The 1,153,433-nt window shown below is 45.6% G+C and overlaps 4 protein-coding genes across 7 annotated transcripts; 3 read left to right on the plus strand and 1 right to left on the minus strand.

Annotated features, from left to right (window-relative positions):
* Nucleotides 1-3,094: 3,094 nt before the first annotated feature.
* Nucleotides 3,095-290,838, plus strand: DHX9 (DExH-box helicase 9). Of its 2 annotated transcripts, XM_033916167.1 has the most exons (28): nt 3,095-3,225; nt 11,437-11,595; nt 15,492-15,632; nt 27,866-27,971; nt 32,345-32,445; nt 38,507-38,655; nt 65,810-65,856; nt 66,139-66,275; nt 72,154-72,243; nt 72,335-72,496; nt 93,515-93,592; nt 98,371-98,562; nt 116,345-116,486; nt 116,642-116,724; nt 120,961-121,117; nt 132,909-133,009; nt 142,992-143,205; nt 143,411-143,505; nt 150,387-150,460; nt 167,526-167,678; nt 193,325-193,485; nt 210,942-211,053; nt 215,931-216,092; nt 216,193-216,320; nt 239,311-239,540; nt 243,566-243,681; nt 261,614-261,814; nt 290,073-290,838. In XM_033916167.1, exons 2-28 carry the CDS (start codon nt 11,485-11,487, stop codon nt 290,569-290,571), a joined length of 3,942 nt encoding a protein of 1,313 aa, XP_033772058.1. In that variant the 5' UTR covers nt 3,095-3,225; nt 11,437-11,484; the 3' UTR covers nt 290,572-290,838. The 2 variants fall into 2 exon arrangements, with proteins under 2 accessions (XP_033772058.1, XP_033772059.1); XM_033916168.1 differs by lacking the exons at nt 3,095-3,225; nt 11,437-11,595; nt 15,492-15,632; nt 27,866-27,971; nt 32,345-32,445 and adding an exon at nt 51,166-51,262 and having other exon boundaries at nt 38,640-38,655.
* Nucleotides 290,839-302,388: 11,550 nt separating this feature from the next.
* On the minus strand, nt 302,389-628,111 carry SHCBP1L (SHC binding and spindle associated 1 like). 3 transcript variants are annotated; one of them, XM_033915417.1, is made up of 10 exons: nt 627,947-628,111; nt 577,455-577,610; nt 523,948-524,162; nt 480,274-480,360; nt 479,980-480,198; nt 450,955-451,060; nt 385,544-385,697; nt 380,189-380,439; nt 331,809-331,931; nt 302,389-304,208 (listed from the first exon to the last, which is right to left on the minus strand). In XM_033915417.1, exons 1-10 carry the CDS (start codon nt 628,019-628,021, stop codon nt 303,960-303,962), a joined length of 1,635 nt encoding a protein of 544 aa, XP_033771308.1. In that variant the 5' UTR covers nt 628,022-628,111; the 3' UTR covers nt 302,389-303,959. The 3 variants fall into 3 exon arrangements, with proteins under 3 accessions (XP_033771308.1, XP_033771306.1, XP_033771307.1); XM_033915415.1 differs by lacking the exon at nt 627,947-628,111 and adding an exon at nt 615,557-616,246; XM_033915416.1 differs by lacking the exons at nt 331,809-331,931; nt 627,947-628,111 and adding an exon at nt 615,557-616,246.
* On the plus strand, nt 628,072-972,559 carry LAMC1 (laminin subunit gamma 1). Its single transcript, XM_033915414.1, has 28 exons — nt 628,072-628,810; nt 819,872-820,176; nt 835,259-835,389; nt 846,018-846,184; nt 871,502-871,690; nt 889,898-890,015; nt 892,454-892,552; nt 901,257-901,393; nt 901,712-901,834; nt 901,936-902,125; nt 904,321-904,433; nt 909,304-909,525; nt 910,280-910,468; nt 912,067-912,312; nt 912,649-912,802; nt 918,131-918,273; nt 925,763-925,941; nt 926,585-926,741; nt 929,680-929,885; nt 942,501-942,580; nt 944,125-944,262; nt 944,369-944,513; nt 955,303-955,452; nt 957,376-957,490; nt 958,757-958,956; nt 959,546-959,704; nt 966,312-966,411; nt 969,421-972,559. Exons 1-28 carry the CDS (start codon nt 628,348-628,350, stop codon nt 969,675-969,677), a joined length of 4,875 nt encoding a protein of 1,624 aa, XP_033771305.1. The 5' UTR covers nt 628,072-628,347; the 3' UTR covers nt 969,678-972,559.
* Nucleotides 972,560-1,024,458: 51,899 nt separating this feature from the next.
* On the plus strand, nt 1,024,459-1,122,555 carry LAMC2 (laminin subunit gamma 2). The gene is made up of 23 exons (XM_033917177.1): nt 1,024,459-1,024,714; nt 1,041,285-1,041,473; nt 1,044,312-1,044,444; nt 1,044,731-1,044,835; nt 1,059,808-1,059,944; nt 1,063,693-1,063,815; nt 1,066,422-1,066,611; nt 1,070,805-1,070,917; nt 1,074,269-1,074,487; nt 1,077,455-1,077,637; nt 1,078,328-1,078,573; nt 1,080,571-1,080,707; nt 1,086,357-1,086,513; nt 1,088,055-1,088,260; nt 1,089,025-1,089,104; nt 1,099,808-1,099,945; nt 1,103,362-1,103,506; nt 1,104,776-1,104,925; nt 1,105,757-1,105,871; nt 1,109,569-1,109,768; nt 1,111,587-1,111,745; nt 1,111,883-1,111,982; nt 1,121,010-1,122,555. Exons 1-23 carry the CDS (start codon nt 1,024,636-1,024,638, stop codon nt 1,121,261-1,121,263), a joined length of 3,558 nt encoding a protein of 1,185 aa, XP_033773068.1. The 5' UTR covers nt 1,024,459-1,024,635; the 3' UTR covers nt 1,121,264-1,122,555.
* The last annotated feature ends 30,878 nt before the right edge of the window (nt 1,122,556-1,153,433 follow it).

The following is a 1,153,433-nucleotide window of genomic DNA, read 5'->3' on the forward strand; positions in this document are numbered from 1 at the left end:
ATTAAGCCGCCTGACTTATATTTGAGTCAACCATTTTTCTTCCTTTTGGGAGCAAAGGGGGGTCTCGACTTATATTCGGAGCAACTTATATTCGAGTATATACAGTAAATATGTTTCAGTAAAGTGTTTAGAACCCATGTCTCCTGCTGACTTTTGGTTCTTGAATGTCCTTGGTCTTAAGGAAGCTGAGTGCCACCATTACATGGACTGTTGTTTTGTCTCAGGATCATAACTGTGTAACCATGTTTCATCAACTAACTAATTCAAAAATGTTGGTGCCAGCTTGCTGAAAATGCTACAGAATCACTTAATGTTACTCAACATTCAAACATTTGGGCATCCCCTTGCCTGACAGCTTCTGCATACTCAGCTGCTTGTGGATTATACACTTGACATATTTCCTAGATATCTGTAGTATCTCCGCAATTGTTTTAGCTGATATTTGCCAATCTGCCAAAATCAGGTCATGGATATGGTCAGCAATTTCAGGAATTGACACCTTTTGCAGCCTCCCAGACCTTGCTGTATCTTCGGTCTCAAAATCTCTATGCTGAAAGTTTGTATACCACTTCTTCACTGTGGTGTATGATGGGCATTTGTCATTCGATATTTGCATCATACATTCATGAATTTCCTTTGGAGTTTTCTTCTGCAGGAATAAGAACTTCATAATCAAATTAACCAATACAAAACCAAACTCAAGGAAAAACAGAAAACCTACTACTCCAAAATGATAGGCACAAAAACCCCAGACACAAAAAAGCTATTCAACCTAGTAAAGAACCTCACTGATACCAAACCTTACCTTGCCACTCAAGGAATCCACCCACCGACAGCAATCCATCTAGCAGACCATTTCAAAAACAAGATCACCAACATCAGAACCGCATTCATCAACACACACCCCCATCTCGAAAAGATAACAACAAACCCATCAACAGGGGAAGCCATTGTTGCAGACAGAAGCTGGTCCAACTTCCCAATCCTACTTTGGTCGGATATGAACTGACTATACAATAAATACAGCCATGCCTCCAGCGACCTAAATAATTGCCCCACCTACCTGTTATCAAACGCCTCCATCACATTCAAAACTAACTTCATGCTATGGATTCAAACCACATTGACAGAAGGCCAATTCCCACAGGACCTAGGAGAGATCTTAATCACCCCAATCATGAAAGATCACAAAGGCCCAATAGATAGCCCCGCCAACTACAGACCTATCGCTTCAATACCAATATACGTTAAAATAATAGAAGGTCTAGTAGCTCAATACCTCACTAACTACCTGGAAAAACATAACTTACTCCACCCCTCACAATCAGGATTTCGAACTAACCATAGTACAGAAACACTACTTGTCTCACTTCTAGATACAGCCCGGCAACACATCAGTAAGGGAAAAAAGATGGTGTTAATACAACTAGACCTCTCCGCAGCATTTGACCTAGTTGACCACACCATATTACTACAAATACTCGACACCATAGGGATCTCAGGCAAGGTCTACAATTGGTTTCAAGGGTTCTTCAAATCAAGAACCTACAGGGTAAAGTACAATGATATCAAATCAGAGCCATGGGCAAACCCCTGTGGAGTTCCACAAGGATCACCACTCTCACCTATGCTCTTCAACCTCTTTCTCTCCTATCTAGGAGCCACTCTAGATAACCTAAATGTCACATCCTTCAGCTACGCAGACGACATCACCATACTCCTCCCCTTCGACCCATCAGATACCACCACCACAACAAAGCTGGAAACAACCTTAGATACAGTAGAAAAATGGATGATGGATCACAAACTAAAACTAAACTCAGAAAAAACAAAATTCCTCTTGCTCGAACAGGCCAAAACACCTGCCATCACAGAACTGAAAATCAAAAACACCAAATACCCAATACAACCCGAACTAAAACTCCTAGGAGTTATAATAGACAGATGTTGCACAATGCAGTCCCAAATCAACAAGACGACCCAGAAAGCTTTTCTAACCATGAGAAATCTACGTAAAATCAGAAAATTCTTCAACCCAGCACAATTCAGACTAATTGTCCAATCCCTAGTCTTAGGTCTGCTGGACTACTGTAACTCCCTCTATCTTCCTTGTCCAGCCACTATGATAAAAAGACTCCAGACTATACAAAACACCGCCCTCAGACTGATCTACTCACTCAGAAAATATGATCACATAACTACTGCCTTCTTAGACTCCCACTGGTTACCCATACAAGCACGAATTCAATTCAAATTCCACTGCCTATTATTCAAAGCGTTACATGGCTCTTCCCCTTCCTACCTAAACAACCGCTTAAACCAGATCTCCACCTCAAGACACAGAAGAACCCCGAATCCTTTTGCCTTTCCCCCACTCAAAGGCACACTACGTAAGAAATTGTTTGACAACCTTCTGGCAACACAAGCAGCAAAACTCAACCATACCATCTCCAATCTGCTGACAACATCGGACGACTTAAAAACATTCCGAAAAGAAATCAAAACCATGCTTTTCAAAAAATTCATCCAAATATCTTAACCATTCTTCACCTACCTCAAGATATTACTTCCCCAAATAACCCACCTAAACACCTTCCAAGCAAACAGACCCCAAAAATTAGATGGTAATCTTACCTACTCTAACTATATTCTCTTTGTCCATATCACACAGTTCGGCACTGTCATTTTACTATCCAACCCCTAAATCCCCTTAGGAATCTATCCAGCTATCTCTCCTCTGTCAAAAAAAAAAAAATTGTATCTTCACTGGAAAATGTCCAGTCAAATCTTTTGTAATCCGCCTTGAACTGCAAGGTATAGGCGGAATAGAAATCCGTAATGTAATGTAATGTAATAATGGCTATTCTACACTTTTTGTTGACATGCATGGTTCAATAAATGATCTGAAACCATGTCAAAATATACATTACAATTCTGCAGATTGGCACTTTGCAAAATAAGATAACACTGTTCAGCTACAGTAGCAAAATAACGCTCAGAATTTAGAAGTTGGTTGTACTGATTCCTCCTTACCACTGGGGGGAAATCTCCCTCCCTCTTCCAGGCAGACTCGTTGGCCTGGATTCCACCTACAGGGTTGCCATTCTGCTAACCCCCGCGCATGCGCGTTCCTTTCCGCGGCGGGAACTAGCGTTCTGCTCTGCAGCAGTGTGTGTCTTGTGCTGCCCGGTAGTCTCTGAGTACAAGCGGAGGAGGTTTGAGCAGGTGAGTCGGAAATGTGGCGGGTGGGGAGAAATGATTGGTGACTGCGGGCGCGTGCCGATTTTTTTAAAATTTATTTTAAACTGGTGTATTGGATGCAGTAGTGCCTTTGTCTCACGCAGCGGGCCTGAGGCTTGGCCGAGGCCTAGATCCTGGAGGAACAGATCTACGCTGCTCAGAAAATAATGTACTGATTTACGGGAAGCCTGCTACGAGGGTAAAAGAAAGCGACAACGTTGATGTTATGATGAGCTTTTATTATAGTTTTCCAAGTAAAATATCGAAATACTTGGACTTCTGTAGCTTTATATGCATGTTTTGCTTGCTAAGCGACACGTGTCTTATCCCTAATGTTCCCGTCGTGACTTCTCCTATTCTACCCCGTTCTTTTTTTTTATCGTTGATTTTCAAGGAAAATGAAGGAGGAATAGACTAATAGCGCAGGGGGCTGAGGACCTGGGGAATCGCTTCAGTTCCCATTGCGGCTCCCTGTGATCCCTATCGTCAATGAATCCTCCATTGCCCCAGGTACAAAACTTAGACTGTGAGCCGACTAGGGACAGAGAAAATGCCTGTATATAAGTAAATAAGTTTTGCTTGTAGCACTCAAATCCATGAGCCTTAATGAGATAACTTTTTGTTCAGTGTGCTATCTATATCAAGCTTTTAGTATAGATGGCACATTCTGATTCTAAGAGAGGTGTGGCCCCCCTCTCTTTTTTTTTTTAAACCCCAGATCCATTGCATGTCTTCCCAGAATAGGCTTCTTTGGTTCTTGGTGCGACTATATATGGAATTTATGACCCCATTTAGGGCTCCTTTTACGAAGCCACGTTAGCGTAATAAACGCACGTAATTTGTTGGCCACGCTAGCCGCTACCGCCTCCTCTTGAGCAGGCAGAAATTTTTCGGCTAGTGCGGGGGTTAGTGCACGCTAAAAAGGTGCGTGCGATAAAGCTGCTAACGCGGCTTCGTAAAAGGAGCCCCTTTCTTTCCTGGTTTCTCTTTTGCTCATGACTGCTTGGAATTCTCCCCAAACCTCCCACAATCCCTCCAGTATCCTCGCTTCCCTTCATCCTCTCTCACTTTTTCTGCTCCCTTTCATTATCTTGTTTTCCTCCCCAGCCCCTTTCTCTTAGGCTCTGACTGCTAAAATAGCAGAAGCTGGTATATTTTTCCTTCTAATGCACCTTAATATTTTAAGATGCCCACTGCTTTAATGTTTTCCTCTAAATGGTTTTGACCAGCCCCAATAATTCTCCCCCCACCCTTTGCTTGTGCTTTTGTTGGAGATTTTTAAAGATTCTTTAGCAATTGTGACACATCTTAATGCAGCACGGATGGCAGACACTGTGGGAATGACTCAAGTAAGATGATGGTTGCTAGAGATATCTGGAGCCATGCAGGTTGCAGTGTGTCCAACGGTTGCTGATGGGTGCATTGTGGTGGATCCAGTTATCAAACATGTTGATCGTGGTGGTCCCAGATGTGCTTGATCTGGGTGTCATCGTGAACAATAAATGCACTGAAACCTTCCTCCCAATGTGCGGTGGCGGCCAAAAAAGCAAATAATGCTAGGAATTATTAGAAAAGGGATGGCAAACAAAACTAAGAATTTTATAATGCCTCTGTATTGCTCAATGGTGCAACCTCACCTTGAGTATTTCATTCAGTATGGTCTCCTTATCTCAAAAAGATATAGCAGCACTAGAAAAGGTTCAAAGAAGAGCGACCAAGATGATAAAGGGGATGGAACTCCTCTTGTATGAGGATAGACTAAAGAGGTTAGGGCTCTTTAGCTTGGGAAAGAGATGACTGATGGGAGACATGATTGAAATCTATAAAATTCTGAGTGGTGTAGAACGAATGTATATAAGTGGATCATTTTTACTACATCATGATTTACAAAGACTAGGGGACACTCGAAGTTACAGCGTAATACTTTTATAACCAATAGGAGGAAATATTTTTTCACTCAGAGAATAGTTAAGCTCTGGAACGTGTTGCCAGAGGACATGATAAGAGCGGTATATATAGCTGGGTTTTAAAAAATTATTATATCTTTATTGAATTTAAATTTAACAAAAACAATCACATACAAAAAAAAACCCCTGTGTAAGCAGAATAATAATATAAAGGACATTTACCAAATAAGTAATACAAAGAGACTTAGGGCCTCTTTTACAAAGCTGCGCTAGTGACCCCGAAGCCCATAGAGATTTAAAGGGCTTCGGGGCCATTGCTTTGCAGCTTTGTAAAAGAGGCCGTTTGTTTTGCTTATACTGTTAAGTAGTCCTCAATATAGAGGAGAGAGCCCATGAAATATTACGGAACAATTAATTTTTAATAATTATTAAAGGAAAAAAAGAAAGTATCCTGAAGACATCCTGTTTTATCCCTTACAAGCTTCATTCTTGTGAAATAACAGATGTACTAGATGAAATCACCTCCTTACTTACAATAAATCTAGACAGCTGTGAAGATTCAAAAAAGATATATCTACCGTTATCTCCTTGAAAATTAACCAAGCACTTACAGGGAAATTTTAAAACAAAAGATGAACCCAGTTTTAAGACTTGAGGTTGCAGTAATAGGAACTGCTTCCTTTTTTATGTGATGGTCTAGACACGTCTGGGTACATTCTTATTTTTTGGCTCATAAACAATTTATCTTTTGCTTTAAAAAACATCTTTAGTAATCATTCGCTATCAGAATCTAACGCGTTTCTAGAGAGGTCAGATACTGAGATTCAGGTCCCAGCCACATTAATAGTACAGTTTGCAATTGATTCAGACAGGGATTGGATGCTTAAGATGTTTTTTAAGCATAAAGATGTTCCATTTATGACAAATATAATAAGGATGTACCCTGATGTATCTCGTTCAACCCAGAGAAGAAGAAAGCAATTTCTAATATTGAGACCTCAGGCTGTACAGCTAGAGGCAACCTATGTCCTAAGATATCCCTGTAAGTGTGTTATGATATTTGGGGGGAATAGATATGTATTCTATGATCCACAGCAGTTATCTAAGTTTATTTCTGATAGAGAGTCTTCATGAGCTTCTCTGTTCTCAAGTTAGCTCTAAAAGATTTGTTCAAGAGCAGTCAGATCGCCTCTTTAGTTTGCCTTATACTTACTTTCTTGGTTGCCTTATTTCAGTTTTTTCTTCAGCTTCGTCTCCAAAATTGTGGACTAATAATGCGTTGTATAGGTTGATATCCTTTAAGCAGTTTGGAATTTGATTTAATTTCAATATACATTGTATGTTTGCTTATTGACTTGTAATTATTGTCAATTATTAAAATTATAAATAAAGAATGCAAGAACAATGCTGAGGCAGTAGAAACTCTTTGTTCTGCGAGGTTTTCACTTTCCTTGCAGCTCTCTAACATTGCTGCTACATTCCTCTCCGATAAGAATCGGGGAGTGGCTGTTCCGTGATCTCTGCTCCTTCGGAGAGAGGCTGACTGCCTCGAGGGAAACCCGAGAGTTTTCTGTTCCACTCTCTCCTCCAGCCGAGGTCTTCTCTTCCGGTTTTAACCTAGGACCATGCTTGACAAATGCATCCATCGGGCCGGGTAATTGTACAGCCGACCCGGGTTCAGAAGGATAAACCCGGGTGTTAGATTTCCTTTTCACCATCTGGTTCAGAGAAAAAGGCACGATGGTGTTCTGCCGAAGTCCTTCAGGGCGCCATCTTAGTAAGGCTCCTCCTCCACCAATATACAATGGTACCTCGGTTTACGAGTGCACCGGTTTGCGAGTGTTTTGGAAGACGAGCAAAACATTTGCAAAATCGGCGCCTCGGAATCCGAGCTTGCCTCGATTTGCGAGCGGCGCCCCACGCGATCCGGCATCCCCCCCGCTCATGTCGCACCTCCTCACCGTGATCTGAAATCCCCCAGCACCCACCCGAACACGCTGCTTACCCCCATCTGGCCACTGGCACCAACGCACAGGACATGCCGGTGCCCGAAGATCTACGTCTTCTTCTTTGCTGGGCCTTGAGCATCTGCGCATGCTCAAGGCCTTTGAGTTCAAGCTCTCTCTGAGATCTCCGAGAATCTCGGAGAGAGCATGAACTCGAAGGCCTTGAACATGTGCAGATGCTCAAGGCCCAGCAAAGAAGATGCAGATCTTCTGGCACCGGCATGTCCTGTGCGTTGGTGCCGGTGCTGGTTGCCAGATGGGGGTAAGCAGCATGTTTGGGTGGGTGCTGGGGGATTTCAGATCACGGCGGGGGGAGGGTGCTGGATCGGGGGGGTGATGGATCATGCGGGGGGGGGGGCCTTCACGGGGAGCAATGCCGGTTCTGGGGGGATGGGGGGTAGAGCAGTGCCTCTGGCCTTGGAGGGTGGGAACGTATCAAGAGAGTTTCCCTTGGTTCCTATGGGGAAACTCGCTTTGATATACGGGTACAATGGTACCTTGGTTTAAGAGCATAATTCGTTCCAGAGGCATGCTCTTAAACCAAAACACTCGTATATCAAAGCAAGTTTCCCCATAGGAAGTAAGGGAAACTGCTTTGATTGGTTCCACCTCCTCTCCCCCTCCCCCCCGAGGCTACCGGCGCTGCTCCATTCTCCCCCCCCTTGAAGAATCCGACGCTGTTCCAAACCCCTCCCCGCAATCTGGCTTCCCCCCCCCTCGCATTGGCCCCCCCTCCACCGCAATCCTACTTTCCCCTCCCCCCCTGAGCAGTCAATGACACTTCCTTTACCCGACTTGGCACCAGTGCTGGTGCCTGAAGATCCTCCCTCTTCTGGCGTGGCCTGGGCTGGGCGGTGCATCAGAGATCCTCCTTCTTCTGGGCTGGACTGGCTTTGAGCATTTGTGCATCCTCAAAGCCTTCTGGTCTCGCGCTCAATCTCGGAGGAGGATCTCCGATGCACCGCCCAGCCCAGGCCGCGCCAGAAGAGAGAGGATTTTCGGGCACCGGCACTGGTGCCAAGTCGGATAAAGGAAGTGTCATTGACTGCTCGGGGGGGGGGGGGGGGAGAAAGTAGGATCGCGGTGGAGGGGGGCAATGCGGGGGGGGGGGGGTGCTGGTACAGCGAGGCAAGCTCGGTTTATGAGGCACCAAGTTTGCGAATGTTTTGCTCGTCTTGCAAAACACTCGCAAACTGGTGCACTCGTAAACCGAGGTACCACTGTATTCTGGTTTACGAGCATGCTTCTGGAACGAATTATACTCGTAAACCAAGGTACCACTGTAGCTTGTTTTAAAAAAGGTTTAGACAAATTCCTGGAGGAAAAGTCCATAGTCTGCTGTTGAGACAGACATGGGGGAAGCTACTGCTTGCCCTGGATCAGTGGCATAGAATGCTGCTACTATTTGGGTTTTTGCCAGGTACTTGTGACTTGAATTGATCTCCGTGAAGATGGGATTCTGAGCTAGATAGACCTTTGGTCTGACACAATAAGGTTGTTCTTATGTCTGGGGAATTCAGCTGCCAGGGAAGTAGCTGGAAGTCTTGGTCATGCTCTGTGAACCACTCATGAACAGTTCTAGCAATATGAAATATCACATTGTCCTGTTGAATCTTCACACTCTATGCAAGGAGTCGAGTCTTTGCGAGTGTCTCGACAGGAATCCTCACACTCCATACAAGGAGCCGAATCTTTGGGAGTGCTTTGAGATTCCTCTATCCAAACCACTGAATCTATGGAGTTTTGATCTACAGCTCCTAAGTTGCCAACACTCCCACCATCCCATTCTGGTTAGCTTGGAGGTCACCCATATGTGAGAATAGGCTGCCTGCTTGTCCTTAGCGTAACAGTTGTTATCCAGGGACAGCAGGCAGCTATTCTCACAGCCCACCCACCTCCCCTGGTTGGCTTCTCTGCTAGCTATCTGAATTGAGGAGACTCGCCCTGCGCTGGGCGGGAAGGCACTCACGCATGCGTGGTGTGGCTGTCTCGAAACTTCTGAGTTTCTACAAGCAAGTCTGCTTGCGAGGCTTCTGCATCTGGGCTCCATCGATGACATCACCCATATGTGAGAATAGCTGCCTGCTGTCCCTGGATAACAACTGTTACGGTAAGTAACTGTGCTTTTCAGCTAGAGTTTCGGAGCTCCAGGCCATGCCATGTAGAGAACCATTCCTCAGAATTATGGAGGTGGGAATGTGTCTGCGTACAGTTCCCTCTTTTTTATCGAAGGTGGTGTCAGCGTTCCATGTGAATCAGGAAGTCTGACTGCCGGCATTCCAGGCCACAGGCATAAAGAAGCAGGACTACATACTAGTATAGCTAGATGTCAGAAGAGTTCTCCTTCATTTCCTGGAAATGACCAATAGTTTTAGTTTGCCAGATCATGTCTTTGTCCTAACAGGCTCTGGACTCAGAGGAAGGCCGTCCTCAAAAGCCTCGATTGCTAGATGGATATGGGTGGCTATTTTCTCTGCTTACATAGGATGTGGTAAAAGTCCATCAATTTCCTTGAAAGCACATTCCACCAGAGGTGTGGATTCTTTATGTGCGGCGTTCAGGGTGGTTTTATCGAGGAGATTTATAGGACAGCTACATGGTCCATTCTAAACACATTTACTAAGTTTTACAGAGTGGATGTTACAACACAACATGCTTTTGGGACCATGGTACTAGTAGCAGTCTCTTCTATTCCTCCCTAGACTCGAGGAACTGCTTTGATAAGTCCCACAGGTTCAGGACTCGTGTGCATTTTGCACTGGAACAGAAGATTAGGTTCTTATCTCAATAAGTGCTTTTCTACTGGAAAGAAGATTGAGTCCTGTTTTTAGCCTCAGACAATTATGTTTCTGCAGATGCTTGTTTAATCGCACTCGAGCAATACGAAGCTACAGCTTCAGAGAGATAGGAGTGTATACAGGCTTGCTCTTGACAAAGACAGAACAGAACAAGTGTTAGTGCTGGTTGCATTCAATAAGGTGGGTGTTTCATTATGCCTTGTTAATACTATGTTGCATTTGTTAATGAGTTGTGTTCTCTTGCGGAGCAGATTAAAAGTATGTGGGGAGTTTTTCCTAACCCTTATTCTGTTTCAGGGGTTATCTCTGGTTTGGTACAGACTGAGCAGAGAGGGCAGTGCCCAGTGATGCAGAGAGGCAGGGTTGAAAATGTAAAATATGTTCTGCATTTCTTGCAAATGAAGATGCACTACCCACAGGTTCAGGACTTGTGTGCTTTTCTACTGGAAAAAAGATTATCTTCTGCTACTAAGTATTGTATGGATGGATTTCATTCTGTCTGCTGTGTTTAATTTTCAAAAAGGGGATGGGATTTGATATTTTTTTGGTTACAGTTAAAAGTGGTTTATATATTCTGCCTGATTATTCAGACAGGGTGAGCTAGCCGGATGTCTCCTGTGGTCCGCAGTGAACCCAGAAATTCAATTCCTGTGCCTTATCCGGTTACCAGCATTGAATTTCTGTTCGTTTGGAGTTTTTTGGGCGGCCGAGACATAGCCACTAAGTCATAGCAGCCAAAGATAGACCCACCTAAAAAGCAGGTCTATCTGTCCGCTGAATATTGATGGTGACGTAGCTAGTTACTAGGCTATCCGCTGAATGGAATATTCTATGGGAGATAGCCAGTGATCTCCTGCTGAATTTTGGCAGATAGCTGACTATGTTCTATTTAGCCAGTTTGAAACTGTTCCCAGCTGACTAAATAGTGCTGAATATTGAGCTCTCTCTATACAAGTACTTATTTTGTATCTGGGGCAATTGAGAGTTAAGAGTGTGGCATAGTGGTTAAAGCTACAGTCTCAGCACCCTGTGCTGCTCTTTTTGACCCTGGGCAAGTCACTTAATCCTCCACTTCCCCGGGTACATTAGATAGATTGTGAGCCCACTGGGACAGATAGGGAAAATGCTTGAAGTACCTATATGTAAACTGCTTTGAGTGTGGTTGTAAAACTACAAAAAGATAGTACATAAGTCCCAACACCCCCCCCCCCCCTTAAGTGACTTGCCCAGAGTCATATGTAGCTATGATGGGAATCAAACCAGTTCCCCTGGTTCTCAAGCCAGTGCACTAACCATTAGGCTACTCCCACTACGGTGGAGCCAAAAGAATGTGAATTGCACTGATGGAAGAGCTATTGGAGCAAGCAGGAACCAAGAAAAGTAGAAAACTAAATATTTGAGTGACTGTGGTAAAAACCAAAAATAAGTTACATGCTTTCTATGTGAATTTTGTTTTACCAAGTAAGTGATGTTTTTATACTTCAGGATTTAAAGCAGTATTCAGAAGTGAGAAGCTGTCCCCCCCTCCCCCCAATGGGAGACATAAAGAACTTCCTTTATGCCTGGTGTGGGAAGAAGAAACTGACCCCCAGCTATGAGATCCGAGCTGCGGGGAATAAGAACCGGCAGAAGTTTTTGTGTGAGGTACTCTTAAGTGTCTGAAATGTTTAATTCATACTTGAGAGAATTGTTTTGAAATTATGCAGCTAACCTCTTGTTGCATCCTGATGTTTGTAGACTAAGTGATAGCCTAAATTAAAAGAGCAGGGAACTATTCAGCAGTTCCAGTGATTTCATGTTTGAAATTTTAAATGCATTAGATAGGGAAGTCTACAAACTTAGTTGGCAAAAGTGTAAAATCTGATGTCTGGTCATTAGTTATATTACCTTGATCATACTTGTTTATTTAAAACATTTATATCCTGCATATCCAAAAATCTATGTGGGTTACATCATTAAACAAACAAACCCTACCATTCCAGTACAATGCATCACACTTAAACTTTCTCAAAATAAACCCCAAATTAATAAGCAAAATCTTCAAAACATAATAACACACTCTTTAAATATAAACAAATAAATAATACAACAAAGATGGCAACACTCTAGCACTGATTTTGAAAAGCCTTCTGAAAAAATGGGAGCCTTCAAACAATTACAGAACAGTAAAAGAGAAGAAATTTGACAAAACATTGTCTGGAAGGGCATTCCATAATTGACGGCCAATCATACCAAGAATACGAGAATGAATAGTTGCCTCAACTGTAGATTAGAGAATGACATGGTGACTGCTAGCTGCGGGTAACCTGCTGAAATGGGGATGAAAAAAAACTTGGTCGCCGTGGGTACAGGGACAGGGCCATTCACCACCACGTAGAGCGGTGAATGGCCTTGTCCCCACAGTTAATTGAGGGAACGCGTGCAAAATACTTATCTCCAATCGTGCAGTCCAGCAGCCCCCGCCCTCCTTCCTTCCAATCAGTCTGTGCATCTTCTTCCCTCCCTTCCCCTTACCTTCGCTGGCGATTTTCATTATCTCTGAGCAGCACAAACTTTTAAACCAGAAAAGACTACGTCTGCTTGGAGAGAGAAAAATAAAAATCGCCAGCAAGGGGAAGGGAGGGAGAGAAGGAGATACTTGGACCGCGCGAAGGGTGATGAAGGGAAGTGGAGAGAGAGAGTGGGGTGAGAAGAACAGATGCTGAGAAGAGAGAGGGGAGAAGACGCTGAAAGGAACTGGATGGAAGGAGGGGATAAAGAAAAAAAAAAGGCACATGCTGGATTGGGGAGATATACCAGATCTGAGGAGAGGAGAGGAAAAAAGACAGAGATGCCAGACTATGGGGGGAGTGGAGGGAAGAAGATGGGTTCCAGACCAGTGGGGGGGGGGGGAGGCACAGTAACAGAGCAGATGCTATATGGAAGAGGCAGAAAGAAGGCAGACAGTGGATGGAAGGAATAGAATGACACGAAGATGAGGAAAGCATAAACCAGACAGCAAAGGTAGAAAAATAATTTCTATTTCTTTTCTTTTTTTGCTTTAGGATAAAGTAATATATTGGTTGTGTTGATGAACATTAATAAACAAAGCCCTGCCAGCTGAATATCTCTTTCTCTAGTTTGGCAGCCAGAACTTTGATTTTTAAAATGACAATTGTACAGAATATTGTTTCTTTTTGTATTTTAATAAAATAAGTTCAGTATAAAACTAGATGAGGTTTGTTTGGATGGGATCAGCTGGTTTGTGGGGATGGGGACAAATTTTTCCCCTGTCATTCTTTACTATAGATCATATAGAAGGCACAGCCAACAATTGCTTACATTGAGAGCCCAATGAATGGGATGGCACATAAGAAACAAGTAAATTAGCCACTACTTTTGGCAAATTTTTGATGCAAGGCCTTATATACTAATACCAAGATCTTAAACTGGATCCTCCAAACCACTGGAAGCCAATATATCTCGGCCAACAACAGGAAAACATGTTTGTTATGAGAAATGCCTCCAATCACCCTTGCCACTGCATACTGGGCCACCTACAGTGCCCTCAATGACTTCTTTGGAAGTCCACATAAAATGGCTTTACAGTAATTTAATGTGGTAGAACAAAACATTGCATAACTTGATGAAAATTGGGTGGAGAAAGCAAACCTCACAATTTCAATACTAAACAGATCTTGAAAAACATTGTCTTTACTGTTGAAGCAGTGTGACCATGAAATTGTAAGGAGGAATCTAATAACTCCCTCAGGTTTTTGATCTGCTGCTGAACTGGAATCAACACCCCAGCATACACCCAATACTCCTGAATTCTGCACACACCTTACGTTCTGCCCCTGTTCCCGTCCCCTCTTCCTCCATGTGGGGCTGACCTCTCTCCCTCCAATCAACCCCCTGACATATCTGTGGGACTTAAAAAAAAAAACCAGCAGTGGTGGCAGCCATCCAGCAGAGGCAACTCTGTGAGCAGATGAATAATAATAATAATTTATTTCTTATATACTGTGAAGTTCGAAGCGGTTTACAATAAAGATACATTTGACATTACTTGGGATAGAAACGATTTACAATAAAGATACGTTTAGTCAGTACATGGGATGCAAGTGGTTTACATTAAAGATTCATTTTGTCAGTACATGGGATACAAGTGGGTTACAGTAAAGATATATTTTGTCAGTACATGGGATGCAAGTGGGTTACAATACAAGTGGTTTACTATCAAGGTGCATTTTGTCAGTGTAAGGGATATAGGTGGGTTACCATAAAGATACATTTAGTCAGTACATGGATTACAATAAAGATATGCTTTGTCAGTTCATGGGGTGCAGGTGGGTTACAATAAAGATACATTATGTCAGTACATGAGATTCAAGGTGGAAAGTATAATTAGTTTCGGGCCTTGGAATTAGGGGGCGAGGTGGAAGGGTCATGGCGAGAAAGAGTTCGGTATGGGAATTTAGAATTTGTTAAACAGTCGAGTTTTCAGGGATTTTCTAAAGTCTGCGTATGTAGTGGCCTCAAGTATGGGCTTACCAAGCCATGTGTTCAGCCTAGCTGCCTGGAATGATAACATTCTATCTAGAAACTTTTTGTATTGGTAAGATTTCAAGGAGGGATAATTAAATAGGTTTGTTCTGCGAGTGCTCTTGTTGGACTCTGGGGGAGAACTGGGAGATTAGGTAAGCTGGAAGAATCCCAAAGACAGCTTTGTAGCAAAAACAAGCAAACTTTAAGAGGACTCTGGATGAATGACACGGCTGAGGGAAGGCCTTGGCAGGGCCAGCTGCAAGCAGCCTGTCAGCCTGTTCACAGCACTGTCTCGACTGGCTGCCACTGCAGTTCTGGGAGGCCCGGGTATGTTGGATCTCATGGAGTGGGGGGGGGGGGGGGGTTGGTCAGGAAGACACCAGACCTGTGCAGGGTAGGGAAAGGGGACATGGATGCTATACCACAGTTGGGGAACGAGAGAACATGGATGCTAGGCCCATGAAAGGGGGGGGAGAAAGAGGAGAGGACATGGATCCTGGATTGTAAAGTGGGGGGGGGGGGGAAGAGAGGAGGGGACGTTAATCCTGAACTGTAAGGGGAGGGACATGGATCCTGGACTGTAAGTGGGAGGGAATGGAGAAGAGGGGACATGCAGAAGGGTATCACTTTTATACTTTGCACTCCTCCCCTTCTGCAGTGGAGAACAGCTCCCTCTTCATTTTTTCCTTCTGCAAGTGAATGCAGAAGTACCTTCTCTGCTTCTTTTTGTTGCTTTCGAGTATTTTTGTCATCGGTCTTCGAAATTTTCTATGTTTTAGTTAATATGTCTGAGTGAATAGAAATTTCAAGTGAGTGGCTGTAAGTAGCTGGTTGTTTTGATCATAATAGCTGTCATTAGACACATATATCTCTACATGTCACTGTCAACTTTTGGCTCTCTTCCTCTTTTTTGGGACCTGTCTCATTGACTTATACATATGTATAAGCACTTGAGCTGTGTTCTCACTACCCTGATGCATATTTCTTTACTGAGGATGTTGTTGCTGTTTCAGGTGAGGGTGGATGGCTTTAACTATACTGGCATGGGCAATTCCACTAACAAGAAAGATGCCCAAAGTAATGCTGCCAGAGACTTCATCAACTACCTGGTTCGAATGGGAGAACTAAAAAGTGAAGAAGTTCCAACTTTCACAGTAAGATTCAACTTTTATGTTTTCATAAACTGCCTTTCTGTGGTACAACCAAAATAGTTTACATATAATATACAAGTACAGTACATATTTTCCATTCCATTGTTGGCTCAGAGTCTTAAGTTCTCAAACACAGAATACTTTATACATTTCATGTGACATAAAAGGGATCTGCATTGGGAAGTTAATGGAGATAGCTGGTGAAAGCATACAAAAACTAACGAATACGTCGCTGTGAATTTTTGTTGTTAAAGCCAGGTGTTATTGCTCTTGGGGCAACTTATTTTCTTCGTCACCCATGTAAATGTGTGATAGTGCTTCAAATGCAAAAATATGTTTTCTTTGATCCTAGCCAACTGATAACCTTCTTGTCAGCGGCTTGACTGAAAATAGGAGGAGAAATATGAAGTACTCTTAGATTGTTTGATCTCCTGTCTCAGCCAACATAATTGTTAGTTTATTTGTATTTCTTGTTATATTCTCGCTGATTCTATATCTTGAACCCATATTGAGGACTTGAGTTAAAGTTAAGATATACTGGGTTAGTAGATTATAATTTGAATTGTATTTTATTTCCTGACTAACTTTACCTTTCTGTACAAGTGGATACTTGATATGTTATTGAAAAATGATAAATAAATAAATTAAAAAAAAACCCAAATTAGAGAATGACATGGTGACTTTTACCCGCAGGAAAGAGGGGAAAAAAAGACTGGTTGCCACGGGTACAGGGACAAGGCCAATCACCGCCCCATGGAGCTGTGAATAGCCTTCTTCCCACAGTAAAGTATCTGCCGCGAGTTCCTTCCTACTCCTCTCAGTCAGCAGCTCTCCTCATGATCGCAGCAGCAGCCCTCCTCCCTCCATTACGAGTCCAGCAGACCCCCTCCCTATCATGGGCCCAACAGCCCCACCCGTGCACCCGATGGCGTGGGACAAAAGACCCAACAACAAACCTGCGACTTTCCTGGTTCGGCCCTTTTGCGCCACCCGAGGTGGTACTACCAGTCTGTTAAAAGCTTCCTGCATGCAGGGCTGTTCTGACCAGAACCTTCTTGCTGCCAATTCCTTCCTTCTGATTAGAGAGTTGCGCGGGGACAGAAATCCCACCAGTCCCCGCCAAAATCCCACCCGTCCCCATGAGGAATCCCTCCGTCCCCACCCGTCCCCGTGAGGAATCCCTCCGTAACCACCCGTCCCCGCGAGGAATCCCCTCCATCCCCACCCGTCCCCGCGAGCGTGGTCCCCAGTTTCTTCGTTTCCGCGGAGCGAAGAAGACGCATGTGTTTTCAACGGCTGTTGAAAAACGAATTTTTGCCTTCCCGCTCATATATTTTTTCACTTTTTTTCCTTTTTTCTTATCGGATTCCCTTTATTTTTGTTTTCAAAAAAAAAAAAAAAAACTTGTCGAGTTTTCCTTATTTTTTTCAGGCCGGCCCCGGCGGGGCCTGTTGCCACCATACAGGCCTCCGGGTTCGATTTTGCGGAGGCCGTGTTTCCATTCATACCCCCTCAACCGGGTTTTAAGAAGTGCCAGCGGTGTGCATGCCCGATCTCCCTCACCGACCCACACAATTGGTGCCTCCAGTGCTTGGGTCCAGAGCATCGGGCTGACACCTGCACCCGCTGTGCTACGCTTAAAAAGCGTACTTTGAAAAATCGGCAGATCCAGCAAAATATTTTGTTTGGTACCGGATCTGCCATGGAACCGGCTGTGACGTCGACGGCACCACAAAAGTCGGCACCGACGACATCGACACCACCGGACCCTTCCTCGGGGTCGTTGGGCCCAGGTAAGCCGGCTAAGAAGCCTCCCACTTCCCTTGAGCTCCCTCCTGCCACGGTTGCGACACCGGCCCTCCCGACACCGCACCGGCCCCGCAAATGCTCCGCTCCGATCTCGGTGATTGCCTCATCATCGGCCTCCTCATCGCCGGAGCGTAGAGCGGCACCTATGGTACCGAAGAAGAAAAAAGCGGTACCGGTGCCTCCCCTGGACGACCGCATCGCGGCCATACTCCAAACACAGTTACAGGAGCAGCTGCAACAACAGCTCCAACAACTGTTGCTGGCACCGCACCTTCCGGTACGGGATCGGTCCGAGCCTCACACTGTCCCATCGGTGTCGACCCCCTCGGTACCGATTAATACTTCCATGCCGGTGCTCTTGGCAGAAACACCTACAGTACATACCCGTGATGCTGCCGACCCTGTCTGGTCCCAGGAACGACATCGGTCTTCCTCACCCGGTACCGCCTCGGTGCGCTCAGGCAAATCTCTTTCAAAGAACCGCCATGCCGAACCCTCCACACCGATGTCCAAACGTACGCACCCCGACGTTAGGGACCCAGATTTGTGGGAAGACTCCCCTCACGGTACCGAGGAGGACGCTTCGTCAATCGACGAAGAACCCTCCATGACCGACACCGTCTCCAAACCAGAGCAATCCTCTTTCTCCAAATTCCTTAGGGAGATGTCAGCAGCTCTTTCCATTCCCTTAGAGTCCGACTCTAAAAAGTCTCAGGCTTTCCTCGATGCCCTAGACTTTGAGCAACCTCCCAAAGAATTTCTAAAGTTGCCCGTCCACGACATCTTACGGGAAACTTTCTATAAAAACTGGGAAGCTCCCCTCACGGTTCCTGGAACCCCTCGTAAATTGGATAGCTTGTACCGGGTTATTCCAATCCCAGGGTTTGACAAACCTCAATTGCCCCACAAGCCCCTCCTGGTGGAATCTACTTTGAAAAAATCTCAGGGTTCCAGTGTATATGCCTCCACCCCTCCTGGCAGAGAGGGAAAAACCATGGATAAATTTGGTAAGCGCCTTTTCCAAAATGCCATGTTAGCCAATAGAGCCAACAACTACACCTTCCACTTCTCCTTCTACATGAAGCATCTGGTGCACCAGCTCTCCTCCTTACAGAAATATCTTCCTGAACGTAAGGTCCCTCTTTTCCAGCAACATATTTCCACCCTCCTCCAACTCAGGAAATTCATGGTTCGCTCCATCTACGACTCATTTGAGCTGACCTCTCGCGCATCTGCCATGGCGGTGGCCATGCGACGTTTGGCATGGCTGAGAGTCTCTGACCTGGACATTAACCACCAGGACCGCCTGGCTAACGCACCTTGTCTGGGTGATGAACTCTTCGGAGAGTCCCTGGACTCAACAACCCAGAAACTCTCAGCACATGAGACCAGGTGGTACACTCTGATTAAACCTAAAAAGAAGACTCCACCTGCTCGCACCTACAGACAGCAGTCTTCCTACCAGCGCAAGTTCTCGGCCAGACCTCTCAACCCGCCTCAACAGCAGCCTCGCCAACCTCGTCAACAGCATCAATCTCAGACTCGCTCACAGTCTCACCAACCTGCCAAGCCTCTCCCTCTGTCAAAACCATCTCAGCCCTTTTGACTTTTTCCTCCAGGGCATAGCCAGTCTCCCATCATCATTGCCTCTTCCTCAGCCTATCGGAGGTCGCCTCCAAATCTTCCTCAGCCGTTGGGAGGTCATCACATCAGACCAATGGGTCCTCAACATCATTCACCACGGCTACTCTCTCAACTTCCAGACTCTTCCACCAGACAATCCTCCCGTAGAGTCTGCTTCTCACTCCTCCCAAACCCCCCTCCTCCTGAGGGAGGTCCAATCCCTCCTTCTTCTCAATGCCATCGAAGAGGTGCCTCCGGACCAAAGGGGTCAGGGATTCTACTCCCGCTACTTCCTGGTTCCCAAGAAGACAGGAGACCTTCGTCCCATCCTCGATCTCAGGGACCTCAACAAGTGTCTGGTCAAGGAGAAGTTCAGAATGCTCTCTCTTGTCACGCTTTACCCTCTTCTCTCTCAACACGACTGGCTATGTTCCCTGGACCTCAAAGAGGCCTACACTCACATCCCAATCAATCCGACTTCACGTCGATACCTACGGTTTCAGATACAGCACAGTCACTATCAGTACAAAGTGCTACCTTTTGGCCTCGCTTCATCGTCCAGGGTGTTAACCAAGTGCCTTATTGTGGTGGCGGCCTTCCTCAGGTCTCACAACCTCCAGGTGTTCCCCTACTTGGACGATTGGTTGGTGAAAGCACCTACGTCTCCACTTGTGCTACAAGCCACTTATCACACCATCTCTTTCCTCCATCTCCTGGGGTTCGAGATCAACTACCCCAAGTCACATCTGCTTCCCACATAGCGACTTCAGTTCATTGGAGCAGTTCTCGACACCACACTAATGAGGGCGTTTCTCCCCTCCGACCGTCAACGGACCCTGCTCCACCTCTGTCGTCAGGTGCTCCTTCATCACTCCATTCCTGCCCGACAGATGATGGTCCTCCTGGGCCACATGGCCTCGACGGTCCATGTGCTTCCTCGGCGCGACTCCACCTCAGGACACCTCAATGGACTCTTGCCAACCAATGGTCACAGACCACGGATCTTCTTTCTCATCCCATCTCTGTGACATCGTCTCTTCAGCAATCTCTTCAATGGTGGTTGAACTCCTCAAATCTTTCCAGGGGTCTACTCTTTCATCTACCCCCTCACTCCATGATCATAACCACGGATGCCTCCCCCTCTTCGTGGGGAGCTCACCTGGGAGATCTACGCACCCAGGGACTCTGGACCCCTCAGGAGCGTCAACATCACATCAATTTCCTGGAACTCAGAGCCATGTTCTATGCTCTCAAGGCCTTCCAGCACCTTCTCTGCCCTCAGGTTCTTCTCCTGTGCACAGACAATCAAGTCGCCATGTACTACATAAACAAGCAAGGCGACACCGGATCTCGCCTCCTTTGTCAGGAGGCTCTCAGCATCTGGACCTGGGCCACGGCCCGCAATCTCTTCCTCAAGGCTGTCTATATCCAGGGCGAACAGAACTCCCTGGCCGACAATCTCAGCCGCATCCTTCAACCTCACGAGTGGACTCTGGACCCTTCAACACTCCACTCCGCATCTTTGCTCGCTGGGGCACTCCGCAGGTGGACCTCTTTGCAGCGCCTCACAACCATCAGCTGCCCCAGTTCTGTTCCAGACTCTTCTCTCCTCATCGTCTGACCCCAGATGCATTCCTGCTCGACTGGACGGATCGGTTCCTCTATGCCTTTCCTCCACTACTTCTGATGTTGCGGACGTTATCCAAACTCCGCAGGGACAGGGCCACCATGATTCTCATCGCTCCTCGGTGGCCTCGCCAACACTGGTTCTCCCTCCTGCTTCAGCTCAGCTCCAGGGAGCCCATTCCTCTTCCTGTGTTTCCTACTCTACTTACGCAGCAACGTCAGTCTCTACTGCATCCCAATCTGTCTTCGCTCCACCTGACAGCTTGGTTTCTCTCGGGCTGACCTCTCCAGAGAATCTGTCTCAGCCTGTCCGTCGCATTTTGGATGCTTCCAGGAAACCGGCCACCCTCCAATGTTACCATCAGAAGTGGACCAGGTTCTCCTCTTGGTGTCTACTGCATCATCACGATCCCACCTCATTAGCGGTGGAAACTGGACTATTTGCTCTCTCTGTCCGACGCTGGCCTCAAGTCTACCTCAATCAGAGTCCACCTCAGTGCCATCACTGCGTTTCATGAGCCTATCCTTGGAAAACCTCTCACGGCTCATCCACTGGTTTCCCGGTTCATGAGAGGCCTCTTCAATGTCAAACCACCTCTGAAGCCTCCTCCTGTCGTCTGGGACCTGAATGTGGTTTTATCAGCACTCATGAAACCCCCTTTTGATCCTCTTGCCACAACTTCGCTCAAACTTCTAACATGGAAGGTGCTTTTCCTCATTACCATCACCTCTGCCAGGAGGGTTAGTGAGATGCATGCACTGGTCGCCGATCCACCGTTCACTGTTTTTCACCATGACAAGGTGGTTCTGCGTACCCATCCTAAATTCCTTCCCAAGGTGGTCTCGGCTTTTCACCTCAACCAGTCCATTGTGTTGCCTGTCTTTTTCCCTAAACCCCATTCTCATCCTGGGGAACAGGCGTTGCACACGCTGGATTGTAAGCGTGACCTTGCATACTACCTTGACCGTACCAGGGCTCACCGCTCGTCCCCTCAGCTCTTTCTGACCTTCGATCCTAACCGTCTAGGTCGTCCTGTCTCTAAACGGACGCTTTCCAACTGGCTTGCTGCCTGTATTGCGTTCTGTTATGCTCGGGCCGGTCTCTCACTGGAAGGTGCTGTCACGACCCACAGGGTCAGAGCTATGGCTGCTTCTGTGGCTTTCCTCCGTTCCACGCCCATCGAGGAAATCTGCAAGGCTGCCACTTGGTCCTCAGTTCACACGTTCACTACTCACTACTTTCTGGATGCCTTCTCCAGACGGTATGGACACTTCGGCCAATCTGTGTTACAAAATTTATTTTCCTAATGGCCAACCATCCCTCCTCCCTCTCTGTTAGCTTGGAGGTCACCCATGCGTTAAGAATATGCTGCCTGCTTGTCCTGGGATAAAGCACAGTTACTTACCGTAACAGGTGTTATCCAGGGACAGCAGGCAGATATTCTTACGTCCCACCCTCCTTCCCGGGTTGGCTTCTTAGCTGGCTTATCTTAACTGGGGACCACGCTCTCCTCCGTCGGGCGGGAAAGCACTCGCGCATGCGCGGTGCGGCCAACTAGAACTTTCTAGTTAAAAAGGTCCATACCGGGGCTCCGTCGGTGACGTCACCCATGCGTTAAGAATATCTGCCTGCTGTCCCTGGATGACACCTGTTACGGTAAGTAACTGTGCTTTATTTAATTATGCTACTGAATTAAAGGCTCTGGTAGAGACCCATTTACAAATAAGCAAAGAGACTTTATTAATTTGGAAATATTAATTGGGAAGAATACATACTTTGTAAATGGGTTTCTACCAGAACCTCTAATGTAAATATAAAATATAAATACTCAGCTGATGAGAACCCACAAACTGTCAGCTGAGGACTTCCTTTGCAGTTGGCCGGGGGTCCCTTTTGCCAAGCTTGGCAGGCAGCAGTAGCGTCCCTGTGTCACAGATGCTGGCACCTCAGTGGCTCATGGATGCTGCCAGCGACTGCTGCGCTTGGTGAAGGGGAGTTCTGGCCATCTCTAGAGGAGGTCCTCTGCTGGCGGTGCTTGGGGACCCCACCAGTCACAGCAAGGGTCAACAAGTACTTCAACACTGTAGAAATAAAACCAGAAATGCATTTCCTTTTCTTTTGAACACAAAACAAAGACATCTGCCATATACATTTCCCAAAGCAAAATATAGACAGCAGATATAAATTCTCAAAACCGACACATTTTGATCACTAAATTGAAAATAAAATCATTTTTCCTACCTTTGCTGTTTGGTGATTTCATGAGTCTCTGGTTGCACTTTCTTCTTCTGACTGTGCATCCAATCTTTCTTCCTTTCTTTCAGCCTCCTGTATGTTTCCTCTTCTCCAGACCTCATTCTCTCCCCCAACTTTTTCTTTCTGTCTCCCTGTTCCCCCTTCTTTCTGTCTCCCTGTCTGCCCCCTTTCTTTCTTTCTCCGTGCCCTCCCCCAAGCCACTCGGTTTGCTGCCACCGCCATTGGGGAATAGCCCCCAAGCCACCGCTGTCCCAAGCTTTCCCTGCAGAAGCGTCGCGCTGACCAGCATTCCGCTCCCTGACGTCAATTCTGACGTAGGAGAGGAAGTTCCGGGCCAACAAGGCATTTCTCCTCATTCCATCCAGCCTGAGCCCCATCTCTCCTTGATCCAGCATTTCCCTTCTGTGTTTGTCAGAATTACCATTCCACCTATTTTCCAGCATCACCCTTCTTTGTGTCCATCTCACCTATATCCCTATCTCACCACTTTTTCAGAATCTTCATTTGTCTCTGTCCTTGTCTTTACCCCATGTTCACCATTTGCCCTTTCAATGTCTTTATCTCCCCCCCCACCACTTTTTCAGCATTACTTATATGTCTCTATTTCACCTCCTCTTCATGTCCCCTCTGTATCTCTATCCTTAATCAGTAGGTCCTGCTTACTCTTTCTCTTCTTTGTGTCACTATCTCCATTTTCAGCTTTCCCCCCTTTTCCTTTGTTACTGCACCCGGTAGCCAGAATCTTTCCACCCTCCCTCCACTCTGGCCCAGCCCAGTATGAAATATTTCCTTTTGTTTCCCTCCCCTCTCTCTCTTCTCCTCCCTCACCCACGAGTCCTGCATCTGGCCCTCTCCCTTCTACCTGCACCTGGCAACACCCCCCTGCTCCGCGGCTCTCTTCAGCATCTCGTCAGAAGCGGTGATCAAGACAAGCTGCCGACATCGAGGCCTTCCCTCTACGAGTCCCGCCTTTGTGGAAAAAGGAAGTTGAAACAAGCGGGACTCGCAGAGGGTAGTCCCCGACGTCAGAAGCTTGTGTCGATCGCTGCTGCTGAGTTGCTGAAGAGAGCCGCGGAGCAGGGGTGTGGCCGGAAGCAGGAGAAGGGAGAGGGAGATAGGAAGGCAGTAGAAGCTCCGGAGCATGACACCGACCCCGGCCAGGATGATTTCTTTTTCAGGCGTGCAGTTTACAAGTCCGGCGTCGCGGCGGGAAATAGCCATGCTGAGCAGTGAGCTCAGCACGTCCACAGATGAAAGCCTTGCTTGCTGATTGGTCCGGCGGCACGGCGGGGTGGGGCCGCCGGACCAATCAGCAAGCAAGGCTTTCATCTGTGTACGTGCTGAGCTCACTGCTCAGCATGGCTATTTCCCGCTGCGACGCCGGACTTGTAAGCTGCACGCCTGCATCGCCAGAATTTAGGTAGGCTGTTTTCATCCCCTTGGGAGTCCCGTGGGCCAGGGGGCGTCCCCGTGGGAGTCCCGTGGATCAGGGGGGCATCCCCGTGGGAGTCCCGTGGGCCAGGGGGGGAACCCGCGGGATCCCCGTTCCCGTGCAGACCTCTACTTCTGATGTAACTTCCGGCTAGAAGTTACATCGGAAGAGGGGACTTGGTGGCAAGAAGGTTCTAGTCAGAGCAGGCCTGTGTGCAGGAAGCTTCTAACAGGCTGGTAGGACCGCCCTGGGAGGCACTAAGGGGCCAAGTCAGGAGAGTCACAGGTTTGTTTGGGTTTTTTGATACCCGCCATCGGGAGGGAGGGAGGGAGGGTGGCTGTTGGACTCGAGGGAGGAAGGCTTCTGGACTCACAAGGGGGGGAGGGAGTTGCTTGGGCTACTGGACCGGCTGGAGCTTAAAGGAAGGGAGACAGATCTGGATCTGGTCTGGGGATTGGGGGGAAGGGAAACAGGTGCTGGACCCATCTGATGAGTGGAGCTGGAGGGAAGGGAGATATGCGAGACCAACATCTAGGTGCTGAAGGGAAGGGATAGACAGGTGTTAGACCCATGGGAAGGAGGCTAGAGGGAAGGGAGAGAAGTGCAAGGCCTGCAGGGAGGAAGAGAGAAGGAAAGAGAAAAACTGAACCAAGAGGATGAAGGAGGAGTGAGTGAAATATTTAACATTATGGAGGAAAGAGAGATTGTGCGAGACACATTGGTATAAGAGAGTAATAGAGGGGAGAAGCTGGACACAGGGAGATATACAAAAAGAGGGGAGATGGTGAGCATGGATGGGAGCTTAGGAACAGGGACAAAAAGGGGAATGCTGCATCTGTATAGGGTGGTATATGGTCACAGGGGGGTAATGCTAGACATGGGAGAGTAAATAGACATAGAAGATGGCGAGACATGGGGTGAATAAGAACGCAGAAGGAAGATGCTGGAAGGGGGGCATAGGGATATAGAGGAGTAATACTGTTCACAGGAGGAGGGGATCATAGCATGGTGAGATGGAAGATGAATGGTGAGCAAGGAGAAAGAAGACATGTCAAATGGTCAGGAGATCCTGGCAAGTGAGTTAAGAGTAGACAGACGAAAACAGAAATCAGAGCCTGAGACCAATGTGATGTGAAGCATAAAATGACCAGACAACAAAAGGTGTAAATTTCTTTTTTCTATTTTGAGATTAAAATATATCAGATTTGAAATATGTATCCTGTAGAGCTAGTGTTAGACATAACTAGGAACTGCAAAGCCCAGGCTGTGCTTCTTTAGCTTCCAGCTGGCTTAGGGCTCTCTCTCTCTGACCAGGGGTAGTAGCCCTAGTAGAACTCCCCTAACACTATTCCTGCCATGTGTGACTGAAGTATTCTGTTAGCTTGATTTTTCTATTTAGCATTCTGTAGTAATTTGACTTCAGTTTTCTTGACAGTGGAGGGGATATTTGTGAGGGGGAGGAGAGGGGAGACTGGGATTTTGTTGATCCTTGCTCTGTATTATTTGTGATTTATAAAACGACAATTGTACAGAGTATTGTTTCTTTTTATACTTTAGTAAAATAAGTTCAGTATAAAACTATTTGAGGCTTGTGCGGATGGGATGTGGACGGATCTCGTAAAGACGGGGACAATTTTTCCCCTGTGTCATTCTCTAACAAGAACCAGAAAACTCACATGAGATTATAGTGAGTGATTTAGAAGAGGTATAATTTTTTAAAGATCTTTTTTATAAGGAACTCAAGTCAACATTAGAAAGAAAAAAGGCAATATGCATCAAACATAAGAAGCAAAATATACACTATGTAAAATAAATTGCTTCTCAAACTTAAAGGAACCTCTAATTTTTTATATACCGTAGATAGATATACCCCCTACTTGTTCCTTTAAAAACCCCTCCTCCAAAAAAATCCCCCTCTCTCCTCTGAGGTATAATGATTTTTTGGGATGATAAAATATTATAATGTGCAATCTTAAAAAAAAAAAAAATTCAAAGTTTTCAAATGCCTGGCACCATAAAAATATACTACACAAGTCTTATCTGCATTAATATAGTAGTAATTTTTGCTGGGATTGATAAAAACCCCAAACATTTTCCTTACCTTCAGAAAAAAACATTTTACTTGATTACTATCCTGTTCTACCTTTTTGATGGTTATTTTAATGCTTTTTTGTAATCATTCTGTTATCTCCTTTCTGAGGGCTAGATTCTCAAACATTTGTGTTTAAAAACTGATGGGCTGCGGTCGCAGCTATTATTGTAGTGATTTTAAAAAAGCGAGTCATTCTCCAAGAAACACTCATGGAAATGAGGTTGGCGGAGAGTAGCGAAGGTTTGCTAAATTTGCATGGGCCCATCGCTGGTGATAGTGATGTGCACGTGTGCAAAATAAATGCAAAAACAAAACAAATTGAATATCAGCAGGAGGGATGCCCACTCTCTCCCGCCACCAAACAACATCCCCCCTCCAGGCCAATCAGAGCTTGAGGCCCCTCCCTGGATGCACCAGGGAGGGAAAGGCCCGCCATTTTGAAGAGGGCCTTTTGGTCGGAGGGAGTACACATCCCTCTACCAGCCATCGTTAACAAGTTAAGGGCGAGGGCACGGGGGGGAAGGTTTGCATGGTGACAGGAAGGAGTAGGCATCTCTCCCAGGTGTGTGTGTGGGGGGTGGGGGTGGTGTTGGTTGGCGATAGGAAAAGGGCATCTCTCCTGCTGTGCGGAGGGGTAGTGTTGGGTTAGCAGTGTCGGGTGATTATGCAATGTGGCAAGAGAGAGTGGGAATTTCTTCTGCCGATCTTCAGTTTATTTTTGGGGTGTTTTTTTGCGTGGGGGAGGGGTCTGAGCTGTCAAACCTTTCTTTCCTGTCAGTGCCTGAGCCAGTCAGCACTAAGGAACTGATTAGAAAGTAAGGCAACAACAGCTCAGACCTGTTGGCAAATTTTGGCTGCAAATGTGGCACAATGAAGTTAGAGAATCGCTCGAAATGATTATTTTAATATTAATGACCTCGTACTACATTTGTATGGCAGTATTGGAGATTGCTAAAAAACTCGAAAAAGACCTGGTCAGCCGTTTTGATAATCTGCTGTTAAAATACATGCATGCTAAATTGGCTGGAACCAGTTTAGCGAGCACGTTAAAAGCAAATTTTAGTTTTGAGTATAATATGTCAAAACTGACTGATAGCTATTTTGTTAGTTTGTGAAGTATTGTGGACTCAGGAGCAACTACATTTCAAGATCCTTTAGTATCATGTCAAAGTGAAAACAGTAGACTTTGTTTTGTCCTTTGTTTGTAAATGATGGCAGCAACTCCCAACACTATGGTGTTTGAGACTGTGTTCCTTTTGAATGTTGAAGAAATATTTTGCAAGCTGGTTAGGAAGGAAGGGATAGCTGATATCTCAGGTGGAAGACCAGGTACTGTACTCATTAAAAGAGTTAATATTTTTGTGTCTGTGGTGTCCTCACACTGTTTTCCTTTGCAGGTGGGGCAAGTCGATGCTCCAGATGGATCAGCAGGTGGTCAAGATGAAGGGTTTGGAGATACATTCAAAGGATCTCTTCCACACATGGTCATCAAAAATGAAGAAAGTAAGCATTTCAGACCTTTCTGTGGTGGGTTATACTTTTAGGGGTATCAAAGTTCCTCCTTGAGGGCCACAATCCAGTTGGGTTTTCAGGATTTCCCCAATGAATATGAATGAGATCTATTTGCATGCACTGTTTTCATTGTATGCTAATAAATCTCATGCATATTCATTGGGGAAATCCTGAAAACCTGACTGGATTGCGGCCCTCGAGGACCGACTTTGACACCTGTTCGTTATAGGCATAGTGTTCTCGGAGAGAAGTGTATTTGGCACTAATCTTGGATACAGAGCCTCTCTAAAAGAGTACTGGGTTTTCAATTTGAATTCTGATAGTTTCCTAGATGAAGTCTTTGTGACAAAGGATTTGGGTATAGATTAATGCAAGGTGTGAAGTCAGTACAGCAAACCTTCAACTTCTCTATTTTTCAACCCTCCAACTCCTACTTATATTAGGCTTTAAATTTTTTGTTCTGGATCTAAAGAACATAAGAATTGCAATACTAGGATACACCGAAGTTCCATCAAGCCCAGTATCCTTTTTCCAACAGTGACCAACCCAGGTCCCAAGTACTTAGCTAGATCCCAAATAGTAAAACATTTTATGTTGCTTATCCTAAGAATAAGCAGTTGATTTCCCCAAGCCATCTCAATAATGGCCTATGGACTTCTCCTTTAGGAAAATGTCCAAACCTTTTTTAAACCCTACTGAGCTAACTGATTTCACCACATTCTCTGGCAACAAATTCCAGAGTTAAGTACACAAGAAATATTTTTTCTGGTTTGTTTTAAATCTACTACTTAGTAGCTTCATCACATACACCCTAGTCCTAGTATTTTTGAAAAAAGTAAACAAGCGAATCACATCTACTCTTTCAACTCCACTCATTATTTTATAGACCTCTATCATATCACCCCTGAGCCATCTATTTTCCAATCTGGAGAGCCCTAGCTGCTTAAGCATATCCTCATAGGGAAGTCATTTTGATGTCTTTCTCTGTACATTTTTGAATTTTGCTATATCTTTTTTGGAAATGCGATGACCAGAATTGCTCAAAGTATTCGGCAGCCTGCAGAGTGAATCTAGCAGGCTGCCATTGGCCTCCAAAGCACATTGCCTCTGCTGCGATCCCGCCCTTGATGTCGGAGAAGAGGTGGGACCGCGGTATAGGAAATGTGCTTCAGAGGCCAACGGCAGCCTGCTAGGTTCACTCTGCAGGCTGCTGTAATTAGCTCAGCGGTGGTTACAGTGCCAAAGACGACCTCTCAACAGAAAAGGAGAGCTGTGTCTGCCCCGATCTCCTGCCCCAGGTAGCGAGTAAGAAGAGCAACTGTTGGGGAGGTGATGAGAGCCTGCCAATTCCAGAACATGAATTCGGACCTGGGCAGAAGCTTGAGCCCTGCACTGTGAGGGATTCAAACAACCATCCAAGCTCAACCCAGCACTGTCTGGGAGCCGGAGACAACAACCTTGCAGGAAGCAGGGAAGGTAAGGCCCCGCCTATCGTGAGGGCCTCGGCAGGACACTGGATCTGGACATGGGGAGGGAGAAAGAGAGAGACAGAAAAGGGCGGGAAACAGACTTGAAGACAAGGGCAGATGCTGGACTAGAGGGGGTAGAGAGGAGAAGACTCAAAATGTTAGAAGAAGGAAGAAAGAGAGAGGGAGAAAACTGAAACAAAGGGGAGGCAGAAGAGAGGGGGGGGCAGATGTTGGCCTTGGGGTGTATAGAAGGAAGAGAGAGAGAGAGAGAGACTTCAGAGAGGTGGAAAGATTCTGGACCAGGGAGGGGGGAAGGAAGAGAGAGAGAAACAGAGAGAGACCTGGAAGAAAGAAGAACAATTGTTGGACATGGGGGGTTTGGTAAGCAGAAGAAAGACAGAAAGACCAAAGGTGGTGGTACAAAGGAGAACTGACACTGGATCTGGGGAGGATAAGCAGAGGGAAAAAAGATAGAGACCTGGACCCAAAGGAGATGGGGCTGGATTGTGAAAGAAATGTTTGATGCACAATCAGAAGGAAGTCTAACCAGAAACTAATTAAATCACCAGACAACAAAGGTAGGAAAAATTATTTTATTTCAATTTAGTGATCGAAATGTGTCAGTTTTGAGAATTTATATCTGCTGTGTTATATGAATAATGTAAGGAAAAAATTGCATTAGTAGGGGAGGGGGGACAGGGTGCAGAGCCTTGCAAGGAGTGTGGGATTGGGTGCAGAGCCTGGTAGGGAGTGAGGGGGGCTGGGTGCAGAGCCTGGCATATGTTAGTACACAATTTGGTTTAGAATGGTTTTGTTTCTTGTTTTCCTACTCTAAATCTAGGGTGCGTCTTATGGAGCAAAAAATATGGTATTTAAATGTCTCTTTAATATCTCCCCTCTCCTGCCTTTCCTCCATATTGAGATCTTTAAGTGTCCCCATGCGCCTTATGATGAAGACTAGGCACCATTTTAGTTGCCTTCCTCTGGACCGATTCCATCCTTTTTATATCTTTTTGAAGGTGTGGTCTTCAGAATTGTACACAATATTCTAAATGAGGTCTCACCAAAATCTTATACAGGGGCATCAGTACCCCCTTTTTCCTACTGACCATACCTGTTCCTATGCACCATAGTATCCTAGCTTTCGCCATCACCTTTTCAACCTTTTTGGCCACCTTAAAGATCATCACATACAATCACACCCATGTCCCGCTCTTCTGTTGTTCATATAAGTTCTTCACTCCCTAAATTGTACCGTTCCCTCGGGTTTTTGCAGCCCAAATGCATGACCTTGCATTTCTTAGCATTAAATTTTAGCTACCAAATTTCAGACCATTCTTCAAGCTTCGCTAGGTCTGTCTTCATGTTATTCACACCATCTATTGCAGATTTTGGTATCATCTGCAAAGAGGCAGATCTTACCTGACAGCCCTTTAGCAATATCGCTTATACAAATGTTAAAAAGAACAGGCCAAGGAACAGGACCATGAGGCACACCACTGGTAACATCCCTTTCCTCAGCGATCTCCATTGACCAATAACCTCTTGTCATCTTCCATTTAACCAGTTCCTTACCCATCCCATCACTTTGGGGCCCATCCTAAGAGCACTCAGTTTATTTATTAGACATCTTTGTAGAACACTATCAAATGCTTTGCTAAAATCTAAATACACCACATCTAGCGCACTCCCTCTACCCAATTCTCTGGTCAAACAGTCAAAAAAATTGATCAGATTTGTTTGACAAGACCTACCTCTAGTGAATCCATGTTGACTCCAGTCCTATAATCTGCTGGATTCCAGAAACTTCACCATTCTCTGTTTTAAAAGTGTTTCCATTAATTTGCTTACCACAGAAGTCAGACTTACTGGCCTTTAATTCCCTACTTCTTCCTTACTTCCACTTTTGTGTAGAGGGACCACATCCGCCCTTCTCCAGTCCTCTAGTTCTTGGTCTTTATCACTGACTAGGTTGGAGCAGTAAGCAAATGAAACAGTGAGACCTTTCTAGGATTAACAGAATAATTTAAAAAGTCCATGGCAGGCTTGCCATTCAGCCCACAAATGCTCTCCAATCTGTTGCTGCCATGTAGAGTCACCAAAGAGGCAGATAACAATAATAACAGTTTATATACTGCAGCACCGTGAAGTTCTATGCAGTTTACAATGATTAAAAATGCTACAGATTGAGTAGAACTAACATAGTTAAAATCTAGTGACTAACAGCTCTAGAGATCAGTTATTGTGGGCAAGATTGTGCCAATCAGCTTCCTAAGTACTTTAAGAACAGATATGTTTTTAGGTGTCTCCTAAATTCCCCATAAGTATTGGCAAGCATAAGAAATTGTTTCAGGTCATTACCCCATAATGTTGCTTGATAAGATAAAACATGAGAAGAATATCATTCTTTTAAGTCCATAGTCTGTTAGTTAGAAAGTCTGTTAGTGAGAATGACATGAGGGAAGCCACTGCTTGCCCTGGATCGATAGCATGGAATATTGCTACTCCTTGGGTTTTAGGACCTGCATTAGCCACCTTGAGAACGGGCTACTGGGCTTGATGGACCATTGGTGTGACCCAGTAAGGCTATTCTTAGTTCTTCTGACACTTACCTTCTATCTAAGTTATAACTACAGTACAATCAAAATGTCTGATGTGGGTCGTCTTAAATAACATCTGATCCTCAAGATGTAAAAAGAACTATATTAAGTCGTGTCAGCTCTAATGTGGATTGCATCTCACTTTATAAAATAAGAATTTCCAGTCTTATCTGAACTATGAACACCAAATTTGCAACTAGAAGAATGTGTGTATGTTTATGATTTTTGTATGATTCTATGTTACCATTAGGCAAGCATTGCAGAAAGGATCTATTTGTTCTGTTTTCTTTTCTAGACACTGGCCCTACCAGTGGATATGGAGGAGGAGCTCAGTGGGACCGTGGTGCCAACTTGAAGGATTACTATTCCAGGAAGGAGGAGCAGGAAGCCCAGGCTGTAAGTTGCAAAAAAATATTTAGCAAAATAATTTTTTTCCAGATATCCTTATTGGTTTTATAAAAACAAACCAGTGTACAAAAAGATAAACATCAATTCAGTAGGAAATATGATAGAGCAAAGTAATGATCAGATGTTCACGCTGTTATCAGTAAGTACATATGGGTGTGCAAGTCTCAATATATGTATACATTAAAACTTTGCAGATAAACGCATACATTAATCAGGCAGTATTACAATTGGAGAATGACACGGTGAATGTTACCCGTCGAAACGGGGAAAGAAAAATAGTGGTCGCTACGGGGACAAGGCCATTCACTGCCCCGTGGAGCGGTGAATGGTCTTGTCTCCGCAGTGAGGCAATCAAGGATGCACGGTCCAGCAGTCCCCACCCGCCCGATTACAGTGTTCCACCATCTCCCTCCCTCCACCTCACCTTATATGCAGAGTTTGTCGGCTTTCTTTTTCGCCCAGCTGCACGCTTTCAAAAACCCACGCATGCGCGACTGCTCGAGTTGTTCAATCTTCTCCTCTACTGCAACTTCCTGTTTCCGGTTGTGTCGGAGGAGAAGATTGAACAACTGAGCAGCAGTGCGTGCGGCTGGGCGTAAAAGAAAGCCGGCAAACTTGGCATCTAAGGTGAGGTGGAGGGAGGGAGCTGACGAACACTGCTGCTGGACCAGCGCGTGTTCCCGGCTCACACAAGGAAGGAGGGAGTGAAAGGGAAAGAGATTCTGGGCCAAGGGGGATGAAGAGGGAGAGAAAGAAAACCATAGCAGGAAAGAAAGGGGAGGACAGGCAGGTGAGCCAGATGCTGGAAACAGGGGGAGGGGAAGAAAGAGGGAAAGAAGCTAGATGGGGTTGAAGAGAAGAGACACATTGGTGTGGAAGAGGAAGAGAGGGGAAATCTGGACACAGGAAGGTAACAGAAACAGAGGGGAAATTATGTGCATGGGGGCATAGGGACAGAGACATAAAGAAGACATACATGTCATGGGGATGGTATATGGACACGGGGGGGGGGGGGGGGGGGGGGCAATGCCAGATACATAGGAACACAGAAGCGAGATTGTTTGGGGACCGAGCTCGCAGGCTCCAGCGGCTTGCACAAATTACATTGTAACGTGCCACGAAAGTAAGAGGGAGGGAGGGAGGGAGATAGATAGGCCGCGCGAGAGGAGCTGAAGGATGGTAGAAAGGAACAGATGGTGAAGGGGGAAGGGTGGTGGTGTAAAGGAATAGAACAGACATTGAAGGAGGGTGGAGAGGAACAGACCCTGAAGGGAAATATGGAAGACAGTGGGGAGAAGACGCTGGAAGGGAAGAAGACAGATGCCAGACTATGGGAGAGCGTAGAGAAGAAGATGGGTGCCAGACCAATTGGGGAGGTGGGGGGAAGGGAGAGGCACAGTAACAGAGCAAATGGAAGACGCAGAGAGAAGACACACAGTGGATGGAAGGAATTGAATGAGAAGATGAGGAAAGCAAAAACCAGACAATAAAGGTAGAAAAAAAAAATTCTATTTATTTTCTTTTTTGCTTTAGGATAAAGTAGTATATTAGTTGTGTTGATAAAAATTTATAAACAAAGCCCTGCCAGCTGACCATCTCTTTCTCTAGTTCAGCAGCCAGAACTTTTATTTATAAGGAAGGAATAAGCTAAATATTGCATATTGCAGTACTGAGGCTTATATGGATGCTACGGGGACGGGGCGGTGAATGGGATCGCGGGGGCGGTGAAGGGGACGGTGGGCCGGGGACGGGGAAGTGACGGGGACAGATTTTTTCCCCGTGTCATTCTCTAATTACAATATTTATGTAAGGGTGCCCAGGTTTTACAGAAACTGAAAAAAGATTTATTTTTCAAGATTATGATTTTTCCGTAATTTTTTATTGTGCATAAATGGTTCCACCATTCCATATAATTAAGCTGTATATTATCTTTCCAGTGACATATAATTAAGTGCGCAAAATAATTTTAATGGAATTAAAACAAGACAAAAAAACGAAAGACCAACAGTTGGCATTAAAACATGTGAAATCCAATCTAGGTGTCCATTCATTTTTATAAAGAGAAGTAATTTATCCCAGGACAAACAGGCAGCATAGTCTCACAGATGAGTGACGTCATCCATTGAGCCCGTACTGTAAAGTGCAAAAGTGTATTGTCACTTTAACTTCCTAGAAGTTTCATAACTGTCCCTATCGTGCATACATAAGTGCCTTTCTCCTCCCCCCCTCCCCCGATACTGGCTCACGGGTCCATTAGTTCATAGTTTTCCACGGAACTAAGAAGACATGTGTCTTCGTAGTTTCTCCAATTGTGCCTTTTTTCCCCCATTTTTTGTGCTTTCCTATATTGATTTTCTTCGTTGTTTTCTTCTTTTTTAACATTCCTTTTTTTTCCCAAGCATATCATCTTGTACAGAAAGTGTAATCGAGGAAATAAAATATTTAAATGTACTTTCAATCCTGAAAATAAATCAAACTTATAAAAGGAAACACAACTTAACTTAATCACGCACTAGTCCTCAAACTTTGGATCCAAGACTTGAAGATAAGAGTAATTTAAATTAAACATAACCAGCAAACGAAATCATTCAATCTACTGCTGAAAGAGAGCTAATTATTAGGTGCAGATGTTTCTTCATTCTCAAGGCATTTCAGAGAAAGGAGACCAGTCAAATGAGTCGGTTCTACAAACACATATTTTAAGGAACAGTATCTAATAACACATTTGCAAGGGTATCTAAGAAAGAAAAGACCACCTATCTGAGTCACACCAGGTTTCAACTTTAGAAATTCCCTTCTTCTCTTCTGAGTCTCTCTCGAGACATCAGGAAATATCTGAATATGGAAACCCAGGAAGTCCTTAGATCTATTTTTAAAGAAAAGTTTAAGGATCCAATCCTTGTCTGGAGCTAAAGCTAGAGTCAATAAGAGAGTGGTTGAGATAGCCACTTCTCTATCTGATTGTTCCAATAAAGCGGAAACATCCAAAGATTTTTCTGCGGTTTTCCATCATCATCTTTTCTTTTTTTTTTTTGAATCTTGAGATTTCATAGGTAGATAGTACACCCTTGCGAGAGGTGGTAAAGAGTTTTCAGGTATTTTTAGAATTTCCACAAGTAGCGCTTTATCATGTCTCGTGGGAAGATTGATAAGATCTTAGGAAAATTGATTAAGCGCAAATTGTTAGCCCTACTATTGTTCTCAAGAGCTTCCAATTTTCTCCTCATGATTAAATTGTCTTGAACAAGTAAATCTTGATTACCTTTAACTGTTCCTGAATATCAGATTTCAACAAAACTATCTTGTTTTAAAGATTTAATTTATTCTTTCTGATTTTTCATTTCTTTATCCAAATATTTTATCTGAGGGTTAAGGGAATTTCCCAAATTAAACACCAAATCCCAAAGAGCGTCTAAAGTGACTTCTGGGGGTTTAACAGGAGAAAAAGGAATTGCTTGTGCTATTAGAGATTGTTCATTCGGCAAGTTTACCTCCTTGGAGCTTTATTCATCCTTAGTTTGAGTTGTCCTGGTTGCTGGTTCTTTCAAGAGGAGTAAATCACTCTGAGCTGTTTCATGATGGACTTCATGGCCATGAGGGTCAACGCCAAGGTGTGGAGATTTGTCAGTCGACGCTGGGATTGCCAGGCTGAGGGGCTGGATCCTGTGGTGCAGGCTTGGCCAATGAGCGGCCTGCTGTATGACTTTCCTCTGTGGCCAATAGTGGGTAAGGTTTTTCTTCACATTGCGCAGTACGTGGACCATGTGACCCTGGTGGCTCTGGATTGGCCAGTGCTCTCATGATACACAGCTCTGGTTCATCTACTCATGGCAGACCCTTCCTCTGCCCCTCTTGAGCAATCTGCTGACTCAGGGTCCCAGTCCCATGTTTGATCAGAGTCTCTTGTCTTAGGGCTTAACTCTTGAAAGGGGAACACCTAAGCAATAAAAGTTATTCAGATCTTGGCAGTTAGGTGCGCATTTGGTACCTCTTCGAAGACTGTTCCACTCGGATGATTGTTCCCCTGTGTGCTTCCCTGCCGCATATCTTAGAGTTTTGGCAGGAAGGCCTGGAGCTCAGCCTTGCCTGGTCTTCTCTGAGGGTTCAGAGGATTTGGTAAGAGCATATAGTGTAGCTGGTTTTAAGAAAAGTCCATAGTCTGTTATTGAGAAAGACATGGGGGAAGCCACTGCTTGCCCTGTCTCGGTAGCATGGAATATTACTACTCTTTGGGTTTTGGCCAGGTACTGGTGACCTGGATTGGCCACCGTGAGCATGGGCTATGGGCTTGATGGACCATTGGTCTGACCAAGTAAGGCTATTCTTATGTTCAGGTGGCGGCCTTGTCTTCCTTTAGGGGTCTGTTGCATTGCCGACAGTTGTCAGCTCTTCCTGATGTGTGATTTGTTTCTTGAGGGTGACAAAGTTTATTCGATCTCCAGTTCGCTGTTTGGTTCCAGCTTGGGATCTCAATCTTGTGCTTATGGTGTTGATACATCCTCTTTTTGAGTCCCTTTTTTGTCCTACACTCTGAAGGACCTTACTTTGAAGATGGTTTTGCTTGTGCCATTTCTTTGGCACCTTTCTTTCGAAAGTCATCTCCCCTTTTCATGTGAATCAGACTGTTGCTCTTCCAGTTGTGGGTAGTCAGGAGAGTACTTTACAGCAGAGGCAGTGGCACAAGTTAGATGTCCGCAGAGTCCTCCATATTTATGTGAAAAGTACTCAGGAGTTCAGATGGTCAGATCATCTTTTTATTCTCCTGGTAGGCAGTTGTAAGGTGGAAATTGCCTCTAAGGCTTCGATCACATGCTGGATTAAAGAGACTATCGCTTCGGCGTACCTTCTTCAGAAGAAGCCAGTTCCTGATTTTCTCAAAGCTCATTCCACTCTGGGTCAGGTAGCTTCCTGGGCTGAGTCCTCTCTTGTGTTCCCAGTGGATATCTATAAGGCTGCAGTTTGGTCTTCTCTGCATTCGTTTGTGTGTCACTATTAGGTGGACGTTCAGGCGCATTGGGACTCTGTTTTTGGTAAGCGTGTTTTTGTGGGGACTCTTTGGGGGGTCCCACTCATGATGGGTACTGCTTTGATACATGCCATCAGTCTGTGCCGGTCTGGAGGGATGATAAAAAAGGAAGAATTAGGTCTTGCCTGCTAATTTTCTTTCTTTTAGTCCTTCCAAATCGGCACTGAACCAACCCAGTGTTTTTCTACTTGTTGATGCAAAGAGTCGGGTTTTTTTTCTCAGGAATGCGATCTCATGATTTTTGTTTCTTTTGCTTTTTTCTGGGGAGAATGTATAGTGATTGTGGAGTAGCGACATCTGGTGTAGCTGATGGACTGTAGGATTGTATTGGTTACCTGTTCGAACCTTTTCCAATAGTTGTGTTTTGTTTTGCACTATTACCTTTCGAAAAGAAGAAACACTGATTTTTTATTCTAGACCAGGGGTCTCAAAATCCCTCCTTGAGGGCTGCAATCCAGTTGGGTTTTCAGGATTTCCCCAATGAATATGCATGAGATCTATGTGCATGCACTTCTTTCAGTGCATATCTCTATGCTGGTGTGAGCTTTTCTATAACACACAAATTACAAGTGATTCAAAACACAGTAATCAGACTGATTTTCAGACTAAAAAAATACGGCATAATCTCCAAATACTACCACAAACTTCACTGGTTATCTATAAAAGTGCGTATTACATTCACGCTATCCTGCATCATGTTTGACACCCTCCGTGCCAACTCCTCAGAACAAATAATTCAACTCTTCTCCAATTCCCACTTCACTTCCACCAGGATCAATGACAAGAATCTATTAATGCTCTCCCCACTACCAAATGAGTCACAGCTGAAAATGTTCAAGAGGTTTTATGTAAAATTTAGCTATAGGATTTAAATGAACTAGGAACTTATTTGCTAGTTAGGTGTAGAAATGGATGTTTATTGCCCTACAAATGTTTTATGGACATCAGCTAGTATTATTAGTTTGAGGGCTTGGTGTGGTGCTTCTAATAAAGAATATATCAACAATTTGTTTTTCCCATTAGACTCTAGAGTCTGAAGAAGTGGATTTAAATGCTGGTCTCCATGGAAACTGGACCCTGGAGAATGCTAAGGCGCGTCTGAACCAGTTCTTCCAGAAGGAGAAGACCCAAGGAGAATATAAATATACTCAAGTGGGGCCGGATCACAACAGGTTTGCCAGTTTATCCATTCCCTTCTTTATAAGAATTGATAACTATATCCCTCTGGGAGGCAGGCTGGCTAGGCACTGGTAACATATATATAGAAGAGAGGCTTTTAAGAAATTACTACTAGAGATTACCTTTTTATTCTTCTGTTACTTATATGGTTCTACTTCTCTTGGGGATTGGTGCAAGCACAATAAGACCTATTTATTTAGGAAAAGAACAAAGCAGTTCTTCTGTCACTGAGTGCCCACTATGACAGGATGGGAGTTCACTCCGGTTTTGGTGCTTTTTTTTTTTTTTTAAGAAGATTGATTAAGCAAAAAATACTTGCAGTTAGGTTGATACAAGCAAACTTTTGACGATTTGAAGAATTAAGTCTCCCTATCACTGAAAAGTTGTTATGACAGGTCAGGAAATCATACTGTTAACTTTTTTTTTTTTTTTTTTTAACTGCCCTAAGGGCAAGAAGCCAAGGCTTTCTTTACTAAAGACTACTTTTTCTTTTTTAATGTTCTAATGCTTTTCACTGAGAAGGGGAGAGCTGAGACTGTCTAGGAGCGAGTCAGAATAAAACTGACAGGAGGAGGGGAGGGGGCTCGAGGAGTAGGGCAATCTGGCACATGCTCAGTAAGCTCAAAAGCTTACTTTAGCTAGGGGAAAGTACCGATGTCATTAGGCTCAGTCAGAGACTTCACCATCAAGTGGGGCTGCATATCCCCTGCATGTCTCCGGAGAACTGAGCCCATCATTTTGTCTGATCAAACAAGGGTGGTGCTTAAAATGGTGCTGAGAGGTGTGATTTAAATATAGTCAGACCAAATAAGGAAAAGGCAGCAGATAGAATTTGGACATAATTTCATGTATCTACAGGTTAGTGCTTATTTGAGAAGATATTCATCACTGCAGAGTATATTAGATTCATGCTCAGTATATTTGATATTTTGTTGAAGCTTGTTACTGAAAAATTTATTGGTCATTTAACGAAAGCCTTAGAACATTTATTAAATATAGGTTAAACCACCAATATTTTGGCGGTGCCAGCTAGTGTTTTTTACCATTAAAAAAAAAAAAAAAGAAGGAGATGCGTTTCATATCAATCAGCGCAAGTCTGTTTTTTCCTCATAGACTTGCCAACCCGTTCTTTTTACAGAGCGGTCTCTAGGATCGCGGAGACACTGCCAATTTTTATGTCTGCACCTCCGATGACGATGCAAGCCTGCACAGAAAGACTATCAGCGAAAAAACAGCTGACTGCTACGCCTCCCTCCCCTCCCGTATGCTTCTTCGGCTTGGGACTCACCATCAAGTGGGTGGGCGAGCAAGTGTGGCTGCATTCCCCTGCCTGTCTCCGGAGAAAGTAAAATTGCTTACCTGTAACAGGTGTTCTCCGTAGACAACAGGGGAATGCAGCCACACTTGCTCGCCCACCCACCATCCCCTTGTCTCCTCTTCTTTGCCTAGGAACGAAACTGACAGGAGGAGGGGAAGGGGTTCGAGGAGTAGGACAATCTGGCTTACTTCTAGCTAGGGGAGAGTACCGACATCATTGGCTCAGTCAGAGACTTCACCATCAAGTGTGGCTGCATTCCCCTGCTGTCTATGGAGAACATCTGTTACAGGTAAGCAACCTTGCTTATCCCATCATCATCCTATCCCCCTCTTCCTTGAGTAAAAATTTATCCAATCAGAATTGTGATTGGGCTTTAGAAACCAAGAAACACATTCTCACCTTCCATATGTCCACCCAGCTAAATTTTACCAAATATTTACTTACTGACTTCTTCTCCACTTCCCCTTTCCTAGGATGTCGACATGTTTCCTGGGTCCAAAACACAATTCATATCTCCCCCACAATCATTATATCTTTAGTCTTATTCTCAAAATCCAGCATCACTGTCCTGAAAAATTCCCCAAAGAACCATTAAGGGCATACTCAAAACTGCCTACTCACCATCCTTCCTCACTACCCAAACCACCCTCTCTTGCAGTCCCAGAATTGATGACCTCACTAGATTTATAACTGGGCATATAGCTCTAGTCGTTACTTTCTTTCCATGTATGTACCAGAACCAGAAACCCCTCCCCCCGGGATGCAATGATGAGAGAACAGAAACACGGGTGTCTGCCATACCTTCAAAGTGGTTCTAGAGCAGCTTTGCCTGCTCCAAAAAACTGAGATCGGGCCACTTCTGATCTTATGTATCTCAGGAGGAGGATGCCTGTCGTGCTGTATCCTTTTTATTGTTGGTGACTCTAGCCTTTAAGGAGGGAGCTCAGTAGGAATAATCAACTAGAGACTCATGCAGATCTTTGACTCTATGCCTTGGCTTTCACATTGACAAATAGGATGCTTAATTATACACAACTATACAAAGTAGGGTAAATATTATCAATTACTGATATTCAATTCATTAAAATGCTATACCAAGAATACCATAACATAAAATTAATTAAATGTATAGCAAATATGATGCTTGCAACAGATCTCAAGATCCATATTCTCTATGGAGGTAGTTCATTGATGTCAGTACCTCGCTGGACTTCTGAATTGATGTCATCTCCAATGCTTAATGAATCATGCCTATCTCCAGTGTGTAATGAGAAGAAACTTCCCTGTGGCGTAAGCATACTGCAGGGTATAGATGGGCTAATTCCAGGGCTTCCCTGTACCCACATCTTGTGAGACAGACCCAGGCCTAGACTTCTCCATTGGAATTCTTCTTTGGATCTTGAATTGAAATATCCTTGAGGTTTTGAAGAGAAGAATTCTGCTGGCTTACATCAGATCCCTCTTCTCTACATGAAAGGAGAAAGTCTCTCCATATGATCTTTTTTCAGTTTACAGTTTATTCTGCTTTGGTATACTGCCTATATTATAACATCTGATCAATTTATGTAATAATAATAATAACAGTTTATATATCGCAGTACCGTGAAGTTCTATGCGGTTTACAAAAGATTAAACAAAGGTACAAATTGGTTGAGCTTAAGAGAGGTGGAAGAAAGAGATTAATAGGTCAAGAAAACCATTATTGAGGAGAAAGAGATGTACAGTAATCTATAATAATAAAATGCTAGCCGCGCATGCGCACTCTCGCCGCGTGTTCCCTGAGATATGATCTGTCGGGCTGTGCTGGCGAGAATGCGCATGCGCGTACTACGTCACCAGCCGACGATCACCTCCACAAGCTGGGACTGGGGCACAAAGAGCGCCTCCTGCCCCCCCCCCACCGAAAAACGGAGCCGGCCCGGCCTCCGCGAAAGACCAGAGGAGTCCAGCAACTTTCCGACCCGGCTCTTGCGATGACCCCGCTGCCCGGGACCCGAGTCCTTTGCCGCCCCCCCTCCCCCCCCCCCCCCGTTCCCTTCCCTTCCCGCGGACCCAACTATGAACCTGGCGATTCAAGCAGCATGTGCAGCAGTCTTCACACGCTACTTCGGGCCCTTGTACTGCCCTGATTTGCTCTGCCGCGTCACCGATGATGTCATCAGGGGCAGACATATATTCTAGCACCCGTTAATGTAATGGGCTAAAATACTAGTATATAGATAAAACTAGTGTTTAAGCCCGTTACATTAACGGGTGCTAGAATATATGCCTGTCTGTCTTTCTTTATTTATGTCTCTCCCTGCTCCTGTCTCTTTCTTCCTTTCTTTCTGTCTCTCTCCCTCCTGCTATTTTTCTTTCTCTCCCTGGCACCCTTTGTCTGTCTGTCTGTCTCTCTCCCTGGCCTCCTTTGTCTGTCTGTATTTCTTTCTGTCTCTCCTTCCCCCCCCCCCCCACTTTCCTTTGCAGAAGCAGCAGCGGTATTTCCCTTCCCCTCCAGGTCCCTGTGAAGTAGTAGCAGCATTTTCTCCCCCCCCCCACCCCCCCACTTTCCTTTGCAGAAGCAGCAGCGGTATTTCCTTTCCCCTCCAGGTCCCTGTGAAGCAATTCCCTTCTCTTACCTGAGCTGTCCTGCTCCGTTCGGCCCCTCCCTGCGATCTGGCCTGCTCCATTCGGCCCCTCCCCCTTCCCTTCCTACAGGCTGGCCTGCTGCGGCCGAAGGTTTTTGTTTCAAGCAGGGCTGTGGAGTCGGTAGATAAATGTTCCGACTCCTCAGTTTTTTGTACTTCAGACTCCGACTCCAGGTACCCGAAATTTCCTCTGACTCCGACTCCATAGCACTGGTTAATTTTCAGATCATTAAAATGGAATGTCAAGTTGAGAGAAATGAGCATTATCCCAGGACAAGCAGGCAGCATATTCTTTACGCATGGGTGACGTCACCGACGGAGCCCTCGGTACGGACCTTTTTAACTAGAAAGTTCTAGTTGGCCGCACCACGCGTGCGCGAGTGCCTTCCCGCCCGACGGTTTCTTCGTTTCCGCGGAGCGAAGAAGACGCGTGTGTTTTTTCAACGGCCGTTGAAATCACTTTTTGCCTTCCCACTCGCGATTTTTTCCATTTTTTCTTCTTTTTTGCCTTCGGGTTTCTTTTTTCTTTGCTTTATAAAAAAAAAAAAAATAAAAAACTTATATTTTTTTTCCCCTTTTTTCGACTTTGCCCCGGCGGGGCCTGTTGCCATTATACAGGCCTCGGGGTTCGATTTTGCGGAGGCTGTTTTCCCCTTCATGCCCCCGCAGGTCGGTTTTAAGAAGTGCCAGCGGTGTGCACGCCCGATCTCCCTCACTGACCCACACAATTGGTGTTTACAGTGTTTGGGTCCGGAGCATCGGGCGGACTCCTGCACCCGCTGTGCCACTCTTAAAAAGCGGACGCTTAAAAACCGACAAATCCAACAAAATCTTTTGTTCGGCGCCGGGTCGACGATGGACTCCTCGGCATCGACAGCGGTACCACAGAAATCGGCACCGTCTACTTCGACGACGCCCAACCCCACATCGGCGTCTCTGGCGCCAGGTAAGCCGGCTAAGAAGCCTCCCTCTTCCCTCGAGCGTCCACCAGCCACAGTGGCGACACCGACCTTGCAGGCCTCGCGCCGACCCCGAAAGCGCTCCGCCCCGATTTTGGTGAGTGCCTCGTCATCGGCCTCCTCATCGCCGGGGCGTGGAGCGGCACCTAAGGAACCGAAGCAAAAGAAAGCTGTTCCGGTGCCACTTCTGGATGACCGTATTACGGCCATCCTCCAAGTTCAACTCCAGGACCAGTTGCAGCGTCAGCTCGAGCACCTGTTACCCACTATCCTGGCACCGCTCCTTTCGGTACCAGACCGGCCCGAGCCCCGTACCTAGCCCCCGGTATCCACCCCATCGGTACCAATCAACACCTCCATGCCGATTATTTCGGCTGAGCAACTTCATGCCCATCCGGTGGTTCACTCCCATACCACGACGGATCCTCCTCGGGACCGGTAAGGGCACCATACTTCCCGGGACCGGGATCGACGCCGGTCCTCTTCTCCCGGTACCGTTTCGGTGCGCTCTGGGAAATCTTTATCCAAGACTCACCATACCACACCTTCCACCCCGGTGTCTCGGCATGCACACCCAGAGGTCCGGGACCCAGACTTATGGGAAGAGTCCCCCCCCGGTACCGAGGAGGATCTCTCCTCATCTGATGAGGATCCATCGGCACCCGATGCCACCTCCAAAGCTGAGCAGTCCTCCTTTTCAAAGTTCCTCAGGGAGATGTCTGCAGCCTTATCCCTTCCTCTGGAATCAGACTCTAAAAAATCTCAAGCCTTCCTGGAGGCTTTAGATTTTGAACAACCTCCTAAGGAGTTCCTCAAGCTCCCCGTACATGACATCCTACGGGAGACCTTTTACAAAAATTGGGAGAACCCCCTTACGGTACCGGGGGCCCCCCGTAAACTGGACAACCTCTATCGTATAATCCCTATTCCAGGGTTCGACAAGTCTCAATTGCCCCATGAGTCCCTTCTTGTTGAATCCACCTTAAAAAAGACTCAGGGCTCCAGTGTCTATGCCTCTACCCCTCCTGGCAGAGAGGGTAAAACCATGGACAAGTTTGGCAAGAGGCTCTACCAGAATGCCATGCTGGCCAGCAGGGCGAACAATTATTCATTCCATTTTTCATTTTACATGAAACATTTGGTTCAACAGCTGTCCGCCGTCCAAAAATACCTCCCGGAGCGCAAGGTTCCACTTTTTCAGCAACACATCTCTGGCCTCCTTCAGTTGCGTAAATTTATGGTCCGCTCTATATACGATTCATTCGAGCTCACCTCCTGTGCCTCTGCCATGGCCGTAGCCATGCGCCGCCTGGCCTGGCTGAGAGTCTCAGACTTGGACATCAACCACCAGGATTGTCTGGCCAACGCCCCCTGTCTCGGAGATGAACTTTTTGGAGAGTCCCTGGATTCCACCACCCAGAAACTCTCGGCCCATGAAACCAGGTGGGACACCCTGATTAAGCCGAAGAAGAAGGCTCCACCTGCCCGACCTTACAGACCTCAATCCTCCTATCAGCGCAGGTTCTCAGCCAGGCCACTCAATCCGCCTTCTCAACAACCTCGGCGGCCCCGTCAGCAACAACACCATGCCCAGGCTCGTTCTCAGACCAATCAACCCAACAAGCCTCTTCAACCTGCAAAGCCTTCTCAGCCCTTTTGACTCTTCTCTCCAGGGCATAGCCAGTCTTCCACCTTCGCTACCTCTTCCACAACCAATCGGAGGTCGTCTCCGCATATTCTTCAGCCGTTGGGAGGTCATCACATCGGACCAGTGGGTCCTCAACATCATCCGCCACGGCTACTCTCTCAACTTCCAGACTCTTCCACCGGACAACCCTCCCGTAGAGTCTGCTTCACACTCATCTCAAACCCCCCTCCTGAGGGAGGTTCAATCCCTCCTCCTTCTCAATGCCATCGAAGAAGTACCTCCAGAACAATGGGGTCAGGGATTCTACTCCCGCTACTTCCTGGTACCCAAAAAGACGGGAGGCCTCCGTCCCATTCTCGATCTCAGGGACCTCAACAAGTATCTTGTCAAGGAGAAGTTCAGAATGCTCTCCCTTGCCACGCTCTACCCTCTTCTTTCTCAACAAGACTGGCTATGTTCCCTGGACCTCAAGGAGGCCTACACTCACATCTCAATCAATCCGAATTCTCGCCGCTACCTGCGTTTCCAGGTACTACACCGCCACTACCAGTACAAGGTGCTACCGTTTGGCCTCGCTTCATCACCCAGGGTATTCACCAAGTGCCTTATAGTAGTAGCGGCCTTCCTCAGGTCTCACAACCTCCAGGTGTTCCCCTACTTGGACGATTGGTTGGTGAAAGCACCTACATCTCAACTTGTGCTACAGGCTACTCATCACACCATCTCTCTCCTCCACCTCCTGGGGTTCGAGATCAACTACCCCAAGTCGCATCTGCTTCCCACCCAGCGACTTCAATTCATCGGAGCAGTTCTGGACACCACACTAATGAGGGCTTTTCTTCCCTCCGATCGTCAGCGGACCCTGCTCCATCTCTGTCGTCAGGTCCTCATGCATCCCTCCATTCCTGCCCGACAAATGATGGTCCTCCTGGGTCACATGGCCTCCACAGTACATGTCCTTCCTCTGGCACGTCTCCACCTCAGAACACCTCAATGGACTCTCGCCAACCAATGGTCACAGACTACGGATCTTCTTTCTCATCCCATCTCTGTGACATCATCTCTTCAGCAATCTCTCCAATGGTGGTTGAACTCCTCAAATCTTTCCAGGGGTCTGCTTTTTCATCTGCCCCCTCACTCTATGATCATCACCACGGATGCCTCCCCCTATGCGTGGGGAGCTCACCTAGGAGATCTCCGCACCCAGGGACTTTGGACCCCACAGGAGCGTCAACATCACATCAATTTCCTGGAACTCAGAGCCATGTTCTACGCCCTCAAGGCTTTCCAGCATCTTCTCTGTCCTCAGGTTCTTCTCCTGTGCACAGACAATCAAGTCGCCATGTACTACATAAACAAGCAAGACAGCACCGGATCTCGCCTCCTTTGTTTGGAGGCTCTACGCATCTGGACCTGGGCCACGGCCCGCAATCTCTTCCTCAAGGCTGTCTATATCCAGGGCGAACAGAACTCCCTGGCCGACAATCTCAGCGCATCCTTCAACCTCACGAGTGGACGCTGGACCCTCCAACACTCCACTCCATCTTTGCTCGCTGGGGCACTCCGCAGGTGGACCTCTTTGCAGCACCTCACAATCATCAGCTGCCCCAATTCTGTTCCAGACTCTTCTCTCCTCATCGTCTGGCCCCAGATGCTTTCCTGCTCGATTGGAGAGATCGGTTCCTGTATGCCTTCCCTCCACTTCCTCTGATGTTGCGGACCTTGTCCAAACTCCGCAAGGACAGGGCCACCATGATTCTCATCGCTCCTCGGTGGCCTCGACAACACTGGTTCTCCCTCCTGCTCCAACTCAGCTCCAGGGAGCCCATTCCTCTTCCTGTGTTTCCTACTCTACTTACACAGCAGCATCAATCTCTACTACATCCCAATCTGTCTTCGCTCCACCTGACAGCTTGGTTTCTCTCGGGCTGACCTCTCCTGAGAATCTATCTCAGCCTGTCCGTCTCATTTTGGACGCCTCCAGGAAACCGGCCACCCTCCAATGTTACCATCAGAAGTGGACCAGGTTCTCCTCGTGGTGTCTACGGCATCATCACGATCCCACCTCTTTAGCGGTGGAAACTGTACTGGAATATTTGCTCTCGCTGTCCAATGCTGGCCTCAAATCTACTTCCATCAGAGTCCACCTCAGTGCCATCACTGCGTTTCACGAGCCTATCCTCGGAAAACCTCTTACGGCTCATCCACTGGTTTCCCGGTTCATGAGAGGTCTCTTCAATGTCAAACCACCTCTGAAGCCTCCTCCTGTTGTCTGGGACCTGAAAGTGATTTTATCAGCACTCATGAAACCTCCGTTTGAGCCTCTTGCCACAACTTCGCTCAAATTTCTTACCTGGAAGGTGCTTTTCCTAATTGCCATCACCTCTGCCAGGAGGGTTAGCGAACTGCATGCACTGGTCGCCGATCCACCATTCACTGTTTTTCACCATGACAAGGTGGTCCTGCGTACCCATCCCAAATTCCTTCCAAAGGTGGTCTCAGCTTTTCACCTCAACCAGTCCATTGTGTTGCCCGTCTTTTTCCCTAAACCCCATTCTCATCCTGGGGAACAGGCGCTGCACACGCTGGATTGTAAGCGTGCCCTTGCCTACTACCTTGACCGTACCAGGGCTCACCGCTCATCTCCTCAGCTCTTTTTGTCATTCGACCCTAACCGTCTAGGTCGTCCTGTCTCCAAACGGACGCTTTCCAATTGGCTTGCTGCCTGTATTGCGTTCTGTTATGCTCGGGCCGGTCTCTCACTGGAAGGTGCTGTCACGGCCCACAGAGTCCGAGCTATGGCTGCTTCTGTGGCTTTCCTCCGTTCCACGCCCATCGAGGAAATCTGCAAGGCTGCCACTTGGTCCTCAGTTCACACGTTCACTACTCACTACTGTCTGGATGCCTTCTCCAGACGGGATGGACACTTCGGCCAATCTGTGTTACAAAATTTATTTTCCTAATGGCCAACCATCCCTCCTCCCTCTCTGTTAGCTTGGAGGTCACCCATGCGTAAAGAATATGCTGCCTGCTTGTCCTGGGATAAAGCACAGTTACTTACCGTAACAGGTGTTATCCAGGGACAGCAGGCAGATATTCTTATGTCCCACCCACCTCCCCGGGTTGGCTTCTTAGCTGGCTTATCCTAACTGGGGACCACGCACTCCTCCGTCGGGCGGGAAGGCACTCGCGCACGCGCGGTGCGGCCAACTAGAACTTTCTAGTTAAAAAGGTCCGTACCGAGGGCTCCGTCGGTGACGTCACCCATGCGTAAAGAATATCTGCCTGCTGTCTCTGGATAACACCTGTTACGGTAAGTAACTGTGCTTTTTCGACACCACCTTCTTTTTGCTTTTAATCAAGGTTCTAAGGCCGCAGAAGCTGATCGCAACATTTGTGCTGTGTATATAGTGGGTGCTATAGCTGAAAGAATCGCTCGTGATTGGTATGCCAAGTTCAAAAATGGAGTCGGTAGATAAATGTTCCGACTCCGACTCCAGGTACCCGAAATTTCCTCCTACTCCTTGACTCCGACTCCACAGCCCTGGTTTCAAGTTTTTAAAAGTGCCGGCGGCGGCTCCTCTCACACTGCTGATCCTCCTGTAAAGAGCAGCCTGCGATGGTGGCTGGCTTTAGCGAACCTCGCAGGCCGCTCTCCAGCCTCAGTAGCACGTTCCCTCTAACGCACGGGATTGCGTCAGAGGGAACGTGCTACCGAGTTGGAGAGCGGCCTGCGAGGTTCGCTAAAGCTGGCCACCATCGCAGGCTGCTCTTTACAGGAGGATCAGCAGCAGCGGTGGCGGCGAGTGAGGGCCGAGGTGTGTTCTCTGCCGAGGACACGGGCAGGGAGAGAGCTTGCCTGGCTTCCAGGGTGAGGGAGGAGGGTAGTGGGCAGAATGTTCACTGCCGCTGGGTTGGCTGCCACGGATCACACACCACAGCGGCAGGGAACACGAAATCCTAAGTGCACATGTGCGCTTAGGGTTTTATTATATAGGATAGGAAAAGTTAAAATTGCATCATAATAAAAGCTATAGAGTACAATAAGCCAAGACATGTCCTTCTGTTGACTCTTCTTTAAAAGCCAACCTTTACCTTCACCCAAACCCTATATAGAAACTTGGAAACATGATGGTAGATAAAGGCTGAATGGCCCATCCAGCTAGTCAGGATTTCCTTATGAATATGCATGAGAGAGAGTGCATATAATAGAGGTAGTTGGCTTGCAGATCTCGTATGCATTTTCATTTGGGATATCCTGAAAGCCCAACTGGCTGGTGGTCCCCCAAGAGAGGTTTGAGAACCACTGTACTAGATGGTCTTAACAGAAGTGGTGTGATGACCACCCATATCCTCCTCTGAGATAGTCATATGATTTTAAACATTTCATGGGTGAATTTGCAGAGCTGCAACATGGGTATCATCTTTCATGGAATGGGATTCTTGATGTGACAATAGATTTGGGCAGTCTGTCTTCCAGAATATTGTTGAGGGTTTAGAATCAATTCTCCTAGAACACATTTTCTTTTTTTTTTTAGGCTGCCTTCGTTAAAAAAAAAAAAAATTAAAAACTGGAAAAGGTTTATTGCAACAAGAAACATTTTTTGTTTCAGCAGCATATTTCATGTCCTTTTGAAAGCATCCTTTAACTAGGGAATCTTTTGTCCTCTGAGAAAGCCTAGTTGATTACCCATCTTGGTGAACAGCAGAATACAAATCATTACATAACATTCCCACCTCTAGGAATTCTCTCAAACTCGACTATTTCATTAACTAAAGAAGTCCTAAATGACAATGCAAGGTGTTGGGAAATTGGGTACATGAATGGTAGTGCCTTTTCAAGCCTTTCAGAAGCTTTTCTGAGCTGAAGAGGTTTATCCAGGTGTCATCACCCACTTATGAGGATCTGTTTCCTGCTGTCTATGGAGAATACCTGCTATAGGTAAAGAGCTAAGTTTTCTCCACTATTAAACAGTTGTGTAGTTGCAATCAATTAAAATGTTTGTTGTTTAATGAGCTGAATGCCTGTATGAGAACAGACCATGGTAGCAAGTGTTTTTTCTTGACAGAAATTGATGGAACTTGAAAGGGACAAAAGCAGTAAATCAAAATACTGTATATGATTGTGCTGATTGATCTTAACCTGTATATTCTCTCCAGGAGAAGAGAGCCTGAAAGTTCCCTGACATACATTCAGATCATTTTCTTTGGGTCTAAACGGTGCAAGGCTTCTAAAGATAGGGAATGTAGTTGGTGACAGTATGTTTCTCAGCCCGCTTGCTGCTATTCCAGAGAGTGTTTCTGGGACTTGTATTTCCTATCCCAGGAAGACTCGCAGTACTTAACACTTTGTGCAAGAAGCCCTACTTCCCAATTTGGCTGTGTGAAGGCTGTTCTAGGGAATGGTCCAAGACTTGATGTCTTATAAGACTGCTATTATTGGGAAGAGGGGGGAGATAGAAACCATTTAATTGTGAAACATTCTTTCTGGGGAGTGCAAAATAAATAAGGGATTGGGACTTGTATACTGCTTTTTTTTGTAGTTTTACAACCACACTCAAAGCGGTTTACCTCACAATCTATCTAATGTACCTGTACTCCAAAGAATGGTAGCAATGAATTTATTTAGACTTAAGACGGGAAATAGTTTGGGGATATATTTTGATGGGGAATTTGTGCTATATAAGTTCAGGCATCACTGTAACATACTGAACATAGCCTGATTGGGCAGAACAGCAATCTATTTTTAGGGAGTCCTGTTGTCAGCAATAAGGTGTGAATAATATATAATTGTCATATGGATTAGGACAGTAATGCTGAAAAGGGGTGACTGGTGACACCAGGAATCTGCCTTCATTCACACATGTGATACTGCTTAGGCTGTACTAAGCAATCCCATGGGAAGTTGTGTTGAACTCACTGATTCCTGGTGTCACTGTTCCCCCCCCCAGGTGGAGGAGAAAACATTGAATGATGACTATAAGCTTGGCTGAGAAGCATACTGTCTTGGTCGTGGCAGTAGTGAAGGGCGGACACTAGGCCTGAAAGGTCAGTGATGTGTAGATATCTGATGTCTGATTACTTTGGGTTTTTTTGCAGCTAAAGATTGACACAATTTAAGTTTACATGAAAGCTAGTTTATCTATTGTATCCCTGTGTGTGTGGCTTTCATTGGGATCACATTCAAATAACTGTTATAAAATGTTAGTTTCCTCCTCTTCCTTTCAGACCAGTAGGTTGTGTCTCTTACCAGCAGAGGGAGAAAAAAATATCTCCAGTGATGATAATGCTGTGTAAAGACTGTTGCCAGTGAACAAGTCTCGATATTATTTTTGCTAAAATAAAATGGGGATATGGTTTCATAGATTGGGCTTCCAGACCAACAGACCTTGAGGCTGTTTATCCTTGGGGGAGTAGAGGAGGTCTGAAGTAGAGAATGACACAGGGACAAATTTTTCCCCGTCCCGGTGAGTTCTTTCCCTGTCCCATTCCTGCAAGCTCCGTCCTCATCTGCACAAGCCTCAAACACTAAAATCATAAGTGTTCGGGGCTTGTGTGGTTAAGGCAGAGAAAGGGACAATGGCAAAACTCGTGGGGACAGGGAAATTGAGTTCTTGCATTCTTTAGTTCAGTGGTCTCAAACTCAAACCCTATGCAGGGCCACATTTTGGATTTGTAGGTACTTGGAGGGCCTCAGAAAAAATAGTTGATGTCTTATTAAAGAAATGACAATTTTGCATGAGGTAAAACTCTTTATAGTTTATAAATCTTAACTTTTGGCTATGTCTTAATAATAATTGTAATTTATAGCTAAAGAGACATATGATCAAGAAACTGTTTTATTTTACTTTTGTGATTATGATAAACATACCGAGGGCCTCAAAATAGTACCTGGCGGGCCGCGAGTTTGACACCACTGCTCTAATTTGAAGTCGGTGGGGGGTGGGGGGGAGGTTTTCTGTGAATTGCCCTTTCTTAGAGTGATTGCTAACCAATTTCTGGGATTCCTGGGGATTGTCCCTTCTCAGCAGTGCTTCCCCTGTATTATTCTCTCTTCTCCTCATAGCAAAGTTTTGAGGGAGCTCTGTTTTAGCTGAAAGGAGGGTGCCTTTCCAATCTTCCATTTGAATACTCAACTAGCAATCAGGTGTGTGGTCAGGAGTGAGCACTTTAGGACTCATAGAGGTATAGTCAAGCAGCAAAGTCAGAGCAGGTTCAAGAGCGGGTGAAATATCTATTGCCAGATTGATAAAACCTTCCTTTTCTGTGATGGTGGGTTATGCACTAGGGATAACAGCTGTGACAACGCACAGCTCCTAATTGACTGCATTATTAGAGTCTGTGGCTGCAAAGATAGGGTGTAGGAGGAGTTCCTTAGTCTGGGAGGCATGGCCACTTTGTCCCCTCAACACATGCTTTGCTACTAGGCTTTTTGTTCCAGCAGAAGCCTGGTAGCTGTCTCTTGGGACAGTCTTGGAGCCCTTCCTTTACTGGACAGAGATCCAATTAGCTTAGACAAGCCAATGTGGTCCTTGACTAGACAGAGATAACAAGTCGTCCTTGTGGAGTTCTTGAAGGAGACCCATTGCTCTTTGGGCAGCTTTGCCAAAAAAGAGCTCTCATTGGAAGATGAAGATTTGGGTGTAATACTTCATAAATAGGTATTGCCCTACTAAATGCCCAGCTCTCATCTTTCCTGTAGTTAACAGAGATGTTTTGAGGAGGAGGTGGAAAGTGATCAAATTCTGGAAAGTCTGAAGTAGTACAAGATGTTCCCTATAAAGCTGCAATGAAAATGGTCATGACAGAATGGGGAGATCCTGGATGCTGGTTTTATGGTGAGAAACACACTGAGCATTTTGAGGACGAAGGCAAAGACCTCTCTTGAGTTGTGGCCGCTCTGCTTAGGGGGATCTGGTTGTCTTCACGTTCTTTTCCTATGCACCATGATATTTGGGATGTGGTACATGAACAATGGAAGACTCCAGATGTGACCTTTTGCTTAGCGTGATCTATGACCTGGCTCTAGCCTATTCCTGATGGGGATAGGGATACCTTTAAGTCTCCTGTGGTCTCTGCTATTGCACATAGACATACGGTGCTGATTGAAGGCGGTTCATCCTTGAGAGACCCCCAGGACCATAAGATGGAGTATCTCCTTAAGCAGTGTTTTAATGTGGCTGCCTTGGCGGTCCAGGCGGCGATGTGTGGCAGTCTGGTGGCCTGGGCTTGTTTTCGGTGGTCTGAGTGGGTCCTTGACTGGGAGTCTGCTGACTGGTCCTTGGTGGATCAGGAGGTAGCTAAGATTGAGCTTGGCACGTAATCTTTCTGATGCCATGTATGATTTGTTGGAGGCTTCTGCCAATTCCATGATCCTTGGAGTGGCCACTTGCCATACTCTGTGGCTTCGGAGTTAGTCGGCGGATGTGGTCTCTTTAATATGTAAGCTCAGTAAATTTCCCTTTCGGGGTTCTTTCCTTTTTGGGGAGGAGTTGGATAATCTTGTTCAGGCCTTGAGTGACTCTTAAGGTGCCTCGGCTTCTGGAGGACCAACCTTAGCTGGTGTCTTGGGGTGGCACCAGCCGTGGGCGTTTGTGTGAGTTTCGTTGGTATTGTCCTGGCCATGGCTCAGCCTTCTTACTTTCCAGAGGGCGCTCCTTTCAGTCCTTTCGGGGAGCCTGCTGGGGGGGGGGGTTGTTTTGCCACTGGTGCCTCCTCTTCTGCCCTTCCAGCCCAATGACTCATTGCGGGACCTTCCCCCGGTTCTGTTAGGAGCCTGGTTATGGGATTTTTACCGGGGGTGGGCTGAGATCATAACAGATCAGTGAGTCCTAAAAGTGATTTGGGACGGCTATGCTCTCAAGTCTGGAAGCAGATGCTTTTCTACTGGATTGGACTCACAAGTTTCTCTATGCTTTTCCTCCTATCCCTCTCATTCTCAAAACACTTGTCAAGCTCAAGCAGGAGTCCGTCACCATGATCCTTATAGCTCCCTGGTGGCCCAGACAGCCCTGGTTTTCCCTGCTACTTCAACTCAGTATGAAGGAATCAATACCTCTTCAAATTTTCCTGTCTCTTCTCACACAAAATCACAGATCTCTTCTGCATCCCAATCTTTCAGCATTGCACCTGACAGCTTGGTACCTCTTAGCCTAACGTTTGGCTGACCTTCATTTTTCTCAGCATGTCAGACTAATCTTGGAAGCATCCAGAAAACCATCAACGCAGCAGTGTTACCAGCAAAAATGGACACGATTTTCCACCTGGTGTGCTCTTCATCATCATGAGGCTAAATCAACCTTTGTCTGTTCAATATTGGACTATCTATTACATTTATCCAATTCAGGTCTCAAAACCACTTCAATTAGAGTTCATCTCAGTGCTATCAATGCTTTCCATGAGCCAGTCGATGGGAAATCTCTCACTGTTCATCCTCTTGTGTCCAGATTCATGAAAGGACTTTTCAATGTTAAACCATCTCCAGTGGTTTGTGATCTTAATGTGGTCCTTGCTGCTTTGATGAAGCCTCCTTTTGAACCAATGTCTGTGGCTCATCTCAAGTACATTACTTGGAAAGTGGTCTTTCTCATCTCCCTTCAGCTCGATGAGTCATTGAACTTCAAAAACTGGTAGTGAAGCCCCCTTTCACAGTATTACATCATGACAAAGTGGTGCTTCGCACCCTTCCTAAGTTATTATACTTCCAGTATTCTTTCCTCAGCTTCACTCTCATCGTGGGGAAATGGCTTTTCACATTCTGGACTGCAAACAAGCACTGGCCTACTATTTGCAGAACATACAACTGTACAGAACGTCTTCTCAGCTATTTGTCTCGTTTGATCCTAACAAGTTGGGACATTCAGTATCTAAGAACGATTTTCACATGGTTGACCTCTTATATCTCTTTCTGTTATGCTCAGGCTGGGCTACAACTGGGGAGTCGTGTCACAACCCACAAAGTCAGGGCTATGGCAGCTTCAGTTGCTTTTCTTCGCTCCACTCCTATTGATGAAATCTATAAAGCTGCTACTTGGTCCTCAGTTCACACATTCACATCACACTACTGTCTAGAATCTTATTCCAGACAGGATGGTCACTTCCGCCTAGCAGTATTGCAAAATTTATTTTCCTAATGGCCAACTCTCCCTTCATCCCATTATAGTAAGCTAGGGAGTGACACATGCGAGAATATGCTCCTTGCTTGTCCTGGGATAAAGCACAGTTTCTTACCGTAACAGATGTTATCCAGGGGCAGCAAGCAGATGTTCTCACAACCTCCCCACCTCCCCTGGTTAGCTTCTTAGCTTGCTTAACGAACTGAGGAGCTGTGAGCAGGAAGGCACTCGGCGCATTTGTGGTGCGGGCAGTTCGCAGACTTTCTCAAGTTCTTAAAGTGGCGATACACTTTTAAAGCTTTCCTTACTGGGGCTCCCTGGATGATGAGAATATCTGCCTACTGTCCCTGGATAACACCTGTTACGGTAAGTAGCTGTGCTTTACAAGCGGGGTGGCGTTAGGTGTTGAAAGCAGCCTCGAAAAAATAAGCTTTTAGCCTGGATTTTGAATACTGCCAGACATGGAGCTTGACGTACCAACTCAGGCAAATCTGTTTCAGGCATACGGTGCAGTAAGATAGAAGGGGCAGAGTCTGGAGTTGGCAGTAAAGGAGAAGGGTACAGTTAAGAGACTTACCTGGTGAACCGAATTCCTGGGGAGGAGTAGAGGAAGATATACTGAGCAGCTGTCATCACTGGAGATGTTTTATTTCCTCTGCTGATAAAGGGGATATCCATTGGTCTGACAAGAGTCGAGGAAAGAAAATTAACAGGTAAGCCTAAATACAGTGGTGTAGTAAAAGGGGGAGAACACAGGCACCCATCCTACTCTCCACCCCACCCATTCCTTCCAAGCAACCCCTCCCTGTTGGCGCGTGCGTGCTGCTTCCCTTCCCCTGAACCTCTGTAACGTTCCTGGCATGATCAGCAACCCCCAACTTGCTGTCTGTGCCAGTTTCAGCTCTTCCTCTGATGTCACTTCTTGGACATGCACCTAGGAAGTGACATCAGAGGAGGAGCTGGCGCGACAGCAGTTTGGGGGTTGCTGCTCACCCTAGGAATGTTAACAGAGGTATGGGGGAAGGGAAGTGGCGTGCACACACAGCAGGAGGGGGTGGGGAAGGAGCATGTGGAGGTGAGAGGGTGGAGGAGGGTGCCACCGCCCCAGGCACCTCTCACACTTGCAATGCCACTGCCTAAATATTGCAATTTATTTTCAATTTTAATTTGGAGCTATTTTTATTTACAGATGATAACATGAGGGCCTGGGTATAGGTATACCATGAGATTACTATATACTGGTGTTGTGTTTGTTCTCTCATATCTGCCTCTGTTCTCATGTTGTCTCTTGCTAAGCAGGTTTCTACAAATAAGAATTCCAGATAGCTCCAGCTTGCTTTCTAAGCAGTTCTGTCAGCTGGCCACATGCATTGTCATCCTTAGAAAGAATATGGCTATCGAAGGAGTTCATTCTCATTCTATTTTAACACCGATTTTGAAAGAAAAAAAAATTAGAACACAGCCTTGTTTTCCTCTCCCTATCCCTATAATGCAGGGGTGCTGCCCACACTTTTTTGGCTTGTGAGCTACTTTAAAAATGGCCAAGTTAAAATGATCTACCAACAATAAAATTTAAAAAAAACACAAAGCACACTGTACACAGAGAAAATGTTAATTATCATTTGTATTCAGGTTTTTTTTTCAGAGGTCAAGGCAGATGAGTTTAAAATATACAATGTCACCTCAGTAACAACTATACAAAAATAGACAAATATTCCCCCTCCTCTTTTACTAAACCATGATAGCGTTTTTTAGCTCAGGGAGCTACGCTGAATGCCCCTTGCAGCTCCCGACGCTCATAGGCTCCCTGCGCTAAAAACCACTATTGCGGTTTAGTAAAAAGGGGGCCATAGTGCAAAATATAGACAGCAGATATCAATTCTCAAAACGGACACATTTTGATCACTAAATTGAAAATAAACTTATTTTCCTATCTTTTTGTCTGGTGATTTCATGAGTCTGGTTATACTTCCTTCTTCTGTAAATCCAATATTTCTTTCTGCCCCCTCCCCTTTTCTTTCTGTCTCTCTCCCCCCCCCTGCCTGCCTGTCTTTCTCTCTCCCCCTGCCCCCCTCCTTATTTCTACCTTTCTTGACTTTTTCTTTCTCTCTCCCCCTGCCCCCCAAGCCATCGTGCCGATTTCTCCACTTCCCCGATTCTTTCCCTAACCCCCCTCCCCCATGCCATCACGCCGATTTCTCTCTGCTTCCCCAAGCCAGGCCGGGCGCGTATAAGCGCCGGGCCCACAAGCCTTCACCTCGGACATCAGTTCTAATGTTGGAGCGGAAGTTCCAGGCCAGCCAGGCAGTGATTGGCTGGCCCAGAACTTCCTCTCCAATGTCAGAATTGACGTTGGAGGTGAAGTCTTGTGAGTTCGTCACTTGTACACACCTGGCTCTGGGAGGCAGGAAGAAAAAGATCACAAAGGCAACGCGATCGACCATTTGGACACCCCTGCTTTACAGTATAAAGAATCCCCCAATTAACTTTTTTTTAACTAATATTTTGGATGCCTACTGTTCTTGAAAATGTAGGGCAAAACAAAAGAAGTCCACCAAAATAGTTATACAGAAACAAAAACAAGGCAGAAAACAAAAAAAACCTGTGAAACTGATGATCTTGATAAAACCTTTATTTGAACAGGGTGCAAAGAAGTATCAAATTAAAATGTTCAACAACACAAAGGCAAGGGACTGTAAAGGCGATGATGGTACCACTGGCAACCATAGTTGAGTGACAACACTGAACAAAGTTGGTTGTTGGGTCTAAGCACTTTATATCATTAAACAATTATTTATGTTTATTTATTGAACAATTTAAATTATCTAGAGCTGTGATATTGGATTGTGATTATATATATCATCACAGAATATTCGCATCTATTTCCATAGTAGCTGAGTACAACAACACAGAGACACAATATATGAGTTGTGGCATAGACCCGACATGGGCTTTGTTTCGGTTGTGGAAACAACCTTCTTCTTGTTTGGACCCCAGAAGAAGGTTGTTTCCACAACCAAAACACAACCCCTGTCAATTATATGTCACAACTCATATATTGTGTCTCTTTGAGTTCTTGAAAATGCAACTTCTCTTGCAAAAATCTTCACACCTCGGTACATTCATCACACTCTGCAGTACAAATTTTTTAAAAAATATATTAAAATAGGAGTTTCTCATTGATCTACACAACATACTCACTTTTTCAGTATGAAAGAAGAGTTAAAAGATTACACAAAGTAATTAAGAATAAGAAACCAAAGTCTTGATTGCATAAGTCTTCATATCCCTTGATTCAGTTCTTGATGAAAGCCACTTTTGCAGTTATGATAGCCACAAGTTGTGTAGCATAAATATTTACCAATTTTACACAGCAGAATGAGACAGTGATGCTTCCTTTTTTTTTTTTAGGGGGAGGCAGATAGTTCAAGCACTTTCAAATTTAGCTGAGGATTATCTAGATTACAGTCTTCAGATCTTGCTATGGATTCTGTTAGATTCAAGACTTACTTTGGGCTAGATGCACTAAAGATACCGACTTGATTGCTGTTGGCCGATTCTCTGACCGATTCTCCAGCAGCGATTGATGCCTTGTCAAGTTTCCGTGCAACTGATCAATCGCTCAGTGAGTGATTGACACATGCGCAGAGCCCTAACAGCTGTGACAGGGGAAGCAGCCAACTGTCACTGCTGTTAGATCTTTTTTTTATAATAGTACAGATGTTGTGTGTGTCTTACACATACACAATCTGTATTATTAAGAAAAAAGCCTCCCCCCGAGCCACCGTCCATCCACCTTCCCCGGAACCCCACAAAATGGCAGGAGTGATGCCCACTCCTGACTGACACCCCCCTTCCCGACGATAAAATGGCAGGAGGGATGCCTACTCCCCCCCACACCAAAAAAAAAGGGATTCTCACTCACTCCTGCCACTGGAGGCCCCCCATGACCCCCCCTCAGCCTCAGAAGAAGGACTGAGCACCCCTCCTGCTCCCGACTTAAAAAAGATATGAAGTGGGGGGTTGAGGGGGCCTCCGGTGGCAGGAGGGAGTGTGCACATCTCCTGCCTTTTTTTTTTGGGGGGGGGGGCAGGGGTTGATTGGCTGGGGGGGGCAATTGGCATGGGGGGCCTTCGTATCAGGAGGGAGTGGGCATCCTTCCTGCAGTTTTGCCAAGGGAGTTTCATCGGGATGGCAGGAGGGAGTGGGCATCCTTTCTGCCATTTTTGAGTTTAGGAGGACAGTGCCTCAGGGGGAGGGTGTGTTTGTCAGGGGTTGGTGGGGTGGGGCCATCATCAGGGGTGGGGGGGGGGTCTCTTTATCTTTTTTTTAAGGGTCAGATATTTTGTGTGTAACGCACGCAAAATATCTGTGCCATTGAAAAAAACCAGGCAGACCTGTCAGTAACACAGTTATTAAAAACAGTAATTTTGCCAAAATTATTTACCTAACGTAAATACCCAATTGGCAACTAAAGTTTGCAGTGACCGGTACGGGAAGCACAAATTATTGACTTGAAATAAAATGAGCTTCAGAACTAACTAGCTGATAATACAGCCCAGCTTAACCAATGAGCCATAAAAGGCTCCAAAGTGCTCAAATCATTGGCTCCTCTAACTGGAGGGGAAAGCACAGTTAAAAAAAAAAAAAAAAAATTTGGCAGACAAACGCTGCTAATGAGAAAAACCTGTGCTCACACCAACCAGTTGAGCAATCAAAGTTTATAAAAATGCCCCGAACTTGGTCACGGCATACATAAAGGTGTAAAATAGAAAGCAAACATCAATAGCAAAATGTCACAAAAAAAAGAAGAAAATAAACTCCAGCAGTACTTATCTCCAAAGGATTACATCCGTGTAGATGCAAAGGATCCAAATGTGACAAAAAAAACCCAACACTGTCCAAACAAGTATTTGCAATCCAAATGTAGCCAGAAGAACCAGTCACAATCTTTCCCTTTCATCAAGAGCCTTGTTTCTCAGGCAAGTTGTTATGTTGTCTCCAGCTTCCTTCTTTCTTGAAACAGCATAATTTAGTGAAACAAGGCTCTTGTTGAAAGGGAAAGATTGTGACTGGTTCTTCTGGCTACATTTGGATTACAAATACTTATTTGGGACAGCGTGTTTTTTGTCATGTTTGTATCCTTTGCATCTACACGGATGTGATCCTTTGGAGATAAGTACTGCTGGAGTTTATTTTCTTCTTTTTTTGTGACATTTTGCTATTGATTTTTGCTTTCTATTTTCAGCTTTCTATTTGCTGATAACAGTTACTGACAGTTCTAGACAAATCAGTTTTTACGATCGCTAAAACCCCATCTGGAATAGCCAAGCGATGTTAGTGCATAAATCGCTTAGCTATTTTGCATGGGGTTTTAGCTAATTTGCATAGCTGGATTGAAAAATGGGTGATCGAGGGGAAGAACACACAATGGGCTGTTTTGTGCATCAGGTCGGTGACAGCCATTGTCGTTAAAGCTGTGAAAACAGGTTTAGCGATGATCGCTGACTTTAGTGTATCTAGCCCTTTGTGCTTTTAGGATCACTGTCCTGCTGGGTGGATGGTTTTCCCAGGCCCAGATATGTGCCAGACTGGAATGAATTTTCCTACATGATCTGTAATACTTTTCATTCTCCATCTTTACCTCGATCTTCCCAAACTTCCTCATACCCATTGGTGCAAAGCATTCCCACAGCATAATGCTACCGCTACCATGTTACAGGTTGATGTGCTAATTTATATTGCTTAGTATGGAGACCAAAAGTTCCACTTGGTCTCAGATCACAAAACCACCTCCTACATATATGCAGTGCTTCTGAATGCAAATGATATACAGCAGGTTCTTCACATGGCTTCTCTTAAGCTGTGGTTTCCTTTTTGACACCCTCCCATGGACCATATTTGTGGCATAATCTTCTAAATTTGAAACGTCAATATTTTCCCTAGTATCAGCTGGAGTCTGTCATTATTTTAATGTAATTTTAGACCTCGGTGACTTTCCTCAATGATTTCTTTAACCTATAACTACTGAAACTTTGGAGAGATAACTTTATTGATTGAGGCACTGTCTTTGTGGTTCCAAACTCTTTCTGCTGTATTAATGGACTTATAGTATCTTGAGGTATATTCAAACATAGGGTTACCGTATGGCTCCAGAAAAAAGAGGACAGATTGAGACATCCAGGTTTTACTTCCCTTGCTTTCAGTAGAAGTAAAACCTGGTGTCTCAATCCGTCCTCCTTTTTCTGGAGCCATATAGTAACCCTATTCAAACACATATTCACATTTTCTTATTGCCATCTCCAAGTTGTACCTTTTGGATAATCATATTCTAGAATTCTTTTGGAATCTCAGTATTCAGCCTGTTTAGACTTTTGTTTCAAATTTGCTTTATACAATGTTAATAGCTTGATTCTTCATCCAGGAGTATTTGAATCATTTCAACTACTGTGATTAGGTACAGGTTGGTTATATTTAACTTCTGAGCAATTTAAGGTAGTTTTTGGAATTGGAGCTAATTTGGGTTTGTTGTGACAATGTTGTGAAGACTTGAGGCTTTTTGGTTTCTTGTATTTTGTAAATATTTCCATAATTGTGCTTTTTTGTACAGTCCTGTTGCTTTATTCCTGGACAAATGGGTTATTCATCTCCAGTCGCTAGACAGCTTGTAGAAAACTCATTTATATAACCTTTTAGACCCTCCCCTCTTACCTCAGAACTGCCCTCAGGCATTCAGTTGCTTTCTTACAAACTTAGACAGTAGGAGCTAGTCTTTTCTGCTCGTGTTTATTTTTCTTTAAACTTAGTCTTTTTGTTTGCGTTTCGTGCTGCAGGAGTTCCCAGCGGGGTATGGCAGGGTGGTAGATGCCAACAGATGATCCCCTGCTCCTGCCACAAGCATTTGATGTTCTTATTTGAGAAAGACATGGGGCAAGCCACTGCTGGCCCAGGATCCATAGCATGGAATGTTGCTACTCTTTGGGTTTTTGCCAGGAACTGGTGACCTGGATTGGCCACCATGAGAATGGGCTACTGGGCTTGATGGACTATTGGTCTGATCCAGAAAGGCTATTCTTATGATCCTTCCCCTCTCTTGGAGTGCCAGTGGTACTTGGTCTCTTAAGGCTAACAAAGCAAGACTCCTTAGTCATCACAGTTTCCAAAGAAAAAACACTTTATTTCCCTTCAATAGTCTGTCTTCTCTGAGGGATTCACTCATAAGAATTACTCTGCACAGATCTCAAGCAGTCTCTGCGACAGGAACATTTCAAAAAGAAAAAAAATCAAACTTTCTCAGTTCTACTGTAATCCAGTCCTTGTCAGAATGGTGTTCTTGGCAAATGGTGGGGCTGTCCTAGCAGTCCCCTTCCCCCTCTCTGGAGTTGGGCCCCAGCCCCTCCTTCTAGGATGACTACACTGCCCCCAGCACTTCAACTCTCTTCGTGGGGGGGGGGGGGGGGGGGGGGGGGGGAGTCCCTCTCTTGCACGGGTCAATAACACACTGGAAAAATTATTCTCAGCACTTTTGCCCACTCTGGACTATGGCACTACTAGCCTGTTCCTCCCTTAATGACCAGTTGGTTCTATCCCCCCCAATTCCCTTATCAAGTGCTTTGGGTAACTTAGGACAAGGGCAGGCTTCCCAGCTTTACACTCCCTTTCATATGGTTCTGTTTTTCCTTAAGCCATAAAGACATCAAACCCTTTTAACTCTCAGGGGATTCTGTCAACTCACATTCATAGCACACTTTGTAACTTAGAACCAGCTCCTACATTCCCTTTCAAACAACCATTTTCACCTTACAGTGCTTTATTCACTCATACCTTCAAACAAACTGTCTTCTCCAGCAGACATCGATTCCATGCCATACTTGGGGGTGGGGGGTCACTGAAGACAGGATCACTGGCTCCCAATTCCATTGAACATTCAGCTTCCAACAGTTTTTCACTGCTCTCTGACTGTGGGGATAAACAGTAGCTTGGGACAGCTTCAAAATCTCTACTATCCCCCAGTCTTCCCCTACCTGCTAATTTGGGTTTAAGAACCTTAATTTTCCTAGCCTGGTTCTCCCTGAAAACAGAGTTCTTTGAGCATGAAGGCACAGGGACTTTATTTTCTAAGGAGCCCTCATGCCATTCTCTGTAGCCCTGTTTCTTTGGTGTTCTGGGCTGCTGCTCTCTGAACATTACAACTGGGTCTAATTTACCTGCAGTCCATTCTCTTCCTGCTTGGTAAGCCCTAGCAATGATTGGCTGCACAGCATGTGCCTCAGTTCCCTTAGCCACACCTCCTCTTGCCACACTTCCTTTTGTGTCAGCTTTTATTCTGTGGCTTGCAGAAATTCTGTTCAGGGTTTCTACAAAAGGAATAATAGGGAACTGCGTCAGCTTGTTTAGTTCGGTAAAAATCTCCTTTGTGGGCTGCACCTCTTCCTGTCTTTTATCCCCCCTTTACTGTCTTCAAAGAACTGTCCCTAACCATAGGACTTGAGGCAGTTTTAACCTTGGCAGAGTCAGATGGAGGCTTTCTACTTGTGACAGGCGGTTGCCTGTCACGGGACAGCTCTGACTGTGGGAGATCACAGACTTTGGGGGAAAAGTCTGTTTCCAGGGGGGTTAGCTGCCTGGCAGTGCACCCCTTGGACAGCCTGTAAGTTCTAATCAGGACTCGGGGACCGTTCCCTTGGGAGCTAGCTTACCCCAGATTTGTCCGCTAGTGGGTTTGAGCATAGGGTGCGTGACTTCGTGGAGGTGTGTACGGGATCGGGACCGACTGTGTTCCTCTTCTAGGTTGCGTCCGCGGGGGTGCCCTTTGATGGCAGACATCTCTGGCCGATTGTGTTGGGTCTGAGAGGCACTCAGAAGATTTTAATCCACGTCACATGCTTGTTGAGGCAGAGGATCTCCCTGTAAGGAAAGAAGGAAGTTGGAGATGACATAATTTGCCAACTTTCTTGTAAATTCACTCTCTATTCCTGGAATCCGCCCTGGGAGTTGCTTATTCACCATTTATCTGCCTTAACCAGTACAGGTAAACTGGACTTCAGGTTTTCTGACCAGCTTTTCTAGTTCTGTCTGAATATTTTTTGCACTTTGCCTTGCCTAGTTGTAGTGTCTCTTCCGTTAGTGCAGTCTGTGTCTCTCTATAGTACGGTTTATTTCAGGTTTATACTGTTTTATAACCTGTTCAATTGTTTATGATTGTTGTGATATTTCATGTTATGAGCAGATGAAACTGATATGGCAGGGAATTGCCCCAGGCCCCTCCCTTTTGTCTGTGTCCTCTACAGGTAAATGTCTGCTTTTCTATAAACTGAATACCTGAGGGCAGCCCTGAGGTAAAGAGGGGGGGGGGGCAGTCTAAAAGATTTTGCAAATTAGTTTCCTACAGGCTGTCTAGCAACTGAAAATACATTACCCACTTGTCCAGGAATAGAGCGTGGATTTACAAGAAAGAAGATTAGCAGAAGTAAGAACCTAATCTTTCATTCATATTGGAAGTGCAGAGTATTTGTGTAGGTCAATGACATTTCTACTTGAATGGATTTTGAATTGTATTATTAGATAACATAATGTGAAAAAATGTAGGAGGGTATGAAGACCTTTACAAAGCACTTGTATATTGGAGAGCTCAGAGAGTTGTTTTTTCTCTTTTTAAAGTAGTTCTATCATATTTCTAAATATGTCCTGAGGTCTGCCTTGGAATAACATTGTGTTTTTTTCTTGACTCTCTAGAGCACTGCGAGATTATGAATGCAGAAGAAAATCTGCTTTGTGGCAACTGTATTAGAGATTTTTTGTTTTAATATTATATAAGTGTCTGTTTATTGCCCCAAGGTAGCGTCTTAGCAGATGGCTGTTTTCTGAGGTTTAGTGACCCACTAGCACTTGCATTCTTGATCCTGCAAAAGCTGAGAGTTAACACTAATATCGCACTGAGAAATTATTGGAAAAAAAATAAATAGTAGAACACCAAGGATGGCAAACAGAAATATTCAAGATGTTACTTGTGCAAATTAGAACCTTTGAAGCCATATACCCTGATTATGAGCCGTCCCACTGAAAAATTGTAGACTTTGTTCGAACTTGGTCTCCTTATTTGTCTCCAAGAAGTCGTAGTCATATCTTGAATGGACTGCAGTTGTTTCCTATCCTACCTGTCTGACCTGGGTTTCCTTTTGCTTTGGGGTCTTTGGGGTGGGGGTTGGGATGGGGGGGTATGGGTGTTTGGGTCTCTTTGTCACCCAGGAGGACATCAGAGTCCAGTCCTATTGGGGGAGGGGATACACCTTTTTTGTATATTGTTGGAAAAGTTTCACTTCTTATCTGTTACATGTGGTTGTGGGTTGTTATTCTCTTTCCCAATAAAAACGATTTCTAACTAAAGGGATCAATAATTTCTTATTCTTTACTCATTGAAGAGCTGTAGTGTAGGGGGCTATAAGAAAGGAGTTAATCCTAGTTTTATCTGTTTCTGCAGGAGCTTTATTGCAGAAATGGCAATTTATGTCAAGCAGCTAGGCAGAAGTAAGTGTTCCTCTTATGTTATTCCTCGTTCCTCTTTCCCTCTCTAATGGCATGGCTGTTATTAGCAGCTGACATTTTTGCCTTATGTTTTTGAAACTTGCCCTGATATCAAATCATACTATTAGTCAAATACTGCTAGTCAATCATGCTGCATGTATTCTAGCATTTGCACTGTCCCATTATAATTTAGTGTGGACTTTCTCTCAGTATCTCTTTATAAAGCTTTTAGCATTCCCAGAACATAGCACCTAGTCTCCTTAGCCCTATCCTGATGTGTTGCAGAGATCTTTGGCCGTGAACATGGGTCGAACAAGAAGCTTGCAGCCCAGTCTTGTGCCCTGTCCCTGGTCAGGCAGCTGTACCATTTGGAAGTGATTGAGGCCTTCTCTGGACAGACTAAGAAGAAGGAAGGAGAGTTGGTGAGTTCCCACAGCACTTTACTTGATGAGATTGTATAGTGCTGGGATTTGTTCAGGAGGTTCCTGCAATGTAGAATTCAGTCAACTATTAGGATTAAAACTATAGCAATACCTTTAAGCTGAAGTTAAATTTATTTACTAGACTGCTTTTCTAAAGGTAAACACCAAATGCAAGTTACAAAGCTAAAATACAGAAATTGTAAACAAGTGTATCTGATTTCTCAGGGTTTCTGTAGCTGGCATTGTGCTTGTTGCAGGTTTCTGGGATTCAAATTTAAACCCGGGCGGAGGGTTAATATTCAAGAGCCCTGTCCTGCCAGGTTCTTCACCCAGCCCCCTTCCTTACTCACTCCCCTGCCAGGCTCTGCACCCTGTCCTCACCTCACTTCCTGTCCTGCCAGGCTTTGTACCTTCCCCCCCCCCCTCCCTTCCTACCCAGCCAGGCTCTGCCCCTCTCTCCTAATACCTTGCAGACCTCCACCGGGCCTGCCGTAAGACCTGGTGGTCCAGTGGTGGGCCGGGATAGGAGGTATTCCTCCCGCCCCTTGTCCTAGTCATCTGTGACAACTTTTACCTCCCTCCCACCTCCCCCACATACCTTTCAAATCCCTGGTGTTGCAGTGGTGAACCGGAGTAGGAGTGATGTTCCTGCACTCCTGCCCCGTGCAGAGCTACTAAACTGATTGGCTGCTGCGAGTTCTCATGAGTCCCACAAGAACTCGTGACAGTCAATCAGCTAGCAGCTCTGCACGGAGTAGGAGTGCAGGAACATTGCTCCTACGCCAGTTCACCTCTGGACCACCAGGGATTTGAAAGGTAAGTGGGCGAGGTGGAAGGGAGGTAAAACTTGTTTCAGTTGGCTGCAACAGGAGGTGTGAGGGATCCCTCCTGTTCCAGCCCACTGCTGGACCACCAGGTTTTATGACAGACCCAGCTGAGGCCTGCAACAGGTTTGAGAGGGGGGCAGGTGGGCATTGACCCAAGGATAAACCGCGATCCCCATTTTAGGACTTTTTTTGACTCAAAAATCTTAGCTTATATTCGAGTATATATGGTAGTCAGAATTTTTTTCAGCTTTCAGAGAATATTAAATAATTCTTGTACAATCCCACTTTATTTCGGGACCAGTGGGTTATTTCCCTCCTCCCACCAGGGTCTTTAGGAAGCTTCAAAACTTTAGAGGCTTTTTCCCCCTCCCCCTCATACCTCATCACTGAGCATGCTCCACAGTTTAGCAGTTTTCTTTCCTACAAGCCAGGCTGTAGGAGCTTATCTTTTCTGCTCGTGTTTCATTTGGTGGTTTTTTTTAGTATTTTACGTTCGCAGTTTTCACCCTCGTGCTGTGGAGGTTCCCTGCGAGGACATCCTTGACTGTGAGAGATCACAGACCGTTAGAAAAGTCTGCTTCTTGGGGGTTCCCTACTATGCAGTAAGCCCCCTGGACAGCCTGCACATCAGATCGGGACTCAGGGACCATTACCTTGAAAGCTTGCTCACCCCAGATTCGTCCATTTATGGGTAGAGCACAGGTTGAGTGGTTCCGTGGAGGCACGACCATGATTGGAGCCAGACTGTGTTCTTTCGTAAGGTGGCAGAGGTCTCCAAGCGTAGAACTCAGGCCGGTGGGGCAGTCAGAAGATTTGAAATCCAGACTTCCAGTTATCTGAGGCAAAAGATCTCCCTGTCAGTAGTTTTATTGTGTCTGCAGTGTGTTTCCATTCAGCACATATCACAGTGAGTTAAAGGGCTGACAGCCTAAATCAGCGATTTGGAGGGGGGTGTCTTAAAAATGTTTTTTTTAGGAGGTTTCCTGCATGCCCTACCCCTGCCTACCTGTAAAATCCCCAAATCGCCATTTATAGTTGGTTCCTATTTTTCCCAGGCTAGTTCTAATCAAAATCTACCTGCGGTGGCTATCTTGGATTTTTCCTGATTAAGCTTCATTTTTGCAAGACAACTGTATAGATGGCCTCTCCAGGTTAGGATTGGATGGATTCATGCCTCATTTGTGGCGGTTAGCTTCATGGCTGTGTTCTGCGTGTGTTGCGGCCCACCGAGGTGTGGGGGGGGGGAGAGAGGGCAGGTTTGCCCGGATGCACGGCCTTCGGACCTCAGAGAGGGTGTTCAAGCGCTTTCTATACCGACTCCTGCGAAAATGTCGTCGTGGACCCTGGCAAATATGCTGGCATCTTTTTGGCGAAATGCAAGCGTGTCTTTGGCAATGTCCCTTGCATATCCTCCCAACAGTCTAAAACTGATGTGCAGTGCTCGGCTTCTGCCACAGAGGATGAATTTTTCCCCGGGATTCTGTGATTGTGCTTATCAGGCATATTTAGTTCATGCTTTCTGCCTGTTTCCCTTTCCCCGGCCTTTGTACCAGTCACAGGGATCCCTGCTCCAGTGGACCAGGGTATTTCTTCTTGCCTTCCTGTAGGGGTATTGTTGCATAGGACATCTGTGTCCGCAGTTGCACCAGATGCTTTTTCCATCTCTCTGCTGTTGCAGGGCACCTCAGTGGCGTTCACTGATGTGACGAGACTGGTGGATCTTTGGGATCTGGACCTGTGCAGAGCCTGTGTTTTGGGAGGTCTCCACTTTGTGTACTAGCTGATTTTATTTCTGTCTTGTTGCAGGAATTGGCATTGCAGTTGGAACAGCTGGTCGCTGCTGAATGTTCCCTCACAAGTGACAAGAGGCCACATTCTGCCTCTTTTCCTGATCATCCTGACCTGGTCGGATTCTATCAGATGTCTGGGAGACACCTGAGAGTCCCTTGAAATGTGCTCAAGCCCTGGTGCGCTTTACTCCCCCAAAGGGGTATTCTTCGGTGGCGCAGGTCACCAAGCGCACATCTCTACCCAACAATGGGGGTAGGCCGGGACAGGGTACAGGGCACATTTAGAGGTGTGCACGTCTAATGGTAGACACGCGTAGTGGCAGCCAGCCAGCCCCAAACCAGCCTGCCCCCCCAGCCTCCCCCGTACCTTTTTAAATCATCCCCCTGTACTTTTAAATCATTCCCCCCCCTAGTATTTTTAGATCATCCCCCCTGTTCTTTTAAATCTTCCTTCCCAGTAGATCATCCCCTCCCCAGTACTTTTAGATCATCCCCCCATACCTGGTGGTCTACCGCAGTGTTCTTCAACCACCAGTCCGTGGACCGGTGCCGGTCCATAGGGCCAGCACATGCATCAGACCCAAAACAGTGTTCTTCAACCGCCGTTCCACTGATTCAGTGCACAAAGCCATGGGCAGTGGCTCCTACGCGCATCCTGCGCCTGAACTGGAAGCCTTCTCGCTGACGTCGCAACGTCAGAGGGAAGGCTTCCAGATGTGGGACGCGCAAGGAGCTGCTGCCCACAGCTTTGTGTACTGCATCAGTGAGGAAGAGGGAGCCATCCTGAAAATAACACTGGGGGAGGCATAAAAAGGCCAGGCAGGAGCAGGCTAGAAGGTAAGGCATAGCATGGAGGGAGGGAGACAGCAAAGGTAGGGGGGAATAATTTTATTTTGAATTTAGTGATTGAATTATGTCAAAGTTTGAGAATTTACATCTGCTGTCAGTGTGTTTTGTGTAGTTTAATTTTGTGGTTAACCATTATGTGTTGTTAATAAGATTATATTGTGTATCTGTGAAAAATGAATGGAAAAAATAGTGTTACAATTAGTACTATTATGGGGGCGGGGTCTGTGGTGGAGATTGGGTAGAGATGGATGGGGTCTGGCCCACGACTTAGCCCAGTGTTCTTCAGCCGCCGGTCCACAGAAAAATTCTTTTATTTCTGCCGGTCCATAGGTGTAAAAAGGTTGAAAAACATTGGTCTAGCGTGTATTCCTCCCTTGCTAGCGGCACACAGGTCACGAGTGCGGACGTCAGCAGCAAGTTTTCCATGCTCCCGCTTGGACCCGCGCTGTTTTCTAAATGGCTTTGTCAGTTCTCGCGATTCCCGGCACATGGACATGGACATGGACTGAAGCTAAGGGGGGACAAGTCCAGGACAAATATCCATTCAGACCATGTCCCAGCAAGGTGTTTTAAAATGGTGTGGCTACGGCGGGCGGGAGGTGTTTAAAACGGGGCGGTGGGGGGTGTCAAAATTGTACCTTCGCTCCGTAAGACGCACTGAGATTTCCACCCACTTTTGGTGGAAAGAAAGTGAGTCTTATAGAGCGAAAAATACAGTATATTCTGAGTGTACTTATCCTTTAGACCAGGGGTGTCAAACATTAAGATAAATCCAAAACACAGGCTAAGTCGCGGGCCAGACCCCGCCCAATCTCTGCCTCAGACCCCGCCCACAAAATAATACTAATTATAACACCATTTTTTCTCTTCATTTTTCATATATACACACACAATATAATCTTATTAACACATAATGGTAATGGTTAACCACAAAATCAAACTACACAAAACACACTGTATACTTCTCAACATTCATTCCTACCAGAACACAGATAACCCCTATGCAAATACGTGACCAAAAACTAAAAGTACAGTGGTACCTCAGTTTACGAGGGCACCGGTTTGTGAGTGTTTTGCAAGACGAGCAAAACATTTGCAAAATCGGTGGAGCACCCCCCTGCAATCCAGCACCCTCCCCCCCCCGCGATCCGGCACCCCTCCCCCCCCCCGACGCGATCCGGCACTCCCCCCGACGCGATTGCTGTCATCTTCTATGTTTCTATGATTGGGCACCCCCCGACACGATTGGGCACCCCCCCCCCGACATGATTGGGCACCCCCTGGACGCTTCTTACCCTCATCTGGGCACCGGCATGTCCTGTGCTTGATGCCGGTGCCTGAAAATCGGCTTCCTCTTCTGGGCCTTGAGCATCTGAGCATGCTCAAGGCCTGCGAGTTCACGTTCAGAAGCGGCGGGGGGGGGGTGCCCAATCGTGTCGGGGGGGGGGGGCCGGATCGTGGCGGGGGGCTGCCCAATCGCGTCGGGGGGGTGCCGGATCGTGGCAGGGGGGTGCCCAATCGCGTCAGGGGGGGTGCCGGATCGTGGCGAGGGGATGCCCAATCGCGTCGGGAGGGGGGTGCCCAATCGCAGGGGGAGTGCCGGAACGCAGGGGGGACCTTCGGGGGAGCAATGCCGGTTCTCGTGGGTGGGGGAACGCATCAAAACGAGTTTCCATTATTTCCTATGGGGAAACTCGCTTTGATAAACGAGCATTTTGAATTACGAGCATGCTCCTGGAATGGATTATGCTCGTAATCCAAGGTACCACTGTACTAATATATTTTTTAAAAAACACCCTAAGATTCAAGATTCTGCATGCAGTACAACCCCCAGAGAAAAAGAAACAAATATATTTCTTTCTGAGCAGTACAAAAGATGGACAGCAGATTAAAATGCTCAAAATTGACACAATTCAAACACTAACTTGAAAATAAAATCATTCCCCCTACCTTTGTCTCCCTCTGTCCATGCTGTGCCTCCCTCCATCGGGTGTCTTATCTTCTGGCCTGCTTCAGCCTGGCCATTTTATGTAGCCTGCGGTCCGATGACCCCCCCCCCCCAGTGTTACCTTGTGGCCAGCTCCTTCCTCCTCACTGCCGTAGTGTGCACAGAGCCGCATGCAGTGGCTCCTCAAGCGTCCTGCACTTGAACTGAAGCCTTCTCTCTGATGTTGCAACATCGGAGGGAATGCTTCTGGATGAGGTGTGGGACGTGGCTCCATGCACACTAAGGCTGTGAGGAGGAGGGAGCCGGCCACAAGGTAACACTCGGGGCATCAGAGCACGGGCCGCATAAAACGACCAGATGGGCCGGATTTAGCCCGTAGACCTTGAGTTTGACACCTGTGCTTTAGACTGTGTTCTCTGCTGGTTGGAGCACTTTGTTCAACATATTCTTGCTTGTTGTTTTAGGTTGAACCTTATGAGGTGAATCTGAATCCAGATTTAGAAACACAGCTCCAGAATATTGTGGAACAGCTTGGCATTGATGCTGTGCCACTGGTGAGTGCATATAGCATACAGGCTGCCTTATGTTTGTAATACTCTGGGGTACTAGCCTCTTTCTTTAAATTTTTACTGTTGTCTCTTGCAGCCAGAAAATCCCGACTATCCTGTCTCACTTACCCTTGGAAAACTGGCCCACTTTGAGCCTTCACAGAGGCAAACTGTGGTAGGGGTTGTACCCTGGTCTCCCCCTCAAGAGAATTGGAACCCTTGGACCAGCAGCAACATTGATGAAGGTCCATTGGCATATGTAAGTTCCAGGGGCTGTAATTAGATCCTGCATATCTGTTCACAAATGGGCCTATTGTTGACCAAGGCATAATAGGTGCATTTGTTGTGCAAGTCTTGGTTCTATTGAGCTGGGACTGTGGAATGCCCAGTTTCCTTATAGATTGGAGTGGAAGGGAAAATAACTGCATTTTTAATAGTTTCTTGAGAAGAATGGATGATTTTTTTTTTTTCTGTTTCCCTTTTCTTGTGATTAATTTCAAAACTGACTCTTCTTTCTTACATTCTCAAGGATGCCTAAAGTCTTACACATGCAATGTTATATTAAGACTGCAAAGCCTATCTAGTTTACTTTCTAATTCTATTGCGGTTCTTCAGAACCTACTTGATCTTTGTTAATAATAACCTCATTGCTTATCCCATGTTTTCTTAGCCTCCCTCCAGATTGGTCCAGATGCTTAGGTTATGCACTCCTACTAGCCAATAGAGACAGGTTCAGTCAGAAGGTCTTGGTAACTGTCCTGTGCAACCAGTACTTCTCAGTAGAGAGTGATGCAGTAACTGTGGTAACGGGGACCACATCGGGGAATCCCCCCAGTATTACTGCGATAACTGGTTGACTGATCTGCGGTAGTGCTGTTGGAACGGAAACAGTAATGGGAAGTAGACCATCGCCACTGTCTTCCCCCCCCTCCTTCCAATACCAGCACCCCCTCTTTCAGACAGTACAACAGCTGAAGAGTATGCAAATAGAACACGAGAAGTTACAGGTAGTGCCAGAGGCAGCTTTTCTTGATGTCCATGGTGAAAAACAATCAGACTTTCTAAGCAGAAATCTTTTGGATCTCGGAGAATGGCGCTTGAGGATGCAGGTGTTCAACCTCATAGTATGAACCTGGAATTGCCTGGTAATAGTCAATAGCATAAGCAAAGACTGGAAAAGTACCAGATTTTTCAGTTGGAAGAACATAAATGTTGCAAGACATCCTTTGCCCTATACATTTTTTCTCAGGTCCACAGTGGCTTCCAGTTTTTAGCATCTCTTTATGCAGGATCTGGTGGTGATGCTAGATCTGTCTTCTGTTTCTTAATCCTTGTTTTTTGAGAATGCAGGTTGCATAGAAGATATTCAGGAAACGTGATTTCCATGATGGCTGATGTAGTTTAAAAGTTATATCCTTAGCTTATATTAGGGTCTAGTGCAGGGGTGGGCAAACTTTTTGACTCGTGGGCCACAATAGGTTCTTAAATTTGACAGAGGGGCTGGACCCATCCTGTCCCTGCGAGCTAGGTCCCCATCCCTGACCTGTCCCCGCAAACCATCTGATCCCATCCACACAAGGCTCGAATAGTTTTATACTGAACTTATTTTATTAAATTATAAAAATAAACAATATTCTGTACAATTGTCATTTTATAAATCAAAGTTCTGACTGCTGAACTAGAAAAAGAGATATTCAGCCAGCAGGGCTATGTTTATAAATGTTTATCAACACAACTAATATACTACTTTATTCTAAAACAAGAAAAAATAAAATAAATAGAATTTTTTTTCTACCTTTCGACTACCGGCCGGCTAAGGCAGGAGCAAGCACAAAGAAAGAAACGAGCTCTCTCTCTCTCTCTCTCTCTCTCTCTCTCTCTCTCTTTTAAGGGGGAGCTCGGATGATGACTCCTCCGATGCAGTGGGGGTGGGCGGAGCTTACTCTCGCCGCTGCCCCCTGGATCTCTCTCTGCTTCTTTCTCCCTACTGCTGGCTCTCTCTCTATCTGCTCCCTGCTCGTTTCTTTCTTTGTGCTTGCTCCTGCCTTAGTTGGCCGTTGGCTCTTCCTCTTTTAAGGGGCAGCTCGGATGATGACTCCTCCGACGCGGTGGGGGTGGGCGGAGCTTACTCTCGTCGCTGCCCCCTGGATCTCTCTCTGCTTCTCCTCTCTGTCTTTCTCTCTCTGCTCCTTTCTCCCTACTGCTGGCTGGCTCTCTCTCTCTCTCTCTCTCTCTCTCTATATATATATATATATATAGAGAGAGAGAGAGAGAGAGAGAGAGCCAGCCAGCAGTAGGGAGAAAGGAGCAGAGAGAGAAAGACAGAGAGGAGAAGCAGAGAGAGATCCAGGGGGCAGCGACGAGAGTAAGCTCCGCCCACCCCCACCGCGTCGGAGGAGTCATCATCCGAGCTGCCCCTTAAAAGAGGAAGAGCCAACGGCCAACTAAGGCAGGAGCAAGCACAAAGAAAGAAACGAGCAGGGAGCAGATAGAGAGAGAGCCAGCAGTAGGGAGAAAGAAGCAGAGAGAGATCCAGGGGGCAGCGGCGAGAGTAAGCTCCGCCCACCCCCACTGCATCGGAGGAGTCATCATCCGAGCTCCCCCTTAAAAGGGGAGAAGCCAATGAGGAATGGTCTAGTCGGTGCCCAGAAAAAGAAGCAGCTAAATACAGCGAGGACATAGAAGAAGCAGCGAAGCACTCCGAGGACATAGACCTGCGACCGGAGCGAAAACTGAAGAAGGGGAAGTCCGCGATCCTAGTGGGACACTCAATCCTCAGGCAAGTGGACAGCCACATAGCAGGTGGGAGAGAGGATCGATTGGTGACCTGCCTCCCAGGAATGAGAACAAAGGACATAAGAACATAAGCAGTGCCTCTGCCGGGTCAGACCACAGGTCCATCCCGCCCAGCAGTCCGCTCCCGCGGCGGCCCAAACAGGTCACGACCTGTCTGTATCACCAGAGGAGGCTCCCTTGCCACCTTGGTTTCTCATTTAAGTCCTGTCTTCCTATCGAAGTCCTAACCCTCCGGTCTTGCACATGCACGACCTGGTTTGGTTTCTATACTCATTACCTGGTTAGCTTTCTATACTTGTGTTACATCCCAGTTCCTCCCTCAGTATCCCATGATCCCTTTATCCTTCAGGAATCCGTCCAATCCCTGTTTGAATCCCTGTACCGTACTCTGCCTGATCACTTCCTCCGGTAGCGCATTCCAAGTGTCCACGACCCTTTGGGTGAAAAAAAAACTTCCTTGCGTTTGTTTTGAACCTATCTCCCTTCAGTTTCTCCGAATGCCCCCTCGTACCTGTTGTCCCCTTCAGTCTGAAGAATCTGTCCCTATCCACCCTCTCTATGCCCCTCATGATCTTGAAGGTCTCTATCATATCTCCCCTGAGCCTCCTCTTTTCCAGAGAGAAGAGCCCCAGCCTATCCAACCTCTCGGCGTATGGGCAGTGTTCCAGCCCTTTTACCATTTTCGTTGCTCTCCTTTGGACTCTCTCAAGTACCGCCATGTCCTTCTTGAGGTGCGGCGACCAATACTGAACGCAGTATTCCAGATGTGGACGCACCATCGCTCGATACAATGGCATGATGACTTCCCGTGTTCTGGTTGTTATGCCCTTCTTTATGATGCCAAGCATCCTGTTGGCTTTTTTCGAGGCTGCTGCGCACTGAGCAGATGGCTTCAGTGATGCATCCACCAGCACACCCAAGTCTCTCTCAAGTCTGCTGTCTCCCAACAATACCCCCCCCAATTTGTAGTTGAACAACGGGTTCTTTTTCCCTATATGCATGACCTTGCATTTGTCCACGTTAAAGCGCATTTGCCATTTGTTTGCCCAGTCTTCAAGCTTGTCCAGGTCTCTTTGTAGGTCCTCACACTCCTCCCTGGTCCTAACTCTGCCGCACAGTTTGGTATCGTCTGCAAATTTTATAACCTCGCACTTTGCCTCCTTTTCCAGGTCATTGATAAATATGTTAAAGAGTAACGGCCCCAGCACCGACCCCTGTGGTACACCGCTTGTGACTCCCCGCCAGTCAGAATATTGACCCTTTACTCCGACCCTCTGCAGTCTGCCCGACAACCAGTGCTTGATCCATCTGTGCACATCCCCTCCCACCCCGTGGTTCCACAGCTTCTTAAGCAGCCTTTCATGTGGCACCTTGTCGAAAGCCTTTTGAAAATCGAGGTAAATGATGTCTATGGGTTCCCCATTGTCCACCCGACTGCTTATTCCCTCAAAGAAGTACAGAAGGTTCGTTAGGCACGACCTTCCCTTACAGAATCCGTGCTGGCTTGTTCTCAATAGGTCATTCTTCTCGATGTGCTCGCAAATGCCGTCCTTGATCATAGCTTCCACCATCTTCCCTATAATTGAAGTCAGGCTCACCGGCCTGTAGTTCCCGGGGTCACCCCTCGATCCCTTCTTGAAGATAGGTGTGACATTCGCCAATTTCCAGTCCTCTGGTACCTCACCAGTTTTCAAGGATAGGTTGCAAACATGCTAGATTGTGCCCGCTATTTCTTGTCTTAGTTCCTTCAGAACCCTTGGGTGGATCCCGTCCGGGCCCGGTGATTTGCCGCATTTTAGCCTGTCTATCTGTTTGAGGACATCTTCCTTACTTACCTCTATGTGATCCAATTTTTCAGCCTGTTCCCCACTCATGAGCTCCTCTGAGTCCGGTATATTAGATGTGTCTTCGCTCGTGAAAACCGACGAGAAGAACGTGTTCAACCTCTCGGCTACCTCTTTATCCTCCTTAATCACTCCCTTCCTATCCCCATCGTCCAACGGCCCCACCTCCTCTCTCGCTGGTCGCTTTCCCTTAACGTAACTGAAGAATGCCTTGAAGTTTTTCGCCTCTCTGGCCAGCCCCTCTTCGTATTCTCCCTTTGCTTTTCTAACCTCCCGGTGGCATTCCTTTTGGCATTTCCTGTGCGTCTGGTGATTTTCCTCCGTTGGGTCCTTTTTCCATCTCCGGAAGGATACCTTTTTGTCCTTTATCGCCTTCTTTGCTTCTGTTGACATCCAAACCGGGTCCTTTGATCGCTTGTTCTTGCAGCCTTTCCTGAAAATGGGGACGTACATTTTCTGTGCTTCCTGCAGGGTGTCCCTGAATAGGGTCCAGGCGCTTCCCACAGTCTCCATCCTAAAGATGTTTCTGAGCTTCCTCCCCACCATTTCCCTCATGGCAACATAGTTCCCTTTCTTGAAATTCAGCGCAGTTGTTGCGGTCCTCCTTACTATGGGTGTCTCTCTTTCTAATGTGAATCTGATCGTGTTGTGATCACTATTTCCTAGTGGTCCTCCCACTTCTATCCCTCTAGCAGGCCCCCCTAATCCGTTTAGGATGAGGTCAAGAGTAGTACCCCCTCGCGTCGGTTCTTTGACTAGTTGCTCCATGAAGCAGTCCTTCACAGTTTCTACAAATCCTGTCTCCCTAGTGCAGTTGGAGTGACCCGTACTCCAGTCTATTCCCGGGTAGTTGAAGTCCCCCATCACTGTTACACTTCCAGTCCTGCATTCCTGTCTCAATTCTGCTTCCAAGTCGTGTCCGACTCCTTCTGGCGCACCAGGTGGTCGATAGTACAGCCCCAGTTTTATGCCCGCACCCTTGTTTCCGGGTAATTTGATCCATAGTGATTCCAGCCCCTCTGCCTTTGTTGCCATATCCATCCCGACCGAGTGGATAGATTCCTTTATATATAGTGCTATGCCTCCTCCCTTCTTGTGGGTCCTGTCCCTCCTGTAAAGCTTGTACCCCGGCAGCACCACGTCCCATTGATTTTCCTCTGTCCACCAGGTTTCTACAATTCCAATTATATCCAGGTCCTCCCCCTTGGCCACGACTTCTAGTTCACCCATCTTGGCCATGAGGCTTCTTGCATTTGCGTATAAGCACCTCAGGCTCCGTCGTTTTTCTTCCACCTTTGCATTTACCTGGGCCACTTGCTCTTGGATTTCGGGCATTTTTTCCGTTCCCTGTGCTTCTGCTTTGCCCTCAGCCTTTACCCTCTTAGCTTTCAGCTTCTCCACATCCCCGCCACCCCACTTCCCCGCTTTTCCTTTGGGTTTTCTAGCCCTACCGGCCCCCTCCTGGGCTATCATCCCTTGAGCCTCTGTTTGATCCCCCTCGCCTTGTGGCACCTCTATATTGCCCTCAGCTTTTGCCCTCGTGCCACCCAGTCCCCTTGTGTCTCCATGCCCCTTAGTCTCCTCCCAGCAAGCTCCCCTTACCTAGTATTTCCCTCGCTGTCTGATCATAAGATCCACCGGTCTCTCTACTTCCTCCTTGCAGTCAGCCCGTTCAGCCTCTGTTCTGGATACTGTTGTCCGAAGCGTCAACATCAGATCGGCTGTCGGCTTTCCCCCTCTCCTCAGTTTAAAGCCCTCTCGATCTCCTTCCTCACATTGGCTGCCAGTAGTCTAGTTCCCGCTGTGCTCAGGTGCAGGCCGTCCCGCCGGTAGAGCTTACTCTTTCCCCAGAAGGATGTCCAGTTCCTCACAAAGTGGAAGCCCTCCTCCTGGCACCATCTCCTCAACCATGCATTCACAGCCTGGAGGTCTGCCTGCCTCTTTGCATCTGCTCTCGGTACAGGCAGGATCTCTGAGAATGCTATCCTCCGGGTACTCCGCTTCAGCTTTCGTCCCAAGACCCTGAACTGGTCAGTCAGTGTGGCCATGCTGAAGTTCCTCCGGCTCACATCATTCGTTCCGACGTGGATTATCACCGCAGTCTCCTCTGTCTCTGCTCCGTCCAGGATCCTCTCGATCCTATCAGTGATGTCTCGTGTCTTGGCCCCCGGGAGACAAGTCACTAGCCGATCCTCCCTTCCTCCAGCTACGTGACTATCCACCTCTCTCAAGATCGACATTGTGGACAAAATTGGAAAGATCCTAGAAGGAGCAGAGACGGAAGAGACTGCGGTAATGATCCACATCAGGACAAATGATGTCAGCAGGATGGACTACAGCAGAAGTGCACTGATAGAACAGTTCAAGATTCTGGGAAGGAAGTTGAAAATGAGGACTCAGAGGATAGCGTTTTCAGAGATCCTACCAGTACCGAGGGCAAATGTGAAGAGGCAGACAGAACTACAATCAATAAATGCATGGACGAGGACTGGACAACGTTTTGGGGCAAGAGCAAGCTCTTTAGGAGAGATGGACTACACCTGAGCACGGCAGGAACTAGACTTCTGGCAAAAAAATGTCAAGAGAGGAATAGAATAGGCTTTAAACTAAGAAGAAGGGGAAAGCAGACAGTCGACCAAGTGTCGACAATTTGGGAAAAGGTATCCCATGAAGACACTACAAGGGAAAAATGCTAGGAAGAAACAACGGGCAAAACACGGGAACGGATTGAGCCAGAGGAGGAAGATAAGAGGATTTTAGCACAGGAGAAGAAAATAAAGATTGAAGCACAGGGAAAGGAAACGAAGACAAAAAATTACCAAGACTTAAATTGCATATATACCAATGCACCAACTCTGTCTCAGAAGTCACCCCCAAAGCAACAGAAGTATTAAATCGGATGGAGCAATGGATGACCAAATTCAGACTAAAACTAAACTCAGAGAAAACAAAATTTTTCATAGCAGCGCCATACCCACTCGACACTAAAGCACCAATGTGCATCAACAACCTTAGTTATCGAATTCAACCCACTATGAAGATATTGGGTGTAACACTGGACCAGAACCTGACCATGAAAGACCAGGTAGACTCCTTGATCAGAAAAATCTTTCACACCCTCTGGAAACTTCGGTCCATCAGAGCTTACTTCGATGGCTCTTCATTTCGAATTCTAGTACAATCCCTTATTCTGAGTCAACTCGATTATTGTAACATCGCCTACTTGGCACTCCCCCAGAAGTACATGTGGCGATTGCATCTATTATCCCAGGACAAGCAGGCAGCATATTCTTAACGTATGGGTGACGTCACCGACGGAGCCCCGGTACGGACCTTTTTAACTAGAAAGTTCTAGTTGGCCGCACCGCGCATGCGCGAGTGCCTTCCCGCCCGACGGAGGAGTGCGTGGTCTCCAGTTTCTTCGTTTCCGCGGAGCGAAGAAGACGCATGTGGTTTCAACGGCTGTTGAACACTCCTTTTTTGCCTTCCCGCTCGCGTTATTTCTGATTTTTTCTACTTTTTTCCTTCGGGTTTTCTCTTTTCTTTCTAATTAATAAAAAAAAAAAAAAAAAAAAAAAACTTTCTTTTTTCCTTTATTTTTCAACCGGCCCCGGCGGGGCCTGTTGCCATCATACAAGCCTCCGGCTTTGATTTCGCGGAGGCCGTATTCCCCTTCATGCCCCCCCAGCCGGGTTTTAAGAAGTGCCAGCGGTGTGCACGCCCGATTTCCCTTTCGGACCCACACAACTGGTGCCTACAGTGCTTGGGTCCGGAACATCGGGCTGACACCTGCACCCGCTGCGCGACTCTCCAAAAACGCACACTTAAAAATAGACAAATCCAGCAGAATCTCCTCTTCGGCACCGGTTCTGCTATGGATCCGACCCCGACGTCGACGGCACCGCCGAAATCGGCACCGTCAACATCGACACCACCTGATCCTTCTGCGGGGTCGATAGCGCCAGGTAAGCCGGCTAAGAAGCCTTCCACTTCCCTCGAGCGCCCTCCTGCCACGGCGGTGACACCGGTCCTTCCGACGTCCCGCAAGTCCCGTAAGCGCTCCGCTCCGATAACGGTGAGTGCCTCTTCATCGGCCTCCTCATCACCGGAGCGTAGAGCGGCACCTATGGTACCGAAGAAAAGTAAAACGGTACCGGTGCCCCCATTGGAGGACCGTATCTCGGCCATCCTCCAGACCAAACTGCAGGACCACCTACAGCACCAGCTTCAGGAACTGCTTCCAACCCTGCTGGCACCACTCCTTCCGGTACCGGTCCGGCCCGAGCATCGCACCACTACGCCAGTGGCCACCCCCTCGGTACTGATGAACACTTCGATGCCGGTCTTATCGGCACAGCCTACACTCCAGACCTGCGCGGCGGAGGACCCCTCCCGGCCCCAGGATCGACATCAATCGTCTCGGGACCGGGATCGGCACCACTCCTCCCGGGACAGAGATCGGCACCGGTCTTCATCTCCCGGCACCGTATCCATGAGATCTGGCAAGTCCCTTTCTAAAACCCGCCATGCTGAGCCGGCCATCAGGGACCCTGACTTATGGGAGCAATCCCCACTCGGTACCGAGGAGGATGCCTCTTCCACTGATGAGGAACCCTCCATGGCTGAATCCACCTCCAAACCCGAGCAGTCCTCATTTACGAAATTCCTCCGGGAGATGTCTGGGGCTCTCTCCATCCCACTTGAGTCCGACTCCAAGAAGTCCCAGGCCTTTCTAGAAGCCTTGGACTTCGATCAACCCCCCAAGGAGTTTCTCAAACTCCCCGTCCATGATATTCTACGGGAGACGTTTTATAAAAATTTGGAGAATCCCCTTACTGTTCCAGGTGCCCCTAAGAAACTGGACAGTTTATACCGGGTCATCCCTATCCCAGGATTTGATAAACCCCAGTTGCCACATGAGAGCCTCCTGGTAGAATCCACTCTCAAAAAATCTCATGGTTCCAGTGTCTATGCCTCCACCCCTCCTGGCAGAGAGGGTAAAACAATGGACAAATTTGGAAAGCGCCTGTACCAGAATGCCATGCTGGCTAGCAGAGCCAACAATTACTCATTTCATTTTTCTTTTTACATGAAATATCTGGTACAACAACTTTCTGCTCTGCAAAAGTATATCCCTGAACGCAAGGTTCCATTGTTTCAGCAACAAATTTCCACCCTTCTTCAGCTTAGGAAATTCATGGTACGCTCGATCTATGACTCCTTCGAGCTTTCCTCCCGAGCCTCTGCTCTGGCAGTGGCCATGCGACACCTTGCCTGGCTGAGGGTATCTGACCTTGATGTGAACCACCAGGACCGCCTTGCCAACGCGCCCTGTCTTGGTGATGAACTTTTTGGGGAGTCTCTGGATACCACGACACAAAAACTTTCGGCTCATGAGACGAGATGGGACACCCTCATTAAGCCTAAAAAGAAGACTCCGCCAACACGACCATACAGACCTCAGTCCTCTTACCAACGTCGTTTTTCTGCTAGGCCACTTAATCCTCCTCAACAGCAGTCTCGTCGGCCTCGCCAACAACAACAACAACACACTCAGGCTCGCTCGCAATCTCACCAGACAGCCAAGCCTCTCCCTCAAACTAAGCCTCCTCAGCCCTTTTGACTCTTTCTCCAGGGCATAGCCAGTCTCCAACCCTCGCTGCCTCTGCCTCAACCTATCGGGGGCCGCCTCACCATCTTTCTACGACGCTGGGAGGCCATCACATCAGACCTGTGGGTTCTAAACATCATCCGTCACGGATACTCACTAAGGTTCCAGACTCTTCCTGCAGACCATCCTCCCGTAGAGTCTGCTTCTCACTCCTCCCAAACTCCACTCCTCCTCAGGGAGGTCCAATCCCTCCTCCTTCTCAATGCCATCGAAGAAGTTCCACCAGACCAAAGAGGTCAGGGTTTTTATTCCCGCTACTTCTTGGTACCCAAGAAAACAGGGGATCTTCGTCCTATCCTCGACCTCAGGAACCTCAACAAGTGTTTGGTCAAGGAAAAGTTCAGGATGCTCTCCCTTGCCACACTTTATCCTCTTCTGTCTCAACACGACTGGCTATGTTCCCTGGACCTCAAGGAGGCCTACACTCACATCCCAATCCATCAGGCTTCACGTCGCTACCTCAGATTCCAGATACTGAATCACCACTATCAGTACAAAGTGCTACCCTTTGGTCTCGCATCATCACCCAGGGTGTTCACCAAGTGCCTGATTGTGGTAGCGGCCTGTCTCAGGTCCCACAACCTACAAGTGTTCCCCTACTTGGACGATTGGTTGGTGAAAGCAACAACCTCTCCACTTGTGCTGCAATCAACTCACCACACCATCTCATTCCTCCATCTCTTGGGGTTCGAGATCAATTATCCCAAGTCGCATCTGCTTCCCACGCAGCGCCTTCAGTTCATCGGAGCACTCCTCGATACCAACTTCATGAGAGCGTTCCTTCCGGCCGACCGGCACCGGACACTGCTTCACCTCTATCGACAGGTGCTCCTCCAACCATCCATCCCTGCTCGCCAGATGATGATTCTTCTGGGTCACATGGCCTCGACAGTCCATGTAGTTCCTCTGGCGCGACTCCATCTGAGGATACCACAATGGACCCTCGCCAACCAATGGTCACAGACCAGGGATCCTCTTTCTCATCCCATCTCTGTGACATCGTCTCTTCAGCGATCTCTTCAATGGTGGTTGAACTCCTCAAATCTTTCCAGGGGCCTCCTTTTTCATCCGCCCCCTCATTCCATGATCATCACCACAGATGCCTCCCCCTATGCATGGGGAGCTCACATAGGGGATTTACGCACCCAGGGACTCTGGACCCCTCAGGAGCGTCAACATCACATCAATTTCCTGGAACTCAGAGCCATGTTTTATGCTCTCAAGGCCTTCCAGCACCTTCTCTATCCTCAGGTTCTTCTCCTGTGCACGGACAATCAGGTCGCCATGTACTACATCAACAAGCAAGGCGGCACGGGATCTCGTCTCCTTTGTCAGGAGGCCCTCCGAATTTGGACCTGGGCCACAGCCCACAATCTTTATCTCAAAGCGGTCTATATCCAGGGCGAACAGAACTCCCTGGCCGACCAGCTCAGCCGCATCCTTCAACCTCACGAGTGGACCCTGGATCCTCCCACTCTCCACTCCATCTTTGCTCGCTGGGGCACTCCGCAGGTGGACCTCTTTGCAGCTCCTCACAACCATCAGCTGCCCCAGTTCTGCTCCAGACTCTTCTCTCCACATCGTCTGGCCCCGGATGCATTCCTTCTCGACTGGACGGATCGGTTCCTCTATGCCTTCCCTCCACTTCCTCTGATGTTGCGGACCCTGTTCAAACTCCGCAAGGACAGAGCCACCATGATTCTCATCGCCCCTCGGTGGCCCAGGCAACACTGGTTCTCCCTCCTACTTCAACTCAGCTCCAGGGAGCCCATTCCTCTTCCTGTATTTCCTTCTCTGCTTACGCAGCAACATCAGTCTCTGCTACATCCCAATCTGTCTTCCCTCCACCTGACAGCTTGGTTTCTCTCGGGCTGACCTCTCCAGAAAACCTGTCTCAGCCTGTCCGTCGCATTTTGGATGCCTCCAGGAAACCCTCCACACTCCAATGTTACCATCAGAAATGGACCCGGTTCTCCTCTTGGTGCCTCCTGCATCATCACAATCCCACCTCATTGGCGGTGGAAACTGTACTGGACTATTTGCTCTCTCTGTCTAACGCTGGTCTCAAGTCTACCTCGATCAGAGTCCACCTCAGTGCCATCACTGCTTTTCACGAGCCTATCCTTGGAAAACCCCTCATGGCTCATCCTCTGGTTTCCCGGTTCATGAGAGGCCTCTTCAATATCAAACCACCTCTTCAGCCTCCCCCGGTCGTCTGGGACCTCAATGTGGTTTTGTCAGCCCTCATGAAACCCCCCTTTTTGCCTCTTGCTACTACCTCGCTCAAATTTCTCACATGGAAGGTGCTTTTCCTCATTGCCATCACCTCTGCCAGGAGGGTTAGTGAGCTACATGCACTGGTCGCCGATCCACCGTTCACTGTTTTTCACCATGACAAGGTGGTTCTGCGTACCCATCCTAAATTCCTTCCTAAGGTGGTTTCAGCCTTTCACCTCAACCAGTCCATCGTACTACCGATCTTCTTCCCAAAACCCCATTCTCATCCTGGGGAACAGGCTCTTCACACGCTGGATTGTAAGCGTGCCCTGGCGTACTACCTTGACCGTACCAGGGCTCACCGCTCCTCTCCTCAACTTTTTCTGACCTTCGATCCTAACCGTCTGGGTCACCCTGTATCTAAACGAACGCTGTCCAATTGGCTTGCTGCCTGTATTGCGTTCTGTTATGCTCGGGCCGGCCTGTCGCTGGAAGGTGCTGTCACGGCCCATAAAGTCAGGGCTATGGCTGCTTCTGTGGCTTTCCTCCGTTCCACGCCTATTGAGGAAATCTGCAAGGCGGCCACTTGGTCTTCAGTTCACACATTCACTACTCACTACTGTCTGGATGCCTTCTCCAGACGGGATGGGCACTTTGGTCAATCTGTGTTACAAAATTTATTTTCCTAATGGCCAACCATCCCTCCTCCCTCTCTGTTAGCTTAGAGGTCACCCATACGTTAAGAATATGCTGCCTGCTTGTCCTGGGATAAAGCACAGTTACTTACCGTAACAGGTGTTATCCAGGGACAGCAGGCAGATATTCTTACGACCCACCCACCTCCCCGGGTTGGCTTCTTAGCTGGCTTATCCTAACTGGAGACCACGCACTCCTCCGTCGGGCGGGAAGGCACTAGCGCATGCGCGGTGCGGCCAACTAGAACTTTCTAGTTAAAAAGGTCCGTACCGGGGCTCCGTCGGTGACGTCACCCATACGTTAAGAATATCTGCCTGCTGTCCCTGGATAACACCTGTTACGGTAAGTAACTGTGCTATTCAAAATACAGCGGTTAGACTACTTTGTGGACTGAAGAAGTTTGATCATGTGACACCTTCCTATCGACTTTTACACTGGCTACCGATGGAGGCATGTGTGAAATTCAAGTTTGGTTGTTTTTGCTTCAAGGTACTCTATGGCTTAGCCCCTAAATACATAAGACTTTTTCTCTTTCTCAACCAACAGACACAAGCGAAGCTCGCATCTGAACTTCGTTTTTCCACCGGTTAGAGGTTGTAAATTTAAAAGTCATCATCAACATCTTCTCGCACATCAAGCAGCATTATGAGGTAAAGACCTTGAACAATTGCTTGTGCCTACTACCTATGGAGAATTCAGGAAACGCCTGAAAACACATCTATTCCTGAAATACTTAGGAAACCAACCTATTCAATCTTAGTCCTTAACAACCGAGCGCAAGAACCACCTATCGCTAAATCTGTACTTTGTTTATTCATTCAATCTGTAACTTTGTTTATTCAATCAATCTGTAACATTTCTTTTTTTTTTATTATTTATTTATAGAATTTTATAATATTACCAAGCATATACATCTTGTACAGTAAAGTGAGATCAAACAACATACTGAACTAAATTTCCAAAATTAAGATATACCACAATCATAATTAAGTTTGAAAATAAAAATAGATAAATAAAGTAATAATGATCTAGTTGATCACACACTAGTCCTCCATATATTGGATCCAAGATTTAAAGAGTAGGACAAATATAAATCAAATTAATTAAAAGAAAATCCATGTCTTACTACAGTGCGGGGAGCTAACCTTCCATGGGCGCTGTTATTCCTTTCTCAAGACGTTTCGCTGAGAGAAAACTAATCAGTTGAGACGGCTCTGTAAAAATATACTTCAATGATAAATATCTAACCACACATTTACATGGATATCTCAGAAAGAAAATACCCCCTATTTGAGTCACTCCAGGTTTTAGAAGTAGAAATTCTTTCCTTCTCTTTTGAGTCTCTCTAGAGACATCAGGGAAAATCTGAATATGATGTCCCAGGAAGTCTTTGGACCTATTTTTAAAGAAAAGTTTTAATATCCAATCCTTGTCTGGAGCCAAAGTGACAGACAACAAGAGAGTGGCTGGGACAGCCAATTCTCTATCTGATTGTTCCAGTATTGCGGAAATGTCCAATGATCTCTCCTGGGATTCCTCAATTTTTCCTTCTTCTTTGAATTGGGGCTTGGCAGGAAGATAATACACTCTTGTAAGAGGAGGTAAGGAGCTTTCAGGAATTTCCAATAATCTGTAACATTTCTAATCATTGTAAACCGCATAGAACTTCATGGTCCTGCGGTATATAAACTGTTATTATTATTATTATTATTAATGCAAGGAGCCTAAGGAACAAAGTGGGGGAACTAGAAGTCATGGCCAAAACTGAGAACCTAGACATCATTGGGGTCTCCGAAACATGGTGGAATGAAGAAAACAAATGGGACATAGCACTTCCGGGGTACAGACTCTATTGTGAGGACAGGTCAGAAAGGAGGAGGAATAGTTCTATACATAAAAGAAAGCATACACTCGATGACCAACAAATTGGAATCGCTATGGGTTAAAATACCGGGAAGGAAAGGGCCCAAGATAAAGATGGGCCTGTACTATCGTCCACCAGGGCAAAACGAAACTACCGATGAAGAAATGGAAGCCGAGATGAAACGGGATTGTAAAAAACAGTAACACAATCATTATGGGAGACTTCAACTATCCCGGAATAGACTGGATCCTTGGAAACTCAAAATGCGCTAGGGAGACTGGATTCCTGGAAACTATACAGGACTGCTTCATGGATCAGTTTGTCAGAGAACCGACGAGAGGAAATGCCACTCTGGATCTAATCCTTAATGGGCTAAGAGGACCTGCAAAGGACGTGGAAATAGTGGGTCCGTTGGAAACAGCGATCATAACATGATCAAGTTCAAAGTTGAAGTAGGAATACCGAAGGAAAAGAGAACCACAGCGACAACTTTTAACTTCAATAAAGGAAACTATGAAGCAATGAGGGTAATGGTAAGGAAGAAACTCAGGAACAACACAAAGAAATACTGTAGAGCAAGCCTGGTCTTTATTCAAGGACACGGTAAGCGAGGGGCAAAATCGGTATATCCCCAGATTCAGAAAAGGGTGCAAAAAGAGTCAAACAAAAGACCCTGCGTGGATAACTAAAGAAGTGAAGAAAGCGATAGGGGATAAGAAGAATTCATTCAAGAAATGGAAAAAGGGCAAAACCGAGGAGAACTGGAAAGAACACAGGAAGTATCAAAAAGAATGTCACCTTGTGGTTAGAAAAGCAAAAAGAGAATATGAAGAGAGGCTAGCCAGGGAAGCACAAAATTTCAAACCGTTCTTCAGATATGTTAAAGGGAAGCAGGTGGGAGGTGGGACCGCTGGATGACAGAGATAGGAAGGGAGTGGTGAAGGAGGAGAAAGAAATGGCGGAAAGACTAAACATGTTCTTTTCGTCAGTATTTACAAAAGAAGACACATCCAACATACCAGAACCTGAACAAATCTTCAAAGGAGACCAAGCAGAGAAATTAACATCCATGAAAGTAAGCCTTGAGGACGTACACAGGCAGATAGAAAAATTAAAAACTGACAAATCACTGGGCCCGGACGTAATCCACCCTAAAGTATTGAAAGAACTAAAGGAGGAAATAGCGGAACTACTACAGCAGGTTTGTAATCTATCCCTGAAAACAGGCGTGATCCCGGAGGATTGAAAGATAGCCAATGTTACGCCCATCTTTAAAAAGGGATCGAGAGGTGGCCCAGGGAACTACAGACCGGTAAGTCTGACCTCGGTTCCATGGAAAATGGCGGAAATGCTGATAAAAGATAGCATTGAGGAGCATCTAGAGAGGCATAAACTTACAAAAACAAGCCAACATGGCTTCTGCAAGGGAATATCGTACCTGACGAACTTATTGCACTTCTTTGAAGGAATTAACAGACGGATGGACAAAGGGGACCCCATAGACATTGTATACTTAGACTTCCAAAAAGCCTTTGACAAGGTAACCCATGAACGCCTACTTCGGAAACTAAAGAACCATGGGGTGGAAGGAGACGTACACAGATGGATCAGGAATTGGTTGGCGGGCAGAAAGCAGAGGGTAGGAGTGAAGGGCCACTACTCGGACTGGAGGAAGGTCACGAGTGGTGTTTCGCAGGGATCGGTGCTTGGACCGCTGCTATTCAATGTATTTATAAATGATCTAGAAATGGGGACGAAGAGCGAAGTAATAAAATTCGCAGATGACACCAAGCTATTTAATGGGGCTAGGACTAAAGAGGAATGCAAAGTTTTACAAAGGGACCTAAACAAACTAGGGGAGTGGGCGACAAGATGGCAGATGAAGTTCAATGTAGAGAAATGTAAAGTCTTACACGTAGGAAACAGAAACCCGAGGTACAGCTACACGATGGTAGGGCTGTTATTGAGTGAGAGTTCCCAAGAAAGGGACTTGAGGGATAATAGTGGACATGACAATGAAGCCGTCGGCACAATGCGCATCGGCTGCTAAGAATGCAAATAGAATGCTAGGAATAATCAAGAAGGGTATTACAAGCAGAACGAAAGAAGTTATCCTGCCGTTGTATCGGGCGATGGTGCACCCGCATCTGGAGTACTGCGTCCAATATTGGCCACCATACCTAAAGAAGGATATGGCGATACTCGAGAGGGTTCAGAAGAGAGCGACACGTTTGATAAAAGGTATGGAAAACCTTTCATATGCTGAAAGATTAGAGAAACGGTTTTTTTTCGCTGGAGAAGCAGAGACTTAGAGGGGATATGATAGAGACTTATAAGATCACAAAGGGCATAGAGAGAGTGGAGAGGGACAGATTCTTCAAACTTTGGACAACTACAAAAACGAGAGGGCATTCCAAATGCATTCCAATGCTAAGAAGTTCTTCTTCAACCAACGGGTGGTGGACACCTGGAACACGCTTCCAGATGGAGTGATAGGATAGGGTAAGGCATTGGAGTTCAAGAAGGGATTGGACAATTTTCTGAAGGAAAAGGGGATAGAAGGGTATAGATAGAGGGCTACTATACAGGTCCTGGACCTGATGGGCATGATGGACCTCAGGTCTGACCCAGCAGATGCTCAGCTTATGTTCTTATGTCTGGTTTCTGCTTTCTTCATCTCCTCATTGAATTCCTTCTATCCATTGTCTGCCTTCTCTCTGCCAGTTCCCTTCAGCAGCATCTTCTCCCCCTCCCTCTATTCCCCATTTCCCTTCAGCAGTGTCTTTTCCCCAGTCTCCTCTTTCTCTTCCCCATTTCCTATCAGCATCATCTCCCCACTCTCTCTTCCCCATTTCCCTACAGCAGCATCTTCTCCCCTCTTTCTCTTCCCCATTTCCCTTCAGGGTCTTCTCCCCAGTCCCCACTCTCTCTTCCCCATTTCCCTTCGGCATCTGTTCCTCTCCTTCACCCCTCCCTCTAGCACCCTTCGCGCTTCCTGCCTCTGATTGCGGGACCCGGATGCATTAGTCAAGCTGCCAGCTGAGGCAGTAAAGCCTCCAGCTTCCTCCGGTGAAAGACGTCGCCAGACCCGTTGCAGCTTTTTGAATGGGTGAAGAGGATCTTCCTGCAGCAGCTCCCAGCACCCACACGACTTGGTCTGCCCCTGTACAACCCTCGCTCCACATCCCTATCGGTCATGGTCTGGCACTGGGCTGCAGTGGCTCAGGCAGCTGCGGTTGGGCTCTCCCCAGTGGCTCCGGGCTGTTCAGATCCTCCTCAGAGCAGCTGGTGTTCTCCAAGCTCTCTGCCTCTGACTCGGGGCCCTCCAACACCAGCAATGCTTTGCTGGTCTCCTCGGCCGGACAAGGATAATCCAAAGAAACAGGCAGCGGGTCCTTCACACTCCATAGCTCCAGGGCCCCCAACTTCAGCTCTAGGCTGGGTCCGGGGTGTAGTGCACAGCGGTGTCGGGCACAAACCCAGCCTCGGCCTCCTCTCCCCCTTCCAAGCGCAACGCGGAAAAACATCAGCTGCGCCCGAGAGCCTGGGCTAGGAAAGGGAAACGCTGAGCAGCAGAAGCTCCCCATCCCCTAACAGGTGGCTCAGGGCCCGGTACGTGACAGCTTCAGAATCCCGGAGCTCTGCGGGTTGCATCGGCTTCATGGAAGGGAGGGAGGAAAGTACACATCGCCATGGCGGGCTGGTTTAAAACACTAAACGGGCCGGATATGGCCCGCGGGCCGTAGTTTGCCCATGTCTGGTCTAGTATATTTTTGAGATGTGGAGCCAGAAGTGTGAGACCTTATTTCGTTCATATCTTCCATAGCAGACTTCTGGAGTTCTTGCAGGATGGCCTTCCTTAAGGTACAGATGATGGCGTTAGCAATGTTATGAAGGCTTGGTATATGGCAAAGGATTGGCATTGTATCCAGATGTGCTGTGGTTCTTGATAGGAGTAAAGATCATTCTGTAGCGCCTGGTAGACTGGTATAGTCCTTACGAGGGTAAAATACCTCACTGCTACCAGCAGGTGGAGACTGAGAACAAACTTGTATATTAGGATAGACTCCCCCCTAGCAATGCAGTCTATCTCAGTCTCCAGTAGCAGGTGGTAAGACTAATTTGGCTCCCCTCTTAGTACTGTTGGAATTTGTTTTGGACTCCTGGGTCCCCCTTTTGTGACAGACGGAGCTGGGGTGGGTCCTGTTTGGGGATCCGTCCAACCTCGGGGGTGTTAAATCCGTTGGGTCTCTAGCTGGGTCCCTTACCTCACCTTAAATGTTTTCATGGCACATTATAAAATTGCAAAACCAACAAAAATTTAAATTTGAGAGTTAGTTATTTAAGGTTCTTTAAGCTATGTATGGGTAGTTGTAACAATGGTGAAACTAAAGTAGATAGAATAGAATTGCTAATCAATGCGATGGATGTGCTTGTTTTTGAGTGCAAATAAATCAAAACACAGCTTGATAATCAACAAGCAAACTTGCATTTCATCATCCACCATCTATTTAATTTCTGTCAGAGCTGAAAATCCAAGTTTGCAAAGATTAGAAGATGGTAACAAAGCCTTGATTGCTTTGTTGCTTAAGTTAAGATAACTGCTGCATAAAAAAAACCCTATAATTACTTGCCATTAGTTTTCAAGGTCCAGTCACATCAAAGAATCATGCTGTCTGGGCGGTTGTATCTTTACGCACACAGACACTCATAACATTGACAGATTCATGCGTATGCAACATACATGTCATCTATTCTAGGAGAGAATGACATGGGGACAAATTTTTTCCTGTCCCCGTGGGAGCTCATTTTCTTGTCCTGGCGAGTTTTTTTCCTGTCCCTGTCCCATTCCTGCAAACTCTGTCCTCATCTGCACAAGCCTCAAACACTTTAAAATCATAAGTGTTTGAGGCTTGTGCAGTTAAGGCAGAGCTTACAGGAATGAGACATGGACAGCGACAAAACTCACGGCCTGGGATGGACAAATTGAGTTCCTGCAGGGAAGGGGACAAATTTGTCTCCGTGTCATTCTCTATATTCTAGTGTATACTTATGAAGGGAATTTTTTAAAATAAAGTAAAATTCTGGAATCTTTCATGGCACACAGTTTGAGAGAGACTGGTTTAGGCTGTCAATCTGCTTTTTTATGGAAATACAGTGGTACCTTGGTTTACGAGCATAATTCATTCCAGAAGCATGCTCGTAAACCAGAATACTCGTATATCAAAGCGAGTTTCCCCATAGGAACTTGATACGTTCCCACCCACCCACCCCCGAGGCCAGTGGCACTGCTCTACCCCCCCCCCCCCGAGAACCGTCATTGCTCCCCCTGTTCATGAAGGGCCCCCCGTGTGATCCACCCTCCCCCCCCCGTGATGCGGCATCCCCCGCTCGTGTCGCACCCCCCTCCCCCCCCCCCCGTTGCGATCTGGCATTCCCCAGCACCCACCCGAACACACTGCGTACCCCCATCTGGCACCAGCACCGGCACCAATGCACAGGACATGTGGTGCTGGTGCCCGAAGATCTGCATCTTCTTGTTTGCTGGGCCTTAAGCACTGCGCATGCTCAAGGCCTTTGAGTTCACGCTCTCTCCGAGATTCTCGGAGATCTCCGTACTGGCTAGCTGAACACTACACAGGTCATTTATAGGTTCACTGAGATGTCAGAAGTTCCCAGTCTCCATCTGCTAGTAGGAGTGCATATACAAGCATTTGGACTAATCTGGAGGAACTAAAAGACAATTAGCAGGTAAGATCTAATTTCTCTTCCTGGATTGTGTTTTGCATCCCATCACTTCCTGTGAGGACTTTTCTATAAAACTCTTATTTCTTTGTTACTACTGCTTTCTCTGTTCCTGTCTGTATCTCCATATTGTAGTCTAAGCATTTATATTTTAGGTTTTTAAACTCATTTCATAGTGATGCTGAAGAACCTTAAGCCTACCTTTCTTTGGCTCTGAACATATTAGCAAGAAAAACAGGCTTTTTTTTTTTTTTTGCAACGTTTATTAGGTTCTTGACACACAAGCAAGTAGTCCTGTCTTTGTGCATTGGCATACAGTAGAATTGTCTCTTTCCCTTCTCTATCTTCCCCATTTTTCTTTACTTCTCTGCCATTCTTTAAACTAGTGTCTTAGGAGGAATGAGCATTAATTAGTTTGTTTTTGTGGTGCTTTTCCCTTTGCAGGCAACAAAAGAGCAGATCAGTACAGACTTAAAGCGTGAGCTTATGTACCAACTGGACCAGGATCAGAGTCTGCAGCAGGTAGGCTGGGGCCTTTTTTTTTTTTTTGGGGGGGGGGGGGGCGAAGTGTAAGATCTCCATGCTTTTCTTGCAGTTACTGATTTGAAACCTCTATAGTGTGATGGCTTCAACAATCCTGTGTCTTAAAGGCTAAAATTAAGAATCAAGAGTCTCACAGGACTGTTTCTACAAGTTTTACTTTCACAACTCTTTGTAGTACAATAGAAGATGAAAAGAATTATATAAAAGGGATCGAGAATGTCTTGGTGCAAAATAATTATTTCAAAATTTAAATAAAATAGGACAAATCTTAATGTGGGTAAAACTGGTAAAAAGACAAGGTTTGAAAAAGGACCAAATCCGACTTGAGGTTCCAGAGAAGTAAGGTCCCAAAAGAATTTTTGGTTTCTGTGGGAGAAGGCAGTCTAGTTAACCAGTTAATAATAATAATAATAATTTTATTCTTATATACCACCATACCGAAAAAGTTCTAGGCGGTTCACAACAAGGTGAGCTAATACATGGGATACAGATAAAATACAAATTAGAATAATGGACTTAAAAACAGCTAAAGACAGAAAGCATTTACAATATAATGCAGAAAATACCGGCACTGTTCCCTTCAAACTACTTCTCTATAATGTACTTTTACAATTTCTCAAACTGGCCCCACCCCAAAATACTATTTCCTTACACAAACCTTCTCATCCCCCCAAGAAAAAGCCCTGTAAGTGTACCATCACATCCTCAAAAACTACCCCCTACAACTGCTCCATCACCCCACAGACTGCACTCGTTCCTTGCACAACTATCCCTCTGTAAACTGCCCTAGCTATACTTCCATACATGCCCCCCCCCCACAGATTATGACTGCATCCCTCGCTGTTATGTACTGCATTTAAGTTATTCGCGTATGTTTCTTTTTTTGTTTGTTTCTACCATGAACTTTTTAACTGAATTGTATTGCTTTCTGTTACTGTGTATACTGCTAGATAATGTCTGTAACCATGGACAGGGTTAGATTAAGACATTGACAAGTTGGGAACATAATTAGGGTTGAAAGTTTAGAGGATGTCAGATGTACTCAGAACTCAGGAGATTAAAATTGCAACTGTCTGGCTTTTTTCAGGATTCTACTGGTTTTTATATTCATGTCCAGAAGCTTGGATGGCTAACATATCTGAACATTTTTCAGAGTTGAAACACTTTGTAGATCTCCAATTCTCCCTTGTGAGAGTGAGTCTTCCCCTTCCTGCTTCTTGGATAACTAGCAACAGAGACTCTGGGTAGGATCCAGCCAACAGAATAGCACTGAAAGGTTCTTCTAGGCACAGAAAGGGAGGCGGTGAATTGGAGCAAGTTAATGTACTGTAGAGTTAAAGATTCTGCATGTTGTGACATTAGGAAACAAAATGAAGCTGACTCTCAAATAGAAAAGCAGTTCAAACAGCTACAGCTTACAAAAAACGCTTAACAGTAATTTTGGGATTGAATGTTTCAAAAAGTCCTCTCTGCTCCTCTCTTGATCACAGACACACAGAGAACCAACATATACAAGTGCAAATAAACATACATGCATTAATATACCTATATGCATATACATACCGGTCCATATAGCGAGACATACTTTTAGAGGAATAGGAAATAATTCCACGAGCCATGCTCTGCATACTTTCCCAGTTTATCTGTAGCATTTTTTTCTGTAAAGTGCAGGACATTAAGGGGGCAAGTTTTAAACTATTTTCCAAACAAAGGCTGGTTGGCACTTGTTTGGTTGATAATTCCTCACACAGACTAGATTGTATTTTTTTCCACTGTGAGAATGGACTATAAAAATTTTTCCTCACAATTTGAGCTGCTACCACCTTGGCATATGCTCATAAATATGAGCAGAACATGAATCATCTGAATTGGCACTGTCTGTTTCAGATAAAGCATGCAAGCCCAGTCACTAAGGATCAGATAAATCAGAACCATGGTCCAACCCCTGCGGAGTTCCCCAACCCTATCACCTACACTATTCAATATATACATAGTTTCCCTCAGCTACTACCTAGATAATCTTGGCATAATTTCATACAACTACGCAGATGACATCACTATTCTCCTCCCCTTCAACCAACCAGAATCTGTCATGGCAAGCACAATACACAGAACCCTCGAATCAGTTGCAATGTGGATGACAGAGCACAAATTAAAACTTAACCCTGACAAAACAAATTTCATCCTACTAGAAAACGACAAAACTCCAACATTAACTAATCTTGTAATAAATTTGTTCTCATATCCAATACAACCTACTCTAAAATTGCATGGAATCACAATTGACAGAAGCTGCAACATGCAACCCCAAATTAACAAAATAATAAAGGCATCGTTAATGACCATGAAAAATCCGAACATTCTTCGAAAAGAAGCAATTCCTACTATTGGTACAATCTCTTATCCTTGGGATGATGGACTACTTCAACATACTACACCTACCATGTCCCGCGACCATGATGAAGCAACTGCAGACAGTGCAGAATACAGCCCTGAGACTTGTCTATTTACTAAAAAAATATGACCATATCACAGAGGCATACCATGACTCACACTGGCTTCCAATAGAAGTGAGAGTGCACTTCAAATTCTACTGCTTACTTTACAAGGCTATCAACGGAGAAAGCCCAACCTACTGGAATAATCGACTAAATCAATCCTCCTCAACCAGACACAGAAGAACCCATTCACTATTCTCTTACCCATCATCCAAAAATGCCAAATGAAAAAACTTTATGACAACCTAATAGCCTCCAAAGCAGCTAAGCTGGACAGACAATTCACCACTCTGTTAACTACAACCACAAACTACAAAATCTTCAAGAAAGATATTAAAACCATACTCTTCAAAAAACACATAAAACCTATCCAGCACAACCAATCCCAACCCAACATCCAGCATTCTCTATACCCTTAGTACTCTCTAATATTCTTCTATTTACCAAACATTATCTAAAACCCCATAATTCACCCTATTCTTATCTCCTAAAGACTTCTACTTCCCGCTGGTAACCTTAAATGTTTTATCTCATCGCTTATTCTATTACTTCAAATTTGGAATGTAATTCTTGTTTTAGTTTGGATGTAATCCGCCTTGAACCGCAAGGTAATGGCGGAATAGAAATCACTAATGTAATGTAATGTAATAAATAGGTTGAATGCTAGGAAGAGCTACAGCTTGGGGTAAAGGACTGCTTGGAACATAGGAGCCAGTTCTGTGGGTGTGTACTGGTGCTGCTCGTTTCAGGGGAAAATTATTCAATTCGGCCTATTGAATTGATTTTTCAATTTGATTTACTTTTCCTGCCCAATAGATGTTTTTTCCAAACATTCTGGTGGGTTTATTTTGTAGCCTCTTCACCCACATAGCCCACTTTGCCCTCTCCAGCCTTATACCGGCGCTGTAAACAGAAAGACTTTTCCTCTCTCTGATAAGTCCTAGCTCATGCTTACTGTCTAACACCAGCTCTGGCAGGATGCACATTTCAGATCTGACATATTGTAATCACAAAATAGAAAATAGAATTATTTTTCTACCTTTTGTTGTCTGGTCATTTTATTATTCAAATCATGTTGGGACCAGGATCTGATTTCTTTTTGTTTTCTATTAACTCACTCACCAGGGTCTCTTGTCCATTTGACGTTTTCTTCTTTCTCCATGCTCATTTTCCATCTCAACCTTCCCTTCTCTCTCTTCCATCTCTACCTTCCCTTCCACTGCCATATCCAACATTTTTGTTTCTTTCTCTTTTTCTCTTTGCCTTGTGCCCTGGATCAAATGTCTCTATTCCCTTCCATGCAGCATATCTCCCTTCCTCCCCTCCATTATCTTATGCACCATCTCTCCCTGCTCTCTACCTCTATGTCCAACATTTCTCCTTCTCTCTTCTCCATGCATATGTCTATCCCCTTTACCATATGCAGGACATCTTCCTATCACTCCATTCTACCTCTGTTGCATCTCTTCCTTCCTTTCCTACATCCCATCTCCACCAATTCTTCTTCTCTCCTCTCCTTTCTCCCCCCCCTCCTCCCCACCCAGGCAGCGGCTTCCTCCTTCCTATCCTCCTGTTAAGCAGCTTGCCATCCCTCCTTCTGACTGATTCCCACCCCCATCCCCCTTTGGGCCTCCTAAAATAGCAGTGGCAGTGACCGGCTTGGCAGAGGTGAACAGGCTTATCCTGGCCTACCTCGCTGGGACTTTCCCTCATCTGTGTCACTGATGACGTGGCAGAAGGAAGTCTCTTTGCATGAATGTAGTTACTTCTACCTGCATGGTTCTGCCAAGGTTGCCAAGTGTTCAGCTTACCAGAGCAGGGAAACCTTGTTCACACATGAATACATCTCGGCTGAGTACAGGCTGAATGGGGAGGACGACAGCAGGCTATCATGGGATTCCAAATGTGCATCCAGCAAACCTTCCAAGAAGATTCTTGGCTTTAGAAGATAAATCTGTGTCTTAGGAGCCATTGGTGACATCACTTTCAGTGTGTCTGCATTATCTTGCTGTCCCCCTAACATGTAAACATTTTCTGCATGGGATTTATTTTTATAGAAGTTCATTTACCACGTTAAAATAAAAAAAACAAAAACCTAAAGGCAAAATCATTAAGCAAATGTGATTGATTTAAACATCAGTTGAATGCCTGTGTTCCTGTTCTGAGCTTTCCTATTCTTACCGAGTTTGTTAGCTGTGTTTTGTTAACAGGTAAAAAAAGTACTTTCTGGTACGATTAACTGCTCTCTCTTATTTTCAGATCTTGCATGAGCGTGAGATGCTACCTGTAAAGACATTTGAAAATGAGATTCTTAATGCAATTCATCATAATCCTGTCGTCATCATCCGGGGAGCTACAGGATGCGGTAAAACCACACAGGTCCCACAGTACATTCTTGATGAGCATATTCACAATGACCGTGGTGCTGAATGCAACATTGTAGTAACACAGGTGAGGACTCCCAGTGTGCCTGTCAGCAGAATTTACAATTGATTGAGCAGTAGCTTCTGCCAACTGTGCCACATCCATCTGTCTTATTTGTGTTTATAAAATTGTACATACTATATTCCTAAGCCAAACTAGGGAGTGAAGGAGCAGCTAAATATTGGCCTCGTCAGTAGTCTTATATTCCGCTATTTTTCAATTCAGATTTAGAGCAGATTACAAGAAGAAGAACCGAGTACATTTGCTTAAAAATTGCACAAAGAGATAAAATATCAAAAATAATATATATCAAAAAAGTTAATGTATTTTTCGCTCCATAAGATGCATTTTTCCCACCCCCAAAAAGGGAGTGGAAAACGGGGTGCATCTTATGGAGCGAATACACCTGCCCCCCCCCCCCCCTCCCCGGCATTCTGCTGCTGCTTGTCACCCCCCCTGGCGTTCTGCTGCTGCTCGTTGCTCCCCCCTTCCAGCTTTCTGATGCTTATGGCTCACCCCCCCGCCACTGCTGGTGCTGCTTGCCGCCCTCTTATCTGCTCGCTACTGCAGGAAAGGAAGAGAAGGGCCGGCGGTGTGCAATCAGGCCCATAAGTCTTGCCCCGATGTCAATTCTGATGTCGGAGAGAAGGTCCTGGACCTTATCACCAACTTCAGAATTTATGTCGGGGGAAAGCTTGTGGGCCTGATTGCACACCGCCGGCCCTTCCCTTTGTGAAGTTGCGGCAGCAGTGGGTGAGCGGCGGACCAGGGAGAAGGAGGAATTGGCGAGGAAGGCAGGCAGGCTTCGGTGCGGCATGGAGGGAGAAAGGACAAAGGCTGGAAGGCAGTGAGGGGTAGGGGGCAAGAACTCTGGACATAGGAAGGAAGGAGGGAGGAAATAGAAAGAGACAATTGTTGGGCCCGAGGAAGTAATTTCCAGATCATTTATAAATAAGTTAAATAGCACTGGTCCTAGTACAGACCCCTGTGGCACTCTACTGTTTACTCTTCTCCATTAAGAAAAATGACCATTTAACCCTACCCTCTGTTTTCTATCCGATAACTAGTTCCTAATCCACAACTGAACTTTGCACCTATCCCAAGACACTTCAGGCTTCTTAAGTGTAAAGGAAGACTGTTCCACGTCTATGATAAGAAAACAATCATACCAGTTGACTCTTTCTAAGTACTCTAAAAACATTTGGAAGCTGAAATTTAAAATTTCAATTGCTCCATGTAGTAATAAAATTAGCTGGGATACATAAGAGATGTTAATTGTTTTGGAGCATTACCATATAAAGCCTTATGTACTAGATATGATACTTTAAAACGTATTCCTGTATCGATTGACAAAGTACTTGAAAACTGGATTGTGACAAGATAGATCTTATAACTCTCAGTTGTTGAAGATGAAGAAAAAATTTTTTTTGAGAGAGTTTTCTTATATGATTTAACTCTAAATTAGAATCCAGGATTACACTTAAAGATTCTAAATGTATTATCTATTCTCAAAATGTCATCAAATATTAACTTCATGCATACAGATACTCTCGTAATTTCCAAAACCAATAAGTTTTGTCTTAGCTGCTATTCTTTAGCACTCTCCAGACCAGTAGAGGTTAATCTTTACGAATGGGTATATATCCAATCATGACCAGCAGGTGGAGACTGAAAACAAAACTTTGGGACAGTATATACTATCCTCCCTTCTCTATTTCCCTCAGTCTTCTTTCAGTCTCCAGCAGGTGTTGATGTGATCTGTACCCATCTCCCTTGGTAGGGCTGTTGGAATTTGTTTAGGGGGTTTATTGTCCCTGTTTTTGGCCGGACGGAGCTTGGACGGACTCTGTTTGGGGGTTCGTCCGACCTCGGGGGTGTCAAACCCGGCGGGTCTCGAGCGGGGTCCCTCCCCCCACTTCCTCCACCTCCCCATATTTTTTTAGAGGAGCCTCAGCAGTAAGCCTTGCCCCCTAAATCAAGCAAGGCATATTGCTTCGAGAGCCTGTGGAGTCTGTTCTGTAAAAAAAAAAAAAAATCCTGAGGTAGTGCTAGTCTGGAGGGTTGTTTCCCTTTAAGAAAACTGTATTTTACTGTATTTTTTCAACTAACCGGCACTTTTTTACAGCTAGGTCGCGTATGGAGCAATGAGCACTTCTAAAGGGAAAAAGTGCTCATTGTGCTCCAGACGCGAGGCACTCGCGGCCGGCCTGTGCAAGCGGTGTTCAGGCCGGTGTGGTGGAGGAGCTCCATCGGCAGTGGCTGCAGGCGCCCAGAGCTCCCCGCCGATGGTGCCTCGCGAGTCGGCAGGGAACGGTGGGGAAGCCCGGTCTTCTCCGTCCGCCCACGGAGGGATTCCCCGAGCCGCCGACGGTCGGGTTTTGGAGAATTCCCTCTCAGCTGATATTTTGACAGCTAATGCCGGCTTGCCTGCTTTAGCGGCTGAGACTGTTCAGGTTTCTCAGCCGCTACAGGCTATGGAGGGAGCTTTTTTGGCGGGAAAACCGCCATCTTCTCTGTCTGGCCCCTCCATTTTGTCTTCCACCTCAGGTGACCTTCCCCCTGTTTTGACTATGCAGGGGCAGGTTTCTGCTGGGTCCCCTGCTGTGGCAGGGAGTCCCTTGGGACCCTCGGGGGGTTTTTCTCTTGATTTCTTTTTTTCTTTATGCAGAGCCTATTTTCAGGCGGCTGGGGGTCCCAGTTGCGCCCAGGGGGTTTCGGGGGGGTGGGGTTTCCTCCGCGCTCCCTGCTTCTTTGCCTCTCTCGTCTGGCGTGACGTCCCCTCCGCCGCCTCCCTTGTCCAAGCGTCTGCGGGTGTCGTGGGACGAGGATTTGTGGTCGGAGGAACGTGTCGGTCTGGAGGAGGATCTGGACCCTTCTGAGGAATTCCAGGACCCTCTGGAGGGGACGGAAGCTGGCGGCGGGTTGTCGGGTTTCCCGTTCTCCAGTGACGAGGCGTCCGTGGTGCGCCTTTTTCAGAGAGATGAGCTGCCTGACCTTATTCAACAGGTTTCTTCGGTTTTGCGTTTTGAGGACGCGCCGCCGGAGACTCCGCGTGTGGGGGACCCTCTGTTACGGGGGATCCGTTCCGTTTCCCGCTCTTTTCCTATGCATCAGGATATTCGGAATATTATTCTGGAGCAGTGGAAAACGCCGGAGACGCCTTTTCGGCTGGCGCGCAGCATGGCTCGCCTGTATCCCATTCCTGAAGGGGATCGGGCTACGTTAGCTTCGCCAGTCGTGGATGCGGTGGTCTCGGCAATTTCCAAGCGGCATACCGTGCCTGTTGAGGGCGGTTCTGCCTTGCGGGACTCTGAGGAGCGCAAGTTGGAGAACATCCTTAAGCAAAATTTTCAGGTCTCGGCCTTTGGGGTCCAGGCGGCTATTTGTGGGGGACTGGTCGCTCGCGCCGTGTTTCGGTGGGCGGAGCGTGTCTTGGATCGAGAGTCTGATGACTGGTCTCTGGTGGATCAGGAGGTAGCGAAGATTGAGATGGCTGCCTCCTTCCTCTCAGATGCTCTATATGACTTGGTGCGGATCTCGGCTAAGTCTATGGCTTTTGGCGTGGCCGCAAGGCGTGTGTTGTGGCTGCGCGCTTGGGCGGCGGATGCTGCGTCCAAAGCTAAGCTTACTAAATTTCCCTTTCGGGGGTCGTTTTTATTTGGAGAGGACTTGGATAAGTTGATTCAGACTCTGTCGGACTCGAAAGTCCCCGTCTGCCGGAGGACCGTGCCCGCCCTGCGTCTCGGGGTGGTGCGGCCCGGGGGGCGTTTGCGGGAATTTCGCAAGTATCGCCCTGGGCGTGGGGCTGCTTCTTTCCAGTCTCCGGGGTTTTCCCGGGGTCGGTTCTTCCAGCGCATGCAGCCCTTTCGGGGGGCCCGTCGGGGGGCAGGGAATCCCTCCGCCGGTTCCCCCGCTTCCCGTCCTGCACAATGACGCCTTGCCGGCGCCCCCTTTGGTTCCGGTGGGGGCCCGGCTGCGCGACTTTTTCCCCAAATGGGCCGAGATCACGTCCGATCAGTGGGTCCTGGAGGTGGTGCGGGATGGTTATGCCCTGGAGTTCGCCCGCCCTCTGCCGGACTTTTTCCTCGCTTCTCCATGTCAGACTCCTGGGAAGACGCAGGCTTTTCGCCAGACCCTTCAGCGCTTGCTAGATCTCAGGGCAGTTGTTCCAGTGCCCCCTCCGGAGTGGGGCACGGGCAGGTACTCCATTTATTTTGTGGTGCCCAAGAAGGAGGGGACCTTTCGGCCCATCCTCGATTTGAAAGGGGTCAACAGGGCTCTCAAGATTCCCTCTTTCCGTATGGAAACTCTGCGGTCGGTCATTCTGGCGGTTCAGCCGGGGGAGTTTCTCACTTCACTCGATCTGACGGAGGCCTACTTGCATGTTCCCATTCGGGCCTCTCATCAGCGTTTCCTGCGCTTTGCGATCTTGGGTCGGCACTATCAGTTCTGTGCGCTTCCCTTTGGGCTGGCCACGGCTCCCCGGACGTTCACCAAGGTGATGGTGGTAGTCGCGGCAGCCTTGCGGTCGGAGGGCATCCTGGTTCACCCCTACCTGGACGACTGGTTAATTCGGGCAAAATCGTTGCAGGAAAGCTCCCGGGTTACGGCTCGGGTGGTGGAGTTTCTCCGGTCGCTGGGCTGGGTGGTCAACCTTTCCAAGAGCCGGTTGGTCCCGGCTCAGCGTCTGGAGTACCTAGGGGTGCTGTTCGACACCTCCTTGGGGAAGGTCTTCCTCCCAGAGGCCCGGGTGAGCAAATTGCAATCTCAGATTCGCCTGCTTTTGGCGTCCCGGTGTCCTCGGGCGCGAGATTTCCTCCAGGTTTTGGGGTCGATGGAGGCGTCCCTGGACGTGGTGAGGTGGGCGTGGGCCCACATGCGTCCTCTCCAGTATGCTCTGCTCCGGAGGTGGTCTCCCCAGAGGCATGGGATGGATGTTCCGGTTCCCCTGCGAGGCTTGGCGCGCTGCAGTCTGCGTTGGTGGCTCCAGACCCCTCACCTAGTTCAGGGGGTGGGTCTGGATCTTCCGCAGTGGACGGTGCTCCTTACGGATGCGAGTCTCCTGGGTTGGGGGGCTCAGTGTCTGGGTCACTCAGCTCAGGGTACCTGGTCCGCGGAGGAGGCCTCCTGGTCGATCAACGTGTTGGAGACCAGAGCGGTCCGGCTGGCGCTGTTGGCTTTCCACTCCCTTTTGTTGGGCAAGTCGGTCAGAGTCCTGTCGGACAATGCCACGGCGGTGGCTTATGTCAATCGTCAGGGGGGCACCAAGAGCACTCAGGTGGCGCAGGAGGCGGCTCGGCTCATGGTTTGGGCGGAGTTGCATCTTCTGGACCTCTCGGCCTCTCACATTGCCGGGGTAGAAAACGTTCAGGCAGACTTCCTCAGTCGTCACTTCTTGGATCCGGGAGAGTGGTGTCTCGGCGCCGGGGCGTTTCAGTTGATAGTGCGGGCTTGGGGGCAGCCCCTGATGGATCTGATGGCCACAAGTGGCAACGCCAAAGTACCCCGCTTCTTCAGTCGTCGCAGGGATGGTCTGGCCGAGGGTCTGGATGCTCTGGTCCAACCGTGGCCAACGGAGGGGCTGTTGTATGTGTTCCCTCCTTGGCCATTGGTGGGCAGAGTACTGCTTCGCATTGTTCGCCACCCGGGGCTGGTGGTTTTGGTGGCTCCGGATTGGCCTCGTCGTCCGTGGTATGCGGATCTGGTGAGGCATCTGGTGGCGGATCCTCTTCCTCTGCCTCTCGTGTGCGATCTTCTGACGCAGGGTCCCATTCCCATGTTCGACCCGTCTCCCTTTTGTCTTACGGCTTGGCTCTTGAAAGGGGCCGCCTGAGTAAGAAGGGATATTCAGATAAGGTGATCTCTAAACTTTTGGGGTCCCGGAGGCTTTCTACCTCTCGGGCTTATGTGCGGGTTTGGCGTCTTTTTGAGGAATGGTGCCGGGCGCGGGGAGTGGTCTCTTTTCGCGCTTCTCTGCCTAACATTCTAGAGTTCTTGCAGGATGGCCTGGATAGAGGCCTGGCTTGGTCTTCTCTCCGGGTTCAACTGGCGGCGCTGTCGGCTTTTCGAGGGCTGGTGTCAGGTCAGCGTTTGTCGGCCATTCCTGATGTGATTCGTTTTCTTCGGGCGGCCAAGTTGCTCAGGCCTCCCATACGGCCCTCGATTCCTTCTTGGGATCTCAATCTGGTTCTCTCGGTTCTGGTGCGCCCGCCTTTCGAGCCGTTGGATGGCTGTTCTTTGAAGGACCTTACACTGAAGTCGGTCTTTTTGGTGGCCATTACTTCCGCTAGGCGGGTTTCTGAGCTACAGGCTTTCTCTTGTAGGGCTCCCTTCCTGGAATTTTCGAGGGAGCGGGTTGTTTTGCGGCCTGTTCCTTCCTTTCTGCCGAAAGTCGTTTCTCCTTTTCATGTCAATCAATCGGTGGTCCTCCCAGTCTTGGGTAGTCGGGAGGGTTCTTCTGAGCAACGGCAGCTGCGCAAGTTGGATGTCGGTCGGGTCCTCCACGCTTTTGTGCAGCGGACCCGGGATTTTCGGAGCTCCGATCATCTCTTTGTCCTTCTGGCGGGTCCTCGTCAGGGGGCTGGAGCTTCTAAGGCTACTATTGCGCGCTGGATCAAGGAGACGATTGCTTCCGCTTATCTTCTGAGTCAGAAGCCGGTTCCGGAGTTTCTCAAGGCTCATTCCACTCGGGGTCAGGCGGCTTCTTGGGCTGAGTCGTCGCTCGTGCCTCCGGTGGATATTTGTAAGGCTGCGGTTTGGTCCTCCTTGCATTCATTTGTTAGGCATTATCGGGTAGATGTTCAGGCGCGTCGGGACGCGGTGTTCGGTGAGCGTGTTCTGGTATCGGCCCTTCGGGGGTCCCGCCTGTGAGAGGGACTGCTTTGGTACGTCCCATTCGTAAAGATTAACCTCTACTGGTCTGGAGAGTGCTAAAGAAGGAGAAATTAGGTTCTTACCTGCTAATTTACTTTCTTTTAGCTTCTCCAGACCAGTAGAGGTCCCCACCCTGTCTGTTGTTGTTGTTGTTGGGGCTGTTTCGCGGGCAGTTTTTGTTTTTTGCTGCGGGTTCTAGTATTTTTCTAGGGCCGGGGAGAATTAAAGAACAGCGGCTGTGGCTCGGCTGGCTTAGCTGGCGAGCTGTGGGGACATTTTCCTTTGGGTATTTCTCCTCTGCATTTTCCAACAGCATTTGGGTATGTTATTTGTTACTCCTGTTCGGAGTATTGTTTTCTTTCTGTTTTCCAGTTCTTGGTTCTGCTTGGCTATTCGGCAGACTGAGGGAAATAGAGAAGGGAGGATAGTATATACTGTCCCAAAGTTTTGTTTTCAGTCTCCACCTGCTGGTCATGATTGAATATATACCCATTCGTAAAGATTAACCTCTACTGGTCTGGAGAAGCTAAAAGAAAGTAAATTAGCAGGTAAGAACCTAATTTCTCCTTCTATATTAAAAAGTGTTTTGGGTTGGTTTATTTTTTTTTTGGGGGGGGGGGGAATCCAATCCTCTATAATAAAACCCTAAGTACGCATGCACACTTACAAGGCCGTGATCTCTGCCACCATAATGTGTGCTTCCGTGGCCGTGTTCCATTCGCGCTGCGTGCGGCTATTTGTGACGCATGTCGCACGCGGCGGTTTCAACAGTGTCTCCTGCGGGTGCTGCAAGACGTCGGGCTGTCGGAAGAGATGTTTAGTTGCAGCGGTTTCAATGGCGGTTTGTCTCCTGTGGGTTCTGAAAGATGTCGGGCTGTCAGAAGAGAGAGTTAGTTGTTGATGAGCTGGTAAGAATTACATGATGTGCTACTGCTCCACAGGGAAGTTGAGGGGGAGAGGGAAAGGGGGCTGCTTTGGGGGAGGGGTGTGCTGGGGGGCAGACAGCAATCTTGGTTTGTTCTGGGAGGAAACAGAAGGGGGCCACGGAGAGACAGCCAGGTATGGTGCAACAGAGAGACACAGGCAGGTAGGGTGCCAGGGAGAGAGACAGACAGAAAGAAAGACAGACAGCGGCCAAGGAGAGAGAAAGAAAGAATGACAGACAGGGGGCCAGAGAGACAGACAAAGAAAAAAAAACCAGACAGACAGACAGATAGCGGCCAAGGAGAGAGAGAGAAAGAAAGATAGACAGACAGGGTGGCCAGGGAGAGACTGAAACAGAATGATAGACAGACAGGGGGCCACAGAGACAGACAGACAGCCAGCGGTGAAAGAGAGAGAGACAAAGAAACCCCCACTCCCCAGACAGACAGCGGCCTAGGAGAGAAAGAGAAAGAAAGACAGACAGACAGGGGGCCAGGGAGAGACACAGACAGAATGACAGACAGACAGCGGCCAAGGAGAGAGAGAAAGAAAGAGACAGACGGGGGGCCAGGGAGAGAAAGAAACAGAATGACAGACAAACAGGGGGCTACAGAGACAGACACAGCCAGCAGGAAAAGAGAGAGAGACAAGAAAAAAAACAGACAGCGGCTAAGGAGAGATAGAAAGAAAGAGAGACTGCTCACACGGTAAGTTTTCATTAAATGTTGTGATCTGTTAAGTCTACACATCTATTCTAGCACCCATTAATCTAACGGGCTTAAATACTAGTAGAAGATTCTGAACCAAATTCTCCCTGCCAGGCTCTGCACCCAACCCCACACTCCTTGCCAGGCTCTGTACCCTGCCCCCCTCTGGTGGTCTAGTGGTGGGCAGGGGCAGGGACAGGGCACAGATATCAAGGTAGATGACTTTTTAAAATATGCAATGTCACCTCAGTAACAACTATAGAAAAATAGACAAATATAGTGCAAAATATAGACAGCAGATATAAATTCTCAAAACTGACACATTTTAATCACTAAATTGAAAATAACCATTTTTCCTAACTTTATTATTTGGCAATTTCTTTCTTTCTTTCCTTCCTTCCTTCCTCAGACCCAACAATTGTTCCTTCCTCCCTCCTATGTCCCCCTTCCAGCCTTTGTCCTCTTCCTCCCCCTGTTGTCTGGTGATTTCTTTCTTGCTTTCTTCCCTCCCTCCTATGTTCCCCTCACTGCCTTCCAGTCTTTGTCCTCTTCTCCCTCCCCCCTCCACCAACTCAAGCTTATCAATTGTCCCGTCTTCCCTCCCTCCAGTTCCCTTCACTGCCTTCCAGCCTCTGTCCTCTTCTGCCGCCCCCAAGCCTGCCAGCCCGATTTAATTACCTCCAGCTGCTGCTGCTGCTGCTGTGAGGCACGTCGACGAAGCAGCGGGGGAGGGGGGGAACGGACTCCTAGCTCAGCAGCATGGCACCCGGAACAGATGTTGCTAGGAAGGGCCAGGTGGGTGCAGTGATTGCACACTGCTGGCCCAGAAGCCTTACACCTGACGACGAAGAAGCAGCAGTGGGTGGGGGTGGGACATCTGACTCAGCGCGGCACCCAACTCCTGGCTCAGCATGGCACCCGACAGAAGATGTTGATACTTGCTAGGAAGGGCCAGGCGGGTGCAGCGATTGCTTTCCAGCCCAGAAGCCTTATTCCCGACATCAATTCTGAAGTCGGCAAGAAGGTTCAGGCCAGCCGTTGGCTGGCCTAGACCTTCTCACCAACGTCAGAATTGACGTCGGGGGTAAGGCTTCTGGGCAGGCAGCGTGCAGTCGCTGCACCCACCTGGCCTTTCCCTTCCTCTGCTTTCCGCGGCAGTGAGCAACCAGCAGCGGCAGCGTGCGAAGGGCGAGCAACGGCGGCAATCTAAATAAGGTAACGGGGTGGGGGGGATTTGGGTATTTGCTCCATAGGACGCACCCCTTTTTCCACCCACTTTTTTTTGGGGGGAAAGTGTGTCTTATGGAGCGAAAAATACTGTAAATTGTGAAAAGGAGGGCAAAATTTAGTCTAATAGTATAGCCACAGCAATGATATTGGGACTGAGGGGATCAGCACTGTCATAAATAAGGCTCAGAGATGGAGGGAAAAAAAGGTGCTAAATAGCTCCCCCAATATGTGTCTCCTGCCACCAGCTTGCAGGCTCTGATGTTGAGTCCTGCTCTTTAGCAAAAAAAAAAAAAAAAAAAAAAAGGTCTGTGAAGCTTTGGTATTAAGCAGGTCTTCTGCCTATGTATCAGTTTCGTAAGCCCTCCTTTGATGCCAGCAGTATAAGGCTTGCTGCGCTCACAACCTCTCTGACATACTACAGCCAGTGCAAGCCTGGTTCAAAATCACAGTTGGTATGGTGAATTAATCCCATTGAAAGAGCCTTCTACTACTCACTTGTGTAATAATATGGTACAGTGTGTTCTTATATTGTCTTTGATTTACAATGCAATATTTACAAAAGGATTTCTAAGTGGTAGGCAGTGGCGTACCAAGGGAGGGGCGGTCCGCCCCAGGTGCCAGCCCTGAGGGGGTGCTCCCGGCCTTGCCGTTTAGTCCCCCCCACCCTGGAAGGACCGCTCGCCCCACTGACCTTCCTGCACCACCTGTGAAGCAGCCTGCAGCAGGATCGCGACATCAGCGATCCCTGAGCTGCTTGGGCGCTGCTTCCTGAGCCGCGGTCCCGCCCCTCCTCTGACGTCAGGATTGTTGGGGATTCCCTCTCAGCTGATGTTTTGACAGCTGATGCCGACTTGCCTGTTTTAGCGACTGGGACTGTTCAGGCTTCTCAGCCGCTATAGGCTATGGAGGGAGCATTTTTAGCGGGAAAGTCGCCATCTTCTCAGTCTGGCCCCTCCATTTTGTCTTCCACCTCAGGTGACCTTCCCCCTGTATTGGAAAAACAGGGGCAGGTTTCTGCTGGGTCCCCTGCTGTGGCAGGGAGTCCCTTGGGACCCTCGGGGGGTTTTTCCCCTGATTTCTTTTTTTCTTTGTGCAGAGCCTATTTTCAGGCGGCTGGGGGTCCCGGATGCGCTCAGGGGGTTTCGGGGAGTGGGGTTTCCTCCGCGCTCCCTGCGGCTTTGCCTCTCTCGTCTGTTGTGGCATCCCCTCCTCCTCCTCCTCCCTTGTCCAAGCGTCTGCGGGTGTCGTGGGATGAGGATTTATGGTCGGAGGAGCGTGTCGGTCTAGATGAGGACCTGGACCCTTTTGAGGATTTACAGGACCCTCTCGAGGGGACGGCCGCTGGCGGCGGTTTGTCGGGTTTCCCGTCCTCCGGCGAAGAGGCGTCCGTGGTGCGCCTTTTTCAGAGAGATGAGCTGCCGGACCTGATTCAACAGGTTTCTTTGGTGTTGCGTTTTGAGGATGCGCCGCCGGAGACTCCGCGTGTGGGGGACCCTCTGCTTCGGGGGATCCGTACCGTTTCCCGCTCTTTTCCCATGCATCAGGATATTCGGGATATTGTACTGGAACAGTGGAAAACGCCGGAGGCGCCATTTCGTTTGGCGCGCAGCATGGCTCGTTTGTATCCCATCCCAGAGGGGGATCGGGCTACTCTAGCATCGCCAGTCGTAGACGCGGTGGTCTCGGCGATTTCTAAGCGGCATACCGTGCCTGTTGAGGGCGGTTCTGCCTTGCGGGACTCTGAGGAGCGCAAGTTGGAGAACATTCTTAAGCAAAATTTTCAGGTCTCTGCCTTTGGGGTCCAGGCGGCTATTTGTGGGGAGCTGGTCGCTCGCGCTGTGTTTCGGTGGGCTGAGTGTGTCCTGGATCGGGAGTCTGATGACTGGTCTTTGGTGGATCAGGAGGTGGCGAATATTGAGATGGCTGCCTCGTTCCTCTCAGATGCTCTTTATGACTTGGTGCGGATCTCGGCTAAGTCTATGGCCTTTGGCGTGGCCGCGCGGCGTATTTTGTGGCTGCGCGCTTGTTCGGCGGATGCTGCGTCCAAAGCTAAGCTTACTAAATTTCCCTTCCGGGGGTCTTTTTTGTTTGGGGAGGAATTGGATAAGTTGATTCAGACTCTGACGGACTCAAAGGTGCCTCGTCTGCCTGAGGACCGTGCTTGCCCTGAGTCTCGGGGTGGCGCTGCCCGGGGGCGTTTGCGGGAGTTTCGCAAGTATCGCCCTGGGCGTGGGGCTGCTTTCCCGGCTCCAGGGTTTTCCCGGGGTCGGTTCTTTCAGCGCATGCAGCCCTTTCGGGGGGCCCGTCGGGGGGCAGGGAATCCCTCCGCCGGTTCCCCCGCTTCCCGTCCTGCACAATGACTCCTTGCCGGCGCCCCCTTTGGTTCCGATGGGGGCCCGGCTGCGCAAACTTTTCCCCAAATGGGCCGAGATCACGTCCGATCAGTGGGTCCTGGAGGTGGTGCGGGACGGTTATGCCCTGGAGTTCGCCTGCTCTCTGCCGGACCTTTTCCTAGCCTCTCCATGCCAGACTCCTTGGAAGACGCAGGCTTTTCGCCAGACCCTTCAGCGCTTGCTAGATCTCAAGGCAGTTGTTCCAGTGCCCCCTCTGGAGTGGGGCACCGGCAGGTACTCCATTTACTTTGTGGTGCCCAAGAAGGAGGGGACCTTTCGGCCCATCCTGGATTTGAAAGGGGTCAACAGGGTTCTCAAGATTCCCTCTTTTCGCATGGAAACTCTGCGGTCGGTCATTCTGGCGGTTCAGCCGGGGGAGTTTCTCACTTCTCTCGATCTGACGGAGGCCTACTTGCATGTTCCCATTCGGGCCTCTCATCAGCGCTTCCTTCGCTTTGCGATCTTGGGTCGGCACTATCAGTTCTGTGCGCTTCCCTTTGGTCTGGCCACGGCTCCCCGGACGTTCACCAAGGTGATGGTGGTCGTCGCGGCAGCCTTGCGGTCGGAGGGCATTCTGGTGCACCCCTACCTGGACGACTGGTTGATTTGGGCAAAGTCGTTGCAGGAGAGCTCCCGAGTTACGGCTCGGGTGGTGGAGTTTCTCCGGTCGCTGGGCTGGGTGGTCAACCTTTCCAAGAGTTGGTTGGTCCCGGCTCAGCGTCTGGAGTACCTTGGGGTTCTGTTCGACACCTCCTTGGGGAAGGTCTTCCTTCCAGAGGCCTGGGTGAGCAAATTGCAATCTCAGATTCGCCTGCTTTTGGCAGTCCCGGTGTCCTCGGGCGCGAGATTTCCTCCAAGTCTTGGGGTCGATGGCGGCGTCCCTGGACGTGGTGAGGTGGGCGTGGGCCCACATGCGTCCTCTTCAATATGCTCTGCTCCGGAGGTGGTCACCCCAGAGGCACGGTTTGGATGTTCCTGTCCCCCTGCGAGGCATGGCGCGCTGCAGTCTGCGTTGGTGGCTCCGGAACCCTCACCTGGTTCAGGGGGTGGGTCTGGATCTCCCGCAGTGGACGGTGCTCCTTACGGATGCGAGTCTCCTCGGTTGGGGGCTCAGTGTTTGGGTCACTCAGCTCAGGGCACCTGGTCCGCGGAGGAGGCCTCCTGGTCGATCAACGTGTTGGAGACCAGAGCGGTCCGTCTGGCGCTGTTAGTTTCAAGTTCAAGTTTCAAGTTTATTAGTTGACTTGATTAACCACTTAATCCAAGTTTCTAAGCGGTGTACACTTAAAATTTACATATATTAGGGAACAAAACAATACATACAATTAATAAATAAGATTAGTATATTAAAAATTAACATTACAAAAACAATAGGTAAGGAGGGATGAAATACAATTCATAAAGAAGAGGAGAAACATCAAGGGAAAATACAAAAGGGTAATAAGACATATGAGGAAAATAAAATAAGCCAGAGCAATAAGATAAAAGATTAATTTGCAAATGCATCTTTAAAAAGAAAAGTTTTTAACTCATTTTTAAATTTTAAATTCTGTTCCCTTTTGTTGGGCAAGTCGGTCAGAGTCCTGTCGGACAATGCCATGGCGGTGGCTTATGTCAATCATCAGGGGGGCACCAAGAGGGCGCAGGAGGTGGCTCGGCTCATGGTTTGGGCGGAGTCCCATCTTCTGGACCTCTCGGCCTCTCACATAGCCGGGGTAGAAAATGTTCAGGCGGACTTCCTCGGTCGTCACTTCCTGGATCCAGGAGAGTGGTGTCTCGGCGCCGTGGCATTTCAGTTGATAGTGCAGGCTTGGGGGCAGCCCCTGATGGACCTGATGGCCACGAGTGGCAACGCCAAAGTGCCCCGCTTCTTCAGTCGTCGCAGGGACAGTCTGGCCGAGGGTCTGGATGCTCTGGTCCAACCGTGGCCAACGGAGGGGCTGTTGTATGTGTTCCCTCCTTGGCCATTAGTGGGCAGAGTACTTCTTCGCATTGTTCACCATCCGGTTCTGGTGGCTCCGGATTGTCCTCGACGTCCGTGGTATGTGGATCTGGTGAGGCATCTGGTGGCGGATCCTCTTCCTCTGCCTCTCTTGGACGATCTTCTGACGCAGGGTCCCATTCCCATGTTCGACCCGTCTCCCTTCTGTCTTACAGCTTGGCTCTTGAAAGGGGTCGCCTTAGTAAGAAGGGATATTCAGATAAGGTGATCTCTACACTCTTGGGGTCCCGGAGGCTTTCTACCTCTCGGGCTTATGTGCGGGTTTGGAGTCTCTTTGACGGAGTGGTCTCTTTTCGCGCTTCCCTGCCTAACATTCTAGAGTTCTTGCAGGATGGCCTGGATAGAGGCCTGGCTTGGTCTTCTCTCCGGGTTCAACTTGCGGCCCTGTTGGCTTTTCAAGGGTTGGTAACAGGTCAGCGTTTGTCGGCCATTCCTGATGTGATTCGCTTTTTTGCGGGCGGCCAAGTTGCTTAGGCCTCCCCTACGGCCCTCTGTTCCCTCTTGGGATCTCAATCTGGTTCTCTCTGTTTTGGTGCGCCCGCCTTTCGAGCCGTTGGATGGCTGTTCTTTGAAGGACCTTACTCTGAAGGCGGTCTTTTTGGTGGCCATTACTTCCGCTAGGCGTGTTTCTGAGCTACAGGCTTTCTCTTGTAGGGCTCCCTTCTTGGAGTTTTCTAAGGAGCGGGTTGTCTTGAGGCCTGTTCCTTCCTTTCTGCCGAAAGTAGTTTCTCCTTTTCATGTCAATCAATCGGTGGTCCTCCCGGTCTTGGGTAGTCAGGAGGGCTCTTCTGAGCAACGGCAGCTGTGCAAGTTGGATGTCGGTCGGGTCCTTCGCTCTTATGTGCAGCGGACCCGGGAATTCCGGAAATCCGATCATCTCTTTGTCCTTCTGGCGGGTCCTCGTCGGGGGGCTGGCGCTTCTAAGGATACTATTGCGCGCTGGATCAAGGAGACGATTGCTTCCGCTTATCTTCTGAGACAGAAGCCTGTTCTTGAGTTTCTCAAGGCTCATTCCACTCGGGGTCAGGCAGCTTCTTGGGCTGAGTCGTCGCTCGTGCCTCCAGTGGATATTTGTAAGGCTGCGGTTTGGTCCTCCTTGCATTCCTTTGTTAGACATTATCGGGTAGATGTTCAGGCGCGTCGGGACGCGGTGTTCGGTGAGCGTGTTCTGGTATCGGCCCTTCGGGGGTCCCGCCCTGAGAGGGACTGCTTTGGTACGTCCCATTTGTAAAGATTAACCTCTACTGGTCTGGAGAGTGCTAAAGAAGGAGAAATTAGGTTCTTACCTGCTAATTTACTTTCTTTTAGCTTCTCCAGACCAGTAGAGGTCCCCACCCTGTCTGTTGTTGTTGTTGTTGGGGCTGTTTCGCGGGCAGTTTTTGTTTTTTGCTGCGGGTTCTAGTATTTTTCTAGGGCCGGGGAGAATTGAAGAACAGCGGCTGTGGCTCGGCTGGCTTAGCTGGCGAGCTGTGGGGACATTTTCCTTCGGGTATTTCTCCTCTGCATTTTCCAACAGCACTTGGGTATGTTAGTTGTTACTCCTGTTCGGAGTATTGTTTTCTTTCTGTTTTCCAGTTCTTGGTTCTGCTTGGCTATTCGGCAGACTGAGGTAAATAGAGAAGGGAGTATATTATATACTGTCCCACAGTTTTGTTTTCAGTCTCCACCTGCTGGTCATGATTGGATATATACCCATTTGTAAAGATTAACCTCTACTGGTCTGGAGAAGCTAAAAGAAAGTAAATTAGCAGGTAAGAACCTAATTTCTCCTTTGTTTCTTTATTTTATTTACACCACAGCGCCAGTGTGGTTAGGAGAAGCCAAAGGGGGTGAAAAAGCTATAAAACCCACCAGGAGTTTTGAAAAAAATCACCCAACTGGGCAGGAAAATTGAATTGAAAAACCAATTCAATAGGCTGAATCGAATCAAAATTTTTTTTCCTGAATCTGGCAGCATTAGTTTGCGCTACTGTCTTAGACTTTAGGACCTGGGATTGGGGAGAGATGGCATCCCCAGTACTTTATAATGCAAGTGAAACGAGGATTTGGTCAGACTTTTGAAGGGTCTGCAGACAAAAAATATTGTATAGGCCGGGGACATGAGACAGCAGGAAATGGGAACTTTTCTTCCTTCTATTTTTGTGAATGGAAAGGCTGAGGATGTCAGAGAGTTCAGTTAAAATATGTGCTTTATAAGAAAATATAATAATGTGTTTTATAAAGTTTATAGCATAGCTGGCCTACCCAGTGAGGTGTTCCTAGTGGTGGTGGTGGCAGCGTGTCAATGTGTTGAGAGGAAGAGGTGGTCTGGGAAATTCTGCTGAGCAAACTCCGGGCCCATTTCCACCCCCCAGTTAGTCCACTCCACTCAACTGGTTCACACACTGAGTTGGTCTTTGGGTGTTGTTTTGGGATCTCTTCCAGTGGTTTATCAGTATCTCCTTCTGGTCCAAAGAAGGAAACTTTGTTATCCTTAGCATTGACCTACAGAATATGTTTGTAACAGCGCTGCTTGTGTGGCATTAGGCTATGTTGTGATCGAAAGAAAAAAACAGACCTTTGCACATTTTTGCACTATATGGTGGGTGTATGAGGAGATTCACATTTCCTGCACAGCTAAGTCCATGTGAAGTTACCTTGTGCTGTATTTGACATCTAGCAAGGTCTCTGTTTGAAAGGAAATATCTAAACTTAAAAATGAAGTGGCCAGAAGTTATGGTAAAAGCAGATAGTGTAGCTGGTTTTAAGAAAGATTTGGACAAATTCCTGGAGGAAAAGTCCATAATCTGTTATTAAGACATGGGGGAAGTGTTTGCTTGCCCTGGATCGGTAGCATGGAATGTTGCTACTCTTTGGGTTTTGACCAGGTATTAGTGTCCTGGATTGGCTACCATGAGAATGGGCTACTGGGCATGATGGACCATTGGTCTGACCCAGTTAGGCTATTCTTATGTTATGTTCTCATCTGTAGGGGCCTTTGTTTTCACTTCTTATTTTAATGTATTTTTTTCTGGGAACTTATCAGTGTTTTTTATAATGGGAACAAAAATGGAAGAGAATTAATGTGTGTGGGATGAGGGGGTAACTAATTTCTTCAGCTAAATAATTCAATCCACTTCAAACAGACATAGGAGAACTCACACACCATTCACACACCCTCCAACCAAAAACGTCAAAAGAAAAAAACTGTTCGACAACCTCCTAGCCATTCGAGCTGCAACACTCAACCCCCAACTCTACAACCAATTGACATCGACCACAGACTGCAAAACCTTCAAAAAGAAATAAAAACCCTTCTATTCAAAAAACACATAAAACCGAACTAACACAATCAGAACTGTCCCAAGCATCACCTGCAACTACTCCATATGTACTTCTGATGTCATGACAATTCAGACATAATTTATGTTATGTTATGTTTGGAATATAAGAAAATTTTCACTGCCTGTTTCTATTCTGACCATTTATTCCGTTTCATGGTCATTACAAAAAATATTTTTTTACATGGGGGGTGTCAAAAAATGATGGGCCCCGTGTGCCACATACCCTAGGTACGCCACTGGTGGTAGGGAGGTTCTGTAGCTGCAAAACTGAAGGTGAGTTTCTTTTGACCCTACATTTTTCTTTGTCCAGTGAAATGTATACTTGCAAATAAAGAATTTATCATATTTTCAATATAGCCTCGAAGAATCAGTGCTGTTTCTGTGGCTGAACGGGTTTCGTATGAGAGAGGAGAAGAACCAGGAAAAAGCTGTGGCTACTGTGTGCGATTTGAGTCTATCCTTCCGCGTCCCCATGCTAGTGTGATGTTCTGCACCGTAGGTCTGTATTGCTGTGTAACTTGGGGGCGTACTGCATTTGCAATGTGAGGTTGTGTGGGGGTTAGCTGGTCATCTCTGTGCTTTACTGATCAGATTTTATGTTGCTGTTGACTGTTCATTCCTGTACCTCTGACTAGATTTTTTATATTTATGTAGGGGTCCTCCTCAGGAAGCTGGAAGCAGGGATTCGAGGAATTAGTCATGTAATAGTGGATGAAATTCATGAGCGAGACATTAATGTAAGATTCATACACCTCTGTACTCTTACCCATGCTTTTACTTATGAGTTTCACTTATTTCTACATCCCATCCTTTGCATGTAAATATATGTTCCTGGAGATTTTATTTTCATTAAGTATAGTTCAAATGTTCTTTTTTGATGATAGTTGAAAAATATAACTATAAAAAGAACATGACCAAGAAGAGTATTTATTATAATGAAATTGGACAATTGGACTCTATTCCTGGACAAGTGGGTAGTCAATTCCTTCTCGTGAAATCTCTTGTAGGAACCTTATTTACATATTTTTGACCCTATCCTCTGACCTCAGGACTGCCCTTTGACTTCCAGTTGTTTTCCTACAAGTAAAACATTAGGAGCTAGTCTTTTCTGCTTGTGCTTTTTTCTTCTTTAACTTCAGTATTTTCGTATCTTCGTGTGTTCATCCTGCAGCGGTTCCCTGCGGGGACAGCTCTGGCTACAGGAAATTGCAGTCTTTACTGGCAAAGTCTACAGTACTTCCACCTGGACAACCTACATTCACAAATCGGGGCTCAGGGACTGTTACCTTGGGAGTGTTGCTCATCCCCAGGTTCTTCTGCCAGTGGGTTTGAGCGCAGGCTGCATGGCTCTGTGGCAGTGTATCCAGGATCGGGGCCGACTGTGTTCCTCCACCCATGCACGGCATTTCCGTGTGAGGTGGAGGTCGCTGACTTTAGCGTTGGGCCTGAGAGGCAGTCAGAAGACTGGCAGTTTAAGTTCAAAAGCTTGTTGAGGCAGAGGATCTCCCTGCAAACTGTTTTAGCTTCCATCTTGCAGTTTCTAGCATGGTGAGTAACATGCTAACAACCTGTGAGATCGATTTTGGGGGGGTCTCCAAATTTGGATTTTAAACGGTTTGGTAGTTAGCCCTAGGTCCCTCCACCCCCCAAATTTTAAAAACGCCGTTTTAGGAGTTGGTGTAGTTTTCCCGGGCAGTTTTATTAACAAAATTGCTCCCATGGTGGCCATCTTGGATTTTCCAGATCTGAATTTAAAGCTTTTTTTTTCTGCCTCTACAGGCTTTGTTTTTGCAAGAAAACACATCAGATGAACTCAGGGCAAGATACTTTGGATTCATGTCCTGTTTGTGGCGGATGGCTAACAGGCCAGCATTTATGTTCTACATACTGCGCAGCACATGACTGGTGTGAAGTGCCATTGGCTTTAGCCCCCTCTGCTCCTTCGGGGGTTCTACCACTCCTTCCATCTGAGGCCAGTCCAAAAAGATGAAAATGGGCCCAGGGGGCAGCACAAGTACGTCCCCAGTGAAATGCAGCTAAAATGCCTCTTCTAAAGCCTGCAAATCCTCGCAGGAGGCAGCCGTATCTCAGGATCAGGGTTTCCCCCTGAGTTTATTAACATGCTCTTTCATGGTTATCTAGCCAAGAAAAATTCACCAAATTTGCTTACAGTGGTATCTCAGTTGGTGTCGGGTACAAATTCGAGTTTTATTGGCTTATTCCGGAATTTTTTCTGGACTCTCCAGCCTGATGCCCAGACAAAATGGCCACTGTCCAGAGATTGCTGGACAAAGTGACCATAGAGCCCATTCCAGAGTCTGACTTGGGCTCCAGCAGATACTTGAGCTAAAGAGAGGCTCCGAAGACTAGAGACTAATCCTGGACCTCAAAGTGGTCAATGTAGCCTTCAAAGTTCCCTGTTTCAGAATGAAAATGGTGCAGTGATCGCCTCAGTAGCACCAGGGGAATTTCTGGCCTCTCTGGATTTGATGGAGGCCTATCGTCATACCCCCATTTTTTCAGAGCACAGAATATACTTGAAATTCCAGTTTGCAGCCTTGCCCTTCAGGCTGCTGATAACACCTCGGACCTTTATCAAGATGGTGGTGGTGGAAGTCCACCTATGGAGTCTTGGGATCCAAGTCCATCCGTATCTGGACAGTTGGCTCAGCAGAGCCTAGTCAGAATCCAAGGGGCACCTAGCATGCACCAGGTCATCCAGTTGCTTCAGAGACTAGGTTGAGTGGTCAACGTTTGTAAGAGTCAGCTCATTCCAATACAAACCTGAAATACCTGGGGCCCGTTTGCCATGGGGATGAACAAAGTGTTTCTTCCTGAGTCATGCCAGAAGCTTCGGCAGTTGATCCGTGCCTTTCTGGACTCTCAGGCCCTGACAGCCTAGCAATACCTGCAAGTTCTGGGGTCATGGTCATGCCAATCGATGTATCCCTTGGGCGAGTTCGCATTTACTCCTGTTGGAATGTGCATAGGGATCCACTGCATGTTCAGCTTATGGCGACTCAGTGCAGTATAGCCTGTGGTTGAACCCTCTCTCTGTCCAGAATAGTTCCCCTCTTGATGATGGATGCCAGACTTTACAGCTGGGGGACGCTTTGCACAGACAGTCTGGTACAGGGTCATTGATCCCCTTCCGAGAGAAAATGATCGATCAGTCGTCTGGAAGTTTGAGCGATCTGGCTGGCTCTCCTGCACTTCAAAAGTGCACTCCAGAACAAGGCAGTTTGAGTTTTCTTGGACAATGCTACACCAGTGGCCTATGACAATCAACAAGGGAGCACCTGGAACACACCTCTGTGGCAGGATGTTCAAATGCTCTTTCTCTGGGCGGAAAGGCATCTTCTGGCTTTTTTAGTGGCGCATATAGCAGCAGCAGACAATGTGCAAGTGAATGATCTCAGCCGTCAAACTCTGGAACCAGGAGAATGGTCCCTGTCCCAGAGAGCCTTCCAATGCACCCGATGTTTGACTTGAGGGCGTTGGCAGTCAAGAAGAATGTGGTTTATTTCTTCAGCCGCCGTCGCAAACCCGGAAGGGAAGGGTTGGGTGTCATTGTGCAGCCATGGCCTCAAGAGGGACTTCTCTATGTCTTCCCTCAATGGCCCATGATTGACTGCCTTCTGTGGAGAATCAAGACCCACCGAGGTTAGGTGATTCTCGTACCCCTTATCTATCTGTGTCCTATACAGTTATGACTGACTGCTTTTGTACCAACTGGAAGTCAGAGGGCAGTCCTGAGGTAAGATGGGACAGTCAAAAACATGGGATGGGATTAATTACCCACTTGTCTAAGAATAGAGTGTGGATTAGCAAAGGTAAGACCCTAATCTTTCAGTGTATGTATTTTTTCAGAAAGACTTAAGAAATACACAGAATAAATGTAAAAAAATCATTTTTTTGAGACATTCTATTCTTTCCAGTGAATTTGTAATATTTGTAGGGGTGGGTAATGATTGAAATTTTGAATTGTGATTACAAATTTTAATCACATAATTAATTGCGCTTAAACACAACATATGAAGGCAAAATAGGAAGTTGTGTCCGGTAGGTGCAGGACACAGTAGGGGGAAGGCTTTTGAGTCAGCTGCAGACAGTATGTGGGAATTGCTACCTCTGCCAGTGAGCCTGAGAAGAGCCAGGACTGTTAAGGTAAACATGGGGAGGTGGACCACAGGATAAACAAGAGGAGAGAAAAGCAATGCTGGAAAACATAGGGGAGTTTAAAAAAATTAATCAGTTAAAAAAAATTTTCTTTCTTTTTTAAATCAGTTAAAATTTTAACAAATTTATTATGTTAATAGTGCACTAAATGACCAGCTCTAAATGTTTGTAACTTGAATTAATGAAAATAATAAAACAATTTAACAAAACAATGAATTCCAGTCCAAAACTAAAATTTATTTATACCATTTCTCTATAGTTGTAAGTGCTTGGATCAGAGCTGTGGTCTGTGTATTCTCCAGAATATGCAGCCATTTATTGGAAAATGGAATACGTCCACAAAACATTCATTTTCAGTATAAGGAAGACACAATTAAAAATTAATTTACAATAGTGTTTTGTTTTGTTTTTTATTTCATTTTTAATAATGAAGATCCACTTGTCACAAATCTACTACATTGTCTTGAAGTTACATGCTTTCAGCTTTGACTCTGAGCCCTTAACTTAGGTTGTAGGTGACTGTTTTGTAATGGAAGGAATGTGCCATGAGATTACCATGTTTGCATTCTTTGAGAGTAGCATATGTGAATGCTATGTATGCTCTGCAGCAGCATTCATTGCACTGTTTACTGTCATGAGAAATGTAATTTTAAATTTAATGCTACTTTTCTGTTATTACTTGTACATCCCTTTTATATAGATTTGTATTATAAATTTTTATATGAAAGATATAATATACAGATGCTAATAAATAGCATTTTATTCCCTGTCTGTTTGGCTCTTCCTAATCCTAGACCGACTTCTTATTAGTGGTGCTTCGGGATGTGATCCAAGCATTCCCAGATATCCGAGTCATCCTCATGTCTGCCACTATTGATACTAGCATGTTTTGCGAGTATTTCTTCAACTGCCCCATCATAGAAATCTATGGTAGAACTTTTCCTGTTAAAGGTAAGTGTCAGGGTTGTTCTGCTTTTTTATTTTGTGTTTGTGTGTGGGGAGGGGGAGGGGTTGAGGGGTGTGTTTATGTTTTTGCTTGTTTGGTTTTATTTATTTAGGGGCTGATTTTGTGAGGACACTGTTTACTCCTTTATTGGGGTTCCAGCCCATTTGTAACCAGACTATACTGGGCTATGGTGGTATAAGCCTTCAATTGCAACTCCCTGTGGATTTCCCTTATCTCTTTCTTTCGGTCTTTCATACTAGCATAGCCTTCATGATGACTGTCTCAGTACTTGTGCAACTGAGCGAGGCCATACTAGATATTGTCATTGTATGATGACATATTTTTTTCTTTCAGGACCTAAGAAGGCTGATATTATTTTTTTGTTAGGCTGTATTGGGGTCCATAGGATCTGCCTGTTAATTTGGAAATTGTTTTACATGGAAATAAAGGTTTAAAAAATGTAAGGTGGTCCATTTTTATTGGACTAACTTGATAGTTTCCTTGACTTTTGTGAGTTAACACTTTTTCCCCCTTGGGATCTATTTAGACTTTCAAGTTTCCAAGTTTATTCGTAATTTTATATATCGTTTATCCAGAAATACCTAAACAGTTTACAATAATATAATGCACTGAAAAATATAAGAGCATATAAAATCAATTAAAAGAGGGAAAAAAATTGCAGAGTGGACATATAATGACAGAGACTAACTGGAACAATAGGGAGGGAATGCATTAAGTTACTCCATTAAGGAATTATCTCTTTTTTTTCTAATCTAGAGTATTTTGTAAATTTTCAAACAGACTGGGTACTGTCTTGATCTGTTTGTATAGCTTTGAATTTGTTTGCTTTCGTTACCTAGTGGCTGACTTGACTGAAGCTGTAGTGGTATTGCAGCCTGGCTTGATATGTCTCCTGTAGTCTCTTCACAGTAGTGGCATTTTCACATCCCTGCTTATGTTAGTCCTGTGGTCCAGTAGCCAGGTTCTTCTCTTGTACAGGTGGCTTGTTTGGTCCCAGTCCTTGGAGAATTCTGTTTGCTGAACCAGTGTACTGTTGAGAGTGCCAGTATCCTTAGAAGGGAGTACACCCATAATATGGTGGTACTTGCTGATCAGTTAAATCAGGCCTGCACAACTTCGGCCCTCGCCAGGCCAAGTTTTCAGGATTTTCCCAATGAATATGCATGAGATCTATTTGCATGCACTGCTTTCAATGCATATTCATTGGGGAAATCCCAAAAACCCTACTGGATTTGGCCCTTGAAGACCGGAGTTGTGTAGGCCTGAGTTAAATTATAAATAATAGAAGACTTGGCACCCAGATCTGTTGACCACAGAACATGATTTTACTAATATGTTGCATAAATGAGCAAAGTGCAGTAGGATTAAAAGGAAGATAATGAAAGTGTCATTTCCAGTGCAGTAGGTGAGACTATAGACAGTAGGGTTATTTCCCTCTAGTCCAGGGGTGTCAAAGTCCCTCCTCGAAGGTTGCAATCCAGTCAGGTTTTCAGGATTTCCCCAATGAATATGCATGAGATCTATTTGCATGCACTGCTTTCATTGTATGCTAATAAATCTCATGCATATTCATTGGGGAAATCCTGAAAACCCGACTGGATTGCGGCCCTCGAGGAGGGACTTTGACACCCCTGCTCTAGTCGCATGGTTGCAGAAGGATTCCACTCTGGATTTTTTACTCTGCCTCTATAGTACAGTACTTCACTGATCAGTTTAGCGCCCTCTACAGTTTTTTTTCTTCTGAAAGAATGCATTCAGTTGTGTGTTCTGTTATCCCCATTTTATTGTTTTAATTCGATGTCATTTTGTCCCTTTTTCGGGTTTTTTAGTGCTTGGAGTGATTTTAAACCTCTGCCTGCTTGAGAATTCAAAGACTTTGGTCTGTAGCTGACAGGCCGATCACTTTGTGGCCACCTGTTGGCCAGTCTGGATAGTCCCTGAGGTAGTCTCACCTTCTGTTATTCAGGGGTCGAGCACAAGCTGTTAGGCACCCTTAGGAAGCTCAGCAGTGTCTTGCAGGGTGCCGGCTGCGTTGTTGCGCCTCCGCCCGTTCTGGTATGCATCTAATGAAGATCAGCTTTGTAGGAACATTCCCAGCTTTGTAACAGTGATTATTCTCCTCCAGCTATGTGAGAGCTGAATGCAGGTTTCTAGCACTTCTAACTTGTCCTGTCAGGTCACAGTGAATACACCCAGTGAGAGACATTGGGGGAGGTGTTAAAAGTGGGGGTTTGAGTGTTTCTAATAGTTCCTCTGTGTTCCCCCCTCCTGAAAAATCCTAAAATTGCCATTTCTAAAGTTTGGGAAATGTGAAAAATATCACGATTTTGGCGCAAATTTTGTGACGGTGACCACCTTGGATTTTTAGCAATTTTAATTTCTAAAGATCCCTTCTTCAAATCTGCAAACTTTGTCTGGAAACTTGCTGGGATAGAGTCCTTGGGCTCTCCTCTTGTGGATTCTGGCCAGGATTGTGCAATTTTGGCGCTTTTAGAGCGTTTTTGCGCCACGTATTGTATGGTACAGCCTGGGGGATGGGGGCCACAGCGTCCAGTTTAGCCTCTTCCCTTCTGAAGCAGGTGATCATTCATGGATTTTGGGGCTAGTAATTCTATCCACCAGACTGCGGATCTTGTGCAGCCGCAGAAAGTTCACACTTGCCACATTTATGTGACCTGTGCCCCAGGAGCCAGACTCCTTTTCACTGTTTTGGAAATTTTTACGCTCTGGATTTCGGACCACTGTTTTCCCCCTGCGCAGTTCCAATCCACCTATACGATGTCTCTCAGGGGTGTTACTCCTTTAGGCACGTTCCAGATTCACTCGGCCATGATGCTTGTGCTGCCTGTCCCTGATCTGGGGGATCAGGGTGCAGATGATTTGCTTGCTCACCCCTTATTTACAGGTACAGCATTTCACGGGATGAGAAATCGGGACTGTGTGCCTGATCTATAGATCCCTCTGGGGTTTTGGAAGCCTGGAAATGCTGTCATGAGCCTGTGTCTATTTGAATTTGCGGCTTTGCCAGATTTCTACAGTAGGTCTTTTTGTTCTCTCAGCTGGCTCTGGCCACTTCTTCCTCCTGGCTTTGTGGTGTATACTTGCTATCTTCCCATGATACTCTGATATGTGCATTCTGGTCAAGGAGCATTTAATTCTCCTGAGGGTGCTCTGACTTTGCTTGAACTATGCCATGCTGGGATTTTATGGCAAGGAAGCAGCTTTGGTTTAGCCCAGGGTAGATTTTTGGTAATGCATGTGGCAAAATGTACCTTCCTCCCCCCCCCCCAAGGTGGGTGATGCAGTTGTCTTAGGCATTAATGCTGCTTTGGCAACGTTTGTGTTTCCATAGCAAAGCAGCAGATGAATCCAGAGACTAGTGGGTATAGCTCACATCGACCAGCAGGTGGAGATAGAGAACTGATTAACAGTTGGCCTTAAAGGCTGGTGTTCCTTCAGTTAATTCAGTTTTGCTCTATCTCCCAGCAGGGTTGGAGCTATCCTTCTAGCTCCTGGTCTCTGCCTGCTGCAGGATAGATGGAGGTGGTGTTCTGTTAGGATTCCTCTGTTGAGACTAGTTCTCTTCAGTAGGTGGGGGTGCCTGGCTGATTGGTGCCGGCTTTGGGAGGTACACCTGGGCCCTCCCAGGTCCCTGCTCCACCCTCCCCTCCGTTGGATAGAGGGGTTCCTTTCCAGGTGCAGGATAGTGGCTGGCTGCTTCATTCCAGTATGAAAAAAAAAAAAAAAAAGTACACAGCCTGCCTGCTAGTACTGAGCCGGGCAGTGGTTAACGCGGCTTCCAGTACGTTTTACCAACGATGGCCTGGCTTCGGGGGTAAGCGGCGGACCGGGTGAGTGTTGGCTTTGCCTTTTTTTTGAGTGGAGTCGCGTTTCCCGGGTGCCGGGCGTATTAGTGGGCGGAGTCGTCTGCCGCCGGCGTTCGCCGCGTGTGTTCAAAAAAAAAAAAAAAAAAAAAAACCCCGCGTCGGAGCTTTTTGGCAGGCCGAGGGGGGATGGCTGAAGAGGCTGGTCAGATGTGTTCGCGCTGCGGGAAGCGCCGAACACGAGCGGGGCCGTGCTCTGCCGGGTGCTTGGAAGCACCGGCAGACGACCCGTTTTTGGCGGCTTGTGAGGCGGCCATGTCCCGGGTACGGGACTCTTGCGCAATGTCCCCGCCGCTCGGAGTCGATGCTGGATTCCTGCAGGACTCGGCCACGGAGGACAAACGTGAGGCGGCGGGGGAACAGGCGAGAGCGCTGGTGGCCGGCGCGGCCCCTCCCCTCGGCTCGGAGCAGGGCGGGGGAGTGCCTCTTAGTTGGGGTGCATTTTCGCCTGAATTTGTTATGTTGCTCCATCAGGCATTTCAATTGCAGCGCTCGCAGCCTACCCAGCCGAGGCTGGGGGCCGGGCAGGCCCTTGCGGTACCCTCTACCTCTAAGGGGGGGGAGGGGACAGAGGATAGGCCCTCGGCAGGGGCGGCAGGATCCCCGGGGCAGTTGCAGGGGGCCAAGAAACGCAGGCTAGTGTCTGTGGAGGCGGGGGATATTTTGCCCAGATCTCCTTTTTCCCTGCCTGAGTCATTGGAGGAAGGGGAGCTCTTGGATTGGGACGCGGAGAGTATCCCGGGTAGAGAGGGGGATGACCCTACGGCTATCCGGTTGTTCCATAGAGAGGAGCTTTCTTCTTTTATTACTAAAGCTTTGCAAAGTTTGAACATTGCTCAGGAAGATGCCACGGGGTCCGGTAACCCCCTGATGGCAGGTACCCGTAGGCCGTCGAAAGCCTTTCCGGTCCATGAGGCCATGCAGGAGCTAATCTCGGCGCAATGGGAGGCGCCGGAGGCCAGTTTGCGGGTGGCAAGGGCCATGAGGCTCTTGTATCCGGTCGTTCCGACCGAATTGGACAGGTTTAGATTGCCTAAGGTGGACGCTCTGGTGGCGGCAGTGACTAAAAGAACTACCTTGCCGGTAGAAGGGGGCGTGACACTTAAGGATGCACAGGATAGAAAGGTTGAAGCCTCCCTAAAGATGTCCTTTGAAGTGGCTGCAGTTACCTTACAGGCCGCAATATGCAGTTCTTACGCGGCGCGAGCTTGTCTGCAGTGGTCACAAGGGATGACCGATAATTTGCTGGAGTCTGGAGGTTCTATCCCTTCGGAACTAGCTGATTTGGAGTCCGGCTTGGCTTATTTGGCGGACTCCTTGTATGATATTATTCGGGCGTCTGCAAAACAGATGCAGCCGATGCAGCATCCAAGCTACGGCTGGTGAGACTTCCATTTAAAGGGGGTTTATTGTTTGGAACGGAGTTGGAGAAACTGGTCAAGGATTTTGGGGATACCAAAACGCAGCGTTTGCCGGAGGACAGGGCTAGGCCTCCGGTAAGGGCCGCATCGTCTAGGCCGCGTTTCCGGGATGTTAGGCGGGCCAGGGCTGGTAAGCCTTTTTCCAGGTCTGCATCTGGCCCGTTTTCTGCTTCGAGACCTCGGTTTCAGCAGAGAAGTTCCTTTCGGACGGCGAGACCCTCTTCCGGGCAGTCAGCCCGTACCCCCGCCAGTCGCCCTCCACAATGACGGGGGCTTGGCTCCCTCCGCCCTGCCCTTAGGGGGTCGGCTTTCGGCATTCCGGGCGGAGTGGGCCAAAGTCACGTCCGACCAATGGGTATTGGACATTGTTCGCGAAGGGTACAAATTAGAATTCGCCGCTCCCGTCGTAGATTCTTTCTTGGTGTCCCCGTGCCGTGGTGCGGCCAAGGGAGCAGAGGTCCGCAGGACACTGCAGGGGCTGCTCGATCTGGGGGCGGTGGTACCGGTGCCCCCAGAAGAGGTAGGCCGCGGTTTCTATTCCCTGTACTTCATTGTACCCAAGAAGGGGGGGTCCTTCAGACCAGTACTGGATCTCAAAGGGGTCAACAGATTCCTCAGCGTGCGCCATTTCCGAATGGAAACGGTGCGCTCGGTGATTGCGGCGGTGAGACCAGGAGAGTTCCTCACGTCTCTCGATCTCAAGGAGGCGTACCTCCATATTCCGATATGGCCTCCGCACCAGCGGTATCTGCGGTTTGCGATTCTGGGCCAACATTTTCAGTTTCGGGCTATGCCCTTTGGCCTGGCGACGGCCCCCCGCACATTTTCCAAGGTCATGGTGGTGGTAGCCGCTTTTCTACGCAAGGAAGGGATTCGGGTACACCCTTACTTGGACGATTGGTTGATACGCGCCTCTTCCCGGCAGGAGAGTCGGGCGGTGACGCAGAGAGTGATCGCTCTCCTTCAGTCGTTGGGGTGGATTGTCAACTTTCCCAAGAGTGTTTTGGCCCCTTCGCAGTCTTTGGTGCATCTGGGGGTAAGGTTCGATACGGCTCTGGGGAAGGTGTTTCTACCCCGAGATCGGGGGGAGAAATTGCAGGCTCAAATTCGCCTCCTGCTCGGGTCACCCAGACCTCGCGTTTGGGATTATGTACAGGTGCTGGGCTCCATGGTGGCGACTCTGGAGGTGGTTCCCTGGGCCCGGAGCCACATGAGGCCCTTACAGCAGTCTCTGCTCTCTCGCTGGTCTCCAGCTTCTCTGAACTACAATGTCCGTCTCCAGTGGAGTCCTCGAGCAGCTCACAGCATGCGCTGGTGGCTCCAGGACTTGCATCTTTGGAGGGGCATGCCGTTGGCCACACCGGATTGGGTGGTAGTGACAACGGATGCCAGCCTGCAGGGCTGGGGAGCCCACTGCATGCAGACGTCAGTGCAGGGAATTTGGTCTTCCCAGGAGGCTCAATGGCCCATAAACTTGCTGGAGTTAAGAGCGATCAGGTTAGCGCTGCGGGCGTTTCAGGCCCGAGTTCACGACAGACCGACCAGGATCTTGTCGGACAGTGTCACGGCGGTCGCGTATGTCAATCGGCAAGGGGGGACCCGGAGCATGCAGTTAGCCAAGGAGGCAAGTCATTTGTTTCGATGGGCAGAGATGCATGTTCCGCTTCTATCGGCGGCACACATTGCAGGGCACGAAAACGTGCAGGCGGACTTCCTCAGCAGAACTCTTCTCGATCCGGGGGAATGGGAGTTGTCGGGTCGAGCGTTCGGCCTGCTAGTCCGTCGTTGGGGGTTGCCAGAGATGGATCTCATGGCATCTTCCCGCAATGCGAAGGTGCCTCGGTTCTTCAGCCGACGCAAGGATCAGGGATCGGAGGGGGTGGACGCATTAGCTCTCCCGTGGCCTCCGAACTCCCTTCTTTATGTATTCCCACCTTGGCCCATGATAGGGCGAGTGTTGCAACGCATCTCTCGCTTTCGAGGCAGAGTAATCCTGGTAGCTCCGGATTGGCCACGGCGGCCGTGGTACGCAGATCTGATGCTGCTGTCGGTAGGCGAGCAGGTAGCGTTCCAGGTAACTCCGGACTTGCTAACTCAGGGTCCAATATTAATGGACGATCCGGGCCGCTTTGGTCTTACGGCCTGGCTATTGAAAGGGCAAGGCTGAAGAAGAAGGGCTATTCAGAACAGGTGATTTCAACCCTGCTTAAGGCTAAGAGGATTTCAACGTCAGCCTCCTATGCGAGGGTCTGGAGAATCTTTGAGGCATGGTGCGGAAGACACGGAGTTGCGCCTTTCCATGCTTCTCTGCCGGCTATTCTTGCGTTCCTGCAGGAGGGCGTAGAGAAAGGGTTAGCATATAACTCTTTAAAGGTTCAAGTATCGGCCATTGCCTGTTACAGGGGCCGGGTGGCTCGCTCGGCTCTCGCATCACAGCCGGACGTGGTGCGTTTCCTCAAGGGGGTTCAACGTATCAGGCCGCCGGTTAAGCGAATTTGTCCAACTTGGAACCTTAAGCTCGTCCTTGGGAAATTGCAGGGGGCACCTTTTGAGCCCCTGTCAGCGGCCACGTTGAAAGATGTCACACTAAAGACAGTTTTTTTTGGTGGCGATGGCTTCAGCAAGGCGAGTATCGGAGCTGCAAGCACTTTCTTGCAGGGAACCCTTTTTGCGTTTCTCGGAGACTGGGGTGACGGTGCGGACGGTGCCGTCCTTCCTGCCTAAGGTTGTTTCGTCCTTTCATGTGAACCAGAGTTTGTTCCTGCCATCCTTCAGGAAGGATGATTGGGGGAAGCGTTTTTTGTCGGTACGGCTACTGGATGTGCGCCGTATGCTTCTCCATTATTTGGAAGTGACGAATGATTTTCGCCGGTCGGACCATCTCTTTATCGCGTTTGCGGGGAAAAACAAAGGGATGGCGGCGTCTAAAGCGTCCATTGCGCGTTGGGTCAAGGACGCTATTGCTTCGGCGTATGTGTTGTCAGGGAAGAAGGTACCGGAGCATCTTCATGCTCATTCCACTCGGGCTTTGGCTACCTCTTGGGCGGAGTCCGGGGGGATGTCATTAGAGGAGATTTGCCGGGCGGCCACTTGGTCGTCAGGGAATACTTTTTCAAAGCATTATCGGTTAGATGTAGCGGCCCGTTCAGAGGCGAGTTTTGGCGCAGCAGTGCTGGCAGAGGCGGCATTGGCGTCCCACCCAGTTTGAGTTTGCTTTGCTACATCCCACTAGTCTCTGGATTCATCTGCTGCTTTGCTATGGAAGGTAAAATTATGGTCATACCTGTTAATTTTCTTTCCTTTAGAAGCAGCAGATGAATCCAGAGCCCCTCCCCAAATGCACGGGCTGGGTGTAGGGGGTTTATGTCATTAGGGTAGCCGGGGCGATAGTTGGTAAGTGTATTCTTTCATGACTGAAAAAAAAAAAAAAAAAAAAAGAAGGAAAAAATTTCAATTGAAAAAAAAAAAAAAAAAAAAGAGAAAAATATCAATGGTATTCAGAAGAGAAAGACAAAGTTTTTACTGGAATGGAGTTTGTGGCTGCTCATTCTCCTTTCGGGATGCTTGGGCAAAGTGCATAACTGAATTAACTGAAGGAACACCAGCCTTTAAGGCCAACTGTTAATCAGTTCTCTATCTCCACCTGCTGGTCGATGTGAGCTATACCCACTAGTCTCTGGATTCATCTGCTGCTTCTAAAGGAAAGAAAATTAACAGGTATGACCATAATTTTACCTTCTGGAGCGGCCAGTTCCTTTGGCATGGGATTGTCTTCAGGTTCTGGGATTAATGGTTTCCCCATTGTAGATGATTCCTTGGGTGAGGGTGTGCAGGTGTCCTCTACAACATGTTTTGCTCTATTGCCAGGTTTTGCACAGGGATGCCGTGCAGACCTGTCTACCCTTGGACTCTGGAAGCAGAGCAATCATGGCCTAGTGGCTTCTCTCGCAATCACTCCATAGCTGCATTCCACTACACTTTGCATCCTGGATCATGGTGAGGACAGATGCCAGCCTTTGGGGCTGGGGCGCTCATTTGCACTCGTCATGTTCAGAGGTTTTGGACACCATCTCAGCAACAGTGGTTATTTCACCAGATGAAACAGCCATTTAACTAGTTCTGTCAAGATTACAGAAGACATTGGTGGACCAAGAGCTCTGGGTCTTCTCCAATAGTACAACAGTAGCTTCCGGTATTCGCCCAGGAGAAACCAAGCGCGCTCCTCTGGCTCAGCATGTCTGTCTGTCTTTTTAATTGGATGGAGCGTCATGCTCTAGTGCTGGCGGCAGCAGTAGACTACATTCCAGCAGACAGTCTCTGTATCTAGTTGAGTGAGTTCTGTCCCCAGGGGCGTTCCATGTGATAGTGGGGAAGACTCTGCTTCGACATCAGGGCCACAGCGAGAAGCAAGTAAGTGGATCGCTTTTTTAGTCGAAGATCTGAGCCTGAAAGCGAGGGGCTCAATGCTTTGGTGCAGCCCTGGTCTCTGGAGTTTCTCCTGTATGTTTTTCCTCCTTGGCCAATTGTCATCCGAGTCCTTTGGAGGATTGCACTTGTCCAGGCTGCATCATTCTGGTGGCTCCAGATTGGCCTCGCAGTCCTTGGTGCACAGATTTGCTTTGCCTGTGCAGTGGTTGCAGTCTTCGGCTGATCCTCTCTCCAGACTTCCTCACGCAGGGTCCAGTATCCATAGAGGATCTGGGTTACATTGCTCTGCTGGCTTGGCTTAGAGCGACAGAATGTTCTGTCCTGGCTATTGATACTTGGTGGAAGTCTACACAGTAGTCTGTGGTATAACTGCTGGCAGCCCGGCGTGGAGTGCCTTCCACACTTAGTGTGCACAGGTCCAGGTGGACCCTTATTCAGCTACGATCTAGTTCATTTTTGCCTTGCTTTAGGCTGCTTTGGATGCAGGCTTTATTGTAGTTTCTCTTCGAGTCATGTGGCCGGACTCTCCTTTTCAGATCCTGGCAGTGTCAAGTCTCCCTTGGCGTCTCAGCTTGCGGTTGCTTGACTCTTGCAGGGAGTTCTTTGTGTCCGATCATCAGTTAATCACCTTTTCCCTTTCTGGATCCTTCACCGGATATTGTCTAGCCTTGCTAAGGTATCTTTTGAGCCACTTTGAGGTGCTACCCTCTTGGACTTGAAGCTGAAGACCGTTTTTCTGGTTGCCATTACATGGGCATATTGAGTGTTGGTACTGAGGGCCTAGTCTTGCAGGAGCCCTTTCCTCCGTATTTTGGAGAAGGAAGTTTTCCTTCAGATTGTTCCTTCCTGCTGGCTGAACATGATTTCGGTTTTCCTGGTCAGTCTGGAGGTGTGTTTGCCTGCCTTACAGCCGACAGGTTCCCAGTTTACAGGGTCACCTGTTATAGAAACTGGATATGCGCACAGTTCCTCTGTGTTACTTGAAGGTCACCAATGAGTTTCGTCTCTTTGTCCATTTGTTTGTGCTGAATCATTCTGTTCAAAGGCCATTTCGTCAGCTCATATTCTTACGGGGACTCTGTCTCTTGCAGGAATATTCTGCAAGATGTATGGTCTCTTTGTGGGCCACAACTAGAGCTGTCTCTCTTGTGGAAACTTACAGGCTGGCAATGTGGGTTTCTCGTCACACGTTTGCCAAGTTCTACAGAGTGGATGTGACGGCAGAACTCCACCTTTGGGTCCTCAGTCTTATGGTCAGCACAGCCCTAGTTTTGTTTTGGGGGGACTGCTTTTGCATGTCCCTACTGTCTAGAATGTCTTACCTATTGCACTGGAAAAAGAGATTATGTACTTAATCTAGTAAGCTCTTTCCAGATGGGTGAGATGTTCTAGACTCCCGCCCAGTATTTACTGCACCTGTTTGCAGTTTTCAAGCTGTTTCTTGGATACCTATCAGCCTTTGTAGGCTGGAAAGAATTTGGATATATGTTCCATTTATTGTAGAGTGGTTTCTCAGCTTCTCTGACGCCGATGTTGGCATTTCTCTTTACTGTTGATTGAATTCTTGAGCAGAACAATTGGTTTGAGCCTGTTGCTACAGGTGCCTCTACTTCACGTATATTCGGTGCTCCTTGGTGCTTGGGTACTAACTGTAGAGGGTGCTAAACTGATCAGTGAAGTACTATAGAGGCAGAGTGAAAAATACGGAGTGGATTCCTTCTGTAACCATGCGACTAGGAAATAACCCTACTGTCTAGAATGTCTCATCTATCTACTGGAAAAAAGCTTACCAGGGTAAGTACATAATCTCTCTTTCATGACATGAGAGGGTCAAAAAAATTCATAAGGAACAAGGCAAAACTAAACAAATTTCTGTTGGTGCTCTAACAGAGTGCCAGTTTTGAGAAGATTCAGTGGTATTGTTGGAGTTCTTGGTGTGAAGCCTTCTGAAAGAACTCACTTGATTTTCATGTTCACATTGACCTGCTGATGAGAGAACTGCTTCTGACTTCTGAGGTGGCTTCAACATTCTGTCTCTGCAGAGTATTTCCTGGAAGATTGTATCCAGATGACTCAGTTCATTCCCCCTCCTAGGGACAGGAAGAAGAAGGACAGGGATGAGGATGCTGTTGATGAAGATGATGTGAGTGGGGCATAGTGTTCTTGTTCATTGGTGAAAAGGTGATTGGGTTGCTGGACAAAGACTGATGTAAGAATATAGTATATAGTGAGGTATAAATGATGCCAGCAAATCTAAAATGTTCCAAACCAGAATTTGTGTTTACATAATTTGTATCCATTATTTTGTGGTGTCTGATGGCATCATGTAACAGCTCTAATCATCTTCTTTCTCAAGACTCTCAGCCTTGCATTTCCCTCCACTGCATCTGCTTCCTGTCTAATGAACAACTCTTGGCAGCCCTTCCTAATGGTGGTTGCAGTCAACATACAGTGGTGCCTCACACAACGGACGCCTCGCACAGCGCACGCTGCGCACAACGAACTTTATGTCTTGATTCGTACAACGAACTTCGTTTCACACAACGAAGTCGCCCGAGCTGCATCCTTCCGCGCAGGCACTGCGCTTAACTGCCCTCTCTCCGCCTGGCTCCCTCTTGCCCCCCCGACTCCCCGACATGATCGGGGCAAAAAGGAGCCCAAGCCCTCTTGCCCCGCCGATTCCCCAACTCCCCGACAATATCGGGCCAGGAGGGAGCCCAAGTCCTCCTGGCCACGGCGACCCCCTAACCCCACCCTGCACTACATTACGGGCAGGAGGGATCCCAGGCCCTCCTGCCCTCGACGCAAACCCCGCCTCCCCCCAACGACCGCCCCCCCCCAAGAACCTCCGACCGCCCCCCCAGCCGACCCACGACCCCTCTGGCCGACCCCCACGACACCCCCAACCCCCTTCCCCGTACCTTTCTGTAGTTGGCCGGACAGACGGGAGCCAAACCCGCCTGTCCGGCAGGCAGCCAACGACGGAATGAGGCCGGATTGGCCCATCCGTCCCAAAGCTCCGCCTACTGGTGGGGCCTAAGGCGCCTGGGCCAATCAGAATAGGCCCGGGAGCCTTAGGTCCCTCCTGGGGGCGGGGCCTGAGGCACATGGGCCCAACCCGACCATGTGCCTCAGGCCCTGCCCCCAGGAGGGACCTAAGGCTCCCGGGCCTATTCTGATTGGCCCAGGCGCCTTAGGCCCCACCAGTAGGCGGAGCTTTGGGACGGATGGGCCAATCCGGCCTCATTCCGTCGTTGGCTGCCTGCCGGACAGGCGGGTTTGGCTCCCGTCTGTCCGGCCAACTACAGAAAGGTACGGGGAAGGGGGTTGGGGGTGTCGTGGGGGTCGGCCAGAGGGGTCGTGGGTCGGCTGGGGGGGCGGTCGGAGGTTCTTGGGGGGGGGGCGGTCGTTGGGGGGAGGCGGGGTTTGCGTCGAGGGCAGGAGGGCCTGGGATCCCTCCTGCCCGTAATGTAGTGCAGGGTGGGGTTAGGGGGTCGCCGTGGCCAGGAGGACTTGGGCTCCCTCCTGGCCCGATATTGTCGGGGAGTTGGGGAATCGGCGGGGCAAGAGGGCTTGGGCTCCCTTTTGCCCCGATCGTGTCGGGGGGTCGGGGGGGCAAGAGGGCTTGAGCTCCCTCTTGCCCCGATCGTGTCGGGGAGTCGGGGGGGCAAGAGGGCTTGAGCTCCCTCTTGCCCCGATCGTGTCGGGGGTGCCAGGGACCACACGGAGTCACCCACCGTACCACCCGATTCGGGTAAGCGCAGGTATCGGTGGGTGGCTTATTTGCGGGGGGGTGCCTTATTTTACATTTTTTTCTAAAAAGGGGGGGCTGTCTTATTTGATGGCCCTGCCTTATCATCGGGGAAACACGGTAGAAAAAAAAAAAAAAAATGAACAGTTAAGTCCCAGTTTTTGCCGCTGAGACTCTGCCCTCTCTCACTGTAAAATTAGACTCTACTTAGTCTGTCTTTAAATTTAAAAAATGTGTGTTGTTTTAAAAAACAATTATGTTTTTAGATGTATCTAAATAAAAATAATAACCAAAAATTTATCTTTTTTTATGTCATCTTAGCATATTTTATGCTACAGAACGAATTATTTTTTTTAACATGTATTGTTATGGGAAAACGCGTTTCACATAACGAACTTTTCGCATAACAAACTTGCTCCTGGAACGAATTAAGTTCGTTGTGTGAGGCACCACTGTATTTGTGATTCACCTGTCCACCTACTCTTCTTTAATAGGGGAGTTAGTGACAAGAAGCTAGTAGATCAGAAAGCTCCTATCCTCTTGAAAGGTAACATTCTGGGGGCAGTAGATTATGTTGGGGACAGAATGTGATTTGCTAATGTTAAGTTTTGGGGAAAGCAGATAACAAGTTGGTGATTAATGATAACGGTCATGCTTTTGGAGAGACTGTTCAGAAATTTAATAAAGCTAATGTGCTAGTGTCTAATGGTGCTGGGAGTAGTGAAGCAAATAGTAGTATGGTGTGGCTTTGCACTGGTGATAAAGCACAGTTATTTACTGTAACATGTGTTATCCAGGGACAGCAGGCAAATATTCTCACATGTGGGTGATGTCATCCACGGAGCCTCAGTATGGACAGCTGTACAAGTGCACCGGCATTTTAAGAACTTTAGAAAGTTCGTGACTGACTGCACCGCACATGCGCGAGTGCCTTTCTGCCCGATGTAGGCGTGGGGCTCCTCAGTTCAGTAAGTCAGCTAAGAAGCCAACTAGGGGAGGTGGGTGGGTGGTGAGACTATCTGCCTGATGTCCCTGGATAACACCTGTTAGGGTAAGTAACTGTGCTTTATCCCAGAACAAGCAGGCAGCATATTCTCACATGTGGGTGACCTCCAAGCTAACCAGAAAGGGGGTGGTGGGTGAGTTGGCCTTTTAGGAAAATAAATTTTGTAACGCTACTTGGCCAAAGTGCCCATCCCGTCTGGAATAGGAGTCCAGACATAACATAATATAATAACAGATTTCTATACCGCATAACCCTTAGTTCAATGCGGTTTACAAAAGATTATGCTATGAGTGAATACAGAGATAATGTAATATGCAAGAATTAGCTAGCTACAAATTTAGAAAAAAAGAAAAGTTTTCAAAAGTTTTCTGTAATGTTTATAAGTAATGGGCGGAATTCCTTATCAAATTGAGCTGCTTGATAGGAAAGACAGTGCCCATGATATTTCTTATTTTTGCAGCCCTTAATAGAAGGGAACATAAATAGGCCATGGGATTGTCTACTGTTCCCTTGAATCATAGTAACAAATCTATCAACAAGGTAAAGCGGAGCGGCACTAAAAGCGACTTTATAGTATAAGCATCCCAACTTAAAGATCACCCGGGCCCCAACTGGGAGCAAGTGTAGCTTATGGTAATAGGGGGTTACATGATCATACTTTCTCAGACAATAATGTGAAGTGAAGGTATGAAATGAGGACCAAGTAGCAACTTTGCAGATTTCATCAATAGGAGTAGAGCAAAGAAAAGCTACTGAAGCTGCCATGGCCCAAACTTTATGGGCTGTGACCTGACTCTCCAGTTGCAGCCCAGCCTGAGCATAACAGAATGCAAGCAGCCAACCAATTGGAAATTATTCTCTTGGAAACAGGATGCCCCAACTTATAGGATCAAAAGAGACAAAAAGCTGGGGAGATGCTCTTGTGATTTAGTCTTTTGCAAATAGTAGGCCAATGCTCATGTGCAGTCCAGAGTATGAAGAGTCGTTTCCCCAGGATGAGAATGAGAACATAAGAATTGCCGCCGCTGGGTCAGACCAGTGGTCCATCGTGCCCATCAGTCCGTTCACATAGCGGCCCTCTGATCAAAGATCAGTGCCCTAACTGAGACTAGCCCTACCTGAGCACGTTCTGGTTCAGCAGGAACTTGTCTAACTTTGTCTTGAATCCCTGGAGGGTGTTTTCCCCTATGACAGACTCCGGAAGAGCGTCCAATTTTCTACCACTCTGGGTGAAGAAGAACTTCCTTACATTCGTACGTAATCTATCCCCTTTCAGTTTTAGAGAGTGCCCTCTCGTTCTCCCTACCTTGGAGAGGGTGAATAACCTAGAGAATGACACGGGGAAAAATTCTGTCCCCGTCACCGTCCCATCCCTGGACCACCATCCTCTGCACCGCTCCGTTCCCGCTGGTCCTTTCACTGCCGTCCCCTTCACCGCCCTGTCAACACCCCCACTGGCTCTTTCACCGCCCCATCACCATCCCCGTCTTCAGCGTCTTCTCTCCATCCCCCCATTCCCAGCACCCTTCACGCGGTCCAGCAGCTCCCTCCTGCTGGCCAGCCGTGCATTTCCCTCCCTCCCTCCCTCCTTTTCCCTTACCTTTTCTTCTTGAAACTGGCAATTTCTATAAGGCTACGAGCTGTATTACAGCTGGAGCCTTGAAGTCGCGTCGGGTTGCCTGCTAGAAAAGTCTCCTCCGATGCAACCGGAAATAGGAAGTTGTGTCAGAGGAGACTTTTTCCAGCAGGCAACGCAATGCGACTTCAAGGCTCCGGCTGTAATACAGCTCATAGCCTTATAGAAATCGCCAGTTTCAAGAAGAAAAGGTAAGGGAAAAGGAGGGAGGGAGATGCATGATGGCCGGCGGGAGCGAGTGGGCTTCCGGATCGAACGCTCGTTCACCGCACGTTCACTACTTGTTCACCGCCCCGTTCTACCATTCACCGCTCCACGGGGCGGTGAATGGCCTTGTCCCCGAACTCGCGGTGACCTTTTTTTTTGGTCACCATTATGGCGGGTTACCCGCGGCTAGACGCGGGTAACAACCACCGTGTCATTCTCTAGAACAACCTGTCCCCTCTCAATCTCCTCTGTTTGAGGGAGAAAAGGCCCAGTTTCTCTAATCTTTCACTGTACGGCAACTCCTCCAGCCCCTTAACCATCTTAGTCGCTCTTCTCTGGACCCTTTTGAGTAGTACCGTGTCCTTCTTCATGTATGGCGACCAGTGCTGGATGCATTACTCCAGGTGAGAGCGCACCATGGCCGGTACAACGACATGATAACCTTCTCCGATCTGTTTGTGATCCCCTTCTTTAGCATTCTGTTCGGCCTTTTTGCCGCCGCCGCACATTGCATGGATGGCTTGATTGACTTGTCGATCATAACTCCCAAGTCTCTTTCCTTGGAGGTCTCTCCAAGTACCACCCTGGACGTCCTGTATTCATGCATGAGATTTTTGTTACCGACATGCATCACTTTACACTTATCCACGTTGAACCTCATCTGCCATGTTGATGCCCATTCCTCGAGCCTGATTATGTCACGTTGCAGATCTTTGCAATCCCCCTGTATCTTCACTACTCTGAATAACTTCGTATCATCCGCAAATTTAATCACCTCACTCATCGTACCAATGTCCAGATCGTCTATAAAGATGTTGAAAAGCATGGGTCCAAGCACTGAGCCCTGCGGCACCCCACTGGTGATGCTCCTCCAGTCCGAGTATTGTCCATTACTCCCACTCTCTGTTTTCTATGCTCCAGCCAGTTTTTAATCCATGTGAGTATTTCACCCTCAATTCCGTAGCTCACAATTTTCCGAAGTAGTCGTTCATGCAGAACCTTGTCAAACGCCTTCTGAAAATCCAGATATACAATGTCGACCGGGTCACCCTTGTCTATCTGCCTGTTTACTCCCTCAAAGAAGTGCAGCAAATTTGTCAAACACGATCTGCCTTTCTAAAACTGTGCTGATTGGTCCTCATCAGCCCGTGTGTGTCAAGGTGATCAATGATGCGGTCCTTTATCAGCGACTCTACCATCTTTCCCGGTACCAAAGTCAGACTCACCGGTCTGTAGTTTCACGGATCTCCCCTCGAATCTTTCTTGAATATTGGCGTAACATTTGCCACCTTCCAGTCTTCCGGAATCTTTCCCGATTTGATCGCCAGATTGGCTATTAGTTGAAGCAGTTCAGCTATGGTCCCTTTCAGCTCCTTGATGACCCTCAGATGGATGCCATCCGGTCCCAGGGAATTATCAATCTGTCTACACACTTCCTCTAGACAGACCCTCAATCCTATCAGCTTTCCGTCTTCGTTTCCAGCATATAGCCTGATGTTTGTTTTCCAGTATGCTGTGTAGATCTTCGGTAAATACAGACGCAAAAAAATGTGTTCAGTTTGTCGGGAAAAAATGTGGCTTAGTTTGTCCGCTAAATAATTCTGTTCCCCCTGAATGTAAACAGCTTTGAGGAAGATGTTATGAGGAATCACCCAATTCCAAATCTTTTGAGTCTTTTGACAGAGGAGAGATTTCTTTTCTCCTTGCTTGTTTATATAGTATATGGCCATATACTATATGATTGTCCATATGGACAAGGAGAAATTGATCTTGTAGAAGATGCTGAAAAGCCTTGAGAGCATTGAAAATCGCTCTGAGTTCCAACAGATTTATATGATGGCGTTGATCTTTGGCAGACCAGAGGCCTTGAGTTCGTAGGCCATCCAGGTGATCTCCCCAAGCATAGGTTGACGAATCCGTGGTGAGAACTTTCTGATGAGGAACATAAGACCAGTGGTCCATCGTGCCCAGCAGTCCACTCACACAGCGGCCCTTAGGTCAAAGATTAGTGCTGTAAATGAGTCCAACCTCGCCTGCACACGTTCTAGTTCAGCAGGTACTTGTCTAACTTTGTCTTGAATCCCTGGAGGCATGTGGAATAGCAATCCTCTGGAAAGATTGGAAGAGAGCTTCCACCACTGAAGCAATTGTCGAAGAGGTCACGGTAATGAGTTGCGAAAGTGGGTCAAGAGCCTGCGACTACTGAGTAGCCAGAGACCATTGAGGGAGCAAAAAGAGTCATATGGACTGTTGATGCCATGTGTCCCAGAAGAATCATCAAACGCCTTGCTGAGAGCGATTGAAGTTGAACCACTTGATGACAAAGTTGGATAAGGGTGTCCTGATGCTCCTGAAGCAGAAACGCCCTTTGAATTGTGTCGAGCAGAGCTCCTATAAACTTGAGTCTCTGAGATGGTTGAAGTTATGATTTGGGGAAATTGATCTCGAACCCCAAATTCTGAAGAAAGAGTATGGTCTGATTTGTTGCTAAGAGCACCCCTTGAGACGAAGGATTCTTGATGAGCCAGTCGTCCAGATAGGGAAAGACTTGAAAGCCCTGAGACATCAAGGCCGCTGCCACTACTACTAGGCACTTGGCGAAAACTCTGGGAAGACGATGCCAGGCTGAAAGGTAGAACCTTGTATTGATAGTGGTGGTGTTCCACTTGAAATCTGAGGAACTTCGGGATGCTAGATGAATCTAGAGAGCATAGCCAATCATTGCGATCCAAGAGGGGTTACAGAGATGCCAGAGACAACATTCAAAACTTTTCTTTGACAAGAAATTTGTTGAGAGCCCTGAGGTCTAATATTGGTCGAAGACCTCCCGTCGTCTTTGGGACAAGGAAGTAGCAGGAGTAAAAACCCCTTCTGCTGGTCCAGAGGAACCTTCTCGATGGCATTGAGAAGAATTAGGGAATCGATTTCCTGAAGAAGAAGGGGAGACTGGAGAGGGTTGGAAGCAGACTCTCTTGGAGGATGATCTGGAGGGATGGTAATAAAATGAAGAGAGTAACCCTCTAAAAATGATATTGAGAACCCAGAGGTCGGAGGTGATCAACTGCCAACGATGAAACTATGTTCTCGAATAACTGGTCAAAGAGACTGAGTGGATTTAGAGGGAGCAGACACCTGAGGTTTCTGACGGTGTTGCTGCCTTTGTTTCTTCTGTGGTGGCCTGGAAGTAGCAGATGGCTTTGTTGGAAAACGCCTCTGGTAGGAAGACAAGGGCTTATAGGGTCTGGTAGTGGATGGCTTGGGTTTAGGTTTAAGTAAGGAATCCGAAGACTTCATGGGCGGAGAGCTTTTGAGTGGCATTCTCAATTAAGTCCCCATAAAGTTCATCTCCAAGACAGGGAATATTGCCCAACCGGTCTTGAAGGTTAACATCTATATCAGCAATTCTTAGCCATGCCAGTCTCCTCATGGCTACAGACATAGAAGAAGCCCTGGAGGATAATTCAAAGGCATCATATGCAGACTGCACCATGTATTGTCTTAACTGAGTAAGGGTTCTAGTTATGTGTTGAAATTCTGTCTTCTGATGAGATGGAAAATATTTGTGAAATTTAGGCAGTTGTTTAACCAGGTGCTTCATATAACATGTGATGTAGAAGTTGTAGTTGACCCGATTTGCCAACATGGAGTTTTGGTATAGACATCTACCAAACCTGTCCATAGTACGTCCCTCTCGCCCTGAAGGAACTGAGGCATAAACTTTAGCGGGGGCAGACTTTTTTAGTGTGGACTTCACCAGAAAAGACTGATGAGACAGTTGGGATTTGTCAAATCCTGGACTGAGAATTATCCTGTAAAGAGTCCAACTTTCTAGGAGCAGCAGGGACAGAGAGAGGAGACTCCCTGTTTTTACGAAGTTTCCTTCAGGATTCCTTGCAAAGGAAGTTTGATAAATTTCGTAGGAGGATGTTTTATAATCCATAGTCTCCATAAACTCAGCAGAGTATTTGGGATCTGCTTCAAGCTTGATAGACAGGTCTTTACCCAATTGTCTAATGAAGCGAGTAAAAGAAAGTGCTCTATAGGAGATGGCTCTCTAGGAGGAGTCTTGTGAGGAGATTGCATCTCAGGAGAATCATAAGCTTCTATGGTTGACTGAGAAGCATCGATATTGGAATCAATATGAAGATCCGAGTCCACAAGAATTGATGGAGATCGATGCTGCTGCTTGGCACGGTACCGATCCGATGAAGAAGGCGATGCAGTATGTTTACGTTTTTCTGCAGGCTTAGGAGAGAGATATTTTGATTTGCAAGAACATTTGCTAGACTGAGAGCATCAAAGGGAAGAAGAGTGATGCCTCGAACTGGAACGGTGTCTGGATGTTCAGTGTTTTGAAGCAAGGCTAGATGATGACTTACATTGAGAGCCTTGGTGATGCATCAATGAAGCAGTAGTGGTACCGGCATCCCGTGTGGTGTGACATTCAGGTTGGGCCGGTACCAGCAGAGTTGGTGTTGGGCTAAGCAAAGGAAACATGTGCCCATTCTCTGCCCGAAAGAGAGCATCGGGCTTCTCTTGAAAAATGAGCACCAGTAATTGTGGCTTTTGTCGCCGGTACCAAAGGTGCTGCGATTCACTCCAGAGAGGATGACTCAGATGTTGATGCACTCCTTGATTGGGAAATGAGTCACATTAAGGGTCTTTGCTTGGCCGGCATGATTGGACTCGATGCCTTAGTGGCATGTGACCCTGACTGGGAAGCTGGTGGCTTTTTAGCTGGCTTACCAGAAGGGGCTATAGCCTGCAATGCAGGTGCATCGGACAATGGTGGTGTCTTCGATGTTGAGGGCTTGGATGTCAATTCATGAGATACCTCTGCTCCCTCCATGGTACCGAAGAACTTCTGCTGCTGTAGAATGTGGCTTTTAATGGAACGTTTTTAAAGGGTAGAATAGCGCGCACACAGGTCTCGATGCGATGTTCAGGGCCAAGGCACTGTGTACACCAGTTATTTGAGTGGATGATAGAAATCTTGTGTTGGCACCTGCCACACTTTTTTAAACTGGCTAACGAGCGGGATATGGAAGAGAAAACCGCCTCAGCCAAATCAAAACTCTAAGGCTGAGGTGAAAATGAAGGCCCTGCTGCCGAAACGCCCGAAGGCGAAAACCGGAAAGAAAAAATATATATATTTTTTTATTTTAAAGAATAAAAAACAAGAAAGAAATAAATGAAAGAAAAAATCAAATGCGTGAGTAGGAAGGCAAAGGCTAAAACGAAAAATGTTGTAAAGCATGACTTCATAGCTCTGCGGAAAACTAAGAACTGAGGAGTCATGCACCTACATTGGGCGGGAAGGTACTTACACATGCACGGTGCGATCAGTTGCAAACTTTCTATAGTTCTTAAAGTGCTGGTGCACTTGTATAGCTGTCTGTACTGGGGCTCCATAGATGACGTCACCCACATGTGAGAATATGCTGCCTGCTTGTCCTGGGATAATTGGTGCTACTGAAAGTGAAAACAACTGAATAAATATATGTTTTCTTTCTTGTGATCCACAGACAAATTGCAACTTGATGTGCAGCGATGAATATGGCCCTGAAACAAAGCGCTCTATGGCACAGCTCAATGAGAAGGAAACGCCCTTGGAATTGATTGAGGCTCTGCTCAAGTACATTGAGAGTCTGAATGTCACGGGAGCTGTGCTAGTTTTCTTGCCTGGCTGGAACCTGATCTATACAATGCAGAAATACTTAGAAATGAACCCCCACTTTGGTATAGAGTTCATGTTTTGCTTGTTTCTCTAATTTGGTTTCTCATGAATTTGCTAACAGCATAACAATTGATGCAAACAAAGTGATTTGTGGCCCCAGACTTGGCAGGTGTAAAAATCACCCAAAACACTGAGTGATCATTTTTTTTCGAATGGTGCTTCTGTTGCTGATCTAAACTTTATAGATGATTTATTTTTGTGTTTCAGGAAATCATAGATACCGTATTCTGCCACTGCATTCCCAGATCCCTCGTGAAGAGCAACGCAAAGTGTTTGATCCTGTACCTGATGGAGTCATTAAGGCAAGTCTTATTATGGTTTCCTTCCTATAAGCCAGTCACTGTTGTGCTTCCTTGAGCAAAGTTGTAATAATAATGTAGTATGGCTTTTGAGTTTCTGATTGATCAATGTGCACTGTTTGTTATGACCCAGATTAAGAATTTTTTGTATCTTTATGAAATTTTTTTCTGCTGCAAAGATGATCTAGAACTGCAGTCACTCTGCTGGTATCTTCTGAGTTCTTTGGTATTTTCAGATGACAAATATGCATGGATTAGACTCACACATTCACCTTGGAGATAGGATACAATAGATACCTTTAATATGATGCCAGCAGCATAATCAGCTCACACAGTTTCTGGTTACTCATGGCAATTTCTAGCTTCCCATACATGGGGATGGAACATGAAGGGTCTAGCTGGCAGAGATTTGTGGCAGTATCTCCACAATGCACAAGGATGGAATAGAAGAGCAAAACACTAAGGAAGAAGGAAAGAAAAAAAGCACTAAAGAAGTTCTAAGTTTATTACAATTTGATATACCGACCATCAAACAAATATCTAGATGGTTTACAATTATTAAAATTAGAGTTTAAAAAAATGCAAAAATAAAAATAAGGGAACATAAAAACCAGACAAAGACAAAGGTATTGACAAAGTAGATACAATAGGCACAGGGGGAGGGGTAGATTCAAAATTACATCGAATACAAAATAAAAGGGAGTTGAGAGGGGGAAGGGAGAGAATGAAAAGGAGAGGGGAGGGAGGTGTATAGTACAGTTATACTCTTGCTTTACCTAGCCCAAAACAGGGCAGAGCCTGGATAGAGCAGCCACTCGGATATGTAGACCCTGGCCGGTGTAATGTCCAGGTACACAGAAATTACTAATTTACTAACTGATTTGGGGGATAGGGAGTGGTAAAGGTCTCTGGCTGTGGCAGGAGGATTCAGAGACAAAGCAGTGCAAACATAAGCATACCAGATGAGAAAAACAGATGTGGCCAAAGGTAGGCCTTGGATACCTAGGGAGAGGCATCTGGAAAGTCCAATTCACAGCTTATCCCAGGACAAGCAGGCAGCATATTCTTAACGTATGGGTGACGTCACCGACGGAGCCCCGGTACGGACCTTTTTAACTAGAAAGTTCTAGTTGGCCGCACCGCGCATGCGCGAGTGCCTTCCCGCCCGACGGAGGAGTGCGTGGTCTCCAGTTTCTTCGTTTCCGCGGAGCGAAGAAGACGCATGTGGTTTCAACGGCCGTTGAACACTTCTTTTTTGCCTTCCCGCTCGCGTTATTTTTGATATTTTTCTACTTTTTCCCTTCGGGTTTCTGTTTTCTTTCTAATTGGTAAAAAAAAAAAAAAAAAAAAAAAAAAACACTTTGTTTTTTCCTTTATTTTTCAACCGGCCCCGGCGGGGCCTGTTGCCATCATACAAGCCTCCGGCTTTGATTTCGCGGAGGCCGTATTCCCCTTCATGCCCCCCCAGCCGGGTTTTAAGAAGTGCCAGCGGTGTGCACGCCCGATTTCCCTTTCGGACCCACACAACTGGTGCCTACAGTGCTTGGGTCCGGAACATCGGGCTGACACCTGCACCCGCTGCGCGACTCTCCAAAAACGCACACTTAAAAATAGACAAATCCAGCAGAATCTCCTCTTCGGCACCGGTTCTGCTATGGATCCGACCCCGACGTCGACGGCACCGCCGAAATCGGCACCGTCAACATCGACACCACCTGATCCTTCTGCGGGGTCGATAGCGCCAGGTAAGCCGGCTAAGAAGCCTTCCACTTCCCTCGAGCGCCCTCCAGCCACGGCGGTGACACCGATCCTTCCGACGTCCCGCAAGTCCCGTAAGCGCTCCGCTCCGATAACGGTGAGTGCCTCTTCATCGGCCTCCTCATCGCCGGAGCGTAGAGCAGCACCTATGGTACCGAAGAAAAGTAAAACGGTACCGGTGCCCCCATTGGAGGACCGTATCTCGGCCATCCTCCAGAACAAATTGCAGGAGCAGCTACAGCACCAGCTCCAGGAACTGCTTCCGACCCTGCTGGCACCACTCCTTCCGGTACCGGTCCGGCCCGAGCCTCGCACCACTCCGCCAGTGGCCAACCCCTCGGTACCGATGAACACTTCCATGCCGGTCTTATCTGCCCAGCCTACACTTCAGACTTGCGCGGCGGAGGACCCCTCCCGGCCCCGGGATCGACATCGATCGTCTCGGGACCGGGATCGGCACCACTCCTCCCGGGACAGAGATCGGCACCGATCTTCATCTCCCGGCACCGTATCCATGAGATCTGGCAAGTCCCTTTCTAAAACCCGCCATACTGAGCCGGCCATCAGGGACCCAGACTTATGGGAGCAGTCCCCACTCGGTACCGAGGAGGATGCCTCTTCCACTGATGAAGAACCCTCCATGGCTGAATCCACCTCCAAACCCGAGCAGTCCTCATTTACGAAATTCCTTCGGGAGATGTCTGCGGCTCTCTCCATCCCACTTGAGTCCGACTCAAAGAAGTCCCAGGCCTTTCTAGAAGCCTTGGACTTCGATCAACCCCCCAAGGAGTTTCTCAAACTACCCGTCCATGATATTCTACGGGAAACATTTTATAAAAATTTGGAGAATCCCCTTACTGTTCCAGGTGCCCCTAAGAAACTGGACAGTTTATACCGGGTCATCCCTATCCCGGGATTTGATAAACCCCAATTGCCACATGAGAGCCTCCTGGTAGAATCCACTCTCAAAAAATCTCATGGTTCCAGTGTCTATGCCTCCACCCCTCCTGGCAGAGAAGGTAAAACAATGGACAAATTTGGAAAGCGCCTGTACCAGAATGCCATGCTGGCTAGCAGAGCCAACAATTACTCATTTCATTTTTCTTTTTACATGAAATATCTGGTACAACAACTTTCTGCTCTGCAAAAGTATATCCCTGAACGCAAGGTTCCATTATTTCAGCAACAAATTTCCACCCTCCTTCAGCTTAGGAAATTCATGGTACGCTCAATCTATGACTCTTTCGAGCTCTCCTCCCGAGCCTCTGCTCTGGCAGTGGCCATGCGACGCCTTGCCTGGCTGAGGGTATCTGACCTTGATGTGAACCACCAAGACCGCCTTGCCAACGCGCCCTGTCTTGGTGATGAACTTTTTGGGGAGTCTCTGGATACCACGACACAAAAACTTTCGGCTCATGAGACGAGATGGGACACCCTCATTAAGCCTAAAAAGAAGACTCCGCCAACACGACCATACAGACCTCAGTCCTCTTACCAACGTCGTTTTTCTGCTAGGCCACTTAATCCTCCTCAACAGCAATCTCGTCGGCCTCGCCAACAACAACAACAACACTCTCAGGCTCGCTCGCAATCTCACCAGACGGCCAAGCCTCTCCCTCAAACTAAGCCTCCTCAGCCCTTTTGACTCCTTTCTCCAGGGCATAGCCAGTCTCCAACCCTCGCTGCCTCTGCCTCAACCTATCGGGGGCCGCCTCACCATCTTTCTACGACGCTGGGAGGCCATCACATCAGACCTGTGGGTTCTAAACATCATCCGTCACGGATACTCACTAAGGTTCCAGACTCTTCCTGCAGACCATCCTCCCATAGAGTCTGCTTCTCACTCCTCCCAAACTCCACTCCTCCTCAGGGAGGTCCAATCCCTCCTCCTTCTCAATGCCATCGAAGAAGTTCCACCAGACCAAAGAGGTCAGGGATTTTACTCCCGCTACTTCTTGGTACCCAAGAAAACAGGGGATCTTCGTCCTATCCTCGACCTCAGGAACCTCAACAAGTGTTTGGTCAAGGAAAAGTTCAGGATGCTCTCCCTTGCCACACTTTATCCTCTTCTGTCTCAACACGACTGGCTATGTTCCCTGGACCTCAAGGAGGCCTACACTCACATCCCAATCCATCAGGCTTCACGTCGCTACCTCCGATTCCAGATACTGAATCACCACTATCAGTACAAAGTGCTGCCCTTTGGTCTCGCATCATCACCCAGGGTGTTCACCAAGTGCCTGATTGTGGTAGCGGCCTGTCTCAGGTCCCACAACCTACAAGTGTTCCCCTACTTGGACGATTGGTTGGTGAAAGCAACAACCTCTCCACTTGTGCTGCAATCAACCCACCACACCATCTCTTTCCTCCATCTCTTGGGGTTCGAGATCAATTATCCCAAGTCGCATCTGCTTCCCACGCAGCGCCTTCAGTTCATCGGAGCACTTCTCGATACCAACTTCATGAGAGCGTTCCTTCCTGCCGACCGGCACTGGACACTGCTTCACCTCTGTCGACAGGTGCTCCTCCAACCATCCATCCCTGCTCGCCAGATGATGATTCTTCTGGGTCACATGGCCTCGACAGTCCATGTGGTTCCTCTGGCGCGACTCCATCTGAGGATACCGCAATGGACCCTCGCCAACCAATGGTCACAGACCAGGGATCCTCTTTCTCATCCCATCTCTGTGACATCGTCTCTTCAGCGATCTCTTCAATGGTGGTTGAACTCCTCAAATCTTTCCAGGGGCCTCCTTTTTCATCCACCCCCTCATTCCATGATCATCACCACAGATGCCTCCCCCTATGCATGGGGAGCTCACATAGGGGATCTACGCACCCAGGGACTCTGGACCCCTCAGGAGCGTCAACATCACATCAATTTCCTGGAACTCAGAGCCATGTTTTATGCTCTCAAGGCCTTCCAGCACCTTCTCTATCCTCAGGTTCTTCTCCTGTGCACGGACAACCAGGTTGCCATGTACTACATCAACAAGCAAGGCGGCACCGGATCTCGTCTCCTTTGTCAGGAGGCCCTCCGACTTTGGACCTGGGCCACAGCCCACAATCTTTATCTCAAAGCGGTCTATATCCAGGGCGAACAGAACTCCCTGGCCGACCAGCTCAGCCGCATCCTTCAACCTCACGAGTGGACCCTGGATCCTCCCACTCTCCACTCCATCTTTGCTCGCTGGGGCACTCCGCAGGTGGACCTCTTTGCAGCTCCGCACAACCATCAACTGCCCCAGTTCTGTTCCAGAATCTTCTCTCCACATCGTCTGGCCCCGGATGCATTCCTACTCGACTGGACGGATCGGTTCCTATATGCCTTCCCTCCACTTCCTCTGATGTTGCGGACCCTGTTCAAACTCCGCAAGGACAGGGCCACCATGATTCTCATCGCCCCTCGGTGGCCCAGACAACACTGGTTCTCCCTCCTGCTTCAACTCAGCTCCAGGGAGCCCATTCCTCTTCCTGTATTTCCTTCTCTGCTTACGCAGCAACATCAGTCTCTGCTACATCCCAATCTGTCTTCCCTCCACCTGACAGCTTGGTTTCTCTCGGGCTGACCTCTCCAGAAAACCTGTCTCAGCCTGTCCGTCGCATTTTGGATGCCTCCAGGAAACCCTCCACACTCCAATGTTACCATCAGAAATGGACCCGGTTCTCCTCTTGGTGCCTCCTGCATCATCACAATCCCACCTCATTGGCGGTGGAAACCGTACTGGACTATTTGCTCTCTCTGTCTAACGCTGGTCTCAAGTCTACCTCGATCAGAGTCCACCTCAGTGCCATCACTGCTTTTCACGAGCCTATCCTCGGAAAACCCCTCACGGCTCATCCTCTGGTTTCCCGGTTCATGAGAGGCCTCTTCAATATCAAACCACCTCTTCAGCCTCCCCCGGTCGTCTGGGACCTCAATGTGGTTTTGTCAGCCCTCATGAAACCTCCTTTTGAGCCTCTTGCTACTACCTCGCTCAAACTTCTCACATGGAAGGTGCTTTTCCTCATTGCCATCACCTCTGCCAGGAGGGTTAGTGAGCTACATGCACTGGTCGCCGATCCACCGTTCACTGTTTTTCACCATGACAAGGTGGTTCTGCGTACCCATCCTAAATTCCTTCCTAAGGTGGTTTCAGCTTTTCACCTCAACCAGTCCATCGTGCTACCTGTCTTCTTCCCAAAACCCCATTCTCATCCTGGGGAACAGGCTCTTCACACGCTGGATTGTAAGCGTGCCCTGGCGTACTACCTTGACCGTACCAGGGCTCACCGCTCCTCTCCTCAACTCTTTCTGACCTTCGATCCTAACCGTCTGGGTCACCCTGTATCTAAACGAACGCTGTCCAATTGGCTTGCTGCCTGTATTGCGTTCTGTTATGCTCGGGCCGGCCTGTCACTGGAAGGAGCTGTCACGGCCCATAAAGTCAGGGCTATGGCTGCTTCTGTGGCTTTCCTCCGTTCCACGCCTATTGAGGAAATCTGCAAGGCGGCCACTTGGTCTTCAGTTCACACATTCACTACTCACTACTGTCTGGATGCCTTCTCCAGACGGGATGGACACTTTGGTCAATCTGTGTTACAAAATTTATTTTCCTAATGGCCAACCATCCCTCCTCCCTCTCTGTTAGCTTAGAGGTCACCCATACGTTAAGAATATGCTGCCTGCTTGTCCTGGGATAAAGCACAGTTACTTACCGTAACAGGTGTTATCCAGGGACAGCAGGCAGATATTCTTACGACCCACCCACCTCCCCGGGTTGGCTTCTTAGCTGGCTTATCCTAACTGGAGACCACGCACTCCTCCGTCGGGCGGGAAGGCACTCGCGCATGCGCGGTGCGGCCAACTAGAACTTTCTAGTTAAAAAGGTCCGTACCGGGGCTCCGTCGGTGACGTCACCCATACGTTAAGAATATCTGCCTGCTGTCCCTGGATAACACCTGTTACGGTAAGTAACTGTGCTTTATGTAGGCCCAGTTTCCCCTAACAAAAGCTGGCTTGTTCCATTTTGCATCAAAGGGATAGATCTTTACAGAGAAAGATGGGAAGGGTGCACCTCTCAGAAGGGTAGTAAAGGATATGTCAATATAAGGGATAAAGGATAAATTTTCTGATTTTCTTACAGGTCATTTTATCTACCAACATAGCAGAAACCAGTATCACCATCAATGATGTTGTCTATGTCATTGATTCCTGCAAGTAAGTTTATGAAAGCTCTTTGAGAATACAAGAAAGTCCTTAAGAGAACATTTCATCTCATGGGTGCCCAATCAGGATTATAGAACATTTATAATTGCCTCCATAATTACCTATAGCATAGTACAGTTGTTAAGTTGTTCACATAGGTAGAAAGCATGACATTCTAAAGTCTCGGTTTAGTGGCCCATACATTAGTTTTTAATATGCCAATTGTGCCTGTCTGTTTCTCTTTCTAACCCAACTGCCCTGCCCCCTGCTCATTAACCTTAACCAAGTTTAAACAGTTAAAAAGTCTATTGTCTCTTCAAGGGGGAAGAAACTGGCAGCTATGCTCCAAATTATCTCACTCCCTGAACCTGAAGAATCCGATATTCCCCCTTCCCCTCATTCCCAAAAGACCTACTTCCACTGAAAATTTGGTGCAGCTTGGAACAGCTGAATCTAAGTTTTTTGTGGTTGGGGTTTTTTTTTTTTTTTTGGGGGGGGGAGAGGTGCAGTATGAGTAGATAAAAACCCAAATTGCAGCACGCACAGGCATTCAGTACAGAAATCTAGCAGAGGTTCCTGCACAGCCTTCAGAGTTGAAAATTAACTTCAGTTGACTTTAATTGGTCTTTATTGCTAATCGGGCACTTTTGATTTTTCCTTCTAGCGGTTTTTACAGTGAGCCCTTTTAGCAAGCTTAGAAAGTGCTTCAGACGTGCGGTTGATGCGTGAAGTGCTCAGGCCGCTGCAAAGGGGAATCATCGCCAGCTTCAGATGTCAACAAGTGGGGTTACCCTTCGCACGTGCACCACTCATCGACTGCAGGCAGTGGGGAAGCCTGGGCTTCCCCTACCGTCCACACAGGGATTTCCCCAGCTGCTGATGGTCAGGGAAATAAGGTTTCCCTTACTGCCAATAGTGCTGGGGACTCCCTTACTGCTGTAGCTGCTGCAGCCGGCTGGGTCTGTTCAGGCCTCTTTACCACTATAGGGCTCAGGGTAGATTTTTTTCGGTGGGCTTTTTGTTGTTTTTGGCAGGAAGCTCCGCCATTTTGCCTGTGGCCTCAGGTCTTAGACAAGAATAGGTTTTTAATACTTCTCCTGCTTATGCAGTGAGTGCTTCTTTGCTGCTGGGGAGGGAGTTGCCCTTGATTTTGTTTTAGCCATGTACAAGGCTTACAGGCGACTGGGGGTCCTGTTTCTTCCCCAGGGGTCTCTGTTTTTTTGAGGGGGCTTTTGCCGTCCACGTCTACCCCCTCAGCGTCGATTCCTGCCCAGGCCCCCCCGTCTTCATCCAAATGGCCACAGGTTTCATGGGATGAGGTTTTTTTAATTTGCTGACACATTTTCACCCAATGACGACTTGGATCCTTTGTTGAATCCCAAGATCCTTTCTGGGGGGAGGAGGAGGAGGGGGCACAGATAATGAGGATGTCTATTTTTCTGAGTTGCCAGTTGGTGAGGATTCTTTGGTGGTGTGCATTTTCACTGGGAAGAGCTACAGGAGCTTATTCAGGTTTCTTCAGTTTTGTGCTTTGAGGAGGAAGCAAAGGACTCCCCCTCCCCATCTGTGGTGCACCCCTTGCTTCAAGGGATCCGGTCGGCCTCCTGTTCTTTTCTAATGCGTCTGCCTTTTCCAAAAGAGGTGCAATGTGATCAAATATGTTCAAGATGGAAATGAGCTTAATTACTGTGTTCTGAATTATTTGAAGGCACCTAATTTCCTTAAGGTAATTCCTACAAGTAATCTGTTACAGTAGTCTAGTTTGGAAATCACTAGAGTGTTTAATGATTTGGGTTCCAGAAATTTTGATATAGAGTGGATCATTCGGAGTTTGAAGAAGCAAGATTTAACCATGCAGCTAATATGGTCGTAATGAGAGAGTTTGGTCTTTTCTTCATTCCTTTGTTCGACACTACCATGTGGACGTTCAGGCGCATTGGGACTCAGTGAGCATGTGCTTCTGACGGCCTTTTGAGGATTTCACCCATGATGGGTACTGCTTTGGTCCATCCAATCCATTTCTGTGTCAGTCTGGAGGGATCTAAAGAAGGAGAAATTAGGTTCTTACCTGCTAATTTTTTCTTTTAGTCCCTCCAGACCAGCACAGACGCCCACCCTGTCATTTTTATTCAGTGTCTTTGTGAAGAGTACGTTTTTTTCTGCGGTGTTTTTTTGTCGGGGTTGTTGGGAAGTTCAATAAGAGCAGTGGCGTTTGGTTCATCTTGCTTAGCTGACGAGCTTTGGGGATGTTTTTGAACTTTCTTCTAAAGAGCATAACCAGTATTTCTCAGCCTTCATCCCAGACTCATACCTATAGGGGGTTGACACCCATTATCATCAATGCTGGACCCTTATAACTTCAGATCACTAAGTCCTTCAAGTGGTGAGTCAGGGCTATGCCCTTCATTTGCAGGAAAGAGCTTTGCAACTTGTGGTACCCCAGAAGTGTAGCTCTTTGTTTCACTGTACAATCACAAACTTCCACTTTGTTTGAAACTCTAATTCCCAATCATCTGGAATTGGATGCTTTTCTCCTCAACTAGCGAAACAAGTTCCTTTATGCTTTCCCTTCAATTCCTCTACTTGGTAAAACTCTCCTCAAATTTCACCAAGAAATCACCACCATGATTCTAATAGCACCTCAGTGGCCACAAGAACCAAGATTCCCTCTCCATCTACAGCTCAGTGTTTGGGAACCCATCACACTTCATATCTTTCCTACCTTACTGACACAGAACGAAGGGTCTCTCCTCCATCTCAGTCTATGCTCATGGCTCTCACAGCATGGTATCTCTCTCTTGTTGCTTAAATGCCTTAGCAATATCTTTCCAGTGTCAGCCATCATTGAAGCCTCTAGAAAGCCATCTATTCAGTGCTGCTGTTTTTTTCAAATGGACTTATTTCTGGGGCAATAACATCAGAGTATGTCGTTTAATTCATGCTGATTTAACCCTAATATATTATGCCAATAAGGCTGAGTAAGATCAGCAGACAGGTGGTGGCTGTATGTGTGAAGAACATGGAGACTACTTCCATATCTGGTGAGGATATAAAACAGTTTATCCCAGGACAAGCAGGCAGCATATTCTTAACGCATGGGTGACGTCACCGACGGAGCCCCGGTACGGACCTTTTTAACTAGAAAGTTCTAGTTGGCCGCACCGCGCATGCGCGAGTGCCTTCCCGCCCGACGGAGGAGTGTGTGGTCCCCAGTTTCTTCGTTTCCGCGGAGCGAAGAAGACGCATGTGTTTTCAACGGCCGTTGAAAAACTAATTTTTGCCTTCCCGCTCGCGTATTTTCTCACTTGTTTCCTATTTTTCTTATTGGATTCCCTTTATTTTTGTTTAAAAAAAAAAAAAAAAAAAAACTCGTCGAGTTTTCATTATTTTTTCAGGCCGGCCCAGCCGGGGCCTGTTGCCACCATTCTGGCCTCCGGATTTGATTTTGCGGAGGCCGTGTTTCCCTTCATGCCCCCTCAACCAGGTTTTAAGAAGTGCCAGCGGTGTGCACGCCCGATCTCCCTCACTCACCCACACAATTGGTGCCTCCAGTGCTTGGGTCCAGAGCATCGGGCTGACACCTGCACCCGCTGTGCTACGCTTAAAAAGCGTACTTTGAAAAATCGGCAGATCCAGCAAAATATTTTGTTTGGTACCGGATCTGCCATGGAACCGACTGCGACGTCGATGGCACCACAAAAGTCGGCACCGACGACATCGACACCACCGGACCCTTCCTCGGGTTCGTTGGGCCCAGGTAAGCCGGCTAAGAAGCCTCCCACTTCCCTTGAGCGCCCTCCTGCCACGTTTGCGACACCGGCCCTCCCGGCTCCGCACCGGCCCTGCAAACGCTCCGTTCCGATCTTGGGGAGTGCCTCATCATCGGCCTCCTCATCGCCGGAGCGTAGAGCGGCACCTATAGTACCGAAGAAGAAAAAAGCGGTACCGGTGCCTCCCCTGGACGACCACATCGCGGCCATACTCCAAACACAGTTACAGGAGCAGCTGCAACAACAGCTCCAACAACTGTTGCCGGCGTTGCTGGCACCGCACCTTCCGGTACGAGACCGGTACGAGCCTCACACTGTCCCATTGGTGTCGACCCCCTCGGTACCGATTAATACTTCCATGCCGGTGCTCTTGGCAGAAACACCTACAGTACATACCCGTGATGTTGCCGACCCTGTCCGGTCCCAGGAACGACATCGGTCTTCCTCACCCGGTACCGCCTCGATGCGCTCAGGCAAATCTCTTTCAAAGACCTGCCATGCCGAGCCCTCCACACCGATGTCCAAACGTACGCACCCCGACGTTAGGGACCCAGACTTGTGGGAAGACTCCCCTCACGGTACCGAGGAGGACACTTCATCAACCGATGAAGAACCCTCCATGACCGACACCGTCTCAAAACCAGAGCAATCCTCTTTCTCCAAATTCCTTAGGGAGATGTCAGCAGCTCTTTCCATTCCCTTAGAGTCCGACTCTAAAAAGTCTCAGGCTTTCCTTGATGCCCTCGACTTTGAGCAACCTCCCAAAAAATTTCTGAAGTTGCCCGTCCACGACATCTTACGGAAACTTTCTATAAAAACTGGGAAGCTCCCCTCACGGTTCCTGGAGCCCCTCGTAAATTGGATAGCTTGTACCGGGTTATTCCAATCCCAGGGTTTGACAAACCTCAATTGCCCCACGAGTCCCTCCTGGTGGAATCTACTTTGAAAAAATCTCAGGGTTCCAGTGTATATGCCTCCACCCCTCCTGGCAGAGAGGGAAAATCCATGGATAAATTTAGTAAGCGCCTTTTCCAAAATGCCATGTTAGCCAATAGAGCCAACAACTACACCTTCCACTTCTCCTACATGAAGCATCTGGTGCACCAGCTCTCCTCCTTACAGAAATATCTTCCTGAACGTAAGGTCCCTCTTTTCCAGCAACATATTTCCAGCCTCCTCCAACTCAGGAAATTCATGGTTCGCTCCATCTATGACTCATTTGAGCTGACCTCTCGCGCATCTGCCATGGCGATGGCCATGCGCCGTTTGGCATGGCTGAGAGTCTCTGACCTAGACATTAACCACCAGGACCGCCTGGCTAACGCACCTTGTCTGGGTGATGAACTCTTCGGAGAGTCCCTGGACTCAACAACCCAGAAACTCTCAGCACATGAGACCAGGTGGGACACTCTGATTAAGCCTAAAAAGAAGACTCCACCTGCTCGCACCTATAGACAGCAGTCTTCCTACCAGCGCAGGTTCTCGGCCAGACCTCTCAACCCGCCTCAACAGCAGCCGCGCCGACCTCAGCAACAACATCAAACTCAGGCTCGCTCTCAGTCTCACCAACCTGCCAAGCCTCTACCTCCGTCAAAACCATCTCAGCCCTTTTGACTCTTGTCTCCAGGGCATAGCCAGTCTCCCAACATCATTGCCTCTTCCTCAGCCTATCGGAGGTCGCCTCCAACTCTTCCTCAGCCGTTGGGAGGTCATCACATCAGACCAATGGGTCCTCAACATCATTCGCCACGGCTACTCTCTCAACTTCCAGACTCTTCCACCAGACAATCCTCCCGTAGAGTCTGCTTCTCACTCCTCCCAAACCCCCCTCCTCCTGAGGGAGGTCCAATCCCTCCTTCTTCTCAATGCCATCGAAGAGGTGCCTCCGGACCAATGGGGTCAGGAATTCTACTCCCGCTACTTCCTGGTTCCCAAGAAGACAGGAGACCTCCGCCCCATCCTCGATCTCAGGGTCCTCAACAAGTGTCTGGTCAAAGAGAAGTTCAGAATGCTCTCCCTGGCCATGCTTTACCCTCTTCTCTCTCAACACGACTGGCTATGTTCCCTAGACCTCAAAGAGGCCTACACTCACATTCCAATCCATCTGACTTCACGTCGCTACCTCCGATTTCAGGTACAGCACCGCCACTATCAGTACAAAGTGCTACCCTTTGGTCTCGCATCATCACCCAGAGTGTTCACAAAGTGCCTTATTGTGGTGGCGGCCTTCCTCAGGTCTCACAACCTCCAGGTGTTCCCGTACTTGGACGATTGGTTGGTGAAAGCTCCTACGTCTCCGCTTGTGCTGCAAGCCACACAACACACCATCTCTTTCCTCCATCTCCTGGGGTTCGAGATCAACTACCCCAAGTCGCATCTGCTTCCCACACAGCGACTTCAATTCATTGGAGCAGTTCTGGACACCACTCTGATGAGGGCGTTTCTTCCCGCTGACCGACAACGGACCTTGCTCCATCTCTGTCGTCAGGTGCTCCTTCATCACTACATCCCAGCTCGGCAGATGATGGTCCTCCTAGGCCACATGACCTCGACGGTCCATGTACTTCCTCTGGCACGACTCCACCTCAGGACACCTCAGTGGACTCTAGCCAACCAATGGTCACAGACCACGGATCCTCTTTCTCATCCCATCTTTGTGACATCGTCTCTTCAGCAATCTCTTCAATGGTGGTTGAACTCCTCCAATCTTTCCAGGGGTCTACTCTTTCATCTACCCCCTCACTCCTTGATCATAACCACGGATGCCTCCCCCTATGCGTGGGGAGCTCACCTGGGAGATCTACGCACCCAGGGACTCTGGACCCCTCAGGAGCGTCAACATCACATCAATTTCCTGGAACTCAGAGCCATGTTCTATGCTCTCAAGGCCTTCCAGCACCTTCTCTGCCCTCAGGTTCTTCTCCTGTGCACAGACAATCAAGTCGCCATGTACTACATAAACAAGCAAGGCGGCACCGGATCTCGCCTCCTCTGTCAGGAGGCTCTCCGCATCTGGACCTGGGTCACGGACCACAGTCTCTTCCTCAAGGCTGTCTACATCCAGAACTCCCTGGCCGACAATCTCAGCCGCATCCTTCAACCTCACAAGTGGACTCTGGACCCTCCAACACTCCGCTCCATCTTTGCTCGCTGGGGCACTCCACTGGTGGACCTCTTTGCAGCTCCTCACAACCATCAGCTGCCCCAGTTCTGCTCCAGACTCTTCTCTCCTCACCGTCTGGCCCCGGATGCATTCCTGCTCGACTGGACGGATCGGTTCCTCTATGCCTTTCCTCCACTCCCTCTGATGTTGCGGACGTTATACAAACTCCGCAGGGACAGGGCCACCATGATTCTCATCGCTCCTCGGTGGCCTCACCAACACTGGTTCTCCCTCCTGCTTCAGCTCAGCTCCAGGGAGCCCATTCCTCTTCCTGTGTTTCCTACTCTACTTACACAGCAGCATCAGTCTCTACTACATCCCAATCTGTTTTCGCTCCACCTGACAGCTTGGTTTCTCTCGGGCTGACCTCTCCAGAGAATCAGTCTCAGCCTGTCCGTCGCATTTTGGATGCCTCCAGGAAACCGGCCACTCTCCAATGTTACCATCAGAAGTGGACCCGGTTTTCCTCTTGGTGTCTCCTGCATCATCACGATCCCACCTCATTGGCGGTGGAAACTGTACTGGACTATTTGCTTTCTCTGTCCGATGCTGGCCTCAAGTCTACCTCAATCAGAGTCCACCTCAGTGCCATCACTGCGTTTCAAGAGCCTATCCTTGGAAAACCTCTCACGGCTCATCCTCTGGTTTCCCGGTTCATGAGAGGCCTCTTCAATGTCAAACCACCTCTGAAGCCTCCTCCTGTCGTCTGGGACCTGAATGTGGTTTTATCAGCCCTCATGAAACCTCCTTTTGAGCCTCTTGCCACAACTTCGCTCAAACTTCTAACATGGAAGGTGCTTTTCCTCATTGCCATCACCTCTGCCAGGAGGGTTAGTGAGCTGCATGCACTGGTCGCCGATCCACCGTTCACTGTTTTTCACCATGACAAGGTGGTTCTGCGTACCCATCCTAAATTCCTTCCCAAGGTGGTCTCGGCTTTTCACCTCAACCAGTCCATTGTGTTGCCTGTCTTTTTCCCTAAACCCCATTCTCATCCTGGGGAACAGGCGTTGCACACGCTGGATTGTAAGCGTGCCCTTGCATACTACCTTGACCGTACCAGGGCTCACCGCTCGTCTCCTCAGCTCTTTCTGGCCTTCGATCCTAACCGTCTAGGTCGTCCTGTCTCTAAACGGACGCTTTCCAACTGGCTTGCTGCCTGTATTGCGTTCTGTTATGCTCGGGCCGGTCTCTCACTGGAAGGTGCTGTCACGGCCCACAGGGTCAGAGCTATGGCTGCTTCTGTGGCTTTCCTCCGTTCCACGCCCATCGAGGATATCTGCAAGGCTGCCACTTGGTCCTCAGTTCACACGTTCACTACTCACTACTGTCTGGATGCCTTCTCCAGACGGGATGGACACTTCGGCCAATCTGTGTTACAAAATTTATTTTCCTAATGGCCAACCATCCCTCCTCCCTCTCTGTTAGCTTGGAGGTCACCCATGCGTTAAGAATATGCTGCCTGCTTGTCCTGGGATAAAGCACAGTTACTTACCGTAACAGGTGTTATCCAGGGACAGCAGGCAGATATTCTTACGTCCCACCCTCCTCCCCGGGTTGGCTTCTTAGCTGGCTTATCTTAACTGGGGACCACGCACTCCTCCGTCGGGCGGGAAGGCACTCGCGCATGCGCAGTGCGGCCAACTAGAACTTTCTAGTTAAAAAGGTCCGTACCGGGGCTCCGTCGGTGACGTCACCCATGCGTTAAGAATATCTGCCTGCTGTCCCTGGATAACACCTGTTACGGTAAGTAACTGTGCTTTATGGCTCTCAAATGAGGATGCACTGGTTTCAGTGGTGACCAAGACATTGGGGGACGGGGTACTTCTCTTAAAAGATCAACAGGATTAGTGGATGGAGGTGCTGCTGAAGCAGTCTTTCAAAGTAACAGTACATGCCCTAGAAACAACAGTGGTATGGGCTTTGTGGCCTCATCCTTTTTTCAGTGGGCAGAACAGCTTCTGGAGATTACTGTCTGGGAGAACTTCAGAAATGTCCTTGAAAGTGTTGCAGCTAGACATTTGTCCATTTATTAACTCATTTAATAATCTGCACTATTTACTAAAAGGAAAACAGAAGTACACAACACAAATAATACCTAGTACATATTTTAACACACTAAAACAGAATTAATAAATATGTATAGGCCAAAAGGTAAATAAAATGGACATAGTCTTATTGCGGACACCTGGTAAAACCTCATATGGGCCTTAGATAAGACCATGGCTCTTTCAGTGATTGCATGTTTTCTATGGCTCAGAAGCTGGTCAGCAGATGTGACTTCAAAGGCCCATCTCCACAAACTTTCCTTCTTGGGAAATTGCAGTTTGGTGCAGATTTGGATAAATAATATTATCCCAGGACAAGCAGGCAGCATATTCTTGACTGATGGGTGACGGCACCGACGGAGCCCCGGTACGGACAATTTTAGAGTGATTGCACTCTAAGAACTTGGAAAGTTCTAGCAGGCCGCACCCGCACGCGCGAGTGCCTTCCCGCCCAACGGATGCGCACGGTCCCCAGTTTCTTAGTTTCCGCGGAGCTAAGAAGACGCACCTTTTCAACGGCTGTTGAAAAGATTTTTTCCGAACGCCTTCCCGCTCGCGAAAACCTTTCAGGAAATTGTATTTCCTTTCTTTTATTATTTTATTGTTTTTTAAAAAAAAAACAAAAAACTTTTTCTTTTTCTTTTCTTCGGTTTTGCCCCAGCGGGGCCTGTTGCCACCATCGAGGCCTCAGCCTTCGATTTGGCAGAAGCCGTTTTTCCTTTCATGCCCCCCCCCAGCCTGGGTTTAAGAAGTGCCAGCGGTGTGCATGGCCTATTTCTCTCACAGACCCGCACAACTGGTGCTTACAGTGCCTGGGTCCCGAGCATAAGGCTTCCACCTGCACCCGCTGTGCCACATTGAAAAAACGAACGTTAAAAATCCGTCAAATTCAACAACCGTTACTTTTCGGTGCCGATATGTCTGACCCTGCGACACCGGCATCAGCCCCAACTCTGTCGGCACCCACCTCTTCGACACCGCGCCACACCGCGCCGGCATCGCAATACTCAGGAAGCCGGCTAAGAAGCCTTCCCCGCTGGAGCGTCCTCCGGTCTCAGTGGCAGCGAGCCCAGTCCTGTCGACTGCGAGGCGGAAGCGCTCCACCCCTATTGAGGTGAGTCCCTCGACCTCGGGCTCCTCATCCTCGGGGCGATACCGGTGCCTTCTCTGGTCGGGCGCATTGCAGCCGTCCTACAGGTGCAACTTAAAGAGCAGTTGCAACAGCTCCTTCCTGCTCTATTGGCACCGAACCTTCCAGTCCCAGTCCGGTCTGAGCCGCCGGTATCTCTTTCAGTGATTGCATGTTTTCTATGGCTCAGAAGCTGGTCAGCAGATGTTACTTCAAAGGCCCATCTCCACAAACTTTCCTTCTTGGGAAATTGCAGTTTGGTGCAGACTTGGATAAATAATAAAATGAAGGGATGTAAGGTACCAAAACATCTGATAGCTTTTTATCGCTATCAGCAAGAGGCCTTAGATCAGGAGGTATTGCCCAGATATAGCAAACAGTATGCAGCAGAATAGGCGTTTGCTCAGAGGTCTGCAGATGCGGGTGTGGGGCTGCACATTGAGGCTTTGGAGGCCCATACTCCAGCAACTCGATTGGTATCCAACTAAGTCATACCCAAAATGTTACACAGTGGAATTGGCTCATCCTCTACTCTGCATTTTCTTGGGATCCCCTTGTCAGTCCTTGTTGAAAGCTTGTGTCAAGGCAGTGCTAGAAAGACTATTGCAACTAAAGCAGTTGTCCCAGTTTCTTCAGCAGAATGAGGAACAGGAAAGTATTCAATATACTTCATAGTGCCCAAGGAAGAAGTTGCTTACTGTCCAATTTTGGATCTCTGGTGAATAAACGGGGCTCTCTGAATTCCAGAGTTCTAAATGGAAAGATTGATGTTGTTAATAGTGGTGGTCCATCAGGGAGAGTTCCTAATGTTTCTGGACCTGGCAGAAGCATGGTTGCATTTCCTATTTGGGAGGATCACCAGAATTACCTCTGCTTTTGTGCTACTGGGAAAGCATTTTCAGTTTCAAGTTCCTATTCATGTTAGTCATAGAGCCAAGGATGTTTTCCAAAGTAATGGTTGTAGTAGTAGTGATTGTCTTGCAGACGATGAGTCTTGGTGCACCCTGTTTAGAGGGTTGAATGATCAAGTGATATTGAACAAGGTGTCGTCAGACCAGATGATACAGTTCCTCCAATACGCAGTACTCCAGATGCGGGCGCACCATCGCCCGATACAACGGCAGGATAACTTCTTTCGTTCTGGCTATAATACCTTTCTTGATAATACCTAGCATTCTATTCACCTTCTTAGAGGCCGCTGCGCATTGTGCCAACGGCTTCATTGTCTTGTCCACTATTGCCCCCAAGTCCTTTTCTAGGGTATTTTCACCCATTACCAGCCCTCCCATCGTATAGCTGTACTTCGGGTTACTGTTTCCTACATGCAAGACTTTACATTTCGCTACATTAAACTTCATCTGCCATCTCGTCGCCCACTCTCCTAGTATGTCCTGGTCCCTTTGTAAATCTTCACAGTCCTCTTTAGTCCTAACACCAAACTATTTAGTGGAATTAGGACTAAAGAGGTCTGCGAAGATTTACAAAGGGACCTGGACAAACTAGGAGAGTGGGTGACGAGATGGCAGAAAGTTCTAGCTAGGCCGCATTGCGCGTGCGTGAGTGCCTTTCCACCCGACGGAGGCGCGTGGTCCCCAGTTTCTTAGTTTCCGCGGAGCTAAGTAGACGCGTGTTTTTCAACGGCCTTTGAAATCCCTGTGCTTGCCTTCCCGCTCGCGTTTTTTTTTTCTTCGGAATATTTTTCCTTTTATTTCTACTTCTTTTTTCTTAAAAAACAAAACATAACAAAACTTTCGTTTTTTCAGTTTTTTCGGGTTTGCCCCGGCGGGGCCTGTTGTAATCATCGAGCCCTCCGCTTTCGATTTAGCGGAGGCTGTGTTCACCTTCATGCCCCCTCAGCCTGGGTTCAAGAAGTGCCAGCGGTGTGCGTGGCCCATCTCCTTGACCGACCCACACAATTGGTGTTTGCAGTGCTTGGGTCCAGATCACAAGGCTTCCACCTGCACCCGTTGTGCTACTTTAAAGAAGCGCACTTTAAAAAACAGGCAGCTTCAACAAAAAATCCTTTTCGGTGCCACGATGACTGATGCATCGGCACCAGCGTCGACACCTTCTCAGCCGGCGTCCACTTCATTGATACCGTGTGACACCGCTCCGGCGTTGCACCCTACAGGTAAGCCGGCTAAGAAGCCTTCCTCCCTGGAGCGTCCTCCGATCGCTGTGGCAGAGAGTCCAGTCCTGCTGACCTCGAGGCGCCCCCGTAAACGCTCCGCCCCTATAGAGGTGAGTGCATCCTCCTCGGCATCCTCATCCTCTGAGCGTCGAGCGGCACCGCAGGTACTGCAGAAAAAGAAAGCGATACCGGTGCCTTCTTTGGATGACCGCATTGCGGCTGTCCTTCAAGTCCAAATTAAAGAGCAGTTGCAGCAACTCCTTCCTGCTCTGTTGGCACCGAACCTTCCAGTCCCGGTCCGGTCTGAGCCACCGGTACCGACCGTGGAACAACCCCTATTGTCGGCTTCCACTCTGTCGGTACCGGTCCATTCGGCCTCCTCGGCTTCCATGCTGGTACTTGCCCCGGAACCGAGAGGTCTTCATAGGGCTGTCCAGACATCTGAACCATTGCTTATGTCTGCTCATTCCCGACATCAGCAGTCTTTAACCTCTCCAGATACCGCTTCCTTGCGGTCCGGAAAATCGGCATGTAAGACCCGACATATTGACCCCTCGACACCGGACTCTCGGGGTCAGGGTTCCCAGGTAAGAGATCCTGATCTCTGGGATGACTCTGAAGAGCCCTTACTTTCTGAGGATGAGGTTTCTTCGGGGGAGGAGGATCCCTCTCTACAAGATCCTTCCTCTAAACTGGACCATTCCTCCTTTACATCCTTTCTAAAGGAGATGTGTGACTCTCTTTCCATTACTTTGGAGGCTGAATCCAAGAAATCTAAGGCATTCCTGGAGGCTTTGGACTTCGATCAGCCTCCAAAGGAATTTCTTAAATTAACCCTCCATGATATTTTGAGGGAGACCTTCTATAAAAATCTCGAAACTCCCTTGACTATCCCTGGAGCCCCTCGCAAATTGGATTCTTTATACAAAGTTATCCCAATTCCAGGATTTGACAAACCCCAACTCCCGCATGAATCTTTATAGGTTGAGTCTACTCTCAAAAAGTCTGCGGGCGCTAGTGTCTATGCCTCGGTCCCTCCTGGCAGAGAGGGGAAGGCCATGGATAAATTTGGCAAGCGATTATACCAGAACGTCATGCTTGCCAATAGATCCGGTAATTATGCTTTTCATTTCTCATTTTATTTGAAACACCTCATTCAGCAACTGGCTTCCTTCGAAAAATACTTACCTGACCGAAAACTTTCTGCTTTTCGCCATTGTTCTTCCAGTCTCTTGCAGCTCAGAAAATTCATGGTTCGTTCAATATATGACACTTTTGAACTCACCTCGAGAGCTACAGTGATGGCTGTTGCCATGCGCCGTCTGGCTTGGCTCAGGGTCTCTGAGCTTGATATTAACCATCAGGATCGCCTCGCCAATGCTCCGTGCCTTGGAGATGAATTATTTGGTGATTATCTCGATTCCACCACACAAAAATTGTCAGCACATGAGACTCGCTGGGACATTCTTCTTAAAAACAAGAAGAAGCCTCCGCCCGTCCGGGCATTTCTACAACAATCTGCCTACTAGCGCCGCTATTCGGCTAGACCAGGGGTGTCAAAGTCCCTCCTCGAGGGCCGTAATCCAGTCGGGTTTTCAGGATTTCCCCAATGAATATGCATTGAAAGCAGTGCATGCACATAGATCTTATGCATATTCATTGGGGAAATCCTGAAAACCCGACTGGATTCCGGCCCTCGAGGACCGACTTTGACACCTGTGGGCTAGACCCTTACCTTCTGCTCCTCAGCAGCCTAGGCGCCCCCGTCAACAACAGCGCCAACAACCTCGTGCACAGCAGCAACAACCAGTAAAGCCTCCTACACAGCCAAAATCCTAGGAGAGTGGGCGACGAGATGGCAGATGAAGTTTAATGTAGAGAAATGTAAAGTCTTGCATGTAGGAAACAGTAACCCGAAGTACAGCTATACGATGGGAGGGCTGGTAATGGGTGAAAGTACCCTAGAAAAGGACTTGGGGGGGTAATAGTGGACAAGACAATGAAGCCGTCAGCACAGTGCTCATCAGCCTCTAAGAAGGCGAATAGAGTGCTAGGTATTATCGAGAAAGGTATTACAGCTAGAACGAAAGAAGTTATCCTGCCATTGTATCGGACATCTGGAGTACTGCGTCCAGTATTGGTCACCGTACCGTAAGAAGGACTCGAGAGGGTTCAGAAAAAAGCAACATGACTGATAAAAGGTATGGAAAACCTTTCATATGCTGAAAGATTAGAGAAACTGGGCTCTTTTCCCTGGAAAAGCGGAGACTTAGAGGGGACATGATAGAGACAAGATCATGAAGGGCATAGAGAAAATGGAGAGGGACAGATTCTTCGAACTTTCGAAAACTACAAGAACGAGAGGGCATTTGGAAAAATTAAGAGGAGACAGATTCAGAACCAATGCTAGGAAATTCTTCTTCACCCAAAGGGGATCAACAGATCAAAAACTTCTCTTCATCCCTTCCCTAAAAGATTCTTACTATTCTCGGAAAATAAATTTTGCAGTAACTGCCCCTACGTTATGGAATTCCCTACCACAACAACTCCGCGATGAACAACAGCTAATAAAATTTAAAATCAGCCTAAAGACTTTTCTATTCCGTGATGCATTCAACAGTAATTAGATTAATCATATTTCAATTCTTCTCTTTCGCTTTACATTTTTTTTTTTTTTTCCTCTTTCCTCTCTTCTTACTTCTTCTATACTCCAAGCTACCATTTGGCTCAACAAAGCGACCCTATCCATTATGTTCTATCCCAAACCCACTATCTCCCTCTCTTCTCAATTATGTAACTTTTCCCTCCCTTCCCCCCCACCCTCACCTTCAAGTTTGTCCAGTTATTGTCATCTATGTTCACCTCTTTTATTTAAATGTCTATCATTGTATATTTTTGTTTCTCCTATTTTTAAAATTTTATTGTTAACCGGCCAGACATTTGTTTGATGGTCGGTCTATTAAAAACTAATAAACTTGGAAACTTGATGGACACCTGGAATGCGCTCCCAATGGGTGTGATAGAACAGAGTATGGTATTGGGGTTCAAGAAGGGATTAGATAATTTTCTGAAGGAAAAGGGTATAGAAGGGTATAGATAGAGGATTACTATACAGATCCTGGACCTGATGGGCCGCTGCGTAGGCGGACTGCTGGGCATGATGGGCCTCTGATCTGACCCAGCAGAGGCACTGCTTATATCCAGAAGTTGAAATGTGTTGGGAACCTATCTAAAAATTAGCTGATTCCATCTCAAACAATAGAATTTGGAGGGGGGGGGTTGTTTTGAAACTCTTCATTCTTTTATGACATAGCTGTTGAAAGAGCGGAATTTTGGAAGAGTGGATATTCAGTCAAATTATAGCTACTGTTTTGCATATCGCTAGCTTATATAAGTCTGGTAAGTGGCACCATTGAGGTCGGAGTTTTTGTTGGATGGATTGGAAAAGGGCTTGGCACAGGCCTCCCTGAAGGTGTAAGTGACATTAGTAGCATGCTACAGGAGTTTTATTCAAGGTCGATCCAGGTGTGCTGTGATCTCTTAGGTAGGTTAAGCTATTGAGATCTTCTCGATGACCAGTGGATCTGAAGCTAGTGTTTACAACCTTGGTGCTGATGCCCTATGAGCCTTTTCAGAAGCTTCCTAGAATGATTCCCTGAATACAGTAGTCCAGCTATTTGTTCAACTAGGAAAAACTTGGAATTGCGCATGCCGTCTTGAGATCCTTTTCAGGTCAGTTCTCAGAAGGTAGTCATTTGACTGTTTTCTTCCTTCCTTCCTAAGGGGATATCCTCATTGCCCATTAATCAGGCAATTTCACTTCCAGTATTTAGGCAGGGGAAGGTGGAGAAACTGTGAATCTCTTGTAAAAGTTGGACATGCAACGGTCTCTGTTACGTAGGTACATAAGAATTGCCTTACTGGGATAGCCCAGTATCCTGTTTCTAAGCCAGGTTACAAGTACCTGACAAGATCCCCAAAAAAGTAAAACAAATTTTATGCTGCTTATTCCATGAATAAGCAGTGGATTTTTTTTCAAGTTGATCTTAATGGTTTATGGACTTTTCTTTTACAAATTTATTCATATCCGTTTTTTTAAAAACCCTACTAAGATAACTAAGATAGCACATTCTCTGTTAATAAATTAGTTTAGTTTCATTTCTCATGTCCCCCCTAGTTCTAATATTTTTGGAAAGAGTAAACAAGTGATTCATAACTCTGCATTCCACACCCTCAACATTTTATAGACCTCTATCATATCTCTCCTCAGCTGTCTCTTCTCCAACTGAAGAGCTCTAGCCGCGTTAGCCTTTCCTCATAGGAAAGTCATCCTGTTGCCCTTTTCTGTATCTTTTCTAATTCCACTTATCTTTTCTTGAAGATGCAATGACCAGAATTGCACACAGTATTCAAGGTATGGTCACGTCATATACAAGGGCATTATAATCTCAGTTTTGTCCTTCATTCCGTTCCCAATAATTCCTAGAATTTTATTTGCTTTCTTAGCTGCTGCTGCTGCACATTGAGCAGAGTTTCAACACCATATCAATGACAGCATCTAAATCCTTTTCCTGGGCTGTGATTCCTAATATGAACCCTTCTATCATGTAGCTATAGTTTGGATTCTTCTCTACATGCATTATTGAAATTCTGTTTTACAAATATTTGTATTTTTTTATTGTATTTTGCTGACTTGTCCAGCTCTTTTTACTGTAAACCGCCTAGAACTTTTGGTTATTGCGATATAGAAGAATAAAATTATTATTATTAATAAATTTGCATTTGCACACATTAAATATCATCTTGTAGTTTTTCACAACCCATTTTTCATTGCAGGCAAAAGATGAAACTTTTTACATCTCACAACAACATGACCAACTATGCCACTGTATGGGGCTCCAAGACCAACCTGGAACAGCGAAAAGGACGTGCTGGACGTGTACGGCCTGGCTTCTGTTTCCACCTATGTAGCAAAGCACGTTTTGAAAGGTGAGAGAAAATTATGAATTTGCGAAGAACATGGGTGGTGATATTCAAAGCTCTTGGCCATTTAAATGGCTTGTGCAAGGCTATCTGAGGACATTCAGCAGCACTTAACTGAATAACGTTGCTGAATATCCCCTCTAACCACCTATGCTGAACTCAGCTAGCTTGTGGGTTGTCCAGTGATGAAGTTTGAGGTCAGAGTGGAAACTTAGGTGATTGGTGGTCCACTAACTGTCTAAGTAACCGCATAAAGTTAGGACAACTAAACAGCTGTCCTAACTTTGTGGTACGTTAACCACGCACTGGCTAGTGTCTGTTTAGCTTAAGAGACTCATACATGCCCTGGTACTGAATATCCAGAGTAAATTCAGCCTGTGGCTAGAAGTGGCTGATCCCTTTAGACTGAATATCGACCCCTAATATGTGTTGCTATATAAAGACTATTTGACCTACCTAACATACCAGCTTTTAGCCATACAAGCCTATGGCCATTATTTTTCCTGACTCCCTCCCTGTCCCCCTGTATTGTGTGCTTAAGAGTTCTGGCTATAGAAGGTTTTGTTTACTTTGACTTGTGATTTTGATTCTTGTCTGCCTTTTGGATAGGTTTGTGTTGGAGGCCCTCTGCTTTATCCCAGGACAAGCAGGCACCATATTCTCAACAGTGGGTGACGTCACCGACGGAGCCCCGCAGCGGACAGCCTCGCAAGCAGACTTGCTTTGAAGATCTTTGTAAGAGCTTACGAGTGCTGCACTGCGCATGCGCGAGTGCCTTCCCGCCTGAGTGAGGGCTCGTGTCTCCTGTGAGGTACCTCAGTTCAACGTTTTCCGCAGAGCCAAGAAGTCCTCTTCACTTCAGCTCTGCAGCCTTCGTTGCCTTCTCTCACCGCGGCTTTTTTATTTTTAGTCACTGTGCTCGCGTTTTCACTCTCTTTTTCTCGTTTAAAAAAAAAAAGAGAGAAAAACTTTTATTTTTTGTTTTTCTTCCGGTCAGCGGCCCTTTGGCCTAGGCCTGGCCGCTCACCTCGTTCGTTACGTTGGCCTTTATTTTTTCTGTGTCCCGGCCTCTTACCGGGTTTAAAAAGTGTAGCCAGTGCAGCAAGACCATTTCAATTACCGATCCTCATAGGCGGTGTATTGCTTGCCTGGGTCCTGAACATTGCCCCGACGCTTGTTCGCACTGTGCTACCCTTCAACCTCGAACCCTTTGCAGACGCCGTGCCAAGCTTCTTCAACTTTTTGGCACTATGGACCAGATGGCTGAAAAGGTCTCGACCTTGGCTTCGGGGACGGCCTCGATCTCCAAGACCTCAATCTCGACGCCAGCATCTGCCTCCACCAAGGCCTCGACCTCGACACCTTCAGTCTCGAAGGCCTTGCCGGCAGTTCTTCTGAAGTCTTCCTCGATGGGTAAGTCTCCTGTCTCTCCTTCAGGTACTATTCCTAAGAAGCCTCCAGAGTCCCAGGCATCCCAGGCCGTATCTGCGGTCCTGCCAGCCTCTTCTAGACCTCCAGCTAAGCGTGCCTCCAAGCATCGTGAATACTTATCCTCGAGGTCGCCCTCCTTGGAGCGCACTGCTGCACCTTTGAGACCTGATCCCTTTGTCTCGGTGCCCATGTTCGAGGACATGTTAAAAGCCATTCTGACCACTCAGATTTCCTCAGTCATGGCTCAACTTCTCCCGGCCTCAACTCTGCTTCCTGCGAGCCAGCCTGAGTGGCAATCTGAGACCCCTGTTGAAGCATCTCGAGGCAAGCCTCGGAAGTCTCGCCGTTTCTCATCCAGTGACTCGTCACCTACTCCTCGGACACAGTCTCCTCAACCTCGATCAAGGCATCGCTTGAGGCATTCGAGGCATCTCGCTTCCAAGCTTAGTCAGGAGCCTTTTCTACACCAGAAACCCTCTCCTCCTCCGGATACTGAGTCTTCTATGCCTCATTTATCAAAGGCTACTGAGACTTCTACTAAATCTAAACATAAGTCTTGCAAGGCTATTACACCGGCTGCTTCTCCTTGCAGTCCATCGAGGTCGAATACTTCTCCATCGAGACCGTTTCCTCCTGCCTCGACCCACTCTGTTCCTTGAACCCCAGGAACTTCACCATCGAGGTTCTTGAAGCACAAGCACTCTCTTAACTCCTCCTATTGCGGGTAGTGGAGCTTCTTCAATCACGGTGCGCCTGGAGTCTGAGCCTCCTTCTCAGTATTCCAGAGAGGCTTCTCCTTCTTATTCGTTGGCTCCTAAGTCTCGCACTCCTTCTCCTGAAAGTGCCTCGACCTCGAAGTCTGCCTTTTTTCCCAGATTTGTCTGTGACATGGGGAAAGCTCTTCAGCTGGATCTCCACTCTGATTCCAAGTACACTCCTGAATACTTGGCCGACATGGAGTTACCTTATCCACCCAAGGAGACCTTGAGGCTTCCTATGACTCCAGTATTGAAGCAATCTTTCTTCAGGAATATGGAAACTGGAATTGAGATTAACAGAAAGTTAGTGGTAATTAAGCAATGGCTTAATTCTAATATGTTAGCCCTAAACATTCAGAAAACTAAAACTTTATTTTTCCCGTGGAAAAAAGACGTAAGTCTGACTACCCCATTTATCCTAGATAACATACATCTAAAGTTAGTAAAATCTTTGAAAATATTGGGTGTTATTATTGATGAAAGGCTTTCCTCCCATGAACATGTAAGTAACACCGTTAAATCTTGCCTTTATAGGCTACGAATGAGTCGCTCAATTTCTAAGTTTTTTGAGCCAAAATCACTCAACATACTAATTAATTCCCTAGTTATCACTAAACTTGACTACTGTAACTCTTTATTAATAAATATTACTCAAAAAGAAAAGAGGCGTTTTCAGATAGTCCAAAATACCGCCATTAAATTGATTCATAATGGCAAAAAATACGATCATGTTACACCCTTTCTGATCAAATCCCACTGGCTTCCAGTTAATCACCGCATTACTTTCAAAATCTTACTTTTAGTATTTAAAACTTTGTCTTCCAATGAACCTCAATTTATTAACAAACTATTTATTTCTCATAATACATCACGCTCCCTTAGGTCCATTAATCAAAAACTTGTAACAGTTCCCTCATTGAAAGTAATTGGAACTCGTCGTCATGACATGTTCTCAGTAATGGCCCCGCAAATATGGAATACCTTACCTCAGTATATAAGAGAAGAAAATGACTTAAGTCGCTTTAAAGGCAATCTGAAGAGTTTTCTTTTTAAAGATGCTTTTAATCTTTAATTATGCTCAAAGTTTATTTTAGTCCTTCCTTATTTTTTACTTTTCCCCCCTACTGTTCTTTCCATTCATGTCTGCTCCTATATTCTAATATAAACAATTGTAGTTCTGCCCTTCTTACCTTATGTATCTGTTAGTCTGTAAGTCTGTTAGTTAAACCCATTATATTTAATGACCAAATTGGTATATGCTTATACCTTTTTCAAATTTGTAAATAAGCGATTCATCAAGTCAAAATAAAACTTGAAACTCCTTATTCCATTACAGCCATTCCATCCAAGCTGGAATCCAGGTATCGCACAGTACCTTGCAAAGGCTTTGAGAAATCTCAATTGTCCCACCAGTCGTTGGTTGTGGAATCTTCTTTAAAGAAAGCTCAACCATCTAAGCTTTATGCTGCGGTCTCTCCAGGCAGGGAGGGCCATACCATGGACAAGTTTGGCCGTAGATTATACCGGAATTTCATGATGGCTAACAGAATTCTCAATTATACCTATACTTTCACTGCTTATTTTAATCATTTCCTGAAATTGATGCCTAAGTTCTACCCGGCTCTAGAGGAACAGTGTCTTCCGGAATTCAAACAAATTATTCGGAATCTGTCTCAACTTAGACTCTTCATGCTGCAAGCCATATATGATGCCTTTGAGCTCTCTTCCAGAGTTTCTGCTTTTGCAGTAGCCATGCAGTGGCTCCGCATTGTGGATATGGATCCCAATTTGCAGGACCGTCTAGCCAGCTTGCCTTGCCAGGGAAATGAACTTTTTGATGATTCTATTGAAGCTGCTACAAAGCATCTCTCTGAACATGAGCGCTCTTTCGCTTCCTTGATTCGGCTGAAGCCTAAGATTCCTCCTGCTTGGCCATACAAACAACCACCACGTCGTTATCCTCAAAAAACGACGCCAGCTTTCTCCAGGCCTCCGCCTAGAAGGCCACCACAGCAACAACGACAACAGAAAGCTCAAACTCCTGCTGCGGCTAAACCAGCTGAGTCTTTTTGACATTCCCAGTCTCAGCATACCAACCTCCCTTCATTAGACTTCTCTTCTGCCCATAGGAGGTCGTCTTTACCATTTTTATCACCAGTGGGAGATGGTCACTTCAGATCTCTGGGTTCTCACCATCCTCACTTCACTTTCTTCAGGTGCCTCCAGATCACCCTCCAAGAGAGTGTCCTTCAAATTTGTCGCAACTTCCCCTTCTTCTTCAGGAAGCTCAGGCTCTTCTTCGCCTTCGAGCTGTCAAGGAGGTTCCTCTGAACCAACGGGACACGAGCTTTTATTCCCGTTATTTTTTAGTTCCAAAGAAGACGGGGGATTTGCGACCCATTCTGGACCTCAGAGCCCTTAACAAGTTTCTAATCAAAGAAGTTTCGGATGCTTTCTTTACCAACTCTGTATTCCCTGATGAATCAGGGAGATTGGCTATGCTCTCTGGATCTCAAAGAGGCTTACACTCATATCCCGATTCATCCAGCCTCTCGCAAGTATTTAAGATTTCAGGTGGGGAATCTTCATCTACAATACAGAGTTCTTCCTTTCAGACTCGCCTCATCCCCCAGAGTCTTCACGAAGTGTCTGGTGGTGGTGGCTGCAGCCCTCTGTACCCAGAGTCTTCAAGTTTTTCCATACCTGGACGACTGGCTCATCAAAGCCCCCTCACAACCCACCCTCCTCCAATGGTTGGCTTCTTAGCTAGCTATCTGAACTGAGGTACCTCACAGGAGACGCGCGCCCTCACTCGGGCGGGAAGGCACTCACAAGCTCTTACAAAGATCTTCAAGCAAGTCTGCTTGCGAGGCTGTCCGCTGCGGGGCTCCGTTGAGAATATCTGCCACTGTTGAGAATATCTGCCTGCTGTCCCTGGATAACAACTGTTATAGTAAGTAACTGTGCTATTTTTGTAACCTGTCTCTGAGCTGCTGTTTTTATTGATGTCTTTAAGCCTCCATAACTAAGCGCAGCACATAAAGTGAGTTCTTACTTGTCACTGGACATATACATATGGCCTGTTTTAAATTAATTTATTTTTTGTTTTTACCTGTTTGATTTGGTGTCCAAAGTTAGGGCTGGGATGATCTGTGTTAAGGTAGTATTTTGCAAAGGGTGTTCCAGTGCAATAGATGAGACATTCTAGACAATAGGGTTATTTCTCCATACTTGCATGCTCTGCAGAAGGAATCCACTTCAGATTTTTTTACTCTGCCTCTGTAGTACTTCACTTCACTGATTGGTTTAGCATCCTCTCTACAGTCTTTCCTTCTGCAAGCATGTCTGCAGCTGTGTGTTCTGCTCTCTCCATTTTAATGTTTTAAATTTGATGTAATGTCCCCTTTTCAGGTAATTTCATGTTTGAAGCAATTTTGGAGCTCTGCCTGCTTGAGAATTCCCAGATTTCAGTCTGTAGCTGACAGGCTGATCACTTTTTGGGTACCTGATAGCCAGTCTGCATAGTTTCCCTTGGAGATCAGGGCCATCCCTGAAGTAGTCTTACCCTCTGTTAAGCAGGGGTCGAGTGCAGACTGGCACGCTTAGGGGGCTCAGTGGTGTTCCACAGCGTGTTGGCGGCGTTTTTGCGCCTCCGCCTGTCCTGGTGCACATCCGGTTGTCTGCTGGGGTGGAGGCATAAACAGTGGAGTCTGACCAGCAGCCCGAAGATCAGCTTTGTGAGAGCATTCCCAGCATTGTGGCATTGAATTCTTCTACAGCTACTGAGAAAGAGCTGTGAGCAGGTGGAGTCCAGTGTATCAATCAGGTCACAATGAGTACAAGGAGCTGACAGCTTATGAGAGACGTCAGGGAAAGTTTAAAAAGTGGGGTTTTCTGAGATTCTGCATGTACCTCTTTGTTCCTCCTCCTGAAAAATCCTTAAAACGCTGTTTTTGGACTTTGGGAAGTGTGAAAATATCACATTTTTGGCACGAATTTGGTGCCGGCGGCCATCTTGGATTTTTAGCTATCTTTTTTTTTTCTTCTTCAAAACTTTGATTTATGCCTGGAAAACTGCTGGGATGGAGTCCTTGGGGTCTCCTCTTGTGAATTCATGCCAGAATTGTGCAAATTTAGTACTTTTAAAGCGTCCTTGCACCTTGTGGCGCAGCTGTGGGGGCTGTAGCAACTGGCTTAGTTTTCCCCCACAGAAGCAGGTGATCAGAAGCTCAGCCAGCCCGGCGGGGTGGCTTTCATTACTTTTGGGGCTTGGCATGGCTGGTTTTTCGGTCAGCCTGGCTGCAGACCTTCCGCAGTCTAAGACATGCAAATTTTAAGTCATCTAAGGGTGACTCTGTGCCCAAGAAGTCGGATACCTTCTCTAAAATCATAAGGTTTTTGTAGTCAGAGTTTAAAAAAGAAGAAAGAAAAAGAGTGTTCTCCTGAGCAGTCTCCTTTCCCCTCAGGATGTTTTTGGGTAAAGTGGTGCCTTCGGATGAGTCCTCGCCTCCACCTAATCCAGTGGCTGTTCTGCCTGCTCATGACTGGGGGGATCTGGATGCTGATTCTGACTGCTTGACAATGCAGCTCTTCCCAGATCGGGGGATCCGGGCTTGGGGGATTCAGATCCTGGTGATGATCCTAATGTCCTGCGCTTAATTAAGTTTGTGGCTCTGCCTTATCTTCCTGCTGAATCTTTGCAGGAATTGAACTTAGTGACTCAGAGCCGGTTCCATCCACTACTTATTCTCCTTGGCTTTGTAGTGGGCGCTCGCATTCTGTGACCTTCCCTGGCATCCGAATATGAGTTTTATGGTCTCTGAACAGTTTGACTCTCCAGAAGGTACTTTGAAGAGTGCTAGAGCTATATCCTGCTTGTATCCACTGGCGCAGGAGTGTCAGCAGCTTATGCTATTTTCCAACGTATCCAAAACCTTAAATATGAATATAACACTTTGGTCTCATGTACAGCCCGGCGTGACATCTTTATTTCAACTTCTGGTCATTACATGGGAGATCATCTTATGGGTCGCCCTTTGGCTAGATATCTTAAAGCTAAATCCAAAAGATTACATATCTCGGCTATTCAGGATTCATCAGGCCATCTAGTCAAAACCAGATCTTTAATTTCTTCTCAATTCGAAAATTTCTATGCTGCTTTATACCAATCCGAGTTTTCTGCTCCTGAATCGGGTATAGATTATTTTCTTACCTCCTTAACCCATCCGACCATATCGGACTCTGTTAAATTGGAATTGGATTCTCCGATAACTATATCAGAAATTGAAGCTGCCATATCTTCCCTACCCGCTGGGAAAGCCCCAGGCCCGGACGGTTTTACTAACGAGTTTTTTAAACAATTCCGTGCCCTCTTAGCTCCTCATCTTCTTACATATTATAGCCCAAGGTAGCCCAAGGTTTTATTAAAAATTTGATTACTCGCCTATTAACATTCTAGGTGATTCACAGAAACATGGCTAACCTCAGACGCCGACCCCAGAACTGTGTACACAGGGCTACAAAATATAAGTAGTTTGCAGAGACAAAAAATGAGGGGGAGAACTAGCCATCCTAGCCAAAAACACTCTAAATATAGCCCTACAGGACACCCCACACGTGAATCTACTCGCATGCCAACTATCGAACCCCAAACTCAAGGGAACCTTAACATACCTACTTTGCTACATAGCACCAGGAAAATGGAACATAGCAAAATCAGAATTTGAAGAATTTATTCTCAGAAACTCCCTCACATCAACATACAACCTAATCCTGGGCAATCTTAACCTGCACCTAGAAGACGAATCTTCCAATCAAACAGAAAACCTCCTTGCATTCCTCAAAACCCTTTCCTACAGAATCCTGGACCCACAAACCACACCCGAAAAGGGCCACCAACTCGACATAGCTGCCTTCATGTCCCAAATATCCACCATACAAGAAATACACACCACAAACAGAACATGGTCTCGTGTACCCTCTGGTCAGACCACTACAGGTACACCTTCAAAATCAACTGGACACAGGGTAAAACCAAACAAAATAACCAAATATACGAAACTTAATATACAAAACACACAAAAAGATCAACTTACTTAAATTTTGGAACAAAGTAGATACCATGATCCAAGATGGCAACCCCAAGAATTTCGACGCTCAGACAAATGGTTTGACAACAAACTACTACAACTCAAACAACAATGCAGACGTCTTGAAAGAGAATGGAGAAAAGACAACCAAGAACACACAAAAACAACCTGGAGAATACTGAACAAACAATATAAACAAAAGCTAAAAGAAAAAAGAAAATCATACTGCACCAGTCAAATAGGCACAGAAATCCAAGATACCAAAAAACTTTTCAAACTACTAAAGGAACTCACAGAAACCAAACCCTACCTAGCCACCAAAACTGCCCATCTCCCCACAGCAAACCAACTGGCTGAATTCTTCAGAAACAAAATCTCAACAGCCAGAAACACTTTCACTGGGTCCCCAAGCCATCTTGATGAAATCTCACTACCACCCATAGAAAAAGAGGCCTACACAGCAGACAGAAACTGGTCAGACTTCCCAAGCTTACAATGGCCCGACCTAGAAAGACTCTACAGCAAATACAATCATGCAGCCTGCTACCTCATCCACTGCCCCCCCATATCTGTTAAAAGCAGCCAGCACCAAATTCTGCATGCACCTCATGATGTGGATAAGTTACATGCTAACAGAGGGCCAATTTCCACAAGACCTATCCAAAATTATCATAACCCCTATCCTGAAAGACCCAAAGGAAGCTACAGGTCAGCCATCCAATTACAGACCTATAGCCTCCATACCGCTTTACGTCAAGCTAATGGAAGGCCTCGTAGCAAAACTTCTCACCGAATACTTATAGAACCACAACGTATTCCACCCCTCACAATCAGGCTTCAGAGGCAACAACAGCACAGAAACACTACTAGTCTCCCTCCTAGACACAGCCAAACAACACCTAAGTAAAGGCAAAAAAAAAAAATGCTACTCATACAACTCGATCTCATAGTGGCATTTGACCTAGTAGATCACAACATCCTACTACAAACACCGGAGGCAATAGGAATCACAAGCAAAGACCACAATTGGTTTGAAGGATTCCTCCGCTCAAGAAAATACAGAGTTAAAGCAAACAAGGAGTCAGAATCCTGGAACAACCCCTGCGGAGTCCCCCAAGGCTCCCCACTATCTCCAATACTCTTCAACTTTTACATAGCCACACTTGGCACACGCTTAGATTAAATAGGCATAACTTCAAACAGCTATGCAGATGACATCACCTTCCTCCTGCCTTTCAACCAAACCAACCCCAACACAACGAACAAACTACACACTGCACTAGATACAGTGTCAAAATGGATGAGAGACCACAAATTAAAGCTGAATCAAGACAAAACCAATTTCTTACTTCTAGAAAGAAACAAAACCTCAACCATAACAAACCTAGAAATAGACTCCATCACATACCCCATGCAACCCAGCCTAAAACTGCTGGGAATAATGATAGACAAAGGCTGCACCATGCAACTTCAAATCAGCAAAACGACCCAGAAGACATTCGCAACCATGCACAACCTAAGGTAAATCCGAAAATACTTCAACAATGAACAATTCAAACTCTTGGTACAAGCGCTAATCCTAGGACTCCTGGACTACTGTAACATCCTATACCTGTCATGCCCAACCAACATGCTAAAACAATTACAAACAGTCCAAAATAAAGCTCTTAGACTGATTTACTCGCTGAAAAAAAACGATCACCTCACCACTGCTTTCCGAGATTCACACTGGCTCCTAGTACAAGCACGCATGCAATACAAATTCTACTGCACGCTACTGCAAAGCCCTAAATGGAAACGGATCAACTATTTGAGCAACCACCTATCAAGAAAAATACATCCAGACCAAGGAGAACTCATGTACATTTCACCCACCTCCAAATCAAAGGTATAAAAAGCAAAAAAATATACGATGGACTATTAGCCACCAAAGCTGCAAAACTAGACCGCCACCTGTCCAATCTGCTGACTATGACGCCCAACTACAAAACAATCAAGAATGAACTTAAAACTTTTCTATTCAAGAAATTTGTCAAATGATCTAACTAAACCTGATCGACCCTCCACAGACCCCAACGCATACTACATCTATTAACCATGTATTTTCCCTGGAAATGCCCAGGCCAACTCTTGTTGTAAACCGCCTAGAACTGAAAGGTAATGGTGGGATAGAAGACACTAATGTAATGTTATACTGAAGGGATCAAAATTAAAACAAGATCCAAAATACAGACAAGACCCATAGACAGATGGAAAACAAGAGGATAGGGGGTGAAATACAATATTTTAGAAAAGGAAACAGTTAAGGATAACACAAAAGAGTAGGGGAAAGTTAGTTGAGAGCTGCCTTTTCATAAAAAGAGTCCTGAATTATGGAATAAAAGCATCTCTGTAGAGAAAGCTTTTTAATGCTCCTTTAAATTTATCAATATTTGATTCTTCCCTCAGATAAGAGGGCAGGGAGTTCCAGATTTGGGGTGCATATAAAGTGGTATGTCGCATCTGAAAAGTTTTGAGAGAGGGAACAAAAAGTAAATTTGGGGGAGAAGATCTTAGAATTCTAGCTGGAGTGTGCAGAATCAATAGCTTATTGATAAAAACTGGTAGTCTGGATTTGAGTGCTTTGAAAGTGAGAAGTGCGATTTTGAAAGTGATACAATGTAGAATGGAAAGTGTGCACTTTGTAATAATGGAGTGACATGGTCATATTTTTTTGAATTACAAATAATTTTAATAGCGGTGTTTTGAATGAGTTGTAGCCGTCTTGATTTCCTTTTGCATAATTCCTTTATAGATAGAGTTGCAATAATCAATTGTAGCGATAACTAACGAGTGAATTAGAATATTTAGCGAAGAAGGCATCAGGAAGCTAGAAAAGGATCTGATCAGTCGAATTTTATAAAAACAGTTTCTGATAATTGAGCTTGCTGTCTATGATCATGCCCAGGATTTTTGTTGTGGATACCTTGGTGATCGGTAACCTATCGATGCAGATTGGGGTTGACAGTTGTATGCCTTCCTTCCAGGGAAAGAGTAGGCAGTTTGTTTTGGATGTGCTTAGGGACAGCATATTGTCTCTGAGCCAGTTTTTGATCTTGGACAGTTTTGAGTTAATGGCTTGAATTTCTGTGGGGTTTGTGGGATCTAAAGGATGAAGTAGCTGAATGTCGTCAGCATAAGCATAGGACGTAAAGCCTATAGATTGGCATAATGTAAGCAGTGGCGCTAAATAAATATTAAATAACAGCGGTGATAAAATTGAACCCTGAGGAATGCCGTAATTCTTAGTGTAAGTTTTGGAGGAAATACCGTCAAGCAAGGAAATACCATCAAGTGTGTAAATTCGATCTTTAAGATAGGAGTAGAACCATTCAAGAGCATTGTTCTTTGATACCTACTGCCTATAATCTGTTCAGGAGAACTTGGTGATCTATTGTATCGAAGGCGGCAGATAGGTCTAATGAAATAAGAATTACTGATTTGTGTTGGTCAAGAAAATATTGAATTGAATTGGTCAAACCAAGTAGTGAATGTTTAGTGGAATGGTGTTGCTGAAAACCCGGTTGATTAGGGTGAAGCATGTTAGTTTTTTCGATGAAACTTAGGATTTGATTATATACTGTCTTCTCGATTAGTTTAGCAAAAAATGGTAAGTTTGTGATGGGACAAAAGTTGTTACAATCCTGATTTGGGATTTTTAATAATGAGATGGATGGTTGCATGTTTCCAATCCCTTGGGAAAAATGGAATACTTAGACATTGGGTGATAAAATGTGAGATGAATGGGGCAAAATTAGTAAAGTATTTTTTAAATAGAAATGGAGGAATAGCTTCTGCTTTACATCCTTTTAAGTTGAGTGATTGAATGATTTTTTGAAGCTCATTATTTGAAGGGATTGTAAAATTAGAAAAGGTAGAACATAAGGGAATGTTATCCTCCTCAGAAGGATCATTGCTAGGGGGCGGCCTTGGTTGACCAAGTCTTGCCGAATGGCGTTAATTTTATTCTGAAAGAGATCAGCGAGATTCTGAGGTGCAGGGTAATTGTGGGAAAGAAGTGGTTGCTTTGATTTAAAGTTAGTGAGTTTTTTAAGAGTGACATAGCATTGAAAAATTTTGGGCTTTCCCTATACATTTGCTGAAATATTTTTCTTTGCAAGATTTATTGAAGTTTTATAGTGTTGTGAGTGTTCTTTGTATTTTTGAAGATTGAAGAAAGTGGGATTGGAGTGCCATTTGCGTTTAAAAGAGTGGAGCTGACGTTTGAGAAGAATTCTTCTCTTTAATAGAGATTATCTCTTTAATAGAAAGATATTGTGAGTAGTTGTTGGCACGAAATTGTTGAAAAATGTTCGACATGTCTCTTCCCAGATGGAGATTTGATTTTCCAGTGGGAGATTGTCTAGGTTGTGTAAGTTACGATGGAAAGAAGAAGCAATGGTTGAGGAATCAATTTTGCTGAAGTCTTTGGTAAGAACTGTTTTGGGCATAACAGGGATAGAGAGTAGAGTAAATGAAATGAGAGAGATATTCAGATGAAAAATGATCGGTCCAAGGAACTTTGGAAATAAAGGGTTTTGAAAAGTTAGTTGCTTGATTAGTTGGAACAAAAATCATATCTAAAGTGTGGCCTTTAGTGTGAGTAGGAGCAGAAATTAAAGGTGATAAATTAAGATCAGTAGTATAATTTAGCAAATCCCTTGCAGCTGAGTCGTTGGGATCTTCAAAATGAAAGTTGAAATCTCCTAAAATAATAGGAGAGTGACAGAGGGTTGAGAATTCTAGGACTAGGGACTGAAGCTGAAATGTTAGAACTTGAGTGATTGGGGGGGGGGGGTAACGTACAGAAGAAAGAAATCTAAGATAGGGTCAGTATTGGTTTTGAATTGGATAAATTCAATATTATAATTATTCTTGGAGTAATCGATAGAAGAAATCAAGTTGGCTTTATAAATAATGGTCAAACCTCCCCTTCTTTTTCCTTTTCGGTGATGGTATGAGTGAGAATAGACGGATGGGCTAGCAAATGATAAAAATGCCTCATCACCTTCGGATAACCATGTTTCAACAATACAGAGGAAGTCTAGGGAGTTGTAGGTAATGAGGTCTTTAAGAATGTGGTGCTTATTCCGAATTGAGCGAGCATTGATCAAGCCAAATTTCTTGTAGGTGGCAATAATCAGAGGGTACTTAAGCTGCAGAGGGGAACTGAGATGAATTTCGGTATGTTGTGGATAATGATTTGTGAAGGCTGGGATTCCATTACTAAGCGCACCTCTCTTCCCAGTGACAGGGAAGTTGTGTTGAAAGATATGCAAGACCGCCGTGTGGATGTAGTCCTCAGAAAATATTTTGAAACAGCCAATTTGGGCATCAAAGCTGCTGTGGCAATGTCTTTTGTCGCACGCACCTGTCTCGGCTGCGCATGCTAGAGACTGATGTGGTGGAGCCGCCTCCTCAACTGCTGATATCTTGGACGGATTATATAGTGGATGCCTTTTATGGCCTTTTGAAAGTGCTGGCAAAAGTGTCAGTGTACTCCATTTCAGCCCACCGAATGCTCTGGGTCAGGCAGTGGGCTGGTGATTCCACTTCCAAGGCGATTTAGCGAGACTGTCTTTTAAGGGGCAGTTATTGTTTGGCAAAGTCCTGGATGTCCTCATGGATTCGGTATTGAACCATCACCCAAATACACTGCCTGATAGTAGACTCATACCCTCCAGAGGATTTGGGCATTCTAATTTTCTGGGCTCCAGAGTAGACAGTATGCATATTCCACGTCATAGAGATTTTCCCAAAGCTTCTGAGGTCAGTATGCAGGCTACAGGCATTTCCAGCCCTCCACTGCTCGTCCTGCACACCCTGCCAGAAAGACACACTGATGGGACACAATGAGGAGTGGGTGGTGCAGTTGTTAGAGCTACAGCCTTGGCACCCTGAGATTGTGGATTTGAATTCTACACTGCTCCTTGTGACCCTGGGCAAGTCACTTAATCCCCATTGCCCCAGATACATTAGATAGAGTGGGAGCCCGCCAGGACAGTTAGGGAATAATGCTTGAGTACCTGAATAATTTGTAATCCACATAGAATTGTAGGATATGCGGAATATAAATTATTAAAGATTTTTTTAAAAAAATTATTAAAGATTTAAAAAAATGCCAGGACACTGAATGCCCCTCTATTAATAGGGGCCGGCTCTCGGAGTTTCTACCTGCCTGGATGCGCATAACAGCAGACCAGTGGGTCTTGGATGTTATTCAATCAGGATACAAACTGGAATTTGCCCAGCCTCTGTCAGATTGGTTAGTGGATTCGCTGTCCAGATGACCAGACATGGCACTCAAGAGTTCAGGTTACTGTTCAGCGCTTTCTGGATATTCAAGCTAGAGAGCCAGTGTCACACGACCTCTCAGGCGCAGGCAAATACAGTGTATACTTTATTGTGTTCTCAGGATTCCCCGCTTCCGAATGGAGACTGTGTGGTCGGTAATTGCAGCACTAACTATGAGGGAATTTCTGGCCTCCCTGGGGGGAATTTCTGGCCTCCCTGGATCTTACGGAGATGTACTTACACATTCCCATATTTCCAGCCCACTGCAATTTCTGTGGTTTCATATTCTGGAACAGCGTTACCAGTTCCGGCCCTACCCTTTGGGCTGACGACAGCGCCTCAGACCTTCACCAAGGTGGTGGTAGTGGCAGCTTACCTAAGGAAAATGGGTCTTCAAGTTTACCCTTATCTAGATGTCTAGTTGATCAGAGATCCCTTGTTGGCCAAGGGACATCGCACAGTGGAACAGGTGCTTCGGGTGCTGGATGACTTGGGCTGGATTGTCATCCTCAGAGTCATCTGCAGCCCATGCAGTCATTGACATACTTGGGCATCCTCTTTGATACAGCTGCAGGCTATGTCTATCTGTCTGAGACTCGCAGACAGAAACTGTGTACCCAGATTTCTGCTGTTTTGGAGCGACCGGCTCCTTCGTTGTGGGATTATCTTCAAGTTCTAAGCTCCATGGTTGCCACATTGGATATGATTTCTTGGGCAAGGGCACACATGCATCCTCTTCAGTATGCATTACTCTCTCACTGGGTGTCACATCGAGATGCCTTGCAGATTTGTCTGCCACGGCCTCTAGAGGCTCGGGAAAGCATGGACTGGTGGATTTGCCCACATTCCCTCTGCAGGGGCATACCACTCCTCATTGTCTCCTGAATCATGGTGATGGCAGAAGCCAGCCTTCGGGGCTGGGGTACTCATTCCAATCGTTGTCCTGTTCAGGGGTTGGACGCCCTCATAGAGAAAGTGGTTCATCTGCCCAGTGGAGCTCACAGAGCTGATGAACTCAGTAGCTCAGATGAGGTTGCAGAAGATTCTAGAGGACTGAGCGGTCAAGGTTGTCAGTTTTGTTAGTGGCCCCCACAATATATGGTGGTAGGGGTTAAGTGAAAGGCATACTGACAAACGCTGGTCCCAGATTCAGTTCCCTCACTGAAGTTTCACCAGGAAGTAGAATCAAATAATAGGCACAGCCAGAGGTGATTGCATAAAGAATATATTATAGAAATAGGCTTACAGAAAAGCAATATTTATAAGTATTACAATTAAGCATTACAATTAAATAGAGAGCAAAGCAGTTTCCCTGCCTTACATAGTCCAGAAACAAAGAGAGACATAGAAGCTTGCAGTTCTAGGGAGAGCCAGAGAGAGAGAAAAGGGGGATGGTCTAAGCTTCGTGTTCCATAGATAAAGGGAAGGATAGACAGAGAGAGGGAGGGAGAGTCAAGACCCCTCTCCTCCAGAAATAGATAGCTTGATAGATAGATTGATAGAGCAGAGAGGAGGCTTTTATACCTTTGAATCTTATTCTGTGTATAGAAAACTATTGAGCTTCAATAGAAGTTAAATATTCCCCTCCTTAGTAAACAGCCGAAGAATAGGCTATGGGCATATATGTATTTCCAGTCTGTCTCTGACAATAGTTTCTGATTAAGTTTAAGTTATCTGTGCACCTGGACCCATTGTCCTAAGCACCCTCTTAATCAGACATTAACACCTTTTAGCTAATCATGATTCAATCAGGGCTACTTAAAACATATCAATCAGGGCTACTTAAAACAGTCTCCCTGCCCTCAGGGTCTATCTGCATTCACATGCCAGAGTCAGATTGATATAATTTCCCATAGGCCTTCGCTGACATAAGTTATGCCAACTGAAAATGCTGAATGGTAGCAATAGCTATGCTGACAAAGGTCTTCTCTGACTATGCAGGTTCAATCGTCAGGGAGGAATCAGGAGCGCTCCTCTGGCTCAGGAAGCTCGCCTTCTTTTTCTTAGGTAGAACATCTTCTGGTGCTGACAGCAGCGCATGTAGCGAGAATGGACAATCTGTAAGCAGACCTCAGTGGACGGTCTCTGGATCCATGCAAGTGGATCCGGTTACCACAGGCATTTCAGATGATTGTGGAGTGCTGGGGGAGTCCCTGCATCGATCTCATAGCTACTTCATGATACAGAAAGGTGCTTTAATTCTTCTGTCAAATTTCCTAGCCTGGAAGTGAATGGCTCGACGCGCTGGTGCAGTTCTGGCAGCAAGAGTTTTCTCCTGTCTGGTTTTTCTCCTGGGCCGTTGATCGACCGTGTTCTTCAGAGGATTTGGTTCTTCATGGCTGCGTTATGCTGGTGGCTTAAGCTAATTTGTGCAGGCGTGTGGGGTACAGCCTTTGGGCTGAGCGCTTCTTTGGACTCTTTCATGCAAGGTCCAGTTACCATGCCAATTCCGGGGCTTTTGTTCTTCCGGCATGGCTCTTGAACATGTGACCTTTGGGCTTATGAGATGTTTTGCCCTTATTGTTGAGGCTCTTCTAAAGTCTAAGAAGTTGTCCAGAGGGTCGGCATAAGCTACAGTGTGGAAGGCCTTCCAATATTGATGCATCCAAGACCAGGTGGATCTGTATTCAGCTCCGATCTCGCTGATGCTCACTAGTGCTGCCCGATTCACGATTTGAATCGATTCGCCAATTCAATTCAATTCACCGATTCGAATCAGGTGAATCAATTCAGTTTTAAAAAAAAATTGGCCTCCTGATTCGATGACCGACCCTTCCCATGTGCCTTCCTAAATAGGAGCGGCAGCGTTGCCTCTTGCTGGCCATCCGCTGCCGCTCCTGCTTGAGGGAAGAGGGTCAGTCAGAAAGGCCTGCATGTTCCCCCAGCTTCCCTGCTCTTAGCTTAAGCTAATATGGCAACCTGCAGGATTGCTGGTGCTATAGCGATCCCTGCAGCTGCCGTCATCCAGCTGCGGCACATTCTCTCTGCTATGGTTCCACCCCTCCAATGACGTCAGGGTCAGGATCGTGGCAGAGAGAACGTGCCGCTGAGGACAATGGCAGCTGCAGGGATTGCTATAGCACCAGTAATCCTACAGGCTGCCATATTAGCTTAAGGTAAAAGCGGGGAAGCTGGGGTAACATGCAGGTTTGCGGGGGAGCAAGGTCTGTGCAGAGGGAGGAGTAGGAAGAGTGCCTTCGTGGCGGGGAGGCAGTCCTGTGCAGAGGCAGGAGGAAGAATGCCTTTGTGGCGGGGAGGCAGGCCTGTGCAGAGGAAGGAGTAAGAGAGGGGAGGGGAGATGCCAGATCTGGAGTGAAGTGAAGGGAAGAGAGAGACCAAATCAAAAAGAGGGGGAGGAAAGCAGAGGAGGAGAGGTGCTGGACTAATGGAGAAAGGGAGAGAGAAATGCAAGACCACAAGGGGAAGGGTACAAGAGGGACAGATACTGCTCCAAAGTAGGTGGACAGGATGGCAAGAGAGATAGTAGGAGAAAGCCTTTACCTGGGGAAGGGGATACAGGAGGTAAGGAAGAGAGAAAGTAGAAGCTGAATATGGGGAGAGACATGGAACAGAGATAAGATGCTGGGCATGGAGGGAACATAGGAACAGGGACACAAGGGGGACAGTACTGGAGATTAGAATAGGGACAGGGACACAGAAGAGAGATGCTGGATGAAATGGTAGTTGAGAAAAGGAGATATGGTGGATCTGTGGATGGTGGGGTCCATCACTGCAGCTGTGGGGGGAGGGGGAGGATAGAGACAAAAAAAAAAAAAAAAAAAAAAAGGAAACATGCCAGACCTCCGGGGAAGGGGAGGACAGAGATGGAAGATGGATGGTTAGCAAGGAGGAAGAAGAAAGGAGACCCTGATCAGAAGACAACCAGAGCCTGGGACCAACATGATTTGAACAATGACCAGACAACAAAAGGTAGAAAAAATAATTTTATTTTCTGTTTTGTGATTATATTATGTCAGATTTGAAACTTGTATCCTGCCAAAGATGGTGTTAGACCACGAACGTGAGCTAGGATTTAACAGAGAGAGGAAAAATATTTTTTTTTGTTTATACCACAGCACCAGTGTGGGTAGAAGAGGGCAAAGGGGGTGAAGAGGCTATAAAAGGGGTGAAGAGGCCTACCAGGATGTTTGAAAAAAACACCCAATTGGGCAGGAAAATCAAATCGAAAAATCGATTCACTAAGCTGAATCGAATCAAAATTTTTTCTCCTGAATCAGGCAGCACTAATGCTCACCTTTCTTCCCGCAGAAAAGATACTGGCCTTATGGTGGCTTTGCTGCGGGTCCCGGTAGCCGGGCTTTCTTAGTTAGATCCTGGGACAGTTGGTCCTCTTTAGCGGCTCGTCCTGATGTCGCTCAATTCTTGCAGGGGTTTCATCATGTCAGAAGGCTGGTTGTCCATCCTATCCCTGCCTCGGACCTTAGCCTGATGCTGTCCAGCTTTAACTAGGTTCCCTTTGGCCTTTTTTAAGATGCTTCTTTGTTGGATTTGATGCTCTAGGCTAGGCCGTTGTTTCAGCTTTTCATGTTGCTCGGACAGTATGTTTGCCTGCCTTTCTGCTGACATGTTCCTCAACTCAGGACTGCTTGTTGTAGCCTTTGGACGTACACAAGCTTCTCCTGTGTGGATGGGAGGTTACTCACGAGTTTTGCCTCTCTGACCATCTGTTTGTGCTGACTCACTCAATTAAGCGGGGTCCCCAGATATTCAGATGGATCTGTATGGCCATTTCGTCAGCCTACATTCTTTCTGGGAAGCAGTCCCCTGTTTCCATCAAGGCGCTTTCTACCAGGAGTGTGTCGTCTTTGTGGTCCGAAGATAGATCTATCCCTCCTGAGGGGCAGTAGCGTGTTTTTTTTCTTCCCACGTTTCCAAGTTTTACAGAGTGGATGTTGCTGCAAGGTAGGACTCGGCCTTTGAGTCCTCGGTCTTAGGGGCTTGTGCAGCAAGCTCACCCTAGCTGTTTTTGGGGACTGCTTTTGTACATCCCTATTGTCTAGAATGTCTCGCCTATTGCACTGAAACCCTAGTAAGCTCTTTTCCAGCAGATAGATGAGACATTCTAGATGCCTGTTTACAGTTTGTCTGTTTATGCTTTTCCAAGCTGCTTCTTGGAGGCCTCTCAGCCCTTGAGGGCTTGGAAGAATTTATTTCTATGTTCATTTTCTTGGAGAATTGTGCTTCGGTTCTTTGGAGCCTGTGTTGGTGGTTAATAACCCTATTGTCTAGAACAGCGGTCTCAAACACACGGCCCGCGGGCCGCATGTGGCTCTCCAGGTTTTATTTGCGGCCCGGAGGCCATCATTCTCTTCCTTTTGGAGCAGCAGCCGGCTCGTTCACTCAAAGCCGCGGGTTGGCGGCTCCTTGCGCTATCCACTCCTGCATCGGAAGCCTCTCTGATATCACAACATCAGAGAGGCTTCAGACGCAGGCGCGGATCTCGCAAGGAGCCGCCACCTGCGGCTTTGAACGAATGAGCCGGCCAGACACGCTGCTGCTCCAGTGGTGTACCAAGGGGGGGGGCGGTCCACTGTTCTCTTCCCTGCAGGGCCGACCAACTCTGGCGGCCCGACGTCAATTCTGACGTCGAGAGGACGTTCTGGCTAGCCAATTGCTGCCTGGCTGCCCGGAACGTCCTTTCCGATGTTAGAATTGACATCGGGCAGCGAGAGTTGGACCGGCCGTGCAGAAGAGAAGCAGGGAGATGGCCTGTTCCCGATAGCGGCAGCAGCCTATTCCGCGGCGGCGGTGGCATGGGGGAGGGCAGGAAGGAAGGAAGGAAGAAAGAAAGAAAGAAGGTGGGGTGGGGACAGGGAGCCAGAAAAAAAAGCAAAAAATGGGGCACGGAGGAAGGAAGAAAGAAGGAGGGGGGACAGGGAACCAGAAACAAAGCAAAAAATGGGGCACGGAATCAGAGAAAGACAGACAGAGAAAGAAAGAAAAAGTTGGGGGAGGGAATGAGGTCTGGAGGAGAGGAAGCATACTGGAGGCTGAAAGAAGGGAAGAAGTATTGGATGCACAGTCAGAAGAATAAAGTGCAACCAGAGACTGATGAAATTACCAAACAAAGGTAGGAAAATGATTTTATTTTCAATTTAGTGATTGAAATGTGCCAGTTTTGAGAAAGAAAAGATATTGAACTTTAAATGTGAGTGCTGCAGAAAAAAATAGAGTACTTGGAGGACCACAGAAAAAATAGTTAATGTCAGGGGTGGGAAATTTCATGGCGACACCAGAAAATATTTCTTCACCGAAAGGGTGTTGATCGCTGGAATAGTCTTCCACAACAGGTAATTGAGGCCGGCAGCGTGCCAGATTTTAAGAAAAGATGGGATTGGCATGTGGGATCTCTTCATGGAGGTAGTTAGGGGATGGGCCGTTAGTGTGGGCAGACTAGATGGGCCGTGGCCCTTTTCTGCCGTCATGTTCTATGTTTCTATGTTATTAAAGAAATGACAATTTTGCATGAGGTAAAACTCTTTATAGTTTATATATCTTTCCTTTTAACTGTTAAAGGAAAGTTTTATAAACTATAAAGAGTTTTACCTCATGCAAAATTGTCATTTCTTTAATAAGGCATTAACTGTTTTTTCTGCGGCCCTCCAAGTACCTACAAATCCAAAATGGTGCCCCGCAAAGGGTTTGAGTTTGAGACCACTGGTCTAGAATGTCTCACCTATATACTGGAAAAGAGCTTATCAGGATAAGTACATAATCTCTTTCTCTGCAAAGGGCTTCCTTTATAGAATACTAGCTTCTTGTACAGTCCCACTTTATTCAGGGACCAGTAGGTTATTTCTTCTACCCGCCAGGACATTGTAGGAAGTCTCAAATTTCAGAGTCATAAACCCCTCCCCCTCTTAGCTCATCACTGTCCCTGTGAACATCAATTCTTCTTCCTAAAAGCCAGGCTGTAGGAGCTTGTCTTTTCTACTCATCAAGTTTCAAGTTTATTAGGTGTTTATATACCGCCTATCAAGGTTATCTAAGTGGTTTTACAATCAGGTACTCATTTTCCCTGTTTGTCCCGGTGGGCTCACAATCTATCTAACATACCTTATTTCGTGTAACTTCAGTCTTTGCATCTGCGGTTTTTGCCCTCATGCTGCGGAGGTTCCCTGCGGGGACAGCTCCAACTGAGGGAGATCACAGACCTTTGCAAAAAGTCTGCTTCTGGAGGGGTTCCCTGCTTGTCAGTAAGTCCTTTGGACTAGTGCTGCCCGATTCAGACAAAAATATTTCGATTTGATTCAGTCTATTGAATTGATTTTTCGATTTGATTTTCTTGCCCAATTGGATGCTTTTTTCAAACATCCTGGTGGGTTTATTTTATAGCCTCTTCACACCCCCCTTTGCCCTCTCCTACTCACATAGGTGCTGTAGTGTAAACAAAAAATACTTTTCCACTCTCTGTTAAATCCTAGCTCATGTTTGCGGTCTAACACCATCTCTGGCAGGATATAAATTTCAAATCTGACACAATGTAATCACAAAACGGAAAATAAAATTATTTTTCTACCTTTTGTTGTCTGGTCATTGTTCAAATCATGTTGGTCCCAGGCTCTGGTTGTATTCTGATCAGGATTTCCTTTCTTCTTTGTCCATGCTAAGCATCTATCTTCCATCTCTGTCCTCCCCTTCCGTTTCCTTTCCCTTCCCTGGAGGTCTGGCATCTTTCCTTTTTTTATGTCTCCATCCCCGCAGCTGCAGCGATGGACCCCACTATCCCCAGATCTACCATTTCTCCTTTTCTTAACTACCCTTTCATCCTGCATCTCTCCCTCCTTCCCCACCACCCCAGGGTTCACTATTTCTCCCATTCTGTTCCCAACTACCCTCCTATCCAGTATCTCTATCCCCTCCTCTACACCATCCCTTGTGTCCAAATTCTCTCCCTTTCTGTTCCTTCCCTCCATAAATCCTGTTGGCCACCATCTCTCTCTCTCCCTCTCCTCTGTTTTTAGACCCATTATTTCTCCACCCCCCAAAAAAATCTGGCATATGCATGTCTTTTTGAACCTCCCTCCCTCTGTTGACTTCTATACCAGGGCACCCCTCCCCTGAAGGTTAAATAGTGGAGTGCTGCAGGGATCTGTACTGGGACTAGTTCTATTTAAACAGGTTTATAAATAGTCTTGAAATTGGAAAGATGAGTGAGGTGATTAAATTTGCAGATGACACTATACTGTTCAAAGTTGTTAAAAGGATTAAGTGTCTAAGAAAAAGGTCTGGGTGTCGTAGAGAATATGATGAAACCTTCTACCCAATGTTTGGCGGTGGCCTAAAATGCAAATGATACAAGAGTTATTAAAAAAGGGATGGTTAACAAGACTGGAATGTTATTTTGCATCTGTATTTCCTCATGGTGCGTCCTCACCTGGAGTATTGCATTCAGTTCTGGTCGCCTTATCTCAAGAAAGATATAGCAGCACTAGAAAAGGTTTAAAGAAGAACGACCAAGATGAAAAGGGGGTGGTACGCCTCTCGTATGAGGAAAGACTAAAAAGGTTAGGACTCTAGCTCAGAAAAGAGATGGCTGGGGGGAGATGTAATTGAAGTCTACCAAATCCTGAATGGTGTAGAATGGGTACAAGTGGATTGATTTTTTTTAATTTTTTTTTTACTGCATCAAGATTTACAAAGACTAGGGGACACTTGATGAAGTTACAGGGAAATACATTTAAAACCAATAGGAGGAAATATTTTTTCACTCAGAGGATGATTAAGCTCTAGAATGCATTGCCAGAGGATGTGGTAAAAGCGGTAATGTAGCTAGTTTTAAAAAAGGTTTGGACAAGTTCCTGGAGGAAACGTCCATAGTCTGCTGTTGAGACAGACATGGGGGAAGCCACTGCTTGCCCTGTGTCGGTAGCATGGAATGTTGCTACTTTTTGAGGTTTTGCCAGGTACTAGTGACCTGGATTGGTCACTGTAAGGGTGGGCTACTGGGCTAGATGGACCATTGGTCTGATCCATTAAGGCTGTTCTTATGTTCTAGCTGTTCTTTACTGTACCTCAAGTTCTTGACCCTCAAGGCTTGGATATTGAAAAACAAATAATATATCACTATCACAGAGTGCAAAGAGTCTTACTTCCCAGTAGACTTTTGACCAAAAATCCGCATCGAGCTCTACGAACGTGGAGATGATGCGGTATACAAATCTAAGGATTAGATTACATAGTAACATAGTAGATGACGGCAGATAAAGACCCGAATGGTCCATCCAGTCTGCCCAACCTGATTCAATTTAAATTTTTTTTTTTTTTTCTCCTTAGCTATTTCTGGGCGAGAATCCAAAGCTTTACCCGGTACTGTGCTTGGGTTCCAACTGCCAAAATCTCTGTTAAGACTTACTCCAGCCCATCTACACCCTCCCAGCCATTGAAGCCCTCCCCTGTCCATCCTCCTCCAAACGGCCATACACAGACGCAGACCGTACAAGTCTGCCCAGTAACTGGCCTAGTTCAATCTTTAATATTATTTTCTGATTCTAAATCTTCTGTGTTCATCCCACGCTTCTTTGAACTCAGTCACAGTTTTACTCTCCACCACCTCTCTCGGGAGCGCATTCCAGGCATCCACCACCCTTTCCGTAAAGTAGAATTTCCTAACATTGCCCCTGAATCTACCACCCCTCAACCTCAAATTATGTCCTCTGGTTTTACCATTTTCCTTTCTCTGGAAAAGATTTTGTTCTACGTTAATACCCTTTAAGTATTTGAACGTCTGAATCATATCTCCCCTGTCTCTCCTTTCCTCTAGGGTATACATATTCAGGGCTTCCAGTCTCTCCTCATACGTCTTCTGGCACAAGCCTCCTATCATTTTCGTCGCCCTCCTCTGGACCGCCTCAAGTCTTCTTACGTCTTTCGCCAGATACGGTCTCCAAAACTGAACACAATACTCCAAGTGGGGCCTCACCAATGACCTGTACAGGGGCATCAACACCTTCTTCCTTCTACTGACTACGCCTCTCTTTATACAGCCCAGAATCCTTCTGGCAGCAGCCACTGCCTTGTCACACTGTTTTTTCGCCTTTAGATCTTAGGACACTATCACCCCAAGGTCCCTCTCCCCGTCCGTGCATTTCAGCTTCTCTCCTCCCAGCATATACGGTTCCTTCCTATTATTAATCCCCAAATGCATTACTCTGCATTTCTTTGCATTGAATTTTAGTTGCTAGGCATTAGACCATTCCTCTAACTTTTGCAGATCCTTTTTCATATTTTCCACTCCCTCTTCGGTGTCTACTCTGTTACAAATCTTGGTATCATCTGCAAAAAGGCACACTTTTCCTTCTAACCCTTCAGCAATGTCACTTACATACATATTGAACAGGATTGGCCCCAGCACCGAACCCTGAGGGACTCCACTAGTCACCTTTCCTTCCTTCGAGCGACTTCCATTAATCACCACCCTCTGGCGTCTGTCCGACAGCCAGTTTCTGACCCAGTTCACCACTTTGGGTCCTAACTTCAGCCCTTCAAGTTTGTTCAACAGCCTCCTATGAGGAACTGTATCAAAGGCTTTGCTGAAATCCAAGTAAATTACATCTAGCATATGTCCTCGATCCAGCTCTCTGGTCACCCAATCAAAAAATTCAATCAGGTTCGTTTGGCACGATTTACCTTTTGTAAAGCCGTGTTGCCTCGGATCCTGTAACCCATTAGATTCAAGGAAATACACTATCCTTTCTTTCAGCAACACTTCCATTATTTTTTTGAGGTTTTTAATCCCAAATATCCCAAGATTAGATTAGATTAGACAAGATTTATCCATTGGAGTACTGCTATTAACTGTGACTACTTGATTCTCCCCACTCACATCATCTCTTTCACTCGGACGTTAAAACCAATAGAATACATCTTTAAGCCATATAAACCAGATTTGTTTAGATGGCAAACTGCTTTCTTCACATCTGCTTGTCTCGCTGTGTATGAAGATTAATGAATATAAAACCACTGACACGACCTCCTTTACATTTGTGGGATGTTAATGTTGTGTATTTGTTTTTAACAGACTTGAGACACACTTGACTCCTGAGATGTTCCGAACACCACTGCATGAAATTGCTTTGAGCATCAAGTTGCTGCGATTAGGAGCAATTGGTCAGTTTTTGGCAAAAGCAATTGAGCCTCCACCTCTGGATGCAGTAATTGAAGCAGAGCATACTCTAAGAGGTATGTATATATAGCCTAAGTATATGATTGTGTAGATAGGATATATACTGTTGCACCCAGAACATTAGAGGGCCGATAGGCAGGTAGCACTTTTGCTGTCTGCTGCCATCATACACCTGGATATTTGATGCTGGGCTGTTCCAGTGACTAGTATTGAATATCTGGTTTTGTTTTTTGGCCGCAGCAACTTAACTGGTTATGCCAATATTCAGCACTAACCCATTAAGTGCTTAGCAGCTAAAGATAGGCTTGCTATTTATGCAGCCTATTTTAGCTCTTAAACATAGCCAGCTAGGTGCTGAATATCTGCACTTAGCTGGCAGTGTCATGTGATATAGCTGGTTAGTGGTTAACTGCAAATATTCAGCAGGAGATAGCTGGTTATACTATTTAACTGGCATTAGCTGTTCTGGCTGGTTAAATAGTTTTGAATATCATGGAATTGATTATTTGTACTGTCTGAAGACAGTTAGAAGCATGTTGAGAATATAGTTGCATGAGCCCATGACTATTAGCTGGGAGAAAGCTCTTCCTTTAAGGAGATGGCAGTGAATCTTAAGTTTTAATGTAACTTGCAAGCATTTTCTTCAAGTTTCAAGTTTAATGGTTTTTTTGATTAATCGCTTAATCATATTTCTAAGCGATGAACAGTTTAAAATTACAATTAATGGGGGACAATACAATACAAAACTATATATAATGATATTTGGGATTAAAAGTTTAACTTAACAAACTCATATACACAAGGAAAGAGGGGAGGTGAAATACAAAATCAATATAGAAAAGTAGAACAAAAAGGGAAACAAATAAAAGGTATAATATAATATGATACAGTAAAAATAATTTGACCTATGGACTGTTAAATTAATTACAAAAGGCATCTTCCCTTAAATAAATTGGAAGGGTGTTCCAAGTCTGTGGTGCGGTAACAGAGAAAATAAATTGCCGTCTTGTATTAATAACCTTAAAAGACGGAATAGTTAGTAAATTCTGTTCGTTGGATCTCAAAGTTCTATTTGGAGAATATGGAATTAATAATTTATATATAAATGCTGGGGTTTTATTAAGGAGAGATTTGAAAGTGAGTATGCATAGTTTGTATGTTATCCGGTGGATAACTGGAAGCCAGTGCGCATTTTTTAAAAGGGGTGTTACATGATCAAACTTCCTAGTTTTAGTTATAAGCTTAATGGAAGCATTTTGAATGATTTGTAGACGTTTTATTTCATTCAAAGAGATTCCCTTAAAAAGAGCGTTACAGTAATCAATCTTAGAGATCACCAAGGAGTGAATAAGAATATTAAGTGATTTTGAACATAGAAATTTTGAAATTGATCGAATTTTTCGTAGTCTGTAAAAGGTAGTTTTGATAATATTACTAATGTGATCATGAAAATTCAGTTTATTATCAAAGATCACCCCTAAGATTTTTATATTGCTAACTAATTGAAGGGGGACATTTTTTATAGAAATGGGAGTGACAAGGGAAGAACTATCTTTCCAGGGGAAAAGCATAACATTAGTTTTTTTAATGTTAAGTGCCAATCTGTTTGAATCCAGCCAATGGTAAACTTGATCAAGTTTCTCACTGATCGCTATGATATCAGAAGTTTTATTAGCGTCTAATGGATGTAAAAGCTGGATATCGTCAGCGTAGGCAAAGACTTGGAAACCCACAGATTGGCATAAGGTCATTAGAGGGGCAAGAAAGATATTGAATCAATCTTAGAGGAAGGGGAAAGAATAGACCCTTGAGGGACACCATATGTAGTCTGTGAGGATTTACCGTATTTTCACGCATACAAACCGTGCATAACCATGCGCGTTATAGGTGTGAGCGCGTTTTACAACTTTTTTTTTTTCCGATCCGGCATCTCCCCTGCGAACCGCCATCCTCCCCCCCACTCGCGTCACCCCCCCCCCTCCCCCGCGATCCTACAACCCCCCTCAGCACCGCAAAACATCTCTTATCCGATTGGGCACCGGCACCAGCACCAATGCACAGGACGTGCCAGTGCCAGTGCCCGAAGATCCTCCCTCGTTGGGCTGGGCTGGGCTGTGCGGTGCAGGGAGATCCTCCTTCTTCCCTGTGCCGGGCTGGACTGGGCTTTGAGCATTTGCACATTCTCAGATTGAGAATCTCGGAGAGAGCGAGACCAGAAGGCTTTGAGCATGCGCAAATGCTCAAAGCCCAGTCCAGCCCGGCACAGGGAAGAAGGAGGATCACCCTGCACAGCCCAGCCCAGCTCAGCCCAACGAGGGAGGATCTTCGGGCACTGGCACTGGCACTGGCACGTCCTGTGCATTGGTACTGGTGCCGGTGCCCAATCGGGTAAGAGATATTTTGCGGTGCTGGGGGGGTTGTAGGATCGCGGGGGAGGGGGGTGACGCGAGCGGGGGAGAGGATGCCGGTTCGCAGGCCAGAAAGTAAGCGGGAGTGGGAGGAGGTTATAGCGGTATACGCGTGTGCATGCTATATAAAATTTTTTTTACAGACATGCTTTGGACCTGCGCGCTGTATGCTGTTATACACGCATGCGCGTTATATGCGTGAAAATACGGTAGATATTGAATCTTTAAAAAAAACAGTAGAGGTACGATCTGTAAAATATGATACAAACCAAGAAAGAACTTGGTCTGTAATACCAATGGATTGAAGTCTATCAAGAAGAAGTTGGTGGTCGATCGTATCAAAGGCTGCAGAAAGATCAATAGAGATTAACAGAATTGATTGATGATGATCTAGAAAGTATTGGATAGAGGTGGTCATACCAATCAAAGAATGTTCAGTGCTATGGTGATGTCTAAAACCAGTTTGGTTCGGGTGTAGAACGTTAGTTTTTTCCACAAATTCTGAAATTTGATTAAAAACTACCTTTTCTGTCAGTTTTGCCAGGAAAGGAATGTTTGCTATTGGTCTGAAGTTAGATGGATCTTCAGAACTAATATTTTTATCTTTAATAATAGGACAAATGATTGATTTTTTCCAGGCCATTGGCACAGTGTTTTGACTTAGGCTTTCATTAATTAGCGTATGGATGAAAGGACCAAAAATATCAAAGTAATGTTTGAGGATAAACGGAGGAATTAAATCAGCTTTAGAGCCCTTAATATTAATGGATTTGAGAATGGACTCAGTTTCTTTTAGACTTGGTAATTTAAATCTTGAACATTTTTAATATAATGACTCTGAAACAGTTTGCTCATGAGCAATTGTTACATGTTGATTCACTGTAAAAGTGTTTCTGATTTTGTTAATTTTTTCAATGAAGTGGTCAGCAAGTTCCTGAGCAGTGGGCATGGAGCCAATAGCTTCTGATTGTTGTTTATTTGGGATTGTTATTGTATTTAGTATGGCATAGAGAGCCGATGGATTTTTAGCTTTCAAAATTTTGTCAGAATAGAATTTCATTTTTGCTTGGTTTATTTTTAGTTTATAGAATTTAGATTGCTCATTGAATGTTTGTAAGTTAATTTGAGTTTTTTCTTTCCTCCACTTAATTCTAAAGCTCTTAATTGTTTTTTAATGAGGGAAAGTTCGGCTGTGAACCATGGGTTCTGAATTTTATCCCAGGACAAGCAGGCAGCATATTCTTAACGCATGGGTGACGTCATCGACGGAGCCCCGGTACGGACCTTTTTAACTAGAAAGTTCTAGTTGGCCGCACCGCGCATGCGCGAGTGCCTTCCCGCCCAACGGAGGAGAGCGTGGTCCCCAGTTTCTTCGTTTACGCGGAGCGAAGAAGACGCATGTGTTTTTAACGGCCGTTGAAAAACTAATTTTTGCCTTCCCGCTCGCGTATTTTTTCACTTTCTTTCCTTTTTTCTTATCGGATTCCCTTTATTTTTGTTTAAAAAAAAAACGTCGAGTTTTCCTTATTTTTTCAGGCCGGCCCTGGTGGGGCCTGTTGCCACCATACAGGTCTCCGGGTTCGATTTTGCGGAGGCCGTATTTCCATTCATGCCCCCTCAACCGGGTTTTAAGAAGTGCCAGCGGGGTGCACGCCCGATCTCCCTCACTCACCCACACAATTGGTGCCTCCAGTGCTTGGGTCCAGAGCATCGGGCTGACACCTGCACCCGCTGTGCTACGCTTAAAAAGCGTACTTTGAAAAATCGGCAGATCCAGCAAAATATTTTGTTTAGTACCGGATCTGCCATGGAACCGGCTGCGACGTCGACGGCACCACAAAAGTCGGCACCGACGACATCGACACCACCGGACCCTTCCTCAGGGTCGTTGGGCCCAGGTAAGCCGGCTAAGAAGCCTCCCACTTCCCTTGAGCGCCCTCCTGCCACGGTTGCGACACCGGCCCTCCCGGCACCGCACCGGCCCCGCAAACGCTCCGCTCCGATCTCGGTGAGTGCCTCATCAAGTTTCAAGTTTATTATATTGTTTGATTAAACGCTTTTAAAATTTCAAAGCGTTTTACATAAATAAAATAGAGTAGACTTACTTATACAATTACTATTCATATAAACATACTGGGAAACAAATTTAGACAAGAAGACAGCTGATAACATTAGGAAGGTGGGGAGGAAATACAATATTTATTTAAAGATTACATAAAAGGAATCGGCCTCCTCATTGCCGGAGCGTAGAGCGGCACCTATGGTACCGAAGAAGAAAAAAGCGGTACCGGTGCCTCCCCTGGACGACCACATCGCGGCCATACTCCAAACACAGTTACAGGAGCAGCTGCAACAACAGCTCCAACAACTGTTGCCGACGTTGCTGGCACCGCATCTTCCGGTACGGGACCGGTCCGAGCCTCACACTGTCCAATCGGTGTCGACCCCCTCGGTACCGATTAATACTTCCATGCCGGTGCTCTTGGCAGAAACACCTATAGTACATACCCGTGATGCTGCCGACCCTGTCTGGTCCCAGGAACGACATCGGTCTTCCTCACCCGGTACCGCCTCGGTGCGCTCAGGCAAATCTCTTTCAAAGACCCGCCATGCCAAGCCCTCCACACCGATGTCCAAACGTACGCACCCCGACGTTAGGGACCCAGATTTGTGGGAAGACTCCCCTCACGGTACCGAGGAGGACGCTTCGTCATCTGACGAAGAACCCTCCATGACCGACACCGTCTCCAAACCAGAGCAATCCTCTTTCTCCAAATTCCTTAGGGAGATGTCAGCAGCTCTTTCCATTCCCTTAGAGTCCGACTCTAAAAAGTCTCAGGCTTTCCTCGATGCCCTCGACTTTGAGCAACCTCCCAAAGAATTTCTGAAGTTGCCCGTCCACGACATCTTACGGGAAACTTTCTATAAAAACTGGGAAGCTCCCCTCACGGTTCCTGGAGCCCCTCGTAAATTGGATAGCTTGTACCGGGTTATTCCAATCCCAGGATTTGATAAGCCTCAATTGCCCTACGAGTCCCTCCTGGTGGAATCTACTTTGAAAGAATCTCAGGGTTCCAGTGTATATGCCTCCACCTCTCCTGGCAGAGAGGGAAAAACCATGGATAAATTTGGTAAGCGCCTTTTCCAAAATGCCATGTTAGCCAATAGAGCCAACAACTACACCTTCCACTTCTCCTTCTACATGAAGCATCTGGTGCAACAGCTCTCCTCCTTACAGAAATACCTTCCTGAACGTAAGGTCCCTCTTTTCCAGCAACATATTTCCAGCCTCCTCCAACTCAGGAAATTCATGGTTCGCTCCATCTACGACTCATTTGAGCTGACCTCTCGCGCATCTGCCATGGCGGTGGCCATGCGACGTTTGGCATGGCTGAGAGTCTCTGACCTGGACATTAACCACCAGGACCGCCTGGCTAACGCACCTTGTCTGGGTGATGAACTCTTCGGAGAGTCCCTGGACTCAACAACCCAGAAACTCTCAGCACATGAGACCAGGTGGGACACTCTGATTAAACCTAAAAAGAAGACTCCACCTGCTCGCACCTACAGACAGCAGTCTTCCTACCAGCGCAGGTTCTCGGCCAGACCTCTCAACCCGCCTCAACAGCAGCCTCGCCGACCTCGTCAACAGCATCAATCTCAGGCTCGCTCACAGTCTCACCAATCTGCCAAGCCTCTCCCTCCGTTAAAACCATCTCAGCCCTTTTGACTTTTTCCTCCAGGGCATAGCCAGTCTCCCATCATCATTGCCTCTTCCTCAGCCTATCGGAGGTCGCCTCCAAATCTTCCTCAGCCGTTGGGAGGTCATCACATCAGACCAATGGGTCCTCAACATCATTCGCCACGGCTACTCTCTCAACTTCCAGACTCTTCCACCAGACAATCCTCCCGTAGAGTCTGCTTCTCACTCCTCCCAAACCCCCCTCCTCCTGAGGGAGATCAATCCCTCCTTCTTCTCAATGCCATCGAAGAGGTGCCTCCGGACCAAAGGGGTCAGGGATTCTACTCCCGCTACTTCCTGGTTCCCAAGAAGACAGGAGACCTTCGTCCCATCCTTGATCTCAGGGACCTCAACAAGTGTCTGGTCAAGGAGAAGTTCAGAATGCTCTCCCTTGCCACGCTTTACCCTCTTCTCTCTCAACACGACTGGCTATGTTCCCTGGACCTCAAAGAGGCCTACACTCACTTCCCAATCAATCCGACTTCACGTCGCTACCTACGGTTTCAGATACAGCACCGTCACTATCAGTACAAAGTGCTACCTTTTGGCCTCGCTTCATCGCCCAGGGTGTTCACCAAGTGCCTTATTGTGGTGGCGGCCTTCCTCAGGTCTCACAACCTCCAGGTGTTCCCCTACTTGGACGATTGGTTGGTGAAAGCACCTACGTCTCCACTTGTGCTACAAGCCACTCATCACGCCATCTCTTTCCTCCATCTCCTGGGGTTCGAGATCAACTACCCCAAGTCGCATCTGCTTCCCACACAGCGACTTCAGTTCATTGGAGTAGTTCTCGACACCACACTAATGAGGGCGTTTCTCCCCTCCGACCGTCAACGGACCCTGCTCCACCTCTGTCGTCAGGTGCTCCTTCATCACTCCATTCCTGCCCGACAGATGATGGTCCTCCTGGGCCACATGGCCTCGACGGTCCATGTGCTTCCTCTGGCGCGACTCCACCTCAGGACACCTCAATGGACTCTTGCCAACCAATGGTCACAGACCACGGATCTTCTTTCTCATCCCATCTCTGTGACATCGTCTCTTCAGCAATCTCTTCAATGGTGGTTGAACTCCTCAAATCTTTCCAGGGGTCTACTCTTTCATCTACCCCCTCACTCCATTATCATAACCACGGATGCCTCCCCCTATGCGTGGGGAGCTCACCTGGGAGATCTACGCACCCAGGGACTCTGGACCCCGCAGGAGCGTCAACATCACATCAATTTCCTGGAACTCAGAGCCATGTTCTATGCTCTCAAGGCCTTCCAGCACCTTCTCTGCCCTCAGGTTCTTCTCCTGTGCACAGACAATCAAGTCGCCATGTACTACATAAACAAGCAAGGCGGCACCGGATCTCGCCTCCTTTGTCAGGAGGCTCTCAGCATCTGGACCTGGGCCACGGCCCGCAATCTCTTCCTCAAGGCTGTCTATATCCAGGGCAAACAGAACTCCCTAGCCGACAATCTCAGCCGCATCCTTCAACCTCACGAGTGGACTCTGGACCCTTCCACACTCCACTCCATCTTTGCTCGCTGGGGCACTCCGCAGGTGGACCTCTTTGCAGCACCTCATAACCATCAGCTTCCCCAGTTCTGTTCCAGACTCTTCTCTCCTCATCGTCTGACCCCAGATGCATTCCTGCTCGACTGGACGGATCGGTTCCTCTATGCCTTTCCTCCACTACCTCTGATGTTGCGGACGTTATCCAAACTCCGCAGGGACAGGGCCACCATGATTCTCATCGCTCCTCGGTGGCCTCGCCAACACTGGTTCTCCCTCCTGCTTCAGCTCAGCTCCAGGGAGCCCATTCCTCTTCCTGTGTTTCCTACTCTACTTACGCAGCAACGTCAGTCTCTACTGCATCCCAATCTGTCTTCGCTCCACCTGACAGCTTGGTTTCTCTCGGGCTGACCTCTTCAGAGAATCTGTCTCAGCCTGTCCGTCGCATTTTGGATGCCTCCAGGAAACCGGCCACCCTCCAATGTTACCATCAGAAGTGGACCAGGTTCTCCTCTTGGTGTCTACTGCATCATCACGATCCCACTCATTAACTGTACTGGACTATTTGCTCTCTCTGTCCGATGCTGGCCTCAAGTCTACCTCAATCAGAGTCCACCTCAGTGCCATCACTGCGTTTCATGAGCCTATCCTCGGAAAACCTCTCACGGCTCATCCACTGGTTTCCCGGTTCATGAGAGGCCTCTTCAATGTCAATCCGCCTCTGAAGCCTCCTCCTGTCGTCTGGGACCTGAATGTGGTTTTATCAGCCCTCATGAAACCCCTTTTTGAGCCTCTTGCCACAACTTCACTCAAACTTCTAACATGGAAGGTGCTTTTCCTCATTGCCATCACCTCTGCCAGGAGGGTTAGTGAGATGCATGCACTGGTCGCCGATCCACCGTTCACTGTTTTTCACCATGACAAGGTGGTTCTGCGTACCCATCCTAAATTCCTTCCCAAGGTGGTCTCGGCTTTTCACCTCAACCAGTCCATTGTGTTGCCTGTCTTTTTCCCTAAACCCCATTCTCATCCTGGGGAACAGGCGTTGCACACGCTGGATTGTAAGCGTGCCCTTGCATACTACCTTGACCGTACCAGGGCTCACCGCTCGTCCCCTCAGCTCTTTCTGACCTTCGATCCTAACCATCTAGGTCGTCCTGTCTCTAAACGGACGCTTTCCAACTGGCTTGCTGCCTGTATTGCGTTCTGTTATGCTCGGGCCGGTCTCTCACTGGAAGGTTCTGTCACGGCCCACAGGGTCAGAGCTATGGCTGCTTCTGTGGCTTTCCTCCATTCCACGCCCATCGAGGAAATCTGCAAGGCTGCCACTTGGTCCTCAGTTCACACGTTCACTACTCACTACTGTCTGGATGCCTTCTCCAGACGGGATGGACACTTCGGCCAATCTGTGTTACAAAATTTATTTTCCTAATGGCCAACCATCCCTCCTCCCTCTCTGTTAGCTTGGAGGTCACCCATGCGTTAAGAATATGCTGCCTGCTTGTCCTGGGATAAAGCACAGTTACTTACCGTAACAGGTGTTATCCAGGGACAGCAGGCAGATATTCTTACGTCCCACCCTCCTCCCCGGGTTGGCTTCTTAGCTGGCTTATCTTAACTGGGGACCACGCTCTCCTCCGTCGGGCGGGAAGACACTCGCGCATGCGCGGTTCGGCCAACTAGAACTTTCTAGTTAAAAAGGTCCGTACCGGGGCTCCGTCGGTGACGTCACCCATGCGTTAAGAATATCTGCCTGCTGTCCCTGGATAACACCTGTTACGGTAAGTAACTGTGCTTTACGAGCGGAAATAACTTTAGATTGTACTGGTGCAAGTTTATCTAATACTGATTTTATGGCTATGTTCCATTGGTTAATTAAGTCATCTAACGAATGAGTTCTAGATTCAGAGAAATCTAGTTTAAATGTAGAACGAATTAAATCTGAAGAAAGGTCATTGAAGTTTCTAAAATTAATTGATTGTTGCTTAATGGGTTAACTCTGCACATACTGTCATGTTAACGTCCCTCCTCCACATAACCATGCAAGCCATGGTTATGTGGAGGTTGATCTCAGTCTCATATCTGCTGCTGGTACGCTTCATATTATTTATATCAGTGTTCTTCAACCTTTTTACACCTGTGGACCGGCAGAAATAAAAGAATTATTTTGTGGACCGACAAACTATTAAGACTGAAATTTAAAAAAACCATTTCCACCCCGTCTCCGCGAGCTCGATCCCCGCAAACCATCTGATCACATCTGCACAAGCCGCAGTTATGATTTTATATTGAATGTATTTTATTAAAGTATAAAAAGAAACAATATTCTGAGCAATTGTGATTTTATAAATACAAATATACAGAGCACGGACCAACAAAACCCCTGTCTCCCTTCCTCTATATCCCCTCTACAATCAAGAAAACTGAACAAGCCAAATTATTATAGAATGCTACACAGAAATATCATGCTAACTGAATACTAGCAGGATATATATTTCACATCTGATATATTCTAATGACAAAATAGAAATAAAATTATTTTTTTCTACCTTTTGTTGTCTCTGGTTTCTGCTTTCATCTTCTTTTCACTCTTTTCCTTCCAGCGTCTGCCCTGTCTCTTCAATCCAGCATCTACGTGTTCCATCCACTGTCTGCCCTCTCCCCCTTTCATATGTATCTGACTTCTTTCTCTGCCCCTCTCCCCTATCCATCCAGCCTGTGCCTCCTCTCTCCTTTTTACAGCATTCATTCCAGCTTCACTGCTTTCTTCATTTTTATCTCTCCTACATCAGATCTAGCATCTTTAGCCCTCTCTCATTTCTCTGCTGACCCCCGTTCCAGCATCAATCTCTCTCTACTTTCTCATTCCTCTCTCTCCCCTTTCCCTCATCTGATCTCTCCATTCCACCATAACCCCTTCCCCTCCTGTAATCTCCCTGCCAGCTGTTTCCTTCCTTTTTTCCTTCTCCCTTCCCTCCTTCCTTTTTTCCTTCTCCCTTCCCTCCTCCCCCTATCTAACATTAACTCTCTTCCCATCCCTTTCCCTTCTCCCCTCCCAGCAGCATCTCTCCTTCTAACTCCCTTCAGGTCCAGTAGCAGCTCTCCCTTTATCCAGCAGCTTCCCAGCCTCCTACAGTGGCTTCCTCCCCTTCCAGCAGCTCTCAGTACTTGCCTGCAGCAGCGATTTACTTAGGTAGCCTTGGGTCAGTTGCCGCCTCTGAGGAAAGAGGAAGTTGCCCTGGCAAGTAAGAGAGCTGCTTGGAGGGGAGACAGCCACTGTCGAAGGCTCCCCAGGATCTTGCTCACACACGCTGACCATCTCTCTTGTATCTGCAGCTCTTTCCCTTCCACTTGCACCTTCCCCGCGGCCCTCTTCAGCAATTCGGCAGGGGCGGCGATCAAGACAGGCTGCCGACGTCAGGACCTTCACTCTCTGAGTCCCGCCTATTTTGTTTCAACTTCCTGTTTCTGAACAGGCGAGATTCACAGAGGGAAGGCCCCGACATCGGCAGCCTGTCTTGATCGCCCAAGGCTGGGAGGAACAGCAGTCGGCAGGAAATTTAACTGCCTACTCGATCTCGCCGGCCCTGCGCAGACCGGCAGAAATTTTCTGCGGACTGGCACTGGTCTGTGGACCGGCGGTTGAAGAACAGTGATTTATATTGTCCCAGAGGGCTTCCTTTTGGAGTTCATTGAATGTAATATGTTCGTAACTCTAGAGCAAATGTTGTTTTCATGACCTGACAAGTGTTGTTGCTTTTATGTTTGCTCTTAAATATTATATATAATTTCCTAAAAGAGGTCCATAGATCATTATTGAGATGGCCTAGGGAAATCCACTGCTTTTTCCTAGGATAAGCAGCTTAATACCTGTTCTTTAGCACTCTCCAGACCAGTAGAGGTTAATCTTTACGAATGGGTATATATCCAATCATGACCAGCAGGTGGAGACTGAAAACAAAACTGTGGGACAGTATATACTATACTCCCTTCTCTATTTCCCTCAGTCTTCTTTCAGTCTCCAGCAGGTGTTGATGTGATCTGTACCCATCTCCCTTGGTAGGGCTGTTGGAATTTGTTTAGGGGGTTTATAGTCCCTGTTTTTGGCCGGACGGAGCTTGGGCAGACCCTGTTTGGGGGTTCGTCCGACCTCGGGGGTGTCAAACCCGGCGGGTCTCGAGCGGTGTCCCTCCCCCCACTTCCTCCACCTCCCCACATTTTTTTAGAGGAGCCTCAGCAGTAAGCCTTGCCCCCTAAATCAAGCAAGGCATATTGCTTCGAGAGCCTGTGGAGTCTATTCTGTAAAAAAAAAAAAAAAAATCCTGAGGTAGTGCTAGTCTGGAGGGTTGTTTCCCTTTAAGAAAACTGTATTTTACTGTATTTTTTCATCTAACCGGCACTTTTTTATAGCTAGGTCGCGTATGGAGCAATGAGAACTCCTAAAGGGAAAAAGTGCTCATTGTGCTCCAGGTGCGAGGCACTCGTGGCCGGCCTGTGCAAGCGGTGTTCAGGCCGGTGTGGTGGAGGAGCTCCGTCGGCAGCGGCTGCAGGCGCCCAGAGCTCCCCGCCGATGGTGCCTCGCGAGTCGGCTGGGAGCAGTGGGGAAGCCCGGTCTTCCCCAATCGCCCACGGAGGGATTCCCCGAGCCGCCGACAGTCGGGTTGTTGGGGATTCCCTCTCAGCTGATATTTTGACAGCTGATGCCGACTTGCCTGTTTTAGCGGCTGGGACTGTTCAGGCTTCTCAGCCGCTACAGGCTATGGAGGGAGCATTTTTGGCGGGAAAGTCGCCATCTTCTCAGTCTGGCCCCTCCATTTTGTCTTCCACCTCAGGTGACCTTCCCCCTGTATTGGAAAAACAGGGGCAGGTTTCTGCTGGGTCCCCTGCTGTTGCAGGGAGTCCCTTGGGACCCTCGGGGGGTTTTTCTCCTGATTTATTTTTTTCCTTGTGCAGAGCCTATTTTCAGGCGGCTGGGGGTCCCGGTTGCGCTCAGGGGGTTTCGGGGAGTGGGGTTTCCTCCGCGCTCCATGCGGCTTTGCCTCTCTCGTCTGTTGTGGTGTCCCCTCCTCCTCCTCCCTTGTCCAAGCGTCCGCGGGTGTCGTGGGATGAGGATTTATGGTCGGAGGAGCGTGTCGGTCTGGATGAAGACCTGGACCTTTCTGAGGATTTCCAGGACCCTCTCGAGGGGACGGCCGCTGACGGCGGGTTGTCGGATTTCCCGTCCTCCGGCGAAGAGGCGTCAGTGGTGCGCCTTTTTCAGAGAGATGAGCTCCTGGACCTGATTCAACAGGTTTCTTCGGTGTTGCGTTTTGAGGATGCGCCGCCGGAGACTCCGCGTGTGGGGGACCCTCTGCTACGAGGGATCCGTTCCGTTTCCCGCTCTTTTCCTATGCATCAGGATATTCGGGATATTATACTGGAACAGTGGAAAACGCCGGAGGCGCCGTTTCGTTTGGCGCGCAGCATGGCTCGTTTGTATCCCATCCCAGAGGGGGATCGGGCTACTTTAGCATCGCCAGTCGTAGACGCGGTGGTCTCGGCGATTTCTAAGCGGCATACCGTGCCTGTTGAGGGCGATTCTGCCTTGCGGGACTCTGAGGAGCGCAAGTTGGAGAACATCCTTAAGCAAAATTTTCAGGTCTCTGCCTTTGGGGTCCAGGCGGCTATTTGTGGGGGGCTGGTCGCTCGCGCCGTGTTTCGGTGGGCTGAGCGTGTCCTGGATCGGGAGTCTGATGACTGGTCTCTGGTGGATCAGGAGGTGGCGAAGATTGAGATGGCTGCCTCGTTCCTCTCAGATGCTCTGTATGACTTGGTGCGGATCTCGGCTAAGTCTATGGCCTTTGGTGTGGCCGCGCGGCGTATTTTGTGGCTGCGCGCTTGGGCGGCGGATGCTGCGACCAAAGCTAAGCTTACTAAATTTCCCTTTCGGGGGTCCTTTTTGTTTGGGGAGGAATTGGATAAATTGATTCAGACTCTGATGGACTCAAAGGTGCCCCGTCTGCCTGAGGACCGTGCCCGCCCTGCGTCTCGGGGTGGCGCTGCCCGGGGGCGTTTGCGGGAGTTTCGCAAGTATCGCCCTGGGCGTGGGGCTGCTTCTTTCCCGGCTCCAGAGTTTTCCCGGGGTCGGTTCTTCCAGCGCATGCAGCCCTTTCGGGGGGCCCGTCGGGGGGCAGGGAATCCCTCCGCCGGTTCCCCCGCATCCCGTCCTGCACAATGACTCCTTGCCGGCGCCCCCTTTGGTTCCGGTGGGGGCCCGGCTGCGCGAATTTATCCCCAAATGGGCCGAGATCACGTCCGATCAGTGGGTCCTGGAGGTGGTGAGGGACGGTTATGCCCTGGAGTTCGCCCGCTCTCTGCCGGACCTTTTCCTCGCCTCTCCATATCAGACTCCTTGGAAGACGCAGGCTTTTCGCCAGACCCTTCAGCGCTTGCTAGATCTCAAGGCAGTTCCAGTGCCCCCTCCGGAGTGGGGCACAGGCAGGTACTCCATTTACTTTGTGGTGCCCAAGAAGGAGAGGACCTTTCGGCCCATCCTGGATTTGAAAGGGGTCAACAGGGCTCTCAAGATTCCATCTTTCCGCATGGAAACTCTGCGGTCGGTCATTCTGGCGGTTCAGCCGGGGGAGTTTCTCACTTCTCTCGATCTGACGGAGGCCTACTTGCATGTTCCCATTCGGGCCTCTCACCAGCGCTTCCTTCGCTTTGCGATCTTGGGTCGGCACTATCAGTTCTGTGCGCTTCCCTTTGGTCTGGCCACGGCCCCCCGGACGTTCACCAAGGTGATGGTGGTCGTCGCAGCAGCCTTGCGGTCGGAGGGCATCCTGGTACACCCCTACCTGGATGACTGGTTGATTCGGGCAAAGTCGTTGCAGGAGAGCTCCCGGGATACGGCTCGGGTGGTGGAGTTTCTCCGGTCGCTGGGCTGGGTGGTCAACCTTTCCAAGAGTCGGTTGGTCCCGGCTCAGCGTCTGGAGTACCTTGGGGTTCTGTTCGACACCTCCTTGGGGAAGGTCTTCCTTCCAGAGGCCCGGGTGAGCAAATTGCAATCTCAGATTCGCCTGCTTTTGGCGTCCCGGTGTCCTCGGGCGCGAGATTTCCTCCAGGTTTTGGGGTCGATGGCGGCGTCCCTGGACGTGGTGAGGTGGGCGCGGGCCCACATGCGTCCTCTCCAGTATGCTCTGCTCCGGAGGTGGTCTCCCCAGAGGCACAGGATGGATGTTCCGGTTCCCCTGCGAGGCTTGGCGCGCTGCAGTCTGCGTTGGTGGCTCCAGACCCCTCACCTAGTTCAGGGGGTGGGTCTGGATCTTCCGCAGTGGACGGTGCTCCTTACGGATGCGAGTCTCCTGGGTTGGGGGGCTCAGTGTCTGGGTCACTCAGCTCAGGGTACCTGGTCCGCGGAGGAGGCCTCCTGGTCGATCAACGTGTTGGAGACCAGAGCGGTTCGGCTGGCGCTGTTAGCTTTCCACTCCCTTTTGTTGGGCAAGTCGGTCAGAGTCCTGTCGGACAATGCCACGGCGGTGGCTTATGTCAATCGTCAGGGGGGCACCAAGAGCACTCAGGTGGCGCAGGAGGCGGCTCGGCTCATGGTTTGGGCGGAGTCCCATCTTCTGGACCTCTCGGCCTCTCACATAGCCGGGGTAGAAAATGTTCAGGCGGACTTCCTCAGTCGTCACTTCCTGGATTCTGGAGAGTGGTGTCTCGGCACCGTGGCGTTTCAGTTGATAGTGCAGACTTGGGGGCAGCCCCTGATGGACCTGAAGGCCACGAGTGGCAACGCCAAAGTGCCCCGCTTCTTCAGTCGTCGCAGGGACGGTCTGGCCGAGGGTCTGGATGCTCTGGTCCAACCATGGCCGACGGAGGGACTGTTGTATGTGTTCCCTCCTTGGCCATTAGTGGGCAGAGTACTTCTTCGCATTGTTCACCATCCTGGGCTGGTGGTTCTGGTGGCTCCGGATTGGCCTCGACGTCCGTGGTATGTGGATCTGGTGAGGCATCTGGTGGCGAATCCTCTTCCTCTGCCTCTCTTGGACGATCTTCTGACGCAGGGTCCCATTCCCATGTTCGACCTGTCTCCCTTTTGTCTTACGGCTTGGCTCTTGAAAGGGGTCGCCTTAGTAAGAAGGGATATTCAGATAAGGTGATCTCTACACTCTTGGGGTCCCGAAGGCTTTCTACCTCTCGGGCTTATGTGCGGGTTTGGCGTCTTTTTGAGGGATGGTTCCGGGCGCGGGGAGTGGTCTCTTTTCACGCTTCACTGCCTAATATTCTAGAGTTCTTGCAGGATGGCCTGGATAGAGGTCTGGCTTGGTCTTCTCTCCGGGTTCAACTTGCGGCCCTGTCGGCTTTTCGAGGGTTGGTGACAGGGTTTGTCGGCCATTCCTGATGTGATTCGCTTTTTGCGGGCGGCCAAGTTGCTTAGGCCTCCCCTACGGCCCTCGGTTCCCTCTTGGGATCTCAATCTGGTTCTCTCTGTTTTGGTGCGCCCGCCTTTCGAGCCGTTGGATGGCTGTTCTTTGAAGGACCTTACTCTGAAGGCGGTCTTTTTGGTGGCCATTACTTCCGCTAGGCGTGTTTCTGAGCTACAGGCTTTTTCTTGTAGGGCTCCCTTCTTGGAATTTTCTAGGGAGCGGGTTGTCTTGCGGCCTGTTCCTTCCTTTCTGCCGAAAGTAGTTTCTCCTTTTCATGTCAATCAATCGGTGGTCCTCCTGGTCTTGGGTGGTCGGGAGGATCCTCCGCAAGTTGGATGTCGGTCGGGTCCTCCGCTCTTATGTGCAGCGGACACGGGAGTTCCGGAAATCCGATCATCTCTTTGTCCTTCTGGCGGGTCCTCGTCGGGGGGCTGGCGCTTCTAAGGCTACTATTGCGCGCTGGATCAAGGAGACGATTGCTTCCGCTTATCTTCTGAGACGGAAGCCGGTTCCGGAGTTTCTCAAGGCTCATTCCACTTGGGTCAGGCGGCTTCTTGGGCTGAGTCGTCGCTCGTGCCGCCAGTGAATATTTGTAAGGCTGCGGTTTGGTCCTCCTTGCATTCCTTTGTTAGACATTATCGGGTAGATGTTCAGGAGCGTCGGGACGCGGTGTTCGGTGAGCGTGTTCTGGTATCGGCCCTTCGGGGGTCCCGCCCGTGAGAGGGACTGCTTTGGTACGTCCCATTCGTAAAGATTAACCTCTACTGGTCTGGAGAGTGCTAAAAAAGGAGAAATTAGGTTCTTACCTGCTTATTTATTTTCTTTTAGCTTCTCCAGACCAGTAGAGGTCCCCACCCTGTCTGTTGTTGTTGTTGTTTGGGCTGTTTCGCGGGCAGTTTTTTGTTTTTTGCTGCGGGTTCTAGTATTTTTCTAGGGCCGGGGAGAATTGAAGAACAGCGGCTACGGCTCGGCTGGCTTAGCTGGCGAGCTGTGGGGACATTTTCCTTCGGGTATTTCTCCTCTGCATTTTCCAACAGCACTTGGGTATGTTAATTGTTACTCCTGTTCGGAGTATTGTTTTCTTTCTGTTTTCCAGTTCTTGGTTCTGCTTGGCTATTCGGCAGACTGAGGGAAATAGAGAAGGGAGTATAGTATATACTGTCCCACAGTTTTGTTTTCAGTCTCCACCTGCTGGTCATGTTTGGATATATACCCATTCATAAAGATTAACCTCTACTGGTCTGGAGAAGCTAAAAGAAAGTAAATTAGCAGGTAAGAAGCTAATTTCTCCTTTTACTATTTGGGATCTAGCTAGATACTTTGGATCTGGGTTGGCCATGGTTGGAAATAGGATGCTGGGCTTGATGGACCTTCGATCTGTCCCAGTATGGCAATTCTTATGTTCTTATTTTGTTTAAAGGAACTGTTCAGCTTATGGCTACTCTTGTTTTTAGAGTTGGATGCCCTGGATGTGAATGACGAGTTGACACCACTGGGAAGAATTCTCGCTAAATTACCTATTGAGCCTCGTCTTGGCAAGATGATGATTATGGGGTGCATCTTCTAGTGAGTACTGTTCCCACTGTATACAAACATTGAACAGACCTGAAAAACTGTGTTCAGTATCACTTTTCTCTCCACAAACATCTGTATTGTTACATAAATTAAATGTAGGAAATTGGCCCAATGTAAGAACAGTCATATATTATAGCAGCATGTAAAGAGATTTTCTCTTTTGCTGATTTACCATATATACTGAAATATAAACCCATCCGAATATAAACTGAGGACTTGTATTCAAGTGCCCTGTCCTGCCAGGCTCTGCACCCAACACCTCCTGCCTACCACCCCATTACAGGCCTCTCCCTGGGCCTACCTTAAGCCCTGGTGGCCCAGTAGAGAGCTGGGACCAGAGTGATTCCTCCTCTGTCCTGTCCCAGCCAACTCTGAACCGCCCCGCCTCCCAGACCCCTTCAGCCTATCTTAAAATTCCTAGTAGTCTAGACGTGAATCAGGACAGGAGCAATCTTCCTACATTCATGCCCTGTGCAAATCTACTATTGAAAATGGTTGTTGCAAGTTCCCAGGGTCTCGTAAGGTTGCTGCGGGAACGCGTGACAGCCATTTTTGATAGTGGCTCTGCAAAGGGCAAGAGTGTAGGAAGATCACTTCTGCACCAATTCACTGCAGGACCACTAGGGCTTTTAAGGTAGGCTGTAGAGATCTGGGAAGCAGGGTGGTTCAGAGTCGGCTGGGGCAGGACACGAAAGGGATCGCTTCTGCCTCGGCTCACCTCTGGACCACCAGGACTTAAGGCAGGCCCAGGAGAGGCCTGCAAAAGATCTGGGAGGGGGTGGTAGAGCCCCATACTTGAATATAAACAGAGTTCTGGTATTCCCCTTCCGAATTCTATACTTGAGGTGTTCAATCTGTAGCCGTGATCCAATGTTTGCAGAAATCCAACACTTTTCTCACCATGTACTTCTACTACAGAGAAAGATACATAGCCACCTACAGTTTCAATTTCTGCAAATGATCCATGCAGACATCTTTCTGATCTGATCTGCTTTGCTTCTTTTTTGCTATTTCAAGTTTTTCTGTGGCTTCAGTGCGGTGTGACCTTTTGCGGTGGTCTTTGGCTGGCGAAAAGGAAGCCATTTCATGGAGCCAGACTGTTGCTTCACAGAAAAACTTTGGTGGATCTGTGGAGCCAGCCTGCTGTGTCCCACCCTATTCGGGCTCGAAGTCTGTCCCTCTGGGAGCTAGCTTGCCTTCTGTGTCAGAAATTTAAGCGCAGGCTGGGTGAATCCTGAATAACAGCCCTCAGGATATCAGGTTGCAGGCTTTGTTTCCCGCCCCCAATTGTATGGAGAGATTCTGAGGGGGTGGAGGTCTCAGTCGGGGTCTGTCCGACTAGCAGTCCAAAGATCTTGAAGTTTGGTCCTTTTTGGAGCTTTTTTGAGGCAGAAAAATCATTTCCTCCATTCAGCTGCAGTGAAAAGAGCTGACGATCAAAGCACTTCAAAGACTGTGAGTACACCTCCATTATTTCCTATGGGGGTGATCTGTTAAACTGAATTTTAAGAGTTTCTGGAGGTAGGGTTAAGGTCTCTCACCTCCCCAGACCCCAAATCGCTAATTTTTACCTTTGAAATGTATCTGTTTTTGGTGCAAATTCATTGGTGGCAGCCATCTTGGATTTTATTGATCTTTTTTTCAAAGTTTAAATTCTGCCTCAAAATCCTTAGATTTTGTTTAAAATTGGTAGGGATGGATTCCTCAGCCCCTTATCTGTCGACTATGTTTGGATTGTGTCGGATAGACAGCATAGGAGCGTCCATGTACCGCATACTGCAGCGTGCTGGGGGAAGGAGTGGGAGCTTCAGGCATTGCCTCCTCCATGTCCTTGAGGGCTAGGGAGCTGGCATTGGTCCGGGATCTGGGCAGAAAACCTGCCAAATGCCCCTTTTGGTTGATGGTACCAAGAGCTTGCACACCGAGTCAGCGGATTCCTTCCGAACAGCGCCAATGGCTCAGCGAGACCCGGCTGCTGCCCCAGGATGTGCCTTTTATCCAGAATTGATTCGGCTCTTGTGGAGAGCATATTCCACCGACCCAGCTCTTTTGAAGCAGCAGGTGAGCGCGTCTCCTGCAAAAAAGCAGGTTGCTACATTGCCGGATGTCCCTCTGCGAGGCTTCTCTATGCCAGCCATATCAGATCCAGATACTGTGCCTGTCCTTTCTGCTGGCACTGCTTCCATCCTGGATGATGCAGATACCCTCAGCAGGTCAGTTCAACGTGATATCTCACAAAGTCCGGATTTGGGTGAGGATCCTTCCATCCACTGATTCTTCAAATCTGTTTCTGTCCGCCATCTTATCATAGATGTGGTGGTCATGAGCCGTTATAATGCTCTGACTTCCTTTTCCGGTGCATCCAGAGTTCACGGTATTGATTGTGGTGCAGTGGGATAAGCCTGAGAGTTCTTTCCAGCTGTCTAAAACTGTCTAGAATTTGCCCTGTGGTTTCTGAATTACAGCAGCTTTTTGAACAGCCAAAGGTGGATTCCACTTTGGTGCGGCTTACCAGGCGCACGTTCCTCCCTAGGGTTGGAGGTATGATGCTCAAAGACTCACAGGATCGTAGAGTGGCCCTTATCTTAAATAAATATTAAAAAAGCCTTTTGATGTGGCTTCTTCAGGTATCAAGGCTGTTGTGGAAGCCTCCACGGTTTGTGCATGTCACTCAAGATTGCGTTGGGTGCCCTTTGCGAATGGGAATGCCTGCCCTCTATGCTTTTATGTGAGTTAAGAACATAAGAACTGCCATTGCTGGGTCAAACCAGTGGTCCATCTTGCACAGCCCTCAGGTCAAAGACCAGCACCTAACTGAGACCAGCCCTACCTGAGTACGTTCCGGTTCAGCAGGAACTTGTCTAACTTTGTTCTCAGTAATGGCTCGGCTTATGCAGCACACCTGACTCTTTGGATTTGTCATTGGGCAGGTGATTCTGTCTCTTGGGTGACTCTGCTCAGGCTCTCTTTTGAGCATCAGCTACCTTTTGGTCTGGAGGCCAGTGTGGCAGTTCCCATCCTAAATCTCTCCCTGAGAACCAGTATTGGCGTGCTTCATGAGGGAATTGCCATTCCTTTTGTCCTGTGAATTTCAAACACCAGGATCCCTTGGCTCTTTGGCTCACAGATAATCCCTGGGATACCGCCCTCTATTTCTGGACATCTACAAGCATCAGGATCCCATCCAGGAGTGGCGCCTTCAAAGTCGCAATGACGCCGGAAGTCTAGTGGCACTCCTTTAGATCCGGGGTCATCTCTCAAGTGGATGCTGAACATTATTCCAGAGGGACACAAGGTAGATTTCTATTGCCTCCCTCCGAAACTGTTTCTGGACTCCCCAGCAGGTCAACCAGAGGAGGAGTCAACAGTTCACACTGCCTTGCAGCGTTTCTTGGCCATTCGAGTGGAGGAGCCCATCCCAGAAGAAGAATTGGACTTAGACAGATATTCCTACTTCATCGTGCCTAAGAACGGATCAGAGGACTGCAGATCACTTCTGGATCTCAAGTCGGTCCACTACTTCTTACACATTCTATACTTTTGAATGGAAACATGCTTAGGCTCATGGCTGCCATTGCTCTGGGGGAATTCCTGGTGTCCTTGGATATTCTGATTTACCTGGATCATTGCAGGTTTTTGCATTTTCATGCTCTTCAGCTGCATTTCCAGTTTGCAGCTCTGCCTTTTGGGTTGGCAACTGCTCTACTCACTTTCACAAAAGTTACAGTAGTGGTAGTGGCCTTCTTTCACAGGATGGGTGTGCAAGTCCATCCTTATCTGGACAACTGGCTGATTCGAGCTCCGTCTCGACAGTAGTGCATGTGAACAGTGGAGACGGTAGTGGCTCAGCTGCAGCGCTTAGGCTGGATTTTCAACTTCAAGACTGGTATACAGTTGCCAGGTTCTCTCAAGGTCCACTTGGTTAGGAGTGTTGTGGCATCTTGGACAGAGACTTGAGCTGTTCCACCAGACAAAATTTGCAGGGTGGTTATTTGGTCTTCTCTTCATCCCTTTACCAGGTTTTACCGAGTGGATGTGGCAGCACGTTCTGGCATTGCTTGTGGGACCTTGGTATGGAGTGCAGGCTCTTCAGTCCCTCCCTAGACGATGCCATTGCTTTGGTACATCATCTCGAGTATAGAATCTAGAAGGGACGTACCAGAATGAAAGATTAGATTCTTACCTTTGGTAATCTTCTTTCTGGTAGTCCCTGGAGGATTCTACATGACCTGCCCTCTCAGTATAAACTTGGTTTTGGTGATTCACCTTCCTTTTATCTGCCTCGGTTTTTTTTGTCCTCACAGGCCGAATTAACTTCCAATCAGCAGACAGGCTCTGGAGGGGGAATTCCCTCTTATGTTGCTACCATTGTTACTGATGGCAGGTTTCCAGTGGTTGCTCATTGCACATGGCAGGTTACTTCTACATTGTTTGTAAATGTTCTCTCTGTTGTCTGTTTGTTAATTATGTTGTTATATCTTGCAGAACAGAACAGACCTTACTTAAATTTCTGGAGAAATTTCCCCCATAACTCCGTTGGTTGCTGCCTTGTTCCATTGTGGTTGTTTAGCTTTTTGACATAACTGTAGGTGGCTCTGTCTCTCTCAGTAGTAGGAAGAGCACATGGTGAGAAAAGTGTTGGATTTCTGCAAGCATTGGATTGCGGCTATGGATTGAACACCTCGCGTTTAGAATCTGGGACTACCAGAAAGAAGATTACGAAAGGTAAGAACCTAATATTTCAAGCTCCATTTTTGGGCTTCTTTCCCCCCAAATATCTTGGTTTATATTTAAGTATATACAGTATGATATAGCTGTCATTTGAGTTCCTGCCAAAGTGTTAATCCCTGTTTCCATTTTTGTTGCAGTGTGGGTGATGCTGTATGTACCATCTCTGCTGCTACCTGTTTCCCAGAGCCTTTCATCAGTGAAGGCAAACGATTAGGTTTTGTACATAGAAACTTTTCTGGGACTCGATTCTCTGATCATGTGGCTCTTCTGTCTGTCTTCCAGGCCTGGGATGATGTGAGGTATGTTGGCATTTATGAGAGTGAGAAATGGGCTACACTGTGCATGAGGCACAGTGTCTGAAGTCACAAACTAAGTATTTTGAGCCTTGTTTTTTCTTAGGATGGGAGGTGAAGAGGCTGAAATGCGATTCTGTGAACACAAACGGCTCAACATGCCAACGCTCCGGATGACATGGGAAGCAAAAGTGCAACTCAAAGACATTCTAGTCAATTCTGGTTTTCCAGAAGGTAGGTGAAAATTTTATAATATGAAGTAGAAACCCATGTTCTTCTTGGCATTCCTTTAAGAATGAATATCATGAGGCCTTCGGTTTTATTTGTAGACATAGACAAAACAAATACAAAACATTTTTATTACTAAGAAAAGAACAACCAGCTTGAAGCATTATAAGCAGCTAAGGACCCTCTTCTACGAGGGATCCGGTCAGCATCCCGCTCTTTCCATATGCATCAGGATATTTGATATGTAGTGCACGCTCAGTGGAAAGTTCCGGACACGCCTTTTCGCTTGACGCAGTCCATGACCAGACTCTACCCTACTCCTTATGAAAATAGAAATACCTTTGTCTCCTGTGGTGGATGTGGTGATCTTGGCTATTGCGTGCAGACATTCCATGTCAAAGGAAGGTGGCTCGGCCCTGAGATACCCGCAGGACCGTAAAATGGAGGCTCTTCTTAAATGAAGTTTTGATGTGGCTGCCATGGCTGTCCAGCCGACAGTTTGTGGCAGTCTGGTAGCCTGGGCTTGTTTCTAGTGATCTGAGAGAGTTCTTAACCATGAGACGGTTGACTGATTCTTAGTGGATCAGGAAGTTGCTAAGCTAGAGCTGGGAGCTTCTTATCTCTTTGATGCCATGTATGATCTGTTGCATGCCTTGACCAAGTCAATGGCTCTCGGTGTAGAGACCTGCTGTATCCTGTGGCTTTGGGATTGGTCGGCGGAAGCAGCATATAAGGCTAAGCTCAGTAAGTTTCCCTTTTGGGGCTGCTTTCTCTTCGGGGAGGAGTTAGATAAACTGGTTCAGGCCTTCAGTGACTCTTAAGGTGCCTCGGTCACTGGAGGGCCGACCTTGCCAGGCTTCGCAAGGTGGTTCTGCATGGGGACGTTTGAGTGGCTTTTGTAGGTACCACCCTGGCCCTGGTGGACCTCTCTTTCTTCCAGAGGACATTTCTTCCAACACATGCAGTCCTTTCGGGAGGGGGGGGGGAACTTGCGGGTCCTTCCACTGGTTCCAGTTGGAGACCAGTTGTAAGAGTTTTACCCGGGTTGGGCTGAGATCACAACAGATCAGTGGGTCCTAGAGGTGATTTGGGACGGTTAGGCTCTGGAGCTTTCATGACCTTTACCAGATTATTTCCTCTCCTCAGGCAGTATGGAAGAAGTGGGCTTTTTGTCAGACACTACAAAGGTTGCTGGACCTCAAAGCAGTTGTCCCAGTGGCTCCTCAGGAGATTCGCACAGGCAGGTACTCCATTTACTTCGTGGTGCCCAAAAAAGAGGGGTCTTTTCGACCCATTTTAGATCTCAAAGGTGTCAACAGAGCTCTCCGGGTTCTGTCCTTACATATGGAAGCAATGAAATTCGTAATTCTTGCTGCCCAACCGGGGGAATTTCTGACCTCTCGATCTGACAGAGGCCTACTGCATGTTCCCACTCAGGCTTCCCATCAGTGTTTCCTTCGCTTTGCGATTTTAGGAAAGCATCATCAGTTTTGTGCATTTCCCTTTGGTCTAGCTATGGCACCACGCACCTTCACCAAGATTATGATAGTGGTAGCAGTGGTCTTGCGCAAGGAGGGCATTCTGGTGCATCCCTATCTGGACAATTAGTCCATTCGAGCAAAGTCATTGCAGGAAAAATTCCTAGGTTACGTCTTGGGTTGTTGAGTTTCTGCAGTCCCTGGACTGGGTGGGCCAACCTGTCCAAACGTCGGTTGACTCTGTCTCAGTGCTTGGAGTATTTCTGCGTTTTTTCGACACCAGCTTGGGGAGAGTTCCTTCCAGAGGCCAGGGTGTGCAAATTGCAGATGCAGATTCGCTCTCTGATGGATTGCTGATGTCCGCTGGCGCAAGACTTTCTGCAGGTCTTTGGATCCATGGCTTTCTCTTTAGAAGTGGTCTCACATGTCTCTTTAGTGGTGTCTCTTTAGAAGTGGGCTCACATGTGTCCTCTTCAGTATGTGCTTTTTGGCGGTGGTCACCTCAGATTCACAATCTGGAATCTCCGGTCCCACTTCAGAGATTAGGTCTTTGCAGCCTATGCTGGTGGTTCTAGTCTTCCAGTCTGGTTCAGGGAATGAGTCTCGATCAGCCACAGTGGACAGTGCTTCTCATGGATGCCAGGCTCCTCAGTTGGGGAGCTCAGTATCTCGGTCGCTAAGCTCAGGGCTGCTGGTTATCAGAGAGTGAATCTTGGTCGATCAGTGTTCTGGAGACAAGAGCCATTCGGCTAGCATTGGTGGAATTCTAGTCCTTGCTAGAGGGCAAGTCAGTTTGAATTCTCTCAGACAATGCCGTAGCGGTGGCCTATGCCAATCGTCAGGGGGGACACCAAGAGTCATCTGGTGGTGCTGGAGACCTCTCTGCTCATGGAATGGGTGGAGGCTCATCTTCGTGACACCTCTGCTTCCCACATTGCTGGCGTGGACAATGTCCAGGCGGATTTTCTCAGTCATGTGCTGGATCCCGGTGAGTGGTGTCTCGTTCAGTCCTGGGGTTGTCTGATCATGGATCTCATGGCCACAAGTGTCAATGCCAAAGCGCAGAGGTTTTTCAGTCGGCGCAGGGATTGCTAGGCCGAGGGGCTGGATGCTCTGGTGCAGGCTTGGCTGGCGGATGACCTGTTGTCTTTCCTCTGTGGCCTCTGGTGGGCAGAGTCTTCAGATTGCCCGGCACACAAGCGGCATGATTCTCGTGGCTCCATACTGGCCCAGGCGCCCATGGTATGCAGATCTGTTTCATCTGCTAGTGCCAGATCCTCTCCCGCTGCCCTTCTCGCCCGATCTTCTGACTCAGGGTCCTATTCCAATGTTCAGTCTGGTTCCTTTTGTCTTACGGCTTGGCTCTTGAAAGGGCTGCCTAAGGAAGAAGGGTGATTCGGATAAGGTGATCTCCACTCTCTTAAGGTCTCTGAGAATTTCCACCTCTTAGGCTTATGTCCATGTTTGGCGTTTTTTTGAAGAGTGTTGTTCTGTGCATAGCTTGGCTCTCCGAGCTGCTTTGCCTCACTTCCTGGAGTTTCTGTAGAATGGTCTGAAGCGACAGCTTGCCTGGCCCTCTTGTTTGGGTGCAGATTGCCATTTTATCTTCCTTTTGAAGTCTCTTGCGTGGTAAGCATTTGGCCTCTTCTCTGGATATGATTTGGTTCTTGAGAGCAGCAAAATTTATCTGGCACCAGTTCGGCCATTGATTCTAGCCTGGGATCTCAATCTAGTGCTCTCTGTGCTTGTTCGTCTTCTGTTTGAGCCTCCCATCGCCCATATATTGAAGGATCTTACTCTTAAGGCAGTTTTCTTGGTTGCCATTACTTCCGCGAGATGCGTTTCAGAACTGCAGGCCTTTTCGTGTAGACCTCCCTTCCTGGAGTTCTCTAAGGAGCGGGTCATGCTGCAACCGGTTCCCTCCTTTCTTCTGAAGGTAGTCTTGCCATTTCATGTCAACCAGTCCAAGGTCCTCCCGGTCTTGTGTCTGTAGAGTCCTTTGCTCTTATGCTCAGCAGACCAAGGAGTTCCATGAGTTGGATTGTCTTTTTATCCTCTAAGCGGGTCCTTGTAAGGGGTACAAAGCTTCCAAAGTCTACCATTGCGCGCTGGATCAAGGAGTCTATCGCTTTGGCGTACTTTCTCTAAAAGAAGCCTATTCCAGAATTTCTCATAACTCATTCTACTCAAGTCTCAAGCAGCTTCTTGGGCTGAATCTTATGTTGTACCTCCGGTGGATATCTGTAAAGCTGCAGTTTGGTCTTCTCTCCATTGCTTTGTGCGACACTACTGTGTGGACGTTCAGACACTTTGGGATGCGGTGTTCGGTGAGTATGTTCTTGTGGCGGCCCTTCAGGGGTCCCACCCATGATGGGTACTGCTTTGGTATGTCCCATCCGTTTCTGTGCCGGTCTAGAGGGACGCTAAAGGAAGAGAAATTTGGTCTTTACCTGCTAATTTTCTTTCTTTTAGTCCCTCCAGACCAGCACATACCCCGCCCTGTTATTTTGTTTGGTGTTTTCACAAAGAGTATGGGTTTTTACTGCGGGAATTGGTTGTTTGGGGAGTTTAAAGAGCAGCAGCATTTGGTTCGGCTGGTTTAGCTGGCAAACCAGCTGAACCAAACTGGGGTGTTTCTGAAAGTTTCTTGTTCTAATCAGTATCCAACAGTGTTTGCCCCTTGTCTTCTTGTAAGTGGGGGGAGTTGGGATATTGGTTTTTTTCAGCCTTGCTGTTTTCTGCTTGACTGTTTGTTAAGACTGATTGTAATAGGGATTACACAGCCTACTTGTACTGTAGCCAAAAGATAGTATCTCAGTCTCCACCTGCTGGCAGAGGAGCATAAACCCATTCGGTTCTGTGCCGGGCTAGAGGAACTAAAAGAAAGAAAATTAGCAGATAAGGACCACCCACCCTCCCCAGCTCCCACCCAACCCTGACCTGATCTCTGATTTATAGTTCCTTGAACTAATTAGAAGGCTAAAAAAGTAATTAACTAGCAATTAGCTCTTAAGAAATAGTCTAAGAAATCCTTGGAGGGTACCATAACCTAATATATAACTAGTAATCTTAAGGGAACTTAAAGTACATATTCCAACTCCTATAGCAACTTAAATCACCAATGTTAAGATGCAGGCCAGCAGCAAGATGGAGGCTATACAGTTTTTTGCACTGAGTATCACGTGTTTGATTATCTCCCAGTTGGTGAGAGGTCTTATGTATGTGCAAAGAGCTCCTAGCACTCATGAAACGATCTGATTTCTTGAGGCTAAAGTAGCAGACTTGGAGGAGCTGAGGGAGAAAGGGAGGTACATAGGGGACCTACAGGGATGTTGTAGAAAAGTCCCACCTCTAGTCTGGTAGCCTCTGTGCTACCTCGGAGGAGGGAGGTCTTCTTAAAGGAGAGCGTCACCCTAGTGAAGTAGGAGGCAATCCTGTAGCCAGGACCTGCCCACCAGGGCAGGTCCTCTCACACCAAGGATATGTCTCCAGGGGCTTCTGCCCAGGAGGGAAGGATTAGGACAGCCGTTATAGAGGCAGTTGTGAGGATCACTTGGTCACTTGCCTGCCTGGTGCGAAGGTGACAGACCTCATAGGTCACCTAGATAAGATTTTAGACAATACTGGGGAGAAACTTGCTGTCTTGGTACATGTGGGTACTAATGATATAGGGAGGTTCTGGAAGCCAAATTTAGACTCTTAGGAAGTTAAAATCCAGAATTTCATTTTCAGAAGTGCTCCCTGTTCCATGCATAGGAACCAAGAGTCAGGCAGAGCTCCAGATTCTCAATGTGTGGATGAGGTGATGGTACAGGGAAGAGGGTTTTAGTTTTGTTAATAACTGGGCAACATACTGTGGAAGGGGAAGCCTATTTCGCAAAAATGGACTCCACCTTAACCAGGGTGGAACCAGACTGCTGGCATCAACATTTGAAAAGCTTTTAAACTAGAAACTGGGGGAAGGCCGACAGTCACTTAAGAGTATAGTTCGGGACAAGGTATCTTTAAAAGATATCATAAAAGGGAAGATGGAGCATCCCAATAGTGAGATTGCAATACAGGCCACAGTAGACCAGGTTTCCTTAAATACAGAGCAGGCTGATTTTAAAGATTCCAAATTATCCATGCCATCTGCTGAGCAAATTGTAAATAGATATTTTATTTTATTTATTTATTTATATATATATATATACACACATACACACACACACATATACTTATATCCCGCATATCTAACAATCTATGTGGGTTATAAAAATACATGCATAAATTAATAAACAAACTAACAAACCACCATTTCCAAAAGCTTCCTGAAAAAAAAAAAATGACAAACATTGTTTGACATGTCTGTATCAAATGCTAGAAACCTAAGAAACAAGATGGGAGAGTTGGAATATATTGCACTATATTTTATATTTGTATTTTAAATTAGACCGCTTATCTTTAGTGTCCAAGTTCATAAACAGATTTAACTTTTAACGGTGCTATTGAATATTTTAGCACAAGTTAAATCTTTTGCTGAACTTGGACACTAAAGATAAGTGGTCTAATTTAAAATACAAATATAAAATATTTAAAGTAAATGGCATTGAGATGGTCAGGAGCCGATGAGGAAGCTTAGCGGTATTAAAACTCCATAAAATCCAGTGTTTTTACATGTTGGCGTGCCGCTTCTGAAGACTCATGAATGATGGTGAAATTATTCACTTGGAAGATTTATTTGAATTTGATTAGTCTGATCAAATTTGAGATTTGCAACTGCTGCTACAGACTAGACCTTTGATTATTTGGAACCAGTTGAAGGGATTCATTGTCCTAGGATAATAGCAGTTCTTATGTTTTTACTGGTCTTGCTTGAACAGAGCTACAGTGTTCTGCATGTGCTTCTCCAAATTCCCATTATTCACAGTTCCCATGTTCAGGATATTGATAACTTTCTCATACTAAGCTGGTAGGGAGAAACCTCCAAAGGCCATAATGGAGAGACTAAATTCTCTACTTTGGTCTTTACTGAGGAAGATGTAAGAGAGCTACATATCCAAACAAACAAAACTGTGGTAGCACAATGTTCTCAGATCTTTGGATATAATTTATTCAAAAATTTCCTTGTTAAAAGCGGTAATGATGATACAGATTAAATCCACATATATCATAAAAGGACCCTACACGGGCCGTGTTTGGCTAAACACACCTTTTTCGGGGATCCAAAATATAATAAACCGACTTTGGCAATTGTGGAAAAAAGCCTTGAAATCCAAAGACAATTTGTATTCGCAAAATGTAAAACCAAATAGAATTCTAGGCGCAAGTCTGCAGTGCTGTTAACAAGATATAAAATAAGGGGAAATCACTGGGATTTGCAAATTAAAGTTTGAGCAAACTAATGAAAACTCTAATCAAACGCCAATTGGATACGATCCTGACCGAGGAGAATCTACGGGATTCCCGTCAACATGGATTTACTAAAGGGAGATCCTGCCAATCCAACCTGATCAGCTTCTTTGACTGGGTGACGAGGAAGCTGGATGTTGGGGAATCCCTGGACATCGTATACCTGGACTTCAGCAAAGCATTCGATAGCGTACCACACCGCAGGTTGCTGAGCAAGATGAGTTCTATGGGATTGGGTGATACATTGACGAAATGGGTTGGGAACTGGCTTGGAGGTAGGCTTCAGAGGGTGGTGGTGAACGGCACCCCCTCTGAAATGACGTAGGTGATCAGTGGGGTGCCGCAGGGCTCGGTCCTTGGCCCGATCCTTTTCAACATCTTTATAAGAGACTTAGCGGAAGGGCTGTGAGGTAAAATGACATTATTCGCCGATGACGCCAAACTGGGCAATGTAGTGGGCAAAAGCACAACGGACATAGATTCAATGCCTGACAACATGATGCACGACCTACTACTACTGGAGCGCAGGTCTAGGTCCTGGCAACTCAGCTTCAATGCCAAAAAATGCAAAGTCATGCACCTGGGCAGCCAAAATCCATGCAAGACTTACACCCTTAATGGCGAGATCCTAACAAGAACTGAAGCAGAACGAGACTTAGGGGTGATCATCAGTGAGAACATGAAGACTGCCAATCAAGTGGAGCAAGCTTCATCCAAGGCAAGGCAAATCATAGGTTGCATACGCAGGAGTTTCGTCAGCCGTAAGCCTGAAGTCATTATGCCATTATATAGATCCATGGTGAGGCCCCACCTGGAGTACTGTTTACAGTTCTGGAGGCCGCATTACCGCAAGGATGTGCGGAGACTTGAGTCGGTCCAGAGAATGGCCACCAGGATGGTCTCAGGACTCAAGGATCTCCTGTACGAGGAACGGCTGGATAAATTAAAGCTATACTCACTCGAGGAACGCAGAGAGAGGGGTGACATGATCGAGACATTCAAGTATCTCAAGGGCCGCATCGAGGTGGAAGAAGATATCTTCTTTTTCAAGGGGGCAACAAGGGGGCATCCGTGGAAAATCAGGGGCGGTAAACTGCACGGGGACACCAGGAAATTCTTTTTTACTGAAAGGGTGGTTGATCGCTGGAATAGTCTTCCACTTCAGGTTATTGAGGCCAGCAGCGTGCCTGATTTTAAGGCCAAATGGGACAGACACGTGGGATCTATTCACAGAGAAAGGTAGGGGAGGGTCTTTGGGGTGGGCAGACTAGATGGGCCGTGGTCCTTATCTGCCGTCTATTTCTATGTTTCTATAGTTCTTGAATCTAGACCTGATTTTAACTGGGGTAGAAGCCCAAAAAAGGAGGAACCTGCCCAGTATAATTTCCCTCTTCTTTAGCACTCTCCAGACCAGTAGAGGTTAATCTTTTCAAGTGGGTATATATCCAATCATGTCCAGCAGGTGGAGACTGAAAACAAAACTGTGGAATAATACATAAGAGACACCTTTCCCTATTCCTATCAGTCTTCTTTCAGTCTCCAGCAGTGTGAGTGAGCTGTACCCATCTCTCTTGGTAAGGCAGTTGGAATTTGTTTAGTAGTTTCTGGGCCCTGTTTTTTGGCTGGACAGAGCTTGGGTGGGCCCTGTTTGGGGGTCCATCCGACCTCGGGGGTGTCAAACCCGGTGGGTCTCGAGTGGGGTACTTCCCCCCACTTCCTCCACCTTCCCACATCCTCAGCAGTAAGCCTTGCCCCCTAAATCAAGCAAGGCATATTGCTTCGAGAGCCTGTGGAGTGTGTTCTGTAAAAAAAAAAAAAATCCTTAGGTAGTGCAGTCTACAGGGTTGCTTCCCTGTCAATTTACTGTATTTTTGCACTAACTGGCACTTTTCTTCTAGCTAGGTCGCGTATGGAGCAATTGAGTCCTTCTCCAGGAGAGTGCGACACAATTTGGTCCAGATGCGAGGCACTCACGGCTGTCCTGAACTCAGCGGTTTGGGCCGGTGCGGCCGTGGAGCTCCGTTGGCAGCAGCTGCAGGCGTCCAGAGCTCTCCAGCCTTGGTGCCTCGCGAGTCGGCTGGAGGCAGTCCAGTCTTCTCTCACTGCTTCTGGAGGGATTCCCCTAACCGCTGATGGTAGGGGTAAAAGGATTCCCTCTCAGCTGATTTTTCTGTCAGCTGTTGCCGGCTTGCCTGCTTTAGCGGCTGGGACAGTTCAGGCTTCCCCACTACAAGCCCTGGAGGGGTTATTTTTGGCAGGAACTTCACCATTTTAACAGACAGGCTCCTCCATTTTGTCTGCAACCTCAGGTGACCTTTCCCCTGAATTGTAAACACAGGGGCAGGTTTCAGCAGTGACCCCCGGAGTTTTTTCCCCCCGATTTAATTTCTTTCTTTGTGCAGAGCCTATTTAGGTAGTTGGGGGTCCCACATACGCCCGGGGGGTTTGGGGAGGGGGTTCCCTCTGCACCCCCTGTAGCTTTTCATTTGGTGCCCCCTCTTCCTCCTCCCTCATCCAAGCGCCCTTGGGGGGCTTGGATTGCAGATTGGTGTTCGGAGGAGCGTGTTGGCGTGATTGAGGACCTGGACACTTTGGAGGGCTTCCAGGATCCTCTAGAGGGGATAGGCACTGGCAGTGGGGCGTCAGGTTTCCCGGCGCAGAGGCGTCCGTAATACGCCTTTTTTTTTCTGCAGGGATGCACTTTTAGACCTGATTTAGCAGGTTTCCGTAGTGCTGTGTTTTTTGAAGATGTGCCACCGGAGACCCCGCGTATGGGGGACCCTCTGCTTCAGGGGGTCCATCCTGCTTCCCACTCTTTTCCTGTGCTTCAGGATTTTCAGGATATCGTGCTGGCGCAGTGGAAAACGCCGGGGGCGCCGTTTCGGTTGGCGCGCGTCCTAGCTTGTGGGTATCCCATCCCAGAAGGGGATAGGGCTATCTTAATTTTGCCAGTGGTGGACGCAGTGGTCTCAACAATTGCTAAGCGGCATACTTTGCCTGTTGAGGGCGATTCTGCCCTTAGGGTCTCTGAGGAGTGTAAGTTAGAGACACTTCTTAAGCAGAATTTTGATGTCTCTGCCTTGGGGGTCCAGGCGGCTATTTGTGGGGGGCTGGTGCGTGTCCTGGATTTTGAGTCTGATGACTGATCCTTAGTGGATCAGGAGGTGGAGAAGATTGAGATGGCTGCCTTATTCCTCTCGGATGCTCTTTATGACTTGGTGCGGACTTCGGCTAAGTCTTGGGCTTTTGGTGTTGCAGCACGCCGTACCTTGTGGCTTCGCGTTTGGTCGGCAGTTGCCGCGTCCAAAATTAAACTTCTTAAATTTCCCTTTCGGGGGTCTTTTTTGTTTGGAGAGGACTTAAATAAGTTGGTTCAGACTCTGACGGACTCTAAGGTGCCCCATCTGTCTGAGGACTGTGCCCACCCGGCGTCTCAGGGTGGCACTATCCGTGGGCATCTGCGGGAATTTCGCAAGTTTCGCCCTGGGCCTGAGGCTGCTTCTTTCCAGGCTTCTGGTTTTCCCCGGGGTTGGTTGGCTCATCGCATGCAGTCCTGTCTGGGGGATGGAAATCCCCCCGCCGGTTCCCCCGCTGCCCGTCCTGCACAATGGATCTTTGCCGGCACCCCCTTTGGTTCTGGTGGGTGCCCGGCTGCGCGACTTGTTTCCCAAGTGGGCCAAGATCGCATCCGATCAGTGGTTCCTGGAGGTGGTGCAGGACGGTTATGCTCTGGAGTTTGCCCACTCTCTGCCAGATTGTATCTAGCCAGCCTCTCTGTGTCAGGTGGCATGGAAGACGCCAGCCTTTTGCCAGACCCTTCAGTTCTTGATTGATCTCAAAGCAGTTGTTCCGGAGTTTGCCTGCTCTTAGCCACATCATATCTAGCCTCTCTGTGTCAGGTGGCATGGAAGACAGCCTTTTGTCAGACCCTTCAGCGCTTGCTTGATCTCAAAGCAGTTCCAGTGTCCCCTCAGGAGTGTGGCACCGGCAGGTAAGCCATTTCCTTTGTGGTGCCCAAGAAGGAGGGGACCTTTTGGCCCATCCTAGATTTAAACAGAGGTCGACAGGGCTCTCAGAATTCCCTCTTTTCATATGGAAACATTGCAGTCTGTCATTCTGGCGGTTCAGCTGGGGGAGTTCCTGACTTCTCTCGCTCTGACAGAGGCCTACTTGCATGTTCCCTTTCGGGCCTCTCATCAGTGCTTCCTTTGTTTTGTGATCTTGGGTCAGCACTATCAGTTCTGTGCGCTTCCCTTTGGCCTGGCCACGGCTCCCCGGATGTTCACCAAGGTGATGTTGGTTGTCGCAGCGGCCTTGCATTCTAGTGCTGCCCTACCTGGATGACTAGTTGATTCAGGCGAAATCGTTACAGGAGAGCACCCGGGTTACGGCTCGAGTGGTGGAGTTTCTCCAGTCGCTGGGCTGGGTGGTCAACCTTTCCAAGAGTCGGTTGGTTCCAGCTCAGCGTCTGGAGTACCTTGGGATTCTGTTCGACACCTCCTTGGGGAAGGCCTGGGTAAGCATATTGTGATCTCAGATTCGCCTCCTTATGGTGTCCCGGTGTCCTCGGGCACAGGATTTCCTCCAAGTCTTGGGGTCAGTGGCGGTGTCCCTGGACATAGTGAGGTGGGCGTGGGCCCACATGCGTCCTCTTCAACATGCTGTGCTCCGGAGGTGGTCGCCCCAGAGGCACAGTTTGGCTCTGTCCCGCTGCAGTCTTCGTTGGTGGCTCCAGACCTCTCATCTGGTTCAGGGATTGATTCTGGATCTAACGCAGTGGATGGTGCTTCTCATGGATGCCAGTCTCCTCGGTTGGGGAGCTCAGTATCTAGGTCACTCAGCTCAGGGCACCTGGTCCAGAGGAGGCGTTCTGGTTGATCAATGTGTTGGAAACCAGAGCTGTCCATCTGGCGCTGTTAGCCTTCTGCTCCCCTTTTGATGGGCAAGTCGGTCAGAGTTATGTCGGACAGTGCCACGGCGGTGGCGTATGTCAATCGTCAGGGAGGCACCAAAAGCACTCAGGTGGCGCAGGAGGCGGCTCATGCTTTGGGCGGAGTCGCATCTTCAGGACCTCTCGGCCTCTCACGTAGCCGGCGTGGAGAATGTTCAGGCGGCCTTCCTCTGTCGGCACACCTTAGATCCCTGAGAGTGGTGTCTCAGCCCTGTGGCCTTTCAGTTGATAGTGCAAACTTGGGGTCAGCCCCTGCTGGACCTGATGGCCATGAGTGGCACCACAAACTGGCCTGCTTCTTCAGTCGTCACAGGGTCGGTCAGGCCGAGGGTCTGGATGCTCTGGTTCAACCATGGCCAATGGAGAGGGACTGTTGTATGTGTTTCTTTCGCGGCCATTAGTGGGCAGAGTTCTTCTCCGCATTGTTCGCCATCCGGGTCTGGTGGTTCTGGTGGCTCCGGATTGGCCTCGACGTCCGTGGTATGCGGATCTGGTGGGGCATCTGGTGGCGGATCCTCTGCCTCTCTTGGACGACCTCACGCAGGGTCCCATTCCCATGTTCGATCTGTCACCCTTCTGTCTTACGGCTTGGCTCTTGAACGGGGCTGCCTATGTAAAAAGGGGTATTCAGATAAGGTGATCTCCACTCTTTTGGGGTCCCGGAGGCTCTCAGGCTTATGTGCGGGTTTGGTGTCTCTTTGAGGGGTGGTGCCAGGTGCAGGGAATGTTTTCTTTTCACGCTTCCCTGCCTAACATCCTAGAGTTCTTGCAGGATGGCTTGGGTAGGGGACTGGCTTGGTCTTCTCTCCGGGTTCAGCTTGTGGCCTTGTCAGCCTTTCGTGGGTTAGTGAAAGGTCAGCATTTGTCAGCCATTCCTGATTTGATACGCTTTTTTGCGGGTGGCCAAGTTGATCAGGCCTCCTGTGCGGCCCTCTATTCCATCTTGGGATCTCAATTTGGTTCTGTCTGTTCTGATGCACCCGCCTTTTGAACCGTTGCTCGTTGAAGGACCTTACTCTGAGGGCAGTCTTTTTGGTGGCCATTATTTCAGCTAGACGTGTTTCTGAGCTGCAGGCTTTCTCTTGTAGGGCTTACTTGGAGTTTTCTAGGGAGCGCGTTGTCTTGAGGCCTGTTCCTTCCTTTCTGCCTGTTCCTTCCTTTCTGGTGTTGGGTAGTCGGGAGGGCTCTTCTGAGCAAAGGCATCTGCGCAAGTTGGATGTTGGTCGGGTCCTTCGCTTGTATGTGCAGCGGACCCAGAAGATCAGGAAATCCGATCATCTCTTTGTACTTCTGGCAGGTCTTAGTACGGGGCTGGTGCTTCTTTTTTTTTTTGAACGTCATGTTTATTCAAGAGACCACAACAGAAACAGGCCAATGCTCAATAATACAGAACAAAATTGCAGAACAAAATTGCATAAACAGGCAGGCAATACAGAAACATAACATGCTGCAACAGAAGAACAAGATAAACCAAGACAATCCAAGTAAAAACAACAACAGCCCGCCTCTTATGTAAGCCTCAGGAATTTTTTGTTTTGAAAAGACAGACCCAACCCACCCCATTGATATCCCCCAAATGAAAGAGCATACATACCAACCAACGCAGAGCAGCCAACCAGACAAGTAAACTCCTCTCATACTCTCCAGTCATACCAACCCCCCCTCCCCACCCACCCCACGCCGGAGAACCAGAGGTAGCTGCAGGAACACCCTCCAAAGAGCCAGGTACGCCAATACCTCAGGGTTGGAAGATCGTTTAGAATAGCAAAGTTCGAAACGCGCCAGCTCAATCATCTGATTCAGCCAGCTGTCCAGGGGTACAGACCCCGCCTGCACCCAATATTGTAAGATTGTACGTTTAACCGTCAGCAAAGTCATGTAAATAAAGCGCCTTTGCGGCACCGTAAAACCCTGCTCCTCCAACAGAGACTGGTCCCCGAGGAGTAATGTCTTGTAATCCCACTCAACTGGTCTTTGCAAGACCAACTGCAGCTGCGCAAAAGAAAAATTCCAGATAGATAGGGTAGGACACTCCAAAAAGGAGTGTAAGAACGTCCCCGGGGCCCCGGTGCACCTAGTACACAGTGGGTCTCCCCACAATCCCATGCCCGCCCCTCGTTCTCGGGTAATGTAGGCCCTGTGAAGGATTTTAAATTGAGTTTCCTGCCAAGCCGCCGACTTCACAAAAGCATGCAAAGTGTAAAAGAGATCAAGAAAAGTTTCAGGAGTATACTGAGCAACAAGATCATGGTTCCACCGCTCTCTAAGCGCAGATAAGTGACCCTGGGAAGCTGCAGAACGAATCACTCTGTACCAGACCGATAAGGAGCTCTGAGAGGCTGGGATAGTAAGTAGGTAGTCATCAAGAGGGCCACACAGCCAATCCGCTCCAAACTGTTGATGCAAAGCCTGACAATAGTGACGGGCCTGTAAATAGGCCAAGAATTGCTGGTTAGGAATGCCCCAGCGGTCCCGAATGGAGGCAAACGAAACAAAAGCACCCGTGTCGGCCTCAATCAGATATGAGAGGTTAGAAACCCCCCTAGATGCCCATGAAGTGAATGGAGAACGGCCGAGACCCGGGGTGAAGCCAGGGTTACCCTGAAGTTGCAAAAGTGGTGATGCGGTCGGGGCCCGATCCTGCAGTCTTCGCCACCACCGCCAGGCCAAATGAAAAGGGCGCAAGAAACGCAACCGGGAGAGCAGCGCTCCTCCCCCTCTCCCACCCGATGACACATGGAGAAGATTGATGAAAGTGTAAGGTGCGCACCACCCAGTCAGCCATCCAGAAGGAGAAAAACGAGCAACTCCAGTCACCCCTTCATGGACAAAACGCAGAAGAGCCGCCACATTGTACGCACGTATATCCGGGAGACTTAAACCCCCCTCCCGCTTAGGGAGGGTCAATTTCACATAAGCTATCCTCACTGCTTTATGGCGCCACAAAAACGAGGTAAAAATAGACCTAAGCCTCCTAACATCTCTCTGCAGCACCCAAAAGGGCACCGTTTGTAAAGGATACAGCAATTTAGGTAGGAGGATCATTTTAACCAGAGCCGCCCTCCCCAACAGGGACAGCGGGAGATCTCGCCAGGCAGAACACAAGGATTGAATTTTATCAATGGCTGCTAACACGTTACTTTTGTACATAACCCGAGGGTCAGTATGGAGATAAATACCTAGATATCTCATCGGCTTCCGCACAGGCGGTATCTGCAAAGTGGCATGCCAGGGTTCTGGACCCAGGCCAGACAGGGGAAGAAGCTCAGACTTAGCACAATTTACTTGGAGACCCGATAAGACACCAAACTCCGCTACCAAACGCAACGCCACCGGCAAATGAAGGGGGGCCTGATCCAAAAAGAGTAAGATATCATCCGCAAACAACGTGATACGGCACTCCTCACTTCCAATCTGGAGGCCCTGCAACTGGGGAGTAGTACGGATCTTAATGGCGAGCGGCTCAAGAGCTAAGACGAAAAGAAGAGGAGAAAGGGGACACCCCTGACGCGTGCCCCTACAGAGCGGAAAAGAAGAGGAAAGGCCTCCATTAATGATAAGTCTTGCCTGTGGTAAGGTATATAAGCCCTGAATCCACATGAGAAAGTTCCCGGTCAAACCATACTCCTGTAGCACCCAGAAGAGATACTGCCACGAAATGCTGTCAAAAGCTTTCTCCATGTCCAACCCAACGATTGCAGAGGTGCCTCCTCCGCCGCGATGTTCATGGATCGCCGTCAAAGCTTTAAGGAGATTCATAGAAGCATACCGTTGGGGAACAAAACCAACCTGATCGTCCGCGATGAGATGGGGCAAGACCAAATTCAATCTGGCTGCCAGAATAGACGCCAACAATTTAACATCTTGGTTCAACAACGAAATCGGTCGATAGGATCCCACCTGCGTAAGGTCCTTTCCAGGTTTAGGGAGCAGGGTGATATGGGCTAAGTTATTCCTGAGACCAGATGAAGACGTGGAGAGAAAGTTAAAGAAATTCCCCAATGGCTGCGCAAGAAGATCAGGCAAAAGTTTGTAATATTCCGGACCAAAACCATCAGGTCCCGGAGACTTGGTAAGCTTCAACTTACTGATCCCTAAACGAACTTCCTCCAGAGAGATAGGGACGCTCAGTTGTTCAGCCTGATTAGCGGAAATCCGTGGAAGACAAATATCCCGGAAAAAATGGTCGCGATCGTCCTCCGTAAAATCCCGTCGTGCATAGAGTGTGCTATAAAAATCCACGAACTGTTCCCGGATTTGAGCTTCCTGAGTAAAGCTGTCCCCTCTAGCATTCTTCACCTGTCGAATAAGTTGTTTTTTCCGGTAAGGCCGAACTAGGTTCGCAAGAAGCTTACCCGCCTTACCACCCCACTGATAAAGCCGAAACTTCTGATAATAGATATCCTGACGGGCCCTATAATCCAAGATCTCATTGATCTGACGGCGTAAAGAGGTAATCTGTTGTCTATCCGACTCTGTCAAGGACGTCCGGTGACGTTTGCGAAACACAGCCAAGCGGTCTGCGAGGGCAAGAAGTTTCTCTCCCTGCTGTTTTCTTTTAGTGGCAACATATTGAATAATATGGCCCCGCATCACCGCCTTGGAGGCGTCCCAGAACACCTCAGAGTCCACGTCAGGGGTATCATTATGCGCGGTATACTCCAGCCAATGAGCCCGCAAATAGATCCCGAAATCCCGGTCCGAGTACAAAGCAGCAGGGAACCGCCAAGTTCTATCCCCCTTCATACCAGTGATCCCGAAAGTAAGCACCACCGCCGAATGATCAGAGAAGGAGACATCTTCAACAGTAATCTTATCCACGCAGGAAAAAAAAGTAGTTGACACCAGAATGTAATCCAAACGGGAATACATAGAATGAGGGTTAGAATAAAATGTATATTCCCTATCAAACGGATGAAGAGTTCTCCAGGCGTCCACTACCGCCAGCTGATCACATAAAAAATTCACCCCCATGCGAGCAAAATTTCGAGGCCTCGGCTTGGCAGGAAAGCAATCCAAGGTTGGATCAGCAGCAATATTAAAATCCCCCCCCACAATCAATTGATAAGTGGGATATTGAGCTAGAATTCCCAGTAACCCCGAGAAAAAACTATGACTATAAACGTTTGGGGCATAAAGATTGCAAAAGAGGAGTTGAGAACCCCAGACCTCCCCCATCACAAGAACATATCGGCCGTCCCTATCTGGAATAGTCTTATGAATGTGGAACGGTAATTGTTTATGCACTAAAATGGCCACCCCTCTTTGTCTTCCATTATAAGCGGAATAACTCACATCTCCCACCCATTCTCTACGCAACTTCTCATGTTCAGTACCCGTTAGGTGGGTTTCCTGCAGAAAGGCTACATCAACGCGGTGTTGCCGAAGCCAAGTGAGAATTTTTTTGCGTTTAATTGGAGAGTGTATACCATCTACATTCAGAGTGACGACAGTTAAATTAACCATAGCTGCTAAGCAGAAAAAGCCACCATAGCAATCTATTGACAAATAAAGAAAAACATGCCAGAGACCGGGCCTCCCAGCCAAGCCCGGCTCCAGGGAAAAACAGGAGCCCTGCAGCCCCTCCGGTCCCCCAGTCAGCACTACCCTTTAGCCCCATCCCACCCCACTGACTCACACACACCCCTACAAACATCCACAAACATGCAACACACATCCTACCCCGCGTACCACCGCACTCCCCCCTCCCGGAAAGTCCTCCCCTAACTTTCCAATGCCCCCAACCCAAGAAAAACTGCCTGCACTCAACCATACCTCCCCCCTCCCGTACCCTGAACCAAGATCAAGCAGAAAGGAAAATCCCGCTAAACTAGCACAGACTCCCAACCAAACCCCGAAACACCCCAGACTATGCCCACCCTAATAGTCATCCAATCCCCTACCCACTAAAACATACCCATCAAAGCAATAAGAAACTCCCTGCAGACCCTCTCGACCCAGAAGCCCCCACCTCCCAAAAGACAAGAAAGAAGGTTAGTCCCCACGTGCCCTAGAAGGAATGCCCAGCCGTCCAAAGAACAGCAGCCCATCAGGTGGAAAGCCAGTCAAATACCAAGCACAATGGGAGCAGGGCACAATTATACCTCAGTACACATTCCCGGAAGCCCACTAACTCCAAGTAATAGCAACCCCATCTAGTCCAAACAATCCAACCCAGACCCCCTCCCCCCCCGAACCCACCTCCAAGTCCAGTAGGGGAAAATAAAAATGCGAGAGAGACAGTAAACAGAGCCCCAGATGGGGATAAGACCAGCAGAGAGGAAAACACAAAACTAAGAGTCCCACACATTGCCCTGCCGATAACAAAAGCCAAAAAGGCGGCAACGAACAAAAGCAGGCCCACAGAGAGAACACACAGCGGCAAGACCCCTCCAAGCAAGGAAAATAACACGTAGTCAGGCAGCAGATGCAGGACAGAGAGAAATAGGGATAACAAGAGACGGGACCTCGATGCCCCGTCCCCTCGATCCCGGGCCCCAAGATTACCAGCTCACTCCCCCAAAGGGGAGCAGCGGTTCGCACCCGGATCCCGTGGGCCCTAAAAACAAGAGGTAGGAGGAGGAGGAGGGAAGAAGCCAGAACAGAAAAAAAAAAAAAAAAAAAAAACACAGAGTGTCCAGGTCGTTGAGTTTGCAGTAGGGGATCACCCTCATGGAGTGCATAGCAAAGTCTAGCCCCCGGTACAGTGCCATCGGTCAATGACAGAGATCACAGGGATCACGCAGATAAGGTACTCAGTCTGGCAAGCCCTCTAAGAAGGATCGAATCTCCGCCGGGGTGGTGAAATAGTGCGTCTTGTTGGCATGGTGTACTCTCAGTTTTGCCGGATATTGCAGAACAAAACGCAACTGTTTCAGATGGAGCTGTGTGCAGTACGGAGCCATAGCGCGGCGCTGCTCTGAAACACGAGGGGAGTAGTCCTGAAACAGGAGAAGCCGCTGGCCCTCATACAGGACATTGCCTTTCGCCTTATAATGGAGCATAATCTGGGTCTTGTCGGCAAAATTAAGGATACGGGCAATGACTGGCCGTGGCTTCCGCTCTCCTTCCCGATGAGCTCCAATCCGATGCACTCTCTCGATCAAGAGGGGCGAACCTCCCGTGTCCATCTCCAGCTCCTTGGGCAGCCACGTGGAGACCAAGGCATGCAAATCCGCACCCGCAATCGATTCTGGAAGACCGATAAGCCGGATGTTATTTCTACGGCTCCGGTTCTCAATGTCCTCAGCCCGGTCCTCCAATTTGCGGCATTTATCCTCCAGAGCTCGGGCTCCCGCCTCCAGAGCCGCCGTGCGATCGTCTTGCGCCGAGACTCTGTCCTCCACGTGTAGTCTGCCATTCTACCGTGTCTTTAAGACCGTCGACCGTGGATTGCAATCGGGTGAGTTTATCATCCAGAAAAGTTGTAAGATGTTTTTTCAACTCTTCGATCGCGTCGGCCTGCAGCATGATGGTTGGGGTGAGCTGCATGCGGTCAGATGGAGTGTGCTCCGCCATCTTAGCCGGTGTAGCAGGGCCTCGCAAAGCTTTAGCAGACTTCTGGACTCTAGCTGGCATACCGGAAAACCCCGGCCAGAGTTGGTAGAAACGAGCAACCAGAGACTTGCCCCCGACTATGGATGAAGAACATAGGCTGAAAAAGCAGATTTGGAGCGGGATATAGCAGATAATCAGCCCAGAGTTCGGGAGAGGTACTCAGACACGTCTGATCAGGCTGAGTGCATCACATGACCCCCCGGGGCTGGTGCTTCTAAGGCTACTATTGCGCGCTGGATCAAGGAGACTATTGCTTCTGCTTATCTTCTTCTGAAAAAGCCTCTTCCGGAGTTTCTCAGGGCTCATTCCACTAGGGGTTGTCAGCATAGCTATCGCTAGCATTCAGCATTTTCAGTTGGCATTACTAATGTCAGCGAAGGCCTATGGGAAATTATATCAATCTGACTCTGGCATGTGAATGCAGATAGACCCTGAGGGCAGGGAGACTGTTTTAAGTAGCCCTGATTAAATCATGATTAGCTAAAAGGTGTTAATGTCTGATTAAGAGGGTGCTTAGGACAATGGGTCCAGGTGCAGATAACTAAAGTTAATCAGAAACTATTGTCAGAGACAGACTGGAAATACATATATGAGTATAGCCTATTTTTCTCCTGTCTACGAAGGAGGGGGGAGATTTAACTTATATTGAAGCTCAATAGTTTTCTATATTCAGAGTAAGTTTCCAAACTATAAAAGACCCCTCGCAGCATCAACCCCCTCTCTTGGCTCTTGGTACTCTGGTCCTCTCTTGTTTCTCTTGAGCTCTCTCTTTCTCTGTCTATCCTTCTCTTTATCTATGGAACACGAAGCTTGGACCATCACCCCATCCCCCTTTTCTCTCTCTTTAGGCTTCTATGTCTCTCTTTTCCTCTGAACTCTGTAAGGCAGGGAAACTGCTTTGCTCTCTCATTAATTGTAATGCTTATAAATATTGCTTTTCTGTAAGCCTATTTCTATAATATATTCTTTATGCAATCACCTCTGGCTGTGCCTATTATTTGATTCTACTTCCTGGTGAATTTTCAGTGAGGGAACTGAACCTGGGACCTGGTGTGTGTAAGGGCGCCTCTCAAGTGACCCCACCAACCATACATTGTGGGGGCCACTAACAAACTAGAGAGCTGCACGGGAACGGGGATGACGGGAATCCCGCGGGACCCGCGGGGATCCCGCGGGTTCCCCCTTTGGGTCACGGGGATCCCGTGGGGACGCCCCCTAGGGTCGCGGGGATCCCGTGGGGACGCCCCCTAGGGTCGCGGGGATCCCGTGGGGACGCCTCCGAGGGTAGCGGGGTTCCTGAGGGGTTGGATCGCAGCGGGGTTGGTCGAGCCGCGAGGGTAGTCTCCTTCTCCTTACCTGCCCTGTCGCAGCACACATCCGAACGGAAATCTTCCCGATGTCAGCGCTGACGTCGGAGGGAGGGCTTAAGCAAAGCCCTCCCTTCCTCCGACGTCAGCGCTGACATCAGGAAGACTTCCGGTCGGCTGTGTGCGGCAGGGCAGGTAGGGAGAAGGCAATGGCGAACGAAAGAGGGGGGAGGGGGCGGTCCGCTCCGAAGAATGTGCACAGCCGGTCAGGTCCCCCGATCGACCGACAACAGGCCCGGCCGACAAACCTCCCTGCCCTGTAGCCGCGAATCTAAATTACCTCTTACAGCAGCTTCACTACTCCAGCTGCTGTAAGAAGGTAATTTAGATCGCGGCTACAGGACAGGGAGATTTGTCCGACCGGGCCTGTTCTGTTGTCGGTCGGGTGCAAAAGCGCCACAAAGGTGGAGGCAGGGAGGGAGGAAAGGTGGAGTGGAAAAGAAAAGACGCTTAAGGGGGGAGAAGGCCGCTGAAAGTACTGGGGAAGACAAAGGGGTGGAAAAGAACGCTGAAAGGACATGGGGTAAACGGGAGGAAGGGGGGGGAAGGACCCTGAAAGCACTGGGGAAGACAAAGGGGTGGAGAATGCCACTGAAAGGACATGGGGAAGACAGAGGGGGGAGAAGGCCGCTGAAAGGACATGGGGAAGGCAGAGAGGGGAGAAGGATGCTGCCTGACAGGACATGGGAAAGATGGTGGGGGAGAAGGACACTGAAAGGAAATGGGGAAGAGGGAATGGGAAGAAGACGCTGGCAGGGAAGAAGACAGAGGTGCCAGACTATGGGGGGAGCGGAGGGAAAAAGATGGGTGCCAGACCAATTTGGGAGGGGGGGAGAAAGGGAGAGGCACAGTAACAGAGCAAATGGAAGACGCAGAAGGAAGAGAGACAGTGGATGGAAGGAACTGAATGAGAACATGAGGAAAGCAGAAACCAGGCAATAAAGGTAGGAAAAAATTTTTTTTTTTTTTTTTTTTTTTTGCTTAAGGATAAAGTAGTATATTAGTTGTGTTGATAAAAATTTATAAACATTAGAGGCTCTGGTAGAAACCCGTTTACAAAGTATGTATTCTTCCCAATTAATATTTCCAAATTAATAAAGTCTTTTTGCTTATTTTTAAATGGGTTTCTACCAGAGCCTTTAATTCAGTAGCATAATTAAATGAAATAACTATTTCTGTAGTTTATAGGGACAGGTGGGGATGTAGGGGGATTCCTCGCGGGGACGGGCGGGGACGGAGGGGATTCCTCGCGGGGACGGGTGGGGACGGAGGGGATTCCTCGCGGGGACGGGTGGGGACGGAGGGATTCCTCGCGGGGACGGGTGGGGACGGAGGGATTCCTCGCGGGGACGGGTGGGGACGGAGGGATTCCTCATGGGGACGGGTGGGGACGGGTGGGACTTTGGCGGGGACGGGTGGGGACGGGTGGGATTTCTGTCCCCGCGCAACTCTCTATAACAAACCTTACAGGGCTCAGGCAGTTTCTTGGGCTGAGTTTTTGCTTGTGCCTCCGGTGGACATTTGTAAGGCTGCGGTTTGGTCTTCCTTGCATTTTTTTGTCCGTCACTACTGGGTAGATGTTCAGGCGCATCGGTCTGGAGAGTGCTAAAGAAGGAGAAATTAGGTTCTTACCTGCTAATTTACTTTCTTTTAGCTTCTCTAGACTAGTAGAGGTCCCCACCCTGTCTGTTGTTGGGGCTGTTGCGCGGGCAGTTTTGTTTTTTGCTACAGGTTCTGGTAATTTTCTAGGGCCGGGGAGAATTAAAGAACAGTGGTTGTGGCTCGGCTGGCAAGCTGTGGGGACATTTTCTTTCTGGTATCTCTCCTCTGCATTTTCCAACAGCATTTGGGTATGTTAGTTATTACTCCTGTTCTGAGTATTGTTTATTTCTGTTTCCAGTTCTTAGTTCTGCTTGGCTATTCGGCAGACTGATAGGAATAGGGAAAGGTATCTTTTATGTACTATTCCACAGTTTTGTTTTCAGTCTCCACCTGCTGGTCATGATTGGATATATACCCACTCGTAAAGATTAACCTCTACTGGTCTGGAGAAGGTAAAAGAAAGTAAATTAACAAATAAGAACCTAATTTCTCCTTTAAAATTGTTGGACCTATGTTAAATACACTGTCTTGTGAGGATATATTGGCTAGATGATTATTTTCAAGTTCTGCGCTATTAACATACATCGTAGAATAAAGGAGAAAGCCCTTATGTTTTTTGAAGGTTTGTCATCTCTCTCTTTCATTTGCAGAATGTCTGATGACACAGATGTTTAACAACACTGGACCAGACAACAATCTTGATGTGGTGATTTCCCTGCTTGCATTTGGGTTCTATCCCAATGTCTGCTTTCACAAAGAAAAGAGGAAAATACTTACCACAGAGGGGCGCAATGCACTCATCCACAAATCTTCTGTCAATTGCCCATTCAGCAGTCAGGACATGAAGTATCCATCACCATTCTTTGTCTTTGGGGAAAAGGTGAGGTATACCTGTATCTCTGCCTTCTCCAGTAGATAATAATAATAATAACAACAATTTATATACCGCAAAGCTGTAAAGTTCTATGCGGTTTACAATAATAAAAAAAAAATACAATAAAGTAAAAGGAACTAATATGTTATAAACCAATAGTTAATACCCTAAAAAATCTGAATAGTGCATAATAATTCTTACAAATCAGCTGCCTAAATATTTCAAGAACAGATATATTTTTAGATGTTTTCTAAATTCTCTGTAAATATCAGTTCTAAATCCTTACCCCAAGTTGCTGCCTGATATGAGAAAAGATGTTTTTTAAGTTTATATCCTCTAACAGGCGAAAAAACAAAATGCAGTAGTGAGCTTCTCTTATGTTTATTGGTTGCAAAAAAAGAAAAGCTCAGTTATATATTTAGGAGCTAAACCAAACAAAACCTTAAAACAAAACAGCCAAACTTAAACTTCACACGCGCCTTCATTGGCAGCCAGTGCCACACTCGATAAGATGTTACATGATTGTATTTCTTCATCCTGAAAATCAACCTGACCACTGCATTTTGCACCATTTGCAATCGTTGCATGTTCTTCTGAGAAATTGCTGAACAGGCAATATTGCAGTAGTCAAGTTGGCTCAATATGAGAGATTGCACCAAAACTCTAAATGAAGAAGCATCAAAATACACCCTAATGGACCAGAGCTTCCAAAGAGTAAAGAAACCCTTTCTAACCAAAGAGTCCTCTTGGTCCTTCATTGTCAAACCCTGATCCAATATAATACCCAGAACCTTAATAGTAGATTGAATGGGATAGTTAATTTTATTGATACACAATGATGATGTTTTAGTATCAAACGGATGAGGTGAAGTTACAAAGAATTTTGTTTTTTCTGAATTAAGCTTCAGTTTGAACTTAATCATCCATTACTCTATCAAAACCAATACTTCTGTTGCCTTTAGGATTAATTTCAGAAAGAGAGGTAGCAAATGGAATAATAATCGTAAAATCATCTGCGTAACTAAATAACTTTATCCCCAACTGAGACAATTGTGCACCCAATGATGACATATAAAAGAACAGTGGAGATAACGGTGAGCCTTGCAGAATGCCAGATGGATTACTCCAAGTGTCAGAAAAATCATAATTAAAACGAACTTGATAGGTACGAGACATAAGAAAACCTCGAAACCAATTTAACACCTCTCCTCTGATGCTAATAGCATCCAAACATTGTAACAATTTCCTATGGTCCACTAAAATCAAATGCAGAGCTCACATCAAAATGCATGATCAAGGCATTAAAGCCCTTACTGAACAAAAAACGTAAATTGTCCAAAATAGCCGATATTTATTATCTCGGTGCTAAACAAAGGTCTAAAACCAGATTAAAATTCATGTAAAAGGGAAAATTGAGTAAGATATTCCATTAGTTGAAAATGGACCAACCCTTCGATAATTTTTACAAAAAAATGGAATGGATGCTATTGGTCTATAATTAGTTATTAATGCTAAAGATTCTTTGCGATTTTTTGGGATTGGAGTTATTATAATATGACCATTATTGGTAAGGAATTTTCCATTCTTTAAATTATCAGTAAAATTGTTCTGTTTTTTTTAAATATTTTTTATTCATTTTCAAAAATATATTCATTCACAGTAACAATAAATATATCACTTATAAACAATCATTGGTACATTATATAAATTTTTATCCCTTCCCCTTTCCCATCCCTCCTATCCATATCTTCCATTATTATATAATATATGTAATAATAAAAATACCCCCCTCCCTATATCCTGAACTGATAATTAAAAGGGAAATAATTTTACTTAATCCTTACAATATTTAGTTGAAAATCTAGAGGAGCTACCTTCATAACTTCCGGTGGACAAGAATCCAGAACACAATATGATTTAACATACTTATTATATAATTTGTTATAATTACTCCATTCTGGTTCATGAAAGGAGTTCCAAGTCATGTCCACTTGTATTGCATTTCCTTGCATATTAAGTATTTGATATTCTTAAGTATCATATTAGAGCAATGATTTTGCTTCAGTGGTTGATTGCACAGGTTTTACTGCCAAAGTGGACAATGTTAACTCTCAGTAATCTGTTTTAATGTGAGCTGCTTAGCATTTTATATTTGTGGTATATTTATATACAAAGGATCTTTAAAATATTTTTTTATTTAAACACTATTAAATATCTCAAAAGCAAATTACATCACTTTTCCACATAATCACCCTGTTTTGCGATACATTTTACCTAGCGTCCTACTAACTTCTTTTTTATTAATTTTATTTATAAATTTATTGCTTTGTTATAACAACTTCAGGCAATTTTATAAATTCAAAGAAAATACATCAAACTAAAAAGAAGTATAATATCAAGTCCACATTATTATGGGGGCTGATTGAACTGTAGGAGTCGCCAAGAAAACAAAAACAAACAGTTACCAAAATCATCTAAGTTAGGCAAATAAACATTCTATTTTCACTCGATCTCAACCTCTGCATTAGTTACAGGCAATATATCCAATTTAGTTTATCTTGAAGAAAAATTTCTAAATGGGCTGGATCAATAAAAATATATCTAGTATTCTGGTATGTCACTGAAAACATGGGATCTTAAGAAAAAAATAATGCTCCCATAGCCAAGACTCGAGTCTTAAGTTGCAGGAAATGTTTCCTCCTGTATTGTGTCTGTTTAGAGATGTCTGGAAAAATATTTATATGTTGACCACAGTACAAGGCATTTTTATTTATAAAATATAATTTAAGAATGGCTTTTTTCTATTTCAGTCCTAAAGGTGACCAACAATGTTGCTCTTTTGGCTATAAAATCTTTCGATGACTCTAGGAATTGAGAAATATTTAAACTATCGGGTGACACTAAATGATCTTTTCCCCCCCTCTTCTGAAACCATTTTGGAACCACTGGGTATATAGTAAAGATTATCCAGAGAGAAAGTTTCTGAGTATAACAAAGTATATCCTTCAAGTACATTATTAGTAATTCCAAAGGAGAAAGATAATGAGATATAGGGAAAATTCAGAAATCTGAGGTTCCTAGATCTCATAGCATTTTCCATTTTTTTCCATCTGTAAGTGTAATAAAGTATTATCCTTCACATTAGATGCAGCACAAGATTGCATTACAGACAGATGCTTCCACTTTGTCTAATTTATTTTCCATTACAGCCAATTGAGAATCATGTTCAGCCACCTTACTTGTTGTTTCAGACGAGAATTGACAAAGCTTTACTACTATGCCCTGTAATGAGTTCTCAATTCTATTCACTACAGTCCAGACGTCTTGAAGTGTAACAGTTTTATCGCCCAACTTGGGCCTAGTAATAGGTCCTGTAGGCATGGAAACAGGAGATACAGAAACAAATAGTTTTCCCATTAAAGATCTTTTTTAATCCAGCTCAGAAAATTGTGGAGAAGTTGAGTCCGAACCTATGGAAACGGAATCATCCTTCTCTAGTAAAACTAGAACAGGTTGAGGTGGAGGCATGTGTTCGCCAGATGAGAGAGAAGCAGATTGGGATTGTAGATCAATCTTACCTTCAAAAGATGTTCCAGAAACTGGGCATAGGTGGCGATCCATTGGTCCTGTTATATTAGTAGAGGAAATAATCTTAGCCTTTCATTTTCCCATAATTTTCTCCCAGCTGCTCCCTGCTCTGAAGGGGCTCAAAAGGGGCATGTCCTGCCCCTTCGGACACGCGGCCTTGGGCACACAGCTGCGTTCCGCGGCTCACAGCTGTTAAATCTTCATGAGAGAGGACCTCTCCTCCTAGTTGGCAAATGCCGGGTAGTGGCTGCAGGGGTGCCTGACTGAAGAAACACCGACAGTCAGCCCCCCCTACTAACTTCTTAATGCAATCAGAAAAGAATGTTTTTAGTTGAGCCCACAAAAATATGAAAGTGCAGAAACATATTGAAGAACCTTCATATTTACTTATTACATGCCTAATAATTAAATTCTTTTAAATAAACTTTTTTTTCTGCTTTTAGATTCGAACAAGGGCAATTTCTGCCAAAGGGATGACTATGGTGAGCCCACTGCAGCTCCTTCTCTTCGCTTCCAAAAAAGTTACATCTGATGGTGAAATGGTTGTGCTGGATGACTGGTAAGAAGTTCCAACTTTCCTTGTCTGATGTTACAGCCTCCCAAGAACAGAATAGTAGTGAGGTGACTTTTCTGAAAAATACCAGTTGCTATTCTTCAGTTATAGAAGGATAAGAACAACTGAATTGTATCAGAAATGATTATCTGTTGTAATATGAAATTTTCATCTGGCTAATCTGTTTATAATGTATCATCTGAATTAGTCACAGTATGCAGAAGGAGCTAGTTTGATCCTTTAATGCCAGTTTTAATGAGTTGTAGTCTGAGATGATGGTGTTCAAAATTATTATTCTCCCCTCCAAATGCAGAATAGATTGCTAGCTCAACAGTTTGATGGAGTTGATTTGCCTGTTAATATTGTGAAGACATGAATAAATCTAACTAAAGTAGATAAAGTTGAAGCCTTGAAGATTAATGCTACAGCTTAGTTAATGAGAAAAGTTAAAAATCTGGTTTTGTCCTAAGTTCACGTTATTAAATGTTAGGGCCTTGAGGTCTAAGTGCCATTTGGTTCATGATTTAATTGTGGAAGAACAATTTAATGTACTTCTGGATTCAGTATTCAAGGTGTCCAGTCCATAGCTGCAATCCAGTACCTGCATAAAAACATTTCTTTATCGTCCCTCCAGACTGGCACAGACGGATGGATTTACACTCCTCTGCCAGCAGGTGGAAACTGAGAACATAATGAATTTTAACAGTACAAGTGGGCTGTGCAGTCCCTCTTAATCAGTCTGTTCTCAGTCTCCGTTTTTTGGCGTGAATTCGTTGGTGGCGGCCATCTTGGATTTTTATTGAAATTTTTTTTTTCAACGCTTATATATTTTTTCAAAGCTTATATTCTGTCTCAAAACTCTTCAATTTTGTTTAAAATTAGTAGGGATTGTGGTGGATTGCCGACACAGGAGCATCCGTGTACCATGTCCCCCAGCGCACGGGAGAAGGGGGCGGTAGGTTTGAGCCTTGTCTTCTCTGGGCCCTTGAGGACTGGGGAGCTTGCAAGGATCCGGGCTCTGGGTAGAAAATCCCACCAAATGCCCATTTTGGTTGATGGTGCCAAGTGCATGCGCATTGAGTTGGGGGATTCCTTATAAACAGCACCAGTGGCTCAGCGAGACCTGGCCACTGCCTCAGGATTTGTCTTTTTTCTGGAATTTTTTCAGTTTTTGTGTAGAGCATCTTCCACAGACCCAGCTCTTTTGATATGGCAGGTGAGCACGTCTCCAGATGAAAAGGAGGTTGCTGCCTTGCCGGATATCCCTCTGTAGGGCTCTATGTTGGCTACCACAGATCCGTTTTGCCTTAGTTTGCACATGGATACTATGCCTGGCCTGTGTTCCATCCTGGATGATGTAGATACCCTCAGCAGGTCAATTCATCAGGCTCTTCAAATCTGTTTCTGTCCATCATCTCATCACCTCATCACAGATGCTATGAAAAAGCTCTATTTGGAATTCTAGCCCTCTGTATCACAGCGTTCGGTCATGAGCTGCTCTAATGCTCTGACCTCAATTTTTCTGGCGCATCCAGAGTTCATGGTCCTGATTATGGAGCAGTGGGATAGCCCTGAGAGTTCTTTCTGGCTGAGTAAAGCTATGTCTGCGCTTTACCCTGTGGCTCCTCAATTTCAGCATCTTTTTTGAACAGCCATGGGTGAATTCTGCATTGGCACAGGTTACCAAGCGTACAACCCTCCCTATCGATGGAGGTGTAATACTCAGACTGAACCTTATCTTGGGGTGGAGGGGGGGAATGTGGCTTCAGGTATCAAGGCTGCTATGGCTGCCTCCTTCGTGGCACGTGTATGTCACACAAGATTGTGCCCGCTTCGAATGAGGATGCCTGTTCCTAGCTGGTAATGGAAAGTGTGGATCATGTGGTGGATGTCATCTATGATCTCATGCGAGTTCTCAGTAAGGTTCGGCTTGTGCAGTGTCAGTGGAAATATATCATGCCCCTCCTAATTCCACCAGATCCTCTATTCGAGGCATGGGATAAACATCAAAGCAGGAAACTGTATTGACTTGTTTAAAGTCAATACAAAATTGGTTAGAGCCATCTGGTTTCAGTACTAACACTATAGAACTGGACCACTCACTGGTAGATTCTTCAATCACCCCAAGACATAACATTTTTGCTACCTCTTTTTCCAATTTCTGGCACTTTGCCTCATGGAATCGATAAGGTCTTTGTCTTGCCACCTTTCCAGGCTGGGTAGCAATTTTATGTACCTCTAGATAAGTATGCCCTGGCAGATGAGAAAAGACATCTTGATAGTGAAATGGAAAGTGCTCTATCTGGGTTTTCTGCTTTGAGGTTAGATCCTCACCAACCCCCTCTTCTGTGCATTCGGCTTCAAGAGCTTCCTGATCCACCCACAGTTTCAATAATTTAACATGGAACACCTAACTTCGGTTACCCCCTTGACTAACCTCAGGGCCTAACTGGTGTTTTATCTGAAAAGGCCCTTTCCACTTGGCCATTAACTTATTTGCGGCCGTGGGTAACAATACTGTTTTTATTTATTTATTTAAAAAATGTATATACCGCTTACAAAAACTAAACCGTTTGCAATGGACATACATAATTATTTAAAAACAATACAACATATCTATAAAAAAAAAAAATAGTACTATCCATATTGCTGACCAAGTTATGCTTATCCATGTAATGTCATCATTAAACAATGATTCCGCTGATCTTTACCAATATCACTGCTCCTATAAAGCTAACAGTCATACAAATAAATGCAGCAACAAATAATTGAGTTTTCAAAACTTTTTAAAAATTATCTCTCAATCTACACAATCTCAACTGTCCTGGCAATTTGTTCCACAAGTTCACGCCTGCAACAGAGAATATTGAATCTCTCATGCACTATGTTCCTCCCCTTTTCAGTAGTTAATCTCATAGAACTTTCAGACCTTAGTATCTTTTGTGGACGGTATGATTCCACGTAGAGAATTTCATAACATATTCATTTATAATTTTTACTTATTCATTGATCTTCAGAAGTGCCAGTATTAGCCAATTGGTCTGAGTGCCCAAATACTATGTGGCACTAGCCTCCTCATCAGACCGTCATGTTTTATATAAAGTGCTTTAGTTCATTAATGCTTCTATACTTCAGTGCTTGAGTAAATAAATAAATAATCTTTCAACTTATCTTTTTTTCTGCATTTTCTGAGTTTTCCCTTTGTCAATAGTTATCGGGAAGGGACATGTCATTCTGACATGTTTCGCCCGAAGGCTGTATCAAGAAAAAATCCCCTGCAATAAAATGCATTCATTAAACTCAGTATAAGATATCTATTTAATTAAAAGACCTTTCTGCTATTGCAAACATCTCTAAAAACATCTTTAAAGAAAGGGGTTCTTCCCAAGTGGCAAATCCTTTAGTAGTTGAATAGTTACCCCTTTTGCTTTAGCTCCACACCATCCCGATCATTGGAAATTTTGTGACAAAGATGGCCGCGGCATTTTTTGCTCCTCTTTTTAATCTCCCTCTTCTCTGACATCAGGGGCAGCAGTAGCGAATCAGGAATCAGATAAGAGACATCCATTCTATTTCCTGGTTTAGACCTCCCGGATATACCATATTCAACCTAAACATCCAGTTCTGTTCACAATAATTTAGTTTGCGTTCATAGTTACCTCCCTCCCACCCTTCTTTGACATGATCTATCACTCGCCATTGGATGTCTTGTAAAGTATGCTGTTTATCCTGCCAGTGTTGTACAAGCTGTGCTTCCAGGACATTGTTCATAATGCGAGATTTATGCTCATTTAGTCTAATATGGACTGGTCTTCCAATGTATATCAGACCACATGGACATATAATGCTATATACTACATTACAAGATTTACATGTTGTCCTACTTCTTGAATGGATTATAATCTTCCACTGGCACGCAAAATGTGGAAACTGCCAGTGGTGCAGTAATACAATTGAAGGTGGGGAATGGAACCCTCCAGGAAGGGAGATTATAATCTGTTCAAGAAGTAGGACAACATGTAAATCTTGTAATGTAGTATGTAGCATTATATGTCCATGTGGTCTGATATACATTGGGGGGTTGGGATATGGGATTGCTTAGATTATTGGTTTGGGGAAAAGGGCTATATATGGATATATATGGATATTATATTTAATTTGTATAATAGATTTTAAAATTATTTCATTGAACGTTAATGGCCTCAACCATCCGATTAAAAGGAAAAAATTATTATTATATCTTAAACAACAGAATGCAGATGTTTGTTTTCTACAGGAGACACATTTATCTGGAGAAGAATCTAAAAAAACTCACTGATAATTGGGTGAAACATTGATTTTTTGCACCTGCGACAAAGAAAAAAGCTGGAGTAGCAATACTAGTTAACAAAAAATGTTCTGGAGTATTTAATATGGTAACTGCGGGTCCTCATGGTAGATGGTTGCATGTTGACATGAGCATGGGCAATACTACTGTTGCGCTTTTTAATGTATATGCCCCTAATTCAAATCAAATTGAGTTCTTTAAATCTTTGCAACAATTAATTTTACTACTAATTTAGTGGTGGCAGGGGATTTTAATGCTGTTATGGATCCTTTATTGGATAAAAATCCTGGTAGAACTGTAAAATCTTTAGGGCTAGATAATTTTGTACAATCTTGTAATTTGAAGGATATTTGGCGTATACTTCATTTTAATGATCGGGAGTATTCATTTTGTTCACATGTTCATAAATCTTTTTCTAGAATTGATTATATCTTTGTTACTGATCAATTAGTACAACAGGTTACACAAGCCTCTATAGATCCAATCATTTTGTCTGATCATGGTGGTGTGTGGATTACATTAAATTTAGTGGATTTAGATAATTCTAAACCTGTTTGGAGATTTGATAATGCATTGCTCGCGGATCCAAAATTTTGTGAAGATTTTCAAGTTAAAATTAATGAATATTTTCAAATTAATAATTCGGAAGAAATCTCTGTAGAAATCTTGTGGGATGCTTTTAAAGCAACATAAGAGGACAAATTATTTCATTCTCAGTGTATACTAAGAAGCAATTAAGAAAGCAATTTTCTAATTTGGAACAAGAAATTAAGGTGTTAGAATCAAAATTGATTGGAAAATGGGAGCATTCTACACTTCAAACTCTATTGAAAGCAAAATGTAAGTATAATGAGATTTCTTCTAAATTAGTAAGGAAATATATTTTTTCTCAGCAAGTTGTGTATTATGGTAGTTCAAATAAGGTGGGAAGATTATTGACAAATTATCTTAAGGCAAAAAAGAAAAGGACAAAAGTATGTGCAATTAAAGATGATAGAGGAAATACTCATTCTCAAATTGGGTCTATATTAAAACAATTTTTGAATTTTTATAAAACCCTTTACTCTTCCGAGTCTTATTTGGGAAAAGAACAGGATGGTTTGGATTTTTTAAATTTAATTGAAGGTCCTAGGGTTCCTGATCATATAAAAAAAAGTTTAGATGAGCCAATATCATTAAAAGAATTAGAAACAGGTTGAAATCCCTTAGAGTTGGAGCCACTCCAGGTGGTGATGGATTTACGGTAGAGTTTTATAAATCGTTCCAAATTACCCTTTTACCTTATTTATTAAATTTATATCAGTATCAACTAAATAAAGGTTGTATTTCAGGCACTATGGCAGAATCTCTAACTATTGTTTTGCCAAAGCCAAATAGAGATCCCACATTGGTTTCAAACTATAGGCCTATTTCTTTAATAAATGTAGATAGTAAATTGTTGGCTAAAGTTTTAGCTTTACATTTGGCTAAGGCTCTTCCTCATATAGTTGGTATGCATCAAACAGGTTTTGTTGCTCAGAGACACTCTTCAAATAATACCAGACTGGCCTTTCATATGTTATATTTAAAAAAACAATTGAGGATCCGGCTTTTTCTGTATCATTAGATGCTGAAAAAGCTTTTGATCGGGTTGAATGGACCTTTATGTATCAAGCTATGGAATGGTTTGGTATTGGATCCGGATTTATACAAATGATTCAAACGTTGTATAGCTCCCCTGTTGTTCGTTTATATATTAATAATGATTTTTCAGATTGTTTTAAATTGCAAAGGGGAGTTAGACAGGGTTGTCCCTTGTCTCCTTTGCTTTTTGATATAGTACTTGAACCCTTATTATTCAGCAAGTAAAGGATATACAGGGCATTCCGTGTTCTGGAAAGGAATATAAGGTATCTGCTTATGCAGATGATATTTTGCTTCATTTGAGAAATCCTGAAACAACCATTCCATGTTTGCTTGAATTGATTGAAACATTTGGGAAATTCTCAGGATATAAAATAAATTCATATGTTTTCAGATGGACTCTATGGGTCACCAGGCCGCAAGGTGGTATAAATTAATAGCTGAATTTGTAAATAAAAAGCCTAAACATGGTCTTAGGGATATTTGGAGCATTGAGATTAAGCACCAGATTACTGCATCTCAATGACCACGACTTTGGTCTTGGAGGTTAAGATGTACAGTGTCAGCATCTATGAGACAAACATGGTTTTTTCTTTTGCATAGAGCTTTTTGGACCCCTGTTCGCTTACAAAATTAGATAGCTCTAGGTCTAATAGATGTTGGCACTGTCATCTTGAGGCTGGGACATTAGATCATCTTTTATTCTATTGCCCATTCATATCATTATTCTGGAATTCAATTTGGCCTCAAATAAATAGGATGATGGAAAATCCAGTAGCCTTGACTTATGATACTATCTTATTCGGCACAGCAATGAGAGCAGAGTCAAATTTCTTCAAGCAATAACAAACTTTTATTTATATTGACTGGGGTAGCAGTACAACAAATTACATATAACTGGAAAAATTATGATAGGTTAAACTATAACTTTTGGTGGAATTCCGTATGCCATATATAGTGGTGCCTCACACAACGAACTTAATTCGTTCCAGGAGCAAGTTTGTTATGCGAAAAGTTCGTTATGTGAAACGCGTTTTCCCATAACAATACATGTTAAAAAAAATAATTCGTTCTGTAGCATAAAATATGCTAAGATGACATAAAAAAAGATAAATTTTCGGTTATTATTTTTATTTAGATACATCTAAAAACATAATTGTTTTTTAAAACAACACACATTTTTTAAATTTAAAGACAGACTAAGTAGAGTCTAATTTTACAGTGAGAGAGGGCAGAGTCTCAGCGGCAAAAACTGGGACTTAACTGTTCATTTTTTTTTTTTTTCTACCGTGTTTCCCCGATGATAAGGCAGGGCCATCAAATAAGACAGCCCCCCCTTTTTAGAAAAAAATGTAAAATAAGGCACCCCCCCGCAAATAAGCCACCCACCGATACCTGCGCTTACCCGAATCGGGTGGTACAGTGGGTGAATCCGTGTGGTCCCTGGCACCCCCGACACGATCGGGGCAAGAGGGAGCTCAAGCCCTCTTGCCCCCCCGACTCCCCGACACGATCGGGGCAAGAGGGAGCCCAAGCCCTCTTGCCCCCCCCGACCCCCCGACACGATCGGGGCAAGAGGGAGCTCAAGCCCTCTTGCCCCCCCGACTCCCCGACACGATCGGGGCAAAAGGGAGCTCAAGCCCTCTTGCCCCCCCCCGACTCCCCGACACGATCGGGGCAAAAGGGAGCCCAAGCCCTCTTGCCCCGCCGATTCCCCCACTCCCCGACAATATCGGGCCAGGAGGGAGCCCAAGTCCTCCTGGCCACGGCGACCCCCTAACCCCACCCTGCACTACATTATGGGCAGGAGGGATCCCAGGCCCTCCTGCCCTCGATGCAAACCCCCCCTCCCCCCAAAGACCGCCCCCCCAAGAACCTCCGACCGCCCCCCCAGCCGACCCGCGACCCCCCTGGCCGACCCCCACGACACCCCCAACCCCCTTCCCCGTACCTTTCTGTAGTTGGCCGGACAGACAGGAGCCAAACCCGCCTGTCCGGCAGGCAGCCAACGACGGAATGAGGCCGGATTGGCCCATCCGTCCCAAAGCTCCGCCTACTGGTGGGGCCTAAGGCGCCTGGGCCAATCAGAATAGGCCCGGGAGCCTTAGGTCCCTCCTGGGGGCAGGGCCTGAGGCACATGGTCGGGTTGGGCCCATGTGCCTCAGGCCCCGCCCCCAGGAGGGACCTAAGGCTCCCGGGCCTATTCTGATTGGCCCAGGCGCCTTAGGCCCCACCAGTAGGTGGAGCTTTGGGACGGATGGGCCAATCCGGCCTCATTCCGTCGTTGGCTGCCTGCCGGACAGGCGGGTTTGGCTCCCGTCTGTCCGGCCAACTACAGAAAGGTACGGGGAAGGGGGTTGGGGGTGTCGTGGGGGTCGGCCAGGGGGGTCGCGGGTCGGCTGGGGGGGGCGGTCGGAGGTTCTTGGGGGGGGCGGTCGTTGGGGGGAGGGGGGGTTTGCGTCGAGGGCAGGAGGGCCTGGGATCCCTCCTGCCCGTAATGTAGTGCAGGGTGGGGTTAGGGGGTCGCCGTGGCCTGGAGGACTTGGGCTCCCTCCTGGCCCGATATTGTCGGGGAGTTGGGGAATCGGCGGGGCAAGAGGGCTTGGGCTCCTTTTTGCCCCGATCGTGTCGGGGAGTCGGGGGGGCAAGAGGGAGCCAGGCGGAGAGAGGGCAGTTAAGCGCAGTGCCTGCGCGGAAGGATGCAGCTCGGGCGACTTCGTTGTGTGAAACGAAGTTCGTTGTACGAATCAAGACATAAAGTTCGTTGTGCGCTGTGCGAGGCGTCCGTTGTGTGAGGCACCACTGTATATATAAAATGGAGCGTGCATTAGCAACACAGAAAGGTTATTTTGGCAAGTTTCAGAAGATATGGGGACCATTAGCAGATTTCATAGAAATTAAAACGATCACATAAAACATAGAAACATAGAAGATGACGGCAGAAAAGGGCTACAGCCCATCAAGTCTGCCCACTCTGCTTACCCACCCACTGTCTATGCCCTAATGACCCAATTGTCTTATCTTGACCCTCGTAGGGATCCCACATGGGTATCACATTTATTCTTAAAGTCTGGCACGCTGTCTGCCTTGATCACCTGCATTGGAAGCTTATTCCAATGATCAACCACTCTCTCTGTGAAGAAATACTTTCTGGTGTCGCCATGAAATTTTCCGCCCCTGAGTTTGAGCAGGTGCCCTTTTGTGGCCGAGGGTCCCTCGAGAAAGAAAATATCATCTTCCACTTCGACACGTCCCGTGAGGTACTTAAATGTTTCGATCATGTCTCCCCTCTCCCTACGTTCCTCGAGAGTGTAGAGCTGCAATTTGTTCAGTCTCTCTTCATACGAGAGACCCTTGAGCCCCGAGATCATCCTGGTGGCCATCCGCTGAACCGATTCAATTCTGCGCACATCTTTACTGTAATGTGGCCTCCAGAATTGCACACAGTACTCCAGATGAGGTCTCACCATGGCCCTGTACAACGGCATTATGACTTCAGGCTTTCGGCTGACGAAACTTCTATTGATACAACCCAATATCTGCCTTGCCTTAGATGAAGCCTTCTCCACTTGATTGGCAGTTTTCATGTCTGCACTGATGATTACTCCTAAATCTCGTTCTGCTGAAGTCCTAGTTAAAGTTTCTCCGTTCAAGAAGTACGTCCTGCATGGATTTCTGCTTCCGAGGTGCATGACCTTACATTTCTTAGCATTGAAGCCTAGCTGCCAGGTTGAGGACCAACTTTCCAACGTAAGCAGGTCCTGCGCCATATAATTCTGTAAACTGCATTCACTTACTATATTACATAGTTTGGCGTCATCGGCGAATAGTGTTATTTTACCTTGAAGCCCTTGAGTCAGATCCCCTATGAATATGTTGAAAAGGAGTGGACCCAGGACAGAGCCCTGCGGCACTGGGTCCACTCCTTTTCAACATATTCATAGGGGATCTGACTCAAGGGCTTCAAGGTAAAATAACACTATTCGCCGATGACGCCAAACTATGTAATATAGTAAGTGAATGCAGTTTACAGAATTATATGGCGCAGGACCTGCTTACATTGGAAAGTTGGTCCTCAACCTGGCAGCTAGGCTTCAATGCTAAGAAATGTAAGGTCATGCACCTTGGAAGCGGAAATCCATGCAGGACGTACTTCTTGAACGGAATTCCTTTCATGTATCACTGTAAATACAATATATTATTCTGTATTTATAAACAATAATACTTAAAATATCTGTATTACCTAATATGTATAATAATTGTTAAAATTTAAACCCTTCTTTTCCCTCCCCTCCCAATACACATAACAGTTATAATAAAATATTGACAAATATTTTATGAGATAAATTAAATAAGATGAAACCCACCCCCCTCACTTCTTAATATAAGTTTTATTATGGGAAAATGATTTCATTCATTACAGAAATCTGCTAATGGTCCCCATATCTTCTGAAACTTGCCAAAATAACCTCTCTGTTTAATGCATTAAACAACAAAAAAAGGATATAAAATAAATTGGACTAAGTCAGAAGTTCTTCCTTTAAATGTGCACTGTACAAAGGGTTTATTTGATTCGTTCCCTTTTATTTAGAAAAAGGAAGGAATAAAATATTTAGGAATTTGGATAAAAAACACACTTGAAGAGACAATGAAAGTGAATGAAAAGTTTTTATTACAAAAAGTAACAGAGTTATGTGAACAATGGAATCCTTTGCACTTATCTTGGTGGGGAAGAGTCCATACTGTTAAGATGATGATTTTGCCTGTTGTTTGTTACCAAATGGGAATGATACCAGTTTTTTTTCAGGGGTCTTTTTATAAAAAGTTAAATAGTATTGTCAAATTTATTTGACTGAGTAAAATTGCAAGAGTTGCTTTAGTGTCTCTACAAAAACCAATTAAGGAGGGTGGGGTAAATTTTCCCAACTTCTATAGATATCATCAGTCATATATTATGCGCCAAGGTATGTATTGGGTCCTCCCAGAGCTCTTGGAACAGCTTCCAGATTGGTTATGTTTGGAAAGACAACTTAAGTTTCCAATTAGGCTTGGTCTTCTTCTTAGTATCAAAATGCCTAGAATACGCAAAGATAATAGAATATTAATGGACACTTGGAAAACTATGAGATTTATTGATAAATTAACACCTATGCCTATTGAAACATCTACATATCAATCTATATGGTTGAACTCCAAGATTCAAATAGGCGATTTCAAGATTGTCTGGAAGGATTGGACTAAAGCAGAGATACGTACCTTAGATGGTGTTATATCTAATGGTAAACTGCTTGATTTTTCACAGTTGCAACATAAATTTGGCCTTAATAAAAAACAAAGTTATAAGTGGTTGCAATTGAAGCAGGCTGTTCAGGCGGGGTTCCTTGAATGGAAATCTCTTAATACTCAATTTAGTCTAGAATTCCTATGCTTTCAGGCAGATTTTCTGGGTCACCAGGCCGCAAAATGGTATAAATTATTAGCTGAATATTCGAGTAAGAAACCAAAAAATGGACTTAGGGATATTTGGAGCATTGAGATTAAGCATCGGATTAGTGCATTTCAATGGACATGTATTTGGTCTTGGAGGATGAGATGTACAATGTCGGCATCTATGAGACAAACATGGTTTTTCCTGTTGCATAGAGCATTCTGGACCCCTGTTCGTATACAAAAATTGGATTGCTCTAAGTCTAATAGATATTGGCATTGTCAGATTGACGTTGGAACTTTAGATCATTTATTGTTTCATTGTCCATATATTAAGGCATTTTGGTGTTCAATTTGGGATCAAGTCAATTGTATGATGGAGAATCATGTGGCATTGTCATATGACACAGTATTGTTTGGAATGTCTATGAGGGCCAAATGTCAAATCTCTTCTGATAATAACAAACTTTTGATGATTCTTACGGGAGTTGCTATTCAACAGATAGCATACAATTGGAAGGATTATACAAGATTGAATTATAGTTTTTGGTGGAACTCAGTATATCATGTATACAAAATGGAAAGAATGTTAGCAGTGCAAAAGGCCATTAATAAGTTATTATAATGAATAAGTTTAAGGATGTGTGGAGGCCATTAATAAGTTCCTTTCAGGCTGCTTCAGCATCTTCTCCTCTCCATCACCCCACCCCCAGCACCCTTCACGTGGTCCAGCAGCTCCCTCCCGCCAGCAGCCGTGCATCTCCCTCCCTCTCTTCCCCTTACCTTCTCTTTGTGGCGATTTCTATAAGGCTATGTTGGGCTATAAGGCTTCTCGGTTGGGGAGCACAGTGTCTGAATCACTGAGCTCAGGGCTCCTGGTCCATGGAGGAGGCCTCCTGGTCGATCAGTGTCTTAGAGACCAGAGCCTTCCATCTGGTGCTACTAGGGTTCTTTCGGACAATGCCACAGCGGTGGCCTATGTCAGTCAACAAGGGGGGGCACCATGAGCACTTTGGTGGCGCAGGAACTGGCTCTGCTCATGATCTGGGACATCTTGGCCTCCCACATAGCAGACGTTGAGAATGTGCAGGCGGACTTTCTGAATCATAACGCCATAGATCCCAGAGAGTGGTGTCTAAGCCTTTCAGCTAATAGTTTAGTCTTGGAGTCAGCCCCTCATGGATCTGATGGCCACAAGTGTCAATGCCAAAATGCCCCGCTTCTTCATTCATGACAGTGAGGCCGAGGGCTAGATGCTCTAGTTCAACCATGGCCAACGGAGGGTCTGTTGTATGTGTTCCCTCCGTTGTCATTAGTGGGCAGAGTTCTTCTCCCCATAGTTCGACATCCAGTCCTTGTGGTTCTGGTGGCTCCGGATTGGCCCAGGTGCCCATGGTATGTGGACCTGGTGAGGCATCTGGTGGCGGATCCTCTGCCTCTCTCAAGCGATCTGACTCAGGGCCCCATTCCAGTATTCGATCTGGGTCCCTTCTGTCTTACATTTTGGCTCTTGAAAGGGAACGCCTAGGTAAGGATGGGCGTTCAGATAAAGTGATCCCAACTCTCTTGGGGTCCTGGAGACTTTCTACTTCTCGGGACTATGTGTGGGTTTGGTGTATATTTGAGGAGTGGTGTGCTGCGCTTCCCTGCCTAACATCTTAGAGTTTTTGCATATGTTCTGGACAGGGGCCTGGCTTGGTCTTCTCTCTGGGTTCAGCTTGCGGCCTTGTCAGCCTTTTGTGGGTTGTTGAGAGGTCAACGTTTGACTGCCATTCCTGATGTTGTTCGCTTCTTGCGGGTGGCCAAATTGTTCAAGCCTTCCATGCGACCTTCTGTTCTATCTTGGGATCTGAATCTGGGCTTGTCCGTCCTGGTCCGTCCACCTTTTGTACCTTTGGGTGACTGCTCTTTGAAGGACCTTGCTCTGCAGGCTTTCTCTTGTAGGGCTCCCTTCCTGGAGTTTTCAAGGGAGTGGGTTGTCTTGCGGCGTGTTCCTTCCTTTCTGCTAAAGGTAGTTTATCCTTTTCATGTCAATCAGGCAGTGGTCCTCCCGGTGTTAGGTATCTGGGAGGGATCTTCTGAGCAGAGCAAGTTGGATGTCAGTTGGGTCCTTCACTCTTATGTGCAGAGGATCCAGGAAATCAGATCATCTTTGTCCTTTATATGCCAGGATTTTAGTTCTATTCATGTTCCAATAGTTGTTTCCAAGTAGCAAAAGGGGCACAAGGGGGCGCTCAGGGAGGATCAGGCCATAGCAGAAAGACTGAATGAATTCTTTGCTTTAGTCTTTATGGAAGAAGATGTAAGAGATCTACCTGAAACGGAAATGGTTTTCAAGGGGAACTGAAAGAAATCTCGGTGAATCTGGAAGATGTACTAAGCCAAATCGACAAGTTAAAAAGTGATAAATCACCAGAACCGGATGGCATACATCCCAGGGTACTAAAAGAACTGAAACATGAAATTTGCTGACCTGCTGTTAGTGATATGTAACCTGTCGCTAAAATTGTCTCTAGTACCTGAAGATTGGAGGGTGGCCAATGTTATGCCGATTTTTAAAAAGGGCTCCAGGGGAGATCCAGGAAACTACAGACTAGTAAGCCTCACTTCAGTGCCAGGCAAAATGGTAGAATTAATTATAAAAAATAAATTTGTGGAACATGTAGACCAACATGATTTAATGAACATGTAGACAAACATGATTTAATGGGTTCAGCCGAGGGAGATCTTGCCTCACCAATTTGCTTGACTTCTCTGAAGGTGTGACTAAACATGTGGATAAAGGTGAGCTTTTGATAAAGTTCCTCACGAGAGGCTCCTGAGAAAATTAAAGTGTCATGGAATAGGTGGCAAAGTTCACTTGTGGATTAGGAATTGGTTATCAGATAGAAAACAGAGGGTAGGGTTAAATGGTCATTTTTTGCACTGGAGGAGAGTAAACAGTGGAGTGTTGCAGGGGTCCACTGGGACTGGTGCTATTTAACTTATTTATAAATGATCTGGAAATTGGAATGACAAGTGAGGTGATTAAATTTGCAGATGACACTAAACTGTTCAAAGTTGTTAAAACACATGAGGACTGTGAAAAATTGCAGGCGGATCTTAGGAAATTGGAAGACTGGGCGTCCAAATGGCAGATGAAATTTAAGGTGGACAAATGCAAAGTGATGCACATTGGGAAGAATAACCTGAATCACAGTTACCAGATGCCAGGGTCCACCTTGAGGATTAGCGCCCAACAAAAGGATCTGGGTATCATCGTAGATAATGAAACCTTCCTCCCAATGTGTGGCGGCGGCCAAAAAAGCAAACAGGATGCTAGGAATTATTAAAAAAGGGATGGTTAACAAGACTAATAATGTTATAATGCCCCTGTATTGCTCCATGGTGCAACCTCATCTGGAGTATTGCGTTCAATTCTGGCCTCCTTATCTCAAGAAAGATATAGTGGCGCTAGAAAAGGTTCAAAAAAGAGCGACCAAGATGATAAAGGGGTTAGAACTCCTCTCGTATGAGGAAAGACTAAAACGGTTAGGGCTCTTCAGCTTAGAAAAGAGACGGTGGAGGGGAGATATGATTTAAATCTACTAAATCCTGAGTGGAGTAGAACAGGTACAAGTGGATCGATTTTTCACTCTGTCAATAATGACAAAGACTAGGGGACACTCGATGAAGTTACATGGAAATACTTTTAAAACCAATAGGAAGAAATTTTTTTTCACTTAGAGAATAGTTAAGCTCTGGAACGTGTTGCCAGCGGATTTGGTAAGAGCGGATAATGTAGCTGGTTTTAAGAAAGGTTTGGACAAGTTCCTGGAGGAAAAGTCCATAGTCTGTTATTGAGTAAGACATGGGGAAAGCCACTGCTTGCCCTGTATCGGTAGCATGGAATATTGCTACTCCTTGGGTTTTGGCCAGGTACCAGTAACCTAGATTGTCTGCTGTGAGAACGGGCTACTGGGCTTGATGGACCATTGGTCTGACCCAGTAAGTCTATTCTTATGTTCTTATACTCCTGTTCAGAGTTTGTTTACTGTTCAATGTTTTAGTATTTCCTAGGTTCTGCTTGGCTATTCGGCAGACTGGATTGGTAGCGGGGGAACCTCTCCTAATATACAAGTTTTGGTCTCAGTTTCCACCTGCTAGATACAGTGAGGTATACCCATTCGTAAGGACTATACCGGTCTACAAGCTAACAGAAAGAAAATTAGCAGGTAAGAACCTAATTTATCCTTAACTCACAAACTATCACCTTTGCATTTGTTTTCTGAAGGAGAATGGCTCAGGGATATCTGGTGGCATAATCTATCATCACCAGAACATACTGGTAACCCCTTGTGCTACAGTCCAATGCATATGATGAATCGTAGAAAATGTACTGAGTCCTGTGATAAGTTACTAAGCACTTACATGGGAATTAAAAAAAAAAAAAAAGATCCCTTGGCAAAGATACAAGACTTTAGTGCCAGGAAGGCCTTCCTAGATTGGTGTACATCAGGAAAAATTTGTATGGAACAGGGCACCTTGTTCTTATTCTTGAAATATGCTTTCAGTATTGCGGATTTGTCAACCTCACTGGAAAAAAAGGAAGGGAAAAGGGACTTGTATACCGCCTTTTTGTGGCTTTGACATTCAAAGTGGTGGGCACTGGAGGATAAAGTGACTTGCTCAGGGTTACAAGGAGCAGTACTGAGATGATCTCACAACCTCTGGGTGCAGAGGCAGCAGCTCTACTAATGAGCCACAAAATCAACCATAAGAGGAGTAGCTCGAGCTAGAATATTATCTGTTGAGTTCTCCAGAAAGGATCCGAACTTGCTGAGAGAACCAATAAACAAGGTCACTCTCTAACTCTAGGACAGCCATGCATCTATTAGCAAATAACAATTTTGCAATGAAATCTGATCTTCGAGGGAGTAAACAGGTAGATAGACAAGGGCAAGCCGGTCAACATTGTATATCTGGATTTTCAGAAGGCGTTCGACAAGGTCCCGCATGAACGACTACTTTGAAAAATTGTGAACAATGGAATCGAGGGTGAAATACTCATGTGGATTAAAAACTGTTTGGCGGATAAGAAACAGAGTGGGGGTAAATGGGCAATACTCGGACTGGAATGCTTGGACCCGTGCTCTTCAACATATTTATAAACAATCTGGAAATTGGTACGACGAGCGAGGTGATTAAATTTGCAGACAATATGAAGTTATTCAGAGTAGTGAAGACCTGCAATTTGACATAAACAGACTCGAGAAATGGGCCACGACATGGCAAATGAGATTTAACGTGGATAAATGTAAGGTGATGCATGTCGGTAACAAAAATCTTATACACGAATACAGGATGTCCGGTCCGGTCCGGTACTCGGAGAAACTCCCCAGGAAAAAAACTTGAGAGTACTGGCTGACAAGTCAATGAAGCCGTCCGCGCAATGCGCAGCGGCTGCGAAAAGGGCGAACAGAATGCTAGGAATGATTAAGAAGGGGATCATGAACAGATCGGTGAAGGTTATCATGCCGCTGTACTGGGCCATGGTACGCCCCCACCTGGAATACTGCATCCAGCACTGGTCGCCGTACATGAAGAAGGACACGGTACTACTTGAAAGGGTCCAGAGAAGAGCGACTAAAATGGTTAAGGGGCTGGAGGAGTTGTACAGTGAGAGATTACAGAAACGGGGCCTCTCTTCTCCCTTGAAAAGAGAAGATTGAGAGGGACATGATCGAAACATTCAGGATGTTTTGATTTAATGTGTTTAGTAATTGGGAGGGTGGGGGAAAATTTATTTGTGCAGTAATATTTGAAAGGTTTGTTGCGCTTATTATATAATGTACAAATATGTGAATCATTTATTGCGCATTGTAGTTTTAAAATCAATAAAGATTAAAAAAAAAGATAATGAAGGGATTAGACTTAGTAGATAGAGACAGGTTGTTTACCCTCTCCAAGGTAGAGAGAACGTAAGGGCACTCTCTAAAGTTAAAAGGGGATAGATTCCGTACAAACGTAAGGAAGTTCTTCACCCAGGGAGTGGTAGAAAATTGGAACACTCTTCTGGAGGCTGTTATAGGAGAAAACACCCTCCAGGGATTCAAGACAAAGTTAGACAAGATCCTGCTGAACCAGAATGTACGCAGGTAAGGCTAGTCTTAGGGCACTGGTCTTTGACCTAAGGGCCGCCATGGGAGCAGACTGCTGGGCACAATGGACCACTGGTCTGACCCAGCAGCGGCAATTCTTATGTAAGTATTTTTTTGAAAATATTTACGAACAAGTCAATTTGTTTTAGGAAAATTATGAACTCTAAAATTTCTAACCCTTGCCCAAGTTTTCGTAGTCTCCAACTTAAAGATGGAGACTAAAATTATCTTTAATTGCTGAGGCACTCGCTAATTGCAATTATCGATTCTAAAGCCTTCATTTGTGCTGTAGTTAATAATAAGGTTCCTTCATCATGTTCTTTTATTTTATTTCATTTTTTTCAGTCGTCCTCTGCTGTTCCTGATGTTCATAGGATGGACCCTACTTATTTTGGTAAACTTGGTGTTTTTCTTCTTGCAGGATCAAACTTCTGATGCCTCATTATGTAGCAGCTTATATCACTAGTCTGCGTGCAGCAATGGAAGCTTTAGTAGTTGAAGTTACTAAAGAACCTGAAATTCTCAGTCAGTTGGATTCTGTGAATGAACAAATGCTGAACATGATCCGTCAGATCTCCAAGGCTTCAACAGCTGGTATAAATCTCATGGCTGGTAATACTAGGTGAGTTTTGATCCATCTCCTACTACTGAATTGAATTAGCTAGTAGCAAATCCCCAGTGAAAGTCTGAATATAGTAGGGGGTTTTGTTAAAAAGGCTGGGAGAAATGTGCGCGCATGTGTACGTATTTCATTTCATCTATTGACACTTATATCCAACATTTTCCAATCGAGGTTTAGAGTAGCTTACAATCAATATCACATCAAATTACATCACACAAAATCAATTAAATTAACATTCATTAAGGAGAAATTTCTTAAATAGGAACATTTTCAGTATAGTATGAAAGCTTAAATAATTTATCTGAATAAAGGTGTTAAAAAACAAAATAGCAAAATATACCCTAAAGAAGCAGCCATAGCAGTTGTGGCAGTGCTTGACCTTAAGGCAGTAAACAGCATTTGGGGTGGGGGTGAGGACATTAGTGGAAGGTTTGATTTATTAGCCTGTGACATTGGCAAAGCTAGGTGCAGTGCTTGTAGGAGCTGGTTGCTCAGCATTGCTCCCGCTGTGATGAGGTAGCTGCAAATTATACTCCTGGTGGAATATTGTGCAGTGCAGAATTTTGCACAGAATTCCTCATCCGTGCACAAACTTTATGTTCTGCCTGAGTTCCTCCACCTCCTCTGCGTGGGTCTGACCTCTCCACCTCCGACTGGCCTCCGCGGCCCACGTTGTGAGATCCAATGTACCTGTGGGCCTTCCAAAAAAGCAGCAGTGGTGGTAGCTGATTGACAGAGGCGGCACTGTGAATAGGCAGCACATGACCTGCCCCACTGAGGCATTCCCTCTGTCATATCACTTCTGGTAGATGGATAATCCTGGTAAGGTTGTCCATGAGCAGTCTGTTCACATCGCTGTTTCTGCCTGCCAACTGCTACTGCTGCTCTGGGAGGCTCAGGTATGTCGGATCTCACAGAGTTGGGGAGGGTGTCAGAAAAGAGGCCAGACCCATCCAGGGGTGGGAGAAGGGACTTGAATGCTAGACCACAGTTTGGGTAGGGGAAGGAGCAAACATGAATGCTAGGCCCATGGGTGTGGGAAGGAAGAGGAGGGGGGACATGGATCCTGGACTGCATGTGAGGGGGATGGAGAGGAGAGGTCATAGATGATGGACCAGTAAGTAGAAGGGAAAGGGGATGAGAATGAAACCCAGGCCAGAAAGGGGGGGTGAGAATGAAGAGATGCGTGATGTAGGGAGAGAGAGATGCCAGACCATGGAGAGTGGGGGAAGGGATTCAGGGTGCAAGCGAGAGAGGTGGAGTGGGGCGAGGGGACATGGATGCTGGACGTGCAAAGGAGGTTTGGGGTTTGGTAGAGAGAGGAAGAGAGAGTGACCAAGACCAGAAACAGGTTGGGAAAGAAGGAAGAGATTCTTAGACAGTGGAGAGAGGGAGAAATGCCAGATTATGGGGGCCAAGGAGTGGATTCAAGGTGCAAGTGAGAGAGGGAACTGAGGAGGTTGGAACCTGAGAGAGGAAAAGGCAGCAAGGAATTTCAGGCCTCAGGATAGGAGAAATCTATGCAAAACACTACAAAAAAAACTTTGTAGAATTTTCAAAATATTTTGTGCAGAATTACACCAGGAATAAAATTAAGCCTTTTAATCACTGGATGAGTTCCTGGGTAGGGAGTGCAGTGATTCTGGCCACCCTCCCAGTGTGATGATGCTGGTCATAGTGAGAGGCTGAGGGGTCCCAAGCTATCTGGTTCAAGTGACAGCATCTGGAAGGGAGACTCTGACAAGAGTACAAGATCCAGAATGACTGTTAGCTCTTTCTGAGTGCATCAGGCAAGCTTTGGTAGAGGAGCACCTCCCCTGGGAGTACAGACCCCAATCACATACATCAGGTGACATGTGATGATTTACTCTTTTGTGGGGTAGGTCTCTGTCAAGGGATAGAAACCAGTACTAACTTGCTAAGCAGGTGCCTCAGAAAGGTGCCCTTTTGAGGGGCAAAAGAAATGAGCGTATCAGGATCCTGGTCCTGCCCTGCAGCAGTCAAGGATCCCCAGTGAGGATATGCTGGGCTCATCGAAGTTGCAGATAGGTGATTTGATTTGCCTGTTTCACCTTGAGTAAGCCTTTATCACATCTTACCAGTGGGTTGGAGAGATGGTGTGTCAGGGATACACTCTGAAGTTTGCTCAACTTATTTCCATTGCCATTATGGCATCTCCTTACAACTCCTCCATTGAGAGGTGATGGTGGTTACTTTAGCTGGAGCCCAGGGATGCTATTCAGTCTATTTCATAGTTTCCAAAAAGGGCAGCTTTTCCTCCCCAAAATTTGGATTTTTCTAAAAGGGGTCAAAACTTCCCTCCGTTTTAGTCCCTTTGGTCAGTGATAACCTCGATAAGGAGGACCCAAATTTCTTTTGGCTTGAACTGTTGGATACATATCTCTGTATTGCCATTTGGGAGTCATGCAAGCAATTCCTGCGCTTCTATGTCCTAAGAAGGCATTTTCAGTTCAAAGCTTTGCCATTTAGACTGGCTATGGCATACAGATATTTTTTTAAGGTAATGGTAGTGGTGGCTGTGCATCTCCACAAGCAGAGGATCTGGGTGCATGTTCTCTTATAACCTTAAGAAAGCCACAGCATGATGGCTGAACGTTGCTTCTTTCTACAAAGACGCGGTGAGACCTGGAAACTTGCTACAATCTGGATGCATCTTCAAGTTTCAAGTTTATTAAACATTTGATGGATCGCCTATTAAAATTGCTAGGCGATGTACATATTCCAGGTAAAAGAAACAAAGAAACTAACATATTAGCCATAAAATTACATAAAGTACATACTTGAGATGGGAGGAAAGGAATTAAAAAGTTACAATCTTGGGTTCGGTAAAAAAGGTAAAAACAAAAGGTAAGGGGTAAAATCCAAAGCACAATTTAAGAAGAGTCCCTAAAACAAATAAATTTCAAGTGTTAAAAGCGTCATTGAATAAATAGGTTTTTAAAAGTTTTTTAAATGTTACGATGTCGCGTTCGATTCTAATATACTGAGGAAGCGCGTTCCACCATTGTGGTCCCCTTACTGTGAACATGTCTGCTCTCCTAGTCCCTATAATTTTTAAGGAGGGTATGGAAAGTAGATTTTGATCGGATGATCGAAGTGAGCGTTGGGTTTTGTAAGGGATTAATGATCTAGAAATAAATTGTGGTTCATTAGTTGCTAAAGTTTTAAAAATGAGAAGCATTATTTTAAACGTTATCCTATGGCTGATTGGTAGCCAGTGAGCATCTTTTAGTAATGGGGAAACATGATTGTATTTTTTCGCATTATAAACTAATTTTATGGCCGTATTCTGTATTATCCCAGGACAAGCAGGCATGATATTCTCACATGTGGGTGACGTCATCTACGGAGCCCCGATGCGGAAGCATTTTCAAGCAAACTTGATTGAAGATTTAAGTTTGCTCTGCTGCTCCACGCATGCGTGCCTTCCTGCTCCACTAGGGGGCGCATCCCCTCGTGGTCTCCAGTTCAAAATTTTCCGTTGAGCCTAGAAGTCGTGTTTTTCAGGCTCTGCCCCAACTGCCTTCTAGCACCGCGATTTTTTCTTGTTTTTTCTTGATTAAGTCGCTGTGCGCGAATTTTTTACTTTTCAACTTGATTCCTGCTTCGTTTTTGACCGACCCGGAGGCTTCCGGGTCCCCGTGGCCGCGTGGCTACTCGAGCCACGGCCACTTTCGATTCTATGTCCCGGCCTTTGACCGGCTTTAAAAAGTGCACCCGGTGTGAGCGGTTTCTTTCCATCACAGACCTGCATCGCCGGTGCATCCTCTGCCTGGGGGCGGCTCATCCAACCGACTCCTGCCCCCAGTGCACTACTTTCCAGAACCGGGCCCTCCGTCGAAGAAAAGCCCGCATGGCGGATCTTTTCGCCCCGGACCAACCCTCTACCTCGGCCTCGAGGTCGGCCCCGGCCTTGACCTCGGCATCGCCCTGAGACCCGAATCCGAAGCCCTCGGGACCGCAGAAAGCCTCGGCTCCAGGTAAGTCCCCTCTTCCCTCTTCAGGTTCCATAACATCGAAGAAGCCAGCCTCGGGGACACCGTCGACGCATGGCGGAAGCCCCATGCTTACAGCCCCGTCTAAGCCCTCCAAGCCTTCGGGCCGTGCCTCCACCACACGGGAATACTCTGATACGAGGTCGCCCCCGATGGAGTCACCGAGGCAGTGGACATGCCTTCGATGCTGTCCGTGCCCGTCTTCCAGGACCTACTCCGAGCGATGATCTCGTCGGAGCTGTCCGCTGCAATGGCCCAGTTACAACCGGCCTCGACCTCGACCCCGCAGGTGCCAGACCAGCCTGAGCCTCGCGTCGAGCAACCTCGGGGAAAGTGCGCAAGCTTCGCTGCATCCCATCCTCCTCGGACTCCTCGCCGAGGCGCACGAGACGCTCTTCCTCCGCAGACCGCCGCGGAGCAAAACGTCGTGCTAAAACGACAGAAACCTCGAACCGCCGTACCTCCAAGAAGGCCCGAGGTTCACCAACTCTACGAGGCCGTTCGCCTACACCTCATACGGGACCACTGAGGGTGACAGAGCTATCACTCTCCAACCCACGCATCCTCCGAACTCCCCCTCGGATCCGAGGGTTCAGGCTTTCACCGAGGGAGTCCGGGTCGAGGTCACCGATTCGACATCGATCGGTACCCCGAACCCTGGCATCGTCTCCGAGGGGCTCCTCGAGACGCTGAAGATCGACGACCCCGGAACACTTTCACAGTGCTTCCCCGGCCTCGGAGCATGGATCGGAGCAGGAACCTCGATACTCGAGGGAAGCCTCCCCTTCCTTCTCCACCCGACGGAGGTCTCGTTCACCGACACCACACGGGGCCTCGGGAACATCCCGCCCATCTTTCTCTCGCTTTGTCCAGGACATGGGCCACGCGTTGAATTTAGACCTCCAATCCGACTCCAGATACTCTAAAAAGTACCTAGCGGAACTGGATATGCCATCACTGCCCAGAGAGTCCCTTCGCTTACCACCTAACCCGGTACTCCAACAGGCTCTCTTCAGGAACCTGGAGACCCCCTATATGGTCACAGCCGTGCCCTCCAAAATGGAGGCCAAGTACCGTACAGTACCCTTCCCGGGATTTGAACAACCACAGCTTTCCCACCAGTCGCTGTTGGTAGAATCCTCCTTAAAAAAGGCTCACCCCCCCGGGTCTCGGCGGCGGTCCCCCAAGGCCGAGAAGGCCGAACACTGGACAAGTTCGGCAGGAGACTATATCAAAATGCGATGATGGCCTCTAGGGTGCAAAGTTACACTTTCACCTTCACATCCTGCCTCAAACACCTCATTGGACTACTGAGAGCCTTTGAGACTGACCTACCGGCCCCCCGCCAAGGAGCGTTTAGTCTGCTTTTAGAGTCCCTCTCCACCCTATGCCTCCATCTATTCCACGCGGCCTACGATGGCTTCGAACTCTCCTCCAGAGAGGCAGCCTTTGCTATCGCCATGCACCGACTAGCTTGGCTGCGCCTGGTCGACATGGACCCCAACTTACAGGACCGGTTGGCTAACCTCCCCTGCGTGGGAAAAGAACAGTTCGATGATACTATCGAGGCTGCTACAAAACGCCTCTCCGAACACGAATGCTTGTTTGCCTCCCTCGTCCGGCAAAAGCCAAAACCACCCGCGTCCAGGCCGTTCAGGGCCCCTCCGCGCCGCTACCCACAAAAGTCCACTCCTGCCTTCTCGAGGCCTCCACCCAGGCGCCCGCAAGCCCACCATCGGGCTCTGCCCAAGTCCCAACCGCCTGCGACTAACAAACCATCCCCGTCCTTTTGACGGGATACGCGGAAGGGGGCGGGCCCCCTCCGCCATAGTCCCAGACCCCCTGCCCATCGGGGGTCGCCTCAAAGCGTTCTACCCGCGCTGGGAACAAGTCATGTCGGACGCATGGGTCCTTGGCGTGATCTCATCAGGATACTCTCTCAACTTTCGGGCCATCCCTCCAGACAACCCTCCAAGGAATTGCACTCCCAACCGGACGCAGCTACCCCTACTCCTCTCCGAGGCTCGAGACCTGCTTCGCCTGAGAGCAGTGGAGGAGGTTCCCCCCGACCAACGGGGGAAGGGCTTCTACTCCCGCTACTTTCTGATACCGAAAAAAACGGGAGACCTAAGCCCAATTCTATAGACTTGAGACACCTCAACAAATTCCTGGTACGGGAAAAATTTCGGATGCTTTCCCTACCGACCCTCTACCCCCTGATCGACGAGGGCGACTGGCTCTGCTCCCTCGATCTGAAGGAGGCGTACACACATATCCCAGTGCACCCCGCTCACCGCAAGTTCTTGTGTTTTCAGATAGGGGACTGGCACATACAATACCGTGTCCTCCCCTTCGGCCTAGCATCAGGCCTAGCATCATCACCTTGGGTCTTCACCAAGTGCCTCGTGGTGGTTTCAGCTACCTTACGCTCCCAGGGCCTTCAGGTATTCCCCTACCTGGACGACTGGCTGATCAAAGCCCCGTCCAGGGAAGGGGTTATCTCAGCGACCCAACAGACTATTATCTACCTACAGAGTCTGGGGTTCGAGATAAACTTCCCGAAATCCCAACTATGCTACCCGCAGTCCCTACAGTTCAACGGGGCCACGCTGGACACGGTTCGCCTCCGCTCCTTCCTCCACCCTCCACGCCTAGAGGCGTTAGTAAGTCTGATTCAAAGGATCTCCCTGCTGACCTCGGTATCAGCTCGACAGATGATGACTCTCCTGGGCCACATGGCCTCCACCGTCCATGTCACACCCTTCGCCCGCCTCCACCTGAGAATCCCTCAATGGACCCTGGCCTCTCAATTGCGTCAAGACCGGGACCCGATCGACCGTCCCGTGACAGTGACTCCTTCCTTGCAACGATCGCTCCGCTGGTGGGCCGACTCTTCAAATCTTTCCAAAGGTTTGCTCTTCCTCGCCCCACCTCACAGCAAGGTACTCACCACGGACTCGTCGGAGTACGCTTGGGGAGCCCATCTGGACGGCCTACGCACCCAAGGGATGTGGTCAGCAGAGGACCGTCGCTGCCACATCAACGTGCTAGAGCTTCGGGCCATCTATCTCGCAACTGTAGCGTTTCAACATCTGCTCCACGACCGGGTGGTTCTCATCCGAACCAACAACCAGGTAGCAATGTACTATGTAAACAAACAAGGAGGAACAGGGTCTTGGTCCCTTTGTCGGGAAGCCCTGCGCCTCTGGAAATGGGCAATCTCCAACAACACCTTCCTTCGAGCGGTGTACATACAAGGAGAACAAAACTGTCTGGCGGACAGACTCAGCCGCCTCCTCCAGCCACACGAGTGGTCACTGCACTCTCAGACCCTACGACAGGTGTTCAAAAAGTGGGGGACGCCTCAAATAGATCTGTTTGCATCCCCCCACAATCACAAGCTGCCTCTCCTGCTCCCGGATACACTCCCCGGACCGACTCGAGGCCGACGCCTTCCTCCTCGACTGGGAGGGAAGGTTTCTGTACGTGTTCCCGCCGTTTCCTCTGATCCTGCGGACGCTGGTCCACCTGAAAAAGGTGAAAGCCACCCTGATCCTGATTGCTCCTTGCTGGCCACGCCAGCCTTGGTTTTCCCTTCTACTTCAACTCAGTGTCAGAGATCCACTACCTCTGCCTCGGTTTCCCTCTCTACTATCACAGGGTCAGGGTTCGCTGTTACATCCCAATCTTCAATCTCTTCATCTGAATGCTTGGTTTCTTTCCCCCTGACTTCTCTCCCTGTGTCTCAATCAGTCAAGGAGATACTGGAGGCCTCTAGAAAGACCTCGACGAGAACCTGCTACTCCCAAAAGTGGACCAGATTTTCAGCCTGGTGCTCCTCTCACAGCCAGGACCCGGTGTCGATCCCCGTCCCTCTGGTCCTTGACTGTTTACTTCAATTATCTCACTCTGGCCTAAAGACCAACTCCATTCGAGTACACCTCAGTGCGATTGCGGCTTTCCATCAGCCCCTGGAAGGGAAAGCCCTCTCGCTCCATCCCTTAGTCTCTCGCTTCATGAAGGGTCTTCTGAATGTCCACCCTCCTCTCAAACCTCTTCCAGTGGTTTGGGACCTTAACGTGGTCCTGGCTCAACTAATGAAACCTCCATTTGAGCCCCTAGACAAATGCCATCCAAAATTCCTCACTTGGAAGGTGATTTTCCTGCTTGCGCTCACTTCCGCTCGGCGGGTTAGTGAGCTACAGGCTCTGGTAGCGGACCCACCCTTCACTGTATTCCACCATGACAAGGTGGTACTCCGCACTCATCCAAAGTTCTTGCCTAAAGTAGTGTCTGATTTTCATCTCAATCAGTCCATTGTCTTGCCTGTGTTTTTTCCCAAGCCCCACTCTCACCCCGGAGAAGTGGCGCTCCACACTCTTGACTGCAAGAGAGCGTTGGCCTTTTACCTCCAATGCACTCAGTCACACCGGAAAGTCCCACAACTGTTTTTGTCCTTCGACCCAAACCGGTTAGGTCACCCAGTTTCCAAACGCACCTTGTCCAACTGGTTGGCCGATTGCATCTCCTTTTGCTACGCTCAGGCTGGTCTCGCGCTGCATGGTCGAGTAACGGGACACAAGGTCCGAGCGATGGCAGCCTCCGTAGCATTCCTCAGGTCCACACCTATTGAGGAAATCTGCAAGGCTGCCACGTGGTCTTCGGTTCATACTTTCACCTCCCACTACTGTCTGGACTCACTGTCCAGGAGCGATGGCCGGTTCGGCCAATCGGTTTTGCAAAATCTATTTGCTTAAATTGCCAACTTCCCTCCATCCCTTTTCAATTAGCTTGGAGGTCACCCACATGTGAGAATATCATGCCTGCTTGTCCTGGGATAAAGCACAGTTACTTACCGTAACAGGTGTTATCCAGAGACAGCAGGCATATATTCTCACAACCCGCCCACCTCCCCGAGGTTGGCTTCTTTGCTAGTTAAGTGAACTGGAGACCACGAGGTGATGTGCCCCCTAGTGGAGCAGGAAGGCACGCATGCGTGGAGCAGCAGAGCAAACTTAAATCTTCAATCAAGTTTGCTTGAAAATGCTTCCGCATCGGGGCTCCGTAGATGACGTCACCCACATGTGAGAATATATGCCTGCTGTCCCTGGATAACACCTGTTACGGTAAGTAACTGTGCTTTAACTGCAGTCTTCTTTTTTCTTTCTGTGTGATATTAATAAGTAGAGCGTTGCAGTAGTCAATTTTTGATATTATTAAAGAGTGAATAAGTATTTTTATTGAAGTAGAACTAAGAAATTTGGCGATTGAGCGAATCTGACGTAATTTAAAGAAACAGTTTTTGACAATAAGTGAAATGTGTTCGTGGTAAATTAAGTTATCATCTAATATTATGCCTAGAATTTTGACCGAGGATACCAGATTAAGCGGGATGTTATTAAGGATGAACGGTTTTGAGAGTGTTATGTCTTTTTTCCAGTTGAATAGAATTGTTTTGGTCTTGTTGATATTTAGTGCCAACTTGTTTGAGTTAAGCCAATTTTGGATTTGTTCCAATTTAAGGTTGATAGATGTAATTTCAATGTTATTTTCTGGGTCAAGGGGGTGAATGAGTTGAATGTCGTCTGCGTATGAAAATGGAATGAAGCCTATGGACTGACAGATTCCTAATAGTGGTGAAAGAAAAATGTTAAATAGTAGAGGGGACAAAATGGATCCTTGAGGTATTCCAAATGATGTAGAATAAGAAGTAGATTCTTCATTATTGAATCTGACAAAAGAAGTACGGTTGTCCAGATAAGAAGTGAACCAGGCGAGAACTCTCTTGTTTATTCCTATTTCTTCAAGCCTTTTTAAGAGCAGATCATGATTGATGGTATCAAAGGCGGCAGAGATGTCTAAAGAGAACAGGATGACTGATTTGTGGTGGTCTAGGTAGTATTGAATGTTTGAGGTTAAACCTATTAAAGAGTATTCTGTATTATGAAATTTTCTAAATCCTGTTTGATTAGGATGTAGTACATTTGTATTTTCAATGAAATCAGAGAGTTGGTTAAAAATCAATTTTTCTGTCAGTTTCGCTATAAATGGTATGTTAGCAATTGGACGGTAATTAGAAAGTTCATTAATACTAGTTTTGTGATTTTTGAGAATAGGAGTAATTAGCGCAGTCTTCCATTGTGGTGGAACTGTAGATGTATGTAAACTCTTCTGTATAAGTGACAGTATGAATGGTCCAAAATGTGAAAAATGTTTTTTCAAATAAAAAGGTGGAATGATTTCAGTTCGGGAATTTTTTAGGTTTACTTGTTGAAGAAGAGATTCGATGTCTTTGAGTAAAGGAATTTTAAAATTAGAACATCTTGCTGTTGGCATGAGTTTTGTTTGATCCAGGTTAGTAGAATTGTTTATTGTATTTTGAAAAAATGAATTATGGATATTATTAATCTTTTGTATAAATGCATCGGCTAGTTCTTGAGTCACTTAGATGACTGACTGATATGCCAAGAATCATTCAGTACTTTCTCAGGATTTGGTATATTAGAATGCACTTCAGCACCAGGTGGGAAGGAGAAATTAGGTTCTTACCTGCTAATTTACTTTCTTTTAGCTTCTCCAGACCAGTAGAGGTTAACTTTACGAATGGGTATATATCTAATCATGACCAGCAGGTGGAGACTGAAAACAAAACTTTGGGACAGTATATACTATCCTCCCTTCTCTATTTCCCTCAGTCTGCCGAATAGCCAAGCAGAACCAAGAACTGGAAAACAGGAAGAAAACAATACTCCGAACAGGAGTAACAAATAACATACCCAAATGCTGTTGGAAAATGCAGAGGAGAAATACCCGAAGGAAAATGTCCCCACAGCTCGCCAGCTAAGCCAGCCGAGCCACAGCCGCTGTTCTTTAATTCTCCCCGGCCCTAGAAAAATACTAGAACCCGCAGCAAAAAACAAAAACTGCCCGCGAAAACAGCCCCAACAACAACAACAACAACAGACAGGGTGGGGACCTCTACTGGTCTGGAGAAGCTAAAAGAAAGTAAATTAGCAGGTAAGAACCTAATTTCTCCTTCTTTAGCACTCTCCAGACCAGTAGAGGTTAACTTTACGAATGGGACGTACCAAAGCAGTCCCTCTCACGGGCGGGACCCCCGAAGGGCCGATACCAGAACACGCTCACCGAACACCGCGTCCCGACGCGCCTGAACATCTACCCGATAATGTCTAACAAAAGAATACAAGGAGGACCAAACCGCAGCCTTACAAATATCCACCGGAGGCACGAGCGACGACTCAGCCCAAGAAGCCGCCTGACCCCGAGTGGAATGAGCCTTGAGAAACTCCGGAACAGGCTGCTGTTTCAGAAGATAAGCGGAAGCAATCGTCTCCTTGATCCAGCGCGCAATAGTAGCCTTAGAAGCGCCAGCTCCGCGACGAGGACCAGCCAGGAGGACAAAGAGATGATCGGACTTCCGGAATTCCTGGGTCCGCTGCACATCAGAGCGAAGGACCCGACCGACATCCAACTTGCGCAGCTGCCGTTGCTCAGAAGAGCCCTCCCGACCACCCAAGACCGGGAGAACCACCGATTGATTGACATGAAAAGGAGAAACAACCTTCGGCAGAAAGGAAGGAACAGGCCGCAAGACGACCCGCTCCCTAGACAACTCCAAGAAGGGAGCCCTACAAGAGAAAGCCTGCAGCTCAGAAATACTCCTAGCAGAAGTAATGGCCACCAAAAAGACCGCCTTCAAAGTAAGGTCCTTCAAAGAACAGTCGTCCAAGGGCTCGAAAGGCGGGCGCACCAAAACAGAGAGAACCAGATTAAGATCCCAAGAGGGAACCGAGGGCCGTAGGGGAGGCCTAAGCAACTTGGCCGCCCGCAGAAACCGAATCACATCAGGAAGAGCCGATAAACGCTGACCTGACACCAACCCTCGAAAGGTCGACAGGGCCGCAAGATGAACCCGGAGAGAAGACCAAGCCAGGCCTCTATCCAGGCCATCCTGCAAGAACTCTAGAATGTTAGGCAGAGAAGCGCGAAAAGAGGTCACTCCCCGCGCCCGACACCATTCCTCAAAGAGACGCCAAACCCGCACATAAGCCCGAGAGGTAGAAAGCCTCCGGGACCCCAACAGTGTAGCGATCACCTTGTCTGAATATCCCTTCTTGCTAAGGCGACCCCTTTCAAGAGCCACGCCGTAAGACAGAAGAGAGACGGGTCGAACAAGGGAATGGGACCCTGCATCAGAAGGTCGTCCGAGAGAGGCAGAGGAAGAGGAACCGCCACCAGGTGTCTCACCAGATCCGCATACCACGGACGTCGAGGCCAATCCGGAGCCACCAGCACCACCAAACCCGGATGGTGAACAATGCGAAGAAGCACTCTGCCCACCAGCGGCTAAGGAGGGAACACATACAACAGCCCCTCCGTTGGCCACGGCTGGACCAGAGCATCCAGACCCTCGGCCAGCCCTTCCCTGCGACGACTGAAGAAGCGGGGCACTTTGGCGTTGCCACTCGTGGCCATCAGGTCCATCAGGGGCTGCCCCCAATCTTGCACTATCAACCGAAACGCTCCGGCGCCGAGAAACCACTCTCCTGGATCCAGGAAGTGACGACTGAGGAAGTCTGCCTGAACATTTTCTACCCCGGCTATATGAGAAGCCGAGAGGTCCAGAAGATGGGACTCCGCCCAAACCATGAGCCGAGCCGCCTCCTGCGCCACAGGAGTGCTCTTGGTGCCCCCCTGACGATTGACATAAGCCACCGCCGTGGCATTGTCCGACAGGACTCTGACCGACTTGCCCAGCAAAAGGGAGTGGAAAGCTAACAGCGCCAGCCTGACCGCTCTGGTCTCCAACTCGTTGATCGACCAGGAGGCCTCCTCCGCGGACCAGGTGCCCCGAGCTGAGTGGCCCATAAACTGAGCCCCCCAACCGAGGAGACTCGCATCCGTAAGGAGCACCGTCCACTGCGGGAGATCCAGACCCACCCCCTGAACCAGGTGAGGGGTCCGGAGCCACCAGCGCAGACTGCAGCGCGCCAAGCCTCGCAGGGGAACCGGAACATCCAAATCTTGCCTCCGGGGAGACCACCTCCGGAGCAGAGCATACTGAAGAGGACGCATGTGGGCCCGCGCCCACCTCACCACGTCCAGGGACGCCGCCATTGACCCCAGGACTTGGAGGAAATCTCGCGCCCGAGGACCCCGGGACGCCAAAAGCAGGCGAATCTGAGATTGCAATTTGCTCACCCGGGCCACTGGAAGGAAGACCTTCCCCAAGGAGATGTCGAACATAACCCCAAGGCACTCCAGACGCTGAGCCGGGACCAACCGACTCTTGGAAAGGTTGACCACCCAGCCCAGCGACCGGAGAAACTCCACCACCCGAGCCGTAACCCGGGAGCTCTCCTGCAACGACTTTGCCCGAATCAACCAGTCGTCCAGGTAGGGGAGAACCAGGATGCCCACCGACCGCAAGGCTGCCGCGACGACCACCATTACCGTGGTGAACGTCCGAGGAGCCGTGGCCAGACCAAAGGGAAGCGCACAGAACTGAAAGTGCCGCCCCAAGATCGCAAAGCGAAGGAAGTGCTGATGAGAGGCCCGAATTGGAACCTGCAAGTAGGCCTCCGTCAGATCGAGAGACGTAAGAAACTCCCCCGGCTGAACCGCCAGAATGACCGACCGCAGCGTTTCCATGCGGAAAGACGGAATCTTGAGAGCTCTGTTGACCCCTTTCAAATCCAGGATGGGCCGAAAGGTCCCCTCCTTTATGGCCACCACAAAGTAAATGGAGTACCTGCCGGTGCCCCACTCCGTAGGGGACACCGGCACCACTGCCTCGAGATCTAGCAAACGCTGAAGGGTCTGACGAAAAGCCTGCGTCTTCCATGGAGTCTGACATGGAGAAGCGAGGAAAAGGTCCGGCAGAGAGCGGGTAAACTCCAGAGCGTAACCGTCCCGCACCACCTCAAGGACCCACTGATCGGACGCGATCTCGGCCCATTTGGGGAAAAATTTGCGCAGCCGGGCCCCCACCGGAACCAAAGGGGGCGCCGGCAAGGAGTCATTGCGCAGGACGGGAAGCGGGGGAACCGGCGGAGGGATTCCCTGCCCCCCGACGGGCCCCCCGAAAGGGCTGCATGCGCTGGAAGAACCGACCCCGGGAAAAACCCTGAGCCGGGAAAGAAGCAGCCCCACGCCCCGGGCGATACTTGCGAAATTCCCGCAAACGCCCCCGGGCAGCCCCACACCTAGACGCAGGGCGGGCACGGTCCTCAGGCAGACGGGGCACCTTCGAGTCCGTCAGAGTCTGAATCAACTCATCTAATTCCTCTCCAAACAAAAAGACCCCCTAAAGGGAACTTTAGTAAACTTAGCTTTGGACGCAGAATCCGCCGCCCAAGCGCGCAGCCACAAAATACGCCGCGCGGCCATGCCATAGACTTAGCCGAAATCCGCACCAAGTCATAAAGAGCATCTGAGAGGAACGAGGCAGCCATCGCAATCTTCGCTACCTCCTGATCCACTAGAGACCAGTCATCAGACTCCCGATCCAGGACACGCTCAGCCCACCGAAACACGGCGCGAGCGACTAGCTCCCCACAAACAGCCGCCTGGACCCCAAAGGCAGAGACATCAAAATCATACTTAAGAAGAGTCTCTAACGCACGCGCCTCCGAGACCCTAAGAGCAGAACCGTCCATAACAGGCACGGTATGCCGCTTAGGAAGTGCCGAGACCACCGCGTTCCCCATTGGCGAAATTAAGGTAGCCCTACCTCCCTCCGGGACGGGATACCCAAGAGCCAAGGCGCACACCAAACGAAACTGCGCCCATAGGCCACTGCGCCAACACAAAATCCCGCAAATCCTGACGCACAGGAAAAGAGCGGGAACCAGGACAGACCCCCTGAAGCAGAGGGGCCCCCATACGCGGGGTCTCCGGCGGCGCCACTGCAAAAATGCAGCACCAAGGAGACCTGCTACACAGGTCTAAAAGCTCATCCCTCTGAATAAAAAAGCGCACCACGGACGCATCTGCTCTGGAAGACGGGAAACCCGCCGCCCCGCTGCCAACAGGCGTCCCCTCTAGAGGATCCTGGAAGCCCGCCAAAGCAGCCAGGTCCTCAACCAGGCCAACACGCTCCTCCGCCCACCAATTTGCAATCCAAGCCCCCCCGCGGGCGCTTGGATGAGGAAGGAGGAAGAGGGGACGCCAAACGAAAAGAGGGAGGCAAAGCCATAGGGGGCGCGGAGGGAAACCCCCCTCCCGAAACCCCCCAGGCGCACGTGGGACCCCCAAAAGTCCGCACAAAGAAAGAAAATAAATTGGGGGCAAAAAACCCCTGGGGGTCCCCAGGGACTCCCTGCCCCAGCAGGGGTCCATGCTGAAACCTGCCCCTGTGTTCGCCATACAGGGGGAAGGTCACCTGAGGTTGCAGACAAAATGGAGGGGCCAGACAAAGAAAATGGCGAAGTTCCCGCCAAAAATGCTCCCTCCATGGCCTGTAGCGGCTGAGAAGACTGAACAGTCCCAGCCGCTAAGACAGGCAAGTCGGCATCAGCTGTCAAAAAATCAGCTGAGAGGGAATCCTTCGGGGAATCCCTCCGTGGGCGGTTGTGGAAGACCGGGCTTCCCCACTGCTCCAAGCCGACTCGCGAGGCACCATCGGCGGGGAGCTCTGGGCGCCTGCAGCCGCTGCCGACGGAGCTCCACCACCTCACCGACCCAAACCGCCGAGTTCAGGCCGGCCGCGAGTGCCTCGCGGCTGGACTAAAATTGTGGCCTACTCCCCCGGAGAAGGGCACAATTGCTCCAGACGCGACCTAGCTATAAAAAAGTGCTGGTTACATGAAAAAATACAGTAAAATACAGTTTTCTTAAAGGGAAACAACCCTTCAGACCAGCACTACCTCAGGATTTTTTTTTTTTTTTTTTTTTTTTTACAGAACAGACTCCACAGGCTCTCGAAGCAATATGCCTTGCTTGACTTAGGGGGCAAGGCTTACTGCTGAGGCTCCTCTAAAAAAATGTGGGGAGGTGGAGGAAGTGGGGGGAGGGACCCCGCTCGTGACCCGCCGGGTTTGACACCCCCGAGGTCGGACGGACCCCCAAACAGGGCCCGACCAAGCTCCGTCCGGCCAAAAACAGGGACAATAAACCCCTAAACAAATTCCAACAGCCCTACCAAGAGAGATGGGTACAGATCACTCAACACCTGCTGGAGACTGAAAGAAGACTGAGGGAAATAGAGAAGGGAGGATAGTATATACTGTCCCAAAGTTTTGTTTTCAGTCTCCACCTGCTGGTCATGATTAGATATATACCCATTCGTAAAGTTAACCTCTACTGGTCTGGAGAGTGCTAAAGAAGCTATGTTTTTCCCCAAAGACCATATGGTAAAGTTGCAGGCTCAGAAAAGAGCTTTGCACATAGGAGCCCTCTTCAGGTCTGGGACTACCGGCAACTCCTAGAGTCCATGATGGCTATTCAGGAGGTAATGCCTTCCTTTGGCTCGGGCCCAAGCACATCCTTTGCATAGGGTGCTGCTGTCTTTCTGGCTCCAATGGTCCCAGGAGGTTGGCACTCATCTTCCACTTTCCAGGCCTCATTGCTGGAATTTAACTTGGTGCGACTGTCTGTCACCTGTTCAAGAGGGGAAAGGGATAGGGACTTGTATACTGCCTTTTTATAGTTTTACATCCACAATCAAAGCGGTTTATATATAGGTACTTCAAACATTTTTCCCAGTAGGTGATTGTGACAACTGATGTTAGCCTTTAGGACTATGGAGTGAAGCATCTTGATTCATCAATTGCTTAAAAACAATAGTCATTCACTTAGCATTTCTCTAGCTCCTTTCCATGTTAAAGGGGAAGGTGGACTGAGTAATCCCCAACAAATCAAGAAGCAAGGGGAGACTGGAAACTGTCTGGCTTTGCTAATGGATAGAAAGCCACCTACCAGCCATTTTGGCATTGCATATTACAGGCTGTGAAAATTTTTCAGGTAGATTTTCTCAGACAGAATATCTTAACTTGGGAGAATAGATGCTGAGCTCCTCTATCTTTTAGCTTATGGTGGATTGCTGGGCCCTCTATGCTCTATAGCAGTATTCTTCAACCTTTTAATACCTATGGACTGACGGAAATAAAATAATTATTTTGTGGACTGGCAAACTACTAAGACTGAAATAACCCCCCCCCCCATCTCCGCCCCGTCCCCCAAGCTCAGTCCCGCAAACCATCTGATTCCATCCGCACAAGCCTCAAATAGTTATGATTTTATATTGAATGTATTTTATTAAAGTATAAAAAGAAACAATATTCTGTACAATTGTCATTTTATAAATGCAAATAATACAGGGCAAGGATGAACAAAACCCCTGTCTCCCCTCCCCTTCACATATATCCCTGCTACTATCAAGAAAACTGAATAAGCCAAATTATTAAGAATGGTACACAGAAATATCATGCTAATGAGTACCGCAGACACACATGACAGGGCATACATGAATAGTGTAAGGGGAGTGCAACTAGGGCAACTGCCCCTTGGTCAGAGAGAGCCCTAAGCCAGCTGGAAGCTAAAGAAGCACTGCCTGGGCTTTTCTGTCCCCAGTTATGTCAAACACCAGCACTAGCAGAATACATATTTCAAATCTGATATATTTTAATCACAAGATAGAAATAAAATTATTTTTTCTACCTTTTGTCGTCTCTGGTTTCTGCTTTCATTGTCTTTTCACTGTGCCAGAGAGAGCGGGGCAGCCAGTAGCAAGTCGGGAAGGAGAGAAATAGCTGAGAAGGAGGAGGCAGAAGGGAGAAAATCAGCTGGGAAGGAGCAGAGGAAGAAGGGACAGAGCAGGCAAGAGTGAGGAGCAGCGGCGAGAGGTAGCTCCGCCAAACCCTCTGACATCAGCCAAGCAGCACCGATCCAGAGCTCCCCCTTAAAAAGGGAAGGGGCCAACGGCGCTCAGCCATTTAGCGCGCGTCGAAGACGCTCGCTTTAGCGAGAGCACCTTTGCAAAGGGTCTTAAGGAGGAACGAGTCACTGCAAAGAAGAGCAAAGGACAACCACAGCAGAAACAGAGGACACACAAGCAACCACAGCAGAAACAAAGGACACAAAAGCAACAGGTAAGCAAGAAGAACAGGCTTAAAATCATGCGAGGGACCTCACAGTAACACCAAGGGCGATACATAAGGAATCAGGTGGAAGACACTTCAGACAGCAAGCGGATGGCACTTCAGACCAGCAAGCGGATGGTGATGGAAGCAGCAGACAGAAGCAGGATGTTAAGCTACCCAGTTTTCTGCACTGTTTGCCATATGTATGACTCTGGGAGGCGGTCTTATGTATGCACTCGATACAGGGAACTGGAGAGCCTGAAGAAACAAGTTAGACTCCTGGAATGCAGAATACAGGAACTAGAAGCACTTCGAGCAGTGGAGGAGGAGGACAGAGAGACAGAAAATTCCAAGACAGAGGAAACCATTGAGGAAGTCTGGGAGTTAGAGAAGCTCATTGAAGAGGCATACAGGGAGGCTGTAGAAAATCACCAGCAACAGTGGAACTGCTGAGATACACCCACAGAGAGGAAAGACCACCTGGAGGACTAGCACAAGGAAGAAATGGGTGGCACAGCAGCGACACCTAGAAACAGCGGAGGAAACCCACAGAAAGATGAGTCCAGCGGTGGGAACCCACAGGAAGATGAGTCCAGTGCAAGCCAGCACCAGGTTGAGGGAAGATGGAAGTATACAGAGAATACGGACCTACGACTGGAGAGATGGACATACACCGGGGACACGTATCTGTGGCTGGAGAGACAAGAGAAGACAGAGAGGACAGCAATCGTTGTGGGGGGATTCCATCATCAGACAAGTCGACAGCCACATAGTGGGAAGAAGACAGGATTGGCTGGTGACCTGCCTACCCAGAGCCAAGATAGAAGATATAGTGAGCCGCATCGATAGGATCATCGACAGCGTGGAAGAGGAAGATACAGTGGTGGTGATCCACATGGGGACAAACAACGTAAGCAACAAGAACTACAGCAGAAAAGGATTGAAGGACCAGTTCCAGATGCTAGAAGTGAAGCTGAAGACTAGAACGCTGAGGGTAGCATTCTCAGAGATCCTGCCGGTACCCAGGGCCGACAAGAAGAGACAGACGGAGCTGCAAGCAGTCAATGCGTGGATGAGGCGCTGGTGTGAGGAAGAAGGATTCCACTTCGTGCACAACTGGACGAAGTTCTGGGGGAAGAGCAAGCTATACAAGAAGGATAGACTGCACCTCAGCGGAGACGGAGCAAGGCTGCTTGCAAGAAACATCAAGAGAGAAATTGAGAAGTTTTTAAACTAGGAAGATGGGGGAAAGTCGACAATGAGTCGATGGTTCGGGAACCGGTATACCCAGAGGATACCATGCAGAAAGATAGCGGGGAAGACTCACCAGGTCATAGGCAAGACAGAAATCCTGACAGATCAAAAGGGACACAAGAGGGAAAGAAATGCAAGAAAGTAACAGGCTGCAAACTCAAGTATATGAAAGCAAGGAGCCTACGGAATAAAATGGGGGAATTGGAAGCTATAGCACAAAAAAAAAATAACCTTGACATCATCGGCATCACGGAAACATGGTGGAACTAAGAAAATGTCTGGGAAACTGTGCTACCTGGACTCAAGCTGTATCGCAGAGACAGAGTGGGTCAGAAAGGTGGGGCAATTGCCCTATACGTCAAAGAGGGAATTGAGTCTACAGGAGAGTACACACTGGATACGAAAAATAAGTTAAGAGTCTCTGGGTCAAAATTCCGGGAACAAATGAAACAGAAACAAAGATTGGCATCTACTACCGACCCCCAGGGCAGTCTGAAGAAATTGATGGAGAAATGACGGACAAGATTAAACGCAACTGCAAGGGAGGCAACACAGTTATGGGTGACTTCAACTATCCGGGGATAGACTGTAACCTAGGCATTTCCGGCTGCGCTAGGGAAACCAAGATCCTGGATGCTGTAGGCAATTGCTTCCTGGAACAACTTGTCAAGGAAACTACAAGAGGAAATGCAATTCTGGACTTAATTCTAAATGGATTGCGAGGTCCGGCGCAAGGTGTAGAAGTAGAAGGGACGCTGGGAAACAGCGATTACAACATAATCCACTTCGACCTGGACGCAGGGGCGAAACATCGATGCAAAATGACGGCCACAGCACTGAACTTCCGAAAAGGGAATGAGACTCATGGTGGGGAAGAAGATTAAGAGGATAAACACTGTAAAAACACTAGAGCAAGTAAGGTCCCTCTTTAAGGACACGCTCACCGAGGCGCAAAATCTATATATACCGCGTATCAACAAGGGATCCAAGAGGAAAAAGAACAAAGAACCGGTGTGGCTCACTGTAGCGGTGAAGGAAGCGATAAGAAACAAGAAGACTTCGTTTAAAGCAGGGGTGTCCAAATTTTTGGCTTCGTTGGGCCGCATTAGCCAAAAAAAATGTTTCTGAGGCCACACAAACACGCAAATGCTGCAGCAAGACAGAGGAAGGAGCCGGCAAGACAATAAACACCCGGGGGCAGCAGAGGAAAACACTGCATCGCCCTCGACCGGGGCCACACAAAATACTTCACTGGGCCGCAGGATGGACATCCCTGGTTTAAATAATGGAAAAGGTCAAAAACGGACGAAAACTGGAAAAAGCACAAACAACATCAACGCAGGTGCCATAAGGCAGTAAAAGGGGCCAAAAGAGACTATGAGGAGAAAATAGCCAAGCCGTTCTTTCGATATATTAAGGGGAAACCACCTGCGAAGGAAGCGGTGGGACCGCTGGCTGACTAAGGAATAAAGGAAGCAAATCAATCGACAAATCAATCGACGACATACTTACCAAAGAGAATATACACAGCATACCAGAACCCATCAGACTATATGCTTGAAGCGAAGAAGGGAAACTGACAGGGTTAACGGTCAGTCTAGAAGAGGTATGCAGTATCCGTCCAAGGGTCATCAAGGATCTGAAAGGGTCTATAGCTGAACTGCTTCAGCTAATAGCAAATCTATTGATCAAATCGGGAAAGATTCCGGAGGACTGGAAGGTGGCGAATGTTATGCCAATCTTCAAAAAAGGTTCGAGGGGAGACCCGGGAAACTACATACCGGTGAGTCTGACCTTGGTACCGGTAAAGATGGTAGAGGCACTGATAAAAGACTGCATCATTGATCACCTTGACGGACACAGTCTGATGAGAACCAGCCAGCACGGTTTCAGCAAAGGCAGATCGTGTTTGACGAACTTACTGCACTTCTTCGAGGGAGTGAACAGGCAGATAGACAAGGGTGACTTGGTCGACATTGAATATCTGGATTTTCAGAAGGCGTTCAACAAGGTTCCGCATGAATGACTACTTCAGAAAACTGCGAACCATGGAATCGAGGGTGAAATACTTGCGTGGATTAAAAACTGGCTGGAGCATAGGAAACAGAGAGTGGGGGTATGGACAATACTCGGACTGGAAGAACGTTACTAGTGGGGTGCCGCAGGGCTCGGTGCTTGGACCTGTGCTCTTCAACATCTTTATAAACGATCTGGACATAGGTACAACGAGTGAGGTGATTAAATTTGTGGACGATACGCAGTTATTCAGAGTAGTGAAGACACAGGGAGATTGCGAAGATCTGCAACATGACATAATCAGGCTCGAAGAATGGGCATCGACATGGCAGATGAGGTTCAATGTGGATAACTGTAAAGTGATGCATCTCAGTAGCAAAAATCTCATGCGCAAATACAGGATGTCTGGGGCGGTAATTGGAGAGACCTCCCAAGAAAGAGACTTGGGACTTCTGATCGACAAGTCGATGAAGCCGTCCGCGCAATGTGGGGTGGCAGCAAAAAGGGCAAACAGAATGCTAGGAATGATAAAGAAGGGGATCACGAACAGGTCAGAGAGGGTTCTCATGCCACTGTACCGGGCAATGGTGCGCCCTCACCTGGAGTACTGCGTCCAGCACTGGTCGCCGTACATGAAGAAAGACACGGTACTACTCAAAAGGGTCCAGAGAAGAGCGACTAAAATGGTTAAGGGGATGGAGGAGTTGCCGTACAGCGAAAGATTAGAGAAACTCAAACTCTTCTCCCTCGAACAGAGGAGATTGAGAGGGGACATAATTGAAACATTCAAGGTACTGAAGGGAATAGACGTAGTAGATAAAGACAGGTTATTCACCCTCTCCAAGATAGGGAGAACGAAAGAGAACTCTCTAAAATTGAAAGGGGATAGATTCCATACGAACATAAGGAAGTAGTTCTTCACCCTGAGAGTGGTAGAAAACTGGAACACTCTTCCGGAGTCTATCATAGGAGAAAACACCCTCAAAGGATTCAAGACAAAGTTAGACAAGTTCCTGCTGAACCGGAAAGCACGCAGGTAGGGCTAGTCTCAGGGTGCTGGTCTTTGACTGGAGGGCCGCCGCGTGAGCGGACTGCTGGGCATGATGGACCACTGGTCTGACCCAGCAGCAGCAATTCTTATGTTCACTCTCTTATATCCAGCGTCTGCCCTCTGTCTCTTCAATCCAGCATCTGTCCCTTCCATCCACTGTCTGCCCTCTCCCCCTTCCATGTGGTATCTGCCTTCTTTCTATGTCCCTCTTCCCTTTCCCTCCAGCCTGTGCCTCCTTTTTACATGATTCATTCTGCTCTCTTCATTTTTCACTCTGCTACACCAGATCTAGTATCTTTGTTCCTTGCTCCTTATTTCTCACCTGACCCCCTTCCCAACATCAATCTTTCTCTCTACTTTCTCATTCCTCTGTCTCTCCCCTTTCCCTCATCTGATCTCTCCATTCCATTCTTACTCCTTCTCCTCTAATCTCCCTGCCAGATGTTTCCTTCCTCCCCTGTCCAGCAATACCCCTTCTCCCTTTCCTCCTCCCCTTATCCAACAGTAACTCTCTTCCTTTCCCTGTTCCCCTGTCCAGGAGTACCCGTTCTCCCTTCTCTCCCCTCCTTCCCTCTCCAGCAAATGTTTCCTCTCTTTAGCCTAGCGGCAGCTCTGTGTGCTTTTAACTTCGGCACACAGCTGCCCCTAAGCAGTAGTTTAGCCGCGGTTTCATGAGGCAGCCCTGGGGCCTTTGGTAGGCCGGCCCACGTTGCATCATCGAAGCGGGCCAGCCTAGCAAAGGCTCCGAGGCTGCCTCATGAAACCGTGGCTAAACTACTGCTTAGGGGTAGCTGTGTGCCGAAGTTAAAAGCACACAGAGCTGCCATTGCTGGTCTGGGGGTGTGGAGACATACGCAGCAAACGCAGGCAGGAGTCCCGGCATATGCAATGGCAAAAGGAAGTTGCAAGTCAGCTGAAGGCTGGCACCGCAACCTCTCTTCCTGCCTAGTGTACAGTTTGTGGAGAAGACCCAAATCCTTCACGGACCGACAAGAGCGGTTGAAGAACACTGCTCTATAGGGTCAAGTTAGAATACAAAGTGTTCCTGGTTCTTCAGTCACAGGACAGAGGCTTGCTTGGCAGGCATTAACATGGTGCAGCCTTGGCCTAAAGCCGAAGTTTTGTGTTTCTTCCCTGGTTATTGATTGGCAGGATCCTGTGAAAAGTGGTGAGGCATCCATTTCTCATGATCTGCTGACTTTGGACTGGTCTCATCAGCTGTGGTATGCAGATCTCATGCACTTCTTGGCTGGTAACTTTTCTGACATCTCCTGCTTAAAACCTAAAAGGTCAGAAGGATCATGAGGCTCTGATTTCATTGTCTATATTCATACTGAAAATCAAGATCAAGTGAGCTTTTACCCTTCTTCATGGGAGGTTTCTGTCCACCCTGAGCTCGCCTTAGAACCCCTGCATTATGGTTTGACTGGTGTACTGTCCTAGTCAAACTCCCTACCTGCTGCTGTTCCTGAAGCAGGTTCTGGCTGGCATGTGCCCAGGTGCTTGGAGCCAGAAGTGAGAACCATTTGGGGCTCCTTCCCTATCTGTCCTGGCAGACTCACAGTCTTCTTCAGGAGATAAACTACTTTTCCATCATCAAGATTCACATCTGTATTAGAAATGCTACTTAAGGATGATTGCACAGAAGAACTGAAAGAAATCTCTGTGAACCTGAAAGATGTAATTGGCCAAATAGACAAGTTAAAGAGCAGCAAATCATCTGAGCAGACATCTCAGGGTACTAAAAGAGTTTAAAAATAAAATTGCAGGTCTACTGTGCAATCTGTAACATGTTATTAAAATTGTTTACAGTACCTGAAGATTGGAAGGTGACTAATGTAATGCTAGTTTTTAAAAAGGGTTCCAGGAAACTAGAGTCTGTCTAAGAACATATCCTCTTGTATAATGAACCTAGAATCCTGGGCCCACACTGTGCAAATGAAATTGAATGAGTCCAAAACAAGACTTCTTTGGCTCGGTCCAAAACTAGATCACCTACCCACCTCCATCCCACTACCCTCTGGCTCCTCTCTGCAGCTTGAGTTCTCGAGCAAGGTCTTGGGCATCATCATTGATTCCACATTGTCCTTCAATGACCACCTCCAATCCTTGGTAAAAAAATGCTTTTTCAGCCTTCACATGCTAAGGAAAGTTAGATTCTGCTTCCATCAAAAACATTTTACCCTCCTTGTCCAATCCATCATCCTCTCCAGATTGGACTATTGCAACTCTATCTACTTAAGCCTAACTAAGAAAAACCTCCACAGACTCCAACGGATTCAGAATGCCGCGGCCAAGCTCATCTTCGCTAAAAGTAAATTTGACCATGTCTCCCCGCTCCTGGCCAAGCTCCACTGGCTTCCGATAATCGCCAGGGTCCACTATAAATGCGCCTGTTTAACTTTCAAAATCCTATATGGTATCCTCCCTCCCTTTATCCCTCTTTCTTGGAATTCCTCAAACCCTAATACCACCAGATCCTCCCACAAATTAAAACTATCCTTTCTCTCGCTAAAAGGCATTTCCCACACAGGAAAGCTAGGGACCTCCCTCCACTTCAAAATCACTGAGCTCTGGAACAACCTTACTTCCCCTCTTCGGAACTTGAGCTCTCTCCAAGTTTTCCGCAAACATCTGAAAACCTGGCTTTTCTCAAAAAATGTAAGTCTCCCTCCAACTTAGGAATCAAGGAATCTTATATCTTGGCATCCCAAGTCCTCTAAATTTTCTTCACACTTCTACCTCTAACCCTCTGTTGTAGTTCCTTCCTATTTCTCCTACTGTAAACCGCGTCGAGCTCTACGAACGTGGAGATGATGCGGTATACAAACCTAAGGATTAGATTAGATTAGAGTAAGCATATGTCGGAGCCAGGTAAACATATTTACAAATGATCTGGTAGCAGCTAGTATAAATTACTGAACACATTTACATGGTTTAATGGGACAGGGTGAACATAGTCATCTAAAGTAAGTCTTGCCTCATCAATTTGCTACATTTTTTTGACCATTGGATGCCTCCACTGGGTCAGACCCGAGGTCCATCGTGCCCAGCAGTCCGCTCACGCGGCGGCCCAAACAGGTCCAGGACCTGTGCAGTAATCCTCTATCTATACCCTTCTATCCCCTTTTCCAGCAGGAAATTGTCCAATCCTTTCTTAAACCCCAGTACCGTACTCTGCCCTATTACGTCCTCTGGAAGTGCATTCCAGGTGTCCACCACACGTTGGGTAAAGAAGAACTTCCTAGCATTCATTTTGAATCTGTCCCCTTTCAACTTTTCCGAATGCCCTCTTGCTCTTTTATTTTTTGAAAGTTCGAAGAATCTGTCCCTCTCTATGTCCTTCATGATCTTGTAAGTCTCTATCATATACCCTCTAAATCTCCTCTTCTCCAGGGAAAAGAGACCCAGTTTCTCCAATCTCTCAGCGTATGAAAGGTTTTCCATCCCTCTTATCAGACATGTCGCTCTCCTCTGAACTCTCTCGAGTAACGCCATATCCTTCTTAAGGTATGGTGACCAATATTGGAAGTACTCCAGATGCAACGGCAGGATAACTTCTTTCGTTCTGGTTGTAATACCCTTCTTGATTATACCCAGCATTCTATTTGCTCTCTTAGCAGCTGCTGCGCACTGTGCCGTTGGCTTCATTGTTAAGTCCACCATTACCCCCAAGTCTCTTTCTTGGGTACTCTCATTCAATAATATCCCTCCCATCGTATAGTTGTACCTCGAGTTTCTGCTTCCCATATGTAATACTTTACATTTCTCAACCTTAAACTTAATCTGCCATCTCGTTGCCCATTCCCCTAGTTTGTTCAAGTCCCTTTGCAATTTTTCGCAGTCCTCTTTAGTCCGAGCTCCACTAAATAGTTTGGTGTCGTCTGAAAATTTTATTCTCTCACACTTCATTCCTGTTTCTAGATCATTTATGAATATATTAAATAGCAGCGGCCCGAGCACCGAGCCCTGCGGTACACCACTCGTGACCCTCCTCCAGTCCGAGTAGTGGCCCTTCACTCCTCCTATGTTTCCTACCCTCCAAAGGGAGCCAATTGATGTAGTGCAGGGGTGTCCCAACCTTTTGGCTTCCCTGGGTCGCATTGGCCGAAAAAAATATTTTTGGGGCCGCGCAAACGCTGCAGCAAGACAGAGGGAGGCGGCAAGACGGTAAACACCTCGGGGCAGCAGAGGAAAATACTGCATCACCCTCGACCGGGACCGCACAAAATACTTCACGGGGTCGCATGCAGCCCTTGGGCCGCAGGTTGGATACCCCTGATGTAGTAGTGTATCTATATTTTCAGAAAGTTTTTGGCCAAGTCTCTTGTGGGGGAAACGCCTGAGAAAATTTAAAAAAAAGCATGGATTGGGAACTGATTAAAAGATAGAAAAAAGATAGGATTAAGTGGCCAATTCTTTCAGTGGAGGAAAGTTGAATAGTGGAGTGCTGCAAGGATTTGTACTGGGATCAGTGCTTTTTTATTTTTTTTTTTAACATATTTACAAATGATCTGGAATTAGAAAAACAAGTGAGGTAATCAGATTTGCAGATGATACGAACCTATTACAAGTTGAGAAATTGCGTGCAGACTGTTGAAATTACAGAAGGACCTTGGGACACTAGAAGACTGGGTATCCTAATGGTAGATGATGCATATTGGAAAGAATAATCCAAATTATAGTTGTATGATGCTAGGTTTCACATTAAGAGTCACCACCAAGGAAAATGATTTAGGTTTTATTGTGGACATTAAAATCTGTTGCTCAGTGTATGGCAATGATAAAAAAACAAACAAGCAAACATATTTTAATCATGTTTCTCCCCTTTTAGCAGACTTTCATTGGTTTTCAGTTGCCTGTGGAATTCACTTTAAAATTTTCTTGCTCATTCATAAAACATTGTATTCTGTTAAACCTATCTCTCCCAGTTACTGGTCCCCAGTATGCCAATCAGCTTCTATTGCTTCTTAACAATATTGACCTAGCTGTTACTGGGTAAAATGCTTTTAGTTATTTTGCTTCTGCAGTATTGAACTCGATAACTCCACCTAAAAATCTGTGACCTCTGGTTTTCACTTTAAGGCTGGCCTCAAGACTTAAATCTTTGGGTCATATAATGGTGCCCTTGGGATAGACGGCAGTTGGCATATCTTCTGATTTTTCTTCTCTGTTCTGTCTACTGTCGGAACTCCTTTGGTTATAATTACTGATTTGTTTTTCCTCCTTTCACTTTTTATTTTTTAATTGTAAAGGAGTAAGGGTTGAGAAAGGCAAGGGATATGCTGTGGTAAGAGGAGAGATCAGAAAAGCAGAGAATATCCTGGGCTATGTGGGTGGGAGTGTGAAGGGGTGATACTCAGCTACAGGAAAGGAGGTTGGGAAGGAGAAGGCAAAGGGAGTTGGACAATAATCCCTTAGGACAGGGGTAGACAACCACAATCCTCAAGGGCCATAACCCAGTGGGTTTTCAAGATTTCCACAATGAATATGTATGAGATTGATTTGAATGTACTTCTTCATTGTATGCAAATAGATCTCAAACATATTCATTGTGGAAATCTTGAAAACCCAATGAGGTGGTGGCCCTTGAGGACTGTGGTACCCCTGCTTCAGTGGTAGGTTAACTGATTGATTTTTTGTATAGTGTGCTGTTTTAGGATGCCATATTAGTGAGGAACTATTCATGTTGCTGCCTTAAATACTGTTATGAGAACACTGATTAAAGATCTGCCTTCCAAATTAAAGATTCTGAAACACTTTTAATATCACAAGGCCCCCCAAATGATGATAATTTTAAAATGTCTTAATTTTTGCAGATTTGGAGATGGACCTCGCCCACCCAAAATGGCTCGATTTGATGGCAGTGGAGGAGGTGGATTCCGAGGCCGTGGAAGTAACCAAGGTGGTTCTGGATACAGAGGTGGAGGCTATGGTGGAGCATCCAATTCCTACAGGGGTGGCTCAAACAGCTATGGAGGTGGCGGAAACAGGGGAAGCTTTGGAGGGAGTGGTGGAAACCGGGGAGGCTATGGAGGTGGTGGTGGAAATCGAGGCAACTTCAGAGGTGGCAGCAGTGGAAATCGAGGTAGTTACGGAGGTGGCGGTGGAAATCGTGGCGGTGGGAATCGTGGCTATGGAGGTGGCGGTGGAAATCGAGGCAGCTATGGAGGTGGTGGAAATCGAGGCGGCTATGGAGGTGGTGGAAATCGAGGCGGCTATGGAGGTGGCGGTGGAAATCGAGGCGGATATGGTGGACGAGGTGGAAATCGAGGAGGCTATGGAGGCGGTAGCTATGGAGGCGACGGTGGATTTTGAAAATTGTGCAATTGCTGCAGTTCATACAGTAACACTTTTCCTGGTAATTGGTATTGGAAGACATGCATGTAATAATTTTCATGAATGAACTTCCTTTCCTGCTTCCAATAGAGACGTTCCAGCTTTCTCCTCCCCCAAAACATGTGAACTTTTGAAACATTTTGTTGCTATACTGGTAAGTATTCTGTGTAAAATATTCAGTTCTGTACCACACTGGTTTGTATTTTTACCCCTATCCATAATAAAATGTCTTATGTTTAGAAACTCTTTTCTTTTTCTGAAATGAATAACACAGTGACAGTATAATTGATATGGCAGTCTGTGCACTTCATAAGCTAAACAAATAACATTTTTCCCATTTCATTTCTACCCATGTACAGTACATACCAGGCATTCTCTCTTATTTTATTAAAAAGCATCAGTCACTGTTAAAATAGATAATTCACATTTTTAAATATAAAATTAATTAAATTTGTAACGTAATCTGACCTTCCTCTTGGCCCTCTCCTACCTATATTTCCTCTTCTCTTTTTTCCCTCTTCATCCAGGTCGTGCAGGTGCAAGACCGGAGGGCTAGGACTTTGATGGGAAGATAGGACTCAATTAGGAAACCGAGGTGGCATGGGGGCCCCTTCTGGTGATTTAGACAGGTCGTGACCTGTTTGGGCCGCCGCGGGAGCGGACTGCTGGGCAGGATGGACCTATGGTCTGACCCGGCGGAGGCACTGCTTATGTTCTTATGTTCTTATCTGTACATTAAACCCTACTTAAGGTAATAGCACATAGCTTACCTTTAGCATAGGAATTCTAAATTGTAATTTGAAATTCTACTGACTTCAGTCCATTAGGTACTACATCTATATGTAGAATATGACATTGTGATGGTATGCATCACCAGGAACCTCAGATCTGGAAAGTATTATAGGAAAGTATAGTAGTAGTAAACTATTATAGGAAGACCTGTGTTAGCCAGAACGACCGGAAGTGATCAGAAGTGACCAAACCGAACCTCCAGACACTTGCTGGAGTCCGGATCATGACAATTTCTGGCAGTGGTGGGATTGTGAAACTGCCCGATGACAAATGGAGTTGAAGATATTCAGTGAAAGTCCTGTCATCAGCCCTGAAGAGAGTATAGCATCAGAAGCTAGTCTAAAGTGTCTGACTGAGCAATTACAAAGTCAGCAGGAAACAGTGGAATGACACTTTGCCCAAGCGTTAGACCAACAGTGGCAAAGACTGCAACCTATTTTTCAAATATTAGAGGCACAGGTAAGAGAACTACCGTATATATTCAAATATAAACAGACCTGAATATAAACCAAGGTGACCTTTTCCTCCCCCCAAAAAGGAAGAAAACGTTTGAATCAAATATAAACCAGGGGGGTTGATATTCAAGTACAATGCCTTGCCAGGCTGTGCACCCAGCCCCCTCACTTCCCTGCCAGTCTCTGCACCCAGCTCCTTTCCTCCCAATGTCTTGCAGGCCTCCATCAGGCCTGCCGTAAGTCCTAGTGGTCCAGTAGGGATCCCTCCTGTCCTAGCCTATTCTAAGAACTTTTACCTCCCTGGTAGTCCAGCGGTGAACCATGACAGGAGCGACCTTCCTTTGCTCCTGCCTATGCACAGCCTCTAGCTGATTGGCTGCCTCGAGTTCTCACAGTCATAGTAACATTGTAGATGACGGCAGATAAAGACCCAAAAGGTCCAACCAGTCTGCCTAACCTGATTCAATTTTAAGTTTTTTATTCTTCTTGGCTATTTCTGGCAAGAATCCAAAGCTCTATCTGTTACTGTTCTTGGGTTCCAACTACTGAAGTCTCCATCAAAGCTCACTCCAGCCCATCTACACCATCCCAGCCATTAATGCCCTCCCCAGCCCATCCTCAACCAAACGGACATAAACAGGCACAGTCCATGCAAGTCTACCCAGTACTGGCCTTAGTTCAATATTTACCATTTTCTGATTCTAGATCCTCTGTGTTCATCTCATGCTTCTTTGAACTCCGTCACCGTTTTCCTCTCCACCACCTTTCTTGGGAGCGCATTCCAGGCATCCACCACCCTCTGTAAAGTATAATTTCCTAACATTGCTCTTGAATCTACCACCCCTCAACCTCAAATTATGTCCTCTGGTTTTACCATTTTCCTTTCTCTGGAAAAGATTTTGTTCTATGTTAATACCCTTCAAGTATTTGAACATCTGAATCATATCTCCCCTGTCCCTCCTTTCCTCTAGGGCATACATATTCAGGGCTTCCAGTCTCTCCTCATACATCTTCTGGCACAAACCTCCTATCATTTTCGTCGCCCTCCTCTGGACTGCTTCATCTTCTTATATCCTTCGCCAGATACAGTCTCCAAAACTGAACACAATGCTCCAAGTGGGGCTCACCAACGACCTGTACAGGGGCATCAACACCTTCTTCCTTCTGCTGGCTATGCCTCTCTTTATACAGACCAGCATCATTCTGGCAGCAGCCACTGCGTTGTCACACTGTTTTTTTGCCTTTAGATCTTTGGACACTATCACCCCACGGTCCCTCTCCCCATCCGTGCATATCAGCCTCTCGCCTCCCAGCATATACGGTTTCTTCCATTTATTAATCCCAAAATGCATTACTGTGCATTTCTTTGCATTGAATTTTAGTTGCCAGACATTCCTCTAACTTTTGCAGATCCTTTTTTATATTTTCCACTCCCTCTTCGGTGTCTACTCTGTTACAAATCTTGGTATCATCTGCAAAAAGGCACACTTTTCCTTCTAACCCTTCAGCAATGTCACTCACAAACATATTGAACAGGATTGGCCCCCCAGCACCGAATCCTGAGGGACTCCACTACTCACCTTTCCTACGTCTGAGCGACTTCCATTGACCACCATCTTCTGGCATCTGTCCGACAGCCAGTTTCTAACCCAGTTCACCACTTTGGGTCCTAACTTCAGCCCTTCAAGTTTGTTCAAGAGCTTCCTATGAGGAACGGTGTCAAAGGCTTTGCTGAAATCTAAATAAATGACATCTAACGTATGTCCTCGATCCAGTTCTCTGGTCACCCAATCAAAAAATTCAATCAGGTTCTTTTGGCACGATTTACCTTTAGTAAAGCCATGTTGCCTCAGATCCTGTAACCCATTAGATTCTAGGAAGTTCGCTATCCTTTCTTTCAGCAACACTTCCATTATTTTTCCAACAACCTAAGTGAGGCTTATCGGCCTGTAGTTTCCTGCTTTATCTCTATGACCACTTTTGTGAATAGGGACCACATCCGCTCTCCTCCAATCCCCAGGAACCACTCCCGTCTCCAGAGATTTGTTGAACAAGTCTTTAATAGAACCCGCCAAAACCTCTCTAAGCTCCCTCAGTATCCTGGGATGGATCCCGTCTGGTCCCATCGCTTTGTCCACCTTCAGTTTTTCATAAACATTTTCCTCCATGAACAGTGCAGAATCTATTCAATTTTCTTGTGTTACTTTGCCAGACAATCTCGGTCCTTCTCCAGGATTTTCTTCTGTGAACACAGAATAGAAGTATTTGTTTAGCATGTTTGCTTTTTCCTCATCAGTCTCCACATATCGGTTTCCAGCATCTTTTAGTTTAGCAATTCCATTTTTCATCTTCCTCCTTTTAATAATTTTCACAAGAACTCGCAGTAGCTAATCAGCTAGTGGCTTTGCATGGGCAGGAGCAAAGGAAGGTCGCTCCTGCCGCGGTTCAATTCTGGACTACCGGGGATTATAAAGGTACACGGGAGAGGTGGAAGGAAGATAAAAATTTTAAATCCCTGGACCACCAGGGATTTAAAAGGTACACCGGGGAGGGAAGTAAAGGTTATTAGTTGATCGGGACAGGAGACGGAAGGGATCTCTCCTGTCCTTACCAGGTCTCAAGTCAGGCCCGGCAAAGGCCTGCAACAGGTTCAGGAGGGGGGCGGGTCATCGCTGACCCGAATATAAACTGAGACCTCTTCTTTGGGCCCAAAAATTTCTCTCTGTTTATATTCAAATATATATGAGTACATCATCTTGCTGATGAAGTACAGCAGATGGTATCCTGAGAAAACCCTGAACAATGTGTGTGGGGGAGGGGGGGCTGGAACCACCCTACCCAGAGGCCAAAGGCTAGACTAAGACCTTAATCTTGACCATGATGGGGCCAGAGGATGACCCCCAAAGCCTGCTTAAACACGTTTGAGAGAGTAGCTACCATGGTCGAGTGGACATTTATCTGGCACCCTACTTGATTAGAGAAGTACAAGCCACATACCAAGCTTTGGATGAGATCAAAGCCCTAGAATATCAAGAAGTTAAAAAAAGCCATCCAAGACCATCTAGACCTGTTGCCAGAGGGCTATCAAAAGAAATTTAGAAGCTGAGTGTTCCAAAAAGGAGAGAGACAAAGAGCGGTCACCCAGACTTTATTACATTGGGTCACAAGATGGTTGATGCCCGAACACAATTCCCTTGAGGTAATGAATCAAATAATGCTGGAACAATTTTTAAATATGCTGCCAATTCCTTTACATATGGGTCTCATAACAAGCCCCCTCTTCCCTTGCAAAGCCACTGAGCTAGCAGATCTGGTATTTGGAAGCCAAAAAAAGGGAGTAGGAACCCGGGAAATCCTTGGAAAAGGGCCATCTGATTACCTTTTTGAAAGGAGAGCTCCAGGAAAGGAAACTAGTAGGATACCCAGAACACCAGGAAATATATCTTCCCACATAGAGAGGGTAGGTAGGTGAGATCCCTTAAGTGGTCTAATTTTAGAAAAGTGCCCCATCGCACCATCACGGATTTTGAGAAAACTTTGTATGCTGAATCTTACAGGACTCAAACTAACTTTGGTAAAGTTTAAGATTTGCCAGTGAAACACTTGCGGAGATATAGCGTTTTGTTTGATACCATGCTGCAATCATGTATGATATCCCTATAAAAGTTATGCAACTTTGAATCAAAAAAATTTCCTTGGTTATATAAGCAAAACTAATGAAACTTGGTGATCTTATTCAAATTTCACGATCTATTCAATGGAACTAATGTGGGTTTTCATTTTTTTGAAACTGATGTATATAAAAGGCCTCAATGTGAACCAAAAAAAATGCACAACTAAAAAAATTTCAAAATTTAGCCTGTAATAATGAAGCTATCCCTGTAAAATTTTGTCCATTATTTTGTGACATGACTGTTCTCAAATATACAATTTCAACTTATAAGCTAATCTTATTACTTTAAATTTTGAGATTTTTTAAAAAAACATGAAAAATGGGGTATTTTCAAACAGATTTTGCATAAAGGTAATCTAGAAAAAATTTCACACCAACTCTAATAGAGCATGTTTCAAACCCCATGAAAAAGATAGTTTTATATTTCAACACCAGCATTTAATGTCCGAAAATAAGGGTTAAAGTTTAACAAGCTACTGTAGACTTATAGTGTATCTTTCAATGTTTATAAGTATTTATCAGAAACATTAATGTTATATATATTTGCTATATACGTTTGACACAACTGCTGACATCAATTCTATAAATTTAGCAAGCAGTACACAGGTTTAGCATATTGCTGTTTTATATTTAATAAGCAGCACATGAGTTTAGCATCTATTATAATAAAATGCTAGCCGCGCATGCACACTCTCGCGTGTTCCCTGAGATCTGATCTGACGCGCTGTGCCCACGGCGAGAGTGTGCATGCGCGTACTACGTCACCAGCTGACGATCGCCTCCACAAGCCCGCTCCCAACCAGCTGACGATCGCCTCCACAAGCCGGGACTGGGGCACAAAGAGCGCCTCCTGCCCCCCCCCATTCTGGGACGAACCGAAAAACGGAGCCGGCCCGGCCTCCGCGAAAGACCAGAGGAGTCCAGCAACTTTCCAACCTGGCTCTTGCGATGACCCCGCCGCCTGGGACCCGAGTCCTTTGCCCCTCCCTTCCCTTGGACCCGACTACGAACCTGGCGATTCAAGCAGCGTGTGCAGCAGTCTTCACACGCTGCTTTGGGCCCTTCTACTGCCTTGATTTGCTCTGCTCCAGGGTTTACACCCCTCTCAGGATCGAGGCGGATGCCTTCCTTCTGGATTGCAGATGAGCGTGATCGGAGGAACACCCCCATCTGCAGGTACGGATTGCGCTATAGCGATCACCGCGCATGCGCAGACCATCTATAGATGGTCTGAGCATGCACGGGACCTCCGGGCCGTCGGAGTTGGTTTTGTTGTTTTTTTTTTTTTGCCTTCTTTATTTTGTAACACCAGCCAGAGAACCTAAAAGTGCTGTCTGCCTGCCTTCCAGCCTCGAACACCCTGCCTGCCCCGACTCCCACCCTTCCCCGCACTGCAAGCCTGTGGTTTTAACCTGTGAGCTTAAGCGGGTTCAAACCACAGGCTCCCAAAAGTTCCTCAATCGCCTATTAGAAAAATAATAGGCAATCAAGGAACTTTTAGGAGCCCATGGGTTTAACCCGCTTAAGCCCGTGGGTTAAAACCACGGGCTTGCAGTGCGGGGAAGGGTGGGAGAGTTCGGGACAGGCAGGCAGCGTGTTCGGGGCAGGAAGGCAGGCAGCATGTTCGGAGCTTCAGGCTGACAGGGCAGAGAGCAGGGCGACAGAAGGCAGGGCAGCCAGAAAGGGCTTCAGCGACTGGTCCTCAGCAGTCGCTTTTTTTTGATCAGCCAGACCAGTCGGTGTTGCAGGGTTTTCTTTAGTGAATCGCGTCCCTGCCTATTTTGCATGCCGTTGCCCTCATTTGCATGCGCGGATCGGAGGATGGTTGGAAGAGAGATAAGTGAATCGGGCCGGGGTCACAAACCGATCGGTGCTTTGTGAATCTAGTCCTATGTGCTTACCCTGGTAAGCTCTTTTCCAGTAGATAGGTGAGACATTCTAGTCCATAGGTTATTTCCCTTTAACCGCATGGATTGCAGAAGAATTCCATCCGTCATCGGTAGCTTCACTTTAAATTTAGTGCTGCCTGCGGTGCACACCAAAGGAGCGCGCTTAAGCAGATCCTGCTCCTTATTACACTCCTTTCTGCGCTTCCTTGTACTGTTTTGTCATTAGAATGGTTTTTATGGAGATGTAGTTTTTTATAATATTTATGAAAAAAAATTTTTTTTTTTAACTTTTGTTCTTAATGTTTCCTTTTCTATTTTTAATTGAGTTCTTTTCTTGATGAATGTGATTTATGCATTGTAAACCACTTGGATCCTTTTAGGCCGTTATGTGGTATATAAAGTTTTTAAGAAACATTTCCAAATTATTTATCTAAAAATGCCACTCTGCTCCCTACTCTACCTCTGCGGCCTCTCCACTTCCTCCAACCCACACTCTGCCTACCCTAGCATGCATACCCAAATTCCAGTATTTTTGGGTCATCTGCCACAACCGTAATTCCATTGTTCTACAAATGTCCCACGCCCTAGATTCTTACTTCTAAATCCTCTTATTCCATCTTCTTCAATCCCAACCCTCCTCCTCCTGGCCTCAAACTAAACTTGGCCTCCTAAATGTTCGATCTATTAGAAATAAGCATCATTTACTACTATTATTTCTATAGCGCTACCAGATGCAAGCAGAGCTGCAGAGTAAGAAAACAGCCAGATGCATCATATGCATTTACATATTTCCTGAAATAACAACCACTTGGTTTTTATATATTGGATGTTTTCATATATTGGACTGTCATATCAGCCAAGCAATATTTCAATTTCTTCTTGCACTACCAGGATTTCTTATCATATGACTGGCAGATCGTTATCAGTGGTAGGGGGGTAGGAATCTATTTGCTGATGATAGGTTGTCATATGGAAGTGTGGTACCAAGTTACTGTATCTCAGAGAAGAGAGAATGTAAAGTTTACGTTCAGATAGGATTGCCTGATAGCATTAGTAAATAAGCAACTAACACCCAGCTCCTTCTAACACACCCTTGTGAAGGAATATTAACAAAGACCTAGACATTCTTTTTCACTCATTAATGTGACAGCTACTATGAATGTAAGATAATATATTATAGCTAGGGTTACCATCTGGCTCCAGAAAAAGGAGGATGGATTGAGACATTTGGGTTTTACTGCCATTGAAAGCAATGGAAGTAAAACCCGGTTATCTCAATCCATCCATATAGCAACCCTAATTATAGCTCCATAGTTTTAATGTTAGAATGGGCAATACTACTACTATTATTTCTATAGCACTGCCAGACGCACACAGTGCTGCAGTCACAAAGAGTAAGAAAATAGTCCCTGCTCGAAAGAGCTTACAATCTAAACAGGCAAGACAGACAAACAGGATGCCATGGATACATTTAAGCGGAACGGTGTAGGTGTATGTGTGTGCCACAGGACTTGCAGTACGTGGGTGTCTGGTTCCATGTGTGCAGGAGCCAAGTATTTCTGACGGAGTCCAGGACGAACAAGCTTCGGAGTGCAGATGGAAGATGTTAGTGGCTCCAGCCCCGACAGCCTGGCAGTATCTGCAGGTATTGGGTCTATTGGTGGCGACCATAGATGTGATCTGTGGGCAAGGGCTCACATCCGTTCTCTTCAGTTGTCCCTTCTGTCCCGGTGGAATCCTCAGTGGGATATGCTGGAGTGAAGTTGCCATGCTTGGCAATGACTCGCAGCTATATGGTGCTGTGATTGATCCTGGTTTCTCTGTAGAGGGCTCCCTCTACACATCTTGGACTGGGTGACCCTGGCGACAGACGTGAGTCTCTTCGGTTGGGGAGCAGTTTGCCGGTTTGTGCCGGTCCATTGTTGGACTGCGTTGGAGAGCAGATGGTTGTTCAATCGGCTGGAGATGTGTATGGTCTGTCTGGCCTGCTGTGATTTCAAGGGATTCTCTGCGTATTCTCAGACATTGCGCTGGTGGTTGCCTATGTTATCTTGTCAGAGGGGCATGAGGAGGAAGGGCTTCCTCTTGGGCTGACTCTCATGTCTCGCCTGAGATTTGTCGGGCGGCCACATGGGTTTCCCTTCAGATGACAGGCATGCACTTCCACAGAGAAAGCACTATGCAACCTTGTATGAGGCACATGCCGTAAAGAAAGCAGCTGCTGCCACTTTGAAACCTAAAGATGCCACAAAAAGCTTTTCCAACATAATGTCTACTCTGCAATCTTAAGCATCCCCCATCACTAGGGAGGTCCGAGCACCAGATAACCTGCACCACGGCTGAATCTACCTTAGGCTGTGCAAAAACCTGCTGAAAATCATGAGCCAAAACCTGCTGAAAATCATGAGCCAGTGGATAAAGCTTAGACACAGCTTTAGAAAATTGGAAAGAGCCTTCTGGGGTATCCCATTGTTCTGTAACCAGACCAAGAAGCTCTGGATGGGATGTAAAAAAGGAAGACAGCACATTAGAATGGTTAATGACCGAAGCCTGAGATGTGGAAGGTAGAGAATTCAATTTGAGCTCTTTCAGAACATCAGCAATGAAAAGGTGGAAAGAACCATGCTTAAAGAGTCTGCAGACAGAAGAGTCATCACCTAAATCTGGACTCTCAGGGCAGACAAGGTGACTAGTCCCGGCAAGGGTATCCATCCAATAGTGAATCAGTGTCAGGAAACAGAAGAGGCATATCTGAATGGCAACTACTGCAATCAAAATCTGCCACAGGCGGACGAGAGGGCTCCTGAACAGAAATCTCTGCCACTGGAGCAACCAGCTGAGAAAGACCCAACGCACCCTCCAGTTGTGTCAAATGAGAGGAATCTGAAGCACACACTTTCCAGAGGAGCTGAGCAAAGTCCGGTGAAATGTCACACCCCACAACCATGGCAGGGCTCTGTTGAACCACACAAGTCGCCAGAATTGGAATAGAATTGTTTTGTGCCAGACTCCAGAATGACCTCTGGGTGAGATTTTTTTCCCAAAGTCACAGACCCAGGCTGGCTCCCCAGGCCTGGCACAATCAATGTACACATTCAACAGATTAGGGGCTGAGGAACCAATCCCTAACTATTTCAAATCAAGGGATTTTGAGGTTAAAATAAAACTAGATAGTTCTTCTTGACCCAACGTGTGGTGGACACCTGGAATGCGCTTCCAGAGGATGTAATAGGGCAGAGTATGGTACTGGGCTTTAAGAAAGGATTGGACAATTTCCTGCTGAAAAAGGGGATAGAAGGGTATAGAGGATTACACAGGTCCTGGACTTGTTGGGCCGCCGCATGAGCCGGCTGCTGGGCACGATGGACCCCAGGTCTAACCCAGCAGAGGCATTGCTTATGTTATGTTTTTTTTAAAAAATTTTTAATCCAAGATGGCCGCCACCAGCAAATTTGCACCAAAAACAGCAAAATCAAAATCTGAAAATAGCAATTTGGGGACTTGAACCTTACCCTCAGAAACTGTAAAAAATGATTTTTAAAATGTCTAACAAGCCATCCCCTAAGTTCCAAGGAAATAATGGAGGATTTACTCGATCTCAGCAGTGCCAGCCTGTCAGCACTTTCACAGCAGCTGAATGGAGGAAAATGATTTTTCTGCCTCAGAAACTGCTCTAAATGACCAGCCTTGAAGATCTTCAGATTGCCAGTCGTTCTGACACTAACCTCCACCCCCACAGATCCTTGCCATACGATTGGGGGCGAGAAATGCAGCCTGCACACTGAAACCTGGGGGGGTTCACGCCAGATACATACAGCCTGCGCTTAAACTTGTGACAATCTCAACAGACAAACGAACTCCCAGGGGAATGGACTCTGAGACTGCCTCAATAGATCCACCAAAGTTTCTCTGTGAAGCAGCAGTCTGGCTCCGTGTGACTGTGTCCTTTCCTGTGACAGGGAACCACTGGAAAGGGGTCTCATGGTACTGAACCCACTGAAAAAAGGTGAAAAAATAAGAAAAGAAAGAGCATTTTAAAAGACTTCTGGACGGATTGCTTTCAGAAATTGAAACTGGATATGGCTCCAGCTTAGGGGTGGACAAGTTCGGTCCTCGAGGACCACAATCCAGTCGGGTTTTCAGGATTTCCACAATGAATATGCAAGAGATCTATTTACCTCCACTGTATGCAAATAGATCTCATGTATATTCATTGGAGAAATACTGAAAACCTAACTGGACTTCGGCCCTCATTGCCCACCCCTACTCAAGCTCTTAGTGTTGACTTTCTGCAACTCCCAGATTGTGGGTTCGGATTGAACACCTAGCGTATGGAATCCACAAGTGACACAACAGAATATACTGTTTGCACAGGATTAGGTTACCTCGATAATCCTCTTTCTTGTAGAACAGCATAATTCCTTATACCCCACCCTGTCAGATGTCTATTATGCCTGTGTTGACTTGTAGGCCAGTGGCTTGGCTTGAGGTAGCCAAGGAAAAGAAAGTCCTTCGAATGCCAGCATATTAGTGCCAACATCGATAAATGTTAGTGCCGGTTGCATACAGGTAGGTGGTTGCTTTCTCTACTACTGCTATTTCTATAGCACTACCAGATGTACGCAGTGCTTTATGGAGTCACATAGAAGACAGTCCCTGCTCGAAAGAGCTTACAATCTAAATGGACAAACAGAATGTCTGAACCAGGACAAACAGGATATCATGGAAACAGTTAAGGGGAATGTTATTTGTTGAATCAAAAATTTATATGTAGGATGCAGAGAGATCAATCTGAATATCATAAACAATACCTCTCTACTTTCTTTACAGTAGAGACAAGTGATAAGTGTTCTTTCATCTAACTTATCTCCAACAATCTTAAACCTTCAAAAGTTATTTGTTGCCCTGTTGGGTAGTTATCTCTTGTTTGCTATTTCAGAGCAGATTTAATTTATCTAGATCGGGGAGTTCCAGAGTGTGCCACCCCCACCCCTGTTTGCATTTCTTCTCCTAGGAGTTCTCACTTGCTTTGGTATGGAATGAGAGGGTGCACTGCCCAGAGATAAGGGTGTGGAGAGACAAAAATGATTGCCTTCTGCAAGACACTCATGAGTTGGAGTGTTTAACCCATCCATAAGGAATCATATGTTCTACAGGAAAGAGGATTGTTGAAGTAAGAACCTAATCCTTCCTTATCTCTCCCTGGACAGTTAAGGAGTTTATTCAATATTGGCGGTACTAATTCCAATGGAAATTACCATTTCTTAGACAAAGTCAATGAATTTGTTCAATAGGAGGGGTGCTCAAGCATCTACTGTGCTGACTGTTATGATACAAAGTACTTGATAACAAAGTCCTTTTTTGAAAACATATATTCAGAAAATTACCCCCAAAGGGACTTAAGCAAAGGTGCTTGGCATTAAAATAATGAAACTTCTTTCAGATATATTTATTTATTTACACTTCAGCAAGATAACCCTTTTGAAATATAAATTTAACTTATTACTATAACAATATTTAAAAGTGGTATTTTGGTGATAAGTACTGGTACAAAAGTAAGCTAAGGGATAATTTTTTTTTTTAGGAGTTAACAAATGTGGGACACTATCTACAGATGGCAACTCCTGAATGCTATACTGGGTCTTAATGTATTTTACTGTACAATAGCTTTATAAACTGATTTACAACCAGTAAATGTAGATATGATCAATGATATGATTGCTTAGTGGTTTGTGATGAGTAATTTTTTGGATGTGATTACTATGTGACCCAACTTGGATGTTAAGACTGAATATAAATTGTAACAAATAACAGTACACCCTCAAATAGTAACACAAAGTTCTCAATGTTACAAAGTCACTTATTGTTGGAATCCTGCATTAAGATCCTTGTTGACTGGAAATGGAAAGCTCTAAGTCAGTGGTAACCCTCATCAAGCCTAAATGTGGCCCCTCAACTCTTTCCCCAGTACACAATCTCCCCCAAAATCCTACTGTATTCTCACAAGACTGGAGAGAGTATCATGCAGTTCAAACTTACTGTAAGCTATCTAGGTACTGGAAGAAAACAATAGCTTTTCAAAAGGTGGCACCATAAACAAACCGCCAGTGAAAGTATAAGAGGAGATTAAAACCTGTGTGTGTGTGTGGGGGGGGGGGGGGTAAGGAGGAAACTCAAAAGGAATGAGGGTGGAGACAGAATGGTGGAGGTTTCCAAGATCTCTGTCACTTTGTCCAATGCAGTCTTAACTCTCACACTGAACTTTTTTTGACAAACTGGACCCCATGTAAAAAAAACCCCCAGCAAAGATCTCTGCTCTAAGTAATCCAGGAGAAACTACGATTAAAAAAATTTCATAGCAAAATATAGGAGAGATTGAACAGGTAACACTATACATCATGGAGTATTACTTAATGTAAAACAATAAACATCTTTTTTTTTTTAGGAATTTGTAACTCAGTAAAACAAAAGCAGTACTTTTCTTTGTTCCCCTAGTATGTCAGCTGTTCTAGCAATGTGTTAGAGTGGCACATTCAATAAAATCAATGACTGAAGTATTCAATTTAAGACTATTCCAATGTCACCCATAGTATTTGCTTCTAGTTTATTATTGGCCATTTCCAGACTAAGATTCTGCATTGCTTTGGAAAGTGTATCTTCTTCTTTCTTGTCCCCTGCTGCAGCATCTTCCAGAATTTCATCCACTGTGCTAAATAGCTTCTCTTCTGGTTGTACAATGGTAACTCCATAGCCATTATTATTATAAATGTGATTATTATTCATCTTCAGTTTGGGAGCAGGAAGAACCTGTTTGGTGTATAAAACCAGTTTGCTGTTTACTTTTGTGTAATCTATTAAACAGAAAAACATGTAGGTTTTCAAACATCTCTCTAACAGTATGCTGTGTAGTTTTAAAACTTCGTGTCAAAATATTTTTCTCTAAATTCCAATTTCTAAACCTACAAATATTTGTGCACTGTGGAGGTTTAAAAAGGAGATTACTGGAAAAGATCTTAACAGGATAAGTACATAGATAGGTGAGATATTTTAGACCAGTGGTTCTCAACCCTGTCCTAGGGGACTCCCCAGCCAGTCGGGTTTTCAAGATATCCCTAATGAATATGCATGAGAGATTTGCATACCTGTCACTTCTATTATATGCAAATCTCTCTCATGCATATTCATTAGGGATATCTTGAAAACCTGACTGGCTGGTGGGTCCCCTAGGACAGGGTTGAGAACCACTGCTTTAGACCAGGGGTAGGCTCTTCCGGTCCTTGAGCCAGGTCAGGTTTTCAGGATATCCACAATAAATATGCATGAGATAGATTTGCATTTCAAGGAGGCAGTGCATGCAAATCCATCTCATACATATTCATTGTGGCTATCCTGAAAACCTGACCTGGCTCTGGCTCTCGAGGACCGGAATTGCCTACCCCTGCTCTAGACCAGTGGTTCCCAACCCTGTCCTGGAGGACCACCAGGCCAGTTGGGTTTTCAGGATAGCCCTAATGAATTTGCATGGAGGAGGTTTACATGCCTGGCACTTCCATTATATGCAGATCACTCTCATGCATATTCATTAGGGCTATCCTGAAAACCCGACTGGCCTGGTGGTCCTCCAGGACAGGGTTGGGAACCACTGCTCTAGACCATAGGGTTATTTCCGACTACTTGCATGGTCTGCAGAAGAAGTCCATTTCAGGTTTTTCACTCTGCCTCTACTGTACTTCACAGGCTAGTTTAGCGCCCGCTAGCAGTCAGTCCCCAATCACATCTGTAACGACAGGCTAAACTATTCTGCTCAAACAACTAAACCAGGGGTGTCCAATGTCGGTCCTCGAGGTCCACAGTCCAGTCGGATTTTTAGGATTTCCCCAATGAATATACATGAGGTCTATTTGCATGCACTGCTTTTATTGTATGCTAATAGATCTCATGCATATTCATTGGGGAAATCCTGAAAACCCGACTGGATTGTGGCCCTCAAGGACCGACATTGGACACCCCTGAACTAAACAGTACCTTTAACCTCCAACAGAGGCTTTAAAGGAGTTCAGAAGTACTCCTATATACACACACACATACACACAAAATATTGTGAACCCCAAAGGGTTGACCAGTCTCCAAGAAACAGATTGGATAAGCTGAAGGAGACTGAAATCAGAATCTGAAACAGGCACAGCAAGGACAGGTCGGGTATCTAGAATGTCTCACCTATCTAATAAAAAAGATCTTACCAGGGTAAGTACATAATCTCCTTTTCCAGTGCACTAGGTGAGACATTCTAGACCAGTGTTTTTCAACCTTTTTTGGGCAAAGGCACACTTGTTTCATGAAAAAAATCACGAGGCACACCACCATTAGAAAATGTTAAAAAATTTAACTCTCTGCTTATATTGACTATATATAAAGTAATTCTCTTGAATAGGAATCAAATAAACACAAAGAAAGTATTTTATAATTACTTTATTACGAAATAAAAATTATAAAAATTATAAAATACTTTATTCAGTGCGAAACCTGGGCCTGTTTGGCTGAACACAAAGCTGATATTCTGGCTGGAATCGAAGAAAGACACACACGTAGCTCTTCGTCAACAGCTCTCAGTCTCTCTCTGTATTTGGTTTTTATAGCATACAAAAATAGACAAATATACCCTCCATCCTTTTTATTAAACCACAATAGCAGTTTTTAGCGCAGGGAGCTCGCTGAATGTCCAGCACTGCTCTTGACGCTCATAGGCTCCCTGCGCTAAAAACCACTATTGCGGTTTAGTAAAAGGGGACCATATTGTAAAATATAGACAGCAGATATAAATTCAGAACTGTGCATAGTAAGTGAAGGGAAGTTTTCATCTCTGGGAATTTACCCAGTTAACTATTAAGTTATTTGGGCAAATTCCTTTGAAAACTGTGGTAATACTGCCTCCACTTTGCTAAATTTAAAATCAAATCATTTTTCCTACCTTGTCTGGTGATTTCTGGTTGCACTTTCTTCTTCTGACTGTGCATCCAATCTTTCTTCCCTTCTATCAGCCTGTATGCTTTCTCTCCTCCACACCTCATTCCCTCCCCCAACTTTTTCTTCCTCTCTCCCTGACCTTTCTTTCTTTTTTTCTGTTTCTCTTCTTTCCTTCCGTTTCCCTGCCTGCCCCCTTTCTTTCTTTCTCCCTGCCGTTCCCCAAGCCACTGCCACTGCCGCTGCCATCGGGGAACAGGACCCACCAATGGATAACAGGCCCCAAAGCCGACGCGGACGCATGCTCTCCCTGACGTCAATTGTGCAATCGGAGAGGAAGTTCCGCCCAGCCAGGCAGCGATTGGCTGGCCCGAACTTCCTCTCCAACTACAGAATTGACGTCGGGGAGAAGAAGACTTATCGGCTCGATAGATTAGATCGCCAAGACAAAGTGAGTCCTGGGTGATCGACTCACTTTGCCTTGGCGAGCTACTGGCGCCCCTGCCTCGGGCCCCCTGTCAGCTCCGGGCCCTGCGGCACACCAGGCAACATCTCGCGGCACACTAGTGTGCCGCGGAACAGCGGTTGAAAAACACTGTTCTAGACAATAGGGAAGTATTAAAGCAGTCCCCCCCCCCCCCATGAAAGCTAGGGTGAGCTTGCTGCACTGGCCCCACAAGAATGTAAGTGGACTAAATGGCTATTACGGATCCATCTAGAAATCGTAGCCTTAGAAGCAGGAGAACCCCACAGAATAAAATGAATCACCATAACAGGTGGTCAGAAAGCGAAACTCTAGAAAGATTTGCCAATAATGCAGGAGCACTCCGCACACGCCCAAGTTCTTTAGCAGACAAACCTGAGATTAGAATCTGTCAGTTGAACAACCGGGAAAACACACTTCTGGATGAACATGGAAAGCTGAAACCACCTTTGGCAAAAAAGGAAGAAACTGTCTGCTCTTAGGAACTTGGAGCAAAGGGTATCGACACGACAACGCCTACCATTCGGAAACTCAACGATCCCAAGAGAGAGTGACCAGAAAAAAAAAACATTCTGGAGTGTTAAATCCCAGAAAGAAGCATCTCTCAGCAGGTCAAAAGAAGCCCTCGCAAAGCTAGACAGCACCACATTAAGATCCCAGACTGGGAACAGATTCTTATCGGGCAGCCCGACCCAAAGATATTTTTACAACAGCCAGATGCAACTCCAAAGAGAATTGCTAATCCTGGGATCTAGAAACTGAGAGACCGGCCACTGGGATCCACAGAGACGCCACTGTGAAGTCTTTATTCAAACCCACTTGGAGAAAGTAAGAACACCTGAGTCGAATAAGGATCCACCTGTTCTTTGGCACTCCAGCGCTCTAAAAGACATCTACGCCTTACTGTAAACCGACACCAAAGATGACTTGGTAGACCTAAAAAGCTTTAGCTATGACAAGCTACAAATAGCCTTGACGTCTTTTTTGTTTTTAACTGAACGCTCAAGCAGCTAAGCCGTAAAAACAAAATGACTCAGATCCTTCATGGCAATTGGGCCTGAGAGAGAAGGTCAGGAAAGACAGGCGCAGACTGTATGCCACCCACAGCCACGCACCCTGGCTTTTTATGCAGATCGGGTGTGATCAGAATGACACAGCTGGGGTGAGTTGCAATCCTCCGAAAGACCCAGCCAAACACCAGTCAAGGCGGATAAAACAGACATAAGAACCTTCAGAGGCCACAGTTGCTTAAACGCATCAAGTCTCTCGCTTCCAAGCTGGATCTGCGACTGAAAAAGCATGGAACCATCTTGTTTTGCGCCACGGCCACAAGGACAAAGTGGGGCTGCCCCAGTACCCAAAACGCCTAATGCGCTAGGGACCACTCGCCTGGAACTGTAGACTGATAGCTGAGAAAGTTTGCTGGAACGTTGGTCACCGCGTCCACATGTACTGCCATCAGCGCCAGGAGACTTTCCACACAAAAGGAAAAGAAGTCGAGCCTCCTGAGCCAAGAGAGAGTTCTTGGTTCCTCTCTGACAATTAACAGAGACCACTGCCATCAATGATCGACCACTTCTGTGGTGATGGAGTCCAACAGTCCTGAAAAGGACAATGACCATAGTGAGCCTTTCCCAGCCACGAAGGCTGGCAGCCATGGTTACTACAATACAGGAGGCAAGGCTGAATGGAACGCTCTGGCTGAGTGATTGAGGACGAAGCCACCAGGTCAAACACTCTGGCATCCAGAGTCCACCGTAGCTCAAAGACATCTCGGGTGGGTGGCCCAGTGAGAGAGGAAGGCATTCTGAAGAGGACATGTTCGCCAGGGAACCACATCCAGCTTGGTGATCCTGGAACCTACAATCTATTGGACGTCCCACGCCGAAAGGGCTACCATCTTCAATATCTCTGAAATCTGTTTCCAGAGTAGAGTCTGCATGGGAATGGGGATCGCGGTAATCCTCCCCTAATCCACAGGGACCCCCCTCTGGCCCACGGGACTCTCATGGGGACCCCCCTCTAGCCAACGGGACTCCCACAGGGATGGAAGGCTTTGGAACCAGGGTTCATCCATATAATATAATGGACATGTCAGTCTTAGTAAAAGAGGGGGTTTATAAGTTAATTACCTGAACAGAAAACAAAAAAAGGGTTCCACCAAAGAGATTTCACAAGGAAAACAGCAGCGCAAACACAAAAGAAACTGTGGAATTGATGATACTGTCAGAAGTAATTGCTGCTTTTTATGGGGACGGGCAGGGATGGAGGTAATTCCTTGCGGGGATGGGTGGGGACGGAGAGGATCCGGGTGGGAATGGAGAGGATCCTGGCAGGGACAGGTGGGATTTCTGTCCCTGCGCAACTCTCTAGTCCAGAGCTTATATTTTCAAGCCTCGGGGAGGTAAACAGGGCCCGCTGCTGTATCGAGTAGTCTAGTGACTGCATAGGCGTCAGATGGGTTTTTTTGTAAGTTGACAATTCAGCCCAGGTCCTCCAGTACGCGGAGCACTGTCACTGCTGTAGTGCGCCCCTTTTTCTAGGGGCACTCTGAGCAACCAGGCGGCCAGATAAGGGTGAGCCTGCAACTCCACCTACCTCAGAGGAGCCGCTACTACCACCATCACTGTGGTAAAGGTCCGGGGTGCAGTCGCCAGCCCAAAGGACATGGCTGAAAACTGAGAGAGCTGATCCAGCACATGAGACTGCAAAAATTTGCGGTGATCTGGAAAAATGAGAATGCAAATTCACCTCTGTAAGATCCAGGGAGGCAAGAAATTTCCCCAAAGCAATTGCTGGAAGGACCCACCACAGGGTCTCCATCCAGAACCGAGGAAGCTTAAGAGCTGGATGGAAGTGCTGCAAAACCAGAATCGGTCTGCAAACTTGAATATCCATCAAGCGCTGAACAGCTGCCTGGAGAGAGCTCACTGTGTTCTGGCTCCCGCCAGGAGAAGACATAAACTAGTCTGACAGAGGCTGGGTAAAACCAGCTTGCAGCCCAACTGAATAAATTCCACACTGGACTTCAATAATGTGCAGCCAGGCAGGCCAAAACTGCAAGAACCGAACCTCCTATCCACAGAGAGGCCCTCGGCTCTCTGGCCTCATTGGGTCGTACAGGCAGGAAGGGCGCAGTAGACAGAGTGTACCTGTAGCCTGGAACCCTGAGAACATCCCTGCGCAGAGGATGAAGAATCCTGCCTGTAGTTACAAAATATCGGCAGGAGCCACGCAAGGGAGGATGGCCCAGTACTCTTGGGCTGTGCTCTACTATCCGACCAGGTTTTCGGGTGATGGTCCATTACCGAATTCATGAGGACAACCAGATCCTTGCCACATAACAACTGTCCCTGAAAAGTTAGCCACACCAGAGTTGCCTCAAAGGTGCAATCACCAGCTTACTGCCAAACCCAGAGCATTCAGCGGGCCGAAAGAATTTGCTAGACACCTTTGCCAGCACCTTCAAACGGTCATAGAAGCCATCCACCATATAGTCCATCCCAGCCCACAAAGGCTGAGGAAAAGGCGTTCATAGATGAGCTAGACAGGCGTGTGCTACAAAGGACATAGGCACTGCAGCTCCAATGGCCAAATTAACTGGTTCAAAACTTTCTGGAGAACCACATCCACCTAGCAGTTTTGTATAGCTTTCAACACAACTGTCCCGGCACAAGAGAGAGAGTTGTGTCGGGTTAGCTGAGCCATCAGGGTATGTTCCTTGGGCTGCCACAAAGCTGGACATAGCCCGAGCTTTCCATAAAGGACCCTCCTGAGAGTCAAACTGCTCCGGAACCATGAACTCATATCTGGATGTCAGGAAAAGCTGCAGAGGGTGAATGCTGCAGAGCCAAGGAGAAAAGTTGAAGAAATGAAAGGAGAAGGCTTAGTATCCACACTCACTCTGGTAAAGAAGCAGCAATGAGATCTGGCAGCGCCTCCTCAAACTTAAGCGCCTGATAGTCAGATCTTCTCTAGGATCCAGAGCCCCAAAGGGATCTGCAGATCCAGAACTCAAGTCCAGAATCCCAAATCCGGAATGTGCAGCACTGTCTAAAAAAGGATCAGGGAGGTCCAGAGCAGCCGCTGGGATCCCTGAAACAGTCTGGGTTGGAGAAACAGATGGCGCAAAGACCCTTGAGGCCATTCAACCACTGAGATGCATAAGAAGGTGCACAGAAAAGCGCCCAGCAGCCGGACCCTTGGAGTAAAATACGGACCAGTAAAGCTTCATAAATTCTGAGAAGGTACCTAGACCCTGGGGCAGTGAATCACCCTTAGATGATCTATACTTGTGCTTCTTAGGCTGTGGAGAGTCCGTCTCACTGCGGACAGACAAAGCCCCGACAATAAATGTGGCCGCCCCAACAGGATAGCTGAGCGTGTAATCACCTGCTTCTGTGAAGGGGAGGCTGAACCAGTAGTTACCGCCCCACCCCTCACTGTGGTGCAAAATGCTCTAAATATGGCAATTTTTGCCCAAATATGGTATGTATCCACACAAGGAGACTCTAAGGACTCCTTTTCAGCAGTTTTCCTGGCAAAATTTCAAATTTTAAAAAAGCAGGGAAAAGTTGAAAAAAGACTGCTAAAAATTCAAAATGGCCGACGGATCTGAATTTGCTCCATAAACGCGCTAAAAACGATATTTCTCAAAATTCAAAAATTACATAAATAAATTTCAGGTGGGAGAACATAGAGCAACACTAGGAAATCTTTAAAACCCTCAAAATTAACTTTTAAGAGATCGATTTTGGAACTTGTCAGTTCCACTTTGTACTCACGGTTACCAGACACAGAGACCCTGCAGCTGCTCCTGGCCCTTCCAATAGCCGGTTTAGAATTCATTGCCACACTGGTGGAAATTCATCCTTCAAGCTGGTCTTCGGGCTGCTAGTCAAACTCCTCTGCCTGACTATGCCTCCATCCTTGCAGACTACCGGATGCGCATCTGGCTTGGCAGAGGTGTGAAAATGTAGCCAGTGTGCTGCAAAATACCACTGAGACCCCTAAGTGTGCTACAGAGTCTGCGCTCTACCCCCTGCTTAGGGAGTGAGACTAGGTCAGGGACGGCCCTGAGCTCTAAGGAAGACTAAGCAGACTGGCTAACAGGTACCCCGCGAAAGGGATGAAACTATGTTGAATTAAAATAATAAAATATGGACAGCAAAATCTACTTAGCTGCAGCTATGCTTGCAGAAGAAAAGACTGCTAGAGGGCACTAAACTAGCCTGTGAAGTACACTAGAGGCAGAGTGAAAAACCTGAAATGGATTTCTTCAGCAGACCATGCAAGTAGTGGGAAATAACCCTATGGCAGGGGTGCCCACACTTTTTGAGCTTGCGAGCTACTTTTAAAATGACTAAGTCAAAATGATCTACCAACAATAAAATTTTTAAAAAACACAAAGCACACTGTACACAGAGAAAATGTTAATTATACAAAAATAGACAGATATATCCCCCTCCCTTTTTACTAAATTGCAATAGCAGTATTTAGTGCAGGGAGCTGTGCTGAATGCCCTGCGCTGCTTTCGAAGCTCATAGGCTCCCTGCGCTAAAAAACGCTATTGCGGTTTAGTAAAAGGGAGCCATAATGCAAAATATAGACAGCAGATATAAATTCTCAAAACGGACACATTTTGATCACTAAATTTAAAATAAAATAATTTCATGAGGCTCTGGTTGCACTTTCTTCTTCTGACTCTACATCCAATATTTCTTCTCTTCTTTCAGCCTCCTGTATGCTTCCTCTCCTCCAGACCTCATTCCCTCCCCCAAATTTTCTTCCTCTCTCCCTGCCCCTCCCCTTTCTTTCTCTCTCCATGCCCCATTTTTTTCTCCCTGCCCCTCCCCAAGCCACTGCTGCCGCCATCGGGGAACAGGCCCCCCAAGCTCTCCCTGCAGAAGCGATTGGCTGGCCTGGATCTTCCTCTCCGACGGCAGAATTGACGTTGGGGAAAGGAAGGCTGGTCGGCTCGGTAGATTGCGAAGGCAACATGAGTCTATCACGGAGCCTGGGATGGGCTCGGCGATCGATTCGCTTTGCCTTCACAATCTACCGGTCGATCGCGATCGACGTATTGGGCACCCCTGCCCTATAGTCTAGATTCTACAATGTCTCACCTATTGCACTGAAAAGTATCTTTGCACATTTTTTTTTGCAATTGTTTATTTATGACAGTTAAAAAACAGCACAGCAAAACATCAGGAAAATCCAACAACAGTACAGGCAGGCAATCTGCAGAACAACAAAACCCCTGATGTCACCCCCCCTCCCCCTCCCAAACCCCCCCCCCCAGTGACAGCAAACAGCACCCTGCACCTCCCGGGAACCCTAGAGCACCACCAGTAGGCACGATAGCACCCCAAGGAGAGGAAAAGAAGAAAAATCAGAAAAGAAGGGGACAAAAGAACACAGAACCCCAATAATACAAACCCCCAAAGATCCAATCCAGTCCGGGACCAGTACTTCATCTGACAACAGAACTATCCACATCCATTCCCTCCACTGCCAGGTATCTCCCCCAAATATCGTAATATTGCTGCCATTTTCTAGTCAACAGGGCCGAGAGCCGGTATTTCTCACACACCCAGCCCAATTTCTCTCGCACTAGAGCCAAAGTAGGTGTAGCGGTACTGCGCCAGTGGTGAGCCACAGTCAGCCTAGCCGCTGTGAAGGCCAACCGTACCAGTCTATCCTGGGTGTCATCTGCCCCTCCTGAGGGAAACCCCAACAAAGCCACCTCCGCCCTTTCCATGAGGGGCACTTGAAGGAGAGCCCCCACATACTTAAACACCTGTCTCCAGAAGTCTTGAATGGATGGGCAGCTCCACATGTGAAAAAATGTTCCCCGCTGCCCACATCCCCTCCAACATAAGTCCGTGCCCTTAGCGGACATCTTACTCAGGATCACCGGGGTGAGGTACCAGCGCACCAGCATTTTAAGCGTATTCTCCACCAACATAGGGGCCACGGCTAAATGGTGTATCCTAGACGAGATATTTTCCCACAAAGATGCCTCAAAACACCTGCCCTAAGTCCCCTTCCCAAGCCAGTAAATATGAAGGCTTCCGGGCCCTATCCTGATGCACCCATTTATACAACATCGAAATGTAACCTCTGCGCACTGGGGACCCCAAAAGCTGCTCAAAATCAGAACAACTATAAGCCGCAGCATCAGCCCTTTTAGCCTTCTGCAAATAACTTTTCACTTGGAGATACGGGAAAAGGTCCTTAAAATCAAGCTGATAGAGCTTTTGGAGCTCCGGAAAAGCACAAATGGACTCCCCCTCTAGAAATTGGCCGAAGTACTGCAACCCTTTCCTTGCCCACCGCACAAAGATCCCCCCATCTCTGCCCGGCACGAAATCAGAGGCATAGCACAATGGTAGATGATGCAACCCCTTACTTTTACCCAGTAGTTTGCTAGCCTCTCCCTTCCACACCCGCAACGTCCATTTAGTGAACGGGTTAGAAATGGTCCCCAACTCCTGTGCCCCCACATAAGCGACCCAAGGGATCGAGCCCCCCACGAGCTACCCAAGACTCCCTGCTCTACCTGCACCCACAACTTCAAAGAAGGTGCATGCCACTTCACTCCCGCTCGGAGCTGAGCCGCGCGGTAGTAATACTCCAAATGGGGGATTCCCAGACCCCCTTCTGCTTTAAACTTAAACATGGCCCATTGAGCCACCCGGGGTCGTCTACCTCCCCACACGAACCGTAAGAAGCTCCGCTGCCAACGGAGAAAATACTGTCTAGGGATTTCTATAGGCAAAACACTCCGGGATCAGAGCTCCGGCTCTAACCCACCATTCAAGGTGATGACGTCACCGGAAGTCTCTTTGAACATTTTTAATTGTAAAAAAAATACCCATATTCAGGAGAGCTTAATATCCTAATCTTTGCATTAGCAGTTAATTGGATTATCCTTACTGTTGAACATGCTGGGTTTACTATTGCTACAGGATTTATGCATACTGAAAATTGAACTGGTTCATCACCACTCCTAATCATACAATTGGGAGAAAACTGATTGAAGTGTTAAATACTTTGCAAAAAAAAAAAAAAATTAACTCTTACCCCATGTTCTTAATAAAACAAGTTAAATTTTATACAGAAAAATACATTTCAATTTAACAAATAGGGAAAGTATGTGAAGCATGGCCAATTAATTTTTTCCCCACTCTGTGTAACTGTGCTGCCTTTCTGTGTCTTTTATTCAAAAGAGAGGGAAGAGGGCGGCTTGACTTATGGAGCACTGAAATATTATGTGGGTGTGGAAATAATAATAATAAACCAAGGAGCTTATTTTTGAGGTATATAGACATCTCAAAATGCTGAAATGGATGTCCAAGTGCTTGAAACATCCAAAAAAAGATTAGGTTCTTACCTTGATAATCTCTTCCAGTAGATAGGGATGGCATGCTGAACCATAGGGTTGTTCATCTGTACTCGCGAGCACACTGTAGAAGATGTCAATCACAGCTTTTCAACTCCTCTGCTACCCCCCCCCCCCACTTTAGTTTGTACCAAAGCTGGCAACAGCTCTACAGAAGAAGACAGGAGAAAGGAGGGTAGGGGAATTTCCCAAAACCAGTTGTCTGATCTGCTCATATGAAAACACAAACACTGAATGAACAGTAAAGCACAGTTACTTACCGTAACAGGTGTTATCTAGGGACAGAAAGCAGATATTCTCACATGTGGGTGATGTCATCCATGGAGCCCCGGTACAGATACTTTAAAAGTGCATTGCCACTTTAAGACTTTCAAACAGTTTGCGATAGCCCACACCGCGCATGTGCAAGTGCCTTCCCACCTGACAAAGGCATGCGGTCCCTCAGTTCAGTAAGCCAGCTAAGAAGCCAACCCGGGGAGGTGGGTGGGTTGTTTGAATATCTGCCTGCTGTCCCTGGATAACACCTGGACAAGCAGGCAGAATATTCTCACATGTGGGTGACCTCCAAGCTAACCAGAATAGGATGATAGGAGTGTTGGCCTTTAGGAAAATAAGTTTTGTAATTCTGATTGGCCGAAGTGCCTATCCCATCTGGAGAAAGAATCCAGACAATAATGTGAGGTGAATGTGTGAACCGAGGACCAGATGGCAGCTTTATATATTTCCTCAATAGGGGTAGATCAAAGGAAAGCTACTGAAGCTGCCATAGCTCTAACTTTATGGGCTGTGACACGACTCTCCAGTTGCAGTCCAGCCTAAGTGTAACAAAGATATACAGAAAGCTAGCCAATTGGAAATCGTTCTCTTGGAAATAGGATGCCCCAACTTGTTAGGATCTGAGAAGGGAGGGGGAGGAGAGAGAGCGAGAGTCCTGGACAGGTGAAGAGCCTCCCCTGAAATCTCCTAATATATTAGGCCAATAAACACAACTAAAGGCCTAAGATGGCTGAGAATGCTCTAACTAAAACTGTCAAGTCTTTGCACAATCTATGTTTGCTGAAATCAGCAAGCTAAGCAAAACTTATGCTAAAAATGAGCGAGTGAAACGAAACTTATTCTTTTACTTGGCAACTGGTGTCACATCTGCAGTAATGCCAGGGAAGTGGATCTAAGAAGGATGAGAACATGTCTTAACCAAGAATATTAAAATACATTATTTTGCAAGAATATCCTCTGGTGGGCAGGCTTTTACTGGCCGATGGCTTGAAATTGCTGATATGATAATTAAAATGGCATATGCGGGAAAAGATAGATTTTCTGGTAAACAGGACACGCGTATGGTATGACACAGATATTATGGACCAATTAATAAACTGATAAATGTAATGATGTTTGTAAGTGACCAATAAAAATTAACAGTATGATATGTGCCAACATGGCCTCAGGCTGTCAAGAATTGTATAAGAGACAGCCTTGGTTATTCTGAAAGGAGGACAGACATCCAGGTATACTCAATCGCTTGAGGCATACTATCTGTCAGCTACATATGCTATAAAAACTTGTTCTTGTAAGCTGTTATTGATTTATTAATAAAAATACTTATTGATTAACAACAGTATATGGAGTGTGAGGTCTCTCATTGGATGTAGGCCCATGACAGCGGGTTAACAACAGATCATAGGAGACAAAAAGTTGAGGAGGGGATCTATGCAGCTTTGTTCTGTCGAGATAGGCCAGAGCTGCTTCTCCTGAGTGAGAATGAGGCTTAGGAAAAAATACTGGAAGCACAATTGATTGAGATGAAATTCCATGACAACTTTCAGCAGAAACTTTGGATGTATGCACAGGACCACTTTGTCCCAGCGAGTCTCATGTGCTGAGAGCTTTTGCATTGCAGTATCCGCTGTATCTCCTAAAAGCTCCTCTCCCAAACATGGCATGTTGGCTAGGCGATCCTGGTAGTTGACATCCATGTCAGAGACTCAAAGCCACGCTAGTCTCCACATAGCTATTGACATGGCCGAAGCTCAGGAGGTGAGTTCAAAGATGTCATATGCCAAATGCACCATGTACTCCCTCAACTGGAGCACAGAAGAGACAAGTTGTTGAAATCCCTTCACCTTGCGGGAAGGGATGCACTTGTGGTATGCAGGAAACTGCTTCATGAGGAGTTTAAGGTAGCATGAAAAGTAAAAAAATTATAGTTAACAGCTCTGTTAACTAACATGGAATTTTGGTAGAGCTTCTGACCAAACTTATTCATAGTAAGGCCCTCCCTACCAGGAGGAACTGACACATAAACATTTACTGAAGCAGATTTCTTTAAAATAGACTACAACCAGGGATTGATGAGGTAATTGTGGTTTATCAAATCCCGAGAGAACAATTACTTTATAGAGATACTCCTTAGTATATTTAGAGTCAGCCTCCAAATGCACCGAAAAGTCCTTTCTCATCTGACATATAAATGCTGAGAAAGACAGATTTTTGGTGGGAGAAGTTGCTCTGTTAGGAGAACGTCTGGGAGAATCTGACGCAGGAGAGTCCTTAGCTTCGATGGTAGACAGAGATGTGGGATCAAAGTCCTGCAAATCAGAGTCTTGTAGCATCGAGGGGGAAATGGTGCTTGGATTAGTGCCGTTCTGGTATCGGGGTCTCAGAGTGTTTCCTCTTGCGAAAGACCTTCCTTGATAGGCATCCTGTCCAAGTGCCTGGACGAAGAAGTATGATGCTGGGCAGATGGAGACCGGTGTCGAGGAGATCGATGCTTCGGTGCTAGAGTTGCCAGGCTGGATCAGCGTGTGTCTTCCCTGCGCCACACCGATGGAGCATCGTGGTCGTGGCTGTGCTACACTCAGGCTGGACCTACACTGGAGAAGTCAGTGTTGGGATCAATAAGTGGAACTGGACCCCAAGCTCCTCCCGAAGCAAAGCATTGAGCTTTTGTCTCAGACTAAGCACCGCTACCACAGGTGCTGTGACACATTCTGGCGAGGATGATGCCGATGTTGAGGCACTCCTCGATAAAGGAACTGGTCGACCGCTTGGTCGGCATGAATTGGCTCGATGCCTTTGTGACCTGCGTCCCTGATTGGGAAGGGGACGGCTTCTTAGCTGGCTTACCCAAAGGCACGATGTGCTGGGACACCAGTGTCGACGTTGGCGCTGCTGGCAGTGTCAAAGTCTTCTATGCCAGAGTCTTCAAAGTAGACAGTCTTGTCAATGTTTCTTCCTCCTTGGTGACATCGAAGAGTTTCTCCTGTTGTAAAATCTATTTTTTAATCGTTCGTTTTTGCAAGGAAGAGCAGCGCTTGCAAGTCTGAACACGGTGTTCAGGACCCAAACACTGTAGACACCAGCTATGAGGGTCTGTAAGTGAATCAGTGTAAGTACAGCGACTGCACATTTTAAAACTGGTCAGTGGGTGTGACATGGACGGAAACGCCGCCTCAGCCAAATTAAACTCAATGGCTAAGGTGGACGACAAGGCCCCGTCGGGCCAAAACCGAGTAACTTTGTTATTTTATATTTATTTTCTAACGAAAAAGAAAATAAAGAAAGAAAAATAAGAAAACCGCGAGAGCGAGAAGGCTGATCGATCAACGGCCATTGAAATGTGACTTCTTAGCTCCGCGGAAACTGAGGGACCACGTACCTACATAAGGCGGGAAGGAACTTGCGTGGTGCGGGCTAACGCGAACTTCCTGAAAGTCTTAAGGTGGTTGGTAATTCACTTTTAAAGTGTCCATACCGGGGCTCCGTCAGTGACGTCACCCACATGTGAGAATATGCTGCCTGCTTGTCCTGGGATAATTTAGTTAAGCCATTAACAAGCCTCTGGGAGGAACACTGACTATAAGAAAATACAAGTTCAGCAAGAAACATAAACAGACCAAACATTTATGGAGCTCAACCATTCCTGCCTTGTAATCATATATACAGACTTTTTGTAATCCTAGCTTTGGAGCTGCCCATTAAGCTTGAGTCAGAAAGCAGGTGCATCAGATAAGCTGCTGGTCAGGGAATTCAGTATACCATCCCTATATACTGGAAAATATATTATCAAGATAAGAATCTAATCGCTTTATCCAGTGAACTAGGGTTGGTATGTTGAACCATAGGGACGTACTTAAGCAGATCCCAAAGTCTAGGGTGGAAGAGATGAGCCTGCATGCATGTAGTACTAAGAACCCAAAAGCAGCATTCTCCTGTGCTGCTATGTCCACCCCACAGAATATGTTGAAAGTATGAAGGGTGAACGAGGTTGCTGATCTACAAATGTTCTCCGGAGGAATTGCCCTTACTTTCACCCAAGAAGCCACACTTCTTGTCAAATGTGCCATCAATGAGATAGGTGGCTGTTTGCCACAGCCGAAGTATGCAGAAGATATAGCTCTCCGAATCCATCTACAGATGGTGGCCTTGGAAGTGGGTCTGCCTTGTCTTGCCTGATTGGTTAACACGAAAAGATGATCTAAGACATAAAACTCATTGGTCACGTCCAGGTAACACAATAGGACTTTCTTGACATCCAAAATCTTTAAGGCCTTGTTTGTTTTCTTGAACCCTGTGGGGTGAAAGTAACCTAACCTCTTGTTGGACATTAAACGCCGAAGCAACCTTCGCTAGGAAGGAGGGAACAATACACAAGGTTACTCCCGTTTCCGTGAACCTGAAGAATGGCTCTTTGCACGACAGGGTCTGCAATTCTGACTCTCCAGCAAGAAGTAATTGCCACCAAGAAGACTGCTTTGACCATCAGATCCATGAGAGAGGCCTCATGTAAGGGATCATATGGGGTTCTGCTGAGTCCCTCTAAAAATATATTAAGGTTCCAGGATGGAAACGGGTCTTGAATTGGAGGCCACAGTCTTAGGGTGCCCTCCAGAAACCTGACGATGTCCAGCTGAGCCGCTAGCAAGGCTCTCTTTTCTTGGCCCTGGCTGCATGAGCTCTGCTACTTGAATTCTAAGGGATGCCACCTCCAATCCCTTGCCAAGGCCCTCTTGGGAATAAACCTGTACCGAAGAGATGGGGGTATTGCCCGATTCTATCTTTCCTGTACCAATGTGGAAACATCACCCATGCCTTAGCATAATCGCGACCTTAGAATTACAGGGTTCTAAGTGACAATTTTCAGTATTTTTAACTCCGATGATTTCCGGGTTCTATCTGAAATGTAGATGTTACAACACTCATGAGGATTTATTGCAACTTAACAGTTCCTTCATTTCATAAGAAATTCCATGGTTCTATGTACAGAAATTAGTCTATGCATGGGATTACAAGGTTCTAACTGTGAGTCAACTTTCGGTACAGTTAAAACCATGTAATTCTAAGGTCACGATATGCTGAAAGCATTGTTGGCTTTTGGCTCTAAGAAGAGTAGCAATGACAACTTCTGATAGCCTTTTGGACCAGTGCTGCACACTCAAGAACCATAAGAACATAAGCAGTGCCTCCGCCGGGTCAGACCATAGGTCCATCCTGCCCGGCAGTCCGCTCCCTGTTCACGACCTGTCTGAATCACCAGAAGGGGCTCCCTTGCCACCTTGGTTTCTCATTTAAGTCCTATCTTCCCATCGTAGTCCTAACCCTCCGGTCTTGCACATGCACAACCTGTTGGGTTTCTATACTTATTACCTGGTTAGCTTTCTATACCTGTGTTACATCCTAGCACCTCTCTCAGTATCCCACGATCCCTTTATCCCTCAGGAATCCGTCCAATCCCTGTTTGAATCCCTGTACCGTACTCTGCCTGATCACTTCCTCCGGTAGCGCATTCCAAGTGTCCACGACCCTTTGGGTGAAAACCATGCACTTAAGACCAAAGCATCCCGGATCTTCAGGGCAATCAGCCCCTGTGATAGCAAGTCTGGATGTACCTGGACTCTGAGACATTCTCTTTCTGTAGTTGTACGAAATGCACCTTGGCTAATCTGGTGCTACAAGAACTGCTGTTCCTGTGTGATGTTTGTCAGCATAGCTATTGCTAGCAATCAGCATTTTTGGTTGCTCTAACCAATGTTAGCAAAGGTCTATGGGAAATTATATCAATCTGACTCTGGAATGTGGATGCAAATTGACCCTAAGTGCTCATGCACAGAATTCACATACAGAAAGCATTCAGGCAGACTGTTTCAAACAGCCCTAATTAAATCATGCTTAAAAGGTAACAAATGAACTTGCAGCTAAGAGGGGCGAAGAGGTGCTAAGAAGATGTGTTAATGTCTGATGCTTAGGATGGACAGCTTAAGATATATAATGGATCCAGGTGGTCAGTGAAACTAACTATTGTTTCAAACAGTTTACAAATTCTAAACAGAAAGATACTGGGAAATACAATAGTTTCTATATTTAGAATAAGATTCCAAGCTATAAAAGGCTCCTCTCTACAACACCCCCCTCCCCCTTACCCTATCTCGGGAACCTGAAGCTTAGACCATCACCCCCATCACCCTTTTCTCTCTCTCTGCCTCTCCCTGGAACTTCACGCTTCTCTCTGGAATCTGTAAGGCAGGGAAACTGCTTTGCTCTCTCCTTAATTGTAATGTTTATGAAAATTGCTTTTCTGTAAGCCTATTTCTATAATATATTCTTTATGCCATCACCTCTGGCTGTGCTTCTCATTTGATTCTACTCCTGGTGAATCTTCTGTGAGGGTATTGAACTCGGGACCTGACGTTTGTAACAAGTGCTTAGAAAAGTGTTTGGATTTCTGCAACTCCCAGATAGTAGAAAAAGATTGAACACCTAGTGTACTGAATCCAGAAGGGATGTAAAAGAATATTGTGTGTAATAAGAACAGCCTTACTGGGTCAGACAAATACTCCATCTAGCTCAGTATTCCATCTTCACAAAGGTCAATCAAAGTCACAAGTACCTGGCAAAAACACAAATAGTAGCAGCATTCCATGCCACCAATCCAGGGCAAGCAGTGACTTCCCCCATGCCTGTCTCAACAGCTGACTATGGACTTTTCCTCCAAGAACTTGTCCAAATCTTTTTTAAAACCAGCTACATTAACTGCTCTTACCACATCCTGACAACGCGTTCCAGAGCTTAACTATTCTCTGAGTGAAAAAATGTTTCCTCCTATTGGTTTTTAAAGTATTACTCTGTAACTTCATTGAATGTCCCCTAACTTCGTAAATCTTGATGCAGTAAAAATCAATCCACTTGTACCCCTGTACAGGTTGTTGATGAGACCCTATTGTGTCCAGTTTGGAAGACCGTATCTGGCAAAGGACATAAGAAGATTTGAAGCGGTGCAGAGGAGGGCGATGAAAATGGTAGGATGTTTGCGCCAAAAGACATAGAAACATAGAAATAGATGGCAGATAAGGGCCACGACCCATCTAGTCTGCCCACTCCAATGACCCTCCCTACCTATCTCTGTGAATAGATCCCACAAGTCTATCCCATTTGGCCTTAAAATCAGGCACGCTGCTGGCCTCAATGACCTGAAGTGGAAGACTATTCCAGCGATCAACCACCCTTTCAGTGAAGAAGAACTTCCTAGTGTCACCGTGCAGTTTCCCGCCCCTGATTTTCCATGGATGCCCCCTTGTTGCCGCGGGACCCTTGAAAAAGAAGATATCCTCTTCCACCTTGATGTGGCCCGTGAGATTCTTGAATATCTCGATCATGTCTCCCCTCTCTCTGCGTTCCTCAAGTGAGTAGAGCTGTAACTTCCCTAGCCGCTCCTCGTATTGGAGATCCTTGAGTCCCGAGACCATCCGGGTGGCCATTCTCTGGACCGATTCTAGTCTCAGCACTTCCTTACGGTAATACGGCCTCCAGAACTGCACACAGTACTCCAGGTGTGGTCTCACCATGGATCTATACAACCTATGATTTGCCTTGCTTTGGAGGAAGCTTGCTCCACTTGATTTGCAGTCTTCATGTCCTCACTGACGATCACCTCTAAGTCTGGTTCCGCTTCAGTTCTTGTTAGGATCTCGCCATTAAGGGTGTAAGTCTTGCATGAATTTTGGCTGCCCAGGTGCATGACTTTGCATTTTTTGACATTGAAACTGAGTTTCCAGGACCTAGACCAGCGCTCCAGTAGAAGTAGGTCGTGCATCATGTTGTCTGGCATTGAATTTTTGTCTGTTGTGCTTTTGCCCACTACATTGCTTAGTTTGGCGTCATCGGCGAATAATGTTATTTTATCTCGGAGCCCTTCTGCCAAGTCTCTTATGTAGATGTTGAAAAGGATCGGGCCCAGGACAGAGCCCTGCGGCACTCCACTTATCACCTCTGACATTTCGGAGGGGGTGCCGTTCACCACTACCCTCTGAAGCCTACCTCCAAGCCAGTTCCCAATCCATTTGGTCAATATGTCGCCCAATCCCATAGAACTCATCTTGCTTAGCAACCTGCGGTGTGGTACGCTATCAAATGCTTTGCTGAAGTCCAGGTAAACTATGCCCAGGGACTCCCCAACATCTAGCTTCCTCGTCACCCAGTCAAAGAAGCTGATCAGGTTGGATTGGCAGGATCTCCCCTTAGTAAATCCATGTTGACGGGGATCCCGTAGATTCTCCTCATTCATGATCGTATCCAATTGGCGTTTGATTAGAGTTTCCATTAGTTTGCTCATTATTGATGTGAGACTCACTGGTCTGTAGTTTGCTGTCTCCATCTTGCAGCCTTTCTTGTGGAGTGGAATGACGTTAGCCGTCTTCCAGCCCAACGGGACGTTACCTGTATTAAGGGAGAGATTGAAGAGCGCGTACAGCGGCTCCGCTAAGAATCACACAATTCCCTGAGCACCCTGGGGTGTAGGTTGTCAGGCCCCATTGCCTTGTTAACCTTGATTTTTGACAGCTCGCAGTAGACGCTGCTGGGTGTAAACTTGAAATTATTAAACGGGTCAACTGATTCAATCCTTGTCTGTAGCTGAGGGCCGAGTCCCGGCGCCTCGCGGGTGAAGACTGAGCAGAAGTATTCATTTAATAGTTGGGCTTTTTCCGAGTCCGTTTCTACATAGCCTCCGTCTGGTTTTCTGAGACGTACTATCCCGCCTGAGTTCTTATTTCTGTCACTGATATACCTGAAGAAAGATTTATCTCCTTTCTGGATGTTCTTTGCTAGAGACTCCTCCATGCGGAATTTGGCCTCCCTAACTGCTGTTTTGATGGCTTTTGACTTGGCCAGATAGTCTACTCTAGAGTCCTGTTTCCCTGATTGTTTGTAAGAGATGAATGCTTTTTTCTTCTCCTTGATGAGGTCCGAGATCTCCGCAGAAAACCACTGTGGCTTATTGTTCCTACTCTGTTTACTTACTGATTTAACATAGCGGTCTGTTGCTTCCTGTATGGTTGCTTTTAAAGTCGACCACATTTCTTCCACGTTGTCGGTTTCTGCTTGGCTTTGTAGCGCCTGGTGAACGAAGTCTCCCATTTCTTGGAAGTTTGTGTCCTTGAATTTAAGGACCTTGTGTGGTAGATTTAGTGAAGCCTTTCCTGAGATTGAACCATATCATGTTGTGGTCACTGGAGGCCAATGTGTCACCCACCAAGACCTCTGTGACACTTTCTCCATTGGTAAGTATCAGGTCCAGTATTGCCTGATCCGGTGTTGGTTCCAACACCAGTTGCCTGAGTCTTGCTCCATTCAAAGAGTTTAATAGCTTCCTGCTGCTGCAGGAAGCAGAGGAAAGTGTGACCCAATCCACATCAGGCATGTTGAAGTCACCTACCAATACTGTGTCCCCACGCAAGGTGATATTCTCTATATCTCCGATTAATTCCATATCTAGGTCATCCTGATGTCTTGGGGGTCTGTATACTTCGCCAAGATACAGGCATTTGTCCTTCCCTCTGGCTAAATTTACCCAAAGGGATTCCCCAGTGTACTTTACATCTGTGATTCTGGTGATCTTAATGTCATCTTTAGTATATAATGCTACACCTCCACTCATTTTGCCCTCCCTGTCCCGGCGAAGCAAGTTGTAACCCGGTATGACCATGTCCCACCCGTGGGAGTCCGTGAGCCAGGTCTCAGATATTGCCACCACATCCAGGTCGGCATTCCTCATTTCTGTTTCTAATTCCAGGATTTTGTTTCCCAGACTGGGCGTTGACGTACATAGCCCTCCATGTTGTGTGTTTGTTACATCTCAGTGGGGACATTCCTGCTTTAGCAACTAGGACACCTTTAGCATTATTCGCATGTCTCTTACACTCCCTAGACCCAGAGCTACAGCGTATACCTGTCCCGGACTCCCCAGAACTAGTGTGCTCCTATCCCAGACTCGGAAATGTGTGTACCCTGTGGGGGGTATTCCCACTTGGGCTACTTGAACTCCTTTAGTACAATTTGCAGTGTGTGCACTCTCGCTGGACCCAGAATTACAGTGTGTACTCCCTCTAGACCCAGAATTGCAATGTGTACTCCCCCTAGACCCAGAATTGCAATGTGTATTCCCCCTAGACCCAGAATTACAGTGTGACCCAGAATTATAATGTGTCCCAGAATTATAGTGCTTACTTACCTCAGTCTCAAAAAAGTATTGGCAGCTTAGCTCGTCAGGTAGGTTGATTGTGCCCGTACCCTCCCCCAACTTACCTAGTTTAAAGCCCTGTGAAGTAGGTGGGCTAGACGGTGTCCAAGGCCGTTCTTCCCTTTCCTGGTCAGGTGTAACCTGTCTGGTCTCAGCAGTCCTTGCAGTACCTCTCCATGGTGCAGGAACCCAAAGTTCATCTCCTTGCACCATCCCTGCAGCCAGTCGTTCGACCTCCGGACGCGATCCTCCCTGGCACTGCCCTTGCCCTTCACTGGGAGGATCGAGAAGACCACCTGCACATCCATCCTCCTCAGCTTCTCATCCAGGGCTCTGAAGTCTTCGGGTATGCTCTCCGGGGTGCTCCTGGCAGTGTCATTGGTTCCGACGTGGATGAGAATCACGGGGAAGGGGTCTCGGGGCTTGATGAGTCTGCCCAGGCAAGCGGTTACATCCTGGCCCCTGGCAAACAGAAGACCTCTCTTGATTGCAGGTCTGGTCTACAAATTGGTCCCTCGGTGCCCCTTAGCAGCGAATCCCAGATGACCACCACTCTGCGCTTCTTAGGGGTGGGCTGACCTGTTGGCTCTGGAACTGGAACTGTCTGCTGAACAACTTCCTGTACCTCGTTGTCAGGACCCTCCTGTAGCAGCTGGTATCTGTTCTTAAGGGTGATTTGTGGTGTCGATGTAGAGCTGCCCTGTATGTGAGAGAAAGAAACAGAATAAGGTCTTCTGCGTTTTCCTGTGGAGGAAGTCACCAGCTGCCAGTAATCAGCGTCTCCAGTAACTTCCTGAATTCCGACGGTTGGATTCAAGTTTGCAGGTTTGGAAGCTTTGGGTGTCTCTAGGATGGTCTTGTCAGGTTCTCATTCGGCGATCTGAGACAGCTCCTGGATTACTCCGTCGATGAAGGTCTCGTCGTCACGGATGCTTCTTAAGCGTTGAACCTCCTCTCTCAGGCTCCTCAGCTCTAGCAGAAGTCTTTCATCTGGCTGATCAATTGGTTCTGTCTGTGTGGAGACTGAAGACATCTTTGAGGGGATGGCCTGAGGAGAGACTGGAAGCCCTGAATATACCCTATGTATACCCTAGAGGAAAAGAGGGACAGGGGAGATACGATTCAGACGTTCAAATACTTGAAAGGTATTAACATAGAACAAAATCTTTTCCAAAGAAAGGAAAATGGTAAAACCAGAGGACATGATTTGAGATTGAGGTGTGGTAGACTCAAGAGTAATGTAAGGAAATTGTTCTTTGCGGAGAGAGTGGTTGATGCCTGGAATGTGCTCCCAAGGGAGGTAGTGGAGAGGAAAATGGTGAGAGTTAAAAAAAAGAAAAAAAGAGCATGGGTTGAACACAGAGGATCTTGAATCAGAAAATAATGGTATGTATTGAAGAACTAAGGCCCATTCTGGGCAGACTTGCACAGTCTGAGTCCCTATATGGCCATTTGGTTGAGGATGGGCTGGGGAGGTTTAGATGGGCTAGAGTGAGCATTGACGGAGATTTCAGTAGATGGAACCTAAGCACAGTACTGGGCAGAGCTTTGGGTTCTGACCCGAAATAGATAAGGAAAAGGAAAATTTAAATTAAATCAGTAATTTAAAGAGAGGGTAAGGTTGGGCAGACTGGATGGATCATTCGGGTCTTTATCTGCTGTTATTTACTATGCCATTTACCATTCTACACCACTCAGGATTTTGTAGACTTCAATCATATCTCCCCCTCAGCCGTCTCTTTTCCAAGTTGAAGAGCCCTAACCTCTTTAGTCTTTCCTCATACGAGAGGAGCTCCACCCCTTTTATCATCGTTGTTGCTCTTCTTTGAAACTTTTCTAGTGCCGTTATATCTTTTTTGAGATAAGGAGACCAGAACTGAATGCAATATTCAAGGTGAGGTTGCACCATTGAGCAATACAGAGGCATTATACTAGTCTTAGTCTTGTTTACCATCCCTTTTCTAATAATTCTTAGCATCTTGTTTGCTTTTTTGACCGCCGCCACATGTCTGGGCAGAATGTTTCAGCGTATTGTCCACTATGACACCCAGATCTTTTTCTTGAGCATTGATCCCCTAAGGTGGACCCTAGCATCCAGTAACTTTGATTTGGATTATTCTTCCCAATGTGCATCACTTTTCATTTGTCCACATTAAATTTCATCTGCCATTTGGACGTCCAGTCTTCCTGCAGTTTTTCACAGTCCACATGGCATTTTAACAACTTTGAATAGTTTACTACTACTATCAATTACATTTAAATCACTTCACTCGTAGTTCGAATGCCGATCATTTAAATAGCACCAGTACCAGTACAGATCCCTGGGCACACTATTATTTACTCTCCTCCATGGCTCAAAAACTATATAGTAGAATTAGAAAAGATTTAAAGAAGGGGTGACCAAAATAAAGAAGGGTATAGAACTCCTCTTATATGAGGAATGGCTAAAAAGGTTAGGGCTCTTTACCTTGGAAAAGATGCTGGCTGAAGGGGGACATGATAGGGGGGATATAAAATTCTGAGTGCTTTAGAATGGGTCAAAGTGAATCCATTTTTTACGCTTTTGAAAAGTTCAAAGCCTGGAGGACATTCAATGAAGTTAATTTTAAAAAGAATAGGGGGAAATATTTTTTTGCTCAATGAATAGAAACTCTTGAACTCATTGCCAAAGAGTGTGGCTACAGTAGTTAGCATATCTGGGTTCCTGGAAGAAAAGCCCTTAGCTATTTAGACATGGGGAAATCACTGCTTACTCTGGGATGAATAGCATGGAATCTTTCTATTTTTTGAGATTGATGTGGCTCTTCGGCTCAAATGAGCCTGGGGGTGGCAGCCTATTAAAAATGGACAGGTAGAATGGGCAAGCATGAAATTAAAAAAAAAAAAAAAAAAAGCCACTACACTTTCTTACCATGGCTCAGGATTTACTAGTTAGGGATTGATTGATATGATAAGGACTTAATCCAAGAGCAGAGGAGAAGGTTTTATGAGTGGCTATATAAAATCACAATTGGATAAACCAGAACACAAACCAGGTAGACAAATATGGGATAACATAATGATCTGAAAAAAATGTGTTTTGTGCTGTGGTCAGTGGGAACAGGAGAAGAGTAGGCATTCTCTCAGGGCACTAGAATTAATTGATAAGCTCTGTTGAAGGCCAGAGAAAATAAACCAGGGGCTGTAGTTTTGCTATATGAAGTTCCATTGTTTCAATGTATGCCCAGTCTGGTCTTGGAGTATTACTCCAGAAACTTGTGGCAGATAAGGTTTGGCCTTTGACCTGGTTGCTGTAGAGATGGACTTTTTCTTCTTATTACAGAGATTACATTCCAGGGGTCCCTCCCCTTTTTGCAGAGTAAAGTTCGAAATACTAATTGGATATACAAAATGCATATATGAATTAAATTTTAGTAAACTATTAAAATGCAATAGTACTCACAAATGTAGGAACTTTCATTTTAAAGGTCTTCAATTCAAATATAATTACTTCAAAAATGTACTGGAGGATTTATATAGGAAAAAGTAGATTTTGTGTGAGTGGGTTGGCCACTCCCCTTCTCTTTCACTGAGACAAAGGATCTTCAGTGCACACTGTTAAGTGACTCAGTAGCATGGTAGAAAGGAGAAATGATTTAAAGCTGTGTGTATGGATAATTCCTTTGTAAGTATATTGCAATACTTTTTCTTTATTTCTCCTGTATTTTTATAAATGATGTAAGCTAGTATTAGAATGTAACTTTTAGAAATCCTTGTGTGAGAGGGAAAGACACTCCCTCAATATGCATGCAAGCGCCTTATATGGTATGAAGATTATTCTGTTAAAATTTTAATAAACAAAATTTAATTGGAAATATTTGTACAATTATCATTATTCCCATGCCATCTATATGAGCAGGGTAGAAACATAATTCTGTTCAAGATTCTGCCAGGTACTTGTGACCTTTATTGGCCAATTTTGGATGCAGAATATTGGGCTAGATGGACCATTGGTCTTAACCAATATGGCTATTCTTTTTTTGGTGTGTATCTTTTTTTATTAAGGAACATCCAGCAGTACAACCATAATATACAAAACACAAGGCAAGCAATCAAATCACCAGTTACAAAGAGTGGACAGACATAAAGGCAGCCTTTTGTGTACAAAAGTACAGAGAAACAGGAAAAGAGCAATATACAAAATCAGTAATTTGAAAGCCAAGGACATTCCCAAATTTTCTATTATTATTAAATCATTATTCCCAGTTTCACCCCACCTACATGCCCACCCCCCTCCCAGGACCAGGGCACTAAACCAGAGATTAACTTTGAAATGTCTTCTTTCAAAGGTCCAAGTAAGGCTTATAGTGTGCTGCCTCAGAATGTTCCAATCACCTACGTTCCCACTCTCCAATTTTAGGCCAACACCACCCAGTGTTTAGAAGAGGGCAAAATCTCTCATCCTTGTTAATCAGGTATGCCTGAAACATCAAATTAATAAATTCAGTGGAGAATCCCTGCCCTTGAAGGGCAGAGGACCCCTGCGGTCCTGATTTTGAACTTTTTGGGGATTTTGCTGAACACTAGGGATACACTTGAGCTGCCTCCCCCCCCCCCCTCCTGCTCAAATTCTGATTTTTGGGACCTTCCTCGGACTGGGTCTCGGAACTCCCCGAGGGAAGAGGAGGGGGCCTAAAGTAGCGATTGCTGACCCCCCCCCAATATGCCTTGCAGCACGTGGACACAGATGCTTCTCAGATTGCCATCTGCCGCAAATATGGCATGAATCCAAAATATCCTGCGGAGTCCATCCTACCTGTTTTTGATCAAAAACGAGGTGTTTTGAGACAGATAAAAGCTTATTTCAAATTGGAAAATCCAAGATTACTGCAGCAGCAGCAGCAGTGATTTTAGCCAAAAATGGCCCAGGAAAGCCATAAAGAACAATAAAAAATGGCAATTTTAGGATTTTTGAGGTGAGGGACTTAGGCTAACCTTAACACCCCCAAAACATGATTTTGGAGACACACACACAAAATCAATCTTTCAGGCTGTCTGCCTGTTACTCACTACTGTGCCCATACTGTGTGCTAGGAGCTGCAAGATGGAAGCTGAAACAGGTTACAGGGAGATCCTTTGCTTCAACAAGCCTAGAAACTGGATTGCCTGTTTCTTCTTATTGCCTCTCGGGTCCAATGTCCCAGCCAGAGACCTTGACACCCCCCTCCACACATACACACACACACACACTTAGTGCCAGCATGTGCAAATGGGAGACCACAGCTGGCCCTGATCCTGGACAAACCACCATGAAACTATGTAGCATGCGTTCAAACCCAATAGCAGAGAAACTGAGGCAAGCTATGCTCCCAAGGGAACGGTCCCTGAGCTAACTGTGAATACAGGCTGTCCAAATGGGTGCACAGCAAAGCAGCCAACCTCTTGGAAGCAGACTCTCTGCCTCAAGAGTCTACAGTCTCCTGCAGCCAGAGCTGTCCCTCAAGGGGATCCTCTGAAGCACAAAAAAAAATAAGCCATGCACATTAGCAGAAAAAAAGACTGAATTTAAAGAAAAATAAATTGCAGAAAAGAATTTGTAGGAAGACAACTGAGGAACTGGAAGACAGCCCAGAGGTAAGAGAGAAGCAAAAGTATGCAAATGAAGCTTCCTACAAGAATTCATGCAAGAAGGGATTTGATTACTCGAAGGTTCAGGAATAGAGTGAGTTTATACAAGAATGTGAGTTTATACCTGAGGAAATGAAGGGTTAAGTGACTTGACCAAGATCACAAACAGCTGCAGTGGAATTTAAACTGGGTTTCCATAGTTCTCAGTCCACTGCTGTAACCATTTGGTTACCCTTCTATTGTCTACCCTCAGTTTACAAGCTTGTGCTAGTAACCTGGATTGGCCACCGTGAGGACAGGTTACTGGGCAGAATGGACTATTGATCTAACCCAGTAAGGCTATTCTTATATTGTGAAAACTATAGGAAGTGCATAGATCAAGTTATTATTATCATGATTAAAACATATTTAAATATGAATATGAAGTCTTCACTGTATTACCTTAAGATTAATTCCACCCAGAGTGCTCTTTAAAATATCACTGCTTTTAAAGTTATTGCAATGGTGAATTTCATTTCCATCCAGAATTGCTGCACTTCCTGGATACAGTTCAATACCAGCACCCTGGTAAAACATGAGAAAAGCTCATCAAACATTCCAGTATGTAAATTCCAACAAGTTATTAATATTTCTCTCTTGACTTCCATACATGCAGAGCACTTGGCAGTCTTTGGATTAATTAAACCAAGGGCAGATTAGATCTAGGCCAGTTTTTCTGATCACAAAGACCGATGAGGTATTCCTCCATCCTAATATTTACAGTTTTAAAATTTTGAATTCCAGTATGAGACAATAATCTTTGAAATTGAAAGATTAGGTTCTTACCTTTGCTAATCTTCTTTCTTGTAAATCCTAGATAAGTGGGTACTAAATCTCATCTCAGGAGATCTCTTTTGCATATTTTTGATCCTCCCCTTTTACCTCAGAACTGCCTTCTGACTTCAAGTTGGTAAAAAATAAATAAGCAGACAGTATTGAATGAATCCTTGTTGGGGGACCCAAACATTTTACAAGAGGTTTGATACGTTGTGTAGAATTACAGTCAACATAATGATAATGGGGAGGTAGGGGATGGAATCTTATGGGATGCTCTGAAAGCTGTAGTTCAAGGGGTCTTTATTAAATAGGGAGCTAGAAAGAAAAGGTTTAAGACACAGTGTTCCTTGGGGTTACGGGAACAGATATTAGGCTTGGAGAAACAACATAAGGCTTGCCCTGACTCACGGGTTACTGAGTGGTTGCGACAGTCCTGTCTAGATTTGTATCAGCTGCACTTAGAAGATCTTGACTTTAAGCAGGTCCAAATGAAACAACCTTTATTTGAGTATGGGAATAGCTCTAGTGCGATTCTTGCTCATTATCTATGGGCTAGGAGGATCAGGGCAACAGTACAGGTCATTTGTGATGGGAAGGGGACCCTTCAATTCTCAGATGAGGGTATTCACAAAGGATTATTTTGGGAAACTATGGAAGTGCAGAGCAGGCTTGGGAGCCAGTTATTGAGCAGTTTTTGCAGTGTCTTCTATCTCCAGTGTTACTCAGAAAGATAGGGATATGCTGGCTGAACCAATAACTTTGGGGGAAGTTGATGGAGTTATTAAAACGTTTGAAAGCTGGTAAATCTCCTGGGCTTGATGGACTATCTAATAGATTTTAAAAACAATTCAAGGGCCAACTGAGTGCTTTGCTGATTTATGTGTTTAATGGAGTGCAGGAGGGGAGAGAGCTATCCACCTCTATGGGCGAGGCAGGTATTTCTGTGATCTTAAAACCAGGGAAAGATCTCATGGGATGTGGTTCATATTGTCCTATTTCTCTACTAAATGTAGATGCTAAAATTCTAGCTAAAGTGCTAGCCTTGCGATTGGGGAAACTTCTTCCAGATCTTATTCATCTGAATCAATCGGGGTTTATCCAGAGGAGATAAGTAGGGGACATTCGAAGAACGTTGCATTTGCTTTGGGATTCTCAACAGGCTAGGGATAAAATAGCGCTTTTAGTGATAGATGCTGAGAAGGCATTTGATAGAGTCCAATGTGGAGTTTTATGGGCGGTTATGGAAAAGATGGGACTGGGGGGTTATTTTAGGGGGGCGTGCTCTTAATGCTCTCTAGGCATGTATAAAGCTTAATGGATTTTCTACAGATTTTTTTTCCTGATTACCTAGGGTACCCGACAGGGTTGTTCACTCTCCCTATTACTTTTTGCTGTGTATATTGAGCCTCTGGCAATCACTATTCAGTAGAATATGGATATCCGGGGTATAAGGATGGCAGGGGTAGACCATAAGTTGGCGCTTTTTGCAGATGATATTCTATTTATGTTTGTGACCCTGGTATTATGCTCCCCATTCTGCTTACAGCTTTTCAGAGCTTTAGTAGAGTGGCAGGATTTAAGATCAATATGGATAAGTCTGAGCTTATGAGTATTACCCTAATTGTGGGGGAAGAGCAGAGACTTTCCAGCTCATTCCCTTTTAAGATAGCAGGTAGTTCTATTCATTATTTAGGTATTCAGTTGCCAAGGGATTTGACTCAATAGTACGATCTTAATTATTCTAAGATTGTGAGGGTTGATTTTGCAGAAATGGCACGATTTATGGCTCTCCTGATGGGGCAGAGTAGCAATGCTCAAAATGTATGTGTTACCTCAGTTGCTATTTTTAGTTTCAGACCTTACCGATAGCTGTTCACTGTAAAGTATTTCATGGAGAGTTTCGCTGTTTTATATGGAACGGGAAACATCCCCATTTAACTCAGTGAATTTTATGGTCAGCAAGAGAACTTGGGGGGTAGAGCCGTCCCCAACCTAATTTGGTACTATCAAGTGGCACAACTGTGCCTGTTGTTGGTCAGTGGCGGACACCAAATTAGGGGTATAGATTGAACAATTATATGTCCCTCAGTGTAAGTTACAACATTGGTTATGGGCATCCTTTTCTGAGAGTGAGAGATTACATGATTTCAATAACTCTTTTATGCGACACTTGGTGAAAATTTGGAGGATCATACAACACAAAGAACGGAGAGTGGGAGTAGTTTCATCATTAGTCCCTATTAGAAGAGAGCATTTGTCCGGTGGGAGAGTCTGGGATTGGTTACCTTTCGTGATGTACTACAGAAGGGGGGGAGGGTGCCTACATTTGATGGAAGTGCCTAGATCTGATGGCCTTAGAAGTGACTTCTTTGCTTACATGCAACTGCAACATTTTTTGTTGGCTATGGGATGGGGTGCCTCACCTCTGGAGACTGAGCATTTGGAAAACTTGTGAATCCTTTTGGGAAAGGTCATGAGTCCTATCTCAATTCTCTCCAGTTATTTGAGAGGGACCTGGTTCAATACCCTTATAAGTGACATTGAGAGGGGATTTAGCATGCACCTTTACAAAGGAAGAGTGGATACAGATTTGTGTTGAGGTACAAAAGGCTTCTAACTGTATTTTAATGCAGGAAAATGCTTATAAAGTTTTAACACATTGGTATCTCACTCTAGAACGTTTGTACATAATGTATCCCCAGATGTCTGATGTTTGCTGGCGATGTAGAAGTGATAAGGAAACCCAGTGTTCTCCCCAGGGCCTTACAGCCGGGCGCTGCGCCCGGCTGATTTAGATGACCGCCCAGCTAATCCTGCTGCTGCTGCCGCCGATGCTCCTTCCCGGGCTGACTCGCCACCAAAAATTTTGTTTATGCCTGCCTTTTTTTTTTGCCAGCATGCTTTTACTTGCTTCGGGCCTTCCTGTTGCCGGGTCCTGCCTAATTTCTGTTTCTGTGAAGGCAGGACCCGGCAGCGAGGAAGGCCCGAAACAAGTAAAAGCAGTAAGTTGTAAGCTTCCCTCCGGGGCTCTGTGTGCATGCCGGCTTCCCTTCTCTTCCCTCCACCCCACGGGACGCAACTTCTGGTTTCGGAGAGAAGAGAAGCCAGCACACACACAGAGCCCCGGAGGGAAGCTTACAACTTACTGCTTTTACTTGCTTCGGGCCTTCCTCGCTGCTGGGTTCTGCCTTCACAGAAACAGAAAGTAGGCAGGACCTGGCAAAGAGGAAGGCCCGAAGCAAGTAAAAGCAGCAAGTTGTAAGCTTCCCTCCATCGCTGATCTATGAAAGACAGGTCAGCGATGGAGGGAAGCTTACAACTTGCCTAGCGACTACTGGGTTTGTGAGCTGGGAAGGATGGGAAGAGAAATGCTGTTGCTAAACCGAATAGGGGAGGGGAGGGAGAAGAAAAATATTCTGCTGCTGCACCCATTTTGGGGGGAAGGGAAGAGAAATGTTGCTGCTGACCCAATTTTTTTTTTGGGGGGGAGGGGGAAGAGAAAAGCTGGTGCACCCAATTTGGGGGGGGGAGAGAAAAGCTGCTGCTGCACCCAATTGGGGAGGGGAAGAAAAGTGCAGCAGCAACACCCAATTGGAGAGGGGAAGAGAAGTGCTGCAGCAGCACCCAATTGGGGAGGGGGAGGGGGATGAGAAGTGCTGCTGCAGAAACACCTAATTGGGGAGAGAGAGGGGAGAAGGAAGATTAGGGAAGGGAGAGGAGAGGCAAGAGATGCCAAGACCATGGAAGGGAGGGAAAGGAAAGGAGCTACCAGACCACTGGGGGGGGGGAGAGATGTCAGCGCATATGGGGGAGGAGGGAGATGCTAGGGCATGGGGAAGAGAAGGGAAGGAGATAGAGATGCCAGACCATGGGGTGGAGTGGGAAGAAAGGAAGGAAAGGAGAAGAGAGAGATGCCAGAGCATATGGGAGGGGTGAAACTGAAAAGAATCATGTACAAAGGAGAGAAAGGGCACAGGATATACTGTTTATTGAAGGGACATAGAAAGAAGGAAGATGCCATATAGAACAGAAAAAGGGCGGACACTGGATGGAAAAGGCAGAGAGGGTGGACAGAGAATGCAAGGGGCAGAGAGAGGGTGGACAGTAGATGGAAGGGGTAGAGAGAGAGAGGGCAGAGGCTGGGTGGAAGGGGCAAAGAGAGGACAGATGTTGCATGGAAGGGAGCGAGGATAAACGCTGAAGAGAAGATAATTAAAGCAGAAACAACAAAAGGTAGAAAAAAAATTTTTTGTTGTTGCTTTACGTAGAATCAAGTATTATTGTAACTGTATTAATTAAAGTTTATAAATAGGAAATTGAAATAAGGCTGTTTTTTGGGACTAAACCCCTTTCCTCAGGTCAGGACAGGATACCATAACAGCAGTGGTGCCCAAATGGTCGATCGCGATCAACCAGTAGATCACAAAGGCAATGTGAGTCGATTGCTTTGCCTTTGCAATCTTTTTCTTCCTGCCTCCCCGAGCCAGGCCAGGCGCCAGACTCAATTCTGACGTCAGTGAGGTAGTTCTGGGCCAGCCAATCGCTGCCTGGCTGGCCTGGAACTTCCTCTCCGACGTTAGAATTGACGTCAGAGGTAAAGTCTTGTGAGTCTGGCGCTTGTACATGCCTGGCCTAGCTCAGGGAAGCAGCAGGGAGAAATCGGCGTGGTGGCTTAGGGGGTAGGGAAAGAATGGGGGAAGTGGATAAATCGGCATGATGGCTTGGGGGAGACAGGGGGAGAGAGAAAGAAAGGCAGAAATAAAGAGGGGGCAGGGGGAGAGAGAAACAGGCAGTCAGGGGGGAGAGAGAAAAAAAGAGAGATAGAAAGAAAAGGGAAGTGGCAGAAATAAATAAATATTGGATTTACAGTCAGAAGAAGGAAGTGCAACCAGAGACTCATGAAATCACCAGACAAAAAGGTAGGAGAAATGATTTTATTTTCAATTTAGTGATCAAAATGTGTCCATTTTGAGAATTTATATCTGCTGTCTATATTTTGCACTATGGCCCACTTATACTAAACCGCAATAGCGGTTTTTAGCGCAGGGAGCCTATGAGCATCGAGAGCAGTGCAGGGCATTCAATACATCTCCCTGCGCTAAAAACCGCTATTGTGGTTTAGTAAAAAGGGAGGGGGTATATTTCTTTATTTTTGTACAGTTGTTCCTGAGGTAACATTGCATAAAGTCATCTGCCTTGACCTCTTTGAAAACTCGCGGAATATAAATGATAATTAACATTTTCTCTGCGTACAGTGTGCTTTGTGTTTTTTAAAATTTTATTGTTGGTAGATCATTTTGACATGGTTATTTTAAAAATAGCTCGCAAGCCCAAAAAGTGTGGGCACTCCTGCTGTAGAGCCATTCTTGTATGACTGGATGAGCTATATTTATCTTTTTTTTTAGTTGTTTAAATTCATGCAGAAATAAATGGCTAAATTGAACCTAATGACTTCATTAACGCCTTTCCCTTTTTTAAACCTCTATACCAGGGGTCTCAAAGTCCCTCCTTGAGGGCTGCAATCCAGTCGGGTTTTCAGGATTTCCCCAATGAATATGCATGAGATCTATGTGCTTTCAATGCATATTCATTGGGGAAATCCTGAAAACCCAACTGGATTGCGGCCCTCAAGGAGGGACTTTGAGATCCCTGCTCTATACCATTTGAAAGAGGGCAAATATCTAATTATTCCCTTCTAGCATTGGATGTTTCTTAAATTAAGTAAAAATATTCTGGCACAAGTGTCAAACCTTAAAAAAGGAAGTCATATTGAGCATTGGAAAATAATAATAATTAACTAATAAAAATAGTACACATTTAGGGCTTCTTTTACTAAGTTGCGAAAATAGTTTTAGCGTGTGCTTAGCGCACACAGAATTACCACACGCGCTAGACGCTAATGCCAGCATTGAGCTGGCATTAGTTTTCCCGTGTAGCGCAGGAGTTTGCGCGTGCTAAAAATGTTTGCGCACCTTAGTAAAAGAGGAGGTTAATTTTCCCCACCACCAAATTTTCCCATCGCGCCCCACTCGGCTACTTTTTCATGCCACCCGGCTGGAAAAAATGTCTGGGGAGAACACTGAAAACCTTTTTGCATATTTGGTGGGAATGTCCTGAGATACAGTTACTTTGGTCTCAAGTAACAGCAGACTTAACAACCTGGATTCAAGATACTGTACAGCTTTTACCTCATTGCTGTCTGCTGGGTGTTTCTAATGTATGATCCTACCCATGTCAGACTAACCTAGTTCGTCTGGGATTGGCAGCTGCCAAATGTCTTGTTGCTGGGTACTGAAAAAGTAGATTGGTGCCTATTCGTGAGGACTGGAAAACTAAGCTTTACAAGCTTGCGAAGATTGAGCTTCTAACTGCTAAGCGTCGTGGCTACTATGAACAACAGCAATGGACATGGTATAAGATTTTTTGCTCTTTGAATTTCCTGAGATTGCTATTGTAATGGAAGATGAGAGGGGTCTCTTTATAGTTTATGGATGAAAATCTTTTAATCAATTACAAACTGAATTTGGCTTATCTTCTGCTGATGGGTTTGCGTATTTCTAAATTCGACACTACCTTCAATCTTTGCCCTTGGAAGATATGGCCGCAAATCGGCAGGAATTGTTGTCCACGGCTATTGGAGCCCAGCAATTGGTCCCTCTTAAGTTCCATTACCGCCATTTGAAAGATGAGTCCCCTTTGTTTGATTATCAAAAGCTTTGGGAAGCATGGGCCCGAGATTTACAGATTTTGTTACCTGAAGATGTGGTCTCAATAGCTCTCAAAAAATTGACTGTTTACCAGAAATATATGACTTTTTGGGAGCAACACTACAAATTGGTGTTGCGTCTCTATATTTCTCCTAAGAGAGCGCATTTGACCCGCTATCGATCTTCTGCCCAGTGTCCGTGTTGTTCTTGTCCAGAGGCAAGTTTGGGCCATATGTTGTGGTCTTGTCCCTCGATTGAGGCTTTTTGGGACTGCATCTTCACATTCATTGAATGTATTTGGCAGATAAAATTATGTCATTCTCCCTTGTTATTTTTTGGTATTCTTCCTAGATACCATCCCCGGCAGCGGGGCACTTCTACTTTTCTCAAATGGACATTGGTGATTGCACTGAAGTGTATCCTGCATTGGTTGGATGCAGAAGCTCCTGATATTTCCTTGTGGAAGACACGTGTGATTTCCTTTCTGATGTGGGAACGCAGGGACATTGTGGAGTTTTCTTCTCCCAAGTGACGTTTCTTTCATAAAGTGTGGGAGCCCTTTTGGAACACCATGACTCCTCTAGCGTGGAGTCGACTTTTGAATTCTTGATGCTTGACCTTACTATTTTTCATTTTGTTGGTCTTTTGTTTGGCTGTTTTGAGAATGACCTGGATTGGGAGGGATGGGGATTGGGGGGGGGGGTGTAGGGAGGATTGTTGTTTCTTCTTGTTAAAAATATTTGAAGTGTTTGAATTGCCCTTGTTTTCTTAACCTTAATAAAAATTATTTGAACATAGTTTATGGATGAGCACTTTGAAAAACACACTGAGTGCTCATTCTCAAGTGGGATCTGTAGCAGCAGGGGTGGGAGGAGAGGGTGACAGGTTAAGATATGGATATTTGCTAACAGAAAAACACAAAAATGTTCTCACTGCAGTTGTATTCACTGGTTTTCAGTTGCTAGTTGGTTCATTTACTTGATCTTAATGTGGTACATAGAGAGAAGCTTCTATGTATTAGATAGAAAAGCTGGATCTGTGATTTCAACTTTGTTGTTGCAGTTTTATATGGATAATGTGTTTGATACTGTTGAAATTTATCAATAAAAAATGTATTGAGCAAAGAAAAGCAGACAGTCATACTTGTATAGGACAAAGAATGGGGAGGGGTACAGGGATACTCCCCCAAGAAACAAGTCTAATCTGCTTGTAACATAAAACTGCATAACAATCATGAACAATCAAACAGGTTTCATAAACATTATAAACCATAAAATTGGAACAAGGAGATGCAACCTACACTAACAGTGTAGAGCACAACAGCAAAAGATCTCCAGTATAAAGTACACAATAATGATGGATCTCAGAAAGGCTGGTCAAAGAATCAGAAGTCCAACTTACCAGTACTTATTGAGGCTGCAATCAGCAAATTATTAACTTGTAGAGTGGGTTCCAGGAATAGAATGTGGATTTATAAGAAAGAAAATCAGCAAAGATTAAGAACCTAATCTTTTGTTCTTGTACAATCCCACTTTATTCCTGGATGAGTGGGACGTAACAGCAGTCCCTTAAATTCAGGGTGGAACTGATGAGCTTTCTTTTAGAACCGAAGATCCGAAAGTCAGAATCCTGTTTGGCTATCACATATATCCTGTAAAACCTCAAAGGTATGCAAGAGAGAGCAAGTAGCATCTCTACAAATTTCTTCTAGGGAAAACTGCCTATAAGGAAGCAATGCCTCATGTGGAGTGAGCCTCTATTGAAAGAGGAGGCCACCATCCTGCTCCAATATAGGAGGATGAAATATCCATGCGGATCCATATAGAAATGGTGGCTTTTGAGGTCGGTCCCCCCTTATGGGCGGTTAATAGGGCAAACTTGTAAATAGCGAGAGGTAGATTGAAATTTTTAGTCAGAAACGGTTGACACAACAGAGGGTGGAACTGGGTTATGCCCTTGAAAAACCTGTCCACATCGGACCAGAAAATCAGGCTATCTGAACTCCAGTCCTACTGGAAGAAAGGCAAATACAAGCGGGATTGACGTAGGGCTTGGATCTTCGTTCTTCCAAGTACACCAAGTGGGAAAATGCTGCCAAGCCATAGAATACACAGCAACAATCGACTTCTTGCTGCGCAAAATGGTAATCATCACTCCTGCTGAGAAAGTGCTGTGCATGAAATCTGTGCATGCAAAAGCCATGCTAGAACACCAAAGCAGACCAGATCCTTCAGGTTATGGGATCATGCAGGAGAAGGAATTTTGAGACCCTGATCCAGCTGCAGATGAACCAAGTCAGCATGCCACAGAAGCCTCAGTCAACCAAGCACCATGAAAAGCACTCGACCTCAGTGAGTCTTGATTCTTCATAGAAGACAGATTATTATGGGCCACGGAGAAAGATATAGAGAAAGCCTCTTGTAGCCATGGCTACATCATGATGTCCAATCCTCTTCCTAGTTTGTGATGGGCTCTGGAAGAAATGAGCCACCTTCTTGATGAACTCCGATGCCATCAGATCTCCATCTCTTTATTATACATTGGAAGACTCTCTGAAACAGAGAGCATTCTCCTGGATCCAGAGTTTGATGAAGGAGAGAATCTGCTTGCATGTTGTAAACTCCTGCTACATGTGCCACTGAAAATTCCAGAAAATACTTTTCTGCCCAGCAAACGAGCATTTGAGCCTCCTACTGCAGCGGTGTGCTTTTGGTGCCCCCATGACAATTGACATAAGCTACCATTGTGGCATTGTCTGAGAACAATTGAACCACTTTGTTCCAGAGCGAACTTTCGAAGTATAGGAGAGCCAACTGGATCGCTCAAAGCTCCAGGTGTAAGAGCGACCACATTTAACCAGAAATGAACCAATGTCGTCTGACTGGACTGGCCATACAAAATGCCCCCCACCATCCATAAGAACTTACGTCTGCCATCAAGATCACCCAGGAGTAGAAATCGGAAGGGGAACTCCTGTGGATAGAGAGAAAGACTTCAACCACGAAGCTAAACTGCATGGAGCCTCCATCATCTAAGGGAGTCGCACATGCAGCATTCCCTCTGCAGAATCCAACGGGAGATAAGCGTGTCCTAAAGCAGGCGCAAGTAAGCCCATGCTCAGGGAACTAAATCTATAGTCATGACCATCGACTCCTGAACCCACCAGTATTGTCAGACTGTCTAGGCTTGAGTGTCCAGAAAAGCACTTCTCAGCTGGTGAAGATTCTCCTGGTGCGACTTGGGAAGAAACACCTTGTTCATTCCCATGACAAAACAGACCCCCAGGTATTCTGGGTCTCGTGTCAGAACAAGCTGACTCTTCCGAAAGCTGACCACCTAGCCTAGTCTCTATAGCAGCTGGACACCCTCTTACACTGCTTGGCACCCTTATGACTTTGACTGAGCCCTGATTTGCCAAACATTTATTTATTTATTTATTATTTATTTTGATTTCTATCCCATTCTCCCAGAAGCTCAGAACGGGTTACAAGTCGACATTCACAGTCGTTTGAAAACAGACTAGTCATGACAACAACATCTAGATTCAAACGGAATCGGATCTGTAGGTGGGCTGCCACACTCACCATCACCTTAGGAAAGGTCCAAGGCACTCTCGTCAGCCAGAAGGGTGAAGCTGCAAATTGGAAGTGCTATTGCAAGACGGGGAGTCTCAAGAATCGTCTGTGTTCTGGAGAAAAATGTGAATATGGAAGTAGGCCTTCGACAAATCCAGAGAGAGCAGAAATTCCCCTGGCGCTACCAAGGCAATCCCCTACACATAGACCCTGCTACATTAGCCCGATCCCCCTCTCCCCCAACACTCAACAAAAAAAAACCTTAACATAGCACTTATGAATGTGAGATCAGTAAACAACAAAGAAGACATCTTATATGATCTCCTTAAAGAGAAAAAATGGAACATTCTACTGATAATGGAAACCTGGCTAAAAGACAATGATATGGTCACAATGGGCATGCTATGTCCCCCCTGATTATCAAGCACTAGCATGCTGCTGGCCCAACAAAAGAGGAGGAGTAGTTGCTATCATAAAATCAGACCTCAATCCCAAAATTTCAGACACAATCATCCTTAATGCACTAGAAGACCTTATTTTTACTATCGACAATAAGAACCTCACTTTCACCCTGATCAACAGCTTCCCTCCCCCATGCCTACCCTAAAGGATCTGCTACCCTTCCTAAACAAACTCACCATCTCCCACAAACAATCATTTATCCTAGGTGACTAATTTTGCAAAGTATCCAAACATGTCTGGATCCACAGCAGACTTAATTGAGACACTAACAGACTTTGGTCTTCAACATATAATCTCCTCTCCCATACATACTGCAGATCACACACTCAATCTAATCTTTATACAAGATGACTACCTCCTCCACCAAACTAACCCTCATTGTACCATCAGCCCAATACCCTGGTCCAATCACTACCTAATCACTTTTAACTACACCATTAAAGCAAAACAAACTACAAATGTAACGGAAGCTCAACTCAGGAAGATATTCAACGATGAGGCAATTGACCTAGAATCTCTCTCCTTGGGCATAGCTAAACTAATAAAAGCAGCAGAACTCAATCCCAACTCCATTGATGCTGCTGTCAAAAACTGACACACGGAAATCAAATCCTTCTACAAAAGCTTAGCCAAAGTCAGAGAGATCAAATAGCATCCCCCAAATCCCTCCCTCCCCCTGGTTCACCAACCATCTAAGAAACAATAAAGGACAGTTACTTACTGTAACACGTGTTATCCGGGGACAGCAGGCAAATATTCTCACATATGGGCAACGTACTCCACGGAGCCGGTACGGACAGTCTGACAAGTGAACTGTCACTTTAAGTTTGAAAAACTTTGCAATTGCCTGCACCACGCATGTGCGAGTGCTTTCCTGCCCACCAAGGTACGAGATTCCTCAGTTCCGTAAGCAAGCTAAGAAGCCAACCAGGGGAAGTGGGTGGGATGTAAGAATATCTGCCTGTTGTCCCCGAATAACACATGTTACAGTAACTAACTGTGCTTTATCCTAGAACAAGCAGGCAGCATATTCTCACATATGGGACTCGCTAGGTTACTGAAATGGGATGGAGGGCAAGCTGGCCATTAAGAGAATAAATTTTGTAAAACTGCTTGGCCGAAGTGAGCATCACGTCTCAAAAAAGATTCCAGACAGTAGTGAGAGGTAGAGGTATGCACTGAGGACCAAATAGCTGCTTTGCATATTTCATCAATGGGAGTAGCGCGCAAAAATGCAGCTGAAGCTGCCATAGCTTTGACTTTATATGCCGTGACATACCACCAAAATGCAGCACAGCCTGAGCATAGCAAAAAGAAATACAAGCCACCAGCCATGTGGAAATAGTTCTCTTGCTTATAGGCTTGCCCAGTCTGTTTGGGTCAAAGGAGATGAACATTTAGGAGATGTTCTGTGAGATTGAGTTATTTGTAAATAATAAGCCAAGGCTCGTTTGCAATCCAAGGTATGAAGAGCTGCCTCGCCAGGGTGTGAATGAGGTTTTGGAAAGTAAACTGGTAACACGATAGACTGGTTGCGATGAAACACCAAGATCACTTTTAGTAGGAATTTTGGATGAGTGCAGAGAACTATAAAAGGTGGGTTCGACACCAAGGCTTGAAGCTCACTCACTCGGCATGCAAAAATGATGGAGATTAAAAAGACCACTTTCCAAGTGAGGAATTTAAGATGAGTTGACGAAATAGGTTCAAATGGAGGTTTCATTAGTCTGGAAAGAACAACATTAAGATTCCAAGCCACCAGAGGCAGTTTGAGAGGAGGTTTGATGTTGAAGTCTTTTCATAAACTTAGAAACAAGAGGATGCAATCCATGAAAAGGGCACACACTAGATATCATCAGCTTCCTCGATCTTACCGATTACAAAACTTCAGTCGATGACACCCGCTGGGAACACGTCCCTTGGTCCGACCACTTCTTACGGGCTTTTTGTCTCCCCATTTTCATGTCGCAACTCAAGGCCCCACCCGTACCTCAAATTCCATTACTTTCCGCAAAAAAATTGCGAGCAAATTGTTCTGGACCAAATTTCTCAGTCAATTCTCCACTCCTATGCTTGCAAATCCAGAAACCAATTAGCACAACTGGGTAACCCTCTCTGAGACCACCTACCACTCCCTCGCCCCACTATCCACTAAAACTGTCTCCTACTCCCATAAGGCCCCTTGGTACCTTCCATATCACAGAGAACTGAAGCAGAAATGTCGAGCACTGGAGCGCAAATGGAAAAAATCTAAATCCCCTACAAACAGTCCTGGAGGGTCAATATTAAGTTCTACAATACAGTACTAAAAAAAGCAAGGAAAAACTTCTACGGTGATAAAATCTCCAGATCCAACAACCAGAGTAGTGCATTGTTTAACATTTGGCGCTCCTTAACCTCTAAAAACGACTCCACCATGCCCCCCTCCTCTCCATCAGCTGACGATCTAGCAAAATTCTTCAACGAAAACATCACTACCTTAAGATGCTCCTTCCCACCAGCAGTCTCTTACAACTCCCTAGTGCCCTCCGACTCCAACCCTACCCTGTCTCCAACCCTATCCCAGTTGACAGATCCTGGACTGCCTTTGAGCATGTATCCAAATCCCAGGTCTCTAAACTCTGCTTCAAACTGAAAGCCTGCAACTGCACCTTGGAACCATTCCCCTCCTACCTATATGAGAAAATTCCTGCACAGGCCATCTCATCTCTTACCAAACTTATAAACTCTGCCCTACTTTCAGGCCTATTTTCTGCAGAAATGGGACATATTGCCCTGTCAAAAACAATGTATATAGGATAAAGAAAGATCAATCATAAATCCACATAAATATCTCCCTTTTATTCAATTTTCAAATTCTTAATTAGAAACAGTGATGAAGTTTTCTCATATCAGACTTATCTCCACTGATCACACATTTAAAGTTCTTTATAGAGGAGAGGCCTCAGATCCCCGTGCGTTGCCAGTGATTAACTATACAACAGCACTAGATAGGGAACTAACCTCATCGGTACTCTCTCCCTCCTGCCTAATTTTAAGATGATGTATATCAAAAAACTCTCAAAAAAACTGATAATAAACTTAGCTTCAATTAGGCAGGGTGTTCTTATGAGTTCTTATATCTCTCAGCTTGTTTTCTTTGCTGCGGTCCGTTCCTGCCAACGTAAAGCTAGCTGGCATTTCGCTATATAGTTGCGTCAGGGCAGTGGACTCTCAGTGAATGTATGAACGCCATTTGCCAAATTCACTGGCTGTTAAGAAAAACAGATAATTTAAATAATAATAAATGAGACACCTCAGTACGGGCCTAAGTAAAACATTAACAGCTTTCATGGCCCCGAGCAGGAAACTCATAGATGACAAGCACCAGGTTTAATTAAATCTAAATAAGTCCTGCCCCGTACATCATTTGGTCTCTAAAGAGAATAGATATTTAAATAACCACTCAGTGAAAAACTTAGAGAGGCAGATGGACAAGAAAACGGCTAAAAAAAGCACCACCCTTAAAAAACTAGCCAAATAATCAAAAGTGCAAAGTGTTAAAGTGTTAAGTTCGGCGTTATTTTGCCAGAGGTTGGAGTCTGTTATTTAAGAAGACTTTCCCGAGATATATTTCTAACTGGGATTTAACTGCATGTTTCAGCTCCTGAAGAAGTTAATGAAACGGAGCTCTGTCGAGCCGAGACATTTATCCAATTCAGATAAGTTGAATGAAAGGATTTGATGAATTGTGATTTATAATGGTTATGTGTTGGGATCTTTCTTATGAACTTTTCCACAAACTTTGAATGAAATATTTTCTCTGCAAGACAAGTTTATTGAATGGACTATATGAATTGTGATTTGTATTTTTAAACATTGGGATGTACTCTTGAAATCATTTATTTATTTATGAATGGAATTTTTTCCACTTTAGATTTATGAACTGTCAATGAAATTTTTGCCCTCATTTTTTGAACTTTAACACTTTGCACTTTTGATTATTTGAATAGTTTTTTAAGAGTGGGGCTTTTTTTAGACGTTTTCTTGTCACTCTATCTGCCTCTCTAAGTTTTTCACCGAGTGGTTATTTAAATATTTATTCACTTTAGAGACCAAATGATGTACGGGGCAGGACTTATTTAGGTTTATTTAAACCTGGTGCTTGTCATCTATGAGTTTCCTGCTCAGGGCCATGAAAGCTACTAATGTTTAATTTAGGCCCGTACTGAGGTGTCTCATTTATTATTATTTAAATTCTCTGTTTTTCTTAACAGCCAGTGAATTTTCTTTGAGGGATATATACAGGGCACTACCAGTTCCTTTTGTCCTATTGGATTATATTTTTGGTAGTTTCTTGTAGAGTTTTTGGATTACCTAATATCCATAGTCTCCATGTACATTAGAATCTGCTTCCAGTTTAAGAGACATATCTTTACCGAGCTGTCTGATAAAACAGGTAAAAGAAAGTATCTCAGGTGGAGATGATTCTTTTTGAGGAGTCCTTGGAGAGTGTTGCTCTGGAGAATCACAAGGCACAGTTGTTGATGGAGAATCATCAATGCAAGATTCAATGTAAAGGTCAGAATCTAGAACCAGAGAGTGGAATCTGTGTTCTTTTACATCAGTACTGATCCGGCGAGGGAGAAGGTGTCCAGTGTTTATGCTTCTCTGAACATTTAGTAGAAATTTGCTTGGACTTACGAGAAGACTTGCTGTAATGAGAGAGTCTAGGAGAAGAGGAGCAATGTCTTGAAGAACTAGACCGATGACTGGAAGCATGAGACTGATGCATGCCTGGTTAATGTGCAGTGCTGAGAACCAGGAGACGGAATCAAAGAGTGAGGACTGGTACCGGCATCCCTGGTAATAGTACACTCAAGGCTGGGCCGGTATCTTGAAGTAGGAACCTGTATAGGCAGTACCGGAGCTGGTACCTGTATAGGCGGTATCTGCGGAGTAGGTGTCGGGTAATAATTTTTGAAAAATTTCCCCATACTCCTTACGAAAGAACTCTTCAAATTGTTCTTTCAAAGAAGGCACTGGTACCTGTGGCTTTTTCACCAGTACCATTGGTGCCACAACCCGCTTCGAAGAGTTTGATGAAGATAAACCCCTTGATTGTGGAGCGGGCCGCATTAAGGGTCGACGCTTGGCTGGCATGACTGGACTCAATGCTTAGTGGCCTTTGATCCTACCTGGGAAGCTGGTGACTTCTTTGCTAGCTTACCCGAAGGAGGAAGAGGCTGCGACGCCAGGGTAGCAGGTGGTTCCGATAAAGATCTCGGTGCCGCCGAATGCAATGCCTTTGCTGGTGGTGACAAAGGAACATAAGAACATAAGTAGTGCCTCTGCTGGGTCAGACCACAGGTCCATCACGCCCAGCAGTCCGCTCCCGCGGCGGCCCAACAGGTCATGACCTGAATCAGCCCTTGGTTGCATCGAAGTCCTATCTTCCCATCCAATTCTTGACCCTTTGTCCCCGCACCCCTTTCAGTACCCTACGATCCCTTTGTCCCTCAGGAATCCGTCCAATCCCTGTTTGAATCCCTGTACTGTATTCTGCCTGATCACTTCCTCCGGGAGCATTCCATGTGTCCACGACCCTTTGGGTGAAGAAAAACTTCTTTGCATTTGTCTTGAACCTATCCCCCTTCAGTTTCTCCGAGTGCCCCCTCGTACCCATTGTCCCTCTCAGTCTGAAGAACCTGTCCCTATCCACCCTCTCTATGCCTCTCAGGATTTTGAAGGTCTCTATCATATCTCCCCTGAGCCTCCTCTTTTCCAGAGAGAAGAGACCCAGCTTATCCAGCCTCTCGGCGTATAGGCAGTTTTCCAGCCCTCTTACCAGCTTCGTTGCTCTCCTTTGGACTCTCTCAAGTACCGCCATGTCCTTCTTGAGGTGCGGCGACCAATACTGAACGCAGTATTCCAGATGTGGGCGCACCATCGCCCGATATAGTGGCATGATGACTTCCCGCGTCCTGGTTGTGATACCTTTCTTTATGATGCCCAGCATCCTGTTGGCTTTTTTCGCTGCTGCTGCACACTGTGCGGATGGCTTCATTGATGCATCCACTAGCACACCCAAGTCTCTCTCAAGTCCGCTGTCTCCCAGCAGTGCCCCCCCCCCATTTTGTAGTTGAACAACGGGTTCTTATTTCCTATATGCATGACCTTGCATTTCTCAACGTTAAAGTGCATTTGCCATTTGTTTGCCCAGTCTTCCAGCTTGTACAGGTCCCTTTGCAGGTCCTCACACTCCTCCCTTGTCCTAACTCTGCCGCAGAGTTTGGTATCGTCCGCAAATTTTATAACCTCGCATTTTGCCTCCGTTTCCAGGTCATTGATAAATATGTTGAAGAGTAGCGGCCCCAGCACCGATCCCTGCGGCACACTGCTCGTGACTCCCCGCCAGTCAGAAAATTGGCCCTTCACTCCGACCCTCTGCAGTCTACCTGACAGCCAGTGCTTGATCCATCTGTGTACATCCCCGCCCACCCCGTGGTTCCACAGCTTCTTAAGCAGCCTTTCATGTGGCACCTTGTCGAAAGCCTTTTGAAAATCGAGGTAAATGATGTCCATGGGTTCCCCTTTGTCCACCTGACTGCTTATTCCCTCAAAGAAGTACAGTAGGTTCGTAAGGCATGACCTTCCCTTACAGAATCCGTACTGGCTTGTTCGCAGTAAGTCATTTTTCTCGATGTGTTCGCAAATGTTGTCCTTGATCATCGCTTCCACCATCTTCCCTATAACTGAAGTCAGGCTCACCGGCCTGTAGTTCCCGGGGTCACCCCTCGATCCCTTTTTAAAGATAGGTGTGACATTCGCCAGTTTCCAGTCCTCTGGCACCTCTCCTGTTCTCAGGGATAGGTTGCAAACATGCTGGATTGTGCCCGCTATTTCCTGTCTTAGTTCCTTTAGAACCCTTGGGTGGATCCCGTCCGGTCCCGGTGATTTGCCACTTTTTAGCCTGTCTATCTGTTTGAGGACATCCTCCAGACTTACCTCTATATGCTCTAATTTTTCGGCCTGTTCACCCCTCATGAGCTCCTCTGAGTCCGGTATATTGGATGTGTCTTCGCACGTGAAGACCGACGAGAAGAACGTGTTCAACCTCTCAGCTATCTCTTTGTCCTCCTTAATCACTCCTTTCCTATCCCCATCATCCAACGGCCCCACCTCCTCTCTCGCTGGTTGCTTCCCTTTTACGTAACTGAAGAATGCCTTGAAGTTTTTCGCCTCCCTGGCCAGCCCCTCCTCGTATTCCCTTTTTGCTTTTCTAACCTCTCGGTGACATTCCTTTTGGCAATTCCTGTGCTTCTGGTGATTTTCCTCCGTTGGGTCCTTTTTCCATCTCCGGAAGGACACTTTCTTGTCACTTATTGCCCTCTTTACTTCAGTTGTCATCCAAACCGGGCTTTTTGACCGCTTGTTCTTACAGCCTTTCCTGAAACTGGTGATGTACAGGTTTTGTGCTTCCTGCAGGGTGTCCCTGAATAGGGTCCAGGCACTTCCTACAGTCTCCATCCTAAAGCTGTTCTTGAGCTTCCTCCCCACCATTTCCCTCATGGCAACATAGTTCCCTTTCCTGAAGTTGAGCGCAGTCGATGCGGTCCTCCTCACTATGGGTGTCCCTCTTTCTAATGTGAATCTGATTGCATTGTGATCACTGTTGCCTAGTGGTCCTCCCATTTCTACCCCTCTTGCAGGCCCCCTTAATCCGTTAAGGATGAGGTCAAGAGTAGTTCCCCCTCGCGTCGGTTCCTTGACTAGTTGTTCCATGAAGCAGTCCCTCACAGCTTCTACGAATTCCGTTTCCCTGGCGCAGTTGGAGTGACCCGTACTCCAGTCTATCCCCGGGTAGTTGAAGTCCCCCATTACTGTTACATTTCCAGTACTGCATTCCTGCTTCAGTTCCGCTTCTAAGTCTTGTCCAACTGCATCCGGCGTACCAGGTGGACGATAATACAGCCCCAGTTTTATGTCTGCACCTTTGGTTCCCGGCAATTTGACCCATAGTGATTCCAGCCCCTCTGCCTTTGTCGCCGTATCCAACCTGACCGAGTAGATAGAGTCCTTTATGTATAGTGCTATGCCTCCCCCCTTCTTGTGGGTCCTGTCCCTCCTGTAGAGCTTGTATCCTGGCAGCGCCACATCCCATTGATTGTCCTCTGTCCACCAAGTTTCCGTAATTCCAATTACATCCAGGTCCTCCCCTTTGGCCATGACTTCCAGTTCACCCATCTTGGTCCTGAGGCTTCTTGCATTCGTGTATAAGCACTGTAGGTCCCGGCGTTTGTCCCCACCTCTGCTTTTACCTGGACCTCCTTCCCTTGAGTATCGGGCTGTTCACCCGTTAACTGTGCCTCTGCTTTACCCTCATCCTTTACCCTCGCAAGTTTCTGCCTCCTCGTGTCCCCTCCACCCCACTTCCCCGCTTTTCCTCGGAAATTTCCTGCCCTGCCAGCCCCCTCCCATGCTATTGTCCCCTGGGCCTTGGTTTGATCCCTCTTGCCTTGTGGCTCCTCCTTATTGCCTTCTGCTTGCACTCTGGTTCCACCCCGCCCCCCCTGAATCCCCCTGCCGCTTAAGTCCCTCACAGCAAGTTGCTGTTACCTGGTGCTTCCCTCGCTGTCTGATCTCGAACTCCATCGGTTTCCCGTCCTCCTCCCTGTAGTAGTCATCCCGTTCAGCATCCTTTCTGGATACCGTTGTCCGAAGCGTCATCAGGTCTGCTGTCGGCTTTCCCCCTCTCCTTAGTTTAAAGCCCTCTCGATCTCCTTCTTCAAGTTGGCTGCCAGTATTCTTGTTCCCGCCGTGCTCAGGTGCAGGCCGTCCCGCCTGTAGAGCTTGCTCTTTCCCCAGAAGGACGACCAGTTCCTCACAAAGTGGAAGCCCTCATCCTCGCACCATTTTCTCAGCCACGCATTCACATCCTGGAGCTCGGCCTGCCTCCTTGCATCTGCCCTCGGGACCGGCAGGATCTCCGAGAAGGCTATCCTCTGTGTCCTCCTTTTCAGCTTCCTTCCCAGGACCCTGAACTGATCCGTTAGTGCAGGCATGCTGAAGTTCCACCGGCTCACATCATTTGTTCCGACGTGGATAATTACTGCTGTCTCCTCTGTTTCGGCTCCGTCCAGGATCCTCTCGATTCTGTCAGCGATGTCCTTTGTCTTAGCCCCTGGGAGACATGTCACTAGCCGGTCCTCTCTCCCTCCGGCCACATGACTATCCACCTCCCTCAGGATCGAGTCTCCTACAACAATTGCAGTCTTCCCCTTTCTCAGTAGCCTCCTCTGCCTCAGGTCCGTATCCTTGGATACGGAGATTGGTCTCCGTATGGATTTGGAGATTGGTCTCCGTAGGATATGGAGATTGGTCTCCTTCCATAGCGGCACCATAGAAATGTTTTTGTTGAAGAAGATGGCTTTTCAAGGTGCACTTTTTTAAAGTAGAACACAGCGCTCAAGAATCTATACGGTGTTCCGGCCAGAGACACTGTATACACCATGAATGTGGATCTGTCACAGAAATTGTCTGTTGCAACCTGCCACACTTCTTAAATCCTGTTAACATCCGGGACATCAAGTTTGGAAAAATCGCCTCACCCAAATCAAACATGAGAGGCTAAAGCAAAACTGTAGGCCCCACAAAGAAATTTGACGCCCGAGCGGGAAGGCAAGGCAGAAAAAAAGAACGAATGTTCAATGACGCAACTGAACAGCTCCTAGAAAACATTGAACTGAGGAGCTGTGCGCCTACGTCAGGCCGGTTAGTCGCAAACTTTCTAAAGCTCTTAAAGTGGCAATGCATTTGGGACCTTCTGTGCCAGTGCTCTGTGGTTGACGTCACCCACATGTGAAAATATGCTGCCTGCTTGTCCTAGGATAAGTTACTGTACAGAGAACACTCCCACTTCTGTGATCCGAAGAAAAGGTTCCCTGCACAAAAGAGCCTGAAGTGGTGAGACAATGGCGACCAGAAAACCAGTCTGAGCATCAGATTCAGAAGAGTAGTAGCCTTCAGGGGCTCGAATGGGGCTTCCACAAGGACCAACAAAATTATAAGATTCCATGTAAGGAAAGGATGATGCAAGGGAGGTCACAAGCAAAGCACTTCTTTCAGAAACCTGGTCACATCGGGATGAGCAGTAATCAAACTGGAACCCCAATGTGCTCAAAAGCATGAAAGGCCTTCTATCTTAACCTTAAGGAAGTCCACAGCTAAACCCTTAACCAAGCCTGCCTGAAGAAAAGCCAGAACCACCGAAATAGGAGCCTGCTCAGGCTCTATCTGGGTCCTTGGCACACCACTGTTGGAAAGCCTTCCAGGCTTTGATTTAAGATGCATTAGTAGAGGGTTTCTTGGACTTCAAAACAACATCAGAATAACCGTGCTCCATCAAGGATTGAGCACTTAAGAGCCATGCCATAAGACCAAAGCAATGTAGGTTCTCCATGGGCACTGGACCATGACTGCGAAGGTTGCATTGAAGAGGGAGCTTGAGCTTAGACGGAACATACAATAGACGGTCCTGCTGAAGATGCACAAGATACGCACACCACGGACAACAAGGCCAGTTCGGAGCCACTAGGATCACTAGGCTGGGATGCAGACACTATCTGGCAGATGACCCAACCAACTAGAGGCCACAAAGGAAACACATAAAGGAATTCGTGAGATGGCCAGGCCTGAACCAAGTCACCCAGACCTAAACTTCCACGCTCTATTCTTCGACTGAAGAAGCACCTGGCCTTCGAGTTCCTGGCTGAAGCTATCAAGTCTATCTGTGGTTGGCCCCAGCAATGCACCCTAAGACAGAACTCTTTTCACAAGAGGGCTCATTCTTCCAGTTCCAGAACTTGTTGACTGAAGAAGTCTGCCTGTACACTGCCGACTCCAGCTATGTGCAATGCAGAGAGAAAGATGATGTACCTCCGCCCAGCGAAACGGCATGCAAGCTTCCTAGCCCAAGGGAGCACTTCCTGTACTCTCTAGACAATTCACTTATGCTACTTCCATGGCGTTGTCCAAGAATACTTTTACCACTTTCCCTTCCAGAATGGGCTGGAGAGCGAATAACACCAGCCAAATAATCCGAAGTTCCAGAACATAAGAACATAAGCAGTGCCTCCGCTGGGTCAGACCACAGGTCCATCTTGCCCAGCAGTCCGCTCCCGCGGCGGCCCGAACAGGTCACGGCCTGTCTGAGTCACCAGAAGGGGCCCCCTTGCCACCTTGGTTTCCCATTGAGTCTTATCTTCCCATCGAAGTCCTAACCCTCTGGTCTTGCACATGCAAAGAAGATTGATCAATTAACACTTCTGATGCGTAGTTCACTGCCCCTGAATGAAGCGGTCCCTGCAGTGAGCACCCCAGCCCAACAGGCTTGAATCCATAAGAATAATCCGTGATTTGAAGAGGTTTGCTCTGATGGAAAGCCTCCCACTGAAGCCACCAGCGCAGACTGCTGTGAGCTGGCTCTGTCCAGGAAAGCGTCCTGTCCAGGCATCTGAAGGGGATGACGCTTTAGAGACCACTGAGAGAGGAGGGAATCCTATAGAGGCCATGTGTGTGCTCTGGCCCAAGGAACCGCCTCCAGAGAGGCCACTATGGACCCAGCACCTGCAAATAATACCAGGCTGTGGGAACTGGATGATCGAGGAGATCTCTGATTTGCTTCTGAAGTTTTCATCTGAGTAGCTCAGGAAGAAACACACGGCCCTGCAGGGTGTTGAAGAGAAGGCCCAGATACTCCAAGGTCTGTGATGGCGTCAACTGGCTCTTCTTGAAGTTGACAATCCAACCCAAGCATTGTAGCAAAGACACCACCATCTCCACTGTTCGCTCGCACTCCTGCTGAGACGGAGCCCGTATCAACCAGTTTTCCAAGTAAGGATGCGGAGAAAACCTGCTACAACTACCATCACCTTAGTGAAAGTGTGGGGTGCTGTCGTAAGCCCAAAGGGTAGAGCTGAAAACTGGAAATGCTGTTGCAGAACATGTAAACGCAGAAACCTACGATGCTCTGAGTTGATTGGAATATGGAAGCAAGTCTCCGTGAGATCCAAGGACGCCAGAAACTCCCCAGGAGAGACAGAAGCTATGACTGTGTACACGGTTTCTATTTGGAAATGAGGAATCCACAAGAAGTGATTGACCAACTTGAGATCCAGAATGGGTCTCCGGCCCTCCGAACCTTTCTTTGGTACGATGAAATATAAGGAATATCTACCAAAGCCCTATTAATTTTCCAGAACGGGCTCTACCACTCGGATGTCCAAGAGCCGCTGCAGGGTAGCACAGACCTTTGATTCCTTCTATGGCAGACCTGCCAGCGAGTCCAGAAACAAATCCAGAGACAGGCAAAAGAAATCTACCAAGTACCCCTGCCGAATGATGTCCAGCACCCATTGATCTGAGGAAAAGTGAGTTTACATCTGGTAAAACTGAGAGAGCTGGCCCCAATATGAAGGATCCCCACCTGACTTCTGGCATCATTGGGGCTTTTTAGGGGCAACATCAGCACAGGAGCCAGACAACTGAGGACATCTTGAATTGGAAGTGCTGTAATGGGGAGGCTATCACTGGGAATATCTTTGGGTGGAAGAGCCCAAGGATCACTGAAAAAACTTGTGGGACAATAAGTACTACAGTCCCTTCCTGAAGTCCAGCGAGACTTGCTCACAGGAAGAGACTTAGGGCAGAGATCAGCAACGTCATGAGGTCATCTAGACCTTTTCCAAAAAGAAGCTGCCCCTTGAAAGGAAGTCTGCTTAAAGTAGCCTTGGAGACAAAGTCCCCAGCCCAATGAAGGATCCAAAGAGTCCGGTGCGCTGACACCACGTAAGTTGAGACCTTACTGAGAACTCTGATTAGATCATAAAGGGCATCCGCCACATAATCCATGCCAGTCCAAACCAATCACACTCCTTTATTTATCGATAGGCTATTGATCCCATATGAATCTTGATGTGTTCTTCGTTCATCACAGCAGCATCTTCTAGCAGTCCTGTGGAATGCCCTTTCTTTGGGCCTGAGGAGAATAATCCTAGTAAATTCAAATCCAGCCTCAAAACTTTTCTTTTTAAATAAGTTTATGAGATTTATAGCTAAGACTAAATGCATATGAGACTCAGACAACTGGCACATATCAGATAATTCCCCTGTCCCTTTCGTTCTTCCCATCTACTACTATTTATTATTTTGAAAGCGCTGAAAGGCGTACACAGCGCTGTACATGTTAACATACAATAGACGGTCACTGCTAAGAAGAGCTTACAATCTAATTTAGACAGGACATTTTGAGGTTGGGGAGATTATGGTAGAGAAAATGATACAATGAGTATAGATATCTGACAGCAGTGAGAAGGAGTTAGGAGTTGAAAACAGATTCAAAAAAATAGGCTTTTAGCTTTGACTTGAACGCTGCTATTTTTATGAAATGTATCCCATTTCCCTTTTGTAACGTATCTCCAGTTATCTGTTGTATTTTATGTTGTGATTTCCCTATTTTACTTATATTTTAAAATTTTTCTTTTATTATAAATTCTTTACAATGTACATCGCTTTGGTAATTAAAGCAATATATCAAGCTTAAAGAAACTTGAAACCTTCCATCACCAGGAAGGGACAGGCATCCTCCTCCACAGAGGGTACATGGCGAAATCTCATGTGATAAGCATGGGCCACAAAGGAGGCTACCATCAAAAGCACAGTTACATACTTTAACAATTGTTATCCAGGGACACATATGGGTGACGTCATCCACAGAGTCCGGATGCGGACAGCCTCACAAGTAGACTTACTTGTAGAAACGTAGAAGTTTCGAGTCAGCCGCACCGCACATGCGTGAGTGCCTTCCCGCCCAGTACAGGGCGAGTCTCCTCAGTTCAGATAGCTAACAGAGAAGCCAACCAGGGTAGGTGGGTGGGTTGTGAGAATAGCTGCCTGCTGTCCCTGGATCACAACTGTTACGGTAAGTAACTGTTCTTTATCCCAGGACAAGCAGGCAGCCTATTCTCACATATGGGTGACCTCCACGCTAACCAGAATGGGAGGGTGGAGCGTTGGCAACTTAGGAGAATAAATTTTGTAATACTGATTGGCCAAAATGTCCATCCCGTCTGGAGAAAATATCCAGACAATAGTGAGAAGTGACGGTATGAACCGAGGACCAAGTAGCAGCTCTACAAATTTCCTCAATAGGTGTAGATCTGAGGAAAGCTACTGAAGCTGCCATTGCTCTGACTTTATGGGCTATGACTTTACTGTGAAGGGGTAATGCAGCCTGGGCATAGCAGAAAGAGATACAAGTCGCCATCCAGTTGGAGATGGTACGCTTAAAAATAGGATGGCCCAACTTATTTGGATCGAAGGAAACAAAATGTTGAGGAGCAGTTCTGTGTGGTTTGGTGCGTTCCAAGTAGAAGGCCAAAGTACGTTTACAGTACAGAGTATGAAGAGCTGATTCTGCAGGGTGAGAATGAAGGCTTTGGAAAAACACTGGAAGTACGATGGATTGGTTGAGATGAAATTCTGAGACCTCTTTAGGTAGGAATTTCGGATAAGTACGAAGAACAACTTTGTCATGATGGAACACCGTGAATGGTGGGTCAGTAACTAAAGCTTTCAGCTCACTGACTCGTCGAGCAGAAGTGAGGGCAATGAGAAACACCACTTTCCAAGTGAGATACTTCAAATGAGCCTTATCAATTGGTTCAAATGGAGGCTTCATGAGATGAATAAGGACAACATTGAGTTCCCAAATCACAGGAGGTGGTTTGAGAGGAGATTTGACATTGAAAAGTCCTTTCATGAATCTGGAAACCACTGGATGAGCAGAGGGGTTTCCCTTCAATAGGCTGATGGAAAAGCCGCAATTGCACTGAGATGGACTCGTATAGATGTAAACTTGAGGCCAAAATTGAATAAGTGCAAAAGCTAGTCCAAAACAGAAGATAAGGAGGAATGTTGAGCCTCCTTACGATGAGAAAAACACCATGTAGAAAATCTAGTCCATTTTTGGTGATAGCATTGTCTAGTTGTAAGCTTTCTAGAAGCTTCTAAAAAGTCTCTTACAGATTGAGAAAACTGAAGAGGGGTTATGTTGAGAGGTACTAGGCTGTCAGGTGTAGAGACTGCAGGTTGGGATGAAGCAGAGATCCTTGACTCTGTGTAAGCAGAGAAGAAAAAACTGGTAGAAGATATGTCTCCCTGCTGCTGAGTTGAAGTAGAAGGGAGTACCAGGGTTGTCTCGGCCAACGAGGAGCGATTAGAATTATGGTGGCATGATCGTTCTTCAACTTGACCAGAGTCTTGAGAATGAGAGGGAATGGAGGAAATGCGTAGAGGAAAAGATTCGTCCATTTCAGAAGAAAATCATCTGCCTCGAGGCAGTGAGGAGAGTATATCCTGGAGCAGAACTGAGGCAGTTTGTAGTTGTGGAGAGATGCAAAGAGGTCTATCTGTGGCGTTCCCCACTGTGAAAAAATGTGGTGAAGAGGCGAGGAATGGAGAGTCCATTTGTGAGGTTGCAGTAGACGACTCAAGTAGTCCGCCAAGCAATTCTTTACCTCTTGAATGTAGACAGCTTTGAGGAAAGTGTTGTGGCGGATTGCCCAGTTCCAAACCTCCAGGGCTTCTTGACAAAGGGAGGCAGACCCTGTCCCTCCTTGTTTGTTGACATAATACATGGCGACTTGGTTGTCCGTCCAAATGAGGACTACTGTGTCGTGAATCAGATGTTGAAAAGCATAGAGAGCTTTGAGGATCGCTCTGATTGATATGACACTGACGATCCGTACTGGTCCAGAAGCCTTGAGTACGGAGACCATCGAGATGAGCGCCCCAAGCGTAGGTTGAAGAGTCTGTTGTGAGGACCTTCTGATGAGGGTACGTTTGAAAAAGTAAGCCTCTGGAAAGATTGGAAGAGAGCATCCACCAACGAAGAGACTTCTTCAAGGAAGGAGTGACTGAAATGTGTTGAGAAGGAGGGTCGCAAACTTGCGTCCATTGAGATGCCAGGGTCCACTGAGGAATTCTGAGGTGAAGTCTGGCAAAAGGAGACACGTGTACTGTGGAGGCCATGTAACCCAGAAGTACCATCATGTGTCTCGTGGGAAGACACTGTGCGACAGAGTTGAAGAAAAGCTTCCAGACGTTGTTGTGGAAGGAATGCTCTGAGTTGGACAGTGTCCAGAACAGCTCCAATGAATTATAGATTCTGCGAGGGCTGAAGTTGAGATTTAGGAAAGTTGATTTTGAATCCCAAACTTATTAGGAACCAAGTAGTCCGTTGGGTCGCTACAATAACCCCTTGAGATGTGGAACCTTTGATGAGCCAGTCGTCGAGGTAGGGAAATACCTGAAGACCATGATTCCTTAGAGCTGCTGCTACCACTACCACTACCAGGCACTTGGTGAACACTCTGGGAGATGAGGCCAGGCTGAAGGGTAGTGCTCTGTATTGATAGTGCAGATTCCCCACCCGAAATCTGAGGAATTGGCGGGAGGCCGGATGAATGGGGATATGAGTATAGGCCTCCTTGAGATCCAGAGAGCATAACCAGTCGTTTTGCTCGAGAAGGGGATAAAGGGATGCCAAGGACAATATTTGAAACTTTTCTTTGACTAGAAATTTGTTGAGAGCCCTGAGATCCAGAATGGGTTGCAGATCGCCCGTCTTCTTCGGAACAAGGAAGTAACGGGTGAAAAACCCCTGTTCTGGGAACTGGTTCGATGGCATAGAGATCAAGCACAGCTTGAGCTTCCTGAAGAAGGGCGGTCTTAGATGGATTGGAAGGATACTCTCTTGGAGGTAGCTCCGATGGAACCTGAGTGAAATGAAAGAGATCCTTCCATGATCATAGTAAGCACCCAGAAGTCGGATATAATTATCGTCCATCGTTTGTAAAAATGATGGAGACGACTTCCTATAGGGGGAAAAAGAGAAAGAACCAGAACGGTGGAGGTTATGCTCTGTTGTAAACAGTCAAAAAGGCTGAGAAGCCTTAGGTGCAGCAGAAGGTTGGGGTTTCTGTTGCTTCTGAGGTTGTTGTATTTTCAAAGGAGGGCGAGTATAAGGATCCGGCTTTGGAGCAAACGCCTTTGATAGATAACAGCAGGGCATGCAGGCTTGGCAGGAGCTGGCTTTGGTTTAGGTCTGACTATAGAAGCAAATGATTTTTCATGGTCAGATAATTTCTTGGTGTCTGCCTCGATGGATTCATCAAAGAGGTCGTTGCCCTGACAAGGAATATTAGCTAAGCGGTCTTGAAGATTAGGGCCAATGTCAATGGTACGAAGCCAGGCAAGACGACACATAGCCACAGAGCAAGCAGCCGCTCGGGTAGATAACTCAAAGGTATCATAAGATGATTGGAGGAGATGCAGATGTAATTGAGAAAAAGAAGCAATGACTTCTTGAAACTCAAAATGCATTTGGTTATCCAAATAAGCCAAAATGTTTTGTAGAAGAGAAAGAAGAAATTCAAAATAAGTGATGAAATAAAAATTATAATTGAGAACTTTACAGGACATCATAGCATTCTTGTAGATGCGACGTCCAAATCTGTCCATAGTTTTCCCCTCCCTTCCAGGAGGAACTATGGCATAGACCTAGGAAGGATGGGATCTCTTCAAGGAGGATTCAACAAGTAGGGATTGATGAGATAACTGGGAGTTGTCAAACCCTTTGCGATGCACAGTTTTATACCTAGAGTCCAATTTTCCTGGAATAGCTGGTATGGAAAAAGGTGTCTCCATGCAATTGAACATCCAAGTCTACAGCCATCTGTCGCAGGAAAGACGAGAAAGATAGCTGATCTGCCAGTGCTTTGCCTCGAGAAGGACTCGAGGACGTCAAGGCAGCCTGTGTCGAAGAAGAAGCTTCGGCATGGAAAAAGGCATCAAAGGAACCTTGTGACTTGGACAAGGCAATCAAGACTGGAACATCCTTGAGGTCCGGCATCGGAGACCTCGAATGAGGAGTCGGTGGTCTGGTCGAGGTTGGAGTAGATCGAGGCTTCGAGGAAGATGGTCTGTCCTGAGAAGAAGAACGATGCCTGGAAGGATGCCTCGATGAAGGCCTCGAATGTCGATGAGAACTGTGTCTGGAACCAGATCTCGAGGATCGAGGAGATTTCACCTCGGAGATGTAAGCAGCCGATGCCGATGTATGAATAGGGCTAGAGGCTGTAGATCGAAACTCCAGAGGCTTGTTGAGGGAACCTCGATGCACTCTCAAAGACTCTGCTCCTTGTTTAGAGTGTGAGGATTCTCTTCGAGGCACTCGCAAAGAATCTGCTCCTTGCTTTTCGTGCTTGGATGGCAGACCAGACACTCTGCTCCCTGCAAAGAGTGTGGAAGCTCAGACTGGGGCAAAGGAAGCGGCTCGACCTCGCGGGAGTCTGCTGAATGCCCAGGCTGGTCCCATGTTAGTAAGGAACTGAATAATCTGCTTCTCTAACATGGTCTGGAAAGAAGCCAGCAAGGATGGATCCGTGTCTGAGACCGGACCACCTGCTTTGGCTGGAGGTTCCTTCGAGGTAGTTTGAGTGTGTTTGGACACTTTAATCACCACCGGTGGAACCGACTGCTTGAGCTATTTGACCTGAGGAAACAGGGGAAGATACAGCAGATGACGTCGAAGCAAGAGCTGCTGCAAACGACAAGGGTCTAATGAGGCTCAAGGTGGAAGCAGTAGGCGCAGACGGAGCCTCGATGGAAGTCGAGGCCGAAGACGCTTTCGAAGTTGAGGGATCAGTAGGAGACGCCATCTCGAAAAGCTTGTCCACCAGAATGCAACGACGCTTGAAAGTACGAGGCTGAAGTGTTTGGCAATGCAGGCACTACCTAGGATGATGTTTCGGCCCAAGACACTTGAGTGAGGGTCCGTGGGAGAGATCGCACGCTGACACTTGCTACACCTCTTAAAGCCTGTAGCAGGCCGGGACATAGACAGAAAAATATCCGCCGAAATGTCAAAGCCCTCGTGTTGCGGCCGAGTGGCCTGTCCCGGAAAACGAACGCAAGAAAAAAAATTATTTTTTTTTTTTTTGAACTAAAATAAATAAAACAGCGATTCTTGAAGAAAAACACACAAACCGCGGTTGAGAGAAGGCACAAAGTGAACGAAGTTAAATGCAGAGAGTCAAAGATGGTTTTCTTGGCTCCGCGGAAAACTGAGAACTGAGGAGACGCGCCCTATGCTGGGCGGGAAGGCACTCGCGCATGCGCGGTGCAAGCGACTCAAAACTTCGAGTTTCTTCAAGCAAGTCTGCTTGTGAGGCGTTTGCATCCAGGCTCCGTCGATGACATCGCCCATATGTGAGAACTCCTGCCTGCTTGTCCTGGGATAATGTCTCTTACAGGTTGAGAAAATTGAAGGAGTTATGGAGGAAGGTACCAAGCTGTCAGGTATAGAGACTGCAGGTTGGGATGAAGCAGAGATCCCTGACTCTGAGTAAGCAGAGATGGAAAAACTGGTAGAAGGTATGGCTCCCTGGTGCTGAGTTGAAGTAGAAGGGAGTACCAAGGTTGTCTCAGCCACCGAGGAGCAATCAGAATCATGGTGGCATGGTCGTTCTTCAACTTGACCAGAGTCTTGAGAATGAGTGGGAATGGAGGGAATGCATAGAGGAAGAGATTCGTCCATTCCAAAACAAAAGTGCCTGCCTCGAGGCGATGAGGAGAATATATCCTGGAGTAAAACTGGGGCAGTTTGTAGTTGTGGGGAGATGCAAAGAGATCTATCTGAGGCGTTCTCCACTGCGACAAAATGTGATGAAGAGGCGAGGAATTGAGTGTTCATTCGTGAGGTTGTAGAAGACGACTCAAGTTGGTCCGCCAGTTTCTCGTCCCTTGGATGTAGACCATTTTGAGGAAGGTGTTGTGGAGAATTGCTCACTCCCTAACCTTCTGAGCTTCTTGACAAAGGGAAGGAGATCCCCTCCCTCCCTGTTTGTTGACATAGTACATGGCAACTTGGTTGTCCGTCCGAATGAAGACTATCTGGTCGTGAAGATGATGTTGGAAAGCTTTGAGAGCATTGACGATCGCTCTGAGTTCCAACAGATTGATGTGACACAGACGATACGTACTGGGTCAGTGGCCTTGAGTACGGAGACTATCGAGATTTATCCCCCAAGCGAAGGTCAAAGAATCTGTTGTGAGGACCTTTTGATGAGGGGGCATTTGAAACAGCAAGCCTCTGGAGAGATTGGAAGAGAGCATCCACCAGCGGAGAGACTATCTCAACAAAGATGTGACTGTAATGTGTCAAGAGAGTGGGTTGCAAGCCTGTGTCCACTGAGATGCCAGGGTCCACTGAGGAATTCTGAGGTGAAGTCTGGCAAAAGGAATTATGTGTAGTGTGGAGGTCATGTGACCTAGGAGTACCATCATGTGTCTCGCTGAGATTGAAGAGCGGGAAGAGTTGACAGAGTTGAAGAGCTTCCAGAAGTTACATTACATTACATTACTGATTTCTATTCCGCCTCAACCTTGCAGTTCTGGGCTGATTACAAAAGAGACAACTGGACATTTCCTGGATAATTACAGAGAGAATTCTGGTCATTTCCAGGAGAAGTTACAAGAATAATGGAGCGGTATATTTCAAGAGCTACAAGATGCTGTACAAATAGGAAATAGTGCAGATCCAGTATATATACCATTAGGGAAGCAGTTGACATGCTTGATGCTAAAGAGAAGGGAACTGGTGAAGGGGGGAGGAGGGGGGAGTTGCGTTGAGGGGGGTCTGGTTGGGGTTAAGCTATCTGTATACATTTTTTGAATAGGTGGGTTTTGATTTCTTTGCGAAAATATTTGTAGTCGTTTGTTGTTATCAGCAGGTTGGAGATAGTGTGGTCCAGTTTCGCTGCATGCGTCGCCAGCAGACTGTCAAATATCTTCTTGCGCTGGGTGCCTTTGAGTGGGGGGTAGGTAAAAGGGGTCTTAGTTCTTCTTTGCCTAGTGATGGTGTTTTGGTACAGGCGGTTGTTTAGGTAATTGGAGGCTGTGCCATTTATTGCTTTGAATAATAGACAGTATAGTTTGAATTGAATTTGTGCTTGTATTGGTAACCAGTGTGAGTCCAGGTAGGCCGCGATGATGTGGTCAAATTTTCTCAGAGAGTAGATTAATCTGAGTGCAGTGTTTTGAATTGTCTGTAGTTGTTTTATCATTGTTGCCGGGCAAGGCAGATAGAGTATGTTGCAGTAGTCCAATAGACCTAGTACTAGGGATTGGACTACCGTATTTTCACGTAGATAATATGCACCCGTGTAAAACGTGCACACGGGTATAGCGCACGGAAAACACAAATTTATGTACAGAAATTTTTATATACCGCGCACACCCGTATACCGCACATGCTGCCCGACTCTCCCGTCGCCGTCCGACTCTCCTTTCGCCCGTCCGACTCTCCTCTGGCCACCCCGACTCTCCTTTTGTCCGCTCCGACTCTCCTCTCCCCCTTGAAGTCCTGTCCCCACCCTGAAAGCCTGATGCCCCCCCCCCCGACGTCCAATTCATCCCCCCCCCGCAGGACCACTCGCACCCCCCCCGAAGGACCGCAAGCACGCACCCCCACCCTGAAGGACCACTCGCACCCCCACAGCCTCCCGACCCCCCCCCATCATGTAGAAGCTCCTACCGGTGTCCTGCTGCTTCCTCTTGGCGGTCCCGCCCTTTCTCTGACGTCAAGCCCTCTTGCCCCGCCGACTCCCCGACACGATCGGGGCAAGAGGGAGCTCAAGCCCTCTTGCCCCAGCCAACCGCGGCACCCCCAACACGATCGGGACAAGAGGGAGCTCAAGCCCTCTTGCCCCCCCCCCCCGACTCCCCGACACGATCGGGGCAAAAGGGAGCCCAAGCCCTCTTGCCCCGCCGACTCACCAACTCCCCGACAATATCGGACCAGGAGGGAGCCCAAGCCCTCCTGGCTCTGGCGACCCCCCCTCCCCGCTAGTTGTTCGGGCCAGGAGGGAGCCCAAGTCCTCCTGGCCCTGGCGACCCTCCCCCCCCCCCCGCTAGTTGTTCGGGCTAGGAGGGAGCCCAAACCCTCCTGGCCATGGTGACCCCCTACCCCCACCCTGAAGTACATTACGGGCAGGAGGGATCCCAGGCCCTCCTGCCCTCGACGCAAACCCCCCTCCCCCCAATGACCGCCCCCCCCAGCTGACACACGACCCCCCTGGCCGACCCCCACGACACCCCCACCCCCCTTCCCCGTACCTTTGTGTAGTTGGCCGGACAGACGGGAGCCAAACCCGCCTGTCCGGCAGGCAGCCAACGACGAAATGAGGCCGGATTGGCCCATCCGTCCCAAAGCTCCGCCTACTGGTGGGGCCTAAGGCGCCTGGGCCAATCAGAATAGGCCCGGGAGCCTTAGGTCCCTCCTGGGGGCGGGGCCTGAGGCACATGGGCCCAACCCGACCATGTGTCCAAGGCCCCGCCCCCAGGAGGGACCTAAGGCTCCCAGGCCTATACTGATTGGCCCAGGCGCCTTAGGCCCCACCAGTAGGCGGAGCTTTGGGACGAATGGGCCAATCTGGCCTCATTCCGTCGTTGGCTGCCTGCTGGACAGGCGGGTTTGGCTCCCGTCTGTCCGGCCAACTACACAAAGGTACGGGGAAGGGGGGTGGGGGTGTCGTGGGGGTCGGCCAGGGGGGCATTCGGAGGTTCTTGGGGGGCGGTCGTTGGGGGGAGGGGGGTTTGCGTCGAGGGCAGGAGGGCCTGGGATACCTCCTGCCTGTAATGTAGTGCGGGGTGGGGGTAGGGGGTCGCCGTGGCTAGGAGGGTTTGGGCTCCCTCTTGGCCCGAACAACTAGCGGGGGGGGGGGGGGTGTAGCCAGAGCCAGGAGGGCTTGGGCTCTCTCCTGGCCCGATATTGTCGGGGAGTTGGTGAGTCGGCAGGGCAAGAGGGCTTGGGCTCCCTTTTGCCCCGAACGTGTTGCGGGTGCCGCGGTTGGCTGGGGCAAGAGGGCTTGAGCTCCCTCTTGCCCCGATCGTGTCGGGGGTGCCGCGGTTGGCTGGGGCAAGAGGGCTTGAGCTCCCTCTTGCCCCGATCGTGTCGGGGAGTCGGCGGGGCAAGAGGGCTTGACGTCAGAGAAAGGGCGGGACCACCGGAAGAAGCAGCGCAGGCCTCACAGAAGGGCCGGGACCGCAAAGAGGAAGCAGCAGGACACCGGTAGGAGCTTCTACATGATGGGGGGGTCCGGAGGCTGTGAGGGTGCGAGCGGTCCTTCAGGCTGGGGGTGCAGGTGGGAGTGAGTGCGTGCGAGCGGTCCTTCGGGGTGCGGGTGCAAGCAGTCCTGCGGGGGGGGGGGGGTGAATCAGACATCGGGGAGGGGGAATTATGTAAAAAAAAATTTGTGCAACGCGCTCACGAGTATAACGCGCAAGGGTATGCGCGGTTTGTAAAAAACACGTATAACGCGTGCATTATATGCGAGAAAATACGGTACTAGCCTATATTGCTCTTTTTAGAAGAATTTTCTGATTTTTCTTAAATTGCGCATGGTTAGAAATGCTTTCTGGGTGGTCTTGTTGATTTGGGCCTGCATTGTGCAGCATCTGTCTATTGTTACTCCTAGGAGTTTTAAGGTAGGTTGTATAGGGTATTTGGAGGCGTTTATTTCTAGTTCTGTGATGGAGGGATTCTTATCCTTTTCAAGCAGTAGAAATTTTGTTTTGTCAGTGTTCAGCTTCAATTTGTGATCTGCCATCCATTTTTCCACTGCTTGAAGGCTTTTTTCCAATTTTTCTGTAGAAGTTGGGTCAGGAGCATCAAAGGGTAGGATGTCGTCAGCGTAGCTAAATGAAGTTACATTCAGATTGTCTAGGGTAGACCCAAGGGAGGATAAGAAGAGGTTGAAGAGAGTAGGTGAGAGTGGTGATCCTTGAGGAACTCCACAGGGGTTGGACCATGGTTCTGATTTAAGATTGTTTGACTTTACTCTATAAGATTTTTATTTAAGGAATCCTTCGAACCAATTGTATACTCTGCCTGAGATCCCTATGGCTTCTAGTGTCTGTAGTAGGATGGTGTGGTCGACCAGATCGAATGCTGCAGATAGATCGAGTTGAATTATCAGCATCCTTCTCCCTTTGCTGAGGTGCTGTCGGGCTGTGTCTAGTAGGGTTACTAGTAAAGTCTCCGTGCTGTGGTTGGATCTGAATCCTGATTGAGAGGGGTGGAGAAGATTGTGGTCTTCCAGGTAATTTGTGAGGAATTGTGCAACTAGTCCTTCTATAAGTTTGACATATATTGGTATTGAGGCGATGGGTCTATAGTTAGCTATAAGGTTATCTATAAGGGTTATCTATAAGGCCTTTGGGTCCTTCACAATTGGAGTGATTATGATTTCTCCTAGGTGCTGCGGGAATTGACCTTCAGTGAGTGTAATTTGGATCCATTGCATGAGGCTGGCCCTAAATTTGGGGGTGGCATTGGTTATTAGATACATAAGAACATAAGAAGTTGCCTCCACTGGGTCAGACCAGAGGTCCATCTCGCCCAGCGGTCCGCTCCCATTGAGTACTGTGTCCAATACTGGTCGCCGTACCTCAAGAAAGACATGGCAGTACTCGAGGGAGTCCAGAGAAGAGCGACTAAACCGATACGAGGTATGGAAAATTTTTCATACGCTGACAGGTTAAAAATGCTAGGGCTGTTCTCCCTGGAAAAGAGGAGACTTAGAGGGGACATGATAGAAACCTTCAAAATCCTTAAGGGCATAGAGAAAGTAGATAAGGACAGATTCTTCAAACTGAGGGGAACCACAAGCACTAGGGGACACTCGGAGAAATTGAAAGGGGACAGGTTTAGAACTACGCGGGACAATAGTTCAGGTTACATGAGGCATGACTATATTTTTTGTAGAGTTGATTCATGTCTGTCCAGTTTACCGCAGGGAATTCGGTCCAGGTCCTGTCTGCTTCAATGGCTTCTCCTATTGGGGGATTCGTTATTATCTCGTCGAGGAGGGCGTGTGTGTTATTGAAGATAGTCCTGATTGTTGTAATCTTGTTTTTGAAGTGGTCTGCGAGTTGAGTGGCTGTTGGAGGGTGCTTTCCTTGTGCTGCTAGGTAAGGTTTGGTGTTGGTGAGGTTTTTTACTAGATTGAAAAGTTTTTTTGAGTCTATGGACTCTATGCCTACCAGCTTGGAGTAGTAATCTTTTCTTTTTTCTTTGAGTTTGGTCTTGTATTGTTTGATTAGACTTCTCCATGCTATTTTGGATGGTTCTTTTTTTTCCAGTTTCTTTCCATTTGTCTGCAGTGCCTTTTGAGTTGGAGCAGTTCAGCGTCGAACCATTTGTCTGATTGTCTGCAGATTTTGTGTTTTGATTTTATTGAAACTAGCTCATTTAGGATTGTTTCGCTTAATGTTTGCCATTGTGGTATGAATTCTTTGGGGTCTATGGAGTCGATTGCGAGATCTGCTTTGTCCCAGAAAGTGGTTGGTTCGATTTTTGGACGGGTTTTGATGGGGGATTTGTGGGGTTTGTGTTTATAATTGCATTGAGCCCAGTTGATGTTGAAGGTGTATTTATAATGGTCTGACCAGAGGGAGGGAATCCAGGATCCGTTTGAGATGTGGATTTCAGGTGTTTGAGGTTGTTGGGCCATGAATGCAGCAATATCTAGTTGATGGCCTTTTTCGTGAGTGAGTTGGGGGTTGAGTATTTGGTAGGATAGCGTTTTGAGGTAGACGAGTAGGCTTTCTGTTTGATTGGAGGTATGGTCTTCGAGGTGGAGGTTAATGTCTCCTAGTAGTAGGTTGTAAGTTGATGTTAGTGAATTCTGGAAGATGAAGTCTTCAAGCATGTGTTTTGTAGTGCTCCATTTTCCTGGTGCTATATAGCAGAGAATACAGGTTATGGTGTCTTTGAGTGTATCGCCAGATAGTTGGCAGGCTAGTAGATCTAGATCAGGTGTAGTGTGTTTGTCTAGGACCTTTATGTTGAGATTGTTTTTGGCTAGAATTGCCAATCCTCTCCCTCGCTTTTTTTCTCTGCAGATAAGCTCTACTTTGTATCCCTTAGAACAGAATTCTGTTATGCAAGGGTCTGATTCAGATGTTAACCAAGTTTCAGCTAGGAATAGGTAACCTAGTTGTTCTTTGATTATCCAGTCCTTAATGAGGTCTGCCTTTGGGTTTAGCGATCTTATGTTCATATATGCACAGGCTATTGATGTGTAAGTTGTATTGGGATTGTGGGTACATTTTGGATGGAGGAGGCTTCTTGGTTGTGGATGGGTTTATGGGTTGTTGTTTTTGGCTTGGGAAATGGCCTTTTTCCCCAACTGGGGGGGATGCTTTTGTAGGTGATCGTTGAACAGTCTATCAGATTTCTGAGTGGATGGGGTTTTCTTGAAGGTTGATTGTGTCTGTTGGATTCTGTCAGAATTGGGATGGGGAATATGTGGTATCCAGATGTGTTCCATTTTGTTAGGAGCGGAAAGAGTAGTAGGATGGCGAGCAGGAGTTTTGTTGTGCTGGGTGTCATTTTTGATTGTATATGGGGGGGAATGCTAGAGCTATAGGGGTTGGTTGGTATGCAAGGTAGTGCCTTGGAGTTCTTATTGGTTGGGATTCCGCTGTGCTCTTATTTTGGTCGGAGCTGCAGTCTTTTAAGCAGGATCCCCTGCTGGCTCGAGGGGGGGGGGAGCTGTGTCTTTTGGTAATAGTACGTAATATTCAGAATTTGTGTTCAGCTGACCTTAGTAGTAAACCTCTATATTCAACAAATGTTAATAGTTTGCAATAGTCAGATTTTTACATTCAACTAATATTAACATTAAACAATTTGACTAATATTGGCATTAAACTTTAAAATGCAACTAGTTTATCAACTAATGGCAGTGACTTATGGTAATAGTACGTAATATTCAGAATTTGTGTTCAGCTGACCTTAATAATAAACCTCTATATTCAACAAATGGTAATACTTTGCAGTAGACAGCTTTGTACATTCAACTAATATTAACATTAAACAATTTGACTAATATTGGCATTAAACTTTAAAATTCAACTAGTTTATCAACTAATGGCCCTTATCAACTAACGGCAATAGTATTAGCATTGAGTTTCAGATTTAACAGTTGTATCATCTAATAGCTTTAGTCTAACTTTTAAACTCAACTAACAATAGCTTTAAACTTTTAGATTCAATAGCCTTTTTTTTTTTTTTTTTGAGTAAAATTATATATACAGAGTTATAACAAGTAATTATACTTATTACTTAGCTGTTTGAACAGTCTGAGATTTAGGGGAAGGAATGCTCTAAGTTGAATACTGTGCAGAACAGCCCCAATGAACTGTAGACTCTGAGAGGGCTGAAGTTGGGATTTGGGAAAGTTTGTTTTGAATCCCAAACTTTGTCCATTGGGTCGCTACAATAACCCTCTGAGATGTTGAATTCTTGTTGAGCCAATCGGCTAGGTAGGGGAACACCTGAAGACCATGGTTCCTTAGAATTGCTGCTACCACCACCAGGCACTTGGTGAACACTCTGGGAGATGAAGCCAGGCCAAAGGGTAGCACTCTGTATTGGTAATGCAGATTCTCCACCTGAAATCTGAGATATTGACGGGAGGCCGGATGAATGGGAATATGAATATAAGCCTCCTTGAGATCCAGAGAGCATAACCAGTCGTTCTGATCTAGAAGGGGGTAAAGGGACGCCAGGGACAACATGCAAAATTTTTCTTTGACTAAAAATTTTTTGAGAGCTGAGATCCAGAATGGGTCGCAGATTGCCCGTCTTCTTCGGAACTAGGAAGTAACGGGAGTAAAATTTGCTGTTCTGCTGTTTCAAAGGAACTGGTTTGATGGCACGGAGACGAAGAGCTTGAGCTTCCTGAACAAGGAGGGCGATCTGGGATGGATTGGAAGGATACTCTCTTGGAGGAAGCTCTGGTGGAACCTGAATGAAATGAAGAGAGTAGCCTTCCCTGATGATTGACAGCACACAGATGTAATTGTCTCCCATTGGTGATAAAAATGATGGAGATGACCTCCTATGGGGGGAAGAGAGGATAGAGACAGAACGATGAAGGTTATGCTCTGTTTTAAACAGTCAAAAAGGCTGTGCAGCCTTAGGTGCAGCAGAAGGCTGAGGTTTCTGTTGCTTCTGTTGCTCTTGTTTCTTGGGAGGCGCTCGATTGTAAGAAGCCGCCCTCGGAGTTATACGCATCTGGAAAATTGGAGGAGGACGTGAAGGTTTCACAGGAGCTGGCTTAGGTTTTGGTCTGACAATGGAAGCAAAAGATTTTTCATGTTCAGACAATTTCTTGTTGGCAGCCTCTATGGATTCATCAAAGAGGTCAATGCCTGCACAAGGGATGTTAGCCAGGCGGTCCTGAAGATTAGGGTCCATGTCAATGGTACGAAGCCAGGCCAAACGGCGCATTACTACAGAGGAAGCAGTGGCCCTGGCTGACAATTCAAAGGCATCATAAGAGGACTGAACAAGATGCAATCTGAGTTGTGACAGAGTAGCAATAACTTCTTGGAATTCGAAGTGCTTCTGTGTATCCAGGAAATTGAGAAATTTTAGAAGTAGGTCAATGAGGAACTTGAGATAAGTAATGAAGTTAAAATTATAATTAAGGACTTTGGAGGACATCATAGCATTTTGATAAAGACAACATCCAAACTTGCCCATAGTTTTCCCTTCCCTTCCAGGAGGAACAGTAGCATAGACTGAAAGGATGGGATCTCTTCAAGGAGGACTCCACAAGAAGGGATTGGTGAGACTGCTCTCAGGCCTAATTTCTACAGAAATGGGACACATCGCCTTATCCCCTCTATTGAAAAAATCTGATCTAAACCCCTCCACTCCTTCCAGCTATCGCCCAATAGCTAACATTCCTCTCCTGACCAAAATGCTGGAGTCCATCATAGCCACCCAACTCTCGTTCTATCTTGAGAGATTCTCCATTCTCCTACCCTACCAACATGGATTCAGACCCAACTTCAGCACTGAATCCCTTTTAGCCTCTTTAATTTCAAAGGTCCAACAACTTCACTCCTGCAACAAGTTCGCTGTCCTTCTTCAATTTGACCTGTCTGCAGCTTTCGACATTGTCCACCATGACATACTAATCCTCCAACTTTCTGAAATCGGCATAAACTCCACAGTCTTAGATTGGTTCTCAAAATTCTTACGTTCCCGCTCCTACTTCGTTAACATGAACCTCATCCTCCCCTTGGAAACCAATCTGCGGAGTCCCCCAGGGTTCACCCCTATCCCCGATTCTTTTCAATGTTTATATGTCCTCCCTGAAATTCCTTCAACTATCCACCTCGGAGACACTTTACACCTACGCCGATGACATCCTTGTCCTTCTCGAGACCGACTCTAACCTCACCAACCTCTCTGATAACATCTCATCTTGTATAACAAATCTCCAATCCTGGGCTCTCTCCATTCAAATGAAACTAAATGAGACCAAAACAAAATTACTTTGGCTCGGCCCAAAATTAGATCAGCTACCCACCCTCATCCCACTATCCTCTGGCGCCAATCTGCAGCTTGAGCACTCTAGCAAAGTTCTGGGAATCATCATTGACTCCACATTGTCCTTCAACGACCACATCAACTCCCTAGTAAAAAAATGCTTTTTCAATCTTCACATGATAAGAAAAGTCAGATCCTGCTTTCACCAACAACATTTCGCTGTTCTTGTTCAATCCATTATTCTATCCAGACTAGATTACTGCAACTCCATCTACCTAAGCCTAACAAAGAAAAGTCTTCTCAGACTTCAGCGGATTCAGAACACCGCGGCTAAACTAATCTTCGCAAAAAGCAAATTCGACCTTGTCTCCCCGCTTCTGTCTAAGCTTCATTGGCTCCCAGTCATCCTTAGGGTTCACTACAAATGCGCCTGTCTAGCCTTCAAATCTCTCCACGGCATCCTTCCTCCCCTCTTTCCACTATCTTGGCTCTCCTCGAGTCCTGATTCCTCCAGATCCACTCAAAATTTCAAACTATCCTTCCCCTCTTTAAAAGGCATATCCCAAACAGGTAAACTTGGAACATCCCTCCTCTTCAGGATCACCGAGCTGTGGAACAGCTTTACTGCCCATCTTCGGAGTTCGACCTCCCTCCAACACTTCAGAAAACATTTGAAAACTTGGCTTTTCTCCAAAATGTAACTCCCTCCCTCTCCGTTATTCTAAGTCCCCCATTTCCCTTCTGTTCACCAATTCCCTTCCTCTTTCCATTGTAGTTCCCTTCTTTTTAATTCCTGTAAATTGTGTCGAGCTTCACTTCTGTGGAGATGATGCGGTATATAAACTTAAGGTTTAGTTTAGTTTAGAGACAATTGCAAATTCTCAAATCCTTTACAATGCAGAGTTCTATACCTGGAGTCCAATTTGCCTGGAACAGCAGGAATGGTATAAGGAGGCTCCAGGCAGCGTGTGAAAGTCTGAGACAAAAGCTTGTCAAGAGAAAGCTTAAGTGACTCTGCATGAGGTTGAGGGAGATGCATGACCTCGAGATACTCCTTGGAATACTTAGAACCCGCATCCAATTGAAGTTCTAGGTCAGCAGCCATCTGTCGAAGGAAAGCAGCTGATCCTCCGAGGCCTTGCCTCGAGAGGGACTCAATGACCCAGAGGCAGCCTGGGTTGGAGGCGAAGCCTCTCTGTAGAAATGACCATCAGAGGAATATGGAGACTTGGACGAGGCAATGGAAGCAGCTGAGTCCTCAAGGTCTGGACGCGGAGACCTCGATCGAGGAGTTGGTGGTCTGGAAGAGCTGGAGGGTCTGGAATGAGGCCTAGATGAAGAAGGTTGCTCTTTGGAAGAAGACCTATGCCTGGATGGATGCCTCGATGAAGGCCTCGATCGACGATGAGTGGTGTGTAGAAACAGGTCTCGAGAATCGAGGAGACTTCACCCTAAAGATGGAAGTAGGCAATGCTACAGATGAATGGATAGTAGATCGAAACTCAGAAGGTTTGATGGAGGAATCGCGAAGCACTCCCAAAGACTCTGTTCCTTGTATGGAGTGTGAGGATTCCTGTCGAGGCACTCACAAAGAATCTACTCCTTGCTTAGAGGCCAGACCAGGCACTTGCAAAGACTCTGCTCCTTGCATAGTGTAAAGGTTCAGCTCGAGGCATAGGCAGAGGCTCGACCTAGCGGGAGACTGCTGATTGCCCAGGCTAGATGAAAGAGGACAGCGTCAGCCCAAATTTGGTCAATAACTGGACAAACTGCTGCTCTAACATGGTCCGGAGGGAAGCCGGCAAAGATGGATCCGTGTCTAAAACCGGACCACTTGCTGTGGCTATAGGCTCCAAAGTGGCAGTGGAGATGTGCTTTGACTTAGAATCCTTGGAAAGCTTGAGGACCACCGCCGGAACCTTCTGCTTAGGTATCTGACCTGAGGGAAGCTCAGGGGAAGACACAGGTTTAGTCGAGGTCAGAGATGTCCGAAACGAGGAAAGTTTGATGAGGCTCGAGGTCGGAGTAGTGAAAGCAGGAGATCCCTCGCTGGAAGATGGGACCGAGGCCGCGCTCGAGGTCAAAGGTATGACTGAAGAGTCCATCCCGAACAGTTTCTCCACTAAAATCCGATGACATTTAAGGGCCTGAAGTTGAAGAGTAGCACAGCGCTCGCACAATTTAGGATTATGGTCCGGCCTGAGGCACCAACGGTGTGGGTCCATGAGTGAAATCGCACGCTGGCACTGGCTACCCTTCTTGAAGCCCTTTGTTGGCTGGGACATAGGAAAAATGGCTGCAGCGAAGTCGAGGCCCGCAGGCTGCGGCCAAGCGGCCTGCCCCGCCAGTCGAACGAAGAAAAAATAAAATCTTTTTTTTTTTAACTGAAAGAAAAGAAATAACACAGCGATTCATGACAAAAAGTAACACAAATCGCAGTGAGAGAAAGCACGAAGTAGAAATGTTTGGCGCAATGTCAAAGACGGACTTCTCGGCTCCGCGGAAAACTGAGAACTGAGGAGACTCGCCCTGCGCTAGGCGGGAAGGCATTCGCACATGCGAGGTGCGGCTGACTCAAAACTTGTACGTTTGTACAAGCAAGTCTGCTTGCGAGGCTGGCCGTATCTGGGCTCCGTAGATGACATCACCCATATGTGAGAATGGGCTGCCTGCTTGTCCTGGGATAAATGGAAATTATAGTTGCCAGATCGGTTGGCCAACATGGCGTTTTGGTATAAACTTTTGTCAAACTGGTCCATGGCATTGCCCTCTCTGCCAGGAAATACAGAGGCATACATACTAGTCCCCGAGGATTTCTTCAAGGTAGATTCTACGAGGAGAGACTCGTGTGGAAGTTGAGGTTCATCGAACCCAGGAATAGGTACTACTCTTTATAAAGAATCCAACTTACGAGGAGCCACAGGGATAGTAAATGGTGTCTCCAGATTTTTGTAGAAAGTTTCCCTTAAGATATCATGAAGGGGAAGCTTGAGTAGTTCCTTAGGTGGTTGATAGTAATCTAGCACCTCGAGGAACTGTTTTGAACATTTTGGAATCAGCTTCAAGAGGAATAAACAAAGTCTCTGACATCTCGCGAAGAAACTTAGAGAAAGATGACTTCTCAGACAAAATAGGTGCCTCTTGGAATGAATGTTGAGGAGAGTCCTCATCTTTAGAGCCTTCAGCCTTGGAGAGAAGAGTATCTTACTCAGAGTTCCCCCACAGATCTGAATCATGAACAGATAGGGCTCGGTGCCAAGTACTCGGTGTCGAAGGCTCAGAGAGATGTCTGGGTCAAGGAGGAATGGCATCATTGAATCAACGGTGCCGAATCCTTGATAGAAAGTGTGCACACCGATGGAGACTCCATTGCAGTTGCTACCGGTATCGAAGGCTCAGACCGGACCGGCACCAGGGGAATCGATGTCAACACAGACAGGAGTTTGGTCGATACCGGCATTTGAAAATGCTCACCCAGTTCCTCCTTAAGCAAATTGTCTATCTTTTGCTTAAGGGTAAGCACCAGTACTGCTGGCTTTTTCACTGGTACCCTCGGTGCAGCTCTAAGCTCCGGTGATAAGGAGAACGATGTCGAGGCACTCACCGAGATTGAAGCAGAGTACTTCCTGGGCTTTTTGGAGGTTGACAGGACTTGACTCACTGCTGCTTTGACTTGAGGCCCAGACAGGGTGGGGGAACGGCTTACCCATAGAAGGTTGCGACACCGGTGATGGGTCTGTCGACGTCGAATGCTGCGGAGTTACCTTAGCCAACAACATCGGTAATGGTTTGGTTTTTTTAAAAATTTTCTTTATTTGATTATTCGTTACAGTACATTAATAACAAATATTCATGAATGACCACAAAAAACTCCATATAGAGAACATTAAAACATATATAAGGCAATTAATCAACCATATCCTAGTCCACATTATCGTGGTCGCCAGTATTTTAATAAGAAAAATCATATCTATCTATCTACCATCTAAGGACAGACAAATGGCATTTATATATTATACATCATCCTCCAAAAATGAAAATCAATACTAGAAATTAAACTTCCAGCAAAGGTTTCTCTTTAATAAAATCTTCTAACTGGACTGGATCATAAAACACATATTTATTACTTCCATACGATATAAGGCATTTGCATGGAAATTTCAAAAAGAAAGTAGCTCCAACTGCCAAAACCTTAGGCTTTAGCTGAAGGAACTGCTTCCTTTTAAGCTGAGTTTGTCTAGAGACATCTGGGAAAATTATTACATCTCTTGTTTTTTAAAAAAATATAATTTTAAAATAGCTTGTTTTTCCAACTCTGTCTTAAAAGTCATGAGAAGAGTTGCTCGCTTGTCTATTATGTCTTTGGATGATTCTAGAAACTGTGATACATTCAAACTATCAAGTGACATCATTTTATCCATTTCACCTTAATCTGCCATTCCCTTAGAATCTCTTGAGATGTAATAGAGGTTATCAACCTCAAAAGCCTCCACTTTAGCATAATGTAATATCTCCTTCAAATACATTCTCAAGAGTTCCATTGGAATGTGTAATTGGAAAGTTTAATAACCGAAGATTTTTAACCCTGATAGAATTTTCCATTTTTTTCTAATTTAGCATGTATCATCATACTATCCTTAATATTAGAAACAGCACTAGCTTGTAAAGTACTTACTGCCTGATCCAATTTTTCTAACTTCACAGCTGTTTCTCCAAATTTAATATCTTGCTCTTTAATTTTTACTGTTATATCAGATGAGAATTGACATAAATTCAAAACGTTTTTTTGTAATGATGACTCTATTCTATTAATGCTTAGCTAAACATCATTTAGAGTGATCACTTTATCCTTAGGGAGAACATCCGAGCCTTGCCCAGTAATCATCTGTACTGGGATTAGTTCTTTAGCTTGCCCCAAGGATTGTCCTGAAACCTCCAGTCCAGATAGTAAAGATAATTGTGGGGAAGAAGTTACTCCCTCTTTAAAAGGGGGGGGGGGGATTCTTCTGACCCTAAAGAATATGATGGTTGGGGAGGTGGTGATGGTTCCCCAGAGGATAAAGAGACAGCTTTAATATCTAGGGTTACCTGCTCTTCAACATGTGGCAAAATGGGAACCATAAGATGGCGATCCATCAGGCCCGTCGTTACAGCAGATTGAATCGCTTTGGCTTTCCTCTTACCCATATTGAAGGAATTCGATAGCCCTGCTCCCTGCTCCTCTTGGGCTCCGAAGGGGCTCAAAAGGGGCAAGCCCCTTTAGCCACGCCCCTTCGGCTTGTGACCGCGGGCCGCGTAACGCGGCTGGACCAGCAATTAAAGATCCTCAGCAAGGACCCTCTCAGCTGGCTGGGTCGGACAGCAGCGGGACTGCCTGTCCCGAAGTGAAAATGCTAAACAGCATGGCGGCAGATTCCCTCAGGGCTGGACCGGCAATTAAAGATCCTCAGCAAGAACCCTCTCAGCTGGCTGGGTCGAACAGCAGCGGGACTGCCTGTCCCGAAGTGAAAATGTTAAACAGCACTAGCGGCAGATTCCCTCACGGCTGGACCGGCAATTAAAGATCCTCAGCAAGGACCCTCTCAGCTGGCTGGGTCGGTCAGCAGCGGGGCTACCTGTCCCGATGTGAAAATGCTAAACAGCACTGGCGGCAGATTCCCTCACGGAGGGACCGGCAATTAAAGATCCTCAGCAAGGACCCTCTCAGCTGGCTGGGTCGGACAGCAGCGGGACTGCCTGTCCCGATGTGAAAATGCTAAACAGCACTGGCGGCGACATCAGTAATGGTGTTGAGTCTCCTTCCATTGCGACGCCGAAAAGTAGCTTCTGCAGAATGAGATGGTTCTTCAAGGTTCTTTTCTGGAGAGAAGAACAACATGAGCAGGTTTCCGGCCGGTGCTCGGGCCCCAAGCACTGGAGGCACCAGCGATGCGGGTCAGTTACTGAAATGGGCCGAGCACAGCGACCGCTTTTTAAAACCCATCTGCGGGCGTGACATCAACGGAAAAACTGCCCTGGCTAGGCAAGGTGGTCGAAGAGGCCCCGCCGGGACAAACCCGCGAAAGGGAAAAAAACAAATGTTTTTGATTTTTTTTAACTTGCTAAAGGAAAAATAAAGGAAATATGACTGAAGTCACAAATCCGCGAGAGTGGGAAGGCAGCAAAGGAAAAAAGTCTCAATGGCCGTTGAAAAACGCATCTTCTTAGCTCCGTGAAAACTAAGAAACTAATGGACTGCGTGCCTACGTCGGGCGGGAAGACACTTGCACATGCGTGGTGCAGGCTATTGCGAACTTTCTAAAGACTTAAAGTGGCGATGCACTTTTAAAGTGGTCCGTACCAGGGCCCCCATCGGTGATGTCACCCATACGTGAGAATATGCTGCCTGCTTGTCCTGTGATAACAGTCCAATCTTCAGGATTTTCAGGCTGCTAGTCAGACGGACCCCGACCGAAACCTCTGCTCCCTTGGATCCTCCTCATCTGACTGTGGAGGGAGAATACAGCCTGTGCCCTGATACCCCATGGGCTCTTACTCAGGGCGCAAACAGCCTGTGCTTAAACCTCAGACAGGGGCAGAAAGTAAGCAAGCTCCTGAAGGCGGCACACAGCAGGGTGGCTACACAAGCCAACTCGATGCTTGCCCTGTGGAGCAGCAGTTTAGCTCTGCGGAAACAGCATCCTTTCCCAGGCAGAGAACCCTACCAAAGAGGTCTCAAGGCACTAAAGCCACTGAAAAAAGGACAAACTAGCGAAAGAATAAGAAAAGAAGCAGAACAGATCAGAAAGACAGCTGTTTGCTTCGATTGCAGAAATGAAAGCTACAGGGGACTCTGTATTCCTCATCCAAGTGGGAGGTGCAGTGGAGAGAAAAGCATGTGGATTTCTGCAAGACCAGATTCGCAGGTTGAGATTAAACACCTTTATTATTGATTCAGGAAGGAAAATAACAGGATTAGAATTCACAGAGTTTCACTGTGATTCTTCATTTATAATTAACTGGGATTTTGCCAATTTTTAGCCCTCCCCCTTTCCTTGCCAAACTTAGCCTCTACAGCCTCAATCCTTAGCTAAAAGCCAAAAACAAATACTTCCTCCAAATCCAATAAACATGAACCTATACTGGTGCATCGTCACTGTACTGGCACAAAATCTCCAGCTCCCGCCTGCTTGAGAAGCAGAAGTTGGGGATAGCAATACAATAATCGTCTTCTATACAGCAGTATACAACACTACTAATGAGTTATTAGACTGGGAAATTTTGCCATTTATTTCTTGTATATATAAATACTTAGATTTTACTGATATATGTAGCACTTAACCTAATATATTTATGTCATTCTTTATATTACATTACTGACAATTCAATGCTGGAAAAAATGGATCTGTGAAAGAAGTGATTAGAGAAACTGGTACTTCTTTGACCTAGCAAATCGAAACTGGCTACACCGACATGAGCCTTCATGCTCAATACCTGGAAATTTCCCCTAATTTTATCCCCTTCCAAACTCCCTGAGCCCAATCACTGCAGCAACAACCTTTGATCAGGGTACTCCACAATCACAGGACCTTGTGCTGGCTTATTATAACTCTCCAATAACTGTAACCCTCCCTTAAATGCTCTGTAGCATCTTCAGCCCTAATCAAGCCCAGGGGGTAGATGATCTGACCTGGGAATCAACCCAAATACTCTCTTGGCAGAACACAACACTGCCACTATCTTTTAGACAGCCTAGAACAATAAGCACTTTTAATTATGGAAGGCTACATTTTAATGGTGCTGTGATATTTAAACTATAAAATACTATACCTGTGCACCAGTAAGCTCGCAATTTTTCATGGTTAGTGCAGCTCCAGTTAGGACACAAACTCCAGTTCTTTCACATTTCAAAACACAGTCAATCAGAGTCATGTGCCCAGACTCCACAACCACGATGCCATCAGAAGTGCCCCGCTGGACAAATGTGAGGTGCATTAGTTTCACGTTTTGAGCTTTGGATGCTACAAAGTTGTCATAAACAGGATCTGAGACTATCACAATTTCTTCTCTTTTTCCAGCTCCTATTGTAAGAAAAAATATTTTTAAAAGAAATATTTCCTTCAGACATTAAAGAGGAAAAGGAATTTTGCATTACAAGACTAGGATCTGATGCCAAATTCAAAAGGTTTATGCTAGTAACCTTACAAGTTAGGCTCTCAAACTGGCCTCTTTCAAAATTTACTAGTGTTGAGTATATAAAATTATGATCAAAATTTCATTCAGTGACGTGCCAAGGAGGTTGGTAAGGTGGACTGCCCCAGGTGCAGCCCATAAGGGGTTACTCCCAGGAACAGGGCTAGGCTCTTCCAGTAGCCTTCACAGCTCACTGCTCTGGGGACACTGTGCCTTCCTTTCTGCCAAATCCTGCCTTTGCGGAAAGAGGAGGGACCAGCAGAGAGAAAGAACCGACACAGGCAAGAGCAGTGAGTTGTGAAGGCTGCCACTGCCAACGAAGATAGATAGAGAGGTACCCATTCCAAGAGTGGGAGATGAAGGGGGGAAGGGAGGGATAAGGAAGAAAGTCTCCAATTGATGGGGAAGAAGAAGGAAGACCTTGGAAAGGAATGGAGATGAAAGAGAGATGCCAGAGCATGGGTGGGGGGGAGGGAGAGGAGGGAAAGGAAGCAGAGGAGATGCCACAGCATGGAGGGGGAGGGAGAGATAGAAGGGGAGGATACATATGTCAGGGCATGGGAGGAAGAGACAGATGCCAGACCATGAGGTGGGAAAGAAAGAAGGAAAGGAGAAGAGATGCCAGTGCATGGGGGAGGAGACAAGAAAGAAAAATGGAGAGGGGTGAAACTGAAATGAATCATATATAAAGGAGAGAAGGAGCACAGGATAGCAGTTACTTACCGTAACAGGTGTTATCCAGGGACAGCAGGCAGTTATTCTTACATGTGGGTGACGTCATCCCAACCTGCTGTCTCTACACCTGACAGCTTGGTACCTCTCAACATAAATAACTCCTCTACAGTTTTCTCAACCTATAGAAGACATTTTAGAGGCTTCCAGAAAGCCTGCCACTAGGCAATGCTATCAACAAAAATGTACTAGATTTTCTACGTGGTGCATTTCTCATAACAAGGAACCTCGGGATACTTCCTTGTCTTCCGTCTTGGATTATCTTTTGCACTTATCTACCTTTGGCCTCAGGTCTACATCTATTTGAGTCCATCTCAGTGCAATTGCTGCTTTCCATCAGCCTATTGAAGGGAAACCCCTCTCCGCTCATCTGGTTGTTTCCAAATTTATGAAAGGACTTTTCAATGTCAAACCTCCTCTCAAACCGCCTCCAGTGGTTTGGGATCTCAATGTTGTTCTTGCTCAATTGATGAAGCCTCCTTTTGAACCAATGACTTCGACTCATCTGAAATATCTCATTGCCCTCACATCTGCTCGAAGAGTCAGTGAGCTACAAGCTTTAGTTGCTGACCCACCTTCACAGTTTTCCATCATAAGAAGGTAGTCCTACGTACTCATCCTAAATTCTTACCTAAAGTGCTTTTAGAATTTCATCTCAATCAATCCATTGTACTTCCAGTATTTTTTCCAAAGCCTCATTCTTATCCTGGAGAATCAGCTCTTCATACCCTAGGCTGTAAAAGTGCTTTGGCCTTCTACCTGGAACGCACCAAACCACACAGATCTGGCTCAACTTTTTGTCTCCTTTTTCTTTTATAATCTTTATTCATTTTAAAACACTTTCAATTCAAACAAGTTGGGACATCCGATTTCTAAGCATACCATCTCTAACTGGATGGCTGCTTGTATCTCTTTCTGCTATGCCCAGGCTGGACTGTATCTACAGAGTCGAATCACAGCCCACAAAGTCAGAGCCATGGCGGTTTCAGTAGCTTTCCTCAGATCCACTCCTATTGAGGAGATTTGCAAAGCTGCCACCTGGTCCTCAGTTCATACTTTCACCTCTCATTATTGTCTGGATGTTTTCTCCAGACAGGATGGCCATTTTGGCCAGAGAGCATTACAAAATTGCCAGCACTCCCACCATCCCATTTTGTTAGCTTGGAGGTCTCCCACATGTGAGAATAGGCTGCCTCCTTGTCCTGGGATAAAGCATAGTTACTTACCGTAACAGGTGTTATCCAGGGACAGCAGGCAGCTATTCTCACACCCCCCACATCTCCCCTGGTTGGCTTCTCTGCTAGCTATCTGAACTGAGGACACGCACCCTGTGCTGGACAGGAAGGCACTTGCGCATGCGCGGTGCAGCAGACTCAAAACCTCTGAGTTTCTACAAGCAAGTCTGCTTGCGAGGCTGTCCGTGGATGACGTCACCACATATGAGAATAGGCTGCCTGCTTGTTCTGTGATAAAGACAGGTTATGGAAGGGGAATAGAAAGAGGGAAGATGCCATATAGAAGGGAGAGAGGACAGACACCAGATGTAAGAGAGAGGGCAGACAGTGGATGGAAGGGACAGAAAGAAAAAGACAGTGGATGGAAAGGGCAGAGAAAGAGGGCAGATGCTGCATGGAAAGGAGAGAGAGCACAGATGTTGGACTGAAAGAAGATGAGGAGAATAGAGGAGGAATTCAAGATGGCGACAGCCTATGACTCGTGCTCCTGAGTCAACCCGATAGCATTCCTTTTTTCTTACCTCTTCAGCAATGCCACATACCAAGCAAGGGGATAGTTCGGGTTGATCCCTCGACACCACAAACTTCCTCCCTGATGCAGCAGCGGTCGATTTGCGAGTACGCGTCAGTTTTGAATCCTGCGGAGTTCCCTGGGGGGATGATGGCGCTTCCCCTGCTCGAGGAGAAGCAGAGGACTTTGCCTGAGAGACATCTCTGTCTCCCCCTTTTGCTGTTCCACCACTGCGCCCTGCTTCACACACAGCGATGTCTGAGGAACCCTGCCAAATGGAGAGTGCAGGGGAAACCCCAATTCGAGGGGCAGAAGCCGCGAGAGCAACAAAGGAGCAGGGAGAGTCGGGAGCTGACAAGGAAGTCAGCACTCTTCTGGTTAAATCTCCGATGGTTACACTGGAGAGGATTTGGGATGCTCTCTCCGGTTTGAACGCCACTGTAGCCAAGTCATCATGAGAAGTAGCAGCTTTAGTAAGTACAGTTGATTCTTTGGGACTTAAATTAGAAGGGACTAAGGAAGATTTCTCCAGCAATTTGAAAAAAGTTAATGAAAAGGTGGAAAAGCTTCAAGACTTAACTGTTGGATTAATTAAGGACAAAAATCAATTAAATCGCAAGATTGAACAATTAGAAAATTTCAATCGTCGTTTGAATATACGCCTTTTGAACTTTCCCAGGCCCCTGGGGGTTTCTCCAATTGAGATGTTTAAAAAATATCTATTTGAATGTTTAAAATATTCCCCTGAATGTATGCCACCTGTTAACAAGATATATTATCTACCATCAAAGAAAGAGGCGGGGGTAAACCCAGAGGCTGAACAGATTTTAAATGCTGAAGGTATATTAAATGTTATAAATCTTTTAGAGTCAACTCCTTACATAGAGTGTGTAGATTCCAGACCAGACACTCGCAAAGACTCGACTCCTTGCATAGTGTGTGTAGACTCAGCTCGAGGAACAGGCAGGGACTCGACCTTGCGGGAGACTGCTGATTGCCCAGGCTGGACTGCAGGAAGCAGAGTTGAGGCATGACTGTATTTGTAATAATTGAACAAATTGCTGCTCTAACATGGTCTGGAGAGAAGCCTGCAATTGTGGATCCGAGTCTGAAACTGGACCACTTGCTGAGGCTAAAGGCTCCGAGGTGGCAGTAGAAGCATGCTTCTGCTTGGAGGATTGATGCTTGGATAGCTTGAGGACCACCGCAGGAACCTTCTGCTTAGGTATCTGACCTTAGGGAAGCTCAGGGGAAGATAAATCAGGTGTACTCGAGGCCAAAGATGATCCAAACGAGGAAGGTCTGATGAGACTCGAGGTTGTAGTTGTGGAAACAGGAGGACCCCCAGCTGAAGTCTTGACTGAGTCAGAAATCAAGGTGTAGTCCATCTTAAACAGCTGTTCCACTTGAACCCGACGACGTTTAAGGGCTTGAGGTTGAAGAGTAGCACAGTGCTCGCACGACTTCGGACTACGGTCAGGCTCGAGACAATGAAGACACCAGCGGTGTGGGTCCATGAAAGAAATCGCACGCTGGCACTGGCTACACTTCTTAAAGCCCCTGACTGGCCGGGACATAGGAGGGAAGATAGCCGCCGCAAAGTTGAAGCCTGCTGGCGCACGACCCAGCCCGCCAGTCAGTCAACGAAAAAATAAAACATTTTTTAACTAACGGAAAGAAAAAAGACAGCGATTCGGCTAAAAGAAATTAACAAACCGCGTTGAAGAGAACGAAGTTTAGCGCAGAATGTCAAAGACAGACTTCTCGGCTCTGTGGAAAACTGAGAACTGAGGAGATGCGCACTGTGCTGGGCGGGAAGGCACTCGTGCATGCTCGGTGCAGCAGAATCGAAACTTCTGAGTTTCTATAAGCAAGTCTGCTTGCAAGGCTGTCCGCATCTGGGTACCATGGATGATGTCACCCATATGTGAGAATAGGCTGCCTGTTTGTCCTGGGATAATGGTCGATGGCTACAAGAAGCGTCTCACTGCAATTATTTCAGCCAAAGGTGGTAACACTAGTTATTAGGGTGTCCTAATTTATTCTTCAGTTAGAATATACATTATTGTGGATATCTTTTGTTTCATGAGTAAATCAAGGAAAATGTTTGTTGTATACCTGCAATAATATCACTTTATTTTCCAGATATAAATAAAAATAAGATTTGACATTGATATGTGAACATAAGAAAGAATTCAATATTCCATGGGGTGTCCTTAAATTATCTTTGTATCTTTACTAATTTTGCTATTTCTTTTTTGAGATAGACAAATTAGAAAACTCTCAGTACATTTTATTAAGCATTCATAACTGAACATATATCTTCAACTTGTAAACTCAGCAAATCTACCCTATAAGTCAAAAAGTGGTCTCATGAGAAATTTAATACTATCAGTTATATAGTCGCATGAACATATTGGATTGATCAAACTGTCCCATTTCTCCTTACAACTTTAAAACACATTTTGATATGCATATGAATCATAAAGCAGAATTTAGCAATCTGTTCCTAACCTTTAATTGTGATATCATCAGTTAACAATGCAAGGCCTAAAGCTTGATATTCTCCTGGATAAATGACAACAGAATCACCACAGTAACAGTTGTCCAAAGCTGCATCCAAATGATTATGTTGCTGGAGCAGTGTATCTGCAGAAAAATCCTTAATCTGCATAAATACAAAATCAATTAGATAATTTAAAATGAGAGGAAAAAGAAATTGGTGCCAAAAATTCCATTCACAGAACAGATACTTTTACCCAAAATAAAGACAAAGCAGGGCTGGGTCAGGGAAGGAAAAGTACGTATGAGGGTTGAATTTACACCTATTTGAAGTAGGTACAAATATATGCAGTACATGCTCATATTTTAGACACATGCTTCATAGTGAAGAATCCTTTTAAAAATGAGCTTGGTGTTCTCTAGTTACTGAAAAATAGCCTGTGGTACCATGTGCAAGAGTGGGCCACAGAGCCGGGTCAGACAAGCCATACATCAGGGAACATAAGATTTTGTTCCTTTAAATTGGATTTTTTTTTTTTTTTAAATAAAATCTGTCAAAAGATACGTTATAGTCCAAAAGTCGTTCATCATGAAATAACATTGTTTTTTTTTTCTTTTTAAAATTATTTATTCAAATTTAGAACTACAGTATATAACAAGCAATAAAACTTGTCTACAGAAAAACAGTCCAAACATATCAGGAAATACAAAACGCTAAAGGTATACAATTCAAAAGAACATTTTTATATAAAGGGCTCTTCCTTAGACCACCATAATTAGAAAGAGGGAACAATAATCAGGAGATAAAAGAAACAGAATATACTGAAAGCAAAGGCCAGTACTTGACTTTCCTGAACCAATTGCATTAATCCCATAGAAATTCTTAAGATCCATAAAAGATCTTTATTGAGCTGGAATAAAGAAAAAGCACAGTTACCGTAACAGGTGTTATCCGGGGACAGCAGGCAGAATATGGGTGACCTCATCCACGGAGCCTAGTACGGACAGTCTGACAGTGAACAGCCATTTTAATATTTTTTCTGCACCGTGCATGCATGACTGCCTTCCCGCCCGAGAAGAGACTCGAGGTACCTCAGTTCTAAGTAAGCTAAGAAGCCAAGCAGGGGAGGAGGGTAGGATGTGAGAATATCTGCCTACTGTCCCTGGATAAAACCTGTTACAGTAAGTAACTGTGATTTATCCTAGGACAAGCAGGCAGCATATTCTCACATATGGGATTCCCTAGCTTACTGCAGTGGAATGGAGGGAGAGTTGGGCATTAAGAGAATAAATTTTGTAACACTGTTTGGCCGAAGTGATCATCCCATTTGGAATAGGATTCCAATTAGTAATGAGAGGTGATAAAATAGACGACTGTTAGCACAGTTTTACCTATAACTGTTTTTTCTTCCTTAATTGATTACCTTAATTCCGTTTATTTTTAATCTTGGATCCAAAATAGAGGACTTGAGTGAGATTAAAGATATAATTATTTCTTGTGTTATATTATGTTAAAAATTTTATTTGCCTCTTGAAATTTTGCTTTTCTGTACAAGTTTATACTTGATTGTTATATTGAAAATTTATAAATAAATAAAAAAAAAAAGTAATGAGAGGTGAACTGAGGACCAAGAAGCTGCTTTGCAGATTCCATCAATGGGAGTGGAACGCAATAATGCAACTGAAGCTGCCATAGCTCTTTTGGATGCAGGGCGGCCCAATCTGTTAGGATCAAAGGAGATGAACAGTTGAGGAGATGTTCTGTGAGATTGAGTCCTTTGCAAGTAATAAGCCAAGGCTCAATTTGCAGACCAAGGTATGAAGAACTGTTGCACCAGGATGAGAATAAGGTTTTGGAAAAAGAACTGGAAGTGCAATCTATTGATTGAAGTGAAAATCTGTGTTCACTTTTGGTAAGAATTTAGGATGGTTGCATAGGACTAGCTAAACATGGTGGAATACCGTAAAGGGTCCCACACCAACATCTGAAGCTCACTCACACGACATGCAGAAGTAATGGAAATTTCAAATACCACTGTCAAAGTGAGATATTTAAAATGAGCAGAAGACATTGGTTCAAATGTAGGCTACATCCAACTAGGGAGAGCAACAGTAAGATCGCAAACCACTAGATGCAGCTTAAAAGGTGGTTTGATATTGAAAAGACCTGCCATAAACCTGGAAACCAGAAAATGCACAACCAGAGATTTATTGTTGACCTGAGCATGGAAAGCACTGATAGGTGGAATCTGACTGAAGTGCTGTTAAAACTAGAGTTGGATAAGTGAAGAAGATATTCCAACACTGAAGATATGGAAGGGGATGAAGCATCAAGATGCTAAAGATCACGCCATGCTGAAAACCATGTTCACTTCTGTTGGTAGCACTGCTGCGTGGAAGGTTTTCTGGAAGTAGCTAAAATGACTAACAGGATCAGACGATCAGCATCTGTTAAGGTCAAGCGGAAAGGTAGCAATCTGAGTGAGAAGAGACGGAAAGATCTGTAGGGTTATTGGATGTTTGACTTTGAGCTGAAGTAGAAAGGAGGACCAGAGTTGTCTGGGCCACCGAGGAGTTAACGATGATCATGGGGGCCGATTCTTGAGTGGAGTGGGATCAGTGTTTTAAGTATGAGAGGAATTGGAGGAAACAGAGGAACTTGTCTGCCTCCAGACGATGATGGAATAGAATTAAGACAATTTGTGATTGTGGGAAGATGTAAATAGGTCTATCTGAGGAGTTTCCCACCGAGAAAATATCTGATGTAAGACATGGAGCCGAAGCTATCTGTTGAGCTTATCAGCAAGAGTATTTTGAGCTCCTTGAACATAGATGGCTTTGAGGACAATGTTTCGAGCAATTGCTCAATTTCAAATCTCCTCAGCTTCTTGACAGAGCCAGAGAGTCCGACTCTTTTTGATTGTCTATGTAACACATTGCAACTTGATTGTCAGTGTGAACAAGGAGGACAGGCTTAGAAGTCTTTACAGCTGATATTATCAAATTTTAAATAAACGTGAAACCTGGACAGGATTGGATATACTGTTGAAAAGTCTTTAGAGCATTCCGAATCACTCTGAGTTCCAAGTGGGTTATGTGAAACTTCTGTTCTTGAGCAGACCAGTGACCCTGTGTTCTGAGACTGTCCAGGAGAGCTCCCCAAACACATATGGACAAATCCGTGGTCAAAACATACTGATGTGGAGGCATTTGAAAGAGCAGCCCTTTGGAAAGATTTGACAAATTTATCCACCACTGAAGAGACTGAGGAAGCAATGATGTGGCTGCAATCTTCTGAGAGAATGGATCAAGAGATTGAGACCATTGAGACGCTAGGGACCTCTGCGATGAACGTGAAGGGAGTAACGTGCATTGTAGATGCCATGTGACCTAATAAGATCATCTCTGGACTGACTCAGCTGGATTGCAAAATGGAACAAATATTTCTGATTTTGCTGAGATAGGAATGGCCTGAGTCAAATCGTGTCCAGCAGGGTACCTATGAAGTATAATGGTTGAGAGGGATTTTGAAAAGTTGACTTTGAACCCTAAATGCTGACTGTATTGCTGTGAGCTGTTAAAGCTGCTGCCCTACTACCCGACAATTAATAAACTCTCTTGGGAAAGAGTCCAGGCTGAAGGGCAAAACTCTGTATTGAAAATGTGGAAGGTTTATCTACAACTGCAGTTGTAAATCTCAGAGGTCAGGTGGATGTAGACCAGTATTATTCAACCACCTGTCCATGGACCAGTGTCGGTCCACAGAAATTTCCTGCCGGTCCAAAGAGCCAGCACGTGCATCAGGTCCAAAACAGTGTTCTTCACGGTGCGATTGATGTGGCGTTATCTTCCAGCCAGCTCCCTCTTCCTAACTGATTCAGTGCACAAAACCATGGGCAGTGGCTTACGGGCATCCTGCACCTGAACCGGAAGCCTTCTCTCTGACGTTGCAACTTCAGAGGGAAGGCTTCCAGATGAGGCACGGGACGTGCAAGGTGCAATTAGTACTATTATGGGGGTGTGGTCTGAGGTGGAGATTGGGTAGAGATGGCCGGGGTCTGGCCCACGACTTAGTCCCGTGTTCTTCAACCGCCGGTCCACAGAATAATTCTTTTATTTCTGCCGGTCCATAGGTGTAAAAAGGTTGAAAAACACTGATGAAGACCATTCGTCTATCATCTAGAATCCCTGATGATTCTGAGAAGGGGAAACTGCCCCTATGGCATGTAGTCGAAAGCAGAGCCAGCATATGTGAAAGGAGAAAGGCATCTGCTGAGGGTTCACAAGGCCTCACTTTGAAATGAGGTATAGTGACGAAATGAAGAAGCAAACGTCGTTGATAACTTTAAGAACCCACATGTGTCATCAGAAATCAACGTTGTAGACAACCTCAGATTGACTGAGGAAGAGTCAGAGAAAAAGAGAGAAAAGAAAGTTGTTCTTCAGAGGCACATGAAAAAAGGCTGAGCATGCTCAGAAGAAGTTGCCATGTGAGGCTGCTGTTAGTTTTCATGCTTTTGTGGCAGCAGCCAGGATGTAAAAGTATATCACCCCTGATATAAATAGGAAGTAGACTTTGTGCTATTCAAAGCAATCCAAGGCCTTTCATGTTGTGATAAGTTGCACATGGCCAATAGAATGGTACAAGAGACTATTAGCCATATTAGGTGTCTCATAGTTCCCGACATTGCAGAAGGTCTAGATGACCTCTCAAAAGCATGATAGGCTGACCTTGTTATATATTTGCCCATCTATGAATTTGATGATATTTTAAGAAGATGTTCCGAAGGAATATATTGCTGAATGCCAGGCCGTTTCCTGATAAGTTGCTTTAGATAAATGGACACAAAGAAAGTGTAAGAAAGGATTCTGGTCGCCAACATAGAATTTTGATAAAGGCGACTTCCAAATTTAACCAAAGCACAGCCTTGACGCCCTAGAGACGCTGAGGCAAAAACTGACATATAGGAATATTTGTTAAGGGTTGATTCCAGCAGTAATGAATGAAGTGGGCCATCAGACCTGACAAGAATGGGTCCAGTGTTCTCAGAGCAACCATGATACTTAAAAGTGTGTCCCAATTTGTTCAGAAGCATCTCAGCAAGCCTGTCATATAATGGCAACCTAAGAAGCCCTTTGGGAAACTCAACATAGTACAAGCACGTATGAACTCAGTGGTAGGTACAGTGTCAGCTTCCAATTTAACAGGTAGGGCTGCGCCAAATATATCCAAGAAAAGAAAGATCCACTGAAGGTCTTCTCCTGAAAATCAGTTCCTCTAACAGTTCAAAAGGAGTGCCGTAAGACTCAGTCTTTATATAAAGTAAGTGCACCATCTGAGTCCAATTGGAAATTTGAATAATAGAAAAGTTTGTGTCTTCAAAAAAACTTACAATTACATTACATTAGAGATTTCTATTCTGCCATTACCTTGTGGTTCAAGGCGGATTATAAAAGAGTTATAGAAGGAGGGTTACAAATGAAGATGTCTGGTCATTTCCAGTGAAGGTAAAGAGCAGATCAGGAAGTTTCAGGGAGTCGGGAAGTTGGTGGGAAGGAAGGAAGGAACTTATGGTGGTAAGACTTTTTCAGGGATTTCTTGACGAGTATAGTCTTTATTTCTTTTCTGAATATCTTGTAGTCTGGGGTTGTTATCAGTAATTTGGAGATTTGGTTGTCTAGTTTTGCTGCTTGAGTGGCTAGAAGGCCATCATATAATTTTTTCCATTTAACTTCTTTGATTGGAGGGTATGTGAATGGAATGTGAGTTTTCCTATGCCTGATTGAGGTAGTTTGGATGAGGCGGTTGTTCAGATAGGTTGGGCTGTCTCCATTTATAGTTTTAAATAGTATACAGTAGAATTTAAATAGTATTCTTTCTGGAACTGGAAGCCAGTGTGAGTTGAGGTATGCCTCTGTAATGTGGTTGTGTTTCCTTAATGAGTAGACGAGTCTCAGAGCTGTGTTTTGAATTGTTTGTAGTTGTTTTGTTATTATTGCAGGGCAGGGGAGATAGAGGATGTTGCAATAGTCTAGTAGACAATGTCCTTGGTACCAATCCGAAGAAGACAATGATGAAGATCAATGTGTATCTGTTGTTTGGTCAGATGCATAAGTTCGACGCAATGAGAAAGGATGATACCTCAGCTTGGAAGTATGCAGCAGTACTAAAGACTCCACAGCCGGTACCATTAGCGCAGCAGGATGTCCTGGAATAGTTGACCTCAATGCACACCATGAAGGAGAGACTACCTATGAAGTTGAGGAGCGTCGTTATCGATAAGTGGTCTGCATCAACTGACTCAATGCTGTAGAGACCTGCAATGCTTACTAAAATGATGACGTATGCACCAGTACTATAAGCTCAACAGCCGGTACCATCGGTGCAGCAAGTTGTCCTGGAATGATTGACCTCAATGCACACCATAAAGGAGAGACAACCTGCAAAGCTGGAGACAGCATAGATGTCTGACTCGATGCTGCAGAGACCTGAAGTATCAACCAGTACTATAGGCTAAACAGCCGGTACCATCAGAACGAATTACAAAACTTGAAAGAAAAAACATAGAATAGAAAATAAAATACACAAAGTGGGAATGCAACAAAAAAACAAACCTGAAATTTTAGCAACAGTGAAAACAAACTTCTTCACTCCGTGGAAAACAAAGAACTGAGGGGCTCGAGCTGGCGTCACGTGGGAAGGCACTCGTGCAAGCTCAGTGTGGGCAGTCGCAAAGGTTTTCAATTTATAGTGACAGTTCTCTTGTCAAACTGTCCGTACCAGGCTATATTAAAGATGTCACCCACATGTGAGAATAGGCTGCCTGCTTGTCCTGGGATAATAGAGTGATGTCAAGAGTCCTTGTGTCGCACCAATGGAGCATCGCCAGCACCGGAAATTCTGGCAATGTTAGGCTTAGGCTGGGCCGAGTGTCGGGAGAAGTAATTGAAACTGGTTCCCGAGCTCCTCTCGATGCAAAGCATCAAGCTCCTGCCTCAAAGTAGGCACCGGTACATGTGGCTTCGTCACCAGTACCACAGGTGCTGTGACACACACATTCCAGAGAGGATGACTCCCTTAATGAAGCACCCCTCTAGAGTGGAACTAGTCGCTGCAGGGACTTGCGCTTGGTTGGCATGAATTGGCTCGATGCCTTCGTGACCTGTGTCCCTGCTTGGGAAGGTGGTACCTTCTTAGCCAGCTTACCTGAGGGAGCAATATTTTGAGACATTGGAGTCAATGCTGGTGCCTCAGGCAGTGTCGGTGACTTCGACACTGGGGACTTTGATGTAGACGGTGTCGCCAGTGTATCTCCATCCATGCTGACCCCAAAGAGTTTTTCTTGCTGAAGAATGCAATTTTTTATGATGTGCTTCTGAAGCGAAGACCAACGCTTACAAGATTGAACTCAGTGTTCTGGACCAGCAATGAAGGTCCGTCAAAGACATAGTACGAGAACACCGACTGCACTTTTTGAAACCCGTCTGCTGGCATGACATTGACGGGAAAACTGCCTCAGTCAAATTGAGCTCAATGGCTGAGGTTTGACTAAAGGCCCCGCCAGGGAAGAAATCCGCGGATGGCTAAAAAAGAAAAAAATCAAAACTTTCTTTTTTTTTTTTAAATATATTAACGAGAAATAAAATAAATACAGAAAAAGCACAAGAGTGGGAAGGCAGGCAACAAATGAAGACCGTTAAGGAACACGACTTCAATGCTCCATGGGAAAACCAGAACTGAGGAGCCCGTATGCCTACATCGGGCGGGAAGAGACTCGTGCATGCAAGGTGCGGGCTATTGCGAGCTTTCTAAATTTGTTAAAGTGGAGATGTACTTTTATAGTATCTGTACCGGGGTTCCGTGGATGACGTTCCATGCCTGCTTGTCCTGGGATAAAGCTCCTCTCCTATGCAAGGAATGTTAGCAAGTCTGTCCTGAAGATTGATATCAATATCTGAGACTCAGCCATGCGAGACATCTCATGACCACTGACATACCTGAGGATCTGAAAGATAATTCAAATTAGAGAATGACATGGTGGTTGTTACCCGCAGCTAGCCACGGGTAACCCGCCGAAACGGGGAAGAAAAATAGTGGTCTCTGCGGGGATGGGGACAAGGCCATTCACCGCCCCGTAGAGCGGTGAATGGACTTGTCTCCGCAGTGAGGCATTCAAGGATCGCGCGGTCCCCACCCGCCCGATCGCAGCGTTCCGCCATCTCCCTCCCTCCACCTCTCCTTTGATGTAGAGCATGGCCGGCAAGATGGACAAGCGCAAAAAAAAAAAAGAGCCTCCTTCTTTTTCCCCTGCTCTTACCGCCATGCTGCAGCTATTAAAGTCGACAGGAAGCCTTTCCGACGTCAATTCTGACGTCGGAGAGGATGTTCTGGGCCAGCCAATCGCTGCCTGGCTGGCCCAGAACTTCCTCTCCGACGTCAGAATTGACATCGGAAAGACTTCCTGTCGGCTTTAGCAGCTGCAGCACGGCGGTAAGAGCAGGGGAAAAGGAAGGAGGCTTTTTTTTTTTTTTTTTTGAGCGGCAGGGAGGCAGCAGGCTGGCTTTGGCTAGGGAGGGAGGGACAGAGGTAGACAGGCAGGCAGGCTTCGGGGGTGGGACAAAGTGTGGAAGGCAATGAGAGGGACATAGGAAGGAGGCACTAGGGGCACTAAAGACAGGAAGGGGCACTAAGGATATGGGAAGGAGACACCGGGGGCACTAAAGACAGGAAGGGGCACTAAGGACATGGGAAGGAGGCACTGGGGGCACTAAAGACATGGGAAGGAAGCACTTGGGGGCACTAAACACAGGAAGGGACACTAAGGACATGGGAAGGAGGCACTGGGGGCACTAAAGACATGGGAAGGAGGCAATGGAGGCACTAAAGACAGGAAGGGGCACTAAGGACATGGGAAGGAGGCACTGGGGCACTAAAGACATGGGAAGGAGGCACTGGGGGCACTAAAGATAGGAAGGGACACTAAGGACATGTGAAGGAAGCACTGGGGGCACTAAAGACATGGGAGGGAGGCACTGGGGGCACTAAAGACAGGAAGGGGCACTAAGGACATGGGAAGGAGGCACTAAAGACAGGAAGGGGCACTAAGGACATGGGAAGGAGGCACTGGGGGCACTAAAAACATGGGAAGGAGGCACTTGGAACACTAAACACAGGAAGGGACACTAAGGACATGGGAAGGAGGCACTGGGGGCACTAAAGACATGGGAAGGAGGCAATGGAGGCACTAAAGACAGGAAGGGGCACTAAGGACATGGGAAGGAGGCACTGGGGGCACTAAAGACATGGGAAGGAGGCACTGGGGGCACTAAAGATAGGAAGGGACACTAAGGACATGTGAAGGAAGCACTGGGGGCACTAAAGACATGGGAGGGAGGCACTGGGGGCACTAAAGACAGGAAGGGGCACTAAGGACATGGGAAGGAGGCACTAAAGACAGGAAGGGGCACTAAGGACATGGGAAGGAGGCACTGGGGGCACTAAAAACATGGGAAGGAGGCACTTGGAACACTAAAGACAGGAAGGGGCACTAAGAACATGGGAAGGAAAGAGGGAGGGAATAGAAATGGACAATTCTTGGGCCTGAGTGCTGAAAGAAAGGATACACAGACAGAAGGAAACGCAACCAGAGACTCATGAAATCAATCACCAGACAGCAAAGGTAGGAAAAATGATTTTATTTTCAATTTAGTGATCAAAACGTGTCAGTTTTGAGAATTTATATCTGCTGTCTATATTTTGCACTATATTTGTCTATTTTTCTATAGTTACTGAAGTGACCGAGCTCGCGGAGATAGGGCAGAAACGGGGTTTTTAAATTTTAGTCCTAACAGTTTGCCGGTCCACAAAATAATTCTTTTATTTCTGCAGGTCCACGGGTGTAAAAAGGTTGAAAAACACTAATGTAGAGTATGCTGGCTTTCTTTTTTGCCCAGCTGCACTCGTTCAAAAAGCCGCACATGCGCGGCTGCTCGAGTTGATCAATCTTCTCCTCTCTTGCAACTTCCTGTTTCCGGTTGCATCAGAGGAGAATATTGAACAAATGAGCAGCCGCGCATGCGCGGCTTTTTGAATGCGTGTGGCTGGGCGAAAAAGAAAGCCGGCATACTCTACATCTAAGGTGAGGTGGAGGGAGGGAGACGGCGGAACGCTGCAATCGGTCAGGTGTCTGCTGTTTTTGTATCACTGCCTGCCTACGCTCACGTTTCATATCCTCCTGTTGCTCATTGTACTGCAGCATCTGCATGATTATGTGCTCAGGTGGGCATTTTTAGTGTGCACAATTGACCTGATTCGAGCTATAGGTGAACATGGGGGACACGTCATTGCAAGGGAGGACAAGTCAATTGATTTATTTTATGTTCTGTTTTTACTACAGGGCAGAGGCACTGAAACAGATTCTCAGTGCAGTAGTAGTAGTGGCAGGACTCTCTTCTGTCTTCATGGTGTTTCGCAGTACTGAGGCTTATATGGATGCTGCGGGGGACGGTGACGGGGCGGTGAATGGGATGGCAGTGACGATGATGGGACGGTGAAGGGGAAGGCGGTGACGGGGCGGTGAAGGGAATGGCGGGGACGGTGAGCCGGGGACGGGGCGGTGACAGATTTTTTCCCCATGTCATTCTCTAATTCAAATGTATCATAAGCAGATCTTGCCATATACCTTCTAGCTAAGGTAAGAGTGCAAAATACATGATGAAATTCTTGCAGATGTTGAGAAGGAATGTATCTATCAAAAGAAGGCAATTTCCGAACCAGATGCTTGATATAGCAGGAGATATATAAATTGTAATTTAGTACTCTGTTCGCCAACATGGAATTTTGGTACAGGCGATGTCCAAATTTGTCTATAGTGTGCCCTTTATGCCCTGAGGCATAGACTCTTGATGGAGTAGATTTTTTCAAAGTTGACTCCACCACTAATGACTGGTGCTGAAGCTGTGATTTACACAGAGTCCAATTTTCTGGGAGCCACTGTAATGGTGAAGGGCTTTTCCCAGTTCTTATGAATACCACGTAACAATAGGCTGAGAAGTTCTTTAGGAGGCTCATCATAATCTAAAGCCTCCAAGTGTGTAGGCAGAGTCAGCCCCTAGTTTTGACTGGTAACTCTTTTCCCAACTGCCTAATAAATTTAGAGAAAGAAAGTTTCAGTTGGAGATTTAGCCCTTGGTGAAGACTTCTGTGGAGACTTTTCCAAGGGAGTGTCATAAGCCTCCCTTATAGACTCGGATGTCCTCAACTGAATCAGACTGTAAGTCAGTCGTAAAAGGGCTTTGGTGAAGGAGTGCGTTGGGAAGATTGATGCTTACGTCCAGTCCGGTGCTGATGAGGTATGATGTGAAGCACTTTTTCTCTTTGAAGAATATGAGGGAGAGCAATGTTTTCTTTTCAATGCACTTGAGGAGGAACGATGCTTACTGGACTTCAAATGTTGAGAAGAGGAGGAAGTACGACAATGTCTCGATAAACTGGATCGATTCCTCGATGGAGAACTGGATCTGTGACGAGATGAACAATGTCTAGGCATGGCGCATTGATGTCATTCCAGAGAGGCAATTGCGGTACCCTTGGACCTGATAGTGTTATGCTGAGGCTGGACCGGTACTGAGAGAGACGATACTGAAGCAATTTGAATGCATCACCCCACTACGCTTGGAAAAGCGCATCGAGCTTTTCACAAAAGGAAAGGATTGGTACCTCTGGCTTATCTTCTGGTACCATCAGAGTTATGGCTTGCCTCAGAGAGAGTGACCTCGATAAGGATGCACACCTCAATGATGAGGCAAGCCGTAAAAGGTGGTCATCGCTGCTTGGTCGGCATCAAGGGACTCGATGCAAGATTGACCTGTGATGCCAGTTGGGAAGCTGATGGCATCTTAGCTGGCTTACCAGACGAAGCGAGGTTTCCCGATGCCAGTGTCAAAGTCTTCAACGATAAAGGTTGCAATGTCTTCTTGGTGTCCATGCTTGTCTCGAACAACTTCTACTGAAGTTTCCAACTCTTAATGGAACGTTTCTGCAGGGTAGAACACCGAGCGCAGGATTACACCTGGTGTTTAGGCCCAAGGCACTGCAAGCACCAACTGTGTGGGTCGGTGAAAGAAATTGGTCTTTAGCACCTGCAACATTCTTTGAAGCCCATTAACAGCCTGGATATGAACAGAAAGACCTCGTCAGCCAAATCAAACTCAATGTCTGAGAAACAAAACTAAATCCTCGATGGAAAAAGCTGCGAGAAAAAAAAGGGAAGAAAAAAAATACTCCTCTCTCCTTTTTTTTAATTTAGAAATTTAAAGAAAAATATTTAAAGAAAAAAGTGCGAGAAGAAAGGCAATAGGAAGAAACTGAACAGAGTTCAGAAATACGACTGTTTAGCTCAGCGGAAAAATAAGAACTGAGGTACTGCAAGCCTACATAAAGCGGGAAGGCACTCGCGCATGTGCAGTGCGGGCAGTTCACAAACTTTCTCAGGATCTTAAAGTGGCAATACACTTTTAAAGCTGTCCATACCGGGGCCCTGTGGATGATATCACCCACATGTGAGAATATGCTGTTTGCTTGTCCTGGGATAAACGGAGTTCTCAGGGAGGCGTATAAGAAGAGATAAGAGAAAAGAGATAATGGGGACTAGAGCATGATTAGTAATAAAAGTTTGAACTGTATGTTGAGGTGGATAGGGAGCTAGTGGAGTGATCTGAGGAGAAGGAGTGTATAGAGCAGGGGTCTCAAAGTCCCTCCTTGAGGGCCGTAATCCAGTCGGGTTTTCAGGATTTCCCCAATGAATATGCATGAGATCTATGTGCATGTACTGCTTTCAATGCATATTCATTGGGGAAAACCTGACTGGATTGCGGCCCTCAAGGAGGGACTTTGAGATCCCTGGTATAGAGGTTGGCAGTAGATAAGCTATGCGGCTAAGTTTTGCACCAACTGCGGGGGGAAGGGGTGGAAGAGGTGGTTCAGTGGGAGATGTCAGAAGTAAACTGCAGTAGTCTAAGCATGAGGTTACAAGAGTGTGGACAAGGATACAGGTAGTGTGCTCTGAGAGGAAGAGGCAAATTTTGAGTTTTAGAGATAGAAGTGACAAGCTTTAGCAGTCTGTTGGATGAGTGTAAGAAACAAGAGGTCAGAGTCGAAGACTACTCCAAGATTGCAAGCATAGGAGACTAGAGCAATAATAGTATTATTTACAGAGATGGAGAACAGAGGGAGAGGAGTGGAGGGTTTAGAAGAAAGAAGAGCAGCTCGGTCTTGGACATGTTTAGTTTCAGGTAGCGATGAGACATCCAGGCAGCAATGTCTGCCAAACAGGCTTAGACTTTTTCTTGAACTTTAGGTAAAATTACGGGTGTAGAGAGGTAGATCTGGGAGTCATCAGTATGTAGGTGATACTAGTATCCATGGGAGATCAGGGCACTGAGGGAAGAGGTGTAGAGAGAGAAATGCAGAGGTCCTAAGGCAGAACTCTAGGGAATGCCAACCACTAGCAGGACAGTAGCAGAGGAGGACCCACCAATGCATACCCTAAAGGTGCAATGGGAGAGGTAGGAGGCAAACCAGGAGAGGACAGATTCATGGAATCCAAGAGAGAACAGCGTATCAAGGAGTAAGTAATGAATAACAGTATCAAAAGCAGCAGACAGGTCAAGAAGGATGAGGATCGAGTAAAGGCTTTTAGATCTGGCAATGAACGGGTCACAGAAGACTTTGGTGAGGGCAATCTCTGTGGAGTGTTGAGGGTGAAAGCCTGATTATAGAGGATCAAGAATATGTTGAGATGAAAGGAAGACAAGGCAATAAGAGAACAGCATGCCCAAGCAGTTTGGATAGAAATGAAAGAAAGGAGACAGGGCGATAGTTTGACGGGAAAGAGGGGGTCCAGCGAGAGTATTTTGAGAAGCGGTTTAACCACCACATCTTTGAAGGCACTGGGAACAGTTGCAGTGGAAATGAATAGGTTGAGGATGTAACAGCATGTGAGATGGGGTCAGGATGGCAATAGGGCCTGAGGGGCATGTAGTAGGATTAGCTGACGATAGAAGTTGTGCGGTTTCTTCCTCTGTGATTTCAGAGAAGGAAGAAAATTCAGCGGTAGCTAATGGAGAGTCGAGAGGGTGGGACAAGAGTTGTTTGGGTGAAGGAAGAAGGGGGTAGTGTGAACTTGAAGGTCAGAAGAGTGGATGGGGATAGGAGAGAAAGATGTGACTTTGCTGCAAATTCAAGGGCGATCTTGTGAACCTTGTCACGGAAGTGTTCAGCCATCATCTGGGGAGAACGAGGAAGAGGGGTCGGGGGAGCTTTGAGGAGGGAGTTCAGCATGGCAAAGAGACGAGTGTAAGAGCAGAATTTAAAGAGGTCAGCATAAATTTAAAGTGAAGGAAGTCAGTATGTGTGAAGGATCTGAGCCAAAGGCACTCGGCACAGCGGGTATAGGAATGTAAGTACCAGATAATAGGAATGAGCCAAGGTTGAAGTTTGGTACGCCTGACAAGAGTGGGGGAAGAGGGAGAGCAAGGGTGTCCAGAGCAGAGGAGGGAATAGAGTTGTACAATGAGACAGCCTCATGGACAGACTTGGATAACATAGTGGAGGAAAGAAATGAAACACTGGTAGATTACATGGAATGATCGAGGGGTTTGAAGATTTTGAAACCTGTTGGTGATGGCTGGGCATGGCTGAGGGAGAGTAACTGTGAAGGTTATCAGATGATGATCAGAGATGGGTAACAGTGATGTAGAGCAGTTGGAGAAAAAGACAAGATCAAGGCAGTGGCCATCCCAGTGAGTAGGGGTAATGGAGCACAGCTGGAGGTTAAATGAGGAGGTTAAGGCAAGAAACTTAGAGGCATAAGTATCAGAGAGATCGTCAGTGTGAAAGTTAAAATCCCCAAGAATGAGGGCGGGAGAAGATGACTCAAGAAAGCCAGAAATCAATTTCAGTGAGAGAAGAGGAAGGTGACTTGTTGGTGGGGAGCAGCAATAAATGACCTCTATCCATAGAGGTAGAGGAGCAAATAGGTAGACAGGATGGACTTCAAAAGAGGAAAGGCTGAGTGTTTGAGGTGGAAGAAAAGGTTGGAATCTTCAAGAAGGAGAGAAAAGAAGCCCAACACCTCCACCTCAACCAGTAGTGCGTGGTGTATGGGAGAAGTGGTAGCCACCATGGGAGAGGGCAGCAGCTGCATCCTTGGGGCAAATCCATGTCTCAGTTAGAGCAAGAAGGTAGAAGGACTGGGAGATAAATAAATGTAGGGCATTTTGTTTGTTGTAGAGATTGTTCTCTTGACTACCGGAGATCCCAGCCTGTTAGGAATAAAGGACAGGAGTAATTGAGTGGAAGTTCTATTAGGCTTGGTCTGATCCAGGTAGTAAGCCAAAGTGCATTTACAGTCCAATGTGTGGAGTGCAGTTTCACCAAGATGAGAATGTGGTTTTGAGAATAAGAAAGGTACAACTATAGACTGGTTGAGATGAAATTCTGAAACAACTTCTGAAACAACTGTCGGAATTTGGGATGAGTACTGTGACCGGGCGTGGACAATTGGACATGTCCAGGGGCCAATATCCTAAGTCACACAGACTTCGGCTGAGCGAAAGCGAGGTATAGGTAACTGGGAAGGACTGCAATAAAGTTCAAAAAATAGTGCAAAAACACTTGTGTGCCATGTAATAAATCTTTATTTCCCATCAATCTACTTGGTTTCTTTTATTTGGCTTGTAGCCAACCACTGGCTTCTATCAGTCTTTTAGTGGATTTTTCTGAGGCTCTCAGGCCTACACCTGCCACACTGGGATAGGCCCTTCCTGGCCCACACTGCTCTCCTCCCAGGCCTGTTCAAACACTTGCTGCTACTGACTTCTTGCCAGTCCTTTCACTGGGATATTTCACCTTGGTGTTTTATTAACTAAAACACTCCCAGAGGTGTTGGGATCTATACCTGCCCTGTAGATTTTGGTGTACAAAAATAGCAACCAAGATCCTGCTAGATTTTGAATAATGAGCCCCACAGTGACTTGTGCCTGCCCAAAACAACACTGCAAGAAAAAACAGTCCTGCTTGGAATTCAGCTGTGCAGCCTTTCCTTAAGGTTTGATGCAGCAAAAAGAGAAAAAAATTAAAAGCAATAAATTCAGCTCAATGTCTTGAACATTGCCACATTATCAGTTTGGGATTAAACACAAACAGCTCCTTCTTGAAAAACCTTCAAATATTTCTCTATTGAGCCCTAGATCACCTCAATTTCATCAGTCAGTAATGAAAACAACCTCTTCAACCATTTTTTCCATGCTTAATTCACCACCCATTTCAATCTCATTTTCCTCTATGTACGAGACATCAACAATGTTAGACAAGTTCCTGCTGAACCAGAACGTTCGCAAGTAGGGCTAGTCTCAGTTAGGGTGCTGGTCTTTGACAGAGAGCCATTGCGTGAGCAGATTGCTGGGCACGATGGACCACTGGTCTGACCCAGCAGCGGCAATTCTTATATTCTTATGTCATAGGTTCCTACCTGATCCTGCCCAGTGTAAGGCTCTGGTACCCTTCTGGTTCTTGGCAGAGAAGGTTTGGCTTCCTCGTCTCTCACTGCTGTGTTCCCAATGTGCGTGTGGCTCCTTGCAACTATGAGATCCACCCTTTTCTCTCCCTGTGGCTAACTGCTTGTGTTGGAGTGCAGGTGTGCTCTTAGTTCTGGCTGCTTCTGAGCTCAGGCGCTTGTTAAGCTGGCTCAAACCAGTCCTGGCTTTGGGACTTCTTTGCCCCTGGCCTGATGGGATTTGAGTCCTGTTACCTTTGTTTTCACTTGCTGCACTAAAAAAGGTAAACAGGCATGAGGAGTTTTTGCCTCCTTCTGTGCACTGCTATGCAAAGTCATTTTCTTTCTTGGCAGTGCCCTAGGAGGAATCTTAGGTTTATCTAATGCTTTCCCCTGTGGCAATTCCCTAAACTGGTCATCAGTTCTTGGGCAATGCAAGGATTCCTTTGCCTTCACAGGGGGTTCCCTGTGACAGTACGAAGGACAACTCTATCGTGATAGAATGTTGTATATGGTGGATCCGAGACCAGGGCTTGAAGTTCACTAACTCGGCAGATTAAGAAAACTACTTTCCACATGAGTGGAATAGAACAGGTACAATTGGATCAAATTTTTTACTGCATCAAGATTTACAAAGACTAGGGGACACTTGAAGTTAGAGTAATACTTTAAAATCAATAGGAGGAAATATTTTTTTTTCACTCAGAATAGTTAAGCTCTGGAACTCATTGCCCGAGGATGTGGTAAGAGCACTTCATATAGCTAGCTTTAAAAGGTTTGGACAAGTTCCTAGAGAAAAAGTCCATAGTCTGCTGTTGATACAGACATGGGGGAAGGCACTGCTTGCCCTGGATCGGTAGCATTGAATGCTGCTGCTATTTGGATTTTTGTCAGGTACTTGTAACTTGGATCAGCCTCTGGTGAAGATGGGATACTGGGCTAGATGAACCACTGGTCTGACCCAGTAAGGTTATTCTTATGTTCTTATGCTTGAGAGATGAAGATGCAAGTAGTTCAAACAGAGGTGTAACATACTAAGGGGTTTTCCCTCCCCCATGCAAATATTAAACCCCAGGCAAGCAGGAGATGCTAATCAAATGTGGAACTACAGGTTCCAGCATGTACTAAGTTATGAAGCTCAGTGTTGAGTCACAGGGGTGGAACTCACAGGAGAGAGGTATTTCTACCCAGGCTGGGTTCATTCTAGAGAGGTCCCTGAGGGAGAAAGAGGAACTCTCAAATTTTCCCTAGAGATAGGCAGAGGCAGGCCTTCAGAAAACAGACTAATGCCTGCAGCAGCCAAATTAATTTTATTTTGTGTGAGGCAAAAGAAAAAATAAAATTCTCTTTATATGAAATTGTGTCTTGGCTCCACGAAAAACTAAGAACTATTTACTGTGAGCTTATGTCAGACATGAAGGCACTCGTGCATGCATGATGTGGGCAGTTTGCAAACTTTCTCAAGTTCTTAAAGTGGTGATGCACTTTTAAAGCTGTCCATACCGGGGCTCCGTGGATAACATCACCCACATTTGAGAATATGCAGCCTGATTGTCTTGGGATAAGAAGCAGTACATATCTTTGAGACAATGAAAGCCAAGGCAAGGAGGCTGGAAGAGCTGAATGGCAAGCTCCAAAGGAAGTTACAAGAGATGCACCTCCAGGAGAAGGAAGGAGCAAAAGTTGTTGGGAGAACCCAGCAAGAGTGTACTCAGCTAAGAAAAGAGAATGATGTGTTGTCCCAGAAGTTGGAGAAGACCCAGGCTTAGCTTGCTACCAAGATTGGTGCAGGGCAGGAGTGCCAGAAGCAAGTAGAAAAATTTGATTTGGAGCTACAAACCATTTAGGAGCAGCTAAGAAAGAGAAGAAGAATGGAAATGGAAGAAGAATCAGCCCAAGGTCCAGGGAAGTGGTTTCCCAAAGCCCTTATGGGACTGAGAGAGACTAACTGGGAAGAGAATACCCAGGATGACCCTGAAGATAGGGGCCTGACAACCTCTACAGGATTTTGAAAGGAGTTAAGATAGGCATGCATGCCTGGTGATGGGGTATGTATGAAGAACGCCACTGTGGAGTTCTCAAGAAGTAGAAACCCACTGGTGTTTGCAGCTCAATTCTACCCTGCACTTACTCACCAAGGTTCCAGTGCATTTAACTATAGATGAGAAAGAGTCTCAGTCCACAGGACATAACAAAGTTCCCTGGATGGGGGGGAGATGGAGTCCAAGCTCTAGTAATGAGAGGAATGGACTGTGATTTGGGCAGGCAAGCAAAAGGAAGAAAAGGAGAAAGAGAGAAAAGCAGAGAAAAGAACAGGAGAGGGGAAGAAGGAGCAAGAGAAGGCAGGAGAGAACAAGGGGCATTGATGAGAGGTAGTTCCGCCTACCCTGACATCATCCACTGGAGCTCCTCCTTAAAAGAGGAGGGACCAACGATGCTCAGCTGATTGCGCGTTGAAGGCAAGCGTTAAAGGCATTCACCTTAGTGAGAGTGCCTTTGCAAAGGGCCTTAAGGGATGAGCAAAGAAAAAACACTAAGGAAGGACACCTACATAGGCAAGTACCACAAGGGCAACAGGACAGACAAGCAGATAAACAAACACAGTAGTATCAGAGGGCAATTACAGCAGACACAGAGGACACACACAAGCAACAGGGGTAGCAGATTTAAAATCAAGAAAAGGACTTCACAGTAACACCGAGGACGCTACACAGATTCCTACACAAGGAGAAGCCACTTCAGATGAAGACCGGCAAGCGGATAGCAATGGATTCAGCAGACAGAAGTAGGATGTTGAGCTACCCAGTTTTCTGCACCGTTTGCCATATGTGGGAGGCGGTCTTATATATGCACTCGATGCGAGGAACTGAAGGGCCTGAAGAAGCAAGTCAGACTCCTGGAGGGCAGAATAATGGAACTAGAAGCACTTCGAGCAGTGTAAGAGGATGACAGAGAGGCAGAAAACTTCATGTCAGAGGAAACAGTTGAGGAAGAAGTCAGAGAGTTAGAGAAGTTCATCAAACAGCCATACAGGTAGGCTGTGGAAAATCACCAGCAACAGTGGAGCTGCCACGATACACCTACAGTGAGTGAGGATCACATGGAAGATGAGTCCGGTGCAAGCCAACACCAGGATGAAGGAAGATTGAAGTGCACAGACGACACGGACCCACGGATGCAGAGATGGTCATACACCAGGGACACGGACCTGCGGCTAGAGAGGCAAGAGAAGATAGAGAGGACAGCAATCGTCGTGAGGGACTTCATCATCAGACAAGTCAACAGCCACATAGCGGGAGAAAGACAGGTTCCTACCAGGAGCCAAGGTAGAAGATATAGTGAGCTGCATCGACAGGATCATCGGCAGCGTGGAAGAGAAAGATATGGTGGTGGTGATCCACGTGGGGACAAACAAAGTGAGCAACAGGAACTACAGCAGTGAAGGACTGAAGGACCAGTTCCAGATGCTAGAAGGGAAGCTGAAGACCAGAACGCCGAGGGTAGCATTCTTGGAGATCCTGTCTGTACCCAGGGCCAATGAGAAGAGGCAGACGGAGCTGCAAGCAGTCAACGCATGGATGAGGCGTTGGTGTGAGGAAGAAGGATTCCACTTCGTGCGCAACTGGACAACGTTCTGTGGTAAGAGTAAGCTACTCAAGAAGGATGGACTCCACCTCAGCGGAGACGGAACGGGCTACTTGCAAGCAACATCAAGAGAGAGGTTAAGAAGTTTTTAAACTAGGAAGATGAGGAAAGCCGACAGTCGACCAAGAATCAATGGTTCGGGAAAGCACAGTTACTTACCGTAACAGGTGTTATCCAGGGACAGCAGGCAGCTATTCTCACATATGGGTGACGTAATCGATGGAGCCCGGATGCAGACGCCTTGCGATCAGTCTTGCTCGAAGAAACTCGAAGTTTCGAGTCGCCCGCACCGCGCATGCGCGAGTGCTTTCCCGCCCAGCGCAGGGCACGTCTCCTCAGTTCAGATAGCTAGCAGAGAAGCCAACCAGGGGAGGTGGGTGGGTTGTGAGAATAGCTGCCTGCTGTCCCTGGATAACACCCATTACAGTAAGTAACTGTGCTTTATCCCAGGACAAGCAGGCAGGTATTCTCACATATGGGTGACCTCCAAGCTAACCAGAATGGGATGGTGGCAGTGTTGGCAATTTAGGAGAATAAATTTTGTAATACTGTTTGGCCAAACTGTCCATCCCGTCTGGAGAAAGTATCTACACAATAGTGAGAAGTGAAGGTATGAACCGAGGACCAAGTAGCAGCTCTACAAATTTCCTCAATAGGTGTAGATCTGAGGAAAGCTACAGAAGCTTCCATTGCTCTGACTTTATGGGCTGTGACTTTACTGTGAAGGGGTAATCCAGCCTGGGCATAGCAGAAAGAGATACAAGCCACCATCCAGTTGGAGATGGTATGCTTAGAAATAGGATTATTTGGATCGAAGGAAACAAAAAGTTGAGGAGCAGTTCTGTGTGGTTTGGTGCGTTCCAAGTAGAAGGCCAAAGCACGCTTACTGTCCAGAGTATGAAGATCTGATTCTCCAGGGTGAGAATGAGGCTTTGGAAAAAACACTGGAAGTACGATGGATTGCTTGAGATGAAATTCCGAGACCACTTTAAATAGGAATTTAGGATGAGTACAAAGAACCAAGTGAATGGTGGGTCAGTAACTAAAGCTCTACGAGCGGAAATGAGGGCTATGAGAAACACCACTTTCCAAGTGAGATACTTCAGATGAGCCTTATCAATTGGTTCAAATGGAGGCTTCATGAGTTCAGTAAGGACAACATTGAGGTCTCAAACCACAGGAGGCGGTTTGAGAGGAGGTTTAACATTGAAGAGTCCTTTCATGAATTTGGAAACCACCGGATAAGCAGAGAGGGGTTTCCCTTCAATAGGCTGATGGAAAGCCGCAATTGCACTGAGATGGACTCGGATTGATGTAGACTTGAGGCCAGAATTGGATAAGTGCAATAGGTAGTCCAAAACAGCAGATAAGGAGGAATGCTGAGGCTCCTTATGAGAAAAACACCACACAGAAAATCTAGTCCATTTTTGGTGATAGCATTGTCTAGTGGTAGGCTTTCTAGAAGCTTCTAAGACATCTCGTACAGATTGAGAAAACTGGAGAGGAGTTACGTTGAAAGGTACCAAGCTGTCAGGTGCAGAGACTGCAGGTTGGGATGAAGGAGAGATTCTTGACTCTGTGTAAGCAGAGAAGGAAAAACTGGTAGAAGGTATGGCTCCCTGGTGCTGAGTTGAAGTAGAAGGGAGTACCAAGGTTGTCTTGGCCACCGAGGAGCGATTAGAATCATGGTGGCATGATCGTGGCATGTTCGTTCTTCAACTTGACTAGAGTCTTGAGAATGAGAGGGAATGGAGGGAATGCGTAGTAGAAGAGATTCATGCATTCCAGAAGAAAAGCATCTGCCTCGAGGTGGTGAGGAGAGTATATCCTGGAGCAGAACTGAGGCAGTTTGAAGTTGTGGGGAGCCGCAAAGAGGTCTATCTGAGGGGTTCCCCATTGAGAAAAAATGTGATGAAGAGGCGAGGAATGGAGAGTCCATTCGTGAGGTTGTAGAAGACGACTCAAGTTGTCCGCCAAGCAATTGTTTACCCTTTGAATGTAGACAGCTTTGAGGAAGGCGTTGTGGCGGATTGCCCAGTCCCAAACTTACAGAGCTTCTTGACAAAGGGAGGCAGATCCTATCCCTCCTTGTTTGTTGACATAATTCATGGCTACTTGGTTGTCCGTCCGGATGAGGACTACCTGGTCGCGAAGATGTTGAAAAGCGGTGAGAGCCTTGAAAATCGATCTGAGATCCAACAGATTTATGTGACATTGACGATCCGCATGGGTCCAGTGGCCTTGAGTACAGAGACCATCGAGATGAGCGCCCCAAGCGTAGGTTGAAGAGTCTGTCATGAGGACCTTTTGATGAGGGAGCATTTGAAAAAGTAAGCCTCTGGAAAGATTGGAAGAGAGCATCCACCAACAGAGAGACTTCTTCAAGGAGTGATTGAAATGTGTCAAGAAGAAGGGTCGTAAACTTGCGTCCATTGAGATGCCAGGGTCCACTGAGGAATTCTGAGGTTAAGTCTGTCAAAAGGAGTCACGTGTACTGTGGAGGCCATGTGACCCAGAAGTACCATCATTTGTCTTGCTCAGATGGAAAAGCGGGAAGACACTGTGTGACAGAGTTGTAGAAGAGCCTCCAGATGTTGTTGTGGAAGGAATGCTCTGAGTTGGACAGTGTCCAGAACAGCTCCAATGAATTATAGATTCTGCGAGGGCTGAAGTTGAGATTTGGGAAAGTTGATTTCGAATCCCAAACTTATTAGGAACCAGGTAGTCCGTTGGGTCGCTACAATAACTCCTTGAGATGTGGAATCTTTGATGAGCCAGTCATCGAGGTAGGGAAATACCTGAAGACCATGGTTCCGGAGAGCTGGTGCAAACACTACCAGGCACTTGGTGAACACTCTGGGAGATGAGGTCAGGCCGAAGGGTAGTACTCTGTATTGAAAATGCAGATTCCCCACCCGAAATCTGAGGTATTGACGGGAGGCCAGATGAATGGGGATACGAGTGTAGTAGGCATCCTTGAGATCCAGAGAGCATAACCAGTCGTTCTGCTCGAGAAGGGGTTAAAGAGATGCCAGGGACATCATTCCAAACTTTTCTTTGACTAGAAATTTGTTGAGAGCCCCGAGATCTAGAATGGGTCGCAGATCGCCCATCTTCTTCGGAACAAGTAAGTTAACGGGAGTAAAATCGCTGTTCTGCTATTCCAAGGGAACTGGTTCGATGGCATGGAAAGAAAGCAGAGCTTGAGCTTCCTGAAGAAGAAGGGCGGTCTGAGATGGATTGGAAGGGTACTCTCTTGAAGGAAGCTCTGATGGAACCTGAGTGAAATGAAGAGAGTATCCTTCCCTGATGGTGGTAAGCACCCAGAGGTCGGATGTAATTATTGTCCATCGGTTGTAAAAATGATGGAGACGACCTCCTATGGGGGAAAGGAAACAGAGACAGAACAGTGGAGGTTATGCTCTGTTGTAAACAATCAAAAAGGCTAAGAAGCCTTAGGTGCAGCAGAAGGTTGGGGTTTCTGTTGATTCTGAGGTGGTTGTTTTTTCAGAGGAGGGCAAGAATCCCTCTGGGTGAACCTGGCCAGAGGAAATGGAAAATGCTTATACCTTGGTGTGGTATACAGACCTCCAAGAAGGCAGGAAGACAAAGACATGGAATTAATCGAAGACATAGAGAACATCACTTTGCGCGGGGACACAGTACTGTTAAGGGACTTCAACATGCCCGATGCAGACTGGAACACACCCTCCGCGACTACATGTGGCAGAAGAAGAATATTAACCTCAATAAAAGGTGCATGACTCAAACAAATGGTATTGGATCCCACTAGAGACCAGGCGACACTGGACCTGGTACTCACCAACGGTGACAGCGTATCGGAGGTTTCAGTAGGAGATAAGCTGGCCTCTAGCGACCACAACATGGTATGGCTTAGCCTCAAGAAAGGTTTCTCTAGATCAAACACAGCGACGAGGGTCCTCAACTTCAGAGGCACAGACTTCGACCGCATGGGAGATTTTGTCCATCAGGAGCTGCATAACCAAGCAAAAACTGACAATGTGGAGGCTATGTGGTCAACTCTGAAATCCACCCTACACGAAGCAACTAACCGCTACATAAAAACAGTAAGCAAGTGCTAGAGAAACAAAAGACCCCAGTGGTTCAGTACCGAAATTTCGAACTTCATTAAAGAGAAAAAAGAAGCATTTATCGCCTATAAACATTTAGGGAAGCGGGAGGCGAAAGAAGACTATCTGGACAGATCTAAAGCTGTCAAAAAGGCAGTTAGAGATGCCAAGCTCCGAATAGAGGAGAATCTAGCACGGAACATTAAGAAAGGGAATAAATCCTTCTTTAGGTATATTAGTGACAGGAAAAGAAACAAAGATGGGATAGATCGCCTTAGGCAATCGGACAGAAACTATGCAGAATCGGATTCTACTAAGGCAGAACTACTAAACGAATACTTCTGCTCAGTCTTCACCTGTGAGGCGCTGGGAGCCGGTCCACAGTTACGAACAAGAGACAGCCAGAAAGACCCGTTTCAAGACTTCGAGTTTACGTCCAGCAGCGTCTACTGCAAACTTTCAAGACTCAAGGTAAACAAAGCCATGGGACCAGACAACCTACAACCCAGGGTGCTCAGGGAGTTGAGCGAAGTCCTCGCGGCTCCTTTATCCGTGCTCTTCAATCTTTCCCTATGCACGGGAAGAGTCCCCTTGGACTGGAAAACAGCTAACGTTATTCCACTCCACAAAAAGGGCTGCAGGACAGAGGTGGCAAATTACAGACCAGTGAGCCTCACATCCATAGTGAGCAAACTCATGGAAACACTGATCAAGCAGAAACTTGACACAATCCTGGATGAAGAAAACCTACGTGATCCCCACCAACACGGATTTACCAAGGGCAGGTCCTGCCAATCTAATCTGATTAGCTTCTTTGACTGGGCAACTAGACAACTGGACGCTGGGGAGTCCCTGGATATAGTATATTTGGACTTCAGCAAGGCTTTTGATAGCGTCCCACACCGCAGGTTATTGAACAAGCTGAAATCGCTGGGATTAGGGGACACACTAACTGCATGGGTTAGGGATTGGCTGAGTGATAGACTTCAGAGGGTGGTGGTAAACGGTACCCACTCCAGAACGTTGAATGTGACCAGTGGAGTGCCACAGGGCTCGGTCTTGGGCCCGATTCTATTCAACTTATTCATAGGAGATATGACCCAAGGGCTTAGAGGAAAAGTATCACTGTTCGCCGACGACACCAAACTATCCAACATAGTAGGTAAAAGCACTTTGCCTGACAGTATGACGCAGGACCTACTACTACTGGAACAGTGGTCATCGACTTGGCAATAAGCTTCAATGCTAAAAAGTGTAAGGTAATGTACCTGGGTAAGAGAAATCCGTGCAGAACTTACACACTAGATGGTGAGATCTTGACTAGGACCACAGCAGAACGTGATTTAGGGGTGATCATTAGTGATGACATGAAGGCTGCCAATCAAGTAGAGAAGGCTTCCTCAGAGGCAAGGCAAATGATGGGTTGTATCCGTAGGGGTTTTGTTAGCAGGAGACCTGAAGTCATAATGCCATTGTACAGATCCATGGTGAGACCTCATTTGGAATATTGTGTTCGATTTTGGAGACCACACTACCGGAAAGATGTGCTGAGAATTGAGTCGGTCCAGCGAATGGCCACCAGGATGGTCTTGGGGCTCAAGGATTTCACATATGAGGAACGGTTAAATAAATTGCAGCTGTACTCACTTGAGGAACGAAGAGAGAGGGGAGACATGATTGAGACGTTTAAATATATCACGGGCCATATCGAGGCAGAAGATGATGTCTTCCGTCTTATAGGACCCTCGAACACCAGATGGCATCCGCTGAAAATCAGAGGAGGGAAGTTTCATGGTGATTCCAGAAAGTACTTATTCACCAAAAGAGTGGTCGATCATTGGAACGAACTCCCATTGCAGGTGATTGAGGCCAACAGCGTGTCAGACTTTAAAAGAAAATGGGATATTCATGTGGGATGTCTAGGGGAGTAAAGTCAGGGGGGTGGGTCATTAGAGTGGGCAGACTTGATGGGCTATGGCCCTTTTCTGCTGTCATTTTCTATGTTTCTATATAAGTATAAGGAGCCGGCTTTGAAGCAAAACGCCTCTGATAGATAAGAGCCGGGCATGCAGGCTTGGCAAAAGCTGGCTTTGGTTTAGGTCTGACTATAGAAGCAAATGATTTTTCATGGTCAGATAATTTCTTGGTGGCTGCCTCGATGGATTCATCAAAGAGGTCGTTGCCCTCACAAGGAATGTTAGCTAAGCGGTCTTGAAGGTTAGAGTCCATGTCAATGCTATGAAGCCAGGCAAGACGACGCATAGCTACAGAGCAAGCAGCCGCTCGGGCAGACAACTCGAAGGTATCATAAGATGATTGGAGGAGATGCAGACGTAATTGAGAGAAAGAAACAATGACTTCCTGAAACTCAAAATGCATTTGGTTATCCAAATAAGCCAAAAACTTTGGTAGAAAAGAAGAAATTCAAAGTAAGTGATGGAAATAAAAATTATAATTGAGGACTTTAGAGGACATCATTGCATTCTGGTAGATGCGACATCCGAATTTGTCCATATTTTTCCCTTCTCTTTCAGGAGGAACTGTGGCATAAACCTTGGAAGGATGGGACATCTACAAGGAGGATTCAACAAGCAGAGATTGATGAGATAACTGTGAGTTGTCAAACCCTTTGCGATGCACAGTTTTATACCTAGAGTCCAATTTTCCTGGAACAGCCGGTATGGAAAAAGGTGTTTCCATGCATCGACCAAAAGTCTGATTCAAAAGCTTATGAAGTAGAAGCTTAAGACACTCTGCCGGAGGTTGAGGAAGATGCATGACTTCTAGATACTCCTTAGAATACTTTGAGCCAGTATCCAATTGAATATCCAAGTCTACAGCCATCTGTCGCAGGAAAGACGAGAAAGATAGCTGATCTGCCAATGCTTTGCCTCGAGAAGGACTCGAGGACCTCGAGGCAGCCTGTGTCGAAGAAGAAGCTTCGGCAGGGAAAAAGGCATCAAAGGAACCTGGTGACTTGGACAAGGCAATCGAGACCGGAGCATCCTCAAGGTCTGGCATCGGAAACCTCGAATGAGGAGTCGGTGGCCTGGTCGAGGTGGAAGTAGATCGAGGCTTCGAGGAAGATGGTCTGTCCTGAGAAGAAGAACGATGCTTGGAAGGATGCCTCGATGAAGGCCTCGAATGTCAAAGAGAACTGTGTCTGGAACCAGATCTCGAGGATCGAGGAGATTTTGCCTCGGAGACGTAGGCAGCCGATGCCGATGTATGAATAGGACCAGAGGCTGTAGATCGAAACTCCAGAGGCTTGGTGGAGGAACCTCAATCCACTCTCAAAGACTCTGCTCCTTGTTTAGAGTGTGAGGATTCTCGAGGCACTCGCAAATAATCTGCTCCTTGCTTTTCGTGCTTGGATGGCAGACCAGACACTCGCAGAGACTCTGCTCCCTGCAAAGAGTGTTTAAGTTCAGACTGGGGCAAAGGAAGTGGCTCGACCTCATTGGAGTCTGCTGAATGCTCAGGCTGGATAAGAGGAAGCAGTTTGGGTCCCATATTAGTAAGGAACTGAATAAACGGATTCTCTAACATGGTCTGGAAAGAAGCCGGCAAGGATGGATCCGCGTCTGAAACCAGACCACCTGCTTTGGCTGGAGGTTCCTTCGAGGTAATGTGAGTGTGTTTCGACTTAGGAGTCTTGGACACTTTTATCACCACTGGTGGAACCGACTGCTGAGCTATCTGACCTGAGGAAACAGGGGAAGATACAGCAGATGACGTCGAAGCAAGAGCAGCTGCAAATGATGAAGGTCTGATGAGGTTTGAGGTGGAAGCAGTAGGCGCAGAAGGAGCCAAGATGGAAGTCGAGGCCGAAGACGCATTCGAAGTTGAGGGATCAGTAGGAGACTCCAACTCAAAAAGCTTGTCCACCAGAATGCAACGACGCTTGAAAGCACGAGGCTGATGTTTCAGCCCAAGGCACTTGAGGCAGCGTCTGTGAGGGTCCGTAAGAGAGATCGCGCACTGACACTTGCTACACCTCTTGAAGCCTGTAGCAGGCCGGGACATAGACGGAAAAATAGCTGCCGCAAAGTCGAAGCCCTCGGGTTGTGGCCAAGCGGCCTGTCCCGGAAAACGAACGGAAGAAGAAAAATTTTTGTTTTAACTAAAATAAAACAGCGATTCGTGAAGAAAAAAACCCACACAAACCGCGGTTGAGAGAAGGCACAAAGTGAACGAAGTAAATCGCAGAGAGTCAAAAACGGACTTCTCAGCTCCGCGGAAAACTGAGAACTGAGGAGACGCGCCCTGCGCTGGGCGGGAAGGCACCCGCGCATGCGCGGGTGACTCGAAACTTCGAGTTAATTCGAGCAAGTCTGCTCGCGAGGCGTCCGCAACCAGGCTCCGTCGATGACGTCACCCATGTGTGAGAATACCTGCCTGCTTGTCCTGGGATAACCTTACCCAGAGGATAACATGCAGGAAGATAGCGGGGAAGACTCACCGGATCATAGGCAAGACAGAAATCCTGACGCATTAAAGAGACACAAGAGGGAAAGAAATGCAAGAAAGTAACAGGCCACAAACTCAAGTGTATGTATACGAACGCAAGGAGCCCAAGGAATAAGATGGGAGAATTGGAAGCTATGGCACAAAAAGATAACCTTGGCATCATTGGCATCACAGAAACATGGTAGAATGAGGAAAACGTATGGAGCACTGTGATACCGGGATACAAGCTATACCGCAGAGTCAGAGTGGGTCAAAAAGGTGGGGGAAATGCCCTATACGTCAAAGAGGGAATTGAAACTATCGGAGAGAACACGCCGGAAACGAAAAATAAGATAGAGTCTCTATGGATCAAAATTCTGGGAACAAATGGAACAGAAACGAAGATCGGCATCTATTACCGACCCCCAGGGCAGTACGAAGAAATTGATGGAGAAATGACGGACGAGATTAAACGCAATTGCAAGGGAGGCAACGCAGTTATCATGGGTGACTTCAATTATCTAGGGATAAACTGGAACCTAGGCACCTCTGGCTGCAGTACAGAGACCAAGTTCCTGGATGCTGTAGGCGATTATTTCCTGGAATAACTTGTCAAGGAAAATACTAGAGGAAATGCAATTCTGGACTTAATTCTAAATGGACTACGAGGACCGGCGCAAGGTGTAGAAGTAGAAGGGACGCTGCGAAGCAGTGATCACAATATGATCCACTTCAACCTGGACACGGGGTAAAAAATCGATCCAGAACGACAGCCACGGCACTGAACTTCCAAAAAGGGAATTACGAAGGGATGAGACTCATGGTGGGGAAGATTAAGAAGACCTTTTTAAGGACACGGTCACCGAGGCGCAAAATCTATATATACTGCGTATCAACAAGGGATCCAAGAGGAAAAAGAACAAGGAACCGGCATGGCTCACTGTAGAGGTGAAGGAAGCGATCAGAGACAAGACAACTTCATTTAAGGAATGGAAAAGGTCAAAAACGGACGAAAACTGGAAAAAACACAAACATCAAAGCAGGTGCCATAAATGGTAAGAGGGGCCAAAAGAAACTACGAGGAAAAAATAGCCAAGGAGGCGAAAAACTTCAAGCCGTTCTTTTGATATATTAAGAGGAAACAACCAGTGAAGGAAGCAGTGGGAGCCATTGGATGACCATGGAATAAAGGGAGTGCTAAAGGAGGACAAAGCCATCACCGACAAAATGAACACATTTTTTGTGTCTATATTTACCGAAGAGGATATACACAATATACTGGAAGCCGACAGGCTATATGCAGAAAACGAAGATGGGAAACTGACAGGGTTGACAGTCAGTCTAGAAGAGGTATGCAGGCAGATTGATAGGCTTAAAAACAATAAATCACCTGGGTCCGAACGGCATCCATCTAAGGGTAATCAAGGAACTAAAAAGGGTTATAGCTGAACTGCTTCAACTACTAACCAATCTGTCGATCAAATCAGGAAGGATTCCGGAAGACTGGAAAGTGGCGAATGTTAAGTCGATCTTCAAGAAAGGTTCAAAGGGAGATCAGAGAAACTACAGATGGGTGAGTCTGACCTCGGTACCGGGAAAGATGGTAGAGGTGCTGATAAAGGACTGCATCATTGATCACCTTTACGGACACAATCTGATGAGGACCAGTAAGCACGGCTTCAGCAAAGGAAGATCTTGCTTGACGAACTTGATTCACTTCTTCGAGGGAGTAAACAGGCAGATAGACAAGGGACGACTACTTTGAAAAATTGCAAGCCATGGAATCGATGGTGAAATACTCACGTGGATTAAAAACTGACTGGCGGATAGGAAACAGAGAGTGGGAGGAAACGGACAATACTCGGACTGGAAAAGTGTCACGAGTGGAGCGCCACATGGTTCGGTGCTTGGACCCGTGCTCTTCAACATATTTATAAACGATCTGGAAATTGGAACGAGTGAGGTGTTTAAATTTGCAGACAATATAAAGCTATTCAGAGAGTGAAGATGCAGGAGGTTTGCGAAAACCTGCAACTTGACGTAAACACGCTCGAGAAATGGGCCGCGACATGGAAAATAAGGTTTAACATGGATAAGTGTAAGGTGATGCATGTCAGTTAAAAAAATCTTATACACGAATACAGGATGGCCGGTGCAGTACTTGGAGAGACCCCCCCCAGGAAAGAGACTTGGGAGTACTGGTCGACAAGTCAATGAATCCGTCCGCGCAATGTGCGGTGGCGGCAAAAATGGCAAACAGAATGCTAGGAATGATTAAGAAGGGGATCACAAACAGATCGGAGCAGGTTATCATTTCGCTGTACCGGGCCATGGTACACACTCACCTGGAATACTGCGTCCAGCATTGGTCGCCGTACATGAAGGACACAGTACTACTTGAAAGAATCCAGAGAAGAGCGACTAAAATGGTTAAGGGTCTGGAGGATTTGCCGTACAGTAAGAGATTAGAGAAACTGGGACTCTTCTCCCTTGAAAAGAGGAGACAGAGGGGACATGATCGAAGCATTCAAGTTAATGAAGGGAATAGACTTAGAAGATAAAGACAGGTTATTCACCCTCTCCAAGGTAGAGAGAACGAGAAGGCACTCTAAAGTTAAAAGGGGATAGATTCCGTACAAACGTAAGGAAGTTCTTCTTCACCCAGAGAGTGATAGAAAACTGGGACGCTCTTCCAGAGGTTGTTGTAGGGGAAAACACCCTCCAGGGATTCAAAAAAAAAAGTTAGATAAGTTCCTGCTGAACCAGAAAGTATGCAGCGAAGGCTAGTCTCAGGGCACTGGTCTTTGACCTAAGGGCCGCTGCATGATCAGACTGCTGGGCACAATGGACCATTGGTCTAACCCAGCAGCGGCAAATCTTATGTTCTTAATCATACTCTTAAACCAAAACTCAACTCTACGGATCCAAGAACTAAAGTGTCAGAAGGTCAAGTGCATCAAAAAACAAAGATCACATTGATTCAGGACTCTCCAACAAGGGAGGGAACCCAGAGATTCACAGCCAGTAGCCCCATGACTATTATGGATTACAAGAAGAGATTAACTCATCCAGAGTCATGATGGTACTGCTTGCTGTGCCCTGTTTCCTTATGTATGCATGACATATGGAAAGTAACAGTCAGGGTTGTGGATCTGGGATGGTCTTGGCGATTCAGAATAGAGGATAAGGTCTGAAGTGCCCTGGGAATGTCTTAGCCTCCACCCTTGGGAAAGGAGTCCCTGGTAAAAGAAGTGCTCACCCTATTAAGGATGAGCTGAGGGGGTGGGTATGTAACAGATTAAGGGATTTTTCCCTCCCCCATGCAAATATTATACCCAAGGCAGCAGGAGATGCTAATCAAATATGGAACTACAGGTTCAGCATGCACTGGGCTATGGAGCTCAGAGTTGAGTCACAGGGGCAGGACTCAAAGTAGGAGAGTCATGTCTAGGCTGGGTTCATTCTAGTGAGGTCTCTAGGAACTCTCAAGTTTTCCCTAGAGATAGGCAGAGGCAGGCCTTGGGAAAACAGACTAATGCCTGCAGCAGTTTAGCTAAAGTAAGTCAAAGTAAGCCTCACTTCGGTTGTCGGAAAAATAATGGAAGTATTGCTGAAAGAAAGGATAATGAACTTCCTAGAATCTAATGAGTTACAGGATCTGAGGCAACATGGCTTTACTAAAGGTAGATCGTGTCAAACAAACCTGATTGAATTTTTTGATTGGATGACCAGAGAACTGGATCGAGGACATATGCTAGATGTAATTTACTTAGATTTCAGCAAAGCCTTTGACATGGTTCCTCATAGGAGGCTCTTCAACAAACTTGAAGGGCCCAAAGTGGTGAACTGGATTAGAAACTGGTTGACAGACAGATGCCAGAGGGTGGTGGTTAATGGAAGTCGCTCGGAGGAAGGAAAGGTGAGTAGTGGAGTCCCTCAGGATTCGGTGCTGGGGCCGAACCTGTTCAATATGTTTGTGAGTGACATTGCTGAAGGGTTAGTCGGAAAGGTTTGCCCTTTTGCTGATGATACCAAGATTTGTAACAGAGTAGACACCGAGGAGGGAGTGGAAAACATGAAAAATGATCTACAAAAGTTAGAGGAATGGACTAATATCTGGCAAATAAATTCATTGCAAAGAAATTCAGAGTAATGCATTTGGGAATTAATAATCAGAAGGAGCCATATATGCTGGGAGGCGAGAGGCTGATATGCACAGGTGGGGAGAGGGACCTTGGGGTGACAGTGTCCGAAGATCTAAAGGCAAAAAAACATTGCGACAAGGCGGTGGCTGCTGCCAGAAGGATTCTGGGCTATATAAAGAGGCGTAACCAGTAGAAGAATGAATGTGTTGATGCCCCTTGAACAGGTCGTTGGTGAGGCCCCACTTGGGGTATTGTGTTCAGTTTTGGAGATCGTATCTGGCGAAGGACACAATAAGGCTTGAAGCGGTACAGAGGAGGGTGACGAAAATGATAGGAGGTTTGCACTAAAAGACACATGAGGAGAGACTGGAAGCCCTGAATATGTATACCTTAGAGCAGTGGTCTCAAACTTGCATCCCAGGGGCCACATGCGGCCCGCCAGGTACTATTTTGAGGCCCTCGGTATGTTTATCATAATCACAAAAGTAAAATAAAACAGTTTCTTGATCATGTCTTTTTAGCTATAAATTACAATATTATTATTAAGATTTAGCCAAACTATAAAGAGTTTTACCTCACGCAAAATAGTCATTTCTTTAATAAGACATTAACTATTTTTCCTGAGGCCCTCCATGTACCCACAAATCCAAAATGTGGCCCTGCAAAGAGTTTGAGTTTGAGACCACTGCCTTAGAGGAAAGGAGGGACAGGGGAGATATGATCAGACGTTCAAATACTTGAAAGGTATTAACGTAGAACAAAATCTTTTCTAGAGAAAGTAAAACCAGAGGACATAATTTGAGGTTGAGAGGTGGTAGACTCAAGGGTAATGTAAGGAAATTCTTCTTTACGGAGGGTGGTGGATGCCTGGAATGCACTCCCAAGAGAGGAGGTAGAGATGAAAACAGTGACGGAGTTCAAAAAAGCATGGGATAATCACAGAGGATCCAGAATCAGAAAATAATATTAAATATTGAACTAAGGCTAGTACTAGGCAGACTTGCACGGTCTGTGTATGGCCGTTTGGTGGGGGATGGGCTTGGGAGGGCTTCAGTGGTTGGGAGGGTGTAGATGGGCTGGAGTAGGTTTTAACAGAGATTTCGGCAGTTGGAACCCAAGCACAGTACCAGGAAGAGCTTTGGATTCTTGCCCTGAAATAGGTAAGAAAAAAATTAAAAAATTTAAATTGAATCAGGTTGGGCAGACTGGATGGACCATTCGGGTCTTTCTCTTCTGTCATCTACTATGTTACTATGTTAGAATCAGAAAATAATAGTAAATATTGAAGAACTAAGGCAAGTACTGGGCAGATTTGCCCGGTCTGTGTCTATATATGGCCGTTTGGTGGAGGATGGGTTGGGATGGTGTAGATCAGGGGTGCTCATAAGGTCGATCGTGATCGACCAGTAGATTGCGAAGACAACGCGAGTTGATCGCGTTGCCTTCGCGTTCTGCTTCCTACCCCACACAGAAGCATCGGGCCGACATGATTTTCTCTCCCCAATGTCAATTCTGACGTCGGAAAGAAAATTCCGAGCCAGCCAATCGCAGGAGAGGAAATCATGTCAGCCCGACGCTTCTGTGTGGGGAAGCAGGGAGAGCTTGGGACGGCGGTGGTTTGGAGGCCTATTCCCCGATGGCAGCGGCAGTGGCTTGGGAGCAGGCAGGGATACAGAAAGAAAGAAGGGAAAAAGAAAGAAAGGGGGGGGACAGGAAGACTGAAAGAACAAAAGAAAAGGGGGCAGGGAGAGAAGAAGAAAAAGTTTGCGGAGGGAATGAGGTCTGGAAGCATACAACAGGCAGAACGAAGGGAAGAAATATTGGATGCACAGTCAGAAGAAGAAAGTGCAACCAGAGACTCATGAAATCACCAGACAACAAAGGTAGGAAAAATGATTTTATTTTCAATTTAGCAATCAAAATGTGTCCATTTTGAGAATTTATATCTGCTGTCTATATTTTGCACTATGACCCCTTTTACTAAACCGCAATAGCGGTTTTTAGGGCAGGGAGCCTATGAGCATCGAGAGCAGCGTAGGGCATTTCATCACAGCTCCCTGCGTTAAAAACCGCTATCGTGGTTTAGTAAAAAGGGAGGGGGTATACTTGTCTATTTTTGTATAGTTGTTCCTGAGGTGACATTGGATAAAGTCATCTGCCTTGACCTCTTTGAAAACCCGCGGAATATAAATGATAATTAACATTTTCTCTGCATACAGTGTGCTTTGTGTTGGTTTTTTTTAATTTTTAATTTTATTGTTTCAAGATCATTTTGACTTGGTCATTTTAAAAGTAGCTCATAAGCCCAAAAAGTGTGGGTACCCTTGATGTAGATGGACTAGAGTGAGCTTTGACAGAGACTTCAGTAGTTGGAACCTAAGAACAGTACCGGGCAGAGCTTTGGATTCTTGTCCAGAAATAGCTACGAAGAAGAAAAAAACAAACCTCCAACAAATTTTTAGATTGAAGAAAGGTTGGGAAAACTGGATGGACTATTTAGGTCTTTATCTGCCGTCATCTACTATGTTACTATTTTGTGTGAGGCAAAAGATAAAAATAAAATTCTCTTTATATGCAATTGTGTCTTGGCTGTATATGTGCTCATCTCTCTGGGCAAGCCAAGCTAGCCAGCCAAACCAGGCTGGTCTCATATAGGAAGCTTCATCAGAGTGGAGAGTACAACACTCAGATATCAAGCAACTGGAGGAGGTTTGATTGGAGATTTGGAATGAAGTAGGCCTTTCATGAAACCTGGAAACCAGTGAGTGAGTAGAGAGAGATTTATCATTCAGAGGTATGTGAAAAGCGCTAATAGAACTGTGGTGTACTCCTTCTGAAGTGTTTTTAGACCAGAGTTGGAGAGATGTAAAAGATAATCCAGAACTGATGTCAGAGCATGTGTGTTCAGAAGTAATGCATGTTGGTGGCACCAAAGAGTAAAATGAGTCCACTTGAAACGGTAATAGCATTGTGTGGACTGTTTCTTAGAAGCATCAATTATTGCTGAACTGGTGCTGAGAGAGAGAATTCATCTATTTGTTAAGCGAAAGGCTGTAAGAGTTAGAGAACATAGATTGGTATGGAGAAGGGACCCTTCATTCTGAGTCAACAAAGTTGGAAAATTTTTCAGGGGACCGTGTTCCCTTACACTAAGTTGAAGAAGGGGAAACCAGGGTTGTCTCAGCCACCTTGGAGCTATGAGGATCATGATGGCTGGCACCTGTTGCAGTCTGAACAGTTTTCCCTATTAGAGGAATTTGAGGGAATGCATAGAGAAACTTGTTTGTCCAATCTAGGAGGAAAGCATCTGTCCCCAGACAATGATGACAGCATAGTCTGGAAGTTTTTGATTGTTGGGAGATTTGTGAAAACATCTTCAAGTTTGTGGGATTCCCCAGTGAGAACAAGCTGAGTAACTACTTGTGAGGTTGAAGGAATCTGCTCAGTCTATCTGCCAGTGTTTTGTTTGCCTGCTAGATATACAGCCTTGAAAAAAATGTTTTACAGAATTGCCCAATTCCAAATCTAAATTGCTTCTCGGCAGAGCAGGCAAGACCTTGTACCTCCCTGTTTGTTTACATAATACATGGCTACTTGATTGTCCAGATCAGTATTACTTGGTTGAGAAGGTGACCTTGAAAGGTCCAAAGAGTGTTGAAAATCACAGGGAGCTCTAGAAGATAGATGTGGAAAGATTTTTTTTGAACACCCCAAATGCACTGAGTGTGAAGGCCTTATAGGCGGACTCCATGGAGGCATCTGTTTATCTTCTAATGTGAAAGAACATGGAAGAGAAGGCCCCTGGATAAGTTTGTTGGCACTAATCACAACGCAATGTCCCTGTAGTGGGGAGGGAACTTTGAGTTTCTAGGATAGGTGATCCGTGGCCTGAAACCACTAAGAGGCAAGAGTCCACTGAGGCTCTCTGAGATGAAGATGTGAAAATAGAGTTACATGAACAGTGGACACTATGGCCTCGATTCTGCAAAGTGCGCCTAATGGCGCCTGCCGTTTACGTGTCAGAATTAAGTGGTTAACGAGCGATTTAAGGGTCTTAAAAAACATTAATTGGGACTTAGATGGAGGTAGGCGCTAGCTATGCGTCCTTGGAATATAGATGCAAGTTTGGAGTTGCGTCTGCATATTTATAGGCGCCCCCAACTAAAAGTTGCATCTAAGTATGTAGACGTGGGCATGGTTAGGGTTAGACTCGACATAGACGCTTCTTGAACAACAGACCACATCTAAACATCACAGAAATTGTAGGCGAATGAAAAGCTGTGGTTTAGCTTGTGCTGAACGTAACTTTCTATGGGCGAAATGTAGGCGTGCTTTGGGCTTCCGAAATGATATTTTCTACACAGCATTCAGGAATATGTTTTTTTCCTCTTTTTTCCCCTCCTAATACATTTAATAGGCCACCATATCAATAGGGCACATCAATACAAACATATTGCATGCAAAACATAATACTTTTCTGCCCAAACAGCAATATGATTTACTAATTACAGCACCTTTGGATTTCCTGCTTTAAAAGAACCCCTTTCTTTCTCACCAAACAGTGCTGTAATCAGCTCTTTCTTGAAAGCAAAGAAAGAACATGAAAAATATATAAATATTGCACACAATACTTCATTTCTCAAAGCTTAAAAATAGAAAAAACAGATACAGACTAGAGAGCTGCACGGGGACGACGGGAATCCCGCAGGTTCCCCCTTTGGGTCGCGGGGATACCGTGGGGACGCCCCCTTGGGTCGTGGGGATCCCGTGGGGAGGCCCCTCGTGGTTTTGGGGATCCCGCGGGGTTGGAGGCAGCTCGAGCTGAGAGGCTCGTCTTCTTTTTTTTCCATCCTGCAGCACGCCACACATAACTGACCCGGAAGTCTTCCTCCGATGTTAGAGGAAAGGCTTCGAATCAGTCGCTTGCAGGGCCGAATGTGAACACTGCTAAGCTCTGCGACTTGACGACTTTTGTCTTTTAACGAAGCAGTCTGAAAGTTCCGTCAGCAGGTAAAAAGGGCAGGGACTGGGAGTAGAACCTTGAACACCCCCCCCCCCCTAGAATGCATCGATCGGAGTAGCATGTGATGCGATGGGAGGTTCTCTGTGATAGAAACCTCATGAAAAGCCCCTGCTGTGCAGGTTTTTAATGTCACTTCCTTCACGGAGTCGGCTGCTGTTACCACTAGAAAAGGGGGCATAGACATTGAGAGAGCCTTAAAATGAATATTTTCCGATTTCACAAGGCTTGAACATAGGGGCCTAGCTACAACACAGCGATCCCGGCTAATTACCCAGGGCCGCCTAACTTAGAAACTGCATTGAGTGGGCGGAGTTTTATGCTCGAGGAGAAGGCAAAGTGCTAGTACAGAGAAGGAGCGCTCCCCCTCCTCAAATCTACCTCTCTGCTCTCTCCTTCAGTATGAAACTTCGCCCACTCAATGCTGCTCCATATGGGTTTGGGTAGAATTTCTATACATCAAGAACCAAAGAAATAAGTTACAGATAGATGTGCTGTGCATTGATTGCACAGTTTTAGAATATGGTCTGACCCAGAAAGTTTTTGAAGTTTCATCTTTGGTGATCCCAAGTTTCGCTGCATGTGACTGACGCAAAGCCTTCCCTCAGATGACGGGAGAAGAATTCTGGGGCAGCTACGTGTGGCATGCTGCAGGCAGGAAAGAAGACGAGCCTCTTGGCTCGAGCTGCCTCCAACCCCTGCTGTTATCTGGACTCGAATGTGGGAAGCCAGCACAGGACACAGAAGGGAAGGGTTGAAGAGGGAGTGCGTTTTTGGACACAGAAGGCATGAACTTGGGAGAAATGAAGGGAGAGAAAGAGACGCTGAGGTGGAGGAGGGAATAGAAAGGGAGAATTAGGCGTGAGTGTGTCAGTGAGAGGGAAAGAGATGGTCATGTACACAAGGAATGGAAGAAAGAAGAGAATTTTTGGTCATAGGGAGGAAATGAAATGAAAGGGAAAGGGAAGAGAAAGATGAGAGGGAGAAATGTGGTGGAAAGGGAACCGTGGGACAGATTAAAAGGGATGCAAGAGGAAGGAATGTTGGACATACTGGTGAAGGGAATGGAGGGAGAGATGTGGCATGGTGCTGGAGAGAGGTGATAGAACAGAAGGAGAAATGTCAGGCATGGGGCTGGTGGGCAGGGGCGAAAGATGAGAAAGGGATAAATGCTGGACCATGGTAGAAGGAACCAATGGACAGTAACAGAAGAATTTACAGAAGATAGAATAGCGTGAAAAAAAAAACCTGGGACCAACTTGATGGAAAAATAAGTTTCCAGTCAACAAAGGTAAAAAATGGAATTTATTGACTAAAATATATTAGCTTTGGGAAATGTATATAGCAGATGTCTTTGTATTGTGTTCAAAAGAAAAGGAAATGTATTTCTGGTTTTATTTCTACAGTGTTGAAATAATTGCTGGCCCTTGCTATGGCTGGTGGGGATCCCCCAAGCTCCGCCAGCAGAGGACCTCCTCTAGAGACGGCCAGAACTCCCCTCCACCAAGCGCAGCAGTCGCTGGCAGCATCCATGAGCCACTGAGGTGCCAGCATCTGTGACTCGAACGCTACTGCTGCCTGCCAATCTTGGCAAAAGGGACCCCCGGCCAACTGCAGAGGAAGTCCTCAGCTTGAGGGTCCTCATCAGCTGAGTATTTATATTTTAAATTTACATTAGAGGCTCTGGTAGAAACCCATTTACAAAGTATGTATTCTTCCCAATTAACATTTCCAAATTAATAAAGTATCTTTGTTTATATGTAAATGGGTCTCTACCAGAGCCTTTAGTAGCATAATTAAATGAAATAACTATTTCTGAAGTTTATAGGAATGGGTGGGGACGGATTTGATTCCAGCGGGGACGGGTGGGGACGGATTTGATTCCAGCGGGGACGGGTGGGGACGGATTTGATTCCAGCGGGGACGGGTGGGGACGGATTTGATTCTTCCAGGGACGGGCGGAGACAGGTTTGATTTCTGTCCCCGTGCAATTCTCTAATACAGACCTTAACATGCATTTTCCTTCATTGTAAATGGAGGTGTGCAGCAGCACAATGCTGACCTCATTGTGAGATCATCAAGGTGCACCTTCAAGTTACAATGCCACAATTAAAGGATGCGTTAGGTGTTGAACTCACAACCTCTGCAAGATCAGCACAGGATTTTAGCACATTGAGCTACATCAGCTTCTAGTCAGGTAGATCTCACTGGCCTGTCATATCATAGCTTACTAACTTGCCTATGCATCTTCTGCTTAGGAATGATATAACAGTCACCACAAAGAAAGCATTTCTAGCTCACCAAGTTAATGCACCTCCTCTATCCTCTCTAGCTCACTGGTTCAAATCCCACTGTCAGCTTCACTAATTTTAACAACTTCCTAACAGCTTCCTATTAGCTCTCATAAAAGAGTCTAGATGGTGGACTTTGCATGTTTCATCAGCGTATTTCCCTTTCCAGGCAAACATATTTTCACCTTCACATGCTAGGACATTCTAAGCTGTCATGGTAGGAAGCCATTTGTGGCTCATCAAATTAAAGCACCTTGTTCATCTTCTCAAGCTTATCAGTTCAAATCCCACTTTCACCTTCACTCATTTTAACAGCTTCTTAACAGCTCTCATAAGAGTATATATGGTGGACTTTGCTATTTTTCATCAGTACTGTGCAATTTGCAGGCACACTTATTTTGATCTTGCCATGGCTAGGATATCCTAAGCTCTCATGGTAAGAAACCCCTAACACAAAGGAAGTGGCTGTGGCTAAACAGTTAATGGCACCTATCCCATCCTCTAAAGCAGTGATTCCCAACCCTGTCCTGGAGGAACACCAGGCCAATCGGGTTTTCAGGCTAGCCCTAATGAATATGCATGAGAGAGATTTGCATATGATGGAAGTGATAGGCATGCAAATTTGCTTCATGCATATTCATTAGGGCTAGCCTGAAAACCCAATTGGCCTGGTGTTCCTCCAGGACAGGGTTGGGAACCACTGCTCTAAAGGTCAAATCCAAATGATGTTTGGATACCCCAAAACATGTTCAATTTTTTTGTGACAATCTGCCATCTAGGTGCATCTTGATGATCTCACAATGAGGTCAACATTGTGCATCAGAAACATTCATTTGCTTTCAACTACAAGCCATTGTGGTAGGAATGTATTTCTTTTTAGGCAATATACGCACAGAGCAACAGGTATAAGAGTTTACTAAAACTTCAGAGGGCTTAGACAGGTGTTGAAGGAAGAAGGAAGGTACATGTTTTGAGATGTACCCTAGAGACATTACTATTAGTAAATTCAGCTTGGCTTTAGAATTGGGGTTTTTTTTCATGCCTTAGGTAGAGGTAGTGCTGCCTGATTCACGATTCGAATCGGTTCACCGATTCACTTCGGGTGAATCGATTAGAATCGATTTAAAACAACAAAAAATCGGCTTCCCGATTCGGCTAACCCTCCCCCCCTAAAGCAGGAGCAGCAGCGCTGCTCTTGCTGGCCGGTCGCTGCCGCACCTGCTTTAGAGGGCGATGGGGGAGAGTCAGTCGAAGTGCTGCTGTCCGACTTCCTCCCTGGCGTCCAGTTCTCCCCCTGGCGTCCGGCTACCCCCCTGGCTTCCCCGCACCGTTTACCTTAGAGGAGCAGCCTGCAGACAAGATCACAGTGCTAGCGATCTTTGCACTGCTTCAGAGCAGTTTCCTCTGCCGCGATCCTGCCTCTGATGTCGGAGGAGGGAAGGGACCATGGCGGAGGAAACAGCTCCAAAGCAGTGCAAAGATCGCTAGCACCGTGATCTTGTCTGCAGGCTGCTCCTCAAAGGTAAACGATGCAGGTAAGCCAGGGGGAACACGCTGGCCTTCTGGGGGGTGGGGGGTGAGTAGTCCTTCAGGGTGAGGGGTGGGAAAGGCTTTCAGGGGGAACAGGTAGGCAGGCCTTTAAGAGGGGGGGACAAGCCCTTAAAGGGGAGGAGACACGCCTTCCAGGGGGACAGGCAGGCCTTCAGAAGTGGGATGCAGGCCTTTAAGGGGGGACAGGCCTTCAAGGAGGAGACAGGCCTTCAAGGGGAAAACAGGCCTTCAGGGATGGTGGCACAGGCCTTCAGGGGGCAGACCTTCAGGGGCATGGGGCCCTGGTGTAGAAGTACACGGAGGGAGGGAGGGAGGGAAGGGGGGTTCAAAGTGACGTGCATATGCCGGACTTCGGGGGGGGGAAGAAATAATGGGTCTAAAAATGGAGGAAAGGGAGAGAGATGATGGACAATGGGATTTAGGGAGGAAAGGAACAGAAAGGGAGAGAAGTTGGACACAAGGGATGGTGTGGAGGGGGGATAGAGATACTGGATAGGAGGGTAGTTGGGAAAAGAAAGGGAGAGATGGTGGACCCTGGGGTGGTGGGGAAGGAGGGAGAGATGCTGGATGAAAGGATAGTTAAGAAAAGGTAAATCTGTGGATGGAGACGAAAAAAAGGAAAGATGCCAAACCTCCGGGGTAGGGAAGGGAAATGAAAGGGGAGGACAGAGATGGCAGATGGATGGTTAGCATGGAGAAAGAAGAAAGAAGGATACCCTGGCAAGCAAGTTATCAGAAGACAACCAGAGCCTGGGACCAACAAGATTTGAATATTGACCAGACAGGTAGAAAAACTAATTTTATTTTCTGTTTTGTGATTACAATATGTCAGATTTGAAACATGTATCCTGCCAGAGCTGGTGTTAGAAACATAGAAAATGATGGCAGAAAAGGGCCATGGCCCATCAAGTCTGCCCACTCTAATGACCCACCCCCCTAACTTCTTCCCCTAAGAGATCCCACATGCCTATCCCATTTTTTCTTAAAATTTGGCACGCTGCTGGCCTCAATTACCTGCAGTGAAGATCATTCCAATGATCAACTACCCTTTCGGTGAAGAAATACTTCCTGGTGTTGCCATGAAATTTCCCGCCCCTGATTTTCAGCGGATGCCTTCTTGTGGCCATGGGTCCTTTAAGAAAAAAGATATCATCTTCCACTTCAATATGGCCTGTGATATATTTGAACGTCTCAATCATGTCTCCCCTCTCTCTACGTTCCTCGAGTGAGTATAGCTGCAATTTACTCAGCCTTTCCTCATACGGGAGATCCTTAAGTCCTGAGACCATCCTGGTGGCCATTCGCTAAACTGATTCAGCTCTCAGCACATCTTTTTGGTAATGTGGTCTCCAGAATTGTACACAATATTCCAGATGAGGTCTCACCATGGATCTGTACAAAGGCATTATGACTTCGGGCTTCCGGCTGACAAAATTTCTACGGATACAACCCATCATTTGTCTAGACTTGGATGAAGCTTTCTCCATGTGATTGGCAGTTTTCATGTCTTCACTAATGATCACTCCTAAGTCTCGTTCTGCTGCAGTCCTAGCTAAGGTCTCACCATTTAGGGTGTAAGTTCTGCACGTATTTCTACTGCCAAGGTGCATGACCTTACACTTTTTGGCATTGAAGCTTAGTTGCTAAGTCGAGGACCAATGTTCCTGTAAGAGTAGGTCCCGCGTCATACTGTCGGGCAATGTGCTTTTGCCTACTATGCTGCATAGTTTGGCATCATCAGTGAATAATGTTATTTTACCTTGAAGCCCCTGAGCCAGGTCCCTTACGAAAATGTTAAATAGAATCAGGCCCAAGGCCGAGCCCTGCGGCACTCCACTGATCACCTCTGACGTTAACCACCACCCTCTGAAGTCTATCGCTTAGCCAGTTTTTGACCCATGCAGTTAATGTTTCACCTAATCCCATCAAACTCATCTTGCTCAATAACCTGAGGTGTGGGACGCTATCAAAAGCTTTAATGAAGTCCAAGTACACGACGTCCAGGGACTCCCCCATATCCAGCTTTCTTGTTACCCAGTCAAAGAAGCTGATTAGATTGGATTGGCAGGCCTTCCCTTTGTAAAATCCATGTTGATGGGGATCACGTAGATTATCCTCGTTCAGGATCGTATCTGTAATCCGGTCTGTAATTCGCAGCCTCCATCCTCCATCCCTTTTTGTGGAGTGGAATGACGTTAGCCGTTTTCCAGTCCAACGGGACTCTTCCTGTACTTAGGGAAACATTGATAACGGTTCCGCCAGGACATCGCTCAACTCTTTAAGCACCCTGGGGTGTAGATTGTCTGGTCCCATGGCTTTGTTCACTTTGAGTCTTGATAGTTCACGGTAGATGCTGCTGGGCATAAACTCGAAATTCCGAAACGGGCTTTCCCTTGTCTGTAACTGTGGACCGGACCCCGGCGCCTCGCAGGTAAAGACTGAGCAGAAGTATTCATTTAGTAGTTCAGCTTTATCGGAATCCAATTCTACATAATTCCCGTCTGGTTTCCTAAGGCGTACTATCCCATCTGTGTTTCTTTTCTGTTACTAATATACCTGAAGAAGGATTTATCCCCCTTCTTAATGTTCTATGCTAGATTCTCTTCTATTTGGAGTTTGGCCTCTCTGACTGCTGTTTTGATAGCTTTAGACTTGGCCAGATAGTCTTCTTTTGTCTTTCTTTTTCCTGATTGTTTGCAGGAGATAAATGCTTTTTTCTTCTTTTTAACGAGGTCTGAGATCTCCACAGTGAACCACTGAGGTTTATTGTTTCTCCGCCGTTTGCTTACTGTTTTTACATAGCGGTTAGTTGCTTCGTGAAGGGTAGATAATAATAATAATAATAATTTATTTCTTATATACCGCTATACCATGAAGTTCCAAGCGGTATATAAGATTTAAGAGTTGACCACATAGCCTCTACATTATCGGTTTCAGCTTGGTTTTGCAGCACCTGATGGACGAAATCTCCCATGCTTTTGAAGTCAGTGCCTCGAAAGTAGAGGACCTTTGTTGCTGTGTTGGATCTAGTGAAACCTTTCCTGAGGTTGAACCATACCATGTTGTGGTCACTGGAGGCCAGCGTATAGCCTGCCGAAACCTCCGAGACACTTTCTCCGTTGGTGAGTACCAGGTCCAGTATTGCCTGATCCCTAGTGGGCTCCAATACCATTTGTTTGAGTCGTGCTGCCTCTGGTCATAGCGGAAACTGTGTTCCAATCTGCATCAGTCATATTGAAGTCCCCTAACAATATTGTGTCCCCACGCAAAGTGATGTTCTCTATGTCTTTGATTAATTCTATATCCTTGTCTTCCTGTTGTCTTGGAGGTCTGTATACTACATCTTGATAGTGGACTTTGCATTTTTCATCAGCATATTTCCCTTTCCAGGCAAACGTATTTTCACCTTCACATGCTAGGACATTCTAAGCTGTCATGGTAGGAAGCCATTTGTGGCTCATCAAGTTAAAGCACCTTGTTCATCTTCTCAAGCTTACCAGCTTATACATCAAGATACAGGCATTTATCATTTCCCCTAGCCAGGTTCACCCAGAGGGATTCCTCGGAATACTTGACATCTGCAAACGTGAGCTAGGATTTAACAGAGAGAGGAAAAGTCCTTTTTTAAAAAAATTTGTTTACACGACAGCGCCAGTGTGGTTAGGAGAAGCCAAGGAGGGTGAAGAAGCTATAAAATAAACCCACCAGGATGTTTGAAAAAAACACCCAATTGGGCAGGAAAATCGAATCGAAAAACCAATTCAATAAGCTGAATCTAATCGAATCAAAATTTTTTTTACTAAATCGGGCAGCACTACTTAGGGGAGTGTGTGTTGGGGTGGGGGAGGGTGTTTAGGATGAAAACAGGCTGCTTTAGACATCTGAGAATTGCTGCAGATCATTTTAAAGCTCAACCCAAATATGTTTAGCAAAGGAATGGCCAAAGAACGCCCAAACAATTTGAAGGTTTTCTGGTAGAAAAATGAATATAAAATATTTGCTAAACGTACTCACGACTTGAACCCCTGACATTTGGAAGACAAAAGCAGTGCTTTGAAGCATAGAGCTATAGAGGGAATACCTTTTAGAATTTGTTAACAGGAGCCTCTACAGACTAAGCAGATGACAAATGCTTCTTGTAAAAGCTTTGAGAAGCGAAGGAAATGATTAAAAGTCAGTACAGGTGTGTTTGGCCAAAGCACGCCCAATCAGTTTGAAAGTTTTCTGGCGGAAAGTCCTAACGGTGCCTATGATCAGGGCTGGATTAATTAATAGGCCCAGTAGGCACATGCCTAGGGCCCGAAACTGTGAGGGGGGCCCACTGAAGGAGGACATAGAAATAGACGGCAGATAAGGGCCATGGCCCATCAAGTCTGCCCACTCCAGTGACCCTCCCTATCTATCTTTGCGGCTAGATCCCACATGTCTATCCCATCTGGCCTTAAAATCTGGCACACTGCTGGCCTCAATAACCTGAAGTGGAAGACTATTCCAGCGATCAACCACCCTTTCAGTGAAGAAGAACTTCCTAGTGTCACTGTGCAGTTTCCCGCCCCTGATTTTCCATGAATGCCCCCTTGTTGCCGCGGGACCCTTGAAGAAGAAGATGTCTTCTTCCACCTCAATGCGGCCCGTGAGATACTTGAATGTCTTGATCATATCTTCCCTCTCTCGACGTTCCTCGAGTGAGTAGAGCTGCAATTTCCCTAACCGCTCCTTGAGTCCCGAGACCATCCTGGTGGCCATTCTCTGGACCGATTCCAGTCTCAGCACATCCTTGCGGTAATGCGGCCTCCAGAATTGCACACAGTACTCCAGGTGCGGTCTCACCATGGATCTATACAGTGGCATAATGACTTCAGGTTTACGGCTGACGAAACTCCTGCGTATGCAACCTATGATTTGCCTTGCTTTGGATGAAGCTTGCTCCACTTGGTTTGCAGACTTCATGTCTTCCCTGACAATCACCCCTAAGTCTCTTTCTGCTTCAGTTCTTGTCAGGATCTCGCTATTTAGGGTGTAAATCTTGCATGGATTTTGGCTTCCCAGGTGCATGACTTTGCATTTTTTGGCACTGAAACTGAGTTGCTAAGACCTAGACCAGTGCTCCAGGAGAAGTAAGTCATGCACCATATCGTCTGCCATTGCTTTTTTGTCTGTTGTGCTTTTGCTCACTACCTTGCTCAGTTTGGCATCATCGGCGAATAATGTTATTCTACCTCGGAGACCTTCTGTCAAGTCTCTTATATAGATGTTGAACAAGATCGGGCCTAGGACGGAGCCTTGTGGCACTCCACTTATCACCTCTGACATTTCGGAGGGGGTGCCATTCACCACCACCCTCTGAAGCCTACCTCCAAGCCAGTTCCCAACCCATTTGGTTAATGTGTCGCCCAAACCTAAAGAACTCATCTTGTTCAGCAACCTGCGGTGTGGCACGCTATCAAATGCTTTGCTGAAATCCAGGAAGACGATGTCCAGGGACTCACCAACATCCAGCTTCCTCGTCACTCAGTCAAAGAAGCTGATCAGATTGGATTGGCAGGATCTCCCCTTAGTAAATCCATGTTGGCGGGGATCCTGTAGATTCTCCTCGTCCATGATCCTATCCAATTGGCGTTTGATTAGGGTTTCCATTAGTTTGCTCACTATTGAAGTGAGACTCACTGGTCTGTAGTTTGCCATCTCCATCCTGGAGCCTTTCTTGTGTAGTGGAATGACGTTAGCCGTCTTCCAGTCCATCGGGACGTTACCTGTACTAAGGGAGAGATTGAAGAGCGCGGATAGCGGTTCCGCCAAGACATCACCCAACTCCCTGAGTACCCTAGGGTGTAGGTTGTCAGGCCCCATTGCCTTGTTAACCTTGATTTTTGACAGCTCGCAGTAGACGTTGCTGGGTGTAAATTTGAAATTACTAAACGGGTCTACTGATTTAATCCTTGTCTGTGGCTGAGGGCCGATTCCCGGCGCCTCGCGGGTGAAGACTGAACAGAAGTATTCATTTAACAGTTGGGCTTTTTCCAAGTCTGTCTCTACATAGTCTCCGTCTGGTTTTCTGAGTCGTACTATCCCGCCCGAGTTCTTTTTTCTGTCACTGATATAACTGAAGAAGGATTTATGTCCCTTCTGGATGTTCTTTGCTAGAGACTCCTCCATGCGGAATTTGGCCTCCCTAACTGCCGCTTTGACGGCTCTTGACTTGGTCAGATAATCTACTCTGGAGTCCTGTGTCCCTGATTGTTTGTAAGAGATGAATTCTTTTTTCTTCTCTTTGATGAGGTCCGAGATCTCCGTAGAGAACCACTGTGGCTTGTTGTTCCTACTACGTTTGCTTACTGATTTAACATAGCGGTTTGTTGCTTCCTGTATGGTGGTTTTCAAAGTTGACCACATTTCTTCCACGCTGTCGGTGTCTGCTTGGATTTGTAGCGCCTGGTGAACGAAGTCTCCCATGTCTTGGAAGTTTGTGTCCTTGAACTTGAGAACCTTGGTCAGTGTGGTAGATTTCGTGAAACCTTTCTGAGATTGAACCATATCATATTGTGGTCACTGGAAGCCAAAGTTTCACCCACCGAGACCTCTGTGATACTTTCTCCATTGGTAAGTACCAGGTCCAAAATTGCCTGATCCCTTGTTGGCTCAAATACCAGTTGCCTGAGTCCTGCTCCATTCAAAGAGTTTAACAGCTTCCTGCTGCTGTCGGAAGCAGAGGAAAGCGTGACCCAATCCACATCGGCCATGTTGAAGTCACCTACCAATACTGTGTCCCCCCGCAAGGTGATATTCTCTATATCTCCGATTAATTCCATATCTAGGTCTTCTTGATGTCTTGGGGGTCTGTATACTACGCCAAGATACAGGCATTTGTCCTTCCCTCTAGCCAAATTTACCCAAAGGGATTCCCCAGTGTACTGTACATCTGTGATTCTGGTGACCTTAATGTCATCTTTAGTATATAATGCTACCCCACCTCCCATTTTGCCCTCCCTGTCCCAACGAAGCAAGTTGTAACCTGGTATGACCATGTCCCACCCGTGGGAGTCTGTGAGCCAGGTCTCAGATATCGCCACCACATCCAGGTCGGCATTCCTCATTTCTGTTTCCAAGTCTAGGATCTTGTTTCCCAGACTGTGGGCGTTGACGTACATAGCCCTCCATGTTGTGCGTTTGTTGTATCTCAGTGGGGACAATCCCTCTTTATCAACTAGGACACCATTAGTATTTTTTGCGTGTCTCTTACACTCCCTAGACCCAGAGCTACAGAGTGTGTACCTATCCCGGACTCCCCATGACTACAGTGTGCTCCTATCCCAGACTCGGTAATGTGTGTACCCTGTGGGGGTATTCCCGTTTGGGCTACTTGAGCTCCTTTAGTGCAGTTTGCAACGTGTGCACTCTCGCTGGTCCCAGAATTACAGTGTGTACTCCCTCTAGACCCAGAATTGCTATGTGTACTCCCCTTAGACCCAGAATTGTAATGTGTCCCAGAAATGTAGTGTTTACTTAGTTCAGTCTCAAAAGAGTATTGGTAGCCCGTACCCTCCCCCAACTTACCTAGTTTAAAGCCCTGTGTAGTATGCGGGCTAGACGGTGTCCAAGGACGTTCTTCCCCCTCTTGCCATTTCTTTTAAACAGCAATGCCCCCCTCCCAGCATCAACGGTAACGCCCCCCCCCAATCGACGGCAATGCGGCTGGCTCTGTTACAGGACAGTCCCACGATGATTGCATCTACCGGTCCATCCCCCTCTGATATCACTTACTTGCTCCGGAAGAAGTGACGTTGGAGGGAGATGGACCGGAAGACGCAGTAATCGCGGGACCTTCCTGTAACAGATCCGTCCGTGTTGCCGTTAATGCGGGGGGGGGAGGCCCGTTGCCACTGATGGGGGGGCCCATTGTTGTTGATGCGGGGGGGAGGCCCGTTACCGTTGATGCGGGGGGGGGGAGGGGGTAACCTGTTGTTGTCAGCTGTTCTAATTCTGCTTTCGGACTGCCTTTTGCAAAGGAGCTCAGAGGGCAGAGCCGGCAGCTACAATGGTTGGAGGGCGAGAGAGAAAGGAACATGGAAGGGTGGTGGAGGGAGAGAAAGGGGGCAGGGTGGTATGGAACGATTGTGAGAAGGATGATATGGAAGGGTGGTGGAGGAAGATAAAGGGGGCAGGTTGGTATGGAAGGGTTGTGAGAAGGATGGTATAGAAGAGAAAGAGAGGCAGGGTGGTATGGAAGGTTGGTGGAGGAAGAGAAAGGGGCATGGTGATATGGAAGGGTGGTGGAGGAAGAGAAAGAGGGCAGGGTGGTATGGAAGGGTTGTAAGAAGAATGGTATAGAAGGGTGGTGGAGGAAGAGAAAGGGGGCAGATGCTGATGGAATTGGTGTGTAGAGAAAGGGGAGAGAAACATAAGGGGGAAGGATACTGGATGCAATTTAGTTGGAGGGAAAGAAAGGGGGCAGATGCTGATGGAAGTGGGGGGAAGGGAGAAGAGAGAGTGAAATGCCATACCACGGGGGTGTGGGAGAGGAAAGGGAAGGAGAGGAGAGAGATGCCAGACCACTGCGGGGGAGGGAGAAATAGATGGAAGGGAGAGGCAGATAATTTCTGGAAGAGGCATAGAAAGAAGGCAGATGCCATATGGAAGAGGCAGAGAGAGGGCAGACAGTGGATGGAAGGAAGAGAATGATAAGATGAGGAAAGCAGAAACCAGACAACAAAGGTAGAAAAAATTTCTATTTGTTTTATTTATTTATTTTTGCTTTAGGATAAGATATTATTGTAGCTGTACTGATAATCGTTTATTAATAGAAAATGGAAATAAGATAATACTGTTTATTGAACTAATTTTAATATATTTTTTACTAATTCAGAGACCATAACTCCTTTCCTCAGGTCAGGACTGGAATACTGTAACAGCAGTATAGTTTACTGATCTGAAGAAAGAGGTTTTAACCTATGAAAGCTAAGTGAAAAATGTATTAGTCCAATAAAATGATGGGCACTAAACTTTATTCCCGCCATGCCCCATGCTTCCTACCCATATGCAAAATATAAATTGGTGGGCTTCCCAAAGCTCTGCCAGCTGAAGATCTCTTCATCTAAGAAGGGAGGATCTGTTCAGAGATGTTTGGAGGTTGCATAGAAGAAAAACTGTACACTGGCACTGGTAATCTTTGTTATTTGTTTTGAATTTTAAAATAAAAGAAATAAAGTGAAAATAAAGAAGTAAATAAGAAAATGGGTAAATACATGGGGGCGGGGCATGGTGGGGTGGGGGCAGGGGGCCCTCAACGAATTAATCCTGCCCTGCCTTTGATGTCAGATGCCACTTAAGCGTGCTTAGTATAAGAAGGTCCATCAGAGCAGCGTTTTCTTTTTTAGGACTCCCATTCTGTGTTATTGCTTATGCTGATTTCTGAAACCTTACCTTTACTGATTAACTTTTAACTTTTTCTTTCCTATATCTGCCACAACTCTCTCCATTCCACAGGACCATTAGCAGCTATAGTAATTTGCAATTGATGTCTTTCTAACATTTTTCATCTTTCCTGGTGAATATGCTGCACCTATGCAAGGAACTCCTTGCTAGCAGCTCAGATACCAAATCCAGGTGAGAATGATATATTGCTAGCTATTTAGGTGTCTTTATTACAATAAAGCTCAGGCAGAACTGATTTTTTCTTTTGGGGGTGATAGTGGACTTGACAATGAAGCCGTCGGCACAGTGCGCAGCGGCTGCTAAGAAGGCAAATAGAATGCTAGGCATCATCAAAAAGGGTATTACAACCAGAACGAAAGAAGTTATCTTGCCATTGTATCGAGCGATGGTGCGTCCGCATCTGGAGTACTGCGTCCAATATTGGTCGCCGTACCTTAGGAAGGATATGGCGATACTCGAAAGGGTTCAGAGGAGAGCGACACGTCTGATAAAAGGGATGGAAAACCTTTCATACGCTGAGAGATTGGAAAAACTGGGACTTTTTACCCTGGAGAAGAGAAGACTTAGAGGGGATATGATAGAGACTTACAAGATCATGAAGGGCATAGAGAGAGTAGAGAGGGACAGATTCTTCACACTTTCAAAAAATAAAAGAACAAGAGGGCATTCAGAAAAGTTGAAAGGAGACAGATTCAGAATGAATGCTAGGAAGTTCTTCTTTACCCAGCGTGTGGTGGACACCTGGAATGCGCTTCCAGAGGGCGTGATAGGGCAGAGTACGGTACTGGGGTTCAAGAGGGAATTGGACAACTTTCTCCTGGAAAAGGGAATAGAGGGGTATAGATAGAGGATTACTGCACAGGTCCTATACCTGTTGGGCCACCGCGTGAGCGGACTGCTGGGCACGATGGACCTCAGGTCTGACCCAGTAGAGGCATTTCTTATGTTCTTATGTTCTTATGACTCCCATTCTGTGTTATTGCTTATGGTGATTCTCCATTAACTTTTTGACCCCTGATATCTGCCACAACTCTCTCCATTCCACAGGACCATTAACAGGTCTGAGAATTAGTGATGATAAAAATTGGTTCTAGGTGTTTGCTGAAAAACACCCATGCAGTTTGAAACTTTGGTGCCAGGAAAATGGATATGCAAGTTACATGCATATGTGGAACCTATGATGTTGGGAAGATGGAAGCAGTGCTTTTACTCATAGAGCTAAAGGTAATTCTTTTTTAGAGTTATATAGAGGCAACTCAATAGACTAATCAGTTGAGGAATGGTTCAGTATAAGAACTCATTTGATAACTATTGCCAGTGTGATAACTAACATGTGTGTGTGTGGATGTAAAAACACCCAAAGGACATCAAATTGTTGGACATGGTTTTGGTGGTAATTGTTAGGCATCCTTATTATAAAAAGAATTCAAATGCAGCTGCCTCTTCTTTTTAGGAGTCCAACAGTGTTTGTGCTTCTGTTCATTCTAGGTGTTATTTTGAGACTGTGTTGTGACATATTCTCCCACAACTTCTGCTTTTTACTTTTGTCACAGATGTCTTTCTAACATATTCCCTCTTTTCTCCTGATTTCAGGTTGACTATGCTCATCTTCCCAGCGTGGCTAATGACTCCCCTTGTGTTTGTCAGAGGCCAGAGCAGGCCTCTTAAAACTGGATTCAGCACACCAGCTTGCACCTGGGCAAAGAGTTATTACCAGCAACTCAAATACCAAAACAGACAGAATAGGTGAGAATGATGTATTGCAACCTTTGTTTGCTTACTCTAGATATCCTTCACTTGACTGCAAATTGTGCATCCAATCTGCACTGCTATAACTATACCTTTTCCCTGAGTAGCTCTTGGTGATTAATTAAATACAAATTCACAATGCTAACATGTTTCACATGTTTTTCCCTGCTATCATGTCTCATACCTTGACAAAGGTATACTTCCTGATGACTTTCTGAAAGAACAGTAAATTGGTGAGTTTTAGGCTCTCTTTTACACAGGTGTGCTAAATCAACGTATGCGCTAACTGCTAACGCGTCCATAGGATAACATGTACACGTTAACATTTCGCACATGCTGTTATCCTATGGATGCGTTAGTAGTTGGCACATGCGTTGATTTAGCATACCTGTATAAAAGAGCCTAAAATTAGCACCAATATACTCTTCAATTTTGTCTCAATCCATCTTCCTTTTTCTACAGCCTGCCTTTTCCTACCAGGAGACAGATTATAGGACCTTAACAATTCAACCACAGTAACAATTTGGACCTAGGAGTGGCTTACTCTGCATACCTGTGATCCATCTCATCGCACTGCAGTTCCATGCTGCTTTCCTGGACTGTGCAATGATTCTACATTTGAGTGTCTAGGAAGTTACATGACGTTCTACAATAAAGATCTTAAACTATTTTTGACCTTGTGCTTATTTACAAAAGGAAGGCCATGGCCCATTCAGATACATTGAGTAGCATCCGGGCATTAGTGTTTCCTTAATAAGCACCACTGTAAATTCAGTTACTACGTTATATTGGCCTTTGTCTTATCTAGTGTTCCATGAGGCCCAGGCTGCAAAGTGGAGTGGCTCTTAGGGGGGTGGCAAAGAGGGTGGCTATGCTATGTTTCGGGGGGGGGGGGGGGGGAGGAAGCATGCGCTGGCATGTTTCCCTCTTGCTCACCAGTCCAACGAGACATATAAACTACCTCACAACCTGCAAACAGCATATTTGAGAAAATGGCATTATATGAGAGCTGGAGAGGATGAGCAAGGTGCCTTAACTTGGTGAGCCAGAAATGGCTTCTTTCAGTCAGGGGATAAGTTTCCTACCCTGACAGCTTAAGATATGCTTAACTGCAGCCGTTTAGGCGTGTTTCGGGTGCTCCACTACGGAGCCGTAGCTACAGCCATAATGACGCCTAAACGGAACAGTATAATAAAACCCGAATTGCTATTATTTTATTGCTTATTGTCTAGCACAGCGGTTAGAATGGGTTCAACTCCCTCATGTACTTCAGCTGACACAAAACTCATTTTAATAAAAATTACAAGCTACAGACCAATCAAATCTAATTTTCATCTCAAACAGCACAACATTAGCAATACTAGAAACAATAAATTCCAAAAGTGGAGTTTGCAATTGATATAAACAGCAGTATTTGACTCCATGTCACATTTATTTAACCATACTTGAGATTCAGGCTTTTTGGACAATTAAAGCAGTGCTTTAAACCATTGAGCTAACAGTCTTTTATCTCGGCTAACTGTGATATGATAGCTAAGCCGATGATACCTTAGCAGATCACTAACCTATGATATGACAGGGGAGTCAGAGAAACTGGAGTGGAAGGTGGTGTAGCTCAATGTGTAAAAGCTCTGTGCTGAGCTTGCAGAGGATGTGAGTTCAACTCCCAGCCCATCTTTAAATGGTGACATTGTACTTTGCAGGTGCATCTTGATGATCTCACAATGAGGTCAGCATTGTGCTGTTGCATACCTCTATTTGCAATGAACTAAAAGCCACATTCAGGTCTGTTATGTGTTTTATTCTGTTTTTTAACTTTGCCAAATGAAGTTATGGGCTTTCTTTACTTTGAAGAATGAGGTGATTGGAGCAATATTTAGTGAGAAAGAAAGTGTTATTTGGAGCACGAAACATAAAGCTGTGATTTTCATGTGCTGTAATTAGCTAATAATATTGCTTCTTTAGCCAGGAAAATATTAAGTTTAAAATTCAATATGCTTATATGGATATAATAATAATAATAACAGTTTATATACCGCAGGACCGTGAAGTTCTATGCGGTTTACAATGCTTAGAAATGTTACAGATTGAATGGAATAAACAAAGTACAGACTTAGTGATTGATAGTTCTAGCGATCGTTTGTTGAGGACTAAGATTGTATAGGTTGGTTTCCTAAGTATTTCAGGAACAGAGGTGTTTTTAGGCATTTCCTGAATTCCCCATAGGTAGTAGGCACAAGCAATTGTTCAAGGTCTTTACCCCAAAATGCTGCTTGATGTGCGAAAAGATGTTGGTGATGACTTTTAAATTTACAACCTCTAACCGGTGGAGAAACAAAGTTCGGGTGTGAGCTTCGCTTGTGTCTGTTGGTTGTGAAAGAGAAAAGGTCTGTTATGTATTTAGGGGCTAAGCCATAAAGCATCATGAAGCAAAAACAACCAAACTTGAATTTCACACGTGCCTCCATTGGCAGCCAGTGTAAAAGTTGATAGGAAGGTGTCACGTGATCAAACTTCTTCAGTCCACAAAGTAGTCTAATCGCTGCATTTTGAACTAGCTGCAATCGCCACATATACTTCTGGGGGAGTGCCAAGTAGGCGATGTTACAATAATCGAGTTGACTCAGTATAAGGGATTGTACCAGAATTCGAAATAATGAGACATCGAAGTAAGCTCTGATGAACCAAAACTTCCAGAGGGTGAGAAAGATTTTTCTGATCAAGAAGTCTACCTGGTCTTTCATGGTCAGGTTCTGGTCCAGTGTTACTCCCAATATCTTCATAGTGGGTTGAATGGGATAACTAAGGTTATTGATGCACATTGGTGCTTTAGTGTCAAGTGGGTATGGCGATGCTATGAAAAATTTTGTTTTCTCTGAGTTTAGTTTTAGTCTGAATTCAGTCATCCATTGCTCCATCCGATTTAGTACTTCTGTTGCTTTGGGGGTGACTTCTGAGACAGAGTTGGTGAATGGGATAATTATCGTGAAGTCGTCAGCGTAGCTAAATAGTTTTATCCCCAGCTGGGACAGTTGTGCACCCAATGAGGTCATGTAAACATTGAAGAGCAAAGGGGATAGCGGTGATCCTTGTGGCATGCTGGATGGATTGCTCCATGTGTTTGAGAGATCGTGATTAAAACGGACTTGGTAGGTACGTGATATAAGGAAACCTCGAAACCAGTTCAGTACCTCTCCTCTGATTCCGATTGCATCTAGGCATTGTAACAGTTTTCCATGGTCCACCAAATCAAAGGCAGAACTCATGTCAAATTGCATGTTTAGGGCGTTGAGGCCCTTACTGAACAAGTAACGCAAATTGTCCAGTATGGCCGCAATTACTGTTTCAGTGCTAAATAGAGGCCTAAAACCAGATTGAGTTTCGTGCAGAAGAGAGAATTGGTCGAGATATACCATTAGTTGGGTGTGTACCAATCCTTCCATGATTTTTACCATAAATGGAATAGATGCTACTGGTCTATAGTTGGTTATTGATGTTGCTGATTCTTTACAATTTTTGGGGATTGGGGTTATTATAATATGACCATTATTAGTGAGGAATTTTCCATTGTTTAGGTTATTGGTTAGATAATTCAATAGGGATAATTTAAAGCCTAGTGGAGCTGCTTTCATAATCTCTGGGGGACATGAGTCCAGGACACAGTATGATTTAGAGTATTTGTTATATAATTGGTGTAGTTATTCCAATCTGAATTGTGGAAGGAACTCCAGATCATGTCCGCTGGTATTTCATTTCTTGGTATATGAATTGATTGATGTTCGTATGCGGCAATTGTCGAGTAGTTATTTCTTAGGTTTTTGATTTTTGAGTCGAAATGTGCTAGTTCATTTGCTGAGGGTAGTTTGGTGTTATGCATGGGTTGAGTGTGGCGTATGGTGTCGAATAAATTTGTAACTATGTTGAACAGTTCTTTTGTGTTGGCTCCTTTTGAGCTAGTATTAGATGAGTTAATTTTGGATGAGTAAAAAGTTTTACGTTTTTCTTTTATCTGTTGTTTGTAGAGTTTTATGTTGGATCTCCAGATGTTTTGGTCTGACAGTTTTCCCGTTTTTTTTCCAGATTCATTCTAATCGTCTTACTGATTGTTTCATTGTTAGGAGTTCGACTTCAAACCATTTGTTGTATTTGTTTGAGCAACTTTAGCTCTTTCGTATAGGGGCAATTTTATCTAAGATGGACATGCTAGTTTTCATCCAGTGAGCATAGAAGTCAACTCCTTCTTCTATCTTCGCTTGTAAATCATATTGTGACCAATATTCCTATGGATTGACATGGCCCCTTGTGATTTGTTCTCTTTTTGTCCATGGGCGTGTCTTAGATTTTAGCCGGGTCCAAATTAGATTTAAATATTAGTGAAATGGTTGGACCAGATATCATGACACCAAGTACAGTCCGAGAGAGAGATGGGAGGGTTTATGATTTCCTTTATGGACATCGCTAACATATCTAGATGATGGCCTTTTTCATGCGTTTGAGTGGGTGAATGGAGATTGTAATTGAGTACAGAAATAAAGTTTTTAAAGTCTTTTGCTTCTGGATTGTCTATTTCATCTAGATGTAGGTTTATGTCTCCTGCGATTAGATTATGTGATGAAGTGATTGAGTTGTGTAGGACAAATTCGCAGAAGTCCTCCCTAGCTTTTGGCCAGCTTTTCGGCGGAACATAAAATAGTATATAAGAAAGGGAGTCTTCTAGTTTCTTATTAATTTTACAGGCTAATATTTACATTACATTACATTACATTAGAGATTTCTATTCCACCATTACCTTGCGGTTCAAAGCGCATTACAACAGAAATAAAAAAACGGAGGGTTACAATGGAAGAACATTTGTCCTTTCTGGAGAGGTAAAGAGTAGGTTATGTAGTTTCTGTGTGACGGGAAGAGGGAGGGGGAAGGACGGTAAGTTTGAAGTTAGGGCTGTTTCAGGAATTTCTTGAAGAATGTAGTTTTTATTTCTTTTCTGAAGTTATGGTTGTTTCAGGAATTTCTTGAAGAGTATAGTTTTTATTTCTTTTCTGAACATCTTGTAGTCTGGTGTCGTTATCAGTAGATTGGAGATTTCTAATTGATTAGTCATTTTGGAATCAAATAGTTCAACTACAAATCCTTCCTTGGCGACAATTGCTAATCCTCCCCCTCTTCTTCCTTTGCGATTTAGCATGTGGATTTTAAAATTATCTGGTATAAGATCATTTATTATTGGGTCAGCTTCAGACAGAAGCCATGTTTCCGTTAGAAAAAGACAGGCTATTTGCTTGTTGATAATCCAATCTTTAATTAAGAAGATTGGATTATCAACAAGCAAATAGCCTGTTTCCAAACAAGCAAATATGTCCTGTTTCCAAAATCTGCCTAAATCCTATTCAGAGAAACATCTATCAAATAACTTCTATCTGACGCCCAGAGAAAGCTCACCGGATGGACCTACAGGGCTGCCTAAATAGCATCTATCCCACTAACATCTTTCTGAAGCCCAAACCACGTCTATCTAAAGCCCAAACAATGCTCAAGCAGCTATTTTTTACACTGCTTGTAGGAGCTCATTTTACAATTACTATACAGCTTCCCATACAGGTTAAAAGTACAGTGGTACCTTGGATTACGAGCATAATCCGTTCCAGGAGCATGCTCGTAATCCAAAATGCGAGTTTCCCCATAGGAAATAATGGAAACTCGCTTTGATACGTTCCCACCCCCCGAGGCCAGCAGCGCTGCTCTATCCCCCCCCCACGAGAACCGGCATTGCTCCTCTCGAAGGCCCCCTGCGATCTGGGCCCCCCCCCCCCCGCGATTTGGCACTCCCCCCGCCACGATTGGGCGTGAACTCGCAGGCCTTGAGCATGCGCAGATGCTCAAGGCCCAGCAAGAAGAGGAGGCTGATCTTCGGGCACCGGTACCAACGCACAGGATATGCCGGTGCCGGTGCCCAGGCCCAGATGACAGTAAGAAGCGGCGGGGGGGGGGGTGCCCAATCATGGCAGGGGGATGCCGGATCGGGGGGGTGGGCGCCGCTCGCAAATCGAGGCACGCTCGGTTTCCGAGGCGCTGATTTTGCGAATGTTTTGCTCGTCTTGCAAAACACTCGCAAACCAGTGCACTCGTAAACCGAGGTACCACTGTACTTCCTTCTATACTGATGTTTCCTGTTCAACTCCCAGTCAGTACCTCTCACTGAAAATAAATTATTATAAATATCCTTTTAAAGATGGCATAGTGTGTTACTTTTTTTGTTTTTATGATGTTAAAGCTTACAATCCTGAAATAATGAAGAAAAAGAATATGACAGGGCAGTGAGATCCACCTTTTATTGTCTCCTGGCACGTATCCTAGCAGAATTAACTGCCTTAACAATGCCTCTATGGAACAGTATAATAAAACCAGAATTGCTATTAATGTATGGCTCATTGTCTAGCACAGCGGATTAGAATGAAGGTTAGCGTGTAAGCATGTCACATTTTTTCAAGATTCTGCTCCCAGTTCAACTCCCACTGAAAATAATATATTATAAATATCCTTTTAAAGATGGTATACTGTGTTTTTATTATGTTAAAGCTTAGAATCCTGAAATACCGGAAAAGAATTAGGAAAAAACACATTTTTACATATAACTAAATACATTGTAGGGACATCTACCTGGCATCTACAAAAGAAAAAAATTGTATCATTGGACACGCGCAGTGGATGCCTAAGTGATGCCGAGCGCAACATATGCAGCGAAGATATCTAAAGGTAGACGCAGTTTGCAGAATCAGGGTCCATGCGTCTTAAAAGCTGCATCATTTGTCTTGCACTGACAGTTTGGAGAGTAGACACGTTTGCAGAGATGAAGCGATGTCTAGTCTCTGCTGAGGGAGGTAAGCATGAGTCTGTGTTGTGTCCAGTAGGGCTCCAATTTCTGAGTTTGCTGTTGGTCGGACTTCTGGTAATTGACTGCAAAGCCTAGAAGTTCAGGAGATGTATGGTTGAGTTAATGGCTAGCTGAGCAGCTTAAGGTGACAACGCCTTGATCAAACAGTCGTTGAAATAAGAGAATACATGAAAGCTGTACACTACAACTACATTTTTTTGAATACTCTGGGAGCTGACACTAGGCTGAATGGCAGCATTTTGTATTATAAGTGTTTTGTTCCTATCCAAAAGCAAAGATACTTTCTGTGGGCTGGAAGGATTGGAATATGTGTGTATGCTTCTTTGAGATCCACAGAACAAAGCCAATTGTTCTTCTCCAACAGTGGAAAAAGGGTTCCCAGAGAGACTAACTGGAATTTTTCTTTGATTATTTGTTGAGGGCGTGGAGATTCAGAATTGGACATAGACTTCCCATCTTTTTTTGGTATGAGTAGAACCCTGGAGAGATACTGGTTTGATAGCATTGAGCTGCAGAAGGGCCAAGAGCTCTCGATCAAGTAGGGTGATCTGTTGGGAACTGAAATAAGACTTTTGGAGGATGGTTTGAGAGAATGCATTGCAGATGAAGATCGTAGCCCTATCTCACAAATCTGCAGGACTCAACTGTCTGATGTAATGAGGGCCCAATGTTAGTGGAAATGTGTGTGATGACCCCTAATTGGAAGTGTGTGAAGTAGAGAATGCAGGATATTGGCTAAACTCTCTAGACGCAGGTCAAAAAGATTGCTGATATTTCTAGTGTGGTTGAGGCTGGGTATTTTGAGGTTTTTCCAGTCTAGATCTCTTCTGTATAGGAGCCTTGGGCATAATGGAGAATGGTATATATCTCCTTTCCTTACATGAGGAGGGATATTTAGGACAGAATTATCTCGATCTGGATACTCTTGAAATAGAGAGGGTAGACATATTCGGCACATGTCTGGTGATTTTTTGGGTAGCCTCCTTGATCTTCTCAACAAACAACTCATCTCCCCGGCATGGTATGTTGGCTAATTGGTCCTGTACATTCTAATTGAAGTCTGAGACCCGTACCCAAGCTTGCCTTTTCAAGGCAATCAAAAGGGCTGATGCTTTAGAGATGACAACAAAAGCGTTGAACATCGATTGGGCCATAAACTTCTTGGTTTCCAACAAATTTTTTGTAATTTGTTGGAAGTTGGCAATCAGGTAAAAATTGTTCAAATTGTTGGATTAATAACTTCATGTAGTAGTAGAAGATCATGTAAAAAATTTAACTGAGAATGTGGCTAGTCAGCATGGAATTTTGGAAAAGACATGTCCAAGGTTCTCCTCTCCTTTCCTGGAGGAGTGCTAGCATAAGCTCTGGAAGTGCTAGCTTCCTTGAGTGCAAACTCTACCAGGAGAGACTGGTGTTGTAATTGAGGTTTATCAAATCCTGGACAACACTGTACTCTATAAAAGGAATCCAGATTTCTGGGAGCCACTGAGACCAAGAGAGGAGCCTCCCAATTTTTAAACATATAGTAGTGTCCTTCATGAGATTGTGAAAAGGCAGTTTCAGACAATCTTTGGAAATCTGACCAAAATCTAAAGCCTCAAAGAGCTCAGCCCTAGGTCAGATTGACTCTCATCTTCACTGGAAGAGCCTGACCTATTTGACAGATGAAACATGTGAAAGAGAGACTCTCTGAAAGTGATCTCCTACAAGGTGATGGTGGAGATGGATCAGAGGATAACTACATGATTCCTCTGCCAAGTAAGTATGATGAGATAAATCTGAGTCATACTGTCTGATGCCTGGGGTGGTGAGGAAGACTGCCTTGATGGATGATGCCTGGACATTCATTCATTGGTGAGAAGAAGAATGTCTGCTGCGACAATGATGTGAGTGCCTGGAAGTACTCCTGAGTCGTCATCAAGGCCAGTTCAATGTCAAATGGGAGGAAGAGCTCCAACATCTGAATATACTGGTTCTCAACCGGTGTCGATGGGGAGTGTGTGACCTAGTCCTCATAGCCCTTCAAGAGCGATGCTCAGGCTGGGCTTTTACCAATGGTATCACAGTATTGGCATGAGCTGCTTGTGTTTGCACTAGTTCCCTGATCTGTTCCTAGATGGACATCACCGGTACCATGATAGACCTGTACAGTAGGTATCATGGGGTGTTTAGGTGTTGGTGACCTCAGTGACGAGGCACGCCTCTGCAGTAACATCACTTGCAGGGAAGAGAGGATCTCTGGATGTCGATGCAGTTGATGTCTGAGAAGACTCCAAAGCCCTCCTGGTTGGGGAAACATGCTTGTGCTTCTTAGTCTTTTTTAGAAGACAACCCAGATGGAGGCAGAGGTGATGAAGCTGACATTGAGCGAGGCGTCAATACCAGTGTGCCAGTTTTGACACCGATGTTGGTCTCTGAGCTTCAGAATCAGAGACGGCAGACATCCTTGATGCTCGTGATGATGAACCAAAAAGTTTTTCATGCTGGAGTCATCTAACCTTCAAGGATCTTTTTTGTAGCTGGAAGCAGTGCTTACAAGATTCTACCCAATGGTCAGGTCCCAGACACTGGAGGCACCATTTGTGCAGATCAGTGCCCAAGCTTGGATATCGAGTGAAAAACCGCTGATATGAAGTTGAAGGACTTGATTGTTCCAGGGAAGTTAAGTAGATTGTATGCTGAAAAACAATCAATGCTTCCAGACTAAAAATAGGCTCCATGGGGCCTGAAGACCCAAAACCCCAAAATTGAAAAAATTAAAAGAAAAGAAAATTAAGAAAAATGAAATACTGAAGAAATGAGTCAGGAAGGCACAAAAAAGGGATAGTTAGACACACTTTTGAGCTCTGCAGAAAACTGAGAACTGCTGGACCTGTGAGCCAACTTCGGGCAGGAAGGCACCGGCATATGCACGGTATGGCCAGTCTCAAGACTTTTGAAGTATAAGTGACAGTATAGTTTTACACTGTCTGTATGGGGCTCTGTGGATGATGTCACCCACATGTGAGAATATGCTGCCTACTTGTCCCTGGATAATAGAGTGTACTCAAAGAACTAACTGGTAGTGCTGCCCAATTCACGATTCGAATCGGTTCACCGATTCAAATCAGGTGAATCGATTCGATTCGGTTTGTTTGTTTGTTTTTTTATAAAAAACAGACTCACCGATTCAGCCGCAAGACGAGTTCGGGGAACTTCGGGCTATTTCATGCTGCCAGCCGCCAGACTTTTCCCATCTAATGTAACTTCCGGTTTTGCAAAACCGGAAGTGACATTGGAAGAAACGAAAGGAGTGGTGGGAGAGTCAAGCAGCAAGCGAGCGGACCTCGTGCAGCAGACCTCGGCACTCGGCAGCAACAAATACTAGATTTGGCTGGCTCTTTCCCCACATTTCTCCTCTCTTCCCCGCAATTTAATATCCAGTCCAGGCAGTAAGTAAATACATCGGCAGGGGGGCTGAGTCTTGGGGGCTGGGGATGGAAGATGAAATCGGCAGGGGGTCTGGAGGTGGAAGCTGAAATCGGCAGGGGGGCTGGTGAGTCTTGGGGGCTGGGGATGGAAGCTGAAATCGGCAGGGGGGCTGGTGAGTCTTGGGGGCTGGGGATGGAAGCTGAAATTGGCAGGGGGTCTGGGGTGGAAGCTGAAATCGGCAGGGGGGCTGGTGAGTCTTGGGGGCTGGGGATGGAAGCTGAAATCGGCAGGGGGGCTAGGGATGGAAGCTGAGAATGGTGGGGGGCCTGGAAAAACAGAATCAGGCAGGGGGGCTGGGGAAACTTTGGGGATGATTTGCTTTGGGGAAGCAGTGAATCTATGTTTCTAACTAATTTTACAGCTATGTTATAGTTTGAATGTTCCTATTTTTGACATGATATTGCCTTGGTTAAATAAAATGTTTAAACTTAAAAAAGCCGTGTCATTAACAGTGAATCGAATCGAAAAATCGATTCAACAGGGTGAATCGAATCAAATCGAAATATTTTTCTCTGAATCAGGCAGCACTACTAACTAGTGCTGTGCCTGCATCAGCTCAAAAGAGAAGATTCTCCTCTCAAACAAGCAGATAAGATCCTCCAGAAGCTTGACTCTTTAAGCTGCCTTTCAGATAAGCTCTGAGAGCCTGAAATCCTCAATCCCGCAAGCTCCTCATGCATCTTCAGGGTGGGGTGGTGCAACCGGTACCCGCTATAGCCCTCTGGACCAATACAGGGCCACTCAGTCTGTATTCAAGTGCTTTATAAATCAGGGGAATGCACCAGAGCTATCTTAAGTGTTACTACAGGTCAGCTAGGACGGTGCCCTGCAAAAGAATTGCCCCTACCTCTGAACTATAGGCTGCAACTTCTCCCAGGCAGAGCCATCCCAAAAATCCTGATAACCTCTGGGGCACCATGAAGCCTCGCACTTTGAATTAAAACCCGAAAATAATAGATCAATTGCAGAGCACAAGACACCACCTCAACTGAGGAGATAGGGACTGCTCACTGACCCAAGGAAGTGGAATTGAAAAGCTCTAGCTGATTCCCTCTGTAAAACCTTGTAGGTAGAGGTGAACAAGTCAAATCTCAAGTTCCTTTTGCACTGGAAATAAAATTTAATAAACCTATTTTTCAAATTTACCATTCTGTATCTATTAAACTATCATTTAGGGCAGGGGTAGGGAAATCTGGTCCTCGAGAGCCGTATTCCAGTTGGGTTTTCAGGATTTCCCCAATGAATATGCATTGAAAGCAGTGCATGCAAATAGATCTATTGCATATTCATTGGGGAAATCCTGAAAACCCGACTGGAATACGGCTCTCGAGGACCGGAGTTCCCTACCCCTGATTTAGAAAGTATTTTCTTTAACTCATCCTCTCAACAGATGAAGATAAATCCCTATTAAATTTTATGATTTCAGTTCCACTAAAATTAGTAATCAATCACTGGAACGATAATTCTAATTTACAGCCTCTTTCACAAAGCCGCGCTAGCGGCTGCAGTGCAGAAACAGCCCCGAAGCCATTTAATTCTCTATGGGCTTCCGGGCCGTTAGCGCAGAGCAGCCGCTAGCGCAGCTTTGTAAAAGAGGCCATTAATGTTTACACATGGTGGTTATTGATGTACAGGAAATATGAAAGCATTATTGTTAGCAAACTTCCTCCCACCTGCAAGCACAATCAAAAATAGCAAAAGCATGATAAACATCTTTATAATAACATATCTGATTAATTATTTTACTTACATTTAGTGCAGTGGGCCGAGAACATGGGAAACTGGGTTTCATTCCCACTGCAGCTCCTTGTGACCCTGGACAAGTCACTCTCTGTTGCCCCAGGCACATTACTTAGATTGAGAACCCACTAGGGACAGAAAAAAGTACTTGCATATACTGTAGTACATGTAAACCGCTTTGACTGTACCCGCAGAAAGGCAGTGTATCAACTCCATGACCCTTTACCCTTTTCTTTTACCACTGCTCAAAGGTCATTTATTCATGTTAATTTTTTTTATACTTTTCATGTTTTTCTAATAAGATATTTGTTTGCTATTATATTTTATATTATGATATAAGATCTCGATAAAATAATTTGAAAAAAAAAAAAAAAAGATGCCTCCATCTTACCATGTCTGGTGTCATCATTTTTGCTACAATATGAGTTACAACTTTCCCAAACTCTCTATCTCCCTTTTTACGTCTCAATATTCTTGGAAAGAATGGACCGTATGCTCTGTGATTTAAATGAAGAAAAAAAAGGAAAAAACCCAACAGCATAATTAGTTTTACATAAATATTTCATCTTATGTTTATGTATGTGTTCCAACCTTTATATGCCATCTGTTAAAGATATTAAAACATACAGAACAATACTCTTGCACTTGAGAGAGATGCCAGGAATGTAGTGTAATCAAAAAATATTCATAGTGCTAAATACTACACATTCTAAAATGCACTAAATTACATTCTTTATCACTCAGATAGCAATGTTACTTACCGTAACAGTTGTTATCCAGGGACAGCAGGCAGTTATTCTCACTAGTGGGTGATGTCATCCGACAGAGCCCCGATACGGACATCTTGCAAGCATGTCTTGCTTGAAGAAACTCAGAAGTTTCGAGATGCCCGCACCGCGCATGCGCCAGTGCCTTCCCGCCTGATGGTCCGGGCGTGTCTCCTCAGTTCAGGTAGCTAGCAGAGAAGCCAACCCAAGGGAGGTGGGTGGGACGTGAGAATAGCTGCCTGCTGTCCCTGGATAACAACTGTTACGGTAAGTAACATTGCTTTATCCCAGGACAAGCAGGCAGGTATTCTCACTAGTGGGTGACCTCCAAGCTAACCTCAATGGGATGGAGGGAGAGTTGGCATCTTAGGAGAACAAATTTTGTAACACAGTTTGGCCAAACTGCCCATCCCGTCTGGAGAAAGTATCCAGACAATAATGAGAGGTGAACGTATGAACCGAGGACCAAGTGGCAGCCCTACAAATCTCCTCAATCGGTGTCGATCTGAGGAAGGCTACAGAGGCTGCCATTGCTCTGACCCTATGTGCTGTGACCTTACAGGGAAGGGGTAATCCAGCCTGGGCATAGCAGAAAGAGATACAAGCCACCATCCAGTTGGAGATGGTGCGCTTCGATACAGGTCGTCCCAACTTGTTTGGATCAAAGGAGACAAAAAGTTGAGGAGCAGTTCTGTGTGGTTTGGTGCGATCCAAGTAGAAAGCCAAAGCACGTTTACAGTCCAGAGTGTGAAGAGCTGATTCTCCAGGATGAGAATGAGGCTTTGGAAAGAACACTGGAAGCACAATGGATTGGTTGAGGTGAAATTCAGAGACCACTTTAGGCAGGAATTTCGGGTGAGTGCGGAGGACCACCTTGTCATGATGGAATACTGTGAAAGGTGGGTCCGCCACCAAGGCCTGAAGCTCACTGACCCTGCGAGCAGATGTGAGGGCCACCAGAAAAACCACTTTCCAAGTGAGAAACTTTAGTGGAGCTTTGCTCAGAGGCTCAAAAGGAGGTTTCATAAGCTGAGAAAGGACAACATTTAGATCCCAAACCACTGGAGGCGGTTTGAGAGGAGGATTGACATGAAAAAGTCCTTTCATAAATCTGGAAACCACAGGATGAGAAGAGAGAGGTTTCCCTTGTAGAGGCTGATGGAAAGCCGCAATAGCACTCAGGTGGACTCGTATAGATGTCGACTTGAGACCAGACTGAGACAGATGTAAAAGATAGTCCAAAACAGAGGATAGGGAGGCTCGCTGAGGCTCCTTAGAATTGGAAATACACCATGAAGAAAATCTAGTCCATTTTTGGGAGTAGCATTGACGAGTAGCAGGCTTCCTGGAAGCCTCCAAGACATCCCTCACCGCCTGGGAAAACTGGTGCGGAGTTACGTTGAGAGGAACCAAGCTGTCAGGTGGAGAGACTGCAGGTTGGGATGAAGCAGAGACCCCTGATGCTGAGTAAGCAGTGAAGGAAACACTGGAAGTAGATACAGTTCCCTGCTGCTAAGTTGAAGTAGAAGGGAGAACCAAGGTTGCCTGGGCCACCGAGAAGCTATCAGAATCATGGTGGCATGGTCGGACTTCAGTTTGACTAGAGTCTTTTGAATGAGAGGGAATGGCGGAAACGCATACAGAAAGCGATTCCCCCAATCCAGCAGAAAAGCATCTGCCTCGAGGCGATGAGGAGCGTAGATCCTGGAGCAAAACTGAGGCAGCTTGAAATTGTGGGGAGCCGCAAAGAGGTCTATCTGAGGCGTTCCCCACTGAGCAAAGATCTGATGAAGGGGCTTCGAGTGGAGTGTCCATTCGTGAGGCTGGAGAAGACGACTCAGTTTGTCCGCCAAGACATTGTCCCTCCCCTGAATGTAGACAGCTTTGAGGAAGGTGTTGTGGCGAACCGCCCAATCCCAGACTCTGAGAGCTTCCTGGCAGAGGGAGGCCGAGCCCGTGCCCCCCTGCTTGTTGACATAATACATGGCGACCTGATTGTCGGTGCGAATGAGGACCACCATGTCGTGAAGCAGATGTTGAAAAGCTTGAAGAGCATTGAAGATGGCTCTGAGCTCCAGAAGATTGATCTGATGGAGTCGGTCCGCACAGGTCCAGAATCCCTGAGTGCGAAGCCCATCCAGATGCGCTCCCCAGGCATAGGTCGAGGAATCGGTTGTGAGAACCTTCTGGTGGGGAGGAGAATGAAACAGCAAACCTCTGGATAGATTTGAAGAGGTCATCCACCAGAGCAGAGACTGCCGAAGAGCAGGAGTGACTGTGATGTGTCGAGTCAACGGATCCGACACCTGAGTCCTCTGAGATGCCAGGGTCCACTGAGGAATTCTGAGGTGGAGTCTGGCAAACGGCGTCACATGAACTGTAGAGGCCATGTGGCCCAGGAAGACCATCATGTGTCTCGCTGAGATGGTCTGGCGAGAAGACACAGACTGGCAGAGATGAAGAAGAGCATCCATGCGCTGAGAAGGAAGGAATGCTTTGAGACGTACGGTATCCAGGACAGCCCCGATGAAGGGAAGAGACTGGGTCGGCTGTAGATGAGACTTGGGAAAGTTGATCTCGAATCCCAAACTCTGCAGGAACAGAATCGTTGACAGGGTCGCTGAGAGGACCCCCGAGGCCGAGGGAGCCTTGATCAGCCAGTCGTCGAGGTAGGGGAATACCTGAAGACCTTGGTTCCGGAGGGCCGCAGCCACCACCACCAGACATTTGGTGAAGACTCTGGGGGACGAAGACAGGCCGAATGGAAGCACTCGATACTGCAGATGGAGATGTCCCACCCGAAATCTGAGGAACTTGCGAGAGGCCGGATGAATGGGAATATGAGTGTAGGCCTCCTTGAGATCCAGAGAGCATAACAAGTCGTTCTGCTCGAGGAGGGGGTAGAGAGAAGCAAGTGTCAGCATGCGAAACCTCTCTTTGACTAGGAATTTATTGAGGACCCTGAGGTCCAAAATGGGTCGCAGGTCGCCCGTCTTCTTCGGAACAAAAAAGTACCGGGAGTAAAACCCCTGGTTCAGTTGGTCCGTCGGAACCGGCTCCACGGCACGAAGCCGGAGCAAAGCCTGAGCTTCCTGAAGAAGAATGGCGGTCTGAGTCAAGTTGGAAGGATACTCTCTTGGAGGGTGGTCCGGAGGGACCCGATGGAAATGAAGAGAGTATCCTTCCTTGATGATAGTAAGGACCCAGAGGTCGGTTGTTATGGCCTCCCAGTGATGATAAAAATGATGGAGGCGCCCTCCGATGGGAAAAACAGGGGGAGGCTGAACGTGGCTGGTTATGCCCTCGACGAGACAGTCAAAAAGGCTGAGTGGTCTTAGGGACAGCAGGCGACTGAGACTTAGGCTGACCCTTCTGGGGAGGCTGACGCTTCGCCGGTTGCCTCGCAGGTGGAGTTTGCCTCGGCTGATAACGCCTCTGATAAATCAACGGCGGATGAGAAGGTCGAGACTGCTGAGGCTTAGGCTTCGGCCGAAGGATAGATTGGAAGGACTTTTCGTGGTCAGACAACTTCTTCGTGACAGTCTCGATGGATTCGTCAAAAAGATCCGCCCCAGCACACGGGATGTTCGCCAGGCGGTCCTGAAGATTCGGGTCCATATCAATGGTCCGCAACCAGGCCAACCGGCGCATCGCCACCGAGCAGGCCGCCGCTCGGGCTGAGAGCTTGAACGCATCATAGGCAGATTGCATTAACTGAAGCTGAAGTTGGGACAGCGAAGCAACCACTTCCTCAAACTCAAACCTAGCCTGGGACTCGATGTATGGTGTGAACTTCCGAAGCACAGGTAGAAAAAATTCCAAGTAGGCTGAAAAGTGGAAATTGTAATTCAGGACTCGAGACGCCATCATCGAATTCTGATAGATGCGTCGACCAAACTTATCCATGGTTCTGCCCTCGCAGCCCGGAGGCAATGAAGCATAGACCTGGCCAGGATGAGACCGCTTGAGCGAGGATTCGACCAGGAGGGACTGGTGAGAAAGCTGAGGACCCTCGAAGCCTTTATGATGCACCGTGCGGTACCGCACATCCAATTTGCCAGGGACCGCAGGGATAGAGTAAGGAGACTCGAAGCATCGCATGAAGGTCTGGTCGAGGAGCTTGTGCAGGGGAAGCCGCAAGGACTCTGCCGGAGGATGAGGCAAGTGCATGGTATCGAGGTACTCCTTGGAATATCGAGACCCAGCATCGAGAGTAATGTCCATGTCATCTGCCATCTGCCTGAAGAACGATGAAAAGGACAGTTGGTCCGCCGTCGACGGTCTGCGAGACAGACTAGAAGAAGAAGAGGCTTCAGGCTCCAGAGAGGCCTGCGAGCAACAGGACGAGTAGAAAACCTCAGGGTCCTCGAACTCCGGGCCCGGAGGAGGAGACCCAGTCGAAGCAGCATACCCCAACCGAGGCAATTTCTTCTGAGGCGAGACGGTCGAGTGCCGAGAGGAATGCTTCGAAGAATGTCTGGATCGATGCCCCTCCCGATGCCTGGAAGTCTGGATCGATGCCCCTCCCGATGCCTGGAAGGGGATTGAGCCCTTCTATGAGAAACTGGTTCAGACGCCTCCAAGGAGCAGATTGGACTCGATGCCGTCGATCGCAGAGGCGGAAGAGTCGGCGCCTCCCCCGACGACGCCCAGGTTTGATAGGGGATTCGGAAGAACTTGTCCTGCTTCCTGCTATGCCCAGGACTGGGTGGCCCCGAAGGTGGACGCCACACTGAGTCATGGGGCGGAGTAATCGGTTCCAAGGGAGGCAGGTCACTAAACGTGGCTTTCCTCGAGGGGATGGGCTCCAAGGGAGGCATATCACTAAGGGAGGCCCTCCTCGAGGGAATCGGTTCCAAAGGAGGTACAGCGCTAACGGAGGACCTCCTCGAGGACCCGGACACCGCTCGCCGCTCCTCCTCGCCGAGCAACGAGGTCGTGCGGCGAGGAGGAGGAGGAGGGGGCGGTCCGCCCCTCGAAGCCGAAGCTGGAAGGTCACCCTGGATGGTGGCAATCAGCCGAGGCCCCATGGTCTGCATGAGCTCCACGAACTGAGCCTCCAGAAGGGACCGCAACGAAGCCGATATGGAGGGACCCGCACCAAAAGGGGGCCCTTCCGCACGGTCTCCGCGCTCCTTCGGTGCTGCGTGCTTGCCAGTCTTCGGCACCTTGAGCACCACCGGTGGAATTGTCGGGGTCGATACCTGCTCCGAGGAGACGGAGGAAGGCTCCGGCGCCGAAGCCGGGGCCGAAACCGGTGTGAACGATGCCGGTTTCAGGAGGCCCGAAGCAGCTGGGGAGGCAGAAGGCTTCGCGGAAGGAGTCGAAGCACCCGTCGATGTCGATGTCGAAGCTGCAGGATCCGATGAAGCTTCCATCTTGAACATGGACTCCCACAGCAGACAGCGGCGCTTAAACGCTCTCGCCGTCAAAGTGGAGCAAGGCCGGCACGATTTCGGGAAGTGATCCGGTCCCAGACACTGTAAGCAGCGTCGATGAGGGTCCGTGAGTGAAATCGCGCGCTGGCACTTGCTACACTTTTTAAAACCGGTAATCGGCCGTGACATAGGCCGGAAAGCTCCGCCGCAAGGTCGAAGACGCGGGGCCCCAGCCACGCGGCCGACCCGGTATCGGAAGGAAAATTTTTTTTTTTTTTTTTTTTAAAGAAATCAAAGAAAGAAATAAATGCACAGGAGAGCCAAAAGAACTCAACCCGCGGCAAAATAGAAGGCAAAATGAAAAGATTCAATGGGCGCAAATCGAAGATAGACTTCTCAGCTCCGCGGAAGAAAAAGAACTGAGGAGACACGCCCGGACCATCGGGCGGGAAGGCACTGGCTCATGCGCGGTGCGGGCATCTCGAAACTTCTGAGTTTCTTCAAGCAAGACATGCTTGCAAGATGTCCGTATCGGGGCTCTGTCGGATGACATCACCCACTAGTGAGAATACCTGCCTGCTTGTCCTGGGATAACCCATGTTTTGCAAATTTAAGCCTGTGTTCTTTTGTAGATATAACAGAAAAACTTTAGATATCTAATCTTCTATAAAAATTGATGAGTGAGCAGTATAGAAACAATTTTTTGGCTGTCTTAGATCAGTGTTTCTCAAATTCTTCAAGCCAAGTACCCCCTAAGCCTAACAAATACCAATCGCATACCCCCGCCCAAGCTCCACCCTGACACCACCCCATAATAATAGTACTAACTAACGCAATTTCTTTCATCCATTTTTCATATATACACAATATAATCTTATTAATACATAATGGTAACAACAAAATAAAAAAAACACAAAGCACACTGAATGCACAGAAAATGTTAATTATCATTTATATTCGGGAGGTGTTGATGCCCCTGTACAGGTCATTGCTGAGGTCCTACTTGGAATATTGTGTTAAGTTTTGGGGACCATATCTGGCAAAGGACATAAGAAGACTTGAAGCGGTCCAGAGGAGGGCGATGAAAATGGTAGAAGGTTTGCGCCAAAAGACATATGAAAAGAGACTGGAAGCCCTGAATATGTACATCCTAGAGGAAAGGAGGGCCAAGGGAGATATGATTCAGACATTCAAATACTTAAAAGGTATTAATGTAGAATAAAATATTTTCCAGAGAAAGGAAAATGGTAAAACCAGAGGACACAATTTGAGGTTGAGGGGTGGTAGACTCAAGAGCAATGTAAAGAAATTCTTCTTTATGGAGAGAGTAGTGGATGCCTGGACTGCACTCCCGAGGGAGGTGGTGGAGAGGAAAATTGTGACAGACTTCAAAAAAGCATGGGATGAACACAGAGGATCTAGAATCAGAAAAAATGAAGGGCAAAACTGGGCACAGTCTATGTCTGTATATGGTTTGGTTGAGGATGGGCTGAGGAGGGCTTCAATGGCTGAGATGGTTTAAATGGGCTGGAGTGAGCTTTGATGGAGACTTCCATAGATAGAACCTAAGCATAGTCCGATGGAACCTAAGCCAGTATCGGGCAGAGGTTTAAGTTCTGGCCCAGCAATAGCTAAGAAGGATGGACCATTCAGCTCTTTCTCTGCCGTCATCTATTATGTTACTATACCCACCTATCTACCACCCCATAGCCCTTATGGCTGCAGGCAGCACATGTAGGGCAGTATAGTAGGATTATGGTGGGTTCACACTTTCCACTATAAATGTAGTGGTTAGACTGGCTTATGAGCCTGTGTCCTCCTCTCTATGATCCACTAGCCCACTCACCAGGCTACTTAAGACACCTATGGGATGCTCTACTAGGCTTTCTCATACCAGGTGCTGCTGTTCTAGAGACAGGTATGTACTGATTCACTCAGATTTTTGTGAGGTGGGAGGGGGTCAATGACCACTGGGGGGGGAGTGTGGTGGGGTCATAACTTAATCCCTCCAGTTGTTATCTGGTCAGTTTGGGAACTATTTTGGCACTTAGACGTTTTGAGAACAGGTGTAGCTCAAAACAGCTACATCCAGGACATCTTGGGAAAGTTTTGATTATTACCACACGATATCCAAATCTAAGCCTGCCCAAAAAACACCTCAAACATTAGTCTTAGATGGACAGCAACTATGATGCCCTGCAAGACATCAAGAAAGATGGTATCAAAAATTGGCACTTGAACATTTTGTTGATTTATGCCATTTTTTGGACATTCTAGAGTTTTGAAAATGCCCCTAACAAGATCAAATTTTATATAGTAAAACATACCATTTTACTTTGGCATATTGGGGTTTCGAACAGCAAGATGTTTTTTTATGCTTTTAACCTATTTCTACATCATAAAGAAGAAAAACTAACAATAAATTTGGCCAGAGGGAAGGACAAATGCCTATATCTTGGCGTAATATACAGACCCCCAAGACAACAGGATGACCTAGATATGGAATTAATCGGAGATATAGAGAATATCACCTTGCGTGGGGACACAGTATTGTTAGGTGACTTCAACATGCCTGATGTGGATTGGGACACGCTTTCCTCTGCTTCCGGCAGCAGCAGGAGGCTATTAAACTCTATGAAGGGAGCAAGACTCAGACAACTGGTGTTGGAACCAACAAGGGATCAGGCAATACTGGACCTGATACTTACCAATGGAGAAAGTGTCACAGAGGTCTCGGTGGGCGACACATTGGCCTCCAGTGACCACAACATGGTATGGTTCAATCTCAGGAAAGGTTTCACTAAATCTACCACACTGACCAAGGTCCTTAAATTCAAGGACACAAATTTCAAAGAAATGGGAGACTTCGTTCACCAGGCGCTACAAAGCCAAGCAGAAACCAATAACGTGGAAGAAATGTAGTAGACTTTGAAAGCCACCATACAAGAAGCAACAAACCACTATGTTAAATCAGTAAGTAAACGGCGAAGGAATAATAAGCCACAGTGGTTCTCTGCGGAGATTTCGGACCTCATCAAGGAGAAGAAAAAAGCATTCATCTCTTACAAACAATCAGGGAAACAGGACTCTAGGGAAGTCTATCTGGCCAAGTCAAAAGCCATCAAAACAGCAGTTAGGAAGGCCAAGTTCCGCATGGAGGAGTCTCTAGCGAAGAACATCCAGAAAGGAGATAAATCCTTCTTCAGGTATATCAGTGACAGAAATAAGAACTCAGGCAGGATAGTACGTCTTAGGAAACCAGACGGAGACTATGTAGAAGCGGACTTGGAAAAAGCCCAACTGTTAAATGAATACTTCTGCTCAGTCTTCACCCGTGAGGCGCCAGGACTCGGCCCTCAGCTACAGACAAGGGTTGACGCAGATGACCTGTTTAGTAATTTCGAGTTTACACCCAACGGTGTCTACTGCGAGCTGTCAAAGCTTAAGGTTATCAAGGCAATGGGGCCTGACAACCTACACCCCAGGGAGTTGTGTGATGTCTTGGCGGAACCGCGCTCTTCAATCTCTCCCTTAGTACGGGTACGTCCCGTTGGACTGGAAGATGGCTAACGTCATTCCAATCCACAAGAAAGGCTCCAAGATGGAGACAGCAAACTACAGACCGGGGTACAGACCGGGGTACAATCTACTTCGTCAGGACAGAGAGGGCAGGTTAGGTGGAGGGGTAGCACTATACATTAAAGAGGACATCAAAACCACCAGGATCACTGATGTCAAGTATACCGGGGAGTCCCTCTGGGTAAACCTGGCAAGAGGTGGCAAAAAATGCCTGTATCTTGGAGTGGTATACAGACCTCCAAGGCAACCGGAAGACAAGGACGCAGATTTAATTGAAGACATAGAGAATATCACTCTATGGGGCGACACTGTACTGCTAGGGGACTTCAACATGCCTGATGCAGACTGGACCACATTTTCAGCAACAACCAGCAGCAGCAGGAGGCTTCTGACCTCCATAAAAGGAGTACATCTCAGACAGATGGTAACGGAGCCCACTAGGGCCCAGGCGATCCTAGACCTGGTACTCACCAACGGGGAAAGCGTCTCAGAGGTCTCGGTAGGAGATACGCTAGCCTCCAGCGACCATAACATGGTATGGTTCAACATTGGGAAAGGATCTCCTAAATCAATTACAAAAACAAAGGTGCTCAAATTCCGAGGCACCGACTTCGCACGCATGGGAGATTTCGTTCATCAGACGCTGCAGAACCAAGCAGAGACCGGCAATGTGGAAACTATGTGGTCATACCTGAAATCATCCATACACGAAGCAACTAATCGCTACATAAAATCAGTAGATAAACGGCAAAGAAACAACAAACCCCAATGGTTCACTGAAGAGATCTCGCACCTCATTAAGGAGAAGAAAAAAGCATTTCTTTCCTACAAACGTACGCAGAGAAGAGAAACTAAAGTAGAATATAAGACCAGATCTGCAGCGGTCAAAACAGCAGTTAGGGAGGCCAAACTTCGAGTGGAAGAAACTCTGGCAAAAAACATTAAAAAAGGGGACAAATCCTTCTTTAGGTATATCAGTGATAGGAAAAGGAACACAGACGGTATAGTACGCCTTAGACAACCGGACGGAAACTACGCGGTGGCGGATTCAGAAAAAGCAGAACTACTAAACGAATATTTCTGCTCAGTCTTCACCTGCGAAGCACCGGGACACGGACCACAGTTGAAGGTAAAACAAGACGTGGATGACCCGTTTCAGAATTTTGAATTCACAACTGGGGACGTCTACAACGAACTGGCAAGGCTAAAGGTAAACAAGGCCATGGGACCGGACAATTTACACCCAAGAGTACTCAGGGAATTGAGAGATGTTCTGGCAGAACCGTTAGCAGTGCTCTTCAATCTCTCACTAAGTACGGGGATAGTTCCGTTGGACTGGAAAACAGCCAACGTCGTTCCTCTACACAAAAAGGGTTGTAAGGCTGAGGCTGCGAACTACAGACCGGTAAGCCTCACCTCAATAGTGTGTAAACTCATGGAAACACTAATTAAGTATAAATTAGATACGATCCTGAACGAGGGAAATCTCCGGGATCCCAGTCAACATGGATTCACCAAGGGTAGATCATGCCAGTCCAACCTTATCAACTTCTTTGACTGGGTAACAAGAAGACTGGACTCAGGAGAGTCCTTGGACGTCGTGTACCTGGACTTCAGCAAAGCGTTTGACAGCGTCCCACACCGCAGGCTGCTGAACAAGATGAAATCGATGGGATTAGGAGAGACTCTAACTGCATGGGTTAAAGATTGGCTTAGTGGCAGACTTCAGAGGGTGGTAGTTAACGGTACCCTCTCTAAAATGTCGGAGGTGACTAGCGGAGTGCCACAGGGTTCGGTCCTGGTCCCACTCCTCTTCAACATATTCATTGGGGATCTGACTCAAGGACTTCAAGGCAAGGTAACCTTATTCATTGATGACGCCAAACTATGCAATATAGTAAACGGCTATAATCTACAGGATGCTATGGAGCAAGATCTGCGTACTATAGAAAGTTGGTCCTCGATCTGGCAACTGGGCTTCAACGCCAAGAAATGTAAGGTCATGCATCTCGGTAACGGAAATCCTTGCAGAACTTACACCCTGAATGGAGAAACTTTAACCAGGACTATGGCAGAACGAGACTTAGGAGTAATCATCAGTGCTGACTTGAAAGCAGCCACTCAAGTGGAGAAGGCTTCATCTAAAGCACGACAGATGATAGGTTGTATCAAGAGAAGCTTCGTCAACAGGAAACCTGAAGTCATGATGCCATTGTACAGAGCCATGGTGAGACCTCATCTGGAATACTGTGTGCAATTTTGGAGGCCACATTACCGTAAAGATGTGCTCAGAATTGAATCGGTTCAGCGGATGGCCACCAGGATGGTCTCGGGGCTAATGGGTCTTCCGTACGAAGAAAGACTGAGCAAATTACAACTCTACACTCTCGAAGAGCATAGGGAGAGGGGAGACATGATTGAGACATTTAAGTACATCACGGGACGGGTCGAGGTGGAAGATGATATCTTTCTTCTGAAGGGACCCTCGACCACAAGAGGTCATCCGCTCAAACTCAGGGGAGGGAAGTTTCGTGGAGACGCCAGGAAATACTTCTTCACGGAAAGAGTGATTGAGCATTGGAACAAGCTTCCAGTGCAGGTGATCGAGGCACGCAGCATCTCAGACTTCAAGAAAAAATGGGATACCTATGTAGGATCCCTACGAGGGTCATGCCAAGTGATAGGGTCACTAGGGTATTGACTTGAAAGAGCGGGTCAGTAGAGTGGAAGTATAATTACAATCATACTTAAGGGGGTCATTAGATAGGGTCACTAGATACTTAAGGGGGTCATTAGATAGGGTCACTAGGGTATTGACTTGAAAGAGCGGGTCAGTAGAGTGGAAGTATAATTACAATCATACTTAAGGAGGTCATTAGACTTAATAGGGAGGGTCAATTGGGTGGGCAGACTGGATGGGCTGTAGCCCTTATCTGCCGTCATCTTTCTATGTTTCTATGTTTCTATCAATAGTGTGCAAACTAATGGAAACTCTAATCAAACGCCAATTGGATACGATCCTGAACGAGGAGAATCTACGGGATCCCGGTCAACATGGATTTACTAAGGGGAGATCCTGCCAATCCAACCTGATCAGCTTCTTTGACTGGGTGACGAGGAAACTGGATGTTGGGGGGGGTTAAATAAAACATCCACTGTATGATTCTGAGAGTCACACTACTCCTCCAACATCAGGGATGGCTGCGCACTGGGTAACATGTTCCAGACTAAGAAGCTGTGGATGGTGGAAAAAGGAAGAGATTTTTTTTTTTTTTTTTTTTGCTCTTTCAGACCCCAAGCAGTAAAAGGGGAGAAAACCATGCATAAAAGGCCTGCTGACTGAGGGGTCCTGCCCGTGTGGATTAGTCCCAGCAAGGGAATCAGCTGGATCCAAAACAAAGGCAGAGTCAGGAGATAAAAGCGGCATAATATCCGAATGACATAACGCAATTGAGCTCTGCCATAGCCGAACGAGTGGGCTCCTGAAAAGGGAACTCTGCCACTGGCACAACTGGGCTAAAGAAAAATGATGCACATGCCAGCTGCGTCCAACAAGCTGGTTCCAAAAAGCACAGTTACTTACCAAAACAGGTGTTATCCAGGGACAGCAAGCAGATATTCTCACTGATGGGTGACGTCACCGACAGAGCACTGGTACGGACCACTTTAAAAGTGCATCACCACTTTAAGTCTTTAGAAAGTTCGTGATAGCCCGCACCGCGCATGCGTGAGTGCCTTCGCCCGACGTAGGCGCGATCCCTCAATTAAGATAAGCCAGCTAAGAAGCCAACCTGGGGAGGTGGGTGGGTTGTGAGAATATCTGCCTGCTGTCCCTGGATAACACCTGTTACGGTAAGTAAAGCACAGTTACTTACCGTAACAGGTGTTATCCAGGGACAGCAGGCAGATATTCTTGACTGATGGGTGACGGCACCGACGGAGCCCCGGTACGGACAATTTTAGAATTTAGAGTGATTGCACTCTAAGAACTTGGAAAGTTCTGGTAGGCTGCACCACGCACGCGCGAGTGCCTTCCCGCCCGACAGAGGCGCGCGGTCCCCAGTTATGATAAGCCAGCTAAGAAGCCAACCCGGGGAGGTGGGAGGGACGCAAGAATATCTGCCTGCTGTCCCTGGATAACACCTGTTACGGTAAGTAACTGTGCTTTATCCCAGGACAAGCAGGCAGCATATTCTTGACTGATGGGTGACCTCCAAGCTAACAAAAAGAGGGATGGAGGGAAGGTTGGCCATTAGGAAAATAAATTCTGCAAAACAGACTGGCCGAAGTGTCCATCCCGTCTGGAGAATGCATCCAGACAATAATGAGATGTAAAAGTATGAACTGAGGACCAAGTAGCAGCTTTGCAGATTTCCTCAATAGGAGTGGAACGGAGGAAAGCTACAGATGCTGCCATTGCTCGGACTTTATGGGCCGTGACAGAACCTTCCAGTGTCAGTCCGGTCTGAGCATAACAGAATGAAATGCACGCTGCCAGCCAATTAGACAACGTACGTTTAGAAACAGGACATCCCAATTTGTTCGGATCAAAGGACAGAAAGAGTTGGGGAACTGATCTGTGGGGTTTCGTACGCTCTAGATAGTAAGCTAGAGCCCTCTTACAATCCAAAGTATGGAGAGCCTGTTCCCCAGAATGAGAATGAGGCTTCGGAAAGAAGACAGGCAGAACAATGGATTGGTTGAGATGGAATTCAGAGACAACCTTAGGGAGAAACTTTGGATGTGTGCGCAGAACCACCTTGTCATGATGAAAGACTGTAAAAGGTGGATCTGCAACTAGTGCATGTAGCTCACTGACCCTCCTGGCAGAGGTAAGAGCAATAAGGAAAAGTACCTTCCAAGTGAGAAACTTGAAAGAAGAGGTAGCCAAAGGTTCAAATGGAGGCTCCATTAAGGCGGAAAGAACCACATTGAGATCCCAGATAACAGGAGGGGCTTTAAGAGGTGGTTTCACATTGAAAAGACCCCGCATGAACCTGGACACCAGGGGATGAGCTGATAGAAGTTTTCCATGGACCGGCTCATGAAAAGCAGCAATGGCACTGAGGTGGACTCTGATGGAAGAAGACTTAAGGCCAGAGTCGGACAACGAAAGCAAATAATCCAACAATGTCTCCACTGCTAGAGAAGTTGGATCAAGATGGTGAAGAAGACACCAGGAAGAAAATCTTGTCCACTTCTGATGGTAACATTGCAGAGTGGCTGGTTTCCTGGAGGCATCTAGAATGGAACGAACAGGCTGAGATAAACAAGTATCATGAGAGGTCAGCCCGAGAGATACCAAGCTGTCAGGTGCAGAGACTGGAGGTTGGGATGTAGAAGGGTCTCCTGATGCTGTGTAAGCAGAGAAGGAAACAGAGGAAGAAGAAAAGGTTCCCTGGAACTGAGTTGAAGTAGAAGGGAGAACCAATGTTGCCTGGGCCACCTCGGAGCAATCAGAATCATGGTGGCTCGTTCCCTCTTGAGCTTGAACAAGGTTCTCAACATGAGAGGCAGCGGAGGGAAAGCGTACAGGAATAGATTGGACCAGTCGAGGAGAAATGCATCCACTGCCAGACGGTGAGGAGAGTAGAGTCTGGAGCAGAATAGGGGCAGCTGGTGATTGTGAGGAGCTGCAAAGAGGTCTATCTGAGGAGTGCCCCATTGAGCGAAGATAGACTGTAGAGTGAAAGGATCGAGTGTCCACTCGTGAGGCTGGAGAATTCTGCTGAGCTTGTCCGCTAAGGAATTCTTTTCTCCCTGAATGTAGATAGCTTTCAGGAATAGATGGTGATTTATGGCCCAAGTCCAGATCTTCTGGGCTTCCTGGCACAAGAGGCGAGAGCCCGTCCCACCCTGCTTGTTGATGTAGTACATCGCAACTTGATTGTCTGTGCACAGCAGGAGAACTTGAGGGAAGAGAAGATGTTGGAAGGCCTTGAGGGCATAAAACATTGCTCTGAGTTCCAGGAAATTGATGTGATGCTTCTTTTCCTGGTCTGTCCAAAGGCCCTGAGTTTGGAACTCGTTCAAATGAGCTCCCCATGCATAAGGAGAGGCATCGGTGGTGATGACTAGTTGGTGAGGAGGTTGATGGAACAGAAGACCTCTGGATAGATTTGAGTATATCAACCACCATTGTAGAGACTGACGAAGAGATGACGTCACAGATATGTGACGTGAGTAAGGATCCGTCGCTTGGGACCACTGAGTAGCAAGGGTCCATTGAGGAGTGCGCAGGTGAAGACGTGCGAGGGGTGTGACATGAACTGTGGACTCCATGTGACCCAAGAGAATCATCATTTGCTTTGCCGAGATGGAACGCTGTGGAAGCACCTGCTGACATAGAGATTGAAGCATTTGAAGACGGTTGGATGGCAGGAACGCTCTCATGAGGACTGTGTCCAAGATAGCTCCTATGAATTGAAGTCTCTGAGTGGAGATGAGATGAGATTTGGGTAGATTGATCTCGAACCCCAGAAGTTGAAGAAACCTGATGGTTTGGTTGGTGGCCAGGAGAACAGTCTGAGATGCATTGGCCTTGATTAACCAGTCGTCCAGGTAAGGAAAGACCTGAAGGTGGTGAGATCGTAGAAAGGCAGCCACCACAATCAGACATTTGGTGAACACTCTTGGAGAGGAGGCAAGACCGAAGGGCAGCACCTTGTATTGGTAGTGACAACGATTGATCATGAAGCGTAGGTACTGTCTGGAGACCAGATTGACCGGTATATGAGTGTATGCGTCTTTGAGATCGAGGGAACATAGCCAGTCGCCTTGATTGAGAAGAGGATAAAGAGTGGCCAGAGAAAGCATCTTGAACTTTTCTTTGACCAAATACTTGTTGAGATCGCGGAGATCTAGAATGGGTCTGAGATCTCCTGTTTTTTTGGGGACTAAAAGATAACGGGAGTAGAACCCCTGCCCCTTTTGATCTAGAGGAACCTCCTCTATAGCGTTCAGAAGGAGGAGGGATTGAACCTCCTGGAGAAGAAGAAAAGACTGAGGAGTGTGCAAAGCAGACTCTTTTGGTGGACTTTGAGGAGGTAGAGTCTGAAAGTTGAGAGAGTAGCCGTGGTGGATGATGTTCAGGACCCACTGATCTGACGTGATAAGTTCCCAACGGCTTATGAAATAAGTAAGGCGTCCTCCTATAGGCTGTGGAAGTTGGGCAGAAGGAACAAGACTGGCTATGTTCTGGAGAACCAAGTCAAAAGGGTTGTGTAGACTTTTGAGAAGGTGTAGGTTTTACCTGCTGCTGTTGTTGAGGTTGTCTAGCAGCTGGTCGTTGTTGTCTCTGACATCTAGGCTGTTGTGCAGCTTGAGGCAGAGGACGAGCCACAAATCTACGTTGGTAGGTCGATTGTGGACGAAAAGGCCTGGTTGGTGGAGGCTTCTTAGTTTTAAGAAGCTGTGTCCCATCTAGTCTCATGAGCCGATAATTTTTGAGTAGTGGAATCCATGGAATCTCCAAACAGCTCATCCCCCAAGCAAGGTGCATTGGCTAGGCGATCCTGGTGATTGACGTCGGAGTTCTGAAACCCGAAGCCAGGCTAGCCGTCGCATGGCCACTGACATGGCTGTGGCCCTGGAGGTCAGCTCGAAGGTATCATAAATGGATCTGATCATGAATTTACGAAGCTGTAAAAGAGAGGAACAAGTTTGGTGAAAAACAGACTTTTTCCGATCAGGAAGATATTTCTCAAAAGCAGTGAGATTTTGAATAAGCTGCTTAAGATAGAAAGAGAAATGAAATGCGTAATTTCCTGATCGATTAGCCAACATTGCATTTTGGTATAGCCTTTTTCCAAACTTATCCATGGATTTGCCCTCTCTGCCAGGAGGGACTGAAGCATATACACTAGCCCCTTTGGACTTTTTTAAGGTGGACTCAACCAAAAGGGACTCATGAGGCAGTTGGGGTTTGTCAAACCCAGGGATAGGAATGACCTTATACAAGGAATCCAATTTTCGGGGAGCACCAGGAATAGTTAAAGGAGATTCCAGATTCTTATAAAAAGTCTCTCTCAAGATGTCATGGAGAGGTAACTTAAGATATTCCTTTGGAGGCTGGTCAAAATCCAAGGCATCTAGAAAAGCTTTGGATTTCTTTGACTCAGCCTCCAAAGGAATGGAGAGAGAGTCACACATTTCCTTTAAAAAGGAAGAAAAAGAAGACACCTCTGGTCTAGAGGAGGGTCCTAAAGCAGACGGGTCCTCGTCACCAGAAGAGCATTCCCCCTCAGAAAGAATAGGATCCTCTGAGTCACCCCACAAGTCAGGATCTCGAACTTGAAAACTCCGGTCTCGAGATTCCGGTGTGGAAGGCTCTAAATGACGGGATTTGCGAAGAGACTTCCCTGACCTGCCTGACTCGGTACCGGGAGATGTCACTGTATGCACCGGAGCCGAAGTCTGTACAGCTTGATGGTGAGCTCTCGGCTCCGGTGCAAGAATCGGCATGGAGACCGAGGAAACAGATTGTACCGGTACCGACAAAGTGGACGTCGATAAAATAGGACGGTCCACTATCGGTACCGGTGGCTCAGACCGAACTGGTACCGGTAGATTCGGTGCCAGGAACGAAAGGCAGGAGGTGCTGTAACTGTTCTTTAAGTTGCGCCTGCAGAACAGCAGCTATACGGTCTTCGAGGGAAGGCACCGGTACCGCTTTTTTCTTTTGTGGTACCTGCGGTGCCGCTCTACGCCCCGAGGATGAGGAACCCGATGTAGAGGGGCTCACCTCTATTGGGGCGGAGCGCTTCCGTGGGCGCCTCGAGGTCGGCAGGATTGGGCTCACTGCCATCAAGACCGGAGGACGCTCCAACGGGGAAGGCATCTTAGCCGGCTTACCTGAAGGAGTCGACACCGACGCGGTATCGCGTGGTGTCGATGATGTGGGTGCCGACTGCGCCGGTGCCGATGTCGGTGCCAGTGTTGTAGAATCAGACATTTCGGCACCAAACAGTAATTTCTGTTGAATCTCTCTATTTTTAAGAGTTCTCTTTTTCAAAGTCGCACAGCGGGTGCAGGTAGACGCTCGATGGTCGGGACCAAGACACTGGAGACACCAATTATGTGGGTCAGTTAGTGAAATTGGTCGTGCACACCGCTGGCACTTCTTGAAGCCGGGTTGAGGGGGCATGAATGTGAAGACGGCTTCAGCCAAATCGAAGGCCGAGGCCTCGATGGTGGCAAAAGGCCCCGCCGGGGCAAATCCGAAAAAGAAGGAAAAAAACAAATGTTTTTGTTTTTTTTAAAATAAAGAAAATAAAGAAAAAAGGAAAGGAAATAATATTTCCTTAACAAGTTTACGCGAGCGGGAAGTTACACAAAGATTCTCTCACAACAGCCGTTGAGAGAGACGCGTCTTCTTAGCTCCGCGGAAACTAAGAAACTGGGGACCGCGCGCCTCTGTCAGGGCGGGAAGGCACTCGCGCGTGCGCGGTGCGGCCTACCAGAACTTTCCAAGTTCTTAGAGTGCAATCACTCTAAAATTGTCCGTACCGGGGCTCCGTCGGTGCCGTCACCCATCAGTCAAGAATATGCTGCCTGCTTGTCCTGGGATAACTGTGCTTTATCCCAGGACAAGCAGATGGCATATTCTCACATATGGGTGATCTCTAAGCTAACAAGAATGGGATGATGGGAGTGTTGGCCTTAGGAAAATTAATTTTGTAATACAGACTGGCCAAAGTGCACATCCCATCTTGAGAATTACTCCAGAAAATAGTGAGAAGTGAATGTATGAACTGAGGACCAGGTGGCAGCTTTACAGATTTCCTCAATGGGAGTAGACCTGAGGAAAGCCACAGAAGCTGTCATTTTGTGGGCTGAAGAAGCCATTTTGTGGGCCATTCAGTGTCAATCCAGTCTGAGCATAACAGAACGAGATGCAGGCAGCCAACCAGTTGGAAATCGTTCTCTTGGAAATAGGATACCCCAATTTGTTTGGATCAAATGAGATGAACAGTTGGGGAGAAGTACGATGAGGCTTTGTCCGGTTGATGTACTAGGCCAAAGCACGTTTATAGTTCAAAGTATGCAAAGCGGTTTCTCCTGCATGAGAATAAGGCTTAGGGAAAAAGACTGGCAGAACAATTGACTGATTGAGATGAAATTCAGTGACAACTTTTGGTAGAAACTTTGGATGCGTGCGCAGAACCACTTTGTCATGATGAAAAACGGTGAAGGGTGGATCTGCTATCAATGCTTGTAACTCAACGACCCTCCTGGCAGAGGTGAGAGCAATAAAGAAGACCACTTTCCAGGTGAGAAACTTGAGATGAGCCGTGGTCATTGGTTCAAATGGTGACTTCATCAAACTGGAAAGAACCACATTAAGGTCCCAGACGACAGGCGGAGGCTTGAGAGATGGTTTAACATTGAAAAGTCCTTTCATGAATCTGGAGACCAAAGGATGAGCAGTAAGAGGTGAAAAGAGGTAATAGCACTTAGATAGACTCTGATAGATGTGGACTTGAGACCAGAGTCAGATAAATGAAGTAGATAATCCAACACCAAGTCCACCGCCAAGGAAACAAATTGGATCATGATGATGAAGAAGACACCAAGAAGAAAACCTAGTCCATTTTTGATAACATTGCTGAGTGGCTGGTTTCCTGGAGGCATCAATAATATGGCAAACCAGCTGAGAGAGATGTAGCTCAGATGGATTCAGCCCGAGAGAAACCAAGCTGTCAGGTGCAATGATTGCAGGTTGGGATGTAGAAATGATTCCTGTCGCTGAGTAAGCAGAGTTGGAAAAACTGGAAGAGGTATTGGTTCCCTGGAGCTGAGTTGAAGTAGAAGGGAAAACCAATGCTGTCTGGGCCACCGGGGAGAAATGAGGATCATGGTGGCTGCCTCTCGTTTGAGTTTGAACAGAGTTCTCAACATGAGAGGAATTGGAGGAAATGCAGACCCGTCCAGTTCAGGAGAAAGGCATCGGCTTCCAGACGGAAAGGAGAGTAAAATCTGGAGCAAAACTGGGGCAACTGATGATTGTGAGGAGCCGCAAACAAGTCCACTTGTGGAGTTCCCCTTTGAGCAAATATGGACTATAGAGGTACAGAGTTGAGAATCCATTCGTGAGGCTGAAGAATTCTGCCGAGGTTGTCTGCTAGGGAATTCTTCTCCCCTTGAATGTAGACAACCGTTAAGAAAAGGTTGTGAGCTGTTGCCCAAGTCCAGATTTTCTGGGCCTCCTTGACACAACAGGAGAGAGCATGTACCTCCCTGCTAGTTGATGTAGTACATCACTACTTGATTGTTTATGCGAAGCAGGACTTAGAGGCAAAGAAGATGATGGCAGGCCTTGAGGGCATACTACATTGCTCAGAGTTCCAGGAAATTGATGTGAAATTTCTGCTCCTTGGCAGTCCAAAAACCCTGAGTCTGAAGATCGTTCATATGAGCCTCCCAGGCATAAGGGGATGCGTCCGTCGTGATGACCTTGTGATGAGGGGGGGTAAGTGAAAAAGGAGACTTCTGGATAGTTTGGAAGAGGTCATCCACCATTGAAGCGACTGCAGAAGAGATGATGTCACAGATATATGTTGTGATAGATGATCCATCACTTGAGACCACTGAGAAGCAAGAGTCCACTGAAGAGTGCAAATGTGTAGTCGTGCCAGTGGTGTTACATGGACAGTGGAAGCCATGTGGCCAGCAAAACCATCATGTGCCTTGCCGAGACGGATTGAAGCGGAAGAGTTGCTGACAAAGGCTGATGAGAGTGTGAAAGTGATCCTGAGGGAGAAACGCTCTCATGAGATTGATGTCTAGGATTGCCCCAATGAACTGCAGATGTTGAGTCAGAACAAGATGTGATTTGGGGAAGTTGACTTCGAATCCTAGAACCTGAAGAAAAGAAAAGGACTGATATGTTGGACCACTTCCTGAGAGGATACAACCCTGATCAACCAGTCATCAACGTAGGGAAGATCTGGAGGCCGTGTGATCAGAGAGAAGCGGCCACTACAATGAGGCACTTCGTGAAGACTCTGGGAGAAGACACCAGGCCGAACGGTAGGATCTTGTACTGGTAATGACATCGATTGATTTGAAAATGGAGGTACTTCTTGGAAGCCGGATAAATTAGAATATGTGTGTAGGCTTCCTCGAGATCCAGAGAGCATAGCCAGTCATTCTGATTGAGGAGAGGTTAAAGCAGGGTGAGGGAGAGCACGTGGAATTTCTCCTTGACTAGAAATTTGTTGAGAGCTCTGAGATCCAGAATGGATCTCTGTCCTCCCGTCTTCTTTGGAACTAATAAGTAACGGGAGTAGAATTCCTGCTCCTACTGATTGAGGGGAACTTCCTCGATGGCATTCAGCAGGAGAAGGGATTGAACCTACTGGAGAAGAAGGGATGACTGTGCAGGGTCCAAAGCAGATTCTCTTGGATGATGAGGGTGTGAAAATTGAGTGTAACCCTGACGAATGATGGTGAGGATCCAGAGGTTTGATGTTACGAGCTCCCAGCCTCTGATGGGCTGAGGCAAAGTCTGTAGAATGTTGACAGTGGCTATGCTCTGAAAAAACACTTCAAAAAGGCTGTGTAGGCGTTTGGGGGAGCAGTCTGTGGTTTTTGCTGTTGACGTGGTTGCTGTTGTCTTTGTCTCCTGGGTTGAGGCTGAGCAGGAGTCGCAGGTTGCAGCAAACCTTCTCTGACAGGAAGAAGCTGGTCTGAAGGGACGAGAAGGTGGAGGCTTCTTTTTGGGTTTGACCACCTGGTCTCATGAGCGGACAACTTCTGTGTAGCCGTGTCCGTGGAGAGACCAAAAAGCTCGTCTCCCATACAAGGTGCATTCGCTAACCTGTCTTGATGGTTGACATCTAGCTCAGAAACCCAATGCCAGGCCAGACGTCTCATGGCCACCGACATTGCTGAAGCACGTGAAGTGAGTTCAAAAGTATTGTAGGTGGAACGAACCATATACTTTCTAAGCTGGAACAAGTCAGAAATAATATGCTGGAAAGCAGGAAGCTTACGTTCAGGAAGATATTTCTGGAAAGTAGCAACTTGTTTGACTAAATACTTCATGTTGAAGGAGAAGTGAAAATTATAATTGCCAGACCGATTGGCTAATATAGCATTTTGGTATAGTCATTTACCAAACTGATTCAAGGCCTTACCCTCTCTGTCAGGAGGTACAGAGGCATGTACACTAGCCCCCGAGGATTTCTTTAAGGTAGATTCTACCAAGAGAGACTCATTTGGAAGTTGGGGTTTGTCAAACCCAGGAATAGGTACCATCTATACAAAGAGTCCAACTTACGAAGAACCACAAGAATAGTAAGTGGCGTCTCTAAATTTTTGTAAAAAGTTTCTCGTAAGATATCATGAAGAGGAAGCTTGAGAAGTTCCTTGGGTGGTTGATCATAATCCAAGACATCCAGGAACTGTTTAGATCTTTTAGAATCAGCTTCCAGAGGGTTGGACGAAGTCTCAGACATATCCCGAAGAAACTTGGAGAAAGATGATTTCTCAGATACTAGAAGAGCCTTTTGAGAAGAGTGGCAAAGGGATTCATCATCTGAGGAACCCTCATCTTCAGACAGGATAGGATCTTGTTCATAGTCTCCCCATAGGTCTGAATCCTGAACAGTCCAAGATCGATGCCGAGCACTCGGGGTCGAAGGCTCGAGATGTTTTAATTTCTGCAGTGCCTATCCAGACCTCACCAACGTCGACTCAGGTGACGTCTGTGTTGAAGACAACTAGTGTCGGCAAGTCATCGGTGTCAATTCCTGAACAAGAAGTGGCGGCACCGATGGAGACTCCGCTGCAGATGCAACCGATGTCGAGGGCTCAGACCGGACTGGCACCGGGGGAGTCAGTGTCGACACGGGCAGAATTTGAGTCAGCACCAGCATTTGTAACTGCTCATGCAATTCCTCTCTTAGCAAATCGTGAATCTGTTGCTTGAGAGTAAGCACCGGTACCACTGACTTTTTTTGCCGATACCTTCAGTGCGGCTCTACGCTCTGGTGAAGAGGAGGCTGATGACAAGGCACTCACCAAGATCGGAGCGGAGTGCTTCTTGGGCCTCTTCAAGGTCACCAGGACTTGGCTCATTGCTATTTTGACCTGAGGCCCGGGGGGGGGGGGGAAGGCTTCTTAGCCGGCCTACCCACTGAAGGATGTCGAAAGTGGCGGGGTCGACTTGGCTAGCGCCGCCAACGTCAAAAGCGGTGTTGAGTCTCCTTCCATTGCAACATCGAAAAGAAGCCGCTGTTGGATTTTTAAACGGGAACAGGTTTCAGGACAGTGCTCGGGCCCCAATCACTGGAGACACCAGCGATGCGGGTCAGTCACGGAGATGAGGCAAGCACAACGTCCACACTTTTTGAAACCCATCTGCGGGTGGGACATTGAAGGAAAAACAGCCTTGGCTAAATCAAAATCTGAGGCCAAGGTGGTGGAACAGGCCCCACCAGCCCGAACCCACTAAAGAGAAAAAAAACGAAAATTATTACGTTTTTGTTTTTAACTACAAACAATTAAATGAAGAAAAGAAAATAACTAAAAAGTCAAAAGTCTGCAAGAGCGGGAAGGCAACGGAAGAAAAAGTTTCAACGGCCGTTGAAAAAACACATCTTAGCTCCGAGGAAACTAAGAAACTGAAGAGCCGCGCGCCTACATCAGGTGGGAAGGCACTCGCACTTGCGAGGTGTAGAATATCGGCAACTTTCTAAAGACTTAAAGTGGCAATGCACTTTTAAAGTGGTCTGTACCGGGGCTCCGTCGGTGACATCACCCATCAGTGAGAATATTCTGCCTGCTTGTTCTGGGATAAAATACATTTTCCAGAGGATCCAAAACAATTCCGGTGACAAGCCACATCCTGAGAACTGCAGGGCCCTGCTGAGGCACTCACATCGCTCCAAAACAGTCCCCAAACTCGGAAAGTAGAAGTTTGGCACCAGCTTCCAGAATGGCCTCTAGGTGACACATTTCCCAGAAATCGCAAACCCAGGCCAGCTCACAAGTCCTGGGGGACCTAAAGGAGACGAGGCCCAAAGTTCTCATCCCCTTCGTGCTGCGGCACGCGGTCACAGATCCGGTGCCAATCAAGCACAACCAAGGTACATATTCAACATATTACGGGCTGGGGAGTCCATCCCAAATGATTTTTAATCAAATCGAGGGGTTTTGAGGCAGAAATACAACTTAGAAAAAAAGATCATGTAAAATTAAAAATGGCAGCTGCTAGCAAATTCGTATCAAAAACAGCAAAATTAAACAAAATCCAAAAATAAAAAATAGTGATTTGGGGTCTGGGGAGGTGGGGGACCAGAACCCTAACCTCAGAAACAGTGAAAAATTCCTTTTAAAGCATTTAGCAAGCCACCTCTGAAGTTCACATAGGAAATAATGGAGGTTTATTCACAGTTTAGACTTTAGAGCCTTAGGTGAGAAGCTGAAGCAACTGGAAGCACAGATGGACAAGGGGAGAGCTAGAGAAGAACGGATCAAGAGGACTAACAAATGGATACGGGGATGGTGCAAAGAGATGAACTTCGGCTTCCTGGACCACGGAGAGGCACTTCAGGGACTGCAGGGACCAGATGGGATTCACCTAACCAGAAGAGGGAAGAACGTCCTGGGACGACGCTTGGCTCACCTGCTCCGGAAGGCTTTAAACTAGGTGAGCCGGGGGAGGGGACCCACTCACACCAATAGGGTAAGTAACTCCATCTTAGAACCTGAGGTAAGTAATCACGCGAATACTAAGGGTGAAAAAGGCAATACCAAAGGAAATAAAGGCATGATCGAGGAAGTCAAATTATCTCGCGTCAATAAAGAGAGAGAGGCAGAGCGAGGGACAGAGACTTAGTATCTGAGGTAATAATCGAGTCAGTAAAGTGGGAGACAGTGGGAGAGACGGAGACTCCGTCTTGGAGTCAGAAGTAAGGAATCGCCTGGACACTGAAGGAAACAGAGGGAATAGAAAGGGCGACAAAGGCAAGATTGAAGCAGATAAACTTTCACAGACAGAGAACACTCCATGCAAACAGAAGGAATGGACAGCCATGTATGCTAATGCCCGTAGCTTGGGCAACAAAATACTGGAACTGAAAACGGAAATGAGAAACACTGACCTTGATGTAGTGGCGATATCAGAAACATGGTTCTCGGAGTCCCACGGATGGGATATGGTCATACCAGGATATAACTTACTCCGTTGCGACAGAGAAGGCAAATCAGGAGGAGGGGTAGCTCTGTACATTAGAGAAGACATCAAAGTTACTCAACTTACAGACATAAGTATACGGGAGAATCCCTCTGGGTGAACCTTGCCAGGGGCAATAACAAATACCTGTATCTAGGTGTTGTATAGAGACCACCAAGACAAAAGGAGGATGTAGACGACAAACTAATAGAAGACATTGAGGCCATCACACTGCGTGGAGATACAGTGCTGATAGGAGACTTCAATATGCTCGATGTGGACTGGAACAAACCTTCGCAAGAGGCTACTAGGCTCCATGCAAAGAGCATGCCTCAAGCAGTTGGTATTAGAACCCACCAGGGACCAGGCAATTCTGGACCTGATACTCACCAACGGAGACAGTGTCACAGAGATATCGGTGGGAGAAACCTTGGCCTCCAGCGACCACAATATGGTGTGGTTCCACCTCAAGAAAGGAAACACTAGGTCAAACACATCGACTAAGGTCCTAAATTTTAAAGAAACTAACTTTCAGGGCATGGGGGACTATGTCTACGAAGTGCTGCAAAATCAAAACACGACGGACAATGTAGAAGTACTATGGTCGGTTCTGAAATCTGCAACCAACATATACATAAAAACCGTGAGTAAACGACGCAGAAAAAATAGACCACAGTGGTTCTCCGTGGAGATCTCAGAACTAGTAAAGCAAAAGAAAAGAGCTTTCGTTATCTACAAACAATCATAATGACCGGAAACTAAAGAAACCTATCTGACAAAATCTAGAAAAGTTAAAATGACAGTCAGAGAGGCTTAACTCCGGATGGAAGAAAACATAGCTAGGCAGGTAAAGGAAAGGGAGAAATCCTTTTTTAAATATGTTAGCGACAGGAAGAACACAAGCGGTATTGGGCGCCTGAAGAAACCTGATGGCAACTTTACAGACTCGGACGCGGACAAAGCAGAACTACTCAATAACTACTTCTGCTCAGTCTTCACCTCCGAAGTGCCAGCTACAGACAAAGGGAAGCTCGGAGGACCCATTTCGGGACATGGAATTTACTGCAAGCGACATCTACCACGAGCTATCAAAACTAAAAGTGAACAAAGCTATGGGCCGGGATAATCTGCACCCCAGAATACTTCGAGAATTGAGAGATATTCTGGCAGAACCGTTAGCCGAGCTCTTCAATCTTTCCCTAAGCAAGGGAAAAGTGCCCCTGGACTGGAAAACTGCCAACGTTATCCCACTCCACAAAAAGGGATGCAGGTCAGAGGCTGAAAATTATAGACCGGTGAGTCTCACATCAATAGTGAGTAAACTCATGGAAACGTTGATTAAAAAACAGATTGGACGCGATTCTGGATAATGAAAGGTTAAAGGATCCCCACCAGCATGTCTTTACGAAGGGAAGGTCTTATCAATCCAATCTGAAAAGCTTCTTTGATTGGGTAACAAAAAAACTGGATGGGGGTGAGTCCCTGGATATCGTATATTCAGACTGTAGCAAGGCTTTTGATAGTGTCCCACACCGTAGATTATTGAACAAGATGAACACGTTAGAACTAGGAGAAACACTGACAGCATGGGTAAAAGACTGGCTTAGCGGCAGACTTCAAAGGGTAATGGTAAACGGTATACCCTCAAAAACGTCAAGAGTAACCAGTGGAGTGCCACAGAGCTCGGTCTTGGGCCCAATGCTGTTTAATATCTTTGTAAGGGATCTGACTCAGGGACTTCGTGGCAAAATTACATTATTTGCTGATGACGCTAAATTGTGCAATGTTGTGGGCAGGTCAAAGGAACCTGACAGCGCAACCAGGCCCAACACTATGGAGCAGGACCTACTTCTGCTGGAAAAATGGTCCAGTATTTGGCAACTAAACTTTAATGCCCAAAAATGTAAAGTAATGCATCTTGGAAACAGTAATCCATGCAGAACATACACCTTGAACAGTGAACACTTAACAAGAACTACTGCAGAAAGGGACTTGGGAGTAATCATCCAGGTCGATATGAAAGCTGCAAATCAAGTGGAGAAAGCCTCAGCAAAAGCTAGACAAATGCTGGGTTGCATCAGAAGGAGCTTCATCAGCCGAAAACCTGAAGTCATACTACCATTGTACAGATCCATGGTGAGACCTCACCTGGAGTACTGTGTCCAGTTCTAGAGGCCACATTATCAAAAGGATGTGAAGAGAAAGGAGTCGATCCAGAGAATGGCCACTAAGATGGTCTCAGGACTTAGATCTCCCTTATGAGGAATATCTGACAACTGCGCTTATATTCTCTCGAAGAGCGCAGAGAAAGGGGGGACATGATAGAAACATTCAAATGCATCACGGGCCGCACTGAAGTGGAGGAAGAAATCTTTTTTCTCAAGGGTTCCACGGCGACAAGAGGGCATCTGCTAAAACTTAAAGGGGGAAGATTTCATGGTGACACCAGGAAATACTTTTTCACCGAAAGGGTGATTGATCAATGGAATGGTCTTCCATGCCAAGTGGTCGAGGCCAGCAACGTGCTCAACTTCAAGAGATGATGGGACAAACATATGGGGTTGCTACAGAGTTATACTTAAAAGATGGATTCTCGTGGGAGAGGGGATTCTAGAGTAGGCAGATTTGAGGGAGGATTCTTGAGTGGGCAGACTTGTTGGGCCGCCGGCCCTTATCTGCCGTCATACTCTTTGTTTCTATGCCTTGCCTATCAGCAGTTTTAACAGCAGTAGAAAGGAGGAAAAGGATTTTCTTCTTCAGAAACAGCTCCAAATGGACCAGCTTGAAGATCTTCGGATTGCCAGTTGGTTGGACACTGACTATGACCTCTAACCCCATGGATCCTCCCCATACGGTCAGGAGCGGGAAAAGCAGCTTGCGCCTTGAAACCCAGGGTTGGGGGGGTTCACTCCAGACACATACAGCCTGCACTTAAAACCCGTGACAAAGTCAGCAGGCAAGTAAACTCCCAGGGAAAGGGACCCCATGTCTAAGAAGGGTGGCACACAGCAGGCTGGCTCCACAGAGTTTATCTGTGAAGCAGCAGCCTTTCCTCCAACAGGGGACCACTAGAAGGGGTCTCAAGACACTGAAGACACCAAACAAAACAAACTTTAAGCAAAAAATTATTTAAAAAAAATTAAAAAAAAAAGCAGATCAATTCAAAAGACTTCTGCACAGATTGCTTGCATAAATTGAAACTGGATATAGCTTTAGCTCTCAATCTACGGGTGAGGAGCATGTGCTCAGGAAAGTGTTGAATTTCTGCAACTCTTGGATTGCAGGTTGGGATTGAACACCTAGCGTATGGAATCCGGAAGGGCTGTAAAAGAATAACTTGATACTGAAGCATTGCAAACATGATCTGCTTTTCTGCATTGATATGCTGAGAAATGTATGCCCTGTATAATGTATTTAGCTTATAAAGTATGTGCATAATTACCTAATGAATATTAAATAGATCTTTTTTGCTAGATCTGTTACTTTAAGGAAAAAAAGCAAAACAATCTTACCTGAGACGGAGGTCCTCCCAAATTTTTAACAGCCCAGACAACATCAGTACTTCATAATATTTATTCCAGCATTCAACTGCTTCTCCTGCTGATGGATCTTCCTTAATGTTACTTTGGTATTCTATCAGTTCCATACGTTTATTTCTGTATTTCTCGAGGATTCTTTTAAAACGCTGCCCAATAGGGCCAGGAATTGTCCCATCCTGAATGTCATAGTATCTTGAAATTTAGAAAAATATATTCAGAATATTTCTTTTTTATGTACCTTTAAACACTACACAGAAATATACTTACAGCTTAATTCTTTCTTCTACAAGAGCGGTATAATTTTCACAACTTTCTTCATCATCCCAATCTCTCCAAAGAAAGTCATAAAAAAACCTGAAGAACACACAAGGGAATCTTTTTACTACCATTACTGGATCAAACTACTACCCAAACTATAAACAAAGATAAGACAGAATGTCTGGAATTCAGTCTCTTGGAAGAAGAATCTCTATATTGAACATCATTACCTTCGCTTTCTGAACTTCATTCTGTTTAAACATATTTTATTTTTAAAAGCAAAATTACTCACCCGCAGCAGGTATTCTCCAAGGACAGCAGACATATAGTCTCACATCTGGGCGATATCCACAAAGCCCAGCATGGACAGTCAAAAAGTGTACTGTCACTTTTGATCTTTAGGACCACCCACTCCGTGCACCATTGTTCCCTCTAAGCTGAGTAAGAGTCTTCCACCTACAGTTTTGCCAGTGAGGGGCACTGTTTCATTATCACATTTTCAAGTGAGAGACAGATAAGCTCTGCAGGATTCCAGGGAGTCTGACAGTCCCTAGTAATTGAAAACACAGTATTAAAGCACTCTCTAACTGGCAGCAATGCAGTTGGAGGATTCCTGCTCAGCTTAAACAGATCAGTGTTGTGCATAAGCTGGTGCCTTCCCACCCAACGTCAGCTCCATTGACCTGCAGTTCAGTAAGATAGCTAAGAAGCCAACTAAGGTTCAGCAACTGCATTCTCGTAACAAGTTTGCTGTCCTTCTACAATTCGACCTCTCCGCAGCTTTTGACGTTGTCCACCACGACATTCTAATTTTCCAACTCTCCGAGATAGGCATTAGCTCCATAGTTCTTGATTGGTTCTCCAAATTCTTGCGCTCCCGCTCTTACATGGTTAACATGAGCGGCACCTCATCCTCCCACTGGACCCCGACTTGTGGTGTCCCACAAGGCTCACCCCTCTCCCCAATCCTCTTTAACATTTACATGTCTTCCCTGAAACTACTCCAACTATCCCCCTTGAAACTCTTTACACTTACGCTGATGACATCCTCGTCCTCCTTGAGACCGACTCGAACCTCACTAACCTCTCCACGAACATATCCTCATGCATAAAGAACCTCCAATCCTGGGCATTCACAATGCATATGAAACTAAACGAGTCCAAAACAAAACTCCTTTGGCTCGGCCCAAAATTAGACCATCTACCTTCCTCCATCCCATTGTCCTCCGGCCCCCCATTACAGCTCGAGTTCTCACGCAAAGTTCTGGGTGTCACCTTAGACTCTTCTCTATCCTTCAACGAACATCTCCAATCCCTGGTGAAGAAATGCTTCTTCAGCCTTCACATGCTAAGGTAAGTCAGACCCTATTTTCACCAAAAACACTTCGCAGTCCTAGTACAATCCATCATCCTCTCCAGATTGGATTATTGCAATTCTATCTACCTCAGCCTAACCAAGAAAAGCCTCCACAGACTTCAGCGGATTCAGAACGCCGCAGCTAAGCTTGTTTTCGCGAAAAGCAAATTTGATCACGTCTCACCACTCCTGTCTAAGCTCCATTGGCTCCCAGTAATCCCCAGGATCCACTTCAAATGTGCGTGTCTGGCCTACAAGATCCTACATGGCATCCTTCCTGCCGTTATCCCTCTATCCTGGAACTCCCCAACCCCTACTTCCTCCAGATCCTCCCAAATTTTTAAACTATCCTTCCCTTCCATAAAAGGTATTTCCCATGCAGGCAAACTTGGGTCATCCCTCCCCTTTAGAATCACTGAGATCTGGAATAACCTCACCTCCCCACTCCGAACCTCAAGCTCCCTCCAACTCTTCCGCAAACACCTAAAAACCTGGCTATTCTCAAAACTGTAACACTTCCCCCCTCTTAGGCCTCTCACCTTCCCCCTTTACACCTAACTCTTTAATCTCTCCACTGTAGTTCCTCTCTCATCCTTCTTCCTGTAAACCGTGCCGAGCTCCGCATTCGTGGAGATGGTGCGGTATATAAACCCAAGGTTTAGTTTAGTTTAGTGAGAATATCTGCATGCTGTCCCTGGATAACACCTGTTACAGTAAGTAACTGAGTTAGTCCTGGACAAGCAACAAGCATATTCTTACATGTGGTACTCCCTAGCTTACTGAATGGGATGGTGGGAGAGTTGGCAATTAGGAAGAAAATTAATTCAGTAAAACTGCTTGGCCAAAGCGACCATCTAATCTGGAATAAGATTCTAGACAGTAGTGAGATGTAAATATGTGAAGTAGCTGCTTTGCAAATATCTTCAATGGGAGTGCAAAAAAGCCACTGATGCTGCCATAGCTCGGACCTTGTGCTGTAATATGACCCTTGAGCTGCAGCCCAGCCTGAGCAAAGCAAAAGGAAAGGCAGGTCGCTAACCATGTGGAAATAGTTAGTTTGGTTACCAGGAAGCCTGTGTGACTTAGTTCTTTGTATGTAGTAAGTCAAGGCACGTTTACTGTCCAATGTATGAAGAGCAGTTTGTCCAGGATGAGAAAAAGAGATTATGTGCATACCCTGGTAAGCTTTTTTTCAGTAGACAGCAGCTGCCTTGAGTCCTAAAGCCAGCACCTAAAACTGCCTTTTCAGAACACCCACTCTGCAATCCTGCGTATCCTTCAATACTATACCTCTCACACTTGGAAGGGATGTGAGTTTGGTCTCCTGAGCCACAAAGGAATCCACCTTAGGCTAACTGAAAAGAGATTATGTACTTACCCTGGTAAGCTCTTTTCCAGTAGCTAGGTGAGACATTCTAGACCAGTGATATCAAACTCAAACCCTTTGCAGGGCCACAGTTTGGATTTGTAGATACTTGGAGGGCCTCAGAAAAAGTAGTTAATGTCTTATTGAAGAAATGACAATTTTGCATGAGGCAAAACTCTTTATAGTTTATAAATCTTTCCTTTTGGCTAAGTCTTAATAATAATATTGTCATTTATAGCTAAAGAGACATATGATCAAGAAACTGTTTTATTTTACTTTTGTGATAATGATAAACATACCGAAGGCCTCAAAATAATACTTGGCGGGCCGTGAGTTTAAAATCACTGTTCTAGACAGATGGTTGTGTCCCCTTGGCCGAGTGCCATCTGCAGAAGGAATCCACTCCAGATTTTTTCTCTGTGCCTCTGCTGTACTTCACTCTGCTCCTTAGCTCCACCTACAGTCAGTACCCAAGCACCAAGAGCCAACAAATAAACATGAAGTAGAGACACCCATGACAATCAAATTCAGCAACAAAGGCTTCAAAGAAGCTCAGAAACTACTACCGCAGAAAAGGTAACATATAAGCACAGTTATCGTAACAGGTATTACCCATGGACAGCAGGCAGGTATTCTCACATGTGGACAAATATCATCCATGGAGCCCCAGTACGGAAAACTTTAAGAGTGCATCTCAAATTTTTTTGAAATTTTGTGACTGCCCACACCACACAATCATGAGTGCCTTCCCGGTCGACGTAGGCTCACGGCACCTCATTTTCGTAAGCAACAGGGGAGGTGGGAGGGTTATGAAAATATCTGCCTGCTATCCCTGAATAACACCTGTTATGGTAAGTAACTGTGCTTTATCACAGGACAAGCAGGCAGCATATTCTCACACGTGGGACTCCCTACTTACTAGAATGGGATGGAGAGAATGTTGACCATTAAGAAAATAAATTTTGCAATACTGCTTGACTGAAGTGACCATCTCGTCTGGAAAAAGATTCCGGACAGTAGTGAGATGTGAATGTATAAACTGAGGACCAAGTAGCAGCTTTACAGATTTCATCAACAGGAGTGGAACGAAGGAAAGCAACTGAAGCTGCCATAGCTTGGACCTTGTGCGCTCTGACATGACTCTCCAGTTGCAGCCCAGCCTGAGCAAAACAGAAAGCGATGCAAGCTGCCAACCATGAAGAAATAGTTCTCTTGGATACTGGTTGGCCCAAGTTGTTAGGATCAAAACAGACAAACAATTGAGGAGATATTCTATGAGATTGAGTCCTTTGTAAGTAGTAAGCCTCTTTTACAGTCCAATATGTGAATAGCCGCTTCGCCAGGATGAGAGTGAGGCTTTGGAAAAAGCACTGGAAGCACAATAGACTGATTGAGATGAAATTTAGTGACTACTTTTGGAAGAAACTTTAGATGTGTACGAAGTACTACTTTGTCATGCTGGAACACTGTGAAAGGCTGGGCCACCACCAATGCTTGAGGATTGCTCACTCGACGAACAGATGCAAGGAAGATGAGGAAGACCACTTTCCAAGTGAGATATTTAAAATGAGCCGAAGACATTGGTTCAAAAGGAAGCTTCATGAGTTAGGCAAGAACTACATTAAAATCCAAAACCATGTCTCCTCGCTGTCTTCTCTTCTCAATGGTGAACAATCCCAGTTTTCCGAGGCGTTCTTTGAGCTACAAAGAACGCCTTGGAAAACTGGTATTGTTCACCCTCGAGAAGAGAAGACTGCGAGGAGACATGATAGAGACTTTTAAAATACTAAAAGGATTTGACAAAATAGAGCAAGTAACATCGTTATTCACATTGTCAAATGTGACTCGGACAAGAGGTCATGGACTGAAACTGAGGGGCACCAGGCCCAGGACAAATATTAGGAAGTTCTGTTTCGCACAACAAGTGGTGGATGCTTGGAACGCTCTCCCTGAGGAGGTCGTGATGGAGACCAGCATTCTGGGATTCAAGAGCAAGTTGGATACACACCTTCTTGCAAATCACATTGGGGGATACGAGTAAACAAGGTTTCTCAGCAGGGAACACCTGGCTTGGCCTCCGCGGGTGCGGGTCGCCGGACTGGATGGACCTAGAGTCTGATCCGGCGAAGCCATTTCTTATGTACTGGAGGTGTTTTGACATTGAAAAGTCCTTTCATAAATTTGCCTATGAGAGTGACAGATTTACCCTCGACTGGTCTGTGAAAAGTATTGATAGCACTGAGATAAACTCCAACAGAAGTGGATTTAAGGCCTGAGTTGGATAAATGTAGAAGGTAATCCAATACTGAGGATATAGAGGTTGAAGCAGCATCATGATGAAAAGTGCACTACCTGGCAAACCGTGTCTACTTCTGTTGGTAGCACTGTTGCCTAGACGCTTCCAGGATAAGTCAGACAGGATCGGAAAGATGACTCTCAACCAGTGTCATCCCAAGAGGTATCAAGCTCTCAGGTGCAATGACTAAAGATTTGGATGCGGAAGAGATCCCTGACTGTGCGTGAGAAGAGAGAGAAACATTTGCAGGGGAACTGGAGTAGAAGGGAGAACCAGTTGTTGTCTGGACCACCGAGGAGCTATGAGAATCATGGTGGCCAATTCTTGAGAAGCTTGACAAGGGTCTTGAGAATGAGAGGAATTGATGGAAACACTTGTGCGTCCAATCCAGGAAGAAAACATTCATTTTCAGGCGCTGGGGAGAGTACTGTTTGGAGCAAAACTGAGGCAGTTTGTGATTGAGATGAGACACTAACAGGTCTATTTGAGACGTCCCCAGAGAGAGAATATCTGATGCAAGATTGCTGAGTCGATCGTCAATTCATGTGGCCGGAGAAATCTGCTGAGCTTGTCTGCGAGAGAATTCTTTCCTCCTTGAATGTAAATTGCTTTAAGAAATATGTTGCGAGAAATCAACCAGTACCAAATCCGTTGAGCTTCTTGGCAAAGAAGTAAAGAACTTATTCCTCCTTGCTTGTTTATATAATACATTGCCACCTGGATTGTCCATACGAACTAGGAAGACATGACCAGCTACAATGTGTTGAAAAGTCCTGAGAGTATTACATATAGCCCTAAGCTCCAACAAATTGATGTTAAGATGCTGCTCCTGAACAGACCAATGACTCTGTGTGCATAAACCGTCTAGATGAGCTCCCCAAGCATAGTTTGACAAGACTGTGGTTAGGATTTTCTGATACGGAGGGGTTTGAAACAACAATCCTCTTGGAAGAGTTCATCTACCACTGCAGAGATTGATGAAATGAAGATGTGACTGTAATTTGCTGAGAAAGTGGGTTGAGCCTTGAGACCATTGAGGTGTCCTGAGATGAAGCCTCATAAAGGGGGTAACATGAACTGTGGAGGCTATGTGGCCCAGGAGCACCATCATTTGCCTGGCTGAGATTGATGGAAGGTGATAAATCTGAATGCAAAGTTGAATCAAATTTTCTTGTCTTTGCTGAAGGAGGAACGCTCTGAGATGAATGGTGTCGAGCAGAGCTCCAATGAATTGCAGAGTCTAAGAGGGTTGAAGCTGAGATTTGGGAGAATTGACTTCGAACCCCAACTATTGAAGCAAGAGAATTGTTGACTGAGTTGCTGCAATCACCCCCCTGCAGTGGCATCCTTTATGAGCCAATCATCGAGATAAGGAAAAACCTGAAGACCTTGAGCCCGTAGAGCCACAGCCACAGCCACTACTACCAGACATTGGGTGAATACTCTGGGTGAAGATGTGAGGCCGAATGGCAGAACCTTGTATTAAAACTGTTGCCGGGATACTTGAAATCTGAGAAATTTCCTGTGGGCAGAATCAATTGAAATGTGTGTATAAGCTTCTTTTAGATCCAGAGAGCATAGCCAATCGTTTTGATCTAAGAGGGAATATAAAGTTGCCAAGGACAACATGCAAAACTTTTCCTTTACCAGAAACTTGTTTAGGCCCTTGAGGTCCAGAATTGGATGTAAACCTCCCGTCTTTTTCGGAATGAGAAAAAACCGGGAGTAAAAACCCCGATTCCTCTGAGCAGGTGGAATCTTTTCTATGGCATTCAGAAGAAGTAAAGGGATGTCTCCTGAGGGTTGAACGAGGACTCTCTTGGAGGATGATCTGCAAGCATAGTGATGAAATGAAGAGAGTATCCCTCTCAAATGACTTTTAGAACCCAGAGGTCTGATATTATCAGTTCCAGTGTTCTCCCTAGGGCCTTTCAGCTGGGCGGTCCGCCCGGGTAATTTAGATGACCGCCCAGCTAAATTCTGTTGCTGCCGCTGCTGCTCAACATTTAAAAAAAAAAAAAACCGGCTTGGAGATTTCAACTTAGCCCGTAGCGAACTTATGCTCTGGGGCTCTAACGTGTGCGTGCCAGCTTCCCTTCTCTTCCCTCCGAAACCGGAAGTTATGTCCGGGGAGGAAGGGGGAAGAGAAGGGAAGCCGGCACGCACATGTTAGAGCCCCGAAGCATGCGTTCGCTACAGGCTAAGGCGGGAGACAGGTCAGTGAAGCTTACCATTTGCTCTTCTTGCTGCCGGGTCCTGCCTTCGCATTTCTCCCAATCGATCATGATCTTGGGCCGATCAGCCTTCTTCTCCGACAGCAGAATTGACGTCAGGGAGAGGAATGCTGGTCAGCCCGAAGTAGGGAGAGCTTGGAGCGGTGGCAGCAGCTTTGGGGCCTGTTCTCCGATGGCAGAGGCATTGGCAGTGGCTTGGGGGAGGGCAAAGAGAAAGAAAGAAAGAAAAAGGGAAGGCAGGGAGACAGAAGGAAAGAAGAGAAACAGAAAAAAAGAAAGGGGGCATGAAGTGAGAAAGAAAGAAAGTGCAGGAAGAGAGGAAGAAAAAGTTGGGGGGAGGGGAATGAGGTCAGGAGGAGAGGAAGCATACAGGCTGAAAGAAGGGAAGAAAGACTGGATGCACATTCAGAAGAAGAAAGTGCAACCAGAGACTCATGAAATCACCAGACAACAAGGTAGGAAAAATGATTTTATTTTAAATTTACTGATTAAAATGTGTCTGAATTTATATCTGCTGTCTATATTTTACACTGTGGTCCTCTTTTACTAAACCGCAATAGTGGTTTTTAGCGCAGGGAGCCTATGAGCGTCGAGAGCAGCGCTGGGCATTCAGCGCAGCTCCCTGCGCTAAAAACTGCTATCGTGGTTTAGTAAAAAGGGAGGGGGGTATTTGTCTATTTTTGTATGGTTGTTACTGAGGTGACAGTGCATAGAGTCATCTGCTTTGACCTCTTTGAAAAAACCCCGGAATAGGAATGATTATTAACATTTTCTCTGCATAAAGTGTGCTTTGTGGTTTTTTTAAAAATTTTATTGTTGGTAGATCATTTTGACTTCGTCATTTTAAAAGTAGCTCGCAAGCCCAAAAAGTGTGGGCCCCTGCTCTAGAACATCACTCCTTAGTTTTATCAAGTGGTGCAGTGAGGGGCCAGCACTTTACATCTTATCACCTCATTCTTTCTTTTTTCTCATGTACAGCACGGTTCTTTATTCTAAGCAGCTCTGGCACTAACAGTACTACGGGTGCCTTATGCTACTTTCACTACCACTTGCAGTCAGGTTCAGCATTTTATCATGGTTTTGGGCTTTTATTTAGTTTTTCACCAGTATTTTCATTTATTTATTAAAGCAGCATTTTTTAACAGCCCGATGCCCCTCCCCTATCAGTGTGCATTCAATCCACTGCCGACACTTTTTTGGCGCCTCTTTCAACGGATTAAATATCATAGTCCCACTGTCGCGTGTTCACATTTATTCTGCGTACATCAGTGCAGAGACCTTTTCGGTAAGTCCATTTTACTCTCCCTTTTTTACTTTCCCAAGTGCTGTGGTTTTATTCTTTGGTTTTAATAGAACCTCATTTGTACAATAATTTACATCTTTCCCAGGTTCACTTTTCATCTACCCAGTCGGCTTGTCTTTGAGCTACTATCGGCTTATGTTTTCAAGATACACTCTGTATTATCAGCTGTTCATTTCCTATACGTTTACTTTTGCCCTGTTTAGGTCTATATAGTCTAGGCATACTGTTTGTAACCAGCCATCATTTTAAGTATGTATATGCCCTATTATAGGAGGGGGGGTTAACTTCTTTTAGGATGTTGTTTCATTAATTCTGAGTTCGGTGTTACAATATGTTGTTCTTGGTTTTTAGTTTACACATTATTTATTCTTTTCTATGACATGTTCGCATCGCAATTTTACTCAAAAGTATAAATAGGTATCCATAGTCAAGTTTCATCACGGTGCTCTGGTTTTGACTCCAGTATTTGTCACTTCCGTCCACCAGGTCTGGCTATCCGTTACCGTCTCATATTTTAAAGACTCACTCGTTATAATTAGCGGAGATCCACATGTCTCTTCGTAATGGACATGTCTGATTTTAGCATTTGGATCTTAGTACTATGGGTTTGGTCTTTTCTGGTTTCCTTTCTATAGTCTGCTTTTCGTCTGGAGTCTTTTGAGTTTAGAATTACATTTTATGACATATTTTTGTGGTTATAATTGTATGACATGTCTAAATCGGTCAAGTTATCCATTCTTTCTATTATTTTTTGTCCCCCTCATAGAGTGGCAGACCACCCCTGGTGCAAGCCCTAGGGGGGGTACACAGCTGGCTGGATCCAGAACCTTCCAAGCTCCTTTAAATGGCACCTGCACCTCAGCACAGCTGCCGTACTTATTCTGAAGCAGAGACGGCAGCCGCACTGAAGTGCAGGAAGGTCCTGCGATGACTGCATTTGCCGCCTCTGCCTCCGGAAGACGTAAGTGGCATCGGAAGGGGTGGACCGGCAGCTGCAGTCATTGCGGAACCTTGCCACAACTCCCTGTGTCTGCCGGCCCACCCCCTCCAATGTCACTTACATCTTCCAGAGACAGAGGCAACAGAAGCAGTCATCATGGGACCTTGCCGGTTTGGAGGGAGAGAGGAGTATAGAAGGGTGATGGAGGGAGAAAAAGGAGGTCAGGGTGGTATGGAAGGGTGGTGGAGGGAGAGAAAGGGGGCAGATGCTGATGGAATTGGTGTGCAGGGAAAGGAGAGAGAGACATGAGGGGGAAGGATACTGGATGGAATTGGGTTGGAGGGAAAGAAAAGGGGCAGATGCTGATGGAAGTGGGGGGAAGGGAGAGGAGAGAGTGAAATGCCAGACCATGGGGGTGTGGGAGAGGGAAGGGAAGAAGTGGAGAGAGATGTCAGACCACTGAAGGAGGGAAGGGAAGAAGATGGATGCCAGAATAATAGGGGTGAAGGGAGAGATTGAAGGGGAATACAAGGAGAGAAGATGCCATATAGAAGGGGCAGAGAGAGGGTAGACAGTGGATGAAAGGAAGAGAGTGACAAGACTATGAGGAAAGCAGAAACCAGAGAAGACAATGTAGAAAAAAATTATATTTATTTTTTTTGCTTTAGGGGAGCTGCATCGCTGTTTCTGTGGTGTTGCATTGTATGCAGAGTCCAGCTTCTTGGTGGTTCAATTTAACCTTTGTCTACGTTTTTCTATTTTATCCATCCTTTTACAAAACTGTAGAGCATTTTTTTTAGCACTGGCCATGGTGGTAATTGCTCAGAATTCTATGAGAGTCTGAACTGTTACCACCATGGCTAAAAACCACATTACAGTTTTGTAAAAGGGAGAGGGGTTAGTTTGTGATTACATATTCCATACTAGGCGAAGGTGTGTTCTGTGTGTTCGAAAGACATGGTTTTCAATTAGGATTGACTGTGTAGGATTGATCTGTACTGGTCTGGCTTGTTTAGTTTTACAATGGGTGTATTGATGTACTGCTCACTGCAGTATGTAAGATGCTGCCTTTTCCTAGGTACACTCTTGTGTGATGCGTGGATTGTTACTAAAAATCATGTTTTTCATACAGATTGGGGGGGGTCAAAAAATGATATGCCTCGGGTGTAACATATGCTAGGTACACCACTGTCTTCATAGTTTATATCTAATTCACAAGCCTCCTTTTAGGACCTACAGGGTATATATCCCTCTGATTCATGACAATTTCACTTCTCATGTTATCTTATCCATTCTTTTTATTACACAACTGCCCAGATAAGCATCATTCTTTGACGTGATTGGACCTTGAAAACTAACAGCAACAGTGTTCTCCCCATAAATTTTTTCCAGCCATGAAAAACATTTGCTGCATTTAGTGTGCCACAAAAACATTTGCTCCGTTTAGTATGACAGAATTTAAAAAGTTTGAGAGACGCTGCTCTATACCATTTGAAAGAGGGCAAATATCTAATTATTCACTTCTAGAATTGGATACCTCCCCACCCTTCCTCCCCTTCTTCCCCGGTTGGCACCCCCCTTGCAACAGCATTTGGACCATTTTGTAATTGTCACTGGTTTATACCATACACTTGTTAACTAATTCTCTGCTCCTTCATTGCATAAATTGCTCTGAATTGTTTTCTGATATGCTGAACTGTTTTCTGACATGCTGTAACTTCGCTGTAAATGTACAGTCTCTTAACCTGTAAACCGCTCTGAACTGTTTTGTGGTATTGCGGTATACAAAAATAAAGTTATTATTATTATTATTAAATTTAATAAAAAATTATGGAACAAGTGTCAAACCTTAGGAAAGGCAGTCATATTGAGCATACAAATAGTACACATTTAGGGCTCCTTTTACTAAGCTGCGATAGCAGTTTTACCGCGCGCTTAGCTCGTGCAGAATTGACGCACGTGCTAGACGCTAACGCCAGCATTGAGCTGGCGTTAGTTCTAACCGTGTAGCACGGCAGTTCTGCATGCGCTAAAAATGCTATTGCAGCTTAGTAAAAGGAGCCCTTAATTTTCCCACCATCAAATTTCCCCGTCCCGCTCCACCCGGCTACTTTTTCATGTCACCCGGCTGGAAAAATTTCTGGAGAGAACACTGGCTTGGTTTTGCTTTATGTCCCACTTACGGTGTATTTTACCTTTCTGGATTTTAACATTTGTATTATGTCTTGTTATGGGTAAAAAAACATGATTACGTTCTTATGTTCTTACCTTGCTAATATATTTTCCAGTAGACAGGTGAGTCATTGTAGACATGCGGGTTATCTCCCCATGGCAGCGAGCCATGGGTTTCTATACTTATTACATAGAAAGCTAACCAGGTAATAAGTATAGAAACCCAACCAGGTCATGCATGTGCAAGACCGGAGGGTTAGGACTTCGATGGGAAGATAGGACTCAAGGGGAAACCAAGGTGGCAAGGGGGCCCCTTCTGGTGATTCAGACAGGTCGTGACCTGTTTGGGCCGCCTCGGGAGCGGACTGCTGGGCAGGATGGACCTATGGTCTGACCCGGCGGAGGCACTGCTTATGTTCTTATGAATCCACTTCAAATTTTTTGTGTGTCCCTTCTATTTCACTGTGAGCTCTAATGCCACCTGCATTTAGTACCTAAACATGCTAGAGTTCCAACTCACTATCTGAATCAAGGACAGAGAAGGGACACCCAAATACAACAGTTCTATGTTAACATAAAACACTAACATTTAATAAACTAGCAACAGCCAACAGAAGCATCAACGGAGCTCAGATAGTACCCCAGGAGACACTAAAGCACAGTTACTTACTGTAAAAGTAGTTATCCAGGGACAGCAGACAGCTATTCTCACATATGGGTGATGTCATCCATGGAGCCCAGATGCGGAAGCCTTGCAAGCAAACTTGCTTGTCGAAAACTTTAGAAGTTTCAAGTCAGCCGCACCGTGCATGCGCAAGTGCCTTCCCGCCCAGCATAGGGTGAGTCTCCTCAGTTCAGGTAGCTAGCAGAGAAGCCAACCAGGGGTGGTGGGTGGGTTGTGAGAATAGCTGCCTGCTGTCCCTGGATAACAACTGATACGGTGCTTTATCCCAGGACAAGCAGGCAGCCTATTCTCACATATGGGTGACCTCCAAGCTAACCAGAATGGGATAGTGGGAGCGTTGGCAACTTAGGAGAATAAATTTTGTAATACTCTCTGGCCAAAATGGCCATCTCGTCTGGAGAAAACATCCAGACAATAATGAGAGGTGAAAGTAACATAGAAACATAGAATATGACGGCAGAAAAGGGCTATAGCCCATCAAGTCTGCCCACCTAGTGACCCACCCTCAGACTTTATTCCGCTAGAGATCCCACATGCATATCCCATTTCTTTTTAAAATCTAGCACGCTGTTGGCATCAATCACCTGCAGTGGAAGTCCATTCCAATGATCGACCACCCTTTCGATGAAGAAATACTTCCTGGCATCACCATGAAATTGCCTGCCTTGGATTTTCAGCGGATGACCTCTTGTGGTTGAAGGTCCTTTAAGAAAGAAGATATCGTCTTCCACCTCGATGCGGCCCGTGATATATTTAAACGTCTCAATCATGTCCCCCCTCTCTCTACGTTCCTCGAGCGAGTATAGCTGCAATTTATTCAGTCTTTCCTCATATGGGAGGGTCTTGAGTCCCGAGACCATCCTGGTGGCCATTCGTTGAACCGACTCAATTCTCCGCACATCTTTTTGATAATGTGGTCTCCAGAATTGAACACAATATTCCTGATGAGGTCTCCCCATGGATCTGTACAAAGGCATTATGACTTCGGGGCTCCGGCTGACGAAACCTCTTCGGATGCATCCTACCATTTGTCTGGCCTTGGATGCAGCTTTCTACACCTGATTGGCAGTTTTCATGTCTTCACTAATGATCACTCCCAAATTATGTTCTGCCCTAGTCCTAGCTAAGGTCTCACCATTTAGAGTGTAAGATCTGAACGGGTTTCTGCTGCCAAGGTGCATGACCTTACATTTTTTAGCATTGAAGCCTAGCTGCCAAGTCCATACTGTTACCTACTATGTTGCATAGTTTGGCGTCGTCGGCGAATAATGTTATTTTACCTTGAAGCCCCTGAGTCAGGTCTCTTATGTATATGTTGAAAAGGATTGGTCCCAAGACCGAGCCCTGTGGCACTCCACTGATCACCTCCGATGTATTGGAGGGGGTACCGTTAACCACTACCCTCTGGAGTCTGCCGCTCAACCAGTTATTGACCCATGTCGTCAATGTTGCTCCCAATCCCATCGATGTCATCTTGTTTAACAATCTGCGGTGCGGGACGCTATCAAAAGCTTTGCTGAAGTCCAAGTACACGACGTCCAGAGACTCCCCCGTATCCAGTTTCCTTGTAACCCAGTCAAAGAAGCCGATTAGATTGGATTGGCAGGACCTCCCCTTTGTGAATCCATGCTGGTGGGGATCCTGTAGATTCTCCTCGATCAGGATCTTATCTAATTTGTGTTTAATAAGTCTTTCCATGAGTTTACTCACTATTGAGGTGAAACTCACCGGTCTGTAATTCGCAGCCTCCGTCCTGCAATCCTTTTTGTGCAGTGGAATGACGTTAGCCGTTTTCCAGTCCAAGGGGACTTTTCCGGTACTCAGGGAAAGATTGAAGAGCACGGATAGCGGTTCCGCTAGGACATCACACAACCCCCTAAGAATCCTGGGTTGTAGATTGTCTGGTCCCATGGCTTTGTTCACCTTGAGTCTTGATAGTTCGCAGTAGACGCTGCTGGGTGTAAACTTGAAATTTTGAAACGGGTCTTCCGAGGTTTGCCTTGCCTGCAGCTGAGGACCGGTCCCCGGCGCCTCGCAGGTAAAGACTGAGCAAAAGTATTCATTTAGTAGTTTGGCTTTATCAGAATCCGATTCTGCATAATCCCCGTCTGTTTTCCTGAGGCGTACTATCCCATCTGTATTTCGTTTCCTGTCGCTAATGTATCTAAAGAAGGATTTATCCCCTTTTTTAATGTTTTTCGCTAGATGTTCTTCTGTTTGAATCTTGGCCTCTCTGACTGCCGCTTTGACTGCTTTAGACCTGGTCAGATAGCCCTCTTTTGCCACCCTGTTTTCTGTTTGCTTGTAGGAAATAAAAGCTTTTTTCTTTTCCTTAACAAGATCCGAGATCTCTGCAGTGAACCACTGGGGCTTGTTTTCCTTCCGTCGTTTGCTTACTGTTTTTGTATAGCGGTTTGTTGCCTCATGCAAGGTGCATTTCAGGGTTGATCACATAGCCTCTACATTATCATTTTCAGCTTGGTTTTGTAGCGCCCGATGGACGAAGTTTCCCATGCATTTAAAGTCAGTGCCCCGAAAGTCAAGGATCTTTGTTGCTGTGTTTGATCTAGTGAAGCCTTTCTTGATGTTGAACCATTCCATGTTGTGGAACCATTCCATGTTGTCGCTGGAGGCTAGTGTATCGCCTACCGACACTACTGAAACGCTTTCTCCGTTGGTGAGTATCAGGTCCAGTGTCGCCTGATCTCTAATGGGCTCCAGTACCAGTTGTTTGAGTCTCGCTCCCTTTATGGAGGTTAAAAGCCTTCTGCTGCCGCTGGTAGTAGCGGAAAGTGTGTTCAAATTAACATCGGGAATATTGAAGTCCCCTAGCAGTACCGTGTCCCCTCGTAAAGTGATGTTCTCAATGTCTTTGATTAATTCCATATCCCTGTCTTCCTGTTGTTTTGGAGGTCTGTATACCACACCAAGATACAGGCATTTTTCGTTTCCTCTGGCCAGGTTCACCCAGAGTGATTCCCCGGTGTAGTTGACATCTGTGATTCTGGTAACTTTGATGTTATCTCTAGTGTATAGTGCTACCCCACCCCCTATCCTGTCCTCTCTGTCCCGACGAAGTAAGTTGTAACCTGGTATAGCCATGTCCCACCCATGTGAGTCCGTGAACCAAGTCTCAGATATCGCGATTACATCGAGGTCGGCGTTCGTTATTTCTGTCTCCAATTCTAGAATTTTATTGCCTAAGCTGTATGCATTAACATACCTAGCCTTCTATACTTTGTGTTTGCTAAGACCCTTTGTAGAATTTCCCGCCTGAGTTTCAGTGGCTCTTATAGTATTGTTTTTACTGTGTGTACTTACCTCAGTCTCAGAAATGGAGTGTCGACTCACCTCTCCTGGAAAATTACTTACTGCGCTTGAGCATGAGTGGGTACCCTCCCCAAACTTACCTAGCTTAAAGCCCTTCGAAGCAGGCGGGCTAGTCGTCGTCCGAAGACGTTCTTGCCTCTTCTGGTCAGGTGGAGTCCATCTAGTTCCTGCAGTGCCTCTCCATGGTCCAGGAAGCCGAAGTTCATCTCCCTGCACCATTCATGTAGCCATATGTTCGTCCTCTGGATACGCTCCTCACTGGCTCTTCCCTTGTCTCTTACAGGGAGGATCGAGGAGAAGACCACCTGCGCTCCCATCTGCCTCAGCTTCTCACCCAGGGCTCCAAAGTCCTTAGGTATATTCTCTGGGGTGTTCCTGGCAGTGTCGTTCGTTCCAACGTGAATGAGGAGCATGGGGAAATGGTCCTCGGGCTTGATGAGTTGATCCAGGCAGGCGGTTACATCTCGGATCTTGGCCCCTGGCAGGCAGCAAACCTCTCTCAACTGCATATCCGGTCAGCAGATTGGTCCCTCGGTGCCCCTCAGCAGGGAGTCCCCAATGACTACCACTCTGCGTTTCTTTGAGGGGCGCCGATCAGTTGTCTCCGGAACTAGGACCGTCTGTCGGTTGACCTCCTGTGCCTCACTCGTAGGTCCTTCCTGTAGTATCTGGAATCTGTTCCTCAAGGTTATTAGTGGGGTCGATGTAAAGCTGCTCTGTTTGCAAGAGAAGGAGACAGGAGAAGAAGAAGGTCTTCCGTGTTTTCTTGTGGAGGAGGTTACCAGCTGCCAGGAGTCAGCGTCTCCATCCTCTACCTGCACCCCAGTCGTTGGTGCCAAAGTTGTAGGTTTGGTCGGTTTGGGCGTCTTGAGAATAGTCTTGCCTGGCTCCTGCTCGGTGATCTGGGACAGCTCCTGGATAACCCCGTCGATGAAGGCCTCGTCCTCCCTGATGCTCCGCAAGCGCTTCACCTCCTCTCAGTTCTCGCAAGATGTCTCCGTCTAGCTGGTCTATCTCATCCGTCTGTGTGGAGACTGTAGTTATCTGCTTGGGAATGGCCTCGGTCTGTACAGAGACCTCTGCCCTCTGTCCTGGCTCTCCCTCCATCTGCACGTGGACCGAGGCCATCCCCTTGATCCCTACGGAGACTGGACTGCCTGTCTTGATTGTAGTATTCGCGTTTCTAGTCCTTCCTGCCATTTTTAAGATTTTTTTTTTTTTTAAGATAGTTTGAAAGTGTGAGAATGAGAGTGAGAGTGGGAGTGGGAGGGGTAGTTTGAGAGTGGGAGGGGTAGAGTGACTGGTAGGGTCTGCCTGTTGTCTGGTTTGAAAGGACTGTCTGCTTGTTGGCTAGCTAGAGGGGTATGAGAGTTGAATAGAAAAGATAGTCTAAAAGTTAAGTAGCTAGTTATGTGCCAGGGATGTGTGGCGTTCTTTACCTTGATGGCTGTCCGGAGCCCTCCCTTGAGGCCCTTCGCAAAGGCGCTCTCACTCTTGCCAAGGACCAGGTGGCAGCTTTACAAATTTCCTAAATAGGAATGGATCTGAGGAAAGCTACTGAAGCCGCCATGGCTCTGACTTTATGGGCTGTGATTCAACTCTGTAGATGTAGTCCAGCCTGGGCATGGCAGAAAGAGATACAAGCAGCATTCCAGTTGGAGATGGTATGCTTAGTGATTGGATGTCCCAACTTGTTTGGATCGAAGGAGACAAAAAGTTGAGGAGCAGTTCTGTGTGGTTTGGTGCGTTCCAAATAGAAGGCCAAAGTACACTTACAGTCCAGAGTATGAAGAGCTGATTCTCCAGGGTTAGAATGAGGCTTTGGAAAAAACACTGGAAGAACAATGGATTGGATGAGATGAAATTCTGAAACCACTTTAGGTAAGAATTTAGAATGAGTATGAAGGACCACCTTTTCATGATGGAACACTGTGAAAGGTGGATCAGCAACTAAAGCTTGCAGCTCACTGACTCTTCGAGCATATGTGAAGGCAATGAGAAATACCACTTTCCAAGTGAGATACTTCAGATGAGCCGTAGACATTGGTTCAAATAGAGGCTTCATCAATTGAGCAAGAACAACATTGAGATCCCAAACCACTGGAAGTGGTCTGAGAGGAGGTTTAACATTGAAAATTCCTTTCATAAATTTGGAAACCACGTATGAGCAGAGAGGGGTTTCCCTTCAATAGGCTGATGGAAAGCAGCAATTGCACTAAGATGGGCTCGGATCGATGTAGACTTGAGGTCAGAGGTGGATAAGTGAAAAGATAATCTAGAACATAAGATAAGGAGGAATCTTGAGGCTCCTGATCATGAGAGATGCACCACGTAGAAAATCTAGTCCATTTTTGGTGGTAGCACTGTCTAGTGGTAGGCTTTCTAGAAGCCTCTAAAATGTCTCTTACAGGCTGAGAAAACTGAAGAGGAGTTATGTTGAGAGGTACCAAGCTGTCAGGTGCAGAGACTGCAGGTTGGAATGCTAGAGAATGACACGGTGACAAAATTCATCACCGTTCCCGTCCCCGCGGATAACCGCGGGAAATAATCTCATCTCATTTTCTAGTATCTATTTCAACCTCAGTTCTTCTACACCGCATTCTTCAAAGCAAAGCTTGCAGGTTAATTGTTGTGCCCAATTATACTCTGATTCTTCCCTCTCTCCTTAAAGAATGACATGAAGATGCTTTCCCGCGGTTATCCGCGGGGACGGGAACGGTGATGAATTTTGTCACCGTGTCATTCTCTAGTAGAGACCCTTGACTCTGTGTAAGTAGAGACAGAAAACTGGTATAAGGTATGGCTCCCTGCTGCTGAGTTGAAGTAGAAGGGAGTACCAAGATTGTCTTGGCCGAGGAGCTATCAGAATCATGGTGGCATGATCGTTCTTCAACTTCACAAGAGTCTTGAGAATGAGAGGGAATGGAAGGAATGCATACAGGAAGCAATTAGTCCATTCCAGTAGAAAAGCATCTGCCTCGAGGCGACGAGGAGAATATATCCTGGAGCAGAACTGAGGCAGTCTATGATTGTGGGGAGATGCAAAGAGATCTATCTGAGGAGTTCCCCACTGCGAAAAAATGTGATGAAGAGGCAAGGAATTGAGTGTCCATTTGTGAGGTTGCAGAAAACGATTCAATTTGTCCACCAACAGTTTTTCGCCCCTTGGATGTAGGCAGCTTTCAGGAAGGTATTGTGGTGGATTGCCCAGTCCCAAACCATCAGAGCTTCTTGACAAAGAGAGGGAGATCCTGTTCCTCCCTGTTTGTTGACATAGTACATGGCGACTTGGTTGTCCGTCCGAATGAAGACTACCTGGACGTGAAGATGTTGAAAAGCTTTGAGAACATTGAAGATCGCTCTGAGTTCCAACAGACTGATGTGACACTGACAAGACGTGCAGGTCCAGTGGCCTTGAGTACGGAGCCGATCAAGATGAGCCCCTCAAGCGTAGGTTGAGGAATCTGTCGTGAGGACCTTCTGATGAGGGGGTGTTTCAAACAGCAAGCCTCTGGAGAGATTGAAAGAGAGCATCCACAAGTGGAGAGACTGTCTCAACGAAGTAGTGACTGTAATGTTTCAAGAGAGTGGGTCTCAAGCCTGCGTCCACTTAGATGCCAGGATGCACTGATGAATTCTGAGGTGAAATCTGGCAAAAGGAGTCATGTGCACTGTGGAGGCCATGTGACCTAGGAGGACCATCATATGTCTCGCTGAGATTGAAGAGCGGGAAGACACTGCATGACACGGAGCAAGTCAGAGAGCTTGAGAAGTTCATCGAGGAGTCTTGCAGGATGGTGGAGGCACAGGACGACCAACTCATCAGGAGAGAATCAACAGTCGGACGACAAAATCCACCAGACACCATGGAAGTAGGGTCTTGCGGGGAAACTGGACAGGCCGATGAGGAGGTGACCCAACAGAACCCGGAGGAAGGACTAGGTGACTGCGCCACTGACACAGACCTGAGACCGGAGAGACATTTGAGGAAGGGGAGATCTGCTATTGTAGTAGGAGACTCAATCCTCAGAGGAGTGGACAGTCACATAGCCGGAGGGAGAGACGACCGACTAGTGACATGTCTCCCCGGGGCAAGAACGAAGGACGTCATCAACAAAATTGAAAGGATCCTGGAAGGGGCCGAGACAGAGGAGACAGCTGTAGTAATCCATGTTGGAACCAATGACATCAGCAGAAGGGACTACAACAGGACTGCACTAACTGATCAGTTCAGGATCCTGGGGAGGAAACTGAAACTGAGGGCATGCAAGATAGCCTTCTCGGAGATCCTGCTAGTACCGAGAGCGGACACATGGAGGCAGAGTGAACTACAAGCAATAAACGGTTGGCTCAGGAGATGGTGCGAGGAGGAGGGTTTCCTTTTTGTTCGGAACTGGACAACTTTCTTGGGAAAGAATAAACTCTACAGGAGAGATGGACTGCACCTGAGCACGACTGGGACGAGGATGCTGGCACGCAACGTCCAGAGTATCATAGACTTGGCTTTAAACTAAGGAAGGGGGGAAAGCCGACAGTCAATCTGACACATCGGACAAATGTATCAAAAAAGGATACTGAGCAAGGACATTGTAAAAGAGGACATGGGACTGAGTGGGAACTTTTGGAAAAAGGACCTAAGGAAACAATACAAGGGCCTAGGGCCAGGGACATTGAGCAAGGACATTGTAAAAAAGGGACCGGGGCTGAAATTTTCGGGGAAAGGACCTAAGGATGCAATGCAGAGGACCAGGGCCAAGGATATTGAACAAGGGCACTGTAAAAGAGGGCTCAGTACTGAGTTGGAATTTTTTGAAAAAGGACCTAAGGATAGATCGCAGGAGTCTAGGGCACAAATGTCCTTGGTAAGCAGGACTAAAAGAGAACAACGTAACCCAGAAGGACAACCAATAATGGGGAAACAAGCTGAGGAGGAAACAGATACACCACATGAGGAGGATGACCGAGACGAGGCTTGGAGACTAGCAACTTACGAGGGGGACGCCAGGGGTGCCAAACCACGAGGAACACCAACAAGAAAGGCGAACAACCGGGACTTACATTGCTTGTACACTAACGCTAGGAGCCTAGGGGCTAAAATGGGAGAGCTGGAAGTATTAGCCTGCAAAAAGGGCCTAGACATAATCGGAGTCACAGAAACGTGGTGGACTGATGACAATAAATGGGATGTGGCCTTACCAGGGTTCAAACTCTACAGGAGAGATAGGTCACACAAAAAAGGTGGAGGAATAGCGCTATATATAAAAGATTCCATACCTTCAATCAGGATGGAAACAACAGTAAGGGCGGACGACTTGGAATCATTATGGGTTAAACTACCAGGAGGAGCAGGAACAGACATAAAATTGGGTCTGTACTATCGCCCACCTGGACAATCGGAAGAAATCGACCAGGACCTAGAGGCCGAACTGAGGCAGTTCTGCAAAAGTGGAAGCGTGGTGGTGATGGGGGACTTCAACTACCCGGGAATAGACTGGGGCATCGAGCACTCAAGCTGTACGAGAGAGACCAAATTCATGGAAGTCACGAGGGACTGTTTCATGGAACAGCTGGTCACGGAACCAACACGGGAAGATGCCACTCTTGACCTAATCTTCAACGGACTAGGGGGACCCGCTAAGGAGGTGGCGGTACTAGCCCCACTAGGAAACAGCGATCACAACACGATCCAGTACAGGCTAGAAATTGGACCATCAAAGGTGAAAAGAACCACAACGACAGCACTCAACTTCAAAAAAGGGAATTATGATGCCATGAGGAAAATGGTGGGAAAGAAACTCATCGATACCACAAGGAAGATAGAGTCCGTAGAAAAATCCTGGACCCTACTCAAGGGCACGGTGCACGAAGCACAGAACCTGTGCGTCCTCAAGTTCAGGAAAGGGTGCAAGAAAAATAGAACAAAAAACCCAGTGTGGATAACAAATGCAGTGAAAAAGGCAATAAGCGATAAGAAGGTATCATTCAAACAATGGAAAAAGGACCAGACAGAAGACAACCAAAGGGAGCATAAAAGACACCAAAAGGAGTGTCACCGAGTGGTTAGGAAAGCAAAAAGATAATATGAAGAAAGACTGGCAGGGGAAGCAACAAACTTCAAATCATTCTTCAGGTATGTCAAGGGGAAGCAACCAGCTAGGGAGGAAGTAGGACCCTTGGATGATGGAGACAGAAAGGGAGTGGTAAAAGAGGAAAAGGAGATAGCGGACAGGTTAAATGAGTTCTTCACGTCAGTTTTCACAATGGAGGACACAACCAACATTCCGGAACCCGAGGAGATCGGAAAAGGAGATCAGGATGAAAATCTGGTCCAACTAGAGGTGAGCAAGATGGATGTCCTCAGGCAGATAGACAGGCAAAAGTGCGACAAATCGCCAGATCCGGACGGCATTCACCCAAGGGTACTCAAGGAACTAAGGAACGAAATAGCTGAGCCACTTCGACAAATATGCAACCTATCCCTAAAAACTGGAGAGATCCCAGAGGACTGGAAAATAGCAAATGTCACGCCCATCTTCAAGAAAGGCTCAAGGGGAGACCCAAGAAACTACAGGCCGGTGAGCTTGACCTCAGTCCCTGGAAAGATGATGGAAGCGCTGATTAAAGACAGCATTTGGGAACACATCGAAAACAATGGGCAACTAAAGTTGAGCCAACATGGCTTCTGCAAGGGCAGGTCATGCCTCACGAACTTATTATACTTCTTTGAGGGGGTGAACAGCCAGGTGGATAGAGGGGAATCCATAGACATCATTTACCTTGACTTCCAAAAAGCCTTCGACAAGGTACCACACAAAAGACTGCTAAGGAAGCTATGGAACCACGGGGTGCAAGGGGAGGTCCACCGATGGATCAAAAACTGGCTGGCAGACAGGAAACAGAGGGTTGGAGTAAAGGGCCATTACTCAGATTGGCAAAGGGTCACGAGCGGAGTTCCACAGGGGTCGGTGCTGGGACCGCTCCTGTTCAATATATTTATTAACAAGCTGGAGGCGGTAAAAAAATGTGAGGTTATTAAATTTGCGGATGACACTAAATTATACAGCAGGGTGATAACCATGGAGGACTGCGAAGACCTCCAAAAAGATCTGACAACGCTAGAAGAGTGGGCCAAAAAGTGGCAAATGAGCTTCAACATAGGGAAATGCAAGGTCATGCATATTGGGAAAAAGAACCCGATGTTCACTTACAAGATGGGGGGATCACCGCTAGGGGTGAGCAACCTTGAAAGAGACCTGGGAGTGATGGTGGACGCAACATTGAAGGCGTCGGCGCAGTGCGCCACAGCCTCAAGGAAAGCGAACAAAATGTTGGGTATCATTAAGAAAGGTATCACAACCAGAACGAAGGAAGTCATCCTGCCACTGTATCGTGCAATGGTGCGCCCGCACCTGGAGTACTGTGTCCAGTACTGGTCGCCGTACCTCAAAAAGGAAATGGCGGTACTTGAGAGAGTCCAGAGAAGAGCAACTAAGCTAATAAAAGGTATGGGGGACCTCTCATATACTGACAGACTGAAAAAGCTGGGGCTTTTCTCCCTGGAAAAGCGACGACTCAGGGGAGACATGATAGAAACCTTCAAGATCATGAAGGGCATAGAAAAAGTGGATAGGAACAGATTTTTCAAACTAAGGGGAACCACAGGTACAAGGGGGCACTCGGAGAAATTGAAAGGGGAAAGGTTTAGAACAAACGCCAGGAAGTTCTTTTTCACCCAGAGGGTGGTGGATACATGGAACGTGCTGCTGGAGGATGTGATAGGCAGAAGTACGCTACAGGGCTTCAAAGAAGGTCTGGACAGGTACCTGGAGGACAAAGGGATTGAGAGGTACAGATAGGAGTAGAGGTAAGGTTATAGGGACAGGATTAGAGGTAAATTACAAAATTAGTCAGAGACCACTGTTCAGGCAGTGGGCCTGATGGGCCGCCGCGGGAGCGGACTGCTGGGCAGGATGGACCTCTGGTCTGGTTGCGGAGGCAACTTCTTATGTTCTTAAGAGCATCTCGACATTGTTGAGGAAGGAATGCTCTGAGTTGGATAGTGTCCAGAACAGCTCCGATGAACTGTACATTCTGAGAGGGCTGAAGATGGAATTTGGGGAAGTTGATTTTGAATCCCAAGCTTTCTAGGAACAATGTAGTCCATTGGGTCGCTACAATAACCCCCTGAGATGTTCAATCTTTGATGAGCCTGTCGTCTAGTTAGGGAAACACTTGAAGACCATGGTTCCTTAGAGCTGCTGCTATCACCACCAGGCACTTGGTGAACACTCTGGGAGATGAAGTCAGGCCAAAGGGTAGCACTCTGTATTGGTAATGCAGATTCCCCACCCGAAATCTGAGGTACTGACGGGAGGTCAGATGAATGGGGATGCGAGTATAAGCCTCCTTGAGATCTAGAGAACATAACCAATCGTTCTGATCCAGAAAGTGGTAAAGGGACGCCAAGGACAATATGCAAAATTTTTCTTTGACTAAAAATTTGTTGAGAGTCCTGAGATCCAGAATGGGTCGCAGATCGCCCGTACTCTTCGGAACTAGGAAGTAACGGGAGTAAAAAACCCTGCTCTGCTGTTCCAGAAGAACTTCTTCGATGGCACGGAGACAAAGCAAAGCTTGAGCTTCTTGAAGAAGAAGGGCAGTCTGGGATGGATTGGAAGGATACCCTCTTGGAGGAAGCTCTGGTGGAACCTGAGTGAAATGAAGAGAGTATCCTTCCATGATTATTGAAAGCACACAGAGGTCGGATGTAATGGCCTCCTATCGATGGTGAAAATGATGGAGACGACTGCCTATGTGGGGAAGGGAGGACAGAGGCAGAATGATGAAGGTTATGCTCTGTGTTAAACAGTCAAAAAGGCTGCGCAGTCTAAGGCGCAGCAGAAGGCTGAGGTGTCTATTGCTTCTGCTGCTGTAGTTTCTTGGGTGGTGCTCAAATGTAAGGAGCCACCCTTGGATTATAACTAAACTAAACCTTAAATTTATATACCGCATCCTCTCCATGAATATAGAGCTCGGCACGGTTTACAAAAGCTTAATAAAGGAAAAGAATAACACACCGAGTTTGGTGGATTGAGTATAGGGAGGGAGGAGAGCGTTACGTTTTTGTGAAAAGCCTAGTTTTCAGGTGCTTACGGAATAGTTGGAAGGAGACCTGATTCCGCAGTGGGGTAGTAAGGTTATTCCAAAGCCCTGTGATTCTGAAGAGAGATTTTCCCAATTTTCCCGCATAGAGGATACCTTTTAGTGAGGGGAAGTAGAGTTTAAGTTTTTGGGTGGGCCTGGAGTTGTCGGGACTCGGGGAGTTTCAAGATAGAGGGATTAGAGGAGGGAGGATGCCGTGTAGTATTTTAAAAGCTAGACAGGAACATTTAAAATGAACCCTGGCGATTATTAGGAGCCAGTGGAGTTTGGACAAAAGTGGGGAAACATGGTCAAATTTACGTTTTGCAAAGATCAAATTGGCCACAGTGTTCTGAATTAGTTGGTCTGTGAAGACTCTTTTTGGTTAGACTTAGGTAGATGGAATTACAGTAATCTAGTTTGGAAAGGACGATGGATTGAACAAGGATGGCAAAATGTTGTAGGCGGAAGCAGTAAGCACAGTTACTTACCGTAACAGGTGTTATCAAGGGACAGCAGGCAGATATTCTTGACTGATGGGTGACAGCACCGACGGAGCCCCGGTACGGACAATTTTAGAGTGATTGCACTCTAAGAATTTGGAAAGTTCTAACAGGCCGCACCGCGCACGCGCGAGTGCCTTCCCGCCTGACGGAGGCGCGCGGTCCACAGTTAGGATAAGCCAGCTAAGAAGCCAACCCGGGGACGTGGGTGGGACGAAAGAATATCTGCCTGCTGTCCCTGGATAATACCTGTTACGGTAAGTAACTGTGCTTTATCCCAGGACAAGCAGGCAGCATATTCTTGACTGATGGGTGACCTCCAAGCTAACAAAAAGAGGGATGGAGGGAAAGTTGGCCATTAGGAAAACAAATTTTGCAAAACAGATTGGCCGAAGTGTCCATCCCGTCTGGAAAAAGCATCCAGACAATAATGAGATGTAAAAGTATGAACTGAGGACCAAGTGGCAGCCTTGCAGATTTCCTCAATAGGAGTTGAACGGAGGAAAGCTACAGATGCTGTCATAGCTCGAACTCTATGGGCCGTGACAGAACCTTCCAGTGTCAGTCCGGACCGAGCATAACAGAATGAAATGTACGCTGCAAGCCAATTGGACAACGTACGTTTAGAAACGGGGCGTCCCAATTTATTCGGATCAAAGGACAGAAAGAGTTGAGGAGTTGATCTGTGGGGCTTAGTACGGTCTAAATAGAAAGCTAAAGCCCGTTTACAGTCCAAAGTATGTAAAGCCTGTTCTCCAGAGTGAGAATGAGGTTTCGGAAAGAATACAGGCAGAACAATCGATTGGTTGAGATGAAATTCAGAGACAACCTTAGGGAGAAACTTTGGATGTGTACGCAGAACCACCTTGTCGTGATGAAAGACTGTAAAAGGTGGATCAGCAACTAGTGCATGCAGCTCACTGACCCTCCTGGCAGAGGTAAGAGCAATAAGGAAGACCACTTTCCAAGTGAGAAACTTGAAAGGAGCTGTAGCCAAAGGTTCAAACGGAGGCTTCATTAAGGCAGAAAGAACCAGATTGAGATCCCAGACTACAGGAGGGGGCTTAAGAGGTGGTTTCACATTGAAAAGACCCCGCATGAATCTGGAAACCAAAGGATGAGCTGAGAGAAGTTTCCCATGAACTGGCTCAAGAAAAGCAGAAATAGCACTGAGGTGGACTCTGATGGAAGTAGACTTGAGACCAGAGTCAGACAAAGAAAGAAGATAATCTAACAAGGTCTCCACTGCAAGGGAAGTGGGATCATGATGATGAAGAAGACACCTAGAAGAAAACCGGGTCCACTTCTGATGGTAACATTGCAGAGTGGCTGGTTTCCTGGAAGCATCCAGAATAGAACAAACGAGCTGAGACAGAAGAGGATCAGTTGAAGTCAGCCCGAGAGATACCAAGCTGTCAGGTGCAGAGACTGGAGGTTGGGATGCAGAAAGGTCTCCTGATGCTGCGTAAGCAGAGAAGGAGACAGAGGAAGAAGAATAGGCTCCCTGGAACTGAGTTGAAGTAGAAGGGAGAACTAATGTTGCCTGGGCCACCGTGGAGCAAGAGAATCATGGTGGCTTGTTCCCTCTTGAGCTTGAACAAGGTTCGTAACATGAGAGATAGAGGAGGGAAAGCATACACGAACAGATTGGAAAAATCCAGAAGAAATGCATCCGCTGCCAGACAGTGAGGAGAGGAGAGTCTGGAGCAGAAGTGGGGCAGCTGATGATTGTGAGGAGCTGCAAAGAGGTCTATCTGAGGAGTGCCCCATTGAGCGAAAAAGGACTGGAGAGTCAAAGGATCGAGAGTCCATTCGTGGGGCTGGAGAATTCTGCTGAGATTGTCCGCTAAGGAATTCTGCTCTCCTTGAATGTAGACAGCCTTCAGGAATAAGTGGTGAGCTGTCGCCCAAGACCAAATCTTTTGGGCTTCTTGACACAAAAGGCGAGAGCCTATCTCACCCTGTTTGTTGATGTAGTACATTGCAACTTAATTGTCTGTGCAATGAAGCAGAACTTGAGGAAAGAGAAGATGTTGGAAAGCCTTGAGGGCATAAAACATCGCCCGGAGTTCCAGGAAATTGATGTGATGTTTCCTTTCTGGAGCCGTCCAAAGGCCCTGAGTTTGAAACTCGTTCAAGTGAGCCCCCCAGGCATAAGGGGAGGCGTCTGTGGTGATGATTAGTTGATGAGGAGGTAGATGGAACAGAAGACCCCTGGAGAGATTTGAAGATATCAACCACCATTGTAGAGATTGACGAAGAGATGATGTCCCAAATGTGTCGAGAGCAAGGATCCGTCGCTTGGGACCACTGGGTAGCTAGGGTCCATTGAGGAGTGCGCAGGTGAAGACGTGCGAAGGGGGTGACATGTACTGTCGAGGCCATGTGACTCAAGAGTATCATCATTTGCTTGGCAGAGATGGAGTGTTGTGGAAGCACTTGCTGGCATAGAGATTGAAGAATCTGAAGACGGTTGGACGGCAGGAATGCTCTCATGAGGACTGTGTCCAGGACCGCTCCTATGAACTGAAGTCTCTGAGTAGGGATGAGATGAGATTTGGGTAGATTGATCTCGAACCCCAGAAGTTGTAGAAAAAGGATGTCTGGTTGGTGGCAAGGAGCACTTCCTGAGAGGAAGTGGCTTTGATTAACCAGTCGTCCAGGTAAGGGAAGACCTGCAGATGATGAGAGCGTAGAAAAGCAGCCACCACAATGAGACATTAGGTGAACACTCTGGGAGAGGAGGCAAGGCCGAAGGGTAACACCTTGTACTGGTAATGACAGTGATTGATCATGAAGCGGAGGTACTGTCTGGAGGCCAGATTGACCGGTATGTGAGTGTATGCCTCTTTGAGATCGAGGGAGCATAGCCAGTCGCCCTGAGTGAGAAGAGGGTAAAGAGTGGCCAGAGAAAGCATTCTGAATTTTTCTTTGACCAAGCATTTGTTGAGATCGCGAAGATCTAAAATGGGTCTGAGATCTCCTGTTTTTTTGGGGACCAGAAAATAACGGGAATAGAATCCCTGCCTCTTCTGATCTAGAGGAACTTCCTCTATGGCGTTCAGAAGAAGGAGGGATTGAACTTCTTGGAGAAGAAGGGAGGACTGAGGAGTGTTCAAAGCAGACTCTCTTGGCAGACTTAGGATAGGAAGAGTCTGAAAGTTGAGAGAGTAGCCGTGGCGGATGATGTTGAGGACCCACTGGTCCGAGGTGATGATCTCCCAACGGCTGATGAACAGAGAAAGACGTCCTCCGATGGGTTGGGAAAGATGGGCGGATGGTAAAACACTGGCGATGCCCTGGAGAACGAAGTCAAAAGGGTTGCGTGGACTTTTGCTGAGGAGGAGGTTTCACCTGCTGCTGCTGTTGCTTCCGAGGAGGTTGCCTTTGTTGCTGACACTGCCGTCTAGGCTGCTGAGGAACCTGTGGTAAGGGTCGGGCCACATAACGGCGTTGGTAAGCTGATTGCTGCCGAAAAGGCCGGGCAGGTGGAGTCTTCTTTTTGGTCTTAAGAAGAGTGTCCCATCGAGTCTCATGTGCAGAGAGGCTGCCCCACCATCGGTACCGGTGGCTCAGACCGGACTGGGACTAGAAGGTTCGGTGCCAATAGAGCAGGAAGGAGCTGCTGCAACTACTCTTTAAGTTGCACCTAAAGGACGGCTGCAATTCGCTCATCCAGCGAAGGCACCGGTACCGCTTTTTTTTTCTGCGGTACCTGTGGTGCCGCTCGACGCCCAGAGGATGAGGAACCGAGGACGAGGGACTCACCTCTATGGGGGCAGAGCGTTTTCGCGGGCGCCTCGTGGTCGGCAGGACTGGACTCGCTGCCAGAGACCGGAGGGCGCTCCAGCGGGGAAGGCTTCTTAGCCGGCTTACCTGACTGGAGCGACGCCGGCGTGGTGTTGCGCGGCGTCGAAGAAGTGGGTGCCGATTGCGAAGGAGCTGATGCCAGTGTCGATGCCGCAGAGTCAGCCATCTCGGCACCGAAAAGTAATTTCTGTTGAATTTGACAGTTTTTCAACGTTCTCTTTTTCAATGTGGCACAACGGGTGCAGGTGGAAGCCCTATGATCTGGACCCAGGCACTGTAAACACCAGTTGTGTGGGTCGGTCAGAGAAATGGGCCGTGCACACCGTTGGCACTTCTTGAACCCTGGCTGAGGGGGCATGAAAGTAAAAACGGCTTCTGCCAAATCGAAGGCCGAGGCCTCGATGATGGCAACAGACCCCGCTGAGGCGAACCCGAAAGAAAAAAATAAAGGGTTGTTTTTGTTTTTTTTTAAAAGAGAAAACAATGAAATAAAATAGAAAAGAAGGAAGATTTACTTCCTCACAAGATTTTCGCGAGCAGGAAGGCGAAAAAAGGGCTTTTCAACGGCCGTTGAAAAGAACGCGTCTTCTTAGCTCCGCGGAAACTAAGAAACTGGGGAACGCGCGCCTCCGTCGGGCGGGAAGGCGTGCGCGGTGCGGCCTGCTAGAACATTCCAAGTTCTTAGAGTGCAATCACTCTAAAATTGTCCGTACCGGGGCTCCGTCGGTGCCGTCACCCATCAGTCAAGAATATGCTGCCTGCTTGTCCTGGGATAATTTCACTTTCCTCAGCATGTGGAGGCTGAAAAAGCATGATTTTACAAGGGAGTTGAGGTGGTCATTAAAGTAAAGAGAAGAGTCGACGATGATGCCTAGAACTTTGCTTGAGAACTCAAGCTGCAGCGTGGCGCCAGAGGGCAGTGCGAAGAGGGTGGGCAACTGTTCTAATTTTGGACCGAGCCAGAGAAGTTTCATTTTGGACTCGTCCAGTTTCATTTGAACAGAGAGGGACCAGGATTGGAGTTTCGTTATGCAGGCTGTTATGTTCTCAGAGAGGTTGGTAAGGCTCGAGTCTTGTCTCGAGAAGGACAAGGATGTCGTCAGCATAAGTATAGATTGTTTCAAGGGAAGATTGATGGAAGATTTTCAGGGAAGACATGTAGATGTTGAAGAGAATAGGGGATAGGGGTGATCCCTGCGAGACTCCTCAAGTTGGTTTCCAAGGAGTGGATATGGTGCCATTTGTGTTGACAGTGTAGGAGCGGGAACGTAAGAAGTTCGAGAACCACTCTAAGACTGTGGAGTCGATGCCTATCTCAGAAAGTTGATAAATTAGAATATCATGGTGGACGACATCAAAAGCTGCAAAGAGATCGAATTGTAATAGGACAGCAAACTTATTGCGAGAGTGTAATTGTTGCATCTTTGAAATTAATGAGACCAGGAGGGATTCGGTGCTGAAGTTGGGTCTGAAACAGTATTGGTAAGGTAAGAGAATGGAGAATCTCTCTAGGTAGGATGAGAGCTGGGTGGAAATGATGGCCTCTAGCATTTTAGTCAGGAAAAAACTGGAGGAGGGCGTGAAGATTTTACAGGACCTGGTTTTGGCTTTGGTCTGACAATGGAAGCAAAAGATTTTTCATGTTCAGACAATTTCTTAGTGGCCGCCTCTATGGATTCATCAAAGAGGTAATTGCCCTCACAAGGAATGTTAGCCAGACAGTCCTGAAAATTAGGATCCATGTCAATGGTGTGAAGCCAGGCCAAGCGGCGCAAGGCCACAGAGAAAGCAGTGGCTCTAGCAGACAGTTCAAAGGCATCATAAGATGACTGGAGAAGATGTAATCTGAGTTGTGACAAAGTAGCAGTGACTTCTTGGAACTCAAAATGCCTATGTTGATCCAGGTTCTTTAGAAAGCATGGAAGAATATCAATGAGGAACTTGAGATAAGTAATTTAGACACAATTGTAGTTGAGGACTTTGGAAGACATCATAGTATTTTGATAAAGATGATGTCCAAACTTGTCTTACCCTCTCTTCCAGGAGGAACTGCAGCATAGACCCTGGAAGGATGGGCTCTTTTCAACGAGGACTCCACAAGGAGGGATTGATGAGACAACTGTGAATTCTCAAACCCTTTAAAATGTGGAGTTCTATACCTCGAGTCCAACTTGCCTGGAACAGAATGGTATAGCATAAAGAGTTTCCAGACATCGTTTGAGACAAAAGCCGGTTAAGAGGGAGCTTAAGTGACTCTGTAGGAAGTTCAGGCGGATGCATTATCTGTAGATACTCCTAAGAGTATTTAGAACCAGTATCTAATTGAATTTACAGGTCATCAGCCATCTGACGAAGGAAGGAAGAGAAAGACAGTTGATCCACCAAGGCCTTGCCTCAAGAGGGGCTTGATGACCTCGAGGCGCCTCGAGTGGAGAACGAAGGTGAAGCCTCTCTAGAAAAGTGGCAATCCAAAGAATATGGAGACTTGGAGGAGGCAATGGAAGCAGCTGAGTCCTCGGGGTCTGGAAGCGGTGACCTCGATCGAGGAGTTGGAGGCCTTGACGAGCTGGAAGGTCTGGAATGAGGCCTGGACAAGGAAGACTGCTCTTTGGAAGAAGACCTGCACCTCGATGGATGTCTCGATGAGGGCCTCGATCAACAATGAGAGTGGTGTTTGGAAGCAGGTCTTGAGTAGGATCGAGGAGACTTTGTCCTATGTATGGAAACAGGCAATGCTGTTGGTGAATGAATAGGGTACAAGCTGTAGATCGAAACTCAGTGGTTTGGATCGAGGAATCTCGAAGCACTCCCAAAGACTCTGCTCATTGTATGGAGTGTGAGGATTCCTGTCAAGGCCCTTGCAAAGAATCTACTCCTTGCATAAGAACATAAGCAATGCCTCCGCTGGGTCAGACTGCTGATTGCCCAGGCTGGATTACAGGAGGCATAGTCGAGGCAGGACCATATTTGCTCAGTAATTGCTGCTCCAACATGGTCTGGAGAGAAGCCTGCAAATGTGGATCCGCGTCTTAAACTGGACCACTTGCTAAGGCTAAAGGCTCCAAGGTGGCAGTGGAGATGTGCTTCGACTTGGAGGTCTTGGAGAGCTTGAGGACCACTGCCGGAACCTTCTGCTTAGGTATCTGACCCGAGGGAAGCCAGAAGACAAAGCAGGTGTACTCGAGGCCAAAGACAATCCGAACAAGGAAGGTCTGATGAGACTCTAGGTCGGAGTCCTGGCAGCAGGAGGACTCTCGATGGAAGGTGGAACCAAGGCAGCACTCAAGGTCGAGGGTGTCACTGAAGAGTCCATCCTGAAGAGTTTTTCCACTAAAACCCGACGACGTTTAAGGGCTCGAGGTTGAAGAGTAGCACAGCGCTCGCACAACTTAGGACTATGGTCAGGCCTGAGGCACTTAAGGCACCAGCGGTGTGGGTCCGTGAGGGAAATCGCACGCTGGCACTGGTTACACTTCTTGAAGCCCGTTACTGGCCGGGACATAAGAGGGAAGATATCGCTGCGAAGTTGAAGCCCGCAGGCTGCGGCCTGCCCCACCAATCAGTCAAAGAAGAAAAATAAAATAAAGTCTTCTTTTTTATTAAAACAGAAAATAAAGAAAATAACACAGCGATTCGCAACTAAAAAGAACACAAACCGTGGTGAGAGAAGGCACGAAGCGAACGAAGTTCAATGCAGAGTGTCACAGTATAGACTTCTTGGCTCCACGGAAAACTGAGAACTGAGGAGACTCGCCTTGTGCTGGGCGGGAAGGCACTCGCATATGTGTGGGGCGGCTGACTCGAAACTTCTAAAGTTTTCTACAAGCAAGTATGCTTGCAAGGCTGTCCGCATCGGGGCTCCGTGGATGACATCACCCATATGTGAGAATATGCTGCCTGTTTGTCCTGGGATAAAACATATTATACCATATCCATCAGGGAACAAAGGGCATACTGGCATCTACGATACAACTTGGGGAAGTGTATACAGCATGAAAACAGTAGGCAGACACAGGAAGGACAGGGCAGGCGTCTAAAATGACTCAGCTATCTACTGGAAAGCACATTTACTTACCGTAACAGGTGTTATCTGGGAACAGCAAGCAGATATTCTCACATGTCTTCACTACCGGTCTCTCAACGACTGAAGAACTGATTGGCTTTCTTGTTGGCCAATGTCACCATGAGGTCAAACATGGGGTACCCCCATCGATCCACTAGGCAATCAAATGCACTTTGAGACAGGGACAACTCTCCGAGGTCCTGCTTCTGACGACTGAGAAAATCTGCCTGAACATTGCCAACTCCTGCCATGTGCACCACAGACAGCACCATGAGGTGTCTCTCCGCCCACTAAAAGATCAGCTGAGCCTCCACATTCAGAGACAGACTCTTCGTGCCCCCGTCGATTGACGTAAGCCACCACCATGGCAGAGATGACCCTTGAAGTGGAGAAGGGCCAGCCAAATCGCCTGCAGTTCCAGGCGATTGATCAACCACTTGCACTCTGAGGGCACCCACTGGCCCTGAACAGGAACAGTCATGCACACTACTCCCCAGCCTTTGAGACTCGCATCCTTAGACAGGATCACCCAATCTGAAATACGGAGGGGAAGTCCCTGGGACAGTAAGGGAGGGCACAACCACCACACAGACTGCTGCATGCCACCGTCATCCAGGGCAGGTGTGCATGTAGTGGGTTCTACTGAGGATTCCAGTGCGAAAAAAGAGCCATCTGCAGTGGACATAGATGGACTCTGGCTCTAGGGACAACATCGATCATTGTCACCATGGTCCCCAGAACCTTGAGATAATGCCATGCTGTTGCAGCTTCTCTTGATGGGACACGGGTAAAAACACATTGTTCTGGCTCGTGTGAAAGCGAACTCCCAGGCACTCCAAAACCTGGGTGGGCTCGAGGTGACTCTTTCTGAAGTTGATCACCCAGCCCAGGCATTACATCAACTACACAACCTGATGCCTTTTGGACTGCGAGGGAGCTCTGATCAACCAGCCTCGGACTGAGTAAACCAGGACACCCAGGGTGCGAAGATAGGCTGCCACCACCACCATCACTTTGGTGAAAGTCCTGGGCACCGTCACCAATCCAACTGGAAGTGTTGCCCCAAGATTATATTACATTATATTAGTGACTTCTATTCCGCCAATACCTTGCAGTTCTGGATAGATTACAAAAGAAGATAACTGGACATTTCCTGAAAAATTACAAATTAGGGTGATGTTTACATGGTTGAGACTTTGAGGGGAAATTTACAAGAGTGGGGATAGTCATGGAGATGTGTTAGGATTTCTTGATAAAATTTCTGAATAACAGGGTTTGGATTTCTTTTCGAAATGATTTGTAGCCAGTCGTTGTCAGCATGTTGGAGAGGAGGTGATCAGGTTTCACTGCTTGCATTGCTAGTAGGTTGTCATACATCTTCTTGCGCTGTGTACCTTTGACTGGGGGGTGGGTAAATGGGGTCTGAGTCCTCCTTTGTCTGGTTGATTTGTTCCAGTTTAGGCGATTGATTAGATAGGTAGGGGCAGTGCCATTCATTACTTTGAATAATAATTTTATTCTTATATACCGCCAAAGCTGTAGTAGTTTGAGGCGGTTTACAACAAAGAAGAGCTGGACAATCAGCGAATATAGGTACACTGTAAAGTCATCAAAATACAGGCAAGCAGTATACAGAGGTAAGGCATAAGAGATCTTGGGAAACAATGCAGTTAGAGTATTGAAGAGATAAGGCTTAAGAGGTCTTAGGTTCAAATCAGTTAAACAAGTTTGTTTTTACTAATTTTCTGAAACTTAGGTAGGATGAGGAGTACGTGATAATGTTGCCCAGCCAATCGTTCAGTTGACCTGCTTGGAAAACAATAGACAGTAAAATTTGAATAGTATTCGCGCTTGTATATAGGTAGCCATTGTGAGTCTAGGTATGCGATGGTGATGTGGTCATATTTGCTTAGTGAGTAGATCAGTCTGAGAGGGCTGTGTTTTATACTGTCTGTAATTGTTTTATCATGTTTGCGGGGCACCACAGATACTTCCAGTGGTCCAGGAAAATGGAAATGTGGCAATACGCCTTAGTCAGATCTAGGTAATCTAGAAACACTCCTGGTGTCACTGATGCTATCATTGAGCGCAAAGCAATTTCAGCACCACATTGACTACCTTCAGGTCTCGAATCGGTCTCCAATCGTTGTATCCTTTCTTAGGAACGATGAAGTATATCGAGTATCTCCCAGAGCCCGAGTCTCGCTCTGGACTGGGTTCTATGGCCGCAATATCCAGAATAAGGAATACGAGTACACAATGTCAGGTGCAACTCTGGGGAAGAGTGAACAAGAAAAGGACCTGGGTGTACTGATAGATAGGACCCTGAAGCCGTCGGCACAATGCGCGGCAGCGGCAAAGAAGGCAAATAGAATGTTGGGCATGATAAAGAAAGGAATCTCGAGTAGATCGGAGAAAGTTATAATGCCGCTTTATAGGGCAATGGTCAGACCCCACTTGGAATACTGCGTCCAACATTGGTCTCCCTACCTAAAGAAGGATATAAAACTGCTGGAGAGGGTGCAGAGACGAGCAACAAAACTGGTGAAGGGTATGGAAAAACTGGAATACGAGGACAGACTTATAACACTAGGATTATTCTCCCTTGAGAAAAGGAGATTGCGTGGGGATATGATCGAGACCTTCAAAATACTGAAAGGAATCGACAAAATAGAGCAGAGAAGATTATTTACATTGTCCAATTTGACACGGACTAGAGGACATGTAATGAAGCTAAGGGGGGACAGGTTCAGGACTAATGTCAGGAAGTTCTGCTTCACTCAGAGAGTGGTTGACACCTGGAATGCCCTCCCAGATGAGATTATTGCGGAATCGACCGTCCTAGGCTTCAAGAGCAAACTAGATGCATATCTCCTTAAGAGAGGCATGTAAGGATATGGTGGACTATAAATTACAACAGGTGTACACCTGGCAGGGCCTCCACGTGTGCGGATCGCCGGACTTGATGGACCGAAGGTCTGATCCGGTGATGGCATTTCTTATGTTCTTATGTTCTTAAGCCTGAGGTCTGTGGCCAGTACCCGAAGCACCATCTCGGGGCAGCCCACAGGAGAAGCCATCGCACATGGAATACAGATGTGCATCCAACAGCCATCCACCGCAAATGAGGCATGAATACATGACATCCTGCTCTGGGGAGGTCATCTACCATGTTTCCACAAAAATAAGACAGTGTCTTATATTCATCTAGGCTTATTTTTTTCATGTACATGATCATCTCTCCCTTCCTCTCCTTCACTCCAATTCTTCTTCTTTCCTTTCTCTCCCCCACATGTACAACATCTTTCCTCCCCTCACACCCATCCCCTTGTGCCTTCCCTCTGTAGCATCTTTCTATCCCTCCATCCCTCCCAACCCCTGTGCAGCAGAACCCTTGCCCAGCTTCTATCCTTCCCTCCCTCCTATCTCTCGTACAGCAGAACCCTTGAGCACCCGCTGCCACTCCCACCGCGCATCTGAACCGCTGAACTCCCTCTGACCCTCCATTCTTCCCTCCCATCCGAACCCCGCCAACCGCGAGCCATAAATGCCTTCCGGCAGAGTGTCGGGCCAGCAGCATTCTAAATAGGCTGCTTCGCGGCCTTCTCACCGTGGCCTTCTGTGTGCCACGTTACTGATGACATCATCAGTGACGCGGCAGAGGGAATTCCCCAGCGAGAAGGCTGCGAAGCAGCCTATTTAGAATGCTGCTGGCCCGACACTCTGCCGGAAGGCATTTATGGCTCTTTGTAGGAAGGTATTTATGGTCATGGTCTGTGGGGTTCAGATGGGAGGGAAGGAGGGAGGGTCAGCAGGGGGTCGACAGTGAGGCAGGGGGAAGTGCAGCTGCCGACGACTAGGGCTTATTTTCGGGCTTAGGGCTTAAATTACCGTAATACCTACCCCGAGAATCATGCTAGGACTTATTTTCGGGGTAGGTCTTATTTTCGGGGAAACACGGTATGTGGTTTTCTTTCAAAAATGAAGCTAGCAAGTATAAAAAATAAACTTTAAAATCAATTTGACTAAACATCGCTCGGGAAAAACACAGAGAATCTTCAAAAATAGAAATTTTAGAATTTTAGAGGTAGGGGGCATAGAGCATGCAGGGAAATCACCTAAAAGCCCATTTTTAAAGACCCCCCCAAATCTCTGATTCAATCTGTTAGCTTGTACTCACAGAAACATGTGCTGACAGGTAAACACTGCAGCTTGTCCTCACTGTGACAAGTGCTGAACAAGAGAAACTGCAGATAGAGCTGAAAACAGCTTACAGCAGTGGTCTCAAACTCAAACCCTTTGCAGGGCCACATTTTGCATTTGTAGGTACTTGGAGGGCCTCAGAAAAAATAGTTAAAGTCTTATTAAAGAAATGACAATTTTGCATGAGGTAAAACTCTTTATAGTTTGACATTGCTGAAGGGTTAGAAGGAAAAGTGTGCCTTTTTGCAGATGATACCAAGATTTGTAACGGAGTAGACACCGAAGAGGGAGTGGAAAATATGAAAAAGGATCTGCAAAAGTTAGAGGAATGGTCTAATGCCTGATAACTAAAATTCAATGCAAAGAAATGCAGAGTAAAGCATTTGGGGATTAATAATCGGAAGGAACCGTATATGCTAGGAGGAAAGAAGCTGATATGCACGGTAAGGGAGAGGGACCTTGGGGTGATAGTGTCTGAAGATCTAAAGGCGAAAAAACAGTGTGACAAGGCAGTGGCTGCTGCCAGATGGATGCTGGGCTGTATAAAGAGAGACGTAGCCAGTAGAAGGAAGAAGGTGTTGATGCCCCTGTACAGGTCATTGGTAAGGCCCCACTTGGAGTATTGTGTTCAGTTTTGAAGACTGTATCTGGCGAAGGACGTAAGAAGACTTGAAGTAGTCCAGAGGAGTGCGACGAAAATGATAGGAGGCTTGTGCCAGAAGACGTATGAGGAGAGACTGGAAGCCCTGAATATGTATACCCTAGAGGAAAGGAGAGACAGGGGAGATATGATTCAGACGTTCAGATACTTGAAGGGTATTAACGTAGAACATAATCTTTTCCAGAGAAAGGAAAATGGTAAAAACAGAGGACCTAATTTGAGGTTGAGGGGTGGTAGATTCAAAGGCAATGTTAGGAAATTCTACTTTACGGAGAGGGTGGTGGATGCCCGGAATGTGCTCCCGAGAGAGGTGGTAGAGAGTAAAACTGTGACTGAGTTCACAGAAGCGTGGGATGAACACAGAGGATCTAGAATCGGAAAATAATATTAAAAATTGAACTAAGGCCAGTACTGGGCAGACTTGCACGGTCTGTGTCTGTATATGGCCATTTGGTGGAGTATGGGCTGGGGAGGGCTTCAATGGCTGGGAGGGTGTAAATGGGCTGGAGTAGGTTTTAACGGAGATTTCGGCAGTAGGAACCCAAGCACAGTACCGGGTAGAGCTTTGGATTCTTGCCCAGAAATAGCTAAGAAGAAAAAATTTAAAAATTTAAATTGCATCAGGTTGGACAGACTGGATGGACCATTCGGGTCTTTATCTGCCATCATCTACTATGTTACTAAATCTTTCCTTTTGGCTAAGTCTTAATAATAATATTGTAATTTATAGTTAGAGACATATGATCAAGAAACTGTTTTATTTTACATCTGTGGTTATGATAAACATACCAAGGGCCTTAAAATAGTACCTGGCGGGCAGCATGTTGTCCCGGGCTGCGGGTTTGAGACCACTGGTTTATAGGAAGCTCCTTTACCTCAATGAACTAGAAATCTGGATTTCAAGTCTTCCAACTACACCCGCGGCCTCTGACCACCACAGCCGGAAATCTCTGCCACCCTCAGACACACCGCATAGATGCCTGGCTCTGATCCTGGCCGTGTTTCCACAGAACCACTCAGCCTGAGCTCCACCCACTAGTGGACGAACCAAGGGTGAGCAAGCCCCCAAGGAAACAGTCCCTTAGCTCCGATCTGATGTGAAGATTGATAATCAGGGAACCTCCGAGAAGCAGACTTTTTCCAAAGGTCTGCAATCTCCTGCAGTCAAGGATGTCACCACAGAGAACCTCCACAGCACAAGGGTGAAAACCATGAACAAAAAATACTGAAATACGAGCAGAAAAGATAAACTCTTATAGCCTGGACTGTGAGAACTGGAAAGCTGAGGAGCATGCATAGTGATATGAGGGGGAGGGGTTAAAACCTCGGAAGTTTTGAAGCTTCCTACAGATCCTGGCGGGTAGACGGAAATAATCCACTGGCCCCAGAATAAAGTGGTATTGTACAAGAAGTTATATTATACTTTTATTAGTAACTAGTCTTATAGCCCGTTACATTAATGGGTGCTAGAATATATTGTAGGGGTGTTTCCGTATTTGCACCTGAAGGTTAGGCCTCTATGACCTCACCAAGCCTGAACCATTGTCTTCAAGAAATCATGGTCTGCAAGAAACTTTCCAGCATGAATTTTGCAAGAAGAAAGAAGTACACAGCTTTGCTGTTTCTGCCTGATGCATTATGCGTATGTACTAGAATGTTATACTATTCAAGGACATCCATCTGTGCCTTCATTATAGGACTGTGTGAATCTTGTGGAAGTTATCCTGTTCTTAACTGTCTAACGGCCCTGGGTCTTCCAGCCTATATGATACTTTACACAGAAAGGCTATCTAAGTTCTGTTTCTGGATTGGTCCGAGGAAGTCATCTGATGAGATCCAAGTGAGAAGGTGCAAATTAATTAATAATTAGTCTGTGTTGAGATAGGGGGGAGCTCACATCTTCCCACAGGTGTTCTGCACGTAACCTTTTCTTTTAATAATTAGACCTGTAAGTTACCTCGTGTGACTCTCTGCCTCAGAGAGGGAGAGATTCGGACTTACAGCTCTGAATTCAGCACTAAAAGGAACTTTTCTGCCAATGAATTATAGCCTTACCAAGGACTGACCAACACGTGTACCTTTAACAAGGATTTCTTCCAACTCCTGCAGATAACAAGAAAGTTTCCCTTCCACCTAATTTCATCAGAGAGAGGCTGATCAAAAGGTGAGAATACGGAATTTACACTCTTATCAGCTGGGTTAGATAAGGATCCTATTGTGACATGGGACAAGGGTTGTAAAGCTCCATTGGTGATAATATGGGGAGTGTGTGGCGCAGTAGTTAAAGCTACAGCCTCAGCACCCTGGGGTTGTGGGTTCAAACCCACGCTACTCCTTGTGACCCTGGGCAAGTCACTTAATCCCCCCATTGCCCCAGGTATATTAGGCAGATTGTGAGCCCGCCGGGACAGACAGGGAAAAATGCTTGAGTACCTGAATAAATTCATGTAAACCGTTCTGAACTCCCCTGGGAGAACAGTATAGAAAAATTGAATAAATAAAAAAAATATATAATCATTTGCTAATCAGGGATTATTATTATTATAAGGAATTGTGTAGTGTGAGTAACAAGTAGTTTTACTTCGTTTCTAACAAGTATTGTGATAATTATGTACTGAGTTTCATTTGTGTAATCAGATATTTTTAGATATTGCAGCTGGCTTGTGAATTATATTTTTCTATTTTCATAATAAAGATATTTCTCATTAGCCTGGGTTTTGTGTCGTATAAATAGACCAAGATAGCTGAACCTGGATTAGAGTTTATGGTTTTCCCTAGACAAAACTAACAGAGACGTAATTTGTTTACGTAATTGCTGAGTGTACCATAAATCTTCTTATATGTGTGTGTCTGTCTTTATTTCTTTCTCTCTCTCTCCTTAGCTGCTTTCTGTATTTCTGTCTTTCTTTCTTTCTTTTTCCTTGGCTGTCCACCACCACCTCTTGCCTGCTTCCCCTGTCCATTCTCCCTTCCTTTTACCTCCCCTGTCACCCCTTCACTGCTCTCCTTATCTAGCAGCAGCCTCCTCCCTTTGTTTTACCTCCCCCCCTGTCCAGCAGCACCTCTTTCCTTTTCCCCCTGTCCAGCAGTAGGTCTCCCTTCCTTTTTCTTCACCCCCCCCTGTCCATCAGCACCTCTTTCCTGCTCCCCCTGTCCAGCAGTAGGCCACCCTTCCTTTTTCTTCCCCCCTCCTCCTTCTTATCCTACCTTGCTCTGCACCTGATCAGAGGTTCCCTCCGTCAACAGCCGCTTCAAGGCCCACCCAGTTGCACCCATTGTGAAAGTTCTCTCTGCCGCATCCCGCACCCCTCCAGACGCGACTTCCTTTTTCCGACCTGACTGCCGCTGCCGAAGATAAATTTAAAGGTAGGACCGGGTGGGACGCTGGACCGGGGTGGTGGATTTAGAGCCAGAAAGCCAGAGAGCTGTTAGAATATATGTATGTGTGTGTGTCTGTCTATTTCTTTCTCTCTCTCTCCTTAGGCTGTTTCTGTATTTCTGTCTTTCTTTCTTTCTTTTTCCTTGGCTGGCCAGCACCACCTTTTGGCTGCTCCCCCTGTCCATTCTCCCTTCCTTTTACCTCACCTGTGTCCACCAGCACCCCTTCACTACTCCCCTTATCCAGCAGCAGCCCTTCTCTCTTTGTTTTACCTCTCCCTGTCCATCAGCACCTCTTTCCTGCTCCTCTGTGCAGCAGTAGGCCTCCCTTCCTTTTTCTTCCCCCCATGTCCATCAGCACCTCTTCCCCTGTCCAGCAGCACCTCTTTTCTGCTCCCCCTGATGGCAATTTATAACAGCCAAGGCCCCGACCATCCGCTTCCCTTCCCCCTCCCCAGCTGGAAATCACCTTTTGAGGCAAAGGGGCGTATTTAGGTGTAGGCAAAGAAGAAGCTTGGAAGTGAACCGAGGGGGGAGGGGGTTGGAGTACAGAGGGGCAAGAGGAAGAGGTGAGAGGGAATGAGCATCAAGCAGGAGATGGAGAAAAGAGTGGAAAAGAGAAATCTGTGAGGTAAGGGAGGAAGAGGAAGGCAGTAGAGAGAGAAGGAAAAGATCCTGCCAAAACAGATTGAGTGCAGAATCTGAAATAGGGTTGGATGAATGTCATGGAACTGGCAAGGAAGTTGAAGGGGCTGGCACTGTGATGGAAAAGGAAAGGAAAAGGCCATTTGACATTAAATACTCTTAAAAATTACTATGTATAGCATATCAAAGAATGCTCCAAAAGTCCAGCAGTGCACAGTTGATAAATACATAGCTTTACATTCTTATTTTAAGTAATTTAGGAGTGAATAAGAAGTCTAAGGTGCCAGTTTAACATATATAACTCAGATTTATAAATGTAAATTAGCTTATCCTTAAAAGTAGAGATTGAGAGGAACTGGGTAAAAGCCAGATTTTCTGGATCCACCGGATTCACTCAGGTCAACAGAGGATCCAGGTTTTACTTATACAATGCCCAGGATTCTCTGCTGCTTGGCATGTGGGGCTCCAACTTCCCCTGCTCTACCCCAGATCCTCTGCTACCTCAGTCTTCCCCAGATTCTGTGGCTGCTCTGAATGCATCTCCATCTTGCCTTCTATGTTTTAGTGGGGCTTACCTTGCCCAGGAGCTTTGTGGGGTTTTTTGTTTTTTTTTTTCCTTAGCGATAGGAGCCTGCACGGACCGAACATCCCGAGCCCCAACCAGTTTAACTTTCCTGCGGCTCCTCTCACGATCATGCACCCGCCCACCTACCAGTCTCATGCTCCCAGCCGGGGCTTCTGAGTGCCGTCGCCCCAGCCAATCGTCGGCCGCCTTGGTCTGGGCCGCTCCGCGGTGCTAGGCGGGCGCAGCCCATGCCGCTGTCATGCCAACCCGCCGCCGAGCTGTCTTTCTGCCTCTGCCGGCGGGGACCGCCGGGGCCTGAGTGCGGAGGGGAAGGGTTGTCTTGCCTGGCCGGGGCCAGCTGAATCCCGGGCCTGCTTTCCTTCCCCTAAGTCCCGGCCTCTCACTCCGCGCCATCTAGCGCATGCTGCTGTCACGCCAACCCGCAGCCAAGCTGTCTTTCCACCTCTGCCGGCGAGGACCGCTAGGGCCTGGGTGTGGCGGGGAAAGGGGGTCTTGCCTGGCCGGTGCCGGCCGAATCCCGGGCCCGCTCTCCTTCCCCTAAGTCCCGGCCCCTCACGCCGCATCATCTAGCGCATGCACACTCTTGCCGCCACATCCCGACAGATCAGGGATCAGGGAACACGCGACGAGAGTGTGCATGCGTGCTTAGCGTTTTATTATTATAGATAATATGACTTCACATTTCCTTTTATTGGACTGTATTTTCTATCTTTATTTCAATTTTAACTTTTTCTTTTAAATGTAAACCGCATAGATTATATACCGCATTGGCAAATGCAAGCACTAAATAAACTTGGAAATTTGGAAAAATAGCAGATGGCAGTAGAGCTCACTGTGAAGTAGGAGGGACACAAAAAATATCTGGAGTGGATTCCTTCTGCAGATGGCTCACGGCCATGGGGAGATAACCCGCTTCTCTAGAATGACTCACCTATTGCACTGGAAAGACAGTTAATCAAATGAATAAATAAACTTTACAATTGAGATATAAAAATAAGGAAAAATAATACCTCACCACATCCAAAGAGTGTGCTATACCACATACTACATCATCTTGTCCTTCAACAGGATAGATTTCCAGCAAAGGTACACAGTAATCCAGTCCCTCCAGAACTTCATCAATAAGTTCTCTTGGAAGATTTGCGATATTGCATGAAAAAGGTTCAGCAACAGACACAGTAGTTTTGAAATGAGAAGATGAACTTAAACGAGGTTTACAAGTAACCTAAGAAATAAAGATAAAAAAATTACAGAAATCAAATTATAAATAACAAAACGAACTTTGTGTATTCCATTACCCCATTATTAAACCCTTATTTTTTACCATCACATGGAATAAAGCAAAGCTGGTTACTCATAAGGTGGTGTTTATTCAGAATGGTTAATTTTCTTTTCTTAAATCCTGCTAGACCAGTCCTGACCAATGATCTATGTCTTCCTAAAAGCAGGTGAAAGTAGAGAAACTGAATACAGTACTTCCAATATCACAGAGATAAGAACTGGTACAGCTTGGAACTCTCAGTATGCTAATGCAAAGCAGAGTAATGGGAAAACCAATACACACAGTTTAAAAGTCCTTTATGGAGTCACTGTGGTATGCATTTACAAAAAAACAGAACTTACAGAACTATTTAACTTAGGAGTCCTTTTACAAAAGTGCAGGATGAAGTGGCCTTAGCCTTATACAAGTCTTTCTACACTAGATAACAGGCAGTTTCTTAGCTTAGGGCCATTAAAGAAAAATTAGGTTCTTAAGTCGATTATCTTCTTTCTTGTAAATATGTCTAGTGGTCCTGAACCGTAGGATCTTGTTTCTCAATCTGCAACTTGCTTGCAGAAAACTGTAAATTGCCCCCTCAGTTTGTACAAAAACAATCAAGTAGAACTATAATGAAAGACATAATTGGAGAGAGGAAAATGGGGAGGAATCTCTAAAAGTACAATTCTGTTCTGCTCTGTAACAAACATTACCATAAAATTCATTACATAAAATTCAAACTGCTGCTATAAAAATAAATACAAAAACGTGCAGCAACCAGTAGTAAATTTATATAGAGCTCGTAGCTACATGAATGTCCCACTATCTAGCAGAGACTTGAAGCAGACAATACAATATCTGCAGTGTTTTCTTTTCTCCCCCCCCCCAGCTCTCCTGAAAGGCAGAGACTTCTCCAGCACCAGACTGATTCCAAAGCAGAAGTGAAGCCCACATACAGAGCAGGGCTTCAGGACCCCTAGACATCTATAAAAAAGGAGGTAAGAACCTATTTTTTTTTCTAATGCACAGAAACATAGAAGCTTGATGGAATTAAAGGCCAAATGGTCCATCTAATCTGCCCATCTGCAGTAACCAAACATTATCTCTTCCTCTCTCTAAGAGATCCTACGTGCCTATCCCACGCCTTCTTGAATTCAGAAAGTCTCTGTCTCCACCACTTCCTCCGGGAGACTGTTCCACACATCCACCATCCTTTCTGTAAAAAAGTATTTCCTTAGATTACTCCTGACCTATCACCTCTTTAACTTCATCCTATGCCCTCTCATTCTAGAGCTTCATTTCAAATGGAACTCATACACATTTACATCATATAAGTATTTAAACGTCTCTATCATATCTCCCCTCTCTCTCTTTTCCTCCAAAGTATACAAATTGAGATCTTTAAGTCTGTCCCCATACGCCTTACGATGAACACAATGCACTATTTTAGTAGCCTTCCTCTGGAACGACTCCATCCTTTTTATATCTTTTTGAAGGTGCGGCCTCCAGAATTGTACACAATATTCTCAATGAGGTCTCACCAAAGTCTTATGCAAGGGCATCAATACCTCCTTTTTCCTACTGGCCATACCTCTCCCAATGCACCCTAGCATCCTTCTAGCTTTCGCCATCACCTTTTCAACCTGTTTGGCCACCTTAAGATCATCACATACAATAACACCCAAGTCCTGCTCTTCCGTCGTGCACAAAAGATCTTCATCCCCCTAAACTATACCATTCCTTCAGGTTTTTGCACCCCAAATGCATGACCATGCATTTTTTAGCATTACATTTTAGCTCCCAAATTTCTTCCCAACATTTTTCCCACTTAGTATCTTCGCGGGATACCTTCTTCCGAATTTTCGACATTTGGTCGATTGTCGGCTTTCCCCTTCTTCTTAGTTTAAAGCCTGTTCTATTCCTCTCCTGATGTTGTTTGCTAGAAGTCTAGTTCCCGCCATGCTTAGATGCAGTCCATCTCTCCTCAAGAGCCTTCTCTTGCCCCAAAACGTTGTCCAGTTCCTCACGAAGTGGAACCCCTCTTCCTCACACCATCTCCTCATCCATGCATTTATTGATTGTAGTTCCGTCTGCCCTTCACATCTGCTCTCAGTACTGGTAGGATCTCTGAAAATGCTATCTTCTGGGTCCTCATCTTCAACTTCCTTCCCAGAGTCTTGAACTGTTCTATCAGAGCACTTCTACTGTAGTCCCTCCTGCTGACATCATTTGTCCTGATGTGGATCATTACTGTAGTCTCTTCCGTTTCTGCTCCTTCTAGGATCTTTCCAATTTTGTCCACGATGTCCTTTGTTCTCGCTCCTGGGAGGCAGGTCACCAGTCGATCCTCTCTCCCACCTGCTATGTGGCTGTCTACATGCCTAAGGATTGAGTCTCCCACTTGGATCGCAGACTTTCCCTTCTTCAGTTTTCGCTCCAGTCGCAGGTCTATGTCCTCGGAGTGCTTCGCTGCTTCTTCTTCTGGGCATCGACTAGACCATTCCTTCCCTTCCTGCGGAATTCCTCTGTGGGTTTCTTCCTTGGAGTCATCTTCCACTCGTTCTCCCTTCCATGTTGGTGTGTCTTCATCTTTCCTCTGGTGTTCGTGTTCTTCCACCCTCCTCCTGAAGGCCTCCTCAATGAACTCCTCGAGTTCTCTGACTTCTTCTTCAATGTGTCTCCCTCTCATGAAGTCCTCCACTGTCCTGAGTGGGTCTTCTGTGATGTAAAGTCCTTCCAGTTCATATATCCTGTCCTTCAGTTGCCTGACTTACCTCTTCAAGCTTTTCAGCTCCTGACACCGACCGCATACATATGACTGCCTCCCTGAGGGGAGGTAGTCATACATATGACAGTCTTGAATGCACAGCCTCCTGACCAACCAGTATTCTCTATATCCAGCAGGCTGCATGGATGTGTTTCACACAGCTCCTGGCTTCTGCTTGTGAATTTCGGTTCCAGGCCTGGATATTTGGAAATAGGGGTGCTCTGGCTGAACGGTGCCAGCTTTGGAGGTACACCTGGGCCCTCGCAGCGTCCCTACCTCACCCTCTTCAAGGTAACACCTGGGCCCCCCCCCAGGTCCCTTACCCTACTGGACGTGGTGCCTTCTGGACTACAGGGGTTCCTTCACAGCTCCTGGATTCTACAGTGGATTTGGAGCCATGCTTAGCAGCTACCAGCTTCAGTTTCCTGGATCAAAAAAGAGATACTCCTGTGGCTTTAGGCCTCAGTGAAGAAATGTTACTGTGGCTTTAGGCCTCAGTGGAGAAATGTTCTTGTTGCTTAGGCCTCAGTGGAGAAATGTTCCTGTGGCTTAGGCCTCAGTGGAGAAGTGGGTCTGGGGCTTAGGCCTCAGGGGAGAAAGGTTCCTGCGGCTCAGGCCTCAGTTGAGCTGCAGGATGGGGGCTATAAAGTGTCATTTGGGGGGCAACACCTGGGCTCCCAGGTCCCTCCCCCCCTCCTGAAGAACCTGGATACCTAAGTCCCATAAGCTTACTCGTTCTGTGGGGTGGGACTACAGAAGTCGCCATATTCTTAGGAGAAGTGACGGTGAGAGGAGTTTGTTACTCTTTTGTCGTGTAGGACAGCCGAGGCTGCTTCAGCAGTAGTCATGTGCAGCCACTGTTTTACAGCTAGGGTGGGCAGCAGCAGGCGGTAGGAGGCCCTGAGGGCGGTTGGCCAAGGCCCTTCCCTCCCGCTATGAAAGGGGGGCATCACTGCAGTTACAGGCACTGCCACTGTCAGTCTTTCTTACTTGGAGGTTGGCACCGCTTCCGGCAGTGATTCTTTTACCCTCAATATTCAGCAGGCCCCAGCTGAAGTTGGCCTTGGCCAGGGTGCCATTTTGCTGGCGGCCTAGTGTACCTTGTTTAATCCCAGCCGGCTGACAGCTGGGGCTAGGCTAGTTGCGGGCTAGCTGCAGCTCTTTCTCTCTGGCTCAGAGTTTTTTTTCTTTCCACTCCTAGGTCATTCATGTGGAGCAGCGGTCTCAAACACGCGGCCCGCATGCGGCCCCCCAGGGACTATTTTGTGGCCCGCGATCTGTTCTCACCTAAAGCAGGGGTCCTCAATCTGCTTCCCTTCCCACTTCCCTCCCCCAAGCCACCGCAATCGGGAAACAGGCCAACGCCGAGGTCTTAGCTCTCACTGCTTATCTTCCCCAGCTCGGAGCCGACCAATTCTCACCACCTGCCTGGCTGGCCTGGAAGTTCCTCCCCGACGTTAGAATTGACGTCGGGTGGCGAGAATTGGTCGGCCCTGCGCTGGGGAAGATAAGCAGGTAGAGTTAAGACCTCGGTGCTGGCCTGTTCCCTGATTGTGGCGGTGGCGGCCTGTTCCCCAGTAGTGGTGGCTTGGGGGAGGGCAGGGAGAAATAAAGAAAGAAAGGGGGGTCAGGGAGACAGAAAGAAAGAAGGGAGATGGGACACAGACAGAAAGGCACATGGAGAGAGAAAGACAGAAAGCACAGTTACTTACCGTAACAGGTGTTATCCAGGGACAGCAGGCAGATATTCTTGACTGATGGGTGACGGCACCGACGGAGCCCCGGTATGGACAATTTTAGAGTGATTGCACTCTAAGAAATTGGAAAGTTCTAGCAGGCCGCACCGCGCACGCGCGAGTGCCTTCCCGCCCGACAGAGGCGCGCGGTCCCCAGTTAGGATAAGCCAGCTAAGAAGCCAACCCGGGGAGGAGGGTGGGACGCAAGAATATCTGCCTGCTGTCCCTGGATAACACCTGTTACGGTAAGTAACTGTGCTTTATCCCAGGACAAGCAGGCAGCATATTCTTGACTGATGGGTGACCTCCAAGCTAACAAAAAGAGGGATGGTGGGAAGGTTGGCCATTAGGAAAACAAATTTTACAAAACAGATTGGCCGAAGTGTCCATCCCGTCTGGAGAATGCATCCAGACAATAGTGAGATGTAAAAGTATGAACTGAGGACCAAGTAGCTGCCTTGCAGATTTCCTCAATAGGAGTGGAACGGAGGAAAGCTACAGATGCTGCCATAGCTTGAACTCTATGGGCCGTGACAGAACCTTCCAGTGTCAGTCCGGACTGAGCATAACAGAATTAAATGCACGCTGCGAGCCAATTTGACAGCGTATGCTTAGAAACAGGACGTCCCAATTTATTCGGATCAAAGGACAGAAGGAGTTGGGGTGATGATCTGTGGGGTTTAGTACGGTCTAAATAGTAAGCTAAAGCCCGCTTACAGTCCAAAGTATGTAGAGCCTGTTCTCCAGAATGAGAGTGAGGTTTCGGAAAGAAGACAGGCAGAACAATAGATTGGTTGAGATGGAATTCAGAGACAACCTTAGGGAGAAACTTTGGATGTGTACGCAGAACCACCTTGTCATGATGAAAGACTGTAAAAGGTGGATCAGCTACTAGTGCATGGAGCTCACTGACCCTCCTGGCAGAGGTGAGAGCAATAAGGAAGAGTACCTTCCAAGTGAGAAACTTGAAAGGAGCTGTAGCCAAAGGTTCAAACATAGAAACATAGAAACATAGAAAGATGACGGCAGAAAAGGGCTACAGCCCATCAAGTCTGCCCACTCTACTGACCCACCCCATTAAGTCTGGGTGCTAATGACTTAGTTCTTTAGCTCGACCCTCGTAGTGATCCTACGTGGATGTCCCATTTATTCTTAAAGTCGAGCACGCTGGTGGCCTTGATCACCTGCATCGGAAGTTTGTTCCAGTGATCCACCACCCTTTCTGTGAAGAAGTACTTCCTGGTGTCACCATTAAAGTTCCCTCCTCTGAGTTTGAGTTCGTGCCCTCTTGTGACCGATGGTCCTTTGAGAAGGAAGATGTCGTTTTCCACCTCGACACGTCCTGTGACATATTTAAATGTCTCAATCATGTCCCCCCTTTCCCTGCGCTCCTCTAGAGTATAGAGCTGCAATTTGCCCAGTCTTTCTTCGTATGAGAGACCCTTGAGTCCGGAGACCATTCTAGTGGCCATCCGCTGGACCGACTCGGCTCGAAGCACATCTTTACGGTAATGTGGCCTCCAGAATTGCACACAGTACTCCAGATGAGGTCTCACCATGGCTCTGTAAAGTGGCATTATGACTTCAGGCTTGCGGCTGACGAAGCTTCTCTTGATACATCCCATCATTTGCCTTGCCTTGGATGAGGCCTTCTCCACTTGTTTGGCCGCATTCATGTCTGCACTGATGATTACTCCCAAATCCCGTTCTTCTGAAGTCCTAGCTAGTGCTACTCCATTCAAGGTGTATGTTCTGTATGGATTTCTGCTGCCGAGATGCATGACTTTACACTTCATTAAGGCGGAAAGAACCAAATTGAGATCCCAGATCACAGGAGGGGGCTTAAGAGGTGGTTTTACATTGAAAAGACCCCGCATGAATCTGGACACCAAAGGATGAGCTGAGAGAAGTTTCCCATGAACTGGCTCATGAAAAGCAGCAATAGCACTGAGGTGAACTCTGATGGAAGTAGACTTGAGACCAGAGTCAGACAAAGAAAGAAGATAATCTAACAAGGTCTCCACTGCAAGGGAAGTGGGATCATGATGATGCAGAAGACACCAAGAAGAAAATCGTGTCCACTTCTGATGGTAACATTGCAGAATGGCCGGTTTCCTGGAGGCATCCAGAATGGAACGAACGGGTTGAGACAAAAGAGTTTCATGAGATGTCAGCCCGAGAAAAACCAAGCTGTCAGGTGCAGAGACTGAGGGTTGGGATGCAGAAGGGTCTCCTGATGTTGTGTAAGCAGAGAAGGAAACAGTGGAAGAAGAAAAGGCTCCCTGGAACTGAGTTGAAGTAGAAGGGAGAACCAATGTTGCCGGGGCCACCGTGGAGCAATCAGAATCATGGTGGCTTGTTCCCTCTTGAGCTTGAACAAGGTTCGTAACATGAGAGGTAGAGGAGGAAAAGCGTACAGGAACAGATTGGACCAATCGAGGAGAAATGCATCCGCTGCCAGACGGTGAGGAGACTAAAGTCTGGAGCAGAATAGGGGTAGCTGATGATTGTGAGGAACTGCAAAGAGGTCTATCTGAGGAGTGCCCCACTGAGCGAAGATGGACTGCAAAGTTAAAGGATCGAGTGTCCACTCGTGAGGCTGGAGAATTCTGCTGAGTTTGTCCGCTAAGGAATTCTGTTCTCCCTGAATGTAGATAGCTTTCAGGAACAATTGGTGAGCTATGGCCCAATTCCAAATCCTTTGGGCTTCCTGGCATAAGAGGCGTGAGCCTGTCCCACCCTGCTTGTTGATGTAGTACATCGCAACTTGATTGTCTGTGCACAGCAGGAGGACTTGAGAAAAGAGAAGATGTTGGAAGGCCTTGAGGGCATAAAACATCGCTCTGAGTTCCAGGAAATTGATGTGATGCTTCATTTCCTGGGCTGTCCAAAGGCCTTGAGTTTGGAACTCGTTCAAATGAGCTCCCCAGGCATAAGGGGAGGCGTCGGTGGTGATGACAAGGTGATGAGGAGGTAGATGGAACAGAAGACCTCTGGAGAGATTGGAGGATATCAACCACCATTGTAGAGACTGACGAAGAGATGATGTCACAGAGAAGTGTCGTGAGCAAGGATCTGTCGCTTGGGACCACTGGGTAGCTAGGGCCCATTGCGGAGTGCGCAGGTGAAGACGTGCGAAGGGTGTGACATGAACTGTGGAGGCCATTGACCCAAGAGTATCATCATTTGCTTGGCAGAGATGGAGCGTAGTGGAAGTACCTGCTGACATAGAGATTGCAGAGTTTGAAGACGGTTGGACGGCAGGAACGCTCTCATGAGGACTGTGTCCAGCACCGCTCCAATGAACTGAAGTCTCTGAGTGGGGATGAGATGAGATTTGGGTAGATTCATCTCGAACCCCAAAAGTTGCAGAAACAGGATGGTCTGGTTGGTGGCAAGGAGCACTGTCTGAGGGGAAGTGGCCTTGATTAACCAGTCGTCCAGGTAAGGAAAAACCTAAAGGTGGTGAGAGCGTAGAAAGGCAGCCACCACAATCAGACATTTGGTGAACACTCTTGGAGAGGAGGCAAGACCGAAGGGCAGCACCTTGTATTGGTAATGACAGTGATTGATCATGAAGCGGAGGTACTGTCTGGAGGCCAGATTGACCGGTATGTGAGTGTATGCCTCTTTGAGATCGAGGGAGCATAGCCAGTCGCCTTGATTGAGAAGAGGATAAAGAGTGGCCAGAGAAAGCATTCTGAATTTCTCTTTGACTAAGCATTTGTTGAGATCGCGAAGATCTAGAATGGGTCTGAGATCTCCTGTTTTTTTGGGAACTAGAAAGTAACGGGAGTAGAATCCCTGCCCCTTTTGATCTAGAGGAACTTCCTCTATGACGTTCAGAAGGAGGAGGGATTGGACTTCTTGAATAAGAAGGGAGGACTGAGGAGTGTTCAAAGCAGACTCTCTTGGTAGACTTTGGGCAGGAAGTGTCTGAAAGTTGAAAGAGTAGCCGTGGCGGATGATGTTGAGGACCCATTGATCCGAGGTGATTATCTCCCAACGGCTGAGGAAAAAAGAAAGACGGCCACCTATAGGTTGAGGTAGGTGGGCAGATGGTAGGTAGCTGGCTATGCCCTGGAGAACCAAGTCAAAAGGGCTGTGTGGATTTCTGCTGTGGAGATGGCTTCGCAGGTTGCTGCTGTGGGGGCCTAGGGGTCTGTCGTTGTTGCTGACGTTGACGCCTAGGTTGTTGGGGAGCTGATGGCAAGGGACGAGCCACATAACGGCGTTGATAGGCCGACTGTTGTCTGAAAGGCCGAGCCGGTGGAGTCTTCTTCTTTGTTTTTAGCAGAGTATCCCATCTAGTTTCATGGGCGGAGAGCTTTTGGGTGGTAGAGTCCATGGATTCCCCAAAGAGTTCATCTCCCAGGCATGGTGCATTAGCCAACCGATCTTGATGGTTGACATCAAGCTCCGACACTCTGAGCCAAGCAAGGCGACGCATAGCCACAGACATGGCCGTTGCTCTGGTGGTAAGTTCGAATGTGTCATAAATTGATCGAACCATAAACTTACGGAGTTGGAAGAGAGAGGACGAGCAGTGGTGAAAAGCCTGTCGTTTTCGTTCAGGAAGGTACTTTTCAAAGGAAGCCATGGTGGTAAGAAGATGCTTGAGATAGAAAGAGAAATGGAAAGCATAATTACCAGATCTGTTAGCTAGCATTGCATTCTGGTATAACCGTTTACCAAACTTGTCCATGGCTTTACCTTCCCTGCCAGGAGGGACAGAAGCGTATACACTAGCTCCAGCAGACTTTTTAAGCGTAGATTCCACAAGAAGAGATTCATGTGGAAGCTGCGGCTTATCAAATCCAGGGATAGGAATCACTTTATACAAAGAATCCAATTTACGAGGGGCTCCTGGGATGGTCAAAGGAGTCTCCAGATTCTTATAAAAGGTTTCCCTCAAGATATCATGGAGGGGTAGTTTGAGAAATTCCTTTGGAGGCTGGTCAAAATCCAGTGCATCAAGGAAGGCTTTGGATTTTTTAGACTCAGCCTCCAAAGGAATAGAAAGAGATTCACACATGTCTTTCAGAAAGGAAGTGAAAGATGTAGAATCTTGTTTGGAGGATGGATCAGGGGCAGCAGGATCATCCTCATCCGAGGAACACTCACCCTCAGAAAGAAAAGGCTCTTCGGAGTCACCCCACAGATCAGGGTCCCTAATATGGGAGCTACGGTCTCGAGACTCCGGAGTGGAGGGTTCCAGGTGTCGGGATTTGCGTACCGACTTACCCGACCTCATAGACACGGTACCGGGAGATGTTACAGGCTGCATCGGTGCCGAAGTCTGAACAGCTTGGTTCCGGTGCGAGGACTGGCATAGAGACCGATGAAGCGGAGTGGACCGGTACCGACAAATTGGAGGCAGACAAAAGAGGCTGCTCCACTGCCGGTACCGGTGGCTCAGACCGGCCCGGGACTGGAAGGCTCGGTGCCAAGAGAGCAGGAAGGAGCTGTTGTAACTGCTCCTTGAGCTGCACCTGCAGGACAGCTGCAATGCGCTCGTCCAGGAAAGGCACCGGTACCGCCTTTTTCTTCTGCGGTACCTGCGGTGCTGCTCGACGCCCCGAGGATGAGGAGCCCGAGGTCGAGGGACTCGCCTCAATAGGGGCGGAGCGCTTCCGCGGGCGCCTCGCGGTCGGCAGGACTGGGCTCGCTGCTATCGAGACCGGAGGACGCTCCAGCGGGGACGGCTTCTTAGCCGGCTTACCTGGGTGTTGCGACGCCGGCGCGGTGTCGCGGAAGTGGGTGCCGACTGAGGTGGGGCCGATGCCGGTGTCGATGTCGCAGGGTCAGACATATCGGCACCGAAAAGCAACCGTTGCTGAATTTGACGTTTTTTAATGTACGTTTTTTCAAAGTGGCACAGCGGGTGCAGGTGGAAGCCTGATACTCTGGACCCAGGCACTGTAAGCACCAGTTGTGCGGGTCTGTAAGAGATATAGGCCGTGCACACCGCTGGCACTTCTTAAACCCTGGCTGGGGGGGCATGAAAGTAAAAACGGCTTCTGCCAAATCGAAGGCCGAGGCTTCGATGGTGGCAGCAGGCCCCGCCGGGGCAAAACCGACGAAGAAAAGAAAAAAAGAAAGAAACTCTTTTTTAAATAAGAAAATAAGAAAAGAAAAAGAGGAAATACAATTTCCGAAAAGATTTCGCGAGCGGGAAGGCGTCAGGAAAAAATCTTTTCAACAGCCGTTGAAAAGTGCGTCTTCTTAGCTCCGCGCGCCTCTGTCGGGCGGGAAGGCACTCGCGCGTGCGCGGTGCGGCCTGCTAGAACTTTCCAAGTTCTTAGAGTGCAATCACTCTAAAATTGTCCGTACCGGGGCTCCGTCGGTGCCGTCACCCATCAGTCAAGAATATGCTGCCTGCTTGTCCTGGGATAAAGAAAGGTAGGGCATGGAGAAAGAAAAAAAAGAAAGAAAGGGGGCATGGAGAGAGAGAAAGAGAAAGAAGGGGGCAGGGTGAAAGAAATAAAAAGTTGGGGGAGGGAAGGAGACAGATGCCAGACCAGGGGGAAAGAAAGAGGGAGGGAGAGAAAGGAAAGAAAGAGATGTCAGACCATGGAAATAGGGACGGAAGAAGAGAGAGATAGAAGTGAAGGTAAGACATGGAAACGTAGATTTTGAAAAGAAAGCAGAAAAATTGAATATTAAGTTAATGCCAAAGATGGATGCAAGGCAGAAAGTGAAGACAGAGAGAAAAACAGTCAAAGGACAAGAAGGCCCTGGAAACATAGTTAAAAGCACAGAAAAATAAAGTCACCAGACAACAAAGGTAGGGAAAATGATTTTGTTTTCAATATAGTGATTGAAATGTATCAGTTTTGAGAAAGGAAAGATATTAAACTTTAAATGTGAGGGCTGCAGAAAAAATAGGGTACTTGGAGGGCCGCAGAAAAAATAGTTAATGACAATTTTGCATAAGGTAAAAACTCTTTATAGTTTATAAATCTTTCCTTTAACTGTTAAGGAAAGATTTATGAACTATAAAGAGTTTTACCTCATGCAAAGTTGTCAATTCTTTAATAAGACATTAACTATTTTTTTCTGCGGCCTCCAAGTACCTACAAATCCAAAATGTGGCCCCATTAAGGGTTTGAGTTTGAGACCACTGATGTGGAGGAATGGGCTAAAAGTTGGATCAGATGTCTCTGTGTCTGAGGTTGTCGCTGTATCTATTTGGGGGCTCTGGGAAAGGCATTTGTCACTTCAGGGCCCAGGTACAGTTTTGGTGTCTTGCCTTGGCATTCTTCTAGACTTTGGTCAACAGTTTGCCTCCTGTGGGAGCCCTATGGTTTGTGCTTCAGAAGCCTTCAGTTAGAGGAGGAGTCTTCCCTTGTCCCGTTTTCAGGCTTGATGCCCTAGACCCTTGCGAGGGAAAGAAGGTCTGGTCTGCGGTGGTGCTCATGGGTTTTGACATCAGCTAAGGACCATTGCCAGGTATGATGGTTCCATTCCACAGGAAGTTATTTGGGGCCTGGCAGTTATGATAGGAGGCTGCTTTGCACTCATTCTATTCGTGGGATGTAGCTGTGGTTTCCGCAGCATGGTGCTCTCAGGCAAGGATGGCTCCAGCTCACATAGGCTAGGGAGGGTAGCCTCTGTATGATCGTGGGTGACATACTCTCTGGAATGTAGTATCTCCTTGGACGCGTGCTGCAGGGCAGGATTTTGGGGCGAGGGATTTCCCATTCGCTTCTTTATTTCCTTCTCTACGTTTGGACTGCTTTGGTACATTCCACTAGTCTCTGGATTCATCTGCTATTGATGACAAGGAAGGTATGTCCTTACCTGATAATTTTCTTTACTTTAGTCACAGCAGATGAATCCAGAGCCCCACCCTGTTGCGGGGTTTTGTCACTCTCAGGCGCAGTTTCAGCATGCTTTCAGTTGAAATTGCATTCTCGATTTTGATGCATCAATGGTGCGGGTAGCACATGTGAGGGAATGAAGTTGCATGTGTCATATGTCTCATGCCTTTTATGTGCTTTACTTTGTGTTTTAATTCAACTGCTTTGAGAAGACCTTTATTGGTTGGCCAGGAGACTGTGCATTCAAGATATACACGAGGATAAACCAAGTGCTCTCTATCTCCACCTGCTGGATGATGGATGTAATCCCACTACTCTCTGGACTCGTCTGCTGTGACAAAAGGAAAGAAAATTATCAGGTAAGAACATAATTTTACCTTCAAAGCCAACTTGCATATGCAGAAGGTGTCTTCAGTTAAATATTTATTTTTATTTTCTCCCTAGAGGCCCAGTTGTCTACAGCTTTCCCATAATCAAAGTCCTCAGGATCTGGGCCCTCCAAAGAGATCAGCATGAGATTATTTAGTGTGCTTTGATTCATGTGATTTCTCAAACATGTCTTGATCCTTTTAAGGGCAGAAAACCCCCCTTTAACATTCAGCTGTGCTCACTGGGATCACTTGCCCAATATGAGCTAGTTTGCCTAATTTGGAAACAACTCTTTGAGCTCTGTCATTGCCATTTTTAGTAAAATTTGTTTTGGACTGAAGTCTTTGTATGATTGACTTCTGATCATTTTTGACACAACTGTCAATTCTTGCCTGCTACTTTCATATTTTAAAATTGGAGGGCTACCATTTCTGGAGTAATGAGCAAAAAGAATTTCAGCAGACTCACTTGACTTGTGAGTTTCTGCATTGAAAACATTTGAAAAGCTGGAAATAATTGGCCTGTCAGGGAATCTTGCATCTAGGTGCTTGACAACTGTTTCTAGGTATTTATCATATATTGCAGTTTTGAATGACATTACATCACTCTGTGTATAAGCAATGCGGAGATCTGACCATTCTTCTTCCAGACAATGATGAAGGCTTTGAAAATATCTCCCAGGAGTGTCTTTCAACTGCATGATGGACAATTTTGTGGCGAGCAAAATTGGTTCAATTTCGGTAAGATTGGCAAACCTTAGATAAGTTGGACAATAAAGGTTATATGTCTGAAAGCATCATGAGAGAGGAAACAAAATTGTATGTTTTAATACATCTGCTTAATCCTTCAGCTGTGATGTCATTTCATTCAGTGGCCTCTCCAGCACAGCTATGACACTCATCATGCACATGTCGTAGTGACTGTATTGCAGAGTCATGAGACAGCCATCTAGTGTCACTGGCCATTTTCAGCTTAATCTGTGGAAGGTTCAGAATATTTTGGATTTCCGTTAAACCAGCCAACCTAACTGAAGAATTTTGGAAGAAACAGAACAGCTGCCTTAAGATGACATTCAGTTTTGTTAAATAAAGTACAGCAGCTGCTGCTTGGGCACTTACAAGGGCCAATCGATGGTTTATACAGTGGCAGTTGACCAAGAATCCAGATGTTTTATCTTTAAGCAGTTTTGCCACACCTTTCTGTTTCCCCAATCATAACAGCCGCTCCATCTGACCCTAGTCCAACCAGATTAGCAGTTTTCAAGCCTAGTGTGTCCATATTCTCACTCAGTGTGTTGGTTATACTCTCCACTTTGCCATCACTCATATTGTGGGTTGATACAAAACTAATTCTGACCTCTTTAGTGACCTGGCAAACATATTTAATGTAAATAATTAATTGTTTTACAACTGAGATATCTGGTTTCATCACACAGAATACTTTTTTGGCTTGCGAGCTACTTTTAAAATGACCAAGTAAAAATGATCTACCACCAATAAAATTTTAAAAAGCACACTGTACACAGAGAAAATGTTAATTATCATTTATATTCTGGGGTTTCTTTCAAAGAGATCAAGGCAGATGACTTTATGCAATGTCACTTCAGTAACAACTATACAAAAATAGATAAATATATCCCCTCCCTTTTTACTAAACCGCGATAGCGGTTTTTAGCGCAGGGAGCTGTGCTGAATGCCCTGTGCTGCTCTTGATGCTCATAGGCTCCCTGCGCTAGAAACCGCTATTGTGGTTTAGTAAAAGAGAGCCATAGTGCAAAATATAGACAGCAGATATAAATTCTCAAAACGGCCACATTTTGATCACTAAATTGAAAATAAAATCATTTTTCCTACCTTTGTTGTCTGGTAATTATTCAAATCTTGCTGGTCCCAAGCACTAGTTGTCTTCTGATAACTTGCTTGCCAGGGTCTCCTTCTTCCTTCTTCTATCTCTGTCCTCCCCTTCCTCCCTTCCGTTTCCCTTCCCTCCCCTGGAAGTCTGGCATCTTTCCTTTTTTTTCGTGTCCATCCACAAATCTTTTTCTCAACTACCCTTTCATCCAGCATCTCTCCCTCCTTCCCCACCACCCCAGGGTCCACCATCTCTCCCTTTTATTTCCCAACTACCCTCCTATCCAGTATCTATATCCCCCCTAAACACCATCCCTTGTGTCCAAGCCCTCCTCCCCCGAAGGCTTGCACTCCACCCCTGAAGGCCAGCACTACCACTTGAAGGCCTGCCTGTCCCCCCTGAAGGTCTGCCCCCCCCCCCCCCGAAGGCCTGCACTGTACCCTCGGAAGGCCTGCATGTTCCTCCCTACCCTCCCACATCAACATGTCCTTGGATAGCGGCTCCACGACTAACACCCCTCCCGATTGCTACCTAAACCCGATCGACGACCCGCATAAGCCCGTCTACTCCTACTTCTCCCTTCCCCACTCCTTCAAGCATGTCCACCGCTAGAAGGACAAGAGTGTGTTACGCCCCTCAGCCGCACTCTCCAACAGCCTGCTCTGCACCGAGGACTCCTCTTCCTCCTCCACCAGCAGCTAGTGTGGTGAATTCGCCTCTCATTTCCTTCACCTCCTGGCAAATTTCCATACACATAGTCCGCACCTCCACCGATGGATCCATAGCTATGATCGCGGGGCTCTCACTAGTTGCCACCTCCATTGTAATCATCGGCAAGGGCTCTCTTTCACTTTGTGGAGTTGTTTTCGGTTGTGCAGGCCCCTGGGGACCAAATGCAAAATTGCATAGCGTTTTATGCGATTGTTGAGCCATCAAGCACAAATTCAGAGAGAACTCTGGTTCCCCCAACTAGAACTGCTTAAGTTTGCACTCAAAAACAATCAGGGCGAGGAGAACAGCTTCAATTGCATGGAGGGGATGAGGATCATAGACAACACTGGGGGAGAGGACACTGCTGTGCTTATCCACGAGGGAACCAACGATGTGAGCGGATGGAAGTATGACAGGGAAGAGTTGAAGGGACAGCTCCGCTCACTCGGAAGAAAATTGAAGATCAGGGAGGTGAAGGTGGCCTTCTCTGAGATCCTCCCGGTACCAAGAGCGAATGCAAAGAGACAAGGGGAACTGCAAGCAATCAACGCCTGGATGAGAAGATGGTGCGAAGAGGAAGGCTTTGACTTCGTACGCAACTGGACAACGTTCTGGGGAAAAAGCAAGTACTACAGAAAAGACGGACTGCACCTCAACAAGGAAGTAGTAAGAGTACTGGCAGGCAACATGAAGAGGGCCATAGAGAAGACTTTAAACTAAAGGACAGGGGAAAGCCGACAGTCGACCACCAGTTGATGGCCCGGGCAACAGGAATTACAGACAACTACTCATACACGGGAAGGGTCAACCACAAAGCAAATGAGGAAGACAACACAGCAGCAGAAAAGGATACCGTGGAAAAAGGAAAAATTATGTTCTTACCTGTTAATTTTCTTTCCCTTAGACGCAGCAGATGAATCCAGAGACCAATGGGATAGTCCACATCTACCAGCAGGCGGAGATAGAGAAACTGATTAACAGGTGGTCTTATTGGCTGGCACTCCTCCTGTTTATCAAGTATAGCTCCTTGCCCAAGCATCCATAACCAACAATAAGCATAGCATGTAAAAAACTTCTTTCCCATAACAAATCTCAAAATGCAATAATACAGAAAACAACCTGCCACAATAACCAACTGCGAAAGTTGCAAACGAAAAAACCGAGAGACAATATCCAGAAAGGGTGGGGGCTCTGGATTCATCTGCTGTGTCTAAGGGAAAGAAAATTAACATGTAAGAACATAATTTTTCCTTCCCTAGCAACAGCAGCAGATGAATCCAGATACCAATGGAATGTAGCAAAGCAATCCTCAATCTGGGTGGGAAGCAAACGACGCCTCCGCAACAACCGAAGCACAAAACGCCCCTACCGCATGCGCCCCCACATCCAAGCAGAAATGCGGAGAGAAAGCACTCTCGGAAGACCAATGAGCCGCGAGACAAATCTCCTCCAAGGAAAAAACCTCTGGGGCGAGCCCAAGAAGTAGCCATCGCTCCGGCGGAATGGTCATGAAGTTCTTTCGCCAACCGCTTCCCTGCCAGCAAGCAAGCATAAAGAATGTCCTCCTGGACCCATCAAGCGATGGAGGCTTCGGACGCCGCCATACATTTGAGACGTCCCTTGAAGAATACAAAAAGGAGATATAAACAACTAAAAGTCGTTAGAAATCTAGCTCGTGGAGAACGCTACGCACGTACCAAAAAACGCAGTGAATAAAAGCACTGCTCCCAATTTTTCCTCCAAGTAAGAAGGAAAAGTGAGCGTGACATAAAAGAAAGGAAGACACCACCCTAGAAAGAAATAGTGGTACCATCCGAACTGATACCCCATATTTCAGAAATCAGAAGTAGGAATCCCCGCTGAACAAGGCCTGCAATATAGAAAATTGCAGAGCAGTAGCCATGGCCACAAGAAACCCCGTGTTCAACGGCACAGCCCTTTAGAGTCCCAAAAGACCAGAATGAAATGAAGCCATCGGTAAACTGAGAAGAAGTACGTGAAGATTGAACTCCAAATCGGGCTTTCTAAGAGGTGCATGAATATACCGCACTCTGTTTAGGAACTGAACCACATGAAGCTGAGAAGTAAGCGAAGAGCAATATACCTAGCCCTTGCAACAAGCCAAGAATGGCACTAGAAACTGAAGGGAATTGAAAGCGAAGCCCTCGGCAATACACTTGTGCCAAAAAGGAACTCTGCAGTGGTTCAAACGTTAAGAAGCACCCAAGAAAGGAAAAACCTCCAAAAGGAAGCAGAAGCCACAGGAGAAGACGTCCGTAGCACCTGGATAAGAGAACAACCTGCTTCGCATAACTCTTACACGTCAGCCAAGACTTTTCAAAAAGCTAGGTCGTAATACTAAAGTAGTACAAATATCCCCAGGCGAGCATAGCCGGATATACCAGGAAACTTCTTAGTCCGGCTGTCAAGACACTCATCAAATCCACATAGTAAGGATGGCGCCGCCAATCCAGAGATTCTACAAATTCTGTGCCTGGAAAGCCATCATCAGCCAGCGGAAAACACCGAAAACGAGAAGGCAGAGGCGAGAAAGGAGCCAAGCAGCAACCCCCTCTAACTCCCACTCCCTGGGCCTGCCAAAGAAGCCAGGAAGCTTAGAATTGAGAGACGAGGCCATGAGGTCTAGGTCCAGAAGATCACATGTCCATAAAAAGAGCTTAGAACGCCTGAGCCACAAATCTCCATATCCAGGATGCAGAAGATTACACTATGACTAACATGCACACTTTCCAGAGCGTACACAGCACTGTACACTGTAACATACAAGAAATGGGCCATGCTCAGATTCCGCGGAGAGAAAGTCTATCCAAACTCTTATTCTGATCCATAAAAGGATTTGCCAACAGAAGATGAAGATGATAGTCCACCCATTGAAGCAGAACAACTTCACCTGCCAACTGAGTACAACACCTACTGCCCAAGCTGTAGAGAATTACCCCCATCCTAATACTGACCAAAAGGACCCTCAGCAGCAGAATGATCTGAAGAAAGATCTGAAGTTCCAGAAAGGTAGCCTGACCCTGCTCAAGAGTAGAAGAATGAACAAGAACTGAGTCACCTCTGAAGACCAGACTCCTGGAGCTGAGGATAGAAGCCACCGAGCCCCCCAACCCGACAGCTCGGAATGGTCGGTGGTCATGAGCTAGTCCAGCAAATACTGAGGCATGCCTTGAAAAGAGAAATCACGCGGAGCCACAAAATCATACAGAGTGATGCAGGAGGAGCATACCAAACAATTGGAGCCCTGAGATACCGGAAACCACCGGAACAAAAGCGACTGCTGTAGCGTAAGAAGGGGAAAGCAAGCCGAAGTTCTCAGTGGAGTCAGCAATATGGATCCTAGAAACTGTACAGAATCTCATACCCTTGGTCATGGTAAGCGAAGAAGAACGCCAATCTGAGACCGAGACCTCACACCCAAGTCTCCGGAAAGAAACACATGTCTCTCCTATATGAATAAAAACATCACCCCGATATACCTATAAATAGTACAGGAGAAAAGAGTGCTGCAAATTCAAAGATGCACGTGTAAAGAACTGAGGAAAAGATAACATAGAAACATAGAAGATGACGGCAGAAAAGAGCTACAGCCCATCAAGTCTGCCCACTCTGCTTACCCACACCCTGTCTATGCCCTAATGAACCAATTTCCTTATCTTGACCCTCGTAGGGATCCCACATGGGTATCCCATTTATTCTTAAAGTCTGGCACGCTGTCTGCCTCGATCACCTGCACTGGAAGCTTGTTCCAATGATCAACCACTCTCTCTGTGAAGAAATACTTTCTGGTGTCGCCGTGAAATTTTCCGCCCCTGAGTTTGAGCGGGTGCCCTCTTGTGGCCGAGGGTCCCTTGAGAAAGAAAATATCATCTTCCACTTAGACACGTCCCGTGAGGTACTTAAATGTTTCGATCATGTCTCCCCTCTCCCTACGTTCCTCGAGAGTGTAGAGCTGCAATTTGTTCAGTCTCTCTTCGTACGAGAGACCCTTGAGCACCGAGATCATCCTGGTGGCCGTCCGCTGAACCGATTCAATTCTGCGCACATCTTTACTGTAATGTGGCTTCCAGAATTGCACACAGTACTCCAGATGAGGTCTCACCATGGCCCTGTACAACGGCATTATGACTTCAGGCTTTCGGCTGACGAAACTTCTATTGATACAACCCAATATCTGCCTTGCCTTAGATGAAGCCTTCTCCACTTGATTGGCAGTTTTCATGTCTGCACTGATGATTACTCCTAAATCTCGTTCTGCTGAAGTCCTAGTTAAAGTTTCTCCGTTCAAGAAGTACGTCCTGCATGGATTTCCGTTTCCGAGGTGCATGACCTTACATTTCTTAGCATTGAAGCCTAGCTGCCAGGTTGAGGACCAACTTTCCAATGTAAGCAGGTCCTGCGCCATATAATTCTGTAAACTGCATTCACTTACTATATTACATAGTTTGGCGTCATCGGCGAATAGTGTTATTTTACCTTGAAGCCCTTGAGTCAGATCCCCTATGAATATGTTAGAACATAAGAACATAAGAAGTTGCCTCCGCTGGGGCAGACCAGAGGTCCATCCTGCCCAGCGGTCCGCTCCCGCGGCGGCCCATCAGGCCCACTGCCTGAACAGTGGTCTTTGACTAATTTTGTAATTTACCTCTAATCCTGTCCCTATAACCTTACCTCTACTCCTATCTGTACCCTTCAATCCCTTTGTCCTCTAGGTACCTGTCCAAACCTTCTTTGAAGCCCTGTAGCATACTTCTGCCTATCACATCCTCCAGCAGCGCGTTCCATGTATCCACCACCCTCTGGGTGAAAAAGAACTTCCTGGCATTTGTTCTAAACCTTTCCCCTTTCAATTTCTCCAAGTGCCCCCGTGTACCTGTGGTTCCCCTTAGTTTGAAAAATCTGTCCCTATCCACTTTTTCTATGCCCTTCATGATCTTGAAGGTTTCTATCATGTCTCCCCTGAGTCGTCGCTTTTCCAGGGAGAAAAGCCCCAGCTTTTTCAGTCTGTCAGTATATGAGAGGTCCCCCATACCTTTTATTAGCTTAGTTGCTCTTCTCTGGACACTCTCAAGTACCGCCATGTCTTTCTTGAGGTACGGTGACCAGTACTGGACATAGTACTCCAGGTGCGGGCGCACCATTGCACGATACAGTGGCAGGATGACTTCCTTTGTCCTGGTTGTGATACCTTTCTTAATGATACCCAACATTTTGTTCGCTTTCCTTGAAGCTGTGGCGCACTCCGCCGACGCCTTCAATGTTGTGTCCACCATCACTCCTAGGTCTCTTTCAAGGTTGCTCACCCCTAGCGGTGATCCCCCCATCTTGTAAGTGAACATCGGGTTCTTTTTCCCAATATGCATGACCTTGCATTTCCCTATGTTGAAGCTCATTTGCCACTTTTTGGCCCACTCTTCCAGCGTTGTCAGATCTTTTTGGAGGTCTTCGCAGTCCTCCATGGTTATGACCCTGCTGTATAATTTAGTGTCATCCGCAAATTTAATAACCTCACATTTTGTTCCCGCCTCCGGGTCGTTAATAAATATATTGAACAGGAGCGGTCCCAGCACCGACCCCTGTGGAACTCCGCTTGTGACCCTTTGCCAATCTGAGTAAAGGCCCTTTACTCCAACCCTCCGTTTCCTGTCCGCCAGCCAGTTTTTGATCCATCGGAGGACCTCCCCTTGCACCCCGTGGTTCCATAGCTTCCTTAGCAGTCTTTCGTGTGGTACCTTGTCGAAGGCTTTTTGGAAGTCAAGGTACATGATGTCTATGGGTTCCCCTCTATCCACCTGGCTGTTCACCCCTCAAAGAAGTATAATAAGTTCGTGAGGCATGACCTGCCCTTGCAGAAGACTCGACTTTAGCTGCCCATTGTTTTCGATGTGTTCCCAAATGCTGTCTTTAATCAGCGCTTCCATCATCTTTCCAGGGACTGAGGTCAAGCTCATCGGCCTGTAGTTTCCTGGGTCTCCCCTTGAGCCTTTCTTGAAGATGGGCGTGACATTTGCTATTTTTCAGTCCTCTGGGATTCTCCAGTTTTAAGGGATAGGTTGCATATTTGTCGAAGTGGCTCAACTATTTCGTTCCTTAGTTCCTTGAGTACCCTTGGGTGAATGCCGTCCGGATCTGGCGATTTGTCGCACTTTAGCCTGTCTATCTGCCTGAGGACATCCATCTTGCTCACCTCTAGTTGGACCAGATTTTCATCCTGATCTCCTTTTCCGATCTCCTCGGGTTCCGGAATGTTGGTTGTGTCCTCCATTGTGAAAACTGTCGTGAAGAACTCATTTAACCTGTCCGCTATCTCCTTTTCCTCTTTTACCACTCCCTTTCTGTCTCCATCAACCAAGGGTCCTACTTCCTCCCTAGCTGGTTACTTCCCCTTGACATACCTGAAGAATGATTTGAAGTTTGTTGCTTCCCCTGCCAGTCTTTCTTCATATTCTCTTTTTGCTTTCCTAACCACTCGGTGACACTCCTTTTGGTGTCTTTTATGCTCCTTTTGGTTGTCTTCTGTCTGGTCCTTTTTCCATTGTTTGAATGATGCCTTCTTATCGCTTATTGCCTTTTTCACTGCATTTGTTATCCACACTGGGTTTTTTGTTCTATTTTTCTTTCACCCTTTCCTGAACTTGGGGACACACAGGTTCTGTGCTTCGTGCACCGTACCCTTGAGTAGGGTCCAGGCCTTTTCTACGGACTCTATCTTCCTTGTGGTATCGATGAGTTTCTTTCCCACCATTTTCCTCATTGCATCGTAATTCCCTTTTTTGAAGTTGAGTGCTGTCGTTGTGGTTCTTTTCACCTTTGATGGTCCAATTTCTAGCCTGTACTGGATCGTGTTGTGATCGCTGTTTCCTAGTGGGGCTAGTACCGCTATCTCTTTAGCGGGTCCCCCTAGTCCGTTGAAGATTAGGTCAAGAGTGGCATCTTCCTGTGTTGGTTCCGTGACCAGCTATTCCATGAAACAGTCCCTCGTGACTTCCATGAATTTGGTCTCCCTCGTACAGCTTGAGTGCTCGATGCCCCAGTCTATTCCCGGGTAGTTGAAGTCCCCCATCACCACCACGCTTCTGCTTTTGCATAACTGCCTCAGTTCGGCCTCCAGGTCCTGGTCGATTTCTTCCGATTGTCCAGGTGGGCGATAGTATAGACCCAATTTTATGTCTGTTCCTGCTCCTCCTGGTAGTTTAACCCATAATGATTCCAAGTCGTCCGCCCTTACTGTTGTTTCCATCCTGGTTGAAGGTATGGAATCTTTTATATATAGCGCTATTCCTCCACCCTTTTTGTGTGACCTATCTCTCCTGTAGAGTTTGAACCCTGGTAAGGCCACATCCCATTTATTGTCATCAGTCCACCACGTTTCTGTGACTCCGATTATGTCTAGGCCCTTTTTGCAGGCTAATACTTCCAGCTCTCCCATTTTAGCCCCTAGGCTCCTAGCGTTAGTGTACAAGCAATGTAAGTCCCGGTTGTTCGCCTTTCTTGCTGGTTTTCCTCGTGGTTTGGCACTCCTGGCGTCCCCCTTGCTAGTCTCCAAGCCTCGTCTCGGTCATCCTCCTCCTGTGGTGTATCTGTTTCCTCCTCAGCTTGTTTCCCCATTATTGGTTGTCCTTCTGGGATCCGTTGTTCTCTTTTAGTCCTGCTTACCAAAGACATTTGTGCCCTAGACTCCTGCGATCTATCCTTAGGTCCTTTTTCAAAAAATTCCAACTCAGTCCTGAGCCCTCTTTTACAGTGCCCTTGTTCAATATCCTTGGCCCTGGTCCTCTGCATTGCGTCCTTAGGTCTTGTTGAAAAGGAGTGGACCCAGGACCGAGCCCTGCGGCACTCCACTGGTCACTTCCGATGTTTTAGAGAGGGTACCATTAACCACCACCCTCTGAAGTCTGCCATTCAGCCAATCATTGACCCATGCAGTTAGTGTCTCTCCTAACCCTATCGATTCCATCTTGCTTAGCAGCCTGCGGTGTGGGACACTGTCAAAAGCTTTACTGAAGTCCAGGTACACGACGTCCAAAGACTCTCCCAAGTCCAACTTTCTTGTTACCCAGTCAAAGAAGTTGATGAGATTGGATTGGCAGGACCTACCCTTGGTGAATCCATGCTGACTGGGATCCCGAAGATTCCCTTCATTCAAGATCATGTCCAATTTGCTTTTAATTAGTGTTTCCATGAGTTTGCATACTACTCATGTGAGACTCACCGGTCTATAATTTGCAGCCTCTGCCCTGCAACCCTTTTTATGCAGAGGAACGACATTAGCTAATTTCCAGTCCAGGGGATCTTTCCCCTTACTTAGGGAGAGATTGAATAGCTCAGTCAACGGTTTCGCCAGGACATCGCTCAATTCTCTGAGCACTCTTGGGTGCAAATTGTCTGGTCCCATGACTTTGTTCACCTTGAGTCTTGCCAGTTCACTGTAAACTTCACCTGATGTGAACTCAAAATTCTGAAACGGGTCTTCTGTGCTTTGTGTTGCTTTCAACTGCGGACCGTGTCCCGATGCCTCACAGGTGAAGACTGAGCAGAAGTATTCACCCTTTTCGTGTCAGTCAAACGGCCCGAAGTCGTCCGAATCAAGCAGGCAGTCAAGAAGAAATTAGATGAATCGCCTGGTAGCGCCAAAACGGTATCATCCCCCACATCATCTAAAACGTTCGTGAAGCCTTGGGTAGGCGAAATGGCATTAGCCAAAACCGAAAGCGCTGCTCCAAGAGAGGCAGACAAACCTAGTGCCAAGTCGGAGTCCATAGAGAAAATGTAAATACACTCCCAGGTTGTCAGCAGAAATGTGTAACCCTGAGAAACTATTTCAGCAGAAAGGGATCCAGCCTGCCCAATGCCCTCGTCTTGGACACAATGCAGTAAGTGGTTCCCAAGAACTACAAGAACCGCCCTGAGGACCAGTAACACTTCAAAGAGAAACACAAAACATAGAGACTCCATGAACGAACAGGAAACCTGAGGAGGATGCAAAGGTGCAAGCATCCTGAAAAATGTTCACAGCCCCTGATCTGATAGTATAGCGACTACTCCCTCATGAGAAAGCCTGACGAAGCCTTGGAAGAAGTCAAGATCCCCTCAGAATGAAGTGCAAAAAGTCAGTAAACGGCAGGATGAGCACCGTAGGAACTTTAAGAAGAAGGAAATCCTCCTAGGAAAAATCAAGGTTCGTAATGTAACCAATGAAAACAGTACTAACTCCATGCAACGTGAGCAAAATACGTATGGCCTTTAAAGGTAATACGTACTAGATGCAATCAAGATGCTGTATCTACCGCCCTTTGGAAAACAACAGCATCTTAACAGGTATCAGACAAAAGCGTCGTGACCTGCCCATATGCAGCTCCCTGTCCACGAGAAAGCTGAAAGAGCTAACAGCGGAAGAAATGACCCCCACAAAGTGCAGCAGCGGTCATAAAACGAGCTGGAAGTCAAACACAATTTCAGCAAAGAAGAAAGGAACACTCCTGGTTTATGGCAGCCAGGGGAAAAGGAACCCTCGAAGAACCATGCAAACAGGGGGCGGGGCTACGTACCCTATAACAGGAGAAGACGGTAGCCTCATAAGTCTATGTAGTATTGCGTAAAACACAGGACCTTTCATCGTGCCAGAAACCAAACAAAATCTAGTCCTGCCCGTGAGAAAAGGCCAGGTGCCACCAGGCCACTCAACTCCACCCGCAGTGTAGCCCAACAGGAAATCCAGCATTCTAGGACCACGAATCATTGCTATAGCGCCACCAGACACCAGCAGCGTGGCCCCAGGGCGCAAAGAAGAGGAAAATAGACAAGCATATAATCCTCACCAGCGCTGCCAATAGACACAGAGAAGGAACCCATCTCATTATGAACCCCGAAAGTACCAAAGAGATACCTGCAATAAGCACAGGGCACTCTCCTGTCTTTGCCAAAACTGGTCAGCCATTGCCCGACGCTGACTCAGGACAGAGACAAGTCCAGACTGGGCGGGAAAACTGGGCGGGAGAAAATTCTGTCTCAGAAGCACCAGTACAGAGCATATGAACAATAAAAAAGATAAATAGAAACATAGAAATAAACGGCAGATAAGGGCCACGGCCCATCAAGTCTACCCACCCCAATGATGGAGAAACACTGACAGGGAGCTCGACCGCGGCAACATCGCAAACTAGAAACGAACCTTCCAATGCAACCGACCCCGAATATATCGACGCCGTGTGACACACTAGGCAGAAGTCAGTTGAAAACACAAACCGCCTGAACGCTGCGGATCACATGCTCAAAGGTCTCTCGTATGAAGACACACTGAACAAATTGCAGCTCTACACTCTCGAGGAACGTAGGGAGAGGGGAGACATGATCGAGACATTTAAGTACCTCACGGGACGTGTCGAAGTGGAAGATGATATTTTCTTTCTCAAGGGACCCTCGGCCACAAGAGGGCACCCGCTCAAACTCAGGGGCGGAAAATTTCATGGCGACACCAGAAAGTATTTCTTCACAGAGAAGAGTGGTTGATCTTGGAACAAGCTTCCAGTGCAGGTGATCGAGGCAGACAGCGTGCCAGACTTTAAGAATAAATGGGATACCCATGTGGAATCCCTATGAGGGTCAAGATAAGAAAATTGGGTCATTAGGTCATAGACAGGGGGTGGGTAAGCAGAGTGGGCAGACTTGATGGGCTGTAGCCCTTTTCTGCCGTCATCTTCTATGTTTATGTTTCTATGTCCCTCGCCCTCCATAAGCTAACTGTTCCAGAAAGAACAGACCCGGAACAAAGCAAATAATATCCACCCAGTCATGGTAGAAACCGCCCCCAGGCAGGCTCGGAGAAAACTCCGTGAACTTTGCGGCAGTTTTCGTAGCGCAGAACACCAAGCGCGCAGCTCCCGGGGGCTGGAAGGTATGGTCCCAATCAACAATGAGTCACCATAATCTCGGACCCAGCCGATTAATCCGCGGCTGCGTTCCACGCGGAGCAAAGGCAGCCGCAAGGAGAATCCAGCAAACACAGTTGTGCTTCCTCCATATCAGACACAAGCGCGTGGCCCCCGCAGGCGGGAAAGCACCGGCTCCTACAATGGAGCTCGAATAACCCATCCGGAGCCGTTCACCAAAGCACTCCCACACACTGCAACACTCGCCCGCCGGATACACCATCATATCCATTGCCCCACAAAGTCCGGCTTATGTGTGAACAACACCGAACACACAGGTCTAACACAAGAAAAAGAAAAGGGCAAATACTCACAACTTCACTGTGAGTGCCGGTAGATGCCGGCAAATGATCAGCCGGTAAATGCTCAGCACAAGTAGGGCAGAACAGTCAAGTAGGAACTGGAGTCTCTTTTTTTTTTTTTTTTTTAAATGAAGGGAAAGAAGAAAAAAATACGAGACTCAGTCAAACCCTCTATCATTGGAGGGAGGGTGAGGCAGGGACCTGGGGGGGCCCAGGTGTAACCCCTAAAGCCGGCACCGTTCAGCCGGACACCCCTGTCTCACTGAAGAGGAAACCTCAACAGGAGAAATAATACTGACAACTCACTGAAGAGAAAATCTCAACAGGAGAAATAAGGTTCCAGTCACAGCCAGAATCCAGGAGCTAGTTGAATAGCGACTTTCACCTGCTGGGAGATAGAGAATACTGGATAAACAAGAGGAGTGCCAGCCAATAGGACCACCTGTTAATCAGTTTCTCTATCTCTGCCTGCTGGTAGATGTGGACTATCCCATTGGTCTCTGGATTCATCTGCTGCTGTTGCTAGGGAAACAGTAGATACTGATAAGCTTAAAAAGTCCAAGAAGGTAACACAAAGTGAACTTAAATGTATGCATATGAATGCTAAGTTTGGGAAACAAAATGGGAGAGTTAGAAGCAATAGCAAAAAACGACGAACTGGAAATCATTGGCATAACAGAAACATGGTGGAATGACGAAAACAAATGGGACACAGTATTACAGGGATACAAACTGTACAGAAAAGATAGAGTGGGGCAGAAAGGTGGAGGTATTGCCCTATATGTTCGGGAAGGATTAGAATCCGTGAGAGAGACTATGGTGGAAGAGAAAGAGAAGCTGGAATCCCTCTGGATCAGGATTCCCAGACACAACGATGCTGATATAAAGACTGGCCTTTACTACCGACTGCCGGGACAGAGGGAGGAGACAGACTCGGAAATGATGGAGGAAATTAAACAAGAATGTAAGACAGATAATGTCATAATCTTGGGGGATTTCAATTTCCCGGGGATAGACTGGGACCTGGGAACCTCCAACTGTGGCAAGGAGGCAAAGTTCCTGAAAGTGCTAGGGGACTGCTTCCTGGAACAGATGGTAGGAGAGCCGACGAGAGGAAACATCACCTTGGACTTGGTCCTAAATGGCATTACGGGTCCAGCAAAGGAAGTAGAAGTCACGGTCCCGCTGGGGACGAGCGATCACAACATGATCAACTTCAAACTTGATGTTGGGAAAGGGAAAGGTACCAAAACCTCAACCACGACTTTAAACTTTAAAAAGGAAAGATATGACAGCATGAGAGCCATGGTGAAAAAACAGATCAAGAAAAAGATGGGCAAAGTCATAACGGTGGAACAGGCATGGTCCCTACTGAAAAATACTATCACGGAAGCACAAAGCCTCTACATTCCGTGGATGTCCAAAGTAAAGAAAACCAAAGGAAAAAGAGAGCCGGCGTGGCTTACCAAAGAGGTGAAGAAGTCATAAATGAAAATAAGGACTCCTTTAAGATGTGGAAACACACGAAAACATCCAAAGCTTGGAACAAACATAGAGATGATCAGAAAAAATGTCATAAGGCAGTGAGGGCTGACAAAAAGGTCTACAAAGAGAAAATAGCGCAAGAGGCCAAAAATTTCAAGCCCTTTTTTAGATACGTAAAAGGGAAAAAACCTGCACGAGAGGTCTGTCTTTACAAAGGAAGACACCGCAGCAATACCTGACACGTTGAGAGGAACCAAGCTGTCAGATGGAGAGACTGCAGGTTGGGATGGAGCAGAGATCCTTGATGCTGAGTAAGCAGTGAAGGAAACACTGGAAGAAGGAATGGCTCCCTGCTGCTGAGTTGAAGTACAAGGGAGTACCAAGGCTGTCTGGGCCACCGAGGAGCTATCAGAATCATGGTGGCATGGTCGGACTTCAGCTTGACCAGAGTCTTTTGAATGAGAGGAAACGGAGGAAACGCATATAGAAAGAGATTCCTCCAGTCCAGAAGAAAGGCATCTGCCTCGAGGCGATGAGGAGTGTAGATCATGGAGCAGAACTGAGGCAGTTTGAAGTTGTGGGGGGCTGCGAAGAGGTCTATCTGAGGCGTCCCCCACTGAGAGAAGATCTGATGAAGGGGCTTGGAATGGAGGGTCCATTCGTGAGGCTGGAGGAGACGACTTAAGTTGTCCGCCAAGGCATTGTCCGCCCCCTGAATGTAGTCAGCTTTGAGGAAGGTGTTGTGGCGAATCACCCAATCCCAGACTCTGAGAGCTTCCTGGCAAAGGGAGGCCGATCCCATGCCCCCCTGCTTGTTGACATAATACATGGTGACCTGATTGCCCGTGCGAATGAGGACCACCAGGTCGTGAAGAAGATGTTAAAAAGCTTGAAGAGCATTGAAAATCGCCCTGAGTTCCAGAAGATTGATATGGCACAGCCGGTCCGCACTGGTTCAGAAGCCTTGAGTGCGAAGACCGTCCAGATGAGCCCTCCATGCACAGGTTGAGGAATCGGCCGTGAGAACCTTCTGGTGGGGAGGAGTGTGAAACAGCAAACCTCTGGATAGATTGGAAGAGATCATCCATCAACGTAGAGACTGCTGAAGAGCAGGAGTGACCAGGATGTGACGAGTCAAAGGATCTGACACCTGTGTCCATTGAGAAGCCAGGGTCCACTGAGGAATTCTGAGGTGAAGTCTGGCAAAAGGAGTCACATGAACCGTAGAGGCCATGTGGCCCAGGAGAACCATCATGTGTCTCGCTGAGATGGACTGGCGAGAAGACACTGACTGACAGAGATGAAGAAGAGCTTCCAGGCGCTGTGGAGGAAGGAACGCTCTGAATTGGATAGTATCTAGAACCGCCCCGATGAAGGGAAGAGACTGGGTAGGTTGCAGATGAGATTTTGGGAAGTTGATCTCGAACCCCAGATTCTGCAGGAACCAAATAGTCTTTTGGGTCGCCGAGATGACTCCTGGAGCCGAGGCAGCTTTGATGAGCCAGTCGTCGAGGTAGGGAAACACCTGAAGACCATGGTTCCGGAGTGCAGCGGCCACCACTGGTTTTCACACTTGGTGAAAACTCTGGGAGACGAGGACAGGCCGAAAGGGAGCACTCGATACTGCAGATGAAGATGTCCCACCCGAAATCTGAGGAATTTGCGAGAGGCCGGATGAATGGGAATGTGAGTGTAGGCCTCTTTTAGATCCAGAGAGCATAACCAGTCGTTCTGCTCAAGGAGGGGGTAGAGAGAAGCTAGGGTCAGCATGCGAAACCTCTCCTTGACCAGGAACTTGTTGAGCACCCTGAGGTCCAGAATAGGACGCAGGTCGCCCGTCTTCTTCGGAACAAGGAAGTACCGGGAGTAGAACCCCCGGTTGTGTTGGGCCACAGGGACCGGCTCGATGGCCCGAAGCCGGAGCAAAGCCTGAGCTTCCTGAAGAAGAAGGGCGGTCTGGGTCAAGTTGGAAGGATACTCTCTTGGAGGATGGTCCGGGGGGACCAGATGGAACTGAAGAGAATATCCTTCCCTGATGATGGTAAGGACCCAAAGGTTGGTGGTTATAGCCATCCATCGATGGTAAAAATGATGGAGGCGACCCCCAATAGGAAAGACAGGGGATAGCAGAACGGTGTTGGTTATGTTCCCAACAAGAGAGTCAAAAAGGCTGAGGAGCCTTGGGAACAGCAGAAGGCTGAGGTTTTTGTTGAGACTTCTGTGGAGGCTGTCTCTTCGCCGGTTGCCTCGCAGCAGGAGCCTCCCTGGGAGTGTAACGCCGTTGGTATATCAAGGGTGGTTGAAAAGGTCGAGACTGAGTAGGTTTAGGCTGCGGACGAAGGATTGACTGGAATGACTTCTCATGGTCCGACAGCTTAGAAACATAGAAACATAGAAAAAAGCGGCAGAAAAGGGCTATAGCCCACCAAGTCTGCCCATTCCAAGTATCCCTCCCCCCTGAGTTTACTCCCTTAACGATCCCACATGAGTATCCCATTTCCTCTTAAACTCCGTCACGTTGCTAGCCTCTATCACCTGGAGTGGGAGTCTGTTCCAATGATCCACCACTCTTTCGGTGAAGAAGTACTTCCTGGAGTCTCCATGAAACTTCCCTCCCCTGACTTTCAGTGGATGCCCTCTGGTGGTCGAGGGTCCCATGAGCCAGAAGATATCCTCTTCTGTCTCGATGCGTCCCGTGATGTACTTATACGTTTCAATCATATCACCCCGTTCTCTTCTTTCCTCAAGTGAGTACAGCCGCAATTTCTTTAGTCTTTCTTCATACGTGAGATCCCTGAGCCCTAAGACCATCCTGGTTACCGCTCGCTGCACCGACTCGATCCTCAGCACATCCTTTCGGTAATGTGGTCTCCAAAACTGGACACAGTACTCCAAGTGAGGCCTCACCATGGCTCTGTACAACGGCATCATAACTTCAGGTCTCCTGCTGACAAAACCTCTGCGGATGCATCCCATCATTTGTCTTGCCCTGGAGGTAGCCTTCTCCACTTGATTGGCAACCTTCATGTCCTCACTAATGATCACTCCTAGATCGCGTTCCGCCGTGGTCCTAACCAAGGTCTCACCATTTAGAACATAAGTTCTGCACGGGTTTCTCTTTCCCAGGTGCATTATCTTGCATTTTTTAGCATTGAATCCCAGCTGCCAAGTAGTCGACCATTGTTCCAGAAGCAGTAGGTCGTGTGTCATATCATCATCAGGTAACAAGCTTCTGCCTACTATGTTGCAAAGTTTGGCGTCGTCGGCGAACAGTGATACCCTTCCTCTAAGTCCCCGCGTCATATCTCTTATGAATAAGTTGAATAGAATCGGGCCCTGGACCGAGCCCTGCGGCACTCCACTGATCACTTCTGATGCTTTGGATGGGGTACCGTTCACCACCACTTTCTGAAGTCTACCGCTCAGCCAATCCCCAACCCATGTAGTTAGAGTGTCTCCTAATCCTATCGATTTCAGCTTGTTCAGTAATCTTCGATGAGGGACGCTATCAAATGCTTTACTGAAATCCAAGTATACCACGTCCAGTGACTCTCCTGCATCCAGTTGTCTAGTAACCCAGTCAAAAAAGTCAATCAGATTAGTTTGGCAGGATCTTCCCTGGGTGAACCCGTGTTGGTGTGGATCACGCAGTTTTTTTTTCGTCTAGGATTGTGTCAATATTCTGTTTGATCAGTGTTTCCATGAGTTTACAGACTATAGACGTGAGACTCACTGGTCTGTAGTTTGCTGTCTCTGTCCTGCAGCCCTTCTTGTGGAGTGGGATTACATTAGCGGTTTTCCAGTCCAAGGGGACCCTTCCTGTGCTTAGGGAAAGATTGAAAAGAACAGATAATGGTTCAGCCAGGACTTCCCTTAACTCCCTGAGCATTCTGGGATGTAGGTTATCCGGTCCCATGGCTTTGTTTACTTTGAGTCTTGATATTTCTTCGTAGACGCTACTGGGCGTAAATTCGAAATCTTGAAATGGGTCTTTCTGATTATCTCCTTTCTGCAGCTGTGGACCAGCTCCCGGCATTTCGCGGGTGAACACTGAACAGAAGTATTGGTTTAGTAGTTCTGCCTTCTCAGAATCTGATTCCGCAAAGTTACCGTCCGATTTCTTCAGGCGTACTATCCCATCTTTATTTCTTTTCCTGTCGCTAATATAGCTGAAGAAAGATTTATCCCCTTTCTTAATTTTCCGTGCTAGCTCTTCCTCCATTCGGAGTTTGGCCTCTCTGACTGCTGTTTTGACAGCTTTAGATCTCTCTAGATAGTTCTCTTTTGCCCTCTCTCTGCCTAAGTGTTTGTAGGTGATAAATGCGTCTTTTTTCTGTTTAACTAGGTCTGAAATTTCTTTACTGAACCATTGGGGTCTTTTGTTTCTCTTGCGTTTATTTACTGTTTTTACGTATCGGTCTGTTGCTTCGTGTAGTATGGACTTCAGAGACATCCACATGTCCTCCACATTGTCAGATCTTGCTTGTTTATGTAGCTCCTGGTGGACAAAATCTCCCATGCGGTTGAAGTCTGTGCCTCTAAAGTTGAGAACCCTTGTTGCTGTGTTTGTTTTAGGAAAACCTTTCTTGAGGTTGAGCCATACCATATTATGGTCGCTGGAGGCTAGTGTGTCTCCTACTGAGACTTCCGTGACGCTATCTCCATTGGTGAGAACTAGGTCTAGTAGTGCCTGGTCCCTGGTGGGCTCCAATACCAATTGCTTGAGATTTGCTACCTTTATGGAGTTTAATATTCTTTTGCTGCTACCCGTAGTCGCGGAGAGTGTGTTCCAATCTGCATCTGGCATGTTGAAGTCTCCTAGCATTACTGAGTCCCCGCGCAGTGTGATGTTCTCTATGTCCTCGATTAATTCTATGTCTTTGTCCTCCTGTTGCCTGGGAGGTCTATATATCACACCAAGGTATAGGCATTTTTCCTTTCCTCTGGCCAGGTTCACCCAGATGGATTCCCCGGTGTATCTAACATCTGTGATTCTGGTGGTTTTGATGCTTTCCTTAGTGTATAGTGCTACTCCTCCCCCCAATTTTCCCACTCGGTCGCAACGAAGTAGGTTGTACCCTGGTATAACCATATCCCACCCATGCGATTCTGTGAACCAGGTTTCAGATATCGCTATCACGTCAAGATCAGCGTTTGCTATCTCAGTCTCTAATTCTAGAATTTTATTGCCCAAGCTGTGTGCATTAACATACATAGCCCTCCATTTCTGTGAAGAGATTCCTTTATGAGTTAGTGTGGCTTCTAAATTATCAGTGATTTTACTCTCTGCATAATTGTGGATATCATTGGTACTTACCTTAGATTTGGTAGTGTCAGTGCGACTCGCCTCCACAGGGTGGTTTCTTACTGCTCTGGGATATAAGTATGTACCCTCCCCCAACTTACCTAGTTTAAAGCCCTGTTGAGTAGGCTTCTTCGTCACCGTCTCGATGGACTCATCAAACAAATCCGCACCTGCACACGGGACGTTGGCAAGCCTGTCCTGGAGGTTCGGGTCCATATCAATGGTCCGAAGCCATGCCAAGCGACGCATGGCCACGGAACAGGCGGCAGCCCTTGCCGAGAGCTCAACAACCTCCTCGTATTCAAAACGAGCGTGAGAGTCGATGTAAGGCATAAACTTCCGAAGCACTGGAAGGAAGAACTCCAAATAGGTGGCAAAATGGAAGGTGTAATTGAGAACTCAGGAAGCCATCATCGAGTTTTGGTAGATGCGCCTCCCGAACTTATCCATGGTCCTCCCCTCTCGACCCAGGGGCACTGAGGCATATACCTGGGACGGATGAGATCGCTTGAGGGAGGACTCGACCAACAGGGATTGATGGGAGAGTTGGGAGCCCTCAAACCCCTTATGGTGCACTGTGCGATACCTGACATCCAGTTTGCCAGGAATGGCAGGAATGGAGTACGGTGTTTCAAAACAGCGCATGAACGTCTGGTCGAGGAGCTTGTGTAGAGGCAGGCGAAGAGACTCAGCAGGAGGATGAGGCAGATGCATGGTATCCAGGTACTCCTTGGAGTAGCGGGAACCCGAGTCCAAGGTGATGTCGAGATCATCTGCCATCTGCCGCAGAAAAGATGAAAAAGACAGCTGGTCCGCCAACACAGGACGCTGAGACGGACTCGAAGAAGTCGAGGCCTCCTGATCCAAGGAGACATGGGATCTACAAGGAGAGAACGATCTGAAGGTATCCTCGAACTCCGGGCCCAGAGAAGGCGAGACATCTGAAGATGAATACACCATATGAGGAAGCTTTTTCTGAGGCGAGACGGTAGAATGTCTGGACAAATGCCTCGAAGAATGCCTGGAGCGGCGCTCCGCACTCCGTCTCGAAGGAGATCTGGAACGACGATGCGAAGATGGCTCCGCAGAGGCCTCCAACGAGTAGATGGGGCTGGAGGCCGTAGAGCGAAGAGGAAGTTGGGTCGACGCCTCTCGAGCAGCATGCCACGGGTCGGGAGACGGCTTGGCAGGTAAGGGGCTCCGGAAAAAATCCTCCTGATGACGCACAGGGCTTCGGCTCCTCGGAGGCAAATCCCAGTCGTCTCTGACCGAGGTGAGGATGGGTTCCAGAGGCGGCATCTCACTAAGTGAAGCACTCCTCGATGAACTTGCAGCCAAACGCCGAGCCTCCTTGCTTAGCTGTGAGAGCGAGCGGCAAGGCGGAGGAGGAGAAGGCGGCTCGACCCCACGAGGAGGTTCCGCATGCCCATGCTGGACTGTGGCAAGCCACTTGGGCTCCATGGTAGTCATGAGCTCGAGGAAGTGGGCTTCCATGAGCGACCGCATCGAAGCCGACAAGGGGGGAGCTGCATCCGAAGTGGGACCCCCTGCACGGTCTTCGCGGGCCCGGGCGGCCGAGTGCTTAGCCTTAGAAGCCTTAGGCACCTTAAGAACCATCGGGGGAACGGTCTGTGGAGGCACCTGACCTGAGGAGACCGAAGAAGGCACCGGAGCAGGAGGCGGGGTCGAAACCAGAACGAAGGAAGCCGGTTTCAAAAGACCTGATGCAGCAGGAGCAGATGCCGACGTCGAAGGCGAAGGCGAAGCGCTGGTCGAAGCCGAAAGTTCCTTGGAAGCCTCCATAGCAAACATCGACTCCCACAGGAAACAGCGACGCTTGAAAGCACGTGCTGTTAGAGTGGAACAAGGCCGGCACGATTTCGGAAGATGTTGAGGCCCGAGACACTGTAAACAGCGTCGATGCGGGTCCGTCAACGAAATCGCGCGCTGGCACTTGATACACTTTTTAAAACCGGTAATAGGCCGGGACATAGGCCGAAAAAGCTCCACCGCTAGATCGAAGCTATGGGGCCCCAGTCACGCGGCCGATCCGGTCGAATCTATGGAAAAAAATTTATTTATTTATTTTTTTTTTTTAAACAATAAAACAACAGAATAGAACACACGATAAGAGAAATAAACTCAAAACCGCGAGCACTAGAAGGCAAGAACAAGGGTTCACTCAGCGCAGAGAGTTGAAGCAAAACTTCTCAGCTCCGCGGAAAGAAAAGAACTGAGGAGACACGCCCGGTGCATCGGGCGGGAAGGCACTCGCGCATGCGCAGTGCGGGCATCTCAAAACTTCTGATGTTTCTTGAAGCAAGTATGCTTGTGAGACGTCCGCATCGGGGCTCTGTCGGATGACATCACCCACTAGTGAGAATACCTGCCTGCTTGTCCTGGGATAAAGTTACAATACCGCTCTACAGAGCCATGGTCAGACCGCATCTGGAATACTGCGTCCAGCATTGGTCTCCATACCTAAAGAAGAATATAAAACTGCTAGATAGGGTGCAGAGACGAGGAACGAAGCTAGTGAAAGGTATGGAGAACCTGGACTATGAGGAATGACTTAGGAGACTGTGGTTGTTCTCCATTGAGAAGAGGAGACTGCGAGGGGATCTGATCGAGACTTTCAAAATACTGAAAGGATTCGACAAAATGGAGCAGGGAAAGCAGTTATTTACAATGTCCAGTGTGACACGGACAAGAGGACATAGACTGAAGCTGAGGGGGGACAGGTCCAGGACAAATATCAGGAAGTTCTGTTTCATGCAGCGAGAAGTGGACACCTGGAATGTTCTCCCAAATGTCCTTTTTGGATGTGACGTCAATTCCTCCCACCAGGAGAACTTGCTTTTGTATAAGATGTTGAAAAGCTTTGACAGCATTGCAAATCACTCTGAGTTCTAAAAGATTGATATGATGGTGGCGATCCCTGGTGGTCCAAAGACCTTGAGTGCAGAGGCCATCCAGATGTGCTCCTCAAGCAAAAGTTGAGATTGGAAGAGTGCATCCACCACTGAAGAGATTGTCGAAGTGAGGAAGTCACTGCGATATGCTGTGAGAGGGGGTCGATAGCCTGTGACCGAGAGGCTAGGATCCATTGAGGAATTCTGAAGTATAGTCTCACAAAGGGAGTCACATGAACCGTTGATGCCACATGACCTAGAAGGACCATCATATTATAACTTGCTGAGAGTGACACCTGAAAACTTTATTTTCAAAAATGTAAATTTCCGCTTCCCCCTACCACCAACTCTCACTGTACTTCCTTCTTAATTTTTGTAAACCGTGTCAAGCTCTATATTTAGAGAGAAGATGTGGTATATAAACTTAAAGTTTAGTTTAGACTGAAGCTGGGCAATCTGATGGCAAAGTAGAATTAGTACATCTTGACGCTGTTGAGGAAGAAACATTCTGAATTGCGTCGAGTCCAACAGAGCTCCAATGAACTGGAGTTTCTGAGATGGTTGCAGCTGAGATTTGGGAAAGTTTGATTTTGAATCCCAAATTCTGGAGAAATAGTATAGTTTGCTGTGTCGCCGAGAGCACAGTATGAGATTACAGATCTTTGATGAGCCAGTTGTCCAGGTATGGGAACTCAAGGCCACTGCTACTACCAGGCACTTGGTAAAGACTCTGGGAGATGATGCCGGCCCGAAAGACAGAACTTTGTATTGGTAGTGGTGTTGCATCACTCGAAATCTGAGGTACTTCCTGGAAGCCGAGTGAATTGGAATTGAGTATAGGCTTCCTTTAGATCCAGAGAGCATAGCCAATCGTTGCAACTGAAAAGGGGATACAAAGTTGCTAGAGATAATATTCTGAATTTCTTCTTGACCAGAAATTTGTTGAGAGCTCTGAGATCCAATATCGGTCGATCACGTCCCGTCTTCTTTGTTATCATAAAATAACGAGAGTAAAATTCCATGTTCTCTTGCGCTGGAGGAACCTTCTCGATGGCATTAAGAAGCAGACTCTCGATCTCCTGAAGAAGAGAGGGTTGAAGGAGATTGGAAACAGACTCTTTTGGAGGATGATCCAGAGGAATGGTAAGAAAATGAGGAGAGCAAGTCTATAGAGAGAGTCCAGCTTTTTGGGAGCAACTGATACTGACAACGGAGATTCCCAATTTTTGTGAAGGGCGTCCTTTAAAATTTCATGGAGAGGCAGTTTAATGACCTCTTTAGGAGGATGTTTAATATTCATAGTCTCCATATATTCAGGAGTATATTTGGAGTACGCTTCCAGTTTAAGAGACATGTCTTTACCTAGCTGTCTTATAAAACGGGTAAAGGAAAGTGTCTCAGGAGGAGATTATTCTCTATCAGGAGTCTTTGGAGATTGCTGCTACGGAGAATCATAAGCCTCTGTTGAAGATGCAGACTCAATGTGAAGGTCAGAACCAGAGATTGAGATCTGTTTTCTCTTTTGCCGTCCGGTGACGGCGAAGATGTACGGTGTTTACGTTTTTTTCCAAACGCTTAAAAGAAATATGTTTGGACTTAAGAGAAGAGTTGCTGGATTGAAAACATCTCAGAGAGGAAGAACGATGCCTCAAGGAACTGGACCGATGAGTGGGAGCATGAGATTTGAATGCATGCCTGGATGATGGGCGGTGCCGAGTTCCAGGAGATGGCATCAAAGATTGAGAACTGATACTGGCATCTCTGGTCATGGTACGCTCAGGATGGGTCAGTACCCGCAAAGTCAGTACCTGTGAAGTCGTTACCTGGGAAATCAGTTCCATCGGTACTTGTTGGATCGGTGCCTGCAGAGTCGGTGCCGGGTATAGTAATTTTTGAAAAATTTCCCCTTTCTCTGAACGAAAGAACTCTTAAAATTGTTCTTTCAGAGAAGGCACTGGTACCTTTGGTTTTTTCACCAGAGCTACTGGTGTTGCAACCCGCTCCAAAGAGGATAATTCTAAAGCAGAGAAACCCCAGGATTGTGGAGCGAGTCGCATGAAGGGTCATTGCTTGGCCAGCATAACTGGACTCAATGCCTTAATGGCCTGCGACCCAACCTGGCAAGCTGGTGACTTCTTCACTGGCTTACTGGATGGAGCAATAGGCTGCGACGCCAGTGTGGAAGGTGATGCCGAAGATGACCTCAGTGTTGCAGAATGCGGAGCTTGGCTGTTTGTGCCAACTGCGATGCCTTTACTTTCGGTATCTTAGACTTTGAAAGACGCAGAGATTGGTCTTCTTCCACTGCGGCACCAAAAAGTTGTTTCTGTTGAAGATGACTTTTTAAGGTGCACTTTTTAAAGGAAGAACACCGCACACAAGAATTGATGCGGTGGTCTGGCCTGAGACACTGAATGTACTACGAATGCGGGGCTGTCACAGAAATTGTCCGCTGGCACCTGCCGCAATTCCTGAAACCTGTTAACGGCCAAGACATTAAGTTAGGAAAAACTGCCTCAGCCAAATCAAAGGAGAAAGCCTGAGGCGAAAAAGTAGGCCCCGCCGTCGAAGCCTGAAGATAATGCGAAAAAAAGAAAAAGGGTCTTTTATTTATTTATTTATTTTATAAGGAAAAAGAAAGACCGTAAAAGAAGAAAAATAAGAAAGTACGAAAAAATACGCATGAGCAGGAAGGCAAGGCAAAAAATATACCGAACGTTCAATGACGCGACTTTCCAGCTCCGCGGAAAACAATGAACTGAGCAACGCGTGTCCATGTTTGGCGGTAAGGCACTCGCGCATGCGTGGTGCAGTCGGTCGTGAACTTGTGGTAATGCACTTGGGACCTTCCAAACCGGGACTCCATGGATGACGTCATCCACATGTGAGAATATGTTGCCTGCTTGTCCCGGGATAAAAAGAGTTTAAAATTCAAGATAGCCACTGCCAGAAAAATTGTGTCAAAAATGACCCGTGGAAACTTTTTTCAAAAATAAAAAATCCTGAAATAGGAGTTTTGGAGGTGGGGGACCTGAATCCCAAACCCAGAAACCCTAAAAAATGATGTTTTTTACTGCCACCACCCCCTGACAATTTTCTCATAGGAAATGATGAGGCTGTACTTACAGTTCTGTGAAAGTGCCTGCCTATCAACATTCCTTGCAGCTGGAAAGGATGGAAAAGACTTTCTGCCTCAAAAACTTCAAATACACGACTCTAAACCAGGAAATCTTCATACTACCAGTCAGAAAGACCCCATCCAAGACCTCCACCCCCAAGGAACGTCCAATAACGATGTAGGGTAGCCCAATATGCAGCCAACTCCATATTACCCCATAGGTTCTTACTCAAGGAGTCCACAGCCTGCGCCCAAGTCTTTGAAATATTCAGAAGGCAAACTGGTTCCCAGGGGAACAGATCCCAAGCCCCAAAGTGGCACACAGCAGGCTGGCTCCATAGGGCTACCTGAAAGTTTGACCTGTGAGCTGTAGACCGGCTTGCAGAACCTGCATCCTTTCCAAGGCACAGAACCCCCACATATGGAGTCTTAGGACAAACAAAAGCCGCCGAAAAAACCGCAAACTTACTACTTAAAAAGAAAAACTAAACAGAGCAGATCAGAAACACCTCTACACAGTTTGCCTGCAGGTGGTCTTCTCTTCGATCCTCCCAGTGAGAGGCAAGGGGAGAGCCAGGGAGGATTGTATCCAGAGGACAAACGACTGGCTGCACAGATGGTGCAGGGAGATGAACTTCGGATTCCTGAACCATAGAGAGGCGCTGCAAGGACTACAGGGACCTGATGGACTTCACCTGACCAGAAGGGGAAACACAGAAACATAGAATATGACGGCAGAAAAGGGCCGACGGCCCAACAAGTCTGCCCACTTGAGAACCCTCCCTCCAACTAGTCTGCCCACTCAAGGACCCTTCCTCCCTGGAGTATCTATTGATTGAGCATAACTCTGTAGTACTCCCACTTGTTTGTCCCATCGACTCTTGAAGTCGAGCATGCTACTGGCCTCGATGACCTGACGGGGAAGATCATTCCATCGATCAATCACCCGTTCGGTGAAGAAGTATTTCCTGGTGTCACCATGAAATCTTCCCCCTTTAAGTTTTAGTGAATGCCCTCTTGTCGCTGTGGGACCCTTTAGAAAAAAGATTTTACTCCTCCACTTTAATGTGGCCCATGATGTATTTAAATGTTTCTATCATGTCCCCCCTTTCTCTGCGCTCTTCAAAAGAATATAAGCGCAGTTTGATCAGGCGTTCTTCATATGGGATGTCTTTAAGACCTGAGACCATCCTAGTGGCCATTCTCTGTATCAACTCCATTCTCTTCACATCCTTTTGATAATGTGGCCTCCAAAACTGGACACAGTACTCCAGGTGAGGTCTCACCATGGATCTGTATAACAGTAGTATGACTTCCGGCTTTCGGCTGATAAAGCTCCTTCTGATGCAACCCAGCATTTGTCTGGCCTTCGCAGAAGCTTTCTCCACCTGATTAGCAGCTTTCATATCTTCCTGGATGAGAACTCCCAAGTCCCTTTCTGCAGTAGTTCTTGTTAAGTTTTCACCGTTCAAGGTGTATGTTTTGCATGGATTTCCGCTCCCAAGGTGCATTACTTTACATTTCTTGGCATTAAAGTTTAGTTGCCAAGTACTGGACCATTTTTCCAATACAAGCAGGTCTTGCTCCATAGTGTTGTGCCTGGTTGAACTGTCGGGTTTTGAGGCCCTGCCCACAACGCTGCATAGTTTAGCGTCGTCGGCAAATAGTGTAATTTTGCCTCGAAGTCCCTGAGTCAGATCCCCAACAAAGATATTAAATAGCATTGGGCCCAAGACCGAGCCCTGCGGCACTCCACTGATCACTCTCGACGTTTTTGAGGGGATACCATTTACCATCACTCTTTGAAAGAATGTCTTTGGACACCGACTAACCCGCCTACTTCATAGGGCTTTAAACTAGGTAAGTTGGGGGAGGGTACCCACTCACGTGCTGGCGCAAGTAACCAACTTGGCGAGATAAGTTGCCAATCCATTTCTGAGTCCGAGGTTAAGTACACACTGCATTTCCGAGTCAGAGGTAAGTACACGCATTGAAAACAGTATTATAGGAGTCCAATTAGCTCAAGCAGGAATATCTACACAGGGACATAGCAAACATAAGGTATGGAGGGCTATGTACGTTAATGCCCACAGTTTGGGCAATAAGATTCTGGAATTAGAAACGGAAATGAGGAACGCCGACCTAGATGTGGTGGCGATATCCAAAACTTGGTTCACGGACTCCCATGGGTGGGATATGGCTATACCGGGATACAACTTACTTCGGCGGGACAGAGAGGGCAAAATGGGAGGAGGGGTAGCACTATACACTAAAGAGGACATCAAAGTTACCAAAATCACAGATGTCAAGTACACCGGGGAATCCCTCTGGGTGAATTTGGCTAGAGGGAAGGACAAATGCCTGTATCTTGGTGTAGTATACAGACCTCCAAGACAACAGGAGGACATGGATATAGAATTAGTCGAAGACATTGAGAATATCACTTTTCGTGAAGACATAGTATTGTTAGGAGACTTCAATATGCCTGATGTGGATTGGAACAATCTTTCCGCTACGAGCAGCGGCAGCAAGAAGCTATTAACCTCTATAAAGGGAGCCAGACTCAGACAAATGGTATTAGAGCCCACTAGGGATCGGGCGATACTAGACCTAATACCAACGGAGAAAGTGTCACAGAGGTCTCGGTAGGCGATACGTTGGCCTCCAGTGACCACAACATGATATGGTTCAACCTCAGGAAAGGTTTCACTAAGTCAAGCACATCAACCAAGGTCCTCAACTTTAAGGGCACAAACTTCGAAAGCATGGGAGATTTCGTCCACTGCAAAACCATGCCGAAAAGATAATGTAGAGGTAATGTGGTCAACTCTGAAATCAACCTTACACAAAGCAACCAACCGCTACATCAAATCAGTAAGTAAACGGCAAAGAAACAATAGACCACAGTGGTTCTCTGCGGAGATCTCAGACCTCATAAAAAAGAAGAAAAGAGCGCTCATCATCTACAAACAATCAGGGAAGCAAGAATCCAAGGAAGACTATTTGGCCAAGTCAAAAGCGCTCAAAACGGCAGTCAGGGAGGCCAAACTCTGAATGGAGGAGAAACTGGCGAAGAACATCAAGAAAGGCGATAAATCCTTCTTCAGGTATATTAGTGACAGAAAAATAAACACAGATGGGATAGTACGCCTTAGGAAACCCGACGGGAACTATGTAGAATCGGACTCCGACAAAGCCAAACTTTTAAATGAATACTTCTACTCGTTCTTCACTTGTGAGGCGCCGGGATCCGGCCCTTAGCTGCCGACGAGGGAAAACTCAGAAGACCCATTTCGAGTTTACGCCCAGCAGTGTCTACGAGGAGCTATCAAGTCTCAAGGTGAACAAAGCTATGGGACCGGACAAACTACACCCCAGGGTGCTCAGGGAGTTGAGTGACGTCCTGGCGGAACCGTTATCCGCGCTCTTCAATCTTTCCCTAAGTACAGGAAGAGTCCCGTTGGATTGGAAAATGGCTAATGTCATTCCACTCCACAAAAAGGGATGCAGGACGGAGGCTGAGAATTATAGACTGGTGAGTCTCACATCGATAGTGAATAAACTTATGGAAACACTAATCAAACGCCAATTGGATACAATCCTGAACGAGGAGAATCTACGAGATCCCCATCAACATGGTTTTACGAAGGGAAGGTCCTGCCAATCAAATCTGATCAGCTTCTTTGACTGGGTAACAAGAAAGCTGGATATAGGGGAGTCCCTGGACTTCGTGTACTTGGACTTCAGCAAAGCGTTTGATAGCATCCCACACCGCAGGTTATTGAGCAAGTTGGGTTCGATGGGACTGGGTGAAACATTAACCGCATGGGTTAGGGACTGGCTTAGAGGTAGACTTCAGAGGGTAGTGGTAAACGGTACCCTCTTCGATACGACGGAGGTGATCAGCGGAGTGCCACAGGGCTTGGTCTTGGGCCCGATCCTATTTAACATCTTCGTAAGAGACTTGGCTAAGGGGCTTCGAGGTAAAATTACATTATTCGCCGATGACGCCAAACTATGCAACATGGTAGGCAACCGCACAACAGATGAAAGCACAGTGCCCAACAAAAGTTCAATGCCCGACAGTATGACGCAGGATCTACTCCTGCTGGAGCATTTGTGAAAGACTTGGCAACTAAGTTTCAATGCCAAAAAATGCAAGGTCATGCACCTTGGCAGCAAAAATCCATGCAGGACTTACACCCTAAATGGTGAGATCCTAGCAAGGACTGTAGCAGAACGTGACTTGGGGGTGATCATTAGCAAAGATATGAAGACTGCCAATCAAGTGGAGAAAGCTTCATCCAGGGCTAGACAAATCATGGGCTGTATCCGTAGAAGTTTCGTCAGCCGTAAGCCCGAGGTCATAATGCCGTTGTACAGATCCATGGTGAGACCCCATCTGGAATACTGTGTACAATTCTGGAGGCCGCATTATCAAAAAGATGTGCTGAGAGTTGAGTCGGTTCAACGAATGGCCACCAGGATGGTCTCAGGACTCAAGGATCTCCCATATGAGGAACGACTGGGTAAATTGCAGCTGTACTCACTCAAGGAACGCAGAGAGAGGGGAGACATGATCGAGACGTTCAAATATGTCACAGGCTGTATCGAGGTGGAAGAGGATCTCTTTTTCCTTAAAGGACCCACGGCAACAAGAGGGCATCCGTTGAAAAAGCACAGTTACTTACCGTAACAGGTGTTATCCAGGGACAGCAGGCATATGTTCTCACATGTGGGTGATGTCATCTACGGAGCCCCGATGCGGACAGCTTTTCAAGCAAACTTGATTGAAGATTCAAGTTTGCTGTGCTGCACAGTCAAGAGTGTGGAGCGCCACTTCTCCAGGATGAGAATGGGGCTTGGTAAAAAACACAGGCAGAACAATGGACTGATTGAGATGAAAATCAGACACCACCTTAGGTAAGAACTTAGGATGAGTGCGGAGAACCACCTTGTCATGATGGAAAACAGTGAAAGGCGGGTCCGCCACCAAAGCCTGCAGCTCACTAACTCTCCGAGCAGAAGTGAGGGCAAGTAGGAAGATCACTTTCCAAGTGAGAAACCGAAGATGACACTTATCCAGAGGCTCAAAAGGAGGTTTCATAAGTTGAGCCAGAACCACATTAAGATCCCAAACCACAGGAGAAGGTTTGATAGGAGGATGAACATTGAGGAAACCCCTCATGAAACGAGAAACCAAGGGATGAAGTGAGAGAGACTTCCCATCCAGGTGCTGATGAAAGGCAGCAATCGCACTAAGATGCACTCGAATGGAATTGGTCTTCAGGCCAGAGCGAGATAAATGAAGCAAATACTCCAGAACCGAAGAGACAGGGACTGACACCGGATCCTGACGGTGAGAGGAGCACCAGGACGAAAATCGAGTCCACTTCTGTGAATAGCAGAGTCTAGTCGAGACACCTCCAACACCTCCCTGACTGACTGAGACACAGGGAGAGAAGTCAGGGGGAAAGAAACCAAGCAGTCAGATGAAGAGACTGAAGATTGGGATGTAACAGTGAACCCCGACTCTGAGATAGCAGAGAGGGAAACACAGGCAGAAGCAGAGGTTCCCTGACGCTGAGTTGACGTAGCAGGGAAAAACAAGGTTGACGAGGCCACCGAGGAGCAATCAAGATCAGAGTGGCCCTCACTGATTTGAGATGAACCAGCATCCGCAGAATCAGAGGGAAAGGCGGAAACACGTAAAGGAACTTCCCCTCCCAATCGAGGAGGAAGGCATCGGCCTCGAGACGATCTGGGGAGTACATCCGGGAACAGAAGAGAGGCAGTTTTTGATTGAGGGGGGAGGCGAACAGGTCTATCTGAGGCGTCCCCCACCTGTCGAACACCTGTCGCAGGACCTGAGAATGCAGGGATCACTCGGGCGGCTGGAGGAGGCAACTGAGCCTGTCCACCAGACAGTTCCGCTCCCCCTGTATGTAAACCGCTCGAAGGAAAATGTGGGAGATCGCCCATTCCCAGAACCGCAGAGCTTCCTGACAGAGGGACCAGGATCCCGTCCCACCCTGCTTGTTTACGTAATACATCGCCACCTGGTTGTCCGTGCGGACAAGAACCACCCGGTCATGAAGCAGATGTTGAAAGGCCACAGCGGCGAGATAAATGGCCCGAAGTTCCAGCACGTTGATGTGACAGCGACGATCCTCTGCTGACCACAGCCCCTGAGTGCGGAGACCATCCAGATGAGCCCCCCAAGCGTACTCCGATGAATCCGTGGTTAGGACCTTGTGGTGTGGAAGGGCGAGAAAAAGCAAACCTGTGGAAAGATTCGAAGAGTCGGTCCACCAACGGAGCGATCGTTGCAAAGAAGGAGTCACAGTCACGGGACGGTTGAGCGAGTCCCTGTCCTGACGCCATTGAGAGGCCAATGTCCACTGTGGGATCCGCAGATGTAGACGGGCGAACGGTGTGACATGAACAGTAGAGGCCATATGGCCCAGAAGTGTCATCATGTGGCGAGCCAATACCGAGGGCAGCCGCGAAATCCGCCGACTCAGATTTACCAACGCCTCCAGACGCAGAGGATGAAGGAAGGAACGGAGGCAAGCCGTGTCCAGCACGGCCCCGATGAACTGTAAGGACTGAGAAGGGCACAGCTGGGATTTTGGAAAGTTTACCTCGAACCCCAGACTCTGAAGGTAAATAATAGTCTCTCGGGTCGCTGAGATAACCCCCTCCCTGGACGGAGCCTTGATCAACCAGTCGTCCAGGTAGGGGAATACCTGTAGACCCTGGGAATGTAAGGCAGCCGCGACAACTACGAGGCACTTCGTGAAGACCCGGGGGGACGAGGCCAGGCCAAAGGGGAGGACCCAACATTTCAGATGGAGGTCTCCCACCTGAAATCGCAGGTACCTGCAACAAGCGTGATGCACCGGAACATGAGTGTAGGCCTCCTTCAGATCGAGGGAGCAGAGTCAATCGCCCTCGTCGAGCAAAGGGTACAGAATCGGAAGGGAAAGCATCCAAAACTTTTCCCGCACAAGAAACTTGTTGAGGCGTCTCAAATCCGGAATCGGGCGCAAGTCTCCCGTCTTCTTCGGTACCAAGAAGTACAGGGAGTAAAACCCCTGCCCCCGTTGACTGGGGGGGGGACTACCTCCACCGCCCTCAGGCGAAGGAGGTCGCGAGCCTCCAAGAGAAGGAGGGACAACTGCGCCCGATTGGGAGGACACGCACTTGGAGGGCTGTCGGGAGGAAGCTCCCGAAAGTTGAGTGAGTACCCTGATGAGATCACGCCAAGGACCCATGCGTCCGACGTGATGGACTGCCAACGGGGGTAAAAGGCTCGCTGGCGGCCCCCGATGGGAAGAAGGCCTGACGTTGTCGCGGTGGGGGCCAGCCCCCATACGCGCATCCCGTCAAAAGGACGGGGATGGCCTGGCAAGCGCAGGTGGCTGGGATTTCGGTAAAGCCCTAGGATGGGTCGGCGGACGTCGAGGAGGAGGCCTAGAAAAGGCCGGGGTGGACTTTTGCGGATACCGTCGAGGAGGTCCCCGGAAAGGCCGAGAGGCGGTCGGCTTAGGCTTCGGACGAACGAGAGAAGCAAAAGACCGCTCATGTTCCGACAAGCGCTTCGTAGCAGCCTCAATAGTGTCATCAAACAGTTCCTTACCGACACAAGGGAGGTTTGCTAACCGATCCTGGAGGATAGGGTCCATATCGACCAGGCGCAACCACGCCAGCCAGCGCATGGCCACAGCAAAGGCAGCGACCCTGGAGGAAAGCTCGAAGCCGTCGTAAGCTGCATGAAACAGGTGGAGACGGAGACTCGCAAAATCCTCCAGGAGGAGGCCAAACGCCCCTCGTCGAGAGGTCGGCAAATCTGCCGAAAAGGCACCCAACAGCCCAATCAGATGTTTAAGGTATGATGAAAAGATGAAAGTGTAGTTCAGCACTCTAAAGGCCATCATAGAGTTTTGATACAAACGGCGGCCGAACTTATCAAGGGTCCTACCCTCGCGACCCGGAGGGACCGCTGCGGAGACCCGAGAGGGGTGAGCCTTTTTCAGGGAAGACTCCACCAGCAGAGACTGGTGGGACAACTGCGGCTGCTCGAACCCCGGGCAGAGTATCGTCCGGTACTTGGACTCCATTTTAGAGGGGACCGCCATCACCATATAAGGAGTCTTGAGGTTCCTAATAAAGGTCTACCGGAGCACAGGGTTCAGCGTCAGCCGGAGGAACTCTCGGGGCGGAGAGGGCATATCTAGCTCCGCCAGGTACTCCTTGGAATACCTCGAGTCCAATTGGCGGTCCAAGTCAAGGGCGTGCCCCATGTCCTGGACGAACCTCGTAAAAGAAGGGCGGGACGTTCCCGTAGCCCCTTGTGGGGACGGGGAACGAGACCTCCATCTCGCCGAAAAGGAAGGAGAAGCCTCCCTCGAGTAGCGAGGCTCACGCTCAGACCCTCGTTCCGACACCGGGGAAATGCTCGGGAAGCGCTCCAGAGTTGAGGACCTGCGTCGCCTCGAGGAGCCCCTCGGGGACGCCACCGGGGTAAGGGGCACCGACCGATGCCGGGTCGGAGACCTCTCCCCGAACTCCCTTGGCGAAAGCCTGGAGCCTCGGACCGGAGCCTCGGACCGAGGGGGAGTCAGCAAAATCCGAGGGTTAGCGAGGGACAGCTCAGCAACCCGTAGCGGTCCTCCGGAACGAGTCATAGGGGCGAACTCCGGGCCTTTTTCGACAGTCGGCGACCCGAGGTCTCGAGGGGCTTCGATCGACGTTTCACCCCGCGAAGCTCCGCAGGGGACGAACGCCTCAGCGAAGAATCTGTAGAGGAAGAGAGGCGGCGAGAGCGAGGCGCCTTGCCCCGAGGGGCCTTGACGCGGAGCTCAGGCTGGTCCGGCGCACGCGCAGTCGAGGTCGGAGCCGGATGAAGGTGAGCCAGGGCGAGATCATCGCCCGGAGCATGTCCTGAAACAACGGCACGGACAGCATCGAGGGCATGTCCGACGCCGCAGTGCACTCCACCGAGGGCGATCTCGACTTAGAGCATTCCCGAGTGGTGGAGACACGGCCAGAGGACTTCGCCGGGACCGCGGGCAAGGAACTCCCCCCATGCCCGGTCGTCGTCCCCGAGGCTGGCTTCTTCGATGGTACGGAACCTGAGAGCCCGAGGCCTTCGGAGTCGAGTCCCGGGGCAGGGCCGAGGAACCCGAGGACGAGGTCAAGGCCGGGGCCGAAGCCGAGGCCGACCTCAAGGCCGAGGTCGAGGGTTGGTTGGCGGCAAAGAGATCCGCCATGCGGGCCCTACGTTGACGGAGCGCCCGGTATTGAAAAGTCGCGCACCGGAGGCAAGTCTCAGTCGGATGGTCGGCCCCTAGACAAAGGATGCACCAGCGATGCGGGTCAGTGATGGAAAGTAAACGCTCGCACCGGGTGCACTTTTTAAAGCCGGTCAAAGGCCGGGACATAGAAAAAATAAACAGGCCGCGGCCCACGAGGCCACGCGGGCGCAACAACCCGGAGGCCTCCGGGTCGTCCCATGAAGACAACTTCGCGACGAGTAGGAAAAAAAATCAAATAAGTATGCGCACAGCGACTTCCTAGGAGAAAAATAAGAAAATCGCGGTGCTAGAAGGCACTTTAGGGCAGAGCCTAAAAATACAAGACTTCTTGGCTCCGCGGAAAAAAACGAACTGGAGACCACGAGGAGGGGATGCGCCCTCTAGTGGAGCAGGAGGCACACATGCGTGGTGCAGCACAGCAAACTTGAATCTTCAATCAAGTTTGCTTGAAAAGCTGTCCGCATCGGGGCTCCGTAGATGACGTCACACACATGTGAGAATATCATGCCTGCTTGTCCTGGGATAATCAGGGGGAGGGAAATTTCATGGCGACACCAGAAAATATTTCTTCACCGAAAGGGTGGTTGATCGCTGGAATAATCTTCCACAACAGGTAATTGAGACAAGCAGCATGCCAGATTTTAAGAAAAGATGGGATTGGCATGTGGGATTTCTTCATGGAGGTAGTTAGGGGGTGAGCCATTAGTGTGGGCAGACTAGATGGGCCGTGGCCCTTTTCTGCCGTCATGTTCTTTGTTTCTATGGAAAAACTTAATGAGATACTACAATCCACTGGCAATGTGGGAGGTGCTGAAAGTTGTGAGCAACATATTTCTGCAAAACCCGTTTCACAGAAATGGACTGAATACCTAACATATGGACTCCTGAGCAGATGTAACAGAACTGTATTTTACTAAAAACTACAAGGTACATCAAAAGTGTAAAATGTCAGTATGAAATCACAGGGAGATTATCCCATCCCAACGAAACAATTCCTCACTCATAGGGGAAATCTTCCAAAACTTTCAATGAAGATTTTCTTCTCTTTCAAAAATCCAAACAGACAACTATGGTAATTCTTAATCTTTATCTTTTATTGTATTCAGATATTGCCCCAACTTTAAGGCCCGACGGGACCCGTTTCGCCTCAAGGGTTCCAAGGGGAGCACTCAGTCATATGTCCTCTCACTCTCAGGGCAGGAGCAGCTACCTCTCCCCTAAGTATCCAAAACCCATAGTATGGGGAAAGCCAGGGTGAAAATCTCTGTGAACCGCATTTTTATACAGCAAAATATGAAAAAAGCATACTAGGATACGAAGATTTTTACAAGACACTACAGTAGAGAATGACACGGGGAAAAATCTGTCCCCGGCCCACCATCCTCTGCACCACCCCGTCACCGCCGTTCCCTTTACCGCCCCGTCACCGTTACCGGCATCCCTTTCACCGCCCCGTCACCGCCACTGCCATCCCATTCACCACCCCGTCACCGTCCCCGCAGCATCCATATAAGCCTCAGTACTGCGAAACACCATGAAGACAGAAGAGAGTCCTGCCACTACTACTACTGCACTGAGAATCTGTTTCAGTGCCTCTGCCCTGTAGTAAAAACAGAACATAAAATAAATCAATTGACTTGTCCTCCCTTGCAATGACGTGTAACCCATGTTCACCTATAGCTCGAATCAGGACAATTGTGCACACTAAAAATGCAGGAGGATCTGGAACGTGAGCGCAGGCAGACAGTGATACAAAAACAGCAGACACCTGACTGATTGCAGTGTTCCGCCATCTCTCTCCCTCCATCTCACCTTAGATGTAGAGTATGCTGGCTTTCTTTTTCGCACAGCCGCACGTGCGGGTGCTCATTTGTTCAATATTCTCCTCTGACGCAACCGGAAACAGGAAGTTGTAAGAGAGGAGAAAATTGATCAACTCGAGCAGCCGCGCAAGTGCGGCTTTTTCAACGCGTGCGGCTGGGCGAAAAAGAAAGCCGGCATACTCTACATCAGTGTTTTTCAACCTTTTTACACCCGTGAACCGGCAGAAATAAAAGAATTATTTTGTGGACCGGCAAACTACTAGGACTAAAATTTTAAAACCCTGTTTCCGCCCCATCTCCGCAAGCTCGGTCACCTCAGTAACTATAGAAAAATAGACAAATATAGTGCAAAATATAGACAGCAGATATAACTTCTCAAAACTGACACATTTTGATCACTAAATTAAAAATAAAATCATTTTTCCTACCTTTGCTGTCTGGTGATTGATTTCATGAGTCTCTGGTTGCGTTTCCTTCTGTCTGTGAATCCTTTCTTTCATTTCTTTCTTTCTGCACTCAGGTCCAAGAATTGTCCCTTTCTATTCCCTCCCTCTTTCCTTCCTATGTCCTTAGTGTCCCCGGTGCCTCCTTCCCATGTCCTTAGTGCCCCTTCCTGTCTTTAGTGCCCCCAGTGCCTCCTTCCCATGTCCTTAGTGCCCCTTCCTATGTCTTTAGTGCCCCCCAGTGCTTCCTTCCCATGTCTTTAGTGCCCCCCAGTGCCTCCTTCCCATGTCTTTAGTGTCCCCAGTGCCTCCTTCCCATGTCCTTAGTGCCCCTTCCTGTCTTTAGTGCCCCCAGTGCTTCCTTCCCAAGTCTTTATTGCCCCTTCCTATGTCTTTAGTGTCCCCAGTGCCTCCTTCCCATGTCTTTAGTGCCCCAGTGCCTCCTTCCTGTCTTTAGTGCCCCCAATGCCTCCACCCCATGTCTTTAGTGCCCCCAGTGCCTCCTCCCCATGTCTTTAGTGCCCCCAGTGCCTCCTTCCCATGTCCTTAGTGCCCCTTTCTGTCTTTAGTGCCCCCAGTGCCTCCTTCCCATGTCTTTAGTGCCCCAGTGCCTCCTTCCTGTCTTTAGTGCCCCCAATGCCTCCACCCCATGTCTTTAGTGCCCCCAGTGCCTCCTTCCCATGTCCTTAGTGCCCCCAGTGCCTCCTTCCCATGTCCTTAGTGCCCCTTCCTGTCTTTAGTGCCCCCAGTGCCTCCTTCCCATGTCCTTAGTGCCCCTTCCTATGTCTTTAGTGCCCCCCAGTGCTTCCTTCCCATGTCTTTAGTGCCCCCCAGTGCCTCCTTCCCATGTCTTTAGTGTCCCCAGTGCCTCCTTCCCATGTCCTTAGTGCCCCTTCCTGTCTTTAGTGCCCCCAGTGCTTCCTTCCCAAGTCCTTAGTGCCCCTTCCTATGTCTTTAGTGCCCCCCAGTGTCTCCTTCCCATATCTTTATTGCCCCTTCCTATGTCTTTAGTGTCCCCAGTGCCTCCTTCCCATGTCTTTAGTGCCCCAGTGCCTCCTTCCTGTCTTTAGTGCCCCCAATGCCTCCACCCCATGTCTTTAGTGCCCCCAGTGCCTCCTTCCCATGTCCTTAGTGCCCCTTTCTGTCTTTAGTGCCCCCAGTGCCTCCTTCCCATGTCTTTAGTGCCCCAGTGCCTCCTTCCCATGTCTTTAGTGCCCCAGTGCCTCCTTCCCATGTCCTTAGTGCCCCTTCCTGTCTTTAGTGCCCCAGTGCCTCCTTCCCATGTCCTTAGTGCCCCTTTCTGTCTTTAGCGCCCCTAGTGTCTCCTTCCCATGTCTTTAGTGCCCCCAGTGCCTCCTGCCCATGTCCTTAGTGCCCCTTCCTGTCTTTAGTGCCCCAGTGCCTCCTTCCCCTGTCTTTAGTGCCCCAGTGCCTCCTTCCCATGTCTTTAGTGCCCCCAGTGCCTCCTTCCCATGTCCTTAGTGCCCCTTCCTGTCTTTAGTGCCCCTAGTGTCTCCTTCCCATGTCTTTAGTGCCCCCAGTGCCTCCTTCCCATGTCCTTAGTGCCCCTAGTGTCTCCTTCCTATGTCTTTAGTGCCCCCAGTGCCTCCTTCCCATGTCCTTAGTGCCCCTTCCTGTCTTTAGTGCCCCAGTGCCTCCTTCCCCTGTCTTTAGTGCCCCAGTGCCTCCTTCCCATGTCCCTCTCACTGCCTTCCACACTTTGTCCCACCCCCACCCCCGAATCCTGCCTGCCTACCTTTCTCCCTCCCTAGCCAAAGCCAGCCTGCTGCCTCCCTGCCGCTAAAAAAAAAAAAAAAAAAGCCTCCTTCCTTTTCCCCTGCTCTTACCGCCATACTCATGCTGCAGCTCCTAAAGCCGACAGGAAGTATTTCCGACTCAATTCTGATGTCGGAGAGGACGTTCTGGGCCAGCCAGGCAGCGATTGGCTGGCCCAGAACGTCCTCTCCAACGTCAGAATTGACGTCGGAAAGACTTCCTGTCGGCTTTAGTAGCTGCAGCATGAGAGCAGGGGAAAAAGAAGGAGGCTTTTTTTTTTTTTTTTTTCGCGCGGACCGGCAGAAATTCAACCGGCGGTAAGGAGGGAGGGAGATGGCGGGGACTGCGCGATCCTTGATTGCCTCACTGCGGGGACAAGTCCATTCACCGCCCCATTCCGCAGAGGCCACTATTTTTTCTTCCCCGTTTCGGCGGGTTACCCGCGGCTAAATGCAGCTAGCCGCGGGTAACCCGCCACCGTGTCATTCTCTACACTACAGTAAGCATCTTCAAAACAAAGATAGTACTTTTCCATTTACATTAAAAGAAAAATAAATGTAAATAGTTACCTCAACTAGAATTTCAACAAATGGTATGGAAGACTCTTCATACTGTAGTTTAGCAAAGAAAAGTTCTGGATTGGTCTTCCAAACCCCTAGCCATTTATTTTTCTCCTTCAGTTTTTCAGAAAGATATTTGCTCATAGCCTCATCTGCTTCTTCAGCCTGTACAATTGGAAAAACGTAGACAAAAGGTAAAAGAAACACAGTATTACGTCCTTGCAGTCAGAGAACATTGCTAAATGGGGTCAGTCAACCGGATTACTGAAAGCGTATGCATGACTAGCTTACAAAACATTCTAATGTAATAATGGAACAGAAAGTAATTCCATTTATTCCTTCCTTTCTAATGTAATATTGGAAAGAAACTATACATAAATGGTTGAAAAACAAGTCTACCTGCCGGCGATCTCTAGCGGTCAGAAGCGATACCAGAAATTCAATGCCAGTGCCTTATCCAGCAACCAGCATTGAAATTCCGGTCTATTTTTGGCCAGCCAGAACTTAAGATGGCTTGGCTAATATTCAGCAGCTAGCTGGCTAAGTCTCAATGGCCAAACATATACTATTTTAGGCGGCTCGTTGAACTTAGTTGGCAACTTAGTCATTGACTGGCAGTGACCAGTTCTGTCATGTGACATAGCCAGTCACCTGCCAGTGCACCAAGCCGCATATTCAGCGGAAGATAACCACCTATCTCCAATAGCCAGCTATGTGCTATTTAGCTGGCTGGGAGCCATTCCCTGTCAGCTAAATAGTGCTGAATATCGAAACATAGAAACATGATGGCAAATAAAGGCCAAATGGCACATCTAGTCGGCCCATCCGCAGTAACCATTATCTCCTTCATTCTCAGAGAGATCCCACGTGCCTATCCAAGGTCCTTTTATAGAAACATGATGGCAGATAAAGGCCAAATAGCCCATCTAGTCTGCCCATCCGCCCTATATGTTCATCCGTCTGTCTCAGGGCAAAATAGGTCTAAACAAATTAGATGGAACAGCACTAAATTTGGCATGGAGGAAGAGTGAAAAAAATTAATGAATTTGAAATCGGGCCAAACCTAACCAGGGATTCCAGAGAAGACTCCCCAGCTTGCGCAATAACCACGCATTTCTATAGGAGAAGCAGTTCCAACAACTGCAGGATACAAAGCATGGTTACTTACCTGTAACATGTATTATCCAAAGATAGCAGGCAGATATTCTCATATGTGTGTGACGTCATCCACAGAGCCTAGTATGGACAGTGCTAAAGAGTACAGTCACTTTAACTTCTCAGAAGTCTCAAGCCTGCCTATACTGTGCATGCTCGAGTGCCTTGCCGCACGTCAGTTCACAGGACCATCAATTGAGTAAACAAGCTAAGAAGCCAACTAGGGGAGGTGGGAGGATTGTGAGAATATCTGCCTGCAGTCCCTGAATAAACACTTTACAGACAAGTAACAATGCTTAAGCTCAACCCCTCTCCTCTCAGGGAGGGAGAGAGACGGGGACACTCCTCAACAAATACCGTATTTGCCGGCGTATAAGACGACTTTTTAGTACCTTAAAATCCTCCCCAAAGTCGGGGGTCGTCTTATACGCCGGGTACAGTTTACATGCCCTTACTTGCGGGGCTGGATGTACTCAGTCGCGCGGATCTTATTCTCCCTACCTTCTGTGCTTGCAGCACAGAGCCGAACGGAAGTCTTCCCGACGTCAGCGCTGACGTCGGAGGGGAGGGAGGGCTTAAACAAAGCTTAAACAAAGCCCTCCCTCCCTCCGACGTCAGCGCTGACGTCGGGAAGACTTCCGTTCGGCTCTGTGCTGCAAGCATGGCAGGTAAGGAGGAGAGTAGCCTCGCGGTACCAAGAGAGAGGGGCGGCCGCCCCGCCCCGGTTGCAGCACAGCCGGCCAGGTCCCCTTACTTTTGTGGCACTTCCCCGACCGACCGATAACAGCCCGGGTCCGACAATCCTCCCTGCCCTGTAGCCGCGAATCTAAATTACCTTCTTACAGCAGCTGTAAGAAGGTAATTTAGATTCGCGGTTAAGGGCAGGGAAGTTTGTCGGACCCGGGCTGTTGTCGGTCGGTCGGGGAAGTGCCACAAAAGTAAGGGGACCTGGCTGGCTGTGCTGCACCCGGGGCGGTAGAGAAGGAGGGGGGGAGAAGGACGCTGAAATACCATGGTGAAGACAGGAGGGGGGGGGAAGGACTCTGAAAGCACTTGAAGACAGAGGAGGGAGAAGAACGCTGAAAGCACATGGGGGAATACAAAGGGGTGGAGAAGGAAGAAGGGGTCGTCTTATACGTTGAGTATAACACAAAACTCTATTTTTTAACTAAAAGTTGGGGGGTCGTCTTATACGCCCAGTCGTCCTATACGCCGGCAAATACGGTAAGTCAAATCTACTCATATCAAGAAATGCAAAACAGCAATAAGTAAACTTAATGGGACAAGTCATTAAACATTAGAAACCTGAATGACAAGAAACATAAGGAGACACAGCCAGCACTGTCCGAAGGGAGCACCCTAACTAGGGACCTCCCAAAACTGAGTGCTAAACCCGTACTGAGGGCATTCATACAGGCTGGTCAGAAAACAGAAATCCAGCTTACCAGTAATTGGAAAGGCAGACAATCGGCAATCAGCAAAGTATAGGACAGGTTCCCAGAATAAAATGTGGATTTACAAGAAAGATTAGAAAAGGCAAGAACCTAATTTTTCATTCCTGTACAATCCCACTTTATTCCAGGACTAGTGGGATGTAACAGAGCAGTCCCGGAGAATCAGGGTGGGACTGATGAGCCTGCTGCCAACACAGAGGCACCAAAAGTAGAAACTTGCTTGGTCGCCACATCGATCCCATAAAACTAGGTGAATGTATGCAAAGAGGACCAGGTAACGACCCATCAAATCTCTTTCAAAGATATTGCTGATGACTCTGCCCAAGAAAACAAAATACCTCAGGTAGAAAGAGTCTCACCGAGAGGGGGGGGGGGGGACTTCTTTCCGGCCGCAACGTAAGATGTGGAAATGGCCATGCCGATCCATCAAGAAATGGTGGTCTTGGAAGGCGTCCTGCCCAAGCTCGATTATTGTAATTCCTTATAAAAAGGTGTCTGTCAAAAAGACATCCGACGTCTATAATTAATACAAAACACTGTCTTAAAAATTATAACGAACAAGAAGAAATTTGATCATGTTACCAATCCCTCATTGAATTTCAATGAACACCAAAGAACCTGCCTTCATTCATAAGCTCCTTATCCCTCATGATCCTTCAAGAACCTTAAGATCAGCTCCTCAGCACCTTCTTTAAAAAGCGTCCCATCTTTAAAAATCATTAGTACTCGTAGGGCCTCTTCATTTGCAACTATTGCCCCCACAATCTGGAACTCTCTACCTTTACATTTAAGATCTGAGAAAAATTTAGATAAATTTAAAGGAAACCTTAAAAGTTTCCTCTTTAAAGATACATATGAATGCTAATGATTTCAGGGACCACACTACCATTTTCTGTACTATTTTCATTCATCATTAATATGATTTCTCCCATTGCCCTTTTGTTCTTAACCTTAATTGTATTCTTCTCTTTTTAAATTGTATTTCTCCTTACATCCTTGTTAAACGCTTAGAATTATGATTAGCATTTCATCAAATTTTAATAAACTTGAAACTTGATCCGCCAAAACAAAACAATGGTCAGAACGGCAAAATTGTTCATAACCTCCAGGCACTGCAACAAGAGCTTGCGTACACCCAAGGACCACAACATCCTGTCCTGCTCCCTTGAGCTGATCTCCCGTTGGTCGCTCATTGGGTCCAACAAAAACACGAGTCCAATGATTTAAAATTTGTGGTGCTGATTACTCCAAGTTCCAGGAATTTATTGTTAAAAAAATGGCAGGATTATCAGGTTAACAACTTGGAACATCTTGCTGACCCTATTTGTTATTGGGAGGCTGCCAAGGCTGTGCTTAGGGGGGGAAATATTGGCATAATCAAGTCATCAGAAGAAAGCAAGGGATCAGGAGATACTTCATTTGGAGCGTCAATTGATGCAGGTGCGCCACCTCTATGGGAGTAAGCCCACGGAATCTTTGAAAATACAATTGATATCTACTCAATATGCCCTAAAGGAACTCACAAATCCCTGGCTTACTACCACTTTCATGTACATGGTAATCAAAGGGGAAAGATGTTGGCTAGCATGGTCCAGAGATCTAGGGGTACTGGGCGGATATTGCAGATTCGAAGCTCAGGGGGTGGTTTAGTTAAAACTGATGTTGAAATTAATAAGATATTTTCTGATTACTTCCAACAGTTGTACACTTCTCAAACTGACTTACTGGATGGTGACGTTTATTTGGATAATTTATCTTTAACTCATATTGATGCTCAATCCCAGGCTATACTGAATTCCCCTATTACGGAACACGAACTTTCCATGGTCATTCAAGGAGGGGCCTTGCTCAAATCACCCGTTCCGGACGGCTTCTGGCTGGAATTTTATTGTCTGTTGCAGGCTCAGGTCACCCCAGCTCTCACCGCAACTTTCAACCTTTGTTCAACATGGCAAGTTGCCTGCTTCGCTGTAGTTGGCCCAAATCATAGTACTGCTTAAACCTAACAAAGATGCTGAGCATGCGTCATCTTATAGACCTATTTCCCTTCTTAATGTTGAATCCAAATTATTTACTAAGATCTTGGCTAATAGGTTGGCGCATTGTCTGCCCCCGCTTCTGGCTTCACCTCAGGTGGGCTTTGTTCGAGGCCGGACTAGTGCTAGGAATATCAGGGCTATTTTAGCTACGCTGGAACATGTGGAAAGGGTTCGGATGCAGTCGCTGCTGATTAGCTTTGATGCAGAAAAGGCCTTCATCAGGGTTTCCTGGCCTTTTATTTTTTCGGTTTTGTCGCGTTATGGTATTGAGGGCTTTTACCAGGATGCAGTGCGAGTGCTTTATAGTTCCCTGAGAGTCAATGTATGGGTTAATGGTTTGAGCTCCTCTTAATAGGGGGACTCAGCAGGGCTGTCCACTCTCACTGTTATTGTTTGTTCTCATAGAAACATAGAAGATGACGGCAGAAAAGGGCTACAGCCCATCAAGTCTGCCCACTCTGCTTACCCACCCCCTGTCTATGCCCTAATGACCCAATTTCCTTATCTTGACCCTCGTAGGGATCCCACATGGGTATCCCATTTATTCTTAAAGTCTGGAACACTGTCTGCCTCGATCACCTGCACTGGAAGCTTGTTCCAATGATCAACCACTCTCTCTGTGAAGAAATACTTTCTGGTGTAACCATGAAATTTTCCACCCCTGAGTTTAAGCGGGTGCCCTCTTGTGGCCGAGGGTCCCTTGAGAAAGAAAATATCATCTTCCACTTCGACACGTCCCGTGAGGTACTTAAATGTTTCGATCATGTCTCCCCTCACGTTAGATCCCTTGATTCGGGACATTTTGGCTTTGGAGGCTATTAGGGCGTTGGACGGTCAGAATTTAAAATTTCCGCTTTTGCCGATGATCTATTGGTTTACCTTTCTGATCCGGTTTCTTCTCTATCGTCCCTGATGGAACTTTTTTGAGAATATGGGAACGTAAGGAAGTTCTTCACCCAGACAGTGGTGGAAAACTGTAACGCTCTTCCAGAGGCTGTTATACGGGAAAACACCTTCCAGGGATTCAAGACAAAGTTAGAAAAGTTCCTTCTGAACCAGAAAGTACACAAGTACGACTAAACTCAGTCAGGGCACAGGTCTTTGACCTACGAGCTGCCGCGGGAGCGGACTACTGGGCACGATGGACCACTGGTTTGACCCAGCAGCAGCAATTCTTATGTTCTGATCTCAGAGGTAACTTCAGTGTTCTGCCTAGCTCCTTTTAGCCGGGCACTCCGTCCGGCTAATTAATCTTTTCATATTGTGTGTCCCGGATGACGGGACATTACAAAAATGACATAGACAGTGGATATACAGTCTGTATGGACTAATAAAGAGCCAGGAAAGCACAGTTACTTACCGTAACAGTTGTTATCCAGGGACAGCAGGCAGCTATTCTCACTAATGGGTGACGTGATCCAATGGAGCCCTGATGCAGACGCTTCACAAGCAGTCTTGCTTGAAGAAACTCGAAGTTTCGAGTCGCCCACACTGCGCATGCGCGAGTGCCTTCCTGCCCAGCGCAGGGCGGGTCTCCTCAGTTCAGATAGCTAGCAGAGAAGCCAACCCAGGGAAGGTGGGTGGGATGTGAGAATAGCTGCCTGCTGTCCTTGGATAACAACTGTTATGGTAAGTAACTGTGCTTTATCCCAGGACAATCAGGCAGGTATTCTCACTAATGGGTGACCTCCAAGCTAACCAAAGTGGGATGGTGGGAGAGTTGGCAACTTAGGAGAATAAATTTTGCAATACTGTTTGGCCAAACTGTCCATCCCGTATGGAGAACGTATCCAGACAATAGTGAGAAGTGAAGGTATGAACCGAGGACCAAGTAGCAGCCTTACAAATTTCCTCAATAAGAGTAGATCTGAGGAAAGCAATTGAAGCTGCCATTGCTTTAACTTTATGGGCTGTGACTTTACTGGGAAGGGGTAATCCAGCCTGGGCATAGCAGAAAGAGATACAAGCCGCCGTCTAGTTGGAGATGGTACGCTTAGAGATACGACGTCCAAACTTGTTCAGATCAAAGGAGAGGAAAAGTTGAGGAGCAGTTCTGTGCGGTTTGGTGCATTCCAAATAGAAGGCCAAAGCACGTTTACAGTCCAGAGTATGAAGAGCTGATTCTCCAGGATGAGAATGAGGCTTTGGAAAAAACACTGGAAGAACAATGGATTGATTGAGATGAAATTCCGTGACAACTTTAGGAAGGAATTTTGGATGAGTGCGAAGAACCACCTTGTCATGATGGAACACTGTAAAAGGTGGATCCGCAACCAATGCCTGGAGCTCACTGACTCGATGAGCAGAAGTGAGGCCAATGAGAAACACCACTTTCCAAGTGAGATACTTCAGATGAGCCTTGTCAATAGGTTCAAATGGAGACTTCATAAGCAGAGAAAGAACAATATTGAGGTCCCAAACCACTGGAGGCGGTTTGAGAGGGGGATTGGCATGGAAAAGTCCTTTCATGAATCTAGAAACCACAGGATGAGCAGAGAGAGGTTTCCCTTGAAGCGGCTGATGGAAAGCAGCAATTGCACTAAGATGGACTCGTATTGATGTAGATTTGAGGCCAGAATGAGACAGGTGCAAAAGATAGTCCAAAACAGAAGATAAGGAGGAATGTTGAGGCTCCTGATGATGAGAAAAATACCAAGTAGAAAATCTAGTCCATTTTTGGGTATAGCATTGTCTAGTAGCAGGTTTCCATGAAGCTTCCAAAACATACCTCACAGCTTGCAAAAACTGGAGAAGGCATTTCACACACAGGAAAGCTAGGGACCTCCCTCCACTTCAAAATCACTGAACTCTGGAACAACCTTACCTCCCCTATTCAGAACTTGAGCTCTCTCCAAGTTTTCCACAAACATCTGAAAACCTGGCTTTTCTCAAAAAATTTAAGTCTCCCTCCAATTTAGGAATCAAGGAAACTCTTATATCTTGGCATCCCAAGTCCTCTAAATTTTCTTCACACTTCTACCTCTAACCCTCTGTTGTAGTTCATTCCTATTTCTCCTACTGTAAACCGCGTCGAGCTCTACGAACGTGGAGATGATGCGATATACAAACCTAAGGATTAGATTAGATTAGATTAGGAGTTACGTTGAGAGGAACCAAGCTGTCAGGTGGAAAGACTGCAGGTTGGGATGAAGCAGAGATCCCTGATGCTGTGTAAGCAGCGAGGGAAAAACTGGTAGAAGGTAAGGCTCTTTGCTACTGAGTTGAAGTAGAAGGGAGTACCAAGGTTGTCTGGGCCACCGAGGAGCAATCAGAATCATGGTGGCATGGTCGGACTTCAGCTTGACTAGTCTTTTGAATGAGAGGAAATAGAGGAAACGCATATAGAAAGAGATTCGTCCAGTCCAGAAGAAAAGCATCTGCCTCGAGGCGATGAGGAGTGTAGATCCTGGAGAAGAACTGAAGCAGTTTGAAGTTGTGGGGGGCTGCGAAGAGGTCTATCTGAGGCATTCCCCACAGAGGGAAATGTGATGAAGGAGCGTGGAATGGAGTACATAAGTACATAAGTAGTCGCCTCCGCCGGGGCAGACCAGAGGTCCATCCAGCCCAGCGGTCCGCTCACGCGGCGGCCCATCAGGCATATTGCCTGGTCAGCGGTCCCTGACTAATTTTATTGCCTACCTCTACAGTTATCTCTAAACCTTCCACTGCTCTTATCTGTACCCCTCAATCCCTTTGTCTTCCAGGAACCTATCCAGGTCTTCCTTGAAACCCTGTACTGTGCTATTTCCTATCACGGCCTCCGGAAGAGTGTTCCATGTGTCCACCACCCTCTGTGTGAAAAAGTACTTCCTTGCGTTTGTTTTAAACCTGTCCCCCTTCAATTTCATCGAGTGACCCCTTGTTCTTGTGGTTTCTTTCAAATTGAAAAATCTGTCTTTGTCAACCTTTTCGATGCCCCTCAGGATCTTGAAGGTCTCTATCATATCTCCTCTGAGTCTCCGCTTTTCCAGGGAGAACAACCCCAGCTTCTTCAGTCTGTCAGTGTATGTAAGGTTTTCCATACCCTTAATCAGTTTAGTTGCTCTTCTCTGGACTCCCTCAAGCATTGCCATGTCCTTTTTGAGGTACGGTGACCAGTACTGTACACAGTATTCCAGATGCGGGCGCACCATAGCCCGGTACAGTGGCAGGATGACTTCCTTCGTTCTGGTCGAGATACCCTTCTTAATGATACCTAACATTTGGTTTGCTTTCCTCGAGGCTGTGGCGCATTGTGCCGACGCCTTCAATGTCGTGTCTACCATCACTCCCAAGTCTCTTTCCAGATTACTGACCCCTAGCATTGATCCCCCCATTTTGTAAGTGAACATCGGGTTCCTTCTCCCTATATGCATGACCTTGCATTTCCCTACATTGAAGCTCATTTGCCACTTTTTCGCCCATTCTTCCAATGTCGTAAGATCCCTTTGGAGATTCTCGCAGTCAACCGTGGTTTCAACCTTGCTGGAGAGTCCATTCGTGAGGCTGTAGAAGACGACTCAAGTTGTCCACTAAGGCATTGTCCACCCCCTGAATGTAGACAGCTTTAAGGAAGGTTTTGTGGTGAATTGCCCAATCCCAAACTTTCAGAGCTTCCTGACAGAGGGAGGCAGATCCCGTGCCTCCCTGTTTGTTGACATAATACATGGCGACCTGATTGTCTATTCGAATGAGGACTACACGGTTGTGAAGATGTTGAAAAGCAGTGAGCGCATTGAAAATTGCCCTGAGTTCCAGGAGATTGATGTGACACTGACGATCCGTACTGGTCCAAAAGCCTTGGGTACGGAGACCATCTAGATGAGCCCCCCAAGCGTAAGTTGAAGAATCGGTCGTGAGAACCTTCTGATGGGGTGTGAAAAAGTAAGCCTTTGGATAGATTGGAAGAGAGCATCCACCAGCGAAGAGATTGTGTCAGAGCAGGAGTGACCTGGATGTGTCGAGTCAGAGGGTCGGAAACCTGCGTCCACTGAGATGCCAAGGTCCACTGAGGAATTCTGAGGTGAAGTCTGGCAAAAGGAGTCGCATGTACTGTGGAAGCCATGTGACCCAGAAGAACCATCATATGTCTCGCTGAGATGGACGGGCGAGAGGAGACTGAATGACAAAGATGGAGAAGAGCCTCCAGACGTTGTTGTGGAAGGAACGCTCTGAGTTGGACAGTATTCAGAACAGCTCCAATGAATGGAAGAGTCTGAGCAGGCTGGAGATGGGATTTTGGAAAGTTGATTTCGAATCCCAGATTCTGCAGGAACCAGATAGTCCGCTGGGTCGCTAGGACGACTCCTTGAGACGTGGAATCCTTGATGAGCCAGTCATCCAGGTAGGGAAACACCAGAAGACCATGTTTCCTGAATGCAGCGGCCACCACTACCAGGCACTTGGTGAAGACTCTGGGTGACGAGACCAGGCCGAAAGGGAGCATTCTGTATTGATAATGAAGATTTCCCACCCGAAATCTGAGGTATTGACGGGAGGCCGGATGGATGGGAATGTGTATGTAGGCCTCCTTGAAATCCAGAGAGCATAACCAGTCATTCTGCTCGAGGAGGGGATACAGAGATGCTAGGGTCAACATGCAAAATTTTTCTCTGACCAGAAATTTGTTGAGCACCCTGAGATCCAAAATAGGACGCAGATCGTCCGTCTTCTTCGGAACAAGGAAGTACCGGGAGTAAAATCCCTTGTTCTGATGAGCCAAAGGAACTGGCTCAAAAGCTCGGAGCTGAAGCAAAGCTTGAGCTTCCTGAAGAAGGATGGTCTGGGTAGAATTGGAAGGATACTCTCTTGGAGGATGTTCCGGAGGAACTTGATGGAACTGAAGAGAGTATCCCTCCCTGACGATGGAAAGGACCCAGAGGTCGCTGGTAACAGTCGTCCATCGGTGGTAAAAATGATGGAGACGACCTCCAATGGGGGAAAAACGAGAAATGGCAGAACGACTGAGGTTATGCTTTCTACTAGACAGTCAAAAAGGCTGAGGAGCCTTAGGTACAGCAGGTGGCTGAGGCATCTGCTGTTTCTGAGGATGTGGCCTCTTGACAGGCTGACGAAAGGAAGGAGCCTGTTTAGGTGGAAAATGTCGTTGGTAAATTTGAGGATGGCGTGCAGGTCGAGGAGGAGCCGGCTTCGGGCAGAGAATGGATGCAAAAGACTTTTTGTGGTCCGAAGCTTCTTGATGGCTGCCTCTATAGACTCATCAAAGAGGTCATTGCCAGCGCAAGGAACATTAGCCAGCCGGTCCTGCAGGTTAGGATCATGTCGATGGTCCGGAGCCACGCCAGACACCGCATGGCCACCGATCAAGCAGTAGCTCGAGCAGACAGCTCAAAAGCATCATAGGAGGAGTGAAGAAGCTGCAGCCGGAGTTGGGACAAGGATGCAAGGACTTCTTGGTATTCAAAATGCGCACGAGATTCCAGATAAGGTATGAACTTAGGAAGGATGGAGAGAAAGAATTCAAAGTAGGTGATGAAATGAAAATTATAGTTGAGGACTCTGAAGGTCATCATAGAGTTCTGGTAGATGCGACGACCAAATCTGTCCATCGTTTTGCCTTCCCTTCCCGGAGGAACAGTGGCATACACCTGAGAAGGGTGAGAACATTTCAAAGAAGATTCAACCAGAAGGTATTGGTGAGACAATTGAGCGTTGTCAAACCCCTTATGATGTACAGTCCTGTATCTGGAATCCAATTTGCCTGGAACAGCTGGAATGGAATAAGGAGTTTCCAGACAGCAGACAAAGGTTTGATCCAAAAGCTTGTGAAGAGGAAGCTTGAGGGATTCAGCAGGAGGTTGAGGGAGATGCATGGTCTCGAGATACTCCTTGGAAAACTTAGATCCAGTGTCAAGTTGAATATCTAAGTCAACTGCCATCTGACGCAGAAAAGATGAAAAAAACAGCTGATCTGCCAAAGCCTGGCCTCGAGAGGGACTCGAAGATGTCGAGGCAGCTTGCTCCAGTGAAGGAGGAGATCTGGATGGAGAAAAAGAACCCACCGGATCTTTGAGATCCAGAAGTGGAAGGGTCGATGCAGGCGGTGGGGAATATTGAAGAAAAGGCTGCTTCCGATGAGGCGAGGCATGCCTGGATGAATGCTTCAAAGAATGCCTCGATCTATGATGCGAGCTGTGCCTAGAAGCAGGCCTTGACAATCGAGGAGAGCGTATCCCAGTCGAAGCCCCCAGAGAATGGATAGGGCTGGAGGCTGTGGAACGAAGCAGAAGAGGCTGAGTGGAAGAACCTTGAGGCACTTGCAAAGACTCTGTTCCTTGCATCGAGTGTAAGGGTTCCAATGGAGGCATGGGCAAAGACTCTGAACCTTGCGATGCATGCTGAGATGCCAGACCAGAAACTCGCAGAGACTCTGCTCCCTGCAGAGAGTGTGCATGAAACTGAGGCACAGGAGGCGTCTCGACCTCGCGGGAGACCTCCGAATGCCCAGGCTGGATTTGTGAGAGAAGCTTCGGCCCCATGGTAGTAAAGAGCTGAATTAATTGCTTCTCTAATAAGGTCTGGAATGAAGCCGGCAAGGATGAATCCGCGTCTCCAACGGGACCACCTGCATGGGCTTCGTGTTCCCTCGAGGCAGTGTGAGAGTGCTTGGACTTAGAAGCCTTGGGCACTTTAAACACCACCGGGGGAATGGGCTACTGTGCTATCTGACCTGAAGAGTCAGAGGAAGGCACTGCAGTAGGCATCGAAGACATAGCCAGTACAAAGCAGGTTTGATGAGGCTCAGAGCAGAAGCTGTGGAAGCCTGGAGAGCATCGGATGATGTCGAGGGTGAAGCACCCCTCGAGGACGAAAGCTCCATCGAAGACTCCATGCTGAAAAGCTGCTCCCACAGGATGCAACAAAGCTTGAAAGCGCGAGACTGAAGTGTTGAGTAAGGCCGGCACGATTTCAGGAGATGTTGAGGCCCGAGACACCGAAGACAGCGTTGATGAGGGTCCGTGAGGGAAATCGCGCGCTGGCACTTGGAATACTTTTTAAAACCGGTTGCAGGCCGGGACAAAGGCCGAAAAAGCGCCGCCGCAAGATATAAGCCACGGGGCTGCGGCCACATGGCCTGCCCGGTCAAACGAACAGAATAATTTTTTTTTTTTTTTTTTAAGAATAAAACAAAGACGAAAACCAGCGATTCTGAGTAAAAATAACACAAAACCACGGACAAAAGAAGGCACAAGTGAAAATACTTCATGCAGAGAGTCGAAGACGGACTTCTCGGCTCCACGGAAAAGCAAGAACTGAGGAGACGCGCCCTATGCTGGGCGGGAAGGCACTCGCGCATGCGCAGTGCGGGCGACTCAAAACTTCGAGTTTCTTCAAGCAAGCCTGCTTGTGAGGCGTCCGCATCGAGGCTCCGTCGGATGACGTCACCTACTTGTGAGAATACCTGCCTGCTTGTCCTGGGATAACTGCAGGATCTAACACGAAAGCAGGCTGAGCGGCTTGAAGACTTAGAAAATCGATCGCGCAGATCCAATCTACGCTTTTTGGGCATCCCAGAAAACATGTCAGGGGCTATGCTGTTATAGGCTCTGGAGGTGTGGTTGGCAGAGACCTTTCCCATGCGGGATGGTTTGGGCCCTATACGCCTGGAAAGGGCGCATCGGCTGGGCAGGGAACAAGCCCAGGAGGCACATCCGTGGATGGTCATCGCCAAACTGCTTGATTATAATCACAAAGTTGAAATCCTGCGCAAATACAAGCAACTCCAGGACTCGTTAAAATTTGAAGACTCAGAGGTGCGGATTTTCCAGGATTATTCGGTGGCGTTGACCGAAAAATGGAAATTGTTCTACCTGCTCTGCACTACATTGGCGGAGAAAAAGATACAGGTTATGTTCCTTTACCCTGCAATTTTGTGCATACATCATCAGGGCCAATGGCATGCATTTGACACATCTTTGGAGGCAGCTAATTATATGAACACTCACATGTTACACCAATCTGACCTTACCTGACTGAGCATATTGACTTAGCTCGAAAACATCTTTGGGCAGTCACTACTATTTGGTTTGGTGGTTACCGAGAGTCCCGATTCCCTGAAGTTACGGGGACCATTGCTTCTCAGCGCTCTCTATGCCATATGTATTAGGTATGGGTATCGTTTGGTGTGGTATGTTCAGGTTATAATTGCCATGTTCACATATGCTTATTGTTTCTGCTGTTTGACCAATTCCTCATTTATTTCCCAGGTGAAACTAGAGTTTCTTTAATGATGGTTAATGGTGGGGACTCGGGGCCTGGGGTGGCATTACTTTGTGATCTCTCACACCTCTAGGGCCACCCTGGTGTGGGCCTATACCTGTGCTTGATTCGCAATGAGGGAGGGGGGATGGGTTGGGAGGGTGAGTGGGGGGGTTGAGGGGGGTGGGTTGGAAAATTTTGACATTATGGTTATGTGTGATCATCTTCAGGATCTGGGGGCGACTGGGTCCAGATACATATGTTTGGTTTTCTTTACATGTGCACTTGGGAGCAATTTTTCAACTGGTTATACTCGGGCTGGTCCCGAGTTTCACTTTGCTGTCCTGGGTTGGGCTGGGAGCCTGGGATGGTGCATTAAGACCGCAGTCATCTCTGTCTGACAGATCCATTCCTCATCTCACCAGACTATAGCTAATACATTGTGAATTATATCATGGAATGAATCAGGCATTACTGTATTTTTACGCATATAACGCGCGCGTTATACAAGATTTTACAAACCACGCAATAATCATGCGTGTAATATCCGTGAGCGCGTTATACAATTGTTTTCTGTCTTGCTGGCGCCCTCCTCCATCTTCCTGCAGCGTTTGCTGAAAGCCGCGGCAGCGGCTTCCATGCGCCTCCTGTGGCTGGGAAGCGTTCCCTCTGACGTTGTGACGTCAGAGGAACACTTCTAGGTCAGCCGCAAGAGGCATATAGGATCCGCTGCCCGCGGCTTTCAGCGAACGATGCAGGAAGATGGAGGAGGGCGCCAGCAAGACAGAAAATACCGCATCACCCTCGAGCGTGAGCCGGGCCGCACAAAATACTTCTTGGGGCCGCGGGTTGGACACCCCTGCTTTAGAGCTTCAAATGAAAAGCAATGAAGCTGTGAGCTGAAACTGAAAATTATGTTCTTACCTGTTAATTTTCTTTCCCTTAGACGCAGCAGATGAATCCAGAGACCAATCGGATAGCACACATCTACCAGCAGGCGGAGATAGAGAAACTGATTAACAGGTGGTCCTATTGGCTGGCACTCCTCCTGTATCTCCAGTATAGCTCCTTGCCCAAGCATCCGTAACCATCAATAGGCATAGCATGGAAAAAAAAAACTTCTTTCCCATAACAAATCTCAAAAGGCAATAATACAGAATACAACCCTCAATAATAACAAACTTCGAAAGTTTGCAAAAGAAAAAACCGACAGACAATATCCAGAAAGGGTGGGGCTCTGGATTCATCTGCTGCGTCTAAGGGAAAGAAAATTAACAGGTAAGAACATAATTTTTCCTTCCCTAGCAACAGCAGCAGATGAATCCAGAGACCAATGGGATGTAGCAAAGCAATCCTCAATCTGGGTGGGAAGCAAACGCCGCCTCCGCAACAACTGACGCACTAAACGCATCTACCGCATGCGCCCCCACATCTAACCAGTAATACTGAGAGAAAGCACTCTCTTAAGACCAAGTAGCTGCGAGACAAAACTCCTCCAAGGAAAAAACCTCTGGACCGAGTCCAAGAAGTAGCCATCACTCTGATGGAATGGTCATGAAGTTCTTTCGCCAACCGCTTCCCTGCCATCAAGCAAGCGTAAAGAATGTCCTCCTGGACCCATTAAGCGATGGAGGCTTTGGACGCCGCCATATGTTTGAGGCGTCCCTTGAAGAATACAAAAAGGTGATCTAAACAACTAAAAGTCATTAGAAACCTTGCTCGCGGAGAACACTATGCACTTTTAAAAAATGCAGTGAATAGAAGCACATCCCCCCCATTTCTCCTCCCAGGAAGAAGGAAGGAAAAGTGAGCGTGTCATAAAAGAAAGGATGACACCTCCTTAGAAAGAACTGTGGTACCGTCCGAACATAAGAATCCCCGCTGAACAAGGCCTGCAACTTGGAAAACTTCAGAGCCGAAGCCATGGCCACAAGAAACCCCGTGTTCAACAGCACAAGGAGGAAATGAAGCCTTCGGTAAACTGCGAAGAAGTACCTGATGATTGTACTCCGGACAGGGCTTTCTAAGAGGTGTACAAATATACCGTACTCCGTTTAGGAACTGAACTACATGAAGCTGAGAAGTAATCGAAGAGCAATATACCTAGCCCTTGTAACAAGCTAAGAATGGCACTTGAAGCTGAAGGGAATTGAACCCTAAGCCCTCGGCAATACACCTGTGCCAAAAAGGAACTCTGGAAGGGTGCAAATGTTGAGAGAAGTATCCAAGAAAGTAAAAACCTCCAAAAGGAAGCAGAAGCCACAGGTGAAGACGTCTGTAGCACCTGGATAAGAGAAGAAACAACCTGCTTCGCATAACCATTACACGTCAGTCATGACTTCTCAAAAGCTAGGTCGTAATAGCAACGTAGTACGAATATCCATGTTGATCGGACCCTAGGTGAGCAAATCCGGAGATACCAGGAAACTTCTTAGTCCGGATGTCGAAAGACTCATCACATCCGCATAGCAAGGATGGCGCAGCCAAGCCAGAGATACTACAAATACTGTGCCCGGAAAGCGAGCTTGAGATGGCAAATCCAGGCCATCATCATCCAGGGGAAAACACTAAAAAAGAGAAACCAGAGGTGAGAAAGAAGCCATGCTGTTACCCCCTCTAACTCCCACTCCCTGTGCCCGCCGAAGAAGCTAGGAAGCATTGAATTGTGAGACGAGGCCATGAGGTCTAGTTCCAGGAGATCTCACGTCCATAAAAAGAGCTGGAGCGCCTGAGCCAAAATTCCCAATATCCAGGATGTAGAAGATTTCACTATTACTAACGTTTACACTTTCTAGAGCGTACACAGTGCTATACATTGTAACATACAATAAATGGACCATGCTCAGATTTCACGGAGAGAAAGCCTATCCAAACTCTTTTCCTGACCCTTAAAATGATCTGTCAACAGAAGAGGAAGATGAGGGTCCACCCATTGAAGTAGAACAACTGTACCTGGCAACTGAGTACATCACTTATTGCCCAACCTGTAGAGAAATACCCCCATCATAAAACTGACTGAAAGGACCCTCCGCGGCATTCCAGAAGAATGGTCTGAAGCACCAGAAAGGTAGCCTGACCATGCTCAAGAGTAGAAGAATGAACAAGTACTGAGTCGCCTCGTAAGACCAGATTCCCGGAGCTGAGGATGGAAGGCACTGAGCCTCCCAACCTGACAGCCCGGGATGTTTGGTGGCCCTGAGCTAGTCCAGCAAAGACCGAGGCATGCCTTTGAAAAGAGAAATCTCGCTGAGCCACCAAATCATACAGAGCGATGCATGAGGAGCCTACCAAATAATTGGAGCCCTGAGATACCGGGAACCACCGGAACAAAAGCGACTGCTGTAGCGTTATAATGGGAAAGCAAGCCGAAATTCCCATTGGAGTCAGTAACATGGATCCTATAACCCACAGTTCTTCAACCGTCGGTCCGCGGACTGGTGTCAGTCCGCAGAAAATTTCTGCTGGTCCGCATAGGGCCAGCGAGATCAATTCAGCAGTTAAATTTCCTGCCGACTGCGGTTCCTGCTCACTAATATTCCTCCCAGCCTCAGGCGATTAAGACAGGCTGCCGACGTCGGGGCCTTCCCTCTCGCGAATCTCGCCTGTTCAGAAACAGGAAGTTGAAACAAAATAGGCGGGACTCAGAGAGTGAAGGTCCCGACGTGGCAGCCTGTCTTGATCGCCACCCCTGCCGAGTTGCTGAAGAGGGCCGCAGAGAGAGCTGCAGATTCAGGTTCAGGGAGATGGTCAGCGTGTGCGAGCAAGATCCTGGGGAGCCTTCACAGTGACTTCTTCCCTCTCCCACCAGCTCTCCTACTTGCCAGGGCAGTGATTTACCGGCAACTTCCTGCAGGCAAGTACTGAGAGCTGCTGGAAGGGGAGACAGCCACTGTAGGAGGCAGGGAAGCTGCTGGATAAAGGGAGAGCTGTTACTGGACTTGGAGAGAGTTAGAAGGAGAGATGCTGCTGGGAGGGGAGGAGGGAAAGGGATGGGAAGAGAAGAGAGTTAATGTTGGATAGAGGGAGGAGGGAAGGGAGAAGAAGGAGAGATGCTGCTGGGAGGAGAGGAGGGAAAGGGATGGGAAGAGAGTTAATGTTGGATAGAGGGAGGAGGGAAGGGAGAAGGAAAAAAAGGAAGGAGGGAAGGGAGAAAAAAAAAGGAAGGAAACAGCTGGCAGGGAGATTACAGGAGGGGAAGGGGGTCAGGGTGGAATGGAGAGATCAGATGAGGGAAAGGGGAGAGAGAGGAATGAGAAAGTAGAGAGACATTGATGCTGGAAAGAGGGTCAGCAGAGAAATGAGAGAGGGATAAAGATGCTAGATCTGGTGTAGGAGAGATAAAAATGAAGAAGGCAGTGAAGCTGGAATGAATGATGTCAAAAAGGAGAGGAGGAACAGGCTGGATGGACAGGGAAAAGGGGCATAGAAATAAGTCAGATACATATGGAAGGGGGAGAGGGCAGACATTGGATGGAACGGGCAGATGCTGGAAGGAAAAGAGTGAAAAGAAGATGAAAGCAGAAACCAGAGACAACAAAAGGTAGAAAAAAAAATAATTTTATTTCTATTTTGTCATTAGAATATATCAGATTTGAAATATATATCCTGCTAGAGACATAACTGGGGACTGCAGTATTCTGTTAGCATGATATTTCTATGTAGCATTCTATAATAACTTGGCTTGTTCAGTTTTCTTGATAGTAGAGGGGATATATGTGAAGGGGAGGGGAGACAGAGGTTTTGTTGGTCCGTGCTCTGTATATTTGTATTTATAAAATCACAATTGTTCAGAATATTGTTTCTTTTTATACTTTAATAAAATACGTTCAATATAAAATCATAATTGCGGCTTGTGCAGATGGGATCAGATGGTTTGCGGGGACCGAGCTCGTGGAGATGGGGCGTAAACGGGGTTTTTAAATTTTAGTCCTAGTAGTTTGCCGGTCCACAAAATAATTCTTTTATTTCTGCCAGTACACGGGTGTAAAAAGGTTGAAGAACACTGCTATAACCTGTACAGAATCCCATACTCTGGGACATGGTGATCAAAGAAGAATGCAAACCTGAGACTGTGACCTATCGCCCTAGTCTCTGGGAAGAAACACATTTCTCTCCTATATGAATAAAAACATCTCCCCGATATACCTATAAATAGTACAGGAGAAAAGAGCGCTGTGCAAATTCAAAGATTCACATCCAAAGAACTGAGGAAAAGAAACCACCCTTTTCGTGTCAGTCAAATGGCCCGACTAGAAGACATCCGAATCAAGTAGTAAGTCAAGAAGAAATTAGGTGAATCACCTGGTAGCGCCAAAACGGAACCACTGCCCACATTTTCTAAAATGTTCTTGAAGCCTTGGGTAGGTGAAATGGCATGTGCCAAAACCGAAAGCGCTGCTCAAAGAGAGGCAAGCAAACCTAGTGCCAATTCGGAGTCCATAGGGAAAATGTAAATATTCTTCCAGTTTTTCTGCAGAAATGTGTAACCCTGAGAAACTAATTCAGCAGAATGGGATCCAGCCAGCCCAATGCCCCCGTCTTGGGCACCCTGCAGTAAGTGGAACAACGTCCCTTAGTTCCCGAAGAACTACAAGAACTGCCCTGAGGACCAGTAACACTGAAAAGGGAAACACAAAACATAGAGACTCCAAGAACGAACTGGAAACCTGAGGAGGATGAAAAGTTGCAAGCATCCTGAAAAATCTTCACAGCCCCCAGACCTGACATTATAGCGTCTTCTCCCTCATGAAAAAGCCTAAAGAGTCATTGGAAGAAGTCAAGATCCCCTCAGAATGAAGTGCAGAATGTACTTCCCTTTTATGTACTTTTTTCTTCAAAAATTGTATTTCCTCCCCTCTTTCCTATTGTTTCCCGTGGTTTTAAAACCAATTACCCTTGTAGTCTGATTAATATATTATGTATAAGTGATTTCTTTAAAATCATATTTTTTTTATCTTTTGTACAACGCTTTGTAATTTGGAAAAGCGTTTAATCAAATAATTTGAATAAACTTGATCTGCAAGAAGATTCTCCTAGGAAAAATCAAGTTTCACAATGTAAAGAGGAATATACTGGAACCATGAAAACATCATCAAAACAATAAGGATCTGATTGTGGATATCCAAAAGTTTGGAAGGAAAGAGGAGGTTCTGCTGTTGGGAGATTTCAACCTGCCGGATGCGGACTGGAATGTTCCGTCTGCGGAATCGGAAAGAAGTAGGGAAATTGTGGATGCCTTTCAAGAGGCTCTGCACAGGCAAATGGTGACAGAACCCACAAGGGAAAAAGCGATATTGAATCTGGTCCTCACAAATGGAGAGAGTATCTCTAATGTTCGAGTGGGTGCTCACCTAGGAAGTAGCGAACATCAAATGGTTTGGTTTGATATAACGGCTAAAGTGGAGAGCATCCGCACGATACTTAAAGTCCTAGATTTCAAACGTACGGACTTTAATGCAATGGGAAAGTACCTGAAGAAAGAGCTGTTAGGATGGGAGGACATAAGAGAAGTGGAAAGGCAGTGGTCTAAGCTGAAAGGAGCGATAAAAATGGCTACGGACCTTTATGTGAAGAAAATCAATAAAAACAAGAGAAAAAGGAAGTCGATATGGTACTCCAACCTAGTGGCTGAGAAAATAAAGGTGAAAGAGTTGGCGTTCATGAAATATAAAAAAACCCAAGAAGAGGAGAGCAGAAAGGACTACAGGGTGAAACTGAAAGAAGCCAAGAGAGAGATACGTTTGGCGAAGGCACAGGCGGAAGAACAAATGGCTAAAAATGTAAAAAAGGGAGATAAAAATTTTTTCAGATATATTAGTGAAAGGAGGAAGATAAAAAATGGAATTGCTAGGCTAAAAGATGCTGGGAACTAATATGTGGAGAGTGATGAGGAGAAAGCAAATGTGCTAAACAAATACTTCTGTTCTGTGTTCACAGAAGAAAATCCTGGAGAAGGACCGAGATTGTCTGGCAAAGTTACACAAGAAAATGGAGTAGATTCTGCGCCGTTCACGGAGGAGGGTGTTTATGAGCAACTTGAAAAACTGAAGGTGGACAAAGCGATGGGACCAGACGGGATCCATCCCAGGATACTAAGGGAGCTCAGAGAGGTTCTGGCGAGTCCTATTAAAGACTTGTTCAACAAATCTCTGGAGATGGGAGTGATTCCTGGAGATTGGAGGAGCAGATGTGGTCCCTATTCATAAAAGTGGTCACAGGGATGAAGCAGGAAACTACAGGCCGGTGAGCCTCACTTCAGTTGTTGGAAAAATAATGGAAGTGTTGCTGAAAGAAAGGATAGTGTACTTCCTTGAATCCGAGGCAACATGGCTTTACAAAAGGTAAATCGTGCCAAACGAACCTGATTGAATTTTTTGATTGGGTGACCAGAGAGCTGGATCGAGGACATATGCTAGATGTAATTTACTTGGATTTCAGCAAAGCCTTTGATACAGTTCATCATAGGAGGCTGTTGAACAAACTTGAAGGGCTGAAGTTAGGACCCAAAGTGGTGAACTGGGTCAGAAACTAGCTGTCGGATAGACGCCAGAGGGTGGTGGTTAATGGAAGTCGCTCGAAGGAAGGAAAGGTGACTAGTGGAGTCCCTCAGGGTTCGGTGCTGGGGCCAATCCTGTTCAATATGTTTGTGAGTGACATTGCTGAAGGGTTAGAAGGAAAAGTGTGCCTTTTTGCAGATGATACCAAGATTTGTAACAGAGTAGACACCGAAGAGGGAGTGGAAAATGTGAAAAGGGATCTGCAAAAGTTAGAGGAATGGTCTAATGCCTGGCAACTAAAATTCAATGCAAAGAAATGCAGAGTAATGCATTTGGGGATTAATAATAGGAAGGAACCGTATATGCTGGGAGGAGAGAAGCTGATATGCACGGACAGGGAGAGGGACCTTGGGGTTATAGTGTCCGAAGATCTAAAGGCGAAAAAAACCAGTGTGACAAGGCAGTGGCTGCTGCCAGAAGGATGCTGGGCTGTATAAAGAGAGGCGTAGTCAGTAGAAGGAAGAAGGTGTTGATGCCCCTGTACAGGTCATTGGTGAGGCCCCACCTGGAGTATTGTGTTCAGTTTTGGAGACCGTATCTGGCGAAAGACGTAAGAAGACTTGAGGCTGTCCAGAGGAGGGCGACAAAAATGATAGGAGGCTTGCGCCAGAAGACGTATGAGGAGAGACTGGAAGCCCTGAATATGTATACCCTAGAGGAAAGGAGAGACAGGGGAGATATGATTCAGACGTTCAAATACTTGAAGGGTATTAACGTAGAACAAAATCTTTTCCAGAGAAAGGAAAATGGTAAAACCAGAGGACATAATTTGAGGTTGAGGGGTGGTAGATTCAGGGGCAATGTTAGGAAATTCTACTTTACGGAGATGGTAGTGGATGCCTGGAATGCGCTCCCGAGAGAGGTGGTGGAGAGTAAAACTGTGACTGAGTTCAAAGAAGCGTGGGATGAACACAGAAGATTTAGAATCAGAAAATAATATTAAATATTGAACTAGGCCAGTTACTGGGCAGACTTGCAGGTCTATGTCTGTGTATGGCCGTTTGATGGAGGATGGGCAGGGGAGGGCTTCAATGGCTGGGAGGGTGTAGATGGGCTGGAGTAAGTCTTAACAGAGATTTCGGCAGTTGGAACCCAAGCACAGTATCGGGTAAAGCTTTGGATTCTTGCCCAGAAATAGCTAAGAAGAAAAAATAATAATAATAATAATAATAATAATAATTTAAATTGAATCAGGTTGGGCAGACTGGATGGACCATTCGGGTCTTTATCTGCCATCATCTACTATGTTATGTTAGTGCTAACTCCATGCAACATGAGCGAAATACGTATGTCCTTTAAAGTGAATAAGTACTAGACTCAATCAAGATGCTGCATCTACAGCCCTGTGGAAAACAACAGCATCCTTACAGGTATCAGACAAAGCTCACATCGCTAATGAGAGCTTCAGGGATGAGGCTAACAGCCACATAGCGCGTGATCCTCCGCGGGTTTGATAGAATAGGTAACTGGCTCCTGGTTAAAAGGAGCTGTACAGCCCTTCCTGTCTGGTCGGGGGGCCCGTCTAGCATGTGCCATGAGAAAATGGCGACAGGAGAAACCAGCGTGATAAGCATGGAAATCTGAAGTCCAGGCCCCCTCAAAAATAGAGAAAGAGAGTCCTGGCCGCAGGAAGATGCGCAGTGTCATTATGCCCATAGAGACAGCCCGAATTTGGAAACTATTTATACTACCTTTAGGCATATATATCTTGTGCCGCTACTAGACACATGCAGCTCAGCACAGAGGCACAAATAAGGACAGTTACCAACAGACAAAGGCTCAATCTGCAGGGACCCCAAGAGAGACAATGAGATACCTGAGTGAAATACAGGGCACTATCTTACTGCTGATCTCACCGTGCCGTGAGTTGCCGTATGTCGCCCAAGTCCGGAGACAAACCGAGACTGGGTGACCTAGCACAGGTCAGAGTCTCTCTGGTAAACCCCTTGAGTGCTAACCCCAGAGTCCGATTAAACAAGCAGCTTCCTTCAAGGGAGTATAGCAGGAATACAGACATAGACATATAAATCTGCCCAAGCTTGTCACAAAGCTGGTGAAACACATACAACTTGTCTGAACCGGAAAGGAGAGAAGCCCCGGCATACCCTGACCAAAGTCAGCTGGAAACAAACTACCGGAACGCTGCAGCTCTCCCGCCATCGCCGGAGACCCAAGCGCACACCTGATTCTCGCTGACACGTGGCCGCTGCATCAACGCTCCTAGAAACATAGTCGGATTCAAGCCCCGCAAAATTTACCCTGCCGCGGCTTGCATAGAAAGAAAATCAGACTCGGGGAATAACCAGAACGGCCCACAGCGCAGGAAAAAACATGTTCCATCTCATGCGCGCTGCTATAAACCATCACCTGCACAATCAGCTGCACATGGCCGTGAAAAACACCGACGAAAGAGAGCCTCAGAATAAACAGGACTACTACTGCTGCACTGAAACCCAACAATGAGAACAAGTGCGAGCATGAAATCGCACCGCTACTGCCGCGCGGTAACCAACAAGGAAACCAAGTGCGTGTATGCAAAGGGCGGGAAAGTCCCGGCTCCCTCCATGGATTTCTAGTCATAAAACTTAGCCTCAATAAAATATCTATTCCTTAAACATACGTTGACTGAACCCACATTACTAAATTTCCCAAACAGAACCTGAAGTTCAACCAACATTAAAAAACAGAGACATACTCACCAGCTTGTTGTTAGGGCCGGTTGAAGCCAGTTAAAGCTGGTTGAGCAGCAGTAACAGAGCAGAATGTAGCAACTGTGGTCTCTTGTCTGAACCGGAAAGGAGAGAAGCCGTGGCATACCCTGACCAAAGTCAGCTGTAAATAAACTACCGGAACGCTGCTGCTCTCCCACCATCGCCGCACGCCCAAGTGCACAGCTGATTCTCGCTGACACTGCATCAATGCTCCTAGAAACATAGTCTGATTCAAGCCCCGCAAAATTTACCCTGCCGCAGCCTGCATAGAAAGAAAATCAGACTCGGGGAATAACTAGAAGAATGGTGCGCTGCTTCCCACAGTGCCAGAAAAACATGTCCTATCTCATGTGTGCTGCTATAAACCGGCACCTGCACAATCAGCTGCACATGGCCATGACAAACACCGACGAAAGAGTGCCTCGGAATAAACAGGACTACTACTGCTGCACTGAAACTCAACGAGGAGAACAAGTGCGAGCATGAAATCGCACCGCTATTGCCGCGCTGTAACCAACAAGGAAACCAAGTGCGTGCATGCAAAGGGCGGGAAAGTCCCGGCTCTCTCAACGGATTTCTAGTCATAAAACTTAGCCTCAATAAAATATCCATTCCTTAAACGTATGTTTACCGAACCCACAGTACTAAGACTCCCAAACAGAACCTGAAGTTCAAACAACAGTAAAAATCACAGACATACTCACAAGCTTGTTGTTAGGGCCGGTTGAAGCAAGTTAGAGCTGGATGTGCAGCACTAACAGGGCAGAATGTAGCAACTGTGGTCTCCCTTTTTTTTTTTTTTAAACAGAGAAGGGAAAGAAGAAAAAATTGAGACCCAGTCAGACCCTCTAGCAATGGAGGGAGGATGAGCCAGGGACCTGGGGTGGCCCAGGTGTAACCCCTAAAGCTGGCACCGTTCAGCCAGACACCCCTGTCTCACTGAAGAGAAACCTCAGCAGGAGAAAATAAAGTTCCAGTCACAGTCAGAATCCAGGAGCTATTCGAATAGCGACCATCACCTGCAGGAGGAGGAGTGCCAGCCAATAGGACCACCTGTTAATCAGTTTCTCTATCTCCGCCTGCTGGTAGATGTGTGCTATCCCATTGGTCTCTGGATTCATCTGCTGCTGTTGCTAAGGAAACCAGAGACAACAGTCTGCCCTCTTTTCGAGAGGGGGGTTTCTCTCTGCCTTAGCCCTTTCTCTTAACATCATCATTCTGCGGCGCATCAGAACCCCCTCTCCCCCAGCCCCCCCCCCCCGTCACCCAGCCCCTCTGGCAAATTTAAGAATCCATTGTGGCCCACGAGTCAAAAAGTTTGCCCACCCCTGGGTTAGATGCACTAAACAGGATCAGTAACATAGAAACATAGAAGATGATGGCAGAAAAGGGCAGACCAGACCCCTGGAGCTGAGGATAGAAAGTCCCGCATCATATGCCCTAATGACCCAATTTCCTTATCTTGACCCTCGTAGGGATCCCACATGGGTATCCCATTTATTCTTAAAGTCTGGCACGCTGTCTGCTTCGATCACCTGCGCTGGAAGCTTGTTCCATTGATCAACCACTCTCTCTGTGAAGAAATACTTTCTGGTGTCGCCATGAAATTTTCCGCCCGAGTTTGAGCGGGTGCCCTCTTGTGGCCGAGGGTCCCTTGAGAAAGAAAATATCATCTTCCACTTAGACACGTCCCGTGAGGTACTTAAATGTTTCGATCATGTCTCCCCTCTCCCTACGTTCCTCGAGAGTGTAGAGCTGCAATTTGTTCAGTCTCTCTTCATACGAGAGACCCTTGAGCCCTGAGATCATCCTGGTGGCCGTCCGCTGAATCGATTCAATTCTGCGCACATCTTTACTGTAATGTGGCCTCCAGAATTGCACACAGTACTCCAGATGAGGTCTCACCATGGCCCTGTACAACGGCATTATGACTTCAGGCTTTCGGCTGACGAAACTTCTATTGATACAACCCAATATCTGCCTTGCCTTAGATGAAGCCTTCTCCACTTGATTGGCAGTTTTCATGTCTGCACTGATGATTACTCCTAAATCTCGTTCTGCTGAAGTCCTAGTTGAAGTTTCTCCGTTCAAGAAGTACGTCCTGCATAGATTTCCGCTTCCGAGTTGCATGATTTTACATTTCTTAGCATTGAAGCCTAGCTGCCAGGTTGAGGACCAACTTTCCAATGTAAGCAGGTCCTGCGCCATATAATTCTGTAAACTGCATTCACTTACTATATTACATAGTTTGGCGTCATCGGCGAATAGTGTTATTTTACCTTGAAGCCCTTGAGTCAGATCCCCTATGAATATGTTGAAAAAGAGTGGACCCAGGACCGAGCCCTGCGGCACTCCACTGGTCACCTCCGATGTTTTAGAGAGGGTACCATTAACCACCACTCTCTGAAGTCTGCCACTCAGCCAATCATTGACCCATGCAGTTAGTGTCTCTCCTAACCCCATTCTGATCCGATTTTTGGGCAATTATAAAAACGCTATTGACACACAAAATTTTGCATGCAAATGATTTGCATGGAGGTTCGTTGTATCTAACGACTGATCACTGTGAGAGTGACTCTCACACATGTGCAGAACCGGCAAGGGAAGCCTCCTGCTGTTCAGGGAAGGAAATCTTTTTTTTCTCAAAGGGCACAGGTGCTTTGTGTGTGTGCTATACACGCACAATATATGCCCAATTAAAAAAAAAAAAAAGAAAAAAGCCATTCCATCCTGATGAACCAGTACCAGGGATCAACCCTCTTCCCGTGCCTGCGAAATTCGGAAGAAGGGATACCCACTCTCCCTGGCCATGCCGACTCCCGGCAAGAAAAAATTGGCAGGAGCTATGCACACTCCCTCCCACCATGCTGAACCCCTCTCATCTTCACCAAAAAAAAATGGCAGGAGGAATGCCCATGCTATGCGCCATGCAGCTCCCCATTCCTCCTCCCAGGACGAAGGAAGGAAAAGTGTGAGTCATAAAAGAAAGTATGACACCTCCTAAGATATAAAATGTGGTAGCGTCCAAACTGACACCCCAGATTTTGGAAATCAGAAATAGGAATCCACATCGAACAGGGCCTACAACTCAGAAAACCACCGAGCCGCAGCCAAGGCCACAAGAAACCCCGAGTTCAACAGCACAGCCTTTAGAGTCTCAAAAGACAAGGATGAAATAAAGACCTCGATAAACTGCGAAGAAGTACCTTAAGACTGGACTCCGGACAGGGCTTTCCAAGAGGTGTACGAACATACCGTACTCCGTTTAGGAACAGAACCACATTAAGCTGAGAAGTAACCCAAGAGCAATATACCCAGCCCTTTAACAAGCTAAGAATGGTACTTGAAGCGGAAGGGAATTGAACGCTAAGCCCTTGGCAATACACTTGTGCCAAAAAGGACTCCGGAAGGGTGCAAATGTTGAGAAGTACCCAAGAAAGGAAAACTCCAAAAGGAAGCAGAAGCCACAGGCCTGTATCGCCTGGATAAGAGAAAAAAACAACCTGCTTCGCAAAACCCTTACACGTCAGCCATGACTTTTCAAAAGCTAGGTTGTAATACCAAAGTAGTACGAAAATCCATGTTGATTGGTCCCTGGGTGAGCAAATCCGGAGATACCAGAAAACTCAACAGTCCGGCTGTCGAAAGACTCATCAGATCCGCAGAGCAAGGATGGCGCAGCCAATCCAGAGATTCCACAAATACTGTGCCCTGAAAGCGAGCTTGAGATGACAAATCCACGTCGTCATCAGCCATGAGAAAACACTGAAAAAGAGAAACCAGAGGCGAGAAAGAAGCCACGCTGCTACCCCCTCTGACTCCCACTCTCCGGGCCCGCCAAAGAAGCTAGGAAGCGTAGAATTTCGAGACGAAGCCAAGAGGACTAGTTCCAGGAGATCTCACTTCCATAAAAAGATCCGGAATGCCTGAGCCAAAATATTCAATATCCAGGAATTAAAAGATATCACCAAGACTAACATTCACACTTGCTAGGGCATACATAGCACTGGACATTGTAACATACAAGAAATAGGCCATGCTCAGAAAGCCCAGAAAGAAGTCTATCCAAACTCCTTACCTGACCCATAAAAGGAAACAGAAGAGGAAGGCGAGGGTCCATCCATTGAAGTAGAACCAGAACCGTAACTGCCAATTGAGCATAGCCCGTACAGTCCCGGCTGTAGAGAGATACCCGCATCTTAACACCGACGGAAAGGACCTGCAGCCGTCATTTCGGAAGAATGGCCCGAAAATCCTGAAACCACCTGATCATGCGCTGAAGAAGAAAAAGAACAAGTACTGAGGCGCCTCGTAAGACCAGATCCCTGGAGCTGAGGATAGAAAGACCCGCATCCCCCGAACCCGACAGCTTGGTACGGTGGGCAACTAGGTAACATAGAAAAATAGAAGATGACGGCAGAAAAGGGCTACAGCCCATCAAGTCTGCCCACTCTGCTTACCCACCCCCTGTCTATGCCCTAATGACCCAATTTCCTTATCTTGACCCTCGTAGGGATCCCACATGGGTATCCCATTTATTCTTAAAGTCTGGCACGCTGTCTGCTTCGATCACCTGCGCTGGAAGCTTGTTCCATTGATCAACCACTCTCTCTGTGAAGAAATACTTTCTGGTGTCGCCATGAAATTTTCCGCCCCTGAGTTTGAGCGGGTGCCCTCTTGTGGCCGAGGGTCCCTTGAGAAAGAAAATATCATCTTCCACTTAGACACGTCCCGTGAGGTACTTAAATGTTTCGATCATGTCTCCCCTCTCCCTATGTTCCTCGAGAGTGTAGAGCTGCAATTTGTTCAGTCTCTCTTCATACGAGAGACCCTTGAGCCCTGAGATCATCCTGGTGGCCGTCCGCTGAACCGATTCAATTCTGCGCACATCTTTACTGTAATGTGGCCTCCAGAATTGCACACAGTACTCCAGATGAGGTCTCACCATGGCCCTGTACAACGGCATTATGACTTCAGGCTTTCGGCTGACGAAACTTCTATTAATACAACCCAATATCTGCCTTGCCTTAGATGAAGCCTTCTCCACTTGATTGGCAGTTTTCATGTCTGCACTGATGATTACTCCTAAATCTCGTTCTGCTGAAGTCCTAGTTGAAGTTTCTCCGTTCAAGAAGTACGTCCTGCATAGATTTCCGCTTCCGAGTTGCATGACCTTACATTTCTTAGCATTGAAGCCTAGCTGCCAGGTTGAGGACCAACTTTCCAATGTAAGCAGGTCCTGTACCATATAATTCTGTAAACTGCATTCACTTACTATATTACATAGTTTGGCGTCATCGGCGAATAGTGTTATTTTACCTTGAAGCCCTTGAGTCAGATCCCCTATGAATATGTTGAAAAAGAGTGGACCCAGGACCGAGCCCTCCGATGTTTTAGAGAGGGTACCATTAACCACCACCCTCTGAAGTCTGCCACTCAGCCAATCATTGACCCATGCAATTAGTGTCTCTTCTAACCCCATCGATTCCATCTTGCTTAGCAGCCTGCGGTGTGGGACACTGTCAAAAGCTTTACTAAAGTCAAGGTACACGACGTCCAAAGACTCTCCCAAGTCCAACTTTCTTGTTACCCAGTCAAAGAAGCTGATGAGATTGGATTGGCAGGACCTACCCTTGGTGAATCCGTGCTGACTGGGATCCCGAAGATTCCCTTCATTCAAGATCATGTCCAATTTGCTTTTAATTAGTGTTTCCATGAGTTTGCACACTATTGATGTGAGACTCACCGGTCTATAATTCGCAGCCTCTGCCCTGCAACCCTTTTTATGCAGAGGAACGACATTAGCTAATTTCCAGTCCAGGGGAACTTTCCCCTTACTTAGGGAGAGATTGAATAGCTCAGCCAACGGTTTCGCCAGGACATCGCTCAATTCTCTGAGCACTCTTGGGTGCAAATTGTCTGGTCCCATGGCTTTGTTCACCTTGAGTCTTGCCAGTTCACTGTAAACTTCACCTGGTGTGAACTCAAAATTCTGAAACGGGTCTTCTGTGCTTTGTGTTGCCTTCAACTGCGGACCGTGTCCCGGTGCCTCACAGGTGAAGACTGAGCAGAAGTATTCATTCAGTAGTTCGGCTTTATCGGAATCTGCTTCCACGTAACTTCCGTCCGGTCTTCTAAGGCGTACTATCCCGCCCGTGTTCCTTTTTCTGTCACTAATGTACCTGAAGAAGGATTTGTCCCCCTTTTAATGTTTTTTGCCAGAATTTCTTCCACTCGAAGTTTTGCCTCCCTAACTGCCATTTTGACCGCTGTAGACCTGGTCCTATATTCTACCTTTGTCTCTCTTTTCTCCGTGCGCTTGTAGGAGAGAAACGCTTTTTTCTTCTCCTTAATAAGGTGCGAGATCTCCGCGGTGAACCATTGGGGTTTATTGTTTCTTTGTCGTTTATTTACTGATTTTATGAAGCGGCTAGTTGCTTCATGTATGGTTGATTTCAGTGTTAACCACTTAGCTTCTACATCATCAGTCTCCGCTTGGTCCTGCAACGTCCGATGGACGAAATCTCCCATGCGTGCGAAGTCTGTGTCCCGGAAATTGAGTACCTTTGTTTTCGTGTTTGATCTAGGGAAGCCTTTCCTAAGGTTGAACCATACTATGTTGTGGTCGCTGGAGGCTAGCGTATCTCCTACTGAGACCTCTGAGACGCTTTCCCCGTTGGTGAGTACCAGGTCGAGGATCGCCTGGGCCCTAGTGGGTTCCATTACCATTTGTTTGAGACGTGCTCCCTTTATGGAGGTTAAGAGCTGGTTATCGCTGAAAATGAGTTCCAGTCTGCATCAGGCATATTGAAGTCCCCTAGCAGTACAGCTTCTCCTCGTAGAGTGATATTCTCTATGTCTTCAATTAATTCTGCGTCCATGTCTTCCAGTTGTCTTGGGGGTCTGTATACCACACCTAGATACAGGCATTTTTCTCTGCCTCTTGCCAGGTTTACCCAGAGGGACTCCCCGGTGTAGTTGACATCTGTGATCCTGGTGGTTTTGATGTCCTCTTTAATGTATAGAGCTACCCCCCCTCCTAACCTGCCCTCTCTGTCCTGATGAAGTAGATTGTAGCCCGGTATAGCCATATCCCACCCATGTGAGTCTGTGAACCAAGTTTTAGATATTGCCACCACATCTAGGTCGGCATTCCTTATTTCAGCCTCCAATTCTAGAATTTTGTTACCTAAACTGTGTGCATTGACATACATACATACACTGATCCCGCTGAGCCTCCAAACTACGCAAAGTGAAGTGTGAGGAGCCGAATAAGTACCACCACTAGACGATTGAGATACCAGAAACCACCGGAACCAAAGTGGCTGCAGCAGCAGGCACATGCAAAGACGAGCCTAAGGGGACAGTGGAGACATCACTAGAAAGTCAAGCACCTAAACAGAAATGCAGAATATAGATCCAGGAGACTAAACAAGAGGGGAAACCTCAGACCGTAACCCGTCCCCCCCTAGTAACTGTGAAGAAACACACTGTGCCCCCACTTGGCTAATAACAGAGCCAGACATTCCAACAAGCGGCAGAGGTCAAGAGAGATCTTTGGAAATAGAATGAATAAAGGAAGGCCACCGAAGGCGTCTACCAAATAGATTTGACGGCAAGACGGCCTAAGAAGCAGACGTCCAAGAAAACAAAGCCCTGAAGTCCCCCTGTTTGCCAAAAAGCCGCCTCAACGGGCCGCAACTCATAAAGAGTTCTTGGAGTCGTGGCCAGGACAAATGGTATGCGCTAAAACAGATAGTGTTGCCCAAGAATATACAAGCGGAGACATTGCTGATGTCGTGGCCACCAGGAGGGAAATAAACTCACCGTTTCAGGGCGGAAATGTCTAACTCCGAAAAACATATTGACCAGTATGAGAACCAAGTCCCAAGCAGATCAACTCCATCTCCTCGGGCCGTATGATGTAAATAGAATAATACTGTTAGCTCCGGAAGAACTAAAACTATGTCTCCAAGCTCCAGTGACATGCAAATGGGGGTCTCGTACCAACATAATCGTCGGAAGTCCAAAACATCTCGATCCCAAAAAAGAATCTAAAAGGGAAGAAGAGGATTCAAAGATGTAAACCTCCTGATGAATGGCCAAAGCCTTGACCAGACAACAGAGAATCCCTCCTCCGCGAGGAAGCCTAAAGCAACATAAGAGGAATTCAAAACCCCTTCAAAGAAAAGCGCAGGAAAATAAGAAATGGGCTGGTCGAGGGCAGTAAAGCGCAGAAAAAGAAACTCTCCCTAACAAGACCCCAGCAGGCGAAGCAAAAAAGGAGCATGTTGAAAGCCCGCCAACAGCAACTACATGCCTGCCACAGGAAGACAAGACGCCCTAGGCATAATCCATAAGGAGCCTTCGCCTCTTAAAATAAAAAGATCTGTACCATGACGCATAGCAGAAAACTCTCACAAGTTCAAAAGAGAGCCTCAGAGATGACATCACCAGGCATATAGTATATGTCACCCTAAGTATGTGGAAAAAGAGGAAACATGCCCCTAGTCAGCAGCAGCCGCAGAGACCAGTCGCAAGACAGAAGGACTGCCTAGCACGCGCCAGAAGTAGAAGGCGACCTGCACGCAATAAACCTCAAAGACCTGCCGACCTCGGAGACACCCATTCCCACAGGAAGAAGTGAAGAGTCAACAGGCCCCAAGAGAGTCCCCTCACTGGGAAACCAGACAAAATTTGTTAAATAAGAAGGGCAATAGCGCTACCAGACACACGCAGTGCTGCACATAGGAAGAAACAGCAAAGAAACTTCCAACCTACATAGATCCACCCTTCAGGGACCCTGAGAGAGACAATGAACCACCCATAGGAAACATGGAACTCTCCGGGCACTGCCCTGTGCCCACTGATAACCCATGACTTAGGGAAAAAAACGAAGCGCAGGCTGCCACACATGGCAGAATCTCCTTCCTAAAGACCCCGGATACATAACAAAATATACCCAAGAAAACTAGCAGCTTATCTGCAAGGGAAGCAAGTGGAAAACACACACACACATACCAAATTTGAGCACCGCCACAAAGGGCAAGGCTGTTTGAACAGCCCTGAAGTAACATACTCCGAAAAATAGAAGCCGTGGTACACGCTAAGAATTCACCAGTATAAAATAGCTCCCGAACGCTGCGGCGATCCCGCTCGCGTAGGAGACCCAAGCGCGGGAAGTTTCACGCCAAAATATGCCGGCTCCTAGAACAGCGCTGCAGAAACAGCTCCGGAGCCCACAACGAAGCAAACACAAACACACAGCCATGGCCCAAATTGGAAAAAGCACCTCGGGGAAGAAAGTATTAAAGTTGTGCGGTCTCAAACAGCATGTGAGAACCAGCGTGAGCCTCTTGCACTCAGCAGAGACCCGGGTCCAGGCCGGTGATCAAAGAACACCCCGGAGCCGAGCACACCTCCCGAGGGCACACCGGGAATCGTGCAATCATGCACCTCCCTAAGTCAACACCGGGAGCCTTCCAAATACAGCCTCCCTCACTGGCCACGGCAACTCCGTGAATGAACAGCCCCAGGACTCACAAACACTGCAGCTCCCATGTCCCGGGTAAGAAAAGAAGCTCATGCTGCTGCCACGCGGGAAGATGCCCATGCCTGAAACCGAGGGAAGCCCCACACCAAAGCCACGCTGTAGAAAACTAATTTCTTCTTTTTTTTTTTAACCCAACGAAACAGCGTATAACAGATTAAAAGAGGAACCACCAGCGCTCAGACCAGCACAAAACAGCCCCGCAGCTCAAATATAAAGAGAAGTAAACATATACTCACGACCTTGTTAGTAGTGCCTGAAAATGCCAGCAAATGCCAGTTGCTCAGCACAAGCAGGTCAGAAATGTAACTGTGTCGTCCCTTTTTTTTTTTTTTAAATAAGGGAAAGAAGAAAAAAACAGGGACTAAGTCAAACCCTCAATCACTGGAGGGAGGGTGGGGCAGGGACAAGGGAGAGCCCAAGTGTAACCTCTAAAGCCGGCACCGTCCATCCGGACACCCCTGTCTCACTGAAGAGAGAACCTCAACAGGAGAAATAACATTGTGGGCTCACTGAAGAGAAAAAACCTCAACAGGAGAAAAGAAGGAGCCAGAGACAGCCAGAATCCAGGAGCTAGATGAATAGCGATCATCCCCTGCTGGGAGATAGAGCATACTGGGGATATAGGAGGAGTGCCAGCCAATAGGACCACCTGTTAATCAGTTTCTCTATCTCCGCCTGCTGGTAGATGTGAGCTATTCCATTGGTCTCTGGATTCATCTGCTGCTGTTGCTAAGGAAAAATATTTCTATATCAGTGGAACTGGTAAGCAACTGGTCTTGACCAGTTGTTTTTACTTTGGATCATTAAAAGTGATCACTTTTTTTGTATATATTGGGAAGCCATGTTAGAGCATCAATCACTCTGCTAGTTTACATGGCTTTTTAATCCCGTGTTTCCCCCAAAATAAGCCCTAGCTTAATTTTAAGCCCTACCCCAAAAATAAGCCCTAGTCCTGGGATTTGCCGGCAGTACCCCTTCCCTCCCTCCCATCCCTTGTGCAGCAGAACCCTTGAGCAAGCACACACACACACACACCAAGCAGCCGAACCCTCATGCTTCCCTCCCTCCCATCTGAACCCCGCTGACCGCAAGGGAGCCCTAGTACATACCTCCTTAAGTAGTGTCAGGCCAGCAGCACTCTAAACAGGCTGCTTTGGCCGAACTCAGCACGTAGGTGCTCAGGCCTTATTCTGTATAGGACGCCCAGGAGAGGTGTCCTATACAGAATCGGTCCTACACTAAACCCCGATTCTGTAACCGGCATCCATGGTACAGACGCCGGTTAGAGAATTGGGTTAAATTAGACGCGGCCGCTATACTTATGGCAGCAAGGGATCTCCCTGCTGCAATAAGTATAGCGGCCGCCTGTCCCATCGCCGGCAGGAGGATGCCCAATCTTCCTGCCAGAACCCCCCTGGAACCCCTCTCCCCCCCAAACTGGTAATCGCCGGCAGGAGGATGCCCAATCCTCCTGCCGGAAAGCCCGACGACCCCCCCCCCCCAAACTAACCTCCCTCCCCCAACTAACCTTTAAATGTTGGTCGGCTGGACGGGTTTTGCTGCCATCCAGCCGACAGGCCCGCCTCGTGGAAATGAGACAGGCCCGCCCCTTCCCGGCCCATCCCCGCTAAATCTAAGGCCTGATTGGCCCAGGCTCTAGAAGCCTGGACCAATCAGGCCTTAGGCATAGCGGGCCGCCCATCCCCACTAATCCTAAGGCCTGATTGGGACAGGCGGCCGCTATACTTATTGCAGCAGGGAGATCCCTTGCTGCCATAAGTATAGCGGCCGCGTCTACTTACAATGTAGACCAGCATTTTGCTGGCCTACATTTTAAGTGTCTCTTCCTCTACTAGGGAGACGCGTTGGGCCGCCTAGGTTCGCCTAAGGCCCTTAGGTGAGCTTAGGCGTCTTGCGGGCCTCCCTAGGCTCCCGGAGGCGCCTTCAATATAGGGGAGCATTTTTTTAAAAAACGTGCATCCCGATTGGCTGATTAGACAGCTGTAGGACGCCTACAGCTGCCTAAAATCGGGACACACTTTGTAGAATCAGGGCCTCAGTGTGCCTATGTGCTGAGCTCACTGCGTTGCTGCTGATTGGTCGGGCAGTGTCACGTGCAAGGAAGGATGTAAGACCGAAAGTTCAGAGGGAGTCCACTATCTCTGAACGTGCTCTGAAGGTGCAAACAAAACTTCCCAAAGCCCATAAACTGCTGAGAAGCTACTCAAAAGCGGAAAGCCATAAAGGTAGTAGCAAGTTCCAGCATGCTCACAGTCCGAACACTGACGCAGCCCTCACAGAAGTTTGCCCATCTTCCGGATTGTACAGATCACTATGGTGAAGTAACGGATGTGGTGATAAGAGAGAAGGAAGTGAAGGACATGTTGTGTCAGCGGCTGGTGCCAGCATCATGTCTGCTAGTTCCATTTACGTATTGGACCTAAAGGGCAAGGTGAGTAGGGTGAGGAAGGGATAGAGATGAGGGGCTAGAGTTTGACTGAATGAGGAATGTTTGGGGGCCCCCACCCGCTATCATGTGGTGCCTTGTATGATCTATTCTTTTCACTTAGCAGGGAAAAGTGGGCAGTTATTAGGTTAACAGTCACCTTTATGATGTTATTATTATTATTTAAATGATGGCAATGACTGGTTGATCCATTCAGTAATGCTATGTATGAATCTGTGGAGTGCTTCCTTATTTGCGATTTTTGCTACTTGTAAGGGAATGGGATTTATACCACATTTTTGTGGTTACAATCAAAACAGTTAGTACTTATTTGTATCTGGGACATTGGAGAGTTAAGTGACTTTCCCAGACTCACAAGGAGATGTAGTGGGAATCAAACCTAGTTCCCCTGGATCTCAAGTCTCTGCACTATTAGGCTACTCTTTCACCTGTCTGACACTATTTGGCCATACTGTTTAAGCTCTTAAAGAAGTTGACTAAGAAGCCTTCAAAAGCTTCTCTTTTTTTGCCTTTGGCATCTGTTGTCATTTGATTTTTGTACACCCTTTTGAAATAATAATTGCATCAACAAAATGATAGACCATTCAATAAAGAATGTGGGGGGACCAAGGAAAATGCTTTTTCTTACCACTTGCTCTCCGTATTGTTAGGTACTTTCTATTTAGTCACTGTTATTACTAGTCCTTCACAGAGGAGATGATACTCCATGTCTCAAAATGGAAAGTCCTGTTTCAGATTACCTCTGTATCTTGTTCTTGAGCATGTGGAACAAGTCCACTAACAGAACACACATAGCCTTGTTTCCTGCACAGATTAATATTGGATTATAAACTGATGCTCTCATTCTTCTTCAAATTACATTGGTACAGCTGTCCTTGTATCCCCTCACATTATCCTCCCCCCCCAATAATTAAATGTTCCTTTAAGGAGGGTGGTGCAGGTTTTTTTTTTTTACCAAGTGCAGCCTAGTATGGTGTGTGTGTGTGTGGGGGGGATGGCTGTGTATACAGGCAGCCTGAGTTATAGACAGAGTCTGCTGCTTTTTATGGGACAGGTAAATTCTATGGGGGACGGGCAGGGACAGAGGGGATTCTGTTTTCTGTCCCCGTGCAACTCTCTACATCTAGGCCTAGGACAGCACAGACCTGCCTGAAAATTTAGCTTGCAAATGAAGGACATTGAGGTTAGGGAATCACACGGAGTGCTCGTTTAAATATTAATGACCCCCCTGTACTACGTTTGCATGGTAGAGTTGGATGTTGCTAGGATGCTCAGAAAAGACCACGGTAAGCTGTTTTGATAATTTGCAGCTAAAATACATGAACACTAAACCGGTTGGAACTGGTTTAATGACCACATTAAAGTTTTGAGAATCTCCCCAGGTGTTTTTTTTTATTATTTGAGAAGCTAGACAGGAGTGAAGGACTAGGCAACATTGGGTTCCAGGGGATGGGCAGGGAACTAGCAACATCAGCTATGACCTTGAATAGGCAACCAGGGAGCCAAATCCCCACACTCATTCAAGACAGCAAAGCCGCAACAGGAGCCAAGCTAGGCTGGACCAAGCAACTGCCTCCAGTTTACACTGAGCAAAAGATTAAACCAGAAGCAGAAGAGAGTCCATCCCTCCACCTGCTGTGCTAGAATACTAAATCACTAGTGACCATACCATGGTCTATATGCCAGAGCTCAACTTTGTGTTCTCTGTTTTCACCTGTTGGTAGATGGACTTAACCCACTCGTCTGGATTCATCTGCTGCTGACGACAAGAAACTTTGCATTCACGTGTTAATTTTCTCCTACATGTCCCAACATAGGAAAGCCTTTGAAGGACCTTCTAAATTTAGGGTTACTTAGCCTTGAATCCTGAACCCTAATCATTTTGATATAATAATCAAGGTCGAGATGCTTGTCATCCGGAACTGTGAACTATTTATAATTTGTTTAAACCCATTAAAAGAAGCCCATGTCTATTTACCTTGCAGTTCTGGAGAATTCGGTCACAATATAGTGTGATCCGCTCCTGGGCCGCCATCTTAACGTCGGATACATAGACCGGCGGCGGCAGTAAAGCATCGTTAAGCACCAGAGGCACGTTATCCTCTCCAGCGTCTGCCTCCTCTTTATTATCCAGATCTGGAGGCAGCAATCGCCTTCTAGGTTCTCCGAAGGCGGAGGCCCCTTTTGTTGGCCGAGTGGATGAAAGCATGTACTGAACCGGCGACAAGGCATTTCGTTCGTCAGACTCTCCGCGATCGGCGGGATACCGTTTGCCTTCCCCGGAGGAGTTTGGTTTCTTGGGTTGTACAGTTGGCGCGGCCCTTCGCGGGGACATCTTCTCGATCCCCTGTTCAATTTTATCTTCTGGGCCTATTAAAGTTTTGGGACTCAGACCATCAACTTTGTCAGGCGACAGTGTCTCGGTATTTTCACTGATAACGATTGACGCCATTTCTCTCGTAAGATAGACGTCCGTTACGGCTCGTTCTGTTCCCGCTCAAAGCACGAGACAGAGCGCCTATTGGTTAAAGGTGAAGATGGCGCGCGCCTCGCAAGTTTGGAAAGATTTCCAGATAGTCACTGGGTGTGGCCTGCAGAGAGGGGACCTGCGAGAGTTTTCAGAGCGCTGTACGATGTAATGTAATGGTGGGTTCCCCTGAACAATTTACTTTTCTGGTATGTTCAGGGGATACTTAATAAGTAATGTCATCATGTAGAACAGCCTTTCACACGCTTTAATAGCTATGTATTAAAAGAATGACATAACTATGCATTGCCTACTTATGTTTTGTGCAAGATGAGAGTTGACTTCGGATAGTTTTATAAAGTATTTTTTCCTTGCCAGAAATTTTATTAAATTGTGAGAAATTAAAATACTAATATTTTCATATGGTGTTAATTATTGCAGAATAACACAAAAGGGTGAACACTTTAACTTAAAGGGTATAACACTTGCACATAATACATCTAATCAGGTGTGCTTACATAACAGAGAAACTATAAAGAAATTAGTAATACATAGGAGGGCTGTTCAAAATGTATCAGACCTTTATTCTTAAAAAAATCCTCATATTCAGATACAACAATCTTATACTAATCTCCTTCAAAGTAGTCCCCTTGGGTTACCACACACTTGACACTTCTTCCAACAGTTCTGCCAATTTGGAAGGAAGGAGAGATAAATAGGAAGGTAAGTCAAGGAAATGTAGATTTTGAGAATAAAGCAGAAAAATTGAAAGCTAAGTTAATGCCAAAGATGGATGCAAAGCAGAAAGTGAAGACAGAGAGAAAAACAGTTAATGGACAAGAAGGCCCTGGAAACATAGTTAAAAGCACAGAAAAATAAAGTCACCAGACAACAAAGGTAGGGAAAATGATTTTATTTTCAAAATAGTGATTGAAATGTGTCAGTTCTGAGAAAGGAAAGATGTTAAACTTTAACTGTGAGGGCCGCAGAAAAAAACAGTTAATGTCTTATTAAAGAAATTATAATTATCCCAGGACAGCAGGCAGCTATTCTCACATATGGGTGATGTCATAGACGGAGCCTGGATGTGGACGCCTCACAAGCAGTCTTGCTTGAAGAAACCATAAGTTTCAAGTCGACCGCACCGTGCATGCGCGAGTGCCTTCCCGCCCAGCGTAGGGCGCGTCTCCTCAGTTCTCAGTTTTCTGCGGAGCCGAGAAGTCCGTCTTTGACTCTCTGCGTTTACCTTCGTTACTTTGTGCCTTCTCTGAACCGCGGTTTGTATTTTTTTCTTCAAGAATCACTGTTCTTACTTTATTTCTAGTTTAAAAAAATAAAAATAAAAATTTCATTCTTCCATCCGTCTACCGGGGCAGGTTGCTCGGCCGCAGCCCAAGGACTTCGATCTTACGGCATCTATTTTTCTTCCTATTTCCCGGCCTGCCACGAGCTTCAAGAAGTTTAGCCAGTGCCAGCGTGCGATTTCCCTTATGGACCCACACCGTCGGTGCCTCAAGTGCCTTGGGCCGAAACATCAACCGAAGTCGTGCGAGCGCTGTGCTACTCTTCAATCTCGAGCCATTAAACGTCGTCATCTTTTGGTGGAGAAGCTGTTCGGCATGGATTCTTCCTCCGATCCATCGACATCGAAGGCGCCCTCGGCCTCACCTTTGACTGAGACTCCTTCTGCTTCCACCTCGAGCCTCATCAGACCTTCGTCATTTGCAGCACTTCTTTCTTCGACGACACCTACTGTATCTTCCCCTGTTTCCTCAGGTCAGATAGCTCAGCATAAAGTTCCAGCGGTAGTGATTAAAGTGCCTAAGACTTCTAAGTCGAAGAACATTTACACTGCCTCGGTGGAACCTCCAGCCATAGCAGGTGGTCTGGTTTCAAACGCGGATCCATCCTAGCCGGCTTCCTTCCAGACCATGTTGGAGAAGCAGTTTATTCAGTTCCTTACTAATATGGGACCGAAGCTGCTTCCTCTCAACCAGCCTGGGCATTCAGCAGACTCACGCGGGGTCGAGCCGCTTCCTTTGCCTCAGTTTGAGCTTACACACTCTTTGCAGGGAGCAGAGTCTCTGCGAGTGTCTGGTCTGGCATCCAAGCATGTGAAGCAAGGAGCAGAATCTTTGCAAGTGCTTCGGCAGGAATCCTCACACTCTATACAAGGAGCAGAGTCTTTGGGAGTGCATTGAGGTTCCTCCACCAAGCCTCTGGAGCTTCGATCTAAAGCCTCCAGTCCTATCCATTCTTTGGTAGCATCGGCTGCTTCTGTCTCTGAGGCGCAGTCTCCTCGATCTTCAAGATCTGCTTCCCGGCACAGTTCACACCGACGATCGAGGCATGCTTCCAGGCATGGTTCTTCTTCTAAAGAACGACCCTCTTCAACTAAGCCTTGATCTACCCCTACTTCGACTAGACCACCGACTCCTCGTTAGAGGTCTCCACTTCCGAACCTCGACAATGCAGCGGTTTTGATTGCCTTATCCAAATCTCCTCTTCACAAGCTTTTGTCTCAGTCTTTTGGTCGATGCCTGGAGACACCTTATACTATACCGGCTGTTCCAGGCAAATTGGACTCTAGGTATAAAACTGTACATCGCAAAGGGTTTGACAACTCACAGTTATCTCATCAATCCCTGCTTGTCGAGTTCTCCTTGAAGAGGTCCCATCCTTCCAAGGTTTATGCCACTGTTCCTCCTGGAAGGGAAGGGAAAACTATGGACAAATTCGGACGTCGCATCTATCAAAATGCCATGATGTCCTCTAAAGTCCTCAATTATAATTTTCATTTTATTACTTATTTTGAGTTCCTCATTTCTCTATTACCAAAGTTCTTGACTTATTTGGATGCTCAAAAGCACTTTGAATTTCAATAAGTCCTTGCTTCGTTATCTCAACTCCGCTTACATCTCCTCCAGTCATCTTATGATGCCTTTGAGTTGTCTGCCCGGGCAGCTGCTTGCTCTATAGCTATGCGTCGCCTTGCCTGGCTTCGTACCATTGATATGGATCCTAATCTTCAGGACCGCTTAGCTAATATTCCTTGTGAGGGCAATGATCTCTTTGATGCATCTATCGAGGCAGCCACCAAGAAATTGTCTGAACATGAAAAATCCTTTGCTTCTATTGTCAGACCTAAGCCAAAGCCAGCTCCTGCCAAACCTACACGCCCTGCTCCTATCTATCAACGGCATTTTGCTCCGAGGACGGCTCCTTACACTTGCCCTCCTCTTAAAAAACAGCAGCCTCCAAAGCAACAAAAACCTCAACCTTCTGCTGCACCTAAGACTACTCAGCCTTTTTGACTGTTTAAAACAGAGCATAACCTCCACCGTTCTGACTTTGTCTTCTTTTCCCCCTATAGGAGGTTGTCTCCTTCATTTTTATCACGATGGATGACTATTACATCCGACCTCTGGGTGCTCACCATCATCAGGGACAGATACTCTCTTCATTTCACTCAGGTTCCACCAGAGCTTCCTCCAAAAGAGTATCCTTCCAATCCTTCCCAGTCCGCCCTTCTTCATCAGGAAGCTCAAGCTCTGCTTCGTCTCCATGCCATCGAACCAGTTCCCTTGGAACAGCAGAACAGGGGGTTTTACTCCCATTACTTCCTTTTTCCGAAGAAGACGGGCGATCTGCGGCCCATTCTAGATCTCAGGGCTGTCAATAAATTTCTGGTCAAAGAAAAGTTTTGAATGTTGTCCCTGGCATCCCTTTATCCCCTTCTCGAGCAGAACGACTGGTTATGCTCTCTGGATCTCAAAGAGGCCTACACTCATATCCCATTCATCCGGCCTCCCATCAATATCTCAGATTTCGGGTGGGAAATCTACATTATCAATACAGAGTACTACCCTTCGGCCTGACTTCATCTTCTAGAGTGTTCACTAAGTGCCTGGTAGTGGTAGCAGCAGCTCTACCTTTTGCACTTATCCTATTCTGGCCTCAAGTCTACATCTATCCGAGTCCATCTCAGTGCAATTGCGGCTTTCCATCAGCCTATTGAAGGGAAACCACTCTCTGCTCATCCGGTGGTTTCCAGATTCATGGAAGGACTTTTCAATGTCAAACCTCCTCTCAAACCGCCTCCTGTGGTTTGGGACCTCAATGTTGTCCTTGCTCAACTGATGAAGTCTCCATTTGAACCAATTGACAAGGCTCATCTGAAGTATCTCACATAGAAAGTGGTGTTTCTTATAGCCCTCACTTCTGATCGACGAGTCAGTGAGTTGCAAGCTTTAGTTTCTAATCCACCTTTCACGGTGTTCCATCATGACAAGGTGGTTCTTCGTACTCATCCTAAATTCCTCCCTAAAGTAGTCTCAGAATTTCATCTCAACCAATCCATTGTTCTTCCAGTGTTTTTTCCAAAGCCTCATTCTCATCCTGGAGAAGTAGCTGGACTGTAAACGTGCTTTGAAGGCATCAAACCACACAGAACTGCTCAACTTTTTGTCTCCTTCGATCCAAATAAGTTGGGACATCCTATTTCTAAGCGTACCATCTCCAACTGGATGGCTGCTTGTATCTCATTCTGCTATGCCCAGGCTGGATTATCCCTACACAGTAGAGTCACAGCCCATAAAGTTAAAGCAATGGCAGCTTCAATTGCTTTCCTCAGATCTACTCTTATTGAGGAAATTTGTAAGGCTGCTATTTGGTCCTCGGTTCATACCTTCACTTCTCACTATTATCTGGATACTTTCTCCAGATGGGATGGACAGTTTGGCCAAACAGTATTACAAAATTTATTCTCCTAAATTGCCAACACTCCCACCATCCCATTCTGGTTAGCTTGGAGGTCACCCATATAGAAACATAGAATATGATGGCAGAAAAGGGCTGACGGCCCAACAAGTCTGCCCACTCAAGAACCCTCCCTCCCAACTAGAGGTCTGCATGGGAACGGGGATCGTGGGAATCCCGCGGGTTCCCCCCCTGGCCTACGGGACTCCCACGGGGAAGCCCCCCTGACCCACAGGACTCCCACAGGGACGCCCCCTGGCCCACGGGACTCCCACGGGGATGAAAACAGGCCTACCTAAATTCTGACGATGCAGGCATGCAGCTTACAATTCCGGCGTCGCGGCAGAAACAGCCATGCTGAGCAGTGAGCTCAGCACGTACACAGCTGAAAGCTTTGCTTGCTGATTGGTCCGGCGGCACGGCAGGGCGGGGCCGCCGGACCAATCAGCAAGCAAGGCTTTCAGCTGTGTATGTGCTGAGCTCACTGCTCAGCATGGCTGTTTCCCGCCGCAACGCCGAACTTGTATTTTGCGATACAACTGTAAGAAAGCAGAGGGGATAACTAGGAGACCTATCACCAGCGCTGTATACGAACCAGAGGAGAGGTCTTGATGCCTGGAGGTTTGCTGGCAGTTGGCTCCTGAATCACAGAGAAAGATCGAGGGAATGTGCAACAAATGAGTTATGATGTAGAGGCCTATGATCAATGGTGAAGTTACAGTGTGAGGACATTCAGTGAAGTGTTTTTCCACATGTCAAAGGGGTTTGGGCAATAACAAAGAAGAGATTATCAGACTGGGTTTAGGGAGCCCACTGAAAAGATAAGAAAGAGAGGTGTTTGCAAGTGAACTTGTATTTAAACTGCATGCCTGCATCGCCAGAATTTAGGTAGGCCTGTTTTCATCCCTGTGGGAGTCCCATGCTCTATGGCTGCAGGTCTCCTTACTCTGGGGCACCAGACCTCCCTCATACAAAGGCCGGTAAAATATGTTAGCTTTGGGAAATGTATATGGCAGATGTCTTTGTTTTGTGTTCAAAAGAAAAGGAAATGCATTTCTGGTTTTATTTCTACAGTGTTGAAGTACTTGCTGACCCTTGCTGTGACTGGTGGAGATCCCCAAGCACCGCCAGCAGAGGACCTCCTCTAGAGATGGCCAGAACTCCCCTCCACCAAGCGCAGCAGTCGCTGGCAGCATCCATGAGCCACTGAGGTGCCAGCATCTGTGACTCAGGGACGCTACTGCTGCCTGCCAAGCTTGGCAAAAGGGACCCCCGGCCAACTGCAAAGGAAGTCCTTAGCTGACAGCTTGTGGGTTCTCATCAGCTGAGTATTTATATTTTATATTTACATTAGAGGTTCTGGTAGAAACCCATTTACAAAGTATGTATTCTTCCCAATTAATATTTCCAAATTAATAAAGTCTCTTTGCTTATTTGTAAATGGGTCTCTACCAGAGCCTTTAATTCAGTAGCATAATTAAATAAAATAACTATTTCTGAAGTTTATAGGGAAGGGTGGGGACGGAGGGGATTCCTCGCGGGGACGGGTGGGGACGGAGGGGATTCCTCACGGGGACAGGTGGGGATAGTGGGATTTTGGCGGGGACGGGTGGGATTTCTGTCCCCGCGCAACTCTCTACTCCCAACTAGCCTGCCTACTCAAGAACCCTTCTTCCCTGGAGTATCTATCGTTTGAGCATAACTCTGTAGTACTCCCACCTGCTTATCCCATCGACTATTGAAGTCGAGCATGCTACTGGCCTCGACCACCTGGCGGGGAAAATCATTCCATCGATCAATCACCCATTCGGTGAAGAAGTATTTCCTAGTGTCACCATGAAATCTTCCTCCCTTAAGTTTTAGTGGATGCTCTCTTGTCGCCGTGGGACCCTTTAGAAAAAAGTTTTCCTCCTCCACTTTGATGTGATCCATGATGTATTTAAATGTTTCTATCATGTCCCACCCTTTCTCTGCGCTCCTCGAGAGAATACAAGCGCAGTCTGATCATGCGTTCTTCATATGGGATGTCTTTAAATCCTGAGACCATCCTAGTGGCCATTCTCTGTATCGACTACATTCTCTTCACATCCTTTTGATAATGTGGCCTCCAAAATTGGACACAGTACTCCAGGTGAGATCTCACCATGGATCTGTATAATGGAAGTATGACTTCCAGCTTTCGGCTGATAAAGCTCCTTCTGATGCAACCCAGCATTTGTCTGGCCTTTGCTGAAGCTTTCTCCACCTGATTAGCAGCTTTCATATCTTCCTGGATGAGAACTCCCAAGTCCCTTTCTGCAGTAGTTCTTGTTAAGTTTTCACCGTTCAAGGTGTATGTTTTGCATGGATTTCCGCTCCTAAGGTGCATTACTTTACATTTCTTGGCATTAAAGTTTAGTTGCCAAGTAGTGGACCATTTTTCCAATACAAGCAGATCTTGCGCTATAGTGTTGAGCCTGGTTGCGCTGTCAGGTTCTGATGCCCTGCCCACAAAGTTGCATAGTTTAGCATCATCGGCAAATAGTGTAATTTTGCCTCGAAGTCCCTGAGTCAGATCCCCTACAAAGATATTAAATAGCATCGGGCCCAAGACCGAGCCTTGTGGCACTCCACTGGTCACTCTCGATGTTTTTGAGGGGATACCGTTTACCACTACTCTTTGAAGCCTGCCGCTAAGCCAGTCTTGTACCCATGCTGTCAGTGTTTCTCCTAGTCCTAGCGAGTTCATCTTGTTTAATAACCTAAAGTGTGGAACACTATCAAAAGCCTTTCTAAAGTCCAAATACACTTTGTCCAGGGACTCACCCTCATCCAGTTTTTTTGTTACCCAATCAAATAAGCTTATCAGATTGGATTGACAAGACCTTCCCTTTTAAAGCCATGCTGGTGGGGATCTCTTAATCTTTCATCATCCAGGAACGTGTCTAATCTGTTCTTAATCAATTTTTCCAGTTTACTCACTATTGATGTGAGACTCACCGGTTTATAATTTTCAGCCTCTGACCTACCTCCCTTTTTGTGGAGCGGGATAACGTTGGCAGTTTTCCAGTCTAGGGGTACTTTTCCCTTGCTCAGGGAAAGATTGAAGAGCACGGCCAACGGCTCTGCCAGGACATCACTCAATTCTCGAAGTACTCTAAGGTGTAGATTGTCCGGGCCCATAGCTTTGTTCACTTTTATTTTTGATAGCTCACGGTAGACTTCGCTTGCAGTAAATTCCATGTCCAGGAATGGGTCTTCCGAACCCCCCCTTGTCTGTAGCTGAGGACCGGATCCTGGCGCTTCAGAGGTGAAGACTGAGCAGAAGTAGTTATTGAGTATTTCTGCTTTGTCTGCTTCTGGGTCTGTAAAGTTGCCGTCAGGTTTCTTTAGGTGCCCAATACCGCTTGTGTCCTTCTTCCTGTTGCTAACGTATTTAAAAAAAGGATTTCTCCCCTTTCTTTACCTGCCTAGCTATGTTTTCTTCCATCCGGAGTTTAGCCTCTCTGACTGTCGTTTTAACTTTTCTGGATTTAGCCATATAGGTTTCTTTAGCTTCCGATTGCTGTGATTGTTTGTAGGTAACGAATGCTTTTTTTTGTTTGTTTTACTAGTTCTGAGATCTCCGCGGAGAACCACTGTGGTTTGTTGTTCCTCACAATGTCGTTTGCTCACAATTTTTATGTATATGTTGGTTGCTTCTAGCATGCACGAGTGCCTTCCTGCCCAGCGTAGGGCGCGTCTCCTCAGTTCAGATAGCTACCAGAGAAGCCAACCAGGGGAGGTGGGTGGGTTGTGAGAATAGCTGCCTGCTTGTCCTGGGATAAAGAGTTTTACCTCATGCAAAATTGTAATTTCTTTAATAAGACATTAACTATTTTTTCTGCGGCCCTCCAAGTACCTATAAATCCAAAATGTAGCCCTGCAAAGGGTTTGAGTTTGAGACCACTGCCATAAACCCAGGACTCATCGCCAGTGATAACTGTGCTAAGGAAGTTGGGATCACTGTTCACAGTCTCCAGGATGTCCTGTGTGATCTCCAAACGGAGTTGCTTTTGTCCGATTGTTAGCAGGTTTGGCACGAACTTCACTGAAATTCTCCTGAAGCCCAAATCCTCAGTCAAACTGGAATGAACGGATCCAGCACTGATGCTCACCTCGTCTGCAAGTTCTCTGATCATGATTCGACGATCCTGCATCACCAGGGTCCTCACTTAGTCAATGACAATCTCATTTCTGGATGTTGAGGGTCTACCAGAACGTGCTTCACTGTCCACTGATGTGCGGCCATCTCTGAAGTGCCACTCCTTTACCTATGTGGTGCCCATTGCTTCATCCCACAAAGGCCTGTTGAATCTTGTGGATCATTTCCACTTGGGAATTGCCAAGCTTTACACAAAATTTAATGCAGTATCGTTGTTCAACTTTTTCTGTCATTTTGTCAAAAACTAAAATCCAACGGCGCTCACTTACACTTCCTCACTCATCGGCAGTCTGCCGGCAACTGACAGCTTCTGTAGGTGGGAAAAAATTCAAGCATACGCATTAGGGTCACCTACAAACCTGCACCAAACCATGCCTCCTGAGAAGGTGGCTGCGGGCCTTATTCATAATACTGACAGTATTACATTAACGGGTGCTAGAATATATATGTGTGTGTGTCTTTATTTCTTTCTCTCTCTGTCTCCTTAGCTGCTTTCTGTATTTCTGTCTTTCTTTTTTTCTTTCTGTCTTTCTTTTATCTGTCCACCACCACCCCTTGCGTGCTCCCCCTGTCCATTCTCCCTTATTTTTACCTCCCCTGTGTCCACCACCACCCCTTCACTGCTCCCCTTATCCAGCAGCAGCCCTTCTCCCTTTGTTTTACCTCCCCCCTGTCCATCAGCACCTCTTCCTGCTCCCCCTGTCCAGCAGTAGGCCTCCCTTCATTTTTCTGCCCCCCCTGTCCATCAGCACCTCTTCCTGCTCCCCCTGTCCAGCAGTACGCCTCCCTTCATTTTTCTGCCCCCTCCTGTCCATCAGTACCTCTTCCTGCTCCCCCTGTCCAGCAGTAGGCCTCCCTTCATTTTTCTGCCCCCCCCCTGTCCATCAGCACCTCTTCCTGCTCCCCCTGTCCAGTAGTAGGCCTCCCTTCCTACCTGAGTGCTTTAGCTGTGCTGCCTTGAAGGAGGGCCGCCAGCGCCGCTCTGTGAAGGCCTCCTCCTGGCAGCCGCCGCTCGCGGCCGAAACCGACTCTTCCTGTAAGCCGCTCCTGGCCCTGCCCTCAGCCGACAGCCGCTTGCCTCAAAGCCCTCCTCCCGGCAGCCTCCGCTCCGTGTTGCAGGAAATCATGCGAGTTGGCGAGAGCCGGGAACCGCCTCAAGCGCTGTGTTGGGGGGTAGGCAGGCGCGGGGACTGGGATGCACGCTTTCGAGATCGAGTTGCCGCCATTTGAAGATCGTTCTACCCTTCCTTGCCTTAGTATATTTTTAATTTGAAAGACACGGTGGCGGCGGCTCCTCTCAAGATCCCCGACTGCATTGGACTTCCAACGCAGGTGGGGATCCTGAGAGGAGCCGCTGCCTCGTCTTTCAACTTAAAAATATAGTAAGGCAAGGAGCAGGGCAGACCGAAGAACAGCAGAGTTTTGTGCAGTTCGGGAGAGGAGCCGGTAGCATGCAGAGTGAGAGGCGGGGGTGAGGAAGGCCGCCGCAGATGTGTAAGTTTTTTTTTTATTTGAAAACCGCCGCCGCCGCAGCCGTGAGTACAAAGCGAGTAGGTGGTGACGTAAAACCCACGCATGCGCACTCGTATTTTCGCGACAGATCAGGGAACACGTTTTTTTAATGCGCATGCGCGGCCTATCATTTTATTATATTAGATAGACAAAAGTCAGCTTACAAGTATAACAAAGTATAGCAGATTGGGCCAATAGATAATATACAGAGTACCAGTGAGAAGAAGGGGGGGTCTGCGACAAATTGGAAGGACCCTCTTTTAGAGGGTGATCTGATGGAATCTGCAGAAAATGAAGAGAATATCCTTCTTTGATGATTGAGAGCACCCAGATGTATTATTTGGTTATTCTGGCAGGGAGAGGGGGGGACTTATGCAGGAATCTAGTGACAGGGAGTAGTTGGAGGATGGAGTGGGGATTTTTAGGATTTCAGGTTGTTCTGTAGAAGGGGGTGTGGTTTGTATGGGTATGGTAGTGTTTGTGACTTTTTAGAAGAGTTTTGTGGTTGGGATGGGTGGGACCTCACACTGGCAGGAGTGGTGTTATGTGTTAATTTGGGAGTGAGTGTTATAGGATCTTGATGTCAGAGGCCCAAATTCACTAAGCAAACCGATCGTGTACCGATCGGTTTGTGAGCCTTTTGTGACCAAATTTTCCTCCAACCCATTCACTAAAGGCATTAGCAATCCGATCCTGATCCTCTCATGCAAATTAGCAAAACCCCATGCAAAATAGCCAAGCGATTGATTCACTAACAGTTGCTTGGCTATTTTGAATTGGGTTTTACTATTGGCAAACCCGACTGCTGCAGACCAGTTACCGACAGGTCTGCAGGTTTTTTGACAGGCCTGCCTATCTTTTATTCATTTTTTTCCCATGGCACAGATATTTTGCATGTGTTACACATTAAAAAAAAATGAAGACAGGCAGGCCTGTCAAAAAACGACCGAGGGTCCCCCCTGACAAACGTGATTCCCCCCCCCCCCCGGCGACCTACAAATAGCAGGAGGGATGCCCACTCCCTCTTGCCACCATCTGATGCTGAATGCTTTATAGCTAAGGCCTTTGACAAATGGCAATTTTGTGAGCATATGACATGCTACAATAAGCCATGCCTACGACTGTTGTAGTAAATCTTGGTGCATGTGTACATTGTGGCTGTATCATCAGGACAAGTTGCTCTCACAGCAACCTCCGTGCAAATCATTTGCACGCAAACTCGTTGGAAAATGGATCGCTGTTTCAGAATCAGCAAAAAATTACCGACCGTGTTTAGTGCATCTACGCCTCATTCTTTCCATGTGCTGATTCACAATGCAGAACTATACAAACATTTGAAAGTAACAGCAGCACTTGATTTTTCTGTTTCTTGGTAGGTAAGGCTAAACGAACCGATTGAACTGCACCTTTCTCGAACTACAAGTAGCTTGCGGGTGATCCACCCTTACCACACAGTGGAAGCACAAGCAAGGGCTGTGACGTTTCCGCTTAAAAACATCCCACCCGCGGCTCTTCAAACGCATTCCTGCGGCCGGGGACGGAAATAGCCAGAGAATCCCTTCTTTTTCCTAATATTCCCAGGGTGCAGCGCGAGGGTGGCGCTCACTCTCTGTTGCCCCGCCCCTGTCCCTACACTGTGCGTCTCCGGTCGAATTCTCCAACCTATCGCCTGCTGACGAGAAGAGGAGCTCAAAATCACGCAGAGTTTGCGGTGCTGTGTTTTGAGAGCAACTGGTTCCCGAGCGCGAGCCTGCTGTTGCAGGAGGAGTGCCAGACTTCTGCTACTGCGCGTGAGCTACTCTGTTGTGTCCTTCGCGTCTCTTTTCACACAGTGGGGCGCAGCGGTCCGATGTTCCCGTTGTTCCAAACTTCATCTTTTCTTCGCTTTAGCCAGCATCTCCGAAGCCGCCCGCCAAACATGAACTTATGCGGCAGGGTGCGGCTGTTGCTGTGGACTGGCTTCTTGGAACTTTTACTCCTGTCTGGCGGCGCGTCGGCCGCCATGGATGAATGCACGGACGAGCATGGGCGAGCCCAGCGCTGCATGCCTGAATTCATCAACGCTGCCTTTAATATGACCGTAGTAGCTAGCAACACGTGCGGCTCTCCTCCAGAGGAGTACTGCGTCCAGACGGGAGTCACGGGGGTGACCAAATCCTGTCACCAGTGCGATGCCAGCCAACTTCACTTGCAGCATGGAGCCGCTTACCTGACCGACTACAACAAACAGATGGACCCCACCTGGTGGCAGAGTCAGACCATGCTAGCGGGCATCCAGTATCCGAGATCTGTCAACCTGACCCTTCACTTAGGTAACATAACATAGGTGGCCAGTTTCTGAAATGTCGCTACCAGTTTATTTGCTGTTGAATTCTGTGGTATTGAGAAAATGTAGGGGCTTTTTTTTTTTTTTTTTTACAATTATTTTTATTTTTACTAGTGTTAGACTCTGGCACTGAATGCAGTAATCTCTAGGCTCGCCTAGAGCAGTGGTTCCCAACCCTGTCCTGGATGACCACCAGCCAGTCAGGTTTTCAGGATAGCCCTAATAAATATGCATGGCACGGATTTGTATGCATGCCACCTCCATGATATGCAAATCTCTCATGCATATTTATTAGGGCTATCCTGAAAACCTGACTGGCTGATGGTCCTCCAGGACAGGGTTGGGAATCACTGGCCTAGAGTATGTAGGGACACAGATTTACTCATATCCTTATTTTTATCGGGGCTGATTTATTTATTTATTTAAATAAACAAGGGCTCAACTAATGTACTGACGTGCTTCAGCTGATAACTTCAGAGATATAGCACATCTTCTTAAGCAATTAATTACGAATCTCGCTAAATTAACATGATTTATTCTGCCTTTCCCCACCTCTTGCTCCAGATAGTTTCTGTCGTCCTTGTTTTAAAACAGAGGCTATACTAGTTCTTGTGTGGCAGGAATTTCCCTACTCTTTTAAGAGCTTTTAAAGCAACTTCGAGTTCACTCCTTTCTGTTTTATTGATGTCTGTGTGTGATCGAATGGCTTTGACTAACCCATTTCCTCTCCTTAAAAAAAATCGCTTCAGTCTAAGGCCTAGTCCAAATGTTCCAGTGCTATCATAGTACCGTAGCTGCTGTGTGAGCTATCCAACTGAAGGTGTGGTGATAGATAGTGCTAGCACTATGCACTTCTGTGGTTCTAGGGCAGCTTTTGGGAGGGCTTTAGTAGCTAGCTCATGTAAAAAGCTGAGCTAAGAGATTATAAATTTAAAAAGAGAAAATTCTAGAATTTTGTGCTCAGGCCTTTTTTTTTTTTTTGTATAAGACTTTGCCTCCTATTGGAGTAATGGTAGCAGACCCTAGGTTCTCTGGTATTTGGAAGTCTAATCCCAGTTTTATATAGTCAATTAAGATGTGTGGGTGAAGAATCAAGGAGGGTAACCTCTCTGTCAAAAGAAAAAAAATGTGAATTTAGTAAATTTATCATATTATTTAAAAAATTTTTTGGAGTGCAGAGCATTTCCAAATGCATTCTTTCTGAATGTACTTTGAAATATGGTTAATTCCTCCTAGTTCTGTGCTTAACTGCTTTGCTGATCCTCTTGTCTGCCACTGTTTATAAAATGTGTTGGCAGACTTGGCAAACTGATACAACTTCTACAAAGAATGTATGATGATGAGACTCAGCTTTTTGTTGTAATAGTTACAAATACAGTATTTAAAAATATATGTGTATGTGTGTAAGGAATTCTGTTTTCCTTCTTAATGATATTGTATACCACTTTTCTAAGTTATGCCTTGAATAAACTGACAGGCCTGCTCATGTCCCCAGGGCTCTAAGTCCTGTTTTGTTATGCCAGAGAGCAGTTCCTTTTTTGGTACTTTAGCAATGATGTGCTGCTGTTTTAAAATGACATGAGAACATCATCCATACTAGTTAGATTTGTGTAGTTTTATAATTGAAAGAGCATACAAACTAGAACTTTTTTTTTATTTTAGCATGGGCTATTAGTATACAATATGTGCAATTTTTGTACAAGTGTACTCTGTTCTTAAATTGATATACACAGAAGAAGAACATAAGTGACACAATGCAACCTTTTTTTGCATATTTTTAATTTTTAGGTGGTAGAGAAATTGTATTTTTTTTTTTACCAGTTCACTTATTCTCCTTTTCTCTTTAACTTACTGTAATAGGAGATTTGACCCCTACTGTTATACTGAGTTGAATTATTGTAGTACCTATCATGAGTTGGGGGACCATGTAGCTTGGGCTTTGACTGACCACCTAGGCCTGAATCTTGTGCAATAACAGCAGCTAGTTATCGGTCATTGAATTGGTTAGTAATGAGATGAGCTACAGCTCTTACCTAGGCTCTTGAACCTTTAGCTGGCTGCATTATTGTATTCTGATATATTGGAAGAGTTGAGAGGGAACCAGGAAAATCTTCCCTAAGGCTACACATCAAGTTGACCAGGTTCACTTTCTTACAGCCTTGAGGCACCTAAATATGTTGCATTGCTTAAAGATCATGCCAGAGGAGAATTTATGCATGATTCATGGTGATCTTGGGTAATGGGACTCTTAAATATCTTTCTGTATATTAAAGTCTGACTTAAAAAAAAAACTTTTGTTTCATCAGCTATAATGAGTCACACTGTGCAGGAAAATGATGAGGGGGAGGATTGTGTGGGATATGGCAGTGAAACAGAGTAGGTCACAGGGGTCTTGGCCCTACTAAATATTTTGCCCTACAAAGCATTAGCAGCCAGGGAGATGAGGGAGCAGAGACACAGAGCTTTGTTTGTTTGGCCCTTCTAAGCAAAAAAGATGTTCCACTCCCCCTCTTGGGAGGGATGTGTTCTTGAACTATCGTAAGCATTTATTTCTTAAGACTAAAGAACCATTTTATACTTATTCTTCTGAGAATCCAAGTTAGTTAGATGTCCAACCTGGCTGATCAGGGTGTGGTGGTAATTGATATCCTGCCAGTGACCAAATCTATGTTGTTCAGATAGTAGCTGTGTTTTTTGATAGATAGATAGATAGATAGCCTGGGGGCCACATGCAGCCCGCCAGGTACTATTTTGTGGCCTGCAATCTGTACTAGTGCTGCCTGCTGTTTGCAGCATCGTCCAGCTTCCACCCTGGCCTTCTGCTCTTACCTTCGATAATTACCACTGCCTGCAGAGAAGATTGCCAGTGCTGTAGCAATCCTTGCAGGCTGCCGTCATCCTCAACAGCATGTTCCCTTGTCGAAGGAGGGGCAGGACCATGGCAGAGGGAACGTGCTGCGGATGCCGATGGCAGCCTGCAAGGAACGCTACAGCACCGGAGATCCTCTATGCAGGCTGCGGTAATTAGCTAAAACTAAGATCAGGAGTCCAGGGAGGAAGCTGGAGGACGCTGCAAAGAAGGAAGGAACATGCAGGCCTTTGTTGGGGGGGGGGGGAGATTTATAAACTATAAAGAGTTTTACCTCATGCAAAATTGTCATTTCTTTAATAAGACATTAACTATTTTTTTCTGCGGCCCTCCAAGTACCTACAAATCCAAAATGTGGCCCTACAAAGGGTTTGAGTTTGAGACCACTACAGTATAGCATTACATTAACAACGTTTATTCCACCTTAACCTCACAGTTATAGGCGGATTACAAAAGAGGTAAGCTGGACATTTTCAGGAAAATTACATAATCGGGTGCTAATTACAAGACTGAAATAAGGGATGCTTAGGCATGGCATTGCTAGTCTTGGCAAAGTTTCTGATTAGCAGGGTCTTTATTTTTCTTTGGAATGATTTGTAATCGGGCATTGTTGATAGAATGTGGACAAGATGGTGGTCTAGTTTCCCTGGGGAGAGGAAGGGGGAACCACAGGAAGGGTAAATAGTGGAGTTCCTAGGGATCTGTGATGGGATTGCTGCTTTTTAACAAATTCATCAATGAGTTAGGGGAATAGCTAGTGATATAATTAACATTTACTGATGACGCGAAGTTGTTAAATTGTGAAAAAGTTGCAGAAGTACCTTTCGAGACTGGACATCAAAATGGCATATGACATTTACTGTGAGTAAGTATAAAGAGATAGTGGGAAAGAGGAGCCCAAATCATGATGCATGGTTCCACGTTAGGAATCACCATCTAGGAAAATGATCTAATCCAATACTCAGTGTACAGTAGCAGCTAAGAAAGCAAAGAGAATGTTAGGAATTATCAGGAAAGGCATGGAAAAACAAAGATGAGAATGTTATAATGCCTTTGTATTGATCCATGGTCCAGCCACACCTGGAATACTGTGTGCAATTCTGGTCATCGCAAAAAAAGGGGAAAGGGAATGGGACTTGTATACCACTTTTTTATGGATACACATTCAAAGTGCCTTATATATAGGAACTTTTGTATCTGGGCAATGTGGGATTAGGGGCCTCTTCTATTAAACTGCGCTAGCAGTTTTCTAGCACGGGGAGCCGTGCTGAATGGCCCGCGCTGCTCCGACGCTCATAGAGTTCTTATGAGCTTCGGAAGCAGCGCAAGCCATTTAGCGCGGCTCTCTGCATTAAAAACTGCTAGCGCAGTTTAATAGAAGGGGGCAAGTGATTTGCCCCAGGGTCAAATATAGCAGAATAAGAAAATGATAAAGGGACAACTTCCCTATGAGGAAAAGCGAAAGCTGCTAGAGCTCTTCAGCCTGGGGAAGAGAGATGGCTTAGAGCTATGATATAGGTCTATAAAATACTGAGTAGAGTGGAAAGGGTAGATGTGAAATGCTTGTTTACTCTTTCTAAAAATACTAGGGTGTATACAATGAAGCTACTAATGAAGCTACTAAGTAGTAGATTTAAAACAGACTGGAAAAAATATGTTTTCAAACAACGTGCAATTAGATTCTGGAATTCATTGCCGGAGAATGTGGTGAAATCAGTTAGCTTAGCAGGGTTAAAAAAAAGGTTTGAATAATTTCCTAAAGAGAAGTCCATAGGCCATTATTGAGATAGCTTAGGGAAATCCACTGCTTATTCCTAGAATAAGCAGCATAAAATCTGTTTTATTGCTTGAGATCTAGCTAGGTACTTGGAACCTGGGTTGACCACTGTTGGAAAAAGGATTCTGGGCTTGAAGGACCTTCGGTCTGTCCCAGTATGACAATTCTTATGCTTTGCCAACCAGCTTATAACAGCTTGTAAACTACCCTTGACCCTATCCAACTTATCTTTAGGACAGGCATTCTCAACTCAGGGCTTGATTCTCGAAACTCACTAGAAACAATTTGACTTTTACAGGCAATTCTCAGCATAATAGCATTCAAATTATGTTCACGCATATGTGCAGAGATCGCTGGTAAAGAAAGGAGGAACTTGCCTGGCACTTGCTCATAAGAGTAATCGCTAGGTACAGCTCCTACCTCCTGTGGAGGCTGCTCTCCCTGCCGCAATCAACTGAGCTGCAGGTCTCTCTAAGTCCTGCAGGTTGAGATGATTGACCGGCAGGAAAAGCAGCAGAAGGGAAAGTCCCATCTTTCACCGATAATCCCCCATCACCTGCTACCTGGAAAACCTGCAATGCTATTCAACATGGCAGAAGGATGGGTTTATCTTTCAGAAGCATGTAGACAGAAGGTTTTCCCACAGATAACAGGACTGATGGCCAAGCCAGCCCTAGCTGTGTGACACTATCTTCACTATACATGTAATCCCTTGGGCAAAGGCTTACACCCTCTCCAGAATGCACCATAGTATGGGTTGGTGTCTTTGTCCACAGTCGTTATCGCAGGGCATGCCCCTCAAGTTAACTTTGTGGGCGATTCTCACAACAGATGTCAGCTTGTTTGGTTGGGGCAGTCATTACAATGGATGCCTGGTATAGGGTCAGCGGTTGGCCTCCCAGAGAAATTGATCCATCAACAGACTGGAGCTTCGAACCATTCATCAGGCATTGCAGAAGCTGAAGAGGAGACTGGAATGACAGACAGTCTTGAGGGTTTTTTTTGACAGTGGTACAACAGTGGCATATGTCAATCATCAAGGAGGCACCAAGAGATCCTGGAAGCGATCTCCACAGCACATGTTGCGGGAGTGGACAAAGTCCAGGCCGATTACTTCAGCAGGCAGACCTTAGACCCAGAAGAGTGGAAGTTATCTGCAGCAGCGTTCCAGTCCATCTTTCTTCTATGGGGGTCAGTCAACTTTTTTGATCTGATGGCTATGGCAAGGAACAAGAAGGTGGATTGGTTCTTCATTTGAAGATCTGAGTCCAGAAGCGAAGACCTAGCTTTTGTATGAGGTCTGACAATTACGTTTGTGAACTCATCTTAGAAAAATGCTACATATCTCATTGCTGAATATCACTATGGTCACCTTTGAAGTACTGCCCTTGGGAAGCTGTGCACTGATGCCAGCACCTAGTCCACCCTTCAAAGCAATTTTGGAACTCCTTTTCTGCAATGCCCATCAGAGCTGTCATTGTATTACCCTTGATGTTCTGAATGTCATCAAAATGTTTTCCTTTCAATATTTCCTTTATCTTCAGATAAAGAAAAAAGTAATTGTGTGTGTGTGTGTGGGGGGGGGGGGGGGCAGATCAGATGAGTGGAGAGAGTGTTCCAAAAGTTATTTTGTTTTCTGGCTAAAAACTCTGTTGTCGTGAGTTGTTGATGAAAAGTTTAGGTCGTTTTCGACTTAACTTTTTCACGCAGCCTTTTCAATACTTCCAAATAGTAAACTTGTTTACTGTTTATCCAGTTCAGATTCATAATGAATAATTCCCCTGATATCAAAAAAAGGTTAGTAGCATCATTTTGACTTGATTTGGACTAGCAGAACTCCTTTGGTCATAGAAAATTGGCTGACTTCCATTGTGCACCAGCAATATGGCCCAAAACATCATCTTGCCTTTCCAAAAGGTCATGGCAAAATTTGACACTCCTTTGTTTTTGTTCATCGGTGAGCTCCTTTGGGACCATTTTTGCAGACACCTTTCACATGCCAAGCTTTCAGTTAAGATTTTCTTAACTTTCTCTATCGATGTTTGCTTGATCTGCTATTCTTCTCGCAGTCCACTGACAATTTTGACGCACAGTTCGACAAATTTCTGCAATGCTTTTGTCAGTTCTGCATGTTACTGGCCACCCTGACCTTTCTTCATCAGCGAGGCTCTCTCTCTCTTCAGAAAAACGTCAAATTTATTTGTACACTGCCACTTTCTTGATGGCATTTATCCTTATAAACTTGGACTAACATGTCCCTGATTTCATTTCCACTCTTGTCAAGTTTAACAAGAAATTTAATGTTTGTTCGTTGCTCTTATGCAAGCTGTGACATTTCTTGCAACGGCACACAAAAATATGGAACAATAATGACCCCCATTCAGCAAGACATCACCACATGTTGACGCGAACACAGCTATGAGACACTGATATACCAAGGTTATGAAACCTTACTGAGTTGTTTGTACAGTGCTGCCAACATAAACGCACGGAAACAAGTTTGCAAACTTAATTGTCAGACCTCTTACATCCCATGATCTATGATAGGGCAAATACTCCACAAGATAGAAAACCAACCAGGGGGAGTGGTCCTGGTAGCATTGGATTGGCCTTTTAGGTCATGGTACATGGACCTAGTGTGTCTTCAGAAGGATAGGTGTGTCAGACTACAGGTGTAGCCGGATCTTCTATCTCAGGGCTCTTGATACTCAGAGGTAGTTATTGCTACTCTCTTCAGAGCCAATAAGCCTACAGCCGTCTCCGCATACGCTAAGGCATGGGAGACATTTCAACATTGGTGCCTGAATGAGCAGGTTGAGCCATTTAGTGCTCTGATCTTTGTGGTGCTAGCATTCCTCCAAGCAGGATTCAACAAAGGCCTAGCAGTGGCATCTTGAAGAATCCAAATGGCGGGCCTCTTATGATTCAGAGTCTGTGAACGTAAAGCTCCTCTGGCTTTGAATCCAGACATAGCCAGATTCAAAAAGGAGGTACTGAAGCTCAAATCACTGGTAAAACAACCATTTCCGTCATGGAACCTTAAAATGGTTCTGCAAGGCCTCAGTCAGGCTCTGGATGAGCCTCTTCAGGGAGGCATCTTTATTGGATCTTAACGTCAAGACTGTTTTCCTCATGGTCATTATGTCAGCAAGACGAGTCTCTGAGCTACAGGCCCTGTTGTTCAGGAGTCCTTCCTCAGGAGCACTGAGGTGGGAGTTTCCCTGCACACAGTTCTGTCCTTTTTGCCGAAAGTCATTTCAACATTTCATGTCAATCAAGAGGTAAGACTACCAGCATTCCAGACTACAAGATAAAAGGACAAGATTCTGTGAAAGCTGGATGTGAGGAGTTCTACATTATCTACAGGTCACCATGAGTTACAACTGTCTGATCATCTTTTTATGCTCACCAGTCAGGCTAGACTCAGTAGACCAACATCTAAAGCTACCATTTCAAGATGGACATGGATGGCCAGCTCGTCAGCATATATTGCCTGTGGCAAGCAATCGCCAGTCTCCTTGAAAGCACATTCCACAAGAAGTGTTGTTTCTTCATAGGCACAAATTCAGGCAATTGTGCCTAGAGAGAATGTAGGGCAGCAACCTTGTCCACTCTGCACACATTCTCCTAGTTATACAGAGTAGACTTTGCAGCACAGGAAGACACACCATCTTTGGGTTCTCAGTGTTATGAGCAAGTGCAGAGATCCCACCCTAGATTTCTGGGACTGCTTTTGTATATCCCTAATGTCCAGAATGACACCTATTGCACTAGAAAAAGTGATTTCGAGTCTTACCTTGCTAATAATATCTTTTCTAGTAGATAGGTGTCATGAAGCCCTGCCCTGTCAGTTATTTCTCTGCCTGCCTACTTTCTCAATCAGAAGTTCAAGTCAAAACTGAGATTTTGATGTCGGTCAGACCTTAAGGGTATGACGAATAATCTATTACTTGCTTATAATTCATTGGGGGAATATTTGAGCTCCGTAAATGTTGCTGATTGGTATGGTTATTTCAATGTTTTGATTGTTCAATTAAAATGTTTATCATTTTTGTTTATACTTTCAGAGCAGAACAGATTTGTAGTTTAGGGAGTCTTCCCTTACCCCTCCTTCTTAACTGTTCCAATAGAGGGCTATCGCCTGCTTCAGTACAAACTGAAGGGGGCACCAGAGCACTCTGGAGAAGGAGGTGGAGTTGAAAACCTGGAGTGAATTCCTTATGCATGGCTCACAGGCATGGGGAAAAAACCCTACTGTTCGGAATGACACATCTATCTACTAGAAAAGGTAGCAAGGTAAGAACCTTATCTCCTTTATATTTATAATTTAATCCAAAATACAAGTTAGATGCACTTGTTCAAGAAATACAGGGATTATGTCCATATAACATCAAAAAGAAGAATTCAAAAAGATAAAACAAAATTCTCAATTTTTGTGGATAAACCAATACCCTTCCTTAGACCACTATAATTAGGGAGAGTTGCAACAAACATAAGGAGATTTAAGAAACTTAGGCCCCCTTTTATTAAACCGTGCTAGCGGTTTTTAGTCCAGGGAGCCACGCTGAATGCCCTGCGCTCCTCCCAACGCTCATAGAGTTCCTATGAGCATCAGGAGCAGCATGGGGCATTCAGCACAGCTCCTGGCGCTAAAAAACCACTAGCTCGATTTAGTAAAAGGGGGTATTAGTTAGGCTGACTATGTTCAGCCTAACTAACAAGAAAAGATCCAAGATGTTCCGGAGCAATAAACACATATTTCATACCCAAGTATCTTGAAACATATTTACAAGGACGTGCTAATAGAAAAGAAGCACCTAACTTGTTTTTTCCTTCAATGCCAGGAATTCTTTCCATCTCTCTTGTGTATGTTTCATCAGATATTGGTGCAACTATACCCTTCTGTCCTAAATTGAAGTCCAGAATGCCTAAAATAGTCACATAGTAGAATTCAAATCCTGCTCAAACAAAACGTTGCTTGTAATGTTTCATGCTCCATATTTTCTGAAAAGGAACTTTTCCAGAATTGTTGAAAGATCTTTAAATCATTCATATCATGAGGCTGTACTTGTGCTTCTAATACTTGATGGTTTGAAAATGGTAGTCTTGTAGGATTTAACAGAAGGCAAAAAGCAAACTTTATTAAAAGGAGGAATAGCTTCAAGTGTAATATATACATTTTTTTTACAAACTTTTTGAACTAATCTGCAGGTGACGTTCCTACCAGTTTGGGAATAGACCCTCATCAAACAATACACAGAACATGGATAGAGCCTCATCGAATTAAAAAAAAAAAAAAAAAAAAGAAGTGGCTACAAATTAAAATTAGACATGTACAGACAAAAATGGAACTGATAAGAAGCCAGACTCTTAATGCAGCACAACTCTGAAGAAATAAAACTGCACTACTTTTTCTTTTAACACAGTAAGGCACAAACATGCTTTGCTTGTTGCCATTAAAGGTGTGCTCGATGAGTCTCATCATGGAAATAGTTATACCAGTTCAGGAACAATAGTTCAGGCAGAAGGGAGGTGGAGCACATGAACTTTATGCAAAATAGCATATTAAAGTAACTAAAATGCAGAAGGTATAGGGAAAAGAGGCAACACTGATCATTTTGGATTAAGAAATTCCGATTCTCATCAACAGATCTAATATTACGAATTATCATTTCTATAGTGCTATTAGATATATGCAATGTACAGGTGAAAAAGTTAGATTGAGATTTAGCCTAAAATATGCTCACTTTTCCAAGGTTGCTTTTAACTCGTACCTTCCTCGCTCTAAAGTACCCTGGTACAAAAAGTTAGGATTGTGAGCCTGCTAGGGACAGAAATTGTATCTGCATATAATGTGCACAGCATATGCCTAGTAGCGCTGTAGAAATGATTTAACAGTAGTAGTACATGTATTTGACTGCAGTGAAAGAAGTGATGTGGTTGTGGGCTGACATAGGACCCCTGGGGATGAAAGGGGAGCCTTTTGTTTTTCTGCCTGGAACTCGCTCTTATCCCTGCTTATTCCTCTGTTCTCTGGTACCAGACTACCAGTGAGAAAACTTTTGGGAAGGAGTAGTACCGGTAACTCCCTACTTGGTGGAAAGGACAGTGTGCTTGTGGCCTAGTTAGAGCTAGAGAGCCTCGGCACACTGAGGTTGTGGGTTCAAACCTGTGACTCTGGGCAAGTCACCTAATCCCTCGTTGCCCCAGGTACGTTAGAGTTTGAGCCCACTGGGACAGATAGGGAAAAATGCTTACATACATATCTGAATGTGATTTGCCTAGAAACTTACTGATAGTGCAGAATAGAAGTGTTATAAATAAATAAAATGTATTGTCTCCCATATTTTGCTAGGGTTGAACTCTTCCAAATATTTTGTCTTGCTGAATGTGCATTTCCTGTCCTTTGTGGACAGGTGCAGGTGGTTCAAGTCTGCCTTCTACCAGTAGTAGTAGTAGTGATTGGCCACAGGCATTGCTCCTCCTGTAGGATCTTGGGTATTGACCAATGTTGCTGTTCTGCCTGTGGGGATTGACTGAAGGTTGTTGGGAGAGGGAACAGAGCCTACCATCACTGAACCAATTGGAGTAGGAAGGGGAAGAGGGCTGGAGATTGCTGAGGCAAGAAAATTTGGAGGAATATGGGGGCCATTTTGACATGTGGTAGTCAAGATGCCAGAAATTGGTACTAGTATGTACTACCTGAAATAAAATGCTGCCCCCCTCCATATCTGGCTGACCCAGGGAGCTAAAGTCGTGACTTGGGAACCAAGTTAGATGCTTTTTCGTGGTGGTTGGATAGTTAGCATTTCAGTCATCAGTTTAGCTGGTATGAGGAATTTTTTTTTTTTTTTTAATGCTGTAACAGAACAGATAGGGCATCTTTTTCTTCTTTCCTCTCTGCTTTTCACCCTTATGGGTGGGAGAGAGGCAGCCCCATAATGTATAGTTGTTTCCATCTCTCATGATACTTGAAACTTGTAAAAGCCATGCCCACTTCCTTCCAGTGGAAAAGTCAGGATTAGGGGGGATAAAGAGAGAAGAGATTGAAAACATAAAAAGGGCAGAAAGAAACTTGTCTTGTGAAAAGGCTCATGTCTTGTGCAGTATTTTCCTGATCTGGCAGAAGTTAAATTTTAAATGTGCTTTCGGGCCTTTCTGTCACATGGTTAAATTTCTGCTTTGTAGTATTTCAACTTAATTAAGTCCACAAAGCTTCTGCAGTATTAATCCCATAGCAGAGAAAACAAAGGAAAATATGTCTGCAGAAAGCATTAATAAATGGCTGAAACATTTCTTGTCTGTGTCAACAGACTGTTAACCAGGGAAGTTCCACTTTGCTTCTGTGTTCCACTTTGCTTCTGTTTGATGGAAGGACTGTTTGGCCAATGTTCTAAATTAGCAGTTAAAATCTGCGGGTCATTGTATTGCCAGTAAATTTTCTGATTTCAAAAAGATGAGCTACGCTTCAAAAACTTCACATACAAATGAGCTCCACAGAGGTCAACAGAAATTCCATCAGTTGGAGAAAATGATTTGACACATTCTTAGAATTGTCCATGGAAAGAGGCATAAATGTGCGCATGCGCCAGGAAATAATGCGTCATAGGCACGCATGAGCATCAGTCATAGGTGTGCTTTATTGTAGTACATCATAAGTGTCCGTTGATGCCATAGGTAGAGGGGAACAGGCGGCAGAGCCTGGCAAGGAGTATGGGGTTGGGTGCAGAGCCTGGCAGGGAGAATTTGGTTCAGAATTTTTTTTTTCTTGTTTTCCTCCTCTAAATCTAGGGTGCGTCTTATGATCAGCGAAAAATCTTATGGAGCGAAAAATATGGTATTTTCACTTGTCTTTAATATGCAGAATCACTAGCCTGCCCCGATGGGACCCGTTTCGCCATACATAGGCTTTGTCAAGGGTTCAAAAGGAGCTAATCTGAAGCGTCCTTCCTCATTTAGGGGCTAGGATTTAAATGAGAATGGTTTATATGAGTTAACAGCAGCAAGTGTTAAGCAAAACGTTAAGGAGGAGGTGGTGATATGGGTCAATGATTAGCACTCTAACCCATGAAGTCTTGATTTTACACTTTGAGGTGTTTAATCAAGCTGGTTTTCCAGACCCTTTACCCTCCATTCTTATATTGGACACTCTGAAGTGGGGTGTTTTGTCTTTGCAAATGTTTCCCACAGGATCTCAAACCTGTTTGCATGGAAAATTACATGGCACTTTGATCTACCATTACCTTGCCCAATTGAATAGGGAAGCAAAGTTATATCCTCTTCGTCTTGACATCTATAACCTAAAAATCGAAGAACACAATCTGTATCAGATATCTTGGCACAGATTCAAAAATTTTAAAAATACAGGTACCTGACTAAAGCATATGAATGGAGCCAAAGCAATAAATAGCTAAAATGATTGATAATGGGTTCAACAAGGCCTACTTAAGCCTATCAATGCTGAGTGGGAAAAACTATTTTAATATCTGGAAAATACAAATGGTTCACAAATGTTATACATAGCAACCAACTGATAATCCCAGGGCTTCCTTCACTGAAGAATGAACAGCAAATGAAGCACAAAATGTAGTACCAATCACTAAACTCGCCACTGGAAAAACATTTATTACAACAATACTGTAGAACCTTTAGAAGTCTTTGACAAGCCTAAAACAGTTAGAAATACGGTGGTATTTAAACTATTGACCATAAATGTGAAATGCTAATATTGCAAGTCAATCTGCTAAGCATTCCTAACTTTGAGGTGAATTTGTACATTTATGATGGTGGCATTGCAAAACCAAAAGGCATGAATTTTATAGAGTAAAAATTTCTCTTTTAAATAGTGTTGCTTTTAGGAAGATATAGGCAGACTCGTTTATAATTGACCCTGAAAATTGACAAATTTCAGCCCCTGTGTCAAAGATGCCAAATTTGAAGGAATGTTTTGATGCAGCTATTCATGCAGAATTGCTGCCAATTTGAGAGTGTAGTGACCAATGCAAGGATGATAAAAATCTGAAGTCTGTATTTTTACTCTTGCTCTGGAGTTATAGCAGCTGATAAATTGGTCAAAATCAGTTGCAACAAACTGCAACAAATTTTTGGGTACACTGAGCAAAATTTTTAGATGGGCTTTTGTATCCATAATGTGCATACTAGCATTGTTGCAACTAGCACAAAACGTTATGCTGGACTACCAAAAATTTGACCAATTCTCAATTTTACAAACAACTAAAAATGAAACTTTATTCATCACTGTGTATAATACTGCCAACATCCAGTTAGACAAGTGGGTCTAGCTCAGTGACTATATTGCAGTTAGAAATCTAGAATCGTAGGAAAATTCTCTTAGTACCCTGACTGTTCTATGTTCAAATTTTGAACAAAATCTGAAACATAATGGTGGGGACCATTAGACCACTTGGCATGAAATGACCCAAGAGCTATAGCAACTTTGGTAGCTTATCTACATTCCACTTTCATTGAAGACATTTGTAAAGCAGCAATCTGGTCCTCAATTGAGACTTTCATATCTATTACTGTCAGGAAACTCATTCCAGACAGGATTGTCAGTTCAGCCAAGCAGTTCTGCAGAGTTTATTTTCTAATTAGATACCAGCTTCCCTCCATCCTTTACATATTAACTAGGCAGTTTAACATGTAAGCATATGTTGCCTTTTTGTCCTGGGATAAAGCACAGTTACGAGGATAAAGCACAGTTACGAGGGGCTTTCAATAATTTATCTATCTCTAGTACAAAAAAAAAGTTTTCAAAAAACATTTTGTTGTATTTTTCAATATAATCCTCTGATAGTTCCATACGCTTCATCCACTTTTCCTGCAATGACTTTAACCCCTTTGAAAATAATTCTGCTGTTTGACCTTCAGGACATCACAGCTTCCTTAACATCTTCATCACTTGAAAACTGCTGTCCACAGACATTTCTTCCAAACTCGAAACAGGAAATAATCTGAGGGAGCCAGGTCAGGACTGTAGGGTGGATGGTTCAGCTGCTGAAACCCACATTCTTGGATGGCAGCCTATGAATGTCGTGACATGCACTGGTGCATTGTCGTGAAGAAACCACGCCTGCTGTCAGTTTCCCTCATTTTTTTCTCCTTGATTGACTCCTGCAAAATGATCATTGTGTTGGCATAACTCTCCCCGGTTACGGTTGTCTTATCCCAGAAGACAGTCGCCATGACTTTGCCTGAAGACTTTTCTGTCTTGAGCTTTTTTTGTGGTGGGGGGTGCTGCTAATGCATTAACTCCATTTTGGATAGACCCAAGTCTCATCTCCAGTCACCAAACAATGAAAAAAATTCACTTGGTCTTCATGGGGTATCTCCAAGTTCTCCTGACAGCACTGGAGCCTCATGACCTTCTGACATGGCATCAACATTCTTGGAACCCATCTTGCATTAACCTTGGACATGCCTAGCTTTTCATGAATTATTTTCCAAACTGTACCTGTTGAGATGGCCATTTCTTCAGATATTCGGGAAACCTTGGTCTGTCTGACAGCATAAAATTCTCAACTTTCTTGCACATTTCTGTAGAAGCTGCTTCCACTGGTCATCCAGTGTGAGGGTCATCTTCAATGGACTATATACCCCACTTAAACTCTGTACTCCAAAATTTTACTTTGTAGGATGATGGGGTAGACTCGCCATAAACTGCATTCATGGATCTCCTTTGGCTCTTTCCCTTCTTTTGTGAGTAATTATATCACTGAATGGTGCTCCAAATCCAGCAGTTTCTTACTTGATTCACATGAGGACTCTCCTGACATCCTGTATCTTGGAATGTTAGACTAGCAACTGTGCATGAGTAACATTTAAGACATGTCGCAACATGCACAGACCTTGTTTCAACATTCTTACTACTTTCTTTCATACTCGGGTAAATAAATTATTGAATGCCACTCATACTTACCTATAGCAGGTGTTATCCAGGCAGATATTCTCACAACTCTCCCGCTTCCCCTAGTTGGCTTCTTAGCTTGTTTAGTGAACTGGTGGTCCTGCAAGCTAACAGAGCAGGAAGACACTCGCATATGCGCAGTACAGGCAAGGCAATCTTGAGACTTCTAAGAAGTTAGTAACAGTAACAGGTGAAGAAATGCTTCTTCAGCCTTCACATGCTAAGGAAAGTCAGACCCTATTTTCACCAAAAACACTTTGCAGTCCTAGTACAATCCATCATCCTCTCCAGATTGGATTATTACAATTCTATCTACCTCAGCCTAACCAAGAAAAGCCTCCACAGACTTCAGCGGATTCAGAACGCCGCAGCTAAGCTTGTTTTCGCGAAAAGCAAATTTGATCACGTCTCACCACTCCTGTCTAAGCTCCATTGGCTCCCAGTACCGGTAATCCCCAGGATCCACTTCAAATGTGCGTGTCTGGCCTACAAGATCCTACATGGCATCCTTCCTGCCATTATCCCTCTATCCTGGAACTCCCCAACCCCTACTTCCTCCAGATCCTCCCAAATTTTTAAACTATCCTTCCCTTCCATAAAAGGTATTTCCCATGCAGGCAAACTTGGGTCATCCCTCCCCTTTAGAATCACTGAGATCTGGAATAACCTCACCTCCCCACTCCGAACCTCAAGCTCCCGCCAACTCTTCCGCAAACACCTAAAAACCTGGCTATTCTCAAAACTGTAACACTTCCCCCCTCTTAGGCCTCTCACTTCCCCCTTTACACCTAACTCTTTAATCTCTCCACTATAGTTCCTCTCTCATCCTTCTTCCTGTAAACCGTGCCGAGCTCCGCATTCGTGGAGATGGTGTGGTATATAAACCCAAGGTTTAGTTTAGTTTAGTTTAACAGTACACTTTTGTGCTGTCTGTATCGGGCTCTGTGGATGACATCATCCACATGTGAGAATCTGCCTGCTGTCCCTGGATAACACCTGTTAAGGTAAGTAACTGAGCTGCATGCTTCTCATTTTACCAAAGGAATATATGTACCATATATTGCAATATTGCCCTGCAGACTTTCATATGTCCTCTGAAGGGCTTATTTTGCCCAGTTCTTTGAAGGATTGAGGAGTTAATGCCTTAATACCCACTTCCCTACTCATCCTCAATGATGATGCTTTTTTTTCTCTGTGGACTATTGCAAAATCACTCCTTTCATGTGTATTTGCGAGCATCCTACATGTTTTCCAAATGCTCCATGTTCAACAGAGCTGTTTGTAAACTATCAAAGTTCCAATTCCTCTCTCAACATCCTATTGCAAAATTTTTCTGCTGACAGTTTGGCTTCTCATTTTTATTTTGTGAAAAATCTAATACAAAGGAATGTTTTTATTCAAATAGCTACTTGCTTTATATTTTTGTGTTTAATAAATAGAAGTGGGCTAGGAAAGCTGAGGTTTTAGGGCAGGTCGAGCACTGGTGGAAGGCTGGAAAAGGAATTGTTAAGAGGCTTATTTTTAGAGATTGTCTAGCAATTTGAGCCTTGGGATTATGGTTTCACCATTAGTATAATAGTATTTTCAGCAACTCCATGAATTAAAAAAAAGTGTTGTTATTTTATATGCAAAATGTCAGTATGCTTCTTAATGTGGGAAATATAATTTGTCAGCTGTAAAGTGTGAGTAGGAAGTCCAGGGGTTGTGGGTTTAGATGTCTCCCTATGCAGCACATTGCTGGAGCTGGTATTTTTCTTAACCTTGGGGGCTCTATTTTAGTTACAAAGACTTTGATTTACATTTTGCAGGCTTGAACATGACAAGCTTCAGACTTTGTGTTTCTTTTAATGGCCAACAGTTTTTCAGTTCTTGTTATGCTAAATCTGCCTTAAAGAGATTCCCCTCCCCCTTACCGCCTTCTTTTGACTTGAGTTTCTCAGTCCCTTTCTGCATCTGGCTGTCTTTCTGCCTCTCCCACTGCTTGTGTTTTCTCGCAACATTATCCAGAGGGCTGAGCATTTATTTTAAGGGATGGAGATAGGGTGACATTTTGGTACATAAAATAGCTATGAATGTTTGTCATGCTACTAAGGTGCTGCTAAATCAGAATATATTGCACATAAGTCCATGGAGGTGTCTGCTGAACATTCACCTACTCTTCAAAGTTTTTAACTTTTTAAATTTTATTTTTATAATCAGCTATATAGATTTGGATTACTTTACATACTCAAATACAAGTCGATCCAAATATATGTCAAGACCCCTATTTTACCCCCAAAAAGGAGGAAAATGGTTGACTCAAATATAAGACGTAAGCTTAGTATTCAAGTGCCATGCCATGCCAGGATCTGCACCCAGTGTACTTTCCTTCATGCCCTCCCTGACCAGGCTCTGCACTCAGCTCCCTTCCCTCCCTGCCCTACCAGACTATGCAACTAGCCTCTCCCTCATGCCTTCCCTTGCCAGGTTGTGCACTCAGCCCCCTTCCCTTCTTGCCAGGTTCTGCAGCCAGCCCCCCTCTCTACTTGCCAAACTCTGCACACTGTCCCACCTCCAGTGGTCTAGTGGTAGGACAGGCGAGATCCCTGCCGGCCGGTACAAATTTTTTTTTTACCCTACTCCTGCCCCCCCCCCCCCCCCCGCGTGTATCCAGCGGTATATGTTCCTGCCCTGCACACCTCCTTCCGGGCTCAGGGCTCGCGGCACACAGGCACATAGGAGCAAGTGTCTCAAGCTCCCGTGCGGCTCTGTGCCACTAGCTGAGTGGCTGCCGCCAGGTCCCACAAGAACTGGCTGCAGCCATTCAGTTAGCGGCGCAGGACTGCGTAGGAGCTTGAGAAGCTCGCTCTTGCGTGCCTCTGCGCCGTGAGCCCTGAAGGAGTTGTGCAGGAAAGGGCATATACCACTGGACCACCAAGGATAACTGACAAAGTATGTTGGAGGATATAGGACAAGACCCCCCACTTTTTGGCCCAAAAATCTCATCCTATATTCGAGTATATAAGGTACTAAATTTAAAAAAGAAATTTATTGCTAGTGTCTTATCCAGAAGTTCTTGTTCCCTGTCATACCAGCAGACAAATCCAGATGAATGGGTTATATTTACCCACCATCAGCAGGTGGAGATAGCAGTAGCACAGACAGCAGAGGCAGAGCAGGAGCAGTGCAGAAGGCACTCAGGGTGTAGGAGCGTGCTCCACCCCTCCCCCTCGACTTTGCACCATCGGGTTTCGCTTGATCTGTTAACTACTACTCTCCACCTCCCGACTTGAACCGGAAGCAGCAGCAGAGGCAGAGCGGGAGCAATGCAGAAGGCACTCAGGGTGTGGAATCGTGCTCCACCCCTCCACCTCGACTTTGCACCGTCGAGTTTCGCTTGATCTGTTACCTACTACTCTCTTCACCTCCCAACTTGAACCGGGAGCAGCAGCAGAGGCAGAGCGGGAGCAGTGCAGAAGGCACTCAGGGTGTGGGAGCGTGCTCCACCCCTCCCCCTCGACTTTGCACCGTCGGGTTTTGCTCAACTGCTACTCTCAACCACAACTTTCATTCCCAACTGTTACGCCCAACCACAGTTTTCACTCCCAACATATACTCACACACCACCAAGGCTCTCTACAGCATTTACACTAAAATAATTCTTACTCCTACCCATCCAGGTACAACACAAGAACAACTCTCTTACAGCCAACTACTAGTCCCCACTACCCGCCCTCCCTCCTCCAAAATGAAGCTAATCCCACAAACACACACCCTAGCCACCCTACTGATAATCCCCCTCATTACCAGTTGGAAAGCAGTAGCAAACAACTTACCAGCCCCACCCACATGCTCCACTGCAAACAAAATCCAACACCACAACAGGAGAACCCCAATAGTTAGAAGCTCAAACCACTAAACCATTGCTCAACATCCCATCACCTTAGCCTGGAGAAGAAGACACTTCCCAAGACCAAACCTCAACCTCCTCCTAAAACACTCATCTACCCTGAAACGACTCACAGTTTCCAAACAGATATCACCAACCTAACATGTGCCTACTTAAACATCAGAGCCTTAGGACCTAAAACAGAACACACAAAAAACTGGATAAAAACCGAAAACCTAGACTGTCTTTTCCTCACAGAAACCTGGTTAACCTCAGATGCAAATCCTAGAATAACAGAAGTTTGCCCTCAGGGATACAAAATAACAGTGACCTGCAGAGAAAAAAAAAGAGGAGGAGGATTAGCAATCTTAATCAAGGACTCCCTAACCCTAAATATACTCAAAAAAACATCCACCCCACAAATGGACTTCCTTGCCTGCCATCTCTCAAGCACCACTCTAAAAAACTCACTAAACTGCACACTCTGCTATATAACACCAGGAAACTGGACCACAGTAAGACCTGAATTTGAAAACTTCATATACCAAAACTCATTAACAGCAGAATACAATCTCATCCTAGGAGACCTAAACATACACCTTGAAGACCAAGCATCCAAACCAGCAGAAAACTGTCTATCATTTCTCAATGCCTTATCTTTCCAAATCCTAAACCCACAAACCACGCATGAAAAAGGACACCAACTTGACATTGCAGCCTTCATGACCCATCAACCATCCTCCCCAGAAATTCAAACACCTAATGGAACCTGGTCCCCATCCCTCATGGATATAGAACTGGTCAAAGACATAGAAAATATCACTTTACGTGGAGACACAGTACTGTTAGGAGACTTCAATATGCCTAATGTGGATTGGAACGAACTTTCTACTGCGACCAGCGGCAGCAGGAAGCTATTAACCTCTATAAGGGGAGCCAGACTCAGACAAATGGTATTAGAGCCCACTAGATTTGAGCGATACTCACCAATGGAGAAAGTGTCACAGAGGTCTCGGTAGGCAATACGTTGGCTTCCAGTGACCACAACATGATGTGGTTCAACCTCAGGAAAGGTTTCACTAAGTCAAGCACATCTACCAAGGTTCTCAACTTTAAGGGCACAGACTTCGAAAGCATGGGAGATTTCGTCTGTCGGACACTGCAAAACCAAGCCGAATCAGATAATGTAGAGGTAATGTGGTCGACTCTGAAATCAACCATACACGAAGCAACCAAAAGCTACATAAAATCAGTAAATAAACGGCGATGAAATAATAGACCACAGTGGCTCTCTGCAGAGATCTCGGACCTCATAAAAAAGAAGAAAAGAACGTTTATCTTCTACAAACAATCAGGGAAGCAAGAATCCAAGGAAGACTATCTGGCCAAGTTTAAAGCGGTCAAAACAGCAGTCAGGGAGGCCAAACTCTGAATGGAGGAGAATCTAGCGAAGAACTTCAAGAAGGGCGATAAATCCTTCTTCAGGTATATTAGTGACAGAAAAAGAAACACAGATGGGATAGTACGCCTTGGAAAACCCAACGGGAGCTATGTAGAATCGGACTCCGATAAAGCCAAACTTTTAAATGAATACTTCTGCTCAGTCTTCACTTGCGAGGCGCCAGGATCCAGCCCTCAGCTGCAGACAAGGGAAAGCTCGGAAGACCCGTTTTGAAATTTCGAGTTTACGCCCAGCAATGTCTACTCTGAGCTATCAGGACTCAAGGTGAACAAAGCTATGGGACCAGACAAACTACTCAGGGAGTTGAGTGACGTTCTGGCGGAACCGTTATCCGCGCTCTTCAATCTTTCCCTAAGTACAGGAAAAGTCCCGTTGGATTGGAAAATGGCCAACGTCATTCCACTCCACAAAAAGAGATGCAGGAAGGATGCTGCGAATTATAGACCGGTAAGTCTCGCATCAATAGTGAGTAAAGTTATGGAAACACTAATCAAACGCCAATTAGATACGATCCTGAACAAGGAGAATCTATGAGATCCCCATCAACATGGTTTTACGAAGGGAAGGTCCTGCCAATCAAATCTGATCAGCTTCTTTGACTGGGTAACAAGAAAGCTGGATATAGGGGAGTCCCTGGACATCGTGTACTTGGACTTCAGCAAAGCATTTGATAGCATCCCACACCGCAGGTTATTGAGCAAGATGGGTTCGATGGGATTGGGTGAAACATTAACTGAATGGGTTAGGGACTGGCTTACGGGGAGACTTTAGAGGGTGGTAGTAAATGGTACCCCCTCCAATATGATGAAGGAGATCAGCAGAGTTCCATAGGGCTCGGTCCTGGGCCTGATCCTATTTAACATCTTCATAAGAGACTTGGCTGAGGGGCTTCGAGATAAAATTACATTATTCGCCGATGACACCAAACTATGCAACATAGTAATCAAAAGCACAACAGACAAAAGCACAGTGCCTGACAATAGCTTGGTGCCCGACAGTATGACGCAGGACCTACTCCTGCTGGAGCATTGGTCAGAGACTTGGCAACTAAGTTTCAATGCCAAAAAATGCAAGGTCATGCACCTTGGCGGGAAAAATCCATGCAGGACTTACACCCTGAATGGTGAGATCCTAGCAAGGACTGTAGCAGAACGCGACTTGGGGGTGATCATTAGCGAAGACATGAAGTCTGCCAATCAAGTGGAGAAAGCTTCATCCAGGGCTAGACAAATCATGGGCTGTATCTGTAGAAGTTGCGTCAGCCGTAAGCCAAAGGTGATAATGCCGCTGTACAGATCCATGGTAAGACCCCATCTGGAATACTGTTTACAATTCTGGAGACCGCATTATCAAAAAGATGTGCTGAGAGTTGAGTCGGTTCAGCGAATGGCCACCAGGATGGTCGCAGGACTCAAGGATCTTCCGTATGAAGAACGGCTGGGTAAGTTGCAGCTATACTCGCTTGAGGAATGCAGAGAGAGGGGAGACATGATTGAGACGTTCAAATATGTCACCGGCTGTATTAAGGCAGAAGATGATCTCTTTTTTCTTAAAGGACCCAAGGCAAATAGAGGGCATCCGTTGAGAATCAAGGGAGGGAAATTTCATGGCGACACCGAAAATATTTCTTCACCGAAAGGGTGGTTGATCGCTGGAATAATCTTACGCAACAGGTAATTGAGGCCAGCAGTGTGCCAGACTTTAAGAAAAGATGGGATTGGCTTGTGGGATCACTTCATGGGCGTAGTTAGGGGGTGGGTCGTTAGTGTGGGCAGACTAGATGGGCCGTGGCCCTTTTCTGCCGTCATTTTCTATGGTTCTATACACATTCAACATCAACTGGACAAAGAACAAAACCATACCTAAACCCAATAAAATAACTTACACCTCACGCAAACACCTTGATCCCCCCCCCCCCCCCCCCCCACACACACATTCTGGACAAAAATAGATGTAACAGTTCAGGACTGTGACCCCAAGGACTTCATCTCACAGTGGAACAATCTGACTACCAACATCCTTGATGAACTAGCCCCACTACAAACCAAAACTAGAATCAGCAGAAGATCAGATCAATGGTTTGACGATGAACTAGCCCCACTACAAACCAAAACTAGAATCAGCAGAAGATCAGATCAATGGTTTGACGATGAACTAGCCCCACTACAAACCAAAACTAGAATCAGCAGAAGATCAGATCAATGGTTTGACAATGAACTACTCCTACTTAAAAGACAATGCAGACGACTAGAAAGAAAATGGAGAAAAACTAATCTAGATCACACGAAAACCGCCTGGAAAAAAAACTAACAAACAATACAAAATACTTCTAAAGGACGAGGGAAAAACACATTACACTAATTTATTAGGCACAGAAACCCAAGATATCAAAAAACTATTCCAAATATTAAAAGACCTAACATACACCAAATCCTACATGACCAGTAACAATACCCCACCCCCTTCAGCCACCTTCTTAGCAGAACACTTCAAGAACAAAATTACAAATGCCAGAGCCACCATCAATTGTACCCCATCCCACCTAAACGAACTCGCAATTCTTCCCACAGATAAAGAATCAACTGCAGCTGACAGAACATGGTCTCAATTCCCCAACATACAATGGTCTGAATTCAATAAACTCTACAAAAAGTACAGCCATGCATCTTGTGACCTTAACCACTGCCCATCATATCTCCTTACAACCTCCAGCACAAAATTCCGTACTCTACTTCTGCAATGGATACAAACCATGCTCACTGACGGCCTTTTCCCAACTGACCTCAGCGAAATCATCATCACCCCAATCCAAAAAGATCCAAAAGGACCAACAGACCAACCATCCAACTACAGACCCATTGCCTCAATACCTCTATATGTCAAACTGACAGAAGGACTAGTAGCCAAACACTTCACCAACTATCTAGATGACCATAATATATTTCACCCCACACAATCTGGATTCAGATCCAACTTCAGCACAGAGACATTACTAGGCTCCCTCATTGACACAGCAAGACAACACCTCAGCACAGGAAAAAAAATGCTGCTCATACAACTAGACCTTATCGCAGCATTTGACCTGGTAGACCATAACATCCTACTGCAAATTTTGGATGCAATAGGCATCTCAGATAAAGTATACTCTTGGTTTTAAGGCTTCCTAAAATCCAGCAATTCTTAACCTTTCCCAGTCCTACTGTACTTTCCTTTTATGTACCTTTTCTTAATAAATATTGTAGTTCTCCCCTACTTTCCTATTGTGTCTATATAGATTAAAAAAAAAGAGAAGTAAAGTATGTCAAAATTGTTTGTCCCATACTCCTGTTAATGTTTTAATTATTATTGTACAACGCTTAGTATTTTATGATAAGCGTTTAATCAAATAATCAAATAAACTTGAAACTTGAGAGTAAAATCAAATAAAGAAAAATCTGAACCTTGGTCCAACCCTTGCGGTGTACCACAAGGATCCCCACTATCCCTTACTCTCTTCAATCTATACACTGCATCTCTTGGAACATACCTAGATAATCTAGGCATCACCACCTACAGTTATGCAGATGACATTACCATTCTCATACCTTTTGATCAACCAAAGACCGCCATGACAAACACACTACACCAAACACTAGAAACAGTAGCATCCTGGATGAAAGATCACAAACTGAAACTCAACACAGACAAAACTAAATTCATCCTCCTCGAAAATGACAAAGTCCCAACCATAACCAATATAGAAATTAACACAATCAACTATCCCATTCAAACTACCATAAAACTACTAGGAATGACTATAGTCCAATGCTGCACCATGCAACCGCAAATAAATAAAACAATACAGAAATCCTTCGCAGTGATGTGAAACCTAAGACAAGTCAGGAAATTCTTCGAAAAAACACAATTCCAGTTTATAGTACAATCCCTAATCCTAAATCTAGTAGATTACTGCAACATCCTCTACCTCCTCTGCCCTGCTACAATGACTAAACAACTACAAACAATCCAAAATACAGCTCTGAGACTCATCTACTCATTGAGAAAACACGACCATATTACAGAAGCATACATCAACTCACATTGGCTACCAATCCAAGAAAGAATACTATTTAAATTCTACTGTATGTTATTTAAAGCCTTAAACGGAGACAGCACAACCTACCTGAACAACCGCCTCATCCAAACCACCTCAATCGGACATAGAAAAACCCACACCCCATTCATACACCCCTCGATCAAAAAAGTAAAATGGAAAAAACTATACGATGGCCTCCTGGCCACTCAAGCAGCTAAACTAGATAACCAAATCTCCAATCTACTGATAACAACACCAGCCTACAAGTCGTTCAGAAAAGAAATAAAAACTATACTCTTCAAGAAATTCCTGAAACAGCCATAACTTCAGAAAAGAAATAAAAACTACATTCTTCAAGAAATTCCTGAAACAGCCCTAACTTCAAACTTACCATCCTTCCCCCCCCTCCCTCTTCCCGACACACAGAAACTACATAACCTACTCTTTACCTCTCTAGAAAGGACAAATGTTCTTCCATTGTAACCCTCCATTTTTTTTATCTCTTTTGTAATCCGCCTTGAACCGCAAGGTAATGGCGGAATAGAAATCTCTAATGTAATGTAATGTAACTTCCCTTCCCTATAGAGTATTCTCTATCTCCCGCAGGTGGCTAGATGGATATTTACCACTCTCCTGGATTTGTTTGGCTGTGCTCCTGTTCTCAACTTTGATTGTGAACAGGGGTTCCAGGTGTATTTCTAGTTTGGGGTACACTTGGTGGAGCCAGGTAATTTTCCTTCCATGTTTCCTGTTTCGGTGGCTGGCTTCCGTCCTCCATCCTTGGGCACAGCTGAGTAACATAAAAAATAAGGCAAAAAATGAAGCTTGTTTGAGGCTTTAAATCCCAGGGAGTTAGAAATTCCTCCATGGGAGTTATCAGCCCTTTCAATGTGGACTTGGGGTGAGGAGGGACCCAGGCCTTTTGCAGCAGCTGGGGGTAAGTGCTCTTTAGCCTCCCTACCGGGATGCCAGTAACTGTGCCCTCCTCAGCAGCATTGTCAGTTTGATGCCGGCAGCGTACTGCAGTGTAAGCAGGACTCTTGTGATATGTCGCAAAAAAAAAAGCATGGTTGCAGGGAGAACCATGTTCTGGGTCGGGGACGATATTTAAATGGCAGCTGACCATGTCAAATGGTGTTTCTGCTGTGGTAAGCGGAGAGCAGTCTCAGGCCTCTCTGTACCACCTGTTCTGTAGTGGCTGAGTTGTCAGGAGGACTTCAGGCTTTCTCTGCATTGGGTACCTTGAAGAGAGAGGACACTTTGAAGGGTCTCTCTTCAGGGAAAACCTTGGTAAGCTTAGGTGGATTCTTGAGGTCATTGGGACCCCACAGAGTCTCGTGCAGCATCAGAAGGCACTGTATCATAGCACTTCCGCATAGTTGAATGGATCAGGTAGCCTCTGGTCAGCGGCATTAGGATCTACTCTTTGAAAACCAGACACACACTTAATGCAAAGAGTGCAGTGAGCACAAACTTCACAGGCATTTCTGTATGCAAGGGATACAATGAGGGCCTCACACTATACAAACCCTTCATATCAGCTGCTGTCAAATTTACAAGAAAACACTAACTTCTCCCTCTTTAAGGTTGCAACATAAAGCAGAGTAGAAAAGCAGTTATGTAAAGTGAAAGTAAGAAAAATAAACAAAGAACTCCATTCAGGGAGTGGCGCATGGCTGGGTGGGAGCTTGAAAAGCACTCTTCTGTTAGCACCCCTTGCCACGAGATCTGAGACAGCCATTCAGGGACAGAGGGGCTCAGCACGGGGCAGGAGCGAGGAAAGCTCGTTCCTGCCCAAAAAACTCTGGACCACCAGGGATTCGAGAGAAGATGAAAAACAGTACGCGGGGGAGGGGGGTAAAAAAATTGTTAGTATCAGTCAGGATGGGAGGCGGGAGGGATCCCTCCTGTCCCGGCCTACCACTAGACCACAAGAGGTGGGACAGGGTGTAGAGCAGGGGTGTCCAACCTTTTGGCTTCCCTGGGCCGCATTGGCTGAAAAAAATGTTTCTGAGGCCGCACAAACGCTGCAGCAAGACAGAGGAGGGAGCCGGCAAGACGGTAAACACCCAGGGATAGCAGAGGAAAACACTGCATCGCCCTCAACCGGGGCCGCACAAAATACTTCACGGGGCCACATGCGGCCCTCAAGCCACAGGTTGGACACCCCTGGTGTAGAGCCTGGCAGGGATTGAGTGGGGGCTAGGTGCAGAGCCTGGCAGGGAATGAGGGAGGTTGGGTGTAGAGCCTGGCAGGGAATGAGGGAAGCTGGATTCAGAGCCTGGCAGGGGAGGGCGTTAGGGAGGGGACACTGAGTGCAAATCCTGGCAGGGCATGGCACTTGACTATTAAGCCCCCATCTTATATTCAAGTCGATCATTTTTCCTCTTTTTGTGGGGGAAAAATGGGAGTCTAGACTTATATTTGGATCGATTTATATTCAAGTATATACAGTAATAAGATTTTATCCCAGGACAAGCAGGCAGCCTATTCTCACATATGGGTGACATCATCGACGGAGCCCCGATGCGGAAGCCTCGCAAGCAGATTTGCTTGTAGAAACTAGAAGTTTTGAGTCAGACGCACCACGCATGCGCGAGTGCCTTCCCGCCCATCACAGGGCGTGTCTTCTCAGTTTTCCATGGAGCCGAGAAGTCCATCTTTGACTCTCTGCGTTTAACTTTGTTACTTTGTGCCTTCTCTCACCGCGGTTTGTATTCTTTTTTTCACGAATCGCTGTGTTTTTCTTTTATTCTTATTTCTCTTTTTTAAAAAAATTTTATTTCTTCCGTTCGGCTGCGGGGGCAGGCCGCAGCCCAGAAGCTTCGACTTTGTGGCTGTTGTTTTTCCTCCTATGTCCCAGCCAACAGCAGGCTTCAAGAAGTGTAGCCAGTGTCAGTGTGCGATTTCTCTCACGGACACACACAGTAGGTGCCTCAAGTGCCTTGGGCCAGACCATCACCCGGTCGTGCCAGCGCTGTGCTACTCTTCAACCCCGAGCTCTTAAACGTCGTCTACTTTCAGTGGAAAAGCTCTTCGGGATGGATTCGACCTCGTCCTCGACTCCAAAGCAGACCTCGGACTCACCTTCGACCAAGGGTGAGTCCGAGGTCGGCTTCAGAGTCAAGGACGAGGTCGAATCCATCCCGAAGAGCTTTTCCACTGAAAGTAGACGACGTTTAAGAGCTCGGGGTTGAAGAGTAGCACAGCGCTGGCACGACCGTTTGATGGTCTGGCCCAAGGCCTCCTGCCTCCACTGCTTTGACCTCGAGCCTCATCAGACCTTAGTTTGCAGCGGTTCTTTCCTCGATGATGTCTGCTGTATCTTCCCCTGTATCCTCGGGTCAGATAGCTCAGCAGAAAGTTCCAGTAGTGGTGCTTAAGGTGCCTAAGACTTCCAAGTCGAAGCACATTTCCACTGCCTCTCTGGAACCTCCAACCAAAGCAGGTGGTCCAGTTTCAGACGCGGATCTATCCTTGCCGGCTTCTTTCCAGACTATGTTAGAGAAACAGTTCATTCAGTTCCTTACTAACATGGGACCAAAGCTTGTTACTCTAATCTAGCCTGGGCATTCTGCAGATTCCCGCGAGGTCAAGCCTCTTCCTATGCCTCAGTCTGAGCCTACACTCTATTTGCAGGGAGCAGAGTCTCTGCGAGTGTCTGGTCTGGCATCTATGCACATAAAGCAAGGAGCAGATTCTTTGCCAGTGCCTCGACAGGAATCCTCACACTCTATACAAGGAGCAGAGTCTTTGGGAGTGCATCGAGGTTCCTCCATCAACCTCTGGAGCTTCAATCCACAGCTTCCAGCCCTATCCATTCCCTGGTGGCTTCGACTGCTTCTATCTCAGGGGCAAAGTCTCCTCGATCCTCGAGGTTTGCTTTCAAGCATCATTCCCACAGACGATCGAGGCCTTCCTCGAGGTAAATGTCCAGACATACCTCTTTTTCCAAAGAATGCCCTTCTTCGACTAAGCCTCGATCTACACCTTCCAGTTCTACTAGACCACTGACTCCTCGATCGAGGTCCCCACTTCCATACCTCGAGGACTCGGCGGTTTTGATTGTTTCGTCCAAGTCTCCATGTTCTCTTGATGCCTTTTTTCATGCCAAAGTATCATCTTCGACTCAGGCTGCCTCGACGACCTCGAATACTTCTCGAGGCAAGACATTGGCGGATCAGCTATCTTTCTCATCTTTTCTTCGTCAGATGGCTGTTGACTTAGACCTTCAATTGGATGCTGGTTCCAAATACACTAAGGAGTATCTCGAAGTCATGCATCTTCCTCAACCTCCAACAGAGTCACTTAAGCTTTCTCTTCACAAGCTTTTGTCTCAGACTTTTACCAGATGCCTGGAGACTCCTTATGCAATTCCAGCTGTTCCAGGCAAATTAGACTCCAGATATAAAACTCTCCATTGCAAAGGATTTGAGAATTCACAGTTATCTCACCAATCCCTACTTGTTGAGTCCTCCTTGAAAAGGTCCCATCCTTCCAAGGTTTATGCTACCGTTCCTCCTGGAAGTGAAGGGAAAACTATGGACAGATTTGGACGTCGCATCTATCAAAATGCCAAGATGTCCTCTAAAGTCCTTAATTACAATTTCCATTTTGTCACTTATTTTGAGCTCCTCATTGCTCTTTTGCCTAAATTTCTCAGTTATTAGACACTCAAAAGCACTTTGAATTTCAAGAAGTCGTAGCTTCTCCATCACGGCTCAGATTACATCTACTTCAGTCTTCTTACGATGCCTTTGAGTTGTCTGCCAGGGCGCTGCTTGTTCTGTAACAATGCGCCGCCTTGCCTGGCTTTGTACCATTGATATGGATCCTAATCTTCAGGACTGCTTGGCTAATGTTCCTTGTGCAGGCAATGACCTCTTCAATGAATCTATTGAGGCAGCCACCAAGAAATTGTCTGACCATGAAAAATCTTTTCCTTCTATTGTTAGACCTAAGCCAAAGCCAGCTCCTGCCAAGCCTGCATGCCCTCCTCCTATTTACCAGAGGCATTTTGCTCCAAGAGCGGATCCTTATACTCGCCCTCCTCCCAAGAAACAGCAGACTCGGAAGCAACAGAAACATCAACCTTCTGCTGCACCTAAGGCTACACAGCCTTTTTGACTGTTTAAAACGGAGCATAACCTCCACCGTTCTGTCTCTGAATTTTCTTCCCCCTATTGGAAGTCGTCTCCATCATTTTTACCACTGATGGGAGACAATAACATCCGACCTCTGGGTGCAGTCAATCATCAGGGACGGATACTCTCTTCATTTCAATCAGGTTTCACCAGAGCTTCCTCCAAGAGAGTATCCTTTCAATCCATCCCAGACCGCCCTTCTTCAGGAAGCTCAAGCTCTGCTTTGTCTCCATGCCATCGAGCCAGTTCCTTTGGAACAGCAGAATAGGGAGTTTTACTACCATTACTTCCTTGTTCCGAAGAAGACAGGCGATCTGCGGCCCATTCTGGATCTCGGGGCTCTCAACAAATTTTTAAGTCAAAGAAAAATTTTGCATGTTATCCCTGGCATCCCTTTATCCCCTCCTAGATCAAAACGACTGGTTATGCTCTCTGGATATCAAGGTGTTATCCAGGGACAGCAGGCAGCTATTCTCATAATCCACCCACCTCCCCTGGTGGGCTTCTCTGCTAGCTATCTGAACTGAGGAGACACGCCCTGTGCTGGGCGGGAAGGCAGTCGCACATGTGCGGTTCGGCTGACTCGAAACTTCGAGTTTCTTCAAGCAAGTCTGCTTGCGAGGCTTCTGCATTGGGGCTCCATTGATGACGTCACCCATATGTGAGAATAGCTGCATGCTGCCCCTGGATAACACCTGTTACGGTAAGTAACTGTGCTATATTGTGTGTATGTATGAAAATTGGATGTAAGACATTGCCTTACAATTAGTACTATTATTATGGGGGTAGAGTCAGGGGCAGAGCCTGGGCAGCAGTAATTAGTTGATATTTGTTATACTTAGGTGGTACTTGGCTTGAAGAAGTTGAGAAACACTGCATTAGATACATTGTGAGCCCAATGGGACAGATGGGGAACACGCTTGAAGCACTTATATATAAACCGCTTTGAAGGGTCCTTTTATTAAGGCGTGCTAACCAATTTAGCGCTTGCTAAATGTTAAGGTATCCATTTACTGTGCGCACTAAATCGGTTAGTGTGCCTTAATAAAATGACCCCTGAGTGTGGTTGTATAACTACAAAAAGGCAGTATATATGTCCCAATTCCTTTTCCTTTCCTTTTACACACCCTTATAAAGTAGAAATATTTGCTATTTGTACATCTGAAAACATTCCGCTCGTCAAGAAACTTCTGTGCTAGTTTGGGCTCCTTGTTTTGTTGGATCAGACATATCTGGAGTTCTTGCGTATCTGTTTTTTTTTTTTTTAAAAACACAACTTCATCAATGTTGGCTACAGGAAGACAAATATTGGTGCATTCCCCTCTCCTTTTGTTTTTGTTTTTCTTACTTTCACTTTACATAACTGCTCTTCTACTTAGCTTTGTTTCAACCTTAAAGAGGGAGAAATTAGCGTGTTCTTGTAAGTTTGACCAAACAAAGGAGACTGTGAAATATCATTGTTCTCGGACCTTGAGTTGTAGTTTATTCAAAGTATTCTTCACAATGATAGTAAATGTGTGTCTGGTTTTCAAAGAGTAGATCCTGGTGCCAGTCTTAAATAGCCTGGTGACAGACTTGGCTTATGGTATGCAGGGCTGAGTTACACATCCATGAGGTCACACATCTCTAGCTGAGATAACGTTCTGGGAATATAGTGAAAGATTTATATGTGCACGGAAGTTGTTAACTAGAGCTGTGTTTTACATGCTGTGTGAAGGGACCTTTGTTTATACCTCTTTTGTATCATTGTGGTCTCAACTAGGTGCCATGTCATTGTGTATCTTTAATGCCTGGATAATACCTAGTTCTCTTTGCTTCTTTCATTTTAAATGCTTAAAACTGTCACTTCTCTGAAGAAGGGAACTATATAATTTAAGCAGTTAAGGTACAATGTGCAATTTCTGCATGCGATGGTCATGTTTTCTTGCTGACAGAGGTCTGGCAAGTTGTTGTGGCATCAAACTGGCAACCAGTGCAGGGTAGAGATGTTTGTTTGCTGGAAAAGAGCATGTGTCAAGCTGCTTCTTTGGCAATACATTTTGACTGTGAATCCTTGACTTGAATATTTAGTTTTATGATAGATTTACATAAGAACATAAGAATTGCCTCCGCTGGGTCAGACCAGAGGTCCATTTGGTGGTCAATATAGTTGCGAGGTGCTTCATATGCTAAAGTGCTCTCATGAATAGTTCTTCCTTGTAAGACAGTGGTTCAGGGGATCACAGCAACAGGGCTGCTCCCCCTTTTTTATGATCTATGCCTGATAATGACATTTGGCATACAACTTGTATGTTGTGAATCTTCACAGGCAATGTTCCCTCCTGTGTGTGCTTGGGGATCCCCACCAGTCACAGCAAGGGCCAAAAGTACTTCAACACTGTAGAAATAAAACCAGAAATGCATTTCCTTTTCTTTTGAACACAAAACAAAGATATCTGCCATATACATTTCCCAAGGCAGATGACTCTATGCAATGTCACCTCGGTAACAAAATACAAAAATAGACAAATACACCCCCTCCCTTTTTACTAAACCACAATAGTAGGTTTTAGCACAGGGAGTTACGCTGAATGCCTCGCGCTGCTCTCAATGCTCATAGGCTCCCTGCGCTAAAAAACAATATTGCGGTTTAGTAAAAGGGAGCCATAGTGCAAAATATAGACAGCAGATATAAATTCTCAAAACAGACACATTTTGATCACTAAATTGAAAATAAAATCATTTTTCCTATCTTTGCTGTTTGGTGATTTCATGAGTCTCTGGTTGCACTTTCTTCTTCTGACTGTGCATCCAATCTTTCTTCCTTTCTTTCAGCCTCCTGTATGTTTCCTCTCCTCCAGACCTCATTCTCTCCCCCAACTTTTTCTTTCTGTCTCCCTGTTCCCCCTTCTTTCTTTCTCTCTGTCTGCCCCCTTTCTTTCTTTCTTTCTCCGTGCCCTCCCCCAAGCCACTCGGTTTGCTGCCACCGCCATCGGGGAATAGTCCCCAAGCCACCGCTGTCCCAAGCTTTCCCTGCAGAAGCGTCGCGCTGACCAGCATTCCGCTCCCTGACGTCAATTCTGACGTAGGAGAGGAAGTTCCGGGCCAACAAGGCATTTCTCCTCATTCCATCCAGCCTGAGCCCCATCTCTCCTTGATCCAGCATTTCCCTTCTGTGTCTGTCAGAATTACCATTCCACCTATTTTCCAGCATCACCCTTCTTTGTGTCCATCTCACCTATATCCCTATCTCACCACTTTTTCAGAATCTTCATTTGTCTCTGTCCTTGTCTTTACCCCATATTCACCATTTGCCCTTTCAATGTCTTTATCTCCCCCCCCCCACACACACACTTTTTCAGCATTACTTCTATGTCTCTATTTCACCTCCTCTTCATGTCCCCTCTGTATCTCTATCCTTATTCAGAAGGTCCTGCTTACCCTTTCTCTTCTTTGTGTCACTATCTCCATTTTCAGCTTTCCCCCCTTTTCCTTTGTTACTGCACCCTGTAGCCAGAATCTTTACACCCTCTCTCCACTCCGGCCCAGCCCAGTATGAAATATTTCCTTTTGTTTCTCTCCCCTCTCTCTTCTCCTCCCTCACCCACGAGTCCTGCATCTGGCCCTCCCCCTTCTACCTGCACCTGGCAACACCCCCCTGCTCCGCGGCTCTCTTAAGCAACTCGTCAGCAGCGGTGATCAAGACAAGCTGCCGACATCGAGGCCTTCCCTCTACGAGTCCCACCTTTGTGGAAAAAGGAAGTTGAAACAAGCGGGACTCGCAGAGGGTAGGCCCCGACGCCAGAAGCTTGTGTCGATCGTTGCTGCTGAGTTGCCGAAGAGAGCCGCAGGTAGAAGGGAGAGGGAGATAGGAAGGCTGTAGAAGCTCCGGAGCATGACACCGAACCCGGCCAGGATGATTTCTTTTTCAGGCTGCTGCTGCCGCTGCCATCCCCCACCCGAAATGACAAAAAACAGCCTAATGCCCGCGTCGGGAAATAGCCATGCTGAGCAGTGAGCTCAGCACGTACACAGATGAAAGCCTTGCTTGCTGATTGGTCCGGCGGCACGGTGGGGCGGGGCCGCCGGACCAATCAGCAAGCAAGGCTTTCATCTGTGTACGTGCTGAGCTCACTGCTCAACATGGCTATTTCCCGACGCGACGCCAGACTTGTAAGCTGCATGCTTGCATCGCCAGAATTTAGGTAGGTTGTTTTCATCCCCGTGGGAGTCCCGTGGGCAAGGGGGCGTCCCCGTGGGAGTCCCGTGGGTCAGGGGGCATCCCCGTGGGAGTCCCGTGGGCCAGGGGGCGTCCCCGTGGGAGTCCCGTGGGCCAGGGGGGGAACCCGCGGGATCCCCGCGATCCCCGTTCCCGTGCAGACCTCTAATAGAGAACTGATTAACAGGTGGTCCTATTGGCTGGTACTCTCCCTGTGTACTCTCCCTGTATCCTCTATCTCCCAGCAGGTGATGGTCGCTTTTCCATTAGCTCCTGAATTCTGGCTGAGATATTATTTCTTCTTCTGTTGAGATTATTCTCTTCAGGTAGATAGGGGTGTTTGGCTGAGCGGTGCCAACTTTGGGGAGGTACACCTGGGCCCCCCAGGTCCCTACTCCACCCTCCTCTCCTTTGGGATTGAGGTTATTCCTGGTTCTTTATTTTTTCTTCTTTACCTTTGCAAAAAAAAAAAAGTTGAAATCAGAGTGCTGCAACTGGATGGTGATTTTCTGTTTGTTCTAGTTTGCAACTTAACAAAGGTGAACTGGGGTAAGAAAGATTTATTTACTGGCTCTTTTTCTGCTTACTCGTTTGGTTGCGTTGGTGTAGCTGAGAGGTTTTGTTTTGTTGGCTGCAGATTTCGATTTGCTTGGCGGTTTGTTTTAAGGGAAATGGCGGCAGAGGCAGTTAAAAGGTGTTCCCGCTGTGGGAAGCAATGAACACCATCGGGCCTCTGTTCGGCGGGGTGCACAGACGCCGTGGGCGACAAAATTCAGCTCGCGCCTGAGCGATCGGTTGGTTCCCGCGCGATTGAAGGCCGGCCTGCTTCTCCTGCACTCGCGGCTGCTTCCATTCCGCTTCAGTACACTTCGGCGGCTGGGCAGGCAGTCAGCTGTTGTTCTTCTTCTGCTTCCGTTGCAGGGCAAGTTTCTGGACAGGAGCAGATTCTTTCGATGCAGGCTCCTGCAAATTTGATGGCCTTTTCCCCTGAGTTTGCAATGTTGATGCATGGGGCATTTTTGATGCAGAGCTCTCAGTCTGCATAGCAACAGGCAGGTGAAGTGGACCAGGCTCCTGTGCTTCATGCCACTAGACCTCCTCTGGAGTCTCAGACGGCAAAAAGGTGCAGGGTAGCGCCTATTGACAGGGGAGATCCTCCGTCTGACTCTGCCTTATCTCTTGCTCTTCCAGACTTACTGGAGGACGGTGAGGTGACGGATTTGGAGTTTGAGGATGCGCTAGCTAGGAAGGTGGATGATGCTACGGTGCTTTGTCTGTTTCATAAGGAGGAATTGCCTTCTTTTATTTCCAAAGCGCTTCAGTGCCTTAATATCTCTCAGCCTGATCCTCATGCACAGGGGTCGGCTAATCCTCTTATGGCGGGCACGAGGAAACCGGCTAAAACATTTCCGGGTCATGAGGCGATGCAAGAGCTTATTTCAGCCCAATGGAACACGCCGGAGGCTGTTCTCCGTGTCGCTAAGGCTATGCGCCAGTTGTATCTGATTTTGCAAGATGAGCTGGACAAATTTTAAGAACGCCATGGTGGATGCTTTGGTGGCTGCGATTACCAAGAAGATTACCTTGCCGGTTGAGGGAGGTATAGTGCTCAAAGACATTCAGGATAGGAAGATTGAGTCTTCACCTAAGCTGTCTTTTGAAGTAGCGGCGGTTACCCTGCAAGCGGCGGTGTGCAGTTCATATGCGGCACGGGCTTGTTTGCAATGGGCTCATCGTAAGGCAGATCAAATGATGGAGAAGGGGGTTTCAGTTCCACCTGACTTCCCTGATTTGGAGACGGGTCTAGCTTATTTGGCGGATGCCCTCTATGTTATTATTCGCGCTTCAGTGAAACAAATGTCTCTTTCTGTTATTTCTCACAGATCATTGTGGCTCTGGCACTGGGCGGAAGATGCGGCTTCCAAGCTTAGACTGGTGAGGCTTCCTTTCAAGGGTCGTTTGTTATTCGAGACGATTTAGAAAAATTGGTTAAAGATTTTGGTGATACCAAAACGCAGAGGTTACCGGAGGATAAACCTAAAGCTCCTTTGAAAGCTTTGTCTGCCTGATCTCGCTTCAGGGATGTTAAGAGAGATCGGCCTGGAAAGCCATCTTTTCCGCCATTTTACGGCTCTTCCTATAATTCTAGGCCTAGGTTTTCACAAAAGAATTCCTTTGGTCCTACAAAACCCTAACCTGCTCAACCAGCTCGAACCCCGGTCTCATGTAATTCACAATAACGGGATGTTGGCTTCCTCCGTCGTGTCCATAGGGCAGGGGTCCCCAAAGTCCCTCCTTGAGGGCCGAATCCAGTCGGCTTTTCAGGATTTCCCCAATGAATATGCATTGAAAGCAGTGCATGCATATATAGATCTCATGCATATTCATTGGGGAAATCCTGAAAACCTGACTGGATTCGGCCCTCAAGGAGGGACTTTGGGGACCCCTGCCATAGGGGGTCAGCTGTCTTCTTTTCTAGCGGAGTGAGCCAAGATAACGTCCGATCAGTGGGTATTGGACATAATTCGAAAAGGTTACAAATTAGAATTTTCCTCTCCCGTCGCAGATTCTTTCTTGGTCTCCCCTTGTACAGGGAGGCCAAACGAGAATCAGTACAGGTCACCCTTCAAGTTCTTTTGGAGATTGGGTGCCGTGATTCCGGTTCCTCCGGAGGAAAGGGGACAGGGCAGATATTTCATTTAGTGCCCAAGAAGGGGGGTTTGTTCAGACCGGTCTTGGATCTCAAGAAGATCAATCACTTTCTGCAGGTCAGGCCTTTCCAAATGGAAACAGTGAGGTCGGTCATTGCGGCTGTCAGCTGGGGGAATTCCTTATGGCGCTCGACCTCAAGGAGGCTTATCTGCACATTCCTATCTGGCTGCCGCATCAGAAGTATCTTCGCTTTGCAATCCTTGGCCAGCACTATCAGTTTTGAGCCTTGCCGTTCGGCCTAGCCACGGCTCCACGTACGTTCTCGAAGATCATGGTAGTAGTGGCGGCTTTCCTTCACCAGGAAGGGATTCAGGTACATCCTTACTTGGACGACTGGTTGATGCGGGCGTCTTCCAGACGAGAGAGTTTGACGGTGACCCAAAGGCTGATCTCTCTTCTTCAATCTTAGAGGTGGGTCATCAATTTTCCGAAGAGCTCTCTTACCCCTTCCCAATTGTTGGAGCATCTGGGAGTACAGTTCGACACGAGTCTGGGGAAGGTTTTTCTAACCAAGGACCGGGGAGACAAGTTACAATCTCAAATTCGCCTGCTGCTCCAGTTGCGCAGACCAAGGGTTTGGGATTATGTGCAAGTTCTGGGGTCAATGGTGGCGGCTCTGGAGGTGGTGCCCTGGGCTCGCTTCCACATGAGACCGTTGCAGCAGTCGCTTCTCTCCCGGTGGTCCCCAGTGTCTCAGGGCTACAATCGTCATCTTCAGTGGACGTCTCAAGTAGCGCTCAGCATGCACTGGTGGCTCAGCAAGATCAATCTGTTCAAAGGACTGCCTCTTGCAACACCGGACTGGATCGTAGTTACAACAAATTCCAGTCTGCTGGGATGGGGAGCTCAGTGCCTTCAATCTTCAGTGCCGGGTGTATGATCAATGTGCTGGAGTTGAGAGCGATCCGGCTAGCGCTTCAGACGTTTCAGTCCATGATTCAGGACCGTCCAACGAAGGTCTTTTCGGACAATGTAACGGCAGTGGCTTACGTCAACCAGTAAGGAGATACACAAAGTCTTCAATTGGCCAGCGAGGCAATGGTCCTGCTTCAATGGGCGGAAGTTCATCTTCCTCTTCTCTCGGCAGCGTACATTGCGGGACAAGAAAATGTTCAGGCAGACTTTCTCAGCAAAAATCTTCTAGATCCCGGAGAATGGGAACTTGGAGTAATTTTTGATAAGAAATTTAATTATCATCTTCATATCAGTACAATGGTCCAACGTTGCTTTTATAGGCTACGTATGATCAGATCACTATCAAAACTATTATATGCCGCAGCTTTGAATATCTTGATTCACTCTCTTGTGATTTTGTGCATTGATTATTGTAATGCCCTTTAAAAGGGTATAACTAAAAAAGAAATACGAAGACTTCAGATAATACAAAATACCGATGTAAAAATCATATTCAAATCAAAGAAATCTGACCATGTCACTCCCTTGTTGTAAGAAGTCCACTGGCTGCCAGTGGAACATAGAATCACTTACAAAATTCTTCTGTTAACATTTAAGACTAGACAAAACAATCAGCCGGAATTTATAAATAATCTTTTTACCCCTTATATTCCTTCTAGGTCCCTAAGATCAACAGCTATCTTCTCTATACCGTCACTGAAGTTTATATACACAATGAGATCTACCATCTTCTCAGTCACTGCCCCCTCTCTTTGATATAGTATTCCAAATGATATACGCGAAGAATCAAATCTTAATAACTTTAAGACAAAGCTAAAAACTTATCTTCGGTGATGCCTATGAGGCCTAACTGTCCTTTTAAGGGCAATTGAGTGAAAATACTACTGAGCTTATAGCAGCTTATAGCAGCCCTCCCTCTTGTTTTTTCCTTAATTGTTTTCTTTTACTTTGCCTTATGTAGTTCTTGCTTTTTACCTTATGTTCATGTTTGTCTGTGTTTTTAATAGTTTTTAAAAGTTTTTATAGTTAGTTTGGTGATGTAGTTTCACTTCAAACTTTTATTTTATTTAAAGTTTGTCCTTTTGTTTTTACAAATTTGTACACCGCTTAGAAGACTGATTGGGGTATAAGAAATTTTAAATAAACTTGAAACTCTCCTCTCAGGCATTCGACCTGCTAGTTCAGAGATAGATCTCATGGCCTCGTCTCAGAATGCAAAGCTTCCTCGGTTCTTCAGCAGACGCAAAGAACATGTGTCCGAGGGGATAGACACATTGGCTCTTCCATGGCCTCCAAGTTGTCTCCTTTATGTGTTTCCTCCTTGGCCAATGATAGGTCGGGTGTTGCATCACATAACTCGCTTTTCGTGCACGGTGATCCTGGTAGCTCCGGATTGGCTGCGTCGTCTGTGGTATGCGGATTTGATGCGCCTGTTTAGACATAAACAAATATTTAGACTTCATGAGTTGTCATAACCATTCATTAAAGGAGAATTTACCTTACAGCCAGTTCTTAAGGAGTAGAAGATTATGCTCTAAGGAGACCTTTTTCAAGACACAAGCAAGAGACATGATCAGATGTTTCCAAGAGAGAGGATATTCAATGAGGGCAGTAAGCATGGGTTACAAGAAAGCAGTGGTGAGAAATAGAGAAGAATTGTGGCTGAAGACAAGAGAGCCTAATGAGAAAATTGTCTGTCCTCTAGCTTTTATGTACCTTTCAGCAGACATTATCAAAATATTTCATAAACAATGGCATCTTGTATAGACTTTTGAACACTTTCAAAACATACCTTAATTGAGCATTTTTTGATAGATTTTCAATATTGGAATGAGCTGTGTATTCACACCAGCTCTTGTTATTATTGCTGGTAGAAGCTGTTTGATACCAGCAAGGTAAGAGAATGATACTAAGTTATTCAGAGTAGTGAAGACGTAGGGGGATTGCGAAAATCTGCAACGTGACATAATCAGACTCGAGGAATGGGCATCAACGTGGCAGATGAGGTTCATTGTGGATAAGTGTAAAGTGATGCATGTCAGTATCAAATTTCATGCACGAATATAGAATGTCCGGGGCGGTACTTGGAGAGACCTCCCAGGAAAGAGACTTGGGAGTTCTGATCGACAAGTCGATGAAGCCGTCCACACAATGTGCGGCGGTGGCGAAAAAGACGAACAGAATGCTAGGAATGATAAAGAAGGGAATCGCAAACAGATCGGAAAAGGTTATCATGCTGCTGTACCGGGCTATGGTGCGCCCTCACCTGGAGTACTGCGTACAGCGATGGTCGCCGTACATGAAGAAGGACACGGTACTACTCAAAAGGGTCCAGAGAAGAGCGACTAAGATGGTTAAGGGGTTGGAGGAGCTGTCATACAGCGAAAGATTAGAGAAACTGGGCCTCTTCTCCCTCGAACAGAGGAGATTGAGAGGGAACATGACTGAAACATTCAAGGTACTGAAGGGGATAGACTTAGTAGATAAGGACAGGTTGTTCACCCTCTCCAAGGTAGGGAGAACAAGATGGCACTCTCTAAAGTTGAAAGGGGATAGATTCCGTAAAAACATAAGGAAGTTCTTCTTCACCCAGAGAGTGGTAGAAAACTGGAACGCTCTTCCGGAATCTGTCATAGGGGAAAACACCCTTCAGGGATTCAAATCAAAGTTAGACAAGTTCATGCTGAACAAGAACGTTCGCTGATAGGGCTAGTCTCAGTTAGGGCACTGGTCTTTGACCAGAGGGCCGCTGCTTGAGTGGACTGCTGGGCATGATGGACCACTGGTCTGATCCAGCAGCGGCAATTCTTATGTTATCTTTCTTAGACTTTTAATTTGTTTCTCAGTTAAAGTTCTTGTATTGTTGTTAAATTGGCATTTACATTGTGTTATATTGTCATAGTTACTCATCTCTGAAGCAGCCTTGTTTGGCGAAACACATTCAGCATTGTTGCTGGAAGCACTATGAATAAATGTGATTATCTCAGGACAAGCAGGCAGCATATTCTCACAGATGGGTGATGACATCCACAAAGCCCAGTACAGACGGTCTAAAAGTGTAGTATCACTTTAGTTTTTCAAAAGTCTCAAGACAGCCCATACGTGCATGCGCGAGTCCCTTTCCGCCCGATGACTGTTTGCAGCTAAGAAGACATGTGTCATTGGTGTCTCTTCAATTGCGCTATTCCCCCCCCCCCCCCTTATCTGTGCTGACCCTCATCAATTTTCTTCATTAATTTTAATTTCTTTGATATGACTTTAGTTTTTTCAGCCCTCTTTCTGCTGGTTTTCTGGCTGGCAGCATCGACTCTTTTTCGGTTGCAAATTTACTCTACTATCAGATGAAAACTTGTTTCCTTCGATCTCACGTCGGCAGTTTTTCTCTCGAGCGACAAAATTTATGTCTTCAGTGCTTTGGTACTGGGCACCGGGTAGATTCTTGTCAATGTTCAAAATTATAAAATCATTTTTTGAAGGCTTGAGGTCATCACAGATGTCTTCAACACCCGATGTCGACACCGTGTCAACAACAGCAGTCACCGCATCATTCAATGTTGTAGCCCACTGTAGCCCAGACCAGGGCTCAACAAACAGCACTCCCAGTGGTTACCACAAAATAGCACACCAGCGTGTGACCCAAAATGGAGTCACCCTGCAGGACTGGACTTAAAACAGGAACCATAAATCACAGCTACAACAATTGTAGTTCATAGGAGAATCATTCCATTTTATTCCTTCCTTCACAAAGGTAAGTACTTCATCAATGCAGCTGAAAAATTGTCAGAACTCCAAACAGCCTCAAAACAAAAATACCAAAAGAAGCAAGCAACTATAACAGCACAAAATAAAGTTCAAGGCTTGCTCTCAGCATTAACTTAGTCTCAGCTGTGCCTGAGGATTCAGTTCTCCACAGAGCTAGTACTGACTGCTCCCAAGCAGGCAGTTTCAAAAAGCACAAATACAGTTCATGGCACTTGTTCCATAGCTCTAGTGCCCAAAGTTCTAATAAAGCCTCTGGCCAGTTCAGAGCACTGCCAGGAAAGGAGAGTGTCAAGTTTTGTAAACGAAAGGCCTCAATACAGGCTTTCAAAATTCCCGCCCAGGATGATAGCAAAACCTCTCCCAAACAATACACACTCCCAGCTTATCAAAACAAAAATAGTCCCAAACAATCCAGAGCAAAAATCACCACTCACTATTTGCTGGTAGAGACCCAGTCTACCTGCATGGCTTCAGCAAAATCCGGAGCGTACTCTGACAGACTTTCCTCACACTCCATGGGCTGTTCTTCTGGAAATAGCAGCTCCTCAGCTTGTCCAGCCTCTAACAGCTCCATGGGAATAGGCTGGTTGCTCCTGCTTGGCCCCGGGGACTCCCTAGGGAGAAAAGGCTTAAACCTCCTCCCTAGCTGGCTTCCCTGTCCTCAACTGCAGGTTTAAATACCTTGGGGCAACGCCCTACTCTAGTTGAGTCAGCAGAGAAGATGGGACATCTTGGGCTCCCCCGGTGGTGGCTCGGGGATGAATCACCCAATTCTTCGTCAGATAAATCAGGCTCCCTCTGGTGGTCACAGGATAAACTATCAGTCTCAGGATTTACATGCACCTTCCTGATTCCACCTCGGGTTTTCATTTATACTTTTTTTCCTGAACTAACAGGGACCTTGGCAGGCATCGTGTCTGCCTGGTCACATACCCCCACCCTTAAACAATGCTTATCCCTATAAGCATGGGGTTTACCCTCATCAAGAAAAGATTATTTGCGTCGCCTATTCCTAAATTTCTTTTCCTCAGGCCGTGGATTAGGACACAAATTTTCAAAGTCCTCGGGCCAATGCAAGACCGGAGGTTCCGAAGATTGAGCTTCAATCCCTTCAGGTTGGACTTCAGTCTCCTCCAACTCTTCTATTCTACTGGTAATGGCTGTCATAACCTGAGCTATTTCCTCAAAGCGCTCCTGAACTTGGTCTTGGAAATGGGTGACGCTTCCTCCTACGTGTTTTACTGAATCTTTAATAGTACCTAATTGTACGGCCTGTTGTTCTAACTGGGCTTTGTTACTCTGGCTTTGTTTGACCAGGGTGGTTGGTTCGACTCCCTGGCTAGCCCAGAGCTCCTGTTTAGTCTGTAATTCTTTCAACTGAGATAGCAACTCCTGTTGTTGAACTTGACTATTTGACACTCTAGACTCTAATTCACTAACCTGGCTTTTCATTTGGCCTAGAAGTTTCTCAAGAGTGCTAGCCTGCTGCTTTCCCTGTATAATCATCTCCTGTTTCAATACTTCCTTTAATTCCGGCATGAAACTATTAGACATAAATTCTTCCTTTACTGTCTGCTTAGAGCACGCCTCTAAACATGCCTGCCGGACTACTTCTAGTTCCTCTTTCCAGTTGGCCACCTGGGCGTTTGCTACCTTTTGTAATTCCTTTTTAAGAGACGCTATCTCCTGTTGAAGGAGGGCAATACTTTCATCTGCCTGAGTTCTCCTGTCTTGTGAAGAGTTTAGTTCAGGCCTTTGCGTATTGTCCAGGCTGGCTATCCCTGTAGAACCAAACCCTTTTGACCCTCTATCAGTGTCCCCTAGGTGTACCCACCGCTCTAGCTTAGGGAACCATACTCGCTCACAAATTAGCTGTGCTATCTTATCTCCAGGATGAACCTGGTAATCTGCATCTCCTTGATTAACTAGGAGCACTGAGATATTGCCTCTGTAATCAGGGTCAATAATCCCTGCTGCCACATCAAGGAAATGTTCCACTGCCAACCCAGATCTGGTTCCAATTCTAATATACGAACCCGGTGGAGGGGCGATCTGCAAATCTGTTTTAACCAAAGCTCGGCCTTTAGCGGGTATAACCTGCTCATGGGCTGCATAGATATCAAAGCCCGCTGCTTTGGAGTACGCTTGAGTAGGGGCCCTAGCACTCTCGGACAGTGGGACCCACCTAAGCGTGGGGCGCCACCCCGGTCTTTTCTCCCGATTCTTCCTATCAGGGTTCCGACCACCCTTAACCTGGGTTCCAAACACCAGTTTAGTAGGCGGTTGAATTTCAACCTGTGTTTTACTAAGAACTGGTTTGGTTTGTCTGACCCACTTCCTCCATCCTGGCCAATCCCTACCCAGAATTAATGGGAAAGGGCAAGACTCCAGGATGGCAACATGTAGGTTATACTTTTTCCTACCATGTTCGAACTCTATTTTAGCCAATGGGTAACTTTTAGAATCCCCATGCACACATCTTACAGACACACTATTCATTTTCCCCTTCCTTAAGGGTGAGGCCTCAACCTGCTTCCACAGTTGACGTGAAATCACAGATTGCTCAGCCCCTGTGTCCAATAATGCCACTATCTTTTCCCCAGTTACCCATACTGGGACCTGGCATCCTGACATGTCTGTTCTGTTAGACTCCCGGTACATTACAAAGTCGCTTTTCTTTTTACAGAATCGTTGCGTATGCCCCTTTTTCCCACAGCGGAAACAACGTAGCCCCTCCTGTGAGACCTCCCTGGGCTTGGACCACCCCGTTTTGTGGGTCTGACTTTGGGATCCCGTATTCTTATCCCCCCGGGCCTGTTCCTTACTTTCTTAAGGGGCCTGTACGGAGGTAGTCCTTTCTGCTACAAGGCTCTGGACTGGCCCACCGGCTGTACTTGTGAATGGACGCTGTAGCAGCTGAGTTAATAGTTTGGTCTGCTCACCCATGGCCATCACAAGTTCATTGTGCTGTTGTCTGGCATGTTCTTGGCTGCGGTCCCATAAGTCCTGGTGTGCTTTTAGAACAGCCTGCAGGTTCTCGCCTTGCTTCTGCCGCTCCTCTGCGAGGAACCTCAATAGCTGCTCCTGGTCCATCCTCACGGGGTCTGGAACCAAACAAAGACAAAAGAAAACCAAATGTGGCAACACAGGGCAGCCCAGGCAATACTGCAAGTCCCCCCTCACCAGCCCTTTAGCTTAGGTACTCTTACCAACAGTACTGGTGAGTCTGTGCCTTTGGGTATTAGGCCTTCTTGGCCTCCAGTCGTTCTCTCCGCACGGCTTGCCCCTCTGAAACTTGAGTCCGGCTCTCTCCGACTCCAAACTCCAACTGAGCTCCTCGCTGCACTCCTCCACAGGATATGCGGCTGTCTTTATCCTGGTTTCCTCCTTCCGGTTTGATCCTTGTAGACTCCTCCTCCGGTTCGGTCACAGGAAGCTCCAGATAAAGTCCTCCAAAAATTATAATTCTCCAAACAAAACAATTGGTAAATAGTTCATCAATCGTAATACCAACATCCAAGTCCAAAAATGGCAAAGCAAAGGAAATTTTTTTTTCTCTCCAAATTGCAGTTCCTTGGGTGTCCTGCAGGAGGTGCAATATCCCACTTCTGACACCAAACTATGTAGCCCACTGTAGCCCAGACCAGGGCTCAACAGCACTCCCAGTGGTTACCACAAAATAGCACACCAGCGTGTGACCCAAAATGGAGTCACCCTGCAGGACTGGACTTAAAACAGGAACCATAAATCACAGCTACAACAATTGTAGTTCATAGGAGAATCATTCCATTTTATTCCTTCCTTCACAAAGGTAAGTACTTCATCAATGCAGCTGAAAAATTGTCAGAACTCCAAACAGCCTCAAAACAAAAATACCAAAAGAAGCAAGCAACTATAACAGCACAAAATAAAGTTCAAGGCTTGCTCTCAGCATTAACTTAGTCTCAGCTGTGCCTGAGGATTCAGTTCTCCACAGAGCTAGTACTGACTGCTCCCAAGCAGGCAGTTTCAAAAAGCACAAATACAAATACAAAAAGCACAAATACAAAAGCACAAATACAAAAAGCACAAATACAGTTTCAAAAAGCACAAATACTTGTTCCATAGCTCTAGTGCCCAAAGTTCTAATAAAGCCTCTGGCCAGTTCAGAGCACTGCCAGGAAAGGAGAGTGTCAGGTTTTGCAAACGAAAGGCCTCAATACAGGCTTTCAAAATTCCTGCCCAGGATGATAGCAAAACCTCTCTCAAACAATACACACTCCCAGCTTATCAAAACAAAAATAGTCCTAAACAATCCAGAGCAAAAATCACCACTCACTATTTGCTGGTAGAGACCCAGTCTACCTGCATGGCTTCAGCAAAATCCGGAGCGTACTCTGACAGATTTTCCTCACACTCCATGGGCTGTTCTTCTGGAAATAGCAGCTCCTCAGCTTGTCCAGCCTCTAACAGCTCCATGGGAATAGGCTTGTTGCTCCTGCTTGGCCCCGGGGACTCCCTAGGGAGAAAAGGCTTAAACTTCCTCCCTAGCTGGCTTCCCTGTCTGTTCTCAACTGCAGGTTTAAATACCTTGGGGCAACGCCCTACTCTAGTTGAGTCAGCAGAGAAGCTGGGACCTCTTGGGCTCCCCCGGTGGTGGCTCGGGGATGAATCACCCAATTCTTCATCAGATAAATCAGGCTCCCTCTGGTGGTCACAGGATAAACTATCAGTCTCAGGATTTACATGCACCTTCCTGATTCCACCTCGGGTTTTCATTTATACTTTTTTTCCTGAACTAACAGGGACCCTGGCAGGCATCGTGTCTGCCTGGTCACAATGTCAGCTGCCTTGGTACCAACACCATCATGAAAACAGGCTAAGGAGGATTCCCATGCTTCACCTCGCCAATCAACGCCAGCATTTATAGCACCAAAAATGGTGTATGCCAATAAGTCAATGTAAGTCAATGCATGCTAAATGGAGTCGACAGCAGTCTCACTCTCCATTATAGGCATACCTCCACATCGGGGTCACCAACACTTCAATACCCTGTACCTCTTCCTTTCCTCCCCTGACTTGCTCATAGGTCCTGCCCTCCACCAGCCCCAGCCTACCATATAATCTTGGTGGTCTAGTGGATTGCTTCAACCCAATTTGTCTTCCTCAGTAAAAATAGCTGCTGTGACATCCAGCATTATTCTTGCAAGGTTGCCACAACCTTTTGGGCCACTAGACCTCCAGAACTATACTGTAGGCCTGGGGGAAGGGAGGAGAGAGGGCAGAAATGGGAGCTCTTTTGATTTGGGAGTGCAGCAGTGGAGGAGGGACACCAGAGAGGATGGAGAAAATTGAAAGGAAGGAGAGGAATTTCCAGACACCACGGGAGAGAGGAGAAGGGGAGGAATGCCAGCCAGCATGGGAGAAGCCTCAAACATGCAAATTTTGCTGTTTTTTAGTCAAAAAGTTTCCGTTTATATTTGAGTATATATAATAAGCTCTGGAATTCATTGGCAGAAAATGTTGTGAAAGCTGTGAGCAAGGAGGGTTTTAAAAGAAGTTTAGGAAAAAATTTCTGAAAGAAAAGTCCATAAACCATTATTATGAAGGACTTGGGAGAATCCAGTGCTTATTCAAGAGGAAGAAACACACTACCCTGCAAACATGAATCTCCTACTGATCTTATTGATTTATCTGATAAGCGGTAGCATCAAAGATGTTAACTCACTCTACCCACAATTACAATCTGTCCACTACCCTGAACTATCAATCATGCATATCATCAACCCACAAGAAGACATAACAAATCACATTAATGTTTTCTCAAATAAAAGAAGACATCAACGAACCCTTAAAAAAAGAATAAGGGAAGTAAAACCTATCAGAACCACAACCTCTACCAAACCTATCACATCCGCATCTATTCACTGTGCATATCTCAATACTAGATCTGTCAGGAATAAGGCTTTCCTAATTAAAGATTGGATCATCAGCAAGCAAATAGCCTGCCTCTTTCTAACCGAAACATGGCTATTGTCTGAAGATGATCCAATAATACCAGACAATTTTAAAATCCGTATGCTAAACTGCGAGGGGAAAAAATGAGGAGGATTAGCAATTATTCTTAAAGAAGGATTTGAGTTCGAACTATTGGATTCCAAAGTGATCAACCAACTAGAAATCTTAGCCTGTAAAATCAGTAACAATCAACTAGAAGAATCCCTATCCTGCATATTATTCTACATCCCACCAAAAAGCTGGCCAAAAGCCAAAGAGGACTTCTGTGAATTTGTTCTATATAATTCAATTGCCCCTTCCTATAATATTATCGCAGGAGACATAAACATACACCTAGATGAAGAGAACAATACAGACACGAAAGAGTTTAAAAACTTTCTATCCCTACTTAACTACAACCTCCCTGTACCCACACAAACCCATGAAAAAGGCCATCACTTAGATGTGGTAGCCATGTCCACAAAGGAAATCCTAAACCTTGTTATCTCTCTATCTGAAGGCACCTGGTGTCACGATATTTGGTCTGACCATTTTACTTACTATTTCAATTTAATCTGGTCTCATTGAAAATCTAAAACACATCCAATGATAAAAAGAGAACATCACATAAGAGGTTATATTAATCCAGTAGAATACTGGTCACAATATGAACTGCAAGCGGAGATAGATGAAGAAGTTGATTCTGGGATCACTGGACGACAACCAGCACATCCATTTTAGATAAACTTGCCCCTAAACGTAATAGCAAAAGCAATGCAAATAAATATAACAAATGGTTTGACACCGAACTTCTAAAAATGAAACAACTAGCTAGATGACTGGAAAGAATTTGGGAAAAAACAGGAGAATTGGCAGACCGTAACAAATGGAGAGCCAACATAAAAAGCTACAAACAACTGATAAAGGATAAACGTAAAGCATTCTACTCTACCAAAATCAACTTATCTAGCAATGGTTCACAAGGAATCAATACAAAAGATCTGTTCAACTTGATCACAAATTTATTTGACACCACTCGCTACACTCTACCCGTACACAACATTAAGTTACCCTCTGCGAATGATTTAGCACTACATTTCGAATCAAAAATTAAAAACCTAAGAAACAATTGTTCAACAAATGACCCCTGTGATCATCAAATAGCTAACATACAAGGAAATGAAATACCAGCAGATATGATCTGGAGTTCCTTTCAAGACTTAGAATGGAATGATTATACCACAAATACTCTAAATCATATTGCGTTTTGGACTCATGTCCCCCGGAAATTATGAAAGCGGCGCCATTAGAATTTAAACTTCAAACCCTTCTTCAGGTATGTGAAAGGGAAACAGCCAGCCAGAGAGGAAGTGGGACCACTGGACGACGGAGACAGGAAAGGAGCGATAATAGAGGAAAAAGAGATAGCTGACAGGTTAAACAAATTCTTCTCGTCAGTCTTCACCAGAGAGGACACATCCAATATTCCGGAACCCGAAGTAAGTATGAACGGAGAACACGATGAAAGGCTGGTACAACTAGAGGTAAGCAAAGAGGATGTCCTCAGACAGATAGACAGACTGAAGAGCGACAAATCACCAGGCCCGGACGGCATCCACCCAAGGGTACTAAAAGAACTGAGAAACGAAATAGCAGAGACATTTCGCCAAATATGCAACCTCTCCCTAAAGACAGGGGAGATCCCAGAGGACTGGAAAATAGCAAATGTCACACCCATCTTTAAGAAGGGATCAAGGGGTGACCCGGGAAACTATAGGCCTGTAAGCTTGACCTCAGTTCCAGGGAAGATGATGGAAGCAATGGTAAAGGACAAAATCTGTGAACACATAGAAAACAATGGACAACTGAAGGCGAGTCAGCATGGCTTCTGCAAGGGAAGGTCATGCCTCACGAACTTGCTGCACTTCTTTGAGGGAATAAACAACCAGATGGATAAGGGGGAATCCATAGACATCATTTACCTTGACTTCCAAAAAGCCTTCGACAAGGTACCTCACGAGCGGCTACTTAAAAAGCTGTGGAACCATGGGGTGCAAGGGGATATCTACCGATGGATCAAACACTGGTTGGCAGGCAGGAAACAGAGGGTTGGAGTGAAAGGCCAATACTCAGACTGGCAATGGGTCACGAGCGGAGTTCCACAGGGGTCGGTGCTGGGACCTCTACTGTTCAATATATTTATCAACGATCTGGAGGCGGGGACAAAATGTGAGGTTATCAAATTTGCCGATGACACCAAACTCTGCAGCAGGGTTAGAAACACGGAAGACTGTGAAGACCTGCAAAGAGACCTAACGAGACTGGAAGACTGGGCAAAAAAGTGGCAAATGAGTTTTAACGTAGAGAAATGCAAGGTCATGCATGTAGGGAAGAAGAACCCGATGTTCAGCTACAAAATGGGGGGAACACTGCTAGGGGTGAGTACCCTTGAAAGGGACCTGGGGGTGATGGTCGACACATCACTGAAACCATCGGCGCAATGTGCGACAGCCTCAAAGAAAGCAAACAGAATGCTGGGCATCATCAAAAAGGGTATCACAACCAGGACGAAGGAAGTCATCATGCCGCTGTATCGAGCAATGGTGCGCCCGCACCTGGAGTACTGTGTTCAATACTGGTCGCCGTACCTCAGGAAGGACATGGCGATACTCGAGGGAGTGCAGAGGAGGGCGACTAAACTGATAAAAGGTATGGAAAATTTTGCATACGCCGACAGGTTAAAAATGCTGGGGCTGTTCTCCCTGGAGAAGAGGAGACTTAGAGGGGACATGATAGAAACCTTCAAGATCCTTAAGGGCATAGAGAAAGTGAATAAGGATAGATTCTTCAAACTGTGGGGAGCCACAAGAACTAGGGGTCACTCGGAGAAATTGAAAGGGGACAGGTTTAGAACAAATGCTAGGAAGTTCTTTTTTACTCAGAGGGTGGTGGACACATGGAATGCGCTTCCGGAGGATGTGATAGGCCAGAACTCTGTACAGGGGTTCAAGGAGGGTTTAGATAGGTTCCTGGAGGATAGGGGGATTGAAGGGTACAGATATAACTTGAGGTAGGTTATAGAAGTGGACAGAAACCACTTCACAGGTCGCAGACCTGATGGGCCGCCGCGTGAGCGGACCGCTGGGCGAGATGGACCTCGGTCTGACCCAGTGGAGGCAACTTCTTATGTTCTTATGTTCTTATGTTCTTATTGCTACACTTCTTAGCCCATAACCTAAAAAATGGGAAGTTCCTCACTAACAGTAGTCACATAATAATAACCCCAATCCTAAAAAATAGCACTGAATCATCAGCTCTAGTACCCAACTACAGACCAGTAGTATCCATTCCATTATTTGTGAAAATCATGGAGGGATTGGTGCACGCCCAATTGATGGAATATCTTAATCAGTTCTCTCTTCTACATGAAACTCAATCCGGGTTTAGACCTTTATTCAATACGGAGACAGTAATTGCGGCTATCCTAGATAATCTGCGTCTATTGTTTAGCAAGGGCCTCCATGGCCCGATCATTTTGATATGAGCTCTGCCTTTGATCTAGTAGACCATGGGAAAATGCTACAATGCCTAGATGCTATTGGTATTAGGGATGAGATATTGAACTGGTTTCGTGGCTTCCTTATGTCCCACACTTATCGGGTACGTTTCAATTATGATCATTCCGATACCTGGAGCAATCCATCCGGTGTGCCGCAAGGGTCACTGCTATCCCTATTGCTTTTCAATGACTACATGTCCTCACTGGGTGTGCAATTAACACAGCTGGGGATAAAATTATTCAGTTACGCAGATGACTTTACGATCATCATCCCATTTTCTAACTCTATCTCGGAAACTATTCCCAAATCATCAGAAGCTATAAATCTGATGGAGCAATGGATGACTGACTTCAAGTTCAGACTTAACTCAGAAAAAATGAAATTTTTTGTTACTTCGCCACACCCGCTTGACACCAAAACACCATTATGCATCAATAAACTTAGTTACCCTATTCCCTATTCAGTCTACCATGAAGATACTGGGTGTAACTCTGGATCAATGCCTAACCATGAAAGACCAGGTGGACTCCTTAATCAGAAAGGGTTTTTTCACTCTCTGGAAACTTAGATCCATCAAATCATACTTTGATGCGTCAACATTCAGAATCCTAGTACAATCCCTCGTACTAAGTCATCTTGATTACTGTAACATCGCCTATTTAGCAATCTCCCAAAAGAATATGCAGTGTTTACAACTATTGCAAAATGCAGCGGTCAGACTAATCTTCGGGCTAAAGAAATTTGATCACGTGACTCCTTACTACCGGCAGTTGCACTGGCTACCAATGGAAGCATGCGTAAAGTTTAAGTTCGCTTGCCTCTGCTTTAAAGTACTATACAGACTAGCCCCTAAATACATAACCGACCTTTTCTCCTTTTCAGCCAACAGACACAACAGAAGCTCACACTCTAACTTCATTTCCCCCCAGTTAGAGGATGTAAACTGAAAAAACATCATGAACACCTTCTCTCACATCGGGCAGCATTATGGAGTAAAGATCTAAAACAATTGCTTTCGCCCACTACCTATGAGGAATTCAGGAAGCGCCTAAAAACATATCTGTTCCTTAAACATCTAGATAGCTGACCTGTACATCTCTTTCCCCTCAATACGGTTCTCTTGACCTATTAACCACTTTCTTTCACCTCTTATAAGTTCTATCAATTTGTACCTTCTTTTAATCTTTTGTAAACCGCATAGAACTTCACGGTACTGCGGTATATAAACTGTTGTTATTATTCTTGGAATAAACAACTTAGAATACTTACAATCTTGCCAGACACTTGTGATCTGGATTGGCTGTTGCTGGAAACACAATACTGGGCTTGATGGCTCTTGGTCTGTCCCAATATGATAATACTTATTGTACTTCTAATACTGTTTCTTCCCTTATGTTTGTAGTTCAATTGGATTTATGTTGAGTTTTGTGCCCTGAAACAGCCAAGCCATTCCAGTAACTATCATTGAGCAGCGGCCACAAATAATGACTAACCCAGCCTAGGTCATGGCCCCTAAGCCTTCTCCCCTCCCTAAAAGCCGTGAGAGTGGCTTCCATTGCAGTCCGCTGAAGAGTAACCCAACCTGGGAATTGAACCCATAAGACTGCTTGGTCCTGTATATGTGTGTTTTGTGAAGTACAGTAAGTATATTTGGCTGAATAAATATTGTGTGGACAAGTTAACTGCCATAAGATGTATTCTCATCCTGGTAACTTTGACCCTCTTGAAAAAGGGTACAGATGGCCATTGTGAGATGGGAGGATCCCTGGCTGCCTCATGTGGTTTGAAGAAATAAAGAGCCGTTTTTCTTATTACTGACTGATTCCTTTGTGTGCTTAGGTGTGTGCAGGCAATTTGTCTTAGCTCATGCATTCTGACTTCCTCTCCTTTCAGTTTTTGAGAGAGCTGCATTTGCTCTCCCCACCTAACATTGATGTTTAGGTTATTTTGAAAAGGCCCTTTAAAGGGTTTTTGGGATGTGGTGTTAGTATGTATGTATATGTGTCTTTCAAGCCTTGCTCCATTCTTTTTCTGTCAGGGCCAAGGGTTCATTTAGTTGTAAGGGAACCTAGTATAAGCTGTGCTTGGAGCAGAGGCTGAAGTGCTAAATGTAGAACTGTAATTTAGGACCTCAGGTCCATCCTCAGAAGTTGTGGTGAGCAACACCTGGAACCAGTTGCACCGTTTATAGTATTTCCATGGTTTTTAGAGACCATAGATGATTTGTTTGCAGCTAACCACGTGGAATATAGGCTTTTCATGCCAAAGGAGTGATTCCAAGCTGTATGCCCAGCTCTCCATCTTCTTGCCACTGCTATTTCTGCTTTAAGGTATTCAGCTAGCTTAGTCAAAGCACTGTGTCAGTTTGCTTATTTCTTGGCTCTGTTGCACCCATTACAACTTTATTTGGCATTGTTGCTCAGAAGCAACATGTGTTTCTATGGCTCTTATGGGAGATCTGCATCCCCAAATGCCTGTTTCGCACTGTTGCTCTTATTCATCATCAAGTTGCTCTCATTCATCATCAAGTTACGTAAAGCAGCCATTTTCACCGTCTGCCAATTAAAGGGTTAAAGGAATAACTTGTATTCTGTGTTATAATTGCTTCTCTTTGGACCTTCTAGGGTGACTGTTTTTGGTCTTGGCCATATTTTTTCATGTACAATCTACATTATGCATGTATACATATCTGTGCTGACACCCTGCATTTCTAAGGACTTCCTTCCCTGCATTTTCTCAACAGCTGATTGGTACCCTATGTACTTCAGTGTTATGCCTGAACAAGCTTTTTGAAAAAAGATCAGTGGCAACCTACTTTGTTTAGTCTTGAGTTATGATAAAACTAAGATGAACTTCCAAAACATCCCAACACTATTTCTTCTCCATAGTGAAACAAAAATCTTTGAGTCCTGATAGTTTTTCCCAGTCTTTTCTGCTGCTGGCTCAGTTGGAACAAGGTCTGACAACTGGCACAGGAGTAGCTGTTCTATCCTTTTAGTTCAGTAACTTTACTGAAGATTTTTCTGTGTTAAAATCCTTACTGTATAAGGAGTAAAGATAGCACAAGAAAATTGAATTACATCATCATGCTAAAGGATAACCTAGCTCATCTCAATAGTCACTTTATGTTCTGCCCTCCTCTTCTGTGGCACATGTCACTCCCCTATTACAGGATAGATCCCCAAGCTTGCAGTCTTCCCTAACTCCCCACCACACTAATAAACACAAGTAGAATAGGAGGATAACAGTTGCATGATGGTGATGCCACTTCCTCTTCCTCCTACCTGGGGCCAAGTAATGAATTTGAACCATGCTGCTCTAGTTTGTCCTGTTAGGTTCAATTGGACATATAGCTGCTCCCCTCCTCCTTCTCTGCTTACGCAATCTGAAACAGTGGGTGGAGAAGGGAAAGAGGGCAAGCTCTGAGTGAAGGCTGGGGTAGGGGGGAGTCTGTGCTATGGAATGAGATTCAGAAGGAGAGATCTATGTTGGTGTGTATTCTGTGTGTTGGTGGAGGTTGAAGGGTTGGGTGAGCTATAAGAATGTATCTGCTGAAAAGGGATCCAAGATGGCGATTGAGTCAGACGTCTGGCGGTGAACTCAGTGTCAGCGTCCTCTGACTCTCCCTCTTCCGATAAGCAGCGGACAAATTTTCTATCAGAGAAGCGGGGCAGAGTGTTTCTTTGTTCCCGCTTGGTCTCTGGTGCTGTTTCCTGCGGCTTTGCCACTTCTATTTCTCAGCCGACTGATGAGGAAGAGGAAGGGAGCTACGTGGCTGAATCCTCCGGCAGCCGTGAGCTCTGGTAACCCGATCCAGACTACACTCGAAACAGGATTCACACGTCATCAGAGAGGGACCCTACCGGCTTCGGGAGGAACACAGAGTCTCCGGTGAACCTCAGCATGGATCGGGCTTCTCTTAGCCCAATCGAAATACAGGCTTCTCTTCAGCCTGGAAGTGGGAACTTTGTGGAAGGAGAGCACAGACCTGGAGAGAGGGGCAGTGGGAGTTGAGCTTTTAGGAGTTAAGTTGTTGAGAGGTGAGGCTCACTGTAGCCAGTTTACTGGCACCATCCACAGAAGATGGAAAGAACTTAATTTCTGTTCCTATTAGCCAACAATTTGGAGAGATAGTTAAAACCTGTTACAGTCAGACACACTGTGGGAAGTTATTGCGACAATGGACTCCAACCTCAAAAAGGCAGTATCAATGTTACATTTGGATAGTTGTACTGTCAGCTCTCAGGTAAAGGAACATGAAATTAAATTAAGAGAGCAGGATGGAAAAATACAGCAACATGATGACCTGATCAATTCTCTTAAATCACAGCAATTGGAAACTATTAGAGTGATCTTTTATTTATAGAAAATTGGAATTTATGGAAAATAGAGGAGGAACAATCTTAGGTTTTTGAATTTTCCAAAGTCTCCTGTGATTTCTGGTCTGGAAATGGCTCGGAAACACTTAAAAGAAGTTCTTTTAGTACCAGAAGAAAGCCTACCGCCCATAGTTAGAGTGCAATATATTACCTTGGAAAAGAAACAGGAAAGCTCTACTCCTATGGACCCAGCAGAACCAGAAATAAGTGGATTGAACGTAACAAATTTTTCTGGAAAGCTCTCTGGAAGTAATAACTGAGAGGTCTACCATTTTTGTTTCATTTGCCTTAGAGTTTGACAGGGATTTGATTTTTCGAACTTATTTCCGACATATGAATAAAACTTTTTTGGGTTCAATAATTTGTATATTTCCAGACATTTCTTGTGAGATGCAGAAGAGAAGAAAAGACTTTTTGGTTTACAGACCTAAAGTTATTGCTCTGGGTGCTTCCTTTGTATTAAAATTTCCTGCTAAGTGCTGTATCTCTTAGAAGGAAAATCTTTCCTATTTTTGAACCCAAACAGTTGTTGCAATTAACTGTGGCCAAGGAAGGGGGGGGGGGGGGGGAGTAACCATAGGACCAATGGTGATTCCGACAGCTTAGCGAACCAGCAGCTGGAAGTGGTCTCTCTAACTTCTATTATGTCCTGATAAATGATTTGTGTGATTTCCATTTTTTGTTGTTTGCTTAGGTCTTGAATCATTGTGGACGAAATAATGAATGTTAAATTTTTCTTTTAATAATATTCTGGATGGGGATACCATCCGTGTTTCCTGTATTTCAATTCTAATCCATATTCAAGTTGAAATGCTTGTTTAAAATGTAAAATTTGAATAAAAAAATAAAATTCAAAAAAAAGAAGAATGTATCTGCTGCTAAGGGGGAAGATGAGAAAGAAGGAAAGAAAAAACTGGGTTGGCCCCTTTGGAGAGGGGGTAGAGAAACAGGGGAAGGGAGCTCTGGAAGGTGAAGTTTAAGCTGTTGGAGTGACATACTGAGTAGGGGAGTGGTGGAGCCTGTATAGGGAGAAAACTGAGGAATATCTAGCCTGGGACAGAGGAACCGGAGCTTTTATAATGAAGAATCCTGTACAAAAATAATTACATATGAAGAATACAGAATTTTAAATACTTTTGTGTAGAATTTCTTCAGGAATAAACCACAGAGCAGGGCAGAGCACGGTACTGGGGTTTAAGAAAGGATTGGACAACTTCCTGCTGGAAAAGGGAATAGAGGGGTATAGATAGAAGATTACTACACAGGTCCAAGACCTATTGGGCCGCCGCGTGCGCGGACTACTGGGCACGATGGACCTCGGGACTGACCCAGCGGAGGCATTGCTTATGTTCTTATGTTCACAGCATGTTTTCGCATAGCAGTAATGGAGGTAATTGGGAGGGAGCTGTATCCTACTTTATCAGAAAAGGGTGTTTGCAGGGATGTAGCTTAAAAACATGATGGCAGATAAAGGCCAAATGGCCCATCTAGTCTGCCCATCTGCAGTAACCATTATCTCTCTCTGAGAGATCCCATGTGCCTATCTCAGGCCCTTTTGAATTCATACAGTCTCTGTCTTCACCACCTCTTCTGGGATGCGGTTCCATGTATCTACCACCCTTTCTGTAAAAAAGTATTTCCTTAGATTACTTCAGAGTCTATCACCTCTTAATTTCATCCTATGCCATCTCATTGCAGAGTTTCCTTTCAAATCAAAGAGACTCGACTCATGCGCATTTAAATTATGTAGGTATTTAAACGGCTCTATCATATCTCTCCTCTCCCGCCTTTCCTCCAAAGAATACAGATTGAGATCGGGTCAGATCAGTGGTCCATCGTGCCCAACAGTCCGCTCACGTGGTGGCTCTTTGGTCAAAGACTAGTGCCCTATTTTGAGTCTAGCCTTACCTGCGTATGTTCTGTTCCAGCAGGAACTTATCCAACCTTTTCTTGAATCCCTGAAGGATGCTTTCCCCTATAACAGCCTCTGGAAGGGTGCGCCAGATTTCTACCACTCTCTAGGTGAAGAAGAACTTCCTTATGTTTGTATAGAATCTTTAAGTCTGTCCTGATACGCCTTATGATGCAGACCACATACCATTTTAGTAGCTTTCCTCTGGACTGACTCCATCTTTTTTATATCTTTTTGAAGGTGCGGCCTCCAGAATTGTACACAATATTCTAAATGAGGTCTCTCCAAAGTCTTATACAGGGGCATCAAATACCTCCTTTTCCCTACCTCTTCTTATGCAACCTAGCATCTTTCTAGCTTTTGCTGTCACCTTTTCAACCTTTTGGCCACCTTAAGACAATCATATACAATCACACCCAAGTCTAAGCTCTTCTCCTGTGTACATAAGTTCTTCATCCCCTAAACAGGCGTTCTTTCAGGTTTTTTCAACCCAAATGCATGACCTTGCATTTCTTAGCATTAAATTTTAGCTGCCAAATTTCAGATCATTCTTCATGTTATTCACACCATCCGGGATATCTACTCTATTACAGATTTTGATATCATCCGCAAAGAGGCAAATCTTACCTGAGAACCCTTCAGCAATATCGTTTATAAAAATGTTAAAAAGAACAGGCCCAAGAACGGAACCTTGAGGCATACCACTGGTGACATCCCTTTCTTCAGAGCAATCTCCATTGATCACTACCCTCTGTCGCCTTCCATTCAACCATTTCTTGACCCAGCCCGTCTTTGGGACCCATCACGAGAGCACTCATTTTATTTATTTGACGTCTGTGTGGAACACTGTCAAAGGCTTTGCTAAAATCACCACATCTAGCGCACATCCTCTATCCAATTCTCTGGTCACCCAGTCAAAGAAATTGATCAGATTTGTCTGACAAGACCTACCTCTAGTGAATCCATGTTTCTTCCGGTCCTGTAATACACAGAATTCCAGAAACTTGACCATTCTCTGTTTTAAAAGTGTTTCTATTAATTTGCTTACCACAGAAGTCAGACTTACCAGCTTGTAATTCCCTACTTCTTCCTTATTTCCACTTTTGTGGATAGGGACCACATTTGCCCTTCTCCAGTCCTTTGGTACCACTCCCAACTCTAGAGACTCATTGAAAAGGTCAGTCAACGGAGCTACCAGAACTTCCATAAGTTCCTTCAGCACCCTAGGATGTACATCACTTTGTCTACCTTTATTTTAGCTAGCTAGCTCACAAACACAACCCTGTGAGAATAGATCAGGGTCTATTACTCCTCCATCCCTGTTCACATTTGTCTTCTGCGGTCCCGCTCCTAACGTTTCAGCCTTGAACACAGAACATAAATATTTGTTAAGCAATTCAGTCTTTTCTTTATCAGCTTCTACATATTCCTCCCCTTCACCTTTGAGTCTCACAATGCCACTTTTGCACTTCTTCCTATCACTTAATATATCTAAATGTCTTGTCTCCCTGTTTTACCGTGTCAGCTATTTTTTTTTTTCTTCCATTTGCATCTTTGCTTTCCTGACTACATGACCAGCCTCTTTTAACTTTTCCAGATATTTTTGCCTGTCTTCTTCTTTCTGTGATCTTTTGTAGTTTATGATAGCTAACCTCTTATTCCTTACCTTTTCAACTACTACTTTTGAGAACCAAGGCGGCCTTTTCTTCTTACTTTTACTTACTTACCTCAAGAAAAGGTTTGTTGCCCTTACAATCGCTCCTTTGGGGGGGAGTGGCTAAGATGGCAACATCGACCAGACGCTGAGATCGAGCTCTCATGACTACGAGTGTTTGTACGCTAAAGAAATTATGCTGCATAAAAGAAAAGCAAGTGTTAAGGTGCCTGCTTCCTCGATGCCTGCACACCTAACCTAGCAGCAGATGATTGAGCAGTTTGTTGCCTGGAATCTGCATAAAAATTGGCAGAGCTGGCCCCATGGTGGGAGAGGGTAAAGAAGGCCTTACCTCACAGGGGCATGAAATCTCGCTCTCGCCTCCGTATATTGATCCGCCTTCTTGTCCGGCAAACGCTACTGCCTTGGATATGGGAACAGTGTTGTCAAAGTTGTGCCAGGTATTCCTATGGAGGAAGCATCCAGGGCAGATGAGATAATTCCCTCCAGCAAGGTGACTTTATCAGCAATTTGGGGTATGCTCCAGAAATTGGACAAGGCTGCCTTAAAGACATCGGAAGAGGAAAAAGTTTTGGCTGGTAAGATTGATGATCTCTAAAGTTTTGGAACAGTCTAATATTGAATTGAAAACGACAATTAAAGAAGTACAGTCAGAAGTGAAGTCTTTACAGGATTAAAGATTAAGGATACCATGTTGCTTCATCGAAAAATTAGAAACATCGAGAACTTTAACTGCAGACTTAATGTTAGAATATTGAACTTCCTCAAAGTACCTGGGATTTTCTGCTTATAAGATGTTTCAGATCTTATTCCTCTGTTAAATAAAATATATTATCTTCTACTTTCTACTAAAACCCGGAAAACATTGGAGGAAGACAAACCGCAAATTCCGCAATTGGACATTAATAATATCAGCGATTCTGGAGGAATCTATTTCAGACTCTTCAATGAGAACGACACTTTTCAGCAAGATTTAGACTCCTTTATGAAACTTTATTTTCGTTTGTCAGAGGAATTATTCTACGGAAAAAAGATATGGGTTTTCCTAGATGTAACCAAGGTTACCAAGGAAAAAAAGAAAACATTTTTTGTCTCTGGGGGTGTCTTTCTTACTGGCATACCCCTGTAAGTGCATTGTAAAATATGCTCAAGTTAAGTGTGTGTTTTTTTTATCCCGAGCAGCTAAGATCATTTCTGGAGCTAAAGAAAATTGCTGCTCTTTAACGGAGTTATAATAATAATGCAGATTGTGCCTTTCATTGTTTTATCCTTTTTCTTCTTTGATTAACTTCTTATTGTTACCTGCTTTACTCCCCCACACTTTTGTGGTCTAAGGAAGCGTGGACATTTTGTATCTTATATTTGCTTGTTTGAAGTGTGATGTTTAATTTATGCCTGCTGTATTTTCTTTAGCAGGAATGTAATTTTTCTTGTAAAGTATTGAAAATTGATTAAATAATAATAAAAAAAAAATCGCTCCTTTTAGTTTTGCCCACCGCATTTCCACTCCTTCCAGACGTTCCCATTCAGACAATAATCCCTTGATGTAAACCCCATCTGAACAAAGTTAGTTGTTTTTTTTTTAAAGTCTAGAACCTTTGCTTTTGAATGAGCCCTCTATACCTATCTTAATATTAAACCGTACCATGCAGTGATAACTGGATGCCAGATGATCACCCACTGTAACATCAGAAACACTTCCCCCATTTGTAAGCACTAAGTCTAGTATGACCCCCATCCCGTGTGGGTTCCATTACCAACTACTGGAAAAGTTCTCCTTATAGAGAATAGAGAGCTGCACGGGAACGGGGATGACGGGAATCCCGCGGGACCCGCGGGTTCCCCCTTTGGGTCACGGGGATCCTGTGGGGACGCCCCTAGGGTCGCGGGGATCCCGGGGGACGCCCCCTAGGGTCACGGGGATCCCGTGGGGATGCCTCCGAGGGTCGCGGGGTTCCTGCGGGGCTGGATGTACTCAGTCGTGCGGCTCTTCTCCCTACCTTCTCTGCTTGCAGCACAGAGCCGAACGGAAGTCTTCCCGACGTCAGCGCTGACGTCGGGAAGACTTCCGTTTGGCTCTGTGCTGCAGGCAGTGCAGGTAAGGAGGAGAGTAGCCTCGTGGTTCGAGTGGCTACCAAGGGAGGGGGCGGTCCGCCCCGCCACACCCCGCCCCATTGCAGCACAGCGGCCAGGTCCCCTTACTTTTGTGGCACTTCCCCGACCGACCGACAACAGCCCCGGTCCGACAATCCTCCCTGCCATGTAGCCGCGAATCTAAATTATCTTCTTACAGCAGCTGTAATAAGGTAATTTAGATTCGCAGTTAAGGGCAGGGAGGTTTGTCGGACCGGGGCTGTTGTCAGTCGGTCGGGGAAGTGCCACAAAAGTAAGGGGACCTGGCCGGCTGTGCTGCACCCGGGGCGGTAGAGAAGGAGTGGGGAGAAGGACGCTGAAAGGCCATGGGGAAGACGGGAGGAGGGGGGAAGGACTCTGAAAGCACTTGAAGACAGAGGAGGGAGAAGGACGCTGAAAGCACATGGGGAATACAAAGGGGTGGAGAAGGACGCTGAAAGGCCATGGGAAGGGCGGGGGGGTGGGGAAGGACTCTGAAAGCATTTGTGGAAGACAGAGGGGGGAGAAGGATGCTGAAAGGCCATGGGGAAGACAAAGGGGTGGAGAAGGATGCTGAAAGGCCATGGGAAGGGCGGGGAGGGGGGAAGGACTCTGAAAGCACTTGTGGAAGACAGAGGGGGGAGAAGGATGCTGAAAGCACATGGGGAAGACAAAGGGGTGGAGAAGGACGCTGAAAGGACATGGGGAAGACGGGGGGGGTGGAGAAGGACGCTGAAAGGCCATGGGGAAGACAGAGAGGGAGAAGGACGCTGAAAGGACATGGGGAAGCAGAGGAGGGAAAAGGACACTGAAAGCACATGTGGAAGACAGAGGGGGGAGAAGGACGCTGACAGGACATGGGGAAGATGGGGGGAGAAGGACGCTGAAAGGAAATGGGGAAGAGAGAGTAGGGAGAAGACACTGGCAGGGAAGAAGACAGATGCCAGACTATGGGGGGAGCGGAGAGAAGAAGATGGGTGCCAGACCAATTTGGAAGGGGGAAGAAAAGGAGAGGCACAGTAACAGAGCAAATGGAAGATGCAGAAGGAAGAGAGACAGTGGATGGAAGGAATTGAATGAGAACATGAGGAAAGCAGAAACCAGGCAACAAAGGTAGGAAAAGAATTATATTTCTCTTTTTTTATTTTGCTTCAGGATAAAGTAGTATATTAGTTGTGTTGATAAAAATTTATAAACATTAGAGGCTCTGGTAGAAACCCATTTGCAAAGTATGTATTCTTCCCAATTAATATTTTCAAATTAATAAAGTCTTTTTGCTTATTTGTAAATGGGTTTCTACCAGAGCCTTTAATTCAGTAGCATAATTCAATGAAATAACTATTTCTGAAGTTTATATGGACGGGCGGGGACGGAGGGGATTCCTCGCGGGGATGGGTGGGGACGGAGGGGATTCCTCGCGGGGATGGGTGGGGACGGAGGGGATTCCTCGCGGGGACGGGTGGGGACGGAGGGTTCCTCGCGGGGACGGGTGGGATTCCTCACGGGGACGGGTGGGGACGGGTGGGATTTCTGTCCCCGCGCAACTCTCTAATAGAGAATCCAGAATCTCCTTACTTCTAGAAGACCCCGCAATAGGGATACCCCAATCAACATTCTTCATGTGTAGAAGGATAAGGTAAGGAGAGCAGCAAGCGAGACATATTTGCTAGGAGAGCAGTTACAAGGGAAAGGGGATGGGAATAAAGAAATACAAAAAATGAATTTGTTTAAAATTTGTGAGGGCATATATGGGGATGTGAGAGCTGACAAAATAGCAGCTTCTTAAATTTAATGAACTCTTTGTATGCATTCTTTTTGGAATTCAGTGGTGTACTTGACTGGGTGGGAACCCATGGTGGAGCACCCCCTGTATGTGGCTGTCAGCTGTGCTGGTCCCTCACCCCAGAACAGGAAGTTGACATCAAAGGGGGTGGGGGCCAGTGGAGACAACGACCATGTGCAGGCAGACCATGAACCCATGACCGCTCCAGCATCCCCGAGCTCCCTGCACCTGGGCTGGACTGCCCCTACCTTGGTATGCCATTGTTGGAAGCTTTTAAAATTATTATTATTATTATTTTTTTTTTTTTTTTCAGTAGTTGAATGTTGGTCTGACAAGTTGGTGGGTGGGAAAGGCCTTTTTTTTAGGTGCAGCAGAAAGACTTTGTGATACTTAGCAGGTTTTTACTGGTAAGTGAGATTTCCTTATCTGGATCTGCCTGTGCATGAGGGACCATTGAAACTGCAGAGAGGAGTGTGACTGCAGCATTGTCTCTCTCCTTCTGGAATCTGTACTGATTTGTGTAGAACTCATAATCCCCAGACAGCAGCTGCATGTCCCAGCCCGCAGAACAGAGTGGGGAGAGGAGATGGTGTCCCAGAGGGTCTGATGTAGGCTTCAGAGCCAAGAACAACAATTAAAAAAAAAAAAAAGGGGGGGGGGGAGAAAAATCCTTAGCTACCATACAGCAAATGCTTCCACAGTCTGAATACAGTGTTTAAAATATTGTGCTAAAGTAAGGGTGAAGAAGATAGCCAAAAGTAGAAGTTCTATTTTGTTACCAATTTCTAGGAGTGATTTATTAATGGACGTAAAGGGGCAGATTCTGGAAGTGGCACCGATTCTGGAATCACGGTTTGATGGGACCCTAGGTGCCAGAAATGTAGGCCATGGTTTCACAGGCCTACATTTTCAATGCCTAGGGTCACGTCAGAATTTCGACCAGTGGGGCAAAGTGATGCCGAAGTCTGGCGTCGCCTTAACTGCGTACTCTTCCGGGCTTTGGTGTCACTATATACTGTTAGTTGCCATGGAGATAGGCGTGACGAGAATCTGGTCCAAAATTTATTGCAAGTACATAGCTATGTTTTGTAGCCTTGCCTTCAAGCCTCAATCTTCTCTGTATTACACTTTTAAGCCTCCCAGCCTGTACTCATTTTCTTTCTGCTGTGCAGATTCATAGTTCCAAACATTTTTGGTTACAAATGAAGGAAACGGATGATGCCGGGTCCTGTTTACTGTATTCTGAAGGCCTTCCTTCAGGTATGCATGGGGGTACTTTGCCTTATCCTGTGAAAACTGTCAGATGCTGAATGGCTCCATGGCCAGAGTTTGCAGAGGCACAACATTCAAGCAGTGTAAAATCGAATGCCTTTGTGTAGCTATAAATTGGGCAGAGTATTTGGGTCTTTCCGGCACTGTATTGAAGATGGCAAAAGTTTAACAGCCCAAGTAGACTATGAAAAATATAATACTTGGAGGAGACAGTTGCATATCGTTCCCTCCATTTGACAGATCATTGTCAATAAATACTGATCTAAACAGAAAAAAACCAAAGCAACATGTAATCTCATATAGTCCACAATCAGGAGAGAGAAGCAAGAAAAAGAAATCCCCATGGGAATGGGAAAATATCTTAAAGAAAATTTAAAGAAAAAGAGTAGCTTACATCCTATCAACTATTTAAATGCCACACAACATCATGGTTCAATCTGGATGTGTAGAGATCCCTTTACCTTCTAGGAAAAAACCTAATTGGGCAAAAAATATATATTTATTTCCCAAACACTTGCAAGGAAATCTTTAACTGAAAAATTTCCCCTAAGGAAATCACCTTTGGACAGTATAATAGAAATTCTTTCCTTCTAGATTGCGTCCATTTTGAGACATTGGGGAATATAGATACCCTTTCTCCTAGATAGGATACCTTTTTCAAATTAAAGTACAATTTCAGCAACATTTATTTATCCTGAAGAAAGACGAGAGAGACTAATAATGTCGCTCGCCCTACTGTTTCAATATCAGATAGAAACATAGTAGATGACAGCAGAAAAGAGCCATAGCCCAATAAGTCTGCCCACTCTATTGACCCTCCCCCCTTGATTTTACCTTTTTAGATAACCCACGTGATTGTAATATATCAGATATGTCCATTTGATCTCTTCCACCTTCCATTTCATTTTCTTTTTGAGTTTTCTTTAGATAGTAAATTTTCTGCAATGGAAGAAGGTCAGATTCTGATACCTTTAAAGCTGTTTAAGATAAGAAAAAGAAATCCCTAAAGAGTATATACCACGTTTGCACTTGCACCTGCACTTTGTGATATAGAGGTTGGATTTGAACTCTAACCTGTTTGGGATATTGGTTTTTTGATTTTTTTTTTTTCCTTTCTGGATGGCCCACAATCATCTTGCTTGCTTTATTCCTTGTGGACATTGTTCCAGGAAGACTTCGAACTCTCAAGCTAAGTGATTTATGAACTTTTGAACACAGCTATATTTATATATCACTAGTCTTTAAGCCCGTTACATTAACGGGTGCTAGAATAGAGTGTCTCTCTGTCTGTGTTTCTTTATCTCTCTCTCCTTGGCTGCTGTCTGTGTCCTTCTGTCTCCCCCCCCCCCCCCCGAGCAAAGCTGTCTGCCCACAGCACATACCTCCCACCCAAAGCAGCCCCTTTTCCCTCTCCCTATCTCTCCATGGCCCCTTCTGTCTCCCCCTAGCACACTCCTCCCCCAAAGCAGCCCCCTTTCCTTCTCCCTGTCTCTCCATGGCCCCTTCTGTCTCTCCCCAGCACACCCCTCCCCCAAAGCAGCCCCTTTTCCCTCTCCCTATCTCTCCATGGCCCCTTCTGTCTCCCCCTAGCACACCCCTCCCCCAAAGCAGCCCCCTTTCCTTCTCCCTGTCTCTCCATGGGCCCTTCTGTCTTCCTCCCAGAGTAAAACTGTCTGTCCCCAGCACACTTCCCCCCCCAAAGCAGCCCCCTTTCCCTCTCCCTATCTCTCTATGGCCCCTTTCCCTCTCCCTCTGGCCCCCTGAATTAATCCCCCTGCTTACCTGGCCTGCTCCTCTTCAAAGCAGGCCGCGATCGTGGTGGCCGGCCCCAGCGAACTTCGCATGCCGCTCCCCAACCCGGAAGCACGCTCCCCCCGACACGATCCCGTGCGTCAGAGGGAACGTGCAACCGAGGCCGGAAAGCGGCCCACGAGGCCCGCCAAAGCCGGCCACGATCGCAGGCTGTCCCGAAGAGAAGGATCAGCGGCAGCGACAGCAGCGGTGAACGAAGGCGGAAGGTATGGTTCCAGCTTGGTGAGGTGAGGGCGGGAGGTCTGCTGAGCTTCCTTCGGGGTGGTGAAGGCGGGAGGTATGGTTCCAGTTTGGTGAGGTGAGGGCGGGAGGTCTGCTGAGCTTCCTTCGGGTTGGTGAGGGAGGGAGGAGGGGCGTGGCCAGAGTGATCATTGGCCGGGTTCTAAAATGGAACACAGCCACGGATCACACACCACGGCCGCAGTAATCACGCTTTTTTAAAAACGCATGCGCCACTAACCTTTTATTATATAGGATGATTGTATGATTTTTTGTGTGGCCTTTTCCAGCCTGGTTTGATAGTGTCTGTTATATGTTATATGTTGTTATATCTTGTGTGGTTTGTTTGGTTTGTTTGTAGTGTTTGTATGGTGTTCTCTGTATGCTATTCTATGAAAATTTTGTGATATTTTTGCAAATTTTAAATTAATAAATATGTACAATATTTCTAATTTTACAATTTGAATACATTGCTCTGATATTATAGTATTTTTCTGTGGTATATACTCTTTAGGGATTTCTTTTTCTTATCTTTGAGATCTATTTTTGAATCCCGTTGTTTATTGGTTGTAGCTCTCTGTTTTTTGTTGTTGTTTTTTTTGGGGGGGTTACCTTTAAAGCTGTTACCATAAAGTTCTTGAAAAGATCCAGGGGTGTCATGAATTTGGCTATTGGAAAATTTAAGATCCTCAAATTCACATTTTTCTGTTGGTTTTCCAGGTTTTCGATCTTCCTCAGGAACATCATTTTATCTGAAACTTGTTTAGTAATCAAATTCTTTGTCGTTGTTTTCTCTAACTTATTCAATTCCAATTTTTGCTGCTGAACTGATGTTTCCAATAGGCTTATCTTAGAAGATGAATGTAAAATTATAGCTACAAAGTTTGTACATGCGAATGTAAATTCTCCAATGCCGTCCAGATGGAATCCAGCGTGACTGCCTGAAGTCTCTCAAGCAGCTTGAGGGGGGAAATAGCTGCCTGCTTTTCTTGGTGTCTCCTCCAGGGAACAAACCCTGAGTTCCTTCACTACCGCTCTCTCCCAGAGGCTTGAAGCTCCCAACACGCAACGACTGCAAACCAGGAGTCGACGTCAATATTCTGACTTCCGGGTCAACCTCGCCCGATATACTTAGGGAACCCTCCAGCAATGTCCGACCCTCCTAAATTCCTCTGAGTATTGGGGGCATGTGTGGTCCTTGCAGACTCAGCGATAAATCGCTATCTAGGCTGAGTCCTTTCCCGGACACAGCGGCAGATCTGCCCAAACAGATAGGTTGGACTGTAAAAGCTGTTATTACAGTCTGGAGCACAGTTGAGCTAGCAGAGGCAGACAAGAGGAACACCCCTCTGCTTCCCACGTCTTTTGGGCATCGAAAAGTCAGCAAGGTATATTAGTTCAAAAAAAATCTCCCCTTAGACCGAGAGCTCTCAGCTATACATGCTGCCCTGACGCCATCTTGCACCATTTGACAAGATTTTAATATTAAAAAAATTTATGGATTAAATAAAATATTAGTTTACTAGTATTTTAAGTTTCTGGGTACTGTATAAACTGATGCCTCTGATATGTAAAACAAAATTTCTTAGATGAATTTGATTTTTTCTTTCATCTTTGTTTAAACGTTTTTATTGATGAGTCAGAAATTTCAAAAACTTTGAACGTAGAACAGCACTGAGCAACTATCATTTATGAAACTCCAAACCTACCCCCTTTCTCCAATTATTCCACCATTAGTCTCCAAAGATACATGCAGTATCCAAATAAGAGCAACAGAGAGGTTCGAAACCCCTGGTAGAATGGAATAACAATCACCCCTCCAATACCCACCGTATTCATTCCTGGTATGCAAATCCACAAACAACCTTATATCATAAAAGGTTTAGAAGGATGCAGCGTCCCCTGGGGCTTAAAGTAGTCAATTAAGAGTCCCATGTATCCAAATAATAATTTTTTCCTCTTAGGAGATCCTCCTTGCTTCCTAATGAGCAAGCAGATGAATTTGATTCCTGCAGTGTCTGTAAGAGATTCGACTGATGTCTAATATTGTTGTGCACTTTCAGCTCACTAAGCGCATTTTGCAAAATAGCATTGTGTTTCCCTTATCCCTCCCTTTAAATGCTCCCCATATGTTCCCAAAACTAATTGATCTACAGAGCCCAATATTGCACATCCTGGGATGGAGCCCATATATTGCACCAGATCAGCCCAAAACCCAAAATAAGTGAGCCAAAGTATTGCATGTTTCTTTGCATTTTAGACAGATTTTCTTCATTATTTTATGTTGTTTTAGGGTTACATTACATTAGTGATTTTTATTCCGCCATTATCTTGCGGTTCAAGGCGGATTACAGAAGAGGATTTCTGGACATGTCCAGAGGTGTTACAGAGTAGAGCGGGTTGCTTCAGAGGATTGAAATGTTTCATACAGTGTTAGTTAGACTTCATGGATTTTTTGAATAGCAGGGTTTTTATTTCTTTTCTTAAAGTTTTGTAGTCTGAGGTTGCGATTAGTAGATTGGAGAGTTGGTGGTCTAGTTTTTCTGCCTGTGTGGCTAGTAGGCCATCGTACAGTTTTTTTCCATTTGATGTCTCTGATTGGAGGGTATGTGAATTATTTATGGGTTAAATAAAGCATTAGGTTCACCTGTGTCTAGTTGTGGTAGTTTGGATTAGGTGGTTGTTCAAGTAGGCTGGGCTGTCATCAGGTTGCCTTTCTGTTTGTCTTAAGATGTTTTTACACACTGAGGAGTATATAAGAATAGCGATAATGGATCAGACCAAATGGTCCATATAGCCCTGTATCTTGTTTCCAACAGGGGCCAATCCAGGTCACAAGTACTTGGTAGAAATCCAAGTAGTAGCAACATTCTATGCTACCAATCCCAGAGCAAGCAGTAGCTTTCCAAGATATCTGTCTCGGTAGAGACTATGGACTTTTCCTCAAGGAACTTTTTTAAACCCAGCTACACAAACAGCAGCATGGAGGGAGGAAGAGCAAGCGATACCAGATCTTCTGTGTGTGTATGAGGGGGCGGAGTAGAGAGGGAGAATGCTGCACCTGTGGATGAGGAGGGGAAAAGGTTAAAAAAAAATAAATGCCAGATCACAGGGAGTAAAGAAATGCACGGGAATGACTGGAATCCCACGGGGTTTCCCCTTCAGGTCACAGAGATCATGTGAGGGCCCCCTGGGGTCATGGGGATCCCACAGGGTTGGAGGAACCTTGAGGGGCTCCAATACCTGTGTACCTCCTTTTCCTGCCCTCCAGTTGTATTCGCCCCTCCACCAAGTAGCGTGCAGCAGCAGCATATCCAAGCACGCCATCAGTAGCTGACCCTGTAGCCTTCCCTCTGACATTAGAGAGAAGGCTTCTGGGTCAGCAGCGTGCAGGGCCCATGGCCCTGTGAAGAAGTGTGGCTGAAAGGCAGGAAGGAGGCAACTGACTGGATGACTCTGGTATAGTCTTGCGGGAGGCGGGCACCAAAGTATTTGGGCCACAAAATGAGCATGCGCTGAACCAAGGAAGGGAGAGAGAGGGGGCATGGACTTGGGATAGAGAAGGGCACTCTTTGGGACATGGGAGGGGCACGAACTTGGGACAAAGGCTCAAAGGAGGGAGTGGACCCAAATTGTGACACAGAAGGAAGGGAGGGGCATGAACTTTGGGCAGAAAAGGAGAGAGTAAGGGAGCACAAACTTGGAACATAGGATGTAGGAAGGGAAGGATGCTGAGGATGGGGTAGAAATAGAAAGGGAGAATTGTTGGGCATGAGTGTGTGTGAAAGAGAGATGGTGCACATGAGGAATGGAAGAAAGGGGAGAATATTTGGGCATAGGGAGGGAGAGGAGTGAGGTACAGATGCATGGGGAATAGAAAGATGAGAGGGGAGAAATGCTGCTGATATGGTGGTGGAGAGGGAACAGTGGGACAGATTGAAAGGGGTGTAAGAGGGAGTAATGTTGGACATAGTGGTGGAAGGAGGGAGAGATGTGGCATGGTGTTGGGGAGGGGTGATAGAAGGAGAAATGTTGAGCATGGGAATGGTGGACATGGGTGAAAGATGCTGCACATGATCTGGGGGATGAGAGAGTGAGAAATGTTGGATGTGGCATTAGAGAGGATGGGAGAGTTGCACCTTGGATTCTTCTCTCTCTTTCCCCACTTCCTTTGCAGCAAGGGAGGGAATAAAAGATAAAGAGATGGGGTGGACAGTGAGAGAGAGAGAGAGACTTTTTGCACATGGGGGTGGAGGAGAGAAGAAGAAATGTTGTTCAGGAGTGGGAAAGGGAAAAAGAGGGAGATTCTTCCAGGATAGAAGGGAGTAAGGATGCTGTACAATGGAAGAAAGGGAAGAGAGAGGGAGACTTGCTGGACCATGGACAGCAAAAGAAGAATTTGCAGAAGACGGGAAAGCAGAAAAAAGAGAAACTGGAACCAACTTGATGGAAAACATAAATCTCCAGACAACAAATGTAAAAAAGGAATTTGTTAATGGGAAATGTATATAGCAGATGTCTTTGTATTATGTTCAAAAGAAAAGGAAATGCATTTCTGTTTTTATTTCTCCAGGCTGAAGTACATATTGTGGCTGGTGGGGATTCCCAAGTACCATCAGCTGAGGACATCCTCCAAAGACAGCCAGAACTCCTTTCCACCAAGTGCAGCAGTCACTGGCAGCATCCCTGAGCCACTGAGTTGCCAGCATCTGTGACTCAGGGACGTTACTGCTGACTGCCAAGCTTGGCAAAAGGAACCCTCAGCCACCTTCAGAGGAAGTCTTCAACTGACATAGCTTGAAGGTCTTCATCAGTTGAAGTATTTATATTTTATTTTATATTTTTACATTAGAGGTACTGGCAGAGACCCGTTTACAAAATATGTATTCTTCCTAATTAATATTTCCAAATTAATAAAGTGTCTTTGCTTATTTGTAAATGGGTTTCTACCAGAGCCTTTAATTCAGTAGTATAATTATATTAAATAACTACTTCTGAAGTTTATAGGGACTTATGGGGACAGATTTGATTCCAACAGGGATGGATTTGATTTCCAGCGGGGATGGGCTTGTCTCAGCACAACTCTCTAGTAGGGAGATCAATGTCAGATCACAGAGGAGGGGAAGAGGGAAGCAAGAACTTGGAAAATGAGCTGTGGAAGAGAAACTGCACCTATGAGTGGGGGGAGAAACAGATGCTGGAATGGAGGAAAGAAAGATGGGATACATGGGGGCAGATTGAGAAAGATGATATATCCAGGGAGGGAGGGGGAAAGAGAAGGATGCAGTACCATGGGGAAGGAGATGGGGGAGAGATGCTGACTCTAGGATGGGAATGCAGGAGAAAGGGTGTGGGATGGGGGCATAGAAGGGAAGATGCTGACTAGGACAAAGAGAGATAACAGAGGGAATGATGGCGGAAATGGAGAAAGGAAAAAAGTAAAAACAAAAACGAGATATTGAAAGATAGATGGAATTGGGGGAGATAGAAGGAGCAGAAGATAGATGGGGGAGTTGTGATGGGATGGGGAACAAACCAGGGAATTGTGGATATAGTGAGTACTTGGCAATTTTAGATATAAGTTGGGGGTATATTGATGGGTTAGGAGAATGAGTGAGGGTATGAAATAAGTGATATGAGAAGAGCGGTAAGAAAAGGGGATGACATGGGGAGAGATCAAGATATAATGTGAATGACCTGGAAGACTAGAGAGAGTCACTGCCCCTCTCTGTGGAATGCCCTTCCATTAGATCTTTGATTAGAGAACTCTCTTGAAAAATTTAAAGCTGAACTTAAAACTTTTCTCTTTAAAGACACCTATACTCCTTAGTTACCAGCTCTCGCTTCTAAAACCCTTAATTCTCGTGAAGCCCTGAAACACCAAAATGCTTCTCTTGAAGCGATCCCCTCCCTGATGTATCACCATTCTCCATTTACCTCCCCCTTTTTTTTTTTAAATTAATTTTACTTCGATGTATTTAAAAACTTCCCTTCCCCCACTTCCCTTTTGTTCCATGTACGTCAATGTGAACTTATCTAGTATTTTTAATATTTGATAAGATATTGCTTTTAACTTACTTTTATTTCTTTTTTTAAATCTCATTATGTTGTACACCGTTTAGACACTTGTTTTGATAGACAGAATATAAAAAATAAAGAAACTTGAAGGGGATGTGTCTCTGAAGGGGTTGAGTGAGGGTGGAAATGGGGTTAAAAATGATGAAAGAGAGGCTATTGGGCATGGGGTAAGAAATAGAAGAATGATGGAGAGATGGGGATGGAGCTGGGACTGATAAGGTGATGAGATCAGTGGAGGGTAAATGAGGGCAGAATGGTACAATTTATCATGGCCGTTTCATCACGGGACATTTCGTCACAGCTGCAGTGAAACGGCCGCAATGAATCATTCTTTCCACGACGGCTTCGATGAATTGTTCTTGCCTTCTCCTCCCCACGCTATTGCCTCTTCTCCTTGCACCGATGCCTCTTCTCTTCTCATCCCCCCACCCCGCCATTGCCTCTCCTTTCTGCAGCTTCAACCCCTTGCTTGGACGGCCTTGGTTCCCTTCTGACATCGCGGGACTAGGACGTGATGTCAGAAGGGAGCTGAGGCTGGTGCGAGCAGGAAATGGAAGATGCTGCTTGTGTTGACAAACTTTTCAAGAGGTATGCAGGGCAGGAGGATGCTGGGGCGCTCTTATTTTGGGGCTGCCATGAACGCTTCATCGTGGTCAGTTCATTGATAAAATGGTCACAATGAATCTTTCTAGACACAAATGAAGTCTAAGAGGGTGAGTACAGAGAATGGGAATGGGGACTAAGGAAGTGGGGGATGGGGTTTAGGAGACCGGGTAAGGGAGAGACTGGGGCAATGGGAGTGCTGGAGAGGGAAATGGTAAAAGTCAGTAAGTAGATAAGTGAAATGTAGTCTAAGGACTAAAGGGTAAGAGAGAGGGAGAGAAAAGTGGGGGGAAAACGTAAAAAGAGAGGTCAGTGCCATCAGATGTAGAGAAGGAAAGGAAGAAAAGAAGAGAAGAAATAGAAAAGCCAACCAGATAAAGAATTTAGGAGACTGATACAAGGAAAGCGGAGAAGATTGTGATCAACCCAATTAAAAAGAGAAAATGATCAAAGATAGAAAAGAAAAAAATATTTAATATTTTTTAAGGACTGAGATGTACCTGTTTTGTGAAATGTACTTTTTTTCTCTGTATTTTGCAGAGTATAGGAGAAAATGCGTTTATTTTTCTAGTATTTGCTCTGTTTACAGATTTTGGCTTTCTTAAGGGGCTTTCTATTTTAGTTTGTGCTTGTTTTTGTGGTCACATGAGGGTTTTGTGGTTTTGTATCACATGAGGGTATGTCCATGTTCTGCATGTGTGGCTGAAGTGAAGGATTCTGTTAGCATGTAATGTTGTGTAGGCTTGTGTAACAGTCCAGCTTGTTCCACTTTCCCAGTAGCAAGTAAATTGGTGCTCATGGGCCCAGTGTAATATTTATAGCATTACGTTTTCATAGGTGAGTTGTGGCATGTTAAGATTTCTGTATGGTGTTTGAGTGTTTTTATACAGGGTTTTATGTTTTCATAAAGTATCTGGCCCTATTTGAAGGAACCCCAAATAAAACAGGGGAAATAACTTATATGACAACTGCGAGAGCAAGAAGAAAACTGTGCCTAAACAAAAGCAACCAGCAGATATTCATATATCATGTGTTTTCTCTCATAGCATGACTTGCACTACAAAAGTGCTCAGAGAAAATGGTGACATTATGATTGGTTCACATTATGGTCTCACAATATCACCATTTTCTCTGAGCACTTTTGTAGTACAACAGTCGTCATATGTGAGTAAACACATGATATATGAATATCTGCTGGTTGCTTTTGTTTAGGCACAGTTTTGGCCCAATTTGAAAGCAGGACTGGGGCAAAAAAAACCCTATCTGCTTTAAGCATGTGCTGTTCCTGAAGTCAGTGTTTTGTTGACCACTACCAGCTTTATTCCCAGATAACCAATGCTGGGCCATGTCCATGCACTGAAATTAAATATCCAAGTTTATGTGGCTGGATAAAACATAGCTTGTGTGATATTCAGCACTTAATTGGCAAGGATGACCCACATTACAGTACTGTGTTTTATATGGTCCTATTTATGCAGTTATCTTAGCCAATTAAGTGTTTTATCCCCTTTAAAACTCACCATACAAAAACATTGAAATTGTGATCACCACTTCTGTCAGCTGAATGTCAACCCCAGTGTGTCTGCTGGAGAAGAAGGGTTATGTTGCTACTGAGATGAAACCAGAGACTGATTTAATTTTGTATGGTGAATTCTGTGAGGAAATGCTCCAGTTCAGTTCTGTATCCATTGCTGTGTAAGGAATGAGCTTGTGTAGTGATTGACACGGGGGTCAGGTACCCACAAATAACTGCAGGACAGGGACAGAGCCCACGGAGATGGGCTGGGGACAGGGACAAACTGAGTCCCCATGTCATTCTCTAGAAACAGGCCATTCAAACTAGATGGAACAAACAGCATTTATAAAATGCTAGCATCAATATGTGTAAACTTAACGCATCTTAGATAACAGTTAACTGAAGCAGAAGCTGTTTTTTTGGATTTAAATGAGCTACTGTTAAAAAGTGCATCATTTGTGTCTTGTCTGCCTTTGATGTGGCAACAAGAGTCTTACCTGCTGATCAGACTCCTACCACCTGCAATGTCCTTCCATTATATGCCCAGTTGCTAAACCATCTTACTGTTACTACAACAGATTCATCCATTGTTGCTAACATCAAAGAACATTTCCAACTTTTACTACACATTGGGTTAGATTCACTAAGGCCACAGATTTGATCTGATCCGTGGCAATCGGAATCATGCCCCCAACCAATTGCACGGATCGCTCTCCAGCAATCCCAACGCATGCGTGGATCATCTTTTATTTTTTCACGAGCCTGTGGTTGCAACCCGCTTTACACCCCCGAGTTAAAACCACGGGCTTGCGCTGAGGACAAGGCAAGGAAAGTCGGGGCAGAAGCAGGGCGGCAAGTCGGGACAGAGAGAACATAAGAATTGCCGCTGCTGGGTCAGACCAGTGGTCCATCGTGTCCAGCAGTCCGCTCACGCGGTGGCCCTCTGGTCAAAGACCAGCACCCTAACTGAGACTAGCCTTACCTGTGTACTTGCTGGCGAGTTGGGGCAGTGAGTTGGAGAAGAAGCAGGGCAGAGAGCAGAGCGGCGAGTCAGAGCAGAGAGCAGCAGGGAAGCGAGAGGAGAGTTGGGCCAGGAGAGCAGGAGAATCCAGGCAGAGAGCAGGAGATGCAGTCAGAATGCAAGTGAGCTACTGGTCCCCAGCAGTTGCTTATTTTGTTGATCAGCCAGCCCAGTCAGTGTTCCAGATTTCTTTAGTGAATCGCTGCCTGCCTACATTTGCGTGCCGTTCCTTCTCATTTGCATGCGCGGATCGGAGGTTGCTTGGCACCAAGGTTAGTGAATCTGGCTGGGGAACAATCGGGTCGCAAAGTGGTCAGGACACAATCAGTGTCCTTTGTGAATCTAGCCCTAATTTTTCTGTTCATCCACTACACAGTGTTGGTTCTTTCTATGTCCATGTCTGAAAGACAATCCAATTATCTTCCCAGATAATTCCCAGGCAACCGAATCTTTGAGAAAGTTATACCAAACCCAGAGCGAAATGGAAGGCTCTATTTGTGATTTACAAACAGTTGTACAGAATATTGTCCCTTGTTATACTTTAATAAGATTTAAATATAAAATCATAAGTGTTCAAGGCTTGTTTAGATGATGACAAAGCCTGTGAGGACAGAGGCAGAGTTTGAGGGGATGGGAACAACTTTGTCCCTGTGTCATTCACTACCTGTGGATGCAGAGTGTATGCTTGCATTTAATAGTGTGATTACTGGATGTGTGACTAGGTTCTGGGTGAGAGCACCAAGATATGGTTCCCTCTTGGATTCCAAGGTCACTTCTCTTAACACTATATCTGTCAGGAACACTATATCTGTCAGTGCCAAAACTAATTCCATCACCCAACAAGGTATTTGAGTTGACAACTGCCTGACAGGGCATGGTTCTACAAGATGGGCTGGAGTAGCAACTCAGTCGGTAACAGCACCCTCTATGCCTTAGCATTGTGCTGAGCTAAAATGTGCCCCAGCTCTTCTTGTAACATAGAAACGTGATGGCACATAAAAGCCAAAAAGCCCATCCAGTCTGCCCATCCGCAGATAGGTATTAGTAAAGGCGGGGCTGGTGCCAGTGTGGAGACAGCCTGCAAAGATACAAGAGCTAAATTAGAGGCAGGAGTCTCAGATTCAAAGAGGCTAGAGCATCAGTATTGCTTCCTCAGACACTTCTCAGATACCAGCAATACTGGTGCTCTGGAACTCCTGGCATCATGTTTCAAGCAGGACTGATGCTTCTTTACTTTTGCTCAACACCCAGCATTTGGGTCCCTTGGTGACCAAGGATAATGCAGAATCTTCACCAGTCCTCAGTCAGGTCTGAAGATGCTGATCCTAAGCAAGCATTACCAATGCCAAAAGCAGGTGGAGACCTCCCCAAAGCTGGTGAATCTCAGGCAGTTGATGTAGCTCCCAATGCCATCAGGGTCAATGCCTCCGATGCCAATGTATCAGACTTCAGTGTACCAAAAAAATCTCTTGTGTTGGGCCTCTCTACTATTCTGTGTTCTTTTCTGCATTTGACAACAGAGTTTACAGTGAGAAGACATATGTTCAGGACCAAGGTACGGTGGGCAGTGATGTGAGAATCAGTCACAAATGTGGTTCTACTGCATCTCGTACACATCTGAAATCTTCTGGAAAGTTTTTGGGACATATCCTGCAAATAGTGCTCAGGCCAAAGAAGGCCACAAGCCACAAAAAAAAAAATAAAGAATTTAAAAACTGCCTCAAAAACTTAGAAAAATTAAGGGGAACATAATAAAATAAGAAGGATCTCATGCTACTCACAGGAATAAAAAAAGTTAAGGCTGCTAGAAAAAATATCACTAGAGAAATCATATGACATATGACAGATATCTCAAGAACTTTGAGGCGAAAACTAAACTGAGAATCACAAGCAGTTCTAGTGGGCAGGAAGGCACACATGCATACAGTCAGGCCTGTCAAAAGTTTCCGGAAACTGATCATCACCAGGCAGTGTCTATATTGGGGCTCCGTCAGTAACATCACTCACATGCGAGAACTGCTCATCTTTGGAGACCACACAGTATGCACTCACTTCGGCTGCTGCTGAGATCATACAGTTGATGCTACTACGCTGGGCAGGCCAGGAGTGTGCTTGGGCTATGGATTCCTTTCATGAACAGTTATGTGTGCTGGGATTACTGCCTCAATGCATACCCACAGATGTTATTTGTAAAATAAAATGTGCAGCCTGAGGGGATCCTTTCTTGCTTGCTGTCACCACAGAAACAGTAAGAGAAAGGCCATTTGTAGCTTGACAGCATTAGCCTTTAGAAATAGCAGATATCACAGTTTCCAGGGCAATGCAGACTCTTAGCATATTAGTTTACAAAAATTGTGATTTACAGAATATTCAAGTGTCAAGCTGTATTAAAAAAAAGTTTTGATGAAGTAGGCTATTATGGCATAGAGAAATTAACAGGGAGAGGAGGATCAACACAGCATAACTTTCATGCCAAACAAACATTCAGCCCTTAACTGCATGCTGACATGAATAGAAGAAACATAGCTGGTGGTTCATGGTATGAGTCACATGTGCTGCGGAAAACCACATACACAAACCAAGACCGCCAGAAACCTAGAGAGCTAAAACAGCATATAAAAGTCTGAGAGAAAAGCTCTGTGACATAATGGTACTATAAAATAATCAATGAAATACGCTGCAAGCGAATATATCACCTGGGTCAAAGGATAAGCATTAACTCCCAGACAAAGTCAAATTAAAGTGATAGAAGACCCCGGAAACATTAAAAAAATCAGGCTCCCTTACCCCAAAACCATCCCCAGAAAATCCCTGGTATATATGTATAAAAGTATTTACTGTTGGTGTGTAGCTTGTACTTTTGCATAGTATGGGAGTAATTCTATAACTGCCTGGCTATAATTAAGTTCCCAGAGGGTGCCTGATAGGAGCCTGTTGTCTAAAGAAAAGTAGATGTATAAAATATATTGTATATGTATTTGTGCAATCAAGTTACACCTACGTACCTTGCCAAGTTTAACTTTTTTAGGGCTGCAGTTTTGGCCAATCAGAGATTTCCTTAGACTCAGCCCTAAGGAAGTCCCTGATTGGCTCAGGCACCTCAGGCCCCTCCCAAGGGAGGAGTCCAAGGTGCCTGAGCCAATTAGGGCCTCAGGCCCCTCCCCATGTATCACATGATGCACTGGAGCAGGACCTAAGACCCGCAGTTTTTCGGAGGAGACCAGAGAAGCAGGAAGGACTGAGCACCTCTCCTGCTCCCAACTTTACAGGTACAGGGGGGGAGGGCTGGAGCATCTGGTGGCAGGAGGGAGTGGGCATCCCTCCTGCCGTTTGTTTTGGGGGGTGGGAGGAAGGAGCACCATTGGCGGGAGGGAGTTGGCATCCCTCCTGCCATATTTTTAATTATGGACTGTGCGCTGCTGGCAGGAGGGAGTCAGCATCTCTCCTGCCATTATTTTTATTTCTTTTTTTTTAAAAGCGGTGGGGGGAAGAAGGGAGCCCTGACAGCAGTGACAGCTTCTCCTGTCACTACTGTCAGGGCTCTGCCCCAACTCAATCGCTTACTGGGCAATTGAGTCGGGAATTTGCATGCAAAAAAGATAGTGAATCAATCACTAATTTAAAATCAGCCAGGAATCAGGCAACAGCGATTGAATCACTATCTTAGTGAATGTGGGCCGATGTGTTTTGTGTGTCTTGGGTGCCCCCCCCCCCCCCCCGTGAGGTATATCTGTGGTTCTTCATATTTGCTATAAATGCAACGGTGCTGCTGATTTCTTGCTTTTCAGTTTAATACAGTGGAGGAAGGATTCTCTTATCTGTTTTAGTCTGTGCCTAAGTGGTAAATTTTTGATAGGACCTCTTTTCTTCAGAATTGTAGCTGTCGCTGTCTGTGGTTGTAGTGATTTACCACATCCTTCTTGTGGTTATGTTATCATCTTGTTAACTGCAGGCTTGTCTGCCTCTGCTCTTTGTTTCCTGCTTACAATTCTTTTGCTGTCTCCTGGAAGCAGAGCTGATTCTGGCATCTTAAATTACCCTGACTGGTTTTAGTTTTCTAATAAATCCACGTGCCTTGTCCAATCTGCTTTAGTGGTTGTGTTTAATAGACTAGTAATACTTCATGGTCAGAAGATTACTACTTGCCAAGTTGCCCTAGGCCTGATGTAGTCCTTAGGTTTGCAGCTTGAGTTACTGAAACCATAGGGTCTCTCTTCTGACTTAATATGGGATATTCATATTAGATTCAGTTTAGCCCTGAATGTCCCCAAATATATTATTCTTATTTGGCTGAATAGTTATTTTAATTCAAATACAAATAATCTATAGCGCTACTGTGCTAAACCCTACTGAAATAAACACTTTATCTTTGATGTCACATTGCTTCTTTATATGGGCTAAAAGTTCAATGCCTATTTTAACTCTAAATTCAGAACCCTATACGGACAAAAACACCTGTCTGCAACACTAACAGGCCTTACTCCTACACACAAAGCAGCCACTCAAACAGCATGTAATGGCAGGGAAAGAAACAGAAAAAGAAAGAAAGGTGGAGAAAAAGCCTCAGTTCAGCTTCATCTGGCAAAAAACTCCACCTTTCCAACAAACCCTGCACTCCAAAATGTAGAAAAAATAGAAAAAAAGACACTATGGTAACCTGCAAAATGATGTTATTTAGCACACCGGGACACACAGCCCCTAATCGTGACAAGATAGGTCAATAAGTCCAGGATTAAGCATGAAACACAGCTAGAAAAACACAACTTAGCTGCTTTGGCGTCCAAGATACTCTCAGTCCTTCACTTCCTGGGCCCCGCAGCCACTGAACCCAACGGGGAAACCTCCGTTTCACTATGGTCGCTGCGTCAGGGGTTTCAATTCTCACTGGTTCTCAAACATAACTTCCAGACCTACACGCTGTTCAGGCTCACATACCTCTACACGAATCCACACTGGTGCTAAAAGTTCAATGCCCATTATTCATATTCATCAAAATATTTTTTATTCTGTTACTTCGTTTCTCCACCGGTTAGAGGTTGTAAATCTCTCATCATCATCATTCTCGCACATCAAGCAGCATTATGGGGTAAAGTCCTTGAACAATTGCTTATGCCTACTACCTATGGAGAATTCAGGAAACGTCTGAAAACACATCTATTCCTGAAATACTTAGGAGACCAACCCATTCAATCTTAGTCCTTAACAACCGAGCGCAAGAATCACCTGTCGCTAAATCTGTACTTTGTTCATTCAATCTGTAACTGTTTATTCACTCAATCTGTAACATTTCTAAGCATTGTAAACCGCATAGAACTTCACGGTCCTGCGGTATATAAACTGTTATTATTATTATTATTACATAAATACAGGAGTCTGTACATTAGATAATCTATCCGTGCTCGCAGAAGGGTGTCGATCACATTTTTCAGCTCCTCCTCCTTCACCAGTAGAGTGTATTGTAGTGCCTTCTTCAAGCAAACTGAGAAGTTGTGTTATCCCAGGACAAGCAGGCATGATATTCTCACATGTGGGTGACGTCATCTACGGAGCCCCGATGTGGACAGCATTTCAAGCAAACTTGATTGAAGATTCAAGCTTGCTGGCTGCACCACGCATGTGTGCCTCCTGCTCCACTAGAGGGCGCATCCCCTCCTCGTGGTCTCCAGTTCGATTTTTTCCGCTGTGCTAAGAAGACACGTTTTTTCTTAGCGCTGCTCTAGTGCCTTCTTGCACCGCAATTTATTATTATTTTCTTTTGTTTTTCGTCGTAAAAGTCGCTGTGCATAACAAAAAATTATTTTCCTGCTCAGAGCGCTTTTCGCGCCTTTTTCTCGCGATCCGGGGGCTCCCGGATCGCCGCAACCGCGAGGCCTGATTGGCCGCGGCCGCCTGGATGTCCCGGCCCATTACGGGCTTTAAAAAGTGCACCGGGTGCGAGCATCTTCTATCTCTCACAGACCCGCATCGCTGGTGCATCCTTTGCCTGGGGGCTGACCATCCAACGGAAACTTGCCCCCGGTGTGCAACTTTTCAACAGTGGGCGCTCCGACGACGACGAGCCCGCATGGCAGAGCTATTCGCTACCGATCAACCCTCGGCCTCGAGATCGGCCCCGGCCTCGATCTCGGCCTCGAGTACATCAGCCCCGTCTCGGGACTCGACCTCGAAGACCTCGAGCTCTCATAAGTCCTCTGCCCCGGGTAAGTCCCCTCTTCCTTCCTCAGGTTCCACATCGTCAAAGAAGCCAACCTCGGGGACAATGGCCGCACAGAGTGGAAACTCCTTATCCACGGCACCGGCAAAAACCCCGAAGACCTCGGGACGTGCCTCCACCCCTCGGGAATGCTCCGAAGCGAGATCGCCCCCGGTGGAGAGCACAGCGGCCTTGGACATGCCATCGATGCTGTCCATGCCCGTATTCCAGGACCTGCTCCGAGCAATGATCACAACGGAGCTATCCGCTGCCATGGCTCACCTTCAACTGGCCTCAGCCTCGACCTCGCATGCGCCGGACCAGCCTGAGCAACGCGCCAAGACCCCTCGAGGAAAACCGCGCCGGTCTCGTCGCCTCTCCTCTTCATCGGATTCCTCCCCGAGGCATTCAAAGCATTCGAGGCATTCAAAACGAAAATCGAGATCCCTCTCTAAGAAAGCCCGGAGTTCCCCTCCGGTACGAGGGCACACCCCCTCGACTCGATCGGGGGAGCCGCTAAGGGTCACCGAGCTGTCTCTTACCAACCCACAGCTCCTATTGACTCCCCCTCGGTCCGGAGCTCCGGCCCGAGGCCCTAGGCTTTCGCCGAGGGAGTCCGGGGAGGGATCCCCGACCAGGCACCGGTCGGTCCCCAGAACCCCAGCGTCGTCCCCGAGGGGCTCCTCGAGGCGACGCAGGTCCTCGACCCCGCAACGCTTTCACAGTGCATCTCCGGTATCGGACCGAGGATCCGAACGAGAGCCCCGCTATTCGAGGGAGGCTTCTCCCTCCTTCTCAGCCAAAAGGCGGTCTCGGTCACTGTCCCCGCAAGGGGCCACGGGACCCCATCGACCATCCTTTACGAGGTTCGTCCAGGACATGGGACGTGCCCTTGACTTGGACCTACAATCTGACTCAAGGTACTCCAAGGAATACCTGGCGGAGCTGGACATGCCTTTCCCGCCCCGAGAATCCCTCTGGCTACCACTGAACCCGGTACTCGAGCAGACCCTTATCAGGAACCTCGAGACTCCTTACATGGTGACGGCAGTCCCATCCAAAATGGAGTCTAAGTACCGGACGGTACCTCACCCGGGGTTTGAGCAACCACAGCTGTCCCACCAATCCCTGCTGGTGGAATCATCTTTGAAGAAAGCTCACCCCTCTAGGGTGTCCACGGCGGTCCCCCCTGGACGCGAAGGCTGGACACTGGACAAATTCGGACGGCGGTTGTACCAGAACTCTATGATGACCGCCAGAGTCCTGAACTACACTTTCACTTTTTTCTGCTACCTGAAGCACCTCATTGGGCGGCTCACCTCCTTCTCGGAGAGCTTACCCACCCCTCGCCAGACAGAGTTCAGCCTCCTCGAGGATTTTTCCAACCTCAGGCTACACTTGTTCCACGCCGCTTACGATGGCTTCGAGCTATCTTCCAGGGTCGCAGCCTTCGCGGTGGCCATGCGCCGGCTTGCATGGCTACGACTCGTCGATATGGACCCCAACCTGCAAGATCGACTAGCCAACCTCCCCTGCGTCGGGAAGGAACTCTTTGACGACACAATCGAAGCTGCTACGAAACGGCTGTCTGAACACGAACGCTCATTCGCGTCTCTTGTCCGACAGAAGCCTAAACCACAGACCGCTCGCCCCTTCCGGGGATTACCTCGACGCTACCCCCAGAAGTCCACACCGGCCTTTTCCAGACCACCGCCGCGACGCCCCCAGGCTCACTCTAGGGCTCCACCAAAGTCACAGCCCACGGTGTCGGCAAAGCCATCTCCGTCCTTTTGACGGAATGAGCGGACGGGGGCGGGCCCCCTCCGCACCTCCACCGAGCCCCCTCCCCATCGGGGGCCGCCTTCAGGCCTACTACCCTCACTGGAAAGCCATCACGTCGGACTCATGGGTCCTTGGCGTGACCTCATCAGGGTACTCGCTCAACTTTCAGGAGGTACCCCCCGACAGTCCACCGAGCGCGTGCCCTCCAAACCGAGCGCAGTTGCCCCTTCTCCTCTCCGAGACACAGGACCTCCTCCGCCTGCGGCGGTGGAACCGGTCCCCCAAAATCAAAGAGGCCAAGGGTTTTACTCCCGTTACTTCCTGGTACCGAAGAAGACGGGAGACCTGCGCCCGATCCTAGACTTGAGACGCCTGAACAAGTTTCTAGTACGGGAAAAGTTCCGGATGCTCTCACTTCCGATTCTTTACTCCTTGATCAGCGAGGGCGATTGGCTCTGCTCCCTCGACCTGAAGGAGGCCTACACCCATGTTCCTGTGCACCCTGCTTGCCGCAAGTTCCTGCGTTTTCAGGTGGAAGACCTTCACCTGCAATATCGGGTCCTCCCCTTCGGCCTGTCCTCGTACCGCCGAGTCTTCACGAAGTGCCTCGTAGTGGTCGCGGCTGCCTTACGCTCCCATGGTCTGCAGGTATTCCCCTACCTGGACGATTGGTTGATCAAAGATTCGACCAGGGAGGGGGCTATCTCAGCGACCCAACAGACTATCACTTCCCTTCAGTGTCTGGGGTTCGAGATAAACTTCCCAAAATCCCAGCTACACCCCTCTCAGTCCTTACAATTCATCGGGGCCGTGCTGGATACGGTCCGCCTTCGTTCCTTCCTCCCCCCTCAGCGTCAGGAAGCATTGGTAAACCTGAGCCGACAAGTCTCGAGATCGAACTCGGTCTCGGCACGACAAATGATGACGCTCCTCGGCCATATGGCCTCCACAGTCCACGTTACCCCGCTTGCTCGCCTTCATCTGCGGTTACCACAGTGGACTTTGGCATCACAATGGCGACAGGATCGGGACCCGATCAACCGCCACGTGACAGTGACTCCCTCCTTGCGAAGATCGCTCCGTTGGTGGACCGACTCTTCGAATCTTTCCAAGGGTTTGCTCTTTCTTGCCCCTCCACACCACAAGGTCCTAACCACGGACTCGTCGGAGTACGCTTGGGGGGCTCATGTGGACGGTCTCCGCACTCAAGGTCTGTGGTCCGCAGAGGACCGTCGCTGCCACATCAACGTGTTGGAACTCCAGGCCATCTACCTCGCCGCGGTGGCCTTCCAACACCTGCTTCACGACCGGGTGGTTCTCGTCCGTACGGACAACCAGGTGGCGATGTACTAAGTAAACAAGCAAGGAGGGACGGGGTCCTGGTCCCTCTGCCAAGAAGCTCTATGGCTCTGGGAGTGGGCAGTCTCCCAAAACATCTCCCTTCGAGCGGTTTACATTCAAGGGGAACAAAGCTGCCTGGCGGACAGGCTCAGCCGCCTCCTCCAGCCACACGAGTGGTCCCTGCATTCTCAGGTGCTGCGACAGGTGTTCGACACGTGGGGGACTCCCCAGATAGACCTGTTTGCCTCCCCCGACAATCAAAAACTGCCTCTCTCCTGTTCAAGGATATACTCCCCGGACCGTCTCGAGGCCGATGCCTTCCTCCTAGATTGGGAGGGAAAGTTCCTCTATGCGTTCCCGCTGTTTCCTCTGATTCTGAGGACGCTGGTCCATCTAAAATCTCTGAGGGCCACTCTGATCTTGATCGCTCCTCGATGGCCCCGCCAGCCTTGGTTCTCCCTACTACTTCAACTCAGTGTCAGGGAACCTCTGCTTCTGCCTGTCTTTCCCTCTCTGCTATCTCAGAGTCGGGGTTCACTGTTACATCCTAATCTTCAGTCTCTTCATCTGACTGTTTGGTTTCTTTCCCCTTGACTTCCTTCCCTGTATCTCAGTCGGTCAGGGAAGTGTTGGAGGCTTCTCGGAAGGTCTCGACCAGACTCTGCTATTCTCAGAAGTGGACTAGATTCTTGTCCTGGTGCTCTTCTCACCGCCAGGACCCGGTATCGGTCCCTGTGTCCTTGGTTCTAGAATATTTACTCCATTTATCTCACTCTGGCCTGAAGACCAATTCCATTCGAGTCCATCTCAACGCCATTGCTGCCTTTCATCAGCCACTGGAAGGGAAGGCTCTTTCACTCCATCCCTTAGTTTCCCGTTTCATGAAGGGGCTCCTGAACGTTCATCCTCCCCTCAAACCGCCTCCGGTGGTTTGGGATCTCAATGTGGTTCTAGCTCAACTGATGAAACCTCCATTTGAGCCTATGGATAAGTGTCATCTTAAGTTCCTCACTTGGAAAGTGATCTTCCTACTCGCTCTCACTTCTGCTCGGAGGGTTAGCGAGCTGCAGGCCTTGGTGGCGGACCCACCTTTCACGGTATTCCACCATGACAAGGTGGTCCTCCGCACTCACCCTAAATTTTTGCCTAAGGTGGTGTCTGATTTTCATCTCAACCAGTCCATTGTTCTACCTGTGTTCTTCCCCAAGCCCCACTCTCATCCCGGAGAGGTGGCGCTTCACACTCTCGACTGCAAGCGGGTGTTGGCCTTCTACCTCCAACGCACCCAGGCCCCCCAGTTGTTTTTGTCCTTCGACCCCAACAGGTTGGGGTGCCCAGTTTCCAAGCGCACCCTGTCCAACTGATTAGCTGCTTGTATTTCTTTCTGCTACGCTCAGGCTGGTCTCGCGCTGCACGGTCGAGTCACGGGACATAAGGTCCGAGCGATGGCAGCTTCGATAGCTTTCCTCAGGTCCATGCCTATCGAGGATATCTGCAAGGCTGCCACGTGGTCTTCGGTTCATACTTTCACCTCACACTACTGCCTAGATACACTGTCCAGGAGCGATGGCCGGTTTGGCCAATCGGTCTTACGTAACCTATTTTCTTGAATTGCCAACCTCTCTCCATCCCTTATCAGTTAGCTTGGAGGTCACCCACATGTGAGAATATCATGCCTGCTTGTCCTGGGATAAAGCACAGTTACTTACCGTAACAGGTGTTATCCAGGGACAGCAGGCATATATTCTCACAACCCGCCCACCTCCCCGGGGTTGGCTTCTTTGCTGGATATGTGAACTGGAGACCACGAGGAGGGGATGCGCCCTCTAGTGGAGCAGGAGGCACACATGCGTGGTGCAGCCAGCAAGCTTGAATCTTCAATCAAGTTTGCTTGAAATGCTGTCCGCATCGGGGCTCCGTAGATGACGTCACCCACATGTGAGAATATATGCCTGCTGTCCCTGGATAACACCTGTTACGGTAAGTAACTGTGCTTTCTGATTTGCTCTGTTCAGTTTTTATTATTTTGGGTAGTTTTCTTCCGTTTCAGGCGGCTTTGGTGTCAAAGAGGACCCCGTTTTTTGGGCTGCTCTGCCTGGTAGAGGACACAGACTATACAAGGGTAGGCTGCAGCTCGCAGGGCAACCCCCAGGTGTACCTGTTGTGCCAGCCGCCTTTGTGCTTCTTTGAGGCTCGGGGTTCATTCCCCTGGGAGTCTGCTTGCCTTCTGATTTATGAGAGATTTGAGTGCAGGTTGTGGGTCCCCTGTGTATATCCCTTTGGGTTTCAGGGACCAGGCTGCGTTTTAATCTCCCCGTTGCACCATGATGTTCTGTGGGGTTGGAGTCCTCATTCAGTATTTATTAGACTGGCAACCCAAAGATCTTCATTTGTGGACTGTTTCCTGCAAGGATTTGAGGCAGAAAGTCCTCCCCATTCAGGCAGGCACCAGCAAAGCACACTAAGTACAGCCCATTCCTTATGGAGAGGGGGATGTCTGAAAAGTTAATTTTAAGGGGACTTTAGATCCGTCTCCTCCAAAACCCCTTTCCCTGAATATTTTGACCTTCAGGGGAGGCCCCATGGGCTGTTTTTCAGCACAAATTTGCTGGTGGTGGCCATCTTTAATTTTAAACAATCTTTTTCTCTAAAGCCTCCATCTGCTTCTAAACCCCTCAATTTGGCTCAGAATTGATTGGGATGGACTCCTCAGGTGGTTATGTCACTATATCATTCCAGTTTTGTACTGGATGGTTGGCTGAGGAACAACGTATTCTGCATGCCATGAGGTACATGAGAGAGGGGCGGGAACCTTGGGCTTAGCCTCCTCTTAGTCCTCTAGAGCTAGGGAACTGCAGGGGGTCTGAGTGGTAGAGAGTAAAAATCTCCTGGAGACCTCGAGCAGTGAAGGCATGAAACGCAAGTGTGTGTACGCTGTGGAGCCCAAGAGAAGCCAATCTGGGTCTTACAGGGGCCTATGGGGCCACCTATGCAAGGATTTATCCCAGAGTTTGTGAATCTCAAGTGGAAAGCTTTCTGAGGGTGCGCTGGCAGTGAGCCAGGGAGATACCTTCTTCTGGAGGTCTCCCTATCATGGAGAAAGCTGGCTCCCAGCTTAAGTGACCAAATGGAACAGGACTGGGAGGATTAGAGGTCAGACTCCATGCCTTTTTTTGTCCCAGGGCTCAGCTGTTTTCCTGTCAGCGTCCGTGAATCAAGAGGTAATAGTTGCCCTTGACCAGGGAGATTATCCATCATGTGGTGGCTACTATTCCACATGTTATGGATGTGCTCAGGGAGTTAAAGTTAGAGCCCCAGCAGGCATCCACTTCACAGTGCACAGTCATGAGTGGCTCAAATGCTCAGACCTCCTTTTTCTCTGTACATCTGGACATCACCTTGCTGGTCACTGAGCAATGGAACCCCGGAAGGCTCCTTGAAAGCGGTGAAAACTTTATTCAAACTCTACCCTATAGCAGTTGTGTAGTCAGCCAATGGTATATTTCACAGTGGATCAAATGATTAAACATGCAATGGGGGAATGATATTAAAAGATGCACAAGATCGCAAGGTGGACGTGGTTCTGAAGAGGTAATTTGAAGTACTGGCTTCGGGGATCAAAGCTGCAGCAGTAGCCTTGTTTGTGCCTGCTACAACAGGTTATGGCGGAGTTTTATTGAGGAGGATGTCTGCTTCCAGCTGGTGTTGGAGGGGGTGGATTATGTGGCAGATGCTCTTTGACATCATCGGAGTTATGAGCAAGATTTCGGCGTATGATGTTTCAGTCCACAGGATGCTCTGGCTCAGGCAATGGGTGGGCAATTCAGCCTCCAAAGCCACTCTGAGCGGACTGCCCTTTAAAGGGCAGATGCTATTTGATAAAGGCTTAGACCAGTGTTTTTCATCTGCTTCAAGCCAAGTATCTCCTAAGTCTTATAAATATTAACAGAGTACTACCGACTGCCCAAGCTCTGTCCCAGATCCTGCCCCCATAATAGTACTAATTGTAATGCAATTTCTTCCATTCATTTTTTTTATATACTGTACTCCGCAAATGTCAACTGGGAATCATTGTGGCTTACATAAGATTAATAAAGTTAGCAACATAGACATTATGAATTATAGCAAGACTATAATGAAAACAGATGCATTTTAGCACCTTCCTAAATTCAAGATAAGAGAAAGTCTAACAAGCAAGTTAGGAGGAAGTTCCAAATTTTGGGGCTTTGAAACTCAAAGGTGGATTGAAAGAGTGATTTCCTCTTAACTTGATATGGAGAGGGAAGAAGTAATTTATAGGTATCTTGCAGGATATACATAGGTGCACGGATACTATTTTTAAAAAATGCAAGTATATTACTCCATGCATGTGTCCAATAATGTGTTTTGTTTTTTTTGTTGTTGTTTTTCTTCTATTATGGTTGTGACATACACACACACCACACATTTCTTACACATGTCAGATGCTATCAAACAGTGCAAGTAGACTGGTCCATAGAAAATTTGCCGTCATGCAAAAGCAGCTCTAGTTCTGCTGTAAAATTTTGAACTTTAAAGGTAAGCTATTTGTGCTTTGCCTGGAATGCTTATTTTAATACTAATGTACTCAAAATACATTTGAATAGGATTATCAGTAGCTGCTGACTGTAAATGGTAGAAGCCACACAGAACCCCTTTGTGAATTATAGTATATGCTGAATAATGTGCATGCTAGACTGGCTAGAGCCAGTCTAAATCAGATGCTGCTAGCACCTTGGTCACATATGCAAAGTATGGATAGAGCCTCACCAAATACTTCAGATTAGAAATGTGCAGGCAAAAACTGATTTGGAAATGTCAAGAAGCCAGGCTCTGCAGTGCAGTACTAGAGAAACGGAAATAAAGTTCCTTCTCGACTGTACAAAATATAAATATCTAAGATGCTGTACATTCAGATTCCCAAAGTTGGCATATTCAGATCAATAAACGCACTTTTTTCACCTCTTATTTTCTGAGCACCTCAGCCTCTAGTATCCTACATTCTGCAGTGGCTGCCACATGAGCCTCTGGAGAGTGACTGAATACACTGCTTCCTCCCCCATGGGGTGCATGCTCTGTATGTGTTTGGGGTGTTCAGAGCCTGGACTCAATAATATGTAGGGACTATAGGTTAAATTTTACTGACAGTAGAAAAGGTGCCAGTACTCAGTACCAGCAGTTACCTACTGCAAAAGAACCCCAATATTGCACATTATTGAATGGGTGCTGAGTGACATTTTAGAGAACGTCATCCAGGTGCAGAGAGTACACTTTGTATGCTTCATTTTGCTATACAGAGTATTGCAGGTGTGCTTGAGTAGTTTTGCCTACAGCCACCAGGAAGCAGAAATTGAATACAGTCCTTTGAAAAATTCCACATTAAAGGAATGGGTGAAACAAACTAACTCATTGTTTTTACTGAAAGTTGTGCAGGTGATCATACAGTTTAAAGGGAAATAAGCTATTGCTGTGTACTGATGATATGTGCTTCAGTTGAGAGAGTGGGAGACAACTTGTTTATTTGGGAAGATAATCAGGATATCTAGTAAATTCAGTAGACAGAATTGTAAGCATTGAATTTTGGGAGAAGTACATTATTTGAATGGAATATGGTCAATGGTTGAATTAATAGTTAACTGAAACAGTTTGGAGAGGAAGAGGCACGGCAAGAGCTGCATTCACCCCCCCCAGCATTTATCAAGTCTCTCTCCCATTCACCCCAATTCCAAAATTGAGAAGAAAGGGGGACACCATTGCTGCCAGCGGAACAAGAGGATACCTTGAGGAGAATAAGGAGAAAGCAAGATGACGGGAAAAACTAGTAGACAAGGGGCAACCTATATGTCATCAAGGGCGAATGTAGGAATGCAAGCTTATGCCTAAGTATATAAGTTATATATGTGCATTTTCATTTGTCTTTTACTATTATTTCTATAGTGCTACCAGATGTACACAACACTGTACAAAGTCACATAGAAGACAGTCCCTGCTCGAAAGAGCTTTACAATCTAAACAGACAAGATAGACAAACAGGATGTCATGGATACAGTTGAGAGGAATGGTTAATCTTCTGGCTGGGTTGGTGGGCAGTGGAAAGTAGGGATATGGATTGAAGGCTATATCAAAAAGTGGGTTTTCAGTCTGCTTTTAAACATGGTAAGAGAAGGGGCTTGGCAGACAAACTCATATAATTTATTCCAGGCATAGGGGGCAGCTAGATGAAAGGTTAACAAAGTCTGAAATTGGCAGTGGAGGAGAAGGGTACAGCTAAGAGCCAGCCTATCTGAGGAACGGAGTTCCTGGGAGTGGGGGGGGATGTTTAAGGAGAGAGAAGAGAGGAGTGATATTGATGGGCAGCAGAATGAACACACTTGTAGGTCAGCAATAGGAGCTTGAACTGTATGTGAAGGCGGATAAGAGAGCCAGTGAAGTGATTTGAGAGGAGAGAGTATTTTTGGAAAAAGGAATACTTGGAAAAAGACCATTTTGGGATAAATGTGGCTCATGGTGGGAGGAGGGGGGGATACTTTGCTAGTGTTTTCCCACAGAGATGTTAAAAAGATGGGAGAGAGACAAATTGGGGTTCACATGGAGGAAATGTGTGAAAATGTAATTACTTGAAAATGATCCAGAAAGAATTCTGGGACTAATGCAGAATGTCATACACACAGCTGTGTGCCGATGGCTAAGTCCAGGATTTCTAATGTAAATGTAACATGAAAATTTTGCCCTCTGATACAGTACCTATCTCCAACCACATATTAAAAAGTGTGCACCATCAGGGGTTAAAAAACAAAACAGTGTACACTGAAGCTAGTTTTCAGCCATTTGCTGCCAAAGAGCAAACAAATGACTCTCATCCTGTCAGTGTGTGAGGGTTAGTTCGGTAGCCTGAGAACCTAGGAAACTGGGTTCAATTCCCACTGCAGCTCCTTGTGACTCTGGGCAGGTCACTTAACCCTCTGTTGCCCCAGGTGCAAAATAAGTACCTGTATATATGTAAACCGCTTTGATTGTAACCATAGAAAAGCAGTATATTAAATCTATTCCCTTTTCTTAAAAAAAAAATTAAAGTCCCCTGATTCCCCCTCCCCAATACTACCTACAAATCCCTAGTTGTCTAGTGTGGTGCCTCTCAACTCATTCATCAGAATGAGCCCAGCCTATCTAGTTTTCAGGATATCCTCAATGAATATGCATGAGAAAGGTATGTACTGCTTCCTTAATGTGCATTCTGTATTGTCCCCAGAATTCTTTCCAAGTAATTAAACGTTTCCTTCATTTCCTCTGTTTTAACTTCAGTATCTCCTGTCAGTGTGCCCCAAGGATTGGGTCACAACCATTGATCTAGTATAACCCTCCCCCTGTTCCCAGAAGAAGAGGCAAGAGTGATGTAATCTTCCAGAATGTTGGGGCATGGGGGTCCACTACACCAACAGGAATTTTTTTTTTTTTTTTTGGGGGGGGGGTTATCTGTGGGTTGTCCACTAGACTACCAAGGATTTTTTTTGAGTAGTGTTGGAAGGAGGGATGGGGCATAGGGGAGGCCCTGTCTTGGGGAGGGGGATTGGAGGTGGTGGTGGGACTCTTAGCTGTTTCACCCTCATTGAACTGTAGCAGAAGAGCAAGCTAACTCATTATGCCTACTCATGCCTGGTGTTAAGGTTCCTGCATTGTGCTTGTTTTAAGTCTTTAGCAACAATTGGAGTGGAATAACTAATAGTTTTCAATGTAATAAGCTGTGCACTGGTATCTAATATGAGGTTTTCCTTGTGTGCAAAATCACCTGCATTGGGTGCCCAGAAAATTTGAGTGCCAATGTTGTGCTAACCATGTGCTTCCGTCTGTGCTAGCTTTGTGCATCACTCTTCTTTCTCTAGAGCAATGTATCACAAACTGTGTGCCGTGAGACACCAGGAAGGAAGAGAGGCGCCGATGCTGGCTGTCTGTCTCTCCTCTTCACCTGTGCCTCTCCTTTTCTATGTGCCTCTCTTTTTGTAACACCCCCCCTCCCCCTCCCTGCTGGCGGGCCTTCATACACATGCAGACATCAACGTGATGATTATCAAGTCGATGTCCACACATTTCCGGATGCCCTCCAGCTGCAGCACGAGGTTTAGTGTGCCACAGCTTCTGGAAGTTTGCGAGACACTGCTCTAGAGCAGGGGTGTCCGACCTTTTGACTGGCCGAATTAGCTGAAAAAAATGTTTCTGGGGCCACACAAACATGCAAACGCTGCAGCAAGACAGAGGAAGGAGCCGGCAAGACGGTAAACACCCAGGGGCAGCAGAGGAAAACACTGCATCACCCTTGACCGGGGCCACACAAAATACTTCACTGGGCCGCAGGTTGGACACCCCTGCTCTAGAGTGATAAAGCCTCTAGAAATGATTATTGGTTGTTTTGGAGTGATAGTAATCAAAATTGCTTATGTCATCCTATATAATAAAAAGCTAGCCGCGCATGTGCACTCATATCTGCGTGATCCGTAGGTCCGTGGCTAATGCTCCCTCTCTCACAGACCGCAAGGTGATGTGCGCTCTTGCCGGCTCTGCCTCCTTTATTTTAAAGTTCACAGCGGCGGCGGTGGCTCCTCTCCCGGCTCCCTTACACTTAGAGCGCCTCCTGCCCTCCCTCCCCTCTCCGGGACAAAACGAGAAATGAAGCCGGGCCGGCCTCCGCGACAGACCAGAGGAATCAGAGTCCTTTGCCGCCCCCCCCTTCCCTTCCTGCGGACCCGACTGCGAACCTGGCGATCAAGCAGCGTGTGCAGCAGTCTTCACACGCTGCTTTGGGCCCTTCTATTGCCCTGATTTGCTCTGCCGCGTCTCTGATGATGTCATCAGGGATGTGCCAGAGTAAATCAGGGTAGAAGGACCCGAAGCAGCGTGTGAAGACTGCTGTACACGCTGCTTGTTCGCCGGGTTCGTAGTCGGCCTGCGGGAAGTGAAGGGGGGGGGCGCCAAGGACTCTGTTCAAATAAAGCCCTGAAGCAGCGGTTAACAACTTTTGAACTGCGAAACACAGGCCACGTTGGGACAAACAGAAGCGGCTTAACTATTAGGAGTGCTGTGTGTATGATCTGAAGCAGCTAGAGATTGGAGGCTGAAAATTTTGAAATACAGCAGATAAGTACTGTTAATGAGCAAGGAGAATATAAGAGGTGCTGATGGACAGGGGGGAGGTAAAACAAAGGGAGAAGGGCTGCTGCTGGATAAGGAGAGCAGTGAAGTGGTGGTGGTGGACACAGGGGAGGTAAAAAGAAGGGAGAATGGACAGGGGGAACACGCAAGGGGTGGTGGTGGACAGCCAAAATAAAGAAAGACAGAAATACAGAAAGCGGCTAAGGAGACAGAGAGAAAAAGAAATAAAGACAGACACACACATATATTCTAGCACCCGTTAATGTAACGGGCTATAAAGCTAGTATGATATAATTTCAACGGGCAGGGCGTGCCTAAGATACTACATGTCATGTGAGAGTCCTGGCATCAATATCAAACTTCTTTTCAAAGTAATTTAAATAGTGAGTGAGCACCCTCAGTGTGGGGTTGTAAGCTCTGAAGAACTACTCAAAAAAGCAGAAGTTTACAGAGACAATTCTTCGGTGATCGTTTTTGCACAGGCTAAAGTTTTTTTTTGTTTGCGGTTTTATTTGTTACCTTATCAACCTGGGACCCCTGATGAAGGGCGTGTTAACCGAAACACTGACCGTATCAAGTCCTTGGTTTGTTCTAAGATGGTAATGCTAACCACACTCAATTATTTGATATAATAAATTTAGCCTGCATCTTTGTACGCTTGTCTGCAGTTTTTTGTTTTTTTTCTCTTGTATTTTTTACTGCAGACTTTGTTGGTTTTCCTTTTGTTGTTTGTTCTATATTAATGAAGTGCCAGGACACAATTATAACTCGCATGGCATATAATATCCCAAAAGCGCCAAATCCGCAGACCCAAGGCAATTAAAAAATAATAGTAATGAAAATAAACTCTCCAGGTGCTTAGCTGAATAAGTGTCCGCTGTAATGAATCAAACGCTGGAGGTTACAAGAATCACCAATGTTCATAAACTGTTGTAAAGTTCCATTCCAGCCCCTTCATCAGGAACTGGACCAGAGAAGAAAGGCTACCAAGGATCTGGGTGTGAGCAGGCTGGCAAGGCTAGAGGGGAGGAGCAGGAGATGCAAAGCACCCATTTAATTATCGAGCCAAAAATGACGTCAGCAGGAGGAGAGCCGATAATGCTGAACAGCCAAGAAAAAGAACAAACTAAAAAACCTTAGCTGAAAAAATAAAAATACATGAATGAGGGCGATTGATATGGCAGTACCAATCAGTACAGAGATTTTGGCAGAATATTGTAGATTTCATTGAACTGATAATAAGGAACCCAAATCCTTTTGGGAGCTGATAAACTCTATCTCTAAAGGATCCACAATAGTGTTAACAGTGCAGCTGGCTTTTAAGGAACTGAGAAGGCAGTTCATGAGGCAATGTATAATGAGATCATGGACATGGTATCTGTGATGATGACAACATAGACGATACTAAAAATAGGTTTTACTTGTGTTGAAAGGTTTAAGGTATATTTCTGAAAATTAAAATTGCTGACTAATGGACTGTTGTATTTAAATTATGTAATTAAACTTTGGAAGTCATTGCTAGAGAATGTGGTGAAAGCAGTTAGCTTGGCATGGTTTAAAAAAGGTTTGGATAATTTCCTAAAAGAAAAGTCCATAAGCCGTTATTAAGATGTACTTAATTCCACTACTAATTTCTAGGATAAGCACTAAGAAGCATAAAATCAGTTTTATTCTTTGGGAATCTGGTCAGGTACTTGTGACCTAGATTGGCCACTGTTGGAAACTGAATACTGAACATGATGGACTTTTGATCTATCCTAATATAGCAACTCTTTATGTTCTTATGAAATGTGGTAAATGTGCATGATGGGTATGAAATGCTAGGTCATATTTTGTGAGTGGCTTTCAGGGAGGAAGACCTATAAAATTACCTATGTCTGTCATATCATTCTCTGTAAGAACTCACCCCCCATGTCTTGTCTGTCTGTCCAACTTAGATTGTAAGCTCTTCTTAGCAGAGACCATCTTACATGTTGAATGTATAATGCTGCATAGGCTTTCCAGTGCTATAGAAATGATAAATAGTAGTAGTAGAGGTAGGGTTGGGTACTGAAGATACATCTGCTCATTCCCTGATGTATAAATGGAAATAAGTTGTATCTGACAATTGATGACTTTTTATCTTCAAAAAAACTTTTGATTACTAAATTATTTTCTGTCCATTTCCCAGTTTTTAAATATTTTTTTAAACGTATATTAAGCTTTAGTTGCTTGGGACAAGTCATTGGTAAAAGTCTATCTATTGATTTTACCCAGTGACTTCATATTTTTGGGACAGGGCAGTTAAATTCAAGTATAAATAGTTCCTCACCCTGCACGTATACATGCATGAATTTGCATAGCCTTACCGTGAAATAATTTTTTGTAAATCTTAAGCCAACTGACAACCCTGCTTTTCTGTACAGGTATCACAGATAAACACAGCACAAAAATGATATGAACTAAAGAATAGATTGGAGAAGAGATTTGAAAAGTGAAATATAGCCGTAATTATAAGTGCTCACCTTTTTTATCAAAAAAATGCTTGAAAAACTATATTGAGACAGACCTATAATTAAGACCTAAAAAGAAGAGTGGACCTAAGAAACAAGCATGTTGGTATTTAGAAGTCCAGTTGGTAGGACTGTTAATACTTGCTTCAGCCTGTACAAGTTATTCTTGTGGAAATTCTGTGCAAATTAATTAAGAATTCTGCATATAGTATTTGAAATTTACAGTATTTGAAATTCCGCATGACAGTTAAAATTTAAATTAATACTAGAGTCCAGTCAAGTTATAGTGACTCAGTAAGATGCTGGATGGTTTCTAAAAGTATCTGCAGTGCATCCAACAGTTGCTGACAGGTGGTGGTGGAGTCATCGAACATGTCAATCAAGGTGGTCCCAAATGTGCTCAATTAGGTTAAGATCTGAGGCATTCAGAGGCCAGGGAAGTAGCTGTAAGTCTTGGTAGTGCTCTGCAAACTAGAGAATGGCATGGTGGTAGTTACCTGCGACTAGCCGCGGGTAGCCTGCCGAAAACAGTGGGGGGGGGGAGTGCTCACTGCGGGCACGGGGACCAGGCCATCTACTGTCCCGTGGAGCGGTGAATGGCCTTCTCTCCGCAGTTAAGGGAGGGAAGGCGTACGGTCACTGATCGCGCACGGCCCCCTCCCTACCTCCAGCAAAATCTATCTCCCTCCCTCCCCCTTACCTTTGCGGCGCTTTAGAAAATAAACTGAAGCCAGCGAAGCCTGCCTGTGCCGCCCTGCAGTCGCTTTTGTGTGGGCAGAAGCTTCTCCTCTGATGCAACTTCTGGTTGCGTCAGAGGAGAAGCTTCCGCCCACACACACATGATTGCAGGGCAGCACAGGCAGGCTTCTCTGTCATCAATTTATTTTCTAAAGCGCCGCGAAGGTGAGGAGGGAGGGAGATAGATTTCACCGGAGGGAGGGAAGGTGCAGCGCGATCGGTGACTGTGTGCCTTCCCTCAAGTTTCTTTACGCCGCGAAGGTAAGGGGGAGGGAGGGAGATTCTCGAGCCCTGAGGTGGTGAGAGGGAAGGTTGGATGCTATGGGTACGGGGCAGTGAAAGGGACAGCGGGTCCGGGGTTGGGGCGGTAGTCCAGTGACGGGGACAGACTTTTTTCCCCGTGTCATTCTCTACTGCACACCACTCACAAACAATTCTGGTAGTATGACATATCGTGTTGTCCTGTTAAAAGATCCCATCGGCCATAAGGAAGCCCATCAGCATGTATGGATGTACTTGATTGGCAAAGATAGATACCCATGTCGGTTGAGAGTGCCTTCTAAGAGGTATCGAGGGATCCAGACATACCAAAAAAACATTCCCTTGACCACAACATTGCCACCACCAGCTTGTGTACGTCCAGCAATGGTTGCTCGGTGTTGGTTCTTGGCATTTTCACACCTGACAAGCCAGCATTCATCCATTCGATGGAGCTTGACTTGTGACTCATTTGAGAAGGCAACCCTCTGTCAGTCAGCGTAAGTCCAATGTTGGCATTCCTGTGCAAATTGCAGCCATTTTTTGTGATGAACCCTCATCAGTCATCTGCTCCGAGTCCCATTCATAACAGGGTTCACTGCACAGTCATTTTGGACACGCATCTGGTAGCCCCCTGGTTCATTTGGATGGTGAGTTGCTCTACAGTAGTGTGCCGATTAGCCTGCACAGCCGATGTTCACCTTTCATGTTGTTGGCTTGTGCTGCCCCAGTTACCATGTCGGGTCATTGAAAAGATTTTGTTTGTCCACTCATGGTACACTTTAACCATAGCAGCCCTTGAATGGTTCACAAACTCCGCCATTTTTGAAATGCTGCTGCCCTTGGCCCAGTAGCCGATCATTCCTTTTTCAACATCTGATAAATCATGATTTTTTCCCCCCCATGACATCCATAGTTGCTATATTGGCAAATTGCTGACGTCCCACCTTATTTACCCACAAAGTCTGCACGTGCATTCATTCATTGGCTGTGCATCCCTGACATCAGAGGTAGATGGTAGTCATAATAACATGACTCGACCTTGTATTTCTGAGTAGTACTGAAATGCCTAAGCAGCAAAGTTCTTACCGGAAGGAACACAACTGTAAAAGGTTTGTTTTTTGTTTTTTTTGGGGGGGTGGTGCAGACTTTCCCTAGGTCAGTGGGCTTCACTTATTTTTAGGTCAGGGCCACTTTGGATCCAAATGAGCTGAAGAACTACCTAATATCTTCCGGGCAAAGCCTCAACACTTTTGATGAGTGTGTCAATGATATCCACCCTGCTTGTCTTCTAAGTTTTTATTGGGTGGATCCTGAAGGAGGTGGGCATTTCCAAATACGTTCTCTTTGACTATTGGGAAATGCCTTGCCCTTTAAGCATGCCTAAAAAGCAGGTCTATCTTTGACTGCTAGGACAGCTGTCTAACCAATGTATATCGGCTTAGCTGGCTATATCTCAGCCGACAAAATGTAAACTGGAAATTCAGTGCTGGTTGATGGATATGGCACTAGCATTGAAATTTCAGTTTTGCTGCAGACCATGGGAGTCAGCCAGCTATCTCCCATGGTCTGAATCAGACAGATTGTGTGTTTTGCTTCTTTTGTAGACCCTGTGCAGTTAATGCCTGTTTCCTTGCAGAGTACATTTGGTTAGTGTTAAACTTTAATTATGTTTTTCATTTTCTATACTATATTTAAGGCATGAGCTTTATATGTTAACTTTGTTCTCTGCTCCCCACATTGAGAAATACCGTATATACTCGAATATAAACCACAATTTTTGGGCCAAAAAATTGGTCCAAAAATGGGGGTCCTGGTTTATATTCGGGTCATCCCCCAGTGACCACCCAAAAACCTCCCGGACTTCCTGCAGGCCTGCCTTAGGCCGGGACAAGAAGGATCCTTCCCGTCTCCTGCCCCGGCCAACACTAACGATTACTACCCTCCCTTGCGAACCTCTTTGTTCCCTGGTGGTCCAGCGTGTATCCCCCGCTGAAATCCTCCAGAAGATTGTAAAAATAAGTAGCCAGTGGTGCATCCAGGCTGGAACGCAGCAGCGAGCTTTTCGAGCTGCCAGCCGGCCCTGCACCGCATCTTAATATGCTGCCGCAAGAACTGCGAATCCTGCAAGAACTTGCGGCAGCCTATAAAGGAGCGGTGCAGGGCCGGCCGGCAGCACAAAAAGTTCACTGCTGCATGCCAGCCTTGGTGCGCCACTGTTTACTTATTTTTATAATCTTCTGGAGGATTTCAACGGGGGATACACGCTGGACCACCAGGGAACAAACAGGTATGCGAGGGAAGGAGGGAGAGTGGTAATTGTTAGTGTCCCGGCCTACCACTAGGTGGTTTAAATTAAGGGGAATGGTTACCGGTAATCTGCTGGCTGGGTTAGAGAGCAGAGGGGAGTACAGGACAATCAAGCCATTGTGACATCACTGATGAGGTTGGCTCTTTTTAGGGGGATGAGGGTACAGGGAAGGAAGGTGGGACAGTATTCAGAGCCTGGCAGGGAGGGGGGACAGTATTCAGAGCCTGGTAGGGAAGGGGGCTAGTATTCAGAGCCTGGCAGGGAAGGGGGCTTGGTTCACAGCCTGGTAGGGAATGGGACTGAGTGCAGGGCAGGGACGGAAGGGGGCTGGGTACAGAACTTGATAGGAAGGGGGGCTGAATGCAGAACCTTGCAGGGGAGGGCGTGACGGAGGGGATGCAGATCCTGGCAGGGCATGGTACTTGAATATTAAGCCCCTGACTTATGTTCGAGTCATCCATTTTTCCTCCTTTTTGGGGGGGAAAATGGGAGTCTCGACTTATATTCATAACGACATATATTCGAGTATATACAGCAATTGTGGCTGTTTATTATATAGGAAAAACTATAAACTTTGTTTTGTCTGCTGAGTGACCTTGAATGGCTAGTCTTGATACCAGCTTTCCCTTTTACTTTGAAATAGTTTACTTTGAAGCTATTCTAGGGACAAGGCATCCCTGCTTATACAAGAATGGTCTTTCTTCCCTCATGTCTTTGGGACTTGTCACATAGATGTGCAGCCTTCCCAAATTCTCTCAGCATACCAGGTTTACTGTCCCTTCCCCCCCACACACACAAGTCCTTGTGAACTCATTGTTTACTTCAAGTCTTTTATATTCAGAGAGGTCAGTGTTCAAAAGGGATTTATTTAACCAGGTAGGAAGGCTCCCACTGACTTCACAGTAGCACTTGACCAGTGTACCACTAAATTTCAGCTGTGACTGCTGAGGCAGTATGGAAGTAATTTTATAAAAGTCACCCACAGGTGCCTAGAATTTGGGTACTAACCGCATTAATTGCCATTATAGAATGTTAGCACAAGTCTGCAGCTACCCATGACCTTTTAAACTATGTCAATGGCTGGTGTAAAATGCTTGTGCCTAAGCACGGGCAGTTATGTGCATAATAGACAGTATTCAAAAAGTTTGATGCATGGTTGCGAGACATGTCCATGCACCTCCTCTGTCCATATCCTCTTGCAGTTATTTGCTAGAACCCTTAGCTGTGCTGTTTAAGAATACCTCATAAATATAGTTACGCACATAACTGATGTTTTCCTACCATTTACATGAAACATAATGGTATTTGCTGGTCTGCTCATCTGCAGTAACCATTATCTCTTCCTCTCTTCAAGAGATCCCATGTGTCGAACCTGTTATGGATTGATTTTACATCTAACATGTTCACATTGGATGATGAATTTCCATAAGCGATGAATTTGGATATTTTATTGACGCACCTGCACTTTTCCACTATCATATGAACAAACTAGGACTCAGTAGCACATGGATATCACTCATTTCCGTTGGTTAAGGACTTCGGCCTGTCTTCATTTGCAGTAAGAGATTAGAGAAACTGGGCCTCTTCTCCCTTGAAAAGAGGAGACTGAGAGGAGACATGATTGAAACATTCAAGATACTGAAGGGAATAGATTTTAGTAGTTAAAGACAGGTGGTTCACTCTCTCCAAGGTAGAGATAGATTCCGTACAAACGTAAGGAAGTTCTTCTTCACCTAGAGAGTAGTAGAGAACTGGAACGCTCTTCCGGAGTCTGTTATAGGGGAGAACACCCTCCAGGGATTCAAGACAAAGTTGGACAGGTTCCTGCTGAACTGGAACGTACACAGGTAGGGCTGGTCTCAATTGGAGCGCTGGTCTTTGACCTAAGGGCTGCCGCGTGAGCGGACTGCTAGGCACGATGGACCACTGGTCTGACCCAGCAGCGGCATTTCTTATGTTCTTTTTATTCTTGAATACAACTGAACTTTGAAACATCTACTGATTCGTCTGAGATAAGTTATTTATTTATTATTGTTCTAATGGAGATATAAGTGCTGTAAAGAATTTCCTGCCTTCCTCTGGTTTTTAGAGTATATTTATTATAGGGCACAATTAATTAAATAACTTGGCATATTTATTTCTGTGTATTGGATTCTCTTATATTTAGCCTATCCAAGAGATCCCAAGTGCCTTCTTGAATTCAGACACAGTCTCTCCACCACTTCTTCTGGGACAATGTTCCATGCATATACCACCCTTTCTGTAAAAAAAAAAAAAAAAGTATTTATTTAGATTACTCCTGAGCCTATCACTACTTCATCCTATGCCCTCTCATTCCAGAGTTTCCTTTCAAATGAAAGAGACTAGACTCATGCACATTTATGCAACATTGATATTTTAAAATATCTTTCATATTTCCCCTCTCCCACCTTTCCTCCAAAGTATACATATTTAAATCTTTGTCTCTCCCCATATGCCTTATGACGAAGACCAAGCACTGTTTTAGTAGCCTTCCTCTGGATCGACTCCATCCTTTTTATATCTTTTTGAAGGTGCTGTCTCCAGAATTGTACACAATATTTTAAATGAGGTCTTATATAGGGACATCAATACCTCCTTTTTCCTACTGAGTGTACCTCTTACTGTGCACCATAGCATCCTTCTAGCTTTTACCGTCACCTTTTCAACCAGTTTGGCCACCTTTAAGATCATCACATACAATCACACACAAGTTCCGCTCTTCTGTCATGCACAAAAGTTCTTCACCCCCTAAACTGTACCGTTATTTTGGGTTTTTGCAGCCCAAATGCATGACCTTGCATTTCTTAGCATTAAATTTAATGTCACACCTGCTAATGAGATTACAGATGCCCTTATCCATCAATGACAGTCATATCACCCCTTCTGACCTTTAAAGTTCTTAACAGCCGATAGTGTCTTTACTTGTGTTAGATACCAAGAGATGCTTTGATGAATAACTTAAACACCAACACTTCTTCTTTCCACTTTTGTGGATAAGGACCACATCCGCCCTTCTCCAGTTTTCTGGTCCCACTCCTGACTCTAGAAAAGCATTAAAAATGTCAGCGGAGCCACCAGAATTTCCTTGAGCACCCTTGGATGTACACCATCTGGCCTCATCACTTTGTTTATCTTTAATTTAGCTAGCTCCTCATGAGCACAACCCTCTGAAAATCGATCAGGTTCTACCACCACTCCATCCCTATTCGTGTTTGTCTTCTGCTGTCCCGCTCCTGGTGCTTCAGCCTTGAACACAGAAGTATTTGTTAAGTAATTCAGCCTTTTCTTTATCAACTTCTACATATTTCTCCCCTTCACCTTTGAATCTCACAATGCCACTTTTGCACTACTTCCTATCACTAATATATCAAAAAAGTTTTGTCTCCCCGTTTTACCATGTCAGCTATTTTTTCTTCCATTTGCATGTTTGCTTTCCTACTACTCAACCAGCCTCTCTTAACCTTTTTCCAGACATTTTTGCCTGTCTTCCTCTTTCTGCGATCTTTTGTAGTTTATGAAAGCTAACCTCATATTCCTTACCTTCTCAGCTACACTTTTGAGAACCAAAGCAATCTTCCTTTCCTCTTACTTTTATTTACTATATAGCCTCGAATGTAAACAGATCCGAATATAAACCGAGGTATTATTTTTTCCCCTCCAAAAAGGGGGAAAAAGTTGACGTGGATATAAACGGAGGCCAATCTATAAAGACTGTTCACCCACCCTCCCTCCCCATGAGTTATCTCGTAAGTCACTAAACATAATACAAATATCTGTGAAGCTAACATATTCACAAGGCCCCTACATAGGAAAACGGAACTACAGGTAAATACAAACTTAAATAAATGTGGACAAAAATCAAACTTAAACCTCAAGAAGCCATATGCAGTTCAACACCAGAGAAAGAGAAATAGCCCACTACACTTTGGAATATAAAAAGAAAGTGGTGCAAATTTATAGTAAAACTGCATTTTATGTTCATGAAATTAAAATTATTTTTTCTACCTTTGTTGTCTGGTCCTTCTATTCATATTTATTTCAGTTTCTGCTTTTTTCTGTCTTTTCTTAATTTTCTTTCCAGGGTCAGCAGTCTATTTGCCTCTTCTGTTCCTGTCTTCACTTCCTCTCCTACATCCATTTCTGGCTTTAACCTTTTCCTTTCAGTTTTCTTCCTTTTTTTTCTGTATCTCTGCTTCTATTTTTCCAGTTTTTTGTTCTTTTTTCTTTTGCTAACTCTTCCCTCTCCCCCCCCCTTTCAGCATTTTCTCTTTCTCTCTGCCCCTTTATTTTCACTCTTCTAACCAGTATCTACTGTCTTGCCCCCTCAATCCAGCATTTCCTCTTTCCTCCAACACCTCATCTCCCTCTACCTACATTCAAGATCTCTCCCCACCTTTTACCCTTTGCTTCTTCCAACAGAGTCAGGAGCAGGCCCGGAATGCGAGGCAGACAGCTGATTTTTCCCGACAGTCCTCCATGCTGTTTGCTAGGTGTCAGGAGGAGTGATGAGTTAGCAGTACATCCGGATTGTGGCAGCCCTGCCTTTGGTCCTGTCCTGGTCCCACTAAACCAGCTGGCAGTAACAAATCCAGATGTCACGGGGACCTTTCTTCTTGCTAGATTGCTATAGGCTTTGCCAGTCTTGATTCCGCCCCTCAGAATCAGGAAGTAACTTGAAGGGGGGATCAAGACCAGCAGAGCCTTTAGCGATTTGACAAGAGGGAAGGCCCCCCCCCATAGCATCTGGCTTCATTATTACTAGCCAGTTTAGCAGGACCAGGACAGAACTGAAGGCACGGCTGCTTACAATCTGGATGCGCCACTGACTCCTTACGTCCCCTCCTCCTGGTGGCCAGTAAACAGCATGGAGGACCGTCTCTTCCACTGCCAGGAGGAATTAGCTGCCTGCCTCGCTTGTCGGGCCTGCCCCTGACTCCATTCCCCTCAGCCCGGTAGGTTTAAATTTGGATATTTTTTAAAACTACGGTATTAGACTTAAATATAAACCAAGACCCCCATTTTTTGGCCCAAAACTCTGTTTTTATTCGAGTATATACAGTATTTGCCTCACAAAAGTTTTTGCCACTCCTTTCAGTTTTGCCCATTGTATTTCTACTGCTTCCAGACATTCCCATCCAGGTAACAATTCCTTGACGTAATTCCCCCCCCCCTGAACAAAGTTAGTTTTTTAAAAGTCTGGAACCTTTACTTTTGAATGAGCCCTCTCTCTGCCCGTTGTAATATAAAACAGTACCATGCAATGATCACTGGATGCCAGATGATCACCCACTGTAACATTAAAAACACTTTCCCTGTTTGTAAGCACTAAGTCCAGTATGACCCCATTCCGCATGAGTTCCATTACCAACTACTGGAACAGTTCTCCTTTGGGATCATCTTACTTCTAGAAGACCCCGCAATAGGGATACCCCAATTAACATCCAACATGTTAAAATCACCTATTAGTAAACTTTCCCTTTTTTAAATATATGCTGAATGTCTACTATTAAATCTCTGTCCACTTCTTCCATCTGAGGCCTGTATATCGCATCAATATAAATATATTTACCATTCCTTCTTTCCAAATTGATCCATAGTGCTTCTTCCTTGCCCTGCAGATCCTGCAGTTGTGTGGCTTTAATATGATCTTTAACATATAATGCTACTCCTCTGTTCTTCCTACCCTATCTTTCCTGAACAGATTATAGCCCGGTATAATTACATCCCTGTCATGGTTCTCCATGAACCACGTCTCTGTGATTTTCACTATAGTCAACTCATCTTCTTCCAACACAGCTTCTAGATCCAGAATTTTGTTTCCCATACTTGAGCATTAGTATATACTGCTTTCCAGACATTGCCCCCTTTTCCCATCCATGTAGAGGTATTCAGTGATTTGTTTATCTCTGCGCACCTGACTGCTTCACCTTCTTTTCTAGAGCAACAAAGTCACTTTTGATAAGTTCGCAGTGGTACATGGCAGTATCATTAGTGCCAACGTGGATGAGTAACGTCTGATAATAGTCATCAGGTTTGATGAGTCTTGACAATCTCTCCATAACATCTTGGATGATGGCACCAGGCAGATTGCATACTTCTCAGGACATCACGTTTGGTCTACAGATGGACGCTTCTGTACCCCTCAGAAGGGAATCACCAACCACCAGTACCTTATGCCTCCTAGAGGTCATGGATCCAGCAATTTTAGGGATTTCAAGCTTTGGTCCTTCTTCTCCCTGCGATGCTCTCATCTCCTCTACTTTCAGGGCAGCATACCGGTTCTTCAGTTTAAGGGCGGGTGGAGTCACATTACCAATCTTGCAGGGTTCTTCCCTCTGCACAGCCTCTTCCCCATGGCTCAAAATCGTTGATGCCTCATGAACCATTTCATCTTTGTACCTCTCATTCTCATGGATGCTTCTCAGACTTACCACCTCCTCTCTTGGATCTGAGCTGAAGACAGCTTGTACATGGAACCATTTCCTCTGCCATTTAGCAAATAGAATGGTTGGAATATTCAGGAAAAGAATGGAAAACAAAAATGAGCATGTTATAATGCCCTTGTAGCTCTCCATGATATGGCTGCACTTCAGATACTATGTGCAATTCTGGTTGCTGCATCTAAAAAAAAAATATAGCGGCATTAGAAAAGGTACAGAGAATAGTGACTAAAATGATAAAAGGAATGGGATGACTTCCCTATGTGGAAAGGCTAAAGTGACTAGGGCTCTTCAGCCTGGAGAAGACGGCTCAGGGGGTCTATAAAATACTAAGTGAAGTGGAACGAGTACATGTGAATTGTTCACACTTTCCAAAAATACTAGGGCTAGGGATTATGCAATGAAGCTACTAAGTAAATTTAAAACAAACTGGAGAAAATATTTCTTCACTCAACATTTAATTAAACTCTGGAATTAGTTGCCAGAGAATGTGGTGAAACAGCTTAGCAGGGTTTAAAGTAGGTTTCGATAATTTCCTAAAAGAGAAATCCATAGGCTGCTATTGAGATGGTTTAGGGAAATCCACTGCTTATTCCTAGGATAAGCAGCATAAAATCTGTCGGACAGGATGTGGGAAGGATCTCTCCTGTTCTGGCTCACCACTGGACCACCAGGGCTTTAGGCAGGCCCATGGGAGACCTGAAAAAGGTCCAGCTTGGGGTGGAGGGTGGGTGCAGACCAAAGGACTTGAATATAAACAGAGACCCCCATTTTTGGCCCATATTCAATTATATATGGTAACTTTTATTCACTTATTTCCCTTCTTGTCTTGAATAGATTGTAAGCTCTGTCAGCAGGGTTAGTCTCTTTTTTTGTTGTTGTTGTTGTATACAGTGTTGCATGCATCTAGTAGCACTATAGAAATGAGTGGTAATAGTTGTAGTAGGTTTTTAAAAAGTCTGAGAGCTGGGATGTGTCAGAGTTGGTTGGGACAGGAGGCGGAAGGGATACTCCTGTCCTGGACCACTGATGAACCACCATAACTTATGGCAGGCCCAAGGGAGGCTTGGAAGGCATCAGGGAAGGAAGGGGGAGGAGCTGGGGACAAAACCTGGAAGGGAAAGGAGGGGGGCAGGTCTGCAAGGCATCAGTGGAGGGGAGGGAGGGAGGGCTAGGGTGCAGATCCTAGCAGGGCAGGACACTTGAATAGAAAACCCTGGTTTATATTTGAGTCAACCTTCTTTTTTTGAGGGGGGAGGTCACCTCAGTTTATATTAAGGTCGGTTTATATTCAAGTATATACAGTAAGTCACACTTCCCATGTGACCTATCCCCAGCACGTGAGCATTTTGAAATACCTTTTTTTATATGCATTTTTGTTTTGTAATCAAAACAATTATTTGGTTTAAAATCATTGGTCATATGTATCAGTTAACTTTTCAGCTGGTTTGTATTTCAAGGGAAGTAGGACTAAGATCAGTACCAATACTCTTGAGGGTATGAATATAAAGTACAGTCTTTTAGGCCTTTTACCAATGCAGACAGTCAGTCTCAGCCAGACTTGGTCCCCCTGTGAGAGACCTGTGATAGGATGAGGAGGAAAAAGGAACAAGAGCCTTGATCATAGGAATGATAGATGTTTGGACTTGGATCAAGAGGCAGGCACACAGGTGACCCACATTCTACTGTTATCTTCTGGTGGAATTCTGTGCAACTGCACAGTGTAGAATTTACGCAGATTTCCCTATGATCTGTGCAGCTTTAGCACACCCCTCTGTGCGTTCCAAATTACTGCCAGCACATTTTCAGGCAGTCTGCGCAGGCTTCCCTTTACCGTATTATCTCACTTGATAATGTCACTTCCTCTTTTTTCATGGGTGGGACCGCAGTAGAGGGAAGCCTGCAGAGCCTTTGGCAAGTTACAAATAATTGGAATCGGCGTTACTGAGGTACAGTGGGGAGATAATGTAAAGTGCTGACTGGGGAGAATAGCAGAGAGTGAAATGCTCAGAAGGATAGGGTGGAGGAGATTTTTTTTTTGGGGGGGGGGAACAGGGTGAGAGAGATTCTGGCTGGGGGAGGGAACAGGGGGGTGAGAGATGCTAGTGTGGGGGGGAAATAGGGGTGAGAGATGCTAACGTGGGAAAGAGGGAACAGGGGTAAGACAAGTATCTTAGTGGTTTTTTGCTTCACAATGTAGCCTGGACTTCAGTTGTATAACTACCATCTCCACCTCCAGAGATGCAGAGTTTTTCACTGTTCTTTTTGATACCATCTGCTAGAAGAAAGTCACTAAGGCCCTCCTTTATAAAGCCATGCTAGTGTTTTTAGTGCCGGTAACAGCTCAGATGCTCATATGAATTCTATGAGCATCGGAGCTATTACCGCAGTGGCTGGCAATCAAAAACACTAGTGCGGCTTTGTAAAGGATGGGGTAAGTGAGAAAAAATTGAAGTCTCTCTTTCTCTAGTATAATTTAATGTAAATACTGAATTGTACTAAAATTCTGGATAATAATTATCAAAAATATTGTTTAAATCTTGTTAAACTTGCAGAATTTGCAGTTTTTGTGTGCAGAATTTTATTTTCTTTTTTTGCGCAGAATTCCACCAGGAGTAACAGTTGATATCGCACTCTGGGCCTGATGCAGAAAGCTAAGGCAAGTAGAAGTGCATAGTGTACATGCAGGATTCAACGTGGTACACATGAGCATACAGCGTATTACAATGAATGGCAGTAAAGCCATCAGGTATTCCTCTGCAATAAATTGGGGCTTCTATTGTATGCATCATGATAAAAATTTACCGTTAGATCTGAGGCAGCATAGTAGGGTTACTTGAGAGGATGTCATTTTGGGCTTTATTACAACAAACACTTTCACTGAAATGAAAAGATGTCACAAAAAAGAAGAAAGCAGCACTGCTATAGTTCCAAAGGGGAGTTACAGCTGACTGGAGGAAAAAGCCTCAGATAGGAGCCCTTCCACCACCACATGGTGGTCCAAGGTGGTTGGACGTAACACCTCACTGGCAAAAAACCTCCAGACCGACTCCCCGTGGTAAAGAACTTAAAGCAGGGCGGCGGTGCAAAAGATAGAGGATGACAATCCACTTATCTAGATTAGTAGATCGGTACACCGACGATGGCCAGCGTTTCACTCATCTGCTGCCTCAGGGTGTAAAGAAATCCAATCATTGGATCAATGATTGGATTTCTTTACACCCTGAGGCAGCAGATGAGTGAAACGCTGGCCATCGTCGGTGTACCGATCTACTAATCTAGATAAGTGGATTGTCATCCTCTATCTTTTGCACCGCCGCCCTGCTTTAAGTTCTTTACCACGGGGAGTCGGTCTGGAGGTTTTTTGCCAGTGAGGTGTTACGTCCAACCACCTTGGACCACCATTGTGGTGGTGGAAGGGCTCCTATCTGAGGCTTTTTCCTCCAGTCAGCTGTAACTCCCCTTTGGAACTATAGCAGTGCTGCTTTCTTCTTTTTTGTGACATCTTTTCATTTCAGTGAAAGTGTTTGTTGTAATATTATTGAGTTTCACAATTCCGAGTTTTTTCTTGCTATATATTTTGGGCTTTATTGCCAGTTTTTGTTTCCTGCCACCATAAGAGGTACCTGAAATTTTAAAGACAGAATAGGAGATAATAGCTCTGTGTGCATGCACGTGTCTGAAGAAGGCAAAAGAGCCAGCACACATCTGTATGTCAACTGAGATGATTTGCTCACAAATGTTGTGTGAGAATTTTTTGTGCAGAACACATATGCTGGTTCAGGTGCCAGATGAGTGCTGGTACTTTGTTTCCTTCAGATATGTGAATAGCAAAGCAGCCCTTACCACAGAACCTTTGTGTATATATCTAGCAGGTTTTCCCTGTGCTTTGAATTTGCATTGCCATGGAGTATTTTCTCATTAATCTTATAGTAAAATCCATGCAGCTTTCTGTATCAACCTTTCTGTTAGTGTGGTTGGATGGTACTCGCATCAAGTCCTGAATAGTCCTGCCTGGATGGACTGTAGAACACCCTATGTGCCTTGTTTCTACTTGTATTTCCTGGACTCATTCACAGTCAAGAGCTGAGTTTGTTAATAAGTAATACAAATATTTCTCTAGTTGCTTCCTGTAATCCTGGTGGATTTTTTTTTTCTTCTTTAATATTAGGCTCTTTTGTATTGCAGGTCTGCTGAATAGAAAGGGTTTAGTTGATTTACAGTGTGAGCTGATAATAAGCACGTTGGAATTAGCAAAGTGGGCAGGGCAGGAGTTGTATTGCTCAGCAAGAAGGTCTCACTTTATCTTTGTTTAAGCAAACGTCTCTGTTGACATTCTTCATTCCAGAGGGCAGGACATTTGGGGATTATTCATATAGGGCACCGGATGCTCAGCTATAGGACTACAAGAATACAAGAAACTTTAGGAAGTCAGGAAACAAAGTAAAATGCATTAGTAACTGCAATGGGAGAGAACTTGTGCCTATCCTTAAAGCCATAGCTGCATGAAAGCTGAATACATGTAGTTCTGACATTGCTAAGAATAATATGGAATTATGTGGTACATTTCAGGCAGATAGGATCCTAGCTGGCTTTACATTTTAATACTTAAGTAGCTTGCACATGGCTATCTCTTAGACAGGCCCTTGAGTTGACTAGACTATCAGTCACCAGGAGAGATCACACATTGTGAAAGGGGCTTGAGGGATGGAGTGGGCCAGAGAGGTAGAATTTTTTTATTACTTCCCATGTTCAGCTGTGTAAACAGAATCACAGGGAGATAGATTGAATCCTGAATGTCAGGTGGATGGTCAGAGGCAGACAGACAAATCCCTAGGTTTCTCTTGTTTACCACAGAGGGAGCCACTTTTGTCACACTACAAATAATTGCATAGTAATGTAGTAAATGACAGCTGAAAAAGATCTGAAAGATCCATCCATTCTGCCCAGTATCTACTCATCATAAATTCATGACGAGTGTGTTAGTAAGTGATGCTAGGGTGTATAGGAAGAGGTATGACCAGTAGGAAAAAGGAGGTATTAATGATCCTGCATAAGATTTTGGTGTTGTGTGCAATTCTGGAGACCGCACTTTCAAAAAGATAAAAACAGGATGGAGTCAGTCCAGAAGAAGGCTACTAAAATGGTTGGTGGTCTTTGTCATAAAGAATATGGGGGACAAACTTAAAGATCTCAATATGTATACTTCGGAGGAGAGGCGGGAGAGGAGAGTCATGATAAGAAATGTTTAAATACTATGTGGCTTAAATGCGCAAGAGGCAAGTCTTTCATTTGAAAGGAAGCTCCGGAATGAGAGGGCATAGGATGAAGTTATGAGGTGATAGACTCAGGAATAATCTAAGAAAATACTTTTTTACAGAAAGGGTGGTAGATGCATGGAATAGTCTTCCGATAAAGGTGGTGGAGACAAGGACAGTGTCTGAATTCAAGAAAACATGGGACAGGCATGTGGGATCTCTTAGGGAGAGGAGGAGATACTGCGGGCAGACTGGATGGGCCATTTGGCCTTTATCTGCCATCTTGTTTCTTTGTTTCTATGAATCGTCTTTTTTCTTTGATATTACTGGGTTATATACTGTAGAAATCCACCTGGTACTGTCCTCATGTTCCAAATTACTAGAGTTCCCGTCGAAGCCCTCCCCAGCCTATCCTAAACCAAAATGGGGGCTAAGACAGGGTGAGTTTCCCCGGGAGATTATTGGCTTCTAACCTGGAGTGATGGGAGGAATGGTTATTGTTAGGAGGGAGGACTTATATGTAGCCAGTTATTATGTGGTGACAGTGGAAGAATGGAAGATTAGGTTCTTACCTTTGTTAATGTACTTTCTTGTAAACATGAATATCAGTCTTTACTAACTGGTACTTACCCTCCTTTACTGCGAAGCCTGTAGATAACCTAATTTGTATATTCTTCTGCTCCTCCTCCTCTCACTGTGACCTATGCTGGATTTCCTCAGTCTGTATCAAAGCAGTTAGTCAGCCCTAGAGTGTGTACAAGAGAGCGGCATTAATTAAAACATTTTGCAACACATAATGAGGTGAAATGAAACCTGCATCAACAATTCGAAAGATACTAAATTTGCAATAATTTGTAATAATTTTTTTTAACGTAGGTTTTTTTTAGAATCTAGCCCTAGGTTTTTAATTTTGCTAATCTTCTTTCTTGTAAAGAGCTGGACATACAGCGAAAAAACAATGAAGTCTTTGAGTCCATGAATATTTGTACAGAGTAAGGTAACATTGTAGGGGTGGGTTTACAATAAAAAGTAAGTCGAGGCGATTTACAATAGGAAGAGCAGGTCATACAGTGTGGGATAAGCAGTGAAGACTTTAGGAATTCTTGGTCAATAGGAAGTAGATCGAAGCGATTTACAATAAGAAGGGATAGGTCATACAGTGAGGGATAAGCAGTGAAGACTTTAGGAATTCTTGGTCACAAATCGGTTGAACAGGTTGGTTTTAATTAGTTTTCTGAAGTTGAGGTAGGATGAGGAGTGCATGATGATGCTGCTTAGCCAGTCGTTCTGTAGACTTGCTTGGAAGGCAAGCGTTCTGTCAAGGAATCTTTTGTATTGGCAGGTTTTTATTGTAGGGTGGCTAAACATGCGCATTCTGTGTGTAGGCCTGGTGGAGCAGTCTAGTTTAAAGTGGGAGACCAGGTACAGAGGGGCCAAACCGAGAATGGTTTTGAAACAGGGACAGGCAAATTTGAACAATACTCTTGCCTCCAGGGGCAACCAGTGGAGTTTTTGGTAGTAGGGGGTTATGTGATCCCATTTCTTTAGGCCGAAAATCAGTCGCATAGCTGAGTTTTGTATAATTCGGAGTCTTTGAATGGTTTTCTTGAGAGACCCCAGATAAATAATATTGCAATAGTCATTAAGATGGAGGATTGCACCAGTAAGCGGAATGATGTTGTGTCGAAGTACTTTCTGATGGTTCTTAGTTTCCATAGTGTCGAGAAGCCTTTCTGATTAGTAGCTCTAAGTGCATATCTAGAGTGAGATAGCGGTTCAGTGTCACTCCCAGGATTTTTATGGTATCGACAATAATAATAATAATAATAATAACTTTATTCTTGTATACCGCAATACCATGGAAGTTCTATGCGGTTAACAATAGAAGAGACTGTACATTTACAGCGAAGTTACATTTACAGCGTTGTTACATTTACAGCGATGTTACATAAATGGCAGTGAAAATTAACAGCGAAGTTACATACATTTACAGTGAAGTTACATATTACAGCGTTTTTACAATTACAGCGATGTTGCATATATGGCAGTGAAAAGGCATGTGCTAAGAAGAGGCTGTACATTTACAGCGATGTTACAAATTATAACGGTGTTACATTTACAACGTTGTTGAATATAAGGCCGTGAAAAGGCATATGCTATGGAGGCCAGAGGGGCCTTTAGATCAAAACTGAGATTGGGTAAGAGGGTCATATCGAGGAAGGGAGGGAGCAGGGAAGGAGGGAAGGCAGAGTTAGCGGAATTTGTCGAAGAGGAAGGTTTTTAGTGACTTCCTGAACAGGTGATAAGGCGGGGAGTTGGAGATGAGGTCAGTTAGGCAATTGTTCCATTTGCCCGCTTGGAATGCTAGGGTTCTATCAATGAATCTCTTATAGAGGCAGCCTTTTAGGGAGGGAAAGGTGAATAAATGAGTGTTTCGTGTGCGAGAGGGGCCTGCTATTTCAAGATGCTCAGACAGGTAGATTGGGGAGGAGCCAGTTAGGGTTTTGAAACAAAGGGGAAGTTCTGTCCATTCAGGGTTATTGTAGTATCTTTGATTTTGTCATTTGGGCTTGCCAGGAAGAATTTGGTTTTTTCGGGGTTGAGCTTCAGTTTGAACTCTGTCATCCATGTTTCGATTTGTTTTAGAGTTAGTGCTAGATGAATCTTCGTCTCAGGGGTCAGGCTTGTTAGGGGCAGGACTATGATGATGTCATCGGCGTAGATGTAGAATTTGATTTTTAATTTTTGCAGTAGATTTGCCAATGGGGCTAGGTAAATGTTGAACAGAGTGGGGGATAGGGGGGGAACCCTGTGGGACACCGCATGGGTTTACCCACTGGAGGATTGAATATTGTCGCTATAGACTCGGTACGATCGTTTAATCAAGAAGCCTTGGAACCATTTTAGTACTTTGCCTGAGAGACCAATTGTCTCCAAGCAGTCAATTAGGATGGTGTGATCGACTAAGTCAAAGGTGCTGCTTAAGTCTAGTTGAAGGATTAGTGCACTAGAACCTTGGCTGAACAGGTTCAGGAGGGAATCCAGTAATGAAACAATAACTCTTTCCGTGCTGAACCCGGATCGAAAGCCTGATTGGTTGTCGTGAAGTATGTTGAATTTGTCCAGGTGAGTTACTAAATCCTGGTTTACCAAGCCTTCCATCAGCTTTACAAAAAAGGGAATGTTTGCAACGGGCTTGTAGTTAGATGTCAGCTTGATAGATTCCTTGGGGTTTTTTACAATCGGTGTGATTAGTATGTGACCTAACTCCTCGGGAAATGTACCCAACAGTAATAGGGAGGAGAGCCAGTCGTATAACGAGGCTTTGAAGGGGACTGGAGCAGCTTTCTTGACGTTTGGTGGGCAGCTGTCTAATCTGCAGTATGAATCGACATATTTTGAGAAGAGTTTGCTGAAGTGATTCCAGGTAGGGATAGAGAAGTTGTTCTAGTACATGTCTACTCTGGGATCGTTTGTGTGTTGGGCGACTGGGTAGTTCAGATGGTTGGATGTGGAGGGTGGTAGGTTGGATCTTAGGATATTGATTTTGTTGTTAAAGAATTCAGCCAGTGCATCTGCTGAAGGTGGGGAGTCTGTGGTGTGGCGTGAAAAGGCCTGTATATCGTAGAGATTGTTAACTAGTTTAAATAGGTTCTTGGTGTTAGTGTTGGGATAGTCAATTTTTTTTTGCGTAGAAATTTGTGCATTTTGTAGTTATGAGATTTTTGTATTCTTTCAGTTTTAGTCTCCAGTTTGTTCTTTCTGTTATCACCAGATTTCAGCCATTGTCTTTACAGTTTTTGTAATTCTCGTTTCACTGTTCCTAGCTCGGCGTGGAACCATCCATCTAGGTTTTGGTTTCTCGTTCTTCTTAGAGTTGATGGGGGCCATCTTGTTAAGAATCTGCGTGCTTGTATTGGTCCAGGTGTCTATAGAGGGGGAGTGTGAGTCTGGTGAGATATCGTAATGTGACCAGAATTCCACTGGGTTTACCAGGCCTCTGGTGGCTGTCATTTTCCTAATACTTTTTTTCTCCAGGGGTTTGGCTGGGGAGCGTTTGGTTTGCCAGTTGAATTGGAAATTGTATAGACGGTGGTCCGACCATAGGGTGTCGGTCCAAGAGGTTTGGTGCCAGAGCATTTTGGGATGGGCTGGGGCTTTAGAAGAAAAAGTAACTAGATCTAGTTGATGTCCTTTTAGATGAGTTCTTTCGGGGGGTGGCACAAGGAAGTCGAGAGAAGTGATAAAGGAGAGTAATTCTTTGGTGTCTGCCTGCTCTACCTGCTCTAGGTGGATGTTCAGGTCACCAGTCAGTAGGTTGTAGGGGCTAGCAGTTGAGTTTGTGAGAAGGAATTTGAAGAAGGTGTCCTTGGCAGTGGACCATTTCTTGGGAGGAATGTAAAATAACGTAATGATTAAGGCCTCTTCTAATTTGTCTGACAAGAGTTTGCAGGAAAGGATTTCCATGTCCACTGAGGAATTTGAAGCTATGATGGTGGATTTGTATGTATATTTTACAATGATGGCTAGTACTCCCCCTCTTCCCCTGCTTCTGGGTAGAGAAGTGATTTTGAATCCAGGTGGGAGGCACTCGCGTATGATGATGTCATTGTCAGCGATCAGCCATGTTTCCGTTAAAAGGACAAAGTCTTGGTTGGTCTCCTCGAGCCAGTCTTTGACCAGTTGAGACTTATTCCTAATGGATCTGATATTAAGGTAAAAACCTTGGACCTTTTGAAAGTGGGGGGAGTCAGTTATTGCTGAGAAGGAGACTTTCCTCAGCTTTCGCTGGTGTTTACGGTGAGGCCTGTTAGGTTTACGTGAGGGGGATAAGACCGGGATTTGAAAAGGGCCCTTTTCGGAACAGTTATGGATGAATTGGGGGATAGGTCTCTGGGGTTCTAAGATGGTGTGACGAGGTCAAGTGAGGATTGGGATTGATGTGGAGTAAAGGGCATCGGCTGACCTGTAAATGTAGCAGGACCAGTAAAACATGAGAAATGGTATTAAATGTTGATTTACAGAAGCCATTATGTTGTGAGACAGTAATTGCAGGATGGAAAGGAAGAAAGAGTTAAGAACAGTAACAATCAAGTGAATGTCTGTAAAGAAAGAAGTATCATGCCAAAGGCTGACAATCCAACTTGTCACTCATATTCACTATTGGTGTCAAACTTTCAATTCATTATAGATATTAGTTATAGATATTTGTATGGACCTTCAGAAAGCAATCAGACCGACACAGCCAATTGCTTGTAATCTTCGTCGGTCCAGCCTTTATTAGTGCTTGATATATTTTTTTTATGTGTGTATTTCTCTTTAAATCTAAAATATACCTTAAATATACTTTAAAGGAACCTCACTTAACTTATAGTGAATTTGTCCTATATTTGCCTCTCCCAACATGCATGTTTCAGAATGAAACCTTTCTTCAGGGTCGAGGGAAACAAATGCGGGAGCCAAAAGCACGTGTTAGCTCCCGCATTTGTTTCCCTCGACCTTGAAGAAAGGTTTCATTCTGAAACATGCATGTGAGGTTCCTTTAAAGTATATTTAAGTTATATTTTAGATTTAAAGAGAAATGCACACGTAAAAAAATATATCAAGCACTAATAAAGGCTGGACCAACGAAGATTACAAGCAATCGGCTGTGTCGGTCTGATTGCTTTCTGAAGGTCCATACAAATATCTATAACTAATATCTATAATGAATTGAAAGTTTGACACCAATAGTGAATATGAGTGACAAGTTGGATTGTCAGCCTTTGACATGATACTAATAAAAACGTAGACAACAGAATATATGATTTAATTGATGATACAACAGCAGTATTTATTTAGTGTTTCATGATGTAAAGAAAAAAAAGCATTAGCAGTAAATTTTAGAGATTGAAGTCCTAGTCTTCATCCCCTAGTTTAGAAGTAAAATTCATTGAAAGTATTACCCTCCTGAGAAAAGCTTTGCATTCTGCCACCATCCCAGCAGAACTATTAATAGGTTCCAGAAGAGTTTGGAATGCCAGGGACTGAATGAAAAAAAACTATTCTTCAATGCAAGGCCTGGGGGCCAATGGTAGACCCTGGAGACCTCTGGAGCGGCCCTCTGCCTTATTCTGGCTTTTTCCCCTGCTACTTCTACCTCTCTCAGTTCATGACAGAAAGGAAAAAGTAGATGAAAGGAAGAGCCACATGCTTGAAGGACAAAAATATTTCTCAATAGATGAAGAAAATGCATTTGGAAATACCCGCTTCCTTGATTGCACCCAATAAAATGTTTTGAAGGCAGGCTGAAGGGGGTGGATGTCATTAACACACTGGTAATCAGCAGTTGTGTGGCCTCACATGGGAAGATACTGGCAGCTCTCTTTCAGCTCATTTGGATCCAAAGTGGCCCCTACTTAAAAAATGAATGAAGACCAAGCATGTTGTGTCCCCATCATCATAAGAACATAAGAACTGCCATCTCTGGATCAGACCATCGGTCCATTAAGTCCGGCGATCCGCACACGCAGAGGCCCAGCCAAAAACATTTTCAAAATCTCAAAAAAGGGGGGTGGGTTTATATTAGGGCATGTGGGTTGACTGCAGAGGAAAATCAGCAGAGAATGAAGCACTGGGGAGGACATTGTATATAGACTTTTGTAAACAGCAGTAGCTTTTCCTTCCCTCTCCTATCACAGCATGCACACTTTTTCTTTCTGCCAGCAGCTGACTTAACAGGGCAAATATAAATCTGCTTCTGGAAGTCATTGAATTAGCACATCTATGAGGGCTCTTCTGAATGTTTGAGCCATAGGCACGCACCTAGTTTGCTTATGCCTTAACCCTGCCCTGTATCATCTTGAAGCTGCAGTTTAGTGGGAGAATAACCAGGATGCAGAGAGGACCCTGAAACAGGGAAAGCAGGAGGTGGGGAAAGCACAAAGGCAGCTGATTTTTTTTAGAGCTCACTTTGTTTACTTTTCAAGTTAAACTTGACATTTTGAGTTTGTCAGGTTAATTGAAAGCTGTAAAGCAGGTTCTTGCATTTATTTTTTAATTTGATGAGGGTGGAGGTTGGGAGGAATTTGCTGAGTGGAAGGTAAAATCAAAGGAGAGGCCAGTTCTAGGGGGCATGGGAATGTATCCCTGATTATACGTTAACTAGCCTCACTAATCTGTTTAAAAAATAATTTCCAAAAATACTACCTGTGTTTGACTTTAAACTTTTTTTTTTTTTTTAATTTGCATTTACATCAAAATAAGTAAGATGACAGTACACAGAAAAGCAAGGGGGACACTAGCATGTTTTCTAGTGCAATAAGTGTGTCATTCTGGATAGTAGGGTACTCTCCCCATGCTTGTGAGCTGTGCAGAAGGAATCCACTTGGTTTTCAACTCCTCTTCCTACAGAGGGCTCTGCTGCCCCCTTCAGTTTTTCCTTTCTGCACGTGAACTGGAAGGTGTCTTTCTGATCTGCTCTGTATATTTATTTATTTATTTTCGGTATTTTTCATGTTTTATGCAGCTCAGTGTACCAGAACTCTGCCTATGTGGAGAAGAAGCAGACTTGGGTCTGCAGCCAACAGGTTAATCCCTTGGGGATCTGTTTGGCCAGTCTGCAGAAAACTGTGTGGAGCTCGAGGTCTGTTTCCCTAGTAGCTTATCTCGCCTACTGAATCGCAAGAGCTTGAGTGCAAGCTTTTAGGCCTCTGTAGGGGGCACAACAGGACTCTTCAAGCTGCTAGTTGTGATTTTTGCTTCATCTCCCCTTCACGCGTGGTTCCGTGGAGGTTGAGGATCAGTCTGACCTTGGTTTGACTGGTAGCCTGAAGATCTCAGCATTTGAGGACTGTCTGAGGCAGGGATTCTTCTCCCAAATCCAGCTACTGCTTAGGGTTGAGGCAAGCTGCAGTACCTTCAGAGCACATGCCACAGTGAGTAAGACTATTATAGCAATAGGCAAAATCGGGGGGGGGGGGGGTCTGAAAATCCTTTTTATGAGGGTTTCTGCCACTTCTTACAGGATCCCCCATCTCTAAAATCCTGTTTTTTGAGGTTTCTACTTTTAGCTGTTTTTGAGCCATTTTTGGACATCAAAACGCTACCTCAGCAGCCATCTTGGATTTTCCAGAACAGTTTAGTGCTCCAATTTCAGTGATGCTTGCTTTCTTCCAAGCAGGTCTCAAAAAAGGCCTAGCAATGGCATTGCTGAGAATCAGTGGTGGGCCTCTCATGTTTCAGAGCCCAAGAACGCAGAGCTCCTCTGTCTTCTTATCCAGACATAGCCAAGATTCCTAAAAGGAACACTAAGGCTTAGATCATCAGTAAAGCAACTGTTTCCCTCATGGAACCTTAATATGGTACTGCACAGCCTCAGTCAGGCTCAGTAAGAGCCTTTTCAGGAGGCATCCTTGATGGATCTTGTATTCAAGACCGCTTTTCTCTTGGCCATTACATCAGCAAGAAGAGTCTCAGAGCTGAAGGCGTTGTCGTGCAGGGAGCCCTTCCTCAAGATCATAGAGGCGGGAGTTTCCCTGCACACAGTCCCGTCCTTTTTGCCAGAGGTGGTTTTGCTGTTTCATGTCTATCAAGAAGTAAGATTACTAGCGTTCCAGACCACAGGGTTAAAGAAAAAGGATCAAACTCTATGATAGCTGAATGTGAGGGGAGCCCTCTTACGGCATCTAGAGGTTACTAATGAGTTCCGACTGTCTTGACCATCTCTTTGTGCTCACCAGTCAAGCTAGACGTGGTAGACTGGCATCCAAGGCTACCATTTGAAGACTGATTCATACGACCATCTTTTCAACATACATTGTCTGTAGTAAGCAATTGCTGGTTTCCTTGGGCAATTTTCACCCAAGGAGATTTGTAGGACATTGATCTGGTCCACACTGCATACGTTCTCCAAATTCTCCAGAATTGTACACAATATTTTAAATGAGGTCTTATATAGAGACATCAATACTTCCTTTTTCCTACTGAGTGTACCTCTTACTGTGCACCATAGCATCCTTCTAGCTTTTACCGTCACCTTTTCAACCAGTTTGGCCACCTTTAAGATCATCACATACAATCACACACAAGTCCCGCTCTTCTGTTGTGCACAAAAGTTCTTCACCCCCTAAACTGAAGTAGCATGGGAGGAACACTGTATTTGGTTCTCAGTGTTATGAGCAGGCACATAGGTCCTGCCCTGAATTTGGGGGACTGCTTTTGTACATCCCTACTGTCAAGAATTACACACCTATTGCAGTAGACCAGTGGTTCCCAACCCTGTCCTGGAGGAACACCAGGCCAATTGGGTTTTCAGGCTAGCCCTAATGAATATGCATGAAGCAAATTTGCATGCCTATCACTTCCATCATATGCAAATCTCTCTCATGCATATTCATTAGGGCTAGCCTGAAAACCCGATTGGCCTGGTGTTCCTCCAGGACAGGGTTGGGAATCACTGCAGTAGACAATAGAGATTTGGGCCCATATGTGCAAAACCCACCGTGCTTTTATCAATCGATGCCAAACCAGTTTAACATTGAAGTATTTCAGCTATCGATACTCAGAATGCTAATCAGTCTTTTCCGTGGTTTGTAGCAGCCTCCAATAATCTTATGTAAATGGATTACAACAAGCTCATCAGTATTAAAATGAGCACTCTGGATGCCCAGATGATGCACAAAATGAAGCGCCAGCCTTTAATGATCCAATATAGTGACAGGTCAAGAAGTGCCAGCAGTGTTGAAACGCATGTGGTAGAAGCTTATACGGGCAGGTCTGGGCTGCTGAAGTTCATAAAAATAATTTTTATGGAATCGGGGATCATATAATACACCCATGTGTTAAAGGTGCGTCTCATGCATGTCCATTAAAGACATATGCCGGGTGGTCTGGGGCTGTCAATTGCATGTCCTACCAAAGCAGTGTAGAAAAAAGCTGCTTATAGGGGAAAATGCTAGAGTATCTAAATAAATTCATATAAACTGTTTTGAGCTCCCCTGGGACAATAGTATGGGAAATTGAATAAATAAATTAAATCTTGCATTGTCATATTTGTATGGTTAGCTCTCTGCCCCCCCTCTCATGTCATGTGCCAATGATGTGCTACAAAAAGGCACGCCTATGATTGACACTCATGCAGACCTCTGCAAAACTCATTTGCATGCGAAGTTGTTTGAACATTGATTGCTATTTCCAATCGGACAATTTACCATCATCACAGCAACCTACAGGATTTTAACTGTGATTTTAGAGTATCTGGCTCTGGTTCTTACCTTGCTAATATCTTTTCTAGAAGATAGGTGTGTCATTCTGGAACCCTGCCCTGTCAGTTATTGCTCTGCCTGCTGATTGTCTCAAATAAGACAGGTCGAATCATTGTTGAGGTTTTGATGTCAGACCTCAAGGGTTTGAAGAATAAGCTATTGAGATAACACATTGGGGAATATTTAGTTCCATAAATGTTTCTGATTTGGTATGGTTATTTAATGTTTGGATTGTGTCACTGTGATGTTTAACATGTTTGTTATACTTTCAAAGTAGAGGTCCCTGTAGATGATTGATCATCCTCAAATACATCCCCCTACATTGCTCAAAAGCCAGGCATCTCCAGTACAGAAAGTCCATCCCCCCTCTTCCTGCTTCAGCTCTCCTTCTGACATCACTTTTCTGGTTTACGGGACCAGGAACTGATGTCAGAGGGGAGAGCTGAGGCCGGTGTGAGCAGCATGTAGGAGATGCTGCTCTCTGCCAATGAAGATTTAAAGAGTACATAAAAGGATACGCAGAGGGAGAAGAGTGCAGGGAGGCCACATGGTGTGGCAATGCCTCCTTCCCTCGCTACACTACTACCCCCTGAGCTCCAAGTGGTTATTCTAAAAACTCTTGTCTGGCCATTGTATTTTACTAGCTGTGTTGATCTGAGATCTGTTTTCCTCCATCTTCTCTTAATTCTTGTCATTTTAATCTCTCCTTTTTCCTTTCAGCTTTCTTCAATTTTGTTTACTCTTCTCTGTTGAGATTTAATTCACTTATTCTTATCCAGTCTTTAATTTTCCTTTTCTTACTGTGTCTATTTATAGATTTCCCCCACCCTGGTTCTCCTATTCTGGTTCCTCTTATTCCTTGGTCTTCAACTAAATCTGTCCTCTTCCTCACCCTTCCATTCAGCTTCTACACTTGCATCTTTGTTCCCCCTGGTTTGCAGCTGCTGCTTCTTCAGACTGGCAGGATCCGTGACAAAATGACCTGAAGCAGTCTTGAGAATACAGTCTCCATGTGTATGTTGTTGGGTCTGCCAGTTCCCTGCCTTGAAACAGGAAGCTTGCATCAGAGGGGGTGGGGACTGGTAGAGCCAACACATGTGCATGGAGACTGTGGCCCTGAAACTGCTTCAGGCTGTTCTAATGCTGCTGGTCTGGAGAAGCAACAACAGAGGGGGAGGTGGCAATGGGAGATAGGTGAAGAAGGTCTGCTGTGTACTTCCTGCCAAGGTTTTGCATACCCCTTGGGGGGGGTACATGTACCATCTGTTGAGAACCTTTGTTGTGAATAAACATGTGGATAAAGGTGAGCCCAAAAGGTAAAGGGGTGCCCAAAAGGTCAATCACGATCAACTGGTAGATCGCGAAGGCATTGCGAGTCGATCGTGTCGCCTTCGCGTTCTATTTGCTTCCTGACTCAGAAGCACCGAGCCAACCAACTTCCCTCACTCAAAGTCAATTCTGACGTCGGAAAGGAAGTTCCAGGTCAGCCAATCGCTGCCTGGCTGGCCCAGAACTTCCTCTCCTACTTCAGAAATGATGTCGGGGAGAGGAAATCTGGTTGGCCCGACGCTTCTGTGTGAGAAAGCAGGGAGAGCTTGGGGCGGTGGTGGTTTGGATGCCTGTTCCCCAATGGCGGCGGTGAAGGTTTGGAGGCTTGTTCCCCGATGGTGGCGGCAGTGGCTTGGGAGCAGGCAGAGAGACAGAAAGAAGGGGGAGCAGGGAGACAGAAAGAAAGAAGGGAAAAAGAAAGGGGGGACAAGAAGACAGAAAGAAAGGGGGCATGGAGAAAGAAAGACAGAAAGAAAGGGGAGGGAGCAAGGAGAGAGGAAGAAAAAGTTGGCGTAGGGAATGAGGTCTGAAAGCATACAGCAGGCTGAAAGAAAGGAAGAAATATTGGATGCACAGTCGAAAGAATAAAGTGCAACCAGAAACTCATGAAATCACCAGACAACAAAGGTAGGAAAAATGATTTTATTTTCAATTTAGTGATCAAAATGTGTCCGTTTAGAGAATTTATATGTGCTCTCTATATTTTGCACTAAAGCCCCTTTTTACTAAACCGCAGTAGCGTTTTTTAGCGCAGGGAGCCTCTTGAGCATCGAGAGCAGCGCAGGGCATTTAGTGCAGCTCCCTGCGCTAAAAACGCTATCACGGTTTGGTAAAAAGGGAGGGGTATATTTATCTATTTTTGTATACTTGTTCCTGAGGCGACATTGCATAAAGTCATCTGCCATGACCTCTTTGAAAACCCGTAGAATATAAATGGTAATTAACATTTTCTCTGCGTACAGTGTGCTTTGTGTTTTGTTTTGTGTTTAAATTTTATTTGTTGGTAGATCATTTTGACTTGGTCATTTTAAAAGTAGCTTGCAAGCCCAAAAAGTGTGCGCACCCCTGATGTAGTGTATCTAGATTTCAGACAGCTTTTAATAAGTTCCTCATGAGAGGCTCCTGAGAAAATTAAAGAGTCATGGGATAGGTGGCAAAGTTCAGTTGTGGATTAGGAATCGGTTATTGGATAGAAAACAGAGGGTAGGGTTAATTGGTCATTTTTCTCAATGGAGGAGAATGAACAGTGGAGTGTCGCAGGGGTCTGTACTGGAACCGGTGCTGTTTAACTTATTTATAAATGATCTGGAAATTGGAATGACAAGTGACACTAAACTGTTCAAAGTCAGTAGACCGTAGGAAATTTGGAGACTGGGCGTCCAAGTGGCAGATGAAATTTAATGTGGACAAATGCAAAGTGATGCATATTGGGAAGAATAACCCAAATCACAGTTACCGGATGCGAGGGTCCACTTTGGGGGTTAACTCCCAAGAAAAGGAACTGGATGTCATCATAGACAATACGATGAAATCTTCTGCGCTATGTGCGGCGGCAGTCATAAAAGCAAACAGGATGCTAGGAATTATTTTTAAAAGGTATGGTTAAGACTAAGAATGTTATAATCCCCCTGTTTCGTTCCATGGTGTGACCTTATCTGGAGTATTGTGTTCAGTTCTGGTCTTCTTATCTCAATAAAGATATAAGGTTCAATGAAGAGCGACCAAGATGATAAAGGGGTTGAAACTCCTCTCGTATGAGGAAACACTAAAAAGGTTAGGGCTCTTCAGGGGAGATATGATTGAAGTCTACAAAATTCTGAGTGGAGTAAAATGGGTACAAGTGGATTGATTTTTCACTCCGTCAAAAATTTCAAAGACTAAGGGGATACTCGAAGTTACAGGGAATTACTTTTAAAACCAATAGGAGGAAATATTTTTTCACTTGAACGCATTGCCAGAGGTTATGGTAAGAGCAGATAGCGTAGTTGGTTTTAAGAAAGGTTTGGCAATTTCCTGAAGGAAAAGTCCATAGTCTGTTATTGAGAAAGACTTGGGGGAAGCCACTGCTTGCCCTGGATCAGTAACATGGAATATTGCTACTCTTTAGGTTTTTGGCCAGCACTAGTGACCTGGATTGGCTACCATGAGAACAGGCTTGATGGACCATTGGTCTGACTCAGTAAGGCTATTCTTATGTTATGATATTTCATACTGATAATTTCATTCACAAGACCTTGCCTATATTCTGCATCAGTAACCTTAAAAATATAGGGTCAGATATTCAAAAAGGACTTATCCATAAAGCAGCACCACAATATAGATAAATCCCCTACCCATTTATTTTCAGAAGCACTATATGTATGGTTCTGCTTAAAATGTACTTTGACTGCTCCAACACTATCCATAGAACTCTTAAGAGTGATTTTCAACTTTTCATCTTGCAGCATACTGGGGTTGTCCAGAAAAACTGTGAATTAAAGTTTTTCCCATGAATTTGATTCTAATTTCTTTTACTCAAGTATGACACCAAATAGTGTTCCCAATTTCCAAATAACAAAAATGATGTTTTTTCCATAAAAATTAATAACAAGTTCTGTGCCCATTCGCTATATGTTCAATTTAAAAACGTATATATGTGCAAGTGCCAAAAAATAGATGCTCTGATTAATCATGGTACTTAAGAACCAAAATTTATCTGACTGATGGCTACTTATGTCCAGTGAGAGTTTCATTTTGAATCCTTCCTCAGGGACTTACAGACCTCATAGCAGACCACCATACTTCTGTTATATATATATTTTTTAAAAACAAACAAAAAATGACTGCATGTTTGTAAGGCTATTTTCAGTTTTATGATTTGATTTGGTGTCTTTCCATTTATAATTAAAGAGGAGTCTCTCTGTTTTTCTAATTAATACACTCTGGTCAAGATATTTTGCAATCCTCCTTCAGCTTGTTTGGATCCAAAGTGGCCCAAGTTAAAAAAAAAAAAAAAATAGTGAAGATCACTGCTCTAGGGGATTGCTACCTTTGTGGCTAGAAGGCATTTTAGGGGTGGAATGCAGAATATTTTTTGAATTTAGATGATATTTTAAAATTGTATAATCTTCATTCTCGCTGCTCTACTGTTCTAGATTTGTTTTCTCTCACTGTTTGTGTAAATCTGCCCTTCCCTTTTAGTTTTTTAATGGAGGGACACTACAATCCTTGGACTATTATTTTCCATGTGTGTATCCAATGGGTGCAGTAGGTGTAGATTTTTTTTTTCCATTCTCTTTGAGGACAATGTTGTAGTGTGTAATGAGGATTAGCTCTGTTCAGCCTCATTTGGAAGAAAAACATGAATGAATGACCTAAAAGAAAGAACTCTTAAGATGTCTGGAGGCGACAGCATGTCCAGGAGATGGGTTAATTCCCTTTGAAGTATGTCAGTATAATTCTACAGTATCTTCTCGAGAGGAGAGGTCATGATATGAGAGAGATAAGTTGGCTTTCTATATAACACAGAATGAGCTAATCATTCCAGGGAATCTGTGTAGTGCATGCCTGGACATAACAGTGCTCTGTTCATCTGCTGGGTTTTTAATGACCTTTAATAACCTTATGTAGAAATATGTAATGTTATATGTGTGTAAAAATATGTAGTATATGTTGAGAAGTGATGTCATGCCATTATATGCTACTTTTTATGCAGCAACTCAAAACTTTGTGTCTACATCGGTCTTCTGTGGTACTTAGTGACATTTCCACACCATTGGTCTAGTTACTGGAGCCAGCTCTGCAGTAGTGGCTTAAAAAGCAAATAGAAAGTTAAGAATTAAAGGGCCCTTTTACTAAAGCTTATTGTGTGCTAAGTGCAACATAGCCTATAAGTATAAAATAGTATGCACAGTATTTAGTGCTTACTATTGTCTGTTAGCTTGAACTAAATACTGTACTGCTAAAATGGGAGGTGGTTATAATTTAAGATTCTGATGAATAACTAGAAAATCCTGATAAAAACCGCTCCCTGTTGGGAGAATTTGGGGTTTCAGGTTATAATGGGACTTCACTCCCCTCCCTCCTTCCTGGCCTGGTGCAATGATATTATTTGACAGCTTCTGCCAGCGGTGATGTGCCAGGATCTACCTGCCCAGTACTAGAATTCTTTGCAGAATGGCAGCAACTTGCTCCTTCTGCATAGCCCTGCTCTCAACCTCTGGCTGCTTCTATCACAAGAGTTGATATAGCCTGCAGATACAGAAAGCACTTGCTTTTCCGGTTTAACCATTGTGCTGTGCTGCTGGCAAAAGAGGCTGAGAGACAGGCTGAGTGTGTGTCGTCTTGTTGTCAGTTAATGTGTTACTGCAACTTTATATAATTTTGTATGATTTATCATGAGTGTTTTTGTGCACTGTTATTTTGATTCATTACACACGAATAAGATTCTATGATGGTGTGGTGTGCTGGGTTGTCACCCGCACACGGATTGAAGGATTGAACGGTTTCCGTTCATTTGACTGACCAATCCACACTGAGATCTTCCCACTACAAAAATTTTTATATTATTATTGGTATTAGTGTTACATACACATATATATTGTTGCAGTACACATTTTTCTGCCTCAAGCTAGTATCATTTAGAATTTTTCTGTTCACTACTCCCTCCAGCCAGCAGGCCTGCCTCTTTACAATTGCAGGCCTTCCCTTCCCTGGTGCATCCTGGAATGTTCCAGGAAGGGGCCTAAGGCTCTGATTGGTCCAAGTGGCTTTTCTTTCTCCTGTGGGAGGGGCCTTAAGCAACCGGGGCCAATCAGAGCCTTGGGCCCCTCCCTGGCGCATCCCGATATGCACCGGGGAAGGGAAGGCATGCCCTTTTGAAGAGGCGGGCCTGCTGGCCGGATGGAGTAGGCATCCCTCTGGCTGGTCTTTGTAAACATGATAAAGGGGACAATGGGCTGTCGGAGGGCTGTTTGGTGGCGGGAGGGAATGGGCATCTCTTCTGCTGTCGGGGGGGGGGGGGTTCTTGGCGATGAGAGGGAGTGGACATCACTCCTGTCGATCTGCAGTTTGGGGTCTTTTTTATTTGTGAATTTATTCTGTACATGTGCCAATCGCTATCACCACGATTGGTGCATGCAAATTTAGCGATCCCCTGTGACTCTCCATGAACCTCATTTGCATTTTTTTTTTTTTAAGAATAGCTTGCCTTTTTGAAATTGTTACAGTAGAGGCCGCAATAGTGGCCCGTCAAATTTTGCCGCCAACATTTAAGAATCTTCCCCTTAATCAGGTCCCTATCCATTTCCACATACAGTTCAAAGTCCTCTTATTGACTTACACCTGCATTCACTCTGCAGCTCTTCAGTATTTCTCCTTAGTTCCTAGGGAGGAATATATGTTTATTGGGTAAGTGCCTCTTCTCTGTACTCTTATCCTCTACTGCCAACTCCAGAGTCCATCCCTTCTATCTTGCTGCACCGTATGCCTGGAACAGATTGCCTGAGTCAGTATGTCAAGCTCAGTCTCTGGCAGTATTTAAACCTAGACTAAAAGCCCACTTTTTTGAGGCTGGTTTTAACTCTTTCCCATGTCTGTTCATCATTCCCTCTTTTAAAAATTCCCTAACCCTTATTTTCCTGTTTGTTTTAATTTCATTGTAAGCTTTATTGAGCAGGGATGGTCTCTTGTTTAATGTACAGCATTGCGTATGTCTAGCAGCACTATAGAAATTATTATTAGTACCTTGGGGTGTATACCATCTGGTCCAGATGATGTATCACTCTTTAACTTGTCAATTTGGCTTAGAATGTCTTCTATGGTTTTCAAGATTTTTTTTCAGTTCCACCATATCATCACCCTTGAAAATAGTTTATGGTTCAGGTAGATCTCTTACATCATCTTCCATAAAGACTGAAGCAAAGAATTCCTTAATTCTCTCCGCTGTGGCCTTATCCTTTCTAAGTGCTCTTTTAGCGCCTTGATGATCCAATGATCCCATGGATTCCCTCACAGGTTTTCTGCTTCTGATGTACCTGAAAAAGTTGTTACTATGAGTTAGTCTTCTTAATTAATGCTTTGCATTTAACTTGCCAGTGCTTATGTTGCTTCTTATTTTCTTAATTTTAATCCTCTTTTCCATTCTTTAAAGGATGTTCTTTGGGCTCTGATAGCCTCTTTCACTTCACCTTTTAACTATGCTGTCTGTCGTTTGCTCTTCTTTCCATCTCTGTTAAAACATTAAATACATCTGGTCTGGGCTTCCATAATGGTATTTTTAAATAACATCCATGCCTGATTTAAAGTCCTAAACTTTGCCACCAATCTTTTTAGCTTCTTTTAAACCCTTTTCTTCATTTTATTATAGTTGCCCTTTTGAAAATTAAATGCTGTTCCAGTAGATTTCTTTAGTGACTTCACTCCAATTAACAAATTTTGACCATGTTATAGTCACTGTCCCAGCAGATCCAACACTGTTTCCTCCTGTATTCCATTAAGAGTTAACTCTAAAATAGCTTCCCCTCTTGTCGGTTCCTGGACCAATTGTTCCAAGAAGCACTTCATTTATTACGTCTAGGAATTTTAGCTCCCTAGTACTCCATGATGTAACATTTATCCAGTCAATATTAGGGTAATTGAAATCGCACTCTAGTATAAAAATTCACTCATGAATCAAAAATCTTGATGTGAATCTGTAATTCCACAAAATCAGGTATATCTTATATAAATAATTTGAGGAGAAAAAAGACCTTGGTGTAAAACAGTACTCTAATAATTCTCTAGAACAACTACATTTTCTATCATTGATCATAAAAAATGCTCCACTAATTTTGATATCTTAATATCAGATGCACAACAAGTTCAGCCCAACAAATTCAGACCTCAGCCATTATAAATCATGAAGAGAGAAAAAAATCTTGAAACAGCTCTCCATCCATTTGTTTTTAATGGCTGTCTTAACAGTCGGTGTTCCTCTTCATTCACAATCTCAAAAATCCTCCAAATCTCTGACAGGATACCTGTTTCACAAGATATATGAGTATTTGCTATATCAAGGAGGATGGCAAGCAGACTTAAATCCAATCTCAGACTCTCAAGATGGCTGGTGCATTTTCAGGATACCAAACTTTCCAAACCTCAACTTGTGATCAATAATGTGCAAGCTCGGGTGTCAAATCAAGAGAGTCTTCCACTCAATAGACACATGCATCTGGGGTTTGAAATGTTCGGTGTTCTGGATATGACCTGGCCATCTTGAGTCTGTGACTGGATGTTTGTCTGCTTGCCATTCTCCTTGATACAGTAAACATATTTTGTGAAACACATATCCTGTTGGAGATTTGGAGTACACTTCTCCCTCCATATTAGCTGTGATAGGGGATTAACAGACCTTCGAATACAGAAAAACTGTGAATAACTTTTTCATATGTTGTTCACTGTTTTCTATTAAAAAACCATCATGAATATGGTGACACCGTGAATAACATGGTGGGGAGACCTGGCCTGTTCCTGAAGGAGAGACAAAACACAGTGAAGAAAGCGCTGGAAATCAGCTATTTCTCTATGCAAGCTTACAATTTTTTTTGGGGGGGGGAGGAGCCAGAAAGCTAAAAACCATGAATAATCGAAACGGCAATTGCTGAAACCACAAATATGGAGGGAGAAGTGTATTTTTGAGAGACCGAGTGAAGAGAAACTTTGATTGTTAGACAGCCATAAAAATGGATGGATGGAGTGCTGCTTCAGAAGTTAAGGTTTTTTCTATCTCCATGATTTATGACTGGGACACTAAGTTCTTTTTGAACCTTATTGTGCATCTGATTATTATTAAGATATCAAAATTGGTAGAGTTTTGGTTTTTTTTGTGACAGATGATAGAAAGTAAAGCAGTGTTCTTCAATGCAAGGCCTGAGGGTTAATGATGGCCCTCAACAATCTGGCTTTTTTCCTGCTATTCTTTTCCTGTCTATCAAAGCTCATGGGAGAAAAAGCTTCCTGCTAAAGGACAAGACACTTCTCAATAAATGAAGACAATGCATTTTAAAATGCCTTCCTCCTTGAAGATACACTCAATAAAGTGTGAAGGTAGGCTAGGAGACAGATGTCATTGATACCTACTGGTCACAGTCTTGCATGGGAAGATATTTGGTAGTTCTCTTTCAGCTCATTTTGTGTCCAAAGTGGCCCTGACTTAAAAATGAGTGAAGATCACTGCTCTAGAGAATTATTAGAGTGCTATTTTATACCAAGGACTTTTTTTTACTCCTCCAGCTATTGTATGTGAGATATCACTGGTTTTGTGGAATTACAGATGTACATCAGTGGTCTCAAACTCAAACCCTTTGCAGGGCCACATTTTGGATTTGTAAGTACTTGGAGGGCTGCAGAAAAAAATAGTAGTTTATAAATCTTTCCTTAATTGCTTCTAATAATTTCAGCTATACACAGCTGAAAGCAGTGCAACATGCAAAAAGTGAAAAAGTATCAAGGGCAAGAGAAAAGGTACTATTTTGAGGCCCTCAGTGTTATAAAGAATGATTCTTTATGGAAAACTTGTGCCTTAAGTGTCCGATGATTTCGTCCGCAGCTGCCTTCAGCTCTCACCTCCAACACAAGATTGCGTACAAACGCACAAGCTGCACTGCCTCCAATGGTTACCTTACATTCTGGAACATTGCCCGCCTCACTGCTGTAACCTCACACAAGCACTTTCCTGCATTTGTACGTGATTGTGAAGACACAAGGTTTCCATAAAGAATAATTCTTTATAATACCGAAGGCCTCAAAATAGTACCTGGTGGGCCCTGAGTTTGAGACCACATCAAAATTTTTGATTGAGTGAATTTTTATACTGGAGTGTGTTCATTCACTATATGTATGGTAATTGAAATCGCCCATTATAGTACTGTTGCCCAATTTGCCAGCTTTCTTAATCTTTGTAAAGAGTTCATTTATCTGATCATTTCTATTGTAGGGGATGGCCCTACCTGTATACTCCTTCCCTTCATGAGATTTCTATCCATAAGGATTCCACGCTACTATCTGTCATGCAGCATGCTTATTTTGTTTGATTCAGTTCCCTCTTTAACATATAGCACAATTCCCCCTCCAATTTTATCTTCTCTGTCATGCAATATAATTTGTACTATGGTGACAAGTGTCCCATTGATTGTCCTTCCACCAGGTCTTTTGAGATGCTTATTATATATAACTCTTCATTTAGTGCTATGTACTCTTAACTCTCCTATCTTATTTTTTAAGCTTCTAATATTTGTATACAGGCACTTCAAATTGTATTTTTTTTTCTTGTATCTACAGGCTACTTAGAATTTGATGGGGATAATTTGCCTCCTTTATTCTTTTTCCCCCTTAAACATTCCTGGCTTTCTTTCACCATTATTGAAACCTCTGTAAATGTCCTGTTTCAATAGTATCCTTCAAGGAAACTCCATACCAAACTATCCTCTCCTGGGCTACTGTTGGCTCCACCACCACCATCTTAGTTTAAAAGCTGCTCGTTTGCTTCAGCAGTCTGGTTCCTTTCCCAGAATGCTGCCCAATTCCTAAAAAATCTAAATCCCTCAACCCTGTATCATCTTCTCAAACATGCATTGAAATTTTGGAGCTCTGCTTGTCACTTGGGTCCTGCATGTGGAACTGCAAACATTTTCAAAAATACTACCCTGGAGCATCTGGATTTCAGCTGTCTAAGAGCATAAATTTTGGCTTTCAGAACTTCCCTCCCACATTTTCCTGTCATTGGTACCTACATGTACCAAGGCAGCTGGCTCGTCCCCAGCACTATATAAAATCCCTATCAGGCGCTTGTTCCCAGCACTATATAAAATCCCTGTCATGAGGTCCGCCACCATCACACCAGGCAGGCAAGTGGCGCGGTCCTTGCATCCACCCAGCCACCCAGCACTTTACAAGCCTAATGATCAAATCAACTACAACAGCAGTACTTATCCTTTTCCTCTTTTCTCTTGCTTGGCGTGCTAACTCTAACCCCCTTGTCTCGGTCCCCATTACTCACTCTACCCACCCACCTCCCTTTCCACGTTTCTTGCTTGTTCATGGTGTTATACGGCACTCTAGTATATGATCTCTTCCCCTACCCCTCAATGTGAAGATGTATGGATATTGCATCACTCAAACTGCTAATAGCTAAGTAGCACCAAATAACATGCAGCATTGTTGTTTTCCCATCCTACAAAACTACTGTAATAGGTATGGGGACAGGAATGAGGTCATTACCTTGTTCTTGACATGCTGCATCTCAGTTATCCCTTTATTTTGGAAAACCATTGCTCTAATTTAGTAATTCTCAACCCTTCTGTTGACACATCTGGCGGACAATATTCATGGTTATGACATACCAAAAACTTAAACTTACACAGCTAAACAAAAAAATATTTTTGTTAAATGATTCAAGAGAAAATATTAACAAATGTTCTTTGTTTTATAACCTATTAAAATTTAGTTATTTTTTTATCATAGAAGTTTTGATCTTTATTTCTTTTATAAGTAAAAAAATGGGATTGAATGATAGACAAACTGAGAAATAGTGACATTAAATCACTCTCCTGTCAGATACAACTGCTAGATTAATCTTTTATGCTAGAAAATTTGGAAAGGTTTCACCGCTCTTGCTTAAATTGCATTGACTTCAATTAGATACAGAATTAGGTTTAAAGTATCTTGTCTAGTACATAAGAATTCTACATGGTGATGCTCCAAAATAGTTAACATCTTTTATGTGTTCTAGCTAATTTTACTACTAAACATAATAACTAAAGTTTTAAATTTCAGTTTCCAACTGCTTTTAGAATAATTAATCAATAGCATGATCATTTTCTTAGCAGGCTGTTTAGATATGGAACAGTCTTCCATTAGAAATAAGAAGCCTAGAGTCTTGTATTACTTTCTGTAAAGCTTTAAAGGCTTACTTCTTTGATAAATGTTATTTTTGATATTTTAATTATTTGTGCAATTTTTATAATTTGAAAAATAGTGAAATATAAGATTATGGATTAGATTAGTATGAAGTAACACAAAACCCTGCAAATATGCTACTCAGAATCCATGTAGCAAATAGAACCTATGGTCAGCAAACTATATGGGGCTGGGGGGCAGTGGTTATTATTGAGGGTAGTGATGAAGCAGAAATGGGAACTAGTTGTGTTGATTTTAAGTACCTGACCCTCTGGATCTCTGATTTCCCCAGCTTGCAGGAACAGGTTATGGAAAGTGCAAGTTTGCAGTCTCTTCTAAATTTTTGGTGAGACACCTTTCACCTCTTGGGGAAACACCAGTCTTCCATTCCCTGGTTGGAAACCACTGCTCTAATTTAAGGGCTCTCAACTCTAGTTCTTGAGTTACTCTTGGCATTTAGAGTAATCAAAATGTACAAACTAATGTTGTTAGAATGTCCATATTGAATATTTATTAGATCTTTGCATACAGGTGGTCTAATTGCTGGAGAAGAGGTTAATTTTAGTTAAGTACTGCAGTGTTTTTTGTTTGTGTGTGGGGGGAGTTAACTTTGAGACAGAGTGCTTAGTTTAGCTTTGAATGGGCAGTACTCTTGAACTTTGTAATTTCTTTTCATTTCCTTTGGTTCAAGTTTCAAGTTTTATTTTTTGTTTGATGAATCGCTTATTTAGTTTTACTAAGCGAAATACAACATTAATAAATTTAAAAAAACAACAACCATATATTCAAACATATGGGATAGCTTTCTTTTTCTTGTCATATTGTCTAATTAATCCTGTGATTAAAGGTTGACCATTGGACAGTTAATTCTCTTTCTTCCTCCCCTCTTAAAGTCAATTCAATTTGTTACCTTTGCTTAATCTTCTGTAAACCGCATAGAACTTCACGGTATTGCAGTATATAAGCTGTTATTATTATTATTATTATTAATGTGGGTAGGTGTACATTATACATACTCTGTAAACAAATGCTTTTTGATTGAAACATTCAAAGGCTGTTTCAAGGATGGATCCAGCAGTGACAGATGAATGGTAGTATTTCACAAAATAACCCTTATCACTGAAGTGACACTTTAAGATGAGAGTCCTGGAGAGTAAGGCCACGAATGTTCAAACTGAAGAGCTGAGTCATCTGCTCTTTATTTACTTTAAATATTTATTATGCCTTTTTTGAAGAGTGAAAGGCCTCTTCAGTAGTTTGATTTTTCAAAAGAAACTAAATAATCTATAAAGTATATCCAAATATAACATTTTCATTCTTTTTAACCCTATGGATTATTGAAAACCAAAATACATATAAAAGGCCAAGAATGCCCGACTGTTAGCAGAATAACTTAAAAAATACTATTATATTACATTTTTAGAGTTATTCTGCTCCTAACAGTCGGGCATTCTTGGCCTTTTATATGCATTTTGGGGAGGAGTAAGAGAGGCGCCAGCTGACTTCCCCACGTGGAATGGTGCCAGCGCTGCATAGTGCCCGATTCGCTGAAGGCCTACATGTTTCCCCCTTCTCTCTAGTATTCTCTGACTTCCCCCTGGCCTCCTCGTCTCACCTTTAAAGCAATTATGGCAGCCTGCACAGGATCATCAGTGCTATAGCGAACCTAGCAGGCTGCCATCGGCCTCTGCAGTTCGTTCCCTCTGTCGCGGTCTTGCCCCTCCTCTGATGTCAGGGAGGACTGGTGGAAAGAGGGAGAAATGTTGGACTGGGAAGGGGGCCAGAAAGGAAGAAGGGAAGGGAGATGGACTGCAGGGGAGGGAGAGAGAAATGTTACACTGGGGGGGGAAGAGATGACTAAAGGAAGGGAGAGATACCAGGGAATGGAAGGGAAGGAGGGGAGTCTGATAGCGCTATAGAAATAATAATAATAGTAGTAGTAGAGAGAGAGGCCAGGTTATGGGAAAGGCGAGGAGAGAGATGCTAGACTGGGAAGGGCGAAAGGAAGTAGAAAGATGTTGGACAACTGGGTGGGAAGGAGTGAAGGAGAGAGATGTCAGACCATACAAATATGGAGGGAAGGAGAGAAATAGGAAAGGAAGACATGGAAAAGTAGATTTTGAGAAGAAAGCAGAAAAATTGAATGTTAAGTTGATGCCAAAGATGGATGCAAGGCAGAAAGTGAGGAAGAAGAGAAAAACAGTCAGTGGATAAGAAGGCACTGGAAATATAGTTAAAAGCATAGAAAAATAGTCACCAGACAACAATGGTAGAGGAAATAATTTTATTTTCAATATAGTGATTGAAATGTGTCAGTTTTGAGAATTTATATCTGCTGTGTATTTTGTGTGTATATGAAAAATGAATGGAAAAAATTGCATTACAGTAGTAAAGGGAGTAGGATCTGGGGCAGAGCTTGGGAGGTCTGTGGTTGGGATACTCAATTGATATTTGTTAGACTTAGAGGGTACAGACTACAAAACCTTCAAGAAAGAAATAAAAACCCTTCTATTCAAAAAACACATAAAACCGAACTAACACAATCAGGAATGTCCCAAGCATCACCTGCAACTACAGCATATGTACCTCCAATATCATGACAACTCAGATGTAATCCTTAGCAACTCAAAGAAATGTACAAACTACTCCCTAAATACTTCTAATCTCCGGGCAATTCATTTGTAATCCGCCTTGAATGTACTTAACTTGAAGTAGTTGAGAAACACTGCTGTAGGCAATTAGCCTCCCCGGCCCTCTTCCCTGCTGGCACCCCCTTCTGGCGTCTCAGGGCCTGTCTGGAAGGCTTCTGCGCATGTACGGATGTCGACATGATGATGTCATGCATTTGCGTGATGTCATCACGGCGACGTCCGCATAGTTCCGAGTGCCTCAAGCCGTGGCTACTACCTATAGTGTGCTCTGGCTTGAGAAAGTTTGAGAGACACTGCCATAAAAGATTTAGCTAACACCTTTTCAGTGATAGCTCAGTGAGAGTTATTTTTGAGTGCTTTTGCAATCAGTAACAGTGAGTAATGACAATGTTTTGTTTATTGTCGGTAGCATTGTTATATGTTTGTTGGTTGTATTGTATTATGTTTATTGTACTATGTTGTTTTGTTGTTTTATTGAAATATGTGTTGTATGTAAAGGTTGTAATTTGGATGTCTTATTTTACTCCGCATAGAATTGCAAGATATGCAGAATATAAATAAACAAATATTTCCTTAGATTGCTTCCAATCTGATTTGGTATCTAAAGCATTGGAGAGTTAAATAAGCTGCCCAAGGCCACGTGAAGTAGTGGTAGGATTTGAACGGTCTTCCCAGAGTTCTCAGCCCACTGTTCTAATCATTAGGCTGCTACTCCATTCCAGATAAGTTGGAAAGAATTCCATTAATTTTACTGTGCTTGTTTCACCAGATGTTGAGCTTACAGAATTTGCTATGAATGTTTGAAGAAAAAGAGAATAGGAAAAGAAAATGGAACTTGCATACTGCCTTTTTGTGGTTACACATTCAAAGCAGTGGGCACTAGGCAACTCCACTGCTCCATAGCATTAAGAAGTCTTGTAATCTCTCTAGATTTAAAAAAAATTAATATGGCATAAGAACATAAGAATTGCCGCTACTGGGTCAGACCAGTGGTCCATCGTGCCCAGCAGTCAGCTCATGCGACGGCCCCTAGGTCAAAGACCAGTGCTCTAAATGAGTTCAGCCTCACCTGCATACATTCCGGTTCATCAGGAACTTGTCTAACTTTGTCTTGAATCCCTGGAGGGTGTTTTCCCCTACAACTGAATCTGGAAGAGCGTTCCAGTTTTTCACCACTTTGGGTCAAGAAGAACTTCCTTACATTTGTACAGAATCTATCCCCTTTTAACTTTAGAGAGTGCCCTCTTGTTCTCCCTACCTTGGAGAGGGTGAACAACCTATTTTTATCTACTAAGTCTATTCCCTTCAGTATCTTGAATGTTTTGATCATGTCCCCTCTCAGTCTCCTCTTTTCAAGGGAGAAGAGGCCCAGTTTCTCTAATTTCTCACTGTACAGCAACTCCTCTTAACCATTTTAGTCGCTCTTCTCTGGACCCTTTTGAGTAGTACCGTGTCCTCCTTCATGTACGGCGACCAGTGTTGGACGCAGTACTCCAGGTGCACCATGGCCCAGTACAGCGGCATGATAACCTATGATCTGTTCTTGATCCCCTTCTTAATCATTCCTAGCATTCTGTTCACCCTTTTTGCCGCACATTGCGCGGACGGCTCATTGACTTGTCGACCAGTACTCCCAAGTCTCTTTCCTGAGTGGTCTCGGATATCCTGTATTCATGTATGAGATTTTTGTAACTGGCATGCATCACCTTACACTTATCCACGTTGAACCTCATTTGCCATGTCACTGCCCATTCCTTGAGCGTGGTTATGTCAAGTTGCAGATCTTCACAATCCCCCTGTTTCTTCACTACTCTGAATAACTTCGTATCGTCTGCAAATTTAATCACCTCACTCGTCGTACCAATTTCCAGATCATTTATAAATATGTTGAAGAGCACGGGTCGAAGCACCGAGCCCTGCCGTACCACACTGGTGACGCTCTTTCAGTCTGAGTATTGTCCATTTACCCCCACTCTCTTGTTTCCTATCCGCCAGCCAGTTTTTAATCCACGTGAGTATTTTACCCTCGATTCCATGGCTCGCAATTTTCCGAAGTAGTGGTTCATATGGAACCTTGTCGAATGCCTTCTGAAAATCCAGATACACAATGTTGACTGGGTCACCCTTGTCTATCCGCCTGTGTACTCCCTCGAAGAAGTGCAGCAAGTTCGTCAAGCAAGATCTTCCTTTGCTGAAGCCGTGTCCATCAAGGTGATCAATGATGCGGTTCTTTATCAACGCCTCTACCATCTTTCCCGGTATCGAGGTCAGACTCATCAGTCTGTAGTTTCCCGAATCTCCCCTCAAACCTTTTTTGAAGATCGGCATAACATTCGCTGTCTTCCGGAATCTTTCCTGATTTGATCGACACTAGATCTGTTCAAGTCTGGCAGATCAGAGGGTTTCAATAAACACTGTTTCCCTTTGTAAGGAATTTGGCTCATTGTTTGTTACATTCCACCTGCGACCTATTACACTTTTCTGTATGACTATATCTGTTCAGACATTGTATAGCATATGTATGTTCCTTATCCTTTTCCTGCAGTTTCTGTGTATATGATGGCAGTCTTATAGACTTTGAGGTGCATTCCTACCAGTATATTGTGAAATCCTTACTATACCCATCTCTGTCCATAGGGCAATGTTCTTTTACCCAAGAAAGTGAAAATCCTTTGCAGAAAGTGTATTTACAGCCTGAATAGAAGGGATTTGAGAGTTTAGTTGTGTAAATCTGCTTTGTGTGTGTTAACACAGTGTAAACTTTTCTATCCAATGGAATAAACAGCATTTTTCAGGAGTTGAACAGATGAAGGGCTTTTATTAGAAGTGTTCAAAATAGCAGCAGGGATTGTGTGTGAAAGAGCAAAAGGTAGTAAAATGCACATGCATCATTCACCTCATATGCTATATTTCTCCTATATCAGTTCCACCCCATTCTAGAAATGAGCTATGAGAGATCTTTGCTTTTGGACAAGATCTTCCAGGTACTTATGACTGGACTCTGTGAACCTTGGCATGAGTCATTATGGCTTTTCTTATGTTTTAAACTGTAACATTTCCAAGGGAGAGGAAGGGAATGTAGAGCTTAGTAGTTGGTGTTGATGGCCCAATTGGATAGGCTGTATATTCTTTAATTTCTATCATTTTCTTATGTTTCTAAATACACAATTGAGTCACATTATTATGGCAACCTGCTAATATCCAGAAAAAACTGTCTCTGGAAGCATGGACGGCAGCCAGATACCATAGGAGTGACTCATTAAGATGCTGGGTGGTTGCTGGTATCTGAAGCCATGTAGACTGCAGTGCGTCTGACAGTTGCTGACTGGTGGATCCAGTTGTCGATTGAGGTGGGTCCAAATGTGCTCGATTGGGTTAAGGTCTGGGGAATTTGGAGGCCAGGGAAGTAGCTAGAAATCTTGGTCGTGCTATACAAACCACTCATAAACAGTTCTGGTGGTAAAGACCCTCCTCTTCAACTAAAGGTCACCCTCAGTCTACACCCCACCCCCTTAAACTCCACCTCTACCCTTCTTTCTCCATTCTAATCTTCTGCCTAAATTTCTGTATAGTCCACTCTCAGCCTATACTCAAATAACTTGTATCTAAACTAAACTACTTATATTTAAACTACTGTTCTTAATTTGCTGTATAGTCCCTATATTTAAACTGCTGCACAGTATGTCCAAAAATTTAAATCTACTATATAATCTTGTATGTCCAAGTACACTCCATTGTGAATGTTTACTTGTAGACCGTCCTGAGCTACTGGGAGGACGGGATAAATAAATAAATGACATGTCGCATTGTCCTGTTGAAAGATTTCTTCGGCCATAGAGAAGACGGTCAACATGTACAGGTGTACTTGATCGACAAAGATGGAGAGAGATCCGTATCGTTTGAGAATGCCTTCCAGAGTTATCAAGGGAGCCAGACCATACCAAGAAAACATTCCCCAGACCATATCATTGCCACCACCAGCTTGTGTACATCCAACAATGGTTGCTGAGTGTTAGTTCTCAGCAGTTTTATGCCTGACACGTCAGTGTCCATCCATTCAATGGTGCTCAAAATGCGACTCATCGGAGAAGGCAACTCTCTGCCAGATGGTGCAAACCCAATGTCAGTACTCCTGTGCAAATTGCAACTGTTTTTGTGATGAACCCTCATAAGCATGGGTGCAGTCACCAGCTGTCTTCTCCGGAGCCCCATTTACAACAGGGTTCACTGCCCAGTCGTTTTGGACACACATCTGGAAGCCCATTGGTTCATTTGAATGGTGAGTTGTTCCACAGTAGCGTGCCAATCAGCTCGCAGAAACCTGCACAGCTGGCATTCACCTCTTGCATTGATGGCTAATGCTGCCCCACAGTTACCACTGATCCTTTTATGTATGTTTTAATTGATATAAACCGTTTAGCTTTTTTGTAAACGGTATGAAAGTTTTAAATAAATAAATACTCCAGCTGATGAGAACCCTCAAGCTATGTCAGCTGAAGGTGGCCAAAAATCCCTTTTATCATCCAGTGATCCCCAGCTGCTCTATTGAAGTGCAAGTTACAAGAAATTGTCACAGTGCAGATAAGAATCATTTTTAATAGTTAGGTTGTCGAAAAGGTTCCATTTGTCCACTCACAAATACACTTTAATCATAGCAGCCTGTGAGTAGTTCATAAACTCTGCCGTTTCTGAAATGATGCCATCCTTGGCCCAGTAGCCGATCATGCCTTTTTCAATGTCTGATAAATTGTGCTTTTTCCCCATGAGAGTCATGATTGTTAAATTGGCAACTTGCTGACATCCCATCTTATATAACCACGAAGTCTGCACATGACACATGCATTCGTTCATCGAATGTGCATCCCTGATGTCAGAAGTAGGCAGTGGTCATAATAATGTGACTTGACTGTGTAAATGTGTGGTGATGGGATGGGGTGTGAAATAGAAAAGTAAACCAATTCATTTTTAAAATAATTTCTTTTATTGAAAGAGCTTTAAAGTGTTTCTTACACAGAGGTAACAAACTCATCAAGAAATTCACAAAGAATACAAAATGGGTGAACACTTGCAAAACATTTGCAGTGCCTGGCTGCTAATACACTCCTTCTAAACGATCATCCCTTACCCCAACTTGAGCGCACTGCTCCTTTTGATAGTATGAAGCATGACAATCCAACATTTCTCTGGCTCCTAGATCAGCTGTGTCTGCCTTCTGTACTATGGCCCTGGCTTCTCTTTGGTTACACATCCCTACTGTGCTTGTAAAGTATGCCTACATGTAGGGTTCCCATATGTCTGGATTTATTTTTAGAGGACTGTCCAGGTGGTTTTTGAAAACCCAGCAGTTTGGGTTTAGTTGCTTGGAGGCCCCATCTGGAGGGCGTCCACGCATGTGCACTTGCATATGATATCACATCGCATCTGCGCATGCATGGAAGCCCTCTAAGCTCACTGAAGGAGAGGAAATGAGGTTCGTGTGGGGCTGGTGTGGAATAGGGCAGGGCCATGTGTCCTCTTTCGTGTGAACAAATATGGTACACCTACATACATAATGGTACACAGTTCACCCTGATGGCCACAGTTACCAATCATACCATCATGTTGACCATTTATGGTACAATTAGTAAACCCCAAACTGAAGATGAGATAATACCAGTGCATTTTGGGGAGAATATTATGACACATTCCAGCACTCTTTCAATGATTTAGCTTTTTATTACTTTTGAGCTTGGAGTCCTGCAGTCTTTTCCTGTGCTTCGAGTTTTGACATGCCATCTGAAGTCCTTTGAAAAGTCATTTTGAAAATGTTAATGCTAAATTTTTGTAGCTCAGGGATCCTTTTATTACACCATGGTAAGTGCAACTTAAAATGGCTCACCATGGGACATGCTCAGCATCCTGTGGTGGTTGAAATTGGTGTATGCTAACCGCTAATTTTAAATGATAATTTTTAATTTTTGCACAGAGGGAATGTTTTTGTGCTAATCATTGCCCATGTGCTAACTGATTAGCACTGGATTACTATACGAGTCCTTACTGCTTACAAAATAGGTATCAGCAAGTACTAACATTAACTTTAAAAAAAATGACTGTGCACTAATGCCAATATTAGCATCTGGTAAAAAAATGGCCTTAGCATGTGAGAGAAACCCACATAAGGAGGATGGGTCTTAATATGCCACTTTTTCTGTGTGTGGTTACAATCGAAGCAGTTTATATATTTTAAAAGGTGCTTATTTTGTACCTGGCGCAGTGAAGTGTTGAGTGATTTGCCCAGAGTCACAGGGAGCTGCAGTGGGAATTGAACTTGCAATATCAGGGTCCTGAGGCAGCTGCTCTAACCTCTAGGCCACGGTTTTTCAACCTTTTTACACCTATGGACCAGTAGAAATAAAATAATTATTCTGTGGACCGGCATCGGTCCGTGGACCGGCGGTTGAAGAACACTGGGCTAAGTCATGGGCCAGACCCCACCCATCTCTACCCGATGTCCACCCCAGACCCCGCCCCCATAATAGTACTACCGTATTTTCACGCATATAACGCGCGCGTTTTATGTGTTTTTACAAACTGTGCATAACCTTGCGTGGTATACGCGTGAGCGCGCTATATAAAATTTTTTTTACATAGTTCCCCCCCTGACGTCCGATTCACCCCCCTTCGCAGGACCGCTCGCACGCACTCGCACCCCCACCCCGAAGGACCGCTTGCACCCCCCACAGCCTCCCAAACCCCCCCCCCCATCATGTAGAAGCTCCTACCGGTGTCCTGCTGCTTCCTCTTGGCGGTCCCGGCCCTTCCGTGAGCCCTGCGCTGCTTCCTCTTCCGGCAGTTCGCCCTTTCTCTAACGTCAAGCCCTCTTGCCCCACCGACTCCCCGACATGATCGGGGCAAGAGGGAGCTCAAGCTCACTTGCCCCAGCCAACGGCGGCACCCCCGACACGATCGGGGCAAGAGGGAGCTCAAGCCCTCTTGCCCCCCCCAACACGATCGGGGCAAAAGGGAGCCCAAGCCCTCTTGCCCCGCCGACTCCCCAACTCCCCGACAATATCGGGCCAGGAGGGAGCCCAAAGACTCCTGGCCACGGCGATCCCCTACCCCCACCCCGCACTACATTACGGGCAGGAGGGATCCCAGGCCCTCCTGCCCTCGACGCAAACCCCCCTCCCCCCAAAGACCACCGTCCCGCGACCCCCCTGGCCGACCCCCACGACACCCCCACCCCCCTTCCCCGTACCTTTGTGTAGTTGGCCGGACAGACGGGAGCCAAACCCGCCTGTCCGGCAGGCAGCCAACGACGGAATGAGGCCGGATTGGCCCATCCGTCCCAAAGCTCCGCCTACTGGTGGGGCCTAAGGCACCTAGGCCAATCAGAATAGGCCCGGGAGCCTTAGGTCCCTCCTGGGGGGCGGGGCCTTGGGCACATGGTCAGTTGGGCCCATGTGCCTCAGGCCCCGCCCCCAAGAGGGACCTAAGGCTCCTGGGCCTATTCTGATTGTCCCAGGCGCCTTAGGCCCCACCAGTAGGCGGAGCTTTGGGACGGATGGGCCAATCTGGCCTCATTCCGTCGTTGGCTGCCTGCCGGACAGGCGGGTTTGGCTCTCGTCTGTCCGGCCAACTACACAAAGGTACGGGGAAGGGGGGTGGGGGTGTAGTGGGGGTCGGCCAGGGGGGTCGCGGGTTGGCTGGGGGGGGCGGTCGGAGGTTCTTGGGGGGGGGCGGTCGTTGGGGGGAGGGGGATTGCGTCGATGGCAGGAGGGCCTGGGATCCCTCCTGCCGTAATGTAGTGCGGGGTGGGGGTGGGGGTTGCCGTGGCCAGGAGGGTTTGGGCTCCCTCCTGGCCCGATATTGTTGGGGAGTTGGGGAGTCGGTGGGTCAAGAGCGCTTGGGCTCCCTTTTGCCCCGATCGTGTCGGAGGGGCAAGAGGGCTTGAGCTCCCTCTTGCCCCAATCGTGTCGGGGTTGCCGTGGTTGGCTGGGGCAAGAGGGTTTGAGCTCCCTCTTGCCCCGATCGTGTCGGGGAGTCGGCGGGGCAAGAGGGATTGACGTTAGAGAAAGGGCGAACCGCTGGAAGAGGAAGCAGCGCAGGGCTCACGGAAGGGCCGGGACCGCCAAGAGAAAGTAGCAGGACACTGGTAGGAGCTTCTACATGATGTGGGGGGTCGGGAGGCTGTGGGGGTGCGAGCGGTCCTTCAGGGTGGGGGTGCGGGTGGGAGTGCGTGCGAGCGGTCCTTCGGGGTGGGGGTGCGAGCGGTCCTGCGGGGGGGTGAATCGGACGTCGGGGGGGGGCATCAGGCTTTCAGGGTGGGGACAGGACTTCAAGGGGGAGAGGAGAGTCGTGGCGGGCAAAAGGAGAGTCAGGGCGGGCGAAAGGAGAGTCGGGTGGCGACGGGAGAGTCGGGCAGCATGCGCGGTATACGGGTGTGCACAGTATATAAAAATTTCTGTACATAAATTTGTGTTTTCCGCGCGCTATACCCGTGTGCGCGTTTTACACGGGTGCGCATTATCTACGTGAAAATACGATAATTGCACCTTGCACGTCCCGTGCCTCATCTGGAATCCTTCCTTCTGATGTTGCAACGTCAGAGAGAAGGCTTCCGGTTCAGGCGCAGGATGCCTGTAGGAGCCAATGCCCGTGGCTTTGTGCACTGAATCAGTGCACAAGAAGGGGGAGCTGGCTCAAAGATAATGCCGCATCGATCACACCGTGGACCGGCACTGTTTTGGGCCTGATGTACGTGCTGGCCCTGTGGACCGGCAGGAAATTTCTGTGGACTGGCACTCGTCCATGGACCGGTGGTTGAAGAACACTGCTCTAGGCTACTTCTCCATTCCATTAAGGCCACTTAATATAGCAGTTAGTAAAAGGACCTTAAACCTACAACAAAGTTAGCTCTTCCCATATGAATATCTGTTTTCAAACCCCAGAAGCTGAAAACCATTTTTTAAAAATTGATAATTCATTTATGGACAAGAGACCAAGAGAGGAGTGCAGCTTTGTGTTTATCAGTGAAGGTATACATCCTGACCCTTGCTGCCCCCTTCCCTTCCCCCACCTCAAATCACTGCCAGCAGGAGACTCCTGTGCTACATTGTGCATATCTAAGCTTGAAGTGCACTTGAGTTCCCTGCTGTTGTAGCCTTTTACATACATGACAAATCAATACTGCTTTGTTTGCTGCTCTGAAGGAATGCATGAGCTAATAGGTCAGTGTGAATTTAGGCTGATTTCAGTGTAACAGAATAGGCTGAATTTCAGTGGACTCTGGCTTCTTCCAAACCCAAATTGGTCATTGAATGTATTTTTTTTTTTTTTAAACCCAAAGCTTGTACTGTAACTATGGCAAATTGTAATCGGTTAACTGTATATTATGTATGTCAACCTGTAACCCGTTCTGAGCTCTTTGGGGAGAAAATGCACAGAGCTCATGCTTGATTTCCATTTGCGATGCAATCTGCAAGTATAGCAAGTTGGTAATTTTCCTTTTGGGCTTACTTTCTGGTTTATAAATAAACACCTAACCATGGCTGACCACACGAACTTAGTGGTGAAAAACTGCTTTCGTAAACTATGGAAACTAAGGACCATTGAAAAATACTTTGACGCTATATCCTTTAGATCAGTGTTTTTCAACCTTTTTACACCTATGGACTGGCAGAAATAAAAGAATTATTCTGTGGACTGGCGGTTGAAGAACACGGCTAAGTTGTGGGCCAGACCCCGCCCCCATAATAGTACTAATTGCACCTTGCATGTCCCGTGCCTCATCTGGAAGCCTTCCCTCTGACGTTGCAGCGTCAGAGAGAAGGCTTCCGGTTCAGGCGCAGGATGCCCGTAGGAGCCACTGCCCATGGCCTTGTGCACTGAATCAGTTAGGAAGAGGGAGCTGGCTCGAAGATAACGCCACATCAATCGCACCGTGGACCAGCAGTTGAAGAACACCTTTTTGGGCCTGATGCACGTGCTGGCCCTGTGGACCGGCAGGAAATTTCTGTGGACTGGCATTGGTCCATGGACCGGTGGTTGAAGAACACTGCTTTAGATTACTGGTGCAGTCTCTGATCCTATCAATTCTGGACTACTGCAATATCGTTTATCTAGGTATCCCAAAGAAAACAGTACAAAAATTAAGAATAATGCAAAACACTGCAATTCGCTTGATCTTCGGATTGAGGAAAAACGACCTCATTAGCCCTTACTACAAAAGGTTGCACTGGTTGCCAATGGAGGCACGAATACTATTCAAGTTTGCCTGTATTTGTTTCAAGCAGGTCTGGGGACTAGCGCCTTCTTACCTACTACCACATTTCATATTACACAACCCCACACGACCAATCAGAAACCGTAACATATTTACATACCCAAAGATCACATGCTGCAAATACAAATCCTTTCTGGACAGGTCCTTCATGTTCCAAGCAAGTAAACAGCAGTCCTGGCTGGGAAGTTACATTAATGGAACCAGGCTGACCTACGGCGCATTCCGGAAAGCAATTAAAACCGTATTATTTGACAAAATTCATCTCCTAAACAGAAGCCTCACCCCTTACTAAGTTATATTTTCCCTCTGTCAATCTCGATGTAATATACTGTCCTTTCATGTATTTCTTATGTAATAAGTTGTACCCTTACTTCTTGCATTCTGTAATTCGCTGATTGTCCAGCCTTCTTCGATGTGAACCGCCTAGAAGTCTTTTGACTGTGGCGGTATAGAAGAATAAAGTTATTGTTATTATAAGCATTTGGTCCCTATTTATTGTCATACCAGTTAGTACGAGTTGCACGGGGACAGAAATCAAGCCCATCCCCGCCCGCCCCCACTGGAATCAAACCCGTCTCTGCAAATAATCTCTTCAGTCCCCACCCATCCCCATAAGCTTCAGAAGTAGTTATTTTATTTAATTATTCTACTTAATTAATGCTCTGGTAGAGACCCATTTTCAAATAAGCAAAGACACTTTATTAATTTGGAAATATTAATTGGAAAGAATGCATACTTTGTAAATGGGTCTCTGCCAAATCCTCTAATGGTATTTTTATGGAAAATAATTTTTATTGGAACAGACAAAAAGCACAAGTACCAAAATTCAGCCAAACAAGCAGTGCTCCAAAGAAAACAGTTTTATACCAACCAATAAATCCCCCCTCCTCCCCCCAATCCCCCCCACACACACACACAGACCAGAGTCCCCAAAATGCAACAGTAAAATTAACACCATAGGTATAAAAGCAGTAGACACATTCAACAGTTCAAAACTCTATTGCGCATTCCAAAAACGTATTCCAAAAACATTCCCAGGTAGCCATAAATCGTTCCCCCCGTACTGTGGAAAGGTCAGGCACATCACGGCGCTCCCAAGTCAGCAACAAAATCATCTGAGAGCGCCACATAAAGATAGTAGGGGCATCAGTGTCCAGCCATTTCAGAAATATACATTTCAGAGCACATAAAATGGACCACCGCAGAAAAGCCTTCAGCCCCGGTGGCCTCGGATGGTAGGAAGGAAAAATGCCAAACAAGAGAAGAGGCAAAGGTCGTATAGTCACAGTCCGAAGAGTCCCTATAAAAGTAAAAAGTTGTGTCCAGAAGGCTTGAACCACCGGGCAAGACCACAGCATGTGTCCCAGTGCAGCAATCAAATGACCACATTTATCACACATAGCTGATGGCCGAAATTTAGCACAAAAAGCTCTATAAGGTGATACATAAATTCAAAATAATAAAATTGCATTTCCCAAAAGTATACATATTTTCTCAAAGCCGGCAGCCGGACCACAAGAACCTACAGGGTAAAGTCCAATAATATCAAATCAGAACCATGGTCCAACCCATGCGGAGTTCCACAAGGATCACCTCTATCACCTACGCTCTTCAACCTCTTTATTTCCTCCCTTGGAGCCACTTTAGATAACTTAAATGTTACATCCTTCAGCTACGCAAACGACATCACCATACTCCTCCCCTTCGACCCATCAGAGCTCACCACTACAGCAAAACTGGAAATAACCCTAGATGCAATCGAAAAATGGATGGTAGACCACAAACTGAAACTAAACGCAGATAAAACAAAATTCCTTCTGCTCGAAAAGGCCAAAACTCCCACCATTACAGAACTGAAAATTAAAAACACCAAATACCCAATACAGCCCGAACTCAAACTCCTAGGAGTAACGATAGACAGATGCTGCACAATGCAGTCCCAAATCAATAAAACATCCCAGAAAGCTTTTTTAATTATGAGAAATCTACGTAAAATAAGAAAATTCTTCGACCCAGCACAATTCAGGATAATTGTCCAATCCCTAGTCTTAGGTCTACTGGACTATTGCAATTCCCTCTATCTACCTTGTCCTGCCAGCATGATAAAACAACTTCAGACTATACAAAACACTACCCTCAGACTGATCTACTCCCTGAGAAAATATGATCATATTACAACTGCCTTCCTAGACTCTCACTGGCTACCTATGCAAGCACGAATTCAATTCAAATTCTACTGTCTATTATTCAAAGCATTAAATGGCTCCGCCCCCCCCCCTATCCAAACAACCGCCTAAACCAGATCCTCACCTCAAGACAAAGAAGAACTCCGAACCCTTTTGCCTTCCCTCCACTCAAGGGCACTCAGCGCAAAAAGATGTTTGATAGCCTTCTGGTGACGCAAGCAGCAAAACTTAACCACTCCATCTCCAACCTGTTGACGGCAACGGGCGACTTCAAAACTGCAAGGTATAGGCGGAATAGAAGTCCCTAATGTATTGTAATGTAATGTAATATGGTGTCTTCCGGAAGCACTATATTCAAATCCAGAGACCACACATTCTGGAGGTGAACATAGTCCGGCAAGGGGGTTTCATCCTTCAGGTGTCTGAGATGAAACTTAAGGGGGACTTTCATCTGAGAGCCAAAAGTGTAAGCCGTAGACAGTAAGTTCTGTCGAGCAGATTGCAAGTTGTTCTTGTCCAAGGTGGCTACATATCTAATGTTTTTTTTTTAATTATTATTTTATTTTATGTATGTTTTAATTGATGTAAACCATTTAGTTTTTTGTAAACAATAAATACTCTAGCTGATGAGGACCCTCAAGCTATGTCAGCTGAAGACTTCTCTGAAGGTGGCCAAAAACCCTTTTATCATCCATTGATCCCCAGCTGCTCTGTTGAAATGTAAGCTACAAGAAATCAGCACAGTACAGATAAGAATCTTTTTTGTATATTACAATGTTATGGCTAGAGTGCAAGAAAACAGGAGGTTATCCCAGGACAAGCAGGCATGATATTCTCACATGTGGGTGACGTCATCTACGGAGCCCCGGCGCGGACAGCTTTTCAAGCAAACTTGATTGAAGTTTCAAGTTTGCACACTGCACCACGCATGTGCATGCCTTCTCGCCCACTAGAGGGCGCATCCCACCTCGTGGTCCTCAGTTCAAATTTTTCCGCGGAGCAAGAAAGCCCTGTGGATCTGAGCTCCAGTGTTTTTGCCTTCTAGCTGCCGCGTTTAGTTTGTTTTCCCCTTCGAATTAGTTCGCGGTGCTGTTTTTCTTTTCGGTTCTTTAAAAAAAAAAAAAAAAAAAAGTCTTTCGTTTTTCGTCGGGCTCCGGGGGCTCCCGGAAGCCGTGGCCGCGGGACGTCGGTACGTTCCCGGCCTTCTTCTTTTTCTTCGTGGATGTCCCGTCCTGTTACGGGATTCAAAAAGTGCAGCCGGTGTGAGAGGTTGCTTTCCATCACTGACCCTCACCGGTGGTGCATTGTCTGTCTTGGGCCCGAACATCCGACAGACTCGTGTGATCGCTGTGCTACCTTCCAAAACAGGGCCCTCCGTCGCCGTAAGGCCAGAATGGCGGAATTGTTCGCCATCGACGCCCCGCCTAAGGCCTCGACGTCGGCCTCGGCTTCGGCCCCGGCCTTGACCTCGGCCTCGGCGTCCTCGGGGGCCTCGGCCTCGCCTCGGCCCTCTTCCTCGAAGGCGTCGTCAGTGAAGCAAGCTTCGGGTAAGTCCTCTGTTCCATCCCCTTCAGCAAAGAAGCCATCCTCGAGTCAGGCCAAGGCGGGTGGGTCGACCCCGGCCCCGCATCGGACCTCGACTCCGCACACCCCGAGGGAATACTCGAGACCGAGGTCGCCCTCCAGGGAGTGTGCCCCGGACTCGGAACTCCCCACCTTCGTGGGGATTCCGGTCTTCCAGGATCTCCTCCGAGCTCTGATCTCCTCGGAGCTGTCGGGAGCCCTGGAAGTGTTGCAGCGTGCTGCGGTTCCGGCGGCCTCGACCTCGGCCGAGGCGCCTTCGGTCTCGGAGGCCCCGGCCTCGGCTCCCTCGGGAGCCCCGGCCTCGGCGACCTCGGTCTCGGGTACTGTGGCCCCGTTCACCTCGGCCTCGGCCCCGCCCCGGACCTCGACCTCGGGGGAACCCCCTGAGCGGAGTGTAAGGCCCAAAGAAAAGTCGCGCAGAGTGCGCCGTCTTTCCTCCTCTTCCTCCGGGTCTTCCAGGCACGCCTCGCCCTCGACGCGACCTCGGACGGGGCGTCGATCGAGGAAGTCTAAGCGGCCCCGAGGCTCGCCTCGGCGCGACCATTCCTCGTCGTTCGGGGGCGAGGCGCTGCAGGTGTCGGAGTTGCGCCTCGACAACCCGAGGCTCCTCCGCTCACCTCTTGGGAAGTCTTCCCGGGCCGCCTCGCCGAGGAAACGGGAGAGTGTCCCACGAACCCCGGGGTCCTCACCCAAGGGTTCTGCGAGGAGGATAACTTCCCCTTCCCCCTCGAGGGCCCTCGAGAGGGGATCCTGGGATTCGGGATCTGTTAGGGATCCTCATTATTCCCATGAGGCCTCCCCCCTCTCCTCGGTGGGGCGGTCGAGAACCCCGTCTCCCCAGGCTAGGCCGTCCTCATTTTCGTCCTTCGTTCAGGACATGGCCCAAGCCCTGGGGATTGACCTGATGGTAGGTTCTCGGTATTCCAAAGAATTTTTGGAGGAACAGGACCTCCCCACTCCTCCTAGAGAGGTGCCTAGACTCCCTCTCAACAGTGTCCTTCTGCAAACCTGGCTGAAGAACTTGTCAAACCCTCTTACAGTCACGTCTGTGCCTTCAAAAATGGAATCGAAGTATAGGACGATTCCCCCTAAAGGGTTCGATAAGGCGCAGCTCTCACACCAGTCTCTTCTGGTGGAGTCTGCTCTTAAAAAATCACAGCCCTCACGGGTTTCTGCGACGGTTCCACCAGGCAGGGAGGGGCGGACCCTGGACAAGTTTGGCCGTCGCCTCTATTCAAATTCCCTGATGGCCACCAGGGTTCTAAATTACGCCTTCACCTTTTCCTCCTATTTGCGTGGTATGGTGAAGGACCTTCCTCAATATCAAAACTCGTTACCGGACTCCCAAAGAGCAGGATTCGATAAGTTTATGTCCAACCTGTCTCAATTGCGGTTGTACCTATTCCATGCAGTGTACGACGCCTTTGAGCTGGTTTCGAGGGTGTCGGCCCTCGCGGTGGCCATGCGCCGCTTGGCCTGGCTTCGCACCCTCGACATGGACCCAAACCTGCAGGAACGCCTGGCAGACTTGCCTTGTGTGGGGTCCGAGTTATTTGACGAGTCATTGGATGCGGCGACCAAGCGCTTGTCGGAGCAGGAGCGCTCTCTAGCATCCCTGGTCCGCCCCAAACCTAGGCCCCCGCCGCAGAAACCCTTTCGGCCTCCGCCGCGCCGATACCCTCAGAAGTCGACCCCGGCTTTCTCGAGACCGCCTCCGAGACGTCCGTCTCAGCGAGGCAGAGGGGGACAAACCCAAGCCCCGGCGCAGGGCCCTTCTAAGCCCGCGCCTTCCTTTTGACGGGCTGAGCGGACGGGGCGGGTTCCCCTCCGCACTTTCACAGGAACCCCTTCCTATCGGGGGCCGTCTTCGGTCCTTCCGGGAGGCATGGACCGGGATTACCTCAGACGCTTGGGTGCTCCGGATCGTCTCCGAGGGCTACTCGCTCAACTTTGTGTCCTCGCCGCCGGACAGTCCCCCAAGTTTAGTCCCCTGCAATTGTTCGCAGCTACCGACCCTTATAACCGAGGCCAAAGCCCTCTTGAAGCTTCGGGCGGTCGAGCCGGTCCCCAAGGACCAGTGGGGTACGGGGTTTTACTCCCGCTACTTTTTGGTTCCAAAAAAGACCGGGGACCTGCGCCCCATACTGGACCTCAGGAAGCTCAACAAATTCCTGGCCCGGGAGAAGTTTCGAATGCTATCTCTCCCGGTTTTGTATCCTCTCTTGGAGGAAGGGGACTGGATGTGCTCCCTCGACCTGAAGGAAGCATACACCCATGTTCCGGTGCACCCCGCCTGCCGAAGATTCTTACGATTCCAGGTGGGAGACCTCCACCTCCAGTACAGGGTTCTGCCCTTCGGCCTGGCCGCGTCCCCACGAGTATTCACGAAGTGCATGGTGGTGGTTGCGGCAGCCCTGAGGTCACGTGGACTTCATGTGTTCCCTTACCTGGACGATTGGCTCATCAAAGCCCCGACCAGGGAGGGGGTTATCTCAGCGACCCGACAGTCTATTGCCTTCCTGCAAACTCTCGGGTTCGAGATAAACTTTCCAAAGTCTCAGTTGAGGCCATCTCAGTCTCTTCAATTCATAGGTGCGGTGCTGGACACGGTGCGCCTGCGCTCCTACCTGCCGACCCAGCGGTTGGAAGCCTTGGTAAGGATGAGCCGCCAGGTCTCTCAACTATCGAGGGTGTCGGCCAAGCACATGATGATGCTGCTGGGCCATATGGCCTCCACGGTACATGTCACGCCGTTTGCGAGGCTACATCTGAGGATTCCTCAGTGGACCCTCGCGTCCCAGTGGCGTCAGGAGTGCGACCCGGTGTCTCGCCTCATTTCGGTGACTCCGCTTTTGCGGAAATCGCTGCGTTGGTGGACAGACTCTTCAAATCTGTCCATGGGGCTACTGTTCCGCACTCCGCCTTTTCGCAAGGTCCTGACCACGGACTCCTCGGAGTACGCGTGGGGAGCCCATCTCGACGGTCTTCGCACGCAGGGCCTGTGGTCGGCAGAAGACCGTCGGTGTCATATCAACGTGCTGGAGCTGCGGGCCATCTTCCTAGCACTTCGAGCTTTCGTTCACATATTGCAGGACCAGGTGGTCCTCGTCCGCACGGACAATCAGGTGGCAATGTACTATGTGAACAAGCAGGGGGGAACGGGATCTTGGCCCCTCTGTTCCGAGGCTCTTCGCCTTTGGGAGTGGGCGGCCTCCCGGAACATCTTCCTCCGGGCGGTCTACATCCAAGGAGAACGGAATTGCCTGGCGGACAAACTCAGTCGACTTCTGCAACCGCACGAGTGGACCCTACACCCAGCAGTTCTACGCGAGGTTTTCGCTCGCTGGGGAACGCCACAGGTGGATCTGTTTGCCTCTCCGGAGACACACAAACTACCACTATATTGTTCTCGGATGTACTCGCGGGACCGTCTGGAAGCGGATGCCTTCCTACTAGACTGGGAAGGGAGGTTCCTGTATGCATTCCCTCCGTTCCCTCTGATCATGCGAACGTTGGTACACCTAAAATCGTCCACGGCCACGATGATTCTCATAGCACCTCGGTGGCCGCGTCAGCACTGGTTCTCCCTGCTACTCCAGCTCAGTGCCAGGGAGCCTCTTCCCCTGCCTGTCTCTCCTTCTCTGCTGTCTCAGAGTCAAGGATCCATGTTACATCCCAATCTGCAGTCATTGCACCTGACAGCTTGGTTTCTTGTTCCCTGACTCCTACGGACCTGTCTCAATCGGTGAGGGAGGTGTTGGAAGCCTCCCGCAAGATCTCGACGAGGCTTTGCTATGCGCAGAAATGGACCAGGTTTTCCACCTGGTGTTCGTCTTTTCACCTGGATCCGGTATCAGTTCCGGTATCCTCGGTTTTGGACTATTTATTTCATCTGTCGCGCTCCGGCTTGAAAACCACTTCGGTGCGGGTTCATCTCAGTGCGATTTCTGCCTTCCACCAACCTCTGGATGGACGCCCTCTGTCTCTCCATCCCTTGGTGACACGCTTCATGAAAGGGTTACTCAGGGTTTGTCCCCCTCTTAAACCTCCGTCTGTCGTGTGGAATTTGAATGTGGTCCTGGCTCAACTGATGAAACCCCCCTTTGAGCCACTCAACAAGTCCCTCTTGAAATTTCTGACTTGGAAGGTGGTGTTTCTGATCGCCCTCACCTCCGCCAGGCGGATTGGGGAGTTGCAAGCCTTAGTTGCGGACCCTCCTTTCACTGTCTTTCATCACGACAAGGTGGTTCTCCGCACCCATCCTAAGTTTTTACCTAAAGTTGTGTCTGACTTCCACCTCAATCAGTCCATTGTCCTTCCTGTGTTCTTCCCGAAGCCCCACTCCCATCCTGGCGAGACGGCGCTTCACACGCTTCACTGTAAGAGGGCGTTGGCATATTATCTTCAACGCACCAGGTCTCATCGGAAGGTTCCTCAATTGTTTTTGTCCTTCGATCCCAATCGATTAGGGCATCCAGTTTCCAAGCGCACTCTGTCTAACTGGTTGGCCGCTTGCATTTCCTTTTGCTACGCTCAGGCTGGCCTTCCTCCCCCGGGTCGAGTCACGGGGCACAAGGTCCGAGCAATGGCAGCTTCGATAGCCTTTCTCCGATCCACTCCGATGGAGGAAATATGTAAGGCTGCCACTTGGTCTTCGGTTCATACATTCACCTCTCATTACTGTCTGGACACTCTATCCAGGAGTGACGGCCGGTTTGGCCAGTCAGTTTTGCAAAATCTGTTTTCCTAAATTGCCATCCTCCCACCTGCCCTGTTTTGGTTAGCTTGGAGGTCACCCACATGTGAGAATATCATGCCTGCTTGTCCTGGGATAAAGCACAGTTACTTACCGTAACAGGTGTTATCCAGGGACAGCAGGCATATATTCTCACAACCCGCCCGCCTCCCCGGGGATGGCTTCCTTGCTAGTTATGGAACTGAGGACCACGAGGTGGGATGCGCCCTCTAGTGGGCGAGAAGGCATGCACATGCGTGGTGCAGTGTGCAAACTTCAAACTTCAATCAAGTTTGCTTGAAAAGCTGTCCGCGCCGGGGCTCCGTAGATGACGTCACCCACATGTGAGAATATATGCCTGCTGTCCCTGGATAACACCTGTTACGGTAAGTAACTGTGCTTTTTTTGCCTATGATAGAAATGTGCAGGTGAGCCAGTTTGCACTGCTTTATCCTTCACAGCTACAGAAGTGATATTTTCTTAGTATCTTCTCAGGTTTTTTTCCTCCTGATAGTCACTCTTATTACCGTATTTTTTGCTCCATAAGACGCACTATTTTTACCCCCAAAAAGGGGATGGAAATAAGGGTGCATCTTAAGGAGCGAATATAAACCCTCCCCTTGTACCTCTTTTTTTTTTCCCATCCCGGCTCCTAGCACACTTTCTGCACTCCTACCTTGGTTCCCATGTTCTCTTCCAGCAGCAGCACAGTGGTGCACGAGGCAGGCGCACTTCACTCCAAATGGCTGCCATGAGTTCTCGTGAGTCCCACGAGAACTGAGAGCAGCCATTTGGAGTGCAGTGCGGGACCAGGAAGGCATGCAAAAAGCACGTGCCTGCCTCGCTGCTGCCACTGCCAGAAGCAAGCAGATGAACCAAGACAGGAGCATGGAAAGTGCGCTGGGAGCCTGGATTGAAAAAAAAAAAAGATACCTGGAAAGGGGGGGGTGTTGGCTGGCTGCCACTGCACATGCCCACCATTAGACGTGCCCACCACTAGACGTGCTCTGTACCCTGTCCCGGCCTACCACCAGAGGGGGGACAGGGTACAGGGCACACCATTTAGTTCAGAATTATTTTTTTCTTGGTTTTTCCTTATGGTCAGGTGCGTCCTATAGCACGAAAAATACGGTAAATCAAAGCTAAATAAGAGTGACTCTCAGGAGGAAAAAAACTGAGAAGATAAGTAAATATCACTTCTGCAGCTGTGAAGGATAAAGCAGTGCAAATGCTTCACACTTGTATCATAGGCAAAAAACCTCCTATTTTCTTGCACTCTAGCCATAACATTGTAATACACAAAAAAGATTCTTATCTGCACTGTGTCGATTTCTTGTAGCTTGCAGTTCAATAAAGCAGCTGGGGATCACTGGATGATAAAAGGGATTTTGGGCCACCTTCAGAGAAGTCTTCAGCTGACATAGCTTGAGGGTCCTCATTAGCTGGAGTATTTATTGTTTGCAAAAAACTAAATGGTTTACATCAACTAAAACATACATAAAATAAAAACATTAGAGGCTTTGGCAGAGACCCATTTACAAAGTATGCATTCTTTCCAATTAATATTTCCAAATTCTTAGTAAATTGAATTGGAGGTTTTTTGATATAGTGATTTGTGATTTATTACTCAATTCTATATGATTGTTTGATAACACCTAATAATCACACATTAGAACATTCAGACATAGATATGACACTAATGTTTTCAACAGTACAGCTTATCATACAGTATAACCGAAGGGCCAAGTGCAGATATTAGATGGGCATGAGATGGGTGGAACAGAGTCCATTAGAATAAACAGATGGGTATCTAAATTCTAAGGCAAGTTGTTCATACAGTTAAACAAGATATAAAGACAGGGAAAATGCTCGAGTACCTGAATAAATCCATGTAAACCATTCTGAGCTCCCCTGGAAGAAGGGTATAGAAAATTTAATGAATAAATAAATGTAGCAATCTAGTCCTGGTGCAGAATGAGGGCTAGATTTTTTTTAAAAAAATGCTAAATAATCAACAGTTATAGTAGCGATTGCTTTTTTTTTTTTTAACATTCTCAAAAAAAACACTTATGCAAATGATGTTGGTGGAAGTAGCAAAGACTCACTAAATTTGTATATGCCCATCGCTGGTTACAATAATGGGCACATGCACAGTATAAACAAGGGGGGGGGAACAACAGCAAGCGAGATGCCCAATGTCTCCCACTGCCAAACAAACCAACCCCCCCCAACTCCTCTCGGTAGCGGGAGAGATCCTAATGTCTCCTGCTGCCAAACCACACCCCTCCCAATTCCTTATTATTCAAGATGATTGCAGCTATGAATTCTCTTCCCCCATTTCATATCCAAAGCTGCCGTTGGTGCGATATACCCTTGAAGTGTTACTAGAACTTGGGGCAGTACTTTCAGTTCTTCCGGAACTAAGGGAAGTTATTCCATTTACTTCATAGTGCCCAAGAAGGGGGAATTGGTCACACTGGTGATGTTTTTCATATGGGTCAATTAGTTTCTCAGAGTTAGACATTTCCAAAGGAAAACTGTGAGATTATTTAAATATTCACATATGGCCACCGCATCAGCAGTATCTTCGCTTGGTTGTCCTCAAGCACCACTATCAGTTTAAGCAAATCTCATTTGGCCTACCCACAGTTCCACAAACATTTTAGAACATGAGGGTAATAGTGGTAGTGTTTTGTCATAAAGAGATACATTCTTGGACAACTCGTTCATTTGGACGTCTTCCAGCCAGGTCAATTTGATAGACGCAAATGGGTGATTTCTTTTCTTCATTCTTTTAATGTGAATCTTCAAAGTTACAAAGAGCTCTCATTTCCTGAGCCAATTATTGCAATATCTGGGGAGGGGGGTGTTCGCCACAAATGTGGGGAATGTGTTTCTCCCCAGAGACTTTGGCGACATGTTACAGTCTCAGGTTCACCTTCTTCAATCACCAAGAACAAGAGTAGGGGATTCTGTTCAGGTTCTAGAATCCATGGTGGTGACCCCACTGGGGCCTTCAGCATGCTTTCATGTGAGAACGCTGCAGCAGTTGTCTTTCTTACGCTGGTTCCCAGTATTTCAAGGCTCCAATGGTAGTATTCAATTGACTCCTCAAGCATCGGTCAGCATAATTTGGTAGCTCAGCAAGATCAATCGGTTCAAAGCTATGCCACAGTCTTCGCTGGACTGGCTCATAGTTGCCAGACATGCCAAGCTATTGGGTTAGGGAGCTCATTGCTTTCAATCCTCAGCGCAAGGAGTCTGGGCTCAAGATGAGATTCAGTGCTCATTCATTCTTCTGGAGTTCTGGAAGTTAAGACTAGTGCTTCAGGAGTTTTAGACTATGCTTCCGGGCTGATAAGGGTCTTTTAGGACAGTGTCATGGCGGTATTATTTCTCAACAGCCAAAGAGGTACTGGAAGTCCTCAGTTAGCAAGCATAGTAATGGTTCTGCTTTAATGGGTGGAATCTCATCTATCTCTTCTGTCGGTGGCTCATTTTCGGGACAGGAAAAGGGTTTACACACCCTTCCTCAGCAAAAATCTTCTACATCCTGCAAATTGGGAACTGTGGCTCAGATGTTCCAGCTCTCTATATAGAGGTGAGATCTGAAAATGCAAAGCCGTCTAGCTTCTTCAGCAGACGTAGGGTGTGGTAGTCAGACGGGGTAGGCGTGTTGCTTCTTTCTCACCTCTGGTTTGTCTTTAAGTTTTCCCTGGGCATGGGGATCATGCTATCTCTGGATTGTCCATGCCGTCCATGGGATGCAGATCGAATGGTTCTTTAGAATTCTCAACTGTTGAGATTCCCTGTTACTCCGAATTTTCTTTCCCAGGATCCGATCAAAATGGAAATAGCTCTGGGCCTAGCTCTTAAAAAGGTCACACCTGAGGTGTTAGGGTTATGTAGAGCAGGTTATTTCTTTTCTCCAGGCAATACATATATCTTCATCTGGAGAGTTTTCGATTACTCAGTAGTTCTCAGGGTATGCCACCCTTCTGGCCAGCTGTCTTGTATTCTTACTTTTTTCCACAAGGGTATTGCCATGGCTTACCGTTTAATTTCCTTCAGCTTCAAGTGGCACTCATGGCTTGTTATAAGAGCCAGCTATCTCGCTCTTCCCTTGCTTCTTAGCCTGATGTAGTTCAGTTCCTAAAAGGAGTACAGCTCTTTAGTACATCTGTTAAGAAGCCCTGTCCGGAGTACAGTCTTAATGTAGTTCTTCGCACTTTACATTAGGCCCCATTTGAACCATTGTCTAATCACACTCTAAAGGATGTGTCGTTGAAAACAGTGTTCCTTGTGGCCATGGCTTCAGTTTGGAGGGGTTTCTGTGTTGCAGGACTGATCCTGCAGGAATTCTTTTTGTGAATTATGGATTCTGGGGTGTCAGTTCGGACAGTACCTTCTTTCTTCTAAGATGGGGTCATCCTTTCTTCTTAGCCGCTCTCACTTTTCCTTCCTGCTTTTTGAGCGGAGGATTGGAGGGGCCTGCTTCTCTTCAATGCATTTCTTCGACCTGCATAGCATGCTTCTACACTATATACATGTTTCTAATGACTTTTGACGTTCAGATCACCTCTTTGAATTATTCACAGGACGCAACAAACATATGGCAGCGTCCAAAGCTCCCATCATTTGATGGGTCAAGGAGACAATTGCTTCCGCTTACTTGATGTCAGGGAAGCGGTTGCCGGAAGAACTTCATGCTCATTCAACCAGAGCGATGGCTACTTTCGGAGCTGAGTCCAGAGGTTTTTTTTCTTAGAGAAGATGGGTAGGGCCAATATTTGGTTTTCTAAGCATTCCCGGTTGCATGTGGCAGCGTGACCGGAGACAGCTTTTGGTGCTTCGGTTGTTGCGGAGGTGGCATTCGCTTCCCACCCAGATTGAGGATTGCTTTGCTACATCCCACTAGTGTCTGGATTCATCTGCTGCTGTTGTTAATGAAGGAAAAATTATGTTCATACCTGTTAATTTTCTTTCCTTTAGACACAGCAGATGAATCCTTAGCCCCACCCTTTCTGGATATTGACTGTCAGTTTATCTTTTGCAAGTTTCAGAAGTTTTGCTATAGTTGGTACTTGTGTTATGTATTATTACCCTTGCAATTGGTTAAGGGAAAGAAGTTTTTTTATATGCTAAGCAAATTACTGGTTTCGGATGCTTGGGAAGGGAGCAATACTGAAGATACAGGAGGCATGCCAGCCAATAGGACCACCTGTTAATCAGTTTCTCTCTCCACCTGCTGGTAGATGTGTGCTATCCCACTAGTCTCTGGATTCATCTGCTGCATCTAAAGGAAAGAAAATTAACAGTTAGGAACATAATTTTTCATTGGTCAATTGGTTGGTTGGTTAAGTAACTAAGGGGGTAGGTATGGATGATAATGGATAAATTTGTGCCTTAAATAAAGTAATAATTAAGAATGCTTGTGTATCTACACAAGTTCCCTTTTTCTAATATTATGTCAGAAACTGGAGGAAGTGACATAGCTGGATGGCAGCCTGTACCTTGTGCTCCTGCTTCCCCACTAACTTAATTTGCTTAATCCCTTGCTATCTGCCTTTGTATTAGCCTTACCTGTTCAGCATAGGTGAGTATTGGAAACCTGATATTATGGTTTTCTTAACTAAATCTGCCATTAAGAAGGGCAGTAAACTCTCCTGTCAGGCAGGACCCAAACCTTCCTTGTGCCACGCATCCCAGAGCCTGTTTCCCTGTCCAGTCGACAGTTGAGATCAGGGGGCTGCCTCCTCTCGTAGCTTGTCTCAAGGTTTTAAAGCGCTATTTCATCAAAATATACCAAGAGTTGAAAAGCATGTGGAACAAGATGTTGAAGAAAATTGAGACTGTGTGTGGACTTTAGAGATTTGGGCGCAAGAATGGAGGACTTGGAAACCCACACTGATAAGCATACTGAGGCCCTAGAAACGCTGCATACTCAGACATGATCTCTTTGTACGCAATACAAAAATATGTTACTTAAACATGGTGATTTGGAGGATAGGGGCCAATGGAAAAATCTCAAGAGTCCACAGAGTGCCTGAAGCAAAAGGATTGGAGGGTGTGTCTTCTATTGTGCTATTGCTTTGTACTCGGCTTTTGCTAAAGATAGAGATACAGCCCTCATTGAGCTTGAGTTCACATATCGTGCACTGAGTCGGATCACTGTTTTCCAACCTTTTTACACCTATGGACCGGCAGAAATAAAAGAATTATTCTGTGGACTGGCATCGGTCCGTGGACTGGCGGTTGAAGAACACTGGGCTAAGTCGTGGGCCAGACCCTGCCCATCTCTACCCAATCTCCACCCCAGACCCCGCCCCCATAATAGTACTAATTGCCCCTTGTAATAGTACTAATTGCACCTTGCACGTCCTGTGCCTCATCTGGAAGCCTTCCCTCTGACGTTGCAACGTCAGAGAGAAGGCTTCTGGTTTAGGCGCAGGATGCCCGTAGGAGCCAGTGCCCTTTGTGCACTGAATCAGTGAGGAAGAGGGAGCTGGCTCGAAGATAACGCCGCATCGATCGCACCGTGGACCGGCGGTTGAAGAACACTGTTTTGGGCCTGATGCACGTGCTGGCCCTGTGGACCGGCAGGAAATTTCTGTGGACCGGCACTGGTCCATTGACCGGTGGTTGAAGAACACTGATCTAGATTACTGCAATTTAATATATTTGGGTTGTTCACAGCGGCTGATGACCTGTTTACAAACAGTACAAAATACAGCACTGTATTTGATTTTTTTCCCCCCCCCCCCTTTAAAAAAGTGATCATATAACTAACTATTACCTTGAGTTGCATTAATTGCCAGTGAGGACAAGGATGCAATTCAAGTTTGCTTGTGTATTTAAGATATTGAATGGGCAGCCCCTTCTTATCAAGAGGAGAGATTTGAGTATGCAGTTCATTCCCACATTACCTGAAGTAGCAATCCTTTTAACTCTTTTTACAGTTCAAGGTCAATCTAGACGCAGCTATGTTGGGAAACTACTTGCTTTTCAGGCAGTCTGACTGTGGTATGAACTGGCTTGTTATTTTTCCCCTAGTAGCTACTTAGTTTTTAGATGACAATTGAAAACTTACTAGTTAAGTAAGTTTATTGTGCATGCTTTGCCTTGATTTGAAGCTATATTATTATTGTATATCCTGGTTATGTCTTTTTTGTTTTTTAAATTGTAATCCAAGCAGAACTTAATGGTTATTGCAGTATAAAAGTCAATAAACAAATAGACTATTAAGAAGCATGTGTAGCTGGGTGAAAGAGGTGGGGTTGGTTAGGCTGGGATTGTGGATCAGGACCTCTATTTCCTGGAAATGTTGGCCTCAATTTGCATTTCTAGGTGGCGTGTGTGGGAGTGGAGGGTTGTCAGCTGTTGGGGATTGTACTATTATTGTTCTTTCATACTGGGAGAAGGATTTTTTTTGTGTATTTTGAATGGTGTATTCATTTTTTTCTGGGGGTGGGGAGAGTTTTCCACAGACTGGGTAACTTCTTTTGTTTTATTGTTTATTTATTGAGCTGTTTCCCAAAGTAAGCAGCAGGAGACTAGATGGATACAAGACTGAACTTCTCGTATTAGCAGCCTAGAGCAACCACAAACTTTCAGGCTCTGAATCTGTTTTGTCAGCTACAGGCTGCCAGATTCCTGAAAATCAGATTTATGAGACCAACTCCAATATATGAGAAAAACCAATAAGATAAACCAAATGTTGGTCTTCTGCCTGTGTAGACAACAGGCTGATAGAAGTATATATAAAATCAAAGATAGATCTGGCATTTTATTGACCAAGTTTCCAAGTTTATTAAAATTTGATATACCACTTAAAAAATTAAAAAGGTAAAAAAGTTGGGAAAGTATAATTAATATTTTAGACACAGTCAAAACAAACTGAAGCGTAAGGGAAAGAGAGGTAGAACTACAATCATTTATAGGAGAGAGGGAGAAAGGGATAACAGAATAAGGGAGGAAAGCTATTCTCTCCCTTATTTATTTTTTTTATAGAGTAATCAGTGGTCTAGGACCCAAATCACTCGGCTACAGAAGCAGTTTAAGGAATATTACAGTTAATTATATAACTGCAGACTCTGTAATTGTCTGAACAAATTTATTCTTATTTGTCCACCTTTAATACATCCATAAGGTGCTTTTTTGGATGGTGAGATCACAGTTAAAATACTGCAAACTATTAAATCCCTATTTAATAAGTCTCCTAAATGGTTTTTTGGGGGGATTCTATAAAACATTCGCATCCAAGCTTTCTCCATTACTTACTGATCTCTTGAATGCTGTTTGTTTAGCTTCCCTCTTACTACTGTCTATGATAGAGGCTTGAATTGCAGTGATCTCTTAGCCATAGAAAAATGACAGCAATGCATTATCACCCTATGTCAGTGTTGAACACAAATGTAAAAGTTTTGGCAAAGACTATGGCCAATAGACTTGCTGCAACCTTGCTTGTCTTGATTCATCCTGAGCAGGTAGACTTTATTCCAGGTAAATAAGCCTCTGATGAAATTTATAGAACTGGCCTGTTCACAGTTTCTCATTCCACTGAGACACCAATTTGTCTTCTCACCACTGATGCCAAGAAGGCCTTTGACTACATCCACTGGCCTTTTATAGATGCAGTTCTGTCCAATCTTTAATAATAATAATAATAATAACAGCTTATATACCGCAATACTATGAAGTTCTATGTGGTTTACAGAAGATTAAGCAAAGGTAACAAATTGAATTGACTTTAAGAGGGGAGGAAGAAAGATAATTAATAGGACAGGAAATTCATTGTTGAGGAGAGAGTGATCAAAAGGACAAGTTAATCGCTATAGAGGGGAGAGAGAAGAGAGGATCAGTTGTCTAAATGCTTTAGGCACAAGTGTGTTTTTAGACGTTTCCTAAATTCCCCATAAGTAGTGGGCGAAAGCAATTGTTCTAGGTCTTTACCCCATGATGCTGCTTGGTGTGAGAGAAGATGTTCATGGTGTTTTTTCAGTTTACAACCTCGAACTGGGGGGGAAACGAAATTGGAATGTGAGCTTCTCTTGTGTCTGTTGGCTGAGAAGAAGAAAAGGTCAGTTATGTATTTAGGGGCAAGTCCGTGTAGTGCTTTAAAGCAGAAGCAGGCAAATTTAAACTTTACGCATGCCGCCATTGGCAGCCAATGCAGCTGCCGGTAGTAGGGTGTCACGTGGTCAAACTTCCTCAGCCCAAAGATCAGTTTTAGTCTCGGCGCCAGTTTTTGGACCTGGAGCTTGGTATTCTACACTAAGCCACAAGCAAGTATTAATAAGGGCAATCCAACAGCTGAGTTGAGGAGCAGGACTCGACAAGGTTGTCCACTGTCTCCCCTGCTTTTTGCATTAGTGATGGAACTATTGGCAGGTGTTCATGCCAGTCTGGATGTTTGTGGACTTCATCTACATCTAAGTAAGTGACTTTCAGGGGTGGAGTGCAGGCCTTCAAGGGGGGGACAGGCCTTCAGGGGATGGGGGCCCTGGTGTAGAGGTACACGAGGGAGGGAGGGAAGGGGGGTTCAAAGAGACACGCAAATGCTGGACTTTGGGGGGGAAGAATAGGTCTAAAAACAGAGGAGAGGGAGAGAGATGGTGGATAATGGGATTTAGGGAAGGAAGGAACAAAAAGGGAGAGAAGTTGGATACAAGGGATGGTGTGGAGGGGGGATAGAGATACTGGATGGGAGGGTAGTTCAGAAAAGAAAGGGAGAGATGGTGGATATTTGGATGGTGGGGAAGGAGGGAGAGATGCTGGATGAAAGGGTAGTTGAGAAAAGGTGGATCTGTGGATGGAGATGAAAAAAAAGGAAAGATGCCAGACCTCCGGGGGAGGGAAGGGAAATGGAAAGGGAGGACAGAGATGGAAGATGGATGGTTAGCATGGAGAAAGAAGGAGACCCTGGCAAGCAAGTTATCAAAAGACAACCAGAGCCTGGGACCAACAAGATTAGAATAATGACCAGACAACAATATGTCAGATTTGAAACATGTATCCTGCCAGAGCTGGTGTTAGACCGCAAACATGAGCTAGGATTTAACAGAGAGAGGAAAAGTCTTGTTTGTTTGTTTGTTTGTTTTGTTTACACCACAGCGCCAGTGTGGTTAGGAGAAGGCATAGGGGGTGAAGAGGCTATAAAATAAACCCACAAGGATGTTTGGAAAAAAAACAACAAAAACCCCCCCCCACACACACAAAAAACACCCAATTGGGCTGGAAAATTGAATCAAAAAATCGATTCAATAGGCTGACTCGAAATCAAAATGTTTTTTTTTCCCTGATTCGGGCAGCACTACTTGTGGGTATTTTGAAAAAGATAAAGGGGATGGAGACTTGATATACCGCTTTGTCTGCGTGGTTTACACAATCAAAGCTGTTTACATAAGAATAGCCTTATTGGGTCTATGTAGCCCAGTAGCCCATCCTCATGGTGTCCAATCCAGGTCACTGGTACCTGGCAAAATCCCAAATAGTAGCAACATACCATGCTACCAATTTAGGACAAGCAGTGTCTTCCCCCATGTCTGTCTCAATAGCAGACTATGGACTTTTCCTCCAGGAAATTGTCCAAACCTTTCTTAAAACCAGCTACAGTAACTGCTCTTTACCACAACCTCTGGCATCCAGAGCTTAACTATTCTGAGTGAAAAATATTTTCTCCTATTGATTTTAAAGATATTTTCCTGTAACTTCATTGAGTGTCCCCTAGTCTTTGTAATTTTTGACAGAGTAAAAAATCGATCCACTTGTACCTGTTCTATACCACTGTTCTTCAACCGCCGATCCGCAGGAAATTTCTGCTGGTCCACGCAGGGCCGGCAAGATTAAGGTGACCATAGGTCCCGTTTTCAGACCTCCTGTCCCGTTGTCCCCAAACACAGCAATCTACAACCCAGGGTGCTTAGAGAGTTATGTGATGTCATGGCAGAGCCGTTATCCATGCTCTTCAATCTTTCTCTGAGTACGGGAAGAGTCCCCTTGGACTGGAAAACAGCTAATGTCATCCCACTTCACAAAAAGGGCTGCAGGGCGGAGGCTGCTAATTACAAACCGGTGAGTCTCACATCCATAGTGAGTAAATTCATGGAAACACTAATTAAACGTAAACTAGATACGGTCCTGGACGAGGAGAATCTATGGGATCCCCACTATATTTGTCTATTTTTCTATAGTTACTGAGGTGGCCAAGCTCGCAGAGATGGGGCAGAAACGGGGTTTTTAAATTTTAGTCCTAGTAGTTTGCCGGTCCACAAAATAATTCTTTTATTTCTGCCGGTCCATGGGTTTAAAAAGGTTGAAAACCACTTTTCTACACCACTTAGGATTTTGTAGACTTCAATCATATCTCCTCACAGCTGTCTCTTTTCCAAGCTGAAGAACCCTAATCTTTTTAGTCTTTCTTCATATGAAAGGCATTCCATCCTCTATCATCTTGGTCACTCTTCCTTGAACCTTTTCTAGTGCTTAGAGAGTTGCGCGGGGACAGAAATCCCACCCGTCCCCGCCAAAGTCCCACCCGTCCCCGTGAGGACTCCCACCCGTCCCCACCCGTCCCCGCGAGGAATCCCTCCGTCCCCACCCGTCCCCGCGAGGAATCCCCTCCGTCCCCACCCGTCCCCGTGAGGAATCCCCTACGTCCCCGCCTGTCCCTATAAACTACAGAAATAGTTATTTCATTTAATTATGCTACTGAATTAAAGGCTCTGGTAGAAACCCATTTAAAAATAAGCAAAAAGACTTTATTAATTTGGAAATATTAATTGGGAAGAATACATACTTTGTAAACGGGTTTCTACCAGAGCCTCTAATGTTTATAAATTTTTATCAACACAACTAATATACTACTTTATCCTTAAGCAAAAAAAAAAAAATAATAATTTTTTTCCTACCTTTATTGCCTGGTTTCTGCTTTCTTCATGTTCTCATTCAATTCCTTCCATCCACTGCCTCTCTTCTCTCTGTGTCTTCCATTTGCTCTGTTACTGTGCCTCTCCCTTTCTCCCCCCTCCCAAATTGGTCTGGCACCCATCTTTTTCCCTCCGCTGCCCCCATAGTCTGGCACCTCTGTCTTCTTCCCTGCCAGCGTCTTCTTCCCATTCCCTCTTCCCCATTTCCTTTCAGTGTCCTTCTCCCCCACCATCTTTCCCATGTCCTGTCAGGCAGCATCCTTCTCCCCTCTCTGCCTTCCCCATGTCCTTTCAGCGGCCTTCTCCCCCCTCTGTCTTCCCCATGTCCTTTCAGTGGCATTCTCCACCCCTTTGTCTTCCCCAGTCCTTCCCCCCTTCCTCCCGTTTACCCCATGTCCTTTCAGCGTTCTTTTCCACCCCTTTGTCTTCCCCAGTACTTTCAGCGGCCTTCTCCCCCCCTTAAGCGTCTTTTCTTCTCCACTCCACCTTTCCTCCCTCCCTGCCTCCACCTTTGTGGCGCTTTTGCACCCGACCGACAACAGAACAGGCCCGGTCGGACAAATCTCCCTGTCCTGTAGCCGCGAATCTAAATTACCTTCTTACAGCAGCTGAAGTAGTGAAGCTGCTGTAAGAGGTAATTTAGATTCGTGGCTACAGGGCAGGGAGATTTGTCGGCCGGGCCTGTTGTCGGTCGATCGGGGGACCTGACCGGCTGTGCACATTCTCCGGGGCGGACCGCCCCCTCCCCCCTCTTTCGTACGCCATTGCCTTCTTCCTACCTGCCCTGCCGCACACAGCCGACCGGAAGTCTTCCTGATGTCAGCGCTGACGTCGGAGGAAGGGAGGGCTTTGCTTAAGCCCTCCCTCCGACGTCAGCGCTGACATCGGGAAGATTTCCGTTCGGATGTGTGCTGCGTCAGGGCAGGTAAGGAGAAGGAGACTACCCTCGCGGCTCGACCAACCCCGCTGCGATCCAACCCCGCAGGAACCCCGCGACCCTCGGAGGCGTCCCCACGGGATCCCCGCGACCCTCGGAGGCGTCCCCACGGGATCCCCGCGACCCTAGGGGGCGTCCCCACGGGATCCCCGTGACCCAAAGGGGGAACCCGCGGGATTCCCGTCATCCCCGTTCCCGTGCAGCTCTCTACTAGTGCTGCTATATCTTTTTTGAAATAAGACAACCAGAATTGAACGCAGTACTCCAGGTGATGTCACACCATAGAGCGATACAGAGGCATTATAACATTCTTAGTCTTGTTAACTGTCCCTTTTTTTATAATTCCTAGCAATAGTGTTAAGAAACTTGCCTAGAGTCACAAGGAGTTGCAGTGGGAATCAAACTCACAACCTCAGGGCAGCTGCTCTAAACACTAGTTTTGGTTTTATTTGCCAGCCAATAGCTCCTGCAGTTAAGGTACACCAGAAGTCACATTATGCTTTTCCTGCATGCAGTAAAAGGAGGAAAATAACCCACCCACCCCACCCCCCAAAAAACAAAACAAAAACTGCTATTGTATAGCTGCCCACTACAGTTAGCTCTCACAAGAATTATTTAAAAGAAAAAAAGAGGGGGCTTATCTACTGCATTCAGCATCTGTAAGGGCAGGTTCTGCATCTGGAAAAGAGAGAGGTATTCCAGGCACTAAAAACAAAACCCTTCCTTATCTTGAGGGTTAAAATTTCCACAATACAAAAGAGCCCCTTGTGCAGCAACCCATCAGAGCAGAGGGGTAATTAATGACATCAAGAAGACGTCCCTGCCAGCTGGCAGCAACCTTACAAGTGCCAGATTGTGAACAGATACAGCACTCTGATGACGGCAGCTCCACTATGCCTGCGCTTTTGCTAATCTGGCTTTCCTCCTCAATTTGCACAGAATACAAAACAGCACACTGCTCACACATCTCCCCCAAATTACAAGAAGCAAAGGGTTGTCCATCAGTATGTTGAAAATTAATTTGTGGTTTTTCTCAAGGCAAAGACTTCTAGACAGAAAGGAGAGGCAAGGATAGTTTGACTTTTGTTAGAGTTGTGCGTAGGTGGGGAGAGCCCAACACTGAACAGACAGACTTCCTTCTGGCATTAAGAGGAGGATGGAGACAGATGCTGCCACCCTCAATCCCTTTTAGGACATGTTAGATCCTCTATGGCAGGATTATGGTTTGAATAAAATGAATGAGTTTGAATCTGGTGAGGGAAAGTAAACAGCGACACCTGTTGGTGTGAAACCATGAATCTAGCCCTTGCCTGTCCTGAAGCCAGTGCCCTCAAGCAGATTGTAGTAGCAGTGTGTGTGCTTAGTGCTTTTAACAGTAGGGCTGAGGAAGGAGTGAAAAGGATTTGACTGTTTTCTGAGAAGTGGTTAAAGAAGGATTCTGTGGGCTAGATTCACAAAGCAAACCAATCGTGTACCGATCCGTTTGCGACCCCGTTGCAACCAGATTTCCCTTGGGCCCCATTCACTAACCTCTCTAGCGATCCGCTTCGAATCTGTGCATGCAAATGAGGAGAAACGCATGCAAAGTAGGCAGGGATGCGATTCACGACCCGACTGCGCTGGCCGTTCAACTCAAGAAGCGAGTGCTGGGGACCAGTCGCAAACTTTCTTTTCCCACTCTCCAGCTCCATTTCCTGCTCTCTGCCTTGCTCTCTGCTTACCCAATCTCACTGCCTTTACTGTTTCAGGGGCTGCAGAAGCCCTGGGGCCAGGGGGAGAGCAGTGCCTGTTGGCTCCCTGACAAACGAAGTTGGAATGGGCTGCAATAGGGACACATCTTTAAAATTTGAAACTTTAGCTCCTCTTGCCATCCAGACTGATCTCTGCTGCCTTCCCTGCAGTGCGAGCCCATGAGTTTAAAGTGGGGCTGCACGCCACAGTGCATGGATAGAGGCTGCCGGGAATAACAGGAGCAGGAGAGTCAGGCCTGAACCCCCTCCCCTCCCAATTAAAAAAACCAAAAACCGGACGCAGACCATCTGCAGGGAAAGCAAATGGTCTGCACATGCATGGGCATCGCACACCTACGAACCGGGCAGGCAGATGGGGGCATTCCTCTGATCACCCTCATCTGTATATTTTTGTTTTAAGAATTCATCGGACCTGCCTGGATCAGGCCCGATCGGGCAGGTTTGTGAATCTAGCCCTGTGTTGTGTGCTGGTGTGAATCACATTCACAGGTTACACCTTTCTCTGAAAAACTGGGAGCAGAGGGGGAAGGTGATTGTTTAAAAAAAAAAAGGCTAGATTCTCTTTAGATTTGAGAGAGAGTAGTGCATATGAGCAGAGACTCGTGCATCAAGGCTGCATAATTCACAGGATTGTATGGGAGTGCTTAAAATGGACATTCTCTTAATGTAATACAACTAAAATGACTCTTGAAAAGTGAACTTCTAAATACAAATTAAAAGTACTTCATTAAACTAATGTCACATCTAATCTCTACATTTATGTGAAGCACAGAAAGAAAAGTCTCAAACTTAGTGGCACTAACATTGAAAACAAATGAGAATACAATCACTGCCATAAAAACTTTCTGCTTGTGAGAATATTTTTTTCAAAGTCTTAATTCAAAATAGAAACTCAAATCAAAGATAGCACTTTAACTTAGTGTTCAAACAACAGTGTGCTTGCCTTTAGAGTTGATTCTGACGGTGGCCAGTGTTTCTCAGTGCCATCACCTCTGCATCCGAGAAATCAGTTATTCACTGCATTTAACTGCTTCTGATTCTGTGAACATGTGTTGTAGAAGGTTGTGTTTTAACTCTCTATCATAGAACAGTGGTTCTTCAACCTGTCCTGGGGGACCCACAGCCTGTTGGGTTTTCAAGATATCCTTCATGAATATGCATGAAGCAGATTTGCATACCTGTTACCTCTACTATATGCAAATATGTCCCACGCATATTTATGAGGGATATCTTGAAAACCTAACTGGCTGGGGAGTCCCCCAGGACAGGTTTAAGAACCACTGTTGAAGAACATTCTCTTAATGGCCTTTATCTGCCTTCTTTTTCTATGTTTAGAAAAAGATGGCAGATAAAGGTCATTGTTGACAGGTTCTCATTAGGCGAGTTCCATTTCCCTCACCCCCAAGGGTTACCATATGGCTCTAGAAAAAGGAGGATGGGTTGAGGACTTTCAATTGAAGTAAGTAGGTCAGATTGAGACATGTTTTACTTCCATTGAAAGCAATGGAACTAAAACCCAGATGTCTCAATCTGTCCTACGTTTTTCTGGAGCCATATGGTAAACCTAACATGGGTCAATGGAGAGTTAAGTGACTTGTCCTGGGTCACAGGAAGTGGTCCTGGGATTGACCTCAGAGTGCTGAGGCAGCAACTCTGACCACAAGGCCACTCCTCCTTTTTGAGTTATGCCACCCAGTGCCTGGTTGAGGAGACATAATGTCACTGTTTCTTAAGTAACCCCCAAATTTTAATAAAGGATGCAGAATGATTGCCTGTTTGAAGAATTGCAAGGGTAGGGTTTCTACTGGAGTTCATTCCCATTCTGTGTAGTTTTGGGTTAATGACAAAACCCAGACATAATTCCTAAAGAAATAGTCCAGCAGTGAATATCCAGGAATAACCATGGCAGAGACTGAATAGCAAACCCCCAATTTTGCATAGATCTTCTCCCAGTCCAATTGTTAGGTGCTATCGACCTATGTTTGAGTCCTAGCAACTTGATGAATTACAGATTTAAAAAGAAATTGGTTTTGTACTAGTCCAGTAAGGTCCTCCAGTGTCATCTCCAAATGCAAAGAGGCCCAGTGTAAAATACACAGACAAAACCACACAGAACAAAGAAGACCTCAAACCAACCCACCCCCCCCCCCATGCACCCCTTCAGATAATCAATACAAGATATCAAAAAAAATAAATAAACATAAAATGTCAAGAACAGCCTAAATCCCCCAACCCGCCCCCTTGCATCATAGGAAACAAAGAAAGTAGAGAAAGAAAGAGAAATGAGAAAAACAAAGAAAGAGAAAAGAGAATAAAATGAAAAGCAAGTAAGGCGGATGAGACTCACTTATATTCACCAAACAGAGAAGCCCAAAGCCACCTTTACAGCCCATTCAAAATATCACTACGCGCTTTATGAGATAAAGATAGGATATACGGCCTCCAAACCTGAAGGAAAACCTTTTTCTTCTTAGGTGTGGAGACAGCCATTCTACGCTCTAGTAACAGCAAAGCATGCAAAATGTTCCTCCACGCCCAAAAAGAAGGCAGCTACTCACCCACTCAAACTGCTATAATTTCCCAGCATTGCCACCTTCCTCATAAAAAGACGGGCTTCATATTTATCCAATAACAAACCGGCCATGAACAAAGGGTTAGGACTCTGTAAAAGGCGCGCCACATAATTCACAATTTCCCTCCAAAAATCCCGAATTCTGGAGCAGGACCAAAAAGCATGTTTAAAAGAATGGATGTGTTGAGAGCACTTTTGACAATCTGGAGACTCACTATATCCTGATTTGTACAGCTGATCCCGGGTAAAATATGCTCTATGTCCATCTCTCTTTAATACTTTCTGGATCATTCAGTATCATTCCATTGGCGTCTTTAAGCATCCTCAATCGAGTTTGGAATTTCTGCCGCAATCTCTTAACATCCTGATGTGCTAATCTGGTTTTTCTGTTTACATGTTCCAATTCACTTTTCTGACAAATAGCCTTTAGATATCGTTCTTTGTCTTGCCAAACTTGATGTTGAAAACACTTGATTCATTTGTGATACTTCACCAGAAAGTTTTGCTTATCGTCTTTGTTCTGCTAATTTTCTGGGTTCTTCTGTGATCCAAGGTGATTTATTGGCTTTCTTTCTCTTCTGGAGTGTATTTAGCTTCATCACTAATTTACGGTTTTGTTGTCATTCCATAACTTCATGCTCTCTGTCTCCTGTATCAAGACAGGCAAATGTGTTGTCTAGTTTTATCCAATAATCTGAAGGGATATTTTCAATAACAAAAGAGTACTGAGGAACCAATATTCTTGATGTTAAAAGTTTATTAAAAACCAGAAAATATTAAAATGCAAAGTAGCAAATCCGGTAGAAGACTGCCGGGAGGATATAATTACATCATTGTGCCCCTGAAGCCCTAAATACTTTTGTGACTACATCTTGTGGCTGAGTGGAGAAGAGCACTAGAATCTGTTCCAGAAGAATCAGCACTTTACCCAAGTCTTCAGGAGGTCACAACAAAGTGGAAGAGATTTGAGAGGACCCAGAAGAAAATGAGAAAAGTGAGGGGACAAACAGGGCTTAATGTACTATTATTTTTATCATCATAGACCATCCATGGAAATGGTGTGACTATGGGGACTGGTAACAGGAATAGCAAGAAGTCATGGTTTTGCAGACAAATGGCACAGAAACACCATCAGGGTTGTTGAGGCCATGATAGTAAAGCTGTATGAGGTTTTGGGATCAACTTTTCAAAAGGTCTTTTAAGATTTTATATGAAGTAGAATAGCTGGCCTAAATAGGAACTGTGTTCAAAGCTGTCTTTGCCATGTCATTTTGCATTACTGAACTACTTTTAGCTTCATGTCCTCTTAAGGACTACAAAGACATGACATACTCATCCAACCATGTAAATAGAGTTACTTTGTGTACCCTCTTAAACCTGCCTCCAGCACAGAACTTATGGATTTGCAGGGGTAACAAACTGAGTATTTCAAGGAAGTTAAAACAAATTGTTGCTTTGCAGTTTTTAGCAGCTTTTCTTCGTTAGTACATGTCATTCTTGCTCTCACTGTTTTGTAACTGTAGCTGTGACTGCCCTGAAGTCTGGCTTGGCTTGCTTGTAGAACATCTCGATTATTGAGATAGTGTGTGTACAGTTTGTCCAAGGATGTGGAACATAAACAGCTGGTGTGCAGCTGTGCACATCACCCTGGGAATGATTGTCTTAGCCAACAGGTCTTGTGGAAAAAATTGCAGAAAGTCTTGTATTGTTGCTGTTCAGTTTAACTGTTTTGTAGTACTAACCATGGATTTTTGTATTGCTGAAGATCTGGCTCTTATCCCAAACATGTACTACTGGATCCCTGAGTGAGAAGGAAAAATGCCAAGTGCTTGGAATGCTTGGGCATGCTAACATTGTATTGGGATTTTAAAGTCACTTGTTAACATATTTTTTTTTAATTTTTATTACTAATACATTATGTATGAAACTGAAACTGTCCACAGTTAATCTTTCCACATATATGTATCCTTCTTGCAATTACACATGAAGATTGATGCTACTTATGTGTCAAGAAATCTAGCACTGTTTTTTGAGCAATCCAGTATAGTCCAAGGGATTTCCTCCTTATAGCTATACAGGGGAATCCAGCAATATTTTTTTGATGGCATGAACAGGAAGAACTTCTATCTTCATTCAGGGGCCTTTCCAGCTTTGAATGTAAAGGAATCTCTTTGATATCCTTTGAGTGGATGATCCATTCATAGACCTTAAATGAATTAACAGCCCAGAGCTCTCTTCCCTTAAGTCAGGGGTGTCAAACTCAATCACACAAGGGGCTGAAATCTAAAACATAGGCTAAGTCGCAGAACAAATTTTTTATTAAGATTAAGATACTTAGGAGTCTTTCTTTTTATTAAGGTACTCTAACCAATTTAGCGTGTGCTAAATGCGCACCTTAATAAAAAGGACCCCCTTAGTCTTAGTAGAAGAATAGGGTTACAACCTCTCCATCCCCTCACCGGCTCTGTGATGTAAATAAACTCTCGATACAGAAGTCAAAGACCCCAAAACGGAGTGAGGTACCCCCAGAAAAAGACCCCCTTGAAGGAATTAGAGAGCCAAATTCTGTTGCCATAAGTCGTTGGAGCATAAGCGATCAGCGGTCTGGCATTTCCCTTTATCCGAAGCCAGTTCCAACCTAGCTGTCTGCTTTAGCAACTACACCCATAGAAAGAAAGGAAGTTCACTCTCCTCCAGCCAGCACCTCGGAATAACCCTGATGACCAACAGAAATGCAATTGCCGAAAATCTCCGAGTTGGTAAAGGGACATTATGATCGAGCAGGAGGCGCCGATCCCCCCAGTAATAAAGTCAAATAATCCCAAGGGAGCGAGATGTTAGCCATCTGTTCCACAACACCAATTATTTTTGTCCACAAGGTCAACTTTGGGCACTCCAGGAAAGCATGTAAAAAGGTGCCCTCCACAATTTTACAGCAGAGATAAAGGGGGTTCTCCCACAGTCCCATTTGACAACCGCGAGCCCTGGTCAGATATGCCTGGTGCAAGAGCTTGAAATGCATCACCCGGAGCTCCACTGCTTTAAAGAATCCTCAGCCCACCTGAAAAATAGCCTGAAAAATGCTCAAGAGTCAAGGATTGAGCCATCTCGCTCTCCCACCTTCTAGCTGTTTGGGTCACACCAGTAACATCCGCAATTTCCTTAGTAATTTTGTACCACATAGAAAGGGTGTTCAGGGCACCTGGCAGCAAACCAAAGTGTTTCTTTAAGTTAGTACCCTCCACCAGTGCCCCCCACCAGGCGCGCAAGTGAGCATAATAATGGCGGGCCTGAAAAGTGAGAAGCAGGAAGTTCCCACTTATTGCAGATCTGGTCAAACGAGGGGAACTCCCCCGCCCCCAATTCCAAAAGAGCCCCTATAGTCCGACATCCCCTAGTTGCCCAGATATGAAAGGGGGAATAAACTCTTCCCCCACAAAAAATCTGGGTTGCCTACAAGCCCTAACAACGGAGATGCCCTCCCTGTCTTGCCTCTTTCTTCACCACTCCCAAGCTGCCTGCAAAGGCTGCAAGAACTCAAGCTGCTCCCTACAAGCAGCAGAGGATCCAGCCCGAAGATGCAGAAGATTAATAAACCCATAGGGCTCGCACCAAGCTTTTGACAAACCCAAAGGAAAGAACTTCTGGTCATCCAAGAGGCACTCGTGCACCCCTCGTAACAATGCAGCAACATTGTAATACCGACGATCGGGAATGCTTAACCCCCTCCCCCTCTCCCACTCAGGTCTCAACATGAGCTTAGCATAAGCAATCCTAGCTGTTTTATTACACCACAAAAATCTGTGAATGGAAGCCTTGAACTCCAGTTCATCCCTGCGCTTGATCCAAATGGGGAGCACCTGTAAGGGATACAAGATTTTGGGCATCAACATCATTTTCAATAAAGCTACCTGGCCAAGTAGCGACAACGGAAGATCCATCCAAGATTGACATAACGCTTTAATGCGGGCGAGAACCCGGGTGATATTCAGTTCGTACATTTCAGGGACCGAAGAGTGAAGATAGATACCGAGGTATTTGAGGGATTTCCCCATGGGTTTAATAGGTAATGCTAGGGTTCGGAGCCTCCTCCACTCAGCAGCAAAATTCATACTTGCTACAGTTCACCATAAGACCAGAAAAGGTGCCACAATCTTTCATCCAGTGCAGAAACAGAAGAAGCTGAACAAAAGCATATCATCAGCAAATATGCTTAATCGCAGTTCCTGTGAGGCAACTAAAATACCTTCTAGGATAGGATCTTGACGAATACGTGCTGCTAGGGGTTCAAGGGCTAAAACAAATAAGGGTGAAAGGGGGCACCCTTGTGTAGTACTTCTGCACAAAGCAAAGGAAGAAGTCAGCTTACCATTTACCAGCAGTTGAGCCCGGGGTTCAAAATATAAGGCCCATACCCATTCCACAAATCTACCTGAGATACCAAAAGTCCCCAAAGTCCAAAACACGTGCGACCATGAAACACTATCAAATGCTTTTTCGATGTCTAAGCTAACCAGCACTGCCCTTTGGAGACCCGGAGCACCAGAAGAGCTTTACACAAATTAATTGAGGCATATCTCCCACGCACAAACCCCATCTGGTATTCTCCAATCAGTGCTGGCAAATAGACGTCAAGTGCTTTGCCAATATCGCTGCCATTAATTTGACATCTTAATTTAAGAGAGAAATGGGTCTAGAGCAGTGGTCTCAAACTCTTTGCAGGGCCACATTTTGGATTTGTAAGTACTTGGAGGGCCTCAGAAAAATTAGTTAATGTCTTATTAAAGAAATGGCAATTTTGCATGAGGTAAAACTCTTTATAGTTTAAATCTTTCCTTTTGGTTAAGTCTTAGGGCTCCTTTTACAAAGGTACACTAACGTTTTTAGTACATGCACCAGATTAGCGCGCGCTATAGCACGTGCTAGCTGAAAACTTACCGCCTGCTTAAAAGGAGGCAGTAGCGGCTAGCGCACTCGGAAATTTCGCATGAGCTATTCTGCACGTTAAGGCCCTAACGCACCTTTGTAAAAGGAGCCCTTAATAATAATATTGTAATTTATAGCTAAAGAGACACATAATCAAAAAACTGTTTTATTTTACTTTTGTGATTACGATAAACATACTGAGGGCTTTAAAATGGTACCTGGTGGGCTGCATGTGGCCCCTGGGCCACGAGTTTGAGACCACTGGTCTAGAGCAGTGGTCTCAAACTCAAACCCTTAGTGGGGCCACATTTTGGATTTGTAGGTACTTGGAGGGCCGCAGAAAAAATAGTTAATGTCTTATTAAAGAAATGACAACTTTGCATGAGGTAAAACTCTATATAGTTTATAAATCTTTCCTTTAACAGTTAAAGGAAAGATTTATAAACTATAAAGAGTTTTATCTTATGCAAAATTGTCATTAACTATTTTTCTGCGGCCCTCCAAGTACCCTATTTTTTCTGCAGCCCTCACATTTAAAGTTTAATATCTTTCCTTTCTCAAAACTGACACATTTCCATCACTATATTGAAAATAAAATCATTTTCCCTACCTTTGTTGTCTGGTGACTTTATTTTTCTGTGCATTTAACTATGTTTCCAGGGTCTTCTTGTCCTTTGACTGTTTTTCTCTCCGTCTTCACTTTCTGCTTTGCATCCATCTTTGTCAAAAAAGGCTTACAGGGAAATATATATGCACTAGTCAGTGAAATAAATGTAATGTAAGTGAGAAACTGACTATATTTATAAATGCCAATGGTAAGAGAGCGAATGCCATCCAAAAGTTGCTCAGAAAAAGTGAAACTCTGAAGGGAGGTGGATACCTTCCCTTGGTAAAAGAGTTTACCATCCAATCATTGCATTGCTTTAAAAGACAACACTCTCTGACCAGGTAGAACTTCAATTGTATAACAAAGATACTTAATCGACAAAAAACTGTTCAATATATATAAGAAAATCTCTTGCTTGCACTTATCTGTGCAGACTTGAAAAACTGTAAATGTAAGGGCTCTGGGGTCTCAACGTGGCCCCGTTTCGATAAGCTGCTTCAGGAGACCCAATACAATGCTGCACACTGGTGTAAATGTAACTTCCCAAGAGATGATCGTTTATCAAAATTTGAAGATTCCAACTTTTGGATGGCATTCGCTCTCTTACCATTGGCATTTATAAATATAGTCAGTTTCTCACTTACATTGCATCCATCTTTGGCATTAACTTAATATTCAATTTTTCTGCTTTCTTTTCAAAATCTATGTTTCCGTGTCTTACCTTCCCTTCTATCTCTCTCTTCTTCTGTCCCTATTTCCATGGTCTGACATCTCTTTCTCTCCTTTCTCTCCATCCCTCCTTCCTTCCTTTCCCCTGGTCTGGTATCTGTCTCCTTATCTCCCCCAACTTTTTATTTCTTTCACCCTGCCCCCTTCTTTCTTTCTCTCTCTATCCATGCCCCCATTCTTTCTATATGTCTGTCTGTCTTTCTCTCTCTCTCGGTGCCCCCTTTCTTTCTTTTCTTTCTTTCTCTATGCCCGCCCTTTCTCTCTCCATGCCCCTTTCTGTCTGTGTCCCGTTTCCCTTCTTTCTTTCTGTCTTTCTGTCCCACCCTTTCTTTCTTTACTTCTCCCTGCCCTCCCCCAAGCCACCACCATTGGGGAACAGGCCGTCACCGCCGCAATCGGTAAACAAGCTGCCTCTGTCACAATCGGGGAACAGGCCAGTGCCGAGGTCTTAACTCTCCCTGCTTATCTTCCCCAGCGCGGGGCCAACCAATTTACGCCACCCGACGTCAATTCTAACGTCGGGGAGGAACTTCCGGGCCAGCCAGGCAGCGATTGGCTGGCCCGGAGCTTCCTACCCGACATTAGAATTGAATGTCGGGTGGCAAGAATTGGTCGGCTCCGAGTTGGGGAAGATATGCAGGGAGAGCTAAGACCTCGGGCGCTGGCCTGTTCCCCGATTGCGGTGGCTTGGGGGAGGGCAGTGGGAAGGGAAGCAGATTGGGGATCCCTGCTTTAGGCAAGGACAGATTGCGGGCCGCAAAATAGTCCCTGGGGGGCCGCATGCGGCCCATGGGCCGCGTATTTGAGACCGCTGGTCTAGAGGATCCCAGGAGTTCAGGATCTTTGCTTGGTTTAGGAAGAAGAAGAATATGGGCAAGATTAACCCTACCTGTATTGCCCTGCTCCGACGCATCTGCAAACATCCCCTGTAAAGGTTTCAAAGCCGTATCATTTAGGATCTTATAGAATTCTGGCCCCATACTGTCCGGTCCTGGAGACTTAGCTAAAGTTAACCGTTCCATGGCCAACCGGATCTCTTCAGTTTGATAGGCCTGTTCAAAGTGTTCAGGGCTGGAAGACTCAGGCCCCAACAAAATTCCTCCCACTGTTCCTCAGTAGCCGTGCCGGCACAATAAAGAGTAGTGTAAAAACGAACAAATTGATCTGCTATCTGCTCCAAAGCTGTGTCTCGATTTCCCTGTGCATCCCTAATACATCCAATGAGTTGCTGTTTTCTAGGTCGCCTAACCAGGTTTGCTAACAATTTCCCGGTTTTCCCTCCCCACCTATACAACTTATATTTCTGGAAATAAAGGTCTTGCGCGAGCGGTCAGAATCTCATCACGAAGTTGGAAAATCCTATTCTTGGTTAGATCATCCAAGCGAGAAATATGAACCTTACGGAGAGTTTGAAGCTCCTGAGAGAACTGCAAAAGTACACGGTCCCGAATCTTGCGCTTCTAAGCACTGGGACGCTATACTTACCACTCCGCTTTCTGACATTGATTGGGAGCTTTTCTGGTCATCGACAAATCGCCCGCTTTTATCTTCTAGAGTATCACAATCAATGTACTTTCTTATGTGGCAGGCAATATGGACCCCACTTCGCATGTGGAAAGCTAACTTAAAGCAAGACTCTGTTTGCTGGAACTGCTTGAAAGAGGAAGGAACTCTTGATCATATGTTATTTCATTGTACTCTAGTCCGCTCTTTTTGGACCTACGTCTGGAACACCATACAATCTATTACTAACTGCTCAGAAGAAATCTCTATAGACATTGTAATCCTTCGCTCTCAACACCCATGTTTCACACAATCAAATTGTCCACCTAAACTCATTGATACCATGTTGGTGACTGCTCTCATGCACATTCTTAAAAATTGGAAATCACCCTCGCTATTAGATTATACCTTTTGGTGGAACTCTCTGAGTATGTATCATAGATTTGAATCCTATGCATATGAGAAGAGAGTTACATTCCGAACCTGCATGAACTTGAAATACAACAAATCTCCATGGTCATTCTTAGACTCCTATGTACGCTCATCTTCTTAGACACTCCTGTTATCCTTTTCTTCTCCTCTCTTCTCTCTTTCATTCTTCTTTCCTTTTTCTTTACTGCTCTCTCTCATCTTTATCTTATATATCCCTTACATACATTTTTAATAACTGGAGCCTTTGCTCCTATACAGTTAAACATAGATTTATATATTTTATATACAGAAAGCTTTATTTTGTTTCTATGTACTTTAAATGATTCTTGTATCCTTTAAAATACTTAATAAAAATTATTGAACTTAAAAAAAAAAAAAAAGAGATGATATGGCCCCTAAGAATCACTTTTGCAGCCTTCAAATAAATGGTTGGGGACACATCAGCCAGAGAATTATCCTGTGAATAATCCTGAAATTTATGGCAAAGGTAAGAGTGAAAATCCTTATCCCGGTATAAGTGCGGGGGCAGCTTCCATACCCTATCCTGGTCTCTGTTAAGTAGGTACAATGTGAGAGAGATGGGTGAATGGTCCGAAACTGAAGAGTCTTCTAGTAACCACTACCTGAGACAAAAGACCATGAGAAGGAAGCAAATAATCAAGCCAGACATACATATTGTGTGGTGGGAGAACATGTAGTCCTGTTCATCTGGATGGAGGAGGCGCCACACATCTACTACCCCCAACTGCTGCATCAAGAAATTAATTCCCTTAAAATCATGTTGAGCATCCCCAGATCTGGGCGGCTTCCTGTCGAGGACCGTATTCGCCACAAAGCTAAAATCTCCCCCCAAAAGAATCCTATGGGTGGGATAAGCTGCGAGGCGCGCCACCAAATTAGTGTAGAAACTATGCTGATACACGTTAGAGGCGGAAACCACTGGCGTAGCCCAAAGTTCCCCCACCAATACCACATATCTTCCATTAGGATCTGAGATGACATTGTGGACATGCAAAGGTAACTTTTTATGCACTAGAATGGCCACTCCCCTCTTTCTTCCATTAAAGGACGAGGCCCACACCTCCCCCACCCAGTCCCTTTTCAGCTTGGCATGCTCCAGCATAGTGAGCTGCATTTCTTGCAGATAAACAATATCCGCCTATAGTTTATGGAGCAGTGACAAAATTTTGGTGCGCTTTATAGGAGAATGAATGCCATCCGCATTCAAAGATATCAACTTAAGTTTAACAATAATCAAAAAACAGTACTAAAGGACTATTCCAATTGATAAGAACATATGAAGATGCAGATGTGCCCCAGCCAGACCCTCCTCCCTTCCAAGCAAGAGCAATCCTCACCCCCCTCCCACAGGTATCCAGGGCTGACGAGCAACAAACCCCCACCCCCCAATCCTACCCCATCACTCACACTCCACCAAGCACAACCTTTCATACACAGATAGAAAATAGATACAAAACATATCTAAACCCCCCTCCTCCACCTTCATCAAACATCCAAGGAACAATCACAAACTGATGTGCTCCCGGGAGCTCACCCTGCCAATAAGCAATGAATAAACAATCCAAAGAAGAGTGAAGAAAAAAGAAAAGAAGAGTACTCTGGCACAGAACTGCCACTTAACTTTAAACAAACAGGCAGCTATAAAGTCCTCAATCCCTCGCCCCCAACAGATATTCCTGAGACCCACAGCCTCTTCATCCCCAAAATCATTGCTTCAGAAGTGCATGACACAGACAGTCACACTGGACATGTAAGTTAGACTACACTGTGCATGTCCTGCTGCAAAAGGGTAATAATCCGGGAGTGGAGAATATCGTCATCAGGCATAGCCACTGCAGCCCTCCCAACAGCACCCCAGTAGGACGAAGCTCCCCCAGTAGTCCAAAAAATCCGCCAGCCTCAAGGGTCCACAGTTCTCTGGAGGCAAAGATTGCAGGAAAGTGGCTAAATCTTGCGGTTTATCAAAGGAGAGGTTTCCCCCCGATATGAGAGTCTCACTTTAGCTGGATATTGCAACACTGCTCAGAGACCCCTCTTGTATAAAGTGGAACAATAGGGAGCCATCTCCTGCCACTGAGCTGCAACTGCCACAGAGAAGTCCAGGAATAGCAACACCGAGTGATTCTCATAGCTTATGTTCTTGCAGTCCCGGTATTTGTGCAAAACTAATTCCTTCTCCATGTAGTTGAGGAAGTGCATGATGATCGGGCAAGGTCTGTTGTCATTTTCCTGGCGTTGGCCAAGCTGATCAGCACGCTCTATAATCACCCTAGGAGAGCCCTCCCCCAAGTCTCCCCTTCACCCATTCTGGGAGGCCCACAGCCTGGAGGTTATTGTGCCTCGCTCTGTTTTCATGGTCTTCCACACGGGGCAACTAGTTGTTGATTAGTGCGCTCCAAGGCCTGCATTTGGATGATAAGTGAATCAGTTGTAACTTCATTCTGTACTATGCGATCCTCTAGCTGAATTACGTGGTTGTTGAATGAGCTCAGTTCCTCCTTGACCTCCAGAATAGTAACCTGGAGGCCAGATAATTGGTCAGCCATGACATCGGTGAGGTGCTTTTTTAAGGTCTTGTATAGCCGCGTTGCTGAGCTGTACTGTGGGAAACATGCCACTAGACATGTTTCCCACAGTACAGCTCAACAAAGCGTGCTTTGGATCCTGTTTTTCGCCACCATCTTAGTTACAGAATGTCCTGTCGGAGCACGATAATTGCGAGCTCCCTTATACGGCATAACCCACTCAAACTCCATGCCAGAAGCGCTAGATGGACCCCTCGACCTCTAGAAATTCAAAGATGATATGCGGAAACCGAAGCAACAACAGAGTCAGGGGAAAATGCAGAATTAGCAAAGCTGCTCCCGAAGCCAGACCGCGGGGCATCCTGTTCATTCCGTGCACATCACGTGACCCCCCCATTAAACCATTCTTAAGTTAAATTTGTATGTAACTTGGATCCTGTACAGTACACAGTCTATAAGGACATTAAAGAAACAGTCCTCAAAATAAAGTACTGTAGTTTAAATAGAAAAAATAGGCTTGCACGTACTTTCTCTCTTCATCCATCCCACTGTTTCCTCTCCACCACCACATCTAACATGTCTCCCTCTCATCTCTATTTTCCTCATGCATCTGTATCTCATGTTTCTCCCACCACCATGTCCAATATTTCTCTCTACTACTACTGTAGAGTATATATTTGAAGGAAGGGAGAGAGTATGTATACTGTATATTCTGAGTGGTAGCTCAGGATGCATTTCATTTCAGGTACACTCAGTATTCCCTATACCAGAAGGCTTAAAATCAAAGTGGTTTTATTTACTAACTGCTTTGTGTCAATAATGTGTTTCCCAGTAACACAGTTTAACTCTGGATTTTGTTACTGCAGCAAAACATGCACATGGAATGCAAATCAGCTCATTAATGCAAGCTGCATTATTCAGTTTGTATAATAAAGTCTGTACAAGGCTACATTTGACTGTGAAGGGCATTTCTTTACATTCCAGTGGTGAGCAGGATTTCAGCGATATGCTCTCCTGCAATAATCCGAGCTTGTCACTACTACTCAAGCACGCTCCAGCACTGAACGTTTACCTGCGCAGAATGCCCAAGTTGTCATTACTGCCAACATCTATGAGCAGGACTGTGGAGTTGGAGTCAGAGCTGGTAAAAATGTACCAACTCAGACTCCAGCTTGAAAATAAAAAACTTACATTATAATATTCCAAGGAATAAGAGCTCAAGAAATGGTAACTAACCACTTCTTGAAACAGCTTGCTAATGCGCATGCCAGCATTCCCAGGGAACAAGCCTGTTGATGTAAAAATTGCCCTCCACACATCCATTAAATATCACATACCTTTCCAAATAAGAAAATCTGTTTGATCTTTTGTAATAACAGTGTCTTCCTTACTGAAACCCAAATTCGTTTCCTCCTTTTAAAAAAATATATAAATAAAATATATATATACAGTGGTACCTTGGTTTACGAGCATGATCCGTTCCAGGAGCATGCTCGTAAACCAAAATGCTCGTTTAACAAAGCAGAGTTCCCCATAGGATATAATGGAGACTCGGACAATTCGTTGCTACTGCTGCCAGCAACTGACATAAACATAACAGAACTGGGGCACTGGGGCTTTTTCCACAGCCAACCAACCTCACTGGGGCCTTGCATCTTTAACTTCTTTTTTGTTCAGTGCTTACATTCATGCTGGCTTTCTCCTCCTTCATGCCACAGTGCTCGTTCCAAGCTGCGGGCAACAGTTCTATGTTCCCCCCCACGGCCGACCCAGAAGCCCTCACTGTGCCGCGGTGCCTACCTTCATGCCGCAGTGCTCGTTCCAAGTTGCGGGCAACAGTTCCCATGTTCCCCCCACGGCCGACCCGGAAGCCCTCCCTGTGCTGCGGTGCCTACCTTCATGCCGGCTTTCTCCTTCTTGTCGCAGTGCTCGCTCAAAGCGGCGGGCAGCAGTTCCCACATGCCCCCCACGGCCGACCCGGAAGCCCTCCCTCTGACGTCACAGCGTCAGAGGGAACGTCTCAGGACCAGCCACAGGAGGCATGCAGGAGCTGCCGCCGCGGCCCAGAGCGAACACAGCAAGGAGGAGGGAGCCGGCAAGAAGGCAATCATCCAGGGGCGGCAGACGGAACAAATGCATTGCCCTCGAGCGGGCCGCACGGGGCAGCAGGTTGGACACCCTAAAAGGCAAAACTGAAGTGAAAAGAGCATCAGAAAGCGTGCATTGCAAGGTATGGAGAGGGGGATGCGGGATGTTTTACTTTGGGACATGCTCTTATAGCGAGTCAAGCTCGGTTTACGAGTCACAAATTTTACAAATGTTTTGCTCGGCTTGCAAAACACTCAAACTACCTTTAGTGTGCCCCGGCTCGAAAAAGTTTGAGAGACACTGGTCTAGCTCTTTAAAAAAAAAAATGGCAGAACTGATTTTGGGGCCTGTTAACTTACTAGAGAGCTGCACGGGAACGGGGACGATTGGAATCCCCCGGGTTCCCCCTTCGGGTTACGGGGATCCTGTGGGGACGCCCCCTAGGGTCGCGGGAATCCCGTGGGGACGCCCCCTAGGGTCGCGGGAATCCCGTGGGGACGCCCCCTAGGGTCGTGGGGATCCCGTAGGGACGCCTCCGAGGGTCGCGGGGTTCCTGCGGGGCTGGATGTACTCAGTCACGCAGCTCTTCTCCCTACCTGCTCTGCTTGCAGCACAGAACCGAACGGAAGTCTTCCCGACGTCAGCGCTGATGTCGGGAAGACTTCTGTTCGGTTCTGTGCTGCAGGCAGGGCAGGTAAGGAGAAGGAGAGTAGCCTTGCGGTTCGAGTGGCTACCAAGAGAGGGGGGCGGTCCGCCCCGGGTGCAGCACAGCTGGCCAGGTCCCCTTACTTTTGTGGCGCTTCCTGACCGACCGACCGACAACAGCCCCGGTCCGACAATCCTCCCTGCCCTGTAGCCGCGAATCTAAATTACATTCTTACAGCAGCTGTAAGAAGGTAATTTAGATTCGCGGCTACAGGGCAGGGAGGATTGTCGGACCGGGGCTTTTGTCGGTCGGTCGGGGAAGCGCCACAAAAGTAAGGGGACCTGGCCGGCTGTGTTGCACCCGGGGTGGGAGAGAAGGAGGGGGGAGAAGGACGCTGAAAGCACTGGAGAAGACAAAGGGGTGGAGAAGGACGCTGAAAGGCCATGGGAAGGGCGGGGGGGGAAGGACTCTGAAAGAACTTGTGGAAGACAGATGGGGGAGAAGGATGCTGAAAGCACATGGGGAAGACAAAGGGGTGGAGAAGACGCTGAAAGGACATGGGAAAGATGAGGGGAGAGAAGGACACTGAAAGCACATGTGGAAAACAGAGGGGGGAGAATGATGCTGACAGGACATGGGGAAGATGGGGGGGAGAAGGACGCTGAAAGGAAATAGGGAAGAGAGAGTAGGGAGAAGATGTTGGCAGGGAAGAAGGCAGATGCCAGACTATGGGGGGAGCGGAGGGAAGAAGATGGGTGCCAGACCAATTTGGAAGGTGGAAGAAAGGGAGAGGCACAGTAACAGAGCAAATGGAAGATGCAGAAGGAAGAGAGACAGTGGATGGAAGGAATTGAATGAGAACATGAGGAAAGCAGAAACCAGGCAACAAAGGTAGGAAAAGAATTCTATTTCTTTTTTTTTTTTGCTTCAGGATAAAGTAGTATATTAGTTGTGTCGATAAAAATTTATAAACATTAGAGGCTCTGGTAGAAACCCGTTTACAAAGTATGTATTCTTCCCAATTAATATTTCCAAATTAATAAAGTCTTTTTGCTTATTTGTAAATGGGTTTCTACCAGAGCCTTTAATTCAGTAGCATAATTAAATGAAATAACTATTTCTGAAGTTTATAGGGACGGGCGGGGACGGAGGGGATTCCTCGCGGGGACGGGTGGGGACGGAGGGATGCCTCACGGGGACGGGTGGGATTTCTCAGGGGGACGGGTGGGGATGGGTGGAATTTCTGTCCCCGCGCAACTCTCTATAACTTACCACTGTGGGCATGTGATTTTCAAGGCTGCAGCTGTGCAAATATTAGTTAGTGTGAGACTCACCTATATTGGTGCAGTTCCACGGGTGTGGTAAAATAGCTTACAGATACATTTTGTTATCGTGTGTGTGTTAATAGTTTGTACCCAAGACAATGGAGGGTATAGTGATTTACACAAATTAACAAGGAGCATGTGTGAGAGGATCAGGATTTGAACCCAGGATCTCGATGCTTTTGTTCCAACTACTTCACTTCAGATGGTTTGGGAGGAGTGAGAATATGAATTTGTGTGTTTTTGGGGGAAGGAGAGAAGATGGACTAAGGGGAAAAAAGAATGGGGAAATAGATTTTTTAGTTACATAAGCTGCGAAAGGGGTATCATTGGAGGGGGCTCTCTTCTTTTCCCAGATTTCTGGCTGCTGTGTTTTGTAATGATAGCTGTTACACTGAAGAATTAGGGTTGGGTTGTTTGTTTTTTTTTTTGCTTGTTCATCGTGTTTTACCTTGAAGGGATTCCCCTTCACAAGATAGTGCAAGTGAATTTGCAGGTTTGAACTCTGTTTTCCTGCTTTGCCATATTGTCCATTCTCCAGTTTGACATGACTACTGCATCCTCTGTTATACACAGTCTAAGCATTGTCGTCTGTGCGGTTTAATAACTTTATAGGCAGGGCTGTAGAGTCTTCTCTTCTCTTCTCTTCTATTTATTTATTTATTTTTTATTTTTTTATTGCACTCTGAGTCTAGTTTGAACTCTGGTAGTCTTTCCGTGTTTTGTTCTGATCTAAAATGTGATGAAAGATGTCTTTAGATCCAAAACAAGGATTTAATATGTATAGTGTAATATGATAAATGTACCATATATTATAATGTAAGTTTTTTATTTTCAAGCTGGAGTCTGAGTTGGTACATTTTTACCAGCTCTGACTCCAACTCCACAGTCCTGCTCATAGATGTTGGCAGTAATGACAACTTGGGCATTCTGCACAGGTAAACGTTCAGTGCTGGAGCGTGCTTGAGTAGTAGTGACAAGCTCGGATTATTGCAGGAGAGCATATCGCTGAAATCCTGCTCACCACTGGAATGTAAAGAAATGCCCTTCACAGTCAAATTACTGTCCTCACATAGTGTATTGACAATCTCCATGTGCAGACGACTCAGATACTTCCATTCTGCTTCAAACATTCTCCCCTCTGGGGGTTGCTAGTGTTTTGAGGTATAAAATGTCAGTGCAGGGGAATGGTGATGACTTGTAAAAGTGAATGAGGTGATGGTGCACTGCAGGAGCTATGAGCTTGGGTTGCTTGGAATGAGTCAGATTCTTTGAAATTATATTGATGTTGAATAGGAATGTTTGTTTCTTTAGGAGTGGGATAGAGGAACAAGTTTCCCATTCTGAAATGCTTCTCCATATGGGAGCATTTGCTTGAGCATGCCTTGACTTGTCGTGGGAGTGCTGGAATTCTTCACCCTTTTGCTCTGCCTGTACATTTTAATGTCTACAGCCCTTTTTGTTCTTAAGAGATGCATTTATAATTTTCATAAAATAAAACATCTGCTTGCAGGAATGCTATATCTCAAAGCCAAGAATGCAGCAGAACATCCAAAAGTCAAATATTTCCTGCAGGGTGGTAGGGAACCCCCCAGCTAGTTTGTGACTCATGAAGGGGCTGGTGTAAAATGTGTGTGAATGTAGATTACAGTATTGGCAGTTTTATCTTAAACAACTAGCTGGTATGTGGAGCTGTGCTCTGCATCTCTGTCTCTCTGGGCGAAGCCCTGTTGTGGAAGGTAAAGCTGTAAATCCTCACTGATCATGAAGTGAAGCTTTACACCTGTTCTTTCATCTTTTCCCATACATTCTTTGCTTCCTCATTAAGTAATACCATATATACTCAATTATAAACCCACTAGTCTTTAAGCCCGTTACATTAACAGGTGCTAGAATAGATGTGTCTGTGTTTCTTTCTCTCTCTCTCCTTGGCCGCTGTCTGTGTCCTTCTGTCTTCCCTACCCCCCCCCAAGCAAAGCTGTGTGCCCCCAGCACACCCCTCCCCACAAAGCAGCCCCCTTTCCCTCTCCCTAATTGTCTCTCCATGGCTCCCCTTCTGTATTCCCCCAGAGCAAAGCTGTCTGTCCCCAGCACACCTCTCCCCCCAAAGCAGCACCCTTTCCCTCTCCCTGTCTCTCCATGGTCCCTTCTGTCTTCCCCCAGAGCAAAGCTGTCTGTCCCCAGCACACCCCTCCCCCCAAAGCAGCCCCCTTTCCCTCTCCCCCTGTATTGTTCCTGTTCTTACCCTCCCTCCATCCCGGCGTCTTCTGGCCTGCTCCTCTTCAAAGCAGCCTGCGATCGTGGCCGGCTTTAGTGAACCTCGCAGGCCACTCTCCAACTCAGTAGCACGTTCCCTCTGATGCGATCCCGTGCGTCAGAGGGAACGTGCTACTGAAGTTGGAGAGCGGCCTGCGCGGTTCGCTAAAGCCGGCCACGATCGCAGGCTGCTTTGAAGAGGAGGATCAGCGGCGGCGGTTGGTAAGTGAGGGCTGATGGAGGGAAGCTCTAGTGTGTTCCCTGCCGAGGAAGCGGGCAGGGAGAGAGCTTGCCTGCGCTTCCTCCAGCGGTTGGCGAGTGAGGGCGGGAGGAGAGGAGTGGCCAGTGATCCCTGCCGCTGCGTTCTAAAATAGAATCCAGCCACAGATCAGAAAACACGGCTGCAGGGATCACAAAACCCTAAGTGCGCATGCGCACTTAGGGTTTTATTATATAGGATGCAAATATAAACTGAGAACATTTTACTCTTTAGAAAAAGTGTGTGGTGGGGGAGGAAAATTGTTGAATATGAACTCTTCCCCACTCCTCTCAGCTGAGAGCACTCACTCTGACACACCTATGGGTCCACCTGCCCCCTTCCCCATCTATCATTTCAGCTGGTGGTCTAATCAGTCAGGGCTGGTGCTATTCTCACACATGCCTGCGCCTGCTGTCTTCCTCATTGAAAATGGCTGTTGTGAATTCCAATAGCAATTCATTAGACTGGTGTTGAAAGTCATGGCAGCTATTTTTAAAGAAGACGACAGCATGAGGAGTTTATGAGAATAGCTCCTGCCTCAACTTTCCACTGGACTACCAGGTGAAATGTTAGACCTCGGAGTGGGGGGAGGGGGGTACAGATATTTAGGAAGGAGGTGCTCTGTGTTTGGGAGGAGGGGATGGCAGCAGTTGTGAAAGAGGGATGGCATGGGGAGGGAGGAAAATATGAAATACTGCCCATCGTCGAGGAGGGGGAGTGGAGGAATGCCAGGCCAGCACACACTCTTAATATAAATTGAGATTTAAATTTTGTTTTGGCCAAAACATCTGTTTATGCTTGAATATATACAGTAATGTAGTGTTTATGAAGGTTTTGTCCCGTATTACATGTGTTATTGTGCAATATGAGACTATATCTTGTACCCAGCGTTCTTTTTGCTGCTTATGTGGCAGACATTTTGGTCTTGATGCTTGCAAAGGGGTACTGTGTGGTCTGCCCTTCTTTGTCTTAATGTCTCTTAAAGTGAATCAATAATCGTTTTGCTTTCTTTTCAGGTAAATCCTTTGACATCACGTATGTACGTCTCAAGTTCCACACAAGCCGGCCGGAAAGCTTTGCCATCTTTAAGCGAACGCAGGAGGATGGGCCCTGGGTGCCCTACCAGTACTACAGCGGCTCCTGCGCAAACACATACCATAAACCAAACCGTGGCTTGATTATCACTGGGGATGATGAACAGCAGGCAGTGTGCACAGATGAGTTTAGCGACATCTCACCACTGACTGGTGGCAATGTAGCCTTTTCTACGCTCGAGGGAAGGCCTAGTGCCTACAACTTTGATAACAGCCCTATTCTACAGGTATGACTGTTGACAGCATCAAGGGATCGAGATAGTGATTACTGATTGTGCACTGTGATAAATAAGGTTGATAGTGTGGTAAAAGCAGTCATGGATCCAGTTAAGGGGAAGGGTTAATCTGCTGGCTGGATTGGAGGGCAGGACAATTAAGCCATTGTGACATCACTGATAAGGTTGGCTCTTATTGGTGGAATAAGGCATTATGACATCACAATCTCAGCTCTGCTTCCCAGAGACTGAAACTCTTCACAGTCACAAAGAAGAAAACAGTCCCTGCTCCAAAGAGCTTACAATCTAAACAGCCAAGACAGACATGTTCTGTATATGTTCTGATAAGGGGGTACCTAATTTACTAATTGTGCACCATGATAAATAAGGTTGATAATAATAGGAGTGTAGAAAAACAGTGTATATGTTCTGATAAGGGGATACATAATCTAGAACAGTGGTTCCCAACCCTGTCCTGGAGGACCACCAGGCCAGTCAGGTTTTTGGGATAGCCCTAATGAATATGCATGAGAGAGATTTGCATATAATTGAGGTGACAGGTATGCAAATCTGCCCCATACATATTCATTAGGGCTATCCCAAAAACCCGATTGGCCTGGTGGTCCTCCAGGACAGGGTTGGGAACCACTGATCTAGAATATGGGAAATATCATACTGGGTCATCCTGACTGACACTGTTTAATGAGATTTACATGGAAGAAATACCTAGTAGATCCTATTAGAAGAATCTATTACTTTTCACCCCACCTTTTTTAACTAGCTTATACTAATGATTAGCACATAGTCTAGCAACACATTCCATAGCCTAATTGAGTGTTGACTGAAAAATATGCCTACCGTATGTACTTGAATATAAACCAACCCAAATATAAACCAAGATTACATTACATTACATTGTTGTCTTCTATCCTGCCATTACCTTTCAGTTCTAGGCAGTTTACAACAAGAAATTAGCCTGGGCATTCCCAGGGAGATTACAAGGTTGATAGCTATAGATGACCTTTTCTCCCTCAAAAATGAGGAAAAAAGGTTGGCTGAAATATAAACCATGATTAGAAATTAGGGTGATCCTGGTGAGGCAGTCTACATAAATTAGACATCTTGTCATTAGTTTTAACAAAAAATTTTTAAACGTTAAATATCTTTATTAGTGCAAAACCACACAACATTTACAATAACAGCAGTTTAAACAATATCTGCTTAGATAAACAATCCCTTCCACCATAATCTCCCTGTTCCCTACACCAATGTTTCTCAAACTTTTCAAGCCAAGTACCCCTTAAGCCTAACAAATACCAACCGAATACCCCTGCCCAAGCTCCACTCCAGAACTGCCCAAACTCTGCCCCAGACCCGCCCAAAATCCACCCCTGACTCCACCCCCATAATAATAATACTAATTGTAATGCAATTTCTTCCATCCATTTTTCATATATACACAATATAATCTTAATACATAATGGTAACCACAAAATTAAAAAAACACAAAGCACACTGTACGCAGAGCAAATGTTAATTATCATTTATATCCAGATTTTTTTCAAAGAGGTCAAGGCAGATGACTTTAAAATATGCAATGTGGGATCACGTGACGCTATGCTCAGGAGAAGACGGTGATTCGCGTCTCTCCTGCCGCCGGCCTGGAATCGGCCACTATTGGCTGACTTTTTCCCCCGGAGCGATCGCTGATTCCCTGCTGGGGACTTCTCCGTCGCAGCGCCGGTGCTGGGGAGTGCGAGCGGGGCTGTGTGGCGGCCAAATCGATCCGTCCGCAGAGAGATTGTGCCTGGCTCGCTGACGACAAGATGGCGGCAGCCGCCAGCCCTGCGGGGCCCTCTGCTTCGCCGTCGTGGGTGGCGGAGATTACAATGGAGGTCATGGCGGCTTTGGAAGCCGTTTTGGAGAAGAGGCTCCGGCCGCTGGATGAAAAGTTGGAGCGGCTGCAGGGGAAGCTGGACGGAGTTGGTCGGGATCTGGAGCAGTTTCAGAGCAGGGTTGGCGAGGTGGAGGACCGCGTGGGGGGAGTGGAGCAGGCTCAGCGCCAGCAGTTGCAGCGCCTGGAGGCCCTGGAGAGCAAGGTGGATGAGCTGGAGAATCGGGCCAGAAGAAACAACCTTCGTTTTGTGGGGCTCCCTGAGTCTCTGGTGGAGTCGGGCTTACAGTCTTTTATGGAGCGCTGGATCCCAGAGTCTTTGGGGCTTTCACCAGACCTGGGCCGCTTCCGGGTGGAGAGGACCCACAGGATTGGAGCTCGGCGAGACGCTGAAGCCAGACCCCGAGTGGTTATCATCAGAGTGCTCAACTTTGCTTATAAGACCGCGATCCTGCAGGCGCTGAGGGGGGGGTCATCAGCTGACCTTTGGGAGTGCCCTGCTTCCTCCGAGGACTTTTGGTGAACAAGCTGGGGTGAAAGATTGTTTGGGAGCAGCTTCTTCTATTGACCGGTTCCCCTGGATGCCTTTCTTCGCCATTGTTCCTGGCTGGGGATTCTCCTGGATTGCTGTTTGGACTTTGTTTGGAGCGCTTGGGAGACAGGGGGGGGGGGGCTGAGCTTAGGGGCATTGGATGTGGGGGTTGTGGGGATTTGGAGTGTTGGGAGTGTTTGGTGAGTTGGAGTGCTGAGTGCATCCGGGGGGGGGACTGGTCCCTGGAGTGTGTGTGGGGGGGGTTTGGGTGGGTAAGTTCTGTGGCGGCCTCTCCACTGACTTTGTGAGGGGGGGACCGGGGTCTTCCTGGGGTGTGTGGGGTTCGAGTTGTTGCTGTTGGAGGGACTGGTTGGGGTTTTGTTCTTTGCTGAGGGGGTTGGGAGTTTCATGGGGGCTTTAGTGTGGGTGGTCCAGGTGGGCTGGCGTCTTAACGGGATGGGTCCTCCTTTGAGGATCGGTTTGGGGAATTATTGGGGGGTTGGGGTTTGGGTGAGGGAGGGGGGGAGGTTGGGGTGGGGGGTTGGAGTGGGTTAGTTTGGGCTCGGAGCGGAGGGATGTCGGTTTTTCAACTGATCCAGAGTGGCTTGGGGTGGTTGGTTGGGTGGGACACCACTGTGTTCCGGAGCCCGCTTGCTGGGACGGTGCTCTGGAGCTCCCATGGATTTTTTTTCTCTTCGATTGATGTTTTCGTTTTCTGTTTTTCCATGGTTCGAGTGGTGACTTGGAATGTTGGGAGGGGTCACGTCCCCGGTGAAGCTTACTAAAATTCTTCAAGCTTTGCAGCGCCTTAAGGCAGATATTGTCTTGCTACAGGAGATGCACCTTACTGCGGCGGAGCATGCTAAACTCCAGCGGGGTTGGGTGGGCGTGTGTATGGCGGCTGCGGGTTCGAGTCGGAAATGCGGGGTGACTATTTTGGTTCGTAAGGGGATTGCTGCTCGTTTGGACACGGTGGCGGCTGATTCAGAGGGCCGCTATATCTTTTGTAAGGCCCAGATCGCGGGGTCTGGGGTTCTTTTGGGTAGTGTCTATGCTCCGAACACATACAATAGGAGATTTTATATGCGTTTACAGGCGATTCTGTCACCCCATCAGGGTCTCCCGCTGTTGTTGGGGGGGGATTTTAACTCGGTTTGGGACCCTTCTCTGGATAGATCTACTGCGCTCCCTAATCGTCGGGCTCAGGATGGTAGGGGGCTCCCTTCCTTCTGTCAGTTCTTGGAGTTGGAGGATGTTTGGAGGATTTTACACCCGACTGAGAAAGACTTCACTCATATGTCGCGAGCGCATTCCACGCAGTCCCGTATTGACTACTTGCTTCTTTCGCGGGCTGTTTTTTCTCAGGTGGAGCGAGCGGAGATCGGTCCCTACGCGATTTCGGATAATGCTTGGGTGTGGTTGGAGTGGACGCCCCCGGGGCAGTCCCGTCAATGGAGGTATCCTCTTTGGCTTGGCCAGGACCCCCAGTTCTACGATTCGTTGGTGGCGCGTTGGAATGACTATTGCTTTCATAATGATCAGCACCGGGAGGACCCTGTTCTTTTTTGGGAAACCGCTAAGGCGGTTCTTCGGGGGCATATTATTAGTTATGTCACGCAAGCCAAGAAAAATCGAGATCGAGAAATATTTCGTTTGTCCCGGCATCTGGGGACTCTTCGTCGTGCATATGGCCGTCAGCCCACGGATGTTAACCGGCAAGCTTTGTTGGACGTGCAGGTCGCTTTGAATGAGAGGCTTCATTAGCGGGCTTCTAAGAGTCTGGCCTATTACAAATATCGTCTTTATGCTTATGGCAATAAATGCGGTCGTCTTTTGGCTCGGTTGCTTTCTCACAGAGAGAGCAGACAGAAGATTGTAGCCCTTACCTCTTCAGACGCCAGGCCTCTTACGGCTGATGCGGATATTTGCCGGGCTTTTTGGGATTATTATGCTGAGCTATATGCAGAGCCTTCTGCGCAGGGTCTTCCGGGGGAGCTGTATTTGGAATCATTGGATTTACCTGGTTTGGACCCGGCCCATTTGGAGATGCTGAATGCCCCGTTGTTGGAAGCAGAGGTGGATTCGGTTATTTGTCAATGCCCGACTTTGAAGGCGCCGGGCCCTGATGGCTTTCGGGCGGAATTTTATAAGTTGCTACGGGTGGATATTGTTGCGCCGCTTACGGCTATGTTCAATGTCATGGTGGATGCGGAGGCTATGCCAGCCTACCTTAACTTGGCTCAAATTATAGTTTTGCCTAAGCTGGGGCGCGACCCCGCCAGGGTGGAATCTTATAGACCTATTTCCCTGCTCAATTGTGAGGTGAAGATCTTGGCTAAGGTTTTGGCAAATCGATTGGCTGGTGTTCTTCCTGGGCTTCTGCATGAGGCTCAGGTTGGATTTGTGAGGGGCCGTTCGGTCGAGAAGAATTTGAGATGCATTCTTGCGTCTTTGGAATTTTGTGCACGTCGCCAACAGCCCTCGCTTCTGGTCAGCTTTGACGCAGAAAAAGCCTTTGACCGGGTGCGTTGGGACTTTTTATTTGCCACCCTGGCCAAGTATGGGTTTGCGGGCCATTTTGTTTCGGCGTTGAGGGCCTTATATGCTTCTCCATCAGCGGCCCTTATGGTGAACGGTTGCAGCCAGGGTGGCAAATAAAAAGTGCCAACGCACCCGGTAAAATATAGACAGCAGATATAAATTCTCAAAACTGACATTTAGATCACCAAATTGAAAATAAATGTCTGGTGATTTCATGAGTCTTTGGTTGCACTTCCTTCTCTGACTGTGTATCCAATATCTTTCTTTCTCTTTCTCTTTATCTCAACTCCTTGCCGGAGTTGGCGGTGGGGGATAATTGAATGAAGCTGACGAGAGGATGGGATGTAGCTATCAGGTGGTAGGGAGGAATCAGTGGGGCAAGCAGGGAGAGATTGCGGGTGGCTCGCATTCCCGTACTGCAGGTTGAGAAACACTGCCCTACACCATACCTCTCTGTTGCAGCTCAAAATTGGAGGGAAGTACAAGAATGAGTGTAGGGAGGTATCGGGTGCCTTCTTTCCACCAAGGGAATCTAAAGATGTAAGAGGTTTTATAGCTGGACTGCCCTCTTAGGAACTCAGAAGTGAGCTGGGTCCTCTTCCCCAGAGACCAAGGGAGGAAAAAGGAACGGGCAAGGAGTGAGACCGCTAACCTGAAGGAGAGTGAGGCATCAAAGCTAAATCCTTAACTTAATACCACAGTGCACAAGGTGCCAGAAGAAATAGGTCCACCAGCTCCCCTCACTCATACTCCCTTTCCCATGTTCACCAGCAACCCCTACTCTCATCCCCTCCCCTGGTCTAGCAGCACCCCATACTCTCACCCCCTCCAGGTTCAGCAACACCACATACTCTTACCCCCTCCCAATATCCAGCAACACCTCATACTCGTATCCCCCAAAATCCAGCAGCACCCTTCATGCACCTCTCTAGGTACGGCAACAGCCCTTACTCTCCCCCCCTTTCCAGGTCCATTAACAGCCCTTACTATCTTCTCCAGGTCCAGCAGCACTCCTTAGTCTCTGCACCCCCCATTTCTACAGAACCACATCTTGGGAACTTAAGCCCAAAATGATCTGTATCTTTTCACTCCTGCAGGCATAGAGTTTATCCATTCGGCATTGAAGAAAAGTTGCTGCCACCAATTCTGTATGATCTGTTGCAGGACTTTGAGCATCTGTGCGTGATCAAACCCAGCCAGCTCCTGCCTTCTTGGGGGGGCTGGAGCTGAGAGGCCTTGAGCATGCGCAGAGCTCAAGGGCCCACACTGGATCTGCTTACAGCATTGGCGGCAGCAGCTTTTCTTCAAAACCAAATGGGTAAGCGCGATGCCTGTGGGGCAGAGGAGGCACACATGGAGGGCAACGGCACAGATCATCTTAGGGTTGGGAGGATAGCAATTCTGATGTTCATCTGGGGGACAGGGGTGGGCAGTGGTGGTGAGGGGAGAGTCAAAGGGAAGACAGCGGCCTCAGTGATTTGGTGGTGGCTCGAATATAAATCAAGATCTTAATTTTTAGACCACTTTTTTTTAGCCCCCAAATCTCGGTTTATATTTGAGTATATACGGTACATTTTGTTTTTAATTTACTAGTTACTTTTCATGGCATGTTTCCTACTGCTAGTACTGTTTGAAAGAGCAGGTAATTGTTCCTTATTCATTTGTTTTTATACTACTTTTGAATTTATAGATCTGTTGTATCTACCCTGTCATTCTTCTCCAAGCTGAAAAACTCTAAACGAGGGGTGCCCACACTTTTTTGGCTTGTGAGCTACTTTTAAAATGACCAAGTCAAAATGATCTACCAACAATAAAATTTAAAAAATCACACTGTACGCAGAGAAAATATTAATTATCATTTATATTCTGGGTTTTTTCCAGAGGTCAAGGCAGATGACTTTAAAATATGCAATGTCACCTCAGTAACAATTATACAAAAATAGACAAATATACCCCCTCCCCTTTTACTAAACTGTAATAGCGGTTTTTAGCGCAGGGAGCTGTGCTGAATGCCCCTCGCAGCTCCCTGCGCTCATAGGTTCCCTGCGCAAAAAAACAGTATTGTGGTTTAGTAAAAGGGGGGCCATAGTGCAAAATATAGACAGCAGATATAAATTCTCAAAATGGACACATTTTGATCACTAAATTGAAAATAAAATCACTTTTCCTATCTTTTTGTTTGGTGATTTCATGAGTCTCTGGTTGCACTTCTTTCTTCTGTAAATCCAATATTTCTTTCTTTCTGCCTTTCTTTCTGTCTCTCTTTCTTTCTCTCTCTCCCCTCTTTATTTCTGTCTTTCTCTCTCCCCCTGCCCCCCTCTTTATTTGTCTTTCTTTCTCTCTCCCCCCTGCCTGCCTGTCTTTCTCTTCCCCTCCCCCAAGCCACTGCACTGCACCTGCTTCCCCAAGCCAGGCCTGGTGCATACAAACGCTGGGCCCACAAGCCTATCTGCCCCCTCTCCCCTCCCCCCGACGTAGATTCTGACATAAGAAAGGAAGTTCCAGGCCAGTCAGGTAGCGATTGGCTGGCCCAAAACTTTCTCTCCGACATCAGAATTGACATCGTGGGGGGGGGGGGGGCGGGCGGGTAGGCTTATGGGCCCAGCACTTGTACTCACCTGGCCTGGCTCGGGAAGGCAGGAAGAGCAAGATCGCAAAGGCAACGTGATCAACTCACGTTGCCTTTGCAATCTACTGGTTGATTATGATCGACCATTTGGGCACCCCTGCTCTAAACTGTCAAGCTTTCCTTGATAAAAGAGCTTTTCTCATTTTCTTTGCCCTTCTCCATACCTTTTCTACTTCCATTAAATTTTTTGTTTAAATGGGAAGAGTAGAATTGAAGAGTACATTGTGTATTTATACTATGAATTTATACAGCAGCATTGAGTTTCTAAGTCTTATTCATTTTCTGTCCAAATAATTTTTTTTATTGCTGTTGCGCACAGCTGAGGATGTCAGTGAAGGTAATAGTGTAATAGCGATCTTTTGTGCAGGCGACTGACCCTCGCCCCCTAAAGCAGGAACGGCAGCGGTAGTGGACGGCCAGCAAGAGGCAGCGCTGCCGCTCCTGCTGTAGGAGACTGAAGGCACAGGGAGGAGGGTTAGGGCCTGAATCAGCGAGGCTGATTTTTTCTAAATAAAAATCAATTCGAATCAAATCACCCAGTTTGAATCTAATTAGAAATCAGGCAGCACTAATACATACATCTGAATTTAAGACTACTGTAGCTCAGCAGTCTCAAACTTGTGGGCAACATGCGGCCCGCCAGGTACTATTTTGTAGCCCACGGTCTGAATGTGATGATCGAGTGTTTAGTTTGTGGCTGGCTCCATTGCTGCAATCATTTTTCTGTTCAAAGCTGCAGGTGGCAGCTTCCAACACAGGCGCAGATCGTGCGAGGAACCGCCACCTGCAGCTTTGAACGGAAAAATGACTTCAGCAAGGAAGCCAGCTAGAAACCAAATGCTCACCTGAGGGAGGCACAGAAAAGAAAGAGAGAGATCTACAACTTGCTGCTTTTGCTTGCTTCGGGCCTTCCTCCGCGGACACAGAAAGGTGGGACCAGGCAGCAAGGTGGGCCCGAAGCAAGCAAGAGCAGCAAGTTGTGAATGTTGCACTGCTGACGGGTGTGTGAGACAGGGAAGGGGGACAAGAAATGTTGCACCCAATTGGGGGAGAGAGGGAGAAGGGAGAGAGAGGAACGAGAGATGCCAAGTCCATGGGAGGGGAGGGAAAGGAAAGAAGGAAAAGAGATACCAGACCATGGAAGGGGGAGGGAGAGATGCCTAGGCATAGGGGGAGGGAAGGAGACAGATGCCAGACCAGGGGGAAGGAAGGAAAGAAAGGATGGAGAGAGATGTCGGACCATGGAAATAGGAAGGGAAGGTAAAACATGGAAAAGTAGATTTTAAGCAGAAAAATGGAAAAATTGAATGTTAAGTTAATGCCAAAGATGGATGAAATTACTGAATTACGTTCAGGGATATTATTCGACAAACACTAGGTCAGAAAGAGTCGAAATCCAAAAACATATAACTGACCATGTAAATATAGACAAGCCTTTGAAGGGTGATCAAGAAATATTTTATAAAATTACTCAGAGATATGAAACTCTGAAAGGAAGGTTACAAGACCTTTTTCATCAAGTATGCAGTGACGTTTGCATGATATTAACAACAAGAACAAACCAGTTATTTTGAACTTTTGAAACAGTTGAACTTTTTAGCCTTTCCAGGTTGTGATCAAAGAACATTTTCATAGAATAACAATGACTGGAAGGTAAACTCTTTACCCAAGGGGGGTCTTGTAGCCTTCCTTTCAGAGTTTCATATCTCTGAGGAATTTTATAAAATATTTCTTGATCACCTTTCAAAGGCTTGTCTATATTTACATGGTCAGTTATATGTTTTTGAAAGATGGATGGATGCAAGGCATAAAGTGAAGACAGAGAGAAAAACAGTCAATGGACAAGAAGGCCCTGGAAACATAGTTAAAAGCACAGAAAAATAAAGTCACCAGATAACAAAGGTAGGGAAAATGATTTTATTTTCAATATAGTGCTTTTGAAGTGTGTCAGTTTTGAGAAAGGAAATATGTTAAACTTTAACTGTGAGGGCCGCAGAAAAAATAGGGTACTTGGAGGGCTGCAGAAAAAAATAGTTAATGTCTTATTAAAGAAATGACAATTTTACATGAGATAAAACTCTATATAGTTTATAAATCTTTCCTTTAACTTCCCAGGCAGGCAGGCCGGAGGCTGGCTTCGTTGCACCTCCGGCTGGCTGAAGATTTTAAAATTCAGCGGCGGGGAGCTGGTAGGTGAGGGAATCTGGAATGAAGCCTGCCGTCTGCCAGTTCCCCAGAAGTGTTTTTCTGCAGCATTCTACATAAACTGCAGAAAGAACACTTCTGTGGCAGGCAGACAGGTGGCTGGTTTGGTTGCGCTGCTGGCTGCCTAAATTTTTTTAAAATAACAGCATCGGGAAACTGTTAGGTGGGGGAATCGGGAACTGGGGAGAGGGCAGATGCAGCTGAGAGGAGTGGGGGTTGGGTTGGCTTTGACGGAGGGGGCAGGCAGGAAGGAGGGAATTCGCGGAGGCAGGCAATATCCATGGTGGCGCGTACCTCCAACAAGCAGCTCATACACCCCTAAGGGTACGCATACCACATGTTGAGAAACACTGGTCTAGAATACTCAAAACTAATGATTGCACCAATAGTCTAAATAGAATAGGATCAAAATAGGATCTAATTGCTTGCAATTTCCAAAGCATGAAAACATTTTTCCAAATCTAAGCATCAGTCTGCACATTCATAGACATTCTTGTCCAAATGAACCCCTAGAATTTTGATTGTGGAGTTAATCAGGTAAGAAATTCCATTCCATTCAATGTCAAACTATCTTCGTTACAATTAGCTCGAGTAGCAACAAAAAAAAATTAGTTTTATCTGAGTTAAGTTTTAACTTGAATTTCATCTACCACTGTTCAACAGTTAATAATGCAGTAGTTATAGACTGGGTAGCTTGAGATGGTGTAAGAAATTGGAATCACAGTAGTTACGTATAAAGTTTTATGCCTAGATCAGCTAGTTTGAACCCTAAAGAAGCCAAGTAGATATTAAAAAGTAATGGGGAGAGTGGAGATCCCTGAGGGACTCCACTTGGATTACTCCATATGCTGGAAAATGCATCCCCAAAATGAATTTCGTAGGTGCGAGTTAATTAAAAAAAACCAACCAACCCTTGAAACCATCAATACACTTCTGGATATACTGAGCAGTTTTATATGATCTACAAGGTCAAAAGCACCATTCAAGTCAAATTGTAATATTAAAGGTTCCATATCTTTACTAAAGCAAGCAGATGATTCAAAACTGAAGCTATTACAGTCTCTGTACTATAAAACGGACGAAATCCCAATTGAGAAACACGATGAAGAGAGAATTGCTCCAAAAATAATCTAAAACAAAAAAATTGACCCTAGGACATCCACAGAGAAGAAAAACCAAGAGAAACCAAAAAACACTGTGGAGTGATGATGTTCCTGAAATGGACTTTATTGAAAATTTCAAAGTTCCAAAAGTATAATTGAGCAATCCACATAAAAAATAAAATAATCCACATAAAAAAACCTTAAGGACCTAATCCGCTGAAAGCGTAGGACCCAACACGGTCTGCGTTTCGACAAGATAATCTTCTTCAGGGGTCCCTGAAAGTCCTATGGTAGTAGAAACGTGGAGTAACAAGTATGTGGAGAATCGCGAAGAACGTGCTGGCCCGGAACTTCCTCTCCGACGTTAAAATTGACTTCGGGTGGGGAAGGTTGGTCGGCCTGGCACTTCAGCGTCCTCTTTATGGGGAAGGGAAGCAGGAAGAGCTCAGAACTCGGCGGCGGCCTGTTCCCCGATGGCGGCAGCAGGGAAGGGAAGCAGGTTGGGCACCCCTGCTCTAGTTAGCAGAGCCACGGTTTGCCAACCACGGTACTAGACCATCAGCTTAACATTAAACGGAATGGTTGCTATGGGTCTGTAATTTGAAACCTGAGTGATTCCTTTTGATTTTTAATGATTGGAATCATTAAAATATGCTCTTTATTTGTTGGAAATTCCCCTTTCTTTAACATATAAGATATCCACTTATAAAGTTCTTTCTGGAACTTTGAAGGGACTACTTGTAATACTTCTGGGGGATATAGATCTAATGTACAATAAGAGGTCACATTTAGCATACTGCTTCTAATCCAGGTTAGTAAAAGATCTCCAGATTTGCTCTACAGTACATGTATCTCTTGATTTTTCTATTGTAGCAGTATCAATATTCAGAGTACTTTGACGTGATATACTTAAATGATATACTTTGCCCAAAATACAGAACTAGATCCTCTGAGGATGGTGGTATGTCCTTACTACTACTGGTAAGAGCCTATGTCCTTTGGTGCCTGTTTAAAGTTAATAAATTAAATATGTTATGTTATGGCCTACTTTAGCAGAGTAGAATGCTCAATGTTTTTCTGTTATCATCTATTTATAACTATGTGCCTCCTTTATCCAATATTCTTGATCAGTGTCACATTTAGTTTTGTGCTAGGTTTGCTCTAATCATCTCAAGAGCGTTTCAGATCAGAAAGTTCTTTGTCATACCACCCCGCAGATTTACGTTTCGTCTTATAAAAATGCTTAGGTAATTCAAACCTCCTTTTCCTCAGTAATAGTTCCTAACTTAGCAAATGACAGCAGATAAAAGACTAAGGGCTAGATTCACTAATCAAACCAATTGGTTTGCGACCCGATTTTACTCTGGCCCGATTCACTTACCTCTCTGCCGAACCGATTCTGATCTGCGCATGCAAATGAGGGGAACGGCATGCAAAGTAGGCAGGGACGCGATTCACAACACAAATTTTGCGATCCGACTGGGCTGGCCAATCAACCCAAGAAGCGATTGCTAGGGACCAGTCGCAAACATCCTTTCCAACTCTCCAGCTCCATGGCCACCCTGCTCTCTGCATGCCCTGCTCTCTGCTGCCCCGAATCTCTCCTGCCTGCCGCCCTGCTCTCCCCCGAATCTCTCCTGCCCTTCCCTGCACAGCGAGCCCATGGTTTTAACCTGTGGGTTTAAAGCGGGTTAAAACCACGGGCTCACTGGGCTAAAAAGTAAAGTTGTTTTTTTTTAAAGTCACAGCTCAGATGGGTCTTAGACGCATGCACAGACCATCTACAGATGGTCTGCACATGCGTCGGGATCGCACACTTAGCGATCGCCCCCCATTTGAATATTACTGGTTGAAGAATCCATCAAACCTGCATGGATCGGACACGGATCGGTCACAATCAGGCAGGTTAGTGAATCTAGCCCTAACTCATTCCTCTGGTCGTCTATAACTCTAGGTAAGCGAACATACAACTTTTTTATACAGAAACCAACATCACTTCTACCCTGACCTCTGCCATGTCTTTTACCTGAACTCTCAAAGCTATTCACACAACTGCTTTTTGTTTTAGCTGTGTCAAGCATGTGTAGTCTGTCAATCTATTAGCCACCACCACATAAATTCCAGTTTGAAACCCAGCATTGCACTCCCTTCCTCCTCTCCATTATCATGTGAGAAATTTATTTCTTTCCCCATGCACCATCTTTTCCTATCCTCCATCCTATGTCCAACATTTCTCCTTCTCACCCATGTTTACCTCTTTGTTGCATTCCCTTTCTCTCTCTTACCTCACGTCCAACAATTCTTCCTCTCTTCACCCCTGTGCAGCAGCTTTCCGCCCCCCCCACCACCTGAGATCTAACATATCATCAGGTCTCCTAATGCAGAGTGGCGGAGGACGGCTAGCAGATGCAGGTGCTGAACAGATTTGTTCATGGCCTTCCCTGCCAGGGCTTCCTTCTGCTGCATCATCAGTGACTTCACCTGTGATGTGGCAGAGGGAAAGCCCCAGCGGAGCAGGCTGCGAATAAGCCTGTTCAGAGCCTTCATCTGCTATCCATCCACCACCGCTGCTGCTTCTGCTTTAGGAGGCCATGGAGGTATGTCAGGCCTCTCCAGGGGAGGGGTGTGGCTGTTCACTGAATTGGTGAGTCCAATTTGGGGGGAAACAAATTGATTCAAATCGGGCAGCACTAATCCCAACCTATTTAATTACTGGTTAGGGACTTTCCTTGTCCTTTCCCCTCCCAACCACTGAAGCCCTGCAGGACCATCCCCTGCAATATAGCCAGATCACACTAGCAGTAAGACTTGAGACTAGACCAGGGGTAGGCAATTGTGGTCCTCAAGAGTCACAGGCAGGTCAGGTTTTCAGGATATCCACAATGAATATGTATGAGATGGATATGCATGCACTGCCTCCTTGAGATGCAAATTTATCTCATGCATCTTTATTGTGGGTATCCTGAAAACCTGACCTGCCTGTGGCTCTCGAGGACTGGAGTTGCCTACCCCTGGACTAGACCCTTGGTGCTGCAGTCAAGATTTCCAACTGGCCTGTTTATGCACAAATAATTTATTTTTTATAATTCTTTTAGACCAAAGAGAAAAAAATTAGAAACCATGAAGCGTAAATAGTAGTAATAGAACATTCCTGGCATTAGACCATCTCTAGCTAATGCTTTAAATACTTTCCAACTGTATTTTATAAGACCTTTAGAGGTGGGATGACCGAGACGGCTTAGAGAGTAGTTCAGCCTTGTTTGTGCTTTTAAGGCTGAATAAATAGTGGCGTAATATCCATATGCTTGTAGTCTTACATCTCTTGTCCCTGGATTGAGTAGCAAATCCTGCCTCCTGCGCTGCTGGGGAAACGGGATTGCATAAATGTTGTCTCTTGGCCAAGTCTCTTGTGAGAACAGGAAGCATACAGGAACAGGATAGTGGGGGTAGATTGTGCACAGTGAAGGATGGACCGCTATAGACATTACGCAACTAGTTCAAAAATCATAGGAGTGTGTTAGTTTTGACTGGAGTTTCCTGCTTATCACTTGTGTGGTGTTTGTGAAAGAAACTGTTTTTGTAGATATTCAGGCGCCTGTGTATGTGTGATTGGAAAGTGTGTGGATTTCTTCATCTCTTCAAATTTTAATGCATAACTCTCTTCCTTCACTCCCCTCATTCACCCCACAATATAGGATGAGTTGCGCATGGGACCCTCAGCTTGTCACAGTTCTCAAGGGAGGAGAAAAGCAGGAGTGCTGCAGATGATTGGAACCCACAGTGCAGCTAAATCCTGTGTGTGTGTGTGTAGTGCCAATATATTATCTCCTCTTACCCCTCCTTTTTCTCTCATGCTTTTATTCATGTGTTTTGGGGGGGTTGTTTTTATTCTGTGACCTTATTTTTTCAGGGGGCTGTTTTTGCATAGTATTAATGTGGTGGGAGGTACATGCAGAGGCCTAGCCAGCTCCCAATCTCTCCCTGCAGGAAACGTGGTGGGAACACAGAAAGACCTTATGGAAGAGGGCATGTGAGCAACCATTTGGCTACCTTCAGTACTAAACAAGTTCTGCTCTAGGGGGGGGGGGTGAACTCTTGTATTTAGGTTGTAAATGCAGGGCTTTTTTCTGGATGCTCATATACTTGGTACCTTCCTATTTTGGGACTGTAATAATTTTTTCTTTCCATAGGAATGGGTGACAGCTACTGACATCCGAGTGACTCTGAACAGATTGAACACCTTTGGGGATGAAGTATTTAATGACCCTAAAGTCCTAAAGTCCTATTATTATGCAGTCGCTGACTTTTCTGTAGGTGGCAGGTGAGTGCATTCTTATAAAAATCATAGGTAGAGCCAACAAGCTTTAATTTCTTGCAGGAGACTAATGGAAGGTACAGGTTCAGCCAAATATACATCCCTAATGACTGGCTTCTGTTTTGAGTTTGGGGTCATTTCACGTCAAGTGGACCAGTTTTGAAACTTGTCAATTTTCGATCTCCAAATTGAATAAACTTTTGTATGGATATTCACTAGGGGGTCTCAAACTAAATCATGCAAAATTTTTTGGCTGGATCTCTATTGGTTCAAGACAAGCAGCTGAATGGAGGTCACCTTCAGAGTGCCATGCACTACATAATACAAAACAGACACTTTATCCAGGTGCTGCAGCCCAACAAAACCTGTCGGTGGATTGAATTTTTTTGGGATTAGTACAGCCCCTAGTGCTAAGTTCCTATGCAAAGTTTGGAACCTAATACGAGCTTGCCTCCTTTTTATGAGCCAGCAAACTATGTGAAAAATGTTATAAAACTAAATTTATCTATTTTGACTCCTCATTGCTACTGACCTATACTTTCATTCAGGCCATAACTGAACCAGTAGTCATGGCCCGTGATGTATGTCTAGGATTTGTACTAGGAGGCTTTACAGCCAAATGGAAGCAAAGAAAATTTTGAAATAAAGGCATAGGCCCTGATTCTGAAAAGTGCCGTCCCGATTTTAGGCAGCTGTAGGCTTCCTACAGCTGTCTAATCAACCAATCGGGATGCATGTTTTTTTAAAATAAATGCTCCCCAGGCAGGCCGCCTATATTGAAGGCGCCTCCGGGAGTCTAGGGAGGCCCGCAAGACGCCTAAGCTCACCTAAGGGCCTTAGGCGGCCCTACGCGTCTCCCTAGTAGAGGAAGAGACACTTAAAATGTAGGCCAGCAAAATGCTGGTCTACATTGTAAATAGACGCGGCCGCTATACTTATCGCGGCAAGAGATCTCCCTGCTGCAATAAGTATAGCGGCCGCCTGTCCCATCACCGGCAGGAGGATGCCCAACTCCTCCTGCCGGAACCCTGGACCCCCCCCCTCCCCCCAAACTCGTAATCGCCAGCTAGAGGATGCACAACTCCTCCTGCCGGAACCCCGGACCCCACCTCCCCCCCAAACTCGTAATCGCCGGCAGGAGGATGCCTAACTCCTCCTGCTGGAAAGCTGGACCCCCTCCGGACCCCCCATGCTAACGATCCCCCCCAACTAACCTCCCTCCCCCAACTAACCTTTAAATGTTGGTCGGCTGGACGGGTCTTGCTGCCGTCCAGCCGACAGGCCCGCCTTGTGGAAATGAGACGGGTCCGCCCCTTCCCGGCCCATCCCCGCTAAATCTAAGGCCTGATTGGCCCAGGCTCTAGAAGCCTGAACCAATCAGGCCTTAGGCATAGCGGGTCCGCCCATCACCACTAATCATAAGGCCTGATTGGCCCAGATGCCTAGCCTGGGCCAATCAGGCCTTAGATTTAGTGGGGATGGGCCGGGAAGGGGCGGGCCTGTCTCATTTCCACGAGGCGGGCCTGTCGGCTGGACGGCAGCAAGACCCGTCCAGCCGACCAACATTTAAAGGTTAGTTGGGGGAGGGAGGTTAGTTGGGGGGGGTCGTTAGCATGTGGGGTCCGGCTTTCCGGCAGGAGGAGTTGGGCATCCTCCTGCCGGCGATTACGAGTTTGGGGGAGAGGGGGGTTCCAGGGTTCCGGCAGGAGGAGTTGGGCATCCATCTGCCGGCGATTACGAGTTTGGGGGGCAGGGGGGGTCCGGGGTTCCAGTAGGAGGAGTTGGGCATCCTCCTGCCGGCGATCAGACAGGCCGCCGCTATACATATCCCTTGCCGCGATAAGTGTAGCGGCCGTGTCTAATCTAACCTGATTCTCTAACCGGCGTCTGTAACATGGACGCCGGTTACAGAATCGGGGTTTAGTGTAGGCCCGATTCTGTATAGGACACCTCTCCCGGGCGTCCTATACAGAATCAGGGCCATAGTGTCAACTTTTTAAAGTAAAATGTTGCCATTTTTGGGGTACATATATCTCTAATTGTGCAGTTCTTAATTTTTTTCTTGTCTTTTGAAATATCATCTTTTTGTTGCAAAAGCCAGCCTGTTTTACTTTGGATCCCACCTTGCTTTGGTCAGAATTAAGGTTCCAAAGACATGAATCAATTGCATGCGTGGATGCACTATTTTATACAGAGCCGTCTTAGGCACCCTATTGTGTAACATGCAAACAAGCTAGAGATGTGACATCTTACAGTGCAGTTAAGCTTGTGCTTACCATGCTTTAAGCTTGACATGCCTTTGCTCAAAAGTATTTTCATAAATTAGTCATCAGTTGTTGCAAAACTGTGGTACATTAATTACCTTGCCTTGGTCATTAGTAGCTGAGCCACTGCCAGTTCTGCAAAATTGGCAACTCCCATCGCCTAGAGGTCACACCCGATAGCCAGGCAAGGTACCAGCACACGTTTTCAAGCTTTATTTTAGCACAAGACAGGAAAGGCACAGCATAATAATTGCTTGCAGATTTTACAAACATTCACTTAGGGCTCCTTTTTCAAAGCTTTGCTAGGCCCTTAAAGTGCAGAATAGCGTGCGCTAAATTGCCACACGTGCTATCCACTACGCCTCCTTTTGAGCAGGTGGTAGATTTCCACCTAGCGCACGCTAATCCGGTGCGTGTGATTAAACCACTAGTGCGGCTTTGTAAAAAGACCCCTTAATGTTTTTTCCTGACTTGCAAATGCTTTTCAACATCTTATCAATGGCTGACAAAGTGACTTGTGAATAAATGTACCGCCTGCCTGATGAAGTTGTTAAGGGGGCATCAAGTGTAGTAATAATACGCTCTTCTGGATCCCAAAAGGTGTCTCTGGGGTGGCCAATAAAATGACCTGACAGGACCTTGGGGGTGCAAAATATTGACCAAGACATCATGTCCCTCAATTCAGATCTCAAATATGTGGCTAGTCCACCAAGGATTGTCATAGATGCAAGCTCAATACTGACCAGGTTGGAGGCTGGATACTTAAGGGTAGGAAAAAATTCATGTTCCAGAACACTTGCAATGAATGAGGTAGTGGTGGTTGAAATTTTGCTAATGCATATTTTAGTTGTATCAGTGGGCTTGAATTTAGGATTTCTCCTTGTCCCAGCAACTGTATGACCTTTACTAAACCTCTTATCTTGAACAGGTCTGACTGATTCCTTTGAGATAAAGAAAAATTTGATACCAGGGACACTTGTCAAAAAAGTCAAACAGATCCTTTGGTATCAGAATTTGGTTCTTGAGGAGGCATTGTAAAGTAGCATGGGCAGCTAAATGTTTTATAGTTCCCTCAGTCTCAAAGGGTGTTTTTCTATGGCTGGTGTCAAAAAAGTTCCGTTCAGCTGTGACTTGAAAGTCATCATTATAATTGCAAAGATTAATGAAACTTTTGAAGTTTTTGTATTGAGGAGCAGAACCATCATTAAAGTAGTAAATATGCTCTTAACTCCCTCCCCCCCTTTACAAAAGCGCTGGCCGGCATGCTGAATGCTCTGCAGTGCTCCAATGCTCATAGGAACTCTATAAGCATCAGAGCAGCGCAGAGCATTAAGTGCACCAGCTGGCGCTAAAAACCTCTTTCGCGCTTTTGTAAAAAAAAAAAAAAAAAAAGGGTGGGGGGGGGTAAAACAGGTAAAATGTACTTCAAATGCTCAATGAAACTAATCAAGGAAAACGTATAAGAACATGACTATACAATAGAAAAAAAAACCTATTTTGTAGAAAGTAACAGATGGAAATAGAATGCCTAAACCATATTTTGATCAACATAAATAAAAAAAATTCTGTTAGAATTATGCCTGATGCATTTATGCTTTCATCAATCTAATTTACGTATGTAGTTCTTTGTATATCTTAAACATCTTTATATCTTTATTGGCTATAATTTTCCTTACGTTTAAAAGGTATGGTAGTAAAAAATCAAACTTTATAATATCGCTGAGATGCGTTACAGAACTCTTTCACATCTCCAGGGGCTTGTGGTGAGGCTACGAGGCATAGACCCCCATTGATAGCTTACAGAGTCTACACTGATGTTTCAGCACCATATATTTGTGGTTAATTTTTTTTTTTTTTATTAAAGGTTATGATAATATTTGGTTTTCATTTTTTTTCATGAGTTGCACTATTATTCACTCTGGAGTCAAGGAAAATTCAAGAGCCTTATGGTATTACTTTCATACATCTTTAAGGCCTTATTATTTTAGAACTTTCAAATGCACATATTGTCATTCAATGTTAAGGGTTTGAATAATCCAATTAAAAGAACAAAAGTGATGGGATATCTGGACTCGATCAGTGCTGATGTGATCCTTCTGCAGGAGACCCACCTAAGTCTTTCTGACACTCTTAGATTGGAAAATAATAAATTTAAACTTAAGTTTTCTCACCAGCTATGAAAAAGAAAAATGGAGACATATCATATTAAGAAATTCCTTTCCTGCCAACGTAATTAAACAGTCTAATGAAAATCAAAGCAGGTGGGCAGCTATTGAATTATCCATCAATAACAATATTTATTTCATATTGAACCTGTACACTGCTAATGCTGACACTCCTGAATTCTTTGAAGTGGCTACAGAAATAGCAAATTCTACACAAAAACATATTATAGGAGGAGATTTTAACCTGGTGCAAGATGAAGTACACTTCTCCCTCAATATTCACGGGGGTTAGGGGCAGAGATAGCCCGCAAATATTAAAAAAGAACAAATAATATTTGGGCCACCCCAAATGACCCACCCCCGCTTTCCCCCAGAATTAAAGCTGTATTCCGGACCTTCCCCGCCTCCCTCCCGCTTTCCCCCCAAATCCCTTAAGCCTACGGGAGCTCACGGCAGCCATTTCCTAAGAGTGATCTGCACGAGGCAGGAGCGTAGGAAGATCACTCCTGCCCCAAAAATCCGCTAGACCACCAGGTAAGGCGTGCGCTATTCCGTGCGTTAAGCCCCTAGCGCACCTTCGTAAATTAATACAGTGATACCTTGGAATCCGAACTTAATCCATTCCAGAACCCCGTTCGAGTTCCAAGACAATTTTTCCCATTGAAAATAATAGAAACTGGATTAATCCATTCCTAGGTCCCACAAACTCCAATTATAACAGGAAAAACACTGGATTTTAAGGTAAAATATTAACAAATATTCCAAAGCAGCATTCAGATTCTGGGGCACAAACACACACATACAATGTGCAGAGTGTTCGGATTCCAAAGCAGAGTTCGGATTCTAAGACAAAATTTACTACAAAAAAAGGTTCGGATTCAAGTTCAAATTCTGGGACGTTCAGATTCCGAGGTACCACTGTACATCACAAAACCTGCATATCTCTGTAGAACAATATCTGACCATTCAGCCATCTCTCTTTATTTGGACAATATAATATCTACCTTTGCAAAACCTTCTTGGAGATTTAATTCCTTATTTTTAAAAGACAAATTTATTTCATTCCTCCGGGGAAAAATTTCAGATCATTTTGCCCTGAATAAAGAATCTGATTATAAACCTGATATTTGGTGGAATGCGTTTAAAGCAGGGGTGTCCAATGTCGGTCCTCGAGGGCCGCAATCCAGTCGGGTTTTCAGGATTTCCCCAATGAATATGCATGAGATCTATTAGCATACAATGAAAGCAGTGCATTCAAATAGATCTCATGCATATTCATTGGGGAAATCCTGAAACCCCGACTGGATTGCGGCCCTCGAGGACTGACATTGGACACCCCTGGTTTAAAGCAACCATAAGGGAATAAATACATCATTAGTTACTCAATAGGTAAAAACAAGGAACGCAAGAAAATTAAATCAGATTTGGACATCAAAAAAATAGAGGCTAAATATATACTATTTTCTACTCCTCAACTATATACCAAATTTCAGGCTCTAAAATATACATTTAATAAGACATTGACTTCAGAGGCGCTTCATCTTATGAATATTCGGAACTCAAGATTTTATACAGAAAATAATAAAGCTAGTCACACACACAATATTTAAAATCCAAATTAAATAAAAATAGTCTCTAATATAGTTGATTCCCAGAATAATTCTTATTTCTCAAACACAGACATAGCTGGTCAGCTTCAAAAATTTTACATACAACTCTTTTCTCCAGAAATACAGTTCTCTGAATCCATGTTTCATAACTTTACCAATAACCTATTTCACTTCACCGTTTATAATGATCACAATGTTTTGTTGGGTGGAGATATCCAAAAAGAAGACATTCTTAAAGTTATAACAGACCTACCTAGGGTTAAGGCTCCAGGTAATGATAGGTTAAATATAGAATTCTATCACGCATTTTCTGATCTTTTAATTCAAAAACTACAATATCTTTACGGAGCCATGGATTTAGATATTTCCTGTAAGGGGTCTTTTCTAGATTCTACGGTTGTAGTAATTCCAAAGCCTGATAGAGATCATTCCAGGGTGGAAAATTATAGACCCATTTCATTAATAAATACAGATAAGATATATGCTAAAATTATAGCTAATGGATTGCAAGAAGTTCTTCCAACCCTGTTGCACAGAGATAAGAGCGGATTTACAATCAATAGATATCCAAATGATAATTTGCGTCTTTTCTGGAATATCTTGTCCCATGTAGCTCATTCTAGGGATCCTATATTGACACTCATTGGATGCCGAAAAAGCTTTTGATAGGATAGAGTGGAACTATCTTTTTCATACCTTAACATGGTTTGGTTTTGATAGAAAATTCATTTAGATGGTCAAAGTTCTATATAATAATCCCCAAGCTTGGTCAACGGTCTACTATCAAAATACTTTCTCCTTAAGAGGCACCAAACAAGGATGTCCACTCGCTCCTCTCCTTTTTAATCTAGCTCTAGAACCTTTAGCGATAGCTATTAGAGCAAACCAATCTTTCAGATATATCTATTAATAATTCATCTTTTAAGCTTTCAATTTATGCAGACGATATACTTGTATATACCACGATGGATTCAATCCCTCATTTACTAACTTGAATCAATGATTTTTCTAAATTTTCTGAATATACGATTAATTGGAGTAAATCAGCACTCCTTCCATTAACTGCATGTATTCAAAAACATCATATCTCGCAATAACCTTTTAAATGGGAAGCTGAAAAGATCAAATATTTGGGCATTTGATATAGCTCCTCTGTGGTTAAAACACTTTCTCTGAACACTAATTATATTATTGAGCTAACCACTTCTATTTTACAATCTTGGTCTCCTCTTTTTCTCTCCTGGTGGGGTAGAACTGAGGCCATTAAAATGGTTTTAGCATGATACCTTTACCATTTCCAGCGTCCTTATATAATAAAGTGGACAGCCTTATTAGTAAGTTTCTTTGGGAAAATAAAGTACCTAGAATAGCACTTTGCAAACTACAATTGCCTAAGATTAGAGACAGGCTAAATTTACATGTTTTTAAAAGATACCACTTAGCTTTTAGATTGGCTCTATGTCTAGGTTGGTTTCAAAACTCAAATGAATGGGATGTTACAAGATGGAAGGTATTTGAAAAACTGCTTATCTCTCCTGTACCTATATATCTAGTACGGTTCATAGATAAACTTCCGTATAATACATACTTAAAGATCCTTAAGTCTTCAGCATCTTCTTACGTTCTACAAATCTATAAATGGTAATTTTATGGAAGTACAATATGTTCCCATATGGTTTAACAGTGCAATTGATCCTCTTACTTTATCAGGGATTGAAGAAATTTGCAAATTAAGAAACATATGGGCTCTTTCTCAGGTAGCTATTCAAGGTAAAAATATACCGATTCACAAATTGAAAAAAACGATGGATCAATCTACTGTAGAGGCACATAACTGGCAAGAGATTTCAGATTCTCTTAATTCTTTACTATCCCTATGTAGTGAAGGAGCACCTACTTCACCTAACTTCTCTAAGCTTATTCAGATCCTTTTATGGAGGAAAAAATAGAGCGTCCAAGTTATATAAAATTATGTGAGAAGTGGAAAAGGAAGTGGTAATCCCATTTGATGACCTCTGGGCTGAAGAATTGAATTTAATCCCAGATGAAGTAGACTGGAACTCATTTTGGTCTCTTATCAGCTCGGCCCACTATGTCAGCTTCAATTTGCCAATCTACATACATGTATTTTGTTTTGCATAGGGCCTACTTGACCCCTAATAAAGTCGCCAAGTTTAAACTCTCAACCTCATCAGGGAAGTGCTAGTCTTGTAATTCTCAGCCTGGCACTCTTATACATCTCCTTTTTGAGTGTCCTAATGTACATTTATTCTAGTCAAGCATTTGGCCAAAAATACTTTCTATAACTCATTTAGACAATGGTATCTCTATCTCTTACAGAGTCATTATTTTGCACTCCTCGTGCCTAGATATCTCGATTCCCATCAAAGTACTTTAAAATATTTGACACTATGATTGCTCTTGCTATCCATCATATTGCCTGCAATTGGAAAGATAACTCCAATCTCAATTTTCATGAACAGCGGAATTACTTGTGTATGATTAGGAAATATGAAGAAATGATAGCTTTCAAATTTAATAACATTGTTAATTTCAATCTGAAATGTGCCCCGCTACATGATTTTTGAAGAAAACTTATTATAGTTAAACGAGACTCCTTTGTTTCTGATTAAAGATTCTGCAGCTCTTGTGTGTATTCTTGTTTTATTTTATGTGTAACTTTAGTATATGTTCTATTATAAGTATAAATTTGTATTAAGTTATTCAATTTCCTTTGTTTTTAATTGGTATGTGTAATTTATGTATAAGATGTATTATTTGAGAAAGTTAATAAAAATTATATTAAATAAAACAGCGGGATGGGCTAGGACCTATCCATCAAGGCAGCCATTATACCGTTAAGGGCACATTGGTGTCACAGGCCAGGTCATGTTCCCCAAATATCTACCTCAGCACACTTCAAACATGGCATTTTGATATGACATCACAGTTTTTGCAAAGGCAATACTTTTGCATATTTAGGCTTGCAAGTAAATAACACAGCACAACTTAACATCCATTTTGAGGGGTCATTTAGAAAAGGATATGGCAAAGCAAGATGCCATAAGCTAAAAGTATGGTAAGCACAAGTAGCATTGTAAAATGTCACATCTCTAGCTCATTTGCATGTTACACAGTAGCATTCCAAAGATGGCTCTGTGTAACATAGTGTATCTGTGCATGCAAATGATGCATGTCTTTGGGACCTTAATTCTGAACAAAGCAAGGCTGGATCAAAGATAAAACGGGGTAGCAAAAAAGATGCTCTTTCAAATGACATGAAAAAAATTTAAAACTACACAACAGAGAGATCTGCACCCAAAAACGTGAAAATTTGCATTAAAAAGTGACATCACAATTTCATATATTTGCTTCTGGTTGGCTGCAAAGCCTCCTAGTGCAAATCCTAGATATACATCATGGGCCATGACTAATGGCTTGAATCAAAGTATAGGTCAGGAGCAATGAGGAGTCAAAGTAGGCCGTAAATTTCTTATTATAACATTTTTCACATAGTTTGGCCTAAGAAAAGGTAGGCAAGCTTGTGTTAGGTTCCAAACTCTGCACAGGAACTTAGCATCAGGGGATGTAGTAATCCCAAAAAGTTCAGTCCCTTTACATGTTTTGTTGGGCTGCAATGCCTGGACAAAGTGGCTGTTTTGTATTATGAAGAGTGTGGCACTCTGAAGGTGACCTCCATTCAGCTGCCTGTAACAAACAAACAAACTAAACTAAACTAAAACTTAGCTTTATATACCGGGTCATCAACCAAAGGAAGCTCGACACTTTTAACAATAATTATTAAAAATATGCTACAATTTGTAAGGAGATTAATTTTCAAAATGTTTGGCAAATAGAAAAGTTTTTAGAGATTTGTGGAAGAACTGGAAAGGACTAGGACATCTCAAAACTAAAGGAAGTTCATTCCATAATTGAGAAAATTAAAAAGCCAGCGAAAGGCTGAAATTCTTGACACCTTTAATTCCTTTCCTAGAAGGGAGAGAAAGTTTAAATTGTTGAGTGCCTCTTGCATAGAAAAATCTGTAGACGTTCCATAGCAGAGAAACAAGAGGAATGAAAATACCATACAATATTTTGCATTGTTTTGTTTGAGACCCTAGGGAACATCAACATAAAATATTGTTCAATTTGGAGAAGTTTGAGCACACAGACCACCTGGTCCACTTGATATGGAATGACCCTTTGATGTAAAATAGCTTAATAGCCTTGTCTGTTGCTTTTAGCCATTGTGTCTTGCAGCTCTGCAGGTGGGGTACATCGATCTCTTCGCTGTGATGCATGCTCTTAAGTTTCAGCCATAGAAATGGTTCTATGAAAGACACAATTGCGTATTACTCCATAGCAGTTGTCAGGTGTACCTGTGATTCCCTAAGAGAGACATGGAACCCCCATGTCCTGATAGCTGTCTGTTATATGTGCAATGCCTTATCAAGATAGAACAGCCCACCTTTGTGAACCAGAGTTCCATGTGAAAGTGCAGTCTTGGTTGATCCCTGAGGCCTTCTGTGAGTGAAACCTGGATCTGGGATAGTTTTATCTAGCTAAAGGTTTTTCTCTTCATTTTCCTTCTGCAGGTGTAAATGTAATGGCCATGCCAGCGAATGTTTGAGGAACGATCATCATAAACTGGTGTGTAACTGCAAGCACAACACCTATGGGGTAGATTGTGAGAAGTGCCTCCCCTTCTACAATGACAGGCCATGGAGACGAGCAACAGCAGAGAGTGCCAGCGAGTGTTTGCGTATGTTCTAATAGCAATTTCCACTATCATTTTAACTTTTTTGACACTGTTGAGAAAGCCACTTAGCCTTGGGGGAGCTGGTTATGAAATCAGAAATTAGGTGAGATGTTGATTACCCAGTAGAACTTGTCTTAATGGTGCTTTGAGTTCATTCTAGTGAAGGGCTCTGACTTAGTTTCACAGTGGTTAGTGCAATAGAGAAAATAGGCACAGTATAGGAATAGAAAATATGAAAAATAGCTTTGAAATATTGAAAGAATAAGGGGTTTGGTAACACTGCGTTCTAGTGCAATGTGTATAGTAGTACTGAATGCTAGGGCTATGCTACTGACAGCATTCTGCAAGCAACTAGTGGGTTAAATCATCTTTGAACTCCACCTCCTTCCTAGGAAGCTGCTCCTGCCCCCTTCAGTTTTTTTCTGCAAGCAAGTTGCTCAGAAGTGTTTCTGCTCTGCAGTGCTAATTTTGGATATTTTTTCTTAGTGTTTGTTTGGAGGCTCGGTGCCCAGAGGTTCCCACTTGTGGTTTCATGAGCTGGAATACCATTTATAGATCTCTGTGCTCCCCTTCTGCCTACTAATGGTACCTTGCACCTTTACCAAGGTCATGATGGTGGTAGCAGTGCATCTCCGCAAGGCAGGGATTCAAGTGCACCCATATTAGGACGATTGGCTAAACCAGTGGTTCCCAAACCCTGTCATTTCAATCAATTAATTGAGCTGGAATTAGATAAGAGGCACAGGAGCCCCTGGTCAGATGTAGTTACTTGCAGATGGGAGCCCTAAACCTATGCCTCAGGTTTTCTCATGAATTAGGTTCAAGCACAAAGTCACATGTATGGATTGCACATCTCACTTGCTCTCACATAAGTTATGTTCCGCTTATAATATAGTAGCTCTAGAAGAACTGAAATGTCACACCGTTTGTATGCAAAGTCACAATTTATTAGCCAATGGATGTCATAGAATTCCATCAGTAAAAGTCTGCAAATCTTGGCAGAGTTGCCTTCCATTCATGTTTTTTGTCTCTGCACTGGCAGGGTAACACAGAAACATAGAAAATGACGGCAGAAAAGGGCCATAGCCCATCAAGTCTGCCCACTCCAACAACCCTCCCCTAATCTACACTCTATCACTCATCCCCTAGCTGCCCTCCTCTATGCTACCCTCGTAGGGATCCGACGTGGGCATCCCATTTATTCTTAAAATCTTGTATGCTGCTGGCCATGATCACCTGCTCCGGGAGCTCGTTCCAATGGTCCACTACTCTTTCAGTGAAGAAGTACTTCCTGGTATCCCCATGAAATTTCCCCCCCCCCTGATTTTCAACGGATGTCCCCTTGTGGACGAGGGTCCTTTTAGAAGGAAAATGTTGTCTTCCACCTCTATTCGACCAGTGATGTACTTAAACGTCTCTATCATATCTCCCCTCTCCCTACGTTCCTCGAGAGAGTATAGCCACAACTTGTGCAACCTGTCTTCATACGAGAGATCCTTGAGCCCCAGGATCATCCTGGTGGCCATTCGCTGAACCGACTCAACTCTCAGCACATCCTTACGGTAGTGCGGTCTCCAGAATTGCACACAGTACTCCAGATGAGGTCTCACCATGCTTCTGTACAACGCCATAATGACCTCTGGCTTCCGGCTAACAAAGCCTCTACGGATACATCCCAGCATTTGTCTAGCCTTAGATGAAGCCTTCTCCACTTGATTGGCTGATTTCATGTCTCCACTAATGATTACCCCCAAATCCCGCTCTGCTGTAGTCCTGGACAAGGTTTCACCATTCAGTGTGTATGTCTTACATGGATTATTGTTACCAAGATGCATGACCTTGCATTTTTTCGCATTAAAGCCCAGCTGCCAGGTTGTGGACCAATGTTCCAGTAAAAGAAGGTCCTGCCTCATGCTGTCGGACAAATCATTTTTACTTGCGGTGTCACTCACAGTGTTACATAATTTGGCATCGTCGGCGAATAATGCTATTTTACCTTGAAGCCCTTGAGTCATGTCTCCTATAAATATGTTGAAAAGGATCGGGCCCAAGACTGATCCCTGCGGCACTCCACTGGTCACCCTCGACATTTCAGAGAGGGTACCGTTAACCAACACCCTCTGAAGTCTCCCGCTTAGCCAGTCGCTGACCCATGCAGTTAGTGTATCACCTAATCCCATTGATTTCATCTTGCTCAGTAATCTACGGTGGGGGACGCTGTCAAAAGCTTTGCTGAAGTCCAAGTACACGATGTCTAGGGACTCTCCCAGGTCCAGCCTCCTAGTTACCCAGTCAAAGAAGCTGATAAGATTGGATTGGCATGACCTACCCTTGGTGAAACCGTGTTAGTGGGGGTTGCGTAGGTTCTCCTCATCAAGGATCGTGTCTAGTTTGTGTTTGACTAGTGTTTCCATGAGCTTACTCACAATCGAAGTGAGACTCACCGGTCTGTAATTTGCAGCTTCTGCCTTGCAACCCTTTTTGTGCAGAGGAACGACGTTAGCTGTTTTCCAGTCCAATGGGACTTTTCCCGTACTGAGAGAGAGATTGAAGAGTACGGCTAATGGTTCCGCCAGGACGTCACACAGCTCTCTGAGCACCCTTGGGTGCAGATTGTCCAGTCCCATGGCTTTGTTCACCTTGAGTTTCGATAGTTCGTCGTAGACGTCACTGGGTGTAAACTCGTGGTTCTGAAATGGGTCTCCCGAGTTATGCTTCACCTTTAACTTTGGACCTGACCCTGGCGCCTCGCAGGTGAAGACTGAGCAGAAGTACTTATTTAGTAGTTCGGCTTTATCTGTGTTCGATTCTGCATAATTTCCGTCAGGTTTTCTGAGGCGTACTATTCCATCTGTGTTTCTTTTTCTATCACTAATATACCTGAAGAAAGATTTGTCCCCCTTTTTAATGTTATTCGCTAAGTTTTCTTCTACTCGGAGCTTGGCTTCTTTGACTGCCAGTTTGACCGCTGACAACTTAGTCATATATTTTATTTTAGCCTCTTTACCCTTAGTGCATTTGTAGTGAATGAATGCTCGTTTCTTGTCTTTAACGAGGTCAGATATCTCTGAGGTGAACCATTGAGGTCTGTTTTTTCTTCGCCGTTTACTCACGGATTTTAAGTAACGGTCTGTTGCTGCGTGTAGGGTTGATTTCAAGGTTGACCACATAGCCTCCACATCGTTGGTCACTGCTTTGTGACGCAGTGCTTGATGGACAAAATCCCCCATGCCTTTAAAGTCAGTACCTCGAAAGCTGAGAACTTTTGTTGTCGTGTTAGATCTATTGAACCCTTTCTTGAGGTCGAACCATATCATGTTGTGGTCGCTGGAGGCTAGCTTGTCGCCCACTGATACCTCCGAGACACTTCCTCCGTTGGTGAGTACCAGATCTAGTATCACCTGGGCCCTGGTAGGCTCCAACACCAATTGTTTGAGTTGTGCTCCCCTTATGGAGGACAATAGCCTTTTACTTCCGCTGGTAGATGCTGAAAGTGTGTTCCAGTCTGCATCGGGCACACTTCAATAGAAGTCCCCTAGTAGTACCGTATCCCCCCGTAAAGTGATATTCTCAACGTCCTTGATTAGTTCTGTGTCTTTGTCTTCCAGCTGTCTTGGAGGTCTGTATATTACACCAAGGTATAGGGATTTTTCATTTCCTCTGGCTAGGTTAACCCAGAGGGATTCCCCGGTGTACCTGACATCTGTGATTCTCGTAAGTTTGATGCCTTCTCTGGTGTATAGTGCTACCCCTCCCCCTACCTTTCCCTCTCTGTCTTGACGAAGCAAGTTGTAACCCGGTATAGCCATATCCCACCCATGAGAGTCCGTGAACCAAGTCTCAGAAATTGCTACCACATCTAGGTCAGCAGACATTATTTCAGTCTCTAATTCCAGAATTTTGTTGCCTAGACTGTGTGCATTAACATACATAGCCTTCCATACCCTGTGTTTGCTAGGCTCCCGAGGGGAGTTTCCCAACTGAACTAATGTGGTACCTAAAGAATTGTTTGCAAGGTGACTACATACCTTGGGTGTGGAATTGGAGTAGTGTCTCCCCTCCTCTGGATAGTTACTTACTATACTGGTACCCTCCCCCAACTTACCTAGTTTAAAGCCCTGCTTAGTAGTCGAGCCAATCGGTGTCCGAAGACATTCTTACCTCTGCTGGTTAGATGGAGTCCGTCTGATCCCTGAAGTCCCTGAAGTGACTCTCCGTGGTTTAGGAATCCGAAGTTCATCTCCCTGCACCAGCTGCATAGCCACTCGTTGGTACTCTGGATACGCTCATCCCTGGCTCTCCCCTTGCCTCTGACTGGGAGGATCGAGGAGAAGACCACCTGAGCTCCGGTACGCTTCAGCTTCTCACCCAGGGCTCCAAAGTCCCTAGGTATGTTCTCCGAGGTGTTCTTGGCAGTGTCATTTGTTCCGATGTGGATGAGAAGCATAGGGAAGTGGTCCTGGGGCTTGAGGAGTCTATCTAGACAGGCGGTGACATCACGGATTCTGGCTCCAGGTAGGCAGCAAACTTCCCTTGACTGCAGAATAGGATAGAACAGGAAGCAGAGCAGGCCAGTCTGGCTTCAGTCCTTGGCAGTAAAATGACAAATCTGAATTATTGGTTCAAAGTGAAAATGTTTTCTCTCTGGTTGATATTTTAAATGAAGTCAGATATTTGCTAGTATTATTAGCCAAGCCTTGCTGGAAATATTTCTTTTAATTTCACTGCTGTTTGTTCAATTAATGTGAATAGCATTAAAATATCAGGAAATTGGTGTGTGTATGGGTAATACTGTGAGATCTGTTTTAGCTGAGCATTTGGGCCTGGGTGCACTAAAAGCGTCCTTAAAATCTGATGGGTCGTTGTGGAGCTGACAAGTTGTCTGATTTCAAAATAGCGATCGATTTTCAAACAGCTTCCCATGCAAATGAGTTTTGCGGAGGTCTGCCATAATCCCATCCCATCAGTCATTGGAAAAGTGACTTTAACCCATGCATAGAGCTGGCAGGAGAAGCAGCCAAGCAGCCTCCTGCCACTCAACTGTTCAGGGCAGTAAGATTTTTTTTTTTTTCTTTTAATGGGCACAGATGTGTGTGTGTGTTACACACACACAATATCTGTCCCCTCTGGTCACTCCACAAGGTCAGGAGGGGGAGAAAGCGTAAGATCTGGGTTGTAAAGTCTTGTTAGTCTCTAAACCGCAACTTGGCATCGCCAGTGAATGTTGCTTTTGTGTAGATGTCCCTGATCCTGAAAGGAGATGTGGTAGACCAGCGATGGCGAACCTGTGGCACGCGAAGGCCTTGCAGCTGGCACGCGCAGGGCCGCCATCAGGGCAGTACTACCAGGGGGTGCACAGGAGAGAGAGCTGAACGGGAACGATGGGGGACCCACTGGGTTAAATATAACTCAAGCCGCGAGGCTTGTCTTCTACTCCGACTGCCCTGCCGCTCACACAGCCGATCGGAAATCTTCCCCGACGTCAGCGCTGACGTCGGAGGGAGGGCTTAATCAAAGCCCGCCCTCCGACGTCAGCGCTGAAGTCGGGGAAGATTTCCAATCGGCTATGTGTGCGCGGCGGGACAGGCAGGAAATAGAAGACAAGCCTACGCGACTCGAGCTACATTTTGCTGAGAAAGTTGCTAAGATGGGCTGGGAGACAAACGGGGAACACAAAAGGGGGAGGGAGTACGTTTTGGACACAAGGCATGAACTTGGGAGAAAGGAAGGGAGGGAAAGAGATGCTGAGGTGGGGGAGGGAATGGGTTTTTGGACACAGAAGGCATGAACTTGGGAGAGAGGAAGGGAGGGAAAGAGATGCTGAGGTGGGGGATGGAATGGGTTTTTGGACACAGAAAGCATGAACTTGGGAGAGAGGAAGGGAGGGAAAGAGATGCTGAGGTGGGGGAGGGAATGGGTTTTTGGACACAAGGCATGGACTTGGGAGAGAGGAAGGGAGGGAAATAGATGCTGAGGTGGGGGAGGGAATGAGTTTTTGGACACAGAAAGCATGAACTTGGGAGAGAGGAAGGGAGGGAAAGAGATGCTGAGGTGGGGGATGGAATGGGTTTTTGGACACAGAAAGCATGAACTTGGGAGAGAGGAAAGGAGGGAAAGAGATGCAGAGGTGGGGGAGGGAATGGGTTTTTGCACACAGAAGGCATGGACTTGGGAGAGAGGAAGGGAGGGAAAGAGATGCTGAGGTGGGGGAGGGAATGGGTTTTTGGACACAGAAAGCATGAACTTGGGAGAGAGGAAAGGAGGGAAAGAGATGCTAGGGTGGGGGAGGGAATGGGTTTTTGCACAAAGAAGGCATGGACTTGGGAGAGAGGAAGGGAGGGAAAGAGATGCTGAGGTGGGGGAGGGAATGGGTTTTTGCACACAGAAGGCATGGACTTGGGAGAGAGGAAGGGAGGGAAAGAGATGCTGAGGTGGGGGAGGGAATGGGTTTTTGGACACAGAAGGCATGGACTTGGGAGAGAGGAAGGGAGGGAAATAGATGCTGAGGTGGGGGAGGGAATGGGTTTTTGGACACAAGGCATGAACTTGGGAGAGAGGAAGGGGGGAAAGAGATGCTGAGGTGGGGGAGGGAATGGGTTTTTGGACACAAGGCATGGACTTGGGAGAGAGGAAGGGAGGGAAATAGATGCTGAGGTGGGGGAGGGAATGTGTTTTTAGACACAGAAGGCATGGATTTGGGAGAGAGGAAGGGAGGGAAAGAGATGGTTGTGTACACGGGGAATAGAAGAAAGGAGAATTTTTGGTCATAGGGAGGGAGTGAGGTACAGACAGTGGCATACCAAGGTGGGGGTGGGGCGGTCTGCCCCGGTTTTACGCCCCAAGGGGGGTGCACAGCTGGCCACCCTCCAGTGTTCTCCCTAGGCTGGCAAACTGCGTCTCTTTAGCCACTTGAGTGCCACCGCCGCCATTGGGAACAGGCCAGTGCCAAGTTCTCCCTGCTTTTCCCTGTGGGGCCGACCAACTCTCGCCACCCGCGTCAATTCTGATGTCGGAGAGGACGTTCTGGGCCAGCCAATCGCTGCCTGGCTGGCCCAGAACGTCCTCTCCGATGTTAGAATCGACGTCGAGTGGCGAGAGTTGGTCGGCCCCGTGTGGAAGAGAAGCAGGGCGAACTCGGCGCCGGCCTGTTCCCGATAGCGGCAGTGGCAGCCTATTCCCCAGTGGCGGTGGCAGCATTTTCCCAATGGTGGTGGCATAGGGGAGGGCAAGGAGAAAGAAAGAAAGGAGGGGACAGGGAGCCAAAAAAAGAAAGAGTGCTGGGTGAAACAAAGAAAAATGGGTCACGGAGAGAGAGAGAAAGACAGACATACAGAATGAAAGGGGGTATGGAGAGAGAGAAAAAGAAAGAAGGGGGCAGGGTGAAACAAAGAAAAAGTTTGGGGAGGTAATGAGGTCTGGAGGAGAGAAAGCATACAGGAGGCTGAAAAAAGGGAAGAAATATTAGATGCACAGTCAGAAGAATAAAGTGCAACCAGAGACTGATGAAATTACCAAAGGTAGGAAAATGATTTTATTTTCAATTTAGTGATCAAAATGTGTCCGTTTTGAGAATTTATATATGCTGTCTGTATTTTGCACTATGGCCCCCTTTTACTAAATTGCAATAGCGTTTTTTAGCGCAGGGAGCCTATGAGCTTCAAGAGCAGCGTGGGGCATTCAGCGCAGGTCCCTGCGCTAAAAACCGCTATCGCGGTTTAGTAAAAAGGGAGGGGGAATATTTGTCTATTTTTGTATAGTTGTTACTGAGGTGACATTGCATAAAGTCATCTGCCTTGACCTCTTTGAAAACCCACGGAATATAAATGATAATTAACATTTTCTCTGCGTACAGCGTGCTTTGTGTTTTTAAAATTTTATTGTTGGTAGATCATTTTGACTTGGCCACAAAGGTAAGGGGGAGGGAGGGGAGCTGCTGAAAGAGTCTACCTTGACGTGGTTGCAGGCTTACAAATCTTTTGGTCAAAGAGTGCGGCGACAGAGAAAAGTATGTGTGTATTCGGCCCATGAATGAAATCAATAAAACATTATAAATTGCCAATAAATTGAAATGAAAACCAAAGGATTGTGAATCAAATTGGTTCTCTGACAATACAAAGATTCCAACCTTTAAAAATGATGTTACATAGTTCAGGCAACTTTATAAAGAGTTTTCAGATACTAAAATCTTGTTATTAAGGTTTAATTGACGTGCTGGCACTTTGAGGAAATTCTTTGGTTTTGTGCGGCAGTTTGGGCACTCGGGCTCAAAAAGGTTAGCCATCACTGTGGTAGACCGTCAGAGGGCCCCGGAAGTGTCTGTTTGTATACTTTCTTGATAAATTTATGAGGGGTAACCTCTTGCAATAAAACATTTACACACTTCCACTTCCTGGATTTTAAACTCTTCAACATTTGAGCATAGGTAGCTCAGTCACAAGAATTGTCCTATTACTAGATTGTCCCATAAACGTCTAGGATGAAAACTTCCGTATACAGTAGTAATAAGTTGTTCTGGTCTGTATCTTTACAATAAATGGGTATTGTAAATATTGATCTTGCAGTTTAATAAGCTGTAATATGTTCATGCTACTTACTATATATCCATAAGGCTAAAAGGGCATTTAATAAACATTCAACACAAAAGTATTAAGAGAAATATTGAGAAAAGTGGCAGAGAAAACCTCTTGTGGAACATGCAATAATTCACAAACATAGCTTTAAAGACTTCAACTTTCTGGTTCTTAAAAATCCAGATCTCATGGGGAGATGGCTATATAGATAAAATACTCTTGCAGAAAGAACAGAAGTTCATCTTCAGGTATATCATCATAACACCTAATGGTTTGAACAATGAATCAGATCTGAGGGCACAACTCTGAGAACACGGTATAAAATACCATGTTGGGAGCAATTTTCTTTTACAGGACTATGCACAAACAAATAGCATGCAAATCATATGCATGCTATTTGTGCAGAATAGGAGGAGAGTGTGGTGTATTGGTTAGAGCTACAGCCTCGGCACCCTGAGGTTGTGGGTTCAAACCCCATGCTTCTCCCTTTGACCCTGGGCAAGTCACTCAATCCTTCACTAAGTTGATGTGAGCAAAAATTTTCCATTATATTACCCTGATGATATTATACACACTGTATATTACAAATTAAGAATTACAAATAAAAATACAAAAATGGAAAATGATTTTTTTTCTCCGCCCATGCTACCCCACTGGATGACAGATGCATAAATCTAAATGCATCTGTCATCCAGAAACCTGCCCAAGCCTTTTAAATCCAGCTATGATATTTATTTGGATTTAGCTCACACCTTTTTTTCAGTAGCAAGTGAGTCACATTCAGTTATGCTAGGCATTTTACTGGAGGACTTGCCATTAAAGTTTATACCTGAGGCAATACAGAGTTAAGTGACTTGTACAAGAACTGCAGTGGAATTTGAAATACACCCTCAAACAACAAATTTCACACTTTATCTTGGTTTTAAATCTGTTATCATTTAGTTTCATGGAGTGTCCCCTCATCCTAATACTGTCTGAAAGTCTCCATCAGAGTTACCCAACCAGCTCTTTCTCACCCCATTCTATACAATGCTTGCCCCCTGTATCTGTCCTCTCTTTCCTCTTCCATCATTATCTCCTTCCTTTCTTGCCCCCCAAAGATCTGCTCATTTCTCTCCCCTTTTCTATCCAGCATCTACCCCAGTGATGGCTAACCTTTTTGAGCCCGAGTGCCCAAACTGCCGCACAAAACCAAAGAATTTCCTCAAATTGCCAGCACGTCAATTAAACCTTAATAACAAGATTTTAGTATCTAAAAACTCTTTATAAAGTTGCCTGAACTATATAATATCATTTTTAAAGGTTGGAATCTTCATTCATGGGCCGAATACACACATACTTTTCTCTGTCGCCGCACTCTTTGACCAAAAGATTTGTAAGCCTGCAACCACGTCAAGGTAGACTCTTTCAGCAGCTCCCCTCCCTCCCCCTTACCTTTGTGGCCAAGTCAAAATGATCTACCAACAATAAAATTTTTAAAACACAAAGCACGCTGTACGCAGAGAAAATGTTAATTATCATTTATATTCCGCGGGTTTTCAAAGAAGTCAAGGCAGATGACTTTATGCAATGTCACCTCAGTAACAACTATACAAAAATAGGCAAATATTCCCCCTCCCTTTTTACTAAACTGCGATAGCGGTTTTTAGCGCAGGGAGCTGCGCTGAATGCCCCACGCTGCTCTCGACGCTCATAGGCTCCCTGCGCTAAAAACCGCTATTGCATTTTAGTAAAAGGGGGCCATAGTGCAAAATATAGACAGCATATATAAATTCTCAAAACGGACACATTTTGATCACTAAATTGAAAATAAAATCATTTTCCTACCTTTGGTAATTTCATCAGTCTCTGGTTGCACTTTATTCTTCTGACTGTGCATCCAATATTTCTTCCCTTTTTTCAGCCTCCTGTATGCTTTCTCTCCTCCAGACCTCATTCCCTCCCCAAACTTTTTCTTTATTTCACCCTGCCCCCTTCTTTCTTTTTCTCTCTCTCCATACCCCCTTTCATTCTGTATGTCTGTCTTTCTCTCTCTCTCCGTGCCCCATTTTTCTTTGTTTCACCCAGCACTCTTTCTTTTTTTGGCTCCCTGTCCCCTCCTTTCTTTCTTTCTCCTTGCCCTCCCCTATGCCACCGCCACTGGGGAATAGGCTGCCACTGCCGCTATCGGGAACAGGCCGGCGCTGAGTTCGCCCTGCTTCTCTTCCCCACGGGGCCGACCAACTCTCGCCACTCGACGTCAATTCTAACATCGGAGAGGACGTTCTGGGCCAGCCAGGCAGCGATTGGCACGCGTGCCATAGATTCGCCATCGCTGATCTACCCCCTTCTATAGAGCATCTGCCTCTTCTCCTCTCTTTCTATCCATTGCCTCCACACTCTCTCCCTTTCCATTAGTATCTCTCTCCTCTGTCTCTTCCCCTTTCTGTACAGTGTACCCCCTCTCTCCCCTTTTCCATCATCTCCCTCCTGTCTCTCCTATCCAAGCTTCATTCTCCCTCCTTCTATACAGCTTATTCCTCCCTCCCCTTTTTAGCCATCATCTCCCCTCTTCCCTTCCATAAATATTTCCATCTGCTTTGTATTTCTCCTTTCCATATAATGTCTGCTCCCTTTCACCCTCACCTTCCATCCAGCATCTTTCCTTTCACTTCCCCATTCCATCATCTCCCTCCTCTCTATATCCCACCCCCAGCATCTCTCCTCTTTCTCCCCTGTTCTATCTAGAATCTATCTTCCCACTTCTATACAAAATGTAACCCCTCTCTCTACATCCCAATCCATTTCCACCAGCTTCTGCCCCCTCTCTCTTCTCCCACCAAATTCCACAAGTCTACCCCACTCCCTGTACCCTTTTTCCACAGCATCTGCCCTCTTCTCCCACCCAACCCACATCCACCAGCATTTGCCCCTCTCTCTCCCCCAACCCACATCCACCAGCATTTACCCCCTAGCATCCCCACTGCTGCTGCAGCTTCCTGAAGTAGCAGCAGCAAACAGAAACATACTGGCTGTGGGACCTTCCCATACATATCCGTGGCTGTCTGCACCGAAAAGAGTCACATTGGAGAGGGTGGGCTGCAGCTGGTGGGTGGGAAGGGTGGGAAAGTCCTGCAGCCGGTTTGTTTGTTTGCCGCTGCTGCTTCAGGAAAGCAGCAGCACAAGATAGAAGAGTTTCACTAGTGGCCAGATCGGGAGCCCTTTCCAGCATGCACCTAGTATCATCTACACCCCTCCCCCGTTCCAGCAGGGGAGAGCCGACAGAGGAGAGCTGCAGTCCGACGCTCAGACCAACGGTCGTTTCGGGAGCCCGTTCCAGCAGGGTACCCGACACCATCTTCACCCCTCCCCCATTCCGAAGGGTCTACCTCTGAGGATCTCGCATCATGTGCGGCAGCGGTAGAGATTACCTTGCCAGAGATGTTGCCTGTTCTTGGAGGAAACTCGGGACCCAGATGATAGCCATCGGAACTGGGGTTGACGGCAGTTAAAGAATAGAATGGGAATGGTGGTTGAACTGAATTTGGGGTGGAGATGGAGGTGGGTATGGAGAGGGATAGGGATATGATGTATTCCGGAAAGGCATTTAAGATCTGGTGTTAAATGATCATAATAATTACAAGTCAAAGATCTTGATGCTTTTTTGGAGTGTGTTTCTGTTTCTCTCTATGCTTATTTTTATCTCTATTTTGTTTACTTTAATTATTATTTTAATTCTATCTTTAAATTATTTATTCATTACTTGTTGGAATATTTCATTTCTATCTCTATCTTTTTATTTTTATTTTTCATACTGTTTCTTCAGGTACTTTAGTTAGATTGAGAGCCTTTAGGACAGTTAGGGAATTTCCAAGTACCTATCTTATTTATTTACTTTTTATTTATTGTATCTTTAATGCATCATTTTTGTAAACCGCTTAGAAACTAAATTAAATTAATACTGGAGGGGTGCTGGTCATGACTCCACCGGCTGCGCAGTGGAACTGAGCGGCTGTATGGCCTTTTGCTAAAAGGTGCGTGGCCACACAGCCACGCAGCTTAGAGGGAACATTGCTTCTGAGTTTGTTTTAACTAATAAACATTTTTTAAACACCCATAGAGAAAAAAAAATCAAAATAGGTGGATGTTGGTTAAACACCACTTGCCTAGTACCGTATTTTCGCGGATATAACGCGCACCCGTGTAAAACGCGCACACGGGTATAGCGCGCAGAAATCACGATGATATGTACAAAAACTTTGGTATACCGCGCTCACGGGTATACCGCGCATGCTGCCGGACGCTCCTTTCGCCCGCCCTGACTTTCTGTGCGCTGTCCCGACTCTCCGTTTACCCCCCCTGACTTCCGTGCACTGTCCCCCCTTGAAGGTCTGTCCCCATCCTGAAAGCCTGATGCCCCCCCCCGACGTCCGATACATCCCTCCCCCCGAAGGACCGCCGACTCCCCAACAATATCGGGCCAGGAGGGAGCCCAAATCCTCCTGGCCACGGCGACCCCCTAACCCCACCCCGCACTACATTACGGGCAGGAGGGATCCCAGGCCCTCCTGCCCTCGACGCAAACCCCCCTCCCCCCAACGACCGCCCCCCCCAAGAACCTCCGACCGCCCCCCCAGCCGACCCGCGACCCCCCTGGCGACCCCCACTACCCCCCCACCCCGTACCTTTGGTAGTTGGGCCAGAAGGGAGCCCAAACCCTCCTGGCCACGGTGACCCCCTAACCCCCCCCCGCACTACATTACGGGCAGGAGGGATCCCAGGCCCTCCTGCCCTCGACGCAAACCCCCCCCCCCCCCAACGCCCGCCCCCCCCCAAGAACCTCCGACCGCCCCCCCAGCCGACCCGCGACCCCCCTGGCGACCCCCACGACCCCCCCTTCCCCGTACCTTTGATAGTTGGCCGGACAGACGGGAGCCAAACCCGCCTGTCCGGCAGGCAGCCAACGAAGGAATGAGGCCGGATTGGCCCATCCATCCTAAAGCTCCGCCTACTGGTGGGGCCTAAGGCGCGTGGGCCAATCAGAATAGGCCCTGGAGCCTTAGGTCCCACCTGGGGGCGCGGCCTGAGGCACATGGTCGGGTTGGGCCCATGTGCCTCAGGCCGCGCCCCCAGGTGGGACCTAAGGCTCCAGGGCCTATTCTGATTGGCCCACTCGCCTTAGGCCCCACCAGTAGGCGGAGCTTTAGGACGGATGGGCCAATCCGGCCTCATTCCTTCATTGGCTGCCTGCCGGACAGGCGGGTTTGGCTCCCGTCTGTCCGGCCAACTACCAAAGGTACGGGGAAGGGGGGTGGGGGGGTCGTGGGGGTCGCCAGGGGGATCGCGGGTCGGCTAGGGGGCGGTCGGAGGTTCTTGGGGGGGGCGGTCGTTGGGGGGGGAGGGGGGTTTGCGTCGAGGGCAGGAGGGCCTGGGATCCCTCCTGCCCGTAATGTAGTGCGGGGTGGGGTTAGGGGGTCGCCGTGGCCAGGAGGGTTTGGGCTCCCTTCTGGCCCGATATTGTCGGGAAGTCGGCGGTCCTTCGGGGTGGGGGTGCGAGTGGTCCTGCCGGGGGGGGGGGGGATGTATCGGACGTCGGGGAGTCGGCCGGGCAAGAGGGCTTGGGCTCCCTCTTGCTCCGATCGTGGATGCGGGTGCGGGTGGGAGCGCGTGCGAGCGGTCGTTCGGGGTGGGGGTGCGAGCGGTCCTGCTGGGGGGGTGAATCGGGCGTCGGGCGGGGTGGGAACTATGTTTTAAAACTTTTGTATACCGCGCTCAGGCATATAACGCGCGAGGGGTATGCGCGGTACGTAAAAACACGTATAACGCGCGCGTTATATCCGCGAAAATACGGTACTCTCTCAGCCCTCCCCTTGCTCATCTTGTATTCTCTACTCTGTTTTTATGCCTTTTCTACACTGACAACCCCACAAGTGAAGCAAACTTAGATATTTAATTCCACCAGAAAAAGTACCTTCCTATTTGTAAAAATGCCGATAGAGATTTTTTTGTACTCAGTGAACCCCCTAATTAGCTGGAAATTAAACACTTAAATTTGATTTAGAAACACTTAAGAATAGACATCCTAATAACTGTATATGTGAGTGGCCAAGTTGGCCTTTAGGGCAGTATTGCCAGGGTACAGGGTTAGGGTTGACTTACGATCGCAATTGGTTCTGACTGCTAGGTCTTAAGTGGATCGAGACGTAAGTCGGCCTCTGTTAAATTTAAGCAAGAATATAGACTGGGTAATGATATTTTAATCATTTTAATCATCTTAAAAGCAATCTATTAACAACATTTTCTTTCTAAGTCAAACAACAATACAATTGTGGAAAAACAGACAAAAATAAGAAATGCAGTAAAGTACATTTAAGTCATGGCACAACTGGTGCTTGGCTGCGGATTGTCCATTTCTCCTTCTTCAGGCGAGGCTGCGGACCTGGTGATGGGTGGAGTTGTTCTTTTCATAAACATAGTGAGCTTCATCTGAATTGTTTACTTTTTTTTAATCTTCATAAATTTTGCAATAAGGACGAAATGTGTCGCGTGCCATCTGTTCAATCCTCACAAATCGTTCAGCGTTTGGGTCCATGTCTTCAAAATGGGCGAGGAGTTTATTCAGTAGAGATAACCCTTCTGACAATCCCTTTGTGGTGAACATTTGTTGTGGCGCCTCATCCTCTTGGTCTTTCTCTAATTCTCTTATTTTTTTCTTACGCCACTCTTTCTTCTTCTAATTCTATCAGCTCTTCATTCGTAAGTTCCCCTGATTCCTGGTCTAGCAACTCCTCAACATCTTCCATTTCACATTCCAATGAAAGGTCTTTTGACAGTTTCACTATTTCTTCACAAATCTCATCAAGTTCTTGTTCACTATTAAATCCAGCAAAGGTATTCACATAGGCGTAACACACTTCCATACACCATTCATTCACTTTTCCGTCACTGAGTCCCAAGCAGTAGCAAGATTTTTTATACACTTAAGAATGTTATACTGTTTCCAATAGTCACATAGTGATAGTTCAGGGTCGGCATCTATAGCAGCTATGGCTTGGGCGAAAGTGGTTCTGAGATAGTTTGCCTTCAAAGTAGCAATCGCCCCTTGGTCCATCGGTTGAATAAGTGGTATAGTGTTCGGGGGCAAAAATAACACTTTCACATTGGGCTAGAGATCAGCTAAGTGATGTGGATGTCCAGGCGCATTATCAAGCAACAGTAAAATTTTTAAGAGGGTTCCTTTCTTCAAACGGTACTCACACACTTGAGGAATAAAACAATTACTGTACCAATCCTCAAATAAAGCCTGGTTCATCCAGGCATTACGGCTTGATCTATAATAAACTGGCAAAGTGTGCTTGTTCACATTCTTAAATGCACGTGGATTTTCAGAATGGTAAATTAATAAGGGCTTCAACTTGAACCCATTGATATTCCCTCCAAGCAGTAGAGTGAGTCTATCCTTGTGTGCTTTAACTCCTGGCATGCTTTTGGCTTCTTTGTGGATATAAGTGCGTCCTGGCATCCGCTTCCAATATAACCCTGTTTCATCCACATTAAAAATTTGCTCTGTCAGGTAACCCTCCACCTTGATTATTTCTTCTAAACCATCAACAAACTTTTTAGCTCCTTCCTCATCCACACTCGCTGCTTCTCCAGTCACCCAAACATTATGCAACTGGAATCTATTTTTAAACCTAAACCAACCAGAACTTGCCACAAATTATTGCCACTAGTCTTCTCCAGCGTGTTCCTTTAAAGTCCCAAACAGACTTCTAGCTTTTGACTGTACTGTAAAGAGGCTTAAGGGCGTCCGCTTTTGAATCTAATCTTTGCTTACCGTAATCTTCTGTAAACCGCATAGAACTTCACGGTATTGCGGTATATAAGCTGTTGTTATTATTATTATTATTATTATCTTCCATCCAAATGTTTAACAATTTCTCCATTTCATGGATGGGCCCAGTACATTGCTTCGTAATCACTGTTGACCGCAAAGGTGCAGAACCTTTCACAGTTTCACAAATTCTATTTTTTTTTCCTTTATAATAGTCGACACAGTAGAGTGTGATAACTTTATATCGCATGCGATTGCATTCACTTTCTTTCCTCCTTCATATTGTTTTATTATCATCATTTTAGTGTCTAGATCTATGGCCTTTTTTTCCTTTTTGGAAGGCTGAGGAGTGGACAGAGACAATTTTCTCTTCGTTGTCATTTTTACTGTATGAAATCGCCAAAACAACACGCAGAAACTCACGTGGGGCAACACCCCTGCATATGTTATCACGCTGCGCAGCGAGACTTCGGAGAGCGGAAGTCGCGTCGTAAGATCGAACAGTCGTAACTTGGATAGGTCATAAGTCGACGACTACCTGTATTGCTGAGCAGCTTACCAGTCGGAAGGTGATACTGTGAGACATAGCGGGGTAGACACAAAGTCCAGTGGAAAGATTGTTTCCTGATATAATATAATAGATGCACATCACTAAATTAGTTCATACCTGCAGGCTTGGCTTGCCTTGTCTTGGAGACAGAGGAACTAGGACATTTCTGTTGCGTAAGTTCTAAACTATCACAAGTAAAATGTCTGCCACGTAAATAAATGTTGGAATATTTCCTGCTGAGGCTCTGTATGTTGGTGTGGGGATGGGGGGAGGAATAAGAAAGATTGGGAGTATGTGAGAGGTATCTCCTGTGCAGCTGGTTTTTGAGTGTAAAAGCCTCAGCTGTTCTTGGGAATTCTTTGAGTTCATTGAGAAAAGCTTTGCATCCAGCTGTGATTGCTGCTAGATCCTCCCACGCATGGATAGGATTTAATCAGCCTCCCATGACCCTGGTAGGGAGGAGAGGAGGCAGACTTTCCTCCCAGAGGACTGCAGCTGATGTTTTTTTTTCCAGCTGTGTTCTGGCTCTTCATTGTTTCCAAATTTACATTGTGACGTGAATCATTCTGGAGGAGGAGTCCCATTTTTTACATGCAAAACAGGAAGGAATCACCTGGGTTCCATAATACAAATTTGTCTAGCAAATTTGTGAGGGCAGTTTTCAAAGGATTTGATGTGAATAAACACTTCTATCAATGCAAAAGTGCCTTTGAAAATTCCTCCTTTCTCCCTCAGTAAAGGTGAAAATACTTGTGCTGTTGTGCAATACATGTACTTTTTACCCTTGGGGAATAGGGGTGGGAGGTATGTATGTATTTACCACTTTTTCATGACCTTCATCCAAAGTGGTTTATGTTACATTGAATAGTAATCAGGTACTCTTAAGTATTTCCCCTATCTGTCCCGGCAGCAATTTTCCCTCTGAGGACCAAGTTCATGTGAGCAAGATCTTTTTTTCGTAAGAAAGACTGAGTTAATGTGAGCAGAAATTTTCCATTACTTTACCCTGATGGTATTATAAATTAAGAATTACAAAAAAAGAAAAATAAGATATTTTATTGAAAGGATTTAAAATATTTTTTTTGTTATCTCTGAGGCCAACACCTCCTTCCCCCGGTCAAGATAATAAGCTGTCCTGACTTGAAAAAAGTTGGACAAAATATATTAAAATATAGTCCAGTGTAAATATATCTTCATTCTATTTTCTTTTTCTATTTATTAACCTTTATAAACATGGGTACTACACAACTTTATCCTGAATTAAAAATAAAATTATTTTTTCTGTCTTTGTTTTCTGGCCATTTACTTCTCTGGGTTCGGCTTTTCTCCATCTCAAGTCTCTTGCCAAGACTTTTCTTTCGGCTTTCTTCAATTTATTTTTCTACCTATTTGTCCAGATTTAACTCATTCTTACTATCTAGTCTTCAAGTTCCCTCTTGTTTACAGGCTACTTCCAGCTTTCCATCTCTTTTCCCTCACCCTGGCTCTCCTATTTTACTTTCCCTTATTCCCGTGTTTCACTAATTGTACCGTCTTTCTCTTCCCCTTCTATACAGTGTTTGCCCCTGTATATGCCCTTTCTTTCCCCTCCCTTCATTATCTCCCTCCTTTTTGTTCCCCCCACCACCAAATATCTGCTCAGTTCTCTCCCCTCTTCCATCCAGCATCTGCCTCCTCTCCCATTTTCATCCAGCATTTCCACACTTTCTCCCTTTCCATCAGTATCTCCCTCCTCTGTCTCATCCCCTTTCCATACAGTCTGCCCCCTCTCTCCCCTTTCACTTCCCCCTTCCATAGTCTTCCTTTCATCATCTCCATACTATCTCTCCCCTCTTTCATCCAGCCTTCTGTCTCCTTCCTATACAGCTTATCCCCCTTTCTTTTCAGTATATTCCCTTTCTTTCCCTTACCTTCCATACATCTCCCCTTTCACGTCCCCCATTCCATCATCTCTCTCCTCTTTGTACCCCACCCCCAACAACTGCCCTCTCTTCCCCCTCTTCTATCTAGAATCTGTCTTCCCACTTGTATACAAAATCTGCCCCCTCTCTCTCCTCCTACCCCAAACCATTTCCACCAACTTCTGCCTTCTCTCTCTCCTGCCACCCCACTTCCACCAATATCTGTCCCACCCATCCCATATCTATCATAGTCTGCCCTTAGCATCCCCACTGCTGCTGCTGCTTTCCCGAAGCAGCAGTAGCAGCGCCAAAGTGAAACCAGCTGCAGGACTTTCCTGTACATACTCATGGCTGCCAGCTCTGCCCCAGAAGAAGTGACATCGGAGAGGGCAGGCTGGTAGCCATGGGTATGTATGGGAAGGTCCTGCTGCCAGTCTGTTTCATTTTGCCACTGCTGCTTCGGGAAAGTGTCAGGTACTGATTTTACTGGCTGTATGGTGGGGGCTGAATGGCTATGCTTCCTCCTGCTAAAAGTTGCACGGTTGCACAGTCACGTAACTTTGAGGGAACATTACCTGGCAAGCTCACAATCTAACTGTGGTACCTGGGGCAGTGGAGGGTTAAGTGACTTGCCCAGAGTCACAAGGAGCAGGCTGAAAACAGAGACTGGTAAGCACAAATTAATATGGTTTCAATTGAGTAATTGTTTCCAACACAGCTGGTTATCTGGCATTAGGATCTGGTATAGGCTTGGGCCTAGGGCATCAGTTACTAAGTACGGTCTATTCCTCTTTGCTGCTCCAAAGGGGGAGGTTTGGTCTGTGGTTCAGTAACACGACCTTACTCCCAATCTTGAAGGGACCTTAAATCCATATCTTTCGTATATACTTCCTGCATATAATCCCTAGAAATTTCAGTGCTAGCCAGCACAGTAGTCTGTATTTCTTTTAGATGTTCTTGCAAGAATTTCATCCAACTAATTAGCAAGAATTACTGTGGTCCTCTGGAAGTAAAGGATACACAGATTTTTTCCCATTGGCCTTCCCATCAAGGCTTCATAGGGAGCAAAGCCTGTGCACTTTATTAGCTCTGGTACACATAAGGACTGGTCCCAGTTTTTTTTCCATTCAGATTCAGCATAGGGCTAAAATGGGACTTAATATGTTATGTTAATCAGGTTTTCTATTCTGCCTTTACGTATTCAGTTCAAGGTCAGATTACATTACAAGAGGCTGGGTCAGTTACCCAGGAAGTTACTATGGACAGTTTGACATGGACATTCAATAGGATTGCTAGTACAGGTAGATCAGTACAGCTATTAATACATTTAGGTTATAGTTAGAAATACATAGTTACAAGTGGGTCATTGTGGGCTCATCGTTATGTCCCAGGAGTTGCATTAGACAGTTTAGAAATGGGCGTTTACAATTACCATTTCAGTTACTTCAGGGTTGGCTCCCTATCTTGGTACAGAACGTAGTGTAAGCGGTAGTTGGTTCCAGAATTTTGCTAATTGATATTGCAGTAGGATGATCAGCTTAGGTAGTTGGGGGCATTACCTGTCGGCAGTGATGCCTAATTTAAACTTCATCCTTGCGGTTATGGGCAGCCAATGTAGTTTCATATAGTAGGGCTGTAGGTGTTCCAGTTTTTATAGTCCTTATACGAGTCTTACAGCTGCATTTTGAACTACCCTAAAACATCTCACAACCATCAAACAGAAATCACCACACTAACATGTGCCTACCAAAACATCAGAGCCTTAGGCCCAAAAATAGAACATATTAAAAACTGGATAAAAAACGATAACCTAGACTGCCTCTTCCTTACAGAAACCTGGCTAACATCAGAGACAGATCCCAGAATAACGGAAGTCTGCCATCAGGGATACAAAATAACAGTGTCTTGCAGAGAGAAAAAAAGAGGAGGAGGACTTGCAATCATTTTCAAAGATTCCCTAACCCTAAACATTCTCGAAAAAACATCCATCCCACACATGGACCTTCTAGCATGCCAACTCTCAAGCATCACACTAAAGAACACACTAAATTGCATGCTCTGCTACATACCGCCGGGAAACTGGACCACAGTAAGATCTGAATTTGAAAACTTCATATATCAAAACTCACTCACAGCAGCACACAACCTTATCCTAGGAGATATAAACCTACATCTTGAAGCCCAAACATCCAAACCAGCTGATAACCTTCTATCATTCCTCGACGCCTTATCCTTCCGAATCTTAAATCCACAAACTACCCATGAAAAAGGACACCAACTTGACATAGCAGCCTTCATGACCCATCAACCATCCACTTCAGAAATTCAAACATCTAATGGAACCCGGTCCCCTTCCCTGTGGTCAGACCACTACACATACACTTTCAACTTAATCTGGACCAAAAACAAAAAAAATAACCTCCACCTCACGCAAGCACATCGAACCCATCAAATTCTGGACTAAAATAGATGAATCAATCCTGGAATGCAACTCCAAGGACTTCATTTCACATTGGTGCAATTTGAGCGATAGTACCCTTGATGAGCTAACCCCATCACAAATCAAAACTAGAACCAGCAGACGATCTGACCAATGGTTTGACAATGATCTACTCCTACTCAAAAGACAATATAGAAGACTAGAAAGAAAATGGAGAAAAAACAACCTAGAACACACGAAAACCACCTAGAAAAAAATTAACAAACAATACAAAATACAACTAAAGGATAAGAGGAAAACATACTACACCAACCTAATTGGGAAAGAAACCCAAGACTCCAAAAAACTATTCCAAATATTAAAACAACCACTAACCTCCCCCCCTCCCTCAGCCACCCTCTTAGCAGAACACTTCAAGAAAAAAATCACAAATGCCAGAGCTACCCTCAACTGCACTCCACCTCACCTAATTGAATTCACAATATGTCCCACTGAAAAAGAGTCAACAGCCGCAGACAAATCTTGGTCCCCAATTCCCCAATGGCCTGAATTCAACAAACTCTACAAAAAGTACAGCCATGCATCCTGTGACCTCAACCACTGCCCACCATATCTCCTAACAACGTCCAGTACAAAATTCCATATTCTACTCCTTCAATGGATACAAAACATGCTCACAGATGGCCTTTTCCCAACTAACCTCAGTGAAATCATCATCACCCCGATCCTTAAAGACGCTAAGGGACCAACTGATCAACCTTCCAACTATAGACCCATCGCCTCAATCCCTCTATACGTCAAACTAATAGAAGGACTAGTAGCTAAACTCCTCAACACCTACCTAGAAAATCATAACATACTGCACTCCACACAATCTGGCTTCAGAACCAACTTCAGCACAGAGACATTACTAGGTTCCCTTATGGACACAGTTAGACAACATCTCAGCACTGGAAAAAGAATTCTTCTCCTACAACTGGATCTAACCGCAGCATTTGACCTGGTAGACCATAACATACTGCAAATTTTAGATTCAATAGGTATCTCAGACAATGTACTCTCATGGTTTGAGGGTTTCCTAAAATCCAGAACATAGAGTTAAATCAGATAAAGAAAAATCTGAACCTTGGTCCAACCCCTGTGGAGTACCACAAGGATCCCCTCTATCTCCTACTTTATTCAACCTATATACTGCCTCCCTCGGAACGTACATGGAAAAACTAGGCATAACCTACTAGTTATGCAGATGACTTCACCATCCTCATACCTTTTGATCAACCAAAGACCACCATAACAGACACTCTACACCGAACTCTGGAAACAGTAGCGAACTGGATGGAAGACCACAAACTGAAACTCAACCCAGACAAAACAAAATTCATCCTCGAAAATAACAAAACCCCAACTATTACCAACATAGAAATCAACTTGATCAATTACCCCATTCAAAACACCCTGAAACTACTAGGAGTGACAATACACAGATGTTGCACCATGTAATCACAAATAAACAAAACAATTCAGAAATCTTTCGCCGTAATGAGGAACCTAAGACAAAAACGCAAATTCTTCGAAAGAGCACAATTCCAGCTCATAGTTCAATCCCTTATCCTAGTATACTGGATTATTGCAACATCCTCTATCTCCCATGCCCTGCAACAATGATCAAACAACTGCAAACAGTACAAAATACAGCACTAAGACTCGTCTACTCCCTAAAAAAACACGACCACATTACTGAAGCTTTCATGAGCTCACACTGGCTCCCAATCCAGGAAAGAATACTATTCAAATTTTACTGCACGCTATTTAAAGCCATAAACAGTGACAGCCCAACCCACCTGAACAACCGACTCATCCATAATACCTCAACCAGACATAGAAAATCTCACACCCCATTCACATACCCGCCAATCAAAGAAGTTAAATGAAAAAAACTTTACAACGGCCTCCTAGTCACCCAAGCAGCGAAACTGGATAACCAAATCTCCAATCTGCTGATAACAACCACGGACTACAGGTTATTCAGAAAATAAATAAAGACCATACTCTTCAAGAAATCCCTGATTAAGTCTTAACATCACAATTACCTCATTCCTCCTATCTTCTTCTTAACTCCCTGAGAATACCTGACTCTTCACTAGTCATGACCACTGATCTCTTCTTGTAACGGACCACTGTTCCCTTCTTGTAACAGACCAACCTTAAATCTTTTGTAATCTACCCTAAATCTTTTGTAATCCATCTTGAACTGCAAGGTAATGGTGGAATAGAAATCTCTAATGTAATGTGATAGCAACGTTTTAGAGAAGGGTTACCAGACGTCTGGATTTATCTGGACATGTCCTCTTTTTAGAGGATATGTCCGGACGGCTTTTCAAAACCTGGCACTTTGTCCATGTTTTGAAAAGTTTCCAGCTTGGGACCGTGTCAGGAGGGCATCTATGCAAGCGCGGTTGCAACGCGGTGACATCACACCTGCACATGCACAGATGCCCTCTCGACACGGCTCCAAGTGGTAGCTTGAGGGGGGCGAGGCTAAGGCAGAATGGGGCGGGGCGAGATGGAACTGGGTAGGGCCACAGGTCCAGATTTTACAGTAGCAAAATCTGGTAACCCTGTTTTAGAGCAAAGAACACTTCTCCCTCGGTATTCACTAGGAATAGGGGCAGAGCTGGACCGCGAATATCTTCTTGTCTGGCTCTGACCCACCCCGCCTCCCTCTCGCCTTCCCCCCAGCATCCTGGCCTTACCTGGTGGTCTAGCGAGCTTTCGGGGCAGGAGCGACCTTCCTACGCTCCTGCCCTGTGCAGTTTGCCTATAGGAAATGACTGCCGTGAGTTCCCGTAGTCCTGCCCCAAAAGCCCGCTAGACCACCAGGTAAGGCCGGGATGCCGGGAGGAAGGCTGGAGAGAGGCGGGAACATGCTAAACTATTGGGGGGGGTTCCCCCATACCCCCAAAAAATCATGAATATGTGAAATTGCGAGTGTTGAAACTGTGAATGGGGAGGGGAGAGGGAAGTGTAGTGTTACATTACAATAGTCTAGTTGCGATAGGATTAGGGACTGATTCATGTGCAGCATGTACTAAACATTTGCTGCAATTCGAATGCAAAATTCTGGTGATGTGTGCACTAGTACCAGCTACAATGGTAAATTTGACAAGGAGGTTTCCCTGAGAAAAGGTGCTTCCAAGATGCTTGGGTACTTGACCTGCAAACAAAGGGAAACTGAAAGTTAGCCCTTGTGGGTCCCATATGTGCCACATTTTTCAATCAGCTGGAGCCTTTGCAGGCCATGATAGGATATGAATTTTAAATTTAATAACTTACTTTTTCTCCAGATCCAAGCTCAGGATGAGTTACTATCTGGTACATGTAGTGTTTTCTGTCCAAGTGAACATACAGTTGAGGTTGTACCTGAGGCAATGGGGAGTGATGTGACTTTCTCAAAGTCAGAAGGCGCATCAGTAGAAGAGGCAGAATTTGAACCCTAGCTTCCCTGGTTCTCAGTTTGCTGCTCCAACCACTAGGGTACTACTTTTAAAGGATGAAGAGAAGATGCTTTGGTCCATGAGCTTTCAAGACTACTCAGGCCTCTTTCTCAGATGTGACCCTTTGGGTTTCATAGATTTAAAGGCATGCATTCTAGTTAAAATATCCTGTCTCAGGTCAAGGACCTATTCATAAATGCCTGTTTGCTTTCCTGCACATCCCTCTCTGCTGGTTACAAGATGGCTCTGTAGTACCAACAGCTTTCATTTATTCAGCACAGAGCACTGAACATTGGTATTTGAGTGATGTAACAAGTTTAGTGGAATATATTAATAACTGAAAAGGAAATTTCAGTAATCCTTTGTGCTTAGCTCTGAGGATGTGATCAGTGGTTTAAAAGAATCTGTATTTTAATTATGAATGACTCTTTTCTAAAATGAGTGCCTGGTGACTGAGGAAGTACTCCTCGTCTTTCAGGCAAAGCAGCTCTGTTCCATGGTGCTCTAACATATTTTATGTTGCTTTCTGCTCTTTTGATTGCTTTCTTAAAGCCTGCAACTGTAATGGCCGGTCCCAGGAATGTTACTTTGACCCTGAGCTGTACCGGTCCACGGGTCATGGAGGTCACTGCACTGGTTGTTCAGATGATACCGATGGAGCCAACTGTGAGAGGTGCCGAGAGAACTTCTACCGCCTGGGGAGCGAGGAGCGCTGCCAGTTCTGCAACTGTAATTCTGTTGGTAAGTGGGAGTATTGTGATGTTCTCTCCTACTGAAGCAACATGCAAAAAGCACAGCTAACACCTATAAAGTTGTGCTTGATTTGTTTTTTTATAATTTGTAAATATGCATGACTTGTGAGGCAGAGGTTGAGACTGCCTTCATTAATCCTCATTTTGAGCTGAGAGATTCTCTCTGATGCAGAAACTTGTCTGGAGTAGAAACAATGACCTCTAGTGGTGAATGGTGAGATATACAATTTAAAGTATACTGCTTGGTATAGCTAAAGGTTGATCTTAAGGCTACTGACTGTAGTTCTAACAGCTGTGGTTCTATACAGTAAAATCAGGAAGTTCCACAAATATTTTCTAGGCTGTCTTGGGACAGAGGACATCACACGATGTGATACCCACCAGCAAGCCTTCTCTGGAGTAGCCCCCACACTCTAGAGAGCATGTTCTGAAAGAATGGCGCTTAACACTGTCTCTACTTCAGGAAGCATGTGAAAGCTTGGCTCTTCAACCAGTTGTTTAATGGGAGAAGTAATTGACTTGCTAGACACACTCATACACACAAGTGACACCAGCTGCACATTTTATAACAGGGCATGATTTATCCATCCCTACCCTAGCTGAGAATTCTCAAGCACCATTCTGACCTCATATGCAACTTCTTTAATTTAGTCCCCTTATTTTCTTACTCCTGCTACTCTTTCTTATGTATCTATATGCTCCATCTTTGTTTACACCTTATGTTTTACCATGTATTGTGTTGACATTGTAATGAGCATTACTTTCATTGTAATTTGAATATTTTTACTACTATAATCATCTGTTGCTTATGTTTGTCTTATTCTTGATGTTACACAACCTTGAGTGAATTCCTTCAAAAAGGCGGTAAATAAATCCTAATAAATAAATAGTAGCAGAGCTTGTCATTGGGCAGATGCCCAGCCAGCTGTGGTAGATAGTATTTGGTGGCAGCAGCAAATTATGCATACTGAGTATCCCTGTGGGACAGATGTTCCTGTCCAAATCATGGCCTGGGAAATTGGTTATGGTTTCTAAATAGTCCTAGATGGGTTTACAGTAATAAAATTATGGTAAACTTGGGTAGTCTCAGTCAAGTCTAGAAATTAGTGTAAGATTTGGAGGGTTAGGTACAACCTTTTCATATACATTGCATTAGTGATTTCTATTCTGCCATTACCTTGCGGTTCAAGGCGGATTACATAAGAATTGTTATGATATTAAGAAGAACTTTAAGGAATAGTCTGAACATTTTCTAATTTGCTAAGGAGTAGATAGTATTTCAGGTGAAGCTTGAGACATGCCTGGTTGTGTTATATTGGTTTTATGTATTTTTTTGAAGAGTAGGATTTTTGTTATCTTTTCTGAAGGTTTTGTAGTCTGTGGTGTAGAGATCAGCAGATTGGTGATTTGTCTGTCCAGTTTCGCTGCTCTGGTGGCCAGTAGGTTGTCATATATTTTTCTTCGTTTGACATTTTTGGTTGGTGGGTGTGTGAATAGTGTATGGGTTCTCCTGTGTCTGGTTGAGGTGGATTGAATTAGTTGATTGTTCCAATAGGTTGGGCTGTCTCCTTTTATAGCTCTAAATGGTAGGCAGTGGAATTTGAAGTGTACTCTGGCTTGTATTGGGAGCCAGTGTAAGTCATGGTATGCCTCTGTGATGTGGTCGTATTTTTTCAGTGAATAGATAAGTCTTAGAGCTGTGTTTTGTATTGTTTGTAGTTGTTTTATCATGGTTGCTGGGCAGGGGAGATATAGTATGTTGCAGTAGTCTGTTAGGCCTAGGATTAGTGATTGTACCATGAGTTGGAATTGCTTTTTGTCTAAGAATTTTCAAACTTGTCTTAGGTTTCTTATAATAGCAAATGATGTTTTTGTTATTTTGTTGATTTGTGGTTGAATGGTACAGCCTCTATCTGTCAGCAGTCCAAGGAGTTTTAGTGTGAGTTGAATGGGGTATGAGATCGAGTTTATTACTAGGTTTGTTAAGGTTGGGGTTTTGCTGTTTTCTAGGAGGATGAAGTTTGTTATGTCAGGGTTAAGCTTTACTTTGTGTTCTTTCATCCATGTTTCTACTGTTTCAAGTGTTATCCCAGGACAAGCAAGCAGGTATTCTCACTAGTGGGTGATGTCATCCAGCGGAGCCCCGATGCGGACGTCTCACAAGCATACTTTCTTGTAGAAACTTTCAGAAGTTTCGAGTCACCCGCACCGTGCATGCGCGAGTGCCTTCCCGCCCGATGCACCGGGCGTGTCTCCTCAGTTCTTACTTTTCCACGGAGCTGATGAGTCCGTCTTCAATTCTCTGCGCGAAGTATCTTCACTTGTGCCTTCTAGACCCACGGTTTTGTGTTCTTTTACTCATCATCGTTGGTTTTTCATCGTATTTTATTGTTTTTCAAAAAATAAAAATTTATTCTCCTAAGTTGCCAACTCTCCCACCATCTCATTGTGGTTAGCTTGGAGGTCACCCACTAGTGAGAATACCTGCCTGCTTGTCCTGGGATAAAGCAATGTTACTTACCGTAATAGTTGTTATCCAGGGACAGCAGGCAGCTATTCTCACGTCCCACCCACCTCCCCTGGGTTGGCTTCTCTGCTAGCGATATGAACTGAGGAGACACGCCCGGTGCATCGGGCGGGAAGGCACTTGCGCATGCGCGGTGCGGGCGACTCGAAACTTCTGAAAGTTTCTACAAGCAAGTATGCTTGTGAGACGTCCGCATCGGGGCTCCGTTGGATGACGTCACCCACTAGTGAGAATAGCTGCCTGCTGAGCCTGGATAACAACTGTTACGGTAAGTAACATTGCTTTCTGTGTATTGTGCCTACCATGGATGGTGCTGGTTGGTCTAAGGGGAGGAGAATGGTGATGTCATCTGCATAGCTGTAGGAGGTTAGGCCTAGCTTGCCCAGGTAGGAGCCGAGGGAAGCAATGTATAGGTTGAAGTGTGTGGAAGACAGAGGTGATCCTTGGGGTACTCCGCAGGGGTTGGACCATGGTTCTGATTTTTCTTTGTTTGTTTTAACTCTGTAAGTTATGGATTGTAGGAATCCTTTAAACCATGATAGTACCTTGCCTGTGATTCCTATTGAGTCTAATGTTTGTTAAAGGATGTCATGGTCTACCAGGTCAAAGGCTGCGGAGAGGTCTAGTTGTATGATCAGCATTTTCTTGCCTGTGCTGAGGTGTTATCTAACGGTGTTCATGAGTGTGTCTAGTAGAGTCTCAGTGCTGTGGTTGGTTTTGAAGCCAGACTGTGGGGGGTGGAATAAATTGTGGTTTTCTAGGTATAAGGTTAGGGCTTTAGTTACGAGGCCTTCCATTAGCTTGACGTAAAGTGGGATTGAGACTATGGGTCTGTAGTTGGATGGTTGGTCTTTTGCTCTTTTGGGGTCTTTTAGGATCGGAGTTATGATGATTTCGCTGAGGTCTTGTGAGAAAAGGCCATCTGTGAGTGAGGTTTGTGTCCATTGTAGGAGTAGAGTGAGAAATAGTGTACTGGAGGTTTACAGTAGGTATAGGGGGCAGTGATTAAGGTCACAGGCTGCGTGGCTGTATTTATTATACAGTTTGTTGAGGTCTGACCATTGTATAGGTAAGAAGTGGGACCAGGTCCTGTCTGCTGCAACTGATTCTTTCTCTGTGTGGGGAGTTGAGATCTTTCCTGAGAAACACAGTCTTATACATCCTTTGTCCTGTTTTGAAAGTTGTCATGCTCTGTCTGATTCTGGAAAGTCTTTGCTTAGGAGTGTTCTCTATTGTCTTTCTCTTTATCAAGGGTCATAATAATGCTGTTTGTATTAGCCAGTAACTGAGACAGAGAGATAAAGGGATTTGTACATGATTGTAGTGTCTTTGATAGAATAGGTTTGAGTTTGCATTCTCCAAGTTCTTCTGATTTATTTGGTGTTGGAACCACTGGAGGTTACAGTCAGTACTTTTGTATTTACTATGTAGGTTTGGCACATCCACTTCATAATCCCTTGATGGATTCATTTTGAAGTAAAGCACTTTGCTTTGTAGAGCTTCTTAGCAAAAAATGACAGTAAAACCAAACATATAAATAATTTGTTACACAAAAGCATAAATATTCTAGTGCAATATGTCTAGTGATTCTGGACTATAGGGTTTTACATCTGAACCTACAAATTGCTTGCAGAAAGCTGTCAATCATCATTTCAACTCCATCTCCTTCCCAGGGAGCTGCTCCTGCCCTCTTTTTGTTTTTTGCAAGCAAGTTGCTCAGAAATGTTTCTGCTCTACTCTGCAGTTTTATTATTTTCTGGCACTTTTTCTAAGTGTTTGATTGGAGGCTCAGTGCCCAGGGGTTCCCACTTGCTGGGACCTCTTCCTGGTAGAAGATGCAGACTCGCATTATGGAAGTCTGCTGCTAGCAGGATCAGTCCTTGGGGACACATAGCTAGCCAGCCTGCTTTTGTATTATGCATAGCTGCTGGCACCCCTGCTTTATTCAGGAGCTTGAGTGCATGTTGTTAGGCTCCTTTTTGGCTCGGCCAGGATTAATAGTGGGCCGGCTGAGTAGTTGGTTGAGGCTCAGTCTGACCTTGGTCCAACTAGCAGCCTGAAGACCAGATTTGTCCAGCAAATCTGTGAGGCAGAGATCTTGCTCCAGCTGAATTCCTATACTGAAGCAGGCAAGCATCGCATTGCACAGTAGGTAAGGCTATTATAGCCTAAGGAGAAAATTGGAGGGGGGGAGGGTTCTTCAAAAATTGAATTTATTTGGTTTGTTTTATATCCCGTCCTCCCCAATGAGCTCAGAACGGGTTACAGGGTTGACATACACAATACATATACTTGAAGGTTTTTGTACCCACAACCTAGGTCCCCCCTCCTTTTAAACCACATTCCCTGCATTTTTTGTCCTTCAGGGAAATCTCCATTGGCCGTTCTTGGTGTGATTTTGCTGGCAGCGGCTATCTTAGATTTTAAACTATGGTTTTTGTGGAGGTTTTTTCTAAAACCTCCATCTGCATTAAAACCCCTTGATTTTACTTAAAATAGAAAGGAATGGACCTCTCAGGCCTTCCTACCCCTATATCATTCCAGGTTTGTGTTGGATGGTATACCAAGGAACGTCCATATCTCGTGTACGGCAGCCTTGAGTTCAGACTTCTTAAAGTCCTCGAGGACTGGGGATCCGCAGGAGGTGCATTCTCAGGGGTACACACCCTTTCTAGAGCTTTCTGAAAGTGTATTCGCCAAGTGCAGATGTGTGGGGGTCGTGGAGCCCAGGAGGACCAGCAGAGGGCCTCTACCAAGGTCCTTGAGACCCTCAGGGCAAGGCTTCATTCTGAATTTTGTGAGCCGCACATGGAACACCTATTTGAACTGCTGAGGGTTCTCATCATCTGCTTACAGCATGCCAGAGGCGATGGTATATGGGTACTCCTCTCTGCATGTGCTCAGGCCAGACAAGGGCGTAAGCATAGACTGGGAGGATGGAAAGTCCGATTCCATGCCACTGTTGTCCCAGGATGAAGTTTCTCTGACGGAGTCTAGTTCTCTGCATGAGAGTGGCGATCAATAAACGGTGACCCTGGACCAAGGGGAAGACCCTCAGAGTGGCGGCTTTTCAAGGCTTCTGTGCTTTCAGGCATTATTTCCACTACTGAAAGAATTGAAGCTGGAAGTTCCTTCAACTTCCTAGTATCAGTGCTCATTTATGAGCAGCTCTGTTGCTCTAGTCACATTCTTTCCTTCGCATCCGAACATCAGAAAGCTGGTCACGGACCACTGGGAGTTTCTAGAGAGGTCCCTTCGGCTGGCTAAGGCTATCACTCTATATTTCCAGCGACTGATTGCTCTGCCGAATGTAGACTCACTGGTGCACAGGTCACCAAACGCACAACCCTGCCTGGTGAATGAAGTGGGATGTTAAAGGATTCGCAGGACCTTAAAGTGGACCTGCTTCTCATAAGGAAATTTGAAACCTTGGCTCTAGGGATTAAGGTGGCAGCTGAGATTTCCTTTGTGACACATACTTGCCACACCTGACTGTCTCGAGCTCCTATCCTGGAGGATGATGAGGATCCCCAAATGTTCCTATCTGGGGTGAATTATAAGGTGGACGCTCTCTATGATATCATCAGAGTTATGAGCGAGGTGTCAGCCTTTGCAATCTCCGCTCGACAGATCCTCTGGATTAGATAGTGGGCAGGAGATTCTGCCTCCAAAGCTATGCTGAGCAGACTCCCCTTTCAGGGGCAGATGCTATTTGGAAAAGGTCTGAATGACCTGATGGCAAGTGTTACGGACCGTCATCCCAGGGTCTTACCAGACCCCAGATAGCAAAGGGTCCAGGATGAGGCATTTTTTGAGGCTCTTAAAGATTCTGCCCTTATACAGTAGGCCAAGTGACGCAGAGGTCCTTTTAGGGATCATGTTCAAGGTCCTGTGGAGGCAAGAGATGACAAGCCTTGGGCTCTTGCTCCTCCCCAGCTTCTAAGAAATCACAATGATGCCAAGACAGGCACTGAGCCTCCCCAGCTAGGGAGCAGGCTGTCGGCTTTTTGGTCATTCTGGGCTCAGTTTGGCGCAGACCATTGCGTCCTAGATGATGATTGAGAACATTACAAAATTTCTTCCAGACCACTTTGTAGATTCTCTGACCAGCTGGAAAGAGCCTTCAGAGTCTGGGCAATGGTACAAAGCCTGCTGGATCTTTGTGCCCTAGACCAGTCCTGGAAGAAGAATCGGAATCGGGCAGATACGCCATATACTTCCATCGTGTCAAAGAAAGGTTCTGAGGACTGGAGACCAATCCTGGACCTCAAGAAACCGCCCGCAAACGCTCCTATAGCCACTTCATCCCCCAACTCTGGAACCAACTCTCCCTGCAAATCAGATTATAGAACTCATTGAGACCTTACGGAAAGCGGTAAAGACCCTCTTCTTCAACTAAATTACAACTGCAATCTATCCTTAAACTTCCCCTTCCTTCTACCCTCCCTTCTCTGTTCTTAACCTGTACTTAAATTACTGTATAGTCCGTTCTTAACCTGTACTTAAATTACTGTATAGTCCGTTCTTAACCTGTACTTAAATTGCTGTATAATCCTTGTTCTTAAACTACTGTATAATCTTTGTATTGTCAAAATATACTCCACCGTGCATGTTTGCTTGTAGGCCGTTCTGAGCTACTGGTAGGATGGGATAAAAATTGAAATAAATAAGTTGGTCAATACAACCCTGAAAGTGCCACACTTCTGCTTGGAGGACCGTTCGGTCAGTCATAGCAGTTGTGGTGCCAGGAGAATTTCTCAACATCCCTTGATTTGATGGAGCCTATCTCCACACTTTCATTTTCCCTGCCCACAGGAGGTAATTGTGATTTCATTTGCTGGAACACTATTTCCAGTTCTTGGTGCTTCCCCTGTTCAGATAGTAAGGTTAATTGTCGTCTTTGAATGAGACAAGCTGAAAAGATTGTTATTAAGGGAAAATAAATTAAGTCAACAGGTAGATTTTGTATTAGATCACCTTAAATTGTAGTCAACTAATTTATGGCATTTTGTCTTTCTCCTTTTGAAATTTTCTTGGATTATTTTTTCCTCTTTTTCTTGTTATGTGGAATGGATTGTTTGCTTAGAGAAGTACTTTCTCATTTTAAAAATACGAATTTAAAAAAGGCAGAGATCTGGAGACAGCTAAAATAAAGGTAGACAAAGCGATGGGGCCGGTTGGTATACATCCGAGGGTGCTGAAGGAACATAGCCTTTTCAATGAGTTTCTAGAGTCGGGAGTGGTACCGGAGAACTGGAGAAGAGTGGATGTGGTCTCTCTCCACAAAAGTGGAAGTAAGGAAGTAGGGAATTACAGGCCGGTAAGTCTGACTTCTATAGTAAGCAAATTAATTTAAGCGCTTTTAAAACAGATAATGGTGAAGTTTCTGGAATCCTGTGGATTACAGGACCTGAGGCAACATGGATTTACTAGAGGTAGGTCTTGTCAGACAAATCTGATCAATTTCTCTGACTGGGTGACCAGAGAATTGGATAGAGATTGTGTGCTAGATGTGGTGTATTTAGATTTCATCAAAGTCTTCCACAGTGTTCCACACAGATATCTAATAAATAAACTGAGTGCCCTTGGGATGGGTCCCAAAGTGACAGGCTGGGTCAAGAACTGGTTGAGTGGAAGGCGACAGAGGGAAGTGATCAATGGAGATCGCTCTGAGGAAAGGGATGTTATCAGTGGTGTGCCTCAAGGTTCTGTTCTTGGGCATGTTAGTTTTAACATTTTTATAAACTATGTTGCTGAAGGATTGTCGGGTAAGATTTGCCTCTTTGCAGATGATACCAAAATCTTCAATAGAGTAGACATGCCGGATGGTGTGAATAACATGAAGAAAGTATGTTACTATGTTAAAGACCTGGCGAAGCTTGAAGAATGGTCTGAAATTTTGCAGCTAAAATTTAATGCTAAGAAATGCAAGGTCATGCATTTGGGCTGCAAAAACCTGAGGGAACGGTACAGTTTAGGGGGTGAAGAACTTATGTGCACGACGGAAGAGCGGGACTTGGGTGTGATTGTATGTGATGATCTTAAGGTGGCCAAACAGGTTGAAAAAGTGATGGCGAAAGCTAGAAGGATGTGTAGGGAGAGGTATGGCCAGTAGGAAAAAGGAGGTATTGATGCCCCTATATAAGACTTTAGAGAGACATCATTTAGAATATTGTATACAATTCTGGAGGCTGCACCTTCAAAAAGATATAAAAAGGATGGCGTCGGTCCAGATGAAGGCTACTAAAATGGTGTGCGGTCTTCTTGATAAGGCGTATGGGGACAGACTTAAAGATCTCAATCTGTATACTTTGGAGAAAAGGCAGGAGAGGGGAGATATAATAGAGACATTTAAATACCTACGTAATATAAATGTGCATGAGTCGAGTCTTTTTCATTTGAAAGGAAACTCTGCAATGAGAGGGCATACGATGGGAGGGATGTTATTAAATGAGAGTACACAAGAAAGGGACTTGGGGGGTAATGGTGGACATGACAATGAAGCCGATGGCACAGTGTGCAGCGGTCGCTAAGAAGGCAAACAGAATGCCAGGCATAATCAAGAAGGGTATTACAAACAGAACGAAAGAAGATATCTTGCCATTGTATCTGGCGATGGTGCGTCCGCATCTGGAGTACTGCGTCCAATATTGGTCGCCATATCTTAAGAAGGACATGGCGTTACTCGAGAGGGTTCAGAAGAGAGCAACATGTCTGATAAAGGAGATGGAAAACCTTTCATACGCTGAGAGATTGGAGAAACTGGGTCTCTTTTCCCTGGAGAAGAGGAGACTTAGAGGGGATATGATAGAGACTTACAAGATCATGAAGGACATAGAGAGAGTAGAGAGGGACAGATTCTTCAAACTTTCAAATAATAAAAGAACAAGAGGGCATTCAGAAAAGTTGAAAGAGGACAGATTCAAAACGAATGCTAGGAAATTCTTCTTTACCCAACTTGTGGTGGACACCTGGAATGCGTTTCCAGAGAGCATAATAGGGCAGAGTACGGTACTGGGGTTCAAGAAAGGATTGGACAATTTCCTACTGGAAAAGGGGATAGAGGGATATAGATAGAGGATTACTGCACAGGTCCTGGACCTATTGGGCCACCGCGTGAGCAGTCTGCTGGGCACGATGGAGTTCAGATCTGACCCAGCAGAGGCATTGCTTATGTTCTTAAGTTAAGAGGTGATAGGCTCCGGAGTAATCTGAGGAAATACTTTTTTACGGAAAGGGTGGTAGATGGCGTGGAACAGTCTCCCGGAAGAGGTGGTGGAAACAGAGACCGTGTCTGAATTCAAGATGACCTGGAATAGGCACGTGGGATCTCTCAGAGAGAGAAAGAGATAATGGTTACTGCGGCTGGGCAGACTAGATGACTGACCCGTACAATTCCTTCTCTTCAATATCGGTTACCTTGAACTGTTAACTCGATCTTTCTCCTCTGTTAAGTTCATTCAACCTGTACCATCTTTTAATCTTTGTACCACCTTTTAATCTTTGTAAACTGCATAGAACTTCACAGTCCTGCAGTATATAAGCTGTTATTATTATTATTATTAGATGGGCCATTTGGCCTTTATCTGCCATCATGTCTGCTTCTATGAAGCAAGCTCTAAAGTGCTGTGTCTTAGGATAAGATTTAAATATTAATTTGGATGTTATAGGACAGGGGTGCCCACACTTTATGGGCTTGCGAGCTACTTTTATAATGACTAAGTCAAAATGATCTACCAACAATAAAATTTTTAAAAAACACAAAGCACAATGAAAGGCAGAGAAAATGTTAATTATTCATATTCCGGGTTTTTTCAAAGAGGTCACGGCAGATGACTCTATGCAATGTCACCTCGGTAACAAAATACAAAAATAGACAAATACACCCCCTTCCTTTTTACTAAATCATAATAGTAGGTTTTAGCACAGGGAGTTACGCTGAATGCCTCGCGCTGCTCTCAATGCTCATAGGCTCCCTGCTCTAAAAAATGATATTGCGGTTTAGTAAAAGGGAGCCATAGTGCAAAATATAGACAGCAGATATAAATTCTCAAAACAGACACATTTTGATCACTAAATTGAAAATAAAATCATTTTTTCTACCTTTGCTGTTTGGTGATTTCATGAGTCTCTGGTTGCACTTTCTTCTTCTGACTGTGCATCCAATCTTTCTTCCTTTCTTTCTTTCTTTCAGCCTCCTGTATGTTTCCTCTCCTCCAGACCTCATTCTCTCCCCCAACTTTTTCTTTCTGTCTCCCTGTTCTCCCTTCTTTCTGTCTCCCTGTCTGCCCCCTTTCTTTCTTTCTCCGTGCCCTCCCCCAAGCCACTCGGTTTGCTGCCACCGCCATCGGGGAATAGCCCCCAAGCCACCGCCGTCCCAAGCTTTCCCTGCAGAAGCGTTGCACTGACCAGCATTCCTCTCCCTGACGTCAATTCTGACATAGGAGAGGAAGTTCCGGGCCAACAAGTCATTTCTCCTCATTCCATCCAGTCTGAGCCCCATCTCTCCTTGATCCAGCATTTCCCTTCTGTGTTTGTCAGAATTACCATTCCACCTATTTTCCAGCATCACCCTTCTTTGTGTCCATCTCACCTATATCCCTATCTCACCACTTTTTCAGAATCTTCATTTGTCTCTGTCCTTGTCTTTACCCCATATTCACCATTTGCCCTTTCAATGTCTTTATCTCCCCCCCACACACTTTTTCAGCATTACTTCTATGTCTCTATTTCACCTCCTCTTCATGTCCCCTCTGTATCTCTATCCTTATTCAGTAGGTCCTGCTTACCCTTTCTCTTCTTTGTGTCACTATCTCCATTTTCAGCTTTCCCCCCTTTTCCTTTGTTACTGCACCCGGTAGCCAGAATCTTTCCACCCTCCCTCCACTCCGGCCCAGCCCAGTATGAAATATTTCCTTTTGTTTCCCTCCCCTCTCTCTTCTCCTCCCTCACCCATGAGTCCTGCATCTGGCCCTCTCCCTTCTACCTTCACCTGGCAACACCCCCCTGCTCTGCGGCTCTCTTCAGCAACTCGTCAACAGCGGTGATCAAGACAAGCTGCCGACATCGAGGCCTTCCCTCTACGAATCCCGCCTTTGTGGAAAAAGGAAGTTGAAACAAGCGGGACTCGCAGAGGGTAGGCCCCGACGTCAGAAGCTTGTGTTGATCGCTGCTGCTGAGCTGCCGAAGAGAGCCGCGGAGCAGGGGGTGTAGTCGGAAGCAGGTAGAAGGGAGAGGGAGATAGGAAGTCTGTAGAAGCTCCGGAGCATGACACCGACCCCGGCCAGGATGATTTCTTTTTCAGGCTGCTGCTGCTGCCGCTGCCACCCCCCACCCGAAATGACAAAAACAGCCTAATGCCTGTGTCAGCGCATTTGATGTCGGGGAGAGGAAGGCTGATAGGCCCGGTAGATCGGGACGGCAACACGAGTCTATCACGGAGCCCGGGATGGGCTCTGCGATCGACTCACGTTGCCTTCCTGAGCTACCGGTCAATCGCGATCGACGTGTTGGGCACCCCTGTTATAGGATATTAAGGATTAGAAATGTTTCTTTTCTTCTTTTGTTTTTCTTTTCTATTTAAATGGAGTTCTTTTCATAAGTTTGATTGAATTATATTGTAAACCGCCTTGATCCTTTTTGGCTGTATATGCGATATATAAAGATTTTAATAAACATAATATAGATTGAACTAGTGACATGATGAAAAGTTGAATTTTTTTTGTATTCATGGGAGAAATGACTCACTAAGATCATTGGAATGATGCAATTTATAAGATCAAAGAAAATAAAATCATAATTTATTCCTTTTGATGATATATTGAGATTTTACAAACACTTTTGAGCCCAGCTGATCAAAGGAATAAGAAGCTATAAGGTAAATTCTATCCAGTGGCGTACCTAGGGGGGGGGCGGGGGGGCGGGCCGCCCCGGGTACCAGCCCTAAGGGGTGTTCCCGCCTTGCCGTTCAGTCCCCCGCCACCCCGAAGGACCGCTCGCCCCACTGACCTTCCTGCACCACCTGTGAAGCAGCCCGCAGCAGGATCGCGAAGTCAGCGTCAGCATCCCTGCGCTGCTTCCTGCGCCGCGATCCCGCCCCTCCTCTGACGTCAGAGGAGGGCAGGACCGTGGCGCAGGAAGCAACGCAGGGATCGCTGACGCTGACTTCGCGATCCTGCTGCGGCTGTTCATAGGTGGTGCGGGGAGGCCAGGGGGCGAGCGGTCCTTCGGGTGGGTCGGGGCATCAGGCCTTCAGGGTGGGGCGGGCGGGCAGGCAAGCAGGCTTTCAAGGGGAGGGGGTGACAGGCAGGCAGGCAGGCCTTCAAGGGGGGACAGGCCTTCGGGGGGGGTGCAGGCCTTCAAGGGGGGCAGGCAGGCCTTCAGGGGGCAGGCCTTCGGGGGGGTGTAGGCCTTTGGGGGGGTGCAGACCTTCAAGGGGGTGCAGGCCTTCAAGGGGGGAACAGGCCTTCAAGGGGGGAAAGGCAGGCAGGCCTTCAAGGGGGACAGGCCTACAAGGGGGGGACAGGCCTACAAGGGGGGGACAGGCCTTCAAGGGGGGGTGCAGGCCTTCAAGGGGAGACAGGCCTTCAAGAGGGAAAGGCAGGCAGGCAGGCCTTAAAGGGGGACAGGCCTACAAGGGGGGGACAGGCCTACAAGGGGTGGGACAGGCCTTCAAGGGGGGACAGGCCTTCGGGGGGGTGCAGACCTTCAAGGGAGTGCAGGCCTTCGGGGGGGGGGCAGTCCTTCAAGGGGGTGCAGGCCTTCAAGGGGGGGAAAGGCAGGCAGGCAGGCCTTCAAGGGGGGGACAGGCCTACAAGGGGGGGAGAAGCTACAAGGGGGGACAAGCCTTCAAGTGGGGGACAGGCCTTCGGGGGGGGGGCAGACCTTCAAGGGAGGGCAGGCCTTCGAGGGGGGGTGCAGGCCTTCAAGGGGTGCAGGCCTTCAAGGGGGGACAGGCCTTCAAGGGGGGAAAGGCAGGCAGGCAGGCCTTCAAGGGGGGGACAGGCCTACAAGGGGGGGGGAGAAGCTACAAGGGGGTGGTACAAGCCTTCAAGTGGGGGACAGGCCTTCGGGGGGGGGTGCAGACCTTCAAGGGAGTGCAGGCCTTCGAGGGGGGTGGTGCAGGCCTTCAAGGGGGTGCAGGCCTTCAAGGGGGGACAGGCCTTCAAGGGGGGAAAGGCAGGCAGGCAGGCCTTCAAGGGGGGACAGGCCTACAAGGGGGGGAGAAGCTACAAGGGGTGGGATAGGCCTTCAAGTGGGGGACAGGCCTTCGGGGGGTGCAGGCCTTCGGGGGGTGCAGACCTTCAAGGGGGGGACAGGCAGGCAGGCCTTCAAGGGGGGGACAGGCCTACAAGGGGAAGGGACAGGCCTTCAAGGGGGGTGCAGGCCTTCAAGGTGGGACAGGCAGACCTTTAAGGGGGGACAGGCCTTTGGGGGGGGACCATGATTTAGAAGTATACGGAGGGAAGGGGGTGTTCAAAGAGACATGCATATGCCAAACTTTGGGGGGGGGAAGAAATAATGGGTCTGAAAATAGAGGAGAGGGAGAGAGATGATGGACCATGGGATTTAGGGAGGGAAGGAACAGAAAGGGAGAGAAATTGGACACAAGGGATGGTGTGGAGGAGGGATAGAGATACTGGATAGGAGGGTAATTAGGAAAAGAAACGGAGAGATGGTGGACTCTGGATGGTGGGGAAGGAGGGAGAGATGCCGGATGAAAGGGTATTTAAGAAAAGGTGGATCTGTGGAGGGAGATGAAAAAAAGGAAAGATACCAGACTTCCTGGGAAGGGAAGGGAAATGGAAAGGGAGGACAGAGTTGGCAGATGGATGGTTAGCATGCAGAAAGAAGGAGACCCTGGCAAGCAAGTTATCAGAAGAAAACCAGAGCCTTGGACCAACAAGATTTGAAATATAACCAGACAACAAAAGGTAGAAAAATTAATTTTATTTTCTGTTTTGTGATTATAACATGTCAGATTTGAAATGTGTATCCTGCCAGAGCTGGTGTTGGACTGCAAACGTGAGCTAGGATTTAACAGAAAGAGGAAAAGTCCTTTTTGTTTCTTTATTTTATTTACACCACAGCGCCAGTGTGGTTAGGAGAAGCCAAAGGGGGTGAAAAAGCTATAAAACCCACCAGGAGTTTTGAAAAAAATCACCCAACTGGGCAGGAAAATCGAATTGAAAAACCAATTCAATAGGGCTGAATCGAATCAAAATTTTTTTTTCCTGTATCTGGCAGCATTAGTTTGCGCTACTGTCTTAGACTTTAGGACCTGGGATTGGGGAGAGATGGCATCCTCAGTACTTTATAATGCAAGTGAAACGAGGATTTGGTCAGACTTTTGAAGGGTCTGCAGAAAAAAATATTGTATAGGCCGGGACATGAGACAGCAGGAAATGGGAACTTTTCTTCCTTCTATTTTTGTGAATGGAAAGGCTGAGGATGTCAGAGAGGTCAGTTAAAATATGTGCTTTATAAGAAAATATAATAATGTGTTTTATAAAGTTTATAGCATAGCTGGCCTACCCAGTGAGGTGTTCCTAGTGGTGATGGTGGCAGCGTGTCAATGTGTTGAGAGGAAGAGGTGGTCTGGGAAATTCTGCTGAGCAAACTCCGGGCCCATTTCCACCCCCCAGTTAGTCCACTCCACTCAACTGATTCACACACTGAGTGGGTCTTTGGGTGTTGTTTTGGGATCTCTTCCAGTGGTTTATCTCCTTCTGGTCCAAGGAAGGAAACTTTGTTATCCTTAGCATTGACCTACAGAATATGTTTGTAACAGCGCTGCTTGTGTGGCATTAGGCTATGTATGATCGAAAGAAAAAAACAGACCTTTGCACATTTTTGCACTATATGGTGGGTGTATGAGGAGATTCACATTTCCTGCACAGCTAAGTCCATGTGAAGTTACCTTGTGCTGTATTTGACATCTAGCAAGGTCTCTGTTTGAAAGGAAAGATCTAAACTTAAAAATGAAGTGGCCAGAAGTTATGGTAAAAGCAGATAGTGTAACTGGTTTTAAGAAAGATTTGGACAAATTCCTGGAGGAAAAGTCCATAATCTGTTATTAAGACATGGGGGAAGTGTCTGCTTGCCCTGGATCGGTAGCATGGAATGTTGATACTCTTTGGGTTTTGACCAGGTATTAGTGTCCTGGATTGGCTACCATGAGAATGGGCTACTGGGCATGATGGACCATTGGTCTGACCCAGTTAGGCTATTCTTATGTTATGTTCTCATCTGTAGGGGCCTTTGTTTTCACTTCTTATTTTAATGTATTTTTTTTCTGGGAACTTATCAGTGTTTTTTATAATGGGAACAAAAATGGAAGAGAATTAATGTGTGTGGAATGGGGGGTAACTAATTTCTTCAGCTAAATAATTCAATCCACTTCAAACAGACATAGAGAACTTGTGCACCATTCACACACCCTCCAACCAAAAACGTCAAAAAAAAAAACTGTTCGACAACCTCCTAGCCATTCGAGCTGCAACACTCGACCCCCAACTCTACAACCAATTGATATCAACCACAGACTGCAAAACCTTCAAAAAGAAATAAAAACCCTTCTATTCAAAAAACACATAAAACCGAACTAACACAATCAGAACTGTCCCAAGCATCACCTGCAACTACTCCATATGTACTTCTAATGTCATGACAATTTAGACATAATTTATGTTATGTTATGTTTGGAATAATGGTTACATATATGAGGTTCAATAAAAGAAAATTTTCACTGCCTGTTTCTATTCTGACCATTTATTCCATTTCATGGTTATTGCAAAAAAAAAAAAAATTTTTTTACATGGGGGGGGGGGGGTCAAAAAATGATGGGCCCCGGGTGCCACATACCCTAGGTACGCCACTGATTCTATCACTGTTGTTAAGCTTACAAATTCCTTGGAATAATTATCAGTTTACTCATATACATTTCTATTTATATTGATGGCTTGAACATTGTATAAATGAGATAAAAAAGAAGTGAATCATTACGTTATTTATTTCACTTGTTCTAATCAGTGGTTCTTAAACTTGTCCTGGGGAACGCTCAGCCAGTTGGGTTTTCAAGATCTCTAATGGATATACATGAAGCAGATTTGCATATAATAGAGGTGACAGGCATTCAAATCTTGAAACCCAACTGGCTGGGGGTCCCCCAGGACCAATTTAAGAGCCACTGTTCTAAATCATTAATTGATGGTGATTTTATAATGTATTTTCATTTCACAGAGCCTTGTACGCCTGATGCAGGCAGAAGCTAAAACATTGCTGTCAGGATTTTCTGACTTCTAATGATATGCTTTTATACAATAAATTATTTATACAGTGGAACCTTGTTTTACGAGCATAATTCGTTCCAGAAATATGCTCGTAAACCAAATTGCTCGTATATCAAAGCGACTTTCCCCATAGGAAGTAAAGGAAACTCGCTTTGATTTGTTCCACCTCCTCCCCCCCCCTCCAGGCTACCGGCGCTGCCCCATCCCCTCCCCCTTGATGCCAGCGATGCTGCTCCATCCCCCCCCCCCCCCCGGATCTGGCATCCCCCCTATGAACCGGCATCCTCCCCCCCGCTCACGTGGCCCCCCCTCCCCTGCGATCCTACATCTCCCCCCCCCCCCGAGCACCGCAACAACATCGCTTACCCCGATTGGGCACCAGCACCAATGCACAGGAGGTGCCGGTGCCCGAAGATCCTCCCTCTTCTGGCCTGGGCCTGGCTGAGCAGTGCGACGGAGATCCTCCCTCTTCCCTGTGCTGGGCTGGACTGGGCTTTGAGCATTTGCGCATTCTCAAAGCCTTCTGGTCTCGCTCTCTCCGAGATTCTGAATCTGAGAATCTCAGAGAGAGTGAGACCAGAAGGCTTTGAGCATGCACAAATGCTCAAAGCCCAGTCCAGCCCAGCACAGGGAAGAGGGAGGATCTCCGTCGCACCGCCCAGCCCAGCCCAGGCCAGAAGAGGGAGGATCTTTGGGCACCGGCACCTCCTGTGCATTGGTGCCGGTGCCCAATCGGGGTAAGCGATGTCGTTGCGGTGCTCGGGGGGGGGGATGTAGGATTGCAGGGGGACACACGATGTGAGCAGGGGGGATGCTGGATCCCTGGGGGGAGATGTGCTCGTAAACCGAGTCAAACTAGGTTTCCAAGACGCCGATTTTGCGAATGTTTTGCTTGTCTTGCAAACCGGTGCACTCGTTTTGCATACTCGCAAACCAGTGCACTCATAAACCGAGGTTTGACTGTACTTGGTTTGGCTTTTATTGTGCAAATCCTTGGCTGCTGGATTTTCTGTGCCTTATAACAAGATGTGAGGCTGATTTAACATAAAAACAGTGGTAACAATATGAAACTTGGGGGAGTGCTAATATAGCAGCAGTCCAAACAGTTCTGTACTTTGGCTTGTATTCTACAGTACATTACCTTTAGTTGCAGTGTAAACCTGAAGAGGATTTGGAATTTGACTAGATATAGCTCAGGAAGTTTAGTTTGGAATTTAGTTCACATTCCACATCTAAATATTTATTTTTCTAGAAATTCAATTGAAACATGGTACATTCTCCTCTGCAATGACATTCTTTCCTTATTGCAGTACCTCCCAATGCTCTTAGCACATGGTACTGTTTCCCTTGTAGTGACCTTCTTGTTTTGCTTCCTCAGGCTCCCTCAGCACTCAATGTGATAATTATGGGCGCTGCAGCTGTAAACCAGGTGTGATGGGTGAAAAATGTGACCGATGCAAACCTGGATTCCATTCTTTGACAGAGGCTGGGTGCAGGTAAGGGTCTGGCATCAGGATGAAATGGAAGAGCAGCAGCAGTCGGAGGCACTGAAGAGCAGGTTTATAAAATACAATTCTTGCATCTACTTAATTTTGCACAAATCAAATTACAGTAGAATCCCAGTAAACCGGTATTCAACTAACCAGTACTCTCAACCAACTGGCAAAAAAATTACCAGCAAAAAAAAATCTCAAACGCTCCTCAAACGACCTCCAAAGTTGTTTTCCTGATCCAACAACCCCCCTCCCTATCCCTAGTTCCTGAAGCCTGAGCGGTAGCCACAATTCTCCCTCCCTCCCTCCAGCCCCCAAAGCATCTACGGCAGCCACAAATCTCCCTCCACCCCCCGAAACAGTAGATAGCCCCCCTTCGGCCCCCAGAGCAGCAGAGCTGATCCTGAATCCCCTCCTTCCTTCACTTACCTGAAGCAATAGCGGCAGCCAGTGAGCAGAGGTAGTGTCATAAACAGGCTGCTTTTGGCCAGTCCTGGCAGGGCCTTTCCTCTGCATGGATTGGACCAATTAAGGTGGTAAGATTCTGGAGGTGGTATAGGAATAAATGCGAGAGAAAGAACAGGGTTTGTGAGGGAATGAGAGGCAGAAGCAGATGAAGTTGATTAGGGTATGAGTATAGAGGGTAGAAATGGGGAACTAGAAGGTGCCTGAAAGATGGGAATGAAAGACAGGGTGAAATGGGAGAACTAGAGAAGTAAGCATATGATATAGAGACAGGGCTGGAGAGGGAAAGGAGGAATAAAATCTAGATAAAACATGAAAAGGCAGATAAATGTAGAAACAAGCAGAAACAGAAGGATCAGTGTTAGAGATGAAGGGAAGATGGAAGGAGTGAAGAAACAGAAAATAGATATGAGCTCTTGGAAAATGACAAGCAAAAAGAAGAGGAGAGTACAGAGAATAGACTAAAACCAACCCAACTGGATACACAAAATGATTAGACAAAGGTACAAAATATTTATTTTTCAATTTTAGAGATAATATATAGAAACAAAAGCATAAAGGAAAAAATACCTTTTTTATTGGACTAACTTAATGTAGTTTGATGCTTTCGAAGGCAAACCTTTCTTCCTCAGAACATAAACTATATTAGTCCAATTAAAAAAAGGTATTTTTTTCCTTGTTTTATTTCTACATATGTATTACCTTGAAGAGTGGACTAACATGGCCACCACACCATTACACTCAATTTTAGAGAATGAAAAATGCCACTTTTGAAAATGTGCATTACTTATATTTTGTTCTATGATGAGGGAAATGCATTCTTGAGTGTCCATTTGGAGGGTTTTGTATTACTTCACAAAGTGTCAGGCAGGTGAGGAGAGAAGAAGAATGTGCTGGGGGGAAGGGAGGGCAAGCATAGGCAGCAGAATGGGGTGGGTCACAGAGACCATGGCCCTATCAATATTTTGTCTCGTATATCATCAACACCAGGTGGAGGGTATGGGGGCAGGGAGAGAGCTTGCTTGGTTTGGGTCTTACAAATAAAAAAAGTTATTCTACAGCACCAGAGAAATTTACAGGGCAGTGTCTCGCAAATTATCAAGAGCCGCGGCTGGAGGACACCCAGAAGTGCACAGACTTAGATGCAATAACATCACGTGCATGCGTAAAGGCCCTGAGCCACCAGTGTGAGGATAATCAACAAGAGAGGTGCCGGCTGACTGTCTACAGGACGTGCCTCGCTCTGTAGGTAGTCAGCCAGCGCCGGTGACTCGCAGCACACCTGCAATCTTGCTGCAGCACACAGTTGGCAATTCACTGGGTTGCAGGATGCTGAAGGAAAGGAGAAAGCGAGAGAGAAGGGGGAGTTGAGAGAGTGTGCTAGGTTGAGGGAAGGGTAAGAGAGCCTCTATCCTAGGGAGTAGAAGGGTGAGAAATGGGAGAGATGGACAGATGATGTGAAGCTTGAGAAGGAAAGATATAAAGAAGGGAGAGAAAGTGGAGGGAAGAAATAGAAAAAAGCTAGAGGAGAGGCAGGATGACGAAGGGAGAAGGAGAGAGATGAAAGGGAAGGAAGAATTGCTCAGAAGGGTGGGGAGGAAAGATGTGGGAAGGGCCAGAAGGAGAAAGAGGATGAGGGATAGAGGTGAATAGAATTATAGAGAGGTCGGGAGAAAGAATGTATGTGGAGGAGGGAGAAGGAAGAGAGGCAAGTGGAAGAATATAGAGGAATAAAGGGAAACGCAAGGAAAGGTGAAAACAAAAGCAATGGAGAGGAGAAAACTTAATCAATGCCTTTTTGAGGGGAGAGTGAGAAAATTCTCCCTTTGCCACCAATCTGAACTCTTTCTTGACCCTACACCCCCAAACATAGTCACACTGTGCCTATTAATTTACAATTCTATCAGCATGTTTCTGGTAGAAGAGTGGTAATACAGAGTTGATTATTTAATGCTATCCTTTCCATGTCTTCATAGGCCCTGCTCCTGTAACCCTGCCGGCAGTACAGACGAATGCAACAGTGACACTGGGCGCTGCATCTGTAAGGACAATGTGGAAGGATTTAACTGTGAGAGGTAATGGCTATTTGGAACCAAGTTACTATTTTTTGATCAGTTAAAGGAGGAATTTGACTGTAATTTCTCAGCAGCAGCAGTAGTTTTAAACTGATATTTTTTTGCAGCATAATGGAAGAGCTAAAACCTGTTCAAATTGAGATCTGTCTAGAATATGCTACAATTGTGTATATTAATTATGTGATGCTAGATGAAGTATTCACTGATATGTATGCTGCCATATCACTAAATAAATTGTCTTGCATAAGACATTTGGGAGAATGGTTTTCTTTCTCATGAACATGATTAAAGATGAGTGTTCAGAAATAGCGTTCAAGGCCTGAAGTGGATGATTTATTTTTATGTGGATGAAATTATTTTATGTGGATGATTTCAGTGTACGTTTCGAACTTTGACACTTTCAAATAAAGTCCATGTAGGAACATCGTCACTCCACAGAGTTTTTTTGGTTTTCTCTGGATTTTCTTCTTTGTGGATATTTTGGGGTCAATTCCTTTTGTTTTTTTCTGAAGTAGATTTACACCATTTGCACAGCATCTGTACTTATGCTGTACAATTGGGTTTTGCATGCCATAAGTGTCAAAAGTATAACAACTTGTAAATGTATTTGTACACTTCGCACGCTTCATACAATAGCAGCAAAGAGAGAGGCTCTTTAGATCTGCACCAAAATGATGCAGAAAAAGGCAGATCTCAAAAGAAGGGCTCCAAAACAAGGGCGGCTTCAGGAGTATAATACTAAAAACAATAAATAGGATGTATTTATTATAAGGCCTTGTATGGGCTCACTCCTGAGGTACTTGATTGACCAACTTCAGTTATTATCTCAGGACATTTACTACATACACTTCTTATTTTACTTTTCCTTCTGTACAGGACTGTACACATAAATAAGAAAAATGTAGTCAATTACTTTTCTATTAGCCTTCTGGAAAACTGAATTTTCTCCAATCCGGTTCATATATGCATTTCAGGAAATTATTAGAAACTTGTTTGCTAAATTTCTGTAATTTTTTTTAACAAATATTTTATTGAAATTTATAAGAAAACATTACAATATAAGTGAAAAAAAACAATTAAATTATCGAAACTTATCAAAAATTAGTCCTTGGATGTCACACACTACTAACATTTTATCTAATATAGTATCCACTTCTACATACAGTTCAAACTCCTCTTATTGACTTACCAGTGCATTGATTAGAACTCTGTTGAGCAGGATTTCTTATGTGTTTAACGTACAGCGCTGCGAACATCTAGCAACGCTATAGAAATAATTAATAGTATCTCTCCAAAGCAATGCCACGCGCCTGTTTAGTCTTTCTTCATAATGAAGTTATTCCATCCTCGTATCATTTTTGGCTGTCCTTTTCCATACCTTTTCTAGTTCTGCCACATCTATTTTGAGATGTAGAAAGATGGGCTGCTTCTGATGGAAGACAGGCATTCTCCGCCACGCTACTCAATTTCTTTGAATTTTCTGTGCCTCTCTATTTTAAGTTTCTCATTGAGTTGCTTAAAAATTATTATTGGGGGTGGCGGAGGAGCCTGTAGCTTGTTGGTAACCATATTCGTGGAGGTTAGGTGCAAATCCCCCTTGAGAAAACCATAAATTTGTGAATAACTCCAGTCCCTACAGTGATGTCAGCAGCAGTTCCAGTCATCCCCTGAAATGTCAGCAGCATCCACTGTCTGATTGGGCACAGGATTTGAAAGCCAGCCCTCCCCCAAAGTGATGTTGGTTTGGATAAGCCTTGCTCCCTGCCAGCTGATGGAACACTTACAAATAACCAAACCCGCAAATATGAAGGAGACTTGTACATGTAGAGAGGTCTAGCTTAGATCTTCTGTATCCCAGCTACATTTTACTCTTGATTAGCATAGATAAGATGTTTATTTTGGAGGTTAGAAAATCTTAGTATGTGCAGAGAGGAAGTGACATCACTAAAATAAAAGAGAGCCTGAGAGCTTAGCTCTGAGAAGTATCATGTTCTGTGAGGGTAATTCTGCTTGTCTCTTTCCTCCACTTACATCCAAGATTGCACTGTTGGCCCATGATGGGGAAAAAATTAGCCTTTTAAGAGACCTCCCTCCTCCAAGGCAGCATAGGGGCTGATAGACTGGAGCTGGGACTTCTCTACAATGTCCCTGTAGGTCTCCTCTATGTACCTCTGTCTCCCTCAGCTCCTCCAACTCTGCAACTCTAGCCTTAAGGGAGTGGATTCGTTCTTTGAGAGCCAGGAGCTCTTTGCAACAAGCGCGCACACATAATTTCTCACGAACTATCTAATGTACCTAGGGGAATGGAGGATTAAGTGACTTGCCTAGTGTCACAAGGGGTAATGCAGGGTTTGAACCCACAACCTCAAAGTTCTGAGGCTACAACACTAAACCACACTGTCCTCCAACTAGAACCACAACTTAAAATTCTAGGAATAATTTTTGACAACTTGGGCACAGTCGGTTAAAATGAAAGTTTTCAGAATATTAGGAAAGCTTTAGTCTTATTTGAACTTCTTTGGATTCTGAATCGTTTAGACTGTACAAACTATCTCGATTCTTTGCAGCCCACATAAATAATGTTGCAATAATTTGGAAAAAGTTGCAGACATTACAAAATATAGCACCACACTTAATATATAGGGTCTCCAAATTTGAAAAAAAGTTGCACCATTGTTGTTAAGGTTGCACTGGTTTCCTGTGGAAGCCTGTGTTTTTAAACTGTTCTTTGTTGTTTCTTATTCTTAATGGCTGAGCTCCTAGCTAGATATCTAATCTTATTGAAATTCTGATCAGAAATGTTGATACTTTGTCAGGATCTTACTTATTTTTCTATTATCCTAATACTAGAAGGATAGTGCATAACTATTTTTACATTGTTCTTTTATCAATCTGTTAGATGATGAGATTCTTTAGCAATATTTCTGAGACAAAAAGCAAATTATAAATTAATTAGAAAGCTGTTAAAAACATATGTTCAAATTAGAGAGTGACATGGGAACCATTACTGTGATAATAGGAAGACCCACTCCCGGGAATGCCGTGGGAATGATGGTCTGTTCTGCGGTAGTGCTGCAGAAACGGGAACCGTTCTTTCCTGCATCTGGGAAAGCGTCTGGCAGTAGCGGTGGCAACTAAACGAAGATAAAGCCATCTTGTAGGTCCATTCTCTTCCTCCTCACAGCTGCCGAATCTTCCCCGGAACTGGAAGTGATGTCAGAGGGAGGCAGGTCTGGCAGCCACTAGGAGGAAGAGAAAGGACCTGCGAAGGCTTTATCTTTGTTTTGCCTTTACCACTGCTGCTGGTGCTGTCAGTCTGGAGAAGCAGCGGTGGGAGCAGCGTTGTTAAGTGGGAGGGGTTAGCTAGATGCAGGAGGGAAGAAAAAGGAGAGAGGGGAACAGACATGCTGGATGGAAAAGGGAGGGGAACAGACACTAGAGGAGAGAAACAGGGGGACAGCCACACTGGAAGGGAGGGAAGGGGATTGGGGAGACGGGGACAGATATGTTGGATGGAAGGGGAGATGGACTCACTGGATTAGGGGGACAGCCCCATTGGATGGAATGGAAAGGGGACAGGCACTGGATGAGGGAGACAGGGGCACAGACATAGATACAAGAGGAGGCAGAATATGGATAAAATCTGGACATGGGGACAGGCATACACTGGATGGTATGGGAGGGAAAGAAGGCAGATGCTAGATGGTGTCAGGGGGTTGAAGAGAAGGCTGACTCTGGATAGAATGGGGGGAGGAGGAGAAGGTAGGCACTGGATGGAATTGGGAGAGGGTGAGAAGCAGGCACTGGATGGAAGGTGGGGAGTGAGAGGAGAGAGAATGAAAGGGTGCAGTCACTGGTTAGAAAGAGAGGGGGCAAATGCAGATTGTGGGGGTGGTGAAAGAAGATTGAAGAAGTGAATAGAAATCCAGATCAAGGAAAAGGGAAAGAATGGCAAACTGTATGTAAACACAGTAAAAACAATTTAAAAAAAGAAAGGAAATTGAAATTTGTATAGTAGGAAGAGCTGCAAGGAAAATGAGAGAAAATAACAAATGGACAGAGTTAAGGAGAAGCTGAGGAAAGTAAAAACCAGAGAGTGGGACCAACACAATTAGAAAAAGTAAATGGCCAGAAAACAAAGGTAAAAACATTATTTTTAGTATAGAATAAAGTAGTTTGGTACCTGTCTTATTTGACATTTATAAATATAGAAAATGAAAATAGCCCAAAAATGGGAGTCTTGGTTTATAATCGAGTCTTCCCCCTCCACTGCCGCTGTAAGCCCCTTTAACTGGCAGACTTTTGTGCAGTTGTGGTGGAGGGTGAAGACTACCAGGAGGGAGAGCTAGCTGATGTTCCGGTGGGGGACAAGTGTACAGGCACGTGCTGTCCATGGCAGCAAAGGTCTGCCAGTTTTGGGGGGGCTTGCAGCAGCAAAAAAGGGGAAGACTACCAAGAGGGCAAGCACCACAGGGAAGGTAAGGGGAGGAATGGTAGAATATAAACCCTCGGTTTATATTTGAGTTACCATTTTTCCCCTAAAATGGGGGTAAAAATGGTATCTGTTTATAGTCAGATTGGTTTATATTCGAGTATTTCTGGTAGGTCTTTATTATGTGACTCATGGGTGTTACTGCTATTATGGTAAGGTAGAATTGCTCTTCATATCCTGGATGACATTTGTAGTGTTCTGTAGTACTTCATAGTATGCCTGTTAATGGAGTTAGATGGGATCTAAATCCAAATCCATTCTCAGTAATAGCTTAAGGCAAGTTTCATTCTGGTACAGTATGGTATTTTCCTCATCCTGTGCTAGCAAGTGCCACGTGGCAAAAGCCCTATGGGCAAAGGGACATTTACTGCGGCAGCCCACACTAATCGGCTTCATAAAAGAGGTCCTAAGTTTGGTACCTGATTAAATGGATGGTTGAGTGACTTGTGCAAGATTTCAAGGAGCAGCAGTAACTCCCTGGTTCTTCTCCTCCCTAATCTTTGGTAACTTAACCTCTTACTTAAGGCTAGTAAAGATGATGCTTGGTGGGCCATTTGGCAACCTACCAAAAACTGCAGGGAGGTGATGGGGATGAATCTTTGGCCTAGATTCACGAAACTTACCGATCTGGATCGTTGGGCGTTTCTTGGCCGAGTTTTGCCGAGCGACCAATTCACAACAGATTCTACATGGAAATGATCTGATCGGACGCAAGCCCTACAGCCCCCATGGATCGCTGTAAGGCGATCGAAACACATGCGCGGAGTATCCTTGTTGGTTATTGATGCAATTTACGCATGTGCTTTCTCTTCGCACAAGCAGGGTGGCTGCAGTTTACTTTTGCAGGTCCTATGAGTTGGATATTTTAAAAGGAATGATTTGGAATGATTTGTGACCGCAGTGAATTTGTGCAGCGAAATTATCGAACAGAACATGCTTTAAACCTGCGGATTAAAACCACGGGCTTGCAATGCACTTTTTACAGAATATATAAAAAAGGAATTTTTATGTATATGTAAAGATATTTTACAGTTTTATTTTTTATTTTGATGGTTGTTTTATATGGGGTTGTAACCTCGATACTGAGACTTCAGGGCTGGAGAGTCGGCAAGGATAGTTAGCGACTGGTCCTCAGCAGTCACTTCATTTTGGATCGGCAAACCCAATCGGTATTTCTTCTTCTGCTTAGTGAATCGATGGCTTCCTACTTTTGCATGCCATTTCCCCTCATTTGCATGGGTGAATCGGGTAGGAGATTTGATTGGGCAGCAGTTTAGTGAATCAGGTCGGGGAATGATCGTCAGGACAGAATCAGAAGGTTTAGTGAATCTAGCCCTTTGTCCCCGCGTCACCCTCTTTTTCATATGTTTGTTTCTAGAGCAGTGGTTCCCAAACCTGTCCTGGGGGATCCCTAGCCAGTCAGGTTTTCAAGATATCCCTAATGAATATGCATGAGAGAGATTTGCATATAATGGAAGTGACAGGTATGCAAATCTCTCTCATGCATATTCATTAGGGATATCTTGAAAACCTGACTGGCTGGGGGTCCCCCAGGACAGGTTTGGGAACCACTGTGCTAGAGTCATTCTTTGTTTATTACAAATGTAATGTACCACTTTTATCAAGCAAAGTGTTTTATAATAAACTAGTGTTTAAGCCTGTTACATTAACGGGTGCTAGAATAGATGTGTAGACTTTTAGCACAATGGGTCGCTGAGGCATTTCTTTCTTTCTTACTTTATGTTTTTGTTCTCTCTCCCTTGCCCCCCTTTCTTTCTTTCTGTCTCTGTCCCCCTTTGTCTCTGTCTGTCTCTTCCCTGGCCCCCCCCCCCCCCCGTCTTACTGTCTCTCTCCCTGGCTGTCTGTCAGTCTTTCTTTCTTTCTATATCTTCTCCCTTCCTTTTACCTCCCATGTCCCCTATCCAGCAGTAGCCTTTCTCCCAATCACACCCCTCCCCCAAAGAAAACCAAGATAGTTTATTGTTCTCAACCAATTAAAACCCTCCCCCCAAATCAAAGCAAGATCGTTTCCTGTCCCCAATAAATCACACCCCTCTCCCCAAATGGAAGCAAGATTGTTCCCTTCCCCCCTTCCCAACACCCCCCTTTACCTAAAGTAATGTAAGATCATTCACTGATTCCCCAGCACACACACCACCCAAATTAAATCCAAATATTTCCCTTCCCCAAACAGGCTTATTTGAGAAGGGGCTCGGCGCAAGCCATCCTGTTGAGACTTGGAAACCGCCTCGCGCAAAACGCAACCGCCGTGGGCCTAGGGTGTAGGAGTCAGTGACAGCAGGTTACCTGACCACCGAGGTCGGGTCCCCCAGTGAGGCAGCAGGTATTGCGGTGCTGGGGCAGTGCAGAAGAGGAGGAAGATGAGTGTGTGGCTCTCTTCTCTTCCTTTCCTCCTCCTCCCTCTCCTGCTCCCGCAGTCTCCAGAACCCTTTTGCAAACTTTTCGCGAGAGGGAGCGTGACAGCGGGGCCGGGGCGCGTGCCAAGGATGTGCGGCAGGGCTTCTTTTTGGCGTCGGTGAGGCAGGAGAGGTTGGAGAGGGATTTTTGCCTGCGCAGGTTCAAGCCGCCGCCGGCCACCGCCCGGAACACCTTCAGCTCGCCAGTCCCACGCAGGGGCAGCGACCAGCCCTCCGCCAGAGCCTTCGGGAGAGTCCTCAGCGGCTGGGAACTGCAAACAAAGAAGGGATGGTGTCTCTGCTGCTGAACTTCTTGCCTCCCACACCCCTTCCCTCCACCTCCGATGCATTGGAGGGCCGCGAGTGTGGGGCAGTTGTAGGCGCGCATGTGCACTCCTTCCTCCACGGACATACAGATCAGGAAACACACAGGTAGGAGTGTGCATGCACACTTAACATTTTATTATATTAGATAAGCATACAATAAAAACACGAGGACCTCCATTTATATAATACAGTAGAAAAGCTTAAAAACACTCACCCAAGAATCAGTCATACCAATATAAATACTTCACTTTTCATTAAGGTTGTGTTTTACCGAACCGCTAATGTACTTTGCTATCATTCTCTAAATCCTTATCAAAAGCTTCCTTTAAAAAATAAGGTTTTAATAAGATGTAAACAGTAAGATTTGTTTCTTGGTGAATATAATAAGACCATTCCACAAAGAATGAGCCACATTTTAAAATAAAAATGCATTTGCTCTTGTTGAGGTCCATTTAGCTCTTTTTAAGTGTGGTATAATCATTCTGTGATCCTGTAAAGATCTCTGGCTGTCTGGAATGTCTTACTTTCTAATTTGAGGCATATATCAGATGATGCAACTTTTAGAAAGCATGAAAAATCTCATTTATTTAAGAAGACATTCTACCAATGGTTAATTATTTTAGGAGACCTTTTACTAACCCCCCCCCCCTCCCTTTTTACAGAACAGTAGCATGATTTTTAGCGCCGGCCAAGGCAGTAACAGCTCCAACGCTCATAGAATTCCTATGAGCGTCAGAGCTGTTACCGCGCTATGGTTTTGTAAAAAGGGGGGGGAGGGGTAAAGCTTAGCACTCACAAATGGAACTAGTGCATTTTAAATATTAAAAAGCCCATAGGTATAAAAGGTGACTAAAGTCACCAGAAACAAAAACAATGAAATTTTAATAAATTCTGTTAGCGCAAACTGTAATACAACAGCCCAAACCCTATCTTTTTATTTGGGGGAAAAAAAGTGTTACAGAAGTTCAAGCATGTAACTTACAGACTGCTTATGAACCTATGACATGAAAATCAGCCATTCGCAACATTTTAAATTCGCTATTTTAGTCACTCTCTTCAGAGATGGTCACAAATGAGGTTCTTAGCACTTAGCCTGTGCTAAACTTTAATAAAAGGGCCGCTTAGTATAAGGTTACACTATACTTTATTGGGAATAGTTATTCCCTGGGTAAGATTTATGGCTAAATTGATTTGAGATTCATGGTACAGCTAAATGTGTCATGATTGTACTGTCAGGCATGTTTCCAATTTGTCTGTTGACATAGTTGAGTCAAGTTTTGTATTTTATTTTGCTCATGTTGTAATTTGTTTTAGATTATGTATGTTTTATATTGTACCCTGCCTAGGATCTTTGATATTATGAATAATGTTTTTAAATAAAATTTTGCTCGTGAGCAGGGGCCCCCTAGTCTTACCTTTTTAAAGTAAGTTACCACAAAATTATACTTTTTTTTTCTATTTGCTTCAGGTGCAAACCTGGGTTCTTTAATCTGGATCCAACAAATCCCCGTGGCTGTACACCCTGCTTCTGCTTCGGTCATTCTTCTGTGTGCACCAATGCTGAGGGTTACAGCATATATACCATCTCTTCCACCTTCCAGACAGGTAACACCTTGCTCATTGTCTTGTCACTTCAAATACGGGAAACCAGCTGTATTGGACTGAGCTGATGACATTATGTACTTAAACTTTGAAAGAAGCATGATTGTAACATGTAGTAGGACATGATTAAAACTGCCCTCATCCAGTCTCCTCAGAATAAAGTCAACAGTTTCTCATTACAGCCAAGTAAAGTTGGCATCTGCACCTGAAGTCACCCTGTAGTCATGACTATAATTTACCTGTCTGATGGGACTTCCAGATTGTGAAACAGTGTTTCCTGTGAATGGTAAAGATAATTTGTTTTCTATGTTTTATTCTTAGATGAGGAAGGATGGCGTGCTGAACAGCGCGATGGCAGAGAGATTTTATTGCGTTGGTCCTCTGAAAACAGGGACATCTCCATTATCTCAGACAGTTATTTCCCTATCTACTTCTTTGCTCCAGGTGAGTAACATGCCAGGCATAGTTGCTGGAAGTCATCTGTTATCTAAGCCAGAAATCGCCATTGACCTAGCTGCTGCTTTAATTATTTTTCTGCCTCTCAGACAAGTTCCTGGGCAATCAAGTTTTGAGTTATGGGCAGAATTTAAGCTTCAGTTTCCGAGTGGACAGGAGAGACACACGACTCTCAGCAGAGGACTTAGTCCTGGAAGGAGCCGGCCTGAGGGTATCGGTACCCCTCATTGCACAAGGAAATTCCTACCCCAGTGAGAATACTCTGAAATATGTCTTCAGGTAGGAACCCAGACTGACTTTGTGTCTGAACAAAGCAGCATATATGTATGTGCTAGGAGAAAAAGGTTAAATGTTCTGGTCAATGTGTATACACCGCTTTTGTATAAACTAAGAAATGCAGGTAAGGGACCATTCCTTGCCACTTTGGAAATGTGTTAGTGGTTTATTTAATTTGCAGGTGAAAATTTGATTCATTCATTAAGAATGTCCAATAGATGCTACTGCCTCTTGCTTAATGCTGCACTAGTAGAATTTATACATAGGTTTTGCAGATATCTTTGTGTTAACTAATGTGGAATTCTGTACTCTCTTGGTTCCTGAGCCTATTCTAGGAGACCCCCCCCCTCAGCCAACTGAGCTTTTAGTATACCAGTAATAAAAATAAACAGAAAAATGAAATAAAGACCAGAAGGTTTATCTACTCTGCCTATCCATTCCATCTACTATCGCTTCCTCTCCCTTAAAAATCCAAGCTTTATTGAACTCGGATACATTTTTTAAAGCCTAGAACCTTCACTTTTGAATGAATCCTCTCTATACCTGTCTTAATATTAAACCACGCCATGTGATGATCACTAGATGCCAGATCACCCGCTGGAACAGCTCTCCTTATAGAGAATCCAGGATATCCCTAATTCAAGGAGACCCTGCAATATGGATTCCCCAGTCAACATCTGGCATATTAAAATGACCTATTAGTAATGCTTGTACTTTCCATTTTGAATGTCTTAAATTAATTCTTTGTCCACTTCTGTCTGTGAAGGAGGCCTGTACTGTATATCACCAGTGTATATGCATGAGAGAAATTTACATGCAAATCCATTGCATGAATATTTATTTTGGGTAGCTGACAACCTGACAGACTGGAGATCTCCCACGACTGGTTTGGAAACCACAGATGTACTTAAGTTAAGATCATGCTGTCTCTCCCTATCTCAGTGCATGTGTATATGTTAGATGCACTCACTGGAGATTTTATTTTTGTGCATGTCAGTAAAGATGACACAGTTATGAAGAGGTGTTGCTGCGAGGTAAAACCCAAACTGTGTTTTCATTCCTACATCCTGGAACAGAGAGTGATATAACCAAAGTAACGCATTCACAAGCTGGAGCTGGGAATAAGGAAACCTTGTGGTTCTTCCTTCCTGCTGAGAATGTTGAGTGTTGCAGTAAAGTTTACCCTGACTTTTCTGAATCCCTGATATGCTGATGGGGAGTATGCACAGTAAAATGGCATCCCAGTTTAATCAATATAGGGAAATTACAAATTAAACTAATCCCATATAAAATTCTTCAGGACCAGTCAGAAGTGGCCGTTGTCAACAAACACTTCAGTGCTGACAAACTATGGCCAACAATCACCTCCTCCATTGGTCCACAATATATTCTTGCAAGACTTTTCAATATTTTGGAACCTTATTAGGGAGCCTCTACTTCAATAAACTAGAAAACACAAATTTATCTTTTAGGTTGGTGAGGAGAGTCCTTACTGACATAGCTACGTTTCGGTTACTGCATCAGGGCAACGGACTCCTGAAAAAGAAAATCATATTTAAAAAGCAAACACACAAAAATTGTGATGGCAGTAAAGAGAATCATACTTTGTCAGGATTTGAAAAATTCTTCCAGGACTTGCTCACCAGGGACAGAATACACTCACTGTATTCTCCTGTCCCCCAGTAGAATTTCTGGTAGTGTGGTTGAGGAATCTGGGAGAGGAGATAGGAGTACAAATATTTAGTTCCTTAAGTTCCTGTTATCCTTTTCTGCTCCTTCAGACAAAATGTGGGAGATGTGAGAAATCCCCTTGCACAGGTAGAGATTCTGCCAAGTGCTTTCTGTAAGAGTTGTGAGAGTACATTGTGGAGTCCAGGGAGAAAGCGGTATTTCTGAATGAAGTATGGTGGCCAGCTTGCTGTGGCTCAAGGACACCTGAATTCCGGTCCCATTGTGGTCTATAATTTATAGTTTTCTTTCTACTTACGAATTGTAGTAGTAGGATAGTAATTTGAGGGATGGGGAAATAGTCAACTGCCATGCATAGCTTGAACACATTTATTTCCTCTTTTTTTTGTTTTTTTTTTAATAACCAACTAACTGCTTCCTTCTAAATATGGTCATCACATAAGCATAGTATAGAAATGTTGGCACAACATAGCATAATCACAAATCAGAATATGAAAATCTCCCTACAGGCTTCATGAGGCAACGGATTATCCATGGAGGCCTGCACTCAGCCCATTTGAATTCCAGAAGCTTTTGCACAATCTGACCGCTATCAAGATTCGTGGAACATACAGTGAAAAAAGTAAGCAGCCCCTCTGTACAGGTTCCTGCAGATGTGTAAAGTGAAGGAACTAGTAAAGTTGAAAAAAAAAAATAGTGACAGGAGGGTAACATAATCCCAGGAAGAAGATTGTCCTGAGCCTGCCGCAGCACTGGGGTGGGAGGGGGTGAAGAAGCCAGATTTTCATCAAAACTTAGCTAGTTAAGACGTTTAGAATAAACTTAACAGAGCAGCCATATGAGAAATATTCCATTATGTTGCCATATCTGTTTCTCTTATCTGTAATGCTCTAAGTTTGGAAGTGTTTCTTGTCTTTTTGTAAAAATTGTCATCAGTATTGGAAAGCTCACCAAGCAGGTAAGATAGCAGGGTGAGTTCACCTGATTTTCTTTAACTGCTGAAAATACCACTGAATATTCTGCTAAATCTACCTGCACAAATATCACACTACCCAACCAAATTTAAAATGTCCTTGCCAGGAGTGCTCCAACCTGGACCCCTTCTTCTTGCCCAGCTAAATTTGTTCAGATACTCATTTTACCCTTGTGGTTTTAGCTGGTGGGGATTTTGAGTAGATAATCTTACCCAGCTTTATCTTGTGCACCTTAGGCTCTAGGGCTGAAATGGAAGTGGGATTCTGTTTGCAATAGTTATACAGATTTGTTCTCCATTAGTATTGTATTCAGAACGCTCAGAATCTCTGTTTGTACATTTGTGAACCTGCAGTACTCTTTAATCTGGCTCATTGTCTCTGGAATTTTATATTCTTGATACTTCAGGTAGGGTTACCATATTTGTGAAGACAAAAACGAGGACACATGATCCTGCCTGTACTCCACCCATTTCCTTGGTTCCCCTTCCCGTCCTATGTACCCTTTTAGCAGTTTTTTTTCTCTCTCTATGCCTGGGCAGCCAGCAGCAGCATTGAGGTGAGCCTGCTGCTTCCGGCTTGCCCGAAAAGCCACACCTCTGTACAGCAACTTCCTGTTCCCACATAGGCGGGGCAGGCTAGCAGCAGCAGGCTCACCTCGCTGCTGCTGGCTGCCCGAAGATTAAATTACAGCAGCCACAGGGAGGAGGTAGGAGGTAGGCAGGGGAGTCGGGAGAGCCAGCTAAATCCCGACAGACTCTCATTTTTTAAAAAAACATCTGGGCATCCAGTCAGTCCTCTAAAAAGAGAACATATCCAGGTTTTCCCAGACATCTGGTAACCTTAACTTCAGGCATGTTGAAAGAAAGATTTGAAAAATGTACTGCATTTCATAATTGAATGGGGGTAATTTATAGAATTTGCTCTAACACTTATGTGCCAGTAATGTACATAAATCAGAATAATGGTATGCATATATATATATATATATATATATGTAATGTAATTTATTTCTTATATACCGCTACATCCGTTAGGTTCTAAGCGGTTTACAGAAAATATACATTAAGATTAGAAATAAGAAAGGTACTTGGAAAATTCCCTTACTGTCCCGAAGGCTCACAATCTAACTAAAGTACTTGGAGGGTAATAGTGAAGTGAAAAGTAGAGTTAGAGGAAAAATAAAAATAAAATAAACATTTTAAAAAGACAGCATTGATCTAAATACTTTGGAAGGTAGAAGAGAGGAGAGAAAGGAATAGAAGCAGAATGGGTCAGCGTCAGTGATGAAGTGGAGCAAGTAAGTTTAGGAGGAGCGATTGACGTATCCAGAAAGGGCTTCTTCTGGCCGACAGTCCCAGGATGCCTATGTCTCCTCCCCTGCGATGTTCTCCCATCCATGCATTCCCTCCCAGACACACTGCCCGTGTCCCAGCCGCTCCAAGGAGGCTGCCCCAGATGAGGTCCACGGTGAATGCAGGATTCTCTCCTCTGCGGGAAAGCCGCCCGGAGCCGACAGTCGATCTTCTTAGCGGATTGCAGGGGGGGAAGAGTTCACACTCTTGGTAGGATCGGGTCTGAGTGCTCTCGGTGGTTGTGGCTGGTCTCATTGCTGCTTAGATGTAAAAGCAGTTGATCTCCACTGCTGCTGATATTTAAAAGCAGGCAGATTGATCTCTCCAATGGACTGCAGGGGGAGGAGTTCACGCTCCTGGCAGGATCGGGTCTGTGGGCTCTTGGTGGTTGCGGATGTACCCGCTGCTGCTTAGGTGTAAAAGCAGTTGTTTTCCCAATGCTGCTGATATTTAAAAGCAGGCAGATTGATCTCTCCAACAAATTGTATGGTGAAGAGCACACACGTCTGGCTGGATTGGGACAAAGGCTCTCGATAGTGGCGGCTGGTCTTGGTGCTGCTTAGGTGTAAAAGCAGTTGATCTCCTACTTCTGATAATATTTAAAAGCAAGCATATTGATTTTTCCAACGGAATGTTGGGGAAGAGCTTACTTGTCTGGCTGGATCAGGGCAAAGGGCTCTCGGTAGTGGTGGCTGGTCCTGTTGCTGCTTAGGTGTAAAAAACAGTTGATCTTCCTAGTGTACTGCAGGGGGAGGTAGAGCTCAAACTCTTAGCTGGATTGAATCTGTGTGCTCTTGGTAGTTGCGGATAGTTCCGCTGCTGCTGAGGTGCAAAAAAGCAGTTGATTTCCTACTGTTGCTGATATTTAAAAGCAGGTAGATTGATCTCTCCAATGGACTGCAGAGGTTGGTGGGTTGGTCCCGTTGCTGCTTAGGTGTAAAAGCAATTGATCTCCCACTGCTGCTGATATTTAAAAGCAGGCAGATTGTCCAGGGAGAGGAGCTCTGCACTCAAACTGCCATCCTCCTTGCCTCCAAGTTCCGGAATTTATATATATATATATATACAGTACTCCCCCGAACTTCGCGGGGATTCTGTTACAGGGGAGACAGGAGAGGGGGACTGGAGCGCCAGCAGGTGAAGGAAATCACTCGCAGTCTACTCTGACCGCCTCTTCCTGTAGTAAAGTAGTAAAACAGCTTCTGATTGGTGTAGCCTGACGTTACTACAAGAAGAGGTGCTCAGAGCAGACCGCAAATGACCGGAACTGTGTGTGTAATATATATATATATATATATATATATATATATATATACACAAGTACGTAAATGTCAAAATTCTGCATAATCACATTTCTTAACTTAGTGCATGTTGTACAGGTAGGAGTACACATGGTGAAAAAAAACCCAACAGTACATCAATGGGAGAAGTTCTTTAAACAGATATTTATTAAGGAACTACACTTAAAATAAACAGTAGCCCAACATGACCATGTTTTGCACCCTGCAGGAGCTATAAGAACCATTTGGTGTATGTGTAGTAGTAGCTACAGCACCATACAGTCCTTTGTGACACTGAACCAAATGTTTCTTATAGCCCCTGGAGGAGGTGAAAAATGGCTGTGTTGGGCTACTGTTTATTTTAAGGGTAGTTCCTTAATAAATATTTGTTTAAAGGACTTTTCCGGAAAACAGAACTGCAGGAAAATGTGCAGGAATTTATTAAGATAACAATAACAAAAATCTTAAAACAAATACATAAACTTTTTTACTGCAGGTCTTGTTGGTTCTTTTTTTGTTTTGCTAAAGGACTTTTCAACTGACCTGCTTCTTTTTTTTTATTATTTTTTTACCACATGAGATCTTGCAGATCAGCTGTCCTGTTGCTTTTCTTATATATATGTAACTTACATAATTCTGTAAGTTCTATACGTAGCACCAGAATTTAAGTCCATGCATACCAGCTCTGTGGCGTGCTTGTGCCTGTCGCATAGGCAGGTATTTTTACTGTTATGTTGGTATCTATTAAGGAAAGTAAGTGCATAGCAGGCACTTTCTGGTACTTTAAATATATGCACAATCCACTAATGCCACTGAAAGGGTGCACAGCACAGGCAGAAGCCCAAAGTCAAGAGGCAAAGGACTGAGGTTTCACAACACAAAACAGGAGTGTCCACAGGCACACAAAATGGAACTAGAAAATAAATAAATAATATAGTACTTTATTAACAAATGCACTGGGACCTGGACCCAACATGGGCTGTGTTTCGGCAAAAGTTGCCTTCCTCAGGGGTCCTGTCTCCAAACTGCGTGTAATTCCGTGGAAGTTTGAAGTGAAGCCGAAGGGTAATCCAGTGGAAAAACCCGACTGGCAAATAAGGGACCAGTTGTTTTTTTATTGGATTATCCTTCAGCTTTACTTCAAACTTCCACGGAATTACATACGGTTTGGAGACAGGACCCCTGAGGAAGGCAACTTTTGCCGAAATAGGGCCCATGTTGGGTCCAGGTCCCAGTGTATATTTGTTATTAAAGAATTACATTATCTCCTGGTTCCAAGTTCTGGTTCCATTTTGTATGCCTGTGGACACTAAATATATGCACACAGTTACAGTAGTGTGACTTTAAAAACAATACGGTGTGTGTGCTACTGCTCAGGGTGCTACTGAGGAACGGCAAAAAGTAGACTTGAAGGGTGTAGGATCTGTAGATTTTGGCAGGGCAAGATTCTGGGGACTTTGCAGCATGCTGATGAGGGTTGGAAAGTAAGGGAGGTTATGAATGATGCAGACAGGGGAGTATGCATGGCTGCAGATAGCTTGGAGCACTAAATTGACTTAAAATGTTATGGTTAGTTGCACTGATGGAATTTGGTTTCTTCCATTTTTGAGATTGAAAGCAATTAGTCTTTCTCAACACAAAAAAAACCATACTTTTCATCACACACATTTGTGTGCCATCCTTCCAGCAGTTATGGGAAAAGTAGTCTCTGTTGGCAGAACAGATCTACAACTGTAACTTTGTAAGTTTTTAAGTGACCATTCTACATTACTCATTACAGGTTTTAAAGTGTCACATAATGCCTGATGGGTTTTCTTTTGCTTGCCTCTTTGTTTACAAGTTAAATTCTCAGGCATTATTATTATAACCTATGTCTTGTTCTTCAGGCGCAGGCTATCTGGATGATGTCACTATCATGAGTGCTCGTGCAGGTCATGGAAGACCTGCCACCTGGGTGGAGAGCTGTACCTGCCCAGCTGGTTACCTGGGACAGTTCTGTGAGCACTGTGCTCCTGGGTACAGGAGAGAGACTCCCAGCCTGGGACCCTACAGTCCATGTGTGGTGTGCACTTGCAATGGACACAGCAATACTTGTGACCCAGAAAGCGGTAAGGAAGGAGGATGTGCCATGCCTTTGGAATCAACCATTACTGTCCCATCCAGCATGATTGAGAATATGGGATGGAATAAGAGTAAAACATGGAAGACTTTTATTGAGTGGTGTTGGCCACAGAGGATTAGAGTCTGAAAAATAGCCCTGTCGGGAAGCAGAGCTAACCTCAAATCCTTTGGTTTCCAATGTGAGGATTGTTACCTGTGTGATCAGTGTTCCCCCTTCAGCTGTCTCTGTACCTCCCACCCCTTCTGTTTTCTCCCAGGAGATCAAAAAATCCACCCCTTAAGTGTTGCAACAGCACTCTGTTGTCACAAGTTGCATGCCCCTAAGGCCAGAGGAGCACTGATACAAGCTATGTGCACGAATGTATTCAGAGTAGCGGTCATATTTCTTAATGTGAATAATGGACTGCTTAAAATGTGGTAGCGGACTGTATAAAACAAACAAGTCCATGAATTGGATTCCAGGGTCTGTTTTCTCCTATCCATATTCAGTCTTATGCGTGATCTATGTGATCCTTATTAGATCACTGGCAGAGTGCAATCGGTCTTGTTCTTTGTCCAATGATGAAAAAGAGAAACAATGGACTATAAGTCTGTCCTATCTTTATAATCATGTTAGCTTTGATTTCTGGTTATTTCATGTTAGAAAACTGATGGGGGGAAGAGCTGGCATAGGTGACCTGATTAAATTTATTTTCCCTCTGTCTTGTCTCTGTGTATTTCCACTCCATCTCCCTCCATCAGGTGCTTGTGACTGCAGGGACAACACAGCAGGTCTCCACTGTGAGAGGTGCAGTGATGGGTATTATGGAGATTCAACTGCAGGCACGCCCAATGACTGCCAGCCGTGCCCATGCCCCGGAGGCTCCAGTTGTGCCGTTGTGCCAAAGACAAAGGAGGTGGTGTGCACAAACTGTCCTGTTGGTACCACTGGTAAGTCATGTGACTTCTCCGAGTACAACAGTCCCAATTGTATCTCTCTGAAATTTCCATACTGACCATACTGTGGAGTAGGTACATAAAACCTTCGACTCCTACTCCTTTATTTATGGCATCTCCACTTCAACTCCCAAAATTTATATGTCTATATTGGTGGTGAATTACATGTAGATTTAAAACAAACTGGAGAAAATATTTCTTCACACAACATGTAATTAAACTCTGGAATTCGTTGCTGGTGAATGTAGTGAAATCATTTATCTTAGTGGGGTTTTTAAAAGGTTTGGATAATTTCCTAAAAGAGAAGTTCATAAGCCATTATTGAGATGGCTTGGGGAAATCCACTGCTTATTCCTACGATAAGCAGCATAAAATCTATTTTACTACTTAGGTTCTAGCTAGGTACTTGGGACCTGGGTTGGCCACTGTTGGAAATGGGATACTGGGCTTGAAGGACATTCGGTATGTCCCTAGTATGGCAATTCATATGTTCTTATGCAAGGTGTGGCTTCTTGGGATTTTGGTTTAATTTATATTTATAATTTTTGGTCAGCAATTATGGGTTTGGCATTTGTGATCTGTGTGTGTGTGACTGAGGCATTCTGTTAGCATGATTTTTCTATGCTGCATTTTGTAGAAATTTGGCTTGTTCATTTGTCTCGATAGTGGAGGGGATATTTGTGAGGAGGAGGTGAAGGGAGACAGGGGTTTTGTAGTTCCTTGTTCTGTATTTGTGATTTATAAAATGACAGTTTAGAATATTGTTTCTTTTTATACTTTAATAAAATGATTTTAATATAAAATTATAACTATTCGAGGCTTGTCCAGATGGTATCAGATAGAGTTCGCATGGATGGGGGACAACCTTTGTCCCCATGTCATTCTCTAGGTGCCACTTTCACTAGTGTAAATATCATAAAATATATTACATTTTGTAATGAAAGAACTTGATATCAAAATATATTCTAAAACATATCCTGGTTAATCAAATTATTTGTGAAATAAGAAATCTAAGCATTATAATATTTGCATGACATACAATTTAACTGTTAGGAGTCAGAGTTGGAATAGGCACATTTTCACCAGTAACCCAAAAATTGATACCGACTCCACAGATCTGCTGACAGCCAGTAAACTTTCCTAAGCAAGGAACTCCAGGGGAAGTGTTTTTGGGGGGGAGCAGATGGATAATACCATACCTTCACATCTATGTGATAAAGGGATGAGTGCATCCATAATACCATACTATAGAATGCAGAGCCTATTATTTCGTGGAGCTGTTCTATCCAAGGACTGATATTTCAGAAGAAGCAGTATTTATCATGAGAATAAACATGAAGTCGAATCCTTTCTTTCTCTTTTTTTTTTAACCTGATTTTAACTTGGAGATGCTGGTAACAAATTCTCTTCATATCCTTTGGCTTGTATAGTGCAATACAAAATAAATAGCAATAGGTGTAAAACTATCTTGAATAGGCAGATGAAATGACAGATCATTTGGCTTAAATGGGAAAGAAAGAATGGTAAGAATACTTTTGTAGAAGACCTTTCTATTCTCATCTCACTTGTAACCTGATGTCTTGTCTCCACAGGCAAAAGATGCGAGCTCTGTGATGATGGATTTTTTGGGGACCCTCTGGGTGAAAGTGGTCCTGTTCGGTCTTGCCGACCCTGCCACTGTAATGACAACATCGATCCCAATGCAGTTGGGAATTGTGACCGTTTGACGGGCGAGTGTCTGAAGTGCATCCACAACACCAGCGGCTTCTACTGTGATCGCTGCAAAGATGGCTTCTTTGGAAATGCATTAGCCACCAACCCTGCAGACAAATGCAAACGTAAGTGCTGTCTTGGGTGCTTCATGTTAGCAATCTGTTCCAGGTTTAGAGAAGCTGAGTGAGATGTGAGGAGAACCTCCAGAAATTATGTATGCAGTGCCCTCTTGGTAACTATTGATGTTCAGTTGTTATAGAATCAGCACAATAATGCTGTGGTCCAGAAATGCTTGGATGTGGTGTTGGCAGCTGCTGCCTGTGGAAGCAGGGAATGCTATCTGTAAAACCAGCAGCAGGGAATCACAGATGGTTCTGACAGAGGCTGCTGTCTGATCATATTCCTCAGTGTTTGTGCATTTCTCACTAATGGATGCATGGTATTTCCTCCCTTTTGTTCAGCTTGCAGTTGTAATCCTTATGGTACTGTTAACCGGCAGACCAGCTGCAACCAGGTGACTGGTCAGTGTGAGTGCCTCCCCCATGTTTCAGAAAGAGACTGTGGGGCTTGTGAGCCTGGATTCTACAACCTGCAAAGTGGGCGTGGCTGTGAGAGGTGAGTCGCTTCCCTGAGCTCCCTTACCTTAGTGCAGCATGGTTGAGAAGCTGGCTGTAATCTTGTTTGTGACTTTTCTTTAGCTTGTAATGAGATGCATGAAGTAGATGTAGAGAATGACACGGGGAAAAATTCTATCCCTGTTCCCAGACCACCATCCCCTTTACCGCCCCATCCCTGCTGTCCCCTTCACCGCCCCGTCCCTGCAGCATCCATACAAGTTTCAGTACTGCAATATTTAGCTTATTCTTCACTTATAAATCAAAGTTCTGGCTGCTGAACTAGAGAAAGAGATGTTCAGCTGGCAGAGCTTTGTTTATAAATTTTTATCAACACAACTAATATACTATTTTATCCTAAAGCAAAAAAAGGAAATAAATAGAAATTATTTTTTTTTCTACCTTTTTTGTCTGATTTCTGTTTTCCTCATCTTCTCATTCAATTCCTTCCATCCACTGTCTGTCTTCTCTCTGCATCTTCTATTTGCTCTGTTACTGTGCTTGTCCCTTCAACCCCTCCCCCCAAATTGGTCTGGTACCCATCTTCTTCCGTCTGCTCCCCCCATAGTCTGGCATCTCTGTCTTCTCCCCACTCTGTCTTCCCCATTTCCCTTCCAGCGTCTTCTGCCCACTCTTGTCTTCCCCATTTCCCTTCCAGCGTCTTCTGCCCACTCTTGTCTTCCCCATTTCCTTTCCAGCGTCTTCTGCCCACTCTTGTCTTCCCCATTTCGCTTCCAGCGCCTTCTGCCCACCACCACCCTTCATCACCTTCTCGTGCGGCCTGAGAATCCCCCTCCCTCCCCCTTACCTTCGTGGCGCATTAGTAAAGCAAGTTGCTCAAGCGCGGGTAACAACCACCGTGTCATTCTCTAAGTAGATTCAGTATTAGGGAGAACACTTAAAATCTGCATCATGGCCAGGTGTATCCACTGTGCAGAGGGCAGGCCTGCTTGGGGCATAGGTATCCAGCTTATCACAGCAATGTCATTTGGTCCAAGTGTCAGCAGGGACACTGTGACCTCTTTTCTGTTGAGGAAGATGTTGAAAATGGAGCTGCCTAGAGTTCACCACAGAATAGCCCAGTATCCCATCACTTCAGGGAGAGGAAATAGGCGAACTAGGTCTTCACCTTGGGAATTTTATCTGAACATTAATTGGTTTCAAAGCAGGAAGTGGATTGCAAAGGAAAGCTGCTCAAGGAAATAGGCCTGTATATCACCAGAAAGATTAAATCTACATTTTTTTAATGCAATTGTATGACTAGATAAATAACTGTCTAGTATGGCATATTTTGTTGAGTGTGTGAATAACTTTAAGCTGTTCAACAAAATCTGGGATTGGATTTCCTAGTCTGCTCAGTGGCGTAGGGTGGGGAGTGAGGGTGGTTTGCCCCAGGTGCCGTTTTGGTGGAGGTGCTGGCACCTGTCCTCCTCTTCACCTCCCCCCGGCTCATGCCTTCACTTCCCCCCACCCTACCTCTAACTTTGCCAGCATAAGCAGCAACTCCAACCTGCTGCTTGCACCAGGTTTGGCTCTCCCTGTCACTTCTGGGTCTCGCACCTAGGAAGTGATGTCCAAGGGAGAACCGACACAGGCAGCATATTGGTGATGCTCGTGCTGAAAAAGTTAGAGGTACAGGGGAAGGGGTGCATGCATGGCAGGGAAGGAGCCAGGTGGCACCACCACCCAGGGCGCCTCTCACCCTTGCTAAGCCACTGAGTCTGCTAATACTGTTGAGGAAAAACATCAAAAGATGATGGTGCACATTACATTATTGAGATGATGATGCTGGTAGTGATGAGTGATTGAGTGACTTGGGTACATAGGTTCAGAAATCATGTATTTTGTAGGTAGGAAACATTTTATCTGGTATGAGATAAGGGGAGGGATTTGGGAAGTCCTGGGAATGAGCTTTATATTAATAATTAGATGTTTTGCATTAGAATTGTGTGCAAAATAAATGGTGAACACTATTCTTCATTTTGTGCATTTTCTTTGGCTTATTTAGTATTTACATTACATTAGTGATTTTGATTCCACCATTACCTTGCGGTTCAAGGCGGATTACACAAGAGATTATCTGGACATTTCCAGGAGAGTTACAAAGTAGAGCAGGTTACTTCGGGGGAGATCTGGACATTGTATCAGGGTTATTATAAGATGGATAATTTAGTTAGAAGGTTGTGGGATCTGGGGGAGATTGAAATGCTTCCTGTGGTGTTGGTTTGTCTTGGTGGATTTCTTGACAAGCAGGGTTTTTATTTCTCTTCTGAAAGTTTTGTAGTCTGGTGTTGTGATCAGTAGATTGGAGAGTTTGGTGGTCTAGTTTCTCTGCAAAAAAGGCGAACAAAATTCTAGGAATGATTAAGAAGGGGATCATAAAGAGATCAGAGAAGATTATCATGCTGCTGTACCGGGCTATGGTGCGCCCTCACCTGGAGTACTGCGTCCAGCACTGGTCGCCATACATGAAGAAGGATAAGGTACTACTCGAAAGGGTCCAGAGAAGAGCGACTAAAATGGTTAAGGGACTGGAGGAGTTGCCGTACAGTGAGAGATTAGAGAAACTGGGCTTCTTCTCCTTTGAAAAGAGGAGACTGAGAGGGGACATGATCAAAACATTCAAGATAATGAAGGGAATAGACTTAGTAGATAGAGACAGGTTGTTCACCCTCTCCAAGATGGAGAGAAAGAGAGGGCACTCTCTAAAGTTAAAAGGGGATAGATTCCGTACAAACGTAAGGAAGTTCTTCTTCACCCAGAGAGTGGTGGGAAACTGGAACGCTCTTCCGGAGTCTGTTATAGGGGAAAACACCCTCCAGGGATTCAAGACAAAGTTAGACAAGTTCGTACTGAACCGGAACGTACACAGGCAGGGCTGCTCTCGGTTGGAGTGCTGGTCTTTGACCTAAGGGCGCCACGTGAGCAGACTGCTGGACATTTTTTTTTTTTTTTTAATATAATTGTTAGTTTCTAAATAAGATGTTATGAAAACAAAGTAAAGGTACCTACTTTGTTTTAAACTGAGGAGAAATTGGTTTAAAAGTTTAAAGTGGTTTCTGAGTAAGGTGAGTGCAAAAAAAAAAAATCTGGAAAATGTTAAGAGGAGGGATAAAAATTGATTTCTTTTTTTTCCCCAATATATTCTCTTGTCTATACCAAAAGCTATTGGCATTTTCTAACATTTAGTGCACTAACAGATTGTTTTTGGCAAAGTGTTAACCTTGAAATGTAACCTTTGAAACTGTAAACACCTGAATATCATGGTATCACACAAATACTATTTATAATTTTCATTACAGAGGTCTCACTCTACCTACATATGAGGGAAATAATTACAATAACATTCTTTCTTTGTCACAAGACGCCTATTTTCATGCAGGCCACCTTTTTGTTCCTTGTCCACTTGAGCTAAATTTGAAACAGTGGCCTTGTAGATCAGGGGTGCCCACACTTTTTGGGCTTGCAAGCTACTTTTAAAATGACCAAGTCAAAATGATCTACCAACAATAAAAAATTTTTAAAACCCCCACAAAGCACACTGAAAGGCAGAGAAAATGTTAATTATCATTCATATTCCGGGTTTTTTTCAAAGAGGTCAAGGCAGATGACTCTATGCAATGTCATCTCAATAACAACCATACAAAAATAGACAAATATAGCCCCTCCCTTTTTACTAAACCACATAGCAGTTTTTAGCGCAGGGAGTTGCGCTGAATGCCCCACGCTGCTCTCGACGCTCATAGGCTCCCTGCGCTAAAAACCACTATTGTGGTTTAGTAAAAGGGAGCCATAGTGCAAAATATAGACAGCAGATATAAATTCTCAAAACAGACACATTTTGATCACTAAATTGAAAATAAAATCATTTTTCCTACTTTTGTTTGATGATTTCATGAGTCTCTGGTTGCACTTTCTTCTTCTGACTTCTTCTCACTTCACTCTGGCTGCACTTCTTCTGACATCTTCTGATTTCAGCCCACTCCTTCTTTCAGCCTCCTATATGCTTTCTCTCTTCCGTACCTCATTCTCTCCCCCAACTTTTTCTTTCTTTCTCCCTGCCTCCTGTTCTTTCTTTCTCTCTCTCTCTCCATGCCTACTTTCTTTCTGTCTCCCTGCTTGCCCCCTTTGTTTCTTTCTCCCTGCCCTCCCCCAAGCCACTAGGTTTGCCGTCGCCACCGGGGAACAGGCCTCCAAGCCACCGCCCCCCAAGCTCTGCATGCAGAAGCCTTGCACTGACCAGCATTCTGCTCCCCTTCAATTCTGATGTCGGAGAGGAAGTTCCGGGCCAGCCAGGCAGCGATTGGCTGGCCCAGAAATTCCTCTCCGATGTAAGAATTGATGTCGGGGAGAGGAATGCTGGTCAGCGTTAGGCTTCTGCAGGCCCAAATCTCTGGATCCCCAGGGCCGAGGAAAAGAAAAGAAAAAAAGCCAGTCTTCCATGAGAGCCGTTCCAGTCTCTTTTTAGCAGGACACTCAACTTCACATTTTCAGGCTCAAGACGTCAGAGCAGCAGCAGCAGCTCCGGCATTTTTGGGCAGAGCACCTCCTGCTCCCGACCGCCTTTCTCCAGTCTGGCTTGTCAATTCCACCAGGGGCAGCCGGCGCTCAGCTCTCAAGGGTCGTGACTTCCCTAGACCTCCCTCCCGCCTTCTCCCGAAGGAAGTGACTTCATCCCCCAGTCGGAAGACGCAGTCGGGCAGGAAGGGCGCAGCAAGAATGAGTGTGCGTGGGGAACCTTGGGGAGATTCCGGTGGGGAACCTTGGGGAGAGAAAGGCTGATCGGCTGGCCGATTGGAACGGCAACACGAGATCGACTGGCGTTGCCTTCCCGATCGACCGGTCGATCGCGATCGACGTGTTGGGCACCCCTGTTGTAGATGATACTCTCTCAAATGCCATGAACATGTCCCTTGAGCCATCCAGTCCCCAGCAAAAAGTTCCTCTCCTTGATGGCATTGCAGATCAAATTCTGAATTGCCACTTAGATCCCAGTTATAAAGTAAGTAAAGTATACCAATTTTTTTCACTTGAAACTCTGAAATAGGCTATTTTACATGATACCTATGCATGTATTTATGAAATCACTACAAAACAATGGATAAGAGGTAAGCACTTTCCAGATTTGTGTTCAGTGTGTGACTTAACACTGAGACAGATAATACCAATGCATTATAAGTGAGACCCAGGAGGGTGGATGGGCAAATAGGGTAATTGCCTAGGATGCTGTTGAAAAAAGTATTACTTGCTGAGATGCTTTTCTAAAAAGAAGCAGAAAAAGATAGCTTTGCCCAGTATACTCATCTTTACACTATGCTTATTTCTGCAGATGTGATTGCCATGCCCTGGGATCCACCAGTGGTCAGTGTGATATCCGGACAGGGCAGTGTGAGTGCCAGCCTGGCATTACTGGCCAGCACTGTGAACGCTGTGAAGTCAACCACTTTGGCTTTGGTCCAGAAGGCTGCAAACGTAAGTTAGGAAATAGCCCTGCTAAGTAAACAAATTTTGAAGTGACTTTGGCAGAGGGAGGAGGGGAAGATAGAATTCTGAGACTAAGTGCAATAGCATAGAACTCTGGTTGGTTGAAAAAAATCCTTTCTTCCATTACTGCCAGAAACAGAGAGGCTTATTCAGAGACATGAAATATAGGTGGTGGCAACATTGAAATTCTGGCAGAAGCAGATGTTCCTCATTCACGTGATATTGGAGAGCTGTCACAAAAGTGGCCTTCCACCAATCGGACTCAGATGGGAAAAGATGGAAAACAAATACAACATTCCTAGTGTAGATAGTGATGCAAAGGTGGATAAATAACGCATACTGAGTGCTTCCATTACAGGTAGGAGGAAGGGTCAGCAATAAAAGTATTTGCATTTTAATGCAGTACTGTTTGTTTATTTTATTCATAAAAATGTTCCCTCTTTAGCTGTCCAGTTTTTTCGATCTCTAGGGCATGCTGTTTCTAGCAAAATACTTTGGTCAGGCACAGATTTTTGGCATTGTGCTTGCTTGATTTTTGGAGCTATTTTAATGCTGTGTTTTATCAGCATAGTTTTTTATGGAACAGATCATAATTAAGATAATATCCTTGGCCCCATTCATACACCGGGGAGTGGTAGAAGCTAGGGAGACTAGAGTGGTCAACAGGGTTGATCCAGTCCTGGATTTACCTCATTGCATGCAGGGACTTGTAGTATTGATTTTCCCATTACATTCCCTGAAAAAAGCACCCTGCATACAGTGGGGGTAAATGCCAGACTGGATCATCCCTGTCAGGCAAAACTCAATACAGAGCTAGAATGTGTTGGAGTGGGTGATAGACAGCATTTGCCACTGAAGATCATTTACTAGGGAATAGCAACTTCACTATGTGCTAGGCAAATTTTAGATCAGTAAAGAAGGATTACCAAGAAATAATTTATTTGCTGTTTACTGTTGGGGGTAGGGAGACATAGGTTTGTTGGTCCTTCATCCTATACTATAAAATCCAGTATCGGTATGTCCTGCTATAGGAGGCTTGCTCTTAATGTGTCTCCTGTTGCTGGACAGATTTGATTTACTTTATTTCCTCAGTTGTAAGACACACACCCATACCCCTTTACATAGAAGGAGAATAAAACACTCAATTCTAAGACATATTCCATTTTGCAAAACTGAAAAATGTGCTTTCTCACTCCACCTTGCCCATCTCATTAATACTGGTAATTTTACTGTTTCTGAAGAGGATACCCTAGGGCAGTGGTTCTTAAACCTGTCCTGGGGGTCCCCCAGGACAGGTTTAAGAACCACTGCCCTTATGCTTGAGAACCTGATTGTAAAAACCACTTAGATAACCTTGATAGGCGGTATATAAAATCCTAATAAACTTGAAACTTAAAACAGTTGAAATTACTTCAGACTTTAGAAAATGCAGTTTGTTTTCTCTGTTACAACCGAATATTTTACTGCATCACTCATTGTTAAGTTTGTACTGGCTTTTGGTATTTTGATTCTAATTTAAGATCCCTTTCTTAATGTTTAAAGCCATTTAAGATGGAATTCTGGATTAATTGCCAACAGCCTTTTCAGCGCAATAGGCGAGACATTTTAGACATGTGGTTTTCTCCCAATGGCCGCGAACCATCTGCAGAAGGAATCCACTCCAAATTTTTCTCTGACCCTCCTGTACTTCACTGAGAGCTCTACTGCCACCTGTAATTTTTCTCTTTTGCACGCGAGTCTGAAGGAGTATTTCTGTTATGCTGTCCCCTTTTTCTTATTTTCTTTGGTGATTTTTTTGTCTCTTTTCGGGATTTGTTTATACTCAGAGCTTTTCTTTAGTTCTGCCTACCCAGACTCCAGTCTGCAGCTGACAGGCTGATCCCTGGTGGTACCTGTTAGCCAGCCTTCATTTGTACCTTTGGAGCTTGGGATCGCCCCTGTTTTTTCCACATCTTCTGTTTAGCAGGGGTTCAAGCATAGGCTGTTAGGCATCCTTTGGAGACTCAGTGGTGTCTCACAGGTCACTGGCTGTGTTTTTGCCTTCACCTATTCCCATAGCATGTATGTCAGTTCGCGGGGGTGGAGTTGCAGTCAGGCACCGTGTCTGGCTGACAGCCTGAAGATCAGCATTGAAGTATTCCCAGCATAAGGCAGTGATTCTCTGATTCCAGTAACTGTAAGAGAGCTGAGGCAGGCTGCAGAACATTTCTAGTACAGGTCACAGTGAGTAAGGCTGTCACAGCCTGAGAGATGGATTGGGGGGGAGGAATATGAATTTCATTGTTTTAGAGGTTTCTGCATATCCCCCTGTATTCCCCCACTAGAAAAATCCTAAAATCACCATTTTTGTACTTTTCTAAACATGGAAAATATTGTGATTTTGGCAAAAATTTCTTAACAGTGGCCACCTTGGATTTTAAGCATTTTTTTTTTTCTTCAAAAGCTCCCTGTACTTCCAAAACTGCAATTTTTGCCTCCATTCTTGTTGCAATGGAGTCTTGGGCTCTTCTGTTTCAAATCCTTGCCAGGATTACACAGATTTGGTGACTCCAGCGTGACCTTGTGCCACATTCCACATGGCATGCTCAGAAGATGCAGCAGTGCCATGCTTAACCTCTCCGCTGTCTAACAGGCAGCTAATCCATTGGGGTGGCCATTTCTTTTCTCCAGGTTTGGCAAGGCTGACAGTTCCACGCGAAGGGACACAGATGCCCTTCAGTCCAAGAAACGCAACGTCAAGTCATCTAAAAGTGACCCTACCTCCTAGGATCCAGAGGCTGCCTCAGAATTTATGAAATTCTTGTGGAATTCTTTCAGGATAGCAATGCTTCTCCTGTGCAGTCTCACTTCACCTTGGACTCTTTAGGCATGTCCTCTTCTCAGTCAGCTGCTGTTCCTGAGTTAGCTGACCTTGATTTGGGCAATACTGATGATGATCAGCTCGCGAAACCCCTTGTTTTCTGGGAACACTCTTCCCATGGCGAAGGACTTTGGACAGTATGCGGGATCTTTGCATCCTTCCCTGGCTTTGGAACCTGGGGAAGATCCCATGGTTCTGTATTTATTTAAGTCTCCTGCTTTACCTGATCTCATCTCGGAGACTCTTCAGGAGTTGAATTTAGTCACTCAGCCGGCTCCTTCTACCTCCTCCTCCTCTCCATTGTGGAATATGAGCTAAATCTTCCACTTTTCACTGGCATCCTGATATGAGCATTCTGGTCTTGGAGCAATGGGATTCTCCGGAAGGTGCTCTTAAGGTGGCAAGGGCTATGTCCCATTTGTACCATATTCAAACCTTCCTCAAAAAACTCCAGTTGCTGGGTGCTAAATACCAAGTGGTATCTCAAATCAAATCAGTAGTTCAATTTCACAAAACTAAATAAGCGATTCATCAAACAAAAATAAAACTTGAAACAAGAACTTCTTTAAAGAGGGAAAAGGCCTCGGTTACCCACACCGGAGCTATGAGAGAGAGCACAGCGCTTCAACTGCTCTCCCCCAAACTTCCATCATTGGCCAAAATCCCACTGCTAAGGCATATAAAAGCTTATAGTTCAAGAATACTGGTCAATCATTCAAATGGTATCAAGGCACTATGTAATCAATACATTCTCAAAAAGGTTTCCGTGAGGAAGTTAAACTTATCTTTAGATGTGTTGGTAGAGCTCAAAACCACTGCTGTTAGTAGCTGCTCGCTCATCCATCCTTCGTGGGATCTTAACTTGGTTTTTTATGGCCTCACCAAGCCTCTGTTTGAGCCTCTGAAGGATGCTTCTTTCTGGGACCTCACGTTAAAGACGATTTTTCTGGTCGCCATTACCTAAGTGAGACGTGTCTCGGAACTCCAGGCTCTGTCTTGTAGAGAGTCTTTCCTTAGGATTTCTGATATAGGAATTTCTCTCCGCACAGTTCTTCATTTCTGCCGAAGGTGGTTTCTGCATTCCTTGTTAATCAGGAAGTGCAGTTGCCTGTCTTTCAGCCTACTGGTTCTGAGAAGCAAGATCGCATTTTGAAGAAGTTGAATGTGCGCAGAGTTGTTCTGCGTTATCTAGAGGTTATGAATGAGTTTCATCTCTCTGACCCATCTGTTCATGCTTACTCATTCTTTTAAGTCGGGCGCTCCCACTTCCAAGGCCACTATTTCTCAATGGATCTATAAGGCCATTTTATCAGCCTACATTCTGTGTGGTTAAGTCTCATGTTTCTGTTAAGTCGCATTCTACCAGGAGTATGGTCCCCTCTTGGGCCAAAGCTAGGATGAGGAGATTTGTAGAGCAACTACTTGGTCCACTCTGCACACGTTTGCCAATTTTAAAGAGTGGATGTGGCTGCAAGACAGGACTCTGCTTTTGGGTCCTCTATCTTGCGGGTCGACACAATCAGCTCATCCTATCTGTGTGGGACTGCTTTGGTATGTCTCACCTATTGCACTGGAAAAAGAGATTATGTCCTTGCCTTGATGATATATTTTCCAGTAGATAGGTGAGATATTTTAGGTTCTTCCTGTGCCTGTCTACTGTCTCATTCTGTTGTTCTTCTCCAAATTTGTTGTTTCTTGGATGCCAGCCAGTCTTTTTTGGGCCTTGAAGAATTGTGTAAATATGTTTAAAGTGCATACAGGGCTACTTCCTGTGCTACTTTGATGCTTTTGTTGGCTGTTTACAATGTTTCCTTTTTGAGCAGAACAATTGATTCTTGGGAATGTTCCCATTTGTGACCCTACTTCACATACTGTTGTTGGAGCTCTTTGTGCTTGGGTACTAACTACAGGTGGCAGTAGAACTCTTAAGTATACAGTGGTACCTTGGAATCCAAACTTAATCCATTCCAGAACCCCGTTTGAGTTCCAAAACGTTCGAGTTCCAAGACAATTTTTCCCATTGAAAATAATGGAAACTGTATTAATCCGATCCTGGGTCCAAACAAACTCAAATTTTCACAGTAAATACACTGGATTTTAAGGGCAGAAACACACACATACCCACTCAAAGTTAACCCGATTCTGTAACCGATGTCCATGTTGCAGGCGCCAGTTACAGAATCAGGTTTTAAATGCCCCAACCCCCTCCCCGCACCCCCAACTGCCCCCCCCCCCCGAAGATCGCCGGCAGGAAGGGTGCCAAACCCCTCCTGCCGGACCCCCCAATGGCCCCCCTAAGAACACTGGCAGGACCCCCCCCCAACGAAACCCCCCCACCCCAGAACCCCCCCTTGGGCTTACCTCACAGTTGGCCGGACAGCTCCTCGCACCGTCCAGCCAGTAGGCCTGCCTCCATCCAAATGAGGTGGGCCCGCCCCTCCACTGCCCAACCCACAGATTCCTAGGGCCTGATTGGCCCAAGCACCTAAGGCCCCTCCTGCCGGCGATCTTAGGGGGGCCATTGGGTGGTCCAGCAGGAAGTGTTGGGCACCCTCCTGCCGCAATCGTCAGGGGTGGGTTGGGGAAGGGAGACTGGTGGCTATAGCCGTGGCCACTATGCCTGGGGTTGTTTTTTTTTGGTTTGTTTTGTTTTTAGAAAAAGTGCCTCCCAATTGGCTTATTAGACAGCTGTAGGATGCCTACAGCTGCCTACAATCGGGAGCACTTTGCAGGATCAGGGCCACAATGTGCAGGGCATTCGGATTCCAAAGCAGATTTCAGATTCCAAGACAAAATTTACTACAAAAAAAAGTTTGGATTCCAAAACATTCGAGTTCTGGGGCGTTTGGATTCCGAGGTACCACTGTTGGAGGATCAGAGAAAAAATCTGGAGTGGATTCCTTCTGTAGATGGCTTGCAGCCTTTGAGAGATAACCACATGTCTAGAATGTCTCACGTATCTACTGGAAAAGATATTATCAAAGTAAGGACGTAATCTTTTTATTACTTATGTTTCTTCTCTTAACGATGATTGGTTGTTTTTCCCTCAACAACCCATTGCTCACATGGAATCTGTTAGACAAAGTGCATTTTTCTTTTTGGCCTCATCATTGTGGAACAGACTCCCATTGTCTCTTTTGAGAGGAAACATCTTTTAAAAGTTTTAAAATTTTTCTTAAAACATACTCTTTCAATTTTCCAGTGAGGATATGGACTCGGGGCCATAGATTGAGTAGATAATCTATTAATGCTTAAGAATTGTAGTTTGTTTTGATTTTTAGCTTTAATTTTATTATGTAAACTGCTTTGATTTGGGTGCCACTAAAGACAGTATACCTACTGAAGTGACGCACCAATAGCTTTTTAATCTTTTTGTTTTACGTTCTATTATATATTCTGGTCTTAATTATTTATAAACTTACTGAAATGTTGTTCCAATAACATTTTTAGTTCTTTTAGGTCTATATTCTACCATATACTCTGGTCTTAAATACTTGTGAACCAAGTCAAGCTCCATCAGGAGATGACCCGGTATATAAACTGAAGACTAGATTAGATTAGACTAGAAATATAAATAAACTAAACAGCTGGAATTGGAAGATTGGTGCTGGCAGCAGCAAGGTGATGAGGAGAGATGTGTGGGACATGAGTGCTGGTGGCTTTTGAGGGCAAGAAGGTGAAAGAAGAAGTTGCAGAAGATTGGCAACGTGATGAGGAAAGGCTGGGAAGTAGAAGACGGTATGGTTAAATGGGGTCGGGGGAGGTAGATCTGTGAAGTTGGGCAGGAGAAAGTCGTGAAGTGGGAGTAGATGGTAAAGAGAAACAGGGGCGATGAAAGGCTTAGATTTGAGAGTTGTGTGGTTGGGACTTACATCAGGGAGTGAGTAGCACAGAAAGAGTGGTGGGGTTCAGCTAAGGGGTGAGAGAAAGGGAAGAAGAAACAAGTGCTGGTGCATGTTTAAGGATCTGAACGATTATTCTACTACCTCTGGCAGCCTCTGTCGAAGGTTATTCCGCTATTCCACAACCAGTAGACCACCTCTGTCAAAGGTTCAGTTGGGTCTGCTGAAGGCTTTGAGCTAAAAGGAATGGCTATCAGGTTCCCTATTAGTGTTTGTATGCTCACCTACCCAAAGTGGATAGATCCCTGCTGGGCAGACAAGATAGGCCATACTGTTCTTTATCTTCCATCGTTTAATGTGTTACTTAGTTTCAAAATATTCTGTAGCTGTATTCTAAATAAAATTCTAGAGCTGAGAAAAAAGGCCATGTTTTCAGGAATGTGGCAGCATTCCAGAATTGTCTGAGACCTCTCTGGCTGGGGGGGGTTATATAGCAACCCAGTGTAATATAATGAAAGCAGTTCATCTCAGGAAGATGGCAAACCACAGATTTCTGCTTCTGATGAAGTTTTATGTCTTCTTGCTTCATTATATATTTTTCCTTTTAGTTTTGGGGATTGATTTATTTTTGACCAATTGGCCATAGTCTACTGAGAGTATAAATGTTAGTTTTCTCAATTCTCCAAACACTTGCATTCTCTCTCTCTCTCCTCTGATTAATGCAATTGGTTTGTCTCATTTTGTCATTCTTCCCCTCCCTCTCCAACCTGTCTAGCCTGCGACTGTGACCCTGAAGGTTCCAGCTCTCTACAGTGCAAAGATGATGGCCGTTGCGTGTGTAAGGAAGGTTTTGTGGGGCATCGTTGTGATCAGTGTGAGGAGAACTATTTCTACAATCGATCTTGGCCTGGCTGCCAGGAATGTCCTGCTTGCTACAGACTAGTAAAGGACAAGGTGAGACTGGTAGAGGCACTCGTGTTTTCTTACTGCTATGATGATACACCGAGGCAAATTTCAAAGCCCTGCAAGCAGGTAGAAAGCTTCTGCATTTGTACCAGTGCTCAAAGGAAAGTGTACTTGTACTGTCGCTTTCAAACTATACATTATTGCTGCCTCCTGCCTAACTCGGCCCTAGAAATATAGATAAGTGTATTGTGAGCAATGACCTCTTATCTGATATAGAGCAAGGAATTTCTTCAGTCATGTTACCTAAATAAGCATTTACATGAGTAAATAGATTTTGGAAATTGCCCTTCTTGTGAACATCTGTGCACATCATCAGGTAGGACACTCATTAAGGGCACTGCAAGTGCAGGGACAGATTCAGGTTTGTGATGGCAGGCCCAGTTGTCTCTGCAGGCAATGTTTCAATTGGGCCATATTTTTTAATCTCTACAGATTCATGAACTGCTATCGCAGTGAAACCTGCCCGTTAATATTTATGCATTGAATTTTATTGAGCAGATGGATTTTAACACATATGCCCACTGAAGCTAAAATAAGTGTATGCATTTCCTAGATAACTGGCTGGTGTCTTCCTTCCAGATAACTAAATATAGAGGTTAACTTCCCTACTCTTCTGTTTTGCTTGCTTTAGGTTCATGACCTGCGAGGGAGGTTGCGGGAGCTGGAAACACTTATAGCAAATTTGGGGACAGGGGATGAAGTGGTGACAGATGAGGCCTTTGAAAACAGGTTGAAAGAAGCAGAGAGGGCCGTCAAGGAGCTATTGCAAGAAGCCCAGAACAGCAAAGGTTGGTGTGTGCGATGCTGCAGAGGACACTGGACTATGTTTTTAGTTAGACTGTACATTGCGCTAAGCTGGAGAGGTAATATAAAAGCAGTAAATGAAATGAAACAGAGTTCCAAGGGTGCTTTTTTTTCCTGATTGATTCATCCTTATTTATCACCAAGATTAAATACTGGAAGTGAGTAATCCATTTCCATTTGCAACTGTTGGAAGTTTTTTGTTTTAGTTAAAAAAAAAAAATCCGTGTGTTAAAATGGGGATATGTTTTTGTGTTTCAGAAAATTTGCTAATTTGTTAGAGGAATAATTAAGATTTCAGTTTTCATAGATTGAAATAAAACTCTTGAAACAGATGTAATATTTTTACCTGGTGTACAGGATATTGCTAATTGTGCATGTCTTTTGACTAGAGATGTCATGTTTTAATGGCCAATGGGTTTTTATTTTTTGGACTTCCCTTAAAGGCCTCCTTTAACAGAAAGCAGAATGGGATACTTGGAGCAGTCAGAAAGGCTCATGGCAGAAGGACCTGACATTGCTCTGAGAGAACAATTTTCTCCAGCACTGTGAGACATGGCCATATATTACAGGGGTGATCCTTGTCCTTATGTTGCTCTTCCAGCAGTTGAGGACTTTCAGAAAAACAGAGAAGTTCCTATTTCTGGTTGTTATATTAGCCGCCATTTATCTATTCTTTTTCAGGCACAGGAAAGAGTGAGACATGCATTGCACAGTAATAGGAGAGGGAGGGGCAGAGTCAAGCCCTATAGTCTCATCTGTTCTATTATTTTGAGAATTTGTGTTTACAGTCCTTCATGGATGGATTGTACCTTCAGCCAGATACACTTTTTGTCTCCATTACCTCCACTGGTAGACAATCTACACATTCACTATCATTTCTGTGAAAAAGTATTTTCTGAGGTTACGTCTTAGTCTATCCCCTTTCACCTTTATCCTATGCCCTCTCATTACAAAGCTTCCTTTCAATTGAAAGAAACTCTCCTCATGCACATTTATGCCATATAGGTATTTATGTAAATGCTTTTTATTGAGAACACAGAGTTAACAATGTCACACTCTAAACAATAAACAGATAGATACGAGGTCTCAAGTGTTCCATTTTGTATGCAATAACTGCTAACACTTGTATTATCCCCCTTCCCTCCCGTTTAGCAAAAACATTCAAGTAATATACAGCAGAGTAGAGCCAGCAACAAACTCCCTTCCCGGTGTAGAACTATGAACCCACTGAGACCCTTACCGTCCCCCAATGAGCCATATAGGTATTTAAATATCTCTATCATATCGCCCCTATCTCACCTTTCCTCCAAAGTATGCATATTGAGATATTTGACTCTCCTTATACACTTTGAGGAAAACCACCGCCCATTTTAGTAGTCTTCCTCTGGACAGACTATCCTGTTTTTATCATTTTGAAGGTGAGATTTCACTAGAGTCTTACACAGGGACATTCCTCTTCCCATGCATCCAAGCATCTTTGTAGCTTTTGCTATCGCCTTTTCTATCAGTTTAGCCACATTAAGATAATCACTTAAGATCACACCCAAGTCCCGTCCTCTCTTGTACACAAAAAGTTCTTCACCCTCAGGTTTTGGCAGCCCAAATGCAGGCTTTGCATTTCTTAGCATTAAATCTTAGCTGCCAAATTTTAGCCCATTGCCCAAACTTCACTAGGTGCTTGGCCTCATGTTGTCCACACCATCAGGGGTGTCTACTCTTTTGCAGATTTTATTATCATCTGCATAGAGGCATATCTTATCAGACAGCCCTTCAGCAAAATGTTAAAAAGAACAGGCCCAGGAACTGAACTTTGAGGAACACCACTGGTAACAACTTTTTTCTCAGAGCGATCTCCATTGACTACTACCCTCTGTTGCCTTCTGCTCAACCAGTTCCCTGACCTAGGCCGTCACTTTAGGGCCCATACCGATGGCACTCAGTTTATTTATTAGATGCCTATGTGGAACAGTGTCAAAGGCTAAAATAAAATATATCACATCTAGTGCTTTCCCTCTATCCAACTCTCTGGTCACCCAGTCAAAGAAATTGATCAGATTTGTCTGATAAGTCCTGCCTCTAGGGAAATGTTTTCATAGCTAATTTTTTAATATGATATCTCTTTTGCTCCCTGTTTTTGTATTTTGGTATGGGAGTGTTTTTATCTATATTTTAAATTCTATAGATTGTTTGACTCTGCTCACTCTTTTCCTCCTTCCTGTTCTCCAGTAGATTTCCATCATCTTCAGATTCAATCTGTGGCTATGGGGAGACCTAATCACGGTTTGTTTGGCCCTGTTTCGAACAACTTTTTCAAAATTCATGGAATCTGTGGGTGATGTTGGAGATTTTAGCCCCTGAATTTGTGCTTACACCATGGTGATGTAACTGGGTACAACAACACATATTGTGGGGAAGAGTGTGGCACCCTGAGGTTGTGGGTTCAAACCCACGCTGCTCCTTGTGACCCTGGGCAAGTCACTTAATCTCCCCATTGCCCCAGGTACATTAGATAGATTGTGAGCCCACCAGGACAGACAGGGAAAAATGCTTGAGTAACTGAATAAATTCATGTAAACCGTTCTGAGCTCTCCTGGAGAACGGTATAGAAAATTGAATGAATAAATAAAAATAAATAAAATAGTGAGGTTTGTTCCTGAATGAGACATAGTTTAGACAAGGCAAAAAAAAAAAAAAAAGACCAAAATCCTTTAATGTGTACCAAGCACATATATGTCGAAGTGAATTTTTCTTGTAGGTAGTGATAATCAATAGTTGTGTAAATATGGTTAGAGTTAAATAGACTTTTGAGTTAAGATGTGCTGAAAAGTAGCCAAGCATCGCTTTTTGGGAACTACACTTAGAATAGATTGTTCTGTGCTGTCTACTAAAATTGGTTTCTGTTCTCTGTTTCTCTTGTCCCAGATGTTGATCAAGGCCTGATGGATCATCTCAATGAAATTAACAATACTCTGTCAAGCCAATTGGGCCGTCTGGGGAATATCCAGAAAACTGTGGCAGAAACAGAGGGTTTAGCACAACAGGCTCGTGACCAGGTGGAGAACACAGAGAATCTGATTGAGATTGCACGTGGCGAGTTAGAGAAGGCAAAAGTGGCCATTGCCAATGTGGTAAGGATGGAGAAATTGAAAGCAGAACAAAAGACCTAGCTTAAAACCTATTAGCTTATGACCTTACATACAACCAAGTCCAGGCCATTGATAATGGAGGTGTTGAAATACTGTATCTTCAATTAGGCCCTGTTCTGGTCTCCCACCTACACGTATGCATCAAGATATTGTAGCTAGTATGTGTCATTTCAGTACAAAATGCTTTAGAGTAATAAAACACTACAGGTCATTGACCTGGGGGGCTGTCGCAGGAGCGGACTGCTGGGCATGATGGACCTATGGTCTGACTCAGCATAGGCAATGCTTATGTGCTTATGAGAACAGTTGGAAATGGGGCATGTCTTGGATAGGTAGCTGAAAAAAATGACATTTCCTGGAAGCACATTTCTTTCTTTGAGGACAAGCAGAACATTATTTGTTCCTACAAGTGAACAGCTTCATCCAATGGAGTCCAGGACAAAGAATAGTGACTCAGCAAAGGCAATGCTTATGTGCTTATGAGAACAGTTGGAAATGGGGCATGTCTTGGACAGGTAGCTGAAAAGAATGACATTTCCTGGAAGCACATTTCTTTCTTTGAGGACAAGCAGAACATTATTTGTTCCTACAAGTGAATAGCTTCATCCAATGGAGTCCAGGACAAAGAATAGTGAAAAGCTTTAGCTTTTTTAGAGTGGTGCACTGAGCATGTGTAGGATTTTTGCTTTAGTGCATTAATTCATTTTTCCACCTAGCCAACAGGAAAGGTGTCAGTAATTTCAAAATCCATTTGCATGTTGGGTCATCTTGGTTTTATAGATGATCATTTTAGTGATCTCGGTTTTTAAGTCTGTGTGTTTTTTAATAAAGGTTCCTTAACTTTTTTGTGCATATGCAAGCCTGTACCAATATCAAACAGGCCAACTGATTTCACATTGGCTATTTTTTCTGATGATTTCTGAAAGCCCCCAACAGCTTCAGGTGCCATGGCCAGTGTGGTAAGATACCATCAGACACCTGTTATTGTACCTGATGTTTCTTGGGCTCAATCGCAATATCCCTAATTGTGCCAACTGCCAAAACACGATGCCTAGGAGGTCTTTACAGCTGTCAAGCACATGGAGAAGCTGAATGGTATTTTAAAGTCCAAACCAAGTGCATAAGTGGCATCAACCTCTAAGGATGCAGAAGCTGCCCTGGATATAGGAAATGCATTGAAGAAATGCTGGTTCATTTTGAGGTTGAACATCTGCAGAGGCCATCAAGATAGACAATCAACCAGGTCTCATTTTGATATGCCAGCATTTAGAATCCTGGTACAATCCCTCATACTGAGTCAACTTGATTACTGTAACATAGCATTATTTAGCAATTTCCCAAAAGAATATGCAACGATTACAATTAATGCAAAATGCAGTGGTCAGACTGATTTTTGGGCTGAAGAAGTTTGATCATGTGACACCTTACTACCGACAGCTGCATTGGCTACCGATGGAGGCACATGTAAAGTTTAGGTTCGCCTGTTTCTGCCTTAAAGTACTATATGGACTAGCACCTAAATACATAACTGACCGTTTCTCCTTCTCAGCCAAAAAAACATAAGAGAAGTTCACATTCGATCTTCGTTTCCCCTCTAGTTAGAAGATGTAAACTCAAAAGACACCATCAACACCTTTTCTCACATCAGGCAGCATTATGGGGTAAAGATCTAGAACAATTGCTTACGCCTTCCACTTATGGGGAATTTAGAACACGCCTAAAAACATATCTGTTCCTGAAATATCTAGGCAGCTGACCCGTACAACCCTTTCTCCTCAATAACTGATCCCTTGAACTGTTAATCACTAGCTTCCACCCTGTTAAGTTTAATCTATTTGTACCTTCTTTTAATCTTTGTAAACCGCATAGAACTTCACGATCCTGCGGTATATAAACTGTTGTTGTTATTATTATCATCCAGTGCATGTGAAGGATTCTGCTGCATTTGTACTGACATTGAGGAGCTGTGATGTCAGGTGAAGTCAAGAAAGTATCAGTATTAGTACTCATTAGTGCACAACAAAACATGCATTTCCCATGATAGGCTCAATTAGGTGAGAGAGTTTTGAGATATCCAAACCATCTGTCTGTTCCCATGATTATGACTGGTAGCCAATTCAATCACTTCTGATTAGAGGCATCTCCTTTTAAATTTCTCAAACTTATAGCCACAGATGTGTCCAAACTATAACAAGTGAAGGTCAGGTCGAGAGAATGACACGGTGGCGGTTTACCCGCGGCTACTGCGTTTAGCCGCGGGTAACCCGCCAAAAACGGGGAATGAAAATTAGCAGCCTCTGCGGGGACGGGGACAAGGCCATCACCGCCCTGTGGAGCGGTGAACGGTCTTGTCACCGCAGTGAGGCATAAAGGATCATGCGGTCCCCGCAGCGCCCACCCACACGCCGGCTCGATCGTTTAACCAGCTACCTCTCTCCACCTCACCTTAGTTTGCCGGCTTTCTTTTTCGGCGACCAGAACGCTTTCAAAAGAGCCACGCACGCGCGGCTGCTCAGTATTCAATCTTCTGCTCTGACCCAACCGGAAACAGGAAGTTGCAGCAGAGCAGAAGATTGAACTTTGAGCAGCCGCGCGTGCCGGTCACCGAAAAAGAAAAACGGCAAACTAAGGAGAGCTGGAGAGCAGTAGCGTACCAAGGGGGGGGCGGGAATGGTGAAAAAGGTAATGGCGCCAGGCCTTGAAACACCGAGGCAGACCGCTTCTCCCCCCTCCCAGCCGAACCCCCGCTGATCCTCCTATCTCTCCCCCCCCCCAAGTGAACCTTACTGACCCTCCCAGCGAAAGCAGCAAACCTCCCTCCAGTAGCGTCTGCTTTCTCCTCCCTCTGCCACATCACTGATGACGTCATCAGTGACGCGGCAGAGGGAGGAGAAAGCCGCGAAGGAGGTTTGCTGCTCTCGCTGGGAGGGTCAGAAAGGTTCACGGAGGGGGGGAGATAGGAGGGTCAGCGGGGGTTCGGCTGGGAGGGGGGAGAAGCGGTCTGCCTCGTGCTCCATTACCTTCTTCGGGCAGCAGCAGCGTTTACAATTTGCTGCTGTTGCCGGCTTCAGGCCTTGTTCTCTGCCGGGTCCTGCCTACTTCCTGTTTTCATGAAGACAGGACTCGACAGAGAGGAAGGCCTGAAGCGGGCAACAGCAGTGAATTGTGAATGCTGCTGCTGCTCGATGAAGTTCAGGACATCGGGGAAGGAGCAGGGAGAAATCGGCTGCTGGCTTGGGGGTGAGGGTAGGGAAAGAATCATGGAAGTGGAGAAATTGGCACGATGGCTTTGTGGGGGCTAGGGGGAGAGAGAAAGAAAGGAAAAATAAAGAGGGGGGCCAGGGGGAGAGAGAAAGAAAGGCAGAAATAAAGAGGGGGTCAAGAGGGAGAGAAAGAAAGGCAGAAAGAAAGAGGAGGGCCAGGGGGAGAGAGAAATAAAGAGGGAGGCCAGGGGAAGAGAGAAAGAAAGGCAGAAATAAAGAGGGAGGCCAGGGGAAGAGAGAAAGAAAGGCAGAAATAAAGAGGGAGGCCAGGGGAAGAGAGAAAGAAAGGCAGAAATAAAGAGGGGGCCAGGGGAAGAAAGAAAGAAAGGCAGAAATAAAGAGGGGGGCCAGAGGGAGAGAGAAAGAAAGGCAGAAATAAAGAGGGGGTCAAGGGGGAGAGAAAGAAAGGCATAAAGAAAGAGGAGGGCCAGGGGGAGAGAGAAATAAAGAGGGAGGCCAGGAGGAGAGAGAAAGAAAGGCAGAAATAAAGAGGGGGGCCAGGGGGAGAGAGAAAGAAAGGCAGAAATAAAGAGGGAAGCCAGGGGGAGAGAGAAAGAAAAAGGGGGGGGGCAGGAGAAGAAAGAAGAAGGACCAGAGACTCATGAAATCACCAGACAAAGAGTAGGAAAAATGATTTTATTTTCAACTTAGTGATCAAAATGTGTCCGTTTTGAGAATTTGTATCTGCTGTCTGTATTTTGCACTATGGCCCCCTTTTACTAAAATGCAAAAATTTTGTGGGGAATGTTCCCTAACAAAAGGTGTAGGGAAAAACACTTGAAGTAAACAGAGAGGTGAAATTTATATCTTAAAGGATAGAATCTTGGAGAAAGGGAAATATTTTTTCCCGTGAAGAAATGAAATCAACAGAGAGAAAAAATTCTATCTAAAAGACATAAAAATCTATAAAAAAAAAGTAAAAAGTCAATCCTAAATGGTAAAATCTTGTAATAAAGAAAAACGTCTGAAAGACGCAGGGAGCCTATGAGCGTCGAGAGCAGCGTGGGGCATTCAGCGCAGCTCTCTGCGCTAAAAACCGCTATCGCAGTTTAGTAAAAAGGGAGGGGGAATATTTGTCTATTTTTGTATAGTTGTTACTGAGGTGACATTGCATAAAGCCATCTGCCTTGACTTCTTTGAAAACCCGCGGAATATAAATGATAATTAACATTTTCTCTGCGTACAGCGTGCTTTCTGTTTTTAAAATTTTATTGTTGGTAGATCATTTTGACTTGGCCACAAAGGTAAATGGGAGGAAGGAAGGGGAGCTGCTGAAAGACATCTAGTAATCCTTGAAGGCTTGACTGCAGGGAATTATTTTTGTAAAATCATGTTTTGTTATGTGACTGGCATTATCTAGACTTTAATTTCTATGAATGAATAGAATGAAAATGATATAAAATTACTTGCTTGCGGGGACCGCGTGTTCCGGCTCACACAAGGAAGGAGGGGGTGAAAGGGAAAAAGTTTCTCTTCCTTGGAAATAGATTCTGAAGTAACCTCATCAAAGAAGACCAGCACCAAATGTACAAGAAATCCCTTAAACAATGTCAAAAGAGCCCAAAATAGAAAACTGCTACTGCCTTGAGACTCCATTATTGAAGGAATCAACTTGAAATCACAGAAGAGACAGGAAAAGGTTAAATGCCTCATGGAATCCTCAGGTACAAAACACAAACCAAATTGTGAATGAAATCAGAGCAGACAGTAAGAATTATAAAATTGATGTCATTATCCATCTGGAAAAAAAGGCGTACTAGAAATAATGCCTCAGCAATACAATTTTCAGAAGTTCTATTTGTTCATGGTAAGGGAGAAGAGAGACTGCTAGTGATGGTGGGGGGACTGATAGAAGATATGAAAGAAGGGTGGTAGAAAGGAACAGATGGTAAAGGAGGGAGGGAAGGGTGGTGGTGGAAAGGAAAAGAACAGACATTGAAAGAGGGTAGAGAGGAACAGACCCTGAAAGGAAATGTGGAAGGCAGAGTGGGGAGAAGACGCTGGAATGGAAGAAGACAGATGCCAGACTATGGGGGAGCGGAGGGAAGAAGATGGGTGCTAGACGGGAACGGTGACGGGGCGGTGAATGGGATGGCAGTGGTGGTGACGGGGCGGTGAAGGTAACGGCGGTGACGGGGCGGTGCAGAGGATGGTGGGCCGGGGACGTTGCAGTGAAGGGGACAGATTTTTTCACCCTGTCATTCTCTACTCAGGGCTCTTCGCTTTATCCTCTGCTTTTTAATGTATACCTATCTTCACTGGGCTCTAGACTATTTACTATTGTAATCCCTACTGCATCTTCAATTTCCTATATCAGTCATATAGTTGTTGAGGTATTCAAGATTATAGAAAAGTGGATGATGGATTCAAGTTGAAACTTAATCCAGAGAAGACAAAATTCTTCTTCGCATAACCCCGCAAAAACAACATTGAGACCTCCCTAATATTAAATGCTATTACCTACCCAAACCAACCAACTATTAAGATCTTGTGGGTGATTCTGGGTCAGAATTTAACTATGAAAAATTAGGTCGATGCACTAGTGCAAAAGGGCCTCTACAGGCTGTGGAAATTGTGCACAATAAGCGTTTATTTTGACGCATCATCATTCAAATTGTTGGTACAATCTCTAGTGCTAAGTCAGATGGATTATTATAACATTGTCTATTTTACAGGTATCCAAAAGAATCTTTCTAGATTGTGAATCATTCAGAATGCAGCTGTTCGACTTGTATTCGGTCTAAAAAAGTTTATTTTTGTCAATTCAAAGAGGTCCCGTTTTTAATCCATAATAGGATATTACCTCCTATTCCGTGACTTTCTGATTTCCTCAGAAATCTTTCATGAGGTACTTAGTCAAATGGCTTTTGAAAATCCAAATACACAATATTGATCAGCTCACCTTTATCCATATGATCATTCCCCCCTTCAAAGAAATGTAGTAGATTGATGAGGCAAGATTTCTCTTGACTAAATCCATATTGGCTTTGTCTTATGTATATGTCCTGTTTTTTTGTTCTTTATAATAGTCTCTACCATTTTGCCTGGCAACAATGTCAGACTTACTCTATAATTTCCTGGATCACCTCTGGAACCCTTTTTAAAAATTAGTGTTATGTTGGCCACCCTCCAGTCTTCCGGTACCATGTTAGATTTTAAAGATATATCACAAATTACTAACAGTAGCTCTGCAATTCATTTTTCATTCTATCAGCACTCTGGGATATACCATCCAGTCCAGGCAGTTTTTCTACTGTTAAGTTTGTCAAATTGACCCATTATATTTTCCAGTGTTACAGAGATTTGTTTGTTTCTCTGGCTCATCAGCATTGAATACCATCTCTGGCACTGATATCCCCCCACATCTTCCTCAGTGAAGACTAAAGCAAAGAAGTCATTTAATCTCTCCACTATGGCCTTGTCTTCCCTGAGCGACCCTTTTACCTCTCGGTCATTAACAATCCAACTGATTCTTTTCCAGGCTTCTTGCTTTTAACATACCTAAAAAAAAGTTTTTATTATGTATTTTCTTCCAGTGCAATCTTCTTTTCAAGGTCTCTGCTTTCTTTATGAGCATCTTACATTTGACTTGCCATTACTTGTGCTGTTTAGTCAAATACAACTATTTTCAGTTGGATCCTGGCTGGCCTGATCGTAAGATTATAAAAGTCAGAAGTAATAACTTTGTCATTCTAAGAGAGACTGGAAGCCAGTGTTCCGCCTGCATCAAAGGGGTTATAGAATCGTAACATCCCACCCCCTTAATAAGGCACAAGGCAGCAGTCTGCACCAAGTGAAGTTGCTACATATTGTGTTGACCAATAATACCTTGTAAGAAATAATCTAAATTAGAAATGACCAGTGTATGGATAAAAACACTCAAGGCAGGTACAGAAAATAACCAAAACATAATGATGGAAAGAGAGCTTATTATCAGAGGTCACTCCTAGGACATGTAAAATCTCGACTAAAGGCAGGATACTACTTGCCATCTTCAGAGGCTACACTAATTAAGATCAACAATTAAGAACAACAATACTTAAGAACAACAATACAGTACATTTATCTTAGCTAAGCTTCATACTTTAGCTAAGCTTCATACCTTATAAAACAATTTAGAGTCTAGTGCAACGATTGATTGAACATTTGAAGGTGCTGGAATTTGAACATCGTCCACATATGCAAATACATGTATGTCAAGGGACTCAAGAAAAGCTAATAATGGGGCCAAAAAACATTAAACTAAACTAAACCTTAAGTTTGTATACCGCATCATCTCCATAAAGATAGAGCTCGGCTTCGGATGCAGTAGAGGAAAGACACTATCGGGGCTGGCCACAAACAGCCTGTTTACAGTACTGCCACTGCTGCTTTGGGTAAAGAATCGGGGATTGGTGGGTCATGACTGCTGCTGCCGCTGCTACTGCTTTGGGGCATGGAGGAGAGAGGAGGGGTTGGTAGGTCAGGACCGCTGCTGCCACCTCGGGTAAGTAATGGGGGTCCAGGAGGCCAGACCCAAGCGGAGGGAGGGCATACCTGTGGGGGCAGTGGACCAGGTGTGTGTGTGTGGAGGGTCCATCAAGGTGAAGGGCTGGGGTGGAGTAGCCTGCCCAAAGATTCAGTGCAGTGGCCAGGGAGGAGGTAGGTGGGGGGAGGGGCTGGGGTTTGAATTGGTGCATGCTCTGGTGTTGTAGTGCGGTTGGGTGAAGAGGGTTAAAGTAATGGGGAGGGGAGAGTTGCAGTACCGTGGGGAGGGGCGGGGAGAGACAAGAGAGAAATTGGTCCTGGGATGGTGTACAAGAAAGAGGGTAAACATCGAAAAGTCCAAATTAATGATCTTTTCCAACAAGGATGGACTTTCTCTGCCAATTCCTCTTACATTTAAAACTCAATCTCTTCAAGTTGTGCCTTCTTTAAAACTACTCAGAATCACTTTCAATAGTAAGCTCAATTATCATCTTCATATCAGCACAGTGGTCCAGCGCTGCTTTTACTGGCTAAGGTTCAAGGTTTATTAACATTTGATTTATCGCTAAATCTTTTTACAAAGCTATGTACAAAATAAAACATAAAATATAGAGACACAAAATTAAAACGCAATAACATAAATTTAAGACAAGACAAACTTGAGATGGAGGGAAAGAAAGGGAAAAGATTACATCTGTCTTAGTTAGGAAAACAAATATGGGAAAAAACATAAGGGAAAGGGTTTGATTAAAAGTTAAAATGCTAAGAAAAAATTAAATAATATTAAGAATTAAAAGCGTCTTTAAAAAGGTGTTTTCAAAGATTTTTTAAAAGAATGTAAATCTCTTTCGATTGTAATATATTGTGGAAGATAATTCCACCATTGTGGGCCCATGACAGAAAGCATGTCTGCTCTTCTTATTCTTATTGTTTTCAGGGAGGGTATGACTAATAAATTTTGGGAGGATGATCTTAGTGAGCGAATGGGATTGTAAGGAATTAACATTCTTGATATAAACTGAGGCTCATTATAAAGTAAAGTTTTAAATATAAGCAGCAATACCTTGTATAAAATACGGTGGCTTATAGGAAGCCAATGAGCATCGATAAATAGGGGCGTAACGTGATCAAATTTCTTTGTATTGTAAATCAATTTAATAGCGGTGTTTTGAGTGATGTTAAGTAATAAAGAATTACAGTAATCGATCTTTGTTATGACTAATGAATGGATGAGAATGTTACGAGATTTAGGTTCCAAAAATTTAGTGACAGATCTTATTAGTCACAGTTTATAGAAACAAGATTTAACTATATTATTGATATGTTCATGGAAAATCAGTTTGTCGTCGATTATAACTCCCAAAATTTTTAGATTGTGAACAATCTCTATAGAGTTATTGTTTAGGACAAATGGGGATTTAAGAGTTATGTCGTTTTTCCAATTAAAAATCATAATTTTTTGTTTTCTTGATATTTAGCGCTAATTTATTCATGTTAAGCCAATTATGTACTAGATCAAGTTTTTTATTTATAGACAATATGTCTTCCTGGTTTTCGGGATCGAAAGGGTACATTAGTTGGATATCATCAGCGTATGAAAAGGAGGTAAAACCGATTGATTGACAAAGACTCAACAATGGGGAGAGAAAAATGTTAAATAAAAGTGGCGATAAAATAGATCCTTGAGGGATACCGAAGGATGTAGAGTAAGGATTGGAGTATTCATTGTTAAACTTAACTAAAAAGATTCGATTAGAAAGGTATGAAGTGAACCAGCCAAGGACTTGATCACAAATGCCTATTGATTCAAGTCGACTGAGTAGGAGATCATGATCAACTGTATCAAATGCAGCAGATATATCTAATGAAAAAAGAGCGACTGACTTATGATGATCTATAAAATATTGGATGTTATTTATTAAACTGATCATGGAATATTCTGTATTGTGATATTTACGGAAGCCTGTTTGGTTAGGGTGCAGGGCGTTTGTTGTTTCAATGAAATCAGAGACTTGGTTAAATATTAATTTTTCTGTCAGTTTAGCTAAAAAAAGGATATTTGCAATTGGTCGGTAGTTAGTAGGGTCGTTATTGCTGATTTTATAATCTTTAAGAAGAGGCGTAATGACAGCAGTTTTCCACGATGTAGGGACTGAAGAAGTAGCCAAGCTCTTTAAAATGATTGAGTGAATGATTGGCCCTAGCTGTTTAAATAATTTTTTTATGTAAAAGGGAGGAAAGATTTCAGATCCAGAGCTTTTTAAATTCGTTTGAGAAAGAAGTATTTCAATGTCGTTCAGTGACGGGATTTTAAAGGTTGAACATTTAGCTGTGGGAACAAGTTCATTGCGGTGTATACTGGTGGCGCTACTAGTTGTATTCGGGAGAAATGTGTTCCTGATGTTATTGATTTTTTGATTAAGGGCATCGGCTATATCTTGTGCATTCAGAGAAATTGTTTGAGGAGTTGTCATATTTTTATTTTTATTCTGTGATGAAATGGATTTTAAAATAGTGTACAAGGTAGCAGGGTTTTTTGCTTTATCAGTTTTATCAGAGTAAAATTGAGTTTTTGCCTGGTTAATTTTTGTTTTATAGATAGCTGCTTTTTCTTTAAAATTTCGGAGGCTTATTGAAGATTTAGTGTGTCGCCATTTTCTTTCCAGGGAGCGAAGTTGTTTTATAATGAGGTGAAGTTCAGCTGTATACCATTGGTTGGTAATTCTACGTAAGGCTATGGATTTAGAAATTAAAGGAACTTTACAGTCTAAAAGAAGTTGAAGGGAAGAATTCCACATGCACAATTGGTCCTCGATTGAGTTAGATGTAGCGTTTATAGAGGAAAAATCAAAAAAGGGTAAGATATCGTTGGAATCTAAGTTGGAGAATTCACAGTAAGAAATAAGCTTGGATTTTGGTTGAGTTTTGTTCATTATTGAATTGGAAAATTGAAGAATAACTGATATAAAGTAGTGATCAGACTACGGAACGGGCGTGACTATTGGGACAGAACATTCAAAAAAATGAGATTTGGGAGAGAATATCATGTCTAAAGTGTGATTAGCCGCGTGTGTCGGACCAGCTATAATAGGATGCAAGTTTAAAGGTTGAAGAATAGTTAGTAAATCCTGATTGTTAGTATCAGCATGATTAGGTCCATATCCAAATTGTTAGAGCACGTTTCTCTGAATATTTTGATCCACTCTCTTGTGATTTCCTGTATTGATTATTGTAATGCTCTTTACAAGGGGATAACTAAGAAAGAAATAAGAAGGCTTCAGATTATACAGAACACTATAGTAAAGATTATATTTAATGCAAAGAAGTTAGACCATGTCACCCCCTCCTTCATAAAGTTCATTGGTTGCCAGTAGAACACAGAATCACATACAAAATTCTTTTGCTAACTTTTAAAACTAGACAAAATAGCCAACCCGAATTTATTAATAATCTTCTTATCCCTTATAGTCCTTCTAAAACTCTAAGATCGTCTGCTAAAAATTTTCTATCTAGTCAGTCTCTGAAGTATATCAACACAATGAGGTCTACCATTTTCTCTGTCAGTACTCATCTCTTTGGAATAATATTCCAGCTCACTTTCGAGAAGAATCAATTCTTCACCACTTTAAGACGAAGCTAAAAACATTTATTTTCCTTGACGCTTTCGAGACCTAAATGTGTTTTTCAGAGCTACATAGTTTTATTTTATTTTTAGCCACCCTTCTTTTTGTTTTTTCCCCTATATGGTTTTCTTTCTACTTGATCATTGTAGTTCTTGCTCTTTTTCCTTTTGTTCCTGTTTGCTTTTAATAACTATTATTGTTTTTAATAATGTGCTGTGATTTTAAATGTTTTTTAGTCAATACATGTTTCTATGACATTGTACACCGCCTAGAACAGGGGTAGGCAATTCTAGTCCTCAAGAGCCGGAGCCAGGTCAGGTTTTAGGATATCTACAATGAATATGTATGAGATGGATTTGCATGCACTACCTCCTTGAGATGCAAATCTATCTCATGCATATTTATCGTGGATATCCTGAAAACCTGCTCTCTAGGACCGGCTCTCGAGGACCGGAATTGCCTACCCCTGGCCTAGAAGGCTGATTGGGCAGTATATGAAATCTTAAATAAACTTGAAACTTGAAGAGAAGCTGGGTGGGGGTGGAATATAGGGACAGGAAGAACGGCCTTGGAGGCAATGGAAGGAAGGATAGCTGGGACTGAAAGGGTGATAAATGCAGTGGAGGATCGATGAAGGCCAAAAGGTTACAGAGGACTAAGGAAATGATGATGGATAGCACCGGGAGCCAATAGAAGAAAGAAAGAAATACATAAAGACAGACAGGTAGCAGGGAGAGATACAGAAAGAGAGAAAGGGGGCAGGGAGAGGAAGAAAGAAAGATAGATGGGGGCAGGGAGAGAGACAAAGAGAGAAAAATAAACAGGGGCAGGGAGACAGAAAGAAAGAAAGATGGGGGCAGGGAGAGCGAAAGAAAGAAAGATAGATGGGGGTAGGGGGAGAGATGGAAAGAAAGATAGATGGGGGTAGGGGGAGAGATGGAAAGAAAGAAATTCTACACATCTATTCTAGCACCCATTAATGTAACGGGCTTAAACACTAGTTAATGAATAAAAGCATAACTCAGCTACACTAAATATAAATTTGCAGCAGGTTTGTCCTTACCAATTAACTGTATGGCAGAGAATTTCCTTGTGGTCACCTGATCCCATCTGATCAATAGCAGTACTCATTTCTTTCCCAGTTCCCCCTAGTAAAGCAAGTAGTTGTATCACTAATTAGAGCTTAATTTATGTAAAAAGGACACTAGTAGAGTCTTAAAGTATATGTATATGTTTGTTTCCAGTCTATCACCCAGCCGATATCCCCTGGTGACCCCAGTAACATGACATTGCTGGCAGAAGAGGCACGGAGACTTGCAGAACGGTAAGAACTCGACATTTTGAAACTTTGAGGTCCTTTTATCAAGCTGCGGTAGGGGTTTAGCGCGCGTTAAACTGCCTGCCACGCTAGCTGCTAATGCTTGCATTGAGCAGGCGGTAGTTTTTTAGCCGGCCGCAGGGGTTAGCATATGATGAAATGTCCGACGCGGTAACCTCGCTAGAGCGGCTTGATAAAAGGATCCCTTTAGCTCAGCAGAAAATTTTTGAAGTTACAGATGTTAAAAGATGTCAAAGTCCCAACAGCTGGTCAACACAGGGGAGCTTCAAGTATAAAGTAATTTGAGGACCCCTTTTCTCATAGTTCTTTTTTCATCAAGGAACTTGGGGAACCTCCACTATGTATTCAACAGAATTAATAGGGAGATAAACAGTCTAGGTCAGGGATAGGCAATTCCAGTCCTCGAGAGCTGGAGCCAGGCCAGGTTTTCAGGATATCCACAATTAATATGTATGAGATAGATTTGCATGCACTGCCTCCTTGAGATACAAATCTATCTCATGCATATTTATTGTGGATATCCTGAAAACTTGACCTGGCTCCGGCTCTCGAGGTCCGGAATTGCCTACCCCTGGTCTAGGTGAATCATGCAATATGATTTTCTAAGTCCAACCATATTGGCATCTGTTTTGACAGCTTCAGTATACCTATATGTTGTCTAAATTAGGATGTGCATGTTGGGGGGAGGCAGCTTGGTGGGTACTGTCTGAAATGTGGGCAGGTAGCGGGGACCTTGGGTCATATGCTATGGTCCTGTGTTAAAATTCAATGTTTTGGATGGATGTCTTGCGCTTTATGCTGGGGATGATGGTGACTTCTATACAAGGCACAGTGGAGCAATTGGTGCTTGAGATACCTGGAACTTATGAATATTTGAACAAAGAATCTGTTACTGTGCCGTAAAATGTGCTTAGTTGCTAGAAAGTGTATATTGCAGCACTGGACCTCGTCTGAATCGCCCAGTATCTGGCATTGGAGAGTTGCTCTACATACTTTGGCGAGTTGAGAAGCCAGAGATGCCAAGGGCTCTCGTAGGCGGAAAACCTCATTCCTGAAAGCATGGGATTCTTATCTGAACAGATTACACCAGGAGGGACACAGTTTATTGTTGAATGATTTATAAGTGAGGGGGTATTAAGTATTAAGAAATGTATTGTGATGATGGGTTGGTTCTTTGAGGCAGCCTTTTTCTGAAGGGGGGGGTTGGGGAGGGTTAGTTTAGAGGGGATATTGGGGAAAACTTGATATAACTTTATTCTTCTATACCGCCATAATCAAACAATTTCTAGGCAGTTTACATTGAAGAGGGCTGGACAATCAGCGAAGTACAAAATACAAATAGCAAGAGTGCAACATGTTTACTAAGAATAGTCAGAGTAGAATTATATATATAAAATGGATTAGTGGATACAGCTGTGACTTGTTTGTTGTTAGGATCTACAGTTGTGTGACTCTCGATAAAATTGTTTCAAGATAAGATTAGGATGTGCATGTACTAATTAGTAATTTCCTTTCTGGTTGCGTTGCAGACACAAACAGGAAGCACAGGACATAGAACGTATAGCCAAGGAAGCCAATACCACGTCCAGTGAGGCTCTCAAGCTCCTGCTAAAAACACTGGCAGATGAGAACCGGACAGCTGCTGAGATCGATGAGCTGAATAGAAAGTGAGTCTGAAAGCAAACCTTTTCCCTCAGCTTAATAGCCATTGGGGTGCCCATCTGTTTGCTGAAAGAATAGATTTGCTCATATTATGCATCTCCTATCTCATAGGTACAACCAAGCGAAAAATATCTCACGAGATCTGGAGAAGCAAGCTACCAAGGTGCATGCTGAGGCTGAAGAGGCTGGGAGCAAAGCTCTGCAGATCTATGCCAACATCACCAGTCTACCCACTGTGGACACCAAGTTGCTAGAGGTATGGACCTTTTTTAAAACACATGCTTGGAGCTAATACAGGACCCCTCCACCCTCCCCAGGTACAATTATATAACAGAAGGTTCACTCAATACCAGGGCTAAGTTCTGGCATGGATCCTCTAATAGGATCTTCCTTTCAGATCCCAAGATATGACTTATCAATTATAAGCCACTGCATACAGATTTTTTTGTGTTCTAAATTGTTGGGTAAATTTCAGAAGAAAATACGAGAGATCTTGAAAAAGTTTTCACAATTTTGTATTTTTAAACACTAAATATTAAATATCTCGGACAAATTATATCACTACCTGCAAGGTGAGCAGCTTGCCTGAGTAACTAGTCACATGAAATTCTATGACACACCCTCTTATCACTTCTCTCACCCCAACCATTTCCCACGAAAATATGAAAGTGCAGAAACTTTTTGAAAAACCCTTGTAGTGTAATTACAATTGTTTTGGTAGCAGTTTCAAAGTTAACAGTATCAAAGTAGAGCAGGAATTTTTGATTTTTTTTTTTGCATTTGAATTTTAGGTTCCCTTTAGATTGGTGATGTTCCTTGTATCACTTCATGGTACGAGTGCACCTTGAATATTGTATGCAGTTCTGATCACCTCAACTCAAAAAAGATATAGCAGAATTAAATATTTCTTCACTCATCATGTAATTAAATTACTGGAAGTTAGTAAAAGCAGATAGCTTAGCAAGGTTTAAAATGATTCGGACAATTTCCTAAAAGAAAAGTCCATAAGCCATTATTAAAATGGACTAAGAAAAATCCACTTATTTCTAGGATAAGCAATAGAGAATGACACGGTGGCGGTTTACCCGCGGCCACCGCATTTTAGCCGCGGGTCACCCGCCGAAAACGGGGAAGAAAACTAGCAGTCGCTGCGGCGACGGGGACAAGGCCATTCACCGCCCGCGGGGCGGTGAATGGTCTTGTCTCCGCAGTGAGGTATCAAGGATCGCACGGTCCCCGCAGCCACCGCCCACCCGTAGTATTTAGCCAGCTCCCTCCCTCCACCTCACCTTAAATTTCGAGTTTTCCGGCTTCCTTTTTTCCGAGCCGCACGTGTTCAAAAATCCGTGCACGCGCGGCTGCGCGAGTCAATCAATCTTCTCCTCTGACGCAACCGGAAACAGGAAGTTGCAGGAGAGGAGAAGTTTGATTGACTCGCGCAGCCGCGCGTGCACGGATTTTTGAACACGTGCGGCTCGGAAAAAAGGAAGCCGGAAAACTCGAAATTTAAGGTGAGGTGGAGGGAGGGAGCTGGCTAAATGCACGGCTTTTTGAACGCGTGCGGCTAGGGAAAAAGGAAGCCGGCAAACTCGGAACGAATATAAGGTGAGGTGGAGGGAGGGTGGGGGCTGCTGGACCATTCTTCATTACTTTGCCATACTAATTCCATTCTATGTTAGGTGCCACGGACTCAGATTCGAGTCCTAGCGATGATGAGTTAAAGATCCCAAAAGAAGCCAACTTCTAAATCCAGTGGTTAGAGCTACACTACACTCCTTGTGACCCTGGGCAAGTCACTTAATCCCTATTGCTTCTGACACAATGGGCAGTTCCAAAGACCAAGACTGGCCAGTGTCAAAGACAGGATGCTGAGCTTGATAGACCCTTAGTCTCCACTGTTTTTAGTGATCAACAAAGTTCTATGTTTCTATAATCACCCTAATTCTGTTATCATTGGACTAGATATTCAAAATGATTTAAATGGCCAGGACAGGCTCCTGGCTGTTCAAATCATCTGTCCAGGGCTAACCAGGCATTTTCAATCTTCATGTTCAGCCCAAATGGTGTCACACAATTCAGCAAAAATACCCAATGTTGTTCCTCATAATTTAAATATTGCTCATAGAAGGAACAACATTGGGTATTTTTGCAAATGGAAGTTGGAGGGTTAATTCCTTTGAAACAGCCAATTGAGTGAAACATGAATTCATGCTGGGACACAAGATAGGTTGAATTTGTTTTGAATTTAAAAAGAAAAATGATCAATGAAGAATACCGTATTTTCACGGATATAACGCGCACCCGTGTAAAACGCGCACACGGGTATAGCGCGCAGAAACCACAATATTATGAAGCAATGAGGGAAATGGTAAGGAAGAAACTTAGGAACACTTCCAAAAAATGGCAAACAGTAGAACATGCCTGGTCTTTTTTCAAAGACACGGTGAGCGAGGCAAAAAATCTGCACATCCCCAGATTCAGAAAGGGGTGCAAAAAGGGTCGAACAAAAGACCCAGTATGGATGACTAAAATAGTGAAGGAAGCGATAGGCAATAAGAAAAATTCATTCAGGAAATGGAAAAAGGACAAAACTGAAGGGAACCATAAGGAGCACAGGAAGTATCAAAAAGAATGTCACCGTGTGGTTCGAAAAGCCAAAAGAGAGTATGAAGAGAGGCTAGCCAGGGAGGCACGAAATTTCAAACCGTTCTTCAGATATGTTAAAGGGAAACAGCCAGCTAGGGAGGAGGTGGGACCGCTGGACGAAGGAGACAAGAAGGGAGCGGTGAAGGAGGAGAAAGAAGTCGCAGAAAGACTCAACATGTTCTTCTCGTCTGTATTTACAAACGAAGACACAACCTACATACCGGAACCTGAACAAATCTTCAATGGAAATCAAGCAGAAAAATTAACATCCATGGAAGTGAGCCTTGATGATGTACATAGGCAGATAGAAAAACTTAAAACTGACAAATCCCCGGGTCCGGACGGAATCCATCCCAGGGTTCTGAAGGAATTAAAGGAGGAGATAGCGAAACTACTGCAGCAAATTTGCAACCTATCCTTGAAAACAGGCATGATCCCGGAGGATTGGAAGATAGCCAATGTCACGCCCATCTTTAAAAAGGGATCAAGAGGTGACCCGGGAAACTACAGACCAGTGAGTTTGACCTCGGTTCCGGGGAAACTGGCGGAAACACTGATTAAAGAACACATCGATGAACATCTGGAAAGAAACGAACTTTTGAAAACAACCCAACATGGTTTCTGCAGGGGGAGATCGTGCCTAACGAACTTATTGCACTTCTTCGAAGGTATTAACAAACGGATGGACAGAGGAGACCCCATAGACATTATATACCTTGATTTCCAAAAAGCCTTTGACAAGGTGCCTCACGAACGTCTACTCCGGAAACTGAAGAACCATGGAGTGGACGGAGACGTACATAGATGGATCAGAAACTGGTTGGCGGGTAGGAAACAGAGGGTAGGGGTGAAAGGCCACTACTCGGACTGGATGAGGGTCACGAGTGGTGTTCCGCAGGGCTCAGTGCTCGGGCCGCTGTTATTTAATATATTCATAAATGATCTAGAAACAGGCACGAAGTGTGAGATAATAAAATTTGCGGACGATACAAAACTATTTAGTGGAGCTGGGACTAAAGAGGAATGTGAAGAATTGCAAAAGGGACTTGAACAAATTGGGGGAATGGGCGGCGAGATGGCAGATGAAGTTCAACGTTGAGAAATGTAAAGTATTGCATGTTGGAAACAGAAACCCGAGGTACAACTATACGATGGGAGGGATATTATTGAATGAGAGCAACCAAGAAAGGGACTTGGGGGTAATGGTGGACATGACAATGAAGCCGACGGCACAGTGCGCAACAGCCGCTAAGAAAGCAAATAGAATGCTAGGCATAATCAAGAAGGGTATTACAACAAGGACAAAAGAAGTTATCCTGCCATTGTATTGGGCGATGGTGCGCCCGCATCTGGAATACTGTGTCCAATATTGGTCTCCGTACCTTAGGAAGGATATGGCGTTACTCGAGAGGGTTCAGAGGAGAGCGACACGCTTGATAAAAGGGATGGAAAACCTCTCATACGCTGAGAGATTGGAGAAACTGGGTCTCTTTTCCCTGGAGAAGAGGAGACTTAGAGGGGATATGATAGAGACTTATAAGATCATGAAGGGCATAGAGAGAGTAGAGAAGGACAGATTCTTCAAACTTTCGAAAAATAAAAGAACAAGAGGACACTTGGAAAAGTTGAAAGGGGACAGATTTAAAACGAATGCTAGGAAGTTCTTCTTTACCCAACGAGTGGTGGACACCTGGAATGCGCTTCCAGAGGGCGTAATAGGGCAGAGTACAGTACAGGGGTTTAAGAAAGGATTGGACATTTTCCTGCTGGAAAAGGGGATAGAAGGGTATAGATAGAGGATTACTGCACAGGTCCTGGACCTGTTGGGCCACCGCGTGTGCGGACTGCTGGGCACGATGGACCTCTGGTCTGACCCAGCAGAGGCATTGCTTATGTTCTTATGTTCTTATGTTCTTATTATGTATAAAAACTTTTGTATACCGCGCTCACGGGTATAACGCGCATGCTGCCCGACTGTCCTTTCGCCCGCCCCGACTCTCCTCTGGCCGCCCCGACTCTCCTTTCGCCCGCCCCGACTCTCCTCTGGCCACCCCGACTCTCCTTTCGCCCTCCCCGACTCTATGTGCGCTGTCCCGACTCTCCGTTTACCCCCCCTGCCCTGCCCCCCCCCCCCCCCGGCAGGACCACTCGCACCCCCACCCCGAAGGACCGCCGACTCCCCGACAATATCGGGCCAGAAGGGAGCCCAAACCCTCCTGGCCACGGCGACCCCCTACCCCCACCCCGCCCGACGCCCGATTCACCCCCCCCCCCAGCAGGACCGCTCGCACCCCCACCCCGAACGACCGCTCGCACGCGCTCCCACCCGCACCCGCGATCGGAGCAAGAGGGAGCCCAAGCCCTCTTGCCCGGCCGACTCCCCGACAATATCGGGCCAGGAGGGAGCCCAAACCCTCCTGGCCACGGCGACCCCCTACCCCCACCCCGCACTACATTACGGGCAGGAGGGATCCCAGGCCCTCCTGCCCTCGACGCAAACCCCCCTCCCTCCCTCCAACGACCGCCCCCCCCAAGAACCTCCGACCGCCCCACCAGCCGACCCGCGACCCTCCTGGCCGACCCCCACGACACCCCCACCCCCCTTCCCCGTACCTTTGCTAGTTGGCCGGACAGACGGGAGCCAAACCCGCCTGTCCGGCAGGCAGCCAACGACGGAATGAAGCCGGATTGGCCCATCCGTCCCAAAGCTCCGCCTACTGGTGGGGCCTAAGGCGCGTGGGCCAATCAGAATAGGCCCTGGAGCCTTAGGTCCCACCTGGGGGCGCGGCCTGAGGCACATGGTCGGGTTGGGCCCATGTGCCTCAGGCCACGCCCCCAGGTGGGACCTAAGGCTCCAGGGCCTATTCTGATTGGCCCACGCGCCTTAGGCCCCACCAGTAGGCGGAGCTTTGGGACGGATGGGCCAATCCGGCTTCATTCCGTCGTTGGCTGCCTGCCGGACAGGCGGGTTTGGCTCCCGTCTGTCCGGCCAACTAGCAAAGGTACGGGGAGGGGGGGCGGGGGTGTCGTGGGGGTCGGCCAGGAGGGTCGCGGGTCGGCTGGTGGGGCGGTCGGAGGTTCTTGGGGGGGCGGTCGTTGGAGGGAGGGAGGGGGGTTTGCGTCGAGGGCAGGAGGGCCTGGGATCCCTCCTGCCCGTAATGTAGTGCGGGGTGGGGGTAGGGGGTCGCCGTGGCCAGGAGGGTTTGGGCTCCCTCCTGGCCCGATATTGTCGGGGAGTCGGCCGGGCAAGAGGGCTTGGGCTCCCTCTTGCTCCGATCGCGGGTGCGGGTGGGAGCGCGTGCGAGCGGTCGTTCGGGGTGGGGGTGCGAGCGGTCCTGCTGGGGGGGGGAATCGGGCGTCGGGCGGGGTGGGAACTATGTAGAAAAACTTTTGTATACCGCGCTCACGCGTATAACGCGCGAGGGGTATGCGCGGTAGGTAAAAACGCGTATAACGCGCGCGTTATATCCGCGAAAATACGGTACTATAATGGCAAGAAAATATAATGATAAAACAGCAACTAATTTTGCCTATTTTTATATATTAAAAAAGTACTACATAAGGTGAATGTCCATATTGCTGTCTGTTGTTCTGCTGAGCACTGGCATTGAAACAGCAAAATGCATTTATTGCATACTTGTCCTCTGTCGGAAACATTATGGTGGTATATTAGTTGTGTTTATAAAAATTTATAAACAAAGCCCTGCCAGCTGAACATCTCTTTCTCTAGTTCAGCAGCAGGAACTTTGATTTATAAGAATGGAATACGCTAAATATTAGAGTACTAAGGCTTATATGGATGCTGCGGGGACGGTGACGGGGCGGTGAATGGGATGGCAGTGGCGGTGACGGGGCGGTGAAAGGGATGGCAGTGACTGTGACGGGGCGGTGAATGGAATGGCGGTGACGGGGCAGTGCAGAGGATGGTGGGACGGGGCGGTGATGGGGACAGATTTTTTCCCCGTGTCATTCTCTAATAAGCAACATACTCTTATGGGATCTTGCCAGGAACTTGTTACCTGGATTGGCCACTATTTGAAACAAGATATTGGCCTTGATGGAGCTTTAGTCCCAGTTTGACAAAGCTTATGTTCTTACTTTTTGCTCACCTTTCCTCCTTTGGATTCCTGGGCAGAGCTCCAGTTAAGCAGCTTTTTTTCTCCTCTTTCCACATGGCTGGTAACTCCTGATAGATTCCAGACACACAATAATTGCCATACAGGGGCAGATGAAAGGTCCAGCTAGCCCAGCATCCTGTTTCCAACAGAGGACCAAGTCACATTTAAATACCTGGAAGGATTCCATGCTACTTGCCCTCCAGGGATAAACAGGGTCTTTCTTTAGATTTTACCTTAACATTATATGGACTTTTCTTCTAGAAATTTGTCAAACTTTTTTTTAAACCCAGCTATATTAACTCCTTTCTCCACATCCTCTGGCAGTGAGATCCAGAGCTTAACTTGGATCACTGTCCTTGTTCCCTTAGTGAGAGAGAGACTTGGATTTAAAGGTTTGTGTCCTCAAAACAGGCATGCTTGCCATACCACTGCTTTATCCCTCCTAATCAGCTACTTACAGTAAACTTTGGCAGTAAGTAGTGGTCCCTGAGTCACAGATGCTGGCACCACAGTGGCTCTGAGATGCTGCCAGCAACTGCTATGCTTGGTGGAGGAAGGTTCTGGTCACCTTTGGAGGAAGTCCTCAGCTGGCGGTGCTTGGGGATCCCCACCAGTCACAACAAGGGTCAGCAAGTACTTTAGCACTGGAGAAATAAAACCAGAAATGCATTTCCCTTTTTTTTTTTTTTTTTTTTAACGTAATACAGAGACTTCTGCTATATACATTTCCCAAAGTGAACATATTTCAGTCAACAAAGTCCAGCATTTCTCTCTTCCCTCCTTCCCATTATACAGCATCCTCACTCCCTTCTATCCTGGATCATTCTCCCTCTTTTTCCTCTCCCCACTAGAGAGCTGCACGGGAACGGGGACGACGGGAATCCCGCGGGACCCGCGGGTTCCCCCTTCAGGTCACGGGGATCCTGTGGGGACGCCCACTAGGGTCACAGGAATCCCATGGGGACGCCCCCTAGGGTCGCGGGGATCCCATGGGGACGCCTCCGAAGGTCGCGGGGTTCCTGCGGGGCTGGATGTATTAAGTTGCGCGGCTTTTCTCCCTACCTGCGCTGCTTGCAGCACAGAGCCGAACGGAAGTCTTCCCGACGTCAGTGCTGACGTCGGAGGGGAGGGAGGGTTTAAACAACGCCCTCCCTCCCTCCGACGTCAGCGCTGACATCGGGAAGACTTCCATTCGGCTCTGTGCTGCAGGCAGGGTAGGTAAGGAGCAGTAGCCTCGCGGCTCGAGTGGCTACCAAGGGAGGAGGGCGGTCCGCCCCGCCCTGCCCCGGGTGCAGCACAGCTGGCCAGGTCCCCTTACTTTTGTGGTGCTTCCCCGACTGACCGACTGACAACAGCCCTGGTCCGACAAACCTCCCTGCCCTTAACCGCAAATCTAAATTACCTTCTTACAGCAGCTGTAAGAAGGTAATTTAGATTCGCGGTTAAGGGCAGGGAGGTTTGTCAGACCGGGGCTGTTGTTGGTCGGTCAGTCGGGGAAGCACCACAAAAGTAAGGGGACCTGGCCGGCTGTGCTGCACCCAGGGCGGGAGAGAAGGAGGGGGGAGAAGGATGCTGAAAGCACTGGGGAAGTCAAAGGGGTGGAGAAGGACGCTGAAAGGCCATGGGGAAGACGGGGGGAGGACACTGAAAGCATTTGTAGAAGACAGAAGGGGGAGAAGGACGCTGACAGGACATGGGGAAGACGGGGGGGAGAAGGACGCTGAAAGCACATGGGGAAGACAAAGGAGTGGAGAAGGACGCTGAAAGGACATGGGGAAGACAGAGGGGGGAGAAGGACGCTGAAAGGACATGGGGAAGATGGGGGGGAGAAGGACGCTGAAAGGAAATGGGGAAGAGAGAGTGGGGAGAAGACGCTGGCAGGGAAGAAGACAGAGATGCCAGACTATGGGGGGAGCGGAGGGAAGAAGATGGGTGCCAGACCAATTTGGAAGGGGGGAGAAAGGGAGAGGCACAGTAACAGAGCAAATGGAAGACGCAGAAGGAAGAGAGACAGTGGATGGAAGGAACTGAATGAAAACATGAGGAAAGCAGAAACTAGGCAACAAAGGTAGGAAAAGAATTCTATTTCTTTTTTTTTTGCTTCAGGATAAAGTAGTATATTAGTTGTGTTGATAAAAATTTATAAACAAAAGAGGCTCTGGTAGAAACCCGTTTACAAAGTATGTATTCTTCCCAATTAATATTTCCAAATTAATAAAGTCTTTTTGCTTATTTGTAAATGGGTTTCTACCATAGCCTTTAATTCAGTAGCATAATTAAATGAAATAACTATTTCTGAAGTGTATAGGGACAGGCGGTGACGGAGGGGATTCCTCACGGGGACGGGCGGGGACGGAGGGATTCCTCACGGGGACGGGTGGGATTCCTCACGGGGACGGGTGAGACTTTGGCGGGGACTGGTGGGATTTCTGTCCCCGCGCAACTCTCTACTCCCCACCCCTGCACAGCATTTCTTCCTCTCTCATTCCACCCCCGTATGCAACATGTCTTCCTCTTTCTCTCACTGTCCATCATCTCTCTTTCTCTCATTCCCCCCCTTGCTGCAAAAGGAGTGGGAAAAGAGAAATGTTGGATATGGTGGTGGAGAGGGAACAGTGGAACAGATTGAAAGGGATGCAAGAGGGAGGAATGTTGGACATGGTGGTGGAGGGAGAGATGTGCTGGAAAGGGGTGATGGAAAGAAAAATGTTAGGCATAGGGCTGGTGGACAGGGATGAAAAATGCTGCACATGGTCCAGAGGATGAGAGAGGGAGAAAAGTTGGATGTGACAGTAGAGGGAATGGGAGAGAGGCACCCTGGAACCCTCTTTCTATTCCCCATGCATCTGTACCTCAATCGTCTTCCCCCCTCCCATGCCTAACAATTCTCCTCTTTCTTCCATTCAACCATGTGTACCATCTTTCTTTCCCTCTCAATCACACACCCATGCCCAATAATTTTTTCCTTTCTATTCCCTCCCCCATCTTGGCATCTCTTTCCCTCCCTCCTGGCATTTCTTTCCCTCCCTCCCTCGTATGTCACAAGTTCATACCCCCTCCCTTCCTTCTGTGTCCAAACACGCTCCCTCCTGCCCTTTTGTGTCCCAAGTTTGTGCCCCCTCCCTCCTTCCAGCCTTTGTCCCAAATTCATGCCCCTTCAATGTCCCAACATGTTCCTTCCTTTATCCCAAGTTCATGCCCCCTCTCTCTCCCTTCCTTGGCCCAACACACATTCGCTCACTCCTTTTCTGATGTCAGAAGGAAGGCTTCTGGTTCAGTTGTATGCGGCATGCTGGGAGCTCTCCAAGCTGCTTTGTGGAGGGATCAAGTGCAGCTGGAGGGCAGGAAAAGGAGATGCACTATTGAGGTAACATTTGAGCCCCTCGAGGTGCCTCCATTCCCGTGAACCTGGAGCGGGATTCCTGTCATCCCCGTACCTGTGCAGTTCTCTAGTCCTTTAGACTCATTACACTAGGAAAGTTTAGACTGAAACATGAGAATAAAAGTATCGAATTGTGGTCCCTCTCAGTGGCTGTAAGTGCCTAATGCTCTAAAGTGCTAAAAATGAAAGTGTTTAACCCTTTCAGGACCAAGGGACATATTTGTCCCATAACTTTAAAATCCTATAAATTTTGATTGGGATAGTCTACAGTTCTAAATTTGATATGTACGGATTCCATATGATACTGCCTTTATGTAAACAAACTGGTTCCGACATTCATTCATTAGCGTCGTTGCCAGATTGACGAGAAGATTCACTTGCCACACTGTCCATAAGCCAGAAGTGTGATTTTTTAAATAAAAATAATGATATTTCACAAAAAAAATCAATTTTTTGGCATCTGCAAGCCCTTTTTACCATAAAAATGTCGTCAAAACCACAAAAATTGGCCTACGATCCTTATGGTCCTGAAAGGGTTAATTACAAAGACAGACTCTGCATAGCAATGGTAGGGATCTGCATTTGTTAGTGCAATGTAAAATATTTTGAGGGCAATTTTATAACTGTCCACATAGGCACCGATATGTCTTTATTAAATATTAGCACAAATCCTAGAGAAATCTTGTCTCCACTGAAGGTGCACATGTTTGTCACAGGTAGCTGCTATTTTTCCCAATTGCAGCGTCTCGCATAATATTATAGAAGGGATTAATACAGGGTTTCCCTCAGCAATCTTTCCACATGGAAGCACTTGGAACTGAACTGCAGGATTCATTGCCTTATAATGACTCCCAGTTCTCATTGCAGAGACTGACTTGTTTCTATTTTAATTCCTGCAGAATGAGGCAAATAAGATAAAGAAGGAGGCTGAGGATCTGGATCAGCAGATCAACAGGAAACTGAAGGATTATGAGGACCTAAGAGATGACATGAGAGGCAAAGAGCTAGAAGTGAAGAATCTCTTAGACAAAGGAAAGACAGAACAGCAGGTCAGTTCTGTGTGTGCCCTTCTCTGAAGCACATTTAGAGTTTCCTGTCATCTCACTTATTGAATTTCTTATGTGCCTCTAGTATGCAGTAGGTGAATTTTGATATTGTCTTTGGGTAAGCCAGGAACTAAAACATTAGCAATCTTTAATATAAGTTGCACCTGAGAGGAGACCTATGATGCCCTGAGCAAGCAAGACACAGGTCTGTGCTACTCAGCAGCCTTGCACCCCAAATCACCTAAATTAAAGATGATTCTCTGTCAGTGTTTCTTAAGCTAATGGATTGCTGTATACTGGTTGATGAACATATTTGTTTCTAAGTTGGAGGGGGGGGGGAGACATCTCCTACAGATTGACAAAAAAAGAGAGAAAAGCCGAGGAATAGTAAAGACAAGAGGGCAGATATTTCACTGCCCTTACCCACAACATTCTTGGATGAACAACTTGACCAACTTACTTTCGGAGTCAGTAAGGCTCTGATTCCCTAACTGAACCAGCTATCCTCCCAGATTTCAGCCACTGAGACCTTACTTGCAGAAACGACAGACCACATCACCATTCTAGAGCAGCATGTCTCCAATCTTGAAGACCGTATGTCTGCAGACTCCAGTTTGGTGGGGGATCTTGCTGGAGGCAAAGTCAGATAAAATCGATGACCTGGAGAATAATTTGCAGTGGGCAAACCTTCGTGTATTGGGACTTCTGGAACAGCTGCCTGAACATCTCCTTCCTACACTGTTGGAGCAGTAGCTCAAATGGTAGTTCACTATCTCGGATAGCATGGGCCCTCTATGGCTGGAATGGGCCCATCACATTGGCCAGGTCAGCTGCTGCTCCCTGAGGGCAGTGGTGATAAAGATCCACAAAGCTGGAGATATTGAGAGGGTATCTACAATACGAAGGCTCCCTTGTCAAAATCTTGCAAGTCTATTCTGTTGTGTTGCAGGAAAAATGGAGGCAATTTATACCTCTCTGTACCTTTCTAGTAGGGAATAAAAATATGCTTTATACTGCTCTATCCTGCTACTTTAAAGATTTATTTGAACAGTACTGGAAATCTTTTACCTCTGTGCGGGTAGCAGCTGATGTGGTAAATAAGTCTCTGGCCCAAGGTAGCTGAATGTTTATTTGCAACACTATTGTGGACTTAGATATCCATCAGCTGGTACAAATCAGCAATGGGTTACAGGGAGAGAGATGTTCTTCACTTATTTTATTACTTTGTACAACCGGCTCACCTTTATCCACATGTTTATTCACACCTTCAAAGAAGTCAAGCAGATTGGTGAGGCAAGAACTCCTTCGGCTGAATCCATGCTGACTCTGTCTCATTAAATCATATTTGTCTGTGTTCCACAATTTTATTTTTTATAATTGTTTCCACCATTTTGCCCGGCATTGAAGTCAGGCTTACTGGTCTATAATTTCCCAGATCTCCCCAGAACCCATTTTAAAAATCAGCATAACATTGGCCACCCTCCAATCTTCAGGTACTACAGACGATAGATTACAGCGACAGATTACAGATCACCAACAGGTTAGCAATTTCATGTTTGAGTTCTTTAAGTACCATGCGATCCGGTCCAGGTGATTTATCACTTTTTAACTTGTCAATTTGGCTTAGTACATCTTCCAGATTCACTGAGATTTCTTTCAGTTCCTCCACATCATCACCCTTGAAAACCATTTCCGGTTCAGGTATATCTCTTATATCTTCTTCCGTAAAGATTGAAGCAAGTTGTCTTAGTCCAGAAAGTTGCTGAATGTTTAGGGCCCCCACCCCCCCACTCACACCCCCACACTCTTGTGATAGTACTGAGATCAAGGTTTGCATTATCTTCAACTAGATCATCTGAGGTTTGATAAGGGTGGATATCCATTCAAGTTATCAGAGATAATTGTTTGTTCTATTTCTGATTTCAGACTGCTGATCAGCTGTTGGCCAGAGCAGATGCAGCCAAGGCTCTTGCAGAAGAAGCAGCCAAGATGGGAAGAGCCACCTTGCAAGAGGCCAATGACATCTTGAACAACCTAAGAGGTGGGAGAGAGAACCTATCCTGGCTGAGAGAGAAGGATGTGTTTATTCATTTTTAGAAACAAAACACTTATTAAATTTTTTGAGTTGATACTGCACTTCTTTCCCTCCCTCACAAAAGACACTTGAAATTAAGTATTCCACTGCAAATCTCATTCATTGTTGTGATCAAGCATCACTTTCAGTACAAAATGAATGTGTTAGGTAACTGTGGGTGTAAGACATTTCATCACAGCCAGTTCACCACAGCCAGTTCACCACTGCCATTTCAGCACGATGAACTGGTCGTGATGAATCTGATTCAACTTTTGGGAGGGCAATGCCTCCCTCCCCCAAATTTAGACCTCCAAGCATGGGCCCTGGAGCAGCAGACACGAGGGTGAGGCCAGGAAGCAAACAGCGGAGGCTGGCGGGGAGCCCGGGTTTGATGCATCCTTCAGCTGCTCAGGTGACGGTGGCTGGTAGGGATTCCAGGTACTAGGGAGGGGATTGCGGCATCTCTACGGTGGTGGCTGGCGGGGGAGCGCGGGCCCTGAGGGGAGAATCTGCTGCTGGAGCTTTCAGAGGAGCCACCAGTTATCTTCCCATGAAAAGCTGTGACATTGTTAATGACACTTAACCCCACCAGCCTGTCTTCAACCTTTTTATTTTGTGTATCCTGAAGGAGGTGGCCATTTCCAAATGCATTTTCTTCATCTACTCAGAAATGCCTTCTCCTTCAAGCATGTGGCTTTTCCTCATCCACTTTCCTCTGTATCATGAGCTTGGGTAGAGAGGCAAAGAGTTACAGAAAACCAGCCAGAATGATGATGAGGGTTGCCCTAGAGGACTTCAGGGGTCACCATTGGCCCCTGGGCCTTACATTGAAGAACACTGGACTAGTGCCTTAGTATTCACTCCCAGTGTTCAAGGTTTGCCAACAGATAGGTTTTCAGGATAGGTTTGCATTCCTACTTATCTCTTTTCTATGCAAATTTTTCCCATGCACCTTCATTAGGGATATAAGGACTAGGTGTGAAAGAGGTAGGGGGTACTCTAGGACCTGCTTATGCATACAGAACCTGGAGTAATAGGTATTACCAGTCTCATCTTATTGTTTGCATTGATGACTATTTATGCATTATGGCAAATCCTTTATTCATAATCTGCAGTAGATCCTTGAAAGTTAAGAACAAGACCTTGGAACACAATCACTTTTTTGACACTTAAGGGGAAAAATATAGCTTGGTCTGGGGTTTTCATATGTACTAAATGCTGATTATTCTACAGATTTTGACAAGCGAGTGAATGACAACAAAACAGCAGCAGATGAGGCTTTGAGAAAAATCCCCGCCATTACTCAGACCATTTTAGATGCCAATAACAAGACACGGCAGGCGGAGCAAGCACTGGGCAATGCTGCCGCCGATGGCAGAGAGGCCAAGAACAAGGCTGAGGAAGCAGAGAAGATTGCCAATGCTGTTCAAAAGGTAAGCCAAGAAATAAAATTGAAAACAAAAGTGTATGTGATGTTCTGTCATAGTGATAGGGTGGTGTTCAGGAACAAGGCAAACCAATTATCCCAAAACCTGCCATCTGTGTTGGTCTTTCCCAAGATTAGGAACTTGGAACAGGAAGCACCTGCGATAAGATAAGGGCAGGTATAGCAATGCTGAGCACTTTCAGACTAGGACAATGCAGAAAAGCCAATTTTTTTTCCAGTATTTGAGCTCTGTGGCTTTTGGTTTTAACAGATGTTCTCCCCCTTGATCTTGTTTTGAGATCATTGGCATTTTAAGTTTCTAATCTTTTACCCCTTATTTTGCAAACTCTGTCAGTGTCCTTTTTATCTTTACTTTTTATTTATTTTCTTGTTGCATACTCTTGGCTTTACTACATTTTGCATGTAAAGTTCACTTGTAAGCCTTAAAATCAAATTGGATATTCATATGTTAAGAAAAAAAATAGAGGAGCCACTAAGCTAGTAATGGGGACCTAGGGGCTTACATATGCTGAAACATTGTCCAAATTGGAGCTATTCATCTGAGAGAGACCTTTTTGTTCTAATTTACTCCACAGAATGCTACTCAGACCAAGTCAGATGCCGACCAAGCCTTTTCCGATGCCATGGGCCTGGACACAGAGGTAGATGACATGCTGAAACAGCTGCAGGATGCAGAGAAGGAGTTAAAGAAGAAGCAAGCTGAGGCTGATCAGGACATGATGATGGCAGGAATGGTGAGTTACACCTGGAGTTTGCTGTAGAGAGAATAGTGCAGGTGATGTACCAGTTATCAATACCCATTCTCACTGAAAAACAGGTTGTGGGTTCAATCCCCACACTGCTCCCTGTGACCCTGGGCAAGTCACTTAATCCTCCACTGCCCCAGGTACATTAGATGGACTGTGAGCCCACTGGGACAGATAGGGAAAATGCTTGATGTGCCTGTATGTAAACCACTTTCAGCGTGGTTGTATAACTAACTATAAAAGGGTGAGACTTGTTCAGTGGTATACTGCCAGGATGTCAAACTGAGTTTGATTTCCAGGCCAGAACTCTGCTCTTGGGCCAGTCAATGCTGGGGATGCAGTAATCGCAGCCCAAGAAAGATCAACCTTCATGTAATAGGAATATTTACTGAAAAAAATGCGGCCTTGAGCATTTTTGTGGGCTGTGGTTTGTGACCCCTGTGTAAGAACTGTCACTGTTGGGAGAAGCATAAAAGTAGAGGGAAGAAACCTTTAGCTTCAAATGAAGGCTTGTAGAGCCATAGACCAACAAAGGCCAGTTCCAATTACCAGCTAGCCCTAAGGTGGAAAAAAAATTGCAAAAGCCAGGGAAAAATTGAGGTTACTGACTCTTCATTGACTAAGGCAGGCATAAAAGTATTTCAATTCAGGTCCTCTATTCACATGGTCTCCAGGAGATTAATATGATGAGGTAGACATATTGGTAGATTCTGAAGACTCGCTGTGGAAACTAGAGCTGTGTTCATTAAAGGCTGACTGAAACCAAATCTGTGGCTGGAATCCATGGCTCCAAAACTCACAGGGATGGAGAAATTGAGCTCCTGCGGGGACAAATTTGTCCCCGTGTCATTTTCTACTATATGGTTGCCTCCCTACTACTTGCAACTCTTCCCTTTCACCTTCTGTTCTCCTGCTTTACTCCATTGTTTCATATGTGTCTGACCCTATTTGTTTGCATGTTCTGGATCTGGATCTGATGGAGGTTTTAAGCCTGATTTTTGAGTAAATGTGTGCAAAGAACTGGGTGTCCTGGAATAGCAATGCCGTCCTGTACAGAAGCCCGAAGGAGATGGAGTCATCCTGGGCCTGCTCATTTTCTGGCCAGCATTCATGATCAGACTTGGTGTCTCCATTGAATCCAGAATCCTCTTCCAACAGCTCCCTTCAGCACTTCAGGAGATTTATCTTAAGGAGTTGAAATACAGGATTGCAAGAGAGAGGGAGTAAGGACTGAAGGGGATTTATTGTGAAGGACGGAGAAAGAAGACTCATGGAGTTTGGGAAGAAAAGAGGATGGAGAGAATAGGCTGCAGAAAAGATGAATAATGGTTCTGTGAAAGGAAGTGACAATGGGGGCTCTGTCAGAAGAATAAACTAATGTGTTTGTGAGATGGAGAGTAGAGGTGTGAATGGGAATCTATAAAGACAAAGAGGAGGAACAAATATCTACAGGAAGGGGGTAGGAAAATAGAGAATTTGGCTGACGGCAAGGCCCCCTCAAAGGGTTATAACTTTTGAGCCAACTTTGGTGCCCTCCTCCCCCCTGATGGCCCCCCCACCCAACACACAGGCAAAAGCTTTCTCCCCTTCTCTATCAAACCCCTAGTCAGGCATTGCTTCCCCTCCTCTCTCCCTTCCTCCTCCTTCCGCAGCCCTCTAAACATTACCTTTCTTGCCAGTAGCAACAGCATGTACTGTACAGTAGTCTGCTTTTGGCCAGCCCAGGTCTTCTCTCTGCTGCATCCTGCCTGCAATTTCCTGTCAGCAGGACGTGGCAGAGAGAAGACCCAAGGCTGACGGATAGCAGCCTGCTGTGTATGCTGTTGCTACCAGCAAGCAAGGTAATGTTTAGAGGGCCATGGGGGAAAGAGGAGGAAGAGAGGGAGCAATGCTGGACTAGGCTCTGGAGAGAGAAAGGGGAGAACATTTTGGACCAGGTGAAAGCACTGGCATTAAGCTCAGGGGCTAGAGATTTTGGCACCCTATATCTCCAGCACCCTGGGCCAGAGCTTCACCTGGTCCAATGGTTGAGCTGGCCCTGCCTGATTGGGATGAAATTGAATGACTTATTTTCTAAAACCCTCTAAGTACAATACAAATGATATGGACTTAGGGCTAGATGCACTAACATCAATGATAATCGCTTTTACCGACCCAATGCACAAAACGTCTCACCATGTGTTTTTCCCTTCAATCACCAATATTCCAATCCGGCCATGCAAATTACCTAAAACCCCATGCAAAGTAGTCAAGTGATTGATGCACTAATATTGGTCGGCTATGAAAAAAAAAAAAACAACCAACAACCTAGGGGTTTTAGCTATCTGCAAAAAACGACAGGTATACCTGTCAGTAACTGTTGCTGACAGGTCTGCCTGATTTCAGTGGCAACATCTGAGCAAATCAAGACCTTAGGCCCCCTCCTCATGCATCACATGAGATACAGAGGGAGGAACCCAAGGCCCTAATTGGCTCAGATACCTAAGTAAGGCCTTAGGCTCATCCCCATGCATCACATGTTAATTTCTATGGGATGGCCTCGGACCTGGACAGACTGTGCTTCCCTCTACCTCCCAATTTCTACCAAAGGTACCGGGGGGGGGGATCGGGAAGAGGGTTTGGGGGAGCATCCGGTGGCAGGAGAGAGTGGATATCCCTCCTGTCTTTTTTTTTTTTTTTAATGTGTCGGGAATATTTGGCTAGGCAGGAGTAAGTAGGCATCCCTCCTGCCATTTTTGCTGCCATAGGGGGTCACGGGGCTGGTTTGTGGGGGGGCCATCAGCATGGTGGATATTTTTCTTCTTGTATGTGTAACATCCGCCCAACAACTGTGCCATTAAAAAAAAAAGGAGCCCTAACAGCAGTGACAGGAGGCTGCTTCCCCTGTTACTTCTGTTAGGGCTCTGCGCATGTGTCAATCGCTCACTGAGCGATTCATCTGTCTGGTTTGCATGTAAATGATTTGCACCTCCATGCAAATCATTTGCATGCAAACTTAGAAGCACATTGATTCTTCCTCCACAATCGGCCAGTACTACTCGAAAGGGTCCAGAGAAGAGCGACTAAAATGGTTAAGGGGCTGGAGGAGTTGCTGTACAGTGAGAGATTAGAGAAACTGGGCCTCTTCTCCTTTGAAAAGAGGAGACTGAGAGGGGACATGATCGAAACATTCAAGATAATGAAGGGAATAAACTTAGTAGATAGACAGGTTGTTCACCCTCTCCAAGGTAGAGAGAACGAGAGGGCACTCTCTAAAGTAAAAAGGGGATATTCCATACAAACGTAAGGAAGTTCTTCTTCACCCAGAGAGTGGTAGAAAACTGGAACACTCTTCTGGAGGCTGTTACAGGGGAAAAACACCCTCCAGGGATTCAAGACAGTTAGACAAGTTCCCATGCAAATCATTTGCATGCAAACTTAGAAGCACATTGATTCTTCCTCCACAATCGGCCAGTACTACTCGAAAGGGTCCAGAGAAGAGCGACTAAAATGGTTAAGGGGCTGGAGGAGTTGCTGTACAGTGCGAGATTAGAGAAACTGGGCCTCTTCTCCTTTGAAAAGAGGAGACTGAGAGGGGACATGATCGAAACATTCAAGATAATGAAGGGAATAAACTTAGTAGATAGACAGGTTGTTCACCCTCTCCAAGGTAGAGAGAACGAGAGGGCACTCTCTAAAGTAAAAAGGGGATATTCCATACAAACGTAAGGAAGTTCTTCTTCACCCAGAGAGTGGTAGAAAACTGGAACACTCTTCTGGAGGCTGTTACAGGGGAAAAACACCCTCCAGGGATTCAAGACAGTTAGACAAGTTCCCATGCAAATCATTTGCATGCAAACTTAGAAGCACATTGATTCTTCCTCCACAATCGGCCAGTACTACTCGAAAGGGTCCAGAGAAGAGCGACTAAAATGGTTAAGGGGCTGGAGGAGTTGCTGTACAGTGAGAGATTAGAGAAACTGGGCCTCTTCTCCTTTGAAAAGAGGAGACTGAGAGGGGACATGATCGAAACATTCAAGATAATGAAGGGAATAAACTTAGTAGATAGACAGGTTGTTCACCCTCTCCAAGGTAGAGAGAACGAGAGGGCACTCTCTAAAGTAAAAAGGGGATATTCCATACAAACGTAAGGAAGTTCTTCTTCACCCAGAGAGTGGTAGAAAACTGGAACACTCTTCTGGAGGCTGTTACAGGGGAAAAACACCCTCCAGGGATTCAAGACAGTTAGACAAGTTCCTGCTGAACCAGAACGTATGCAGATAAGGCTAGTCTCAGTTAGGGCACTGGTCTTTGACCTAAGGGCCGCCGCGTGAGCGGACTGCCTGGCACGATGGACCACTGGTCTGACCCAGCAGCGGCAATTCTTATGACCTTATGTTCAGAGAATTGGCCAATAGCGATCCAGTCGGTATTATCGACTGGCTTTAGTGCATCTAGCTCTAGCCCTTAGTGGGTTTTGGATTAGGCCTTCAATTTCTGAATGGGAGTTTGAAGGAAAAAGGGTGTGAATGGGAATTTGTGGGGGCAGGGAGTGAGAATTTAGAAGAGGCTGTGGAGGGCATAAGTTCTAACTGGATGTTTGTGCATTCACCATTTACCTCAAAATGCGCCCTAAATAGAACATTCAAGGGTCTTATAGATTTTGGCATGCTGGATGTGAGGTGTTTTTTGGGGGGGCTGCTACTGTGCCTCATTTTTTCACCACTGTTTTTGATATAGTGAAGACACATAAGTGGAGTTTTTTTAGGCTTTTTCTCCACTTTTTTTGTGTCTTCTTTTTTTCAGACTATGGGTGTATATGTGATGTGTTGGTGGCCTTGCAGTGTCCCATAAGACCCTGGAATGTTCTATTTAGGGCGCATTTTGAGGTAAATAGTGATTTTTTGTGTCCCTATCCTAAGTTAGTTTGTGCATTCCCAATTCCTTCATTGTGAAAGATTGAGGTTATGGATTCAGAGTAAAGGGAAGGAAAGAGTAAAGGGATTATAGAAAGATGGAAGACAATTTAGGAAGGAAGGCTGATTTGGGGAAGGAGAAATAAAGAGGAAGAGAGAAGTTCATAATCCAGTAAAATGAAACTTTCAAGAGAAACGACTGAATGAACAAAAATGATGAAAAATGAGATGGGAAAAGAGGAGACAGAACAAATAAAGAATAATTAATAGTACAGTGGTGCCTCACACAACGAACTTAATCCGTTCCAGGAGCAAGTTTGTTATGTGAAACGTTCGTTGTGTGAAACGCGTTTTCCCATAAGAATACATTTAAAACACAATAATTCGTTCTGCAGCCCTGTTTTCCCATAAGAATACATTTAAAACACAATAATTCGTTCTGCAGCCCTACATTTCCCTCCCTCCACCTCACCTTGTATGCGGAGTCTGCCGGCCCTCTCCCTCACCCAGCCGCACGCTTCCAGAAAGCTGTGCACGCGCAGCTGCTGGAGTTGGTCAATGTTCTACTCTCCTGCAACTTCCGGTTTCCGGTTGCGTCAGAGGAGAAGATTGAGCAACAGAGCATGCGCGCGTGCGCTGCTCCCTGAAAGCGTGCGGCTGGCCGAGAAAGAGGGCCGGAGAACTCGGCATCCAGGGTAAGGTGGAGGGAGATGATGGAACAGTATTTCATGGTACAGTATTACTATTTGTTAAAAAGGAAATAATCTTTTGATGTTTTCTGGATTTTTTTTCGTTAGCTTAAACATGGCTTAACTTGCTGTAAATGGGTCAGGTCTCGTAAGATAGGACCAGAGAATCGGGTCTGGGTAAAACCAGGATTTGCAGGATCTCCAGGATCCTCATGGACTTGTATTGAGATCCTGGTAATATTGCAGGATTTCACGAATTTTCCAGGACCCTGGTCCACCTTAACAGCAGACCTCCTCTTTTTTTGATTGCCACAGCTGCTGCTCTGTATTTACTGGAGTCCCCTACACGCCGTCTTCTCCTTCTCTGCATGGGTGCTGCTGTTCCCGGCTTCGGCGAGAGTAGTTCCGCCCCCCCCCCGGGCCCCTCGGGCGACTTCGTTGTGTGAAACGAAGTTCGTTGTGGGGAGCACGACAAAAAGTTCGTTGTGCGCAGCGTTCGCTGTGCGAGGCGTCCGTTATGCGAGGCACCACTGTAGTAGTAAAAAGGCCATAAAGGCTAGAAAAAAATGGTTTACTTTGTGGCATTTCAGTTTGCTATGCAATTTTATGTGCTACACAAAACCTGTTCAACTGTTTTAGGAAAAACTTGAAAGATTTTCAGCTCAAAACTGGGGTTGGGGAAGGGGGTGGATAGGGCAATACCATTTTCAAGTGTCTGCTAAAGACATATTTAGAGCAGGTGTCTTCTGGCATTCCCTATGATAAGTGTGAGAGATGGTGACATATGTACAGCAGTTAAGCCAAGGGCTCCTTGGTCATGCAGCTTCACCTCTCATTTTAGAACCAAAGTTACAGCTTGTCAACTTGTATTATAGGGACAGCTCCCCATTCTGAATTGGTGGCAAGGTCCCCATCTCTGTTGACCTAGTTAACCCTTACTCTTCCATTGCTTCATTCTGCCACCTGTTTGCTGCCATGACCCCCATCACTCTACATCTTTCTCTATTTCAGGCTTCACAGGCAGCTCAAGAAGCAGAAGACCAAGCTAGAAAAGCTAAGAACTCTGTGAACGGTATATTGAACATCATTAATGATCTCCTGGGACAATTAGGTATGTGCCTTGTGGCGCCATTCATCACTACAGTTATGACAATGTGATAGAGGCATCATCCTAACATTTACAGAAAATTACCAGAGCACATTAAATAGTGGCAAATCATGACATATTGCTGTCCCCATTGTTGGTTCAATTCTGTTCTTTTGTTGTTGTTGTTGTTTAAATTTTTTTATTAACTTTTGCAATTAACACAATATCAGTAAACAGGGCTAGATTCACTAAAGCTTCCAACCCAAATCACTAAACTGCTGTGAAATGAATCACTGACCTGATCCGACCCACCCATGCAAATTGGTTAAAACCCCATGCAAAATAGCTGCTAACAATTGCTTGAATATTTTGATTTGGGTTTTACTAGCCTAAAACCCGACTGCTGCAGACCTGTCGGTAACTGTGTTACTGACAGGTCTGCTGTTTTTTTGACAGGTCTGCCTGTCTTTTTTTTTTTTTTAATTCATTTTTTTCCATAAAAAATTAATAAAAATGACAGGCAAACCTGTCAAAAAACCACCGCCGCCACCCCCTCCCCCGACCCACAAATGGCAGGAAGGATGCCCACTCCCTCCTGCCACCCGACACTCCCCCCCCACCATGCCACTTAAAAATATGGCAGGAGGGATGCCAACTCCCTTCTGCCGTGGAAACCCCCCCACCGGCCTTGTCTATCTGCCTGTTTACTCCCTCGAAGAAGTGCAGCAAGTTCGTCAAACAAGATCTGCCTTTGCTGAAACCGTACTGGCTGGTCCACACCAGACCATGTCCATCAAGGTGATCAATGATGCGGTCCTTTATCAGTGCCTCTACCATCTTTCCCAGTACCTAGGTCAGACTCACTGGTCTGTAGTTTCCCGGATCTCCCCTCAAACCTTTTTTGAAGATCGGCGTAACATTAACCACCTTCCAGTCTTCCGGAATCTTTCCTGATTTGATTGACAGATTGGCTATTAGTTGAAGCAGTTCAGCTATAGTCCCTTTCAGTTCCTTGATGACCCTCGGATGGATTCCATCCGGTCCCAGGGATTTATCGCTCTTAAGCCTATCGATCTGCCTGCATACCTCTTTTAGACTGACCGTTAACCCTGTCAGTTTCCCGTCTTTGTTTCCAGCATATAGCCTGATGGGTTCTGGTATGCTGTGTATATCCTCTTCGATAAATACAGACACAAAAAAATGTGTTTAGTTTGTCAGCGATTACTTTGTCCTCCTTTAGCACTCCCTTTATTCCACGCTCATCCAATGGTCCCATTGCTTCCTTCACGGGTCGTTTCCCCTTAATATATCAAAAGAACGGCTTGAAGTTTTTCCCCTCCTTGGTTATTTTTTCCTCATAGTCTCTTTTGGTCCCTTTTACTGCCTTATGGCACCTGCGTTGATGTTGTTTGTACTTATTCCATTTTTTGTCCGTTCTTGACCTTTTCCATTCCTTAAACAAAGTTTTCTTGTCTCTGATCACTTCCTTCACCTCTTACAGTGAGCCAAACTGATTCCTTGTTCTTTTTCCTCTTGGATCCCTTGTTGATACACACACGGTATATATAGATTTTGCACCTCGGTGACTGTGTCCTTAAAAAGGGACCAAGCTTGCTCTAGCGTTTTTACAGTGCTTATCCTCTTCTTAATCTTCTTCCCCATCAAGAGTCTCATCCCTTTGTAATTCCCTTTTCGTAATTTCACTGCCGCCCCTGTGTCCAGGTCGAAGTGGATCATGTTGTGATCACTGATTTCTGTTGCCCAAGCCACACACACGTTTACCACACCACCTTGAGATCCCTGAATTGTGTGAATCTCCATGTGCAACTTAACAGCTTTCTGAAATTGTATATGTGTGGAAAAAATAGCAATGTACACATGTAAATGCTGCTGTTTATATAATTCCTTTAATATTAAAAGTCTGCCATGCGCTGCTGATTGTATTCTAAAAAGCAGTCAGATTTTGTTGCTGCTGCTACCACGTAGGAATATCTATGTTCATTGTGCCTTGATTAAACTTAGAACAAGTGTCCACAAGGTTGGTCTAAAAATGGCTGTTAGTCCTACACGGTTGTTAGCAATGTGGGGGACAATAGGATGCACTCTCAGTTTAGGAAACAGAATAGCAGTGTTAGCAGTGACTGGTAAAAAAAAAATTTGTCAATGGAAGGCATGCAAAATATAGAACTGGGAGATCTGCAATGGTGCATACTTTCAAGCTAATGTGAACAATTGCATATTTAGCTGGGAAGACTGTACCAGGTGTAAAATCATCCTTCACATCCCAAGGTCTGACTTTCCATCATTCCTCTCTCGGATCTATGCAGTCCTGATCAAAGAGTTGCCCCTGTGAAGCATTTGTGTTAAAATAAACGGGTTTGGAGCTGAGGTGCCAGGAGCCATTTATTCTCTGGGAAATTTTGCCCCTTGAAGATGCTTGCTCCCTATACCAGCTGGTCTCAAAATGGGTCTCTCAAGAGCACCCGTTGAGACATCCTTTCTCAGAGGCAGCAACCTTGAGAGGCTTTAAGAATTCTCAGCTTTACTGTTAGGAATAGAAGTAGAGATTTTAATACTAAGTTCAGTGATACCATGGAATCCGAGCTTAATCCCTTCCAGAACCCCGTTCGAGTTCCAAAGCGTTCAAGTTTCAAGACAAATTTTCCCATTGAAAATAATAGAAACTGGATTAATCCGTTCCTGGGTCCCACAAACTCTAATTTTAAAAGGAAATACACTGGATTTTAAAGTAAAATATTAACAAATATTCCAAAGCAGCATTCAGATTCTTGGGCACAAACACACACATACAATGTGCAGGGTGTTCGGATTACAAAGCAGAGTTCAGATTCCAAGACAAAATTTACTACAAAAAAAAGTTTGGATTCCAAGTTGTTCGAGTTCTGGGGCGTTCGGATTCCGAGGTACCACTGTATCTGGTTTTATCATATGGAGGTAATAGAATTGCTAATGCCCTAGAATTAGTTCTACCTCTTAATTCCTCTTTAACTCTTTCTTTTCCTGGCTTTTCAGGTCGGCTGGACCCAGTGGACCTGAATAAACTGACTGAGATTGAGGACACCCTAAATGCTGCCAAAACCCAAATGAAGGAGAGCGACCTGGATGGGAAAGTTGCAAAGCTGGAGAAAGAAGCTAAGCTGCAAAATGACTCTATACTGGCATACCAAAAAGACATTAATGACATCATCAAGGACATCAGTAATCTGGAAGATATCAAGAAAACGTTACCAGTTGGCTGCTTTAACACCCCTAGCATAGAAAAACCCTAAGGCAAGCAGAAGGGATATTTCCCCAGTACCCAGTGGAGCAGTTGTTTGGCTTCAGAGTGCCTTAACTCACCAATACTTTTTTTTTTTTTTTTTTTTTAATCCTGATTGATTCTCACACACGTCACGTATTTGTTGCAATTATTTTATGAAACGGAAAAAAGAAATTTCAAAATTTTTGAAAAAACAAAACAAAACCTCACCCTGAATATCAAGCAGTATAGGGTTCTGGTTTTTATAAAATCTCTCTTCCAGAACATTCATTATTTTTCCTCACTACTCACGTTTTGCACGAGGACATGAAACATTCTGGTCACTAGCAGTGGAGTGCAACAGTGACCATGAGAATCCAAAGGACTATATCCCCCCACACTGTGCAGAATGGGGGTATAAGCATGCTCTCCTCTCCTTTCCTTGCCCCCCTCCCCTTTACACTCAATCCCAATACTCTATAAAATGAAGGAAAGGATTCTCTGTGTTGACATTCTTGCAGTGGCCAGTATAACTACACTTGCATGGAGTGGCAGACATCTCCAAGAAGGAGAGGTGTTTTTTTTACAAGCTTACAAAAATGTAGAACTTCTGGTAGCATGAGAAGTACTGTCAGCCTTTGAACCGTATGCCATATTTCTTCTCCGTTGAAAGGAAGATGGAGTTTGAGTTCAGGGGAAAGGGACATAAGAGATTGGAAGATGCTGTACAGTCTGTTGAAGAGGTGGTTATGTAGTGGGGGTGGAGTCTGCTGTCCCCCAACTCTGCCTCCACTCTTCTCAGCAGGTGTTACAGCAGAAGAGGGAAAATGACTTGGGCTCAATGCCAGAGATAGAGAGGAAAAGCCACTAAGATCTTTTCAGAAGAAAAGACCAAACGCTTCAACCATATACTCCTAGAGCTCTGCATGTTCTGACCCTCCCCCTCTCCAATTTGAAGCTGTATCCAGAGGTTATAGTTCACATTTGGTGGAACCAGCATTACCAGTTCCAAAATGAAAATGGATCAGTTTTCTTTGGAAAGCATTTAGAATGAAATTCTATTTACCCTAAAGTAACGGGATTGTCTGCAGCTTTGGCACTCTACCAGAGAAATGAAAGCAAACTTCATAGCCTTTCCCCTGCGATTTCTGCTGGACCTCAAAGCCTTTGCTGTACATCATTTCAGATATCCATTGCCTGAGCTGGAAGCAAACAGGTCTGCATACTCAGTATTTTTCACAGCTGCCACCACCCATCATCCTTTTCCTCCTCACTGGACAGGTGGTCTTCACAAAATAAGGAATCTGTTTGTCTGACAGAACCCTCTCCCTGCTCTCACCATCTTCTTTCCCAGCCTTTCCATTGCTCCAGAGGTGAATTTATCGGTGAACTTTTCCCCTCTCTTCACTCCAAGTCCCCTTCTATCCATACAGAAAGACAGTTCCTGACTTGGTGATCATTTGTAATTGTGAAACATTATGCAGCTTTCTTAATGTGTGTGGTGAGGGCGAGGAGATGGAAGAATTTACCTGACACACTGGTGCTATATTAATTATTTCAAATTTATATTTTTGTGTGAACTTTTTTTTATCTTGATTATAGTGTGAGGAAGTCATTTTTTTCCTTTTGTGTAAATACCTTTGTTCTGTTCCAGACTAGCTCTGTCCAGTCAATATGCTACAAATTCTACTTGTTTAACCATCACCAAACACAAGCAAGCCCATATCTCTTCCTCCTTTTTGTATTCCTTTAAGTTGGGGGTTCATGTTCATGTCCCCAATTATCTTTAGTCCAAGGTGTGTTAATGAGAAATTGCTTGCTTGCCTGCATGCGTACACACACACCCTAGAGACAAAAGGAAACCAGTCTTCCTGTTCTGATTTTCTTGATAAGATTACACTGGCCATTGAATAGCAGTGTGTTAATTTTCTTTCCCATTGAGTGATTTGAGGAAATCTTTTTGACATAGTGTTTGGAAGACAGCACATGTGCTATTAATAGTCCAGTCTTGGTACAAGTAGGTACCTTAGATATGATAAGGAGATTGTCAGAGGCTGAAACAGTCTTCTGCTGTAGCAAGCTGACAGAAGAAAAGTGGGGTGTGAGCGACATGAATTGATTAAGGGATAGTGTTCTCAGGGCAGGGGAGAGATTTCCAACCTCCACTCCCCTGCCATGCTGCAGGGATCTCAAAGTCCCTCCTTGAGGGCTGCAATCCAGTCGGGTTTTCAGGATTTCCCCAATGAATATGTATTGAAAGCAGTGCATGCACATAGATCTCATGCATATTCATTGGGGAAATCCTGAAAACCCGACTGGATTGCGGCCCTCAACGAGGGACTTTGAGACCCCTGCATTAGAACATACCAAAAATAAATGTCTTTGTAACTCTACCACCATCTTCCGAAAGAGCAGCAGCTGTGAAAAGTCCCCATTGCTAGCCACAGTAACTAGCATTGTGCTGGTTCTTTGTTAGATATGTTTGTGCCCACTGGCCTACCATCACTAGCCTCCCCTCAGGGCTGCAGCTCTTTCCTGGTAGAAAAACTAGCTTTCTGTTCACAGGCTTGCTTTGCCCTAAAGCAGTTTCTGGACAAATTTATCTTAAATAAGTGGAATCCCAATAAATTTTTCTTAAAACCTTTTTTTTTTATCCACTTTCTTGGACCTGTTATCAGCTTGTCTTTTTAGTTCCCATGACAGTGGAAAGAATTGGGTGATTGTTGGCTGCTGGGAGAAAGTCTGGCTGTCATAGCCGAGATGCAGGGGACCTCTATGTGCCTTCATTAAAACCCTTTGCCTTATTCTGTGGTCTTTGCTGTCTGGGGAGATGAACAAAAACACAACACTTGCAGGTTTTTTATGTATAAAAACAGTATTATTTATAATAAAGTGAATATTTGTAACCCCTTATACACAGTTTTCTGAGTCTTATTTTCTTACAACTTCTGCAATCTAAAAACTTACCGGTAGTTCCATTTTAGCTGAAATTTAATATTTTTTTTAAACACAGGGCTTGATCGATAGAAGTGAAGTGAAAACCTGGAGTCTTGAGTCATTTTTCATACTTTGGTATTCCCTGTGTAGTATAAAGAGTTGGGCATTCCAGATTTGATTGAGGTTACCTGTGATGATTTCTAGTTTAACCAGTTGGTCATCTTGTGGACTTATTCCGAAGATGCATAGCCCCCTCCCCTTCTTCCTCCACTAATTGTGAGATTGGGCACATCTTGTGTAGCCCTTTCAGGACCAAGGGACATATTTGTCCCATAACTTTAAAATCCTATAAATTTTGATTGGGATAGTCTACAGTTCTAAATTTGATATGTACGGATTCCATATGATACTGCCTTTATGTAAACAAACTGGTTCCGAAATTCATTCATTAGCGTCGTTGCCAGATTGACGAGAAGATTCACTTGCCACACTGTCCATAAGCCAGAAGTTTGATTTTTTTAAAAAAAAAATAATGATATTTCACAAAAAAAATCAATTTTTTGGCATCTGCAAGCCCTTTTTACCATAAAAATGTCGTCAAAACCACAAAAATTGGCCTACGATCCTTATGGTCCTGAAAGGGTTAAAGCTGTAACAATTTTTTTTTTTCTTATGTATTGCCTGAAAGCCTAAGAGCTATTGAAGTTGGTATACAATAGGTATTTTTCTGTCCCTGGAGGGCTCACAATCTGAGTTTATATCTGAGGCAATGGAAGAGTTAAGGTGCTTATTTTAAGTGTAACATTTTTCATATCTTTTTCTGGGCCTCCCTCTTTTTTTTCCTAACATTTCATATAATGTGCTTGTCTTTTTTTAAGTGAAAGGCATTTCAATTTGTTTTAATTCCACTTCCAGTTTTTTAAATGTCCATCTTTCTGCTTGTTTCAGTTATTGCTTGAGTTTCTAGTTAACATTAGTCTGGAAGCATCCAGTAGTGTTGATCTGCAAACTTCCCACTTGAGACCTTTTAGAATTTGCTTCCTTTTCTCAATTGCAGATGTTATGGAAGGTGGAGGAGGCCCTGACCCTGATATCCATGCAGTTCCAAATCACATGAAACATTGGAAGTATATAAAAAGAGATTGATGGTCATCTCAACTCTAGCCAAAGACTGGTTTTCTGTCGGGTGCTTGTGACCCGGATTGGCCACTGTGGAAACCGTGGTCTAGATGGACCATTGGTCTGACCCAGTATGGCTATTCTTATGTATGTGTGTGTTGTTTCTGTGGGAGGGGGAGAAGAAGAGAGGCAATATGTATAAAAAGTAAGGGCCTACATCTTGCCGTTATTTGTTCTCCATTTTGCTTATTCCTCTTCTCCATCCAGCATGGAGCCATCAGACTCAGCCTGCCTCCCAACTGTTCTGCTGCTGCCTTCCTCCTGTGCAGCATCTCTGGCCACACTCTTATTGTTTCTTGGCACAGCAAAGCCAAATGCTTCACCATCTAGAGCAGGGGTGTCCAACATGCAGCCCAAGGGCCGCATGCGGCCCCGGTCGAGGGCAATGCAGTGTTTTCCTCTGGGTGTTTACTGTCTTGCCAGCACCCTCCTCTGTCTTGCTGCAGCATTTGCACGTTTGTGCAGCCCCAGAAACATATTTTTCAGCCAGTGCAGCCCAGGGAAGCCAAAAGATTGGACACCCCTGATCTAGAGAGAATGAAAGTGCACTCTCTAAAATTAAAAGGAGATTGATTCTGTAAGGAAGTTCTTCACCCAGAGAGTGGTGGAAAACTGGAACGCTCTTCAGAGGCTGTTTTAGGGGAAAACACCCTCCAGGGATTCAAGATAAAGTTAGACAAGTTCCTGCTGAACCAGAACGTACGCAGGTAAAGCTAGTCTCAGGACACTGGTCTTTGACCAAAGGACCGCCGCGTGAGCAGACTGCTGGGCACGATGGACCACTGGTCTGACACAGCAGCGGCAATTCTTATGTTCTTATGAAACAGTGAAAGACCGAGCAGTGTAACGTTAGGAGGAGTAGGAACTGCAAAGACCATCTGTGTATTTTTAATAGCGATACCCTATTGCCTCCTGGTCTTGTTTCGAAACAGGTCCTGCCTACCCCCACAGTTTCCTCCTCCTTTAGGCACTTTTTTCCCTTCAGGCCTTGCTTTATTCTTTATATTTACCCCCTATCCTCCCTCTGTCTTCCCACATCAACTCCTTTGGGCACTCTCCTCTGTCCTATCAGGTTCTCCTCTCTTTGCCCCACTTTCAGGCTGTCCAGGCACTATCTGGCAACAGCTACTCTAAAGCTGCTGCAGTAGCAGCTCCCTGGGTTATCCTAGACACTATTCCTTGCCCCAAGAGGTGTCTGTGGTTTATTGGGCCACACTACTTCCTGACACAAATTACTTGTTTCATCAGGCTTTGTGGCTAGCTCTGCAGTTACCGTACATTTGCTGGTTCCTTGGTCTACAATATATTCTCAGTCTTCAACGGTGTCCAACAGGTCAGGTTCTTGGGATATCCCTAATGAATATTCAGAAGAAATTTGTATAATTTGCAGGTAGGTATACAAATATTTCTCATGCATATTCATTAGGGATATCCTGAAAACCTGACCTGCTAGCAAGGACCAGGAGTGAAGACCAAGGTGCTAGTCTCCAGGCAAGACAGGATAGTACAGCCAGTCAGCTTTTTAGGATATCCACAATGCAATATGTATATGAGAGATTTTCATACACCGTTTCCTTGGTGTAGGTAAAGCTATCTCATGCATATTTATTATGGATATCTTGATCATTCGACTGGCTGAGATTCTGTGCCCCAAAGACTGGGTTGAGAACCACTGGAATAGTTGATAACCCACGCTAATTTAAAAAAATGACTACCTTAACCAAGGAAAACTCAGGGAAACTGGCTACACTAGCTGCTCCCCAAACTCTGTGCATGCTTTTATTGCGGTGCAAGTCCACAGTAAGGAGTGATTGGCCTTGGCTGATTGCCAGTTACTTTGTTGCTGCTCCAGCCATAACTTCTGTTTTTCTCCATTGGGCCCTATATCGCACACAAGAATTTCATGATTATCCACATGCTTATTAACTCTATGCAAAATTATGAAATCATAATTGCATAATTCCATGGAGTATGGAAAAGTGCCATTCTTAGAGCTGTTAGAATGCTGATTAGTGCTCTTTGCCAAAAGCTACTCACCCATCCCTACCTTTTTCCAGCATTTTGCCAAAGAGCAATGGAGACAGACTGTGAAAGTAACCAAGTGGTATCAAAATCGCTTTTAAACCTATCTCCCTCGGTTCATAGTAAAATGCACGCAAGACAAATGCATGAAGACAAGTGAGCGCAAGACAACTGAGCACGAATGGTTCATAGTCAAATGCACGAGCAAGACATGTGAGCGCAAGACATCTGAGCTTGTGCTTGCACTGAATTGTCTTGCACTCGTCTGTTCGCAGTTGTCCACGCGCATTTGTCTTGCACGCATTTAACTTGCCACCATCTCCCTCACACTTGTAAGATCAACCCACCCACACAGACATGCACTGTAGTTCTGAAAGAGGGATAATATCCGCACACTGATATGTGGCCCTGTGAAAGAATTATGAATTATTCCTCATTCCTCTCCCCTTGCCACGTAGCCATTCTAAGCAAGAGAAAATTGACAGAATGTTGAGGCATTCCCTTCTTGTCACAAGATCCCTGTCACATATTAACCCTTATCTTAAGCTGTCCTTATTTGGAAAGGACATCAGCTGACAGGCATTGCATTGCATACTGCAAAGACTCAGGTTCTGTCCACGTGTTAATTAGGCCCTTGCCTAAGTACTGAGTTGGAGGGTGATCATGAGGTAAAGCACGAGGCAAAGGGCAGGTGATCACGATGTAAAAGCATGTACCTGTGTTTCCACCAATCAGATGTGTAAACAAAGGAGTTACTATGATGTCATGTGCATAGAAGCATAATAAAAGGGACTCGGAGCTAGCCATTGGCAGGGCCTCCATCCAGACTCATAGACTGCGTGTGTGTGTTTGCTGTGTTCAATCCCTACAAGTGGCGCCCGAACAGGGACCCTTCGCCCTGCTTGCTCCGTCTGACAATAAGACTTGGTGCATATCATCCTCCGGGATCCCCTCGAGTAAGTATGGGAAATTTGCAGCGTGCTCATGTGAAAGAATTGAAGTATATTCTGAGACTTACAGATAGAGAGGCTTCTGATTTACAGTTACAATGTTAGTACAAAAGATAGGAGAGCACTGCATCTGGTATCCAGAAAAGGGATTATTAAAATTAGAAGATTGGCTTAGAGTCGGGAAAGTTTTGTATGCTGAGCCTAGAGCATCGGCAGCCATATTGATATGGCATCAGTGCAAGTGTGCCTTGGAGAAGGTAGGTGCAAAGACGCCCTCCAAGGTGGCAACAGTCTCATTAACCGTTCCCCTCCCCCCTCCCCCTCCCTCCCGACTATTCAAGTCAGAACACATATCCAAAAATCATACCTCCAGCACAGGTATCCCCAGCTCCTTTAGGGGAAAAAAAGGTAGAAACAGTACAACTTTTAAGTGCGTTTCAAGCAATGATAAAAAAAAGGCCAGTGAGGAAGGGCAATTAGCAGCAGAGGACATGAAAGATTTAATTCAAGCCTACACAGTCACATATGCCCAAGATCCTAATGGTCCAGGACAGATAGCTACTTAACCATTATCCTTTGCAATGTTGTGAGAAATTCGTAAATCTATTTCAGAGACAGGTTTAAGAAGTAATTTCACAGCCGGGTTATTTGAATCCATGGCTGGAACGCATACTTTAATACCATAAGATTGGAAAGACATTATGCATATGGTATTGACTATGGGTCAATATATTATGTGGGATAGTGAATATCAAAAGGAGACTCAAAGTGATTTAATTATGAAATTAGCCAAAGACAATGCCAATTTAGATTGCCGTAGAGCATTTCAAGGCTTAGGCAACAGGGCAGATATTACCTTAGCCGATATACTGTGAGCCTGCGCTGACTTTGGTTCTCAAACATACCAAATGGGCATTTTAGCAGCTGCAGTACAAAAAAGTTCCACTCCAAAAGGCTATTATGGCTGTGGCAAGCCAGGACACTTCAAAAAAAACTGCAAGGCAAATAGTAATAAACTGCCCATATGAACAGAGAGCAACCACCTAATACTTGTCCAAAATGTAAAAGAAAAAAAGCAGGAGATGAGGTTAGAAGTTTGTAAGTGCAGGAATTGGCTTATATGAGAAAGATAGTACTGTCTGCCTGCCTGAATGTGTGTTTTTTTTGTGTAGATGGGTCTGAGAAGAAATTAGTGAAGCAGGAGTTGGTCAAAAACTCTAGAGAGGATAAGGATTTTAACCTCTTATCTTTATAACCTCTTATATTTATAGATTTGAGTCTTGGTTCAGCAAATGCAACAATAAATTATATTTTTGTAAATGGGTTTAAATACTGGTAACTAAGATGCGAAATGTGAATTATTCCTCATAAATTGGGGTCAATGTTAAATTTCTAGATTCACCCTGATACTGTAGCTGGGGTCATTGTCTTCCCAAACTATTTGACCTTTGCACCTCTTATCAAGTTTGTTGACAGGCTGCAGCGACTCTTCTATACTGATAACTTTGATGTTATCTAGGTTTGTCCAAGATTAGATATGAAGGATGTAACCTTCCATAGCGTTTGCTCACTCTGGTTAAGCCAACAGAACATTCTAACAATTATTAACTGGATGGCAGGGCTAATGCAGAGATTAAGTTTAACTTTTTTTGACAGGAAAGCTCTTTAAAATAGGAGCCTGCTACGGTGATCGTAATGTTTAAATATTAATTAACTTGCAATTTTCCAGTTGTTATATTTCACATCTTTTAGTTGTAAAAAGAAAAATGTCTTAAAGAAAAAGTGGGTAAGTGATTCAGTGTCACTGAATGAACTATCCCCAGATATGGAATGCTTTCCAAGATAATTGCAATTAAGGTAAGCTGTTTCTGAATCATGTTATTACAATAGACCCCTCATTGATTAGGCACAAATTCATATTTGTATATTAATAGTATTTTGGTAATTTGTTGCAAACAACCTGCAGATTTGATCTATATAACACCAGACATTTCCTTTTAAATATAATGAGGAATTGCAAATTGCATTAACAAATTACATCGGTCATATTTGTCATCATTATCCTAAAGATAAGCGATTAATTCTAGTTGCAGAAGGCATTTTGGATTTTCACTCTGCACTAAGCTTAACACCTATAATTGACGCGCTTACTGTCTACAGACGGCAGCAAGACACGCGGAGTCGTGCAATGGACCCAAGAAAATGCTTCTCGGGTCTTATTCACTCCTCCACAAGAATCTGCTCAGCGCTCAGATGTAGCCGCTGTTGTTCTTGCACTGCAAACCTTTTCCCACTGTCCATTGAACCTAATCACAGACAGTCTCTACGTTCATAATATAGTTTGCCAGCCTACTTCACCTCGTCAATTGATGACAACTTGTTCTCATTGTTTCTTGAATTACGCTTGTTATTGTCGACACGTAAACACTCTCTTAGTGTGTTTCATATTCGCAGCCATCAAAATTTTCCTGGAGTCATTTCTGCAGGAAATAATATTGCAGACGCTGCAACCAGGAGGGTTTTTGCACAATTTACCACTCCCATAGATAGTCAGACATTCTTCCACCAAAATGCTAAAGCCTTGGTAAAAATGTTTAAAATTCCCTTAAATCAGGCTACAACTATAGTTCAGTCTTGCCCACAATGCTCACAGCTTCATTCGGCTGCTGAGTACGGGGTAAACCCCAGGGGACTTGCAGTAAATCAAGTGTGGTAAATGGATGTCACACAATATCCCCCTTTCGGGACATGGAAATATCTGCACGTTACTATTGACACCTATTCTAGCTATCTTTGGGTAACGTCCCAAACAGGAGAAACAACTAATCAAGTAAGTAATCATATGTTACAATGCATTACAGTTATGGGAAAGCAAAAAACTTTAACAACCGACAATGGTTCTGCATATTCTTCTAAATCTTTTTCTGAGTTTTGCTTACAATGGGATATCCAGCTGATTTACGGTTTGCCTTATAATTATACAGGACAAGCCATAGTAGCACAGCAAACTGTACATTAACATCTTATTTATTAAAACAGAAACCAGTGAAATATGCCGTTCCTAATTTGAGACAGGTTCAAATATCTTTATCCATTGTTTTGTTCACAATTAACCATTTGAACTATTTTGCAGAGTATTCTGTCTGGCATGGACCTGCTCCCTTAATAACCTGGGGAAGGGGTTATGCCGCTGTTTCAACTCCTACAGGTCCGGTTTGGGTACCAAGCAGACACGTCCGACACAGCGCAGCCTGTTCCAGTCTCGGAAACTACAGCAGAAGCTGCTGAGACGCCACCCGCTCCTCTCTCAGAAACTACAGCAGCAGAAAGAAATGTCATGGCACAAGCATCTGCAGATCCCCATGCCTGAGTTTAATTTCATCTTAAGGCGACCACAAGTTCCAATACCACAGCAAGACGACCGGAAAAGAAAGCATTATTCTAAGACTGATCCTATAACTTGGGGACACATTAAAAGCTTGAGTGACCAAGCCATTCTCACCTTGAAAAAGACTGAGCACTGCAGATCTTCAGAGGATCCTCTACATTTATTGCCATTATACCTTAATTTACCTTCTTTGAATTGTACTTCTGAAATATAATTATGCTTTATTGCGTAATGTAATAGGCCCATTATGATATTCTGTTAGCTGTTGTATTATTTCTTTATTATTGTCTCATGCATTGTTCTCAGAAAAGAATTTTGTTTATCCCATATTTGTATGTACTGTAACACCTGTTGCAGGTAATAGGCCTGTCCCACATGTGGCAGTGATTTCCATTTTTATTTGCTGATTATCACAAGTTCTTTTAACGATTTAAATTTAATTTGAGAACTTGGCCCTTGCACTGCACTCAAAGAAGACAAAATCTGTCTTGTGTGTATTTATTGCTTGTATCACCTTCACATGAGTTAACTGTACATATTATGCATATATTTGGGCTTTTTAGGGTTTGCACTAGACATTTCTTCTTCATCTTAATGCATTTAATTCTAGGTTATTATGCCCGGCACTTCTGGGTATAGGGAAAGTAATCTTTAGGTTCTCTTATTTTAAGAACATTTAGGGATTTTTTGATATGCCTCACATATCTACTAGGAAATGCTAATTAATGCCAGACCACTCAGTCTGGCTTAGGAAGATATAGGGACTCACATTTTTTATTATAATATATGTACCTTATTAGTAATTATTGAATATGTGATAGATATGTGTGTGACATGTTTGGGGCCCCAGACTGTGTGTGAGAATGTGATTGATTAGGTGTGTGAATTGTCGTTATATTTGAATTGTGCATACAAAAACATTACTACCCACACATTAGATTTTGAAACTTCCAGAGGCACTATATGGAAATAGTTAAGTTAGCGCTAAGGTGAATAGGAAAGATTTCCCAACTAACCGATTTCATGACTGAAGATGAAGTATCAAATACCATGTTTACATCATGGTGAAAAGTAGCCAGAAAATTACCCTGGGATGCCATGACCATTTATACCCCCATAGTAGCAAATCACAAAAATCTGTCATATGCTAGGGTACAGAATTGTACTAGAAATTGCATTAACAGTGGACTAGCTTTATGAAACTGTTCGCATTTTGTAAATATTTCATATATTAATGCTCCCCTTGTCCTGCCTGCAGGATGTTCCTGCTAATTTAACACACAATACCCTACCCAATGCTGCCTAAATAGATTAGTCCAGCATTAGTAAATAACAAACAATTGATTAATCCCAGGATTACTAAAGAAAGACTGACCAGTGTTATTTTAATGTTAACTTGCTCTCAAAAGCTAAAATTATCTCTTTGGCTGTCTCTTTAGTTGGTGTACCTGGGTTAGCATTATATAATCAAAAAATCTTAGCCTGATTCGCTTGTGCACTGGTAAAAAAACATTAATCATATCTCACATGCACTTAGCTTGCTAAATCAAGAACATGAAATACAGACAGCTGTGTTAGACAACTGAGCAGCCATAGATTACATGAATTGGCCTCTAATATGCGTCAAGATAACTTACCAGAGTGGTGGAATGCTCTATGGTCTGGCCAGTGGTTCCAGTCATTTTTCAGTCTACTCATTAGAATAGGTCTTTTGATTACTCTCTGTTGTCTTATTCAATGCCTGCCTTCCTTGTTTGCTTTATGCATCAGTCCATATTGCAAATTATCCCGATCAAATTTGCCTTACCTTTATAAGGCTCTTAAACATAGTAAGGAAAGAGGAGATGTAGTAATGTTCTGAAACAGGGATAATATCCGCACACTGATATTATGTGGTCCTGTGAAAGAATTATGAATTATTCCTCATTCCCTCTCCCCTTGCCACATAGCCATTCTAAGCAAGGGAAAATGTTAGCACCTTGTGACAGAATGCTGAGGCATTTCCCCCCCCCTTCCTTCTTGTCACAAGACCCCTGTCACATAGTAACCCTTATCTTAAGCTATCCTTATTTGGAAAGGACATCAGCTGACAGGCATTGCATTGCATACTGCAAAGACTCAGGTTCTGTCCACGTGTTAATCAGGCCCCTGCCTAATTGCTGAGTTGGAGGGTGATCACAAGGTAAAGCACGAGGCAAAGGGCAGGTGATCACGATGTAAAAGCATGTACCTGTGTTTCCACCAATGTAAAAGCATTTACCTTTGTATCCACCAATCATTAGATGTGTAAATGAGGGAGTTACTATGATGTCATGTGCATAGAAGCATAATAAAAGGGACTCGGAGCTAGCCATTGGCAGCGCCTCCATCCCGACTCATAGACTGCGTGTGTGTGTTTGCTGTGTTCAATCTCTACAATGCACCCTCATAACTTTACATGCACATCAAATATTAATATACCCCCAGCCAAATGCATAATCTACACACACCTGTACCCATGGAGACTACCCCCATGTCCATACATGTACATTCACACTCATTCCCTGTATACATATACACACTACACAAGCACACACTCTCCTTTTGCCACAGTCACACACACATTGTACACATTCTTGTATTTCATCCCAGCTCTTCATATCCCCCCACTCCACTGCCCCTTCCACATACACATCCTGCTCTCATACACCCAGCAGCAGCAATTCTTATGTTCTTATGTTCTCCATTCATCCTTCAAGTTCCCACACTCACAAAACCACATTGACAAACCCAACACTCCTAAACCCACACAAACATAAATGCCCCCGTGCAGACACCACCATTTGCTTCACACCCTTCATCCATATCCCCACAAAACTATAGATCCCTTTTGTGCCCCTAAACAAACATTCACCACACATACGTCATACTTACCACCTCCTATAAAGCTATGTTGGGCTGCATTCTTGTAGCCACATATGCATACCTTCCCAGCCCCCCCTTTTTAAAATTTATTGACCGCTTAAATCTAAGTGATTTCCATAAAAAACATACATAATATTATAACAGAGATCATGTAAAACAAATTATGACTGTTTGAGCAATGCTTTAACAATTCACAATACTAAAATACTTTATCCCAGGACAAGCAGGCCGCATATTCTCTACATGTGGGTGACGTCACCGACGGAGACCGACCCCTAGCAGACGTTTTTGCAAGCAGACTTGCTCGAAGACCTTCAGGCTTGTGATTGGCCCGCGCATGCCCCTCCTGCCCTGCCTAGGGCATGCGTCTCCTCAGCATGTCCTCATATCTCTGTTTTCCGTGGAGCCAGAAGCACTGCTCCCTTGCTTCGCGCGATCTCATCCCTCTTGCACCGCGGCTTGTTTGATTAGTTTCTGTTGAGTCGCTGTGCTCGCGTCTTTAATTTCCTTTATTTTCATTTTTTTCAATTTGTATATTTTTGACCGGGTTCCCGGTCTTCCTCTGGCCGCCTGGCCTTGCGGGGCCGCAGCCGTATTTTTTCTTATGTCCCGGCCTTGTTCCGGATTTAAAAACTACTAAGTGCAACCGGGTTATCTCCATCACTGATCCTCATTGTTGGTGTGTGGAGTGCCTAGGTGCAGAGCACCGCGCTGAGTTGTGTCCTCGTGCGTCTTTACAACCGCGGGCTCTTCGCCGAAGGGTGGCCAAGATTCTCCAACTCTTTGGCCCCATGGATCCTGCGGGACAGGCCTCGAGCTCGGCCTTGAGGCCGAGGCGCCCAACTAGGGTGTCAAAGTCCCCGTCGGCCTCGAAGACTCCGGCCCCTCCTGCTACTCCGGCCTCAGGTAGTCTCCTCTTCCATCAGGTGTACTGGCAAAGAAGCCTACCTCGGAGTCTCATGTCAGCGCCGCCTCGTCGGTGTCTTCGAGACATCTATCTAAGCGTGCCTCCTCACTTAGGGAATACTGCCCACCTGGACAAACAGAAGCAAACGACAAAGAACTAGAAGCAGAATTGAGGTGGGAATGCAAAGCGGAAGTGTGATGGTAATGGGGGATTTTAACTACCCCGGGATAGATTGGAATATTGGAAGCTCCAACAGTGCAAGGGAAGCAGAATTCATAGAGGCTGTGAGGGACTGCTTCATGGAACAACTTGTCACGGAATCAACGCGAGGGGATGCCACTCTCGACCTAATCCTCAACGGGCAAGGGGGTCCTGCAAAGAATGTGGAAGTAGTAAGACCGCTAGGAAACAGCGATCACAACATGATCCAGTACAAATTGGAGGTAGGAACATCAAAAGTGAAGAGAACCACAGCGACAACGCTCAACTTCAAGAAAGGGAACTACGATGCTATGAGGAAGATGGTGAGGAAGAAGCTCAAAAATGGCCCAAAAAGGATGGAGACCGTAGAGAAAGCCTGGTCCCTATTCAAGGGCACGGTGCAAGAGGCACAAAACCTGTACATCCCCAGGTTTAGGAAAGGGTGCAAAAAAAAAATCGAACAAAAGATCCGGTATGGATAACAAATGAAGTGAAGAAAGCGATAGATGACAAGAAAAAATCATTCCGAAAATGGAAAAAGGACCAAAATGGGGAGAACTTAAAGGAGCACAAAAAAACACTAAAAAGAATATCACCGAGTAGTTAGGAAAGCAAAAAGATAATATGAAGAGAGGCTGGCTGGGGAAGCAAGAAACTTCAAAATGTTCTTCAGATACGTTAAGGGAAGCAACCGGCTAGGGAGGAAGTAGGACTGTTGGATAATGGAGACAGAAAGGAGGAAAAAGAGGTAGCTGACAGGTTAAACAAGTTCTTCTCGTCAGTCTTCACAAACGAGGACACATCCAATGTACCAGAACCCGAAGAGATCATAAGTGGAGATCAAGAAGAAAAGCTGTCGCACATAGAGGTAAGCCACGAGGATGTCCTCAGATAGATAGGTTGAAAAGCGACAAATCACTAGGCCTGGACGGAATCCACCCAAGAGTACTAAAAGAACTAAGAAATGAGATAGCAGAAACACTCTGACAAATTTGTAACCTATCCTTGAAAACTGGGGAGATCCCGGAGGACTGGAAAATTGCAAACATCACACCTATCTTCAAAAAGGGATTGAGGGGTGATCCTGGGAACTACAGGCTGGTAAGCTTGACTTCAGTTCCACGCAAGATGGGAGAAGCACTGATAAAAGACGACATCAGTGAGCACATAGAAAAAAATGGACAACTGAAAGCGAGCCAGCATGGCTTCTGCAAAGGAAGATCATGCCAAACAAACATACTGCACTTCTTTGAAGGGATAAACAGCCAGATGGACAAAGGGAAACCCATAGACATCATATATCTCTACTTCCAAAAAGCCTTTGACAAGGTACCTCATGAGCAGCTACTTAGGAAGCTGTGGAACCACGGGGTGGAAGGGGACGTATACAGATGGATTAAGAACTGGTTGGCAGGCAGAAAGCAAAGGGTTGGTGTGAAGGGCCAGTACTCGGACTGGAGGAGGGTCACGAGTGGTGTCCCGCAGGGGTCGATGCTTGGACCGCTGCTGTTCAATGTGTTTATAAACGACCTAGAAATGGGGACAAAGTGTGAAGTCATAAACTTTGCTGATGACACAAAACTATGTAGCAGGGTGTTCCGCCACTAATTTCTGACAAGTGGGATGATCAGTGACACTCAGAAAAGCACACAGACAATATCAAACATAAACAATAACACTTTATTATACTTATATATATATAAGAATAAAATAGCATCACCGTATCTCACGTAAACCCTCCCTTCACCATTCGGAATCCCTCAATGGATAGGCGAGTAGGACACGGGAGACTGACCCTTTAGACCTCTTTTGGTTTCCGTTCCTAGAGACGTCTTGGATTCTAAGGTTAGAGGCAAGTCCCGTCTTTTATATTGGGTGAAAAGCTGGGAAAACTGCTTGCCTCTTAGTAAGACAGCTGGTACTGGTCCTTTGTTATTTGTTTTGGCAACTCCTAGGTCAAAAAGGTCAAGATAGCAGATACTTGTCACTGTCCCTTTCTTTTTGATGTATTTTCCCATCTGTCTTTACTGATGATCATCTGGTTTTACTGTCCTTTGAAGATCAATGAGGTCAGATCTCAGATAAGCAAGGTTATTGTAGAGACCATCTGGTCTTACTGTCCTGTGGAGATCAAAGAAGTCAGGATCTCAAATAAGCAAGGAGGTGTTGCAGTTTATTGTCTCTTTGATGCTATCCAGTTGTCATTCAAATAAAGGAAGTCAGGATCTCAAATAAGCAAGGTTATTGTAGAGACCATCTGGTCTTACTGTTCTTTGGAGGTCAGGATGTCAGGTAAGCAGACTTGAGGATACATATCAGTAATATTCTGAACATGTCAGTAAGTAATATGCTGAACATGTCAGTAATATGCTGAGGTATAACATTCCACCCCTGGATACTCAAGTCTGCTCCTACAAATTAAGAAGTCCTCCGAATTAAGGGAGAGAGTGTCCGACAATTAAGAAAAGTTCAAAGAAAAGACAAAGTTAGACAAGTTCCTGCTGAACCGGAACGTACGCAAGTAGGGCTCTGTTAGGGCACTGGTCTTTGAGCTGGGAGCCGCCGCGGGAGCGGACTGCTGGGCACGATGGACCACTGGTCTGACCCAGCAGCGGCAATTCTTATGTTCTTATGTTCTTATGTTCACATAAAGATAGCTAAACAAATTTATAGAGTACAAAATGAAGAAACACCTTTTATGCCATATCACTGCCTCTAGTAATAGCCTCCCACCCATGGAGTGCAGTGGTAGCTTCAATATGATCTGCCACAGAATGCAAGTTAGTATTTCAAAATTCAGTATCTATTTTATGCCATAGCAAAGTAAGGTTACATTGCTGTTTTGCTTTATTTAGAATTGCTAGGCTTTAGAAATAAAACAATTGGAGTAAGTACCTCGGCAAAAGAAAAATTAATCATAAAAATGATAAGTTACATTATTTGCTCACTGCAACACACTAACATTCTGTAAACATACTGAAAAGGGAGCTTGACTAGCAAGAATCACAAGTTCAACAGTACTAAGGACACATTGTTTCATTTCAAAATTTACACCATTTTCTATCTAAGGGTACAGAATGTGATGTGGTTTTTAAATCAATGCGATAAAGTTCTTTGTGATATCATTAACGACATGTAACATTAACTGATCATATCGTAGCGTTAGTTCATAATTATGTGCAGTATTTGGCACCCATTCACCTTCCCATCTAAATACATCTGCTACTCTGGAGCCAAATTATGCTTGTTTGCCAGCCAGTATTTCAGATTCTACATTTAAGTAAAGGTAAATTATTTCCTTATGTTCTAAACCTGGTATTCTTGTATTCCCTAATATTTCTTGCTAATTAGGCATTTTACTTGAAAGTATCACGTATAGGGAATCATGGAAATTAATAATCTTATTAATATTATATTTGTGCTCTTACTCATGGCTTACATACATTTAGGGTAGCTTCATATTCACCATCGATCACTGCAGTTATCTTGTATCCTGTTTTTCTTAGCAGCTTTGGTTAGGGTCTGGCTATGCTCCAGTTTCAATAGGCTTGCTATGCCACTCACATGCCTTCACTCATGTAAGATTCACGAGCACCGCCCCCAGAGACCAGCCCTAATGTGAAGTGGCAGGATATAGGCTCACTTCTATTCCCAAGTCGGTGCCACATAATAGCTTCATGGCACTGTATGTCTGGTTGCGTGTCATCATCTTCTCGATCTGGTGAAATTTTCTCTTAACCCAGCATGTTAGCCAAATCATCAGAATGAGAGAGCAGAGCTGACCAATTTTATCACAAAAGGATGAAAGTCTATATGGAATAACATTTCCCAGTACGTGATTTTTCAAGGAAAATATTTCCTCATGACTGTTTAGCTTCAATGCTTTAGTTACAATAAACACCCCTAATGGTAAAAGAGAAGATAAGAGAAAAAGGAGAAAAACCACTTTATGTACAGAAGGTGAGAACATGTGACACAATACTTGTGTGTAAAGTAGTATTTGTGTGAGATGAGAGAAACAATACTAATGCACTTAAAGGTCTTCTGTAGGACATTCAGAAAATACACCTTTTTATGTTCTGGACATAATTATTATGTCATTTAAGAGAGACCATACACACGTACAGAATGTGATAACATTTGACACAATACTTGTGTGTAAGGTAGTATTTGTGTGAGATAAGAGAAACAACACTAATGCACTTAAAGGTATTCTGTAGGAAATTCAGAAAATACACCTTTTTATGTTCTGGACATAATTATTATGTCATTTAAGAGAGACCATACACACGTACAGAATGTGATACCAAAATAACTTATGTCAGAGATGTGCACTGCACTGTTTATACCTGGTAAGTTAAATAAAGAGAGACCATTTTTTATTTTATTTAGCAAATATCAAATACCAATGAACACCATTTTACCAGGTATAAAGCTTTCTAATTATTTCTCTTCAGATATCCTTTTATAATATAACCCCTAACTAAATTATCATTGGGCTGTATAGAAACATAGAAAGATGACGGCAGAAAAGGGCCAAGGCCCATCAAGTCTGCCCACTCTATAGACCCTTTGCCCTTAAGATTAGCCAATGTTTTGCCCTGACCCACGTAGGGATCCCACATGGGCGTCCCATTTATTCCTAAAATCTGGCACGCTGCTGGCCTCGATTACCTGTGAGCCATAGCATAAAATCATTGTGAGCATGGTTTTCATAAGATACTTTCTGGTATGTGGGGGAATCTTTTTTGGAAAGGGATATGGTACCATTTGGACTAATAGAAGGGGTGGAATAAACTCTGGAAATGGCCAATGTGCAATGTTGGGGTACCCCATAAGCTAAAACAGACAACACATAACAGAAACAGACAAACACAGAGCTCTGGCATGCTTTCTTCCATCGGTAATGATTCAGGGTTGAATTTAATCTGTAAATAAGCACACTATTAATCAAAAGAGTCACAAACAAATGTGGTATCCATTGGATTCCCACTATCGGGTCACAGTGCTGGACGTATTTTAAAGATGGCACAGTGAGATTGGTTCTCCTGACCATATCTGGATACTAAGCTTCTAAAAGAAAGAGAGATAGAAACTTAAGTTAATTGCTCCATATAGTTTTACTGGTCTTTTTTTCTATTTTTCTTCCATTTCAAAGCTCTGTCACACAATCATAAAAATTCAAGCAGGGACGCTTTAATCTATAAAACATATAAGAAGGTTTACGTGCAGGTATAGTGGTTCACAATGTTAGTGTTTGAGGTAAAAGACATTTTTGCAAAATCACTTGGAGTGCAATTTCCTTATACTATCTAACAAAACTTTATTCATTATAAAGGTCTACTTTTTTATTGTCCTATTTCTACTTTTTTTTATTGTCCAACCTACCCCATATGTTACCCCAGATGTGAAATATGTTGCCTCCAAAATCCAAAAAGGCCCAAGTCTGTTTTTTTTTTTTTTGTTTTTTTTTTTACTTTGGGGAGAAGGGAAGTTTAGCTTTCTCTATCACCTCTCGGCATCCTTTTGCCCACTTTCTGCTTTAATCTTGTGATAGAAAGTGGGACTTATGTAAGTATTTTTGTGGTATATGTATATTGCCTCCCTTGCCAAGTGAATGCAAATTGTTCTGGACATTGCTCCACTATAGGAATAGTAAAAATGCATTGGTTCATGTTTACAATTTTTGTGGAGATCGGTACTACTATTGGTTTCCCCACCACTACTGATCTCATAGGAATGTCTGGCAATTTACCAAAACTATAGATTCCATCGGAAAACTGTCATGTTAACCCTTTTTGGATATCTGGCAAGGAATCCCATAGATTAATACAGTATATTCCCAAATTGGTAATTGTCCAATTTTTAATCTCAGTTTTGTCTGTACTGCTTGTATAATTTTCCCCCCCAATCCTGATATTTGTATTCTAGGGCCCTGAAATTTTTTAGGGTTCCCATATATAATAGATGCCTCCGCCCCAGTGTCCACTAGAGCTTGTACCTTTTGCTCCCCAGATTTCCAATAGATATTTACCTCGACATGTGGACGCTGTTCTAATTTGGTCCAGGCAAACACTGAGGCTTGGCATTCACATCATTGATCCTCCCACCACTTCCACCCTTTTAAATCAGGATAAAGAGTGGAAGCAGTTTCCTCAGGAGGAGCAGTTGGCACCGGCATATCCTCACTCTTGCTTACTTGGGCTTGAGACATAGATTTCTTTCCTAATTCTCTACTTTTGTACATTTTCCATAAAGTCCCGGTATCTTTCCCATCTATTTCTTCCCTCTTTACCCCATCTTTTATTAATGCCAAAAACATATCCCTTCGGGATACTCGCTTAACCCTGTTTGAATTTGATTGTCCTGTTCTCTTTTTATCAAAAGTATTTTGAGGTCCCCAGTCCCCCCGATCTCCTAACTGTCGGACCGCTTCTAAGGCTTCCAAAATAGTCCTGTCTATTTGATTGATCAACAAAGTTATCATTACCTGTTTGTATGCCGGTGCAGCATACTTAATAATTTTATTTCTCATGGACTCAGTAAAAGGTAATGACATATGTGTCAGCGTGACCTATTACTAAGGCTACCTTCATAGCCTCCTCCTTAATTCTCATTTGAGCATCTTTTAATGTATACCAAATCTTATCATTTGAGGGCCAATCAGATTCAAGTGGATATCGCCTCGTGACACCCCTACTAATTATCTCTAATAAAGACCATTGGGGCAATTTTTTCAGGATAAGGATCCTCCCGCAACGCATGTTGCACTGCTACTTCTTGACTAATTTGAACAAATTTAGGGGCATCTGTGGCATCTAACATAATCCCTGCTGCGCCCAGCTCCTGCACCTGAACTATCCACTGTATTAGTGGTTCCCCAGGCTGCTGTGTAAAGCGTGCCATCATATCCATGATTTCATGTGGAGTAACATCCTCCCTAACATTATCTCTAGTTAGATTTTCTCCTGTTTGCAGATTTCCCTGTAATCTTTGTCTCCTCACAGGCTCTGCTTCTAAACTTTCTGCCTGTTCTCCTTTAACACATATATCCTCCTCACTGTTATTAGAATTTGAATCCCAAATATTCCCATCCCGTTTGTTTGGATTCCAATCATTCGGCAGATGATAAATTAAGATTTTAACTTTTCTGTAACTCACTTTCCACCTCTGTTTCTTGTATTTATATCGTGCATATTGCATAGCTGACTGTTCTATTACATTTTGATAGGTTTCTACCTTATCCATTAACAACTTATTCTGACATTGTAGCATTGTAATGGCATGCTGTTGTTTATTCCTTTTCTTTTCCAGCTCTTCTAATTTCAATTGTAATTCCTGTTTAGCTTCATGCAAATTCCTCCAGTCTGACAAAATCATCCTTCCTTGTCTAGAAATTACTTCTTGCTCTTCTCCTTTTGAGATTTTCACCTTTTGTAAGGAGGCACATAATTCATGTGGATCCCCACTTCCAAAAGTACAGGATTCACACAATCCTGCTTCTACAGACCACTTAGTGGCCATTAATTTTCCCATACTTTCATTCCCATTCGGAATGGAGGGATTGGGAGCCTGCTCCTCAACCCCTTGTTGCCTAGTTAGCTTTCCTGACGACATGTGATCAACCCCACTTCTGGTACCAATTTGTTCCGCCACTAATTTCTGACAAGTGGGATGATCAGTGACACTCAGAAAAGCACACAGACAATATCAAACATAAACAATAACACTTTATTATACTTATATATATATAAGAATAAAATAGCATCACCGTATCTCACGTAAACCCTCCCTTCACCATTCGGAATCCCTCAATGGATAGGCGAGTAGGACACGGGAGACTGCCCCTTTAGACCTCTTTTGGTTTCCGATCCTAGAGACGTCTTGGATTCTAAGGTTAGAGGCAAGTCCCATCTTTTATATTGGGTGAAAAGCTGGGAAAACTGCTTGCATCTTAGTAAGACAGCTGGTACTGGTCCTTTGTTATTTGTTTTGGCAACTCCTAGGTCAAAAAGGTCAAGATAGCAGATACTTGTCACTGTCCCTTTCTTTTTGATGTATTTTCCCATCTGTCTTTACTGATGATCATCTGGTTTTACTGTCCTTTGAAGATCAATGAGGTCAGATCTCAGATAAGCAAGGTTATTGTAGAGACCATCTGGTCTTACTGTCCTGTGGAGATCAAAGAAGTCAGGATCTCAAATAAGCAAGGAGGTGTTGCAGTTTATTGTCTCTTTGATGCTATCCAGTTGTCATTCAAATAAAGGAAGTCAGGATCTCAAATAAGCAAGGTTATTGTAGAGACCATCTGGTCTTACTGTTCTTTGGAGGTCAGGATGTCAGGTAAGCAGACTTGAGGATACATATCAGTAATATTCTGAACATGTCAGTAAGTAATATGCTGAACATGTCAGTAATATGCTGAGGTATAACACAGGGTTAGAACCGTGGAAGATTGTGAAGACCTAAAAAGGGACCTAAACAAACTAGAAGAGTGGGCAAAAAAATGGCAAATGAGCTTCAATATAGAGAAATGTAAGGTCATGCATATAGGGAAAAAGAACCCGATGTTCAGCTACAAAATGGGGGGATCAGTGCTAGGGGAAAGTACCCTTGAAAAAGACCTGGGTGTTCTGGTGGACACAACGATGAAATCAACAGCACAATGTGCGGCAGCCTCAAAGAAAGCAAACCGAATGTTGGGTATTATTAAGAAGGGTATTATAACAAGGACGAAGGAAGTCATCCTGCCGCTGTATCGCGCGATGGTGCGCCCACATCTGGAATACTGTGTCCAGTATTGGTCACCGCATCTCAAGAAAGACATGGCGATACTTGAGAGGGTTCAGAGAAGAGCGACGAAAATGATAAAAGGTATGGAAAACCTTTCATACGCAGACAGGTTAGAAAGGCTGGGGCTCTTCTCCCTGGAAAAGCGGAGACTCAGAGGAGACATGATAGAGACCTTCAAGATCATGAAGGGCATAGCGAAGGTAGAAAGGGACAGATTCTTTAGCCTACTGGGAACCACTAGAACAAGGGGGCACTCAGAAAAATTGAAAGGGGACAGGTTTAGAACCAATGCTAGGAAATTCTTTTTCACTCAGAGGGTGGTGGACACCTGGAATGCGCTTCCGGAGGTTGTGATAGGACAGAGTACACTACTGGGTTTCAAGGAAGGATTGGATAAGTTCCTGAAAGAAAAGGGGATTGAGGGATACAGATACAGATAAAGGTAGAGATAGGCTATGATAGGGCATAGAGAGAAGGACAGGGGGCTTAAATGATTTAAACAAGGATCACCATACAGGTCATGGACTTGATGGGCTGCCGCGGGAGCAGGCTGCTGGGCACGATGGACCTCTGGTCTGACCCAGCGGAGGCAACTTCTTATGTTCTTATGTTACTCTTCCTTGAGGTCGCCCCCGAAGGAGTGCACTGCTGCACCTCCGACCCACCTACCTTTGGTCTCGGTGCCTATGTTCGAGGACATGCTTAAGGCTATCATTACCACACAGCTTTCCTCGGTGGTGAGCCAGCTAGTCCCGACTTCAACGCCTTTGACCTCGGTCTCGACCCAGTTGCGGTCTGACCAACCTGAGCATCCCCTCGTCTCTCGAGGCCTCACCCGTAAGATTCGTCGGGTTTCCTCAAGCGAATCTTCCTCCTCTGAGGTGCCGATGACTTTTCGGGGGTCCATTTTTCCCCTGCTACTAAGGCGAGGCTTGCCTCTTCTAAAAGGCCCCGGTCTTCCCCGCCCTGTTGAAGCAGGTCTCCGACCTTGAGACCATCTACACACACTTGTCCTCGAATTGGACTCTAGTGTATGTTCCCCATCGAGGCGATTCCCGACTTCTAAAAGGCCTGCATCGAAACCGGTTGGGGAATTTTCCTATACCCCCTCTTCTCCAAGGCTTCACCAGCGGTTCCCTCGGACTCCGGGGTCTTCCCCAGTCCATCTTGCACGGGGGCCGTTCCTTGACGCCCCCTAGACGCCTTAGTCAAACCTCTTCGGTCTCCCGTTCATGGGAATCTGAGGCTCTGGCTTACTATTCCAGGGAAGTTTCTCCCTCTTTCTCGGCTGCACCCTGGTCTCGGTCGGAGTCTTCCCCGGAGGATGAATCTTCTACTGGGACTTCCTCCTTTTCTCGTTTCATCTCTGACATGGGCAGAGCTTTCAACTTGGATCTTCAGTCCGACTTCCGCTTTACCCAGGAATACCTGGCGGAAATGGGAGTTGACAATACGCCTTGTGAAGCGCTTCGCCTTCCATTGCATCAGGTTCTCCGGCTATTCCCTCCAAGTTGGAATCCCGTTACCGGACTATCCCGGTTAAAGGGTTTGAAAGTGCTCAGCTTTCCCACCAATCCTTGGTGGTTGAGTCTTCCTTGAAGAAGTCTAACCCCTCAAAGGTTTACGCTGCTGTCCCCCCGGGCAGGGAGGGCCGTACGATGGACAAGTTTGGTTGCCGCCTTTATCAGAATTCGATGATGGCGAACCATGTCCTTAACTACAATTTCATCCTCACGTCCTACCTCCGGTTCTGTATAGATGCGTTCTGGGAGGTCGTGCCAGAGCCTCGGCGTCAGGAGTTTTGTCTCCTCGAGGAGACCCTCTCCCAACTCCGCCTGTATATGTTTCAGGCCTCTTACGACGCCTTTGAATTGTCCTCGAGAGTTACAGGCTTTGCGATCGCCATGCGCCACCTCTCTTGTCTCCGGATTGTGGATATAGATCCGAATCTACAGGATCGACATGCCAATCTCCCGTGTGTGGGTCATGAGCTCTTCGATGATTCCATCGAGGCGGCCACGAAGCGCCTCTCGGACCACGAGCGGTCCTTTGCGTCTCTGGTGAAACTTATACCAAAGGCCCCTCCGACTTGCCAATATAAAATTCCTCTCCAGAGGTATCCACAAAAATCCACTCCTGCTTTCTCTAGGCCTCCTTCAAAATGGCCACTGCAGCAGCAGCAGCAACGTCAACCTAAGACTCAGCCGCCGGACCCGGCGAAGACCAGGCCGTCCTTTTGACAATTCCAGCCCGAGCCTTCGAGCTCCCTTCCTCCTGGAGCCTTCCCCCTTCCCCATCGGGGGTCGTCTCCATCATTTCTATACCCAGTGGGAAAGTCTTACCACTGACAGTTGGGTACTGTCTATCATCCGAGAGGGGTACGCCCTCCACTTCAGTCACGTATCCACGGACCTGCCTCCAAGAGAGTTTCCTTCTGCTCAGTCTCAGCTTCCCCTTCTTCTGCAGGAAGCTCAGGCCCTTCTTCACCTTCGGGCGGTCGAGGAGGTTCCCACGGAACAGTGTAATTCCCGGATTTTATTCCCGGTACTTTCTGGTACCCAAGAAGATGGGAGATCTGCGTCCGATCCTGGACCTCCGTGCTCTGAACAAGTTTCTGGTCCAGGAATGATTCAGATTGCTCACCCTTCCCATGTTGTATCCCCTCTTGGACGAGGGGGACTGGCTGTGCTCACTGGACCTCAAGGAGGCGTACACGCACATTCCGATACACCCGGTCTCTTGCAGGTATTTGAGATTCTGGGTGGGGGATCTCCATCTCCAGTATCGTGTTCTTCCCTTCGGCCTGGCGGCCTCTCCGAGGGTTTTCACGAAATGTCTGGTTGTGGTGGCTGCAGCCCTGCGCCTCCGCAACCTGCAGGTGTTTCCCTACCTCGATGACTGGTTAATTAAAGCGCCTTCTCGCAACAAAGTTCTGTGAGCGACAAGTCAGACCATCTTGCTCCTTCAGAGTCTCAGCTTCGAGGTGAACTTTCCCAAGTCTCACCTCTGCCCGTCCCAGTCTCTTGAGTTTATCATAGCGGTCCTGGACACGGTTCGTCTCTGCTCCTTCTTGCCTCAGCCTCGTCAAGAGGCCCTTATCTGTTTGTGCCGAAGGGTGACCTATCTGCCCTCGGCGCCGGCTCGGCTCATGATGGTCTTCCTAGGTCACATGGCCTCCACGGTTCACGTGACTCCTTTTGCCAAACTTCACCTCCATATTCCTCAATGGACTCTGGCATCCCAATGGAACCAGGATTGGGATTCTTTCTCTCGACGCATTATTGTGACTCCGTTGGTGGATGCTCTCTTCCAATCTTTCCAGAGGTTTTCTGTTTCATGCTCCTCCTCCGGACTCGTCAACCTATGCTTGCGGGGCTCATATGGATGTTTTGCACACCCAGGGTTTTTGGTCCCGTGCCGACCGCCTGTGTCACATCAATCTTCTGGAGCTTCGAGCAATTTTCCTCGCTCTGAAGGCCTTTTGTCACCTGCTTCGTGCTAGTTCACACGGACAACCAGGTCGCCATGTATTATATCAACAAACAGGGGGGCACGGGGTCCAGGTCCCTGTGCCAGGAGACAATGCAGCTCTAGGATTAGGCCATCCGTTGTGACATATTCACTTGAGTTGTGACATATTCATTTGAAACTGTCTGGCAGACAAGTTGAGTCATCTTCTGCAGCCTCACAAGTGGTCCCTCCATTCCGTGACCCTGCATCAGGTGTTTGCTCGTTGGGGGACTCCGGACGTCGATCTGTTCGCGTCCCCCCTCAATCACAAGTTGCCCCACTTCTGCTCCAAGGTTTACACCCCTCTCAGGATCAAGGCGGATGCCTTCCTTCTGGATTGGAGAGACAAGTTCCTGTATGCGTTCCCTCCATTCCCTCTGATTCTGAAGACTCTCGTCAAGCTCAAGTCTTCGCATGCCACCTTGATTCTGATAGCTCCTCGGTGGCCCCAACAGCCGTGGTTCTCCCTTCTGTTGCAACTCAGTTCCAAAGAGCCTCTTTCTCTGCTTGTTTTTCCTTCTCTGCTTACACAGAGTCAGGGTTCTCTGCTCCATCCGAACCTCCAGTCTCTGCACCTAACGCCTTAGTTCCTCGAGACTTAATGCCCTCGTTCCAGATCTCCCAGCCTGTGCTGGATGTCCTGGAAGCGTCTCGGAAGGAGTCCACTTTCCAATGTTACCATCAGAAGTGGACCCGCTTGTCTTCCTGGTGTGCTGCTCGGCAGCAGGAGCCGCTGTCTGCCTCCTTATCTGCTAACCTGGATTATCTGTTGCACTTGTCTGGTGCTGGGCTCAAGTCCACCTTAGTGCCATTGCTGCTTTTCATCAGCCGATTGACGGGAAGCCTATCTCTGTTCATCCTGTGGTTCCCGCTTCATGAAAGGCCTTTTCCACGTTCATCCGCCCCTTAAACCTCCTCCGGTGGTTTGGGATCTTAACGTGGTCCTTGCTCAATTGATAAAACTCCCGTTCGAGCCGTTAGCGCCGGCTCACTTGAAGTATCTTACTTGGAAGGTTGTGTTTCTTATTGCTCTCACTTCTGCCTGTCGGGTCGGTGAGCTTCAAGCCTTGGTGACGGACCCACCTTTCACTGTCTTCCATCGTGATAAGGTGGTCCTCTGTACCCATCCTAAGTTCTTGCCTAAGATTGTTTCTGATTTTCACATCAACCAATCCATTGTTCTTCCTATGTTTTTTCCGAAGCCCATTCTCACCCTGGAGAAGTGGCTCTACATTCTCTTGATTGTAAGCGTGCGCTGGCCTTCTACTTGAAGCGCACACTCCTCATCGTTGTGCTCCCCAGCTGTTCCTCTCTTTCGATCACAATCGCTTGGGTCGCTCGGTTTCTAAGCGGTCCATTTCTAATTGGTTGGCCGCTTGTATCTCTTTTTGTTACACTCAGGCTGGTCCCTGCTGGGTCGAGTCACGGACCACAAAGTCAGAGCGATGGCAGCGTCTGTTGCTTTCCTCCGCTCAACTCCCGTCGAGGAAATCTGTAAAGCTGCCACTTGGTCCTCGGTTCATACGTTCACCTTGCATTACTGTCTGGATGCCTTCTCCAGGCATGATGGCCATTTTGGCCAGTCAGTTTTGCAAAATCTGTTCTCCTAAATTTCCAACTCTCCCTCCATCCCATTCTGTTTAGCTTGGAGGTCTCCCACATGTAGAGAATATGCTGCTTGCTTGTCCTGGGATAAAGCACAGTTACTTACCATAACAGGTGTTATCTAGGGACAGCATGCAGATATTCTCGCAGCCCACCCACCTCCCCATGCTTGGCTTCTTTGCTAGCTATCTGAACTGAGGACACGCTGAGGAGACACATGCCCTAGGCAGGGCAGGAGGGGCACACGTGCATGCACAGGCCAATCACAAGCCTGAAGGTCTTCGAGCAAGTCTGCTTATGAAGATATCCGCTAGGGGGCTCTGTCGGTGACGTCACCCACATGTAGAGAATATCTAAACTAAACTAAACTAAGCCTTAAGTTTATATACCGCATCATCTCCACGGAAGCGGAGCTTGACACGGTTTACAAAGCTTAAAAATACAAGAAGAGGGGAGAGAGAGTTTACAGGGCATATGAAAAGGGGGAAGTAGGAAGGAGATGTTATATATTAGAGAAAAGCCAGGTTTTCAGTTGTTTCCGGAACAGCTGGAGGGAGCCCAGGTTTCGCAGCGGGATAGTGAGATCGTTCCAAAGGCCCGTGATTTTGGAGAGGAGGGATCTTCCCAGTTTGCCTGCGTGGGGGATGCCACGTAGAGAGGGGAAGGATAGTTTATGTCTGTGGGCGGATCTGGTGGTAGCAGGCGTTTGGGCGAGGAAGGATAGAGGGATTAGTGGCGGAAGGATGCCATGAATTATCTTGAAAGCTAGACAGGAGCATTTGAAGTGAATTCTGGAAAGTACAGGGAGCCAGTGAAGCTTGGTAAGTAAGGGGGAGACATGATCAAATTTGCGTTTAGCAAAAATCAATTTGGCCGCAGTATTCTGGATGAGCTGGAGTCTGTGAAGACTTTTTTTTGTTAGGCACAGGTAAGTGGCATTACAGTAATCGAGTTTGGATAAGATGATGGATTGTACCAGGACGGTAAAGTGTTTTTGGTGGAAATAGGATCTAACTTTCCTAAGCATGTGGAGGCTGAAAAAACATGATTTTGCCAAGGAGTTCAGGTGATCGTTTAGGGAGAGGGAAGAATCGATAATGATGCCGAGGACCTTGCTTGAGAACTCAAGGCGAAGAGCGGGACCTGTGGGTAGAGTGAAGAGGGTGGGTAGGTGTGCTAACTTTGGGCCGAGCCAGAGTAGTTTTGTCTTTGATTCATTTAATTTCATATGAACAGAGAGGGACCAGGCATGAAGTCTCATTATGCATGAGGTGATGTTCTCTTGGAGGTTTGTAAGGTTCTGGTCTGTTTCGAGGAGGATAAGGATATCATCTGCATATGTGTAAATTGTTTCAAGGGGGGATAGTTTGAGAAGCTTCAGGGAGGTCATATACATGTTGAAGAGGATAGGGGATAGGGGAGAGCCCTGTGGGACCCCGCAGGATGGTGTCCACGAGGTGGATTTGGAGCCGTTTGCGTTGACAGTGTACGAGCGTGCGCGAAGAAAGTTTGAGAACCACTTTAGGACAAAGGAGTCTATTCCTATCTCGGAAAGTTGGTAGATTAGTATGTCGTGGTGCACGACGTCGAAAGCTGCGGAGAGATCGAACTGTAGGAGAACAGCAAATTTGTTTCGGGCGTGTAGTTGTTGCACCTTTGAGATTAGGGAAACTAGGAGGGACTCGGTGCTGAAGTTGGGCCTAAATCCGAATTGGTAGTGTTGGAGGATGGAGAATCTCTCTAGGTAAGAGGAGAACTGGGTAGCGACTATGGTCTCCAGAAGTTTTGTTAAAAGAGGGATGTTGGCTATGGGGCGGTAGTTCGATGGTAAGGAAGGGTCAAGATCGGCTTTTTTCAGAAGAGGGGACAAGGCAATGTGGCCCATTTCTGAGGAGAACAGGCCCGATAGTAAAGCTTTGTTTATAAGGTTTGTAAGGGAAGAGATGGCCTGCGCTGGGATGTTTTCGTAGAGGTAGGATGGGAAAGGATCTAGGATGCACTTGCAGGATTTAAGTTTCAGGCAGAGTTTAGAGATCTGGGGCTCGGATACAGGTTCGAAAGTAGTCCATGATCTGTCAGCAGGGATAGGGTCGGAGTCTTTCAGAGGAAGAGAGTTGTAAGAGATAGCTGGGGGGAACGAACTCTTTATGGTAGAGATCTTCTCGTTGAAAAAATTGGCTAAGTCATTTGGAGATGGGAGGGTGGGGGAGGGGGATAACACCTGTTACGGTAAGTAACTGTGCTATATTGCAGTACGTCAGGCCCTTTCACGTCTATATCTCCCCAAAATTCAGACTACAAAGGAAGATTATCACAGATAAAATCCCAATTTAATTAGTTATGATTGCTGTAACAAAGTCGACGCAGCAATACACATTAATACGTTTTCTGAAAATGAAATATAAACTAGAATGAGATGCACCTAGAATTATCTGGTGCAGCGTTTTTAATTTAGCACAGAATGAATGTGTAGCCATGTTCCATTTAGGGAAAGTAGGAAAAGGCTGCAGCCAAATCCGCACAAAAAAAGGAAAAGGCTGTGCAATAGGTTCTAAACCTGGGAGAGGAAAGATGATAAAGCTGGGTGGACAAAGGAATAGTACAGGATCTAATGTTCAAGGGGAATAGAGAATGGGAATGCAATGGCATGGAGTGGGGAAGACAGTATGAGTGATGGGGTCAAGACTTTGGGGGGGGGGGGGGGAAGTGGGGATCTAAGCAGAGGGAAGTTGAGGCTTAGAAAAGAAAACCAGGGAGCATCTGTTCTTTTAACATGCACAAAATGGTGTTCTCATTGTATTGGAAACACCAAGTCAGCAAATGCAAAAAAAAATAAATCAAAAAACCTGTTTGCTTTCTAGGTTTACATCACTGGGTCTAAATATCACTGAGCAAACCACATGAATCCAGTATAAGAGGCTATAGTTTTAGTAATGAAAGGCTTGTGGATAAAACATGCTGATCTCTTTGCTGGCATCAACCTAAGAGTGCAGTTGATGCACATCTAAATCTTTTTTTCCTTAATAGTTATTAGCCTTCCAATCTAGAATGGTTCTTGACCTCTCTGTGATGGAAATATTCTGTTCTTTTTGCCCCTCTACTTCTAGAATGGCTATAAGAGATAGACATCTTTTTCCTCCATAGACAAGAGATTCTGGTAGAGAGGAAGGCAGGGAGAGACATGGCGAAGAGAGACATTGGGTGGGAATGGAGAGAGCATTGATTTAAAAAAAAAAAAAGTAAAATAGTAGAGAGAATAGCTGAAAAGACAAAAGGACTAGTCAAAATGTTGCCTACTAGCTCCTGATTAAGGCCAAAAGGTAAGGTGGTGTTTTTTTGTTTTTTTTTTGTGTCCTATTTAGTCCTTACAGTGGAACAGCTCAATGATGACTTCATCATGTTGTCTGCAAGACTTAAACTTGTAACATAGTCTCATGTGAGCATGTCTTTTTAAACAGCCATTGTGCAAGTGTCAAAATTCAATTTTCCCCTCTGAGGTATTGGTGTAATGTACGTGGGCTCTTGTGCAAAGGATTAGAGTTGCTCTTGGACATCGCCCAATGGCACACTATGAAGACGACCACCTTTACATGTTAGCATATTCCCCATTTAAATTCTGTGCATGTCAGGAATGCTGACTATTTAGTTCACATTGATAAATGTAAAGCGCTTGCAGCAGTTCAGTAATTGATAAAATAGTAGCTAACAGTCTAGGTTATCTATAGCGTATTAAGTTTGCTTCTAAGCAGATTCTAAAAGAGCCATACAGAGGGATTGCGGTAGCGTGATTTCCTTTTCAGTGGAAGACTGTATTCCTGAAGCTTTCTGTGACAGTATCAGAAGAGTTAGAAGATCAAGGAGACAGGGTGAGGCAGGCATTACACATGGAAATCCTTGTAGTAATATAGTGGAAAATTAGGGAAGAGATGAGTCAGGGTGCAGCAGCGTCTGTGGAATTGGATGGGTTCAATATATATATACTGTACTCACACAAGCTTCTCTCACCAATATGCAGGTACTGGCACAGGAAGTTGAGGAAAACTGAGATGATGCATCTTGTTTACTTGCTATGATAATAGTACATTTCACTTACCTTCATATTATCATACAAATAACAATTATGTTTTGATGTCATCTCAACAGCAGCAACACAGCTTCAACACTGGGAAGTAACAAAATAGCATAGGGAAAAAAATAGCCCACATTGAATATAAATGCAGCAAACATGTGATACCAAAGCAGCATTAACATCTGCTCATCAAATAGCTACAACCCAGCCTACAAGAAGATGAGTAATGCAAATATAGCAAAATTCCCCAGAAAACCAATGCACTTCCTCTTTAGAGATGCAAATTCCAAAACCAAAATGCCTGCTACCAAAATTCCTGCCCTGGTCACACATGTAAAGCACAAACCAGACCCTTACCACATAACTAGAAATAGAAAAATTCAAAAGAAAATACCCCCCCACCCAAAAAAAAAAATAAAAAACCAACCCAAAAAAACAACAACCAAAAAGAGTTAACTGGGAGCTCAAAGAAACCAGATACTACATGCATTTAACACTGAGAAAATAAAAAATGACTGGAAGTTGCATTAGAGGAGAAGTTTCTGCCCACACACGCATGCGATGCACATAGGCTCTGGCGGCTTTTAACAAGTACTCTGAAACCTTAAAATGTGCCGCAAAGGTAAGAGGGAGGGAGGGAGGTAGATTCGTAGGAAGGAGGGAGGGGCCATGAGCGTTCCCTCCCTTAACTGCGGGGAAAGGCCACTGCTCCACGGGGCAGTGGATGGCCTTGTCCCCGCACCTGCGGTGAGCACCTTTTCCCCTCCACTGTTTTGGTGGGTTACCCAGGGATACTCGCGGCTAGCTGCGGGTAACATCCACCGTGTCATTCTCTAGTAAAAAAAGCAAGTGGCAAGGAGAGGAGCAGGAGGGCGGAGAGGAGCTGGGGGTGGACCATCCCCATCCCCACCCTCCTTACTATGCTACGGCATACAATCACTTTCCCATTATGGATAAACTTAAAACTTGACTGGCTGAAAAATCCTCCCTTTGGGTAATATGAAGAAGTGCTCTACTGGGGTACACAACTTCTAAAGCACAGCCCCATAGCCAGTTTCAGCCGCTTCGAACTTCACAGTATAGCGGTATATAAGAAATAAATTATTATTATTATATCCACACTGCATGCACTGGAAACCTAGTAAAAGCGAAATATCTAATGCATATTCGTTTTGGATATCCTGAAAACCAGACTGGCAAGGGTCAGCTTGAACCCCCCCCCCCCCACCACCACCACCACCACCACCACTGCTCTAACATTTCAGAAACTTTCAAAGGAAAGCGCTTGGTGACTGATGCTGTACCACAAAGTACAAACTCACTCAGTAATTGAGAGGGAAGGTGTGCTGTTTCCGGGCCAGAAGAAAAGGGTGTGCCTGTGCGCGTGTACGTGTCAGCACCCTGAAGCTTCAGGTCTACAAGAGAGAGGAAGCAAAGCAGCAGCCAGGCTTGACTGCACCCTCCCTCTCCTATCCTGTCAGCTGCAGTCTCGCCGGGCAACCCAACCTCTGGTTGCTCACTGCAGGGCACAGCCCTGGGGGTAGCTTACAAATCACATGCTCATTGTCTGCAGTGAAGCAAGTGCTGTCCAGTCATTCTTCTGTTTGGATTAGTTTGCCTTGTGTAGTGTGCTGATGGTTATTACGGAGTCTTGTTTCGTAATCATCCCTATCTTCCTGTAAGCCACAGATTTAGAAATCCATTCAATATGGTGTCACTGAATCAATTCTGTATGAAACCGCTTATTATGCAAACAATTTTAATGCCTTTGGGGATGGAATACCTAGCATGCCTGAATGTAACTCTCCTTGATCATCTACTGGAACAAGGGCAAGTTAAACCAAAATAGATAAAGAACACTCACATACTATGGAAAACTATGTGTTCTGGTTAGTAGAAACGTGTTTCCTTTTGGTTTAATACACTGTCTTTCAAACTGTGTGCCATAGCACAGTGGTGTGTCCTGAGAGATTCCAGAATTTTACTTTATTTTTGAAAATTCCCTTCATAAGTATACACTGGAATAGATGTAAATCACATAAGTAAGAGTCTGTCAATGTTATGAGCATCTGCGTGCATAAGGATACAACCACCCAAACAAGCATCATTCTGTGACATGATTGGTCCTTGAAAACTAACTGCAAGTAATTTATTTTTTATGCAATAGTTATCCTAACTTGAGCAATAAAGCAATCAAGGCTCTTTTTTTTTTTTTTTACTGTTTAGATCTTCTCTTATCTTTACAAACTTGGATTTTCAGCTCTGACAGAAATTAAACAGACAACTACTGCAGATGTTGAATGATGAAATGCATGTTTGCTTGTCAACTATCGAGTTGTGTTTTGAGTAAATTTGCACTCAAAAGCAAGCACGTCCATCGCATTGATTAGCAATTCTATTTAGTTTTACCGTTGATACAATTACCCATATATAGCTTAAAGAACTTTAAATAAATAACTCTCAAATTTAATTTTTTGTTGGTTTTACAATTATATAATTTCAATTATAATGTACCATGAAAAACATTTCCTCCATTTAGTGTACTGGAGCTAAAGAAGTTTGAGAGATGCTGGTTAATAATTTTTATTTTTGCATGGAACCCAAGTTCGAAATAGATCCCGATTGTATTCAGTTGTCTTCAAAAAGGCCAGAAAATAGGGGCTTGCAGTTGGCTTCCTGAGAGTTCAGATGGCCAGATTTTGCTGCTTCGATACTAAAGCCCTTGGAGGTTCTCTGGCCGCTCATCTGGATGTGGTCAGGTTTTAAAGGGCGCATTGAGGCTTTGCCCTTCATTGTGTCAGCTGTTTCCAACTTAGAATCTCCATCTAGTTCTCTGGTCGCTTGCTAGTTTCTACCTATGAACTTTTGTACCAGCTGGAAGTCAGAGGGCAATCCTGAGGTAAGAGGACAGGATCCAAAATATATAAATGAAGCTTTTACAAGAGAACTCACGAGATAAGATGCCTAACCCACTTGTCCAGAAATAGAATTATAAATAGAAAATGGATATATAAAAAAGATAAGCAAAGATAAAAACCTAATCTTTCCTTGGTTAAAAGATAGAAAACAGAGAGTAGGGCTAAATGGTTGCTCAATGAAGAAGAGTAGATAATGGGGTTCCCCAGGGGTGAGACCAGTGGCATAGTAAGAGGGAGTGGGGTGGCGGACCGCTCTGGGTGCTGTCTCGGTGTTGGTGCCAACACCTCTCCGCCCCCCCCCCCCCCCACACACACACAACACGCTCACGCCCTCCCTTCCTCGCCCCCCCCCCCAATACCTCTTTAAAATTTTCACCAGTGCAAGCAACTACTCTAGCCTGCTGCTTGCACTTCGGGTTGCAGGGCCAGGAAGTGACGTTGGAGGGAAATCCTGCACGAGCAGTAAGCGGAGAAGCTGCTTATGCTGGAGAAGATTTAGAGGTTCCGGGTTGGGAAGGCACAGCGTGAGAGTGGTGTGGGGATGCAAAAGGTGCAGAGGAGGAGGGTGCCACCCCCGGACACCTCCCACCCTTGCTACACCACTGAGACCACTGCTTTTTAACAAATTTGTAAATGATTTAGAGATGGGAATAACTAGAGAGATATTTTCTAACACAAAGTTGTTCAGAGTTGTTAAATCACAAGAAGATTGGGGAAAATTGCAAGAGGACCTTACAAAGCTGGGAGACTGGGAATCAAAATGGCAGATGATTAAAGTGAGCACATGCAGAGTGATGCATGTGGGAAAGAGGAACCCAAACTACAGCTATGTGATGCAGAGTTCCACATTAGGAGTTACCGTGTAGGAAAAGGATCTAGGTGTCGTCTCTGACCAGACTGAATGCATGAAATCCAAAGCAAAGGACTGATTCCACAGGCAAGATGTCTGCAAGTTGAATCCATCATGGAAGAAGTGGAGGAACTGAGAGAGGAAGTATCAAAGCTGAAAAGAATCCATGATGACATGAGGTACATTTTAATTTCCCTCTAAGGGGGCACATTAGGGAGTAGAGAGTTGGCATGACAGCGCTAATCAGTGTGTGAGGCATTGCCACATGCTAATTAATTAGTGCAGGGTTAACGCATGGGCCCTATTGTCTACAAAATAAGTGTCTGTAGGGGCTCAAGTGGTAAATTTTTGTAATGGCTGCGCACTAATGGCAAAATTAATATGTGGCCGTTAATTCAGAAAAGGTGCCATTTTACAGCCGCGGAACAAGTGGCCTCAGCATATGAGATAGACCTGCTTAAGGGGTGTGTTAAAGCCATTTTTTGCCACAGCTTTAGTAAAAAAGCCCCTGAATTTTTATATTTTTTTTATTCTTTGTGGTTTTCCTTGGCTCCTCCTCACCATACTATTCCTTCCATAGCGTTCAGCACATAAGAAATACATAAGGAAAGAGGATCCGCCTGCACAGTGGCCTGAATTGATGATTTCCACTGCTTACCTTTTTGGTTGGTTGGGGGAAGGGAGTGTTTCATCAGGTTAGCACTGTGGACTCAAACTCAAACCCTTTGCAGGGCCACATTTTGGATTTGTCGGTACTTGGAGGGTCTCAGAAAAAATAGTTAATGTCTTATTAAAGAAATGACAATTTTGCATGAGGTAAAACTCTTTTAGTTTATAAATCTTTCCTTTTATCTAAGTCTTAATAATAATATTGTAATTTAGAGCTAAAGAGACATAGGATCAATAAACTGTTTTATTTTACTTTTGTGATTATGATAAGCATACTGAGGGCCTCAAAATAGTACCTGGTGGGCCGCATGTGGTCCCCGGGCTCATTTTCATGTGGTCTTTGCTCACATGAAAATCTTGGTCTGGGCTCATCTAACCCATCCTGCTGTCATTAGGTGTTTGAAGAATCAGAGCTCTGCCTTTGACTACTAGCAAACTTACATCCTCTCCCTCTCAGCCCTCATCTGCTGGTCTTCTAGGGCTTACTTGCCAGAGACCTAAAACTGGACACTAGTTGCTAACTACATACAGAGATTTGCTGAAATCTGGATCTGTGTCAGAAAAGGTATAAAATGGTGGATTCTCATCTGCTCTTCCCTTTTACTGTATATCCTAAACCTAGCACCTGTTTCACAGTTTATTCTGTCCTGGGAAGGTGAGATGTGGAAGCCCAAGGGGATGAATGCATCAGAGAAGTGGTGGAGAGGTCACCATCACACTGTTACTACCTGGGGAATTTTATTTATTTGTTTGAGGTTTTTTTATATCCCGTCCTTCCAGGAGAGCTCAGAACAGGTTTACAAGTTTATATACATATTAAAGTGTATTTATACAAAGTGATGACAAACATGACATGGCAGGACATTGTCTGACAAAGATAGCAAAACACAGTTAACAAAGCACGGTAGTTGTAATCTGTTTTTATTAAATTTACAAAGAAATGTACACACCAACAATAAATGACACAACAATGTTGGATACAAAATACAAAGTCCCAGATCCACCCCATAGCATCCCCCCCCCCTCCGGAGAACAAACTACAAATACTCATTGAAGAACGATTTTTAGACAGTATTACAAGAGTGGCTGACCTAGTATGCATAGTGGAGGCTATACATTGTACCACCAGAGGTGACTTGGTAGGGTGTAGCATTATACAATGAGCAATATCAAGTGTGACAGTACATGGTACGGTGGGATCTTGCACAGTGTAAGCTACTACTGAACGAAATCCCAGTAGAACATTCTTCTAATACCAAAATGGCTGTTTGGTCTTTCTTTACTACTCTCTCACTGATTCAATTGTCCAAAATCATATCTCAAATACATCTAACTACCTCACTCTCAGACCCACAACCCTGAAACTTAACAGGCATAGTCTAATGCCCTTAGGACTTCATCTTGTGAATCTCAGTCTATTCTCTGGTGGTGTTCAATCTTCTTGGAAAATTGCAGAAGTATCATCAATTTTGAAAAACCCAAAGGTTATCTTCCAGAAAATTTTCACCCAATATCAAATCTCTATTATTTCTAAAATAACAGAGAAAATAGTTTTTGACCAGGTTATGGACTTTGTAGATAAAAAAAACCTGATTTTACATCCCTGTCAGACTGGTTTTAGAATGCACCATAGTAAAGAAACAACCATTACAGCTTTGACCAGTGAACTACACTCTAGTCGTGATGCAGGAAAAATTGTTATACTTGTATCACTCGACTTTTCAGCTGCCTTTGATCTGGTTAGTCATTCATTGCTTATTTCGCAGTTAATATCTGTAATTATTTCTGGTACAGTTTTAGCCTGGTTTAAATCATTCTTTACGAATCGTAAATTCCAAGTCAATACCTCCATCAATTCTTCTTCTTCTCTTTTTGATCTGGACTGTGGAGTTCCACAAGGGGTCTGTACTGTCCCCATTGATCAATATATTTCTTAGTCCTATTGCCACACTGATTCAGGATTTCAACATTAAGGCATTCATCTATGCTGACGACATTCTTCGGGCCTTCCCTGTTCTCTCATCAAATATAGATTTAACTCTGCTTCAACAATGCACTTCTGCGATCTCAAGGTGGCTTAAGGCACATAGAATGATCTTGAATCCCTATAAAACAACTGTTTGTTGGATCACTGGTCTTTTACTGGTACCAAAATCTAATATTCACCTATTTGACACAGATCCGACTCCAGTGACATATTTTCGCTATCTTGGAGTCTATTTCGATTCTACACTGCATTTTGATTATCAGATCTCATAAGTCAACATAAGAACATAAGCAGTGCCTCCGCTGGGTCAGACCACAGGTCCATCTTGCCCAGCAGTCCGCTCCCGCGGTGGCCCGAACAGGTCACGGCCTGTCTGAGACACCAGAAGGGGCCCCCTTGCCACTTTGGTTTCCCATTGAGTTTTATCTTCCCATCGAAGTCCTAACCCTCCGGTCTTGCACATGCACGACCTGGTCGGATTTCTATACTTATTACTTGGTTTGCTTTCTATACCTGTGTTACATCCCAGCACCTCTCTCAGTATCCCACGATCCCCCTATCCCTCAGGAATCCGTCCAATCCCTGTTTGAATCCCTGTACCGTACTCTGCCTGATCACTTCCTCCGGTAGCGCATTCCAAGTGTCCACGACCCTTTGGGTGAAGAAAAACTTCCTTGCATTTGTTCTGAACCTATCTCCCTTCAGTTTCTCCGAATGCCCCCTCGTGCCTGTTGACCCGAGGGGGCATTCGGAGAAACTGAAGGGAGATAGGTTCAGAACAAATGCAAGGAAGTTTTTCTTCACCCAAAGGGTCGTGGACACTTGGAATGCGCTACTGGAGGAAGTGATCAGGCAGAGTACGGTACAGGGATTCAAACAGGGATTGGACGGATTCCTGAGGGATAGGGGGATCGTGGGATACTGAGAGAGGTGCTGGGATGTAACACAGGTATAGAAAGCAAACCAAGTAATAAGTATAGAAATCCGACCAGGTCGTGCATGTGCAAGACCGGAGGGTCAAAAAAGGCTATTATTGGCTTAGGTAGATTAGATTCTTTGGTTCTGTTCTAGACTTTCGTGCATTGCACACTTTCATTCACGCTTTTGTCTTATCGAAAATAGATTACTGCAATACAGTTTATTGCGGTATAACGTCATCAAACTTACACCGTCTACAGACTCGTCAAACTTCAGCAGCACATTTTCTCTTTAAAGCTGGATTATATGATCATGTCACCCTGCTATTAATCCAATTGCACTGGCTCCCAGTACAATTTAGATGCCAATTCAAAATTTTATGCCTAACATTCAAAGCAGTCTACTATTCTCAACTGATTTACTTAGCATCTGCCACTCTACCGTACATTCCTTCCCGTGCACTTAGGTCAGTTGATGCAAGCAGACTATTTCTCCCTTCTCCCAAACTAGCCCATTATGAATCTACAAGAAAATCAGCTTATTTTTTTATCTCACCTTTTCTATGGAATAACTTGTCACCTCTGATTAGGATGGCACGATCTTTTCCAAAATTTAAAACACTTTTAAAAATGCTTATTTTTTAAATAGCTTTTAACTGTTCCCTGCAGGAAGACTGATCTGGATAAGATTACACAACTAGTTTTTATGTATGACTGACTACTTGTATTTATGTATGATTGGTCACTTGTATGAAAATAGATTTTACGGCGTTCCTTTCCCCTGTTCTTTGTTTTTGAATTGTAAGCCGCCTAGACCTTTTGCATTGTGGGATATCAAATGAACAATAAACATACACATTATACCATAATACGATGGGCAATATTAAGTGTGATAGTGCATGGTATGGTGGGCAAAGCACCTCAACATTTGAGACTTGAGACATTGAAGGATTGGTGTCCTTTTCGTAAGGTTTGGGAAATTTGAGTTGGTGCACTCTCATAGAGGGTCAGGGAAGAGGTGGGTTGTTATTGCTTTCCTGAAGTTCAGTAGACCTTCAAATGATCTTATGTGGGTAGGTAGTTTGTTCCAGAAGTGCAGTAGCTAGTGTGAGTAAGATCTTTTTCAGGCAGTCTCAAGGTGAAGGGTGTGTCCCGAGAGTGCGCATAATCAGCTTTCTTGCAAGTGAAGCGGTCGATTCGAGGCGTAGGGTAGAAGTTTGGTAGCCATATAGGCTGGTACCATATCATGGAAGAGTTTGTAAACCATTACTAGGCCTATGAATATACATCGTTTGTCAGTCGGTAGGTAGTGGGCAGCGCCAGGGTGATCGGGTCTCATATGTGAAGATTCTTCATGAGTCGGATGGCGGCATTATGTACTTGTAATTGAAGGGGAGTCCATTTAGGATCATATTGCAATAGTCCATACAGGAGTGGATAAAGGCATATAGTAATTGAGCAAAGTCCAGCTCGGAGAAGTATCGTCTGATTTTCCTTAGTTGCCAGAGGTAGTAGAATGAGATGGATACTACTTGGGCGATATGGTCAGAGAGCTGAAAGGTTGCCATCAAGGATCACTCCTAGGTTGTGTACTTTATCTTTGGCTGTCAGGGTGATGGATTCCCAGGAGATCGATGGGTGTGCGAGCTCGAGGACATCTCTCCATATCCAGAGTTGCAGCTTGTTTTGGGTCATCTAGCTTTTTATTTCCAAAAGACAGTTATGGAATTTGGAGATTTGTGTGTGCGGTAGGTACAGCTATATGTTGTCAGCAAACAAGTGGATCTTTCTTTGGTATTTTAAGACAATGTCTATCACTGGTCTGATATAGAGGTTGAAGAACAGAGTGGGACAGGAGGGCGCGCTTAAAAATACACTTAAAAACTCTAACAAGCTGAATTGTCTATGGGGCACAATGTCTTCAAATGGATTAGTTTTACACATTGAACCTTGCTCCTAAACCAGGGAATGTGGAGTAAAATTTACTGCTAATACTTGTTACAGTACTTGCATTATGCCAAAGAGAGCTTCCTTCTCTAGCAGCTTGTAAATTCTTTGCTGCTTTATTTGATCTCTTGGCAAATCAACATTATTATTATGAAATCAAGTCGGTGGCATGAAATAATTCACAGGAGGCTGTCAGTTCAAGAGATTAAGATGTTGGCCAATACTAATTACCGTGGAAAGAAAAAAATCCAACAATTAAAAAGACAACTGAAAGAAAATAAACAAGAGAGAGAATGCACTGATCTGCTAGAACAGAAATATGTAACGTTCTGAGACAGAATATGGCCTACTGCCCTCATTTCATATCATTTATACTTAGACTGCCTCTTTTCAACATTAATGAGGTGGTGGAGAGGAAATCTGTGATGGAATTCAAAAAAGCATGGGATGAGCACAGAATATAAATTAGCAAACGTTCACAGTCTGAATCCAGCAAAGGAGATGGTTTGGATAGGCTGGAGTGAGCTTCCGGTAGTTGGAATCTAAGGATACAGAATGACACGGGGACAAATTTGTCCCTGTCCCTGCAGGAACTCAATTTTCCTCGTCGCATCCCCGTGAGTTTTGCAGCTGTCCCTGCCCCATTCCTGTAAGCTATGCCTTAACCACACAAGCCTTGAACACTTATGATATGAAAGTGTTTGAGGCTTGTGCAGATGAGGACGGAACTGGTAAGTATGCAAAATGGATATCTTTGTTCACCGTACCTGTTTAATCAGATCAAGCTGAGAAACCTGTTGGCTGGCAGTCTTGTAACCATCCGCTCTAAATTAATCTCAGTTCTCCAAAAGGAGATCACCTACACTAGTCTCTCCCATTTTGTCAACCACCAACAGGATTCCAGATTGATCAGCCATAAACATGAAAGTAGTCATAGAATTATATTATCCCAGGACAAGCAGGCAGCATATTCTCGACATGTGGGTGACGTCATCCATGGAGCCCGTCGCGGACAGCTTTTCAAGCAAACTTGATTGAAGATCTCAAAGTTTGCTAGTGCTGCACCACGCATGCGTGTTCCTTCCCGCTCCACTAGAGGGCGCATCCCCTCCTCATGGGTTCAGTTCTTAGTTTTCCGCGGAGCCAGAAAGCCCTGTCTCTCTTCTCTGCGATCCTTTCTTGCACCGCGGCTTCTTGTTTTCGAGTCGGAAGTCGCTGTGCTCTGCCTTTATTATTTTCTTTTTTAATTCCGTAAAAAAAAAAAAATCTTTTATTTTCAGTTCTTCCTGACCGGGGCGTCCAGGTCTTTTTGTGGTCACTCGGCCTCGTCTGCGCCATGGCCCTTCTCTTTGCCTTATGTCCCGGCCTCTCACCGGGTTTAAAAAGTGCACGCAGTGTGGTCGGGTTATCTCTATCACGGACCCACACCGTTGGTGTATCCTTTGTCTCGGTGTCGATCACCCCTCGGACTCCTGTCCTCGCCACCCTTCAGCCTCGGGCTCTTTTCGGCGTCAGGCGAAGATCCTTGACCTCTTCGCCATGGAAGCTGGTGATGCCTCGACCCCGGTCTTGACCTCGATCCCGGCCTTGGTCTTGGTCTCAACGTTGGCCTCAAAGACCTCAGTCCCGGGCAAATCTCCCTTGGCCTCGAAGTCCTCAGGGGCCCCGGATTCGAAGACCTCGGCTTTGGGTAAGTCTCCTCTTCCTCTTTCAGGTTCAGCTCAGCTACCGAAGAAGCCTTCCTCGGAGTCTCTGGCCACCCAGGCAGTGAGCATGGTCCTGCCGGCCTCGAAGAGACCTACTTCCAAGCCTGCCTCCACTTTAAGGGAATACTCTGCATCGAGGTTGCCCTCATTGGAGTGCAGTGGAACACCGGTTCCTCCGAACCCTATGGTCTCCGTGCCGATGTTCGAGGATATGCTTAAGGCTATTTTTTTTTTTTAATTATACTTTGAATACTTACAATATCCATTAAAATAAAGAAGAAAAAAGAAATCTCATAAACAATACATAATCAATCATACATACACAAACCCTTTTCAAGCCCACATTAATGGGGAGACATGATATTATTTAATCAAAAAATTCAGGAAAAGATAAAAAAAATAATTCTCAATTCACCTTAGCGGACCTTAAATCATTTCTTACTAATAGGGAATCTTATTTACTCCTCTTAATTTTCCTCAGGAATGAAACTTATATAAAAATTTAAACTCCTTTCTGTTCTCTAGCAACTAAAAACTATTGTAGTTGTATGGGGTCCCAAAAAACATATTCAATATCTTATATCTTGACTAAACATTTACATGGGAATTTCAAATAAAAGGATGCCTCTAGAGCCAAAACTCTAACTTTTAATTTCAAAAACTCTTTCCTCCTAAATTGCGTAGCTCTAGAGACATCTAGAAAAATCCTAACCAAATCCCCACAAAATTTTGTTAATCTATTTTTGAAATAAAGTTTTCATTATCAACATTTTATCTATCTCACTCATGCATATTATCACCAGGGTGGACCGACTCTGAATCACATCCTGGGTATCTTCCAAAAATTCAGTCAAATTAATTTTGATAGTAACCAAATGGTCCACCTCCTGGGCAGATTCTATTTTTTTTTTAGGAACATAATAATAATTATTAATTGGAAAATTCTCCGCATTGGCCAATCCCAGTATTTCTTTAAAAAATTTCCTTAACAAAATTTCAGGTGATAATAAATGAGTTACTGGGAAATTGACCAAGCAGAGGTTTCTCGCTCTATACATATTTTCCATAGATTCCATTTTAGAATGTATCATTGTAGAATCTTTAACAGCAGATACCAAGACAGCTTGAAGTGTATTACTTTGAGTTTCCACTACGTTTAGTCGTTTATCCAAACAGCTCAAATTGGAATCCACATTTTCTAGTTTATGAGAAACAGACTGTGAAAATTCTACCGTTTGTTTCATCGTTGACCTGAGAAACTCTTCAACTCTAGAAATACTTAACCACAAGTCTTTAAGGGTAATATCCTGTGTTTCCTCCGTTAGTGGATTCTCCTCCACTCCACCTGAAATATTCAGTGATTTAGGTATTTCAGTAAAAACTAACTTATTAATCTGAGTGGAGGATACCACTTGTTCGTTGGAAATAGCAGGGTAGTCGAGTCTTCCCTGAAGAAGTCTAATCCTTCATGAGTCTATGCAGCTGTACCCCCGGGCCGGGAGGGCCGGACTATGGACAAGTTTGGCAGGCGCCTGTTCTAAAACTCGATGATGGCCAATAGGGTGCTGAACTACAACTTCACATTCACCTCCTACCTCAAACAATGCATTAAATCTATGCCCTCATTTCTGGAGGACTTGCCGGTCTGTCGCCAGGCGGAATTTCGCCAGCTCCTGGATACCTTGTCGCAGATTCGACTTTATATATTTCAGGCATCATATGATGCCTTTGAACTCTCCTCCAGGGTCTCCGCTTTTGCAATAGCCATGCGCCGATTGGCTTGGCTCTGCATCATGGACATGGACCCGAATCTGCAGGACCAGCTGGCGAATCTCCCGTGCTTGGGCAACAAACTCTTTGATGACTCTATCGAGGCAGCCACCAAACGCTTCTCTGAGCATGAGCGCTCCTTTGCTTTGTTGGTACGGACCAAGCCCCTCCGAAGTCATTTAAGTTGCCCCCCTGACGCTACCCCCAGAAGTCGACGCCGGCATTTTCCAGGCCGCCTCCTCGGTGCCAGCAACAGCAGAGAGCCCCTAGAAGCCTCAGGCACCAGCGACGGCTAAGCCTGCGCCGTCCTTTTGACTATCTGGGTTGGGGCGGGCCGGTCCCCTCCGTCCTCGAGCCTTCTCCTCTGCCTATAAGGGGTTGCCTCAGTGCCTTTTTTTCCCCATTGGGCTCTGATCACGGTGGACCATTGGGTCCTCTCCATCATCCGGGAGGGGTATTCTCTGCATTTCCAGGCGCCACCTCTGGACCGGCCCCCAGGAGGGTGTCCGAACAAAGCACAACTCCCTTCTTCTCCAGGAGGCCCATGCCCTCCTTCGTCTCCGAGCGGTGGAGGAAGTCTCGGTGTGTCAACGGGGCTTGGGGTTTTACTCCCGGTACTTTCTGGTCCCCAAAAAGACCGGGGACCTGCGCCCTATCCTGGACCTTCGAGAGTTTCTGGTCAAAGAGAAGTTCCGTATGCTCTTTCTTCCCCTGTTGTACCCCCTGCTGGACGAGGGAGACCTCAAAGAGGCCTACACTCACATTCCGATCCACCCGGCCTCTCGCAGGTTCCTTCGGTTTCAGGTGGGAGACCTTCACCTGCAGTATCGGGTCCTCCCGTTTGGGCTCACTTCGTCCCCCCTGGTGTTCACCAAATGCCTAATGGTGGTGGCGGGGGCCCTGCAGTTGCAGGGTCTTCAGGTGTTTCCGTACCTGGACGATTGGCTTGTCAAAGCGCCGTCGTGGGAGGGGGTTATTTCAGCAACCCAACGGACTATTTTCTTTCTTCAGAATCTGTGCTTCGAGATTAACTTTCCAAATACCAGTTGAACCCTTCTCAGTCTCTGCAGTTCATTGGGGCGGTGCTGGACACGCTCGTTCCGGCCTCAGTCTTGGCAAACTGCTCTTATCCGCCTGTCCGGAGGGTCACCCTTCAGTCCATGACCTCTGCCAAACAGATGATGATCTTGTTGGGCCACATGGCCTCCACGGTTCATGTGACCCCATTCGCCAGGCTTCACCTCCGCATACCGCAGTGGACCCTGGCGTCCCAGTGGAGACAGGACCAGGATTCTGCCTCGGCGCATTACGGTGACTCCCTCCTTAAGGCGTTCACTCCGCTGATGGACATAGAAACATAGAAGATGACGGCAGATAAGGGCCATAGCCCATCAGGTCTGCCCACTCTACTGACCCACCCCCAAGTCTACTATCCTAGGGATCCCACTCCTGGTGACAGGTTCCCTTGGCTTAACCCTCTAAGGGATCCCACATGGGCATCCCATTTGCTCTTAAATTCTTGCACGCTGTTTGCCTCGATCAACTGCACCGGAAGCTCATTCCAAGGATCAACCACTCTCTCAGTGAAGAAATATTTCCTGGTATCGCCATGAAATTTCCCGCCCCTGATTTTGAGCGGATGCCCTCTTGTGGCTGAGGGTCCTTTGAGAAAGAGAATCTCGTCTTCCATCTTGATACGGCCGGTAATATACTTAAACGTCTCGATCATGTCTCCTCTCTCCCTACGTTCCTCGAGTGAGTATAGCCGCAAATTTTTCAGCCTTTCCTCGTACGATAGATCCTTGAGCCCCGAGACCATCCTGGTGGCCATCCGTTGCACCGACTCTACTCTCAGCACATCTTTTCGGTAGTGTGGCCTCCAGAATTGCACACAGTATTCCATATGAGGTCTCACCATGGTTCTGTATAATGGCATTATGACTTCAGGCTTCCGGCTGACGAAACTCTTGCGGATGCAACCTAACAACTGTCTTGCCTTAGATGAAGCCTTCTCCACATGATCAGCAGTTTTCATGTCTGCGCTGATGATCACTCCCAAGTCTCGTTCTGTTGAAGTTCTAGCTAAGGTCTCACCATTCAAGGTGTAAGTTCTGCACGGATTTCTGCTGCCGAGGTGCATGATCTTGCATTTCTTAGCGTTGAAGCCCAGCTGCCAGGTCGAGAACCAAAGCTCCAACAAATGTAGGTCCTGTGTCATACTATTGGGTGAATTGCCGTCTCTCACTATATTGCATAGTTTGGCCTCGTCAGCGAATAACGTTATCTTACCTTGAAGCCCCTGAGTTAGGTCCCCTATGAATATGTTGAAAAGGAGCGGGCCCAAGACTGAGCCCTGCGGTACTCCACTGGTCACCTCCGATGTTTTAGAGAGGGTACCATTAACTACCACCCTCTGAAGTCTGCCATTCAGCCAGTCATTGACCCATGTAGTTAGTGTTTCTCCCAGCCCCATTGATTTCATCTTGTTCAACAGCCTGCTCTTCCAATCTTTCGAGAGGTTTGCTCTTTCTCGTGCCCCCGCCACAGAAGGTCCTCACAATGGACTCCTCCGCGTATGCCTGGGGGGCTTACCTCAACGGCCTCCGGACCCAGGGTCTTTGGTCGAGTGCTGACCATCGGTGTCACATCAACCTGTTGGAGCTTCGGGCCATTTTCAATGCCCTGGTCGCCTTTCGTCATCTGCTTCAGGATCAGGTCGTCCTGGTGTGCACGGACAACCAGGTGGCAATGTATTATGTGAACAAGCAGGGGGGTACAGGTTCCCTGTCTCTGTGTCGGGAGGCTCTTCGGCTATGGGAGTGGACGATCAGCCACAACATCTTCCTTCGAGTGGTCTACATCCAGGGAGAACACAACTGCCTTGCGGACAGGTTGAGTTGTCTTCTCTAGCCCTACTCCCATAAGGCCCCTTGGTATCTCCCTTATCACAGAGAACTAAAGCAGAAATGAACTCCACCCTCATGCACTGGGTATCCTGCTTCTATATCGCCCACCTACCCCTTGGAACAAATCCTCCAAACTCGTCCTCGAGACTATAACAAATGCCTTCCTCAAATTTCAAAGACTACTGATTATCGGGGGCATCAATCTCCACCTAGACGACCTCACCCGCAAGAACACAGCCGAATTTATTAGTTTCCTCACCTCCCTTGGCTTTCTCCCCCCGCCCCATCCCCAACCCATGAAAAGGGGCACACACTAGACCTCATTAGTTTCCTCGACCTTACCGCCCACAAAACTTCAGCCGGTGACACTCGCTGGAAACATGTAGGGACCTTCTGTCTCCCCATTTTCATGTCGCCTTTTGGGGCTCCACCCCGCACTTCCAATTCCATTACCTTCCACAAAAAAATTACGAACAACCTGTTCTGGACCAAATTTCTCAACCTATTCTCCTCCGTTCCTCAGCCTGCAGATCCAGAAACCAACTGGCATAACTGGGTTGCACTCTCCCAGTCCACCTATTACTCCCTCGCCCCTCTTTCCACTAAAACCACCTCACGAGTGGTCGCTCCATGCCTCGATTCTGCGCCAGGTGTTTACTCAATGGGGGACGCCGCAAATAGATCTGTTCACCTCCCCCCTCAACCACAAGCTGCTTCGCTTCTGTTCCAGGATTTACTCCCCGGATCGTCTCGAGGCGGATGCTTTCCTGCTAGATTGGACGGGCCGGTTCCTCTACGCGTTCCCTCCTTTTCCTTTGATCTTGAGGACTCTAGTACAGCTCAAATCAGCTCGCTCCACCTTGATCTTGATAGCTCCTCGCTGGCCCCAGCAGCTGTGGTTCTCCTTTCTCCTTCAACTCAGTGTCAGGGAGCCTCTGCTGCTGCTTGTGTTTCCTTCTCTGCTGTCTCAGAGTCAGGGTTTGCTGTTGCATCCCAATCTGCAGTCTCTACACTTAACAGCTTGGTTCCTCTCCACGTGCCTCCCTCCTTCAGCTTCTCTCAGTCGGTGAGGGATGTTCTCGAGGCCTCTCGGAAGAGCTCCACTCGACAATGCTATTCCCAGAAATGGAACAGATTTGCTGCGTAGTGTGCTGAGCACTGCATGGAGCCACTATCTGCCTCTTTGCCTTCCGTGCTGGATTACCTGTTCCACTTGTCTCGGTCTGGCCTCAAATTTATATCTATTCGAGTCCACCTCAGTGCGATTGCTGCCTTTCATCAACCGCTTGATGGGAAACCGCTCTCCGTCCATCCGGTGGTTTCCCGATTTATGAAGGGCCTCTTCAATGTTCATTCCCCACTCAAGCCCCCTACGGTGGTTTGGGATCTTAATGTGGTTCTGGCTCAATTGATGAAACCTCCATTTGAACCCATTGATAAGGCTCATCTGAGGTACCTCACTTGGAAGGTGGTGTTCTTGATTGCTCTCATGTCTGCTCGCAGAGTCAGTGAGCTGCAAGCGCTGGTTGCGGACCCGCCTTTTACTTTATTTCATCATGACAAGGTAGTCCTTCATACTCATCCCAAATTCTTGCCCAAGGTGGTTTCGGACTTTCACCTCAACCAGTCCATTATCCTTCAGGTGTTTTTTCCAAAGCCCCACTCTCATCCAGGTGAGGTGGCGCTTCACATCCTTGACTGTAAGAGAGTGTTGGCTTTTTACCCCCAACGCACCCAGTCTCATCGGACAACTCCTCAGCTCTTCCTATCTTTTGATCCCAATCGGTTGGGCCGCCCTGTTTCCAAGTTGGTTGGCTGCTTGTATTTCCTTCTACTACGCTCAGGCTGGTCTCCCGCTGCCGGATCGGGTCACGGGGCATAAAGTCAGAGCGATGGCGGCATCTGTCACTTTCCTCAGGTCCACGCCTATTGAGGAAATTTGCAAGGCCACCACGTTGTCCTCAGTTCATACATTCACCTCTCACTACTGTCTGGATACCTTTTCTAGGAACGATGGCCGGTTCGGCCAGTCGGTTTTACGTAATCTGTTCTTCTAAATTGCCAACTCTTCCACCGTCCCATCCTAGTTATCTTGGAGGTCACCCACATGTCAAGAATATGCTGCCTGCTTGTCCTGGGATAAAGCACAGTTACTTACCGTAACAGATGTTATCCAGGGACAGCAGGCAGATATTCTCGCAACCCACCCACCTCCCCGGGTTGGCTTCTTTGCTAGATATCTGAACTGAAGATCACGAGGAGGGGACGCGCCCTCTAGTGGAGCGGGAAGGCACATGCATACGTGGTGCAGCACTAGCAAACTTTGAGATCTTCAATCAAGTTTGCTTGAAAAGCTGTCTGCGACGGGGCTCCGTGGATGACATCACCTACCTGTTACAGTAAGTAACTGTGCTATTCATTCACAGGTCCAACAAAATAGAAATCATCTAAATAATGCATTTCATTGTCAGTCTTTCCTCTACACTGCCACCTCTGCATAAATGAGTTGAACAACTCAAAATAGGCACAGGAAATTGAGAAATCCATGGGCATGCACATGTCACCATAGTACTCCCCATCAAACTGAAAACCTAAAAGGAGAAAGGAGGAAGGGATATATTGGTAACAACCATAAAGCAGACATCTGCTTTGGCCATCAAGACTCCTATACTGCATATGTGGACCAAGGCCAAGGCACAATCGAAAGAAGCATATTGTCTTGTGCAGAGCTCGAGTAGATGGTCATTGACAGACTGACTCAGAGGATGAAAGAGGTTATGGATCAACCTAAACTTTCCCAGATCCTTCTTTGGGATCACTGCCAATGGGGAGAGCATCAAGGCCTGAAAAGATCTCTCACAAAAAGGACCTACTGTCCTCTCTAGCTTGATCTTCTCTACCAGCTGTTTACCCACAACCCTCAACCAGCAAATTATGCAGTGTGAGTGGCCAATGTCCTTTGGAAATTTTTTTTTTTTTTTTTAATCCTCAAAAAAAACCTTTTTTTCAATAATCTCTGCAGATTCCCTCTCACTATACCAATATAACCACAGGCACAAAGCCTCAACCCTCAAGGGGGTGAGTGCCCACATTAAATTAGGATCACTTTCCTATGGCGTTGGGTCTGCTTGCTCCCTTTCTAGGGCATTTGGAGGCTGAAAGTCCTTGCCCACACTGAGAACACATGTGCCGGAACTTGCAATCCAGGAACAGACACAAGGCCTTGTTGTACTTCCGATATACTGTATATCAGACCAGATCCCTGCCCTAACAACTCCAATTCTTGATCCTAAGGTACAAAAGGATTGCACCAATCCAGGACCAACTATTGCCACCTTCCCAATTACAGCTGTCATGGCCAAAGTAGACCTAGGTGCCATATGTGTTATCCACAGGTTTGTCCGGTACCCCAGGACATGTGCAAGTTCTCCTCCATCTTGTTACAAAACGCTTCATCATAGTTAAGCCAGGACCAGCTGTTGAAATGCTGATAGGCATCTGGTACCATGTCAGCACAGGCTATCAGAAGGCAGTATTGATCAGGATCATTGTGCCCCCATCCAAATCTTTACCAGATACTAAAATTATCGCATCCAGTTATTTCTTACCTTTTCTCTTAATCCTACCCTCCATAAGATTAAACACAAATGTACACATCCTTTGTCTAATCTTCTTTTTCATGGATTACAGAACCTTTTTCTACAGTTCTGACTGGGCCACTAAGGAGGACGCCCCCCTCCCCATTTTATTCTCTGCTCCAGACTTATTTTTATTAAAAGGAGACTCTGTGGTAGAAAAAGGAAGAGGAAGAATAATTAGAATTAGAGAGAGAGGATGAAATATTTCTATGCCTTTTCCACTATGACTCCTAACGTAGCTTTAGTTCACGTTCCTCTTTCCACATGCATCTGTGGGTTTACTATGACTGGGTCAAAATTTAACCAGGGGCAAAAATTTGTGTGTGTGTGTTTGGGGGTGGGGGAGATGAAGCTAAAGCACCCATGGGTAAAAGGTGTGGGGTGATAAAAAAAATACCTAGAAGTGAAATGTGGAGAGGCAAAATATCCTGGGGGGGAAATGTAGAGGGGGCGAAAGGTGTGGGGGTGAAAATTCTAGGGATGAAATGTACTTGGTTGCTTTAATTTCTCCCTCCTGCACACATTGTTCCCCTGGGTATTTTTGGCCCCCACCCCCCAGAGATTTCTCCCCAGCAAATTTTGACACAATTATAGTAAAGCCACAGAGTGAAATTTTTATTATCATAAAAAGTTCAAAAATTACAATTTAAAACAGAATGATCAAATAAATCAAAACAACAAGACAAGAACAAAAATCACGAGTCACAACTAGAAATCAAAATTGTAGGCAATGAGATAGTCAACCAAATTTTGATTGTCCAAATCTTGTACAATGAATTTGATTCTTGTTGAAATTGCAGCATATTTCTTGTTCCTGGCATTGGGATTCCCGGCTATGATTTGAGAGATTTTGAACTTGAGAAGTCTTTGCTGATGTTTCAGGAAGTTGTTGAACTGGTAAATGTTTGGAAAAAGGGCATCAAATGTTTCTTGAAAGCTGTGGTGCCATCCTTCAACACCATTGGTTACTCAATGTTGTTCAGTATTCTTCAACACATTCCAAAGTTGAACTGGAAACAGTAGTGTTTGATGCCTTCTGTGATTAATTCGACTGATATACTGTAGGTATCTTCAAAATAATTTGCAATGGGTAGTGCTTCTTCAGGAAATTCAGGATTTTCCAGCAGCTCTTTGAATGATTGCACAGCATTCTCTGATGGGAGAAAGGCAAGGGCTGGTATCATGCAGATCCAGTGGACAAATTTGAGGTCGTTTTGATATTGCACCTTTAGTCCCTCATTCCAAACTTTCCTCTAAACTGACTGCGATAAGTGGAAGAAGCAACCTGTCTTTTCGATGTTGGGGAATTTATCAAATGGCTGGATTGCAGCTTGTTCAAAATCTGTCATAAGATTTTGTGGCTAGAGTCCAGAATGCATGTTCTTCAGCTCTTGTAGTAGCCTCTGGTTTCTTGCACGGATCTTGTTTGGAAGCAAGGCATACAGTTCTGGAACAACAAGATTGCTGTGGATTGTATAGAGTTGCTCGAACAAGGCTGGTGCAGTAGAAAATGTTCCATTGGCAAACCACTTTTGCTTTGTGCCAGTAGATGGAGATTGTTTCTTGTTCCAAAAATCAAAATACGGTTGCCTTCATTTCCTGAATAAAAATGAAAATAAGAATACAAAAATAATGTTGAATTTTTTTACATTTTTGAAAATTCCCCAATAATTATGCATTATTAAAGTTTAAGCAAGAGACTACCTGAGTCATGCAGAAGGAATCGTTGCTGGACACCATCAATATTGATCTTCTGAAACTCCTGGGGGATAACAAGTTGACCAATGGTTTGAGGCAATCTTGGGATGTTGCCAAATTATCTTGCTGATTGAATCATTCTCTTCAGTGAATCTTTCCTTGGGACAAGCACTCCAATATTGGCGTGAGCCCCCCAATTGACTTCTGTGAGGATCTGTTATGGTGTCTCTTACGGTGTCCTTGCCCTGGCAGTTACTTTATTGATGAGTTGGGCTGCTATGGATCTTGCTTTTTATGTTGTGGGGATTGATGACATTTAGAACTTTGCCATCAATTCCTCTGGTCCAAACACATCCCTTGCAAGTTGACCATTTTTCACACACCCAGATAGCATGGATGTCGTCATCCATTCATTTCGAAAACAGGTAAATGTGATTCTCATAGATCCAACTTATTCCCACTTTTCAAGATAACTGAATTCATAGTTAAACTAAGCTAATTGCTGTAGATGCTGAACCTCTTTATATAGGTTTTTTTAGACAAAGGTATATAGTCCTTCCTGTGACTAGAACAACCTTCTCTTTGGCTGGAGTCTACCACAGTGTGAATGTGTCCTTCCTCTGCTTGCTTCTCTGATCCTCCGTCCAACCATGATTTCACAAGTTCCTCCTTGTGAGTGGGTCCATCCTGTGTTTCTCCTTTCATCTTCTCTCTGACTACAATCTGGCGGGTTCCTCCTCCTTCATGCAGGTTAAATGGGGGTTAGGCTGAAACCAGCATTCCTCCTTCCGAGGGTCATCTGTGAGAATCTGTCTCTAAGAAGAAAAAAGCTCAGACCAATAACTCTATCCTCCTAGGGCTCCCAGAGAGTTGGCAATCCTAGCTTCTTGAAGCAAAAAATACCCAGGGACAAAATGTGTATGTGGTGGGGGGGGGGGGGGGGGGGGAGGTGGGGGGGGGAAATGTAGAGAGGCAAAACATCCTGGAATCAAAATGTGTGAGTGCAAACCATTCTGGGGGAGAAATGTAGGGGGTGAAACTTCCTATGGTCCCCAGGACTGGGTTAATAACTCCTGCCCTAGGGTAATGCCTCTAAATGGGTTTACTTTGCACATACCATAACAGGACTGAACCTCATTCTTATGCCAGGATGTGGTAGGTAAGATTTCTGTTATGCTCTCTCTTTATGTGCTGTAATGAATCTGTTTTCTCTGAGGTAACAGCTCTATCAGAAGTGTGTGTGTGTGTCTCTGCATGCCTATGTCTGTCTGCTGAGGGCAGGGCTCTTATTCACACAGGTGAGTCAAGTTGGTATAGAACTCCATTTCTTTTTGTCGTCAGTGAGTCAGGTGAAGGAATCGATAAAAGCCACCTTGACGGCAGGAGGAAGTGAGATGAGAGGCACAAAAGAAGCCAGCAGAGTTATACACGAACAGCTCCAGCAAAGATCCCGAGCTCTAGCCTTGACCTTTATAACTTTCCTTGCTGAGATTTGAGGAAAAGGTTGACTACAAAGAAATGGCCTGGTGCAGGCTGGCATTAACACTGAGCTACTGTTTCTGCATCTGCTTCATTGCTGTGAACTCCCAGAGGGAAGGTAAGACTGATATCCCTGACCTGCAGGAGTTAGGAAGAGACTAGGGATGGAGGAGGACTCCCAGAATTGGATCCTATCCTTTTTTTTTTTTTTTTTTTTTTAGCTTGAACTGCTTTTTCTACTCGGTATTGAACTAGAAATTTGTGGGGCAGATTCAAATACTGAAAATCAATATGATCTAAATCCTCAAAAGTTATTTTTTGTGCATGTAGGCAGACTTAAGTTTTAAAATTTAAGAATTATTTGGATTTACATTAACAGCTTTTACCCAGGCAAGATCCTAATGCACTTCATTGTTAATACTTCAGAAACCAACAATGATGCAACCACCTCTGGAGTGGAAAGGGTGATGAGCAGCATGATTTGGGCTGGTGAGGGACGTTTCAAAAGGAGAAAGAACAGAAGAAAATGTTCTTTCATCCTCCGAGGGAACTGAATTTGCAAATTGTAGATATTTGTAATCAGTAAGGTGGGGAAACAACCAGAGGTCCACTGAGTCAGTCTCTCAGCTCTCGACAGTAAGCCATCGGCAGGTGAACCCCACGCCCAATGTGCTCCTGGAGGCTATTCTGCAGCGCTGAAAGAAATCTCTTCTCAGTCCCAAGTAAGACCATCAGCTCAGCTGTTGAATTACGGTACTACCTTCCCTAGTGAATAGTGATAATATACCTACCGATATTTTTACCTCTAAAAATATGTTCAAATGACTTTTACATTGATTTAGTCTTGTAGCTGGTGATATCACCACTGAACATAAATCCTTTTCTTTGAAAGGGTGAAATCTCCTCCTCTTTAATCCTCTGGACTCTAGCCGGCACCTCAGGCGCCCTGCCTGTATCACTCTTGTTGGCCATGTGCTAGAAAAACGCAGATGTGTGCAGCTAAACCTCATATGATCGCAGTTGCTCAATCCCCTTGTGTCACTTTAGCACGACCAGGATGGATTTATGTTTTGTTTGTTTATTTAAAAAAAATGATAGACTGCCATTTTTGTGAATAGATCACAGCAGTTCACAATAAATAAAGAAAAAAAAATAATAAACCCATACTGTCATTGTCACTTTGTACGTCAGCACCAGATATTTATTTGTATATTGCTTTTATTATATTGTACATCGCTTAGTATATTAAATAAGCGATTAAATACAAATAAACTTGAATTTGATCCATAAAAAGGAAAGAATAGAAACTCCAATTAAAATAGTAAAGAACACATTCAAACCAGAACACAGAATAAACCAACAAACCAACAAACAGAATAAAAAGAGACACTAATACTTTGACAATTGTTAATTGTATCAATACCAGGCCCAGCTCACATCACCTGGATAGTAAGGGAATCGAAAGAAAGCTGGAAAAACTATGGACGCCTTTTACAAAGGTGTGCGCTAGTGGTTTTAGCGCGCGCTAGCCGCTACTGCCTCCTTTTAAGCAGGCGGTAGTTTTTTAACCAGCATGCGCTAATCTTGTGCGTGCGCCAAAAACGCTAGCGCACCTTCGTAAAAGGAGCCCTACGTCTTCCAGAGGATCTTAAATTTAGTACAGTAATTGACAGTTAAGATTTAGTGGCATAATCTTTGGGGTTGGGTTTTTTTTTTTTGGGGGGGGGAGTTCACACAAAGCAGTAATCTGTTTTAAGGAAGAACTTTGACCAGTTTCCCATTATCTGATTTTTTTTTTTTTTTTAAATCATAAACAAGAGGGACAAAATATTTGCTTTTACAAGGGGGTGCTGAAAAGTTCTCAGCCCAACCAACCAACATCCTAAATTCTGAGCATTATTTTGTCACTGTAGCTGAAAAGAGTGTTATCTTATTTCACTAACTGCCAATTTGCAGAAACAAAATTCTCTGTTTTGACATTGCTTCAGATCATTCTCCTCTTGGTTGGGCTGAGAACTTTTAAATGTCTTGTAAGGTAGTTCACTCTTTAGCAATATCCCTGGCTTCTTGTATGTTTGATTTTATTTTTCTATTAAATCAACTGTTCCTTTCTCCATTCTTCTGCTTTTGCCCTGTACATCCTTTCCTTCTTGATTAATATTCTCTCATGCTCTGACAGTTGTTGCATACCTATAGGTAGGGTCCATTTCCTTTTCCATAGCCAAAGGATATTAATGTTGCTCAAAAAAAAAATCCCAGCAGCGTGCTCCCTACTCTTCAGGAAGACAGGAAGCATTTCCCCTGTCTCCTTAGAATGAATGCCCCATGGCAGGCTCAGTTCACTGATTTTTTAAACTATAAGTGGAAAAAAAAAATCAAATCTATTCCACAATACGAGGGGCTGCTGAAAAGTTCTCAGCCCAACCACGAAGAGAATGACGTGGAGCCATGAAACGCATAAGTTATTCCACACTTTTCTCGACACTTTTCGTTTCAGTGATATGAAATGAAACTATGGGGGGTCCTTTTATCAAGCTGCGGTAGGGGTTTAACGCACGTAATATCGCACGTTAAACCGCCTGCTGCGCTGGACGCTAACGCCTGCATTGAGCAGGCGTTAGTTTTTTAGCCGGCCGCAGGAATTAGCGTGTGATGAGCGCGGCTTGGTAAAAGGACCCCTAAGTGTGTCAATATTGTACGTGAGGTTATATTCTGTGTGCTGAGGTGAGTGTAGATGCTAGCGCTTTTGTCAGAAATGAATAAATGCAAGATTGCAAATGGCTATATTTTCTTATTTGATTGTTCATGTGTGTGACAGGCTGTAGACCTGCGTTTGTGTGTATTATGTTGTTAAGACAGTGATTTTTGGATCTGACTAGTGTGTGCTATGGCTTAATTAATTACATAGTTTCCCCCATTCTGTGTCTGTGGGAAAGAGATTTGAAGAATTGCTATCTATAGCTTTTTTTTTTTTTTTTTTTAATGTGAGACTCTGGCAGTATGCTCTTAGTCTTCATGCAGGGTTGATGTAATGTGCAGATTCCGGCATTGAAATGCATGAAAACTGGCTCACATGGAGTGAAAAAAAAAAAAATCTCAATATAGATTAGAAACATAGAGTATGATGGCAGAAAAGGGCCGCGGCCCAACAAGTGTGCCCACTCAAGAACCCTCCCTCCTTCGAGAATCCATCGTTTAAGCATTCCTCTGGAGCGACCCCACCTGAGGAATGTATATTGATATGCACAAATTCTGAGATACTCAAATCCCTACAGATTGACGCACATTCACAGGCATACTGACAATGGTACATTTCTGAAATGCAATTGCCCCGAGTGTGTGGGTAATACTCCCTTCTCCCTCTAGGCTCTCTTCTATGCAGAAATCAGAAAGTCTATATAAGGAAAAGCTAGGTATTTTTCCCCTCAGACTTTGCCATGCTAGTCTAAGGTTATGTTTGGTGAGTAAGATGTAGGCGGGCTCGCTGTTGGCACGGTATCAGAGAATGCAGCTGTTCCTTTCTCTGGGCTACACCTTCTTAATGGCTGGAAAGCAAACAAATATAATCCTGCTCCACTCCAGGAAAAGGACCTGCCTTTTCAAATCAGTTTAGGCCCTTGGGTTAATTTCCCTGGAAGCACACCTTACCTGGGTGCACACCTTGCATGGGAACTCTTCCTTGCAGGCCGGGTGTGTTCTGACCCTGAGACTGTTGACAGTAAAATGAAACAGATGAATGAAAACCGCATCTACTTGGCGTCTGTCATCAGTGGTAGTCTCTCCCCAGCTCTTCTGCAGCAGCAGAGTAGATGATGGCAGACAAAGATCAATCAATCCATCCAATCTACCTATTTATTTATTTAAACATTTATATACCATATATTAACTATGCGGTTTACAAAATTACACACAAATCAACTTAAGCTCCATATACAGACGATTGCAGATCAGGTTTCAACAAAACTAACACAGGAAGGCATTAACAAACAGTTGCATTTTCAACATTTTTTTGAAATTCATCCTCCCACCTACCTAGTTATTCCTGTCCATGCTGCCAAGGATGCGTCCCAGTTGCTAACCATAAAGCTTGACCATTTGTAGATCGCTTCATATCCAAGTCAGTTTTGTTGTCATTTATTTTTTCCTTTTCTTTAAATTTACCCTCTGTGCACCTCCCCTCTTTCCTCACAGGTAAATTCAGCTATCCATAAATACCAGCAGGGCTGTTATTCAAACATTCAGTCTCTCAGGTCTCTATGACCACCAACTGGTCCCACCGCTCCAGTCAACCCAATGAGAGCATAGCTTGCCAGACAGACTCGGCTACGAGTGTCTGCATTTTCACCAAAGGGGGTGGTTTACTGTTAAAACAGATTATTCAAGATTCAATTTATTTTTGATTTACCATCTATCATAATTGCAGCTAAGCTGTTAACAAATGTAAAATAAAAATTAGAAAGTAAACAGATAAGAGAGGAAATGACCATTTATTTGATGAAAAGGAGGAGAGAGAGAGAGAGAGAAAGTGTGACCTGCATGCTATCACCAGAGGTTCAGAGCTGCTAATCAGGGTCTATACGTTTTCTCATAAAGCTGTGATTTTTAACTGAATTTTATATTTCAAAAGCCATATTTTTTATGCCTAAATAGAGGGGAATATTGTTCTAGAGCAGTGTTCTTCAACCACCGGCCCATGGACCGGTGTCGGTCCAAAGAAATTTCCTGCCAGTCCACAGGGCCAGCATGTGTATCCGGCCCAAAACAGTGTTCTTCAACCGCCGGTCCACGGTGCGATCGATGCAGCGTTATCTTCGAGCCAGCTCCCTCTTCTTCACTGATTCAGTGCACAAAGCCACGGGCAGTGGCTCCTACGCGCATCCTGTGCCTGAACCGGAAGCCTTCTCTCTGACGTTGCAACGTCAGAGGGAAGGCTTCCAGATGAGGCACAGGACACGCAAGGAGCCGTTGCCCGCAGCTTTGTGCACTGCATCAGTGAGGAAGAGGGAGCTGGCCTGAAGATAATACCTGAGGCGGCATAAAATGGCCAGGCGGAAGCAGGCCAGAAGGTAAGGCATAGCATGGAGGGAGGGAGACAACAAAGGTAGGGGGGAATGATTTTATTTTTGAATTTAGTGATTGAATTATGTCAATTTTGAGAATTTACATCTGCTCTCAAGTGTGCTTTGTGTAGTTTAATTTTGTGGTTAATCATTATGTGTTGTTAATAAGATTATATTGTGTATCTGTGAAAAATGAATGGAAAAAATAGTGTTACAATTAGTACTCTTAGGGGGACGGGGTCTGGGGTGGAGATTGGGTAGAGATGGGCGAGGTCTGGCCCCGACTTAGCCCATTGTTTTTCAACCGCTGGTCCACAGAATAATTATTTTATTTCTGCTGGTCCATAGGTGTAAAAAGATTGAAAAACAGTGTTCTTGAGGGTGGGGTCCACCACTCTATCAATGCATTCCTAATATGGTCATAACAGAATTCAAAAGGGCCTGGGATAGGCACGTGGGATCTCTCGGAGAGAGAAAGAGCTAATGGTTACTGCAGGATGAGTAGACTAGATGGGCCATTTGGCCTTTATCTAACATCATTAGTGTTTAGCTAGAGATCCCATTTTATGCAATAGTTACTACTTCTTATTTTGATTTCAGAAAACTGCTAAAGACCCATCTGTTTGATAGGTTGATGCCTTAATACGTTCCGTGTTTTTACTTAAAATCTCCTGTTATAATTGATCCATTCCAATTTTATTTGCTTATTTTATCTCTTATGTTATTCCTATTCACACTGTATGTATTAATTGTCCTTGTTGTAAACCGCTTTGAAATTTTTGGTATAGCGGTATATAAAAAATAAATTATTATTATTATTAATAACCTGGGTTAACAGTAAAATAGCCTATCTTAACAGTAGCCCTCATTGATAACTTACTCCCCCCCACCCCAAGTGTTTTAATAATTATTTTATTAGCACCCAGCCTGATAGACCTAAGTGTTGCTATATTGGGAAAGACCAAAAGTCCATTAAGCCAAGTGGCCTGTTTTGAACAGTGGCCAATATAGGTCACAAATACCTGTCAAGATCCCTAGTTGTGTCCTAGCTGCATAAGTGTCTGGCTTTCCCTTAGAACTTCTAGTTTGTTATTTTAGAAGGGTTATCTGATAAGGTTTGCCTCTTTGTAGATGATACCAAAATTTGTAATAGGGCAAGTTTCAAGTTTTATTGTGGTTTGATGAATCGCTTTTCTAATTTACTAAGCGAAATACAACTTTAATAAAAAGTATAGGCATGCGATTAAATATACCCCCATGGTGTGGATAACATGAGGGATCTAGCAAAGCTCGAAAATGGTCTTGAATTTGGCAGCTAATATTTAATGCTACAAAATGCATTTAGGCTGCAAAAACCTGAAAGAGAAGTACAGTATACATGTACTGTAGAGAATGAATTACTTCTGAGCATGTTAAAAGAGCAGGACCTGGGGGGGGGGGGGGGGGGGGGGTGATCATACCTAGGGTTACCAGAGCTGGAGACGGGACTGGGAAGGACTAGAGGAAGAATGGGGTGGGATTATGTGTCCAGGATTTTCTTTTTCAAAATATGGTAACTGTTTGTGGTATGGCGGTATATAAAAATAAAGTTATTATTATCATTAATCATACCTGATGATCTTATGGTGGCCAAACATGGTCAAAAAGTGTTGACAAAAGCTAGAAGGTTGCCTGGGTGTGAAGAAAGAGGAATGGCCAGCAGGAAGAAAGGAGGCGATAGTACCTAAATTTGTCTTTGGGACCACACCTTCAAACAAGCAAGATGAACCATTTCAAAGGGTGGCTACAAAATGTTCGGGACAGACTTAAAGATTCCAGTAAAGGGGAGGGACGGTCTTCCTAAGGGCTTGGCACACATCCTCTTCTCTGCCCCCCTCTCCGCTCCTCTCCTTGCCTTCCCCCATACCTTTTTTACTTCCCCGGCGTGAGGCTGCTGCCCGCATCGGCAATCTCTCTGATGTCACTTCCGGGACCCGCAGCTAGGAAGTGATGTCACAGGGCAGCCGGCCCTGACGTAGGCAAGCTGCTCATGCCGGAGAAGTTAAAAAGGTATGGGAAAAGGGAAGTGGGTGTGTGGGGGGGAGGAGCAGCACTCACCCTCACTATGCCATTGTGCATACTTTAGAAGAAACAGTTCTTCCTTGCAAATTTCCATTACTAATGAAAGAACTGTTGCTACTACACTTACATTTTGTATTGCCTGTGGAGTATTTGGTACTTTAGAAGAAAGGCAGGAGAGAGGAGATTATGACAGAGATATTTAAGTACCCCTGTGTTATAAATGCACAGGAGGAAAGCCCCTTTCAACTCAAAGGAAGCTCTGGAATGAGAGCATATAGGATGAAGTTTGATAGTGGATAGACTGAGGAGTAATTTAAGGAACTACTTCTGTAAAGAAAGGGAGGTGGAAGAGACAGACTGTATCTGAATTCAAGAAAGCAAAGAGCAAGCACAGAGGATCTCTGAGGGAGCTGAAGGGTTAGTAGATGGTATGGATGGGCAGACTGGATGGGCCATTATTTTCTCTGTTTCTAGTACCATACTTGCAGCCTGCCAGATATTCCAACTGCTAATTAATTTATTCATTATAGCCTACCAGACAGACACAGAGACATAAGCGTCTGTGTTTCTGCTAAGAATTCAAATTCTAGTTATTACCATACTTGCAGTGTTCCAGTCAGACCTAGCTATTAATGAATTTGTTTGCTATGTCTTCTGTTGGTTTTTGCAACCCAGGATCCTCTGTGCTTATCTCATGGCTTCTTGAAGTCTATTAAACTCTGTAGTTTGAAGCAGCAACACACAGAATACACTCTAAAAGAATATCTTCAAAAGAATGCTAGCGCCCAGCTGCAGTGTGAAAACAGCTGTTTGCTGGTATTCCAGTCCATTGTCAAATAAAACCCTGAAGAATTAAGACTCTGCACTTGACTGTGGTCCTAGTATATATTTTTTATATGGGGTTCAGTTGCAATTCCATCCTTAGCTTGTGCTGACTGGATGGTTGTGCAACTGTCTCCTGTGTATTTATTTCTCTGCATGTGCAAATATCCTTAGAGGACCTCAGCCCAGAGTCTGGCTACAGAGTTGCAGGAATGCCCTGGGTGGGCCTCATTTTGGAGTCTGAGGAGGGGATTGTAGATGTGCCGAATGCTTGGAACAGCAGCCTTAGAAATACATCCATGTGCTGCTCAGCTCAGAGCTCAAAATATTCCCAGGGAGGACCATCTGCTAGGAGAGGCTGGAATTATCATCATGGCTGTGCTACTAGGCCCACACCTCGGGTGCAAAGAATGCAAGGTGAGGGTGGGGGAGAGGGTGAGTGAAATCAGGATAAGGTTGGAAAAGAGATGATGTATGTTTAATTTTGTGGGATCTTGTCAGTTGCTTGGAATTTAATTGTCATGTCTAAACCTGATAATAGGTGTTGGCTGTGAGTCAAATGTTGCACAGTGCTGATTCCTAAAGCTTTGTCAGGCTTCCACTGGTTAGAGATGATTTCCAACCAGACTGTTATTTTCAGGCTGATGCTCAGTGCTCCTGTGCTGTTGCTTACAGTGCAAGATAACTTATTTTTCTGTGCTGTTCCAGTTATGGGCTTTCCAAGGAAGTCTAAGGAGTAGTTTGGTAATAGGAATGATTAAGAAGGGGATCACGAATAGAGAATGACACGGGGAAAAAATCTGACCCCCATCACTGCCCCGTCACCAGGCCACTGTCCCCTTCACCGCCCCGTCCCCACAGTCCCCTTCACCGCCCCATCTCCGAACCCGCCGTCCCCTTCACTGCCCCGTCCCAGCAGCATCCACCCTTCTCTCTCACCACCTCACTGCCCTTCAGCGGTCCGAGAATCTCCCTCCCTCCCCCTTACCTTCGTGGCGTAAAGAAACTTAAGGGAGGGAAGGTGTGTGATCACTGACTGCGCACGGCCCCTTCCCTCCCTCCGGCCAAATCTCTCTCCCTCCCCCTTATCTTCGCGGCGCTTTAGAAAAGAAACTGATGCTGGCGAAGCCTGCCTGTGCCGCCCTGCAGTCGCGTGAAAAACAGAGCAAAGTTCAACAAAATCTATCTCCCCTCCCTTTCACAAATATCCCCTTCACCACTGTGAAAACTGAACAAACCAAATTACTAGAGAATGCTACATAGAAAAATCAAGCTAACAGAATACTTTAGTCACACATGGCAAGAATAATGTTAGGGGAGTGCAACTAGGGCAACTGCCCCCTGGTCAGAGAGAGAGCCCTAAGCCAGCTGGAAGCTAAAGAAGCACAGCCTGGGCTTTGCGGTCCCCAGTTATGTCTAATACCAGCTCTAGCAGGATACATATTTCAAATCTGAAATATTCTAATCACAAAATATAAAATAAATTTTTTTTCTTTTTGTTGTCTGGTAATTTTATTCTTCAAATCACATTGGTCTCAGGCTTTGGTTTTAGATTCCTTCTGTCTTCATCGTGGCATAGCTGGCTCCTGAAGGTAAAATAGGTGCAAGAGGAGCTGGGAAGAAGATGCCAAGTCTGACACGGGCGCAATTTTTTTTATCACAGGAGTAAGACTTTGCACCGCTCCCACGGGGCGGAAAAAGATCTTGTCCCCATTTCTACGGTAAACCAGTTGCAAATATCTCCATTCCTAAAGATATACTGTGGTGACCCACGGTTTACCACGGTAAACGGTCCCCGTGTCATTCTCTAATCACGAACAGATCTAAAAAGGTTATCATGCCATTATACCAGGCTATGGTACACCCCCCACCTGGAATACTGCGTCCAACACTGGTGGCCGTACATGAAAAAGGACATAGTAATACTCAAAAGGGTCCAAAGAAGAGCGACAAAAATGGTTAAGGGGCTGGGGGAGTTGCCGTACAACGAGAGACCAGAGAAATGGCCTCTTCTCCCTTGAAAAGAGAAGACTGAGAGGGGACATGATCGAAACATTCAAGATATTGAAGGGAATTGACTTAGTAGAGACAGAGAGATTGTTCACACTCTCCAAGTGAAGAGAACGAGAGGGCACTTGCTAAAGTTAGAAGGGAAAAGATTCCGTACAAACGTAAGGAAATTCTTTTTCTTTACCCAGAAAGTGATGGAGTTCTGGAACGCTGTCCCAGAGGCTGTAATAGGGGGAAAACACCCTTCAGGGATTCAAGACAAGGTTGGATAAGTTCCTACTGGAACAGAACATAAGCAAGAAAGGCTAGACTCAAATAGGGTACTGGTCTTTGACCTGGGGGCCGCCGCGTGAGCGGACTGCTGGGCACGATGAACCACTGGTCTGACCCAGCAGCGGCAAATCTTATGTTCTTAGTTCAGTGGATGCACAGGAGTGCAGCGCAGGAACAGCACAGAAAAATAACTTCCTAATGCTCAACAAATAATATGTGCGCTGTTAGTGTTGAACATTGCAAAGTTATTTTTCTGTAAGGGAGAGGAATGTGCCTAGCAAGTGCCCACAAGAGCTGTGTGAGAGGAAGCGGCAGTGGTCTCCTGTATGCAAGCCGTATGCAAGGCAAGGAAAAATAGTCACTTTGAAATAACTCCCACATTCCATATCATGGCAGTCTATTACAGAGCATAAGAAAGAAAGCAAAAAAAATAAGCTATACCTTGGACCCAGGAACATAATGTCTGAGCATGTGTGTGGGAGTGAGGGATGCACTTCAGCACAGAAGAGAGGAAGGGGCCCCAGCTTGACAGGGGTGAATACATTTGAGAAAACTGGTTTGAGCCCTGATGTGGTGATCTATGTATATTATTTAAAAGGCAATTCTATAACTATGCACCTATAATTTATGCATGCCTTAAGTATAGGGTTACCAGATTTTACGATTGTACAATCCAGACACATGGCCCCATCCCCAGGCCCGCCCAGTTCCACCCAGCCCCGCCCCCAAACCTCTTCTCCTCGAGCTCGGAGCCGCGTTTGGAGGGCATGCGTGTGACGTCACCATATTGCATCTGCACATGTGCGGATGCCCTCCAGATGCGGTCCCCCCAGTTCAAAGCTTTTCAAACCCCGAACACCTGAACAGTTGTCTAAAAAGAGGGCATGTCCGGGTAAATCTGAACGTCTGGTAAGTGTACATAAATTCCAAGATAATTGGCACTTACGTGCATTGGCATACTACACATTCTATAAAATAACTCATAAGTGCGTTAGCATGTAGCTGCAAGGGAGTGTACGTGTGGGCAGTGCCTAGGTGGGACATGAGCATGTCTTCTACCCTAACACACACATGTAACTTCTAGATAGCTCTTAGCTGTATTTACTCATATCTAGCTTAAGTGAGTGTGCCTAGCATTGTGTACACATCTTAGGCTACTATTAGAGAATGACAGGGGGACAAATTTTTCTCCGTCCCCGCCAGGACTCATTTTCCTGTCCCGTGAGTTATTTTCCTGTCCCTGCCCCATTCCTGCAAGCTCTATCCTCATCTGCACAAGCCTCAAGCACTTTGAAATCATGTGTTCGAACCTTGTACAGTTAAGACAGAGCTTACAAGAATGTGACAGGGGGCAGCGACAAAACCCGCGGGGACGGGATGGGGAAATTGAGTTCTTGCGAGGACGGTGAAAAATTTGTCCTCGTGTCATTTTCTAGCTAATATTCTAAAAAGGCATCTATGTGTACATAGCCATTATAGATTTGTCGCTCAGCACTTCCCATAGTGGTGCCAAACATGTGGCACTCAATTACAGAATTGCCTCCTTAGTACTCATATGGCGAACTTCCCTACTTTTGAAAGAAATATATCTTGCAGTACTAATATATTCCCTATTGGGAGCCTGAGATTGGAAAACAGAAGCTGGGCTGCTACAAATTCCTACATAGGAACCACACTTTAGCACAGTGGTCTTCATCCCAGTCCTTGAGAGCTGCTAACAGGTCAGGTTTTCGGGATCTCTAATGAATATGTATGGGAGAGATTTGCATGCCTACTACCTTCATTGTATGCAAACCTCTTTCATCCTGAGAACCTGACCCCTTGGTGACCCTTGAAGATTGGGAATAAATACCACTGCATTAGCAGAATTCCTCACTTTGTTTTAAAAACAAGAGGAGGGCTGTGGTGCTGCATTAAGGCACATTGATATTGTGATGTCTTGTTCTTTATGTTTATAGATACAGTAGACTCTCTGTTAATCGGAACTTAATTAACTAGAACTCTCAAGAAACTAGAAAAAAACAGTCTAAGAAATACTGTAATACTTTAAATAAAAATAAAATCAATTTCTGGCCGAAATGTAAGTGTAAACTTGGCAAGTCACACCAGAGTACGCCCATGCTTTGCCTACCATATGTCCGGTAGTTTGTCTGGAACAGTTTATGGTATGGCATAGTATGGGATATATAAGTTAGACCTATTTTTAATAGTAACTCTCAAGCAACCAGAAACGACATTTATCCGGCATCTATCAATACCTATGGGTGCCGGTTAACTGAGAGTCTATTGTAAATGTTTATTATGTATGTTCTTTTTATTGTGAACCGCATAAATTGTATGTAGAATAAAAATTTTTTTAATAAAAATGATCCTTACCACAAATTAGAAATAGAAACAGACAGATGAAGACTGGAAATCCCAAGAAGCCAAACTCTGCATGTGGAGTAACACTGGAAACATAACATAAGAACATAAGAAATGCCTCCGCTGGGTCAGACCTGAGGTCCATCGCGCCCAGCAGTCCGCTCACGCGGCGGCCCATCAGGTCCAGGACCTGTGCAGTAATCTTTTATCTATACCCCTCTATCCCCTTTTCCAGCAGGAAATTGTCCAATCCTTTCTTAAACCCCAGTACCGTTCGCTGCCCTATAACGTCCTCTGGAAGCGCATTCCAGGTGTCCACCACACGTTGGGTAAAGAAGAACTTCCTAGCATTCGTTTTGAATCTGTCCCCTTTCAACTTTTCCGAATGCCCTCTTGTTTTTTTATGTTCTGAAAGTTTGAAAAATCTGTCCCTCTCTACTCTCTCTATGCCCTTCATGATCTTGTAAGTCTCTATCATATCCCCTCTAAGTCTTCTCTTCTCCAGGGAAAAGAGACCCAGTTTCTCCAATCTCTCAGCGTATGAAAGGCTTTCCATCCCCTTAATCAGTCGTGTCGCTCTCCTCTGAACTCTCTCGAGTAACACCATATCCTTCTTAAGGTATGGTGACCAATACTGGACGCAGTACTCATAGAAACAGAAATGTATTTGCTAATGTACTATGCAAAATACAGAGATAAGAGCATAAGAATAGCTTTACTGGGTCAGACCAATGGTCCATCAAGCCCAGTAGCCTGTTCTCACGGTGGCTAATCCAGGTCACTAGTACTTGGCCAAAACCCAAAGAGTAGCAACATTCATGCTACCGATCCAGGACAAGCAGTGGCTTCCCCCATGTCTTTCTCAATAACAGACTATGGACTTTTCCTCCAGGAAATTGTAAAAACCTTTCTTAAAACTAGCTACACTATCCGCTTTTACCACAACCTCTGGAAACGTGTACCAGAGCTTAACTATTCTCTGAGTGAAAAAAATATTTATTTCTATTGGTTTTAAAAGTATTTCCATGGCTTGGCGCCCATCTCACCTTATCTTTTCATCTCTTATTTATCTTCTATTCTTTCTTGTAGCTTCTGTGTCCTTCCTGTACTCCCGGGGGGGAGGGGGGTGTTGGTCTGCTGGTTGTTGTGTGATTGTTGTTTTGGTCGGGGTGGGTGGGTTGAGGTATGTGGGGTGTGTGGAGGTGTTTGCTGGGGGTTTAAAATGCCAAAATGAATGGTGGGTTGATATGGCTTTGCATTGGCGGCCTGACCTTTCAGCTTTGTTGACGAGTGGTGGTTCACTACTAGACTCTTACATTTTATGGTTGATACTTTCCTCCTTGCTAATTCTGGTCTTGTTAGCATTGCCTTTTCTATTGTTGCCTTGAAGCCTGTTGATTGTGCACTATAATGTAAGTTCCATCGACCATTTTCAATAAACATATATTTAAAATAAAATAAAAGTATTTCCCTGCAGTTTCATCGAGTGCCCCCTAGTCGTTGTAATTGTTGACAGAGTGAAAAATCGATCCACTTGTAATACTCCACTCAGGATTTTGTAGACTTCAATCATATCTCCCTTCAGCCTTCTCTTTTCCAAGCTGAAGAGCCCAAACCTTTTTAGTCTTTCCTCATACGATAGAAGTTCCAGCCCCTTTATCATATTGGTCGCTCTTCTTTGACCCTTTTTTAGTGTCGCTATACCTTTCTTGAGATAAGGAGACCAGAACTGAATGCAGTACTACAGGTGAGGTCGCATCATGAAGCGATACAGAGGCATTTAGTCTTGTTAACCACCCCTTTTAAAAATAATTCCTAGCATCGTGTTTTTTTTTTTGGTCGTCGCCACACATTGGGGAAAAGTTTCATCGTATTGTCTACAATGACACCCAAATCCCTTTCTTGGGCACTAACCCCCAAGGTGGATCCTAGCATCCAGAAAGTGTGATTTGGTTTATTCTTCCCAATATGCCTCACTTTGCATTTGTCCACATTAAATTTCATCTGCCACTTGGGCGCCCAGTCTTCCAATTTCCTAAGGTCTACCTGCAATGTTTCACAATCCGCCTGAACAGTTTAATGTCATCTGCAAATTTAATCACCTTACTTGTCATTCCAATTTCTAGATCGTTATTTAAATAGCACCGGTCCCAGTACAGATCCCTGCAGCACTCTACTGTTTACTCCCCTCTGTTGAAAAAAATGACCATTTAATCCTACCCTCTGTTTTCTATATCCATTTAAAAAAATAAATAAATAAAAATGGTCAGACAGTGTAATGTTGCACCAAATTAAATCAATTTCCAGATGTTTTAGCCCTAATCACTGAATTTTGGTCAAATGTATTCAATGGTTTCCAACAGACAGATGAATGTTGTAATAGTGCACTGTTGGTAGTAAGTGCTGTCAGTCCAGCAAAACCCTTTCAAAAAGATACAAGCACCGAGAGACAAATAGGAGGAAGACTTGAGAGAGGGGGCATTTTTGAAAGGACGTCCAGGTCAGAATGGAGACATCTAGCTCATAATGTCCAAAACTTTCATCCATCTTACATATATTTTTCCAACAGGAAATACATCAGGATTTCTGTTTAAAAAATATGTGAGATGGATGTTTGCATGCTGAGGAAGTCCAGCATGAACAGCCATTTTACAAACTGGAAGTCCAATATATGAACAGCAAAAAGCAAACAAACCAGGGACAAAGATGTTTGGCAGCATTCTTAGAAGAATGGCCACTCAAACATCCTTCAGAGTAGAGGGGCAGCCTAGTGGTTAGTGGAGAGGTCCAGGGGTGGGGGTGGGGGGTTCGGTCCCATTTTGAGGAAAAAATAAATGGTCACGTTAGGCATGCCTTAATCCCTCTAATGGTCAGCTGCTCAATCAGAGCACTTTTATGTACCCTGGACATCAGTGAAACGGGACTAATTTAGGACATTCTTCTTTAGACTTGAACATTTCTTCCTGTTAGGTAATTGTCATTCGACGTCCTGATTTTGGACCCTCCTTAGTCTGCCCCAAAACACATCTACAACGTGCCCTTTTGCTATTTGGATGTACTGCAGTGTTGGATGTCCCTTTTATGTCTTTGAAAATTTGGGATTTGGAAGTTTCAAGCACCTGGACATCCATTTGGACATTTTGGGGTATCCATATTAGGGTTACCAGACGTCCGGATTTCCCCGGTCATATCCTTTTGAGGAAATGTCCTTGGATCCAGATGGCTTTTCAACACCAGACACTTTGTCCGGGTAGGGAGGAAGTCCGCACATGCGCGGCTATCATGCGATGACATCACATGCACATGCGTGTGACATCATCACGTAGCATCTGCGCATGCGTGGACTTCCTCTCTGCCCGACAAGAGCAGCCAGCGGGGTGCAGGGCTAGGGTGGACTTGGGGGCGGGATTAGGGCGGGGGTGGGGGTAACTAGGCAGGGCAAGGGTGTCTGGATTTTCTGAAAGGAAAATCTGGCAGCCCTAATCCATATGCTTCAAAATTAAGCTGTACGGTCTTATAACATCAAATATGATCCACATTCTATCTAAGAGAAAGTTGTGTATGTCCAGAATCACTCGAGGGCTGCCTGTTTAGAGGGGGGCAAGAGGTTCTTTGTTTATTCATTGATAATGGATAGCGAGACATAGTGAGGGTGGGAGGCACCCAGAGTGTTGGTGCCCCCCTCGTCCTCTTCTCCGCTCCCTCCCCCCGCCATACCTGTTTAGTTTCTCCAGTGCAAGCAGCATCTCCAACTTGCTAAATGTGCCGGTGTTGGCTCTCCTGACGTTACTTCCTAGTTGCGGGACCCATAAGTAGCATCAGAGGGGAGCACCGAGGCCGGAGTGAGCATCAGGTTGGAGCTGCTGCTCGCACCGGCAAAGAGCTAGAGGTACATTGGGGAGGAAGTGAAGGCACGTGTGTGATGGGGGGGGGAGTGGAGAGGCAGAGAAGGACTGGTGCTCCTACCAAGACCAGCCCCCCCCACCTTACTACGACACTGGTGGGAAGTGCTCGTTGTGTTCTTTACAGGTTTTACATCTTTTAGTTCAGACGTTCCTTTTGCACCTGATCTCCTCCTTTTTTTCCTCTTTATCCTAGAATGTTATTGCAATGGGAAGGCCACAACGTGCACCTATGACGAGACGCTGAAGGTCCTGTTAAAGAATGGATTCCGCTGTGTCAACTGCCAGGACAACACTGATGGGGTGCACTGCGAGAGATGCAAGGAAGGGTACTACCACCTGCGGGATGGCGATCACTGTCTACCCTGCAATTGCAGCCCCCAAGGTATGGGCCACTGCTAACAAGGAACTGGAACAGAAACTGATTAGGCTAGGAAAGGGGAAATAATGTCACACTATTTCTAGGATGTTACAAATTTTTTATCTATATGACAAGAAGTGTCCGAACTGTCATCTTGGCTTGCCTAATCAGAGCCACACTGCCAAGTCATAGCTGACATGAATGTGGCCTCCTCCTGCTTGCTGGAGGTCGAAGAAATATTCTAATGCCAACTCCAAGGTGGCAGGGTTCCTGCGGTAGGGCAGAGTTTTCTTTAAGGGCACTGATTCTGAGCATTGGGAGGGAATAATTAAGCAGCTCATTTGACTGTATTTATGTGCTGTTCGCACTGATCATCAGCGCCCATGCTGCTCCCCGCACTCATGGCTTTTGAACCTGTGTGCAGTTTAATGCCGGCACTAGTCTGGCACTAATTGCCTCTAGTGCTGACATTAGGTTCTGAGCATTGGCCTGTTAGAGCATTACCCCTCAACCCAGTCTTTGAGACACACTCAGCTAATCAAGTTTTCAGGATATCCACAAAGCATATGAATGAGGGAGGTCTTCATGCACTGTATCCTTGGTATGTAACTCTATCTCATGCATATGCATTATGGACATCCTGAAAACCCAACTGGCTGGGTGTGTCCTGAGGAAAGGATTGAGAACCACTGCTTTAGAAATTTGAAACATCACTGAAAATCCATGACAAATGGGTAAGCATTGAATAGCTACAACTCACCAGAAGTTTACCTCCTCACCAAAATCAATGAGCGTAATTTGTAAATGGATCCAGACAGTTAACCAGAGAGAGAGAGAGAGAGCTAAATGCATTTGAATTTACTAGGTGACCTATTCTGCCACCGACCAAGTCATGCAAACATTTGCGCTTGCAAATTAATTGATCTTTAGTCCAGCATGTCAATAATAAGGTCATGAAAATGTTATCAAAAATAGCATTGTGCATCTGCTAAACGAAGCAAAACATTTTACTCTTCTGTCCTTTATTTTTGCTTTTCTCATCTGGTCCTATAAATAAAACTTTTTTGTGGTTTTTCTCTCTAAATATTGCAAATATAAATTGTCCCTACCTTAATTCTTTGGGACTTTTGATTTTTCCACTTGTAACAATTATCCTTAAATATTTGACATGTTCTTTTACTTATATAAAAGGAAACTGTTCCTTAGGGCATTGCTGTTCACCATCTGGCAAATTATTTAGCGCTTCCCAGTTAAACATGTTAATCTTCAATCCAGAGCATTCGCTATATAAAGTTCCCTGATCCGTATTGATAGAGTGTTGTGATATAACATCGGCAAAAAGTTGCCATTACTGCCAAGGGCTCCATCTTCAAGGCAAAAAGGAGAGGTGAAAGAGGACACCCTTTTTGTTGTCTCTTTCCAATGAAGAGATCTTAGGAGATCCTCCATTGACTTCAGCACAAGCGGAAGGGGAACTATACATTGCTTTCAAGAAATTGCCACACAATTCCATTTTGAGAAAAAAGAACGTTTCAATTCACCCTGTGAAGAAAAGCAATAGAAAGAGGAATTGCTGGATATGCATTTATGTTGAGAGAGCCATTGTGTATATCCATGTAGTACAGTTAGTTATTTTTTGATATACACTTCTCCTTCTGTATTCGCTGTGATAGGGGATTAACAGAACCGCAAATACAGAAAAATCTCAAATAACTTTTTCGTATGTTGTTCACTGTTTTCTATTAAAAACCATCATGAATATAGTGAAACCGCAAATAACATGGTGGGAGACCTGGGTTGTTCCTGAAGGAGAGGCAAAACGGGGTGAAGAAAGTGCTGGGAATCAGTGATTTTCTCTGTAAACGCTTGGAATCAGCGATTTCTCTGTGCAAGCTGATGTAATTTGGGGGGAGGAGCCAGCAAGCTAAAAACCGCGAATAAGGAGGGAGAAGTGTACCGCACTTTATTGACAAAAAAAGTCAAATCAAAGCGGTTTACATAATATAAAAACAACGGGAATAATTAAAAATCAAAACAAACAGAGAATAAACAGAGACAGGTTAACAAAGACTTGATACAGATAGGCAGTGAGGGTAGGATAGTTTGCAAAGTCTTAAGGTAAAAACAAATAGGAATGGAACAAAAAGGAAGGTATATTAAGGTTGGATATCAAGAGCCAAGTCAGATGACCTTAAGGTAGAAAAGATTATCAGGAATCGGGATCAAATGCCATCTTGAAGTAGTAAGCTTTAATATGAGACTTAAATGCCTGAAAGGATTTTTCAGAATGTAGATAAAGCGGAAGAGAATTCCAGAGTGTAGATACCATTACAGAAAAACTAGACTTTCTGTGTCCAGAAACATCTGTAGTAAGGATGGAATGGACAATAAATGCTGGTTAGAGGAACAAAGATTCCTCTGAGGAGAATAAAGAGTCAAATGACTTTACACAAATAAGGGAAGACCAAAAGTCAAAATGTGGTAGCAGTGATGTTCTTCATTGTTGCAATGTCCTCTCAGGCTCTCTTACTATCAAGGCAGATGATATTGAGGGTAGGGTGGAGGGGACAACCAGGTCACTTGTCATGGGCTTCCATGTTACAAGATCCCCAAACTGAAGAAGATACAACCTTCCAGTAGGTTTTTAGAACCATGTCTCAAGTTTTTACACTAAACTCCAGTATGTCTAACACTGGCCCTCCTCTGTACACACTGCTCTCTCTTGTAGTAGCACTCTTCTTGATGTAGTTGTTCTCAAGCTCTCAGCACATGGGTCTCTCTCTCTTTCTTGCAGTGGCTTCTCATGCTTTCAACACACAGTGCCATCTCCCTTGTAGTGACGCTCTTGTTTTGCCTTCTCAGGCTCCCTCAGCATTCAGTGTGATAAGTATGGCCGCTGCCGCTGTAAACCAGGTGTGATGGGTGAGAAGTGTAACCAATGCCAGCATGGATCCCATTATCTAACAGAGGCTGGGTGCATAGACTACCGAATGCTGTAAGTATATAGTGTGCTGTTAGATGCTGGGTTTAGTCTGGACGTGGAGTGACTTGGGCTGTGGAATATTCTTAGTGGCATTGGGTAATAAAGATAAGAGATTGTGAAATTTGGAGAGAGGAGGGGGAGAGAAAGAGGCAGGTAATTGCAGAAGATTTGTTGAGTTGCTGTGTACAGATTTAGAGGGAGAATGGCTTTGTGTGTTCCTGCAGACTAAGCATATCTGGGATTATTTCACATGGCTAAACATATCAATAATTTAGAGGTTCATGTATGTCTTTTTCAGGAGTTCAAAATGTGACTGTGACCCAGCTGGCAGTGCCAGCCGTTGTGACCCTGTAACAGGCCATTGTATTTGTAAAGCTTCAGTCTCTGGTGCTCGATGTGACAGGTATGTAAGTTAGGGCTTGGTAAATTGCTTTTAACCATGAAATCTTGGCTTTATCTGATCATAATTTTGTTGATTTTAATTGTTTTTTTAAATAAGATTTCTGAGGCTTCTCTCATCTGTGTGTCTGGACTGGATTGCAAGCCAAACTGAGAAGAGGCTGTCTCTCATGCATGTCTATATGTCTAGAAACAGTATACGAATAAGTGATAATAGCAGCAGTGGTACAGTTGCTTTACAGTAGATTAGGTTCAGAGCCTATCCAAACTGGAGGCGATTCAGGGATTTTCTATTCTTTCTAAATTATTCAGATTACAATACAGATCTTCTGACTCAATATTGCTGGAATTGTATTTAAAACTCCAAGATCCATTACAGTGAAATTTGAGTTCATCACATCTTGACTAACACTGTTTGACCTTGGTAGGTCATAGCTGTCCTATAATCTTTGATTTTGGGTGTAGTTAATTACAGAGAATGGGCCCAAATAATACTTGGAATGAGAGGAAGAGGGCAGAGTTGTTACTGGCCAAGAAAATATTTTTTAAATATATTGCCTTTCTGTGGTATAACCAAAAGCAGAGACTGAATGAATTCTTTGCTTTGGTCTACGGAAGAAGATGTAAGAAAAATACCTGAACCGGAAATAATTTTCAAGAGGGATGAGGTGGAGGAATTGAAAGACATCCCAGTGAACCTGAAAGATATCCAACCTGATCAGCTTCTTTGACTGGGTAACGGGGAAGCTGGATATTGGGGAGTCCCTGGACATCGTGTACCTGGACTTTAGCAAAGCATTCGATAGCGTACCACACCGCAGGTTACTGAGCAAGATGAGTTCTATAGGATTAGGTAACACATTGACGAAATGGGTTGGGAGCTGGCTTGGAGGTAGGCTCCAAAGGGTGGTGGTGAACGGCACCCCCTCCGAAATGACGGAGGTGATTAGTGGAGTACCACAGGGCTCAGTCTTGGGCCCAATCCTATTCAACATCTTTATAAGAGACTTGGCAGAAGGGCTTCGAGGTAAAATAACATTATTCGCCGATGACGCCAAACTGAGTAATGTAGTGGGCAAATGCACAACAGACGAAGATTCAGTGCACGACAACATGATGCACGACCTACTCCTACTGGAGCGATGGTCTAGGACATGGCAACTCAACTTCAATGCCAAAAAATGCAAAGTTATGCACCTGGGCAGCCAGAATCCATGCAAGTCTTATACCCTTAATGGCGAGATCCTAGCAAAAACGGTAGCAGAACGAGACTTGGGGGTAATCGTCAGTGAGGACATGAAGTCTGCCAATCAAGTGGAGCAGGCTTCGTCCAAGGCAAGACAAATCATGGGCTGCATACGAAGGGGTTTCGTCAGTCGTAAGGCGGAAGTCATTATGCCATTGTATAGATCCATGGTGAGGCCCCACCTGGAATACTGTGTGCAATTCTGGAGGCCGCATTATCGCAAGGATGTGCTGAGACTGGAGTCGGTGCAAAGAATGGCCACCCGGATGGTCTCGGGACTCAAGGATCTACCATACGAAAAACGGCTTGACAAATTACAGCTATACTCGCTCGAGGAGCGCAGAGAGAGGGGGGACATGATCGAGACGTTCAAGTATCTTACGGGCCGCATCGAGGCAGAGGAAGATATCTTCTTTTTCAAGGGTCCCACAACAACAAGAGGGCATCCGTTGAAAATCAGGGGCGGGAAACTACGAGGTGACACCAGGAAACTCTTTTTCACTGAAAGAGTGGTTGATCGCTGGAATAGTCTTCCACTACAGGTGATTGAGGCCAGCAGCGTGCCTGATTTTAAGGCCAAATGGGATCGGCACATGGGATCTATTCACAGGGCAAAGGTAGGGGAGGGACATTAAGGTGGGCAGACTAGATGGGCCGTGGGCCCTTATCTGCCGTCTATTTCTATGTTTCTATGTAAGCCAAATTGACAACTTAAAGAGTGATAAATCACCTGGACCGGCTGATATAAATCCCAGGGTACTGAAAGAACTCGAATGTGAAATTGCTGATCTGCTGTTAGTGATCTGTAACCTGTCATTAAAATCGTCTATAGTACTTGAAGATTGGAGGGTGGCCAATGTTACACCAATTTTTAAAAAGGGTTCCAGGGGAGATTTGGGAAATTATAGACCGATAAGCCTTACCTCAGTGCCAGGCAAAATAGTGAAAGAATTATAAAAAATAAAATTGTGGAACATATAGACAAACATGATTAAATGAGACAGAGTCAGCATGGGTTCAGCTGAGGGAGGTCTTGCCTCACCAATGTACTTGACTTCTTTGAAGATGTGAATAAACATGTAGATAAAGGTGACCCGGTTGATGTAGTGTGAATAGATTTCCAAAAGACTTTTGACAAAGTTCCTCATGAGAGGCTCCTGAGAAAACTAGAGAGTCATGGAATAGGAGGCAATGTTCAATTGTGACTATTGGACAGAAAACCGAGGGTAGGGTTCAATGACTATTTTTTTTTAGTGGAGGAGGGTAAAAAGTAGTATGCCACAAGGATCTGTGCTATTTAACTTATTTATAAATGATCTGGAAATTGGAATGACGAGCGAGATGGATAAATTTGCAGATGACACTAAACTGTTTAAAGTTGTTAAAATGCATTCAGACTGTGAAAAACTGCAGGAAGACCTTAGAAAATTGGAAGAATGGGCGTCCAAGTGGCAGATGAAATTTAATGTGGACAAATGCAAAGTGATGCACATTGGGAAGAATAATCCAAATCATAGTTATCAGATGCTAGGGACCACCTTGGGGGTCAGCGCTCAAGAAAAGGATATATAAATGTCTTCGTAGACAATACTGAAGCTTTCTGCCCAGTGTGCGACAGCAGCCAAGAAAGCAAGCAGGATGCTAGGAATTATTAGAAAAGGGATGGTTAACAAGACTAAGAATGTTATAATGCCTCTGTATCACTCAATGGTGTGACCTCACCTTGAGTATTGCATTTAGTTCTGGTCTCCTTATCTCATAAAAGATATAGTGTCCTTATCTCATAAAAGAAGCGTGTCCAAGATGATAAAGAGATGGAACTCCTCTCGTATGAGGAAAGACTAAAGAGGTTAGGGTTCTTCAGCTTGGAAAAGAGACAGCTTAGGGGAGATATGCTTGAAGTCTACAAAATCCTGAGTGGTGTAGAATGGGTACATGTGGATCGATGAAGTTACAGAGTAAAGCTTTTAAAACCAATAGGAGGAAATATTTTTTCACTCAGAAAATAGTTAAGCTCTGAAACGCGTTGCCAGAGGACATGGTAAGAGCGGTTAATGTCGCTGGTTTAAAAAAATGTTTGGACAAGTTCCTGCTAGAGACAGACATGGGGGAAACCACTGCTTGCCCTGGATCGATAGCATGGAATGCTGCTTCTATTTGGGTTTTTGCCAGGTACTTGTGACTTCGATTGGCCTCCGCAAAGACGGGATACTGGGCTAGATGGACCATTGGTCTGACCCAGTAAGGCTATTCTTATGTTCTTTAATCTCTCTCCTTTTTTTTTTTTTTTTTGTAGAATGTGTGTGTGAGGATCATGATTCTTGAGTTTAAAATGGTGGTGGTGGGGCTGTAGGCTAGGGAGCCTGACAGTTAATTGAAGTGGCCTATAAGGTTGAAGATGTATCTGATCACCACATTATAGGGTAGGTAGAGTACCCACCAGCCTTGCACCATATCTATTCAGAATCATAGATTTTATCCCTCTGGTTTCCAGCTCTGCAAGGGTTGAATCCAGTGGACCTCTGATAATGTTTTCCAAAGACCAAATGGTGGAGAGTGGGATATGGCTCTGTAGGGAGATTTCTCTTTCTCCCCTTTCTTTAAGATTACTTTTTTCCAGACTCCACTACTGCTGTCTGATGAAGTGAACCCTAGTGAATCTGTTTAAAAACTACTTGATCTACCCTTGCTGAATAGAATTGAGCAATCCCTCTACCTCTGCTTGCTTGTTTGCTGTCACAGCCATAGCCAGAGGGCTGGTGTAGAGCAGCAAACTTGAAAGCCAATAAAGCTTGCAGTGTAATTTGTACGGAAGTTGGGCTATGACCAGCAAAGAGTTAGGGGGAAAGGCACAGATCGTTAAAAGGAGACCTGTCGGGTGGCTCAGGTGATTTTCTGGATGAGGGTTCAGGAGAACAGGATAAGGCTAAGGGTCAGGCAAAGTGATCATTCATTTTCTTGATAGAATCAACTTTGCTATAGTGCTTTAAAAAAAAAAAAAAGGTGTTTCAATAGCATTGCTCTTGAGTGAAAAAAGATCAAAAAGAGAATGCTACAGTTTTAGCTGCTTTTAACTTAGAATCCCCATGCACACATGAGTGGAACAGTAAATTTTTTGCATTCAATGAACTTCAAGAAGTCAATTGAGGCAGTTGTAAGAGACTGATTTTGCATGACACGAAGATAAGGAGGATTGTTTGTTTGGGTTTGTTTTTTTGAGCCTGTGAAGCTATTACCTTTTCTAGCCAGGTGCACTCCTGACAGGGTTCCAAGGCTTTTTTCCTCCTTATTTGAAAAAAAATATTTACAGTTTAAATTTTTTTTCTGCAGCTCTCTCTGTGGTCCAGTGGCGTACCTAGGGTATGTGGCACCCGGGGCCCATCATTTTTTGACACCCTCCCCCCCCCCCCATGTAAAAATTTTTTTTTTTTTTTTTTTGCAATAACCATGAAATGGAATAAATGGTCAGAATAGAAACAGGCAGTGAAAATTTTCTTTTATTGAACCTCATATATGTATGGAGCGCTGGTCTAGGACATGGCAACTCAACTTCAATGCCAAAAAATAAAAAATTATGCACCTGGGCAGCCAAAATCCATGCAAGTCTTATACCCTTAATGGCGAGATCCTAGCAAAAACGGTAGCAGAACGAGACTTGGGGGTAATCGTCAGTGAGGACATGAAGTCTGCCAATCAAGTGGAGCAGGCTTCATCCAAGGCAAGACAAATAATGGGTTGCATACGAAGGGGTTTCGTCAGCCGTAAGGAGGAAGTCATTATGCCATTGTATAGATCCATGGTGAGGCCCCACCTGGAATACTGTGTGCAATTTTGGAGGCCACATTATCGCAAGGATGTGCTGAGACTGGAGTCGGTGCAGAGAATGGCCACCCGGATGGTCTCGGGACTCAAGGATCTTCCATATGAAGAACGGCTTGACAAATTACAGCTATACTCGCTCGAGGAGCGCAGAGAGAGGGGAGACATGATCGAGACGTTCAAGTATCTTACGGGCCGCATCAAGGCGGAGGAAGATATCTTCTTTTTCAAGGGTCCCACGACAACAAGAGGGCATCCGTGGAAAATCAGGGGCGGGAAACTGCGAGGTGACACCAGGAAATTCTTTTTCACTGAAAGAGTGGTTGATCGCTGGAATAGTCTTCCACTACAGGTGATTGAGGCCAGCAGTGTGCCTGATTTTAAGGCCAAATGGGATAGACACGTGGGATCTATTCACAGAGAAAGGTAGGGGAGGGTCATTAGGGTGGGCAGACTAGATGGGCCGTGGCCCTTATCTGCCGTCTATTTCTATGTTTCTATGTTTCTAACTATTATTCCAAACATAACATAACATAAATTATGTCTGAATTGTCATGACATCAGAAGTACATATGGAGTAGTTGCAGGTGATGCTTGGGACAGTTCTGATTATGTTAGTTCGGTTTTATGTGTTTTTTGAATAGAAGGGTTTTTATTTCTTTTTTGAAGGTTTTGTAGTTTGTGGTCGAGGTCAATAGGTTGTAGAGTTGGGGGTCAAGTGTTGCAGCTCGAATGGCTAGGAGGTTGTCAAACAGTTTTTTTCTTTTGACGTTTTTGGTTGGAGGGTGTGTGAATGGTGCATGAGTTCTCCTATGTCTGTTTGAAGTGGATTGAATTATTTAGCTGAAGAAATTAGTTACCCCCCCATTCCACACACAATAATTCTCTTCCATTTTTGTTCCCATTATAAAAAAACACTGATAAGTTCCCAGGAAAAAAATACATTAAAATAAGAAGTGAAAATAAAGGCCCCTACAGATGAGAACATAACATAAGAATAGCCTAACTGGGTCACACCAATGGTCCATCATGCCCAGTAGCCCATTCTCATGGTAGCCAATAGTGCTGCCCGATTCAGAGAAAAATATTTCATTCGATTCGATTCACCCTGTTGAATCGATTTTTCGATTCGATTCACTGTTAATGACACAGCTTTTTAAGTTTAAACAAAGTACAACAATAAATTTCACAACAACAATAAATTTCACAAAGTACTTAAAAAAAAAAAATCACATTTTTCCTCTAAAGCAGTTCTGGAGACATTTGCTTGAACAGTCTTTTTTCCCAGTCCATAAGCAAGCAATATGAAAAAGATTTCCTTAATTATCTACTCAAACATTTTTGCTATTTACTTTCATTGTACCTAGACTATTATTCAGTAGAAAAAATTTAGTTTGTTCAATCAAGCAGAACATTCACTCATAGAAGTCCAATGTCCACACAGGATTTGATTGAACAAACCAAATTTTTCTACTGAATAATAGTTTAGGTATACTGAATAGCAAAAATGTTAAAGCAGTAAAAGCAGAAAAGCAGTAAAAGTCAATAGGTTCTCCAAGTGGGAACAACCTGATGTCTCAACACTTGAGGAAAAGACCACGTAATAATGTTTATAAGATAAATCATATAAATGATTATACTAAAGCAGGGTGTCCTCAGCGTGAGAGGTAAGCGAGAGGAGAGAATTCTCCAGCGCTTTACACAATAAGGCACAGGTTAATCACCCTCTGCCTGCAGTGCACACCATCATAGGACACCTCAGGTATGCTCAAATTAATCAATGTGATAAATTAAACAGTGATAAACAATTGGTCAATCACAAGAGTGCAAGATCAAACAGGTTGTTCCCACTCAGAGAACCTATTGACTTTACTGCTTTTCTGTGTGAGTAGATAATTAAGCAAATTTCTGATAGCCTACAGAACTGATTCTCACCTTCCATCCCCAGCCCCCAAGACTTACCAGACCCACCCTGCCGATGTATTTACTTACTGCCTGAACTGGATATTAAATCGTGGGGAAGAGAGGAGAAATGCGGGGAAAGAGCCAGCCAAAACTAGTAGTTGTTGCTGCTGAGTGCACCAATCCAGGGCAAGCAGACGCTTCCCCCATGTCTTAATAACAGACAATGGACTTTTCCTCCAGGAATTTGTCCAAACCTTTCTTAAAACCAGCTACGCTATCTACTTTTAACATAACTTCTGGCCACTTCATTTTTAAGCTTAGATCTTTCCTTCCAAACAGAGACCTTGCTAGATGTCAAATACAGCACAAGGTAACTTCACACGGACTTAACTGTGCAGGAAATGAATCTCCTCATACACCCACCATATAGTGCAAAAATGTGCAAAGGTCTGTTTTTTTCTTTCGATCACTACATAGCCTAATGCCACACAAGCAGCGCTGTTACAAACATATTCTGAAGGTCAATGCTAAGGTTGACAAAGTTTCCTTCCTTGGACCAGAAGGAGATACTGACAAACCACTGGAAGAGATTCTAAAACAATCATGAAAGGCATAGAGAGGGTGGATAGGGACAGATTCTTCAGACTAGCGGGGACAACAAAAACAAGAGGTCACTCAGAAAAACTGAGAGGGGACAGATTCAAAACGAATGCAAGGAAGTTTTTCTTCACTCAGAGGGTGGTGGACACCTGGAACACGCTTCCAAAGGAGGTAATAGGACAGAGTACAATACTGGGTTTCAAAAAGGGACTGGATGACTTCCTGAAAGAGAAGGGGATTACAGGGTATAGATAGAAGGTTACACTACAGGACAAAAGCGAAAAGCATATCTGAGTTTTAGGGTAGGAGCACTATCAGGTCCTGGACCTGAGGGGCCGCCGCGTGAGCGGACTGCCGGGCACGATGGACCTCCGGTCTGACCCGACAGAGGCAAGTCTTATGTTCTTATGTTCTTATGTTCTACCCAGAAATAACACCCAAAGACCCACTCAGTGTGTGAACCAGTTGAGTGGAGTGGACTAACTGGGGGTGGAAATGGGCCCAGAGTTTGCTCAGCAGAATTTCCCAGACTACCTCTTCCTCTCAACACACTGACATGCTACCACCACCACCAACACTAGGAACACCTCACCGAGTATGCCAGCAATGCTTATAAACTTTATAAAACACATTATTATATTTTCTTATAAAGCATATATTTTAACTGAACTCAGCCTTGCCATTCACAAAAATAGAAAAGTTCCCATTTCAAGCTGTCTCATGTACACTTTTCAAATCTAACATATTGTAATCACAAAACAGAAAATAAAATTATTTTTTCTACCTTTTGTTCTCTGGTTAATATTCAAATCTTGTTGGTCCCAGGCTCTTGTTGTCTTGCTTGCCAGGGTCTCCTTTCTCCGTGCTAACCATCCGTCTGCCATCTCTGTCCTCCCCTTCCGTTTCCCTTCCCTCTCCCGGAGATCTGGCATCTTTCCTTTTTTTTGTCTCCATCCACAGATTCACCTTTTCTCAACTCCCCACCACCCCAGGATCCACCATCTCTCCCTTTCTGTTCCCAACTATCCTCCTATCCAGTATCTCTATCCCCCCTCCACACCATCCCCTGTTTCCAAGTTCTCTCCCTTTCTGTTCTTTCCCTCCCTAAATCCCATTATGCACCATCTCTCTCCCACTCTTCTGTTTTTAGACCCATTATTTCTAACCCCCAAAGTCTGGCATATGCACGTATCTTTGAACCCCCTCTTCCCTCTCTCCCTCTGTGTACTTTTACACCAGGACCCCCCTCCCCCGAAGGTCTGTCCCCCCTCCGAAGGGCTACACCCCACCCCTGAAGGCCTGCACCCCCCCGAAGGACTTTACCTCCCACCCGAAGGTCTGTCACCCTCTGAAGGCCTAAACCCCACCCCTAAAGGCCTGCACCCTCCCCGAAGGATTGTACCCCCCACCCGAAGGTCTGTCCCCCCCTGAAGGCCTGCACCCATCCCGAAGGCCTGCACCCACCACGAATGCCTGCACCCACCCCGAAGGCCTGCACTGCACCCCCCTGAAGGCCTGCACCCCCCTGAAGGCCTGCACCCCCCCGAAGGTCTGTACCTCCTGAAGGCCTGTACCTCCTGAAGGCCTGCACCCCCCCTGAAGGCCTGCACCCCCCTGAAGGCCTGCACCCCCCCTGAAGGCCTGTTCCCCCCCTTGAAGGTCTGCACCCCCCCAAAGGCCTACACCCCCCCCGAAGGCCTGCACCCCCCTGAAGGCCTGCCTGCCCCCCTTGAAGGCCTGCACCCCTTGAAGGTCTGCACCCCCCCCCGAAGGCCTGTCCCCCCTTGAAGGCCTGCCTGCCTGCCTGTCACCCCCCTCCCCCTTGAAAGCCTGCTTGCCTGCCCGCCCGCCCCACCCTGAAGGCCTGATGCCCCGACCCACCCCGAAGGACTGCTCGCCCCCCTGGCCTCCCCGCACCACCTATGAAGCAGCCGCAGCAGGATCGCGAAGTCAGCGTCAGCGATCCCTGCGCTGCTTCCTGCGCCACGGTCCCGCCCCTCCTCTGACGTCAGAGGAGGGGCGGGATCGCGGCGCAGGAAGCAGCGCAGGGATGCTGACGCTGACTTCGCGATCCTGCTGCGGGCTGCTTCACAGGTGGTGCAGGAAGGTCAGTGGGGCGAGCGGTCCTTCGGGGGTGGCGGGGGACTGAACGGCAAGGCCGGGAACACCCCCTTAGGGCTGGCACCCGGGGCGGCCCGCCCCCCCCGCCCCCCCCCTAGGTACGCCACTGCTGTGGTCTGTGAAGTTTTGAGTTGGATTCAGTTCCCTCTGTAGCTCTTTGTGACCCTGGGCAAGCCACTTAACCCTCCATTGCCCCAGATACAACAGTGTAGATTTTGAGCCCACTAGGGACAGAGAAAGTACCTGCATATATGTAAATTTCTGGTATATCAAATCCATGACCTTACAACAAGGAGATGACAGAAACACTTAGGGGGAGAGTGGCGCAGTGGTTAAAGCTACAGCCTCAGCACCCTGAGGTTGTGGGTTCAAACCTAAGCTGCTCCTTGTGACACTGGGCAAGTCACTTAATCCCCCCAATGCCCCAGGTACATTAGATAGATTGTGAGCCTGCCAAGACAGATAGGGAAAAATGCTTGAGTACCTGAATAAACTCATGTAAACCATTCTGAGTTCTCCTGGGAGAATGGTATAGAAAATTGAATAAATAAATAAATAAATAAAATACTGCACTTTGATTTTTAATACACTGCCTTTCATATAAGAACATATCTAAGTGGTTTACATAACAGATATAAATAAAAAGATAGGAAAAGACATAGTTCAGTCAGGATAGTTGATAAGAGAAGTGTAGACAACTCTTGGGTGCTCCAGTGCTAGGCGGGAGCATCTTTCTACGACAACATCTAGGTCCCTTGATTCCGTGATGGAATACTAGTGGAAGCCCACATTGGCGTGCTAAAACATAGCTGTGCCCAGTTAGACAGCAAATGGATGTGTCTAATAGCGACAAGTATTGCTTGGAACTTATTGTATTCTGTAAGCGACATGTGTAAGTGGCAGCCCTACTCACATCCCTCCCACGTTCTGCCCAGAGGTAAGTGTCGTTTGCAGTAACATGCTATGTAGCACTTATACCTCTAGGTGGCACTTTCTGTGTACTTCCATGTGCAAGATGTTCACAGTTGCATGAACTTAGTATAAAATTGCCTTTATAATGAGGGACTGTGGTGCAATTTCTACCCATGAAAAAAGGAGCCCAACTTGCAGCTGCTCCAAGGTGACCTTCACCTCTCTGGAGGCCCTTTCCAATACCGTGGATTAGGGACCTTTAATTTGACTAGAGAATGGCACGGGGACAAATTTTTCCCCGTCCCCGCAGGAACTCATTTTCCTGTCCTGTCCCATGAGTTCTTTTCCTGTCCCTGCCCCATCCCTGCAAGCTCCGTCCTCATCTGCACAAGCCTCAAACACTTTAAAATCATAAGTGTTTGAGGCTTGTGCAGTTAAGGCTGAGCTTACAGGAATGGAGCAGGGACAGAGACAGAACTAACGGGGATGGGACGGGGAAATTGAGTTCATGCGGGGATGGGGAAAGTTTGTCCCTGTGTCATTCTCTAAATCTTGAGGCACAAATGAAGAAGATAAGTTAGACATTGTCACATCAGTATCCACATTTGGAGAGAATGGGAGAAAGGAGATATGGAACACATAGTACAAAGGATGATTTATCCAGAAATAAAAAGAGAGACTGTGAAAATTGTTAGTAGTAGCACACATTAACAGCTTAGTAAATAATGAGTAAATAATGTCTAATTAAGCTCTCTAGTAAAGTTCTTCATAAACAGGATATTAGAAATTAGAATACTAGAAAGTGCTACTATTATGTAATGTAATGTAATTTATTTCTTATATACCGCTCCATCCGTTAGGTTCTAAGCGGTTTACAGAAAATATACATTAAGATTAGAAATAAGAAAGGGACTTGAAAAATTCCCTTACTGTCCCGAAGGCTCACAATCTAACTAAAGTACCTGGAGGGTAATAGAGAAGTGGGAAGTAGAGTTAGAGGGAAAATAAAAAGAAAATAAACATTTTAACAAGACAGCATTGATCTAAATACTTTGGAAGGTAGAAGAGAGGAGAGAAAGGAATAGAAGCAGAAGGGGGAGCCGTTGAACAGTAGAATTCTGGAGAAATTTAAATGATAGAAATAGAACAAAACAAAGACAAAAGGCAAAACAATAGATAAGATTAAAGATAAATCGTAAGCTGGAAAGAAAAATAAAATAAAACTTTGTCTTCAATCCACAGTTTATTATATCTTTGTTAATCATATAAATAGTTACCAAAGCAGAACATGTATAGAAAAGTACAGAAAAACAAAGCATTAGTACATTTACTATCAAAAACAGCAATTTTAATAGGAAATAATAATCTTACTACAATGTGGTAATTATATACACATTTGCCCATTTAATGCAGTAAGACCTATTTATGAATAATGGCCATTAATGTCCTTAACATGTTCTAAAGTAGCAATGCACTTTAATAAACTGTACATTTTAATAATAATTTAAAAAAAAGAACCCTGAACTTGACCATGTCTGGCAGGTCCTGGATGGGGGCTTCAAATTTTGCACTATCTGATGTATGGCAGATCTGGCCTATGACATGGCTACAAAAACCTTGCCCAAAATTTAAAGAATTAACCAAATGTAATAAAGGTACAATCGTATTCTATAAAGAACAATCTCAACTAAATGTACGTTGTAGATAGTTAAAGTAGGGGTTCATTCACACAAAAAATCACAAAAACAGGACAGTTGACAAAATCATAAATAAACGGAGAAAAATAAACCTCAATTGTGGGTCGCCAGGACTACACAAGTACCTAAGCTCACCACCTCATCACGGGTTTATAAAAAAACTCCGTACAGTTATAAATTACTTTCATACTTCAGCATCTCTTTAGAAGAATAGTTTTCAGAAAATTCTCAAAGGATTTGAAATTCAACGTCCTATAATTTTCTATAAGTAAGTGAGACAGCCCCAAACTAACTATATATATGGCAATCAGCTACAGCTGTAGATAAATTCTAAACAACGTCTAGTAGCTGACAGCTGACAGCGTGGAGACAACTTTGTTAACGAATCCCCTGAAGTAGCCTGCTTGCAGGCGAAATAGAAGATCTTTTCTATCGGGACGAAGATGTTTCTTCAGATGAGTGTTTGACTCTCTTATACACGCTAAGATGCAAAAGTGTTTAGCCACGCTACTAGACGTTGTTTAGAATTTATCTACAGCTGTAGCTGATTGCCATATATATAGTTAGTTTGGGGCTGTCTCACTTATAGAAAATTATAGGACGTTGAATTTCAAATCCTTTGAGAATTTTCTGAAAACTATTCTTCTAAAGAGATGCTGAAGTATGAAAGTAATTTATAACTGTACGGAGTTTTTTTTATAAACCCGTGATGAGGTGGTGAGCTTAGGTACTTGTGTAGTCCTGGCGACCCACAATTGAGGTTTATTTTTCTCCGTTTATTTATGATTTTGTCAACTGTCCTGTTTTTGTGATTTTTTGTGTGAATGAACCCCTACTTTAACTATCTACAACGTACATTTAGTTGAGATTGTTCCAAAATTTAAAGAGCCAGGTAATGGCCCCTCCTAGAGCAGACGGGCTGAGCCACAGGTGAAGTAAAGAAAGTGGGTCTGGGACTGGAGACGTGTTGGAGCAAGTGTAGAGGAGTGGTGAAGACGCTGCCTGTAGCTGCTTCTCTCCTCTCTACAGCCTAGATTTATTTCTTTTAATAATTTCTATTCCGCCTATCAACTAGGTGGATTACAAATGAACATACAGGGTTGCCATATAACTTATTTTGAGGAACTATGGGATCAATTAAATTATACTTTTTGGCGTCACACTTTTAAAATGGAACGTATGGTGGCCATACAACAGGGACATTATAGGAAATTTATGGATATTTGAGAGCCATTGACCAAATTTTGTAAGGAGTGATTGTTGATTTTCCCCTTTTGATAATACACGTCCAGGGTGGGAAGATTTTTTAAAAATTTTGAGTGCAAATTTTTGGATAAGTAAAAGGGGGGGATGATATATGTATTTGTCATAGAATATATTTCTGATTGAATTTAAGTGCTGTTAAAGTGTAAATGATTGTATAATATGTTGCACTTATTTATGGCTTTAAAATGAATAAAGATTTAAAAAAAAAAAAACAAAAAAAAACAAATGAACATGCATAAAATGAGACCTACAAAAATACAAATTCAACTAAAAACATACTAAAATACAAATTCAGTAAAAAATAAATTCAGGAAATAAAATAAATTCAGCAAGTAACAAGATCCTAGGAAAAGTACATCAAAGCAGGAATTCCTTTTACAAATAAAGTGAGTTTTCGATAGTTTTTTGAATGTTACAAAGTTAGAACATAATCTTAATGGTCCATTCAAAGCATTCCACAATTTTGGGCCAGCTAAAGAAATAGCTGACATCCAGGTCTTTTTATAATGCACATCCCGGACACATTCGAGTGACAGTTTCAACAGCTTAATTTGAAATTAGTCTTATCTGCTTATACAGCTCTTCTCATGGGTGCCTTATGGACAGTTCTGTCATGGGACAATTCTGTGCACGTGCTGCAAAGTAGTTATAAACCCTTCTTCCTGAGTCATCAAGACGCAGGAGGGTATGCATGGATTCTGAATAGCATTCCCAGTGGCAGTGGGGTGGAGGAGTCATGAAGCCGAGCCAGCGTCCAGATGGTAACTGGAGTGGTAATGCCACATTTGCCACTTCTAATCTGTGCAATCAAAATAAGGCCTCATGATTTCTGACAAGTTCAAAGGGAAATGAAAAAGTTACCTATTCAGGGACGCTTCTGAATAATTCATCCCACTTTTAGTCGGACATCAACACTTAACGCAGGCAAGGCACCATCAACACAATACCCTTATGTTTTAATCCCTTCTTCGTTCCCTTTCCTATATTGATTGTAGTTCTTCCCATTACTTTCCTCTCGTTTGAAGTAAGTCGGTGTTTCCCTTATTAAATTGTTTGTCTCCCTTATTTTTATTGTACATCGCTTTGAAATTTTGAAAAAGTGATTTTATCAAATTCTAAATAAACTTGAGCTGGCATTGCATCGAGATTCGTCAAGCTAGCTTGCTAGAGAAGCACACTGCAAAGACTGGAATTTCACCATCATTTAACACATCCTCATCCTTGCGCTTCTCCCAAGCATGATTGTGAAAGAAATAGCAAATCGCTTAACCTCACTTCAATGTAGCCCATGAGCTCTTTGGGACAGGAACTCTGAAATCATGGGATTTGTCTTATACAGTGCAGTATTTCTATTTTAGCCTGTTGTAATATAGTGTATCCATGATGCTGACTGCTCTTTCTGCTTCACAGATGCAAGCCAGGTTTCTATAATCTGGATGCAGGAAATCCCAATGGCTGCACTCAGTGTTTCTGTTACGGGCACTCATCCTCGTGTAACAGCGCTGGCAATTACAGCATGCACAGGATCACCGCCTCCTTCCCAAAAGGTATCATGTGCTAGAAATCTGTAGATTCACTTTCAGAGGTTTGTGTTTGTCTCATGGTTCAGTCCTGCAAACCTCTTCCAGCACCTGGCAAGACCCACTGGGTCTTTCAGTCTCAGCTGTTGTAGACGTGATGTTATCCAACTCCAGCTGAGCACATACGGGGAAAGAGCAGGTACTTGGTTGCAATTTAGGCTGATGCTAGTGGAAACCATTCAGTCTTTACATTGCTTGATAAGCAAAAGTGCAAGAACTGTTTTTTCTTTAGTGCTGCCAGCAACAGTTTCTCTGAAAGGGGAAAAAAATATAGCCTTGAAAAGTAAGAGGAGAATCCTCTGTGTGTCATTTAATCACTAGTTAAAAACAGAAACTGCCTTAACCTGTCCTGGAGGGAGCTGATGCAAATACCATAAGCTCTTTCTGACTGCGTCTGCGTGCTATCTCATTCGCAGGTTGACGCAGTCAATGATTACCTGCTTCCCTGGCCTTCATCAGTTACAAGATTACTGCTTAAAGAAATATTGATAATAAATTGAGCAAGAAAGTCTGATGAAATTTTGAACAAGGAAATAATTTGCTCTTATTTATGGCTTATACTTTATTCCTCTTTCTTTCTTCTTTAAGCAGAGCAAAGAATGCTCTAGAATAGTGTCTCTCAAACTGTGTGCCTTGGCACAGTGGTGTGCCACGAGAGATTCCAGAATATTACTTTATTTTTAAAAATCCCCTTCATACGTATACAGTAGAATAAATGACATGTACGTCACATATGCAAGAGTCTGTCAATGTTATGAGCATCTGAGCGTAAGGATAAAACCGCCCAGACAAGAATCATTCTGTGACATGATTGGTCCTTGAAAACTAACGACAAGTAATTTTATTTTTTATGCAGTAGTTATCCTAACTTGAGCAACAAAGCAATCCAGGCTTTGTTACAGTTTGGACCTTCTTATCTTTGTGTACTTGGATTTTCAGCTCTTACAGAAATAAAAAAAAAAAAAAAAGAGAACGACTGCGGATGGTGGATAATGAAATGCATGTTTGCTTGTTGACTATCGAGCTGTGTTTTGAGTTAATGTGCACTCAAAAACAAACTCATCCAATGCATTGATTAGCAGTTCTATCTGCTTTAGTTTCACCATTGTTACAGTTACCCATACATAGCTTAAAGAACTTTAAATAAATAGCTCTCACATTTAATTTTTGTTGGTTTTGTAATATTATAATTTCAATTTATAATGTGCCACGAAAAACATTTGCTCCTTTTAGTGTGCTGGAGCTAAAATAGTTTGAGAGAGACTGATCTAGATGTTTCAATTTATTTGTGCATTCAGTGGTGCTACATTTTTAATAAAAACCACTGAAATACCCCAATACATGTGGATGTCCCAAAGTATGTATGCCTTAAGTTTCCCCAACAATGGCCTCTGAAAATTAATACTATACTTAGAACCTTAACTTATTAAGAACATAAGAACTGCCATCTCCAGATCAGACCTTCGGTCTATCAAGTCTGACGATCCGCACACATGGAGGCACAGCCAGGTATATACCTGGCGTAATTTTAGTCACCCATATCCCTCTATGCCTCTCGTAAGGAGATGTGCATCTAGTTTGCTTTAAAATCCTAGAATGGTGGATTCCGCAATAACCTCCTCTGGGAGAGCATTCCAGGTGTCCACCACTCGTTGCGTGAAGCAGAACTTCCTGATATTTGTCCTGGACTTGTCTCCCCCTTAGCTTCAGTCCATGTCCTCTTGTCCGTGTCACATTGGACATTGTAAATAATTTTTTTTCCTGCTCTATTTTGTCGATTCCTTTCAGTGTTTTGAAAGTCTCGATCATATCCCCTCGCAGTCTCCTTTTCTCAAGGGAGAACAATCCCAGTCTCTTAAGTTGTTCCTCGTATTCCAAGTTCTCCATACCTTTTATTAGCTTCATTGCTCGTCTCTGCACCCTCTCCAGCAGTTTTATATCCTTCTTTAGGTTGGGAGACCAATGTTGGACACAGTATTCCAAGTGTGGTCTGACCATTGCTCTATAAAGCGGCATTAGAACTTTCTCTGATCTACTCGTGATTCCTTTCTTTATCATGCCTAACATTCTATTTGCTTTCTTTGCCGCTGCTGCATATTGTGCCGACGGTTTCAGGGTCTTATCTATCAGTACACCCAGGTCCTTTTCTTGTTCGCTCTTACCCAGAGTTGCACCTGACATTCTATACTCGTTGCAATGTTATATCTTCACTCTAAGTCAAAAATTTCTTCAATTTAATTCCATTCTTGGTGTTCTTTAATAGATAAATATTCTTCAATTAAATCTTCATACTTTCATAACCTATAGACCTCAGAAACACCACTCCTTCGCCCTATATGTAATCTCTGTTAGCGGGGAGAATTATGTGTTAAATCCTAACAGGTCTAGGTTACATTGCCGTTTTTACAACATATAAATATAAATTTACTTATCTCAATGGTTGTTAAAGTCTTTTAGTACTTATTAGCAGACTGAGCAGCTGGATCCGACATGTTTCGCTATGGTTTCACCAGGGATCCGCCATATAACAGCGATATAACCTAGACCTGTGAGGATTTAACACATAAATTTCCCCAAAGTATGTATATGCATGTGTAGGTGCCCAATATTGGTGCTTCTGCCTATAAATGATACATACACAAAAGTGCTGAATAATTTCTTTGCTTTTAGGGCTGGGTTCAGTAAATGTTGCTCAAAATTTGTCACTGAAAAAACTTGGCACTGAATGGTATCCTTAGGGGTGTTCCATGATCGTCACCCTTTATAAAATAACGCATAGCGCCAGGATCTGCATCCAAATATACCAACTACAACCTGGTGCATCAGTTAGGCATGGATCCTCCTTTATTCAGTAATACTGGGAAAGCTGGCATGGGGGGGGGGGGCAGATACCTTCAGGATGGGCAGGAGGCATTGGCTGTCAAAGAGGCTATTATTGGGTAAGGTGTGAAGATTGGGGGGGATAGGGAGGGTCCATACATCAGTGCATTCAAACACGCCTCAGGTCTTGTGAAATAGGAAATTCATGTCTGTATTCTATGCCTGCCCAGACAGATCCCCTACCCATGCCCCCTTGCCATCTAGAAGTGCTCTTCAAATGTGGCCTCTCCAGACATTTAAATGCTACCGTTCCCATGTGAGGATGCTTTTAAAATAAGGGAACTCGACGACATGATATGTTTTCAGTGATGGCTCCGCAACTTTGGAACACTTTGCCTCAGCATGTAAGAGAGGAAAATGATTTGAGTCGTTTTAAAAATAACTTAAAAAGTTTACTTTTTAAAGATGCTTTTGATCTTTAAATTATGTTCAAATTTTATATTAGTTTCCGTCCAGGTTTTCGCTTTTCCCTTCCTAATGTTCTTTCCATTTATGGCTTTCCTTTGTATTTTAAAGCATTGAATTGTAGTTCTGTCCCTTTTTACCTTGTGTATTGATTAGTCTGTAAGTCTGTTGGTTTAACCCATTATTTTAAATTTTAAATGATATGTCTAAATATATGCTTATATTTTTTATTAATGTATCTCGCTTAGTAAAACTAAATAAGCGATTCATCAAACTAAAATAAAACTTGAAACTTGTAATCTATATGTATTTAGCTTTATGGTGACAAATATAGAAGTGCTTTCTGAATATTGGGCCGGGTGTGATCGATTATGGAGTAAGGAATCTAGTTTTTGTTGGGTAAGTCAGGTTCTCACTTGTTGTTCCACAGATCCTGAAGGATGGCGAGCAGTCCAGAGACAAGGATTCCCTGTAACTCTGCACTGGTCATCTGTCCACCACGATGTGTACGTGACTGCCAGCCAGGCCGACCCTGTGTACTTCACTGCACCTGGTACAGGACAATACACCTTTATGTCAATTAAAGAGTTGCAGACTGAATAGCCTCTGGGGAAGATTCCCCTAAACTGCACTAACTACATAATTCCTGATGGCTTTCAGGCGCTTTCTGTTTCTCTTATCTGCTGCCTCTTCCATCAGTCTCTGTTACTCTCACTGTATTCTCTTTATTTGTTCTTTTCTGTCTTCTTTTCTCTTGCTCCCTTTGCCAAGATGAAAACCAACTACAGAAGTGAGGAAAATATGAATGTCATAAATTGTGCTGAACCAAAAAAAAAAACCTCTATTGAAACACATTTAAAAGGAGGAAAAAAGACCTCAGATTCCCCTCAATGGCAGAAAGAGCAATACTGCCTATTAAATGGGGTCACTTCAGTCATCTGTCAAAAAATCCTCCTCACAGACTTATAGCAAAGTATACGTATACGTTTCATAACAGCACTGTTTGCACATCTATATATAAATGAACGGAGAAGCAGCAGCACTTATCTGAAAATCCGGATCCTCTTTTTCTTTTCTTTTGCCAAGAACCTTTTGTTCTCTCTCTCTCTTTCAGTCTCTGCTCTCACTTCCTGTTTGTCACTGCTCTCTCTGTTCTTTCTCTTGCTCATCTCTCATGCCCTCTTTTACCCTGTGGCCTCTCATGTATTCATTCTTTCAGGGACTCTCTCTGTCCTCCTTCTGCCACTGCAATTCCAGCTGCTCTGATCTAGACTTATATGTGTGGGGAAACTCGGTTAGGGTTAGTGGGATATGAGTTGTATGACTAGTGTAGTGTATTGCAAACTGTGTGCCCTGAAGGATTCCAGGTATGCCCCGAGACACCAGCACGAGAGGCACGTCCTGTAGTCAGTCAGCTGGCGCCTCTGCTCCTTCTCCTTACCCTATCTTATGCAGCACCCCCCACCAATGGTAATAGGAGGCTTAGGGCCACGGCTGGAGGACATCCGCGCATGCATGGACGTCAACATGATGATGTCATGTATGCGTGTGATGTCATCGCGTCAACGTCCACGCATTTCCGGGTGCCCTCAAGCCGCAGCCCCGAGATTAGTGTGCCAGCAACTTAAAAAGTTTGCAACACACTGGACCAGTGGATTGTGTATGAGTGTGTATTTTATGGTTGGTTAGTTCATGACCTGTTGACTGAATAGGAATAAATGGGGGGGGGGGGGGGGGGGGGAAAGGGGAATGTATGGTTACTAGTTCATGACCCGAGCTTGGGTTTGTGCTAGTGAATATGATGTTTTTGTGTGTGTTAGGTTTAGGGAGGGTGTGGCGCAGTGGTTAAAGCTACAGACTCAGCACCCTGAGATTGTGGGTTCAAACCCATGCTGCTCCTTGTGACCCTGGGCAAGTCACTTAATCCCTCCATTGCCCCAGGTACATTAGATAGATTGTAAGTCCGCTGGGACAGACAGGGAATAGTGTTTGAGTACCTGAATAAATTCATGTAAACTGTTCTGAGCTCCCTTGGGAGAATGGTATAGAAAATTAAATAAATAAATTAAATAGATAAATAGTGGTTCATGACCTGAAGCTTAGTTCTTGCTAGAAAATGTGGTAGGAATAGGATCCAGCTCTGTGGGTGCAATGTTGAACAAACTCCTTGACTGTGTTCAGGGAGAGGTCATTTCCATTTGGTTTAGTACCCCCAATAATTCTGAAAAGTTGGCTTCTATGGTGGTATGTCTGAGTCTGATACCACAAAACACTAACATTTGATGGTAATGTTTAAAATTTAATTCAAAAAATAGTGCTGTAAAAATGCTCAAAAACCAGATAGTAAATAAATATATAAACTAAAGTGATGAATGTGCTCAGACCACCTGAAACTAACTGGTCTTAGAAAGGAGAGTGACCAATGAACTGGAGAACCATCACGGCACATATCATTCTCCATAACACCACCAAAATCGGAAAGAACATACTAAACGGAGCAGCAAAAGATTAAATATGCACTTTCTGATCAGAGACTTAGGCCTATATAATCAGCCAAAAAGTGTGTGAAAAATTAAATATAGTATTTATCTGAATGCTGTTGGGTTGAAGATACTCCAAACAGTACGAACGGGCTTAAAGTCCAAGGCCGTCCCAAAGTGTCTGTCGGGGTCAGAGGTGAGCATCATCCAGTGAAAATCATAAAGTGTCCACTCTAAATAGTCTCTGATCAGAAAGTGCATATTTAATCTTTTGCTGCTTCGTTTAGTATGTTCTTTCCGTTTTTGATTTTGGTGGTGTTATGGACAATGATATGTGCCGTGATGGTTCCTCCAGTTCATTGGTCACTCTGCTCTAAGACCGGTGAGTTTCGGATGGTCTGAGCACATTCATCACTTTAGTTTATATATTTATTTATTTGCTAGTTAGTTTTTTGAGCATTTTTACAGCACTATTTTTTTGAATTATAATTCGGGAGTGCTGTCTTTAAGTGTTTATAATCCCCGTTATATATTTGTAATGTTTAAAATTTGCAACCTTTGAAGCAAAAGTTTATTCAGGGCTAAGAAACCGCAGATCTTTTAAGTATTTTCAACAGTTTAGCCTTTGGCTTCATTCCTTTCCTTCTCTTGCTTTTGGGGGTCCCCTTTTTCTTTGCAGCTAAATTCCTGGGAGACCAGCGTCTGAGCTACAGCCAGGTGCTGTCCTTTGATTTTCAAGTGAACCAGCGTGGGCGCCGTGCTTCAGCCCATGATGTAGTGCTAGAGGGAGCTGGTATGCGAGTCACTGCTCCCTTGACAGCTGCTGGAGACATCCTCCCTTGTGGCATTACCCGGAGGTACACGTTCAGGTAAGCATAGAGGGGCTTATAGAACTGAGACACCTCACAGCTCTTCAGAGCTGGTAATTTCAACACATAGCCTCACTACTCTAAGGGAAGTATTTTTCAAAATTAAGAAAATTTTCAGTGCTTGTAGGCCCTGGGATAGTTAATAGATAAATGACTAGGGTGTAATGGTGACACCTACTGACCAGAATTAGGACCAAGATTGCAGGGCTTTGAAAGGAGCTGTCGTGAGTGGCCTCTGGCTGAGGGCTGTCATGGAGTACACTAAACTAAAGCAGAGATGACAAGGGTAAACTATCCCGAAGATTGAGATTTTAAGGCTAAAGAGTATGATTTTTTTTTTAGGCAGTGCATTTACATTTTTAGTTTGTAAACTGCTTAGTCCTGCTTGCCAGCCAAAGCGGTATAGCAAGCCCTAAATAATTAAGTAGCATAAAGTTTGTTCAAATTCAAACTTTTTATACCACCTTTACTGGCAAGCAGGCCAAAGTAGTGTACATAATAAAATCAAATAAATTCAGAAAAGGAACGCCAAATATGAGACAGAAAAGCTATCACTCAACAAAGAAAAGCTATCATACTTACATCTGAAAATAATCCAAATTATTTGCTTTTCTTTGGTGCTTGTGAAAAATATACAGATGGGTTAGAGGTGGTATGACTAAAAGTAATAGGCCCCAAGAAAAACCTAAGAATTGTCAAATTGTTAACCGCATCGAGCTTCCTTTGGTTGAAGACCTGATATATAAGGTTAAGTTTTTAGTTTAGTTTAGATCAATGTGTGAAAAAAGCATCAAGTATGCACACAGAATCCAGAGCACATATACTGGTAAATACAGAGAAAATGGATGGGCCAAGGAGAGGCAATATGCAGGGAGATGTATTCAGATCTCTTTCTACTGGTTGGACCATTTGGCTTTTCTCTTCTGTGGCTTGTTGTAATGAAAGCAGTGATCAGGATGAATACATTGATGTGGAGGTTCTAATGAGTGAGAGAAGAGGCTCAATGCATGGGACGAGCTGCTAGTGAGTGAAACCTGGCATTTCTGCTAAGGTACATTGTGCATATATAGGGAAGATTCCCTAGGCAGTTGTGATTGAAAGCTTATGACAGCAGATCCCAGGTCTCGTTCTGATTAAGCTGGTCGTTTAAATGATTAGGTAGAAAATGCTGGGTCAAACCAGAAGTAAAAAAATGTTAATACTACTATATGAAACTCAGACATGAGCAGTAACCACGCTCTGAGCCACATAACAGTCAAATAAGAACTGAATATATTACTTGCCTTTCCAAATCCAAACTTCATAAGAACATAAGCATGGACCTCTGCTGGGTCAGACCTGAGATCCATCTTGCCCAGCAGTCCGCTCACGCGGCGGCCCTACAGGTCCAGGACCTGAGCAGTAATCCTCTATTTATACCCTTCTATTCCCTTTTCCAGCAGGAAATTGTCCAATCCTTTCTTAAACTATTACACCCTCTGGAAGCGCATTCCAGTTGTCCACCACTCGTTGGGTAAAGAAGAACTTCCTAGCATTCGTTTTGAATCTGTCCCCTTTCAACTTTTCCGAGTGCCCTCTTGTTCTTTTATTTTTAGAAAGTTTGAAGAATCTGTCGCTCTCTACTCTCTCTATGCCTTTCATGATCTTGTAAGTCTCTATCATATCCCCTCTAAATCTCCTCTTCTTCAGGGAAAAGAGACCCAGGTTCTCCAATCTCTCAGCGTATGAAAGGTTTTCCATCCCCTTAATCAGTCGTGTCGCTCTCCTCTGAACTCTCTCGAGTAACGCCATATCCTTCTTAAGGTACAGCGACCAATATTGGATGTCTGAATTTTGGGGGCTGCCTGGGCATTAAAGTGGAGACTTGATTGGAGGAGGTTGACATTGGGGGAACCTGATTGAGGGGGAGAGCTGGCATGGGGGGCAGATACTTTCAGGATAGGCAGGGGGGGGCATCAGCTGTCAAAGGCGCTATTATGGGGAAGGTGTTAAGATTGACGGGAATGGGGAGGATCTATACATCAGTATTTATAGCTGTCCTTACAGCAGGCACTTAAACATGCCTTCATATATTCGGGTACGTTATTTCCTTGCCCAAGTGGACTCACTATCTGAAGCAATGGAGGGTGAAGTGATTTTCTAAGGTCGCAAAAAGTAGCATTTGAATTTGGATTCACAGCTTGCTTTTCTAACCACCAGCTTGCTTTTCTAACTCCTTGTTTCAGGGTGCATTTGAACCTGGCTGCCTCACTTTTTCTCAATATGTCTGTGACGAGACCCACTGTCATCCTGAAAGGAGGCTGCAATTCAGCTCCTAACAACTCAGATATGATTTTCTAACCACTGTTAAGTATGGAAGGTCACCAAGGGTTATTGATTCATTAACCCCTGATAAGTTAACTTAATACAAGCAAGACTTTTTTGATGATTCACCAAATAAATGGTTGCTAAGCGTGCTCTCCCTCACCCCTTCTTCTCCAAGCAAGAGTGGCAGGACCATTTCATAAAGGAAAAATTCCTGCTGGTAGTCTGCATACTCAGGGCCTCTATCTTCCTGAGTCCCATATAACACAGCTCCCAATCCTGTATCCAAGATTTCCCAACCAACCGTGATCATAATCCTGGACCCCTCGACCTATAGGGACACACATCCAACTCTTTATACCTACCAGAAACCCCCCTTTCTCAGCCATACCCCCTATATCTTTACCAGCATAAAGAGAAGTCCTTCCACATTTAGAGTCATCGCCACTTCTAAAATTAGTCCTTATAGAAGTAAGGTAGTAACGGATGTAGGTAAAATCCTCCCTTGCTAACAGGGTTTGGAAAGGTTGCAAAAGGCCTGAGTGTTGTGGAAGTCTGGAAGGTAAGGTTGGTTGGTGAGATTTCAGGGACTCTGATGAGGCTGAACTGTGAGTGGGGAATGATCAAGTGGCTAAGACACTTGGGGAGAAATTCTAGAAATGGTGCTCATGTTAATTAACAAACGCCGTTTAAAATGTAAAAAAAAAAAATGGCACCGTTAAAGTGCGTACCAGCGCCTAAATAGTACACGCCAGAATTGCGCTTACGTAAGTGCTTTAGGCCGCTGAACACCACTATGGGCATGGCTAATGCCAGAAGTGGCATTAGGTGGCCTAAAGCACCTATATAGGTACGATTCACAGCATAGATAGATGCTAGAAATATAGGCCTGGAAAACCCTGGCCTACGTTTCTGGCACCTATCGTTCATGGAGGTGCGATTCTCTATAGGGGGCCATCATGTGATTGGCATGCGATCGGTGGCCACTTTTTGGGCCAGAGAATCCAGGCCTTAAATGATATGCCAGACCCTTGGGAATTGCTCTTACCTCATTTAAGGTATGGGGCTGGGGACCTCGGCTCGGGGTCATGAGGTGTGTGGGGAGCCCACTAGATTACCAGAGTTATATTGTTTTGAACAGGGGAAGGAGAGGACCACCAGTCTACCAAGGAATATGTGTACAAGGGAAAAAGGGAGGGATGGGAAGAGAGGGACAGAGTTGGGGGGGGGGCACTAGATCACTAGGGCACCTTTGTAAAAAAAATATTTGAATGGGGATCAGTCATGTGGTAGTAAAGTGGGTGCCACTAGACCTAAGGAATTTTTTTTTTTTGGGGGGGGGGCAGGAAGAGATGTTGGGTTTGCAGGATAAGGGGTGGCATGTTTTTTTGTTGTTTAAATGTCAACCCTTCTTGTCTATGCTTGAGCCCATCACTGCTTGGGCACTAACAAGAGTTGGCATTGCAGGTTACTGCTGCAATTTTAACAAGACAGTAATGTACATGCTCATTGAATATAGCATACTGCATTTTTTGTGGTAATTGTGCCACAGAGTTAATGTTTCTGCATGGACCCCTGAGTGAGCCAGTGTGTTAGGGTCTTCATATTCCCTCAAAGGAATTGAGGGGTACAGATAGGAGCAGAGGTAGGTCATAGGGATAGTCTGGGACCACTGCTCAGGCAATGAGCCTGATGGGCTGCCGCGGGAGCAGACCGCTGGGCAAGATGGACCTCTGGTCTGCCTCAGCAGAGGCAACTTCTTATGTTCTTATATTAAAAAGAAGAGCTGCAATTGGATCCTTAGACTAGATGATGGGAACAGAGAAGAGGAAGGATAAGCTCCAACCTGTTAATTGAAGGATGCCTCTGTCCATTTTCTCCCTTTGCAGGTTAAACGAGCAGCCAAGCAGTAAATGGAGCCCACAACTGAGCTCCTTTGACTTCCACCGTTTACTCCAAAACCTGACTGCACTCCGCATCCGAGGCACCTATGGAGAATCAAGTACGTGAGACCTTACCCCTTAACGCAAGAACTCCAGCTCCTCTTAGGCTCAATGATCCCTTTCTGGTTCCCTTGCGAGCACCAACTTGCTACAGTGATAGACATCCTGCATTGGTTTATTTATTTAACTTAACTCTTAAAACAAAATAAAAACATCACAGACTACACAATAAAAATACAATCATTCATTCATCGGCATAAAAAAATTCCACATCCGTTTTCTCTTATTTAAATTAGCAAATGTACAGACAGAAGTGTATAGAGTCCAAATACTAACCACAGTGCAGGAAAATGTTCATTTCAGCAGCTCATATCACATCAAAGTCTTAAAAAATAAAAAGTAAAAAAAAAAAATCTCATTCAAACACTGTGAAGCATAATCCCAACAGGTTTCCTGTTTCACAGTATACTGCTTCAGGGGAGGACTGTACAATACATCTTTACTCCAGCTCTCCACACAATTCCTGTGGCAAAAAAAAAAATAAATTAAAAATGCTGACCTTTTAACAGCAGCGACATATTCACCACATGAATACAATGTGATGACATCAGCCCCTTCTTCTCATAGCAACCAGTGATGCTAAAATCTTTCTCTCTAGGCTATAAAAATACTCTGCATTCCACTGCCATATTCAATCCAGACGGCATCACAGTATCGAAATAAAAAAAATCCATTTTATGTTTCATTGTACATTGCTGTTTGCTTCCTTTGTTATGGACTTTGGAACAATCTGTTGAAAATGCCTGTATTGCTTGGTATCATTGATGGTTCTTGAATAAAAAAAAGTTTTATACAAAAAACCCCCATATCTTTTCCTGCTAGCGTAGCCAGCGGCAAATATCCCCCATGACGTTCAGTGCGGTGCAGTTGTTCAAAGCCCACACACCGAAACACTTCAAAATTAGGCCTCTGTTTTGTACAATGAGATACCACAGATTCCATCAATTTCTCTGCTTTAATACAGTGGCGGTATTTTGAAACCCTATGAGGAGCTTTCAAGCACAATTTTAAAGGGAACCCCTGGAGAACTTACTATTGAAAACGCTGGGGCTGATTATACTGTAGATACTTGACAGTAGCTGAAACCATATGCAAAGGTCCATCCTAAAAGATCACATCGTAGATTACAGAACTGAGCATGGATAAAGGATTTGGGGAAAAGTATAATCAGATAAAATGTTAATATTTAAAATGAGCTGAAAAAAAGAGCACATGACGGAATTGGTCACTGAATTGAACTCATGCTTCTTAGGAAGACAAATATCCAGTAGCTATTTAGTGCTTAAAATACTTGAGTGACCACTGGCCTAAGGAGGATTTTGGTATGAACTTTACTTTCCTGTTGTTCAAATAATTGCTGCTTGCCTGTCAGGCAAACCCTTCTGCAAAGAAGAAATAATTTGAAATAGAACAAGTCTGTAATTGCTTGGCAGCTTAAACTTAACACATTTTATAATCCCATGACTTCTGTATGCAGGGCCAGCCCTGTCAGTACACAGCTAAACATCTGCATGGGGCTGGAGTTGGGGAGGCTGAGCTACATTTGCCTGGGGTGGGGAGGCTGCTTCAGCTTGGCAGTGTTCCCCTGCTCAGGAAATGCCTAGTACCCACCCCTGCCTAATAGGTAGTATGTAGCAGAAGGGGCAGGACTGGAAAATCTTGAGTACAGCATGTACTGAAAGGTCTGGTGCCATTACAGCTTTGGGACAGGAGGAAGTATATGTGGCAGCAAGAGGAAACTGATGGCCCTGGTGGAGAGTGGTGGGGATGGGGAAATGAGATGATGGACACCCAGAACGAGAGGACAATAAGGTTCTTGATAATAAAGAGAGGGATAGGGCTTTGAAAAGGTGCGACACATGACTGAAGGTTCACCTAGGCCAGAGGTGTAGGCAGTTCCAGTCCTCAAGAGCCAGAGCCAGGTCAGGTTTTCAGGATAGCCACAATAAATATGCATGAGATAGATTTGCATCTCAAGGAGGCAGTGCATGCAAATCCATCTCATACATATTCATTGTGGATATCCTGAAAACCTGATCTGGCTCCGGCTCTCAAGGACTGGAATTGCCTACCCCTGACCTAGGCCATCTGATACTATTGGGATGGCCTTGTGCAAAGAACTCTTGCAGCTGGTCCAAGGAATGAAGGTGGGGTTGCGGTGTTTGTCAGAAGGAGATGAGTAGTGTAGGTGTGTGAGGGGTAAGTGAGCTGCGAGAGAAGAGGAGTGTGTGTGTGTATGTTAGATGAATTGTTATATGAGGGGAGCAAAGTGTGTGGAGATGTTGGTATATGTGGTCTGTGTGGAACAGTGACAGGTACTGGTGTATGTATGGAGGTGAGGAATGTGTGTTTGGAGGAATGAGAGTGTACGAGGAATAATGTAAGTGTGTGGTGAATGAAGTTTCTGTGTAAGGAGCAGTGAAATGTATTGATGAATATATATGTTGTGGGGTACAGAGGACCAGCTACGGGACAAGTCATGTGGCACTAGCTTAGGGCAGCAAAGCAATAACTGGGGGGAAAGGGGGGGCTAGGGATTCTGAGTGGAAGGGGCTCTGGCTAGAAGAGGGTTGATACTGGGGAGGCTAAGATTGGAAGAGAGCTGATGAGGGCTGATACTGACATTGGGCTGGAAGGAGGCTGATGATTTTGGACGCTCTGGCACAAAGAAGGTTAATGTAGCATGCTGGGGTTGGGGGGGGAGTTGAGAGTGGAAGGGACTGGGAGTTGATGCCAGAAGGGAGTGGAGTTTTGGGAGGATTAGGAGTGGAAGGGCAGGGTTATCATATGGCTCCATAAAAAGGAGGATGGATTGAGACATCCAGGTTTTACTTCCATTGAAAGCAGTGGAAGTAAAACCTAGATGTCTTGATCCATTCTCCTTTTTCTGGAGCTATATGGTAACCCTGATACTGCAAGATTGACCCAGAGATGAGGCTGCAGCAGCAAAAGTGGCCCAGGACACCACAAACCCTTGAGCTGGCCCTGTGCTATGTGCGCTTTGAAAGTGCATTTAATTTATAACATTTTTATTGAAGAAATCAGTAAATATACAATAATAGTCATTAAATTATAATTCATCATATTAATTTCCATCAAATATCTTTCATTTTTTCAAAATATATTTCCAAAATATCCATTACATCTTTCAATACCCTCCCCCTAATTCCTACCCCCTTCCCTTTTCTCTATTGACCTCTCCCCCTATCCTCCCCCCAAATTAAATTATTTAATTATCTTCCTTTCTGCTTATCCCAGCATCCCAACTCTTTCGTGCTATGCTTTGTGTTTGTCTCTAACACTTCAATTAATGTATGAACTAACACGTGCTCTTGTATATGATCTCTCAGGTAGAGGTTATCTAGATAATGTCACGCTGGTATCTGCTCGACCCCTTTCTGGACCCCCAGCACCATGGGTAGAACAGTGCGTCTGCCCTCCTGGATACCATGGCCAGTTCTGTGAGAGATGTGCCCCTGGATACAAGAAAGCGACTCCCGGCCTGGGGCCATTCAGCGCGTGTGTGCCATGCAGCTGTCAAGGTGGTGAAGTCTGTGATGCAGACACTGGTATGCAAAACTCTGAGGCCTTAGAGTTTTATAGGCTGAGGGATGCTAGGGTATATGAAAGAATGACTAGAACAGAGGATGTTGGGTAATTGATTTACTGCCATTTTAAAGGAATTCAATCAAGGTGGTGTAGAGCAGTGCTTCCCAACCCTGTCCTGGAGGACCACCTGCCAGTCAGGTTTTTGGGATAACCTTAATGAATATTCATGAGAGAGATTTGTATATAATGGAGGTGAAAGGCATGCAAATCTGTTCCTGAAAACCTGACTGGCTGGTGGTTCTTCAAGACAGGGTTGGGAACCACTTGTGTAGAGCATGAGAGACAGTGACAGGATAAGGGGGCAGTGGGTTACCAGCATATGGAACAAGGACAAGATGGGCCAGAGGTTGTAGAAGTCTGAGTTCTTGAGCAGGGTTCCTGCATGGTATGGTAAGATTCTGAGAGTCCATTTGCTGGGATTTTGTGCTTCTTCACACAATGTAGGCAATGGAGAAAAAGTATGCAGGTGTATGGAAGGGAGAGTGTCTGGAGGAGGGAGAATGGTGAGGTGAGAAGGTGAGCCAGAAATTAGAGGATGAGATGATGAATGTCAGGAAAGATGGAGGGGACAGAATATAGGAGTATGTGCTGGGGAGAGGAAAAAAGGAAAAGTGAGGGTGTGGGAGGGGATAGAGAGAAGGTAGAGGGAAGACATAGCAAAAAACAAGAGGAAAGGGAGAATGAGGAAGGGGAAAAGAGAGTGGAGAGAGAGAATGATGGTGAGGAGAAATAAGTGTGAAGGGGAAGAAGTGAAAAGATGAAAGGAAAGGGTGATGTAGTAGAGGACAGAAGCATGGATAGATAAGTGGAGAAAGAAATGAGAAAACAAGGTGAAGGATCAGGAAATTGTAGAGAGATGAGGGAGAAAGAATGGTACGTGGGGAGGCGAGGAGTTAGGGATGTAGGTGGAGAAAGCAGAATGGAAGAGTGTATTGTGGTTAGCATGAGAGGAAACATGCAGGAAAAGTGAAAATAAAAAAAATGTACTCTTTCTTTTGTTAATAAGTTTCAACACTATTACTACTATTTCTTATCATTTTTATAGTGCTGCCAGACATAAGTAGTGCTGTACATTAAACAGGATGGAAAATCTAAAGGAAATGGTAACAGTAGAAAAATCTTAGAAAACAGAGGGGAGAGGAAATGTGGAAAAAGATAAGGAAAGGTTAGAAAAATGAAAGTACATGAAATAAGATAATTAAAAATACAAAATAAAGAAATAAGTAAGGTTTGAAAATATTTTATTGTTTTCATCCTTCTGCAGTTATAGCTGAATAGGTGAGATAGTTGAAGCTGGTGGTGGTAGGCCTGGGAGGAGGAGCTAGGGCAAGGATTGGCAACTCCGGTCCTCGAGGGCCGGAATCCAGTTGGGTTTTCAGGATTTCCCCAATGAATATACATGAGATCTATATGCATGCACTGCTTTCAGTGCATACTCATTGGGGAAATCCTGAAAACCCGACTGGATTCCAGCCCTCGAAGACTGGAGTTGCCCACCCCTGGGCTAGGGACTGAGAGAATGCTAAAGTGGAAAAATGCATACCTGTAGGAGGTGGAAATAGGAGAGCTCATCCGTGTCCACTTAAGAGAGGATGGAGATAAAGCTCAGCCCCTCCCTCACCACTAATCTAAGCTCTACCTCTTGCCCTCCCAAACACCCGGGAAAGCCTAAATTGGCGATTGATCCTACCCTTTGTCTATATCCTGTCATTTTTTTTACAACATAATTACTGTTGTTCATTTGTTTTATTCCTGTACATCGATTTCCTGGAGCAGTCTATTGGTTTTGCAAAAAAAAAAAAAAAGTAACAACTGTTTCAGAATGTTCTACAAAACTGATTAAACCACTTTCACTGGAGGAGTAGCTTAGTGCAATGTGTCGCAAACATTTTAAGCTGCAGAACACGAATCTTGGGGCTGCAGCTGGAGGACACCCGGAAATGTGTGGCTGTCCTCCAGCAGCGGCCCTGAGCTTCCTATTACCGCCGGTAGGGGGAGGGACTGCAGAAGGCGAAGTGAGGAGAAGGAGCAGCAGTGCCGGCTGACTGACTACAGGACATGCCTCTTGCCGTGAGAAGCACATCCTATAAGCAGTCAGCTAGCACTGGCGCTTCTCCTCCTCACCGGCATCTCAGCGCACACTTGGCATCTGCCGTGGCACACTAGTTTGTGATACACTGGCTTAGTGGTTACAGAAGCAGGTTGCAAGTTTCCCACAGTCCCTTTGTAGTCTTGAACAAATCACTTCATCCTCCATTTTCTTGGATGCAACTGGATACGAGTCCAACTCATGCAACTGACTAGGAAACTCATCTTAAACTCAAATTTGGGAAGAGCAAATTATAAATCTAAAATCCAAATCCAAAACTTTCTAACCTCTGTAGAATTGTTGAGTATAGTGAGGCAGGTGGCACTTAGTAGACTAATCAATTGAGGCATGAGATATGAAGGACCAAAGCCAACATTATCCGATGCATTAGATGAAATGGATTAGATGAAATGCATTAGATGGAATGGATCTGATTCTTGAAAGCTCATGCCTCAATAGATTAGTTAGTTATAATAGCAGTTCTTAATTAATGGTGTTTATACCCCTAAGAGGTATGGTAAGAGGTCAAAGTGCAGAGTAGTGCTGCCCAATTCACTAATTCACTTTGGCAATTAAGCGCCGAATATCGCACTTAACTGGATATCAAATGCTAGTTTCCGGAAATGGCCTATAGTCAAAGGTAGGCCAGAAAACACTGATTGCCACCAGCTGAATATCTACCCCTTTGTTACTTCAGATTAAGACAGTTACTTCTTTTAGAGGTTTTTTTTTTAGTAGGCTGCTTTGTTGGCGTGAAGAAGGGAAATGTCCTGGTCCGAGGGACAGAAGATGGTAATTTCAGTTTGATATTTAAGATTGGCACCGTCTCCTTTTCTAGGTGACTGTTATTCCGGAGACCAGAATCTAGATGCGGACTGTGCTGATTGCCCCTCTGGATTCTACAACGATCTCCAGGATCCCCGGGTCTGCCAGCGCTGCCCCTGCCAGGATGGCTTTGGCTGCTCAGTGAACCCCAGCACGAAGGAGATTGTTTGCAATACCTGTCCTCTTGGAGTCTCTGGTAAGGGGGCACAGAGAGTAGTAGGGATTCCATTATTAGAGGAAGGGGGATATTGCTCTATAATTTTCAAATGATGGATTGTACCCCATATTCCTAGGGATTATGGAGCTCTTCCATGCTAATGGAATTTACACAATTTCTTAAATTTTGGAGGATGGATTGAATATTCCCAAAAGTATTATGGGATATGATAGAATATAAGCCTGGTTGGCCCATCAGCTATGTCACTTCTGACACTACTCAATCTGTAGCATGGCTTAGGTTTTCTTATACGGCTAATCTTTGTAGCGTCTCCAAGAATGCAGGATTTGTGGAAGAAATTTCTCAGAAGGCATCTTGGGTGCTCAAGCTATAACCTCTACAAGTAATTCTATTCTAACACAGGTGAATGTGTCACTGTCCCAGAACTCATACTACCATACTCCTGCTTGTAGGGAAGGAAAGGTATCCTTTTGTCATTGTCATCCACAACACTATAACACTTTAAACCTTCCCTTCCACCACTTACTGCCATACTTTGTTCCCCAGGCCTCAATACACCCCTAGGCCTGACTCCAGAGCTCATGCAGCTTTTTTTCTGTAACATGACAGATGAGAGGATGAGGGTCTACTGGAGCCCATCCATCTCCTTCATTTCCTATTTTGACATACTGCTGTCTGGAAAGTCTCTTGCTGTTCTTTCCCCTTCAGGTGTTCGTTGTAATCTCTGCGCCAATGGGTATTTTGGGGATCCTCTTGGAGAAAATGGCCCTGTCAGACCCTGTCAGCCCTGTTCATGTAATAACAATATTGATCCCAGGGCATCTGGGAACTGTGACCAGTTGACGGGCGAGTGTTTGAAATGCATCTACAACACAGGTGGCTTCTACTGTGACAGCTGCAAAACTGGCTTCATTGGGAATCCATTGGCTTCCAATCCTGCTGATAAATGCCGAGGTAACGTGGTTTAGGCTTAGACTGGAGATAATTCCATAACTCTGCATTTATAATAAGGCACCCAGAAGACTTGATAAAGGCAAGTAGGCATCCTGTCTTTCAATACTACCCTGTCTGAATAATTACTGATTAACTGTCAGCTAAACCTTTTTCTAAAAAAAGAAATTTCCAAGATGTTTTTGAATGACATTCAGTCTTGCTCCTATATGCCTAATATTTCAACAATATTGGAATAAATTTTCAGTATTTTCATTATTTAGTTCTGTCATTAACCCTAATGAAATAATGTAAATCCTGGACATGGTCAGACTCTTCTAAATTGTAGATTGCATTGAACTCCTTCTGGGGCATATTTGCGATCCATAAAGATTAATGTAATATGCTCTGGTATACCATGGGTGTAGAACTGAGGACAGGGTCCCTCAGCTTGGAAATGTCCTAGGGCTTTCTTATTTTCATTCTGGCTCTACCTAATGTAACCAGGGTTAAAAATTTAATAGCTACTTGAGAAAAAAAATAGGGTTTAAAGAAGTTTTTAAAGAGTTTAATGAAGCAGAGAGGATCTGGGAGGAAATATCTGTGTTTTTTAATTTTGAGAAGCATGGTTTGTGCATTGTTTGTATTGATGCAGTTTTGAGGTTTTCTGTTGCTGATCTCTTGCACAGGTCTGCTGTCCTCATGCAGAGATCAGCATAAACTGTCTGAACATTCTAACTGTGAGATTTGACATTTGGGAGGGTGACTTGGATCTGTGTGGAAGTGTTTTGGTTTCTGTGCCTTGTGAGAAGGTAATTATGGTGGTTTTTATTTGAATTTGTGAAGGATTGTGAAATTCTGGATAAGGTCTGAAGTTTGGTATTGATGCTGGTAATGTTTAAGAGTCTGCGAGAATCTTCTGGGAAATGGGTGAGAGATTCCCTGACTAAGAAATATATGGTTCTGAGTTCTGCATAAAGTTTCAGTCTGACATTCTGTGAGAATCTTCTGAGAAGTGTTTGAGAGATTCTATAAGTGAGAAATTTATTGTGCTGATTTTATGAGGAAAGTTTCAGTTTGCTCTTCTGTGAGACTTCTGGGAAATGTTTGAGAGGATCTTTGAGTGACTTCTGTGGTGCTAATTTTTGGAGGAGATTTTTATGAGAGATCCTGTGACAGATTCCTGTGAATGTTGTAAGAGAATATTGATAAAAGAAAATTGATAAACTGCTTTGGAAACCTATTTCTGTGAATATCTGTTGTAAAGTTTAAAGAGAATCTGAGTGATTTGAGATATAGGAGTGATTTGAGATATAGGAAATTTGAGTGATTTTAGAAAAAAGAAATTCTGGGGAGGGAAAAAGTATAGGGAACATCAATTATCTATTTTTTTTTTTTAGCTTAGAAAGTATATTTAGGCAATTTGGGGTTATTAGATTAGGATAGGGTTTTCCCTTATTGGTTTGTTTAAGTCAGAGTAGTAGGTTGGTTCCAGCAAGAGAGAGTCTGCTAGCAAGAGATTCTGCTAACAACTGCGCGCCTACGTGGTACCCCTACATAACAAGAACATAAAGCCTCAAATACCCAAATCCGAGGAAAAAGAAGAACTTTACAGAGGGGAAATAGAATCTCTTTGTTTAGATTTGATTTACAGCATTTGTTTATTAAATATTAATTCTAATTTAAATTCTGAATCCTTAGTGCTTCTTTATATTTATTTTATTATATGTTTAATAACTATTTTTATTTCAAGGTTATACCATATTATTATATATTATTATTTTGTTTATGTAATTCACCCCTTCTCCTGGGGAAAGGTATCAATTTTAACCCTCGGTGTGCACGACTACAAAACAAATCTTATTTCAAGAGGGATACCTTTTACCTCAGTCTGAGAAGGAGGGGGTTACACTAAGAGCTCCCTATCCCTTGGTGAGGTCTGAATCTTCATTCCCTCAGAAAGCTTCATGATACTGTGGTATTTTGAGAGGAATTTTCTGTGTGTTTTTCTCTTCTTGCAGCTTGTAATTGTCATGCTGTGGGAGCCGAATCCCAGGTGTGCGGGCCTGATGGGAGCTGCCGCTGTAAACCAGGATATGAGGGCCCCCACTGTGAATATCCACACTGCCCTGCCTGTTATGGTGAAGTGAGGAATCAGGTAAATACTGCCTACATGAAGAGGAGACAGCTCAATTTCTCAAAGCTTTCAGCTTCCCAAAATTAGCAGCTAAGCTAAAGCTCCAGGAGCATAACCTAAACAAAGCCATACTGAGTCAGGCCAAAGTCTTTTGAGCCCTGCATCCTGTCTTTAACAGTGGCCAGTCCAGATCACACATATGTGACAAGTCCCAAAAAGCAGCAGATCTGTTTCTCTCAGCTTATTTCAAGAAATAATGGCTGTCCCAAATCAATGTAGTGAATAATTATTTTATGGAACTTTTCTCTAGGAACATATCCAAACCTTTTTTGGTGGCTGGAATTTTTTCAAGCAGTGGCCAGTGGTCCTGGGGCCCTCTCCAGAACTGCAGCACCCCTCTGCCTTTGCTGGCGGGGATGCCAAAACTCCACCAGCCAAATAAATTCAGTGCCTGAGCAATTTCCCTACTGCTACTATTTATCACTTATATAGCGCTGAAAGGTGTTCACAGTGCTGTACATTTTGACATTTAATAGACGGTCCCCTCCTCCTTGTACTGCTTCCTTAATACAGAAGTTGGCGGTGTGCCTTCAGCCACTGACACCGGGACTTCTCGCTTATGCCCTGAGCCTACACAAGAGGTCCCAGTATCAGTGACTAAAGGCATGCTGCCATCTTCTGCATGAATGAAGCAGTGTAAGGAGGAGGGGTTCGGGCACTGTATTTATTTGGCTGGTGGGGCCTCGGCATCCCTGCCAGCAAAGGTATGTTTAGCGCAGAAAGGAGGAAGAGGATGAGCCCAGGCCACCCCTAGGTATCTCCATAATTGAAGGACTAGCTATGCCCCTGCTTTCAAGGGAGAGAGAAACTGTTGTAATTAGGCCTAAATTCATGTTTTCTGGTTAATACACTTTGTGGTAACTTACTGTAATGTAGAGGTCTGCACGGGAATGGGGATTACAGGATCCCCCCCAAGGTCCATGGGACCCCTGTGAGGATCCCCCCTAGGTCCACGGGACTCCCACAGGGATGGATGCTGGTTCTCCGGGGTTCCCATGGAAATTCCAGCCTACCTTTGTTTCAGTGTTCCCTTAGATCCTTCAGCACATCAGTTACTTATTGCCACTCACATGGGAGAGTGCTGTACATCCACCAATCAGGGAGACAGAGCTGGAGCTTGATGGCCAGTCATGAGCACTTCCTTGTAGAAGTGCTCCCAGATTGGTGGATGTGCAGAGATCTCCCAGTGGTGAGCCTTGGTGTGAGACTTCTCCTCAAAAATCTCATTGGCCCAAGCCTGCCACCATTCACTGTGGCTGTGCAGAGGAGCGCGGGAGAGACTGGGCAGCATAACTGTGCAGCTCAGGAGCCAGACTACCCTGCATTAAACTGCTTCAGCCCAGGAGGTACCAACATTAAATATGTAACTTAAAAAAAAAAAAAGTGAAGGGGGCGAGAATTGCTGCACTGGGCATCTTCTTTCTGTTCATCAAATTCTGCCTTAAATATACATCTTTGGGATAGCATTTTGTTGTTATGCCAACCCCGCCCAACTGGGGAGGGAGAAGGGATATTGGTTTTATGCCTGTTCTGACAGATGTCTGACTTTGTTTTAAATTTTCTGTAAAGCGCAATTAAAACTAAAATCAGAACTGTCAGAAGTAATTGCTGCTTTTTAAGGGGACAGGTCATTTTTATGGGGGGATGGGTGGGATTCCTCAGAGGGACAGATGGGGACAGAGGAGATTATGGTGGGAAGGGCAGGATTCTGGCAGGGACGAGTGGGGACCGGCGGGATTTCTGTCCCTGCGCAACTTTCTACTGTAATGTCGATGTGTGACTAGTACATGGATTGTATACAAGTGACAGTATGGAGGTCATTTTATAAGGGGAACCCTTTGTTAAAGCACTTTTTAAGGTGCTGATAAGATAATCTTATGAAGATAGCATTCTAGCATAAGTGACATAACATGCCTACATTACAGATGCATATATTTATACCAGCCCTAGGGCTGTTGATGTCCACACCAATAGTTTTCAAGTAGATACATAACTTATAGTATCTCAAGGGCGTCAGAAGGGGGGGGGGGGAACCATGGGGGGACAGGAACGGCAGCTGCGAGGATGAATAGAGCAGTTCCGCAATGCCTTTATCTTTGTTTTGCCGCTCCCGGAGAGAGGGGTAGAGAGACGCTGGATGGAAGGGGGAGGAGGGGTCAGGCAGTGGATGGAAAGGGGGAAAGAGGAGGTCAGGTACTGGATGGAAATGAAGAAAGAGGGGGTAGGAGAAGATTAGGTGCTGCTTGGAAGGGGGAAGGACTCAGGCACTGGATGGAAGAGAGGAGAGAGAGAAAGGGTTCAGACATTGGATGGAAAGTGGGGGAGAAAAGTGCAATGATTGCAATATATCAGTTTTTGAAATTTACTTCTGCTATCTTTATATTTTACAGGGGAATGTGCATTACTTTTTTCTCTTTCTCAGTGTTGCACTGTGGCATCTTGGGAGAGTATCAGGGAAGGGGCTGGAGAACATGGATGAGCTGTAGAGAAGAGCACCGGGGATGAGGATTGGAAAGAATGGGGGGAAGGCTGTAGAGGAAAGCATTGGGAAGGGGGTTATAGAGCATGAGGGGAGCTGTGCCAAATGTTGTTTAAAGCCTATTATCAATACTTGACCATTTTCATTTGTCAGGTGCCACGTGCACCTTTTGGAGTTAGATATGGAGAGGCACAGCTGAATTAAATATTGCTAAACTACTAGATGGAATTCCTAATTAAGCAGCAGTCATTGGGGCCTGAGAAAGGAGAGTCTTCTTTATGTGATGATCTGGGTGTTTTGTTTTTATTACATTTTAAATAAAAGTAGAATAGGGTTGATAAGCTTTGTGGTATTAGTTGCTTTAACAGAGAGAGAAAGAGGGAAAATTTACTGAAACACAGGTGCAAGTTCTTTACCACTTTAAAGGACGCACCCTCGTGTAATTATTTTATTTATTTATTTGGATTTATACCCCATCCTTCCAGAAGAGCTACGGGTTACAAGTTTACATACATAATAAAGCATAACAGGGTTACATTAGAGAATGACACAGAGTCAAATTTGTCCCCGCAGGAACTCAATTTCCCTATCCCGTCCCCGTGAATTTTGCCACTGTCCCTGGCCCATTTCTGTAAGCTCTGCCTTAACCACATCTGATTTTAAAGTGGTTGAGGCCTGTGCAGATGAAGATGGAGCTTGCAGGAATGGGGCAGGGACAGGAAAAGAACTCGCCAGGACGGGTCAGAAAAATGAGTTCCTGCGGGAACGGGAAAAATTTGTCCCCATGTCATTCTCTAGTTTACATAACAAAGTAGAACATGGTAATACATTTTTTGGTGTATAAACTACAACAAAATACCCCAGCAGTATATATATATATATATATAATAGAGAACCAATCCAAATACTGCTATTACCCAGCAATACACTTCTAAATATAAGCCCAGACAGCTGGAAGGGCTCGGGTCTCAGAAACGGAGCCTACGCACAGCAGTGACACTCACAAACTGGATCACAAACTGAATACATTTTTTGGATCATGATAGGACAAAACATAGAGGAACATGATTGTATTCAAAAAGCATGGCAATATTTAATAGGATAGGACCATTTAAACTAAATAATTAATTTATGGAGCATGTATGGTTGGGCAGACTGGATGGACCACTCGGCATAGGGTGGTAATATTATGAGTTTGGTTTGACTGTGCGGTAATAGAGCATGATAGTACATTATAGTGTCTGACAATACAAAGCGTGGTAAGGCAGTACATAACAGAGCATGACAGTGTATTAGGATGTAAGACAGTACATACAGGAATATGGCAGGAATATGACAATGCAAGGCATGGCAGCACAATACATAGCTGTGAATGATAATATATGTTAGGTGTGGTATAGCATGGAATGTCTGGTAAAGTGTGGAAGTATCGGCATTGACAATGCATGGCAGTACCTGTAATGGAAAGATAGTACATAACAGTGCATGATAAGATGTGTCTGTGTATGGCCGTTTGCTGGGGGATGGGCTGGGGAGGGCCTCAGTGGCTGGGAGGGTGTAGATGGGCTGGAGTAGGTTTTAACGGAGATTTCGGCAATTGGAACCCAAGCACAGTAACCGGGTAGAGCTTTGGATTATTGCCCAGAAATAGCTAAGAAAAAAAATTAAAAAATTTAAATTGAATCAGGTTGGGCAGACTGGATGGACCATTCGGGTCTTTATCTGCTGTCATCTACTATGTTACTATGTTAGATGTGTTATATATGAGATGATATGGAATGTATGACAGCATGGTAGTAGTTAGACAAGTTTCTGCTGAACCAGAACGTACGCAGGTATGGCTAATCTCAGTTAGGGCCTAAGGACTGCCGCCTGAGCGGATTTCTGGGCACGATGGACCACTGGTCTGACTCAACAGTGGCAATTCTTATGTTCTTAGATATAAAACTAAGCTGTGTTAGATTGTTAGAAATAAAGGGTGACAACCTGGTGGGAGAACAATGCTAAAGTCAGGTTCTCATACAGCCATGAGATCTACAGATATGGCAACTGTCCCCTTTCAGACTGAACAAGAAGGTGGACAGGATTAAGCTCTGTAGGTATAGCCTAGCTCTCTGGGAGAAGCAAAGCCCTCTGGGATTTAAGACCATAGAGCACACTTTACTCATACATCTTAGCATAAACATTTATACTAGTTCCACTTGTACTAGTTCTTATACAAGAAACACATAAAATGGGGGCAGAACATGTACTTTCTTAAACTGCATATATTTGATTGGGGAAAGGGGAGGAGATGGCTTTCACTGGTATAATGAGACACTATGCTCATAGGTTTCGATTTTAAAAATGTGTAGGTGTGCTGCTGTCATGTGTACTTTATACCACTGTTTAACATCATGTAAGTTACACTTGCACAATACATAAAGCTGCTTTGTTTGCAAATAGGCCTGCACATATACTGCTTTATTGGAAATTTACACTAGGGTATCCCGTGGGAGCTATGACACATGCTGGGTTTTCAAGTTTCAAGTTTATTAAAAAGTTTGTTATACCGCTTATACAAATTTCTAAGCGGTGTACAATAATAGTAAAAAAAAAAGGGGAAATCGTTAAAAATTACACCAAACGAAAGACCACTGAAGACAAAAAAGTAAACTCCACACAAAAGGGGAAAAGGGAAGAACTACAATATTTAAAATAAAGTACATTTAAAAGGGAAAAAACAGTAGGAAGGGAAAGACTGACAGTTGTTTAGTCCTAAAAAGGACAGTTTTATCCGAAAGCATCCTCAAATAAAAAAGTTTTGAGTTTAGCTTTAAATTGTTTAAGAGAGGGTTCCGTCCGCAAATAGGGAGGCAATGAGTTCCAAAGGGTAGGAGCAGTAACAGCAAAATTATTGGATCTCAAAGTGTTGATCGATTTGAGAGATGGGACAATTAAAAGATTCTGCGATGTGGAACGAAGAGATCTAGCTGGGTGATAAGGAGTAAGAAGTTGGTCAATAAATGCTGGTTGATTGAGTGATTTAGTAGTAAAAGTTAATAACAAGATTTTATAGTTAATTCAATGTTCAAATGATGAAACACGGCAAGAGTCTAGAGTGTTGGTCACAGTTAATTCTCGATTTACAGGTGGATCAACACCGGCGGCAACTGAGAGATTTGGAAGCCGTGGTTTCCCAGGTCCAGACTGGTGGCCTCCCAGTGAAAAATGAGGAACTGGAGAGAAAGATGATGCAGGCTGAAAAAACTGTTCAGGGCATGTTGGAGGAAGCCAAAATCTCAGAAGGTAATAAAGCAAATATGAGAGTGGCCGCTTCTCGCTGATTCTGTGTGTATATAGCGGGGTGAACCCTGAAACTGCTCTGAAACTGAGCTACTGCAGCAATTTCTTAATTGTAGTAACACTAGGGTTACCAGACATCCAGGAATACTAGGACATGCCCTCTTTCTGGAGGGCTGTCTGAGTGACTGGACAAACTTTTTTAAAAACAGCTGTTTGGGTTTTTGAAGACCACCGAGCTCAGGGCCACATCTGGAATGCCTCAGAGCACGTGCAGATGTGATGCAATGACATCATGTCACATCTGTGCATGCTCGGAGGCCCTCCGGGATGCAGTCCCAAGTTTGAGGAATGAGAGGAGAAGATATTTGTGTGGGAGCAGGGGTGGGGCTTGGGTGGAACTGGAGCGATGTAAAATGGAGACACACTTTTAGCTAGTATCTGTTTCTAAAATGGCTGCTCCCACTGGATATACTGGCAAATAGATGTGCACTTCTGCACACCCTTTTGGGTATTTTATAAAAGGCTATGTTCCCCATATATAGGTAGTGGCCTATACATGGGTTTTGCAAACCCGTGTATGGGGCGCAGCCTAGTTATATGGGGCAGCCTATGTACAGACTTTCCATCATCCCCACCCCTGGTACTTTTATCGGAGCCCCCTGGACAGCAGATGGTGAATCTCCAACGGTGCAGGGCAGCCACAATCTCTTCAGCATCCAGCCCGCCCCCGCACTGCTTGCTGAATGACTGACATTAGTTCTCGCGAGTCCCGTGAGAGCTGACATCAGCCATTCAGCGGGCGGTGCAGGGGCAGGCCGGATGCCGAAAAGATCGCAGCTGCCCTGCACCGCTGGAGATTCGCCATCTGCCATCCAGGGGGCTTTGATAAAGGTACCGGGGTGGGGTGGATGATGTTAAAAGGCAGGGGAGGTACCGGAAGATAAACTGCGGCTAATACCATGGGGTGGCTTATCTTCCAGTTTTTAAACATAGGCCGCCCTTTTCTGCGGCCTATATATGGGTGCGGCCTATGCAGAGGGGCGGCCGGTATGCAGGAAAATACGGTATTTGGCAGAACCTTGTGTAAAACGGACAAAGAATTGAGAACGTCCTGACCTTCTCCACAGACTTTCTAAAATGGGCCTTCATAGCTTCTATGATGTGCTATATTTTGTCAAAAATGTAAATTGGGTTTGGTTGGGTTTGTTGGGTGAGACAGAGGGAGCTGTTTCAGATTTTATGATATATTGATGGCATGGCAAAGATATGCACTGGTGTCATTAGTTAAGTTTTTGTGTGTGTGTGTGTTTTAAAATGTATATGGCTCTGGTTTCTAGTTGTGATGTTAGATGTGTTGAGTTGTATGCTTGAGATATGATGATGCCATGCCCTTTTTAGTGAATGTTTGTTTACCATTTTTCAATGATCTTCCAATCAAGGAAGCAATATATAACCGGTTTTAAATAAAATTCTTAGCAAACGAATTGTACTGCAAAACTGATTTACAAGCTTTTGGCGTTCATATTACCTTTCTTTTCTCTTAGCCTCTGACCAATCCCTTCAGAATCGTCTATCCAAGTTAAAGGAAGGTCAGTCTACTACCCAGAGCCACCTCGAACAGGCAAAGATGAGTGCACACAGGGGGCAGTCTCTGGCAAGAGACTACCAGGGACAGATGGAAGAAACCAGGAAGTTAATAGAAAAAGCACATCAGGAGTTGGATAATGCTAAAGCAACATTGAATAATGTGGTAAATATGATCACAAAAATGCTTCTGCTCACACAGGCTGTTCAGGCCCTATAACCCTTATGAAATCTCCCTGCATGGCATTTCTTGTAACCTGATGAAATCTCTTTGCATGCATACCACCTTATAGTACCCTCTCTAATTTGAGTGATATCCTCCATCATGCACAGCCTCATGGCATCTCCTTCAATTTGATTGCACCCCCCCCTGCATCTCGCCCCCTCCAAACTTATGGTGACTTCTTTAACCTGTGAGATTTTCCTGCACGTACACCCCCTTATGGCTCCTCCTGTAACCAGTGTGAAATCTCTCTGCATGCACCCTCCCCTATGGTGTCTCCTCAATCTGGGTGAAATTTCCTTGCACACACACCCTCACGGCACCTTCTGGAATCTCGCAGCTCAAGATTTCACTCTAAGGAAAAGTTCTTCACAGTTTGTTCAACTCTGTCTGGAATTGGAGTTGCTAAACTGGAAGCATTATAACACATGCCTCTGATCCTCCCCTGTCAGAATTACAGCCTCAGATTTCAGGGATCAGCAGGTTTTGATCTTTTGAGTTACTTAGTGTTGCTCTGGCCGAGCATTCCTAGTTGGTCCTCAGATGCTTAGCCTGGCATTTCAGTCCCCTCCCTTAGCACATAGATGTGTTTGCTTTTTTATGTTAATAATGACAGTATAATATAGTTAATGCTAAATGTTAATAGTGTAAAGATGGAAACAGCAAGAAGAATGTATTAATCGTTGCCTTTTTCTCTCTGTCCTTAGCATGTTCCTCCTTTGGATATTCCCAGTGGCCCAAATGCTTTCTTGAGCATGGCCCAAGATGCCCTGGGTTTGGCAAATAGGTGAGTAGCATTAAAGCATCACTTTTCTCACCTTCCCTGATATAATGACAATTTTTATGTTCAAAAATGTTTGACAATTTTCAGCAGGACAAAAACCCATACCCCCATAAGGTACCAGAAAGAGCCAAGTTCCCATGCAATAAATATCCAACAAACCCCAAAACCCTTTGAAAATTTGTCAAACGGCATTGTTTCATAGCAGCCACCTCCTCATACTTGCATACCAAACAGCATTCCACCAGGCACTCTCGGACAAATCGGAACTAGTCTTCTAGACAGACAAATTTTCCTGAAGTGCTAACCTCATTAATATATCAAATAGCTTAGCTTCAGCTTTACTCAAAATAGTAGGCAAGGCCACAGACCGCAAAACAGCAAGCTTTATCAAGTTTAAGTTTCAAGTTTATTTTTGATTTGATAAATCACTTATTTAAATTTACTAAGCGAGATACAACTTTGGTAGAAAAATATAAAAATACAGTTAAACATAATATTTACATATTAAAATAATGGGTTAGACCAGGGGTGCCCAATACGTCGATCGCGATCGACCGGTAGCTCAGGAAGGCAACGTGAGTCGATCACTAGACTCGTGTTGCCGTCCTGATCTACCGGGCCGATCAGCCTTCCTCTGTGTTCTCCCTAGGGCCTTTTAGCTGCTGCCGCCGCTGCTGCTGAACGTTAAAAAAAACCCCAGCTTGGAGATTTCAGCCCGTAGCGAACTTATGCTCCGGGCTCTAACGTGTGCGTGCCGGCTTCTCTTCTCTTCCCTCTGAAACCGTAAGTTATGTTCGGGGGAGGGGGGGGAGAAGGGAAGCCGGCACGCACATGTTGAGAACCCTGAAGCAAGCGTTCGCTGCGGGCTAAGGTGGGAGACAGGTTAGTGAAGCATTTCCTCTTCTTGCTGCCGGGTCCTGCCTACTTTCTGTTTCCGCGAAGGCAGGACCCGGCAGCATTTCCCCCAATAGGTCGATTGCGATGCTGGCCGGTCGAAGCAGGGAGAGCTTGGGGCGGGCGTCGGCTTTCAGGCCTGTTATTGGTGGCCTGTTATTACTGGTCCCCGTTATTACTGTTATTGGGCCTGTTATTACTGGTCCCCGATGGCAGTTTGGGTACTGGTCCCCGATGGCAGTGGCAGTGGCTTGGGGGAGGGCAGGGAGAAGAAAAGAAAAAGGGCAGGCAGGGAGACAGAAGGAAAGAAGAGAAACAGAAAAAAAGAAAGGGAGGCAGAGAGAAAGAAAGGGCAGGGAGAGAGGAAGGAAAAGTTGGGGGAAGGAATGAGGTGTGGAGGAGAGGAAGCATACAGGCTGAAAGAAAGATTGGATGCACAGTCAGAAGAAGAAAGTGCAACCAGAGACTCATGAAATCACCAGACAAGGTAGGAAAAATGATTTTATTTTAAATTTAGTGATCAAAATGTGTCTGAATTTATATCTGCTGTCTATATTTTACACTAAGGTCCCTTTTACTAAACTGCAAGAGGTTTTTAGCGCAGGGAGCCTATGAGCATCGAGAGCAGCGCTGGGCATTCAGCGCAGCTCCCTGCGCTAAAAACTGCTATCGTGGTTTAGTAAAAAGGGAGGGGGGTATATTTCTCTATTTTTGTATGGTTGTTACTGAGGTGACAGTGCATAGAGTCATCTGCTTTGACCTCTTTGAAAACCCCCGGAATAGGAATGATAATTAACATTTTCTATGCGTACAGTGTGCTTTGTGTTTTTTTTTTAATTTTTTTTAAATTTTATTGTTGGTAGATCATTTTGACTTAGTCATTTTAAAAGTAGCTCACAAGCCCAAAAAGTGTGGGGGCACCCCTGTGTTAGACCAACAGACTTACAGACTAATGGATACATAAGGTAAAAAAAAGGGAAGAACTACAATTCAATAATTTTAGAAGAGAACTATAAAAGGAAAGAAACGTTGGGGAAGGGGAAGTAAAAAGAAAGAAAGAGCTAAGATTAATTTTGAATTTAGTTTAAAGGTCATAAGCATCTTTAAAAAGAAAACTCTTTAAATTATTTTTAGAACGACTTAAATTATTTTCTTCTCTTATATATTGTGGTAAAGTATTCCATAGTTACGGGGCCATTATGGAGAACATTTCATTTTGTTGAGTTCCAATAACTTTCAGGGAAGGAACTACTATGAGCTTTTGATTAGTAGATCGAAGAAGGATAAGTAATTTATTTAATAAATTGAGGTTCGTTAGATGAGAGGGTTTTGAATACTAAGAGTAGAATTTTGAAAGTGATACGGTGGTTAACTGGGAGCCAATGAGATTTGATTAAAAAAAGGAGTGCCATGATCGTATTTTTTGCCATTATGAATCAATTTAACAGCAGTATTTTGAATTATTTGAAGACGTTTCTTTTCTTTTTGTGTAATATTTATTAATAAGGAATTACAATAGTCGAGTTTAGCAATAATTAAAGAGTGAATAAGTATATTTAATGATTTTGGCTCTAGAAATTTGGAAATCGAAATTTAAAGATAGCTTCAACTGTTCCCCCCCACAGACTCTCACAATAACGGCACGCAAGGACAGGGAAACAGCATATGCTGGAAAGTCTCCACATCCAGGTGACATGACCAACCCATGCCAGACCTCCCACTCGGGACACCTTATGTGACTGGCTTGTCCTAGAGGATCCCATACAAATAAATTCATTAAACCTGTAGCCGTTAATGTTATCAGGCCAGACTCCGTAGTTCCTTGAGCAAACTTCTCTAATGTAGATCAAAGAAATAAATAAACTCACAGTTCAGCTGTTCTCAAGGAATTTCTTCTATAGAATCTATACTCAACCAGCACAAAGCCAAGAGTGTGTATCACAGGCTCTCTGTTGACTGAGCTGTATCAGTATTTAGGCTAGCAAATTTAATCTAGATGGGGAACAAGGCCTTTCTAATACAATGGAGTCTGCTTTCTGCCCACCAGAGAAACAAGCAGGAGAAGGGGGACTCTGGGAGCTTCTCTTAAAGAAATACCCTCTGTTTACATATCTGAAAACAAATGAGTTAAGTGGCAAATACTTTGAGAGCCACATCAAAAGAACTTCCACATAAATCTTATAGTCCACATCTATCAAAGAAATACTACTACTTATCACTTATATAGCACTGAAAGGCATACGCAGCGCTGTACATTTTGACATTTATAGATGGTCCCTGCTCAAAAGAGCTTACAATCTAATTTGGACAGACAAGCATGACATATAGGGTTGGAGTTGCAGAACCCAAGCTGAGAGGAGTTAGGAGTCAAAAGCATTCTCAAAGAGGTGGACTTTTAACTGGTCCTTGAACACTGCCAGAGACGGAGCCCGCCACAGGGATTCAGGCAGCTTGTTCCAAGCATACGGTGCAACAAGGCAGAAGGGACAGAGTCTGGAGTTGGCAGCCAAAGAGAAGGGCACAAAAAGGAGGTTCTTACCAGCTGAGTGGAGCTCACGGGATGGGATCATAGGGGGAGATAAGTGAAGAGAGATAGTGAGGGGTCAATTGAGTGAGTGCATTTGTAGGTAAGTAAGAGGAGTTTGAATTGTATTCGGAAACAGATGTGAAGCCAATGAAGTGACTTTAGGAGAGGGGCCTCGGCTGATTGCCACCATCCAGGGTGACCTCCCAGCTTCGGCTTCGAGGGGTGGACCGCCCCCTCCTCCTCCTCCTCGCCGCACGACCTCGTTGCTCGGCGAGGAGGAGCGGCGAGCGGTGTCCGGGTCCTCGAGGAGGTCCTCTGTTAGTGCTGTGCCTCCTTTGGAACCGATTCCCTCGAGGAGGGCCTCCCTTAGTGATATGCCTCCCTTGGAGCCCATCCCCTCGAGGAAAGCCTCGTTTAGTGACCTGCCTCCCTTGGAACCGGTTACTCCGTCCCATGACTCAGTGTGGCGTCCACCTTCGGGGCCACCCAGTCCTGGGCATAGCAGGAAGCAGGACGAGTTCTTCCGAACCCCCTATCAAGCCTGGGCGTCGTCGGGGGAGGCGCCGACTCTTCCGCCTCTGCGATCGACGGCATCGAGTCCGATCTGCTCCTTGGAGGCGTCTGACCCAGTTTCTCACAGACGGGCTCGATCCCCTTCCAGGCATTGAGAGGGGCATCGATCAAGACATTCTTCGAAGCATTCCTCTCGGTCTCGCCTCAGAAGAAATTGCCTCGGTTGGGGTATGCTGCTTCGACTGGGTCTCCTCCTCCGGGCCCGGAGTTCGAGGACCCCGAGGTTTTCTACTTGTCCTGTTGCTCGCAGGCCTCTCTGGAGCCTGAAGCCTCTTCTTCTTCTAGTCCGTCTCGCAGACCGGCGACGGCGGATCAACTGTCCTTTTCATCGTTCCTCAGGCAGATGGCAGATGACATGGACATTACTCTCGATGCTGGGTCTTGATATTCCAAGGAGTACCTCGATACCATGCACTTGCCTTGTCCTCCGGCAGAGTCCTTGCGGCTTCCCCTGCACAAGCTCCTCGACCAGACCTTCATGCGATCCTTCGAGTCTCCTTACTCTATCCCTGCGGTCCCTGGCAAATTGGATGCGCGGTACCGCACGGTGCATCATAAAGGCTTCGAGGGTCCTCAGCTTTCTCACCAGTCCCTCCTGGTCGAATCCTCGCTCAAGCGGTCTCATCCTGGCCAGGTCTATGCTTCAGTGCCTCCGGGCCGCGAGGGCAGAACCATGGATAAGTTTGGTCGACGCATCTATCAGAATTCGATGATGACGTCTCGAGTCCTGAATTACAATTTCCACTTTGCAGCCTACTTGGAATTTTTTCTACCTGTGCTTCGGAAGTTCACACCATACATCGAGTCCCAGGCTAGGTTTGAGTTTGAGGAAGTGGTTGCTTCGCTGTCCCAACTTCGGCTTCAGTTGATGCAATCTGCCTATGATGCGTTCGAGCTCTCAGCCCGAGTGGCGGCCTGCTCAGTGGCGATGCGCCGGTTGGCCTGGTTGCGGACCATTGATATGGACCCGAATCTTCAGGACCGCCTGGCTGGGCGGATCTTTTTGACGAATCCATTGAGACTGTCACGAAGAAGTTGTCTGACCACGAAAAGTCCTTCCAATCTATCCTTCGGCCGAAGCCTAAGCCTCAGCAGTCTCGACCTTCTCGCCCGCTGTTGATTTATCAGCGGCGTTATCAGCCGAGGCAAACTCCACCTGCGAGGCAACCGGCGAAGCGACAGCCTCCCCAGAAGGGTCAGCCTAAGTCTCAGTCGCCTGCTGTCCCTAAGACCACTCAGCCTTTTTGACTGTCTCGTCGAGGGCATAACCAACCTCGTTCTGCCTCCCCCTGTTTTTCCCATCGGAGGGCGCCTCCATCATTTTTATCATCGCTGGGAGGCCATAACAACCGACCTCTGGGTCCTTACTATCATCAAGGAAGGATACTCTCTTCATTTCCTTCGGATCCCTCCGGACCACCCTCCAAGAGAGTATCCTTCCAACTTGACTCAGACCGCCCTTCTTCTTCAGGAAGCTCAGGCTTTGCTCCGGCTTTGTGCCGTGGAGCCGGTCCCGACGGACCAACTGAACCAGGGGTTTTACTCCCGGTACTTCCTTGTTCCGAAGAAGACTGGCGACCTGCGACCCATTTTGGACCTCAGGGTCCTCAACAAATTCCTAGTCAAAGAGAGGTTTTGCATGCTGACACTTGCTTCTCTCTACCCCCTCCTCGAGCAGAACGACTGGTTATGCTCTCTGGATCTCAAGGAGGCCTACACTCATATTCCCATTCATCCGGCCTCTCGCAAGTTCCTCAGATTTCGGGTGGGACATCTCCATCTGCAGTATCGAGTGCTTCCATTCGGCCTGTCTTCGTCCCCCAGAGTCTTCACCAAATGTCTGGTGGTGGTGGCCGTGGCCCTCCGGAACCAAGGTCTTCAGGTATTCCCCTACCTCGACGACTGGCTGATCAAGGCTCCCTCGGCCTCAGGGGTCATCTAAGCGACCCTGTCAACGATTCTGTTCCTGCAGAGTTTGGGATTCGAGATCAACTTTCCCAAGTCTCATCTACAGCCGACCCAGTCTCTTCCCTTCATCGGGGCTGTCCTGGATACCGTACGTCTCAGAGCATTCCTTCCTCCTCAGCGCATGGATGCTCTTCTTCATCTCTGCCAGTCTGTGTCTTCTCGCCAGACCACCTCAGCGAGACACATGATGGTCCTCCTGGGCCACATGGCCTCTACAGTTCATGTGACGCCGTTTGCCAGACTCCACCTCAGAATTCCTCAGTGGACCCTGGCATCTCAGTGGACTCAGGTGTCGGATCCGTTGACTCGACACATCACAGTCACTCCTGCTCTTCGGCAGTCTCTACTCTGGTGGATGACCTCTTCAAATCTATCCAGAGATTTGCTGTTTCATTCTCCTCCCCACCAGAAGGTTCTCACAACCGATTCCTCGACCTATGCCTGGGGAGCGCATCTGGATGGGCTTTGCACTCAGGGATTCTGGACCTGTGCGGACCGATTCCATCAAATCAATCTTCTGGAGCTCAGAGCCATCTTCAATGCTCTTCAAGCTTTTCAACATCTGCTTCACGACATGGTGGTCCTCATTCGCACCAACAATCAGGTCGCCATGTATTATGTCAATAAGCAGGGGGGCACGGGCTCGGCCTCCCTCTGCCAGGAAGCTCTCAGAGTCTGGGATTGGGCGGTTCGCCACAACGCCTTCCTCAAAGCTGTCTACATTCAGGGGAGGGACAATGTCTTGGCGGACAAACTGAGTCGTCTTCTCCAGCCTCACGAATGGACACTCCATTCCAAGCCCCTTCATCAGATCTTTGCTCAGTGGGGAACGCCTCAGATAGACCTCTTTGCGGCTCCCCACAATTTCAAGCTGCCTCAGTTTTGCTCCAGGATCTACGCTCCTCATCGCCTCGAGGCAGATGCTTTTCTGCTGGATTGGGGGAATCGCTTTCTGAATGCGTTTCCGCCATTCCCTCTCATTCAAAAGACTCTGGTCAAGCTGAAGTCCGACCATGCCACCATGATTCTGATAGCTCCTCGGTGGCCCAGGCAACCTTGGTTCAACCTTCTACTTCAACTCAGCAGCAGGGAACCGTACCTACTTCCAGTGTTTCCTTCACTGCTTACTCAGCATCAGGGGTCTCTGCTTCATCCCAACCTGCAGTCTCTCCACCTGACAGCTTGGTTCCTCTCAACGTAACTCCGCACCAGTTTTCCCAGGCGGTGAGGGATGTCTTGGAGGCTTCCAGGAAGCCTGCTACTCATCAATGCTACTCCCAAAAATGGACTAGATTTTCTTCATGGTGTATTTCCAATTCTAAGGAGCCTCAGCGAGCCTCCCTATCCTCTGTTTTGGACTATCTTTTACATCTGTCTCAGTCTGGTCTCAAGTCGACATCTATACGAGTCCACCTGAGTGCTACTGCGGCTTTCCATCAGCCTCTACAAGGGAAACCTCTCTCTTCTCATCCTGTGGTTTCCAGATTTATGAAAGGACTTTTTCATGTCAATCCTCCTCTCAAACCGCCTCCAGTGGTTTGGGATCTAAATGTTGTCCTTTCTCAGCTTATAAAACCTCCTTTTGAGCCTCTGAGCAAGGCTCCACTAAAGTTTCTCACTTGGAAAGTGGTTTTTCTGGTGGCCCTCACATCTGCTCGCAGGGTCAGTGAGCTTCAAGCCTTGGTGGCGGACCCACCTTTCACAGTATTCCATCATGACAAGGTGGTCCTCCGCACTCACCCGAAATTCCTGCCTAAAGTGGTCTCTGAATTTCACCTCAACCAATCCATTGTGCTTCCAGTGTTCTTTCCAAAGCCTCATTCTCATCCTGGAGAATCAGCTCTTCACACTCTGGACTGTAAGCGTGCTTTGGCTTTCTACTTGGATCGCACCAAACCACACAGGACTGCTCCTCAACTTTTCGTCTCCTTTGATCCAAACAAGTTGGGACGACCTGTATCGAAGCGCACCATCTCCAACTGGATGGCGGCTTGTATCTCTTTCTGCTATGCCCAGGCTGGATTACCCCTTCCCTGTAAGGTCACAGCCCATAAGGTCAGAGCAATGGCAGCCTCTGTAGCCTTCCTCAGATCGACACCGATTGAGGAGATTTGTAGGGCTGCCACTTGGTCCTCGGTTCATACGTTCACCTCTCATTATTGTCTGGATACTTTCTCCAGACGGGATGGGCAGTTTGGCCAAACTGTGTTACAAAATTTGTTCTCCTAAATTGCCAACTCTCCCTCCATCCCATTGAGGTTAGCTTGGAGGTCACCCACTAGTGAGAATACCTGCCTGCTTGTCCTGGGATAAAGCAATGTTACTTACCGTAACAGTTGTTATCCAGGGTCAGCAGGCAGCTATTCTCACGTCCCACCCACCTCCCCTGGGTTGGCTTCTCTGCTAGCTACCTGAACTGAGGAGACACGCCCGGACCATCGGGCGGGAAGGCACTGGCGCATGCGCGGTGCGGACATCTCGAAACTTCTGAGTTTCTTCAAGCAAGACATGCTTGCAAGATGTCCGTATCGGGGCTCTGTCGGATGACATCACCCACTAGTGAGAATAGCTGCCTGCTGTTCCTGGATAACAACTGTTACGGTAAGTAACATTGCTATCTGTGCGGTGAAGTGAAGGGGAGAGAGGAGTCAAAGATGACCCTGAGATCACGAGCAGACAAAACAGGAAGGATGAGAGTGCTGTTCACAGAGACAGCCTGTAATTCTCCACACGAGTAGGATCCTGTCCCAGCTTTGGAAGATTCGACAGTTTTAATACTGAATGAATCAGGGTTGGTGCCTTACTTTCTTTACAAAGTGGCTTTGTGGACTAGCCTAGTAACTCGGTGGCAAAGCTGCATACTGCCATGCAGGGGGACGTGAGTTTGATTTCACTCTCCAGGTCAGTCGGGATTCAGATAGCTATGGAGACAGTGTTCAGAGCACTAAAGGGGGAAGGAAGCCATAGTCACCAGGTAACCACAACACTTGGAGGGTAATTCTATGAGTGGGGGGCCTCCTTTCAAGCGCCCTGTTGCTGCCCGGTAACAGCCTATTCTATATTGGCATCAGGACACCCAGATTTCATTACAGAATACTAACGTAATCCAGTATATCTGCACCTTACATTTATGCAGCCAGGGTTATAGACCTCAGAAGCCCAAATAAACTGTGGTATAAGTTAGAATGTTCCTTAAAGTCCAGTACTATCTCATATAGGCGTTTATCATCTGGACTCTATATTGTTAACATCAGTAATAAATCTCAAAGGGAAGCCTCAGCCCCACCACTCCACCGCAAAGCCGCTTTTCAAATTGCGGGAAGCCTTACGTGGCGCCTCATCATTGGCTGTCACCTTCTTGATAGTAAACTTTTCTTTGTTCTGCTTTTGGAGTCGGGGGACCCTTGATACAGCAATGTATGCGAAACATGTTGGGTCAGACTCCTAGGTTTTGGCTGTGATATAAGCTAAGTACAAATGCACTATTTAAGCACTTTATATTTATATATATTTATTAGAGGAAATGCTATTATGCAACAAAAAAATTGAGATAATTTCACCACATAAAAAGCAGAACAAAGAAAAGTTTACTATCAAGAAGGTGACAGCCAATGATGAGGCGCCACGTAAGGCTTCCCGCAATTTGAAAGCGGCTTTGCGGTGGAGTGGTGGGGCTGAGGCTTCCCTTTGAGATGTATTACTGATGTTAACAATATAGAGTCCAGATGATAAACGCCTATAAGGGTTATAGACCTGGCATAACTGCAGGTGTCTGACTGCAAGTGTGTGTGTGTAACTTTCAGTATCGTGTAAGTGGCAGCCAGTCTGTGCCCCTTCCATGCTCCGCCCTCATGAATGCCCCCCCCTTACATGTTGTACCACTTACCTGCACCCGTACTCATATAAATGTGCATTTACCAGTGAAAGTGCTGGTATTCTCTGCATTTACATAGACAAATGGTGTATAAATGCAAGCATACAGTTATAGAAGTGTCCTTTTATTGGCTAGATTATAGTGGAAGGAGTCCTGGAGTATGGCCTCCAGTAAAAGATTGAAAGGAATACACTACAGTAATTAGGAAGAAGACATAAATTGAGGGAAAAAAATCCCTGGTAAACAAAGACTCATGGTGCTGTTCCCTAACCATAGGAAGCCCATAGAACAGGGGTGTCAAAGTCCCTCCTCGAGGGCCGCAATCCGGTCCGGTTTTCAGGATTATGCATGAGATCTATTAGCATACAATGAAAGCAGTGCATTCAAATAAATCTCATGCATATTCATTGGGGAAATCCTGAAAACCTGACTGGATTGCGGCCCTCGAGGAGGGACTTTGACACCCCCTGCCATAGAAGCAGGAGGAAACTGCCAGATCACTTTTCTAGTCTCTCACTTTATACTCTAATCTAATTCTTCCTGTTTGCACTTTGATTCTGTCTTTCATGTTCCCTCTGTTACCTTTTCTAACCTGTGTTGATCAATACTGTTTCTCTCTCATTCACATTTCATTTATATTTTAATTCTCTTTTCATACATCTTTCTTTTTTGCTCTTTCTCATCTCTTTCCTTGCATTTCCAAATTCTCTGTGATAGGTCTAGGCTCCATACTTTCTTCTCCCTATCTGACCCTTCAGCAGCCTCCCTGCCCCGGGTTTTCTGTTCCCATACAACTGAAGAAGAAAATGATTGTCGGAATCAAATGGCGCAAGCACCTTTCAGTACCAAAATCTTGTGTTTCCCTTCTAGCCATACCCAGGAAGCTGATTTGGTGGTACAGATGGCCAAGGCTGCACAAGATGATTCAAACCAAGCTCTACAGCTGCTGCGCACAGCCATGACTGGAGGCGGCAGCCTGGGGATCTCTGTCCAGGATCTTCTGGAAACGTAGGTGCACTCAAGACTTCTTAGAAAGCTTTGGTCTGTTGGGGCAGTGTTTCTCAACTTGGTTCTGGAGTTATTTGGCAATTGGGTTTTCAGGATGTCCACAATGAATATACATAAACTTGACTTGTATATACTGCCTCCATTTTATGCAAATGTCTTTCATGCATACTCTTTGTGGATATCCTGAAAAACCTGACTGGCAAGGGGGGTACTCCAGGACTGAGTTGAGAAATACTGGAAATATTGTGTTATGGTATCAAAGAAGGTGAGGTTTTAAGACAGGCAAGATGTTCTGACTCGTGAATGTCAACACTTAGGTTCTTGCACAGGATCAAAAAGTGGGTTTGTCTGTACAGGACTTAGGAGTGTCTGCCTGTGTTACTGTATAGGACTTTGGACACCATTGACTCCATGTATTGCATTGGTTCTGATTTAAACTACAATAATCCCGTGTTATAAAGAAATGCACTTCACACAATCAGTGGTGTAGCAAGGGTAGGAGGTGTCCAGGGCGGTGGCGCCCCTCGCTCCTTCCCTGCCTCCCCGCTGCACGTGTGCACCCTTTCCCCTGTACTCCTTTAACTTCCCTGACGCGAGCAGCATCTCCAACTTGCTTCTTGCGTCGGCCTCTGCTCTCCCTCTGATGTCACTTCCTGGTCCCATGACCAGATAGTGATGTCAGAGGGAGAGCTGAAGCTGGCGTAAGTAGCAAGTTGGAAATGCTGCTCACGCCGGTTAAGAACTAGAGGTATGGGGGTAAGAAGGGAAGGTGTACGCTTGGAGTGGAGGAGATGTGCTAGTGCCCCCACCAAGATAGCTCCTGGTGCGGTCTGACCCCCTTACTATGCTACAGCACACAATTTCACTATAACTGAATTTTCAAATTGGGATCTGGATTTGCCATCCAGAACTTGGAGACACGCTATAACAGAATGTGTCCTTCAATGCTTCCCATTCTTAGGAGCTTCTAGTAGAGAATGACACAATGGCAGTTACCCGCGGCTAGCTGCGGGTAACCTTCCGAAATGGTGGGGGGGGGGGGAGTGCTCACTGCTGGCACGGGAACAAGGCCATCCACCACCCCATGGAGTGGTGAATTGCCTTGTCCCCACAGTTAAAGGAGGGAAGGCGCACGGTCACTGATCGCGCGTGGCTCCCTCCCTCCCTCCGGCCAAGTCTATCTCCCTCCCCCTTACCTTCGCGGTGCTTTAGTAAAGAAACTTACTGAAGCCAGTGAAGCCTGCCTGCCTGCAGTCGCGTGTGTGTGGGCGGAAGCTTCTCCTCTGATACAATTTCGGTTGTGTCAGAGGAGAAGCTTCTGCCTACACACACGCAACTGCAGGCACAGATAGGCTTTGCCGGCTTTAGTAAATTTCTTTATCAAAGCGCCGCGAAGGTAAGGGGGAGGGAGGGAGATAGATTTGGTGGTAGGGAGGGAGGGGGCCACATGCGATTGGTGACCGCACACCTTCCCTCCCTTAAGTTTCTTTACTAACGCGCCACGATGGTAAGGGGGAGGGAGGGAGATTCTCGGGCCATTGAAGGGTGGTGAGGTGGTGAAAGGGAAAGGTGGATGCTGCGGGGCGGCGAAGGGGACAGTGGGGATAGGGCGGTGAAGGGGATGGTGGTCCGGTGATGGGGCTGTAAAGGGGACAGATTTTTTCCCCGTGTCATTCTCTAGCTTCTAGTAAGCTATTAAGAGTTGTCATACGGTTCATCACAGTCTCCCTCATCCTGTGGGACACAAGCAATGCGGAGGTCATGGAGATGTCTGCAGGATGTTTATTGTTCACAGGTTAAAGCAGAAACCCAAAAAAGTGAACAAAATATATTATCTAGAATTTTTGAAATTTTAAGCCGCTTTGAGTTTTTTTAGAGGACTGTCTGGGTGTCTAGGCGGTTTTTGAAAATATAGCATTTTGTTTGGGTTTAGTAGCTCAGGACTGCGTCTGGAGGGCGTCCAAGCATGCGTGTGATGTCAGCACATCACATCTGCGCATGCCAGGAGGCCCTCCAGTTGCGGCCCCAAGCTCACAGAAGGAGAGGAGGCGAGGTTTGTGTGAGGGCAGGGCTGAGGCGGAGCCATATGTCCTCTTTTTTGCATGACCAAATATGGTAACCTTATGAATATAATATGTAAACCACTTTGATTATAACCACAGAAAAGAGATATATCAAGCCCCTCTCCCCTTTTCAGAAGCTACTACAATATTTCGCTTAGTTCTCTGGAAATTTCTAGCACGAACATGTGACTTTCTGATAGGTGCAGGAACAGCAAGTTCATAGAAAGTCCACAACTGAAGCTTGGCACCAAACTGACTATCTGCTGAGTGAGAAGCCTCTTGGCTGTCAGGGCTGCATAGTCCAGCAATGGAAGCACTAACTTTTAATGAACTGATGAATTGTGCACAGCATAAAGAATTCAAAACAGCACAAACTACTGTTGAAATTCTCAAGATTTTACACAAATAATTATATAGGAACACATTTTCAGATTTTAGTGGACATTATTGGAAACAAATCTATATCCACATAACACAACCTCAAAAATATAGGATAACAAGTCCAAGTGCTACTCTCAAGGGAGAAAAGACCTCAGTGTCTAATAGGGAAAATCAAAGCAACCCATATAGACAGGCTAGTTGCAAATATCACTTGCAGCCAGCCGACACATCCTCGGTCAAAAACTCCCAAAAAGTTGAGGACACAATTTCACAGTGAATTTCAACAGTCTTAATTCTAAGTCTCAAAAAGTTTTCAAAAAAACACTTATCTGAAAATTGTTGTCTTCTGAATCAAATTGCAAACACAAGAACGTGATCCTGGAGCTTGGAAGCAGGAGAAAATCACTCCATAGGAGACAAACTCAGAGCATAGCATAATGCTAGTGGTGATATTTAGTAGCTGCTATGCTCTGAGTTTGTCTCCTATGGAGTGATTTTCTCCTACTTCCAAGCTCCAGGATCACGTTCTTGTGTTTGCAATTTGATTCAGAAGACAACAATTTTCAGATAAGTGTTTTTTTGAAAACTTTTTGAAACTTAGAATTAAGACTGTTGAAATTCACTGTGAAACTGTGTCCTCAACTTTTTGGGAGTTTTTGACCGAGGATGTGTCGGCTGGCTGCAAGTGATATTTGCAACTAGCCTGTCTATATGGGTTGCTTTGATTTTCCCTATTAGACACTGAGGTCTTTTCTCCCTTGAGAGTAACACTTGGACTTGTTATCCTATATTTTTGAGGTTGTGTTATGTGGATATAGATTTATTTAACAGCCTCCCTTGGGTCTATTTATTTTTTGGCATTATTGGAAACATACATTTTCCCCCTTTATATATAAAAATCTGTCTCTCTTTAGAATTTTTTTGTTGATTGCTGACATAGTTTTTTATTATGTATTTATTTTTTTCTTTTAGATTTAATGAAGCAAAGTCAACAGCTAGTACACTGGAGACAGAAGCTCTAGGACTGGCATCTGCTGCAGAAAGGGTTAATCGAGATAGCCTGCAAATGTTCCACTCCATGTCCCAGCTACCAGATGTAAATGCTGGCTCTTTACAGGTAAGGCCTCTGCTAATGCTGGTTTCACATGCACAAACTGTTTCACACAGTTCCTCTTCCTCTGGGAGATAAATAGCTTAGTGCTAGAAGTTTCTACTTTGGCTGTTGGGTGATCCAGAATCAGTCAGCATTGATAGAAAGTTATAGAGGACTGAGCTGTTTTGATGTCTGAGTAGTTAAATGACAGTTTTGTAGTTTGATTAGAATATATTGCATTTGCATTGAGTTTAATCTTGCTTGCAATTACCTATATTTGGCCAATTATTGCTAACCTTGATCCAACACAAGTTGAGAAACCCAGTAGAACTGAAGCCAGGTTCTAACAAATAATTTCTTCCGGACTTGAAAAATGCAGCAAACCCTTTGGTACACTTTAGCTAATCAATGCTCTGGATCAGCATTGATTAGCTAAAGTGTACCAGAGGGTTTGCTGCAGTGCAAGCAACTGCTTTCCCTCCATCTCAGAGCTCAAGAACCTCATGCCAATGGTTAGCCCAAATCCCCCAGGCCTTGTCAGACAGGAACTTCAAACCCAGCCTTTCACCCACCTTGTAATGCATTTTCAGAAGGAACCTACCTACCTACCTAACTACTGAAAATTGCCCCCAGGCAGCCTGTAAATGACTGAAAGGGTATAATAAAGTTTTTTTGAGGGTAATAAAATGTGTTTGGTCAGGTAAAAAGCATTGTGGAAAGATGGGTAGGTGAAAAAGGGTAATGTACAGTCCTCAACAGCATCACCTCTTTTGTTAATTTTGTTCTTTTAATTTTTTTGTTGAGGTTATCTATATCCCCCTTTCTCTAGGGTGGGGCTGAGTCAGTCCTGGCCTTATTCATTGCCTGCTTTGATTTCCCAGTTTCCAAGTTATAAAACAAAAATTATACAAGTCCATGCAAGGATTGGATTGAAAAATAGGACTGACTTAACCTCTCTGTACCAACTCAGAACTATGTGCTGAGCCTGGAACCAACTCAGCTCCATACCATTCCCTTAATTCTGCAAACCTGAGTGAACATGGTGCTGAAATGGTTTTCATCTCTCCTATATATAGTTGGTCCATTAATATATGCTCTCACACACCCAGCCTTGCATACTGAGGACTTATGTGTGCCTCCTCCTGTCTACTCTTGTGGGCCTGGCCCATACTAGCTCTAGGCCTGGAAAAGGGGGGTCCACCCTGATGGGGCAGTAGTTGGAGGATCCTTGCCACAGGCTGTTAGTGGATGTCAGGCTGGGGAAGTAACAGCTCTTCTGGGCTTCTATTTCAGGAGGATACAGATCGCATCAAGCAGAAGGCAGACTCTCTGACTTCCCTGGTAGATGGACATATGACTGATTACAGGAAACTGCAAGAGAATTTGGGAAACTGGGAAGAGGATGTGAAAAGTCTTTTCCATGATGGAGAAAGCAGGCGAGTGGTAAGTAACATCATGTGTTCCTCAACTATTGCTCTAAAAAGATATTATTCTGTTGCACACAGCTGGGATAGATGGAATTTATAGATAGATGTAAAATGTCCCTTACTGCAATATGAATTGTTATTCTAGTCGGGGATTGTAGAACACTTTTTGGTCAGAGGGTTGCCATACAAACTAATCTTTGGCCTGCTTTGGAACCAGGGAAGTAGCCAGAAGTTGATTTGAGAGGGAATAAGCATTTCCTCTGTCTCCTCCCCCCCCTTCTGCTGTTGCAGTGTTCCCTCACAATCATACCTTTGTTGGCAGGGATGCTCGAGCCCCATCAGTTGAAGTTTCATTGCAGGTGCTAAGAAGCAGGGAAGTAGGCAGGCTGCTCCAGCCTCTGATGCCATCACTTCTGTGTGTGTTCAGTTCAAATACATGAACTGAGCATGCGCAGAAGTGTCGGCATCAGCTGCTAGAGCACCCTGCCAACTTCTGTTGCTCAGGCAGGGAAACTCTTCAACTGGCAGGGCTTGAGACCCCCAATAGCCATACATTGGCTGCTACACTATTGGAGAGACCTGAGTTCAAAGTGTGTGTGTGGGGGGGGGAGTGCAAGGCCTCAAAGGGCCCTTCATGTGGCTATACCACTGCTTGAAACTCTGTAGTTGCTGATGCTTTGTTGGCCAACTGTTGGTGGGGCCATGGCACCACTGGCTCACACCATTCTACTGCCTATAATTCTACTATTTTGTTACAAAGCTACATCTTGAAATGTTCTGTAACCCAGGACTAAAACGTCTGCTGAAAAGTTGAGTTCTCTCTCAGATATTTCTCCCTCTTATACAGCTTGCAGATCAGTTGATGTCTCGGGCCAACCTTGCCAAGAATAGAGCTCTGCAAGCCCTGAGTACTGGAAATGCCACTTTCTATGAAGTGGAAAACATCTTGAAGCATTTACGAGGTAAGTGCCTTGGGTGGAAGAAGCCTAATTGTATAAGAGATTTGTGCAACTTAAAAAGAGGGCTGGAGTCACAGAGCTCTCCAGAGTCTAGCCCAGGGGTGGGCAACTCCGGTCTTTGAGGGCCAGAATCCAGTTGGGTTTTCAGGATTTCCCCAATGAATATGCATGAGATCTATTTGCATGCATTGCTTTCAATGCATATTCATTGGGGAAATCCTGAAAACCCGACTGGATTACAGCCCTCGAGGATCAGAGTTGCCCACCCCTGGTCTAGCCTAATGGGGTTTAAATGTCAACAATCACCAGTACCGTCAACAAACTTCCGTCTAACTTATGGTGTAACATCATACACTCGCTTCCAAAACATACAGACTCCAACACTTGTTCTACTACTGTTTTGCTTCTCTCATTTCTTCCCCTTTTACTATTTTCTCTAGCTTTTCTCTCTCTCTCTCTTTTTTCTCCACCTCGGTGTTGTGCCACTTTCTAGAAAATGGAGAATTTGCTTTCTGTGTATCTTGGTTTCAAATTTCCCTCACACAGCTCCAAGGAATGACCTTCAAGGCTCATACTAGGCTCATTCCCCTCTTCAAGGTGAGAAAAAGATGCAGAGGGCAACCACAGCAGACACAGAGGACACACAAGCAACAGGCAAGGGGAAGGGGTAAACCGTGGACCTTATGGACCTCGCGGATCTAAAACCACACGTCCTTAAAAATCTGAGGTCCATGCCACTTGTAGTTTCTGGCCATATGTGTTCTTCCCTAAATGTTTCTTTTCTTTCTTTAAAGATTGTAGTTCATCCCCCTTGCCTTTTGTACCAGTTTGTATTAGAATGTATATAATTTGTATACAATGTCTTGTTTTGTCCTCCCCTTTTTAAAAAAAATTGTTATTCGCATTGAAATATATGATATTACATAGATAACAAATCTTAATAAACTTGAAACTTAATGCTTTTCCCTCCCTATGCTGAGACTAGCAGCAAAACTTTTGCCCTGAGGTCTGTGCCACTTTTAGTCTCAGCACAAGGAGGGAAAAGCATTAGGATCTGTCAGCAACTAAAATGTCATAGAGGTCTGTCAGAGCCAGAGGCTAAAAGTGGTGCGGACCTCAGATTTTTAAGGATGTGCATTGTGCAGTTTAGATCCGTGAGGTCAGATGCACTGCAGACCTTTGCACACATTTTTAACCCCCCCCCCAAACCCAGCTATTTGCTATCCAGTGTCATATCGTGGGGGCTCTCAAAATCAGTGCGGAGGGAGAGAGCAAAAGTCACGGTGCGCCTCCTCCCTCCTTAGCCATTAGGGAAGGCAGATCTGGGGGCCTGAGCTGCAGGGAAAGCGGTGGAATAAGGGTCTGGGTAAAACAAGCTAAAAGGCGGGTTTGTCAATGCACGGACCTCAGATTTTTAAGGAAATGAGGTTTTAAATCCGCGAGGTCCGTAAGGTCCATGAGATCCGCGTTTTACACCTTCCCACAGGCAAGCAAGAAGAGCAAGCTTAAAATCAGGCGAGGGACCTCACAGTAACACCAAGGACGCTATATAAGGAACTAGGGAGAAGACATTTCAGACAGCAGACCAGCAAGCGGACGGCAATGGAAGCAGCAGACAGAAGCAGGATGTTGAGCTACCCAGTTTTCTGCACTGTTTGCCATATGTATGACTACCTCCCCTCTAGGAGGTGGTCTTATGTATGCACGATGCAAGGAACTGGAGGGCCTGAAAAAACAAGTTAAACTTCTGCAAGGCAGAATACAGGAGCTAGAAGCACTTTGAGCAGTGGAGGAGGAGGACAGAGACACAGAAAACTCCAAGACAGAGGAAACCATTGAGGAAGAAGTCTGGGAGTTAGAGAAGTTCATTGAGGAGGCATATAGGGAGGCCTTGGAAAATCACCAGCAACAGTGGAACTGCCAAGATACATCCACAGTGAGGAAGGATCACCTGGAGGACAAGCACAAGAAAGAAATGGGTGACACAGCAGTGACACCTGGAAACAGGTGGAGGGAACCCACAGGAAGATGAGTCCGGTCAAGCCAACGCCAGGTTGAGGGAAGATGGAAATACACAGAGGACACGGACATACGGCTGGAGAGACAAGAGAAGACAGAGAGGACAGCAATCGTAGGGGGGGGGGGGGGGAACTCCATCATCAGACAAGTCAACAGCCACATAGTGGGAGGAAGACAGGATCGGCTAGTGACCTTCCTACCGGGAGCCAAGATAGAAGATATAGCAAGCCGCATCGACAGGATCATCGACAGCATGCAAGAGGAAGATACGGAGGTGATAATCCGTGTGGGGACTAAAAATGTGAGCAACAGGAACTACAGCAGGGAAGTACTGAAGGACCAGTTCCGGATGCTAGGAAGGACACTGAAGACCAGAACGCTGAAGGTAGCATTCTTGGAGATCCTGCCAGTACCCAGGGCCGATGAGAAGAGGCAGATGGAGCTGCAAGCAGTCAACGCGTGGATGAGGCGCTGGTGTGAGGAAAAAGGATTCCACTTTGTGTGCAACTGGACGACATTCTAGGGGAAGAGCAAGCTATTCATGAAGGATGGACTCCACCTCAGCAGAGATGGAATGAGGCTCCTTGCAAGCAACATCAAGAGAGAAATTGAGAAGATTTTAAACTAGGAAGAAAGGGAAAGCCGACAGTCGAGCAAGAGTCGATGGTTTGGGAACCGGTATACCCAGAAGATACCATGCAAGAAGATAGCGGGGAAGACTCACCGGATCATAGGCAAGACAGAAATCCTGATGGATTGAAAGGGACACAAGAGGGAAAGAAATGCAAGAAAGTAATAGGCCTCAAACTCAAGTGTATGTACACGAACACAAGGAGCCTACAGAATAAGATGGGGGAATTGGAAGCTATGGCACAAAAAGATAACCATGACATCATCGGCATCATGGAAACATGGTGGAACGAGGAAAATGTCTGGGACACTGTGCTACCAGGATACAAGCTATACCGCAGAGACAGAGTGGGTCAGAAAGGTGGGGGAATTGCCCTATACGTCAAAGAGGGAATTGAGTCTACTGGAGAGAACACCCTGGAAATGAAAAATAAGTTAGAGTCTCTATGGGTCAAAATTCTGAGAACAAATGGAATGGAAACGAAGATTGGCATCTACTACCGACCCCCAGGGCAGTCTGAAGAAATTGATGGAGAAATGCCGGATGAGATTAAACGCAACTGCAAGGGAGGCAACGCAGTTATCGTGGGTGACTTCAGTTATCTGGGGATAGACTGGAACCTAGGTACCTCTTGCTGTGGTAGGGAGACCAAGTTCCTGGATGCTGTAGGCGATTGCTTCCTGGAACAACTTGTCAAGGAAAATACGAGAGGAAATGTGATTCTGGACTTAATTCTAAATGGACTACGAGGACCAGTGCAAAGTGTAGAAGTACATGCTGCCAGTTAAAGAGTGAGGCCATTTGGGGTTTTATTTTTGAAGGTAGAAATAAACAATGGGGTACTATGCAAATCTCTCATGAATATTCATTGTGGATATCCTGAAAACCTGACTTGCTGGGTTTCGGAACCACTGGTCTAAGAGATCCTTGTATTTAGTAGCATGCTTCCTTCTTTCTTCCTTACACTTGGTCTATTTTTTGGTCTGTAAGGCTCTCCTTTCTCTTTTTATTGGAGCTTGATATTCATGCAATATCTTCTTCTTTTTACAGGTTTTAACCTGGAGGTGGATGACGGGAAAGCAAAGGCTGAAGACGCTATACACCGATTACCAGAAATAAGGCGCAGGGTAGATGCCGCCAATGCAACAACCCTAGAGGCTGAACGGGCTCTGGGCTCTGCTGCCGCTGATGTGCAAGAAGCCAACAGGATGGCAAACGAGGCCCAGGACATCAGTAGTGAAATTGGGCTGGTGAGCACAGTGGAGAGGGACCTTTCAGTTCAATTTTCTTATTCATTATATTGAATAGAACATAAAAGCAACATTAATATCAACAAAACCAGAACCATATTGTCTAAATTATTAATACACAGCACTTAAGATGTCTACCTAGCAAAACTATGATGTAAACATGAGGGAATGATACCTAACGCAAAATTGACCCAGAAGAAAGGGAAATTAAAGCATTCGGTTTGTAAAGATACCGCCACATCTTCGCTTGCCACCATTTTGTGTGATTCTGGATGTGGCTGTTTCAGCCTTCACTGAGTTATTGGCTGCTCCATGGGGAGATTCAGTATGTGGCAGGAAGAAATTATAGTTGCAAATACAAGATGTCACACAGGATTCTTGGCATTTCCAAGTCTAAGCGGCCATCTTTATTGAGAGGATTTTACAGTGAAACAGTGGGAAAATATCTGGGGCAGAGAGATGGGGAAAGAAAAGGAACCAAGATCCTTTCTCAATCAACATTAAGGATGTTGATGTTACTGATACTGTTGCACTGGGGCTTTCAGTATAGTAGTGAAGTTACATTCACTCTAAACTCTACACACTAGAATGACAATGAACAGTATATTTAATTTGATCCTGGAAATAACTAATTCTGCCCATTAGTTCATCTAGGATCAAAATTATAAAAAGTAAGTTTGTCCCCAAAATTCCATTTAAAGTAGGAGAACAGAGCAGGACATGAACCCAGATTAATCCAACTGACTGATTAATTTGAGAAATTGACAGGAATAGAAGTGGTTGGTTGTATAAACAGTATTGGTGGCCTGGCTGCCTTTCTTCATAATCAGCCGAGCTTTGACTTCTTCACACTAATGGCTGATGGCTCTGATTAGGGGGGAAACTGAGTCACAAGGTGAGAAAGACTTAACTCAGTCTGAGGTGGTCTTGGGCTGTAAAATAGCGACTGGCACTGCCATGAACAGAAAATTCCTGTCACTGTCACAGCAGAGGTGCTGCCAGAGAGAGGAGGCAGCCTGAGCATCATTGATCATCTCAATCTGGCATTTTGAGGACTGGATTTAAGGCTTTTCGGAATAATGAACAGCATTAATGAATGCAAATTATGGACATAGCAAAGTGACCTTTTACATATAAGCAGAGACGACAAATCTCATTAACACACTTCCATATGCAGAATTGCAAGGGGGCCCCCATCTCTTTCAATCTCCAGAATCCAGCAAATTCCCCCCCACCACCACCAAAAACAAACCCATCAGAAAAATATACAGCTTAGTTCGCAGTTACCATTTCAAACCTATAGCTTTAAATTTCCACGTTAGTACAGTACTTCTACAATGGAAAAAATTCAAATGGATATTTATCATTAGTAATATTATTTTATAATTTTTTAATCTATTTCTTTCCTATCAGTTAAAGGAGTTCCTTTCTAGATGTCCTTAATTTTTAAAATTTGTACACCACTTAGAAAGCATGCTGGTTTGGAGTTATATCAAAAATTGAACAAACTTGATATTCTGCTGCTAACCCAGGAGACTCACTCAAGGCTTTCGTCGCACCAAAACCTTTTGCCCTACCCTCTGGTGATCCTTGAGACAATAGATTCATCTGCAAAATCATGAAAAAGGTTTATTCTTACTAGAAATAAGGGACATGTGGATGGCAGCATGCACCCCCCCCCCCCCAGATCCCAGCAGGAAAAGCCCCCAGGTCTACTGTGAAATTGCTCTTTCCCACGAGTTTCCTTTCCTTTCAAGATCATTGATTTGACCTTTTGCAGCAGCTGGTTTTGATAACTTGTCTTTCCTTCTCCTACAGGGTGCTGAGAGATTGAACTTGGAAGTGAATGGCACAGCAGACGGGGTGCTGACATTGGAGAGGGCTGTGGCTGGTTTGCTGAGAAAGGCAGGAGAAGCAGAGGGAGTATTAGAAAGTAAATTGTTGGCAGCGACGGGGGACACTGCAGCAGTGCAGATGGTAAAGAGTTCCTCTGCTTCTTGTCTCTCCTGGCACAGAATGGAAAACTTGACAATAACAAGGATTTTCTTCCCTATGCTCTGACCTTCCTGTTTTCTATCATTGGAGTTTAAAACAAATCACTTTCTTATCTTCAGATCTTTAACGATGCTCAAAGTGCTGACAGTGGAGCCCGCAATGCCAAGACCGCTGTTGAAGAAACTCTGAGTGCCCTGAATAAGGTCCTGATTCAAATGGGTATGTCATAGTAATGTGGGATCTGGGTATCTGGGGCTCCTGTCTTTAGTGGCCTTCTGGTTTCAGAGTCTGTCAATCCTAGGCTGGGCTGCAGAAATGTCAAGTCTCTGTCTGCACAGGAGGGAAGTGTCTTGAATTTGTGTTTGCCCATTTTCTTGGATAGATATATGAAGGAACCAAGTCTTGGTGTGACCACGCTCTGGTAACTGACAGTTTACAGGCAAAATCAATGACAGAATGTTTATTTGAAAATACCATTATTGATTTCAACCTCTGCACATATATATAATAGTGGATACACTCTCCTTATGTTGCATTCCTTATTTTTTTTATAATCTTTATTAAATTATCCAACTACAATTGTACATACAAACAATTCATGTATATATAATATTACAAGAAATGCACAATAAACTTACATATAGTAATAAGTAATTATTTTCCCCCAACCTAATAATCAAGAAAATAAATACCCACAAGAAACTATCTATTATTGATTATATGATAAGAAAGGGTGGGAAGGGTGGGAGATAAGAGCATATTATTTGTACCATTGATGATTATTAAGTGTTATATTTATTGTTATTTTGTTTGGATATATTTTTACACTTATTGTAAATTTGAAAATGAATAAAGAATTAAAAAAAAAAAAAAGAAACTATCTAAAAATTCCCCAATACAATTCCAGTACAAACCCCTCCCCCCTCCCCCTCCTTCCCCTGGATGTGTATGTTTAATTCCCTCCTCCTTCAGAACCCCTACCCATTTTGAGAAAGCTTCTTTCACTTTTCAGTCAAACACTCCCCCACCCTCTCCATAAATTTCCTTATCAAATCAAATCCTACTTTTATATTAAAGCATAGATGACAAATGATAGCATTTAAATTATACCTCTAAATCAGTGGTCTCAAACACGCGGCCCGGGGGCCACATGCGGCCTGCCAGGAACTATTTTGAGGCCCTTGGTATATGTATCATAATCACAAAAATAAAATAAAACAGTTTTTTGATCATATGCCTCTTTAACTATAAATTACAATATTATTATTAAGACTTAGCCAAAAGGAAAGATTTATAAACTATAAAGAGTTTTACCTCATGCAAAATTGTAATTTCTTTAATAAGACAGTAACTATTATTTCTGAGGCCCTCCAAGTACCTACAAATCCAAAATGTGGCCCTGCAAAGGATTTGAATTTGAGACCACTGCTCTAAATCATTCAGAATTGCAGATCAAAGTCTTATCTGTAGTGCAGTAACAAAAGATATCCATAATTTTAGAAACCGTCTTTGCACTAGTTGTGCTCGAAACATTACTGATTGCTTCTTCATACATTGCATATGATTCGTCCACTGAGTCGAGGCTGGCTGAGTGGCATGCATCCACTGCTGCAGTATGCGTCGTTTAGAAATAAGAGAAGATTTATGCAAGAAAAGACCTGAGGCCCTGCTTTATGATACCGGAGTCCATGCTTTATGATACAGATCACTCAAGTAAAACCATACAGCAATCCAAAAGCACTGAATATGTTAACAGCCCCACACATAATGTTTATAGGAAGCTTCTAATAACCACACTTCAGGCAAGTCCCATCTGAAGGGAGACCCATCTTTTTTGCTCTGGAAGGATGAATATACGTACATAAGCATCGAGAATTTATAGCGGAGTTCCTGCAACAACATACTTTCTGCCAATTTTGACGTCAAATACAAACTACTCAAAAACTTCTCAATGTTATGGTAACCAAAGTCTGCAATCCAAAGGGCCACCACTCTATGCAACAAATGGAGCCCCTGTGTGTTATCAGACCCCCATAAAGTCTATCTAACAGACCCTTTGTTACCACTTGTACAGGCTAATGATCATGAAAACTAGACTCAATAAAGTCCTGTTTCTTATTCTCCAAACTAGCAATAACAAAAAAGGCAGACCTAGTCACATCAGGGTTCATTGAGGGGACGCTCAGGAACACAGGCTATGCACACCACACAAACCACATACAATCTAATGTGAATAATATCAAAATAAAGGGTGCTCTCAGTGTGAACCACCAGCGATAGGAGTCCAGCTCCAACACTTCACTTCTGGGTAGAGGTGGTAAGCCCCCGCCCGTACACCATCATAATGGTGTATTTTTTGGTTGCATTTTTCGGGGGGTTCGGCTGGCAGGGTTCGTTCAGGGGTCGCTCAGGTTACATTGGTTTACTCACCTGTTGATTTACTCACCTGTTGACTTATTGGTTTAATTGGTGGATATTTTCACTTTGATTTTCAGCATACTCAGGGTGCTCTATGATGGTGTGCCGGCGGGGGCTTACCACCTCTACCCAGAAGTGAAGTGTTGGAGCTGGACTCCTATCGCTGGTGGTTCACACTGAGAGCACCCTTTATTTTGATATTATTCACATTAGATTGTATGTGGTTTGTGTGGTGTGCATAGCCTGTGTTCCTGAGCGTCCCCTCAATGAACCCTGATGTGACTAGGTCCTGCCATTTTTGTTATTGCTAGTTTAGGGTTTTGGGCAGTGTTGGAGTGTATTTTTTGCGTCTTATTCTCCAAAAGCAATTGTACATAATGTTTGAGTTGGAGATATGAGTACCAATCTTGCAATTTGAAAGTATAAGTATACTGCAAAGTTTCATAAGATATAAAAGTCACCTCATCTTCCCCTTCCTCCAAAAAATGATTGATCGTAGTTGGTCCCTGATCAGACCAATTATGAAATCTGCCGCCTGTGCATCCTAGTGGAAAATCTGCATTACCCACAAGAACAATGGGCATGAAGTTTAAAATGTTTATGAAAATTTATCCACGCCCATCTGGCAGATTTTAACCAAGGGATGTCACTTCAAGGCAGGGGACAATTTATCTGATTTTGCATGTGTTATACGTTTAAATCAAATGCAAATCAGCAGCCAAATATTTTCCATTCAAGGTCACAAGATATTGAAGTTTGAAACATCCAGTTTCTTACGGTTCTTAAATGACAAGCAAAACCCATACCATCCTCTCTTTTAGATAATTGTAACTGTTGCAGAGAAGCCCTTGGTTTTTTAAAGCCTCATAAAAATGTCCTGACATTATTCCACTGCTTCAAATCCACTGGGCAAAGAATCACCAGTACGTGTTGCCAGGGCCGCCATCAGAAATTTCTGGGCCCCCCACGCACCCCTTCCCCCCCGACCCCCCCCTTCTTACATGGGCCGAATACACACATACTTTTCTGCTAATGCTCCATCTAAGCCAGTCCCTTAAAATCTTCTCACGTCCATTGGGTGATTTGGCATAGAGGAGATATTCATAAAAAGAACGTCCGTCAAGATCTTTACTCATAGACTGTGCCATTTGCTTTAAATCATCTTCCATCATTAATCCAAATTGCACAATTCTTTCTCTGTCTTTGTCCTGAATGACATCTGGCCACATTGCTGGATCCTTCCAGTCAACAAATTTATGAGCAGGCGCGGAAAACGCATTTTTAAACAAATGTAGTTTATCCTTGTACTCCTTATGTAATTTTAATCATCTATGGATATGGTTGTATGTTTATTGTTCAAATGGTTTTATTTATTTCCCCAAATTTATTTTTGTTATACGCATTGAAAATATTTGATATTGCGTTTAAATCAAAATCTCAATAAACTTGAAACTTGAAACGAGTGCCCGTGAGATTGTGGGAGGGTTAAATACTCAAAACTTAGAAGAATAACAATTTACTTAAAGTTTTTGCTACGCCAGCTTTCTGGTATCTTTACATACAGTGGCATACGTAGCATATGTAACACCCGGGGCCCATCATTTTTTGGCACCCCCCATCTGTAAGAAAAACATGATTTTTAGTAACAAACCACACGTCACACATAAGTACCTAGGAAAAGGCAGCATCTTGCATATTGCAGTGAGCAGTACATCAATACACCCATTGTAAAACTAAACAAGCCAGACCAGCACAGATCAATCCTACACCGTCAATCCTAACAGAAAACCATGTCTTTCGAACACACAGAACACAGAAAACACCTTCGCCTAGTATGGAATATGTCATCACAAACTAACCCCTCACCCTTTTACAAAACTGTAGTGTGGATTTTAGCCACGGTGGTAACAGCTCTGACACTCATAGAATTCTGAGCATCAGAGCTGCTACCACCACGGCTGGCGCTAAAAAACGCTCCACAGTTTTGTAAAAGGGGGGATAAAATAGAAATACACAGTTTCAACGCTCTAGCTCAGAGGTGCTCAAACATTTTGAGCTTGTGAGCTACTTTAAAATGACCAAGTCAAAATGATCTACCAACAATAAAATTAAAAAACACAAAGCACACTATACGCTGAGAAAATGTTAATTATCATTCCTATTCTGGGTTTTTTTCAAAGAGGTCAAGGCAGATGACTCTATGCATTGTCACCTCAGTAACAACCATACAAAAATAGACAAATATACCCTCCATCCTTTTTATTAAACCACAATAGCAGTTTTTAGCGCAGGGAGCTGCGCTGAATGCCCAGCGCTGCTCTTGACGCTCATAGGCTCCCTGCGCTAAAAACCACTATTGCAGTTTAGTAAAAGGGGACCATATTGTAAAATATAGACAGCAGATATAAATTCAGAACTGTGCATAGTAAGTGAAGGGAAGTTTTCATCTCTGGGAATTTACCCAGTTAACTATTAAGTTATTTGGGCAAATTCCTTTGAAAACTGTGGTAATACTGCCTCCACTTTGCTAAATTTAAAATAAAATCATTTTTCCTACCTTTGGTGATTTCACGAGTCTCTGGTTGCACTTTCTTCTTCTGACTGTGCATCCAATCTTTCTTCCCTTCTTTTAGCCTGTATGCTTCCTCTCCTCCACACCTCATTCCCTCCCCCAACTTTTTCTTCCTCTCTTCATGCCCCCTTTCTTTTTTTCTGTTTCTCTTCTTTCCTTCTGTCTCCCTGCCTGCCCCCTTTCTTTCTTTCTCCCTGCCGTTCCCCAAGCCACTGCCACTACCGCTGCCATCGGGGAACAGGACCTACCAATGGATAACAGGCCCCAAAGCTGACGCCGACGCATGCTCTCCCTGCTTCGGGCCGACCAGCATTCCTCTCCCCGACGTCAATTCTGCCGTCGGAGAGGAAGTTCCGCCCAGCCAAGCAGCGATTGGCTGGCCCGAACTTCCTCTCCGACTGCAGAATTGACGTCGGGGAGAGGAAGACTGATCGGCCCGATAGCTCACCAAGGCAAAGTGAGTCCTGGGTGATCGACTCACTTTGCTTTGGCGAGCTACTGGCTCCCCTGCCTTAGAACACTGCCTAAGACCCTGGGGGAGCCCGGGCCCCCTGTCAGCTCCGGGCCCCTGAATGCAGGACTGGTAGTACTGCCCTGATGACGGCCCTGCGTGTTACAACATATACAGTACATCCATTTTGGCAACAAAACCAACTTCAATAAATGCACCCTCCCCCACAGCAAAAGTGGCAAAGGGTGTCAACATTCACATAAAACCTTTGTATCTTTCAATAAGTTGTGGACGTTAACATGCGTGCAGAGTGGTTAGGCATACACAATTTGTATGTCAAGGTGTTCCCAGCCCAACAGAGAGGGAAAACCTGGCCAGGTGGCAAGCAAGATCTCAGAAAGACTCGAGGCTTCCAACTTATCAGCATTTATCCACAGCCCCAATACCTGTCCAAACAGTGACAGAATGTTAAAAAAAAAACCCCAGGACAGTCACAAAGGATAAGAAGTGAAGAAAAGTCTGAAATCAGTTGGGGTTTGGTTAAGAGGAAGTGGGCTGGGCAGACTACCCTGGGCATTATATTGACTGTCATATCCTCTGTCCTTCTGTTTCCAAGTTAATACAATCTTCATATCTTGTTTGCAAAAAAATATCTATTTTCATGTATAACCTAAAACAGAATGAAATGGCCCTCTGTGTTCTGGAAAGAAAGGAACTTAATGATGTTTTGATTTTATAGGAAAAGTGTATAAATTGTTAAGTTCTTTGAGGTTAAGTAACATGGATGGAATCTTGACACTTTTTTGGGAACTCAGGTACTTGTGACATGGCCACTGTTGGAAATAGGACAGTGTGCTAGAATGAACCCTTGCTCTGACCCAGTCCAGCAACTCTTACGTTCTTTTGTCATGGCTGAGCTTGGTTTTACTTTCAATCCCTCCCTGGTGCAGTACCATTGAGATGCAGAATTGCAGATTGCTGCAGGGTCTTAGCCCACCCTGCTGAGTCACTTCAGAGGAAGTTGCAGCTTCCTGTTCCTTCAGTTTGCTGTCCTCTGTTGTTGCACCAGCCCTGCTGGTGTCTCTTTGAAGGAGAAACTTTAGGAGTCATTAGGGCAGTGGTATTCACGCCCCGTCCTCCAGGGCTACCAATGGGGCAGGGTTTTGGGATACCCCTAATAAATATGTGTGAGAGATTTGCATGCATACCAGATGCATTGCCAGCCCTCTGATTTGAAGGGGGGGGGGGCAGAAGTGGACTGGGGGACAAGGCATTCTGTCCTTCCCTGCCCCTTCCTACTTCCCACACCATAAACAATATATTTCCTGGCGGAGATGCCGAAGCAGTATACCCAAACAGGAGATTCTACCTCGTCACGGTAGAACAAAGGAAAACAAAAGAGGCAACTTGTGCTTAATATCTTTATTCACAATCAAGATCTGACATGTGTTGTGGCTGCGAGGCCTGCCTCAGGGGTCTATAAAATGAAATAAAACATAAAAACCATGCACATAAATACAGTAATATAACCACAAACATTAAAATAATATAGCATAATTATATAAAACTAGCTTTATAGCCCGTTACATTAACGGGTGCTAGAATATATGTGTGTGTCTGTCTTTATTTCTTTCTCTCTCTGTCTCCTTAGCTGCTTTTTCCTGTCCATTCTCCCTTCTTTTTACCTCCCCTGTGTCCACCACCACCCCTTCACTGCTCCCCTTATCCAGCAGCAGCCCTTCTCCCTTTGTTTTACCTCCCCCCTGTCCATCAGCACCTCTTCCTGCTCCCCCTGTCCAGCAGTAGGCCTCCCTTCATTTCCCCCCCCCGTGTCCATCATCACCTCTTCCTGTTCCCCCTGTCCAGCAATAAGCCTCCCTTCCTTTTTTCCCCCTGTCCATCATCACCTCTTCCTGCTCGCATTTCCCTCCCCCTCCAGGTCCCTGTGCAGCAGTAGCAGCATTTTCCCCCACCCCCCTTCCCTACTCTTAACCACAAAGTGGCCTGCTCCTTTTGGCCCCTCCGCCTTCCATTCCCGCGGTCTAGCCTGCTCCAAGGGCCCCCCCTTCCCTTATTGTGTTCCCCGCAGGCAGGCCCAGCTTCTCCCTGCACGTTACCTTTTTTTCATTCTGTTGCCCTCCCTTGTGTGGCTGCCTGCCTGGTCCCATTGAGCGCCTCGCGGCTGAAGTCTTTTTTGTTGGCGCTTCCCTGCCCTGTGTTTGTTTTGGTGTTTGTCTCTTTGGCTGATGTATGTGGATTTTTTTTTATCTGTGTCTCTCCTTTTATTTTTTTCTTTCTTTCAATCTTTCTCTATTGCTCCTTGTCTTTAAGGGTTTTTTTTTCCTGTGTGTGTCTCTCTCTGTTTGTATATGGAGGTGTCATGTCACCTATTTTTTTTTTTTTTTTGTAATAACTGAAGTTTCACAGAGTAAGTGTTTTGTTTTTTTAATGTATATTACCAGCATTCCCTCCCTCTCCATTTCCCTTCCCCCACACTACTTTCCTATGCAGCAGCAGCATTTCCCCTACCCCCCTTTCCCTTCCCGCGGTCTGGTTGGCTCCCTTAGTCCCTTTCCGCCCCCCCCTTCCCTTCCCGCAGTCCCGACAAACCTGCTACACCAGCAGCGTCTGCAGCACTGTACACACGCTGCTTTGGGGCCTTCTACTACCCTGATTTGCTCTGCTTCTGTGCCAGAGTAAATCAGGGCAGTAGAAGGCCCCGAAGCAGCGTGTGTACAGTGCTGCTGGAGTCGGGACCACGGGAAGGTTTCTAGAGAGTAGCTGAACAGGTCACCGGCAGTCAATGAAGGGCTGCTGTCCTCGGCGGCAGGAGTTTGAATTTACAGTTTGTGGTCGGGCGGCCGTCCTCACGCTCCATCCACTGCGCGCGTGGGCTGCCTCTGCCCTCGGGTGCGCTCGGCGGCGATGCTTGTGGTAGCCGTTGTGAAGGGGTGGCATGGTGCTGTCTGTATTGTGAGGTGGAGAGCAGGGAAGGGCGCGCATGCGCACTTGTCTTGCCACATCCCGACAGAAAAGGGATCAGGGAACACGCAAGGCAAGTGCGCATGCGTGGCTAGCATTTTATTATTTAAGATAATCTAATACATTTCCTGGCGGGGATGCTGAAGCACGACCAGCCAAACTTCGTCCTTGTGCTGCTGTAGTACAGAAGACGTTGGCAGCATGCTACCAGCCGCCAACACTGGGACTCCCTGATCATGCTTAGTTCTTGTGTGAACTGGGAATATGCAAGGAGTTCTGGCATTGGCAGCTGGCAGCACACCACCGATGATTTCTGTACTGCAGCAGAGTGAGGAGGAGGGGAGCAACTCGGCCACAAATTTCTTTAGCTGGCGGGGCTTTGGCATCTCTGCCAGCTAGGCCACTGATGCATACAAACTCCATTGTATACAAATCTCTCTTTATTAATTCAAGTGTGGTATAGCTGACATAACACTTACAATTTTGTTAACAGCATAACAATAGTAAATTGATCAAATATAAACAGAAATACAGTCAATGAAGGTGAACCCTGGTAATAGGACTTACAGTACATGATACAGTATCAGAAATATAAATATTCAAGAGCACTGTAAAACAATTATATAACAGAAATATGATGAATGTCAACAGAACACGAAAGGCAGCTTGGAAAACATTCAAAAGACATTTAAAAAAATCATTAGGGATATTCTGCAAACCTGTCTCATTGGTGGCCCTTGAGTACTGGGCATGAAAGTATCCCTGTGCAGTAGAACGCAAAACAAATTCATCTTTTTTTCTCTCTCTTATTTCCATGGAACAGAGCAGCCTTGGTCAATGGATGAGAAAGATGTTAACATGCTCGAGTCCAGCCTGAATGCAGCGCGGAATACAATTGCCAGTCAGCTGAGACCCAGCATGAAGACGCTGGAGGAGATGGCTGAGAGGCAGAGGCACAAAATTCTCTCCATGGAAGAGAACATTGATCAGATCCTGCTGGACATAGAGAACCTGGAGGAAATCCGCAGAGCGCTGCCGCCTAACTGTTACAATCTGCAGCCAATTGAACGCCCCTGATCCTGAGAGGCAGAGAGACACACAGGATCTACAGCCCCTAGGAGAATACTGGTAGAGACAGGGAACACCAATCTGTGGCACTCCTTCCTCTGTGGTTGGGTTGTAGGGAGATGGTTTTACAATAATTCTCCTCGACACCTGATCCTGCCTGGACATTTGAGACTTCCGGGCCAGAGTGTCATTTTGCTCTCTGAACTGACTTGTATATGGCACACTGTACTCCAGCCTTACAGCATCTCCTGGGATGCAGGAAAAGAAGGGTCCAGACGATACACCATGCAGCGCCCTCATAAGCCAAATGAAGGCTATGCCGATAATTCAGAACAAAGTGTTTTGTATGCTTTTCTCTTTAGCTGTAAATCTCAAAAAGAAACAAGAGCAATGTGAGTGGATTGAGGAAGTGGGTGGGGACATATTAACTCAGTCTTCTTCCTTCTCTCCTGCCAATCCCCAAGTCTTCTGCTAAGATGCTTCGGCACACTGGCAGCTGTTCTCCTTCTCCCCCCTTCCCTCCATTCAGGATGAGGTCCTATTAGGGCACATATCAGCAGACAACGCTGGGTAGCTGTTTGCTGAGGAAAGAACACTTCCTGAGCTTCATAGACCATTTCCTCTCATATAGTAACAGCAAAAAAAAAAAAAATAAAAATGATTTTACCCTGGACAGAGCAATATGGCACCTAGAACCTATAGAAGACTGCTTCAGATAAGCTAGTGACAATCTTCTCTGTTTTCAGTGAGGGTAAAAGCAGAACTCGGAAAAACTGAAGTGAAATCTTGAAACATCTCTTAGCCTGCTTCTCTCTGGACATGTAATAAGCAGGAGAGAAAAAAATATTACAACATGCACCCCCCCCCCCCCCCGAACCCTCTCCACACACGCTTTGTCCTGGGTCCATAATCCCATTGTTTTTATTCCTGTATTATCTGCTGACTTTGATATTTGTTTTTTATTAATATATATTTTTCTAGTAATTCAATGCAAGGCACATTCACAACCAGAGAGCTTCAGTTCTCAGTCATACACACGCAGCATTTGGTTCTCATATCTGTAGTGTGATTCCTTGCACTATAATAATGTTGTAAGTTGAATTTGTTTCTACTCTGTTGCAGGAATTAGATGTTTGCCACTGAGGTTTAAAAAAAAAAAATTATAATTATGAAGTAGAAATGGATGAAGCACTGATTTCCTGTCAGAGCTCCTGCCTCCTCCTGACCACAATGCTATCTTTCTGTCTGTTAAAGCTTTGAATTTATTTATAAACTGAACTCATCTGAGTTATTCCACCACAGACTAGTGTAAATCATATCAAGTACAACTGGTGTAAATGTCTTTGGGGCTGATGCAGAAATCCTAGCTGCGCAGTTGTGGGTTGTGCGCACGCATTAATGGCCAATCAAGTCGGAGAGGAACTGGATGTGGGTGTTAACTCATGCAGAAGGCAAGACGCGTTAAAAGGTATGGTAATGAAGCCATTCAGCATTCCTGGCAACGCACAGAAGGAAACGGTGGGTTTTGCTGTGTGGACAATGCGAGAAATGATTTTGCCAGGTCTGGGACAGCTTTGAAGGGCTAGCGGAGATTTAATGCCAGTTTTGTCTTCTGCAGCTAAAAGTACCTGCAAGTTTGAAGACTGACAGGAGGTAACAGAACTTGTGCGCACATTGATACAAAAACAAAAGCGTCAGCACACGTTGGTGTCTGTTCTTCTACACATAAATATCGGCCTTGCGAAAATGTTCTGTGCAGGAAATGTTCACAATGCTGATATGTATATACAGAAGAATAGGTGCTGATGTGTGATGATAATTTTGTTTTTGTTCCAACATGCACGCACAAAGCCACAAGACCTTTGGGTGCTTGGGTCTGGCTTGGGTCCTGATTTGCATGCAAATTTTGGGCACAAAAATTTGTTTACACAGAGCTTGCTATATGCCACAGTATTACATTCACAGCAGAAGCAGACAACTGTGCACAGCGCTACCCAGGGCTTCCTGCGTTGGCTTCTTTATCCGTTTGTCTTGAGACGGACCAGTGGTAGGAAATAAGCTCTGGCACTTGCTCCCAGAGGATGTGGTAACAACAGTTGACATAGCTGGGCTTTAAAAATGTTTGGACAAGTTTCTGAAGGAAAAGTCCTTAGTCTGCTATTGAAACAGATATGGGGAAAGCTGCTGCTTGCCCTGGGTCAGGAGCGTGGAATGATGCAACTATTTGGGTCTCTGCCAGGTACTTGTGACCTTCGATGGCCACTGTGGAGACAGGATACTCGGCTAGATGGACCATTGGTCTGACCCAGTATAGCTATCCTTATCCCAGGACAAGCAGGCAGCATATTCTTGACTGATGGGTGAAGGCACCGACGGAGCCCCGGTACGGACAATTTTAGAGTGATTGCACTCTAAGAACTTGGAAAGTTCTAGAAGACCGCACCGCGAACGCGCGAGTGCCTTCCCGCCCGACAGAGGCGCGCGGTCCCCAGTTTCTTAGTTTCCGCGGAGCTAAGAAGACGCGTTTCCTCAACGGCCGTTGAAGAAATTTTTTCGATCTTCCCGCTCGCGTAAACCTTTGTTGAAATAAAGGTTTCTTTATTCTTTTTGTTTTTCTTTAAAAAAAAAAAAAAAACTAACTAACTTTAGTTGTTTTCTTTTCATTTTTCGTTTCGCCCCGGCGGGGCCTGTTGCCACAATCGAAGCCTCGGCCTTCGATTTGGCAGAGGCTGTCTTTACTTTCATGCCCCCTCAGCCCGGGTTTAAAAAGTGCCAGCGGTGCGCTAGGCCAATCTCACTGACAGACCCGCATAACTGGTGTCTGCAGTGTCTTGGTCCCGACCATCAAGCGTCCACTTGCACCCGCTGTGCAACTTTGAAAAAGAGAACACTTAAAAACCGCCAAATCCAACAGCGGTTACTCTTCGGTGCCGAGATGTCCGATTCCACCGTACCAGCACCGACATCGGTTCCATCTCAATCGGCACCGACTTCATCGACACCGCGCGATACCGCGCCGGCGTCGCATCCAGCAGGTAAGCCGGCTAAGAAGCCTTCCCCGCTGGAGCGTCCTCCGGTCTCCACTGCAGTGAGTCCAATCCTGCCGACCTCGAGGCGCCCACGGAAGCGCTCCGCTCCGATTGAAGTTAGCCCCTCGACATCGGGTTCTTCGTCGGAGTGTCGAGCAGCACCCAAGGTACCGCAGAAGAAAAAAGCGGTACCGGTGCCTTCGCTGGACGAGCGTATTGCCGCCGTTCTGCAGGTACAGCTGAGAGAGCAACTCCAACAGCTACTTCCTGCTCTTTTACCCCAGAACCTTCCAGTTCCGGTCCGGTCGGAGCCACCGGTACCGATGGTGGAACGCCCTCTTTTATCGGCATCCACTTTGTCGGTACCGGTTCTTACCACCTCATCGACTTCGATGCCGATTTTAGCTCCAGAACCTAAATCTCACCACCAGGCGGTACAAACCTCGGTACCAGCACAACAGGTTGCATCGCCTGGTACCGTATCCATGAGGTCGGGCAAGTCCACCCATAAAACCCGACACCTGGAACCCTCCACACCAGTCTCGACACCATGGCTCTCAGGTTAGGGATCCTGATTTATAGGGCGATTCTGAAGAGCCCTTTCTGTCCGAAGGTGAATGCTCTTCTGATGAGGAGGAACGCCTTGTTACAAATCCCTCTTCTCACCTGGATTCCACATCTTTTCCATCTTTCTTAATAGAAATGTGTGAATCTTTGTCTATTCCCTTGGAGGCTGAGTCAAAGAAATCTAAGGCATTTCTTGATGCATTGGACTTTGACCAGCCTCCAAGGGAATTTCTTAAACTTCCTCTCCATGATATTTTGAGAGAAACGTTTTATAAAAACCTAGAGACTCCCCTGACTGTCCCAGGAGCCCCTCGTAAACTGGACTCATTATACAGGGTAATTCCTATTCCTGGGTTTGATAAACCTCAGCTCCCGCATGAATCTCTTTTGGTGGAGTCCACCTTAAAGAAATCAGCGGGAGCTAATGTGTATGCCTCAGTCCCTCCTGGCAGAGAAGGAAAATCAATGGACAAATTTGGCAAGCGTTTATATCAAAACGCCATGCTAGCCAACAGATCAGGAAACTATGCTTTTCATTTCTCATTTTATTTAAAGCATTTAATCCAAACAATATCTGCTTTTGAGAAATATCTTCCTGATCGCAAAAAATCTAATTTTCATGCTTGTGCTTCCTCTCTTCTCCAGTTGAGGAAGTTTCTAGTAAGGTCAATTTATGATACCTTCGAATTGACTTCTAGGGCCACGGCTATGTCAGTGGCTATGCGCAGGTTGGCATGGCTCAGGGTCTCAGAATTAGAGGTAAACCACCAAGACCGTCTAGCAAATGCGCCTTGCTTAGGGGATGAGCTGTTTGGTGATTCCATGGATTCCACGACACAAAAACTATCGGCACATGAGACACGTTGGGATACTCTCCTAAAGAATAAAAAGAAGACTCCCCCTACTAGGTCTTTCCGACAACAATCGGCCTACCAACGCCGCTATGCTGCTCGCCCCTTACCTCAGGCTACTCAACAGCCTAGACGTCAGCGACAACAACAGCAACGTCAACCTCCGAGGCCGACGCAACAGCAACAGAAACCTCCTCCACCTCAAAAGTCTACCCAGCCCTTTTGACGTGTTTCTCCAGAGCATAGCCAATATTCCACCATCTGCCCATCTTCCTCAACCGATAGGAGGGCGCCTGACCTATTATCTCAGCCGTTGGGAGATCATTACATCCGATCAATGGGTCCTCAACATCATCCGCCATGGCTACTCTCTCAACTTCCAGACTTGTCCCAATCAAAGTCTGCCAAAAGAGTCTGCTTTGAACACTCCTCAAACCTCTCTCCTTATTCAAGAGGTTCAATCCCTCCTTCTTCTGAACGCCATAGAAGAAGTTCCTCTAGATCAGAAGGGACAGGGATTTTACTCTCGTTACTTCCTAGTTCCAAAGAAAACAGGAGATCTCAGGCCCATATTAGATCTTCGAGATCTCAACAAATGCTTGGTCAAGGAGAAATTCAAGATGCTTTCTTTAGCAACTCTTTATCCTCTTCTCAATCAGGGCGAATGGCTATGCTCCCTCGACCTCAAGGAGGCATACACTCATATTCCCATCCATCTAGCCTCCAGACAGTATCTCCGCTTCATGATCAACCACTGTCATTACCAATACAAAGTTCTCCCCTTCGGGCTTGCTTCATCTCCAAGAGTGTTCACCAAATGTCTGATTGTGGTAGCTGCTTTCCTTCGTTCACATCATCTTCAGGTTTTCCCTTACCTGGACGATTGGTTGATAAAGGCCAATTCTCCTCAAACAGTGCTACTGGCCACCAATCAAACCATCTTGTTCTTACAGTTTCTGGGGTTCGAGATCAATTTTCCCAAATCTCATCTCATCCCCACTCAGAGACTTCAATTCATTGGAGCGGTGCTGGACACAGTCCTCATGAGAGCATTCCTGCCGACCAACCGTCTCCACACTCTTCAAGTTCTTTGTCAGCAGGTTCTTCCTCAAAGTTCCATCTCTGCCAAACAAATGATGATACTATTGGGACACATGGCTTCAACGGTTCATGTCACCCCTCTGGCACGTCTTCACCTGCGCACACCTCAATGGACCCTAGCTACCTAGTGGTCCCAAGCGACGGATCCTTGCTCACGACACATATCTGTGACATCATCTCTTCGTCAATCTCTACAATGGTGGTTGATATCCTCAAATCTCTCCAGAGGTCTTCTATTCCATCTTCCTCCTCATCAACTGGTCATCACCACCGACGCTTCCCCTTATGCATGGGGAGCTCATTTGAACGAATTCCAAACTCAAGGAATTTGGACAACACAAGAAAAGAAGCATCACATCAATTTTCTGGAACTCAGAGCGATGTTTTATGCTCTCAAGGCCTTCCAACATCTTCTCTTTCCTCAAGCCCTCCTGTTGTGCACAGACAATCAAGTTGCCATGTACTACATCAACAAACAGGGCGGGACAGGCTCTCGTCTCTTATGCCAGGAAGCCCAAAAAATCTGGTCTTGGGCCACAGCACGCCACTTATTTCTAAAAGCGATCTACATTCAGGGAGAACAGAATTCTCTTGCGGACAAGCTGAGCAGAATTCTCCAACCTCACGAGTGGACACTCGATCCTTCAATTCTACAGTCCATCTTCACTCAGTGGGGCACTCCTCAGATAGACCTTTTTGCAGCTCCTCACAATCACCAGCTGCCCCTCTTCTGCTCAAGACTATACTCTCCCCACCGTCTGGCAGCGGATGCATTTCTCCTCGATTGGTCAAATCTGTTCCTATACGCTTTCCCTCCTCTGCCTCTCATGTTGAGAACATTGTTTAAACTCAAGAGGGAGGGAGCCACCATGATTCTGATTGCTCCACGGTGGCCCAGACAACATTGGTTCTCCCTTCTACTTCAACTCAGTTCCAGGGAACCTTTTCTTCTTCCTCTGTATCCTTCTCTGCTTACGCAACATCAGGAGACCCTTCTGCATCCCAACCTCCAATCTCTGCACCTGACAGCTTGGTTTCTCTCGGGATGACTTCACATGATTCTCTCCTATCTCAGCCTGTTCGTTCGATTCTGGATGCTTCCAGAAAGCCTGCCACTCTGCAATGTTACCATCAAAAGTGGACAAGGTTCTCTTCTTGGTGTCTTCATCATCATCATGATCCCACATCCCTTGCGGTAGAGACTTTGTTGGATTACCTACTTTTTCTGTCTGACTCTGGCCTTAAATCTATGTCCATCAGAGTCCATCTCAGCGCTATTGCGGCTTTTCATGAGCCAGTCCATGGGAGACTCCTTTCAGCTCATCCCCTGGTGTCCAGGTTTATGCGAGGTCTTTTCAATGTGAAACCACCTCTTAAAGCACCTCCTGTTATCTGGGATCTCAATGTGGTTCTATCCGCTTTGATGAAGCCTCCATTTGAACCTTTGGCTACTACCACTTTCAAGTTTCTCACTTGGAAGGTACTTTTCCTTATAGCTCTCACCTCTGCCAGGAGGGTCAGTGAGCTCCATGCACTAGTTTCTGACCCACCTTTCACAGTCTTTCATCATGATAAGGTGGTTCTACGTACACATCCAAAGTTTCTCCCTAAGGTTGTTTCTGAGTTCCATATCAACCAATCGATTGTATTGCCTGTTTTCTTTCCGAAACCTCATTCTCATTCTGGAGAACAGGCTCTTCATACTTTGGACTGTAAACGGGCCTTAGCTTACTATTTAGACCGTACTAAGCCCCACAGATCTTCACCCCAACTTTTTTTGTCCTTTGACCCTAATAAATTGGGACGTCCTGTTTCTAAACGTACGCTATCTAATTGGCTTGCAGCGTGCATTTCATTCTGTTATGCTCAGGCCGGACTGACACTGGAAGGTTCTGTCACGGCCCATAGAGTCCGAGCTATGGCAGCATCTGTAGCTTTCCTCCGTTCCACTCCCATTGAGGAAATCTGCAAGGCTGCCACTTGGTCCTCAGTTCATACTTTTACATCTCATTATTGTCTGGATGCTTTCTCCAGACGGGATGGTCACTTCGGCCAATCTGTTTTGCAAAATTTGTTTTCCTAATGGCCAACCTTCCCACCATCCCTCTTTTTGTTAGCTTGGAGGTCACCCGTCAGTCAAGAATATGCTGCCTGCTTGTCCTGGGATAAAGCACAGTTACTTACCGTAACAGGTGTTATCCAGGGACAGCAGGCAGCTATTCTCACATATGGGTGTTGTCATCGACGGAGCCCAGATGCGGACGCCTCACAAGCAGAAGTTTCGAGTTGCTCGCACCGCGCATGTGCGAGTGCCTTCCCACCCAGCGCAGGGTGCGTCTCCTCAGTTCAGATAGCTAGCAGAGAAGCCAACCAGGGGAGGTGGGTGGGTTGTGAGAATAGCTGCCTGCTGTCCCTGGATAACAACTGTTACAGTAAGTAACATTGCTTTATCCCAGGACAAGCAAGCAGGTATTCTCACTAGTGGGTGACCTCCAAGCTAATCACAATGGGATGGAGGGAGAGTTGGCAACTTAGGAGAATAAATTTTGTAATACTGTTTGGCCAAACTGTCCATCCCGTCTGGAGAAAGTATCCAGACAATAGTGAGAAGTGAAGGTATGAACCGAGGACCAAGTAGCAGCTCTACAAATTTCCTCAATAGGTGTAGATCTGAGGAAAGCTACTGAAGCTGCCATAGCTCGAACCTTATGGGCTGTGACTTTACTATGAAGGGATAATCCAGCCTGGGCATAGCAGAATGAGATACAAGCCGCCATCCAGTTGGAGATGGTACTCTTAGAAATAGGATGGCCCAACTTATTTGGATCGAAGGAAACAAAAAGTTGAGGAGCAGTTCTGTGTGGTCCAAGTAGAAGGCCAAAGCATGCTTACAATCCAGATTATGAAGAGCTAATTCTCCAGGATGAGAATGAGGCTTTGGAAAAACCACTGGAAGAACAATAGATTGGTTGAGATGAAATTCCGAGACCACTTTAGGTAGGAATTTAGGATGAGTACGAAGAACCACCTTGTCATGATGGAACACTGTGAATGGTGGGTCAGCAACTAAAGCTTGCCGCTCACTGACTCGTCGAGCAGAAGTGAGGGCAATGAGAAACACCACTTTCCAAGTGAGGTACTTCAGATGAGCCTTATCAATTGGTTCAAATGGAGGCTTCATGAGTTGAGTAAGGACAACATTGAGGTCCCAAACCACAGGAGGCGGTTTGAGAGGAGGTTTGACATTGAAGAGTCCTTTCATGAATTTGGAAACCACTGGATGAGCAGAGAGGGGTTTCCCTTCAATAGGCTGATGGAAAGCCGCAATTGCACTGAGATGGACTCGGATAGATGTAGACTTGAGACCAGAATTGGATAAGTGCAAAAGGTAGTCCAAAACAGAAGATAAGGAGGAATGTTGAGGTTCCTTATGATGAGAAAAACACCACGTAGAAAATTTAGTCCATTTTTGGTGATAGCATTGTCTAGTGGTAGGCTTCCTAGAAGCTTCTAAAACATCTCTTACAGGTTGAGAAAACTGAAGAGGGGTTATGTTGAAAGGTACCAAGCTGTCAGGTGTAGAGACTGCAGGTTGGGATGAAGCAGAGATCCTTGACTCTGTGTAAGCAGAGAAGGAAAAACTGGTAGAAGGTATGGCTCCCTGCTGCTGAGTTGAAGTAGAAGGGAGTACCAAGGTTGTCTTGGCCACCGAGGAGCAATTAGAATCATGGTGGCATGATCATTCTTCAACTTGACCAGAGTCTTGAGAATGAGTGGGAATGGAGGGAATGCATAGAAGAAAAGATTTGACTATTCCAGAAGAAAAGCATCTGTCTCTAGGCAATGAGGAGAGTATATCCTGGAGCAGAACTGAGACAGTTTGTAGTTGTGGGGAGCTGCAAAGAGGTCTATCTGAGGCATTCCCCATTGTGAAAAAATGTGATGAAGAGGGGCGGAATGGAATGTCCATTCGTGAGGCTGCAGGAGACGACTCAAGTTGCAATTCTTCGCCCCTTGAATGTAGACAGCTTTGAGGAAGGTGTTGCCCAAACTTTCAGAGCTTTTTGACAAAGGGAGGCAGATCCCATCCCTCCCTGTTTGTTGACGTAATACATGGCGACTTGGTTGTCTGTCCGGATGAAGAAGTTGAAAAGTGTTGAGAGCCTTGAAAATCGCTCTGAGTTCCAACAGATTGATGTGACATTGACGATCTGTACTGGTCCAGTGGCCTTGAGTACAGAGACCATCGATATGAGCGCCCCAAGCATAGGTCAAAGAGTCTGTAGGAACCAGGTAGTTTGTCGGGTCGCTACAATAACCCCTTGAGACATGGAATCTTCGATGAGCCAGTCGAGGTAAGAAAACACCTGAAGACCATGATTTCTTAGAGCTGCTGCTACCACTACCAGGCACTTGGTGAAGACTCTGGGAGACGAGGCCAAGCCGAATGGTAGTACTCTGTATTGATAATGCAGATTCCCCACCCGAAATCTGAGGTACTGACAGGAGGCCGGGTGAATGGGGATGAGTGTAGGCCTCCTTGAGATCCAGAGAGCATAACCAGTTGTTCTGCTCGAGAAGGGGATAAAGGGATGCCAGGGACAACATTCAAAACTTTTCTTTGACTAGAAATTTGTTGAGAGGCCTGATATCTAAAATGGGTCGCAGATCGCCCGTCTTCTTCGGAACAAGGAAGTAATGGGAGTAAAACCCCTGTTCTGCTGTTCCAAGGGAACTGGTTCGATGGCATGGAGACGAAGCAGAGCTTGAGCTTCCTGAAGAAGAAGGGCGGTGTGGGTCCGTAAGAGAGATCGCGCGCTGGCACTTGCTACACTTCTTGAAGCCCATAGCAGGCTGGGACATAGAAGGAAAAATAGCCGTCACAAGATCAAAAAGGGCGTAAGAGGAAAAAATTTTTTTTTAAAAACTGAAAATAAAAGAAATAAAATAAGAACAGCAATTCGTGAGGAAAAAAATATAAACCGCGGTTCAGAGAAGGCACAAAGTAATGAAGTTAAATGCAGAGTCAAAGACGGACTTCTTGGCTCCGTGGAAAACTGAGAACTGAGGAGACGCGCCCTGCGCTGGGCGGAAAGGCACTCGCGCATGCGTGGTGCAGGCGACTCGAAACTTCGAGTTTCTTCAAGCAAGTCTGCTTGTGAGGCATCCGCATCCGGGCTCCGTCGATGACATCACCCATATGTGAGAATACCTGCCTGCTTGTCCTGGGATAAGTTCTTTTCCTGTTCCTGCCTCATTCCTACAAGCTCCATTTTCATCTGCATAAGCCTTAAACACTTTAAAATCATAAGTGTTTGAGGCTTGTGCAGTTAAGGCAGAGATTACAGGAATGGGACAGGGACAGTGACAAAACTTATGGGGATGGGACGGGGAAATTGAGTTCTTCTGGGGATGGAGACAAATTTGTCCACATGTCATTCTCTAATTCTTATGTCCTTATGATGACCTCAAACAACAATGTAGCCATGCTTCATTTTGTGGACATGAGTGCTAGCTGAAATGGGTGAACATTTCAATATAAGTAAGCCTCTAATCTAATCAATAAATCCCACTAAAACATCCCCACTGTACAAGATTTACAATCCCCAAGCTTGCCTTTTTGGTGCTGATGACATCTTCGCTGTATCACAAACTTCGTGCCGCAGCGAGATTTCGTATGTGCCATGAGAGGCAATTCGTGTAGGCAAGTCAGCCAGCGCTGGTGTCTCTCCTGCTCTCCGCACCTCCCCACTGGCATAGGCATTGTAGGGTTAACAATCTCAGGGCCCCGTCTGGAGGGCCTCTGTGCGGACGTCAACGTGATGACATCACATTGACATGTGAGCATGTGCAGAGACCCTCCAGCCAAGGCCCCGAGTTTACCTCGGCGGCTTTTTCAGCGTGTCACCAGCGTTTCAGTTCTTTCAGCGTGTCACCTACCGCTATTTGTCCAAGGCTATTCTTTTGATATTTTTCCCTTTTATCAAAATGGACCCCTGATGAAGATTGTACGAAACACGGACCGTGTTGGGTCCCTTGCCTGGTAAAAGGTTTTTAATCAAAGATTTACTTGTCATAATAAAGTCTGCCTGCATCGTGTACAAAGTCTGCAGTTTTGGTTTGTTTGCCCGAGTTTAGTGTGCCATGGTTTAGAAAAGTTTGTGAGAGACTGATTTAACACACACACAAAGGTACTCAGCAATAATACCCATAAATCCCAGCTGATGATGAATCAAGGTTGCAGTCCACTTTTCTATACGTATGGAAAGGGTTCAGAGTTTAAGTCCTGGGCAAGTAGTGGGGAAGGGGAGATTTGTTCAGAGATGTTTGGGGGTTGCATAGAAGAAAAACTGTACACTGGCACTGGAATGGTAATCTTTGTTGTTTTGAATTTTAAAATAAAAGAAAAAAAGAAATCAAGTGGATATAAAGAAGTAAATAAGAAAACAGGTAAATAAAAGGGGGAGTTTCCCTCTTGCCACCCCTTTCCTTCACCCCTCCAGTATCTCACTAACTCTATTCTCTTCCCCCCCCCCCCATCAAAAACATCAAAACTGACAAGTAAAGACCAATGCTCCCTCTAAGGATTCACTGGGTGCATGCAAATTTTTTCTTGTGGGAACGACAAGTTCTAAAAAATTTCTTTTTTTCATGTGAGCAACAAATTCTAAAAACCAACAGTTTTCCAGATTTGCAAGTATTTTTGTGAGCGACCATGAAAAATCTGCACAATGCTCCTGCTGTCAAACGTATGAGCAGTTGCTCATGTGCTCAGCTTTGAGGGAACATAGGTAAAGGCATATTTATAATTTATAGACATCCATGTATGCATATATAGCGAAAGAAAGGATGATGGATAATTTGAGCACGTTTCCTAAGCAGTGTGTTAATGTTTATATGGTTATTTCATCACATAAAGGAAGTGCTTAGAATAATATCACCTGTAAACAAGGGGAAAAAGACAGGAATAAAGGAATCATTCCTCCCAGAAAGAAAGGGAGTGAGAGCAAATGGGGAACACACAATGAATTATAGGGGAAATGAAACAATTTACTTCTCTTTGTTAGTAGCAAGCAGACAATCGGGTGAGCCCCACAACCAGGAGTGTGTCACCTGGTTTCTTAAGTGTTGATCAAACTGGTCCTGGCACTCCTTGGCTAGTCGAAGGCCTTGGTATTCCTGGGTATGGGGCTCTGATTAAGACATACAAACAGGAGTTTGGATTAAAGCAGGGGTGTCCAACCTGCGGTCCGAGGGCCACATGCGGCCCCGTGAAGTATTTTGTGCTTCCCCAGCCATCGCATCACTTTTAAAATTTTAAATCTTTAAGCTTTAACGAACCTCAATTTGTCACCAGGATGCTTATCCCTTATAATTCCTCTCAGTCTCTCCGTTCGACTACTCAGAACCTCCTTACTGTTCCATCCCTAAAAATTATAGGCACCAGCAGACACGACATGTTCTCGGTCATGGCTCCTCAACTGTGGAACTCATTACCACAGTATATTAGAGAAGAAAAAGACTTTTTATCCTTCAAAAAAATTTAAAAAACTTATCTTTTTAAAGATGCATTCAACCTTTCATCTTCTGTCTAATGATCAGAAGTTTCAAGTCTTGAAATTATTTTACCCTTCCTCTCGTCCATTCCCTATTTTGTGTCTTTCTCTCTAACAAAGAATTGTAACTCCCCCCCCCTTTCCTACACGACTCATGTAAGTTTTACCCAACAAGTCTGAAGTCACTTTGTTTGTTTTCACACCCTATTTTAATAAGTTGTACATCGCTTAGTAAACTAAATAAGCGATCCATCAAATACTAATAAAAACTTGAAAACTTGAAAGAGAGCGATGCAGGGTTTTCCTCTGCTTCCCCCAGGTGTTTACCATCTTGCTGGCTCCCTCCTCTGTCTTGCTGCAGCGTTTGTGTGGCCCCAGAAATTTTTTTTGGCCAATGCGGCCCAGGGAAGCCAAAAGGTTGGATACCGCTGGTTTAAAGCAAGGTGCTTTGGATCACATGCCACTCTGGAAGGTATTAACTAAAGATATCTCTACGATTCATTATCTGATAACTAATGTTTTGGCTCTCCTGTTTTGATGTATTAAGTGTTCTTTCTCCATACACCACCAAAAGCAACTACTGCACAGGAAATAAAGATAGTGGTATTAATAATTATAGAATTGTGTATATAAACAGAAACTCTCTTGGCCCCTTTTACAAAACTGTGGAAGCGAGTCCTGATGCAGCAAATGTGACATAGCCTATAGAATTGAATAGGCTGCATCACATTTGCCATGTGAGAATCACTACTGTGGTTTTATCAGATCACCACTAGTTGTAAATAATAAACAATCCCCTCACAGTCCTATCATATGTAGGATTTTCCTTCACACTTAACATATGATTAGACTCTGTGGTGATTGCTTAAGATTTGACATCTTTGTGCTAAATTAGATATGTTATCCCTTTATATTGATGATCATTGTGATCACCAAGACATTTGGAGTGATTGTGTATATAACATTTGTGATATATCACCACCCCTTTCAACCAACTAGAGAGCACCAGTGTATGAGAAGTGTAAGAGGGATAGTCTGATGGCTGAAGAGATTTGCAAATGACCTAAAAAACTGCTCTTAGCCAATTTCAAAACTTCATGAAACCTCTTTGAAGAGCAGTGGTGTACCTAGCATATGTGACACCCAGGGCCCATCATTTTTTGAAACCCCTCCCCCCCACATCTGTATGAAAAACATGATTTTTAGTAACAATCCACACATCGCACAACAAAAGTGTACCTAGGAAAAGGCAGCATCTTACATACTCCAAGGTAGGGGGAATGAGAGGGCACTCTCTAAAGTTGAAAGGGGATAGATTCCGTACAAACCTAAGGAAGTTATTCTTCACCAAGAGAGTGGTGGAAAACTGGAACGCTCTTTTGGAGTCTGTCATAGGGGAAAACACCCTCCAGGGATTCAAGGCAAAGTTAGACAAGTTCCTGCTGAGCAAGGTCATATGCTGATAGGGCTAGTCTCAGGGCACTGGTGTTTGGCCAGAGGGCCGCCATGTGAGCGGACTGCTGGGCATGATGGACCACTGGTCTGACCCAGCAGCGGCAATTCTTATGTTCTTATGAGCAGTAGAACATCAATACACCCATTGTAAAATTAAACAAGCCAGACTAGTACAGATTGATCCTGCACAGTCAATGCTAACAGAGAACCATACTATTTAAACCATAAAAAACATACTATTTAAGCCAGCTCTGATACCCAACAATCGAAACCAACCTAACGTCATCTCTACTTTCTAAAACAACCTAATGCCACAAGAACCACCTCATCTCTACAAACCAACCTATCTATTCTATAATTCTTCTGGAAATGGCCAGATAGATCCTTTATGCAATCTGCCTTGAACGGCAAGGTAATGGCAGAATAGAAATCACTAATGTAATGTAATGTAACCATGTCTTTCGTACACACAGAACACAGAAAATACCTTCGCCTAGTATGGAATATGTAATCACAAACTAACCCCTCCCCCTTTTACAAACCTGTAGTGCAGTTTTTAGCCATGGTAGTAACAGCTCAGACGCTCATAGAATTCTGAGTGTTGGAGCTGTTACTATCACTGGTTTTGTAAAAGGAGGGATAAACTAGAAATATGTAGACAAAGGATAAACTGAACCACCAAGAAGCTGGACTCTGCATACAATGCAACACCACAGAAACAGAATCAGTAACGCATGTCCCCTAATATTGTGCAAAATATAAAGATAGAAGAAGTAAATTTGAAAAAACAGAAATAGAAAAGAGAAACATGATACCTGAAGCTGCGTTAGGTTTCTTTTTATTGTAGGCCCTGGCAGTAAAGCTCTGGTGCTCAAAGAATTCCTATGAGCGACGGAGCTAATATCGTCATGGCTGGTAATAAAAAAAGCCTAATGCAGCTTCATAAAATATGGCCAAAGGGGGCTGGGGGGGGGGGAATAAAACAAAAATGGAAAATAAGATACCATTTTATTTGACTAATACATTTTTCAATTAGCTTTCAGAGGCCAGAACCTCTTTTCTCAGGGAGTTTTGGTCTCTCAATTAGTCAAAAATGTATTACAATTAGTCCAATAAATCTTATTTTCATTTTCTATTTATAAATATATATCAACACAGCTATAATACTACTTTATTCTAAAGCAAAAAAATAAATAGAAACATTTTTTCTACCTTTGTCTTCTCTGGTTTCTGCTTTCCTCATCTTCTTAGCACTCTCTTCTTTCTATCCACTGTCTCCCTCTCTCTGCCCCTTCTATATGGCATCTTCTCTCCTATGCACCTTACAGAAACTGTATGTCTCCCCCTTCCATCTCTCTCTTCATCCCCATTGGTCTGGCATCCATCTTCTGGAGCATAGGAAACAGAGAGTGGGGGTAAAGGGACAATACTCGAACTGGAAGAGCGTCACCAGTGGGGTGACGTAGGGCTCGATGCTTGGACCCGTGCCTCTTCAACATCTTTATAAATGATCTGGACATTGGTATGACGAGTGAGGTGATTAAATTTGCGGACAATTCAGAGTAGTGAAGACACAAGGGGAGTGCGAAGATCTGCAACGTGACATAATCAAGCTTGAGAAATGGCCATGAACATGGCAAATAAGGTTCAACATGGATAAGTGTAAAATGATGCATGTAGGTAACAAAAATCTCATGCACGAATACAGGATGTCTGGGGTGGTACTTGGAGAGACCTCCCAGAAAGAGACTTGGGAGTTCTGATCGACAAGTCGATGAAGCCGATCAAACAATGTGCGGCGGCAGTGAAAAGGGCGAACAGAATGCTAGGAATGATAAAGAAGAGGATCACGAACAGATTGGAGAAGGTTATCATGCTGCTGTTCCAGGCCATGGTGCGCCCTCACCTGGAGTACTGCGTCCAGCACTGGTTGCCGTACATGAAGAAGGTCACGGTACTACTCGAAAGGGTCCAGAGAAGAGCAACTAAAATGGTTAAGGGGCTGGAGGAGTTGTCATACAGCGAGAGATTAGAGAAAGTGGGCCTCTTCTCCCTTGAAAAGAGGAGACATGATCAAAACATTCAAGATAATGAAGGGAATAAACTTAATAGATAAAGACAGGTTGTTCACCCTCTCCAAGTTAGGGAGAACAAGAGGGCACTCTCTAAAGTTAAAAGGGGATCGATTCCGTACAAACGTAAGGAAATTCTTCTTCACCCAGAGAGTGGTGGAAAACTGGAACGCTCTTCCAGAGGATGTTATAGGGTAAAACACCCTCCAGGAATTCAAGACAAAGTTAGACAAGTTCCTGCTGAACCAGAATGTATGCAGATAAAGCTAGTCTCAGTTAGGGCACTGGTCTTTGATCTAAGGGCCGCCGCTTGAGTGGATTGCTGGGCATGATGGACCACTGGTCTGACTCAGCAGCGGCAATTCTTATGTTCCCTTCCGTCCCCCTCCTCCAGTGGTCTGGCATCTCTCATACTGTTTGAACTTCTTTTCTTACTCATTAGCACTGCAGTTTATTGATCCTGATTACTACTTTCAGGTAGAAGTAAGCCTAACAGGAGAAAAGCTAAGTGGCTTAACCAGTAGGAAGACATCTTTTGTTTGTTTGTTTTTACATTTCAAATATTTATTTAATAAAAATAGTACAAGTAACACCCCTCCCTCTCTGCCCCCCTCAAAAAAATCTGAATAAAGTTAATAATGCTCTACAAGGATGCTGTGGTTGGTGGGGAAGGGTATCAGGAGATCAAACCCCTGCAGAACTGGGTTTGCTGCCCGGCCCATGCACACTCTCTTTGGGTGATTGTTTCTGCTCCTCCTCGCCCATCAGTCTAGTATTGTGCTTCTTGCAGAACTCCTTCAGCTCCCGGCCCTTGATCTGCAGCTTCATGTTCAGAGACTCAACAATTTTGTGGATCTGTTCCTTGTTATTTTCCAGGGCTGGCTGGACCTCTTTCGCAGTTTGTTCCACCAACACCCCCCCCCACCATATGGTAACATTTCCTGTTTTGATCTACCTCTTTGAGCGTGTCAATAATGAGACTGTGTTCATTCAGCTCCATCTCTAGCTCTGCAGCTTTTGAAGCCATGTCTCACTGTTCCTGCTGCAGCCGATTAAATCCTGCCACTACCTGTTCCGCAGTTTCCTGGAGCTGCTCACTCCGCTGTGAGTAGCCGCCATTTTGCCCTGCCATGGCCACTCAATTACACCGTTAAAAGCTCAAGGAGGTATCGGTACTCAGTAGGAAGAAATCTAAGCACCTCCGTGCAGCTGCCAGTCCACCCTCTTTGACGTCACTTACTGGTTCCAGAGCAGAGCCGGCAGATGTAGTCATCGTGGGACCTTAGTGCACCTCCCCACGGTTGCCGACTCTGCTCCGGAACCAGTAAGTAACGTTGGAGGGGGTGGACCAGCAGCTGCACAGAGGTGGAGGAAGGTCCCGTGGCAGAGTAAGGCAGGGAGTTTTGGACCCGGTGAGTTGCCTTGGGGCTTGCACCTGGGGCGGACCGCCACCCCCCCTTGATACGCCACTGTTGAAGAAATCCAAGATATTGATTTAAAATATGCTACAGTGCTGGCTCTCAATGCCACATGTTGCTGTGGTCAGTTGGATTATTGGTCTAAGGCCCCATGGGCTACAGGTCTCTAGTTATAAAATCTGGCCAGCAGATTTTATCTGTATAATGATTTCTCATTTTCTAAAGGGGACAATATTTTTTGGGAAAATAGAAGATTCATCCTGGCGAACAGGAAGTAGGAAAATCTTTCACATCAGATTTTGGATTTACTAAGCAGAAAGTAAGAAGGAATTATTTAGACTAGCAGGTTGGGATGGGCAGATAATACCGGATGATGACAGATTGGCCACGTCCACACAGCTTTAATTTTAAAGGGCAAATTTTTCATCAGAAAATACATTAAGCACATGATCTGAAAATGTTCTTTTAGGAGTTAGAAAATGAGTGTTAATAATTCTGTTCTCCAAACTGAAGTCTTCTTCCTAATTGCAGCTAGGAAATAATCCACTGGAAAAATATCTCATTTTCTGATGCATTTTTGTATTTTGATAACTAGATTTCTGTATGTTTTTATGCTTACTTTCAAATAACATATTTAATTTGAATCACTCTATTTAAAAAGTGTATATGTGATTTTTTTTTTGTTAATAATTGATCATACATGTATGTCTGTGAGAAACATTATCTTAGAACTAAGACCATCTCTATTGTGGCAGATAAAATCACATGACTCAACAGAAATTAACTGTACCTTTAAAGCAGATAAGTTGAGAACACTTTTTCCATGTATGAAACCTGTTCTGCACCTGGAAAGGGCAGTTATTAAATTGCATGGGGGTATAATCACATAAAAAAATAGATGCACAGATTTTACATAATCTACGGAAAGGCCAGGTCTTTGCAAACTGTGGGTCGCAACCCCAAATGGGATTGCAAAACCCACATTTGGGGTCACCATCCAGGTGGTCTGTAAATAAATGCCATTGGCCTCCACCTCCAGGAGTTGTGTGCTTTCAGTGGCTGCAATAATGGAGTCATGGACACAAAGGCTAAAATACTAGGAGTCATTTTGGATCAAAACCATACCTTCCACGAGCAAATCAGCCCGGTGGTTAGTAAATGCTTCTATAAAATGAAACTCATCCGCTCTATTGCATCATTAATAGGAATAGAGTAATGATGGATAGGGAAGATATAGGACGAAGAAGGGTACAGTTAGAAGGATATAGATAAGGTAGGATTAAAAAAAAAGATTGAAGGGATAGAGGGGTACAGATAGAAGACAAAGGATTGAAGGGATAGAGGGGTACAGATAGAAGACTACTACGCAGGTCCTAGACCTGATGGGCCGCTGCGCGAGCGGACTGCTGGGCACGATGGACCTCTGGTCTGACCCAGCAGAGGCACTTCTTATGTTCTTATCCATTCTTTAGTAATTTCCAACATTGATTACTGCTATGCACTTGATCAGGGTATCAGTCAGAAAGAGATTTGTAGATTACAAATACTACAAAATGCAGCTGTTAAACTTCTATATCATGCAAAAAAATTTGACCATGTCACCCTTCTTCTGCGCGATGCACACTGACTTCCAATCCCTCCCCGCATCTCATTTAAAATTCTACTTCTCACTAACAAAACAATCCAATATTCCATCCTTCATAGACAAACATTTAATGCTCTACACAGCAACCCTTAATCTATGCTCAAATCATCACTCGAGCAATTTTCTACAATACTACCAGAAAGTCTATATTCTCCATTATGGCACCCTTGCTCTGGAATGCTCTTCCCCTCCACATTAAAGAAGAGTCATCCTTAAAATTATTTAAGCAGACTGAAAATTTACCAATTCAAGGACGCATATAGTACTTAATATTAGAGCCTTTATTTCCTCCTTTGGAAAAGACTGTTCAGGCTCTCCTCACCAAACGCTTTTTTCAAAGCAAAACTCTCCCAAATTGTTTTTTCCTTTTCCCCTCCGATGTTTTAATTTTTATTATTATTATTATTTTTTTTTCTATCTTGATGGTTTTTTTCGTTTGGTTTTTTTTTTTTAACCACCTCTTGTTTCTTCCTGTCATTTTTGTCCTTCATGGTCGTATATCCCTCCTCCCCTCTGCAAATTTTAATTGTCATATGTGGATATTATTTTTCTAATGTTTTTTTTATTTTACGTTTAAATGGTTTTTTTAATGATTGTAAACTGTCTAGATACTTTTTTGATAGACGGTACTGTATATCAAAGAAATAATAAACTTGGAAAAGTACTGGCACTGGCATTCCTGAGGGGGAGTAATTTAAGCAGAGATGTCATTTATGTGTATCCTATATAATAAAACCCTAAGCGAGCATGCGCACTTAGGGTTTCGTGTTCCCTGCCGCCGTGTTTTCTGATCCGTGGCCGGATTCTATTTTAGAACCGGCGGCAGGGAACACTCTGGCCACTCCCCTCCTCCCGCCCTCACTCACCAACCGCTGCTGCTGGAGGAAGCGCAGGCAAGCTGTCTCCTAACGGCGCCAGAGCCGCATCGTCACCGCCTGATTGCCGGCCGCGGTGGCCGCCGCTGCTGTGAAACTGCCCAGTACTGCTGCCACCGCCGCTTTTCAAAGGAGCCTGGTGAGGATAGCGGCCGGCTGTAGCAAACTTTGCAGGCCGCTCAGCACCTCAGTAGCACGTTTCCTCTGACGTACGCAATCGCGTCAGAGGGAACTTGCTACTGAGGTGCATAGTGGCCTGCGAGGTTCGCTACAGCTGGATGCTATCCTCACCAGGCTGCAAACGAACAGGCTGGACAGGGGGAGCAGGTAAGGGGTGCTGATGGGCCGGGGAGCAGGGAAGAGGGACAGGGGGAGCATGGAAGAGGTGCTGATGGATGTGGGAACAGGAAAGAGGGACAGAGGGAGCACAAAAGATGCGCTGATGGACCGGGGAGCAGGGAAGAGGGACAAGGGGAACACGGAAGAGGTGCTGATGGACCAGGGGGGAAGGGAAGAGGGACAGGGGGAGCACAGAAGAGGTGCTGATGGATGGTGGAGCAGGGAAGAGGGACAGGGGGAGCACAAAAGAGGTGCTGATGGACCAGGGAGCAGGGAAGAGGAATAGGGGGAGCACAGAAGAGGTGCTGATGGACGGGGGAGCAGGGAAAAGGGACAGGGGGAGCAGGGAAGAGGTGCTGATGGATGGGGGAGCAGGGAAGAGGGATAGGGGGAGCACAGAAGAGGTGCTGATGGATGGGGGAGCAGGGAAGAGGGACAGGGGGAGCACGGAAGAGGTGCTTATGGATGGGAGAGCAGAGAAGAAGGACAGGGGGAGTAGGGAAGGGGTGCTGCTGGACACGGGGGACATAAAAAGAAGGGAGAAGGGCTACTGCTGGACAGGGGGAGCTGGCAAGGGCTGGTGGTGGACAGCAGAGGAAAAGGAGACAGAAAGAAAGACAGACAGAAAGCAGCCAAGGAGAGAGAGAGAGAGAGAGAAAGAGACAGACAGACATACATATCTATTCTAGCACCCGTTAATGTAACAGGCTTAAAGACTAGTACAGTATATTATAAAATAGCCCATTACTTGCATAGAATACATGCACAAATGTACACCACCTTTGGATAACATGTTAACTTGTGTGTGTACTAGCAGGTTCTGGGTGTCTTTTTATAAAGAAAGACAGACCCTTATGTTGCCTTAGACACCTTTTCAGACTTTAAACATAGATGTTGCTGCCTAGAACCGCGACCTCCGAGCCAGCTCGCCGGGAGAACCTCACCTCAGCTGCCGACTGCCCTGCTCCCAGCCAGCCAGCTGCACCAACGCCACTCTCACTGCTGGGCCGGGCGTGCGAGCTTGCTCCGCCCCCCAGCCCCTGCCGGGAAAACTTAAACCAAGGCTGCTCAGGCAGAGGAGCCATTTTGCAGCTGTTGCTGCCTAGAACGGCGACCTCCGAGCCAGCTCGCCGGGAGAACCTCACCTCAGCTGCCGACTGCCCTGCTCCCAGCCAGCCAGCTGCACCGACGCCGCTCTCACTGCTGGGCCGGGCGTTCGAGCTTGCTCCGCCCCCCAGCCCCTGCCGGGAAAACTTAAACCAAGGCTGCTCAGGCAGAGGAGCCATTTTGCAGCTGTTGCTGCCTAGAACGACGACCTCCGAGCCAGCTCGCCGGGAGAACCTCACCTCAGCTGCCGACTGCCCTGCTCCCAGCCAGCCAGCTGCACCGACGCCGCTCTCACTGCTGGGCCAGGCGTGCGAGCTTGCTCCGCCCCCCAGCCCCTGCCGGGAAAACTTAAACCAAGGCTGCTCAACGGCGCGCAGCCGTTCGGCGCGCCGGCTAAGGCGCGTGCGCCTTAGCTCACGCCTTTGCAAAGCGGCTGAGCGAAGCACAAACAGATCACCTTATAACCCTACCGCCAGAACTGATCCTTCAAGACGCCACAGCAAACGAGGAAACCTCCTACAGACAACAAATTTCAAACACCTCAACCCAGACCAGAATATTCCACCAACAACCCGGACCGACATCAGCTAAGTATTTGCATGAATCCATCTACTTGCATGCTTATTACCAACAACCTGGTCCGCCCCCAATTATCAAGTTCTTGCTTGCCACAACCCTCCTGCATGCCTTACCAACCTGCATACCTTACCAACCACATACTACAAACCAACCAGGATACCACATACCCTATCTCATCTGACCAACTTATCACCAGCTTTTATCCTCCACCAAGTCAATACTAGCCCGGTACACCTGACTACTATCTACAGGCTATTCTAATAACTTAACCATTCCTACCCACCCAAAACCTCTCTCAACCAGCCTCCCTCATTGATCCAAACCTCCTCACCGCCTGCCTAGCTCCCTCACCAACCCCCCCCCAAAAAAAATGTCCAACTTCACAAAAAACTTCTAGCCCTCCTCCTCCTCTATCTTCTTAGCTCAAGACAATGGATCCCCAGAGCCTCAGCATTCGAACCCATCCCCGCCTACCACACCTGGAACAGAATCGCCATACCAGGCAAACCACCTCTATCCTTCAACACCCTCCATGACTACAAGGAATCAGGCCCCTTCCCAATCTCCGTGGTCAATACCTCCAGACACTTCCCTAGGCCATCACAAAAAAGAAACCGACTCTTAAAAAGATTACCAATTACCCAACACACAACCACCCCAGAACACTACACAATCACTGGTGCCTATCTAAACATTCGCTCAGCTAGAAACAAAGCCCAACTAATTAAAGATTGGCTAGGAGAAACTCAACTCGACATTCTTCTCCTAACTGAAACATGGCTAATTTCCGACCAAGACATCATCATTGGAGATCTACTCCCTACAAACTACAAAATCATTCTGCTATCACGACATACCAGAAGAGGAGGTGGCCTAGCAATAATTCTCAAAGATCATTTCCAATTCCAAACCCTAGACTCCAAAATGACCAAAGACCTGGAAATCCTCTCCTGCAAATTATCCAAAGCAGACTGCAAAGATCACCTGACTATAACAGTATTCTACACCCCCCCTAACAAATGGAACCAAGCCAAAGAAGATCTCTATGAATTCCTCCTCACAAATTCCACTGCCGGCACCCACACCCTTCTTGCTGGTGACGTAAATCTACACCTGGAACAGGCAGAGAATTCCAACGTTTCAGATCTTTTCTCCTTCCTAACATCCCTAGGATACTCTAAACCACCCCCAACCAAAACACATACCAAAGGACACCACTTAGATCTGATCTCATTCCTCCCCTACCTCCCCCAGCATAAGCTTCAAAGACGAAACCTGGACCTCCACACCTTGGTCAGATCACCTCCGATGCAACTTTAACTTACACTGGCTCAAAAAACAAAGCCAAAGGATCCCAAGAACTACTCACAAAGAAAAAACAATATGGACCAGAGGTCAACTAAACCCAGAAAAATTCTGGTCCCACTACAACCCAACACCCACCACAGACCCAAACCCCAACTTCATCCCAGGCTGGAATAACTTCAGCACTCAGGTTCTAAATGACCTGGCCCCACTGAAACCCTATAAGAAAAAACACCGCCCATCCGCCAACTGGTTTGACGCCAACCTACTAGCTCTGAAACGAGAAGTACGCAAACTAGAAAGACTCTGGTGCAAATCCAGCACAGATACAGATAGATATGCCTGGCGTACTAAAGTCATCGAATACAAAAAAATGATCAAGGAGAAACGCTCCAAATATTATGCCCAATCAATCAACACCCCAACCCTGAACAGCAATAAACTCTTCAGACTTATCAACTCCTTATTTTACATCAACTCATATAAAAGCTCCCCCACAGACCTTCCACCCTCCCCAACAAACCTAGCTGACTACTTCGCCAACAAAATTCATAACTTAAAAACCTCTCTCACAACAAGAAGCACCAGCCCATTAACCCTCCCACCTAACCCAAACAATGAAGGTATTACCGCCGACATGACCTGGAATCGCTTTGAGAACCCAGACTGGAACCAATTCCTAGAGCTATATACTAAATATGCCAAATCAAACTGCCTTCTAGACAACTGCCCACCCTCCATCATGAAAATAGCCCCCCCCCCTTTCAAAGTGGAGCTCTTCAACTGGATTACCCTCTGTCTGTCCACTGGCTACTTCCCGCAGGAAATGGGCCACATCCTCATATTCCCAACCATCAAAAACCCCAAAGAACCACTCTCCACAACCACCAACTCTAGACCCATTGCCAACATACCCTTCTTCCTCAAGATTATGGAAGGCCTTGTAAACCAGGACCTCATGTCTTACCTCGAAAAATTCAACATCCTTCATGACTCCCAGTCTGGATTCCGCACTAACTACAGCACGGAAACCGTCCTAGCATCTCTAACCGACTACCTCCTCCAACTATTCTCACAGGGAAACAGTGCTCTAATACTCCAGTTTGACCTCAGTAGTGCCTTTGACCTGGTAGACCACGACATTCTGCTCAACTACCTCGATTCCATGGGCATTTCGGGTCTGGTACTAACCTGGCTCACAGGCTTCTTAAAAAACCGCACCTACCAAGTACACAATGAGGGAACCTACTCCCACACCTGGTCCAACCCCTGTGGAGTTCCACAAGGCTCCCCCCTATCACCTTCCTTATTCAATATCTACATGACTTCTTTGGGACACATGTTATCTGACCGAAAGCTGAAATCCTACATCTACGCAGATGACATCACAATTGTCATCCCCATCTACTCATTCTCACAAGAAACAGAACAACACATCTCATCAGTACTTACCATGGTCGAACACTGGACCACTCAGTCCAAATTGAAACTAAATCCAGAAAAGACTAAACTCTTCCTAGCAAGTCCCAACCACAAATTAACGAACACCACCTTACAACTCAACGGCCTAACTTACCCTATATACCCCACCATCAAAATCCTTGGAGTCATCCTAGACCGCTGCCTGACCTTTGAAGACCACACCAACGCCCAGGTCAAAAAATGCTTCTATACCCTCTGGAAACTCCGTACCATCAAACATTACTTTGACTTCCCCTCCTTCAGACTGCTGGTCCAATCCCTAATCCTTAGCACACTGGATTACTGTAATATAATTTATATGGGCTCCTACAAGAAAACCACCAAACGACTGAGACTTATCCAAAACACCGCAGTCCGCCTAATCTATGGCCTCAAAAAATCAGACCATATCACCCCTTACTATAGAAAACTGCACTGGTTGCCAACAGAAGCGAGAGTCATCTTCAAGTTCGCCTGTCTCTGCTTCAAAACCTTATCTGGCTTGTCACCGATATATCTGTCTCACCACTTCGTATTCCCTGGAACCACTTGCACGCGTAATGCCAACCTGTTTACCTTCCCTTCCCAAAAGGGATGCACCTACAAAAGATTCCTCAATAGAACTCTCGCATACCAAGCTGGTAGATGGTCAAACTGCCTGACCACCCTCATCTCATCTGCCCCATCTTACGCATCCTTCAGGAAATCTCTCAAATCTTTCCTCTACGACAAATTTCTTGAACCCCCCTCATCACCAAACAATCAAATACTTCCATCCTGTAATTGATACTGGTTGTCTTCTTGATACTCATCACCCTGCATTGGTTTTGAACACCGCTTTATTCTTTATAAGCCTCTCGCACTGCCTCTCCACTATATTATCTCTGCTGTAAATGTACAGTCTCCTGCATGTTAAATCTACATTGTTCTTCGCTGTATAAACTCCTTTTACTAAATTATGTACTGTCCTCATTGTATCTTCGCTGTAAATGTACAGTCTCTTACACTATAAACCGCTCTGAACTGTTTGTGGTACTGCAGTATATAAAATAAAGTTGTTATTATTATTATTATTATTATGTCCTATAATAAAATTATCCTCGGGGTGGTCAGTAAGTAGAACTCACAATTATCAACTGAATGTCATTAATGTTCATTTTTTGAATGTGTTTTGGAACACTTTTAGAAAGTAGAGTTGAGGAAAAGGCTGAGGACCAGGGACGCTAGAGTTCAAATCCTTCTGACCTTAGGCAAGTTACTGCCATTACCCAGGTAGAAACTTAGGAATTTAGAAAAGCTTTTATTCCTCGTTTTCTAGCTACAGAGCTGCTAAGTGACCTACATTCAGCAGAGAATTGCACTTTGGAAGGCCATCTCCTGCTTAAAATCAGAATGTAGGAGACTCGGGAACTACCCAGTCATTTTTTTTCTCTGCCTGAAAAGCTTAGTAAATTAGACTCCTTTACATCAATAGCTTCTAAGTCTGTCCTTGGGAAGTGGGAACCCCCAGCCATTTGGGGTTCCAGAATATCAATGATCTGAACTCTTAAAGAGTAGTGTCCTGGCCTTGATCCTGGACTCTTAAGGTGGACCTAAGCTATAATTTCCAGAGAGTAATAACCTTAGCACACCAACATGCACAAGTCTCTGTTTTTTTCTGAAATTTACGTTATTGAATAAATGTAGCTAATTTACTCACAGTTCATAGATTCTCAGAAGCTTGTTACCCTAAGGCAAGAGACTTCATGATAGTAGGTGAAGACAGAAATTTTGAAGAGATATTTTATAGCAGAGGTTGGAGAGTCATCAGGTAAATTAAGGTAGTTCCAGAGGTGAGATGCTGAGTAATGCATATGTGTGGTAAAAAGACAAATTTGAAGCAGATGTATTTCTGAGACAAGGTGAAGGACCTCACTCAGGTCCAAAGGTCCATAAGGAACACCCAGAAGGCCAGGGGGATGAGGTAAAGTGACCAATAGGGGACCGAACCTGACACCAGGTTACAGAAGAGGTCTGCTGACCCATCAAAGATAGTAAAGGTATTTGGAAGATAACAGCTGGTAGACAAAGGAATCAAGCTCGGCTGAGAGAAAAAAAAGGTATTTCCAAGAAAAAGGACGAGTAGCAAGGCTTATATAGAAAAGCAGGAGTGGCTGCATCATTTAAGAGACTAGATTATAAACAAGGCATTGTTCACATATCATGATAGGAAATGACTGAAGGACTAAAATTCTAAGAAATTATAGCATTAATACATCTTAGAGCTACCATATATCATAAAAACTTGGTTACATGTTCAAAGTGGTTTACACACACACACACACACACACACACTCACTCACACACTCTCACACACACACACACACACACTCACACTCACTATCCAGGGTCACAAAGAGCAGCACTGGGATTAAATTCCACAACCTTTAGGTGCAGAGGCAGCAGCTCTGCCACTAGGCCACTTCTCACCCATAAAGCTGCTGGGGGCAGAACAATCAATAATAAACATGCATGAGAGAGATTTGCATGAAGTGGAGGCAGTGCATTCAAATCTATCTCATAAATATCCATTGGGGATATTCTGAAAACCTGATTGGCTGGAGGGCCACCATAGGACAAGCATGAAAGTTACTGCATTAGACTAACTGTTAAGTCCTTTGGAGACAGGAAAATGCCTCCTGTACCTCAAATTACCTTGAGCTACCAATGAAAACAAATATAGAGCTTCTATTCACTTAATAGTGGATGAACACTGAGTTCTTAGGATGGGACAGTGATTCCAGGGCCAGTGTTAGACATGTTGGGGCCCAGGGCTGAAATTAAGGAGCGGGCCTCCCCAATTCTTCTCCCCAGATTTCCCCATCCAGCATATCTCCCTTCCTCCTCTTCCCTCCCCTCCCCACCCCTGGGTTCACCACATGCCCTCCCATCCAGCATTCCTCCCTTAATTTAAATATCAGCTGCTCCAGGGGGGTCCCCCTTGGGCCGGGATGTCCTTCCATTTTCCCCACCCTGTTCCGAAAGCCCCTATACCTTTTAAAATGCAAAGGCTTTACTGGTGTGGCAGCCATTCTCTAGTGCTGCTTGTGGCTCTCTGTGCTGTTCCCTTGCCATGATCCACCCTCCTCTGATGCACTTCCTGTTTCCGCTTGGGCTGACCGTAACAGAGGAACAGCACTGAGGAAGCCACAAGCAGAGAATTGCTGCTGCGCTGGTGACCCCTTTGCATTTTAAAAGGTGAGGAGGGGCTTTGGAATGGGGTGGGGAGGACATCCTGGCCTATGGAGGCCCCCTGGAGCTGTTTGCCACTCCTAACGCCGACTCTTAGTGACACTGCTTTCACTCTTGATCACTATTCAAATATTTCTATTATGGATGCAGATCCAATTGACAGCCCATATTTTTCAGACATAACTTCATATTTCCCACTACTACACACATGTAGGAAAGGGAATGGGGACTTGTATACCGCCTTTTTGTGGCTTTGGCATTTCAAAGCTTACATTCAAAGAAGCGGTGCTGGAGGATTAAGTGACTTGCCCAGGGTCACAAGGAGCAGCACCTGGATTTGTACACTACATATAGCAAATACGGGCTGCTAAAGAGATCAGCGAGTGGAACTTATTAACATCAAAGGACAGAAGTGTGACAGAGATTATATAAATTCAATATATATTTTAGGAGAGGGTTTCTGTATTAAAGCACAAAAGAGCATAGCCAACAACAACTTAAAAGTAACAGACTGTCCATTAAACAACAGGATTGCATAGGCTTTAATTTGTAATTTTTTTTTTTTTTTTTTAGCAAAGCTAATCTTTATTGTTAAAACTGTGTAGTTCAATGACAAGAAAAACAATGCACCTTTAAAATAATCCATCATCAGACTGCCCCCTGCTGTGGGGTTACAAGGTTTTGTGATTCTGTGAGTCATTTGGAAGTCATTAGTACAGGTTCTGCAAGTCGCACCACGTATGCTGCAAAACCTAGGATGTATGTTGTACCAAGCAGATATAGGAAGGTGCAGAAATAGAACTAGTAAGACATCTTATCATTACACCAATGCTAGGTTGTTAAAGCATGCCATTGGTCTATAAAACCCCCCTGCTACTCTAAGCTAACATTTGCTGTACTCTAAACTAACTGTGTGACAGACAAATGGGTAGAGAAAGAGAGAGTGAGAATAGTCTGAAAAAAGAAAGACTGTTATATTTACATGTTTGTCCTCTGGACATGTCTAGTTACTGGCTCTGTCAGTCAGGCACTGTCTGAAAGTCTTACACATCTCTTCCCTACAGATGTGCATATAGGGTTTTCTATAGTTATACAGACATACATATAGGCACATTCTCACACAAGGAGACAGAGCAAGCAACCTGAAGTTAGGATGTACAGTATAAAGCAGTGGTCTCAAACTCGTGGCCCAGGGGCCACATGCGGCCTGCCAGGTACTATTTTGCGGCCCACAGTCTGTACTAGTGCTGTCTGTACTAGTGCTGCCCGCTCTTTGCAGCATCCTCTGGCTTCCCCCCTGGCCTCCCACTCTTACCTTTAGATAATTACCGCAACCTTCAGAGAGGATCGCCGATACTGTAGCTGCCGTCATCCTCAGCAGCACGTTCCCTCTGCTGCGATCCTGCCCCTGACATCAGAGGAGGGGCGGGACTGCGGCAGAGGGATCGTGCTGCGGAGGCCGAAGGCAGCCTGCAAGGAACGCTACAGCACCGGCGATCCTCTCTGCAGGCTGCGGTAATTAGTTGAAACTAAGACCGGAAGGCCAGGGGGGAAGCTGGAGGACGCTGCAAAGGGGGGGAACAAGCAAGCCTTCGTGGGGAGGGGAAGATTTATAAACTATAAAGAGTTTTACCTCATGCAAAATTGTCATTTCTTTAATAAGACATTAACTATTTTTTTCTGTGGCCCTCCAAGTACTTACAAATCCAAAATGTGGCCCTGCAAAGGGTTTGAGTTTGAGACCACTGGTATAAAGCATAGTTGCAGTACCTACATGTAGTAGTTTACAGTGAAGGGCAACCAAATGAAAGGGATGGAACTTCTTTCACTTGAGGAAAGGCTTAAAAGGTTAGGACTCTTTAGCTTGGAGAAAACATGGCTGAATTGGGGAGGGAGGTGTAGATATGATAGAGGTCTATAACCCTGAGAGGAGTGGAATGGCTGAGCCGTTTCTTCAAATCTGAAAAACTACCATCTTTCCTGCTCAGCCCTTCTTCGGCTCCAGCCACCGCAAGGGAAGGAGTTGGCCGTCGTGGGAGACCAACTCCGCCCCCAACAGCCCTTGCTGAGCCATTCTTCAAATCTGAAAAACTGCCATCTTTCCTGCTCAGCCCTTCTTCGGCTCCAGCCACCGCAAGGGAAAGAGTTGGCCGTCGTGGGAGACCAACTCCGCCCCCAACTGCCCTTGCTGAGCCGTTCTTCAAACCTGTAAAACTGCTATCTTTCCTGCTCAGCCCTTCTTCGGCTCCAGCCACCGCAAGGGAAAGAATTGGCCGACGTAGGAGACCAACTCCGCCCCCTACAGCCCCTGCTGAACAGTCCGCTGCCTCCACTCTGCCTGCCTGGCTTAAGTCTCCCATGTTCAAATTCCATCGTGATCTGTACAGTTTACTTGATTGCATTATAAAGGCTCTTACCCAATTAGCCATCGCTAAGCCCCTCCGCTGGAATTTGTCCAGTTACTAGTCTCTGCCCATTGCTAAGGCCCTTTTCTGACCAAAAAAAAACAAAAAACCCACCATGAAGCCACCCCTTTGGGTCCTTATACTCCTGCTCTGCTCATCTCTCAACACCTCCCTCTGCCTGAACCCTCCCTCTCCCAACCTGCTCGACTCCTCAAATAGTCACAATTCTGGCCCTGGCACCAGAATCCCCACCCTGACGTGCCCCAGGAATCACCCCACCAGAAAAAACCCCCGCAAAGTCAATCCCACCTCTCTAAAGCCTGTCCCTCATGCTAACCTCCCCTGCCATGCCTCTAACTCTCTCACCCCTGTCCCGACCCTTTACTGCAACGCCAGATCCGCATGCAATAAAATTCAAATTCTGAAGGACCTCCTTGAGGACCTTGATCCTGGATTCCTGTGCATCACAGAATCATGGATCTCAAAAGACGACCTCTTCACACAAAACGAACTCTGCACCCATGGCTACCAAGGCCTCTTTTCACCCAGAATCAACCGCAAAGGAAGTGGCCTGGCACTCCTCTACAAATCCTTCTTTGATGTCCAGCTCCTCGAGAGAGGCACCCACGCTTCATTAGAATATATGCTAGCCTCAATCAATGATGAGCTCCGTCCTCACCCACTGGGCATCCTGTTACTATACCGTCCACCTATCCCTTGGTCCAATTCCTCTAACCTTGTCTTCGAGACCATAACTAATGCCTTTCTCAAATTCCAAAGATTACTAATCATCGGAGACGTTAATCTCCACCTTGACGACTCCACCAGCAAGGACACGATAGAATTCAATGACTTCCTCATCTCCCTAGGTTTCTCCCCCCCCACATCCGCTCCTACCCATGAAAAAGGGCACACCCTAGACCTCATCCAGTTCCTCGACCTCACCGCTTATAAAACGTCTGCCGAAGACACCCGTTGGGAACACATCCCATGGTCAGACCATCTCCTAGGGGCCTTCTGCCTCCCCATCTTCATGTCTCATCTCGGATCCCCACCCCGATCCCCCAATTCTATTACCTTCCGGAAAAAAATTTCGAGCGATCTGTTCTGGACCAAATTCCTCAACCTCCTCCCCTCCATTCCCAAGCTTGCAGACTCTGAAAACAATTGGCACAACTGGATC

The sequence above is a fragment of the Geotrypetes seraphini genome, chromosome 12 (assembly GCF_902459505.1).
Source record: "Geotrypetes seraphini chromosome 12, aGeoSer1.1, whole genome shotgun sequence".
NCBI classification, from domain to species: Eukaryota; Metazoa; Chordata; class Amphibia; order Gymnophiona; family Dermophiidae; genus Geotrypetes; species Geotrypetes seraphini.

Excerpts from the sequence above, each read along its gene's own strand:
- LAMC2 (XM_033917177.1), top strand. The coding sequence starts at position 1,024,636 with ATGGCCTGGTGCAGGCTGGCATTAACACTGAGCTACTGTTTCTGCATC. Across the intron at positions 1,063,816-1,066,421 it reads TGTGTACTTCACTGCACCTG|CTAAATTCCTGGGAGACCAG; the intron begins GTACAGGACAAT and ends TTTTCTTTGCAG. Across the intron at positions 1,080,708-1,086,356 it reads ATGGTGAAGTGAGGAATCAG|GTGGATCAACACCGGCGGCA; the intron begins GTAAATACTGCC and ends CTCGATTTACAG.
- LAMC1 (XM_033915414.1), top strand. The coding sequence starts at position 628,348 with ATGTTCCCGTTGTTCCAAACTTCATCTTTTCTTCGCTTTAGCCAGCAT. Across the intron at positions 846,185-871,501 it reads GAGTGCCAGCGAGTGTTTGC|CCTGCAACTGTAATGGCCGG; the intron begins GTATGTTCTAAT and ends GCTTTCTTAAAG. Across the intron at positions 892,553-901,256 it reads GAAGGATTTAACTGTGAGAG|GTGCAAACCTGGGTTCTTTA; the intron begins GTAATGGCTATT and ends TATTTGCTTCAG.
- SHCBP1L (XM_033915415.1), bottom strand. The coding sequence starts at position 616,030 with ATGGCGTCAATCGTTATCAGTGAAAATACCGAGACACTGTCGCCTGAC. Across the intron at positions 480,361-523,947 it reads CACTCTTTGGATGTGGTGAG|GTTTTTTTATGACTTTCTTT; the intron begins GTATTATTTTTC and ends TGTGTTCTTCAG. Across the intron at positions 385,698-450,954 it reads AAATGATGACACCAGACATG|ATTAAGGATTTTTCTGCAGA; the intron begins GTAAGATGGAGG and ends GTATTTATGCAG.
- DHX9 (XM_033916167.1), top strand. The coding sequence starts at position 11,485 with ATGGGAGACATAAAGAACTTCCTTTATGCCTGGTGTGGGAAGAAGAAA. Across the intron at positions 11,596-15,491 it reads GGCAGAAGTTTTTGTGTGAG|GTGAGGGTGGATGGCTTTAA; the intron begins GTACTCTTAAGT and ends TTGCTGTTTCAG. Across the intron at positions 211,054-215,930 it reads ATTATGGGGTGCATCTTCTA|TGTGGGTGATGCTGTATGTA; the intron begins GTGAGTACTGTT and ends TTTTTGTTGCAG.